This window comes from Canis aureus, chromosome 19, assembly GCF_053574225.1.
Source record: "Canis aureus isolate CA01 chromosome 19, VMU_Caureus_v.1.0, whole genome shotgun sequence".
In the NCBI taxonomy this organism is placed as follows: domain Eukaryota; kingdom Metazoa; phylum Chordata; class Mammalia; order Carnivora; family Canidae; genus Canis; species Canis aureus.
In genome coordinates this window covers 18,264,308-19,417,740 of record NC_135629.1, presented here as the reverse complement: position 1 = coordinate 19,417,740, position 1,153,433 = coordinate 18,264,308, and the positions used below count along the sequence as shown (strand labels likewise).

The following is a 1,153,433-nucleotide window of genomic DNA, read 5'->3' as shown; positions in this document are numbered from 1 at the left end:
TCCCTGCCAATATAAATGAACTGGGGAAATTTTTTTTCTAAGTCTCAAACTACATTTGACCATCTGAAAGGCTTTATTCAGGTTATTTTTAAAAATTGGAAAAAAATCTTTAAAGTGTATCTTTCTTATAATGACTTAAAAAAAAAGTAAGCCTAACTAAGCAACGAATTCACTGAGCAAGCGGAGATACTGAACAGACACTCATGAAGAAATTAGATGAGGGAGTCTGGGAATTTAAATGGCACATACAAAAATGAAAACTGCTAGAAAAATATGATAAACAAAAATTCTTTTCCTGTTAGAAAGAGACATTATCAATACAATACCAAGAGAAAATCATTCTGCACGTGAAATCTAGTCAACATGAAAATGGAAAAGAAAGATACTAACATCAGCACTTTCACTAAGTGTTATCTAAAATCATAAGTCCTCTTGTCTTATTGGTCAATGGGGAATAATCAGCATGTTTAAGAAACTGTTGTCTTTTACCCACAAAGATTTTTGTAGGAACCACAAGGATCATTGGCATTTACCGTATGTGAACTGACAAAAACAGATCAATGGAAACTTCCAAAAGGGTATTTATATTGGTAATTAGAATTAATCTATTAGCCATGTTGGGTCAGAAAACTGGTTGTAATGGTGGGCAAGTAAGGAGACAGTTGTCAGAAGATGAGCCTATAAATACATATGTAATATTGTCAATTTAAGAATGAAACTGATGTGAAATGAAATTTCATGGTGCTTTGGTTACTGTCACAGAAATCATTTAAATTTAAATTATAGCAAACAGACCTCTCCGCCCCACCCCCTAAACCCATTTAAAATCACTGAATAACACTGGAATACTTTATTCAGACTTACATATTTGGACTTAATCACAGCTAGCTGTGTGCTGAGGGAGGCGGATAAACCAACCATTCATCCTCAATTAGACCTTTAGAACTGAGGTTGAGACCACATTCTTCAATTTTGGGTTCCAGTCTTCTTGCTCAAGTAACCAAACCCATAGCTTCAAATCTTTGCTTTATTCTCATGAAGTGAATAACTAAATGCAATATTAATCAACACATTTTACTAGTCTTCATGTTTTTTCCTACCTGTAAAATTTTATCGAAAATGTACAATGAGCAGTTTAGAGTCAACTACATGTACTCTGGAGGCAAGCTGACATGAGTTTGTGTCCATGCAATATCAACATCTGTATGACTGACGTGGAGCAATTTCATAGAGACTATTTTACATGCGATTCCTTATTTGTACAATGGGACTAGTAATACTGTCCCAAATAGAGTTTTATGGGAGATAATTGGGATCAAACTTCCAAAACAGCATAATTTGTGGCAAATAGTTGGCACCCAGTAAATATTAGCTGCTCTACTAAAACATCAAAATATTTCCTTTTTTTAGACAATAATAAAATAATAGAATATGACATATACACAATCACTCAAATTTTTTACACTGTATTATTACCAGTCTAGTGTAGAGTAAACCTTCCACAGTATTTACTTTTAATAATGGCAAAGTTGCACTAGCCATTAAGAAATTACAGATCAAAATTATGAAACACAACTCAACACCAAAACTGCTCCCCCAAATACTGAACAAACATTTTTCCAAAGAAGATATATAAATGACCAACAAACACATGAAAACATTCTCATTGTCACTAATCATCAGGGAAATGCAAATCAAAACCACAATGAGTTATTGCCTTACCTCAGTCAGAATGGCTGGAATAAAAAAGTCAAGAAATAACAAGTGTTGAGAATGTAGAGAAAAAAAGGAACCCCTTGTGCACTGTTGGTGGGAATGCAAATTGGTGCAGTCACTGTAAAAGACAGTATAGAAGTTCCTGAGAAAATTAAAAATAGAATTACCATGTGATCCAGTAATTCCATTACCAGGCATTTGCCAAAAGAAAAAGGGAGACAGAACATGAAGACTCCTAACTCTGGGAAATGAACTAGGGGAAGGGGAGGAGGGCGGGGCGTGGGGGTGAATAGGTGACGGGCATTGAGGGGGGTACTTGACGGGATGAGCACTGGGTGTTATTCTGTATGTTGGCAAATTGAACACCAATAAAAAATAAATTTATTATTTAAAAAAAGAAAACAGAACAAAAATACTAATTTGAAAAGATAATATACACCCTATGTTTATTGAATAATTATTTACAATAGCCAAAATATGGAAGCACCCAAGAGTCCATTTATAGATGAGTAGATAAAAAAGATGTGGTACATATACAACAGAATGTAACTTGGCTATAAAAAAGAATGAAATTTTGCAATGTGCAATACCATGGATGGACCTAGATGGCATAGTGCTAAGTGAAATCAGGCAGACAGAGAAGTGGACAAATACCATATGACTGCACTCATATGTGGAATTTGAGAAAGAAAACAAATGAACAAAATAAAAAAGACAAACCAAAATACAGACTCTTAAATACAGAGAAAAACTTGTGGTTGTCAGAGGGAAAGTGGGAAAGTGGATGGGAGATGGGTAAAATAGATAAAGGGAATTAAGAGTACACTTATCATGATGAACACTTAGTAATATATAGAAATGTTGAAGCATTATATTGTACTCCTGAAACTAATATAACACTGTTAATTATACTTCAATAGAAAATTAAAATTCACTTCATATCTACTAGGATGTCTTTAATCTAAAGGACAGATAATGTGCAAAAATTGGACAACTTGAATTTACATCAATTGATGAATGGATAAATAATGTGTTATATAATAATATATTATTCAGCAATAAAAATGGAATATGTAGTGATACAACATAGATGAACATCAAAAATGTTGTCCTAAGTGTAATGGAGCCATAGTGAAAAAGCAAGTCACAAAATCTCACATTTTGTATGATTCCATTTGTATGAAATGTCTAGAATAAGCCACTCTATAAACACAGAAAGTATATGATTGCCTAGGCTATGAGATTAGGATGGGGATGTGCAAGAATGACTATTAATGGGTATATGGTTTCTTTCTGGAGTGATGAAAATGTCATAAAAATGATGATAATTGCACAGCTCTGGCCATACTAAAAACCATGTAAGTGTACACTTAAGAAATAATAGCAAAGTTAGCAATATCAGAAATTTTGATACTACATGGGTATCCAGTTATTAGACCAGATCACACTTTCACTTTACACTGTTGCCAACACCCACAATTACAGCATGCTTAATTTCCATTCCAGGATTCAATCCTCTCAAAATGCAAATATCCCTGCAGTGGGTAACATATTAAGTGTCACTAAATATTAATCCTCTCATGTGAAGTAGTTATCTCTTTGGAGGTTGACACACTTAACATAAGCCTATTTTGTTGAGAGAAAGGTGAAGAAAAATGAAATACCTTTTGATTCCCAAACAACTGAGAAATTAGTGCATGTACTGTTCCTGAAGAGCATTCCTTCTAGCCTAAGTCTGATCTTGGGCGAGAATTTCTTCATTCATCAATCTGTGGACATCATTAGAATTAGACCCCACATCAAAGTCAGGAGGCACCTTGATTAAAAGGTTATATAAGTGTTAACACAAAATTCCTCAACTTATTAGTGGATTAGTCAGTTTTTAAATTTTTATCTTTTAAAATATTGTATGTATGTATGTATTTGAGAGAGAGATTGAACAGGAGTCGGGCAGAGAGACAGAAGGTGCTGTACTGAGCATGGAGCCGACACGGGGCTCGACTTCACAACTGTGAAATCATGACTGGAACCAAAACCAAGAGTCCGCTGCTTAACAGACTGAGCCAGCCAGGTGCCCCTAAGCCAGTTTTTTAAATAACCGATCTATTCTGCAGGAATCTTCTTTGCCAATTTGAATGCCTTTAATGTCTTTTTGTTGTCTGATTGCTGAGGCTAGGACTTCCAGTACTATGTTGAATAGCAGTGGTGAGAGTGGACATCCCTGTCTGGTTCCTGATCTTAGGGGAAAGGCTCCCAGTGCTTCCCCATTGAGAATGATATTTGCTGTGGGCTTTTCATAGATGGCTTTTAAGATGTCGAGGAATGTTCCCTCTATCCCTACACTCTGAAGAGTTTTGATCAGGAATGGATGCTGTATTTTGTCAAATGCTTTCTCTGCATCCAATGAGAGGATCATATGGTTCTTGGTTTTTCTCTTGCTGATATGATGAATCACATTGATTGTTTTACGGGTGTTGAACCAGCCTTGTGTCCCAGGGATAAATCCTACTTGGTCATGGTGAATAATTTTTTTAATGTACTGTTGGATCCTATTGGCCAGTATCTTGTTGAGAATTTTTGCATCCATGTTCATCAGGGATATTGGTCTGTAATTCTCCTTTTTGGTGGGGTCTTTGTCTGGTTTTGGAATTAAGGTGATGCTGGCCTCATAGAACGAATTTGGAAGTACTCCATCTCTTTCTATCTTTCCAAACAGCTTTAGGAGAATAGGTATGGTTTCTTCTTTAAACGTTTGATAAAATTCCCCTGGGAAGCCATCTGGCCCTGGACTCTTGTGTCTTGGGAGGTTTTTGATGACTGCTTCAATTTCCTCCCTGGTTATTGGCCTGTTCAGGAATCAAAATGTTTGGTCAAGTTAACAGCTGTCCATATCTCCTGTATAATAGCCAGAGATAAGATGGAAGCCACCAAACAGGCCATTTACAGGACAAATTGAGTCTCCAAAGAAATGGTTTGCTTGGTTTGCACAATGGTTTTTGTTAATATCTTAGGTGAGGCATATGCTCTGTACTTTACTACCATTCCATCACATCCTAAATGGCTTAAGCTCATGCCTAGCCTACTTCATTATTTACTTTCTTGCTCTATATAACCATTTGAGATTGAAACTGTTGGTCTAAAATTTTTAAATACAAGGAAAGGCACATGTGAAAGTTCAGATTTCTTGTAGACATCTTAAAACATTTTAGCAAAGCTGGCACTGCAGATCTTTACCTTTTGGGTCCTATCCAGCTACTCTCTAAGAACCACTGGAAAACAGACTCCGTGGAGTCTAGACTGTTGATTCTCAAATTTGATTGTGCATTAGCAGCACCTGGAGGGCTTATTAAAAAACATTTCTAGGCTCTATTCCCAAGGTTTCTGATTCATAAGGCCTTGGGTGGGGCCCAATAAATTTGTATTTCTTTTCTCTTCTTTTCTTTTTTTTTTATATAAGATTTTACTTAATTTGACACAGAAAGAGAGAGAGAGAGAGCACAGGCAGGGGGAAGGGCAGAGGGAGAAGCAGGCTCCCCACTGAGCAGGGAACCTGATGCCCTGCTCGATCCCAGGATCCTGGGATCATGACCTGAGCTGAAGGCAGATGCTTAAACGACTGAGCCTCCCGGGCACACAGAATAATTTTTTTTAAAGATTTATTTATTTGAGAGCGATTGAGAGAAAGTGAGAAAGCATGAGCAGGGGAGAGGGGAATAGGGAGAGGGAGAAACAGACTCTCCATTGAGCAGGGAGCCCAATACGGGGTTCCATCCCAGGAACCTGAGCTGAAGGCAGACACTTAACCAACTGTGCCACCCAGAGGCTCCTAAATTTGCATTTCTAATGAGTTCACAGGTATGCGGACGCTGCTGGTCCGGGGATCACATTGTGAGAACCATTGACCTAGACAAATCTAAAAGCAAATATTAGTCTTCTTTGTTATTCATCCTGGAGCCTAAAAGCAAAATAAAATAAAAATAACTACAGTTAGTTACTGGATGCGTGCTTGAACCCAAAGCAAGCAAACCAGACTCGTTTTGGCCAAAGGGACTAGGATAGTTGGAAGACTTACTAGTCTTATGGACAAGTCAGCAGATAAAGACAGTTCTCAAAGATTATCATTTGGGAGAATGGAATTAAGTGACAATGGGGCAGCATGAGGATGAAGCCTTAAATCAAGAAAGGGCTAGGCTGTATTCCTCTGCTGGCATTACAATCATCTGAGGATTTAAAAATACAGATGAGGACTCATGCATAGAAAATCTAATGTGCTCAAGCACCCCCCGGGGCTAGGAGAAATCTTATTGGGTAGAGCTACATGGCTCCATGCAGTCCATCACACTGACCACTCCAGTGTTCAAGATACTTACCCAGAGTGGAGGGCATGAAAACCCAGGAGTTGTAAAGGAGGAAAGGAACTTGAATTGTAAGACTTATTAGGTCATTCTTTTAAAAATTTTATTTAAGATTTATTTATTTATTCATGAGAGACTCAGAGAGAGGTAGAGACATAGGCAGAGGGAGCAGCAGGCTCCCCGCGGGGAGCCTGTGGGACTCGATCCCAGGATCCTAGGATCGTGACCTGAGCCAAAGGCAGATGCTCAACCACTGAGCCACCCAGGCGTCCCTATTAGGTCATTCTTCAAGGAATTTATCATTGCCAAAGGGCCTGGGAAAACAGACATGGTATAGAGAAAGCCCAATCTCTGGTGGTCCAGAGAAGCTCCCCTATGCATACCGCTATAGGATACCACACTCCCATTCCGCCTAAGCTCCAGTCAAATGGCCAGGCCAGGGAATGGGCAGGTCTCCTGCCTCTGCTGCTGCTACTGAGTTAAAGAAGAGATATGCCACAGTGGTCTACCTGTGGCATCCTTTCTGCTCACTGTATAGAATCATTCTCTTCCTTTGGGAGGGCTATTTTAGTGCTTCTGTATTAGCTCATTTTCAACATGACACAGCTATAAAACTTCCTCCAGGGCTTTAATTAAATGTTGGAGCTCTTCATGGCATTAAAGGAAAAGGAGAGAGAGGCCATTTGCACTGGTCTTGTGAAATCAGCTTTCTTGTGCCATCTTTTACCTTTGTTGAAATATGTGTCTGTAAGACTTGCTTCCCCAAACTATAACTTGGGTTCTGCTCAGTTGTGTTGAATGAATACCTTATCTTCCATGGGCACATGTGAATTAAGCTTTTTATTATAGATCTAAGAATATTTTGGCTAAATTTATAAAAATATTTAATCACTTATCTCTATACATTATTTATATGCACATCTACCCCGTTTTCATGCCTATCATTCTCGTCCCTTATGCTTGACAAAATGACTGATTAGAAAGGTTTCCATTTCTATACCTTTCATTTATCTTCAGTGTCTCTCATAAATGTTGAATTAAGCAGGTTTTATGAAACTTATCATAAATTGTAGTTTTCATCAAAAGTGACTGTGACAAAGTAGATTTCCATACTCTCAACTTCAATAACAGTAACTCAGAGTTTCTCGGATTTAAACTAGAAGCTTCTCACAGGAGGGAATTTGTGCATTAGTCCTAGGGGGAACTTTGGGGTGTCTTTGGGATGTCTTGTCATTTATGCTTCTCAAATTCAATAAAACTTAGCAAACTCAAGGGGGCAGTCAGGAAACAATATTTTGTGCATCAAATTTAGTAATAATTATTTTCCTACTATAGAGATGAAGACACTATTATGTTTCAAAAATATTTCTTAAAGATTATTTATTTGTTTATTCATTAGAGACACACAGAGAGAGGCAGAGACATAGGCAGAGGGAGAAGCAGGCTCCATGCAGGGAGCCCTATATGGGACTTGATCACTCCATGGGCTGAAGGCAGATGCTTAACCACTGAGCCACCCAGGTGTCCCCAGAAAGTATTGTTGAAAATTAACACTATCAGAAACTTACCATGTATTGGTTACTTCCCATGTTTTGTACCCTTAAGATAACCCTAAGAAGGAGGTATCATCATTATCTTCATTTTACAGGAAGAAAGCAGAGGCAAGGATAAGGTTAAGTAAAATTTCCAATATCAAGTAAATGGAAGAAATGTTATTTCAAACTAAGAAATCCTAATTAAAATCAGACACACATGTATGTATATATTAATATGTGTATATACACATATCTACACACACATACATGAACATAAATATATTCATGTAAGATTGCATTTGATTGTGAGAAACCATGAACTAAATTCTGTATCTTTCTACTATTTTACCACTGACACCACTACAACATCGTCCTCCACTATCATTATCTTATTGCATGCTGCACACATGGCATAGATTAATTATTTCAGTGTGTCCATATCCTATGGTTTAGGTACTACTATTGCCTTCATTTCACAGGTGAAGAGGCCAAGTATAAATAACTTGGTCACACAGCAGGTGAATTAGAGCATGTCTGACTCCAGAAACTGAACTCTTAATTACCATACTGTACCATGGGGCAGTGTCGAACATGAGTGAGGCCTCCAATAGGCAATGAGGGGCCATAGAAGATTTTGAAGTGGGGGCTTAACAAGATCCAAGGATGCTGAGTGGGCTTTGGCAAGCACATTTTGGAAATCATTAACTGAATTGTTGAAAATGTTCTGTTCCCTGTTTTAATATTTCTTGTAGCTGACAGCTGGTGCCCTCATTACAGGATTGTTAATACATCATTGAGCCTGGCAAAGTGTTGGGCCCTTTTGGATGGAAGCCATTTGAAGTTTTGCCATTATATGTATGGAGAGCAGTTAGTTTTTATGTGCCTACTTTTTAAATCAATAGTGAGTAATCAGAAACAGGGACCTTCCTTATCTGTGTTTGCATGCCAGGCCTCATTAATGCCAGCAAGAGTTAGGTGCTCTGTAAACTTGTGAAAACTTAAAAAAAATGTAAAATCCATTCTTAGGTAGCAAGAGGAAGGAAAGAACACTTGATGAGCATCTGTTGGTAATTCGGTCACAGGCACGCATCTTCTGAATAGCATTTACCTATCTGCCCTGCTGGTAGATTTTTCATTTATTCTAGAATCTTGGGAAATACAAGTCACCTCTCTTCTATTCTAGCATCACTATAGAAATAATGTAATACTCTGATGAAAAGGGTGGAGATTTTTTCTTAGAAAAATGTAAGAGGACCTGATTTATGTCAGGCCATCTCTTACAGATGAATTAACGTCACTGCCTCCCTAAATAACCAAATTAAAGACCTGGAAAAGGACAATCAAGGTGGCTGTTACATTCCAGTGAGCGAAAGTCAGTGCAACATCTGTTTTGCCTGCTGTTTTGAAAGGCACTGGAACATTCTATAATCTGGGAATTAAATTTCTACTTTTTTCCTCATTATTGGTGGAGATTGCATGTGAGAACTGCAGTTGCTTGTTGAAGATTTTCTTTCATAAATTAATCTGTCTGAAGAGGAAAACAGTGACTGGCACATAGTAAGCCTTCAAAAAATGCTACTGTTGTCATTGGTATGAGTTAAAGTGCATCCACATCTCTACCCTGACAAAATAAAGTTACAAAATGCAAAAGCAAAGGTCCTACAAATAGTTTTTATGTTCAGCTTTTTGTTTTTTGTTTTTTGCTTTTTTTCCCTCTCTGCCTCTCCTTAACTTCTTACCATTTCCTTTCCCTCTGTTTTCTTCAACATTAGGCAACTTTGAAACACTCTTGCCGGGACACAAGGGAATCAGTAACTCATTCCATCCCTGTTCATTGAGTATTTTGTGTCAGGTTCTATGGTGGGGGTCCATTAGGCATACAACAATTCAAGTGGACCCTTAAGGAGTTCACAGTCAAATGGACAAGGGAGACATGGAAACAAATAGTAACAAGAGAAAGTTTCAGTGCAGAAAACGGATTTTGTTTACTTGTTTTCTGTTAAGCAAAGAGAGAGAACATTCCGGATCACTGAGAGAGATTTCCCCATGCTAGAAAAAAAATATGCTAGACTTCAGGGGTGGTGGGTGTTGGAATAAATTGAGGTGGGCATTCCAGGCAAAGAAAACTGTCAAGTAAGGGTATGTGTCTCATCATGTGTGCTCCAGGAAGTAAGCATACTTGTGAAAGGCTATGCAGTAGTTCTTTGACTATGTTCTGGAGACTTTGAGCATTAATCAGTGATCCCGGGGAGAAGCGTTTCCATGGTTAGGTAACTTAGGGAAATGCCAGGCAGAAGTAATTAGATAGGCTTCTATCCTGAAGGGCCTCTGTTATGTACTAATATGCTCCCAAGCAGGAGCACTCACAGGATGGAACGTTCGCAAACTTCTTTCTTGCAGAAAAAAGGATAACTTTAATCTTTACCTTACTGGGTTGGGGGGGATGAAGTCACTTAATGCAGTTATACTTCCTGCGTAGCACAGTTCCTAGAACACGATTTAATAAGTATTTGCTATTGTTTTTCACTTTCCAATAATATTGAAAATAATATAATGCTAAAAATATCTTGAAAATAATATAATGCTAAAATAAAGTAGATTTATATATTTGGATGAAATGAACCATTCGTGTCAAACAAGATAATACTCATATCAAAGTTTGCTCCATAAATCATCCTTTCTTCCGTGGAGAAAAATAAAAAATGTTAGCTATGAAATCAGAGAGGGTAGACCAATGTAAACTTCAGTGTATCAATTGTCACCTCCCCCAAATATCTGACCTTTCTTTTTAGAGAAAATGAAAAAAAAGAAAAGAAAAAGAAAGAAAACTGACTTCATCATAATCATGACAGTAAAAAATGAAAGGTGAAAAAAGGTCTCTGTGAAACCCAGACTACATGAAGGCATTAATGACAATCCAAAGAGCACAGGGAGACCCTCGCTCTCTGAAATTGAGTAGACTCCAGGATCATCTCTTTAGACGAGCAGTGTAATGCTCAACGAATTATGGCAATAATTTCCTCTGCAATGAGACCTTTCACATCCTAGCATGTGGGTTGTGCTGTAAGTCATTAATCCTTGCGATACCTCCGAGGTAGATAGGGACAATAATTTACGGTACCCTATGTATACATCAGGGTGGAAAAGGACAGTGTCTGATCCTGGAAGAGGGTTATAAGCTCTCTCATGCTATGACCAGATTTGAAGCTCGCAATCACTTGTTGAAAGCAAGATTATGACAAGGCCTCTGTTCTTTGGGGACAATCTTATTTTTTTGTCCCCTTCTTTAGTTCTTTATGCCATTTCTCACTTTCAATAAAACCAATTTACAGAATTCAATCTGCAAAAGTCAAGGCTGATTCTCATTAATTGGCAGGAGGCACTCCTCTGAAAATTGCCAATTTAACACAGTAGGAAGCAAGAGGAAAGGGAAAAAAATCTTTCCACCAGGTCTACGGGACATGAAATGAGGGCCAGCTGACAGATTCCTGCTCAGTTAAAAAAATGGTCTTATTAAATGATAGAAATTGATTATTCAGAGAGTTGTGTGTTTGACAAGATACTAGAATTCAGACTCTGATTTCCACTGCTCCTACCTCATCAATTGTTCGAATTGCTCTAATAGGAGGCACATTGTGAATACAAAACCATGGCCATTGTATTCTAGAAAAAGAGAGAACCCAGCACAGCATGCTCACTTCCATTTAACTGACCTGCATAACCACTATGCTACATTTTTACAGCCTGCCACAGCATCATTTTGACGAGGTTGTAAAGGCAGTGCCAGTTTGCCTTCTCTCCCCTGTCACTCTACCCTGGTGACTGCTGTGCCATGAAAATGCTTCCCCGTGTTTTAGAGAATTTGCTGTTTTAAACAGACCCCAATTAAGGGCCAGCTGATCTGGGCAGTTTATCAACATACCAATACCAAAGAAATGATAGACCATCAGTGTAAAAGTGAAGGCATGGAAACAAACTATATTTGCTAGAGCTTCTCTCAGGGGCAGTTCTGAATGTCAGGATTGCAGACTTAAGTATCTATGGGAGCAGTGAGGTCATGAAGAGAGAAGCAGGTGGGCCATTGGTTAGCACATGCATGTCTGGTTAAGGAGTCTCTAGGAGATGCTGCTACTCTATTTGGCTTCCAGTTGGTTGTTGCTATGCAGAAACGGGCCCAGGGCTGGGATATCTTTTGGTTTTCAAAAGAAGAGAGAGATTCAGAGCGCTTTGTTAAAATCTCATGATTTTTAAAGCTAGCATTTATTGAAATTTCCTTATGGACTAGTGAGCTTCCAAGACACACTGAACCCAGGTCATGAGTTTTAAACCTCTGCTGAATGTGACTGGCAGGGCAAATGTGATAAGCTAGTCAATGTGTATGTGTGGCTTTGGGGGGAGGTGGTAAAAATGGTCAAACACAGCCCAGGGGTCTGTGTCACAATAATGAGCAATAACTGGCTCTAATAAATCATCTAAGCAGGATTGGTCCCCCTGTTAGGTTCAGAGGAAAATGCAAACTTGGGGACATAATTGAATGACATGGTATTACATTAGATAGTCAGGACTTGGAGAGAAGCAACCAGGTTTCTCAACTCTTCCCTTGTGCAGTGTTTTAGCCCTTCCTTTAAATAAATGTTGGACAAACATCTGAAAGCTACTGAATTATTTATACTTTATAAATTGTTTATTTATTTATATAAATGCCAAAATATTAGCAAATTTTCAGTGTCCATATATATTGGTAAGGTCTTAGATTTATATCTGGGGTAGAAAGGAAGATTACCACAATAATAGTTTCAGATAGTAAGTATCAGAGGCAGATTCCCATATTTAAGTTCCAGTGTCCAACTGGAAGATCTCTCTCCCCACACTACCACCTTTGTTTCTTGATTTCATTTTTGCATATGAGTTCTATTTTCACCAATGAGAAATTAATTTGTATCAGTAAAGTCTTCATGAAAAATGCAAAATTATGTGAGATTATAAATTGTCATTCACACTTTAGTATAAACTAGGCTAATTGCTTACTCCATTTTAATGCTTAGGTCAAGTCAGTGGGACTGGGACATATGGAGTACTTTTGGGAAGGCTGTGGGGTGTGTTGTCCAGGAGAAATCCTCAGGTGATAGAGTCCATGTTGACTTCAGAGCATACCACTAGGATACAAAAGGACCACATCAAAGAAGAATTTCTACTTCAAAACTTGCAGGAGAGCTTATGTAGGGCTATACCAAAAGCACATGAGATCTCCTCAGCCCTTCTTTTTCCTACAGTGTTCTTCCTATTTAGTGCTCCTATTAGTACTGAAGTTTGGTGGAGTGTGGGTGGAATGGCCTTTGAGGTGATCCTAGGACCTTGAGCATTGTTAATGGCACTCCTTGGGGGAAAATAGAAATAATCTCAGAGCAAAACAGTTCTCTGCAACTTACTGTCAGATACTTTAGAAAATAACAATTACAAACTGAAGGTTGCTGGAGGAGAGGGGATTGGGAGGCTGGGGTAACTAGGTAACGGATATTAAGGAAGGCACATGGAATGAGCACTGGGTGTTATATGCAACTCATGAATCGTTATACTCTATCCCTGAAATTAAGAATACACCATATGTTAACTAAATTGAATTTAAATAAAAAATTTAAAAACTAATAATTACAACAATAAGATGTGTATGTGTGTATGTAAATGTGTGTATATATGTGTCTGTGTGTATATGTGTTTGTGTGCAGAAAGAGACAGAAATAGTAAGAGAATACATGATGTAGCAAATGTTAAAGTGGATAAATTTGAGTTGAAGAGTATATAACAGACCTTCAGACCACTTTGAAAATATTCTACAAATTCAAAATTTGTTCAAAGTAAAAAATGTTTTTAAAATGTGGCTGCAAGTGGTTCTTGGTGCAGATAAAATCTATAGATCCATACTACAAGAAAGAGTTAAATATGAAAGGCCACATTTTCAAATCCCTAAGGTGAAGGACACGTGTGCAGTGTTTGGATGACTGCTGTCAAATATTACCCAGAAAAATGGAGGAAAGTCACGCTAAGTTGAGATACAATAGGAAGTGAGTCTGGCAAGTTTTTTGTTTCCCGGAATGATAGTGTCAAAGCCACCACAGAAACTATTCCTAATGCCCAGGTCAAATCTTTTTTTTTTTTTTTAACTAAACACAATGGATTGCCTTGTATTCCTCCTCTCAGTATGTGTAAAATTTATACCAAAGGATTTTAGAAGAGAATCCACTTTCTGTATCTACCTTTGCAAAAGTCAAGCCTGAGCAATTTTCTCTTCTTCTAGAGATTATTTTGGTGTCTTGCACAGCCCTATCCATTCCATGCATATGTCAGTTGGGGATAATATCCACTCTTGTTAAATTTAGGACAATGGTAGAGAAGATGGAGAGATGTAGTGATGTGAGCAAAACGGAGTCATGAGATAAGACTGCAGATGTTTGCATTTGGCCTCTTCTCCTATCCCCTCACCTTCATAATAAGACATGGGCGAAAGCCTTTAAAAGATTTATTAAATCAAACTGTGCATATCTCGCTTTTTGTTCATTTTCTCTGCTGAACAGAGGGCTGTTCTAGGCATCATGGGAGACTCTTAGATTTCCAGTAATACTACCTGTACCTGGTATGCATTATTATCGACAGGTCCAGGCAGGTATCTACAAGGGCAAGGCCAGCCTGGTATAAATAGGATTGTTGTGACTCTGCTTCGGTGACTATAGCCTTGTGTGATATGGGAATTTGGGCAAGAAGTTGGAAATCTGATCTATTAGTCTGAAAAATCCTGATTTTTTGATGTATTACATTAATTTTTAGAGTTTAAAATCACTGTGTGAGCCAATATCATGAAGACATATAAATCTCATTGAGGGCTGGCGCTGACTGTGGGCTACTTGTTAATCTTATCTGCCCTGTGGTCTTCTTATAGGCTGAAATGTATCCTACCAACTTCATATGCTGAGGCTCTAACCCCAACTGAGACTGTATCGGAGGTAGGATCTCTTAAGAAGATGATATGATTAAATGAAGTCTCAAGGGTGGACTCTGATCTGATAGGACTGATGTCTAAGTAAGAAGGAGGGACACCAGAAGAGCATGCATGGAGGAAAAGCCAGACGAAGACACAGAGAGAAGGCAGTCATGTGCAAGCCAAGGAGAGGCCTCACTAGAAACCAATCCTGCTAACACCTTGGTCTGGGACTTTTAGCCTCCAGAACTGTGAGAAATAAATTTCTGTTGCTTAAACCCACTGGTCTGGGGTATTCTGTTATGACAGCCCAACTAGACTAATATTAGCCCTTTGACTTGTTTTCTTTCTTGAAGTAAATATTTTAGCAGAGGGATATTAGGTCATAATTTACCTCTATATGAACCACTGATTGTAAGAGTCTTTGTCATGGCCTTATTGCTGTCTGTGTCTTATTAATAAAGGTTCTTAACCTGGGGTCCACACCTCTTCAAGTTCACATTGATAATTCAGTGTCTGTGAACTTGTCTGGGCAAAAAGAGAATTGCCATTTTTAACTGAAATGCAGCATTTCTTTGTTGGCAACAAACCATAGTAGGATAAGCAGTAACTGTGACTTTGTCTCTAATGGAAAATCACAATACTTTTCCAATCATATTAGAATTGTTGCAGATATCCCAAATAATCATTTATGCTCAACACTATTTTGAAATTACAGTAATCATGAAATTCACAGCTAGTTCTCATTATCTTATTCATTACCAAGAAGCACATATTATATTACAAATGTGTTTTTAATATTTTGATGACTATATTTCAATACAATTGGATACCCTTGCAATTCTATGTATCTTACTTTATTTATTTCAAAACATTATTCTAAGGGGATTCATAGGCATCACCATGCTGCAAAGCAACCACGGCACAGAACATTCTAACAAACCTCTGGTCTAAACTGACATCCTCAGGTTACCATGAATGGCCTGGCCTTTCTGAACTCAGACCTCTAAGCACAGGGTCTTGTAATGAATAAATACTGGGCATGAATTTGAGGAGCAAGTTTATTTGGTAAGCCTGTGTTGCCAATACCAGGTTATGGCATGGGGCTCCTGAAAGGCATAACTCCAGCCAGGAGGGTCACCAAGCTAAGGTGTTTTCCATATAAAGAGTCCAACAGGCCCTCAAGCCCTTCACTCTATGACAAGCGCAAGAGACTCCCACCTAAACCACCCTCCATTCTTAATTATCATTGCTCATTCAACTTTTCCCTGCTTGATCATCAGTTCCAAGGGTGAAGGCAGAAGTAAGGCTGCATGTCTGCAGTGGGACCCACAGCACATAGCAGAGGTCCTGGAACTCAGTCTAGGAAATGTGAATGGGAATGTGGGTAAGAGCCCTGAACACCATGGCCCAGCAGAGCCTCTTATCCTGCAGAGCATGTTTCCTGTTTGAACTCTGTGCATCTGGTACTTATGTCCTCATCCTTCTTTCCTGACTCTACATCATAACTACCTGCTCTTTCCAGCCTCTTTTGTGATTACACTTTATATTTGGTGCTAGGCCACATCCTACCTTTTGCCAGAATAAGGTATATTTTTATTTTATAAAAAAATGTGTTTTCTCATCATTTGTCAAGCAATATGCCAAAGTTTTGCCTATTATACCTCATTGAGTCTTCCTAATAAACGTGTGAAGTGCTATGATTATACCCATTTTCCAGAGGGGAAAATGGAGACTTAAAAGACTACCCAATTGGCTCAAATTAATATATGCAGCAAGTTGCAGAAAGAGAAATCTAACCTAGCTTTCTTTATTCCAGAGCCTATGCCTTCCATTCCCCATTGTGCAAAGATCCAACTTTGAATCTTAAATTCATCACCTATTATATGATGAACACAAGTTGATTTCGTAGATAAGATTCAACAGTCTACAGCTTCCTAATGGATAGGGTGGTTATATTTTGAAAGACCTTTTCTACATAAGCACTTTTAAAGATTTGTTTAATATTTAACAACCTGATGAGTTTAATATTAGATGGGGAAATGGGTTCAGAAAGATTGAGTGACTTGCCCAAGGATATAACACTTGTAAGCAAAATAATTCAAACCCTAATCCAGCTCAAACTTTAATCTACCATATTTGGGTTCCTTCACGGTTCTGTCAGTCTTCCTAGGCCAGACCAGGCACAGAATTGAAGCAAATCAGCAAATGTGACCTCAATTTCCCCTAATTTCCTGCTTTGCTTTAGAAATTGAAAACTGGCCTACTGAGGTTAGGTCTGTAACTGTAGGAGAATGGAATGGTTTTGTCATCATGTTGGGAGTGTACTTTGCTCCAGATCTGTCCTGTGCTTTATGTAGATTCTCCCAGAGAAGGTTACATGCACATAATCGTATAGCTGACTCCATGTGACATCTCAATTCTCTCATGAATTCATGCCTTTTAAGTCTGCCCCAGGACTTGGTCCTTGGCTTTTACCTGGCTTGTCCCCAGTCTGAAGAAACTGATCATTACTAGCGTATGCTGGGGACCACTGCTATTGCAGCCTCTGAGCCTACTCTGAGAAGCTCTGGAGTTCATGAACACTGGAGAGATGACAACATGTAGACTGTGCTCTATTGTAGGATCTTCAAAAACCCAGAACAAGTCTCATTTTTAAAAGTTATCCAATTCAGTGGGATTTTATCTATTAGAACTTAACTGGCATCAGAATAGAGAATAGACGTTAAAGAATCACAATCATTATTTTTGGAGGGAAGAGTTGGGTAAGAAAATGCTTCATTTTCCTGTGGTTGGCAGGCCTTTGAGGAAGCATCTCTCTCTCTCTCCTCTGTCACTTCTATTAAAAAAATCTATAAAAATCTTGTCAGGGAGAGCATTTCACATCCTTTTTGGCAATACCCATGGTTTGAAGTGGTGGGTAGGGATTTAGATGTGATATTTCCCCCAGATTTTAAGGCAAGTTGTTTCAGCTATACTATGAGAATTGTTCACAAAAACTGGTGTTGGCTACCTTTGAAATAAATGGCATTGTTTTTCAGTGTCATTCCCTCTTGTCACTTTAATTAAAACAAATAACAGACATGTTCAAAAAAATGAAAAGCAATTGGCAACTTCACCCATTTTGTATACTTCTTAATTTCTCAAAGGCTTCTGAAAGAATAGAAACTTTAAAGTGGCAGTCTGTGATATAGGTACCACTCTGTGGATTTCTTCCATAATCCCATGAAAGCCCTGGGGCACAGAAAAACAACCCCTCCATCTCTCTCTCTCTCCCCAGTCTCAGACAGTTTGGCCTAGAGTGATGTGGAAGCAACTGAGAAGGAAGCTCAGAGCAGAGCTCTGTCCTCTGGCAGATATTGAGGCTGTGTTCTGGGGTCTGTTTATGTTTAATAGCAGCATCAAGGGAGGCCTTTCTTGGAATTGTAAAGGGGTCCTGCAAACAGTAGGCAGCCTTACTCTCGCTACCCTAGGCTGAGTGTGTGGATAGAGGGTGTATATCTGTTACAGCAGTGAAGACTACTGATTAAGAACTGGCACTGGGACCCGGCGGATCGGCTTCCAAATGCAGCTGTCACTAACTTGCTACTACCCTTAGGCAAAGCCCTGGACAACTCTAATTCTCAGTGTCATCTGTTTCACTGAGATAATAATAGTCCCTCTCTGAACATTTTTTTGCAGAATACAGCCTCCATATATTTAAAGAATACTGTCGGTTTTGTTCACTGATATATCCCAGTGCCTGATGCAGGGTGTGGTGCATGATGCTCAATCAATAATTAATTAATTATTGAATAATAAGTAATTATTTAATTAATTTTGTATCAAATTTATTTAATCAATAAAATATTCCATAACATGTAACCAAACATTAAGATATTAATAATATTCAATTAATATTTATGTTTAATCATGAATAATTACAATTTGTTATTTATTTAGAATGAATAAATATTTAGAATGAATAAATTTCTATTTATTTAGAAATTCATGATGTAGAATAAATGACACATGATAGCATTCTCAGTGTAGTTGCCAGTTCAATAAGGTTCAATAAATAATAGTTGCTATTATTATGATTGTTATGATTATTATTCTTTTTTTCATATGTTTCAAATTAGCCTCATACAGACTAAACAGGCCACATGATTGACCCCTTTCGTTCTCCTACCGGGAGCTTTTTTCTCTCGAACATTTTCAAGCCTCTGTGAGTTAAGTTTCAGTGACAAATTTTAAATACTTGTTGAGTACGCTCATTATGTTCAATGTCAGCAGTTACTTATTTCATGAAAAGAATATATTTGTATCTTATACAGGAAAAAATAGATGCCGACAGTTTTCACTTCACAAAGCTTACTGATCCAAATCATTTCTTTAGTTGGGTTTTAATAGCTACAATGATAGGGAGCTTTTGGAATTTTTTGAATAAATTCCCTACTCCGATCTTGGCCAGCCCTTTTAATATTGTTTTATTTAGCTTCTGCTTAACTTACTCCCATAAGTTTTGTAAAACTTAGTTGAAATGTAAAAGTTTTACCCCCTCTTTACTTAGATGCTTCAAATCTTTGCAAAGGTTTCTTACCATCTGATTCATCTTCCATCTTAAGTCCTGCTTTCAGCTCACCAAGGGACAATTCTGTACTGAAGGAAGAAGGCTTTCAAGCTAACTATTAGGGACCAGAAGTGAGTTGAGGGAGGGTGAGTGGGAAGAGGGGGTAAGGATTAAGACTGGCAGGAGAGAGATATGTGAAGGCTGTTTGCAGTTTGGCTTTCTCCTGAGAGAAGCAGCAGGATAAGATGAAGTGTAAGACACTGGGGCACTGTTTCTTAAAGTCCACCAGGAAGAGTCCTTACATCAAGCACCTATTAAAACTGCAGATTCCTAAGCCACAAACAGAAATGTTGAGATAGAAGAAAAAATTTGTATTTTTAAAATAAGTCTTCACGTGGACACTCTTAGCACCAAAGTGCACAAACCTTGGACAGTCTAGATGAGCAATTAGAGCTAGGGTTATAGCCATCAGACTCCAGACTTCTTTTGTAACACTTCCTTGAACATCTTAGATCGTTTATGGAAAATGTAACCTATCCATACATATAGCACCAACAAATCTGTATACTTTCCTAAATGTAAAAAAGCCCCCCAAAACACAACAATAGTAATTTATAACAAGTATCCATTTTGATATGTAAGTGTTCATACCTAACTCCACACAAAGGAGTATGAGCTTGCACTTAGACACAATAGTGCCATGAATGTAGTAGCTATAAAAAAATATTGGCACAGGTATTTTGTTTTGGCAATCTCAAATCTAAAGCTCCCATGCCATCAGTGAACTAATTTCTAAAATAGTTAACAACACTTTAGTAAAGTTTTGAAGAAAAGGCCATCTTCCCTTAATTTCCACGATGATTGCATTCTTGGCCAAATCAATTATGTATAAAAACAGTGCTAAGAATACTTTGCCTTTATAGATCACATAGAGTTAGTTTCTTAGCTTAAATAATCACAACCAGGATTTTCAGTTACAGGAATGTCTGGCGACATATTCAAACCTCATGCCAAATGCAGGATGGAGAACAATTCATCCTGTGGTTTCTCTCTCCTGGGCAGGAAATCCAACACTCCTGACTCCCATCCACTAACTATAAGTAGGATCCCCTTCATACACCAACTGCTGTAACAACAAAAGAGCAACCTTTTCCTCATTTTCTACTGTGCTGCCATTTAGAGCATAGAGAGTAAGAAGAGTAAGAGAGTAAGAAGGAGTGAGAGACATCTAAGAGCAGAGCCTCCAGCAGATCTGTCCTTAGGTCATGGAACCATGATTAAACAAACCATCTGCTCACTCTCTATGGACCACTAGTGATTTAGCGTGCTCAGTTCTTTACTTGTAGTAAGTCATTTCATTATCATAAAAACCCTTTGAAGTAGGTTGAAAGCCTTCACTTTATAGATAAGGAAACTGAAGTGTGAAGTTAAGCGGCCTGTCCAAGGTCCCTGAAGTATGAATTTCAGTGTGTCTGATGTCCCAGGTGCCATGTTCCTACTGCACCCTGCACCTCCCAGAGCAAGACCACATGACCACCAGCAGAGCCAGTCTATAGGGAAAGAGCCCAGAGGAAAAAGAAAAGTTCAAGCACTGTCTTTTCTTTTTTTTTCTTTTTTAATTTCTAAAAAAGATTGTATTTATTTATTTGGTTGTTTGTTTAGAGAATAGCCTTGAGCAGGGAGAGGGGCAGAGGGAAAGAGAATATCTCAAGCACACTCTGCACTGAGCCCAGGGCCCTAGCAGGGCTGGATCTCATGACCTTGAGATCTTGACCTGAGCTGAAATCAAGAGTCAGATGCTTAATGGACTGAGCCACCCAGCTGCCCCCTTTTCTTTTTTTAAATAGACTAAGTCTGAAGCTGTATGCCAGGATATGTATGCCCACCCTCTGCCGCACGAGCAAGCTACCAAGTGTTGAGTGACAATAATCTCCAGTAGAACAAGAAGAGCATGGAGAAGGAGACCTCTGAGGCACAGGAGCAAAGACCTGCAAGCTGAGGATGGAGAGAGAAGACCCTCCAGAAAACCCATGCCCACCCTAAAGACAAAGCAATGGTAGATGATTTTGGGCCCCCTGGTTCTTAGGGGCAACCAGGGCAAAGCAAAAACTACACTTGGTTCCACTCCTGCCTACCTTGATTCACCCACACAAATTGAAGGGATCTCTACCGGGATCTCTACAGATCTGGGCCCACAGTGAACTCCTGCCTCTTCCTCTAAGTCAGAGGACTTTTACTTTGCTTCCTCTCCTTTTCTTATCTCCACCTCCAGTGTGTCTTTGACTGTACATCCAGAGTAACAAGTTTTGGTGCCTTTCCCCTGGGGGCTTCAGGCTTTTGTTCTATAGGCAGATGGGTGAAGGATGTTTCCCACACAGGCTGCTGTTCCCCTTTCCCAGGCCTTCACTAGGAGGGAGGGCTTCCCCAGACCCTTGCCTGGACTTAGTCTCTCCTGTAAGTACAAAGCATTATCCATGGATGTCTTACAAATGAGTGCAAATTCCCTCATGGATCCCTGAGATCCTCATGGCTCCCTGGGATCCTAGACTCCCTTGCTAGCCTACAGTTGGTCTTTGCCCACTTCTTTTTTTTTTTTTTTAATTATTCAGAGAGAAAGAGAGAGAGAGAGAGAGAGAGAGAGAGAGAGAGAGAAAGGCAGAGAAGCAGGCTCCAGACAGGAAGCTTGACGTGGAACTCGATCCCTGGTCTCTAGGATCATGCCCTGGGCTGAAGGCGGTGCCAAATTGCTGAGCCAACCGGGCTGCCCTCTTTGCCCACTTCTTAAAGGCTTGCTTGGCTTTGCACATTTGCCACAGCTAAGTAAGTGCTCAGATCCCATAACTTCTTGAAAATGCCCATCTTTCCTTAGATTTCAGATTAGTTCCAGCTGTCTGATGGATTCAAGAAATGTAAACTGGCAGAAGGTCCAATGTTTTGTTATAGTTGCAAAGATGGAAGGGACACTTTTCTCAGGATTTCTCCATTCTACATGGAAGCTCAGAAGTGCTTTATAGAAAGGTTGAACATTGCAAATTGTAACACATGAACATGGTTAGAACATGACATGGGGCCCTGGGACTCAGTATAAAAGCAAATAGTCCTTTGGGCTACTGCTTATCATCTACATGCTATAACCCAGAAGGATTTATTTTTACTCATTTTTACTCTTTCTGGTTTATTTGTTCTATTAATTCTGCATCATCACAATGCTGCAAATATTGACTACATAACCAAGTAATGTACTACGATGATATTTCATTTCTGTTAAAGGTTTTGATTTTTCCTATTTTTTTTTCTTGCATCATCTGTCTTTAAAGCATCCTTATGTTGCCCCTGCATTGCATGGGTAGTATCAAGTGAATGACTGCCTTTCTCTTGGAGTTCAGGATTCTCTTGCTTCATGGCCAATTCGCCAGGTTAGTTGCTGACCATCATCCTGGGTTTCCACCTTTACTTTCCACCTTTACTCTCCAAGATTGGAATAGTCTACCCTGGATTCCACTTCTTTCTCCTTCTTGACTTATTCTCCCATTCTGTTAGAATATATCCTACGTGTATGTGTGGATGCCACAACAAATCACCACAAACTAAGAGGCTTAAACAATAGCAATTGATTTCCTATAGTTATGGGGCCAGAAGTCCAAGATCAAGGTGTTAGGAGTGCTACATACACTGTCGAGGTTCCTTCCTTGCTTCTTACTGATTCTGGTGGCTCCAGATATTCCTAGGCTTTCTTGGCTGCTCACTGCAATTTCTGGTTCTGAGCCACTTCTCCTGTTATATGTCTTTTCCCCTTCTGAGTTCTAAGGACATTTGTTATTGTATTTATTTTTTTAAGATTTTATTTATTTATTCATGAGAGACACACACACAGAGGTAGAGACACAGGAAGAGGGAGAAGTAGGCTCCATGCAGGGAGCCTGACGTGGACTCGATCCTGGGTCTCCAGGATCATGCCCTGGGCTGAAGGCGTTGCTAAACCAATGAGCCACCCAGGCTGCTCATGTTATTATATTTAGAGCTCCCTGAGGTAACTGAGGATGATCTCATTGAGATTTTTAACTTAATTACATCTGCAGAGACACTTTTTCCACATAAGATCACATTCACAGTTTCTAGGGGTTAGGACATGGACGTATCATTCTGGAGGGCACCATTCAACCTACTACAGGAAAGAACCTGAATCCTATATGTCTGAAAATATCTTTTTTTCCCCTGATAGATTTTTAGGGTTCATAATTCTAGATTTCTTTATATATATATATATTGGAGTTCCATTTGCCAACATATAACACCTAGTGCTCATCCCATCAAGTGCCCTCCTCAGTTCCCATCACCCAGTCACTCTATCCTCCCACCCACCTCCCCTTCCACTTCCCCTTGTTCATTTCCCAGAGTTAGGAATCTCTCATGTTTTGTCACCCTCTCTACTTTTTCCCACTAGATTTCAAAAACTTTTTCTTTGGATATTGAAAGTACTTTTTGTCTTTCACTCTTGTTGATGAAGAGTCTGATGCCAGGATGATACATGTTCTTTAAAACTATTTATTTCTTGAAACCATTGAGATTTTCTTGTTATCTGTGGCATTCTTACACTGCATAGTTATCTGTCTAGTTAAGGTCTGTTTTATTCATTGAACGCCCTATTTGTGGGCTCTATTTATTTTTAAAACATTTCCAGTCCTTTTATGAGTTATGTTAAACTTTGGCAATTATTTTTAATCTATAAGAATTCCTTCTCATTTCCTGACTGCTCCTTCTCAGTTGTTCTTTAGTCTTGCTTTGAGGTTGTAATAGCCTTAGAATTCTCGATAGCATTAATAAGGATTTTTTTAATTTCTTTTTCTCTCTCTTTCTTTTTATCTTTCTTTCTTTCTTTCTTTCTTTCTTTCTTTCTTTCTTTCTTTTCTTTCTTTTTCGATACTATTCCAGTTTCCTCTGTTTATCATGATTTTTTCTTTCAGATTGCAAGTTTTCATTAGATGTCTAAAGTTTATTTCTTGTCCATTCTATTTTAAGAAAGAGACAATAAAACAGCCAACAGGAAGCTTTATGTCCACATGCAAGCTTGCTGACTGGAGGACTTTCCTATGGACTGAGTAGATGAAGAGCCAGACTTTTACTACAGAATTCCTAAATTACAGAAAGCCCAGGTGTTTACTCTGGGATACCAACACCCATGTTAATAGACTTAGTTGTCTTCAGATCTTTTTAAGAGTGATTTTCCATTTTCCCCAAAGGAAATAAGTTCCTAGCTAGCAGGCTTTTCTCATGCAGGGCTGGAGGTTGTTTGGCTCAACTGAACTTTACCCTCTCATGCTACTTCCATAGTTCTGCAAACACCATTTCTGAGTTTCCATATTTTCCAGCACTCTGCAGGTTACCTGTCTTGTCCACAGTTTCTGTCCTTTCTCAGGTCTCTCCACTTCCTCCACTCTGCAAAAGCTCTCCTTACCACTGTTTTCATCTTCAAGAAAAATGTTCAAGTATATTGTCCATTTGTGAGTCTTTCTATGTTTTCACCATTGCAGGAAGTTTACACATTTGTCATTTCTTTACCACAATTTTAATGGAGTCTTGAGCAGGAGAACATATAAACACATGAAACCAGTTTGTTTTTCTGAATCATGTCCTATGGGACTATTTCATGAGGTGGTCTGGTCTGCATCCCAGGGACAGGAAGGATTTCAGGAAGTTCTGTGCTGGGAAATGGAGGAATTCTGATACTCGTGCTATAAATCAGACAAAGATACATGTGATAAGCCTGATAGGATATAAAGAAATGAGAATTCCTGACTTCAGTTTCTGAATTTCTTACACAAGAAGAAGTGCCAGGGACTGTGTGCTGATAGACTCCCGAAGGAGACAGAGAGAGGTGCATGTACCATGCCATCTAGATGCATAAGAGCTTATGGAAACGAGACAAAGCTCAGAAACAGGGGATTGTGGAATTTGTCATCAGACCTAAGTGCTCATTAAGACTGATGAGGTAAATCTTGGTAGCAGGGAGGTAATATTTTACACATTTTCTTTTCTGTTTGAATTGAGTGACACATTGATAAGCTTTTTTCATTTCTTCACACCCCAGTTCCTTGGCTCATCTAATGCCATTATGGTCATTGGCCACAAACTGATCCCTTAAGAAAAGTAGGTGAGTGAAACAGACTTACCAGCAAAAGGGACATGGAGGGAAAGGAGTCCTATGGAGCTTTTTATTTCCTTTGATATTCAGAAGATATTAATTGAACAACTACTTTGTACTCCATCATATCCTACTTGGCTAACCTTGAGCAAGTTAAAATGAGAATTGAGTGTCTAATTGCTTTTCTGTAAAATGAGGTTTAAACACAGTATCTACTTCATAGAACTGATGCATGAATTAAGTAGATTAATGCACATGAAATTCTCAGTAACGTGTCTGAAATGACTGAATGCTTAACTAATCTTATTATTAAGCAAAGTATCTGTCCTTGGGGACCTCAAGTAGGAGACAAATAGACATGTTAACTAATAAGGACATTAAAAGATAAAACAGATGTTGGAAACCTAGAACAGAGGAGCTTAATAGAAAACAACAACAAGATAGTAAACAGAAGCCCAAATATACCAATTGTATTAAATATAACAATTAAAGACAAAGATTGTTGAAATAGAATAGAATCCCTAAAAAATATATTGCCTACAAGAGAAATAACAAATAAATAAATAAAAGGATACAGAAAGGTAGAAAATGAGAGGATTCAGAAAGATATACTAAAAGAAATACAAAAAGAAAGCTTAGGGATCAACTGATTTTTCTCTTTGCATATAGTTATACAAAGGGGAGTGCTAAGGAGTTGTTAGAATGACTGCTTTCATCAGCTCCTGTTGCAAACTGGATTTTCCAGGTTTCACCATTTCCCTGCAAACGGAAAGGAGGATGAAGGGTATGAGACCTGCATAACCGATATTTTTAGATGCAAGACTCAGAATCACACGTATTACTTCTGCTCAAATTTCACTGGCCACAACTTAATCAGATAGCCACAGATAATTTCTAGGAAGGTCACAAAATATAGTCATTCTATCAGCAGCCATGGGCCATGATGAACCTTTGTGAGGAGAAATTCTCTTAGTAAATAAAAACTTTTTTTTTAACTTTTTTTTTAATACAAGGAGAATGGATATTTCAACATCCCATTTCACAAGAGAAGAAATTGGGCTTCAGAGAAGTATATTAAACTTATCCACTCCCATAAAGCTAATAACTAGAAGGCCTGAAGTCCTTTGCTGTCAGATTCCAGGGTTCTTGCTCTCCTTCAGTTGTTACATAACCCCTGCACCTAATTTCCACATCTATTCATTTATTCATCTATCTCTCACTGGGTTTGGGAGCCAATTTGAAAAGTCCAGAGAAAAGCAGAGCATCAGAAGAGCCCACTGGACTAAGAAGGAGCCCACCCTACCTACATTACTGGTCAAAAAATACACTGTGGGAGGTTACACTAAGCAAGGGCAGTGGTATCCCAGCAGGATCCCAAATTGGGCAAACTTCCCTCTGCAGAATACAAATCCAGTGCAAAGAGCAATATATATACACCAATCTTTCCAATTTTGGTAATGTGTTTGTGTGGGAGGGTGCAAACTGTGGAAAAATGCAGCAAAGAACCAAACAGGAAATTTTGCTTTCTTATTTCACTATATTTAATAAACTAAACTTTACAAAATTTTCATAGGAGTCCTTATCATTTTGAAAGCATGAGAAAAAGGAATCTGTTCAACCAGAAAGAGCATGTAGAATTAATACAGTATAGAGCTAGTTCTCAAATTTTGAAAAAAAATCCAGAAACCACAAGGTAATTTCAGAGTAGCTAGCAAAGTGAAGGAAAGAGGCAAGGGAAGAGAAAGAAAGAAGAGAAGACACGAGCATATTCTGGAATTTAAGCTGTCTTGATTTGGGAGGCCTTTTTAGTTTCCCTCCAGAGTTTTGTCATAGTGATGCTTTTATTTCAACTCTCCAAAAATGTCCCTAAGCCCGAAAAGACCCCATGGGTTAATTTTGGTTGCCAGGGAAACTGCCTGGATTTGCATAGACTCTCACTGATTTCTGAAGGCAATCCCCGACAGCTGGGAGGGCCCACTATAGTACTGGTCTCCAAACTCCACAGCCCCACACTATCCACCTCCATTCTATTTCTAGATCCAGCCAACTTCGCTCTTATATCCTCTAGCTTCTGAGCTGTTCTTAAGGGCGACAGGAGGCAGGCGACACTTCTGGGTGAAATTTTAATAATACATGGGCCTCACCTGCACAGTCAGGAATCCTGTTCTATCGTTTTTTGCTTTTGGTTGGATTTATTTTGTACTTTTTAAAACACATAAGTATGATTTCACACCAGAGATAATCTGACAAAATAAAACTTAGATGATGATTGAGGAGGTAACTGTTGTTTTCCAACTCCTTGTCCTCTAGAAATGACATATCTGCATATTTTTTATTATTCATTTTAATATTTTTTCAAATCTGTTCTTAAAATCAGCTATAGAATACAAGAGATCAGAGGAAAATGATGAAATGGGGAAGTGACAAGATGCAAATGGAAATGGTTACTGATCTGTAGGTCTCTTTGATTAAAAACAAAGCCAAGATCCATGAGGTCCCTCTTGAGGGATGGGGAGATAAAAACTCTTATGGTACATGCTTATGTTTTAATTCTACTTATAGTGGGACACCTGGGTGACTCAGTCAGTTAGGTATCAACTCCTGATTTTAGCTCAAGTATGATCTCACGGTGGTGAGATCAAGCCCTATGTCAGGCTCTGCACTAGGTATGGAACCTGCTTCAGATTCTCTCTTTCCCTCTGCCTCTCCTCCTTCCCTAATTTAAACACATACATATATACATACATACATACTATTTATGTTAAGTTCTCCAGATGTTGGTTTTGAAGGAGTATTAGAGAAAGGCAAGAATATTGTGTTCCTCTTTCTGAGCCTGTTCTATAAATTCCAAGATGGAAAGTATTAAAATTACATTGGGTTAAATTATGTGAAGGTAATGTGGCCCCAAGTATCTTATCACTTAACCTTTTAAGGGCACCAATTTCCTCATCAGCGAAAGGTGTGAGAAGCATTGACTTTCTAAGCCTTTTTCACTCTGAAATATATTATCCAAAAAAATATGATTTTTTGAATTCCTAAGTCTTTTTTACTCTGAAATATTATGATTTTATCTATGAGTTTATTATAGTTTCACTCCTAGTTATCAGGGAAAATGACATTCTAGAATCAGTTGTTAGACTTGAATATGGCTGCTACTTTTTGTCCTGAAATATGGCAAAGGATACATATGTTGTTTTTGTTGCCCATTATCTACTTGCCCTTCTTTCAGCTGTACTTTTTTCATTGAGGAAGGTCTATCCTCTAAAACTTTCAGGCAAGGTGCTTCTAGTAGATTTGCCTAAACCTTCGCTTGGGCCTGGAGTGAAATGTGGTTCAGTACCACCAATCAGAAAAAACATCACCTGTTTCTCTCCACAGCAATAGGTTCAGGAACAGTCATATGATCTAATGAGGGCCAATAATAGGCAAAGAAACTTTTCATAGGTAGTGCTTTAATGAGCCAGGCTGTAGCTTCCTTTCCATTATAAAGGAAGATTCTAGAGTTAGCATGGGCCTCCACATCGAAAAGGAAAATGCAAACAAGAGATTTCTTTGTTTGATTTCTGAATCCAACCATGCAGAGTGAATTCTAGCCTAGGACATTTTGGTTACATGAACCAATAACATCTCTTAGGCTTAAGTCAATATGGGTCAGATTTTCTACTATTTGCATCAGCAAGAGCCTTAAATGTTGTGCATAGAATACCTCAAACTTAAGCACTAGAGGAGCAAGATAGATTACTGAAATGAAGACTAGGTCAACCATATATTTGGTATTCTAGAGTCCAATACAAATTTATTCACTGCAAGTATGGCAAGAGAATGCCTAATTTGATGCTGACTGCAAATGAATGCAAACGTTGCTCTTAGATATTTTTTGTTTAGTCACTGCCTTGAGCAAATATAATTATTGACTTGGCTAATTCCTCAGCCCAGGCTCTCTAGTTTCTGTGATGAATCGAGCTTCAGTGTGGGGAATCATAAGGTCCCTCACTGATGATTTCACATCCTGGTGACAGTAACCAGGTTGTCACTTTTAAATGTCATGACAGGAAGGAATCCAAGGAATAACCAAATCCTACATTTGAAAACTCAGTTTGAAGAATCTAAAATCTGGAAACATTAATAGATTTGCCCAGGAACACAGAACAAAGAAAGACCAAGATTTGGAGTAGAAGTTGGCTCTCCAGCTGCCTGATCAGTAAAGCACATCGGGTTAAGTGGGTCCAGAAATATCAGGATTACTATATCCAGAAATCAGTTTTGCCACGTAGTGGAGAAAAATGTGTGTTTTTCTGTATTTATCAAGCATCTTGCTGAGCTCAATGGGCAAGAGAAATTCAAAATGTCAAGACAACCTTTAAATAATTCCAAGTCAACACCCTACCATGAATGCTGATTGGAACTTCTCCATCTCTAAATGGCAAATCACACGAGCAACATACTAGTTAAGGCTTTAGTTTCTTCAACTTTGTTAAGGTTTTGTTTCTTTATTTGTGAAATGAGAAGAATAGCTCCTTTGCCCTAAGTCTATTGTAAAGACAATGTGTGAAAATGCAAGTCAGCTGCTTTACAGATCTTATACGACAGTACTCTCCAACATGATCACCACTGTCAGTACTATTTCTAATGACATTATTACTCTATGACTAAATCTAGGAAAATAACCTTCAATAAAAAGTAATACCTAACTGCAGAAACTTTGCTCAACAATAACTAAAGCATGCTTTGCTTTGAATTGCTTTAATTAATTAAACTCTTATCCGAAGAATGTTCTTGTATAAATATAAGCATGCTCAGAAACTCTTTGTTGAGTTGTGTCTTTCAAATGGACCGGGGCTTGATTAAATCACCCCTGTGAATTAACTCACTAAGCCAATAGAGTCAGCTTTCCTTAGAATTGCATTGATAAAAGATAAGGATTTACACAATACTTCTGTATGTCTTTAATACACTAAGTTTATTCTGTTGACTAGTTTTTTTTTTTTTATAAAAAATGTGTTCTTATATAGTTTCTAGGCATTAAGCAGAGAGAAGATAAAATGAAAATGAAATAGTTTCCTAATATTATTGAAAGGAAAGTGTGTCTAAACAGCCTTAGAGCCCCAGAAGCATCAATGCAAAACACATCTGGTGATAAACACACTCAGTTGTTTTTGAATAACAAGGGGATTGTTCAATTTAATTCAAATAAATAGCATTCTGTACACAGATTAAATGCTGTATTTTTTACTGTTGGACACTATAAACCATCAAAATGGTCCCTCTTGACCCAGGTAGAGAGAATGAGGGAAGAAACAGCACATTCTTTTGGGTGTAAAATCAAAAGTTAATATTTTGTGTCCTTAAGAGAGTATGCCACAACACAGTGTTCACCTACCATTAGTTTAGCTAGCCTTTACAATGAGGACATGGCAGGAAGAGTCTAGGTTCTTGCCCATGAAAATATATTTTCTGAAGAGTCATTTGTAATACATTTTCTTCTAGTTTTTCAATAGGATATAGAGAAAGGAAGGAAGGTAGGAAGAAAAAGAAAGAAAGGAAGGAAGGTAAGAAGGAAAAGAAAAGAAGAAAGAAAGAAAGAAAGAAAAGAAAGAAAAGAAAGAAAAAAGAAAATTTATTTTTTAAAAGGAAATGGAGCAGAGACTTATAGAAGTGCAAAACCCCACAAACATATCCAAGATCATTTTGGTAATGAGAATTCAGTGGCTTGGTCCTTCCATTCTTAAACTTCTTAATCATGTAGGCTTCTCTCCCCTTGATTAGAAAAATAATGTTGAAAACCTGAAAGGTTTAAGCAAGCACCAACCGAGATAACCACTGTGATCATTCTGGAATATGTCCTTTAATGAATTTTTCTATGTCTACAAAATCATGACAAATAGTCATAATCTCTCTCTCTCTCTCTCTCTCTTGCTTGCTTTTAAATAATTATGTTATCACAACAGTAATTTTCTTGCAACACGTTTTCCATGACTTCTCACCACCCCCCTTCCTGATTGAGTCAAAGCACCACTATCTTTCACCTGGATTGTTGTAAATCTCCTATTTGGTCTCCCTGCTTCCCAACCCTGCCCACTTCAGTGTATTCTCAACCAGCTAGAGAAATAGCATTTAAACTCATGTCAGATAGAATCTTCTTTGCTCAGAACCTTCCAGTTACACTCAGAATAAAAGACAAAATTTAATATGCCTCCCCAAACACCCTCAACTTTCCTTCCTGACCTCATATCTTATTAGCTTCATCATTCTTCATTCTGTACTGGCTGTACTGGCCTTTTAACCATGGAGCATACCAGGTATATTTCTATCTCAAGGCATTAGTATGTGCTATTCCTTCCACTTGGATGTTTTTCTCCCAGACACCACACGCCTGTCTCACTTCTTTCAGGACTTCATACTTGCCTCTCTCTCACTATGACTTCATTGGCTATCTTAACTAAAACTGCAGTACAATTGAGCTGCAGGTAACTGAGCCTGAAGCCACTGGGAACCAGCTGAGAGATTTTGTGGGACATGCCTCAGAATTGTTTTCTTGAGGTGCAAGGAAGCTGATGTATTGATGCTTTCAAGCTCTCTCCTGGAGTTAGAACAGGCTCTCAACAGAGACACACAGGAAGCCATCAGCAGGTGTGGGGGCTGTTTGCAGAGGTCTCTGGGGATGATCGAGGGGCTTGGCAGCAGCACAATAGAATCAACACCTGTCCTGCCTCCGGTCTTTCTCCCTCCCATCCATTCCAATTACTGGCCACAAAGTGATTGTTTTAAAATACCAAATAGATCAAGTTATTCCCCCTGCTTAAAATCCGCCCATGGCTCCCCACTGCTTTCAGAATAAAATCCAAATAGACTGGTCTGACATTTCACTCTCAGACATTCTTCAAGCTTCGTATCTCACCTTTCCAGCGTTCAAATCAGACTTCAGGCACCATACTAACTGTAGATTCTCTCTTGAACCACCCCTGGGAGGTCCCCATCTACACACAGACTCAGCAATCCTGTCTGAAGGTCACTTATAAATATCAACACACATATATTTGACTAGCTGCTGTATGCTAGGCGCTGCGCTAGATACTGCGGAGACGCTGAGGAACACATCATAGTTGCTGTCTTGAAAGAACGAACTGTAAAATCAGCACTGCGCTTCTACCCTCTTTCAAGTCTCGTTTTTTCCTTAAACACTGAACTATCTTACATATTTATTTTACTTACTTGGTTGTCTATTGGCTGTTGTACTAGAATACAAGCTTTGCAAAGACAGAGATTTTTATTTGTTCCCTTGAATCTCAAGTGTCCAGAATAGCACCTGGCACACAATAAGAGATGAGCCCAATGAACGTTTGTGGAATGAGTTATTTATTAAAATTACTTAATGAGGGATGCCTGGATGGATCAGCTGGTTAAGTGTCTGCCTTCAGCTCAGGTCATGATCCCAGGGTCTGGGACAGAGCCCTGCCTTGGGGTCTCTGTTCAACAGGGAGTCTGCTTCTCCCTCTCCCTCTGCCTGCTGTTCCCTCTACTTGTACTCTCTCTCTCTATAAAACAAATAAAACTGTTTAAAAGTAAAATAAAATAAAATTACTTAATGAATATCTTCATAGTATTCTCTTGTTTTCATACCTTAGCAATCGTCTACTTTGGGCCACTTAAATTTACATATATATATAAAACTTATATGTGTTTACTTCCATATATATATATATTTTAAGATAAGTAATCCTTTAGTGAAACTCTATATACATCTCTGCCCATTATTTCCTTATGTTCAATTCCCAGAAGTGAAATTGTTGGGTTAAACTGGTTTATAATTCAACATCAGTATATGTAAGGCAATATTTGCTCCTTCACACCCCGTCTGACACTGATATAATAATTTTTCTAGCCAATTTGACAGGTTAAAAAGTGGTATTTCATTGCAGTTTTAATTTGCATACGTTTGCAAGTCACCTCAGTTTTTAAAAAATATTTGCTGTGGGCTGTCCTATTTTATGTGGTTTTCAAAGATGGGCATGGAGAAGTAATTACTAAAAGAACCACACAGGAGTCCACTTGGTCTTCTCTTGGTCTCTACCTATTTTATACCAAAAAATGACTAAAAAAACCTTCACACTTAGAGATGATGGGATACTTGGATGACTGATAATGTCATATTTAGAAGACACCCAGCATTTTTTTCATCTACCAACAGAACAGATAACCTTTTGAGCAGACTACCCTAAGATGAAACAGTTTCCAAAATGGCTTTTACTTGGGACTTCGTTGAGAAGCTCCCAGCATGCTCGACATTGGGCTAACTGCTTCCAAATTCAGAAAATCTGCTTCCAAGCTGAAAAAGCAGCTTACAATTTCTATTACCTGTCCTATACTCCATCTTCCAATACTAATGAGCAAACCAAGAGCCCAACAGTCCAAAGTATTACATACTTTCTTTTTTTTTTTATTAAAAAAAATCTTGGTCTATTTTTATTCCCAGAATGGATACAGGCAGTCAGAGTGAGAGGGTACATCAACCTCGATGACGCTTCCCCCCTTTTGCTTAACTTTGAGGCAAAATTGGCTATACATGGATAGCTAAGACTTTAGCATACTGTTCTGAAATTCAGGCCCACTGCACAGGCCAATCCCATTCTGTGAGAATCGATACCTCCAGGCATCATGGAGGCATGCTAGGCACTGGGCATGCTATTCATGCCTAACACAGCCCTCATTGGCTCCAGTGCATGTTTTCAATGAATCACATCAGGATTCTGGCTGTAGAAACCCAGAATTGATGCTCATTTTAGAAAGCCAATTTCTCTTTCCAGTTTAAACATTTATTAGCAAAAGAACATCATCAAAGGAGGTATTGCTATGATATCAACTAGCTTAAGGAATCTGCAAGACAGGAGTTTTTCTTTAATGTTTTCTCAGATTTCCTCCCCCTTATGAATTTGCTTGAAAAGGTAGGTTATATTCAAAAGTCTTCTTAAGGAAAACATATTTTTCTTTTCTTATGTTATTGAGTTTTTTTTTAAAGTAGACCCTTAATTTTCAGATCATCATAGAAGGACAGGTTTTCCCATGGATCAAAGGAAAAGTAATCTCTCTCCTCAATTTCTAGGTTAGCTAAATTTTGAGGCTGAGTCTTATCAAAGCAATCTGTATGAAAACAGAGAAGCTGTCCCCGCTCTCGTGCCAAACTCATCATGCTTAACTTCCACTGATGCTAATGAGAATAACAGCTGAAAGGTCCCAAAGGAACACCACACAGACACTGAATTGTGTTTCTTCTGCATTTGGAATGACATTTAAATGAAACCTGCAGCTGTTTAGAATGTGGTTAGAAAGATTTCCTATGGACTTTTTTTCAGACTTCTGGGACAGTTATAATAAGAGCCTAAGTTTCAGGGGAAAGGGATCAAACAACGTGAACCTCAACCTTATCAACGTGAGCATTCGAGAAATGCTCAGAATATAAACAGAAGAATGGACCTTAGATCAGTAAGGACTCAAAACTTTTAGCACTTTGCTTCATTTATCCATATTTATCCATTCCTTCATCAAATGAGCGCTTGTTTTGAGTATATACAATATTCCAGATAAGAAATCAGATGCCTTAGAGAATGTGGGTAATATGTTACTGAGGGAGATGCCCAAATGGAAATAAATAGGATTTTTTTTTAAAAGGAAATAAATAGGATTTAGTAGAAGTTGTACAGAAGAAAAAGAAGAAGGTGCTGTAGTAGCAAACAGCTGAGACACATGTGCTTTAATTAGGGTCATCAAGGAGGACTTCCAGGAAAAGGAGATATTTCGGTAGAGGTGTTAACAATGAGAGGGTGCTGGTTATTCAAATAGCTTTTTATTCATGGTATTACAGCCACTCAGAACCTCTGGGGTCTTATTTAATAGTGTCAGTATTTCCTTCTTGTCTGAATGGACACCCAGCTGTTCAATTTCCCTGCTAACTTTAGAGGGCCAGATGTTCCTTGTCGCTTGCCATTCTAAGGGCTTAGAAGACAATTGTGGACTACTGGTTAATAGAACCCTTTTCTCTTCTGCATAAGAATTCAACCTTTTGGTTAATTCTCTAGCTCTGTTCCCTCTGGTAACCTTATACAGGTAATGTCACCTGTTGCTAGGCAACCTTGCTAATGATAAAATGACTCCACTTTGGAAGATTAATTACATTTAGACTGGGAGAAGTATATCTACTTGATAGGAAGTCATATGTATGGGCTTTCCTGAGCCCATAGTGGTTTAGTACTCCTGTAACTGGGCATGGGCCTTGAATGGACCCTGGAAACATTGCCTCTACTATTATTACAGGAGATATTGGCTCCTTAGAGGCCAGAACTGCTCACACACCTGTTCTTTGTGGTCTCCTTTGCACCTGAGCTATCACCTTAGGAGAGATGCCCTAATAACCATAACCTAATAACCACGTAACTGTCATGTAGACACTGCCAGTGTTTTTATAGAAGAATATGTGCTGCTGCCCTCCTGGAAACTTTGGATTCTGAATTCCAACCTTTTAGTAGACTAATGCCTCATGTGGCCTACAGTGGGATATGAGTCTGAATGCTTGTTTGAACTCAAGAAATTCCCTAGCAGGCTTAGCAGAGCAATGCCTAGTTGAAATGGAGCTTAAGAGAACTGAAAGTGTGGGGAGCAAAAGCCAAATGAAGAGTGATGATGCTGAGTTGGGAGGAAATCAACAAAATTAACATCTACCTGAAAATTATTCCTCTTCCTGCTGTTTGTATAGCCTTCTCTTTCCATTGATTCTATTACTAGCCATTTGGTAAGACTACTGTAGAAAACATTGAACCATTGACTAGTATGTGGTCTGTGATTCCCAGTCTCTTGGATTTCATGGCACAATGAGTGTTCAAAAATATTGAGGGGATCCCTGGGTGGCGCAGCGGTTTGGCGCCTGCCTTTGGCCCAGGGCGCGATCCTGGAGACCCGGGATCGAATCCCACGTCGGGCTCCCGGTGCATGGAGCCTGCTTCTCTCTCTGCCTGTGTCTCTGCCTCTCTCTCTCTCTCTCTCTCTGAGTGTGACTATCGTAAAAAAAAAAAAAAATATTGAGGAAGCAGGGTTGCCTGGGTGGCTTAGTCAGGTGAGCGCCTGACTTTTAGTTCTGACTCAGGTCATGATCTCAGTGTCATGAGATTGAGCCCCGGATTGGGCTCTGTGCTCATTGGGGAGTCTGCTTGAGATACGCTCCCACTTCCTCTGCCCCTCACCCCACTCACACATGCCCTCTTTTACTCTCTCTCTCTAAAATAAATAAATATTTAAAAAAATATATTGAAGAAGCAGATACCAGATTTTCAAGTTTTACTTTGCCAAGTACAGGTAGAAACAACTATTGCAATGGCACATACTCTCAACACTCAGTGTCATTCCCAAAGGGAAATCTCAGCACAAATGTCGGAAGGAGATATTACTTTCTTTTTTTTTAAGAGTGTATTTATTTATTAGTGAGTGTGAGAGAGGGAGAGTGAGTGCACAGGGGCAGAGGGAGAAGGAAAAGCAGACTCTCCACTGAGCAGAGAGCCTGATGCAGGGCTAGATCCCAGGACCTGGGGATCATGACCAGAGATGAAGGTAGATGCCCAACTGACTGAGCCACTAAGGTACCCCAGGAAGGAGATATTTCTTAGTCTGAATAAATTTAGTTTTATAAAAATTACCATATAAAGAAGACATGGTCCATGTTGGGTAGGTATGGGAAAAGCCCTACCTTAAAACCCTCATCCATGCTGTCATTTTTTCTTCTTTTTGTTGGTAAGTAGGGGAAAATCCATCACAGGCTGACACTGGCCAATGGCCTAGCATGTGGGAACCACTTAAGCAGACATCTTCAAAGCTGCTTTCCAACTCTGGAGTTTTCTAGTTCCAGCCCTGCCTACTCTATCTACAAAGTCTATTTCCATCATAGAGCTCTCTGCAATGGCACCAACCAAAGCTCTCCTGTCTGAATTATTTATCTAAATGAATCAATACTGCCCAAATTTGACATTTATTAAATTTCATCTTGTATCATTAGCTCAATATTTCCTCTGTGATCAACTTCTCAATCTAATAAGATGACACCCTCTGTAAGGCAATGGCATAACACTCTCCCTTCTATTTCACCATAGCACTTAGCAAATTTCTAGAGATTGGCAAACTTTTTCAGGGAAAAAAGCCAGATAGTAAATATTTTAGTTTCTATGAGCCAGTGGTTCCTGTTGCAATAAATCAGCTCTGCTGATGTTATGCAAAACTAACCATCAACAACACATACACAGGGTGATGTGGCTATTTCCAATAAAAATATACTCAAAAGCAAGAGGCAGGCTGGATTTGACCTTTAGGCCATATTTTGCCAACCCCTGTTCTCAGCAGAAGGACAGGAATTATTTGCCTAGTTGCACATGGATTAAGGATTCCAGTTAAACAGTTGACATCCTACCATTGCTGCTTAGTACAGTGCTGATTTATGAACTATTCATTTCTATATGGGAAAGTCATTTTCCTAGCAGAGTTCCAGATGTTGGAAAGAGGGAGAGAAGAACACCCACCTAGTAAGCAGATTGACAAAATTAATTTTTGGTTAGGATATCATGAACAACTTCCCCTCATGTTAATTTTCAGTGTGCATGGAAGAGTCTTTTCACAGATTCAGAGGATTACAGAGTGAAACTCAGTTCTTCATGGTATTGATGATGGAAGAGGATGAAGAGCAGGAAATAGAGATGGGGAGGGAAAGAGAAAATGCTGAAGATGAAGAAAAAGAGTACAAAGAGCAGAAGGGTCTGATTTCTTACTATGAAATCACTATAGCCTGCATTTTTGTGCTTACTCTTTGTGTAATCTCTAATAAATCATTGACTATAATGTATGGGACAATAATGTATAATGTATGTGACATAATTTCCTTCTCTGAAATTAGACTGATTATCAGAATAGAAATTCATATTAATAAAGGAGTTGATTTAGGGGTTTGGTCTTCACAGAGTTTATTCTGTCTTGTAAAGTACTCCAGACAACTCTTCCCTAGAAACACTATGTAAATTCTGGCCATTGACTGATGGATGGATTGATTGGGTGGGGGGTAGGGTGTGGTGACCTACTGTTTTTAAAACATTTTAAATTACCATGGGTGGTTCTGACCCACTGTGCAAAAATTAGGTGGCAGCTATCTGCTTCTATTCTTAAATGGCAGCCTGATGCAACCTTATTGTTTTAAGGCACTTTGTCCCCATGGGTTCTGGATGAGAACTCATGGCCTGCCAACCAGGGCCGGGCAACTGGTACTTCCCCATGTGGGAGTTACAAGAGAGCTTACCTTTGCAGCCCTTGTTCACAGTTCATGTTCAAAGAAATGGTATGCAATCTGCTTGTCACTACGTATATTTAAAATAATGTATTCCATAGCAAGACATTTATTAATAGAACAGCCAAAGGTAGTGTTTTGTTCCTACTGTTTGACACAGTACCAGAACAAGTTGCTATTCCCTAACCATCATATCCTCATGCTAAAACAGTATGGCTACAACTTGAAGACTATTTACTCCTTAGGGGAATTACTCAGACTGTCTTAGCTATTCCCAGCAAATAGTCCATAATTAGGAATAAATTCTCTCTCCTAAATAAAGTTTGCATGACAAACATGAATGAAGTAACATTCATCACTGCACACTTTAAAATAAGCCAGATGAAATAAGATCAGAAAATGGGTCACATGGACATTAATATTTTGGGGCTATTCAACCCTCATGCCTCTTTCAGGGAATTACAATCCCCTCCCATATGTACCCAGTGCTTTCTTTGATGGGACAACCACTCTGGAGTCCCTGCCCTCTGTTTTGCTGGTCAATCCAAGTTAACCCAAAGAGCATTTATCTTCAGAATTTGAATCTTTGGGAAGTAGTAGTACCAAGGTGGAATACACAGGAGAGGTCTCTCATTGCACTGCCTGTGGCTTAAAGTACTACTAATTAGCTCCTGAGAACTATATCCTTGGGACCACTCTAGCTCCTGTTCCCACTCACAATTTCTAGCCTTCCTTGGATTCTGTGAACTGCCCTTCCTACTTCTGCCCAGGCAAGCCACAATCAGTATTTGTTGCTTGCAAAAAAAGGACCCTAACTGAGGCAATGAGGGATTAGGAATTTTAAGAGAAACAACAATATAGTTTATAGGTCCTGATTTATTTTTTGCTACCAGAAAGGTCTATAAATATAACGTTACAATGACCTTTTGAAGTATGACAAAACAATGAAAAATTATAGCTACTAAAAAATGTTTAGGATTCAATAGGTTTTAAAGTTAAATGATTATTTATATAAATAATAGAATAAATAATAAAGTTTACATTTATTCCATATACTGCTTATGGTCATGTGTTGGCAAACATAGGGAAACATACAGTTGCTTTGTAATAGAATGTAATTATTGTAAAAGCCACAAAAATCAACATCAGTATGGTACTTTGGTTCTATGTTATAGGAGAGTTAGATAGCAAGTTGACTGACTAGCCCTCATAAGAAATCTTTACTGGAAGTGGGGGGAAAAAAAGATGCCTTTTCAGGCATCTTTCTTAAAATACTTTCAGTACTGAGATCAAGTGAATTGGTGAATGATTTATTACAAATTTTGTGTCCTATTCCTTTAACTGTAACCTTTATCTCCAAGTTCCTAGCTTATTTCTGTCCTCCTTCAAACTATTATTTCAACTACCTGAAGCGTGTACCTTTCTCTTTTAGCTCCTTTTTTTTTGTTCATTATGATTTGATGTGGATTCAATTTTCCAAAAATATATCTCTGGTTCAATAGTTTCTACGTTGAATATGGTAATGTGAGTCTTAATGAAAGCATTTCTCTCTCTCTTATTCTGGTGAATCCTTATCTCTGCTTAAAAATGATTAAATAACCGAATCATGATGTCTTCTCTTTAGGTGAAAATGAGCTCTGCATTCGTAATTTAAATATATGGGCCTGGGAATGTACTTCTCTGCTTGCTGTATACTGCATTCTATGAAGAGTAATTATATGCTTTCACTGTTCAACAGCAATGAACTTGTAATGCAATAATACTCTAATCAATGCCGTATGTTCCTATGCAGCCAGACTATCACTCCCTTTAATTTGCAGTATACTGGCTTCTCAGAGGAGCGTAGAAGAATGAGAGCCTGTTTTCTTTCTTAACTATAATTGTGTATTTACCTTTAACCTTAGGATTTGATCATAACAAAGGCTAAGTTGCGCATTGTCCTTCAATAGGGCTTTGTGTTCATGGGTAAGATGCCTAATTGAAGGTATATTTCGCCACCCGAACTCACAAATATTAAGCAATTCAGGACCAAAAGGAGCCACTGTGGTACTTTATAGGGGCAATTATCCTTGTAGCAGTTTTGATTTTCTGAACCTGAAACTCAATTACAATGCAATCTTCATCTAATATGTGTTCAAAGACAGCCAAGGAAGAGAAGAGGTAGTTGTGTATAGTTGAAAAACCACTTCGCAAAACATTAAGAGAAGTGAATTCTAGTTCTGCCACCAACTAGTCTTATAAGGTCTGTGATCTTGGGCCAATTGCTTAACAATTTTCAGCCTCAGATTTATCTGTAAAAGAAGTATAATAAAATATGTGTTTTATATCCTAAAGGATTATTAATAGGCTCATATAAAATTATTGAAAAGTACAAAGCACTGGAAAGATATAAAACATTCTTGTTAAGAATGAGGCTACTATGGCCCAGGTATTCTGACATAGGTTCTGTCTCCCACCCCATTCACTCTGGAATGGAAATTCTGTCTCTACCCAGTCAACATCAGTCAGCCCTTCCTAAGCCACAGTGATTGGTTCAGGGGTGGGCACATAATTTCAATGGTCCAGTGAAAGAGAAGCTTAGGACTTCCAGGATAATGACTAAGGGAAGAGAAGCCCCCCACCCCCCTCACCCCACCCCTCCACTCCCCGCTCTGGAGAGTGTTGTGTAGATGTGAGGTAGGAACTAGTACAGCCATTTTGCTAACAAAAAGAGGAAACCAGAGAAAGGCTGAAGTTCCAGAACTATAAGGAAGTAAATTCAACTGTATGTAAAGTCGGCCCTACCTCTGGACTCTCACTCTTAGGAGCCAAAAACTTTTGTTCAAACCAGTTTGAACTGGACTTTTTGATATTTCGACTAAAGGCATTCTGATTTATAATAGCCTCAGGGATATAATAACGAAGTGAGGCATGGAGTGAGAGGTAGCCATCAAAGAAATGCCAATTACATGAAGGAAAAATAGAACATCTTGAGAAGAAAGGAGATGGTTGGATATTTCTTTATCTTCCTCCTTCTTTTCTTTTCTTGAGATTGATGGTTGGATTTCTTGAGAGGAAGTATATGAAGATGAATAAAGAGACAATTACGTCTTGGATTAATTAAGGTAACTCTTCAAATATCAGTGACTTAAGACAATGCTAGTTTAGAATCTAGCTTTCCATGGAGAGGGAGAACATGGGGAAGTCAGCTCCCGGCAGTCATGCAGGAACCAGGTTGATCTGCATGTATAGCTTACAAGATTATTCAGATTGTTGATATCTAGCCATTTGATGTGAGAAGATAAGGGAAAAAGGGTGACCCTTTTCTTCCATTAGATAGAACTCAATGACATGATCAAACCTAACTGTAGACTAAATTGGGAAATGACGTTTAGCTGTGTGCCCAGAAGTAGAGGGTTAAAATGGTTTCTGAACAGCTGATATCTCTGTTTCCTTCCTTATGATTTTGTCTTGTGAATTTTGGTCAGAAATAGTTTATGCTACATATTTAAATATGTACCAGAGACAGGAAGATAATATAGAGCAGTGAAACCAGCCAAGCAAAATATAATGAAGAATGGCAGAAATTTGGTTAAAACAGAAATTAAGTCATTTAGACTAAAGAGGAGAGCCATTGATAACTCAGCTAACTGTTGTCACACAGGAATCTGAATCAAGGGGTTCTAGATTTTCCTATTTCTCAGGATCAATGGGAATCTAAATTTTATGTGCAATTTTTTTCTTAAATGTTGGAAAATAATTTATTGTTTAAACATCAAGAAAAATCAAGAGACCTATTTCTGATACCCAGCTCTATTTGTTGACAACCAACTTAATATCTACATGGTAGACCTCTTGCTCTGATCTGTAATTTTTTTGAACTCAGGGCCCTAATACATATATGTGCATGTTTATTTGACTTACACAAATATGCTGTCAACCTATATTTCAAAGCTTGTAAAGCATTAATTTCTAATCATGTAGGTAGAAAAGTAAAATGAACTTTCTAAACATTTCTTCCCATATTCTAGGGAGTTATGAAACCTACATCATACTTTGAAGATAACAGTTCTGTGAGTCCACTATTCTTTTTCTGACATCTAAATTCATCTTTAGAAATGTTTATTTTTTAAAACCTTTATAGTGTACATTTATCCATATAAGATTGGCTATGTGATTCAGTTAGCTTAAAGTGATTAGACTTTCCTATGAGGTCTGTTAATTGTTTTCCACTTAGTGATTTCAGGCAAACTATGACACTGCAGTTACAGCATCATCTGATGCCAATTTCTTCTCTTTATGAAATGGCTGAGGTTCTGCTCCAAGTTCTGATGACAGATATTCTGAGTTTCTTTTTACCTCAAAGGCCACATACATATTTTTACTATTTGTACAAAACCACTTCTGGCTGTGATAATATTATGGAATTCCAGTGATGTGTTGTACAAGTTGAAGAACTATAGAACCACACGTACCGAGAACCTTTATAAAATATACTCAAGGGGCAGTTGGGTGGCTCAGTTGGTTAAGTGACTGACTCTTGATTTCAGCTCAGGTCATAATCTCAGCGTTGTGAGTTTGAGCCCCATGTCAGAGTCTGTGCTGAATGAGAAGCGTGCTTAAGATTCTCTCTCTCCCTCTCCCTGTGTCCCTCCCCCACTCCCGCTCATGCACTCTCATGCTTTCTCTTTTAAAAATAATAGAAATAAAAATAAATAAAAAATAAGATAAAATATACTCAATAGATAAACATAACATAACACTCAAAGCATAACACTCAGGCTTATACAGATATTTGTTCATAGTTTTATATACCTAAAAATGTTATAAAGTATATCTTTTCACATTTACTTAGTGTATATGGCACTTTTCATTGAGTAATATTGAGTAAATTCCTCAATATCCTGAATTCAGTGCAATCTAGAATTATTTAAGAGAACAAGTTTCCCAGCAACAGGCAGAGGCTATAATGAAGTACTCTCCCTTGGGCCTGGCATGGACTTGATTGTGAAAAGCAAAGTAATAGGAAAGGTCTAAGAAAATGCTTTCATGTCAAGTAGTCTTTGAATTACAGAGCTGAAAGAAATGCAAGGATGTGTTTGAGTCAAAGACAAACATGAGGATGTTCAGGTCATTGAGATCAATGTGAATGCTCAATACTATGAACCCAACACTAACAGTTGGTCAAAGAGTTAAAGGACATATTTGTTTTTATTTATTTATTTATTTTTTCATTTCACTTTCACCTACTCTTAGCCAAAGAGATGCGCTGAAACCTTAAGGTTTTGCCTATTTGATTTTTTGAAAAAAAATAACAGCTTTATGGGCATATAAGTCATGTACCATAAAATTGACCCATGAAAGTGTACAATTCAATGCTTTTTAGTATATTTAGAGTTATGTTGTATAACCATTACCACAATTTTAGAACATTTTAATCACGCCAAAAAGTCATTCCCATTTCTCCTCAACCTACCATCCCCAAATAGATTTACCTATTCTTTTTTTTTAAAGATTTTATTTATTTATTCATGAGAGACACACAGAGAGAGAGAGAGAGGCGGAGACATAGGCAGAGGGAGAAGCAGGCTCCTTGCAGAGAGCCCAATGCAGGACTTAATCCCCGGATCTGGGATCACGCCCTAAGCCGAAGACAGATGCTCAACTGCTGAGCCACTTAGGCATCCCTAGATTTGCCTATTCTGGGAATTTCATTCAAATGACATAATACAATATCTGGTATTTTGTGACTGCCTTCTTTAGTTTTCAAGGTTCATAATATCGCAGCATGTAATAGTACCCCATTCTTTTTTATTGCTTAATAATACTTCGTTTTATAGATATATCACATTTCATTTATCCATTCATCAGGTGATGGACATTTAGGTTGCATCCACTTTTGAATTTGTATCCACACTTATGAATAATGCTGCTATGAACATTTGTGTACATGTTCTTCTGTGAACATATTATTTTAAGTTTTCTTGGGTTTATTAAACTCAGGAGTGGAATTGTTGGTCCTATGATAACTCTATGTGTAGCCTTTGAGGAACCATTAGACTGATTTCCTGTACTATTTTACATTCCCACCAGCAATATATATGAGGGTTCCAGTTTCTTCTTATTTCTTACTATCTTTTTAAATACAGCTGCTCTATTGTGAGAAAAATAGTATCTCACTGTGGTTTTGATTTGCATTTCCCTAATGGATAATGAACTGGTTTCTTAAGGCATTACACCTAATTAGTTAAGAAAAGAAAAATAAAACAAATTCATAGTTTAAAAAACAATAAAGTAGATTTATGTTAAGGATATAAACAAGAGGGATGCCTGAGTGGCTCAGTCAGTTAAGCATCTGCCTTCTGCTCAGGTCATGATCCCAAGGTCCTGGGATTGAGCCCCACATTGGGCTCCTTGCTCAGATGGGAGCCTGCTTCTCCCTTTCCCTCTGCCTGCCATGTTCTCTTTCTCTCTCTTTGTCAAAATAAAATAAATAAATGAAATCTTTAAAACAGAGTATAAACAGAAAGATGAGCTGAAGTGGTGAAATATTCTTATTCACTGGACCCTATAAATCAAATTTCTTAGTAGAAGGGCATATCTATGCAATATGCTTTCTATATGCAAAAGAAACTGTCAGTAGTCCTATTTTAACTGTAATTTTGAGGAGACTATAGGAGCCTCTTAAAATATATGCCTGTAAGAAGAGAGAAGATGCAAGGAGACCAGTGAAGAGGTTGTTGTAGAAGTGTGGGTGAGACAAGATGGTGGCTTGGATTACGTGGTAGCGGGTGGGAGGGTTCAGATGAGGATTTAGGAAATCCTTTATAAATAATAGACCATGAATGTATTAGTGGGGGAAGGGGACTCAAACAATGTGCAGAGTGTCAACAGGTAGAATGTGAAACAAAGAAAAATCCAGAGAATTTCTTTTGAAGAAAAAAGTGCACATAAAAGGAAAGAGCAAACAGCTAAGTTATACTAGATCAGTGGTTCTCAAAAGGGAGTTCCCTCCTCAGTACCATTTGGGAATAACTGGAAATGCAGTTATTAGGGCCTTACCCAGACCTACTACATCAGAAATTCTGGGGGTGGGGAGGTAAGTAGGTGAATGGGAGTAAGGATCTCTAGTGAACATAGTATCTCCAAGAGAGGTTATGAATGTTTAATGAGCAGAGAAGTAATTAATTAGAGTGACAATTCAGGAGCATTAAACTGATAGCAATGCAAGGTGAAATTGCCTAAATGGAATTGGCACAATTACAGTATAAACATCTAACTAGATTTTTGCTTTGAGCATGAAACTTGGGATAAAGCATCAAAGTTTGTTTCCTTCCATTTTAACTAACACAAGATGAAAAAAATAAGCATCTTTCAGGTTCTTACCATTGGAAAGTCATTCCATGGGCACTGGTAAGAAATAGAAATAAACTGACATTGTATTTAAAGTGCATGTAATCTAATGAGGGGGATAAATGAGAGAGATTGTATATGGAAAGAAAATAATTATCAAAGACCTCATTATTATTTGGATAGGGTTGTTCTCTCATGTGGTTCCAGTACTGTTTCAATCAGAGTTGTATAATGCATAGTTACTACTGCTATATGCATCGTGTCTGCATTTGTGACTGTCACAGAGCTATAACTGACACATTTTTCACATAAATTCTGATCTGTTAAAATCCAAGGGAGATAATGTTATGTGAAATTAATTAGCCACTAAACAAGCTACATACTGTATGACTTCAAGTGTAATAATTTCTGGAAAAAACAAAGCTATAGAGACAGTAGAGAGATCAGTGATTGCCAGGGGTTCAGGAGAATGAGGGAGGGATGAATAGTACAGCATAGGGCATTTTAGGGCAGTGAGACTATTTGTGTAACACTACAATGATGGGTACCAGATGTTAAGCATTTGTCAAAACCCATGGAACTGTACAACACAAAAAATAAACTCTAATGTAAACTATAGACTTTAGCTAATAATAATAGATGGGCTCCTCAGTTGTAACAAATGTACCTCACTAATGCAAGATATTAACATAAGAAAGTAGGGGATGGAGCAGGGTATATGCACTTTCTGTGCAATTTTTCTATAAATCTAAAACTGCTGTGGAAACTGATCTCTCAAATTAAAAAAAAAATCCAGGTAGGAAAAAAGATGATTTGATGAAAGAGGTAAGACTGACCTCAGCTGGGTTGTGAAGAATAGGTTAGAAACATGGACTATCAAACTATAACATCAGGTGCTTTTATATTCCATTAATTTTTCCACTTTTAAAAGTCTCTTTAAAAAAAAAAGACTTTATTTATTCATTTGAGAGAGAGAAAGAGAGAGAGTGACAGAACAAGTAGAGGGGTAGAGGGGGCAGGGAGCCTGATGCAGAACTGGATCATAACCTGAGCTGAAGGCAGATGCTTAACTGACTGAGCCACCCAGGTGCCCTTTAAATGTCTTTCTTATTAAAATATAAGAGCTCTTTATACCCTGGAGTCATTAATCTTTTGTTATGTATGTTTTCAATGTTTTCTTGACTTGTTGCTAGCCTTTTACATTTATTGATGCTGCTTTAGGAAAACTATAGTAGCTTCAATATGTATTCTATCCATGTTTTCTCTTATAGGGAGATTCTTCAGAGAAGTATATCCTTTGATTCAGATTTTTGTCAGTGTTGGGAAAAGTTGCATTTTCAATATCATACAGAAATTGTGCATCAAGGCCTAGCAATCAGACAGGCCTTTATAGACTGATATTTTACATATTTTTAGATATTACTGAACTTTTCTCACCCAAGATGTATTATCTATCATATGGACTTGTGAGTCTCAAGTGAAACAACATGTCCTTAGCTCTTAGTTCAGTGAGTGGATGGTTTATAGTAAACATTCAGCTGCTCTAAGGACAAGGTCTATGATGGTGGTGGTGGTGGTGGTGCTGGTGGTGGTGATTTAAACTACCAATTCTTAGATTCACAACCTACTTAACTTTTTTAGCCTGGGATGTATATCTATCTTTATTTCTCAGGGATTTTGCCTTGCTCCATCACTCAAACTCTTTTTAAAGTTGAAAACATCTATTTGAGGTTATTCTCTACTCCAATTTCCAGAAATGACTGACAAATATAGTATATATAACTTCTCATGAATGACAAGAGTTTTTTATTTAAAGTATTTGGCTACAAATTCTTAGGGAAAGGACTCAACAATGTCAGCAAGCATGGGGATAATGCAAAATATAATCAACATTATGAACTTCTCCATTGTGGTTCCTGGGGAGAAGCCACAGCTCCCTCCTGTTCTTACCTATTCTAGATATAAAACTGACTGACTTTCTACCCTTTCCTAACATTTGTTTTTCCCTTGGTTCTTAAGATTTCCCTTCTCCTGACAATCATCATAATTTTTCACTCATACATGGAATATAAGAAGTAGGGATTATAAGGGAAAGGAGAGGAACTGAGTGGAAAAAATCAGAGAGGGAGACAAACCATAAGAGACTCCTAACTCTGGGTAACAAACAAAGGGTTGCAGAAGGGGAGATGGGTGGGGAATGGGGTAACTGGGTGACCAGCACTGAGGAGGGCACTTGATGGGATGAGCACTGAGTGTTATACTATATGTTAGCAAATCGAACTTAAATAAAAACAAATGTAAAAAAAAAAAGAAAAAAAAAAGATTTCCCTTCTTCTCAAAGGTTTCTCTACCCAGGATATGAGACTGACCATGCAGTTGAGGCAAAACAGTTCTTTGTATTTCAGACACTCTCCCACCCACGCATTCCTATAATCTGTGAGCATTTAGTCCCCCTAAAGGACATTTCCCTTGAGCACAATCATTCAAGTGCAGCATCTTGTGTATCTCTTGAAGCAAAACTGTGACACATTGTGTTAAGTGGGTCCAGCACCCTGATGACACGGTCCCCACTTCTAAGTTTCTCCCTACTCAGGGGGCCTCACATCTGTTGTTCTCACATTCTCAGAGAACTTCCACATATGATAAGTGATTTCATCTTCCTGGAAAACCCAGAGAATTCACTTCACAAATGATAAAACAGGTTTAGAAGCTTCAGTGACTTGGCTAAGATCTTTTTCAATAATGGAATTGCTCTAGAATTCATGATCCTTGCACCCTTCTGTCATCTCAGGGTGATAGTAAAGAGAACACTATACATCTTGCCAGTCCTTTCTGGTACCTTCATCTTTGTACTGTGCTGCATTGAATGAATGCTTTGATTGGGTAGACATGGGTTCAAATCCAGACACTCATTTTTACTCTTTCGGTGATTTTGAGAAAAGTGCTCTACTGATTCAATTAAGAAAGGGATACTGAGGGATGCTATAAAAATCTACTTCTTTGCTCCCTTTCTTGTTTCTATTCTCGCTAGGATTTACAGCCCCCACCCCAGTTACCCATGCCCTGTAATGCAAGCAGCATATGTTCTCCTTCTAAGGGACAAGGAGTTAATGATTTCTCTAGAATATCTAACATCCAAGAAAGATCAGGTGAGAATGACCAGACAAACCTATCATATGCATATTCCACACCACCAGTGCTAGACAGCTTGAAGCCAAGGCCTCCTAGCTCCAAGGATTAATAACTGGGCCCTCATCTTTGTTCTAACAGATTCCTGGATGTCTGAAGGGACATGTACACCAGATTTCTGTCCTCAAAAAAAAAAAAAAAAGAAAAGAAAAGAAAAGAAAAGAAAAGAAAAGAAAAAAACCCAGACACTGAAGAAAGATGAGACTCATGTTCTTTTCCTTTCCAAGTCTCCCGGATGCTCTCTCTGTATCTGCTCTGTCTATAAATTTAAAAAAAAACCTCTGTTCTCACTTCCTGCTGGCTTATATTTGATTTCCATCTTACCCAAAGCCAAGGAATCCTCTTGGCTGATCCTGTGGGACCACCTCTGGGTCCCTGGACCCAGTCTGCTAGCATCATAATCTTTTGGTTTTGCCATCTCTAAAAGTAGATAATTATAAATTCATCTACTTCATAGGACCATTGTGTGGATTAAGTGAAATAGGGCACATGAGCACTCAATAGCTAGTACTACTGAAACCATAGGCATCTCACTGGCTATTAAATGGATTATTTAGCAGTTTTCAGTGAGTCCAAAGCAATATCTGTAGTATATAACCTACAGTGTCACAGTGATGGTAACATTCCTGTATCATTAGACAATTGTGTCTCATTTCAAGACATTTTTTCTGAATTCTACAAAGGAATGCTAGACTCCCAAGAAAGACTGCCAAGGTGGGGAATTTTTGACTTCCTGTTTCTTACTCACAAGCTAAAGAATTTAGAAGATAATCTTCAGTTGTGTATATATATATATATATATATATATATATATATGTATATTTATAGTTTCCCACAAACATACCTTGAAAGCATTTTAATCTGGATTAGTTTCATGAGCTTTCCAGCACCACACCTGAATTTCCACAGGAACCCAATCTGTAAAAGCTGACAACCTCAAGAGATAGTCTGATGATCATTCCCTCCAGTCTTCTGGTGATGTTCTGATAAGGCTCATTTTAATGCTGTCAGTAGCTTAACCAAGACACTCTGGGGAGGAAGCCTCTGTGGTTACACTTTCAGTATCATGAATGAATTATTCATATATGTCACAGCGATTCATAAAAAAAGTGAAAGCGTTAACTCAGAACATTCTCACAAGGGTAGTTTTAACATGTAAGGGACAAGTCATACTCATATGCACCTCAATGCTTTCTAGCCTCTGATGACTTGAAATTAAGTGACATATTTTGAGCAGCTGAAGTGGCTTAGAGATGAGTAAGAGCTCTGTGTTACATAACTCTGAACCTCATACTGAGGTTTGGGAAAACTCTCTACTAACTATGCAGACTGCTCAAAAGCCCATAGGAACCCTTTTTAAATCCACCTGTGTGCCACTATGACCACTGTGAATGTGGTCAAATTCTTGACAGACTCATAATATGCATCTAAGAAATATACTTTTACAGAGAATCAAAAAAGTTCAGTTGAAATTTCACACAATTGAAGGGCTTGTATCTCAGTAACATCTCAACTGCACAGCTAACAAGGCAAATCAAGTATAGTCAAAAAGAAGAGGTAACCAAAGAGAAAGTTAATGTTCCTTTTTGTCATTACCTGACTACAAATTTAGTTCCCAACAGACTCCTTGGTTCTGGAACATCTACCACACTTAGCAAGAAAGTAAAATTCCTAATGTGTCCTTGGTTACACGAAGTTGAAGAACTGATCTGAAGAAAGATATAGAAATTATTGTTGAATGTAGAATTTTCTCCCAAGCAGCATCAAAAAGATATCTTAACCCTAGGATGACAACATTCTATTGGCAAATAAGCACTATGGAATGTGAAATCCAGCTCAGCATTTCTCTAAGCCAAAATGTCACCCTGGTAATGACCACAACCTCCTTATACTTCACTTTCCAGCTGACAACTGAGAATATTGAATTTTATCTTTTCTGCCGTTGTGTCCCACAGTTTGAAATAATTTTGCCCACTAAGCAAAATGGTATTACTAAACAGCAATGATATGATCTTTTGCTCTATTGAGCACATTATGCACAAAGTACCTTCTAAGCCCTTTATATACTTACTAATTTAACGCTCAGACAATTTTACATGAGTATTCTCTATCACCATTTTACAGACGAAGAAACTGAGCCTTCAAGAAGTCATATATAGTAAGAGGGACAGCCGTAATTCAAACGCTCTTACCTAAAGTCAGTCCTCTTAACCACTCAGTAAATTATCCTCAGTATCTGATTTTCAATGTTTAACAAAGACAGAATTATATAATCACCTTTAGCTGATTAAATTAAACTTTAACTTTAGAATTGGTAGTCTCTTCCCAAATGGGAGGTCTTGGAGCATGTATAGATGGACAGCCATATTCCATACATTTCTATACATATTCAAGACCCAGTCACCATAGCAGCTGCTCCTCGGCTACCCCTCAGGTCTACAAAGTTTGTAAATGCCTGTAGCTGTCTCCACAGGATACATACGGGCTCTGGAGAGTTCTGAAAGTGGCTAGGGACATCTGGACCTTCTGGGGCTCTGGGGTACTTACTAACTCTTGGTGGCACATTCCCTTGGCTGACATAATCCTCACCTTGTGAGGAAAGATGTGGCCAGAGGATGGCAGAGCAGGCTCTTTTGAAGCCCAGGGCCCAGGGCTAAGGGTAGGAAGAGGACAGAGAGGAAGTGGGGGCTATGATGTGCTGATAAAATAGGTCTGTACTTCCATGGTCTGAAATATCATCCACTCCTTTGTTATTTGTACATTTCCAAATCATTCCTATTAGAATATGAATTACATAAAAGCAGGTCTCTTGGCTACCCTTACTGCTACTGCATCTCCAGCATGTATGACAAAGCCTGGCACAGATAATCTGCTAAATTAAAATCTGTTGAATGAACAAATGAGTAGATCATAATAGCTTACACATATCCCAAAACAACATGAAACAAAACAAAACAAAACAAAAAAACGAACACAACAAAAAATGTTCCAGGAGCCCTTCTACGTGCTTTGCATACAAGACCCCCTTCATTCCTAACAACTAGAGGAAGTAGGTTCCAGGAAAATTACTTTATAGATGGCACAGGAAGGTTAAACAATGTCCTTAATTGCATACAACTATTCATAGGCTCAAAGGTATATATCTTTTTTCAAGATGAAATGCTGAGTGTATAAATAAATGATTGTCCATGGAGGAGAAAGAAAAAGAAAGAAAGAAGAAAGAAAGAAAGAAAGAAAGAAAGAAAGAAAGAAAGAAAGAAAGAAAGAAGGAAGGAAGGAAGGAAGGAAGGAAGGAAGGAAGGAAGGAAGGAAGGAAAGAAAGAAAGAAAGAAAGAAAGAAAGAAAGAAAGAAAGAAAAGAGGGAGGGATGGAGAAAGGGAGGGAGGGAAGGAGGAAGGAAGGAAGGAAGGAAGGAAGGAAGGAAGGAAGGAAGGAAGGAAGGAAGGAAGGAAGAAAGATTAGGGCAGCATAGCAGATTGGAAAATTAAATCTCTTTTTCATTCAGGTTAAAAAAAACATGGTAAAATTTACAATTCAAACACAATTCAAAAGTGTATCATGTGAAAACATTAGTGTGAAAGAATTCACAAACATACAGCTTTCTCCTCAGCAGAATGAGCTTTTTAGAAAATATCCAAGAAAGTCTGGCAATAGGCTACATTACAAGATGGTAGAAGAGGGGGCAGCGTTTTGCTCTAACATATGGTAAGGTATAAATAAAGGCCATTTAAAAGTGGGTCCAAACAAGCCTCTTTCTAGCTGTGAAAAGACGACTGCCTTTGGAGACTGCCAGACACGACCGGAGGAAGGATTTGAGCACAGAGTATATTAGTAGCAGTGTGCCATCCGACCTCGCCAGTCGATGGAATACCTAGAGCCAAGTTCCAGGATATCAGGATGCTGACTGGTGACTTCTAAGAAAAAATAAAATCAAGCACCTGTGCATCAGACAGTATGAACTGCCGGAGTCACTTGACGGGATGAGCACTGGGTGTTACATTAGATGTTGGTAAATCAAACTCCAATAAAAAATATATATATATATATATATATATATTAAAAAAAAGAACTGCTGGAGTTCCCACACATATCCAGCTATAGAGTTTGGCCATAAAGACAGTTTCATCTCTCAGTGAAATACAGATTTATTTAGAGGAGCCGCAGATACCATGATTTTTAAAAATTTTTTTTTGTTTTTTTTAGATACCATGATTAATATATATTCTGTCATCTTTTCATTCTTCCTTTTATGCTAGTTGGATGCTGTCCCTCATCTCTTCAAATGGAATTCTGGCTGAAAAGGGAGAAGGAGTGAAGAGAGGACAGGAACAAAGGAAAGAGGAGGGAAGGGGATGGGCAAGGGAGGGGAGAGCAGGAGGGGGTAGGGATGAGGGAAGGGAGAGTGGGGAACATAGAAAATAGGGCTTGTTACCTTTGGCTGGAAACCATCAACCCCTAGGCCCACCCTCATCCCCCCCACCAAGAAAAAGTTTAAAAATTCCAAAAAGGAAAATTACACACACACACACACACACACACACATACACACACACATAGAATTTCTTTGGTTTGCTTTTCTAATTGGTGTTTTTGTTTGTATGTGCCATAACTTTATACAGTCATTTGAGATAATTGAGATAATTTGGTGAATTAACTAGAATTGCCCTCCACATTGAGAAGTACTGTTCCCTGTGGCAAAATACAGTGAAGGTGGTCAATGTTGAATATTCTTGTTTGCAGTCTGTTAGCATTCTAGTCTCCAGAACGATCATTTCATCATTTACTACTACTACTATAATCATCATCATCAGGGCTATGATGATAATGATTGTCCTGATTTCTTCTTCCTGTTCTCCTTCCCCATTTATTTTCATGGTTGCCTTTTTCCACCACATTAGTTTTTGTTCTTTAGAGCATTTGCTTAACTGTTTTTCCATTTCAGTGGTTCAGGTTTTCCCTTATTGCATTATGTGATGGAGTGCCGATGGATTTTTCCTTGATTTATACAATGAAGAAAAATTATATAAAAACTTATATATGCTTAATATATGGAAGCATAACATTAAGAAATAATTTTATTCTTAGCCCTATTTCTATCCAGATCATCTCCATTCCATTCTCCAAAGGAGTAGAAATACTGAAATATTTCATGTTTTCTTCGAGTTATTTTATATATGCGTACGAACACATCTTTGTATTTCTTCATATGTTTGCATAAATGGGCTCATTATATATACTATTCAGTAACTTTCTTTCTCCATTAAGCACTTTGATGGAGTGTTTCCATTAAACACTCCATATCAGGAGTGGTTACCTTATTCTTTCAACTAACTTTATGGTATTCCATTATGTAAATATACTATTAAAAAAATTCGACTGTATTTTTGAACATTTAATTTTTCTAGCTAGCAACAGTTTAAATCAAATTGTGGTGAATATCCAACTATGTTTGGATGCACACACATATATTAACACACAAACTTATTTTTTATGGGATAAAGTCTTATAAGAAAAATTATGTAGTAAAGGAATTCTTATTTTATATTTTAATAGATTTTGCCAAATTTCCTGACATAAAGTAACATCAACTATAATCTTAAACTGAATTTATGTTCTTATATTTTGAAATTAAAAAAATGATATATGTTCATTTTAACAAGCAAAACTTATATAGAGATATATGGAGTGCCTCTCTTCCCCCATCCTCCAGTTACAACCCCTTTGAAATATCCGATTTTAACAATTTTGTTAATGGACTATCAAGGAACAAGAAAGGCTACTTTTCTACACCTCATCAGCAAGAAGATGATCAATCTTTGATTTTCGAAATGGATGAGCAGAAAATGTTATTTGCTTTTTAGAAAGGCATGTATTTATTGACTATTTACATTTTGTATCCCATACATTACCCTTGCATTGCTGTTGTTTATTTAATATCATATTTGTTTCTTATTAATATATAGGAGCATTCTTAACATGAGAAATGCTAGTCCTTTTTTTTTTTGTTATTTTACTCAGAGATCATTGTTTGTCTTTTAAGCTATTTTAGGTACTTTTGCCACTTTGAAATTTTATTGTTTCTACAGAATATTCAGAGAAAATACCTGAATTTAAATGTGAATATTATGAACATAAAGTAAACATGTAGGCAACCAAATATGTGTTCCCTTAACTCTAGCTCAACGTATTCTCTGTTTCTTTTCAGATTCTCAGGAAGTGAAACTCCTCCTATTTTCAAAAGCACTTTCCTCTTCTTGAGCTTTAAACCTAATATCCCTACCTCACATCCCTTTGAATCTATGGTTGCTTGAAATATAGGCTTTTTTTCTTTTAAATGTTCACATTGTAGGAATATTTTTCTGATTTTATAATTCTATATATATTTCATTATAATCAGACTATTCTTCATTCTATTTTTACATATGAAAGTATTCCAATTTTGTACTATTATGAAAGCATTTTCATAACTGTTCTAATGGAAACTTTTAAAGCAGGTATGATCCATTTTCTATATCATGTATATCACTATCTCTATACATAACTATCAGCATATATATGCAGATACATATAGAATCTATTTCCTAACTTTTATTTCTTTCTTTGCTTGATTTGTTACGGACTTAGAGAATTAAATAAAGTTATCTTACTATGTTTACTTCTTGATTGTCCTATTTTTTGGCTTGATAAATGTCAAGTCCATAATGTGGTATATAATATCATTTATAAAGATATCTTCTTATTATGAATTTTACTTCTTGATTTCTTATTAATGCTCACTTAAGTATCAGTTTATCTATATCTTGTAGTGTGTGTGGGCGAGTATTGACATTAACTATGTTTAACTATATGATGAAACCAAAAACAAATGAGAGATTATGGTTTTTCCTGGAGGGGTGTGTGTGTGTGACCATGTTCCGATTGTTTACTTTTGCACTATTGGATATTTGACTTCACAAAATTTCTTGGTAAAAATAAAATCACATGTATCTTTAGTAACCATTCCTATTTCCACTACTATTTTTTCCTGGATTTTTTGGGGGGCTTATATATTCTTAATCTTTGTCCTTCTTTAGACTGGCATGGTTAGTTTTTGTGGTAGTTTGGTTATAGAATTTACCTTATTACTATAATTTATCTTTTGTTCTTCTTCTCAAATGATTATGGAGTTGTTCTTTATAATTGTCTTGATTATTTTGTTTTTCACATTCTTCTTCATTTTTTATTTTCATAGTAAATATTGTTAAAAATTTTTGTAAAATGTAAACATTGAAATCCTTGTCTGCATCTCACTAATTTTGAGACATATAAATATTCCTTTAAAAGAGAAGTCCTGATGGGCAATTATCTACTGAAAGCTTGGGAGAAAGATAAACAGACTACTAGGTGAATTCTATCTTTGTCTCTTTTATTAACCTTGGCAATATCATTAAATGCTAAATCTAAGAGCCTTATCAATTACCTGACTCAGCAGGTAGAAACCTCAGAGATGGATTGCTAAGGAAAAGTAAGAAGGTGACTAATAATTGAGATCATTTTCCAAAGTCACATCATCAGACTGGCCATTATTTTCTTACACTGATCTAGTTCTGGAAGGAATATAAATACCTGTGACCTGGAATGATAAATGTTCTTCAATCTGCCTATGAAAATGTTGTCTACTTACCTTAGGTTGTTCCTCCTCAAAAGAGAAGATACTTATTTGGCTACAGACTTTCCCTTTACTATAGCATACCCTTAACTTGGTGTCAGGTGAAAGCTTTTTCAATGGTTTCCTAGAAATTTTCTAGAATGGAACATATCTTACCCTCATTCATTATGCTTAAAAGCTACACATCTTATACATACTTTAAAATAGGCATTATAAAACCTAAGAACATAAAAAGGGAGAAGCATAATTATTCCTACTTTATATGTGGGGCAATTGGGATCCAAGAGGTCATTTCACTTGATAATCAATGGAGTGCTGATGAGAGGACCTAGTTCTTCTTGATTGAGTCTTACTAGATATTTGACAGTCACACAAAAATAAAGCATAACTTACTACCACTAAAAATAACATTTTTAAATTAGTAAGTTGATAATTATTTGCAATCTTTCAGCAATGTGTATGTAAACTTGATGACATAGTTATCAACCAGTTTTACCTTCTAGTTGGAAGGTTTTCTTATCCTTTATTGTCTGCATATTAGAATATTCCAGATTACAATTATTGCTATTAAAAATCACAGCAAATATTAAGTGCCTCTGGCTGACTGTCCCAGATAATCATATCGAATATAAACACAGAATGAGTAAATCACTGATGTCTACCGTAGAAATGCCATCAGCACAAAACTTATAAGTCCATCTCCTTCGAAAAGCTGGACAGCTGATCATGTCACCTTAAAAGATAGTACAAGATGGATTTCTAATTCACCACTTAATTATATATAAGTATAGAAAGAATTTAGTTATGTTTTACATTTGAATGTAGTTTTAAAATACATCTTACAATATATCATCAATGTCTTTTTCTGATCAATGAGGAAAATAACCTAATTTGGGAAGAATTAAACTCTTAGTGGTTGAAAGTATACACTATAATTTTGTTTTCCTGATGTCTTAGATTCAACATGAAAATGAAAAGACATTCTAGTCCTGAAGTAATAGGTTCAGTCTATTCCTGATATTGAATATATTGCTGAGATGATATGCCACTTGGGCAAACAATGTGAAATCATAGAGATGATCTAAACTATTATTAGTTGTATTACCAAAGAATGTTTTTATATTATCTCTCATTTCAAAACTGCTCTCTGAAAAACTTTTTCTTGAAAGCCAGCATACCTCAGGGTAGAAAAGAAGAATCTTACATCCATTCTGATTATGTCATCATTTTTACTCCTTTTGATTTTTAATTGGAATCAAAGTCAGAAGGGATGACCACCAAATTTTCTTGGCAAATTAAACATCTTATGGATTGGCATTAAGATGTAAATCTTTTTCTTTGAAAAGCAAAGCCCATCCTTGCTACATATGGGTTGTTGGACTCTAACAGAATTGAGCCCAGTGCACATTTTCTAGTCCGCCTCATAGATCAAAGAAAAGGATTGTAAACCAAAAGACGCATCTCTTCTCTTATAGCCTGGATAAACAGAACGAGACTTGTCAAGCATTTCTCTTTCATTTATGTACTGCACTTATGCCAAGAGCAGCTAATTCATACTCTCTCCATCAGTAACGTCACCTAAGTCTAAAGTGAAATATCTACCAGGAGATGCACAAGAGTGTAATTGCTCTTCCACAATGTATGCCATTGATATTTTGCAACATCCATCAGTGTTATTTGATAAAGGAATTTTGCCAATAGCTCATTCTGCTTTCCCTGTGATTGTACTATTTGTCATTAACATGGCAGCTGCTTTTATTAGCTTCTTGGCACTAGTGTGACTTGTACCTGTGTTTTGGCAAGATGAATGCAACCTTGAAAGATGCTTCTGTAGTTCTAGTCTTTTTTCCACTACTGACAACAAAAATCATCAATTTTGCATTGAAAAGCATTATTTTGAGCTTGTTCAGAAAAACAGAGAGGTCATTTTTTTTTAAGATAGTATGAACAATTCTGTGGCTTTATTCCAATCCTGGATAAAGTTCTAATGAAGGTTTACATAGCTCACTGGTCTAACTACATGCAATCTTTAAGATATTCGTGAAATATCCATTTATGTTATAGATGTGTACTAACGCCCCAGTCACTATTTACATTTGTGATGCTTTCTGAGTTGTATTATTTATATTCCAATTTAATAAATACTTTTATGCACCAGTCCACTCTTTTTTGTAACTTTTACATTTTTGTTGTATAAGAATATAATATAAAAAAAAGAATATAATATACTCAATAAGCATACAAATGCAAATTTAACAGTTAACTACATGTTACTTAAGATGAACTGATCATCATTCTCGGTTGAACATAGAAAACCCTAGTGGGAATTCTGTGACTAACACAATAAAGCTTTTATATGTTTGTGAAATGCATGTGAAAAAGTGATTATTGGCCTCACCTCTAAATTCCTGAACCATCTTCAACAGTCATTACAGTGACCACTAAGGCAGATAATAGCAGGATTGGAGAACCCCATTTTAAGAAAAGATTTAAATATTTGAGAAAGAGAGCATGAATGAAAGGGGATGTGGTAAAGAGAGAAATAGATTCCCCACAGGGAGTCATACATAAGATTCAATCCCAGGATCCCAGGATCATGACCTGAACCAAAGGCAGATGCATAACTGACTAAGCCACCCAGGTACCCCTGGAGAACCCTATTTTGAGAAACATTATTGCAGTGTAATGATTGGTTCATTCTGTGGACCTGTTTTTACTTAAAAAGGCTTGCCAACTTTGAGAGAAGATAACCACCGACGTGCAAGAGAAAGGACCTAGAGAATACTGCAAGATGATTACAGGCTCCGTTCTTTTGTTCTCCTTGATTCCAATCTTCTCATCTTAACCTGTGTTTCACCACTCTGACAATAAGTTCTCTTAAATGCCATTTACTGCATGCTTTGTTGCATGCCTGTTTCTGAACTTATATAAAAATATAGACTTTTCATAGTGACTCCATAAATTCATATTAAGCCCACTTTAGAGATAAGGGAACTGTAACAGAAAAGTTTATTAACTTGTTCTCTAATCAATTACTAACAGGCAACAAAGTTGAGCCCAAACCCAGGCCTTTAGGCCTCTAAAGACTGTGCCATTAGTTTGCATGCTCATTGCCTTGTTAAAATGCACATAAAATTTCATTTTACTTCCTTGTTCTAAAATCTTCAGTGACTGCCATTGTCTACAGAAATAGTATCACACCCTTAGTATAGCATCCAGATCCGTGGACAAACTGGCCTTCACCTGGTCTTCCAGTCCTGTGTCCCACACAGGCTGACCGTATTCCCCAAGCATCATGTTCTTTTCATTCTCATGCTTACATTCAGAGTCTTCTCTCTTACTGCCCAGCCCTGCATACCTCTGCCCCAGGTTGCAAAGCATTCTCTGATCCCCCCAGGTAATCACTTAGCCTTCCACAGGAATCACTGGGAAGGCATGACAATGACACCTAAAAAGTCATATTCATACCATAAGTGTCTGGTCCAGTGATTGTCATTACGTGGTCAAACAACCACCAACAAAAGAAGCATCTGGAAGTGTTTTTAAAAAATGCATATTTCAAGATTTCTTTGTAGATTACTGTTGGTGTTGGGCAGTATGGTCTGAGTTTTCAACAAGTTTCCTAAATCAGTCTTTTGTATCTTAAAATTTGAGAATTTTCTTCTATTCCTATGTATAGAAGGAATGGTAGTGTGAACACCAACACATGGTTTCGTGAAGGTTCAAGGATCACATAAGACAGGATGTTCAATTATCCTAGCAAGTCCCTTATGTCTAAAAGTTGACACTGTTGTGGGCTAAGGCAGTGAGGACAGAGGGGAAAGGTGAAGCTCTATCTGCTTCAACTTTTTCTTCTCTTTCTTCGATGACTTCCCCACACTCTTTCCTAAATCTACTAACATGCTCTCCAGAGCATCTCTTATTTTCTCTTTACAAATTGGTATATATTTGCAAAGAAAAATTAAAATGTAGCAAAACTTATATTAAAACTGAAGAACAGTTAATGTTAATATTTTACACTATTTGTTTCCAATTTTTCCCCTATGCATATATATTTTTAAAGGAAAAAGAAGTATGGAATCAGATAATGACTATATAGGGAATTTGTGTTCTATTTTTTAAATTCTCTTAATATTATAAATGTTAACATCTCTCATTTCTTTAGTTATTCTTTGAAGTCAAGATTTTCAATAGCATCAAAAAGCCCATCTTCTGATTGTTTTATTTACCAGCATTTATGTAGTGTTGGGCATATCTTAGGTACTAAGTGTTCTAAGTAAAGGAATGACTATGTAATAATTCAATTGTTCATGGAAATTTAGACAGTTTCCATTTCTTTTTGTCTATTATAAATAACACTGCAATTTGTATGTCTGATGATTTCCTTCAGTTGACTTCCTAAAAATAGCATTTATTGCATTATATGGCAAATATATATATATTTTTTAGTTCTGATATATACACACATACCTAATTTTTATCCCAGTTTTATTGAGAAATAATTGAAATACATCAGTGTGCAAGTTTAAGTGTACAGCATGATGGCTTAATTTACATATTTTGTGCAATGTATTATAATGAGTTTAGCTATCAACCACCTTATACAAATAAAAAGAAACGAAAGTAAAAAGGGGAGGGAATCTCCTTGTGGTGGGAACTCTTAGGAGTAACTCTCTTACTCTCTTAACAACTGTTCTGTGTACCATGCAACAGTGTTGGGTACAGTCATCATGCTAAATATGACGTCCCTAGTACCAATTTGTTGTGAAACTGGAAGTTTGTGTCTTTGACCACCTTTCTCCAATTCCCCTTCCCTCTACCTCTGGTAACCCCAAGTCTGATCTCTTCTATGAGGTTGTTTTTCATTTCTTAGGCTTCACATGTAAATGAGATCATACAGTACTTCTCTAAAATATTTTATTTAGCATAGTACCTTCAAGGTACATGTATGCTGCCACAAATGGACGAATTTCATTTTTATGCCTGAATAATATTCAATTGTATATATGTGTTTGTAAATATTTCACAACTTCTTTATCCATCATTCATGTATTCATCGCTGGACACTTAGGTTGTTTCCAGTCTCAGAAATAATGCTGCTATGACATGGAGGTGCAACTATCTTTCAATTAGTGTTCTCATTTCTTTTGGATTTATTCCCATAAACTGACTTGCTGGATCATATAGTGGTTCTAATTTTAGCTTTTTGAGGATCTTCCATACTATTTCCCATAGTGACTGCACAAATTTATAATCCCACCAGCAATGCATAATTGTTGCCTTTTTCCTTTCACACCAGGATTTGTTATCTCTTGTCTTTTTGATGATATCCATTCTAATAGGTACAAGGTAATATCTCATTGTGTTTTTAACATGTATTTCCATAATGACTAACGATGCTGAGAATCTTTTTTTTCTCCCCATGTACCTGTCAGCCTCTTGTATATCTTCTTTGGAGAAATATCTGTTCTGGTACTTTGCCCATATTTATTTTATTTACTTTTTATTTTTTTTACTTTGCCCATTTTTAAATTGGGGTATTTTACTACTCAGTTGTATGCATTTTGTAATATATTTTGGGCAGTAATCCCTTAAAGGATATAGGATTTGCAAATATTTTTTCCCATTCCATATTGTCTTTTCACTCCATTGATGGTCTCTTCTGCCATATAGAAGTTTTTTAGTTCAGTGTAGTCCCACTTATTTATTCATTTTGTTGCTTGTTCTCAAAGGGTCATATCCAAAAAGTCATTACCAAAATACATTTCAAGGAGCTTTATTTCCATGTTTTCTTTTAGGTTTATGATTTCAGGACTTACATTTAAACCTTTAATCCATTTTGTGAGGAGTGTAACATACATGTCTTTTATATATATTCAATTATCCCTGCACCATTTATTGAAGAGATTATCTTTTTTGCATTGAGAATTCTTGTTTACTTTGTCAAATAGTTGACCTTATGTGCTTAGGTTTATTTCTGGTTCATTTTTTTTTTTTTGCCAGTCCCATACTGCTTTTTTGATGACTATAACTTTATAGTATAGATTGAAATCATGAAGTGTGATGTCTCCTTCCTTATTCTTCTCTCTCAAGATTTCTTTAGCTATAGGGGTCTTTTGAAGTTTCATATAAATATTAAGAGTGTTTTTTCTACTTTCGTAAAAACTGCCACTGGAATCTTGATAGAGTTTGCACTGAATCTACAGATGGCTTTTGGTAGTATTGCCATTTTAGCACTATTAATTTTTCTACTTCATGGACATAGGATACTTTTCCATTTAGTTGTATATTCTTCATTTTTTTCATAAATGTCTTATAGTTTTCAGAGTAGCTATCTTTCACCTCCTTAAATTTATTCCTAAGTATTTTAGTGTTTTTGATGCAATTATGTGGGATCAATTTATTTCTTCTTCAGAAAATTTGTTGTTAGGGGATCCCTGGGTGGCGCAGCGGTTTAGCGCCTGCCTTTGGCCCAGGGTGCGATCCTGGAGACCCGGGATCGAATCCCACGTCGGGCTCCAGGTGCATGGAGCCTGCTTCTCCCTCTGCCTATGTCTCTGCCTCTCTCTCTCTCTCTCTCTCTCTGTGACTATCATAAATAAATAAAAATTAAAAAAAAAGAAAATTTGTTGTTAGTATATAAAACACTACCAATTTCTGTATGTTAATTCTGTAACCTACAACTTCACTAATTTTATTGATTAGAAACTAACAGTTTTTTGCGTGTTCTAATATAGCATCGTGTTATCTTCAAATAGAGACAATTTTACTTCTTCCTTTCCAATTCTGATATTTTATGTTTCTTTCTCCTGCCTGATTGCTCTAGCTAGGACTTCTAGTACTATGCTGAAAAGGAATGGTGAGAATAGGTACCATTGTCTTGTTCCTGATCTTGGAGAAAAAAACCCTTTCACCATTCTGTGTTAGCTGTGGTTTTGTCATATATGACCTTTAACATATTGAGATATGTATCTTCTATGCCTAATTTGTTGATAGTTTTATCATGAATGGATGTTGGATTTTGTCAAATGTCTTTTCTGTGTCCATTGAGATGATCTTATAATTCTTTTCTTTCATTCTCTTAACATCATATATCACACCAATTGACTTGCATATGTTGAAACATCCTTGCATCCAAAGGATAAATCCCACTCTATCACAATGAATGATCCTCTCTCTCTGTGTGTCTTCCATGAATAAGTAAATTTAAAAAAAAAATTAAAAAAAGAAGATTATTCTGAATTCTTTGTCTGACAGTTCATAGATGTCCATTTCTTTAGGGTGAATTATTGGAGCTTTATTAGTTTCTTTTTTTTTTAAGATTTTATTTATTTATTTATGAGAGACACAGAGAGACAGAGAGGCAGAGACACAGGCAGAAGGAGAAAGAGGCTCCATGCAGGGAGTCCGAGGTGAGACTCGATCCGGGACTCCAGGATCAGGCCCTGGGCTGAGGATGGTGCTAAACTGCTGAGCCCCCCGGCTGCCCTATTAGTTTCTTTTAATGGTATCATATTTACCTGATTGGGGGCGGGGGTTCGATACTTAATCCCTTACATGAGTATCTGCACATTTGAGTAGTTGGGATCCCCTTCCAAACTTTACAGGTTTGCTTTGGCAGAGATAGTTTCTTTACCAGTCAGCAAAATTTGAGTTTGTGGGTTTATCTGCTGGTAATGTCTTTGGACAGGTGAAGCCCATCCTTACAGTCTATTTTTGGGGAAAGCAGCTATTTGAGATCTAAGAATAGGGATGGGAGGATTATCTACTGGTTAGGAAAAAATGGATAGGATGCCGGTTTGGCTCCATACCCAAGTGAGGCTGAAGCGTGAGCTCTGTGGTTGCTTGGATCTCTGGTCAGGCTTACTAGATGGTTGGGACTAGGCACTATATTTATCAGTAAATAGGCTACAGATAAACTTCTCTATCAGGGCAGCAGGACAAAACTCAATCTCTATAGTTTATTTTGGGGAGGACCTGAATCAAGTGAGAGTGCACACTGAATTCCCTTGTCAGATGAGGCCATCTGTGTTGTTCTGCAAATGAAGGAAGCAACTGGCAGTGTTTCTGCTTGAGTGCCACTATGTAGACTGTTGAATGAGCTTCCCTTGTGCTCTAGTTAGGCTCCCTAGTCAGAGAGGCTAAGGGCCATATTCATTTTTTAAAAAATATTTTATTTATTTATTCATGAGTGACAGAGAGAAAGAGGCAGAGACATAGGCAGTGGGAGAAGCAGGCTCCATGCAGGGAGCCTGATGTGGGACTTGATCCCGGAACTCTGGGATCATGCCCTGGGCCGAAGGCAGCCACTCAACCACTGAGCCACCCAGGGATTCCTAAGGGCCATATTCAGCCATGAACAGGGCTACAAATTAGATTCCCTGTCCAACATACCAAGAGATGCAGCTCTAAAACTGGTAAACCTCTTTGTTGGTTGTTTTAACTCAAGCTGACACATGCCCCAAGTTGCCTGATCAAAAAGAAGTGATTATGTCCTGCTGGGACATTTATAAAGGCTGTATGGAGAAGCTGGCCTTTGAGCTGGTTGAGGAATGAAGTGGGAGTCCTTGTCAAGGGTAGAGAAAATGCATAGGAAGTTGACAAGTGTTTAAGGGAATATGGGGGGGTGTGTGTGTAGAAAAGTTTGCCAGAAATGGGAAATAAGATTGGGAAGAAAGAAATGATGAGAATGAAGTCCTTAATACCAAGCTAAAGGTTTCATATATAAAGTTAATGAAAATTAATTTAAAGAGCTAAATAATAACAAAACAAACAATCATGATATAGCACCAATGGCAATTACTTCTTAAGCTCTTATTGTGTACCAGGCACTATGTGAGATATCATGTTGATATTTTTCTTTTTAATACTTCCACCAACTCTTTGAGGTATGTAGGTTATTTTTACATTTTAGATGGAGAGAGGGTAAATATATTAGTTCATATCAGTAAGACAGAAGTAGGTATTTGAACTAGATGTGTTTGACTTGACAGCTTATACTAAAAAATAGGAGAGGAGGAAGGAAGGAAGAATGGAAAGAAGGAAGGGAGGGAGGGCGGAAGAAAAGGGAGGGAGGAGGGGAAAGTAAGGGTGGAGAGGGAGATAAGGAAAGAAAAAGAATGAAAGAGAGAGAGGAGATTTTTTGTGGAAGAGAAAGGGTGTAGAAATTCATTGGGTAACTATTTCAGTGGCTTGGCTGAGGGAATGTTTCCCATACCAGTGGCTTTCAAAGCTTAATGTATAGAATCATTTGGATAGTTTATTTATTGAGAGAGAGAGAGAGGAGGGGCAGAGAGAGAAGGAGAGAGAGAATCTTAAGCAGACTCCACGCCCAACATGGACCCTAATGGAAGCTCCATCTCACAATACCTAGATCATGACCTGAGCCAAAATCAAAAGTTGGACACTTAACTGACAGAGCCACCCAGATGTCTCTAGGTAGTTTACTTTAAATGCAGATCCTTAAATTATACCTAGGAAAGAGCTTTAGATCGGAAATGATCTGATTCAATACCTTTTTTTTTTTTTTTTTTTTTTTTTTTGGTAAAGATCACTCCGCAGGGAGCTTAGTCAGATGGTTGTAGTCAGGAAACATGTGACACTAGTTTGGATTGGGGGTGGCAGGGCAAATAGCAACAAGTGGGAAGATTCAGTAGTTATTTTTATAAAAACAAAAGGGACATGGGGAAAAAAAGCAAGTTGAAGGCGAGGATGAGTTAAGTTTTAAGTGCCTGTATAATTATCATATAAATGGATCTACTGGAAAGTTTAAAAGTTCGGAACCTTGGCTAAAGAGGTAGGCTAGAGAGGAGTCTCAGAAAATCAAGTACATTTTAGGACAAAGGGTTAAACTATTAATGTGGATGAGACTTTTCAAAACAAATTATTATGATGAAAGAAGAAAAATCTTTAGAAGCAGATAATGGTGAAAAGCTTATGGTTATATGGTTGTTATAATACATATAACTAACAATTATGGCACAGTTAATATGCTCAGAACACAACACAAAGCACTTTTTAGTATTAGAAAATATTGTGAACATCCAAAAACTACAGAAAATATCACTAACCCAATGTGGGCTTAACATATATCCACATGATGCTATTCTTGTTTCTGATTATTTTAAAGAATAAAAATGAGGAAAAGCATTTTATATGTACTGTCTCATATCCTCAAAACTACTTGATGTGGGAGGTTCATGTACCATCTCCTGTCTTCAGTCTGTCCCTCCAGAGGCATTCTCCATACTACTTTGTGTCCCAAAAGACCTACCTCTATGGACTGCACTAAGGGTTCTCTTGTTGTCTGGCTTCCAGCTGAGTCTACCAAAGGCAAGAATGGAGGGAGGAAGAGAGGGAGGAAGTAAATCAGAGTCTGGTTCTTTCACCAGGAAGTCATCTTAGGAATAATTGTGTCCTTGATTGTGTCCATACATGGCCAGAAGGCCACAGCTTCTCCCCAAAATAGCTTGAGCTCTCTTTCCAAGTTCAAGTCATCTCTCCCTACCTTGTCTCTTGGGGTCTAGAGGTTAAAACTGTCCTTGTACTACTTAGCCCAAGTTCATTCTTCCTCTACAGCCCACCCACACCTTTGTAATTAGCCTTGGGCATATAATCTTCCTCAAATTAACCTAGCTTGGGATCCTCCATCTGTGTCCTGTTGGAACTCTGACTAATGCAATCCCATTTTACAGTTAAAGAAACTGAGGCTCACAGAGGAGGATGTTACAGAATCCACTCAATCCCAATCCATCAGAATCCAGAATATGAGCTTTTACCCACTTTGCAGCATTGTCTGTCTCTGTGTATTTGGGGAAGAAGACACAATCAAGATGCAGAGAGAGCCAGGCCAGCCATCGCAGACAGGAACTTTTCAGTTTGTGAGCAAGCCAAGCTTGTACCTAATCCCAGGTCTTGTATTTACTTGTCAATTTGCATATAATTCTCTTCTGAACTCACTCTCATCACTTGCCTCTGAACACAATGTATTTCCAGAGTTCCTAAATTAGGATCCTAACCCCTGTTAACCAGCCGTTCTATCATATTGTCCTACTTTATTTTCTTTATAATACTTATAGTATTTAATCTTTTCCCTTGTTTACATGTTTATTGGTGTCTTTCCTACCTCTCATCTTCTAAAAGAAACAAAGTCTAAAGGGCCAGGGTCTCTAGGGTTGGTCTTTACACTTACTACATTCCCACCAATTAGGACATTGCCAGATACCCAACAAATAAGTGTGCAATAGTAATCAACGAATGCATAGATGAACAAAAACAGAGTGAACAAGTAAGTACAATGATATAATTTTAGGGTAAACTCAGATAACAGGAGTAAGGAGTAAGTAGTAGCCAGCTGTGAAAGAGAGCAAATACAGACTTTTCTTTTAGAGGTTTGACTTTGAAGAAGTTTGGCACAGCAGAGTGGATCCCTCATACTCCAGCTGAATATTTGGTTTAAAGAAAAAACCAAAAATCCATGCTTCTGAAATTCTATCATTTTAAAGTACTATTTCAATATGATTATATGCTATTTTAACACTTGTAATTACAGAACCAAAATAAATGGCTTATAATAAGAATCAAGAGAAATTGAATTTCTTTTCTATTGGTTTCCAAATAATATTGGTGTATCTCCCACTTGGGAAGATATTTCCTCTCTTTTGCTCAGTGTGAAATGGCAGCATGTTGCATTTCCTGTTGCTACTGCAAGAGAACACAGGGGCGCGAATTAAATGGTTTATTTTTGCAAGGAGTGTCCTTGTAAATCTTTGTCCTTTGAAATTCAAAGGTCAATGATACTTTCTATATGCAAATGTCGTGGTTAAATGCATTGCACATTACTAGTCCTGGCAGATGGGGGAAACTATAAATTTATCATGGTGATGGCTTCAGGAACATGGTGGATCATTATGCACACAGTATGACAACTAATGACAGTCTTTTTAGTTCTCTCCTTTTCAGTGGCCTCTCTCACAGACACACAAAGCCGAAATTCACTTTGTCCATGTGTCAAAACCAAATTCAATATCTTTTTAGACATTGTAATGGATTGCAATCCTTTATTCTATGGAAGATTAAGCTGAACTTCTGCCCTTTAATAAAAACTTTAATAAAAACTCTCCTGGCAAATTCCATGTGGTCAAATCTTATTTTTAGTTTTGATTTGGATGCTTTATATTGAAACTACACAATTTGAAATGACAGGAACCACTGTTATTGTAATATCTTGAGTTTGATATGATTCTTTTCTTTAAGGCGCTTAAAATGCTTTTGCATATAGTCTTTTATTTTTCAAAATGTCAGTGAAATAGGGAGATGTTGGCTTCCATATTACATTCTGTAATGCTCAAAAAATGTTCAAACTGATCATACAGAAGTATTAATTTGTCAAAAAAGGGGAGGAGGAGAGAAAGACAGAACGATGGTAGCATCGGAGACTACTGGAGTTTGGACATAAAAGCTGGATAGCCCATTAATCTGGGTTGTATAGCAGAAAGGCTGTGGGGAACTATCTCCAGTCACTGAGATTTGGGGATTCTCTGTTCCTGCCCCAAAACCTCATCTATCCTGATCATGTAGTATGAATATAGTTACCTATATAAAAACTATTTATAACTTTCACAGATGACATAAATAACACTTAATAAAAATTCTCAGCTCTGATTCTTTTTTTTTTTAATTTCTTATTTATTTATGATAGTCACAGAGAGAGAGAGAGAGGCAGAGACAAAGGCAGAGGGAGAAGCAGGCTCCATGCACTGGGAGCCCGACGTGGGATTGGATCCTGGGTCTCCAGGATCGCGCCCTGGGCCAAAGGCAGGTGCCAAACCACTGCGCCACCCAGGGATCCCTGATTCTATTTTTAACACCTACCCCTGATGCAGCTAAAATATAGAACTTTTCTCAATCTCCACTTCCATTTATATATAATGAATCAAATAATGTATATCTTACAGTTATAAGAATTAACAGAAAGCTCTGCCCAATGCCTGATTATCTATCAATAATGTATTAGATGAAAGCTAGAAACAAGGAATCCACATCCAGTGTAATGAGCTACTGGCCATCACTCAAAGAGTTCGGATTGGCAAGTCATATTTCCTGCTATTTTCCTCAATTTTGCTTCTTTCTCCTAAAACTAAGCTTTTAATTGTGGTGGTTTTACTAAGCTGTTATTGCTTTGGTCACATTGGTTTTCAAAATTTGTTCACTATAGTTAGTGGTAACCAGGAGCTCCACTATTCTTTTGTTTTGATGTGGGCTTCCCCATTCTCAAGTTTTTGCTTCTCTTTATGTAAACAGCAGGCAAATCTCCCTCCTTACTACATCTCAAGGTCCTAATCTAATTTCAAGACTCTTGAGCTCTCATTCTCCCACTGATTGTTTAGTTTCTCCCTATCTCCTTAGGAAAGGTGTATATAGGTATCTCTCTCTAGTCCTGTGTATCTTCCTCCAGATTTCCTTTCAATATTGACCTGTTATTTTCCCCTATAGACTATTAAGAGGTCAATGGTAGCTTTGTATTTTAAGAACTTCTATAATGGGTTTTATTCTACTTTTTTAGTAGTTGCTTAAGGAAAAATCACGTGCATTTCTATGTTTAAACATAATATACTGCTTCAGAACCAATATGTTGCACATCTGAACCTAATATAACATCATATGTTAATTATACTTAACTTATAATAAATAAATTGGAATAATAAGATGCTGTTTCAGTGGCGAAAGACTGAAAGTTTGCCCTTTAAGGTCAGAAATTACACAAGGAATCCCAATTCACTGCTGCTGTTCAACTTCTTACTAGGAGATCAGAGCAATTAGGCAATAAGAAAGAGGCATCCAAATTAGAAAGCAAGGGTAAAACTATCTTACTCACAGATGACATGATTCTAAATAGAGAAAATCCTAGAGAATTCCCACCCCTGCAAAAAAACGGTTAGAAACAATGAACAAATTCAGCGAAGTTGCAGAGTATGAGATCATTATGTAAAAATCAGTTGTATTTCTATACACTGGCAATTAACATCCTGAAGAGGAAATTAAGAAAACGATTTCATTACAATAGCATCACAAGAGTAAAATACTTAAGAATAAATGTAGCCAAGGAAGTATAAGATTTACACACTGAAAACTACAAAACATTCCTGAAAGAAATTAACCAAGACACAAATAAATGAAAATTCCCCTGAAATTTCACCCATCACATAGTTTCACTGTTATTGATTTGATGTATATTATTTTAGACTTTTTTTCTATTCAACATCAATTGTGGTTCTTGGTTAGAAGCAAGAGAAACTGTCTTCCTGTGAAAAATTTGGCAAGTTAATAGCTGAGTTTCACTTTACTCATTTGATAAATGGAAATAATATCAGGATTGGCTACATTTGTTATTGTGTGAATTGAAGGCATATGAAATATGTAACAGCACCTGTTACAGGGAAAGAGGTAAAAACACATGTGTTATTATTACTATCATATTTTAATTATTGTTATGATTGGTTTTCAAAATCAATTGTAGCTTATCATTCAAAACTCTTTATTATACCTGGAGTTATATTACATCTTAATTTACCACTCTGAAGTCAAGAAATTATTTTCCTCTTTTATAAGAAAAATATTTTCTTTATTTTTTACTTAACATGACTGATTACTATTCTTCATCTCTACTTTAACTTAAAAGGAATGGCATTTTTTTCTTAAATGCCATTTCCTTTTATCAGCAAATCCAACTCAGATATTTGTGATAAAACCTACTCCAGTCCCACATCTTTTACCACATATGCTCTGATTACTATGAACTTTGATATCCATTTAGTAAAGGTAATGTGTATTAGAATGCATTATTCTTCAAAATATTTGCCTTTCAGGGATACGTGGGTGGCTCAACATTTGAGGGTCTGTCTTTGGCTCAGGGCATGATCCTGGTCCGGGGAAAGTCCCACACTGGCCTCCCTGCGAGGAGCCTGCTTCTCCTTCTGCCTGTGTCTATGCCTCTCTCTCTGTCTCATGAATAAATAAATTAAATCTTTTTAAAAAATTTGCCTTTCAGTATGAAAAAAGACTTTTCTATCCAAGGCTATATGACTTGCTTGACCAATGGAATATAGGTAGAAGCAATATGTGCTACTGATTCTGCTGATGGTTGCACAGTTTTGAGGGATGCCTGGGTGGCTCAGTGGTTGAGCCTCTGTCTTCGGCTTGGGGCTTGATCCCGGAGTTCCAGGATCCAGTCTCACATTGGGCTCCCTGCAGGGAGTCTGCTTCTCCCTCTGCCTATGTCTTTGCCTCTCTCTCTGCGTCTCTCATAAATAAATAAATAAAATCTTTTTTAAAAAGCCTTTGAATTATACACATTAGGTGAGTGAATGATACAGTATGTGAATTATAGCTCAATAATCAGTTACAAAAGTACAATAAACATGAAATACTGAAGTACAATTTAAAGTAGATAAAAAGAAATTGTGAAAACGAAAAAAAGATTGTGAAAAGAGGATAAAATAAATATTTGAAAGTATAAAAAAAGTTAAATAGTTCAATAAAAAGAACATTATGATTGTGAAATTTATGTGATATTCATTCTTATTTCCTTAAGTTATATAATTAATTTTACATTCATTAGCAACATAATAATATCATTTTGGATGAACTTCATCTATATGTGATAGAAATCCCCAAATACTGGTGGCATAGACATTATTGAAATACATATTTATTTGATACAATTGCAGGTAATCCAGGATGGGTAACTCAGCACAGAAAGCATCAGGAATCCAGGTGCCTGTTTATTTGTTGTCCCATCATCATCAGCTCTTGCTTTCTACTCTATGCGACAAGATGGCTGCTCCAACTCCAGCCATCCTATCCACATTCCAGCCCCAGTGAAATAAAAATGGGCAGGGGAGAGGCACATCTCCTCCTATAATGATGTTACCCAAAAGCTACAAATAACTCTTCCACTTACTCCCATCATCAGGCCAAACTGAAAAGGATACTTGGGAGTCTTTATTTGATTTAGCAATGAGCCCAGCCCCCCCCCTTTTTTTTTTAATTCTAGAGAGGGAGATTCATGTTTAATGACAAGCTGTGGTCTTTGCCCAAGCAACCAAAAGGCAGAATGCCCAGATCTGCTTCACAAATACTTTTACTATGTTCCAGGGAAGAGAACACGTAGGATTCCTGTTCTCTTTATCAGGCTTTATTCTAAATATGTCACGAACATTAGTATATCTCATTTCGGAAGAATGACCAATCTAAAGCAGGGTCACAGCATAGGGAACAGGTAGAAAAATGAAAGAGTGAATGTGCTTGGTAACACTGTTTTGTACTGGGAAGGAAAATGGAGTGGTGGGAGTCATGGCAAATTCACAAGCATTGCCCTGTTCAACATGACAACTGGTTCTCAGCTTTCAGCTATATAAAACATGGAATTATAAGTTCACAGTTATAAGACATTTCAATTATTTAAGAGAAGCTAGATATCAAAATTTTATTGAAACCTGGATTTCACTGGCAGTCTCTTCTTTCTTATTTTGGTTTCAGTGTTTAAAATCTATTTGTAGCTTGCCTGTCGACCACCAATTTGAAATATCTGGCTGAGAACAGTAAGAAAATATATTAGCTACTAAAAAACGGGTGGCCCATAAGACTCTGTAAGTAACCATTATACTGAAAATTGGAATAAAGGGCAATGATAATGAAGCAGGACTTACAGCTCTGGATTTATCATGTATTGAAATGTTACCTTTATTGAGCATTTCCTATTGGCAGATTTTGTACTCAACCCTTTTTACATTTGTTATCTCATCTGAAGCTCAAAAGGTTTTGTGTTCTTGTCTTTTCTTTCCTTTTCCGTGGTAGTAGATGAAAATTGGGCCAGAAAGCTTACTAACATGCCCAAGGCGACACAGCTTGTAAGTGATGGAGCTAGGACTTAAATCTGGCCCTGTCAGATGTCCAAACCCATGATCTTAACTCTTATTTAATACTGTGTGCAATTTCTATGCCTTTTCTGGAACAATATAGGGTAGCTTTGCCAAAATAAGAAAATAGGAATATGATAAGTAAGTATGCAGAATCTCAACATTTAACTTTAAACACAGTGTCACTTCTGTCAGAAAAACAGCATGGAGGATGCAAGTAGCAAGATTAACCAAAATCTGAAAAGCCTCCAGAGGACTTCAATGCTCAAAATATCATACATTATCTTTAAACAACATCTGGAGGGCCCTCACACCATTTATCCCATTAAACAAAAAGGAGATTTTGACGGTTACCATTTTGTGGCTTTAAATCCACAGTGGAGCTGTGGAACTTATTTAGCACAGGTGTTTAATTGTGATAAATTGGAGAAAGTCCCGGTATTCAATGGTCCTCAAACTAACACTACCATCTGGGTAGAGTAGGGTAGTGGCTTTCTGTCAACAAACTTGCTTATAAAGTTTCAAGGGCGGTGGCCTATTAGGAAACCCACAAGGGTAGATTAGAAGGTTGGGCATGCATGAAGGGAGCAGAGTATTTAAACTTTCCCCAGGACAACAAAATGCTGTATAGATGAACATGAAGCCGTTGTGCTTTTTATCTTTTTGATAATCTATTTCTTCTTCAAAGCGATATTAAATATTAAAAACACATGGATATCTTTGTGAATGAGCGATTTCTTTGCCATTTTGTGTGTCAAGGGAAAATTATATTAATTGCTTTGGGCAAATCTTTGTGCTTACAGAGAGTGCACAAATATTACTATTGTCTGCCACTGGAAATCACTCTATGTTTTAGTGAACAAAAACCGTATTAAGAGAGGGACTCCTGCTTTTAGCTGATGTGAAGTAATGAGAACTGGATTTATCTTCTCACCCGAAACAATGGAAAAAACAGACATAATTTATGAGTTGATGGTTTTCAAGACATTAAACAGGAAATGAAGGAAAGTGATTACTGAAACAGGAGAAAAAAAAGGTGAGTTCTACAATTGAACCAGCTAATTGACTTGGAAGAGTTTCTAGTCACAACATAAGGAAGATGAACTGAAGTAGAACCTGGTGTACTCCCTAGTTGAAGAGATAGAGCTAAGAGTATGGGGACAGCAAAAGAGTTGCTAAGAGTTGGCGGGGCACTGAGGAGGAACAGGCAATACAGAAAATGTTCCTAAGAACTGCAGAGAATCTCTCTCAAATATAGAGTTGAGTACCGATCTATGCAGTGTGTGAGGAAACTACCAGACACCTGCAGAGATCACATGAAAGGATCTATTTGCACAGCACCCAGTCAAGGCTGTGGATAGGGTACCTTCTCTCTAGCCAGACAGGAAAAACATAATTCACAGGGCATTGGGTGGAGTAGTCAGAAGGGACTTGCCTTAGTAATGGGTAATAATTAGCCTTAACTAAACACTGTTTTTGTCCTGCCTCACAAATCTTAAAACAACAACAACAACAACAAAATCAAACCATTTCTAAATAACAAAACTTCATAACAAAACATACCTTAAGAATATTTATAGGGCAGCCCCAGTGACCCAGTGGTTTAGTGCCGCCTTCAGCCCAGGATGTGATCTTGGAGACCCGGGATCGAGATCTACATCAGGCTCCCTGCATGGAGTCTGCTTCTCCCTCTGCCTGTGTCTCTGCCTCTCTCTCTCTCTCTCTGTATCTCTCATGAATAAATAAATAAAATCTTTAAAAAAAAGAATATTTATAGAAATATGAAAATTCTAACACCCAACAATATAAAAGCAACAGTGCCTAGTGTCTTGTCAAAAATGATCAGGAATCATTCTCAATGGGGAAGCACTGGGAGCCTTTCCCCTAAGATCAGGAACAAGACAGGGATGTCCACTCTCACCACTGCTATTCAACATAGTACTGGAAGTCCTAGCCTCAGCAATCAGACAACAAAAAGACATTAAAGGCATTCAAATTGGCAAAGAAGAAGTCAAACTCTCCCTCTTCGCCGATGACATGATACTCTACATAGAAAACCCAAAAGCCTCCACCCCAAGATTGCTAGAACTCAAACAGCAATTTGGTAGCGTGGCAGGATACAAAATCAATGCCCAGAAATCAGTGGCATTTCTATACACTAACAATGAGACTGAAGAAAGAGAAATTAAGGAGTCAATCCCATTTACAATTGCACCCCAAAGCATAAGATACCTAGGAATAAACCTAACCAAAGAGGTAAAGGATCTATACCCTCAAAACTATAGAACACTTCTGAAAGAAATTGAGGAAGACACAAAGAGATGGAAAAATATTCCATGCTCATGGATTGGCAGAATTATTTTTTTTTTAATTTTTATTTATTTATGATAGTCACAGAGAGAGAGAGAGAGGCAGAGACACAGGCAGAGGGAGAAGCAGGCTCCATGCACCGAGAGCCCGATGTGGGATTCGATCCCGGGTCTCCAGGATCGCGCCCTGGGCCAAAGGCAGGCGCTAAACCGCTACGCCACCCAGGGATCCCCGGATTGGCAGAATTAATATTGTGAAAATGTCAATGTTACCCAGGGCAATTTACACGTTTAATGCAATCCCTATCAAAATACCATGGACTTTCTTCAGAGAGTTAGAACAAATTATTTTAAGATTTGTGTGGAATCAGAAAAGACCCCGAATAGCCAGGGGAATTTTAAAAAAGAAAACCATATCTGGGGGCATCACAATGCCAGATTTCAGGTTGTACTACAAAGCTGTGGTCATCAAGACAGTGTGGTACTGGCACAAAAACAGACACATAGATCAATGGAACAGAATAGAGAACCCAGAAGTGGACCCTGAACTTTATGGTCAACTAATATTCGATAAAGAAGGAAAGACTATCCACTGGAAGAAAGACAGTCTCTTCAATAAATGGTGCTGGGAAAATTGGACATCCACATGCAGAACAATGAAACTAGACATTCTCTTTCACCATACACAAAGACAAACTCAAAATGGATGAAAGATCTAAATGTGAGACAAGATTCTATCAAAATCCTAGAGAAGAACACAGGCAACACCCTTTTTGAATACAGCCACAGTAACTTCTTGCAAGATACATCCACGAAGGCAAAAGAAACAAAAGCAAAAATGAACTATTGGGACTTCATCAAGATAAGAAGCTTTTGCACCGCAAAGGATACAGTCAACAAAACTCAAAGACAACCTACAGAATGGGAGAAGATATTTGCAAATGACGTATCAGATAAAGGGCTAGTTTCCAAGATCTATAAAGAACTCCTTAAACTCAACACCAAAGAAACAAACAATCCAATCATGAAATGGGCAAAAGACATGAACAGAAATCTCACAGAGGAAGACATAGACATGGCCAACATGCACATGAGAAAATGCTCTGCATCACTTGCCATCAGGGAAATACAAATCAAAACCACAATGAGATACCACCTCACACCAGTGAGAACGGGGAAAATTAACAAGGCAGGAAACAACAAATGTTGGAGAGGATGCGGAGGAAAGGGAACCCTCTTACACTGTTGGTGGGAATGTGAACTGGTGCAGCCACTCTGGAAAACTGTGTGGAGGTTCCTCAAAGAGTTAAAAATAGACCTGCCCTACGACCCAGCAATTGCACTGCTGGGGATTTACCCCAAAGATACAGATGCAATGAAACGCCGGGACACCTGCACCCCGATGTTTATAGCAGCAATGTCCACAATAGCCAAACTGTGAAAGGAGCCTCGGCGTCCATCGAAAGATGAATGGATAAAGAAGATGTGGTTTATGTATACAATGGAATATTACTCAGCCATTAGAAATGACAAATACCCACCGTTTGCTTCAACGTGGATGGAACTGGAGGGTATTATGCTGAGCGAAGTAAGTCAATCGGAGAAGGACAAACATTGTATGTTCTCATTCATTTGGGGAATATAAATAATAGTGAAAGGGAATATAAGGGAAGGGAGAAGAAATGTGTGGGAAATATCAGAAAGGGAGACAGAACATAAAGACTCCTAACTCTGGGAAATGAACTAGGGGTGATGGAAGGGGAGGAGGATGGGGTGTGGGGGTGAATGGGTGATGGGCACTGAGGCGGGCACTTGACAGGATGAGCACTGGGTGTTATTCTGTATGTTGGTAAATTGAACACCAATAAAAAATAAATTTATTGTTAAAAAAATGATCAGGAATCTAACGATGTGAGAAAATGAAGATAATGAGGAGAAATATTAAATGACCAAAATTGAACCTGAACTGACATAGATATTGAAATTAGCAGACAAGACATTAAACAGTTGGTATAACTATATTCTCTGCATTTGAAAGTCAGGTAAGACATGAAAGATTTGAAAAAAGACGAAATTTAACTGTTAGAAATGAAAACTATAATGTCTGAGTTGAAAAATAAACTGAATGGTACTAGTGGACGTTTCAACAATGCAGAACAAAAGTAAATGAACTTGAAGACATAGCAATAGAATGTATCCAAAATGAAATGCACAGACTAAATTAGTTTTTAAAAATGAACACAGTATTATTAAGCTGTTGGGCAATTTTAAGCAGCCCAATACCTGTGTTATTGGGGAAAGGTAGAAGAGGAAAAAAATTGAATGTATAATGTCTAACTATTGCCACATTTGATGAAAATGATAAAGCCATATATCCTAGAAACTCAACAAACATCCAACACAAGAAACATGGAGAAAATTATACCAAGGCACACAATAATCCTATGGTTTAAAAGTAGTGAGTAAAAAGAAAAGTCTAAAAAGCAGAAGAGGAAACAAAAGATGTATTACATACAGAGAAATAATGAGGAAACAGAATATTTCTCATTGAAAATATTACAAAGACAACTGTCAGTCTAGAATGTAGAACTATATCCAGTAAAACTATCTTTTAAAAATAAAAGTCCAATAAACACTTTTCAGACACACAAAAACTGAAATAGTGCACTATCAGTAGACCTGCATTACAGGAAATGCTATAGGAAGCCCACTGAGGAGAAAGAAAATGAGAGTCGATGGAAATACGGATGTTTACAAGGGAATCAGGGTGCAGGATATGCTACCTAAATGGGTAAATATACAAGTTATGTTTCATACTATTTAAATTTCTTTAAATGATAAGTAGTTAAAATAATCACAATGGGGCTTATAACATTTATGAAAGTAAAAGGTTTGAAAGCAACAACACAAAAGCAAAGACAAAAGAAAATGAGGTAATGATTATAAGGGTTTAAAGATTTTATTTATTTATTCATGAGAGACAGAGAGAGAGAGAGAGAGGCAGAGACACAGGCAGAGGGAGAAGCAGGCTCCTTGCAGGGAGCCTGATGTGGGACTTGATCCCAGGTCTCCAGGATCAGGCCCTGGGCTGAAGGCAGTGCTAAACTGCTGAGCCACCTGGGCTGCCCAGATTATAAGGTTTTTAATATGTGAAACAAAGCATAATCACTTGAGGTGAAACAGTAGCAAGTTAAATATGTATTACAAATCCTAAAGCAATCAATAAATGGTTTTGCCCCCCCAAATTTTTAGCTAATAAAGGCAAAGTACAATTTTAAAGGATAAGCAATTGATCAAAAAGAAGGAAGAAAGTATGGGTAGGAAAGCAAAAACCAGATATTGCAAATGCAAAATAAATAGCAAGATGAAAAATCTCATTTAATCACATGCATGTAAAAATGCCTTTAATCTCCAATTAAAATGCAGATATCATCATATTGGTGAAACAAGCAGGAAACAACTGTGAGCTGCTCACAAAGAATGCACTTTAAATATACAGAGACACATAAGTTAACATTAAAAGGATGGTAAAAGTATAACATGCTAACACTAATCAAAGGAAAGCTAAAGTGTATGTACTAATATCAGACCATTAGATTTCAGAGCAAAGAGTATTTCCAGGGATAAAGAAGGTCATTTCATAATGATAAAGGGGTCAATTCATCAAGCCACCACAAAATAATCCAAAATGTTTATGCACCTAATAAGAGAACTTCAAAGCAAATGAAGCAAAAATTATAGAACTGCAAGGAAAAAAATAGGCAAATCCATAACTATAACAGGAGATTTAATACTACTGCCTGATAATTGAAAATCCCAATCAAAATCCCAGCAAGCTTACTTTGAAATTGGCAAAATTACTCTAAAATGTACATGGAAATGCAAAGGTCCTGAACAGCCAACACACCTTAAAGAACAAAGTTAGGGGAGTAACACCACCTGATTTAAACACTTATTTAAAAGCTACAGTAATTGAGACGTTGTAGTATTAGCATTAAGTTAGAGAAGTGGATCAATGATACAACAGTAGAGATTTCAGAAATACATTCATGTACAAAAGAACTATTTTTGACAAAGGTGCAATGCATTCAGTGATGGAAGAATAGTTTTTCAACAAATAATACTGAAACACTTGGATATCTGTATGAAAATTTCTTGTGTTGCACCATATACAAATACAAGAACTAAATGATAAACCTAAAACTATAAACTTTCTCAAAGAAAACATGATAGAAAATCTTTGTGTCGGGCAGCCCTGGTGGCTCAGTGGTTTAGCGCCACCTTCAGCCCAGGGCCTGATCCTGGAGACCCAGGATCGAGTCCCATGTCAGGCTCCTTGTGTGGAGCTTGCTTCTCCCTCTGCCTATGTCTCTGCCTCTCTCTCTCTCTCTCTCTCTGTCTCTCATAAATAAATAAAATCTTTAAAAAAAGAAAAGAAAATCTTTGTGTCTTTGGGTTAGGCAAACACTTTTTAGATATAATACTAAAAGTGTGATTCATAAAAAACAAATTGATCACCAGGACATCAGCTAAATTAAGATGTGTTTTTAAGGGGTGCCTGAGTGGCCCAGTCAGTTTAGTGTCTAACTCTTGATCTTGGCTTAGGTCATGGTCTCTGGGTCATGTGATTCAGCCCCATGTAGGGCTCTACACACAGCACAGTCTGCCTGGGATTTCTCTCTCCCTCCCCCTCTGCGCCTCTCCTTGTTTGCATTCTCTCACACTCTCTCTAAATAATACATAATATCTAAAATATATTTTTTAAATATAATGTTAAGGGAATGAAAAGATAAGTTACAGACTGGTAGAAAAAATTCTGTAAAGCATGTGTCTGATTAAAGGATTTGTATTCAAAATATATAAATAATTCTCAAAAAGGAGAAAACAACTGCGTTTAAAATATGGCCAAAAACATAAACAACCTCACAAGAGAAAATGTACAAATCGCAAGAAAGCACATGACATGATATCCAACATCATCATTCATTAAATAAATGAAAATCAAAGCCACAGTGATGTAGCAATACATATCTTTTAGAATGGTTACAATTAAAAAGTCTCTCCATCACAACTGAGTGTGTAAAGCAACTGGAATTCTCATCTACTGCCAGGAAGAATGTAGAATTAAGAAATCTTGATAGGATGAGCACTGGGTGTTATACTATATGTCGGCAAATCAAACTTTTAGATAGATAGATGATAGATAGATAGATAGATAGATAGATAGATAGATAGATATAGGCAGTATCTCAAAAATTTAAACATACCCCTACCAGATGATCCAGTCATTTCAGTCTTACATATTTACCTAAGAGATATCACCATAAGTTCATACATCTATATTCGTATCAGCTTTCTTTGTAATAGTCCAGAACTGTGAATAATCCAAATGTCCATCCATGGGTGAATTAGTAAATTGTTATATATCCATACAAGGGAATACAACTTAGCAAGAACAAGAAATGAGTTGATAAATGCAATAACAAATGGGTGAATGTCAAATAATTATGCTGGGTCAAAGACAAAAAGAGTACAAAAAATTAAATAAATAAATAAATAAGTAAGTAAGTACATACTTTTTTCAACTAATGATGCTTTGAAAACAATATCCATTTGCAAAAGAATGAAATGAAACTGTTATATCACACACAAAAATAAACTCAAAATGCATCAAAAACCTAAACATGAGAGCAAAGACTACAAAACTCTTAGAAGAAAACATAGGGGAAAAGTTTCATAATATTGAATTTGGCAGAGATTTCTTGGATATCACACCAAAAGCACAGGCAAAAAAAAAAAAAAAAACACACACATACACAGATATGCTGGATGTTATAAATAATAAAATTTTTTATCAAAAGATAAAGATACTATCAACAAAGTAAAAAAAATAACCCTGTGGATAGGAGAAAATATTGGCAAATCATCTATTTGATAAGGGATTAATATCCCAAATAAAGAAATTTTGCAACTCTACAACAACCTATTTTAAAAAGAGCAAAGGACTCAAACAGACATTTATGCAAAGAAGATATAAAAATGGCCCCCAAAACATGTGAAAAGATGTTCAATTTTCTAATTCTTAAGTAAATACACATCAAATATTAAGTAAATACCTACATAACAGGTACCCATTAGGATGGCTATTATAAAACCAAATACAAGTAGAAAATAAGAAATGTTGGAGAAGATGTGGAGAAATTGTAACCCTTGTATACTGCTGATGTAAATGTAAAATGGTATGGATGCTATGGAAAACGATATGAAGATTCCTCAAAAAATTAAACAGATTTTATCGTATAATCCAACAATTGAATTTCTGGATACATACCTAAAAGAATGAAAAGCAGAGACTTGAATCGATATCTGTACACATAGATACATAGCAGCATTATTCATAATAACCAAAAGATGTAAGAACCCAAGTATCCATCAACAGATGAACAGATCAACGGAATGAAATATCCATGTGATGGAGTATTATTCAGTCTTAAAAGAGATGAAATTCTGAAACATACTACAATATGGATAAACCTAGAAGACCTCATGACCAATTAAATAAGCCAGTCACAAAAGGACAAATATTCTATGAGCCCACTTATATGAGGTATCTAGAAGTAGTCAAATTCATAGAAACAAAAAGCAGAATGGTAGTTAAGGACTGGGGGGAAGAGGAATCAGGAGGTGTTGTTTAAATCAGTATAGAGTTTCTCTTAGGGAAGATGAAAAAAGCTCTGGAGATGGATTAAAGTGATGATTGCACATCAATGTGAATGTATTTAATACACAAAACTACACTTAAAATGGTGTAAATGATAATTTTGTTATCTCTCTTTTACAACTTTTTACAAAAAGAAGAAAAAGTATATACTGCATGACCCAAACCAATCCATATGTTGATAGAAAGCAGATCAGTGGTGGGCTGGGGATGTGGGATGAAGGAACACGAAAGAGAAAAATGTGGGATGAGGGAACACGGAAGAGAAAAATTGTCTAAAAGTGTCTAAAGAGGGGATCCCTGGGTGGCTCAGCGGTTGAGTGCCTGCCTTTGGTCCAGGGCATGATCCTGGAGTCCCAGGATCAAATCACACATCAGGCTCCCTGCATGGAGCCTGCTTCTCCCTCTGCCTGTTTCTCTGCCTCTCTCTCTCTCTCTCTCTCTCTATGTGTGTGTGTGTGTGTGTGTGTGTGTGTGTGTCTCCCATGAATAAATAAATAAAATCCTTTAAAAATTGATTAAGAATAAGTTGACTTTGATTCATAGACATAAATATAAGAGCAAAAACTATAAAATTCCTAGAAGAAAACATAGGGGTAATTCTTCATTGATTCTTAGATATGACACCAAAATGAGCCTCAAATTTTTAAAAATAGATAATTAAACATCATCAAAATTGAAACTTTCTTGCTTCCATGGAGACCATCCAGTAAAAAGACAGCTGGTGAATGAGAGAATATATTTACAAATTATATAATCAATAAGAGGCTCATAATCCAGAATATATAAAGAATCCTCACAACTCAATATTAAAAAGATAAATAACCCAATTAAAGATTAGGTAAATGATCTGAGTTGACATTTCTCTGAGATATCCAAATGACTTATAAACAAACAAACAAAAAAAGGTGTTGGAAGTCATTAGTCATCAGATGGAAATCTGAACCACAATTAGATACCCCTTACCTCTCTTAGGATTACTGAAATAAAAGAATCCAATAACAACAAATATTAGTAAGGATGTAAAGCCTATGCAAAATGGTGGTAGTAATGTAAAATGGTGCAACCACTTTGGAAAACAGTCTAGCAATTCCTCAAATAATGAAACATAGAATTATCTTTTGACCCAGCAATTCCATTCCTAGACTCAAGAAATTAAATGTATGTCCACACAAAAACTTGTATGTGGGGGCAGCCTGGTGGCTCAGCGGTTTAGTGCCGCCTTCAGCCCAGGGCCTGATCCTGGAGTCCTGGGATTGAGTCCCACATCAGGCTCCCTGCATGGAGCCTGCTTCTCCCTCTGCCTGTGTCTCTGCCTCTCTCTCTCTCTCTCTCTCTCTCTCTCTCTCTCTATATATATATATATATATATATATATATATATATATATATATATATATATATATCACTCTCTCCCTCTGTCTCTCATGAATAAATAAATAAAAAATCTTAAAAAAAAACTTGTATGTGAATGTTTATATCAGCATTACTCCTAATTGCCAGAATGTAGAAGCACAAATATACATCAGTGAATGACTAGATAAATACAATGTGGTATATCCATATAATGTATATTATTCAATCGTAAAAAGTAATGAAGTATTGAAATACGCTACAACAGATGAATCTTGAAACTTTATACAAAGTGAAAAAAGCCAGTCACAAAAAACTACATACTATATTATTCCATCCATATAAAATGTCCAGAACATGGAAATCTATAGAGACAAAAAGCAGATTAGTGGTTGCTTAGGGCAACCTAAGTGTGACAGTATCAGGGGGTGATTGGGTGGTGACAGAAGGTACAGCCTTTCTCTGTAAGGTGATGAAATTGTTCTAAAATTGACTATAGTGGTGGTTATACCTATCTGTGAATAAACTAAAAACAAATGCATTGTACACTTTAAATGGGTGAATTGCATGGTACATCTTAATAAAGCAAAGAATAAGCAGACCTATATGTTACCATATTCATGATAGAATTTGGTTCTGTCTCATTCTCTCTAAAAGGGAATGATCCTATTGTTTCACCAGTCAGGATGTGCTAGTTTATGCTGTGGTAATGAATGAACCTAAAATTTCACTAACTTAAAATGATAAAGATCTGTTTTTCACTCACAGGTCCATCATTACTTGGCTGGGAGTTCAGTTTTCACACTCATTCTAGGATCCGGACTGCTGAACTGCCAAAGAATGGAAAATTATCTGGAGGAATGAAGAAGAGAACTCTGGATGGTCTCAATCTAGTAACTAAAGGCTCTACCTGAAAGTCCTGTCACTTCTGCTCACAACCCATTAGCTCTAAGTATTCACATGGCCTCTCCTGGCCACGGGGGACCCTAAAACTCAACTGGACTTCTTCCTCGAGTCCCCAAGACAAACTGTGCTGATATCTGCCTCATAGATAATATTCATGAAGGGTTTACTATGAATCAGAAGCCATTCTAAACCCTTCCCTATATTATCTCATTACTTACCAAACAAACAAACAAAAACAACCAAACAAAAAAACTACCTTTTGAAATTGACACTATTATTATCCTCTGCCCCAATATTTTCCAGATGAGAAAATTAAGGCACAGGAGACGTTCCTGAGGTAGTAAAATAACTAGTAATTGGGATTTGAACCAGAGCTATGTTCTTGACTTCAACACAATATTGCTATCCGGTTTTCACATATTTTCCTTCCTACTACTGGTATAGAAATCTATCACAAAGTCCAAAAAGATGAAAGAAAGTTGCACTAGCTTTCTGACAACAGATAGAATTCAGACCTCCCACTTTCTGTCCAGTGTCTTTTGAGTACATGGGTGGTTTTCCTACTGTCCTCAGTAAAGCCCTGAGGTATCAGGCTCACCCTCAGACCTGATGGGGTTTCTGGAAGCTTCAAACAGTGCAGCTCTGCTTTACTCTTTATGCTTCCTGCACATTATAACATTTATTTCTTGGTTGACAAAACGAAATTTGGAAAAACTGTACTGGCCCACTTACATCTCCAACCACGTTAAGCTATGAGACAAACCCTCTGCAAGAATAGCTTCAAGCAAATGGATCAATCAAGCTCCTTTTTCTATTTCTGTGGTTAAAATACTTCTACATCATAGTAAAGGCAAGTGTTTTGGTAAACACTGCTATTATGCAAAGCACTGATGAAAGCAGATCTAGTTTGGAAAAAATTAAAAATACATCATTCATATAAGGGCATCATTAATATAGGAGATAGGAGTTAGTGGCAAATTATGCTAACAAGGACCTAGCTCAAGAAAACCAGGGCTTAGAAGTTGAGGAGTGGCACCTTTCTTGTTTCAGTATGGCTTCTTACTCAGTCTCTATTGCACCAGAGCTGATTGTCTGCAAGGCCTAGAACAGTGCCAGTCACACAGATGATGTTTAATATTACTTGTTGCATGTTCCAGCGAATGAACACTTGGAGATTATTGGAAGGAAGACTTTTGTGTGTCACCAGGAACAGAAATAAGTTGGATGGATAAAGACACAAATAACACATAATACTAAAGACACCACACTATCCTTGTGTTCTTGTTATTTCTAACAATATGGATCCTGTTAATCATTCCAAGTCAGAGTAGACACTGGAACAGGTTAATATCAAATAAGAAATTTGGGCTGCATTACTGGCATAAATTGGTAGAGTGAGGTCCCACTGGGAGAAAAAAATGGCAGCCTTTCCAAAAAAAAGCACACAAAGGAGACACATCTTTTTTAAGTTGGGGCTCCTAAGTCCCCCCTTAGCAATAGGAACCAGTCTAATGTGATAATAACCTCTCTCTGGGGTGGCTTCTTAAAAGGAAACAAGCTTCCCAGTTCTGTGACCTGTTGGAAGAGGGATCCCAGCAGGGATCCAAAGTCTTGGTGGATGCCCTCCAGCACTGTGAAATCTTTGAAGAGACCCAACTTTGAAGAATGCCTTTCTCCCGGTGCTGTGAGCACGCATACACAATTAGGGAGAAAATCACCCAACTCTGATTTCTGAAACCTAACTGAACTTTTCCCTAGATCTGTCCTTTGATAGAAGCCGCCCAAATCCCTTTGGAGAGTTTTCAGAGGCAGTGAGAGGGACAGAGAAAGCACATTTTCATCGGGCTCTTATTGTGGGAATGCTGCCAATGGGAAAAAAATGGGCAAAAGAAGAAAAAATCTGATTGTCCAACCAAGAGGCTTGAAGCATCTGTAGCTTAAGACCAATACATGGAAGGGAAATTACATGACAACATAAATCAAAGATGTTGTCACTTTACCATGTGTTTGAAGGGAGAGAAAGCTGCCTGCTTGTGCTGTCCCAAGGTTTTCCCCAAGTAACCCATTTAAAGTTGACTTTTAGCTCGTTAATGCAATTTTCTTTCAAGTGTTTAGCAGTCACAATTCAATTCAACTTTTTTTTTTTTTTTTTTTTTTTTTGCCATTGGTAATTCAAGCATTCTCCATGGGTCCTATCTGTGATTTTCAGTTATCTTGGAGGCTTTTCCCTTGACAAAGATAAAACAGAAAGACTTCAAAAGACTTTAGAATCAAGGGGATGTCACCTTTCATATAGGGAAGGAGAAGAAGTTCAAAGATGGGTTAGTATAGGGCTGTCCATGAGAATTACAAATAACACAGTCACCAATGCTGAGCACATGGGATAATTATAATAATTTTATTGATACTACAAACATTTCTCAAATATTACTCTGTTCCAGGAACTCTGTAATATGTTTTATATTCATGATCTCACTTAATTTGGATGAGAAGCATGATGGTCTAATTTCTAAAGGACGCCACTCAATATAAATGGCTTTCTAAATAAGAAGTAACTTGGAAATTATTTTATGATATACAGGTGTTATTTACTAAGGTGATGTGCATGTCATGGTGTCATGTTTTAATATATCAAACAACATGTTTTTCATTCCTAGTAACTCGTTTTTATCCTTTGGCCATCCTCCATGCAAGTAAGAGGAGAGAGTTCTTATTTCTTCAAAGAATAGTTAGTACAGTAACAGTAAAGGAAAGAAATGAATTTTTGAGCTCCAAGAGCCCTGAAGATCTGACAACATAAACAATAGATCTGGGAGAAAAATTAAAAGGCACCTCTTCCACCTCTAGGCCAGAAGCCTGACAGCTTTCCTCCCTGTGATCTCAAGAAGCAGCCCTGGATTTAACTCCTGGACAGGGTGCAGCAAAAAGCTCAGGTTAACTTGGAGGGGTCTGAGAACTGGCAAGACCTGTGCTTCCTCCCCTGATCCAGCCCGGGGAGATGACCCCATCACATGTAACCTCATCATTCTCAGCAGCAGGGGGCAGTTTTAAGTAGAGATGGCTGTTGGGGTTAGGGGGTGCCATCCAGGCAGGTGAGCCCGAGGCATCATCAGAAATGTCCTCTGGGTTTCATAGGGCTCAGGAAGAAGCCAAAGAATATCTCTGGGAGGTCATGGAAATAGCTGAAAGGAAGCCATCCTGGAAATCTCCAGGGTGAGGATGGAAAAGGATGAGCAGGGAAGATGTTACAGAAATGCAGATGTAATGCAGGAATGCAGCAATACTCCTCAGCATATACCAGCATGGGCAGGCGATGACACCATAAACTCATACCTTGGTGGTTCATACTTTTCCTTTCTCTGGCGTACAGACACACCTCGGAGCGATACACTGGTTGAAAGGACATGCTTGAAATTCAGTCTCTCCTTCCTGAAAGAGTGAATGCTTTAAAGAACAACTGAGCTGAGTTGTACAAAAATAAGAAGAGCCATGTTTTTGCACACTGGGTATTCACACCTGCACATATTCCCAGTTCTCAACTGCTCAGGGCTCAAGAATGGCATGTGAGAAAGGCATTAGTTATCTCATCCATTAATCCCCGAGGGAATTTGTGTACATCATGTTCCCTTTCTGAGTTTCAGTACCCTCATCTACTGAACAGAAGTGGGCTGATAAAAATGGTCTTTGGAGGGGCCTCAGGGGCTAACTAGAAAAGTAAAGGGAGGGGTCACTCTGTGGGACCGTCTTCAAGACTCCCCTGCACCAACTGTCAACCAGGGCAGCTAGATTTTAATATTATTTGGTTATTTTTCATTTCTTTATGTATCAGAATCAAAATACTGAGGGCAGAGTCCCTGGTCCTCCCCGTTTTATGGTATGTTTTCATCACGGGGCCATTCCTGATGTTTTTCTGTTTCACTTTTCCCCTTTCTCCCTGACCTCCATTTCTGTTCATGACAGTAATACTGACAGCCTCCTATACCTCCAGAAGCTCCTCCTTTTAGTCTGTGTACACTGAGAATTCATGTAACATTTACTTTTCAAAAGAGATCGACTCCAGTTCTATATCAAGAAGTTTCAAACCCACTTGATTACTGACTTCTAAGGTCCTCTTTACCTTCTACATGGTACAAAGATGTTTTGGGGTCAGTTGTGATTGTCCCTCCAAGAGATATATTAAAATTCTGATCGCTAGTACCTGGGATGTGATCTTGTTTGGCATTAGGGTCATTGCAAATGTGATTAGTTAAGATGACATCATGCTGGAGTGGGGTGCCCCCTACTTCAATAGCTCTGCTGCTCTTGTAAGAAGACAGTCATGTGAAGACAAGGACAGATAGGAGAATGGCTTGTGATGATCAGGGAAGAGACAAAGCGATGCAGAGGTAAGTCAAAGAAAGCAAAAAAAAACTGTCAGCAAACTCTCAGAAGCTGAGTAGGGCAAGAAAAGATCCCCCTGCAGATTTCAGAGGGAGCATGGACCTACTGACACCTTGATACCTTGATTTTAGACTCCCAGCCTCCAGAACTGCGAAACAATAAATTTCTGTTGTTTTAAGCTATCCAGTTTAAAGAATGTTGTTATAGCAGCCCTAAGACACTAATACAGAAGAGAAATAGGAAATAGTAATTTTCAGATTTAGTAATTCTGTTTCTGTGCCCAGGTGAGGAGGAAGTAACATGCCCCTCACTCCTTCTTCCCTCTGTTACGTTTACTTTACCACTCTTCTTTCTTCCTATATTTTTACAGCCCACACTACAAGATGGATTGCCAGAAGATAGAAGAAGCCATTTCAATCTTTTTTTTAAAACTTTTCTCCTCAGCACAAGACAATCCTACTAGAGAACTATATCTATAAATGTGCACGCTCCCACACATGACAAGAGGTTGTCTTATTCTCAAGACATGTTTTGCAGTCAGCCCCTGCAGCAGGATTCCAGAATTTGATCAACTCCTGCTATCTTAGCAACTGTTTCTTGATGGCTTTTGCTTTGGTGACATCACATGTTTGATTGCCACCCTGTAGAGATACAACAAGTATAAATTCTGTGCTGGAAGGCTCCAGTTTGGAAAGCCTTAGTCCCATGTGGAAAAAAATGGCAATGGAACAAAAGTGCCATGTTGCTGGGATGTTGCCATGGCCTGTTCTCTTGTGTTGATTATTTATGTAGCAGGGCAGATGGAGGCCCTGTTTACGAAATGTGCATAACTCTACACAGAGTTTGCTCAGTGAATGCTTATTTAGTCCCAGTATTCAAGGGGGTTAAAGTATTTTATTCAGATTTTATTCAGAAGATTCATGAATGCATGTATATATATATATACATATGTATATATGTATATATACACACACACACATATATTCAAAAGAATTTATTGACTAACTGTGGGCCAGTGGAAAGAGTAATGAACTTGGGATCAGAAAATCCAAATTCAACTTCTGCTATGAACTGAATTATGTCCCTGCCAAAATTTGGGCCTTGAAGTCCTAATCCCCGGTACTTCAGAATGTGATTATATTTGGAGACAAGATTTTTAGAGAGGTAAGGTTAAAATGAGATCATTAGGGTGGACCCTAATCCAGTCTAATGGGTATTGTAAAACCAGGAAAAGACATACCAGGGATACATGTGCACAGAGGAAAAACCATGTGAGGACATAGCAAGAAGAACGTTGCTCCTGCATGCAAAGGAGAGGTCTCAGAGGAAATCCAGTAAGTTGACGCTTTGATTTTGAGCTTCCAGCCTCTAGAATCATGAGCAATAAATTTCCGTTGTTTAAACTATCCAGTCTACTGCATTTTGTTGTGGCAGTTCTGGCTAACTAATGTAACTACGAACTCTGACACTTGCCAGACATCTACACTCGCTTGTTTGACCTCACAAACCTAACAAGTAAAACAATGAACACCTCACCTCCACCTCAGCAGTTCTGCTCTACCCATCATCTTTCCCATTTCCATTGGTTTCAGCTGCAACCCTCCCATCTCTCAGACTAAAAACCTTATAGTCATCCATGCCTCCACTCTTGCTGTCTTCCTACATCCAACATACTAGGAATTCCTGTCAGCTCTACCTTCAAAGCATATCCAGATGCAGTTACAACTCACCAGCTCTGCTGCTACCATTCTGCTCAAGTCACCAGCATCTCCAAATTTCTGCAGTTGCCTCCTGAAGGGTCTTCCAGCTTTCATTCATAGTAGCCAGACCCTTTCTTTCAGCCCACCTATAGCTTCTCCATGCCAACAGCCTCTGAGTAGGGCCGACCTGAATCTTTCCCACTCCTCTACCTGTCTTTAAGTCTCCGTCAAACCCAAGAGATGGGGGGTGACTCTCTACAACAAACTCTGATAAAATTAACAGGTTTCACTTGTTCTTGTTGGAGTGGCCTTCATTTATTTCCACAAAAGTCATGTTTAAAACATTTGATAATGATGTAGGCTAGATTTATGAACCACAGTGAATATTTTTTAACTTTATCTTTGCTTCATAAAGTGCTTATTTCGAAGATTGCTTTGGATCGAAATAGAAAGAACATTAAGTGTAAGATAACTAAGCAATTATTGGACTAGATAGAATCATCTGAGTTTCTCTTGTGTAGTTCCCAACCCCAGCATCATAATGTTAACCATTTCAATGACTCTGTTGACCTTCTTCTCTTCCTTTTCTCTTCATAATAATTTCCATTTTGTTGCAGTTTAAGCTTAAATGCACTTGTTCTGTCCTCAGGATATAGAAGTCAACATATTGTATGTTATAAGCCCTTTGGACATTTAACACATTTTGTTAAATTGGTCTTTGCTTTTATTTTCTCAGTTGAAAAGGATTTGTGTTCTGCATTTTTTCTGTATAAGTATTGTTTCCTAATAAAACATTCCCATGAAACTTTGGGTTAGTATTTCACATGTTCTAATCCTTATGTATTATCATGACACTGGTAAACTTCTCCAGGTTCTTCCCATTAAATAAGTCTTACTCTAGAACCGTGTTTGGCTTAGTTCATTAGAATACTAGGAATAGTTGAAACAGAAATCAGCCCATGCATTTGTAAAACAGCTACATATTACAAGTAATCGTGTGGTGATCAGGTCATTTTTGTGGTCTTATATGCAAATCAATTACTTTTGTCTTTCAAACTTTTAAAAAGACTACATCTTGGTTGGATGTGGAAGGGAAATGTATCAGTGCTTATAACTGCTGGCATAACTTATATATTTCATTTTCCCACTAAACAAAACCTGCTATTTTAACATATTTCAGTTAATGCTGAGCCCAAATTATCACTGTACACAGAGATGTTTTATATTATGGAACTCTTTAATAAAATTTTGATCCAATCAATTTTAGCTACTACAGTCTTTGGCTGGTTCTAGCTTATTTGAAATGCATATTAGCATTATCCTGATCAGTCCATGTTCTAAAAACTTTGAGCAACAACCAGAACAATTAGTTGCTTCTACAACATGATATAAATATTTGAAAGATATTTCTTCACCAAAATACTGTGGGGTCACTATATTTGTTATCTCTGTGTGCTCAATATCCATGGCATCTTCTGAAAGTAGCAGCTTGACTTCTATTCGGAAATCTAGAGTTCTCTTGCAGGCTATCATTAAACTGTCCCACCCTTCTGTGGTGCAGGGGTTGAAGAGTGTTTTTGTAACTGTATTTGGCCAAACTCCTTCTCTTTACATCTTGAAAATGATCCAAATAATGATATCAATTGGCCTGTATTCATCTTGACCTTTGTGTTTTATTGAGACATACCATTAGTTGAGACTCCCTAGATCCCTGGGGTTGATTTGTCTCGATTCTTTCAGAAACCTGGTTCTTTAGTTTTTATCCTTGATTCTGGGGGCTACATCTTATCCTTCTCTCTTAAAAAACAAAAAAACTTAGCCAGGGTCAGTTTTTTATAGAAAGAACCCCAACTCATAGCAGTAAGATAGTGCCACAAAAATGTTGCAAAACAACTTCAAAACTCCACGGTAAACAATAATAAGTATTAGTTTGTCACTTACATATTTGCAGGTCAGCTGGGATTTGACAGATACAAGCTGGACATAGCCTCAAGCTGTAGGTTGAGTCCAGGTCAGCTCTATGTATCTCTTAGTAGCATGTTATTCTCATTGCAAAAGGAAGAAGTTCAAGAGGGCAAGCTCAATCATGCAAGCACATTTCAAGCTTCTGCCCCATCTTGTCTGCTAATGTTCTGTTGGCTAAGGCAGGTCAAAGGGACAAGCCTAAATTCAAAGGATGAAGGAATCATTCTATCCACAAAGACGGTGGAGGGAAGTAGTGAATAAGTGCTGAGTAGTGATTTCATCTACTGCAGATGGACTGATTTGCATTAGGAAGTCATCCATTTCTGCTAAGGAATTTCCTTCTAAAATGCAAACACTATCAGAGAAGAAAAACATAAGGCTTTTCCATTAACATCTTACCTTAACTTTGTCCTGTTGACTAGAATGCAGTGTCCAAAGTTAGCAAAGAAGAAGAATGTCTGGAATGAAACACAGATAGATGCAGGTTACCGAGGGGAATTGGGATTCAGGAGAAAGGGAAGCCTAAATTCATTACACAGTATGGAGGGGCATGTGAAAATCCAAGTAAGCAAGATTCTCAGGAACTAAGAAAAAGGTAAATTTCACTGGACATGTGAGTACCTTCCTATATATTAATTGAGAAGGGGGGGCGGGGAAGGAGTTTATAGATTCCTTAGTTTTGTAAGAATAGACCCTCAATTTAGGACTTACATAAAGTGGCCCAATAATGTTCTTATTTCCTTGTGCTCTGCTATAGCTACACTGTCAGTTTGGAGTTAATGGTTATACAAAAACTACCATAATACATGGAGGATCTGGATAGTCTTTTTATTCTGATTCCGGGAGAGCATATTCCTTTAGGTCATTTCTGGTTTTTAATTTCTCAGTTGTATTTAAGATGAGATCATCAGACTGCCAGGCTGCTCATGTCATGAAATACACAGAACTCTAAGATGCTGAGGTCTAAGGAAGCTTCCAAGGAGTGTTAATTATTTTATCAGTTGGGGTTCAAGGAGTAAGTAGGGAGACATGCCCATATCTGAAGTTTCAACTTGTCTACAAGTGTTAAAATGTGAACATGTGTGAAAGTTTGTGAGTATGAGCATGAAGACAGAGGAGTGGTTCCTATATAATCTTGTTTGGATATTTGTAAGAATGTAATTAAAGTATAAAACAGCCACCTTGGATAGGGCACAGTTCCACTCCCAAATGTATCAACATCCTTTAACTATACTCTCATGCAAATTAGGTCAAAATATGGCTTAACAACCAACTGCTCTCAGAATTAGGCGTATTTTCCCCAAGCCTGTTTTAAACAAAATGAATGACATACAATTTCATAAAGAGAGATGATTGACATTACATACTCCATGAAATGTCCCTTTTCAAAACCATGACATTTTATAACATAAAGAGATAGTAATTATATCATGTACTCCCCAAACTTAAAAATTAAAAAAAAAAAAACCACTAGTGGGAAAACAGAAATAATATGTGCTACAAAGAATGCAATTAGCCAGAGTTAGATTAGAGAAACCACAGAGGATAAGCCACAGGGCTGATTATCTTGAATTTAATTTGCTGCTTTTGATATTCTCCCCCTGCATTTTAGTGATTCCATAGAGATCACCTTGCAACAGCTTCATTTTTCTTTTTTTTTTTCAATTGGTTTATTTATTTATTTATTTATTTACTTACTTATTTATTATTTTTGTATCAGGCATAGTAAAAGATAAACACCCAGACCAATTTTTGGTCTTCTAGCTGCCTTGTCATTTCCAAAGGGAAAATAACAATATGGTACCTGATATTTAAATCTTTTCCCTTGGGGCAGACACAGACCAATTTTTTTTTTAAATAGAGGTTCTTGAAGCTAAGTTATATGTGCACTGGGATTTGTTGAGGATGAACCCAAGCCTTGTGGTTGGAATAAAACACCTCTATGCCTTCTCGGTCTCTTGAAACATCAGAGTTTCAACTAAGGTACCAACAAGTATAAATAATCACATGATGTCTTTTTTTTTTTTTTTAACAGAACAGTCAGTGATTACTACAAGGGATGAGAGCTGTCAGTTTATTTCACATTCTACAAAACTCAAAACCTCCTTGTCTCCTCATCTATGTGTAATCTGTCTGCCCCATGCCCAATGGCATGACGATTTTAGCTTCCTTTATATTTTTCTCAAGAAATTTCATCACATTCAAGATATCATTGATTCTTTGTTGCCTTTACCCCAGATGTGGCAGGGAAGACGGAAGGATTCTGCCCACATGCAGAGCCCCTACTCTTGTATGCAGCTTCCTACATTCTCATGAGTTTCAATTTCTCCAGAGTGATTTTTCTCATCCCTTCATTTTCTACATCATTCAGCCTTCTCCACTTAAACAATTGAAGTCTGAGCTCTACAAAGTGCAGTGGTCAGTAAAACAAAAGTGTGCTATGTTTGAGCTTGGCAATTAGCTCTTCTTACTTGAAGAAGCCCTTTTTGGTCCATCCCACCACCTCCAATATTATGAGATTTTTTCTAATCACATATAGTTATGTACTGAGAAGTAATCTGGTAATACACTATCAACTAACTTTTATGAAGCATGTTTTTCCTCTGAACTTTGGCTTGGGAAAGAGATCGCGACAATGATAGATTTGCGGCTTGAAATTTCATGAGCAGAATTCTAATTTTGCATGCTAGCAGCTAGTGTATTTTCTGTTCCTTTGGATATCAAAAACTGTAGAACTGTTAGGAAACAGAAGGTAAAGGCCAAGAAAATATGGTTCTGATCATCCTGCTGGTGTTATTTTTCTTACGATATTGTATCCTGTGTGGAAATGACTTAAGATTTTCTCTGCAGAGTTTTGAGACTAATTCAACACCACCAATTCTTCAATCTGAAGAAAATAAGCTCTTTTTGTTATGGTCATTTTTTTAGGCCAAAGGTAAACAAGAAGGATAATCTAGAAATTGGACTCTGTTACAGGTAGATACCAGACATAAGGCAATCCTCAGCATAAAGCCAACTTGCTTTTTCCAATGAAGTATTTATGTTTTTTTAAGGTCTGAATATCTCTTTATAATTTTTAAGTTGCTACCTTATGCACATTTAAATCAATCTAGAATATCATGTGTTGATTTTAAATTATTGCTTTTATAATATCACATTTTATAAAATGAATTTATTCAATATCTTCCTGGTGACCTTCAATATGAGTGCATCTATCATCACCAGAGCTACTTTTTGAGTCATCTAGGGCAGTTTTCTGACAACTTCATTTCTCTATAAGTTGATCAAGACTTAAAATCTATGTAGGAGGCAGTCTCTGCAGATTTTATCCCAAACCACAAGTTTTCATTTACATAACCTGAGAAGAATTGTTTTCTTGTTCATACTATAGATATGAAGTCATGCTCTCCAATTACTGGGTGGCCTTTTAAGGGATCTTTAAAATCTTGTTTATAACAGGCATTGAACACTTGCAATTATGAGATCACACCTGCCAGAACAATTACTAAACCTGTGTTAATTGTCTATGTCTTGCCTCCCTTGTTAACAATTCTATCTTGTGACCTCTGTGAGCTTTTCCAACAGGCATCAGTTGAGATTGTTTCAGGCTTGAAATAGTTCTTTGATCCAAAAAAAGTAATTGAGAGATGTTGTAAGCAGAGTGACACTTCTTTCCCCAAAGATATCCATGACCTAAAGCTCAGAAATTGTGATTATGTTAGTTTATTTGCCAAAAGAGAATTAAGGTGCAGATAGAAATAAGATTGTTAATCACTTGACCTTAAAAAAGGAAATCGATCCTAAATTATACTGGTGGGCCCAAATAATCACAAAGGTCCTCAAAAGGGAAAGAGTAAGGCTGATGGATTAGTCAAGGAGAGGAGATGATGAAGAACTAGAGAAGTTTGAAACATAAGAGGCACTCTGGACTGCCCTTGCTGCCTTTGAAGACAGAGGAAGGTGGCCATCACTTGAGACATGAGAGTAGCTTCTAGAAGCTGGCCAACAGTTCTCAATTGACAGCCAGCAAGGAAATAGGAACCTCAGCCCTATGACCCCAAGGAACAGACTCTGCCAACAATCTGAAAGAACTGAAGAATGAATTCTTCCCTCGAGCTTCCAGAGAGAGGGAGCTATATCCATTTTTCTAGGGTCTCATTGTTCTACTACTCAAGGATTTGGGTCAGGTTGTTGAATTTTAAAATTTTTGTCAAAATGCTACCTTTACCTAAGAATAATATAATATCTTCTCATAATTTCATGGAACTTTAAAGTATACAAAAGCATTTCTTTGCCTATTTTTAAGTGATTTAAAATATGCAAAGTGAAGAAAAAGCCAGGCATGCTGAGGAGAGGCCCATGACTTGCATGGCCCGAGTGTGGGAAGCAGAGTGTGTAGAGAGCAGTGTTGGGGAAGCTGGAGTGGGTGGGGAGGTCTGGGTCATGGCAAATTCTGGTTGTCATTTTTGGGGATTAAAATTCTCCTAAAGGAATCCATTCAAGGACTCTCTGCCAGGGAAGGTCATGACCAGATCTGAGTTGAGAATATCATGCTGAAGGATATAATGAGGTTAAAGCTATTGCTATAGTCTAGCCCCTAGCCCTTCCCAGGACAGTCAACAAACTGGTAGATGTGAGGATAGAGGCACAATAACAATAATATTGATAAATGTACATGTAATATGTCATCACATTTAATCCTCACAATGATATCCAATTTAATTCGCTAAGCAAACCGAAACTATGAGAATAGGACTTCCTCCACAGATCATGAAGTCAAGGGTCGGAGTGTTAGCACCAGCCCTTAAGAAATAAATTCATGCTCTTTCTATATTAATGTGATAGGCCTTTGTGCTTCCATCATCAGCCTATCTATAAAAGAGTCAATGATTATATCTAACTCCAAAGATTATGAGAGATCAAAACTGTATATGAGCTCAGAGTTCCATTGCTAATACTAGTAAGATGCTGTCAAACCCAGAGCAACAAAATTAGTCTTTCTGCTCACTACAAGTGCTATGATCATGTCAACTTAAATTCCAAAAGATGAAAATAAATGACTTGATTCTATAAGTAACAGGAAAAAAAATAATCAAGCCTGTTTAATTTCCTGGAAATAAAATGAATTCCTATTTACTGAGCACTTAGGTTGTGGAGGCTAAAACACTATTCTTGACATTGAAAGAATGAGATGGCATTACTGTCCCATTTTACTGAAGGAGAACCAAGGCCCAGGAAGGTTAAGTAATGCACCCAATGTTACTCAGGAAGTAAGGACAGGGTCAAGGTCTGAGTAAAGGAATTTGTATCTCAGAACTTTCTCACTTCCATGTCACACTCTCTAAGGTCTAAGAAGGAGGAAGGAAAAGGAACATGAAAGGAGGTAAATGTTAAAGTAGCTTTTTGGTGATTTACAGGATGACTTATAACATAGAAGGAGCTCTTAAACATCCAGTATAAACTCAAATCCATTGATCTCTTTGAAAAACTTGAGAGAGTACATGAATCTAGGAAACTGCCCAACTTTCTAGAGAAATGTTTCATCATTTTTGTCAAATTCTGAAAGATGTATGTAACCTGGACATTTAAGAGCCATCACAGTAAAAGAAGGATTCATCCCTGAGCCTTGTTCCCCTCCTAGCCCTGTGGTCGTCATGCTGGGAATGTGGTGTTACCTTGGGCAATAAGAATTGCTTTGGGGCCAGAATCAAGATCGATCCGTCTTACATCCAGGCAGAAGTCTTCCAGAGCAATGCTCTTATGTTGTAGGGCTTGGATTCTTCCTTCTTCTCATATCTCCCCATCTTTTCATTCCTCCCTGAACTGAAGGATTCTTTGGTAAAAAGGGGGAAAAAAAGAACAACTTTGTTAGCTAAAAAAAAAAAAAAAATCAAAGGCTACAAAATACAGTCAATATTTGTAATATTTGTAAAGTGCATTGTAAGTAGCTACTCCACTACAAAATACCTGAAAGACATGTCTCTGGTTGATAGACTAATATAAACACCATGAAGCAGGAAGGAAAGGAGCAGGGGACAGAGAGAAAGGACTCCCATCGGGCCAGCTGTGATGGATGGTCAAGGGCCCGGACTGTGACCTGAGCGGAAAATATAACATTATATGCCCCACCTTCTGCACAGTGTGACTGCCAGGCAGGTAAGACAGTTTTCTTTCTGGCGTGGACTGCACCATACAATACTGCAGAAGAATAATAAGTATTTAAGACTCCAGGAATCAGGAAGCTCATTCTCAAGAACAGCTTTGTTGATTCAACGGTGCACAAAGTTCAAAAACGTGGCAAGTTTCTTTCTGCCATTAGAAACTCCTGTGAAAGCCAATTTTAGACCTTGTTAAGGTAAAACAGAGGGTTGTGTTTTTTCCCCTTATTTTGATTACTTCAAAAGGCCACCAACTTTACAGACAGCTGTTCAACTTGATCTATTAACTTTCCCTGGGAGTCTAACGGCGCAGTAAACAGTGCCTTAGACAGCCTGCTTTCCTCCCTGGGCATGACGTGGCTGGCCAAAAGGGACCCTCGGGGCTGGAGATTCATACTGGGAAGAAATACATACAGGCTGCCAACAGAACATTTTTGACAAGATGATAAGGAACATATCAGGTGCTGAGTTTTATTTGTGTATCAATCATTTCAAAAACAGGCTCTATTATTCATGTTGACTCACCTACTTTTTCTTTAATGCTTGCCTTTTTAAAGACCTTATATGTGTTCCTTTCACCATCATGTGGGAGACAATTATCTAACCTTACCCCACCCTCAATTTACCAATATGGGTTCAAGACCTAACCAAATTATAGTTGTTTTATGCTATTAACTCTTTTTAAAGTATCCTGAGAGAGGGACACTTCACAACTTCATTCTACCTTTATGTGACTTGCTCTTTCAGACAATTTGCTGTGACAGCATAAAAAAGAGTGGGGGAAAAGAGTGTACATTGATCACTTAATTTTCCCTCCAATAGTGTGTAGAAGGGAGTAGGAAAATGTATGGCTTGGGAAGGAGGGGATATGGGTTTATGATATTATGCGCAGTCTTTGTCCCCTTGAACACTCCCAGAATGCTTCAGCCTCCTAGCTTCACACTTCTTTTTCTGTGTAGGGAACCATTCCTTTAATTATTGCCATGGCTCACTCCCTTACTTCTTTTACATCTCCATGTTTAAATATCACCTTATCAGACTGATCCTCTCCCATCCTATTTAACAAGAGCATGTCCTCTCCTGTCCCTCCGTTCCTTTACCCTAAAGTATTTTATTCACAGCATGTATCACCTTACCATTACAAGTTATTTATGGTTATATTTATACAACATACCATCTGACACAGAACTTTACCTTTGTGATAAATGATGCACTTGCTCTTCCTTCTGCTGGATTATAGGTTCCACGATGAGCACAGTCTATTTTGTTCCTGGCTTATTTCTCAGCTCAAAGAACAGTCTCTGACACACAGTAAGCCTGCAAATAAAAATGTATTGACTCGATTAATTGGAAGTGATATTCACATTTAAATCAAACTAGCTTTTGACTTCTGACACTGTTGTTGGCCAACTGCAGCCAATGGGCCACATCCAGCCCAAAGCCTGTTTGTATAAATAGAGTTTTTGGAACACACCCATTTCCTATTTGCGTACATGTCTGTAGCTGTTTTCACATTACAATGTCAGAGCAGAGTAGCTACAACAGAGATTGTATGGCCTGTGATGCCTAAAATATTTCCCATCTAACACTTTATTAAGGTTTGCTGACCCCTGCTAAAGAGCATCAGCAGGGATGAGCATGGTCAATGGTGGGTATAGCTGTCTTTGCCTGACTCATCAAGAGGATCTGCCAGAGTGAATGTTTGGTGGGATGGCTCAGACTCAATTATCAATACCTTCCAAAGCCCTCAAGGGCAAACTTCCAGGCAAATTCTGGATTCATTCCACAAATTTTTCTTGTGGAGCTGCAACAATGTGCCAACCTCTTCCAAGGTCCTGTAATACATCACTGCACAAACACAAGTCTCTGCCCCTTGAAAGCATACATTCTAGCAGCAGAGACAGACATAAGCAATGAAAACACTAAATAAATGAAGGACATGGTATAAAGAGCTAAGTGCCACGGATGATGAAAGGGGGAACAAGAGAAGGGGTGCTGAGAATGCTTGGGGGAGGAAAGGGTACAGGATTTTACAGAACATGTAGGACACGCTGAGAGGACATTTAAACCAACACTTGCAAAGGTAATTATAGAAAGCCATGGGATTCACTCAGGGAGAATCTTGAAGTCAAACAGAACAGCCAGTGCAAAAAGCCTGGGGCAGAAGTGAGCCTGCTGGTTTTGCAGGACAGCCAGGAAGCTCCTGAGAATGAAGAGAAGGAAAGGAATAGATTGGGCGTCCACAGTGAGAACATTCTGTTTTAATGAAAAACTCTAATTAGAAGGGAAATACAATTTAACAGACTATGGACAAACTCCTTTGGGGCATTTAATCTTGTCAAACAATATACTGTTAGAATAATTGTTAAATTATATATTTTATTGGCTCAAATTAATTAGCTCTCCCCAAATTTCCAAATGCCAGGCTTCGCCCCATTTATTTGAAGTATCTAAGCTGAAAGTATCTTCCCTTTGACCTTTTGACTTTCTATGGCTCTGACCCTGAGATCCCCCAGAAGACTTCCTGCCTGGAGAAGGAAACATCCATCCTGAGGAGCAGAAAGTTTCTCTGCAATCAGAATGCTAAAGGCTGACTCCTCAGAGCTCCACCAAGTCACAGAGCCTTTCTCACTGAGCCTCTGTTTTCCTGTCAGTCAAATGGACAGAATAACAGTGCCTGTCTCACAGGGTGGACACTGAAGGACGTAATGTGAATTAGCACTCAGCCCAAACCAGTAAGCATCTATGTACATGTTAGCAGTTATAATGACATACCCTGTCTGTTTTCCACTCAAGCCTGTCTGATGCCAAAGAGGATTCCTTCTCTTCTGAGGCGGCTTATGGCCTCTTTGAGCAGGTCTGCCTATTAAGATATTGAGCCCAAATCCACCTGCCTGCAGTCTGCAGTACTAGCCCTGGTTCTATCCCTTAAGGTCAAATAGAGCCCATCCATCTCCCACCTGAAAGCCCTTTGGTGATTAAAGGTAATCACTACATCCCTCTCAAGCCTGTCTGTTCTTTCAGCCCAAGCCTCATTTCACTGTTTCCCTTTCCTTCCACCACACTAGCTTGCACATTTGACCTTGCTCCATTGCCTTAAATCTATCTTAAATTACATTTACACTTCTTCCCAACTACTCCCTCCTTGTCCGCCTTTCAATTTAATTAATTCCATTGTTACTGCGGCATGTCCAGGTTTATGACATGTGCCTTCTCGAATCCTATGCCTACAGCTGGTTAGTTTCCTTTCCTTTGTTTTCTTTTTCTTTTTTTAAAGATTTTATTTATTTATTCATGAGAGACACACAGAGAGAGAGGCAGAGACACAGGCAGAGGGAGAAGCAGGCTCCATGCAGAGTCCGACGTGGGACTAGATCTCCCGTCTCCAGGATCATGCCCTGGGCTGAAGGCAGCGCTAAACTGCTGAGCCACCCAGGGATCCCCTCCCCACCCTCTTTTTTTTTTTTTTTTTTTTTTTTACCATAAACATCTGAACTCTGGTTTGATCAGCAGGAAGAGTAGGGGTGGGAATCAGGCTTCCTCTGTCCTGATCTTGAATCACAGAAATAGCCCGATTTTTGTTTTTTTCCCAACTTATCTTGAGTAGAAAGTCAACCAACACATTTCCCACAACTCACTTCACACATAATGCTTCTGAGCTGCATAGGGCGATTTTGCACTTGTATAGCAAGCTGGTCTTTTGACCCCAAAACATGACCTTATTATCAGTTTCCCTGCTAAAACCGACTACATAAGCTTTCCTTTGACTTTCCTCAGCTTATCATAATCTCTTGTGAATATTTCAATGGCGGGGTTTCTAAATCCTCATTCAAGTTATTGATTAAAATATTGAGCATCTCCGGACAAGACAGAGCCTTGTGATGTATCCGTAGATAACTCCCAGAGTTTAATAGGATCCCATACGGTAAGATAATTCTGCTGATTGTAACTCACACAGATCATATAATATAGTTTATTATTGCCCTCCGATCATCAGCATATTATGAGGAACTTTTCAAATTCCTTCCTCTACTCTAGATGCACAACATCTCTAGAATTTTATGATTTATTTATCAGGTATTAACTTGACATAAATGAAAAATGGCAAAGCGCTGATTGGGCTTGTTGTTTACATAGTGCCCATTTTTTTAAAAAAAACAGGTGATGTCTGTCTTTTGCTTACAACCATTCGACGCACTCTCTGGTGGAGATGGTAACAACTACCAAATACTCTGTGTGTTCTTTTACGTTTTAGAGATGTCTTGCCATTAGGCAGAGCCTGGGAACTTGCTCTGGCAAGGAAATTTGAAATTTGACACGTGTCACTCTCTGCCTGAACAGTGACAATTCCAGATACAGTTCTACAATTTCTTTTTTCCCCTACCTCAATGGTTGGTAAGGATGGTGATATTACCAGCTGCTGTAGCTACTGGATGGCAGAGGGTCTGTTGCCTGAGTCCCTGAATAACTGGGTGGAGCAGAGCCTTCTGCCTATACACATGGATCCTGTGGGGAGTGTGGGTAGGAAATAAAATGTATTCTTATGTTAAATCCCCAAAATATGGGGAGTAGTTTGTTATTACAGCATAACCTAATCTATCCTGACTTATTCCTTTCTCCTGCTCTGAGAGGAAGGCTCAAGTTCTTAGCATGCGCACACATGCGGACCTGTGTGTTTTGACATCTATTTCTCCAGCCTTCTGTGTCACTTTCACGTCACCTCTCTAGCCACACTGACCTGGTCACTGGTCCTGGAGTGTGCCATACTCTTTCTAGACTTGGGGCCTTCATGCATGCTGGGTCCTGAGGATCCAAGTTTCTTTCACCTCACATGCTCTTCTTCCATCTCTGGACTTATTTTGACCGCTTTCCCTTCAAACCCTAACTTAAGTACCACTTCCTCAGGAAACATTTCTTGACTCTCACAAATGATGTTAGAACTCCCATTAAAGGCTTCCCTCACATCCTATCTCTATTTCAAAGCACTTTATACCCTGGTAGGTATTAAATGTGCAACTTTTTAAAAAGATTTATTTGAGAGAGAGAGAGCATGATCGAGAGGGGCAGAGGGAGAGGCAGAGAGAATCTCAAGGAGACTGACCTGAGCATGGAGCCCGACTTTGGGCTCAATCTCACAATCCTAAAATCACGACCTGAACCAAAAGCAAAAAGAGTTAGATGCTTAACTGACTGTGCCACCTAGGCACCCCAAATATGCAACATTTTAATTTAATATCCAATATCTTTGGTAGAATATAAACTCCTTGAAGTGGGGGCTTTAATTCACCACTGTACCCTCAGCACCTTCTGTAGTACATGGCACAAAGCCCTTCAATTTTTGACAACTACTGGATATTCCCATCAAGTTGAAAGAAGACACAAACCCAGAAGATTACCCTTGTACTTAAATTCCTCCAGTTTAGTTATCTGATTTCTTTTGATCTCAGAAAGCCAAGCCACTTACATATTATGCTTGAAATAGAATTAACTTCCTTAAATTTATTTATCGGGTCTCCATATGATGTGTCAAACAGAGTCAGAAAATGGGCAAAAAGAGCAAAAATGAAGAAACTTAGTATTCAGCTGCACAACACAGTCAGGAGAAAGTGAAAATTTAAGTAACAGGTTAGCTACAGAGTCCTGTGGTCACTGGGTGGGCGGTTCTGTCCAAGCCCGGGTGCTGACAGGAGAGATTGATGTTTAAAGCCACTTGTGGGTGCCAAGGGTAATTAATGCCTTTCCTATGACCATGGACAAAGTTCCTATCACAGATTTGCCTTTTATCTGCAGCCATGAGTGGACAACTCTCAGTTCCAGTATATCACCTGTGAAACCAGTAGCCGCTGAACCCTGCCTGGCCTGGTGATTGAGGCGTAAGGGCTTGTAACAAACCATGACTAAATTATTGATTCTGCTCTGTACAGTCAATAAGACCAGTTTTTTTAAAAAATCATTTGGTGTAGCTGTTACCTGATTTGAAATCTCTCACTCAAATCTAACTTCATCTCTAGGACAGGGAAGTTTCAAGGCTGAAAGTGGCTTCTGTGTGTGAGGTTAAACTAAGCCAATGTCTGAAGGTGCATGTCTGCCTCTGTCAGGAGTGGGGATCACATTTCCTTCTGATTCCTGTGCCACATACTGCGAAGCACATGATGTTAGATGTAATGCAGTCTTACATATATTTCTAGCATCTGGGGACGGCTATATATGTGACATAAATATATATTTTTAAATTTGTATTTTATATTTACTTTTTAAATTTCAAATATATATTAATTTTAAAGTTTATATAAATACATACATCTTAATATACTTTCAAGCATTTTTAAGAGCTAGGGGAAATTCTAAGACCTAGCATGTCTAAAATGAAAAAAAAAAACTAATTTGTATCTATATGACACCATTATAACCAAAACATTCTATAACAAAATCTATTAGTTGCTGCTCTTGTCTCTCAACGTAGCCTGTTGAGCATACTCTAGTCAAAACCATGAATATTTCAAAGACTTGGAGATAGAGGCCAACAGCTGAAGACTCATAGGTAGGATGAAATGGGAAGCCAAACCTAGGGAGCAGGTGTTCCCATCTTTTCTCCTACCATGGTTCCTTCATCTAATTTAATTGGGAACAAGGGCTTCTATTGTTACACATTTCACTTATTTATTCCTCAGCATCTATCAAGTGCCTATTTATGTGTGTAACATTTTTTGGTGCAGAAGAAAGATATGGTAGGTAAAATCCTAAGAATCACCGATAGTGACCCTCATCACCGTGTAATTCCCAATCCACGACCGCTGTATGGGGTGGAACCTATGAATATGAGAGGTAACACTCCAGGAACCTTTTTATTCCCTAACTTGAATGAGCTTTGAAGAGAATTCCTCCAAGGACTTCAATATAAAAGTATGAACTAGCCAACACTTTGATTTGGGTTTTATGAGACCCTAAGTAGAGATTCCAGTCTAGTCACCAGGACTTCTGACCTCCAGAACTGTGAGATTATAAATGGGAGTTATTTTAAGCTGCTAAATTGTGGTCATTTGTTATGCAGTGATAGCAAACTGATACAGAAGTCAATTAAAACTTTATCCAGACTTCAAAAGCTTACTCTGCAATTGAGCAAACAAAGGTTTTGGCCTTTCCTATATATTGATTCCCCTCTCCACCAAAAAAGAACTGCAAAGTGCATTTTATTTTTTAAAATGTCAAGTCAGTGTCATCATTGCATCCACTCTGCTATGGTTTAACAAGATCCTACGAGTACTCTACATTCTGCTGGGCCCTGAGATCCACAGACTCAGTATCTGTCCTCAGAAGGGATAGGACTAAGGACATGAAGACAACCACATGACATGTGCATTACCCTGTGATGTGAGAAAGCATAGGGAACACTGGAGTATGGATGACTGTCTGTTACCCAGCACAGGCAAGAAGAGCTTCTAAAAAGGGGTGATGACAAAAATTAATCTGGAATTTCAAAAGGCATATTAGGTAACATGTCCTACAATATTTTCAGACAATTTCACCCAGTGATTGCACTTTAAATTTTGTATTGGTCAATGGACATAGTGATGCATTTAACTGTCTGCTTATAAGTTGTGAGGCCAATTATGCAAAAATAAAAGTCCATATACGATTTCCATTAGGTGGTACCCATCATTGCTTCTGAAGTCATTTTACCTGATTCCTTAGAAAGCAAAATGTCATCAGTTGAGGAATCTGGCAAGTACTTGTTGCTGATGAAAATTAAAATGTATTTTCCTCCTTTGCTCTTAAATACATTTGGAGTGGATTTGAAAAAATAGACTTTTAAGGAGAGAGAAAGTGATTACATTTCCAAGTGTAAATTTGTAATAAGGTGATAAGGATCACAGAGAAACTCTGCATCACGACCTTCTACAATAATTTTTAAGGGGGTCAGGAGAAACAGCAGAGCTTCTCTGTATGTATAAATAGAGGTACAACTCAAATTCTCATTTGAAACCTTTGATCCTTAGAAGAAAGTGATACAATTATATTTGCTGTCTAATTTTCTCTATTTTAAATTCAATTCCATATTTCTCTTTCTTGTGAATTGCAAATTGCCCTTCAATTTTATGAGACTTTTTGTATTGTAGCACAAGGTCAAGAACATGAAAAGGAATTATCATACAGAGATCACTTATGTGCAAAATCTGTGTCTGCACACACCTGCACATACATGCCTCCTCATTTGTGGTGATGGATTTATAAGTCAGTGTTCATTTAGAATTGAAGAAACTGCATCTGGAATTTTGACAGATGATGTTTTTCCAGGTTTCTGATGCTTAAGATCCAAAAATAATGACTATTGATCTTTGGTCTACATCATAAAAAAGAAATGCACTTTATCCATTGGCTCATGATTAACAGTTATCACACAATAATAGCCAGTATAATTCAAAGTGCAAATTGATATTAAAAGGGCAGGAACAAAAGACCGTAAAACATAATTACAATAGAAATGACTGAAAGCACATCTACTGAATGAGGCAAAGAGAAAGAAGGGAGAAGGGAAGTGGCTATCACATGTGAGGCTTTATGATAAATGCCAACAAGGAAAGCTTTATTGAAGACCTGGGAAAGCTTTAGTATCTAAAAAAGACAGGTTGAATTCAAAGGGTCGTGCTATCTGTATGCTACTCAGTTACTCTTTACAAGCCAATTCAGCTAGTTGGAGACCACAGATAGAGCAGTCAAATGACACAACATACACATATACCGCAATAATTATCCCAATCTGCATCTCTATTTGCAATTCTCACCATTAGCATTGCTCTTCCAGTAGTTGTTTTAATGTCATTTACTTTTAAACCTGGTTAAAGATGAAGGCATCAGATTTCTTGAGAATCACACAGTTTAACTAGGGAATGCATTAATAAAAGTGAGTTCATTTAATTTGCTTTAGCCCTTTGAGTCATCTAGCGGACAACACAGTACCGAGGAAATCAAACATGAAATAGGTTAGTTTTGTTGGGAGCCCAAGAGCAGAATGGTTTAGACTAACTACATGACACTTCACAGAGGGAGTACTGGTGTGTGGCCTTTCCAAGCACTGAGATGTTGACAGAGAGGGATCAGCCATGAGGGAAAGGCAGCAGTGGTAACAACACTATTGGCTGGGTATTCTTCTCAGTACTTTAGATGTATCAACTCATTTAGTCCCCTGAACAAACTTATGTGATGTGAACATTTATCCCCATTTTACCAACAAACACCCCCCAAAATCATCTCCAAGAAGTGGTGCTCCTGATGCTTACTGCACTCGGTCTCAAGAGTCGGACTCATGCTCTTGTTCACTGGCTCTCTGGGAGCAGGTGGTATAGGCAGTCGCTGGGAACACCTAGACACTCCTAAATTCAACTCTCATATTTGCTACTAATTAACTATATGGCTTTTGTCATTGATTGACCTAGCTCAACTTCAATTTCATATCAGTAAATTAGGAATAACAATAGTATCGACACCTCCTGGTGTCATTGTGAAATTTAAATCAGATGTTATATGTAGGGGCTGGTACAGGGACCCTACATAGGACATGCACAACAAATCCTTAATAACATTGTCAGTACAAAAAATAAAGACATTCTATATCAGTGATAGTTTGGTCAGAAAATCACAGCTTCTGGTGATGCTATACAGTAAGGGATTTATGATAGCATTCGCCCTTGTTTGCTTGGGAGTGGGTGGGGAAATCTATATAGGCTGTGATCTCTGTATTTAGTGTGGAGCCGAGCATCCCTAGAGGTGATGAGACTGGCAATCAGGAAGGAGAATGGGACACAGGTGAGTGAAAGGATGACATGGGACCCATGTGGGCCATGCTTATCTCAATGCTTCCCACCTTGATAGGGCAGGTGATCTGCAAAAGGAGGCAGCCCTCTCCACAACAGGCCCAGGACTCAGAAAAGCTGACAGCTCAGGGGAGCTGTGGTCCAGGTGCTGCCCCAGGCCATCTGTGTGAACAAGTAACAAAGTGTGCAAACTACAGCATTTGATACCCTACCCTAATCTTTAGAGTACAAAGATTTGTCTGATGCATTGCATTTGCCTTCTAAACATTGTGCAAAACTGTATATGTCTCTTTTTCATTCACAGGTGTATATTCATACAATTGTCTTACAGTGATTTCTTTTGATAGGTCTCTATGGGCCAGATACTCAATCTACTGTACATAAAAGGAACAAAACAGTCATGACCCCAACACTTGCAGAGCTCACATTCCAGTCAGAGGTCAGATATTAAATAAAAGGATATGTGAATCAAGGCACAATTGGTCATTGTGATTAAGGGCTGGGAATAAAAATAAGATAGTTGCTACTCTTATTAAATAAATTTACTTTCAAGATGACTGTGTCAAGAAACTTAATTTGTGCAGATAAAAGAGCAACATGAATTATCCCACTGGAGAATAGACAAATAAATGTGGCCTTGTAGGTACAATGTTCCAAATAATCAAAGGAGCCAATTCAGTTCATCATTTATCAGTTGCACAGCAACATGCCAGGCACTGAGTGAGTCTCCCCCATTTGCCAGTAAGCTTCAAGAAAATACAAGCATGGGCTCTATGGCTGTGTAGTCTGCCTGGAGTATATTGCCCTTAGAGAGTGTTAATCTTTGGAGAGAAAATCAGCTCCTGCAGATCAACACCAAGTCGTAATATTTTAGGAGAGTTCTTATCAGACTAAGAACTCCCAATAAGTGCATAAGATATCAACCTCTTCAGACAACAATTTGATAAAACAACAGTTGAGTTTAGGGCAATGAATTTTAATAATGGGATGTTAATCATTTATTTTGTATCCAGCACATAAAATTCCCAGATGCCAACTCCAGTGCCAAAAATGGACATGTGGAGAACAGCAGGTATGAAATGATAAATCTTGTGATTTATAGGCCTTGCTTGCTGAAAGTCTCTGATGATTCATTTCATCACTGTGGAGCAATTTCCCCAACAAAATGTGTTTTCCCATCCCTTAATCCGAGCAACTCATTTACTATTTACTTTGTTTTTCGGTATGGTCTTTGTCAAAGCTTCCCTCTTAAGAATTTCTTCCTTATAAACACTGTGCCTTTGATCACTGCCAAAACATGTGAAAGATTATGAGAGGTAAGAACAAAGGGGAACTTTTTTAAGACCTTCCCAACCATCTGATCTCTTTGTTGATTACACCTGTTTGGGAATTTTTTTCATGTCATATTTGTATTCTAGCCTGTCATAGGTTAGAAAAGACATTAAAAATTCATGTGAACATTCTCCAGACAGAACTTTTTATATATTATGCCATGTTTAGTAACATAAACTGATTTCGATTAATTTAATGGAAAATGCAGTTAGAATTCAATAGCGTCTATATTTATTCCACTATTCATTCATTCTCTCATCCATACATTAATTCCATGAAGATGCATTCGGTACAACTTATGTACCAGGTATTAGCCACCTAGTGGTGAGTGAGATAGGCATGGTTCCTGCTATCAGAGTAATACGGTTATGAAGAAACTGACACAAATTAATGCAATATACTATGTGTATGTGTATGCTTGCATGCATATGTGTGATATGACACAATAACATCACATTAAATATCTAATGTCATACCTCTGAGAGTATCACTTAAAATTATGTGTGATGAGAAGAAGCCAGCTCTGCAAAGATCAGAGGAAAAATTATTCTAGGTTAGAGGATGAACAAGTAGAAAGGTCCTGGGCAAGAGTGAGTTTGGCATGTGTGAAGGCCCAAAAGAAATCCAAAGTGGGTGAAATAGAGAGAAAGTTGCATAATTTGGTACAAGATGAAGGTGGAAACACAAGCAGGAACAAGATCAAAGAGGGTTTATTTCTATCAGGGATTCTTCACTTCAGATACTACAGGATTCTGAAGATCCACAAAGCCCCTAATATTTGCAGTAAAATTTTCTTCGTTTTTGCATCAGTGCATTTTCAGTCATCTGAGACTCAAAGAAGTCTAGGAAGTAAGTGCCGATCTATGGAGTATTGATCAAGCCTAAAAATTGGTCTCATGTGGTTTCAATAAAAATATCGGATAAATACATTATAAATTAATGATTAGTTTCTTTCAAAGTCTCATGATACTTTATTTATATCACTGATTTTAAAACCTTGGTAATTACACATTCTAAACCTAAATGGTTCATGCAGTTGCTGTTTGAGGTTTTGTCCTTTTCAGGTAAGAAAATGGAAGAATTTCATTAAATCATGTCAAGGTTCAGAGAGTTGAACTTTTTTGAGAAGGATAAAATTGGATTAGGAATTGTTTTATTCTTCTTGAACTCCACATTAAGTGAACATTGCCTGGAATGGATATGATAGATAATTTTTAGCCCTTGATAATAACTAAAAAATGTAAGCCCTTTCTATCTTCATTTTTCACCTGTGTTTGATAACTATTGTGTGAGAACAATAGAAGCAGATATATGATACTGTATTCAATATCCCAAATAGATGATGAATGATAACACTTACAGTTTAAAAGACAAATGGCCCAATTTCAAGTGTCCTTTCTGGAAGTTCTATGACTGTTTTGGGAAAACTTGCTAAAAATACTAAGGTGGTAGAGACAAGAATGGAAAGAGTGAAATATAGTCTCTATCCTTTTTTTATGTTCTTAAGGATACTGTTTAACATACATCATTTTGACAAAGCTGACTTATTTATTAAATAAAACTTATGATCATTAAATAGCTTTCCAGATGCTGTGTCCATGAATAGTGAATTTCTGAGAAAGTTCATTACATGAATCAAAACATTGAAAAATATCACTTTAAATGTGATAAATGTCTTTGTCTGCTTTGCCTCATAACTTCGACTGAAATGACCTGACACATGAATAAATATTTATATCAGCTTTTATACTAAAAAAGAAAAGCCTGCTTGAAAATGTTGTGTTGCAATTACTCATGGGTATTTGCCTGATGATTATTTGTCTCTAGTAGAGAGCATATTCTAAAATAAACAGAATCTGGCATGGAACCATCACAGAATATATTTATACATTAGCCAATTCACAACCAATTGAAAAGTTCAGACAAGCCTCTATTTGTCTGCATAGCTCTGAATAGTTGGTTTGATAGTCTCATTACAGTAACTAGTTTTAGTTTTGCAAAGTTGCAATTATTGTGGTTGCAAGGAGACAATGAAAGGTATCTTTCTCTTTGATGGATGTTGGAAAGTTATCCTAAATATCTTCTCTAGTTTGTAATGGAGGGGAGCAGAACTTGTCACCCCAAAATATGTCTTTGGTGTAAAGATTATTCTAGGCTGTTTATTTTTAAGAAACTAAATGTTCAGGAAAAGCTCCTTACCTCACTCTCAATTACCTAAATTTGCATTGGAAAGGGGGTCTATACCAAGAAGAGAGCTCTTACCAGAAATACCTTTTCAGGAAACTTATCTGCATAACAGAGCAATCTGTGTTTTCCAATCATCTCTTCTCACTTTCCTATGAGTGGCCTTTTTTCCCTTTGTATCCTCACTCTTACTCCTTTCCTTAGCCCAAGATATTATATAAATCTCAACTAACTGGCTCCCCTTTGGGTCTCATATATGTATGAGGCTTCCATTCATACAAAATTCATTTTTTCCCCTGTTAATCTTTCCTATGTCAGTTCAATAATAGGCCAGCCAAAGAACCTAAAAAAGGAAGAAAGGAAAAATTCACCCCACTTCAGTAGACTCAGAAACAAGTCTGGAATATGCAGAGAGATGGGGGAGGGCTACATAGAAAGAAGAAAAAAGATTGTGAAATGGTAGTGATAAAATGGGAACATCTCACAAAAGAACCTAAATATCAGAGGATGGTGGTACAGCTTTCCCTGTGTGCAATGAAGAGCCACAGGAACTTTTAATTGGAGGAATAACTTAATGAACTTGACTTGCCAAAATGAATCTGCAAAATAGGCTTATAAAAGGAAGTGCTTTTCATTTTGCAGTGTAAATAGGACCTCCAGGAATTACTCCCAGCAAGAGGTGGAGTCTCTTTCCTTTCCACACAACAGCAAGCAATCATAAGGCCCAACACATGTGAGGGAAGATTTCTTGGGCCCCCACTGCAGCCCACTGGCCAGCTGAATACGGCCACACAAGAAATCTAGAAGACCAGCAGATGCATCACTCCATCTACCAACAGAATCTTAAAAAATGGCAAATCATTGCTGTTTTAGGACACTAAGTTTAGAGGGGGTTTATTGCAACAGAAAATCAAAATAACAATTCACAAAGTATCTTTCTTATGATCAAACTCAGGAAAGATTCATTGAGTGGGAGGCCAGTTGGAATGGTATTTCAGAGTCTCATGACTTAGCCTAGAGTCATGAGAACATGGCCTGGGTGAAAAGACTAGGGCTTAACGCTTACAATCGCTCCTCTCATCTGGAAAGGGGCAGGCAGTAAAAGAGGTGAAAATGTTGAGTTTAGAAGTCACACAAAACTGGGCTCCTCCCCTGGTTCCAGCACTTAAATATTTCTTTCCCTAAGACCAGGTCTTCTTACCTAAAACACAGAGCTAATAATAGCCCCTACTGAAGGAACTCATTATGAAAATCAACTGGGGGAGGATGTGAAGTTACTCAGCACAGATTTGCATACACTAAGTTCAGGATGAAGAACCAATGTAGTATTTGGAACAGGGACCAGATGTTCTCTCACTTCCAATATTTCCCCTCTACCTTCTTGAATATTGTCTTCAGTATCTCCAGGAAGAACTTCGAAGAATAAAGACATTGAGAATGGAAAACAACAATTCTTGATTGGTGCATTTCAAAAGCTTAGAGAATTTGTGTTTCAAAGGCTCTGCCCTGAGGCCATTCTCTGGATGTTAAGAGAAAGTGTCAGTAGCCTTTCCCTTGCTTCCTCCCACTCCATGATTCAGATTCTGATGTAATCAGAAAGGGAGACAGAACGTAAAGACTGCTAACTCTGGGAAGCGAACTAGGGGTGGTAGAAGGGGAGGAGGGCGGGGGGGTGGGAGTGAATGGGTGACGGGCACTGGGGGTTATTCTGTATGTTAGTAAATTGAACACCAATAAAAAATAAATTAAAAAAAAAAGATTCTGATGTAAAATCCATAAAAGGGAGTCTGTCCTCAGTCTTTATTTTTATTTTTATTTTTTTTTGTCCTCAGTCTTTAGCTGGTCTTCCCTCCACAGCCCATCACCAGGCAATCCAAGTTTCAAAATAGGGATAACTATGAACATCGCTGGTTGAATCTAAGATGTCTTAGTTTAGGAGATTTGTGTCTCCTTTACCATTTTAAGGAAAAGCAATAATACCTCAAGTTTCCTCTGTCCAAAAGCTCCTCTTCCATAAGAAAAAGTTGAAAAATATTTTGAATGATTTCTAAATATCCTGTCCAGTATGTCTTCCTGAGCTAACTCTCCTTTGTGTTGTCTTTCAGCTATTTTACAGTTCTGTAAGTTATGGAATACTGATAGTAATACAAAAAATTTTTTTCCATAGAAATGCAAACTGTATCTAGTTAAATAAGTTGGCTATTGCCCCATGGATATTGACTAATTTGGTATATATTTGTAAATTCTTTTCAGCATTCCTGATAACCTGTGTATCTGTTCTTTTGGATTTTTCATGAAACTGGTTGTGTGTTTATTTCAAATTTCAATGAGAGTTACAACTACACCTCTATATTAATTTGCTAGGACTACCATAATACGGTATCACAGATTGGGTGTCAAACAAGAGAAATGTATTTTCTCATGATCTGGAAGCTGGAAGTCTGAAATCAAGGTGTTGACTGGGTTGGTCTCTTCTGAGACCTCTCTCCTTGGTTTGCAGATGGCCACCTTCTCCTTTTATTCTTCACATAGGCTTTCCCTTGTGCCTGTCTATGTCCTAATCTCTTATAATGATCCCAGTTGTATTAGGTTAGGGCCCAGTCATGTAATCATCCTACCTTAATTGTCTCTGCAAAAGCCCTATCTCCAAAATAGTCACATTTTAAAGTGCTGAGGGTTAGGACTTCAACATATAAATGGGCAGTGAGGCGGGACACAGGTCTGCCCATAACATATTTTTAAAAATTATTCTTTAACACTTCTCAAGTGATAATTTCCCCAAATGGACCTATAAAGGCATATTTAAAATATCCTAAGAGGGTCAAAAATATGACTAAAGATTATGGGCTCCCTTTTTACTCCATGTACCAGTACGTATATTTTCTATTATTCTTGAATGCTTTGTGATAAAAGTTCTCTCTTTATTATGAGCATACTTCTATAGCTCCATCTTCATTTTCCATTGGATCATTAAGTTACCACCAGGGGTATGGCTCTTTTCACTGGTCCTCATTCCTGAGCTACTGTGTGTATACATATCTTCAAGAGTTTGAAGATTTAAGAAAATTGTGCTCAACAGAATTTGGGGTAAAATAACCTGAGGACTTCAAAGAGTATAACAGAAGTAATAATGGGCTAGACTTCCAGAAACCCAATATCTAACTCTACCTGGAGAAAGTCACATCGATTTTCACTCTCTAGTTTTCCCAGCACTATGCTGTGGATGAAATGAAGTCACAAGCAACATCAAGAGCAATCTTAAAGGATAAGAAAAGTGGAAACCCAAAGCACCAACCAATTCTTCTAAATTCCTTTGGTAAATTCTTCTGGCATATTCCAATGAGCCTGTTTTTAGAGTGAGAAATTTCTGGCTGTGTGGCAAACAGATTTAGAAAATAGAGGGTGAAATTACAGCTCTGATCCACATGGCTGAATGAACACAAATGACTTTCTTTCATTGTTTTGCTTTTCATATTTACTGCATGATGCCTTACCTGATCCTAAGAATGTGAGCACTGAGGAGACAGACACCTTGGTCTCTTGCTCATGACTATCCCTGGAACAAAGGAAAAGAAAGGGGAGCATGGTAGGTGTTCAGTACATATTGTTGTGTAGAATGAATGAATCACTGAACTTCTTTGGATATCATGTTCCTTGTCATTTAAACATGGAGCAGGTAATAAAATTTACTGCACAGTGTTGTTGTAAGGAATAAATATATGTGAAATTCCTAGATATACCAGGCCCGTAGCAGAAGTTCTGTACCAGAATACTCCCCAGTTCCTCTGCAAACTGACTACAGACTGGCCATCTAGTCTGTGAAACATGCCCATACATTTGGTTCTCAGTATAGGCTCTAGCTTAAGCCCTATCACAGCTACATGTAATGTGCATTTAGACTATATTCTTCTTTCCAAGCAAGGGCCAGACAAAATTACCTAAAAGTGTCCCTTATTCAAATGTACTTTTCCCTAGTACTTTTCATAGTATTTACCTTTAATTTCCACTCAATAAATGTGTCTTCAATGAATTAAGTAACCAATGACTTTCACTCACAAAGCCTACACACTCCTTTTCCCTCCCCAGCATTTCAGAAACTTTTTCTTTTTTCATGGATTTCTACCATGGATTTTGAACCTGGCTGAGGGATGATTCTAAATTTTGAAAAAAAAGCTTAATGGCCAAATGGAACATTTAGATGTGCATGAATTCACCAAAACCCTGACAGCTTTAAGTCAGTTCTCAGAGTAACCTCTAGAAAGTGATGGCATTAACCCTGATAGCTGCTGGCAGATTCATGTTAGCATCAGCATCTGGAGGGATAACCAGGGACTTCCTTCTCACTCACCTGAAGTGTTCAGAAAGCTTTCACCAAACAATTTTAACTGCAGGAGAATTCTGCAGAGAGGCATAACAATGACTGGAAAAATGGAAACTCTCCCAGAGCAATAAATAACCCTTTGGGGGTTCAAATCTCTTTCTCTCTAATTTTAGTGTCTTCATGGTAGAAGAACCTAGGATCCAGCAGCATTGAAGCAAAGTATTGATTAAGACTCTGGATTTGGGTCATTTTTTGAGACTCTTCCTGCTACTTCTCTGCCTCCTTCTACCACATACACACTAAATAGGGAATTGGAATGCAAAATAGAACTCAGATTAGAAATTTAGAGAATGAAAAATAAAAGGACAGAGAGAAAGAGAGAGAGAGAGACAGAGACAGAGACAGAGACAGAGAACGGGTCTGAAAATCTCTATCTACCGCCCCCAACCTGAAACACCTTCACAAAATTCAAGGTCCTTTTTGTTTTAATTAACTATTTCTTCTGCTTCTGAATCACTCTCAGGAGGAACTTAAAAACCTCAAACTTCAGAATGTGCAGATTCCCCTCAAGCCCCTTATGTCATTTTTCATTTGGCACCAAACATGATCATACTCTCTAAAATGTTTAGCAGGAATTTTTTAAAGTAAAAGAATCCCTAAAAAAGGCAGTCACTGCACACATACATTGCTTTTGTCTTTTTAAAAGCATTAGGAATTGAACCAACTGGCAAAAGGGAATTCTAGTACCTTAACTACTCCCCCAGGAAACAGGTTGAGGGTCTGTGGAAATTACATTAACTCCTTCAGGTGAGGCTTGGACACTGGCTTTCATGCTGTTGTGTTAGCTTGATCAGATGTCAGTACTTGTAGGTAGCACTGAGATCTCAAAAGGTCACACGGATATTTAAGATTTCTGTTTGTGTTCATCTCAGTGACATTTGAGATATAGCCCATTATTTTTCTTCTAAAATTATTTCTTTCTTTACAAGAAAGTCTCTTTCCTCAAGGAGCTGAAATGAAAGACTTTTGCTTTTGGATTAGAGGTGAGTTCCAGATAATGAAGTGAGGGTATAAGAAGAATATTTTGAAGTCATATGAGGTATATTACTGGGTCCTATCTTATGGCATAAGGTCAAGTTGTCAAGTCAGCAAAGGAAGTCCAGATGATGTACAATCAAAACTACTCTTGGAGAATCTGTAGGGAGATGCCAACTAGAGTTCTACCTACCATCTCTCAGCCAGTTTAATTTAGTTTTTGAAAAAAAATTATATACATGTTTAGGGGTACCCATGACTTGTTTTAATCAAGTTTGGAAGACATGAAGACACAGAAATGATTGCCATGAAGGATGTAATTTACTCACGGTTTTCTACATGCCGTAAGAACAGCAAACCATGCGGGGCCACATAGGGTAGCACCAGGGTCATTTATGAGGTAGAAGAACAAGTGGGGAGATGTGGTCAAAAGCCTTTATGATGGTTTCTTTTAGAAGGAATGGGTGAAGCAAGGTAAATAGGCTTAGTATTCGCTGGTTTGAATAATCTCAGTGGACTCTGAGGCTTAAGGGCTGTCTCTAGTTGCCTATAACTGGTCCTGGGGTGATTAAGACAGGCGGACAAATTGGTGCAGAGTGAGAGCCCAGTAAAGGATGTGATTGGGGGTATGGGCTCTGGATTTGTTGATTTTTATATGAAAGGTGTGCTCTTTTACTAGCTAACCCTGGAGGGTTCTGTGCTTCCAGGGTCAGCAAGGCCCCAAGATACAAAGCATCAAAAATGCAAAATAAAAGGGCATTATATGTACACACACATACGGGCACATACACATATGTATTCTTGTTCTGTTTCATGCCCATCAAACAGCTTTTGAATTTTCCTTTCAGTGCATTCATTTTTTTTTTGACTACTCAGAATCTAGTACCACCTCTAATGCAAGCTCTATTTGACGTTCATCAAGGTTCTCTGCCCTTCCCTGATCAAGTGGTTATCTTTGACCCAAGCTATGGTCAACTTCCTCTGTCAGAAAATTGAACGTTGCGTGGAATGGTTAGAGAAAAGAAAACCACGAGGACAGATTCAAGAAAATGGTACCCTAACATCTCAACACTTTAGCTTGCAACAGATTTCCAGAGCTACTTTTGCTTTTATTTAGTTCTTCAGTATTTCCTTAAACTGAGCTTCCCCATATGTTTTCATTAAATGCATTTTTAATATAAGCTAGTCAGTGTGGATTTCTGTTGCTCCAGCCAAAGAAACTGCAATGAAGCAGTCTACCTGTAAATAGAGAAAGTACTGGTGATTGGACTTTTAAAATATTTCTTATTATTATTATTTCTTTATTATTTGTCATTTCTAGTGATTCAACAAAGTTTTCTTCCAATAACGATGGTGAAGATCATAGAAAGTATGAAATAATTATGTAAATACAGGGGTTTCAGTTCTATGTGATAGCTATATTTTTTACTATGGGCTAATAATTTGGCATCCTCATTTCTACTCCCAGTCTTCTGCCTTAGAGTTAGCATGATTTCTGACATTTCTCATGATTGGTGGTCACTGACAGTGGCTAGACTCTAAAACCTCAAAATGGAAAGCCAGGTCCAGTCACCTACCTTTAGACACTATCACTCACTGAAGACCAATGCCAGATACAAGCTCTTATCATCCTCTACTGATTTTTAGAGGTCTCAGTGATACTTCAGGGACTGAGGTGGAAAGGTTAACACAAAATTACTTTCTGGAGTTTGTGGTCATAGCAACGGGAAGAGAGCTGCATCGGTGGCTGCTCTGGCAGCTGCCAGGACAATCTGCTTACTGTCTCTTGACATTAGAGCAGCTTAAGCCTTCTTAACTAGCCCCATCTTGCCTGCCAGCCTATGTGGATTTTTTCCTCATTGGTCTCTGACTAGGTGTCTTCACTCTCTATTCACATAAGGGCCACATTGTCTGGTCAGATAATGGCTGAATTGGGTCTTGAGGCAGAGGGGTTTTGACAGCTTGAATACATCCAAAAATAATGTCAAAGCAACCAAGGGTATTGAATGATACATTCAGTTCTGTTGTCCTCTGCTCTTTTATTACCTCTTGAAAAGGGACTATCTTCTCACACAAAAGGTCATTCAAGGTGGGAGATCATGCCTCTTAGAAAAGTAACAGGTGATTGTAAATTCAAGTTTTGTGATGATCTTCTCCAAAGCACAGTATTGTTAAAAAAATGAGTGCAATTATATTGGAAGTGGATATTGTCAGAAAGCCAATCTGGTCTCAGAAAAGGGGAGAATAATATGGTGTATTTTGTCCTTAATCCATCCATTCCCAAAGAAAATTTGTATCAAAAACATGTCAGACATAGAAATGAGAACATGAACCCTGAAATCTCATATTTTAGGAAAGGTAAGCAAGAACTCTCAGGCTATGGCAACATACCAGTAGCATTAGTTGGTGCTGACTGTGTGGCACTGGCTTTTTGCCTGGAAAACAGACTTTGAGGTATTTTTTACAGCAATCAAGAAGGTTTCATTAAAAGATAATTAGTATCAGATGACACTGGGAAGGCCTTTCATCTGATTCATCAAGCTCATAAACAAGATAGTCCCAGCATGCCACAGTTCCATGAAATGAAAAGACATTTGTTATCCTGAATTACGATCAGTGGCTATTCAACATAAGTCTCTGTGGCTTGGAGAGTCCAGAATTCTTGGTTGCTTTTTTTGCAAATGTCCATTTGGTTTAACCTTTTGTTTTCTTTCCTTCACATTGGAGACACAAGGATGCCCCCTGGCTAAACATTAGCCGCCAAAACATTTAATTGACTAGTTACCAAGGACTCGATATATCTCAGACTGCTGAGCACTTTACATGCATTACTTCATTTAACGTTTCACCACCACCAATAGCATCCCATTTTACCGGTGAGGAAAATAAGACCCTGCAATCTTCCTGCTGAAAACATCAATACAAAAACCTCAACTTATGGTAGCTGGTAAGGTCCTACACGACCTGGCCTCTGCCTCCCCTTCTGACATTATCTCAGGATGGGCTCTCACTCATACACTCCCTTTATTCTACTTCATGAACTCACTGAATATATCCTTGCTTCAAAGCCATTTCTCTGGCTGTTTCCTTTGCCTGCAATGCTCTTTGGCCAGCAATTCATAACTGGCTACTCCTTGTTATTCAGGTCTCAGTGTTAATGTCACTTATATGGAGAGTCCTTTCTTGATCACCTTTCTCAATGACTTCTCCCCATCTATCCCTTTCATTTATCTTTTCCTCAATAGCGTATATCACCATATGAAATGAGTTGTTAAATAATTCCTTTTTATATCATATTTACCCAATTTTAATGTAATCCTTAGATACATCAGTGTTGTTCATCATCCTCTACTCACTCACTTGGGATATTTTGTTTAGGTGCATGATAAATATCTACTGATTAATTACATATGTGAATGAATGAATAAATTTCAGCTGTTGTAGGTGGTTTACCAAAGGTCATGTGACTTTAAGTGAAAGAGGTAGGACTCAAATCCAGGTCATACTAATTCCAAAACTCAAGTTCTTAGTCATTGTCCTCTATTGTTTCTCTGTGGAGATTTAAATCTATGAACTGGCATTCATCATTTGAATATATGCTCAGAGAAATCAGGCTCCAATGAAATAGGGGATGGAGATCATAATAAAATTTGTGAAAAAATGTAGAGCTGATATTCAACTGGTACACTGTAGCTTTACCACATTGACATTAAAATATCAAAATGCTGCTGTAGTGATTGGCATGTAGCCAATCTCCAAGTGACCCTCTCAGTTCCTCCTTTAACACGGCCTCAAGATGCCAAACAACCTCTTGCAGTAGCTCTACTTGATCCAATAACTAAAAGATTTACACCTGACACAGAAGCAGACTTCTACGACCATTTTCATCCAATCTGATTATTCATACCCACTAATCATCAGTTCTGGAAAAACACTGAAGACAGTCATCATGAAAGCCAAGTTCTTATCTTGGTCTACCCTTTGTCAAGATATAAAGCCTAAATCATACCAGCTCAGCTGCAGCAGGATCAGCAATAAAGTTCTTTTCCCTTTAATCTCATCAAAAGCTTATTATAAATTTAATAATTCTAAATAAATTAAAACTTAATAAAAAAAAGAAAAGGATGGGCAAAAGTGGATGATATTGTGAACTACTAATTGAACTGGCACACCTGAACTGTCCTGAATATGATTTAGGGTCCTATAAGGGACCATAATCATTATTTTCCCTTCAGCTTTAGCTTTTAATTCTTTTTTTGTCCCAGGTTTCCCATTTGTATTGAATGCTTAGAGTGACCTGATAAATAAGTTAATGTGACAACTATCTGCGGGATACAGTAATGTCCAACATTTACTGGATATTTACCATGTTGGGAATTGGGAACAATGCTAAATATATTACATATGCATCACTCATTTGTTCAAAATCCAAGCTTTTATAATACAATTCTATAAGGTACGCAACATCATCCTTCTTTTAGACAAGAGAACTGAGCATTGCAGACATTGTAACTTGTCTTAGGTTATGTAGCTTCTACTAAGTTATGTAACTTCTACTAAGAGTCCAAAGTTGAACCAGGGTCTCACTGATTGCAGAATAAGATCTAACCAATCTGCCGAACTCTCTCTTAAAAAAAGACAAGCTTGACTGGTTTTTCAAGTTTCTAGTAACATCTCCACCAAGAGAATGAAAAGAAGTAGTTTGTCTGGAAGTCCTGTTAACATGAAATGATTAACTCTTTTGAATTTAAGCAAAGAACGCAGCAATGGTTATCTGTTTTTGCTTTACAACTTTTCCATATGTTTCTGTTCCACCGGCATATGGTAATGTTGAATTTAAAACAGTTCCCACTGAAAAATAATTAAGCTTCAGGGTGAAACTAAACCCTTACACGTGCCTGCAAGTCCATTTCACTAAGATGCTGTTCCTGGTGCATTTGTCAGTCTAACAGATAAAAGGCTGTATTAATTGCTTTTGGGGCTCAAAGATAATCCCTTTGCCTTCTCTGACTTATGACTACCATTAAGAGACTTAACACAGTAGTGGCATGGGCAGAAGAAATTCTGCCTAATAAAAAACACAAAATGAAGTCATAGAAGGAACTGCGGTGAGGGGGAAAAGACCGTAAAGTATTATTGACTAACCAATTAGTCAATGTTTATAAAGACCCTTAACAATTAGTCTCAATATATATGTTTTAAGGATCATTTTACTGATAGCAGGGCAGTGTAGAATGGTTCTCTTTTAGGTAGTGGAGGAGAGTGTGAATAAAATGGAGATGGGTTTTGAAAGGCAAAAGCCATTTTGCTGGTTGTCCCTCCATCTTCTTGTATTTAAAACACCTAAAATACTCAGGCTATCAAGTAAAACAATCAAACTACAACAGCTCACAACTGTTTGGAGACTCATCATCTGGGCTGAGGATAATCCAGGTCTTCAATCATCTTTCACAGATGGACTTGGGTTTTGCACTTTTCACACACATTGGCAATTTATAAGAATGTATATAGGATAGCGAGAATACAATAAAACTCTGCATCTTTTCTTTCAATCCAGTCCTTTTGCCTTTCCACTGGCACATCATTTTTGTTTTTCTCCTATTTGCTAGGTTCTCAGCTTGCTATCACTTTAAAAGTCAGCTTGGAAGCCAACATAAATAGTGGCTGTTGCCCCAACCAGGACTTCATATGCACACACCACAGTTATAAAGTGAAGCACACTGGTAAGTTAGCAAGTACTGTGAGAGAGGCACTCACACACATAAAAAAACAACTGCAGGAAAAGAGAGGAAATGGTAAGTGGCACAGAGAAGCAGGAAACTACTGATTACTGAGCACCTAGTGTATTCCAGCCCCCATGTCAGAGCTTTGGCCTATATAATGTCATTCAACCTTTGCCATAACCATGTGCGATAGGCATTCCCTTATATCATTTTATAGCTGCTCTGAACCTTTGAGTGGTTAACTGACTTTCTGAAAAGCCCATGGCTTGTAAGTGACAATGCTAGGTGACAAGGTTCAGTTAAGAACTCAAGTCTTTAACCCTAAAGCGTTTCTTTCCATTCCATAAGCCTAAGAAGCTACTCAAAAATAGCTCTGTCTCTCTCATGGTTCTGAGAAGACCTCAGGAAGAAGATAAAAATTGTGCAAGTCCTTGAAAGGTGGATTGGACTTATAAAAGCAGACAGAGTGTGTTTGTTTCAAGATAAATAATTTGTTCAGAGGACAAGAGTGCAAGGGGGATGAAGGATATACTGAAAAGGTAGACTGGACTCAGATCTTAAAAGGCCTCAAATGATCGTTTTCAAAACACAGAGTGATATGTTTTATATGGCCTCAAAGAAGATAAAGCTTATACACTAGTGGCAGTGTTGAAAATGATTTGCCAGAGGGAGAAGACTGCTACCTAGGGATTTGATATAAGAGCTGTCATGGACAAAATTATGTCCCTTTAAAAATTCCTATGTTGAAGTCCTAACTTTAGGATGTGGTCATATTTGGAGACAGGGCCTTTACAGAGGTAATTTAGTCAAAATTTGGTCTTATGTGTGGGTTCTAACCCCATATAACTGGTATCCCTATGAGAAGAAAAATAGAACACATACATGGATGGAGGGAAGATGCTATGAAGACACAGGGAGAAGAGAGCCATCTTCAAGCCAAGGAGAGAGCCCTAGAACAGATCCTTCCCTCATAGTCCTCAGAAGGAATCAATCTTGCTGACACCTTGATTTTGGACTTCTGGCCCCCAGAACTGTGAAAAAATAAATTTCTGCTGTTTAAAAGCCTCCTTGCCCCCTGCCCCTGTCGAAATACTTTATCTTGGCAGCCCTGGCAAACTTACACAAGGACTGATGCCTAATTCTAGGTATCAAAGTAAGAAAATCAGTGCCTTTCCATTTTAGCTCAAGATGACATCAATACCTTTCTGCTCTGTCCGAGCTTCTTGGTCTCACCATTCATGCTTGGGACTCTACAACTTGCCTTACAACCTTCATATCCAAATCTCATTATAGCAAAAAATGGGATAAATTGAGGACCTTACTGGGCTCTTTTCAGTCTTGTATGTACAATTAATTACTTCCCACTTTTTACTTCCTTTCCTGCTTATTTCTTCCCTCTTTTCCTTTAAACTTCAACCACACTGCTTTAACCCCCTCATTCCAAAATTAGGAAGATAATGTCTAGGACAGTTAACTCCATGAAATATGCCAAGATGACTCACATTTTGCACAGAAGCTCATGAAGAATAGTTAAAACATATTTTTGGCAAATCCTGAGTCACAGAGATTTCCTTTTTGTCCACAATATCCCAGATGACAATGTTCCACAGAATGGTACAGTTAAAATATATGGAGCATAATTTTGTGTCTTTTCAAAGGTACTGAGCTCAGTGAAGCTCTCCACACTATAAACGGAAGCCAGCTTTACATATTTCAACAATTAAGTGTATTTTTTAGTAATTCAAGTTGAGGAAATTAAATTCACCTTTATTTATTTTTATGTTGCTTTATTTAAAATGAAACATTCATTTCCTTTCTTCCTCTACTGAACTTGAAGTTGCAAAAGTGTAAGAATATTGCCGGCATTCACTGGGGTATTTCCCCAACCTAAAGCAGTTCTCTTGAGTATAGTAATCCTTCAATATATGCCTGTTCAATGAATAAAAAGATTCCCTATGACTTCAAATAATGGAAAGATGATGACACTGCTTCCATAGAGATGAATTAATTGTCTAGAATTTGGTTTATAGTTAGAGATGTATCTGTAAGAGCTTGTAATTCATTGAGATTGGAACCATTTTAATCAATAGAGATGGGAAGAAATCCTAGTGCTTTATTTATTTATTTTTCTTTTTTTTAAGATTTTATTTATTTATTCATGGGAGACACACACACACAGAGAGAGAGAGAGAGAGAGAGAGAGGCAGAGACACAGGCAGAGGGAGTAGCAGGCTCCATGCAGGGAGCTTGACGTGGGACTCGATCCTGGGTCTACCAGGATCAGGCCCTGGGCTGAAGGCGTTGCTAAACCGCTGAGCCACCCGGGCTGCCCCCCTAGTGCTTTAAAAAGTCAAAATATGTAAAAATATAGGCTGAAACCTCAAATGAGATAAATTTTTACTCAATAAAAGATCAATCAGTGTTACTACCTTAGATCTTGTTAAAACAAGATAACAGGTCCAAAATGAAGTCAATTACTCTAAGCTGCATATCACCAAACTAAAACTCAATTGTCATTTTGGCTTTTCCAGAAGTGGTACCTTAAGTCAGTAAATCAGGAATTGCCTTTTCAGGGCTAGTTAGGTAATCTGCCTAATAGACACCTACCATGCCCGATAGGGTATGTAACCTTGCAATAACCAACCTGCTTTTTTTGCCTGAATTTCTTCTCAATAGTTTCCTTGTTTGGGTAGATAAGGTATTTTCTATCTTTTTCTCAGCCTCTTCAATAAACAGCCCTATGAATGCAATATGTGGGTCAGGGAATGGAATAAGGAGATGAGAGAAAGAGTAAAAATCTCCTTTGCTCTTATATCTGCCCTTATTTTTGTCTATGATTGCTGAATCACTTGTAAATTATTCTTTGGATATTTTTCTCATAGCAAAAGTAAAGAAAATAAAATGGATCTTTTTAAATTGGGTGGAGGAACTAATAGCCTTTTTCTGTTAATTCACATACAGCGATAATAGTTGCATTGTAAAAGACAGGAAGTGGGGAGGGAGTATTATTATTTCATTGAAAATATTATTGATCCTCTGGCTTATTTAAGCTTTATTATTGTTTATATAAAGTTGACAATTTAAAATACAAAACCTTTTACATGTGCAATTTCTAAGGAAACTAAACCAAACAATTTAAATTACACTCCTATTTGAGAGAGGAAATCTAAATGAGTATTTGGACACTCTACAGTTAGACCATTGGTTTTGTGTGCTCAGAGGCAAAGCTGAATTACAGAATCTCAGAATTATTATTCCAGCTGTGAAAAATTTAAAAAATGGGACTTCAGAGACAATTCCACAGTCATGTTTGTTATACAGGTTGTCTTGATTTGGCCAGTCCTGATTCTACATATGCCTAAATTTTGGCTTTAATCAATGCCTAGCACCCAACCCTGCCCAGTCCCCAAGTACTGATTATATTTTCATGGGTTGCAATGTCATCTTTGTTGATTTTGTCAGGTATTCTGGAGTAAGAAGGAGAAAAAATATTTCTGATTTTTATCATGTTTGGATTTTGTTTTGGTTTCCCAGGGCAGGGGCTTCTGGAGCAAACAGAAATAGTGATAAGAATAATGCTGTACACTGGTTGGTCCTTGTCCTTTTATCCTTCCTAACATATGTGTTTTGAGTTCTGATGGGTTATGGTTCAGAAAGTCTTTGAGATTCTGTGAGATTCTAGGCACCAGTGGAGCTACTTTAGGATCCAAGTCAAGGTCAGCAGAGAGTAGGAAGTAGAGCATTCACCTATTTTCTTGAGAATGCCTGCCAGCAGCCCCAGTGAGCATTGTGGAGGAGCAGGAGAGTAGCCTCCTCATTCACTGTGCCAGGCAGAGTGACGAGGAAGCACTGTGTATGCATCTCACCAATACCAATGGCCCCTCAAACACACAGAGCCAGCCAGCTTGTATTGGATGGAAAAGCATAAGTGGATTTCCTGTGTATGATAACCCATCTAAGGTCTGAATAAGGTCTATGGGAAATCTGAGATCTTCCACTTAAAAAAGAGGAGGGTTTGAGACCTGGTGACATTCAGGATAGATATTGATGAGACCACAGTTGTACTTAACACTTGTTGGTAACTACAGGTTATTTATGCTTATTTGAAAACCTTAATTTGAAGAAAAAAAAAAAACCCCAAACACAAAAACTTCAACTGGCCTTAGAGAAGACTGTTTGAGGATCACACCCCCACAACCATTTCCATTTGGGGATCTTTTTCTCTTATTTCAGTTCACCGCTCTTGAGCTCCCAGTCATCTCATCGAGTAATATCCAGACTCCTTACTATAGTAATCCACCAAGCTTTGCTGCATGTTTCTCTTCACCTTTCTACTTCCTTTTCCCTTTCTCTCTCCCTCAAATCTTGCAGTCCCAAATCAATGGAACAGAAGCCAGAGTCCAGATTTAGACCCAAATACATGTGGTAAAATGGTATTAGTATTTGATAAAATAGGTGCAGCATGTCAGCGTAGGAAATTGGATATCTTTCTTAGGAATAATAGTTGTATTTCTCGTTTATTGCCTATAACAAAATAAATTCCAGGAGGATAAAAAATTAGACATAAAAACATAAACATGTTTGAGAATAAAACATGGAGGAATGTTTAATACAAGAAGACTAGCTATATTCGACTTCAAGTAATAATATTCTACGTGGGAAAATTATGAATGAAGTCAAAAAGCAATATTTAATAAGCAATATTTGCAATAGAAATCATGAAACAATGGTTGAGTTTTTCTTCATATAAAATAACAATTGCAAATCAAAAGGAAATAGGGTAACAACCCAATAAAAAATTTGCAAGAGACATGAAGAGATAACAGACAAGGGAACAGTGGCATTTTAAACATATTGGAAGCAAAAAGCTCAATTTCACTCAAAAGCAATGTGAACAAAATTAAAGTATGGTCATTTTTACCTAAAAAAATTAGCGAAGATGTGGTAGCTACATTACCATTCTCTGTTCATGAGTTTTGTGGAGAGAGAGATGGATAGTCTGTTGAACCTTAGGTGAGAGTGTAACAGGTACAATCTGTACTGAGGACAATTTAGGGATATCTTTCAAGATTACAAATGTTTATATTCTTTGACTAAACAATTCCACTCCAAAGAATTTATTTACCAGACAGTCTCAAATGTGTTAAAAGATGACTATGTAAGAAAATCCTTAGCTGAAGTCTTAATAACAAAAGATTGGAAATAACCTATCAACCTTTCAATATGGAACTCATTAAATAATTTACAGTGCAGTCATCTAGAGATTATTATAACATCATTAAAAAGATCCACTTATGCATGTGTGATATGGAAAAATGTCCAGTATATGTTATTAAGTTAAAAGAAAGCAAGCTACAGAATAGCATGCACAGTATGCCATCATTTATGTAAATACCCACGCACACACTTGCACATGCCTGTAGCTTCTCCTGAAGAAAATACAGAAACAGGTAACAACAATTGGTCTAAAGGAGAGAGAAGTGGGCTGCTAGGAAAAAGCAAAAAGATTTTCTTTTCACTGTTGATCTGTTGTACCTTATGAATTTTGCATCTTGTACCTTTGTGAGTTATTCAAAGAGAGTAAATTAATTTAAACACTATCTTTCCGGTTCTATTTCTATATTCTTTTATAAAGTGTCTTTTACAAAGTAAACTGACTTCACCACATCATATACAGTACGTAGTAGGTCATTACTATTTGTGGAATGGATGAATGAGTAGTCTGCCTTTTGCCAACAGGTATTTTTGAATGGCTGGTTTATCATCCAAAGGAGGCATGCATCCTGAGGCATGAGAGTGCATGGGACTTCACTTAACTAATCCAAGTCGAGACACTGCCACTAATGCTACCTCCTGTGACCATACTTACTTCCATCAGAGCACTTTGCTCTGTAACTACTTTTTTTTTTTTCATTTTTTTTTTTTTTATTGGTGTTCAATTTACTTACAGAATAACACCCAGTGCCCGTCAATATGCTTATTTATTGGATGCTTCCCCCCATGAGACTGTAAACTCAAGGCCAGGGACTCTTCTGTTTTTGTTTGATCTGTACCTCCAGTATTTAAAAATTATCTACCATTTGCAAAGCAAATGGAAATGGCTATCAAATACTAATTTTAGGAAGAATGACTGAATAGAAGCCTGTATAATTTGAATTAGCAACTTTTCCTTGTAACGTGGTTAACTTTAGAAATAACCAACAAGACTAATTTTTTTCCGGTAAATTATTTCCTCTCTATAATGTTCTAGGTCTTCTAAAATCAGCAGAGAAATGATGCACAATGACAGGGACTTTCAACCATAATGGTACACAGACCTACTCATACAATCCAGGATTTTGTTACCCAAGCCCCATCTGGGATCTATTGAAAAAGAAGTCCTTGAAGAAAAGACACAATGTCTCTGCAGTTTTCTAAAGCATCAGGATGACTTGGCTGGATTGCTAGGTTTGAGAACTATTGATCTATGAATAGACAATCACACGACATATCCTTACACTTTATCATTCAAGAGGGAAATAAGATGCCCACAAAACCAAAAGCTTATAAGAAAAAGGCAAATGGTTGGGAAATAAATAAGGTATTTAATTCTAAACTGCTTCAAAGGTTCTCTTCTCCCTTAATGGTAGTAATATTGTGTGCAGCCTGGAGTCATTTGGAAACAAGACTGTGGAATGCAGATGCTTCACTGCCAAATTCTTTGATTCCAGTAACACAGTGATACCTATTTAACCAACTTAAACAATGAAGGGAATTTACTGACTCAAAATTGAAAGGTAGCCTTGATTTCAGGTAAGACTTGATCCAGTCACTCAAATGATGTTACTAATATTAAGAGTAAGATACTAATGTCACTTTTTCTGCCTTCTTTCCTTCCTCCATGGGGGAGGGGGAACATTCCAATCCTCAGGTTTCACACAGTGAATGTCCCTGCAGGAACTTCCAGGCTCTCCCCTTTCGATATTAAATGATTGCCACTATCTAGACATTATATCCACACTCCTTACATTACCCAAGGGAAAACAGATATTTTTCTTTTGGTTGCTCTTGGAGAATACGCATAACCTTATATTTCACAACCTCTGCTAAACACAAACCTCTTCCTGAATCTCTTCACTTGCATTGGATACATTCCTATGTCCTCAGCCAATAAAAATCTTCAGTGATTTTGAATACATTGTTTGGCATCTGTCAGCAAGAGGTGACCACTCCTGGAGCAGGGATAGATTCAGTGGTGAGCTAGAACGTGTTTGTACTCACAACAGCCAATTGTTAAATTAGCAGAAATTCTGCAAGCTGGTTATTCAACAGACACTATTAAATATGAAAATATATAAACTTACAATGAAATAAATACTATTTAAGACTAAAGAAATAAAAAATCACTTACTCATTTTTTAAAATATATTTTACTACTATTTATGCTAGAGGTCAGGAAATTCTAGCCCTTGGGCCAAATCGAGTCTACTGCGTATTATTGTAAATAAAGTTTTAGTTGGAACACAGCCATGCCCATTCATTTACATATTGTTTAAGGCTGCTTTTATACTAGATTAACAGAGGCGAATGGTTGTGACTGAGAACTTTTGGCTCACAAACCTGAAATATTTGCTATCTTGCTTTTTATTAAAAAATCGTTGAATCTTGATAGATATTCTTGAGATTATTTGTGTCTAGATTTTCTGCCTAGTGGAAATGTCACAACATGGTGTGCTACTGCACGTCTCTTTCTAACCCTACATTCGGTGACTTCTAGCTTGATATTGGCCATGGGAATGTTTACACCACGGATATCAGCAAACATTATAAATCGGTGCTGTTGTTCTTTCCCTACACCCCAAAGCCTTTGTTCAACATTTACCAGTACATGACTGCATATAATTAGCCTCACCTAAAACATGTGATTGTGAATGAGGGGAGGATGGCTTACCAGAGAGGAAATGAACGTTAGGTTATGGAGGGTAAGTAAATGCCCTCTGCAATTAGTCTCTCCCATATTTTACTTGAGTGTATTTAACCAAATGATTCTACAAGTTACAGAATGAAGATATTCTAGGATTTCTCAGGCCGAAGGAATTCAAAGAGCATGGCTGTAGAAGATAGAAGCAGTGAAAGGAAGCCAAAAAGGTGAACTCTAATGATGGGCTCTGCAAAAAGATGACAGAATCTAGAAGAGTCCAAGATGAGAAGAAGGAAAAAGAATACAAAACACACACACCGAGGAAATAAAGGGATATGCTGTATGCATCAAATAGCCTCAGTACAAAATCTATTTAGAAGGTGAACATGAGAAAAAATTGAAAGAGCTTAAGACAAAATTCTGACAAGAAGCAGAGGCAAGGAGAGCATCTTAAATGAAGAAGCTCAAACGTGCCCATGGTCAGCCTGTGGATGGCAACCAATCTGTTGCTAAGTGGGGTTCCCACCACCAAAAGTTGAAATACCACTTTTTTGGGGCTACTTTCATTTCCTGGTTCATCAAGATCTGATTTTCTACTTTCAAAGTTTAGGGATGGAAGGGTACCTTGGAAAGAGTTTCTCATTGAACACGGGTAATTCACAAATCTTTTTTTTTTTTTTTTTAAGAGAGAGAGTATGTGTGCAGGCAAACAAGTGGAGGGTGGAGCAAGAGGGGCAGAGGGAGAGAGAGAGAATCTTTTTTTTTTAAGATTTTTAAAAATTTATTCATGAGACACACACACACACAGAGAGAGAGAGAATGAGAAAGGCAGAGGGAGAAGCAGGCTCCATGCAGGGAGCCTGATGTGGGACTCGATCCTGGGATTCCAGGATCACGCCCTGAGCCAAAAGCAAGCGCTAAACCACTGAGCCACCCAGGGATCCCCAAGAGAGAGAGAATCTAAGCAGACTCCATGCCCAGTGCAGAACCTGATACAGGCCTCAGTCTCAAGACCCTGAGATCATGACCTGAGCCGGAATTAAGAGTCAGTCAGTCGCCCAGCCGACTTAGCCACCCTGGGGCCTCTCACAAAGCCCTTCTTAAGGGCACTGTTCAAGGGTCTAGCTACAAGTCCAGGGCAGCTGGTGTGCTTCCTCGTGTGCACAGAGAAAGCATGTGGAGGCAATGTCTGCTGATACCCGTCACCTCAATAAAAAATGAACAAAAAAATATGTCCTATGGATTTTCACATGGGGCCAGCAAACAGCTCTTGTCAAAGCATAGGTGGCTTTGTACCTGGCATCAAAAAGGGGAGAAAAAAAATGAAACCTGTTGGCAACAGAGTTAGCCACAATGGAGCATCCAGGGGATACAGAAAGCAACACATCAAAGGGTTGGTCTTAATGATACCTTCAAACAGAACAGAGCTATGCTTAATGGCTTCCTGCAGTACTTACGTTCTTTAGAGCAAGGACATGGAAATAATATTCTCAAAAAGTGAACTGGGTTGTAATTTAGTGGAGTGAAGGGAGAGAAGTAATTCCAATGTATGTATGAGAGGATTGATGTTATCTCTATAAGCTACAAAATATTGATAGCACTGACAAGCAATTAAAAAGAAAAGAAAACAAAATAAAAGGAAAAGAAAAATTATCTTTTTAAATCTTTTTTTTTTAATTATTTACAACAGTCATAGAGAGAGAGAGAGGCAGAGAGAGAAGCAGGCTCCATGCACCAAGAACCCAATGTGGGATTTGATCCCGGGTCTCCAGGATCACGCCCTGGGCCAAAGGCAGGCGCTAAACCGCTGCGCCACCCAGGGATTCCTTTTTTAAAAGTTTCTTTTGTATTACTGCGTTTGTTATAAGGCACAACAGGAGTTATCATGAGCTAGTGTTACTACCACCCCTTTGGCAAAGATTCTTTGCTTGACCAAACTTTAGTCAGGTTCCTGAACCTTCTGGGCCCATCTGTACACATCCTTGTAAAATTCAGTTTTGTTAAGAACTCTCAGTTTAATCTGAACCACCCCTCAGTATCTGATCACCCTCAATATCTCATCATGTTCCCCATTCTCTACCTACCCCCAGGTGACATCCAATTACCTTGCATGTCTTCAGCAAGGATCCTGTTAGGGTGGTTTAGCCAGAACCCTGCTTAGTTAGCTCCGATTTCTTCTGTCAGTAATTTTCCATCCACTGATTCCTGCCCTGCTCCTTGGCTTTGAATTCCACTGCCCATGCTGTATTCACAACTGAGCCCTGTTCTATACTGAGGTCTCTTTTCTTCTATTGCAATAGTTCTGAAAAAAATCTGCTTTTCATGCTTTGACTACTATCCAGATCTGGCTTTTCTTTGACACCTTTTGTAGTCTGGTGTATCCCCTGACATCTGAATAGCCATGGATTTAAAAATATGTATTAGTTTTGCATACATCTGTCTTGGTTTTAAGGAGTCTACTCTGGTTTTCTGTAACATCCTTCATAATTAGTACTCGGTGACTCTGATATCATGTGGAAACCCCCAGCTGAATTTGTTTCATCCTATAGTTACTTAGCCAATTTGTCAAGGAACGGGTCAATTCATTATAGAAGAAGGAGGAGGAGGAGGAGGAGACAAGGGACAGAAGGAGGAGGAGGAGGAAGGGGAGGAGCAGGAGAAATAACAGTCTGGAACTTGGTATACAGATTACTTTCTACCAAATGAATTCAATAGATTGACAAGTATTTACTGAGCTTTCACTTTGTGACTTGCTCAGCCTGGAGATACAATTGAGAACTTATTATCTGTTGTGGCAAAAAGGCAAGAAAAACTTTTAAGTAATAACTAATTGCATTTTGCAATACAAAGTTCTTATAAAATAAACAGGATGTTAGGGAATAAGAGAAAGATAATTTGCAAATTCATGCAGTTGTAAATGACAGGCAATGGGAGTAGTAATTTCCCACTCCAGTTTGCTTTTCACCTGGGCTGAAGGAAAGGTATTGTTAGGGGCACCTGAGTAGCTTAGTGTGTTGAGTGTCTGCCTTTGGCTCACATAGGATCTCAGGGTCCTAGGATCTAGCCCCACAGAGGAAGCCTGCTTCTCCCTCTCCCTCTGCCTGCCACTGCTCCCCCTCCCTCACTTGTGCTCTCAAATAAATAAATAAAATCTTAAAAAAAAAGGATATTTTTGTAGTTCAGTAATTCCTAAAATTGTCCATGTGTAGAACCACCTGGAAGTTGTAACTTTCCCTTCAGAACATAATAAAATATCATTATATGTAATAATATCATGAATGTACTTAGCACAAACTTACTAATTTAGTTAAGTTCATGGAATATAGGGATGCTTAATTTAATTAAATATTCTTGCTACAAAACAAAATTTAAAAAATCACAATGACAAACAAACATTTCCTAAAAATGAAACCACTGCTGTATACTAGGGCCACCAATTTCAAATTCTTCTGCTGATGCTCATTTGCTGAACTAAATCGTAGCAGATGCAAATGATTGGAAAAAAAAAAAAAACTTTGGGGGAGGGAAAAAATACCTTAAATTGAGAGAATTCTATTCATTTGTCTTAATTTTCCTGGTCTGTTCTTCTCTGACACACTGAGAATATGTGCTACTCGAGGCTCATTTTTTTGAGCATGGACTCTTACAGTAGAATCTAAGTTATCAAATATGGTTTCTTATACTCCTGAACTGACACCAATAACTAAATCATATTAATAACTAAATTCTGCTACCATGCACGATCCTGTAGCATTGCTTTACTTCCATGTATACCTCTTCAGTGTGGGGAGTAAAGGAAAGACAATCATCAGATTTTATTTCAGATACATTTTAGGAAATATGGCAATTTGAGTTTGAATTCAAAATATCAAAAACATTTTGTCATGCATTTTAGAATCTCAGAGGTTGATTTATAGAGGATCATGAAAAAAAAGGCTGTTTTCCCAGAACCAAACTTGTTTATTTTCTTCTTTTTATGTATACTGAAATGCATCTAATGAGCCACTTCTTTTAATGAATACCCTTGGATAGTTTAGAAATGCTGCTTAAATGTAATGGCATCTTTTAGCCATACTTGGAGGGCCAACCTCTATTGAATTGTTATCATTATAAATACATATGGGTAATTTACATTAGTTCTTTTCTTTGTGCATGTGTTATCTGCTAATAAAGCTTTCCAAAAATCTTTTCAACTTTTCTGTAGTACCAGGTATCAAGAATTTTAATGAAAAAAAATCAATTATTGTGAGGCTCCCCAGAAAGCTTTTAGTTTGCAAATGATAATCTCCCTGCTAACATCTTAACAGTAAAAGATATGAGCAGATAATGAAATTCTTATAGGTCAGAACTGCTTGGAAAGAGAAGCACATCTTCATGCTCATTCTGCCAATTTCTCTAATGCATCTGCCCTGGAATCCAATGGTTTTTGCAGTCTCTGGTTCACAGGTGATTAGCTCTAGGTAGCAGAAAGACCTGCCCATACTATTTCTGAAGTAGCTCACTTTTACGTCAGTATTCAGTAAATCAACTCTTCACATGCCCACATGTAAGTATCTTGGCTACAGGTTCTTTGTTATCCTTAGAGGATCAGCTGAGTCTGGTTGGAAATATTTATTTCTTGGGCCTGTCAAACCAACAAGGAAGACCTTTGTACACTAAAACACAATACCTGGTTATTATCAATCATAAAACTATATAAGCAGGCTCATCAAATCTACTTACAAACATCTAAATTATAGGGCAATTAGTAAGGCTGTTTATATTTGTTCTTTTATGTTCAACTTTTCAAATGTATACTTATTCTTCAAGCTTATAAGATTTCAACAAGTGAAACATTCTAATCTGGTAAATAGTATAAATTCATCACACTCATAGAGCTATGTATGCAAATTATGCTCTAATATGGTATTATAAATTTCAAGATTAGAATAACCACTGATGTTAATATATAATCATAAAAATCATGTTAAAAATTATGTGTATATATATACAGAATCATGATATATAATATATATATACATATATATATATAATCATAAAACCCATGTTAAAAAGTGTGTAGGTACATATGTGAGTATAGTTCATAAAGTATATTATACTGCTTCCTTGCTTTCATATTTATGATTTTATTTTTCTATCATTTTATAAAAAGAAAATCTTTTGGTACGTTTTATTTTTAAGTAGAATATTAATACATAAATATATATTTAAAAACAAAGTATTTTAATTTCCAAACCTACAGCATTATTCTCATTTCAAAGGTAAACATGTGTTATACTAAAGTTTTTTAAATTGAGTATTAATTTATTCAGGAAAACTTTTTTGACAAAATAATTTAAGCCAAGTAATTTCCCAGGTGCTTTAAATATAACACTGGCAAACAGACAAACAAAACCAAACATAACATAATGAAAATAATGAAGAACATTGTGTGTCTACCCTTATTTTAAATCAACAAAGTAATGAAAAAAAATAAAAACAAAAATGAACAATGCCATTAGACTGAACAATGGTAATTAGTGGGGGAAAATATCTTTTGAAAGTAAATTCAGCTAACACTTACTGAGAATCTACTAAGCAACATGGTTTGAGCTAATTATTGGCACAACAGCCTTGAAAAATAAGCAGTAACTCTACTTCCAGAATGGGGAAGCAGAAAAATCATTTTTTAAAGTCACTGAATTGGCCTTTGAAAGACTGAACAATATTTGTACCTCCAGTGCCCCTTCTTTCCATATCTCACCAATTTAAATGGTAAAATGGGTCATACATAGAAAGAATAATACACAGAATATTTGTGTAGCTGGAAGAACAATAAAAGAGGCCCCACCAGATGAAGAAACATTACCAGTAACTTTAAAGTCCCATATGTTGCTGCTGTTTCCTACATGGATCACTCTCCTAATCTGAGGTAAGAACTACCTGAGCTGGGGAAATCAAATAGTTTTAGCACTTATATGTGCATTTGTGAACATTGTTTCATTTTGATAAGCTGAGTAGCAAATATGAATCTATGCATATTCAGGGAAAGACAACATTCAGGCTTTCAGGCGAATTAGTTAAAGGCTGCCTGGAGAACGTGGCTGGAGAGATATTTGAGGAAAGAGTCTGCTTTCTGCTAGCCTCGGTTTGGAAGAGAGCAATGTGGTGAAGTCAGGAATACCTCCAAGAGGTATAATCTTCACCAGGCTGAGCCATCTAACAGGACTGGCCACAATCTGGGCATTTGGAAGAAATAGAACTCAAGAGTTGTCATCTCTAAATATACTTTTTGTTTTCATAATATTCCTTTTTAAAATTATCCTGTTTTTGTTTCTTGGATGCAATATCTTCTTTCATCTTGAATTTTTAAGTTTAATGTTATTTTCTCTCATAGTCTGTTTCCTTCAAACTGCTTTATTTCTCTGTGCGTGTGTGTGTTTTTTTTTTCTGCTTCTATGATCAATTACGAAGTGTGTGTGTGTGTGTGTGTGTGTGTGTGTGTGTGTGTGTTTTCTGGTTCTATGATCAATTTTAGAGGTTTTCCTCAAATATGTGAAATCCATGGCATCTGTTTTAGGTGAGATTTAGAGCCTAGAAAACATAAAAGGCTTTGAGTAATCTGAGTGGGACATTTCAACATTGAACTTCAATATCTGATAAGGTTGGTGGGTCATTCTGGAATTGCCCCCAATATGAGTATCTATATATCTTCTTGGGCAGTTCAGATTCACTAGTCCACAACCTGCAGAGTTATGGCTGCTGATTTTTCTAGGACTTTAGTGAGGGAATAGTTTGGGATTTTCCACATTCAGCATTTTAGACGCAGATGCTAGCCATAGAACTGTTTAATCTTCCTCTTTTAGGGACACCCATTACTCCTGGTAGTATTTGTCATCCTCTTTTTCAACATCTCCAGGTAACAAATCTCTGGAATTCTGCTAGAGTAAAGAAGGTGCCAGGGCATCAAGTAGGGAGACAATTTAGGTCTTCTCAGACAGACTTCCCCAATTTTTCCTTACTTTTTCTATCCAATCCTTTTTTACTCTCTTTATCCATAGTTTCAGATACATGCTGGTTCCTCTGTCAGGAGTATGGGGTATGAACTGGGTGGTTCTCAACACTTCTCCACCAATTTGAGATACAGCTTCCACTTGGTTGATAGATTAGTCACTATTTGTCCAACTTCTTTCATCTTCTAAAACTTTGTATTTTCTCCTCCTGTTTTTCCTTTTTTCTGTATTTATTTTTTATTAAAACAATTCGCTTACATTTTAGTAGTTTATCAGGAGGATGCAAAGTGACTACATGTTTTCATAACCACTATCTTAACCTGGTGGGTAGTAACAGCTTTTGTTTTTTAAATGTGCCTACTATGTACAAAGAACTCTGTCAGGTGTGGCAATCGGCACTAAAATATGTAGGGCATTGACTTAGTCTGCTCTGGCTGCTGTAACAAAGTACCATAGACTTGCTGGCTTTAAACAACAGAAATTTATTTCTCACTGTTACAGAGACTGAGGAGCCCAAATCAAGGTGTTAGCCAATTCAGTTTCTTGTAAGGGCTCTTTTCCTGGTTTGCAGATGGCCACCTTCTTATGTTCTCATGTGGTGGTAAGGAGAGAGCTCCTGTGAAAGGCACTAGCCCTATCTCCGAATACAGTCACTCTGGGAATTAGGGCTTAGGATATTAATTTTAGGAAGACACCATTCAGTTCTTAGCATTGGCACAGTCTCTGTTCTCAAGGGATTTATCATACCTTTAAGAAGCAAAGGCCTCTGCACATACAATGGATTAATAGCATAATATTTTGGTTTGGTACTCTATAAGCAGTATGCTAAACAATTATTTATTGGTTTGGACTAGGATGTGAGATAAGGAGAGCTAATGAAGTGTTGCACATGTCGATATAGAGCAAATAAATGCAGAGCAACATTTGGTCTGATAGACTATGCAAATCTCAGCTCTGCCAAAGTGACTTGGGCAAGTTACCTAAACTCTCAGCCCATTTCATGACCTAAAAATAGAGATGATATAATACTCTTGGACTTGTTATGGTGCAATAACGAAGAAAATGTCTTTACAGTGTCTGGATACAGCACTTGGCTCAATAAGTATTAGCTACAACCGGATTACTATTGAAATCCAAGAAAGAAAAAAAGAAGGAAGGAAGGGATACAAGGTGGGAAGAAGAGAATGAAAACATGGTGAGAAGGCGAAAAGTTTTTCTCAGTCTATGTATGCTTTTCTATAATGAACTTCATTTATTTTTCTTTAAGTTTATTTATTTTAAGAGAGAGAGAGCATGAGTGCAAATTGGAGCAAGGGGCAGAAGGGAGAAAATCTTCAAGTCGACTCCCCACAGAGCATGGAGCCTAATGCAGGGCTCATTCAGGGGCTCAAGCTCATGACCCATAAGATCATCATGACCCTGAGATCATGACCTGAGCTGAAACCAAGAGTCAGATGCTTAACTGACTGAGTCACCACCCAGCTGCCCCTAATGGAACTTCATTTTAAAAGCCATCTCCTACTGTTCTCAGAGAGGAGAAAAGGACCTATACTGCATTTTAATGGCCCCTTAATGAAAAAAAGAAATCAAGGTTTGGATATGATCATCTTTTGGCACAGATCCTGCGAGTGCAAAGAGACATGAGTAAACATTTATGAGCTGGGATAAAATTGGAAATGTTGTGACCCTTGGAGCAAAGCGGTCATATGCTAGCACTAATTAATCCTTGTTTATCCTTGAGGAGCAACAAGGGTTCACATGCAAAGGAGGAAAGAGATTAAAAAAATAAAATAAAATCTCTACTTTCTTTCATTTGAACTTCAGCAGTATACCCATTAACCTGGCCTCTTGTAACGTTATTTTGAAGAGTAATTGTCTCAGAAAGAACTCTTTGTCTGAATGAGAGATTAATACCAGTGAATCCAAATCATGGGCATTCTTGCATTGAAATGCTTCTTCAACAAGAAATGGCTTCCCAGGAAATTTTTTTTTTCACAGCCATTATTTTAGACAGCAGCAGTATGGATGTTTTCCCTGTGGATAGTGAATAAGATTGCTTCTAAATAATTCCTAGTGCCTGAAATAATTGATTGTTCCTTTTGGGCAGGGGCGAGATGGGGAAGAAAATAGGTTGGAGGAGTAGTTTTAACATCGCACACACAAAAGGACCGGCTAGCTCTGCAGTTCCTCCAAGTGGCAGTTCTGCCTAAGCAAAGGAGAGCTGAAATGGTCCAAGTCTCTACCAATTGGCTGATGGAAATTAATAAACTACTCTTCGACATGGCTCCCAGTCTCACACGAATGTGTATATTTCTCAGAAAGGTTCCTTGCTTTGGATTACATGGTTCCTCCTGAATAAATAAACAATACCTTTCTCTAGTCAATTTACTTGACATTTTGTGACCTGAAGATGTAACATGAGGTGACTTTGCTGGTTTTTCCTTCTCTTTTCCATACGATGTGTTTCTCTTTCATGTGTCATATTTCTTTAGATGTGAAAGAAGACTCCCTTTTCTAATTATGAGGTTTCTTTGATTTCCATGAAAAAGGGTGAAAGAATCAAGTTGTAGAGGACCCACAGTACAGCTACCAGCAGCGGAGGCACCAGGCCACAGGAGCCACAGGTCTAGATGCTGGCTTTAGGAGAGCACAGAGGAAAATTAATCTAGTCGCCTATGGAGGTGAATATTTCATTTCTCTAGAAATACCAACACAGGACAAAAGAAGGGATAAGATTAGAGAACTGTAGAAATTATTGTCAGAGTTCCTGAAAGCTCTAACAGGAATTTTAGAAACTTTGCGATTTTACTCTGAAGAGAACAGGAAGAACAAATAAATGACTTGGAAATGTTTCCTCCCCTTCTCTGGGTTGCTTTCTACTTTCTCAATGGTAACTTTGAAACACAAAAGTTTGTAATGTTAATGAGTTCAATTTATCTTTTTTTCTCTTTCCGTAGCTCATGATTTGGGTATTGTAACTATGAAGGCTTTGCCTAGCCTGAGTTCATAAAGATTTCATCCATATTTTCTTCTAAGATTTTTACAATTTTAGCTTTTACGTTTAGGTCTATAATCTACGTTAATTTAATTCTTGCTTAAGGTGTGAAGAAGGGGTCTAACTTCATGCATGTGGATATCCCAGCACCATTTCCTATGAGACCATTCTTTCTCCTTTACATTGTCTTGGAACCTTGTGGAAATCATTTGACAATGTGATAATGTTTATTTTGGGGCTCTCAGTTCTGTCCCATTTATCTCTATATGGTCATAGAGTGCTACACTGTTAGGATGAATGTTACTTTACTCGTTTTATTTACCAAGAGTTAGTAGATTTTCCTAATTGTTTCTTCATTTGTTGTAGGTCCTGAGAATAATTTAAAGAAATTTTAAGTGTTTTTTTAAAAATAAATGTTAATAGTTTACATCTGTCAGGGTTGTTTCTCTAGAGTGAGAATCTCTGGAGCTTTTCCCTCCACCATTCTAGGAGGTCCTTCCCCCATCTTCTGCATCAAAAAAAAAAAAAAAAAAAGCATTAAGATAAATCAAAGCAGACACTGAAGGAAATGGAAGAAAAAAAGGAACACATGGTTAACTAAATGAACATTAACTCAATTCTGAGAGCCCAGGACAGATAAAACATACTTAGGATAGGTTTCAGAAGATTTGAATGATATTACCAAAATTTTTGAAGAAATTAAGATATACTTAATATATTAATATGAACTAAAATACAACTAATATATATTTAAATTCTTTAAATATACCATACATCAGTATTTAATGCCTACATAATATGACCATCAAAAATATCTCAAATCCTAGAAGGTAAAAAAGAAATAATTCTTTAGCAACTAATACAATAAAAATAGAAATAAGTAAGAAAATAGTAGAGGAAAGGTAGACCCCAAAATATCAGCCCTTGAATTTAAAAATAATTCTCTCTTAAACAATTCTTAAAGAATCCAAAGTTGAAGATACCAAATCTCTAAAAAAATTATAATAAAGATATATCATATCCAACTTTGCACATATGACTAAAGTTGTATTCAGAAGAAAATTTATAGCATCAAATCTGTAAATATTCACATAAATATGAAAATAAGTGAATTAAACAACATTTAACTCCAAAAGGAGAAAAAGATACAAAAGCTATAAAAAAAGATAGCAGGAAATAGAGATAAAAGAAAACAAATCAAATTTAAGAGCAATAAAATAAACTGATTTAAAACATCAGGCACTTGTCAGTTTCATTTACCAAAAAAATAATCAAATCAATTTTTAGTTACACTAACCAAGGCTAAAAGGACAAAGTAAAAAGAAAAGGTGGAAAACTACAAATAAAGATGAAAGTAAAAGAACTGTGGGAGTAATCTTTCAAAACTCTATGAGTACACTTGAAAACCTGAATAAAATTATTTTTTTTTTATTTCTATTACTATGTTTGGTAAATACAAGGTAACAAAATGGATCCTTATGGTGTATAAAAGAGAAAAATAAATATGAATACATTGAAATTTCATTTTAGAGTTTCGGATGATAACTCAGCACCTTTTTTTTAAGTTTTCACAAAACCAAATCTGATACTTTTTAAGCTGTTGCAGTGTGTTAAAAGAAGGAAAACTTCCAAGTTCTTTTCACAACACCCTATTTGTTTCAAAACAAAGATAACTTCCTATTAGTTTTCTATTCTTGTCATATCAAATTACCACAAATTCCATGGTGTAAAAGAACATCAATTTATTACTTCACAGTTCTATAGCTCAGAAGTCTGACATGGGTCTCCTCAGGCCAAAATTAAACTGTTGGCAGGGCTTCACTCCTTTCTGGAGGCTTTAGGAAGAGATCCATTCCCTTGCTCGTGTGGGTTGTTGGCAGGACTCTGTTTCTTGCAGTTGTAGTATTGAGGCCCCCATTTCCTGGCTGGCTGTCAACTATGGGCTGTTCCCAGCTTCTAGAAGCTGCCTGCATGCCTTGACTGCTGTGTGATTGGATTAACCCATACAGATAATACAGGATAATTTCTCCATTTTAAGGCAAATAACCTCAACTATATGTATAAATTTCCTTCTACTATGTAAAGTAACATATTCACAGGTTCTAAAAATTTGGGCATCTTTGTGATGAGTCTTCCCAAAATGCACACGGAAAGTTATAGATTAATTCCATTTGTGAATATTGATACAATATAAATAACATAAACTAGCAAATAAAATTTAACATTTTTTAAAAGTTTTTTTGTTTTAAGATTTTATTTATTTATTCATGAGGGACACAGAGAAAGGTAGAGAGAGACATAGGCAGAGGGGGAAGCAGGCTCCCTAGAGGGAGCCTGATGCACGACTCTATCCCAGGACCCTGGGATCACGACCTGAGCCAAAGGCAGACACTCAACCACTCAGTTGCCCCAACAACATGTTAAAAGTAAAAGACTGACATCCTTAGCTAAGTGTGATTCATTTATAAAGATTCAAGTGTGATTTAAAAAAGAAACTTACATGACTAAAATCGCATCATGCAATTAAAGACAAATCCACCTTTTTTTTTTCAATGTTTAATTAAAGTGCTTTTGAGTACCATGAAAATATTAAGGAAAAGAAGAAGAAAGTATGATGAAGCAGGTACTCTCTAAAATCTGGAAACTCTTCTTTGGACTTCTCCATGTCACTGGCTCATAATGTCAATTAACACAGGGCACTTAATACTTGACCTACCACCTAACAACCCTATAAAATAAGTAGTAGTGTTGTACCATTTTACAGAAGAAATCAGGCTTCGTATATTAAATAATTTGCCCAAGAACATCAGTTTGTTTTCTCTCCATAATCCCTTCTTTTCCACTCCATCAACAGCGTCCCAGCAGCCACCACAACCACCATCACAGTGAGATCTGTAAATGGGCATGCTACTAAAAACCTTTTGGATACCCACTGGGGATATAAAATAGATACAGAATTTGATTTCCTAGGGTTTAACAGAGATTTTTTTTTTGTATCTTCTACTCCACATCTGTGTTTTCACAAATTAGAAGACTTAAGATCAAAAAAGGACTTCCTAAGATCTTGCATTTATTTTGAAACAGCATCTGGATCAGAATCTAGCCTTCCAGGCTCCTTCGTCCATTATTTTATGGTCCTGGGGAAGGCAAAAGAAGAAACAAAGAAAATTACTTACCTCTAAATTAGATATATTCTAAACATACCTGTTGACATTCTGAAATCTTTGATTGCTTTGGAGTCTTTGGAACTTAGGATGTTTGAATATGCCTTTTTCATCCCTTTCATTGACTGGAAAACCCAAACCTGCTTGAATTACCTTCACTGCCTGTTCTACTCCTTGTCCTTTGGTCAGCATACTATGTATAAGACCATAATTAGAACCTGGGAAAGAAGGTAAAACTAAATTAATGATTCTGGCAATTATTTTAATTATTGAGTTCAATCTCTAGAAAAGAGCAATCTTCTTCATATGTCTTCACATCATCTTCCCTCTGTACCTGAGCATGTAATTCAAGGCTCACTCCATATATTCAAGCTTTGTATCCTGATGTTCTGGCACACGATGAGATACTGCTCCTCTAAATCCTATTTGCTGAACACCTAGTATGTGCCAGATGTAGAGTCAAGCCTTCCAAATATCCTCTTGTTTAGTCTCAGAACAACTCACTGTAGAAGGATTATTAATTCTCAGGTGAGGAGATAAGAAAATTCAAAAGGATCATAATAGGGATGCCTGGGTGGCTCAGCTGTTGAATGTCTGCCTTTGGCTCAGGGCATGATCCTGAGGTCCTGGGATCAAGTCCCACATCGGGCTCCCTGTGAGGAGCCTGCTTCTCCCTCTGTCTAAGTCTCTGACTCTCTCTGTGTCTCTCATGAATAAACATATAAAATTTTTTTAAAAAAAGGATTGTAATATTAAGAGGACCACAATTGTCATTATTACTATTTACTGAAACTATGCTATGGCCAAAAGGCTGTGCTAAAGGCTTTTCAGTATTAATGTATGAAATTCTCAGATAATTTCATAAGGTACTACTGCTATTATCCCTATTTCACGGAAGAGAAAATTGAGGCATAGGGAGCTCAAGAAACAAGCCCAAGGACTTAGTAAGTGTAGTACCAGGTTTTGAAGCCAGGCAGTGGAAGACAAAGCCTGGCTCTTAACCACTATAATTATTTGTCCAGGATCACATAGCAGGTAAAAATAGTATTAGAGCACTGGGTGTTATACTATATGTTGGCAAATCGAACTTCAATTAAAACAAATGGAAAAAAAATAGTATTAGAGAAACAGATCAAATGTCCATCAACTGAGAATGGATAATGTGGTATATCTAAACAACAGACTATTATTTGGCAGTAAAAAGAATGAAATATTGAAGCATGTTACAACACCTAAGTTATAGAAGCAGTTACAAAAGAATACATATTTATATGAATCCAGCCACATGAAACAGCCAGAATAGGCAAATCTACAAATACGGAAAATAAAACAGCAGCTGCCTTAGGCTGAGAAGGGAGGGGCATGACTAGAGAGAAATAGGGAATGACTGCTAATAAGTATGGGACTTTTTTGGGGGAATTGGTGATAAAAGTATTCTAAAATTGTGGCTGTAGTTGCACAACTGTGTGAAAACCCAGTAAACTGCATGTTTTAAATGGGTTAAGTGTATTGTATATGAATTATATTTCCATAACTGTGTTTGAAATAATGAAGCTAGAGCTTCAACCCCAGACTGACAGATTTCAAGCCTCTGCTTCTATTTATTCTACATTCTTGGCCACCCCATCTCTAGCATCCCCTCATATCACTCCTTAGGTTGCCTTGTTGGTTCATCAGCTCTTTAGAATTAGTCTAATAAACTACTGCAGGACATAAACTGTGTCATAATTTTTGTTATATCAAATTCCAAAAGGTCTAGTGTTTACAATGTCAGCTCCCCATATTTTCTATTGAACGAGAAAAATATTTCCAAGTGAGGTGATTTTAGGCTTACAAAATAGGCCTGTTCCTAAAAAGTTGAAACTTCAATTTTATATTGAATATTTAAATATTTAATATGCTTAATATCTGTCACCATGTCACTAGTTCTGTCTTAGAATGAATGGCCATCTGCTTCATTTTTATTTTTGGAAATCTGATTTTTTTTTTGCATATATTCATTGAGATATCCTTACAGCAAGGTACATTTTAAATCTTCCTGTCTATTACATGTTGATTTGGCTCATTGTTACAATGCGGGAGACTCTATGCAGAAAAATTTAAACTTGTTAAAACTGTTTTTGACATTCAGTGTCATAATACTCTAAGTAGGTTTCATTTCAACATTTCCATTAGCTGGTGGTAATAACTTGTAATAAAAATAACAAATTATTGCAATATTAAAAAGTCAAATAAACAACTATATAGATATGTGTGTGTAATTCTGCAGCAGTTTTCATGGATTTGTACTATCAAAGTATCTCATATATCAGAATATAGTGAAACAGTTTTTTTTTAAGTATTAATATGTGTTCTTACGCTCCTTCTTCACTAACTGGTAAATATCTCAATTATATGATAAGAACTTCCCTTACCTTCTTTCACCCTCCTCCCTACTCCATCTAACTACCATGTGAATTTTACTCCCTACCCCCACCCTGGGAATGATGGAAATCACTTTCTGTGACAAAGAAGATTCTGATGTATACTTGCAGACAGCAGATAAAAGAGGGCTGTGGTAGAGGGAAAGGAGAGAATAAGAGACCATTCTGACTCCAGAGGGATGAAAAAACTTCCTTGAGAGCACAGGGATGTTTCCAAGCCACTTTCCTATTATTGTCCAGAGTTTGACAAAATGTGTCAAATCCACGTACCCAGAGATTTTGCTCTGTGCATCCTTCCCTGTCCCTCCCAGGGCAGGTGGACCTACAGAAAGTGGTAACAAATATCAAAACCATTTTTGTTTATAGGCAGCACTTTTCTAGAACATGAACCACTCTCACACAGTCTCAGATTATATGAAGAATTTAACTTGCACAAATTTGAACATGTATATTTAGTCATAAGGAGACTGAGAGAAAGCAACAAAGAGAGCCTATGAGGGAAGCATTTGAAAGATGGAACATGTGAACCTCAGGTTCTTTCTAAAATTTCTTATTCCTTGTTTTTTTGGTACAAGTATTATGGTACATTAAGTTACATATTTGAGTACAAAATGGCTTCCAAAGGCAATTCAGCTTCATCTGGCATTCAATTTAGGAAAGAAAGACAGTTTTAATACTGTTAGGAAAATCTAGCTGGGTTGAATTTACCAGGAGATATGCATGACTTTCTAAAGATCTGTTCAGGCACAATATTTATTAAGGTGATGGTTGCATTTCACACAGACTGTTGAATAAATCCTTTCATCATATTGTATATCACTCCACTCAATTGACCAAAATATGTTTTCTGCACTTGCTTATTTTTAGTGGATTTATGGTACTTGTATTAATTTATTAATTATATGATTAAAATATTCTTTTTTTAAAAAAAGATTTTATTTACTCATGAGAGACATAATCTTTTTTTTTTAAAAAAAAGATTTTATTCATTTACTCATGAGAGACATATTCTTTTTTTTTAAAAAAAAGATTTTATTTATTTACTCATGAGAGACACAAAAAGAGACAGAAGGGCATGGGCAGAGGGAGAAGCAGGCTCCTCGTGGGAAGCCCGACGTGGGACTTGATCCCAGGACCTCAGGATCATGACCTGAGCCAAAGGCAGATGCTCAACTGCTGAGCCATCCAGCTGTCCCAAACTAAAATATTCTTTTAAAGTTTTTGCAAATATGATAAAGAACCTGTGTGCAAGTATATAAAGAATAGCTATAACTCATTAAGGGTGGAAACGAAAAAAAATTTAAGGGAATAAAACTTTACCTCTGTAATATTCTTCCTAAAAACTCAACCCTAGTCTAATGATAGAAAGAAACATCAGACAAATGCAGTTTGGGAAATATTCTATGGATACCTGCCCAGAATGTCAAGGTTTTAAAAGACAATAAAAGACTTAGAAACTATCACAGACCAGAGGAGACTAAGGAGATAGGGCAATTAAATGTGGTGTGGTGCTTCAGAATAAATCCTAAATAGAAACGGGAAATTAATGGGAAAGTTTGTGAAGTGTCAATAAAGTTTGTAATGTAGTTAATAGTAATGTCTCAATATCATTTCTTACTTATAACAAATGTACTGGGTTAACACAAGGTATTAATAATGAAGGTACCTGAGTAAAATGTATAGAGGAACTCTGTATGCTACCTTCGTAACTTTTTTGTAAATCAGAAAATGAAAATTCTTATTTTTTTAAATGGGCCAAATATTTGAGTAAGCATTTCACCAGAGGTGTTATGTTAATAACCTAAAACAGACCAAAAAAAGAGATGTTCAATACTATGAGTCATTAGGGAAATTCAAATTAAAACCACAGTTAGATATCATCGCACAAATATCAGAAGAACAAAAATTTTTTTAAAAAATTATGACAATACCTAATTCTGTTAAGCATGTGGAGAAACCTGATTGCTCATCCCTTACTAGTGGGAATGTAAAATGGTGAAGCCCCTGCCAAAAACAACTGAATGGTTTCTTATTATACTAAACATAACTTTACAGCATGACTTAGCAATTCTACTCCTAGTTACCAATTCAGGAGAAATGAAAACATATGTTCATGACAGTATTATTCAGGCAAAACATGGACACAACCCAGCTGTCCATCAGCTGAGGAACTGTTACATATGGCATATCCATACAAATGGAATATCATCCAGCCACAAAAAGAAAGAAGGACTGCAACGTAGGTAAACTTTGAAAACATTATACTAAATGAAAGGAGACAGGCACAAAAACCACATCTCATGTGATTTCATTTATTGGAACTGCCCAGAACAGGCAAATAGAATGTAGATGTTTGATTCCTGCAGGTTAGGAAGTAACTATAAAAATGCACAAGGTTTCTTTCGGGGGTAATGAAATGTTCTAAATTAGACTGTGGGAAGGATGGTAGAACTTCATAAGTGTCTTTTCCACAATCCAGTTGTCGTCTTAAAATAAATGAACTTCATTTGCATAAATTGCACATCAATAAAACTGTAAAATATAGAGTATTTTTGTTTAAAATTTAGGTTATGAATGAAAGTATATAGAGAAAGTACTCATTACCGATAGTTCCATGACTTAAAAATACATTTTGGTAGATATTATTACAGCTTTATTATTTCCTATTGATTTTCATTTTAAAATGAGGGCAAGTCATAAATTTATTTTCTCAGATGATGTATATTTACTTAGAGAGTTAAGTAGTTAGGGTTTATATCTTGGGGGTTTTATTTACAGAACTTGATCATGCTTTCATATCATGGGGTTTAGTCCTCAGTGATGTGACTGCCAGGTGGCATTGATTACTGGTCAAACGAGCCTGGAAATCCCACTGTATCCTTGCTCTCCAGCAAAGCAGAAGCCATAACTACACTTCTAACCCAATTAGAAACACAAAAGCTCTGTCTCCAGAAAACAACTCAGGAGATCAAGAAGGTCATATACTTGCATTTTGGCTTTTTAGACCAGAACGTAGAGGGCACTTTTCTTGTCATCTGAACAGATGAGAATGGCAGACACTGTCTGTGACCTTTCCTGGCCGTGCTGTGCAGAGAGCTACCTGCACAGCTTAAGAAGGAGTGTTCAAAATGAAACACATACAGTTATGTTTGGGTTTTTTTCCCTTTCTTTCTTTTATTTTCTTGTTGTTATTGTTGTCGTTACTGTTTCAAGTAGAAAGGAAAAGCTTCTATATGTAGCTCAGATATTTCTAAAAGAATAAAACCTCTCCAAACCCAAACAACATTTAGAACTTTTTCAGCTGATCTTGAAAGAAATTCTTTAGCATACCCCATCGATGCAATCTGCCTTATCCTGTGTCTAGAAAATATATGCAAAGACAAGTTTACAGAGTAAAAGAAACTTGAAGCATGCACACACACACACACACACACACAAATGTGACTTACATTGCTTCCTGCACTGCATATAACTTGTCCTGCACTGCATTTCTTCTCAGGCAGAGCAAAAGTTAGACAAATCTTGCCTGTAATAATGGATAAAATGAACAAAAGTAGAATATCCCAACAAATATATATATTTTTATTTTTATATTTATACTTATATTTTTTCTGCTTTTTCTTGACCAAATAAAAAGCACTCAAAAAATTTCTAATGCTGCCTGGTCTTGACTTTTTCTCTGCCTACTATGAAACTACGGGGAGGGATTCTTCCCTAAGTAATTAATTTAATTCAAAATACCCTAATTAGAAGATGCAAGACAGAAACATGACCACAAGCACTAGAGGGCAATGCTGGACAAATATTACTGAGATTCAAGCAAACACTAGTGAATATGACTGGATACTCCGTTGTTTTCAAATGAATAAAATTTCAGATGCGATTTTGAATATTCCAACGCTGTGAGCAGGATGAAGTTTCCAGCTATTGCCTTCCAAACTGATTACAGGAATGGACAAAGAGGGCAAGGTTTTCTTGGTAGCAATCAACTCTGATTCCTGGCTTCATCAGGGCATTTTGCCGAGATTGAGGCTGGGCCAGTTAAAGAGCAGGTTGGCAGAGTGAGGAGATAATGGCTAATGTCAAAGCCAAGGAAGTTTCTGGAATCAGAAATCAGAATCAAAGCCCGAATTCTGCAGTAGGAAAGAAAGGCTGCTCACTCAATTATGTCTCATGATCTCATAACATGATGGGAACTAGGGAATTATATGAGGGTGAGAATTACTTATAAAAGTTTAAAAAATCAATTTAATTAAAAATCTGGATTAAAACACAACATTATAAAAGGATTTTTTATAAGGGCATGATGGTGGTTGCAGGTTGCAATAACCATAAAGGATCAAACTCTCAGTCTTATTTTTCATTTCTCTCTCCTGTCTCTGTGTAGTAGAATCATAGTTCTGCTGAAAATATGGATCAAATACTCTAGTAGGGATTCAATTAAAGCAGTGGTTTTCAAAGTGTGGTCTCTGGACAAACAGCACCAGCATCCTCCAAGAACTTGCTAGAAAATAAAATTCTAAAAAAGAAAAAAGAAAATTCTTTGACCTCACCTCAGACCTCCTGAATCAGAATCTCTGGCAGTGAGGTATAGAAATCTGTGTTTTAATAGGATATATAAAAATCTGAGCAATACTGGGCTAGAGTTAGAGTAGAACAGGCTACATGTAGAAAGCAGTTACTATTATACAATATCATGTGTGTTGCTGTCATGGAGTATATAATCTACTACCTCTGTTATGCATGTTTTATTTCATACACACAGAATCTTTACATTGTAGAAAACTATTTTCCAGAATTCATAATTTTTTAATGCAACTTAAGACATATTTTATACAGAATTTATTAAAATGCTGGTGGCTAGATTCTAAAACTAGTCCAGAATTCTCATTAAACTTCTAATAATAGTACTGACAATGATAATAAAGCATATAAATGTATAATACTTCAGCCTACAAAATATTTGTCAAATAGAAAATACAAATAGAGTCAAATAACTTGCCAAAGATCATATAATTAGTACTGAGTAGAAAGCCATAATTTGAATCCAGAACTTCCAACACCAAAACCAGTGTGCTTGCCATGACATCATGGCTATTTTTTCCACAAATGAAATACTTAAACAGTCAACAATAACAAAATATTATCATAGCAGTAGTGATTAGGCAAAATTTTCACAAAATTGGCTGGTGTTTGATGAAAATCAAGTTTAATTAGATAAAGAAAAAAAAGCAGATGGAATTTCCTAGAGAGTGGAAGGAAACTTTTGGGCATTTTGCAAGAGTTAAAGAGGGGATCCAAATATGGAAAAATAATTTGTGGAGGAAGCTAACTGAGCTCTAAACAGTGACAACTAGTAATGAACGCCCAGTCATCCTGCCAAGGAAGAAAGGAAAGTGGAAGACATTTTGGGCTGGGCAGTTAGTTGCCATTAGACGTGAGGGGTTAAGTACCTATGAGATTGAGAAAGACACAGGAGACTGTGACATGTTTGGGATCAATCGACATTTATTGAGGAGCTGCTTTATGTCAAACACTGTCCAGGGGGCTGGGACTAGGGCAAAGAGAGTGGGGCATCTGTTTAGGTTCAAAATCTAAAGGAGACACAAAAAACATTTGGCAATCGAGACAATATTTCAATGCAACATTTTAAAAATTATTATAAATGGGGGAATCCCTGGGTGGCTCAGCAGTTTAGTGCCTGCCTTCAACCCAGGGCATGATCTTGGACTCCGGGAATTGAGTCCCACATCAGGCTCCCTGCATGGAATCTGCTTCTCCCTCTGCCTGTGTCTCTGCTTCTCTCTCTCTCTCTCTCTCATGAATTAATAAAATCTTTTAAAAAATCATTAAAAATGCAATAAATTCATGATGAAGAAAATAGCAAAATTCCAAATAAAGATGGCATTTGTTTTATTATTTTTCCTTTTATTTCAGGTTCCAATACATCTTAGGGCACTGTTACTGATTTTCTCTTTATTCCCAATTTTGGTATTTGCTCATCTTGTTTTTTTTTTTTTTTTTTTTGCATTAGTTTTGATTTTGAGAAATACTGCATGAGAGTATTACTTACATTAATTACTGAGTTTTAACCATTAAATTTTGTACCAGGTGCCTTACTCACTATACCCTAGTCCTGGCCCTGTACTATGCTAAAAGCTCTACATTAATTATCTCAAGGTATCATCATAACCCATAAAGTACACTATATGTTTGGTCTGAAAATTTAGTGTTTTTAGTGTAGGAAATCATTTTGTGTTTGAAATATATATAACTATACAAAAATACACATAGACATGCAAATATCCCATCATATTCAGGGGATATTGAATGTCAACCCAGTGTCACACGCCAGTTTCTGTTTGTAACAGAAATGGTTCATGAAGGCACAATTCTATGCGTTTGACTCGCTTATTACATTTCCTTGTATTGCTTTCCTAATTTTGTATGTGAAATGTGCTCAGATTTGATCAGTCCTGTTAACTATAGGAATCACTGGACCCCCAGTGGAATAATGTTTCTTAAAATCTATCCCTGAAGAATCTAGCCAAAGAGTGATTCTGGTCACTTCCTGAAATGGGGAGATCCTAGGAGTGAAAGGACAGATGGAGTAGGACCAGGGAAGATGAACATGAGAAAGAAGCAGTGGCAGAAGCGCTAGAAAGAAACACATGCCCCTGCTAAGGTAGAAGTCCTTGACATCCCTCCCTTTGTCTCAGAATCACACGCAGCCTGGGACCTCTCTTGAGCTCTAGACTCAGCTTCTCTGGGGCGAAGCCAGAGAATCCCAGAGGATGATGATTTGCATCAAGTTTGAGAACCACTATGCAAGGGGACCCAGAGATCCAGCCTGGATTGAACCAGGGTAAATGGGACACTCAGAGGTTTTGCTAGAGTAATGAGAGATATGCAGTGTTGGCATCCCCTATGCTTTTTTGGGGCTGTGAATGGCTTGGTAAACAGGGAAATCTGAACTATCCCAGGGAATAGAGGGAATTTTTAAAGGGGTGTGTGGTTGGAGAGCAGGAAGAAAAAACGAGATTGCTGAGAAATGAGTTTTTATTACATTTATGCTGTGTTGTGTGGTATATTAGTGCCTTTCCCCATATGCTCCATGAATTTCAGTAAAATATGATTTCTTTTTGGTGGCTTTTGGCAAAGTCTTTGGGGTCAAATTGTTGAGGATTTCCCAAGAATGGAGTGGCATAAGAACATAGACTGCCCACGGGTGATTTACTCTTCAGTTACATGGTTTAATAAGCAACGAATATGGAAGGGACCCTGGCAAATGTCAGCAGGAGGATTCCTAAAGGAGAGAGAACCCAGGGTTGCCATCACCCTCTCTGAATGACCTGGAGATCTCATAGGAAAGATGTCTGGCAGGCATTCCATTTTCTGAAATCATAGCCTAAAGGGGACCTATACTCAGTACTCTTGAGAACTGGACAATTACTACTTATCACAGCTTGAAGGGGACCTGTACTCAGTGTTCTTGAGTACTGAGCAATTACTACTTATCACATTCCTTGTATAAGTGGTGGTGTGTCAGTGTGGTGCATTTTTCAAACTGAGCTAGATAGTATGAGTCACCACAATCCTCTACAGTACATACACAGTTCCTGTGAGAGTCACACATATCCACCGTGATCATCCTCTCTCATAAGCATAGTTAAAAGGAGTGCATTATAAAAGAATTTTGTGAGATGCCAGCATCATGAGCATGTTAAGGGTAAAAGCAGTAATTACTATTTTAAGATGGTGTAACCCAGACATGTGGGAGCAGAGCTGACACCCTGTAGCTGTATCAGCTTTACTTGTGACCTTGGATAAGAGATCTAGATATCTGCACTTAAAGCTATCTTCCCAATTTTCCACATTAAATTAAGAGACATCCCATGGTGGTATTTTTTTTTAAAATGGCCACAGTAATATTTCCCTTCTGCATGCTGTTTTCCAAAACTTTCATTTGTCTGCTTCCCCCCCCCACCCCCCCCCACCTTGAACCTGAGCGTGTTTGTGACTCTGTGGTGTATAGAGTCCAGGAGAGCTGATACTATGAGATTTCCCAGACTAGGTCACAACTTCTCTCTTGCTAATGTGTAAGATATTCAGTTACCATGCTAGAGAGATCATGTGGAGGGATCCCATAAAGACAAAGAGAGACGCCTAAGCAGCCCCAGTTATTCTAAAGTCTTCACAGCTCAGGAGCCAGGTACATGATGAGTAAACTTTGGCTCCAATCTTCAAGCTGTCCCAGCTGACAAGAAGTGGAACAGAGAGGAAGTGTTCCCACAGGATGCTGAGCTAATTGCAGATTCGTGAGCAAAATTAATATTGTCATCATTTTAAGACATCAGGGTTAGGATGGTTGGTTATATAGCATGAGATAAGCAGAAGAGATGCAGAAAATCTTTTATGACTATAAATACCACCAGTGGAGGGAACACTTTCTGACCATCTAATATAAAACAGCAACCTTCTCTTGCTACTCTCTCTATTCTTTATATATTTTACTTTCCTCCATAGTAATAACCACTACCTAGTATTGTATATTCTTTTGATTGTTTATTTATGTTTCTCTACACAACAGAATAAGGCATAAAGGATTTAGGTCGTTCCCTACAGAGTCTAGAATATACCAGCAAACAGCACTATAGCTAGGATTAGTTACAGACTCTTTACAGAGTGCCCATTCTTGTCAGAATAGCCAGAAACTAAGTTCTTTATGTTTATTTCAGATTTTTTATATGATTTGGGTCAAATATTTAACTTTAGTTAAAAAATATTCTTTAGAAACCTCATTTTTATTTTACCAAGAATGGCTGAATTAAGTTTTTGTTTTGTAAGTATTTTCCCCACCACTTCAATTTTATAAGAGATAAAAATCAACATTTTGCAACGATGTTTCCCTTCTTATACAATGAAGCTTGCTGAGTCATGAAGTGTAGGTATGTCCACACTTCTCAAGAACCTACTGAATGAAATTTCTGTGAAATGTTTAAGAACTTAAATTTAAGGCCAGATTTGTAAAATCCTTATAAGGGTTCTATAATACGGCGGTCGATACTTCCACAATACTAATTACAACAAATGACTCAGGGCATTATTAAGTGTGAAACTCATGGTTGTGGAAAGAATAAAAGAAGTGTGGAAATAGCATACAATCTTATGAAATGCTGACACGAAGCCAATTCTGCTCAATTTTTTTTCTAATTTCAAATTTCTCAATTTTAAGCTCTTTAATGATTCTTTTCAGCAAGTTCTTGAAGATGCAGAGCTTAAAATTGAGAAATTTGAAATTAGGTAGCTTGGAATTCAGATTTAGATACCAACCTACCAGGGAAAGGGGAGAGGGGATGTAGGTCTCCTAGGGGAGAGCAAATACTTTTCAGGAAAAATAAATAGGCCTTTAGAAGAATGAGTGTGAACTATGATAGTTTGTGATAGTCCGTCTGGGTGTGGTGTTGACTTCTAATCTCCTTGGCAGTGGTTAAGACCCAGTCATCTAGTTGATGACACTTTGAGGTGGGGTGGTGGTGGTGTATCTATGCCAACTGAATTCCTCTGGAGGATCTGTCTTTAGGCAGATAAGGCAGTTCAGAGAAAGCCCATTCCTGTATCTACTGCCCTTCAAGTGCCTACAGCTCAAAATAATATATCAAATTAGCATATTATAAAGTGTCAACAATGCTTGCAACCATCACCAATATCCAACTCCAGAACTTTTTCTCATCCCCAACATAAACTCTGTACCCATTAAGTGGTAAACTTTTTATCCTTGCGTCCCCCTGCAACTCCTGTAACCTCTCTTCTATTTTCTGTCTCTGTGACTTTGTTTACTCTAGGTATCTCCTATAAGTGGAATCATACATTATTTGTGGGATTTGTTTGTTTTTGCAACTGTTTTATTTCATAAGTACAATGTTTAAGGTTCATCCATGTTGCAGCATATAACAGAATTTCTTTTTTTAAGGCTGAAAAGTAATCCACTGTGTGTATAAATGTATATATCACATTTTGTTTATCCATAAGCCAAGACACACAGGAGAAAGTCTAAACACATCTCATGAGAAGAAAAGAGAAATGTTGCTTCTAAGATGGAAGAGGGAAACTGAGCAAAGTAGAAAGTATTTGTAAGAGAAGGTAAGTAAGGTGGAGCGAGGCTGGGATCCATGTGAACCATGTGGGGAATGCCCCGGTCAGAGGATAACCAAAGGACATTTAATGGATGTAAATATCTAATGTTCAATTTTAAGTTGATTGACTACCCATGAAAAAAATCCCTCTCCTTACTCATTTCCGTATCTTTAATAAAACCAATCACTACAATCACTAATGCATAGTAGGGGTGATGGTATTCATTCATTTACTTATTTTTCAACATTAGGTGAAGATGGACTAAAGTTTATATCTGGTTCAGAAGAAGGACTCATAGTTGATCATGAATTGGTAAGCCCCCAGGAATCCATTGAAATACTAGAGAAAAGTTCGTACTCTTATGAGGCAGGCATGAGGATCTGGTCAAGGGACCAAGGGATCTTATGAGACTACTAATCCATTTCAGTACATTTTGTAGAGGGAGAATTTTGAAGAATCACTTCACCAACCAGACTGGAATAACCACCACCAACCAGTTCTTGCTCTAAGATTTGTTCTCATTGGAAGAGCATGAGGGTTACTTGGGACAATCCTTTAGAAAGCCCATTCAAATACATCAAGACCACAAAGTTCAAAGTACTATTCAACTCCACCAGAATTTCAGAGAAAATCTCCTGGCATCTGTTAAAAATACTATTTTGGAGAGATGCTCTGGGTTGTGTAATTTGAGCACACAATCCTGGAACAGAGCTGTGGTGTACTTCCCCACAAAAATAGCCCAGTGTGTGGATATATATGCACCATGCAGAACAATCTAAGAATAAGTCAAGTGTTGGCTCTAGAAATTACTAAGACTCCATCAAAAAGACTTCTGCTTGGTTACCTATATTTGCTTTAACTATTTTTTTTAAAGATTTTATTTATTTATTCATGAGAGACACAGAGAGAGGCAGAGAGAGAGGCAGAGACACAAGGATCCTGATATGGGACTTGATCCTAGGACTCCAGGATCACGCCCTGAGCCAAAAGTAAATGCTCAATCGCTGAGCTACTCAGGCGTCCTTGCTTTAACTATTTTAAAAGAACTTTCACCTTAACTATCAGAAGATTTTCTCCAGGTTGGTGATTATAATCTTTTCATTGACACTCAGGCCTTCTATTTAATTTCTCTTTGTGCTTTTCAATCTCCACCCCCACCCCCAACACAAAAGCACACACACACACACACACACACACACACACAGAGTTCATTGTCATTCTCTAAATTTTTTGCTGCTTCTTGCCAAGTTATCTCATCTTTCTCATAACATTCATCTCCTTAAAACAGGAAAAAAAGTCTGTTAAGATATTGATTTGGACATCATTAACAAGCATTGGTGGCCTCAGTGACTGATATGTTTGCTGTAGTATGTGAATCCTTATCAGCCATCAGTCTGATGAGGGAAAAGTCACTAGGACAAATAAATGAAGGGCCTCATGACACTATTAGGAAATGAGTTTTCAAGTTCTACTCCCAGCAGGTTTATTATGAGGCCATGTCCCATATTATGTTTATCATTTGCTACTCTGGATTCACTGACTTGGGTTGATGTCAGTCCTGCCCTCTCAGGCATATCTCTGAATTACGGGAAAGGTAAACGGATCAGATAGAGTAATCAAACTCTTTGCCTAGTGTAATTACTTGAACTCATTTTACAGGTATCCTTGTCATATGACCTTGCTTAATTCCCAGGATACAGTTTGATGCTCACCCTTTTAATAACATGCACACTGAAGAATTCTAGCACAGAGAATCTTATACTCTACCTGACACTGTGCCTTCTTGCTTTCTGCAGTGCCTTCTGATTGTGTGAGGATAGATCTGAGATGAGAGAAGGCAAACTTGGGGAGGCTCAAATTTAGATGGTATACACAAAAATCAAATTTCTAAAAATGAAATCAATAAGCAATTTTCAAGGGGATAGTTTATTTATCATTTCCATTGTTCAACCAACAAGTTAGCCATTGAAGAAGAGATCCAACACATTCCCTGCTTTTGAGTATACTTTCCAAGGAAAAGATCAACATTCAAATGGATGCTACAAAACTATATGCTTCAATAATTGCTATGACAAAACGCCTACTTTAAAATGCTTCCAAGTTTAGGAGTGGAGGCTAGGCCAATAGAAAAAATCCTCAAGTAGATGGGTTTATCTGGGATACTTCCCACATGTCATTTCTATTCAACTTTTTTCTTTGTAGTTCCTTATACTCATTATATTCATAATTATCAATATAACATTGAACAAGAAAGACATGGACCTTCTCTTCATGGAATTTGCAATCCAAAGATTACAATACCTTCTCTAAGTGGCTCTTTGTGTTTATTAATGATTTAATCAATAACAATATAGCAGTCCTAAATAATTTTGATGGCTAATATTTCTTAGCAGTTGATATGGGTCCTGGCACTGTTTCAAGTGTCAAAAATGTATTTAACTTTCACAGCAATTCTTTCTCTTTCTTTCTTTCTTTCTTTCTTTTTTTTCTTTCTTTCTTTCTTCTTTCTTTCTTCTTTCTTTCTTTCTTTCTTTCTTTCTTTCTTTCTTTCTTTCTTCTTTCTTTTTTTCTTTCTTCATTCATGAGAGACACAGGCAGAGGGAGGAGCAGGCTCCGTGTAGGGAGCCAGATGCAGGACTCAATCCAGGGACTCCAGGATCACGCCCTGGACCAAAGGCAGATGCTTAACCCCTGAGCCACCCAGGTGACCCTCTCACAGCAAATCTGATGTGAGTGTTCTCATTATTTCTTCCTTTATACATGAGAAAATTGAGGAACAAGGACATTAAATAATGCATCCAAGTTCACATAACTAGTAGGTAGGAGAGTCACCTTGCAAAGCTAAGTTATCTTACACCAGTGTTCTACTACCTCTACTGTGGTGCTATCTTTGAACTTGATTTTTCACCAGATTCTCTTCTGATAGATAGCAAGGACAAGTGAAGTCACCAGGAAATCTATAAATTGAGAGAATAGGAAGGGCCCAAGGAGTAATAGGAATGCTCAGTAGGTGAAAAGAATGGGAGGAGAGAGTGAAGAAATTGTAATTAGAAGACATTTGAATTTATATTGAATTCTGAAGATACTGTTGATCTTTAAACAGCTGACAAAGAACATACATAATCTAAACTTTCCTGGATATATCAGTGATAACATTACAAACAAAGTGATTATTGAGAATAATCCTAGTTGCATAAAAGCTAGAGGCCCTTAATTTCTTATAATAAACAACCTGAGGCCTTGAATCCATTCAAAGTATTTTCTATCACTTCCTTTGATATCAGTCTCCCTGTTATCAGTTGTCCTCTTTGCAGTAGATCTTCCTCTAGCATTTCCAAACATCTAAATTTAGTAAGTTGGTAACCAAGTTTCTAGAATTGTATCTAAAATTCAATGATTGGATAGAATTGGAACCTATTGTTTAGTTATGTGCATTCAGTTTTAGTCATCACTGATAACTAGATGGGCCAAAGGGCCACAAAGAATATATGTTGCACAATGCCAGAGGATGGTTAACATAGACCAGGCCATGAATGGCTACCACTGGAGGAAGTAATATACCAATTTACTGAAATTATTTAGAAAACAATGGTTTAATATTGTCTGAGTGTGTTTTAAGGTAGAAAATTGATGTGTTTTTCAATATCAGCCATTAACTGCCACTTTCAGGATGGTAGATCAGTTTCCTTTTATATGCCAACTTTGATGCACGGTTAGAAGCTTTGTGGAGAATAAGTTGAAATAGGTACAAGTAAAAGCTGTGCAAAGACCAATTAGCGATGTTTTCCATGATTTGTGGATGGGGTAATGATTATACATACATACGTATGTATAAATATAAATATAAATATAAATATAAATATAAATATAAATATAAATATAAATAGGTATGTATAAATATGTATTTACTAAACCTCTTCTGGATCATTATTTTTAAAGAGGTGTACAGCCAAAGAATAGTTCTTTACAGAAATGGGCAAGAGTCCATGCTTTGTCCTGTTTTTGGGTCATACATATAAGGGCATACGAAAATAATCATTTTTCAAGACATTTCCAAAATGTTTTCCTTGTGCCCTTTCTTATCACTAGGACTGAGTAAGCATATAGTTCTTGGGTCACTTAGCTGTACATGTCCCCATGGGAGGGAAAGTTAGCCTTTGTAAGTGGCAGCCTCACTGACAACTGGAATCTATGAGTATTATAATTATTTTGTTTCTAAAGTTTTAAAAGTAAATACACATAGCAAGTTATTTCATCTTCCCAGGAAGCCATAGAAAACAGAAAGTATTAAAATAACTAAAATTTTCATAAGGAAGCCCATATTACAATCCTCTAAAAAGCCAAAAGGCAATACTGGCAGACCTAAAAAACAGTGAGGAAATAGATCTGGATCCTGTTTTGACCTGTTGCAGCATTAATAAAAAGAAATAAAGATCAACTAAATAGTATGATTTAAATGATTTCTATTGAATATCACCCTTTTTCCCCCATTGAAGAGCCTCATTTTCTTGAGGGCCCAAAGGACTTAAAATACACTGACTTAGTGCCTATGAAAAGAGTGACTGTGGGTGTAATTTTGACATTTCTCGAGATCTTTGCTATCTTGTCCATTTATATATCATTACCATGGTTACTGTGATAACATTTAAAATAATTCTAATGTAAATCCGATAGTACTTGATTGTATTTTCTTAGAATCGTATAATTAGGTAAGAAAAGACCACTGATTGAGAAGATTAAAACTGCCTGAGACAGGAGTGGGTTTCACAATTAACAATCACAACATTCCTTCGCAAAAGCCCTCCCTAATTTAGCAGATGCTCCTTTAAGCTGGAAATCAGGAGACAGTGGTTTTAAAATGTAAGGGTTCAACTGAGGTGGAGAGAAGAACATAGAGCTACCATCTCTGGTCTTTGAGGTGAGGGTGAATAGAGAGGTATCACCCCTTCCCTTCTGCTGTGCCCAGAGGACCATGAGTTTCTTTGATGCTGGCTTCAGAAAACCTTAGAACCTTGTGAAGGGGAAGTCTCTGGGTCTTAATATTGTAATTTACCATCTTTATTTTTCTTAACAAAGTGAATATAATTAAAGAAGATAGAAGTGCCATTAAATCAAGGTTCTCTCAGGACAAAAAGCAGTCTACCAACAGAAATGGCACAAATCTGATTCATTTTCTTAATAATCTTCAAATATATGGCTTATTCCTGGGCCCAGAGGTGAGGTTGAAGCATAGTTTTTAAACAAACACATTCTGTATTCTGAAGAAGCGAGCAGCACGAAAGCTACCGAAGCTGCAACCATAGCAGCCTTGTTTGCAAAAAGGCATCATAAATGCTCAGTTTGACATTCTTTGGGGTTTTAACTGGGGGAGAATGTTTACACTCTTGAAATCTCCTGTAATGAGGAAGAATTTAGACTAATTGGCAAATCTAATAGGAGAGCTGATTAGTCCGTACAAATAGCTCAAATCCATTATTTGACACAGACTGCACAACCATGGCCTTTCTTAAGAGAGCTCTATTCAATTTTATAACAGAGTAGAAAAAAATGCAGACAAAATCAATTTGTTATTGTTCTCAAAAGGGTTGCTGTCCACCATGGAATTGACTTATAAAATTTGTGCTTAGAATCAAATTATCCAATCTGAAAGAGGAATCCACGTAGACGCACATACCATACCAAGTAAGCAAGCGGAGACAGTGGTCCACAAGCCAACTGCAGCCTGCCTCCACGGTATCTGGCTGTGAACCGAAGTCTCATATAAAACTGATGTTAAAATGGAATAGATTTCTCACTGATAGTATTATGTTATTCCCTCTGCTGTTCCTCAAAAATGCTGCCGTCCCAACTATCCATCAAATTTGAGGAAGTAAAGGGTGAAGAACTCAGTTGTTTACCCCTCCGCCTGTCTTTAAATCAGTGATTATCAGTGGAGGAGATGGGGGATATTTGAATTGTAGAAGACACATTTGGTCGTTACAACTGGGAGTGGGTTATGCAGCTAGTGGCTATCTCATGGGTAGAGGCCAGGGATGCTGCTAAACATCTGACAAAGCACAGGATAGGCCCTAACATCTACAGTCCAAAATGTCAATAGCGCCAAGTTGAAAAAAAAAGTCCTCTTTAAATTAGATGCACTGACTTTTTTTCTTAGCCTAGTAAATAATTAAATGTTTTGAAAAAATCATTCATTTCCCAGCCTCCCGGGATTTGTTCATTTGGACTCTTGATGAAAGAGTAGATTGTGATGGAGCTACAATTTGTAAAGGACCCTAAATCTTTAGGGGCTGTTAACTCCTCCTGCTCAGAAACAGAGAGGTCATCATATGGGAGCTAATATTTTCGGAAATCACAGGAGAGGATCTCTTTACTTTCCTATTTAGAACACATGGCCTGAGGAGGCCTTCTAATCTGGACCCCTGGGAAGCATCTGCAATGATCTCACAGGCAAGGAAGCTCCTTAGAAGAGGTAATTTGTGCTGTGGTCAGCTTTACTGACACTCCGAAACAGGGCATGAGCAAAGCCAGTTCCAGGCTAACAGCTAGACCAGGTGAAAATTCCTTATAGTGGCCAGAGATAAGCCCTTGGATAAGCTCTAAAATGCCACCATTGATGAGCAGAACCAGCGAAATAAAGCAGCAAAGGTCTTTATCTGTAGACTGAATCAAAACATGCTGAAAAAGTCTATCAGAGGTATTTGCACATCATTCCTTCTCCAAGACAGAGATGCATCTGACTTAAACCAAAACCCCTGGGGGGTGGGGGAGCGGAGAATTGATAGTATACATTTCATGACAAACATTAACTCAGAACAAATTTATTCTTTACATAGCAACTTCTGTGCCGGTGATTAAATACGTCTGCTGCCACAGGTCACACCGTTCAAATTAACACAAATATGCAAGTATTAAATTATTTCAACAGCAAGGCAAAAGCTTTTCTGGAAACAGGCTCTTGGATCATATTTCTACCTATCCCACCTAACTCTGTGACAAAATGGTTTGGAGTCCACAGGAATTATTGCTCCATAGAGAGAAAGCTTATGAAGTAGGTATTTTAAATTCAAGACTGCAATTAACTTAGCTCAAGTTAATGTTTCAGGATTTATACCAACGCAGAATTCTGGAAAAAGCCGAGATCAGCCTGCAGACTGCTTTTATGACTCTGCTATATGGGGCCCGTTATCCTAAAAAGACAAAAGCATTCTTCTTCCAGCTGTAATCAAAAGGGATAAGAGGCATGAATCTAGTTGAATTTTGGAAAGGTGATTAGATGACACACTGCAAAATTGTAAATTCTGTGAAAGATAAGTGACTTTTAAGCTAAAAATGAAGTGGGCAGTTTCTGCAAACTACTGAAAAATACATGGAAAGGCACAGCTTAGAGACTGGCAAAAGTTTCAAAACTATGCTTTCTGCAAGAAGTACTCTACTGCTTCCTCAATTTATCCCCTCTACTTGGTTCACTTGCCACAGCTCCTACCAGCTCTGACCTTTCTCTCTGGCAAAGAATGGCTCGAATCATATTAGAAAGCTTTTGTTTGATTGAAAGAATGAGCTTCCTTAAGATGCATGCAGTCTTGCATTTCTATGTATTCCAATTCACCATTCTTAGTAACACAATGTGATTAACACCTGTATTTTCCTGCCCATTTATCTGACAATTTCTGAAGCTATAAGGCAGGTGCCAGTCTGTACATGTAGATCACAAAGGGGGAAAAAAAAGAATCTTTAAAAAGGAGGAAAATAAGGCTTAAAAAGCTCAGAGGGATGGTGACCCTCCGACCATCACCAAATAAAAGGATTGATCTCTCTTTCTCCACACACGCTGGACAGATAGAGGAGGCTTGGCAGCCAAATGCACATCAGGCAGCTTATATTTGTGCTGTACAGTGGTTGTTACTCTTTTTCAATTGACTTCATCACTGTAGGGGAAAAAAGTGAAATACTTAGAAATTGACTAAAAGCATCACTGCCTTTTTCCCCCCCACAACAGAAGACTAGGCATTGCCTGGGTTATCTGACTCTATGGGTTCCCTGCGTTCCTTTGTCTTTGAGCTATTTTACAACTCTGTAAACTGTAGAATACTGATAACAACACAAATAATTCCTATCCATAGAAATGCAAATTGTCCCAGCTGAGATAGAGTTGATTATTATTGCCCTATGGATATTGACCAAATTTCCAAGAAGTAAGCAAATTCATTTCAGCAATCCCGATTGCCTATATATTTGTTCACTCTTTGGCTTCTCCTTTGAACTAGGTATAACAATTTACTGCTTTTCCTCATTAATTATTTCAGTAAAATATTTTATAGGTATTCATTTTATGAGAGTCATGATTATACTCTTTTTAAAAGTATATTTTAATATAATCAATATTTTCAAATTGGAAGATATTACCTCTAACTCAAATTCAACATTCTCTCTCCAAGAACAAGAAGTTTTGGCTATCACAGGTTGGCAGCTCTCTCTCTCTCTCTTTTTATTTTATTTAAGATCTACTTATTTGAGAGAGCGCACATGTGGGTGGGTGGGGGCGGGGCAGAGGGAAAAGGAGAGAATCCTCAAGCAGACTCCCTGCTGAACATGGAGCCCCTTCAAGGGGCTTGATCCCAGGACCCTGAGATCATGACCTGAGTCGAAATCAAGAGCCAGCCATAAGCTTTAACTGACTGAGTCATCCAGGTACCCCACAGGTTGGCAGGTCTTAATGGGATCAGTTAGTTCTAGGTGAGCCATGGGTGCTCATTTGAAGGAAGGTGCACTCACAAGTTTTCCATAAACTTCATTGGCATTTAAGTTTGCAAACCCTACTGTTCACACGTTGTCAGAGTGTCCCCTTTTTAAACATTTTATTTATTTTTAAAGGAAATCCTTTGGCCTTAAGGCACACAGAATTAAGTTACTTACATTTGTCAACATGTGACACACATTCACCATTACTGTCTTCTGTTTTCTTTAATGTATGCATGTGTCTCTACTTCCGAGTTTCCCCTTACCATTGGCATTCCCTCTAGTATATTTAAAAAACATCTTTCCAATCCATATTTTATAGATCTATTTAGATATATGGCTCCTTGGAAACATTGATTAAGATCTATGGATTCTTTAAAATGCACAGTGCTGGTCGGCATGTTGTTTAAGTCTCATGAATGGTGGTACTCTGCATGTATTATTCTGTTTCTTCATTGTTTACACGATACTGTTTTTGAGATCCATGCAGCCATTTGTAAGTAAACTTCATTACTTATGATGATTGTAGAGCATCCTATCCTATGTATACAACACATTTCTGCATCCTTTCTTCTAGCACTGGAATCATAATCACCTCCAACTCTCTACTACTCCACCAGTGCAACAATGGCCTTCCTACCATGTACCTCCTGTCAATCTGGGAGACAGATATGAATTTCTGGATCTAATTGTATTAATATGCTGGCTTGGACTCAGCACTGTCATATGGATCTCCAATAAATGGCAACTCCTCTCCTACCAGTACTGCATGAGGGTTCCAGATCTCTTAGTACTTCCAATATCAACTCAATTTTTTTGTGCTAATTCTTTTCATTGTTTTTGCTTTTCAATAAAATTAATACTTAACCACACAGTGTTGCCTGAAGTTTTAAATTAACTATTCAGGGTGAAAAAGAAATAGATTTTTTCTATTGAATTTGTAAAACATTTAGCTGGGTTAAGAAATAATTTTTCACCCTTTTCATCATTATTTATTATCATACAGCATTTGAGGATAATACAGCTATTTTAAGATTCAATTCGGAGAAATACATCTCTGCCAAGAATTGCACCTGCTACTTGTCAGGATGGTTGGTGTCTATGTCAGGCCTTGTTATGATCCAATCTGATCTATCCCACAACACTTAGATGTCCCATAACACTCAGATGCCAGCCATTCAGGTACCTCAATATTAACATAACTTTAATTTTTTAACCAAATATATAGATCGTGTAATGGTATTTTTTTCTGTTCTGTCCTAATTTGCATTTTTCTTCTTAGTATTTGTTTTCTTCTTAAAGGTGCCCTTGACATTAACAGAATAGCAGCCACAGGAAAAGAGGGCTAATAAATGAAGAGAAATGAAAGGATTATATTCAACAAATTCCTTTTCTTCAAGTCCACAAGGAAAGAAATAAACGATCATAGTTTCAATATTTTTAAGATCAGATCCTAAGAGATGTGGGCTGTTTGATTCACACGTTGAAAAACAGAAAAACATATGTGTAATCTAAAAAGACAAACTAATTAATGAAATATTTAAATTTTCTACAATTAGCAACTAAAATTTAGATGTTCCATTTTCATATGCTACATATGCTGATGTAAGATACAGTTTATCCCCATTTTACAAAGGGCCAATTTCTTTTTTTTTAAGGATTTTATTTATTTATTCATGAGAGATACACACACACACATAGAGAGAGAGAGAGAGGCAGAGACACAGGCAGAGGGAGAAGCAGGCTCCATGCAGGGAGTCCAACGTGGGACTCGATCCCAGGACTCCAGGATCATGCCCTGGGCCAAAGGCAGGCGTTAAACCACTGAGCCGCCCGGGCTTCCCAAGGTTTCAATTTCCTTACCAGTCACAGTAGACACAGTGCTAAGGAACTGAATATTTTTAGGAACCACAGAAACATGCCAATTCTTTTAAAATTAAAAAAAGAACTTTTAGGTCAAAGTGCATATTTTAATGTTTTAATTTCTTTGGAGGAAGGACCTACAAAAGGAAAAATGCCTATGGTACATGAAAAACATAATATGGCCTTGATTTTTTTAGGGCTACAGAATTTTATTAATTTGAGTGGCCATAAAGAAACATAGTTTTATATATTTACTTTTTTGACATCATTTTATGATCAAAAAAGCAATTTATAGCTGTAGATTTATCTTTATGCAAAACCGATCTAGTCTACAACCATAAATGATAAATAAGACAACATTTTCCAGGAATGTGTTGCAATGAAGAATGGCATCTGATTGTCTTGAAGGAATGTTGATTTTGGCGGCAACCCTACCTGAATTGATTCTTTAATAGAAAGGGGACTTTTTTTTTTACTCTATTATTCCATCATCAATTTACATATGCTACATGACTGACCATGTAGATATAATCTTGAACATACTGAAACCCAACAAGTTTGCACCTTGAATCCTTGAAGAAAGAGTACAAATAATCCTGTCTTATTTTTCCTTCTTGGGCTATTACTACAAAAATACATATAACATTAGAGCTCTGTGTTATTCAATGTTAAGAATAAGGTCTATAAAAAGTACACAGCATATACCATGATCAAGCATAATGGCCACTTGGAATATATTAAATCCAATCTAAGTGTCATCTTGGGATACAGGTAAGGATAGGGGAGAATGTTTTAGTGCTCACTCTTTTACTCCTTTCTTCTTCCCTTTTCCATTCAATCTATGCAATCTTCAAACCTCTTCCCTCACAAATGATATGTTGTGTATTCATCTAGCTACTGTTCTTTCCTGTGCTTTCCTTTTTAAATCTCTTAAAACACTCAATGTCACCACTTCCCCACTGCCTTTCCTCCCTCCTTATGTCATTTCTATCTGAATTTCCCGTTGCTCCACTCATATGGTGCAAATGAAGTTCAATACGTAGCTTAAGAATTCCTTTATTTGTGGACATTTAGATTATTTCTCACCTCTGGCCATAAAAAAAGCAATGCTGCTATGAAGATGCTTGTAGATTCTCTCTGTGCACACTCGAGGGGTATTTTTCAGAGATGAATTCCTGGAGATGTAACTGGTAGGTCAAAAAAAAAAAAGATTTAATAGATATTACCTAAGTGTCATCTAAGAGGGCTGAGCTAATTTACATTCCCTTCCCTTTAATAGATCTCTCTGTCACAATTAGCATCAGATTATTCTTTTCTTTTGGGAAATCCCTACCCCACAAATCCTAAAATCTAGCGTAGATTAGCATAATTTGGGGAGCGGGTTAAAATGTAAATTCTTGGACCCTATCCTTGATCAGAACTTTTAATGAGCTCCTGGCTGATTCTGATGCTCTAGATCAAAGTTTAGAGAAACTCTTCTTGCCTCCTTGGCTTTCCTTCCATCTTTCTGTCTTTCCCATGGAGTTCTTCTTATGCTCAGCCTTTAAACAGTAGTGATCTGGGCAGCCTGGGTGGCTCAGTGGTTTAGCACCGCCTTCAGCCCAGGGCCTGATCCTGGAGACCCGGGATCGAGTCCCATGTTGGGCTCTGCATGGAGCCTGCTTCTCCCTCTGCCTATGTCTCTGCCTCTCTCTCTCCCTATGTCTCTCATGAATAAATAAATAAAATGTTTTTTTTTTAAATGTAGTGATCTCAGGCCTTATCTCTTTTCATTCCACATAATATCATTGAGTGACATTATTCACTCACAGGGTCTCAATTAGTACTGATATGCTGGTAAATCCCAAGGGAGTATCTCCAACTCTGACCTCTCCCAAGAAAATCACACCACATATCCAATTTTCTCTGGGCTATATTCACATGGATATTCCATAAATTTAAGTCAAACAATGCTGATGCATCACCTTTCCCCATGTATCCAGTCTTTCTGTATTCTTTCAGTTGGTTGTTACCACCTTACAAAAAGTTTGTGTCTGCTTATTGTCATTCATTTCCCATTTCCCATCTATTATCTGCTGCTGCTTATACTACCTACTTCCCCAGTTCTTTTGCTGTCCTCTCTACCTTTAATCACTGCCCTCATTCTTTTCATCATCATATTTCTCATCTACTCTTACAAGAGCTTTGTAACTGGTCTCCAGATCTGTCTCTATCTCTCTCCTAATCTATTCCTGGACGAGCCAAAATGAACTATCACAAAGACTCTGTGCCCAAGTTACTCCCTGCTCTAAAACCTCTTCATGGTTCTGCTGTAAAGCAAGGCATCCATGGGCCTCTCTGACCCTCTACTCTCACAAGCTTTTCCCTCCCAACTGTTCTCACCATTCAGTTTCCTTCATCGTAATAACACACTGCTTCTATCTTCCTGACACAACACACTATTTCATGACTCCATGCTTAAGCCATTCCCTTTGTCTAGAGAGCCTATTCTCTTTTTATTTTATTTTGCTCAATTAATTTTTATTCATAGTAGAAGACTGGCTTAATCCATTCTAGGAAGCAGTGTTTGAATTCAGCTCAGATAAAAATGTGTATTCTTTATATTCCATGATAACACATTTCCATATGTCCTTCCTTAAACAAAGGCTAACAGAGTGATTTCTAGGCATTGGCATCCTAATAAGCATTGAGAACACAGTGGAGGATAAAATGGAGCAGCCCTTATTCCCACTGACATATCACAGGACTTACTGTATTACAATAAAATGTGGTTTTTGTATCTGCCTCCTCAATAGGCTGTAAGCTCCTTAAAGTTGATGACAATATCTTACTAGTCACCTTTGTATCCTCATTCTTTAGAATAGGCCCTCAATTGAAATTTTGGCCAAAAATGGACAGTATCCACCAAAATGACATGATCATTACTTGCAAATTATCTGACATTTTTAATTGGTATTTGAGATGAGGCTTGAGGTCAGTTTTTTAGAAAATTCTTTTAATCTGAGGTTGAAAAAAGTTATTTTCTGTAAAATTATCTTACAGATAGAAATTCTAATCAATTCTAAGGAATCCAGAAACATCCAAATCTGAATATCTTCAGGGCCTTGGAAGAACTTTTACAAGTACAAAAAACTACTTTTGAAAGGGATGTTTTACCTCTTTCTCTACCATGTAATTCAAGAGCTACTAAGACTTATTTTTTTCCTTGTAGAAAAAAGAGCATTTAATTAAAATTTAGAAAGAGATCTGTTGTCTCTATCTGCCTTACTTTGCTAGTTTATAAATTATGGCAGTTTATAAGAGATATCCACAAACATTTCAGATGGAATGGAAAGGCCATTTCAGAGCTTTAGTTGAGTGTCAGCAACTCCCTGGTACCCAATGGCAAGTCTTGGTATTTTCACATGGTTCATTTAGAAGCTTGAGATTGGTTTGTAATGTCAGCACACAGGGTTATCAGAAATACCAGATGCTTCCTTACTATGAAAGTGTTTAGCACATGTGAAAGAATATTTTGCAGACTTAGACTTCTATGACTTGAGATTTCAAGAATATGACTTTGGGCTCAGGAAAGCAATATTTGGTCCTCTTCAGGTTTAATTTTTTTAATGCATAGGTGTTCCCTAAAGCATAAGGTCCACACAACATTTTAAAGGTGCCTACATTCCATTTCCAAGAGATGGCAGGACATATATCATGTCCATGAATCAGAACACTGCCTCACACGTTTTTAGCGTGGGAGTTTACAGGAGTTCTCTAGATAGCAAGAGTGATGTAGCAGATGTTAGCACAAAGGGAAGAGCAAATGAGATGTGAATTACAGGGTGACGAGGCTTGTATGAATCTCATTTGTTTAACTATCTGAATGGTGCTCCAGGTATTAAATGAGCTAGATACTATTGAACGCAATTTTCTGAATAGCCAGGAAGGTGGTTTAATGAACTATGCCCACTTGAATGTCCTCATATCATCTTGCCTTTTCAACCAGCCATAGCTTACTTAGCTTTTCTCCCCAAGTCTTTTAAAGTAATGCTTTGGATGATTATGACCTTGTCATTCTATTTTCTAGGTAATATAACATCAGGAATTATTACATGATTAGTAATTTAATTAGTAGGTGTATTAGCAGAGATTCTTTTGCAAATTAAGAACTTACTCTTAATAACCACTCAACATCTAAGGAGCTGGCAGTTCGAGGGTTGCAAATTTAATTGCTTTACTTTCTCATACCTCCCCTGGCTACTAGAAGCTGCGATATCCCTCACTTTCTAAAATGTTACTTTTCTGAAAACAAACGTGAGGCTTCCACAATTCTTTTAATGGCTTAATGACTTGATTGTATTAGTGATGCAAAGGTATTGGCCCAGGAGAGCTTCTCTTTTTAAGCCTTCCTGTCACTTCTGAAACCAGGTGAAACCACTTATTCTTGAGTAGACAGTAGAGACTATAATTTAGTTTGCCAAGAATAATGGATAGTTCTGTTGTTCATTTCTCATTCTCTGGATGTATTTCCCAGTTCACAGATGAGAATTTCAGTGCAGGGCTGGTAGGATAAGTTCATTTTAAAGCTCACCCACAGATCTGCTATCTTTCACCAACTTTTGGGAAATAATTGGATAGAGAATAACACTTAAAACATGTAATACTTTTGTGGTTGCAAAGTCAACAGTTCCAGGAAACTTTTCTGACTTGTAAAAAATGTGGGTTTTTTTTTTTAATGCTTTAATTAAAAATAATTTGACTTATACCATAATGCCAGTGTAGTAAATAGAATTTTGTTTTTCCATTTTGTTAACAATGGCATCAATTTAAGATTGCATAAGCCTAATAGAACTGGTGTAAGGAATTTAAAAACCTGATTTTTTTAAAAAAGATTAACACTAAAATATGGATGAATCCACATATTTAAGATATCCTGAGACTTAAAAATATCTTTTCTAAGTGTCTTATGTTTCTGATAACTGGGAATCAAGGAAAGGCCAGAAAGATACGGAGACTCTGTAAGGGAAGTTCAAGTTCAAGGGTCAAAAGAGGTGAAATGTGACTGATGATTCAATTTCCAAGGTTAAAATAGACATCCACTCAAAGAAACTAAAAATCTAGAAAATTTGCTGGAAGTATTCAGGCTCATGTCATGTGCCAACAGTGTGCTAGAGGCAGTTCACAAGAGATTCCAGCAAGGGGGAGATTAGGCACAACTTTTCCCAAGTTGTGTTCAGTGACATCCTGTTAGTAGCTGAAATTGCACAAGGTAGAAGTATTTACACACAGAAATTAGGAAAGTCTATGGATCTATTTTCTGTTTTAATGTTTCCAATCATACCACTCCATTCTCAACAATGGCAGTTCAGTTTCTTAAGGGATGAGACCTGGAAGAGAGTCATTTAAGATTATTTTCTGTAACTCTGGGGTTTCAGAGGCTTTTCTGATTACTCTTCCTGCTTCTGTTCTCTGGTTCAACCTTTTGTGGCTCTGCGTGGCTTCTAAGTTCAAGTGCTCTACAGAGAGATAGAGTAAAGCCAGTGTCTTGTTTCATCAAAGAACCTAGTGTCAGCAAAGAGACAATGATTGGTCTGTATTAGAATACTGGGTCTTTCCTGATGATATCACTTACACCCTTGCCCCCATATGGTCTAATCTATACATATCAGGCAGATGACTCTGTTTACTTGATAGTCTGTATCATTCTCTGCTCAAATCTTCTAATAGATTTTATCACATTTGAAGCAGAATTAAATTTCTGCCATAATTAAAGGACCTGCGGACTCCCGCCTCTTCTTAGATCTCAGTGTCCACACTTCTCTTCCTCCCATTTCCCTTTCTCCTGGCTGTACCTCCTCTTGCTTTCTCAGACTTATGAGGCATCCTACTACTTCAGAGCTTTCATAAATTCTTACTCCCCCTGTGGCAAATATGCATTAGGAAGATGAAAAGATGTTGACTACAGGGGAATGATTTCACTGGAACAGGTATCAACCAAGGTTAGTAGTCTTATATTACATATGCCCCAAACAGGAGGCACAAGCAATGTCTCTACAGTAAATGAGATTTATAAAGAGATGGGATCAGAGAAAACTAAGAGAGAAATGGAGAAATGCTAAGGAGTAATAAAACAATTACTTGAATAGTTATGCTGCAACAAGACTTTCAAATAGCCACAGGGCAAATAAAAGCAAATTGGTCACTATTAATGAGCCTCCCTTTCTTTTAATAATGCGCTGATACTTTAGAGATAGTCAAACAATTGTGGAATAAATCAGGCATAAAATTAAGATATATAAGGTTAACGAATGTTGAAGAATTTGAAAGTTGAAGAATATACTGCAATTTTCCCTTGATAGATAAGGAATAACACTTTTTCTTTTTTTTTTTATAAATTTATTTTTTTTAATTTTTATTTATTTATGATAGTCACAGAGAGAGAGAGAGAGGCGCAGAGACACAGGCAGAGGGAGAAGCAGGCTCCATGCACCAGGAGCCCGACGTGGGATTCGATCCCAGGTCTCCAGGATCACGCCCTGGGCCAAAGGCAGGCGCCAAACCGCTGTGCCACCCAGGGATCCCGGAATAACACTTTTTCATAGATTACTATAGATGCTTAGGTAAATCAAAATAAATATATTTCAAAAATAAATAAATAAATATATTTCAAAATATATGAAGTGGGGAAGGTTATTGCTAAGATATTTTATTAATACTTATAGTAAGCAACAATAACCATTAACCATGTACCAATTATTAAAACAGTAAATTACAGATAAATAGATCTCTTTCTCTATCTGTATATATTTAATATATCATAGCAATTTGATGAGAGGGATGGTATTAAGAGTGCCATATTATTGGTAAAGAAACCAAGGTAGAGAATGGTTAAATACCTGGCTGTGGTTTAATTAACTATTAACTTGAGTTGCTAGGACTTGAGCACAGGCAGTTTACAAACAAAGCCTACTCTCTTAACCACTCTACTTGCTGATTTGTAAAAAATTATTTCTTATACATTTGCATTTTCTTTAGCTTTTATGGCCAAAGTCTTCCTTTGGTGAGAAATTCAAAGTTAGCTCTGTTTCTCTTTCCTCAAGCTCTAACATCCAAGTCATGAACTCTCCTGCTCTCTGCCAATCCCCATTAACCTCCCTTCATACCACCCAGTCCCCTAGCTCAGAGGTTTCCATGTCAATCTATTGTGCCAGAGTAAAGGTGCTTACCCTCTCTTCCTTCTCAGATGGTACAGACAGCCCCTCATTCTTATGGTCTGTCTCCAAATGGTTTCTAACTGGCACTTGATAAATTAAGTACAGATATTGAGAGTTAAAAATTTAGTAACTTTAATGACTATTTGGCATATCTATTCAATTAAATAATGAAGATTTCCACCTGTATTTCTATATTTTTTTGCATCTAATTTTTTTAGCAATTCATCTTTTTTTACATGTTATACAAAAATAGATATGTGATGAGTTAGCCCAAAGTAATTGTCACCAGAGATAACTTATGCAACCTTTCTGTAAGATGACCAACTGTCCTGCCTTCCTGATACCAAGGGTGTTCCTAGAATGTAGCGCTTTCACTTTTAAAATTGGGAGTGTCCCTTTTGAACCTGGCCATGTTGGTCAACCTACTCTATGGTTCCTACTCCAAATTCCAAATTATTCTGCTCATTGTTTATAGTCCTTTTTAAAATCCGATCTCACTTTACCAGCCATCCTTACTTCTTCCTTTCCCCTAATGCATACAATTTTGTTTTCTGAAACTGAGAATCATCGACTAAGAGGCTTGTGAATGCAGGGCAGGATTCATCCTGAATGCCAACTCTGATCACACTCTGTTACTATCCAGAGTACTGTGCAGAGGCCTGGTCTGAACAGGCCAGGTACTATGGTGGGAGGGGGGAAAGGTACAGTGAGAAGGGGCAGGGAGCACACTTTACCTCTCTTCCAGGCCTTCTGGGTGAAAATACTCCCCTCTTTAATCCTGTTTACTCATTGCAATGGTTAACTTTATGTGTCAACTTGACTGGGCCACAGGGCATCCGGATAATTGGTGAAGGATTATTCTAGATATGTCTGAGGGGGGTTTTTGGGTGAGATTAATACTTGAATCAGTGGACTGAGAAAAGTAGATTGCTCTCCCTTTTGTGGGTGGGCCTCCTCTAATTCACTGGAGGCTGGAACAGAACAAAGAGAAGTAAGAGACAATTAGCTCTCTCTGCTAAATCATTTTTGAGCTGGAACACTGATCTCCTGCACTGAGATTAGAACTTAGCATTAGCTGAACCATTAGCAGTCCTAGTTCTCCTGCTTTTTAGACTCCGACAGTAATTACTCCACTGGCTTTCCTGGGCCTCCAACTTGCAGGTGGCAGAGTGTGGGGCTTCCCAGCCTCCATAATCATATAAATTCCTTATAAAAAATAAATAGATAGATGATTATAGACATAGGCACAGATGGGGATATATCCTATCAGTATGGCTTCTCTGGAGAACCCTAATACACTCATCCGTAAAGTAGTGTGGGTATGAAATGGCTGTTGGGCAGATTATAGGAAACAATGTATATAAAGCAGGTTAGCAAAGCTAATGAAAAATATAAGCATCTTATTCAGTATAATTAAACTATTACCATGATTTCAATACAAAGCAACGATATCGGCCATTGGTCCAAGGACATGCAGAGGTAAATGAGAAGGGATTGCAGAGTTGGCATCTAGTTGTCTTTCTTGATTTAATTTGGCAAAAAATATATGTTGATTGTTGTCTGAAAATGCTCCAATACACAATTTTGAATTAGATCCATATTAATTCTGAGTGCCAAAAATCAAAATTGTTGAAAATAGCAGACAACGTGCAATGCTGTCTTCCTTTACTGGATATATTGTATTAAAATGCATCGCATTGAGTATGCAACACTGATGAACATCCTTTCACAGAGATGAACAAATGAGACATCTCATTTCATTGTTGTTCTAAAACAATATTGCTTACTTTTTGCACACCAGATGTTACAATTTCTTTTTGTGATTTTGTATTTAATTGACTTAGTAGATCTGGAGTTTAAGTTTATTGTTAAATCTAATACACTCTAATTTACAATAGAATATTTGCCAACACTATGTAAATATGTTTGGAAATGGAAAATGTTTTTTAATCAAACTGTGAAACTTTGTACTGTATATAAATCTCACTTTTAAAACCAAACTTTTGGTATAAAGCTTTATGCCATGATTTTTGTCATCCTGTTTTGTATCAGCATTTCTTGTAGGTCATTAGGACGGTGGCTGCAGTTGTCACCAGGCTAGTCAAGTGTGAATCTTACATGTGGCACTTTCTACTGGTGGATGTAAAAATCCTGTAAAAAGTTGAAGGTCAGTTTTGCCGTCTGTTCATTTTTAAGGGTAGGAAAATACAAACATTCTTTTATAAACAATGCTTGTGTTCTTTGAAAATTAAATATTGATAGGCTGGCAATGTACTAGCTTATATCGGGTGTATCTGAGCTTGAACAATTTCAGTGTTTCATATTACCAATTATAATATTCATTTTGAGATAATGAAACTTGTACAGGATCCTGGCCAGTTTGCTTAAACTACATATTTTTGCCCAAGTCAACACTGAATTGGGTCATTCTCATTAAATTCCTCCAGCTTTCAGCAAGATCTTTGTGGCAGGTGGATCTGGACTTAAATCTTAACTTGTGCCACTATGTGATTCCAGGTCTATTGTTTACTTTTCAGGTTCTCATTTTCAACTTCTGTAAAATGGGAAGCTTTCATCTACAGCAAAAGGATTTTGTGAGGCTTAAACAAGAGAATTATTCCTTCATTTACTCAACAAATGCTTAAATGTCTAAAAATTCAAGGCATTCTTCTAGATGCTGAGGGTGCCGCAGTGAGGAACAATCTCGCTTCAAGTATATAAGATGCTACATAGTGCTTAGCGCACAGTGGATCATCAGTGTTGGCTTTCTTCCCTTTAAAGACCAAATTATTACATAGTATTTTGTCTTACGTACATTACATATAATGCCTTATACTATTAGCTTTGCTTTCTAAGTATTTATGTCCTACATATCCAGCTAGGCTATTTGAGGGCAGGGAGTGTTTCTTACAATTCTTTCTCTTTTGTGTAATACGTGGTAGTACGATGCACATAGAGGACAATGAGGAAGTTGCATTGAAGCAATCACCAAAGACTAACTAGCATTTTGTCTGGGGCAGAAGGAGGAGAGTGAAGGTTTGGAGAGCAGTAACATCAGTCCAGCTCTTGATTTAAAAGACCTGTTCTTTGACAACCTGATTTAGTTCTCATGTTCCACCAAACTGTGTTTGCTGAAAAAGTATTGCTATTTTGAGGCATGACCAGTAGAGCAATATCCTCTGTGTCATTGGCATTTCTTTGCATACTCTAGTGTCTTAATTAATCAAATTAATGTTTGATTTCATAAAAAATTAAAAGCCTTTAGCAACACAACTATTTTTAAATGTCAGCCTCCTGCTTTTCAACATATTTCATCGCCACAGGATTTTTTCTAAATATTTAATTATAAAATTAATATCCCTTGGATAAGAACTGGAATAAGCTTATTTTACAATTTTCCTCCCATCCTTTCATATTTACACATGTATGCATACACACATACACACATACCCATACCTACATATACAAGTACTTTCCCTAGATTCTATAATTGAACTCTTATTCTTACTTTATTTTAGTCCCAAAGAAATATGAATGATACTGGCTTAATATTGTGTGAGCTTTTGTTTTTAATTTGTTTTGAATAGGGCATAAGGGTTTTCCATATCTTAAGACTGAATCAACATTTGGGTAGGTATATAAGAATGTCCTAAAGAATGTATGTAACTATTTTCATAAATGCAAAATAGTTAATCCTCTATTTCTAAATATCCTAAAATAAGTTCAGGAGAAAATAAATATCATTTGAAGAGGAGAATATGTAGGGTCTTCAAAAGATGTACATTTACTTAAAAACGTGACATTCATTTAATTTAAACTCTATCCATTCTATAGAAATAGAACTCCCCTAATGAAAAGAGCATTAAACATGGAGATTTTATTCATTTCTATAGGTTTACATGGAAATTCCTTTTTTCTTAAATAATCAAAGGTTTAGAGAGAGGAAAGCATGGTTCAGTTATAGGACCAGAATATATAGAATTACAAAATATACATAATCATACCCAAAATTATTCTCTTTGAATGAATAGTTTTTTGAATTTTTCTTTGCTATATCACCACAAGAAACTATTTATATTTTATATAGTTGCAAATTGCATCTTGTAAAGCCACACTTGTTCCTGAATGGTGCTCTTCTATTGTTGATTGACACTTCTAGCTGCCAACAAGACAGTGACACTTGAAACTTGATTTATCATCAAACTCCTTGTCATTTAACCCCATCAATTTTTTCTTCAAGTCACTCTTACTGCATATACTGCAGCCATTACTTCTGATTCTTTCTTTCTCTATCACATCCCATTTCCTAATTCTATTGATTTTTTTCCTTCATGGAATTCATAGTCTTTTCCTTGCTATCATCTGATCCAGAACATGTTACCCAATGCCTGTATAATAGTAAAATCTTGTTGTTGACTTCACCAGTTCATATCCTTTTGTTTAAACCTATTCATTATGCTCTTACTGGTTCATACCTTTTATTTCAATCCATTTTACACACTATCACAAAGATCAAGCTTCCTAAAAAATACTGTGAACATGTCTTCCCCTTCCTAATCCTTCCTTGACCTCAAAAGAGCACAGAGGTCCTCTACAACTGCTCCAATATTCTGCTAAGATCTTATTCTAATATCTCACTGAAAAAAAAATATCTCACTGCCTCGAATATACTGAAAACAATAAATTACTACGTATACCTGCACTGTTATAAGCATTAGCCCCTTTTATCAAAAAAGTCATTTTACTGGCACATAATATATAAAGAGAAGTACATAATTATACAACTTGATGAATTTTCCCATAGCAAACACATCTGGACAACACATCTGTAAACACATGTGTACCCATATTTGCATTAGCTTTTTTAACCATCACAACTATTATATGTAATGTTGGGATTGGTCTAAGGGAGGTTAGTTACAAATGGATAAGTGTGAATTTAAACTAATCCATCAAAATCTAGAGTTCTTTTTTTTTTTTTTTTTTTTTTTTTTTTTTTTTTTTATTTTTTTTTTTTTTTAATTTTTTTTTTTTTTTTTTTTATTTATTTATGATAGTCACAGAGAGAGAGAGAGGCAGAGACACAGGCAGAGGGAGAAGCAGGCTCCATGCACCAGGAGCCTGATGTGGGATTCGATCCCGGGTCTCCAGGATCGCGCCCTGAGCCAAAGGCAGGCACCAAACCGCTGCGCCACCCAGGGATCCCAAAATCTAGAGTTCTTAATGACATTTTAAAGTATTATCTACAGTTAGCCCAGACAAATTCATATAATTATTGTCCATCAAACATACTTTTTGTTGCCTCCACTTTTATGTTATTTTTGTGATTCCAAAATGTTGGCTTTTCTTTTTTCTCCTTCCTTAATTCTCTCTCTTATCTCCTACTTCTCTTTTAACAATCATATTAAATCTTACTTTTTACTGCCTAGCATATTTTGGCAGCATGTAGATAATAAATAGAATCCAGGCTTCAGAGCCAAATATTTCTGTATTCAAATTTCACCTGGGTCACTTACTAAAGGTCTCTATGAAATATAGATTTAAAGTTAAACGTATATTAGGGATTTTCTAAACTGAAAACATCAAACATGAAATGCCTAGCACAATGTCTGGCAGGTGGTAGACAATCATTAAAAGGTAATTCTTATACTTAATAAGAATCTTTCTCTTTCTCTTCCTCCAATGACTCTGTTAGTCTCCACTCTTTATCTGACTCTTAGTTATGCGCAGCATGGCAGACTTGTTTTATACTTGTCCTAGATTATTATTGACTCCATTTTTTCTAACTCCATTTCATTTTTATGTATTTTTTGTGTTTCCAAACAGGTAGTAAGCTCAGGTAGGGACAACATTTGCAGGTAGGGACAACATTTCATGTTTATGTGTATTCTTCATTAAAGATGTATTCTATGGCAACCCTATATGCAGAAACATCCTTGTTCCTGGCAAACCATTGGATGAGAAGGTCCTATATGACAGATAAAAATGACATCTAAAAGCAACCTGCCCCAAATTTAATATTTTCTATAAAATTATTTCCTCAGTTGCACTGATATATTTATAAAGAGGAAATCAGCCAATATAAATTGTGCTTCCTAGTTTAATTTAATTATCTGTGGCATCATAGTTCTGGGGGGGGGAAGTATAATATGATTCTAGCTCACTAATTCCATTAAAAGAAAGAAGAATTCAACTTTCTGTGAAATAAAACTTCTGCTTTGAAAAATCCACAGGACTCATTGTTGTTGTCTTAAAATTAATGATCTAACCCCTTGGCTATAAGAAGTAGTTATTGTGCAGGTGTAAAAAGAAACAAAGGCAGTCATGTAGAGAAAAAGTAACTGCATTCTTGGAATAGAAAGTAATTAGCCTGGAAATGCAAGAAATAGAGTAGGAAATGAATGAGAATCTTAACAAAGCACCAATATATCAATTCTTGCCAATGATCCTGCCTTGTTAGGCAGGTAAGTAATATTATAATTTGAGAGGAGATTTGAGATTTTTAAAGACAGAGTACTTTGAAATCTGTTAGTGTCATAAAGTTGGGGCTTCTAGAAGCTGTCTCTGTGTTTACTGCTGATATTTTACATGGCAGTTGTGGAAAAATATATTAAATAATACATACTGGAAGTATTATCCATTACTTCCAAGAATTATTCTTCTTTACTTCGTCAGCTCCCGAGTAATCCTGAATAGACAAAGTCCATGAAAGAGGAAATGAAAACAAAGAGGGAGTTAGCAGACATAAGTAGGTCTACATAATGAAGCTTATTCTAGAAATAATTCTTATTCTAGAGCTTCTCTCAAGAGAAAGGGGGCAGCAAGGAAGACTAACGGAAATTTGGGTAATTTGGAATGAAAGAAGGGAGATATTTTAAAGCAGCTTAGTAGAGTTTGAGATATTATAAAAAACAAGAGAGATGAGAAACATTAATTACTAAAAGACGTGAATACATTCCTCCCTTTGTCATCTTTATAAAAGGTAAATATATCAGGGCAATGGTCAGTGCCAGTTTCACTAGCCGAGAGCCACATTCTACTTCAAAAAAGTTAAGAAACAAAAGAATGTACTCCTTCTCTTGATATCCCCTAACTGCTTCTTAAAAGCTGCACTTTAGATACCTCTTTTGGGGTAACTTAATATAATGGTGGTAGCAGCCACAATAGCTGTTTATGTATAGAGAGAGCTTTACTATGTGTCAGGGGGAAATGAATGAGAGTTAGTCTCTGAATTACTTCATTTTATCCTCACCCAAATATTTTATGGTAAATGTTGTTATTATCCCCAAATGACAAATCAGGAAACTGAAAATAGTAGGAGCTAAGTAATTTTCCAATAGCACATATGCTATGGTAAGACCACTCTAGACTCCAAATCCTGAGTGTTAACTACTATAAAACCAAAGCAAACCAAACAACTGTGAGATACATTTATTGAATGATTTTTTAGTGCATCAGAAAGCAGATTTGATACTTTTTATATTTAATCTCTTTTTGTTTTTTTCAGGGAAAGATGAATTACTGTTCCATGAAGCATTCCCAATCATTAATGCAATTCAATACATAATTTCTGATGTTTTGATTAAGCGTTCATCAAAATCTAAACTCTTTACCAGCATGAGTGCTACTAATTTAAAGTAAATACAGGACTAAGTAAAACAAAAACAAAGCATATGACTCCCACTTCTGGGAAGATTGAGTAGATGTGCTTTCATCACCAAGTACAACTCAAAACCCTGGAAATCATATATAAAGCAAACATAAGAAGAGTGAAAGTTGATTTGGCAACTAGAACCCTAGGAACAACGGGGTGATGAGTTCCCTGTGTTTTCTATATACACCAGATGGGTGCTGCAATGCCAAAGGGCACATGCAAAAAACCCCAACAAAATCCTAATCTGTATAGTTAAAGGGCCAAGAAAGAATAGCCTAGAAACACAGAAAACTTTTAGACAATAACACTATTTCCAACCTTTACATAAAAAACTGTGGCACCAAACTACACCTATGCCAGCAATGGTTAGGTGGGAACTTCAACTTTCACCCTTTCTGGACTTAAAGTGGTACTTTAAACCTCTCTTCTCACCTGGTGTCAGGGAAGGCTGAATAGGGAATTAGGAGTTTTATCCCTGTGGGACAATAAGTAATTCACCATCCCCCTAGCTGTAATGTTGATGAAGACCACATGGGAAGTTTGGACTTTCAGCTCTACCTGCCAATAACGATGCCACACTCCTACTCTCCATTAGGGTGATGTTGGGGGATGCCTGGTGGAAAGTTAGGAATTTTACCAATACTTAATGGTGGTAATAAAGCCCTTGCTCCACTCATAATGTCAGTAAAAGACACATGGAAGTAGTAATGATACACTATTACTCCTTTAAGCAAGTGAACTGTCATGTCAGTGGAGGTTATTTGAGTTCTAGTATTTCCACCCTTATCTAGCAATAGGAAGCCCACCCCCTGCTCTGGGTATTAATGGAGACTGAGCAGAGAATGGAAACTTCTACCTCAATCTGGCAATAACAAAATGGCAAATGTCCTTCTCTGACATAGTGTGAAAGGATGCCATCCAAAACATAAAATTTGAGTAAGATCCAGTCTGATAGAATACCTTAAAAGTCTAAGTTTTAATCTAAAACCATGCATCCTACAAAGAATCAAGAAGATCCCAAACTGAATGGAAAAAAGACAATCAATAGATTCTAAGACCATGATGACAGAGATTTTATAATTATCTGACAAATGTTTTAAAGCAGGCAACATAAAAATGTTGCAATGAGCAATCAAATATACATTAAGAGCAAATGAAAAAATAGAAAGTCAGGAGCTGGAATGTTTCGTTAGGAAATATAAAGAAAATCAAATGGAAATTTTAGAACTGGAAAAAAAAAGAAATTTTAGAACTGAAAAAATAAAACAATGGAAAAAAAGTAAAACACAATGACTTTATCAACAAAATGGAGGAAACAAGACAGAACAGAGTCAGAAAACATGAATACAGAGCAATAGAAATTAACAAACCTAGACAACAGAGAGAAAATAAACAAAATTTTAAAAATGGACAAAACCTCTAAAACCTGTTAACTAGTACTTAAGATATATAAATACTGTAATGGGAGTTCCTAAAGGGGAAAAGAAAGAAAGCAACACTAGGAGAGTACTGAAAGAAATAATGATTGAAAACTTTTAAAATTTGGCAAAAACCACAAGCTTAAATATTCTAGAGACTGAACAAGCTCCACAAAGGAAAATCCAAAGAGGTTCACAAACATACATACATCATCATTATACTTCCAAAATTAAATACAAAGACAAAGCCATGAAAGCATCTAGAAAGAAATAAGTACATTAATTACCTATAGAGAAAATACCAATTCAAATGACAGCAGACCTCTCATATGAAACCATTGAGGTCAGAAGGAAGTACTAAAAAAAAAAAATAGTGTTTAACCCAGATTTCTATATACCTTCAGAAATGAAGGGGAAATCAAGATATTCTCAGAGGAAGAAAAACTCAGAGGATTTGTCACCTCAGACCTACTCTAAAAGAGTAGCTAATGAGAATTCTCTAAGCAGAAACTAAAAGAAATAGTCAAGAGATTTGTGTCATAAATATAGAAAGGAAAGGGACATGAAGACAAACCAAATGTCTTCAGTTTGATCTAAATAGTAAATTGATGACATGAGTAGATTTTGAGAAGTTTGTACATATAATGTACTACCTAGAGTAAATAAAAACTGTGCAATTATACTCACTGTTTTCTAGTGAAAACACTAGAAATAAGTTAAAATGCAATTATAAAAAGATTCAAGTAACTCAAAGGAAGACATGAAAAAGAAAACTGAACAGATAAAAAGGTGACAGGTTTAAGTTCCAATATATCAGTAATTACATTAAATATAAATGGTTTGAATTCACCAATTAAAAGACAGGGATTGGCAGAGTGAATTTACAAACATGACTCACTTGTATTCTGTTTATATGATTCATTTAAAAAATAAGAACATAGGTAGTTGAAAGTAAAAAAAAAAGTAAGATTAATCAAAAGAATGCAGGAGTGCAATATTAATTTCAGGTAAGTACATATCAGAGCAATGAATATCAATGAATAATAATGAATTATACAATATTAAAAGGATACCAAAAAATAAATTCTAAGTATGTATGCACCAAACAATAGAGATGTGAAATATGTAAAACAAACACTAGTAAAACTGAAAGGAGAAATGGAAAGTTCTATAATTATACTTGGAGACTTCAATGACCCTCTCTCAACAATTGATAAAATAGCAAGTCATAATATCAGCAAGGACATAGAAGAACTCGACATCATCAATCAGTCAGACTTCATTGACATTTATAGAATACTCTGCAATATAACAGTAGAATATACATGCTTTTCAAGTGGCCACAAACATATACCTGGACAAACCACACTCTAGGTCATAAAACAAATCGCAATATATTTAAAAGAAATGAAACCATAAAAAGTATGTTCTTTGATCCTAATGTAATCAAATAAGTAAAACAAAGAAATATAAGAGAAAAAAACTCCAAATTCTTGAAAATGAAACAATACACTTCTAATAATCTATCAGTCAGAGGAAATTTAAAAATAATCAAAACAAATGAAAACAGAATACAGCAATATTTGTGGGAAACAGCTAAATAAGTGCAGGACATTTATAGCATTAAATCCTTATATTATAGAAGAGGAAAAGTCTCAAATTAAGAATATAAGATCCTATCATAAAAACCTAGAAGAAGAGTAGTAACATAAATCCAAAGCAAGCAGAAGGAGAGAAAAAAGACAAAGCAAAGACCAATGAAAGTAAAAAGCAAAAATTATAGAGAACATCAGGGAAACAAAGAACTAAGTATTTTTAAAGATCAATAAAATTGGCAAACTTAACAAGACTGACAATAAGTAAAGGAGAAAGAGATTCCCAGTATCGCAAAAGAAAAAAACAAGAGCTATCACTACAAACATGTCACATATCAAAACAATAAAAAGTAAATAGTACAAAGAACTCTGTATTTAGACAAGATGGACCAACTACTCAAAAAATATCAATGTACCACATCACACTCAATATAAGGTAGAAAATTAAAGTAACACTCCAACTATTTTTTTTTTTAAGATTTTATTTACTTATTCATGAAAGATACAGAGAGGCAGAGACATAGGTAGAGGAAGAAGTAGTCTCCCTGTGGGGATTCTGATGCTGAACTTGATCCCAGGACCCTGGGATAATGACCTGAGCCAAAGACAGACACTCAACCACTGAACCATCCAGGTGCCCCAACTCTACAACTATTAAGTAAATCAAGTAGATAAAACAATATGAAAAAAGAAAAAGGAAAAGGAAATATTCTTTCTAATTTCAAGAGTTTTTATATATGTACAGTAATCAAGATCAAGTAGTATTGGTGGCAGGATAAACATAAACCAATGAAATGGAATAGAGGATTCAGAAATAGACCCATTCAAATATATAAACTTATTTTTGACAAAAGTGCAAAAGAAATTCAATGAATAAAAATAGCCTTTTCAACAAATGATGCTTGAGCAATTGGATAACCACAGGGAGATGGATAAAGAACCTCAATTCAAGTCTCACACATTATACAAAAATTAACTCTAAATAGATCACATACTTAAATGCAAAATGATAATACTGCTTCAGAAAATATTCTATATTTTAGGCTTATCAATGAATTCTTAGACTTGATACCAAATGCATGAACCATAAAAGGAAAACATGATAAACTGGACTTCATCAAAATTAAAACACTTTTACTTTGCAAACAAGTCCCTTAAGAGGATGAAATATAATACTTCCACTGAGGGGAAAATGTTAGGAGAATTCTAACGGTCATTGGTGCAATATGCTATTTTGAAAACTTCTCAATTAAAAAAAAACTAAAAAGATATTCCATTTAAGGCTCAAAACCTAGAAGCTAGCATTTTGCCTTGAAAGGAAAATTAGCTTCATGCAGCTTAACTTCTAAACTTAGAATCATAGAATGGTAAAACAGAAGAGTATTTTAGGTGCATAATCATTCCTTACCAATAAAGAAACAGGCCCAGAGAAGCCAGGCAACTTCCATTTATTGACTGAAACAGGACTCGAAGAATCAGGTTCTTCAATTTATAATCTGGGGTTCATTTCACTCTAGCCTACTGATGTAATTAGTATATTTATAGTATTTATTGATATGTTTTTAAATATAACATATATATATATCATTTTGAGATATATATATCTCATTATGAGATATGTTTTATCTCATTTTAACCCTGCAGGAAACTCTCAAAATGAAGATGCCTCTTTTCAATCTACCAATCACAGAAGATTACTACAACTAACTCCAGAGATATTTTTTAAGTCCTCTGATGAACAGAATGGGAAAAAATATTTGCAAACCACATTATCTGGTCAGGCATTAGTATCCAGAATATACAAAGAACTCTCAAAACTCAACAGTAAAAGGGCAAAACTCCAACTCAAAAATGGGCAAAAGATATGAAGAGACATTTCACCAGAGAGGATACAGAGATGGCAAATAAGTACATGAAAAGGTGTTCAATATTATTAGCCATTTAGAAAATTCTATTTAAAACCACAATTTAAAACTACATTCCTACCAGAAAGGCTAAAATAGGAGAAAAACAGAGGATAGTAAGAATGAGAAAGAACTGAATTACTAGTAAACTGCTGGTGCACATGTAAAATGTGCATAGCGGCTGGTGCAGCCACTATGGAAAACAGTTTGACAGTTTCTTAGATAACTAAATGTGCAACTGCCATATGACGCAACAATTGCACACTTGAGCATTTATCCAAAGGAAATTAAAACTTAAATTCACACAAATTCTACACATGAAAGTTTATTTCAGTTTATAAGAACCAAAAACTGGAAGCAATCAAGATGTCCTTCAATAAATGGTCAAACAGTAGTACATCTATACCTTGAAATTCTACTCAGTAGTAAAAAATAAATAGAGTGTTGATAGACCTAGAATATGGATGAATTCCAGAGAATTGTGCCAAATGAAAAAAGCCAATCACAAAAGATTATAGTGTATAATTCACCTGAACATTCTTGAAATGAAAAAGAAAATCATAAAAATGGAGAACAGGGATTAAGAAGGCAATGGGGACAAAATGGAAGTGGTATTGTTATAAAAGACTACATGAGAAATTCTGTCTTAATCACCACCCTTACACCCCACTGGTAAGGAACAGATTCCCACCTGACACTGCTGGAGATGGCCAAACACCTGACACCCTGCGCTGGACAAATGAGATTGGCCGCAGCTTATTAGTAATCCAGGGAAGGGAACACTACACCATGCAGGACCACAGTGGGGGTTGCTATAGGTAACAGAGTGAACAGCCAGAGATTGTTGGAGGGAGGCTTTGCAATATCAAGAGGATAGAGTGACCCTTGGTTATAATGAAAGGATATGACTGGCTAATTTGAATAAGTTCACAGTCAGGGAACTGGAGTTCACAACTCAGGGATAAGCAGGAACTGTGCTTAACTGCATCTTAAAGAGGTAGCTAGGGGACCTTATTTGCAGGAACAGAATGGGAAGAGGAACCTATGATTAGGCCACGTTAGTGTTTTTTAAGATAAGAAAGCAACACAACACTGGGCCTTAATTTTAGGACCTATGCAGTAAGTCATTATGACAAAGGAAATGCTCTATATCTTGACTGGATTAATACTAACAACCTTCTTGTGATATTGCACTATAGTTTTGCCAGGTGTTACCATGGGAGTAAACATTGCAGTCAGCAGAACAGTAGCTTATAAGAGGACATAGTATTTGCCATGAGCTGAACTCATTCAAGAAAGTCTGTTCTGAAAAGATTATTAGGAGCTGAGTAGAACGCCTCCGTAACAATGCATGACTGTAAATCCCAAATGCCTATTTTGGAATTTAACAATAATTCTTTTTATGTATTTTTATACCACCTATTGTCCACCGTTTTTTAAAAATACATCTTAGGAGGTACAAAAAAGGTAGAAGATGTGGTCTTTAATGCTGAGGAAGGTCCATTTTTGCAGTTTCTAAACATGAATGGATCAGAGAAAACACAAGGTAATATAATCTAGCATGGTTCTGGTCAATACAATACAAAAGTGCTCACTGAATTTCAGAGAGCTGAGGCTTGAGTGCACTTATACAGTAGAGAATGGAAAATGTACAAAGTCATAATGGTAGAATCTGAAGATAAATAGGGAAAGGGAAAAGAAGCACTTCAGTATAAATAGATACAACTGAATGACACACATATATATATTGTGTGTGTTCAGTGACAATTAACATAGTCAAAATGGAAATTTTATAGCTCAATGGGTAAGACATCACATTCTGTTATTAAACTACCTAGGTTCAAATATTGATTTTGCCCCTCACCAGCCATTTAACTTTGGGGAAGTTATCTAACTTCTCCAAACTTCATTCTTTCATTCATAAAAGGGCATGAAAATGGCACTGCCTCATAGTATGGTTGTACTGTCTAAATGTGAAAATGGGTGCAAAGGGTTTGTCACAGTGTCTAGCATATAATATGCATTTGATAATTGTGAATGATATTTTAAAAGTTGCACAGGTATGATTGGGCCAGACAATAAGGGGTTTAACATTTCCAGATCAGGAATCTCAACTTGATAGGTCCAGGAGGCAATGAAGAACCGTGGAAAGTTTTTCAAAAGGGTTTATAATCCATTAAATAAAATATATTGATTGATCCATTTATTGATCTGTTAGAATTCTTCAATTTGCTACTCTTCACATCACTCTCCAACACAGGAATTACTAACCTTGATTCACAGATAAGGAAACTGAGCCTTAAAGTGAGGGAGTTACTCAAGTTCAGGCAGTAAGAAAGGTCAGGGCCAGGCCTACTAACTTCTGGTCCAAAGCTCTATCTGTCAGTCAGTGGTTTCCATGAAAGATATAACCACAGAGTGCAGATGGCAGATGGCCACTCTGAAAAAGGGGCAAGTTTCACATGAGCAGAAAGAATGAGGGATGCTCATTTGAAGAAATGAGTATGTAAAAGCCTATTATTATATATAATGAAAATAATCATTCAGGAAAATTCATCTTACAGAATAAAAGCTGGATAGGGAGAGGTTGGGCTGGGTGACCAGGACAGTAATCCAAGATTATAAGGAAATCTCCCTTGGTGTTTGTAGTTAGAAAAGACAGAAAAAACTGGACCATCTGAAGGAAGAGTCTTTTGAGGAATCAATGGATATTTTGAGACAGATGTTTTAAGTCTTAGAATAGTGACCTGTATCCTCTGATAGTTTTATACTGATTAATTAACCTCTTTTCAAAATGCCCCCCAAATTAAAAAGCCACCAGCATAATTATGAGGGGCCAAAGATCTTCTTAAAATTGTAATGATTATTCTAAAATCCTCCTACTATTTCATCTTTGGACAAAGGATTTTGACAAATACAATTTTTGAGAGGTTCTTAGTCTAATTTTCTTTTACCCTAACCATAAATTTGCTAGGAGAATGGTAATTATATGGTAAACCTTTGGCTTTGCCATTATTGCTAACAGTGTTATATTTTTCTACAATAAACCTGAAATTTTCCATGAAATATAAACACAATCAGCTGTCAAAGCCCTTTTTAAATCACAAAGAATTAGAAAAAAGTGCTCTTGGATTTGTCTCAAGAACAAAAAAATGGCATTGTGATAATTTTGTTCCCCATTTCAGCCTTTAATGAATATAGTCTGTAATTCCCAACTCTGAATATTACTGAGAGATCACATTTTTCTTCTGTTTTAATTTACAGGTGAATTCCTTTGTTTGACAATTAGATACATAATTAACTGTAATTTCAAAGTCTAGCTTTGATTTCTAAGAAAAGAAGTTACACTAAGATTTAGAATAGCACATTGATAGTGAAGAGAAAGTAAAAACAAGGATAAAATCTAGAGCAGACCATAAGACAATTAGATTCAAAAAACTAATTTAATTGCCTAATAGTCATAGAACTATTTTCTCATTTTGACAAAATATATTTTACTTTTAGATATCACTGACATATATGCAAAAACTATCATTGGTACCTTAGAAATAAGAAGCCTAATCACACCAATATTAGGATTTCTGTATGTGCTATGGGACACAAATTAATTGGGGAATGTGCATATTCTATCCTCCTGCGGTCCTTTGCAGAAGGTCTCATGATTGGCACAACCATCTTCTCCCTCCTTTCCCCTTCCTAAAGAGCAGATATCCCATTCTGCTGTAGAGAAACTAGATTAATCTATAGGATAAAATAATGGATTGAAAGAAAGCATGGAAGAGACCTAGAAAGGACTAGATGTTATAGCAAAGGAAGAAAATGTGAAAAATTTGTGGAAAGAGAAACTTTGCAGCACATGTGATGGAAGTGGGTAGAAAAGAAAAGGGAATCTAAGAGTCTCCATGGAGAATGTTCTAGATCCCTTTATTGTAGGGTTGTCCCTCCAAAATAGAATGTGGTGAGATAATAGAAAATATATATGTCAGTCTCTGCCCACAGTTCCTGACGGAGAATTCCTGAATCCCTTGTAAATTCCTAAATGATAAGAGCAACTAGGAACATCTTCTATTCCAATAACGTGACTCTGAGTGGTCTCCTCTTGGCTCCTGGATGGAGGCTGGACACAGAAAGACCAACTGGTGATTTGAAGCTTAGAAACTTCGGCCCCATTCCTCATCCCCAGAGAGGTCACAGGTGCCTACATGAGGAAGTGTCCATAAAATCCCTGAAGTATGATGACATTTAGAGAGCTTTTAGGTGGGTAAATACAGCCACAAACTGGAAGGCTGACACATCCTATCTCCACGGGGACAGAGGCTCCTGCATTAGGGACACTCCCAGATCTCCCCCTGTATATACTGTCATCTGGCTGTTTGTATCCTTCATCATATCCTTTAATAATGGTAAGCCTAACTGCTTCCCTGAGTTCTGTGAGCCACTTTAGCATATTAATCAAACCTGAAGAGGTGATAATGGGAACCTCGATCTGTCAGAAGTGCAGGTCACAGTTGGACTGGAAATTGAAATTTGAAGTTTGATAGGAACAGTCTTGTGATTCATTAATGTGGGATCTCAGTCTATCTCCAGGTAGATAGCATCCGAATTGAGTTAAATTGTAGGACACCCAGTGGATGTCTTGAGAATTGCTTGGTGGAGGAAAATCCCCACAGGTTTGGTAACCCAAAGTGTCAGGAGTGTCCTGTATGAATGTTAGGGAGACATAAAGGATGTAAAACTAGTTTTTCCCTAATATTGATGTCCAGTTAAATTTGAATATCAGTAAACAACAGATAATATTTTAATGTGAGTACATCCCAATGCTGGGTCATTTGGCTGGTTGGTTCTTTGTTTCTTTCATCTGTTTCTCTTTCTCTTTCTTTCTTTTCTATATTTGGTAGCCCTGCTATAGATTATCTATTAAGGGATGGGATCCTTAAAAATTACTTTAGCTGTTAGGCTAAATGTCTTTGATATGGCCTTATTCTGTGATAGGACTAGGTGGATCCAGACTTTAATGAGTTGTATTTCCAATGATAGACATCAGGGTGTTATCTTGGGAACTTCCCAGAAGTGAGATAGAACCTGAATTTTGAATACCCTGAAAGTGCTGCAATAGACCTTTAGTATTGAAAGATCCATGTGTTTAAGCTTGAAAAAAAATAATGTAACAAAGCCTCAAAAGTTCACAAAATATAATAATATAATCTGTTCCAATAAAAATTATCCTTTGTTTCCTAGGGATTATAACCCATAATTAAGGCAATCATGGAAAGAACCAGATGTATACAGTAAAATTGGCTTTACTATAATTATTCACTCTCATATTTGGCTGGAATTAAAAACAAAGTTCATTCCCACAGTAGAAGAGAAGAATTGTGCTATTGCAATTTCACTTACTTATTTTAAAATTTAAATTTGGGAAAGAAATTATATACACAAAGCTGTTATTTGGCTGTCTTTTTGAGTCTGCAGAAGAGAGATAGAACTCTTCATGCAATATGGGGCATGATGCATTCAAATAAGCACTATAATTAGTCACAATAACTTTACCACACGGTGCTGGAAACTATAGAATATCCATACTCTAAGCTCTCAGTCTCAGCTGTCTGTATTTTATTTATTTATTATGTAGAATAAATGGATAGATGATTAATAATTAAATTTGTAGTGTTTTCTCTCTTTTTTTTTTAAGTTTTGTTAATGGATTTCTTCCCTATCCCCTTACTCTTAGTTTTTGCTATTTCAATGTTTTACTTAGAAACCTTCAAATAGCCCTTTGCTGAACTCTGGATAAAGTTTCATGTGCTTTTAATCTTTGACAATGCTTTCTGTCACATGGCCCCACTTGTCCTCGCCAGCCCCTAAGTCCATGATCTTGATAGGAGCAGATTCTCTGGGTTGATCCCCTGCTCCATCCCAATAAAGGAACTTTGCACATGGTGCCTCCTGGTAGAAAACACTTCTCCATATCCTTACCTCTACCTGATTAACTCTTATTCATTTTCCTTGTTTCAGCTTAGACTCCGCTTTTTCTGAGAAGTAATAAGTCAAGATTGATTGGGTGACAGTGTCATTAGGTTCCATATGTCCTGAACTTATATCAACATAGCAATTATTACACTCAGTTATAAATATTTACTTATTTACATGTCATACTAGAGAGAAAATTCCTTTAGAATTGAGCCTTATTATTAAAAAAAAAAAAAAAAAAAAGAATTGAGCCTTATTTACTACTTAACCCCAGTACCTAGTACAATCTTCTCACAGAATGGTCCTCAATAATTGTTGCTGAACGAATAAACAAATACATGTTTGTGCTGCTAGGAGTTTAATTTGCTACAGCAGATTTTCCAATGCAAACTGTTGTATCAGCAATACAAACAACAGCCATTCCAACAAGAAACCATTGAAAATTGCTGCAATTAGCAAAAACAGGTGGAATCTGGGCATCTGTTTTTAGTACAATCCATTCCCTTTGAAAAATACAGAAAAACAGTTTACATGCAGGCAACTGTGCTTGAATCTTGTGTCACACATCACATCTTTGAAATTGTGTTAGTTTCTAGCATTAGTGAATATAAATGATATTACCTTCTCCTAAATCCTCCCCTTTTGAAAGCCATGTGATGGCTCAAATCTCTATGCAATCCATCAACCAGTGAATTTTAATTTCAAGTCATACTCTATAACAAAGGCCGTAGCTACATAGTCAATATTTGACCACTTGAAGCTTAAATTGTTTTCCAGGTTGACAAGTGCTCAATTGGTCAATTGCCCAAAAGATAATCCCACTGAGTGTCTTTATAACTGAAACGACTAAAGCTATATTCCAGATTTTTTTAAAAAGACTTTTGAAGACTGAATCAAATAAATCAACTAAAATCTACTCATTTGTTTGGCAATCACCTTGGCAACATCTGCCTCAAGTTACCATACAAATTCAGACAACGGTGGTGAACTCAAATGAAAATTTTGATGATTTATGTGGATTTCTAAATAGGAGAAAAGAGTAAAACAGGAAATGAAAAGGTGTGAATACTTGAACTGGATTATGATATGAACAAAATAGGAAAACTGAAAATAAAAAGTATGCTTTCCCCTCCCCTCATTATTAATACCTTAGCATAGTAGGATAAGTTCAAGTATTATACATACTCATTAGAACTACTCCAAGAGTCATGAGCTATCCTATATTGCTCCAGTTTAGTGATAGGTACTTCAAACATAATCACTAATCACACATAGCTTAGACAATATTGAGCAATTTCAGCACTTTTATAATTTACTATTATTTAGAGGGCAAGATACAATAGCCTGATGATTACCTTGTATTATCGCTTCTTGAGTTATCTGAGATATAATGCCAGAGTGATTTTAAAAACCAGCTTGCTAACTTTAAAGTACCTAGGGAGTTGAAGTAGCTCTATTTCTGAGTATTTGTACCAAAGAGGATCAACCTACTAGATTTGATATAAGCTTTCCAATTTATCCATTTTGTTCTGAGTGCTACCTATTTGAGAGCTCTGCAGTGTTATTTTAAGACAAGTTATGGGAAATTTATTAGACACTTATGGAATATGTTGGGCCAGATATAATGGGGAAAGAATACCAAGGCTTCACCTGGGCTCTTTTCTTGTGCTTTATAAAAGAAATATCGAATAATGTTGCTCTGGTATTTAGTATCTTGATCTGGAGGACCCTGGACATAGTCAATCCTTATGTCTTCATTTGATTTATATTGTCTGCTTACAGATGGATAGGTCTCTTTGGAACATACCTAATACTAACAAAAAATCTCAATTAATTTATAAATATGGCCTATGAGCCTTCACATTTTCAGGCTTTTGCATCCATTAAACAAAAAGCTTTCAATCTACACTGAGTCACAGTGTCATTTTTTTAAACACTTAAACTGTCTCAGAGCCTGACAGATGTATAATACAGAGCATTTAAAAGGGAACTGTTTTACTTAAGTAAGTTACAATGCTACAAAACACTGTCAAAATGCTGCAAAAACACTTCTCTTCAAATCACTGACTCTTTAAAGAAAATCACATGACTTTCCAAAACAACAAGTAATCTTTATTTTGGGTTTGTTAGTAATTGACTGGGACATGGTATTCTTCTGGAGTAATAAAACCCAAAAGAAAATGACCAAAAACTGGCTGGAGATAATTCATTTAACACTTGTTTTTACTGTTAGTACAACCCTGGCCTGAGGAATTTGGAAATTTCTCTTCAATATGTCAGCTGGAGGATAGCACTATATCCTAAAGAACTCCAGTTTGGAAATCTTAACTTCTTACCTCTATGATCCTGATTTGAAATAAATGCAAATAAACTTTTCCAAATGGTTTAGGGGACCTCCTTATTTGACTTTGAGCATCACTTGTGTTCATAAACTGCAAGAATTACAATTTATAGACTTTAGGCTTAGAGACCTGCAGTTTCTACTTTCTTTCAAAATCTAGAAATAACCTAAATGTATACCTGCATGGAGAAAGAATTCATTACTTTACTTAAAAATGTAATCCTCCCAACATAACCCATCTCTCACTAGATTTAATTTTCTCCATAGCATGAAGGACCATCTGACCTATTAAAAATTTTACTTATTTGGCTGACTCCTCAAGTTAGAATGTAAGCTCTAACAGGGAAGGGATTTTGTTTGTTTTGTTCATTGCTTTATCCCCAGGAATGCATACAGTAGACAGAATTAATAAATAGTTGTTGAATATAAATGAATGAATATATAAACATACCATAGTAAACTAGTAATTAGTAAAGGTTGTCAAGCGGAAAACAAATCTAGATTTAGAGGAGAGATATAATTCAAAAATACTGTTGCAATGTAGAGAAGGACAGCATTGCAGTTAAGAAATTGGGGGCTATTGCAATAAGGAGAATAAAAGGAATACCCTAATTGCAAGATCTATTAAGCATCTCAAACAACAAGAAGAAAGGCTTGTCTTTTATGGGAATGGGGAATACACAGGGTTAGAAGGAACTGGATGTGAGGGAGTGGAATAAGTAAGTAATGACCTTGGATAGTTCATCAGGAATGTTGTTTCCTGAAGTTTGACATTTCTTGATAGGGACTATTAAGGAGGTGCTACTCTGCTTTCCAATGATTGCTCTAGGGTGGGTCAATGTCTTGGAGCCTACGGGAGGAAGTCTGATTAAAGTTTGGGTAAGCCAAGTTAGTGTAGCAAACAGGTCAGCTAATCATTAATGAAACAAAAAATAGGAATTTGGAAGGTCTGCCTGTGTTTGGCCATGTAAATAAGAGGATGGGGGCATCTACAAATCTTCCCTAAGTCATATGGGGAAGTATAGCTCTTTGAAGTAAGCCATTCCCCTTAACACAAAAAAAAGTGGATTGGTGTTTTGCCAACTGCTATTTTCTAGGAGCAATGGGCTCAGGTAAAGTCCAGTGTTGTTAAGGGGTTTATTTCTAAGCATCGCCAAAGGAAGAAAGGCTTTAAGTATAAAAAGTATTTAAAGAACAAATGACACATATAGAATTCTTATTGTGCATCCTGTACATCAAGTCCATCCTATTGTATTTTTTCATAGTTCCAGGTGTGTCGTTCTAGTAGAATTTACACATTTATCATCCATACTAACTAGAAAGAGAACAAAGGTGGAAATATCGTGTGCAATTCTGCCTACCATTATGTGAGCATATGCCTCAAATGAGTGGAAGAAAGGAAATGGGACTGGATGCTCTGTTTCATGGTACTAATTGTGATCTTACCATTTAGAGATTTGAATTTTTATATATGATAAACCTGATGAACACACCACCAACTTTTATGTAGTTCCTCCATCTTAGTAAATGGCAAACTCACACAGTCAGTTCTTTATGCCCCAAGTCTGCAGCCATGTTTACCCTTGTCTTTCTTTCATAACACATTCAAACCACCCACAAATCTCATCAAAATATGGACACCTGACCACCTCCCACTACCTCTTGCTCTCTCTGCCTAGAATGTTCTTCCCACCATCATAGATTTCCCTCATATCTTTGGCTCTTGGCTCAAATGTCATTGCATCAGAAAGGTTTTTCATGTCCATCCTAGATCAAAAAGCAACCTCTCCTCTCTTAGCACCCCTTACTCTACTTTACTTTTCTCCATAGCACTAACTATGATGTCTCCCAATCCAATGGGGGTGGGCCACCAAATGGAGGGTATCCTAATCAGATTGGAGCCAATGGAATAAGTGATGAAAGAATTTGCCCAAGGTGAAACAAAAGAGATAAAAGTTATTGAATACACTGCAAGGGAGTGTCAGACAGGACAGCAACGGAGAGAGTGTCTGGGACAAGGCAGTGGGAAAGGGTCACAGATATAGGGTGGAGTGAAGGAGTATAGGAATGTATGCAATTTTCCCTTTTTGGTAATCTTAGAAACTGTGCCTAGTTGTAATTGGTCAGTTAGGGCCTGTGGCTATTTCAAGGTGGGCTTGAAATTAAGCATGAACCTGTTTACATTCAGCTAGGTGATAGCTATGGGCTCTTTTGCCTTGATCAAGTTTCCGTTGCTCAAGCCTGTTGCCTAAAAGTGACCTCTACACTAACCACCATCATCTATCCATTCATCCATCCATCCATCTACTCATTCATTGTCTTTATCACTCTACCATGGGATTTTTTTCTTCACTACTATATCCACAGCATCAAGAACAGCATTTATCACTGTCTAGGCATTCAAATAATATTTTGGATGAATAAATGATTTATAGATTCATGAAATTTAAAGTTCTTTGTACAACTTTGTTGCTCTGAGACACTGGGAGGAAAAAAGGAAAACAAATTGTCAGTAATACCAAAGAATTTTCCATAGATGTACAAATTATCTCCCTTTAGAGAAAGAAAAAAAGTTATACTGACTACATTTAAGTAAAATATTGGATTTTTTTTTTGGTATAAGCCTTACATACATCTAAGTTAAGTACTATAAATATAAGCTGATATTTTAGGTACATATCATTTTGGATCTTACTCATTTCTATACACACAGCATCTGCCACATGAATACAGGTTGGCATAACTTGACCACACACTGTTTAGACTTTTCTCAATTTGTATTTTCAATTAGTTGGGCCAATAGTTATTAGATATCTACTCCTCAGGGTGGGTTTAGGAAGATAAGTCAATAAGAGATATGTTCCACCTTCTAATAGAAGCTCCTTATGAATAGTGGCATGATGACAAGGCAGCCATGCTTTGATGCAGAAGGAAATGAAAAAGATTGCAAGAGATCTGGAACTGAGACCCAGGTGGAAACTGGTAGAAATGGCATAAAGCTTGTCCTGTCAAAGGTATTCTATGACTGATCCTACCTCTCACTCTCCTTGAACAGGAACCTTGGCTGGACCCAATAGTGTAGCAAAACATCAACAGGATTTCATTTCCAATCACATCCATTGACTGGAAATGAAAGAAGGAAGGCAGGATCATGAAACAGTCTTGCCTTGGCACCAGAAGGGTAAGAATAAGCCTAAGAGCCCAAAGGGGAGTTCCTTTTATTGATAAAATCCAATATATAAACTTTTTTCCTTATGAGAGGCCTAGGGAGAATTTTTTAAAACCTGCAAAATTTTCAACTGATCCAAACTCACCTGATAAGACACTTGAGAAGAGCTTTAATTTTAATAATAACAAAATAAATGCATATTAAAATTCCAGGAAACTTTTCTGAGTTTATCGAAATATAAATGTTATTTCAGTGCCAAAGAAGAATCGCTTCTCGGCCTTTTGGCTAAGATCAAGTGCAGAGCCAAAGAAGACTTAGAAAAAGTGGGCAGTCACAGGCTAGTATGAGTATAAATTCATACAAAGTTTGTTCAGGGCAAATTGGTAATATGCTTCCAAAGCACTATAATGTCCATATCTTTTTATCCAGCCATTTCATTTCTAGGATTTTATCATGCTTCTTCCCACTACAGAGCAGAGATGTTCAAAAATTATTTATGTGCTAAATATTCTTTAAGACTGCAACAGCAAAAATTTGGAAGCAGTCTAACTGTTCAACTAAATGAGTTACTTTTTAAGTTTGCAGGATATATATGAACTGAAAGATACGTTATTTTTTACAATACTATGTAGGGCAACCCTGAATTGGTCAACCAAAACAAACAAACAAACAAACAAACAAACAAATAAATTGTCTGTGCCTGGGCTGTGAAGTACCAGTTTAAAAATCACTTGAACTCAAGCATCAACCTAGAGGCTTCCCTGCCTTTTTTCTGTTGTGTTCTTTCAGCCTATAACAATAATCACTGCCCTTCTTCAAATCTATTTTTTCTTTTATTTAAAATTTAAATGTTTCAATATTTTAATTCATTTCCATCTCCAAGACATTTGTAAAGTTTGATGTATAAATCAAGATTAAAAAAATTCCTAAAAAAAATAAATTAAAAAATAATAATAAAAAATAAATTAAAAAATTCCTGGGGCACCTGGGTGGCTCAGTTGGTTGAGCATTGGCATTTGGCTCAGGTCATGGTCCCAGCATCCTGGGCTCCCAGATCAGTGGGGAATCTGCTTCATCCTCTTCCTCTCCTTCTGCTTATTCTCTCTCTCTCTCATAAAATCTTTAACTAATGCAATAAGTAAATAAATCAAGATTTCCATTGTTTCTTCTAAATCAAATGATTTTAGGACCCCTGAGTGGCTCAGTGGTTAAGCATCTGCCTTCAGCCAGGGTGTGATTCTGGAGACCCGGGATTGAGTCCCACATTGGGCTCCCTGCATGGAGCCTGCTTCTCCCTCTACTTCTGTCTCTACTTCTGTGTGTGTGTGTGTGTGTGTGTGTGTGTGTGTCTCATGAATAAATAAATGAAATCTTTAAAAATAAATAAATAAATCAGATGATTTTACATTGTGAGGTCAGCATTCTCAGGTGGAGAGGATGCACTAGATCCACGTAGATAACCAAAATGTTTAACAACCAATAGGGCACAAGCACCAAACAGGCAGATGGACTCTCACTTCAGTGCCCAAGTCTTTACCTGCATAAATACAGGATCACTGGGTCTTCCGGGGGACCTGAGAGAAGATCCAGGTAACATAGGGAGGAATAAAGTGCTCTGAAGTTCATTTACTGATAGCTGCATTTTCTTTTTAAAGAATTCTTTCTAAATAAAAAGAGAAGGTGCTCAAGTCCCCCAGCTGTAACTCTGAATCTGGTCATCCTTCCACTCTTCTTCAAGTCAGAGGAAAGAAGGCCTCCATGTGACTAAGGCATTTGAATGCTAGTAAATGTCAAAGAGTGAACTACAAACTGGGAGCCAAATGAGAGAGAGAGAAAAAAGAAAGAAATAGAAAAAATAAAACAAAACCTGTTATAATCTGGATGTGCAAGAAATGAGGAGCCCTGAAGGAACCAACAAAGGCCATAGGACTGAAAAAATGAAGGGTGGGTGTCTCTATTTCTGCCCCAAAGCTTCCAGAGATGAGGGAGGGAACTACATGATTTTTTAAATGGATGAGTTCTGTACTTAGAAAAGCAAACATCCTTTTGCAGATTAGCATTCAAGGAAATTCTGCTTCTTTCTTTTCCTGGTCTACTGCCCTTAACAAGTTTTCATTTATTTTGTGCTCTCATGCTTTCGTCTTTAAACACTCTTTGCTCTCTCCACAATAAAGTATAACAATGATAGAAACTAAGTTTCAAGAAAGCTTCTAAGTACATTTAAATGGTTACAATTTCACCTCTAAAAGTAACATATCCTACTCCTCTATTAACTCCAATAACATTCAATTATTGTACAAAGTGCCAACACTTTATTCAAAAGTCAGCCATCTGGGAAAGGGAGCCAGGCTCAGAAGCCTTTCCAGAATCAGTCTTTAACTAGACATCTTTAATCTATAATTCAGTGTAATTCTGCTCTCTGACTACACCAACTGGTTCACAAATGGATGTGGCACCTTCATTGCTTACCGGAACATAGCTGGGAAATTTTACTAGAACTGGCTAGGAAGAAAAGCTTTCCTCCTGACATTTCTGAGATTTCTTTCTCTTAGGATACCTAAGAATGTCTGATAGACTCACTGCCAATACTTTATATCATCAATCTTTATCTTTTGAGCCAAAAAAAAAAAAAATCCAGTAGCAGGGTATATTTTGATCTTTTGAATGCAGCCATGTCTGAAGTGTCTGAAGCTGTTGTACTCCCAATAACCTTGTTTTTGGACAATAGTCGGCTTCAATGTAATTTTTTTGCACTTGACTGATACTCTTGATCTCATGAAGATGGGTATTGTCGTTCTCAACTACTTTGTTTGAGAATGACACAGAGCTCATTTGCATGAACATACAACTTCAAAATGTTGAAAAGAATGAACTGAAATAACCCCACCCCAACCCCCAAAAAAAGAACACCAGAGATGGAGGAGGAGAATTTTTTGGTTAGCTATATAGGAAAGGACATCTATCTGTAAACACTAAAAAAAAACTGATCTTACTTGAAGACGTTCCAGTTGTGACTAGAAAATGAAGATATTTTACTCATATTTTTATTTTACCTAATACTTGCAATAGTTACTTTTCTCTATTAGCCATTACACTAATATTTAACATGAGTAATTCATGACTGCAGTTGATATACAGGGGCCACTGAATTGTTTTTCTCTCATGAGTCTTAAGAGCCTTTCATTTCTTTCTTCCTTTTTCTTTTTCCACTCTGTGTGTCATAAGGAATTCATTTTTGGGTGCTCATTAAGGGTCACCCTTATCATATATCATATATCATGTCACTTTATACTAACGAAAAGCCTTAAAAGGTAGATTGATCCACTCTTAAAAGATTGTGTAAATGGAAGCTTTGTTAAGTTTAAATCAAAACTCATAAATAACAAAATAGGAATTGAAACCCAGGTTTTCTGTGTTGGTAACTCACGTTCATTTACTAATAAGAAACATAATATTAGTAATAAATAATCATAGAAATAACAATGACAGAAACACATTTGCTATGTTTTAGGCACTTTACATGAATTACATATAGTATCCTCTATTTTAAGGATGAGGTGACTAATGGAGGTTAAGGCTCTTGTTCAAGATCACACAGTAAGTGATGAAGTTCAGAATCCATCCAGGTGAGGTGTCAGGAATCCTTGTTTTTTAATACTATGCCATACTGCATCAATTCAATGATTTTCTCATTCTTTAGGCCAGGGCCGTATTTCTCCAGCATGTTTTTATTATCACCTCTCTAAGCTCTTGGTACTGAAATCCCTCTATCAGGAAGGTAACGTATGGGGTATATGTCCCCTAGGAGCAAAGGCTTTATCATTTCTGCTAACCTAATTTAACCCTTTATCCTTACACCTTTGGCTTTTGTTTGGTGGTATAGTATATGGGGTACTTGGATACATTAACTGACTGGAATGAGAAGCATTCACCCCAAAGCAGAATAAATTCCACAGCCTTTGATCAACAGTACTTTTTTAGCAAAACCAGGGGAAAAGACCCTACCTGTCATCTTCAGCCACCCTTCTCCCCTTCTTAAAGATATAAGAATGTGGCATATTTGAATTTAGAGCTGCAATCTACAGAAAGATTCTCCAATGGAGCGCTCTAAAACTTTCATTCAATGGCATTTTCCAAAAAAAATTATTTTTATTTGTAATGTTGGGATACTATCTAAAATCTAAAATCTTCTAAAGTACTTGGTACTGGGTTTTCACAGATTGTGACAGCATTTTTTTTTTCCTTCAGACTCTAGCAAATTGACTTTCAGTTCTCTAAGTTAAAAGGAAACTTGGGGAAGAAGAATTCTTTTTCTACTCAAATTTTTCTCTATTGTTAAGTTACTTGGTACCCCATGAGAAAATAGCTGCTGTTGTCTTATTTCCACCTCTGTATCTGTTTTTAAATTAATTTATAACTGATGCAGACTTTATTTTATGACTACCACTAAAAGATGAATTATGAATTAATAGGGAATTATTAATTTTACCTCAATCAATAAACATCTTTAATAAGTGAGGATTGTCCATAAAAAATCCAATAAATCATTATGGTCAACTTTAATAGCTTACACACTAAACTCCATGTGACAATATATAGAGAAATATATTGGGAATTTATTATAAATATCTAGGAATAAACTTATGCTCACCTAAGATTTGAGTTATATTTGTTGACTCCAGTCGATATGATAATGAGAGCTATTTTCAAGGCCTTAGGAACAGGTTTTTATGCCAGAGACTAGAGAGTAAATTTAATTGACACTTCCCTGATATTCAGACTTGCCTCATCTGTAGAGCTTTCACATGAATTTTCAATTCAATTTCAACCTCAAATGGGAGCTCCCACAAATCCAAACACCTTGTTGAAACAGCAGAAAATGAATTATGTGGATAACAATATTTCATCAAGCCTGAAACTCAGCTGTGTTATGTCCAAAGCAGTAAAACTGTGTAAATAAATTGCTAAGTCACACTAAAATTGATGACTTGTATCTCATGTTTTAAAACCAGGATGACTAGTTAAAAGGAGAGAGAGAGAAGAAAAATCATTCCTTTCACTTGGCACATTTTATTGTTATTTTGAACGTTAGAGCAAAAAGTTATCCTATCAGATTTAAATAACTTCAAATTACTAATAAATTTGTGACTGGCTATGTGCATGCATTTGCATTGGGACCTTATATTTAAACTAAGATTTTCCTACTCAAACATTTCAAGAAAAATGTTGGGTGATTGCAATTTCATTGTATTATAATGGGCCCATGATTCTCAACTGTAAGGGAGGAAAAAGTTTCCCATGACCCTCTTAAGGTTCCTTGCTGGGTCTGCAAATTAGACTGACAAAGAGAGATGAACAGGAGAAAAGCATACACATTTCATTGAATTTTTATAGGTACATGGGAGCTTTCATAAGAGAAAGACCCCAAGAAGTGACCAGGCTGGAAGCTTTTATAGTTTTTAGACCAAAACAAAAAATTGTAAATAATTGGACAAAGGGATTTGGGCCAGGCGTAATAAATGACAAAGAAGGAAGATAAGTGTCAGTTTAATAAGGTTTATTTGTACAGATTTCTCAGCCCCAAATTCCCAGGCTCTAGTGACAGTAATATCTTCTTTCTTCCTGGTACAGGGAAAGTAACCTTCACAGGAGAGTTTTATGACTTGTTTTAGGGGAAAAGGGCTTGGGGCCAGGGGTGGTAGGAGCAATCTTCCTGTTTCTGCCATTTTCTCAAGCCCCTTCAGCTTAGGATATTCAGTATGCCAATTTGGGGGATTCAATATCCCATATTTTGTGGTAGCATGTCTGGAACCCCATTCCAGCTGTCAATAAAAATTTAAATTTACATGGCTAGAATATCAATTTTGGTATCCAGGATAATCCAGGCAAGTTAAGTCCTCTACACGTGTCATACATTTTAATCACCCCCCAACTCAACCAAACCTGAATACCATCGTGAAAATTTCAAAAACAGTCAAGGCCAGAGACCTACTAACAGCTGCTGAAACAAACAAACATAACAATTAACAATAACAGCAGCAGCATCTCCCTCTTCAGGGGTTGGGTAACATATTTCTGAACCCCAGTCTGAATAGAAAGACCAATGGGGACAGCCATTGCTAGAAATGATCTTTCACTCAGAAAAAGAAACAACAACCATTCCCTAGGTAGATGGAAGCAGAAAAGAAATAAAATAAAGAAGGAGGGAGAAACAGAGTACTTGCCCATCTATCCAGAATTCTCATGAATATAGAACTAGAGTCTTTGGGTCTCCATAGGATCGCCTGCATCCTAAAACTAGGGTGGATGCTGTTCCATTCTACAAGTCTCATGCAGTTTGCTAAAGCATTGCCTGTTTTAGGCTTCTATCACCAGATTTAAACATTCCCAGAAGAGATCATTTATCTAATACTGTCCCTTGAGGACTACAAGGAGAAGTGGTGTGAGCAGGAAAGAAGTTTCAGAAGGAATGCTGAGATCTGAAAGGTGAAGAAGAGTAACTTCTGGAGAGAAGAGAAAAAAAAAAAGACAAGTCTAGTGAGAAACAGGATGAGATAAGATATATTTATCATTTACTGAAAAGAATAAAGATAGCAACATTGGCAAGCTCTTTCTCTGAACCCAAGAGAGGTATTTTCCATGTAGTTTTAGCAAATTCCACTGAAAGCCCCATGGCTATTGTTGCTAGGATGCTTGCCCACCATCCAGGCTGAGCTTCATTGCTCTTAAGTACTGAAGAACTAGTTCTGTGCTGGGTGGTAGCCAGTGGCTGATTTCAGCAATTCTTCTATGAGCCACATCTATACTATCTCCAACTCCTTTTATTTAAAGAGTGTTTCTACAGTGCTGTGCATGTGTATTCTATCTGGACATAGGACACACATTTTTACTTAGGATGGATCAGCCCTTTCTTTGATGTCTTAGCTTTCAGGCATTCTGTAATCCTTGGGGAATGGGCCAAACCCCTTTACTTACTTTCTATTCTTCCTCTATTCTCTTAGGCATTTCATTGAGAACTTGAGACAGTGCAGAAAAAGTGGGCAGGAAAGAGCCGTCATGTGCATTTTGCCATCTTTATCCAGAAAAGTGACTTCTTTTGATTATTTGGAATTGATTCTGTTCTGTTACACACTTTATCCTTCTTATAGCTTTCAAAAAAAAAACTAGAAGTCAAGATAGTGTTCTCTGGGATTGTGGGCTGATTCTATTTCATTTTTGGATGTAATAATAACAGGTAATGTTTACTGAGTGTGTATTATGTCAGCATTGTTCTAAGCTCTATACATGTATTAACATAACTTTACAACAACCCTGAAAGGTAGGTACTATTATTATCCCAATTTTATGGCTGGGAATCCCTTTCAAGAAATTTTTCGTAAGTTCATGCCTTTGATCAGTAAAACATGCTGCCTCCTATCATACTGAAGGAAACTCTGATCAAATCTTCTGTGCTTAAAAATAAACTATATCCATAATTCTTTATTGCCTCCATTCTGTGCATTTTAATAAGTCAAAATAAAAACAAGCCAAAAAGCTCTCTACCATCCTCCCCACCCTATGTGGAATTAAAGATATTTCGTGATTTCTCAGTCATGCCTACTGAGTGTCTTTATCTGGCACATCACAAGAACTAAACTTATGTCCTTGATATGCTGCATATTTATCATGCTTAGGGTAGAAAAAGCAAGACCCAGAACTTCTATCACAGAGTACATAAAATTTCTCTTCTAAAAATCAAATTTCTCATATGGAATGATTCCCCTTTTTTAACCTCTCACTGGTTTAGACCTTAATAGTTTTCCTCCTTCAGAAAATAATAGTTAGCATTCCCATGGATGGAAATTGTCAGTCCCCATGTCAAAGTTCTTTTAACATTTAAGAATTATGTATACTTATTCTATATTTTAATCATATGTTTCTCCATGTGCATATGCCTGGATTCTTTTCCACGTTTTACTGTCAAATTATTCAGTTCAAGCGAAAGAGAAAAGCATTCCCTGAGTCACTTTGTCAGTATTCAGATAATAGAGACAAATCCCTAAACATCCTTTTGTTATTCCAGATCAGTTCAATGGAAAGCATCTTTCTATAGATTTATTTTCTCTTGTCTGTAGAAAGCCTGCAAAACGTTATAAGCCTCAGTTATAAGCATTCTAAGGCATGTCGGCAACTCCTTGGTGCCACGAGGTTGACATTATTGCTATATTGCTTTGCCATCAATTGTTCATGATTGAAAGTCTTCCTCTTTATCACCTTTGATGCCTTACTGACACTTCATAGGATATTTTGTTGCTCTCATAAATCCCTTATTTTAAGAACTTTTTAGATGATAATAGGATTGATAATCATATCTTGCAAAAGTCACTTTTTTCCCCCAGAGGATACCTTTTAAAGTCCTTGCAGAGCTCAAAACTAACATAATCCAAGTCACACTCTGACAAATATGGGCGAGTGCTTGTGAGTCCCAGCTTAAGTGGTGCTTCCACATGGCAATAACCTGGCACAATCGATAGGTCACTCAACATGGACATTCTATAATTCTCAGAAATTTTTAAAAGTTTAGACCCACATTGGTTTACTTTTTAGAATACAGTCAGACTGTATTAGTATTTTCATGTTGTATGCTTTCAAATTCCACAATCCAAATTAGAACAAATTAAACCATATAGTATTTTATTCTGTCATCTATGTTTTTGGAGACAACTAAATTTAAATAAAACTGAATTTAGTTATTTTCTGTAATTACCACTGAGAATGCATGTAAAGGGAAAAAGATACTCATTCCTAGCACAGTGCCTGGAATACAGCAGGGACTAACCAAATGTTTATTGAAAAAAATGAATGAATAAATAAAGTTTTGCTGTCTTACTATTTCCTTAAGATATGATCTCCCTGGTCATAGAATAAATTTTTATATTTCAATCCTTTTATACTTCTTTAGGCTTTACTATTCATTTTCTTGGCATCTGTACTGCTTCACTGAGAACATGTTACTAATATCCTTAGTATTATTGATTGTAATGGAATGAGTGTGAGTTGACTGATGGAAGCACTAAAAAAGCCCCTTCTGTGTAAGACTATACAAGCAAAACTGCTGTTTCCAGAATAAACTGGGGCAGCTGTTCTAATTTTGTACTGCCTGGGTTGCACCAAGCAGGTGAGGCTTCGTAGCGACCCCTTCTGCTTCCAGAGCATGTACCACATGATAAGTGATAAGTATGTTGAACACATCTTTTGTTTAATTCCCCCAGCCACCTGCATTGAATGCCTTTCATTAATATTATCCATTTTACATATGAAGACACAGACACTTAGAGAAGTTTATCCCAGGTTTGCAGCTAATAAATGACAGAGCTCAGACTGAAACCCTGGCTGCATCTTTAATGACTTTGCTCTACTGCCTCATGAGACAAGAAGAGTTCCTCAAAGAAATGATTGGGATGGGAAAGAAATCAAAATATCACTTTTTGAGTAATGAATATCATTTTAAGAAATTATTCTGGATGATTAAAAACATGGAAAGGCAGGATAACTATTTTCAACTCTCTGAAAAGCTATCACACAGTAAAAATTCATTTAGATTTTTCTATAGAACACCCAATATTAGACGTTAAGATTGAGAATGGAAGTTTTAGGGTGAGCAATTCAATCTCAATATATGAGAAACACTAGTAATATCTACACCAAATGGATTACAAGCTGCTTTGGCAGGAAATAAAAGCTTCAATAGGAGGAATAATGAACACTTGCAAAGATGATAAAGAATGGATTTGTAGATGAATAGCTGCACCAAAAGGCCCTAATGTCCTTTTCAAGCTAAAGATTTCATGATCCTGGGATTCAGCAGGAGCTAATAAAAGGAGGAAAGAGAAGAAAGGGGGAAGAAACATGAACTTAATACCTAGTTAAGAACACTACTTATGCAACTTCTACTTAATACTTATTGTAAGGTCAAAATTGGCCGTTTGGTCAAAATCATCGTTTCTATCTTACATACAAGAAATAATATGCCAAACTCACAGACATGAAAACTGAGTCTTAGCGTATATAAATAGTATCTCCAACACCATACAGCTACCTAATAGCAAAGCCTGGATTGAACCTCTATTGTTTTTGATTCTAAGCAAAGGTTCTGAATGGAAGAAAAATTATGGATGAAAACTACTGGAAGAGAGCTAGAAACACAGATAAAGAAAAAAAAATCAGTAATGGTAAAGTAAAGACCATCGTGGCAGGTCTAGAGACTATGGCAATGGGATTTTTATAGTGGAGGAGAGAGATTGGGCTCAATGTTGAATACAGCATAGGCTAGTGGGAATTTATAGCCAGGGAGGAAGTGTGGAGGTCAGGGAGTGAAGTTTATGAAGAGGAAACACTACGAGTGAGGGGATTCTGACTAACTTGGCTCAACAGGATTCTTGCTGTAGACAGGTCAGGTGATCAGACACCACTTATGTCTGAGAATGGAAGATGAATATTGGAGGGTGAGGATTCCAATCAGATATTGAGGGTTGGGGGGGGGGTTCTGATCAAATTGACTCAGCAGGATTCTCACTCAACTGAATTTTATAAGAAAGTACTCAGATGAACCTAGAACGTAGTCAGTGGGAGTTTACGGGGCAGGAGGAAGACATAAAGGTGTTAACATAGCATACACCCCTGCCAGGAGAGCCTCACATTTGCTCTAAGGACACTGCTATTTCTTCAAGTACATCCAGTTTTAGGCTGGACTTAGAGAAATTAGGTTTCTCAAAAGAGATTAGAGCTGGGCTTGGGCACTGTGGGAGAATAATTCATATATTCCCAATCTTTGAAATTTACCAGTCCATGGCTAGAAGCACTATGATGAATAGTATCCAAATAATTGGTTGCAGCTGACTTCTTATGGGCAACTTGGAAGTCTTCATGGGCATTTGCATGCAGTCGTTTCTTCAACAAGTATGTTGTAGCTACTGAATCTCCATCACTGGAAAAAAGTCATAAATCCCTATCGTCATGGAGATTACATTTGAGAGCAGAGAACACTAATGTATAAATAAATTCTGAGGCATACGGGGAGAAGTGCTGTAGAAGAAAAAACAGAGCATGACTAACAGGTTAGGAGATTGGGAAGGAGCTTTCAACCTTAAATCTAGGTACTGAGAAAGGCATCTGAACAAAGGCTTGCAGCTGGGGACAAAATGAGCTGTGCAGACATTCTAGGACACATCATTCTAGAGGGAGGAATAGTCAAGGCAAAGACAACAAGGAAGGAAATATGGTCACATGTTCTAAGAACAATGAGGTATGGAGAGGAAAAAGAGAAGAGGTCATGGCAAAGCAAAGGCAGGAGATGAACTGATGGAGGACCTTGCAGATTATTGTAAAGCCATTAGCTTTTACTTTGCATGCAACGGAAAGCTATTAGATAGTTTTGAGTGTAGGAGTGTAAATGTAAGTAACGATCTAACTTACATTTTAAAATTGTAAAATAGGATCCCTGGGTGGCTCAGCGGTTTAGCGACTGCCTTCAACCCGGGGCTTGATCCTGGACACCGGGGATGGTATCCCGCGTTGGGCTCCCTGCATGGGGCCTGCTTCTCCCTCTGTCTGTGTCTCTGCTTCTCTCTCTGCGGATGAATAAATAAGATCTTTAAAAATAAATAAATAAATAAATACCAAAATACTCCAGTATGTTCATGAGAAATGGACAGTCTACTAGTAATTGTCATAAGGAGATAAGGAAGAGGATTCCTATTGCATATCACATTGAAGAAATATATTAAAATTCCCTTCAGATAGTTGATCTCCAGTTGCCCTAAAAAATTATTGTTTGGGGGATCCCTGAGTGGCGCAGTGGTTTGGCGTCTGACTTTGGCCCAGGGCGCGATCCTGGAGACCCGGGATCGAATCCCATGTCGGGCTCCCGGTGCATGGAGCCTGCTTCTCCCTCTGCCTATGTCTCTGCCTCTCTCTCTCTCTGTGACTATCATAAATAAATAAAAATTTAAAAAAAGAGAAAAAAAATTATTCTTTGGGCAAATAACACCATCTCTCTGCCCTCTTTCTGACACAGCTGCCAGAACTCTTTCCTACTCTTCTCAGCATTTATTTTCCATTTCTATACCTCATTTGGCAAAACAATGCTCTCTAATTAACTTCAGAGCAAACTTCTATTTTTTTCTCAAGGGTGCCCTTGAAAGGCTCCACTCTTTACCCAAACTTATCAAAACTTTTACTCAAGAACACCAGGTTCTTCCATCAAAATAATTTTGATGCTAAGAAAATAAAATGTTTTCCATATTGTTATTTTTATGTTGACTAATCTTAAAATACACTAGATGAGACTTGAAATTATTATTTTTTTTTTAATTTAGTGATTGGGGTCTTTCTCAAAGTAACTACTTTAGCACATAGACTATGATATGTTGGCTCTCACACATTTTTTTTAAATATTTTATTTATTTATTCATGGGAGGCACAGAAAGAGAGACAGAGACATAGGCAGAGGGAGAAGCAGGCTCCATGAAGGGAGCCCAATGTGGGACTCGATCCCAGGACCCTGGGATCATGACCTGAGCCAAAGGCAGATACTAAACCACTGAGCCACCCAGGCCTCCCAAGAACTCACACGTTAGTTCAGAGGAGGTTGTGATTATGGGACATGTCAAAATATCTTGTAGAACACTGAACTGAAGGTGAAGTAAAGGAGATTTCATTTCCACTTCCCCACAGAGGACATACATTCCTGAATTATCCACAAACAGGCTTGGCAGCCAGGAGTTGATAAGGAGGCTTCTGATGTGGTGTAACTAGAGGAAGTTAGATCTTGAGACCTATTTATTAAAAACTGCATTTGTCATTAAAGCAAAGGCTTCAGAAGTCAGCAGACCAGTACAGGGAATAGAGTGTTTGGGCCCCTGACCCGAGATGAAGTTCTGAGAGAGTGGGTGGAGATAAGAAAGCCAGGCTTTGTTATTTTGCCCCAGGCTTATCCACCTGAGTAGAATCAGGGGCTGTGAAAACCATCAGACTCCATTGTACCAAGTTCTTTCTCTAAACTCTTTGCAAAGGTAGGACCATCAGCAGGAATAACAACATTTGACAAGTCTTCATTGTAACAGAATGTCCTCATGGATCAAACTGGATTACCACCAACATCCATAGTACAAGGGATTTCCAGTCTTAATTCAAGATGAGCAATGACTCTAGAAAATTCTATTATTCACAATTACTCCAAAATGCAATCAGTGCCTTAGAGCTCTGCTACCCAAAGTATGGAGCTCATGCCAGTAACATCAGCATCACCTGAAAAGTTTGAAGTGCAGAATCTTGGATTGTACCCCAGACCTAACAAATCAGAATATGATTTAGCATCCCCAGTGATTTATATGAACATTAGAATTATAGAAGTAGTGTCTTAGAGCAATTATTCTCAAACTTTGTACATAAGAATCACGTAGAATGGTTTTGAAACAACAGTTAGTATAGGTAGTTTAAAATCATATACTTGAATTATCAGAATTCTTTTAACACTTAAATGATTCCAAAATGCAGACAGGTTTGAGGATCAATGTCTTAAAAATGATAACATTTTCATTCAAATAGAAATGTACTCCAAACTTTGTATTACTGATTGCCAGTCAGGTTTTCCTGGGAGGTTAGAGATTAAGAAATTAATAAATCCTATCATATAAAATTTCAAATTAAATTTCCAAATTCTAATGATATTAAATTTCTAAAATTCTGATGACATTCATTTTAATTTGCAATAGATCAGTAACTGACAAATAGAGAAATCCAGAAAGACTGCTGAGTTTTTCTACTCAGAAATATTAAGGATTCTTTATTTTTAAATACTGTTTATAGTTCAAGGGTGTTTTTTCAATTGAATGATTTCCTCTTATTTCTCAAATCATTACTCAATAAAGGACATAAAGAATCTAAAGTATGTTCAATATTTCCAGGCATGATTATCACAAATGTTTTGCAAGTTAGCTTCAGGAGCTGAAAGGATTTCTCAATGGCAGGTGATACTTTTATTGAATCAACAAAATTGACTGGTCTCATGGTTGCATTTAGTGAGTCAATCATTTTCACTACACAATGGATAACATTGAAAGGAAATTTTCTTTTATTCATTGGAAGGCTATTTTGTGATATTAGGAACAAAGAAAATCAACTTTCCATAGAACTAGAGTCAATCTTCCAAAACGTTACATCCATTAGGAGAAAAAAAGAGTGTCAGATGAGAAACAAATTGGCTAAATTGGTTGAAACAACTCTTTAAAATTAAGTTCACATATTAAAGGGAAGATAAAAGGAATAAGTGATTCATTTTCTAAGACACAAATACTTTCTGATTTTAGTTATTTCACATTTCAATTTCTTTTTTCTTCTTACATTTTTAGCGCTTCTGGTTATGAGCAGTAAGAAAATGAAATCAAACTGACTTGAAAAGAAGATTTATTTATTGGTGCATATAATTAAAATATTAAGAGGTTCTGGCTTTAGGCACTGTTGGATCCAGAGGCTGATTATGCCAGAGTTGGTCTTTTTCTATCTCCAGGCTAAGCTTTTTCTCTGTGTTGCCTTAATTTTGAGTTTTCACTGAATAATGGGCCATTATGTCCAATAACCTCACAGATTATATTTCATTGTCTTGTCTTGTTTCAGTTGTTTACCACCGAATCTGATTCCTTGGTGAAGGAGATGCTTCTTGGCAGTATCTGAATTCTGTGCTCAATCTATGGAGCTGGAGATAGAGCTAACTCTGTTTAAACTACATACCCAGAAGAGAAGGTGGTGGCTCCCTAAATGATAATCAAAGTGCTGATGTCAGAAAAGGGGTTAGGGATGCTGGAGAGGCACACACAACACTGAAAAGGCTCCTACATTATTTGCCTTTTATATAACAATTATTTTTGAGAAGTCCAGGAGAAACAGGCTTAGAAAACTATCAATTTATTCATTTTTGTTTATATCCTGTGGCATGGGCTTTCAACATACATATATTGAATCAACTCCAATTTAGGAAAGTAAAAGTGTCTGGTGTTCTAATCATGAATCCCAAAGCACTACAGCCCATGACAGGAAAACCAGAATACAAGAGAGCATGAGACAATCAGGCACACTAGGATAAGCCTTACTCAGTTAGTGTTTCTGTCTTTTGTTGAGTGTGTTGCTGTATTGTGAAATCTACCTCTTTTGAGGATGACCAAGTGCTAGTAAGTTAAATGCACTACTCCTTTATCCGTGTACTGTTGTTACACTCAGGGTCTTTAAGTAATCTGAACAAAGAAAATCAGCTCTGTCTGGGTTGAGATTCTATCTTCCAAAATGAAATACATTCAGGAAGAGGTAGACCAAGACTTCAGATGGGTTCCTAAGACTCAACAGATACTTTCTCTTTATTAACATATATACTAGCTCCCAGAATTTCAGGGTGGATTCTAAGACAGCAGTCACATGACTGAAATTGAAAGTGTATCTAATTCTCAGACTTAACTGCCTGTCTTTTTTTACAGATAAGAAAAAAAAGGAAAAAGCTTCTAAGACTGAGTTATATAAATAGGATTGATGAGAAAAATAGTCCAGAAACACTCAACTACATTTATGTGGAAACTATTTCTTCCAGTGACTTATAAATGTACAAAGCAATGTACTAGATTGATGTATAAACATTTGTCTTTCTTTTGCCCACCCCACACCGAGAATTAGAATATCAGCCCTTATTCAGACTTGTCAGCTTGTCAATGTAGGAAATTCACAGTGTCTTATCATTTAAAACAAAATGAACCATAGATACTTTAAAGTAGGATCTCACAACCTCAGCACTATTAACATTTTAAGCTGATTAATTCACTGTTGTGAAGGACTGTCTTACATAACTGTAGTATGTTTAGAAGTATCCCTAGTTTCTAAACCCTTAGATGCCAGTAGTAGCCTCACATTTTGGGGACAACCAAAAATGGCTCAGACATCGTCAAATGTCCCCTAAAGTGCAAAACTGTTTTTCGTTGAAAACCACTGCTTTAAATAAAAAATGAAAATATTGAAGTTCATAGAACACTTCCTTATCAAAATCATGCTAAAGCAGTATCCAGAATATAAATATTTTGTTTCTTTTTGACCCATAAATTCCAGGATTGTTACAATGATTTCTTTACAATGAACAACAACCTATTTTTTTTTTTAAGTGGTGAGAATAAAATCCCAAACTGCAAAATACAAGAACACTCCTTGGTACATAAACCTTCAAAGGTAAAGAGGGCTGCTGCTTAAAGCACAGTGCTAGATGAACCTGCTTATTTAAATCAAGATTCCTCTTTTCCACTTCCCTTCTGATTTCTGTTGGTCACTATAGTAACGAGAACATGAGAGATTCAGAACCAGGACACATGCACTTCAGCATGACAAGTTCAATTTAAATCTAGACCAGCAATGTAACAAGAGCAACAACAAAAAACCCCAAATCTGTGAAACCCAATGATTACGTATATACCATCAATAAACTTTGCAATGGCATTCCGAGAGTAACTCAGCTCAATATTACTAATCATCAGGGAAATGCAAATCAAAACCACAATAAGATATCACTTCATACCTGGCAGCATGGCCATTATCTAAAAAAAGGAGAGACAACAAGTGCTGGCGAGGATGTAGAAAAAATAGGGACCCTTATGCATGATTAGTGGGGATGGAATAAAAGCTGGTGCAGCTACTATAGAGAACAGTATGGAGGTTACCAAAAATAAAAATAAAAATAAAAATAAAAATATCATACCATTCAGCAATTCCACTTCTGAAACACTAACTCAGAAAAATGTCTGAACCTTGATGTTCATTGCAGCATTACTTACAGTAGCCAAGGTAAGAGAGCAATGTAAGTATCCATCAATGGATGCATAGATAAAGACGATGTGGGATCTATATATCTATATCTATATATCTATATCTACAGCAGACAAGCACACACACAACAGTATATCACTCAGACACTAAAAATGAATTAAATATTGCCATTTGTAGCAACATGGATGGACCTGCAAGATATTATGCTAAATGAAATAAATCAGACTAAGACAAATACCCTATTATCTCACTTATAAGTGGAATCTAAAATACAAAACCAAATAAAATTAAACAAAACCTCCTAAGTACAGTGAACAGAGGTGAGTGGGTTTAGAGATGGGTAAAATGGATGGAAGGGATCAGATGGTACAAACTTCCAGCTAGAAAATAAGTCATGAGGAGGTAATATACAGTATGGGGAATATAGGCAATAATATTATATTAGCTTTGTACAGTGACAGATGGTAACCAGACATTACAGCGATCATTTCGTAATGTATATAAATGGCAAATCACTATGTTGTATACCTGAAACTAATATAATTTTGTATGTTAATTATACTTAAAAAGAGAAAGAAATGAAAATCCTTATATTCTTAAGAGTGGAAAAAACTCAAACATTTTCGTTAAGGTATCACTCTGTCACATTTGTCCTGAGAGTTTTGGATCCCTTGAATATATAAGGTGCTTCCTTACGTTTTGGAGAATTTTTTGTTTATGAGATAGAGTGCCAAGTGTCTCCAATGATAGTGAGTGAATAGAATTTTGAATATTTAGATATGGGCTGGAATACTCCTATGTTCCATGTAAGAAATTGACATTAAGATCATTAAAGAAAAAAACCCTCTATTCTCTAAAGGGACATTTCTTTTTTTGTCCTACCAAAGTGTTAAAAATATTGTTAGAATTATATTTAGAACCAGAGATATGTTTCAAAATTGGAATCACATAGTGCAATGGAGAAACAATGAGTTGTTTCCTAGTGGGATTAAAAGTCATTGCGTGGGAAATATTATTTCCTGATTTTTATCATTGCAGGCTATTAAAGAAAATGATGCTTACGGCTTTCTTTTCTTAGACTTTGCTATAGCTAGACCTCAGTTTAAAGAGCTTGGGGATTGAATTTCTTACTTCTATAAACCTCAACTTCTAAAGGTGACTTCGATTTCTCTAACTATGGGTTAGTCTTTGCGTAGAATTGAAACTATTTTGAACAAGTGACTACTTTTAGAGATTCTTGAAAAAATAAGACAAATTTGTAAATATTTGTTTATTTAACTATATCCCTTTTTATTTTATTTTTTTTTATTTATTTTTTTTTAAATATTTTATTTATTTATTTAGGATAGTCACAGAGAGAGAGAGAGAGAGAGGCAGGGACACAGGCAGAGGGAGAAGCAGGCTCCATGCACCAGGAGCCCGACGTGGGATTCGATCCCGGGTCTCCAGGATCGCGCCCTGGGCCAAAGGCAGGCGCCAAACCGCTGCGCCACCCAGGGATCCCTATATCCCTTTTTAAATTGTGAAATACCCAAGGACAAATCTACACTGTGGCAGAGAAGACTAGTTTTCCTTTTTATCTCCTTTTCATGATTGAACTATCTCCCATTGCATTTTAAAAAGACTCAAGCTGACCAGCTAGAGTATATTTCTAAACCTACCTTTAAGTCAAGTGCAATTAGTTTCTTACCGAGGGATTGTGAGGGTAAGTGATATTGCAACATCTCTCACATCTTTTTTTTTTCTTAAGATTTTATTTATTTATTCATGAGAGACACACAGAGAGAGAGGCAGAGACATAGGCATAGGGAGAAGCAGGCTCCCCATGGGGAGCCTGATATGGGGCTGAATCCTGGAACACAGGATCACGTCCCAAGCCAAAGACAGATGTTCAACCACTGAGCCACCCAGGCAATTTGTCTCTCACATCTTTTAAAGAAAATCACCCACTCTCCATTTCCTCCTTCCCCCTTGTAATGGGCTAGAACATGGATGTGGTGGGAACCCAACATCAACCATATAGGATAGAACAATATTTTAGAGAAGGGGTTGGCAAACTATGGCCCATGAGCCAAATCCAGTCTGCCATTCGTTTTTGTAAATAAAGTTTTATTAGAACACAGGCACAGCCATTTATTTATTCTTTGTTTATGGATGCTTTTGCACCACAGTGGCAGAGCTGCATAGCTATAACACAGACCATACAGCCCTCAATGTCCAAAATATATGTACTCTCTGGTATTTTATGCAATAAACAAGGTTTGCCAGCAGCTACCTAAAAGGATGGTGGAGGAACAAGAAAGAAAATACAGTACCTAGATCCATGAATGGCCTAGTGGAGAAAACTGCCTTTCCATGATGGACAAGTTGCCTACTTCTGTACTGTCACCAGGGAGAGAGACAGCTGCTAGTTTTTAGCTAGGGCTAAAAACCCACTAAATTGTCACTTAGGGTATAAGCTAAGTAGTTATAACAAACTAATAACATGTACCTAATCCATTTTTGGGCTATGGAGGTGCTATGAAAGTGTATGTTGAATTAACTCATTAAATGAACATTCTTCCACAAAGTTTGATGACATTAATACTATAGATTTATGATAGTAACATATTAGGGCTGAGCATAACATACATAAGCACGGATATGTTTTTTATTCATATGTGAACTTAATTTTGAAAGAATTTCGGAAAGAATTGTAACTATGTACACCTTAGAATGTATGGTTATTAAATGCAAACTAGTGACAAGAGACAAGAAGGGATGGATTCAAATCAAAGTTTTCCTACTACTAGGTATGTATTTGGAATTATGATCACATGTAGAATGGGATCATCATTATCAACCTTTGTGGGTCACTGTGGGGATAAATGAGATAATATAAAATAACTAACAAAAAGTAGGTGCTTCTTTAGTAATCTTTGGAAACAACATTGTGTTTGGATTTCAGTTTGGCTACTCTATCCAAAACAAAGGTACAGTGGCTTAATCCAGTATCATAAAACAAGTAATCTAGGGCTACTGTCATTGCTATCCGGTGCTGAGGATCCAGTAGTCTTCTATCTCTGGATGCTGTCAGCCACAAGAGTTGGCTCCTATTTTATGGTCTGTAGTAGCAAGCCCAGCTCCTACCACATTCACTTTTCTAGCAACTAAAGAAGTAGCTGTGTTCCTGTGCTTTAAGATCATGACCCAGACATTGTACAACCACTTTCTGCTTAGTCTGTTGAGGTTGCTTTAACAAGCTCTCACAGACTCGGTAGTTCATCAACAACAGAACCTTATTTCTCACAGTACTGGAGTCTGGCAAGTCCAAGATCAAGCCACCAGCCTGGTCCAGTTCTGGTGAGGGCTTTCTTTCTGCTTCACAGTCAATATCTCCATCCTATGTCCTCACATATAAGAGTGATGGATCCCTGCAAGGGTCTCTTCTAGAAGTACACTAATCCTATTCAGAAAGAATGCTACTCTCATGATCTAACATCTTCCTAAGGCCCCACCTCCTAATACTATCATCTTTACACCTCATGATCTCAACCTCTGAATTGTAGGGGGACAAAAACATTCAGACCATAGAACTTTTCCTTCACGTGCCATTGCCAGCATTTAAATTTTTTTTTATTTTTTTATTTTTTTTGGTATGGCTCCACGTGTTTGAAAGAGTAGCCAGCAAGTCTAATCTACAGGCAGGTGGTCAAGAACCCCACGTCAAATTGGCTGCTCTGTTATTAAAGGACAGAATGGGTATGTGAAGTAACTGGCATTTTTTGGCCACAAACATTAACCGAGGTGAAAATGTGAATTTTACATCAATTGACTATTTGATATTTCTCCATTATCTTTCTTTCTAGATCACTGAGCCATAAAATTACATGCATATGCTGAGGACTGTATCACACATCAGATAGTTAAGATGTAAAATCCCCATGAGGACAGCCAAAGGCAGATGTACTCACCTTCCAGGGTATGTGGCAAGGTTGTGAGATTAAAATTAACCCTTGAATGGCCCCAAAAGAAATTGGTGTATAAGCAACAGCTAAGTAGATAATTATTGATTCGAGGAGTAGGGATGGAGTGAAAACCCCAGAGCATAGAGGATGGGGAATGTGTATGCTTAAAATTGAGCCACGGTGGAGAGCTCCACAGAAGAATGTAAGATGGGTCCAAAAAGAATGCCCTAAACTGTGGGAACACAGCATGGCTCTGGAAAACAGAGGAAACATCATTAGGAATTTGGACAGACATCTTGTAAGATGCAAAGAAAAATATGGATATTGTTCTTAAAAAAAGTAATCACATTGGCAGTCACAGAGCTAACATAGGTAAAAGAATTCAACAATAAGGTTGGGGGGGCATGATTAAGTACTGAAATCAACTGTATTTACAAGACTGAGAGACTTGTAAAAAGTGAGTCAGAGAGAATACCAGTTAAGTACACACTAAATCCCTGTGCTATGCACCGGTTTTAATGCTGCTATTTTAAAGATCCATAACATCCTCCAAAATACAGATTCTGGGTTTCTGTCACAAAAGTTCTTAGTCTTACCTTTCAGCAAAAATCAATTGCTGAAACATCCACTGAATACAAAGTAATGTGAACCGCTGTGTATGTGACCAAAGTATAGCTGTGGCACTGAAGATGCTTTCGAAATAAGGCAGCAGGAGGAAGTAGGCTCCTACACAGGTGACATTTATGCCACATGATATCATTATGCTCACCTGGAGATGCAGTGATGAGCAAAGCATGCTGGACTGGGTTCGTTCCAATTGAGAGCAGATTTTATGGGAAAGGAAGAACTAAAAAGTTCTTGAAGGAAGCAACAATTTTAAGAATCATTATTGGTGGCATAAAAAGGCAAAACAATGCAATGGCAACTCTGCATTTGAAAGATAAGAGGGAAAGATATATAGAAAATATTTGCAGAAGAAACACACATAATGAGTTCTATACAAAGGTCTGTCATACATGTATTCCAACTAACAAATTCTATTCATTATGCCCCCAAACTTTGTCTTTTATCCAGCACCCATCATGGCCTCCTTTTGGATCCCACTCTGACCCTGTGATCCATTCTCCACACGATGACCAGACTTCTTTCAAAATGCAAACTTTGTCCAATTTCTTTCCAGCTTCAAACCTTTCAACAGCTACCTAACATGAATAGAAGAAAATTTAGGTTTTTCACTCAAACTGTGAGGTCTCTGAGACTTAGCCCTGTCCATACTCTAGTCAAATTCATCCCTACCTTACCTCTGCTCAGCATGCTCCCACCACACTGCATCCTTTCCCTTTCCTGTCTCAGAATTCCTGAGCATTCAGTTCCTGCCTCTAGAAACTAATTTATTGGTCAAATTATCACTTATCCTTTAGGTTGCATCTTAGATGTCACTGCCTCAGAAAACTGTTGCCTCCAATCTCAGTTGGGGTTCTTTGTTAAAATGTCCCAATTTGTGACATGTGTGATCACTGTCTAATGTTTATCTCCATCATGGCTGTTAAACTGCCTGAGAGGAGAGACCATGCTGATCTTGTGAAACCTCTTGTCCTCAATGACTGGCACTCAAAAAGTATTCACTGAATAAATGTATTAATGCAGGCGTGACTGAGCAAATAATAAAGGACTTTCATCAAAAATGCAACAAACATTTTTAAAGCCTCCTGATGTTTTATCTTCACAATGTGTTAAGACAGTGAAACAAGCACATGTGGGTTGTAGTGTTTCTGAGGGCAAAAGTAAATAAAATTCAGACAGGTGAGTGAAAAGACAGATTTTTACGATTACATTGCTACTAAAAAAGATAATAATAATAAAGTATGGACTTTAAGCACTATCTAAACAAATTATATGTTCTCTAATTTATGCTCCCAAATGGTGACTCTTACTCTCCCTCTTTCTAGGGAAAGAGCCTTAACATGACTTCCTCTAGAGTGCCCAGCTGGTAGGAGGGGTTGTGCAACTGTTAGGACTGGCCCTTGTTCATACCGCCTCTTGTTTAGGTTGTCCATAAGTGTAATAGACTGAACTGTGAGTATATTAACTTGATAGCAATTTCTCTGAAATTTTAGATTTTTACTGCCTTTTCTTTACTAGAGGTAAAATACGATCTAATTAATAGTAAGAAACCAAACCATTGACTTTTTTAAAAATATTTTATTTATTTATTTATTCAAGACACACACAGAGAGAGAGAGAGAGAGAGAGAGAGAGAGGCAGAGACACAGACACAGGCTCCCATGCGGGGAGCCTCATGTGGGACTTGATCCAAGGACCCCAGGATCATGGCCTGGGCTGAAGGCGGAGCTAAACTGCTGAGCCACCCAGGGATCCCAAACCATTGACTTTGAATAGAAGGAGATAAGGCCCACAAAGTATAGTTTACATGTAAAATGTAAATCTATTACGCTAATTCTGAGACCACTAAGCATTTGATCGTTTAGTTTTGTTGTTTTAAAGTTCTCATAGTAAATTTCTACTTTTTGAAAGTATTAATGTTTCTTGTAAAATGATAACATTCTTTACACTGCACAGCACAATTTGGGACCTATAATTATGGCACCACTTTAGAGGGAAAAATGCCTGTTGGGAGATTAGTAATTGTATTAGATGGATCTTGGTATGACATAGAACAACTTGAAGTAGAAAAGACTATTTTGGTGAGACAAAATGTTATTTTTACTGCAGTACCTTGGAATAGTTTTTATGCTCTAAAACCATGTGTTTTTTCCCCAATATACATAAACCTAAAATTTTATGAGGTAGAATTATTCTCTGCTGCATTTTATTCTTACATTTATTTGGGGCAACACTTCCCACGTTACTAAACAGTGAAGGCAAATATGTTTTTAGATTCAGTTTATGTTAAAATAATCCTAATCAATATCTCCTATGTTTCTATATGATGGTTAACTTTGAATAAATGTATCAACTTGTCTCTTCTGGATGACATAATTTATAAACCATTTTAAGTGACCTAAATGCCAATAAAAATATAATTTTGAATCTTTCTCTGTTAATTATTTATACTTTTTCAGAGACGCTAAGAAAAGTGTTCTTAAGTTTAGTATGTACACATATAAATACTCACCCCCCCATGTGTTTATATATATACATATATTTAAATTATTGGAATATATATTCCAATGAATACATATAGCCTAATAGTTAAGACCCTGAGCTTTAAATAAAGATTATCTGAATTCTAGTCTTGGCCTCACTGTCTATTAACTTTGTGATTCTGTGGTTGAGTAAATTCATTTATAACATGGGGATAATAAAATTATATATCTGCAGAGTTTTTGTAAGGATTAAATGTGATAAGACAAATTCACTTTTAACAGAGGGCCTAGCCCTCTGTTACATGTTCAGTAAATGTTACACATTGTGATATAATTATAAAATATTTGGGTCTGTTATCACAAAACTTAATAACCATTTGGATGAAAAGTAAAATATTTTAAAGCCTTTTACTCTATACTATTTGAAAAAGCTTTAACATATTCATAAAGAGATTTTCTGATTTGTGCTGAGAGGTCCGTTTAAACCAGCACTATTTCCCATGTTCTACTGTATCTCTCATTTTGCTTCATTTTTATCTTGTGATATAGACGGAAAACAGTGGTAAATAACATTTCAACACTCAGTGAATCTGTCTAACTATCTAATCTCAATCCATCACTTACCACTCTTAGTTAGAAATCAAAAGCATTCTAACAAAACAATACTTAATGACGAAGAGTGATACTTTAAACTCTCAAGTAGGAAAGATTTAAGCAAGCAAAAACATAAATCAGTATGCAGTGCAGGGTCCGAGGTTGGGCTTTACCAATTGGCACTCTTGAGCTGAGATTTTGGCGTATGGAATTTTCATTTGAGCAACAAAATGCATCTAATTGTGTAATTTACATTCCTTAACTAATGCATATGAAAAGCAAATAGAAAGCATTTTAATTTTTGAAGTAAAAAATATGATTGGCTCTTGTAAGGTTCTTATCTTCCAAGAATCTTCTTGGTTTAACACATAGATACAGAGAGGAGTTTGGTGGTTGCCATAGGGAGGAGGGTTGGGGGCATGGGCACAGTGGGTAAAGGGGATCAAGAGGTACAAACTTTCAGTTATAAAACAAATAAGTCATGAGGATGTAATGTACAGCCTGCTGAGCACAGCTGATAATATCATATTGCATAAGTGAAAGTTGCTAAGAGTAAATCTTAAAAGTTGTCATCACAAGGAAAAATAATTTTGTAACTTTGTAAGGTGGTGGATGACAACTAGATTTCCAGTGGTGATCATTTCATTGTATACAAATGTCAAATCATTATGTGGTATACATGAAACTAATTTAATGTTAAATCTCAATTATACCACAATAAAACAATAACAACTACGGAATCTTCTAGGCTTAGAGTATATTAATGAAACTGTTAGGTAAAATAAGACACTAGGGTAAGTTAACGATAAATCATGAAGACAAAGCTCTGAGGTATTTATGCCATCAATGAATATTTATATATGTGTTTTATACAGTAACAGTAAGGATTTTAAATTCTTAAATCTACCTCCCCTAAATTATCTTTTACTATCAAGTTTAATTATCTAATATTGAATGAACTAACAATGGGTTCATAGAGTGATACCAGAAGGTTTATTAATTTTTGCCACTCACCTAAATCAGGGAAATATAATATTTAACATCTGAAGAATGTAAAGAGTGTAAGAATTCTGTTATTTTTATTATTGCTCTTAAGGAAAAATGGAAAGTATGTCTCAAAGCAACTTTCTGAAATTTTCACTTCAAAAATTTCATACAGCTCTATTGTAATTGATTTTGTTGCATAAATATTTATTGAAATGTTTACTGTATGCTAGGCATTTGTACACATACATTTAAGATATTGATATCTCCTCCCTTATTTTTTATGGTTCACAATAATGTAGAACAGATTATTAACTTCATAACAAACATTTTATCCCTCTTCCCTGACCTGAACAATGTGCCAATCTTAAAAACTTCACTTTCTTAGACCCAATGTACAGAGTGGGGTGCCCATGCAAATGAATTCCAGCCCATGAGATGTAAGTGGAAGTAAATGAATGCAGTTTCCGGAAAGCTCTCTGTAAAGAAAGTTCAGTAAGCAAGAGCCTTTGCCCTGTCCCAGTCTTTTTTTTTTTTTTTTTTTTAATTTTTTTTTTTTTGTTTTGTTTTTATGATAGTCACAGAGAGAGAGAGAGAGAGGCAGAGACATAGGCAGAGGGAGAAGCAGGCTCCATGCACCGGGAGCCCGACGTGGGATTCGATCCCGGGTCTCCAGGATCGCGCCCTGGGCCAAAGGCAGGCGCCAAACCGCTGTGCCACCCAGGGATCCCTGTCCCAGTCTTCTACCTACATTCCACATATGTATAAAATGAAGAGAGCCTTATCCCAAAGATACAGAGCAGCAAGTATTCTAATCTTTTAGTGGAACTACTTTAGCAGACTTTCACTTCTGGACTTACCACACAAGAGAAAGATCAACCCAAATCTCCTTTAAGCCATTCTTATTTGGGTTTTCTGTTATAAATATTTAAAGACATACTAGAAATGACATTTAGGAATACACATTTCAAAGTTCATTTTAACAATGAATTGTACAAGTTTTTAAAGTTCTATAAATACAGCAAGGAGTATAAGATCTTAAAAACATTGCACATGTGAGAAAACTCACAGATAATATCATACTCAGTAGTGAAACACTAAAAGCTTTTTTTCCTAAAATTAGGAACAAAGCAAGGATGCTCACTTTTACTACTTCCATCAGCAGAGTATTGGAAGTTTTAGAGCATTTACACAAGAGAAAGTAATAAAAAAATCCAAATTGAAAAGCAAGAAATAAAATTTTCTCTGTTCACAGATGACATAATCTTATCTGTAGAAATCCTAAAGATTACACACACACACACACACACACACACTATAAAAGCTCATAAACTAACAAAGTAGCAGGTTAGAAAATCAACACAAAAATCAGTTGCACTTTTATACACTATCACTGACCAATGAAAAAATGTAATTAGGAAAATTTCATTTACAACAGCATCAAAAAGAATAAAATAATCAAGAATAAATTTACAGAGACAAAAGACTGGAATGTTAGAAACTGCAAAACATTAAGAAATTAAAGTACTAAGTAAATGAAAAGGTATTAACACTCATTAACCATGACAATACAACCCAAAACAATCTATAGATTCAATGCAATCTCTATCACAATGCCAATGCTATTTTTTGCAGAAGTAGAAAAATCCATCCACCATTTCATATGGAATCTCAAGGGACTCCAAATAACAAAATAATCCTGAAAAAGAGCAAATTTGGAGGACTCACACTTCCTAATTTCAAAACTTAATATAAGTTACACCATACAAAAGAGTATGGTACTAGTAAGGACATATAGACCAAGAGAATAAAAAATATTCCAGAAATAAATGTTCACATGAATGTTCAATTGATTTGCAAGAGCAGTATCAAGACCAGGGAAAGACATTTTTTTTTAAGAGTGCTAGAAAAACTAGATATTCACATGCAAAGAAATGAAAACAAATCCTTACCTTATATCATATACAAAAATTAATTCAAAATGGATTAAAGTCCTAAACTTAAGAGGTAAAACTATTGAACTGTTAGAATATTACATAGGAAAATCTTCATGAGATTGAAATGGATAATGATTCCTTGGATATGACACCAGAAACACAGGCATCAAAAGACAAAATTGATAAATTGGACTTTATCAAAATTTAAAATCCTTGTGCATCAAAGGAAACTATCAAGAGAGTAAAAGACAATCCACAGAATGGGAGAAAATATATGCAAATCATGTATCTGATAAGGGATTAATATCCAGAATATATTTTTTAAAACTCTTACAACTCACCAACAACAACAACAACAAAAAAAACCAAACAACCTAATTAAAAAATGGGTAAATGACTTGAACAGACCTTTCTCCAAAGAAGATACACAAATGACCAATAAGCCTACAAAAATATGATAAATATCACTAGTCATTAGAGAAATGCAAATCAAGCCCACAATGAGATACCATTTCATATGCATTAGGATGGTTATCATCAAAAAAGGACAGAACATAACCGTTCTGGTGGGAACGTAAAATGGCACAGCTACTAAAGAAAATAATTTGGTGGTTTTTCAGTTCAACACAATTACCACGTGACTAGCAATTCCACTTCTAGATATATACCCCAAGAAATTGAAAGCAGGGGTTTAAACATATCCTTTCATACCAATGTCCACAGCAGTACTGTTCAGATAACCAAAAGGTAGAGGTAACCCAAATGTCTATCAGCAAGGAATGGATAAACAAAATGCAGTTATGTATACATACATATACACAAATACACACAATGGAATAGTATTAAGCCTTAAACAGGAGGAAAATTCAAACACCTACTACAGCATGGATAAACCTTGAAAATACGTTAAGTGAAATAAGCCAGACACAAAATGACAAATGTTTTATGATTTCACTTATAAGAGAGAGATCTGGAATAGGCAAATACATAGAGAAAAGTAGAACAGAGATGACCAGGGGCTGGAAGGTAGGGAGAGAATGTGGAGTGATTATTTCATAAATAAACAACCTGTTTCATATGATGAAGACATTCTGGAAGTGGACAGTAGTGATGAGTGTGTAACACTGTGAATTTATTTAAGGACACTAAATTGTACACTTAAAAATGGTTAAAATGGTAATGTTTATCTTATGTCGATTTTAGCACAATTTTTAAAAAAGTACTGTAAGGATTCCAGTCTACTTTTCATTGTATAATTCATTTTAAATAAGTTTAAAACATTTTTATTTTTAAATTTATAATGTTTATCAGTCTAGGAAAGCAATTTAAAATACCATAAAGACAATAATTTCTTACCTAGAATTTTTTAAAAGGCCATTATGAAAGAATATCATTTAAATCATATTACCATGGCACCAACCCTTGTGCATTTTTAATATGAAAAAAAGACCCCAAAGCCATAGATAATCTACAGTTAAAACTTACTTGGGCAAACTTAAACTAATAGATGAGAGATTTCAATCTAAAATAAATCAGTTTCTTTAACAACCCTTGTCATTTGCCACAGTTTTGACTGTATAATGTTTGAGATGAAAATCTTAGATAAGTCCATGCACCAATTATGACATCTAGCTTTAGAATTGTGATTTATTGTAAAACGTTTTTGAAAATAAAATAAACCATACTGGATTCTTCCCTAAATCTAAAAGATTTTATGTTTTTTCTTTATGAGTTTTATCTTAAAAGAGAGAAAAAGCAAAATGACTTAATGCTTAAAACAACAAGCGTTAGCCACATTATAAAGAATTTTAGAGAGATTCTATTTAATTTGCTTTTTCTAATACACATAGGAAGAAAATCAGTTATAGCATTTCCAGAATAAAGGAACTAAAAATGTAGAGTGTGACCAATTCTGTGATGTGCATTCAAAATAATTCTTTTAAGACCAGGAATGTGGTCACTGTGTTCTGGTGACTTTGAAAGTTAAGCTTCTTTTCTTAGATGGAAATCTTGCAATTTATCTTTGAATATCAAAGCACACCTTGCTTTGGGAGAAAATGGATAGAAAATGTTTTTCACAGTAAGATAGGATGGGACAGATATTCAATCACAAATGCAAGAGAAAATAAAAATAATACCCTCAAAATATTACTTCCTCAGTAGTCTAACTCCTCTTTATAGTCAATATCAATTCTGCCAATCATGACACAAAATTTCCAAATATTAAAAATCAAGTTCCCAGAAGGTATATACAGATTCCTTCCCACACCAACTCTTAATTGCAGTGCTCAGCAGCCACCTGTTCCCAAGCAGCATCACTTTAAGCCCTCAGAAGACAAGTTAGAAGTAAAAGTGAAACTTTTCACCATTTTGTTAACCTGGAAACATGTCTGGTTTTTGGATTAGAGAAAAATAGGAATCACATATTTTTAAAAGAGTATTGGACCACTGGCTTTGGGTACAATCAATATTTATCAGGGATTGTTTAGAATGCTCAGATAAAAACACATTTCATTCATTGTAGCTCTTACTTTCAGAGACAAGTTAATTATAAAAAGAAAAGATTGGCAAAGAAATATTGCAACATTTTGGCAAGGCTTATCTTCTTTCAATAAATGGATAGTCTTGGAATACACAATAACAAATTTTAAACTTCCAAACTATGATTGTATCAACTACATGCATTAAAAAGTTGAAAATGAATTCCCACCAATAAGCCAATTGTGGTAGCCCTATATACTTGCTCATAGATATGACAGGTCAGAACAAATTTATCAGCGAAGGAATTTCTTAGATGATAACTGAGTGTGTGATATTGAAAACTTGTCCAATTGGCTCATTCATAAACACTACCTTTAGAATCATATAGCTTATATTTGAGTTGAACCATAGCCTTATGGTTAGAGTATTATCCTATTAGACACAATAGAGCTCCCTGCTTGGCAACAAGTGTTTCGATACTTTGGCCTGATACACTTAGCTTATTTATATGAAAAATAGTTACCAACTGAAGATTGTGGGCTGACAGTTCACCATTTCAAAATCCTCTGAGGGTTCCACTTGGGAACACTGGATGACTAATTACCTAGAGTTAATGAAGTCCTAATTGCCATGGCATAAGCTGGTCCACTTAACTTTCCAACTTCAGAACAATTAGGCATCATTAGTATTATCCACTGACTGAGCTATAAAATAAGATTTAGCATTTCATTCTCAACAACCCTTAGGTATCCAAAAGGAAAGTATGTCATGACTTATGACAAGGTCTTCTAGAAAAATTAAATTAATGGATAAGTCAATAAATAAGAATTCAGATGGCTTTTCAACTAAATAAAGCAATGATCTAAATGTAAATTCTAAATAAATTGATATTAACATTAAATATTCAAGCATAAATTTCCAAATGATGGCTTAATTTCTGTCAAAAATTAAGACTTTTTTTGCTAAAATTAAGTACCAGAATTAAGTTAAACTATGGTGACTTCCACTCAAAAGTGAGGTAGAATCATGGGCAGGATCCCAGAGCACCAACTCCTAACAAGTAGAGTCAGTAATGTCGTAGAATATCTGAACAACACTTTTAACATAACTTAGTATTCAGAGATCTAATTGGCATTCATAGAACACTGCACCCAGCACTGAAAGAATATACACCATTTGTGAGTCCACAGAGAACATTTGCCAAAATAAAGTATATGCCAAATCATCAAATAAAACTTTTAAAAAATTGCATAGAATTTAATTCATTCAAATTATGTTTTGGGAACATATGGGAATTAATTAACTAATTAGTCCAATAAAAATAACTAGAATATCCCTCAGCTTCTTGGAAATTAACCAATAAGTTTTAAATAAAATATGGGACAAGAAATAAATCACACACACAAAAAAACAATCAGGAAACCTTTGGAGGGATCCCTGGGTGGTGCAGTGGTTTAGCACCTGCCTTTGGCCCAGGGCACGATCCTGGAGACCCGGGATCGAATCCCACGTCAGCTCCCGGTGCATGGAGCCTGCTTCTCCCTTTGCCTATGTCTCTGCCTCTCTCTCTCTCTCTGTGTGTGACTATCATAAATAATTTTTTTTAAAAAACCTTTGGAATTAAATAATAATAAATATAAAATCTTCTAAGATACACATGATGCAGCATTCAGAAGCATATCTGTGCTTTAAAATTCATATTTTAGGAAGTAACAAAGATTGAGAACCAATGAACTAAGTTTCTATCTTAAGAAACTAGAAAGAGAAGTGCAAATTACTCCCAAGAAAGTAAAGGAGGGCAACAATAAAGAACAAAAGATAAATTTGACAATTTAGATAAAAGTACATGGTTTTTAAAAAACAGTGATTACCAGGGGTGCCTGGGTATCTCAGGGGGTTAAGTGTCTGACTCTTGATTTCAGCTCAGGTCATGATCTCGAGGTTTTGAGACTGAGCCCTGCATCAGGCTCTGCGTTCAGTGGGGAGTCTGCTTGAGACTCTCTTCCTTTCCTTCTGCCCCTTGCCCTGCATGAACTCACATGTGCGCTCACTCTCTCTCTCAAATAAATAAATAAATCTTTTTTTAAAAATCAGTGATTACCAAACTCAGTACAAGAAACCCCAAGTTCAGATGGTTTCAGTGGTAAGCCTTTTCAAACATTTAAGGAAGAAAATGTGAATTTCAAAAAAAGGATACTCCTCCCTTATTTAATGAGACCAACATGCCTTTGAAGAAATCCATTACGAAAAAGAGAAATTACAGGCGAATCTTTTCCAACAAGAGAGATGTAGAATCCTCACAAAGTATTGTATGAAATCCAAAACTGCACCGAAAAGATTATACACCACAATTAAGTGAAGTTTATTCTGTGAACACAAAGTTGGTTAACATCTGGGGAAAAAATGTAATTTGATGCATTAACCACAAAAAGGGGCAAATCATATGGATGCAGATAAAGATTGTGATAAAATTATATACTCCTTATTAAAAATAAAACAAAGCAAAAATAATACCACTCAAAAACTCACAAAAGCCAAAGTAGATTAGGGAAGAATTTTCTTAATATGATACTTTCTCTTTGAAAACACGCAAAGATCATACATCGTGATCAATTATTAAGTACTTTCTGCTTGCAATAGAGAATAAGATAAAGATGACCACTATCACCATTTCTAGTAAACATTGTATGGGAACTCCCAGCCAGTGTAATGCAAGAAGGGAGGAAAAGACAAGGGTTAGAAAGGAAGAATCAATATTTATTCACAGACAACATGAGAGTACCTGTAGAAAACCAGAAAGAAACAATAGGTGAGGGCAGCCTGGGTGGTTCAGCGGTTTAGTGCCGCCTTCAGCCCAGGGCCTGATCCTGGAGACCTGGGATGGAGTCCCACTTTGGGCTCCCTGCATGATGGAGCCTGCTTCTCCCTCTGCCTCTCTCTCTCTCTCTCTCTCTCTCTCTGTGTCTCTCATGAATAAATAAATAAAATCTTTACAAAAAAGAAAAAGAAACAATAGGTAAAGTTCAAAAGTAAGTAAAACTCATGTATGGTGAAAAAAAGTCGGGGTAAAATATTCCTTTGTGATGATGGAAAGTATTTCTGGAAGTAACATGTTATAATAGCCAGTTTCTTGTTCTTAATGCTATCTACATTGATGTGTTCACTTTTGAAAATCTACTGCCCTATCAAATTAGGTTCTATATACTTTATGTGTTAAAGTATAAAAAAATGTACATGGTATGTGATAGATGATATTTATTGATCACTGAGATGATTATGCATCAAGAATTATGGCATTTAATAAGGAAAATATTTCAGGAGGCAAGTCCTGTTTGTAGACTCATTTTACAAATAAATAAATTATTGAAAGTTGATCAATCTCAAGTATGCCACAACATAAAAAACCCAGAAGTTTAAACACATATCCTTCTGATGCCAAACTTAGCTTTATCACTAAATTTAATATTTTCAATGCTCCTTACTCAATGTCTTTTCAAATTCTCTTGACAGTTCTTTCTGTTCAAGATTTTGGGCAACAAGCATAGGTTAAATTCTAAATCAAAATGATTGTGAATTCACAAAAGCCATGACATCAAATGATTACATGGCTGAAAAACCCATGCTTAAGGAGATGATATTGAGTGCACGCTGCATTTTACTTACGTTCACGCAAGATTGACTCAATCTGTCAAATGTTTAAAAATCAAAGCCAGACATACAGCCAAACATATATTAAATCATGTGCACAAATGATTCATAACAAAAGCCAATCCACCCCAGTGTGCTGGCAGCCATGAACAAATCACAGCTATGCCTAAATCTGAAGAACTACTCTTCTCATATATTGTTAATGATGAGATTACAAAGGCAGCAAAGCACAGGAGATGAATGGGTGTCCATAAAATATAAGACATATGCTTCAGTAAGACCCAAAGTAATTGAAAGAAATTAGATCATGGTGGCACTTATTTCTCCTCTATCTAGTTTTTTTTTTTTTTTTCAATCTCCCAGCAGAAGTTGATGTAAGAAGAGAAAATATTTGCTGGTCGATACAACAGGCAGTGAAATCTTCCCACTTTTGTGCAGATGGAAGCTAACTTAATCTGGTTCATATGTTCTAAGAACATCTTAAAATAAAAACTGGAGGCTGATTTGCACCCAGAAAAACTGTGCATAAAGCTGAAGGAGGCAAGCAATTTAAATTTCCAATATGTCACTGGAATTTTTTTTTTTAATTCCAAAGGGGTAATAATGCTACCATTTTTCACTTCATCATTGGATTCCTTTTGAAACCCACACTTACATTTCAAATATTACATCTGACCTAATTATTTCAAGAATATTGAAGTTGCTTTAAAAATCAATTACAATACCCAGTATGTTTTGTTTCCACTTACAAATTCATTATAGAAACTTGCTGTCAGAATTCATAGCAGTAGAGTTTCTAGTTATAATACATGTATGACATCTGTTATTTTCTCTTGCAAGTGGAGTCCTTGGAGTACTTTGGCAAACTTGGTTATGAAAATATACAGTAACCATTTTAGCATCATCCTACATAATAGGACAATGCTTATCTAATTATTGTTGTTATACCTTTATGGAGTTTTAAATTCATAATCTACACTTATCTATATGTATATATTTTTTCCTGGGGAAGACAGAAAAGCCAAGCATTAAATTTTAGTGAAGTGTTCTGTTAAGGGGATGGGTCTTCCATTTACTTCTCTGTAACTAGTTGGCATGTTTTCCACAGTAATAGAAAAAAGAGGTGGAGAAAGGACATGTTAAAAAATAAATTTGTCGGGGATCCCTGGGTGGCGCAGCGGTTTGGCGCCTGCCTTTGGCCCAGGGCGCGATCCTGGAGACCCGGGATCGAATCCCACGTCAGGCTCCCTGCATGGAGCCTGCTTCTCCCTCTGCCTGTGTGTCTGCCTCTCTCTCTCTGTGACTATCATAAATAAATAAAAAATTAAAAAAAAAAAATAAAAAAAAAATAAATTTGTCATTATTTCAACTCCCTGTTTGTTGAATCAAAGCTCCATGAAGGCAGGTACCATGTGTAGGTCTTATTCACAGATTTATTCCCAGATTTTAGCCCAATGACTGTTGCATAGTAGGTGCCCAGTAAATTTCCATTGAAAGGATGAATGAGTTTGCCATACAAGGTCCCTTTTGAAAGCTAAGAACAAAGAAATATTGTACTCAGCTAAGGGTCCCCAAAGATCACCCCCAGGTTTGGTGATTCACTGAAAGAACTCCCAGGATTCAGCATATAGTGGTTCTTACAGCCATAATTTATGACAGTGAAAGGATATAGAGCACTGTCAGAAAAGGAAAATGATTCACAAACTTTCAAGAGCCCTCTCCCAAAGGAGTCACTTGCTTAACTGCCCAACAGTGAGTTTTAACAACATATATAAAACATTGGCTACCAGAAAGTTCATCAGATTCAGCCCAGGGTTTTACTTACCATGGCTTGGTCACAAAGGCATGTCCTGCTTTGCATGTACCTAAATTCCAGACTCATTGAAGAAAAGTTGGTGTGCAGCACAAATCCTATTGTTTGCATAAACATCTTAGGCACAGTAAGACATTCTAACAGTTCTAAGTGTGTTGGGAAGCCTTTCAAAATCTCAGTTCTCAGATGCCAGCCAAGGGCCAACATTGTAAGCAGTTCTTCCTAGGATAGAGGTCTCAGGACTGCTATTGTTTTATACATAGGGCTCTTTTCAATTCATCACGCAAATGTAATGCTTGTCAACTTTTCTATTCAATTCCTATCTTCTTTTTTAACAGAACTCTGTGGGAAGTTCCATATATATCCAATATCATTGGTTATTAGCAAACATTTTAACACTAAGTAACGTATCTAATAATATACACTGCTCTTTGGTTAAAGTTGTGATGAGAACCATATTAAATGACACAAAATAAATTTTAAAAGTCCCTTTCCTTTTTGAATTTCTGTACTGTTGTGAGTTATTTTGGTAGTTGTTCTAGGAGGGGTCATTTTTCCAATTTTGATTCATCTAAAAATGCAGACATTGTCTTATTAACATTTTGTCCCTTAAAGCATTTGGGATTTTTATAAATTATTAGTGCCACAAATATTTGTTGAATGAATAAATTTGTGAATATTTACATATGATCTTTGAAAGATAAATTTTGCTACTGGCTGAAATTTTAAGACTAAAAATTCCTTTAAAAATATTGCTTTGCTGACTACTAGGTAACTTGTTCTGGTTAAAGACACAGATTTTTTTTTTCTTAATATTATTCAAAAAAGAGTCTACTTCAAATGGAGAATGTATGTGTTTAAGAAAGGAGCTTGAATTGGGAAGTCAGTTTCTTCTGATGGGAAAATAGGATGATTATAGTAAACTGCCTTAATAGCACCAGTATTTCACCTTCCAAGGTGAAAACAGAAAATCCAAGCACTAAATTTCAGTAGGACATGCCTTTGCCATGTAATCATGCAGGTCTTCCCAACGAAAGGCTTAATGTATTGCTTTCCCCTTTAAACCTGGATTTGATCATGTGGCTTGCATTGGCAAACAGGATGTCATCAGTCATGAGGCAAACAGAGCTTGAAAATTTTTTTGCAAGATTGAGTTCATGCTCTTGCGTTTCTGTCATTGCCAAGAGAAGGATGTTCTGGGCTGGCCCACTGCTCCCTAGGGAGGAATGAGGGACATGTGGAACAGAGCTCAGTAACTCCATCCAAGCTCAGTCTGGAGCAGCTGACTCCCTGCCAATGGCCACATGTCTAAGCAACCAAACCAACATTACCAGATCAACCAGCTGAGCCGGGCCATGGACCAAGTGAATTGCACAGACACATGACACATAAATGTTTATTTTTGTATGCCACCTGACAGTTAATAAAAGTCATATAAAAGTCATAGAGGCAAATTATAGGACATGTTTTGCCAAGCCACAATGAGGAAAGTTTTAAACAATATTAACCACTTATAGCTGACTAAAGGAAGATGTCAGGCATTTCCTAGAAACAGTATTTACATCTGTAAAAGACTTATTCTGGATCAGCTAAAAGCAAAACATAAATATTTTGCAAGGGCAACTTTAAAATAAAGTTAGAGTCACTCCAAATCAATCATTAAAAGCTAATTTGATGTCATCTTATATTCATAGTCTACAGAAATCTTGACTCTTAGATTATTTTATTTAAATTTTTAATCACATCTTGAACCACTTTTTCAGTGTATAACATCCCAACATAGCAGAGCAAAAGGAAACAAAAAGGGTGGTAGACAGTTTCATGATGGTATGACGAAGACTTCTCAGCCTGGTCTTGAGTTTACCAATTGGAGGGAGAGTAGTAGGAACAGAAACAGAAGTGAAACACAAGAGCCTGTACTTTATTTCACAGTTTTCTAATCAAGGGGGAAATAAAGGCAAGGGATAGGAAAAAGGAAGTATAGAGGTACCTGATTATGGTCATAAGTTCTCGAAATCCTAAAGGGATTAACAATAATAAGGCAACCTACTATCATAAGTATTTTCTTATAGTCACTTAGGTCAAAGTCCTATCTGATTATCTTACTTACGAGAAGTACTGTCTACTATAACAAATGAATCCTAGAATTTCAACGGCTCACAACAGTAAATGTTTTGTCTACATAATTGTCCAATGTTGGGAAGCTTTTGTCCTTGTTGTTCTTCAAGGTCCCAGGCTTTATCCACCTTGTGATTGTACCACCTCGAGGGGCCTGGGAGTCCTCTGCAACCAGCCAGTGCACAGGAAAGTGGCAGTGAAGGAAGTACACTTGCATCTTTAAAGGACTAGACCATAAGTCACACTTTCTCTGATACTCCACTGGCAAGAATTAGGTACATGGACACATAGAGGGGCAAAAGAGACTAGAAATGTACAGTTTCAGGCTGTATAGCAGCTTGCTAGCAACTTCACACAAAGGAAGTTTGGTGGTTAATTAGCCATTCCTGCATTCCTGCCATGCTGATAGAACTGTGCTTTTGCCCAGAAAAATCAACACAGGCCTTCATTCAGCAAGAGCTCAGTGCATATTAACAGAATAACAGAATTCATGAACTGTCTGGACTCATGTAGTCATCTTAGCCCTGTAGTGTGGACCTAGTTATTATTAGTATGTTTATTGGCTCTCATTGAGAAACTGCTTCATGCCAATGGCTGAGCTCACTAACTAGCTCTCTGACATAGGTATTTCCAGTATCCTTATTTTAGCAGATGAGGAGACTAAGGTTTATGAATAGTCAAGTGACTTGCCCAAGTCACAGAGCTATTAGGTGTTAGAATCAGGACTCAAGGCTAAGTCTAACTCTACAGCAAAATATTTAAAGGCACTTAGTGGATCCTTTACAATTTTAGCTCAATCATATGCTGATTGATAATGCAACATTTTCCATGTGTGGACATTTCTTTGGCAGTTATCACGAGTGCTTGGAGGAGATAGCCTAAGCCTTTAATGAGTTTTTTTTCCCTTGGGCCACCCCCTCCCTCACAGCTAGAATAAATTTAATCTTATAACAATCTGTACTGAAATATAGAAAGGAGTACTTAATTATTTCTGTTGAATTAAAAAAGTATTTATTTCAAGCAACTAAAGGCTTTTTATGTTGAAGGTAGTGATGGGATTTTTCCATGTTTCACCAAAAACTGGATAAAATGTGAAACTCTTAAATTGTGGCTGGAGAAATCCAGAGAACCAAATATTCATAAAAATTCAATATTAAGTTCTTTGTGAGCTCAGGTTTGAGCAGATGAACTGCTTTATTTATGACAGTTTAAACCAACTTATTCCCAAGTTCTTGGGCTGACAATTTACTAGCATTCAGTTTTACCAGATATTTTTACAGAAATGATTTTATTTTTAGGATAAAGCAGGTAGCTTGCCTTCATATAAAAATTTAATAAAAATAGAATCCATGATTTATGTTCACTGTATCAGTAGTTAATTAATATTAGCCACCATAGCAGGTAAACCTAAAAAACAATAGGGATTCCAGATCCCTTTCTCCATGACAATGTTTAATAAGGGTGGAGTGACATTTCTTCCCTTGCAGCTGTGTTATCTGTGGCTTCTAAGGCTGCAAATATAGGGAAAGACACACAGGAAACACAACCTCAGCTGCCTTGGCTCCCCACTGACACAGGTCTCATCCAGCCTTACTCCATTGGCCAAAACTAGTCATGTGATCTCAACTGACTACAAGAAAGACTGGGAAATGTAGGGAAACAGATGAGTATTGGATGAGTGCTGTTTCTGCTACATTTACAGCTGAAACAGGCACCCAATTTTCCTGAAAGCTGGTCTAGAAATTTCCCCATGGATCTTAATCCCCCTGCAGAGTTACTTTGGAGCTAAAAAAAATGGTCTGTGACTTGTTTGAGCTGTGCTTATCAAGGCTATCATTTAAGTAAAAAGATAATTCTGATAGAATTGTGGTGGCAGGTGTTATCCTCACATTCTAAATCTCCTGACTCTGAGTTTGAATTCCTTATCATTGACCATGGAATTTATTTTCTAAGCTTTAAGCAATTCACAGCTGAAACTTGATGACCGGAAGTCCGATGATTTAGTAGGAATGCATAGTAGTTGAAGTAGACATGTTTAATAATAGGAACAGGTATGATTTAGTAGGATTTTTCTCATAAGGAATGATTTTTTTTTTCTCTGTGGGTACAAATTCTGTTTCTCAGTTTCTACAACAAAGCCAAAGTAGCTTGTACTGAAAACTTTCTCTTAAATTGGACACATTGTGGGTTTGTTTTTTTTTTTTTTTAAATACTTACTGAAAACTCAGCATAGAATAAAACTAATGACATAGTCACCTGTTTTTCTTTTCTTTTTTCCTTCCTTTAATCATATGGATCATGCAGACTGCATTACTATACCAAAGGGAATTTTTTTCTGGCTTTAAAATTTTTTAAAATTAATGTCATGCAAGGTAAAATGGTATTTTCTTGTCCTGTTCCTAAGAAAGTTGTGATAGCATCATATTTCATAATAATTTGGACTTATCATTCATCATGAATATCTCAAGTGCTTTATAAACAAATTACTATTTTTGGAAAGCAAACAGATTTCCTCAAACTTTGCTCAAATTGATTAGTAAAGATGTACCTAAGGGAGTTTTGAAATTCTTCCAAATCCTCTCACATGTTAACCACCTTTCATTATGATGAAATATAGCCTATTACTTATATGTTACTAGTGGATAAGAGGGATTATTTTAACCCAGTCCTCCAGCATGGGTTCCAGAGAAAATATTATAATCATTCACATACGCCAAATCATTGCAAGAATTCCTTATAATGAAATGATTTTATCAGGAGTTTTATTATAATATCACACTGTGCCTTAACTAATGCTTGTTTTTCCTGACTTTCAAATACCACATGACATTATGAGGTCACATAATGGCCTCAGAAATACTTCCATTTATCCAATATTTTAAGTCTCTGTTTCTTAGACACTGAGGAGAGTTTCCAGAAATTTTGGTATCTTGTGTTTAATTTATGCCTAAAAAAGGACTCTGCCATCCTGGTTTGAGGAAGCTAGAAAGTGATAATCCCACTGAAGAGAAAAAGTCACTTGAAACAGTCCATGGCAGATGACATTAAGAATGGAAAACCCGCTCTTCTTGAAGTCCTAAATATTAGTTGGCAAACTTTTAGCATTTATTCACTACAAAAATATACAATGGCAAAATTTTCAAATATGTAAAATTATAGGGGAGTTATTAGTGAAGTTTAATCATATGCACAATTTTCCTAGACAAATTAAAGAATTACAAGCATGAAAAGGTAAAGGAGGAAAATAATTATCAGAATTGGCAATTCACAAGAAGAAATTTGGAAGGAACTAAAAAACACTTGGAGGTTAAAGAGCATCCTACTAAAATATGAATGGATCAACCAGGAAATTAGAGAAGAATTAAAAAGATTCACGCAAACAAATGAAAGTGAAAGCACACTGTTCAAAGCCTTTGGGATATAGCAAAGGCGGTCCTAAGGGGGAAGTACATTTCAGTGCAAACCTCTCTCAAAAACTTAGAAAAATCCCAAATATACAAGCTAACCTTACACCTACAGGAATTGGAGAAAGAACAGCAAATAAAGCCTAAACCAAGCAGAAGAGAAATAATAAAGATTAGAACAGAATTCAATGAAATAGAGACCAGAAGAACTGTAGAGCAGATCAATGAAAATGGGAGCTGGTTCTTTGGAAGAATTAATAACATAGGTAAACCCCCACTCAGGCTTATTAAAAAAAAAAGACTCAAATCAGTAAAATCATGAATGAAAGAGGAGAGATCACAACCAACACCAATGAAATACAAATGATTTTAAGAAAATATTATGAGCAACTATATGTCAATGTATTAGGCAATCTGGAAGAAATGGATACATTCCTCTAAACTTATAAATCACCAAAACTAAAATGGAAAGAAATACAAAACTGAAAGAGACCAAAAACCAGTACAGAAATTGAAGCAGTCATCAAAAACCTACCAAGAAACAAGAGTCCAGGGCCAGATGGCTTTCCAGGGGAATTCTACCAAAGATTTAAAGAAGAAATAATACCTAGTTTACTGAAGCTTTTTCAAAACACAGAAGTGGAAAAAAAACTTCCAAACTCATTCTATGAGGTCAGCATACCTTGATCCCAAATCCAGACAAAGACTACATCCAAAAAGAGAATTACAGATCAATATCCCCGATAAGCATGGGTATCAAAATCCTCACCAAGATACTAGCCAATAGGATTCAACAGTACATTAAAAGGATTATTCACCATGACCAAGTGGAATTTTTTCCTGGGATGCAAGGGTGGTTCAACAGTAAATCAATCAGTGTGATAGATCACATTAATAATAATAAAAAGACAAGAATTATATGATCCTCTCAATGCAGAAAAAGCATTTGACAAAATATAGCATCCTTTCTTGATTAAAACTCTTTAAAGTGTAGGAATAGAGGGAATATACCTCAATATCATAAAAGCCACCTACAAAAAGCCCACAGCAAATATAATTTTCTATGGGGGAAAAACAGTGCTTTTCACTAAGGTCAGGAACATGACAGGGATGCCCACTCTCACCACTGTTACCAATATAGTATTAAAAGTCCTAGCCTCATCAAAAAGAAATAAAAGGCATCCAAATCAGCAAAGAAGAAGGCAAACTCTCACTCTTCACAGATGACATGATACTGTATATGGAGAACCCAAAAGACTCCACCACAAAATTGTTGGAACTCATACAGTAATTCAGCAATGTGGCAGGATTCAAAATCAATGCATGGGAATCAGTTGCATTTCTATACACTAACAATGAGACTGAAGAACAAGAAATTCCAGAATTGATTCCATTTAAAAATGTACCAAAAACCATAAAATACCTAGGAATAAACATAACCAAAGAGGTAAAGGATCTGTACTCTAAAAACTACAGAACACTTATGCAAGAAATTGAGGAAGACACAAATAGATGGAAAAACATTCCATGCTTGTAATCCACATGGGGGGAATAAACAATATACTGGTATAATGTTTTATTTGGTAAAATTGCTCTGGGTATATACTACACATTCAATGCAATTTCTATCAAAATACCATGGACTTTCTTCATAGAGCTGGAACAAATAATCCTAAGATTTGTATGGAACCAGAGGAATGTTGAAAAAGAAAACCAAAGCTGGGGGCATCACAATGCCTGACTTCAAGCTGTAATTCAAAAGCATAAGATACCTAAGAATAAACCTAACCAAAGAGGTAAAGGATCTATACCCTAAAAACTATAGAACATTTCTGAAAGAAATTGAGGAAGACATAAAGAGATGGAAAAATATTCCATGCTCATGGATTGGAAGAATTAATATTGTGAAAATGTCAATGTTACCCAGGGCAATTTACACGTTTAATGCAATCCCTATCAAAATACCATGGACTTTCTTCAGAGAGTTAGAACAAATTATTTTAAGATTTGTGTGGAATCAGAAAAGACCCCGAATAGCCAGGGGAATTTTAAAAAAGAAAACCATATCTGGGGGCATCACAATGCCAGATTTCAGGTTGTACTACAAAGCTGTGCTCATCAAGACAGTGTGGTACTGGCACAAAAACAGACACATAGATCAGTGGAACAGAATAGAGAACCCAGAAGTGGACCCTGAACTTTATGGTCAACTAATATTCGATAAAGGAGGAAAGACTATCCATTGGAAGAAAGACAGTCTCTTCAATAAATGGTGCTGGGAAAATTGGACATCCACATGCAGAAGAATGAAACTAGACCACTCTCTTTCACCACACACAAAGATAAACTCAAAATGAATGAAAGATCTAAATGTGAGACAAGATTCCATCAAAATCCTAGAGGAGAACACAGGCAACACCCTTTTTGAATTCAGCCACAGTAACTTCTTGCAAGATACATCCACGAAGGCAAAATAAGCAAAAGCAAAAATGAACTATTGGGACTTCATCAAGTTAAGAAGCTTTTGCACAGCAAAGGATACAGTCAACAAAACTCAAAGACAACCTACAGAATGGGAGAAGATATTTGCAAATGACGTATCAGATAAAGGGCTAGTTTCCAAGATCTATAAAGAACTTCTTAAACTCAACACCAAAGAAACAAACAATCCAATCATGAAATGGGCAAAAGACATGAACAGAAATCTCACAGAGGAAGACATAGACATGGCCAACATGCACATGAGAAAATGCTCTGCATCACTTGCCATCAGGGAAATACAAATCAAAACCACAATGAGATACCACCTCACACCAGTAAGAATGGGGAAAATTAACAAGGCAGGAAACCACAAATGTTGGAGAGGCAGTGGAGGAAAGGGAACCCTCTTACACTGTTGGTGGGAATGTGAACTGGTGCAGCCACTCTGGAAAACTGTGTGGAGGTTCCTCAAAGAGTTAAAAATAGACCTGCCCTATGACCCAGCAATTGCACTGTTGGGGATTTACCCCAAAGATACAGATGCAATGAAACGCCGGGACACCTACACCCTGATGTTTCTAGCAGCAATGTCCACAATAGCCAAACTCTGGAAGGAGCCTCGGTGTCCATCGAAAGATGAATGGGTAAGGAAGATGTGGTTTATGTATACAATGGAATATTACTCAGCTATTAGAAATGACAAATACCCACCGTTTGCTTCAACGTGGATGGAACTGGAGGGTATTATGCAGAGTGAAGTAAGTCAGTCGGAGAAGGACAAACATTGTATGTTCTCATTCATTTGGGGAATATAAATAATAGTGAAAGGGAATAGAAGGGAAGGGAGAAGAAATGTGGGGAAAATATCAGAAAGGGAGACAGAACATAAAGACTCCTAACTCTGGGAAATGAACTAGGGGTGGTGGAAGGGGAGAAGGGCGGGGGGTGGGGGTGAATGGGTGACGGGCACTGAGGGGGGCACTTGTCGGGATGAGCACTGGGTGTTATTCTGTATGTTAGCAAATTGAACACCAATAAAAAATAAATTTATTATAAAAAAAAACAAAGCTGTGATCATCAAGACAGCATGGTATTGGCACAAAAACAGACACAAAGATCAAAGGAATAGAATTGATAACACAGAAATGAACCCTAAACTTTATGGTCAACTAATCTTTCACAAAGCAGGAAAGAATATCCACTGAAAAAAAGATAATCTCTTCAATAAATAGTGTTGGAAAAATTGGATCACATGCAGAAGAATGAAACTGGGCCATTCTCTTACACCATACATAAAGATAAACTCAAAATGGATGAAAGAGCTAAATGTGAGACAAGAATCCATCAAAATCCTAGAGGAGAAATATTTTTGAACTTGGCTGCAGCAACTTCTTACATGTCTATAAAGGCAAGGGAAACAAAACCAAAAATGAATTATTGGGACTTGATCAAGATAAAAAGCTTCTGCACAGCAAAGTCAACAAAACCAAAAGACAACCTACAAAATGGGAAAAGATATTTCCAAATGACATATCAGATAAAAGGCCAGTACCCAAGATCTATAAAGAACTTATTAAACTCAACACCCCAAAACAACTTAATCAACAAATGGGCAGAAGACATGAATAGGCATTTCTCCAAAGAAGACCTACATATGACCAACAAGCACATGAGAAAATGCTCCACATCACTTGTCCTCAGGGAAGTACAAATCAAAATCACAATGAGATATGACTTTACACCAGTAAGAATGATTAAAATTAACAAAACAGGAAACAACAAATGTTGGCAAGGATGCAGAGAAAGGGGAACCCTCTTATGCTGTTGGTGGGAATACAAGCTAGTGCAGCCACTTTGGAAAACAATGTGGAAGTTCCTCAAGAAGTTAAAGTAGAGCTACCCTATGACCCAGCAATTGCACTACCGGGTATTTACCCCAAAGATACAGATGTAGTGAAAGGACACCTGCATCCCAATGTTCATAGCAGCAATGTCCACAATAGCCAAACTGTGGAAGGAGCCATGATGCCCTTCGACAGATGAATGGATATAGAAGATGTGGTATAAATACACAATGGAATATTAGTCAACCGTCAGAAAGGATGAGCACCTACCATTTACATTGATGTGGATGGAACTGGAGGGTAATACCCTGAGTGAAATAAGTCAATTGGAGAAAGACAATTGCCATAATGTTTCACTCATATGTAGAATATAAGAAATAGTGAAAGGGGACATTAGGGAAGGGTGGGTGGAAACCAAGTGTTGAAAAATTAGAGAGGAAGACAAACCATGAGAGACTTCTGACTCTGAAAAACAAAGAGTTGTGGAAGAGGAGGTGGGTGTGGGGGGTGGGGTAACTGGATGACAAGCATTAAGGAGGGCACATGAAGCAGGCTCCATGCACCGGGAGCCCAATGTGGGATTCGATCCCGGGTCTCCAGGATCGTGCCCTGGGCCAAAGGCAGGCGCCAAACCGCCGCGCCACCCAGGGATCCCTGAAATGCCTAATTTTTACTTTATTAATTAAAAAATTTGAGCATATGACAAGTTTTGATTGATACTATGTAATTATCACAGTAGGATCCATATACACATCATTATTCTCTCTCGGTGGGCCAAAGGATTCATGGACACCTTGTAGATCTTCTAAGGGTTTCTCCAGAGGACAATGAACAACAGTGGGAACTGAATCCATAAGTTAATAATGAAAAAGCCAAAATCAACTGACAAGCTTGTTGAAAACACAGAATGCTCAAGAGTGAGCCATCTTCCTAGCAAAGCTAAGTCAATAACATACTCACAGGACACACTCACCTCTACGTGGACAATGGTTCATAAATAAAAATGAACATTATTCTTGATTTAGTCAATGTCAGCAAATAGCATATGGATTACTCACTGCTACTATGCAAACTTTGGAGGAAGTGACATCATACACATGCTACTTGAGAGTTAAATTTGGCAAAGTTTTTCTGCAAAGGGACAGATAACCAGTATTTTAGGCTTTGGGGGACAGATGGTTTCGGTTGCAATGTTGTCATTGTAGCACAAAAGCATCCATAGACAATATATAAATGGATGGCTATGGCTGTATTCTAACAAAGCTTTCTACACAAATGGGCAGCAGGCCAGATTTGGCCTGAGGGCTGCAGTGTGCCAATCCTGGGTACAGGCAGGCTCTGAAAGGCACCTTCCACATCCCTGGACACAACACAAAACCTCAGGAAAAATTCTTGCCTCCAGGGGAAAGAAACGGGATGGGTGAAGGACAGGAGACAGAAATTCACTTTCTATCATATACCTTTCATAAATTTGAATTCTGTACAATATATCACATTTAAACAATAAATGAGAGACGCCTGGGTGGCTCAGCAGTTGGGCACCTGCCTTCGGCTCAAGTCACGATCCCCGGATCTGGGATCAGGTTCTGCACTGGGCTCCCTGTGGGGAGCCTGCTTCTCCCTCTGCCTATGTCTCTGCCTCTTTCTCTCTTTCTCTGTATGTGTCTCTCATGAATAAATAAGTAAATCTTTTTTAAAAAACAATAAATGAATTTATCTTCAGAAATTATTATTCCCATGTGGCAATCAGCTTTCCAAAGCTTCCATTTTATCTTCTCTGGAACAAGGGTATAACATCTCTTCTCTTGCTTCCACTGGGTGACTATGGAAATAAAGTCAAACTCTATATGCAAATATGCTTTATATCCAGCTAAAGCACCACCTAAATATACAGTATATTTTCATTATTTCATAACTGTTGCTATGGGGAGACAGAACAGTTTAGCAACTAGAAGCTCAGGTATCAGAGCCAGATTGTTAAACACCAACCAGAGCGTTTTCAAACTTCTTGCTTTCTTATCATCTGTGTGTTCAAATAGAAGCCAATTTAAAATCAATACTAGGCACAAAGTAATTCAGACGCAAAATCAGAATCGTGAAAACTGGTACATAGAAATAAAAGCTCTAACTTAGACTTTCTATAAGAATTCATAGTATTTTCTTCTCAAGTCTATATGATTTACTAGAAAAAAACTGAGATAAGGGACATGCTTTCCATTTATCAATTTTTTAAACTTCCATAATAAATTGTGGAGTCAATGAACCTTCAACCCTGTCCCATTGACATTTACAGTTTCTATAAATGTTGTACAATTGGAAATTGTCAAGATCAGAATAATGACCTTAGGCACAAGGAAATCCTCAAGCACTAAGTAATATTTAATTAAATCGTCTCAAACATATTATGTTAAAGGATGAAAATAAAATGTTTTAAAATGATTTTCAGTAGTAAATCTTATAACTAAAAGAAATTTCAGGTTAAATGACTTGAAATAATTTGTTTTCATTAAATATGGATTTACTGAGATTTATTTCAGAGGACAATTTAAATGATTTTTGGATTATACCCTCTCTAGCTATTGTTTATAGTCCCGGGAATGGATAAGTTAAGAAACAGATATGTTAGGGGATATGAAGAAAAACAAAGTGAATTAACGTAATGGAACAAAGCATTCACTGTTTATTTTTATTTTTTTTTTATAATTTTTTTTTTAATTTTTATTTATTTATGATAGTCACAGAGAGAGAGAGAGAGAGAGAGGCAGAGACATAGGCAGAGGGAAAAGCAGGCTCCATGCACCGGGAGCCTGATGTGGGACTCGATCCCGGGTCTCCAGGATCGCGCCCTGGGCCAAAGGCAGGCGCTAAACCGCTGCGCCACCCAGGGTTCCCAGCATTCACTGTTTAAATGAAATAGTAGTACCACACTTGGCAGTGTGAAATGTGAACAAACATCGATTAGTAATTGATAAAATACTATATAATATACTACATAATTGTATTTGAACCACCTAGAAAGTTGGAAAAAAATTGCTCACTTGGTTAAGGATACAGAATGCACAAAGTGATGAAAGCCAGCTGTGAAATGGAGGCTTTTGGGTAATTTTTTTTTCCAAAAATAAACCCAATATTGAAGTGGAAGATGCCATATATGTCACTGAATCTTACACCCTGAGGTAAGGCAACTATGAACAAAACTCTAGGTATGCATGATTCTGAACTCAAGAAGTAATAAACTGGAAGGGAAAATGGATTTTGAGTAACAAACTCTCTAGGCAGCCTAAGATAAAAGACTTTCTTGTTCACAAATAGAGGCACCATAGCAAAGGATTACTTCATCAATGCGAGAGCTAATTAAATCTTTAGGAAATTGTTCCCAGGCACGAAAGACAGAGAGCAAATATCAAGGGTAATGGTTTAAAAGGAGTGCTGTAAGGATGAAGGAAATAAACCAAAATGAAAATTTTGGCAAGAATGGTTGGCTGGACCACCCATGAAGTTCCCCTCTTAGAAAGCTCTGGACAACCTACTTCACTGACCACTTGAATTATTTATTCCACTTTGTACTTCTCAAATCCTAAATCTCTGTTATGTTTTAAATTCCCCCAAAAGGAGTAAACCTGTGAAACCCTAGGTACTCTACCTTTGGACCCAATAAAGGTAGAACCGAGGTCTCCTGCCCCAGCTCTTCTCTTCCCTACTCATAACTTGGCTATGTGGCCCCTGGACACACAGTGTCTCTTCAAGGACCTGTGAGTAATAAATTTCATTCCATAAAGTTCCTCATGATTGCTGCTGAGGAACATTTTACAATCATAATAAGAATCATAAGGACCAGTCCAGCTACAACACTGGTTCTGGTTAGATAGATCAATGTCTGCAGGGACTTACCACAGGCAGTGAGGGCCCAAATGAGTGCCTCAGGCATTCTTAGGCCTATAGCATCACCACTGATAGGTTGAGGCTGATCCAAAACAGCCAGATCCTGGATTTTCATAAAAATGATGAGGAAGTTGCAATGCAATTTACTTCCAACCATTCTACCTCTACTTTAACTTGTAAAACTTACCAAAAAGAGAACATTAATAAATATATAAAATTATTTAAGAGAAAATTACCAAAAAGAGAACATTAACAAATATATAAAATTATTTAAGAGAAAATTTTTCTTGTTAATTTCTCTGGAGACCCCAGATTCTTTCACAGAAAGATTAATGGGACTTCATTCCAAAAGATTTTAGAATTTCTAGGCTACAGAGTATGATCTGAAGAATGGTATTTGACGGTTCTCTACTCAAGAAAAATCTACCCAGGAAGGGCATTAAACTTTTCTCAGGCACTCATCATTTAGAATAAAAGGGGATGATTCAAGGCTACTCCCCTCACTAAAATTTAAATCCCTCTCTAGCAGAGAGTAAGCAATTTGGTCACATTATTATCAATTAGAAAACTCATCAGGAATCAGTATATTAGATCAGAGAGTTACCAACCATATATCTGAGAGAATATTATCCAGGAAAGTTATGTTCTGAAGTTTTGAGGCAGAACAAGGTAATGAATATAGATGAGAGAAATGCTCTCTTCCAAAAAGGGTTTCTGCTTCTAGAGGACAAACCATAATTGGGTTTTCAGTGAGAGGTGGGCAAGTGAAGCATAGGGGGAGCTAGAATTCCTGAAGAGGTGAAGACAAATGGAGAGGGAAGAAGTTGAATGATGCTGAAGTTAGTTTTTTTATTGTGTACTTTTGCCAAGGGCCTGCTTTGCCCTCAGCTCCTGATCATGACCAGGTCTGCGCAGATAATGCCATGGGGCCGAAGCTGTGTGTGTAGCTGAAGAGGTCAACAGTAAATTCTAGTGAGTGACAAAAGACTCCTTTTCATGTCAGGCACTTCAGTAAGAGGAAGTTTGATGAAGGGCTTTTTCAGATGACTATCTTATGCCAGCAGATCCCAAAAGGAAGTAGGGGTGCTACCACTAATACATGGGATGATGAGGCTTTGGGGGCATTTCCTTTGAATGCTTTTATTCTGTGTTGGACTTATCTTAACATAATAAAGAAAATTTTTTTTCTACCTGTTAAGTTTACAGAAATTATAAAGTTCCCCTTTTAAATTAATTACATAAAAGAAAAGGGGGGTCAATTTAGAAAAAAAATAATATTTTGAATAGATGATACTGAGATGTGACAAGAACTATTGAGGTGGACTCAGAATAATGCAGTCTGGCTAACAAAGTCATATATAATTCTGTCCTTTCTTAGGACCCTAGAGAAGAGGAGATTTTGCAAAGACTGTAGAGATAGAACACATTTTATATTAAAGGAGCCCAATACCTCAAATTCCTAAAATTTTTATCAAATAAAAATGTAGTTAGAAATTCCAAAATGTGGTTACATTCTTTACCCTTTAAATTTCAGCAGGGATTGGACACTCCATTTTTACCTAACAGGAGCTTGAGGTTCCAAAGGTGTGAAGGGCCATGTTAAGGTTTGAACACAGGTCGACTCCCTCCAAATTTCATTGTAGCGATTATTCTAGCACAAGTTCCAGATGACATCTTGGTGAAATTGTTAAGGCAAAAAACCAGTAGGTCAGCAAAATGGTAAATGTCTCAGGCACAAAGGACATATTTACTTCATTAGCTATTGCCGGTTAAAATTTTACCAATTCCTGGAAGAGAATTGTTAACATTAGATCCACATAGCAGTCATGATGTTCAACCAGAAAAATATAGTGAAAAGGATGTAGATTAAAAATTATATATGTTTACATATATGTATGTGTGCATACATACACACACCTCCCTACTCTGCATGTGTGACATGGGACTTTGTTGGTAAAAATCAGCAGCATTACACTGGGTGCTCTGACATTTAATGCAAATTCCAAAGCCTTATTTTCTGGATTCAAATCCCATACCAGCTATGTGACTTTAGATGAGATTTTCACGTTTTGTGAGCTTCAGTTTCCTCAAAACAGTAGTAAGAATGGTAGCTACTTTTAGAGTTGGTATGAGAATGAAATAAGGTTAACATATAAAATATGCTGAAAATTGAGTCTCAGTGGGGCACCTGGGTGGCTCAGTGGTTGAGTGTCTGTCTGCCTGTGGCTCAGGTCGTGATCCCAGGTCCTGGGATTGAGAACCACATCAAGTTCCCCACAGGGAGCCTGCTTCTCCCTCTGCCTGTGTCTCTGCCTCTCTCTGTGTCTCTCATGAATAAATAAATAAAATCTTTAAAAAAAAAACTGAGTGTGGGGGATTATAAATGATAAATAACTATGACATTATTATTCTCCATTTGATGTACAATTTAAAATACACACAATGCACAGAAGTATTGCTCTCATTTGACACAGCATTTAATGCATTTCAATCACAGATTTATTTATTAAATAGAACACTAAAATTATTTTCACACTAGCTGTTGACACAAGCAGTATAAGATGTTTGAAATACTTTTAATAGTGTGGTCACTATTTCAAGGAGACCCTTGCCTGAAAACTCGCCATAGCTACAGTCACCAAGCAAGTAAATGTTCTATTATGCCTGAGATCTACCAAATATTTGCCCAAGAGATTCTCCAGTTTATTAACTTGGACTAGAATGTCAGTGCTACACAAGGGTGAGAAGGAGCGATGGAAACACATGGAAGGGTTGGCCAACTCAGTGTTGGATGGAAGTGAATTCAAATCCTAAAGGATGATGAAGAGTCTGACAGCTGACTTGGCAAAGAGAGAGGCAGAGTTTGTCCTGGCAGTATTCACTGTGTACAAATGCCCAGAGGTGAGGAAACACTACTTATTCATGGGCCTCTTGCATGCTTTCTAGTACAGTATGAGCTTACATTATAAGAGGAGAGAACTTGAGAGATTAAGCCCGCTTAGGGCCTGTCTTGTCATGCTAAGGGTTGCAGTGTTTGTTTTGAGAGAAGTTGTGAGCAAGTGGAAGACTTTAAACTGGGGAATTACACAATCATCACTACTAAGAGGCCCCTGGCATCTATGTGATAGGAGTTCTGAATCCACTGTCCATGAACACTGCCTGAAATTCAGTAGGTCTGTGAACTGGGATGGCCAAAGGGAAAAAAATAACACATTTATCTTTACTAAGCAAGGCAATGTGGTCATAAATAAGCACATAATTCTACATTACAAATTCACTTACAACATATGAAGCTTTTAATAAAATTGGTTTTATCTGTAATCCTATGTATGTTATGCTTTTAAAAACATTTTTTTTTTCTGAGAAACGGTCCACAGGCTTCATCAGGTTGCCAAAAGAGTCTATGGCACAGAAGCCCGATGGAAGGATTACACCTGTGCATACAGAGACTCTGAAAGGTTTTTATGGGAAAGGCAGGGAAGTAGCCAAGAGTAAAAACCACCACACATCCCAATAAGGTAATATTTCAAATGGCTTAATTAGAAATTCCAAATACTGATAGCTCTAGTACTTTACTGTGTTCTAGCAAGAAAGCTCAAAATATTAGGTTGTCTCTTTCAATACCAGTCATCTGTCAACCTTATAGACACTACCCCTGCATATTACTTTTGGTTGCTTCTATACATACATGATGCCACAGTGGATGCTTTCTGGGGATATCTCCCCAGATCCATCCCCCTCCTTCTGGCAGTAGCAACCAATTAATGGATCCACTCCTAATAATTTGGTCTTGGGAATTTTCATCCCACACATATTTACCAAGGCTAAACTCATCACTATATCACATTCCCTCAACCACGTGACCTAGATTTGTCTAATCACAATAACTCTCAAGATTTTGCAGGAATAAGCTGACAAGATTCTAGTTGTTTCTATGGGACATGAACTCAAGGGGCCGTGAAAATGGAGCTTTTCCAACACGAGAAAGAAGCTGATATCAGAGGAAGAAGCCAGCCTGCAGACAGCAGAGGCAAGAAATGGGGAGAAACAGTTCTGCTGACACCATGTGATTCCTGAAGACAGAGCTGACACTAGACTTTTAAAATGCATAATCCAAGTGGTTTTCTTTTTCTATTAATAAAATTAGAGTGATTTTAAGTTTTTATTACTAGATAGAAGTTATCCTAACAAAAATCTATATAGGCCTTACCATAATGTAGATTCATTTATCAATTAATTGGTGACTGCATGGTTATACTTGTCATAATCATGTCTTTGGTGGCCATATTGTATTGATGGCAATCCTTAAGCTGAAATTTGTCAAATGTACTCCATGAACCACGTGCAACAGGATCCCACAACATGCAGGCCAACAGCAGACATTACTGCACTCAAGATCAAATATATTAAATCTCTGGGGGGAAATGGTTGAGACTTGGAAATCTGCATTTCCCTCAGATACTCGGTGATTTTCACACACAGAAAGATCTGAGAACCCTCTTTTATGGTTACTAAGGCTACAGAAAATAAGGAAAATTATGCCATCAGAGTTTCTGCGTTGGTACTATACAAAATCTTCTCTAGATGTTTTGTATTTTTCACTTTAGAATTTCATATTATTTAGTGGATGTTTTGCTGTGATTTGTTGCACTCAAATGGTCACATGTGCCATAATTTCTGAAGACTTAGTACAAAAGTAGGTTCCCAGAACTTATTCTGAATTCAGTTAAGAATAAGTAGAGGAAGCCCTAAAAAAATCTGCCTTTTGAAAAATCAATTCTCCCAGGTAATTCTGATACTTTCTGATATTTAAGATCCATTGAACTGGAGAAATCAAGAAAAAAAACCCTGAATTCTAAGCAGAAGAGAAAGAATATTAAATCTGAAATTTTTTAATTCTCTTTTAACTTGCTCAACCCAAGAGACCTTCACTTTTCTCTATTTGCTGTAGGTTTTTCCCTTTTTCATTATACCACATCTTTACTGCTACAGAGGTTGGGAATTCATGGTGTTCTCTGTATAGAACAATTCAAGCTACTTGCAAGCAATAACCAGTTTTTAATTAGGACTATACCTAAGGAAAAGACTTGGGCACTCTAATGGGCACTGCTATGCCCACATCTTGTCACTGCCCAGCAGGGCTTAATGCTTAATGAATTTTAGGATATTTTTAAAGTAGGAAATTGAGCATACAATTGCAAAAGTGAAAACACTGCTACATTCATCAAGTAAACTCGCTGTGAGCTCCGAATTCCATTTCTGTCCCTCAGTCAAAATTGATTTTGAATTATGCATACATTTTTGGAATAAGAAAGCTATTATTTATTTCTTTTCAGATATGAGTTTTGGCATCTTATCAAACAGGTGTAGAAATTGAGCTGCGTATAAGAGAGCAGAAATGTTGCAGTGTTTTATTGTTAGTTTTGTTGTTGTTTCTTTCACAATTGCCTTAGGTAGAAATGAGAACTTTTCCCACATTGTAAACTGTCCATTATTAGGAAGAAGAATGGAAACTGCATTTATAAAATGTTTTCATTTTACCAAATTGATAGAGTTGCCTTAATGTGTTAATTCATGGATGCTCACCTTTTTGTGTGTATGTAGAAGATACAGATGGAGAGCGAGGGTGGGGGAGAAAAAAAAGATGTTCTTCATCAATTGCCTGTATGTATTAAAAAGCTGCAAAGAATAATAATACCTATTATATAGTATAGCTGTATCTATTATTTCTTCTAATTAATAATTCTGAAGAAGAAGAAAAGTCATTTCTATGATATTTTCATTTCTTTTCAGGAAAGTTTTAAAAAGTTAGTATCAGGACACCTGGGTGGCTCAGTGGTTGAGTGTCTGCATTCGGCCCAGGGCAGGATCTTGGAGTCCTGGGATCAAGTCCCATATTGGGCTCCCCACAGGGAGCCTGCTTCTCCCTCTGCCTGTGTCTCTGCCGCTCTCTTTCTCTGTGTCTCATGAATAAATAAATAAATTTTTTTAAGTTAGTATCCGTACATTAAAAAAGAATGTTTCTCACATGTAGCAACAATAAGACAAAAGGATCCAATCATTTTCTTTTTCCAAAATAAAGACATTTTATCTGATCACTGTCCAGGGTGCATAAGTTATCTTTTAAATGAACGTCTGAATCAACTCTTAGAAATAAAGCTTCACAGAGCATCTCATTTCCACTTAATCCAACAAACAAGCAATCTGAACACATGAAGTGCAGGGCTGGTGTCTCCTACCACTATAACACAGTAGCAGCCATAAAGATTTGACTCAACATTTGACTGAAGCAAGAGCCTATATAGGCTCATGTGTTCTCTTAATGGTTTCTTTGTTATAAGAAACCAGTAGGCATTTGTTCTCATCAGGGACAATTACACTTGATCTTAGCCCATAGGCTGACAAGTGATCATCATCATGCACTATTAGCAATAGAAAATACTGTACATTTTGGTCAGCCTTGCACATCTATTCCCATCCCATGTCTGATTTTCAGCAAGGGTATTAGTGAGGGTTTAATCAGAGGAGGGCCACTATGCATGATTTATGAGGATAGGAACTTACACAAATGTGGGAGCTGAGTGGCATATCCATCCAAGGCTACAGCTTCTGCATCTGATTTTGAGCCTCGCTTGCTATAGTTCATATAGGCTGTCCTCTAGTAGGGGAAACTGGATATGAAGTGAGGCAATAAGAATTAAGTGCCATCTGAAAGGATACACTGTAATCTACCAAGACAAATGACTCTCTCAATTTCTTCAGGAATATCTGCTACGTGACGTCTGTAATAAAATACAGGTCCTCTGCCAACGGTAAACAATGTTCATCATGGTATTTTTTCCCCCAGTGATCAGAGACTCTGCTTCAGAATCCTTCTAAACACCTATACATAAGCAGTCATTTCCAATTAAATGCAGTTGATCAAAAAGAAGGAATCTATTTGCCACCTCTAGCGTCAACACAGCTTTCAAGTAAGGGGTGCCCTTTTACAGGCCTCCCTTACTCTCTGGATCTCAGTCTTCATCGATTTTATGATTTAAAGAGCCTGTGGGGATAATTAATCATGATTTAAGACATTGCTTTTTGAGCGAAAAATGAATTTCAAGGTTCACTAACCATCTTATGAATTCATGCTTGGTAGATTCCCAAGAGAAAGTATTTTATTAACAGTAGTAATAATAAAAACTACTCCCTTGAAGATTATCTACATTTGTTTTTATTTTCCCTAAATTTACATTCTTCAAGTCTATGTAAACTTGTCCAAAATATTAACAATTAGATCTTGAGAAGAGGGTAAAAGTTAACAGGTACCAATCTGGGAAAGATCTGGATACCACCTTCCTCCAGCCTCTATGGAAACTCTTCTGTAAGTACTGACTTCATATATTTCACAAGTGCCTGGACTCTGTTTTCTTTCTGCTCTTCTTATTGATATTTAGCTTAAGTCAGCCCCTCTCTGGCTTCACTCAGGTGACCAGAATTCTTTCCAATTCCTCTCCTCCATGTGATCCTCCAGCTCTTACTTTTCCCTCAAATCTTTTCTGCATCAGAGGTAAGAGTGTCTATAATAAGTCCTCTTTTACCACATAGCATGATTTTTCACACATTCAAGCACTGATTATGCTTGATTGTTCTTCTCCAGAAGCATTCTGGTTTATTCACACTTCTTCCAGAGCTGGGAGACCCATACTATATTTAGCACAGCATTGACTCAGAGCGTCATAGCACTTGTTTTGGAATATATGCTTCTGTGATAGCCTTAGAATTAAAAACAAATTGCTTCTCTCTCTCTCTCTCTCTCTCTTTCTCTCCCTCTTTTCCCATATCATATTACTTACTCATATTGATCTTGTGGTCAGTTAAACTCCTTAAGGCTTCCCAAACAAGATTTTTTAAGTCACAGTACCATTCCTGTAACTGCACAGCTGGAATACTTAGACTTCAGAGAAAGTCATTATATTTGTCATTTTTGTAGTTTACTGGCCTCAAAAATTTCAATGGGAAAGGGTTGAGTGGCCTGTAAAATTTTTTTATTGGATTCAAGCAATCACGACTACCTTTCCTAAGTGCTGACAAGTCAACCTTAGACATTATTTTGGATTTTATCTGGCCTACTGGCAGGTTTACATATATACCCAGTACTGTATGTTTACATGGTTAAGAGCTCCACAAAAGTAGGAATTTCTAGATGCTTTGTTCACTGTTGTATCTCTAGCAGGAGGCCCTCATTTGAATCTTCAGGATAAATTAATGATGTGACAGGAACTTTCTATCCACTAAATTATTTAATCTATATAATAGCCCTACATGGTTAAGTAATATTTTTATTTCATTTTATAGATGAGGAAGTGATGCATTCACTTTCAAAGTTGAAAGTGAATATTGACTGGTTACTGGAAATTAGCTCTAACATGTATATGGAAAACAAGAAACTCTAGCCCAAGGAAGAGCCAAATTACCTAAAACTGATTAGATTTGCTTTATATACAAAGTATAGCTATTCATTCATTCAGACATATTTTAGCTGTTTTTGTGCACCAAGCTAGGAAGAATTATGCAATAAAGGAAAGCCCACAGTATCAAAGACCTGTTGATCATGCTCAAAATAACAGAAAATGTGTACTAATAAGAAATAATATGGAAATGAAGGACCACACATATGCTATGTAAATGTCTGAGTGGGCATGACTCAAAAATGACATAAGCAATTGTTTTTTTTTTAAGTCAACAAAAGCTCAAATGGGGGGGACAAAAATGGAATCGGATTACAAAATGAAATGTGATAAGAAGCTCTTCTGAACCACATAAAAACTGAGGGGATAGGTACCATTATGAGACCCACATGAATATTTATAAAAAAGATTCCATATTGATAAGGAAACCATTGATGATTTATTGCCTCATAAATAAGAGAGTGGTTAATCATATATACACACAATGAAGGTATTTCTTACTTAGGAAAATGAAATTAACTGAAGTCAAGTAAGGTTTTCAATTGGTCTAGCTTAACTAGTTGCAATTTAGATTTATTCCTCATCGTTGTTCTCAGAAAAATTCTTTTGTTGTAGGACTTCCTAGGTTATAAAGATGTTTTTTGGATTTTTTTTTTTTTTTTTTTTTTTTTGGAATCCACACTATTGATTTTCTTTGTTACTCATAGCAACAACATACTCTAACAAATCATTAGTCAAATTTGGAGGCTGACAATTCTAAGTTCAAAATTCTATAGTTGTACTAATCTATAAAGTCTGTATTAAATGTTAATACACATCTATTCCAATAGTTGGCATCTGTCATTATACACTTGCAAACTATTTGCCTCAATTTGACCTGTTCTAGTAAGAGTAAGCCTAATAAGAGAGAGTAGGGTTAATTTCAGTCCGAAGAGACATTGGAGAGATGGTTCATAAAATAATAAAAGCCAGAAATAAATTATTATTTTAGATGATTCTATTCTTTGAGTGGCACATTAATCCCACCCCCATCACTACGTGCAATTTCATTCAGCAAAGTTATGGTATAAGCCAATCCTGTTTTCTGAATTTCAGCCAGAAACTTGACTGTTATCTTTTTATTTCCAAAGTTTCTAATGATGAGAGAAGCAATTTTGGCTTCTTTGGTTTCTGATGAAAATTCCACTATTAAACTTATTGAGAGTCCATTGTACTTCATGAGTCACTTCTTGCTTTTTGAAAATGGCTTTTTTGTGTGTGCAGTGTGGTGGTTTAAGTCTTTATTTTCTTAGAGTAGTTTTAGGTTAACAGCAAAATTAAAAGAAGGGTACAGAGATTTGTCATTCATCTCCACACATGTATTGGCCCCTCATTATCAACATAACTCACCAGTATTTTTTAGACTTGATGAACTTATGTCAATATATCATAATTACTCCAAGCCCATAGTTTACTTTGGCATTCCTTTTGGAATTGTACCTTCTCTGGGTTTGGATGAACGTTTAAGGTCACGTATCCATCATTATAATATCATACACAATAGCTTCACTGCCCTAAAAGTGCTCTGCTCTTTGCCTATTCATCCCTCCTCCCACCCCTCACTCCTGATAACCAGTCATCTTTTTACTATCACCATAGTTTTGTCTTTTCCAGAATGTCATATAGTTGGAATCATAAAACACATAGGCATTTCAGATTCTTTTACTTAGTTATGTGCACTTAAGTTTCCTTCATGTTTTTATTTTTGTTTAATGGCTTGATAGCTCATTTCTTTTTAGCACCAAATAATGTCCCATTATCTGGATGTATCCCTGTTTATTCATCCATTCATCTACTGAAGGTCAATTTGGTTACTTTCAAGTTTTGGTAATTATGAATAAGGCTTCTATAATGTCTATGTGCCAAGTTTGTTATAGACTTTCTTTATTTTTGACTTTTGGTATTTTGGATATATGTCTAAGTGTGGATATCTAGGAGTTTATTCTACTTGGAATTTGTTGAGCTTCCTGTATGAAGAGATTAATGTTTTTCATCAGATTTAGGATATTTTTGGCCATTATTTCTTCAAATATATTCCTGTCTCTTTCTCCTCTACTTCTGGAATTCCAATTATGCATATCTTGGATTGCTTAATTGTGTCCTGTAGTTCTCTGAGACTCTGTTTTTCTTCATTTCCGTTTCTTTTTTTCTTAGACTGGATGATCTCAACTGATTTCATAAACAACCTATCTTCAAGTTTGTTGAATCAGATCTGCTAGTAAGCCTCTCTTTTGAATTTCTTATATAGAAACATTTAGACACATAGAAAAATTTTAAAAAGGTAAAATAATCACAGTGATTCATCATTTTTTTCTTGGGGAAAATATGCATCAAATGTCATTTTAGTCAAATAGAATTAACTATGTGCCAAAGAGAGGGAGGAAAAATAGTGCCGACAGCTTTGCTTACCATGCATGAGCTGGGAACATTAATATGAGTTGGTTCAGGTCTTACAGCTACCAATGATTTAAGTGTCTCATTGTGCTACATCTGAATCTATTGTTTAAAGATGTAGTGCTGGAAAACTCCATTTTGCAAGATTATTATCTTCTGGGTACATGCAAACATTCCTGTTAACATACAGAATTATGCACATGATACCAAGTGTCATGGGTCATACAGAGTTCCCAGAAAATCGTGTCCATCAGGAACCGTAGAATATGAACTAATTTGGGGTACCTGCGTGGCTAACCTGGTTAAGTATTCAATTCTTGTTCCTGACTCAGGTTATGATCTCAGGGTTATGAGATCAAGCTCCACAATGGGCTCTGTATTCTGGACAGAGTGCTTGAGTGCTCTCCCTGTCCGTCTGCCCTCTCTCTGCTTTCACACATTCTTTCTCTCTCTTAAATAAAATAAATAAATGAAATCGTTTTTTTTAAAGGGCTTGAACTTATTTGGAAATAGTGTCTTCGCAGATATATTTAGTTAAGATTAGATCATACTACATTAGGGTGTATCCTAAATCCAAAGACTGGTGTCCTTATAAAAAGAGGAGAGGACTCACAGAGATGCACACAGAAAGGAAGAACATAGGAAGATGGAGGCAGAGTTAGGAGCAATGCAGTTCCAAACTAAGAAACACCATGGATTGCTAAAAGCCAGTAGAAGCAAGGAAAAGGCAAGGAAAGGTTCTTCTCTAGATACTTCAGAGGGATCATGGCCCAGCAATAACACAATTTTGGACTTCTAGTACTTAAAACTGTGAGAGAATAAATTTCTATTGTTCTGTACCTGGTTCATGGTACTTTGTAGGAGCAGACTTAGGAAACTATTATAGCAGGAATCCATACTTTCTGGAAAACATAAAGAATTTTCAAGAGTAAATTGAATACAATCTGACATTATTTTCACCTTAGGCACAGAGTTAACACTAATCTTCTCACAGCACTTATGACTCTAGGATACAAAGAATTTCATAATCCTGAAAGCATAGTTTCTTTTAAAAGTATTCAAAATAGGGGCACCTGTGTGGCTCAGTCAGTTAAACGTCTGATCTCTGGGTCCTGGGATTGAGCCCTGTGTCTGGGCTCTCCACTCAGTGGGGAGTCTGCTTCTTCCTCTCCCTCTGCCTCCTCCTACCTCCCCCTGATTGTGCTCACTTGCTTTCTCTCTCTCTGTCAAATAAATAAATAAAATATTTTTTAAAAAAGTATTCCGACAAATAAATAAAATACTAAAAAATGAATAAAATATGTAAGTACTAAAATCTAATCTATATCATTGGCAATATTATTCAAATGCTTCAGCCTTTAATTTCTTCATTGGAAAAACGGAATCTCATATTCTAACCAACTATATGTATTTTCCTGTATGTGCATAGAGGTTTGTGTTAACTTCCTTTATAAAATTTAGAATGTTATTGACCGTGTAAAATCTTTCAGTTCAGAAGGCTTATGTTATTATCTAGTTATCTAGGCGTTCAAAAGTTTGTCAAAAGAATGCTATCTGCTTAATGCCAGAATAATAAAATCTTAAAGCTAAAGAAGTTAAAAAGTACAATACAACTGGCAAGATCTAAAACTTTCCTTTTGGGAACTGAATCTCAGAGAGTTTATCACCGCAGTGAAACCAGATCCTCAGACTCCTTCTATGATAAAAAAAAAAAATGCTATTCTTATTAGAAATGCTCCCAACGAGTTTTGCATAATTGGCATAATGGTTAAGATAGTAAGCTTTTGAGGATGACATCTTTGGTTCAAATTTTGTCTCTATCTCATACTTTGTGACTTTGGCAATTAATACAATCTTTCTAGAACCCAGTTTCCTTATCTGTGGAATGGATTTAATAATCATACTCTCACATCACAGAGTGAAGAAAATTAAATGGGTTAAGACATAGGTGTGTAAGAAGCAGACTAAGAAAGTTAGTGGCTATTATGACTACAACCAAACATTGTACTTTTGTAAATAGCTGCTATGTAATGCACTTTATGGCTTAATTCTGCATATATTTGCACTATTGCTTCACGTAGCCCAGGGTTTCTCAACCTAGGCACTAGTAACTATTGACCTAGGCACTGGGTAACTTTTTGTTGTTGGGGGCTGTATAATGTATTGTAGAATGTTTAATGGCATTCCAGGACACTATATGCCAGTAACACACATCCCACCAGGTAGCAATGAAAATTTCTCCAGGCACAGCCAAATACCCCTGGGGGAATATCACTTTTGATTAAGAACCCCTATTGCAGGGATCTCTGGGTGGCGCAGCGGTTTGGCGCCTGCCTTTGGCCCAGGGCGCGATCCTGGAGACCTGGGATCGAATCCCACGTCGGGCTCCCGGTGCATGGAGCCTGCTTCTCCCTCTGCTTGTGTCTCTGCCTCTGTCTCTCTTTCTGTGTGACTATCATAAATAAATTTTTAAAAAAATTAAAAAAAAAAGAACCCCTATTGTAGTCTTAAGTTCTTAGAGGGCTAGGAGTTGGTCTTACGTCACTTTATTAACTCCCAAATATCTTCATGCTCTTGTATAACATTGTATTTTATAATTTGTTATAGCATACAATAATTGATGGGAAGCCTATTTAGAATTAAAACATTAAAGTAGGGCAGCCTGAGTGGCTCAGCGGTTCAGCACAGCCTTCAGTCCAGGGCGTGATCCTGGAGACCTGAGATCAAGTCCCATCTTTGGCTCCCTGTGTGGAGCCTGCTTCTCCCTCTGCCTGTGTCTCTGCCTCTCTCTCTCTGTTTCTCAAATAAATAAATAAAATCTCTAAAAATATTAATAAAACATTAAAGTATACAATAAAGGAGGTTATTCCACCACCATTACCCCATAATGATCAGTATCTGGTAGCTAGCTCAGTGCTTGGTTTATGAGAGGTAGTTTATGAATGATGCTTAGATGAATGAATGTTGGTTGGTTGGAGAAATTGTTCATTTATTAGAAGGGGTGAAATTAGAAGCCTCCCATGTACTGAATTTCATCTTGTAAAGGCACTGAACTAAATGGCTTACATAGGGGCACCTGGGTGGCTCAGTGGTTGAGCATCTGCCTTTGGCTCAGGTTATGATCCTGGAGACCCGGGATTGAGACCCCCATCAGGCTTCCTGCATGGAGCCTGCTTCTCTCTCTGCGCGTGTCTCTCATGGATAAATAAAATCTTTTAAAAAAATAAAAATAAACAAATGCCTTACATACTTTATAGCAATTAACTCTTAATTACCAGATAATGGCAGAACCCCATTTTGTAGGTAAGAAAATCTATATTTAGTTCAAAGCCAGACAACTAGGAGAAGATAGAAGCAAGGTTTCAGTGCTTATCTTCCTAAATCCTCATCTACATTTTGTGTTCCTTGGATATCATGGAGTTACAATTAATAGCCCTAGAATGAATAGAATCATCTATTATAGTATCAACCTTTTTCAATTTGTTTCCTAAAATTACACAGACAGTAGAATGTTTTAGATCCAAATAAATGCACTAGAAACTAATGAAAGCCACTGATGACTTTGAAAGACAATTTTACAGTGTAAGGTTGAGGAAAAGCAAGCAGGTTACTTCCCCAAAGCATTTATTCATCAGTCATGAGCTTAGACCAACTTATCTTATTTGACATACATCTCATCACCTCTACTCAGGCTTGTAGCTCTCATTTCAGGATGGTATGTTCACAGTGGAAAATAAGTCTCAAAAAAGATTTATTATGTCATTAATCAATACTCAGTGCCACAGAGCAAATAAACCACAAACACGCTGAATCTGCTAGTTCAGATGTCTTTAGTACTGTGAACCCAGAGTGACTGAGATCTGAGTGTGCTCATCCTAGGACTAAGGGTGGGTACAAACACACATATGTGATGTCCTATCTAGAAAAGCTAAACACTATTTAATAATGTTGTACCACTGTCCAGAGGTGTCTAGACCATACCATAACTTTATAAATTATAATTATAAATTATAATTTTATAATTATATAAAAATAGCAGTCAGTCCTGCTATTTTGTAAACAGGTAAAAAATTCAAATGTAGATCATTAGAGGGGGTCCAAGAGGTGGTGTGTTAAGATCCTGAACTCACTGCATGCCATGGACATATCAAATCTATAGTTATAATAAGGATCATTTCCCTCTAAAAAGGATTTGAGAACTAGGTAGACTGCTCTCCACAACAAAGGATAAAAGATCACATGGAGAAGGTAGGAGAAGCAGAGACATCGTCTTGCAAAACACTTTACCCCTGGCACTGCAACACACAATAGGGAGGGAACTCTAGACATATAGGCATTTATCCCAGGGGAGCAAGGTGTTGGTGTCCACATGGGCACTCAAGCTTCTGGGATTTGTACCAGAAAAAAACGAGCCCTCAGAACATCTGGTATGGAAAATCAAGAGACCTAACATCTGGGGGTCCCACAGTGCTATAAGAAATGGAGATTCCCCTCTTGGAAGGCTTACATGTGGCCTTGCTTGCCCCAGACCCAGTGAAAAACAGCAATTTGAAAGCCATCTATCAGAATATATGGGAGGGAGATTCATTTGCTGATCTGGGGGTATTCCCTGGAGGTGTAGGGGAAAGGTGAAACACTTTCTAGAGACAGAGGTAGTGGTGGATGTCTGATACATTCTCCACGTAGCCTGTTAGCACAGGGGGTATGAGATCAAATGGCGCACACACACCCCGCCCCTCACCCCCCCGCCACCTTGGTGAGATGGGTGGGGGTTGAGCATCTGGGCACTTGTTGAGGCTGAAGAGCATGGGGGATTGTAACACTCCCTTGCTTTCTGGCTGGGGTCAAAGAGTTCTTCTGCTCCTAGCTAAAATCTGCAAGCTAGGGCAGTTTTGACACTCCTCAGTCCCCTGGTGATCATCAACAGTGGCAGCATTCTCCCATTCTCTGCCTAAAGCCAACACACATACAGAGAGAACACTGTCCTGCTGCATTGCTGAAGCCCTTGGGCACACACAATCAAGATATTTTCCCACTACCTTATTAAAGCTAGCAAGTGCTCCCACTCCCTATACTTTCCAGATGCTTTGCTAAAACCAGCAATTGTGCACAATCCACATGAGGGACACCCTTTGATTACCTGGCCCTGGTGGCAAAGAAGGCTGGTGTTACAGAGTTCACAGACTATAACAATCAGAAAGACAGTACTTGGCCACACCTAGGACACTGCACGGACAGAAGACTGAAATAAAACCCTAGTTTTTTTGAAGAAAAAGACCTATTTACTTAGCCTGGAGTTTCAACCTGAGGGACAGGCTCCAGGTGTCCCACACATCTAGAAACTAAGGAGGTGCTTTCCAGGGAACATGAATAGGAAGATTCCATCTTTGTGCCTCCACAGGCCTTGCTATGGTTCAATGAGGCTTCCCAGAAAGGAAGTGATACACTCAACTGGAGTCCCGACTCTTGCCAACTATCTCCTAAGAAAACCTCCAGATTATCTGGTCTGGAAGCCAGAAGGGATTATAAGTGTGGCCCACAGGACTGTATATATTTGTATACTTTGAAAGCTGCTGCCCTAGGGTCTGGCCTTCAATTAGCCTGAAATTAAGTGTTAAAAATGAGACTCCTTCTCTTGGATCACTAGTGGGTATTGGCATACTCTCAATAATGAGGGCATATCAAGAATAAATCAGGTTGTTTAACCAATCACAAAGGTTTAAGAAACAACCAAAAGCTAAGGCAAGATTAAATAAGAAGAATTATCACCTACACAGTTCTATTCTCTCAAGACAGAGAGGTAGCTGTTTCACCTAATATATCAAAGCAAACACAGAGAGTCATGCAAAAATAAAGAAACAGAGAAACATGATCCAACTGAAACAAAAAAATAAAACCTCAGGTAAAGACTTCAATTAATATGCAGCTAAGTAATCTACCTAATAAAGAATCAAAGTTATACATATGCTCAGTGAAGTTGGGAGAATGGATAAACACAGTGAGAATTTCAACAAAGAGACAGAAAACAAAAAAAGTACAAAACAGTAGTCACAGAACTGAAGAATACATAATTGAACTGAAAAAATACATGGGTTAAATAGCAGACTGGATGAAGAAGAGCTCAGCAACCTAGAAGACAAAGCATTGAAATGCACACAGAGCAGCAAAAAGAAAAAATATATGTGTGTGTATATATATATATATATATAAAATGAAAAAAAAATATATAATGAAGTTAGTTTATGAGACCTCTGAGACAACATCAAGTGGAATAACATTGATATTACAGAGCTCCCAAAAGGAGAAGGAAGGACCAGAACATGTATTTGAAGAAATAATGGCTGAAAACTTCCCTAACCTAGGGAAAGATGCAGACGTCAGACATTCAAGTCCAGGTAGCCAAAAAAGTTCCAAGGACAATGAACCCAAAGACAGCAACACCGAGACACATTAATGTCAAATGTTAAAGATAAAGAATCTTTAAAGCAGCAAGAGAAAAATAAATTGGCTCAAACAGGGAAACCTCATAAGGCTATAAACATATTTCTTGGCAGAAACTTTGCAAGCCGGAAGGCTGTGGCAGTACATATTTAACATGCCAAAAGGAAAAACTTCCAACCAAGAATACTTTGCCTGGAAAGGTAAAGAGATGAAGATTTTTCCAGATAAGAAAAAGTTAAAGGAGTAAATTACTACTAAATTACTACTAAATTAGCATTACAAAGAATAATAGAGACTTCTTTAAGATGTAAATAATTGACACTAATTAATGACAAGAAATCAATGGGCACTAAGGAGGGCACTTGATGGGATGAGCACTGGGTATCATACTATATGTTGCCAAATCGAATCTAAATAAAATATTTAAAAATGACAAGAAATCATATGAAAGTAGATCTAGTTGGAAAAGGTAAGCACATAGTAAAGGCAGTAGATTAATCACTGATAATGCTTTTAAGAAGCTTAAAAGAAAGAAGTAGTAAAATTAACCAAAACTATAATAATTAGTTGAGGGATATAGAAAATAAAAAGATGTAAAAAGTGCCACTAAAAACATAAAAACATGGGAGGGCAGTAAAAATGTAAAGTTTGGGAATATATTCAAATTTAAGTTGCTATCAACTTAAAATACAGTTATAAACATAAGATAATATATGTGAACCTCAAGATAACACAAAGCAAAAATTACAGTAAATACACAAAAGAAAAAATGAGAAAGGAGTGTAGGCATAACATTAAGTCATCAAAACTACAAGGCAGGAAGAAAAGAGAAGGACAAAAAACCCAGAAGAGCTACAAAATCATCTAGAAAATAACCAAAAGGCAATAAATGCATGCCTATCAATAATTACTTTAGATGTAAATGGACTAGATTCTTCAATCAAAAGACACAGAGGGGCTGACTGGATGAAAAAAAGTAAGATCCATCTTTTTGCTACCTATAAGAGACTCCATTCAGTATGACAAACACAGACTGAAAGTGAAAAAATGGGAAAGGATATTTCATGCAAATGGGAGTAAAAAGAAACCTGGACTAACAATATTTACATAAGACAAAATAGCCTTGAAAACAAAGACTGTAATAAAAGACGAAGAGTGGTACTATATAATGATAAAGGGGTCAATCCAGCAAGAAGATATGATTTATAATTATATACACACTCAAGATAGGAGCACCAAAATATATAAAGCAGATATTAACAGAGCTCAAGGGAGAAAGTGACAGCAATACTATACACCCCACTTACATCAGTGATCAAGATCAAGATCATCCAGATAGAAATTTGGTAAGGAAACTGGTCTTAAACAACACATTAGATCAAATGTAATTAATAGATATATACAAAACATTCCATCTGAAACCAGCAAAATATGAATTATTCCCAAGTGTAAATGAAACATCCTTCAGTACAAATCACATGTTAGACCACAAAACAAGTCCCAATAAATTCAAGAGGACTGAAATCTTATCAAGCATCTTTTCCAACTACAGTCTATGAAACCAGAAATCAATTATAAGACAAAAAACTAAAAAAACTATAAAATAAGTGAGGATTAAACAACTTATCACTGAACAATTACTGGACCATAGAAGAAATCAAAGGAGAAAGAAATACCTAGAGACAAATGAAAATGGAAATAGGATATTCCAAAATATGGGATGCATCAAAAGCAATTTTAAGAGGGAATTCACAGCAATACAGGCCTACCTCATGAAACAAGAGAAATGTCAAATAAACTATTTAACTTCACACCTAAACACACTAGAAAAAGAACAAATTAAACTCAGAATTAGTAGAATGAATGAAATAATAACGATCAGAGTAGAAATAAATGAAACAGAGACTAAAAAGATTAAAGAAAAGATCAATTACACGAAGAGCTGCTTCTTCGAAAAGAAAAACGAAATTGACAAATTTTTAGCTAGATTCACCCAGAAAAGAAAATGAGACAGTGTTTAAATAAATAAAATTAGTAATGTAAGAGAAGGGGCGCCTGGGTGGCACAGTGGTTGAGCATCTGCCTTTGGCTCAGGGCATGATCCTGGAGTTCTGGGATCGAGTCCCACATCAGGCTCCTGCAGGGAGCCTCCTGCTCCTTCTGCCTATGTCTCTGCCTCTCTCTCTGTGTCTCTCATGAATAAGCAAATAAAATCTTTTTTTTTTAAATGTAGGAGAAGTTACAACTGATACCACAGAAATACAAAGACTCTTAAGAGACTAATATGAATAAATATATGCCAAGAAATTGAACCACCTAGAGAAAATAAAGTCCTGCAAACATACCATCTTCCAACATGGAATCAAGAGTTGAAAATCTGAATAGACTGATTATTAATAAGGATATAGAGTCAGTAATCAAAAACCTCCTAACAAATAAAAGTTCAGGATCAGACAGCTTCACTGGTGAATTCTACCAAACATTCAAAGAAGATTTAATACTTATAATTCTGAAATTCTTCTCAAAAATTGAAAAGGAGGGAAAGCTTCCAAACTCATTTTATAAGGCCATCAGTGCCCTGATACAAGAGCCAGAAAAGAACACCATAGACAAAAAATAAAATTACAAGTCAATATTTCTGATGAACATAGATACAAAGATCTTTAACAAAGTAGGAACAAACCAAATTCATCAATACAGTAAAAGAATCATACATCACAGTCAAGTGAGATTTGTTCCAGGTATACAAGGATGGTTCTACATTCACAAATCAATCAACATAATATGTTACATTAAGAAAATGAAAGATAAAAATCATATAATTATCCCAACAGATGTAGAAAAAACATTTGACAAAAGTCAACATTCATTTACAATAGAAAATCTCAGCAAAGTTGGGATAGAGGGAACATTCCTCAACATAATAAGGGGTATATATATGACAAACTCACACCTAGTATCATATTTAATGGTGAAAAGTGAACATTTTTCCTCTAAGATCAGGAACAAAACAAGGATGTTCACTATCTATACTTATATTCAACATAATACTGGAAGTCTTGACCATAGGAATTAAGTAAGAAAAGGAAAAAAAAGTCGTACAAATTAAAAAGGAGGGAGAAAACTGTCACAATTTGTAGATGACATGATACTATAGATACAAGGCTCTGAAGACTTGACAAAAAACTGTTAGAACTAATAAAAGAATTCAGTAGATTTGCAAGATACAAAATTAATACACAAAAAATCTTGCAATTTCATAAACTAATAATAAGCAATCATAAAAAGAAATCAAGAAAATAATCCCATTAAAAAGAATAAAATACCTAGGAATAAATTTAACCAAGGATATAAAAGACTTGAGGAAGGGCAGTCCGGGTGGCTCAATGGTTTAGCGCTGCCTTCAGCCCAGGGCCTGATCCTGGAGACCCAGGATTGAGTCCCACATTGGTCTCCCTGCATGGAGCCTGTTTCTCCCTCTGCCTCTCTCTCTCTCCCTCTCTCTCCCTATCTGTGTCTATCATAAATAAATAAAATCTTTATATAAAATAATATAGATAATAAAATATTTAATAAAATAAAATAAAATAAAATAAAATAAAATAAAATAAAATAAAATAAAGGACCTGAGGAATGATAACTATAAGATACTGACGTGAAGAAGATGAAAATAAATAGAAAGATATTCCATGCTCATAGATCGGAAGAGTTGTTAAAATGTCCATATTGCCCAAAGCAATCTACAGATTTAACACAATCCCTGTCAAAATTCTTTTTTTTTTTCCTGTCAAAATTCTAATGATATTTTTTTACAGAGCTAGAGCAAATAATCATAAAATTTGTATGGAAGTACGAAACAATCCAGATAGCCAAAGCAAGCTCGAGAAAGGACAAAGCTCTAGGTATCACACTCCCTGCTTTCAAACTAGACTACAAAACTATAGTAATAAAAAGAAGTTGGGGATCCCTGGGTGGCTCAGCTGTTTAGCGCCTGCCTTTGACCCAGGGTGTGATCCTGGGGTCCCGGGATCAAGTCGCACATCAGGCTCTCTGCACGGAGCCTGCTTCTCCCTCTGCCTGTGTCTCTGCCTCTCTGTCTCTGTGTCTCTCATGAATAAATAAATAAAATCTTAAAAAAAAAAGAAATAAAAAGAAGTATGGTACTGGTAGAAAACCAGATTCACAGTTAGGAGAATAGAAAGTTCAGAAAGAGAGACACATGGGTGGCTCAGTCAGTTAAACATCAGACTCTTGAATTCAGCTTAGGTCATGATCTTAGGATCCAGTCCCACTTCGGGCTCTGCACTCAATGGGGAGTTTGCTTGAAGTTTTCTCTCTCTTTTTCTCCCTCTCCCCTTCCTTATCACTCTCTCTCTCATGAATCAGTCAATCAATTTATCATCTATCTATCAATTATCTATCATCTATCTATCTATCTATCTACTTATCTATATTTCAAAAAAGAAAGCTCAGAAATAAATCCATCGACATATGGCCCATTAACTTACAAAAAAGAAGGCAAAAATATATGATGGAGAAAGGACATCTCTTCAATAAATGATGTTGGGAAAACTCCACAGTCACATGAAGAATGAACAGACATGGACCACTATCATGTACCACATACAAAAATTAACTCAAAATGGATAAAAGACTCACATGTAAGACCTAAAATCATAGAAATTCCTAGAAGAGAACATGGGCAGTAAGCCCCTTTTCTTAGAAATATTTTTTGGATCTAACTCCAAAGGCAAGGAAACAAAAGCAAAAATGAACTAAAATACAAAACAAAAAACTTCTGCATAGTGAAATAGTGAAGGAAGCTATCAACTAACCAGACAATCTACTGAATGTGAAAATATATTTGCAAATCATATATATGATAAGTAGTTAATATCAAAAATATTTAAGGAACTCTTACAATTCAATAATTTAAAAAAGTCTGATTTTAAAAAATGGGAAAATGGTCTTAATATACATTTTCTCAAAAAAGACATATAGATGGCCATCAGGCATGTGAAAAAGTTCTAAATGCCAGTAATTGCCATGGAAATGCATATTAAAACCACAGTGATGTATCACTTTACACCTTCCAGAATGGCTATTCTCAAAAAGACAAGAAATAACAAGTGTTGGCACAGAGGTAAAGAGTAGGGAACCCTGGTGCTTCATTGGTGGGAATGTAAGTTGGTGCAACCCCTATGGAAAAAGGTATGGAGGTTTCTCAAAAAATTAAAAATAGAACTACCATATGATTCAGAAATGCTGTTGGCTATCTATCCAAAGAAAACAAAAACACAAATTTAAAATGATATCTGCCTCCTGTGTTCACTGAAGCATTATTTATTATAGCAAAGATACAGAAACAACCTAAATGCCCATTGATAAATGAATGGTTAAGATGTTGTATGTGCAAGGGAATAGTACTCAGACATAAAAACAACAACAATGGAATCCTGCCATTTGTGACAATATAGATAGACCTGGAGGTTATTATGTTAGGCGAAATCAGCCAGACAGAGAAAGACAAATACAACATAACTTCACTTATATGTGGAATCTACAAATCAAAACAAACTACAAAACAGAACACAGATTCATCAATATAGATGTTAGATAAGTGGTTGTCCAAGGCAAATAGATTGGAGTTGGGTAACATGGGTGAAGGTAGTCTGCAGGTACAAACTTCCAGGCATAAAAATAAAAAATGATGGAGATGTAATGCATAGCACGGACAAAATAGTCAATAATAGTGCAATAACTTTGTATGGTAACAGAAAGTAACTACACTTGGTAGTGAAAGCTCTGCAATGTATACAAATATCAATCAGTATGTTGTACACCTGAAACTTATTGTATGTTAGGTGCACTTGAATAAAAAAATCAAATGTAACTCCATGTTGTTTAAGGAATATGGAAACTGGTAAATGCCTTTTAGTGTGAAGTGCTACCTTCAAATGTGAGCTCTTCAACAGAAATGAAACAAATTTGGTGTCTGGGATTTCTGTTTAATGACTTCTGGCCATTACATAGGTGTTATTGTTTGGGGGCAAGAAGGGGACTTTTGTTCACTTTGGCCATAGTCAATGCAGTTAACAATCATGTACACTCAAACCTGATTACTGCTAAGTTGACCTTCAACTGTACTGTAAACAGGGTAGTCTCCATATATATTTATAATTTTTCTATAATATTTAAGAGTTGCTTAGGAGTATACCAAAGGTACAGTTACTAAGATATCTAATTTTTTTTTCTTCTATCACCCTTTGAAGGGAAAGGGCTTCAGTTGTTTCTACAAGGCTAGACCCATACTAAACAATGTATCAGTACTTTGTAACATAAGTATTGAGATATGTTAGTAACACTCTTGCAGCCTTGTTTTACAAAGTTTACTTTATATGAATCAATTCAGTACATTGCACTTATTGTTTTGGTTATTTTGACTATTTTCATTATATGAAATCTACCAGATGTCAGAGAATATTTAATCTATTTAAATGTTGAACTCTAGTAGAACTTGTACATTTACAGTAATTCAGGATTAGTAAGGAAAATGGTTCACCAGTGCTTAGTTTTATATGGAGGTGCTTAGATTGGAATAAAGTGGTATGAAAGGCAAAACCAAACAAACAAAAAATACGAAAGTATGTAAGTTTATGCCCTAAATTCCATTCAGTTTAAGATTTTTTTCTATCATACACAGTCAATCAGAACTTGCTTATAAATAAATTATATACTAGATATTCAGCTTTAAGGCAATTGTTTCTATGTTAGAACACATTTGTCAAGTGTACCTCAATAGAAAAATCAAATGTAACTCCATCTTGTTTCAGGAACATGGAAAATAATCAATGCCGTTTAGTGCACAGTGCTACCTTCAAACATGTGAGCTCTTCAACAAAAATATTTTAAGATTTTCTTTATTTATTTAGAGAGAAAGAGAGTATGTGAGCCAGGGGAGGTGCAGACAGAAAGAAAATCTCAAGCAGACTCCTTCCTCAGTACTGAGCGAACACAGGGCTCTATCTCCTGACCCTGAGGTCATGACCTGAGCCAAAATCAAGAGTCAGTCACTTAACTGACTGAGCCACCCAGACACCCCATTTATGACGTTACAATATTATGTCATTTTTATAGTCAATCTACAGAATTCTATTTAAGTCAATGCATTTGAAATAAATAGCATTATTTCAACTCGAATCAACCACTAAATGTATCATTTTTTATTGAAAAACACATTTTAAATTATGGAAAATAGACTTCAATTCCTTAATGGTGATGATGTAATGGCATTATTAGAGTGAGGAATTCCACCAGTAACAATATAGAGAAAGATGATGCTACTGGATATTGAGAAGTTCTTTTCTTTTAAATTCAGTTCGAACTCATTCAATTATTCTATTTTAACACATGGATTTTGCACTCTGGATGCTCACGGCTTCAAACAGGAAGCAAATCCAACTATAAATAACTGCAATAGAGTGAGATAAGAATAATAACAGACTGAATATAAGTTAGAGATTATGTAGGGAAGAGAAGGACAAGCAGGATGGTGGCATGGGATTTAAAAGGGCTTTACTGAGGAGGATAGTGTAAATTTAGGAAATCTGATTTAGAAAAAAGTTGTGGTTTTACTCACTCATGTGAAACTTTATCAACTCATCTTTAATTCAAGCATCACTCAAAGAATCTGGTAATTAGATAATATCACTCCATAATTATGAGCTGTAATATTATAATTAAACTTCTTTTATTCATTTTGCTTTGTTTGAGTCTGAATTTCTGGGAAACAACCCTTTGAAATTCACATTTAGAAGAAGAATAATGGCCAACACTGGAGCACTTACTACCACCTAGGCATTAATTACTCCAAGCACTTTACATGCATTATGTCATTTAATCCTGACAACTTGCTTATGATGTGAACTCTATAGTCTCCATTTTGTAAATAAGAAAAATGAAGCACAGAGAGATCAATAACCTTCCTGAAGTCACAGAGCCAAGATCTGAACCCAGTGACTCTAATTCTAGATCCAGATCCAGATTTCTCCATAATCCCATACTGTTTTCAAATAATTAAAATAATAACTAACATCTAGTTTGATGTTTTCCCCAGTTGCCATTTTATTTGAGTTCACATATTACAGTGACATTAAAGGAACTTAGCCCAGAGACTTCTGTTAAAATTACTTCTGCTTTTGCATCTATTACGTAGTCCATGGCCCAGCAATTCCACTTTTAGAATTATACTCATTATATCCACGTTTGGTACATTTAACAAAAGACATAGGCACAAAGGTCCACAGCATCATTTGTAATACCCTTACACTGGAAAATAGCAAAATGCCTTTCAATTCTAGAGTAGATATACAATCCGTGGTACACTCCTAATGGAATGTTATATGGCAAGGAGAATAAATGGTCTATGACTACAGGCAATATGGATGAATCTCCCAAACAATGTTTGGCAAAATAAATCAGACAAATGAGTATATAACATACAAATCCATTTGTCGAGTAGGAAAAGAGACAAACCAACCTAAGCTATTCAGAGTCAGAATCATTATTATCCTTAACGTGTGGAGTGACTGGGATGGAGAAGAAGTGGACTCTTAGGAACACTGATAATGTTAAATTTCTTTTAATGGGTGCTGGTTATATGGATGTGCTTGAGAAGCTCATTGCGCTCTTCATTTATAAGGTGTACACTTTTCTACATATATATTATACAACAATAATGTTTTAAATAACATGATATAATGCACTGACCACTCAACAGAGCAGCTAGCTATATATGCAACATATTGAATGGAGCAAATACTAACAATTAAATGTTATTTTATCAAAACACTGCTTTGGGCATTCAGCTTCATATACTTAGCTCTTGAATCATAATATGATACAAGCATTTTATAGTCTTTAAATAATCTAAGAATTTCATTTTTCTGGTTTGGATCTGGGCAGGGAGTGGAAAGCACAAATGAGCCAAAAGGTTTTAGTAAAACAGGGCAATGCTTTTGAGATGGGAGCAAGGAGTTGAGCAGGAAACTGGAGCAGCAAACGAAAGTCTCTAAGAAAATTCAGGAGCCCACTTACTAATTGGGTGGTGTGAGCAGAGTATCTAAGGAAAAAGTAAAAGATGTTCTGGCCAGGCATGAGTAAAGAGTAAAGGCTTTCTTGGACTATGAGTGCAGGGTTAAATTCAAGTGTGAAGGGCAGCGATAAAAAGCGATAGTTGGTTCCAGGCACAAATCCATGGTAACCATCTTAAATTGTGCTCTGTTCCCTTGTTGGTCTTTCCAACTGCACAAACTATAATTGCCTTTAAAGTCATTGCAAAATCCCCAAATATTAAAAATTATATATATATATAGACACTGTCCCTTGAGCCAAGCAGTTATGTGGGCATTTACTTTGTTATTCCTTCTCACTAAAACCTCCCAACAAAGGAAGGAAGCATATTAGTACTTAGAATGTTAATGTAAAATATTTAGAGGGGTCAAATGTTTGCAGCTTTTAAGTACTGAAACTATGAATACTTGTCCTGAAGCACATAAAGCACCATCACAAACCAGAAAATATTAATAACTTGCTGCTAACTTAAATTGTGCAGCCCATGGCTCCTCTAGATGATGAAAGTCAAGTAACTCTTTTTGAGTGTACACTGGAGTCATCCCTCATCTTCTTACTGGTAGTAGGTAAATAAGCCCCACGCTAATCTTTGTGTTAGTGCTTTCTTATCTCCTTGTTAATCTGTAATTAATTTAGGAAGTGGCACATACGATGTGGGACTGGAATCAGTTTTATTTCCAATGTTAGAATGGTAAATCCCTTCATTAACAGAAACAGTACATGGAATAGTTATTAAATTTATTCTTATTATGTTATATTGGGTATTTGTTTCAGATTGCAGTTATGCATGAATGGATATTATATGATGCTTTGATGACCTTTCGAAATTCATCTGATTAAATGCTGTTGTACTTCATTATGACATTTCTCTCCTTGTACTACTAGATTTGATGTGTATGGCTTAATAATGCAAGGAGACATGCATGCTAATAACTTCACAATTCATTGCTATTTTGTAATGCACATGAAATTTAGTACAAGTTTCGCTGGCTGGAGGCTTACATGAATCATATAAATTAGAGGGTAACAAAAGAACATATTAGCATTTGTTAGCCTAGATGCACGAATTTTATACTAACCATTTTAATATGTACTACAACTTTTCCACCCTCAAGTTAAAAAGCTTTTCAATTTTTCAACCAACATCATAATTGAATTGGTTCTCTTTCTGCCTAAGGATAACAATTTTACACTGATGGAATCTTTATTAGATTCTAAGGATTATACTGATGGTTCTGGTTTGTAAAGTCAAACAACTCCACCTAGAAAAAGGGGTATTTCAAATGATCATGACCAAAAAAAAAAAAAAAAAAAGTTAAATTTGTCTTTTAAGGAGAAAATGCTTGTTTAATTATTATTGCAAAATAAAGCTGAATGAGCCTCTGATAACTTATTCTCAGGAGAAGTGGACACACACTGAGAAAGCTATGTAACATAAAATTTCATAAAGCAAAATTGGCCCCAAATCATGGCTATTTTTCACTTGAATTGGTGTTTTGTTGATTTCCTAATGAATGCGTTTTTAAGTTGGTGTTTGAAATAGAATTTTAGAAATCATAAGATAGGACCTTTCTTTTTTAGAGGTGAAGATTTTTGTGTGTGGCCTAATCGTTTTCTTGAAATGGGGTTTAAATCAACTTCATACCAAGTTATAGCATGTTTCACTTGATTTTTAAAGTCCCATTAGTATCCTGACAGCCTGAAAGAAACCTTCAGATACTCCAAATTAAAAACTCCAAAATTATAGAAATGGCCTTAGAGATAAGCTGTATAGGCCCTGGTATTTTTGAACAATGAATCTGATGTCTGGGGGGGAAAGGTTATGTGTAGACATCAAAGTAATTTTGACTATTTTTTAATATATTTTAGTAGATTTTTCTGCTGCCTTTGGTTGCTGGCTTAAATCTAGAGGAAGAGTCAAAACAAGCATTGCTGACCATAAAGGAAGACTTGAGAAGTGAACGAGATAGCTGGAGGGAAAGCAGATGAATGTAACTGCCTTGATTGCAAGCCACTGAAAGAGACTGTTAACTGATAAGCACATGCATATATTCATGGATGTACACACACACACTCATACACATACAAGTCAATTGGAAGGAAATAGGACAATTCATAAACTCAAAAGAAGAGTGACTTCTTCTCTAAATGATATGAATCAGAGCAATTCTTGGTTTCCAAGTAGTATGAATTAATGGGCATGTGGTTTTCCATTTAATACAATTTTTTTTTTATGTTAAGCGTACCCACAGTTTTCTCTCAGTAACCAATTCTCACTTAGCTCAGGAGTGGATCGTATGTCCCTGCCTAAGCCAATCAAAGTAATTCATTCATTCATTCATTCATTCATTCATTTTAGCCTTGGCAATTGCTTAGGGATGTATATGTAACCCAATAATGTCTTTCTGGGACTTCTCAGAAATACTTTAATTCCTGTCACCCCAGATTTGAACTTGAGAGGTTATATTTTCAGGGCTATTATAATAATTTATTACCACTGAAAACAAAACACTGAAAGTTAGCAAAAATTTGGGGGGAAAATATACACATATGGACAACCATTATGTGATAAAGTAACTAATGTAGCAAAACCAAGCCAGACACTCACACATAAGCCTCATAACTAATATAGTTTTAATAGAGTGAATACTCAGTAAATGATGCCTGACACTGCTCAGAGATTAAATGCACAAAAGGTCTTCACTTAAGACCAAACCCTATCCAACTAACCAAAAGCCCTCACTTGCGTTAAGAACTTGATGATTCTTCAGAGAGTCTCTATTCAGCCACTTAATTCTTTATCTTTAGCAAAGTCATTATGGTTAATAAAGGTAAAAATGATGAAGTTAAACTAGAGCTCAAGTAATCAGTTGAGTGCTAAAGCTTAGGAATTATTTAAGTTCAGATCCCTAAATAAAATATGTTTTAATAAACTATTCAGAAGTACTATCTTCTAAAACTGAGCTTTTACAATGGGCCAGTCTCTGAACCAGGTGTATTGGATCATTTTCTCACTTCATCTCCACAATTACTTTGTCAGGTGGCATAATTAGTACCACCTTCAAGCGAAGAGGTATAGTGTTAACTTGCTGAGGAAGGATTCAGATCTGTGTCTATCTGAAGTAAACAAACACCTTTTTTTACCACTGACCCATGTCCAATCTAGAGATATCTTTTGATTACACTTCTATTATTACAATTTAAAACTGAGGTTTTTTTTAATACCTGTAAGCTCAAACTGAATCTCCTTCACATATTTACAACTCAATTTATTACTGACCTCTCTCATATCAGGTCCCCTCCCTGACAAATATAAACAGTGCTGTTGGGATTGTGAATTGGTACAGCTTTTCCAAAGTATTTGGCAACATGCTGCAAAGGCTTAAAAGTTCTGGTACTATGTGAATCAGCAAAGTTAATGCTAGGAATATTTCCTAAATGGTTACATGTAATCATATTGTTACATATTCAAGTAATTCATAACAGAAAAAAAATTACAATGCAAGTAAATCTCCAAAGAGAATTGAATAAAGCAATTATTGCTTAATTACACAATGGAATACTTGGAAGCCATTAAAAATGTTTCCATAGAATAATATACAATAGCATGGAAAATATTCACAATAAGCATATGGAAAATAAAGTAGGATACTTAACACAATGTATAATATGACTCTTTAATCCTGTTCTAATATACACACAGAGAAATTTTTGATTATCACTAAATAAAGGAATTCTGGGAATTTCTTTGCAAAAGCTGTGGTGGTTGCAAAGAATATAAACCTACTAGAACCAGCTGAAGCATAAAAGGTGACTATATCATAAACTCTGGGGTATTTAAATGAAAGCAAAGGGAGAAGTACAGTTGGGCCTTGGGAGAGATGGAAGTTGGACACTGGAAAGCTGTTCAGAAACAAAGCTGTTACATTCTTGAAATTGCTCTCCTCAAGGCTTCTGTTCCTTTGAATATCTGTTTTGATAACCCTTTATAGTTTGGCTTTCTTTGCTTCCCTGTGTGTATGTGTCATACATGGAACACCCAACCATATCCTGGTTCACATATTCTCACTTCAATCAATTAGGGAAGGCTGGCTTAGCATCTCTAGGTTAAAAACCTATAGGAATATCTCATCTAACTCGGGCCACATATGGATCCTAATTCAATAAATGGTGACAAAGGGACCAGGTCATAGAATAGGAATTTCGGTTTTAGTGCCAACCTAGGGGTTGGAGGTGGGAGGTCAAGGGCCTGGGACCTTACCTTATAATTTTTTCTGTAAGAGGAAAAGTGTGTCTTTGCTTTTGCATTATTATGCTTTTCTGAATTTTTCAATGTGAATGCATGCCTCTTTTGCACTAATGAAAAAAAATTACCAAAAATTTAAAAGAAAAAAAGAGGTTCAGAGAGGTCATGGGCATAGCAGGTGGTCTCCCCTTTTGGACAGCAGAACCATGAATTCTATCCTGCTCACATCCTCATAAGAGGTAGAGAATACTATGACTAGGAACTTGATACAAGTCTTTTTTCATCACTGCACTCTTTGAACCTACTGGTTTCACTAAAGATCCTGAAGGTTCCAGTAAAATATCTAATGGCGGAGGGAAAACTAATGTGTCTAAGAAGCCAAAGCATCAGAGGTCCCAGCTTTGTTTGACTCTTAAGAGAAAATGGGTAAGGAAAACAGAAGCAGCATGATATGATATAACATTCATACCACCCCCAGGAGAGAGGTATGTCAGGGATTATGTCCCATCTTTAGGAAGTTACTCACTGATATTTATTTTTTTATTTTTTATTATTTTGTACTTCTAAAACATGCACGTGTGTGTTTATTTATAGATACTATAACGATTTTTAATTCTGTACTCACTGATTTTTAATTCTGTAAAACGAATGGGCTTGAACTAAATAATATATAGCTCTGAAAATATGTAGTTCTAAATATCTGGTAAGAGTAATCATAAAATAACGAGGTTTAGATATATTCACTTGGTTTTTTTATGACAGTTAAAGTATATTTTCAAGCTATTTTGGCCTGTGTACCAGAAAGGAAATTTCAATATTTGGGGTCTTAGTCATTTATTACAGAATAGGCCTTGTCATTCAGGAATAATCAGGTATGCAATGCACTGCTATCTTAATGGGTTTTTAAACCCCCCTTCATGGTTCATTAACATGGATGGACATAACTTCAGAGGTCATAAAGCACAATAGCTTTCCTACACTTAGTTGATAAATAGGTCAATCAGCTTACTTCATAGAGTCAACAACATTCTAGATAAGCACAAATTGAAACTCATACACAACTAATTGTATATGGAATGACCAAAATGTCAGATCAAAATTAATATCTATGCATTAAACTATTATCAACTATATGAGATGGCCTTTCCATTTTGTTTTACTCTGTTGCTAAGCCACAATACTCTCATTAAGAGTGCATCAATATTTTTTTTTCTTTTTTGGAGGCAGAGTAAGAAAACAGAGTTTTGCATATATAAGTTATATCTTCATTCAAAAATTTATTTTTATCTTGGGAGCTAATTCTCAATATGTTATACTCACTACTCTGTACTGTTTTCCTATTGCCTACTACACATTACTTTAGTTTCAAATCACTGTGGCTCTTTCAAAAAAAAAATGATGTGTTACACACCATAAATGTACTTGAATTCCTTCCCTGATAATCAAAAGTCTGTCAAGAGGTTTGCTAGGATTCGACTCTGATATTATACTGTTTGACATCATTCAATAATGTGTTATACACTGAGCAAACAAGTGTTACTCTTTAGTCTCCAACATATGTCAAAATAAATGGCTATTTCAGTTCTAGTTTTCACTGAGTGACATTTCTATGTGGTGTCATGCTTTTACTTATCGACCTTAGCTTCCTGGAGTGATGAGCCTCAAGACCAAATATTACCTCTATTGTTCCCCAGCCTATTTTTAACAAGTTGTCAAATCCAAAGATCCATTCCAAACAATTTCATGAAACAGTCTATCATGTCTCATCTACTAAATTGCTTTATTATCTTCTGCACCATTGGTACCAAGACTAGATCCTGTCGTCCAGTTTCTGATTTCCTGAACTTCAGTTCATATTCCTATGTAACTTTTTTTTTCACTATAGCTACAGGTTTTGGGATTGTTAATGCACATTGACAAGATCATATCTATGGATAATCTTAAATAAGTGGATTATTTAAAAGTTATCTTTGGAAGTTGCTTTATAGACATCATTGCAGAGGCTTACAAAGGAAGAGATTCAAAAACTGAGTTAGATGGATTTATGCCAGACACTCAACTTCAGTGTCAAAGTCTTACAGTGGATAATTCAAAACTGCTTCACCAATTTACTCTGAATTTCTGTGTTCATTTTTTCCCTCTCCCAGTGCATTTTCTGATGGTTAATATGACAGATACTCAGTTACATCAATTGCTCCTTTTTTCCTTAAAAGATTCTATAGTCTCCCTTTGTAATGTGGAGGCTTTTTGAAATTTCAAGTGAAGTCTATGCTTTCCTCATCTTTCTTATATATTATTTTTGCAAGTGGGTCATGATGGTAAGAAGAGAAAATGTGCATATTTGAAAGTTGGGGAAATTTCTTGAACTGAAAAATAATGTCAAAACAATTCATGTTATAAAGAAATCAAAGTACTAAAAATGAAACAATTGTATCTAACTTTATTATTCCCTAACCTGCCCTCCAATTACACGGAATCAACTACTGTCAAAGATTTTTATCTTAGATCTATTAATTATTACTTCCAAATCCTAAATAGTTCGCTTACCCTGGTATTTCTAGATTTACCAATATAAGACACTATTAAATACCTCATAAAATATGAGGATTTAAGTCATTTATTCTGTTTTTCACCTCCTTACACCAACATGTAATCAAAACACTGTAATGAACACTCCAAACTTCTCTTTACCATCAGTGGCCCCCAAAATTCATTGATTGGTTCACCTAATAAACATGTATTGAACAACAAATACACTACCAAGTCTTTTTTTTTTAAGATTTTATTTATTTATTCATGAGAGACACAGAGAGAGAGAGAGAGAGAGAGAGGCAGAGACACAGGCAGAGGGAGAAGCAGGCTCCATGCAGGGAGCCCGATGTGGGACTCGATCCCGGGTCTCCAGGATCATGCCCTGGGCTGAAGGCGGCTCTAAACCGCTGAGCCACCGGGGCTGCCCCAACTAAGTTTTTTATAGGTGCTGGGAACGTAGCGGTGTATGAAACACGATAAAGCCTGCCCTCATAGATCTTTCATTCTCATCAGGAGAAAATAGACAATACAATATGCCAGATGCTGATAACACGGTAAGAACAAAGAATGAATGCAGCATAAGGAATTCAAGAGGCTTATCGCATCATATGAGAAGGGCTTTTGACAAGGTAGCATTTCAGCAAACATTGGAAGATAATGAAGGAATAAGCCATGTCAGTATCAGGGGGAAGATGGAGGAAATTAGCAGAAGCATAGCTGGTCTGTCTATAAAGGAAAGGCAAGAAGACAAGGTGAAGCACAGTGATTATAAGGAGAGTAGAGAAAATGAGAGGGTTTGGGACAGACAACAAGGAAGAGGGTGTTTTGCAGATCTTAGAGAACTGTCAGCCAATGAGGAAATGTCTGGTAAAAGGAATGAAATGGGGTCCTAGCAGCATCATGCATCAGAATGGAGACCATACAGTGTCTTCACTCACCATGTCTTAGACTGGGCCTCTCCATCATAGCCTTTGTAACACATAAGCAGCAGTAAATTATTCTAATAATATGATTTATAATGGTGTTATGGAAAGCCCACTGGACTAGGGACAAAGCAATGGCAAGACAATGAATCTTTGCAAGGCAGAAAAGAGCCTTGGACCAAGTCAGTGACATTAGTTGCAGAGAACAGTGGACAGACTTGAAAGAAATTTCCTAAAACCATCTGTGACTATATATGGCTCTTTAAGAGAGTGAAAGGGCAAGGACGGATTTCCAGGTGTCTGTCTTAGGAAATGAAGAGATACAGTTGAGAACTCAGGAGAAGAGGCACGTTTATTGAAGTTTTAAAAAAAAGTCTATTGCAGGATAATTTACGGTCTAGGTACTTGTTTGGGTATTTGTTTTCACTACCACAATGTGAAAGCTAGCATTTCAGGGAGGGGTTCTTAAAATTCTTCCTTAGAATTTAGTGTGTACTGTTATTGTAGGATTAATAATTCTCATCCAGTTTTCTTCGATTAAGATTGAATTGTACACTTTGGAAAGGTGATAAGCTTAAAACCAAAGGTTACATATCAGCAAGTTGACAGAAACTGGCATAACTATTCTGGTCATTTAAAAGTCCCTAACTACTAGATAACCTAGTTTAATATTCCCCATATCTTGTTGCTGCATCTGATTTCGTTCAAAAATATTTGAAGGTTTACAATTTTCCAGATGCTAATCCAGGTCATGGCATAAGAGTGAATAAGCTATGGTCTCTATCTTATTCTTTTATGGCAACATATTCTATTAATAAATTATGAGAATGCCAATCATAACTCCATTTGCTGCTGAATAAGTACTTTTTAAGGAGAGTGAGGAAAGACTATTTTAAAATCATTTCATGGAATGTACTTTTCTAAAAATTTTAAGCAATTCCTCAATGGAAAACTTTTTAAAAATTATTATTCTGTTTTTCTTAATTCTCTTTTATAAATGATCCATATGAAGTTTGGCAAATGTGTAGTATCTTCCCTTCCCTTCCCTTCACACAGCAGAAATCATTAATCTATCATAGACTTCTTTCCGAAAGAACCCTTCTGAAAATATTCTCAGAAATATTTTTTACAATAGAGCACAAAATAGCAGCAAGCAATATTTTATTCGTGCATATGAGATGAAAATTCATTGCCATCCAAGGCTTGAGAAGGCATTTTTACAAAAGATGATAGGAAAATGGCCTATGTACCTCTATGAAAAGGATCAACTTCATGAGTCATCAGGAAAATGCAGATTAAAATGGCAGTGAGAGAGTAATATCTAAATTGAAAAACTCAGACAAGTGTTGACAAAGATGCAGATCAAATGGATGTTTCACTGTAAATTATTTAGGTTTTAAATTGGTCCAACCACTTCATGCTAGGGTTATACCTAAGCAAAATATGTCCATATGCTTACCAAAAGATATGCATAAGAATATTCATAGTAGCAGTATTCAAAATAGCCAGAAAAACTGGAAAAAAATACCCCATCACTAAATGGATAAATAACATATTTACAATGTTATTTTATATTACATTATATACTATACAGTAATTAAAACAAACTACATTAAATTGTACCATGGATGAAACTCATCAACTCAATATTGAACAAAAGAAGCCAGAAAGGAATATATATTATCAAAGTTTGTTTATATAAAATTCAAAACACAAAATTAGTCTATGGTGTTACAGGTTACTGTTGGGAAGGTATCAAGGTTGCTGGGAGCTGATAGTATTCTAGATGCATTTTACATAGGTGGGCTCATTTTGTGGAAAATAAATTGAGCTGTAGTCAGATAATATGCATATGCATAATAAATTAAAATAATTATATGCATGTCATAGTATATTAAAACTTACTTTTAAAAAAACTAAAAACCTTTGGCCATCCATGAAATTCCACCAATTTTGGAATTTTCACTATTTTCTATTTGAAAATCCACTCATTCTGGAATTTTACTTCCACACGAACATCTATGCTTTCATGATGAGACATCACTTTAATTAATTGTAAGAAAGTTTAAAAATAAAATTTCAGATTCTAAAAATAGCCCAGGTTTCCGGTAAAAATTAATTTTCTACTACTAAATGGGCTCTGTTCATATTTCATTTGATCTTATCTTCATATCAAAATGTGACTGCAAATTTCTTTTCAAAACAAGTTAAGTAAAATTTGGTAATAAAATACTTTTAAAAAGAATAATGTATTAAATTATTAACACAATGACTTTGGGCATTTATCAAAGCTCTTGACCTTATGAGCTGGGGAAAGAGAAATTGAAAGGTAAAAAATATAGGATTCAGGTGTATTTTTCTAGTACTTTTTATTCTTCTTACTTACATAACTTGTTTCTTATGATTTCCCTGTGAATGTAAGATATTTGCTCTTTTCTGTTGATCATTGTTTCTTTGGATGATAAATATAAACCACGCTTTGCAGAATTTATTTGGGGAATTCTCAAGTGCTTTTCCTTATATACTTTTTTGTATGTCAACTTTCAATTCAACTCACTGGATTTATAACTGCAAAACTGGAGGCTTTTAAAAAGAGAGAATATCTGAGATGATCTATTTAATTCAATTTTAGAAATTTCATTCTTTTGGCCTGACACAGAGGCAGGTTTGTGATCCCATTCCTGATCGAGGTATCCCAAGGGAGGTGACCATTGGTGCTTGTGGCAAGGTGCTTTTCTTTGAAGAGATACTGTGAAGGGTTCAGGTTTCTGCCTCTACTCTACAATCTGGGCAGCTGTAGTAAACAGAGAATCAATCAATGAAAGCCGGAGCTCACAAGTTTAATCAGCTTGACTATGATAAATAAACTTGTGGCTATTCACGTTTTTATAATTGATTTAATCTTATTGCAGAGCAGAATTTACGGGATTGGAATAATGAACCATCAGGAAAGAAAAGAAAAGTAGAACAACTAGGTCCTTGATGACAATACTGAGCTATTGAAATTGCCTCACATGGAGCTGACATATCATTGGACTTTGGCAGGTAAGGGCAGTAATAAATGTACTTAATTTTAAACAATTTTTCATTGGAATTATACAAGGAAAAATAAAACTATATTATTTGAGATGGATAAGTTTATTGTCTTCTAGGCTTCCCTGAAATCTCAATGCAGTGTCTCAGACTTGACACATACCTAACAAACATTTGCTGAATTTGCAATTTGTGCTTTCAGCTCTCGGAACCTAGAGCTAAGCATATGCTTCCAAAGCTCTTCTCATTATCAAGCCCCCACCAACCTTAGGAGAAAAATTAGATTATTTTAAATTTATTTAAAATTGATTAATATATTGATTGGTTTAATGATTTTAAACTTAAATTTAATTTCCCACTAAGGAGAGATTGCCTTTTTGAGTACAGTATCTCCTCTCCATTAAGAATACATGTGTATGCCCCATGTTCGTTGCAGCATTTTTCACAACAGACAAGACATAGAAGCAGCAAGTGTCCACTGACAAACTGATGGCTAAAGAAAATGTGATGTACATATGCAAGAGAATATTATTCAGCCATAAAAAATAAAGAAATCCTGCCATTTGCGATATGTGTGGAACTTGAGAGCATTATACCACATGGAATACATCAGAAAGTGAATGACAAATGCTGTATGACTTCACTTAGATATGGATCTAAAAATGCTGAACTCATAGAAACAGAAAAATGGCCACTTCCAGGGGCGGGAGGGTGAGGGAAATATGGAAATGTTGGTCTAAGAGTACAAATTTCTGGTTATAAGACAAGTAAGTTCTAGGGATCTGACATAGAGCATGGTGACAAGATGTATTATAGACTTGAAAATTGTTTTTTTTTTTTTTGAAAATTGTTAAGAGAGCAAACCTTAAATACTCTTACCACACACACACACACACACACACATACACACACACACAGACAGATAACTATGTGAGACGATGGAGGTGTTAAGTAAGCTTATTGTAGTAATAATTTTGCAGGAATATGTACATGTACTAAATCATCACCTTAAAATGACACAGTGTTATATGTCAACTGTATCTCAAGCTAAAAAAAAGAAAAGAAAAAAGAAAAAAAGAAAGTATGCTAGAGGATATGTAACCGGGCACCACATGTGTGGTGGGTTGGTAGGGGAGAGGGAAGAATAGGGGTGAAATATCTCATTTAGGAATTTTCTGACACCAAAATGACAATGACTATGGCTCATCCCTCTATGCAACGTTCTGCGATACATAGTAAATAGAATTACACAAATATAAATATTTACGAGTTTATTTATCATATTCAAATAGATATTATGCCTAGATTACAAGTTGTTTTTTAAAAATATTTTATTCATGTGTTTGAAAGAACACCCATTTGTAGCATTTCTTCCTCAGATAGAGTCATATTTTCTGAAACCTGGCAAGCACATTTTTATAAGATGCCTTGTACAATACATCAACAACTAATGAAGAAGAAATAATGATGATGGTGCACTGTAAAATGTATTAGAACACTAATTAGACAATCGCAGAAATGCTTACTGATGGCTTTTAAACACCTGCTTGGTAATTTCTAAGCCGGGGTGTTACTTCATTTAACAATACACGCTTAATTAGGAGACAGAGTTAAGATTAAATAATAAACCCAGGACCGCCCAGCATGCTCTATGCTTTTAACTTTCTACTTCATCCACAAAATTTAAGGAATGATAATTTCATTTACAGGGGAAGCAATAGAATAGATTTATTTGTTCCCTCAAGGCAGATTCTAATCACTGTTATGAACCTCATTTCATAGAATGGCAGAGAAGATTTAGGAATGAGGGTATGTATGGGGGTATTGCAAAGATGTGGGAGCCGAGAGCGGGAAGCTGATCATTTCCAGGTGTAATTTCTCCAGACACCAGGTAGTCCATTTCTCTGTGCTCAACAGAAACCAAATTTTGTTAGGGCTTCCATCTTAGTGTCCTACCTTGGGTACCTGATGTTTTATGTGCTTGCCACCCCACTTGCACACACATTTACTTTCCTCCTATTTTTGGACACACAAATACAGTGGAAGCACCCACAATAATAAATATGACAACACACAGTTGGCCACAGTTGGCAAGTGGTCTCTTAACACCGAGAGAGCATTCAACAGACCAGCAGGACTGTCCTCACCTGTTTCATTAGAAGTGCACCATCTCTGGCCCTGCCCTTGACCTACTAAACCAGAATCTGAATTTTCATTAATTCCTTAGATACTGTACATGACCATTAATTTGTGGTACACTGCCCGAGGGCATTTTATTTTTGATGTCCCATTCAGTCTTAGCTTTTGATTCCCTGCAATACTCTTGGGTCAGTGTAACAACCCTTTTCTTTTAGCTAACCACAATGGGCTTCTACTACCTGCTACTAGAAGACTCCAGAAAGCCCTGCTTTACCTCTTCAATCAATTTTATTTCCTAAAACAAAAGGAATTTTACATTTGATTTCCAAAACAATTTCCTTTCCCCAAGCAGCATTAAAATAAAGATTGAGGGGGATTCATACTGGGGGGGACCCGAAATTGAGTTATTTGTTGTGGCTTAAAGGGTGATTGGTGAACATCTGAACACAGAATAACTACCCATGTTCAATGGCTGAATTTATTACAGGAAAGCCTACCACTACATGTAAAAAAATGTTTTTAAGAATAATACTGTGCTACTGATACTGTAAGAAATAAAAAAGGATGGAATGAGAACTTGTAGATTAAGAGAGGCTTAAAAGAGACGTCAGGCCAAATTAGAGGAATAAGAATAAACTCATGCTTCTAAGGGTGCACGTTTGGGTGAATAAAAACATTAAAAATAATTAACTATAAAGTCAAGATAATGGCTACTTATGGAAGAGGAAAGACGTGATTGAGAAAGAGCATATGGAAGGGGTATTTGGGTAGGTAGCAAAGTTCTATTTCTTAGCTTGATGATAGTTACAAAATGTGTTCTGTGAAATAATTTATTAAAGCATATGTTTGTTTTGTGTGGAATTTTTTGTAAGTGTATTTTATTATAAAAATATATAAACAACAAAGGAATGTCTGGTAGGAGAGTTTAGCTTTACCTTAGAACTGAAGTACCTTTTGTGCATTATCAGCCTCTTTGCTTTAGTTCAACAATATTAAAGTCAATTACCAGGGATCCCTGGATGGCTCTTTGGTTTAGCGCCTGCCTTCAGTTGAGGGCGTGATCCTAGAGTCCCCAGATAGAGACCCATGTCAGGCTCCCTGCATAGGGTCTGCTTATCCCTCTGCCTGCGTCTCCACCTCTCTGTGTGTGTCTCTCATGAATAAATAAATCTTTTTTTAAAAAGTCAATTACCAAAAAAAAAAAAAAAAGGGGAAATATCTTCCATTAAAAATACAGCAAGGGAAAATAAATATTGGGTATATTTTCAGGACTCATCATTCTGGATTCACCTATTATTGACTTTTTTTTTTTTAAGAGGTTCTGTTTTATTTTGGCATTTCAGGAATTGGCTTGTGCTTCATATGGAAGCTCTAGATCCCAGGTGCCCAGATGCTAACATGATGATGTATTAATACTGGTCCTTTACTCATCCTTATCTTGGAGAGAGGGGTAACCACAATATCTAACTCAGATCTTTGATATGATGTGAGAATATGTTTTAAATCACTAAGTGCTGTGCCTCACCCATTTATGATCCCAAGAGCTGTTAATTTCTAGTAGAAGTTGTGAAAAGAGCAAGACTTTTAGAGTCTAATGATTTGGACTGAGTCCCAAAACTCATTTAAGCAGGGTAGCTATTTTCTGCCTAATTTCATAAATCATTTAAGTGTTCATTTGGGAAAAGTTAATTTGTAAGGTATTTTCTATTGTTCTTAACATCTGGAAAATAATTCATTCTTCAAATCCTAGATTATTATCTTAGAACAATATCTAAGAGGTTGAAGTGCAAGGTCAGATCATTTGCACATTATAAATCTTTGATATGTACTATATACTTGCATTTATCTGAGATAAGGTAATAAAGCTAAAAAAATTTCAATCAATATTGTTTTCAAATCTTGATAAATGTTGAATCTAGTTCATGGGTACATGGAGGTTCACTGTATTATTCTCTTTATTTTCTAGCCTTGGAAACTTTCCTTAAAAATATCTTCAAACTCAAAAAGATATATAGATTAAATATGCATAGCTTTTGTATGTCAATCACAGCTCAAATAAAGGAGTCTAAAAATATACAGATTGAAGAAAAGAATAAAATCTTAAAAAAAATAGATAAAACCACCCTTAAAAATCTCTTCTGGAAGGAACTATGTTGAGGATAGTCTAACATGTCCTCTTTATAGAATTCCAACACAGCTAGTATTTCCTACTGGGTTGAAATAAGTCATCTTTTTCTTTGGTTAAGTACCAGATTAAAAAAAGGACTTGCCAATTTGATAGGTTAAAAAATTGCATTTTCCTCATTTAATTTGTATTGCTCTGAATACTAGTAAAGTTGACCTTGTTACATTTTTTATGCTTTTTAGTCCTATAATTGTCTTCTTTTCATATCTTTGGCTCATTTTACAATAGGGTCATTCATCCTTTTATTATTATTCTCTAAGGACTTCTTATACATTACAGATTAATTTTATTGTATAATACATGTCCCAAAGTCTCCCTGTCTTTATCTCACTTTTTACCATAGATATAAGATGTTAACCTTTATTCAGATATGCATATATATACATATTGTTTTTCCTTCATGCTTCCTTCCTTTGCCTTTTTACTTAGAAAAACTCTCCCCTTCCATTTATTGGTTACCTATTTACATATTTTTCCCCCTATTCTTTAAGATTCCATAAACTTTATAATATTTAAATAGTATATATATTATGATTTTGTATTATAGTTGACTCTTGAACATGGGTTTGAACTGCACTGGTCCACTTATACACAGATTTCTTTGTTCAACACATTATAACAAGTATATTTTCTTGTGGTTTTTAAAATAACATTTCCTCTTTCTAATGTGATTGTAAGAACCTAATATCTAATACCTATAACATATAAAATATGTGTTTCTTGACTATGTTATCAATAAAGCTTCAGATTAACAGTAGACTATTAGTAGTTAAGTTTTGGAGGAGTCGAAAGTTATATGTGGATTTTCGACTGTGCAGTTAGTTAGGTACACTTAAGCCCACGTTATTCAAGGGTCAGCTAAATTCCCTTTGGCACTTACTTAGATATATTTTGTGAAGTACAGATGTAACTTCCTTTTTCCCCTCAAATAGACAGTTATTATTTATTCTGAAAATAAATCCATCTATCCTTATATACTTGAGTTTTCTTCTCCTTCATATTCTAAACATTATGAAAACAGGATGCTTTGCGTACATATAATTTTTATTATAGGTGACCATTCAAAAGTTGACAAAAGGCAGCTTTAGTCTCTGTAGCTGAAAATATTTCATTTTTCAGAAACAGGTATACTTTGAGAAAATAAAGAAACTCTGAGGTCCCCATTTATTTTCACAGGATGAGTAGAAAGGAGATAGAATCTAAACTGTTCTGTAGGTAGTTCTGCTGCCCTTCTCTTGTGTTCAAAACAGAAATTTATGACACTAAAGTCAAAATCATGGTGCAGGTAACCTTGAAATAATCTTGAAATTCCCATGATAGGCACAAAACTTTTCATTTTTATTTTGAAAGTAAGGCTTAAAGATGTAAATAGTCTTAGAAGAGTTTACATTTTAACCTCCAAGAACTTTAGATATGATACTGATAAAAGCCAACCCTAGGAGCAGGTATCATTGATAAGGGTTCCTGTGACTGATTGGGCATGTTGGGGATGGAGAGAAGTTAAAAACACAAGATGAAAAATAGACAGTTTCTATCACTTGTCTTGCTATAGCTTCTATTTCCAGAAAGACGATCATATCCTAAGTACAATCTAGCAATCCTTCTCTGGAAGACGGGCAAATGAGTACCATCTGTAAAAAGCTATGGAATTCTCTAGGTAGTACATTTCATTTGACCCTGATGATGAAAATACCAGATCATAGGTTGATGAGAAAGATGAGATAAACAAGAAGAGTTATAAACTCAAGATACAATGGTGTACTACAGATACACGTAAGTCACTCCTAAGTTGTAGGAGGAACAACCGAAATTCCAGAGAAAAACAAATGACATATATTATACCTAGAATCTGAGTGGACAATGCTTGTAACTTCAGGGAGGGCGGGAGTAACATGTAGATGACTTAGGTGGTAAATTGTCCTGACCCTAAGAGATGCAATGTTTCCATGGTAAGAAAACATCATCATTCTGGTGTTTATATAGGGACAGGAGATAACCCCTCCCAGGGACGCACTGCCACAGATGGATATAAGTTGAATTTTCCACTCCTTTACCATACAACTAAGAGGTTAAAATACCTCCAATACAACAAACGCAGTATTTTACTGAAAGAAATACTTAATAGGATGTTTATTCTTAAGCAACAGAATGGACAAGGGAAGATATTGTCTTTGACAAAGAAACCCAAAAAAGTGCTTTTCTACTCAATTCTATTTTTGTCCCCTTAAATCAATGAACTCCAAGCATTCTCCAATACAAAATATTCTCTCTTTTACAAGAAAGGGAAATGCAGTCATTTCAGATTATAACTCCTTGCCTTAAACTCTTTACCTCTTCCAAATAAGATACATGTTTTCTCATTTATGTTGTCTTTCCCTGGAAATTGACTCTTGTTAAGAATAAAGAGTAATATCAAATCAAATTTCACATGGTTGAAAGGCAAAAACAGAAACATATTTCTGCTCTCTTATCCTAAACACAATCCTTTATAGATTAAGTATTAGTGTGTATTTCTTGTGAAATAGCGTTTCTATGATATTCTCCATTATTATTTAATGATATATCATTTTGCTTATTACGTTGAGGCTAAACTGGAGTGTACATGTTTCCCTGTGAGTGATTTTATTTGTTTTTGTTTTTGTGGTAGTGGTCATATTACTGTTTCTGTTTATCAATTTGATGATGACCATCATTTGGACAATATCCAATTCAGCACCTCTGTTAATTTTAACACACACCTCTAACTGCCTGCTGGATATTTTAACCATTGCTCACTTCTACCTAAAATCAGGCATGCTGAATGCTAGTATCACAATCTCCACCGCAGCCACAGTGAAATTGCCTCATTTGTTGATTCCCTTTTTTGTCTATGATAGGCAGAGCAATAAGTGGGAGTAGAGTCAGAATTCAACATTAGCAGAATCAACATCTTCTAGTCAAAGATGAGGCTTGAAATCCCTCATAATCCTTGTCTCCTTTCCTATTTTTTCCTTTCCTCATGTCTAATTATTCACTTGTTAGTTTCCTTTCCACAATTTCTTCCTTCATAGATTAAAGCAAACAAGGACAGCAGACAATGAGAAATATGTCTTCATCTCTCCCTGTGTCCAGGATTGGGAGGTGTTTTACTTCTATCAGGGCCTGAGGAAAGTTCACCTTCACTCTGTATTTCTAACCCACAGCACTATTAATGACACATTTCTATAGAGCTCAATGATCATACAGTTTTCTTTTATTTCCATCTGGCATGTCAGGTTCTTTTTTTTTTTTAATGGAGATCATCTACATTTAAGTCAGCAATTATTTTTGGAGCACATAATACATGCCTGGTGCTGTAACAGAAAGGGTGCCTACTTCCAATAGAAGAGTCTGGAAAGGTCCTACCTTTCCAAAAGTAAGAGGAGAGGTAAGTTCTAATGTGAGATCCTGCAACACTAAGGTTTACAGTGATTCTTACAACATATAAGTGCTAGAGATAAAAAAAGGTAAAAAAATTAATTTAGAGGAAAACCTCATTGAGAGCTTGTATGTTAGAATATAGCTTTCGCGTGAAAGGGGTAAGCAAAGTTGTAAGAAGACAAAGGTTAGTAAGGAATCCAGCTCCCTGTTAAAACCCCGTGTGTGATTCTTCAGGTTTGACCATGGTAACAGAGGCTTTAGTTGGCAGGCCTCATGGAAAAGCTGTCCTCCCCAAACCAGATTTGGGACACAGCCAGTGCATGGTAGCCTCCAAAGGGGAGTGCAGTGAAGGATGCACTCTGTGGGTGGTCATGCTCTTCACAGATTTATGTTCCTGGCCCAGAGGCTTCATTCCTCCGTCTCTTTATCCAAGACTTCAGGCAGAGGTGTTCTTTTGGCAACTTTGCTGAGGTCTCCTTATGCAATTGGGGAGTGGAGTTGGATGAGGAAACCTTCAAGACACTTTTATCTGCTCAGACTCAGTGCCTAGTATTTTTTTACACCTCAGCCTCCCACTTCCTCCTCCCCTTGACTTCAGGGTCCATCAAACTACCAGAGTTTTTGTTCAGGGTTCCCCCTTAGCGGTGATACAACCTCCTTTTGGCCCTACACGGGTGTGCAGTTCCATGGACAGGAATGGAACAGGAGGGGTCCCACCTTCTCCAGTTTTAGACTTGCTATTACCTTCCCAGAAAGTGATTAAGAGCTTAACCATTACATTTTTGGCTTCATGCTTTAATCAGGAGCAAGACACTATCAAATCCTTTGTGTACACAATAAGGCCTTCTCTATGAGACAGACAATTGTAAGGAAGCATCTTCACTAGGTAGACACATTCAAAATTTCCTCTTCCTTCAGAGCCATGGGGCTAGGGCTTGGAACTGGAAGCTCAGGCTGTATTTCACCCTTGTCCAACCTGCACAACCATAAAGGTAGACCAACCCTAGATTGACAGTACCAGCAAAACACACGGAAGGAGGAAGGGTAATTTCCTACAGATAATAAGGCTCTGGGCAGACACCAGAGCCCACCTCACATTCCATAAGCAGAAATCAACAGTGTCTACAGGCAGAAATAGAACGGACCATTAGTTACAAGCAATAACCCAGCTAGACAGAAGGCAAGGTGTGAATACAGGAGAAATTCATCCAACCATAACACAATGGAGGTGAACATATTTATAATCAAAAAGAAAAATCACATAAGGGAACAAAGGCTCTTTAAACAAACACTCAAGAGTTCTCACACCCATTGTATAATTGAAACTGTGATTAACACTCAAGAGGAGAATATTTATCCAGTACTTTGTCAATGTTTGTTGTTTTGTGAACCATTAAAAGCTTGGATCTCTAGTCTTGAACTTTGTATTTCTATCATTAAACTATAGCTTCTATCCACAAACCAAAGAGCAGATGAAATATAATTAGAATATGCCTTTCAAGGAGAGATAGGAATATGTAATAAAAGCATTTCACAACACCATTTGAGCTTGGACAAGGATCAGTGCCAAATATGGAAGGTTCTCCCACTGCATGTGGAAATGTTTGAATTGTGGGCCCCTTACTACATAGAGAGATGACTGAAGTCTCACTGAATTCAAAAGTAACCTGAAAAACTATATTTGTCTTTCTTTTTTCAAAAAGGATTTGAAATCCAATCTTTATCCTCTAAAGATAATATTTCAAGTGAGTACTTTTAGAGGATATTGTAATGACCCTGATTTCTTTTTTTATAGATACATCCTTCCTAGGTAGAATAATAATCTGATTTCTTAAGAGCCTTTAAATACAGCAATATCATTTTACCTACTTTAAAAAGTCAAATATGAATGTAATCACAGATCCTATTAATTATTGCACCTTCAAAATCTATTTTCACCATACTCAATGTTACGCTTTTATAATGAATACAGTAGGCAACTGACATTTGCAGGTTTGTATTTTATGATTTCAACAATTAACAATGATTATGAATGTCTATGACATGTAGTATTTTGTAATTTTCTGGAGGTCTGCATTTGAATTGCTGGGAGGTAGATGATCAAGAATAAGTTACTAAGCTAGTGACTGAGTACTCTCATCCAGCAGCTGCATACCTGACAAATGCCTATTTGCATTAACACAGATCCTAAATCAAGTTGCTTTATATTGTCAGAGATGACTCTATTCTATTCACAGGTGAAGTGGGCTGATGATCTAACACAATGACTCTCAAACCTGCGAGTGCATCAGAATCATCCAAAGGGCTTTATTAAAACACCAATTATTGGGCCCCATCCCACCCCAGTACTGTGTGAGTTGGAAACTAAGAATTTGCATTTCCAGCAAGTTTCAAGAGTTCTGAGGAGATGCTTTGAGGATCACTGATCAAAAAGATTTTATCCATTTCATCATCAGAAAATTTTTTTTCAAATTATAATTTCCTAAAGCAAGTAACAGCAATAGTTTCACCAATACAATTTGTTGAATCACACAATTACAAGGGATACCTAGATAAGAATTGATATTTACTGATAACATTATCTAATGGTCAAAAAAATTTTTTATGGTCAAAAAAAAAAAAACAACACTTTTCTACAAGTTGTACAATAGCCACATCACCGCAACAACTAAGTCCTTCCCCTTGACCAATACCATTCCTCTCAGTCTACACAGGAAGTAAGCAACTAGGTATTAATACCCAGTATAGAAGGGGGCCTCTAGAACTTTTCTTTTACACTCCAAAACCTGGTTGGGATTCTATTCTTTTTTGTATATTTTTGTATATTTTTGTATATTTTTTAATTGAAGTTCGATTTGCCAACATATATAGTATAACACCCAGTGCTCATCTCATCAAGTGCCCCCACTCAGTGCCGTCACTCAGTCACCCCAAACCCCTGCCCACCTCCCCTTCTACTACCCCTTGTTCGTTTCCCAGAGTTAGGTGTCTCTCATGTTCTGTCACCCTCTGATACTTCCCACTCATTTTCTCTCCTTTCCCCTTTAATCCCTTTCACTATTTCTTATATTCCCCATATGAATGAAACTATATAATGTTTGTCCTTCTCCGATTGACTTACTTCACTAAGCATAATACTCTTCAGTTCCATCCAGTTCAAAGCAAATGGTGGGTATTCGTCGTTTCTAATGGCTGAGGAATATTCCATTGTATACATAGACCACAGCTTCTTTATCCATTCATCTTTCGATGGACACCAAGGCGGCTCTTTCCACAGTTTGGCTATTGTGGACATTGCTGCTATAAACATTGGGGTGCAGGTGTCCTGCCATTTCACTGCATCTGTATCTTAGGGGTAAATCCCCAGCAGTGCAATTGCTGGGTGTAGGGCAGTTCTATTTTAAACTTTTTGAGGAACTTCCACACAGTTTTCCAGAGGGGCTGTACCAGTTTACATTCCCACCAACAGTGCAAGAGGGTTCCCCTTTCTCCACATCCTCTCCAACATTTGTTGTTTCCCGTCTTGTTAATTTTCCCCATTCTCACTGATGTGAGGTGGTATCTCATTATGGTTTTGATTTGTCTTTCCCTGATGGCCACTGATGCGGAGCATTTTCCCATGTGGTTGTTAGCCATGTGTATGTCTTCTTTGGTAAAATTTCTGTTTATGTCTTTTGCCCATTTCATGATTGGATTGTCTGTTTCTTTGCTGTTGAGTTTAATAAGTTCTTTAAAGACCTTGGATACTAGCCCTTTATCTGATACATCATTTGCAAATATCTTCTCCCATTCTGTGGGTTGTCTTTTAGTTTTGTTGACTGCTTCTTTTGCTGTGCAGAAGCTTTTTATCTTGATTATGTCCCAATAGTTCATTTTTGCATGTTTCCCTTGCCTTCATGGATGTATCTTGCAAGAAGTTGCTGTGGCCAAGTTCAAAAAGGGTGTTGCCTGTGTTCTCCTCTAGGATTTTGATGGATTCTAGTCTCACATTGAGATCTTTCAACCATTTTGAGTTTATCTTTGTGTGTGGTGTAAGAGAGTGTCTAGTTTCATTCTTCTGCATGTGGCTGCCCAATTTTCCCAGCGTCATTTATTGAAGAGATTGTCTATTTTCCAGTGGATAGTCTTTCCTGCTTTGCTGAATATTAGTTGACAATAGAGTTGAGGGAAATACATTGCAATACAGGCATCCCTCAAAAAATTGGAGAAAACTCAAATACACAAGCTAACCTCACACCTAAAGGAACTGGAGAAAGAACAGCAAATAAAACCTACACCAAGCAGAAGAAGAGAGTTAATAAAGATTTGAGCAGAACTCAATGAAATGGAGACCAGAAGAACTGTAGAACAGATCAACAAAACCAGGAGTTGGTTCTTTGAAAAAATTAGTAAGGGCAGTCTGGGTGGCTCAGCGGTTTAGCGTAGTCTTCAGCCCCGGGCCTGATCCTGGAGATCTGGGATCGAGTCCCACAATGGGCTCCCTGCATGGAGCCTGCTTCTCCCTCTGCCTGTGTCTCTGCCTCTCTCTGTGTGTCTCTCATGAATAAATGAATAAAATCTTTAAAAAGGGATCCCTGGGTGGCGCAGCGGTTTAGCGCCTGCCTTTGGCCCAGGGCGCGATCCTGGAGACCCGGGATCGAATCCCACGTCGGGCTCCCGATGCATGGAGACTGCTTCTCCCTCTGCCTGTGTCTCTGCCTCTCTCTCTCTCTCTCTGTGCGTGTGACTATCATAAATAAATAAAAATAAAAAAAAAATAAAAAAAAATAAAATAAAATCTTTAAAAAAAAGAATTAATAAGATAGATAAACCATTAGCCAGCCTTATTAAAAAGAAAAAAGACTGAAATTAATAAAATTATGAATGAAAGAGGAGAGATTACAACCAATACCAAGGAAATACAAATGTTTTTAAAAACATATTAGAACTTTTCTTATTGGCCATTGCCCTCTGTTTTAGAAAGCAAAGCATAATAGGAACTGGAAACTTTCCTTTGTCCAAGACAGGTCAGCCCTTCCTTAAGAGGAAGTAGGTAGAGAAGTGGGAGGTATTAATAAAGATTCTTTTGTTTTTTTAAATCTTTCCGTTTATTAGTTTCTTGATTAATTTTTTTATCAGTGTCTTACCATTTTATGTGTATATATATCTTTTACTTTCTTGGTTAAATTCATGCTTAACTATTTCACTGTTTTTTTTAAGATTTTATTTATTTATTCATGAGAGACACTGAGAGAGAGAGAGAGAAAGGCAGAGACACAGGCAGAGGGAGAAGCAGGTTCCATGCAGGGAGCCTGACATGGGACTCGATCCTGGGTCTCCAGGATCAGGCCCTGGACTGAAGGCAGCACTAAACCGCTGAGTACCCGGGCTGCCCTATTTTATTGTTTTTTAGTGATAATATAAATGAGATTGTCTATTTTTCAGATTTTTTTTCATGTGTAGAAATGTAACTTTTTTTTTTTTTTGAGAGAGAGAGACAGAGAGAGAAAGTAAGCAGGGGAGAGGGAGAGAAAGAATCCTTTTCGCTTTATTTTTTTAGAGGTGGGGGTGGGAGTGGGAGAGGAAGAATCTTAGCAGGCTCCATGTCCTGCAGAGCCTGATGCAGGGCTGGATCCCAGGACCTTGAGATCATGACCTAAGCAAAACCAAGAATCAGAGGCTTACCTGACTGAGCCACCCAGGTGCCCCTAGCAACTGATTTCTGTATATTGATTTTGTGTCCTGAAACTTTACTGAATTTATTTGTCATTTCAAATAATTTTTGGTGGAATCTTTACTTCAATAAAATAAGGATTCTTTTTGGTTAAAGAAAAGAGTTGGCAAGCTTATTTATGCTTGCTCCAGTAATGGAGGCTTTTTACAATGGAATAAATTCAAATTGCTATAATTCTTGAGCTTCCTGAGTCAGAATCATTCAGGCTCAATTATTCAGGTCAAACATTAGAAAGGAATCAGAACAAAACTCTACCATTAACAGCAGTTCACCTTGTTCAAGTACCCTCTTTGTATCTTTAGAGCTGGCATTGTGATAGTCAGATTAGGATCCAAGGATTTGGGAAGCAGCCACCTCAAAGATTCAACTAGACAAAAATGTCAATGGTATTTTGAAAGTTGTCTCATACATAAACATATTACATAATAATGAATGCATAAGGATTTATCATCACCATATGTTTGTATATGATCACTGGCTTTCAAGATGTTCTAAAGCAGCACTAATACAGATATCCAGGGGGATGTCTTAGTTAAATCTTTGACAGATTTTCCTCATGTCCCTGTTGGCAAAATTCTTCATGGGTAAATTACTCTAGTTTAAACTTAATCACTTTTCTCATTTGGTCCTTAGAGAAACAATTGTGTACCTCACAAAAAACTCCCAAAATTTTAAGCTAATGATTTTAAAATCTCTATCACCTTTTCTTTCCTTTCTCATTGATTCAAATAAATAAGCACCTACCCCTAGTACTAGGCTAAGTAGGAGGGCTATAAATGAACTAAGTATGATTCTGTCCTCATGACACAACCAACATCAGGGAGAATTACAGTTTTCTAGGAGAGGGCATGAAAGTGGAATAAGTTTGAACTGAGGAACAATATAGAGAGAAGAAAAGCATGAAAGAAGACTTGTCTTGGCAAACTGTTTCATGTAGTGGAGAAAGAAGAACCATGTGGTTGGAGCAGAGAGGAAAAGAGGGAGGGAAGGGCACAGAGACCATAGCATTCATGACTTTGTTGAAGATTTGGTCTTTAACCTAAGAACAATAGAAAACATATGAAGAGTTGCAAGTTAGGTGTGGTATGAGTAGACTGAATTTTTAAAAAATTATCCCTATGGCTGACATAGTGTGGAGACCACGCTAGAGAGGACTAGCATGGCGAGATGGTAATTATTGTAGTATTTCCACCAGACATGATGGTGACCTGGACTACAATGGTGATAGAGAACATGAAAAAATAAGAGCCCATTGGATATACATTCAGAAGGAAAAATAATCAAGATACTTTGGTGATGAAGTGAGTAAGGGGGAATTGAGGTAGGGGAGATTCTTGAGGCTGTGAATAGTAATGTCACTGTTTCCAAGTTTCAGGGACAGGGGAGATCAAGAGTTCATTTTCAGTTTGAGATGCCAGTGAACATTCTTGAGGAGATATCACAGATATCCAGGTCTCTCTCTCTGTAAGTCTAGATTTCAGAAGAAATTAATATTTAACCTTGTTGGTTATTAATATCTGTAGAAGAAATGTTGCATAGTGGCTACCTTAGGCTTTGGATTCAAAGGCATAGGGGCAGAACCAAAGACATCATGAATCCCCAGGGAAAGACTTTGAGCCAGCTTAGAAACTACCTTTTTTTTTTTAATGGTTTTCTGGTTCAATTCCACAAGCATCTATATAGTAAACTCAGTCTTATGGTTCACTTAGTCTGTAACTTAAAACTAAAAGAAATAAGCATAATGGATTTCCATTTGGCTCTGCCCAGATGACTAGTTGGCCAGCACCTGGATAAAGAGGCTAAGCTCACAGGGATCAATAAACAAAACAAACAACAACTCTGTCCTGCCCTGGAGATTTCTTTATATATTTTGTTTTTTTACTCTAATTGCTTGGCATCCCAGTTAATGACTTTCTATGAGATGAACCCTATGACAAACAGTTCTGATTCTAGTGACAGTCAGCTCTTTAACAATGCCATGTACTAATCAGTTTGCTTAGAGATGTCATCAGCAGAACCAGTGAGTCCTACCTATGGAATCTACATTTTCATGCAATTTGAAGCAATAAACAAAATTCTCAGGATATTTACTCAGCACCAAAAGTAATCTATCTCATGCAAGGAAAAAAATTACATTTTTCATATTTGTATATAGACTTTGCTTTTCTCTGTACTATCTTGAGAGATAACCTCTCCCTCAGCTGAAGCAGAGTACAATTTCATAAGAAAGTCATATTTGGAAAATAATATCAATACAAATTACTTAAGTGGTTATGATTAAATAAAAAAGTTTTCTCCAATATGGAGGATAATTTTCCTTCTCTTTTAAACTCTGAATTAAAAGAACTCATTCTGCCTGTCACTCATAAGAGTTACATCTTATAAAGAAATTAGTATCAATTATGTGCAGTGCATCATAACTTAGTCCTCAACCATTATGAGAGGCAAACACTATCTTATATATCTCAAGTTATATACTTTTATATTAAAAATATTTACATATATGCTTAATGTTGTATTTTATGTGTTTGTTTAAATAGTCAAATAAATTGCACAATAATTTTTACCAAAGTGAAATGCCCAAGGTCAGACAGCTGTTAAGTAGCATTTCTAAGAATTGAACCTTATGTGTGATCCTAAGTCTGAGCTCTTGACTAAAAAGATACATTCAGAATCATTTTTATCTTTGTAAGATTTCACAGCATTCATGGCATTGTCTGACTCTGTGGAATTAATGATTTGGATTAATTACTAAGATGTGAAAGGCCACCTTCAACTAAACTTTTACGTACCATCTTCGGTATTTGGGGACATACAAGGCTTGGTCTCCAAAGAGAATTATTTTCTCAGACTAAACGCAACTACTGAGAATTACAGCAACTCATTCAGCAGCAGCATCTATGTGCAATGAAATACTTGTCTTTAAAAATGATCAGTTCTCTTAGATATTCAGTTCATTCTCCAACTGTAAATTATTTAGAAAAGTTATCTCTTCTGCAGTTCTAATAAATCCTATGAACTATTTCTCATGATATCATATTCATATGCGAATGTGAAAATCTCCATCTTTTCTGTCTTTTGTGCCAAAATAAAATATAGCAAAGCTGCTGAAAACCTGTATTAAGGCATTGAAGTTGTGTTTCAAAAAATAATCAGGAAATAGTCAAAGAGAGTCTCTTTGTGTGTGAGTGAAACTGATTAAAGCCTAACATATTTGTAACCAAATGGAGGTATCACACCAATAGAATAAAAGGCTGCAAGTAGGTGTCTACTTGTTTTAACATGAAAATCATACTACTTACTCTGCACATATTGTTTTAATGCACATCTTTTCCTTAATGAGTTCTGAGTAATAAAAAGAGAATTATACTAGAAATTTCATATGGAATTATGTAGTGTATGAAAAGGGTTTGCATAAGGTTTCTCTTCTATCCAGGAGATAAAGTTTGTAATTCACTAAAACCCTGGATATTAACAGCTCCTATATCTAGCCTGAACAGTCTTAGCTATAAATGAAAATTTCATAGAAATATAGTCTAGTTTAAAACAGTGTTCTCAAAAAACAAATAAATAAAACAGTGTTCTCAGAAGAAGTTGAGACAGAGACAATAATATTTTACTTAGATTTATGCCTTGCCATACGTGGACATGCTAAGGATGGTTGGATTTTTTTCTTTTCTATATAAATCATCAGAAATATGCCTAACAGGCACTGTTGATTTTAGCTGACACACAGTGATTTCATCCTCTTCTTGGGAGACACCCTCTGCCTTTATTCTATCATGATTCTACGTCCCAAAGCAGGTTGAGCTCCGGGCTCAGCAGAGAGTCAGCTTGAGGATTTCTCTTCCTCTGTTCCTCCTCACTTTCTAAAGTAAATAAATAAATAAGGTAAAAAAAAAAAAGACCAAAGCAAACATGTTGAAATGTCTTAAAAGTCCTTCCACATACCACCTGAAAATATTTTCCATTCAAAAGCCCATTCTAGGGACTTAATTTAGAAAAGTCTTTATTATTCACATAATCTTTAGATCTTAGGGCATTTGACAAGAGTTAAAAGACAAACCATTTCTCAAATAAATCAGCCATCAAATCTCAAGTATTAGTTCCTGTTAAGTGAACCCTATAATTCGATCTTCCAATTAGTTCTAATAAAACACATACATCATAAAATGGAAATTAATTTTCAAAAATCTGGGATTCTTTGACAATAATGGATACATATATCTCTGGATATAAACTCTATATTTTAATCTGTTACATATATTTTCATAAGTTCTCTCATTTACTAACATCCTCAGATCAAAGGAGACTTCAAGACTTGGATAATAATTGGGAGATGTAGGCACCTAAGTGGCTATGTTGGTTAAGTCTTCGCCTTTGGCTGAGGTCATGATTCTAGGGTCCTGCAATGAAGTCCTGCATTGACTTGGCAGGGGGTCTGCTTCTCCCTCTGCCCTCCCCCTACACTCATGATCTCTCTTTTCCACTCTCACTCCCTCTCAAATAAATAAAATCTTTTAAAAAAATAATTAGGAGATGTAAACAAGTAGGAAGTGATATATTCTAGAAATCAAAATATAAAGGTACTTTCAGTTTGCCTCCAATACCAACTGATTAGCTTCACGTTCCTCAAGATTAAATATCACATGGTATTCCCTTCTGAAATAAAACAGGTCTAAAGTTAGCAAATTAAGGTAAGCAAGGCAGGTGTTCAGATGGCAGTCTGGGGGTGGGGGGGAGGCATGGTGGTGACCAGGGATCAGATGATCAGGTATGAGGAGGGGTCTTCATGAATGAATATGGGGTGGGGTGGAGGAAGTAGCCTGGTGTTCAGTGTCAGAGTCCAAGCAGGCTATGAAAGGTTACCTGGTGTGGAATGTTAGAGCCCAAGAGGGGTATGGAGGACATCTCTGTGGAAGATGGTCTGCCGCAAGTATCTGAGTCAGAGAAAAGTGAAGATGTCATTCACAAGGGTAAGCATGAGAATGCCTGAGAATGACTATACAAGGGGAGGGTGTGGGTGGGGTGGTTGGTGGGTAATGGTGTTCCATACAAAGTACAGGAACATGGACAGGGATAGGAGATGTGATGGGTGTGTTGACAGGTGGTGGTGTCATTTCTGCACACAGGGAGATGGACCAAATGAGTAAGTACTTTAAGGGACATGGGATTTGTGTTTCTCATTGTCAGAGGAAGAGGTAACAGACCAAAAGGCCACAGAGACCAAACATATGTCCACTTTTTATGAGAAGGTATTGAGGAAACACCTAAAATGTTCTAATATTTGATTAGTGAAGTGAATCATCAATGAAACTGCTGTAAGTTGACAGAGGAGTCTCACATTTTCTTCAAACCTGGTGCACAATTGTGCATCACAAATTTAAAGGCATGAATTAAAGGCTCAATTCACTCACCTGCAGACTGAGGAATCTTAAGCCTAGGATGCGTGAATGCATAGGATAAAGCAGAGTAATTCATACTGGTGGGAACAGGTGATCTTTCTCCTCCATGAACAAAGAACAGTAAGCTACTGTGTCTCATGAGACAAGTACAGGAAAAGAAACAATGCTAACATGACCAAAGAGATTATTACATACTAACTCTGATATATGCTTTAAATGTTTTGTCTCAGTTCTCCCTGCAACTCACAATAGATACTGGGAATCTGGATATTGTAAGACCATTTTGTAAAATGAACAACACAAAGCTTAGAATTTAAATATTCTAAGTTGGGACTTTGGACAAGTCCATTACAGGATTAAAGATCTTAGTCTGATTTCAAGCCCATACTTCCTATTTTATTTATATTTGCATATTTATCCCTAAAATAGAATATAGTTAGTCTCCCAAATATGATAGCTCTTCTGAAGTTGTGCTATTCCGGTTGCTAGTCTTCAGTAACTCTGTTACAATAAACACTGTCTCCTCAGTACATATTAGTATTGTGTGTCTTTCATGAAAAAAATGTGGAAATGAGGCTCTAAGATATTATGGGTTTAAGATAATCAAATGTTTTCTAAGGAAACGAGTTATTCCTTTTATCATAATGATGACAATTTATACATTTTCTATGCAAGGGGATTTTATTCTTTTTTTTTTATTTCTTGTGGTGATCACTCATTATACTTGGTTACCTTATGTGCTTATTGATTTTTAAACTGCTTGCCGCCCATTTTGTTTATAAACTTAAATAGGAAGCTCCTTTGAGGCATGGGATAAAGTTGAGCACCTCCTGAAAGGGTTAGAATCTGGTTCTGGCATGGTCTTAAATATATTCCTATGGGAAACACATCTGAATTTCTGACATGAATCAGCATTTTTGTATTCACCTTTTAGGATGAATTTAGTTGGCAAACTTGTACAAATGTTAGATGGTGTTTATATATTTTCAGGGGAGATATTTTACTCCTTCATTTAGTACCAAGTTTGGAGACAGGAAATTTTCCCATTTTCATCTGGGAACAGAGTTATTTCGAATTCCCCCTTATATGAAGAGAATGGTACTCTGGAGTTCCAACCAGAAGAGAAGAGGATTTCTGCTTTGACTTTCTCATTTGGGCTCAGCCTTAAAGTTGTTCTTTTCTGTACAGGACCCACCCCAGTCCTGTGAAATATCAAAAAATGACACTCAGGAAAACTGTGACTTGCACGTGTGATTCAGGTGAAAACTGGCTTCAGTGCTTCAATCAATCTCAGGGTCTGGGCTTCACTCAGCCATTGCTCTAAGTTCTTTACTTTTTTTTTGTCAGAGTATATACACACTTCTTTTCTTTTCCATTTTGTTGACTGTTTTCAAAAGAAAGGTCAGTCCTAGATCCTCATCTGCCACATTGCCAGAAATGGAACCTAGAAGGGTAAGTTTTTCATTATTTATTCAGTTAATCTCTAGAATTTGGTAATACATATTGCTGAAATTAATTTGAGGGAAAGACTATTATGGATGGCATGGTGATCTCATAACTTTCTATTTAAGGAAGAAATGTAATATATGTTAATCTTTCCCCTTGTTAATGTATTTCTTTTCTTTGCATTGAAGATCAATAATTTTCTTTTAATATTTTAAGGGATAATGAGTTTTTGAGAGGCCTATAGAGAGACTTGTATTCTATGCTTTTTTCAATAGGAAAAAGCTGTATCAGTTGATAAGCAACATAATCTCTCTGGACTACAGTTGTGAAAAGTTATCTCAAAAGGAAAGGTTTGTGTTTCTTATAACTACTCAATCATGGACAAGAATAATACATGGATGTAAAGATTCAGTCACAAAAAGGCCATTCTGGGACTAAAATCTCATTTGTAACCACAAGATCTTTGGGTGTGTTGATTTTAAATCAATGTATAATTTCATGGCAGTCACTCTCTACTTGTAATTCTGGTTTGTCATTTGGTCTCAAAAGACCTGATCTAAAGTTGGTAATGCTTATTACATTAAAATTTGCCAATGCCACTTGGAAAAATTAAACTATGATAGTTAATTAAAATATGCAGTGTTTAATATGGTGCTTCAAATTCTTACAGATACTTGACAGATATACAAGGGTTTCGGTGACTTGTCTTTTGAAATTCAGTGATTGGAGCTGCTTCTTTGAGTCTTATGTATACTCTCGTGCTTCACAAAGCTAATACACTGGAATGTGTCATGAGTAACCCTACAGTTTTACTTACACATATTTTGTATGAAATGCATGTTTTTAATACTTCTTATTTTGTATGAAATACAGGTTTTTAATAATTACATAGTCAAATCCTCTTGTTTGAGGTCTGTTAAAAGCAAGAAACAGATGTCCTGTTTAGTTAAGTTCCAAGAAAAACTAGAAAGGGCAATGCTTGGCAAATGCACAAATGATTGCTTGTGAATTTTATATAAACATTGAACTTGAGTTAGGCAAGATATTCCATTGATTGGTTTTACAATGAAACTCACATATTAAGTTAATAATACCAAAATTTGTTTTGAGAAGAATAGTGTTGACTGGAATAGTATCTGGCATGTAACTGTATTAATATTCAATCAAATATGTGTGGATAAATCAATCATTCATTGAGCTGTATAACAGATTTGTACACTTAAAATAGCCCAATAAATATCTAATAGTACATTATCCTTAATTTTATTAACTTGTCAAACAGCTCGTCTAAGTCAGAGCTTTCAGCTGTATGGATGTCTGGGTGATCCTTGGGATTATGTGTTAAATTATGAGTTTAATGCCTAAAGGTGTTTTTCCCTCCTGGGGAAAGAATAACTGCTTCCAGAAGACCCTTCAATTGTTTGAGATGTATAAAGTTTAAATATCACTATCTTAAGTAGGATTTGTCACCAGTTAAACCCCAGGACCTGGCTTTGACCGTCCACCTGCTTATACTATCTTTTGTTTTCTATTTTTCCCTATGTTTTCTTTCCATTTTTCCTTCTTACCTCAGACAAACGAAACTTTAACCTCACAATTTTTGAAAATCTTCCCAGTGTATGGTAAAATATATAAAGAATTTCAGCCAAGTAAGTCCCTAAAAGTCATATCTATGATGTTATATTCAGGTTTGAAGTCAAAACTTGAATCATCTTCTGGTTTGCTTTATTAAATGGTTTCAACATTTAGCTAAAAGAGTCACACTATTTTATTCATCCAACAAAAGCCTACGGTGCAGATACCAACAGAGCTTACACTCAAACAGGGGGAAATGGAAAGATCTATGCCTTTGAATTATAGTTCTTTCTAAAAGAATTAAGTCACAAATTATTAGATGATTAAAGAAAATGAAAGAAAGCAAAAAAATTAAGAAATAATGGTACTATATTATTAATTATATCCACATTTACATGTTAATGAAAACTGAAACCTTTTATAAAGAGCACTTAAGGATGATCTAATCTAACATTCATTTGACAGATGGGAAACCGAAGACCAAAAAGGTGAATTGGTTTGTGCAATATAAAACAGGTAATGCAAGAAGTCAGGAGGTAGGATAGATATCCATGTTTTCTAATAGTCTCAGAATACTTCCTCATAGAATGGGAACTCAGTTGTCCCCCATTATAGTGACTGAATGGGTGTTAGTTTGAATTCATTAACTAGTTCATTTCCACATAAAGAAAAAGACATATTATAATGCTAAAAACCTCAGAGTGATTAAGAACTAAGATGTAGGTCATGTATACTGATGGGTTAATATTTATCATCAGGTATTCTAGTAGTTCTAACTCCCTTAATAAAAACCAACTTATGGGTAAATGACTATCTTGGTAAAGATGGAATATTTAGGTATACCATTTTAGAGGGTCATTAGTAATATCTATCAATATTAAATATGTCTACGTTTTTATTTTACAATCACATCTCTAGAACACAAGTTTACAGACATGCATACAAATTAGCCAGAATACTTATAAAAGTGGCGCTTGTAATAAGAGGAAAAAAGGCAAATAGGTAGCTTTACTCAATCCTTAGGATTATAGAGACATGACTATTTTTCAAGTCTCTGAAAATTTTAGTCCCATCATCTAAAATGGATCTGATATATAGTAGGAGAATGATAAAATTTAGTTTAATTCTTCAAAAGCACAGAACCTGACACAACTCCTTGTACATAAAACATCAATAAATATTATTGATGAATTCCTTCTATCCTAAATGTACTATTTCAATCTATTGGGAGGCACCTTGAGAACCAGCATTGGTGAATGGTGTCAAACACCTAGATACTTTTCTAGGCTCTAACACATGACCATTCAGAACCTATTCTTTTGTTTCCTTTTTTTTTAAGCAGTCATAACACATCACCAACTTCATTTGACTGTTTTAAGCAATTAAGTCCTAACTTCAGAGACATGGTGAATGGCCATAATCATGATCATCATCATATGTATATGCACACAGGAGTTATACACTCTAAGCATTGTTTTTCTGTCTAGGAAGTGCTTAAAATACTGGCACCATTTTATCGGGTTGTAGTGGAGGTAAATAGAATTTTTTACTATAATATAGTGCTTTGTATTTCAGGTAATTATAAAGCAGCATTATTTAGTAACTATACTTCAACAAAAATCCTGAAAATTCTTCCGTAAAATATGTCTAATATGATAATTATACTGAGTTGTGACAGGGCTATTGAAGCTGACTTTATTTTTTTTATTTCATTTATTATATTTTTATAAATTTATTTTTTATTGGTGTTCAATTTGCCAACATATAGAATAACACCCAGTGCTCATCCCATCAAATGCCCCCGTCAGTGCCCATCACCCAGTAACCCCCACCCCCTGCCCACCTCCCCTTCCACCACCCCTAGTTCATTTCCCAGAGTTAGGAGTCTCTGAAGCTGACTTTAATAATAAATCTATTTTTAAAAACTTACTAATATCATGTGACTACTAAAGAGAGATTCTGAAATTATAGTTTATAATAGTATAGCTAGTAAGATGTCAAAATTCCTTCTCTCTCCAGGTATAATCATTTATTATGTTTGGTCTAATTTTTTTTTTAATTTTTTATTAATTTATGATAGTCACAGAGAGAGAGCGAGAGAGAGAGGCAGAGAGAGAAGCAGGCTCCATGCACCGGGAGCCCGACGTGGGATTCGATCCCGGGTCTCCAGGATCGCGCCCTGGGCCAAAGGCAGGCGCCAAACCGCTGCGCCACCCAGGGATCCCTGTTTGGTCTAATTTTTGAGGTGTATACAACCCCTGACTAATATTGAACTTTATATTTCAAAAAGGGACAACAGGCTATGTTTTGCTTTGCAAGTTGTACCTTCTACAGCTCTCAAATTATATGATAAACATTTCAAATTGTCAAGCTATCCAATGTCACAATGTTAACTAGTGTATATTCTTACGATTGCATAGCTTCAAAAATAAACAGGCTTAGTTTTAGGTAGATCAGGAATCAGCAATTTATTTTCCATAAAAGACCATGTTTTTTACTTGAGGGCTATACAGTCTCTACTTCAACTATTCAACTCTTCCACTGAAACATGAAAGCAGCTAAAGACAATACCTAAACAAAAAGGAATGGATGTATCCCAATAAAACTTTATTTACAAAAACCAATCTGTGGGGCATACTTCCCCAAGGCTGTGTTCATTGAGCTTTGCTTTAAAACTCTTTTTAGCATTCAATACCTGTGCTGTAGACCCCTAAATCAGACAGTATGTACATGAATTTTATAACATTGTACAAACTCATGAAAATGAAACATCTCATGCAGAACCTTTAATTTTTAAAGGCACAGCATTGTCAAATAGTGAGTTAACCACTGTCATAGGGCAAATGAAAGGCATCTTTCATGGATGGAATCCTGTCAGAAAGAGTGTTACTTTATAAAGAGAAAATGGCACATTAGCTACTCTTCATTACATGAAAAAACAAAAGCTACTCACGAAATATTAAAAGCATGTGGATATTGAGTGAAGAGAGAAATAGATGAGCTATGGCAGCAAAAAGAACCATTTCAGTGCATTTTATTGATCATTAACCTTTTGCTTTAGGAGGCATTTGAAAACAACAGAGAACTGTGTTATTGGTTTGGCATGAAACCTCTAATGATGCATGAGAATATATGCTCAAAAATGTCAAAGGTCACTGGAGAAATCTCATATTGACAGATAAAATGTTTTTGATGTTGTGTTATACAGAAGTAAAGGGCAATAAGCTAACTTTTCTTGCAATGCTGGCTTGGGGAACTTTTGTGGTATTTAGTAAAGCTAAAACTGAATGTGGTTCAATCTGGCCTTCTCCTTCCTAGATATCATGAGATAAAACTGATTGATAACATATCAATATCAGGGACATGTTTCTTACCAATCATGCATTTAAAATTGTCAAGAATCAACCAAAATATTTATATTAATGGTGGTTCAGCAATTTGTCAGTAAAGATTGTCAAAGATTGGAGAACCTGTTTACTTATAGGCAGACACAGTGTTTGCTATATAAAGCATTCATGCATTTTGTTTCTTTGGTGATTGCTAATGTCTAAAATATGTCCATGAGTAGTATCTTAACTATTATAAATATTAGGATAAGCTCAATGGAGCTTTTTTTTTCTAGAATGAAAGGTCCCCAAATAAACTTGAGAGGGATTTTAAAAATCTGGGATTGTGTACCTTTTACATATCACCAAATAAACATTGGTATGCTAAAAAGTTCTACCATTCTCACACTTAGAGCATTATACATTTAGGACCTCATCTGAATTTCTTAAACTGCTTTAATTGGAGAAGAATTCAACACTGCCTTCTAAAATAAACTTAATTTGCAAAATTAAGCTTTGCAGGTGTATTAATTTGATGAAGATAAAAATGAAAATTAGACCAAAAATATTAACTTGTTATAAGGATAGGATGGATTTCTTGATTTTGGTTGACAGTGATTTATAATCTACCTGAAGAGAAGGCAACATTTATAATGTGTGGTATAAGTTAAAAAACACCAAGTGTACATTAAAGAAGAAATCTTCATGGATTATCCTGTAGGTAATGTTCAAATGATCTGAGTTGGTCTGTAAGTTACTTTAAGTGATCAAGGAGAAACAAAACAAAAACAAAGAAGTCATACTTTATTTCTAGTTTCCATCTTGTCCCACATCAAATTCATCAAACACTAAGATTAATCCTACCTCCAAAATCTTACAAGCGTTCTCATTGCTCCCTACATACTTCCTCCTCTCCAGCCCACCCACCAGAGATTCTCACTGCAACTTTCACACTAACCTCCCAGATGGCCTTCCTGAGCCAACATTTTTGACATACAGTGGTGAGTATAATTAAAACAAAATAAAACAAGAGCGCCTGGGTGGCACAGTTGGTCAAAGATTTGACTCTTGCTTTTGACTCAGGTCGTGATCTCAGGGTCATGAGATTGAGCCCCACACTGGGCTATCTGCTCAGTGCAGTCTGCTTCAGTTTCTTTCCCTCTCTCTCTCTGCCCATCCTCGTGCTTGCTCTCTCTCTAAGATAAAGAAATCTTTAAAACAAACAAGCAAACAGAAAAACACAAAGAAATTCCTCAAAACCATCACCAACACCAAAAAAATGATTTAAGTCATGCCACTCTTACGCTTAAACATTAAATTGCTTCCTTTATCCTGCATATAAAATCTAGCTTCCTTATTATGACGTACAAGTCAACAATATGTCTCCTTTATCTGATACCATTTTTTTCTTATCCAGACTCACTTCTTGCCTCAACTTCTTTGACTTAATGGTTTCTCTGTTTGAAATGCTGTAGTCTTAACTCCTTTTATGATTAGAAAATTCTCCTCTTTTAGCTCTTTACTGAAATCTTCCACCACCCATCACTTCTCACTCTTTCAAATTCCCCTATTTCCCATTGCCATTACTAACCTCCTCACTGTATTTCCTTTACGGTCTACAATTACTCAGCTCATTTTCTGATTACTTGCCTTATGTTGATTACTTATTAAATGAAAGCTCCATGAGAACAGAGGCACTATTTTCTTTGCTAACTGCTAAATCCCACTGCCTAGTGTGAAGACCTATCCACTACAGATAATCAGACATTAATTAAAAAATGAGACACACACGAAGGATGAAAATCCTGCAGATCCAATAATAAAATGATGATATAAGGTATACACACACACACACACACACACAACTAGATGTTTTATAATTAAAGCTTCATGTCCTTATTAGGTGTCTTGAAATTATTATAACTACTGAGATTAAATACTATATTTAGATTAAATATAAATAGACAAGGTAGAGAAAACACTAGAGTGATGAAAAAGTTAAAAACCCTTTAGTTTAAGCTGAAAAATCACAAGAAAGTTTATGAACAGAATGACTTTATGTACCTAATTTCCTGTCTCCAAACTCATAGAACCTGATCTGAAGCACTGCTCCATCAAATGTCAAGTCTCAGTTAATGACAACCATTTATTGAGTTCTTATCTAGATGAGACTATGCTTTCTGCTTTATGTGGATTCTATGTTAATCCTCACAACAAACTTTATTGAGTTGCTATGACTATTCTCATTTTGCAGATTAGGGAATCTAGAATCTTTTATCTCCACAGACCATAGAAATAAAAAAAAAAATCAGCATATCATCTGCTAGGCTTATGAGAAAAAAAAAGACAGTGAAGATTTTACTGCTGTGCTAAATCATTTATGAATCTTAGTTTAACTTCTGTCTCTTGCTGGAAAATAGAGAGACTATGGAGTGCTCAGTTAATTAAGAGAAATGACATAGCATGTCTTTCTCCATGATTCATGCAGAAATGTCAGTGGCTGGAGATTGGTATAGGAAGCAAAAGGAATGAGAAGATTATATCAGATTGAAATATGGGAGACAATGATCCAGAACTCTCATTCGTTAATTCACTTCATTAATTCATTTGTTGATTTCCTTTCAATTACCAACCAGAGTGTTATATGCTAGAGATAAAAAGATAAATAAAAAGCATTCCCTGCAGAGACACAATTACTGTCATTTGAGTACAGAGACAAGTAAACCAGTAATAAAGATATGCTGATCCCTTTGATAATGGATTGTATTTATGGAACACTTTTCAAGAGTTAAATATATACCTAAATTCTGAGTAAATAAAACCGTGTGAAGCAAACCAGCATGAGATGTTTTTATGAGACAGTAGGGAAATGCCAAAAGCACAATTCATTAAGTAAATAAGGACTACACATCTTAGGAGACAGATACAGAACAAAAAAAATTTTCAGAAGAAAGAGAAAAATCTCTATTTTTCCCTTTGAAAAATATTGAAGTATTCAATATTGTATTCAAGTATTCCAGATAGAACGTATTGAAAAATATTGAAAAATCCCTGTTTTTCTCTCTGAAACAAGAAAATATATTTCTTAAAGTTTGGCTATTTACAAACTTCCCTTGCTCTCCCAAATCCTATCATATTGTTATTTATTTTAGACATAAAGCTGTCAGATTCATGCCTGTTCCCATGCAAAACTTCATCCTTGATTGTCTGAAGTTAATTCCTAGAGCCACTGCCTGACAGATGGTTTCAACTTTTACATTCTCACAATAAAGAGACAAGTTTACCCTTTTCCAGAAAACTATCTAAATTTGATTTCCAATAACTATTAAGGATAACATTAACATCTAGACTTGATAGCTATACAACATCCAGCACATCTATACAATATATTTGACAGTCAATTGTCTCGCAAACCAAAATACATTTTTACACTGACAAGTCAAATTTAAGGGATCTTTTCAAAGTAACATTGCTGGAAGCATAAACATGTAATTGTAAACACAAATACTTACAAAAGCATTCCCATTCCTGAAATATTTTTTTATTTTTATTCAAGACTTTTACAGGCTATTTCCTTAATTACCCTTTATTCAAATCTGTTTTTCTTCTTCAACATTTGTAACAGTGATTATTATATACTCCTATGTTTATAAATTTTATTTAAACTTTAGTATAATGTCTGTGTTTGATTTTCAATATGTCATTTTTCAAGTGTCTGTTTTATGTTATTTTCAATTTTCAGATATTAAAGTTTAAGAAGTTAAAAAATATGCATATACATACTTATACATCCATATATATGTATATATTTATATGCCTTTAATCTGTCCCACAGATTGTACACACACACACACACACACACACACTCTTTAGAGAAAAGAAAATGTAAATAAAACAGAGAGATATATACTCAGATTTTGCATAACACAGCTTTCCCTCAGGCTCTATCTAGTAACCTTAATTTGATTTTAGGGCCTCCTCCCAAGCAAGCATTTTAGAAACTTCTCTGACCACTTCTGATTAATCACTAAAGCTCTCCATAAGGAACTCTTCCATTCACCCTCTTTGCCTAAAGATGCAAATTTGGCTTGTGCTTTATTGCATTATTCAGAATCTGAGCCCATTATTGTCCAATTTTATTTGTATCCAAGAATGATTTAAGATTAGAAAAGGAAAACTTTCTGCTTACATCATCAAGCACTTGTCTGTGTGAATCAATGAAGAAAACCTGCGTTTTAAATCTTAGGTTGGCCCACAGTGTGGGCTCTACAGACTGGGGAAAGTAAAGTGTTTTCTCCCTTTAGGCTCTTGTCTGGATTAGCATTATTTTACCTGCTGCCCTTCAGAAAACAGGCTCAAGTCACCCCTGAAAAGACAATGCAGTGGTAACAGAATCTGAAACACAAATCTGAAATGAGGCCTACCAACTATAGATTCCATATTGAGTGTGGAGCTCAACCCAAACAAATGGGCAAAGTCTTGGGGTACCTGGTGTGTTATCATCACAGCCACTTGTTCCCTTGACTTGGGAAGAAACTGTTTTTTTCTCTTTATCTCAATTTAAGAGAGAGGCTTCAAGACCACTCTATATGTCACCCCTGTATTTGGAGCACACAGTGGATTGGGATGTGTTTCCTGCATAAAACTATCTGAAGCACCAGGCAGCCAACCAGCCTTTCTGAATTGAAATTAAGCTGGAATTCCTGCTGCATTGGTCTCTGTTGTAAATCTAGAGTTTGTCCAATCAATGAACATCTAAGTTTTCAAATTTCCTTGGATAGGATGTCAACCACATGAGAGAGCTCTTGGTGCCTTTAATCCATTCCCACATACCACACAAGGAGCCAGAAAAGCCCATCAAAAATATCTTAGCCAGCTGCAACAGAGCCAAAATGTCTAGTGTGACAAGTATGGGAACATAGAGCTCCTCAGTCAAGGTATTTAGTAAGAATTTCCTAGGATGGGGTGGTGAGTGGGAATGACGTCTCCAAAGAACCCATGAGAGCAACTTCAATGGATTCTCCTTGGACCTTGAGATCCACACAGCATGGTGACTCTCAAGACAGTAATTTCTAACATAGCAGTTCAAAGATACAAGAAATCAAAGCAGAAGGTACTAGTCCTCTTAAAGCACAAGCCCAGAACTGGCCTCGCCTCACTCTTGTCATAGTCCATTGGTTAAAGCATTTACTGGCCAGTTCGGGTAAGAGCGAGGGAAAGAGTCCCCATCTCTTGATGAGGGTATGATTGCAGCCATCTTTGGTTTGTCCACAGTCACAATTGAAGAAACTAATGGCAAGTAGGTGCTGATTTATGAAGTCCCTCCCTGCCTCTTTACCTTTTTCTCTGTTCATAAGCCATGGTTAGTGAGAAAGTGGAAAAACAGAAGTTCCAGATGAAGAGAGAAGCTATGCCTACCTCTCCCATTGAGACCAATAGGGTGCAGCAGACCTGAGATGAGCAAGGGGATGATTTTTTATTATTTTGTTTGTATTTAGATAGGAAAATTTAATTATCAACTAGAACACTTAAAACAAGTCCAGACATGTCACTGGACTTGCCATAAGTTATATTCAGGAGTAGAGAAACAATTAACATCATAAGACATTTAAAAGGGTGATGAGCCCTGTTAGAATGGCTACATCAGAAAGATAAGACATGGGAATGTGTTGGTGAGAATGCGGAAAAAAAGGAAACACTCATACACTGTTGGTGAGATTGTAAATTGGTGTAGCCAGTATGAAAACAGTGCAGAGTTCTCAAAAAATTAAAAATAGCATGGCTCCTGGTGGCTCAGCTGGATAAGCATCCATCTCTTGATATCAGCTCAAGTCCTGATCTCAGGGTTGTGAAATCAAGTTCCACTTCCCACCCTCAGGTCCCCCACCTCCCCGTCAGACTTCCCGCTGGGCTTAGAGCCTGCTTAAGTGTCTGTCTCTCCCTCTCCTGTCCCTCCCCACCCCAATTAGCACTCTTTCTCTCTAAAAAATAAAACAAAAACTTTATATAGAGTCTAGCTCAGATCCACAAAGGCCCCCTCCAAATATGAATGAGCCTGAAGATATGCCAAGGTGTCATGAACATTTGACTCATAAAAATGTGAGGATATCTAAGAGTCCAGTTTATCCTTTATGTGTACAGAAAGGCTTTAAAACAACTAAAACACTGAAATCTGAATATATTAGAGAAGAACAAGAAACTTTTTTGATGCAATTTTTTCTCCTTTAAAAATACCACTTTCTCAAGGAAGAATAATTGAAATCAAGTGCTTATAGACTCAGGACCCTAAAATTTACTTATGACCATTTGGGGAAATTGTTCTGGACCAGTAAAGGAAAGAGGTCATTTTTCCTTTTCGGTCTCTCTTCTGAAACAGAACAAACAAAAGAGAAACCGTGGGCATTTCCTTTCAATATGGCATTTGCTGCGTCAGTTTGCATCTTGAGTAGCAAGCAAGTATACAAATGGGATCAATGAAAGTGGTATCAACTCTGGAATAAAAGGCACAAAACATTTCAAGTATTAAGACGTTAGCACTAACCTCCTCATTCTTGCAGTATTCTGGATGAGAGAAGAGTAGAAATCAGTTCCAAGCATGCAGGACTGCGGACTGACTTCAGCAGGTAGAGAGATAACCATGTACTAGATGTATTTCATTTAATTATCACAAAACAGAAGCAGGCAATCTAACCTCCATTTGACAGGATGTTTAAAGGAATTCAGAGTGATCAAGTAAAGTGCTTGAAAGCAGTAAGCAAGTGAGTGGCACACTAAGGATATGCCGGCTGATTCCAAGCCCCCTATTTGTAATCATTTCCCAAATCTCCTAATATCTTTTCTAAAATTCAAGTTAGATGTACTTACCAAGACTTGACCAAGACTCAGCTGATACCTCTGTATAAAGTCCTTCCCACCAGTGTGTTGCTCAGATCTGGAAACTTCCCCAAGGCAAGTTACCATCTGCACCAGTTACCCAAGTTGCACAGGGCCTCTCCCAGTTCCGCCATCACTCCTGAGCCAGTGGGCTCATCTACCATCACATCCACCTGTAGCCCACTAGCTGCCTTTTCAACAGTGTGGTGGCTATAAACACAATGTTCTCCACAGGACTTAACAAGTCTTTGAGTAGAAGTATGGGTATGTGTTATTTTCAAGAAAATCTCTTTGAAGCTACAGAATGACTTTTCATTGAAAGGTGAATGTTAAGTAAGTGAAATGTTATTACCTTGGAAAATATACCCAGCACCTATTCTCCCTTTTGCCAGGTCTATAGATTCAAATCTTGACCTACATCTATTGCTCTCTCTTTCCTCAAGACTATTTCATTACTTTAAAATGAATCTCCCAAGGTATGGCATGAGGCAACAAAATTTTTTTTTTAAATCTGTATTCCTCATATAGAAGTGGAAAAACAGGAGAAAATGGCTTTTTTTCCCTCTACAGAACGTGCCTAATCAGGAAGGGCCTTGGATAGAGATAAACATACTTAATTTCTGAAGGGAGAAGCTTTAGGTTATGTGGTAGCAGTAGCCAAAGACATCACTTTTGGCGTTTCCAAACCCAACAGGACAGTCTGTCACTTATACATAGTGAGTGATTCTGGCAGTTGGAGGTACCCTGAGCTAGGTAAGAATACAAAAATAGTAATGTTCCTAAAATGGGCTTCTCTTGGATACACTTCACATGATTTCCTTTTACCTAACATATTCTTTTCTTCCAAGGCTCTCTAAAAATTTCTCAGCCATTACAGGCTAAGTTCCAGAACTTTTTCTACATGCTAGACCAGCCCTACCAGAACATGTGTCTCTGATTTAAACTTAATTATAAATAATGAGGAACATATATGAAGTCACAAACAGGCCTGTTTACTTAAATAGGCAATAACAAAACTCTTAGTCTGAGATTTAACACCTTTCTGAATAACATCCTCTGAATATTATCACTGGTGTAGTTGATTTGTGACAATATTCTGAGCTATTTGTCATCTGGGTCTGGCTTGAGAGATTACAGATTGCAGCCAGCAGAGGCTAGGCTCCTTACATGAACCCAGTATTGTGCACAAACTCTATCAACATTACCTTAGTTCTCACAATTACTTGAGCATATATTCTAAAATATCTTTCTCATCCTCAAATTACTCTCTAGTCTCTTTCTTTGCTTTCTTATATATAAAATTCCTGAGGCGAGGAATCTTAGACCTCTTATCTCAAGACCAGTGTCTGGAACTATGGATAAATTCATGAACCAACCTTTTAGTAAGATAGTATTACCATGTGTATTTGACAAGGAACCATTGAAGAAGGATTCAGCATTTAAAACCCAATAATAACAATAATATGATTAACTTATTAGAGTCTGTAATTGAGGACCAGGAGCCAAACTGTGATAGAGGCCTCCTATGATTACATCATGCCATCTGCCAGGATACTCCTCTAAGATGGGTCCTTGCATTGGTGCTGTTTTAGAGAAATACTGTGTCTCAGAGGGGATTAATTTCTTCTCCAAGGTCACACAGTTATTTAAAACATGGCTAGGATTTCCAACCCAGATCTATGACTGGGAACAAATGCTCTTAATGATGAGGCCATACCACCTTCTTTACAGTTTGGTCAACTTTCAGGGTATAGATGATCTATTGCTTATAATTACTTCAAATACAATTTTATAATACCTTTTGTTCTTCTAATTATCATATCTGTTATCTCCAGAGGCAGCCAGGAGAAAAAAATTAAGCAAACAAAACAGGAAAGGGTAAGATGAGATTGAATATTTCACTGATTTAATTCAACAAATATGTACTGAACAGATAAAGATGAGCCATGTACAATGAGAGCGCTTACTGTGCCAGGGTTTATAATCCAGTGGGCATTCTGACGTGTGATCTTGATATTTAGCCTTGGAAGGGCAGCCATTCTCATCTGGATGTTTTGGAAAAACCACTACAACAATCAAATTGAATGGACATTTCCCTTCCTCATTAGCCAGTCTAGCTATACATTTCAGATTAGCTTTGGGTTTGTGTTTGTCACATTCTACTGTCTGATGCCAAAATAAATCTGCTAATTTACCATTCTTATCTTTGTCTCTGTTCCCCCCACACCCCCACAGAGTTTTCCCAAGAAACATCCAATTATACAGTTTCTAATTCTTCCTTTTCCACACACAGTACTAATGACCCAGGTAGAATCATCAGGCACCAACCTAATTTCAATGGGCAGAGTAAGAGTAAAGAATAGGAATGAAGACGACAAATAACAGAAGTACCCTTTCTTACATATTTAATTCTGTATCAGTACATTTATTCTGTGTGCAAGTTCAAGAGGTAATTATCACCTACGTAGAAGCAAGACATGCTAAATTAGGGCTCAGTGTTCAAATAAAAACAAAAGCAGAAAAACCTAACGATTTAAATAAGCCATATTCCAATCTGTTTATATCATTTCTTTCAAAAGAATGGTACAATTTACTAATTGCTAATTTTGTAATTGCTGCCATGGGTTGATTTTACCTTCAATATTTACTGAAGTGTATCCAACTTATAATGAATATCAGTACATTTTTCATTTTTAAAAAGGGTATAATACTTCAGAAAAAACCAATTAAGGTTAATTTTAAATTTTAAAAAAAGATAGATGGCATTGTAAGAGTATGGAACGGCAGGGGGGATTTTAATTGGAATAAAAGAACTTGTAACATCCTAAACATTTCGCATTTTCTTTATTTTACTGAAATAAACTGTTATGTTTTTATTGAAAATGGTAAAAATATTGAAAATCAACACAGACCACCTTTAAAAATATTAAAGAAGGAGATCCCTGGGTGGCTCAGAGGTTTGGCGCCTGCCTTTGGCCCAGGGCATGATCCTGGAGTCCCGGGATCGAGTCCCACATAGGGTTCCCTGCATGGAGCCTGCTTCTCCCTCTGCCTGTGTCTCTGCCTCTTTCTCTCTCTGTCTCTATGTCTATCATGAATAAATAAAGTCTTTAAAAAAATAAAAATATTAAAGAAAATGTATGATGAAAATTAAACACAAAACCTAGAAAATATTTTTCATACAAATATTTTTATAACTTTTATGTAAGGAATTCTGAAGCTGGGCCAGTTTTATCATGGATAACTTTCCATGTAGGAATTAGAGAATATCAAAATTTACAATTGTCAAAAGGAAACTTCTTAGCTTTTGCATTCCCCAATTTGAGTTCTTATCGACAATAGAGGAAGAACAAAGTACACTACAAATTAGTACTACAAATGCTTACTCAAAATTTCTATATATTAAGATTTTTAGTTTATTTATTCATGAGAGACACACAGAGAGAGGCAGAGACACAGGCAGAGGGAGAAGCAGATTCCCTATGGAGAGCCCAATGTGGGACTTGAGGTGGACTCGATCCCAGGACCCCAGGATCACGCCCTGAGCTGAAGGCAGAGGCTCAACCACTGAACCAGGCAAGGCGTCCCTCAAAATCTCTAAATCTGATGGATCTGATTTTAAGAGGGACCTAATCGTGCCTTGGGGTGCAAAGTTTGCTGCTTGCCTGGGTTGGAATCCTATTTTACTTGCCCTTGCTAGAATGACGTTGTACAATGTACTTAAAATCTGAGCCTTGGTTTTCTTATCTGTAAAATGGGCTTGATAGTAATATCTAACTAATAAGATTGCTGTGATGAGATTACTTTAGCAACAGTTTAGTGGCTTGGAGTCTGGCACAAAGACAGTGAAGATGTCATCGGACATTATTCCTGTTATAGTCCTACAAAAAATCCAATAAAGAATCACTTTACCCTTCCTAGGAATTACTGGTATCATATACCTTTGATCCCAGTAGAATGAGATCAAGGGAAAGCTCTAAACATATTAAAAGAAAGTCACCCTCAAATGTTTATTTTTCAGTGTCACATATTTACCTATTGATGGGAAGATTAATGATAAGAGCGTGGCTCTAAGCACTTACACACATGGTTTCATTTACTAACTTCCAGCTTTTTAAGTGGGTACAAGAATAACTCAATTCACAAAAGATGAAATCCAGCACAAAGGGTGCAGTAGTCATGGAAGGTCGGACAACTCTAAACTACCATGGCCCCATTCTGCAGACCGGGAGACTGAGGCTTAGGGAAGTAACTGAATGTAAGCAAGGTCATATGGGCCACTAATTGGTGAGGGTGTAATTCAGACCAAGGCATTATGCCCTAAAGCTGACCTGATTTTGTCACGCTGAACAGCCTTGGCTTTAGAAGACAGGACACGGGCACTGGTTTTAGTGGCGTAACCTGTTTCCGCACATCCCTTAGGTCTTTCCCTTCTTTTAGGTACACTAATACACCTAGTACAGCTGTTGTAAATTTAAAATCGCACCTCCCTACACACAGGTGAACATACACTCATGCTTGGCACAAGCCCTACACACAGTTTCCCCACTTGATTGTTCTGCTTTTAAATCTTTGAGTTTTCATGTAAAAAGATAATTGAATTATTACTCTACTGTGAATTTTCCTTACATCCATAATAATATTTAAAACTCTTTACTAATTACAAATTAATCTCTTCTAGTGTATTTTTTGAAGTATTTAGAATATATTACACAAATATTGTTTAGAAAGTCTCAAACCCTGGTACCTGTGAGAAACTATGAAGGACTTGGTAAGTTGATATTAATCTTAAGAAAAAAGTTGTCAAAAATGTGGGTGTAGACATCATCAAACAAGTAAAGTCATTAGAAACTAGATACCATAATTATATAAAGTGTATTTCTTGCTTCCCCTCCCTCTCTCTCTCCCCATGCCCAAAATACTTTTAATATAAAAGACCCTTTTTTCTTTTTCTTTTTTTTATTATTGGAGTTCAATTTGCCAACATGTAGCATAACACCCAGTGCTCATCCCGCCAAGTGCCCCCCTCAGTGCCCATCACCCAGTCACCCCAACCCCCTACCCACTTCCCCTTCCACTACCCCTTGCTCATTTCCCAGAATTAGGTGTCTCTCATGTTTTGTCACCCTCACTGGTATTTTCACTCATTTTCTCTCCTTTCCCTTTATTCCCTTTCACTAATTTTTATATTCCCCAAATGAATGAGACCATATAATGTTTGTCCTTTTCTGATTCACTTATTTCACTCAGCACAATACCCTCCAGGTCCCTCCACGTCGAAGCAAATAGTGGGTATTTGTCGTTTCTAATGGCTGAGTAATATTCCATTGTATACATAAACCACATCTTCTTTATCCATTCATCTTTTGATGGACAACAAGGTTCCTTCCACAGTTTGGCTATTGTGGACATTGCTGCTATAAACATCGGGGTGCAGGTGTCCCGGTGTTTCACTGCATCTGTATCTTTGGGGTAAATCTCCAGCAGTGCAATTGCTGGGTCGTAGGGCAGATCTATTTTTAACTCTTTGAGGAACCTCCACACAGTTTTCCAGAGTAAAGACCCTGCCTTAAACTGCTGTTTTAACCAAGTCAGTAGGGTATAAAAATAATTTTAAAAATATCCCCTTAGGGGCACCTGGGTGGCTCAGTGGTTGAGACAAGTCTTTGGCTCAGGTCATGATCCTAGGGTCCTGGTATCAAGTCCCAAATCAGGCTCTCTACAGGGAGCCTGCTTCCCCCTCTGTTTCTCTGCCTCTCTTTCTGTGTCTCTCATGAATAAATAAATTAAATCTTAAAAAAATAGGGATCCCTGGGTGGCGCAGTGGTTTGGCGCCTGCCTTTGGCCCAGGGCGCGATCCTGGAGACCCGGGATCGAATCCCACGTCGGGCTCCCGGTGCATGGAGCCTGCTTCTCCCTCTGCCTGTGTCTCTGCCTCTCTCTCTCTCTATGTGACTATCATAAATAAATAAAAATTTAAAAAAAAAATAGAAAAAGTAAAAAATATCTCCTTAGAAGATGGAAAGACTAATATAAGAAAAATATAAGAAATGATAGCATCAGCATAACTATTATGATGCCCTCCCATTCCCCCCACCCCTTAAAATATGCTTTTTTACCATACCACAATTAATCATGCATGAGCATTTGATTGTTATAAATTTTATTCGAATAATAGAAAATAATACATACAGATAACCATAGGATACACACACAGAATTCAAAGATAAACTTTATACTTTTCAATATGAAACGAAGTACATATCTCATGGAGATATATTGCTACAAATGCCAGGAAACAATAGAATAATCATCTTGAAAATGGAAAGTATAGGAACATATTATCAGAATTACTAAATAATAAAAAGGTACAACTCCATTAGGTGTAGCATAAAATACAGGTATTGGAGAAAGTGTTTCCCCACTTTTTGACTGGAAATAACAATGGACATATGAAATCTACTAGTCATTCAGATTTTTTCTAGATATATACAGTATATACAGACGTTGCAGAGAAAGTTCTAAATCTTTTTCTCCTTTGTGTGTAATGACTTTATCTTAAATGTAATATTTAAATGTAAAGTAACATTTTATGACGGTATCAGAATTTTGCTAATTTTTATGCTTTTTTGATATCTGAACTGTTGGCTTCAAATTCTGATATCTTTGTAAAGAAGAACAAGTTCCTGCAAAATGTGAAACTGGTAGGAAAGAGGTAAAAAAATTGATTTTGCAATGTCTAACACTCAATCTGTCGATTTTCATATATTCTTTACATATTGCTATGAAGTCATGTCTTCAACAATCTTTTGAAAACCACATATTGAAAGACTGAGTCATACATATCAAAGTCAGCAGCACTGCCATGGTTCTATTACAAATTTAACTCAGGAACTAAAAAGCCTGCCAGACTCACTCTGATAGACGGTTGGATTTCATTAAAAAACCATCTCCACCATCCAAAAAAGAGACGGTCCCTTAATGGAATCAGAAATTGGAAATGAAGAATTGTGTGAATTTTGTTTAATATTTGAGTTGAGATTCAAGTCATTCCTTATTCTCTCCACCATGTTTTAATAAAACCTGAAAGCTTGTTCATAGGTGTGAAGGAAACAATTACTTTTTAATTTTTTTTTAATATTTGAGAAAGAATAAAATGTGATCATTTCAGTTTCATAATATTATTGAAAAAAAAAAAAGAAAGCATTACCCATAATAGAATGCAAACTTTAAAAAAGCCACTGGTCCTTATGACTTTTACATGGTTAAGTAAATTCATATTAATATTTTGCACAGATTCAGCGTGTTAAAGGTAACAGAACACTTTCACATTTCCTTCTTTATCTGTTAACAATGTATGGGGCAGGGTCAGATGCGAGGTATTATTTCCACATTTTCTAGATGAAAAATTGAGAGCTAGAAGAGCAAGGTGATTTGTAAAGAATCTCACAACTTTGTTATACTTAAACAAAACAGCACTGTTCCCACCTCTGGTGTAGCATTTTCCAACATTCTTTTGAATCACATGCACCCTCTTCCAAACAGGGTAATGTAAAGAGGTAAAAATGTATTTTCAGCCTTGAATATTTCAAGTGAACATTTCAGAATAATACTGATTAAGTCTTCTGAGCAATGCTGTTGTAATGGGAAAATAACATTTGGACTAAATGAGATAACAAACAAACGTGTGTGCATATGTGTGTGTATACATGAGAGCAAGTGAGTCTATCCATAGGCAGTGCTTAAAATCATAGCTTACGAAGATCTTTATCAAAAGTCTAATGTAGGTAATATGTAAATTCCTTTGGTTTATCAAGTAAATATTAAGGCATTTCAGATTCCCCTAAAAAGATTTACTGTTTTTTTTATTATATTCATATTTTACCTATAGAAAGTTAAAAATACAGAGTTGAAAAAAAACATGCATAATCACTGCATTTCAAGAAAGTACTTTTTTGTAACCAATTAACTTTCTAGTAAATAATTTAAAAAAGTTACTATCACCACAAGGCATTTACAATAAAGAACAATACTACAGGTATATAACTTGACACAGCGTGGACATTTGAGATGGCTGAAGTAGAACCTCTTGCATCCATATCTGTCAAAGATGATAAATAACTCATTAATAAGGACTGTATCAATATAAATAATCAGGGCAAAAGCAATACCTCTCTATCAAAATCAAATCATACCATGAACCTAACCTAAACCCCCAAGTTATTAGCCCTCATATTATTTATCAATGTAGTATTGTATTACTTGCCAAAAACATCTCTGAAAACGCTCATATACTTAAGGTTTTTAAAAAACAAATCTAGGCTTTGTTCATTTAGTATTATTTAACTTTAATTGAAATTGCAAAAACAACTTAATCATTTTGAAAACAATTACACTCTATTACTGACAATTTTGAGATAATTCAATGGTTTAATTAAAGAAAGCTTTATTGGATAAGAGTTTGGAAAATCTGTGTTTGTTTCTACTTTATGCATTTCTAGATAAATTATTTGGCATAATATAAAACATCATCTTTTTAAAAAGAGGCAATCAATAAGAAGCTCCATTTTCCTGAGATGGCCTTGTCTGCTCTTTGCAAGCTTTGAGTCTTTGCAAGCTCAGCAGACGGCACATGTCAAACGGAAAGGCTACTTTTGATTCAGCAGCCCTCAAAATGCAAAAATAGTGTCTGTCCCTGCAAAAGCAAAGAACCTACTCCTTACACTTACACTCTGGCCCTATTATAATGTGAACTCTACATCTTGCCCTATTCTAGGAATAAGAGAACATATCTTAATTACTTTAAAACCTAATATAATAATCATAACAAACTTAAATTTCTAGTTTTGCTCTATTGAAGTGCATACAGTTTTTAAAATGTCTATAGTCTGAAATAGTTTTTATAGATTTTAATGCTGTGGAACTCTGTTCTGAGATAAATGCTTCCCATTTTCTTGGTATAGTTTAGCTATTTGTTTGTTTCAGTCTAAGTGTGGCAGTCTACATGATTTCACGTAAAGATACACTTCTTTCAAGTTTCCATACCCCTCTTTCTCGTTACTTCCTAATGATGTCAGTCATTTTGTTTTTTAAGATGAAAGAGAGAGCTTTTAATTTTACACCCAAGATTATAGACTAGGTCAAGCCCAATGACACAGGGAACAAAATTACTTATGTCACTGAGAGCTACAGAATAGAATATGAAGACAAGACAGCTTCTACTTTACTTAACTGAGGTCCCCAAACTCCAGACTTGAGATTTGAAAGAATAAATGAAGTTTCTTCTACCGTTGTCACTGATTAAATATGAAAGTGAGCCTGTTTCCCTTCACTCTAAAAGTGTAATTTCTATAGTAAAGTAAGTAGAATTTGGATTTTAAAAGGAAAAGTTAGTGTGAACCTCCTTTGAAATCAGAAACAAATTACTTTTTTTAAAGAAGTGACTTTTGGTTAAAAAAAAAAAAAAAGGAGAGTCTTTTGGTTTGGCCAAGCAGTTTATGACCTTAACAATATTAAATTTTCCATTTTTTGGCAGCAGCTCTTCCTACCCACAGGTCCTATCCCGGTGCTTTAATAAAACCACCATTTTGAAAAAAAATTTTGAAAAGTTTTTTTTAAAGAATTAGTAAGATTCATGTATAATTCTAGGAGGCAAACAAAGATCTTAAAAATAGTTTGTAAGTTTAACATTATTCTTGTGAAATGCTTAAGAAATTCTGTTCTTTACAGGCAATCCAAAGGCAAATTTAGGCATAACTCATAAGAAGGAAAAAAATTCAACTTGATAAAGTTCTGCTAAATATTTTTCGATGTCTTTTCTATTTATTATCTTTCTTCATATTTTGTATCACTCTTGAGAATTTTCTCTTAGCCTCATCTCTCATATTCCAAAAACTTCTTAGCATTCAGATGGAGGACATCATGGGGAAAAAATAGACAGAAGGGCATTGATTAATTCATTCTTGGGGGCTCATAACTCTGATGTTATCAATAAAGTAAGTGTTGAGTTTGACCAACTTACTGGTTATTCTTGGAATCCTGATCTGTTCGCTACTGGTTCCATCCCCTCCATCAGTGGTGGCCTTAACTTCAATAATGTAGTCCTCTTTAATGGGCAATAAAAGTTCTGCTGAAGTTTTATTTGTGTTTAGCACTTGCACATTATTTTGACTGCTAGTCCTATAGAAAACCTAAAATGAATGAACAAATACATTTATAATTCTTACATTGCCTACTCTTACTGTTTTTCATAGAACCGATTACACTGATGTCACCTCACTTATATTGTTTTGTTATAGTCACCAGAATACAAGTTCAATTCCTCGCTCTTTTCATAGGTCTTAAACTGGGGGTTAGTACATACTAGAATCATCAAGTCCTCAAAATCAAGAGTCCAGCTGGCTTGGGCATTTGTAAGGTTGGAGAGATGGAGCAAACCTCTACTGTACTGATTTTGAAAGCCAGACCAACAGGTTAGAGCCAACAATTTCAGTTGTTTTTTAAGTACTATATGAGCGACCATCAGAAGTAACTAATTAACATCATGAACAATTTACAAAAATTTTGTTCAAAATCACTGCATGACCAAAATTACTTCCCTTAAATTTATATTTAGAAATCAGATATCGGGGTGGGGGGATATCCTTTTTATAAAAAGTTTGATATCTCTTTGTCAAAATCAGATTATGGCAACCATATTATCACAATTGGAAAAATCATTCAAACCCAGCTTCCCTTGCCAGGAATAGGAAAAGAAATCATTGCAAATAACTTACTTTATAACCCGTTACTTCTGATTCATTCTCCTTTGCTTTAACTTGTTCCCAATTAAGTAACACTTTAGTGTCTGTAGCATTCCAAACAACATTTCCTGGTGGCTGACTGGGAGCTTGAAATGCAAAATGATAAATTAAAACAGATTTGAACAGAAGTGATACTTTACATAGAACAGATAATGACAGTCATAGAAGACTTATAGAAGTATAGCAAAATCTCTTCGGTAATATGTTGCATATATGTATATATAGGTGGAATCAGAAAAAAAGATGAAGAGTAGCTAAATGCCCTTTAAAAAAGCTTTTTCGGGATCCCTGGGTGGCGCAGCGGTTTGGCGCCTGCCTTTGGCCCAGGGTGCGATCCTGGAGACCTGGGATCGAATCCCACGTCGGGCTCCCGGTGCATGGAGCCTGCTTCTCCCTCTGCCTGTGTCTCTGCCTCTCTCTCTCTCTCTCTGTGTGACTATCATAAATAAATAAAAATTTAAAAAGAAAATAAAAAAAATAAAAAAGCTTTTTCAAGGGACATCTGGATGGCTTGGTGGTTGAGCATCTGCCTTCGGCTTAGGTTGTGATCCTGGGGTCCTGGGATCGAGTCCTGCATGGGGCCTGCTTCTCCCCTCTGCCTACGTCTCTGCCTCTCTCTATGTGTGTCTCTCATGGATAAATAAATAAAAGCTTATAAAACAAAAATACTGTTCAATTAAATTGTTAGATAATTCATTTCATCATAGTCATCACATCTTTTAGGACATTTCTTAATTGTGGCTGAGGGTCCTCTTCTGGAAACCTGTCCATAATGGAGATAAGGAAATTCCTTTATCCACCACTAGAGGGATGCTTGTTGATTTACCAAGAAAGGCAGGCTGTGTGACCCACTTTGACACATCCGGAGGCTGAGAGAAATTGCCAACTGAGCAGATTAAAGATGCACAAAATGAAGTGTGGATGATTTTTAAGCCAAATTGTGTGATGAGATAGGCAAAATGGGAGGCAATCAAAGATAAGGGTTACTCATATTTATTCCCATGAAGTAATAGCTATTCATGTGAAAAACTGCAGCAGAGAGTCTATATTTCACTCTTCGTTTTCCAAGTTTTAAATCAATTTTTGAGAAAAATAAGGCAAAACCCTAAAACATTAATGAGAATTCCATTAGATAATGAATGAAATTCTCTGAGGTTGGAAAAACTTGGGTTCACAGCTTAGTTCTCTCTCACGAGCACCAGACAGCATAGTCATGCTGGGGCAAGGGGGTTCAGCGACAGCACAGACAGGACATTAAAATTCAGTTTCCTGTCAAGCACAAAACAAACACAATATTATCCATTTGGCCACAGCATCGCAATTGCCCAAAGCAGTGCTGAAATATGTTGTACTTGTGGATTTAGCTGCAGAATGTGATCTGGTTAACTGAATTTGTAATGGGAAAATGATATAAAATATTGGCTATGCAGAGAAATTTCTAAACATCATTGACTCATGCCACGAGGGAAAGACGGCTGAATTTACAGATGGGAAGAGCTCTCAGATACATTTATGTGACTAATGACACCAAACAAGATTGTATTCCCTGCAGATTCTTTTGCTGCGTGTCTGCTCTTTCACACTATTCTATGCTGCCTTTGAAATGTTGCGATCTGGCATTAGCAACGACTTGAGGTCAGCTCAGAGAGCTGAAGCTGCACAGCTCTGATAACAAAAATATGTTTAACGGCAGTTGCTTAGGGTTGAAATACTGTTGACCACGTTCTGGTGACTCAATCCAAATGATATGAATGCACAAGTGTTAGAACATTTCCCCCAAGTCTATGATTTCCTGCATCCTGACAGTACTATAACAGGACAGGTTCTGTTGGATGTGGTGCAGAGCACAGCCAGCATGGTCTGTTCTACCAAAAGCTGTGTGTGCTTGGAGATTACAGGAAACTTGAGTAATTTTGGTTGAATCATCTCTTCCAACACTAGGCTTGTAGAAGAGATGAAGTGCAAGTGTAACATTGAGGCTTATCTTGTATCAGTCCAAAAACAGATGAATGAATTCAGCCTGAATCAAATACTTTTTGAATAAACAGAAAGAAAGAAACAGGAAAAGGGAAAGGAAGAAAAAAATTAAGGTTTGTTCTGGGTCTGATTACTCTTATTCTGAATCATATCAGTGTTTCCTGAGCCTCAGATAATCATGTACCACTTTCATAACTTTTGCTATCTTTAAAAAGAAGACTAGATTTTAAAAAAAACAACACCATATAAACATCTACCTTTAGCTTCATCACAAGCACTAATACACAATCATGGGCTTAATATGCTACTGACATTCTTAAGGTGCTCTCTAAAATAAATGAGGCATTCTTAAATTTTAAAAAAATTGTGAACCACCTTTAAATCATCTCTCTTACTACTACTACTAAGAATAAATGGTGGATTATTAATCACCACTAATAAGAATTTTCCATCATCTGGAAAATTCTATACCAAATAAGTTTTCCTTCTATGTTCAAAATCCTATTATTGTTAGTAACTAAATGCTTATTAAACATTTATAAGATGGGCTGCGCAGGGTGCCCGGGTAGCTTAGTTGGTTAAGTGGCTGTCTTCAACTCAGGTCATGATCTCAGGGTCTTGGGAGCTCTGTGCTCAGCAGGGAGTCTGCTTCTTCCTCTCCCTCTGCCCCTCCTCCTGCTTGTGCTCGCTCTCTCTCTGTCTCTAATAAATAAATAAAATCTTAAAAAAAACCATAATACGGGCATGGTAAAATGTGCTTTTATATAATGTAATTTACTTCATTCTCATTGCGTTATAATAACATCCATTTCTGTACATGGCTAATCTGGACCCAGAGACTTAAAAACAACTGAACACTCATGTTTACATCAGCATTATTCACAGTAGCAAAAAAGTGGAAGCACTCTAATCGTCTGTCAACAGATGAATGGATAATCAAAATGTGGTATATACATAAAATGAAATATTTTTTTTTTCATAAAATGAAATATTATTCAGCCTTAAATAGGAAGGAGATTTGCTAACACATATTACAATATGGATGAACCTTGAGGGTATTACAGAAAGTGAAATAAGCAGGTCAAGAAAAGGGACATTCTGTATGATTCCACTTACATGAGGTACCTAAAGTAGTCAGATTTATAAAGACAGGAAGGGGAATAGTGCTTGCCAGGGACTGGGGGCTGGGAATGGGGAGCTGTTTCATGGGAACAGAGTTTCGGTTTTTAAGATGAAAGACTTCTAGAATGAGTTATACAACAACCAATCTTAACACTACTGAAGTATACATTTAAAAATGGGCAAGATGGAAAATTCATGTTATGTGTATTTTTACCATAATTAAAAATTAAAAGCAAGAACTTACTAAGCTACACAACTGGTCAGAGATATTATGTGGATTCAAACCAGCTCTGATTAATTCCAAAGTCCATGCTGCCCATATTATATTGTGCAGAGTACCTGAGACCTTATTTAACTTCCAAGTAACTGATCACAGATTTATAGATGATGTGAAAATGAATATTAAACAAGAATGTCACAAGAATGTCACAACCTCCACCTTCACAGAAATGTTTTCCCTGCTATCTCAAACTAAAGTGGGGCCTCTTCTTCAGATATTAGGTCCTTTCTTCATAATCCTCATCAAAGGTATATTTTACATTTTGTTGTGGTTTTATTTTTATTAACATCCAGTTTTCCCCCATAAGATCCTTGTAAGCAGAGACAATATCCAGTAAGGTCTATGACACGGAGAAATCAATATGGTAGATCACTGGCCCAATGCCTTGTCAAGGGTAGAGAGCAAATTAGAATTTTGTATATGACTGATGTTTTATTTTTTTTTTTTATTTTTTTTTTAAATTTTTTAATTTTTATTTATTTATGATAGTCACAGAGAGAGAGAGAGAGAGAGAGAGAGAGAGAGAGAGGCAGAGACACAGGCAGAGGGAGAAGCAGGCTCCATGCACCGGGAGCCTGACGTGGGATTCAATCCCGGGTCTCCAGGATCGCGCCCTGGGCCAAAGGCAGGCGCTAAACCACTGCGCCACCCAGGGATCCCTATGACTGATGTTTTAATGTAAAAAGCACAAACTCAAGTATCAAGGAATCACTTTTACAGTGTTATCAAAAAATAAGTTCAATCCATTTCCTTCGTGTTCCCAAGAATGATTCGTGCAATGAACATTCTAAATAGGGTAAAGATTCAGAGTAAGCATTAGTGAAGTTAATTTCCTATGGTGGCAGCAGGACAACATTTGGCTGGCCACACTTCTCAAATGCAGCACATCAGATTTCGAAATGAATTGTCTAGCTACATGGTTAAAAGTTCTCCAAGACATCCCCCAAAATGGTATACAATTTACAAAGACAAAACTGGGAGAGTTAACACTCATTGATCATCAGCTTTGAAACCTGCAAAAGAAAGTGTGTTAAGGGTTAAAGAAAAAATGAATAAGGAGGTGACAACATCTGGAATAGTTTTTGAAAGGCAAATTACGATTTTTAGATATAGACGCGAAAGAGGGAAAGGTATCCTGCATAGGGTTAAACATGTGTGAAGGCACAAATGCAGGAAATAGCAAGGCACAGTGGGGAGCTAAGAAGTTCTGACTGGTTACAAGGTTATGGGGAGGAGAAGGGAGAGAGCAGATGCAGCTTAAGGAGCAAGTAGGAGGAGGCCTGGGTAGCTCAGTCGGTTAAGTGTCTGCCTTCGACTCAGGTCATGATCCCAGGGTCTTGGGATAGAGTCCTGTGTCTCTCTGCTCAGTGGGGAGTTGGCTTCACTTCTTTCTCTCTCCCCCCCGCCCCGCCCCCCACTTGTGTGTGCACAGGCATGCTCTCTCTCTCTCTCACTCTTTCTCTTAAATAACTAAATAAAATCTTAAAAAAAAAAGAAAAAACAAAAAACAAAAAAAGAGGCAAGTAGGAACCAGATGTGAAAGGTCTAAGAGACCAAAGAAACCAGAAGAAGGATTTTTCTGTAGGCAATTAGGAAGGCATTAAATAAATGAAAGTAGGGAAATGATACTACCAGTTTCGGTTTCCTAGATCTTTGTGGGAACAGAGGGAAAGGAGGAGAATCTTAGTGGGCATTCTGTTGGGAGAACATAAGTAGTGCTTCATGTAAGAGAGAATAAAGGTCTGTTAACATGAAGATGATTATAGAGGACCTGGAGGGATGAAATTTGTGTAGACGCAACAAATTATGATGACTGACATCATATAGGTGCTGGCAATAAAAAGCAAAGCTGGGATACCTGGGTGGCTCAGCGGTTGAGCATCTGCCTTTGGCTCAGGGCATGATTCTGGAGTCCGAGATCGAGTCCCACATTGGGCTCCTTGCAGGGAGCCTGCTTCTCCCTCTGCCTATGTCTCTGCCTCTCTCTGTCTCTCATGAATAAATAAATAAATCTTAAAAAAAAAAAAAAACCTAATTCTAGCTGATGACACAGACCTTGAGGAATAATGTCTCCACCTGGCATGTTTTTCACTATATAATTAAGAACTATTTATGTATTAGGGATCCTTCCGAGTACAGTAAGCAATGAGATAAACATGTTCTCTGACTCTAACCATAGGCCATATCAGTGGTTCCCAAGGATCCACATTTCTTCCACTAGAGAGGATTTTAAGTGGATGACATTTTTAATTGGAAATATGTAAACACTTTCATGATAGATTAAAAAAATCTGTCACATCCAATTCTTGACTGACAGATGTAATTCTTTTGGATGAAGCCAATATTGATACATCTGTGGTAATCTACTTCACACACAACACACGGATCATTAAAACTAGGTTCTAATTAATGATACAGAACAAAGGTGGTTATGCAAACACAAATAACTTGTATGTTTCCAGCTGCACACAGATGTCTGCTAAGCATCCCAAAATACAGAGTGACAATTCCAACTAATTGACCTAAGGGAATATTTAATACAAATAATTCATCTTAAACCAAGTGATCAAGAAAAGAATATCACTTTACTAATAATAGTCACAAATACCCTGATTAATTCTTTGTAAAACTTATTCTCAGGTTTTCCTTTTTTTTTTTTTTTTTTGGAAATCAATTAGGTTTATTTTTCTTTGCATTTCTTTGTACTGTTTAATTTTTCAATTCTAATAATTGCTCCATTTTCATTTTATTAAAAATCTTTAAAAAAATCTTATAGCTACTATCTAATAATAAAGAATATTAGGGATTTTCTGTTTCTAGTAAATGTATAGTTGCCTTTTATTTTATTATTTTTTAAAGATTTTATTTATTCATTCATGAGAGACAGAGGCAGAGGGAGGAGCAGGCTCTATGCAGGGAGCCCTACGTGGGACTCGATTCTGGGTCTCCAGAATCACGCCCTGGGCTGAAGGTGGCGCTAAACCGCTGAGCCACCCAGGTGTCCTGTATAGGTGCCTTTTAAAATAAATATATTTAACTATTAAATCTATAAGGAAAATAATAATACAGGTTGTTTGGGTTGGTGGCTAAACTCATGCAAATATCGAGGGACTGGAGATGGCAAAACGCTGGGCAGATTAGGAACAGGTTGAGTTTGCTCAATGCATGAACCAACCTTCTTTTTAGCAAAATCATTCCCATTTGTGGTTTCCATCGTCACCAAATTCAGTTACCTTGTATTGAGCCTTCAATGCCCTCTTCCATCTTCAAAGACTCAAACCTGAAGCAGGAACTCTTTGCTTCTACAATCTCTCTAAAAAGGCTGCCTACCCTCGTGTGCCAGGAGTCATCTTGTAACAAGCACAGAAACAATCTACCTCATTTACTTCAGACAAAGGCCTGAAAGCATTGTGGCCAGTTACAAGGCCCATGTCCTGAGCTACTTGCTTAACCCAACAGAAGCCACAGTGTCTCAACTGTAAAACAAGGAGAAGAGCTTGGAGAGCAACTGTTAAATGAAAACCCACAGGAGAGTGGAATCGCTTTACAACTATAAAACCTCAAATCGGAAGTTGCAACCTGAAAGTACATTAGACAGCCTGCAAACTTTTATTTTTTATTTTTTTGGTCTAACCCCCGGTACTTTAATTTTGTTTAGTTGCCGACATTTAAAACTCAGGAGCTTAAGTTCTGGATTTTTTTTTTTTTTAACTTTATTTATTTATTTGAGTAAGAGCACAAGAGGAGAGGGAGAGGCAGACTCCTTGCTGAGCAGAAAGTAACATGGAGCTTGATCCCAGGATCCTGAGATCACGAACCAAGTGGAAGGCAGACGACCAAACGACTGACGCACACAGACACCCCTAAATTCTGGATTTTTGATTGCTGATTGCTCGTGTAGTATTAGATTGGAAAGAATGGGGCCTACTCTGATGGATAGAGAGAACAGGCTGGACCTAAGATGCCCCAGCCACACTTCCCTGATCATTTATACCTGACAGCCACTGAAGGTATCTGACTTTACATTTCTCTTTAGAAATAAATACTAGTTTTGGCAGGCGGGGGTGGTGGTGGTGGTGTTATGTGTCTGGATGGCTCTGTCAGTTAGCAAAACTAACGAAAACTAATTCAATTTTAGTAGAAAGATAGCATATTACAATATAGCACAACACTGGTTGGCAGGCTGCGAAATTATTTCAGTAATTTTAAATGCTGTAACAAAAATTATTCATTGAAGGCCTTTATTATTGTTGTTCTTCAACCACCCATCATGATATCCTCTGTGTATTTGATTCATAGACTCCTCAAAGTCAGCTTTATAGATTTTACTTAGTCTGCAGCCTCTTGCCTATGAGTAAATGATAACTATAAGGCTGTTGACTGGATGAAGCTAGGAATATAAGGCATGTTTACCAGTAGCAAAATGATTAAATTGTGGTATATTATCACAATCAAATATAATACATACACTAACCTATTTATGAAAAACTGCTAATGACCATGGGATTTGCTATGATGTATAGGTAACTAATACACAGCATACTTCCAATACACAACAGACATTCTATAGAATATAAGCCTGAAAAGAAAGCCCAACAATTAATGGCGATATTTCTGAATAGACAGAATTATGAGTGATTTTTATTTTCTTCTCTTCAGTTTTCTTTTTTTCTCAAATTTTCAACAATAAACATGTTTTCTTTTATATAATAAAAAATAGAGGTTGTTAAAATTAAGAATATTATTTTCCAGAATTTTCAATAGTGATATTTTCATAGTGGTGATGGTGAAACTGGATTTACTTTCAAAATCTGGGATTTTAAGAACATACAGAATTTTAAGAACATGTTTGCTATTATTAATTATGGAATATTCAATAGATATCTCAATTTTTTTTTCTTGCCTCCTTGATGATAATGAAGTGACCTAGTGGTAAGTGGTTGTTCTCATCAGTAGCTAGAAACCGTATTTTATAGTTGGAGTTCAGTTGAGTTGAACATTAGCATTGGTCATGAAACTGCTTAAACATGTGACATTGTACAGGGATCAGGTAATGAAAAGATACTTTCTCCCAAATAAGGAGACATATTTGTTTAGGAACCATTAGAATTATTACAAATAAACAAATGACTAATAATAGGAAGCTGACTCAATGTTTAACTATACAACAAAAACATCTACTTAACTCATCTGAAACTCAGAAAAGACTTTTCTTGGGGTCTAACCTGGAATGTCAGAGAGGAAGATCTTTCTTTGTTTTAAAAGACTGGAAATTTCCTTGACCAAAATCTTTCCTTCTTTGAATAATAAAAATAATACAATTTGTAAACTATAAGTAAAAGCATTTAAAAATTTCTAGAGAATTTGTAGGCAAGTGGAATATTTCCAAAAAAGTGCCAAAGCTCCAACAAAGTAAAGTTCATAAGATTTACACATTTAGCCAGAGGAATGACTTGTTCTTTTATTAGCTGAAACTCCCTGACTGAATTCTGTTCAAGTTCAATATTACATTATTATCTTGTTTCAGAACTTACAAAATTAGAAATCATTTTGTTGAAGTCCATAGACAAAAAACAAAACAAAACAAAACAAAACAAAAAACAAAAACAAAGACAAAAAAACTCTATTGCTCCTAAGTCTGAGGAATATGCATTAATGAACAGTGTTTCTATATCTGTCTCTGTGATTTGTGGTATATCCAACAATAACATTAAGTCACCTAGTGAGAAATTTCCTTTACTTTTCCTATTGGTTTGAAGAGAAAGCTGGATTTGGGGATACTAGGTTTTTAACAATCTCTTAGATACTAATATCATAAACACGGAGGAACAGGTTTAGAGGTTTGAATAGGCAAGAGCATGTTGCTAGTATTAAAAAAGTGGAGTGACTTATTTGTTAATTTTATTATTATTATTGATTTTATTACTATTTGCCTTATTATTTTGTTAGCATGAATTTATGGCAATGATACTGGTTTCCATATTCAGTTTCCATTTTAGTTTTAAGTTTATAAAAGCAAAAATTACAAGCTACTTTTTAAAAAATAATACATTTATTTTTTATTGGTGTTCAATTTGCCAACATACAGAATAACACCCAGTGCTCATCCCGTCAAGTGCCCCCCTCAGTGCCCGCCACCCATTCATCCCCACCCCCCGCCCTCCTCCCCTTCCACCACCCCTAGTTTGTTTCCCAGAGTTAGGAGTCTTTATGTTCTGTCTCCCTTTCTGATATTCCTTACCCATTTCTTCTCCCTTCCCTTCTATTCCCTTTCACTATTATTTATATTCCCCAAATGAATGAGAACATATAATGTTTGTCCTTCTCCGATTGACTTATTTCACTCAGCATAATACCCTCCAGTTCCATCCACGCTGAAGCAAATGGTGGGTATTACAAGCTACTTTTTAAGACTGACTGCCGAGTACATATTAGAAGAGACCCAAAGGAATGGCAAAAATTGAGAAGAGAAGTCACATATAAAATTTGGGAAACCTTGCATTGATATCTTTTCCTAAATCATAACTTAGAGTGGATAATCAGATAATTAAATTATACACATAAAACTCGAGAACTTCCAAATTGTGTATTTGAAATAGGAATATTCATTTCATTTTAAACCTCTGAAATATTCTAACTCATATTCTTTTAGTGTTTGTTTTACTCACATTACCTTTTCAATTCCTTAGAACACACTTAATTGGTTTCCTTAAATTTAGACAATTGATTTTAGCTCAACTTATATGGATGAACATTCTACTTGCAAAAGCAAAAATCTCAAGGGTAAAACATTGTATCATTTAATATTATTCTGTTTTATCAAGTGGACATACATGTATAATCATCACTGAAGGAAAAAAAAATAGTATTCCCTTGTTCCAGGGTAAGGTCTGGGCCTGTGATTCAGGCCAGGCTAGGGAAGGTTTTCTATCAACTGATCATAACAATTGGTTCTGGAATGAGCCAAGAAGAACCATCCTTGGCTCTGAGTGGAGTTATCAGCAAGGAGTGGTCCACTTTTCCCAGGGCGTTTAGTTGATAGAAACAAGCCTTAAGGTGCAAATAGCAATACTTCTACCCTGAAAGGGGAATATGGTGAGAATGATTCCATCAGAGCCAAGAGATGGAGAGAGTCTTGTTTGTTCAACATCCATTATTGGGCACCAACTATAATTACTTCAACACTGGAGAAAGAAGTCTGAGGAGGGAGTTATGATCAAAGTGGGTAAAATTTTTGCGCTGAAAGACAAAAATTGTCTTCCATTCAAAGCAGGCTGGAGAGACAACAATCAAATAAACGAGGATGAGTTATAGAATGTGAGGTTGGTGTCAGTGCTCTACCCAAGAACAAAGCAAGGAAGGAGAAAGAGTGTCAGGAGATGAGAGATGCACTTTTAAATACAGTATATTAAATACAGTATATATTCGGGTGGCACTGAGCTGATACTTGAGCAAAGATCTGAAAGAGATGAGAGAATAAGCCCTGGATAGCTGGAGGAACTTTCTGGACAGAGGGAACAGCAAATGCAGAGGCCCTAAAGTGAAAGTGGAGTGAGCAAAGACGAATATAGTAGGAAATAAGTCAGGGTAGGATTTGGAGGATGGATCATATAAAGCCTTGTTAAGCATTATAAGGATTTAGTATTTATCTGAAGTGAGATGAAATGGGACATCTTGAGCAATACTGGGGACTTTGGGAGACAGGGGTGAGGAGAGGCTGAACAGAAAGTGGTCATTGCCCTGATCCATGTGAGGGATACTCCACCTTGCATCAGGGTGACAGCAGTGAAAGCAATGGGATGTGGTAGGTTCTTGCAGAGTCAGATTCTGAACCAGTTGTAGGGGATGAGAGAAAGATAAGAGTTGAGGGTGATTCCAAGATTTTTGACCTGAGAAACTGAAATACTGGGGTTTAATTTACTGAGACAGGAAATGTTGTAGAAAGGACAGGTTCTAAATGGGGTGGATGGGACAGTCAAAAACTTAGTTTTAGAAATATTCAGTATGAAGTCTTATTAGATGAATCTTGAGGATGTTGGTAGAGTGCTAAATCCATCCATACTGAAAGCCAGAATTACCACTTGACTTTTTAGTTATACAAAGCAGAATATTTGCCCTACAAATTCCTTCTTGCAATCTCTGAACATAAAATTCTCAATATGTTTCCTGTTAGAAGCCAAGAAATTTCATCATTTACATGCCATCTGCAATTTTTCCTCATCAGTGCCTTTAGAAACAAGATGTTCTTAAGAGTTAGCTCTCCTTGGGTTGCAAGTAACAGAGACCCATTTTAGATTACTTAAAGAGGCTAATTAGAGTTTAACTCAGAAATGCTTCCAAAAAACACAAGTATTTGGATATCAAAAATTAAGTGTTTAATGGAAGCTACAGCATTTAACTTGAGAATCCTTGTATTATTTTACATTAATCAAAAATAATCACCCAAGATCTGTATTGATATAAAGGCTTGCATACTAAATTCCATGATTACGAGTCCATGAAACTTGCACATTTTAAGCAAGATGGTAAAAGACTACATTAAGTGTTTTGAATTCACAATGTTCAGTCAAGAGGAAGTATATTTGATTAATAATAGTCCTTCAGGCTGGCCTGCTACTTTAAATTTCATTCATCCATTTAGCTACCCACTCAGTATTTAACACATGGTCTGTAGCACCATGCTGGGCACTAGGGCTGGATGAACAAGACACAGAAGGATTCTTTCCCCATAAAGTTTATAATCCAGAGGGGAAATCAGACAGCAAGAAAACAGTCAAAGATGTTATTTTAGTACTTATGTCTGAAGCATGATGATAATTCTCTTTATATAGAGATAAGCACAAAAACCTTACCAAAATTCTTACAGGATTTGAAGCTAAATCCAAAGTCAAAGGTTAGGATGACTATTAAGAGTTGCCAGTAACAGTAACAAGAACAATTTAATTTATATATCTATCTATTTATTTATTTTTAAAGATTTTATTTATTTATTCATGAAAAGCACAGAAGGAGAGGCAGAGACACAGGCAAAGGGAGAAGCAGGCTCCATGCAGGGAGCCTGATGTGGAACTTGATCCCGGGACTCCAGGACCACACCATGGGCCGAAAGGCAGGTGCTAAATCACTGAGCCACTGAGGCATCCCCAAGAACAATTTTAAAGGGTTCCATTTTACTTGCATTTTGGTATCTTTAAGGAAAATTATTAACATAAAATTGAAATTTGTAACATGCTTCTCATATCCAATCTTAGAATAATTAGGATTTCAATTATCTCTATCAATCTCTGACCCAAGGTAGGAAATTTTTCCCTAATAACACTACAGATCAACAAGCAATTCCACTGAATTGTAGAAATAAGAATGTATCACTTTCTGAGGGATTTTATTCAATTGTTGGAATTCCCATCAGACTACAGCTCCATGAGCAAAGGAATCCTGTCTAGCTTTGATCACATTACCCATATCCTAAGCATGGAGTAAAATCTCAAAAAACACTGATGTTAAATGAGACACAGATATTCTGATTATATGGATGAAAGAGAGGCTCGAAGAATTAAGACTCTGTATGGATTTGGATGCCTATCCTGCTACTAAGTCTGTGATCTCAGGGAAGTTAAATAACCTCTATATGCCCCAGCATCCTCATCTCTAAAGTGAGGCTACCATCAGCTTTGAAGTCATGGTGTTGCTGTGAGAACTGAGAATCAATATACAAAACATACTGAGAATAGTGACTGCAAATTGCTCAGTAAGTGTCAGTCATTAAAATCATAATCACCATCATTATTGTTGCATATTTCTACTTTAGATTGAGTGTTTATGTGTTACACTGAAATCATAAAAATTTCTTTTTAAAATTTTATTTCACTCATTGTACATTATCTTAATATTCCTATTATTTGTCTTTTCCTTATGTTTTACCAACTTAAGTTCTTCACTGATTCCATGATGATGTCATACTGTTATAATCATAATTTTTTAGCAAGTAATCATATCAATTATTAAGTCAGAGGGAAGAGCCAGATAAACTTGCTTGCATATATTCTTGCAATCAGAATTTTTGATTGATGCTGTGCTTTGAATACATAAATAATGATGTATATTTAAATCTTACTAATTCAGAATTGTTATTGAGAATACCAAACACATTTAGCGAGAAGTTCTAAACACAGAATGTTTTCAGTTTAAATATTTCCAAACCCGTATACTCCTTGGTCTAACCCCTGAAATGTATTATGAGTAAGAGGTTGGGGTCAGGCTTCCCCTACTAACTCGTGAAGGACAATATTGAATTATTCCATGAGTTGGCTGATTGTAAATGTATGTTACTGAAGATTTACAATGGTTTGTGTTAAACTTTTGCTCTGCAATCTCATTATATCAGCAAACTGGTAATTGACTCTCTCTCTCTCTCTCTCTCTGTCTCTCATGAATAAATAAATCAGATCTTTAAAAAAAAATAAAGTAGTAGAATTATGTTTTATATATATTTTAACTTATCCACAAAGTTAGCCAGTGATATTCAGTTTTATATTATTGGTATTCTCAGCAATTTTATTTAACAAATGTATGGTCTCATAAAAATTTGAGGATTATATACAGATATAGAAATGCATTACAGAAATCAAGCAAAATTAATGTCTCATTCCCATATGCAGCCAGTTAAGCAAACATTTTTACCGAGTTAATAAATTTTGAAAACAAGAAGAAAAATAATTTTCTGTAAATAAAAGTAATACATTATTGGGTTAAAAGTATTTCATCCTTCATGCCCATTTCCTTACCTGCACGATGCTAAAAATAATGATAGCTACCTCCTGTGGTAGTTAGGAAATTTAAATGTGGGAATACATCTAAAGCACTTGGGACATAGAGCATTCTCAGTTGCTATCAGCTATGATGAAGACATGACAGAGACAATTCAAACAGTTGTACTACAAGAAGTTACTAACAAAATACAACAAATAAAAACATATCTGTGCTCTCAGTTTAACTGAAATATATGTGGGAGACTATAAAATTGCAAATTACTGATTTTCCTGTAGTGTAATTCAAAGCCAAGTTATGTATAGCTCATAATTGCGGCTTGTGAATTTACCTGTGAATACATAACTAACAAAGGCTCAGCTTTGAAGGCAACTAACATCTCTGGTCAGATTTTTAAAAGTATTGGTATATTCACATGGACCAACATCTTCTGGTGGTAACCTTTTAATGCACATTGGCATCTTTTAAATAAAGTAGGAAAGCAAAAAACAAGAAAATCACTCGACTCTCTAGTATGAAATTTAACTTACTCATGTTTACCAGAAATCCTCAAGCTTTGGAAAACTAAAAACAAACACAAACAAACATGAAACTAAACTAAGTTTATCACATTTTGAAAGAAAAAAAAATCCCATACTAAGATTTTTCAAAAGGTACACATTTATTTTGACTTGGGGTTTCTATCTAATGATTCAGGGGTATCACAAAGACAAAGATATATGTGACTGAATTTCCAAGGGTTTGGGGTTGGATTTGTAAGATTCAGTGTGCTTACTGACTTGGGTTGTCCATTTTAAATGATGAAGAAAGCTACCATAAATTACTTCCTTGCCATTGAAAAAATCAGAATATACGTACGAGTTTTCTTGGTGGTTGCATTCACTGTGGTGCTAAAGGGACCAGCCCCAGCACTGTTGTAAGCCCGGACAGCTGTGTAATATGCCAAGTTACTCTTCAAGCCACGGAGTCTGGCTGACGTCTCATTTCCTGCCACTTTCACTTTGCTTGATGATTCTTCTTCTCCGTTATTCCAATAGCGCACCTGGTGGACAGAAAAACATTAATGATGCGAAAGGTTGACACAAACAGTACTACCCCTTTACATGAAGTGATTTTCATGAAAATGGGTACTGTAATATATATACATTAATCATTTATGCAACAAATGCTGGTTAAGGACCTCGTGTGTGCTAAGTGTTCCATTAGGTTCTGTTCCACAAAAGTGAGAGAAAAAGGATGGCAGGAGGAGACAGAAAATGAATAAGCACATGAAGAAGCCAGATAAAGTCAAAGAGAGTAAGTGCTTGACTACAGCTCATCAAGGGGAAAATGAGGGTGAAATCTTATTGAATAAAGCAAGTGCACCCCGCCCCCTTCTCAGGCCCTAACCAACCAGGTCCAAGCTCAAGATCAGAATGCTGGCAACTCTATTTAACCTCCACTCAATGCTAGAGGTTCCCTCCGGGAAGAAAGTGAACTGTCTGAGAAAAAAAAAAAAAGACTATCAAAAAGCCAGCTGGCCACTGGATTATCCTACAGTGATGGCCAGGTGTCAACAAGTCCACCTGCTCATGCAGAGCTGCTGAAGAGAAAAGGAAAGCAGTTAACACAGTTAAATTTAAGTATATGATAACATGTTTTACTTGTATTTCATTATTCTGAATTGTGAAAATGATCCAAGATATTATATAAAGATAAATGCATATGTAGTATAAGGCATAAAAATAGGTTAATGAGAATATTTAGTAAAAAAGAAAGAAGCGTAGGAAAATACAATAAAAATACATGTTTCCTATCTCCAGTCTTTGCTATAAAGTTCTGCTATGCTCTGCTAGGAAGTTTGGATTATCTATAAAGTAAAAGCAAAACCAACACAAACAGCAAAGGCATCAAAACCACCAAATGGTTCAGGAAAAGTACAGCCATTCCTCAAGAGAAGGCCAGATATTACCATTTAGTCCTGTAAAGCAGGGACCAGACACTTAACATAAATGTGTAAAGCACACTGGGTACATATTTTTTGCTTTCATAAAGAAATACATATGCTCTCTCCTGTTTTTCTTTTTTTTTTTTCTCCTGTTTTTCTTGCATCATGTGCCCTTTCTGTCTGACTTTCATTGATCTATTCTTGATAGTGAAATATGAAAACGGAAGACCATTTCTGTAATTTGTGTATGTCAACAGCTGTTCAAGCACAATGAAAATGGCAGTTGATCCTTAGCCGTCAGAGTCATGAGGGCAACAGACACTTGTGGGGACTGTGGCAAAATAGCCAGCCAAGTTTCATCTTAGTAAGGGAGCCACTGTTTGGCTCTGGTTGACTGAGGGAAGATAGAGCCAATATTTACAGGACGTTTTTTCTTTTTTAAGATTTATTTATTTGAGAAAGAGAGAGAGAGAGAGAGAGAGAGATAAAATCTCAAGCAGACTCCCTGCTGAGTGTGAAGCCCAATCAATGCAAGGCTTGACCCCCTGACCCTGAGTTCAAGACCCAAGCTGAAATCAAGTTGGACATTTGACCCACTGAGCCACCCAGGTGATTTTTTGTTTTTCTTTTTTAAGAAAAGGAGAAACCTTTATTTTAATGTGAAATGGTTCAAATTTAGTGTTGGCTCCATTTTTTAAAGTCATTGTCCAAACAAAGCACGTTTATGAGCTACTTTGGTGACCAGTTTTAGCCCTCTGAGAAAAATACACTAGAAATTACTGTTTTTTAAAAAAATGAATAACCATAAAATTCTTTATTTAAAAAAATTAGTAGCTAAGTATAAATCTCAGATTTTTCAATAATGATCCTAAATTAGCACACTAATATACTAGAACAATATTTTCCCTACATATGTATATGTGTATATATATGCATGTATGCACATATGTGTGTAAATGTGCAAATTTATGAATGTAAATGTATGTGTTTTTATTCATATTTACATTCATATTTATACTGGTATATAGGACCCCTTAAATTCATGTAAAATGGTGTGTCCATGTATATATGTAAGTGCATTTCTCTTGGAAAAGAGTTATTAATTCTTATAAAACCTTACAAGGAGGATATGAATTCAAATGATCAGGACTAATTGAATATGTTGTTTCTATTAAGTTAACAGTGAAACCTGATGATGACATTTTAGCAAAGAAAAATCCACATGTCTTAGGGAACCTGTTTTACCATTACAAAAGAAAACCACATAGATTGTATTCATTAATTGAAGATAACATACAAAATTGTCTTTTATAAAGCCATAGCCAAGTAAATTGTTAATGGATACAAAAAACTGGTACAGATTCCATATTCAACAACTGTTAACACTAGGTAGTGTTAGGTTTAGAGGACTCCAACTTGGTAAGACACATTCCCGGCCCTTGAAAGCATTATCTACGTATTAACTAAGAATGACACATAATCAATAATTAAAATAAAATGTTACAGACAGCCTGAAATTTGCAGCCTTGGACATAATATAGATTGGGGAAAGAAATCACATAATTATGAGCTATTAAAATCCTCCCTTAACAGATGGAACAGCAGAGGCACCAAGGAGTTAATAAATAACTCAATCAAGGCCATTGGGTCATACACACTGGTCTCAGCTCATGGGCCATTCTTTCTTTGATATGTCAAATTACCTCAATATAAGTTGCCTACAAAAGTGTTCCCTAAGTGAATGACTTAAAGAAGAAATGAAATTAATTTTCAATTGGCATAAGGAATATTTCTTATAGATTTACTTATAAAAAGTACTTAAGATTTTTGATAGCAGGATGCTTCTGAAGTACTCCATGGGCTAGGATGAGGGATTTATTTTTAGAACTTGGTTGCTGACACATATTAGAAATATTGAGACCACAGAGAAAATTTGTGCCAAATTGAAATGTGATATTAGTTAGAATTGATTAAAATTCTAAAAAATTGAATAAATATGCATACAACTCAAACAAAAATAAAACAGGGTAGTACATTGATATTCCCAATTTTCTATGAGTAGTTAATACATTATGTCTATATAATTTTGCTTAAAAATATTTATTAAAGGTGGATAATTTTTTCTTAAATAGGGAAAAGTTTTAAAAAAGTGAAAAAAGAAAAATAAAAGAGGAAAAAGTTGAGAATGAAATAAAGACAAAGATCATATTTTCCCTCTCAGTTGTGTTTGGGTTTAAATAGTAAAAGTCTTATACCTGAGAAAACAGACTATAACTCCATGCTGATTTGGGTTTTATAGATATACTGCAATGTAGGAAAGAAGAAAGGAAAAGTATCTAGACTGAAGAAGAATCTCTGCAAATATAATTGTCCAGACTGTGTCAATTATACTTCAGTTAAAAGATATGATACAGAACATATATATGTATATATATGTTTGTATAACATCTGGAGGAAAAGAATTAGTATAACAATGACAGAACATGAAAGTTCCATCTACTAAAGATGAGCAGAGAAAAATATTGCAAAATACATAAAGAACTCTGCCAACAAGAAAAAAAGTTAGCAGACTTAGCTAGTGGGAGACTAGCTACAAGATACTGATCTAAAGTGGATCCTAAAGTAAGTATATCTAAATGTCCAAATTTACTAAACAAGGGCCTGAATTTATGTCATCAGAGTAGAAGATTAAAACAAACAAACAAACAAACAAACAAAAAAAAAAAACAAAAGAAAACTGGATGGATTTGAAAAATATCAGAAAAATACAGTATTAAAAAATAAAGCCACTGATAAAATTAAGTGATAAAATGAATCATGTCTACGTGATTGAAAAGAGAATGAATAAATCCAGACAACATGGAGAGAAAAAAAAATTATGAAAGCAAGGTTAAGAGATACCAAACATCAATCAAATGAAAAGTTCCAACCAGAGTTTCAGAAGAGATGAAGGAAAAGGCAACAACAAAAGAGAAAACATCTGAGCGTTTTCCAGAATTGAAGATATGCATTTTCGAGTGGCAAATTCTGAGTTTGGGGGTAGGGGGCGGGAAATAAAAGGTAAATCCACTGCAAAGGAGCAGGTGACAAGAATAATTGTGGCTTTCAGCATTTTTCCATTGCTATATACATGAGAGTTAGAGCCCATCTTCTTGAATAGCTGTGTATCACTGTGCCTTGGTTTGCTAGTACCAGTGTACCCCTGTGAAGAGAAACAACTGCACTTCTCGGTATGGCAGACAGCAGGAGGGACAGATGCCAAGTTGTGGTCACACACCTGACGCTGTGTTTGTCTTGGTTATTACCACAGCTCTACCACCCGCAGCAAAGCCTGCACAAAGTAAGCACTCAGTATTACTGGATTCTTAAATGATTTAACAAATGAAGTCTAAAATGCCACTTTCCTTTCCACCTGAGATTCAAAGATCCCCAACCCCTTGGAATCTCCTTTGGAATGCTAATGAGCTATCTGGTGGTTGCTGGTTCTTGGATAGCTTTAGAATGGGGGCTAGATGCCAGGGGAACCAACCTTATAAATAGAGGGTGGGAAATTTCAGCCCCAGCTCCTGACAAGGGGCTGAAGGTTGGGTTATTGAGGTTAACTAATGATCACTGATGTAATCAAAGCCTATGTACTGAAGCCTCCTCCATAAAAATCCCAAATCGAAGGGTTCAGAGAGCTTCTGGGTTGGTGAACACACTAAGATGCTGAAGGGGTAATGCTGCTGGAGACGGTGTGAAAGCTCTGTGAGTGCCCCTTCTACAGAAGATGTCTTATGCATCTCTTCCATTTGGCTGTTCCTAAATTGTATCCTTCATAATAAATATATAATGGTAAGTAAAGTACTTTCCTGAGTTTTGTGAGCTGTACCAGCAAGATCTCAAACCCAACGAGGAAATTGTGGGAGCTCCTGACTTACAGTCAACCAGAAGTACAGGAGGCATGGCATCTGAGGTGTGTATGGGTGTGTGTGTGGGTGGAGGAACTGGCAGCCTTGTGTCCTACACCCTTAATTGTGGTATCTGAACCTAATTCTAGGTTGATAGTGTCAGAATTGAACTCAATTTTAGGATACCCAACAGGTGCAGGAGAATTGGTCAGTGTAGAGAAAAACCCCAAATATTTGGTATAAGAAGTTTTTGGTGTGATAAGGCTAGCTGAAGACAAAGCACAGGCTGACACCCTGCAACATCCCCCTCCTCACCATAGGCTATGCTATACATTCCTAGGAAGCTCCCAACTGTCTTAATTTTAATGCCTTGCTAGAGGGAAAGACAACCTTAACTTGACAACGGCAAGGCCTCCACTATTTGCAGGTCCTCTTTAGCTTATGAAAGTTCTTTTGAAAATCTCCATTTACCTTACCTCCCCCAACCCCAAGTATTATAATCAGCCACCCCTCACAGCCTCGGGGCAGCAGCTCCTTCTGCCCACAGGTCCTGTCTCCCTCCTTTAATAAAACCACTGTTTTGCACCAAAGATGTCTCAAGAATTCTTTCTTGGTCATTGGCTCCGGACCTCACCCCACCAAACCTCGCCTAGGTTCCAAAACTACATCTTCTGGACGAGTAAACAGAAACAAACTTGAGGAATATATGGATTTAAAATGCTATCTCTGTTTCTGTAAGCAATTTGGTTATTTCAAAAACTAATGTCCCTGCTATGAGTCCTTAATATCATTGCACAAGAGATTTCACTTAATTAAAACTTAACACAAAGTGCAATTTATAAAAGTAATGTATTGAATAATGACACTTTTTTAAGCCATTAAAGTACAGTAATGTATTGAAAAATGGCACTTTTTTAGCCATTAAAATATGGGTATTAAGTCAGAAATACTATTTTAGTAGATTAAAGTAATTTTGTTTATACTTAAAGATTTTCAGAGAGACAAATATTTCAACTTAGCTACTAGAACAAACATATTTAAATAAATATAAGGCAGGCAAAATGCATCCAATAGTGTTTTGGTAGACAAATCTGGATCTATCTTCAATTCTTCTTTAATTGGCTCTCAGTTCTAGGAGGGCTACATGACCCTGGCCCTCTGGCTTCTCACTGGATTTGGCCAATAAAAGGATGGGAGTGTAGGAGGAGAGAAGCTATATTTATTGCCCTGGATCCCTCAGTGCTGAGACACAGTCTGCCAGGGACTACCTTTTCCTAGCAAAGAAAACACACACACACACACACACACACACACAAACAACTTCCAATTATAAAATAAGTCATGAGGATCTAACATACAGCAATGGTAACTGTGAAGGTAGGTCTTTTATATTTTTTAAATTTTTTATATTTATTTTATTTTTTTCTTTTTAAATATTTTATTTATTTATTCATGACAGGCAGAGAGAGAGAGGCAGAGACACAGGCAGAGGGAGAAGGAGAGAAGCAGGCTCCATGCAGGGACCCCGACATGGGACTCGATCCTGGATCTCCAGGATCACATCCCGGGGTGAAGGCGGCGTCAAACCACTGGGCCATCGGGGCTGTCCCAGGTCTTAAAAGTTCTCATTACACACCCCAAATTTGTGACTATGTGTAGCAACGGATGTTAACTGTTTTATTGTGGTGGTCATTTCACAATATATACAAATATAGACTCATTATGTTATATACCTGAAGCTAATATTGTACCTTCAGTTATATCTTAAACACATACCCACAGCTCCATTTGAACATCCCACACTCATACACAGTTACTGCTCTCTCTAGCATAGCTAATCCTCACTCTGAGCCAAAAAAACTGCATCTTTTCACTGAAATTCATTTTTGCCTGTTTCCTGTTTGTTTAAATGTGGCTCAATTGTTTCTATCCAAGTTTCCTAAGTACATTTGATTCATTCTAGAATGAAGTTAATTTTTTGCCTGATAGTAAGGAATTAGACTTAATGTACATTCTTTTTTTTTTTCAGTAAAATTTTCACACTCTCAAAAAATTAAATATTTGACATCTTTTTCCATTGTAATTAAAACGTTAGAAACCAAGCACATTCTGTAGAGCTATTTGGAACAGGAGTCTGGACAAAGAGGACAAAGAAGTCAATAGTTAGGCATTTTGCACACATTTTTTATTGTGTTGCCCTCCCACACATTTAAAAAAATCTACTAAGTTTCCCCCAAATATACTAATCTGTATTATTTCACAAGTGTAGACTTTTGTTTCAATCACTTATCAAGGTCATTATCCCAAGTTTTATTTTTTCAAGGCACATAATGACTTTAAGAAATTGATGGTATATACCATGCTGTAACTTTGGAGCTTTTGTTCCTCTGGCACTTCCTACCCATGAACTTAAACACTCTGCATCCTCTTTATCATGTCTGTATCTCTTGTTCCTATCCAAAGGGCACAAGAAAAGATCTGAGCCTGAGTGTTACGGTTTAGCAGATGAAATAAATTGGAGCCTAGGGAAATGAGCTCCTCAACTACTACTTGGTCAAATCAGAAAGAAAATTAGTCTAGATGGTAATGATGATGTGTGCTCAGCATGCCACGTGGCACATGATCAACCCTCACTGAGATGAGAGAAGAGCAGGAGCTATTAACAATTTTAAAGCCATATTGGGGAAACTGCAACCCAGAAAGTTAGCCACATGACTGGTAATTAAACACTCTGCTATGTCATTTGTTTTTCCACGTTAGTGTTTAAATCATTATTGAACCTAAGAAAAAATATATTTTTATCCTGGTGTAATTATATAAATTATTTCTTAAGATTCTCCCAATTAGTGCATCCTTCCCTTAGCTTGTTTTCTTTCTCTTCCTATTTAACAAGCATTTGGGAAAGAATTTTCTGTAGTTGCTTCCTTTCAACACTGTATTCATACTACATTTTAAAGAAAGATTTTATCTATTTATTCATTTGAGAGAGAGAGAGAGAGAGAGGCAGAGACACAGGCAGAGGGAGAAGCAGGCTCCATGCAGGGAGCCCAACATGGGACTCAACCTGGGGATTCCAGGATCACGCTTTGGGCCGAAGGCAGGCGCTAAACCGCTGAGCCACCCAGGGATCCCCAAATTTCAAGATGAGTCACATTTTCCCATCGCCTCTCTCATCTTTTTGTCTCCTAGCCCAATGGCAACACCAGCACCAACAGAAACAACAGCCATTGAGCTGTACACTTGGACTGTGCTAAGTGTTTCTATATTTCTTCACTGTTTTTCAAATTTTTCCTTCCAAAGAAATCTTATCCCGGTGACCAATACTCAAAACAGAGAAAAGCCCAAGTCTCTTTGGGCTGTTTTGATAGTAGCTGCTTTATCTCATTTTATTCTCCTATGTTGCAGTGTATTATTTACTATTATCATCTTTATTTTAACTGAGCTTTGGAGAGCTTTAATAACTTGCTCAAGGCCACAGAGCAGTAAGATAGTAGAGTCAAAATTGCGTTTATTCAATCAACACATATTTTTTTGCATGCCTCCTGTGTGCCAGATAGGACTCCTGGCACTTAGCATACATCACTGAATAAACAAACAGAGTTTCCAGTCCCTTGTGGAGCTTATATTCTATCCTAGTGGAATTGAAGGCAAGTTTGTCTCATTCTAAGATGATAAGGTACCATGCTGGCTCTCTTTGGATTCTTTGGTTTTCTCTTTCATCCAATCACTCTTTCCTGACATGGACAATAGAGGTATAATTGAGCTTTCTTTTAGAATACTCTTTTTTAAAGATTTTATTTATTTATTTGACAGAAAATGAGAGAGAGAGAGAGAGAGAGAACAGGAGGAGCAGCAAGCAGATGGAGAGGGTGAGGGAGAAGCAGGCTTCCTTCTGAGCAGAAAGCCCGACAGACCATGGGGCTCCATCTTAGTACCTAGGATCATAACCTGAGCTGAAGGCAGATGTTTAACTAACTGAGCCATCCAGGCACCCCTCTTATAAAATATTATCAGCTTACATTTATGTAATGCCAAATTAACATCTATCTGTCCCTATGCTGCCAAAAAAATTGCCACCAACTACTAACTTTGCTGTGGTGCTTTGAAATCCACAAACCCCATTTCTGTATATTCTCTTGTTTATTTCTCTTAACTATTTCACAAAGTACAACCAACTCTCAAATTATGATTCTGTCTTGTGGTTTGTAAAGGGCAAAGTTATTAATGGGAGATGTGTATCTCAGTCTAATGTCTGAGGCAAGAAAAATGTGTTTATTTTCTTTAAGTAAATTTGATTTACCACTGAGTTTCCTATCCTGCTCAGCTAATGGGAAATTCAACCTCAGTCACTGCTGGGGCACCCATTCCCAAAACCTTAAGCCAAGAAAGCTTAATATTATATTGATTTGATCCCTTTGGTTCCTGGCCCATGCTTGGAGAACGGAAAATCATTGATCATTGATGAATGTGGGAAACACATGTTTCCTCCTGTGATCTTGCCACCAACATAGAGATTGCCAGGTAGAAAGGCATGGGCTCCCCAAGATTTTAAAAGCCTCAGATCTTTATACCACCAAGGTCACCTGAAATTTCTCTTCTATTTTGTCCTCAGTGGCATTTTCTTTTTTCTTACCCTCCAGGATACATGGAACTCTTCTTATTGGCTTGAGTTTTGGAAACAAAACTAGGAAGAAAGTACTTTTGCAGGCAATTCCTTCTAACAACCTTCATAAATTCTCTTAAGGCAAAGAAGCTTAGAGCTGAAGAATTGCTTGAGGATATTTACAGGGGAGAATTCTATTTATTAGTATTTCAAAAATTCTTTTGAGATACTGTTTACACTTATGGATTGTTTATTATTACAAGCCAGAAACTGTGAGAAGCACATTAAGTGTCTAATATCATTCAATACTTCCCAAATCCTAATAAGATTATGCCAATTACTGCCCTATTCTGCAGGTGTGGAAAATGAGGCTCACAGACTTTATGCAACTTTTCCAGCACTGGAGCCAGTGAGTGGCAGTCAAGATGTGGCACAGGTTCGAGCTCAGAACTACTTCCTTTTAGATCTCCTTCCATTACCTTTCCCGACAATGCCGTTTCTCTAATCACTGGGGAGCTACTAAGGGTTGCCCACAACCTTTCACTGCTTCATAGAATTGAGGGAACATTCCAACTAAATGTTCTTGGCTTCCTCTCAGGTGCTGAATCAAGCTGCATGGCTCTGTTTCTAGTCAAGTTTCTCTGGGTTAGGACTCATGTGTCCTGTACTGAAGGTGTGGGAAGATCTTTCCCTATGGATACCTACTAAAAATATACATTAACAAGACCATTCCTAGATGTTTGGGTTCAGTGAGTCCAGGGAGGGACCTGGGGGGTTCATCTTTAGCAAAAGTTCAGGTAATTCTGGTGAAGGTATTCTACAGTACCATCTTGGAGCACCGCTGCTCTAGACTATCTTTTCTCTACTTTATCATTAATATTTATTCAAGTCAATATTTGGTTATCAGAAAAAGAAACTCTCCAAATTCAAATATAAAGGGAGTTTCCTGAAAAGGAGGACAAGGTGACATTATGGAAAAAAATACAGAAAGTCTGCTTGAGAACTGGGCATTGTCAAAGAGCTATTCTGTTATGCTGTTTCTGGATCCATGCGTCCCTGTCTCCTCCATTCATTGGAGTTGTATGAGGGTATGTCTGTTCCATCTCATTGCTGTAGATGAGATTTGTTACGCTTGCCCATATTCTTAACTTGAGAAGCCTGAACTGAGTCCTAAATTTGACATATCAGTGAGTGCATTACACTCATAATTACAACCTCTATGTTGCTTCATTCAATATATCAAACAAGAATCTGACTAGCTCAGCTTAACTGTCCAAGGATCAGGTGGGTACCCTGGTGCAATAGTTTGAGGTTATGTGGAGGGGTATTTGGTCCTGTGTTGCAAATGTGCCTGTGTAAGCCTGCCACTGAATCGGGAGTTATAGGCATGAGAGAAGGTTCTTAAAAAGAGGACTAAAGGTGGGGATGAAATCATACCTATGACTCTTACAATATCACTGTCAGAGAAGTCTTTTTAAGACTACTTTTTTGGGCACCTGGGTGTCCCAGTTGAGTAAGCATCCAACTGTTGATTTTGGCTCAGGTCATGATCTCGGGGTATTGATATCAAGCTCCATGTTGGGCTCTAAGCTCACTGGGGTGTCTGATGGAGATTCTCCTTCTCCCTCTGCCCCTCCCCCCCACTTGCATGCTCTCTCTCTAGGAAATAAATACATAAATCTTCAAAAAAAAAAAAAAAAGACTTTACTTTTTATCTTGCCAGTTCTCAGATCAACTGCTTCCAGTTCTAACTCCTCCCTAGTAACCATGGGGCCCAGTAAGAATGGTTCTTTCCAATATTGAAAGTCGTCTGTGATCTGGCTCTCCTGTGTCTATCTGCAATCATCCAACCTACAGGAAACTTCTTCAGCAGATGGGTCTCTACTCCCTCTGCATTTCCAACATGCCACACTTAATCTAGAATTTTCCATCTTCTCTGTGTTTGCTTACTTTTCCTTTAAAGTCCCATTAAGCCTATGAAAACGTTCAAGATTGCTCATCACTCTTGCCCATTCCAATATTTCTCCTCTGTCACCTTTTCTGGTCTTCATTACATTTGGTCTTGTGTCATCCTATGTTTCAGATCTCTTATCTTATTTCTCCAGAGTACTTTGAAGGCAAAAATTATGTCACAGACTGCAGGCAAGAATTAAGTTATAGACAGATATCTTCTAAAGAATCTGAATTACACATTGTAACAAGTCTACCAAGAAAGTAAGACAAAGAGATGGAAGAAAATGATTTCCTATTGGGATAAATATCCTTTGGACTTAAATATTACAGTTTAACCTCTTATTTTTTTAGTTAATCGAAAAGATTTGGCCCATTTGATATATGATTTCCTTCCATATTACTGTTTTCTTTCTTTTTCTTCATTAAATATTTGTTTATTTATTTTAGAGAGACAGAGATGGGGGGAGGGTCTGAAAGAAAGGGGAAAAAAAGAACCTCAAGCAGACTCCTTGCCAACCATGGAGCCTGACATGGGGCTTGATCCACGACCCTGAGATCATGACGTACACCAAAACCAAAAATCCAACGTCCAACTGACTGTGCCACCAAGGCACTGCACTGTTTTTTGTTTTCTATCCCAAGTTATTTTATTCAGCTTAAGTTAAACTCAATATCCATTGATAATCACATGGGACAATGTACTGGTAAAATTTCAACAAAAGTTAGACTTTAGTTAAGATGTCATTGTTAAAAAGAATTTTAAATGAAAGGAGACAAGGTGCCATGGCAACATACATACACAGTCTAATTAGTTTTAAAAGAAATTACCTCATAGCCCAGTAAATGTCCATTGCTTAACTTCCAAGGAATGGTGTTCCATGACACTTCAATTTCTGAGGAGGAAAGGCTATTTGCAGACACTCGAGATGGAGCTATTGTAGGCTCTGTTTGGCAAAAGCAAGTGAAACACAATTATTATTTTGATAGTTAATTAAAAATCTACTGGAGTTCTTATTTTCAAAAAAGCACTTTAACATATTTGAAAACACAATAAAATATAAAAACATTTGAAAACATAAACCATCTCCTGATCTATTTCCATGCCTTGGGAATAGACAGGCTTTTCCTTGCTAAATAGCTACAGAAACTGTTCTTTCCTCCATTGCAGTTTTTTCTTAGTATCTTTTCTGCCCTTCTTTCCCTTTGTTCTCCTCACCAGATCATTATTTATCTCCCCTTTATCCCACAGCTCCTGCTCGGGCACTCCTATGCCCACAAATGCTGCCTATTTGTTTGTTTAATTTTGTCTTGTTAAACAAAGTCATGCTCTACAAAGTTCATTTATTCAATAAGTATTTACTTAGTGCCTTCTGTATCCAAGGCCCATAGGAAGGGTACACTTAAATGAGATGAAGCAACTTCCAGTTTACTGCTTTGAAGGAGTCAACAGACATGCACAGAACATTATCACACAACAAAGAGATTCCTTTGTAATAACCAACTCTTAGCATTAGGAAATCACAGTGATTCTCCTCTCTCAGGGCACAGCTCTGAGCAGGGACCTCCTCTTTCCCAATATCCATTTCTGTGTTAAAAGATACTTCTTCTGGGCCATGCTGATTGATAGTGAAGCAGAGTCTTGGTCCAAGGAAGGGTCTATTAGATTTTTCTCTCCTGAGAATTTGAAACTTGGTTTGAACAGATGAGGAGTACTTGAGGCCAGTCAGTCCAGCCCTGGCACCCTAGAGAGTCAAATGGTTTCTGAGGCTCCAGAGCTTCTCTTATGAATGACCTTTAAGAGGTATGCTGTTTAAATCCTCCTTTAATTCAATAAGTCCTAGTGTATTTCCAACAAATCTCTCATTTTTTTTTCATAGAAAAGTCAAATCTGTTTCTGATGTTTGGAACAGAAAGTCCTTTACCCAGCTTATCGTGGTGGCGAGAATAGTAACAGGAGGAGGAAAATACAGGGGGAAAGAGGGTAAAAGGCTGCAGTTAGCCCTCTCCCCAACCGCCACCCCTCCCAATCCAAGATGCACAGGGTAGGCAGTGTCTGAAACCTCCCTGGTTACCTGCTATCCTTCCTCAGAACCCTACCCTTGTAATGAATATCCTTGGCCACTCTTGGAAATGGGGTCTGGCTATGAATATAAAGGCTCTTTTTTTGTGAAGGTTTTTATACTACTTGTTTTTCTCTCAGAACTCCACATAAAAAGAAAGGATATGTAGTGTCTGAGGTATTAAAAAATGAGTCTTCTTATTATTATAGACATGACAACTGTGGACCACCTTCTACAATTTATTACAAGGTCTCAGGGCAGAGAAGATACTGTGAAATCACATTTCATGAGTTCAGAATGGTGAAGAGCAAAGACTCTGGGTTAAAATACTTGCTTAGTAAGTCTGTATGGAGTTTGGCAAGTTTATTAATTTCTTTCATTAAACTTCCATTTTCTTACCTATAAATGGGCCATAATAACAGTACCTACATGAAATTCCCCCTTAGAAAATAAAAATTAGGTAAAGTCTGGCAATGATAAGCTTTCAAGACAATTAGCTCCTGCCATTCTTATTAAGTTGAACCCCATTGGATAGCCAATATTTAGCTGCTTTTGTCTTATAAAAATGGCAATTTCATATGATTCTCCCGATAACAATATTTTCTAAAGAGATCCCATAGTTGAGGTAGGTATGAAAGAAAGGCAGAGAGATGCTATGGGTCCAGAGTGGGGTATGTACAAATCCACACTGGCTGGAACTGGTGCGTCACATCTTCCAGCCCATACATTGCACACTTCTCCATAACACTTCTGTCCTCCCACACTACTCTGCTAACATGCTATTCTCAGGTCATGGGAAACACTATAAGAATCGAGATTAGGGAACTTCCATGAGAATACCTTAATCTTATCCCCAAAAGAAGAAGGCTGTGGAAGTCAGTGCTGTTCTCTGCTTCACAAGCTGGAACTCAGAATGTACTCCTCATCCACAGACTTTAACCTTTAGTTATACCCTTTGACTAGCTACTGAGTCTTGTGCTTCATGGTTGATATTTATGACCTGGACTGTGAATCTAACTGTGACTTCAGTCATTATTCTTGTGAAGAAACTTATCTGAAGTCACAAAGAATTTCCACATCAATTTTGGGAGCATTAGTGGTTTATTAGGATTGAAACAATACATAATAAAAATATTCCCCATACCTTCTTCTGCAGAAAACACTGTAGTCACTGGGCTAAATGGTCCTTCCCCTTTGTTATTATAAACACCCACTTTCACTTCATACAATGAAAATGGCATGATGCTTTCATTCCTAAAGACATATCTTGGGGTATCAGGAGATGTGACCACTGTCTGGATCCAGTTGGTAACTCCAAGAGGGCGGAAAGCAACAACATAACCAAAACCTCCACCGTTCTGTAGTTCTTCAGGGACTGGCTACAAAGGAAAGACATATTAAATCACGCTTACACATGAGGGCAAGGCAAAAATAAATGGAGCTATAATCCTTAGCCTTTTGCAAAACCCATAAAATAATAATCAACATCATATTAAGCAGTTACATAAAAAAGGAAAGAAGGGTCGGAGGCACAGCCACCTGCTTTTAAAGAGACAGATGCCACTCTTTCATAGCCATCCAAATAACTAATTGGAATTCTCCAAAATTACTCAGATATTTTGAGCATCCTATAGCCCCAACCTGAGTTATGTATCATAAAATATACATTCAGTTGAATATACTTTATCTCTTGAGTCATATAAAAATCGCCTAATCCCTAATGTTGACTTTACAGAAAGAAATTACCCGTTGATACGATGGCGAAGTACAAAGGCGTAAAAGTATATTTAAAAAAAGGTAAAAACGATTTATTAAGGTCAAAGCTGTATTTAGATCGTGTCAAAAATTTCTATTGACACTCCATCAGGATTTCTTAACTTCCTATTTTTTCAACAACATCTTCAAATAACACAGCCAATTCTCATGCTTTCTGACTTTAAATGTGTTAATTAAAATTTTTCCTAATTACAACATAAAGCAAGAGCTGAGAGCATGGCCAGGAAGCAAGCACCTGCTGGAATCAGAGTCTGCATCATCAGTGGGGTTACAGTTGTATGGAAAGCTGTGAGAACCGCTTGAGAGCAAACAGCCAGGACCTGACTCTCACCTCTGTGTTTACCAGCCAAATGACCCTGGGCAAATTATTTAATATTCTCTATGCCTTAGTGTTTTCATCTATAAAATGTTGCAAGAGTGAAATGAAAAAAATATACAAACTGCTAGAAATAGTAATTGGCATAGGGTGAGCTACTAGTATTACCACCACCTCCAATACCACTACCAGCACCAGCCAGGCATCCATGATGGGAATAGGAAACCCCAGAGGACACCATTCAGACACTTACATCCCAAGTTATCACCAGCTCAGACCGGCTTCCACCTCCTCCACTGACTTCTGAAGGAGGCACTTCTGGAACTGTGTAGGTCAGAGAGACAGAGATAAAACCTTATTTGCACTTGGTAATATTTAACTGAAAGATGATTCAATGTTGCTTATTTCTAATGTTTGAAGTAATTTGATCAATGGTACATTATACGTGTGTGTATGTGTGTATTATGTGAAACATACATGCAATATATATATATATATATTTGAGGAGCTCACCAAATAATTTAGATTTACATGAAATTATCAAAGATTCAAAATATCTCAAACAATACAAAAACTGCCTCAGTTCAAAGGTCAATACAACAAGGGAAAGTGATTCATTGGGAAGTATGGAAAAGGAATCCAGCATAAATTTTTAACTTGCGACTATTTCACAGTAGAGATATGACTGCTTAACCAACATTGACTTTACCTAAAAAAATGACCTAGACTCAACTCTTCAAATTTTGTTAGGAGATATTCTTTATAAGCTCCCATAGGCATCAGATTCCTTGCTTACACCAAGAACTTTATGCTTAGTAAATTCTATGACACAACTAGAATAGAAGTTCCCTGACTGGGTGTCTTTGTTTACAGCTGTATTCACCATATATCTAGAAAGTGCTGAGTACATAGTAGAAACTCCTTAAATATGTGTTGCATTAATAAATAAATGGACTACAAATATCAGCATGGTTCCCCTATTTCTCATAATTCCTTCCATAAATATCACCTGTATTGTCCTGAGTAAAAAGGCATCATTAAAATTACTGAAACGTATTTCATGACTTATATTTTGGCTCGTTCCTAAAGTGATGCACTAGCTACACTTCAAACATCATTTTAATTAATATTAATTAAAAGGAAAGTCTATAGATTCTCTCAGATGCATCAGTAATGTGATACTATGTACACTTCCTAATATTCAGTTTCAATGTTAGGATATTTTTAGAATTATAAAAATAGTCTTAAAGTTAATACTAACAGTTGACACAAACATGAATTTTAAGAATGATTCTCTCTTAATCTAATAGTCGAGGGGTCAAAGTATTCCTAATCGCCAGTTGCTTGAGCTCATTCATGGAGCTTGGTGGTGAAATGAGATTTCCTAGCAGCAGAACTCCCAAATGTCATTATCCTAACAATTTGTCAATGCTTGTTATAAATGAAAACAGCATTTCCCCTGTTAATAGGGTGAGTATGTCAGATAGTAATTATAACCTTAAGTGACAAAAACATATTCACTCAACATGCAGTAATGAACGCTGATGATGGACTGAACTTTTGGAAATGTCACATTACATCAGAATCACTTACACGAGTGTCTTTTGACAAATGCCATATGGCCAGTTCTGCCATTAGATAGGTCAGATAATTGCAACAATGGATTATTGAGGTTGCTCCCCTGCTGGCCTGGAGACCAAGGCTGAGAGAAATGGAAATACACACCCAGGGAAACCTATTAACCCATTTTACTCAGAAAACAAAAACACTAACCTGCCTCTTCAGTTCTTACTTTTTCTGAGGGTAAACTGGGCTCTCCACCTCCGATTTTGTTACTGGCTACAACCCGAAATTCGTATTCCACCCATGGATTTAACTCGACTACAGTAGCTGTGTGTGTTTTTCCATCAATGACCTCAGGCACTAAAAAGGAATATATCAAAGAAATAACACTCTGCAGGTCTTAGCACTGACTTAAAATCCATTTTTATGTACCAATGGCATTTGCTTTTCTCCCTTTACCTGTTGTGGCAGTTTGCCAACCCACGGAGAAAGGTGTCCTTGCCTGGACAGAATAGGATATAACTGGGCTATGATTATCTGTGCCTTCTTTCCAAGAGAGTTGGGCTGTGGTATCTGTAATTTCATCTACCTTCACATTTTCTGGTGGTCCAGGGGAACCTGAAGAAGGCAAAAATGCAAATGGTAGGTAGCAATTCCATAAATATCATCCTTTACCCAAGTGAAGAATGTCACATGATCACTTTAATATCAACAACTGATCCTAATTTCAAAAATACTTAGGGAAAAAGGATGTTGGCCTACCAATACAACTACCACTTTTTCTTTTTGACATTTCTACCGTCTGGACATGAGTCAGTAATTTCAAACTCATAGTACTCTTGGGCTGCAAATGATGCTCACTTTTTGAAGTTCTCTGTTCAGCAGGATTCCTACACCTTTCCAAATTCAACATCCTTTACTTCTGGCCTGATGCCTTCTCCTTTCATCTATTGGTGCACCACTGTAGTTCCCAGTTTGCCATCTAGAGCTGTTTTATTCTATCCCACACTGCTCATTTTTCAGCCCAGTAGCAAATCAGCACCTTGGACAGTACCTCATATTGGCAAATTCTCTCAGGCATCCTGGATGATCCTGGTTTTTTGGAACTTGTCATATACACACTATCACTATTGTCTTTCATATTAAACACTATCACTGCATTAATGACATGCTCAAAAACACATCAGCGTGGCAGCAGCTGTGAAACACTTATTACAGTGAGAGCTATTAGAAATGCATGGTTGAGATATTTATGTCATTGAATTAGCACTCATCCTTCTTGTCATATTCTCTGGTATTCTGGAGCAGGGGGGATCAAACCAATAATATAACTCACATGTCCATATGTGGTCTCATGGATTTTCCTCCAGTAAGGAATCATCAGTTAAGATGTAAGATATAAGATTAAAACAACAACAACAACAAAACAACCATGGAGGCATTAATGTCTACCTCTTACTATGAGGTCAGCAGCAGATGAAACACTGTCCACCCCCGTCTGCACCATACACACATATTTTCCACTGTGTTTCAGCTGAATGTTTCTTATCATTAAATCGCCAGATGAACTCTGTTGGAAAAAAACAGGTAATGAAAAAACTGTCATTCTGAAAACACGAAGAATCTTGAAGGCTGTAGCCAAAAACACCACTGGGATGAAACCCATATTTAGAAAGAAGACCAAGGTGGTTCAAGACTATAGATTGCTACAATGAAATATATGGAAATAAAAACAAGTTAAAAACCATACATGGCTGCAGACATAGATTTCTGTAGCTAAATAAATGACAAGCTTTCCTCTGGGCATTTATGGCTTCAAAAATAAATAAGGACAGAGATTATGCTCTCAGAGTCTATTTACTTCCACTAGGGTGACACTTCTTTTTATATCCGCTGCTCAGCACTGGCTCAACTCCTCTCTGGTTCCAACCTCTATGCAATTATCTGCCTGAGAAGAGGAGGGAAGCATTTAGGTATCTGGTGGGAGATAAATACAACAGGACAAGAGGATTACCATGGTTGAAACACTTTTTCTGAACACACTGGAGCTTAAAAAGCCTAAAGCTGTTTAATTCTTTCACTATAGAATTTAGGGTCTGTATGAACCCCTCAATAAGAAGAAATTAAAATACTTTAAACGCTGAAAGTAGCAGCTGTCCATAAAGACATTTGCTGGCATCCTCTAGCACTAATTGATGGAGCAAATGTATTTCTAAAAGCTCAACTTCAAATGGTCCTCATTTTAAAAGAATGTAAAATCTTGTTCATAAAATTACTTATTGGAGACCAAGCATTAGTAAAGATAAGGATGAAAATAAAATGATCTGGAAAGCAAAGCTCTTTGAAAAAGGATTACTGACTGAAACATCTCTAAACTGGTACACAAGAAGAAGTGATAGTGTTCACCTTATTAATTAAAAGGGATAGTTTTATTCTTGGGGTTTCCTAGTATTTTTTTAAGATATTTTATTTATTCATGAGAAACACACAGAGAGAGACACAGGCAGAGAGAGAAGCAGCCTCCATGCAGGGAGCCCGAAGTGGGACTCGATCCCAGGTCTCCAGGATCATACCCCGGGATGAAGGTGGTGCTAAACCGCTGAGCCACCGGGGCTGCCGCTCCTAGTATTTTTTAAAAGATGGATTCCTCTATCCTACTTTTAAGGCAATTTCCTAAGATCTCCTACAGAGCAATTCCTCAAATACTGCTTCCTAGTCTTTAGATTCTGAATGGGTTATATATTCTCTGTTGGTCAGATTGTGTGGCTTTTGCCTGAACGTCTTGAGTACTGGGGGAAAGCAGATGTGAAGTGATTGATGGCTGTAATTAAATGATAATCCAAAAACTGTTAAGTTTGCACATTTTACTTTCATCAAGTTGAACTTTTTTCTTTCTCTCCCTCTCTTTTTCCCCTCAGGGTTATTTAGAAATTTATCCCTAGGACAAAACTTTCAATGCTTGCTGACCTTTAGAAACTCTTCAGGTTTTATAAGCTCCATATACTCACAGGAGGTTGATTATCATTTCTATAGAAATCTCTTATTTTCAGGGAAGTAAGAACTGTTACTATTAAATTCCATCAAGGCGTTGGGTGAATTATTATTCTTCCCTAGGTTTATTTGCTTATTTTGAAAGCAGACCAGTAAAAGAAAATTGGAACTGGACTTTCTTTATGTCCTTAGCTACATAAATACATCTTTTAGGTACATTGGCTGGTTACATTTGTTGAAAGAGTAAGACAGTAAGAGACAGATATTGGATGTGTCATTTCTTTTCACTGATAGTATGATGGGTGAAGAGAGAAGAAACTTAGTTAGCTCATGTCAAAATGAAACCACCTTCCTGAAAAAAATGTTGTGAGGCTCCTCATCAGGGGAAATATAATTTTTAATTATCTTTTTACAATGTAGAGTGGAAAAGGAAGCAATTAAATAAGACATGTAGACAGTAGGAACCACTGATTTTTTTTCAGCACTAACATGAAGTTGAGTGGATGATTACATAAATGGAAAATAAATTTTAGCAAAATTTAGAAAGGATGCTCTCTTTCATTTCTGTCTCTTTCAATAAAATATATTTGCATTATTCCTCTTCAATTGCTTTTTCTCTGTAACTGTATCTATTCTTTTAATGGATCAGTACACAGACTTAAGATTCATCTTAACCAAAGTTCATTGAGTGCTTGTCATGTTGGGTTCACTCAAGGACACAGAAGTATCTCATACATGGTCTCTGCCCTCTAGACTGAAAATTCAAGTCAGGGTAACAGATATATACATGTTATATATCTGTTAACAAGTTACAGTTAACAAAAAGAAGTTATTTTTATAAATTTAGAAAGTTTACTTAATGGTTATATTTATTTGTTTGTTTATTTATCTACAAATGACACGGATGATTTGTAGATAACTTCAGAATAAATAAGACAATTTCAAGTCCTGCTGAGGATGTGGAGCAATCAGAACTCATTATGCTAACAGGAGTATAGATTAGTACCACTATTCTGGAAAACTATTTAGAAATAACCCACTAAAGCAGGACATATGCATAATCTATGACCCAGCCTAAGTATAAACCCTACAGAGATATATGCACGTGCTCACCAAAGACACTTACAAGAATGTCTGTAGCAGCACTATCCACAATAGCTAAAAAATAGAAACCACCTAATCACTGTCACAATAAAGTATATGAATTAGTGGAACACTCATTTAGGGAAATACTATTAGACCATGAAAATGAATGAACTATAACTATAGATCAACACAGCTGTCTCAACTTCAAAGATATAAATTGGATAGAAAAGAGCACATTATGGTAATCTATTGTATCACAAATGTGGATTATGGTTGCCCTTCAAAGGATGAGTAGTATTAAGATGAAGCACCATGAAGACTTCTGGGATAAAGGTCATGTTGTTTCTTGATTTCAGTGCTGGGTACTTGAGTGTCTGCATTTTGTATATATTCATTGAGTCATATGCTTATGATTTGTGTATTTTTTTTTGTATTTTTTTTTTGTATTTTTTTTGGTAGAATATAATGGCTCTTAAAATGCAGTTTTATTACATACAGCTATGTGTTTAAATGCTCCACATTAAAAAGGACCATAGGCTAGAAGTGGTCAAATAACATGATTATAATTCTAAACTCCAAATTTTTTCACAAGAATGAAACATTTACTAATAATAGTTTAAGTGATTATGCTATTAATTAGAACATCCTGTAATTTCTTATCAAGATTGAACTGAATATTCTTACACATTAAAAAAGATAAAAGAGGAAAAGACAATTCCTAAGGAAAGTTTCACTTATCTCAAACCAGTTCTTGTCCCCATCAGTTTTTTTTTTGTTAACAGTTACAGTATAGTTAATTGCAGATTAACTGTGATCAAGGCAAGAGAAGAGGTGTGTCCAGAAAAACACAAGTAAAATTAGTAAACTATAACTCAGTAAAGCTGAAAAAATTTGTCAAAATGTGGTAAAGCAGTACTCAATAGATTATTTCTCAACATATCAATAAAATTGCATCTATTATTTAGATATATTTAGATTCAAGTAAAACTTAGAAACATTAAAGTTTTCAAGTATATTCTTAGGAACAAGGTTAATTCTTTGAATGGCAAATAGCTTGTAATTTGTTATCTATTAAATTAGTTTGTTAGTATTTCTTTGTATTGTTTTCCTAAACTCTCCCCCTGCCCCCCTTCCCTCAAATATAGGAGATCAGAACTGGGCAGAGGTACAGTCAAAGCTTCAGGTTTTTTGACACTTCCCTGTCTCTATTTCCCTTAAAATCTCCCTCTCAAAACATTAACAGTGCAATTTCCAATCTTTTCCTTTTCAATGCTGCTGACCAGAGATTTACTTAGAAATGGAGCTTTAACTAGTAGGTCAGGCCTATTCAGAGGTCTTACACAGGGAGTTTAAGGAGAAGGAGACATTTCCCTAAGTTATATGAATTTAGTTCTTTCTGAAATTCTCTTTTAAAAATATGATAATTCATTCAAAGCTATCTATTAAGCATCCACCTGTACTTTAGTTGCTGGGGATACAATGGTGAAAAAAAATAACAGTCCATATGTTCATGGAGTTTACAGTTGAAAGACAGGCATTAATCATATGACTACAACAAATCAATGTAAAATTATAATGTAATGATGCAAGCTCAAAGTACAGAGAGGAACCTATGATTTTCTGGAGTTTCGGTGAATTGATAGTTGAGACGAAATTTGCAACATGAATACAAGCTATCTAAAAAAAGAGGGTTATAAAAAATGGTTTATACTAGTGCACTTAAACATATACAAAGACCCTAAGGCAGGTGAGAGCATGGTCTATTTGGGGGTATGAAGGGCAATGGCTATCAGGGGTATAGTTAATCCATTAATTGTTCATCTGTCCCCAGAAAACGTAAAGTTCATTGTAGATCATTTCAGGTTCATATTTACACCTTAATGACAATAACATTTTGAGTTTTTTTCTATTTAAAAAATGTTAAAACTTCACTAAATTTACTTGATTATCCAATTATTTGTTCATCTAACCATATAGATGTCTTCCTAGAAAAAAAAACTCCATTTCCAGAACATGTTACAGGTATAAACAGTAAATGGATTTATAAACCAAATCATCTTTGAAATAAATGCTAAGGGAAAATTCAGTTTGCATGAAATGAAGTAGAAGAGGAGCTTATTAACTTTTTCCCTATATTTTCTTAGGTGATGATGCTAATGGAATTTTTTATGTAATTTAAAAACTGTTCTGCCCTGGAAAAAAAAAAAGTACATGATGTGATAACCCATGCCAGGTGAAAATAAATAAGCAGACAGATCATTAATAATTATAGGTAGGCTGAAAGTACACTGTGATAACTACCATATGCTAAAAATCAAGGAATAAAATAAACCTTAGAACTCAGGAAACCTCTTGAACAGTGCAAATGTAGCATAAACTTTCAGTATAACAAATTATCAGCAAAAACTAATTCCCTAGTAAGCACTCTCAATGTAAATGCTGCTGCTGGACTGCCAAAAAGCATAATTTTCCAGTTTCAGGAAGGGGAAAAAAAAAGCCTTTGATGGCTATTTGGAAGGCAAGGTTGAATAGGTGGTCCTCCTCCTTTTTGTCACTTTACACAGCCTGTTATTGCATAGATTCCAATATTAATCATTCGTTCCATTGCTGGGTTGCCTTCTAAATCCTGGTACTGCAGGTAAATCATATGAGGTGCCTTGAAAACAGTCCAACCTGCTGGTTCTGGAGGAAGGAACTGGCTGGTGGTGTTTTCCTCTGTAAAGGTCCCTTAAGGAATTGCTGATAGACACGTATTTCTGACCAATCAAATTAAAACTTGCCCCCCATCAGCCAAAACAGCTGCAGCAAGGTCACGTCCATTACAAGCATACACTGCTCATACAAGGAACAGGAATAATGAGCCCCCGCTGAAACATGAAAAAAGGTCCTAATAATAAATACTTAGTCTTAGTTTTGTTGTCATTAACAGCTTCATCTGAAATTACCCAATGCTCGCCTGTCTGAATGGGTGATATTTAAAGGCAGGTAATATGGAGTTTATTAATACCAAAATTTGCTTGATATTCTTTGATACCAATGAACTGGAATAATTGCTCCATTAGTGAATTGAGAGTCTTGGCTTGTTCCATCATAACTGGTTGGGAAGAGGGACTCAAAAAATGATAAAGACTCAGTCCAAGGTACTTGGACTTGCTATAAGGTATCAGCTTTTCTATTGCAACATCAAGTTCACATTAGCAAATTGGGACTTTTCTTTTTTTTCTGGGAGGTGGTGTGTTGATGGAGTATCTAACTAAGCATTTGAGATCTCAGAATACCTAGTCTTTGTTCCCAACTGTAATTTTAACTCAGTGTTTTCTAATGACTTCATTCATTCAACAGTTATGTTTTGCCATATCCTAGTACCAAGGAGTATTTATTTTTTCTAAAGATTATAAACTTTCTTAGACTTATATTTATATGGAAATTGATATGGAAAATGTGTTTTCATCTTAAATGGAAAACTGCTGACCAAAAATAGTGACCTGCCAAAATGAATACAGTGAGTAGAAAACAGTGCAAAGGGACACTGTCAAAAATAATGTAAATGGACGTTAGCTGGACACTTCCAAAGTCTCTGAGACCGAGACATTTATTCTCTTGGTTAAAAGGGGAGATTGACAAGTATTAAAGAACCAAGAGTGACAAACCGAATACCATACCGAACCGTGTTCCTTGATTTAACCTAAATGATTCAAAGAAAATTAAAAATAGATCTTTCATTCTACCTTATTTAATATTGCCTATGGGTACATGGTCTGTGCCTTGCAAAAACATGGGGTGATCCAGTTCACTACACCCAGCAGTTCTCAGTGCTGGCTGGACAATAAATTCACCTGAAGAGTCTTTTAAAAAATACCAGAAATTCCTAGGCCACATCCCAGAATAATAAAATCAAAATGGACTAGAAAATGGAGACCCTCTACTTGACTCTAATGAGTGGTCTGGGTCAACAATCATTACACCTCCTGAGATTCTCCATTCTTCATCTTCATCCCTTTTGGACATAAAAGGCTGTAAATAATCGCTCATTTGTTTTCCTAACCCTAAAATTCTGCAACTAATAACTGCATGAGAAAATCATTAAGTTAGGCTATTACTGATGGGCTCATAAGCTGAGAATAGCAATCATATACATGTTTTAATCATAGATTATGGGTGAGAAAACCAGTATTTGTGAAACAGGAACTGTAGGTCAACCACAAGGCACATTTCCTTGTAATTAGACTGCCTTGGTATTCTCACTACAATTAAAACAAAACAAAACAATAGATTCTGAAATAATTCAACACGCTGATAAATTTCTATAGATTCATACAGAAACTGTTTAGTCAATATGCATCGCTCTAGGATTTCTCTGGATTTATGGGACAATTTTGACACAGAATTACAGTATTTCAAGTCATGAAAGACTACCCTGAGTAAGAATTTAACTTGTGGATCAGATCTCTCTCTTTGTAAATCCTTATATCAGAAGCTAAAAATTTAGTGAGAGTAGATTTATCTCTTGTAGAATGAAAAGACTAGCGTAGAAGAATAGGAATCCATCCATACACAGGAATAAAAAGTTGTTTCATGGAAACTTGACCTAGCGGTGCCAAATGTGTTATGTTTACTTGTAGTTCCAATTGCTATTGCTATGTGATTAAATTACCCAAAAGTTAGTGGCATAAAATAACAGTGATCATTTATTCTACTCTGGATTGTATAATTTGGGCAGAGATCAGTGGGGAGAGTTCTTCTTGGTTATAAATCTCATCAGCTGGGGTGGCTGGCAGGGGACTGGCAAGCCCATTTACATGATTAGCAAGTTGATGTGGGCTGTTGGCTGGGAATTCAGCCATACCTGTGGGATGGGGACTTTAGTTCCTCTTGAGGTAGGCCTCTCCACAGTGTGCTTGGGCTTCCTCATATTATGGTGGCTGGATTCCAAGAGAAATTGTGCTGATGGAACAAGATAGAAATGCATGCATTTTTATGAGCTAGCCTTAGCAATCACATAGCGTCACTCCTGCTGCTCTTTATTGCTCAAGGCAGTCATAAAGGACTAGGTTTCAAAGTGGGAGGTGTAGATTTCACGACTCAGTGGGGAGGAGTATCAAAGCCATTCCAAAGAAGAACATGTTGAATAAGGGATGTTATAGCAATTCACAAATATGATTGGCTATGCTCCTCCAGATCTCTCTGTACTTGCAATACTGCCTATTTTTTGGGTAGCTGACCTACATGTACTATATGTAAAATGGTTCCTTCATCCTCTGCCTTTTCCTTGGGTCTCTCCCATATCAGGAGATCTGAGGGAGAGAGAAGTTTGGGGTATTTATTCACCAAAATTTATCCTTGCAAGGTTGTTTTGAGTGGCTACACCGAGGACCCAAAATAGGTTAAAAGCAACAACAAAACAACAACAATCCTTGCCTGGACACTGTTCCTTTCATGTTAGTAGCCTGTGTATGAGTCAGGAAAGGACTTCTAAGCAGTCATGGAGGTTAAACTTATGCCTTCTCCCAGGAGAACTGCTTGGAAAAAAATCTCACTGTTGATTACAACAGCAAATCAATGTATTCCAATGGTTTTCCTAATACTTCAGAAGTACAGATTTTTAATCTCAATGTCTTATTGAAGAAGATTAAGAAAAAAGACTAGGTTTAAGGTCAAATATGACTATAGTTAGGGTATTTTTCTGGTAAAGAGTATGATCTAAAATTTTAGAGTCAGTATAAGAAAAAACAGCATAAAAATCAGTGTTTACAGTAATAAAAAAACATCTAAAATTTCTGATTTTTGAGTCTAAAATTTTAAATTGCCCTAAAGGAACCATTTATTCCTTACTTTCTTATTCAGGTTCAGATCAATTAAATGGCATAATTAAGTATTACATCTCACAAAGTAGAATGATTTTCCTTCTGAAATTGGGACATAAAATCTAAGCCAGCATGAACAATTACAACTCAATAATAAAAAGGAAAATAACCCAATTAAAAAATGGGCCAGTCACCCTGGCTTTTGGTTTTTAGGCAGCATACAAGCAGCTTAGCATCACAGTCTGTCCTAAAAGCAAGAAAAAGTTGAACGAACTGAAAAATCAACAACTCCTCTTCGACCTGGCACAGAAGTGAGGTCATAGAGAAAAAACACTTTCTTCAAAACTGGAAAAAAAAACAAAAGGTAAATACTGAGAATCCTAATTTCCTGGAGCAGAAACCTCCCTACAAGCCAGCAGTTGGGTAGAGAAATCTGAGCATCAATTGAGGAATTGCTGGAGGGTCAGTGTGTACAAGCTTGAGAGCTACAACTGCAGGAAACCCAACCATAGGTGGCTTCTATGGGTTGTTCCTCCAGGAGTTCTGCAAGGTCCTTACAATGAATAGAGGAGAAAAATCCCCCTATGTTTCTGGCATGGGAAGGGAATAGGAACCATTTACTATTTTGAAATCAGCCAGAGCATTCTGCTCTTAACAAGGTCTGGTTTCAGGAGAAACTATTTTACCAGAGCCTTGCTGGGTTTTTTTTGTTTTTGTTTTTTCTAATCAGAGACAAACACCACTTCTGGGAGAAAGGGAATACTCAAATTCAGCTCCCTCTAGCCTTCAACATGGGGGAAGGGAAAAGGACAACTTCAAGAATCTCACCAAAGAATGAGACCTAAGAATGCTCTCCCTCCACCCACACTATACACTATAGTAGTAGAGGCCAATTTACTGTAGTTCTTTTCTCCAAGTGCACCGTCTGCTTTTCAATAAAAAATGACAAGGCACATCAAATGGCAAAAAAAACATAGTTTGATTTTATATATATATATATATATATATATATATATATATATATGAAATAAAAGAAATGATACAAGGAATAGGAGGAAAGAATTAGGAATATTATGTTATAAGATACTTGCACTACCAGTGAAGCTGTACACAGTTATTTGAAAGTGAAATTGGGTTGGTTTTAATATATATTGCAAAGAGAGGCATTACCTAGTGCTAAAGTGGTTCAATATTCCAAGGCATAGCAATCATTAAAGTATATATACCTAACAACAAAAACCCAAAATACATAAAGGAAAAACTTGATAAAACTATAAGGAGAAATAGATGAATCCACTATTATAGCTGAAGAACTTAAAACCTAGCTATCAAAATAGATTCAATAAGAATAAATACAGTAAGAATATAGCATTATCATCAACTGGATACAATTTATACCTATAGACTTCTTCATCCCACAACAGCAGATTATACATTTTATTCAAGCTCACATAGAGCATTTACCAAGAAAGGCCACATTATCAGCCATAAAACACACTTTAATAAATCTGAAAGATATCCTATAATATCTGCTCTCAGACCACAATGAAATTAAACTAGAAATTGATAACAGAAAGATAGATGAAGATGGCTAGAAAATCCCCCAACTACTTGATATTAAACATCATACTTCTAAATAACACTAGGTCAAAGAAAATATCTCAAGAGAAATTTAGAAATATTTTGAACTAAATATAAATGAAAATATAACACCAAAATTTGTGGGACATAGAGACAGCAATGCTTAGAGGGAAATTTTCAGCATTGCATGCGTATATTAGAAAAGAAGGATATAAAGTCAATAATCTAAGTTTCCACTGTAAGAAACCATTTAAAAAAGAGAGATAATTAAATCAAAAGAAAGCAGATGAAATGAGAAAAATAAGATTAAAAATCAATGAAATTGGAAACAGGGAATCAATAGAGAAAAAGCAATGAAACTAGAAACTGATTCTTTGAAAAGATCAATAAAATCGATTACCCGTGGTCAGGCTAATTAAGAAGAGAAAGAGAAAACACAAATTACAAAATGAAAGAACGGGTGCCACTATGGATTCTATGAACATTAAAGAGATAACAGAAGGATACTACGATTAATTCTGTGTCCACAGTATATTTACCTACATGAAATGGGCCAAATCTCTGAAAGTCACATTCTGCCGAAACACATACAAGAAGAAACAAACTTAATAGAACTATACTATTAAAGAAATTTAATTTATAATTAATAACTCCCCCAAACACAAAGCAAAAGATCCAATTGGTTCACAGGCAAATTCTACCGAGCACTTAAGGAAGAAACACTAATTCTCTATAATCCTTATAAGAGATAAAAGCTAAGGTAATATGTCCAAACTCATTTCATGAGGCCAGCATCACCCTAATTAATACTGAAATCAGACAAAGATATTGCAGAAAAAGAAAACTACAGACCAATATCCCTCATGAACAAAGAGATAAAAATCTACAACAGAGTATTAGCAAATCAAATCCAATAATGTATAAAAATTTATACAATACCACCAAGTGTGATGTATCCCAGTTATGTAGGGCTGGTTCAATATTTGAAAATCATTTAATATAACCTATCATATCAAGAATCTGATAAAGAAAAAAAAATTGGAAACATTTCTATTCATGTTTTCTGCCCATTTTTAATTGGATTATTCATTTTTTGGTTGTTGAGTCTTATAAGGTCCTTATATATTTTGGAATCTGACCCTTTATTGGATGTCATTTGCAAATATCTTCTCCCATTCTATAAGTTGCCTTTTAGTTTTGTTGATTTCTTCCTTTTCTGCGCAGAATAAAGTGACGGTAACCAGAAGGGAGAATGGTGGGGGTATGGGTATTGGGGGCCAAGGAGGGCATTTGTGATGAGAATTGGATGATATTTGGAAGTGGTGAATCACTATATTGTACACCTGAAACTAATATTACACTGTATGTTAGCTAACTGGAATTTAAATAAAAACTTAAAAAGGAACCGGATGGTTCAGTTGGTTAAGTGTCTGCCTTCGGCTCAGGTTATGATCGCAGGGTCCTGGGATTGAGCCCCAAGGTGGGAACCCTCTCTGCGGGGAGTCTGCTTCTCCCTCTTCCTCTGCCCTTCCCTCACTTGTGTTCTCTCTCTGTGTCTCAAATAAATCAATAAAATCTTAAAAACAAAAACAAAACCTTAAAAAAAAAAAGAAAGATCATAGCATCACTTCTGCCATATTCAACTGGTAATACAAACCAGCTCTGGTACAGTGAAAAAGAGAAAAAAAGAGAAAAAAAGAAAAATCACATGATCATATCAATAAATGTAGAAAAAGCCTTTGACAAAAAAAAGAAAGAAAGAAAAAAATCTATTCATGAAGAGCACTCTTAACAAACACAGAATGAGGGAAATTCCTCAACTTGATAGAAAACATCTACAAAATACCTACCATTAACATCATAATTAATGGTTAGAAACATAAAGCTTTCCTGATAAAAAGCAAGTCAAGGATGTTCCTTTTCATCACTACTAGAAATCCTAGTAATTCAGTGAGACCAAAAAAAAAAAAAAGGGGGGGGGGAAATAAAGGTTGGGAAGAAGGAAAGAAATTTGTTTTTTTTCCTTAGATGATATGAGTATCTATGTAGAAAATCAGAAAGAAGCAACAAAACAAAATGCCTAGAACTAATCAGCAATTATAGCAAGGTTGCAGGATACAAGGTTAATATAGAAAAGTCAAATGCTCTCCTATCTAACAGTAATGAACAAGTGAATTTGAAATTAAACACATTACTATTCAAAAATGAAATATTTAGGTATAAATCTAACAAAATATATATAACTACTATATGAAGAAAACTATAAAACTCTGATGAAAGATATCAAAAAAGAACTAAATGGATCACAATAGATACTCTATGTTTATAGGAACATTTACTATTGTGAATGTCAGTTTTCCCCTACTTGATCTATAGAATAAATGCAATCCCAATTTAAAAAATCCAAGCAAATTAGGGTATGGATATGGACAAAGTGACTCTAAAGTTTACAGGGAGAGGCAGACGACCCAGAATAGCCAACTCAGTATTGAAGGAGAAGAACCAAGATGGAGGACTGACACTATCCAACTCCAGATTTCATAACAGTAAGGGCAGATTCAAGAGTGGAATCCCATTATGCACTAAAATAAGAACAAACAACTGATGCCCCTTGCCCAGGGAAAAAATCATCTCCTAAGTGACACATCCCCCTCCCCTTTTTTGGTAACACTCTCCAAAGAACAAGTGTTTCAAAGTTTTCTCCATATCCCTCTTCAAATTCCCACAGCTTGCATATCACATTACCCAGGAAAAGTTAGAAAACTCTTAAGAAAAGCAGACTGTTTTTTTTTTTTAAATGCTGTTTTATTTCAAGGAGCACTGAGTTTTTATGATTCTTTCCTTTTCTTCTCATCCATCCCTTCCTCCATCCACCCATCCACCTACCCATTCATTTTAACAAACTACTGTAGCTTTATTTAGATCTTGCATACCAATACAAATTATTAACATGTATTTTACCATAGAGGGAGTTTTATGTCCCATTTTATATTTTCTTGTCAGCTACTACTGGCACATAAAAAAGCTTTACTTTGTAAATTTGTCCTTATCTAAGCAGTTGATTGACCTCTCACTCATATTTAAAAATTTAGAGTTGGGGATGCCTGGGTGGCTCAGCCGCTGAGCGTCTGCCTTTAGCTCAGGGTGTGATCCCAGTTTGGGGATCAAGTCCCACATAGGGCTCCCTGTGAGGAGACTACTTCTCTCTCTGCCTATGTCTCTGCCTCTCTCTCTGTGTCTCTCATGAATAAATAAATGAAGTCTTAAAAAAATAGTGTTGGTACTATTGGATCTTGAGTAGCCCAAATATCATTTTGTCCTCAAATGATGGTAACTTTGTTTCCTTATTTTCAGAGTTAAATCATTTATTCCTATTTATACCTCATTGTATTGGTCCAAACATTTCCAAATGGTTTTAAATAGTTGTGCGTTTCCTTTCTTATTGCTGATGTAAGCATTTCCTGGTATTTCCCTTTAATGACAGTTTTTGGGGGAGATGTGGAGGCAGTATTTTTTTGTTACTATAATAGGTCATTAATTTTATTCAATGTCTTTTAAGTCCCCACTGAGAATAATGTGATCTATTTTATTATATTTATTGATATGATGCATGTACATTGGTTAGAATATACCCATGTAGGTTTTTAACGGGTAATTATCATTATTTTAATATAATGTTGAATCTCATTTGATAAAATGTCGTTTAGGTTTTCATACTATATTCATGAAATGAATTTATATCTACTAATTACTTGCTAACCTGGAAAACCAGGTTTTGTTCTTAGTAGTATGCTAGCATCACAAAATAAATTGAAAAGGTTTTTGAACTTTTTATGTTGTCAAGTAGCTTATATAACAAAATATCTGGTACCTGAAAGCTTAAAAAATTACCAATAAAATTATCTGGCCCTAAAATTCTTTTCTTGGGTGGGTTTATTGATTTACATGTTTTCATACTGATTATCTACTTAGGTTTTCTAATTCTTGTTAATTTTGATTATTTCTATTTTCCCAGAAATTTTCCATATAACTGAACTCCATTAAATACATAGGAGTTGAATGTGGGATGTTCTGTTTTTAATATTTCTTTATCTGTTATAATCTCTTTCTCTTAGTTTTTATCTTTATTCTTCACTGATACATTCTAGAGATTATCCATTGCTTTTTGACATTCCACCCATCCCATTTGTTTTGTCATCTCTTTTGTATATAATAGTTTTGCTATTTTTCTTTCCTAAGTTTTACAAGGGTATGAAAAGGAATGCGTATTTTCTATTCGTATGGTAAATTTTTTATATGTATCTGTTTTCTTCTATTATAATAGAGCATCAAAATGGTCTTTTTCTAATTTTGGCAAATTGATCTGTTGGCGGTTAAAAGAAGAGCTCTCAAAGACTGTATACCAATTTCGTTTCTCATTTTTCACTTTGCTTTTGACTTGGTATATTTTAATGGTATATTATTTGGAGTACTATAGTTTATGATTATTATACCTTCATGATGGAGCAAACTTTTTTCAAAATGTATTTATTTACCTTTTTTACTCTTGAGATTTGCCTTGAATTATTATGATCTTTTTACAAAATAACAGTTATTCTCTCTTTTGTGTTGCATTTGACTGATAAATATTTGCATATCTTTTCACTTATATCCTTTTATTTATAGCTTTGGTTTTTGTTGTAACTCTGATATTTTTATGGGATTAGTTCAAGTTACTTACTTGGTTTGACTTTTGTCAGTCCTCTTATAAATTTAAATCTTACAGAGTTTCCACTAGGGGTGGATTTGGACGATTCATCTTAATAAACATTTTATTTGATGAACACAGCCCTGGGGTGCCAATCACACCTGAAGTAGAAACAGAGCCTCTATATGCCTGATTGAGCAAAATGATGAGTTAGGGAAATAAACTCAACTTCAATTGTTTTGTGCATTTCCCTTTTTCCAACAAGCACTGCAGAATCCTTGTTTTTTCATCCCTAAGCTCCTTAGTGGGAAAAGCTGGACTTCAGGCAAGTGTTCAAGATGAATAATAGTAATTTCTTTGGTCTAATGACCACTTTTATAGACTCCTTCCTGAGTATATTCTCTTATGATCATTCCAAGTCAGATGATGTTTTGGATTTGGACAACATATAAAATTTATAAGACACTCCTAGTGAGAGATGCTTAAAAACTCAGAGTATCGCCACAACTAGTGTTTGGAAAGACTGCTTTGCCTCAGATCTGCATTTAAAATGTATATATAAGGGCATATGGGTGTCTCAGTCAGTTGGCCACCAAACTCTTGATTTTGGCTAAAGTACTGACTGATCTCCAGGTTGTGAGATTGAGCCCACATTGGGCTCAGTGCTTGGGTGTGGAACCTGCGTGAACTTCTCTCTGTCCCTTTCCCTCTGTACCTTCTCCCCTCTATCTTCCTCCCTCTCTTAAATAAATAAATAAATAAATAAATAAATAAATAATAAAATGCACATATAACCTTCTTTTAGACATGGTTTTGTATTATAAAAGAACTGTTATTTTCAAACTTTTGGTCCTCATACCCTGATAATTCTACGAAACAAATCAAATTAAAGTGACCACAATTGTGTTATTGTACACAAAGGATTACTTTTAAAGATACTCTTTTCTACTACTGAGAGCTGGGAAATGCATCAAGTCCCGAGACTCACAAGTAGCTGCCATAACAAGAGTGAGCCTGGGCTGTGGGAGATAAATCATACTGAAGTCAGCCACTCAAATGAATTGCAGTCACTGCTAAACCAGTCACCGCTAAACCTCTTCTTGCTTCCAGTGACTTTTATCCACACACATTCTAATTCATCATAGATCCAATTCCACGAAATGTTTGTAAAGCTGTACAGCTTGGCTCTATACATTCTTCATTTCTAAAGCACCTGCACCACATTGATGTGGTGTGGTTTATCAAAGCATATCTATTTAAACACTCATTACAAATATACTGAAATTTCGGTATGTTTTGGTTCGAAAGTTTCTATTTATAGGGAGCCCCATCATATAATATATCTAAGTCCAAAAGGCAGCTTATTAGGTAAGTCAATATTGTCCTTGAGTGGTCTAAAAAATTATATTTAAATTGCTAGGCCCCAGATACGTAGGTACCAGCTAGTAATGTCTTTTGTTTCTTTTGAACCTTGGGCTATTATCTCTTTTATCCTGATAGTAGAGACCAAGGTATATTTAAAAGTAGAAAAAGATGTTTTACTGGAGTTAATGACAGAATCTCTCTCCTTTCTCTCTCTGTTATTTTTTTTTTTAATATGCTGACTGAGTACATGGATAGGAATTCTGTTGGTTAACCATGAGTATAAGAAAATGCTACTGTATACATATTGCTGAGCCACTGTCTCTTAATTTTTCTTTTTGAGTGGGGGGAAAGGCAGAGGGAGCGGGAGAGAGAGAATCTTAAGCAGGCTCCATGCTCATCACAGAGCCCGATATGGGCCTCCATCTCACAACCCTGAGATCGTGACCTGAGCTGAAATCAAGAGTTGATGCTTAACTGAATGAGCCACCCAGGGACCCCAAACCTGTGTCTCTTCTTATAACTGCATATACATGAAATTATAGTGCATATATATATAAATATGTACATTCATACCTACATACATACGATTATATATATATATAGACATATAGACATAGTGAAATGAAGAGATAAGAGTGTTCCAGAAGAGACCTATGTGTCCAAACTCTCATGATGGGAGAGAACATGGCAAATATTGAAAACTGATGTGAAAAAAGACCAGAAAATGAGGGAAGAAAAGTTAAAAAAGCAAAAAAGTAAGTGATTTACCCATTGCATCCATCCAGTAGCAACAGAACCTAGACCTCATATGTACCTGAACACAAATTGCTTGTTTTTCCAGTTAACTCACAACGTGCCTACAACTGAGATTCGTGTGATACACAGTGGGCTTAAACAGAATTCTTTTACTGCTGATTTATTTATACAACTTTGATTCATCTCATGGGCACAGGCTTGTCTTCGGAACCATAGCTCTCACCTGTGATATGCCAATTTGCTTTAGTCACTTGGTTTAACAAGCTTTTCTGAATGTATAACTGTGCAGAAGCCTGTGACTGGCATGATGTTCAAACATACACAATAGATCTGATCTAAATTGTTACGGCATTTTGAGCTTGTTGGTTTTTCTCAAAAGGTGTGTGTGTGTGTGTGTGTGTGTGTGTGTGTGTGTGATTTTTTTTTACAATAAATGAATAAGTATTGAATACTCAGTGTATGGTCCAATAATACCCTCTCGTATAGTCCCAATGACAACTTAACTGGTTGAGTTAAAAGCTCTGAGTTAGATTTCCTATTTTTAAATTACTCCTCCCCCTTTAAAAACAGGTTCTTACTATCCACCTTTCTTGGCAACTTTCTGACATATTTTGCTGCTTTTGAAACGAGGGGATATAACTAGGAACATACTGGATAAAAGAGAAGCAGACTTTTCTAGGTATTAATGTGAATGCTGTAATGACTGTACAATCAGAGGACAAGACTTGTGTGATTACCTTCTCATGCAATGGAAAACCAATCTACTTAATTGCCCGTGCTTAAGGGTAATGTCATCATGTATGGCTTACTATTTTATACTGATGGGAGAATATTAAGTTACTAATGGCACAAGTCAGTAAAAGGATTCATGGGCCATGAACTAGCATCCTAGAAAACGAACAGAATTGGCAGGTGATAGAATTTATGAAATGTCATGTTTTAGATATGTGACTCTGGTAAAGAGATAACTTTATAATTTATGGAGGACCTATATGTAAGGCAGAGGCAAATTATATTAAAACCTCAAATATTCTTAACTCCAAGCTCCTCTTACAGAAAGCAGTAATCTAGCTCAGTCTAAAGTGAGCACTTCACTAAGAATATTTGATGAGGAGTGCCTGGCTGGTTTAGTCAGAAGAGGATGCAACTCTTCATCTTGGGGTTGTGAGTTTGAGTCCCAGGCTAGGTGTAGAGATGACATAAACAAACAAACTTAAAATAAAAATAATGTTTGATAAATATTAAAATCAAACTACTTTGGGTCTTGGGATGCCTAGGTGGCTCAGGTGGTTAACTCTCTGCCTTTGGCACAGGTCATGATCTCAAGGTCCTGAAATTGAGTCCTGCATCAGGCTCCTTGCTCAGCAGCGAGCCTGCTTCTCTCTCTGCCTGCCGCTCCCCCTATTTGTTCCCCCCGCCTCTCTCTCTCTCTCTGACAAATATACAAACGAAATCTTGAAAAAAGAAAAACTACTTCAAGTTTCTAGTCTCTCATTATGTATTTGTTTAGCATTAGTTAAGATGGAGGATACTGAATTGGATAAAACACCATCAACAATTTAATATCCAGCAGATAAATCACAAACACAATCATCTACATTAGACAACAAAGGTAACTAATGTTTTAAATAATACTCTTTATTTAAGAATTAAGGTTAGGGCAAGAGCTGAGTTAGAGGAGAAGCCTTTTCCAGACTGGAAAAGGGGACTTTTTGAAGGTAACATTCTAGGCTTTTCTATTTTCCTTTGTCTTCCCTCCAAAGAAAGACAAATGACAAATCCTGAGTATGCAGGAGAGTTGGTTGAGAATACTGGCATATGCCTGTTCCCATTGCGATAGAAGAAATTTGTGACTTTTTTTTTAAGAGGATTAAAAGTAATAGTGAAAGAAATGCTAATAGGTTGTAGCAATCGGTGGAGTTCTCGAAAGCCTTGAGTCATTTAGAATAATTAGGGAAACCAGACCTTCTAAAATGGAATAAGCCAGATGACAGAAAATAGAAATGGCAGTGAAATTGTACTGAACTATGGCTAGGTGTGGAAACTTCTCTTTTTTTCCCTTTTGAGACCATTCATATTAGTTACTAGGGCTGCTATAACAAAGTAACACAAACTGGGTGGCTGTAAACAACTTATTATTTTACAATTCTAGAGGCCGGATATCTGAAGTCAAGCTCTCTCCCCAAAATCTCTAGGAGAGGATCCTTCCTTGCCTCTTCCAATTTCTGGGAGCTGCATGTACTCCTCAGCCTATGGAAGCACAGCTTCAATTTTCTGCCTGAATCTTCATATCGTCATCTACCCTCTGTGTCTGTGTCTTTACATGGTACTCTCCCTGTATGTTTGTGTCTAAATTTCACTCTTTAAAAACTTTTTTTATTGAGGTATAGTTGATAAACAATATTATATTAGTTTCAGGTGTACCACCTAGTGAATCTCCAATTACATACATAACAAAATGCTCTCTGTGATAAATGCAGTTAGCTTTTATCACTAAAGTTATTACAATATTATTGACTATATTCCATATGCTGTATTTTTCTTCCCATGACTTATTTTACAATTCCAAGCTTGTATCTCTTTATCCCCTTCTCTCTTCTTTTAAGGACATCATTCACATAAGATTTGGGCCCATTCTACTCCAGTATGATGTCACTGTAACTTAACTAAGTATATCTGCAACAACCCTAATTTCAAATAAGGTCAACCTCTGACGTACTGGTTTAACTAAAAAACCTTCTGTATCCTCTTTACTGTCAGCTACCACACTCACACTCAGAACACACCGCAATACTTCGGATACCAGATGTGTATGTTGTCCATACCAAGCATCTGACACAGTTGGATGTTCTATAATTCAGGTCTGATACTATCTGCCTGGAGTTAGCATCAGATCCCATGAGTTAAGAGGTTAGTGCTAACTCCTCCTAATTTAGATACCAATTACAAGGCTCAGACTATTACCTGCACATTTGACGGATTGGCCATAAACTGGGGTTCCCATTACCCTCTGCTTGGATTTAATCATTTGCTAGTATGGCTCACAGAACTCGGGGAAGCATTTATTATATGCCAGTTTATTATAAAGGATATAATAAAGGTTGCAGATAGATGAAAGCCAGATGAAGAGGTACCATAGTGTGAGGTCCGGGAGAGTCTGAGCCCAGGAGCTTCTATCTCTGTTGATTTGAGGTGTGCCACCCTCCCAGCATGTAGACGTGTTCACCAACTTATGAAATCCCATACTTTTGGGATTTTTATGGAAGCTTCATCACTCAGGCTTGATCAATTATGAATTCAATTTCTAGCTCTTCTTTCCTTCTCAGAGGATGAGTGGTAGAGCTAAAACTTCCAGGCTTCTAATCATGGCTTTTCTGGTGACTAGTTTTCATCCTGAAGCTATTCAGAAGCCCAGAGTCATCTCATTATAACAAAAGCATTCCTATCACCCAGGAAATTCCTAGGGTTTTAGGAGCTTTGTTGTAGGAACCAGGGGCAGAAATCAATATATTCTATTATTTCACAATTAGGCTTTAGGACTTAAATCAGTTTTTTAGGGAATGGGCACACAATAGAAGTTATAACATTATCCTTTTAAGTTGCACATGATCCTAGTGGGTTGATATACCTTTGTGTATATATACCTACATTTAATATGAAATTTTTGTCAAATGAATAAAACTGAGCTGTCCATCATGCCATTTTTTGTTGTTGTTTTTATTTTTTTTATACAAAGGACAAAACTTGAACTCTACTATACATCATTGACATCTTAGCTAAGCACAATGAAGCTATCCCTAAGTCAATGCAAACAAGCTTCCAAGGGCAAATGGCCCTGTGATTCTGGATTCACAGACATGTGACCAGGTGGAGGGTGTGGCTCACCAACATCGAGTCACTTAAAAGTTCTCCTCAAAGTGTTGGTTCTTCCTTAAAATCTGTAATTCTTTCTCACATAAAACCATCACAAATGAGGAGTCAGAATGGAACATAAGAAATACTTGTTTTGAGCCATAAAGATTTAGGCTTGAACCTACAGTACACACTAACCAGCTCAGTGACCCTGGGCAAGTTAATAAACTCTTCAAATCTTTTGTCTGTGCATCTGTAAAATGCAAATTCTCATTGCTAATGCCCAGAATGATACTGAGGATTAATATAGACAAAGCTCTTGGCTTGACACAAAGGAAGCTCTTAGCAAATGTGACTTGTATTGAAAATCAACACTTGTGTAAGAAAACTTTCCCTTCTATAGGGTACTAATGACAAAATTATCATGGTAATATGTACAATTATGTATTTAATATAAATGCAACAAACATCAATTTTAATTAAAATTTACAGGTTGAAGTAACTGTGCTCACTTTCTGGCAACTACAGTAATAAAATTAGATCATAATAGAATCGGGAATGAAGATTTACTCACAGAACAAACATTTCTCGAGCATCACATATGTGCCAGATGTTTTTTAGTGATAATGTTTCAAAGCCACATGCGATGTAAAAAGCAGGAGGAAAGTGGCACACTTACCCCACCAACTTTCTCAAAGTGAGATCCATCTTTCTTAAAATCTGTGAGGGCCCCATTAAAATACCAGGTAAACATGATGTCTAACAGAGGGTCATGTTGCACTTGGCAGGGCAAAATGACACTTTCACCAACAGAGACGTCCATGTTGGATGGTGCCAAAGTTATTCTCGTTGGTTCTATAAAAAAAATCCAAAAAGTTTTAAGTAAATCTTTACCATTTTTATTTTGATGAAAGCATTTTCACAAGCTGATTGTTAATCTAACATTTATTGTATATAAGTAAAAGTCTTCAAGATTAATATAGACACTTTATGCAAGTCTGTAATGTATTTCATCAGATCCACAAATTCTTGCTAAAAAAGTTAGGATATTTGAATTTATAGGGTTTATCAGTTAAAAATTAAAGTCACTTGTAAACAAGAGTTATAATACCACTACAAAATCAATTTTAACTAATTTTATTGCTTCATGAAATGCAGAGGTAGAAACAGACACCAATGAATTTCCATTGACTTTGAATGACTCAAAAATGCACTGCTACCAAAATTTAAATAGACTCAAACACTTGAAAGGCCACACAAAAGATATCTAGAACAGGTATTATAAGAGGGATACTAAATTAAAATGTTAACTACTATGTTTCCCCCTAAATGTCCCCATGTACATTTCTTTCTCCTTATCATCACAATAGTCCTTCCATCTCTTGTATATTAAACTTCTTGTGACTCCATTTTTCCATTGCTGATCCTCATTTGTTGACTCCATGTTGCAGCAAAAGTCTTCGAAAGAATCATTTCTACATGTTTACAATTCCTCCAGTAAATTCCCTCTTTAATCCACTCCAGTTAGCCTCTGGATCTCTACAACCCATTTGCTTTTGTCAAGGTTCCCAGTAATCCCCCTGTGGCAAACCAATGGCACATTTTCCAATCTCATCTTACTTAATTGACCTTTCAGTAGCATTTGCTACCCTTGATCATTGTCTTCCTGTCAATTCACTGTCTTGGCTTGGTTTCTGGGACACCAAACTCTCTTTGTTTTCTAGTCCAATCCAATGCTGTTCACTCCTTTGTCCCTCTTCTCTTCTTAAATCCCTTAATGTTAGATTGCCTCAAACTCACTCTTTGGTTTTTCTTATTCTCTGTCTTCACCTACTCTCTTGGTGATTTTAGCTAGTCTTTTCTTCTCAAGTATATCTATATGCTAACAGCTCTCAAATGTGTATTACTATCCTTGATCTCTCTCCCCAAACCCAGATTCATATATTTTCTCTGGAACAGCTACTTGAGTGTTAAAATAGACATTATTTTTCACCATTATTTCTGTAAACACATAGAGTAAGGTTAAAGTATCAACATCATTGAATTCAGGCATAGCCAAATGCTGATGCATTGGTCAAAGAAATATAAAATGGAATTATGTGTGGTAGTGACAGGAAGGAGCCTGGAAGAACTAAGAGATCATTTGACCAGTCTTCCCTCTTTCACCAGGGTGGGCAATGTGCCAGATGGTGGAGGCACTGGGATCCTTTATTCCCGAATGAAGACAGCATGCATGACCCACCATGGACTTGCCGCAAAGGCAAAAAGTAAGTATTTGCTATTTTAACCCATTAAAAGATTGGATTTATTGCTAATGCCAGAATGCCACAGTCTGCTTTAAACAGATAGAGCCTAATGAACATTTCATACTTAATACATCCAAACTGAACTTCTGGTCTATCTCTTCCCAAACTTGTGCAACCTTTTAGTCTCAGTTGTTTTGATTGTCATTCTTTCTGTTATTTGCCAAATACCCTGCAACCATCCTTGTCTCCTTTCTCTTGGGCCTCAATTCAGTTCATCAGCAACTCCTGTTGACTCTACAAGCAGAGTATTTACAGAATCTGATCCTTTCCTATCAATTCCTCTGCTGCTCCATTCACTTGCGTCATTATTATCTCCAGCCTGGTTTGCAGCTGTGGTCTTCTGAGATCTCTCCCACTTCTATTCTTGATTCCCCATAGTCTGTTGTCATCAGAGCAGCTAGACTAAACCTTTAAACATAGATTTCACATCATGCCACTCTTCTGTTGATTTGCACCAGCCTCCACTTCTCATCCTCACTAAAAGCACATAACTAATGTGTTCCCTGGTGCACACTATGTGGTGTGTGAAGAAAGATTAATAATTGTTCTCTTGACTTCCACCTGTTAAATATAACAGTGCAAACACAGATTATACCTTCACAGTGCACTGCATATTGTAAAAAATCTGTTTTTTCTTTGATCTTAATAACATGCAAACAGTTCATTTCCACATAGGGCAATCTTTAAGAAATGTACCTACCTGTAACAACCAAGCGAGTTGTGCCATTTGCTTTTCCAAACTGGTTTTCTGCTATACAGGTATAAGTTCCAGCATCAGCTTTAGTCACATTGGCTATTTTAAGTCCTCCATCTTTTAAAAAAGAAATTCTAAAGAAAATATAAATTAGACAAATAAATGCATAATAGTCATTTTTTCCAAGTAAATAGCAAATTTTTAATAGAAGTAGTGCCTTAAGCTAGTATTTTTAAGGGTATATAAACAAGTCCTTAGTCTTCTTGGGAATAAGGAACATTAAAAGAAAATTTACACATAAACACACGTATACACACACACAGACACAGCTGAGTAATAAAAGATGCTCTCTCAATTTGAGCTTTTCTTGACATTTTTATGCAGCATTACTTAACAGCATTATTTAACATTACACCTACTTTCAGGGGTGCCTTTATCAAATAAGTGTGAAATATCTTCTAAAAATATATAGTGTGTAGATTGTCCATGATGGGCTAGCCTTATCAGTTTGGAGAAAATAGAAAATAGACATGACATGAATTCCCTTAACTTTGAAATAGTATATTTCTTGAGAAGTGAGAAACTCTCTTTCCTTTCATAATGAACTTGGGAGAGTCACATTTAACCCAATATAAATTCAAATTTTGCAAAATAATATTCATGGTCACCTGTGAGCTATTGCAAATTATCTGGGCAATACAAATGAACCTTACATTAGAGTTTCTGAGCATATGCTTAAAGCACTTAAAGCTTCTTTATCTATCTAATTAATTAAGGAAATACAAATGAGTGTCTTACATGTGCTATGCATTATGAGACTCTCTGGGATAATAGTGTGAACAAGATGAAAAGTCTCTACTTTCATGGAAATAACAGTCTACTGAGCAGCACAGACAATAAATAACCAAATTAGGGAGAGAAGTTCAGATATTTGAGAAATATTCTGAAGGAGACAAACAGGGTGACACAATAAAGAACAACATCTGTAAAGAGGTTCCAGGATAGGGTACCTTAGACTATTTCTTAAAAGAGGTACCATTTCAAATGAGAAAGAAGAATGAGAAAAGGTTTGCCTGTCATTAGTCAGACCTATAAATCTTAATTGCCCATCTTGTCAGCCCATAATCATTTCCCCTTTCTTTGAATTCTTACAATCTTTATCACCTATACTATACATCTAGTAGTTAGGATGCCTTTTATCTTGTATGATTCATATCTTTGGTATGTGAGTGTTATATCTATCCAAACATAAGATAAACTTCTTAAAAAGGTTTCTAACCCCAATGTCAGCATTGTATGATATACGTAAACCATCGTCAATAAGTGTTTCCAACTTTTAGGCTATACAGTAGACAGGAAGGTTACATCAGAGTATAGTGGACGATCTCAACTCAATTTCTATTATCCTGTTTGACATAAGATTTTGAAGTGAGTGTCAAAAGTGCTATTAATCTGAGTTTATGTTTCAAAAATACGTAAGATATGTATTTTATATTACACCTATGTATTTTAATGTATTTTATATAAACCACATATATTCCTTTGATGACCTGAAATTCACTTTCACTCAAATCTTAGTTTCATTTTCTTGAGTGAGAAAGCGGTGAAATTAGAGCCAGCACATAGAGACCTGCTCATGATCCCAGGTAGAGTATCCACGATAGTTTGTTGCTCATGTGATTTTTTTTTTTAATATGTCAAGGCATGTTTGAAACAAAAGGGTTTGAGAACAATGGCCTAGAAAGCTAATCAGGGAACACAGAGCATTCTATTTTCCTTTGAAGAGCAAGTTCAAGGATTGAAAATGCCGAGAACTTTCCTAGGTAGCTGTGAAAAAGGCGTTGTATCTGATTTCTCTCATGGAACCCTGATTACTTTGTTGGGTATGAAATGCACAATGATCACTTTTCTCAAAGAGGTAATCGTAGAAGAATCTCTTTATTCCTTACCTTCTCAGGAATAAAGATTTTCTTAGTGTGCAATAATAACAGAAAGAGGAGACCATGCAGAGGGACACAAGCAAATAGAACACTTAGCATATGGAGACTGTTTTGAGAAACATAGGGAGTGGGGCACCTGGGTGGCTCAGTGGTGAAGCGTCTGCTTTCAGCTCAGGGCATGATCCCAGGATCCGGGGATCGAGTCCCACATGGGCTCTCCGCATGGAGCCTACTTCTCCCTCTGCCTATGTCTCTGCCTGTCTCTCATGAATGAATAAATAAAATCTTAAAAAAAAAACATGGGGGGTAACCTGAAAGAAATATAAATCTGATCATGTAATTCTGTCATAATGCCCAATCCTGGCTTCTCTGCCGTCACATTTCGTATTGGAGAAAAATTATTACATCCTAAGCCTGATAAGTATTTTCTCATCAGAACCCCGCCTCGCTCTAACTTCGTGAAGCCTCGTGAATTCTACTCCTTGTTTGTTTTTCTCCAGTCACACATACTTTCTTTTAAATGCTTTTATGCTTCTTGTCTTGGTGCTTTGTGAACTCTGTTCCTTATGTCTGGGTAATGTGTACTTAACCTTCAGATTTTGGCCAATTCCTGAACCATGGGTCAGACTGGATATTCCATTAAATGATGATACATCACTTAATGATGATACATATTTTGTACCTTCTCTATAGCATTTGACAACTGTCCAATTACATATTTGTATGCTTATTTTACTACAATTTCCTCCTCTAGTAACCTCAGTAAGCTCTCTGGAGGTAGGGAGAGTGTCTAGATAGTGTCTGAATAATTCACCACTAAATTTCTAGAGCCTTGAATCATTCCTGACACAGAGTAAATGTTCAAAGTTGATACTTGTTGAATGAACAAATGACTGTGTGCTTTTAAGACTCACTACAAAAGGACTAAAATTAGTGAAGGCAAGTTGCAAGGCACTGAGGACTTTTAGAAATTATAAGAAAATAAATTCAAAAAGTGTGCAAACCATTATACAAATATGCATGTATATAAATATATATACATATGTGTATATTTATGTTTTATATATATCTATACATATGCATATATATATATATATATATATATGCATACAGTTGGCCCGTGAACAACACAGGTTTGAACTGCAGGGGTCCACTTATTTACAGATTTTAATACAGTACCATAAATGTATTTTCTCTCTTTTATAATATTCTTAATAAGACTTTATTATAATAATATATACTGCATATAACATACAGAATATGTGTTAATTGACTGTTTGAGCTATTGATAAGGCTTCCAGCCAATAGTGGGCTCTTAGTTAAGTTTTTGGGAAACCGAAGTTACATTGGATTTTCCACTTTGCATGGAGATGGCACCCTCAACCCCCATGTTGTTTAAGAGTCAACTGTGTAAATATATATGTGGAAAAATGAAAGATAAGACAATAGAAGGCAAGATGAAAAGAATTTAGAAATTCCTAGGATAAGAGGACTAGAAATCTACTTCTACGCAGAAAGAAGTTAAGAAGGAGGGAGAAACTGAATAAAGGTGGGAAGAAAGGGAAACGGGAATGTAGGGAAAAGAGAGTAAGAGAAAAGCCTCTGAAAAAGGTTGATGCTCCTGACCCACTTTACTTGCTAATCCTATCTGTAAAAATTTTGGGCCACGACCCTCAAAGAGGATAGGACTTGACCATTGCATTGCTCAATAAATTTAACTTATCTTTGCTAGTAAAAAAAATATAAATAAATAAATAAATAAATAAATAAATAAATAAATAATAAATAAAATTTAAAAATGCAGCTTTGCTGGAAATTTTCATATGGAAAGAAAGCAAGCTAGAGGATGGTTATGAAGAGGTCTTAAAGATATTTAAATAGTGAGGCTACTTCCTCTGCTCTGAGTTAGAGGCTGGAGGTAGAACTGGAAGCTCCAGGAAGCTGGGCAACTGACCACTTCCAAGGTTAGCAAGCATGAATCCAAAGTAAAATTGTCTCTGGTTGACTGAATACATTTTCACCTGAAGCTCAGACCTTCAGATTTAAGTGTCCCACAGCAGAGAGAGGCCATTTCAGATACCTTCACATGCTATGAATTAGTGTAACAGCTAACCTTCCACTACAAATATAGAACTATTAGGGATATTGGAAGAGCTACAAAACCTTCAGTGCATGAGGTTTAGTAGCTATAAATGAACAAATCTATCTTCACAACTATGCCAAGATGAGGAATAGTTTCAAAAACAAGGCTAACAATTTAGGAATCACACAGACTCCAAAATAAACATATTGACTCTTAAAGAATGCAAACTCTGTACATTGTAAAATTTTGAGCTAATTGGGTATTTTCTTCCTAAATTGGTTCTTCCAGTAAGATCTAAGAGGCCCACAGGGCATTTCACACAACATAAAAATAAACAATATTCAGTAAATGGATGGAGTAATTGTTTCTCAAAAGAAAACCTTCAATAACCCATGCTTCCCTACAGAGATCCAAAGTGAAAATTTTATACCACTTCAGTATAAATGAAATTGCTTTCTAAGCTATCTGGGAACACGTTTGCTGGAAATGGATAGAGCTGAAAATGTAGATAACAATGAGTGACTCTAAGTCTTGGCACAAAGTTAGATTTATGAGATTAACATTCAAAAATGTGGTACTCCAGTTTCCTATGAAAAACGTAGAATTTAAATCACTGTGGCATTTTTAACTCCTTCATCGGTTTTATAATATACCTTTATATATCCCCCTTTATCAGGCCTTCCTTTCACAGTACAAGAGGTTAATTATCTTACTTAACTTTGTGCAGTCTGTGGTTAGTTTAGGATAAGTAAACTTAATTGCTCTAAGCTGCTCTAATGTAATTCTGAATTCTGTAATTCAGTGGTGGCATTGAATTTATGACTGTTAAGAAAAGCTGTTTGTTCAGAAAGTTGACTTGTTATCTAGGCAACACTGACCTGTACTTTATGATGACATATAACCATCCATAATGACACAGTATGTTTTAGAATGGGAACAGTGTGGAATATTATGCATGCAAGGCAGGATTTCTGAATATATTGTTTTACTCTTGCTTAAGTTCTGAATATTACGGTAATTTATTCAACTTGAATTTTAATAAACACGCTGCAACTCTACATTTTCTCAGGAAGCACATCTCAGTGGAGATGAAATCACATGAGATTGTAATGATTAAACTGCTGTATAGAAAATAACAAGGCTATTTTGGACTTGACTTTCTGAGTACATATTCGAAGAGATGGATGCTTACAATTAGCCGTAAGAGAAAAGTACTCACAATGCATATATTATAGGATAAATACTGACAGTTAAGAAAAGCAAATATAAATTGATGAAAACGCATGAGAAAATAAGTCAGTGAAAAAGAGCACAAAGCGTACGTTCTCATTTGCAGCTCCCTCTCAGCCACAAATGCTTGGTGAAAGAACTTCTTGAGTTCAAAGACAACGTGTACATGCTATTTAGGAAAATATTAGAATTTTTATTCTTTTAGCTAAACCATCTTGGACTTTTGTCTTATAAATTCAATTAGGTTAGTGATTTATTGGTTGGAAAATCTCTGAGGAAAAGAGACGCAGAGTAGAGAAAATTCAGCTGTTAATTATCCTATTTTTGAGTAAGCACTAGGCTAATAATATGAGGTGCTGTTATTTTTTTGGACACACACATTACATGGAACAGGCACCTGAGATACTAGAGAGATGTACTTTTTCCATATCAATTAATATTTTTTATATTCAGAAGAAGAGAAGCAATGATAAAGGAACATGAGCATTTCTTTTATAAAAGCTTACCAAAATATGTGCATGTTGACAAATAAATCTGGAGCTCGGTTTTTGTTACAACAGTGATGTGACAGTTTTTTTTTTTTCTAAAATGGACTCAAGCCATAGATAAAAAGGCTCTTAAAGGGGATTTCCATAAAAAAACAAAAACAAAACAAAAACAAAGAAAGGGGGATTTCCAATTTGAATAACTATAAAACTACTCATCTAAGTAATTCATTAATTAGGTAATGAATTATTAGGGCTGAAGTAGTCCATTTGAAACATTAAAATCTTTATATAAGGAAGTATCTGCAAAAATGATAAATACTCTAATGTATGAAGGAGTAAACCAAACAAGACAAATAAACAACCTTCTAATGGCTCATGTATTTAAAAGAAAACTTCAAAGATAATACTTATTGATATTCAAAGGGACGTTATACTTCACACTATTCTTTCCTGCTTGAGAGACAGATTTTTAAGTGAAATCAATGAAAATCAAAATGTCAGCTCTATTACTTATACTATACATAAAGCTGATTCAAAACTGCTTAAGTGAACAGCATGGTTTTCTGATATTTCATTCCTGAATTAGACAGATCTAAGCACCCTGGCTCAGGTGAAAACACCAGGCCTCTCCCTGTAAAGGAAAAAGAGAACATCAAAATACATTCATTCTCTACAGGAAGGCAGACACCAAAGAGAAAGGAGGGGAGCCCAACATCGGGCTCCATCTCATGACCTGAGCTGAAATCAAGACTCAGATGCTTAACCAACTGAGCCATCCAGGCACCCCAGGGAACCACACTTTGAGTAACAGTATTCTAAGCTATGCCTATCAGATTCTTCCTCCTTCAACTTTAATTTGTGACATAAAGACAAAAATGATGCTTAGCTCATTCACTCCAGCACCTGCTTTGAGAAGATGGTGCAATCTCTTCTACTAGGATTTCTGGAGTCCCTTGGTTTTCTGCTCATCTCTGAAACATTTTCTGCACCTTATCTAATAATTCTGAGTAACATCCCTGAATTAGTTTTTAGCTACAGTTCCCAAATTCCTAAAGGATACAAGCAACCACAAATGGTGCCACATAAATAGTATTTTTTCCATGTATATTTGTCATCTTAACTATATGAAGGACTCAGATGCAATCTTCCATATAGAGAGGACCAGGTTTTATCACAAATCAAGAGTGGCCCAAAAACATCGGCCTTGATATTGGGTTCTTGCATGATAGAATGGTTCTGGCCCCACTATCCCAACTCCAAGGTCATTTTTATTTTCGATATTCATCAGTATAGAAGTGGCCATTCACTTATGCAGTGTAACTAAACTGGTTGGGAAACAGGGTTCTTAGAATATTTGAAAAGTGTGAGAACTCTATGCAGAATAAATACACAGACACATACATAACCATTAGAACAAATGTGATACAATTCAAGATGTTCTATGGACATCAGGTTGGCAACTCCTGCTAGCAATTCAACTCATCCAATGATAAAAGACTGTGTTTGAAAACTTTTTCTCTTGGATGCATCAGTGTTAGTTGTTTTAGATGCACCTTATTAAGATTTTCCTTCATGATGACTGTGTACTTTTGGTGGTTAGCTCCTTAAAACTTATCTTCCACAAAAATGTAAACTTTAATATTAGTTCAATTGACTCTTTAAGCACTGACTCTTCATTTTCACAGCAGCCCCTTCTGAGTACCCTACATTCTTGACACCAAACATAATCTTGAAACAATTTCTATTTCAAGCTCACTAAAAACATTATGTGGGAAATAATATGCATGGAAAATTAGCTAGAAGAAATGTGGTCTATCTCTTTCTTGAGAGCCTCGAGGCTTACTACTCAAAGTTATGCTTGGATTGCAAAGAAGAAAAAAAAAACCCTTTAATATTCATTGAAAAGTCACTGTGTTTTTTAAAGATTTATTTTATTCATTCATTTGAGAGAGAGAGAGAGCAAGCATGAGCAGGGAGGAGGGTCAGAGGAAGAGGGAGAAGCAGACTCCCTATTGCGCAGGGTGCTCAACGTGGGATTTGATCCCAGGACCCAGCGATCATGACCTGAGCCAAAGGCAGATGCTTAATGGACTAAGCCATCCATGTGCCCTGAGAAGCCATTGTATTTAATTTTAAGAATGCAGACTTAGTACTACATTACTCAATGTTCTCTTCATGAAAATCCATTGGATTTGGATATACACATTTGCAAATGTATGCCTAGGAAGAGTTGCATATTTGCTTATCAAATGGGTTCATTTCACCTTATGGACATCATGAGTTGTGCAACTGGCAGTATTTTTCTCTGCTCATTTTTAGCACAAAGCTCTGAGCCAAAATTGAGCATCTCAACTAAATTGGATCCATTGACCTATGTTTTATAAATTTGCCTCAGACACTCATCCAACAAGGATTTATTCAACATGTACTATGGATCAGGCTCTATAAGAGGCAGTAAGGATTCACTGGTAAGAATTTAGGCTGTTCTGATATAACTTACATTCTAGGCAAGTGGAATGCTGGCATCTTTTTTTTCCTCCTCAATTTCTTCTCCTCAATATACACTTTGTGTATACTTTGATAAACTGTCTCAAGTTCTTTTAGAATGAGACATGATATGAGTAAATGGAAAAAACTAGAAGACAAGTTATTATAATGAGGTTAGAGTAACAAAGAAATAATAAATAATAAACATAGTGAGGTATCAATATTTTTAAGTACCTAGAAAAACGTAGAACTTATATCCAGTTTTGAAATACTACCATTTTCCCAATTAAGTAAATTAATAAATACTGTGGAAAATAAAGTGCCTGATCAAATATTAAAAGTAAAGTTAGACATGCCTCTTTCTTTAGTATTTGAAGGTAAAAGGTCAGGAGATATTTTTTTCCCAAACAAGATTGATTTTTATATATTCAACCTCAATTATAGATTTTTTTTCTAGACTTCATACTCATAAAGGGTCAAACACTCATCTTCTTATAGAAACTGCTCTAGCAATGAAATTATCATTATTATAGAACTTAAAAATATCACTAATAAAATCAGGAAGTGGAAAACAAGTCAAAGTTCACAATCAATTGTTTTTAAGCTTATTAGGCAGTAAGAAATTTAACTCAGTGTACCAACTCATTAAAATTTATATAACAGATCATAAATTATGAATAACACCTTTTAACATCAGAATGTAGGAGGTAGCAACCAGCAACCATCACTACTGAAACATGCTTATTCTTTTTTTATGGAAGTACAATGGTACCTCACCAATCATCCATTCATCTACCCATCCATCCACGCCTATTTCTGTTAACGGTTCATGTAGGAGGAAGAATTAAGATAAGGATCTTTTTTATTTTCAATAGGAAATCCAAAGTAGAAATTTGCTTAAAAAAACAATTTTTGTATACTTTAAAGAAATTTTTGTGGCAATTTAAATAAGAAAATTATAGGGGGCATCTCGGTGGCTCAGTCAGTTAAGCAGTTAACTCTTGTTCTTAGCTCAGGTCTTGATCTCAGGGTCTTGATCTCAGGGTTGTGAATTCAAGCCCCATGTTGGGCTCCATGCTGAGTGTGGAGCCTACTTAAAAAAGAAAAGGAAGGAAAAGAAAAGTATAGGTATTTTTAAGAAACAAAAAAACTGCTCAAAAAATAATGAAACTCACTTCAACAGGTGTTTTTTGAGGACTTAAATTGTGCTGAGTGTTTTGGAGAATAAGATTAATAACTAGCCCTTACCCTTTGAAGACTTACAATCTAATGGTTGAGAGGCATACACATAGTTCATGCACAACTAACCATAAAATGTGATCATGTGGTATGAAGATTTTTATAACTAAGGAACAAATTCATCCAACTCTACCTTTAAAATATATGGTATCTTTTTTCTTTAGTTCATCCACTGTTACCCTAAGTCAAGCTTCCAGTCAATCTTGTCTTGTCAACTACAAATTGCTTTCTCATCAGATTTGTGCTACCTTCCTTTCTCTCTTCAACCCACTCTCCATACTTCAGCCAGAGTTTTCTTTTAACCAGATCATGTCACATTCCTGCCTTAAGACCTCCAATTATTCTTATTCTATTTAAAATAAAATCCAACATTTTTATCATGGTCTTTATGGATCCCATCTCTGAGACTTCATTTTATTAATCAATTATTTATTTATTTATTTATTTATTTATTTATTTATCTTATATAAATATATTTTTTTTCTGAGACTTTATATTTTGTTACTGTCCTGATCAACACATGACACCTCAGTGACACTGGTTTCCTCCTGATTCTCAAAGACATCCATTTCATTTCCATCTGTAGGCCTTTGTTCTTGTTGGAGTGTCTTCCTGGAAGGTCCTTCTCCCAATTCTTGGCATGATACATTGCTTCTTACCATTTAGTGTTCTGCCCCAAAATTATTTCTTTAATGAAGCTTTTCATTTTAAATAAAACTCTATATAATTATATATATATATTAATATTTTTTTATTTATTCATGAGAGACACAAAGAGAGAGAGGGGCAGAGACAAAGGCAGAGGGAGAAGCAGGCCTGATGTGGGACTTGATCCCTAGACTCCAGGATCATGCCCTGGGCCGAAGACAGGCGTTAAACTGTTGAGCCACCCAGTGATCCCTATATATTTTTACTTTACAGTAAAGAAATTATCTTTTTAACTTACATGTACTCTGCTTCTCCCTTCTGCAACTTCTATGAGGTCTTTTCAACTTATCTGCATTCTGTATTTCCCTTCTGCAAGTCCCATGAGGAAGGGACCATGGCTGAATTGTTCGTGAGGTTTCCTTAGGACTCAGGGTAAATCATGACACATGGGATGTGCCAGGTTGCACTTTTCAAAGGTGGCCACAGTTAGATTTCCCATCCCACCTGCTCCTCTAGAATCTTGCTATGGTCTCATCAAGAGGTAGAGTCTAATTCTGCTGCCTGTGAATCTGATTAGCTTAGTGATTCCTTAATAACCAATGTAATGTTAGAAAAGTGGGATATTGCATCTTCTGAGCCTAGATTACTCACCTTCCATTATGCTGTCTTGAACATTCACTCATGAACCCATTAGCTGTCTTGTAGGCATTTCAACTCCCTAAAGCCACCATTGTAAGGCAGTGCAAACTAGCCTATGTGGAGAAACCACATGGAAAGGCCTTGGGACTGCCATAGAGAACAGAGGGTATAGGCAGCTCCAGATCTTCTGGCTGTAGCCACTACTTGACTCCAGTCATAGGAGACAAGATGAGCTAATACCTAGTCAAGCCTTTTCCCAATTTCTGACCTACAAAATAGTGAAATCTAACAAAGTGACTGTTTTAGCACCATTGACTTTCAGGGTGATTGGTATGCAGCAGTAAGTAATGGGAACAGATGTTAAACAAATATTTGAGTAATAAATGAATGTTGAAATGAACAAACATGTATGGAGCAGAGCCTGAGGCTACAAGGATAGATAAGGAAAAGGCTTTTTGAGAACCCAGGTAAGATGGCCTCTGCACAAATAGTTCTAGTATACTGTGTTAGATGATACAACTGGATAAAGAAACCGCAAGGATAAAGCAGAAGAAAGAGTAATTAATCTTGCCTTCTGGAGGAAGGTTTCCCACCATGAGTAACAATAAGCTGGGCCTTGAGTGATAAGTTTGGGTTTTGTAGATTGAGAAGAAAAGATACTGTAGCCAGAGGAAATTACAAGAGCAAAAAACGGCAGGATGAAATGAGAACTCTGTCTCTTTCTCCTTTCTTTTAACATTTATTCAAAAGACAGTGGTATGCACCTCTGTCCTCTAACTTGATAGTGTTAAAAGAGTCATTATTGTTACTTTGAGAGAAAGCATCTGATTTTTCCTATCTTAGCCATATTAGTAGGAAAAAAAGAAAAGGTAGAATGGGATGATAATACCGGTTTCTACAACAGCATTGATATTTTTTTCTTTTAGTTTTCAGTGAGAACAAGGATATAGAACATTGACTGGGCTGTAGGCAATTATGCATGGGATTTGGGGGCTTGAGTGAGAAATGCTCTATGACCAAACAGTTGTGGTACGAGTGAACACACCCACTAAGTAAAACACTGACCAAGTATGGGTATGAATTAATTACTAGGTTCTAACAAGGAACTGGCTTCAAGTAGATTCATGTCCAGCACATTCAAATTCATTAACCAGCTTCACCCTATAAAAATCATTACACTGACAAAATATTTTTAAACTGACCTTAACTTTTTAAAAAAGATATTTATTTATTTATTCATGAGGCACACAGAGAGAGAGAGAGGGAGAGAGAGGCAGAGGGAGAAGCAGGCTCCATGCAGGGAGCCCCATGTGGGGCTCGATCCAGGGACTCCAGGATCATGTCCTAGGCTGAAGGCAGGTGACCAACCGTTGAGCCACCCAAGGAATCCCTTAAAGTGGCCTTAACTTTTATAAGTTAATTCATAAAAATCATATTTGAAATATGGAAACATGGTCATCTGCAAAATTTAGCTGAAACGGTTTTTGAAAGTAGCAATTTCTTAGGGTGCCGGGGGGCTCATTTGGTTAAGCTTCCAGCTTTGGCTCAGGTCATGATCTCATGGCCCTGGGATTGGCTGATGGGATCTGTGCTCAGCAGGGAATCTGCCTGAACCCTTCCTTGCTCTGCCCTTCCCCCTACTCATGTTTTCGTTCTCTCTCTTAAATAAATAAAATCTTTTATAAAAAAGAAAGCAGCAATTTTCTTTAATAACATTTAGGTAAATTTTATTTATTTAAGAAGGTTTAAATAATGGAAAACTCAATTAAGAGTTGTAAAACACAAATAACTTACTCATATTTCTTTTTAACCCAGTGCTGTTATCCCTAAAGTAACAGAGCAACATGATGAAAACACTTAATATTGAAAACAACATTAATAGCAACAGGTACCTTTTCCTGAAAACATCTGGACGCTATTATAGTAGATGCTTCACATACATTATCTTGTTTACTTTTTAAATGTAATTTAAGTTCAATTAATTTACATATAATGTATTACTGGTTTCAGAGGCAGAGGTCAGTGATTCATCAGTCTTCTATAACACCCAGTACTCATTATATCACATGCCCTCCTTAATGTCTGTTACCCAGTTACCCAATTTCCCCATCCCTCTCCCCTCTAGTGACCCTCAGTTTGTTTCCTATGCTTAAGAGTCTCTTATGGTTTGTCTCTCTGATTTTGTCTTTATTTTTTCCTCTCTTCTCCTATGATCTTCTGTTTTGTTTCTTAAATTCCACATGAGTGAGATCATAATTGTCTTTCTCTGATTGAATTATTTCACTTAGCAAAATATCCTCTAGTTCCATCCATGTCTTTGCAAATGGCAAGATTTCATTGTTTTTTGATGGCTGAGTAGTATTCCATTGTATATATACAAATCTTTTGTATCTATTCATCTGTCGATGGACATGTGGGCTCTTTCCCTAGCTTGGCTATTGTGGACTTTGCTGCTATAAACATTGGGGTGCAGGTGCCCCTTTAGATCACTACTTTTGTATCCTTGGGGTAAATACCCAGTAGGGCAATTGCTGGGTCACAGGGTAGCTCTATTTTCAACTTTTTGAGAAACCTCCACACTGTTTTCCAGAGTGGCTGCATCAGCGTATATTCCCATGGACTGTGTACAAGGGTTCCCCTTTCTCTGCATCTAAACTATCTTATTTTTTATCTTTACAACTAGAGCCCATTGGGATAAAGAAATGTAAGAGAAATGAGGCTGAGACAGAGTTGGACATAATTTTTTTGAAGAAAACTTTGTCCTTTCTTTGCTTGTCAGGGAAGGTCAGTATTTTTGTCCAACGTTTGCTTAAGAGTATGTGCCAAGCAAATACCACCTAACAGACTAGCTAACTTTGCAATAAGAATTTCTGGCCCATTTTACAAATAAGGTAATACGACTCAGAGTTATAAATGAAAGAGCCAAGATTAAACCCACATCTTTCTGATTCTGATGCTTTGTTCTTTCCATGTGTTAAAATTAAATCAAGAAGGAAATCAAACCTACATTTAGCTTCATCGAGCACAGTGAATAATGTGCATAGTACTTAGTATGCTGCATGCCAATTAGGCATAAATAATTCACATAAATAATGATACAAATACATACTTAGAAACATAGATGCCAAAAAAAATTAAAAAAAGAAACGTAGATGCCTGTGGTTAATGGGAGAAGCTCTGTAGGCATGTTCTGGTGGCTGGAGGGTGGGGGATGGCAGAGAGGAAGTGATTAGGATGGCTTCCCAAGAGCCATATCCCAAATCAAAAGTCTGGATTGCATTGGTTCTCCTCTTAATTATCTTCACTGTTAAATGCTAGCTTAATCTTCTAATAGGGCATGAGATGTAAGGGACAAATGTGCCCTTTCCTGTTCTCTTTATAACTGGAAGCATGAGAGAAATGGAGGTGTGATAGGAAGCCCAGACAAGGAAGGGGGCTGTTCTCTACTCTCTGAAACTGTTGTATCCTTAACCAGGTATCTAAGTGTCCCCTTTAATAAAAATGATCTTCTGATGTTCATCTCCTTTGAAGGAGAGAGATGGTTCTTTATCTGGGAAAGAACCCAGGTCAGGCCTTCTTATATTCCTGTCATATATGAACTTTAGCACAGACACAAATGGAATAAATACCCAGTTTCATCTCTGTCTATGCCATCAATCATTTTGTTCAGATGGTGTCTTCCCTACTCTTTTGCCCTGTTAGATTTTATAGGTCCTTCAAATTGTAGCTCCCGGGTTGCTTCCTTAGAGATGCCTCTCCTTATAGGGAGCTGCTTTCCCAGTTTGCAAGGCTGAGACAGCATTTCTTCCCTGTGCTTCTTACTCGCTTCTGTACACCTCCATTATAGACAAGGTGGTAATTTCCGGTTTCTTTGGGACAGTACAGTTTATATATGTTGTCTTGGAGGTAATTACCAGCAGTGCCCCCTTTCTAAGTTTATAGAATAAATTCTATATGGTCACTTTGATCATACAATCTATCCCAGTGTAACTGATGGCTAACTTTTCCAAATTTGTAATAAACTATGAGTGGGCTCTTTAAGTGCCCTTGCTGTTTTGTATTAATCTGTGTATTCCCAGGGCTAGGGACAGCCTGCATTGTTGAATAAAGACAAATTAGTGGACAATAGGAGTACCTTCCCTGTAGATAGGGAGCAGAGATGTCAATCTTTATTCAACTAATATCCAAGCTGAAAGTGGTAACATCATTGATTATTAAATCAATAAGATTTAATTATTTATATGAGAGACACAGAGAGATAGGCAAAGGGAGAAGCAGGCTCCCTGTGAGGAGCCTGATGCAGGACTCGATCCCAGGACCTTGGGATCATGACCTGAGCCAAAGGCACACACTCAACCACTGAGCCACCCAGGTGCCCCAACATCACACATATTAAATACAATTCTCCTTTGATTTTCTAAGTTCACCAGTTAAAGATTAAGTTGGAGCCAAGGGCATAAGGAGTGAAGAATTACCTGATATCTTAGCTCTTTGCCCAGGGTAGATGAACTGAAATTGAGCTTCCATACTTATCTGGCAGTTGTGAAGTCACAGCTGTTTAGATGAGTAGACTAAAGATGAAAGGGAAGATAACAGAATCCAGCTCTTTGGGTGAAAGAGAGCATCAGAAGGCAGAAGAGAAGGGAGCAGCATTTGCAACAGTATGAAACAAACAAACCAGATTCTCTGTGATAAGAGACAGAGGAGCCAAGAAATGTGGGGGAATGGGGAAGGGAAGGAGACAGAAACTTTGGCGAAGGAATCCTTATTCTTTATCTAAGAGCTTGAGACAAGAGAATGTGCCATCTAACAGATTTTCTGGATAGTAACAGAGTTCCTAGACACATCTTTACAGAGCACGACTGTGGCGACTAGTAGTAGCAGTGGTGGAAATGCCAAGTGATTCTTGCTCTGACAGAATTATTCTGGTTACTGGCAAAAGTTTCAATTCTGCTTTTAGGTGCTGTCATGGAATCGCTCAATGTCTCACAGAAGGCAGAAGTCACCTGTTGGGAGCATTTTTTTAAGCCTTTCAATTTCTCTATGAAACTACTCATGAATTCAGGATGAAGTGCATATAAAATTGCATGTAAATTTTTGCTTAAAATTAAAGTATAATTTATATATAATGTAATTCACCCTGTTTGGTATGCAATTCTTTGAGTTTTAATAAATCAATGTGGTCATGTAGTCACTGTTACAGTCAAGACCTAGAACAGTTCCCTGACCCTTAAAAGTTCCCGCATGTCCCTGAATAGTCAATCCCTCTACCTAATCTGGCAACAGTGATCATTGTTTTCTGTCCCCAAGGCTATACCTTTTTCAGCAATGTGATATAAATGGATTTATACAGAATATAATATTCACTGCATTTTTAAAGCCAGTTTCTAACTATATGTAAGAAGCATGTTAAGAATTGGTTAATACATTTTAAAAGCGTTATGTGGATTATGGCTATTAATATTTGGAAAAAAAACTTTGCTATTTCTTTCTTTAAAAAGCATTTAAATTTCTATAATATTAAATGCTGCCTAGAACATCTGAAACAATTTTAATGTGTTTAATTAGAAGTAATGGGCCATTCTTTGATTCTCTTTTGAATTGAGGCTATTGCAATAAAATATTTACTATTATAAGTAATAGCATTCAACTGAAAGCCCCATTTTTAAAAATAATTGGCTAATGCATTTTAAGTACCACTAAGTGATAGAGAAAAGCTAAACATTCTTTAAAATATGCCAACTGGCTATTTCTTCTTGAATACCATGCCTGGTTGCATTCTCTAGAGTCTTTTCCAATTTTACTTTGCTTAAAGGAGAAAAAACATCCTATTTCAATTCCAGTCTTCTTTGAAAATATGTGGATTATAAGCAAATGAATTGAAGAACACTAAAACACTGACACCTGTGAACTACCACTGACCACTCAAAGGGGCAGGGCATTTCTATTTATTCAGAAAACCTGTTTCTTGCAAAGGGGAAAAAACACAATAACTTCTCTCAGTATGGATGATACAAATATAAGCAAAACAGAACAAAAAAGCAAACAACTTTGCTCAGTAATGACGCTAGCAATTTCGAAGATTAGGATATCTGCATATCAAGTGATTTAACATTGACCTTTACTTAGTAAATCGATTACTTATAAATTATGACTAGAAGCCATTTAACTAAGACTGTATAAACAGGCTTCCTCTATCCATAACTTGTTTCCATGAGCTTCAGAGATATGGTGCTGACTCTTTACCATTTAATGCTATGTGCCTTCCAAGACAATTTTATTTAGTGCCATGGTTTCAGCTACCATGTCGTGCTCAGAACACCTAAATGTCTATCGGTAGCTCAAGTCTTTCTCCTGAGTTCCAGATTCATTTAGTCAACCCCTGTATGCTCACATATATAGTTGGATTTTCAACAAGGACTTCAAACACCAAAAATCCCAAGTAGTACTTATATTTGTGCTTATTCCTTCTGCTCTTTCTGTAATGTTCCCTGTCTCACTGAATAGGTCCTGATGTCTAAGCTGGAAATTTCGGGTTCATCCTTGACTCTTACCTTCTCTTCAAATCATTAATCTAATCAACTCATAGGTCCTGTGGATTTAACCCCTTCTCAAACTCCTCAATACTTCTCTGTCTTCTCACTGCCCTTTCTTTAGTTCAGGCTAGAAAACTTTCTTGTTCAGGTTGATGAAATGCTATGAATTGAGATTTTTGCCTCAAGTCTTCCTGCCACTCCAATCCATGTTCCCTGTTGCCACCATTGTGATCTTTCTTAAAGAACATAATCAAAATTAAACTTGGTCTTTTAATTCTGCTACTTGGATTTTACTCTGTTGCTTCTCAGCACCTGTGGAGTAAAGCCCAAGCTTCTTGATTTGGTTTACACATCATTCCCAGTAAGATTCTGGTTCACCTCTACCGCCCCGTTCTGTCTACATCCGTCCTCACAAGGCATGTTAAGCTGAAGCTGCTCAAGTTCCTAAACCACCCTTTACCCTGTGCCTTTGCACATGCTCTTCCTCTGTCTGAAGCATTCTTCTTCAGGGAACTCTAGTCATCTTTTAAGTCTTGCTGAACATATTACATTCTCCAGAAGGCCTGCACAGATCCCTGATTTGGAGAGGGGGCCCTCTCTGGTAATCACCAAACATACTGCACTTTCCTAATTAAGTTTTATTGTAACTGCTCTGTGTTCTTTTGTTGGTATACCCCCAAAAAGCTACAAGCAAGAATATGGACTTATTTGATAAAAATTAAATATCTGGTGCCTAGCACACAGTAGGCACTCAAAATAATTTTCCAATGAATGAATGAGCACTTGATTTTGAGACCTCAGGAATCACTACTTGCATTTTAAGCTCTTGCAATCTATTCAGAGCAGCTTTTCTAAGACCCCTGCTGGGAAGTAATTCCTTTATTACCTTAGCTTGAAATGCTCTCTCGACCTCAAAGCAATAACACCGATTTCTTCAAAATGATACTGTAATTTAGGTGTCTCACTGACTTAGATCCCCATTACTACAGCTGATGCATTAATTACAAAGCTGTTATTGTGCTGATATAAAAACTTACAAACCAGGTTGATTATAATCATTCAAATGTACTGTGTGATTTACATCGTAGACATATTTATTAGTTTATACAATTTTTAAGACATTTTTAATCCTTAGATGGTTTTTCCTAATTTAGACTTTATTTTTTTCCCTGATTTAGGCTTTACATAATAATGTATGTATTGGCTTAATCAAAGGTTTATTTGCCACCAGCATTCCCTACACTAAATTGGAGAAAGGTTTCCTACTTATAAGTTTCTCATTCACCGACAAACCCAAGTTCACATACAAAACAAAAACAAAAACAAAAATAGAAACAAACCTAAAAAACTAACGGCTTTAAAATCTTTCCATAAATACCCTATTAAAATTTTGTCTTCTCTTATATTTTCAAATGTGTCAATAAACTCTTTTGTCCCCAAAATGAGATTTGAATCTGCACGTTTTAAGTTGGAACAGCCAATGATTGAACAACCGCAATAAATCTATCATTTAAAGTGCTTCCCCAATTTGGCTTAAGGCTGCAGACTCAGTCAAGAGGGACACACATGGGTTTTCATTGCCAAGTGATGGCTGAGGCCCACACTGATTTCACACAAACTTGGGGAGGATTCAAAAGTGCAACTTGTTCAATAATTGCTTCTAGCAGTCTTTTCCCTAAGCATCAAGGCTCTGGCTCATCAGTGTTTTTGCTGTCCAAATAGATAAAAACAAAATCCAAACCACCAGACCTGGTGCTATGTACTGAATGTCTGAGTCTCTCCAAATTCCTATGTTAAATCCTAATGCCCAGTGTGATGCTATTAGGAGGAAGGGCCTTTGGGAGGTGGTTAGGTCATGAGCCCTGAGCCGGGAGGGGGAGAAAGAGCTCACGAATGGGATTGGTACCTTTATGAGATACCATATTGCTCTCTGTCTGCCATATGAGTATATAAGAAGATTGATATCTGAAACCCAGAAGAAGGCCCTTACCAGAACTTGACTGAGCTGGCATCCTGATCTCGGACTACCATGCCCAGAATTGTGGGAAATAAATTTCTGTTGTTTATAAGCCATCTGATTTATTGTACTATGTCATAAAAGCTCAGATTAAGATACTTGGCAGGGAAGGCAACATTATGAACCCTCTTCTCAAATATGTCTCCTCTTTCTAACTATTTTTGTACTTAAAAGTTTCCTTATTCACAGAGGAGATGTTAGAAATATTTAAAACAAATGAAGGGTCAGTAGTCCTCATATGGACAGAAGTAACATTTATGAACATGATACAGGTGCTAGAGTAAGCCATTTCCTCTTTCTACTTAAAACATTATTCCAATTAAAAAAATTAATCCCAATTTCTCATTGGATACATACATGTCCACCAAAAAAAAAAAAAGATAAATAAAAGAAAATCCATATTTTTTAGCCTCTCCCTTACATTTAAGTTTGGCCTGGGAACTAATTTCTGCCCAGTAGGGGCATAAAAGAAATTACTGTTGAAACTTTTGGAAAGTTCCTAAGAAAGGGAAGAAGTATACTCTGATTTCTACTTTCTTCCTTCCTGTTACTGGGAGATGATATTGAGAAGCTGAAGCCCAGGGAGCCATCTTGGTTCAGGATATGAAGATAGTGGAGCAGCAAGATAAAAGGGGTAGTCCTGATTGCCTACCTTTAGAGACATCAAACAGCCAATGAGCTACCCAACTAAAGAGCAAAAAGCTTCTATCTTTCTTACTCACTGTTACTTTCAACATTTTATTTGTAATATATCTTATTCTTACTTATCAGTATAAGAATGTCTGCAAATATCAGACATTCTGCTAAATGCTCACTGTATAGCAACTATGTTAAGATAGAAATTATGATCTCTTCTATGAGTGAGGAAATTAAGATTCAAAGGTGTTACATAATGGTCCTAATGACACCAAGGTAGTAAGCGGCCAAATCAGATTCCGGAATTTATAGTCTTTTTTTCCTGCATTATTACTGCATTACTCTATAATGTGGGAGTAAATCCCTCCTTGTGTGCCTGTAGTTTAAACTCTTAATCTTCTTATCCTCTTTTGAAATTAAGATTAAAAACCTCTGCCTACTATAGGCACTACTGTGAAGACAAGTGGGTTCATTATTGTGTAAAGCATTGAAGTCCTTGGGACTTAACCACTATTTAATTTATGTACACAGTTAAAACTATTTAAAACTTTTTTGAACACAAAAAGTCAGCAGTTATACAAGAAGACTTAACTTCAATACAGCCACAATTAACTAATTTGTGCCACAAGCCTATACTTGTTTCAACTGGTTTACAAAATTAAACTCCAAATCACTAATTAACTTCCTGTTTCAGAAATCTATTCTGTGAGGCCCAGCATTTAGCTGAATTGTGCTTAACCACTCAGCTCACAACTTTGCCTTGTCATCCTGCTGTGGCTGCCTTTCAATGGAAGTGTTTTCCATTAAATACTGGAGGAACTGCAAATTGTGTTGTCATACCAACTCACAAAAATATCTTGGTGTCTTGGTAATAAAAGCAGTCAACTTGGTTGTCTGCAACAAGACTTTGTAATTTTGAAAAACTAATCCACAGTTCTTGGCCTACGGTTTTATTGTTTGTTTCCCCTAATCTCTAAAAAGAGTAATTTGGACTCTGATTGCAAAGGCTGAGACCACCTCTAAAATTCTGGTCTCCCTATACAAAATGTGGCATTGAAAATGCTTAGAGCTTATGTCTAGAGTCAAACAGTCAAACAGACAGGGATTAAAATCCTGGTTCTGTAATTTTAGGCAAATTACATAATCTAAGTTTTGTTTTTCTCATTAGAAAAATGGAGATGATAATATGATTTATAACACATCATAGAGCTCCAGAGATGTTTAAAATAGATAATGAGTGTAGAGTTCTGTATCCATTTCCTCTTGCTTCTGTAATAAATTACTACAAATTTAGTAATCTGTCCTACAACACAAATTTATTATTCTATAGTTCTGGAAGTCAGAAGTCCAGGATGGGTTTTAGTGGACCAAAATTATTGTCTGGGCTATGTTTCTTAGGAGGGTTCAGAATTATTAATTGTTCCTTCACATTGTTGATAGAATTCAGTTCATTGTGGCTATGGGACTAAGGTCCCTTTCCTTACTGGCTATCAACTGAGGCTGTTCCCATCTTAAAGAGTTATCCAAAATCCTTTGCTCATGGCTACCTTCCACCATCTTCAAAGCAGAAATACCAACTGAAGTCCCTCTGAAGTTTGAAATCTCTCCTGCCTCATCCTTGATTATCATATATCTCTGACAAATCCTTCTGCCTTCCTCTTCCCCTTATAAATTTTCAGGTGATTACTGTGAACCTACCCACATAATCCAGGATAAGTTCCCTATTTTGAAGTCATCTACTTAGTAATTTTAAGTATTTAAATTTAATTACTTTTTGTCATGTATGTAACGCAATCAGAGGTTTATAGGATAAGGACATGGACATCTTTGGGGTCAATTATCTATTTATCACAAGCTCTGAGCATAACACCTGGCAATGTAGTTAAGTACTAAATAAATAAAAATAGCTAATACTTATGTTTACCTACTGCTCGGTAAAGACTGTATATGCTATATAGATAGCATATATATAGGATATATATAGTGCTATATAGATATTTATGTATTTCATCTAATAATCCCCATTATTATCTAGTGATATCTAATATCACCATCCACATTAAAATGAGAAAATGAAGAGCCTGGGTGGCTCAGTTGGTTAGGTGGTTGGCTCTTGATTTCAGCTCAGGTGGTGATTTCAGGGTCCTGGGATCAAGCCCCTCCTTGTTGGGCTCCATCCTCAGCAGGGAGTCGGCTAGAAGATTCTCTCTCTCTCCTGGTGCCACTCCCCTGCTTGTGTGCACACGCACTCTTCTCTCTCTCTCTCATAAATATATATAAATATATATATTTATATATATATAAATATATAAAAAATATATATAAATATATATATAAATAAATATATATAAATATATATATATATAAATATATATATATATTTATTTTTATATATATCTATTTTTTAAATAAAAAAAAAGAGACCCAGAAAGTAAAGCTTTTCATTGAGCAAGCAAAAGGTAGAACAAAGAATTGAACCCAGGCTGTTTGGCTCTACAAGTGGTACCCTTAAGCTTCATCCTTCCTCCTCATTTTAAATATTATAACAATCAGAAAACCATGAAAGCCTTTGCTTAAACTACTACCAAGAATGCTAAATTATTTCAGTATAGGGCAACAGCAATATTGGTATTTATTTGGCATATGTTCTTAATATATCTTCTCTTCTTTGTCCAAGGATGTTGGCTCATGTGGGTCCAGGACTGATTTTCTTTATCATTCTACTTTGAGTCTTACCCAGTGACTGGGGAGGAAAATCCTTGCTAAGATAAGGTATTCTGTATGGGTAGAAGCTAGATGATATATCTAACTTTTTCCAGATTTCAAAAATTGCTCACTATCTTCCTGAGAGAATTACAAAACCAAAAATACTACTGTCTTGATTTTTCAACAACTCATATTCTACTCATTTCATATTGAAAACCTGCTTTGACATCAGTATGGAAAGTAAGAAGAAAGTGAATCACCATTATTTTGGTCAGCAAATACCTTTCATTCTCCTGCACGATCATATCTCCTTTTTTCCATGAACAGACTGGTTTGGGGGAGGCTCTAGGTTTACAAACCAAGCTGACCATGCTGCCCACCTGCACCTGAATCAACTTTTTCATTGGAGCCTTTGAAAAATCTGGAGCAGAAGCTGAAAGGCAAGAAGGAATAAAATTTTATTTTTAATTTAATATTTTAAAATTTCTGTAGGTAAAAATAAAATAATAAAATAAAATAAAATAAAATAAAATAAAATAAAATAAAATAAAATAAAATAAAATTCCTGTAGGTTCAGAGGTTGACTTTACAATCATTTTTAAAGTTTTCTGACACACAGATGTCAGTACTTGATTTACTTAATTGACTGGGCACCACTCAAGTTTTTAATGCTAAAAAAGTAATTCCTACTATTTTGTGCTCTAGGAAGTTCTAAATCTTGGGATGATTATTTTATATAGGAATTTTTAAAGTTTACTGTGAAGTTTGAAAGTAGCTCATGAGCTTATTTAAATGAAAACCTATCACAGAATGTTCTTGAAAGTTAGTTCCATGCAGACAACAATAGTCAGTCTCTTGTGATCTCTAAAACTCAGCACTTGGCACTTAGTAAGTGCTCAGTAAGTGTTTTTAGAATGAAGGCTGGGTATTGAATTATTATTCTCTTCCATAAAAATTATCAAGATCTATTATAAAATTTTCACATGGCTGTGTTTACCTTCTGCATTGAAGAAATATATAATATGCGTTATTATATTAGTGTTACAGTATCACATTAAATACAATAATATGTAAAGAACATCATATCTGCCAATAATGCACACAATGCTGATCCTGAAACAACTGAACATTCAAGATAAATAAAAATGTATCATTTGATTGAAATGGTACTTTAATCAGAAAATCATTCTTCCTCTTATTGCAAATGTGGGAAAAGTTAACCAAACACAGTGCATTTCTCCTAATGTTTAATGCTCTGTCTTATGGAAAATCCCAGGGAATACAATTTATTTATTTTTTTGGTCAGTGGGCATCATATAGCTAATTATATTATGCGGTTATATATAAGACTGTGGATAAAGAAGATATGTTACCCAGACATTGTTGGTCTTAAAAATTAAGATCTTAAAATAATTCTTTTGACTAAAAAAAAAAAAACCCTTTGTACTTTAAGTGAATTATATAGATTTTTAACATAGCTCATATTTTTCCCATACAAAAGCCTCATACAGCATGTTTGGCATGAAATCACGCATTTTAAGATGAATGAACCATCACTCATAAGGCTAATTTAATACAATAGTACAGCAATGCTTCAACTTAAGACTAGGTAAAAATCCACTCTCTTTTTGTTAAGTACCCCACTTCTCTGTTATGGATAAGAGTAGCCAGATTTTCAGTTGATGATCTGACTTTTCCAGAATTGAGGCTTCCCAGTGCAGATGATGTATTTCTAACCTCCAGGCATCAAGGATGAGAGATCTGCTTCCCATCAAACCAGGGATTCTCAGTGTGGCACCTGACATTTTGGGCTGAATAATTATTTGCTATGAGAGTCTGTCTTGTGCACTGTAGGATATTTACATTGTAGAATTATTTGTGAGTAGCCTTTCTGGCTTCTACCCACGAGATGCCAGGAATACACACTGGCTCCCTTCTTCCCCTATCTGTCCTCAACATTATGACAACTAAAAATGTCTCCCAACATTTCCAAATATTTCCTGAGAGCAAAGTCATCCCTGACTGGGGATCGCTGAGTTAGGTCAATCAGGGTCTTCCAACTTCTGGGCCATATGGATTGACCAGCCATGGGTATAGGACTCAACTCAGTGATGCAGGGCCAATGCCATGTAGGACTGCGATTTTTATTAGCACAATTCAGAAAGCCATGCTTCTTCCATTAGACTGACTGATCATGGAAACTGAATGTGTTGGGGATCAACCATGTAGATCCTGATGATGGTGATGATGCTTGAGCCCTGGATCATGTTCTGTTCATATCCAAATCTGCACTTTAATTACATGGAACAAAAAATTTCCCTTCTTCTTTCTCTCTTATTTACATCATATGATGCTATGCTCTGACAATTTTGGTTGACTTTCAGGCATTTGTCACTTACAAAGTGTTTCTCTGGATAATTGCCCTACACACAATGTAACATTTTCTACCTTTTCATATACTTAGAGTGCAAGAAGAAGAAAATAATTCAGAATTTCAAATAGTTGAGCTTTGTTAATTAAAACTTCACTATGCCCAATGTTTGATGCTTTGAGCAGGGTCACTAAAAACAAAGCAACTCTTTATGGATCCATAAATTATTGTTTTCAATTCTGTTCTTTACTTTTGAACTTTTACTAGCCCTGCAACAGAAAACACCAAATTCACTTATTATCTTAAAAGGCATTGCATAGTTTGTAACATTGGAGTTGGATAAGGATGTTTTAGGTCAACAAGTTTCCTTATTGTTGTTCTATTTCAGCCTTTGAGGTTTATTCCAGCCACAATTGCTGCTTTTCCTTAGAAATCACTAAAATATATTCCCTGATTAAAAACCCTGATGTTGTTATAATACTGTAGAGAATATAGGAGTATAATAGGAGAAGTAAATATTTCTGGTTCTAGCAAAAATGGGGGATTTAAGAAAAAAAGTGACAAGAGAAGCTTTGTCTTACCTACAACCTTAAGTTCTGCACTGGAATAGATGAGACCATGTTTGTTTTCTGCTATGCACTGGAACATTCCAGAATCAGTCACATTTAGGTTCGATATTGTAAGGGCACCATTTTCTATCTGTATTCTCTCCTAGGTAAGAACAAAAATCTCTTGCATATCAATGTATGTATCATTTTAAAAGAAAAATGAAACCACTATTATTTCAATGATATACAAACCTCCTTCATTTTCCTCAGAGTATTAGGCAACCTGACCTGAAATTGTAATATTTCCTTATTTTGAAAATCTGAGACTGATTTAACATAACAGCCACACATTAGAAATACTAATAAACACCCTTCAGTCCAAATGCCTATCAGTAAAATAAATAACAAAGCAAGAAGTAAAATATTATAGGCACTTCATTTTTCCCTATGGTTAAAGTTGCAGACTTTAAAAAATGTATCATGTTTCCATCCCATCAACTGGAAAGGTTTTCACCATTTTTTAAATCATTTAAATTAAACACATTATAAATTCTGTGCACCAGAAAGGGTTCTGGAAAATACATTTATTAAGGGTTTTTAGGTAGTATGACAAGTTATATATAGAAATTTGAAGGAACATAATTGACTTAGTACACAATTTTTTAAAAGAGTAAAAATTATATGGCTTAAGAAAGCAAGTGATTGAGAAAATAAGTACTCATGTAAAAAGGTAACCATGTAATGATACATTTACTCTCCAGAGGCCAATACCAACTTGTCAAACAGGAAAAAGAAATTATATTCCACATTTGATTAAAGTCAAGTCTTTTCTAATTTCAAAAGCAAAAAAAAAAAAAAATAGTATATCAGTTTTAGACTAAATTCACAAAATTATTTTTTACCAATCAAATATAATTGTTGAAAGTATTTCCTTTTTGGCAGACTGGATTCTTGATTTTATATTTTTCTTCTCTTTATCACTTTATAGGTACAAATGAATGTGTACAAACTTTGGCACTAGGTACAAGGAAGGCATTTATTTAACACAAAATGAAGAGACGAAGGATTAACCAGGCTCGTTACCTTACCTCGAGCACAAGGGCTTCTCCATTTTTCAACCATCGGTAGGAGGGTTTGGGCTTACCACTTGCCCGGCATTCCCAAAAAAGATTGTCCTCCACTGCTATTTCTACATCTTTTATGAGCTGAACCCAATGAGGCTTTGCTGCAAGGAAAAAAAAAAAAAAAAAAAAAACAAACCACCCAGCAAATAATAAATAAATACTTTATATAAATGGATATAAACACTGTGAGCAATTAATTAATAGGAGCATAGTGACTAAAATTATATTTAATTCCCTATTTACTAAGAGGGTATGGGAAATATTTCTAGATTTGAGAATGAATGTTTCAATCTGTCACTTCTTAAGCCAAATTCATTATGCTTTCTCCGTTTTCAAAATTCTGGGCATTGTACTATATTCTCTTTCTTAAATTTTTATTTATTTATTTATTTATTTATTTATTTATTTATTTATTTATTTTAAAAGGGAGACAGTGGGGATGGGCAGAGCAGAGGGATTGAGAATCTGAGAATCTTAAACAAGATCTACACTCAGCACGGAGCCTGACACATTGGCTTGATCTCGTGACCCTGAGAGTTTGGCCTGAGCCGAAATCAAGAGTCAGATGCTTAACTGACTGAGTCACCCAGGTGCCGCGGCACTATGTTATATTCTTCAAGTGTGTCTTAGTAGACTGTAATGCAGGGATACTAAATAGACTCCTTTCCAAATGCATTTGTGAATCATAAGGTCACAATTGATGACAACTTAATACACATATGACAGGAGATACTCATCTTAATTATGCACTAAAAATTAACATCCGTAGAAGGGAAACTTCTGTAGCTGAGGAAAAAAAATCTCCCTCAAGTTAGAAATAAGTTTTAATTAAATACAAGCCAATGAGCATCTTATGAACCTCTTTGTGAATTAAAATGAAAGCAGAGAAAGATGGATAAATTGGTTCAATTTGAATAATATGATTTTTTATGAAAAAGAACTAGCTCATGCAACCTTAAATTATGTATGCAAATCAGTGGCATCAACTGGATTTATCATTTTCTCTTACATTTTAGAAGATATTTGGAAAATTCTTTTTACAGATGAAAGCAACATACCACTTATAACCAAAGCCACTCCATATACACAGCATATTCAGCCAAGTCTCAGCTTGCATTTTAGATCCAAAACTGGGAGGTGAGATGTCTTACTGGTTTCACATTGCATTATGCATGTGATGTCTACTGTGAGATTCACATTTGCATCCTCCATATGGAGAAACAGTTTATCTATTTCTATTTAATTGCAACCATGGGAAGATTTGTCTTTCCATTTCTATCTTGTAAAATTGCTTTTCTTTAAATAAAGGAAATAGAAATATAGCTATTTAGCTTTTAGAGAAAATCTATTGGTCTAAATTTTGCCTTATTATTATTATTTTTTCTCATTATTATTTTTTTTTACATAAATGACTTCCTCAGTCTGAAGTATAGTTCAGTCTAAAGTCACTTCACTCTACTTATATTGAAGCACATTTTTTTTTCTTTCAGGAATTATCAGCCTTCATGGAATAAGACCGCAAAGAAACTCATACATGAGTCCTTCTCTAAGACTCAAGATTCTAGCAAAAAATTTCCACTGGTTTCTCAGAACTACTGTTCTCCAAATGAGAGGATAATTCATTGGGCTGAAGCCAATCCTGAGATTACAACTGCCATGTTAATTGTGATTTCCCCCCTTACTCTATCATATGAGATCCAAATATTCTATCTATATGAAATATTAGAACGGATAACCAGAGAACTTCATGGCACTGATTGAATATAATAGTCTTAAGTCAGAAATGTAGCATAACTATCATGAAACTCCTTATCTCATTAATTCCTGATTTATTTCTTGGGTATATATTATATTACCTACCTAATGAAATAAAGCAGTAGTCTACCTTCTTTAGTCAGTATAGGGGATGATGCTGGTTGTCTGTTGTGTATCCATTTCATCTTTTCTTTATTTGTAAAATAACCCCCATTTCTCATTAAACTATCTTCTCTTTCATCACCTCACACCGCCCATAAAATTCAGGGAATCTGACCATATTCCCTGTTCCTGATGCACTTAAATTGTATAAGTCAATTCTCCCCACTACTGATTGGTTTAGGAATGAACTTCCAGGCAATGATATTTGAGAAGGGAATTACAAGATGTTTTGGAGACAGGAAGGGTGAACAAGGGTTAATGTTCTGGTCTCAGTGGACAGCTATTTTATGACTCTACCAGAGACTAACATGCAGGTAAAGGGAAAAGACCGGTAAGGGCAGAAACAAAATCACAGAGAAACTGAGCAAGGACCTGCTTATAAGGTACTTGAACACCAACTTAGCTTTGAATTTCTCATCTTATGAGGCATTCAATTATTTATTTTTTAGTCAAGGTTGCTGGTCCACAGAGCTAAAACATTGCTGCTGAAACATTTAGACAGTTGGAATAGCTTGTGTTTTCTTGTAAGGGTCACTTCTTACCCTAGGTCAAGTAATTCTTTCTCAGAAAGGAGAAACTAAGCTCCTCCTTTGGAGCTTTCTCCTACCAGAAAAAGGGACTTGCTCTGGGTGGTCTTAGAGCTGTACAGTCATATGGCTTAAGTGCCCCCTGACCTACTTCTTTTTTTTTTTTTCCCCTGACCTACTTCTTTATTGTCCCATCAGTATGTAGACCTTGACACCTAGGTAATGTCACCGTGGTGCTCTGTAATCATGTAACGAGACAGTTATAACACAGAATGACTCATGATATTAAACCAGGCCTCCAATTTGTTCCTGACAGATCCTAAAATCTTACAATAGGTGAACACATGTCAATTTAATCAGAAGCAATGCAAATTTTTTTGAGGGAGGTCATAAAAAGCCCTTTAATTTTAATATTTGTCTTTGCAAATGATTTCCTCCCTGAAACATTTATGTATGCAAACTGTTTCCATTTCCACTTTCTAAGATAAATAGAATGCAATGCAATTTGCCTTTCACAAAAGTGGTCAATTCTCTCTCTCGTTTTACAATGCTTCTCATGATCAAACTGCAAGTATATATCCATTGAGCATATATCTTCCTATATATTACAGTACATTTTGTAAAATCGTGTATTTATGCTTTCTAAATCATGCTTTCTTCAAAAAACTTACTTTTCTTAATAAAAATGATCTGAAAACAAAAAGGATAATTTAATTTTCCTATACCAAATGACTCTAAATAAATGTAGCATTATTATCCTTTCCTTACCCAAACTGAACAGTACATCAAATAAATGATTATAAATTAAAGGAAGCAAACACAGCACAGTTACATTATTGGAAGGGAGAGAATTAATACCAAAGAACTTCAGCCTGACTTGATGTGGTTTGTCTAATGCAGTAATTACAAGTTCTCTCTGTAAACAGTTTCTTTCTGTGTAGTAAAGATCATAAAGAAAGATACAGTCACATTTTCTAGGGGAGAGGATAGACACAAAGGAGATTGCTCCGTGATATGACCAAGTGTATAAAAGCATTACTCATAGAAAAAAATGAAATATTCATTATTATATGAATCGTTTTAAAATGCAAAAAGACTATGTCATGCCTCCGACTTCACCACAAAATGGTACTGCTTCTTAATTCCTCCTAAATATTCATCCTCCTTTAACAAAACTCAAAAGAGAACAAGGTGAACATTGGCATCCTGTCATAACTTCCCACTGCCCAACAATATTTTGTTGAGAGAGCAAAAGCTAAAAATTCCATTTGCCCAAAGTAGATACTCACCATAGTAAGTGAGACGCCCTCTGGCGACATTTCTTCCTCGTGAATTCTCAGCAATGCATTCATAGGAACCCGTATCTTCCTGTTGGAAGTTGGGGATTTCAAGCACGCCATTGAACTTTCTCAGTTTAATTTTACTGGAAAACGGCAGTCCGTCACTTCTCCTCCAATTAATCTGAGGTACAGGGCTAAGCAGAAAATTGTCAAGTTATTGCTCTTTTACACAGATGCCTGGATGCATCTTAGGCCCTACAAAAGGAACCTTTTGTTAGGATAGAGCAAAAAGGCACCAGGTTTCCAATGCAGAACATCTCCAGTTGTCAATTACATAAACCTGATACAAGGATTTACCTAAGTTGATATTTTAATAAGGTGTGCATTTTCTTGAGTTAATTCATGACTTAAAGAAAAAAGAGGAACACGTCTCCATTGTATTATGACAAATGAACAAGCAAAAGAAAAATAACAGCAATCTAGTTCATGAAATTAGGCAGGCACAGTCATTTTCTGCGAATTGCCTTTCAAGCTTCAACCTAAATTATGTATGTGCATTCTTATATTTTATTTTTCCTTTGCTTCTAAATGAAAGAAAATTTTAGAAAATAAGGACAAGAAGACTCTGTCAAAAACTATTTTGATCTTTTACGGCAAACTAATATTTCAGCACATTGGGGTAAGTGTTACAAAACTTACTTTCCAAGAGCAAAACATTCCAATTTCACAGTTGCTCCTTTAGCTGCCGGAAGAGTTTCTGGAAATTGTACTTCTATTTTTGGCTCATATTCACCCATCACACCTGTAAAGCCATATGAGGTTAATAGTTTCAATGTTTCCTATGGAATTATCTCATTTTTCTTCAATAAAACTTTCTTTTGCTCCATTTTGAACTAGTTTCTCTAATGATTTAAATTACTAGCCATCCATTAGGTACTTTTAAAAGCAGAGCTAACTGGGCCAAATATGCAACATTATTAAACATCAGGGACCTCAGATTCTGTGATTCATAAATTTACTGCTTATAGAGCAGTTCCAAGAAAACCATTATACCCTTTACATTGTGTAAAAGGGGGGCTTTTTTATTCTGTATTTAATCTGGACATTTCTAGTCAAACTGAAATATACAATGTATTATGACTTCTTGAAATATCCTAAAGAGCAAAAATTATGGGAGGGAATTTACTTAATGGTACCCTGGTAGCAGAGAAACCAATCTTAAACTTATTAAATGGCACCCTGGAGACGAAAAACAGTAACTTAATAAATGAGAAAGGTCAAATTCAATTATAACTGACTGGAAGGAAATGTTTAGATAATATGTGGTCATGGCATGGTGCTTTATCAGATATGGCTTTGTGTAAGTGGGGCAGTTATGCAGGCTTACAAATCTGTTTCCTCTGAAGTTCATGTGCTCCCTTGAAATAGCCATAAAGGAGTTGAGGGAACACATGTTTTCATTTTCAGCTTTACTGAGGTATGATTAGCAAATAAAGATTATATAAATTTAGAAGGCACAGCCCGATTTTTTTTTACTGTGCTCAATGTGATGATTTATATATGTATATACATTCTTAAATGATTATGTCAGTCAAGTTAACACATCTAGCACCTCACATAGATACCATTTAATTTCTAAATATTCTGTGGTAAGAACACCTCAGGTCTACTCTCTCAGCAAATTTCAAATATACAGTACAATATTATTAACTATTATGACTATGTTGTTGGAGGTGGGGGAAATGGGGAGAGGTTGGTCAAAGAGTACAAACTTTCAGTTATGAAATGAATAAGCTTTGAGACACCTGGGTGGCTCAGTGAATGAGCATCTGCCTTCAGCTCAGGGCATGATCCAGGGGTCCTGGGATCAAGTCCCGCATTGGGCTCCCCACAGGGAGCCTGCTTCTCCTTCTGCCTATGTTTCTGCCTCTCTCTGTGTCTCTCATGAATAAATACATAAAAATCTTTTTAAAAAATAAAAAATAAAATGAGTAAGCTTTGGGAATCTAGAGTACATTTGAAAACATTTTTAAGAGATACTTTATATCCTATAACAAAACAACCAAACTTTTAAGAACCTCAAGGTGACCAAAATCAGGACAAGTGGTTCATGACAATGTAACCTGAGCCAGAGGCTCAGAAGAACCTCATGCTTGGTTTGATGGTCTCCTATCATCATCTTGAAATTCTTAATAATTTCTGAACAATGGATCCACGATTATTATTTTGCTCTGGTCCTTAAAAACTATGAAGCTGGTCCTGGGTAAGGATTAGGAACAAGGACCTATGTTAATGAAATAATCTGCATCGCTGTACTCATAATTTTTTTTGTTTGCCCCAAAATGAAATAATCCATGATATACTTTTCACCTTTTCCCTTTGTTTTTGGATGTATTCCCAACATTTACATTTAGAATTGCACCTTGAAATATTTCCTACCATCAGAACGTAGCACCAGAGGAGTTGGGGAGCCCAGCACTCTGGCTTTCGTCACTGTACTGGTCACCACACATGTGTAATTACCCACATCGGATGGCTCGACCTTGGCTATGTAGAGATGGCCTGTCTCTTGAGAGACAAATCTCCGACTATCTTCTTCAACAAATGATGGATATTCATTGAAGATCCAAGCATATGATAGTTCTAACAAAGTTTGGGGGTAAAAGAAATTCCATCATTAAAGAAAGTTTTCCATATTATAACTAAAAAATACACAAAATCACCTTTACTGCAAAGCAATGCTGAGTGCATTTATTGCAGGTCATGAAGAGAAAGAGTTCTGTGAACTGATTCTGCGGTCATTCTGCATTACGGTGGAGGACACTGCCGATTAGCATTCTTGTGGGAGCAATATTATCACCATCATCATTATCACTACTCCTGACACCTCCTGACAAGTCTCTCTCGCTTCGGTTTTCCTCCCTTTTATTTTGTGTCTCCACACCACACATTCTACACTCTTTCAAATTACCGATCCCGTCCTGTCAGTTTTTGATATAACTTTTCTGTAATTTCTTGGTATTCTTGAGAATAATGCAAAATTTCTTAACCTGAATAGGAAATTCTGCACAATTAGACCCCTGCTTAAAGCCTTACCACGTGGGTGCCTTTGCATGTGCTGCTCTAGAAGGCTGCAGTGTCCTTGTTTTCTGTTCACTCTCTTGCCTCTCTCCCACAACCTTTCAACACTAAACCCCCTTCTGCCAGAGTAACTTCCAGATGGTTTTCAAAGCTTAGTTCCAAATATAAGGAATCACCTCCTCAGAGAGGACGGGTCTTCCTTCATCCTCGTCCTCAGAGTGGGTTCTCCTATATTCTAGAGCAACTCTTAAGCTCACATAGGTTAAAGCACTTACTGCTTTGTATGTAATGGTCTCCTTATCTGTCCTTCCATTGCTTGGTAAACATTGAGGTCAACTTTTATCCTGACTGCCCTGCCCCACCCAATTAGCAAAATGGAATATCCAAAGACACTGAACAGTTCTCAGTAAACATTTATTGAGTTAATTAAGGATATAATTACACTATTACCTCCTATGTAAAGTCCAATGTGAGAGTTTTCTTGACTTTTTGGGTCAAGGTAAACCAACTTTCTCCAAAGGAACTAATAATGTTCTTCTACTCTGTGATAATGAGGGTAAATCATACAATGCTGCATTGTTCTAGATGCCCGTATTTTTTAGAGGCAAGTTGTAATTTAAGCACACTTAACCATGGTTGGCTTATTTGATTCCTTTTTTTCCACGGCCCTACTGTGTTTTACAATTTCATCAACCTTATTGTATTGGTTCGTTGCTGTAATGCTTTTTCAAAAGAATTTTTGGAAAATGTATGTAATCAAAATAAATTTAGTAACAAATTGAAAATATAGTTAAGACATTACTTCAGTGGCAGAGGATCTTCGCATTTGGCAGAGGTGGACAGTAACTCAGTATACAAATAACAACGAGACAGTGTAAAAGGTCTGGGTGAGAGTTACTCTGGATTTCAGAGGAAGGACAGGTGACATTCTCTCATGACTAAACAGCAGATCTTAAAGGATAGAAGAACATTCTGACAGGCAGGGAGAAAAGCACTCCAGATGAAGTGAAGAGCATATGAAAAGTTGGCAGGGAAGAGAAAATGTTAAGTACCTGGTAGCAATGAGAAACCACTGACTTCCTTCTGCCTTCAAGCAAATACAAATGTTTGATGATTCCAAAGGTTAGCAAGTCAAGGGCAAACTGGGAGCACATTTAGAAACACGGATTTTTAACCTTGAACTGCTCTCCACATCACGTTATAATAGCAGTAGGGTGTTTCAGGAAATTTCAGTCAGTCACCTGATAGGCTGTGAAATCCAAAGTTGTTTGTTGGACTGTATGAAAATGAAACGTGTCTCAAACATACACTCCCCCGCTAGCCTCATGCTTACTGAGATGGTGCTTTGCTCTTAAAATAGTACTAAATAAACCACAGAGTTAAAGAATGCTGGTCAGGGAGGCTGGATTAGTTATGCAATTGTTGAAACTGACAGGTGTGGAAGCCTCAGTTCCCCAGGCTCTTCCTGTTGCACTAAGCATGCCGTCCCACCCAACATCCCCTGTCCCCTAACTCTGTAACCTCACCTTGCTTTAGAGAAGACAAAGCCATCTCATTCTGCCTTTCAAAGTATTCTATCCATGAAATTAATAGGATTGCCTCACTCTCTTTTATTTTTTTAATTTAAAAATATCCCTTTTATCCAGTAAGTGTAAAACTTCCACTGCTCCCCAACATAACATACCTCAGTTGGGTGTGAAGAACAAGAAATCAACCTTATTAAACCAGTTTATACTAAACTAAGAATTGCTGGTGGGAAGAACGCAGATGCAGAATCTAAAAAACCTAAAATCTAATAAATTCATGTAAGAAATACTATATAGCAAGGAGAATGTCTGATCAATAAGCACATGCAACAATTTGGAATAAATATTACATATGTCATTTTGACTGAAATGCTGTAAGGCTCCACTTTAGCATTTTTTAAATCCCAAATCAATACTTTCAAGATTTAAATATTGTATTATCATTATATTGTTATACAGATACTATGGTGGCTTTGCTTATATGACCCCTGTAATGAAGGACTGTTAGAAGAGAAGAAAGTCAAAATTAAAATCATTTTAAGCTGCTCACAAAATGAGCACGGAGAAGTGAATATGGCTGGATTGAAGGGTGGGTTGTGATAGATATGGAAGTGTCCCACTTAGGTCTCACTTCAGGAGAACTTCATAGAACACAGTTAACTGGTGGCCTCCACCTGCTAGCCTATGAGTGGAGTGCTGTGGCTACACTTTCCTGGGGCTGCTTCTAGCTAAACGATGAACCCCACTGGGGTGTTCATGCTGGCTCATTCCCCCTGTTGCAGGATGTCCCCCATTGGGCAATTCAGGTTGGAGACGTCCCATCAGGTAATGGTCATGATATTCTCAGAACTTCACAGTGATTTGGCTTTCTTCCTATCCAAATTTTCTTCTCCTCTCTTTGCTCAGAGATAGTAGATTTGAATTTCAGACTGGAGTTTCCTCTACCAATTTCTGCTTCTTCACCGTTTAACCTTCACAGGCATTTTCTCCAGGATTTTTTCTTTATTATTTTTTTTTAATAGCAAGTCTGATCCTCTAATCCCATCTTGGAGTCTGCTTCTCAGAACACTTGAACTGACACAATGCTGCTAAAACGGAGTAACAGACTCTCCTCTGTGTTAGAAATTGCCCCTTCCCTTAGACCCTCAGGAAATATCCTCTATTACTGACCTCCTTTTCAATAACTGTTTAATCCCCTCACCTCACCCTCAGACTTTTCAAATTTACAAACTAATTCCTAATTGATTCTTAGCACCTACCCTCCACACAAGCCCTGACAAATCAGCATCCCAGAGGAAAATGGTGTAAACCCACCCTGAGATCCCCACCAAACAAATTAGAAACAATAGAATCTTCATCCCCCTAGGCTATATTACTGAGCAGAAGCCCTAAAGCCATCACTTACTTGTAACTTGAGAATGCAGTGGAGAAAAGCTGCTCTTTTGCAGGAATTTGCACTCCTGCATTCCTCTTTGACAAACTGTGTAACAATCAGGCAGATTTGGGATCTATCTCAGAATAGCATACAGGTATTCCTTGAATTACAAAGGGTTTATTATATTTGTAAACCATCACCCAAGGCATGTTGTATATGTGATCTTCACACAATCATGTGGACTGTATACTCCCTGTATATTAAACAGTGTAGAAAGACTTTTTTTTTTTTTAAAAAAAGATCTTATTTATTTATTCATGAGGGACACACATAGAGAGGCAGAGACATAGGCAGAGGGAGAAGCAGGCTTCCCATAGGGAGCCTGATGCAGGACTTGATCCAGGGACTCTGGGATCATGATCTGAGCCAAAGGCAGAGGCTCAACCACTGAGCCACCTAGGTGCCCCTGTAGAAAGAAATTTTAAAGAGTTTTCAATAACACTCCCTCTCTCTTCACATCCTAATAGCATAGTATGTATACTTTTGAATTAAAAGTGCAATACTATGGCCTAACTATTGGAATATATTATAACCAGAATACCATAGTGGTCTTCCTCCACTATTTCTGCCAAATAGTATATTCTCACAGCTACAGGAGAAAAAAGGATCTTTGATGAGCAGCACAAAAATCGAACTCTAAGGTATTGAGCTGGGATAAACAGGAAAAACAAGAGAGCAGAAACAAGAGCCACTTTAGGGATGGAAGAGGTTGTACTATAAATTGATTTTGAGAATCAGGCAGGTAACCTAGAAGTAAATGCCCAATGGGTAGGTGAGACCTTTAAATGTAAATGTATGAGAGAGATTGGGCCTAATAATGGCATGGGAGGCTGAATCATGACCCCTAGAATATTTCATCACTCTAATCCCTGAAATCTTGAACATATTACCTGACATGAAAAGAAGGGCTCTGCAGATGTGATTAAATTAAGGATACGGAGATGGGAAGATTATCCTGGATTATCAGGGGTGGGGGAAATGTAATACTAAAAGTCCTTGTAAGAGGGAAGCAAGAGGGTCAGAGAAAAGGAACTGGAACTGTGGAAGCAGGGGCGTCAGCCAGAGAGTGCTATTTGAAGATGCTATGCTCTTGATCTTGAGGAAGGGACAGGTGGGGCTAGGTAGGGAGAGATAGATAACGGACTATGTGATCAGGCTCAGAGAAATTCCCAAAATGCTGAGATGTTAGGAAACCAGAGAAAAGAGAACAAACCAGACCACCCTGCCTTGGTGTGGGTGGGGAGGATTTTTTTTTTTTCTTTTTTCGTGATAGTTGCCTGTGACCAACAAAAAATGACCAGACCCCAAATGAAGCCATTAAAGATGTTATCACCGGGCATCCTGGGTGGCTCAGCGGTTTAGCGCTGCCTTCAGCCCAGGGTGTGATCCTGGAGACCCGGGATTGGGTCCCATGTCGGGCTCCCTGCATGGAGCCTGCTTCTCCCCCTGCCTGTGTCTCTGCCTCTCTCTCTCTCTCTCTCTCTGTGTCCCTGAAGGATAAATAAATAAAATCTTTAAAAAAAAAAAAGATGTTATCACCACTCCTTATTCAAACCAGGGCATCTCAAGAATGATAAAGCCACAAGGTTCCCAGTCAGTTCTAAATAAAAAAACTGTCAGGGGAGGGAGGCCCACGCTGGCAACCCTGTTGGGACCCCTTTCACTCCCGGGAGCTTTTTCTATGCCCTTGCTTAATACTCTTCTATCGCTTTACTCACTCTCCTTTGTCTGTGAGATTCATTCTTCGGTTCAGTGAGACAAGAACCTAGCTCTCCCACTTCAATCTGAAGATGGAAGACAGGACCATGAGTCAAGGAAAACAGGTGGCATCTAGAAGCTGGAAGAGGCAAGACAATGGATTCTCCCCTAGAGCCTTTGGAGCTTTCAGCAGCCCTGTCAACATCTGGCATGTTGATTTTAGCTCTGGGACACCTGTATTGGACTTCTGACTTACAGAATTGTAAGATAATAAATCCATGGTGTTTTAAAGCACTAAATTTGTGGTAATTTGTCATACTAGCAAGAGGAAACCAATAGAAATAATGATAATAGGTAACAATCAGGTGTTATTATTAAGTCTAGGTGCAGTGCTAAGTGGTAGAGAGAAAATTTCCAAAGAAAAACAATGACCAGAGACAAAAAAAAAAAAAAAAAAAAAAGAGAAAGCCTGCACTTAGAAGGCCTACAGAAGAATCCTATTTCATATAAAGTGATTTTAAGACCAATACAGTGGCAAAGGGTGAGGTATTCCAAAAGAGCAAATCACAACCTCAAAGCAAATGAACGAATTAGTGTTCTGTTTTATACAAAGATTCAGATCCTTGGGATGCCTAAGTGGCTCAGTCTGGTTAAGCTTCTGACTCTTGGTTTCAGTTCAGGTCATGCTCTCAGGGTCATGAGATTGAGCCCCACTTTGGGTTCCATGCTGGGCATGGAGTCTGCTTGAGATTCTCTCCCTTTCCCTCACCCACTGCACTACCCTCCCCCCACTAAAAAAAAGCCAAAACAAAACAAAAACACACAAAGATTCAGACCCTTGACAACTTACAGAAAGAAATCAAACCTGTGTTTAATATGGTATATACAGTCATGACAGCTACAACAGAAATTTGTAGCACCTACCTACCTTTCTTTACAGACTTTCTTATTGAGATGGAATGAGACATAACTTTTATGTCTCAGAGAGAAGATCTGCAGTATTTCATTTATTGCCTGCATGACCATGTTAAAATGTATGGCATCACTCTGATTGAAAACATTAGAGAATTATGTGATTTATTGCATTCTGATTAAACTAAAAAAAAATCTGCTGTAATACCATCAGAGTTTACTTATCATAAAAATCTGCATTTGCAATAAACATTAATTGTACACTGCAAAGTAAAATATACATCAAATCAGCATTCTTTGGAGATTTTTCAACATCATTTTATGTATGATGATAAATACAAAGCTATAATAAAGATGATAATTTTATATACTCAAACAAACTAGACTTTACAAAATCTGTCATAACCTGTGGTGTAAATCACAAACACATTATGCCAAAACTACTTGGCCACTGGGCTTTCTATTAACAACACTACGTTAATATTAGGTATGTGAATATTTTTTAGTAGAGAGCAAAGAGGCTTTACCAATCAGAGCCATAAATTAAGATAATGAAGTGTGGAAACTGCTTTCTAAAAAAGTAATATGTGATGAATGACATCACTCCTCCAGCCACATTCTTTCCCAGGTCACTTAAGTACAAGGCCAGTCAATTTAACAGGAAATATGTCACTCTAGTGTTTATCTGGAGATACATTAATACATATACTAGTGACATTTAAGGGTTTATTTCTAGTTTCATTATGAAATTCTACTATGAGGGAGATTTAATCCTTTGTATAGGCATTTTCTAGAAGAAGCTGTCAAATAAAACTGCAGTTGAACAAAACTGTAGAAGTAACCTTGGTTATTTTCTCTGGTGCCAACTGGAAAGTTTGATCTACCTGAAAAGAAGGAATAGTAGGAGTTTGTGGGAACTTGCTGGATGTCATTCAAGATTTATTTCATTGATTCAGACATTTGGGAAGGAAATTTTACTATGGAGCTTAGAGATGACACTCACTGATGGAGGGTCTGAGGCAGTACATAACTCGAAAGCCATGTAGAAAACTGAAGATAATTTAAGGTTCAAAGAGCAAAACATCACTGGTTAGGATTGAAAAGTCTGTATCATCAAAGCAGAAGGTATCTATGGACATCACCAACATTTCATTGTTTTGTCTTTCAAAAGCTGTTTTGTAAGTTGTTGCATTGAGGGCAACATTACATATACTGCAGGTTTCCTTGTTAGCCCATAAATGTCTGTCTAATTTATTTTTACTTAGAGTACTAAACTGTGACTTTTGAGGATCCTCAGATAAAGAGAACAATGATCGAGGAAAAAGAAAAAAAACTAAAAATGTCATTCCTTTACCTTTTCATACTTCTGGGCTGATTCTAAGCCAGGAGTCAGCAAAGTAAAACTACAGCATCAAGTCTAATCTGCTATCTGCTTTGTAAACTAAATATTTTGGAACCTACTCACATTCATCCAATTATTCTTGTCCGTGGCTGCTTTTATGCTACCAAAGCAGGTCTGAATAGCTGCAACAGAGACTATATGGCCCATAAAGGCTAAAATATTTATCTGACTAAAATTTTAAGAAAAAGTTTGCTAATTTGTGTTCTAGGTTAGTATTAGCCAAGGACCAAGTTATGAGTTCGGTGACCTTTACCTGCCTTACTTTACTTTTACTCCTCTCTTCCTTATAAGGCTGTCATATTGTCCTAACCACCACATGAAGCTTCACAAAGGCCAGTCTCCTTAATCTTCTGTACTCTTCTCTTTTGCTTTAGCCCCGTCACCTTTTGAGAGTATACACGAGTCATTTCCATAGCTTCACAAAAGTTTCCAAGAGATAACGCAGTTTTCTGATGTGTTTTCTGATCATCATTTTTGGTTCTACCATTTTCTTTCAGAAACAGGAATATTGGGGATCCCTGGGTGGCGGAGCGGTTTAGCGCCTGCCTTTGGCCCAGGGCGCAATCCTGGAGAACCGGGATCGAATCCCACGTCGGGCTCCCGGTGCATGGAGCCTGCTTCTCCCTCTGCCTATGTCTCTGCCTCTCTCTCTCTCTCTCTCTCTCTGTGTGTGACTATCATAAATAAATAAAAATTTAAAAAAATAAATATATTAAGAAACAGGAATATTTTCAGTGGGTCCCTGCATCTCCCATTGTATTGTTACTCCACAAGGCTGTGTTCTTTTTTTTTTCAATATTTATTTACTTATTTTAGAGAGACAGAGAAAGAAAGAGTCCTGGGGGAAGGGCAGAAGGAGAGAAAGAAAGAACCTAGAGCTGACTCCCTGCTGAGCATGGAGTCTGATCAGGGCTTGATCCCAGGACCCTGACATCATGACCTGAGCCAAAACCAAGAGTTGGAAGCCTAACTGACTGAGCCACCCAGGTGTTCCTGTCTTCATTTTTAATGCCAGGGAAGCTCTTCTAACAAGTTCCTTCATCTCTTTCCTGGTACCCTGGCCACAAAAACTGATGTGGTGCCAGAGTTCTTTCCTCCATATCTGTTGATGCAGAAATGTAGGGAGCCCTCTAGAGGTCATTCTTTATTCTTGCTTGGACCCACACATTTCTTTTTCTCATGAAGAATTTTTTAATTTTCCCCAGAGAACGAGCCCTCTCCCATCCTTAATACAAGTTGTTTCAATGGACTGACCCCACCCTTGTCTCCTTGTTCCAAAATCTCATGATGAGTACGTGCAAGTGGGCGCCAACTTCAATGACACTCCAACTCTGGTGTGCAGCAATGATTTCAGGTAACTGAGAATGGGAAGGAGCAAAAAAAATGGGCAAGACATTTACTGACCTAGTTCCCTTCACCAGGGTGCTAAAGAAGCATGTCATTGTTAAAGAAAGTAGTTTAAGTTTTTCCAAGAGAAAATAATACCTAATCAGGACGGGCCAGTTTACTCTGATGTCTTATGAAGACAGGACAATCTTGTCTTGTCACAGACCCAACCTGCAGTTACTGCAACTCCTGGGTTGTGTGTGGAATTTCTGCTATATGATGAAACTCAGGCAGAAACCCCAAAAATGATAAGAGTCAGATCCTAAGGTAAGAGAGACTTGGGAATATAATGCATTTCTTTTCTGCTTCCTCATTTTTATGATAAAAATATGCTTTTCCAAGGAGTTCAAGGCTCTGAAAATGGTAGAAAGCAATTTTAAGATTAGCTCAAAACCCAAATGCTGCGGATGACTACAAGTTTCATTGCCAAGGCCTGCTTGTGCAGCTAAAAGAAAGTGCTTTGTAACAGCACATTTCGCACAATGCCATGCTTGATGCAATGTGTATATTGGTGTGCAGATCTTAACTCTATGTCAAATCCCTCTTGCCAGGTTTGCACTTTCCTCATCACTTATACTGAATAATGGACATTTTTTATGACTTCAGTGACAGTAAATAACATTTTCCTTTTAAGTGCAATCCAGGAGAAGCTAAGGAATCCTACAGCTCCTGAGAGTGTTAATTGGAGCCAATTATAATTTGATTGACCTGCCTTGCTATTAAAATGATATGCAGAATTTACACTGTCCTTGCAAAATGGAAATTTCCTAGTATAAGCCCACCCTTTAATGAATCCAAAGGTAGTACTTTTGGGTTACAAATCCCACATCAACTCTCAGAAGCTAATTTCAGACAGGGGTTTCATTGGGTTGCAAATGATACAAAAGAACTCTATAGATGGGGAAAACATGTAATAAAAGTAACTGGAATAATTAAGGACTAGTGGATAAAGGAGCATCACAATAACTGTGCATTCGTCATTAGGTCTCATTTTCTTAAGGAATGTCATGAGCACTTGAAATTTCTCTTCTTGCTATGTGGGTGATTTTTTTTTTAATAGCAGAATAAAATGTCCACTATCACTGGTAAATAGAATGAGTTTATTAGCAGAGGATGAAGTCATCCTACCAAATCACAGGGGCCTTTTTACTGAGTACAATAAATGAGTTCTCAGGAAGATGAAAAATTAATATTTCTCTCTCTCTCTCTCTCTCACACACACACACACACATACATACACAGTACTACTATTTGCCATTAATAGCACATCAAACTGTTCATCAAAATAGTTTAGTACTATATAAAAACATTTTATAATAGATCTTTACCCTCTGGAGTCTGTAACTTCTCTGAATAATAGATTTTAAATGGTAGTGGTTTCATTATAAAGTATACTTCTGAAATAGTACAAAGTCACCTAATTTTTAAAAAGTGACTAAATGTCTGATTAGGGCAGGTTATGCAATTATATCTGAGTACATAAACTTGGTAACAAAACAGAATGCCCCCCCAAATCTAGCATTAAAAGTAATTCCTGTCCTTCTCATCCGTAAGGCTCTATAAATGCCAACCTCTTTAGGTACTAACAGATGTACTCAGGACACTTTACAGCAGCCTCGGGTTCAAGTCAAATATAGATAACAGTTTGTAGGTTTTGAAAAAAGATAGGAGTTAGAAAAATACCATTACCTCCTGATCCCTTCCTTGTTATGCTCAATTATAAACACACATGTTTACACATACATTTCTTCTCTGCCTCCAGTGTTTCTAGTCCTTGCCTACTTGGCTATGCAGATATGTCCAGGGAAAAATCTATCACTCTGTAGAAATGTCTTTCAAAGCCTGAAAACAATTGCTATAGCTTTTTCTGTGATTTTAATAACCTAGCTGAAAAAAAAGGCCCTGCTGATGTTAGAGAGAAATACCACAAAGAAATAAAAGCCTATTGCTCAAATGCAGACTTTAGTTAAAATTCTCATTTGCTTAATGTTTGACGTTTTCTGGAAATCATCTTTCTGATCCTTGTTTCTAAAGATTTACTATGTTGACCAATTGGCTTATTTATCAAATCCTTAATATTGTTGTAACTTTATATTTGATCCCTCTCTATTAATTGCTTTCTTTTTATAGTATACCTCATTCAGTGCAAAGAATGATTTCTGGTCAATGAAAGATAAATCCTTAGAGAAGTATCTGAATGGTTGTAATTCAGGGACCCTTTTACAATTTATACTATCCAGGAACAGTAAGAAGTAAAAGTTAGGAAGAAAATAATATATTGCTTTTATTCTGTCCATACCCTGACATTATGAGCACCTCAAACTGATGGGTATTCATATCATGTGAGATTCTATTTTACAAAGAACTTTTTGATCTAATATTAATTTCTAATAGTAGACTTACCCTTACTACTTCAGTAGGTTTTCCTTATCCCCATTTTATTTTTCAGCGTCCCAGCTATCCGTTTACAAACATCATATTTAACTAATAAATGTGCACTGTATTGCTCAATAAATGCAGAGGTGTAAGAATAGATGAATAACAAGCTGATAGAGAGTGTGTCAAAGGCAGCATTTCAACTATGAATTCTTTAGCACTGGATTCCAGTGCTATGAAGCCCTTATTTTTCTATATCTGGTTAATGGATTAATGACTCTTCTAGTCATTCATAAGGGGACCAGTAGGATTCTAATCTGAATCTTCTTCTAATATAAAAATATTGGGTGAATATTGGCTTCACTGTGATTTTCAAAATTGTAGAACAGGAGTCCATTGAGGCAGACAGAGTTTTAAAAATGCATCCTAATTACACTTCAGTCAGTAACTGGGCTCATTTGTGCCTTATGCAGAAGGTTGCAAAGCTCATGCCATAATCTTCAGTTGGAAAAAAAAAAAAAGACAATGACCTTTCAAACCAGCTCAATTATTTAATATAATCTAATTGTCCTATTGACAGTTGTCTCTAAAATGTGGTCAAGTTTATGTTTACTACATCAATTAATTTCTTTCTTTTTACATTTTTCAAATAAGAAACAAATTATAATAGTGTGAGAGCACTGGCTCTTTGTTTTTTTCTTCTCTCTTCTCTCTCTCTCTCTCTCTCTCTCTCTCTCTCTCTCGGCTCCAAATGTATTTACCTAAAACAATACAAAGAAATGCAAAGCAACCACCTGCTCCCTCTTTCAAACATTTTTGTCTAAAGCACTGCTGGTAAAGGGGACATAGGTCTTGTGAAAAGAAAAAACAGCCATCATGTGAGTGCTCTTCAGCTAATATGATGAAAAGCTTTTCTTTCCAAGAAGTAAATATGCAGATCTACAGTATAAGAACATTAGATTCTGCCTTGATAAAAGTCAAGAATAAATTTACGAAGGAATGTTAATCTGTTTGACATAAATGTTCATTGATTCTTTCACTGGAAGTATTCTGAACTTCATTCCTTCCTAATCCAGTATTACCTCATCTATTTATTCTCCCAAACAATACTGCATTTTTATTTTCTAAATAAATTCACATTGAACAAGTTGTCTTGCTGATTTACCCTGCTTATTTTGATTCTTTTCCCTTAATATTACCTGAAGTGATATAAATACCTTTCTGTCAGTTACGTTTCAGCAGTTGGTATTCTAAGTGAAAGCAATGCATTTATTTTCGTTACCCCGTGGAACTCTAGTCCTCTGCTTCTAGACACTTTTCCTGTCTTATTTATTTATTTAATTTTTTTGAGACCATATGTAGTATAAGGTTCTGGGAATTACTGAAATTGCTCATATTCGTTTTACGCTATATTTTACTTCAACAACATACCTTCTGGAAAATTTATGAGCATGTTCATTTCCTTCATCTCTCTATTTTATAAATTCAACTAGTTGACCTTCCACTGGCATGGCATTAAGGGCTTTCCTAGCTTTCAATTTGAATGTGTTACGTCAAAGAATATTTAGCATGCTATGTTTTTGATCAAGCAACCTTGTAGCTACTATATTTTATTTCTGTCACTCATAGACACTTAACATACTTGGGCTCTGGTAAAAATAATAAAATTTCAAATTCCAGTTAGAAAATATGTTTTTGTACCATTTGTTCACCAGAGAAAATGTATGAAGGTGATGAGAACGGTCTTAGCAATAAGGATTTGATTATTAACCCTGTAGGGTACCTGATGACTTGTAATGACAGCAGGTAGACAGAACATGGAAACTGTTCTGTTGTAGCTCCAAAGTTCCTTTCAGCCTCTGATATATAAAGATACAAAGGGACACTTCTTTTATTGCTTATGAGGAAAAACAGCAAAGATAATGGGGATAACATAAACTCAAAGAGCATAAAATACTGTTTAAGGACACATGGTGCTTGACCAAGCCATCTTTCGGACTGTAAAAACAACTTGAAATAAGTTTTTTGGGACATCTTTGGAAGTAAGGATTTCCATGTTAGAGTCATGAGATTTGAGGTTTAGACATTACTTTGTCCCATTCTAGGTTATGTGTCTTTGATAAATTATCTTAAACTCACTGGTCTCAGATTCCCTTTCCTGAAAAAGGAGAGGGTTGCATGAGATTGCTTTGGTTTTCAAATTGTGGAATATGGCTTCTCTGAGAATTGTGCAATTGCTGTAAGACTAGAGAATCCATATGCATGCTGTACTTGATGGAGAGACTGAACAAATTATATGTTATATAACATAAAGACATGTCCTGTTATTTAAAATGTGTAGGCTACACTGTGATTGACAAGAATGTATATTAAATAAAGAAGTGTGACTAAATATATCAGGACTTGTGTATCATATATTGGGTATCATGTATTTTCTCTCCCCAAAATACAAAAAGCCATAAAAATAGCTAAATTGAACACTTAATCTAATAATCTAAAATAATCTATGCTGATATTGATTTTAGCACCAGATACCGATAACACCTTTACATATTAATTTATTTAATCCTCATAAGAGTCTATGAGGCAAATACTGTTATCATCCTGTTTTACACAGATGAAGCAACTAAGACAATTAGGGAAGCCCCAAGTAATAAAGTTAGAAGAATTTGAACTCAGGCAATGTGAAACAGAGCCCAAGCCACTACACAGAACTGTCTTCTCGTTGTATCTTCTCAATCATGTGATAGTAACATTGTGACATTAAAATGAACCCATGAATTTAAAAGGGTTGGGGAATACTGGTGTTTATGATACCTTCCATTCCTTAAAATACTGAATAATCTCCTTTATAGTTTCACTTCTACGAAAGACAAGCTAGGGTATTGGTTAAAAACAAGAGTCAAAGGCAAACAAACCAACCAAAACCAAATAACTATTTTTTAAAAATCCCCCAAAACCATGACTAGGATCCAGTTCTGGTTATGGTACTGCCAGATATGTAACCTTAGGGAAAATTTCCTTTTCTCCCTATGCCTCAGTTCCCCTTTTTTTTTTTTTTTGCAAAATAAAGATAAGAATAGCACCTACTCCATAGGTTTGGCGTGTGGGTTAAAGAAGAAAATACAAAGCACTCACAGGCATGCATGACAAATAGTGTGAGTGCTCAATAAATATTTATGTTTTTTGTCACTGTCTTTGATGTTGTTTTGATCTTGTTGGATTGTCCTCTGTGGGGTCCTTACAAAGAAGTCAACTATGCAAAATGTAGGCTTTGTGAAGAAAGCAGAGAGGCAGGGCTGAATAACATGGGCTCTGAAGTGGACTAGCCTACCTCGATTCAAGGAGTGAAGATAGAATTTTCCCTGGCAGAACTAGGGAGCAGACCAAACCAACTGGAAGAGCTTAAGATCCTGGTAGGGAGGGCAAGGCAAATAGGTGTCAAACAAATTTTCGATGCTTCATTGATGGTGAGAAGCTCTAAAAAATGATAATGTGCATGGAGATTGACACCTATAACCCACTAGGTTGAGTGGTGGGAATTGTTTTTTAAGTATTTTAGTGTACTTTTAGCAGATACTAAGGTATACACTTTTGGATATATAGATACCATTAGATATAAAAAGAGAAGAAAATGTGGCAAGAATAAACTTTCATCAAAACAAGTGGCAGAACCAGAGAAGAATAAAATAATTAAACAGAAAAATTAGAATTAAAATTTTATTCTCAAGAGAAAATGTAAGCCAGTGTAAGCATTCTGAAAAAGTTACATGGACTAATTTCAATGGAAAGGTAATAGGACCAAACTTGGAACCCAAAAATATTCAAAACGCAGGCATGACAAAACACTGACTGCATCCTTTCTGCTAAATTAATCAGATGAACTAAATTTCCCGCAAAAACAGGGTTCTCAGTGCAGGTGGTGTTGAGTGAGCTGGGGAGTGGGTATGTTTGCTCTGCATGGCGCTGGAAGCTACTAATGATTTGGACTTCGATTTCTAACTTGCTTTGGAAATATTTCCTAATGGGAACAATCATTTCTAAATGTCAGTTCACTGTCTCTACTCTTAAGTAATGGAAATATCTCATCATATCCCTATGAGAATATTGAGAGCTCGCTCTCCCTTTAAAATCAGAAGAGCTGTTAATTAAATGCTCATCTCCATGCCATTGTTTTGGGTAATATGCAGATATTAAATGAATATGAGAGAAGGTCCCCATTCTACTTCACTCCTGAACCTTAATGGAAACATAATGACACAGGTAGGAAAAGAAACAATTTATATTTAACATTTTTAACATCATACATAGAAAATGGGATCCTGGTAATTAAAAATGTTCTCTCCTTTTCTTTAATTGATGAATTCTCATTCAGGGGTGAAAGGGAGAATATTCAAAGGTGGATGATCAGCTCATAGCAGCTCTGCTGGCTGCTGGCAGTGTCAGGATGCTCTACTACAGGCTGATTAGCCAGATATTAGCCTATCTCAGTGCCATGATGGTTTCTGATAAAAACCAATTCAATGACTTAAAAATTACCTTAGTACATCTCAAAGGGTGGGTGAGAGATAGCAAAACCAAATAAGCTAATATTGAAATTAAAAAGGAGCATGAATTTCAATAAAAGTCTACATTGTAAATATCTGAGAACCTAATATATGAGAAATTTATTGGGTTGACAAACATCTTTTGAAAGATTAATTACATAATTCCTTTTTTTAAAAAAAGATTTTATTTATGTATTCATGAGAGACACAGAGAGAGAGGCAGAGACACAGGCAGAGGGAGAAGCAGGCTCCCTGTGGGGAGACCGATGGACTTGATCCTGGCACTCCAGGATCATGGCCCGGCCGAAGGCAGGCAGTGGCTGAGCCACTGGGGCTGCCCTAATTACATAATTCTTATGATAAGAGTATACTTCAGCTGTGAGTGGCTGTCATATCGCCGATTTTAGAATTTCAAATATTTTAAACATGACTAAAAAACTCAGTGCAAGACAAATCATAGCATATGCCTACTTGAAGGTTTTTCCTGTTTAAAAAAAGAAAGATACACAGAAAAATAAAATAAAATCCCATATTTATTTTTATTACAAACTTTCTCAAAAAAGGTATAAAATAAATGCTAATAATTGTATTTATTTTAACAAATATATCCCAGTAAGTTATATTCTAAGGGACTGCTAAAATAGACTTTGGGTACAAAATATATTCTATCCATTTGTCTTCACAGGACATTTCACAAAATTGCCTACAGGCACACAGGCAAGAGAAAATCGACTGGCCTTTACAACCTCAACAAAGAGAGCACTCTTGTCGTCCACGTGGCAGCAAGTCCTGGATAAAATCAGGGAAATGAGATTCTTGACAGATTCAGCCATCACTTAAATGTATTTAGAAAAGGACAATTATGCCACCAGACTTTCTTTTCTTCATCTCTTATGTTAGTTACCAAATTTTAATGTGATTACTGAGGCTAATTCCCACTGTTTTCCATATTAGAGATCGATATGTATATTCTTGGCATTTGTCCCATACTATGGATTAATTTTTCTTTGTATTCACATTGTCAGCATGCAGCTTCAATTGACTTCATATGCAAGTTACTGACAGAATAAATGAAAGTATTAAAAACATAATTTTAATTATTAAAATTATTGACCTTTATCTCTCAAATATTGTATGCTAGATATTTATAAGCAAACTTTATGGAATTACATTGGCTTTTATATTTGTAGAAGGTTAAATTAAATTAAAATCACCCTGCTAGTGTCACTGAATTAACGAGTTTGGATTAATTTTGTAAATTATTTTAACACACTGCTAAGTATGAGGTTTCTAGTTACATGAGAGAAAATGGAATAGGAAGAATGTCTGGCTCAGAAAGTCTACTTCAAAAACCATTTTACATCAACAACCATGGCACATAAAAGTGACTCAGAGAAGGGTCATGGCCAATTTTTGAGCTTTAGGCTATGCTGCGAAAAGTGTGACACATATTGAGTAGAGTATTTTATAATAACAACAGCAAATACAGTCACAGTAGTAACAATAACAGCTATTACTTAATGAGAAATGACTGTGTCAGGTATTTTATCACTGCATACTGGTATCTCCTTTAATGCTCATACCACTCCATGAGGTAGGAGCTACTATTCCCATTTTACAGATGAGAATACTGAGGCCCATAATGGTTATATGAGATCTCACACAGAGTAAGGCAGGGAAGCAAGGCTGGAACCCAGCTGATTCCTAAGCCCCAGATCTTGAAATGTAAGTACTGGCATACCTACTACCTACTAACTCACACTTGTCATCAATCTTTCCTCTCTCTTTAATCCAAGCCTTATCCCATATGCCAAGATAAAAAAAGAGAAAGTGAAGGCCTAAAATTTAGATCCCAAGCCTAACGACTTGGAAGGAAGCCTTATTATTCCCTCTGGAATAAATAACACGCTTCTGAAAGATGTAATTAAGATTCTTGGGAACCAGCATGATAATAACTTGGAGGAGTCAACACTACACCTTTGCCTTTTTTTCAGCTCTCTTCTTTCAAACTCATCCCTTAGTCACATATCATACTTACTTCCCCTTGTAGTTAAATGGTACAGGGAATTGTATACGATGATCTTCAAAAAGTTCTCTATGAACTATTAAGAACAAAAATGTCATTTGTTAGTCAAGCAATCTCATTACAGGGCATTCCTCCAACAGGTCACTCAGAGCTCTAGTAGAGCTGGATTCCAAATCCTGCAGCATTTGACCTGGGTGGGACCCAGGACCAAATGAGAGCTTTTGCTATAGGGTATGACTCAATAGAAAATACGGAACAGCCCTAACAGCGTGCCATTTTAGTCTTTATCTTGCTGCTGAGAGTCTGCTCTTTTTGAAGAAAAGGCTATTTCATGACAGAATAATTGGTTCTGAGTCCACAGTTCTTTGTGTCAATGTTCTTCCATTCATGAGGCCCTAGAAAGCTTTGAGCTGCATGGGAAACATATAAAATCAAAAAATAGATTCGATGCATGTGGAAGCTCCACAATGCAATCCCAAAGTCAGGCAGAGCAAAGTCAGGCAAAGCAGAAATGGCAGCAGGAAAGAACTCCTTTGGGGACCTGCACACGGTCAACAGGTACAGCACACCAGCCATGGCCTGCCAGGCAAACCGGGTCAGCCCAATACCTTTCCCAGTCAACAGTATCCACCTACGTTCTATACACTGAACACTTAGCAGGTGCTATGCTTGCCCAGCGCAGATCATGTCATTATAAAGATGGTAATGGTGTAACCGTAAAAGTCAGATTTAGCAGTGTTCAGACAAATGGGTAAATGTAACTGGGAAATCAAAATCACAATACAAAGGTTAATTTAGGGGAAAAGGTAGAATTATAAAGGCACTATGCACTCTGAAAGTATTTTCTTTTACATTTATTAGCTTCTCTGCCAGTACTCTATTTATTGAAGTATAATAAGAACCCATTCCTGGTCATGAATTACCGGAGATGTGTCTTACTAGAGGAATTAAACACATAACAGCCTCTAATATGAATGAAGGTATTTTAATAACTTTGCGTTTGGCAGCCCGATAAAACATTATGATCATCTTGAGATTTACGCTGAAGTTAGCAGCCCTGCTTCATGCAAACAGGCTCCACCTGAGTAATCTATGCTTTGCCTAACCACACGCTTCCTCCTTATGATGATACTGTTTCAGGTTACAGAAGACAGAAGGTACAATACCCATAAAGACATAAAATTGCCAAGACTGTGGACATTCTGTAAATATGTGTATCCTGGATTGGGAGACAGGAGCACTTCGAAGCATACGCTGATCTGACTCTACTGCCCATCAACCATGTGATTTACTGAGCTCCAGTGTTCTCATCTGCTAAATGGGGAATATAACATCTCTGACCTTTATGGAGTTGTTGTGAAAATTAAACAGTGAATATATCTCAGTGGCACAGACTGAATACTTAGTAAATCTTAGCTATTATTGTATTTATTTACAAATATTTATTTATTTATTTATTTATTTATTTATTTATTTATTTATTTGAAACACAGAGAGAGAGAGAGAGCAGGAAAAGGGGCAGGGAGAGGGAGAGAGCATCTGAAGCAGACTCCCAACTGAGCACGGAGCCCACCTGGATATCAGGACCATGAGATCAGATCTCAGAGGCAGATGCTTAACTGATCAAGTCACCCAGATGCCCCAGCTATTGTTATACTTAGTATTATTTTGCACTCTCATACTTAGATTGTTAACACACCACCTCTTAATTTCGATGTGTATGGTTATGTGACTCTCCCCCTGTAAGAAGTAGAAACAGGCCCTGGAATGACAAAGAAGGTATGAAAAGGAATAGAAAAGGAGAGGAAGAGGGAATAAGAGGGGGTAGGGGAGAGAAGGACAGAGAATCCAAACCAAGGTCTAGTAATGTTGAGTATTTAATTGACGGTAGAGAAGTTTAAAGGGCATTACTCCCACAGAAAGAAGCCATGGTTAGGCAAAGAAAGGTCACTGATGTAAATGGGAGGTGACAAGGCAAGGGAAGAATGCCAATGGCTCTTGCTTGCTCCACTTATGCTTCTTCCCTCCCTCCTCCACCTTTTTTTCCTTCCTTGTTCTTCTTTCCATCCTTAACCAGCAACCACTAAACCCTTAGAATGTCACGAAACCACATTCTATAAATACCCCACTAACAAAAGGCCGACAGATTAGATAGTAGGTACAGGATGCTGCATAAGTGAACAAGGCAGAGAGAATTCAGTGCCATTATATGTATGAGTCATGTAGTAACAAACAAGTTAGAGGAATTACCTGTTCTCAGGGAGCTTAATATTCTAGTAGTGAGAGAGAGTGCAAGGAACAAACATAGTTATCAGAAAAGTATCAAATGATGATAGTGACTATGAAAAAATGTTAGAATGCTGATGTCATAAAAATCAACTCAGGAGAACTACTTTGGGCAGGTAAATAAGAATAGGGTTCACATTTCTAATTCTGAGTTGAGGTTTAACATTCATATGTACAGTGCACCATTTTAAGTATAAAGCTTGGTGAGTTTTCATATTATGCATACATCTGTGCAATTATCACCCAAACCAAAGTCCAGAACATTCTCAGAAATTTGGTTTATGTTTTTCATAAATGATATTGTGTTATAGATCTAATTCTTAAATTTTTAAAATCAGGTACTATTTTAAGGTCTCTCCATCTAAGGCATTTCACATGTGGCTTGTAACCTCTGTACAACACTTCCTGATGTATATTAACCACATTTTTACTATATTTACTTATCCTCTAATACATTAAGGGACTGCCAGGTTGCTCCCAACATTCCAGTGGTCTAAATAATACTGAAAGAAACATCCTCAAACATGGACCCTTACTGTGCTACAAAAGAGTTTTTTATTTATTTATTTTTTTTTTTTTTTAATACATGACGAGGAGCAAAAAGTCAGCGTCTGAGTCTATAAGAACATTAAATAGACTGCTTTCTGGAACACGTGCCATGCCATACTCCTACCAGCAGTGTGCATTTGATTGCTGTTGCTTACATTTGCATGCTTGCATATCTCACCATTTTGAAAATCTTTTTATACAGTACTAAAACTTTTCCTTTCTTTTCCCTTTAATTTGCTGTTCCTTCCCTTGGCACATTTCTCCACGGATATGGCCATCCTTTTCTGGATGATTTGCGAGGGTAGTGCCTATTAAAGGAGGTAACACTTCAGCTGAGGTGTGATGTTAACAGGGAGGAGCAGACCTTGGATAGATCAGCAAGTTCCAGGCAGAAGGAACATCCAGAACAACAACTCTCATGCAGGATTGAATCTGCCATGTAGAGGGAACAGAGGGGCTGGAACACAGTGGGGAAAGGGAGGAGGAGTACAGCTGAGGTCAGACAGTGAGGAAGGGCTGAGAACAGTCCTGTGATTCTAAACCTGCCAGACAGTGCTGAGTTTTTCCTGTTCCATTTGCAGAATTTTTAATGTTGAACCTGACCTTTTACCAGCCATCAATGAATAGAGAATGACAAGCACAATTGTAGCTGATATACCTCTGAGGGTTTAATAGTAATAAAAAGTAGACCAACAATTGTGATTCAAAGCACTTAGAACATCATAAAAGTACATTCTATAAAAATCTCAATAACAAAAAGCTAAAAGATTACATATTAGGTAGAGGGGATATTGTGTAGCAGAATAAGACACATCACCGAGAGAACCCAGAAAATTGCTTTTTCCTCCTGGGAAAAGTCAAAAAGAATAATAATAATACACTTATTTCATTAGACCAGTCTGTGGAGATGTTCATCTTAAATTAATATAGAAATGAGTCTACATAAGGCAAGGGATTTTGAGATTTAAATTTAAGGACAAATTGTTTTTCTCATTTAGTAAGTCAAAAACTCAAAGGGTAGTAAGTTACTAGCTATAACACAGAGGAAAAAAAAAGCCTGCATCTGATTAAGGGGAACATTATTGAGTCTCAATAAGATATATACACTCTTCAGACATTAATTAAATATCTAGCATTTAGAAAAAAAGTGATTTTGAAGCAATATATTATAAAGCTCTTAGAGAAAAGAAACAGAAGAATTATTTATTTATTTTTTAAACTGGTGTAGAGTGAAATGGCAAAGGATCTATCATTTGAATGACATCAAGAGTGTACATTTTGTTGGGACAAAAGATACTCAATCTCAATTTGTCTGTCTGGCCAAGAGTGAAAGTCATTATGAAGATAATGATGCTCATGATCATCTAAACCACGTTAAGAAAGGAAGCAAAGAACAGCAAACACTGAGGAAAGTATATTAAGTCTATCTGGAGACAAATGAAGATTTTGAAATGTTAAAAGGAAAAGCTAATCTCTCATTTTAGTCATTTGATTTGAAAAGATGGGGAGGAACCAGGAAAGCTAGACTGAAGCGAGTTTTTTTAAGCATTTGTGATAAATGTTAAAATAACCATCACAAATGGTAAAACCTGTATTCTTTTTATTCTTGATCACCGGCTTCTGATTTCAAATAAAGATATGATTTTTAATCACTTCTTGTTACTCTGCTGTGATAAGTAATTTGATGTGCATGAAAGTGCTTTGAACTTACAGAAGAGTCTATAAATATAGGACTCTCATTATTTCAAACAAATAAATACATAAAAGTGTTTAATGTATAATGAAAAGGAAATATGTTAAAAGAGTGATAAGATAAAATGTAAATAATATAAGTTGATACAATGATCAAAAACTGGAATTAACAGAGTAGCCTGAGAAATCTAGATTCTTGTTTGCACACGCCTATGGTATTCATTCTGCTTCCCTGCAAACTGTTCATGTCCTTTTTGGTTTCTCTGGCTAGTCCCTAAGCATCTCAGGGCCAGAATGTCAACTTCATCTCTATGGCACCAGAGTGTGGGATGGTGTTGGAGGTTAAGAAACATGAGAATTCACTTAAATGTACCCAATCATAAGCTCAGTGTAACACATAGGCTTTGAAGAACAAAATCAGGATTAGTCTGATTCATGAATCTGTAATCAGTATGCTAAGCCTTCAACATTGCCTGCCATAAGTTTATACACATATATACCACATACACACATACCTGGTTTCAGCCTACCTGAGGACATCTTCCCATCCTCCTCTCCACCTCTCCTTCTCCCCAGACTTGCTGGCCTCATGCTCTTCCCAGAACTCCTAAGGACCACAATTAGGGACCTGGCATTGGCTTTCTCTCTACCTCCAAAGTTTACGCCACCCCCAGTCCTTCCCTGGCCAACTTCTTGCCATTGATTGGGCTCTGCTGCACTAGCCTCTTTCCTGAGCCTTGGATCTAAAGAAGCCTCCTCTCTCTGTCACTGTGTCACAGGTTTATTTCCTTCATAGCTTTTACCATTTTCTCCCATTTTGCTTATCGATCTTGTTTATCTTAAAAATTGTTGCCTCTTTGCCAATATAATTAGAGTCTACCTCCAGGTGAGTTAAGACTTTACTTAATTTTTTTAGCCCTGAGAGTCAAACAATACAGACTTGAATCTGACTCCCTATGAGCACATATTTATAAAGCGTTTATGAGGGTAATTGGCATTTAGTAAGAGTTATACAAATGCTTGGTTAGAAAACAACAACAAATAACAACAATGAATTTGGGCCCTGTCCATGCTAATAGCTAGTCAACCCTGGTCAAGTTATTTTCCTGCTTTGAATCTGGGTTTCCTTATCCCTGAAAATGGAATAACACTTCTTATTTCATAGGGTTTTTGTCAAGAGGAAAATGTGAAAATTAACAGAAAAGTATTTAACATGCGAGTGTTCAAAAAATATTACTTTTTTTTCTCCACTGATTTTGTCTAAATTTTAAAAACTGTTTTAAAACTGTGTGTCTCGGGGATCCCTGGGTGGATCAGTGATTTAATGCCTGCCTTCGGCTCAGGGCGTGATCCTGCAGTCTGGGGATCGAGTCCCACATTGGGCTCCCTGCATGGAGCGTGCTTCTCCCTCTGCCTGTGTCTCTGCCTCTCTGTCTATGCGTGTCTCTCATGAATAAATAAATCTTAAAAAAAAAAAAGACAAAACTGTTGCAAACTCTGTTCTTAAGTAGTTTACTTTTGGTAAAGTGATTTGCAGTGATGGAAAGGTATTACATGACAGGAAAAATATTAAAGATTGTTAACTAGGGGTAAAGCATGAGCAGTTTAACCTGAGGTCTCACTTGTTTACCCCCTTTGCAATCTGTATTCAGCCTTAATTTCTTACTTATCATCCAGTTTGTAAGTGTCTTTATTACATGCTTCTCCACCTTTAGACTATGAGCAGCATGAAGGCAACTATGGTGTTTATTTATGTTTGTCTCCTTTAAGCCCAGCAAGGGAGTGGGTATAAAATTAATGCTTGGTGAACTAAGTTACAGTGGTGGGAATCTCAAATAATCATGACTAGGCTGCTTATGTCTGGTTGTAGCCTACAAATAAAAAGGTTAGGCTGTTTTGGGTAGAGATTTATAACTAGGTCTTAAAATAGTTAACAACAAATTTATGAATGCTGTCTCTAGTTAAAATTTGTCCGTACATTTTATACAAAGAAATGATTCTGCAAATTAACATAAGGCTCTTCTTTGCTCCTTCAAAGATGCCATTTCTTTTCCTTTTAACTTTCCCATTTGTTTATCTTCAAACAGAAGGTGTTCCTAATAATCTCCATTTAACAGATGGGAACACTGAAGTTCAGAGCTGCTATTAAATTGCTTTCTCAAGCAAGAGCACCATCCCAGTTGGGGTCATGATAGAAGTCTTGTATCTTCCATTACTCTTTCAATTAGAATCTGCTTCCTAGTAATTAACACATTCTCTTTAGCTAGCAAAATAATCATCCTTTGTAGAGCTCCGGTGTGGAAAATTCCTATTTGAGCAAGACTTATTTTGGAAAGTTTTATAAGGAATTGAGATTGCAGGCCATTGTGAAAACCACTGGGCCATTTTAGGTTTAAAAGTGTAATTGTGATCCCTAATGCCCTGCAACCATGGCAACACAATGTGCCCCTTTTTACTTGTTTACTTTTAAGGAATTAGAGCACTATTTAAGGATTAAGATTACCATGCATGCTATACCAGCTGACCTTTACAAAGGCTAAAATGAAATCTCTTGAGTACTCAGCCTTATAAATCAGTGTTGGTGATTACCTTGGGTTACATAGGTATATATATATATGTATATATATACATATATATAGGTTTATATATGTATATATATATAAACATTTCAGTTGCTAGGAACTATTTATAATAATCCAGCAGTAACTATCACATTTTAAAGTCTGATTTGCACACCAAAGGATACTTTAATATAGTATTTATGTTTGAATAAGTTTGTGGATCAGTGTTTAATATCAGCTATGAGATCAAAGCAAAGAAGGATTCCCTTTACCTTGGATTTCCAAATAAGAACACATTCATAATTTTCCTTACTTCTATTAAAGATACATTAATATTTGTATAAGAAGAGCAGGGAAGAAAACTCAGGAGGAATAAACCTGTGACCCTGTTGAAGAGAAATGCTTCATAACTGACAGGTTATATGTGGCTGGAGACTATGAGACTGGCTCCGTTATTAATGAAAATATAAAAAAAAATTTTAATGCATGCTGGTTCCACTACTTAATAAGATCCAATTTAATTTACTCTTGAAGCTCAATCACTACAGAAGATGAGTTTTTCTTTAACTACAATTTTTTAACTGTTCATACTAAAAAAGAGATTCAAACAGTCCTTATTATAACCAAATTAGTTTTTGTAAAAGTATGTACTCAAGATAAAAGAGAGACTAGGAAAACAGTATTTACAGAACCATTTTTTACCACTCAGCCACAGTCTTTAATCCCTCCATTTGAATGTGAATGCTTTGTTCATACTCTCATTCATTTTCTCTCTCACACAGTTATCTCAAACAAGCTGATTCAGGGGCCTAATTAAATATTTTAAAAACAGTATTTGTTAGAACCATTTTATTTTTGTTTTATTTTAAAAAATATTTTATGTATTTATTTGACAGAGAGAGAGAGAGAGCCCCCACACACAAGCAGGGGGAGCAGCAGAGGGAGAAAACAAAGCAGACTCCCTGCTGAGCGGGGAGCCCAATGCAGGGCTCAATCCCAGTGGGGACTGACATAAGCCAAAGGCAGACACTTTACCAACTGAGCCACTCAGGTGCCTCTCTATTTTTGTTTTAAAGATTAATTCATTTATTTGAGAGAAAGAGAGAGAGAGAGAGAGAGAGAGAGAGTGTGTGTGTGTGTGTGTGAGAGAGAGAGAGAGGGTGATGGGAAGAGGGAGAGAATCTCAAACAGTCTCTGGCCCAGTGCCAGGACTGATGCAGGGCTTCATCTCAGGACCCTGAGATCATGACCTGAGCCAAAATCAAGAGTCGATGCTCAACTGACTGAGCCACCCATGCACCCTAGAACCATTCTAAAACATATGATACCCCTTTCTTTTAGCAAATTGAGCCTGAGGAACATAATCTGACATCATAAGCATCAGGTACATAATGTCATGTAGTGCAATAAAGAGAGGCCAAGAGAAGCTCACAGAAGCCTCAGACCTGCAGAGCTGAAAATGCTGTGGTGTCTGCTCCCTGTTCCCCTCATTTTCCTCACTTTCTGCTACTTGGTGAGTCATTTTTTCCAGAATAGCTCATTCTTCCAACCACTCTCTAATACACAGGCTTTTATATCAGCCAGCATTTTAGATCTAGTTTTAAGTATAGGCTTGGCTGGGAAGCACTTATGAATGGAGCTCATCTTCCTCTAAGAATAAACTTTGCAAAAGATACAAGGTCTTTTATGTTTCTTAGGCTGGAGGCTATGTTGCCCAGGAGCAGAAGCCTGAATGCTGGGGATATATGAGGCCCCAGGGTTCACAGGTACATCTTCTGGGGGCATCAATTTTACCCCTTGGATATATTATAGGGTAGAAGGCAAAAACTACATGATTCTTCAAAGTGAGATATGAGACTTCAAAGGATTCTTGGATTTATGGTTGCTCTCCCACGGCTATGTCTCAGAACCCCTAAGGTTTGTGTTTTTTCTCTCCTCTTCCAAGTTAAAAAAAAATACAGAAGCACTGCTTTAAGGCATGGGTATGAAATTATGTCATGAATACATGAGGTTTCTGATAATCTAACAAAGGTCTTTAAGGCTAGGTTATTTTTACTTTTTAATAACAGCCCACCAAATGAAGCCTTACCTAAGTTCATAAAACTTTACAACTTTGCAACTCACCACTTTCTACCTTGCCATACTTAGAGCTATGCCTTTTTTCTCCTTCTATACCACAAACTTTTTCTCCTATATCGCAAACACAGAAACTTCCTATACCACAATACCTTAGGTAAGTAGGTAGTAAATAGCATTGTAAGTGTGCCAGCAGGTACCTGGCACCTGTTTACTGAATGTACGCTATATACTAAGCATTATCCTTGGCTCTAAGGGTACAGAGCTAAAAGATTAAGCAAAGTCTTAATTCACCTGGAGGTGGACACTTTAATTGACAAGAGGGCAACAATTTTTAAAATAAACAAGGTGGATAAGCCATAAAATGAGGAGAGAATGGGAAAACCCACGAAGGAAGTGACCCCAGGTGACAGTGCAGTGACAGGAAAAGGAGGCTGCTTTAGATGCTCAGGAAAGAGGCCAGCTCAGCAGAGCCCCATCGATGGCAATAAAAAGTCAGCCAGGGAAGGACTAGGGGTGGGGTGAGCTTTGGTGGTAGAGGGAAAGCTAGCACCAGCACCCTAATTCTGGCCCTTAGCAGTTCTGGGAGGAGCATGAGGCCAGTAAGTCTGGGGAGAATGAGAGGTGGAGAGGAGGATGAAAAGATGTCCTCAGGTAGGCTGAGACCAGGTGTCTTGCGCCTTATGAGAAGGATAAAGAATTTGGACTTGACTTTATCTGTGATAAGCAGCTGCTGAAGTGCTTTAAGCAAGGGAGTAAAAGAATTGAATTTACATTTTAAAGTGGTAACTGGCTATTGTGTACACAATGAGAGAGGCTGGAGCAGGAATAGGGTGGCAGGACACTCCTCCAATGACAGAGAGTGCCAGGTGCAATCAGACTTGGTGAATGGCAAGCATGTGCACAATCTTGTTGAGCAGAATTGCTGAAACAGTATGAAGTATAAGCGAAAGAGAAGCACAGGGCATACTTCACATGCATTCTCTCATGGACTCATCTGAAGAACTTGTGAAGTTAGGAGGACAATTATTGTCCCTTGAGCAAGGTCACAAGGTGCTGGGTGGGTGAGTCAGAACTGAAACCAGAATGTGGGACTCCACCCACTTTATAATAGAAACTGATCAGGTCAGAAATTCTAGTTCTTCGACATAAAGATGACACCATCAGAAAGAGGCTGAAGGTCTAATCCATTTACGGCCTGACCTGGTGTTTGACATCCTCTATAATACCCCATACTGCACAGCAGTTTGTGCTTAATATTTTAAATTTTCAGTGTTTTTTTCCTTTTCAAGAATATATATGCATAAAAATGTTACAGGAAACAAAAGCTTGTCCAATATTCTGACCTCCTTATTCTTCTTGTTTGTCATTAAACCCTTTAATGAAGGAAGTTGATTCACTTCTAGTTCATTTTTCTCTTCTCTCTTGTCTTTAGGATTATTGATATTCCGTGCTTTGCTTCCTGGAGGCTCACTTAACCAGGAAACGTATCTTTATCATGAAAAACAATCTTTTACAAGCCACCTCTTCCTTGATGTCTTCCCTCTTCCAACCTCATAACACTTTATCCATTTGGCTTTTACGGGATTTACCATTTTCTGTATTTCCCTTCTTACAAATCACAAACTTTCTGACAGATGCTCTTACCTAGTGCACTTTGAAAACAGCAGTCACAAAATAAATATATACAAAATAAACCATTATCTAAATTGCTAGGCTAAATTTACCTATAATGAGTCCATTCCATTTTAGGAAAGATGCAAGGGATCAGGGATTTTCTTTCTTTTCTTTAAGATTTTATTTATTCATTCATGAGAGACACAGAGAGAGACAGAGACACAGGCAGAGGGAGAAACAGGCTCCATGCAGGGAGCCCAATGTGGGACTCGATCCCAGGTCTCCAGGATCAGGCCCTGGGCTGAAGGCGGAGCTAAACCACTGAGCCACCCGGGGTGCCCGGAATTTTCTTTCTTAATTCAGTTTGGGTGAAAGTAAATAGACAAATATTCATTATTTCAACAAATGCTTGCTGAAATTAACAAACAGGAGTGATTTGTTTACAAGACTTCCCAACATGCTAGGGATGTTGTACACATTGGACACATAAAAGAAGTTGACTAGTCTTCTTAGTCAGTGTTTATTACTCTGGTTTAATTAAACTGGAAGAACATGAACATGATTAAGTCATTTCCATGTCTGTCTCTCTTAAATTACAACTCTACCTTTTCCTCCCAACTGAAACTTAAGTCTGTTTCCTCTTGAGAAAAGCTTTACAAAAGATTTTCTTACAAAACTCAATATGGTCTTAAAATAACCCAGGACACAGCCTGCTATCATGAAAAGGATTAATTATCAGGAAACCTGAGTTTTCAGATGGCGTGGCCATATACTATGTAGTGTTGGTTCAATCAGTTGACCTACAGTGGTCTCAGTTTCCTCATCTGTAAAATAAAGAAATTAAGGTAGAATTTTCTATAGTATGTTTATGGCTAGTACACTACTGCAAAATACTGACATGGTTATAAAACAATGTAGTTTGCTCTAGAGCTGTTTGTTTTTCTATAGAGACATTTTTAGAGTAAGAAGCCAAGTGAAAAAAAATGGACTAGACAATATTACTATTATAGAAATTGAATTAACAGTCCTCACTACTTGCACTTTTGAAGAATTCAAACACAAAAAATCTTTTACAATAACCCAAACTGCAGAGTGAACTTTACACCTAAAGATACTCATCATAGCATTATAATAGTAACAGTCCAAATGAGAAATGAAGGGCCAGCTCCTTAATGTGATAAAGAATATCTAGCAGAATAGCAGAAAGAAGTATCTTTAGTGATACACAATCAATGGGACTCTCTTCAGATGTATTTAAAAAATGGCTCTGGGACGCCTGGGTGGCTCAGCGGTTTAGCACCTGCCTTCAGCTCAGGGCCTGATCCTGGAGTCCCGAGATCGAGTTCCACGTCGGGCTCCCTGCATGGAGCCTGCTTCTCCCTCTGTCTGTGTCTCTGCCTCTCTCTCTGTGTCTCTCATGAATAAATGAAGTCTTTTAAAAAAATGGCTCTTGTCATAGTATTTTCCAGGAACACATAAGCATCACTCAAGAATCCTAATATAGTGTTCAGAAAATCTGGCCATATTAAAAAAAATGAAAAACTAGGTCATCTTCTTATATACTAGAAAATCTTTAGAAAAATAATACGTAAATGCCTAGATACGTAATTTTTAAAAATATATGTAGTTTATACAGAAAGAACTGATTTATTGAAAAAAAACTGTGATTTAATGCTGAAGGCATATACATCATATTCATGAATGCAAAATCTTAATAGTATAGATATCAATTTTCTCAAAATAACATGCAAATTAATTGGAATTATCAGGTAATTCCAATTAAAATTTTAGCTATTTAATGTGATGATTCTGATGTGTATTTAGAAGAATGAATATATTTGAAAGAATATTTTTTTCTTTTTTTTGACAAAACAAGTTGTATTAACAGGGGAACTTGCCCTACAAATTATTAAAACATTATGAAATGTAGCAAGTGTAGGTAGCATTTAAAATATTGTATTGATGCTATAGGGAGTGAACAATGATAGAGTAAAGAATTCAAAAATTGATCCACGTATATATAGATGTATGTATGTATGTATGTATGTATGTATCCATGAAGCTACCTAGATGACATTTTTAAGTGACTGGATGGCATTTCAAAGAAGTGGGGAAAACAGTGGATTATCCACTGAAGAGCATTGGGATAACTGGGTATCCATTTAACAAAAATGATGCCAAATCCCAATCTCATACATTATACCAAACAAATTCTGGATGGATTGAAATGAACATTAAAAAATATATAAAGATACTAAAAGAAAAATAAGTGAACATATATGCAATATAGGGACTTTATCAAGAATGATGCCCAAGGCTGAAAATCATATGTAAATCAAAGAGATTTAACTATAAAAAGCTTTAACATAGTAATAAGACAAAATAAGCAGGCAAATATGAAGTCCAATAAACATAGTAACAAGAGGTGACAAATTAGAAGAAAAATCTGCCAAATATGAGAAACAAAACGCTAATCATCTTAAAATATAAAGAATGATTTAAAGGCATTATTTTTATAGTTACAGTTGTTCCTTTTCACAAAAAAGACTATTTCTAATGTGTTTAAACTAACATAGGGAAATGCTTAAGCTAAAACATTAATAGAAAAAAATACAAATTTGTCTGTATAGTAGTCCACAATTATGGAAAAATATGTGTAAGAAAAAAATAAGACTGAGTAAATAGACCAAAATGATGGCTATTTTGGCACTGTGGTAATGTGAGTAATTTTACCTTTGTGATTTAAACCTACTAAATTTTCTAAATGTTCTATAATAAGCATCGTTGCTTTTATCATCTGAAAAAAACCATGAATTATTTTTCTAAAAGTACCTTCAAGGAAAGGCTTGAGTTCATTTTGGAATCTTACTTTTTATATGTTCCTTAGTTTAACTATATGCAGTGGAGACTGTATGCCAATAAACACCTTCTTTCTCCATGTGTGTTATTTTCCTTCATCCAGTTTTCTTTCTTAGCAAATCTATAATTTGGCCAAAAGGAAAAGAAACCATGTGGGTACCTGTGTGTTTACGCAAAGGAAATAAAGTGGCTACATTATTTCTCATTGATAGTAATTTTTTTTTTCTGCCAGAGGAAGAGAGCAATAAAGAAAAGATATATAGGAGAATTTTAGTAGAGAACATGTACTTACTAATTTTTTTCAGGACTAAAATGACAACTCCACTTTGTTTGTTATGGTGTATCTCGAAAACTATCCAAAGACATAAAAGAAAAATAAAAGTTCTTGTGCTAAATAAACAGCACATTCTCAGACCGAAAGACTTCCAGAGTGATGTGGCCAAACTGAAAAGGTCCTTCATGTCTCCCTTGCAAGTGAACACTGAACTCTGCTTTGAGTTGTAGCATTACACTGGAATTTGTTATATTTTTCCATGTACTGCTCAAGATAAAGCAAAGTGAAACTTAAGAGAAATGATGAACTAAACCTACTCTGTGGGTTGTAGAAGAATCCTGACTGAGAAAACACGAAGCTGTGAGTAAAATATAGGCATGCCAAATGTTCTAAGTAGAGGACCTAGAATTTTCTGCACCCACAGAAGCTTCTTAAATAGCAAGTCTGGATTATACTGGTAAATAAACACTTGATGGTAAAATATAACACCATACCGCATCCATCCAGAGATATCTCAGTCTGACAAAGTAAATCTTGCTGATGTTTAAAGCAATTAGACTGGTACTCCTATTAGAATAGGAAATATGTGCAGGGGCTGAATACATACCTAATAGGTTCTCCAGTGGTGGTAGTTGTGAGCAACATGGTGAGTCTCTAGTTAACCTTTCTTTGACCTGATATTTTCCAGTTTAGCCAGAATGGCCCAAGCAATCACTGGCTTCCTGCAGTTGGCTTATACCTTGGAGTAGGAACAACAATGATGCTTGAACAAATTCTGCTCCACTGTGGGAGGCAGGAAACTTCAAGATAACGTGCTTCAAAGGAAATTAATTTCCCACTGGTCTTGCAACTTTGTGTTCTATAAATCCCTGGTTTTAAGACTAGGAATATTTCTGATGTGCTTTTGAAAATCTGATCTAACTAGTGTTTAAGAAAAGGAAAACAAAATGCTCCAGAACACAATGTTGTAGGCCTTTAATAAAAGGTTTGCACTGAGCAAATCTTATCCCTGGATTATCTCCCTAGTAGAGTAACCGTGGTTGGTTTTTAAAAGGTATCACAGAAATAAGAAAAGCACGGAAAGGGTATGCTCAGGAGGCAATGCAGGTTTTAATTCTTTCAACTGCACTTGGATTTGGAAGTTGTTCCTGTCCTTGGAGGGGACTCGACTGAGGTAGGAAACTTGCTTGCAATTTGAATCTCTCTTGATGATTTCCAAACTGGGCCAGATTTCTGGAGCCACTCTTAAATATATGTACCTACCCTGCAAATCCTGGTAGACAGCATGCTGCGCCTTTGTAAATCTGCTTGGAATTGTCTGCAGAATAGGACATTCCATTTTTTTAAAAAGATTCATTTATTTATTTTGAGAGAGAGAGAGAGAGAGAGAACGAGCAGGAGGGGCAAAGGGAGAGGGAGAGAGAGAATCTTAAGCAGACTGCCTGCTGAGCTTGGAACCCAATGTGGGCTCAATCTCATCACCCTGAGATCATGACCTGAGTCAAAATTAAGAGTCAGATGCTTAACTGACTAAGCCACCCAGGCTCCCCATCCTCCATTTTCCATATGGAATCTTGTATGTAGCTTTGCTAAAGGATTCCTTTCCCTTCTTCAGTGCACTTGCCCTGCATGGAGACTCTTGCATCATGATTCCAAAACAATTTTCATAAAATTCATCTCTCCTTTTCTTTTTTAATGAAGCCCCTTCATGGTTACAGAGAGACCATTTGAAGGCTGTTTCCCTAAGTTTTATTAAGATTGTAGTAGGACTAAGAGCATAGCTGTTTATACAATTATCAACTCTACAATATGTTTTTCAATTCTGAGTTTAAAGCTTTCAAGTCCTTTCAGCAACACGCCACACAGAGCTTAGAAGAAGTAGTTCTCCATGCCACAAATCGCTCAAGAACTTTGCAGATACATAAGGATGCTATGTTATATCCCCTACCAGGATGTCTTATCACAGTACTAGCAATCAAATTGCTAGTTGTGTCAATTCCTGTTAACATTGACTCAAGGCATCTATCCCTAATCCTATGCCTAAGGCAGTGGAGTTCACAAATATAACAAAAAAATATACATAGGTACTATTCTTTGGGGAGAACATTATTACACTTTGGTTCTAAATTTTCTCTACATAGTACCTCCAACTGAAATCCCCAGGCTGTCTGTTTAATGCTTGCTTCCTTTGACTAGGAAGTCAATTCTTGGCTTGTTTTGAAGTTCGTGCAACTTGGAGATATTTGGATATCCACTGAGTTTTGGATTTCATCTAGTCCTTTTACTTTCTGAAGAATTTCTTCGTTGCATTATGATATTATGACCATAATGACTTAGTTTAGCAAACTAGCATTTATTTCAATTTAATTGAGGATCCTTATTGATGCCTTGTAGGTTGGAATATATACCTCCAATACACTTCACTAACATTTAGAAAGAGGTTATAGATGCATTGATATATCCACTGCCGTATAGGAGATAGAATTTTGGAAAATATTGCTTCTGATCTACTTCACTAATAGAAAGAATAATAACATCTTTAATAATAACACCCTCTGGGTGTTACAGTTCTCCTTATGTGTCCATGTGTTATTCTAATTATCTTTTAACTCTCCTTATTCTCTGGTACTGTGGAGAGAACAACATCCTGTCACTGTATGGCTAAGGACTGGTGAACCTGTCTTTGGCCTGATCTATCGTGATGAATCCAAGACAGAACCACAGCTATGGAAAGCTAGAATGTAAGTAGCTTTTACTGCTTTCTACCACTGTATTAAGAAAACTCATATAGACTTCAGTTTATAACCATGGGAAAAACAAAATATATCATATGAGCATCTGTAAGTGGTTGGCAATATTAAGTATGTGTCAAGAATTAACATTTCATGTTTATACCAGATGTCAGGTATACTGCTCTCTCTCTGAGCTGTCAAAAAGCATAATACAGAGAGAAAAGGTCAAAGAATCCTAAGGGATGCTAGTGGTGCTTAAAGGTTATAATGATTGAAAAAGATTGCTCTAAGTCTACATATATCACCACTTCAGATGTCATTTCATATCTCAAGTGGAAACAGAATGGGCCTTCTTAAGAGATTTCTAGAATACAATATGATTTGGCAGTAACGATGAAAACACACTTTGGCTACTGTAAGCCAGTCAGAACAGGTCCCTTTATTTGAAGATCAATGATTATGGATGATTGATGGACTAGTTTCCCCACCAGAAAACACCGGCCTGTTGTTATTACTATCACAGATGTAATGTGAGCCACACATAATTAATTGAATTTACAGAATGCCAGAAGTACATTAACTACTCAAAGCATCCTTTAATTTTCTCCCCCAATTTTCATAATGATATAATGAACAAACCACCCTCTAACATATCAAGTATTCTACAGTCAAAATAAAAAGGAATGAATTCAGGCAACTGACTCCACTTGTTCACTGATAAAAGATATATTCTCTCTCTATCCTTCTCTCCCTCTTTCTTATCTCCTTCTGTCTCCCTCTCTTACACTTTTCCTTCCTTTTTTTAAATAGTTTGTCAACTCAGAATCCTGCCTTTAAAGAATATTCATATGGAACTATATATTTAAAATAAGTAGAAACAGAAATGCTCTGCTCTTTATGAAGAGGAAGTTAGAGGTCTGTACATTGAGCTGTCCCCCCTTTTTAAAAGATTTTATTTATTTATTCATGAGACACACACAGAGAGAGGCAGAGACATAGGCAGAGGGAGAAGCAGGCTCCATGCAGGGAGCCTGATGCGAGACTTGATCCCAGGACCCCAGGATCATGACCTGAGCCAAAGGCAGACTCTCAACCACTGAGCCACCCAGATGCCCTGAGCTGTCCCCTCCAGTACTTTCACAAACCCTCAGAGCACTTGGCAGAAGACATTTTGAAAATTACTGGTGTGCACATTCTTCAAGCTAGGTGAGCATCTCCTGAAGTGTGCTCCTCAGAACATCTGGTCCTGCAAGATGCTTCGTAAACAAAGGGTTCTCTTGTCAGGTAAATTCAAGAAAAGCTGCATGCTAGAGTCCTCTTGGATAGGGAGACTTAACGCTATACTCTTAAAAGCTCTGAGAAAAAAAGAACAATGTTTTCTTTTGCTTTCCTCAATATTTTTAAATTTGGGAGTTTAAATTAATATTTTGAAATTAGTATTTTAAAAATACCAGTTTTTTCAAACTGCCTCACATTTGTACATGATAGTTATTACTGTTCCATAAAAACACAGTGTGAAAAATGTCACACAAATAGTCTCTGAGTATAACATATATTGATAAAATACAAGACCACAAAAGGAAATAGTCTATGGAGGGAACACAGAATTTACCTTTAACAATCATATTTAATGTATCAATTCATTAATCAGATGGTTATGTCAGGGCGCAGTGCATAATAAAATTCCTTATCTGTGGAAGTTGATCATTACCAGGCAGTACGGGTAATATGTGACATGTTGTATAGAAATCAGACGGGAAATTAAAAGAAGTAACAGGAATGAGTTGCAAAATGCATAAAACTTACCAATACAATAATATCACAGGCAGCATTATGTTAGAAAAATGAGAAAAAATTCTCATTTTTACATAAATTCCTAGATTTATGCAAAAATTTACTTCAGGAACAACAATTTACTTATAGCAATAAGAGAATAAGTAATTATGTTTTTGCTGAGTTACTATATTTACTCTTGGGAACATCATGCTTCTTCAGGGGAACTGGCCTTTGCTGACATCTGACATTGATCTTCCAAAATCACCTTTTGCCAGATTAAAATCAATTTCAGTCTCAAGCATTACACAGTTTGTACTTATGCGTAATAAAATCACACATTAGATCCCTACCACTCTATGGTACTTCGTTGACTAGTTTAGCCCCACTTTGGGAGCATAAAACATTTGCTAAGAAAAGTAATGATGTAAAATAGAAGGGGAGAACGCTTAATTACTTCAGAAGAAGTATGTAAAATGAATTTAGATAACTATTTCCAGAAGGAATGAGATGTGACTTACAAATACCGCAGGTCTCCAGGAACCCATAATTAGCTGTTTTAATTAGCCTTGTTTGGAATTATTTTATGTACTCCTGAATCTCATAAAAGTGAATTTTTAAAGGCTATAAACCATAACCTTAACCCTCTCTCAGACTTGTAGACTCTCATATTGTTGAGTCAATGGGGCTTATTTTTTAGCATTAATCCTATGTCCCTAAGGAAGAGACCTCCAAATATGGCCTATAGGCTGAAGGCAGCCTTGAACCATGTATGGTTTAACCCACAATCTTAAAACACTTGAGGAAATTTTGCCAATATAGAGTTTCTAGCTTTTTGTGAAAAATCCAAAGATGTACTTTTCTCCATGGCAATAACCAGCTGGAGTTGAGCAGTATTTGAAACCTTTGCATGGTCTGAACGTTTTGGGTGCCACTTTTTTCATCAAGATATATTATTCCTGGGCAGCCCGGTGTCTCAGTGGTTTAGTGCCGCCTTTGGCCCAAGGTGTGATCCTGGAGACCTGGGATCGAGTCCCACGTCGGGCTCCCTGCATGGAGCCTGCTACTCCCTCTGCCTGTGTCTCTGTCTCTCTCTCTCTGTGTGTCTCTCATGAATAAATACATAAAATCCTTTCTTTTAAAGATATATTATTCCTATGTTTTCCTGTTGGTAGAGTGAGGACAACATAAACTATCATATCTAGGTCTAATCAAATGTGGGAAAACTGAAAGTACAACTACAAAAACCAAATAGCTAAAAAAAAACTAGAGGGCATACAATTATCTTATTTAAATTATTTGTTGCTTGTTTCTGTGATAGGATAGTTTCTTTCTCTTTTGTTTTTTTTTAAATATTTTATTTTATTTATTCATTCATGGTGACAACTATAATCAGCAAATGGAAAATATATGTGACAAAAACCTAAACGAACTAAAAAAAAAAACTCTGTATTTTCTATGGTTAAAAATACAAATAAAGTAAATGATGTTAAAAGATTTAACTTGTAAGTAGAAAAAAGTTCAAGACTTAAAACCCAACCCTGCTCATTCATTTGCATCACTTGGCTGGCTCCTGCAGAATATGGAAAGGTGAATACTGTGGCATTTCTGTGAATTTAAGAACTGAATCTTACTGAAAACTTTGCACATGACTCATTTCACAATTTCTTGGAGTTAAATCCTGGTATCATTTTAAAGTCCAACTTGCTATATTTAATGGGGGAAATCCAGTTTTTAAATAAGAGTGAGGCCAAAGAGAGAAAGTGATCAACTTTGAAATTCCCTCCCTACAAGTTCTGGGTTTTACACTAGACAGATACACCCCCTTGAGATGAAACACACACACACGTATATAATAACAACGAACAGATCCAAACTACTCAGGAGTGAGATGCCAAACAGTGCCATGAAGACCCCAAGGTTAAGCAATCTTTACCGATTACCAGTAGCTCATTTCATGTGACCATCAACATACACAGTTGATTGTGGGTGCCTACCAACAGTTCAACATTTGGGAAAGTGGGTGAAAGCCAGGGAATAGTCAGTTATATACAGCATACCAACAACCATGCTCTCTAAGGCAGCTAATGTTAATGAAGAAAACATTCAGCTGATATAGAAACTGCCTAGCTTATAAATAAGTGAACATCAATGTTTTATATAAGCCAAGAATTCCATTTCCCTTTCAGAGTCTAAATTGTCCTTATTAATAAAATTCAGCCACTGAAATATTGAATGCTCACAATTTCTTCATCATAAATGACATTCTTCCATTCCGATATATTTCCTTAAAACATTTAAATTTGTATGACTTGATGATAGTATGTTTCAAAGCGTTGCTCAAAGACCATCTGAATCAAAAATCCCTTGAGTCATTTATAAGAGTACAGATTCCCAAAAAGACCTCACACTACTGAGTCAGAATCTCAGAGTGGGATCATGGAATGAACATTTTAAACAAACTCTCCAAATAAAACTTCTCACATAGCCACCAGAGTTCACAAACAAACCCTAAGTCATGTGACTGTATTTTATGCCTCAGTTCTCATGCGCTTATATTCAAAACACAGATCTAAATATGGCAGAGACAAGCTAGCCATACTTTCAACTTGTTCTCATTTCTTCCTTGGCACAGACTGGGCCACATATTCTCATCTCCCTCCTTTGCTCTCAGTGTGACCATATGGTTGGAGATGAGGCAATGGAATGTTCACAACTTGGGGCACCTGGGTGGCTCAGTGGGTTGAGCATCCAACTCTTGATTTGAACTCAAGTCATAGGATCATACCCCATGTCAGGCTCTGCATTTAGCACGTTATCTCCTTCAGATTCTCTCTCCCACTCCCTTGGCCCCTCCCCTAACTTGTGCTTGCTTTCTCTCTCTCTCTCTCTCTTTCCCCTCTCTAAAGAAATAAAATCTTAAAAAAAAAAATACAAAACAAAGACTGTGCGCACAGGTAATGTATGACATCTAGATCTATTCTATAAAAACCACCCATGTGGCTTCTTTCACCCTTTTCTTTCTGCCAGCTTAAGGGAGACAGAGGCAATGACCATGGATTTTAGATTAAGGGGCACAAATGGATGGAGTCAGAGAGCTTGAATTGGACCTTATCTGAATGAGAAACCCAGTTTGATTTGAGCTAATATATTTTCAGGTTTGTTACCACAGCCCTCGGAATCTTAATTAAAACACTAAGTCCATCTAAATGCATTTTCATGGCAAAGCAACCAATGTTTAGCTTTCCCTCTTACCAGTGTACAGATTATTTCTTAGGTTTTCCCTAGTGCTGATGTGGTTTGTTTTCTTTGTTTGTTTTTAATGACAAAAATCACCAACTAATGATCATCCTCAATTTCTGCTTAGAATGTCAGGAAAACAAAGCCTTTATACATCCTTGATGAGCACTAAATTAACAATGTTATTTTTACTTAAAGCAGAAAGCATCAGTCAGAGCGCTGCAATTTTTAAATAAGATCTTGTTGAGGCACTACCACTGTGACAGTGGACCTAAACTTCCAGTTTATGCATGTAATTTTTCCTAATGGGCTTAAGGCTCCTTCTGACTTCTGTCTGTGGGTGGACAGAATCAGAGCAAGGAAAACTCTGCAGTCTTTAGAACAGGGAGAAATGATTTTCTCATTCTACTGAGAAGAAGACGACCATTAAGGGGATCTGAGAATGAAGTGGAAGGGAAAAGTATGAGGCCATGGGGCAGTGATAACTATATACGGAATGGGGCACCTTGGTGGCTCAGTTGGCTAAGTGTTTGACTCTTGATTTCAGCTCAGGTCATGATCTCAGGGTTGTGGGATTGAGAGCTCCATGTGACTCCATGCTCACTGGGGAGTCTGCTTGAGATTCTCTCTACTTCTCCCTCTGCCCCTTCCCCTCCTTGCACACTTGTGTGCTCTCTCTTTCACTCTAAAACAAATAAGTAACTCTATAAAATGTGTGTGTGTGTGTGTAATGGTCAGTGGCACCCCTGAGATGTTGGGGAAACTGACTCAGAAATTGCAAATATAAGTAGCAATGAATACAGATTCTTCAAATTGTCATCTATGACCCTGCCTCCTTCCAGGGCCATTTGTGATATGTTCACTGCTTACGTCAATCATAAAAGGATGCTGGAACTGCCCAAGGACACTTGTTGAAACATGTAGCTTCTTTCTTTACTTTTTATATTCAATTTCTTATTAACCTTGCATCAGTTTCATCACCCTATCCTCAGACTAGTTTAGCCTTAATAGTAATGCCCTTTGAATGAGGTATGAGCCTTTAATTATAAGAAACAGAAGACCACTACAGTCAATTTAAATAATAAAGAGAATGCAATACACACACATATGTGTGTGTATATATATACATATACATACATACATATCTCCCTGTATACTAAGCCTGGTGCATGGCACCCAAGGGCAAAAAAGCAGCTGCCAAGGAGGGAAGGGAGGAGAGCCTGTGGGTAAGCAGTCTTTTTTTTTTTAAGATTTATTTATTTATTTATGATAGACACACACACAGAGAGAGAGAGAGAGAGAGAGAGAGAGAGAGAGGCAGACACATAGGCAGATGGAGAAGCAGGCTCCATGCTGGGAGCCCGACGTGGGACCCGATCCAGGGACTCCGGGATCACGCCCTGGGCCAAAGGCAGGCGCCAAACCGCTGAGCCACCCAGGGATCCCCAGGTAAGCAGTCTTTAGTCTTTACTCTCTGTCCCTGGTCTCTTAATCCATGGCAGGGCTGCATCTCTGCTCCATGTACATCACCTTTCTTGGCTGCCTGGTCTACATAATAGTCTGTCTCAAATTCCAAAATTCAGAATTCTTTCCAGTCGGGTCAAATACCAAATTTCCAGAACAGAGCATCTGATTGGCCCAGCTTGTTTCAGGTGTCCTTCTCTGGACCAATCAGCCAAGGCCAGCTGGAACATGCTGCATGGAAGTTCAGCCCATGGAGGCCATGGGATGGGGGGTGGTAAGTCCCTGGGGACAGGCAGTCACTGATGCTTGTACAGAATAAGCATCTCAAAGCCATCTCCACTCCTCTATTTCTAAGTATCACTGTATTGTTAAACAAAAAAGTTAAGTCTTCCATCCGCAACCACAAATCTATGGGAAACCCAAACATTTTCTAGAACCGTGTTTTCCAGAGTGGGGTACAAATATTCCAAGCAAGAAAATCCTCTGGAGTAAAGGGAAAAAGTACAATAAACTTTCTTTATAGATTTACTTTTATTTAGATATTTTAAATTTTTATATTTTTCCTTATAGTAAAAATACTAGGGCTATAGCATATTTTTTTTTGTCTAATAAATAAGTTACACATTTCAAACAAGTCACATGTACTTAAATCCTCACAACCACCCTATAAGGATAAGTTCTATGATTATTCCCTGTTTAGAGATATGAAACAGATTCAGAGGTTAGGCATTATGCCCAAAGTTTGTAGTTATGTCAGAGTTAGAACTAGAACTCAAGCAACCTACTTCCAAAATGCCCAGCTTGTACCTACTATTCCTCCTAAGTATGTCTGAGAGACAGACAGAGAGACAGAGAGAGACAGAGAGAGTAGGGTGGTGGTACCTATAGACATTTTAATTATAAATTTTCATATATCAGGAAATTCTGAAGAACACCATACTAGAAGGCACATAATATATAAATTAAAAAACTGGAGCCTATAATTTTTGTGAACATAGGGAAATCTTCCTTCAAAAATCAAGAGATTTAGGTCTGAAGCCTAAATCTACTATTGTGTGGCTTTCAACAAATTATCTAACTGCTCTGAGGTCCAGCTTGTCAATATACCCTTCCTTGATGTTATGAACAATAAACACAATATCTGGTTGAATAATGATAACTACTGCTGTTTTTTAGGGCTAACCAGTCACCAGCAAAACCACCTTTCTACTTCTTGTGGGACCATAAGCCTCTGAGGACAAGGGGATTCCTATTCATCTTTCTTTTTTTTTTTTTAAGATTTTATTTATTTATTCATGAAAGATACAGAGAGAGAGGCAGAGACACAGGCAAAGGGAGAAGCAGGCTCCATGCAGGGAGCCTGACATGGGACTCAATCCCAGGTCTCCAGGATCAGGCCCTGGGCTGAAGGTGGCCCTAAACTGCTGAGCCACCTGGGCTGCTCCCTATTCATCTTTCTATTTCTTACCCACTTTCAGGGTTTTTCACTGGGGAGAGGTTTGGGGTGAGGTTCAACAAATACTGATTTGAATACATTATCAACAATATTCTGTTTTCTTCTACTTAATACTAAGATTATTCATGTAAAAGGTGGTATTTATTGTAGTAAAATCGCATTATAAGACATCAAACATTTTCTATACATCAGCATATACTTGGTGGATATATGATCAAATCAATGGATGATTAAAATGGATGGATGGATGGATGGATGGATGGATGGATGGATGGATGGAGAAAAGCAAGGAAATAGGCAGACTCAAATGAATATTTCTAATTCACAGATTCCACATCCAAATACTTCAGAGTAACTATGGATTTTTCATCTTCATTTCCAATCACAAAATGGATGTTCAGCAATTAAGACTGTTCACTACAACAGATATTTCCTTTAGAGATCAAAATATTTTGCTTTACCCATACAATAGCAGCTGAGGTTTGTGTGTCAATTGACTTAGAACATATTTGTCTGAATGCTACTATGATTTGTTAATATTTTGGACTCCTGTAAATGTCAATAGTCACATCAGAATGGAAGTAGATTAAAAAAAAAAGTTTTGCAATTGTGATATATTATTCATTTAGTCTACCAACGGATTCTCTAACTTCTTGCCATGACATATTAACCTAATCTTGTCCACTTCCTTCTCCCCAGTTAGAAGCAATAAAATCAGGGTGATAGATGCTTATTCCTCAGCAACCCATCAGTCATCTGCTGTATCTTGATTGCACAAGTTGTGATGGCATTAATGCCTGCTAAGATGCAACTTTTTCAGCTCTAGGTAAGGGGAAACCATTGGGTTCTCAGAGAAACATTTCACACAGTGATCAATGATTGCAAATGTGATGGAAGCCAAAAAGCCCATCAACGTATTATGTATTCTTTACCTTAAAGTTTTGTAAGACACTTGTTTTAAGTTTGATGAAATTATAAGCATAGACAGTAGGAAAGTGTTGTTCAAGGAAAACGAGTGTTTAAGAAAAAATAGTGTTAAATTCACAGATTATTTGTGGAAATTATTGTTTTGAGATAATCCCATCAAAAAGTACTTCACAGTGTATTGAAACCTTAATGAAGGTCTAGCAATTGGACACATCTTTCCAGAAAATTCCTCTTGGTACCTTTTCTTCAGGCTTGTCCCATCTAAGCTACCTGAGATGACTTTTATTTTTCAGTCTTGAAGAAAGAATAAAAAAAACTCAACAACCAAAGATGTTGATACAGAGGGTGTAAATCCCATGCCATCTGGTTATGTTGCTAACAGTTCTCACCTCTGTCACACCAGGATTTACAAAGCAATTTTTAGCATAAAGCTACTTCAGCCTTCACTACCTGCTGTTTGGCATCTCACATTGTCCTCTGAACATCCCAAAGGCTATGTTTTTATAAGTGGATGGGTGTCCAGGGCTGTCATTTCAAGAAGAGCATGCACACAGCTCAGACACAGAAATCTGGATCAGAGAACAAACATGGCAAAAACCTACAACCTAATTCTTTACTCAGAATCAATTTCATCAGCCATCTTTGGACAAAAACCAACTCTTTATTAACATGTGTGTATGCAATAACGTGACCACCCTATGAATTCCTGTCTAATATTTATCATGAAGTACCCATGAACTAGTCTTGTAACCTTATGTATAATAGGGTAATTTTTCTGGTGGATTTGAATTTCTAATGATTTTATAGTGATGCCAACAACTGCACAGTAATTACACTAATTCCCAGCTTTTCACACTGTTGGTAACTAGATTAATAATTAAGCTATTGATAATCCATGTCCAGGCTCCTATTTCTGACTTGTCAATTCCTAGTTTTCCTACTATTTCTAAGAGGATGCTAATTCCTCTTGCTTCAGATTGTTCTACAGAGAAGCCAACAGACATAAGTGACAAAAAAAAAAAAAAAGTCACAGAATGAGTGGAAGATAAGACCCTTCTCAAACGTCAGTGACCTGTGTTGCTTAGGAGTTGTAGGGATTCCTAAGAGAAATTCCTAATTGTCGCCTACCATGAGACAATTTTTTCCTTCTTATTGGCATCAAATAAATGGTGGCTGCTCTTAAGCAAAGCAGCCCCGGGTTGCTGCCGCTTTCTTATACATTATCTACATAAGTGAATTAAGGCAGTATAAATAATATAATGCAGTTTCCATACTTCAGTACCTTTATTTTGGCTCTTAACATGTATAATTCCCTAATCTATTTTTAGGAGAATATTTCTGATTTTTATCCCAAATGAACAAAGGAAAGTAAACACTTTATTTACAAGAGAAGAGATTTTAACACAATTTTACTATGGGCCTATAGTAGAAGAAATAAAAGCCAGAAAATTAAGGAAAAAAGGGTAAAAAAGGCTATTGCAATCTTCAATAAAGAGCTGTGAAGTGGCTCTTATAGATCACAGTATGGCTCCAGGAAAAACACAACCAAAACCCAAATAGAACACCTTTGGTATGAGTCCCAACTCCATACCCTCCAAATCACCAAATAAGGGATGTCTTTCTAGTACAGGACACTTTAGAATCCTGAAGTGTCCTCCCTCCAAGAAGGCAGAAATCAGTGTGAGAAAAATAAAGCTGTTTGGGGGCACACTGCACCAATGGATGATTAAAAAATGCATGGCATACTGTAACTGATGTGTCTTTGTGCCTTGATGTTTCATCTTATTGTGATTAAAATAGTAAAAGCATTATCTCATGCAGTATTTGAGACATGCATTCTCAGAGGGGTTTTACAGAAACATCCACCCAACTGAGAGTTCCCATCAACAGTTAAGGTACTTCAAGTCATATAATTCCAAAATCTGAAGAGTCTATTTCTGGTGGGGTTCTCTGTGAATTCTTAGATTGAAACTAATGTCAAATTCAAGGTTATGTTGCCTCTCACATAACACCTGGGAGGTTAAAAGTCATGAGATAAAACCATGATTCTTTCTATGCTTGGGACTCTGGCACCTTCATTTCAAGGGCAACATTAAATGGGCAGTTCTCTTTCCCCTAGGACTTAGGAAAGAAAAAGAAAGACAAGAGTTTTAGGAGACATTAAATATATATAAATCTGTTGGAGACCGGGAAGGCCATCAAAGATGGGAATAAATCTGAGTGGAGAGCATATTGAGAAAGGCTAGTTAGGAGGAATGGAAGAAAAAAAAAGTGATGTCCTCAGTGGGGAGGTAATATTTTGGTTCTGAAGTTACAAATATATTCCAGTGTCTAGGCCAAGAAACTGGCTAGGGAAAAAGGAAGGAGTGAGAGCAGAAGTAGGTAACGGGAAATCATTAGGGACTCCACCTAATGGCTAGGGTATTGCTATTCAGAGTGTGGCCCATGGGCCTGCAGCAGCAGCTTCAGGAGAGAGCTTATTGAAAATACAGCATCTCAGGCTCCAACCCAGACCCAGTGATTCAGAATCTGCATTTTAGCAGGTCCCCAGTTGATTCATTTGCCATCAAACTCTCAGAAGCACTGGACTAGCATATACCTGAGTTGGGTATTTGGTTGAACTCCAGGGAGATTTCTGCTCAAGGGGACTTTGGGCATTGTTGATCTGTTGTGTTTCCATAAACAATGGCCTTGAACACTAAAACAAAACCACTAACTCTGCTGCATCTAAATTTGAAATGTCAGAAGCCCTTGGCTTAAGACCGTGACACTTTCATTAAGGACTCTGTGCCTTTGTACCATGATTACTTAGAGAATGCCACCTGGGGTCTGCTTAGGATTTGCCATAACAGAAAGAGCCCTGGCCAAGAGTCAGGCACTGAGGGTCTAATTCTACTTCTTCAGAGTTCTAAGATTTTAGGAATACCATTTCCCCTCTGAGCCACATTTTGTGAATTTCCAAACTGTAGCACTAAAAAACTGCTAGGAGGCTCAGTGCTGATGTTTACTTTCCAGCCTTCTGCCTCATCTGTCATTGCTCAGCAAGAACTTTGGGCTCAAGGCATTTAGGTTTTGGCTAGGTAAGAGCTGAGCCTCTTGGCATCTCCAGAACTGAAGCATCCCCTACTCTTTGACCGTCCCTCAAACAGTTCCTCTCCATGCTTTCAATCAAAACAATTTCCTAACAAAGGATTTCCATGAGAAGCCAGCACACTGTTTAGCACCTAAGTAGGACTCCATAAATAAAGGAGACTAGGACTGTGATGATGATTTTTACTATTAAGATTTTGCCATTCTGTGCCTACTCTGTTAGGATATTATTCTGGTAAAAAATATGGTGGATGAATAAAATAGGGTGGTATATTCAGTAATCAGAAAATATCAACATAATTAAACACTTCCAGCCAGTGAGAAGGGACCAAGAAGAAGTGAAGAAAGGGGAAGAAGTGAATGAAGATAATGCAGAATGGTGAAGACAGAAGCAAGTGCACATCTCATAGGGTCACAGGGTGGGCCATGAGTGCCACAGATCACATGTACTGAGAAACCCTGGCATCACAGCTTTAGCTGTGTAGTGATCTGCCTCATACCCTTCATTAGATTAAAACTCCCTAAGTCAATAAGAGACAGGAAGCAGGGTTGATATCAGCTGCTATGGCTGGAGTTCACTCTCATCTGTCCGCACCTGCACCTGCCTGGTTGGCACCCAGGGTATATTGGTTGTTAGATGCTGATACCTCTAGAAACAAAGTTTCTAGTGATTTCTCAAAAAGCCTTTATAAAAAAAAAAAAAAAGCCTTTATAATTGACCAAATCTAAAAAAGGATTTCTTTATTCCTTTCATGAATGTGCTCAATTGTTCAACCAATATTCAGTGACTACTTGTTATCAACCAGCCTTGTGCTGCTTATTAAACGTGTATTAAATTATTTCATGTGTGCTGAAGTCCATTTCCCTTGGACGTTTGGGTGCAGAGCCAACAGTGACTTGGGCTCTGTCTTCAAGGAGTTCACAAGCCAATGTATTAGGGCAGTAGATGTAAATTGTGAATATCTTAGCATTAGATAGACTTGGGTCAATGAGAATCCTGTTTTCAGCATCTAAGTCTGACAGCCTAGCCCTGATCATTTTCCTGCGTGATCTGGCACTGAGGAAGGTAAGCTTTTGTTCAATTCTTTACAGTCCCATACATGGTTTAGCTTCTTCAGTGCTAAAGTTTCTTGCCTTCTTCATCTATAATCCTACTTGACTTCTGCAATCACCTCAACCTATGTGCTCTAAAAATGAGAAGAGGAATATGGGGAGTCACCAAAAGTTCTCCAATTGCATGATATTAGAAGATTCTTTTGGGACATGTTTCATTCAATAGCTTAAGTCAGCTAAAAGGTCCCTCCTTTGTTATCGGCAAATATATCTAATCATAAAAGGACTTAAAGATCACTCAGTCATGTTCTTAAATTAGGCCAACATTTCCAAAACTCACCACAGACAAGATTCTCCAGCAGTTATTTTTATATTTAAAAAAACAAAATGATTTTGATACTTTTATACCACCTGTAGTTTTAGACATTTACTCTTTCTAATGCATTGCTTCCTGCTTTTCCTCATAACTAAGCCCTCTTTGCTTTTAGAAAATACATGTTTCCCACCCCAGTGCTTGTCAGTAGACACAGCTGACCCTGCCCCCCTGCTGTAGGAATAATCTCCTAAATAAGGTTAATTCAGCTAAAATAATGAAGAGCCACTGAACAGGTTGTCTGGTTTATTAGGATCTCTAGCATTAAGGACCATGAAAGCTTGGAGTTATCAGAGGCCACCTATGACACCATAAGACGTCTACTTCACATGGAATCAACATTGAGGGAAGCAGAGCCAAGAGATATAAGGAAAGTACAACTGTGAAACTGCTTGAACCTGTGGCTCCAACAAAATGGGGGATGAATTCTCAGGGGGCAATCAGAGTTTGGGATAAAATATTTTTATCAATGATAGAAACTTACAAAAGGAAAGAAACAGGTGCTGGACTGGAGGAGAAAGAAGTCTAATTGTGAGATGGTCCAATGAAGCCCTAGATATCCTGGAAGGAAGTTCCAGAAGGACAGCCCATCAGAACTGTTCAGTGTTGAGCACAAAGGGCTGACCCTTTACTCCTGCCCTGATGAGTCACCAGATGTGGGCTGCTACAGACAAGGTAAGACTCTGGGCAACTGGCTCTCTATAGTTGAGGAGACTGGGAGGGAGTTAAGACCTCGAGGCTATCGACTGACCCCACTACCCACAGCGAGGCAGCAAGTCTTTCTGGGTGGTACATATCTGTGACAACCATACAGCTCAACTAGACCACAACTAATCATCCCAGTGATGTGAGCCAGTAAACTCCCTATTTTCTTCAAGCCAGTTTGAGCTCAGTTACTTTTATTTACATTCAAGAAAATCTGTTTCCCTACAAAGTTAAAATTCCTTTGGAACTTCAAGATACCAGAAAATATACGCTACTGAAGTACACTGGGGAGTCCAATATAAACCCATCCCTCAGCATCCTGGCAATCATGTCTGCTAATCAAGCCCTACACTGGCAGTCTCCAGCTGGCTCATACATTTCAAGTGATCAGATAGTGAAGATGGTATGTTTGTTTTATTGGACTGAGGGTTTTGTTATTAAAACTGACAAGTCACCGGGGGGAAAGGACTATGGTTTGTATGTCACAAAACAAATAAAGCCCATCATATTTTCATTTGAATAAACTTCACTATGATGGGAAGACTTCTCAGCTTCGCCTCTGGTCAGAAAGATCCTCTCTAACCTGTTTATCTCTCAGTATCCTCTCCAGAACAGAATTGTTGGTTTCTCCAAGAACAGTGATTTATACATTAATAATGTCCTCTTTGTTCCCACTAGTGACCAAGCTTGCAGGAGTAAGCATGAGAGCAAAATCAAACCAAGACTCGAGGCTCCTACTGGGGAGCAATGCTTATTAAATTATTTTCATATGTGCTGAAGTTCATTTTCACTTGGGTAGCTATTTTGTTAAGCTTCTGAATTTTTAGCAGTATTTCAATTTATACCAGTGTAGCATAAAATTTGCAATTCCAACACCCCAATGAAAATGATGTGAATGTATATATATATACACATATATACGTATCATTTTCATATGTATATCATACATAGAGATCCAATAGCATATATTAATCATCATGTTTGAGTGTGTATATGAGAGAAAAGGGGAGAGAGAGAGAGAGAGACAGAGATGGGGGAGAGAAAGAGGCAGGGGAGAGTCAGAGAGAGAGAGAGAGAGAGAGAAAGAGAGAGAGAGGAAAAGAGAGAGAGTAGGAAACCACATGGATTCCACAAAGACTCTGGTGTCTGTCATGTTCTAAAACTAAGTAACAAATGAAATGGTGTAAGAAGCATGGTTCAGCACCATTAGGTAACTGAAACAAACTTGAACTCATCTGCCTTTACAACACACCTTGTAATAAATTATGTTTATAAACTTCACAGAATGGACTATCTCTTATAGAGTTTCTTATATCCCAACTCAGCGGACAGAATCCAATCCTTGGGTTGTCAATTTTCTTAGGGTAATTTAAGGAAGCAAGACCAACATGTGCTGTTGGTCTTGCACTGATGCTTATTCAAGAAATATAAAAAACTTACAAACAGAAGTTCTCACCTCCAGAGTGTGGCGGCGGGCCACAGAGTAGGACGACACCCTGGCCTTCACGCACAGACACGGTACTTCTCATTTTGGTTTTGAAATTTTCAAGATCTGATTTGAAAACAAAACAAAATGGAATTTCAGAAAGGATAACACAAATTAAAATCTTCACATGGAGACAATCCATTCTTTTGCAGCACAATTTTTAAAAACGTTTCTCAGGAATCTCAAGAGGAAAACATTTGCTTGGAGAAGGAAAATTAAGGATTTTGATTTATTAAGCCTTCTTATAAATTCAGCAATACAATAAAAATATATACCCACTAATCCTGTGGTGCTGTAACAGTGTCAAAAATGGCCTGGGCTGTCCCAAAGGACAAAGCATATTGGAATTAAATAACCGCACTATATGACTTAAAGAAGGAAATGGAATACCTTGAACCAAAAATATATAGAAACCAATATCCACATTTGCCACAGTGATTCATCAAATCATGAAGACGTGTAGCTTTGCCTTTTAATGAAAGTCAGCTATTCATGAATTTCTCTCCCAAAATATTTTATCATAAGTAGCCTAAATAAATTTTATTCCACCTATAAATATTGTTGTTATTCACAAAAAGAATTGAAAACATTCAGGTTCTGGTTATAAATCCTATTTGTCCCATCTTGAAGGGTTACATAGAGGATATGTATCACTAAAAATTACCATCAAGGTAGAATTTAAAGAATAACAGTAAATTAGATCCATCTATTCCTTTATATTTGTAGCTGCGAAAAAAATGCAAATCATTTTTATAATTGCCCAAAGGCTTTTTTTTCCCCCAAGTTTTTATTTTTAATAAAGCAATCAAGAGGGATCCCTGGGTGGCTCAGCAGTTTAGCGCCTGCCTTCCGTCCAGGGTGTGATCCTGGAGACCTGGGATCAAGTCCGACGTCAGGCTCCCTGCATGGAGCCTGCTTCTCCCTCTGCCTATGTCTCTACCTATCTCGGTCTGTCTCTGTATCTCTCATGGATAAATAAATAAAATCTTTTTTAAAAAATTAAGCAATCAAGGTAAATGTGATTTTGGTCAGCTGTGATCATTTCTTAAAGTTGTTTAATCTCTTCCAGTGACAGTCCAGGGCAACAAATTCTGATTCTTATTATCCAGCATAAATTACAGAAAGGATTAAATTCTCTTGGTTCATTTTGAACAAAGCTTAAGCCTTTGGGGAAAAAGGAAGAAAAAAATCTGTTTCTTTTAACCCAAAACTTGTGAACTCCACAGTTAATATACTCAGTGGTGTCACTTTCTGTATCAGAACAATTGAACTGTCAATTTGTGAAAGAATACACTCATTTCATAGCTTTTAAGGGTTCATATAAATTGCCTATGTGGTGAGGCAGTGTGTGCACTTCAGAACACAACTTGGAAAATTGCAACTTTGCCTTGAAAAATGTAAAAAGCAAAATAATTATCTTCAAACTGATACACAACTACCAACTGTATTCTAAGCACTTAAGTCAGCTTATCAGAGGGAAATAGGAAGGTCTACTTGCTTCATTTTAATTTTACTGAAAAACAGTATTAAATTACTAAGTTATAAGCATGGAATAAATCTATTCAGCAAAACTCATTAGGTATGTCTTTAAAAGAAGAAAAAATGGTGTTTCTGGACTTGTTTTAACAGGCAGTTCCCCTACAAAAACGATATGATAACACAGTATTATATTATCTTAAATGTGTAACTAAAATGCACATAATCAAAACATTAAGGTTCCTGAAGTGTGCCTGAGTTGGAACTGCAAAACCATAGCATCCAAATATTTCTCAACATCTAAACGGGGGAGTACACCATATCAGAACGTAGCCTATATATGGAAAAATAATATCAAATGATGATTTTTGGCAACCAACTATGTGTCATCATTGCTGACTTCTTACTCAATTCTTGTTTTATTCTGTTACATAAATTCACACCATGGAAATGATTCATCACTGATTTTAGCTCAAATATGCAAAAAAAAAAAAAAAAGGATGAAAATGTTCTGTGGGAACTAATAATGTCTCTTCTCTGCTAAAGGTAAAGATCCCTTTTGTTTAAAGCACTAACAGGGCCTGGAACAGATCTGCCCATTGCTCTAGACATTTCATTGATACTGCCTCTAATGCTATACATGGGCAAAGAACATTATTTCTTGGATACCTGTGGCCAGTTTGTGGAGCACAGACACAAGGGAAAGCAAAGAAAAATACCAGTACTGCCTTTAACAGGTTTTCCAGGGCTTTGTTGCTAGTGAATCACTCTGACTACAGTGAATTTTCATTTTCTTTAAAACACAATCCCTTCAATTCTTAATTCATGTTACTCCAAGTGTAGTCTAGCACCACCTGCATCATTATTACCTAGGATTCCCATTACAAATGCAGGTATCTGGGAAATCGCTTAAAACTAGTAAATTAGAATGAGATCTGCATTTTTAACAAGCTCACTAGCTAAAGTCTGTGCACACAAAATGTAACTTTGTGGCTTCCTACTAGGAGGTATCAAGTTCAACCCAGTTTAAGTATTTTAAAACATATCTTTGACTTTTTAGAACATAGGAAAATGCCCATGGGGTATAAAGAATCTTTGAAACATCCATTTAGCAGCAGGGATGAAAAGTGAAGCAGTCACTTATTGAACAAGTATCCACTGAAGACTTTAGCTCACTGCATTCATGTTCTGAAATATAAATCACTGGAACCTTCTTTCAAGGAAAGCTCTATCTGGTTAGAGATGGACTTGACACCAACAGCGAAAACCTTGCTCTTACAGTGGTAAGTACACAGAGGACAAACACTCAACCTAGAGATGCCTTGAAAAAGCAGCAGTTGGCCAGTCAAATAGAAGTTGGTGTGGGTGTTGAGTAGTGGGGTGTGGGGGGGAATTCTGTTCAGACAGAGAGATCAACAAAGTAAAAACACTGATGCATAAGAACACCTGCTTCAAAACATAGAAAGATTTCCTCCCTTTAGAGGGAATACTAAAGACTACAGAGATAAAGGTAGTGTAAGTGTCCAAAAAGTTTTAGATTACTGAAATATCTCCTCGAAGGTTACATGTGTAACCCAAATTCAAGTTAAGGCTATAAAGAATCCATTCTTGGCAAGTACTGTATTAGAACACACTCCTCTTAGGAGTCAAAATAAATATAAACTAAATCCAGAATTTATTAGATAGAAACTTCTCAGAATTTTATTTTTGTCTCCTTTCCAAACTCTGAATTTATTTTGGAACCTCTAATTAGCTGGATTTTAAACACAAACCAACATGATAAAAAAAGTCTACAAAGAAGTACAGTTAACATCATATTTAATGGTGTAGGGCTGAATGCTTTCTCCCTAATATCAGGAATATGAGAAGGATATCTGTTCTTAGGTAACACTCTTAATATTGTACTAAAAGTTCTAACCATGGCAATAATGAAAGAACAAGAAATAAGAAGTATACAATTTGGAGAGGAAGAAACAAACTACTGCTATTTGCAGATGACATGTCTAAATAGAAAATGAGAAGCAATCTATCAAAAACAGAACAAAACCAAAAAGCAACTTCTCAGTATAAATAACTGAGTTAAATAAGATGATACAATTTCTAGACACACTGAACATGCAAAAATCAAAATTAAAATGCAAAACTGATTACAATCATTCCAAAAATTAAAATACTTACCTATAATAAAGCATGCAAAGCATATATATATGCTGAGAATGACAAGATACTGATAGAAAACAATCAAATGTAAGTAAATGGAGAGCTGTACTGTGTTCATGGACTGGAAGACTCAACATAGCATGAACTCTCTGCAAATTGATATGTAGGTTTAATGCAATTAGTATCAAAATTCCAGCACATTTAAAAAACGTGTTCTGCTTTTATTTTTTTGAAAGTACAGGCAAGCTTTTTCCAAATAGTATATGTAAAAGCACAGGCCTTTGAATAGGCCTTAGAAGACCATCTTCACTAAGAAGAATAAAGAGGAAAGAATCACTCAACTCAATATTAAGGCTTATTTTATAGCTACAATGACTAAGACAGTGTGGTACTGGTAAACGGATAGATAAATAGATCCATGGAACAAAATAGCCTAGAAATAGACTCATATAAATATGCTCAATTGATTTTTAAAATTTTTTAAATTTTATTTTAAAAATTTATTTAAATTCAACTAACATACAGTAGATTATCAGTTTCAGAGGTAGAGTTTAGTGATTCATCAGTTGCATATAACATTCAATGCTCATTATATCAAGTGCTCTCCTTAATGCCTGTCACCCAGTTACCTCATCCCTGCACTCACCTCCTGTCCAACAACCCTCATTTTGTTTCCTTTAGTTAAGATTTGTGTGGAATCAGAAGAGACCCCGAATAGCCAGGGGAATTTTAAAAAAGAAAACCATAGCTGGGGGCATCACAATGCCAGATTTCAGGTTGTACTACAAAGCTGTGGTCATCAAGACAGTGTGGTACTGGCACAAAAACAGACACATAGATCAATGGAACAGAATAGAGAACCCAGAAGTGGACCCTCAACTTTATGGTCAACTAATATTCAATAAAGGAGGAAAGACTATCCACTGGAAGAAAGACAGTCTCTTCAAGAAATGGTGCTGGGAAAATTGGACATCCACATGCAGAAGAATGAAACTAGACCACTCTCTTGCACCATACACAAAGATAAACTCAAAATGGATGAAAGATCTAAATGTGAGAAAAGATTCCATCAAAATCCTAGAGGAGAACACAGGCAACACCTTTTTGAACTCGGCCACAGTAACTTCTTGCAAGATACATACACGAAGGCAAAATAAGCAAAAGCAAAAATGAACTATTGGGACTTCATCAAGATAAGAAGCTTTTGCACAGCAAAGGATACAGTCAACAAAACTCAAAGACAACCTACAGAATGGGAGAAGTTATTTGCAAATGATGTATCAGATAAAGGGCTAGTTTCCAAGATCTATAAAGAACTTATTAAACTCAACACCAAAGAAACAAACAATCCAATCATGAAATGGGCAAAAGACATGAAGAGAAATCTCACAGAGGAAGACATAGACATGGCCAACATGCACATGAGAAAATGCTCTGCATCACTTGCCATCAGGGAAATACAAATCAAAACCACAATGAGATACCACCTCACACCAGTGAGAATGGGGAAAATTAACAAGGCAGGAAACCACAAATGTTGGAGAGGATGCGGAGAAAAGGGAACCCTCTTACACTGTTGGTGGGAATGTGAACTGGTGCAGCCACTCTGGAAAACTGTGTGGAGGTTCCTAAAAGAGTTAAAAATAGACCTGCCCTACGACCCAGCAATTGCACTGTTGGGGATTTACCACAAAGATACAGATGCAATGAAACGCAAGGACACCTGCACCCTGATGTTTATAGCAGCAATGTCCACAATAGCCAAACTGTGGAAGGAGCCTTGGTGTCCTTCGAAAGATGGATGGATAAAGAAGATGTGGTTTATGTATACAATGGAATATTACTCAGCCATTAGAAATGACAAATACCCACCATTTGCTTCAACGTGGATGGAACTGGAGGGTATTATGTTGAGTGAAGTAAGTCAATCGGAGAAGGACAAACAGTGTATGTTCTCATTCATTTGGGGAATATAAATAATAGTGAAAGGGAATAGAAGGGAAGGGAGAAGAAATGGGTAGGAAATATCAGAAAGGGAGACAGAACATGAAGACTCCTAACTCTGGGAAACAAACTAGGGGTGGTGGAAGGGGAGGAGGGGGGGGTGGGGGTGAATGGGTGACGGGCACTGAGGGGGGCACTTGACGGAATGAGCACTGGGTGTTATTCTGTATGTTGGCAAATTGAACACCAATAAAAAATAAATTTATTATTTAAAAAAAGTCTCTTATGGTTTGTCTCCCTCTCTGATTTTGTCTTATTTTTCCCCTCCCTCCTCCTATGGTTCTGTTTTGTTTCTTAAATCTCACATGTGAGTGAAATCATATAACTGTCTTTCTCTGACTGACTTATTTCGCTTAGCATAATACCCTCCAGTTCCATCCACATTGTTGCAGCTAAGATTTCATTTTTATGGCTGAGTACTATTCCAGTGTGTGTGTGTGTATGTGTGCGTGCATGCGCGCGCCACATCTTTATCCATTCTTGTCTATGGAAATCTGGGCTCTGACTTTTTTTTTTTTTTTTAAGATTTTATCCATTTACCTGAGAGAGATAGTGTACATGTAAGAGAGCAGGGGTGTGGGTGGGGAGGGGCAGAAGGAGAGGGAGAAGGAAATTTCCCACTGAGCAGAGATCCCGACTCCAGCTTGATTCCAGGGTACCTGGAGTGAAAGGCAGACACTTAAGCAACTGAGCCAACCAGGCATCCAATGCTTAACTGATTTTCGAGTGTCAGAAGCAATGAAATGGAAGGGGAGCCTTTCTTTTACATGGTGCCAGAGCAACTGGACAACCGTGGGGGAAGAAAAAAGACCTAAATCTCACTCATATGTAAAAATTAACTCAAAATGAATCGTTAACTTAAATGTAAAAAAAAGTATAAAACTTTTAGACTTTTAGAGAAATATAAAGGAGAGCGTCCTTGGGATCTAGCACTAGGCAAAGAGCTTTTGATAACAAAATACTTGACAATAAGTATTTGGATTATAAATGGAAGAATAATGAACTGGACTTGATCAAAATTTTAAAAAATTTGCCTTATGAAAACCCAAGTAGAGAATGAAAAGACCAGCTGCAGACTGGAGAAAAGTGTTTGCAAGTCATTTACCTAGTAAATAAATAGTATCTAGAATACGTAATTCCTCTCAAAACTCAATAATAAAAGCCAAAACTATTCAGTTAGAAAATGGGCAAGCAACCTGAACAGACACTTCCCTAAAGAGGATATACAGATGCCAAAAAGAATGTGAAAAGATGTTCAGCATCATTAGCCATCAGGGAAATATAAAGTAAGTCCCCAATGAGATAGCACAGCACGAATATCCGAATAGCTAAAAATAATAAATGGTGACAGTACTAGACCCTGTGAGGATGTGGAGAAACTGGATCGCTCCTACTTTGCTGGTAGGAATACAAAATGCTACACAGTCCCTCTGGAAACACAGTTTGGCAGCTTCTTATAAAACTAAACACACAAGGACCATATCATATCCATCCAGGAAAATGAAAACATACCTTCACACAAAAAATCTGTACGTGAAAATTCATACAGCTTTATCTGCAATTACCCTGAACTGGAAATAACCCAGATGTGCTGCAATGGGTCAGTAGTTAAGCTAACACTGGTGCATACACATCATGGGGTACCATGCAGCAATAAAAAAAAGTGAGCTACTGATACATCTTACAACTTGCATGGATCTTCAGAGAATTATGGTGGGGGGAAAACAACAAAAACCAAACAATCCAGAAAGGTTGGTTATATGCTGTACGAGTCCCTTCATATAATGTTTTTTAAATTCAAAGAAATTAAAAATAGAGAACAGGTCAGTGTTGCCAGTGTTTAGAAAAGGTGGGAGTGGGGATATGGATGTGGCTGTAAAAGGGTACTGGTGGAGGGATGCCTGGGTGACTCCACGGTTGAGCGTCTTCCTTCAGCCCAGGGTGTGATCCTGGAGTCCCGGGATCGAGTCCCACGTCAGGCTCCCTGCATGGAGCCTGCTTCTCTCTCTGCCTATGTCTCTGCCTCTCTCTCTCTCTCTCTCTCTGTGTGTGTGTGTGTCTTTCATGAATAAATAAAATCTTTAAAAAAAGGGTACTGGTGGGGATACTGACAGTAGTGGTGGACCCACAACCCACATATGGGCTAAAATTATATAGAACTAAATACACACACATATGAATACATGTAAAATTGGGGAAATCTGAATGAAAAACAAAGAAAAGCTCCAGGTCTCCATATTTCCTTTTGTTTACTCTTCTCTACACCACTCACAGTCTGGAATGCTGTGCTCAAATATCCCAAAACTCCAACCAGATCATAGGGGCAGTATCTCTAAGGCTGGCATCAAAGGAAGGTATGGGGCCAGGAAGAAGTACACTCCTTATTCAGACTGCACTCCCTGAGAGAATTCATATCGATCATTCCTGGTGTATCAAATAGTCTGCCTTGATGCCCGTTAATTTCCTGTATTGAGCAGGTTTTTCATGTACTTCCTAAGGACTTTACTTCTAGGTTCATCTGCCCAAGCTGTGGAGAGGAAGCCAAGAGCACAAGAAACCAATGATGCATACACAGAAAAGACTGGGGTGACTCCAAATTCCTGAGCACACTCATGTGCTCAATTTTCAGTCTGATTCCACTTGCTACATATTCCTGGTGCTGGTCTCTCCATGTAGATTAATTCAGGTAATCACCTAGTAAGCAGAATTATGTGAAATGTTACTGAGTATAACTGCAGGGCTGTAGTGAACATCTACCTGGGCATGACTTAAAATCACCCAAAGAATGGCTGTCAATTCTCACTCGAGTCAGTTTGGGAAATGCTGTGTTAAGCCAAATTAAATGAGTTTTTTCATGCCGAATGTCAGAGACCTTAATAGAAAATAGGCACTGATGAGGTCTACTAATGTCGGATGGGTACTAGACTATCCCAAACATATCTGACCAAAGAATCCTGTGTAGAACATTTTATGGGAAATGCTGGCAAAGGCCCTATGTTGAATTAGGTACATATATGTGCAATTGGGTATGCCATAAATATGAAAAAGGATGACGATAAAAGACTGCAAAATATAGCCATTTTCTCCCTAGGAGGGTTAAAATGAAGCATAAAAGTGGCAATATGTCAGAAATTTTAGCCAGCTAACTAAATGGTCCGAAAGCTTAAAAATTTAGAGTTCTGCCTCCAAATACTTTGTGATCATTTGCAATTAGAGCATGAAGAATTATTAAAATGATTGTCACTGAAAATTGTATGTGAACTTTACTACCCGTGTAACACAATTCTACTTGATGCTATGGGGTGAAGTGTTATCTTTTCAATTAAAATGCAAAATATTACTGAGTAGTGATAGTTAAATAAATTGTCAAAGGAACATAGATATAGGCAATGGCAATGTAATAGTCCTCCATGTATAATGCTTTAAATGTCTTTAATGTTTAATATTGAAACACTTAGTGGTTTGTAGTTACCGAATTCAATCATCACCTGAACAGTGTAAATGACAAGACTATCTTTCAAAGAATCGGATAGCTTTTAGTAAAAGAAAGCTGTGCACTCCTCCACAAAAGCTAAGAAAAAACTCAATGAATACATCCAAAAGGGCAATAAAAATCAAAATCGCAGTTCGGGTAAGGTTTTCTTCTTCATCTCCACGGTACCAGGTGTTATAAATAAAGAAGAATCGCAGGCAATGATTCAGCTTCTACTACAAGTGGTAGAATTTTAATTAGTTGAAAAATCTCATTAAAGCATGTGCTCCTATAAAAAGAAAAAAAAAAAACAACTGTTTTTCAGTGGATGACCATGAGTTTTCTTCCTTTTTCCTGACACACACAGAAGCCTCTGCAAGATCTCCCACAACTGAAAATTAAGACATAGCCAATTTACTCTCCATCATCTTCAGTATCAGCAAATCCAAAACATAACCAATCTTTTCTGCTCCGTATCCTGACCCCCAAATTCAAAGTGGCTCTTCTTGTTTTGTTCCCTTCTTTGATATATCAGTCTGATTCTCAAAGCATTTAATCAACTCTGAAATCCCTATGGGAAAATTCTACACGTGTGTCTTAGGAAAATAAAAATGTTCCCTTATGTAAAAACTATGGCTTGTTCAGCAAAGCTCACTAGCGTTTTAGTTTTGTTTCTGCAAAAGCAGAGCCTCAGGTGATGGAGTGTGTATGTGTGGAAGATGGTCTCAGGAGGTAGCAGGGAGGGGGTGAGAACAGTAAGAAGCTGGTACTGGAGTCCATGAGGGCTTGATTGTTCAAAAACTTCCAACAAGCTCACAAATGCCTTACAGAACTGTCATGTCTACCCTCCTGCAAATAAATTAAGGTGGGTGAAGGGGATGTCACACTGGGTCCCAAAAATGTCTATTGCAAACAGGTTTTTTATGTTAAGCCTGGCCTTGTGAGAGGTTTTAAAACAGGTGTGTACTGTTAGTTTCCAAGCATACTTAAGTATTCAGTATTTTTTTAAAGATTTTATTTATTTATTTGGGAAGAGAAAGTGAGCACAAGCAGGAGGAGGGGTAGAAGGAGAAATAGACTCCCCACCGAGCAGGAGGGCTTAAACCTGGAGCTTGATCCCAGAGCCAGATCACAGAGCTCCAGGATCATGACCTAAGCTGAAGGCAGATGCTTAATTGACCTAGCCACACAGGTGCCCCAAGGATTCAGTATTTTCTAAGCCGAAGTAGGATATAGGGAAGCACCTAATAAAATCTTAACATCTTCAGGAACTGTTTAGTTTTTTTTAATACAATTTGGGAATTAATTTTGGCATAAAGGGTGAGTGCCAGTCCATAAACATTCTACAATACCACACAGGTGGGCAGCCCGGGTGGCTCAGCGGGTTAGTGCCACCTCCAGGCCAGGGCGTGATCTGGAGACCCGGGATCGAGTCCCACGTCGGGCTCCCTGCATGGAGCCTGCTTCTCCCTCTGCCTGTGTCTCTGCCTCTCTCTCTTCTCTCTCTCTCTCTGTTTCTCATGAATAAATAAATAAAATCTTAAAAAAAAATACCACACAGGTATCCCACAATTCAGCTTCTCTCTGGCTCCCATCACCCCATTGCTTTGGCACCCCCAACTGTCTGCCACATACACTGCAAGAGTAACAAACTGCTTAGATTTCCCTGAGCACAAAATGCTGGTCTAGTCATGTCAATTGTGTTCCCATTTCTTCATGGGGATAGCATACTTTTATTCACCTTCAAAATCAGCTTCAGCCACATAACCCTTTCTTGAAGCTCCTGAAATTACCTCCAACCACCTACCTCTGAACTTCCCATACTTTTGTATTTGCTAATCTTGTTTTCCTATTTTGGGGGCTCCATCAAGATTAGAGCAATATCATTTTCACCTTTAATATCTGTAGACAATAGTATATTTTGTGGCATTGTGTGGGTCATTGACAGAAGTTTAAAATGAGTTAAGCTGTCTTTTTTTTTTATTTCCTAAAGATTTTATTTAAGAGAGTGAGGCAGAGACATAGGTAGAGGGAGAAGCAGGCTCCCTCTTCGGGAGCCGATGCAGGGCTCAATCCCAGGACCCGGGGATCATGACCTGAGCAAAAGGCAGATGCTCAACCACTGAGCCACCCAGGTGTCCCTAAACTGTCTTTTAATCATGTAATTTTTCTTGGAATCTCCATGGTATCCCCACCAGTCAAAGCCTATGTGCCTGTGTTGCACATTTCCGAGCTTTCTATCACAGTAGCTTAAGAAAAGGACACAGGAATAGGAACACCAGAAATCACACCTTTGCTCTATCCCAGTTATGAGTGTCCTGTGACTGTTCTGCACTCTTAGTTTTCCATCTGAAAAGTGTGGACACCTGCCCTTTGAAGCTCACAGGGTTTTTTAAGAAAAGGATCTCTAGCATCACAGATCTGAAAGTCTTGTGAAAAATGAAAAACATTATAGGACTGCAAAGTTGTGCTATTCCTTCTGAGTGGTTTTATACCTGTCCCTACTTTAGTCTCTCTCATCTTGTCCTCTATAGTTTCAAACAAGTACAGATTACCCCACCCAAAAATCAAAATGTATCTTTCAATGACCCTCATACTGACTTTTTTTCTTAAAGATTTTATTTATTTATTCATGAGAGACACAGAGAAAGAGAGAGAGGCAGAGACACGGGCAGAGGGAGAAGCAGGCTCCATGCAGGGAGGGAGCCTGATGAGGGACTCGATCCGGGACTCGATCCCTGGACTCCAGAATCACGCCCTGGGCCAAAGGCAGGTGCCAAACCACTGAGCCACCCAGGGATCCCCCATACTTGACTTTTTAAAACATCTCCCTACCCTCGGTCCTGACCGTTTCTCTGTTTTAACTTGGGCGGAACTCAGGTCTTTCTCCCCTGGAGTTAGATGAACCTAGGTACAAATCCCTTCTCCGAAACTCTGTTTGACCTGGGGCACATTACTTCACTTGTTAATCCACACTTTCATCATCTGTGCATTGAAGATAATGATAGCAATTATTTCTGCTATATTTGTGAGGAAGAAATAAAATCACTCATGCTAATTTCTTAACACAGTGTCTCATTGAGAAATGTTCAGTAAATGACAGCTATCATTTCTTTACATTTTTTCCAGGAACCTCATCAAATCTGAAGCTTCTACTACTATGTCCATACCCGTGACGTGTCTATCAAAATTCTGATGAATTACTGAACACTACATCTGAAACTAATGATGTACTATATGTTGGATAACTGAATTTAAATAAAGATATTTTTTTAATTTTATTCAAAATGGGCATTTTCTGCTTGCCTTCCAGACATTTTTGGGATATCCAATTGCCACCTCATATTTGACATTTCATTTTCCAATGCTCATAATGCTCCTTACAAAGCCAGTTCCACTTCCAACTTCCATATTTCTCTCATTGATCTCTATGATGTCCATATCCAATCTGTTGCTTTTCTTTCCTATGTCTGCTTAATTCACTCTATTTGATCATGTTAATCATTCTGTAAAGTCTACCTCCTCCCTCTTCCCATCTCTAATTTTTCACTGCCACCATTTTAATTTAGCAAGGATTATGCTATGATGAAAATTCAACTGTCTATAGTAAGCATATGGCTCCAGTATGCTTGTCTGTCTTTTATATCTAAGCATTCCTAATGTTGTAAGAAGACAACTTATCAACACTGACTAAATGGATGTAGGAAGAAATTAATGGATGAATGGATTTACTAGGCTCTCTGATAGAAATTTTCTGAAATTTATCTCATTTAATTTTCAAAAGAGCTCTATTACAAAGACATTATTTTTCCATTTTCCAAAAAGCTATGGCTCAAATCTATTATGGACCTTGACAAAAAGTGTTGTCATATGTGGTAAAGACAGTTCCATTGATTTTGGTCCACTTCTTTTTAACTTTATGTGTGTAATAAGTCCAGCCAGCTTTTGGGCTTTTCTTTCCAGTTGTGGTCTCCTCTCTCTCTCTTTCAAACTATCTATCCTATACCCACAACTTCGAGTTCAGTCTTCTTCATAAAACACATCCTCAGTTTTCAATATCCGCTCAACAATCTACATTCATTCCTTATTACCCAGATGATAAAGTCCACATTCCTTATCCAAATATTCAGTCATTGATTCAACAGATATATATGTATATGCATGCGAAGTATGTGTTTCTGTCTCAAGTACTGGGACCCACAAGCACAGTTTGTCACTTCGACTATTTCTGCTTCTCAAACTTGGGTCCCATCCCTACTTTCAACTTACATCAAATTTATATATCTCAAGGCCTAGTCAAAAATGTTCAATCCTAGTGAAGGAAGCATGGTTTGATAATTCTGAACTCTTCTGGCAACTGTGTTTTAGATCTGTCTGTCTAACAAGACTAGGGTGGAGGGCTGTGACCTCCTTCATCTCTTCTTTTTGCCTTTCAAAGACCTCATACTCCACCTATCCCTGACAAGTGGCTTCAACTTATATGACATGATCTCTATGTAAAAGGTACTCTCATCTGTCCAAGGCAAACAGAACACCTGTGCCTAGTATCTATTCTCCACTATGTCCTTCTGCTTCTTTCTGTTTCATTTGTTAACAAAACTAATTGCTCAGTTTAGACATTTTGTTGTTGTTGAAATTAAGTTACTAGAGAAATACCAAAGAAATTTGATGAAATCCGTATATTTCAGAGCTAATGTTTATAAATAAATACATTTAAAGACTTTTGGAAAATTCAATAAAGAAAATTTATCTTTTTCTAAAAACTGATGCCAAAATAGGTGGAATAGGTGGGGCCACATAAACATAAAATCTTGAAAATACAAAATAAAAATCTTTAGGCTATTTCCATACCCAGAATGCTTCAGAAATATTTTTAAATTGTTATTCAAATTTTAAAAAATCTACAACTAGAAGTCTCAAAAGATTCATATGGGTATAATTTATACAAATAATATAATGAACTGTTAACATCCCACCTTTAATCAAAGAAGAATGTTTGACACTATATTAAAAACCAGAAAACAAAAACAAAAAGCAAAAAAAGCCATATACAGTCATATATTCTAAGCAAAAATAAATTTTTATGATATATATGTATCTTTTAAAAATACCTGTTATAAAAGGATTTTTTAATCAATCCTGTAACTATTGGTCCTGACTATGTCAAATGAAAAACCCCCTTATACATTTAGAAAAAAGTAAATGCTGGGTTGTTAAATCAAACAAGAAAAAAATAAGAATACTTTAATATTTATGACACTGGCAGTTTTGTTCTACTAGTGTATTAAATCTAGAAAAAAATAAAAAAAACCCCAATCCTCTCCATTTGGTTATGGATTCTAATTTCTCCTATAATACTAAAGTTAAACACATGAACAGTTAATGTAAACTGAAGAATAAAGTAAATCCTTACTTCTGGAAAATGTTTTTCTTCTTATTCTTCATGAATTAAAAAAAAATCTCAGCTTTATCATCAAAACCACAATTTAAAAAACTTATATGGCAATACTATAGATCATTTTCCTCTTCTTTGAAACAAAGATCTTTAGGCATATCAGAGATTTGAGATAACTCAGAAAATCTGCATGAAAATCATATTTTAAAAGTTAATTTGATTTTAATAGGCCCTAGAAAAAGCCAGTGTCCTCATATACAACATTACCAAATAAAGAAAGATAAATTTTCAAGACTATTAAAACTATAAAAATTAACCATCATGTTGGTTGTGCCATCAAGGAGTTTTAATAATTAGTATTATAAAGATATACTTGGTCCTTTCATTTAGGAACATCTACTTGCCAATTTGAAATTTTTTTAAAAATCACGTACTGACAATATTCTGAATATGGGAACATATAGCACTTCAATGTAGTTATCTTAATCATGTTCTCAAACGTTCTTTAAAAGCATCTCAACAGTCTAAATTAAAATATGTCCATGGCTTCTTCAGCAAAGAATCTGAAGTTATACTTCAGTTGCAGTATCTGCTACTAAAACTAGTCTATGATTTTGAACAAATTCTCAACTTCTTTGATACACTGATTTTTCTGAAAAATAAGATTTTCTGAAAAGTGCAGGGAATATAACCTCTGTCAGAAGACTGCTGAGAGGATTGTATGAGAAAATAAATATAAAATTCTTGGAATATATTACGTGCTCAACAAGTATTAGCATGCTGCTTCACCTCCCCAGGCAAGGATACATCCTATGTATCTTATCCTCATGTTTCCAAACTTGTATCATTCAAGACTAGCCAACATCTTTCCTTCTCCTTTGAAGCCTTCAACAATTACTCCCCTTTTTCTATATTTAGCTTTTTGCTTTTTATAGGTATGACTCCTTGGGAACATCATAATTCTATTGTTTTCCCCTCACAAATAATGGAGTAGTTGCTAGGTAATATTTGTTAAATTCAATACATGTAATGAGTTTCAAAATCTCCTGATCTTTGGCATCTGTGGTTGGCCAAGTAGATCAGTCACTGAAACTGTTTATAAATGTCACAGAATAGTTGCCTTTAACATACATATCATCTTAGCAATGAATATATGGTCATATCATATACTTAGTTTCATTGTCACATAGGAATACTAAAAATAAAACCAAACCAGCATAATGCAGTAACTCTCCTAACATTAGAGAAAAAAATATCAAATATGGAAGCCTTTCACTTATTTACAAATAGTTAATTTTTTAATGATTCACTCAGCAGCACATTTCCACACTAATAGCAAGGCTTATAGGTGATGAGAACTCCTAGAGTCTGGCATTCAAAGAGTACCCTTGCTACCTAGAAAGAAGCTAATTAGGTTTATTTTTTCTTTATTATAAGATCACTTCATACTGAAAATTCTCATTAAAATAAGAGAAAGAGACATCAAAGATTACTTATGGATTGCTTGAAAAAAATATTTACCCAATTCAGTTTAAAGGACTGAAATGACTTTAGATATGCATAAGCCTCTAGAGATACATGTATTTTATCTCACATGATTCTCAAAAAAAATCTGTGATACAGGCAATATATATCATTATTCCCAATTTTTATGTGAGCAAATCAAGGCTGCAGGATGTTAGATTTTGCCCAAAGTCACACTGCTAATTAAGTGTCAGAGCTAGGCTGATGGCACCTCCTCTGATTTCTAATACAGAAAAAAAAAAAGGAAGAACATCACATCCAAATTAAAGTTTAAGCGTCTGACTCTTTTGCAGTCTCAAGAAATTCTACCTTAGAAAATTGGCATGAATAATATTTGCTCAATTTGAAGGTCATATTTAAGATACGTTCATTCTTTCCATCATTCACTCAATTATTTCACAAATTGTATTAAGTGCCTACAAGACAATGAGGGAAAAGATGTGGTACTCCTTTGGAAACTTGCCAGCTGGTTCCTTGACCACATGGTGTCTTGGTTTCCTCTTTCTCACTAGGTGGAAAACCACCTGTCCAGGAATCCCTTGGGGGTTTGATATAGTGATCAAAGGCACTGATCAGGGATCCCTGGGTGGCGCAGCGGTTTGGCGCCTGCCTTTGGCCCAGGGCGCAATCCTGGAGACCCGGGATCGAATCCCACATCAGGCTCCCGGTGCATGGAGCCTGCTTCTCCCTCTGCCTGTGTCTCTGCCTCTCTCTCTCTCTCTTTCTCTCTGTGACTACCATAAATAGATAAAAATTAAAAAAAAAAAGGCACTGATCACTGAAACAGGGCTTTCAAAATGTAAATGACAACACCATATTTAGATGTAAGTGCTCCCCACAATAAGCATCCCTCTCTATAATCTTAATGTAGCTTCATGTTTCTTCAGTCATTATACAATATTGTCTATAAGGTGTATTCACTGTTTATTTGGTACTGACCTCCATCCCTCATCCTGTCTAGAAAGTGTCACAAGACTACAAAATTTTTTTCTGCTTTATTTTTAAATCCCGGGCACACAGAGTGGTGTTTTGCACAAATTATGTACTAAGTATACAAATCGATGTTATCCTATGACTTCAGTGCGAGACTTCACTCTCTTATGCCTCTACATTAACCTACTGGTTAATGTAGTGGGAGGCTGATATTATCTTAGAGCACAACCTTGCATAGTTGTTTCTGTTGTTCTGTAGATCTCTTGAATTATTAACTTAAAGCTTACAAAGCAAACTGGTAGAAAAAATCTCCTACAAATTATAATTGTGAAATTTGAAGAAATGTGTGTATTTTCCCCTAATGTTAACACTGGGCCTGATTTACTGTGTCATAGACATCAATTTCAAAACTTTTATAAGCAAAAAAAAAAAAAAAAAAAAAAAAAAAAAAAAAGTAGCAATTTACAATAATGGGGAATAGTAAAAAGTTACATTGGTAATAATGGCTTCTTATTAATTTTATGAGGTCTTTAAAATGTTTAACCCAGAAAAAAATAACCTATTATAAAGTTATATAGAAAATAAGGCATGTATTATTTTGTCATTTTAACACCATACCCTAAAATAAACTAAAGCATAATAGATGGATATAAATATTATGATAGCCTGCTTGTTGCCATGGAAACATCACTATCAGTATATCTCTGAATATGCATTTGCCTGTTTCTCTGGCTAAGCAAACAAACACAGATTCAGACTACTTGTTTTCTTTATAAGTTATATCAAGATCCAGAATAAGCAAAGAACAAGAATGCAATTTTGTGCTTCAGAAATGCATTACACATGATACTAGGTGACACATGGATCCATTAGTCTAGTAGACCCCCTACCTTTTAGTACTTAAGGAGCCCTACAAAGAGGTTTCTTGGTTTAAATTTTTAAAGCACAAAAATGTACACAAATTAGAAACCAATTAGGGCAAATATGCTGATGTGGAGGGTAAGACAAAGTGAAAATGGGACAAATGTAAATATAGCATTGTTAGAATAAATGTGCTAACTTATTAAATGAGTGATATACTGTCCTCTGGACCTGTCTGTTTACTAAAAGTGCCAGAAATCATGAGGCTAGCAGGAAAAATGCATTCCATCAATCCTATGTATATCTCTCCCCATAAATAAGTTTTCTTTTGCACTTAGCTGACATGACCAATTAGGCTACCATTCTCATAATGATCAAAGTGTTGTCTAATATTGCCTACAAGTATATACTCCATAAGCCTGACTTTTATTTATTTATTTATTTATTTATTTATTTATTTATTTATTTTATTATTTTTTTATTGGAGTTCAATATGCCAACATATAGCATATTACCCAGTGCTCATCCCGTCAAGTGTCACCCTCAGTGCCCGTCACCCAGTCACCCCAACCCCCCGCTCACCTCCCTTTCCACTACCCCCCTTGTTCGGTTCCCAGAGTTAGGAGTCTCTCATGTTCTGTCATCCTCACTGATACTCATTTTCTCTCCTTTCCCCTTTATTCACTTTCACTATTTTTTTATATTCCCCGAATGAATGAGACCATATAATGTTTGTCCTTCTCCGATTAACTTACTTCACTCAGCATAATACCCTCCAGTTCCATCCACATTGAAGCAAATCGTGGGTATTCGTCATTTCTAATAGCTGAGTAATATTCCATTGTATACATAGACCACAGCTTCTTTATCCATTCATCTTTCGATGGACACCGAGGCTCCTTCCACAGTTTGGCTATTGTGGCCATTGCTGCTAAAAACATTGGGGTGCAGGTGTCCTGCCGTTTCACTGCATCTGTATCTTTGGGGTAAATCCCCAGCAGTGCAATTGCTGGGTCGTAGGGCGGGTCTATTTTTAACTCTGAGGAACCTCCACACAGTTTTCCAGAGTCGCTGTGCCAGTTCATGTTCTCACCAACAGTGGAAGAAGGTTCCCCTTTCTCCACATCCTCTCCAACATTTGTTGTTTCCTGTCTTGTTAATTTTTCCCATTCTCACTGGTGTGAGGTGGTACCTCATTGTGGTTTTGATTTGTATTTCCCTGATGGCAAGTGATGCGGAGCATTTTCTCATGTGCTTGTTGGCCATGTCTGTGTCTTCCTCTGTGAGATTTCTCTTCATGTCTTTTGCCCATGTCATGATTGGATTGTTTGTTTCTTTGCTGTTGAGTTTAATAAGTTCTTTAGAGATCTTGGATACTAGCCCTTTATCTGATCTGTCATTTGCAAATATCTTCTCCCATTCTGTAGGTGGTCTTTTAGTTTTGTTGACTGTTTCTTCTGCTGTGCAGAAGTTTTTTTATCCTGATGAAGTCCCAATAACTCACTTTTGCTTTTGTTTCCCTTGCCTTCATAGATATATCTTGCAAGAAGTTGCTGTGGCCAAGTTCAAAAAGGGTGTTGCCTGTGTTCTCCTCTAGGATTTTGATGGATTCTTGTCTCACATTTAAATCTTTCATTCATTTTGAGTTTATCTTTGGGTATGATGTAAGAGAATGGTCTAGTTTCATTCTTCTGCATGTGGCTGTCCAAATTTTCCCAGGACCATTTATTGAAGAGACTTTTTTCCAGTGGATAGTCTTTCCTGCTTTGTCAAATATTAGTTGACCATAGAGTTGAGGGCCCATTTTTGGATTCTCTATTCTGTTCCATTGATCTATGCATCTGTTGTTGTGCCAGTACCACACTGTCTTGATGATCACAGCTTTGTAGTACAACTTGAAATCTGGCATTTGATGCCCTGGCTCTGTTTTGTTTTTTTTTCTTTTTTCTTTTTTCAATATTCCCCTGGCTTTTCAGGGTCTTTTCTGATTCCACACAAATCTTAAGATGATTTGTTCCAATTCTCTAAAGAAAGTCCATGGTATTTTGATAGGGATTGCATTAAACGTGCAAATTGCCCTGGATAGCATTGACATTTTCACAATGTTAATTAATTCTTCCAATCCATGAGCATGGAATATTTTTCCATCTCTTTGTGTCTTCCTCAATTTCTTTCAGAAGTGTTCTGTAGTTTTTAGGGTATAGATCCTTTACCTCTTTGGTTAGGTTTATTCCTAGGTATCTTATGCTTTTGGGTTCAATTGTAAATGGGATTGACTCCTTAATTTCTCTTTCTTCAGTCTCATTGTTAGTGTATAGAAATGCCACTGACTTCTGGGCATTGATTTTGTATCCTGCCACACTGCTGAATTGCTGTATGAGTTCTAGCAATCTTGGGGTGAAGTCTTTTGGGTTTTCTATGTACAGTGTCATGTCATCTGTGAAGAGGGAGAGTTTGACTTCTTCTTTGCCAATCTGAATGCCTTTTATTTCTTTTGGTTGCCTGATTGCTGAGGCTAGGATAAGCTTGACTTTTTAAACACTGAGGTCTCTGCATTCCTGTTCTACTCATTTTTTTTTTTTTTGCTTAATTATTATAGTAAAATAAATTAGATGGGAAATGGGTTTGGACTCAGATCACAGAAATAGAAAGAGATTTTAGAAATACTTCTATGAGGTAAAATTACCCAATTTGTAATGTGTGGCAATACTGATAAGGTACAATAGAAAGTGCTAGAGGAAACTCCAAGTTCCTTTGGATGGTGTATGTGGTACTGTGGGATGTGAACCTGGGCTCTCCTGCAGCAATTCACCATTGCCCATGGCCCTCCTCCACTGCAGTCAGATGTTATTCTTTTCTCTAGGCTGCCTACAGCATGGCTATATCCTGTTTCTAGGCCTTCCTTCTCCAGCTCCTTCCACTTGGCTAACTGCCATTAACTCCTCCAGACGGGCTTGGGTACTGTTTCTCACTGGAGGTCTTCATTATCCCAGGATATCTCATTATCCCAGGATAGTGGTTTTACCTAGTATGTGAGCTTCATGAAGGCAGAGAACTCTTGGGCAAGACATGGTGCTTAGTAGGTGCTATATCAGTTTCTTAAGGCTGCTGTAACAAAGTACCACAAACTGGGTGGGTTAAAACACAGACATTTTCTGTCCCATAATTCTGGAGGCTGGGAAGTCTAAAATCAAAGTGTTGTCAATGCTCCCAGTGATACCTGTAAAGGAACCCTTCCTTTCCTCCCTCGAGCTCTAGTGGCTTGCAGGTAATCTTTGGCACTCCTCGGCTTATAGATACCATCACTCCAATCTCTGCCTCACATGCATCCTCCTCATGCATCTGTCTTAAATGGGTATATTCTTTGAAGAACACCAGTCACATTAGATTAGGGGCTCACTCTGCTCCAGAATGACTCATCTAAGCCAATGACATCTGCAATGACCCTATTTCCAACTAACGGTATACTCTGATCCTGGGTTAGGACTTTGACTTATCTTTTTTGGGGGCAAGGGCACAATTTAACCCAGAATAGGTGATGAACAATATAATGAATAAAGTACAAATGCTATTTCTAGGGAAGAAGGGGCATTCAAGAATAGACATGAGTGTTTCCCACACTACCGATGCATGTTTCAGAATGCTGAGCGGAAGATCTTACTGAAAACCAGGCTTCCTGTGTCTTGTCCCTGAACTTTTCACCTCCCAGACTGTGGACCCTGTTTTAATCACAAGCTTCAAGATCATGACATATTTCCTCAGACTCTTCTTATGCCTAACACTGCTACCTTTCTTGTTTCCAGCAAATATTCTTTTTCTCATCTTGTACTCCTAACCCAGCTGGCACTTTAAACTAAATGTGGCATAGCTTCAGTTAAAAATTTTTTCTGAAATTACCACTTTAACTAAATTTTGATATACTTCTAGGAAAACCATTTTAATTGAGGCATTTTAGCAAAAATTTAAATTTTCTTAATTATAAACCTGTCAGGAACTAGCTGAATATGGCCTGCTCCTTTACTGCTCAATTAAAGGACATTATCAACTGTAAAAAAAAAAATCATTAAAAGCTACAAATGGCTAAAATTAGGCAATGCTAAACACAAATGATTCTGATTATTTTTATATACACCAAAATACCTTACTCATGATGTCGTACATGCTAATACAGAAAGATGACTTTAAAAAACACAACTATGCACGAGAAGGAATTAAATACAGCTATCTTTCCTGAAGTCAGCAAACAGAATAGCTTCAATAAAGTATGCAGTGCAGTGTCTAGATGGCTATTGCATTATTACTCTATGATGAATACTGCCTTTTGGTATGCTTGATGCCACTAATGACATTCATAATATTTAATGCACTAATGATATATTTTAGTTAGAAGGTTAACTGATGTTTGTAGTGCAACATTCTCTAGAACATCACAGTCTTCTGACAATAACATATGGGAACATTAAAAACTACTCTTGTTTTATGAATGCTTTCTACTAGAATCAATGAAATTAAAGAGAAATGCTATAACAAGATATGTATTTAACTATGACTGTAAGCGAAAGTAGCACTGGTAACGCATGGATGTGAAAAGCAATATATTTTATGGAGCTTCTTAATGGGTACTGCCAAAGCAAGGGTAACAACAGTGAAGAATGCTGTCATAATGCTCATAGAGATGTGCTCCATCATGATGGATCACAGGACAAAGCAGGGCTTCTGCAATGGCATTATCAAGTACTCTTCGTTTGTATTTGAAAAAAAACAGACGGGATAACTTAGTAATTTGCTTATACTTATGAGTCTGGGGCACAAACGAACCTAAAGTCAGGAGCACCACGTACAGCTGCATAGATGCGCACTGCATAACTTAAGTGAGCATCCTTCACATGGACTATGATGTAAATAGGGCCCCAAAGATATATGCAGTGTTCAACTCATGATGACACAAAAGGAGTTCTGCTTAAATCCCAAGTCTTCATGATCCTGATTTTTACCCCAAACCACATGAGCTCACAATGTTGCTGCCTAGGTCAAAGGCAAATAAATGCCAGATCTGAATTTCTTTTACTTTCCCCCTGTCAATCGCTACTAGTCAAACATACCTACCCCTAGTTCAACCCGTAGAACTCCATACATCTGACTTCTAATATACTGGTCTTAGAGTCAGGAAAAGTTCAGTTAGGACTTAGTAGCTCTGTAACTCTGGGCTAGCTGCTTATTGCCTCTGTGACTCAGTTTTCTCATCTGTAAAATCAGAGCAATCCTCACCTGGACAAGTTGTACTCAGATTTGCATATAGGCTTTTAGGATTTACTTAGATTGGCAAGGGAATATCTTACTGTTTTAGGAGGATTCTGTAAGCATTTCTGAATATATACACGTGTATACATATGTATGCATATAAAAATAAACAAAAATTAGTTTTATTTATATACAAATACATGTGTTTTCATAATATAATATAATATAAATATATATGCATATATAGAGAGAGACAAGGAAAGACAAAGATAGACTCTATACTAAATGATATCATGAGCCCTAGAGCTGCACTCTTGAATACAGCACCATTAGTCACATGTGGCTACTGAGCCACTGAAATGTGACTAGTCTGGATTGAAATGTGTTATAACTGAATATCAAAGACTTGGTATAAAAATGTAGAGTATCTCCTTCAAGCTTTTTATACTGAAATCATATACATCTTGAGATAAAATTTAGGAAATATTTAACAAAATGTATTATTTAAATTAACTTCACTTATTTATTTTTGCTTTTTTAAATGTGGACACTAGAAAATTTTAAAATTACATGTGTGATTCACATTATATTTTCATGAGATAGTGCTGCCTTAGAGTATTTTGCTTCAGGAAGCCAAAACACCTCTATGTACATTTCCAGAGATCAGGGTCAGATGGTAAGGGCTTTGACTTTTAGACAGACAGATTTGCATTGTAGGGCATGTCAAATACTTCATTCTAATTTCTTCCCTACAAATATTCCATGCCAGGTCTTATTATATGTGAATGTAATACCAAGTTGCTTGAAAGTTCCAAAGACATTTTCTTTCATTTGTTCCATTTATAGTTATTTCATTAGACACATATTCATCAGGCCTTTAGCAGTATACAGATGGCATACTTCAGTACGGTAAAATGGAGGACAGTTTGACAAAGTAGGGTGAGGCAGCCCACAGTAATACTCCTACTATCAACCTGTTTTCAAGTTCAAGATTTACCATCAGCTTTCACTCCTAAGATGAATGATCTAGTGTGCACAGGTTATCATCCCTTCGTTGGAGAGATCATAAGGAGTTTCACAGCTCTAAGTATTAATAGTACGAACAAGAATCTTCTGGACCCCAAATTAAATTGCTCTATTTGAAAAACATAAACCATTTTATAATAAAGAGATAAAAACAATCTCAAAAGGTCATTTTTTTCCCAGCTACTTGAGTAATAACTCATTTTGGCACACCCATCAGGACGCAGCCCAGCTTAAAATTGGATGATCCATGTAGCCCATTGCCTGATGTCATTTTATGGATGGGGCACTCAGCTGCGAACATCTGCTTTAAGATTTTCCAGGTTAAAGCTTTGTCTTCTATGCTACATGGGGCAGAACTCTAGAGTTTTTGACCAATTACTGACGCACAGACTCAATATGATTCATGGGTCTTCTATGGACAGAGAACTTATTCATTCCACCTTCAGGAATTCCACACTGAAGTGTGTAAGCCCTGTATCTAGGTTAGAGGGCAACTTCCTTTCTACTTTGTTGTTGATACTCATTCTGAACACGTATGTCATGCTGTGTACATTGCCAAAAAAGACATAAGTAGATAGGCTTCTTTTATTTTTATTTTTTTAAGATTTTATTTATTTATTCATGAGAGACACAGAGAGAGACACAGACATAGGCAGAGGGAGAAGCAGGCTCTCTGAGGGAAGCCCAGTGTGGGACTCCATCCCAGGATCCAGGGATCACGACCTGAGCTGAAGGCAGACAGACATTCAACAAGTGAGCCACCCAGGTGCCCTGATAGGCTTCTTTTAATCAACAACATAGAACAACAGCAGAACCACTAGGGAGCAATTTCATTTCATGGCATTAAAGGATTAAGACATTTGACTTGTCCTGGAAACTGAAAGGCACTGTGATATTGTACATACCCTCTATTCCTCTTTATTCATATAATACAAACCACTTCAATGAATCTGACATGTATGTAAAGTGTGGAGTGTAATAACACATAATAAAGTCAGGATGCCACTTGCTACCCTGAGCAACTAGTTACCTAGCCTCTCTACAAACAACGAAGTTTCTTTAGCTGTAAAGCAAGAACATTACATACATTTCAGGAGTTGTTGAGATTAAATGAAATATCACATACAGGAGTAATATAAATGCTAAATATGAGGCATTCTTACAGTGTACAAGCCCAACCAGAAATGTCTTTTGTGGCTATATTTACGAAAAGGCCCTTATGGTCTATCAGAACGGTGTATTCCACTGTCTTTCTGTGTTTTGCAAAACATTCCTTATTTTCTGTGTTGTACAACAGCCATCACTATCCATCCCACATTCACCTCAGCTTGGTTCTAGGAAAAAGCCTCTTCTGATGATCATAAATGCTTTCTATATCCAATATTAAAAATTTATAAACCGTCATGTTTCATTTTGGTTGCAGCTATCAGGATACTTCCCAGCTGTTAGAATTAACATCTCCCAGGTGCCTCCAATCCTTTTAAATGGTCTCTATTTTTATCTGGGCTTGTCCCATTTTATATTAATTTCCTTCCATAAGCTAACTCAAGTCTTTCAGAAGCCATTGAGTATAAAACATAAAGAAATATCTATGTATTATACAATAAAAATTAACGTAGATTTTTTGTGGCTTCTTATTGTGCCTGCTCTGGGGCCATTTCATTGCCAACTGACATCCTGCCACAAGAAAGACAAAGTAAAATAAAAAGACTGAAATTAAATTTGTCATTTTTAGATGAGGTTCTGAGTCTTAACGTAAATCACACCACTGCAGTAAAGAGTTTAAATCTGAATTATTTATATACTCTTTTAGAACACTAATCTCCATCGTCATCTTTGCTCAATTAAAAGAAAACCAGCCATTATTTTTAATAGAAGAATAAATTCCAATTTAGCTTATAACAATCAACAGGGGAGCATGTTTAAAGTGAATATTCCCAGGGCCTGCCTCTAAGGATTCAGACAATGCAGGTGGTGGAGGGGCATTGGCTCCATTAAATATAAAACACATATTAATATAAATATAAAATTGATAAGTCCAGATAGTGAGCTGAAGGTGAAATATTTTTATAATTTTGCATAAATGGATAGTCTATCTGATAGGCAGAAAACCCTCTGAAATACTTTATCCTTCATGAAACAGTAATCCTGGGTTCATTGAAGTCATTTCAATTCTGACATTTACGAAAAGCTACTAAGAATTAATTGGTCTTCTTCCAAATTTACAAGAGAATACCTGAATACTCTCTTATAGAGGTGAGCCAAAAATATTTACCCAGGACCCTAACATTCAGAGAGGTATTCGTAGAACATTATCATTAAGCAAGAGAATTATTTGAAAATTCTGGACACATAAGGCAATGTAATTACATATTTCTCAAAAGAGCATGTTAAACTTCATCTCTTATTTTTATAATAATTTGTTATGATAATATGTAGTTATATAATCATTTAATAGCAAGAAAATGAATCATGCCGAGTCTTTCCTTCTTACTTCTTACCTAAAAAATGAAAATAGTCCTTTGCTTGTAGCCTTATGAAAATTAAGTGACTTGAGTCTCTAACACACAGTAGGCTTTCACTGCGTGGTTGCTTTAAGTGTCTATTACTGTGGTAGGGTAGGTTTTATATTCTGCTTTCTAGCTATTTGAAATATACTTTAAACATATACCATTTTTTTGAGATACAGTAAAAGAAAAGAATTCTAGTGTTCCAGTTATAAGAATATAGAAGAAAATCTCTATAAAAGATTGCTTCAGAAATACTAAGAAAAATCTCATACATTATTGCTGGAATTGCAGGTTGGTATAACTTTAGAAAGCAATTTGACAAATTTCTCTCAATCTCCATAAAAGGTCCATATACAAGGATATTCACGGCAGCACTATTCACAAAAGAAAAAGTCTAGAAAACACCTAAATAATTTTTAATAGAAACCATCATAAAGAACATGGCTAATCGGAAGCCCTGGTTCTCCAGCATCAGTGAGCATCAGAATCACATGAGGTCTTGTTAAAACAATGCATCCTGTATGCCACGCAACAATGTTGGATGCACTGTATTGGGAGGTGGGGCTCCAGAATGGGCATTTAAGATAAGTTCCCAGGTGAAGCTGATGCTGTTGATATAGGGAATCACACTTTGAATCTACTGGTCTATGCCACAGATTATTACACAGCTGTGGGAGAAAAAATAATATGTTCTGATATGGAACAATCTCCAAAATATGTTGAATGGGAATTGTAAGGTGTTGGACAGTCTGTTTGGTTTTAGCATTTCAAGTATATATACCTATATATGCTTGAACAGGCACAGAATTGTGGCCTGGCAACCATGGATATGCAGGTGGGAAGAGGGTATACTCTTCATTGCAGGATTTTAGCATTTTGCATGAGCATATGTTATTTTTTAAATGAAAACCTATCCAGTGGAAAAAAGAAATAAAAAAGCAATTCAAGAATATTCAATTTTAATTACTTTTCTACTAAATTACAAAGCCCGTCTTCCTTGTCTAGGAGCATCTTATTTCAAAGGTACTGCAGAAGTATAAACTTGAAATCTGGAGAATCCTAAAGCCAGCTTCACTTATACAGTTTCTTGGCAACATATTAGGATTATGTTGCATTAATGGGCTAAAAATGAGGGGGATAGATATGAAAAATGACATGTTTCTTTTAGAACAGTAAAGTACGATACTAAAATAGTAACTTAATGTCAGTACGTAGGAACAGATGAAAACACAGAAAGAGATAATCTGCTCATTTACCATTAGGTGGTATGTGCTATAAAAGCACCTGATATTAATATAGGTTTCAGTGGTGGAAAGTAAATTGTTTCAAACAGGTTGTTGAGCATTTCTTTAAATAGGAAGCCAATGACTGGTTGGAAGTTTCATTGTAGCTAATTCACATTTTCAATTAAAAAAACAAAATTTTCTCAGTTTTCTTTGTTACGACTTAGGTTAAATTTTTTTGGCAGATGAACATGTGGTATTCATCTCATCTAGCTGAGAATTTGAAATATTCCTTTTATGTTGAAATAGCAAATGATTAAGAGTATACTCAAAAAAATCTATTTACCAAGGAGTCCTTTTTCTATATACTCTATATACCATAAAAAAGCAAATAAAATAATTCTAAAGCCCAATAAATACAAGGATATAAAACTCCTTCCACAAACATGCTATAATGTGTTAATGGTAGACTTTATTTTAACATTATTAAAATACTATATAAAGTTATATGATAAAATTAACATTCTAGGAGTTAGTGGTCTATTTTAATATTCCTAAAATCTGATGTTTTGTGGAATCTTATGGTAAACAAGATTATATAATTGACTTCAATGGAAAAGAAGTCACCATTTAGCGTAGAGTAAAAAAAATGTAAAAGCGTTGTGATTGTTTACAAAAGTTTAATGTACTCCACATGAGTAATGGTTTTCAGAAGATAACTTTCCAATACAATACAATTTTAGAAGTCTGATATGTATGTTAACAGTCTTTGATTTATAGTTAGGTGGCCAAGATTTTCATTTAATTACATTTTTAATGCTTTGCTTTGTGTTTTTTTGTTTTTGTTTTTGTTTTTGTTTTTTTGCTTTGCTTTGTGAAAGAAAAAAATTTTGCATGGCCCAAAAGGATAGTTAAATTAATTTATGACAACAAATTAGATTCTAAGAAATTTAAAAAAAGGAAAAAGGAAAAACATACACAAAATAGAGTCAGAAACTGTTATAAAGTGCTATCTGCTTATATTCAGGTCACTAACTCCATTCTGAGCTAACAATTATGAAGAACACAAACATTTATTTGGTTAAATAATTCATAATGTCCAGAAAGTTCTTCTTGTTTGATTCAGTGAATAAAACACAACCATACCTGATACCAAATCTAGAAGAAAAAAGTCATATAGGTTCCCATAAAGAGGGTCTATCTACTGGTATCACATGCAGCCCCCTCAACCTACATCTTCCTGGAGGTACACAGTGGTGAGCATTTTATGGATGCCCCTCATAAGATCTTCTGGGTTGACCACAGAAATTCATCTACACCAAGATAATTTTGAATGTGAACAGAGGTATTAATTCATGAACTATGCACGAGACAGGGAAAACAGATATAAACTGAAAATGTTCCAGGCAAATGGGAACAAATGGTCAACCCTGCTGAATCTATGAGTAAAAGTAATTCTATAGAGACTCAGGGAGGACATAATTGGTAATTTGATGAGATCTGCGTAAAAAAACTCTTGGCTGGAGTAATGTATATATTTTCTCTGCTTCTGATTAGCAATGGGAATTTGTAGAAGCATAAGCAATAAAAGTAGCTTACATTTTCCATGACTTATTAAGCGCCTGGTACTAATGGTTTCAGGAATTGGTGAACTACGGCCTGCCTGAGGGCTAAATATAACCTGCTGCCTGTTTTTGTTCAGCCTGGGAGCTAAAATTATTTTTTTATGTAGTTGAAAATAATTAAAAGAAAAATACTGTTTCATGACAAGTGAAAATTACATGAAATGAAAATTTCAGTGCTTACAAGTAAAGTTTTGTTGGGACACCACTGCACCCATTTCTATGGCTGCTCATCTCACACCAAGGGGAGAACTGAGTAGTTGTGAGAGACCATATGCCCAGCAGAGAAGCCAGACTCAAAAGGTTATGTACTGTATGATCCCATGTGTGCAACCTTGTAGAAAAGTTACAAGTATGGTCACAGGGAAGAGATGGGTGGTTTTCAAAGGTAAGGGATAAAGAAGTTTGACTGACTATAAAGGAGAAACTGGGGATTGCGATTGTGTCACTGATGTAACTGTCAACACCCTTAGACCTATACAACCAAAAGTGTGAATTTAACTGTATATAATTAAGAAAAAAAACCTGTCCTGTTTGGTTTCAAACCCCATAGCCATACAGATTCAACAGAACACAATTTTCTCTCTTTCCAGTTCCATTCTCTTCCAGCTGGACACTACACACCAACAGTAAATTCCCAATCTCAGTTCAGGCATCTTTCAATACAAGAGCTACATTTTACTCAATTAAAGACCACTAAACCCACCTGCTTCATGTGAAGACCAGCCAAAGCCTTTCTCGGCTTGCCTGAGCACCCCATAACCATCCTGCACTGACTGGACTCTTCAGGGCTTTTTGATGCCTCGTCTCTCTGGGTTGTCTAAGGTATTTCTGTGGGGTCCTCCGTGCAGCTTGCTCTACCCCATGTTGCCTCTTCTCTCAGATACTACTCTCCCAGATCCAGAGGGCTCTCGCTAGCATTTTTCACTCATTCTTCTTTCTGACACCCAGTCTATCACCCAGTCCTATTACTTCTATCTCTGAATACCTCCTGATCTTCTCTACATATCTAGGGCTAAGATCCCCATCCAGGCTACCATCATCAACTCACTCTTATCAAACAATCCTGCCAATCATCCAGGTGTGGATCGCACTCTCCTACTGCACTGCTTACACCATCCCAATGGCTTCCCACTGAACTGACTTCTTGACAAGGCTTGCAAGGCCTCTGCTTGCCTCTTTCCTTAACCTCATCTCTACAGAACTCTAGGGTTCAACCATCAGACTTTTCTCAGGCCTTGGAATGTCCTGTGCTTGCTGCTTTTCCTGCCACAAAACCTTTACATATGCTGTTCCCTCTGCTAAAACTCTCTCCATCTACTCTTTTATTGTCCTCTTCCACCCTCCATTAGTTCTCAGTTAAAAGCTGTCTTTAATCTTAAGGGTAGTTTGCCTAAATGCTCCCCAAAAAGACTATACCCTTCTTTTAGTACCTTCTTTTATTACCTCTTTGGTTAAGTTTTCTAAATTCTGGCTTTTCTGTTTGTCCTGAGATACTTTAAAGCAAACCTAACAAGCTCATTATTTTACTTTAAATGCTGTAGTATTTTTTCCAACACCTATCCCTTTTTTCTTCCAGTCAATCTCAATTTTTGCCATTAGCACACAGTGCTTGCAATACTGTCTCCCAGTCAGTAGAGTATCTTTTCGTTCTCTTCCCATGGTCTGTTTTTTTGTTTCTTTTTTGCTGTTTTTAAATTTTTTAATGGGGCCCAATTTACAATTTTTTTCGTTTAATGGATCATGCTCTTGGTGTCAAGTCTAGGAAGTCTTAAACTAGATCTAGATTGAAAAAAAAATCCTATTTTTCCTGGAGTTTTTATAGTTTCACACTTCATACTTAAGTTCATGATTCACTTTGAGTCAATTTTTGTTTAAAGTGTGAGGTTTAAGTCAAGATTCATTGTTTTGCCTATGCAGATCCAAAAGCTCCAACACCATTTGTTGAAAAGGCTACCTCTCCTTCACTGAACTGCCTCTGCACATCTGTCAAAAATCACTTGAGAGTATATGTGTGAGCCTATTTCTGGATTCTTCGTTCTATTCCTTGAACTTGTATCTATCCATCCCCCAATACAACACAGTTTTCATTATTATCACCAAGTATTAATCCTTAATATCAGGTACAGTGTTTCCTTCTACTTTATTCTTCTACATCAAGATTCCTTTAACTATTTTAGGGTCTGTACCTTCCCAAATAAATTTTAGAATGAGCTTTTCTCTATATACAAAAACAAAACAAACCTTGCTGGGTTTGCTAGCAATTGCATTAAACCTGTAGATCAAACGGAAGAGAACTGACTGACATCTTTATTATGTTGAGTTTTCCAATTTAGGAACATGGTATATCCCTCATATATTTAGGTATACTTTGATTTTTTTTCAATAACATGATACAATTTTCAGCGTAAAGATGCTGAACAAAAATATTTTGCAAAGTTTATACCTAAGTATTTTGTTTTCTTTGGAGTAACTGTAACTGGTATTGTGCTTGTAGTTTTGGTTTCAATCAGTTCATTTATTATCATATAACAATTTGTCTAGTTTTTGTGTGCTGAACTTATTTTCTCTGACCCTGGTAAGCTTCCTTTTAAGAGATTTCCATTGGTTTTTTGAGATTTTAGACAGAGCCTGCAAATAGAGACACTTTTTTTTTTTTAACTTTTCAGTACCTATACCTTTTATTTCTTTGCCTTGCCTTACTGAGATGGCTGCAATTTCTAGTACTATGTTGAATAAGAGAAGTAAGAATGGACATCTTGCCTTATTTCTGATCTAATGGGAAAACCATCTGGTCTTTCACCATTAGATATGTTGTGAGCTGTAGATGCTATTCATCAAGTGGAGGCAGTTACCTTCGATTCCTAACTTGGTGAGAGATTTCATCATGTATCCCGATGCTTTTCCTGGTCTACTGACATGATCATATGATTTTTCTTCTGTACCTGTTGTTATATTAAACTGATTTTCACCCCTTCCAACATATGTGGATATAATGGAAAGTCTGCAACCCAGGAGAGGCCCTCATCTGACCATGCAGGCATTTTGTTCTCAAGACTTCTAGCCTCAAGAACTGTGAAGAATAAATTTCTGTTGTTTTTAAGTTATCTAGTCTGTGGTATTTGCTCTAGCAGCCCAAATGGGATGAAGACAACAAGCTTTTTGTTTCACTGATTTTTTTTGTCCCTCCTCCTCCTCTTTTCTTTTCTTTTTTTTTCATGTCATTTATTTGCTGAAGAAAAATCAGACATTTGTGCTACTGACTTGATTATAATTTGGATTAGATTTACTGCATCTCACTGTCCTTTTAACTTGAACTTCTATCCCCTAAACTGGTAATTTGACCTACAGGCTTAATTAGAGTCAAGTTACTATCCATTTTAGTTAGTTAGTTAGTTAGTTAATTTTTAGAGGGGAGAGGGGCAGAAGGAGAGGGAGAGAATCCCAAGCAGATTCCTTGTTGAGTGCATTCCCCATTGAGTGCAGAGCCCAGTGAGGCGCCATGACCCCAAAATCATGACCTGAGCCAAAACCCAGAGTCAGATGCATAACCAACTGAGCCACCCAGGTGTTCCTCTTTTTTTTTTTTTTTTTGTAACTATCACTCATAGCGGCACTGTATATTTTCTATATTTCTTCAAATCAAGAGGTACTTAATTCTGGATGCCCCCTTTTTGGTAATGTTAAAATTGACCAGTAGGTTCAGATATTATCTATTTCCCAACATAGATATAATCTCCACTAATTGGGAATTTTGGTGAAATTGCAATTTCACTCTTCAATCTATTTGCATCTTATTTGAATTATACCGTTGGATACTTAAACATATCAATTACTGAGATGGTTTATGAAAAAAAATTGAGGAGTGAGTACGGTCAACACTAGGGATATTACTAGGGAGGGATGTTATTACAATGTGGAACTTTTTTTTTTTTTTAATTTATTTATGATAGTCACACACAGAAAGAGAGAGAGGCAGAGATATAGGCAGAGGGAGAAGCAGGCTCCATGCACCGGGAGCCCGACGTGGGATTCGATCCCGGGCCTCCAGGATCATGCCCTGGGCCAAAGGCAGGCGCCAAACCGCTGCGCCACCCAGGGATCCCCAATGTGGAACATTTTTATAAGTGGTCAATTCATTAATAGATATTTTCTGGTTCAAATCATTTTTACTACTCAATTATACTTCATAAGTATAAGGAATCAGATAAAAGTTACAAGAAGGCCTCCAATAATTCAATGACCTATCTCCAATGCCCTTCAGCTATGACTTATCCTTCTAAGTTAGAACATCCTGGGGTGAGGTAGAGCAACAGCAACAATGTGGCTTTCCCTTATATAATGTGTAAACCTTGAAGTTTCCCCCTAAGTACCTACAACAACTACAATATTGGCTGTTGGATAATTTAATAAATTTGTAAAAAAAAAAAACCCAAAAAACTATTTTACCCATTCTTCTCCAGCTATCACAGCATCCTTCAATCTTCCTTTTATATTCACTCAAAAGCTAAGAATCAACTCAGAGTCCTCTTGCTTCCTTGTTACTTATCCAAGTCCAGTCAAGTCTATTTTGGACATGTTTATCTCAGAAATCAATTTAATTTATTTTTCTTCTGCCTCTCTCTGCTTCTCCTAATTAGCCCTTTTTCTAAACTCCTTACCTCCAAACTATCATTTTATCCTGCCAGATTAAATGTCCAGGAACACAAATCTGGCCATCCTGCTAACTCTAATATTTAATGGCTCTTCATTACATAGAGATTAAGTCTCAAATCCCAAAAAATGGTATACGAGACCTGTGTCATCTAATCTTATTTCTCAGCATTCTCTTTCTTATAAAATTTATTTCAAAAAAATAACTATTTCTTTGTATCTGTATGTCTATATTTAAAGAAAAAAAAACCTCCACTGACTAGAATATTATCTCCAAAAATCTATGGCAGTGTCAATATCCAAAGTATCTGATGACCTATGTGACAGGGGCACCAACAAATTAGATGGACTGTCAGCCAGTAAATCTCACTGGTTGGTACCAGTTTAGGGCAGGCCTGTTACAAAGCTTCAGCATGCTTCTGTTTGCTTTTTTTTTTTTTCAAGATTTTATTTATTTATTAGAGACACAGAGAGAGAAAGGCAGAGACATAGGCAGAGGGAGAAGCAGGCTTCCTGTGGGGAGCTGATGCAGAACTCGATCCCAGGACCCTGGGATCACAACCTGAGCCAAAGGTAGGCACTCAACCACTGAACCACCCAGGTGCCCCAAAGCTTCAGCATTCTTTTGGAAACTGTATCCTAGGCTACTTCCTCTATAGTATCTCTATTCACTCCCACAGATTCCCATAGTCCCATATAGACATTAAAGTAAGGATCACATCATTTCCTTTTCAATAGTTATGTCGTCTTCCTGTCTGGTCTGTAACTTCCTAAGGTTCGGAGCTCTCTGATTTATCTTTGATGCCCTTCCTATCTCTCGGGTAAGGACTATCTTATATCTGTTTATGATAGACCTACACATTTTTGAAGTCCGAAAACAAATGGCATCTCCCATGTGCAACCTTTCATATTATTCCTGGCCTTGTCAATCTCTCCTTACTTAGTGCTTCAATAATTTCTTCAAATTCTTACCTGTCCATCAGTCTATCTTTCTTGTTAGGCTGTGGGTCAGTGAAGGGTGTGGGTACATGTCTTTATGTCTCCCATATTTAGCATAGTGACTGGCACACAGAACTTGCTCAATAAAAGGTTATTTAAATGAATTATTAAATGAGCTCAGTAATGATTGGTTCAGTGGAGGGCTAGAAAGGCTCTGACCCATTAAGCATTTATTTCTAACAATGTATAGACAGCTAATTTGCATTATGTGTATATCTCTGTTCTGCAATAAGCAGACTGAAACCTCAAGTCTGTGCCATGTCCCTTTTGTCTCTCACATATTACTTAATATCTCTGAATATGTGCAAATGAGTGATATATAACATCAATACCAATAGACATGAATTTTGGTTAGTAAGTAAAAGTGCAAGATTAAAAGCTAACTATGTAGGATTTCTGGCAGCTGGGAGAAGGAGTGAGGCATACCTACCCTAGTCTCCTGCTGTTAGAATCCATGGTTCTCTCTCTCATTATAAAGCTGACTCCTTTTGTGAATGCCACTATGAGCAACTAATTGGTTTTCTGGATTCCAGATTTCCTGCACAAGATGTCAAATGAGTTTGCACCTCATGCAGACATATCTCACAGCAGGGACAAGACTATCTTAAAAACGTTACATGTTTCCAGTTTAACACTGTTCTGGCTGGTTTCCTGGTCAGTTACTTAAGGAAACCTTAAAAACATGTCTTATGCTGTTGTTGTTTTGTTCTCAGGTCAACATCTCCTGGAGAGCCAGCATGTCTTATTCACACCCTTCACTTTCTCTCTAGGAAATGATGCTGTGGTCTAAACAATCTTTTGTCTTCTCTATCAGCATTTTAAAATCAATCCATATTACAAATCTGTTGATGTGAAGAAGTCCAGAGGGACAAGAAACAGTGGTATCTGGCCAAAATATGTACCTGTTTTTAGTGTTTTTATTGCATTTGATCTAGTTAAAATCTGTAAACAGACATTCAAAAAGAATCAATGTCAGTTTCCTAGTAAACCTAGCTAGGGCTTCAATGCTTTGCATAAATTTTGTTTTTTTGTTTTTGTTTTTGTTTTGTTTTGTTTTTTTTGTTTTTTAAGTAGGCTCCATACCCAACATGGGGCTTGAATTCATGACCCCGAGATCAAGAGACACATGCTCCACCAATTGAGCCAGCCAGGCACCCCAATGCTTTGTATAGTGCTTTTTACCCCCAAAATCTGTGTAGTAGTTAAATCATAGACTTTGGATGAAAAATGCTAGGTTTCAGAATTTGGCTCTCCTCTTGACAGCTGTGTGACCTCACACAGTTGTTAAGAGAATTAAATGAGAGGACTATGTAAATGATTTTATTAGCACTGTGCATGGTCTATAATAAATGCTCAACAGATATTATTTACCATTACTTTATCTAAATATACGTATGCCAAAAAATTCCATGCTTTATTAAGCAGCATTTAAAATTCTCAACCAAATAAATATCTATTGGCCCCCAAATAAACTTCGTTATGGGACCCAAACTACTGTATTCTGATTTCTTCTTTGCTGAGATACTCTGTATCTATATATAGATAGAAGGGCAAGAATGCAGAAAAATAGTGCTAAGACAAGAGGAGAGTAGTTTACATGAAAGAGTGGCAGTAGAACATGCTGACAGCTGAAAACCCAGCTACCAAAGCTACAGTACTTAACATCCAGATCCAGAGAGGGCCAATCAAAAACATTTACTAAAGAGCTACTAGACCCAAAGGACAGTCTGTGCAAAGTGCCTACTCAGGAAAAAAAATCCATTTTATACAGTAAATTCATATTATACAACTGTTGAATGTAAAAACAAAAATCCACAGGGAAAAGAAATGGTGGGTTTCCAGCCAAGAGTGTATGTACCACATTTTACTGTTTCTGTTACATGGGATTCTGTTAAAATTTATAAATAGACATTTCTTAAGAACCTTCTGACAATCTCAGTTTCCTATTAAACCCAGCTGGGCCTTAAATGCTTCGCATAGCACTTAGAAAGTGGCAGGTACACAGTAGGCCTTTGGTAATTGTTAGCCAGCTTGCAAAATTATTTTCCACCAGGTACTATGTGCAATTCTGGGGATACAAAGTATATAAAATGATCCCACATACAGTACTAAGTATTGTGTAGACAGACAGGAGAAGCAAAAAATAACTAAAGGTCCTTAACATTGCTATTACATGCACAAGTCAGTTAAGGGATGTAGGGATTCATACATTATTTAAGGAAAAAGAAAACCAGAAGGTTATAACAGAAAAAAAAAATGAGAACAGTGGAACTACAGCCTCAGTTAACCCACCACATCTGAAATAGCTTTTCCATGCTGCTGCTCTAGGAGGAACAATCTAGAAAGCGCTGTAAAATGGTGATTGTTTCTAAGGCAATTAAGTGCCATCTTATTCTTGACCAGGAGTCATCTTTGCATACAAAAAAAAAAAGTACTTCTTTTTTTTTTTTTTTTTGTACTACTTCACCCAAGAAAAAGTTATAGTGAAAACACTTTTGCCTGTGCAGCATCCATCTGTTTTCGGTAAACAACTCCACATTTCCTTTCAGGGTACTTTCCACACCACCTGCTTCAGTATATGAGGACTGATGAGGCTCAGCCAGTTGGTAGAGCCCAGCCACATGGTCATAGAGTAAATCCTGGATGAGCAAGTCTCTGGTTCCAGGTGGCGAAAGCCTACCCTTGGGATTCATGTGTAGAAAGCGAGTCTTTGTCCTGAGATGCCTAAGCATGGGAGGCTGGCAGTGATCCTGGTGGAAAGCAGCTAGAAAGAAGCTACTCCAGAGTGAGGCCAGAGGAGGGGAGGCCAACACAGAGGAAACCAGAAATCAGGGACTGAGGCCTGAGGACATTATCTGAACTCTTACGTCCCGCCTTGGTAACAGCCAACTTACTCAGGATTTTTCAGCTGCAAGAGCCAAAAAAATTCCCTTGGGATTTCTATCCAATTCAGATTTGAGTTTCTATCACTTGTCACTGCAAGAGTCTGAAGGAAAACAAACAGGGACTGAAAAGACACCAGAAAATGGTGCCAGAAGGAGAGAAAGATGGAGAAAATGAATGACCTTGGTGGAAGGGAGAGTGACAGAGGAAAGTCAGGAGGCAATAATGGGCAAAGGAAGAAGATAAACATGTTGTATGTCATACATAATATTAGTCTTTCTGGACACTAATTCCTTGCAGAGGAACCCGGGGCCACATCAAGAAAAAGGGATTCCGAGTTGCGGACACCCGAGACATGGTATTTGAAAAAGCATAATTAAAATATTAATAACAAAGTTCACAGCCAAGAAAAGAAAGAAAAATATAATCAAGAAATGGAGATCAATTTCTAAAATATTATGTTGGAACTATTATCACACATTAGGAGACATACAATTATGATGGTGGGAAAAACTAGGATATTTATAATTTTATCATTAATACCTATTCTAAATGGGACCTTGAAAGTGAGATGAACTGTTATGGAAGAAAATTTATCTAATGACTATGGGTTGAGTAAGACCTTTCATTAACAAGCTGTCTACTGAACAAGCTAAAATATAGATTTTTAAGAAACAATTTCAGTGCATGCATTTAAACAAATTTAATATTTTAAGAAAGCAGTTATCATAAGAATGCAAACCTGAAAATCAAGAAGTGACAATCAAGATATTAGGATTGCAAAACAAAAAATAGATCTATTCACTTTAAATCATCGTATATTAAGATTTTTGAGTGGAAAGGAATAAAACTTTACTGGGAAAGTGACAAATAGCATTGTTAATCATAGCCTGCACACATAAAGAAGAAAACTGATTATTAGTGTTCACTGTAGGAAATTTTCATCAATAACTTTACCAAATCAAATAACTGAAATGATGAAATATTCTATTTTATAAAAAGAATGTTGTTTGAAATATTGAAATCAAAATTCTGAAGTATCTTTAGAGCAAACAATTTTTTTTAAAAGATATATTGTACTCTTGAGTAGCATATGCTTTGATTTATCACAAAAGGATTGGGACAGACAATTCACAAAATAAAAAAAAGGGGTTATTAGTATGTCTTCGGCAAATCAAATGATTCTAAAACTAATAAACAAGAGATGCCTTACCAAATGGAATTATGAGAATATATATACAGTGAAATATTATATGCTTATAAAAAGTATTTTGATTTTTAAAGCCAAAACTTCAGATTGAAGTAAAATAAGAAAAAGAAGGAAAAGAAAAAAAAAATCCACCAAAAGAGATCATTATTCTGAAAATTACAGAATTACATGTATGATCTTAAAGACATTTTCCAACATTTGCAAAATAGAACCACAGCAGTATAATGGATGAGCACTAAACCAGGACTCAATTAAATAGATGCTCATGTAGAAGGAAAAAAATACAGAATATTTTTAGCATGCTACAGCAGGATAACACAACAGCCTAAAAATTATGGTACACAATGCACTATAAAACACCACACACCTATAATAGTGCCTTATGTGAAATTAAAGGGTTGAGTTCAATCTAGCTTTTTCACAAGCCATTTGGTTTTAACTTTAAATATACCACCCAAGCAGCTGCTACTTTTACCAGGCAACACTCTCACAGACAAGGCATAGCAGTTCTGCTACGGACAAGAAATTGCTTTTAGAGTTAAGACAGAGTGATAACAAACAAACAAACAAACAAAACCAACAGAACAGCAATGAAAGAATATTCCTACAGTGACCAAAGAGGAAAAGTAAAACAAAGCAACAGGAAGATTCTTTTTAAAAAACAAGAACTTTTCTGAAGTTCAAGGAAATAAAACTGACCTATACTGAGAAGCATTCAATCTACTTTTACTATAATGGCATCGTATTGGAACAGAAGAAAATCCATCTGGAAGAATGCCAGTTAATCAAAGGGCCAAATGGCCTTGTGATTTTGCCAGCCTCGAGAAATTTCCAAGTCTCTTGGATACTGGACTCTGATAAGACAGGATTTCATAGAACTTATTTTTTATACAATCGCACTCAATTTGAAAGGAATCAGAATCAGCGTCAAAAAAGCCAAGCAGCATTTTTTTCTTTGATCCCCACAATGATATATACCACGTTTTGTATTCAAATGTATGTATGTATAAGAAGTTAATATAAAATAGTATTGCTATCTCAAGCACAACCTTGAGTCTAGAAGTTTATCATGATTGGTCACTGACAGAAAAGCAAAGGAAGCTAAAATCCAGCCAAGGCTTAATATCAAATAAGATTTATTAAAAAAAAAAAAAGAAACAGTGGGCAGCCCGGGTGGCTCAGCGGTTTAGCACTGCCTTCAACCCAGGCCGTGATCCTAGGTCCTGGAATAGAGTCCCATATCAGGCTCCCTGCATGGAGCCTGCTTCTCCTCCCTCTGCCTGTGTCTCTGGCCTCCCTATCTCTCTCTCTCTCTCTCTCTCTCTCTCTCTCTCTCTTTCTCTCTCTCTGTCTCTCTTGAATAAATAAATAAAATATTTTTTAAAAAATGAAACAATAAAAACTGAAATGGATCTGATTCAGAGATCAGAAATTTTTTAGATGCTCAGACTTGATACCTACCGTCACCATTAACAAAGAATCTAAGTTAATGAGTTTCACATAATGGCCAGTGACTAGCCTACAATGATGGAGATGACTCCATTCTAATACCACTGCCCCTGGAGGAAATGCCCTATTTGACTTCTTGGAATTAACTGATGACATTTTTAATGATGGAATTAGCTAAAACCAACTAAATAAGACAAAACTGCAGCTAGGGGAAAAGCAAAAAACTATACTAAACAATCATCTAAATTTTCATGAATGCTATCGTATTTCAACATATGAACCATAAAGTTCTAAGACTCTCCCCAGCAACAACCTTGTGATTATAGCATACAAGGGCCATGTCCAATAGTCAACGTCCATAGACACAAGACCGAGGCGACTCTTTCATGTAACAGATATCAGAGGAATTTAAACATTACTCTTCAAACTGTGAAATTACATGGTCATACAGAAACAGAGTTTATAGGCTTGTCATTTAGTTGTTAGTTTCAAAAAGTACTCTGGGGAAGGGAAAAAGGCAAAAGGATTCCAAAGGCTGTTATTATACTCTGATATTTAGGTATTCTTGATAAAAAAAAAAAAAAAGAAGGGAAAATTATTCCATGAAAAACTCTCAGATATATCAAAATCTAGAAGTTAGTATCTTTGCCTTGAAAATAACACTAGTTTCATTCTGTTCAGCTTAACTTCTAACCTTAGAATCATACAGTGGTAAAACAGGAGAATGTTTAAGGTGCCCAGTGCCTCCTTACAGATTAAAAAAAACTTTAAGGGTTTTTTTAATCTGAGCTACTCAGAGTTACTGAGTAATTCCCATTCATTAACTAAGCTAAGACTAGAACAAGGTCTTCAACTTCTAACCTTAAATTCATTCCACTCTAGTACATCAGTGTGATTAATATAGTATTTATAGTATTTCACTTGAACCTTATTGAATCACTCCCAAATTGAAGGTTTTTAGCTAAGTAATCACAGAAGATTTCTATTAATGACCCAGACTTTTAAAGAGGTGACTCAAAAGCTCATCTGACACACAGAATGGTAGGAAATATTTGCATGTATCTGACAGTTGAAGGACTTGTATATAAAATGTATAAAGAATTTTTATAACTCAATAATAAAAAGATAACCCAATTAAAAGATGGACAAAATCTGTGAGTAGACATACACACAAAGCAGCTATACAAATACCCAATAAATCAATGAAAACATGCTCAACATCACCAGTCACAAGAGAGATGCAAATCAGAACTGCAATAAGATACCATTCCCCACCCACTGGGATGGTTACAATAAAAAAAAAAAAAAAAAAAAAAAAAACCACCAAATAATGGGATGGGAGAAATCAGAAGCCTCATACACTGCTGGGGGGTCTCTACATTGGTGCAATGACTTTGTAAAATGGTATGACACAGCCTCAAAAGGTCTAACAACATTATCATATAAACAAGCAATTTCGGGGGGGTTGGGGAAAAAATAAAAAATTTTAAAAATTTAAAAATAAAAAATAAAAAAGAAACAAGCAATTTCAATCTTCAGTATAAACTCAAGAGAAATAAAAACCTATGTCTATATAAACGCTTACACAAAATGTTAATAGCAGCATTATTCATAACAGTTAAAAAGAGAAAGCAACTCTAATGACCACCAATTAATGAACAGATAAACAGCAAATGGTATATCCATATAGCAGAGTATTATTCAGCAATAAAAAGGAATGAAGGATGATATATATATTATACTAAGGGTGAATCTCCAAAACATTATGCTAAGTGGAAGAAGCTAATAAAGAAATAACCACATACTGTATGATCCCATTTACGTGAACTATCAACAACAGAAAAATCCATAGAGACAGAAAGTAGATCAGTGATTGCTAGGAGCTGAGATGGGTGGCTTTTAGGAGGAAATGGAATTGGTTGTCAATGGGCACAAAGTTTCTTTTGGGGATGATGAAAACGTTCTAAAATTGACCGTGGTGATGGTGAACTTGCTCATTGTACACAAAATACAAGTGAAGTGGTATATTCACAACTCTGTGAATCCCCTACAAACCACTGAATTATACACTTTAAAAGGGGGAATTATATGGTTTATGAATTGTATCTCAATGAAGCTGTTCTTAAAAAATATCTGAACCTGTCCCCTGTTCCAACTCACCATGCCCCAGGCACTGGCAAGATCATGTCTGCACACACAATGCCTGCTTAAAAACTGTAAAAACCTGCCTTCTCTGGGCAAGACAGAAAGCCACCCCTTCTTCCATGCTGACACAGCCAGACCTGGAGCAGGCTTCACTGCTGGAAAAGAAAGCCTTGGGTGGATTTCATCCAGGAGCCCTTGGGCAGGGTATGTCTTGCATGAATATGTATAACATGTTTGTGACATGCTGCTCCTAGATTACTCTATTATTACCAGAACAGACAGAAAATATCTTTTTCAGGTGACCTATAGATATGCTATCAAATTGTATTAATAACAAACACATGACCTTTCCACTTCCCCCTCCTCCTACCATCTAATCCACAAAATATCATAATCTTCTAAAGTTGCTTATCTCAGTGACGTGTACCACCAAGTCAAGCCTGTGAGGAAAATATTCCACAGCCTTCACATCCAATCCTTTACCAAGATTTACCATTTTTATCACAAGCCATCTAAATGCCAGCTTCCCCCAATAATCATCAGCTGTGTAAACAGCTGTAGTAATTTCCTATTGGTCTCCTTGGTGGCATTTCTTCTGCCCTTCAATCTAATTGCTACAGAGAAGTCCGCCATTTGATCTTTATAAATCAAAATATGTCATCTTGTTTTTTGGCTGCTTGGAATAAGATAGCTTATGTGAGCTTGAACGACTTATCCCCGTGGATACTTCTGTCAATGTACCTCATGCCATTCTTCCTTCACTGGCTACAGTGTACAGAACTTCACTCATGTCTAGGTGATGATGAGCTCTTTTTCAATTCATTTTCTTTTTTTTTTTAAGATTTTATTTATTTATTCATGAGAGACACAGAGAGAGAGAGAGATCCAGAGACATAGGCAGAGAGAGAAGCAGGCTTCATGCAGGGTGCCTGATGTGGGACTCGATCCCAGGACTCCAGGACCATGCCCTGGGCCGAAGGCAGGCACTAAACCACTGAGCCATCCAGGAATCCCCCGATTCATTTTCTTTAAGGGTAAAGAGTGAAGATTGATTGTAGAATTTCAAGCAGTGAGGATTATGGGGAAAGGGGAGGCTATTGGTTTTCCTAATAATAGTACTATCACAGTGTATAATTTTGTATTAATTTGATGAAATTTTGTTCTCCACTGCCCAGCCTCTTAAAAAATGTCTTAACAATAGCAAATACTCAATGAACACTCACTGAATAAAAGGATAAGCTCTGGTTACAGAGTTTTACTAACTTCTTCCGGTGGCTCACTGTTACCATTATAAAATCTACAATGAAAATGCTTCCTTTACATTTGGAAGCTTTGCTATCATGATAGGGCCAGTTGATTAAATCATGGACCCATGCTACCCTCATGTAATGAAGATCTCAGTGATAAAGATTCCAACCCAATTCAATCTCAATAATCCAGATTAAGCTATCCTATCCAGTATTTCAGCACACGGGAGTGTCCTAGGAAAGATGTGTATCAATATGCTTTTAGAAGAAAATTGATTGGGAAATATTCTGATTAATTCAGACATGTTGGTCAGATGTGCTTCAACCATGCCATCACTCTCATTCATATATAAGCATCTCAAAGACATGAGGATCAGTAGGTAGACACAGCAAATTCAATGGAAAGTTCAATTAAGATACTTGTTTATGGAATCCTCTCAACTGAGATTTCCTCCAAAACATAGGGCCTGAAATAATATTGTCACATAATAAAAATCCTTAGATATGTGCAGTTATTTTACAAACTAAAACTTTTTATGATTCAAAATGCCAAGAACAAATATATTCTGTTTATATGAAAAAGCATAAGACAGACTGAGAAGTTACTGAAAAATTGTTGACTTCCATAGAATCTTGTTTTAAGAATCATTCCTATGGGACTGAGTTAGAGTGTTGTGTTTGACTAAAAAGTTTTGCTTTGCCTTTTAAATTCATAAAGCATGAATGGCATACTGATAAAGTTACAGCCTTTTGTTTTAAATTTAACTTGTTTTAGACCATCAGAGCAAAGCAGCTTTGAACTTCATCAAAGTCATTATGTTCAAAGATGAAATTTATGTTTTTAGCTGCACTATTTAGTTATGAAATAGCACTGCCTGTAACTCACACCAAACTAAGCTCCTACTAATTATAGCACAACAGTTTAAGCTAATTAGTCTTTAGTGATTTTTCTTTTCAGATACAGCCAGCAACGCTGAGTTTCATCCTTAACATTTTCTACATTTGTTTAATCTTTCTTCAATTTTATTTTTCCAAGCCTCAATGTGTTCTTCAAGATTATAATCTAAGAAAAGTGAAAAATCTGCTACCTTTTCTGCTGATAGAGAAAGAAGTAATCCTTTGTGGGGGGGCAATATGGTCAATTTCTGTAATGGAGAGCAGTGTAAAAAAAGAAAAAGAAAGGGAAAAAAAAGAACTTTGAGTTCAAGAGACACACTGTCTTGTTTCTTTTTTAAGAGAACAAGGTAGCATCATTTATAATCTAGTACTATCCTTTTAATTTCAGCATATCTGCTCTTAGCATCTGTGTTAGAGGTCACTAACTGGTGATACCTGGGCTATATCTGGTCTTTAGACTTGTTTTGTTCGATGCAGAATGAAGACAGAATTGGCCTATGCAGTGTTTTCATTAAAAAAATTAAGGTTAGTCTCTAACATTTAAAAAGTCAGGACATTTCATGTAAAGAATGATGGATTCCGGTTTATCTTGAAAAGTGATTAGCTTTGGTAACAGTGTTCCTGTATTTTCTCATTTGTTATTTCATCCACTAAACAAATACTGGCTGCGTGAGCATCTACTTAATTCCAGGCACACTGTCAGGCTCTATATACAGCAGAGAAAAACACAAACAAGTCTTTCAATATAGTAAGGGAGTTAAAAGTAAAAAGATGTCCAAAGTCATATAAGGATCAAGGCTGTGGTGAACATACAGAGGATCGAAAAGATTTGCTTCTCTCTTGTCTTTTTAGGAATTCACATAAAACACTGACCTGGATGAAGTGAGCAAGCTGTACAGGTCTGATAGAAGCCCTGAGGTAAGGACGTTCTTAGCATAGAAAGGAAGGGCAGGGTTAGTGGGGTTGGATTCAAGGACACAATAAGCAATGGGAGGAGATCACACATGGGAAGCAGGAGAGGGCCTTGGGAGCTAGGGTAATCCAGTGAAATTAGGCTCATTCTAATGGAAAACTGCTAGGGGTTTAAGAAGAGACTGATTTTACAAGTGTGGAATCACTCTACTCCTTGGATGGAGAACAAAATATTGTGGGCAGTGGCAGGGATGGGAGTGGCTGAGTGGCACCATGAAGAGATAGGAAGTAGGAGGCTATGTGAGAAGGCTGGCTAATACAGCATGGAAGGTGAGAGGTGGACATGACTTGTGTTCCAATGGTAGCAGTGCAGGGAATGAGTAGTGGTGAGCTCCTGGGTATATATATATATTTTTAAAGATTTTATTTATTAGTTAATGAGAAACACAGAGAGAGGCAGAGACATAGGCAGAGGGAGAAGCAGGCTCCCTGCAGGGAGCCTAATGCAGGACTTGATCCCAGGACCCCAGGATCACAATCTGAACCAAAGGCAGACGCTCAACCACTGAGCCACCCAGGTGCCCCAGCTCCTGAGTATACTTTAAAGGTAAAACTAATAGGATGGATTGATGAACAGATGTGGAAAGTGAATAGCAGAAAAAGAGCTCAAGGATAATTCAGCTTTGCAGCCTGATCCAGTGCAGCAAATGCGTCTTTTGTGTGGGAGGGGCATCAAATGAATTTTTTTTATTCCAGCATAATTAACATACAGTGTTATATTAGTTTCAGGTACAATATAGTGATTCAACAATTCTAGACATTATTCAGTGCTCGTCACAATGGCGGGAAAGGAGAATCCTAAGCTCACCTTCTCTCACCGAGGCACCTAGGTAAGAGCCACATCAATGCAACTAACCCAGAAAATAAATGTGTCTTTTATCAAAGTGGTGAACACCGGAGAGGAGCAAGGTTAACAGGAAAATCAAGATTCTTGTTTAGAGGGATCCCTGGGTGGCGCAGCAGTTTGGCGCCTGCCTTTGGCCCAGGGCACGATCCTGGAGACCTGGGATCGAATCCCACGTCGGGCTCCCGGTGCATGGAGCCTGCTTCTCCCTCTGCCTGTGTCTCTGCCTCTCTCTCTCTCTGTGTGACTATCATAAATAAATAAAAATTAAAAAAAAAAGATTCTTGTTTAGAAATGTAACTGTGAGATGTCTACTGATATCCAGAGTAGAACTGGCAGGTGGTTATTTGAGCCATGAGTTTGGGAAGAGATCAAAGCTGGAAGTATGAATTTAGGAGTAAATAAATGACAAAAACTGAGGAACTGAGCAGTAAGCACCCCCTTTAGAAAAAGCATGCCATCATCTCTGGCCCATTCTAGACTTTACTACCCCTTATTGCTTACTCCAAGCTTGTTTCACTCATTGATGTTATCTTCCTAAGTAACCAAATTGGATAGATATTATTAAAAAGCCTAAGAAACGGTAGAGACATCTAGTTCTACAAATTGCCTTGCAGTGTTGGTTAAAACACATCAAAAATTAAGTTGAATGCTGAGCTGGGCAAAAAAGTAAACTGCAAAGCAGAGCAATTAATTCCAGAGCTTATGCTGGGGTTGCCAGGACAGTGGAATAAGGATGTGGCCAGTGAGAGCATTAGGCTTGGCAACCTGGGAGCTGAGGCTGAACTCTCCATGTGGAAACAGGAAATAAGGTTTTGGGCCTAGGAAGTGACCATTTGGAAATAAGCCCTTCCATACACAGCTGCACACCTGCAAGGCTGCACTCATGGCTAAACTGATTTGTGGACTCACGGAAAGAACGAAATAGTTAACTTATCCTTCTCTCTCTCCTTAGGTGAGGCTAGGGTGCAGGTGAGGGGTTTGCAGGGCACAGATACTTCGATGAAGAATTCATGATGTGGGACCTACACTTCACACTGCTTGGGATTTCATAGCACTAAACATATAGTTGACCCTCATTATTTGAGTTTCATTATTTGTGAGTTTCATATTTGTAAATTGATCTACTCCCTCAGATTTTTTTTGTAAACTCCAAATCAGTATTTGTGGCACTTCTGCAGTCATTTTAAGACATGCATGAAGTGGTGAAAAATTTGAGTCACACCATGTGCACATTCCCAGGTGAGGTTGAAAAGCAATGCCTTCTTGTTTCAGCTTTCATACTGTAAACAAGCATCTTTTTTTTTTCTGTATATTTTGTGCCACGATTTTGGCATTTGTGTCCCTTCTGCTGACCTCACTGAATCAGATGGACGCCAAGTATAGTACTGAAATCTATCTCGTATTCTTATACATAAGGAAACTGTTGTGCTTTATGGAAAAAAATATGTTTGTTAGAAAAGCTTTGTTCAAGCATGAGTAATAGAGTTCTTGACCAGGAGTTTAATGTTAATAAATCAACAATATACATTACATAAGATTTCTTTAAACAGAAACATACATAAAACAAGGTTATATATTGATTGGTTGATGATAATGTTATGATCAGAGGCTTGCAGGAACCTAACCCTGTATTCCCCCAAAGAGCAATGGTTCAATATTCATTAATTCAGTGTTAACAGTGACTTTATAGAACACAACTACCATAAATAGTGAAAATTGACTGTTTGTGTTGGGCTACATAGAACCAATATATTAAAATAAAATTGTTCCCAGGTTGGTTATATCCCTGAGGTTCCTGGCAAAAGCAATAAAACCTTCTTAAACCAAGGCTAAAGAGAGTCTCATGTTGGCCTGGGTAAGTAGAAATTTTGCTAAAGGTCATATTCACATCGCAGGGCACCTGGGTGACTGAGTTAGTTAAGCAGGTGCCTTCAGCTCAGGTGTGATACAGCCCTGGGATCCAGCCCTGTGTCAGGCTCCCTGCTCAGTGGGAAGTCTACTTCTCCTCCTCCCTCTGTACTCCCCCCCAACCTACCGCTGGCCACTGCACTTGTGCACATGTGCTCTCTCTCTCAAATAAATAAGTAAATAAATATTTATTTTTTAAAGATCACATTCATATCCAAAAATATAAACATGGGAATATTTTTATATTCCCAACGAACCAACAAATCACAGGTTAACACTGGCAATATCCTGAGCTAATAAAACAGTATCAAAGAATATCTAAATACTTAAGAGTTCTAACAATTAAAATAAAGAAAAATGGGGTTGCATGTCAAACCATCAGGAACACAAGATGCTCTGAAGAGAGAACAGAAACATAGAAAAAAAAACCTGATAAAATGTCTAGACAGGGAAAATACTAGAATTAAAAACTCAGAGAGTTTAATAGTAAATGAGGCAGAGATTAATTAGTGATGTGTAGGCTAAAACTAAGTAAGTAACTCTGAGCACTGCAGAGAGATGTGGAGACAAGCCAGTTAGCAGATATGCAGGAGAGAGTGAGAACTTTCAAAATATATTCAAAAGGAAACCAGAAGGAGTAGAGTTGCCACGGGGATAAATGAAACTGGAAGATACCTGCTGAAAAATTTTCAATTGCCATGAGACATGTATCCCAAGATTCAGGAAATCATATCATAGAACTGTGTAAGAATGGTAACTGTTGATCCTTGTATAGCATGAATTTTGTGCTAGGCACTGCTCTGGATGCTTGACATACTTTAGCTCCTGTAACCTCACACCTGATGAAATAAGTCCCACTGCTCATCTTTGCTCTATGGATGAAGAACTGTAAACACCAAGAGCCTCAGTGTTCGTCCGAAGTCACATAGCTGGTAAGTGGTGGAGGTGGGATTTGAACCCATCTAATCCAGCTCCAATCTCAGAGTGTAGCAGTACATTTTGCAGTGAAATTCTTTTTTTGAAGAACAAGGGCATACAGACACACTTTTAGGCCAATGGGAAAAGAGAAAACAAAATAGTACTGACCATCAACAGAAACATACTAAACAGATTTCTCAAAGATACAGATTTCAAAGAAGGAAAATGAGCCCAGATACAAGAGAGAGGGTGCAAAAATGACACGGTAAACACGTGAGTACATCTGAAAAAAACACTGCGTGAAATAATAAGGCTTCTACAGAAAACACATACATATTTAATTCCTCTCTTCCTCTGAGATAGTCCCCAAACTAGGATCTTCTTGCAGTGTAGAGGTATTTTTGGAAGGCAAAACTCAAAGACAGGAAAAGAGAACAGCAAACTGCAATATCAACTATAGAACCCAAAAGACAGAAGGGATGGTTAACCAGTTTCGCATCATGAAGAAGGAGGACTTTTAGGCTCATAGCAAGAAAAACCTAGAAGTGGGCAGATTTGTGGGCACAAATCTCAAAATGCTTAAGAATGGAGACAGCAGGCACATCTTAAAAAGGAAATGAAGGTGGAGAAGGTGGTAAAGTAAGAATTTTAAGCAGCAGATGCCCAGATCACCTGTCTTCCCCTCTACGACCAACAGAGTTCCATTCCACATCAAAGAAGAAGCTTATTGTCTAAAGGGAGTAAAACGCAGGATGTCTTGACTAGACATTACTCAGCAGATCTTGTGACATGCACTGTGAGGAATCAGGTGGATTAAATAAATATATGTGCCCTGAATACTGAAATCATTTAGGCCTTTTCCCTCATTAGCAGTAGCTATTGCCATCCAGGGAGAAGACTGGATTTTTTTTTCCTCCCTCTGGGAAATCTGAATTACCCAAAGGGAAGAACTAAAAGCCCTGCTAGCAAGAGGTTTCTGATGAAATGAGCATCAGTATCATTAACCTCACAAAGACAAGGTCCACCATGAAACTGAAGATTTCTGTCAGGGATGAGTTCCCCACACTGTTAGGTCTGTGCAAAACAACCAAAAGTTACCAGATGTATACAAAAAAATTCTTATAAGAAAGATTGAAACCAGCCAGCATAAAACAGGATTGAAGCTACTTGGAAAAAACACTTTGTACAGGGGAAGAAAATATAAAGGAAGAAAACCATCACTCATGGGACGCCTGGGTGGCTCAGTGGTTAAGCATCTGCCTTCAGTCCAGGGCGTGATCCTGGAGAACCGGGATCGAGTCCCGTATCAAGGTCCCTGCATGGAGCCTGCTTCTCTCTCTGCCTATGTCTCTGTCTCTCTCTCTCTCTGTGTGTCTCTCATGAATAAATCTTAAAAAAAAAAAAATCACTCAAACAACTTCATATATACATGAAAAGATATTACAACTATTAAACTAGAAAAAGACATAAAGAGGAAATTTAAAATGTGAAAAGTCTCTTAAATTGCAAACATAAGACAGCATGTATTAAAAATTCAGTAGAACTAGTCAAAGGAAAGATCTCCAGAACAGATTTCAAGAAGATATAACTGACAGGATATATGATGCATTTCAATATCTGAGAGGACATTGAGAAGCTAGCAAAATTTTAGATGACAGAGTATAAAACCATAGAAAATCAAGAAATTAAAGAAAAAAAAGATTACTAATTTCTGGGAAAAGAAAAATTAGGCACAAAGGAAAAATAACTAGCTATTATATTTGTTACAAAACTTAGCTCTGAATATCATTTATAAAGTCATCACTGGGTACTGAATTCAAATTTTGATCCAGTAAAATCCTACAATAATATGCCCTAAGTGACTGCATATTCAAAAATTAATCAATTGGAAATTAGCTTCTTCCCAGCCCCCTAGTTTCAAAAAAAGGCAGGTGAAATATTTATTCATTGTGAAGATTTGAATGAGGGCGACTTGAAAACTGACTGATTTGTGCTCATATGAAGCTCTATCCAGTCAGAGTACAGTAAGTGGAATAAAATGTAGATTTCCGTTTTTTTTTTAAATTTTGTGCTTTTTTTTTGTAAAAGTGATGACTTTAAAAATGCTGTATTTCATAAACTGTTTTTAAGAGTGATGACTTTGGGATCCCTGGGTGGCGCAGAGGTTTAGCACCTGCCTTTGGCCCAGGGCACGATCCTGGAGACCCGGGATCGAATCCCACGTCGGGCTCCCGGTGCATGGAGCCTGCTTCTCCATCAGCCTATGTCTCTGCCTCTCTCTCTCTCTCTCTCTCTCTGACTATCATAAATCAATAAAAATTTAAAAAAAAGAGTGATGACTTTAAAAATGCTGTATTTCATAAACTTCATAAAAAGGCAACCTCACTTTGCTGTGGTGGTATGAGAGTGTTCTAGCATCAGTTACCATCAAGTAATGCTTAAAACTAAAAAATCAAGAAGTAGCAACATAAGTAAATTATGTATTTTAAAAATGTGTTATATAAGAACCAAAGAGTTGAAAGTAGTTTCCTCTCAGAAAGGATAAATCAACAGGATATGGGCAGAAGCTGGACATTTTCCTCATAAAACAAACAAACAAACAAAAAAACATAAAAAAAAAAAAAACAACAAGAGGGGCACCTGGGTGGCTCAGTGGTTGGACATTTTTTTGGCTGAGGGTGTGATCCTGGGGTCCTGGGATAGAGTTCTGAATCAGGCTCCCCACAGGGAACCTGCTTCTCCCTCTGCCTATGTCTCCGCTTCTCCCTCTGTGTCTTTCATGAATAAATAAATAAAATCTTTTAAAAAAGCAAACAAGAAACTATGTCGAAGTTTATACATGCTTACATTATTTAGTTCTGAAATAAAAGAAAAACTAGAAAATAAAAGGAACAGGATCAGTAATGTCTAATTCATGGCAGTAAGAATTTCAACAAAAATATTTGATAACAATACTACAGTACTCTGGAGAAGAGCAATATAGTTTAAAATACTTCAAAGTCAGGGCAGCCCGGGTGGCTCAGCGGTTTAGCGCCACCTTCAGCCCAGGACCTGATCCTGGAGACCCAGGATCGAGTCCCACGTCGGGCTTCCTGCATGAAGCCTGTTTCTCCCTCTGCTTCTCTCCCTCTCTGTGTCTCTCATGAATAAATAAATAAATAGAATCTTAAAAAAAATAATAAAAAATAAAAAACTTCAAAGTCCTCTATCGTCAGAGATACTGATTAACTTTAGACTTTGTGGGATCCCTGGGTGGCACAGTGGTTTAGCGCCTGCCTTTGGCCCAGGGCGCGATCCTGGAGACCCGGGATCGAATCCCACATCGGGCTCCCGGTGCATGGAGCCTGCTTCTCCCTCTGCCTGTGTCTCTGCCTCTCTCTCTCTCTCTCTATCATAAATAAAAAAAAAAAATTTAAAAATTAACTTTAGACTTTGTTAAACATGCATACTGAAATTTCTAAGGTAATTACTAGAAGAAAATAAATAAGGTGTACAACTTTCAATCTTCCTAAGACGGGGGGAGATTCTCAGTCAGTCCAAACAAAGAAGAAGAACACACACAAAAAATCAGAACATATTAATAGAGCAAGATTAATATATTAACAGTTAAATTCTAAGGCAAGCCATTTATTAGGGATAGTTGGTCACCTCATGTTAACCAAAATATTACTATTATAAATTTTTATTCATTAATAATTCACTAAATACACAAAGAAAAATACAGAAATACAAGGATAGGCAGAAATCTATCACTTTATGAAACTGATTGATTAGATAAAGCATCAGTAACGAGATATACAATTCCAATGAACATGGACAACACTGCTTTGAACAGTGGGGCAAAGGTTAGAAATCAGTAAAAAGAGGTACTTGGGTGGCTCAGTTGGTTAAGCATCTGCCTTCAGCTCAGCTCATGATCCCAGGATCCAGGGCCCGCTCACTGGAAAGTCTGCTTCTCCCTCTGCCCATCCCCTTCCCACACTTCTCTCTCCCATGCATGTGCTCTCTTTCAAATAAATAAAATCTTTAAAGAAAAAAATAGAAATCAGACAAAAGATGACTAGAAAAAAACACCACTGGGCAGCCCGGGTGGCTCAGCGGTTTAGCGTCACCTTCAGCCCAGGGCCTGATCCTGGAGACCCGGGATTGAGTCCCACATCGGGCTCCCTGCATGGAGCCTGCTTCTCCCTCTGCCTGTGTCTCTGTGCCTCTCTCTCTCTCTCTCTCTGTCTCTGTCTCTGTCTCTCATGAATAAATAAAATATTTTTTAAAAAGAAAGAAAAAGCGCCACTATGTTTGGAAATTCAAAAACATGTATCTGATAATTCAAGGATCCAAGAGAAAATCATAATGATATTATAACACATATAGAACTGAACCATAATAAGTATGCTATATGTCAAAACCCTGGTTTACATTTAAAACTATAATTTCAAGAAAATTTATAGCCACACATATTTGTGTTAAAAGAGAAGAATGGGAGGAAATAGCCTTATAACTTAAGTGATTAAAAAAAGAACAATAAAATAATCTAAGAAGTTGGAAAGAACAATAAAACGAATGAAATATAATGATTCAAAAGTGAACAGTAATGCCAAGTTCTGAAAAGTTTGATTAAAAAGAGTACTAAAATAATACTTAGAATGAAACAGGGAATGTACATATAGATGAAACAAAGATAAGTTGATAATAAAAGGAAATGTTTTGAAACGACTTTTTGGCAATGCTTTAGAAACCATAAAACAAAGGATGCAATTCTTAGAAAAAAACCCTAACTCTGCATAAAGAAAAAGACCGTATGATTACTTCTACAACTATTCAAAAGATTCAATCAATAGTTAAAACATTTTTCTCAGTGAAAACTCCAAGCCCAGGTGGTTTTATTCATAAGTTCTACTTCTTATTCAAATAGATAATTCTACTATTTCTCAAATTTTTCTAGGTAATATAAAAATAATAAATACTCTTCAGCTCCCTTTTAGAGGTGAAAATAACTTTGACACTAAAGCCAAGGAAAGGATAGTATAAGAGAAAATAAAATCTCCCCCATGAATACATATGCAAAAATGCAAAATAAAATATTGGCAAACAGCTAATATCCATTTATTTTAAAAACATACATAAAAGCCAAGGTGAAACTAACCCAGGAATAGGAGGTTGGTTAATAATTAAAAATTGTTTACTACAGTAACCATTTAAAGAAAACAGCACGAATATCCTAGTAAAAGTAGGAAAATCACTTAAAAGAATAAGGCATTCATGATAAAAACTAACCTAGAGAGGATCTGCCTTAACTTGATAAAGAGTATTTACAAAATCTACAGGACATATCATATCAAATGGTGAAATGTTACTTAGTTCATCTTCTTTAAAATCTGAAGCAAAATAGGAATATCTACCATCAAAGTATTTAACACTGTATTAGGCTAGAGAACATGCAGTCATATAAAAAGATATAAGGCTTGATAAGGAAACAAAAACTCTCATTATTTACAGATATTATAATTCTCCAAACACATCCAAAGAAACCAGAGACAATGACCATACGATATATTCAGGTTGGTTAAGAACAGACTCTTCGATCAATGGGGCTGCTAAAGTTAACATCCATATTGGAATAAAACAAATGAGTACTTCTACCTTACATGATATACAAAATCAATTCCAGACAATTAAAGACTTAAATATAAAGAGCATAACATAAAACTTTTATAAGTACATTTAGGAGAATGTCATTACCGCTTCAGGATAAGGGAAAAAAAAATGTTAAACTCATAAGAGAAAATAAGCTATATGGGACGCCTGGGTGGCTCAGTGGTTTAGTGCCTGCTGTCGGCCCAGGGCATGATCTCGGAATCCCGGGATCAAGTCCCACATGGGGCTCCCTGCGTGGAGCCTGCTTCTCCCTCTGCCTGTGTCCTGCCTCTCTCTCTCTCTCTGTCTCTTATGAATAAACAAATAAAATCTTTTAAAAAACAGAGAGAACATAAGCTATAAAGAAAAAGATTGATACTTTAATTCAAAATTAAGAATACTTGTTTATCATTTGACAGCATGAAGGGGGAAAAAAATTAGCCACTAAAAAGATGATGATTAATTCAGTGTACAAAAAACTCCTAAAAAAAAAAGAGACTATCATATAGTTAAAAAAAAAAAATCAAGATCACAGAAATATAAATGATCACCAAACACCAAAAAGGAGCTGAACATCATTGTCATCACAAAAATGAAAATAAAACCATAGTGAAATACAATTTTATGTTCACCAGACATGCACAAATTAAAAAAACGAACAATAACAAGCATTAGCATGGATGTAGACGAACAGATACTCATAAACATAATGTTGAGGAAACAAAAATGTTGTAAAATGCGTGTATGCTGTATGATGCCACTGTATAAAAGTTTAAAAGATTAAAAAGGGGGCAGCCTGGTTGGCTCAGCGGTTTAGCGCCACCTGCAGCCCAGGGCGTGATCCCAGAGACCAGGGATCGAGTCCCACATCAGGCTCCTTGCATGGAGCCTGCTTCTCCCTCTGCCTGTGTCTCTGCCTCTCTCTCTCTCTCTCTCTCTCTCTCTCTGTGTCTCTCATGAATAAATAAATAAAATATTTTTAAAAATAAAATAAAAATAAAAGATTAAAAAGGTAAAAACAATTTAACATGTGGTTTAGAAATACACATGTGTATTCAAAGAATAAAAAACACTTTTAATTCAGAACAGTGAATACCTATTGAGAGGGGAAGCGAAGGAAGAAAATGTCAGGTGGGGGAGCTAGCAGGTAGGTTTAATTGTACTTCAAATGCTTTAAATCTTACATGGTAGCTACAAAGACATTCTTCACAGTTTTTCCATTCCACTTGTATGGGTAATATAATTCATGATTAAAAATACACTGCACCACAAAACGACCAAAATAAAAACATTTTAATAAAGAATTGTAAGAAATTCAGGAATAAGACAAATAAAACTGATTATTAATAAAGCAAAGAAAGATTATTTGGGGAGTTTGGAGGTACCATCCTAACCTGCTGCGATTGGAATTAAGAATTTGGAAAAACATTTTCAAGTATATTAAGAGAGTATCAAAATTATACAACGAAACAGAACAGCAGATAATTGAGAAAGCCTAGAATTCAAACACTGAATCACTACATATTTCTCCCTTCCATAGGTTTCCTAACTGTTCCACAAATAATCTACCAGAAGTGGTTGAGAATCGCTACAAAATGGAGACTTCTTAAATTATGGATGGGCTTTCCACTTTGATTTTTTTACAAACACTGTTTTCAAGCAATTTGAAAATTAAGGTAAAATTTCTTTGTTTTTTCACCAGCGTTAAAGGGGTCCATTTACTTTTGTTTACTCATTTATCCATGAAGCACATTTTATATATTTTCCCCATGACTAATAGAAACAAAAAAGTATTACTAAGCATGCAAACATAATCAAGAGAGGAGACAGCTAGTAAACCACTAGAACATTTTTCCCTGACAACAGCTTACCATCCATTTGCATGCAACGAAGACCATCAAAATTCCCCTGAAGTCATGAGCATCTTTTACTAATACAAGACTCTTGATCCTAATTCTTTCTTTAGTTAATTTATCACATCCCTTCAAAGCTGCCAAGTTAAAGCAGTGCTCTCTTACCCCTGGTGATTTGAAACCTCTGATATAGTAAAATATCCCCCACTACTTTTGCCACTGTCTTTGGTTTCTTTACCAGAAACCTATCTCTTAACCATATGTATTTAAAAATACATTTTTTACCTTTCCAATCTTATGTGGCATTAGGCTAAGAATACCCAAAATTCCTTCCTGTAACTTCCTGAGAACACTTATGAACTACCCCCACCCCTGCCAACTGCAAAACCAGACCAAACCAAAGAATCTCACTGTCCAACAAGACTGCTAAGCAAGCCCATGCTCAAGCATCGGAACAAGTAAAACCCAAGGGACTAAATGGTTCATCCTGGGTTTTCTTTATATTCTGTCCCTCGTTTGCCACATGTATCCGGACAGGGCACATCCGAAGGAAGAAACTCAAAGACAGTACCAGACAGTACCAGACAAACAAACAATGGGCATTTTTCTGTGTAAGTAAGTTTTTACTGGGTGTGCAGAGACTGAAAGGTCCAGTCACTCCTATGCAGGCCCATTTCTCACTGATGTGTCTACACAGAGCAATCTGGAGGGATAAGGTGATGCCTTCCTCTAAGATGAAGAGCATGTTGCTTGTTGCTTGCTATAAAAGAGACGGGATCTCTTATTCCAGTGATCCTCAGCTGTGAGAGCAGCAGCTATCCCAGTCATTTCTCATTGCCTCCATGGGACTTGAGAGCAAGGGGAACTAAAGCACGTTGCTTGCTGTGCTCTGAGTAACAAAGTTCTTTGTCACTGACCCAAGAAGATCACGTCTTATGCTAGCACCCGTGAAACAGCAACAGGCTGTGGGACCCGGGAAATTAAAAAAAATCCCCTACCCCTGGACAAGCAGAGCAGGACTGATTCCATTTTGTGCTGCACCCGCCACCTCCTGTATGACCCCCACATGACCTGCTTATTGCTTAAGGCGCTGCCCCACCCTAGTCAAGCCATTGGGGTTGGGCGCACCCTAATCGGAAATCGGCTCAGAACAATGTAACCCTGCCTTGTGCCCACCAAAGCTGCACGCCAATTCTGACCAAAGTAATAGGCCAGCTCAAATGGATACTATAGGGTAAAATGTAATTCAATTGGCCACCTGCGTGTGGACCAACATGACTGTGCAACTTTCTGCATATGTTACAATCCCACTGGCCCCTATAAAGCTGCTACTCGGGATCCCTGGGTGGCGCAGTGGTTTAGCGCCTGCCTTTGGCCCAGGGCGCGATCCTGGAGACCCGGGATCGAATCCCACGTCGGGCTCCCGGTGCATGGAGCCTGCTTCTCCCTCTGCCTATGTCTCTGCCTCTCTCTCTCTCTCTCTGTGTGACTATCATAAATAAAAAAAAAAAAAAAAAAAAAAGCTGCTACTCCTCTTAGCCTCGGGGTCCAAGTACCTGCTCTGCTGTGTCCGGTATACTTGGACCCAAGCTCGAGCTTGCAAATAAACCCTCCTATGTTTGCTTCGGTGTCGGCTCCTTGGTGGTTTCTCGGATTCTCAATCTTGGGCACAACACAGGCCAGCTTATTAGCTTGTAAGTAGGGTAAATAAAATCCCAGACTTAACAATTTTATCCCATTTGCCTATCAAGTACTGGCCAGGAAGTAGGGGAAAACTGGAAGACACATGATATAATTTTAGAAGTATTTACAAAAAAGTCATAACTCTATGAATGATAGACTGAGAAAAAAAATCTTTTAATTATACTTTTTCAGATATTACAAAGTATCAAGAATCTATAACAGAAAAATTCCACTGTCTAAAAGGAATAGCACATTTGATGAAAGACTCCTAAAATAGGGACTTAAACTAGGAATTCTACATTCTCCTACAGATCTGAGAGAAGAATCTGACTTCTGCATCTAGAGAAGCAAGCAGAGTCAGGGTAATCCACTGACATCATCTGTTGATAAGGGTGGGCTTTGGATAAAATTGGCTTTAGAATGTATTGAAAATATTAAGCATAAAAATGAAAACACTCATCGAAAGTCGTAAAAAAGACTGCCCGTATATCAAAAAAAGTACTTTAGGAAACTGACTCTATCTTCGAAAGAACAAACAAATAGATGTGGCCTCGGTGAATCAGGAACAGAAATTCATAGGAAGGAACAGCCGGAGATAAAAAGTATTTCAAGAAATAGAACCCAAAAATCTGATATACAGAGTACCAGTGCCTTTTAAAAATATAAATAAATCATACATAATGCTAAAAGATAGAAAAGGAAAATTTTCTGAACTGTGTATAAAATATGCAGTACAATAAACCAATTTTTCAAGTTCTAAGCAAAGTAAATTAAAAGAGAGCTAAACCTACCTGTATGCTGGAAATATGCATGTTTTTAACTAAAGGGATGAAGAAAAAAATGATCTCATATGCAACTAAAAAGTGAGACAAAAAAACAAACAAAAAAGCAGTTGGTGGTTGATCTCCCAAGAAATATAAGGGATTCTGATCCCAGACCTGTATTCAGCAACACTAATTCTAAAAGATAACAGAACATCACATTGGAATTCTTTGCCAGTTTTGGGATCCAACCTTTGTACCAACCAAAAAGTGTCTTCATATATAAGCCAATATAATGATTCTTTAAAATGCAAGAGGTTCAAACACAGTGATAACTATGAAATATAACTCATTGTTAAATATTTAAAAATTGAGAAATTAAAAAAAAATAGAATGCAAGAATGGGAAGAAGTCTTGTGGCTGATATTGCAACTAGGTAAAACATTGATATTTCATAGATTCTGGCAAAATTCTGGTTAAAAACAATATGCACATATAAAATTATTCATGAGAAAAATACTATACGTATACTTATTATATACATATACACATGCGTATATACATAGTACCTAACATATATATGTATGCCTTGTGTGTATATATATGTAAGAAAATGACATATATATGAAAATGGCATAATAAGAATTTAAACCAGTGACCATAGAAATCACCAAGATAGCAAAGTATATATAATCAGGAGGAAAACAGGAACTGAACTTATCTAAGACGGAAGGACTCTGAAAAAATAATTTAGGTTTAAAATTCTGGCTACTAGAGAAGTATATACAAAACACCAGTGAACTTAAAGACAAAATTAAATTTGTATAGTATAAATATAATACCTAGCCCTCAAAAGACCCAGAGAAGATAGAGCTTTAAGTCAGAGAACCAGAGGAGAGCCTGGGTGACTCAGGCGGTTAAGCATCTGCCTTTGGCTCAGGTCAGGATCCCTGAGTCCTAGAATGGAGCCACGCATCAGTCTCCCTGCTCAGTGGAGCCTGCTTCTCCCTTTCCCTCTGCCTTCTGCTCCCCCTGCTTGTGCGCATGAGCGTTCTCTCTCTTTCTCTCTCTCTCTCTCTCTCTCTGTCAAATAAATGAATAAAATCTTTAAAAAAAATAAAGTAAATCAGACAACCAAAAGCACTGTTCACAGAGGAAAACAAAGGAAAGAACAAGTATGAAAAACAGAGCACGCAGAATAGAATATCAAAAGCAGAACCAACCACTGTCATTATAAAACAGAAAGCTACAGAATAAGCCATGCATTAAATGGCACATCATCAATTTATTAATGGCTTGTGGCCGTGGAGGGAGAACACAGCCACATTATAAGCACACATGCATTCCAATTTCAGGATTACTGAGGTCTAAAGAATGAAGAGAAACCTCAGAACCAAGATAATCCTGATAATGCAATTCATACAAAATATACCGCCATAACAAAGGAAGAGAATCTAGTAAGAAGAAACCAAAAGTAGAAAGTAATCAAAAGATGTGTCCAAAAGAGAAAAACTCAATGAGGTCTCTGGTCCCAATTCTAAATTCACTAAAGAAAGAAAGTGATTTTCTCAGGTTGGGCCACAAGTTCACCCAGGTCCAATTAACAGAGTACAAAGTTGACTTCCAGAGCTAGGCCTCAGAGAGGGTTGCCCCAAAGGTTGCTGTGAGCTGGGCAAGATGCAGAGGAAGGTCAACAAAATGTCACATTCTTTTCTTTTTCATTGTCTTTGCTCCTAAAACATTTTCACACCTGACAGATATAATTCTCTTATATCAATGCTCTCTGAGAGCAAGGACCTTGTCTGACAATCTTTTTTATTTTCTTTCCAGTTCAAACACAGTACATAGAGTAGCTACTCAATAAGCATATCCTTAACGAGATTCTTTTTCCTGTCCTTAACAGAATCCTTACAAAAACAGTACCCACTTGCATTTTAGGCTCTGCTTTGTACAGTACACAGAGATCCAGAAGATCATACTGAATTGTTCCTCAAACTATTTATTCAATTAATAAAATCCACATATTGCTTTTGAAATCCAGAATGACCACACAAACTCAGTTAAATATTTTTAAATGCTGGACTTGCTAGACATTGTAAGCATAAACTTACAGGCAAACTGGAGTTTAGCTTCTCTGCTGACAATGGTTCCAAGTGAATTTGTTGCAAAACACTGATAATTTCCTGTATCCCAATTTCTGTTGGGGTTAATAACCACAAGATTTCCTCCGTCCAACTTATACCGATATTCCATACTCAGATTAATATCGCTTCCATTCAGCTGCCATCTGCAAAACAAATGTCAAGGTTTTTCCCCACTTAGTATATTTATATTTTAAAAAACCCTATGGGGTACCTGTGTGGCTCCGTAGGTTAAGTATCTGCCTTCGGCTCAGGTCCTGATCTCAGGGTCCTGGGATGAGGAGCCCCATATCAGGCTCCCTGCTCAGCAGATAGCCTGCTTCTTCCTCTCCCTCTGCCTGCCACTACCCCCCACTCCACCCCCGCCCACTTGTGCTCTCTCTTTCTCTCTGTATCAGAAAAATAAACAAAATCTTTTAAAAATATAAATAAATAAATAAATAAATAAATCTTACATTATAAAATCCACTTTAATCATCACCTCTCTTACAAATGAGAGGTAAATATATTATTCCATTGTGCCATATCTGAAGCTCAAACATGGCCTACTTAACAGAAACCAAAGCTTAAAGCATAGTAAAAAGCACAACAGAATCACATCTAAAAGTTAAATATTTTTCACACTTTTCAAAAGAGGTGAGAATAATTTGTTCATGAACAAATTAAGCTAAGTCCATATAGGCAAAGATGAAGCAGAAAGTGGAGGTAATTACCTCATGTACTTCAGGCCAATCTCATGCTGCCAATGAAGGGGGAAAAGAGCACACTTCTTTGATTTATTCAGACTGACTGAGCACATTTAATAAATTAATTGGATAAGTGCTCAACTATCCATTTCAATTTATCTGGGTAAATACCTATCCCTCAGGCACTCTCCACTCTTCTCAGCCATCACAATGCTATTTACTAAATGGTACACTGTGGTAAAAGACCCTATATACTACCTAGGGGGTCTCAAACAGTAAAGGCACTAACCCCCAGAGCCATATTTATCAATGGGAAGCCAAAAGAATAAAAAGGGTGGGGGGAGTAATTTTTAAACAAGAGTTTTTAAACAGAAAAACCAGGGTTTTTAAAAAAGATTTATTTATTTGAGAGAGAGAGAAGGAGAGAGAAAGAACAGGCAGAGGGGCAAGAGGAGAGGAAGAGAGAGAATCTTAAGTGGACTCCCTGCTGAGTGTGGAGCCTATGAGGAACTCGATCTCAGAACCCTGAGACCATGACCTAAGCTGAAGTTGGACGTTTAATCAACTGAGCCACCAAGGTGTCCCCAGAAAAAAACAGTTTTTAAACAGTACGTATACTTGACACATCAAAGTAGACTTCGCCTTTAAAAACTCAGAAATATCCCATAATTTCAAGAACACATACATTGTATAAATTAGAGCCCATCTACCTCCTAGAAGACTTACTTTTTATTACAAAAAGAAACTGCTATCAGTTCTATAAATTTTTGTGTATTATAACAATCATCTCAATTACTCTTTGTAATTTTAAGAATGTGAGTAATCTAGTAGTCATTTTATAGATGATGATTTCAATAAAAAAGCTGAATGAGATGTCCACTGTCCCCAAATTATTCAGTACTGGATTAGTAGTAGTACTCACTTGAAGTCTAGCTCAGAATTCTTTCATCATGTCATGTGCCATCTAAAAGTTGCTGTATTTATATATAAAATATTTAACCTGAACATATGACATGCTCTAAAAGTAAATAAAGACATGAAATGTTAACATTATCACAAATGAAAGTATGCAATGTCAAATGAAATATATAGTTGTGAAATGTTTGAATTTAGTATGTTTAAGTCTCATAAACAATTGTGAAACATTTTATAAAGTGCAATTTGATACCATTTATATACATTTGTTTTTAAAGATTTATTTATTTACTCATGAGAGACATAGACTGAGAGAGAGAGAGAGAGAGAGAGAGAGAGAGAGGCAGAGACATAGGCAGAGCAGAAGCAAGCTCCTTCCAGGGAACCTGATTAGGGACTTGATCCCGGATCCCAGGGTCACAACCTGAGCTGAAGGCCGACACCCAACCACTGAGCCACTCAGGCGTCCCCCATTTATATAAAGTTTCAAAACATATAAAATAATATTAATAATGCATGAAACATATTTTAAAGCATGAAAATGATAAACCTCCACTTTAAGGTATTTTAAAGCTCTCATGGAGAGAAAGTGAAGTACGTTCAGGGAGCAAATACTAGGAAATTTAGGCTTTTGGTTTTATTTTGTGAGTAGTGGTTATATGGATGTTTATCATTGCAGTAGATTATATATCATTTTCTATATCTGAATAATATATAATAAAGTTTTCATGATAGAAGCCATAGGAAATGAACAAATGTATAAGTTTAGTTCCACATTTCAATGAATTCTCAGGCAGATACAAATATGTACACAAACCACATATGGAAAACATAGTCCTAAACATGCTGGGCTTGACTTTCACAGAATAAAACAACAGTAAATCACAAGTGGGTGCATTGAATTTTTAAGCTGTAAATATTTGTCAGTTTCTGACAACTTTTAATTTAATGCTTGCAGTGGGAAAAACTTCTCTAAACTCAAACCAGAAAAGACATAGATAATTTCACATATTTTTGAACTGAAGACTCTCATGGCAAAGGGTACTTGTGTTTTTGTCACCTACAAAATACAGTTTGTATGGGAGAAAAGGGATTTTAGTTCTAGAGTTAGACTGCTTATGACCTAACTAAGTATGTCTGATGGCTTCATTCGAAAATTCTGCTTTTGTGTTTAGCTGATGAATAATAAAGGTACAGTGGCTATGTGGAAAATTGTAAAGATAAATAAAAATATGGAGAGGCACTTCTTCTAGCCTATTTAATAGCTGGGAAGATTTAAGAGATCAAAAAGTATGTGGGAAAATACTTTATTTCAGTTGTGTCTAAGATCTAAAAGATATCATCCCAAAGCTTTGACTAAACAACTAAAATGGGAAACATCTTTTATGCATAACTGTTTCTTACTTCCTTTAGCTCAATCTTCATCATAGACTGACTCCCTAGATTATTTCATTATGTGAAAAGGCAAAATCTACTCTCTTTTAAAATATGTTTCTACTATCGCAAAAGAGCACCCTTGCTTTAGCTAACTCTTCAGAGCTAAGATATACACGACATACCTGAAAGAATGCTAATTTTAACAAAGTGATAGATTTCTCTCCTTATTAACACTATTCATCATTAAATGGACCTAATCCCCAGGTGGTATAAAATTTCTCAATATCTTATTAAACATTAATTGTTTTTTCCCTTTTTGAAAGTATGTGGATTTAAAATGGCTGTATTTATTTAAACTCTGGAATGTGTGAGGAACCTTTGGGCCTGAAATTCCAAAAATTATCATATCCTGAGAAAATAGTGTACTTAAGTTCCCAATGCAAAGTATTCATATTTGGGCCTGATTTCCAGATATTTCTCAGATTTTCTTTGTACAAGAAACATGCGGAAAAACTGAAGGCATACACACATACTCCTTTTACAAATATGTGTCCAATAAATCTACAAATTAGATTAATTTTCTTTGCAGTGAATTGTAATCAACTGTTCAGAGTTCATGAACACGTAGTAATAAAGTGTGACAGGTGAATGGCATATTTAGGTCATGAATTTGGGAAGCTTTTAGAGGTAGATACTATCTTTAGTTTTTGCACATTCACAATTTCTTATAAAAGGTGCAGATGTCCACTTTTAGGAATAAAATGTGAAGTTCATGAGAAACTCTATAAAGTTTCGGAATGAAATCTTCTTGAAATGACAAAATTGTTTAAAAATTCATAAAAGTAACATTTGCATACCCAAATTTCATTCCAAAAGGCTTAATGCAGTGATCTGGAACAAAAGAAGACAGCCCCATGGCTCTGGGGCTGCATACACCAGCATTTCAATACTATAACATTTACATTGTGCTCTAGAAACAGACTAACCTTGTAGCTTTAGCTCAGTGGTAAATGTCATAAGATTAAGCACCTTTGTATAATCATCATGTTGTAACACTCTTGAATGATCTTATAAGTTCACTGCCAGCCTTCAGTGTTCAAATGCTCATTCTACACAAATTAGGATTTGCTTTTAGAAACCACAAGTGAGAAATGGTTTAATATTCATATTTCACAAATCTACTGATTCTCAAGCAATGAGCTCTCATCCCCTTCTATTTCTTCATGGGGAGGTTATATGTTAATTTGCTTCCGGGCCGATAAGTACAAGTTGGGAGATGGAATGAGAAGTCCTGGGCTTCATGCTCTGCTGGAATTCCTGAGACAACATGAATCTGATCAATCCACTTCTCCTAAAATCTCACCTGTATCTTCTACACAACAGGGTGCTGGTACCTCCTCACTGGAGAGAGGCTGGGCAGGTGGAGTAAGGAGATTTGGCCAAGCCTGTTCAATGGAATGGTGGAAGTCTATGGCAAATTTCTCCCTAAACATTTTTTTAATACAATTTCTTTAAAACATATATGCCCTTGAGCCAATAGATTTTGAATTTTGAGAACAGCATAAGGTACCTGACATAGAAACTATTTCAACTGGCAGTTACTACGTTTTCATGATGAAAACTATACTTGTTATTTCTGGGAAATAGACTAAAACATCAGTGACCAAATTGCCTTCTAATACAAAAAACAAACTATGTTTAAGAGTGTGTATATGAGTCTGCATGTGTAAGCAAACATGAATTTATACAATAAGTTAAATCAGTATGAAAAGCTTGCTTCTCCCTCTGCCTATGTCTTTGCCTCTCTGTGTCTCTCATGAATAAATAAATAAAACATCTTTAAAAAAAGTATGAAAAGCCTAAATTTTCAGAGTTGAAAAGTGCTTTTGAAAGCATGACCTCTGATGAATGATGACTGTTTCAATCACTGCTGAATTCCCACCACCAGTCATAATAGGTGGTTCACGGTAGGTGCTTATAGAAGTTTTCTGAGTGGAGTAACCTAACCATATCTAACCTCCTCACTGAGATTATCCATATTAGCAATAAACAACTCAAAGATGAAGAATTAATGCATATTTATTTCATTTACTTTATTACTTATTATTTATTTACCTTAGTAGTTATTACAGGAGATGGCAACGCTTAGAGAAAATCTCACTAGCGTGGAACAACAATCATGAATATAAGCACAGCTCTACCTTGTCAGTATAATTTAAGGCACCAAGCCCCAAACAGTGTCTTTCTCTAGAATGTGATAACAAGGTTAGAGACTGTTACCCTGTGAAACTGAAACAAAACTGAGTGACTTCAGGTAGTTTTGAAATAATCCCTGGATATAATTTACCTCACAGCTGATTATACAAAGGTAATCCTTCAGCATATCTACGCTATCACACCAAATCTGGTCACGAAAATGGAAATATAAACAATATACTAGTGAAAAACGAGTGTGACATATTAGACTTCAACATAAAACAAAGCGAGAAGAACAAAATAATTTACTGAAATATTTAGGGAGCGGGGCTAGGTTTGGGAAATAAGCCCACGCTAAACACTTGTTAAATCAACAGGCAATACTTTATTTGGGGTTTGACAGGAAAATTAGGAATTTAATCACAGAAGCAATTTGCGGTTTTAGATGCGGCTTTCAAGTTAATAAGCAAATGCATTTGTGTTCAAATGCAATGTTTGTTAATATGTTTACTGAAGTGATGAGAATAATTGCAGCCCTTGAAAGAATGAATGTTCGAATTTGCATATTCAATACTTTATCCAAAAATAACTAGTTAGGCTTCAGCAATAATTGCCAAAGATATAAATGAGTTAAATTGCAATGCTGTGTTTTTAAAAATTAAGTTTTTAAAATGTGTTTTATGACACAGATTCCCATTTCTCACTCACTGATAAATTTTAAACATATACATTTAAGAAAAAAAACCCACTGGGATTAAAAGCAACTTTCAGTTTGCACAATTATAGTGTGGTTCAAATTGATCAGTGACTGCCTTAAAATTATCCCTACGAGAATTACAGAAGAGGTTTGCTATTCCTGCCTTCTCTGCATCCATGTTTGCTCTTTCTGGTAGCAGTTCCCGCTCACTCCCATCCAAGAGGCCACTCCTCAGGTGACCAGGCCTGGCCACTCAGAACAATGCACGTCTTGCCCTCAGTGATTAGTTAAGAATACAAATGTGACCCAACTGATTTAACTTGGTTTTGACCTTCATGTGTTATCCTTCCTCCTCACCCCACTTCAAAAATACGAAGAAGAACAACAAACGATGTGAATTAATTTTTACACTTCCATCTGTAATATCTAAAATCCAACTTCTACATTTTTCTCGGGTTTTGATTGCTTACACTATTAGCTATTTTTTTATTTCATGTTTTTTTCTGACACCATTCAAAACTTTTTATGACACTAATAGGAAAGGTGCCCTCTGAATACATGTAGTAGACTTCTGGTAAATTCCATTATAGGGAGCCATACTTTAAAGGAAGAACCTGTGGCCAGGGGAGATGATATTTTGCAATGATATTTAGTCTTTATAACTTGTATATCTGATATTTTTCAGTGTACTTTATTAACATAGTTTACTTATTATATAGAACTGCAAGAAAATAATGTTGTGGTTATTTCCTTTTAAGGAGAAAAAAACAGAAAAGCTATGGATTCAAGGATCAGTCTACAGCAGTGCCATCCAAAAGAACTTTCTAGAAGCATAAAAATGGTCATCAGTTTACAGTAGCTATATGTGCCTACTCAGCACTTGAAATAAGGCTGCCTTGACTGAGGAAATATATTTTTAATTTAACTGATTTAAATCTATAGGGCCAACTTCTGGCTACTGGCTACCATATTGAACAACACAGCTCTTAAATCTCAAGCTCGACTAAATATTGAAAACATAAAGCCCACATGGGCCACATTCCACTTTAAGACTTATTTTCTTTGGCCTACATTACAATAATTTTTAAAAAGGCCAAGTCAATAATAGAAGTAGAGAGATTCCAAAGAGAAAATATCTGAATTTTAAAACATCTCTTGAAAGCCTTTAATTACATTGGACTAAGATTCCTGAATGGTAACCATTGGCCAGTGTTGAGAAGTGGTCATGACTACTCAATAGCCTTGTGGCTGTGTTCGACAGTTTCCAGTCATTATTCAAAGTTTCTATATGTTCCCAAGGCACGCCCACCTCTTTTAGCTTTGCTACTTCCCTGGTCCCTACAGGTATTTGCATATTTTATCCCACCCTAGTTCAAATATGTAGTTCCTTTAAAGGGTGAATGGTATCAGTGGAAGTGACCAAGGTTCTTCCTATTTGGGGTCTTTCATCTGAGCAAATGGTGAGCTTTTATAACCCCAGGAAAAGTCAGAGAAACCCCTCCCATTTAAAAAAGTTATTAATATTCCCTCAGGGCAATCTCTTTCAGCAACATCGGCAATTACAATGAGAATGAATACTAATTAACCTTTAAATATAGGCTTTGGGGCTTCGGTGGGGAGATGCAAAAGAAAGAATAAAATTCTCAATTAAACCCTAACACAAGTAATTTCTCTTGAGAATTTCTGAACTTTTGGATTTCTAATATGACCAATTAAGAGTTCTTTTTACCCAATGGGAGACTCAAGAAAAGATCTCTCATCAGATAAATCTGTCTCAGTCTACAAGACAGGCTGTGGGCTTATGGAGGATATTCTTTTATAAGACTCTCAAACTTTATTCTTAATCTTGGGAAACATGTTTGGATTGTCTTCAAATTGTAATTTCACATGAACCACTGATTTTCTTCTATGGTATCTATTTATCTATCTAACAGCTTCTATTTATAAAGACTTATAAAAAATATCCTTTCTCTGATTTCATGTAAAAAAGAAAATCCCCATTTTTATGTCTTCAATGTTACTCCATACTCATACCATTAATCTATAGTTTTTAAAGGCTAGTAAAAAATAAAAATAAACAAGCATATTTTCTTTTAAAATATTTAAAGACTACTGTAGATCATTGACTGACTAGGAGAAAAAAAAACAGGCCATAACTGAAGGCACTGTCTAAATAGACAAGTTCATGATTACAACCTACATTGTTCTATACTCCTATTTACTCTATCAGCATAACCTCTTACATGGATAACATGAATAACTGAGTTGTTATATAAAAGCCTAATATTTTCACAATGTAAAGAGGTTCCCTTGTGCTTTTTCAAGGTCTTGACTTTCAGTGACTAAAAACCCTTAGTTTAAGTGGAATTTTGTATTGGTTACAAGTCTTTACTTTAGAAAATCTTTAGAGCCATAATAAAAGTATCTGGGCTATTTAGCTACAAACCAAATACTTTAAAACAATACTTAGCATGTTAAATTTCTTCATTTATCAGACATAAAACTGATTAATTTAAGTCATGTATCTCCTAGTTTCAGGTACAGATTTTCTTTAAATGGCAACATACAATATCTCAGGCCACATCATAAAATACAAGAAGCACTATGTAAACGACAAGACCTCTTCATCAACATTTTATACATGTTGTCAGTATGTTTAAAAACACACTCCCTGGCATTATAATAAATACTCAATATATAAATAAATGATTGCAACAAAAGAGTACTTCTGGATTTCTGAGCTCAAGACTTCTTGCTATTTGATAAAATTTTACAAACATAATTATACTATTCATTTAGAAATACACTCCTGTCTGACTAAATCTTGCATCTTGACAATTTTTCAGCTGAATACATTTATCATCAATTTATTCATAAGATAAATGCTGGTAATACAACTTTACTGAAAACAGAAACAATCCACAGGTAAGTCATTCATATGGACACTTTGTCATATTATAGTCCTATCTAAAACGATAATCTGTTTCAGAAAGAAACAAATGAGTGCATTTAGAAAATGTTAGAATGCCCTATGAAAATGCTGGGCGAAAAGTTTTGATGATAACATCTTATTATTACTATTGATCTGTTTATCATTCCCCCAAAGAGGAAATTATTTTCAGATGTTACCTGTGCTTGTGTCTGATTAATTGTACTATCTCATAAAATACAATTTTTTAAAATCTTATGTTATACTTTTCTTATTTCTACAGGGTTTGGAAGAGGCAGAGAGAACTTTTTATCACCTCTGTCAGTTCTGACTAGTAACCTGGAATCGTTGTTTATTTTTTTTAACAGGTGCTCAATAAACATGTCTTGAATATTGTTGAAAGAGACTGACCTCGATTACTTTCAAATGCAAAAATACGAAGGTCTACCCAATGCTGACCCAATTTAACAATGAATGTTGCCTTCCATTACTTACATGTAATAATTAAGAAAACAATAGAAGTTCAATAAGATCTACATTACTACTCTAAACACTTATAATTTTATTAATATAGTCTGAAATATGCTTGTTCTGCAGGTTATAGAAAAGGTTTTGCCAAGAAACTAATACTGTAAACAGAGTTTTTGAGACAAATGCTCACAAGTATTCAAAAGAGCATGTTGTTTTCAAGGTGCCTCAAGCACTTTTTTGTAGCCACTTACATGAAAGCAGCATATGCTATTTATCAATAATTCATTTCTTCATTAAATTGGGTCACCTAAGCACATCTAACAGTAAAAATTGTTAATCTTGTGTTCTTTCAAAAAGTAAATACCCATCCTGTCCAAATAATCTACCCTTGTCCCCCAAATGTTAATATTTTTATCTTAAGGTGATGGGAATTCACATTTTTTTCTTTCCTTATACCTTTCTGTGATGTTTGAAAGTTTTCAGTTAACAAGTATTATTCATGTAATCTGAAAAATGCATACTTTTACATGAAAAAAACTACTAAATTAAATATAATTTCTCTCCAAGAATACTTAAAATGACTTTAGTGAGAATGTATTTTATTCTTCTATATTTAATTTACTTCAAACACATAGTAAAATGGTAAAGAAAGAAGTATGAATGCTGAAAAGTGTCTTTTTTTAAAACTATGTTTTCTAAATACCTTTGGAACATTTGATTTCATCCCCACAACTGGTATGTTCCCAATGACTACATTTTATAAACACAAATTTTACATTAAGTTGCACTATAAATCAGTGAATAGACATTGTTTATTTAAGAGATTCTACTGTGTCTTTTTTAAATCAAAAAATCTTTTTGTAAAGTGAATAATCAAATATATAAAGTATGCATCCAAATGTTTACATGTGATATCTGTTGAACATAGCATACAACTACAGTTTCATGTATTATTTCTTAGTGATGCCATGACTATATTGAAACAAAAAAGGTCACAATTGCTACATGATTATTTCTTAATTTGGATTTGAAACTTGCCACTATACCTGTAATGAGGTGAAGGGTTGCCTCTTGCTTCACAATTTAAAGTTATTTTTTTATCCTCTGAACCCACAGGGAAAATGCTGTTGCTGGGCTCTCTGATAAACACTGGACCTTGTAAGAGAAGCTCACCTGCATGGGTGGAAGACATCCAAACAAATAATCACAATAAGTAAAAGGCACTGTAAAAGCCGCATCCTAGAATCGAAGAAAAATAAGCAACCAGTATCTGCTCTTTAAAGAAAAAGAAGAAACAGCAGGTATTGTTTCCCTTGTCCATAAAACATGCTCTGCAGGCATTGCTTTGCTAATGAGCATCAGTTAAACTGTTGACAGCCTAGAAACATGTATGAAACAATGAAAATTTATATTAAAAAACCTTGCCATATTAGTAAAATTCCTTAAAAGTATAAGTAAGGTTGTACTAATTACTTTTTATAATACAAAGTCTACCTAACTTTTCACTGGTGAACATCCTCTTGTAGGAGGTCTTTCTGTCTCATTACAAAAGTAAAGTTGTATTCAAAACGAGTTGAATACCTGACCATGACTTTCTTACAAAATCTGCCATGCATGCAAATCTGAAGGTTGACAATATTATTTTTCTGTTTTGACCTCAAAACACTCAACATTTGGTGGTATTTCTACTTTATTACCAGCCAAGTGAAGAGAGAAGGATGCAACTCTGAGCAAGTATCTTTTAAAAGGTTTTTTACTCGGATGTCTCTGCCTCTCTCTGTCTCTCATGAATAAATAAATAAAATCTTTCAAAAAATAAATAAAAGGTTTTTTACTTTGTGAAGAAAAATTGAGTATTTTCTGAGAATTTCCACATATACACAAAAACAAAAATCTGTCTTTGTACTCAGAATTTAAAAAGGAATGGGATAATGCCATCAACAAATGCTTATGCTACTTTAGTTGTACAATCATTGCCAAAGCATTTCTGAAAACAAACAAATTCACAGGAAAAAATGAGAGAGAGAGAGAGAGAGAGACTTCTTTACTCTCCTATCTTGGAATGCTCAGTAAAATGGGAGGAATTTCTGCTGAAGCAAAGAATGAATAAACAGACTAAGAGACAAGGAGAGCTTACAAGTAGTCGGACAAAGAAAACAGGTTGGAAAAGCTCCCCACTCAAAAGTCCAGAAGCTAAAAACTTGTATTTTGGCTAATTCAAATGGTAATAACACTCATTCATAAGAAGTATTTACCATAATAACAAGAATAATAAAATAACATGATACTGAAAATAATCACTGACATGATGAAAACAGCAGCAGCTGATGCCAGTGCATGAATCCTACATGACAGTATTTGATTAATCTTCGCAGAGATCATTATTCCCAGTGAACAGGAGAGAAGCACTAGGCCTAAAAGTAGTTAGGTGACAGGGGCAAGTTCACACAGCATTTCAGAATGCACACCCTCTGGAACATCTGAGTCCAGATTCCAGGCAGGAATACCCTCCTGTTTTATATCAGAATGTAGCCTTGCCCTTCATCTGATCTTGGCTCTCAGCTTCTGGTAGGTAACCAATGTCATACATGATCAGAATGCCTTTGTTTAGGGTAGGGCCTAGCCACACTGGATCTGAGGGTAGGACCAGCCACATCTGACAGTGTCGGATGGGGATTGACCATACCAGAAAGCCCAACACGTGATTGATGATGGATATTTGAGTCATGAGGTAGGAGCTGACTTAGGCAACTGAGCTCAACTACCCATGGTGTCATTTAGGTAAAGATGCCCCAGTAAAAACTATGAACACTGGGGCTTGGTGAGTTTCCCTTGTTAGCAGTAGTCCTTGCTTATTAACACACATCAATACCAGGAGGTTTACTCATCCTGAGAACAACAAAAGCTTAGTATTAGGACCCTTCCAGATGTTATGCTACGGGTTTCTTCCTTTGGCTGATTTGAGCATGTATCCTTTCCCTATAATAAACTATAATCACCTGTAATCACAATTATAATGGCTTTCAGTGGCTCCTGTTGGTCCTTCTAGCAAATTATCAAAGCCAGAACTTGAAGTTGGTGTTAGAAATGAGAGTAGTGTAGGGACTGTACACTTATACCTCAAAGTCTAGCTAAATCTAGACACCCTTTCCACTGCAACATCACCACTAAATTAACCCTTACTAAAACCAACCACACCTTAAGAAAACGGCTTGCTATCCTCTTTAGTCCCTGGTTTTTATTTACCTCTGAGAGGAAAATAACACAAGGAAAAAGTTCTCCTTTTCTATGAAGAAAAGGATTTTGAAGAAATGGATTTTGAAATAGCTATTAACACCCCTACCAAAAGATTCGATGTGGTCATTTTCCTGATTTTTACCCCTAAGTAAGTTTACTGCACAAAAATATATACAAGCAAGACAGCTGGCTTTAATAGTCAAATTTACTGTCTCAGAAAGTTGAAAATAATTCTAATACCTGTTTGTAAATATTTACAAATACGGTGAATTTTTCATAGCATTTTTTTCTGGTCTAATAGCTCTTAATTTACTTTGAGTAGCTAATATATTTTGTTCATGTATAAGTTGGTATAGCATCATCATTCCAATAAACTCTGATATGTGTAAAGCCTGAAAACAATACTATAGTAACATAATGGTGTAGATTTGAAAATTCCAGGAAGGTTGGGAAGAGAAGCTGACAAAAGGAAAATTAAGTCAAGATAAGAAGGGGGGTTATTTCAATGAAAAAGACACAAAGAGGTGTTTTTTAAAAATTCCCTATAAGTGACCACAATGAAAATCAAAATGTCCATTCCATCATCTTCTAACACAAGTCAAATCCCAAGAGATACTCTAATTATTCTCTAGAGACTATTATTAATTTTAAATGAGGGTGCTAAATAACTAGAAGCCTTTTTATTCTGAGATCCTTTTTAGAGAATGGCAACAATAGCTAATTTACTTACATTTATGTGCCAGGCACTGTACTAAGGAAATTACAAGCCTTGCCTCCCTTATTCTCAGGGTATATTTGAGCCCATCCCCTACTCTATGAGGTCCAGCTGTGGTACCACCCTGTAACACTACCATCCTCCACCACCATCTTCATCTATTCCTCTGAGTTCATGCTGACCGTTGTCACATTTGGGCTCAGCCCCCACCACCCTTGTTATTCTCTGCTCTGATTTCCTTTTGTCATTCAGAAATTGGCATAAATGTCATCTTCTCGGCTTAAATGTCCTTCCACCCACCCCTCACTTCCACCTTTCACAGAGGTACCAAAGCACATCTCACTGAATTTCACTATTTATAAACATTATACATGTTCACATATGCACTTGTTATTTTTATCTAATTCACTGTTGTATCCTCAACTCCTAGAACATGGAAGATATTCCACATTTATTGAATGAAAAAGATGAATGAAGGAATTCTCACAATAACTCAGTTTAAGGCATATACTTTTTTTTTTTACAACTAGTGATTGATAAAGCTAAGATTTTAATTTCAGAGCTTATGTTCTCAACTTACAGTTATTAGGCCTCCCCAACAGAAAGAAATGAGGCACAGACCAATTAAATCACCCAACCTCGGTAACAGGTTTTTTTGGGTGAGAGACCTGGGATCAGACCCTAATAATCCTATTCTTGTTGTGCTTCCCTTTCCAATAAGCCAGACAGTTCTAAATATGGTTAAAGGCAAAAATTAACCATTAGCTTGCCTTTTAAGTTTTAGTATTTCCTGATAACCCTGGACCTTTCCAGCCTGCGAGGTACATACCCACCCTTTCTGAAATTAAAGTTCCTAAAGGCCTTTTAGACCTTCAGCAGCCATTCAAAAGCCTCCCAAAATGTAAGTACAAATTAATAATCAAACATGACAGTTCAGTTCATGCTTCATACTCTGAAAAGGGACAAAGACCACTCAGTCTTGCTTCACCAGAATGAAGTAAGAGATGCTGGAGTATAATGTTGTAGTCTCTTGCTGGCGACATAAATTTAAAAGAAAGAGACTCTGAAGTCCTTGCTAATCGAAAAGAAATTATCCAGCATTTTCTTCAAAATGAATTTTGATCTTCAAAAGGACAGAACCTTGACGATTCACACGGATATTCATAACCAGCAAAAAAAGAAGCTTGGCTGAGAACAGAAGGAGGCCTCCTGCCTAACGAAATGGATTCAATGTAACATTTAGATTGATGCTAAACTTTACTTTTTGTGACAGGGGCATTTTTTTGATATGCTAGCCTGACTCCAAAGCTCCATTTTAAGTTTACAGCCTAAAATAAAGGGCATATAACATTTCCGAACAGGATTAATAAGTCCAAAAGTCCAATCCTGAGGTGTTATTTTTTTCCCCCAAACGCCCACGGGCTACTCAGAATAACTACCTTTGAATGTAAGTACAAGCTTTATGAGCTCCTAAGGTAATGTCACCTAAAAGATCAATCTGTGGTCAATCAATTCTAATAGTCACACTCTATACAGTTTTTATGAAGGCTGACAAAGAGAAATAGACAGAGCATTCCAGGCAGTTGGATCACTTTTACTATAAGAAATAAAATTCCTAAAAGACCATGATGGTATCTCTGAAATTCCTATGGAAAAAGGAAAGCGTATCCTATTTTCTCTCACTTATTTTACATCATATCTACATAATGCAAAACTAAAGGATATTTTGAAATGAAGAGGGTAAATCCAAAAAGGGAGCTAGGGTGGGCTCTGCTATTTAAAGCAGAATTTAAGAGAAGGTGGAGCTAGAAAGGAATAGTCAATCTACTTATGAGGTATTCAAACCAGACATAATGAGCTCTACCCTAGGTCAGAGAAAATAAAAGTAATACATCACCAGTGAAATGAGATCTGTACTCTAGGCCCTACTATTCTATAGAAAAAAAATTAAAGATGGAAACATTTTATAGCAGTGAGGCATCAACTTTTTTTTTTTTTTTTATCTTTGGCATTGGTGGCGTGGAGCTAGAAAATGCCAAACAAACAAGAAATGACAAAAATAAAATTCCATTTATATTCTCCCAAAGCCCAGAGGATAAAGAATTCAATCTTAATTCATTTTTTAAAATATTTTATTTACTTATTCATGAGAGAGAGAGAGGCAGAGACATAGGCAGAGGGAGAAGCAGACACCATGCAGGGAGCCTGATGTGGGACTCGATCCCAGGACTCCAGGATCACGCCCTGAGCCAAAGGCAGATGCTCAACCGCTGAGCCACCCAGGCGTACCTTAATTCATTTCTTATACAAATATTTGAATGCCAAACACGTGCAGTTTTTAAGAAACTAACTGTAACAGATATGATGATTGTCGACTCAAACATTCTTTTTCTTTGCTTTCAGAATCTGCCTTTTATCAAAGATACAGAAAGCACCAGATAAGCTACATTCCCAGAACTCTTTGTAGTTCTTGCTGGGAAGAAGGGAAGACAAAAAAGATTGGGTTCTGAGACTAGTAACAGCCCAAGAGGGGTATGTATTAGTTTGTGAGGTCTGCCATGACAGAGCACCACAAACTGGATTGTTTAAACAACAGAAAATTACTGTCTCACAGTTCTGCAGGCTAGAAGTCTCAAATCAAGATGTGGGAAGGACTGTTTTTTCTGAGGGCTATTATAAGGGAAGAATCTGCTCCAACCCTGTTAACTTAGCTTATAGGTGGCTGTCTTCTCCCTGTGTCCCTTCAAGTCATCTTCCCTCTATGTGTGTCTCTGTGTCCAAATTTTCCCTTTTTATATGGATACCAATCACAACAGATTAGGGCCCACCTTAATGACCTCATCTTAACTACTCCCATCTGCAATGACCCTATATCCAATAAAGTCATGTTCTGAAGACCTGGGGATTAAGACTTCAACACACAATTTCTGAGGGGGACATAATTCAATCTGTAACAAGAGGTATGGGACAATCTGCTAAAAACTTTTAGGAAAGAGTCTCTACCCTGATTTTGAGGAAAATCAAAACAAAACAAAAGATGAAGGAAATGCTGACCTTGCTTCCTTTCTTCTTTGATATGGAAATTGTCAGGTGAGGAAGGATGTAACACTGGGAACCCCCATGACCATCTAGACACCGTGAGGGTGTGTGTGTGTGTGTGTGTGTGTGTGTGTGTGTGTGTGTGTATCACGGAAAAGCTAACCCAGAGTCCTCACATCTTTGAGTTCCTGAACCAACATGAACCACATAAGCCTAAACATCATGTTAGAAAAATAAACCTCTAATGGATTTTTGTCATGTGCTGCTGAATGTACTAGAACTACGTGCTAGAAAGAGAAAAAGTAATACAGCGTACTTAAGATGAAAAAGAAACAGAAAATGCTTACCAGGAATAACTAATTTATCCATTTCCCACATCTGGAAATGTTATCAAGCAATTAGGTTATAAGAAAAAGTGCTGGAGTATAGCAAACACCTGGAGTATGAGACCATAATAGAGACCAATAGAAAGCAATACAAATTATTTAATTTGCCAAATTAGTGGTTTACTACATGATTTGCTCAATCTCTATTTCACGTTTTGTCCATAAACAGAAATTTTTAAAAAGCTGCATGGGAAGCAGTGTGCAATAATTAGACAATTAAAAACTGAAAGGGACAGGTTAAGCTTTACAGGTGCTAGAAATAAATGTTTAATAAAAAAAAAAATTCTGTGGATGGCAGAACTTTTCAAAGCACAACAAATTTTTAGCAAAAGTTGCATTTTTCTTTCATTGCAATATGTTCTTTAAAAAAAACAACACAAAGATGCCCACACCCATAAGCATATATGCACATTATGGTCATGTTGAAAGTTAAGATATCTGGATTTTAGCACTTTTATTTAGTGAACTAATGACATATATATTTTTTTTAATTTTATTTATTCATGGGAGACACAGAGAGGCAGAGACACAGGCAGAGGGAGAAGCAGGGAGCCCGATGTGGGACTCGATTCCTGGACCCTGGGATCACACCCTGAGCCAAAAGCTCAACCACTGAGCCACCCAGGTACCCCACTAATTACATATTTTGATGAAAGTTACAATCTATTTCATTGAATTAATATTTAGTTTATATAGTTAAGTAAAAGAAGAGAACGTGGGAGAATTTTGAAGGTGCCCAACATTTTGATACTTTTAGGCCAATGGCTGTATTTCTGATTTTTGAACTATTCTTTACAAATGAATGAAATAGTTAACCAATGACTGTTATGTTGCAGAAATAACGTACTTGGGCGAAAAAGGCTTAGGTGATGGGTTGAAGCCTCTGTAGATTAAAATCTTTTCATAATAATTTACAGCTTTATTTAAATTCATGTTTTGTCTCTATATGAATGTGAGTTCTAGTGCTTTTGAACTTCCTCGACATCCTTCCATAATCCCTAGACCTTCCTTGCTAGATGGTTTAATAACAACTCGACGTGAAAAGACAAAAAAAAAGTTACAATGCTATTGTTAGATGCAGTATGCAATGTGCACAATACAGGCAGGAGTGTACAATCCATGGCTCATTTGTGTAAAAAAAAAAAAACAACCACTTACATCTCCGCTTTCTATTATACCAACTCTCACTGAACATCTCTGACATATGCAAATTCACGAGGTTCTCACGAATCATATTGAATTGAAGACTTCATTAATCAACTCTTTTAAAAACATTTCTTAGGCATCCTACCCTCAAAGGTTTTAATAGAGTTTATTATGTTTATGGTTTCTATTCTTTACCAAAGACACTGGATCAAGGCTTTCTGGGGTCCAGGTATGATTCCTTCTGTGTATTCTACAAAGAATGTTTCATATCGAACTCCAGTTCAAGGCTATTGTTTCTATGAAAAAAATTACAATAAAAATTTCTATAATAAATCAGTTGTATGTAATGGAGAAGCTATTAGGTAACACCAGCTAGTGATTGCATTCTGTAGTATTTTTGCAGTGTTAATCTCATAAACTAGAAAAAAGCATAATCGTTTCCTGCCTACACCTCAGTAAGCAGAAGCCGGCAGGGTTTGTAAATATCTGCAGATATAAAACACCATCTAGTTCCCTCATCCCAGCAAGGATCCTGTTTTTTTTCTTTCTAGACCACTAAGGATATTAAACTGGGCCATGTGGTAGGTAACAAAGATCCACAGAAACAGGTCAGAGGAAGACCGTTGCCTAAACTGTCTGGGACTATAGGGTGAAAGTAGGGGGGAGTCCCAGAGCGCCTAAACTTGAATAACTAAATAATTTCTCAACTTTACTCTCATAACTTTTCATTTACCCACATCTAAAATTTATTTTTCATGATTTATTGTAGACATGGCATGTGTGTGTACACACACATACAAGGTATTAAAAAAAGTCTCTTGAAATAATCTTAATCTTTATTGCATTCTGGATCATAGCATTTTTTCTATTCTATTCCACCCAATGTCCTTCACCTATTCTTTATTTTTTAAATGCCAGACATACCTACTATATTAATATCATCACCCATCAATGAGTTTCCATTCCCAATTTGATAATCCCTGGTCTAGAACCATGCCTCTCCTGCCCTCAATGTCCTAGATTATTATTTTGGGAGGGACTTGTGATGATTGCAAGGTATTTCTTTAATTTTCTCCACTTAGAAATGAGACCAACTTTGGCAGTGAAGTAAGGCACTGTCTACTTTTGAAATGGAAAGAGTACTTGTGGTCCTAACATGTAGAAATGACAAGAGCCTTTCCCAAATCTCCTGAACTGCTACATTTTCTGTTATCTTGCAGAGGGGAGAAATACTATTATGCATTGCTGCTAACCTTGGAAAATAAGAACATGTTTTATTTTGAAAAACACAGTTTCTTACTTTTTTATAACAGGGATCAAAATCCCTCATTATATATACTTATTAAACAAATGCACAGTCTCAAACATCAACTTATGAAGGTAAAATAGACACTGCTTACCAGGTCCTATACTAGACACTTTGCATTTACTGAGTCACCTAATTCAAAGTGAATATTAAACACTCATTTTAATGTTATTGCTTTCCTTAATATTGAAACAGAATATAAATAATGATCCTCAGGGCTGCAGAGGATGAATTAAATTGAATGCTCTATACACATTTTTGGCACCACCATTCTGGAGAAGCATTTGGCGATACATATAAGAAGCCACCATCATGCAGGAAGCCTAAAGAAAATCTGCCCTCAATTATTTTATTGATTTTTACTCAGTATCTCTACTTAGCAGTCTTCCTCCATTCAGAATTCTTAGAACAATTTTTGTGTACTCTACTCATCACAGTATCCCTATCAGACTCTATTGGCTTTACTTGTTTTTCACTCATATTTTCCCTATTCCCAATCTTTAAAATTTGGAAGATAGTGAATATAATAAACACACATTTCTACCTTCTTATCAGGTCTATCAATATTACATATATTGGAAAACCTAGTACATTAATGTTAGAATAGAAATATGTGTGTTTGTGCTTCTTTGCAAATGATTTTAATTTACAAAATGTTAATGCTGATCTAAATAAAAGAATGTATTTGGCCATTCTTTTTTTTTTAAGATTTTATTCATTTATTCATGACAGAGAGAGAGAGAGAGGCAGAGACACAGGCAGAGGGGGAAGCAGGCTCCATGTGGGGAACCTGTTGTGGGACTCAATCTCAGGTCTCCAGGATCACCCCGGGCCAAAGGTGGCACTAAACCGCTGAGCCACCTGGGCTGCCCAAATTTGCCCATTCTTAAGATAACCCTAAGCAAATATCCTTTCTCTGACTGGAATACATATGTCCCACTGCAACATAATTCATCATATAAAAATATGGACTTATATAAGCTAACTAAATGATTGTACTGATGACTCTCAAAAAATACCCCCATTGTGTTCTCAGAGGTATCTACCATCATTGGATGGCTATTTCTGTTTGAAAAACTTACAGGATGTTGGTCACCTATAATTCATTCACTCCCTCCTGAATACTGAGAATACTGGTATTACACAGAATAACTTCATTAAAACTATACATAAATAGCACTCTTAAAAGCGGGGATCCCTGGGTGGTGCAGCGGTTTGGTGCCTGCCTTTGGTCCAGGGCGCGATCCTCGAGACCCGGGATCGAGTCCCATGTCGGGCTCCCGGTGCATGGAGCCTGCTTCTCCCTCTGCCTATGTCTCTGCCCCACCCCCCTCTCTCTCTGTGACTATCATAAATAAAAAAAAAAGTTTTAAAAAAAAAAAAAGCAATAGCACCCTACCAGTCATCTCTTGTATAACTTCCGAGTGTGGAAGCAAAGCCCCATTTCTGGATTTTAATGACTCATTTGAATATAACAGCTGCCTTAGCCATTTAAAAAAAAAAGTGAGCTTTTGGTGGGCTATTTTATTACTCAGATTTCCAAGGAAGTTGCTTAAAGTTACTCTTAAGAGAGTTTAGCATTTACACAGCTTTTACTGTTCCATAAAATAGATTTCTTTGCAAAATATCCCCAAATCCATAATAAATTATTTATGTGAACCATGAATTTAGTTAACATATAACCAACATGCAATTTTTATTTTAGTCTAAATCTTCTAAAGTTGGACATAATGTTAGGATTTGAATCTGTCACCTGTATGCTATACATTTCTGTATCTTCATCTCAGAACTGGAGCTCTATTTAGGAAAACACATTTGCTTTTCGGAGAGGGCCTGAGCTACACTGTCTTTTCAGGACTTTTCAAATGTGAGATTCTTTAATTTTATAAAATGTATATGACACAGCTCATTACACATATTTGGGAATTTTGGTTTGTAGAGCTATACACCGGTGGCTACTGGGCCAAATCTATCCTGCAGCATTATTAGACTTGTATCATAAAATGTTCAGGGGAGGGGGAATAAAACAAGAAAACCCTTCACTTAAATGGCCTCATTATAAATCCAAAAGTAGTAGGTATGAAGTCAAATTTAACCTTAAGAAAAAATATCAAAGATCTAGTAATATCATGCCTCCTTTTTCCCATGGCAATCCTAAATTCAGCAATGCCATACAGACAGAGCAACCCAGTCTTCCCAGAAGGCAGCCCCTCGGGGAGTAAGCCATCTTGGGTTGTTAGCAAGAAATTCATCCACAGTTATGGGAAAATAACTTTGTTTACCAACAAAATTATCTTGAATTCATTCACACCACCCTTCTTCCTGGAATGACTGATTTCCCTCCTATCATTCAAGACATGGAATCTTTTGATAGTCCAGCCAAAATTAATCTCACTTTATCAGAAATTAAATTTAGTGCATTGAATTATAACTCTCCCAAAACATCTGTATTTTAGTAATTTGTGTGCAGGTTGTCTACTTTTTCCTGGACCTATATCCTTTTGATTCCCTAACAGTACATTTCAAAATACCTTGCAAATAATAACATAAGTGCTTGATAAAAAATGATCTTAAAAAAACATATATTATGCTTTAGGACAGAGGTCAATAAACTATATACCCAGAGGCCAAATTTGACTGCCATCTGTTTTTGTACGACCCATGAATCAAAAGAACAATATTTCATGACACATGAAAATTATATGAAATTCAAGTCTCAGTGTCCATCAATAAAGTTTTATTGGAAGACAGCCATGTTCACTTGTTTATCTATTGTCTATGGCTGATTTCACATTTTAATGGCACAGTAGTTATGACGGAGACCATATGGCACACAAAGCCCAAAATATTTACTATCTAAATACTGCATGAAAAAGTTTGCCAACACCTGCTTTAGGAAGGAATATGTCTAATAGGAGGAATAGTGCCTTTGCATTGAGTTAGATGTGCTTTTTTCCCCTAAATATTAACATCTACCTTTTTAGAGAAGCCATTTAAGTTCTCTGAGCCACTGAGTTATAGGGATGATATCAATATTAAAGAGTTTTTGATGCAAAGATAAGCAATATTTTTAATGCAGCAGCAGTGCAATAAATGGGATTTGATATTATCACCTATTTTTGCTTAGCACTTGCATCAAACTTTTAATTACATCTGACTGAGGAATGGTGATTTATGAGAAGGTAGTCTAATAAACGGCTTCATTCATTAGACTGTCCTATCTACAAGACATTGCCTTTATCTTCATGGTACTTGTGAACACTGCCACCTGCATTCAGTGTATCTGGTTTGAGCAAATAATTGCAAGTATTATGTCTAAGACCAAAGGTCCTTATTAATCTATGGAGGGTGGTAACTTCAAAAAAAGAAGGGGAAAATGCATCTTTATAATACCTATTGCGTCAGTTCTCATTGAGAGACAATTCTCCAACAGGTATTTACTCTCCTTCGTGTCTTCAAATAATTATTTGCCAAAGTAGTATCAATGGGAAACTCAACAAAATAAGCAGCAAAGAATGTTCAAAAACCCCATGAGGCAGGAAAAAAGCATTAGATTCTTCTATATTGTTGTTAGCCAAATGTTTATTTTCTCTCTTCTCCCATAATAGGAATAATGGCCATAGCACTGAGTATTCTAAATTTTCTTTGCTGCATAATCAAGCAAAAAGAAAAAAATTGTTACATTGTGTGCTGCAGTGAATATCATTTTTTCACTGAAGACGGATGGCTACTCAGAAACCCATGTAGTACATTGTTCAACAGCCAATTCTTCATAATTACATGATCTGTATATGACTTCTTTGTATGTTTTTTAACATATGTCTGAATTTAAGTATCATTCGCATTTGTGCACACTCGGGATGGGAACGAAAGGCTCTCATTTCCTATTCAAAAAATTAGGGAAGGTTATTTTAAAATCCTATAAAAGAACAGCTATTAATGAACAACTTATTTGAGGACTAAAAATCCAGGAGTTCTACTTCAAAAACTTAAGGCTGATATAAAAACACATATAGATTGCCATCTGCCTTTAAAATCACTTGGGTGGCACATCCTGACTGCACTTTATGTTGCATGGGTTCTAAGAATAAGAAGGAATGTGTGATGCTGCCATGAATAGTAGAACAGGGAAATACTATCCCCGGGTGTTTTTTGAAAAATACTTGAAACTCAGTAGCGCTACGTGTCAACAGGCAACACTAATCAATGTCACAATGGCAGCAAGTGATCCCAGAGTGGTCTGGATTCCTTTAAGCCCAGCCAAGGGCAGTGTTCATCGCCCTTCCTTGCTTGAAGGATCGAAGAGCAAATGATGTTCTTCACATGCTTGGAATAAACCATGAATGAGTCACCAGAGCCAATGAAAACGGCAGCCTACACGTTCCACTCTCTCAGATCAGCAGACCCTATTAAGCTATCCAGGTAAGCAACTGAATGGAGTTACAGGTTCAGAGAATGTGGATTCATGAGTCACCACACCATCACACATCATTGCGTACCATCTCACACCTCTGTAACCGGTCCTTGAGTTTTCTTTCTTGACCACCTTCCACCAACAGATCACAGGCCTCTGATCACTATGTAGTAAGTCCAAGAAAAGAGCAGTTTCTTCTGTGTACGAGTCTCCCAAGGTCACTCATCACGAGGGATGGCTCGGGTCTACCTGAACAAATAGACAATGCTTTCCTTTCCCTGTTTTTTAACTGTCCTTTTAGTTAAAGGGAACAAATTGCTTCCTGTTTAAGTGACAGGTAGGAATATTACTTTTGTCTCCAGTAGTCCCATAAATAAGAAGAGTAAACCCAGATAATATAAAGAGAAAGTAGTAAGTCAAATACCAAGATAAGAGCTTAATTCCTTAGCTGCCAGGCAGAAGTTGGAAGAAGTTGGAAGAAGCATCATTTTGGTTAATCTAATGGCCCAGTAGAGGTATAGGTTTTTCGCCTCCTTTTAGTGTCTCAAGCATCAAGTTTGTTGTTTTTCTTCTTTTTAAGCAAGAAATAGCCACAATGTAGCATGACCAAGAAACACAATACTCAGTATATGCTTTTCAGATACAGACTGTTGTGCAAACATTTATCACCAGTATTTTATTTATTTTTATTTTTAAAATATTTTATTTATTCATGATAGACACAGACGAGAGAGAGAGAGAGAGAGAAAGAGAGAGAGAGAGAGAGAAAGAGAGGCAGAGACACAGGCAGAAGGAGAAGCAGGTTCCAAGCAGGGAGCCCGACGCGGGACCCAATCCCGGGACCCCAGGATCACGCCCTGGACCAAAGGCAGGCTGAGCCACCCAGGGATCCCTATCACCAGTATTTTAATATTAACCATACTACATGAATTTCATGAATAGTAGTGCTGGAATGACACAAAATTTCACAACCAAATTTGTAGTGTAATGTTAGTTATTTTAGATTCCATTTCTTGCATCAATGCTTTAATGATAAAAATTAATAAATAAAAAGGTTCCTGAATCATTTTCATTTATACACTTGTTTACTGACGGGCAGATGAATTCTAACATTTCACCCATTTCTGTAAGTCATTTGCCTTCTTGTTTTCACTAACTCTGTTCAAAGAAATTAATGTGGTGTTCCTTACGGGCATTGGGAGTTGACCTCATGTAAAGACAGAACAATCCTGGCAATCAGTAGACAATTAGTGAAATTAGCTAAGCTTCTTTGCCATGGTTGACAAATAAAAACTCCAAAATCTGTTCAATAATGTGGTACTGCTTTAAAATGAAAATTGTATCACAAAACATAAAATAACCATCTCCTCCCATAGTTTCTTCAAATTATAGACACAGATACTTATAGATGTTAAGATGCGTATATAATTTGATTGTTCCTTACTGCATACTATCCTCATAAGGCAATTTGAAATTTAAAAATATCTCTATCTAAAATAGCATCCAATGTTGCATATCTAATCACAGAGTTGTCACTTGATATTGTCTCTAACTTAAAGTGTCAGCTGATGTTCAAAGGAAGCAACATGCAGAAGTAAACATAAATTATATCTGCATATCATGCATGAGGGGAAAAAAAGGCACAAGACAAGTCAAGGCCCAGTGACAAAACAAGAACAAAGAACCCTGCTATTTCTCAAATTAAAATATTCTGCAGTTTTTGAGTTAGGGTTTTGCTTTGAAAGTAACAGGGTTGCAGAACTGGTACCTATGAATGGACATTTTCTTTTGTCTAAGATTTGAATTTACACAAGTAGGGACAGGGTTGGGGTGTGGTGAGGCTCTAAAAGGGTGGATGGTCAATGGAAGGTCACTCTAAGAAGCTAGGGAAGGGATCCCCAAGGAATACCTTTGCAGGCTTTTTCACTGCCAGAGTGCTTGAATGATATGTTAAGCAAAAATGAAAACTTTTAAAACTTCTAGGAAACAGAAGAAAGAATATACATGGGAACTGGACACTACACAGTTGATGTGAGAATTATAGAAAAACATGTAAATTCCTTGCATGGTGCTTGCCATCGAGGACAACCAAGTAGTGGTAGTCATTATCTTTATACAAGCTTAAAAGACATGGACTGGCAAATGGTAATAATTGAGGAAACAATCTATTTCCACACTGATGAGTATTTTTATATAATCAAACTCATATAATGATTAGCAAGATGGTACAAATATAGTATAAAAGAAATGCACATCATTTTTAAAGACTCAATCTCCCAAACACTCAGCAGTAGGTAAGATGGATCAGAGTTACTTGAAGCAATAAATGTTAGTACCTGCTCACAATTCATTCTAGGAAAGCAATGTACAGTTTTTAAGAGGGAAAGATGAAATAAACACAGAAGCCTGGACTAGGACTTAGGAATCATCAATCCCATTGTATAACAAATGGGATTTTTATCCCCCAAGCCACTTGACACACCAAGGCAATTCCTTGCCACATAATACCAACTAAGAGTCAAGTGTTTTGACTTAGGAGTAGCTCTGTATTGAAAGGACCACTTTCCTTTTAGTAGCACAACTGTCCTGGGACATTTTAGTTTCTGTCCATTCTCTTAAGGCTTTTCACCTTAAGAGTGGCTGGAAGAAGTGGTATATTTACAGAAGTGTTTTTAATAGACAACTCCTTACACCTGGGCTGTCATGGACATACACACCTGTCTTCTAAACACTGGTCAGTATCAATCCTCTCCAGGGGGAAATATTTAGTTCTTTTCTGTAAAAGGATCTACAACACACCATACTCAGAAAAGGCTTATTAGCACAGTTGAAAGCTTCAAAGGGGGAAATTTTGGCAATCTAGATCAAGAACCCAGTGGGCCAGTAATTGGCCAGGTGACTGGGGCAAAAGGGCCCCAAATATTCTAAACCACACTGTTCTCATTTACAAGGTGAGCATGGCCTGGAATACACAAGTGTATGTGCAAAAATATATGCTTGTGTATGTATATAAAAATAACCCTCTCTTATCAAAGATTACTGTCATTGATGTACTTCCTTCCTTCCTTAATGGTTTCTACTCCAGTAATTCAGGGCTGCGGGAGGGGCAGGAGAAGAAAGAATCTCAAGCAGACCCAGCACTAAGTGTGGAGCCTGACACAGGGCACGATCTCAGGACTCTGAGATCAAGACCCGAATCAAAACCAAGAGTCAGATGCTCAGCCAACTGCACCACTCTAAGGGCTTACTGTTCACAAGTCTAAGCAGCTTCTTCTCAGACTCCATCTTCTTCCAACTTTCCTTTTTTCCTGAAATAATTCTCCACTTCCACCTTATCTTGGTGGTTTTGAGATCTTCCATATCTTTGCTGTCTTTCCTTCCCTCTTACACTTGCACCTGGGTTTGGTCTGCCTCCTATAACTCTCTACCCATCATCCTTAAACAGGCTCCCCAGTTGCTCTCAGAATGAAAACCCCTCCCCCATCTTGATCTCCTGCTGGGATACCATGTGCTCCCTCCACCAACACTGGGATCTAATCTTTTGATTTTAACAGACTTGCAGCTCCTACCACCCACACTTTGAGTATCTCAAAACTCATTATGCTCAAAACACATCCAAATCCTTGCCTCCTTCTGTGTTTATTAGTTCTGTTAATTGCCTCATTATCTTCCCACTCAACTTGGAAACTTTGAAAGTCTTCGACAATCTCTTCTCCCTTACCAGGTAGACCATCCAATTGCTTGTCATACCTTTTCAGTTCTGGCTCTGTAATTTCTCTCATCACCAGCCTTACCTCTAGGACTCCAACTACCCTGGTTTGGGCAGAAGTTATCCCTCACATTATGGTACATTCATGTACCACAATGACCTCAAGATAGGTCTTTTCTTTTGTTTGTTTGTTTGCTTTTCTTCCTTCTAATTGATCCTACAAATATCCTTTGGGAGCAATGGTCTTACAGCAAGTCAAGATGCTCTCATTCCTTGCTTAACAATTTCTAGTCCCAACCCTTTTTTCTTCTAGCTTTTTCTCTACTATTTCTCCTCAAGTGTGCTAAGGGTATAAAATCTACATCTGTAATTTTCAATGGAAATAGAACTATACTTGGTACCATATTATATAATTGGAATTTGCTTAGAACAGAATTTAAATGGTCTCACTAAAAACAAAAACAAAAACAAAAAAGATACATGACACATATAAAATTTACATTGTCTGGGGATCAAAAGGAAAATGAACCAGATGAAATTAATTTTAATCATATATTATAAACAACCCATTATATCAATATTATTTCAAAATTCAAGCAATATAAATACTGTTAATGGGATATCATCTATTCTTTTTTCAAAATATGTCTTTGAAATTCAGTATTTTACACTTAAAAAAATCTTAGTTTGGATTAGCCAATACCTTCAAGTGCCCAATAGTTCCATGTTGCTACCATAATGGACAGTGTAGATCTATAAAAATATTACCTGGGTTTGAAATGTTGCTACATTTAACAACGGCATGTAGCTTGATGCAAGGTAATAATCTCTCTGTACCTCAGTTTCCTTCCATAAAGTAATAACATTTAAATAATACCTATCTCAAAGAGTCATTGCAATAATTAAATGACTTAACACAAACATTGCTCACGCTGAGGTTGATGTGCAATAAAACTTCAACATATATTAACTGTCATTATAATCATAGCTATTCCATACTTGCAAAGTATAATCAGCATCCAATTCTATGTTACACTTTTCTCCGCACTTAAATAATCCTTCCCACCTATTATGTGCTAAATGTTCGTGTCCTCCCCAAAATAGTATGTTAAAGCTCTATCCTCCCATATAAGAGTATTAGGAGGTGGGTCCTTTGGGAGGTAATGAGGTTTATATAAAGCCATAAGATGGGACCATCATGTAAACATTAGTGTCCTTATAAGATGAGACCAAAGAGCTTAATCTCTCTTTCTCTCTGTCATGTAAGGGCCTAGCAAGAAGGTGGCTGTCAACAACTAGGAATAGTGACGTCAGGAAGTGAATCAACTGGCACCTTGACCTTGGCTGTCCCAGCCTCTAAAATTATGAGAAATAAATTTCTGTTGTTAAAGCCACGCAGCCTATGCAGTTTGAACAGACTAAGATATTGCCTCATTTTCTTAGATTATGTCCAATTTTAACATAATGGTTATATCCATGGGCTGTGGAGTGAGGCTGTCTTATACACTGGTTTTTGAATCCCAGTTCAAACCTTTATTATCTATGTGAATTTTAGGAAATTCTTTAACTTGTCAGAGCTATCAGTCCCTGATTTATAAAACAGGGATAACAATAGTATAAAGCTCAGAAGGTTGCCAAAGGAATTAAATGATACAATCTACACAAGGCCCTTACTTCAATTCTTGGTACAAAGTAAAGCACTCAATGTATGTTCACTCTAATTATTATTATTTTAAGATACAGCTTAAATGCTGTCCTCCCCAGGAATATTTTTCCTTCTTCATTTTTTAAAAAGATTTACTTATTTATCTGAGAAAGAAACACAGCAAGGAGGGGCAGAGGGAGATGGAGACAGTCTTAATCAGACTCTGCCCTGAGTGTGGAGCCCTGAGACCACAACTGGAGTAGAAACAAGACTTAGATGCTTAACTGACTGCACCACCCAGGTGTCTTAACCTTCTTCATTTCTGTAAGTTCTCTCTTCTGAAAACTTCCATTTTAGTTTCTTTTTCCAGCATTTTTAAAAAATAAGATCTTAAATCTTAGCATTTTTCTTCTCTCACTGTTTATAAATGCTTCCTTTTCTTCCTAAACAGATAGCAACCCAATCCACCTTAGCCTCTTCTATACCACTTATTGAAGTGCCTTACATAAAACAAACATTCAGGAAAATGTCTGTTGAATAGCTATTTGAAAAGATAACCTGGGTTACAATGTGTGGGATGTGCTGGAAAAAGGAAGGGAAAGAAGGCAAAGAGATGAAAAGCAAGGTTAGGGCAACAGTTCGGGTCAAAGATAACAAAGACTGAAGTGGACTACAGAAAACTGTACTGCAAGTGGTGAAAACAGAAGAATGACAAGGAAGTGTAATTTAGGGACACCCTCTACCACAACATAAACACTGCCTTCTCTTTGCTCATAGGTATATTTGTAAGACAGATGCTACTGACCAGAATCAAGATTTCTTTCGTTGTGCCTTACTTAAATGCAGGTATACACATGTGTTTGCTTGTGCATGTGTGTGTTTATCTTATACTCAAAGTTCACTGTCATTCATGAGTTAATAAAGACTGTACTTCTACATAGCAGAAACCCAATCCTTTTAGCTCTGCTAAAACACCCCCATGGAAAGGTAAAATATGCACAGGGATACTTAAAAACACTTTTATGTGAGGAGTACTTTAAGATGACTTATCACTTAGGCAATAGTCAATTAAGTTGGTTTGAATGAGCACTGCATTTCCAGGAGTCAGTGAATTAATCAACAGATACATTTGAGACAATAGCTACTTTAAGAGCTAAATAAAATTGTGGTTTTTATTTAATCTCATGTGTTTGCTCAACTCTAATAGCATTTCCAATGCACATTATTTTTTAAGTCCCCCGAATGCTTTCTTAGTCACCATCAGGCTTACAAAAATCCAATATGTGGAGCTATCAATGATCAAGGTTATAAGAACAAAATGCACCAACAATCTTGCCTTGTTTTTCTCTAGATTTTCACATTCATACTCTGATAAACTGTCAAGATTTAAAAGGGATAAATGAAAAGCATTTCAAGATTTAGGGTGCTGCAACTGAGGAGGATGATTTGAAATAGTTTATCGGTGAAAACAAGGAGGATGTCAAGATTTATAAGCAGAAATCAGCGACATCTCCATTTCACCAGTATCAGAGCCATCAAATCATATTACACTGCACACAAATACCACAGAAGAAATGACAGTAATTTGAGTTTATGGCAACAGTTTACTTGAAATGCCACATCCAACACCACAGACTCGTTTTCTCAGTGATTATAAGGGTGGCATCATTAAACCAATTGAAAAATATTCCTCAATTATTTCAGAGAGGACTTAAAAAGTTTAGTTTGCTTTTAAAGCTTTCCTTAACCATGATTTGGATGAAAAACAAGTGCAGAAAGTGATTCACATTAAGGTGACAAAGAACGGGATTTAACCACATTTTAGGAATATGTGATTCGGGCACTCAAAGATGTTATGTCCTTTGTACACAAACTATTGCCTTTAAAACAAGCAGAGTGCATGATTTTCAAATGCAGCCCAAATATGTGAATTCTGTTTATTTATTGGTAGATGTTGTCCATTACTAAGTCTACACTGTTAAAGGAAGCCAAGGCTCATGTTTGGTGATCAGATATTTCATCCTCAATTACAATATCAACAGTTCTTAAGAAATTATTTAATCAAGATGATCTGAATCATCTCATAAGGCGTGATCTATAGTCTCAGTTATAACACATTTAAGGATACAATGAGGAGTACAGGTTGCCTTCTTAATTCTTGAAAGTGGCAAACAAAGTTCATGGGTTAGTGTAGCTCTGCAGAATAAAGAGCTACACTTTATTCTGAAGGTATGGTGGGGGGCATTTACTGCTCTTTATGCTGTTTAAGCCAAGAGTGGGGCCATGTAAGTACAGTACCACTGAAGAGCTTATTTCTTTTGCTATCTCCGATCCGTATGCACAGAATCAGCATTTCTCTCAGGCTGGTTTTTCTGATGATTGCATGATGGCCACCTGCAGCAATCAGGGTTTCAGCATTCCTCACTCAGACACATTAGGAGACAGGGCACTTTCCATAAAGTTTGAACAAAAAGTTATGGCTAAAAGATTGCCATGAACTCAGTAACTCAGGCCAGGCACTGGGGCAAAGGAGACAGGTCCATCTCTGGAGCTTCGTATGGTGCCAATCTTGTCCAAGCATCGTGGTTAACTCACAACTGTAGAACAGAGTAGATGTTGGAGACACTACCATAATATCTACTAAAAGGTTAAGGACAACTGAAGATCATCCTCCCTTCTCAGATTAATGGCTACTTAATTTCATGAATAATTTTTAGGTATTATAAATCCCAATATACTGATTATTCATTAAAATTTTAAGAGAAGAATTTGATGATATAAGAACACCTTGAAACCTCTATAGAAATATGATATTTTTCATGATGGTTATTTAACAGGGCATCAACAATGATTTCAGCTATCCAAGGAAATTTCTCTTTCCAAAAGACATATTTACTTAGCTCTTCCCACTAGAGGATTAAAACTAATAACACAATATAATATAGTCTGTGAAGTCTACAATGTCCACATTCATTGATTAAGAGCTTGTCTACATTCAACATGCAATGACACTTGAAATGCAAACTCAGCCTACAAAGAATTTAGTTAGGCAATACACTTTAAGGAATTATGTACAACTCATCATATGAAATCAGAAAGTCCCATTATCTCAATTCATTTGGTTTCCTATTGGGCTAGTATACAGTAAAAACATTTGTAAAATGGTCAGGTTTCTATTTCATAAATGTCTAGACTTGTGCTATCCAAAAATAAAAGGCAAGCCATACACATAGTTTAAATTTTCTAGGAGCCACATTTCTTCATGAGAGAGGAACCACACTTAAAAAGGTTAAAAGATACAAGTGAAATTAATTTTAATAATATTTTACTTAACCAAATATATCTCAACTATTATCATTTCAACATCTAATCAATAAAGAATTACTGAGATTTTAAATCTTAATATTTTTGGTACCAAGTCTTTGAAAATCTTTGTATATTTTATACTTATAGTACATCTCAATATAGACTAGCCACACATGGCTAGTGGCTTCCATATTGGACAGTGAAAATCTAGAGTTACTAATATGGTTAAGCAATTAACTTACAGGTAATTAAGTCGTGAGACAACAGTCACCTGAGTTCTTGATTATTCTTTCCTCATGACTTATACTTTGACTTTATTCCAGAAATTAAATTATTGAAGTAGTAAGTACTACTGATTATAGTAGAGGACTATCCCTTGATTTCAAAGAGAAGTAAAAATCTTGATACAACCACAAAGATGAAGAAAGTTACTTAAAATCTTAGAGACTGTTCTCCTTGTCTCTAAGATAGAAGTGATAATATCTATCTCATTGTATTTTTGCGAATTAGATGAGCGAAGTAAAGCACTTCTGCAGTGTCTAGTACAGAGTGAGTGAGGTTCCATTCATTAATATTGTTAGTATTATTAACTTTGCTGTATTTACTATTGTTTTCCTCATCCACATGTTTCTTTTCTGGCTTCTTCTCAAAATAGAGTTCTCTTCTCTATCTCTCATCTACTTACATTTCCAGCTCTTAAACTTTTTTGACAGTAAGTTAGTAGGAAATATATGAACTATCAGGACTTTACACACATATGTTCAAAGAAAGACTCCAGAAGGATCAGGATATTATTGGTTTTGTTTCACTGCTATATTCCAAATGCCTATAAGTGCTCAACATAAAATATTTACTAAGTGACCCGTGCATGCTGTTATATTAATTCTTTTTAATTCTAATTTACCTATTTTAATAAAAAAAACACTGGTCATGATCCACTAAATTGACTTTGTGCTTTGTGTAACCCGTGCTTTGTTTGGCCTTCATTCCACCCACGAGGCACACCTCCTGAGGTGGACAGAGGTAATTTGGTTGTTTTTTTTTTTTTTTTTTTGGAATTAAGCAACCACTTTTTAATCAATAAATATGAACATCTGTGTGTTAACCAGTTATTAGGCCAGAATAAAATCGTAACTTATCAAGAATTCAAAAGGTAACCTTGAAAACAAAGTGGAAAAATCTTTGCCGTAAACTTTTCCCCCATAGAGAATTAGGGGTAACAAAAAATTTACTCAGAATAAGGCTTGGAATAATCTAAAAAATTCCAGGTAGATTTCAAAGCTAAAAAAAAAAAAAATTAATTTGCACATAGTGGTCAATACGGAGATTATCGGACAATTCAATGAATAAATGATTGAAGGGAGGAATCGCTGAACCTCAGGGAATAGTGACATAGCCTTCTAGTTACCCTCAACTCATCCTTTTCTCTCATACCCCACATCTATTCTACCAGAAAATCTTCCTGATTTTACCCTCAAAATACATACAGAATTTGACCAACAACCTTGCTACCACCCTAGAGTCAGCCACCATCACCTCTTGACTGATGATTATATTAACTTCTAACTAATGCCTCTGCTTATTCACTTCTCCCTCCACAATTAATCTACAACACAGCATACATCAAGACCCTTTTAAAAAGTAAGTGAGATCATATCACTTCTCTATTCCAACTATGCTATGGTTCCTGAGGGCATTTAGAATAAAAGCTCTCATTTACTCATTTTCTCTTACATCCATCCCCACATTACCTCCTGGCTCTCAACTATTGCTTCCTTCCTGGTCTAACCATGCTAGCTTTCCTGCTGTTTTTAGAACACTCAGCTTGTCAAATGTTACAACCTTGGCATGCACTATTGTCTTTGCCTGATCTCTCTTCTCTAAATACCCACAAGGTCAACTTATTCAGCTCTAAGTCTTTGTTCAAATGTTATCTTCTCGAGGAGGACTGACCTTACTTGAAATGGCAATCCACATCCCAATCTCCCACACTCTCACCATATTTTGCTTCTCTTCCCCCCATTGCACTATCATCTTCTAACTTGATGCCATTTTCTACCTCACCATGACACAATGTAAACCCCACACGGACAGAGTTTTGTCCATTTTCTCCACTGAAAACTACATGTGTTGCATAAACAGATGCCAAAAGGGATCTGTTTAACAACAAATGAACCCTAATGTTTTTTTGAAGAAAATCAGTCAAATCTGTCCAAAGAAAAAGTATTGCCAGAAATTACTTTTGCCTCTTTGTTGCAGGGGGAAACATGCATATACACAGTAACAGAAGGAAATGAAAAATAAAAGCACAAAATAATGGATAATAAAAGCTTAAATATGCCTCATATTTAATGTAAATATATGTAATGGAAACATAATTATCAAGCACTTGCTGCATTTATTGAGTTTATATCATTGGCTAAACACTACTCTAAGAAAGCAAATTCCCACAATGTGTTTTTACTTGCCATTTGTTATAAGATAATCCCTATAGCATGAACAGAGTTTCAACTTTAATACATAAAAGATTACTCATATTGGTTAGCAGAATATCACACTAACTTTTAATTTTTTTTTTTAATTTTATTTATTTATGATAGTCACAGTGAGAGAGAGAGAGGCAGAGACACAGGCAGAGGGAGAAGCAGGCTCCATGCACCGGGAGCCCGACGTGGGACTCGATCCCGGGTCTCCAGGATCGCGCCCTGGGCCAAAGGCAGGCGCCAAACCGCTGCGCCACCCAGGGATCCCCTAACTTTTAACTTAAATTTAATATAGAACCTAGAGGAGCACCAAAGTATATAAAGTATACAATCAATGCTTTTTAGAAAATTGGTATGAGCCCAGTTGTTCTCTGTGATATAATTACGAAGATTACCAATTCTCTAAATAACATTCTACATAAAATTTACCTATATCAATTAATCCAATTCTTCCTTAGAAATTCTCAAAGCTTTCTTATCAACATATCCAGAGAATTAAGTTGACCTTTAAACTGTTTTATGATGGGTATCCTTGGGTGGCTCAGCGGTTTAGCGCCTGCCTTCGGCCCAGGGCATGATCCTGGAGTCCTGGACTCAAGTCCCACATCAGGCTCCCTGCATGGAGCCTGTTACTCCCTCTGCCTGTGTGTGTGTGTGTGTATGTGCATGTGTCTCTCCGTCTCTCTGTGTCTCTCATGAATAAATAAATAAAATCTTTAAAAAAATAAACTTATGATGCTTAACATTTTAGCAAAATGGATACTGCTTTTTCTATAAATTTGCTCAAAAATATGTAAATTACAACTGAAAACTTTGTGATAAACTCATCTTGTTTTCTGTTGTTACACTTCCACTTCTTGCATATATCTTCTTTGGGAAATTTCAAGGTTGCTCTATGAAAGTTAATATAGTAAATAATAATATTGCTGCAGTACAATCCTTTTTCATTTTGGTCCCCTCTTCAACAACAGAATTCAAATTTGAAACTGTGTAAATGAAAAAAAGAATCCAAGAAAAGAGTATTCTAGTCTAAATATCTGTGTTGATCTTTCTTTAATCATTACTTGAAAAGGCAAAAATTTATAAATAGTTGGTCCATTTTTCTTCAATGCAGATTAGAAGCAGTCAAAGATAATAGTTTAGGAGCAAGACTGAGGCGTCACAGGGGATGAACATCCATTTAGAAGAAACAAAAACTTTACTTTAAAAGTCCTGCATCAGACTCCCTACAGGGAGCCTGCTTCTCCCTCTGTCTGTCTCTGCTCTCTCTCTCTGTGTCTCTCATGCATAAATAAAATAAAATCTTTTTTAAAAAGTTGGAGATTTTAATTTATAATCTCTTACTGATTATGAATTTTTGCCATATATTTTTATTTAAGTATGTGAAGAATGTTTTAAGTTTGACAGAAGAGTTAAAAAATCTTGAATATATGCATTTCTTTAAGTAACGTGTTTTACCTGGCAATACGTTTGTCCTCATCCTACACCAATTTTGCCCTCTTGGAAAAGAAAAATTACAAGCTACTTTTTAAATTAGTTTCCTTAGGTATCATAAAGAAATTGTGCTTAGGCAGAAAATCGGTTGTCTCCTCAAGAGATGGGCACTGAATTTTTTAGAAGTGAGAGGTGATGATCTCCGGAACTTATTTTCAGATACATTAGCCAAATAAATAAATAAACAGATAAAAGGAAATACAAACAAATGGACACACGGACAGAACAAATACAGTAAAATGGCATAAAATTCAAATTAAAAAAAAACAAACAGAAACAGCATGTACATGTGTATTCATTATACTATTCTTTCAACTTTTTAGGTGCTGGTTAATTTTTATAGTAACAAAGAAGGGAAACAATAAAAGAAACTAAAAATACTAAATGTAGTATATGTTTCATTTTACTTTTAAAAAATTTTCTTTTACTTTGCCACTCACCCAGCAAACAAAACAAAATTAATTTTTGATTCCTAAAATACGTTATTTGCGAAAGTAAAAATCACATTCTTTTTAAGATTAGATATGAAAATACTGGTGGTTTTTAAAACTTCTATTTTTCCTTGTATACTAGAGATTACAACTTTAAGCTCCTTTTGGAAAAAAAGTCACAAATTAATATCCTCAAATTGTGATTAACTGTTATAATAGTACAGTGCGTGTGTATTACTAGGTATTCTTATATTTGCTTGGAAGAGAGAAGAGCTTGCAAAAATTAGGGAGTTGGGAAGAGAATCCAATTATCAGAAGAGGAAATTGGAATTTTCTTTCTGGGAAAAATATCTATTTCTCTTTGCTACTGATAGAGTATTATTTCAACATTTAAAATTATTTAACATATAACTCAAGTATAGTTCTAACCTTAATTTTAAAAATACAGTTTATTGTTACCTCCTAGGCAGCCAATGAATGAAAGCAGGATCAACTGTTTCCATGACAACATCATCTTTAATTGCCAAAAACAAGAGTAACTCTTGTCCAGTCTCTGATGAATAGAATGCTTTGTCTTCAGGTAAATCCTTTAATCTGTAAAATATATGTACAAAGAAGTTAGACTTAAAAAAATTGCTTTTAAAACAGATTTTCTTCTTTTCATATAACTGCCATTCACAGCCACTCAAAATCCTAAAACAAAACAAATCTTTTGTGATACAAAAGAGAAGATGTATGAAATATAGATACTTCAGAAACACTTTTTGTGGGGTCTCTGAGTGGCTCAGTCAGTTGAACATCTGACTCTTGATTTTGGCACAGGTCATGATCTCAGGATCCTGAGATTGAGCCCCGCGTTGGATTCTGAGCTGAGCTTGGAGCCTGCTTCGGATTTTCTCTCTACCTTGACCCCTCCCCTCCCCAACTTGCATGCTCTCTCTCTAAAAAAAAAAGTTTTTAATAAAAACTTTATGTAATGGATATGCAGATGGAAGCAGCTTTACAGAATTATAAATGTTCAATAATACTAAAATATTAAATATTAAAACTTTAGCTAGATAATAATTAGAACAAATAACATATTATCCTAAAATCCTAACTTTTCTCATTTTTCTCTAATGATAACATTTTGATGAAACTAAGAGTCAAATCATGCAGATACCGTGAAGCCCCATTTTCATTGTCTCTGAATCCCTAATAAGACATATAAATTATAAATAGCATTATCAATGCTCATATTAAGCCTATTTTTTCAGAGACAATTGCAGAAAGCCCTCAATTATATATGCTGCATAAACCAGATTAAAAAATGCTAATGGTGGAAATTGTTCAGTCTGAGAATATTGCAAATGAAACAATTTTCTACTTTCTTTCTTGAATTCTCACAAACTCAACTGAACGTGCTGATCGAGAGAAAAGAATTACGTGGATACCTTGCATCACTTTCAGTGGCCATTCAAAACTAGTACAAATGCATGGTTAATGATCAAGGAGACTAGATGTGCACACCTAAAATTGGAGAATCTTTTCTGGACTGCTGAAACTCAGATGGTTCCATACAGGGGAATTAATGACTTTGACTATCATCCACATTAGGAGAAATGCTTAGTACTCTGGTTCAGCAGCTGCTATGCATTGAGCTGTATTAGTTGTTGTTGAGCAAGACAGAGAAATCTCAGCTTTCCTAAGACAGTGGTGGTTTATCATGAGATCTTGATGTGTGATGTGATGTATCTGATTGGAATGAAGTGTGTCCAGATAACAGTGTTGATAGTAAAAATATGACAACTTGCAAGTTATGTACTTAAAATAATATATTAAATCAGTCATTTCTGTCTAGTAACATTATTCTTGTGCACTTGTAATCTAATATATGTTGTTGGGGGGGGAAGTAAGAGGTGGAACTGCAACAAAAATACCAGCATTTGGGTAAAACTTGGTCCATGGGAACCTGAAACAGGTAGAAATACCTTTTGAGAACTACTTTTCTAAAGAACTGCAGGCAAGTAACTTACACCATCATGGGATCTATGAGCATCTCTCACTAGCCCCATTACTACAAATTCCAAGTATCTTGGGTTCCCCTATTACAAACACTGCTAAATAAATTCAAGTGCAAGCAGTCTACTTAGGTGGTGAAGGACAAAAATGTCAGCATATGGAGAAAGGAGATGGGGAGGAGGGAAGTCAATAAAGGGTAAGAAATAAAGTCACTAATCCCTATGTTTGTTTGACGGGAGCTTACTCTTGCTGGGGAAACTCTGGAGGTCCAGGCCTAGTAGAATGCATGCCTCAGAGTCATTCAAGACTTATCTAGAGTTGCCCAAAGTTATCCTCGCCAATGAACAAGAGAGCTGGGGTATTTATACACCAACCTCCATTAGTCACCATTTGAAGGCTATTCTTAGGAAGTATTAACTACACAGCACTTCTAACCTCTGGTTGGGGGAAACAAAATGGCTCCAGAGGCCAAAAACATGACTTCAGCTGGAAGTGGTGTTGCACTGAACTGGAAGTGGTGTTGCACTGAAGTGACAAAAAACTAGAGGTTATGTGTGGGGAAGATGTAGTGTCTATCACAGCAGGCATATGAACATGAGAGTTTTTGAAGCTATTTTCAACACCATCAGATCCCAAAAGACTGATGGCCAAAATTACTCAATGATTTAAGTACACAGTGAGGACACACATTCTGCCACAATCAATCATTACACTTCTCAAGCTTTTCCAGTGGCTGAGTTCCCCTACTTGGATCAAAGGCTTTCAGATAGATACTTAGCCTTCCTTCTTTTATTTCTTCTCAATCAGTGACAGATTTTGTGTTCATAATTGTTTTCAATTACTAAACTGAATGATAACTGAAATCATTCTAGATTATATTTAACTTATAACTGATATCCATAAATGTTATAATCTCCTCCTAATCATGCATGTCAGAAAAGTTCTCCAGAAATCACAAGAAGGGTAACATAAACTACACAAACATACACATGCATGTTCACACACACACAAAGTAGAAAAGCAGGAGATTTTTTTTAAACCCTCAAGTAAAATACAATGGCAGTCACAAAAGGCATGGGAATATGAAATGCAATGATATTATATATGATGTGTCCGATTCATAAAAAATTCGGAGTGATATCAAGATTTATTAAAGTCTGGAGAAAATAGGTAAGTCTTGAACAGAGGAAAGGCTTGAGAAAAACAGTGAACTGGTATCTCCTCCTGTGAGGAGTGAAAGCCATCCAGTTTATACACTAAATCAAATCAGAAAGAATGTGGTAATAACAAAAAAAAAAAAAAACATAAAAAGAACAAGTAGTTGGAACTTTCAGGAAAGAAGAAAAGACAAATTTTAACAAAGCATCCTGTAGTAACAATATCATAATCATTAAAAAGCATCCAAGGAGGTGCTTGGGTGGCTCAGTTGGTTAAGGGTATGCCTTCAGTTCAGGTCATGATCCCAGGGTCCTGGGATTAAGCCCTGCATCAGGTTTCCTGCTCAGTGGAGACAGTTTCTCCCTCTCCTTCTGCCCCTCCCTATCCTTAGTCTCTATCTCAAATAAATAATAAAAAAAAAAGCATCAAAGGGCACCTGGCTGGCTCAGTTGATAGAGTATGAAACTCTTGATCTCATGGTCATGAGTTCAAGCCCCATGTTGGACATAGAGCTTACACACATACAGACAAATATACATAAATGTATTACCTATTTATTAAAAAAAGCACATCTACATAAATATGAAAGACTTTTCTCTGTGTCATATAGAAAACAAAATATATGGTCTTTGCTCTGACATTGCAATGGAGAAAGAAAGTGTTATAAACACTTATAAATAGGATAAGGAGAAAATTACTAGATTGATACTCTCTGAAGGTAGGACAGCAGCTCATCCATCACTGGTCGCTCCAATGTTCCAAACATCCTGTATTAGAGTAGGCTTTCAAGTTTCAAGTTTTAATGTTTCTTGCTGAGCTTTAAGAACAATGAATAATTCAACTTAGGAGATTAAATCTTTGTACTGGACATCAAGTGAGTGAAAGCATTTCTATTAGAACAAAAAGATAAGTCACAGTTTGGGATTCAGCCACTATTTGAAAATAATTTCAGGAAAATGTGCATAAAGACATTAAAAAGATGATGCATTTAAAAATGTTATTGGGCTACCTGTGACTCAGTCGGTTATGTGTCTGCCTTCAGCTCAGGTCATGATCCCAGGGTCCTGGGACTGAGCTCCCATCAAAGTCTACTTCTCCCTCTCTCTCTGCCCTTCTTCCCCACCCCACCCTCCTCTCATGCTCTCTCTCTGGTGTGCTTTCTCTAATAAATAAATAAAATCTTTTAAAAAATGTTATCTTCAAAGTACCTGAGTGGCTCAGTCGGTTGAGTGCCTGACTCGTGATTTCAGCTCACGTCATGACATCATGGGTCATGGAATCGAGCCCTGCATCAGGCTCCACGCTCAGTGGGGATTTTGCTTGTCCCTTTCCCTCTGTTTCTCCCCTCACTTGCCCTCTCTCTCTAAAATAATAAATAAATCTTTAAAAAATGTTATCTTCCCAACAATGCATCCCCCAAACAGCATGCCTATCACTTAAATTTTAAAAGTATGAAAGTGTTCTAGGAAGTTATAAAGTTTTTTTGAAAACTCATCCATTCAATAAATATTTATTGAGCATCTAATAGGGGCTGGGATTTCAAGTCTCAAGGAAGGTAGCAGTGAGGACGACATTATCAGGTCATTGATGAATGCCCTCAGGCATTCCTGCCCACAAAAAGTAAAACACAATTCAAAAAATTACATAGTATTTATAAACTAACCACTGTGAAAGGTATAATGGAGGGGTAGAAGTCTTTGAAAAGCCCAGTGAGATAGGCCCTCATCAGGAAGGTCAGGGAGGGGTAGCCCCGGTGGCACAGCGGTTTAGCGCCGCCTGCAGCCCAGGGCGTGATCCTGGAGACCCTGGATCAAGTCCCATGTCGGGCTCTGTGCTTGGAGCCTGCTTCTCCCTCTGCCTGTGTCTCTGCCTCTCTCTCTCTCTCTCTGTCTCTATGAATAAATAAATAAAATATTAAAAAAAAAGGAAGGTCAGGGAAAGCTCCTCTGAGGAGATAAAGTGTAATAGAAGAAAAGAACGTATCATATAATCAAAGGCATGGATGTGTTGAAGGGGAAGGAAAGGAAGGAATTTCCCAGGTATAGACAAATACTTGGTATGGCTTTGATCTGGCAAAGAGCCTGGTGAGGAGTCACTACCTGGACTTTCTCCCATCAACTACCACCTCATCTCCCAAGAACTGCCCCAGCACCCCACTCCAACACACTGGACTGACTACCTAAAAAGTTAATCCCTGGTTCAGCAGGGGGCTTCCAGAATCCTGATCTGGCCCATGTCACTTCTAATTGGTCAGTGTCCATGCCCTATCTCTCTGATTAAATATTTTGGCAGTCAGCTATGGACATAAGGAATAAAATATGCAAGGGCCTTGGGCTTAAGGGCTCATGGCTTGTTGCTAGAACAGAAAGAAAGCTAATGAGATGAAATGCAGGTGGCCAGGTTGAGTGTGGTATGAAATAAGATAGCAGATGTATAATGCCTGGCTGCAGACCTCACATGTCTGGCTAAGAATATTAGTATCAAGATAAAGTCCTTTGAAAAGTCACTGTAGTATTAATCAGTAATTGCCATGATCGGATTTGCAATGAACATTCAATCAGACATATTATATAATCTGTATCAGACTTAAAAGGATGAAAAGAAAACATTTTGCAACACATTAGTTTTGTTCTTATCCTCAAATTCATAGAAATCAGAGGCTAGACAATATTAGGTAAACTATCTAATTTAAGAGAAGAAAAACAAATATTCTAATATTCTTATATATGCACCCACACATACACATACACACACAGAAACACACTGAATAAGGTTTGAACATAAAACCTCATTTAGGAATATTCTTTCTAAAAATTATGTCGCCCACTTTTAATCAGTGCTGAAGTAGGGCACTGACTTTATAAATAATGAAGGTAATTAATACAATCACGACCTGACTTCTCAGCATTGCCAAGTATTGTCACGGAGAGACGGGACATAGAAAAGCCTGTTCCATTTCTGAAATCACCAAGCTAAAATAAATACAAAGGAAACTACTGAAGCAAGACAAATACAAATCAAAATGTCATCTGCTACATTAGGAATATTCTACTAGTCATAGGAATGTTGTAAATAAAAGAAAAAATACCCTTTAGAATTTTCTCTGCTAATAGACATTTGCATCTGGGGGCTACAGCTTAATATATTCATAACACGTTTCTCATGGCAATCTTTAAATAGCCCCCAAATTTAGTACATATTGACAACTGTACTATCTATGCTTAATGTCAGCAGAGCTAAAAAATGCTAGACCTTGGACTCAAAACCAAAAATGCTCTAAATAGTTGTTCCTGGTTGCTCTAAAAGAAGAGGCCATTTGTGGCTTTTGTCACATACTTTACAAAATTGCTACCAAGATTATAGATCACGAAATATTGATAATATATTTATAATATTAAAAGTCCATGGGTAACTTTGAATGTAGTCTTGGCAAACGCTCAGAGTTAAGTTTCTTTATGTGGTGGAAAGTTTAGGTGTGAGAATGATCTGGTTTCATTTGTATCAGAGTAACTGGCACTTAATAAGCATTCTCTTTTCAAGGAGACAAACCCTACAGAAATTTTGTCTAGATGGATTGTTTAACACATCTCTCATATCCACAAAAAGATAACTCTGACCCTGACATCTGAGAAAAAAACTCCATTCACAAAAAAAAAAACTCTATTCACTGAATATATATTGTTCTGAACCCCCACCAAATGCCCCTCCCTGCCCCTCACCAAGGAGCCAAAACAACCCTTGAACAGATTAGAGATTTATAGTATAGTGAAACATTCAATTATTAATAAATAAAAGTTTGATGCCTATGGGTTTTGTATTTTGAGTCTTCTAAAACTAGTATTAACTCACTATCATGGAATGCAACCATAATACCACAGCAGTCAACTAATAAATAAGTTTAAGGGCTTTATGAGACCGTACATCCTACCAGATCAGAAATCAGGCATCATCTACCTCCCTTGTTTTCGTTCACAATCACCATTCATTCATAATCTGCACATCTTCCCGAAACGCAGGTGATCTATTCTGCATACCAAACCTCTTCCCTGCTGGAACTGAACTGGCAGGGAATTAAACTTACATGAACATTGGACTCCCCCAAGTCCAAGATTCTTGACAACTCCACACACATCCTCCCTATAACTCACAAGGGTTCAGTAGCTAAGGAGAGGGAAGCTCATAATGTGCCCAGTCTGATCATATCTTCACACCAGCAGTTCTATGTTTATAGTAGCACAATCAGCAAACACAGCAAATGCCAGCTGGAAGTCATCTTGTGCTCCCCGGGACCCCTACAGCACCTGATCTTCCTTCCTTCATGCTCAACATTTTCAACACCTCCCATTACGGTTAGTTTGACTATGGTTTCTCTGCAATTAGACTAAGATGTGCAAAAAAACAGTGATCTATATAACCTGTTGTAGGTTAAGGCACCTTCTGTGAATCAGCCAAACCTATGGATTCAGCTAACTAACTCTCCGCCTGAATACATACAGACTGACATAAGTTCTGCACACAATTGTTTTTCTACACAGATATATCTACATAGATATTATCTATCGATATAGATATAGATATAGATATATGAATGTATATATATTTGGGTATTAATTTTTGTTTTTGGGTTCATGCAAAATTATGAGAGACTATCAAAAATAGAATTAAATATAAATTATACAGAGAGAAAAAAATATGTTAAAAAATATTCTGAGAAGGCTACTGTTGAAGGCTTGATAAAGAAGCTGAAATTATGAAGCTGTTTTTGGTATAGTGAGGCATGTCATCTCTGACATCCAGTTAATTCTTTTCTTCTGGCCTTTTAGCAATCAATGTACACAGGCAGAAACAGAATCAGTCACGTTGTGCATACGATGAGTCGATGAGTCAGCTATATAAAAAACTTTGCCAGAACACTCTGAGTTGCCTTGTGTTGATTTCAGAGCCTCTGTACTTTGTCCTCAATACAAAGACATCTTCTCTGGCAACTCAAAGAGATCTCCCTGTCCTCAATTCAAAGAGATTTTCACTGATGATGTGTCAGGAAAAATTACATATCCATTCTTCAATTGGTTCCACTGGCTTCAGCCAAACGCACACTGAAGGGAAAAGACACGGCCACCAGAACATGCCAACCCATTTCCTGCTTCATAATATTAGACAAAATGTCAACCTTTCTTAAGTGTACTCCAGAGAGTGCTTACTTCAATTCACTTGCTTTATGTTAAGCCTCAAATGAACATGGCCATTTCCAGGGCACGCTGTTTTACAAACATCTCTCCAACAACGGGTGACTACTTAGCATGCAACGTTTGCCCTTGTAGTATGCTCAGGACAATACTTTTGTTTTGGAACAAGTCCGAATTTCAAAAAAAGCAAAAAAAATTGTGGGATTTTCTAATGGAGCCTTCATCCCTGAAAAAGACCTTGTCTAATGTTTTTCTAATATAGTCAGACCTAAGGTGCTCTTTTGGGATTTTTAAAAAATTTCATACCTTGGGACACTTGGGTGGCTCAGTGGTTGAGCATCTGCCTTTGACTCAGGGTGTGATCCCAGGGTCCTTGGATCGAGCCCCCCGTCAGGCTCCCTACAAGGAGCCTGTTTCTTCCTATGTCTCTCTGTGTCTCTCGTGAATAAATAAATAAAATCCTCAAAATTAAAAAAAAATTAAAAATTTCATACATCTAATGAAAGAAACCATGTGAGGGCACTAGAGTGGCTCAGTTGGTTTAGCATCTGGCTCTCAGTTTTGGCTCAGGTCATGATCTCAGGGTTGTGGGGTCAAATCCCACATCACGCTGCTTGCTCAGCAAGTCTACTTGGGATTCTCCTCCTCCTCCTGCCCCTCTTCCCCACTCACACATGCATGCTCTCTCGCTCAATAAATTAAAAAAAAAAAAAAAAAAAAGGAAAGGAAAGGAAAAGAAAAGATCCTTGCCCTCATTAAGGGACTTAGACTTTGGGGTCTCACCACATTTAATGATAATAAGAAAACTAAACAATAAGCAAATTCTAGGACATATTTTTATCCTTGACATTTTCCAAATTAAACAGGAACAAAATGAACAGACATTTCCATAATTATAAATGCTGCATGAGTTTTCTTTCCTTCTTATCAAATAGGAAATTACTGCAGACCTCATGATATGGTGATGAGGAGCAGTGTACCTTTCCTAAGTTGGCAAACAACATTCCTTGCCATCATATGTTTATTTAGAATTTTAAAATAGCTTAATACCAATATGATGGAAATGTTTTTCTACAAAGACAATTTCAAAATTTCAGAAAGGAAAATAAATACTAACATAATAATCAATGCCTTTTATTGAGTGTTATTTGCCAGGTACTGCTTCATATACTAACCCATTTCATCCTCACAATAATCCATGAGTGTTCATTCTATGATCACTCTCACTCATTTTTCATAAAGAGAGACATAGATCCACCAAGACATTCATAAAAAAAGATGACAGATGCTGTGTATTTTATATATATATTTTTTTCACATAATAGGTGTGAACTCGAATGCTTAGGCAGTAAGAATCATTAGGGAACTATAATGTATGAGCTGATACTTTATATATTTTTAAAACTCTGTATTAATATAATTGACAACTGAAGTTAGATCTTTAAGTGATAATACATTAACTTTCATTTAATTTCATTAAATTTTTAAGAAATTAAATTTCTTCTACCTAGGGAAAGGACAGTTGTTAAATAAACAACTCTTCCGCTTTATTTCAAGCATATGCACTGTGATAACACACCATCCCTGTTGTAGGCATGAATTAGGAAGAATTCAGCAACTCTATTTGGGATTAAATCAAGATATCTCCAAGACACTCTAAGCCACAAACATAAGGTGCAAAACAGCGTATGAAAAGTAGGATACTTTTTGTATGGGGACCAAAAGCATATATCTATTTACATTTGTAAGCATAGAGAATAGTTTGAAAGGATTTGTGAAAACTAAAGAGAACAGCTATGTCTCGGGAGGAAACTGTACACTTGGAAACAGGAACTAGAGGAATAAAATACTTTTCATTTTACATATTATGCATTTTAAATTTTCTTCAATGTCCATATATTGACTTCTCAATATAAAAATATAAGTATAAAAATTAACAATTTTAAAAGAAAAAAATTACTTAATTTCTAACATGACAATAGGTAAAAAATGTGTAAATAGTTTTATTGTCAGAATCAAGTAGGAAAAGGTAAAAGGGGGGTGAAAGTACTAGAAAGTACATTTTGGCTAGAATATAAACTGCATTCAAAAGGAACTCTAGGTCGGTACACTCGGCAAGGCCATTCCATTCCTTCCCTCATAATTTTGGATGAAGAACATTCACTGAGTGCCTGCAGCATGTCAGGTACAGACACGGAGAAGATATTTTAAAATAAAATATCATCTTTGCCCTCAAGAAGCACGCTGGTCCATGAACATTCTAATAGAAGAGTCTGGACTGGAGAAGAGGAATCTGCAACAGGATGTTAAAGTGAAGTTCCTTCGGTCATGTGGACACAGCAGGTCTCACATCCCAAACGAAAGGGAGGTTCCAGAAGAATAAGGAACAATTTTTCAAAGGAGATACCGCAAAACCATTCGTCTGGCTCTGAGACCCTTGTTCACACAGGAGGTTTCAGGAGACTAAGTGAAGGATTTTTAAAAGTTCCTTTTGAAGAGAATTCTGGTAAGTTCTGCCCCCTTAGAGGCAGGAAGAAGAGTACTTTTTTTTTTTTTACCTACACTTTAAGGACACCAGAGAGAGCTGCATTCTAGGGGATGCAGTGGCCTAGGACCACACTAAAGAGTAAGAGCAAGCTGAAGCAGAACGGAAGGTTGCAATGGGTGAAGGAAATGGAACTTAAGGGATAACAGGGGCACAGAGTGCATGGCAATTCCTGGGAGCCAGATATACATTGGGGAGCACATGGGGAAAGGCAGTGCCATACATCCCAAGCAGGAGAAGCCTGAGTGGAAGGAGGAGACCTTCCAGAGAAAAGCTAGGGTATCTCTGCACTTCTAGAGCCTGAGAAAGATGGAGATGACAAATTCGTGGTGGGAGTGTATCACCGCAAAAAAGAACTGAGGGAGGAACATATCCAAAGTTTAGGATCTCTAATGAAACCATGAAAGAACGAGTGAAAGAAAATACCAGTTTACTGGTAAGTGTAAAATGCCATGATCCTAAATCACACTAATGTAATCAATCAAGTAAAACTGACTGGACTCTTTCTTCTCTTCCCTTGTAAAACACTAAGCCAAATTGGGATTAGGAAATTAAGAGGAAGGGGTGAGGACATGCTAGGTAAGAAGGGAAGCCAAAGAATTCCTTCTCTGAGTGCAGACTTCCTCTCTCCAGCGGCTAAGCACTGGAGAGAGATTAGCTATGTCTTCAAATCAAGTTCTAAGTTTACTATTACATGAGAGGGAGCACTTTAGTTTTTTTTAATCAAAATTACATCCGATATCTAAGCATCACCAAAAGTATTGTGCATAGAGCTACTTGGGTTTTCATCCAGGAGCAGGAAAGGACTCCACAGAAAGAATCTAAGGGGACAAAGAGGAACAACAAAGTTGCCATGTGGCACAGCTCATGAGCTACACTTCTTCACTATACAGTTACAGATAAGATGTACGACCAATGGTTAGGAAATGAGGACACTTCACAGGACATCTTAGAACAGGTGGCATCCTAGGTGATTCTTAATTAAAAAGGGTTTACCTAGGAGACAAGGCAGGAGAGCAGTATGGGAGAAACTAATAACATCAGCAAATCCCACCACAGTAAGTGATTCATGGGAGCGAATGAAATGACTCAGGGTAAATCCATAAAGCACTGGGCTGGAAGAAGGATGGAGAAGCCGAATATTTAAGATGTGAGCAGAGGAAGACAAACTCCGTGAGGACAGGAAAGGGCCACTGTGAAAGGCCAAGTGCAGCCCATGGATGGACTGCATTATAAAAGCAAAGAGTTACATGCAGTGTGTAGCTTTGCAAGGAAGTGATGGAGAATATCTTGATTGCCTGGGGCTAGGCGTGTGAATGCACAGGGACTGCTAATGGGTAGGAGGGTTTTTTCTGCAGTGATGAAGTTTTCTAAAACTGAGTGATGACAATGGTTGTGCAAGTCTGTAAACTTACTAAAATGCACTGAATTGTATACTCACATGAGTGAGTTTTATGGTATGTAAATTTTACCTCACTAAAGCTATTTTTTAAAAAATACACAAATAGAGAAAGAATGAGAACAAGAAAGAATGAGAGACTGAGGGAGAGCGAGAAAGAGAGAGAGAGACACTGTGAATCAAGACCTTCAACATGCCTTTGACGATGTTATCATGCCAGGCTCAGTGCAGTCCTTGGGAAGAAGTTTCAGCCACATTGTGGAGGGCTGAAGTACAACTAGAGGGCAAGGAAGTGGCCACAGCAAGAATGAGCTACTCTTTCAATAATTTAGAATGAGAGAGACTGGATAGTGGTTGGAGATGGGTGGAGGGTCGATTGAGAGTCAATGAAAGCTATTTTTAAGTTGGAGAATTGTTGAGCATATTTATAAACTGAGGGGAAGAACTGAAAAGATAGGAAGTAAAAGGTCTGTTTTTCTAGAGGAGAGAATCTTCCTGGAGTTTACTTGCATGGTATTGATTCTGCTTTCACCAAAATCATATGAGCAAGGTTGAAAGTATATGGTGAAGAGGAAAGAGAAATGATTCACCACTGTTCAATAGCTATAGGAGAAAAGATGGACTCTTGGATGGAGATGTCTCATTTTGGACTATCCCAGGTGGGGCTCTGTGGCTCCTTATCAGTGTCTCCAAAGTGTCAGAGAAACACTAATGTCTAGCCAGGGACCAAGTGCTCAGCATGTCCTGTCTGCCTATGGTTTGTACTATTATTTTCACAGGTAAATTAATACAGAAACCGTGATTTGATCTTATGGAGTCACTCCATTTTAAGGAGTTCTAAAAACCAATTGTACTACATCACACAACCTTTTTTTTACATCAAAAACTACTCAGGCAGCAATTTGACTACACATTCTAAGTAAACATTCTCAAAGTACTCAAATATTTATGAACACTAGTAACTAAGTATGTACTAATACAGCTCTTTGGAGAATCCCTTTATCCTCCAGATTTCTAAACCATCATGTTGGCACAATGGGTTCTAGGTAGATACTAATGGCAAACACTAAGTACTTAATGTGTGCCAGGCAAGGTTCTAAGAGTTTTATAAATGTAAATATATATACTGTAACCATCCCCATCTTATAGACGAGGTCACGAAGATAGATAAACTTTAATTAACATGTCCAATTTCACATAAATGACCCTGCCTAACTCTGGTATTTCTAAATAATCTATAACTGGTTTGCCCTAAGACATAGGCAGAATGTGGTTCTTGGAAGCTTTAGATCTCTGATTAAAGTTTAGCTAGGAAAAAAAAAGAAGTTTAGCTAGGCATGTATACCAGGTGAGGTGATGTGTTCAGGCTCTATGGCAGTGGCTCTCAACCAGGGATGATTTTGCCCCTCAATGGACATTTGTCAATGTCTGAGGAGGTTTCTGGTTGTCACAACTGGGGATGGGAAGGATATAGATAGGATGAGACTGGCATCTAGAGGGAAGGGGCCAGGAGAGTCCCTAAATATTATACAATACAAAGGAGAGTCCCCCCACAACAAAGAATTATTCACCCACAAATATAAACTGTATCAATGTGAGACACCCAACTCTAGAGTAGCTGGTCATCAGAAGACTCCAAAAATAAATAAATAAATAAATAAATAAATAAATAAATAAATAAATAAATAAAAATTTAAAAAAAATAAAAAATAATAAAAAAAGAAGACTCCAAAACCAGCTTCTGCCAGCCTGGCAACATACTGTTCACGTCCTTACAGAAGAAAAGCCACACTTCAACCTTCATGGCTCCTGCTCTCAGACAACAAGGAGCCTTGGTAGAAAACAAAACAGAAGACCATTATGGCCCTAGTTTGTAAAAACAACTTTTTATTACAAAAAATTCTCATCACATACAAAGTAAACAAAGTCATGAACTCCCATATACTTACGATCCAACCTCAACAAATACCAGTTCTCTGACATTCTTGTTCTGTCTGGAGCTCTACCCCCCTCACCTCGCATTTGATTATTGTTTAGTTACTTTAGGTATAATTTGCATACATTAGAACTGCTGTACAATTTTAATACACAATTTTGAATAATTATTTTTATTGTAAAATAAAGCAAAAATCTTTCCGTTGTAAGGTAAAATATGAATTCAAAGACAAATGTATGCATGGCTCCATGAATTATTATTAGGAAAATCCATTTGTATTATGTCCTCATTTTATTTTATTTTTTTATTTATTTATGATAGTCACACAGAGAGAGAGAGAGGCAGAGACACAGGCAGAGGGAGAAGCAGGCTCCACGCAGGGAGCCCGACGCGGGACTCGATCCCGGGTCTCCAGGATCGCGCCCTGGGCCAAAGGCAGGCGCTAAACCCCTGCGCCACCCAGGGATCCCTATGTCCTCATTTTAACAAGTGTCTTCTCTCACATGCTCCATCAGGTATGCTTTCCCTGATACCTAGCTTCTAAGTCAGTGTTTCTCAAACTTCAGGTTATGTTTCATTTGGGGGACTATGCACTGACTTTTTGTTTATGTGTGTGTTTGGGGACAAATGAAAGAGGAGAAAATAATGATCATAATGTACTGAATTTAATAAGGGTTAGTACTGGTTTGCACAAGGATACTCTAGAAGTACAATTTATTAAATAGTAAGCCCTGAAATAACTAGTATTTCTTACTATGATTGGTGGTAAAGAATAGTTCAAAATCATGAGAAGCAGAAGGTGCTGTGGTTAAATATGAAATACGTGTGCATGTTATATATGTGTACATGTGTATAAATATGCAACGTAAAATATATGTATGTGTGTACACACACACATCCAAGATTATAAAACTGTAGGCAAGGTGTTATTTAAACCTCTTTTGCTCTCAAAATCTGCATCTGTAAAATAGAGGTGGTAAAGATGTACATAATTGGTTTATTGTAAAGATTAAGTAAGATCGTGATTATATGCTGAGCCAACTCCTTGGTATTCAAGACACAATAGTTACTGCTATTATTTCAAAGAAATTAAGCATAATTGACACCTTGACTAGAGAGAAATCAAAGACTTAAAAGTACTAACTCAAACATAGGTCTCTAATTCATTTTAAGGAGACATCAACTGTTTACATCCTTTTAAAAAAATACTTGTTCTGCTTAACTGTGTTTTTTAAAGTTGCTTTATCACAATGAAAGGAGTGATTTTGACACCTTTTGGAAATGCTAATCGTGGCTATGAATACTTATCTGCTTAGAATTCACACCTATTAGGGGCTGTATCTAGGTGTATAAAACATCCATTCTATCAACACAGAAGTGTAAATCTAAATTGAGGCAAGCTGTGATAGCAGCTTGAATTTATACCCACAGCAATTTCAGCTCAGGAGACAGAGAGAGGAAAACTACCCGGGGCTACCTCCCTCAACACAATAAGCTTCTATTTGTTTTCATACAAATATATAATGGTTCTGATGAAACCCATACAACACAATGGTGGTGAGGGGTGGGAGGATCCTCAAACTGATTGCCCATGTGGAATAATCTGAAATGTACGTAAGGAAGGGTGGAGACTGAGCACAGAAGCATGTATGCCCATGTACCTCAGCCTTGGGGGCTGTCCACATGGTGCAAAGTGAGCCTAGGGCTACCAGACCATCTGATTTTCTGGTAGATGTTGGACCTACAGAGTTTTATAGGTCTCTCTGTTTTCAAACATTTCAAACTAATTAAACACACAATTTCAAAACATTTGTGTTGACCAAACAAAATGTGTCTACCATTTACATGCAACCCATCTTGAAATCTGATCAAAATGCACTTTTCCACTTAAGAACTTTGAAAAGCATAATTGGTCACTCTCTTGCTCCTGAATAAATAAACTCTGTATATTAGAAACACTTCAATATTTCTTCTCTTCAGACATATAAATTAGGGCACCTGGGTGGCTCAGTCAGTTAGGCATCTACCTTTAACTCAGGTCATATCCCGGGGTCCTCCCCGCTTAGCAGGGAGCCTGCTTCTCTCTCCCCCTCTGCTCTTCTCCTCCACTCAGGTTCACTCTCTATCTCAAATAAATAAATAAAATCATAAAAAAAAGAAACACAATTTCCGTACTGTACACTCAAAACTAATATAACATTGTATATTAACTGAATTAAAATTTTAAAAATGCAATGTCTTTAATTTTTGTTGTTGTTGTTATTGGGCACCTGGGTGACTCAGTCAATTAAGTGTCTGAATCTTGATTTTGGCTTAGGTCGTGATCTCGGAGTTGTGAGATCAAGCCCTGTGTTGGGCTCAGCAATGAGCATGGAACCTGCTTGAGATTCTCTCTCCTTCTACCTTTTCCCCCCTCACTGAGCATCCATGCATGCACTCTTTTCTCTCTCTCTAAAAAAAAAAAAAAAAAAATCTTTTCTTGGGGAAGTGTGAAAATGAAGGGAAGGATGCATGCATCAAAGGAGAAAATGTCTGTCATGCAGAAAATATCCCACTGCATTCAATGAAATGGTTCTCATACATCCACTAGAACTGATGTCTAAGAACCAAAACTTTGCAACCAAATACCAGAGGGTACCAAACACTGTGCCCACACGGAAGATACCTTGGCTCTGGGTACACAGGCTGCCTCAGGCCACAAGGTGCCTCTCTTCTCTACCCCAGCATGCTGTAAAGAGATTAGCATTTTCTATGCATGCCATTTGTGAAATTAATTAGGAAAGCATTTGTAACTATTGGCAGGAAAAGTTTGAAGACCGTAATGAAGATCATGAGGTACACCTAAGAGTTAACAAATTCCAGTATTCATTTCCCCACATGGGCTGATTTAGGGCATAGAACTGAATTTACCAAAAAAGCTACATGCTGGGGATCCCTGGGTGGCTCAGCGGTTTGGCGCCTGCCTTTGGCCCAGGGCGTGATCCTTGAGTCCTGGGATCAAGTCCCGCATCGGGCTCCCTGCATGGGGCCTGCTTCTCCCTCTGCCTGTGTCTCTGCCTCTCTCTCTCTCTCTCTATCGTGAATAAATAAATAAAATCTTAAAAAAAAAAAAGATATTACCCTAACATAAAATAAAGGTGGCTTAAAAAAAAAAAAAAAGCTACATGCAGATTTATAGGTAAAGGTCCAACTCTGAATACCAGTGCAGTTTCTTCGGCACCTAGAATTTTGTGTGAATACACTTAGGATAAATATGTTTCTAATAATGGACATTGTGGTTTCTAGTTTGTTTAAAGTACAAATTCTGCTTACAACCAGCTTCTCTTAAACCCTCCAGATAACGCACAACTATGTGGACATCTGAGGTTCCATTTCATTTTGTAGAACCAGAACAAGTTCCCTTCACCAGGGCTTCACATTCTGGAAAACAAAAAGATAGATTTCACGAGTACATACATACTTGACGTTTCCTAATATACTCAAAATTGAGGACATTAAAGAACTAGACAGACATGAAAAATTAGTGAAGAATGCCACTTCACCACGGGAACGGTGTGGAAGTGCTCAAGGTCTATCCAGTAAAGAGGGTCAGCCCCTTCTCACTTTCAGCTGCTGACCTTTTTGTTTTCATGTTGGCAACTCATTTTTTTTTAACACAGAATTGCTCTAACAAAACTTGCCGTAGACAAGATGTAGCCTGAAGGCCAGGAGTCTGAGGCTTCTGAATATACAGTTACAGGTGAGGAACAATAAGACAACAACAATAAAACTTCTTTTTCAAATAAAGATAAGCTCTCCCATGCGCACTTTCTGCTTTACCGTTTCCAAGCGCATCCCCACTGTACACCCAAAAGCCTGTCATGGTGCTTGGCGCACAGTAGACACTCAAAACAATATGTGCTGAATTAATGAACATCAGATTTAGGGCAGTAGTGCCACACTTGGCTTCATATCAGACCATCTGGGGGAGCTTTGCAAAAATGCTGATCCCCCAGTCCCACTGCATCATAATTTCCAGGCACCAGGCCCGTAATTGCTGCTGCTGCTGTTGCTGTTATTGTTGTTGTTGTTTTAAACTTTCCAAAGTAATTCTGCTGAAGAGTTATTGATGCATTCCAAAACGACTGGTGAGATCACAGTGAGCTTCCAAGTTCTAGCCCTAGGTGTCAGTACCAAATCTGAAAGGTGTCTTCACCTCTGCGGCTGTTTTAACATTTTTAATTTGGGTTCAGTGTCCCTGAATCTCCTCCTTTTGCCGGTTCTGCGATTCCTTATGAACAGGGAAGGAGGAGACAGAATGGAAAGTTCAGATTGCTCCCCCAACGCACAGGATGTTTCCAAGAAACCCCTGAGAAGATTCCACAAAAGCCTCAGCTAGAAACACATTAACAGTGAAGGAAGAATTTCTTTCAAGACTAATATTTCCCAGCTAGGAAGGCATGGGGGTCTGGAAGCCCAAAGAGAAGCAGCAAGCCTGAAGAGAAGGGCGGTTACCCAGAGTTCCCAGAAAGGTGGACTTGGGAAAGATTCCAGGAAGGAAGAAGGGACAGGCAGCCTGACAGGAAGGGACACACAGAGACAACCTGGAAGAATGAACCATCTTAGCCCGTCCTTCCAAGTATTGTTCATTCTCACCCACTTCCCAAGTCATTGGCTCTGTGAAGACTCTGGGAGATAATTGCAGGACACCTGTGGAGGACGAAAGAGGGTTTGCACTTCAAACAAACAGACGTAAATTGAATTATAAAACTATAGGAAGCAGGTTTTCTTGTTGAGTAAGAGCTTGTGGGTTGCAATTCCAACTTCCTTTTTTTTTTTTTTTTTTTTTTTTTTTTAATGATAGTCACACAGAGAGAGAGAGAGAGAGAGAGGCAGAGACACAGGCAGAGGGAGAAGCAGGCTCCATGCACGGGGAGCCCGACGTGGGATTCGATCCCGGGTCTCCAGGATCGTGCCCTGGGCCAAAGGCAGGCGCTAAACCGCTGCACCACCCAGGGATTCCAACTTCTAACACCCCACTACAGGAAGGCTTTTTATACAAACTTGGGGTGATACTTAGTTGAAAGAATGCTGCGCAGATTAATTAATAACTCTTTGTGAAACACTTTGGTGGGTGCAATGAGAATGCTCTTTATTTTGGTTACATCATCTACTACTTTTACAGTTTGAAAGCAGAATGATTAAAGTTTGATCACAAGCTAAGAAAGCCGAGAATGCTGAACTTCACTTAAAATTCTCTCCCTGTGTATCCCTCCTGAGCCCAATTACTTCCAGGGTCAGACATCTATTTTATGTAGCAAAACTGGTGCGTGGAAACATATAAAATAGATTCCGATTTATCGTAATAAAAATCTTCCCATTTAATGTTCATTTTGGAGACAATCTATGTTATTGGAGCACATATATTTGAATAATGTTTATTATCATGTGGGCATTCTGAAAACTTAAGTGTTTTATAATATAAAGGGGATATGGACATTCATGTAGGCGGCATGTATTTTTTTGTGAAATGCTCCTCCCTGAGGCAGAAATGGAGGAAAGAAATCAAAAACAAAGCTGCTGGCTCTATGGGGAGTAGTAACTAAAAGCCTGGAAATTGCTGAAGATTTGCAGCTGCAACCCAAGCCCTCTCTTCACCAGAGTCTAGGCTGATACTGAGTTCAGGTATACACCGCCTAGCTATAACCAGTATGCACAGCTTTGCCCATTCTGATTGGGCAGTACCATGCCCCTTCGTAAATATTCTGAATACCACCTTGGCTGCCCTACAAAAAGTAGTTTAGTGGGCTTTTCATATTATGCAGAACTATATAAATGGTCTTTTTCTAACATTTTAAAAAGAAAGCCCAACACTAATTCCATCCAACATGTGCTATGATATTTTCTTCTCAGCACATGGTGTCCCATGGACACAGGCCTGATATAAATGAGAGCATATCTAGCACATGATGAATGATGAGATTCAACTATTTAGAGTGCACTTCTGGGCAGAAGTGTCACTCTGAAATTTCAGGATTCGATTTATTACAAGTATTTAGTGCCAAATACTAGTGCTAAAATGTTTCTCTTAAAGTACTAAAAGGCAAATGCTGATAGTAATTCCTGCCATTGACTATCATGTGCTTGGCATTGAGTTCATTTAATCCTCAAAAGGGCCCTATGAGGGAAGTGCTATGATTCCTGCCACCTACGGAGAAGCAAAGGAAGGTGTAGAGGAGGGAAGTAAGCTGTCCACCATCACCTAGCTTATGAAGAGTGGTCTGGAGTCTACCCCAATGCAATTTTAGGGCTCTATTTCCACTTCCTGGAATATCCACAGGCCCCCTTCACCAGCTTAAAACATCAGATCCTTCTGGGATAGAACAACAACAGCAAAATAACAATTTAATACAGTATCATCTAGGCAGTCCCTACACAGATATCTCTACCATGGAGTTCTGGCGCTGCTCTTTTGTTAGATACTGGTGATCATTTCTTCTTATTTGTACATTTGAGTTCACTGACATGTTTGTACTTTCTTGCTCCTTTGAGCCTCTGAGGAGGTGCTAGAGTGGGTAGGTGAATAAAGAGGATTGCAAGCGAGTAGGATAGAAACAATATGTTGGTACAAAGTCAAGTCCTCTACTATGTCTAAATGTAAAGGAATTATTTCCCATTTCCACATTGTATTTGTTCAGAAAGAGGGCTCCATTTACTAAGAAGACGTGATAGAATGACCTGGTAGAGAGCCTTCCAGAAAAGCACACATAAAATCCAGACCTGCATGACCTGTCATGCAGCACATTCTATTAGGGAAGCTGGGCTTCTTCAAGGTTACCACTCCAGGGGACAATGTTTCTAAGAACTAGGAAAGTGCATTGTTAGCAAAACACTTCTCTCTTCCAGGGCTGGCAGCCATCCATGTTCGAAGAAGCATGCACTTGAAATAAAAAGCCAACCTCTTCGCAAACACTCTAATTCCTCTATGGTTTCTATTTTTGTTTATACTTTTTCCCAAGATTTTCATAGATTCTTCTCAATGTCTTTCAATAAAAAGGGGTGGGGAACATGGAAAAGTGTGAACCAACAAATTGCAAGAAATGGTTTTAGATTCTCAAGTTTAGGGGATTTCCTTCATGTACTGCTTAACAGTTCACAGTTCTCTTTCTACCATAGAGTTTACATGAACACTGACTTGGTTATAAATGATGTTATCAGTCTGACTTTGGTTCTCAGCATGTTTCCTGTACTGTTACTTTCTTTATGTATGTCCTGTTTCTCCAAGCAGATGGTCAATGAAGTCTGATGAACATTTACTACATGCCACATTCTATACTAAGTGCTTTCCATGGATTCCATCAATTCATCTTCACACAAACAAATAGAGTAAGCTACTCTTATGTTGCAGAATTCGAGTTTGAGTTCTGAGGAATCCAAGCTTGGGAGATGAAGCAATTTGTATATGGCTAATTAAGTGACACAGCTGGGGAAGATCTCAACAGCTCTATCTCCCTCTCCTTATACACTGTGTCCTAGCCGTTACAGACTTTCTGCTACTTCCCTCTACCCAAACGACACTGTTAATCCAAAGTTAACCAGGATGCAAAGAAGAAGTGATACAGCCAAGTGGTATCACTGAATCAAGCAATATTAAGTGATAATTTGTCTATTCTATGTGTGTGTATATATACTCATATACATACACTGATATACATACACACATGATGATAATGTTATTTATATGTTTGCAATCATAATATACAGATTATTCTGTATTTTTCCATTGAAAATATTCCAAATTTTTGGTCTCAATACAATAATACAAATCCATTGTGTAAAATATAACATATAGCAAGCAAAAAAGAAAAATAATCAAACATTATCAAAAATGTCACAAGATAGATAAAAGCACTGGCAGAAACTTAAAAGTTAGAGTATCAACTGTCAGTGAAACAAAAAGAACTTTTATACCTTGACTGTTGAAATATAAGTTCAGATTAATCACTTTGGACAAAAATGTCTATTATTTGCTAAATGAAGGCACAGACATTTGTCTTCTAGGTATAGACACTGGAAAAATTATTGTACATGTGTACTATTTAACATGTCCAAAAATAAACCTAGCAGCATTACAGATAATATCAAAAATATAAAATAAACCAAAGTCCTTCAACAAGTATTCAGTCAAAGCACAAAGAATTGGTAGAAGTATAGTTTTACATACCCACATAATTGAATCTCAAAATACATTAAATGAAAAAACACACTGCAGAAGAATAGAGTATAATACCATCTACATGAAATTCAAAAAAATAAAAATAAAACTTAGTTGTACAGAGTAACCAGACTACATAGCAATGTTGAAACAAAAAGCAGGAAAATGATAAATGTAAAACTCAAATGGTGCCAACCTCTACAATAAAAAGAGAGACAGAAATAGAGGAAAAACAGAGAGCAGCCTTCAAAGCCACTGATAATATGCTATTTCATAAGTTGTGTAGTGGACTCATGAGAGTTTATTTTATTGCCCTTTATAAAGTACGTACGTGCAACATGTATTCTTTTGTATGCATGAAACATTTCACTAAAAACAAATATTAGATTGTTTTTTCTCTAAATTCTATAAAGCTGGAGATTAGAACAAAGAGTACAGGTAGATTATGATGGTAAATTGGTTTCACTGTACACATCAACTCTCACCACTTGGTTGTAGCTTTCTGTACAACTATGTGAAAAAGGATACTCGGATCAAATCTGAGTTCTGCTGAAAGTAGACCCGTGCCTGACTGCCAATGTCTGCTATGAGTGCAGGAAGAAGCCAGTGACTTGACTGCCATGTGTTTCGCTATTGCTGTTGTGTGACACAGGAATTATGACTGTAACTGTGGGATCTTTTCCAGCCTACTTTGGGACAAGGAGGGACTTAAGCACTAAAATATGTATTTCATCCTATAAATAAGAGAACCAACCAAGACTTTGGAAAATGATGTACTTAAATAATTTGTGATTTAGAAAAATTAAGCCGGGGTCACTTGCAAAACCGAAAGAAGATAAATCAGGCCATTAAAATAGTGGATTACTGTCAGGGAGATTTTTCAAAACCCTTGTTTTTGCTCTACCCACGCAAAAGCTGAGACTTGGGAATGTACGTATTTGAAAAGTTCTTAATGTAATTCTTCTCCACGCAGCTATTTGAAAATCACTAAGTAAGTTATTAAATACTCAGCAAAAATGCCCTAAGTAGTATATCACGATGACTCAGAAACGCTAAGTATCATCTGACATGACTCAGCAGTGATACACAGTCTTGACTGTAGCTATGGGTGTAAATTAATTAGATACATTGTTTCAACGTTGTTTAATACAGTCACTAATTTTGATCCTATTTATTCTTTTCTACCTGTACAGCTGAAAAGGTTCTTTTATGACTTCATATTTTCTTTAAATATAAAAAGTACTGGTTAATAAATTTTCTGTTTTTTTCTTTTAAAAAGTTAAGAATGACAGCTGCCCAAATATACCTAACAGTTAAAAAACACAGTGTGTTAAATTTCAAAGTATTCAACAGGCAGAAAGTAAATGAAATGTGTGGAAAACTGAGACACAAGTAATCAAGATAGAAGAGAATACGAGAACATGCAGGCATTCAAGGAGACAGCATGACAAGAAAAAATAAGGCTGAAAACCAGCATATAATTTATTACTTAGCAATGATAATCTCTGCTGGTAACAGATCTTCTGAGATCACTTCACAAATGATGTAGCCAAGCTAAGGCTTTTGGATTCAATGCTCCAGATAACATGCTACTGATGACACTTATCACAGTTTTCCTACAAAAAGGGGGTTAAAGTGAAAACACTCGGAGATTCAAAATGGAGAAAGATAAAAATATGCATTTGTAAAAACATGAATTAATACTTATAGTAAAATACTTTCCAAGTAAAATGATACAAACTAATTGTGGCCAGGAAGTAACACAACTAGATCTTCAATATTATTTTCTAATTTCACCTAGAAGATATTAACATTTATATTTTATACGCAGATATTAATTTATGTCCGCCCCCAAAAAAAACCTAAGGAACACTTTGATCATAGCAACTGCACAAACATGACCATTACATAATCAAACCTGTAAGTACCTCCATGATGGACTTCACAAAGACCTCACAGCCTCACATTTTATCTTGAGACCATAGAAATGCCAAAGCTGAGCAGAAAAATGGAGACAGGATAGGAATAGGAAATAAAACTGACAAAGTAGCAATTTGGTAACCATCTAATCAACTAGTTAAGAGTTTTTCCTGTGGGCAGAAGCATGGGTGGCTCACTCAGTTAAGTGACTGATTGTGGCTAAGGTCAAGATCTCAGGGTTCTGGGATGGGCCCCCCACCCCATTGCTGGGCTCCCACTCAGCAGGGAGTCTGCTTGTCCATCTGTGCTTCTCCCTGCTATTCTCTCCCTCTCTCTGTCTCTCTCTCTCTCAAATAGGTTAATAAAATCTTTAAAAACAAAAAGTTTTTCCACTGGAAATGAAGGTCAAGTACAAAGACCTCTAAAAGAACACATAAAAAAAATTATTACTTCTTTGCGAGTGGTTTTTAATCATATTTGACTGACAAGTTCAAGTTAAACTTTCAATTTGCAATGGTGGAATTTGTAGTCATTGAGGATAAATTAATCAGAAACTACGAATGCAAGAGTCAGAAAGAACATGGACTGATTTTTCTATATTGATCAGAGACCACAGGCAGAAAATAAATTGGGAAAGGTGACATGGGAGGTCAAGCTGGCATTGAAAGGTGAAAAGCATTATTAGAATGTCTTCTCAATAAATTATGATGTGAATTTACAACCTTATGATATAACAATATATAGTGAATGGCTCAAGAATATTATATAACTGACTTTGAGAAACTTTTAAGTTTAAAAGAGCCTTTATTCATCCTCAGATCGTATTATCAAACTCTTCACTGAACACACGTAAAAATGTTCTGCTTTTAAGTAGTATTTACAATATAGTTTTATGAGCACTCAAAATTATTTAATGATGCATAAATATCTTCTTTTTATCCAAGCACTTTTATTTATCAGTACATAAACTTTCTAAGGTTTACAGTACTGAATATAACAGGACCATCTCCTACTCTAAAATAAAGACTGTATGAACGCTTCTGGAAAGACATGGCCTTAACCATCTCCTTCAAAATCCTTTATGCTGCTTATTTAAAAAGCCAATTATAGAGCCCCTTCCACCCTTAGATTAACTGAATGAGAATATCAGTGTGAAATCGAGGAATCTACATTTTATAGATATAGCCTAGGTGATTCACTGGTACAGTGAAGTTGAGAAGTAATGGGAAAATCTTTAAAAATAATTTTGAGGTACAGAACAAGAAATCTTCAAAAAACTGACATCATTATTCCAAAACAACATATGCGATTATAACAAAAGTTCCAGGAGGTAGTTGTAGGGATGTGTGCTCTGCAGGGCTACAGTTCCAAATACCCACTAGTTAATTCACAGCAATTAGCTGCTATTATCCCAATTTGAAATTAGAATGTCTATCATTTGCTTTAAAATTTTTCAAAATAGAAAGCTATCCTTTAAATTTCTCTAATCTCTGATGGGATGCCTATTTAGGATCTTCAATCCCGTCAAAATAATTTTCTGAATGAATCTATGTATGCTAATTGACCACTCCCATACTCAACCTTTAGGGCTCTGTGAAAATTATCCTTTTGGAACCCCCATTACTCTCTTTAATATTTTAATAACTCTAAATCTACTTGGTATCAGTTTTATCAAATTCAAATTCCAGCACATCTGAAGTGTCTGTAAAATCTCATCTGTCTATTCACAAGCATTAATGTACGCATTTTATTTATACATTCTCAGATCCAGTAACTGCCTTAATTTAGACTACAAGTTCATTAAGGTTAAGGGAAAGGACTTTAATTTAAATTGCATTATAAGGACAACTTCTTGATCTTTTTCCTAACAAACATACAGAATTCATAAATATGAAACTCACTTTCTTAGGGCTACTCTGATATTCTGTAATAAGAAAAAAATGATATAAATTTGGTGAGTTGCTACTAAAAAATGCTGTGATAATTTTTTTTAAATGTGACCATTTAGATCATATCAATAAAGCTATCTTGATTATAGTAGCCTATACTTTATGTACCATCCTTGGGAGATAAAAGGCAGAGTTGAGAACTGGGTCCAATCTCTACTGTTAATCAAACTACACCATCTCTTAATAACTCTTGATCGACTGATTGATATTTTTATTTTTTAAAGTAGGCTCCACATCCAGTGTAGAGCCCAACACAAGGCTTGAACTCATGACCCAGAGATCTAGACCTGAGTGGAGATCAAGTCAGATGCTTAACCAACTGAGTCACCCAGGCACCCCTCTTAAGTAACTTTTTAAAGTTCCTGATTTGGACAATACCTGGGTAGCTCAGTCGGTTAAACGTCTGACTTTTGATTTTTGCTCAGATCGTGATCTCAGGATTGTGAGATCCAGCTCTGTGTTGGGTTCTGCAATGGGTGTGGAGCCTACTTAAGATTCTCTATCTCGGGGCACCTGGGTGGCTCAGTGGTTGAGCATTTGCCTTCGGCTTAAGTCATGATCCTGGGGCCCTGGGATCGAGTCCCACATGGGCTCCCCTCAAGGATCCTGTTTCTCCCTCTGCTGATGTCTCTGTCTCACTCCGTGCCTCTCATGAATAAACAAATAAATAAAATCTTTAAAAAAATTTAAAAAGATTCTCTCTCCGCCCCCCCCAAAATAAAAATAAAGTTCTAGATTTGGTTTCATTTCTTGAAACTTTAAAACAGTCAATAAATACCCACATTCACAAGAACTCAAATTAATTTTTTAAATTCCACTTACTTTTCTTTCATTTTATTTATTAAATTTTGATTTAGTACAATTATTTTTCAATTTCTTTTTCTCTTACTACCACTTTTCTGCACTTCACTCTTTGCCCCTTTATGCATATCACACTATCATTTCTATTCCACTTATTCCAGGTTAACAAACCAATAGAACGGTCTCTTTCCATAGCTTCCCTTTTTTTATTAATTCAACTATTTAGGGATCCCTGGGTGGCGCAGCAGTTTGGCGCCTGCCTTTGGCCCAGGGCCCGATCCTGGAGTCCTGAGATCGAATCCCACGTCGGGCTCCCGGTGCATGGAGCCTGCTTCTCCCTCTGCCTGTGTCTCTGCCTCTCTCTCCCTCTCTCTGTGTGACTATCATAAATAAATAAAAATTAAAAAAAAAAATTCAACTATTTAATATATATACATTCATACAAACAAATTAATACACAAATATACCGTATACCTAAAGTGTCAATGATTTACAAAATCTACAGTTGGCCCTTGAAGAACATGGGTTTCAACTATGCAGATCCATTTATATGCAATTTTTGGATAAATATAATTTAGTATTGTACATGTATTTTCTCTTATAATTAATTTTTTTCTAGCCTTACTTTACTTTAAGAATACAGTACATAATACATATACACAGTATGTGTTAACTGACTATTTACGTTATCATCAAGGATTCTGCTCAACAGTAGCCTATTAGTAATTAAATTTGGGGGGAGTCGAAACTTATATGCAGATTTTTAACTGTGTGGATGGGCGCAGCACCCCTAACCCCATATTGTTTACAGTCAAGTACATAATATACTATAGGTAGATGCATTGACATGTATCCAACCTTTGTTAAACTCTTAGACAGAGACACGGACACACACACATTATTTCACTTATAGGAACAGATTCTCAGAAATGAAAATATATGTAATATATCATTTTTATTTATTTATTTTTTATTTATTTAATTTAAACACATTTGCCAACATAAACTATAACACACAGTGCTCATCACATTGCTTGCCTTCCTTAATAGATAATTTTTAAAATCGTAGCATCAGATTGGTTTACTGAAAGGATGAAACAGTTTTTATTTCTACTTGACAAGCAAATGCCATCACTTTTTCACTTTTGCCATGACTTCATGAAGTTTAAGCATCCTTTTATATATTTGCTAGCTCCCTGGTTTTACTTTTTTATGAATTACCTATTTGTTTCTTTATTCCTTTTTCTACTGAGCTATTATATAGAAATAGAATTAACAAATGCTAAGAATAAGAAATCTTTGTATATTATTTATATTAACTTTGCCTGCCATCTACTTGCAAAGTTTCTTCAACATATTTTCTACTGACTCTCTCTGTGCTAATACTTTCTATGTAATAGTTTTCTATGTAATAATTTTTGGGTTTTACATAGACAGTATATCTATATTTTCTTTATATTTTCTCAGTTGCAATCTTTTTTTAAAAAATATTTTATTTATTTATTTAATCATGAGAGACAAAGACTGACAGAGAGAGAGAGAGAGAGAGAGAGAGAGAGGGGCAGAGACACAGGCAGAGGGAGAAGCAGGCTCCATGCAGGGAGCCCGACGTGGGACTCCATCCCGGGTCTCCAGGATCACACCCTGGGCTGAAGGCGGCGCTAAACCGCTAAGCCACCTGGGCTGCCCTCTCAGTTGCAATCTTAAGAATTTTTTTCCCACTATTAAATATACAGCTTCTTAAATGTCCTCCTAAGATTGTCTTCATATTTAAATCCTTCACTATACAGAGTTTATTTTAATATATACACTGTAAGGTAAGGGCCCAATCTCAAACTTTATCCCAGATGGATAGCCATTCGTGCCAACACCACTTCTTAAATGAATCATCTATTTACCACTAAATTGAAATGCCATCTTTAGTATATATTAAATTCTCACATATACTAGGATCCATTTCTAGATTCTATATTCTAGTATGCCAATCTGTCTCTTCTTATGCCAAATCATGTAGATTAGGTTATAGTACGTTTGTAGATATAATGGTGATCACAGGCATCCTTGTAAATTTTTTTTTTATTTTAATCTTAGTGGCTAGCCATTTAAACTAGTACATGTTGGTTTTAATAGTTTTTAATATAGAGCCTTTATCCTATCTAAACATTTATATTTCTATTTTATCTACATATCAAACAAGGAATAGCAGCTGACCCTTATTAGATGGTTTTTCAGTATGTATTTACTATGGTCATATGGTTTTTCCAAACTAATTTGTTGACCTTTATGACACAATTAAATAGTCTTATATTCCTGGAATAAACCTTCCTTGGTCAGAGTTATCTTCTTAATACATTCCTGAATTCTGTTAATATTTTAGTTAGAATTTTACCTTTTTAAGTTAGAATTATCTTTCCTAAAATCACATGTATATTGGGCATTTCCTTCTTATATAGCGTATCATTCTGACATTACAATTATGTAGCCTTCGTAATATAAATTACTGAACTTTCAATATTTTTCTAGGACATTCACTAGGGATAGACAATTGTACACATTTACGGTCTTGCTCAGGGATGTGATAACTCTTCCACCTGGACATAATATAGTCTCAAGGGACCTAAACAATGTGGACATTCTGAACAACATGATATTATATTAATAACAGCATGTTAATCAGACCAAATGAGCAAAATATGGCAGGGTTATTAGAGGTCTTGATGCATGTATTACAGAAAGTGGGAGGAAAAACCCTACCTACATCCAGTGGTTGGTCTCATAGCTGAACTTCTTTTATTTTTATAGGTCCAGTGTATAGAGCATGTGAGGACATTTCCACCAAAGTAAAGGACAGATTACTGCATTGTCAAATCTTCCCCCACCAGTTAGCTCTCTTTCTCCTCTAAACAATTCTCTGACTTGTTACCCAGATGATACATAGAATTCCAGTTTTCAGTGGGCCCAGAGCCAGAAAAGACTACAGCAGACAAGGACATGAGTGCAAGCAGCCCTTCACCTAGGGCCATATGACCTGGCAGATGCTATGGCTTTAGCACTATCAGTGGTGGGTAAATGCATTATAAAGTTTCTGGCAAGTCCCAGTAAGAGAATCATAACATATCCCCTCAGGGTCCTGGAGCAAGGACATGCCTTCTGCAGTGGAAAATTATACACACCATTTGAAAAACAGCTCCCAGAGAGCTATTGTGCCCTGGTAAAGAGAGATGCCTCATCATGGGACATTAGATAATCATTCTGATATAACTGCCAATCATAACCTGGTTCAGACAGGCCCATCAAGTCACATGGTCAGGCAGGCACAGCAGAAATCCATCATAACATGGAGGTGGTTATTTCTGGGATGAAGCATGAGGAGGGCCAGACTGGCCAGCTGTGCATGCGTGAGCATGTCAAAAATAAACCACATCTCCAACCAGAGGAAACTCTGAAAGACAGCCATGAAGGGAAATATTCAGAATGGGCAGAGCATCCATTTTCTTTAAAAGAGAAGTATCCCAAGGTATGAATAAACCCAGAGTGAAAGGCAGGGGTTAATAACTTGGCTAGTTGGTTAGGAGACTAAAATAGGAAAGAATAGTAGACCAGGAACTGAGTGACCCGTGGAACACAAATGTGAAAAGAAATACAAGAGTGGCTACAAAAGGTGAAGATGTTGATATTATAGGTATTACACCCCAGAGAAGTACCCAATAGCCTAGGTAGGCAGAAGAGCTCACCAGTTACCAGCAAGCTTTTGTCATCAACTACCACAACGCTGGCACAGTCGGTGCAGAAATGGGGCAGCAGCACAGATGGAGGCCACAGATGGGGCCCAAAAACACAGTCTCCCCACTCACCAAAGCTATGCCAATCACTAGCAAGAGATCAACACTGAGCTCCAAATCTGGCCATGTCCATAAAGAAGCAACAAGCAACCTGGCAATAATTTGATTACATCGGACTCCCTCCAACCTGGAAGGTACAAAAATTCATCTTGATGGAAACTGATCTATATTCCAGGTCTAGGTTTGCCTCTTTTGCTCATGGGTCTTAACTAGCACCATTATATAAAGGCTTATAGAGCATCTGAATCATTTAACATGAGATCACCCATAATATCACATCAGATTAAAAACCCTACTTTACAGCAATGGAGATGCAAAAGTGGGCACAGCTGGCACATGTGCCACTTGACACACTTTATCCTACTAAGAAGCCCTCGGCCCCATAAAGTGCTATAATGATCAGTTTCCTTAATAGACTTAATTTCTTAGAGAAGTTTTAAGTTCACAGCAACACTGAAAAGAAAATATAGAGATTTCCCATGTACCTCTGCCTCTATACTCACACAGCCACCCTATCAACATCTCACACCAGAGGGTAAAGTGGTTAAAATCAACAAACCCAAACTGTCACATCATTATCACCCAAAGTCCATAGTTTACCTTGATGTTCACTCTTCTTTTTTAAAGATTTTATTTATTTCAGAGAGAAAGAAAGAGAGAGTGAGAGAGAGTACAGGCAGGGGGAGCAGCAGAGAGAAAAGGAGAAGCAAATTCCCTGCTGAGCAGGGAGTCCGATATGGAGCTTGATCCCAGGACCCTGAGATCATGACCTAAGCTGAAGTGAGACACTTAACTGACTGAGCCACCCAGGCACCCCACCTTGGGGTTCACTCTTGGTGTACATTCTATGAGTTTTGGCAAATATTTAATGACATGGATCCACCATCACAGTATCACACCCAATAGTCTGACTGCCCTAAAAATTCTGTGTTAAGCCTATTTATCTCTCCCTTCCCTTAACCACCCTTAAAAATCTACTTACTGAGACACCTGGGTAGCTCAGTGGTTCAGCGTCTGTCTTTGGCTCAGGGCATGATCCCGGGGTCCCAGAATCGAGTCCCACATCTGGCTTCCTACATGGAGACTGCTTCTCCTTCTGCCTATGTTTCTGCCCCTCTGTGTGTGTGTGTGTTTCCTGAATAAATAAATAAAATCTTTAAAAAAATCTAATGTCTCCACAGTTTTGTCTCTCCTGGAATGTCAAATAATTAGAATCAGAGAATACAGCCTTCTCAGATTGGCTTCTTTCACTTTGTAGTATGCATTTAAAGTTCCTCCAAGTCTTTTCATGACATGAAATAGCTCATTTCTTTTTAGAACTGAATAATATTCCACCGACTATATATATATATATATATATATATATATATATATATATATAAAATATTCCACCGACAATTCACTTATCCATTTACCTAACCAAAGGACATCTTAGCTCCCTCCGTATTTTGGCAATCATGAATAAAGTTGCCATAAATGTCTGTAAGTTTCTGTGTAAGTTTTATTTATTTATTCTGTGTAAGTTTTAACCTCCTCTGGGCAAATACCATATAGCACAACTGCGGGATCATATGGTACAAGTGTATTTACTTTTCTAATAAACTGACAACCACCTATCAAGGTGACTGTACCATTTGGCATTCCCACCAGGAATGAATGAGAGTTAATGTTGTTACATCCTCACCAGTACTCGGTGTTATCAGTGTCCTGGATTTTGACTATTCTAATACATGCATAATGGTATCCCATGGTTATTTATTTATTTATTTATTTTTGCTCCTGATGATATGTAATGTAGAACATCTCTTTATTTAATTATTTGCCATCTGTATATCTCCCTTGGTGAGATGTCTATTAAGATCTTTGGCTCATTTTTCAATCAGATTGTTCATTTTCTTATTATTGAATTTTAAGTGTTCTTTGTATTTTAGATGACAGTCTTTTATCAGACAGGCTTTCTGTAAATGTTTTCTCCCAGTCTGTGGCTTTCGTCTAATTATTTTGAGTATGTTTTCAGGTGTTTATTGGCCATTTGTATGTCTTCTTTAGAGAAGTCTCTCCTCAAATCCTTTCCCCATGTTTTAATTAGGTTGTTTCTTTGTCATTTCATTGTAAGAGTTCTTACATTCTCCAGAATCTTTTATTTTTTACAAATATTTTACCCATTCTGTCAGTTGCCTTTTCACTCTTTTTATGGTATCCTCAAAAAACACAAAGGTCTTTAATTCTGACGAAGTACAATTTGTCTCTTTTCTTGAATGCCATAGCTAAGAAGCCACTGCCTAATCCAAAGTATGAAGACTTGCACATAAGTGTTCTTCTAAATGTTTTGTAGCTTTAGCTCTTATGCTAGGCCTAGATGATCTATTTTAAAATAATGTGTTGCACAGTGTGAGGTGGTAGTCTTATTTTGCATATGCATACTCAATTGTCCAAGCATTGTAATGGCATTCCGAAGGCACAGGAAGCATCAAATTGTAGAAGATTCTCTGAAAGAATGGGGCATCATGCTCCAGGACACATCCTAAATTAATGACCATTATGTATGGAGATGTGCCCTTAACTGGTAAAATATGTAAGTTTTAGAGTAGAAGTGGCTTCACCTACGACCCCCACTGCCTCACATAGAAAACATCTTTTTTTCTCTTTGCTGAAACTCAGAATTTAAGAATTTTTGTTTCTAGAAAGATTTCTACCTGACATAGGCAGAGTCCCACTGAACTTTAAAGTTCCATCTTTTCACTTCAGATCCCTCACATGCCAGAAGATCAACAAAGAAAGAAGAGAAACACCTGCCAAAGAGAATCTAGAATGGGTACAAAAGAGACAAAAAGTCTCATGTACATACATATAGTCTTTTAAATTTATTATCAATATAATAAAATACATATTTTTATCTGAAAACCAGATGTAGAGGTGAAGAATATATTTTATCCTATGAATTGTCTGCTGTAAGTTTCTCCAAGAGACCAAGAAGAATCTAGAGAAGATGTTTCAAAAACCTACCACACAAAGTGAGTTTTTGTGTCCCATACAAGAGGTGAACTACAGTCGTGCCCTTTAGAAGGAGGCACTCATTATCCCAGTGGCTGGAAGTACAGGTGCCTGAGACCCCCTACAGCAAGGGCCTTCAACTACAGAAAATCACCTTTCTCAAAGTTGTTATCTCTTTCCCTAGGGACAACCTACAGGCAATCACTGCTGTTTGCATGGTATATAAAGGACTAGTCTCTTGCCTTAAAGAAAGGCAAACCCTAAGGTCCATTCCAGGCCAGACCTCACCAGAGGATGGACTGAGGCTGTGGATATGCCTGCAGCACAAGTGATCTTGTCCCTTGGCTCAATCCTATTTCCTTTGTTCTCTCACAGGACTTGATCCTGAAAGCACTCCTCCAAGAAGTTGCCTATAAGCAGAACTGGGTCTCAGAGTCATTCTCCCAAGGAAGATAATCTAAGTAACATCTTCCAGCTTTAGGAGTACATTTTTGCAACACACCTCAACAACTGTTAGTGGCATGTACATGTATCCCTGTGCCATATGTTTAAAATGATGACCTGTGGCATGCAGAGCCCTCCTGTGAATATTTCTTTTAATCAGATATGTATCATTTTCAAGGATTTGAAGAAAATAGCATATAGATGATTCACATAGTCTTTGGTATATTGGACTTGTATTTGAGTCTTTGGCTATGTACTGTGATTTGACCTTGGGCATATTACTTAACATCTTATATCTTATTTTATCTACAACATGGGATTTATAATAGTAACTTCATTCAGGGGGCTACCTTAAAAGCTAAACACCCTAAGGCATAGAAAAGTATTAAGCACAGAGGCTCAGTGAACATTAGCCATTATTTTCATAATTAATGAAATAATTACTAAGGAAAAAATATACAAAATTGGATTTAAATACAAAGTTTCCTAGTTTACACTGGACCTCAGATTCCTTAACAGCAAAAATGAAACAGTAGATGAAAAGTTGCTAAGCTGTCTTTCTGTTGGAAAAAGCCGTGATTCTTTAAGGGCAGGGAACCAAATGATTTGCATTAGTTGGTTTTATGGTATTAACGATCCCTAAGATGTTGATGATTCCTCCACAGCAAAGGGGAAGCACTGGCCACCCCTGCTCCTTTGGGGCCTCATTAGAGCCTTGCTCCTCAGCAGCTCGGAAGATTCCTCGTCATCAGGGAGCTTTGGCATGTGGCAGTGGCTGTGTACCTTGTGACTTATACAGCCTACCTCTACCAGCAGGGAGCTTTGTGGCTGGCAGTAAGTCCTGACAGAATTGAAGGGTAAACATAGAAGATTAAAATAATCTAAGACACCCACAACCAACCTAAATTTAAAAAAATAGCAACTCTGAGCAATATTTTAGTGCTTGTGCATTGCTCAAAGGAGAAAAAGAGGAAAGAAAGAAAAAAAATATCCTGCCTCCTTAAAAGAAATGAAGGCATGACCCTCCTGCTTGATTTAATGTTGTTACTTCTGATCATGCTAGGCAACTACTTAATACAATAATATACAGATTTAGTGGCTTCCTAAAGGGTATTTCAGTGGCCCCTAGTCAGAACAACGGAGTCTCAATTATGATGAAATCTAATGTCTGAGATACTGGGGTACTGGTAATATCCCCATGTCCAGAATATGCATCTCTAAGGCAAGTGAGATCATGTATCATTCATTCAACAGGTGGCAATTCAACAGGTATTTTAAGTTTACAATCACCTCAATGGACTGGATGACCATCAATGACATCAATATACAATGTCAGCACTCCTCAGGCTCTAAAGCCAGACAACCCCGGGAATTCATTGGCTAGATACTAGCAGATACATCAGTGCACTCTTTCAAGCATTAGTTCCTCCTCTAAAATAAGAATTTAATAATAACACCCAGCTCTTGAGGACCAGATGAGCTAATACCTATAGAGCCCTGAATGCAGGCTGACTGACTGATAAGGGTTACTTCTCATTCTGAATGATGTTATTAGGGATGGTAACCTCAAAAGAGGGTAGATTTAATTATATATTCCTTAGACGCTATATTAGCCTATAAATGCCTTTAAAACTCAATTTGCATAAGAATATATAAATGATTATGTGTGTCTATATATATATAGACACACATATGTGCATATGTGCATGCATGCACATATTTATTTAAAAATTTAGAAATAATCTATCCATGCCTCTCTCCATCTCCAGGCTATCACCCTGGTCCAAACTATTTTAATCTCCTAATAGGATTATTGAAACTGATAATTAACTAGCTTATCTGCTTCTCCTCTTGGTTTCTGCTCCTTTCCATTTCCCTCCCAGTGACCAATGTTTAAACCCTAGATGAGCTCTTGTTATTTCCTGCTTAAAACTCTCCAATGACTTCCCATTGTCCTTGGAATAAAATCCAGCCTCCTGCCATGGGTTACAAGGGCCTACCTGTTCTGACCCCCATTCTCTCCCTCTAACTTCCTCTTCTTTCACTCAGCCTTCATACTGCATTCCAGCCATTGGCCTTCATCCTGTTCTTCAAGTAAATCAACTGTATTCCCTCCGCAGGACATTTGCACTTGCTAATGTCAGCCTGTAAATCTTCCTTCTACCCCAACCTCCCATGACTTGCTTTCCCTCCCATGCTTCTGGTCTCTGCTCAGGATAAGCCTCCCTTACAGAGTATCCTGATTCCCTCACTATCCTCATTACAAAATCTTGTCATCTGGTCCTTATATTCATTATCACTCCCTGGATTTATTGCATTCATTTATTTTTACATGTAGCATTTATCTCCTTTATATTATTTCTACTGACCACCTACTTTATAAATAAGAAAGGTCAAAATGGATTTAGCATTCAAAATTGCAAGCTCCCAAGAGCTTTAGAAAACATTTCTAGAAGCTATGAAGTGAGCTATTCTCACAAACCTGACTCATCTAGGATAGCAATTCGCCTAAACCCTTGGGACCGAGATCCTACACGCCTCTTGGCATTTTCCCCATACTTCCACCAACCACATCATTTTTTATTCCCATTCCCAGTAGAAATTATTGACATAACAAAGTGAAATGAAACAAAATTGTTAACATGTTTACAGGTAATGGGTTCTAGCATATATGACTGCTGTGAAAATAAACACATTCAGTTTTTACAGAGTCAGATTCAAACAAACATAAGCTAAGACCTGCTTTTGTTGCATCTGGTGTTATTTTCATAACTCTCCCCAAAACAATGTTTTCCTCCTTTTAATAACATTTTTCATTATGCAATGTTTTCTTCCTTTTTAAATCTTAATCTGATGTCCTGCTTTACAAACTTTAAAAGAAAAAGTGCACACATCATCGTTATTTTTTCTTTGTTTGCCAAAGAATTAGATGCTATGGCAACAGCATCCAGAAAATGATTATTGAAAATAATTAGGGCACAGGCATGAACACAAATTATATCCAGGTTATAAACTCAAAAGGGAAAATGATAGACTGATGATGGGCCCATGAAGGTGAATCCTTTTGCTCAAAAATGAGTTGATGGTAAACTATGAAGATTTTTCATACACTCGGAAACACCGGCCACACATGGCTTTTCTTCCTCTGCTTCTCCCTCTGCTACCACAGCTCAGCACTAAACTCTGGATGCTTTCTGTTAACACGATTCCAGAGTGTTTTCCCTCAAGTCATTGAGAGGACCTCTCCCTCCAGGACATGTCAACTTTTCCAACCCTTACCTTCAAAGCAATTCAGACAACAGAAAGGAAAAAAAATTACTGTATTTGACCTTAAAGCTGATCACTTGAATTTCCATGCAATTAAAATCAATCGAAATGTAAACCCCACAGAGAGCTCTATTAGAAAGGCTAAGAGACACAGAGGCGTCCCTGGCATGCAAAGTGATAATGCCCATCTGAGAATAATGATAAAGCAGCTGCAGATGTTCAGTCAATTAGACTGCCTGATTAGCTGAACATTCCACTGCATCATGCAACTCAATCACGGCTCGCCCCACTGTTCCTTTTCTGGGGGAATGGCTTTAAGCAGCATACCCACTACAGCTGCTGGGTACCATCGATTTGTTTCCCTACATTCCACTATTCACATCACCTCTCAGTGCTTCTTTTGGTTGCCAAATCACAGATGTTTTTGCTTTCTCATTTCCCTTTTTCCGAATACCTATTTCATTTGAAACCCAATAAGCTTGATGGGGGGAAAATTTTTCCACATTAGCTCTTCAATTGTGGAAGCTAAAAACAGTTACATCAATGCCTACTGGAAAGGTTATACCTGCAAGTGCCACAATGCTACTGTTAAGTAATGATGGAATCCAATTTGGAATCCTAACATTCCTATTATAAGTGAAGCAGACTTGTGCCATTCTATCTGGGCAGTCAGCATCCTCATTGTTTACATGTGAAAACTCTCTGCAAGGCCCAAGCCAGAATCCTCCAGAACAGAACTCCACTTGCCAGAAACCTATTTCCCCAGGCTCCCTTGCAGCTATGATGTAGCACACGACCTAGGCTCTGACAAGTGAATACGCTCATCCCAAACTTTGAACGGTGAGCATATGGCACATAGCATTCATCTTAGTGGAGAGTGGCGACAGTAGTGGTGTGTCCTTCACTTTCCATAGAACACACAGCAGCAGTTCCAGCACCTGGATCTCATTGATACAAGCTCTGAGTGTTCTTGATGTTCTTGGCTGTGTAGATTCTTGGCTTGGCTCTCTGGCCCTTTAGATATTTTCTTCTTGATTTATCCAGCTAAATTCCCTTTCTGCTTAAACAACCAGAGAGGTAGTTTCTATTGCCTGCAAATTAAGAATCCTGACAAATATAGCCAGAGTAGAACAATGATATGTGATTCTTAGAGCAGAGTGTGAGACAGAAAAACACATCTTTCAGTAGCCTAAATAAGACAGAAGCTTATTGCTCTCCTACTTACCAATTTAGACTTCAGTAGCTCTGTGCCATCAAGTCACCCAGGAATCCAATGCCCTCCTCTGCAAGATCAAACCTACCTTCCACTATTTCCTCATTTCAACTCAGGAAAAGGAAAAAAGCTGGAGTGGAGTTTCAGTGGTTTTCTTTTTTGTAGTTGTTGCCTACTGCTGCTATAAACAATTCTACAAACTTTGTGGCTTAAAATAACACAAATTGATCTTTTGGGTTAAAATCAAGGTGTCAGTAGAGTTGGGTTTCTTTGGTTTTCTTTGGAGGATGGAATTTGTTCCCTCTGCTTTTCTAGTTTCTAGAGGCTGTGTAGGGTACTTGGCTTGTGGCCCCTTTCTCCATCTTCAAAGCCATCACTCTAACCTCTGCTCCACCATCACATCCTCTCTCTGACTCTCATCTTCCTGCCTCCCTCTAATAAGGAAGGGCTCTCATGATTACACCAGGTCCACTGAGATAATCCAGCATACCATCTTTAGAAAGTCCCTACTGCATGCAAAGTAACAAATATATTATTCACAGGCCTCAGTAATTAGGGCATGGACATATTTGGGGGACTATCATTCAACTAACTACAGGATAGAAAACAGAAGTGGAACCTATTATTTTCAATCATGTCCCACCAATCTGAAATTAGCCATATGGCCACACATAGCTGCAAGGGAACCTAAAAATGTCAGTCAACCTGTGAGGATGTCACCTGCCAAAACCCCATGATCGTGGTAAAGGGGGAGGGTTTCTATAATTGAAAGAAAGGTGAGATGCATGAAGTGTGTCAGTTAGAGGTCATGCTGGTGGTAGCAAGGTAGCACAGTCTAACAGTATAATTCAGGAGAGTTTAAGAAAGGGACTGCTCACAAATGTATGAACAAGGTTAAAGGAAATCACCAAGACAGAGATGATTAGTTTAGCTGATGCTAAGTTTAGCATCTGAGGGCTCTAACCAACTTTAGATCTAAAGGGACAAATATTAGGCCACTGACAGTAGTTTCCTAGGGCTGCCATAACAAATTACCACAAACCAGGTGATTTAAAAAAAAAAAAAACAGAAATTTATTCTCTCCATGTTTTGGAAGAGAGAAGCCCCAAACCATGGTATTGGCATGGCCAGGCTGCCTCCAAGAGCTTTATGGAAGAATACTCCCTTGCCTCTCCTATCTTCTGGTGGTTGCTGGCAATCCATGGCCTTTAGCTTGTGGCAGCATTCATTCCAATCCTCATGCTCATCTCCCCTTGGTCCTCTTCCCTGTATCTCCTCTGGTCTTCAAATTTCTCTGTCATTATAAATACACCAAACACCAGTCCTTGGATTTAACGCTCACCCTGACCTAGTATGAACTCATCTTGATTACATCCGCAGAGACCCTATTTCCAAATAGAGTCGCACTTAGGAGTACAGGGTTAGGACATTAACATATATTTTGAGGGAACACAATCCAACCCAGAACAGAGGAGATTACGAGGCACTGGAAAGGGGGATTCTAGCTTAACAGAGGATTGGTTAAGAGAAGCCGTGACCTTCCAGAGAGAACATGGCCCAGTTATGGCAACACAACATGGAAACAGCTCATGTAGTAACTATGGATTACACTCTTCTCTCACCCTCTGAACTTCTGCCACCCATTGGCTGATTTCCACTAAAATCGAATCTGGGGGATAGGAAGAAAATCCAAAACAGCAATCCACAGAAGTCAGCATTTTGGGGTACAGAGTAGGGTGGACAGGCTTGTACACTGGATGTGGAAATGCAAACAGAGTTTAGAGACCACTCAATGTCTCTGTTGTAGGCATCCTCATGAATACAAGACCTAAAGTGGCTTCTGAATCATTGATAGATGATTATCAAACAGCTGAAATCAATTCAGCCTGTTTGAGTTCCTGCTGTGTGACACATATCACCGTAGGTACCACAGTGACTACAAATATGGCACCTTCCCAGGGGACTGACCTGGGAGGAGGGGGTACCTGCATACCCTCCAAGGGAAGGGCCTTTTCAAATCTGGAGAAGATAAAGGGTGGAGCCTTTTTACAAATGATCATTTCCTCTACTGACAACCGGATGATGCCTCTGGGTACCTGCTTTCAAGATGCTCCAAGATAAACAAAGGAGACACACAGCTAAACAAAAACAATTTGATGGTAATTATAAGAATATGCACAGGAGCTAAGAGAATACAAATGAGGGACAGTTATCTGGGCTCAATACCTCTCCCTGATAAACTGGTAATCTACAAAAAATAAAACTAGAAAAAATCTGTGTTAGCAAGACTGAAACAGTTCTCAGCCATCCTGTGTCAACTGCGAGCTCCTAATTGAACCTGGTAAATGTTCTCAAACACATTTCTAGTGACAGTCCCCTAAACTTTCTCAGCCAAAAGAGAAAGAAACTCCTAAGCATTTTAGAAGTCATCAATATCAATTTTCCACTTTTGAAAGGCTGAGAATATTATCCCCATGCTGTCCAATACAGAAACTCATTCACTTAATAACTTTTTAAAAAATTTATGTGACATTTGAGTAGAGATTCCTAAATGATTTAATGAAGGCAAATGGAATGTTCTCATCTGTATTTAAAGAAAGCTTTAATGCAGACTCTAAATCATCTGTGCACTTTGTGTCCATGCGTAGGCACATGAATGTGAGCACATGTGTATGTGTTTAGGGAAAACAATTCCTTCACTCCTCCCACGTGGACAAGATCCCATTAACTTAATATGGCATCTTATGCTAACTCCTCTGCTCCAGGAGACATGGAATGGCTTAGCTGCTTCATATAACTGAAAACAAACTGAATATAATCAGGCCACTCCATGCTTCCTTCCCTTGGTTTCATGTCACTCTGCTGCTCTCTGGGAACTGGTTATGTGACGTGAAGCCTATACCAGTCCATCTCTGCCTGTAAGAGGTAAGTATCCTGCTAACCTATAGGTGAAAAGTCTTAACAAGGCCACCAGAACCAAAGCTCTGCTCTCCAACTTGGCCTCTATCAGTAACAAAGGTGAAAATTTGGCTTCTGCAGCCTCTTCTCTGCTTCATTTTCCATTGTTTTTCAGAATGTGAGTGGGCCATGGGGTTCTACTTATTGGGGGTCCTCTCAAAGGCTTTAATCTCTGGTGAGCTATCTTGGACTATGATAAAATATACACCAAAGTGTCAAAGCTGGTGAAGCCAATTGATGCTTTTAGGACATCAAGACCTGTGGCTTCAAGTCTTGGACTTTAGCGTGTGGGCAAAGGAAACAAACACTGATGGCTGGATAAAGCTTGTATGAGGCCAGGAGCATTAAGCAGCCATGCCCTGGGAAAGAGGATCGAGCTTGGAACCAGACAGTATCTTGAACATGGAGGGTTTAGTGGGTACAGTTGGGATTTTACCAAAATCCATTTGGACCCACTTAACAGGTTCTGGATGCCTCACTCCCAGTTTCCAGTGTGCTCTGTGTCTAAAGAATCATACCTGTTACCCAGGACCTCCTGTAAAAGCATGCCCTTTTATTACTGGAGTTGTATCACCTTCACAAGCATAGAACAGAAAATGCCTGGGAATTATATCCCTTGGGTGGAACCCAAAGCCAACCTCTGAATGGTGTGGGAGGACAAAAGCCCAACTCCTTTACCTTAAAATGGGATAGGCTTTGGGTATAATTTATATGCCAGAGCTTCTTGAAGGATCAGGCATGACCAGAACTTTGCCTGATCTGCCCACTGCTTAGCTTTTTTCCGTTTCATATCCTTCTCCCCTGCTTTCCCACCAGTCCTCCCTGGGAGCATTTCCTAAAAACAAACAAAAAGAAAAAACCCAGCACAAATGACCTCACCTCAGTCAACCATGGGGGAAATCCCATTGAAGAGTGAGAGACCAGAGCTTTGCCTGAACTGAGCAGCTCCTTCCAAAGGCAAGAACTCACTCTGTGGGCACTGAACAAAAGTACTAGAGCCTCCTCAGAGGCAACACAGCCCCCGCCAGATGGCAGCAAAAGGGAGGGTGACAAGCATGTCTCCAACAAGGTTAGGTGGATGGCTTTGAGCTTCAAGAGCCAGTTGTCCAGTTGATGAAGGCCACCCTGCCATTCCTGGGCAGGATAGATCGAGGCCAGGATTACACTGCAGGAAAACAGCCCTGATAGGCCTTTTACGCTTTGGTAGGCAAATAAATTTTGCTGCTTTTAATGGTAATTCTCCATTTGCCATATAGAACTACAGGGCTGGGCCTTGGTAAGCAGCACTAATAAGAGACATCATCCTGGGCCAAAAACAGAGAGTTGTGGTAAGACATATACTGAATTCATTTTGCTTGTCCACAGGCTCAACAAGGGAGAGCTCACAAATGATGACTCGGTGACTTTAAAGTACGATCTTACAGATGAGTACATCAGGAACATCTGGTCCCCGAGGGAACATGCCAGAAAATAAACAGAACTCAGAAGAGTCTGACGCAGTATTTGGTCTTCAAAAATTCCTGGGGCAGAAGTTTCGGTAGCACTGACAGAGCCGCAAGTGCAGGGACCAGCTAACAGTGAGTCTGCTGCTGAAACAATTGGCAGGATAGAGGAGATAGTGTCCCTGGTGGACACGGAGTCAATGGGACAGCTATCAAGGCACAGAACTGAAAATGCCCAACATCAAAAGAGATGCTGTATCGGGAGGGAAAGCCCACACTCAACTCAGTGCTGTACTAAGTGAAATGAAGAGCTATCTACTAGAGAAGAAAGAAAAATAGTATCTATCTCTATCTTAAGTAGGACCTACCGATTAGGGACACCATCCTTGCAAAAGTTTTTAAACGTTGCCATGTTACTTTTCTACTGCTGCCTAACAAGTGACCACATGCTTAATGGTTTAAAACAACATAAGTTTATGCTCTCATAGTTTCCATGGGTCAGGAGTCTGGGCAGCAGCTGCATCCTCTGCTCACGGTCTCACCAGGATGCAATCTCACCTGAGACTTGCGATCCTCTTCAGAGTTGACTCAGGTTTCTGGCAGATTTCAGTTCCTTGAAGTTGGAGGACTGAGCTGCCCCTTATCTTACTGTCATCCAAGGACCACTCTTAGCTCCTGGGGCTCGCATGGAGGTCCTTGCCATATCAAGGCAGTTCACAACTTGGATGTTTACTTCCTTCTGAACCAAAGGAAGCTCAACTTTCTACCTTCACCCTCTACAACCAGCCAGAGAAATGTTCTGCTGTGAGAACTCAGCTTGCTTGCTTAGATAAGGCTACCTGGAGACTCTCTCTTTTGCCATATAAGGCACCAATATCACCAGAATAATATCCCATTATATTTACAGAGTGCCACCAACATCCAAGTAGATTATACAAGACATGCTCACTAGGCTCAGGGTGAAAATCTTGCTGCCACCCTAAAGGGAATCCTGCTTACAATAATGTATACAGTACAATTCTCGGCATTAGGAAACAGTATGCAAAGGTGGATGTTTCCCACCAGGTATGGCAAACGGATAGTGTCCATTTGGACTTCTTACTAGGGGACAGAACTGGGCAATGAAGGTGAAATCAAGATACTGTCTCTCAGCCCTTCTTGGTTTCAGAGCACTGGCTCTCTGGTGACATTAAGTGCTGGTTTCTGCAAACATAACACTGCCTGAGATGAGTGCCCTTGTAGACTAAAGATTGGATTTTTTTTCAGATCAGAATATGTTGTAGGGGAGGCAATGCTGAGTGATTATCTGGTGTGTCCTATTAATTCTTTGACTCTTTAAAAACAAAGGACACTAGAGTCTTGGCCTCAATTTCTGAGGTATTCCTTCCTCAGACTGCAAGGGTCAAGGATCACCAATTTTCTAATGCTTCGCTTAGAATTAATAGGAGGGGATGGATGTGGGGTTCTACTGTTACTTAAGATTTTGAAATTGTAACTTAAAAATAGGAAATTTGACTGTAGACTTTAATTCACGTGAATGTGAATGTGTTTTGGTATTTAACTTCTAAAGGGACTTAACATTTCACTTTTTCCTTGGGAATAAGATAATGGAGTGAGGATTCCTACTGGAATTTAAGGCCCCTCTAAAATAATAAAGAATAGACTATAATAGCATAGACACATGGTGTCACATTTGCACAGGTAAGTGCTTTTGCATGAAGTATAATTTCTGAATTACATATATTTGTGCACTTATGCTTGGTTATTATATAAAGCAGATTTCTGACTGTAGGCTGCAGTAGGAGTAGGTTGAAAGTCATTTAATACATATAAAGTGTTTAATAAGTGCATGTAATAAGCATCAGTGTATTTTAGACAGTGTTCCTATTTCTCCCATATCTATATCAGCAGGTCTCAACCTGGGCGGGACAGTGAATCATCTGGGGAGCTTTAAACTGCCTGAGGATGTTTGTTTCCTCACCCTTCACACCCCCAGAGTCTAATGTGACTGGCATGAAATACAGTTTTTTTAAGAAAATGGCGATCAGCTCAATGTTAAAGACCTACAACGTGGCTTGTGCTGCCTGTGTAACCCTGAACAAGCTACTTAGCTTCTCAGAATATCAGTTTCTTCACCTGCAATATGGGAAATTAATCTATTGTCTGCTTCTGTAGGGTTATTACAAGGATTATATGGCACACTGCATGTAAAGCACTTAGCAAAGTGTCTGTTGTGTATGTTTACAACGTGGTAGCTATTATTCTGACATGTTAAAAAACCTACAACAGGAAATGCACAACTCAGATAGATATTTACTGATTCCTTTTTTTTTTTAAGCTTTATTTTTTTATATTTTTTTTAATTTTTATTTATTTATGATAGTCACAGAGAGAGAGAGAGAGGCAGAGACACAGGCAGAGGGAGAAGCAGGCTCCATGCACCGGGAGCCCGACGTGGGATTCGATCCCAGGACTCCAGGATCGCGCCCCGGGCCAAAGGCAGGCGCCAAACCGCTGCGCCACCCAGGGATCCCCTGATTCCTTTTATCAAAATAAGCTTGTTGCTTATTTAGACAATATGCAACAGAAGTTATTTCATCCTTGGAAACAAGGAAACAAAACTTACAGACCTCAGCTCTCTCTTTCATTAATACCGATTATGAATAACACCTTACCATCTTTTGTCACTTCTTCTTAGTGTACTGGTGGCCCAAGTTCATCTTTGCTCCTTCTGGCTCTGTGATCATCTACAGCTCCTTCCATTTATTATACCAATTAGGGTATCATATTAAATGTGTCAGTGGTGGCTTTGGGCCACACGCTGACCTGTTTCTTAACTACCCCCACAGTCTGCACATCACCTGCCATGAGCTCCAAGGCTTTACATTTCTCTTCAATTTCTTTAGTGTTTCTGAGTTACTTTTAAATAAAATATATGGACTTGTCTTGCTGTTCTACTTTCTTCACTAAGGACTGCTACAAAGGTCACAAATATGTGTACCTAACCTATTTCAGTTCCCTGGGACAGGTAAGTTAAAAGAAAATTCCGTTTTTCACCCATCAGATGAACAAACATTTTAAAATCTGGTAATACCAAACACTGGAAGAGAGTAAGTAAATAAGAACTCTCTGGTACTGCCAGAGGGAGTAAAATTAATGCCACTACTTTGGAAGGCAATCAGAAATTATCAAAGTTTAAAATGCACTTATTCCTGCACAATGCATGTGCTGATAAAGCAACGATTGCTCTTGTGAATATCTAATGTAGAAGAAATCTTGCTTCTGAAAAAAGGAGGGATAGCCCAAGATATTCACAGCAGCTTGTCTGTAATAACAAAAATCTAATGTAAATGCATATCAGAAGGAGAATGGCTAATTGAACTATGATATACTTCACTATGGAATACCATACAAATATCAAAAGGAAAAGTTGAAGGTATTTACCATAAAACACAATGTTAAGTGATAAAAGCATGATATAAAATGACACATCATGATATTATTTAGGTAAAACAATACACAGCAGTATCTTATATTTTCTGTTTGTACATGCAGTTGGTTTGTCTCTGGAATGGTAGACTCTTACCTATACTACTTGGGTTTTTTTTTTTTAAGATTTATTTATTTATTTATTTATTTATTTATTTATTTATTTATTTATGATAGACAGAGAGAGAGAGAGAGAGAGGCAGAGACACAGGAGGAGGGAGAAGGATCGCGCCCTGGGCCAAAGACAGGCACCAAACCGCTGAGCCACCCAGGGATCCCCCTACTTGGGTTTTATTAAAGGATATATTTATTAATTACTTGTGTAAGTGGAATTATAAAATTCTGCTTTCTTAAAGAGTAACAACAGACCTCTCTTTTTCTCTTTCCTTGCCACAGACAACCTGGCAATGGGTGAGAACTTTTATGAGAAGCCAGGAGAAGTCCGGGGCAAGAAGTAACCGCCTGCATGCACAGGAGGATACCTATGATCCAGAAAATCAGGAAGGTCTAAGATTTCATGTACCTTTCATGTAGGTCTACATGAGTGCCTGGAGAGACTCTAAGAATCATCTTTGAATCACCTTATTGGGATACAGTTAGTGCTTAGACCAGGTTGGAGAGAGTGGAGGTTCCTTGCTTTATCTTCCTACCCAGTGCATGTAAGACAAGTAGAGATGGCAGTTTCCCCACAGGGCTCATGACTCTTTGCCTCATCGCCTGCAGCCAGAGCATGCTTTGTACCCAAATCAATGGAGAGGATGGACAGGACTCTAGTGAATTGCTTTGTACCCAAATCAATGGAGAGGATGGACAGGACTCTAGTGAATTGCAAAGGACCTACTCAACCAGAATGTAAGAGCATTCTCTAGGCCTCAACATTCAGGGACGCCCCAAGCCTCAGGCAAAAGGATAGAAGGGGCTGGCACAGCAGATGTATGTCTGAGGACAGTGTGAGATGTAGGTGGAGGGTGGGCAGGTTAAAGAGAGGAAAAGTTCTTCAATTGTGCAAGCCATCATAAGCACTGGCTCCCACACACAGGTCTCTCACAGAGTAAGCTCAATGCATTTTCTTTGCATTGCTATTTCAGAATCTATATGATAGGTCACAATCACCATTGGTATTCTGATCATGAAAGATAAATGTGGGAGTGAGAGTTGAGAGCAGTCAATGCCTAAGCCAAACCATATGAAAGCCCAGAATTCATGGTCTACCTATACATGAAAATGTTTTCAAAGTTGGGACACATTAAAATTATACCTACCCAAATACTCAATAGTGAGGGATTGATCAATAAATTATGGTATACCCACTTCTGGAATATCATACTCCTATTAAAAATACAGTATAGAAATATGTTAGTCAACATGGAAAACTGTTCAAAAGAGGCAAGGAACAGTGAAGTTCCAAAGAGGTGCCCTTGAAGACAGTCTAGGATTAAGTCTAGGATATGTAATTTTTTAAAGATTTTATTTATTTACTCATGAGAGGCAGAGACACAGGCAGAGGGAGAAGCAGGCAGGCTCCATGCAGGGAGCGCGATGTGGGACTCAATCCCGGGACTCCAGGATCATGCCCTGAGACAAAGGCAGATGCTCAACCACTGAGCCACCTAGGCGTCCCAAGGATATGTCATTTTTGATCTATGGATATTTTAGCAAGACTCCTACCAAGACTCTTAGCTAAGACTTTTGTAAGATTCTTAAGCTGTGTGTCAGTATAATAAAGCATTTGACTTACAAAATTGTTGTAAGGCTTAAATTAATGTATACATAAATACTCAGAGGAGTGCCTGGCACTTAGTAAATGCTCAATAAATATCAGCTATTATGTTAATATCATCATTTTTCAAAAATTGGTGTTAAATGAAAAAATTTTAGAAACTGATGGGATATTTTCCCACTTTGAAAAAGTATACAGATATATTTATATATAATCTATATTGATATAGAAATAACTCAAATATACATGTTTCAAAATACAGTAACATATAAACAATTTAAAAGATATGACTAACAATTTTTACTAAGTACTCTAGGAAATATTTTATTTCTTCTCTTTTCTAATTTTAATAACACAGTTGTTAGAACGCTGAACTTTGAAGCCAGACTGTTGGCATTCAATCTCTGGTTTGGACACTTACTAGCTGTGTAACTTGGGAAAGTCACTTAACCTCTCTGTGCCTCAGCTTCCCTTATCTGTCAAGTGATAATATATTTCTAGCTATGTTAAATTTGAATAAAATATGCATCTTCTTTAAAAATCATGCTATTTACCATGACAAATGAAATAAAGTTAAACTGTTTTAAATATACATGATGGGTATGAAAGGATGTCAATTTTTACTGTTCTATCCTGAGTTTATAAAAATGGTTACAATTTTGAGATGACATGATCTTATATACAGAAAACTCTAAGAAAGCCACAGAAAAATTACTAGAATCAATAAACAAGCTCAGCATGGTTGCAGGATACAAGATAGAGATAGAAAAATCAGTGGCATTTCTATACACTGAAAAGGCACAAGTTGAAAATGAATAATACATATATTTATAATAAGCATCAAGAATAACATAATACAGCAGTGAACATTATCAAAAATAAGAAAATAGTTAGAAACAAATTTAACAAAAGTAGTATAAGACTTATACATTGAAAACTACCCAAAAGTGCTGAAAGAAATTCTAGAAGACCTAAAGAAATAGTAAGTCCCTACTTGTTCACAGATTGGGAGATGTAATGCTGTTAAGATGGCAACACTACCCAAATCGATGAGATTCAGTGCAGTTCTTGCAAAATTCTAATTGTTTTATTTGTACAAATTGACAGACATATCCCAAAGTTCATATAAAAATCCAATGAATCCAGAATAGCCAAACAATCTTGAAAATGAAAATGAACAAATTAGGAAGACTCACACACTTCTCAATTTCAAAACTTACTACAAAACTGCAGAATTAAGACAGCATAGTACTGGATTAAGTATAGACACATGAATAAATGGAATAACACTGATATTCTAGGAATGAACTCATATATCCAATGAAAACTGATTCTTGGCCAAGGTTTTCAGATAATTCATTGGGAGGAGAGAGTAGTCTTTTCAACAAATGGTGCCAGGACAACTGGCTATCCACATACAAAAGTATACATATGGACTCCTACCACACAATGCATACACAAATTAATTCAGAACAGATCAAAAATCGGTATGTAAAAGCAACAGTTATAAAACTCTTAGAAAACTCCTTGAGACCTGGAATTAGACAATGTTTTTGAAATAGGACACCTGAAGCATAAGCAACAAAAGAAAAAAAATAAGTTAGACTTCACCAAAGTAAAATGAAATATTTCATGTGTCAAAAAACACTATCAAGAAAATGAAAAGAGAACCCAAAGATTGAGAGAAAACACTTGCAAATTATGAATCTCTTAAGGGCCTAATTCCCAGGGTTCATAAAGAATGCTTACAACTCAATAAAAAAGACAAATAACTCAAATAAAAGACAAGTCTCCAAAGAAGTTTTACAAATGGTCATAAGCTTATGAAACCATACTCAACTGATCACAACAGAAATGCAAATCAAAACTACAATGATATCACTACTTTGCACCGACAAAGACAGTTATAATAAAAAAAAAAAAAAAGAAGAAAGGAAAGTAACAAGGCAATGGAGAAACTGGAACTCTTCAGCATTGCTGACGGTGATGTAAAACAATGCAGATTCTGTGGGAAACAATCTAGCAGCTTCCTAAAAAGTTAACCTCAGAGTTACCATATGACCCATCAATTCCATTCCCATTTATATATCCAAGAAAATCCAAAACACATGTTCACATAAAAACCTGTATACCAATACTCAAAGCAGTTATTATTGATAACAGCCACAAAGTAGAAGTAACCCTAACAATCAACAAATTGTGGATAAGTATAATATGAATGGACAAGTATAATATAATATACACAATGAAATATTTCAGAAGTAAAAAGTTATAAAGTATTGATACATGCTACAAGGATGAACCCTGAACAAACACAAAAGGCCACTTATTGTATGACTCCATTTGTATAAAATTTCCAGAATAGGGAAACCCATAAAGAAGAAAGTGAATTAGCCACTGGCAGGGGCTTAGGGGGTGTGGATAGAACAGGGAGTGATTGCTAATGAGTACAGGGTTCTTTTAGAGTGAGTAAAATGTTCTAGAATTAGGCAGTGGTGATGGTTGTACAACCTCATGAATATACTAAACCCTAAACAACAGTATACTTTAAAATGTTGAACTTTATGATGTATAAATTCTATTTCAAGAGATAAAAACTGCTGAGAACAATTTTAAAAACTGAAATCTAACTTCTAACTTCATGTTTCATGGTAACTATACCAAAGCCATTAAAGTTTGCTATCAAGTTAAAGATCCGTCCATGAAATTTATGTTATTTTCTCCAAACAAACTTCTTTTCCCCCACCCCCAGTGTCACACCTATGTTTTCAGTCATTAAAATGTACCAGTTACCTTTGGAATCAGCTGGTAATAAACTGGGTTCACCTCAACTTCCATTCTGGAAAATTCTTGGAAAAATCTAAGGTTAAAGGTTCAATCAGGCACTTCCTGAAGGATCTGCATTAACTTCATATAATCTTATCACCGAAAATAATTTCAACTGTGGTGAGAAGTGCATATGTGACATCAGAGAACACATTGCTCATTGTAATGGAATGCTTTCTCAGAAGCATTTTCTATCCATTTAAAATAAAATGATTAGATAATGTGTGGATATTCAAGTGTGATTCATCGTGCCTAAGTCTCTCCCCAACATACACAGACACATGCATAAATATACACATGTTTCAAACTGTATAGTCAGGTATTTTGCGATCCCTTGATGTATAGGAGGTTATCTGGAGAAAGAACTCAGTTCCTGGCTTTCTTATCTCTCAAACTCCTTCATTTTTTGGTGACTCTCTCTTTAGTTAAATCTTTCTGGGAGACTTCTGAGTTCACTGAGTTACTAAAGAGATACCCACTATCCCAGTCTACAGGGTTCTTGGAAATCCGACACCTCTCCTTTTTCAGGAATAAGCCTGAGTGAGTAAACATTTCCTAGGTTGGTCATCCTGGTATCCTGTGCTCAACTTCCCGAGGCCCATCACAAAGACTCTCACCCCCAAAGAAACCTATTTACTCTGGAAGATTCTATCACCTGTGGTGTGTGCCAAAGACATCTGCTCCTTTTAATATCCAAAACCTCTGCCTCCTTATAATGCCAAGATTCCTTCTCTTTCCTCTATTCACCTCATTCCCCTCCTTCCACATCTTCTCCTCTTCTTTTCTTCCCTTAAACCCAGAAGCTCATCTTTTTCCCTAGGAGAAGAGAACAAAGGAATATACTACAGATTTATAGCTTCAGAATCTATTCTGCTATGCATTTATATGAAAACAAACACAGTTCTCTGATCTTGAACATATCAAATAAACTTCCAATGTTCTTATCAAGAAAATGAAAGAAGTTGGGAAGTTAATATCAGTAGTTTCTTTCCATTTAAAAAAGAAAAAAAATCCAATATTATATAATATGTCTAATTAAAATGGAACTAGAGAAATTCATTCCCAAAACCAGACGAGACTACTTACAATTTCTTAAGAAAAAAATAATAATTCTTAACCTGGCCACAAGCAAGAAGGAAACAATTTCATAAATCAATAAGAATTGAAATTGCGTTAATCATTTATATGTAAACCAGAAAAGAAATTCTTTTTATGGCTGAGATAAAAATCAGAGTGATCATACATTATTCTATTAAAAATGCCCTGAAAATTGTATCTCTTCTTTAGAAAAGTTTTGGTGTTTCTCACACTGTAATTTTAAATTTATACTAAGTAAAAGAAAAGGGAAACAAAATACCTACCCCTGATGTTCAATGATTTCTTTCCTATTTAGAAAAAAGAAAAGTATTCTTACATACTTTCTAAGTAAGTGCATATTTAAAGAATTCAAATAAAGCCTTAAATCCTACTTTCCTACTAAAAAGAGAGTGTTCATTTTCTGGGTTAAAACCCCCCACTTCTCAGCTTATTTTACTTCTCAAATTAACCACCAGTTCTTACAGATTTGTATGGACCATCTCCGGCCTTCTAAGGAGCAGCAGCTATGAACTTGTTAAGAGGTCTTCTTACTATACCTAAGAATAGAGATAAACCTCTTTTCTGAGTTTATCGTGTCCAAGCTCCATTCAAGAAGGAAAACAAAACACATACTTCTCCCTGGAGGAAGACGCAGTTATTATGCCCAAAACACAAAGTCATCACAACCTAAAGTTAGGGAAAATGCCGTTTAGGGAATTATGCTGAAGATGTTTTAGATGAATGGATAAACTAATATCAAATGAGAATCAAATACTTCCACGCACTATAAAAATGAAGAGATACTTCTCTAAAACAGATCGTTAATCCAAGTTGTATCAGCAGTTTCCCCCTTGGAAGTTGTGATTTCTGACTGTTCAAACTTCCCAAGTGATGGCATTAAAATGCATCTGGCTTCATTCTTCAATTGGCTTCACAACATTACTTATTCTATTATACGTTTTCAAGAGTGGGGGGGGAGGAAGAATTATAGTACGTGGATGTTACTGAAATGACCTCAAACCCAAATAGCATAGTTCTCTCTCATTTAACCAATGCATATTTCATTTTTACTACCACACAAGATCTCCCGTTAGTCTAAATTATTCATGATCACTCCTTCCCAGTAACATCCATATGTTCTCACTCACCCAAAAGAGAAAAGCCATTTCCATTCTTGATTAGTACCATTTGCAACCTATCACCTTTCTTTAAAATGAAAGAAGGTTGAATATTTTAAAAAAATCATTATAATATTGGCAAATGCTTAGGTCACATACAACCATTAATTTTAGTCAAAAGTTTTATCATTCACCAGCGATGACTCTTACTGACAGAAATCTATGATTAGATACTTTAATGTTAATTATGTTGCCGACACATACGCAGTTCACAGAATCTGGAAATGTGCCTGGCACAAGGCACAAGGCAAGCATTCCATCCATATTTGTTGAATGAAAAAAAATGAGTGTCTAACTGATGGAAGTTTTATTTTAAACTTTTAAAAAAGATGCATTTATTTTAAATGTCCTATATTTCTATTATAACAAATTTTTGAGAAATCCTTACCAATTTGCAAATGAAACAGTGAAAATACCAACTTCCTTATAAGGTAAAGTTAATGTTGCTTACTACTTCCCTATTAAAGGAACACTAATGTAAAGAAATTACATGTTACACACAACTTAAGAAGATTCTCATGCAATAATACATCACTTCTACTGATCAGTTAATGTGGAATCAGGTTCTATGAAATGCTACCAGGTCATCTAAGTTAAATGAAAGGACAACTCTTTCATACAGACATCTCTTCTCTACAAGCTCATTCTGCAAGTTCATGTACAAGTACATTCATTAACCCTCAGAGTATTCCATCATGCAATCAGGAATCATTAGAATTTAGAGCTGGCTACCATGGCATGTTTCAAAGAAGACTAAAGTTACTAACGGGTCTCATGACTTACTATACTTTCCATATGATTTGGAAGGGATAGGGGAGGGAACAAAGATGACAAGGTTTTAATCACTAATTGCAAAAGACTTATAAGCTTTAAGTAGCTTTATTCTAAAACCCCTGTTTGTCAATTATACCTCAATAAAGCTTTAAAAAAAAGCATCCTGTGACTGTGTCTGCTGCCTCAATAGGAGTAATGAATAAACCCATGTATATGAATATATGACAGACCTAATAAGCCTATCAAGATCACATTAAATGTAGACAAGCACTCGCTATAATTAAGAAGCAAAGACTATCAGACTGATTTTTTTAAAAAAAAGCAACCATATGCTCCTTACAAAAAATATACTTTAAATTAAGGTAATAGATTGAAAGTAAACAGAGAAAAAAATTTCCCATGCAAACTCTAAGCATAAGAAAGCTACTATTATATACCAATATAAGACAGAGTAGACTTTAAGACAAGGACTATTACTAAGAATAAAAAGGGCATTCCATAACAACAAAAAGATAAAAAAAAATTACAAAAGGATTACATCATTAGGTAGAGATAGCAATGTTAAATGTATGCACACATAACAAAAAGATCTTAAAATATAGAAAGCAAAAATTGACAAATCAAAGAGAGAAACAAAAATATACAGTAACAGTTGAAGATTTTAAAAGCATTTTCTCAGTTATGGATAGAAATAGTAGGCCTCAGGATCCCTGGGTGGCTCAGCAGTTTAGCCCCTGCTTTCAGCCCAGGGCGTGATCCTGGAGTCCCGGGATCAAATCTGACATCAGGCTCCCTGCATGGAGCCTGCTTCTCCCTCTGCCTGTGTCTCTACCTCTCTCTCTCCCTCTCTGTGTGTGTGTGTGTGTGTCTCTCATGAATAAATAAATGAAATCTTAGAAAAAATAAATAGTAGGCCTTCTGTCACCCAAGGGAGGGAAAAATCACCTAAGAGACAGAAAACTTGAAACAAAGAATCAGCCAATTGCCACTAACTGGCGTTAACAGAATAATAATCTAACAGGAGAACACATATTCTTTTCAAGTTCACTGGGACATTCACAGAGATACACTGATGTTGCTCTCTAAAGTACGTTTCAAAATCATCAAAGAATTGAAATAATAAACAGTAGCTCCTCTGACAAAAAAGTATAAATTTAGAAACTAACAAACCTCATATTGATAAATACAAAAATACTAGGGAAAATGTACTTCTAAATAACCCAGGGATTAAAGAAGAAATTAAATTAAAAATATGCTAAAATTCATAGTAATGAAAATATATCAAAAATGTGCAGGGCAGAGAAAGTAGGTCTTGGAAGTGTATAGTTTTAACTCTTAAAGGAAAGGAAGAAAGGTTGAAAATAAGTGATCTGAGATCCTACTTTAAGTAGCAAAATACTCAAGCAAATGAAGCTCAAAATAAATGCAACAAAGAAAATGTTAAAAAAGCAAAATAACTAAAAGTTTTAAAGGAACAATAGGGAAAATCAACAAAGTAAAATACTGTTACTTTGAATATCTCAATAAAATTGATAAATCACTAGCAATACTACACAGGAAAAAAAGAGAAAACAGAAAATCCAACATTAGGAATGAAAAGAGCAACATCACAACCTATCCTCCAAACATTAAAATGATAATAAGGGATAATCACAGAAGATACTGTAAACAACATTATGCCAATAAATTCAGTACACTGAATTGGATACAAAGGATAAACTCCTTCAAAAATACAAATTATAACACCTGATCCAAGGTAAAGTAGAAAATCAAAGTAACCCCATATCTATTAAATAAATAAATTTGTAATCAAAACCCTTCCCATAAAGAAAGCTTTAGGCCTGATGATCTCATGGCTGAATTACAACATTAAGAAAATCAAACCAATCTTACACAGATCATTTCAGAATACGGAAGAAGAAGGAATACTCTCTAAAGCATTTCATATGGTTAGCATTACCATGATCTCAAATAATCTGGCAAATATTACAACCAAATTACAGGCCAATATTTTCTCATGAAAAAAGAAACTTTAATTCCCTTAAGATTCTAAAAATGCAAAAGTCCTTAAAAATATTAACAAATCAAACACATCAGTGTATAAAAAGAGTAATAAATCATGAAAGAATGGAGTCTATCCCAAGATATAAGATTGGCTTAACCTTCAAAATACCAATCAGTGTATTTGCTACATTAACAAAGAGAAAAATAATCACTCTCAACAAATGAAGAAAATGCATATGACAAACGCATCACCTTCATGATAAAATTATCAGCAAAGCTGGGATAGAAAGGAGCTGCTCCAGTAAGAAAAAGAGTGTCTACACCTATAGCCACATCATTCTTAATGGTAAAACTAAATCTTTTTCCACTTTCACAGAGAAAGCCAGATGTTTGTTCTCTTACCACACGTATTCACCACTGCACTGGCAATCTTGGACAATGTAGTAAGTCAAGCAAAAGAAATCAAAAACATTCACATGGAAAAAAATATAAAGCTCATTATTCATAAACAAAATGATGGTATATTAGAAAACTCTTTAAGATCTACACAAAAACCAAAAAAATACTTAGACTACAATAGGAATCAGCAATGCTGCAGAATACAAATTCAATACACTAAAATCAACAGTATTTCTAAATGTAACAATGAAAACTTAGAAAATGAAATTTCAAAAATCATACTTCCAATAGCATATAAAAACATCAAACAGCCAAACTAAATCTAACAAGTATGTCTGATACTCCTACACTGAAAACCACAGATATCACTGATATAAATAAGATGACCTAAATAAAAGGAGAGATAAGCAATGCTCATTGATTCAAGGATTCGATATTGTTAAGAGGTCCATTCTCCCTATAATGCCTTAGAGGTTCAAAGCAATTCCTTTTAAGATCCCAATAGGTCCTTTTAAAGAAACAGATAATTCTAAAATTTACATGGAACTGCAAAAGATGGAAAAGTACAAAAACAAGGAGAAATTTAAAAGACTTATTCAACCTATAATAAGACAGTGTTGAATCTGCATAAGTAGACAGATCACTGGAAGAGTTCAGAAACGTATCCCAAATATTAGACTGATTTTTTTTCCCTGTTTAAACCAAGTTAGCAAACCTGTTCATGTGGCTGAATGGGTGGTGCCATTTTTAATAAATGTGATTGCAAAGATGGGTATCTGTAATTTTTAAAAATCCTCAATTCCTAAGCCACTCTATTTATGAACATTTATTTGACATGGATCAGAGAGTGAAATGGTAAAGACCAAACCACAAAGTGTCCATAAGAACACACAGAAGAATATTTTTGTGACCATAGGCAGGATACACAAAACATTAACAAGTTCATAAAGTGATAAGCTGGATTTCTTAAGAAAATAAAAATTTCTTTTCATAAATAGTATCATTAAGATCAACAGACAATCCAATGTAGGAAAAATTTTAGAGGTACACTTTTATGCTGAATATATAAGAAAATGATAAAAAGATTTTTTTTTAAATCCAATAAAAATGGGCAATAGACTTGAACAAACACTTCCCAGAAGATATATAAATGACAAATTAGCATATGAAAAGATGCTTCGCAGCATTCATCATGCAAATTAAATCACAAATGATACACTTTTTCAATTACTAGAATCTTTACAATAAAGATGCACAAATGCTGGCAAAGAAGGTAGTAACAAATCTCCAAATATTGCTGGTGGGAAAGTGAAATGGTACCACCACTACTAAGAGTATGAGAGTTTGTGTGTTTGTGTGTGTGTGTGTGAGGGGGTTGGGGAGGGAGAAAGAGAGAGACCCTGAGACAGAAAATTCTACTCATAGGCATTTGCCCTGAGACATAAAAACATGTCCACAAAATACACAGTACACAAATGCTTATATAATCTCTATTTATAACTGTCTCATTTGTACTCGTGGGAATTTAATTTATGGTGGTGACTGAGTGATAACATGGAGAGGTTAATGCCATTGAAAGATTGAAAAAAAAAAGACTCGTTACTTACATTTCCCAAAAGGAGGGGGCATGCCATGCCACACAGGGCCACATGAGGAGGTACCACTTTTGGAAAGGAAGCAAAAGAAGAGCAAGAGGAAGGCACAGGCCACAGCTTTTATTGGAAAAAAGCAAGACAGGACCAAGTAAACATCTTAGAATAGGCTAATCCAAATGACTATGGAGGACTCTGGGGCACAGGAGTCCTACTTAACTGCCTGGTACCTGGTTCTGGGTTGGTTTGGGGCAGGGAGGACCCTGGCTTAGTGGGTGGCAGGTAGATGCAAGAGGCAGTTCGGAGCATGGGTTCTGATCACAGAGGAGATATAAATGACTTTGGTCAGTATTTTGGCCCTGCAATTAATGAATGCCAACTAGACAAATAGAGAATCTAAAAAAACACAGAATAATAGCCCAAGACTGCAAAACAAACCAAAGGCCCATCGGCAGACAAATGAATAAACAATTTGTGGTATGTCCCTATGATAAAGTGCTTCTTAACAATTGAAAAATACTGTTAGATGCAATACTACCTAAATAAATCTAAAAAAAAAACGATCTTAAACAAAATACTTTAAAGAACATGTAGATTATATTTTCAGTTATATGAAGCCCGAGAACAGGTAAAACTCTATTGCAGCAGGAACTAAAAATGAGATATCCTGGGACCTGGGGGGCTGGGATTACCTAGAAAGGGCTGTGAGGGAAATTTCTAGGGGAATACATCTTATCAACATCTTGTTGTGCCTATTCGTGGCTACCCAGACATATTTAATTGTCAAAATGCATTAAACTGAATACGTAAGATCTGTACAATTAGTTGTCAATTATGTATATTTCATTTAAAAAAAACTGTTAGAAAAGGTTATATATCTGAAGCACAGAATTGCTTTGTCTATTTTTACTGCTGACTTTTCACATTCATCCTTTATTTAAAGTCCAGTAAGAAACAATTAATTGCAGTTGTTCCAAGCATAGGCTTTGCAGACAGTCCTAGTTTCTAGTCCTGGCTCTTGTCCCTGGTTCTTATTCCAAAATCTGTGGGACTTTTTTACCAAGGTACTTATCTTTTCTAAGCCTCAGCTTTTTCACCTGAAAAAAATAGAAAAATAGTACCTACATCTCACTTACATAAACAGTCCAGCAATATCACAGCATAGTGAGCTACATACTGATAACATTCATCACTACATGTCTCTGGCTGAACATTAATGTAATATGCATTTCCTTCATTTGTATTTGATGAATTCTGTATCTTATTTCTTGTGATCAATGTGACATCTTATACAGTTGTTGACATTCAAATGGGATAAAATATAGAAAAACGTCATGTCCATTATATTCTTGCTTCTCAGAAGGTATGAACTGTATGTAGCACTGTGCCTCCAATGTGCTCTACAAGTACTATTACACATGAAATGGATATGATTACTTCTCTATTACAGATGAGGAAAACATGACTTAGAGATATGCCATGCTCAAAGATGACAAATGGATAAATGACAGAGCCAAGACCTCAACTTTACCATTAAGAACTCTGGTTCTTTCCATCTTTTCATCCTGACAGCCTCAGCAAACTGGCTAATTCCCTCATGACAACAAGATGTTTGTCTTTGATCAGGTGTCACACCTTTCAGTATCTAGATTCCAGAAGGAAAGAGGATGGATCTTCTTTGTCCCTTTTTTTTTAAAGATTTTATTTATTTATTCATAAGAGACACAGAGAGAGAAGCGGAGACCTAGACAGGAGAAGCAGGCTCCTAGCAGGAAGCCGGGTGGGGGACTAGATCCCAGAACCCCAGGATCACACCCTAAGCCAAAGGCAGACACTCAACCGCTGAGCCACCCAGGGATCCCTTCTTTGTCCTTTTTAACTCAACCAGTCTGGTAACAAACGTAAGGATTGCTTCCTCCTTTTTTTAATTCCTTTGAAAGGAAAAAAAAAAAAGGTAAGAAGTGGCATAGCTAGCTTTAATAAAATAGTATAGGTGTGATTTTCATATGCATGGAAGTCATTAGATTTAAGGATCCTGATGGGTCTGTATTCACAACTTATAAGAGAGGTCTGTGTAAATGAAGCCAAGTTGCAATAACTTGGAGAATCACAAATTAAGTTGTAAATTCCATAGTGCTTTTATGTATGATCGAAATAGAAGTTGGAGTATCTAATCCTTATTGCTTTAATGTTAAGGAATAACTGTTCATAAATCCAAAGTCTATAGATTTTCTGTAAAACAACTGTTGGAATTAAGTCCTTGCAAACTACAGAATTAATCATTTACTGACATTTGTGGGTATAAATTGCATTAGATTTTCTATTTTGAAATCAGGTGTAGACAGGCAAAACACTACAAAAAACTGACCATCTTTTATACTACACTAAACTGAATGGAATCCCATATTTGTATTTGACTCCAAATCTCTTATGGCATAATACTGGCCTCTTGTAGGTCATACTAAAAAAAAAAATCACATAACTTGATCATTAAAGATTAAGTATATGTACATTTTAAGGCATACTATAAAATTAAAACACACTTAACTTTGCAAAATCATTATATCTACCATCTTGAAATACTAAATGCCTGTCTTAACAAAATCTAATGATTTTCCTATTTCAAATAAATGCAATCAAAAATGCAATTTTAATGTCAGATAAATATAGATTAAAAAAGGATCTATTCATGCCCATTTAAGAGTTTCTTAACTGTCAAAATGAGCTACAGAAGAACAAACGGGAATTGCATTCTATTTTATTTCACCTTTCTACAGAGGCACAGTATGAAATTCTTTTCTTGTAACTTCCTTGTTAAAATTACAATGTATCAAGTAGAATACCAACCCACTGGGATAATGGTAAAATTACTGTCTTGGCATTCAGACTTCATTTCCTCAAAGATTTTGGAAGTTGTGACAAGCTGCTAGATGTCTTCAAACTACAGAGAAAAGCAAAATATCCTTATTTTGGCTGGCACAGGACAAGACAGCAAACAAAGCAGGGTGTATAGCCTCGGGCAATGATTTCTCTATAGAGATACCATATCTGAGAAAAACATTTATCAAAATATTTGTTCCTCTATACCAATAGAAGAGGTTTCCAATCAAGTATGTAATGGACATTTCATCAAGAAACCTACTAAAAGTCATTAATACAGTGAGTGATCAAAAGGATAATTCTAAAACATATATATATATACACACACACACACACACACACTCCATTGGGCAGCCCGGGTGGCTCAGCGGTTTAGCGCCGCCTTCCGCCCAGGGTGTGATCCTGGGGACCCGGGATTGAGTCCCACATTGGGCTCACATCGGGCTCCCTGCATGGAGCCTGCTTCTCCCCTGCCTGTGTCTCTGCCTCTCTCTCTCTGTCTCTCTCATGAATAAATAAATAAAATCTTAAAAAAAAAAATATATATATATATATATCCCATTAACTTCCTTATCTGGATTGACTGTCAAAACACTCTCCTGGATCTTGTGGAATTAACACCTCTACTCTATCTTTTAACCTGCATTAACAATGAAAGATATAATGTACAGTTTGAGACAAAAGGTATTAAGAAAATATATCAAGTGACTGCTTGTTAAATACAGTGATGGATCACAGAATTGGACTGGCGGCTTCACATACCTAGGAGAGAACTGGGTAGCTCTGAGAAGCTGGTTGAGGTACTTCACTTTTTCAGCCTCACCTTTCCCAGCTGATCAAAAGGATTAATAAGGGCAGCCTGGTGGCTCAGCAGTTTAGCACCGCCTTCAGCCCAGGGCATGATCCTGGAGACCTGATATCGAGTCCCACATCAGGCTCCCTTCATGGAGCCTGCTTCTCCTTCGGCCTGTCCCTCTCCCTGTGTCTCCAATAAATAATTTTTTTAAAAAAAGAATTAGGGGATCCCTGGGTGGCGCAGCGGTTTGGCGCCTGCCTTTGGCCCAGGGCGCGATCCTGGAGACCCAGGATTGAGTCCCATGTCGGGCTCCCTGCATGGAGCCTGCTTCTCCCTCTGCCTGTGTCTCTGCCTCTCTCTCTCTGTGTGTGACTATCATAAATAAATAAATTAATTAATTAATTAAAAAAAAAGAATTAATAGGAGCACTTACTTAATGGTGTGTTTGTGGGATTCCATGAATTCATATACATAAGGCATATAGAAAGAACATAGCATAATAAAATACACAGGCTAACTAATAATAAAATATTATAAATGAATGAATGAATAAAGTAACAACTCAAGCAAGACACTACTTTAAAACACTACCCAGGATATACAAAAATAAAAAATAAAAATAAGGTAAAAAAAAAGTGTTAGTCCTTTTTTCTCAAGTAGTGTTTAATCTAATTAGGGAATTTAGGAGTTTCTGTGGTATTGTCTTGCCTTCACCGAGTATCTGTTCTGCCTTAGTATTTACTTTGATGAGCTACCCCTCCAAGTCAGTCTCCCTCCAAATAATTCGGGTGTGACATATCCCACTTCTTGCTCTTTCAAAGATCCAAGGAGAGGCACATGAGCCATACCTGGCCAAAAAAAAAAAAAAAAAAAGCAATTTCAGAACTTGGTATCTAGTAGTAAGACAATGGTTCCTTTTTCTATGCAGGAGTTAAAAAGCATTAAAAATATAAGAATAGGGGCACTTCAGTGGCTCAGCTGGTTAAGCTTGATTTCAGCTTAGTCTTGATCTCAGGGTCATGAGTTCAAGCCCCACACTGGGCTCCATGCTGGGCGTGAGCCTACTTAAAAATAAAAATAATAAAAATGTAAATAAAATATTTTAATAAATAAATAAATAAAATATTTTTTAAAACATAACAATAGAGACAAATAAAACTATAAGTGGAGCATGCAGACAATGCAGGCAGATAATATTGACACAAAGGAAATCCCACTGAGTTCAATATCAGGGCTCACCTGTTCATAAATATTATGGTTTTTCTTTCCACTCAGGCACAGAGGAGGACTCCATCCCCCTTTGAGTATGGGCATGGCTATTTGACTGGTTTTGGTCAATGAGATATGAACAGAACTTGTATCTCCCCTAGGCAGAAGCTTGAAGACAACAGCACAATTTCCCATGTTCCCTTTTCCATATCATTTCAAGAGAAAGGTACATGTCAGAATTGTGCTTCTGTCAACCTGAGCCCCTGAGTAACTCCAATGAGCAGATTCCACCTGCTACTTACATTGGATATGTAGCATGAGCAAGAAATACACTTCAACTGTATTAAGCTATGATGATTTTGAGGACTTAGCCTGCATGACAGATACATGAGCCCAAAGAGAAAAAGGGAAAGTGGGCAGAACTAGCCAATACCCATTGTGAAACTTTTGGATTTCACTCTACTTAGTGACATCTGTCCTGGATGTTTCAATAACAAGCACCAATGCATTTTGAAGGAACTGAAGACAGAGGCTTTAGTGAGTTGGAGTTGTTCAGGTATCTGACATTTGCGACCAAAACTACACCTCTGAATACAGGAAGGAGCTATATTCTTGTGCAGAAAATAAACATATACAACCACAATACAGATGTTAAATTATCGCAGGATGCTTTCAAACAGATGAAGGATCACAGTATAAGCTTTAGACATAGATTTGATTCTGAGAAGCAGACAGATGAATGCAGCCTGTTCCTAGATGGAGAAGGGCACGTACTATTTACTATGTGGACACTTTAGAAAACATCTGGGGGCACTGGAATTGGCTCACTGGGGAAAACCAGGGTCTCTAGAGGGCAGAGGCTATGGAGGCTAGATGTTCTGCAATGCAATTCCCACATGGCTTTCAAGTAGGAAGGTGAGAGAAAAACCTACTTATTATCCAAGCTTATAAATAATTATTTGCACAGTATTAATACGGAAGAATGCAACTCCAGTGCAAATTGAAAGACTGAATTTGTAACGTTCAGAAGTCACCCAAAGTTGTCCACCATGTCAGAAAATCACATTACCAGTGGCATCACCCCTAACGGGAATCTGGTCAACAACTTGAATCACTGGTAATTAGTCTGCAATTGTATCCACCACATTCACACACTGATTTTATAAATATATTCACACATACATCCTTAGCTATTTTTTAAAATGTCAAATGTGAAGAAAAATGACTCTAACGTTTAGTTGACTACTGTCTTATTTCTCTTTAGTACAAGGTTAATTATTACAAGTATACATACAAGCATGGGTAATCTCATCTTATTTTCAGGGTGGCCACAGCCAAGCATTTATTTATAGATTAAAACATCAGATTATATTATGACTTAATACATTTCTCCTTTCATTATACTTGGGGCTTACGTTGGCTCTTTTGAAATCATATAATTCTGTTGTATTACCTATGAATCTCATGTCATTATATAAAGAGGATGTTGCAAAATATTAGCTATACACAAGATGTATAAGAACCATGGACTCTGATGAAAGTAACTGAAAGGATCATACTGTTGTCAAAACGTGGGAAGCCTCGAACACTAGGTTAAGAGCTTTTTTTAAATTTTACATTTTTCCATTAGCAGCGAGAATGTATTATAGTTATGCAATGATCATGTGGTGCAGAGATGGCAGTGTCTGAAGATAATTAACATGGTACCATGCAGGGTGATGGGAGGAAGTGAGAAAACATGGAGGCAGCAGCTGTAGTCCTTGTGATGTGATAATAAAGGTGTGAACTGGGGGAATGGCTGGGAGGTATGCATCTGAGGGACAATGCAAAGAAGACTCCAGCAAGACAAGTGACAAGATTTGGGAGGTGAGGAGAAGAGAATCAGTGGTACTTGATGGGCTCTGGTTTCCCTAACAGGGAAGACAGACGGTCCTGAGACAGAAACAGGGAAGTCTCAGAGGAGAAGCCACATCTGGGAAGAAAGAGGATTTTAAGGTCACACATACTCAGGTTTAAATCAACAGCAAGACATTCAGATGGAAATGGTGGTCAGCAATTGGCTGGCTACTTGGGACCCTGCGAAAGGAAGAATCCAAAGCTGATAATACATAATCAGGACACAGGAGTAAAGAGTTACAGAGAGGATGGACTCTCTAAAGGAAGAAAGGCAGCAAGAGGAGGGGGTCGGGGGAGAAGGCAATAGAGAGTGGAAGCTCAGAAAACATCTACAATGGAGCAAGGGAAGAAGGATAAAAATCAGTTCAGACAGCGGTCAGAGACCCAAAGTTCAGTGGTATGAAAATAAAAAGAGGTAAAGTGAGGGCGGGAAGAAGCAACGAGAGCAACTTCATGGAGAGCTTAAAACAAGGCTGGAGACATCACCATTGCCTTGCCAGAAAGAAGGAGCTTGTGATTTCAGGAATGCCACTTCCACAGTAGTGAGAGCAGAAGGCCGACAGGAAAGCAATCAAAACCAAGACAGGCAGGTGCAGGCCACCTGTTCTAGAAGCTCAGTGGTGTAAGGGAGAGAGCAACAGGATGAAACCTTAGGTCACTGTTTACTGATTTCCATATAGACTACCAAAAGATAGGCTGATTTACACAGACAGGGATTTTACAATAAAATTGAGAATTGGGGAACAATACATCTACTCTAAAATATTACTGGGCAAAAAGAAAAACAAAATGTGTATCTTTTTCTATCCATCCATCCATCCATCCACCCATCCATCTATTGTCTATCCAGTGATTCTTACTTTAAAAAGTTAAAGGAATACAAATTTTCCTGAAGGAAAAGGAGGGTTAAGTGGAGGTTGTTACTAGGATTTTCCTTCACAACAAACGACTGTGAGTCACATCCACCTGAAGATTGAGCTCTAGTATTCTTAATAAATTTGTTTTTTAAGGAGCTTAAAGCAAACCTCTGGATTTATATGTCTAACTGACCATAAATCCTTTCTAGAAAATATCTTTTTTTTTGGTAGGATTCCAAGAATATGTGCAATTTACTAAAGCAAAAATTGTTACCTTTAATTACTCCATAAAAGTAGCAACAATTAAATGGATGGTAGGTTGTAGGCACAAATAGAGATTTACAATGATTTTAGCTTCCTAAAATGTAAACAAATAAGGAAATTGGCTCAATATTTTAACATATTATTAGGTGTTGAGTTTTGGGTTTCGACATTTGATTTTTTTTTAGAACATGTCACAAATTCTGACTAGAAAATTAACTGGGACTTTTATAGTTTGGCAAATTTGTTTTCACTTTAGAACAATTCATGATAAGAAGTCTAAAATGCATTGTGGCTAATTAATGGCTTTTGGGGGGCTGATACACATAATACATGAGCTTTCTAATGGTTTTGCCTCAGATCCTACTGAACCATCTCTCTCTAAAATTTCAACACATGTAAGTGGTTGAAAGAATAGAAATTCCATTTTCTCCTCTCTTTCATAACAACTTATGGCGCAAAGGTGATTTGCTAGTGAACATCAAAGAACAAGGGATAGACATGGAAGATTGAAGGAACATTATCACATGTGATGTTAAATGTCCAAACACGTACTAGTCTAGAATTTCTAATGATGTTATAAAGTCTAAGTGTTCCCAAGAAGGGAAAATATCTTCACTGATGGTAAGATAATACTAGTATTCTTATTTGAGAAGAAATGAGTGTCTCTGTGCCAGAAATTGTGTTATTTTTAATTCTGACAAATGAAACTCAGTTTAACTTTCCAAGACACACATACATTCTCTCTCTCTGTCTCTCTCTCTCTATATATATATAATACATAATATATATATTTTATAGATATATATATAATTGTCTTCAAACACTGCCATTTCTGCACCATGTGATCCTTGTATAACTATAATACATTCTTGCTGCTAATGGAAAAGTGTAAAATTAAAAAAAAATCTTAACCTGGTATATAATAAAAGGGTAGAAGCTATCTAAAAACCTCACCGTTGCCCTGTTGCCTGCTAGAATTTTTCTAATAAGATCAACATTAGTTGCTATTCCTATTATGTTAGCACCTAAGAGAAAGCCCACCTTGACAGTAAGAGATATGTCACTGACTTAAAACTTACACAAAGAAGAAATATCAAATATATATTTCTTTACCCTCTCAACACCAAGCCACAGTACAGAGGAGTAACTTGAAACAAAGTGACTGACAACTCACTCTCTAGAGGTGGAGGAGAGATGGTACTTTGAATAGTGGACACAGGGGGATAAAAGGCCTAGAAAACATAGGAGAGAAGAAATTAAACTCCCAAGGGAATGTTTTATTCTCCTAACTACAGGCTCAGTGAGAGATGAAGATGAGACATACTGGCAGACTCTCAATAGGCTGTAAGCACCGATTCTGTTTTAAATTCCTAGTGCACCCAATGTAACAGTGCTAGGCTAAGGAGCTGTTTGCTAGTGAACAATTGGATCAGTCCCTGCACTTAGATTAAACACAATGTACCATAGTTACATACTCCAAACTATTTCTTATCTGATAAAAGTATGGACAATGTATACAAAGACAAAATAAGGAAAGGAAACCACAATGTATTACCAATATTGAAATCAATGGCTCCCATCCCTTAAGCATATCAGTTAGTATAAAATAAAAGTGTAACTGACTCGAGTACCTGGGGTCCTTCCATTTGGAAGTGGTACAATTCTGTCATTGCAGAATATTACTGTTTAAGAAGCAAAGTTCCAATGCTTCAGCATGGCATCAGTATGTGCCAGCATATTGATACGAACAGCAAATGACCTGCGGTTAGTTCTTTTATCTTGAAGGGAAGTATAACCAAGTATCCCCTAGAATTCAGGTTCCCCCTCATTCTCTTAACCACACTGGCAATAGAAGTTAGACAATTTAAACAATCCATCCATTCATTTACCTAGAATTCTAGAGTAGCAAAGTAATGAAAGGAGGAGGGGCTCCATTCACTCAGACAATTCAGAGGTATGACATAAGGAATCTGTCAAATATGCATTGACTATACACAAGATTCACGAAATCAGATTTATTCTAGGTTTGATCCTAATCCAGAAACACCCACCCACCCCCCTTTACAACCATTTCAGAAGAGTTTACCCTTGGAATAATGATTTCATTAGATATATAAACCTCTCCACATGATTTAATAATGTATGTGAAAATTCTCTATACTCTAAGTAAAAATCTTTCCTAAGCAAAAACCTTTCTAGAATGATATTGCATCAAGCAGATTATTATTTTTTTAATGAATAAGGAGTAACCCAGACTTTGTTCCTCCTAGCTACTGAGCTGTGGCTTTGTGAAATGGAATTTACAATCACTAAGGAGAAAACAGCCCCAAATCCCACAACTCCTTTCACTTAATTATTCATGACATTGATCAGCACATTTATTTTTAAAAACAGATAAAGTTAGAGCAGCACTCATAAAGGAAGAAAACTTCTTGCTATCTAGCACTACTGTAGGCTACGGAGTTTCTTTTTTCAGGGATTTGTACTTTGCATGTGCAAATTTTAAAACCAGGCAAATATTATCACTACATATTTAAAACGAGCTTATAATGTTAAAAGCCAAGTCCCACAGGTGACACTTTTCATCCCAATTCACTCATCAAGATTAGTTTCTGTTTATTGTTCATAACCATAAAAATTAGATAACTCTAGCAATACTAAAAATAATAACATATTAAAAACTAGACTTTTTACTCCCCAAATGAACCAAGGGTATCTTCAAAAATTCTAGAAGAAAACTTAAGAGATACATAGGTAGCTTCTTTGGAATGGGAGATGTCTGTGAAGATGGCAACCAATAATTCCTCTTAATGCTATCCACCATGCTGCTTCTCCCCATCAATAAGTAAACCTGTTTCCCCTTCTCTCATTCCTGGAGTGGCCTTGTGACATGCTTTACCCAACAGAAAGTAGTAGAGGTGATGTTCTGCTAGTTGCAGGCTTAGACCTTATGAGGCCTTATAGCTTCCACTTTTACTCTTTTGAAATGTAAAAGAAAAGTAAGCCCAGATTACTGAAGTGATGATGACATGTAAGAGAGGGCAACCCATCTAGGTCCTAGTATTTCTAGTTACCCCAAAGAGGCACCAGATATGTGAGTGAAAGTATCTTGGATCCTCAAGGCCTAGTCAAGTGACCCCAGCCAACACCAACCACATAGATCAAAGATGTGAAGATATGCTGTCCCTGAAGTACCCTGTTTGAATTTCCAAAGCACTCAGACACAATTCTAAACAATGTTTTAAGCCATTAAATTTTGGGGCAGTATCAACCAGCAATAAATAACCAATAAATATATTTATAATGGAGTTCAATACAATGTGATTCCCATAGTTACACTACTCCTTTCATATAATAAGCAACTCATATTAATTCTATAAAAGAATCAATGAACACATACTTCCTGAGGCATTTACTAAGTGTAAGGCACAGAGATAAAATTAATAATAGTAATACCAACTGTTTAATGTGAGCTTAAGTATGATTATTTATTCATTAAATATGTGTGGAATGCTTATAAAGATGCCAGGTAGTGTGCCAGGCACAGGTGACCAGCACCCAGAGAAGTTTTACAACTTAGAGGGATATATAGACAATTATAATATAGTACAATAATTGTTATCATAACAAAGAGTCAAAATCTAGGTGTGGAGATTTTTAAAAATCCAGAAATAACTATGTTGAGGCAATATGATACACATCATAAGAAAAGTGGCTGCACTGCTCATTTGTTGTAAGCATTAAATGGAGTGGTTAGCATAGCACTTAGCACATAATTAATCCACATTAAATGGTGCTGAAAAATCTAAACTATACAAAGAGTTACAAGAATTCAAACAGGGAAAGATCATGAGTGCTCTGTAGGCTATTTGTGGTCTTTATCTAATTAGTTCAATAGTTTTGAGAGCCTACTCTCTGCCAGACAATGGGTTATAGGGGTAGCCAAGAAAGACAGGTTTCTTGCCCTTAAGCTACTCAATCTGGAAACAGACAGTAAATAATGGTGATATAGATACAGAAAAGTAGAGCAAAAAAATGTCATCTGTTCAGGAAGTGTCACTTAACTGGCAACTTGTAAGATGACCAGGAGTCGGCCAGGCAATGGCTGCTGGGTAAGTACATGTGTATCAATGCATGTGTGTGGTGGGATGGAAGCAACAGGGGTAATGGGGAAGTGTACTCAGCCAGTGGTCCCACCACATGCAAAGACTCATTCATCAATGCTAGAATGACAGAACCCAGGAGTTGCCCATGATAAGGACAGAAGGGCAGGAGGGGTAAAATCATGGAGGCTCTATGAGTCCTGTCAAATAATCTGGACTTTATCCTAACACCAACTGAAATTCTGTAAGGTCTCAAAGAGGGCTTCATATTTCATTCTGCATGTTAGCTGAAGTATGGAAATAGGATCAAAATAATCAAGACTAGGTAGCAGAGACAGGAAGCCAGACTGGATGCTTTTGTAATAATCGACAATAATGATGGTGGTTTAGATGAAGATATTAAGAGAACCGAGCAATTTCAATGAATATTTCAGATGCAGGAAAGACAAAACTTGCGTGGTTTCAATTGGGCTTCAAAAAGAGGAGGTCAATAAATCCCAAGTTTATGGTTTTAGTAATTGGCTTGACGCAGATGTTGTTTTCAGTGGTGGGGCAAAGTGGAAAACAGTGGTACGAATGAAATTTTGGCAAGGATGTTCATGAAGTCAGCTCCGTATGTGTTGTGGCTGAAAGCCTCTGAGAGAGCCAAGTAGGAGTGGTATTATTGATCAGCACAGATCAGGTTATTGCAGTAACCAACAACACAAAAATTTCCATGCTGGTGACAATGAAGTGTATCTTGTGCTTATGTTTGATGTTTAATGCAGGTCAACAGACGGTTCTGCACATAGCAGTCACTCAGGTCCCAGGCTCCAGGAAACTACATCTTAACATGGGATTCCATGGCCTCAGAAGCAAAGAAAAACAGAAGGAACGATGTACTGGCTACCAAGCACCTGCAGGAAGTGAATAAATGTGAAATGTTCACATTTCATTGGCCAAAGCAAGTCACCCGATCAAGCCTGTCATGATCAATAGCATGGGAAAGAATCACCCTTCCTCAGGGAAGAGTGAATGATTCTCAATAGTTTGTAAACAGCAATAAAGCAAACAATCAGGTAAGTAGGTTTAGATCTTTGGATAAAGCTAACTAGAGCTAAAGAGAGACAAAAGAGAAATGTTAAGCTGAACTTTAAAAAATATGGGTAAGGGATCCCTGGGTGGCGCAGCGGTTTGGCGCCTGCCTTTGGCCCAGGGCGCGATCCTGGAGACCCGGGATCGAATCCCACGTCGGGCTCCCGGTGCATGGAGCCTGCTTCTCCCTCTGCCTGTGTCTCTGCCTCATTCTCTCTCTCTCTCTGTGACTATCACAAATAAATTAATTAATTAATTAATTAATTAATTAAAAAAAAAATATGGGTATGATTTCAACAGAAGTAAAGAAAAAATCATTAAGAGGATTCTAGGTATTAATGTGGGGCAATGGTAAGGAAAGCGCCTATGGTAGTTTTTGATAGCTTCTCTGTTCCTCTCTTTATAATAAAGAGCAAAAGAGAAGAAAAAAATGAATGATTCACATGAGGGAGAAGGAAAACGAGGCAACTACAGACTCTAGGCCTTAAGAGCCAAGGAGGGCCAGCTTTGGAAATATGGGAAGAGGGAGAGTTAAGCTAATGGGGGGGGGGGGCTGAAAGAGGTCCTGAAAAGTGAACTCAATTTCAGTCCTAGAGATGAGATTCTACGTAGAGAAAGGAAAGTGAGTCCACTTGGGGTGTGAGATGAGTACAAGAGTTCACTCACAATCACTATGGAGGATAAGGCTATAGTTCCCATTTCCAGTTATATAAATTTTTCTTATAAGTGGAGGCTGTTCGAGAGTGAAAAATGCAGTACCTGCAGACATGGGAAATATGGATTCCATTTCTGGGTAGGTCATTAACCTGTATTTGACCTGAAGAATTCTATGAATCTTTTTGGCCTCATTGGCAAAATGTATTCTAAGATGCTATGCTTTGTAAGAATTTCTGGGCAAAAAATAAGAGCTCTTTACAGAGATTTTTTACCTAGACCCATCATCCTCTGCCCAGTCTCCTATTACTTATTCACAACAGGGCCTGGCATCAGATCTACCTCCATCACCTAATAGTGTCCTACAGTCTGCCCAAATCAGGGTCTTCTGTATCACAACTTACAGCTCATGAAATAACCCCTTAAACACACTCTCAACTATAACAAGCATGAAAATGACTCACTAGTTCAAAAAACTACCAGTCCAACTTTTACCAGGCAAACTAACTGTGCTCTGATTTCTGGCTCTTCATACCCGGAGGATTGAGCTCATCCTAAAGCCTTCCCTAATCATTCTTGATAGTTCTACCAGTTTCCTTTCATTCCTCCCAACTCCCTTGTCTTTTAGCATATACCATACCTCCATTATTCCATTAGTATATATAAAATATAGTGAATAATATGGACATCAACAGTAAAACAAGCAACAGGTAGGAAAACTCTGGGGTTTTTTTAAGGGCCTGACCTTACTTTGCATATTTATCACAACAAATCTATACAGGACCAATATTCCAATTTTACAGGTGAAGAAACTAAGGCTTAGGAGAATCAATTAATGTGCATGACATCACAAACTATTAAGTGGCAGACACTTTGCCTGGATTAAGAAGTATACACATTAACACTAGGCAAAACTTCCCAATTTTATTCCTAGATTTTCAAATACATAGTTCTTTCAACTGGACTATACATTCTCTGAGAGCTTTCACTGTATTTTCCAACTCTGTGTATTACTGAGCTTCACACAGGACTCCTTCACTTAGGCAGCAATTAGAGAGTTATAATTCATTCATAGGCAATAAAGTGACATTTTACATTTCTTGTTTTTAATTTGAAATGCAACTAAAATCTAGCAGGCATTTATGATGCTTAATGGATATGAGGTTTAGTGGTATGGCAGATTGCATTATTGGCCCAAATTTTTCACCCTTCCTGTATCTATGCCCTTGGCAATTGCTGCCATTAAAGAGACAGAGGGGAGTTCCCCACCCCTGACTTAGAGTTTGCCCATGTCTGTCATTACAGCCAACAGAATATAGCATAAGTGACAATATCTGAATTGTGGCCAAGATCGTGTATGGTTCCATTTGTCCTTCTGCACTTATCCAATTGGCATGAGAATTTCTACCAGGGAATTTTTCCTTTAACCTATACCTCAGAATTAGATATGGAACTATCTGGGCTGGTCAGATCTGAAGTTTGAGCAAAGAAACCCAGCCAGGCCCAGTCAAGATCTGCCAACTCCTAGCTGACCCATAAAAATTTATACAAAAGCCCATAGCGTATCAAGATATGAGAGGATCTAGCAGAAGCTCTAACATGTTAGTAATAGTTTGGTTCGACTTTTTGCACTTCTGCTTTAAGATGTAGGGCTTATAATAAAATCTTAGACTTTCCGCCTTCTTTCATAATCAGATAAGATTTAGGGATATAGTTCCTGTGGACAGGTTGAGTATAACAAGTGTAAATGTGACTAAAATGTATTTTATGTGTAGGAGATTAAGAGAGGTAGATTATGGTAGATTATATTACTATATGTAACCACCCCCTTATCCTCTCCCTTCTTTACTGGCACTGCTGTGACTTCTAGTCAATGAAATGTGAAAACAACCTATATGTGACCAGTCCTAGCCAATATTTTAAGTGCAACTTTATCATTCAAGTAAGCCTCTTGGGTTTCTGCCCTCTGCTGTGAAAGTGTGTCCCTTTCTTAACCGGAGTTCCCTAAAAAAACAAAATCTGAGATGAAAAAGATTTACTGAAGAATGCTCTCTAAAGAAACCACTGTAGGGAAGCATTAAAAAGCATGAACATGGGGCCCCCTGGGTGACTCAGCTGAGCATCTGACTCTTGATTTTGGTTCAGGTCATGATCTCAGGATTGTGAGACTGAGCCCTACATGAGGTTTTGCACTAGGAAGGAGCCTGCTTGAGATTCTCTCTCTCCTTCTCCCTCTGATCACCCCTCATTCTCTCTCTCTTTCCAAGCAAGCAAGCAAGCAAGCAAGCATGAATAGGCAAAGGAGGAGCCTGAAACTTAGAATATGGCAACTGCGACCTCAGTTGGTCTTAAGGGGACTTCTAGGGCTGGGATGGCTTTCAGAGTTGTCCTAAATTAAGGCAAATGGACCAGGTTTTTGTACCCAGGCATGAGCCAGTCACTGGCATGGGCATCAGCCAAGAGGAGGCATAACCTTGCCTGGGACAGTTCCATCTACAAAGGGAAGCTCCCCAGTGAGGGATGACCTCTGAGCCATCAGCAGCTGATATATCAAGCAAACATGGGTAAGTATATAAAGCTCTAAGCTGGTAGACCTTGATGGAGCACCAGAGTATATACTACATTAGCTGTACCTTTACCTTAAAGCCCAGAATGAAAAGCCATGTGAGGAGACACCTGGGTGGCTCAGCAGTTGAGCGTCTGCCTTTGGCTCAGGGCGTGATTCTGGAGACCCGGGATCGAGTCCTACATCAGGCTCCCTGCATGGAGCCTGCTTCTGTCTCTGCCTCTGTCTGTCTCATGTGTCTCTCATGAATAAATAAATAAAATCTTTAGGAAAGCAAAAAGAGAAAAGAAAAGCCATGTGGAGAAGGCACACACAGTCAAGCAAGAGCATGGTAGAGAACACTGCTGCCCCACCTCTGACCCATAGCTTTCAGGTAACACAGGTAAGTAAAATTTGTCCTTAGAAGCTAATGAAATTTTCAGAGTATATCTTACTAAAGGAAAGCTGACTGATACATTTATAAAGCAACATAAAGAAGTAAAACCTCACATTTTAAAAAATACTAATATTTTTTAAATGTGATTTTTTTTTAAGATTTATTTGAGAGAGAGAGACAGAGCATGAGTGGGAGGGGCAGAAGAGACGGAGAAAGAATCTCAAGCCAACTCCATCTGAACGCAGAGCCTGACGTGGAGCTTGATCTCACTACCCTGAGATCACAACCTGAGCAGAAACCAAGAGTCGGATGCTTAATCAACTGTGCCATCTAGGCGCCCCTAATTGTGTTATTTTTTAAAATTATAATACATATGTATGTATTGCTGCTGCATAAACTACCCTGAAACTTAACAATCTAAACACAATTTATTTGCTGTTGATTCTGAATTTGACTTGAGTTCAGCTTGGTGGTTTGTTTGCTAGTTTTGCCCAATGTCACACATGTAAGTCCAATGGCTTAACTGGGATGGCTGACCTTCCATGACTGACTACCAATTCTGGCTATTAGCTAATATTGGCTGTAGGCTTGTCTTTAGGTGGCTTCTCAATCTCTGAAAGGTGGGCCTGAACTTCCTTACATGGAGGCTTCAAGGCAGGAAGAGAACAGGAACATAAGCTCCCATCACCTTAGAGCTTAGGCTCAAAATCCACAATAACACCACTTTGGTTACTTTTTATTGATCAAACTCAAAGGCCAGTGCAGATTCAAGGGAGAGGGAAACAGATTCCTTGCTTAAAGACAAGAGCAAGTCACCATGCAAAGTGCCAAGAAAGGTATTGTTGCAGCCAACTTTGCAAAAAGTCTCCCACAGGGCTTATGTGTGCTTTATCATTTTCTAAAGGTATTTTTCTCTGAAGATCAAATTTGATCAAGTTTATAGTCACTTTCCCTGCCCCTGTAAAAAACCCTGCAAACAAATAAATGTGATCTTTTCAATTAGAGACAACTGAAAACATTTACCCACTAGGGGTCAGTACAGAAGAGTCAATTCAAAAATACAACCGGAAAGCAAGAAAGAAAAACTAAGAAAAGGAAAAGAAGGGGAAGGAGAAGGAGGAGGAAGGATTGGACTCACTTTAAATCATATGGCATATTAATCCAATGAACAATCCAAAATTCCTCCCCTTCATTTACTCTCTTCTGCTTGAATGCTTAACAAAACATTTGTATTTCTTAGGAGTTTTATGATTTGCTATTAATTCTATTCCTTACTCTAGTCTACGCTTTAGGTGGTATGTGTGTGGCTGTGTCTGTGTGGTCAAAGTGGGGAAGGAAGAAGAACAAGGACATAATCAGATTATTAATAATCAAATGGAAGAAAAAAATGAAGATTCGGGAGGAAAACCCTGAAAGTAATTTCTAGAAAAATGACAAAAGAGATTTCCAAGCAAGTCATAATGCAAAACCATTTACAACAGCAGACAATTATGGCACTATTAGACTAAAAAGAGAAATGTCTATATTCTAGAATTTCCCATTATATGGAAAGATGCCCTCCACTTATAAGCATCTTCACAGAATATGTGGTTTGGTTTCAAATAAAACAAAAGCCATATATTGAGACCCTTCCGTTCTTTTTAGAAACGAATACTGCCACTAAGTACCACACAATCAATTTCAGAGTGGTAATTTCTGTTTAACATCGGTGAAATAATCCAATAAATTAGTACTAAATATAAACATGTATATTTTTCCATTGCACATGAGAAAATTTTTATTTAATAGCATGAGAAAGTGAGAAAGAAAAAAACCTTTGACCACAACCTTCAAATTTCAAAATTCTACAGCTGATGCACAGAGTCCTTGGTTGTTTTTTCTTAGCAGAATAAAAGAACTCCTAGTAAAGCTTCACCAAGAATAATTGAGAAATATGATAAATTGCCTAACATATAAATGTAAATATTTTTGTAGGCAAAGGGAATGGAAGAGCAGTACTGTCTGCTGTAGCACACACCCGACTTTGGTACAAATATGCTTTATGTATTCCAGAGCCTTCAGAATATTCACTGGAATTGGTAACGACTGGTAATCAGCAACTTTTCTGCTGCTTTATATTCACAGAAGCGGCCAGTCCAAGTGAGTAGCAGCCATCAGATTAGATCACTAGCTATATTGTTCGGGTTGATTTTAATTGCCTGGAAAGGGTCATTACCATCTTCTGCAATATGTTATTTTAAAGAGTGGCTATTTCTATGTAAGAACAAAAATGGACCAGAGTCTACTAGTGTTGGAAAGTACAAGGAAGTATTCAGTAGGATCTTGGCCCTGGTGGCGTAAAAATCCTGCCCAAGTTTGATTACATTAACAAACAAACACACTTACCTGCAGAACTTCTTAAAACTAATATGGAAAGTCAACACAGATTCCCAAACTGATGACCAGAGAGAACGACCCAAATGTCACATCCTGCTTTATAAAATGCCAAGACTTCTGTTTCCATAGCAACTTTTACATATAGGCAACTCCAAGGTGAGTGAGTTCATGATATTTAAGAGCAACAAGAGAAATATTTGCATGGGAAAAGGTCTATGGAAGTAGGGTATTTGAAACCTGGAGGACACTTACAAAATTATTACATTAGTGTATGTTTAAAATGGGAATGGCAGCTCTCTAAGGATATTTGTTCTTTAATTTAAACCCTAGATATATGATTCTATACGAGGGATAAAACTGCATAGAGCTATAAATGCACTCATAATCAGGTTTAAAAATTATAGTGATAGCATAAATAAGATCTGTTGTCTTGTTAACAGTAATGCACCAATGTCACTTTCCTGATTCTGATATCATGCTACAGCTAATATGCAATATCACCATGGGAGGAAGCTGGGTGAAGGATACACAGACTTCTCTGTATTATTTTTGCAACTTCCTATGAATCTAATTACTTAAAACCCCAAAGTTTAAGGGCGACTGGGTGGCTCAGTCAATTAAGCATCTGCCTTTGGCTTGGGTCATCATCTGGGGGTCCTGGGAAGGAGCCCTTCGTCAGCCTCCCTGTTCAGCGGGGAGTCAGTCTGCTTTCTCTTCCTCTGCTCCCTCCCCTCTGCTCGTGCCCTCTCTCCTGCTTTCTCAAATAGATCAATAAAAAAAAGTCTTTTAAATACATAAACAAAAGAAAAAGTTTAAAAATGTAAGTTACCAGGTCTCATCCCCACAAATAACTCAGAAAGTCCTGTAAGGACCAAAGAATTTCTCTTATTTCAACAGAACAGTTAATGTTTCTAGAAAGGTCATAAATTGGGAAAAAGTGAAAAGGATGTGGAATATTTTCTGTGGTATAAGGGTGCCTTCTATTGAAGGACAATTGGTGAGATTGTTTCACGCCCCCAAGGCATCCCCTCCCACTCACCTTTTTTTTTTTTTTTTAACTATGTAGCTATTTATAGTTTAGGAAGATGTACTTTTGATTTGCTGTGAAGCATTTAGTTATTTCTCTCATATTCAATGTTTTACTCTAATCAATAATGGATTTTGAGAATTCCAAATTACCCCCATTGCACTAAAATATGCCACTTACATCAAGGACCAGCCATTGGTACTAACTACCTAAGCTTATGCCCGCCCCCTATAGGGCATATGTCTGTCAAAGAATTTTCGAAATTCAGACCATATCCAGATAACTATCTATTGTCAACTAATAATTTGTCATCCAGAAATTATGCAAAAATACAATAAAATCTTTAAAGTATACAGTAAAAAATTTTAAGTCCAATAAAAAAGGCCTAATACAACTACAGTAGAATTGCATGTAAATAAAACAGATCAGATCATCCTCCTTTCATTCCACAAATACTCACCAAAATCCTAATATGCTGTGCCATTCCACCCACAGACTATCAGGACAGACAGCTACTAAACAATTGCACAATACCAATTAAAGTCTAATCCATTCTCCTTCTAGAGAAAAAAAAATTTAAAACACAGTTGAGAGCAGAAAGCATGCAACTGAAACCTTGTCTAGAGGACACCAAAGGCTTCTCAGAGGACTAGATAGGTGGGTATCACCTAGACAAATGGTAGGATTAGAATTAAGGAGCTTTCCTGGCAAAAGTAACAGTGAATTAAGAGTGGATATGAGCTGAGATGTGAATGAAGGGCTCTGAATGGGAGCCATGGATGCAGGACCCTTGAAGATAAAAGCATCATCTTGAGTTTTTAAGAAAGTTTTTTTTTTTAAAAAACTGCAAATTGGAACTTCAAGTATGGGCAGGAAATAAAGGGAAGAAGTCTGATGCAGACAGGCTCCATCACTGGCATTTTTTTCCTCTAGGCAAAGGATGTCCAACAATACAAGGTTTGTGGCTCATGGATTAACACAGCAGCACGTGTCAAAAAGACTGTAGTTAAGAAAGGCAGTGGGGCAGAAGGTGGTTTCTTAATCTACTCCATCTAGGTAAGAAGTATAAAGGGTATAAAGTGCTTGGAACCTGGGCTGGTGCCTAATTACACAAATATTCTTATATTTTTCATCAGTTAACTAGTTGCAAGGACGATAGAAGAGGGTGGTGCCAAAGACCATTGGTGCCCTATGTCTCGATGACCACAATGAGAATAAATGAAAGAAGATAGCACTATAAGCTGGAACCAGCTTGGGAGGGAAAAGGATAAATTCCAGTTTTGACATAATGGGTTTGAAGTAGCAGATACCCAAGAGCTCAGAGGGATCATGGGCAGGCGACAGGAAAAACACTCTCATGAAAAGTTAGCTGTGGACTTCTGCTGAATATGAACATTACTGACAGGATCTTTGTTCACGGGGGTGCTCGGGCCATGTTTTGTAAACTCAACACCCTCCAAAAGCATAGTTCTCGTGGGTTTATCAAACTCCACTGTGAGCCAGATACTCTGATAGGAGCTGCTTTGCAATAGTGGGCAAAACAGATGTGATAACTGCTTATAAGACGCTTACAGAATAGTAAATAAGGAGTCAGAGAAGGAGATAGTTTCAAGTTATAAGTGCTCTTGGGGATATGAACAAAAAGAAACTAGAAGAGGGACTCTAAAAAGAGGAGAGAAAATAGCCTTCTTTTAGTAAATGATATTTAAATTGTGACCGAAGGAATAAGCAATAGTCAAAAATGTGTGTGTGCGTGTGTGTGTGTGTGTGTGCATGTGTGTAATTGGGGGTAAAGACTAGAATGCGCTTGCAAGCAAAGAGATAAAATAGATCCTAAGGCTGGAAAAAGGTCAACAAAAGTGGAGACAATGAATCAAAGCCTAATGAGGTTCGTGTTCCTAAAAGCATGCCATGGGATGATGTTGGAGGGACAGGTAGTGTTTAAATCCTACACAGCTTTGTAGATCATAATTTATAGTTCTGAATGCAACAGAAAAATCATTTAAGTGCTTTGAGGAGAGGAATATTAATTAACTGACATTTAAAGAAAAAAATACTTCCCTGACTGCAGTGCAGAGAATTATTTGGGGAGAAAGGAGGCAGAGAAACCAGTGTCGTTATCTCAGGGAAGAAGACAGTGACTCAGAATAGGGCAACGTGAGTGGAGATGGAGAGAAGTGGACAAATGAGACAAACATTAGAATCAAAAGGACCACACAAGATTTGAGTTACACTAGTTCCCCAAAATAAGAGTGTCTGAAGTATGGAAATGGTCCCAAGAATTCTTGGTCCCAAAGACAGTATAGGAACAGGCTCATTTATCGCAATATAATCAAAGTGGTTTTTGAATTACAGTCTTCATCCCTTCAAATGTGAAAGGCAATCAAAGTCAAGCAACTTAGAAAAACAAATGGGACAAATTTGTTCTCCTGTTTCGGAACACAGAAAATTTACAAACTGAGTTATAAAAGCACCTAAAAGAGTGCTATGGGATTGCTATAACATGTATAATCTATTACTTAAAATGCCAATATGTCTGCAATAAGGAATATGCATACTTTCTGAATTATTTTATCCTACTTAATAAAAGTCATTTTTTTCCTTCACTTTTAGCAAGGCAGCTTCTTGCACAGTAAAGATTCTACAAATATTTACATTCCAAGTAGCAGAGCTGTTTGAGATGCTATAAAATTCTGCCAGCACTTCTATTACAAACCCTTATTTCTTGTTTATAACATGTACATAAAAGGGGAGAAATAAAAATGTACTATGGATTGAAACTTGGCATACAAAGTTTCAACTACAAGTTAGATTTCTCCTGCAGCAAATCTTCAAAAGAAATATTACACTATATTTAGTAGATAAATGAGGGGGGGGGCGAGGGGAGGGATGGTGATATAAACTGAAAAACCATTTTTGTTCTTGAAATTTTTACACCAATTAGATCTGAGACCGGTATCTATTATCCCTTAACTTCAAAGAAATGTTCTATCTTCAACTATTTTGTGGACAGCCCAACACTCAATCATTGCCAAACATCTTTGCAAAAAGAAGTTTCTAAGGCAAGCGTAAGAAAGGAAATAGTCTGCCAGCATTAAGTGACTAATAAATACATTTTAAGACCATGGGGACACCTCCGAAATGCTCACCTTCAAAACGACAAAAAGGCTTTAAAAGTGAACTGGTAATGATGCTGGAACCAGAGATGGCAAGCAAATATACACAGCATCAATGAATCCTCCTGCCATCTGATTATCTCCCAATGTATAGAGTTTACATTATTTTCTTGCCAATACCTTACTAACCGATGACTAGAAAACACAGAACTGAACCAGCACTAAGCACAATATAGTGATATATGGATTTGGCAGTTTTAAAGGGGCAATTATATCTATATACCATTTCAGCACAAAGCATCAAGAGTTAATGAGAACTTCAAGTTGCACACTTAAATTACGCAGTAAAAACCAGAAGATGTGTACTGAATGTGTGAGGAGTTGGGAACTTATAAAAGAGAAAGACACATATTTTGCTAGCAGAGTGAAGAGGCTATTAGTTTGTAATAACTAGGCATATATGAAATGTGACAGTGATAAAATTGAACATAAATCAGCAATGGAAAGGCTACAGCTTGCTGTCTGTAGCTAATCTTTGCTCCAGTTGAAATTGCTCAGCACTTTGGTCCTATTAAATGTTTTGCTGCCATTTTAAGGAACAATTGAACCATCTGGTTGGGTTGTGAAGGACGCTTAAAAGTTAGAGTTCTCCTGGAGAATGGGCTTAACGCCTTCATGTCTTCAGCCTGTTACTGATGTCCAGACGGGGCTGAATATTATTGTCTGAGGCAGCCACTGCCTGAATCTATTACCCTGCAAATCAATTAGCTGCTCCGAGTCTGTTATCCCACCTTCAGACAGGAGGGTCACACAAATGCATTGAGCCTCACCATTTACCTAAAATAAAAATGTGCAGCAATTTGCTCTATTTCCTTGGTGAACACTGTTCCTTTCAAGTGTCCTCAAACTACACGTTGACTCTCAACTGACTTCAAGTAAGCATTCAAAGACCAGTAATTCCTGAACCCGCTATTTTTGTAATTTGCAAGCAAACGCATTTCCATTAGCAAGGCTAAACCCTATCAGATGTCTTCTATGAACCACATTTACAAGAACCTGTCCCATTGCAACCAGTGACTGGCACATATTAGGCATTTTGTAAATGTTGCTCAAATGGGTATGAGTAGTAATCTACAGAGAACCTCCTCCCTAGTACCACACCCCACAAAGGGTTAAAATCACAACCTGAGATGCCAGGTGAAGGCAGCCAAAGTCGTGTTGCTGTTAGTAAATACAAGTAGCAAAGCAAAAGTAATACATTTGACTTTAGTATTGAGACATAATAGGGCTTCCAAAGGCAATTACTCCTTTCAATCACTGAAGAGCTCTGACTCATTGTTCTGATTAATTCCTGTTTTTAATCTATTTACAGATCAGGATTCTTTTTCAGCTAGTGTGATATTCATCTCTGTGGGGGTAAACAGAAACCACAGCTTGTAGAGTCCTCCTACTTAAAAAAAAAAAAACAAAAAAAAAAAAACAAATATTCTTGCTTAATCATTTTTAAATTATTTCTGGATTTACCTACTCACCATATGAGCTGGGGTTTCTGACCTCCCTCCTGAACATCACACCTCTCCCCTTTCTGTGTTGCCTCCTCTAGCTATGTTTCCTCACATCGTGATTCGAGGTGGACAAACTGACGACCGACCCCCTTCCCAAAAACGTCTGTCCCCCTCCGTTTGGCTCAGACCAGAGACTATCTTCACCATGGTGGGTACCGTTTGTTATCAGATCATTCCTCTGGGCACATCTCCTTGTTGTAAATCAATAAGCAAATGCAATACAAGAAAAGGACACACGGATTGGTGAGTCGTGCGGGGCTCTGCACAAGCACAGCCCATAAGCTTGTTCGTTCATTTCAATCAACCAAAAAAAAAAAAAAATTCTGATGGTGCTGCGACTTGGGGGACCCAGTTGGCACTTCCCGGTTTTCCGTTCCTGATACTCTGTTACCTGCTTGCTTAGCTCTGCAGGGCTCCTTGGAGAAGGCAAAAGGCAGCCAAGACCGGGTCCGAGCTCCAGAAATCTGGACTACAGCCCATTCCAGAGGGGTGGGGAAAAAAAAAAAAAAAAAAAAAACTGGCAAAACGCAGCAGCAGATCCCGTCCAAGGCTGCAGATTTGAAAGTGGAAAGAAAGAGAATGCAGCTTGGAAAACTTGATCGCTAACCGAGGAATCCTCTGCCCCGGGTTCCTCGGAGCTGGGGACCAGGGAGAGGTTTCCAGCAAAAAAAAAAAAAAAAAAAAAAAAAAAAGCTATCACATCCCGCCCCCCTCCCCAATCCCCCTGCACCGCGTCCCTAGGATTCCTCTTTCAGCACTTCTGAGGTCCAAACTTTTTCTTTCTTTCTTTTTCTTTTTTTTGTTTTTTGTTTTTTGTTTTTTGTTTTTTGTTTTTTTCCAACTTCCCCAGCCAAATGCTCTGCGCTACGGGCTAGCTCGAGGGACCTAGCTCGCGTTCCCCCGCGCTAGAGGCGGGGTTGCAGAGTGTTCCCGGTCTGCACACCAATTCTGCCAATCTGCAGCCAGACGCATCTTTCCCTCTCGAGCCGTCGGGTGCACACCCCCCGCCAACAAACTTTAGGGCCAGGAGCCTGGAGGGCAGTGCGCAAAGTTTGCCTGGGCAGGTGGCTCGGCGCAGCGCCGCCCGCCCAGCGCGAGGAGCCGGGCGTGCCTGACTTACCGGGTCCCCGCAGCTCCGACTCGCCCGCCCGCCGCCGGCCGCCCTCCTCCGGGGCCTGGGGGGCCGCCGTCGCAGCGCCCCGGTGCGCGCCGTTCCCCGCCGAGCCCGCGGCGCCCGCCTCCTCCGCCTCCGCCTCCTCCGCCTCCTCCGCCGCCTCCTCCGCCGCCGCCGCGCGCCAGGCTGCTGTGGCTGCTGTGGCTGCTGTGGCTGCTGCCGGCGCCGAGCGAGCGCTGCCTGCGCCTCCACCCACCGCCCGGGCTCGGGCTCCAGCGCGGGCACCGGAGGGAGGGGAGAGGGGGCGGGCGAGAGGGAGGGGCGGGGAGCGCGGCGGAGCAGCCAACGGGGTCCCGCGCCCCGCGCCCCGCGCCGCCCCGCGCTCCGCCGCGTGCGCCCACGTGTGTCCGGCCTCCGCAGGGCCCTGGGCGGCGGCGGTCCGCGTGTCCCCGCTTGGCCGCCTCGTGTGCGCGCCGCTGGGGCCCCGGGGAGCACGGGGTTAAAGAGGTGGGGGGGGCGTCCACTTCGAGGGGAGCCCCCCGCCGCTGCGCTCCCGCAAGCGCGCGGAGATCGCCGGTTTAACAGCAAGGCGGATCCTTATCAACGGGTCACGGTGTGCCAGGTAGTGGACTGCGCAATTTAAGGGAATTAGTTCATGGCGTCCCCAGAGCAACCGTGAATCTAGTGTGATTCCTTGACTTGATGACGAGGAAATTAATTGGCCCAAGGCCTCGGTGAGTCAGTTAGAAGAATAATTCACAACTGGATTGGGACAAGGACCCTGTGAGGGGAGGTACCGACGTCTTATTTTGTTTGCCTGTGTTCACTCAGGCGAGCGAAGCGGCTGGTTGGAGAACCTGGACTCGGAGTGAAAGCCTGCTGGAGTCCTGAACGCTTGCTTTGAACGGCTAGGCTGGGCTTACTTACTTCCAGTACCTGTGCAAAGGTGGCTCCGGGAGCTTTACTTGTAGTTGAAAAAAGATTGGAACCAACCTACCTGTTCATCATTAAGAGGGCGTCTAGCTAAAATAAAGTGGAACGCGTTGGAATATAATGCAGCACCTATGGAGGGGGAGGCACATTTATTACCGGTGGCATGGAATGACCTTCAGGAAGCATTGTTAGGAGCAAAGTTAGTTCGGGGAACATATTTGCAGTTTTTGTGTTTATATGCACGTCTATGTATGCGTTTTTATGCAGTCACAGTTTCTAGAAGGATGGCCTAGGATACTGTTCACAATACCCCTTGTGACTAAGACTGTAACTGGGGCCAAGTTTTATGATTCTCTGACATTGTTTTAAAAAGTTATCCTAAGTTTACTTTGTCTTTATGAGAAACAAGGAATCTAGTCATGTTTGTTTAATTGGGCTTAATAGGTTCACAGTCTTGTCTCCTCTTCTCTTCCTGTGATTCCTCCTGCTGGTGACAAAATTCCAAATCAAGTGCAGCATCCTGAGGGGAGGAGATCTGAGAGGGGTTTAAGGGAAAGAGCTGCTTTGACTGCTCTTTCTCATTCTTCCTCTTTCCCGGCAGCAGCTCCGCCCACACACGCACACGCACACATACATACACACATACACACTCCTGCCCCAAATAAGTACCCCTACCTAGTCCCCTGCAGTTCAGAAGAGAATTTGATTTGTTGGGGAAACTCTTGCCAAGGGGTTTTAAAAGACAAAAGGCAGAACCCAGGTGCTTAAGATGCAGGGCAGTGCTCCCTACAATAAACCCCGCAGGCAGGGCAGCACCAGCCACTGGGGCTGGCAGTTGGAACTCAGTCTAAGGCTTGAGCGAGGCAGGGATTGCCCCAGAACTACTTGAGAGTGATGCTCTCTTTCCCCATGAGCACCCAGCAGGGACCTGGAATGCACTAGATAACTTTCTCTGATGTTGGCCACTTTTGTCCAGGCTCTCACTTGATCAGGAAACTTTTCTTCCCTGTGAGAGTAATGGCTGGATTACCAACAACAACAAAAGCTGGCTTTATTTATGTTTGAAAAGGGGGGAGGCAAGGATAGATAGCACATGCTGCTATAAATAAAATAATGTGCTTTTTCCCATCAGAATTAAATTGCAGTAAATTTAGGCTCCTTAAAGTCTCTCTACTTAGGAAAAGAAAAAAAAATAGAACAGGTATGTGGAAAGGTTGTTTATGGTCTTTTCAGTTGTTATTGGTTACTGTAAATAATCTTTTTGCTTGCAATCTGGGAACATGTTGGCAAACCCCCTGAGTGTGACAAAATGTTTTATTGAGTAGAACTGGTGTATTCTGGAAGGAACTGAGAAAATTTTACATGCAAATTATGCTCATGCCTGGCACCTAGCAGGTGCAATTACTGCCATGCCCACATCTATCAAAAGGAGTGCTTCTTCTCTTAATATTTTCAAGTTGATGTCTCATAATGCATTTTTCCTTCTAATACATACATATATGCTGTGTCTAGTGGGAAGGGAAAGAGCATTTTCATCAAGGAGGGGGAGCTGGCCCCTGGCAGCAAATGGCAGGGAGAAGATAGGAAAGAAGCTTCTTACATTAGAGAAAAATGTAAACCTGAACCCCTCACCCTCTCCAAATAATTAGTCATTTCCAAACTGAGATTACATTCCCAATGGTGGTGAAAACAGGTTAGTACTGGAAAGGGATCTAATGGACTTTCTAATCTATGGTTGCAGTAGAAGGGGGTGGGGCGTCTTAAATTTGTAGGATTAATGATGAACATGTAGTATGAACCGCAGTTTCATAGGCAGAACAGGTAAGAGGTGTATAAATATATGTATTTAGAGAGATATGCATCATTTTATTTCCTCCCTTTGCTCAAAATGTAAAGCATAATTTGAGTCAACTGAAAACCTGATATTTACCAAAAGTTGATACACAAGAGCAGGTTTAAATAAAATTCCCATCCAATTTCTGGGCCGGAAGCCCAGGAAATTAAAAAAAAAAAAAATTAAAGGCACATGTGGGTCTTCTCAGTGTGAATGCCGGATGGAGTTTTTATTGAATTTGGCCTCAACTGATTGTAGCATTATAAGCAATTCTGCAGTTAAGTTTCAGCAGCCATTTAGATGGCACATCCTTTTTTTAGGGTATTATAACTAAGAATAATAACTTCCTTTTTATATGGCACCTTTTATATCAAAGCACTTTAAAGTGTGAGATCATCTTCCCATTATTAAGATACCCCATCTGTGTTGGAATATAGAAGCTATTTCATGCCACTGACACCACATAACCATTATTTGTTTGCCTGTTTATTGTGTAGCAAAAGGAAATGAAGGAAAATATTTGCTAAACCCACAGCCTGACAGTCTTAGGTAAAAGTCTAAATTGGAATGTAGCCAAGTTATTAAAATATACTTATTTCTATAAAAAGAGGTGTGAAGTCTTTTAGTTTCTGTAGGTGGGAAGACAGGTCCTATGGACATTGCCATGTTACCATTCCAGAGTTCTAGCTCATTATCTAGATGTAAAGATCATATGGCTGGGTATCCAGAATTGTCATCTGTAGTGCTGGGGTGGGTGCTCCTGGGGGTTCTTTGGGTCAAACTAAAAAATAATATTACATTGTCAGAATCCAAACTGGAGTAAAAATAAGATGGCTTCAATAACTGGATAATACAGGCAAAAATCTTCTCATGAAACTTTCACCTTAAATATCTGCTTGTCTAGCGAATATCCTTATTCAAACAAGCTTTCCACTTTGGTGGTGAGAGGGTCAAACTGTAGGATTCGGGAAACTTGAATGCATACAAAATGCTTAGCACTGTGCCTGGGACTTAGCTCTGAATACTAATCAAATATAACGAATTCAGGTGCCTACTCATTTGTTTTCTTCTCTGAAGAAGTTTGCCGAACTTCCTGTCTGCAGTGGCTCTGCTGTCATTCTCTCTACTTCACAGAACATATCCCTATGTGACATTTTTTTTAGATCTATTTTGTATTGCCAGAATCCCTTACTAGAATGAAAGCTTCACAAAAGTGGGGGCTTTGTTTTGTTTACTGCAGCTTTCAGAGCCCCCAGCAACGTGTATGATAAACACATGATAGGTGTACCATAAATGTTTAATGGTTAAAGGAGCTTCCTGTGTGCCAGGCACTGTATTAATTGCTTATATGCATCACCTTGCAACCCTCACAACACTAAGGCACTAAGAAAAGTGAAGTCTCATATTTAGAAGCTCTTTCTTCAAAGATGACAAAAGGTATAAGTGGCAGGGCTTGGCTCTGAATCCAGGGGTTTAATGCCAGACTCTACTCTCTGTAGATCCCTGTAAGTTTAAGTGGATTTTGTTGCCCATCTAGTCCAGCACTTCTAAAACTTTAATAATGCCTGCTACAGGGGATCTAATTAAAATGCAGACTCTGATTGAGCAGGTTTGGGGTAAGGCCTCGAACTGCATTTCTCCCAAGCTTTCAGAAGATGCCAGTGCTGTTGGTCCACAGTCCAGACTTCCAAGAGCTAGGATATGGTCCAAATCTTTCATGCTAACATATAAGCCAGCTGGCACATTCCAAACTCGAGGGATGTAAATTAATGGAAGTTAAAAACAGTGTTGGGATTAGTTAGTTATGAAATCATAGAATTCAACTTAGACATGTTTCTTCTAGGTTTATAGTGACGGATCCAGAGGACAAGCTCAATAAATGTTAATTTCTTACACAGAAGAAGAACCTGATGTATATAAAGATGATGCAATATTTCCCAGTTCATGGATGATAGAGCTGAGAAAGCTTGATATCTGACTTCTCTGTTTGATCAGAAAGCTCTGGCTCCCCTCAATCAGTTTTTTTTAAAGTAGATTTCATGGAAATTTGAAATGGCAACAGACTGACAAGGTTAAGAGAGTTGGTAATGAGGGTGTGCAAAAAAGTAGCTAGCAATTACACTTTGGTAGGGATGGGGTTGTTGCAAAATGAAGAAATGAGGCCATTTGAAGTTTACAGCCCTTAAATTGAAAACCTATTACATAGCACCCTAAACACTACTACATATACAGACCCTTCCCCCAATGTATGTGACTATACACAGGTAGGTGTAAGTTTTCAATTTAATAACTTAATATGTGTTCTTCTTTTTGCCCAGGTATGAATGAGAACAACTCTGTCTTCCCCATTTAAATATGATCATATTTTTAAAAAGAAATTATTGAAAATACGAACTTTGTACAGAGTGACTTGCCTTTCATTATTTCTTTTTTTTTTTTTTTACTTTTTACTATAGGTTTCAATAATTATTTTATGAGTACATCTGAAATGCTTTTCCCAAGACTACCACCATTTCTTGGAATAGAGGAGAAGGTTTGTTTTTTTTTTCATATACTCAAATATAGAAAATATTCTGTATATACTTATATTTTAATTCTGTTCGTTGTTATACTAATTTTTTGACAGCAGTAAATTTATTGATGTTAAATGTGAGCTTCTGCTCTATCTGCATCTTGAAATGTTCTAGATATCTAAAAACCAGTTAACTGATAGGTTGAGATTAAGGGAATTTTCTTTTTTTTTTTTTTTTTTTAAGGGAATTTTCTAAACTTGAGGCAAAAGAAAGTTCTTCACAGGGGAATTTGAGAATGAAAAACAAAAAGTTTGTCTCTATGAATAAAGGGTGGCTAGTATTTTTAAGTATTTTTTAAAGTATGTAGTATGAAGTATAAGCATGAAATTATGATTCTTTTAGTTACTTCCAGGTGCTATAACAAATTACCATGGACTAGGTCGCTTAAACAACAAACCCTTATTCTTCACACTTCTGGAGACTTGGAGTCTACAGTCTAAGGTCAAGATGCCAGCAGGTTGGGTTCTGGTTAAGGTCCTCTTCCTGGTTTATAGATGGTGTCTTCTTATTGTATTTTGACATGGCAGAAAGCAAAGAGAGAGTGAGAGAGCAGGAGAGAGCAAACAGGCTCTCTGCTCTTACAAGAGCACTAATCCTGTTCATGAGGGTCCACCCTGCCCCAAGCACTGCTCAAAGGTTCCACCCCTCAATACCATCACGTTGGGGGTTATGATTTCAACATATGACATCTTTGGCTGGACACAAACATTCAGTCCATAACAATGATACAAAGTAGACTATGCTAGATAGAAAACATGGTATAGCCAACCAAGAGACAAGCAAGGGGAAGTTTATAATGATTTAGTTGCTATCATCAGATCCTTATGAGCCTACAGAGTAGTGTGAAATAATATTTGACAAGATTTATAGGCATCTATATCAAATGGGTTCTTCAGACTCTGAAAAAAGAAACATAAGAAATAATTTTACATTTCAACAGTTTACCCCACTGAAATGCCTTTTCTTTGATAACTTGGTGTAGTGTTAATATGAGCATCCATAGATATAAAAACGGAGTGGTCACTTCTGTCATCATTGTAGAGTATCTCATCATGGCCCCTCAATCTATAAAAGTAGGGTCTGTTTCCATTGTTTGCTAATCACTGAATATCATCATTGGGAAAGAGTAGTTTCCATACCTAGTCACAACTAGCCAAACACCACACAGGTCAGTGGTGGCAGAGCCGCTGATTTCTAAAGTGCCAATGACTATCTTGGGACCTCTCAGTGGTACAACACACCCATGCATGAAAATGCTCATGGAAAGAACACATGTCAGATGGTAAGTTTCTAAAATTCTTTTTGATTACATGCCACTCATTTTGATCACCACCTTTTGATATTTTTTTTTTCATTTTTGTCAAAATGATGAAAGGAAAAGAGATTTTTCTCATTGAAACACATTCTTCATTATGCTAAACTATCCTTTTGAGAAACTAATAACCAGAACTCTTTAGCCTAGTGGTTCTGAAACATGTGAGTCACTCGGGCCGCACATGTGAGTCACTTGGGGCGCTTTAAAAATCTAGATGTCCTGGCTGTGTACCTCATACTCCTTAGTGTGGAATCTCTAGGCTATAATACCCAGACTTTTTTTTTTTTTTTTTTTTACCTGCCCTTGTGATTCAACTGTGCCACAAAACTTGGGTGAGTTATGCTGTCCTCAAAAGCTGTGTTGAAGTTGTTCCCCACCCCCTACCTGTGAATGTGACCTTATTTGGACATAGGGTCTTTGCAGATGTAATTGAATGAGTTTGTAATGACTTGTTACAGCAGCCCTAGCAAACAAATACAGCACTTAGTCAATCCAAGGACAAGGCTGGCTTGCAGTTTGTGGTTCCTCCTTTTATCTCCTTTAGTTATCCAGTTGAATTAGTGGGTGGGTTCTAAATTAATGGCCATTTTCCCTGACTATGCCAGAGTAAATATGCTGCCTCCTTTTTCTTCCTTCATGCCCCGCCACTGCCATTAAGCCAGGCAGAAAAATTCAAAGCACTTATTTTGATGAAACATTTCTTTGGGTCATTATAGTTTTAGGTATTAGATTTTGCCATTTGCTATTCTAAGCATTTGCTTGCTTACACACTTTTTATCATGGTCCATAAAATACTGTGTGAGCCACATTACTCTAATATTTTTTTTTCTGCTAACCGAGTCCAGTTGGTGCAGGATGTAGTCAGTATAATCATAATCATAACATAGTTTTTAAGGTTAAAAACAATGAAGAAGAGGTAGTTCCCTTTTTCTTGAATCTTTAGGCCAAGATAGTAAGTTCCCAAATATCTTGTCTGATAAAACCATCTCTTCTATTATTCCTTCAGTTATTATGAAATGATCCTATAAAGTAACCTAATTAAAGATGAGATCAGGGACACCTGGGTGGCTCAGTTGATTAAGCGTGTGCCTTCAGTTCAGGTCCTGGGATTGAGCCCCATGGTGGGCTCTCTGCTCAGTGGGGAGCCTGCTTCTCCCTCTCTCTCTCTCTCTCTCTCTCTCTCTCTCTCTGCTGCTCCCCCTGCTTGTGTGCATGAGTGCACGTGTTCTCTTTCTGTCAAATAAATAAATAAAATCTTAAATATAAGATCAAAGAAGAGTTTGGGTGGCTCTTAGTCATCTTCAAATTATTATCACAGTTTTCCACAATCACTGGAAAGACAAGAGTAGGTTTGCTTTGGCCATGGAGCCAACATCTCAGTCAGCCATTTTAGATAACTGAGTAACCGTGTGATATTCTTACTGAGATGTTATTCTGGTTACAGCTTGAATGCATGTAAAGGTTCAAGCCAGTCTAGAAGGTTTATAAACTAGAAGCCCCAATATAACTGTTACATATCTGACACCCAAACCAACAGAAACTCGAACTACAAGTGTCAGTATAAAAGCATCAGGAGAGTTGTCAAATGAGATGCTATTTGACTGTTAAAAATACAAAAATAACTTACTTTTGAGAGTTAGTGAGTCTCATGGATGTAACACCATTGGTGTAGAGAGAGCTTCTAACTTCTCTTGTCAAAGATTGCTAGTCCCTCGAAATAAGCATTACTAGTATTGTGGTTAATTCTGTTTTGACCACCAGACAAATAAATATCATTGGGACAATTTCTGGCTTGTACCTTCTCAGAATCCTCAGCAGAGAAAACACACATAATGAAAGAAAGGTGGAAGATCAGAATAATATTACTCAGGTAATTGCAGAGGGAAGAAAGATCTCTTACTCTTTGGGAGTCCAAGTATTTTATACATAGCTAATGGCTGACTACATGGTTTGTGGCTCCAAGTATGAAATGAAAATGTGGGACCATTTGTTCAAAACAAAGAGAAAAATGTGTGGTGTAAAAATACAGCTTTTTTCTTTCTCCCATGGTCTATCTCCCTTGAGTTCTCATGATGGTTTTTATTTGCTATTTAATGTCATTCTAAGTAAAGGAGAATTTAAAATGTTAATTTTTAGCATGAAGTTTACCGTGCATCTTTACGTTGTACAGTGCCAACTTTAAATGCAAATATAAGAGCATTTAACTTATATGGTGAAATCACTAGAATTATAGTTTGTATTTTGTAGCTTCTACACGTCTATTTGGTTCTTCCCAGAACAATGGAAACCCTGGACAAAGCTAACTCAGCTGTTGCTATTTAATCTGATATGCATACATTTTACCAATATCCTCTATTTTTGGCTTATTGATGAATAAGGAAGGATTGAAAGGAAAAGGAAATCTGGATTGCCCTATCTTTCACCCTACTCCCGTGTCATAATTTTCACATTTGTGGTTGGCTAGTACAGGGAAGTAATAACATATAAGAAAAGACTGAGTAAGGCTCTTTGGTCATTAGTATTTCTGAGAATGCCATTTCTCTCTTTCTGCATTTGAAGCAAAATTCTAATTACAATGGAAAATGTGGCCTCTCAGGGCTGTCAGCACCTTGCTTACTCAGATGTAGATGTAATCATCTTCCTTTTTACTCAGTTTGGGTCTTTCTGAATTCCCACATGAAGTAGGTATGCCGGAAGTCTATGTGGATGGAGCTTTGAGAAAACTTGGTGAATGGTGCATGTCAGACATGCAGGCTGCACATCTAGCTTCTGCTCAAGCACATACGCTATTGTCCAGTGGATTTCATGTACAGAACTTGAGTTCAAAGATAAAATTACTGAGGATTTTTAGACAGCCACAGATAGCATTAAACCAAAAAGAGGACAACTGCACAGGTAATGCCAGTATGAGGCTGCCCAGGGCACAGTCAACATAAGCCTATAATTGCAATTTTCAACTTTAACTCTGCCTTTTTACTAGCATATGATGTCCTGGCTTTATATGCAGGCTTTGGGATGATAGCTAAAGACTTTCAACTGAGTAAGTTACTTGAGCTATATTTAAAAAGATAGTGCTGGGGGATCCCTGGGTGGCTCAGCGGTTTGGCGCCTGCCTTTGGCCCATGGCGCGATCCTGGAGTCCCGGGATCGAGTCCCACATCAGGCTCCCTGCATGGAGCCTGCTCCTGCCTGTGTCTCTGCCTCTCTCTCTCTCTCTATCACAAGTAAATAAATAAATCTTTTAAAAAAAAAATAGTGCTGTTTGTTTGCTGTTCCATCCTAATTTTGACTCCGTAAAAATTGATTTTTTTTCTTACATGAAATAATAAGCACAGTGTCCATGAGTAGGTTTTCACATTTTTCCTTTGTCAGTCTCTCTTTTTTTTTTTTTTTTTAAATCTATGTCATACATTTGGTATTGGGAAGGATTCACAATCTATATTCTGGATTCCCAAAGTCATCTAACAAGCCATGGGCAATTAATATTTATTGGAGAGCAATGTAATGTTAAATGCATTCACACCCTTCGTCTTCTGGACACATTTATATGCACTTAGTTATTTTTTAAAATAAGTATAGCAATTTATTTTGCTGTCTTTTTCTTAAGGAACAACTTATATACCACATGTTTAAAAAGTGATGTTAAGGTGCTTAGCCACTTGGCTTTGTGATTCACTCATAGGTCCTTTGGGGCCAAATCTGTTGGTTACCCATTGTTCACCTACTTTTCCCACTACTCCCTTTTTAGAGGGTTCCTGCATTTGAAATTTAGCTCATTAACTATAAGTAAGAAAAGGCAAAAAATTTCAAAACTGGCATACATTACAAGAAAGCAGCCTGGGGCTGCCCTTACTATTCCAAATTTTAATACTCCCAGGTGTTTTTTTTTTTTTTTTTTTTATTGAAAACACTGCAACTCTACCCTGTATTTGGTATGCTGCCCTGCTTACCAAGAGTGCAAATCTAGTGTAAGCCTTATTCTTAATAAGGCTATCAGAATCAGAGCCAATCAAAAAAGGAACAGCCTTCATAAATATTCACACCTCACCAGAGACTTAGCTGTAACAAGTAATGAATAGTCATAGGAAATCTCATCATTGACTGAGATCTGTCAATGCAAAAACAAAACCCCATTTCCAAAAGCAAAATAAAGGAAGCATGTCTGTAAAAGGCTAAGAGTAGTGTTTTTGAGAACATAAATATGTTTCTATGATATTCCATGTATCCTTTATTTTCACCCCCACTGAGATTAAATATAGATTTTTAAATATAAATATCTGTTTTAAAGACCTACTTTTCCCAATATACCATTTTCCCCCTTCTGTTTGGATAACTGTGTGTTCAGATGCCACAGTCGGCAATAAGATAACATGCATTTTCTCTGTATAGCACATCTGTTTGCTTACAGGACTCATGGGAAGGTAGTAGGTGATTTTTAAAATGGTTTCTGGCTTGTGGTAGAACATTTCATCCTGAAAACTGGAAAGCCACTTGGTTCGACTACCCTCAATTTGAGAATAAAATATTTGGGCTTAAAACATAAAGTGGGTAGAGGCATATGGGCTACAATGAGTCAGGAAGTATTCTGGACATTAAATCTGGGAGAGCAGAGGAAAATGTGTCTCTTCTTCCTTATTTCTCCCTTTACTGCTTGCTAAATAGAATTGTCAAAGCCTCCAACCTCCTGCATCTGTTACAATGTTTTGTAGATTAGATATTTGGAAAGCACTGTTATCTTTCTGAATCTGTCTTAAATATGGTCAGTTCTCAGTTCCCAAACCCATGCAATTAAAAATGATCTTGGAGGTGGTGCTATGAACAGGACACCTCTGGTTGTATGGTATATTTCCCCTCTTCACACACTCCGCTTATCTGCTTGATGAAACTGTAAGAGACACTCAAAGGACTTCCAAGTATTTTAACGTATACACAGAGTCAATCCATAGGGAATTCCACCATTTATCCATTTAACGCTCTTACTGTCCACCCATCTCTCTCTCTCTCTCTCTCTTTCTTTTAACTAAATTGTAGTTGACTTACAGCAAATCCATTTCACAGCCTGTTGCCTCTTCTCCACCCCTCCCCCCACCTTCAATTCAAGAAACTTGCAGCTGCCTACCAAATTAAATATAAATTCTGCTTCTTCTCATTAGGGCTTTATTGGAGTCAGGACACTTTGGGGACAAAACAACAGATACCCACACAAAAAGTAAAATGTGTTGTTCAAAGAACTGAAAAAAAAAATACAGAACTAGCATTAGCTTTAGACACAGCTAGATCCAGAGCCTCACAACATCTCATCAGTGCTCAGTCTCTCTCTGGCCTCTGGCCTCTACTTTTCTTTGCATTGTATTTAGAATCAAACACATTCTCTGTTGTTGGTGACACCTAGAAGCTCAAGGCTTACTTACATCTTCCCAGCTTCTTGTCTTTCTGAGTGAGACTGCTCTTAATTCCAACAGTTCACAGAAGTTCCAGAATGAAGTCTCATTGTACTCACCGGCCTGGCTTGAGTGACCTGCTTTTCTCGGAGTCTGTATCTGGAATCAGAGGAGACGATGCTATGATTTACAGATTTGAGTCATATTGCCACCTTTGGGAACAGGGCATGGAATCAGCTCCCCAGAACCACATGGACTGTGATACTCATAGGGAAAGTAAAGTCAAATAAAGACAAAGAAATTGAGAGTTGGGGCTTGGCAGGACATTACAGTATGGGTCCATCAGAAGACACAACCTCCATTTCTTGTCTTTTCTTATTCTATTCCCCTAAAACAAAGAAACGAACAAACAAACAAAAAACTGTTGTCATCACTTCTTGATTTTATCAGCCACCACACAAGGGGATAGTAGTGGGGATTCTGTGCTAAATGGAGGTTATGAGTTTCAGCCATGGTTTCAGGAGCTATAGACCTTTTCCCAAGAGATGCCACTCAGCCACATTGATAGGAACTTTTTCTCCCAGTTCTTAGTTCAAAACCTAGTCCTGAAATAACAGTTGTCTCTGGGGATACTGGGACTCTGTTAGTGTAAAGCTTTAAATGTGGCCCCAAAATTTCAGTAGCTGCAGCCTCCCTGGGATGTTTAATTATGTATTCAACATAGGTTTAATAAAAATACAGTTAGTAAGATAATTGAATCATCTTTCATAACTTTATTTATCTAGCAGAGATCATTTTCTTCATTTGGCAATGATTTGACATTTTGTCCCATTTTTCATGTAGTATACGTGACAAAAAGGCTGTATCTTCATCATATTTGTTCATCTTGGCATGCTGGATTACTTTTGTTGTCTATTCTATGCACTCTCACTAGGTAAGGTGTACAGCAATCTAAGTCTTCTTAGGCAACAATAGGTACCTTCTTTCTGATACATGCATTATTTTTATTCTTATTATTTCTACTAGCAGCATTCATCAGCAGTGCACACACTGACATTGAGGCACCAACAGACCCTAGGGTGAGGGCTTCCGAAAATCATTTTATATGACTTCACAATCAAAATTGCAAACCATATGTGGTCTGTTTCCACACCTTTCTTGCCCTGCCTGCCATAGTCCCAGCCAACTTTCAGACCAGCACCTGACCTAGCAAGAATTAACTGGGTCATTTAGTTCTGGTCTCACAGTCATGAAACACCTCAAATTGGCCTTTGTATATGATTGCCAAGTAAGTTTGTGAAGTTTTCCATGTCATCATTGCTTTGTAAATCGATTTAGTTGATATTAGTTTGTTAAAAATAAGACCTTAACAATATACCACAACTTTATAACCTACTTTTGGAATTAAAATTTTTTTTTAATATCCTAGAAGCCTCAAAAAAGAGAAGCAGCCTCTGGCCCTCTGTTCCAAACACTTTTAAAATGATCTCTATTGAAACATTCCAGATGCCACCTTCCTCTAAGCCCTCGTAGCAAGTTTGGAACTTCTCACCGAGTCTGCATTATATTCTGCCTTGAACCATCATGCACAAGCCTTAGATAATAACCTTTTGAGTTCAAGGACTCCTTATAACTTGCCTATGGGATATTTATATTTTTCATGATGTATTTGCTCAAGCCCTAATAGTATCCCAGTCACCTGGACAGAACCTATGTATTATTCATTCATTATAATTATTATTCAGAACCTATGTATCTAGTAAGATCCTAGCAAAGGGTCTTGTGCACAAAATAGGTACACAATTCATCTTTGTTGAAATGGCATGAATCTTTCAGTCTGAATTTGTATTAGAAATGTCTGTGTCTTGTGTGTGTCTTCATAGTCTGGATTGTAGGTGATAATGAAATCCCCACTTTGCCTTTGTTCCTGTAAATTAATCAAGAATTTTACTTTTAAGAAATAGTCCTCATCAGTACCCTTCTTACTTTTCATCAGAGAGGACCAAACATATTATCTTTGGCTCATTTCACATATCATTCTTTCCATCATATATATGCTTTGATCGTGTTATACTTACTAGTTTATGTGCCTGCCACATTTTCTTCTTCTGTGAGACCTTCAAAAAATAAAGCTATGTTTTTTTTTTTCATTATTATATCCCTAGGGCCTGGATCATATTTTGGTCTATAGTTATTTTTGATATTTACCAAGTAGAAGGAACAATGGATTGATGTAAAACAATTCTTCTAAAGTGAGGGTGGATTCTGGTGTAATGCTTAACTATCACCATGATAATATTTCATAATAAACTGCCCCGAGACTTGGTGGCTTAAAATAACAATCATTTATTCATGTTCATGTATCTATGGTTTGACTATTCTAGCAGTGCTTTGCTGGACAGCTGTGCTTCCAAGTGTGGGTCTGGCTGTGCTTGGATCCTCACCACACATGGGGCTCAGTCTGTACCACCTGTGTCAACTCTGAGGAATGGGAGTCACCCAGGGAAACTCTTCACATATGATGGCAGAAGTGTAAGGGAGCAAGCCCTACTACATAAACATATCTTAAGCCTTTGTATGTGTCATGATAGTAGCATCAGTTTGGTGTTTAAAAAAGCAAAAGCCTGGGGATCCCTGGGTGGCTCAGTGGTTTAGCGCCTGCCTTTGGCCCAGGGCGCGATCCTGGAGTCCCGGGATCGAGTCCTGCGTCAGGCTCCTGGCATGGAGCCTGCTTCTCCCTCCTGTGTCTCTGCCTCTCTCTCTATATATATATATATGTCTATCATAAATAATAAATAAATAAATCTTAAAACAAATAAAAGCCTAATGTCTAAGTTTAAAGACAGTGGGTGGGTTAGTATGCTTTGAGTCTATAAGAACTAAAAAAAAAAAACACAAAAAAAAAACATCCTTAGGGCAAAGGGCAAAGATACAAGGAGGGGTGGAGAATTGTGGCCAACATTTCTTTTTTTTTTTTTTTTTCACTTTTTTTTTTTTTATTGGTGTTCAATTTACTAACATACAGAATAACCCCCAGTGCCCGTCACCCATTCACTCCCACCCCCCGCCCTCCTCCCCTTCCAACACCCCTAGTTCGTTTCCCAGAGTTAGCAGTCTTTACGTTCTGTCTCCCTTTCTGATATTTCCCACACATTTCTTCCCCCTTCCCTTATATTCCCTTTCACTATTATTTATATTCCCCAAATGAATGAGAACATATAATGTTTGTCCTTCTCCGATTGGCTTACTTCACTCAGCATAATACCCTCCAGTTCCATCCACGTTGAAGCAAATGGTGGGTATTTGTCATTTCTAATGGCTGAGTAATATTCCATTGTATACATAAACCACATCTTCTTTATCCATTCATCTTTCGTTGGACACCGAGGCTCCTTCCACAGTTTGGCTATCGTGGCCATTGCTGCTATAAACATCGGGGTGCAGGTGTCCCGGCGTTTCACTGCGTCTGTATCTTTGGGGTAAATCCCCAGCAGTGCAATTGCTGGGTCGTAGGGCAGGTCTATTTTTAACTCTTTGAGGAACCTCCACACAGTTTTCCACAGTGGCTGCACCAGTTCACATTCCCACCAACAGTGTAAGAGGGTTCCCTTTTCTCCACATCCTCTCCAACATTTGTTGTTTCCTGCCTTGTTAATTTTCCCCATTCTCACTGGTGTGAGGTGGTATCTCATTGTGGTTTTGATTTGTATTTCCCTGATGGCAAGTGATGCAGAGCATTTTCTCATGTGCATGTTGGCCATGTCTATGTCTTCCTCTGTGAGATTTCTGTTCATGTCTTTTGCCCATTTCATGATTGGATTGTTTGTTTCTTTGGTGTTGAGTTTAATAAGTTCTTTATAGATCTTGGAAACTAGCCCTTTATCTGATATGTCATTTGCAAATATCTTCTCCCATTCTGTAGGTTGTCTTTGAGTTTTGTTGACTGTATCCTTTGCTGTGCAAAAGCTTCTTATCTTGATTAAGTCCCAATAGTTCATTTTTGCTTTTGTTTCTTTTGCCTTCGTGGATGTATCTTGCAAGAAGTTACTGTGGCCGAGTTCAAAAAGGGTGTTGCCTGTGTTCTTCTCTAGGATTTTGATGGAATCTTGTCTCACATTTAGATCTTTCATCCATTTTGAGTTTATCTTTGTGTATGGTGAAAGAGAGTGGTCTAGTTTCATTCTTCTGCATGTGGATGTGCAATTTTCCCAGCACCATTTATTGAAGAGACTGTCTTTCTTCCAATGGATAGTCTTTCCTCCTTTATCGAATATTAGTTGCCCATAAAGTTCAGGGTCCACTTCTGGATTCTCTATTCTGTTCCACTGATCTATGTGTCTGTTTTTGTGCCAGTACCACACTGTCTTGATGACCACAGCTTTGTAGTACAACCTGAAATCTGGCATTGTGATGCCCCCAGCTATGGTTTTCTTTTTTAAAATTCCCCTGGCTATTCGGGGTCTTTTCTGATTCCACACAAATCTTAAAATAATTTGTTCTAACTCTCTGAAGACAGTCCATGGTATTTTGATAGGGATTGCATTAAACGTGTATATTGCCCTGGGTAACATTGACATTTTCACAATATTAATTCTGCCAATCCATGAGCATGGAATATTTTTCCATCTCTTTGTGTCTTCCTCAATTTCTTTCAGAAGTGTTCTATAGTTTTGAGGGTATAGATCCTTTACATCTTTGGTTAGGTTTATTCCTAGGTATCTTATGCTTTTGGGTGCAATTGTAAATGGGGTTGACTCCTTAATTTCTCTTTCTTCAGTCTCATTGTTAGTGTATAGAAATGCCACTGACTTCTGGGCATTGATTTTGTATCCTGCCACGCTACCGAATTGCTGTATGAGTTCTAGCAATCTTGGGGTGGAGACTTTTGGGTTTTCTATGTAGAGTATCATGTCATCAGCGAAGAGGGAGAGTTTGACTTCTTCTTTGCCAATTTGAATGCCTTTAATGTCTTTTTGTTGTCTGGTTGCTGAGGCTAGGACTTCCAGTACTATGTTGAACAGCAGTGGTGAGAGTGGACATCCCTGTCTTGTTCCTGATCTTAGGGGAAAGGCTCCCAGTGCTTCCCCATTGAGAATGATATTTGCTGTGGGCTTTTCATAGATGGCTTTTAAGATGTCGAGGAATGTTCCCTCTATCCTACACTCTGAAGAGTTTTGATCAGGAATGTATGCTGTATTTTGTCAAATGCTTTCTCTGCATCCAATGAGAGGATCATATGGTTCTTGGTTTTTCTCTTGCTGATATGATGAATCACATTGATTGTTTTACGGGTGTTGAACCAGCCTTGTGTCCCAGGGATAAATCCTACTTGGTCATGGTGAATAATTTTTTTAATGTACTGTTGGATCCTATTGGCCAGTATCTTGTTGAGAATTTTTGCATCCATGTTCATCAGGGATATTGGTCTATAATTCTCCTTTTTGGTGGGGTCTTTGTCTGGTTTTGGAATTAAGGTGATGCTGGCCTCATAGAACGAATTTGGAAGGACTCCATCTCTTTCTATCTTTCCAAACAGCTTTAGGAGAATAGGTATGATTTCTTCTTTAAACGTTTGATAGAATTCCCCTGGGAAGCCATCTGGCCCTGTACTCTTGTGTCTTGGGAGGTTTTTGATGACTGCTTCAATTTCCTCCCTGGTTATTGGCCTGTTCAGGTTTTCTATTTCTTCCTGTTCCAGTTTTGGTAGTTTGTGGCTTTCCAGGAATGCGTCCATTTCTTCTAGATTGCCTAATTTATTGGCGTATAGCTGTTCATAATATGTTTTTAAAATCGTTTGTATTTCCTTGGTGTTGGTAGTGATCTCTCCTTTCTCATTCATGATTTTATTAATTTGCGTCTTCTCTCTCTTCTTTTTAATAAGGCTGGCTAATGGTTTATCTATCTTGTTAATTCTTTCAAAGAACCAACTCCTGGTTCTGTTGATCTGTTCCACAGTTCTTCTGGTCTCGATTTCGTTGAGTTCTGCTCGAATCTTTATTAACTCCGTTCTTCTCTTGGGTGTAGGATCTATTTGCTGTTTTTTCTCTAGCTCCTTTATGTGTAAGGTTAGCTTTTGTATTTGAGTTCTTTCCAGTTTTTGAATGGATGCTTGTATTGCGATGTATTTCCCCCTTAGGACTGCTTTTGCTGCATCCCAAAGATTTTGAATGGTTGTATCTTCATTCTCATTAGTTTCCATGAATCTTTTTAATTCTTCCTTAATTTCCTGGTTGACCCTTTTATCTTTTAGCAGGATGGTCCTTAACCTCCACTTGTTTGAGGTCCTTCCAAACTTCTTGTTGTGATTTAGTTCTAATTTCAAGGCATTATGGTCCGAGAATATGCAGGGGACAATCCCAATCTTTTGGTATCGGTTCAGACCCGATTTGTGACCCAATATGTGGTCTATTCTGGAGAAAGTTCCATGTGCGCTTGAGAAGAATGTGTATTCAGTTGAGTTTGGATGTAAAGTTCTGTAGATATCTGTGAAATCCATCTGGTCCAGTGTATCATTTAAAGCTCTCGTTTCTTTGGAGATGTTGTGCTTAGAAGACCTATCGAGTATAGAAAGAGCTAGATTGAAGTCACCAAGTATAAGTGTATTATTATCTAAGTATTTCTTCACTTTGGTTAATAATTGATTTATATATTTGGCAGCTCCCACATTTGGGGCATATATATTGAGGATTGTTAAGTCCTCTTGTTGAATAGATCCTTTAAGTATGAGATAGTGTCCCTCTTCATCTCTCACTACAGTCTTTGGGGTAAATTTTAGTTTATCTGATATAAGGATGGCTACCCCTGCTTTCTTTTGAGGACCATTCGAATGGTAAATGGTTCTCCAACCTTTTATTTTCAGGCTGTAGGTGTCCTTCTGTCTAAAATGAGTCTCTTGTAGACAGCAAATAGATGGGTCCTGCTTTTTTATCCAGTCTGAAACCCTGCACCTTTTGATGGGGTCATTAAGCCCCTTCACATTCAGAGTTACTATTGAGAGATATGAGTTTAGTGTCATCATGTTATCTATTCAGTCCTTGTTTTTGTGGACTGTTCCACTGAACTTCTTCTTAAAGGGGAATTTTAAGAGTCCCCCTTAAAATTTCTTGCAGAGCTGGTTTGGAGGTCACATATTCTTTTAGTTGCTGCCTGTCTTGGAAGCTCTTTATCTCTCCTTCCATTTTGAATGAGAGCCTTGCTGGATAAAGTATTCTTGGTTGCATGTTCTTTTCATTTAGGACCCTGAATATATCCTGCCAGCCCTTTCTGGCCTGCCAGGTCTCTGTGGAGAGGTCTGCTGTTACCCTAATACTCCTCCCCATAAAAGTCAGGGATTTCTTGTCTCTTGCTGCTTTAAGGATCATCTCTTTATCTTTGGAATTTGCAAGCTTCACTATTAAATGTCGAGGTGTTGAACGGTTTTTATTGATTTTAGGGGGGGATCTCTCTATTTCCTGGATCTGAATGCCTGTTTCCCTTCCCAGATTAGGAAAGTTTTCAGCTAGAATTTGTTCAAATACATATTCTGGCCCTCTGTCCCTTTCGGCGCCCTCGGGAACTCCAATTAAACGTAGGTTTTTCTTTCTCAGGCTGTCGTTTATTTCCCTTAATCTACCCTCATGGTCTTTTAATTGTTTGTCTCTTTTTTCCTCAGTTTCCCTCTTTGCTATCAACTTGTCTTCTATGTCACTCACTCGTTCTTCCACCTCATTAACCCTCGTCGTTAGGACTTCTAGTTTGGATTGCATCTCATTCAATTGATTTTTAATTTCTGCCTGATTAGCTCTAAATTCTGCAGTCATGAAGTCTCTTGAGTCCTTTATACTTTTTTCTAGAGCCACCAGTAGCTGTATAATAGTGCTTCTGAATTGGCTTTCTGACATTGAATTGTAATCCAGATTTTGTAACTCTGTGGGAGAGAGGACTGTTTCTGATTCTTTCTTTTGAGGTGAGGTTTTCCTTCTAGTCATTTTGCTCAGTGCAGAGTTGTGGCCAACATTTCAGTCCACCATATCAGGTTGTAAAGAAGATTCATGAAAGAAATCGTGATCTTAGAATTGGACAGTTTAATTTAGCTATTGTTGTTCTAGGATTTACTTGTGTTCAACATCTAAGATATCTAAGGATGATTCTATTTTAAATCATATTTGAACATCTCTTGAATTGGTGCTTATAGAGTTGTCTTCTTACTGCCTTTAAACTATAAATTGTATACATTTATGGATATCCAGATATTGATGTGCTGTGCTTACTAAATTTAAGGTTAGTCGCTTTCATGACTAGATTGACTCTACAACCTTGGTTTTGCAAATTTCACCCCCTGGTGAAATTGCCTCCTTAATAATTACTAACAATTGTTATTTGTTCAGAAAGCCAATGTTATTTAAAAACCTTCTTCCTTATAATCAAGTCAGACTCCATGAACAGTTAAGATTTCTTTATTATTTGTAAGTGAGCATGATTTTAATACAAGTTTATGCAGTAGTTCCAAGGTTTAATATTTTGCACCCTCTGCTGGGGGAAAAACAAAGAGAATTACAGCAGATGTGGAGAAGTAAGTGATTTGGGATATGAAGTGAAAACCTTAGACTAGAAGGGCTCTTGGCTCATTAAAGTCTTTCCTTTCACAATTATTTTGAGAATATGGTTTTATAACTCTTCTTACATAAACAACGTAACACAAATTTAAATTCACAAGCATTAACCTAAAAATGTCCAAGCTTACAATTTATGGGTTGTTGAGATCTGAAAATCCCTCTCAAATCTTCCCTATGGATAAATTTTGGAATATATTTAGGGTAAATCCTGTTAATAAGAACTTGAAATATCAAGAAAAGGAAACACTACATATCTGAGGAACTGAGACTAAAGTAAGTTCCATTAAGAAAGCCAAAAGCTGGTAATTTTCTGTTCTATATTCCACAAAAGAGGTTGTCAGCTTATGTAGTGCTTGAATTATAGGGAAACAAATATCTTTTTGTTTAAAAAGTAAATTTAAATGCTGTAACCTCTGTGAATTACTAAGAATGCTAATGGCAATATCCACTGGCACACACTTTCATTTAAAAGCTTCCACATAATGGCAAAGACAGCCAAAAATTACTTAGATTCAAGCATAACATGTATCTGAATTTCATAATTCTTTTCAGAAGGTAGAAGAAAGTACCTATCTCAAAAACATCCTTCAGCTCTATTCATAACAGGTGAAAAGTTTCATCAGAGTGGAATGATCACTTAGAATGACAAATGTGTTAAATGGATGAATATTAGAATCAAACAGGTCTTCTGTCTTTTTTTTTAAGATTTTATTTACCCATTTGAGAAAGTGTACACGTGCACATAAACAGGGGGAACGGGAGGCCAAGAGAGAAGCCGGAAGAGGGGGAAGCAAGCTCCCTGCTGAGCAGGGATTCCTGAAGAGATCTTGATTCCAGGACCCCGGGATCATGACCTGAGCTGAAGGCAGACGCTTAACTGACTAAGCCACCCAAGCCCCTCAGACAGATCTTCTTTCTAAAGCCTTCTACCTGCACATGTAGAAATACCTGTGTGACTGTTCTAGTTAATGTTGAGTGCCATAATATATTACTGAAAGTGGTTTAGACATCCATTTCCCACACTTTTATAATCCATTGTTGAAAAAAAATCTTTCAATAGACACGGCTGTCTCAGTAGCCTCTGGAGCAACACAAACCTGATATTTTCTAATCCAAGGTTATTTTTCAGGTCATCAATTCTATTTCCAAACATCTGACAGACCCTGGTGTTCTTAATTAGAATGGTGGCACATCTATCGATCATTATCTTTATGACTTCAATTTTCTCCTCAACTTGTAACAAGTTCAGAAGCAGGCTTTCGCAGACCTTGTCTCTTGCTCTCTGAATCACATCTACCAGAACTTGCTAAGCCAGGCTGACATCATTTGATAAGTAAAACACGTATCCTTAGATGTTAAATCAAAAATAGGATGGTTTACCTCCAAGGAAGGGACCTGGAGGGCAAAATGGTAAATTGTGATTTCACTCTCTGTTTCCCTCTCCAGATCTCTCTCTCCCTCTCTGTCTTCACATAAAGCCTCACACTTAACAAAATACTAAATATGAATATGAATAGAATTACATTTCACTATCTCTGTTGCTAGTCTTTAAATGGTATAGGGAACACAAATATGTGACTTTTGTAAGTAACACCCTCTAAACAGTGCCATGGATGAGAATACAAGAAAAAGAACTACAAAATTCGTCCAAGTGTATTTTCTGCTGGTTTGGTGCTATGAGAAAGCTTCATATAATGTCTCCTCTCCTTTCCAGTCTTCTCTCCCATGATTCACAACATATGCTGTTTTAGTAGAACCTGTGCAAGAAAATGGGTTGAGAGAGTCAACACAGTGGGTATTCTGGGATGGAATAGTTGGAATTCAAAATGCCATTCTTGTCCATTTCTTCATGCGTTATAACCTGTCTAGAATATCTTTTCTTCTCATTTTTAGTCCTTCACATCAGATTATGTTCAGCTTGCATAGACTAACTATAGAACTTATTTTTTTAAATGTCAGATGAGATAATATTTTTTCTAAGGCTAGCACTAATCTAATTAATTATTTAATTAATTTCAGTTAATTAGTTAATTAATTATGCCAGGTATTTGCCCTCTCAACACAAATTTGGACAGAGCTGGTTAACCATCATACTCTCTGACCCAGATCCCTGTAGCAGTTTTCTCCTGAGCAAGAAAACCCCCAACTATTCCATCCCAGAATCCTTACTGTGTTGATTCCCTCAGCCCACTTTCTTGCCACATAGAGAAAGATCTCAGGTGCAGCCACTCTGGAAAACTGCGTGGAGGTTCCTCAAACAGTTAAAAATATACCTGCCCTACGACCCAGCAATTGCACTGCTGGGGATTTACCCCAAAGATACAGAGTTTATTTCATTTTCATACTTGGACTTGTCATGTTTTTCTATGAATGTTTCTGCCCTTGTGTTAATCAGGATTCTTTCAGTCACAGGTAATGGAAAACACAAATAAGTTCAAAGTAAGAAAAAGGAATTTATTTACTTACAAAGTAGGAGATGATGCCAGGTAATGAGCAGAATGAAAGGAAGAGATTGAAGGCCTTAAAGAACTGAAAATGAGGGCTCTGTGCTTCCAGGTACTGTCTATATGTATCTGTCTTCCATTTGCATCATAGAGAGCATCATAGTTGCTAAAAGCACCAATTTAGAAACCAGAAAAGAGTCAGTGTCTCATTGTATGGTCATCTGGGGAAGGCATCTGATTGGCTCTGCCCTGACTCATGTACTCACTTCTTGCACCAGTTACAGTTTCCTGGGTTTGAAAAACTGTTAGATTGAACCCTATATAATTCTTGCTTCTATAGGTTTAAAATGGTCAAATGTAAGCAAGTGTTTTTTGTTTTTTTTTTTACTCCTCTTCTGAATGAGGATCAGATCTGGATCATACACTACTCTTGGGGCCAGGTGCTTTTACTGTGACCTGAAGAATGAGATGAGAGTACTGTTAGCCAACAAATTAGTTGTTACATGCTTTCAATAAAAAAGATTTTATATGCTTCAGTAACTTAAGGCCAATAATATAATCTTTGTTATATGAAGACCAAAATCATGAAATATACATGGTGTAATATAAACCTGACTTTTACTAATCGGAGGTTATTTTATAGGTCGTAAGTTCTATTTCTAAGCATCTGAAAGGCTCTGGTGCTCCTAGTTGGAATGATAGAGGCAGTTCTATACTTATTTTTTCTTTTTACTAAAATGGATTTTAATTATGTTTAATATGCTAAATTTCATATCATATATATCATTTCTCATCTAATTCTCAAGTAATTGAGACTAATATTCTGAAATCTCTCCTGTCGTCTTATACAAAACCATTACTCTGTATTAAAAAATGAGTGCTTATTTATTTAGGATCATATGACAGGAGAAATACAGGTATGAGACTGATATTATTCCTCTGGGCTTTGTAAGTTTAAAGAATACAGGTCAATAGCAACTTTATTGCATTGGAGCACAATTATTTATGGTTGAACCCTGTGAAATGCCAATATCCAACCATTTTTGACTGACCGAACTGGCAGTTTCATATGGTTCAAACTGTGAATCCATGAGAGAAATATTTACCAAATCCGGCAAACTTGGCTTCATGCAGGATGGAACTCAGTGTCATTCTTGATATAGGTCTCAAGTGGTGTAGGAGAATCCCCCTGAAATATATTTAACTTACTTGTTTCTCCCCAATTTTAAGAATAGCAGCTTGTTGCTGTGGTATCATGGACCCAAGTACAGCTATAAGTGGACAAAGGACAATTTTCCATTGCAGTCTAGATATGCATGTGGGTCATAGTAAAACTCCCAGATCTCCATAAAGGAGCTCAGGCCGTGACAATTTTGTTCATTGTTTTGTACTCAGCACTGAATACTGAACCTAGAACAAAATAGGCAATTAGTACAGTAACATTAAATGAATGGAATGAAAATAAATATATGTGATGGTTTGAATGCACTTTGAAGAAATTATTTTGATGGAAAAAAATGCCCTAGGTATATGGACAGTTTCATTGGTTAGTTATGTGCCATTTCACTGACAGCTTTGGTGAACAAATTGTGAGACAACACACCATGCTGACTTGCAAAATATGAAACAAATAAGTAAAAAAAAAAATAAGCAAAACCAGGACTGGTGATATCTACTTCATGTTAAACGATGAAAGTGAGAACTATAAGGGTTAACTAATTTGCCTAAGTTCACACAGCTAGTTAGGATGAAACATATAAGACTCAGGACTCATGAATCCCATTCTGATGGTCATGCCATATTTTAATTAAAAGAGAAAAATGAAATCTGTATCTCTCATTCATTGTCACATTATAGTAAACCCTTAAGTGGATTTAACTGAATTAGATGCAACATACCAAGGCAGTATATACCCCAGAAAAAAACATTTTCCTTTGGAAAGGCTGTATAATGTTTCTGAACATTTTTTTTAAGATTTATTTATTTATTTATTTATTTATTTATTTATTTATTTATTTATGATAGACATAGAGAGAGAGAGAGAGAGAGAGGCAGAGACACAAGCAGAAAGAGAAGCAGGCTGCATGCAGGGAGCCCGACACGGGACTCCATCCCGGGACTCCAGGATCGCACCCTGGGCCAAAGGCAGGTGCCAAACCACTGAGCCACCCGGGGATCCCCTGAATATTCATTTTAGAAAGAACCTTACACCTTTCATTACTTCTCTACACTGAGTAACACTGAAGAAGGCAGAGTGTGTTTTCTACCCTGGTTACTTTCTGTAAGTTTAATTTATTCAATTTTTGTTACTAGACATGCACAGGGATTAAAACTTTTATTAACTCCTTTATTTTTTCAGTAAGTAATTGTTGAGAATCTGCTGTGTGACTAGACAACACTAGTGCTGTAGATGCAAAGGTGAGCAAGACACCATAATGCTTTCCAATTTGAAACCTATATGCTACTGAAGGACACATACACACATACAATCAAAGGCCAACAAGTTTACTGATTGCATATTCTGAAAATTAAGAAAATTAAGAGGTTGCTAAGGTAGAAAATAATGAGGATATGGAAGAAACAGGGAAACCAATGTAGATATATCAAGAACGTACACTATGATAGGTTACATGTAATAATGAGAAGGAATCATTGAGTTTGAAGATGTGAGCATCCACACAGGGGGGAAAAAAGACAGTATGTGTAAAGGCCCTGAGATGGGAAAGAAGTTTAAAAACAAAACAAAACAACAACAACAAAACAAAAAAAAACAAAAAAACAAAAAAACAAAAAAAAAAAAAACAAGAAAAAATGCAAGGACACCAGAGGGCTTGAGTGCCATCTGAGCAGGGCAAATGGGGAAGAACAACTTACTTGTTTAGGTTAGAGCTTGCGCTTATTTCTACCAGGAATATTTCTCCTTCTCTTCTTTGGTGCTTCTTTATTATCTGACTTGTGTTTTAAAAAGACAGAGACAGTGTTCCCTGGGTCTCCTGCTCTCTTACATGTCTTGCTGGCAATGCGAAGGTTACTAGCTTTTACAGCACATCTCAAGTATTGCTCAGGGTTATTTATTCAGCCGGTAACCTTGAGAGATGAGGCTACATCTTGACTGGACACTGAACAGGCTTGCTTACCATTTACTATAAAAATGATGGATTTCTCCAAGCTAAGTGTTCTTGGCTATGACACAAACCCACTGCGTGTGTAGCACCCAGCACATTGCCCGCCATAGGACTTGGTGGTAGAGGTAACTGGCACAAATATGCTGATGCTCATGCTGCTTGCTGTGCTTTGAGTAATAAAGTCATTTGTCTCTGACTCAGGAGTCTTTTGCGTTAGCCAGCATCCATGAATGGTAAAGGGTCGCAGTAGCTTAGAGGCAGTGTGAAAATCAAGTCCCTGACCTGACAATATGTTTTTTAGCTCCTCAACAATTTGAGGGAAATAACAGAAAGATAGGACTTGCCTTTTGAAGAGTGTAAGCTAGAGATTTGACGGAATATAGATAATAGCTTTTAGTGTGATTTTTAATGAGGAAGAACATACGAGAATATTATTAGTGTTTAGTTACCATCTGTGAAGAGGTGGCAAAATATCATTTGATTACTTTCATAGCGATAAGATATATTATTTTTAGAAAAAAAAGAATTTCTATGCTATGTGAGTGATTTTTCATCTTGAATTTATAATATCGAAATACAAATAAGCACTTTAGTTTTGTTATATACCCACTAGAGACTCTTCTGTTTTGCTGAGGTATCTGTATATAAATGCATTCTTTTCTAAGATGCTGTGATCTCTATAGTTTTTATCTTTTTCATAATACTGTATCAAAATACATACATTTCTAAGAAGTCTGTTTCATTCATGTGATGATTGGAGATTATGATACTGTATTTCGTTTAAAATTGCTGTGTTTAACGCCTTGTGTTGAACTCTTAAAAATTCTCTGAAACTGGAACTGCAAGGGAATGAGTAATTTATTCAGGTTGCTGCCAGAGGAAACACTCTTGAAAGGAGTGTCTTCTCAAACCCAGTCATAAGAGATCTTTTTCAGGGGAAGGACAAGAAAGCAATCACACCCTCGCTGCACATTTGGTGGGCTTTGGTGAGACAGGTGCCTCACATGGGGAGAGAAAGGGGAGAGTTGTTGTGGTTTGGTCTGCATCTACCCTTTGCATCCTGTTCTTGCAGAGGTTGACTTGAAGGAATTTAGAAAGAGGCTGTTTGTCTAGGAACATAAAATTGTAGTACTTGAGCTAATTTTTTACAATACGTTCACTTCTGCTCAAGATTATTTTGAAGGTTGAAGAAAGGACCGACATCATGTTTCTTAAATGTATCCCTTAATATTACAGATGTTGTAGCCAGATTGTCAATAAAGTTTATTTTAAAAATAAATTCAACTTCTATGTGACTATAGTTATTAAATATCTTACAAGAGATATTTTGAAGCTCCCTTTGTTAAATCTTACATGCATGAGCATTTCACTGATAAACTGTGGAAAGGTGATTTATTCTACCTCAAACTTAGAGTCTAAATATAATCATTTCATTATTGGTAACAAATCACCTTCAGAGCGTTTACAGCTAGAATATTTCCTCACAATCTGGCATTAAATGTTGAATGCAACTTTCAGTTCTCTCTCTCTACCATGTTGCAAGGAACCTGAAGGTTAATTTCCTTCCCATCTGCCTTTATGCCTTTTTCTGTCGATCTTATGCTTTTTCTCCCCCTTTTATGTTCCATGAGAATATATTTTTTCCACTCCAAACCCCTTTCTCTTTTCCACTTGCAGAATTGGGCAGTGGATTTTCAGTAAGATGCCACACTAAAGGATCACACTTCGATTAATGTAATGTAGAATCTCTCTCTTCCAGTTAATCAACTGATTTTATAATTTGAATTTTTGTTTTGAAGGAGCTTTTTTTTTCTCCTGTAGCACTTTGAAAGTACTGGAGAACCTATATGAATTAATCATTCTAAGTGATATTCACACTACCTAGGCATTTTTTAAATAATGAAGTTATATTATGACTTTTTCCTCCACTGAGACTTTGTCAGTACTAACTATAAATGACATAATAGTATGTGCATCTGAATCTATTCAAGGAGACAGGCAGGGTTTTTTTTTTTTGGTTTTTTTTTTTTTTTTTTTTAGACAGGCAGTTTGATGACAGCATTTTAAAATTTCAATTGGAGTTATGATCAATTTGAAGAAAAACTTGGGTATCTGATGGGATGTGTGCTGGATTTATATGACAGTTCAATTGTCCTCTGTCAAATTGTAAGCAGTGTGCTTGATGCATAGGTTCGTGGACAGTCTCACCTGTTGACTCTAATCTTAACTTCTTAATCTCTGATCTGTGAGCTTGGTCAAATACCTAAGCCTCATTTTCTCACCTTCAAAATGAGAACTGTAATACCCAGATCAGAGGATTGTTGTAATGATAGGTAATAATTGCTTAATAAACTCTATTGCTGTATTGTTACTATAACTGATGCAGAGCCAAGGTAAAGTCATTCATTGACCAAACTCAGATGGCTCTGTTGAAATGGCAGGATTAATTATGGCCTACATCTTACACACATAATGCCTTAATCACCCTATTTAAGCCCTAATAATGAGCATCTAAATATATGTTATCTTGGCCTCAATTTAGATTGTAGCAGCGTATGGATTATAGATCTTTGATATTTTTAATTCGTTCATCTTAGTGCATCAAATACTTTCAAACTTCTTAAAAGAAATTTGTGTTGCGTAGATCTGCTGTTTTTGTTCTGTGCTTCACACCTGACATTAGTACCTGTCAAAATATGTTTTTGGCATTTTGTTATCACATATATGGAAGAAAAAAGTTTTTGGCATTTTGTTTTCACATATATGGAAGAAAAAAGTTCATATTCTTGCTTTTTTTAAAGCTATTGATGTTTCTTCTGCCTACTTTCAAATATTGTATTGTTATAAAATGTTTTCTTTGTGTTTTAAAGACAGAATACATAAAGGCAGTGGCAACATGGAGTCATGGAAAAAGACTACAAGTTGCAGTTGAGATCTGGAATCACAGTCTAGTTTCTCGGCTCCTTGGTCATGAGGTCTGGGATTAGTGATTTACACCTGAGGAATATCAATTTTCTTATTTATAACCTAAGGATAGTAATATTCTCATAGGTTTATAGCGAAGATTTATGGAAGAAAAAATAATATTGCAAATAGCAGAATATACATATAAATGTCAATTGTTGCTATGAAAGTGACTTAAATCCCAATAATTTAAAGTAAGTTGCTTGTGGGACAACTGGGTGGCTTAGCACCTGAGTGTCTGCCTTTGGCTCAGGGCTTGAAACCAGTTCCGGGATCGAGTCCCGCATTGGGCTCCCTGGGAGGATCCTGCTTCTCCCTCTGCCTGTGTCTCTGTCTCTCCCTGTGTCTCTCATGAATAAATAAATAAAATCTTTAAAAATACATACATACATACATACAAACATACATAAAGAAAATTTCTGGTAAACATGTAACATAATCTTGGGGGTTTTGTTTTTAAAGTAAGTACTTTGTGTCTTTATGTTTGTTATTACCTATGTTTCTTAATCTTTAGATGTGTCCGCTTACATTAATATTAATTTTTAAAGTGTGAGATTGGTATCTCACATGCATTAGGATGATTACTTAAAAAACAGAAAATAACAGGTACTGGTGAAGCATAGAGACATTAGAACGGTTGTGTACTGTTAATGGGAATATAAAATGGTAAGCTGCTATGGAAGGCAGCTCAAAAAATTAGTCGTTCCTCAAAAAATTAACAATAGCATTACCATGTGAGCCATCAAATTTACTTCAGTGTATGTACTCTGAGTAATTGAAAGCCAGGTCTCTAAAAGATATCTGTACATTAGTGTTAATAGCAGCATTATTCATAATAGCCAAAAGGTGGAAGCATCCCAAGTGTCTATTGACAAATCATTGCATAAACAATTTCCATCCTCAAAAAGAAAAGAAATTCTGACACATGCTATAAACATAGATGAACCTCCGGGCCCTTATGCCAAGTGAAATAAACCAGTCCAAAAAAAATAGAAATACTGTTTGATTCTATTCATGAAAGATACCTGAAGTAGTCAAATTTATAGAAACAAGAAATAGGATAGAGGTTGCTAGTGGCTTGGGAGAGTAGGAATGGGGAGTTCTTCTTTAATGTATACAGAGGTTCAGTTTTTCAAATGAAAAGAGTCCTAGAGATTGGTTTGAGTATAAATGTACTCTACACTACTGAACTATAACATACAAATGGTTAAGGTACAAATGTTACATTTTATGTTACGCGTATTAAACGTGTATGCTCCCCAGGTGTATCTATGAAAGCCAAATTGGTGGTTGTTTGACTGAAAGCTATGTAGCCAAATAGCATAGCCTGGTATTTAAAAGTGCTGAGGTTGGGTGGGCTATCAGGCAAACCTGCCTTGTTATGGACCTGAGGAGTTTCTAACTCTGGAGTAGATAACTCTAAAATTGAGTAACTGCATCTTTAAACTGGGTCGAATTAATGCATTAGCTTCAGCCATGCTGTTTTGAAGTTTAAAGGATATATTGTTCTAAAGCACAGCAAGGTATCTGTATTTGCTAGGGTTGTCACAAAAAAAAAAAAAAAAAAATTACCATATTTTCCCAGAGTTCTAGAGGCTAGAAGCCCAAGACCAAGGTGTTGACAGATTTGGTCTCTTTAGAAACTTTCTCATTGGCTTATAGATGGGTGCCTTCTCCCTGTGTCCTCACATCATCTTTCCTTTGTTTACACATGTGTATAGCTCTAAAATCCTCTTCTTAAAAAGACACCAGCCATATTGAATTAGTGCCTACTCTAAGTACCTTATTTTAACTTAATTCTGAGGCCTTATCTTCAAATGTGGTTAAATTCTGAGGTACTGGAATTTAGGGTTTCAAAATACAAATTTTGGGGACCAGAGTTTAGCCTATAACAGTATCTCATACATCTTAAGTGTAGAATAAACTTAAACTGGTCTGAATTAGTTATTTTCATAGATAGATGCTTTTAGTGTGCCTATAAAATATGATATTCCTCTGTAATTCATATGATTTGAAAATGAAATGTGATATAGATAAGGTCATTCATTCAGCAAAATGGGACTCATCAATCAATTGAATAGATGAGAGTCTACTTGGATAAAGTTAGGGAATTAAAGCATGGTTCATGTTTTCTGGAAACTAGAAATAAATGTCATTACTTTAATGGAGATATTTACTCTTTATACATTGTTCTGTTTGATGCTCATAAGAACCTCATTAGGTAGATGTGGGCCTATGTTTTATGTCTTAAGGTTATATATTTATTTCTGTTGCATCTGGTGCTGGAAATGAATTGTGACAGTTTTAAAAATATACCCCTGTATCATTTTAAAATAGAAGTTAAGTGAGAGAGTCTTGGCAATAATCCAAGGGCAAAAACATACACAAAATACTGAGAACTCTGGATTTAGGAGACAAAATGAGCATGTGTCTTTAACATCCCCTTCTGTTCCAGTTCCCTTGGAATAAGATATGTCTGTGTGTGTGTGTGTGTGTGTGTGTGTATTTATAAAAGTTTCATAAGTAAATGACACATAGGAGGACAGATACAAATTGACAGAGACACACGAACAAAGGGAAAAACGGCAAAATTTGTAAGAGGGATGAGTCCTTTCTATGGTCTTAGTAAGGTTTGGAGCGCTTCAGGTTTAAAATCAATGGAGTAGGGGATCCCTGGGTGGCGCAGAGGTTTAGCGCCTGCCTTTGGCCCAGGGCGCGGTCCTGGAGACCCGGGATCGAGTCCCACGTCGGGCTCCCGGTGCATGGAGCCTGCTTCTCCCTCTGCCTATGTCTCTGCCTCTCTCTCTCTCTCTTTCTGTGTGACTATCCTAAATAAATAAAAATTTAAAAAATAAAATAAAATCAGTAGAGTAGGAAGGAAAATTGAATGTTTATTTGAGAGATTATTTGGGCGACTACCTTTATGATGTTTGGGGTTAGGGACCCTGAGCTTTCCTCAGTCTCTGCTGGTTGTTCAGAGCTGGAACCAGGCCTGTGGATCAGATAGCTCATAATTTCAGAAGGAACAGGTGTTCTATCTGCAGTAGACAAGCTACTGGTACAACCCATCAAGAAGCCTATTCTGCTCGTTTCCTGAAGTTGCTGAGGGTAGGCTCTTATAATCATAATCAGTCTCTCAGATTGCAATGTTGAATAGTCAGCAGATAATTTTTACTTATTTTAGGAGTTCTCACCACCCAAGAAAAGAGAGAGAGTGGGAGGGTGGGAATGGAGGAATTAAAAAAATGATGAAATGGTCTCTGAGTGATCAGGAGGATTAGCATCCTTATCTCAAAACAGACTGGAAAAATAATGTATTTAATTTTTTAAATCCAGTAAATAGTTATAATAATAATAAAACTAAAAATGTTTGCTTAATATAGAATGGACACAACTACAGAGGAAATTAAAGAATGAGAAAAGGAAGCCCGGGGATTTTCTGAAAATGTATTTCCGCAGCTGAGAGACAGAAAGATAATTGATATAAGAGGACCTATCTAGAACTTTCAATGAGATGAAGAGTGGACAGTAGGAATGATGATGAAAAAATTCCTCATTGGAAACCAGAAGGATGGATGAAATTAACAGTACCCATTTTTTAACCACTCTGGTGCAAGTTCAGAGTTCTAAAATTAAAAACAAAAAAAGTTAAAAGGCAAGCAGCGAGGAATAAAAACAGAACAAAACAAAACAAATTACCTACAAAGAAATGAAAATCCAAATGACATCACCATTGTTTTCAGTAACAATGAATGTAAGAGAATGATGAGAAGAATGGGAAAATCCAGAATTTCCTCTGCCAAACTACGATTCAAGTGTAAGTTATTTATTTTTTTTAATTATAGAAGGACCCTGAATTTTAACACACGTGAAAAAGCTACTTAAGGGCATGTTCCAGAAAAGAGAGAGAGAGAGAGAGAGAGAGAGAGAGAATTTAGAAGCTTGGTTACAAGAAATTTGAGTAGGTAAAGAACCCAATAAAACTTCCTTATGGTTAATTCTAAAATGTATTGCTGCAGAAGAAAAAAAAAGTATGCACATGTGAAGATGAATATCAAGTCTGAGCTAGAAAAAGTAGGAGGGATAGTCATAAAAATAAGAAGGGAAAAGAGAATATAAATTGGTATGGAAGAGGTTTAAAAATAAGTAAATGCTTTTTTACCAAAATCCCCAAGTTTCTAGACAATATTTTGTGCAAAAACAGATCAGGGATATATAGAGCCTACCTTGTTTTTTAGACTTGCGTTAGGAAGGAATGTAGGGAGTGACCATGAATTAGAAGCTGGTAGACCAGTTCTTAACATCACAAGTTCTCTTTAATATGAACAGATTCTGGATACACTACCCTAAAGTATGACACTCGGGATTATGGAATTTGTTAGGCTAAAGAAGTTTGATATAACTGCAGAAGTAGGAAGGTCATTCTGACCTTTCCTCTGCTGTTCTATCTTGAAATAAGTCAGAAAACTGTCAAGTGAGAGTTGCTCTCTCTATACACCCAGAGGAAAGGAACATCTTTATCTCCAAAGACAAAGGGATGCTGAGAAAAATCCTAACAGGCTTTACTGAAGTTCTCACAGTTGACTTCTTACCTCATAATCTTTAACTTGTATTCCTTCATGACTGTCTACTCCTCATCAAGCCTCGATAAAAATACTCATCTGTTTTCCTGTGTCACATAAAATTTAGATTAAATAAATTTGTATACTTTCCCTCCTCTTTTCCTCTTTATCTGTGTTTGTCAGTTTAATTTTCAGACCCAGCCAGAGCCCCAAGTGGGTCAAGGAAAACTTTTTCCTTCCCTATATATACATGATCTTAACCCACAGACCCCCATGTTCAAAAAGCTTCTCCAAATTGCTTTTATAGTGGAGAAAGGACTTTTACTCATGAAGTGAACACATTTTTCAAAGGCTATTCGGAAGGAAAGCACTGATAATGCTCACTTGAAAAGAAGACAGATCCATTTGAAAGCTCGAGGAATCAGAGAATTTATTCAGAAGTCAGAGGGGAATTTTACATTGAAAATCTGTAAAGGAGTCCTGATGTTTTTCAAGGGAGTAAATCATTGAGACTTTTTTTTGTTTCTTAAGTTTTAAGTCCAAGAACATGGAGTTCTCTTATCTGTGAAGTTCTTATAATTATGAGGAGGAAAAGTCTCATCAAAATGTCTCCTAATTGACTGAAGTAGTAGCAAGCCTGTAAGAATGACTATTCTGAAGAATAAATGGAAAAGTCATTCACAAATTTGCTCCTAAACCATGCATAGGCTAAAGTAAGTTAAATACTTTAAATTATTAAAAAAATATATTTTTACATTATATAAACAATGTGGAACAAAGAAACAGCAGAATATTCATAAGTGGGATGATAGGATAAATTTCAGTGCACCTATACCATAAAATAATATGCACACATTTTATGATAAGATAGACCTGTATATTACTATCATAGAAGAATACCCAAGATATAAAATTTAAAATATCAAGGAAAAATATAGAGTATTTTTCATTTATATCTTGATTTAACTGTGTACATACAGTTAAATATACACATAAATGTAAATTAACACATTAAAAGTATTACCTCGAGGAGAAGAAATGGGGTATGTGTGTGTGCATGTGTATGTATCTGTGTGCATATGTGCATGTATATGCATATGTGTGTCTTGTGTGTTCATGTGTGCATGTTTATGTGTGTTTTGTATGCCCGTGTTTGTGTCTGTGTATAAAAAATTAAGGGTAATTGATACGTTAAATTCTATATATTTCCATATTTTGTTAATATTTTGAAATCAGAACCGCCTTATTTCTTTATGATGAAGACTTAAACTTAATAAGATAACCGGAAATCATGTCAAAGTATTTCATCTTCACAGAAAGATAAAGACACTGAGTCTCAGGCTTACCAAGCTCTTTGTAAAGTCAGAAAAAATGGACTACCATATGAATTCAAGCCTAGGTTTTTGGAACCCGCAATCTCCTCTGTTTAAAGTGATATGTTTATTTCTAAATATTATAAATTACACATGGGGATATTCTGATTTTAAACCTACCTGGCACATAGACTTCATACATAAATCACAAAGCAAAACAAAACACATACACAAAGAAGACACAAATAAAGGTCACTCACTATTAAATCACTTAAGGAAAACTGATGTGAAAATTATTAGGTATATGCTTCTAAGTCTTTCTTTTGTACTCATTTATATACTATAAAATAGTTTTAAATTAGTGTTACATATACAGATTTATATATTTCTAATTTTTAACATGTGTCCATATACATGTGTATATGTATATATTATGTATATACACACATATGCACATATTACACGTTTAAAAAATAAAAGTCCTAATATACATTATGGCTTTTTAAGCATAGTATATAAAATATTTCCCCATACACTAAACAGTCGTATAAAGGCTACTTGAATATCTGTGTATTACTTTATCTTTTGTGTGGATGCAGCAGAACTTAGTTAACCAATTCATTATTCCGAGGAATTTTTGCATCGTGTTAGCTCTGTATATTTCCTTGCAGCAAATGTCTAGAAATGGAATTTCTTAGTCAGAACTCATACTTGTAAGTCTTTTGATAGATCTCATGGAACTACTCTTCAGAAAGTTTTTACCATGGCCGGTTAATAAGCAGGCTCCTTTCTCTTTCCCTGAACAACATTAGTTAATCAAAATAAATTTTATTACTGTTAAAAGTTCCCAATACAATAAGTACAAAATGCTATTTTTCTGCCTTTCAGACTCCACCATTTAGTGCCATTTAGTGCCAGTTGTGAAATGTCTGACAGAATGCATAAATCTCTGGGCAAGTCTTTACTGTCAAAGCAAGTAGGTTTTCAAACTTTCAAAGTATCCACTTAGAAGTAGGTCATCCGGGAAGAACTCCTAAGTGCCAGTTATATTCCAGGGTAACCCAGATAACAACTGAAGTCACTCACTTTGTCCTTTGAGATGCAAATAAAATTAGTTCAAACCTGTCTTGCTATCCCTAGGAAGTATAATATTCCCTCTAAGAAGTCTGAATCCCAAGGAGCATATGCTTTCATGTAACCTTGCACTCTGATTTCTGGCTCCATCTGCGCCTCCCCGTTTCGCAGTGCACCTGCAGAGTTGTACTGTCCTCTCTGCATTATTGATGAAACAGGGACCACACTCTTAACACGACTCACGCCGTCCAGTGGCATGCGTAAAGGGGACCTTCTAGGTGGGAATTAGAGAGTTTACACCCCAGTTCTACCCAACAGATGACATTTATAAATTATGAATTTATGAAATGAATAGAAATGAAGTATTAGCTATCTCCATTCTTAAAAGCCATTTCAGTAGGCATCTCATTGTCCTTTCTCCCGAGGACGGCACCTGCTGACGTGCATCTCAGACCTTCGGTCCTTCTCTCCGTCCTGCAGTCTCTTTGCATCTCTGCTTCTTCTCGCTCAGCACTCCCCCACCAAACCCAGTTAATTTCTCTTGCAGAATTGTTTAATGATAGCTTTTCTCTCTCCACGCCATTCAGCTGGAACCCAGGAGACTTCACCTTCATAAGTAACGTGCCCATTCGAGAATGTTCCTAGACAAAGACCATTTTCTCCCAGATAGGAATATTATCATTAGCACTTAAAAGAACATCTCACAGCTTCAAAAATACAGTGTCAGGAAGGCTTGGTTATATGAAGGGGAACAAAATTGGATTTGTGCACTCCAGGCTGTCCAAATGCAGCATCTCTTTTCTAGGCTTGTTCAGGACCCAGATATTCTTGCTTGGCCTCTGGCCACCTGCTGGCTTTAATTATCATGTGTGATCCTGACCTGCCCATATCTCAGAGGAAATCTGAAAGGTGGACACAGTGGGTATATGTTTTACTCAAGAACCACAGCTTAAATCTGGCACACGGGGTCACTCTTGATAGCTCTGTGAACTCCTACATTTTGCTGTCTCCTACGCAGTGTCCTGGCTGGTACAATGTTCTACTATCATTCTTGACCTAATATGATGACACAGATCTTCTATGCCAATCCAATATTAAGTTCATCCAATATGAGTTCTGTCTTTATCCTACTTGGCATTCAGGATGAGTATATATCTAAGGCATTTTCTTAGGGACAGAAACCCAACTCAAATTACCCTAAGATTAAAAAAAAAAGAGAGGGAGGGAGGGAGAAGAATTTATTGAGTAATGTCTTGGGAAGCCTAGTGGTAGAACTGACTTCAGGGAATCCAGAGATTAAAATCCAGTCCTCCCTCCTTCCCTCCCTCCCTCCCTCCCTCCCCCTTCCTTCCTTCCTTCCTTCCTTCCTTCCTTCCTTCCTTCCTTCCTTCCTTCCTTCCTTCCTTCCTTCTTCCTTCCTTCCTTTTTACTTTCCTCTTTTTCTCTCTCCCCTGAGAGATACTGTTTCCACTGTTTATCTCTCCCTTACTGCCAGCCCTCACAAATGGAGTGCTGTAGAAGAGCTTGCTGGCTGTAAGAGATACTATACAGACTATGCAGACTCAGTCAGTATGGAATCATGGAAAAGAATCCTCATGTAGTGGTTAAAACACTGGGTTCTAATTCTAGTTTCGGTTCAAGTTAGCTATAAGTCATCAAGAGGTTTTCTTAATTTCTGTGTATTTCCAGGACTTGGATTCTTCATCAATCCAGTAGTACACAATATGGTTTATTAGAGTTGTCCAAGGGGCTTATGAAAAGCAGGTGCTTGAGCTGTTCAGCAAATCCACTGAATCACAACCTGAGGAGAGGGTTCCAGACTCTGTGAATACCATGGATGCTAATATGCTATTGGATTTGGGAAACACAGAAATAGGCCATATGTTTTGGAAGTTTTCTCCAAGATATAAAATGTATGACACTAGGAAGCTGTAGGAGGACCAGATCCAGGTACATACTACATGGTATTTTGCGAGTTGATCATAAAAAAAACACAATATCATTATAAATAGTTACACAAGAATCATATGTTCCAATTAGACTTGACATTTCTCTGAGATGAAATAAAATGGAAGTTCTAAAAAGATCACAGAAAAACCTTTTCAAACATGCAGGAAACGTGGCATGCATGCACTCTTCATATATCACCAACAAAAAGATGAATCGGAAACTTGTGTGAAAATAACAGGTAGTGATGATAGATTAATTAAATATAGATCTTAGGATATGCCACCATGGAAATTTTGGTGACAAAACACAAGACAAATGCATAATAATAACATGATTTACTAGGTAAAGAGAGAGAAATTAAGTAGGTCTCATTACTCTGAATAGCGGTTGTGACACTTTTCAGGTCAGCAAGATTCTTGCTGCCCTTTATATTCAGCATAATAACCATAACTTAAAAGATAATCACATTGTGACCGCTGTTGGATGCTTCTTGATTCTAGATGACTCCATTAATGGAAGCTTCCCTTCCTAGATTGATTTAAGGGAAATCTGGAATAGTTTTATACCCAGGTCTGTTTAGGCAGAGAATCCTACAATACCTTAGTCATTAATTAGTTCATTCATTTTATGAGAGAAACAAACACCTTATTCTATGTGAAAATTTACACTATGTATTAGTCAGGAGTTTTTCAGTTACAGACAAAAATATGCAACTCAAATGAACTTATGAAGAAATAAAAAGAAAGAAAAAAGAAGAAGGGGCTATCTTATTAGTATAGATAATTGCAAGTCTGAGGGTCTGCTTCAGGTCAGCTGAGTCTAGAGTTCAGATGCTGTCATTAAGACTTTGCCTATCTTGGCTTTATTGGTCTCATCTCGGCTTCATTGTCAATACAAGCTTTCTCCATTTGGCAGAGCCAGACGGTAGCTGGCAACTCAAATAATTATAATTATCTAATAATACTGAGAATAGTTTATCAAGTATCTACTATGTTCTAAGTACTCTACATGAATTAACACCTTTATCCTTGCAATAGCTCTGGGAGATGAGTCCTGTCACTGACCCATTTTAGAGATGTGAAGACTGTCATATAGAAGTAATTTACCCAAGTTAGTCAGTGTTGGAAATGGGATTCTAATTCAGGCTGTCTGACACCAGAGCCCAGGACCACTTGCACTTGGTTGAGGGGGAGAAGATTGGATCTACTCTAAGGTTGTGACCAAACATGATCATTATAAAATAGGAAGTGAGAGTGTGGTTTTCCAAAAGGAAGTGATGATGGAGAGACCAACCGAAGGCCTAAGATATTTTTTTCTTTTGGTAACTGAACAATATTATGTAATTTAAAAATGAATTTGGCTTTTGCCATCTTGATTTCCTCCTTTGTAAATCATGAATGATCCCAGGGTTGTTATCAATATGAGTTAATATATATTTTGCCAATAGTAACCCAGTATAAGATATCATTTAAATAAAACTAGCTTCCATTACTAAGGAGTATGTTCCAACATAAAAAAAAATTTGCATTTGGTTGAAGGACCAAAGAATTGGAATTAATCTAAAAGTTGGGAAAGTCTGTGAGACAAACTAATTTTGGGAAGGAAGAAATGTAGTAGTCAACGAGATTGTTAGAATAAAGGAAGCGACAGTAATGGGAAAGTAAATGAATCTATCTTGTGAGGGTCATTTGGTTTTTCTACCTTCTAGCAGTTCAGCTAAGTTTTTGGAAAGACACTTTTGATTTAAAAGCATGGAACAAATACATAGGTGTTCAGGTCTTCAGGAAGATGAGAGAGCTGCAAGATAAAAGAAAGTAAGAAATAATTTGAACATCTTACTTTAGAACATCTTAAATTTACTTGCTTTGTTGTTCAGCCACACACAGGCAGAATCAGTTCATGCACATACACAAACACACTTTTTTGGTGAAAGCATCAGAAGTGAATGTTTCTTTACATCAGATTCAAGACTGAAGGCATCTTTTGGGTGATGAAATCTTTTTTTCTTTTGGCAAAGCCAATCTTTGTATCTTCTCTGTGCTTCTCTCTTTTAATCTATTTAAAAAATAGATTCCAAGTCACAACAAAACTCACCTGAAAACAACGAGAGGCTAAAAAGCAAAGCAAAACAAAACAAACAAGATGGGAGTCAAGCTACACAATTCAACATCAGCAAAAGAGTAGAAATGGACACCTCTCCCCAATATTTGTGTTTTACCACACTTAGCTGGTTGCAAAGGCCAAACTGTCTTTGATAAAATCGTAAACTTTTTTATGAGGGACATATATGACAAGAGCAATCATTTTTGCTTTCACTGCTAAGCAATATTTTAGAATAAGATTTAAAGAATGGCCATAAAGAAAAATGTAAACCCTTCTTCCTTCAGCAACATATTGCAACTTACTGGTGTAATATAATAGATGGAGGATTTTTATTTTGGGGAAATATTTTCATATATTTTTCCATTACTTTTTGGGATGGTCCCTTTCTGAGTACTTTGGGTACAATTTAATGAGAGACTTTCATGGTAATGAATAGAGTGGCTTAGAGTAGGGAATTGTTTTGTTAGCATGTTTAAGAAGTGTTCTCAGGAATCCATCATCCTTTGGAACTATATTATATATTAGAGTACAATCCATATAGATGTGTTTTTTAAAAAGTAAATATCTTAATCTTAAAAAAGCATATTGTCTTTGATATATAATCTGTAGAAAGACACTTCAGTGTGATTAGTTCCCCCGGGAATAATATTTTTCTATGTGTTACCTAGATGAGATTGATCACATTTTAACCAGGTTTCTAGTCTACTAAGGAGTTTTTACTCCTCTCTAGGGATCTTTCCTCATCTTTGCATTTTTGCTATGATAAGAGATGGGATTAGGCTGATTCTTGTTAAAGCAAAATAAAATCTGATTAGAGAAATATAAAAGCAGTAGATTGAAGTGTTTTTGAAACTAGATATAAATATATGCTTTCAAGTAAATTGGTGGAATGAAAGTATATGGAATTTATTGTATGTGCTTATAAAAGATACTGAGATACAGAGTTTCAATAATAAAAAAATTTATTATCCTGCAATATCCCTTATGGTTTAGAAGTAAGTACTTCTGTTGACTTTTTTCATTTAATAATACTGAATTCTTATAATGTTCTTTGAAAAACTATTCAAATTTAAACATGCTTACATATGTATCTACAGACATATAGTCATCAGAGTGACATGGAAATTAATTTTATTCTCCATTTACTTACTGAAAGTGTAATTTTCTTCAAACTAAGCATATTTATTGATTCTAAATCCATCTTTAAGAAGATGGCATCATGTACTATTAGTGATATACTTTATTGTAGTTTATAAATATTTTTTGAAGTGACACTTTTATATTTGATTCACCAGATAGAATATTCTTTATTTTGTCTAATTAGTAATATTTTCCAAGTTCTGATTAGCTGTCAGTAATGTGGGCAAATTACTTTCTTCCATGTTATAATTTTTCCACATTGTAAACTTCAGAACTGATTGTGTATTTATTATTTTCTAAGGGATGATTTTTTATAGTAAGTCTTCAGAAAGATTGTTAATTATTTTCATTAATGTTTAATACAGCACTGTGCTGATCATCTATTAAAGGCAACAGAGATTGACACTATTTACTATCCTTGAGAGGAAATTTGTGCACATTTCTTTGTGTGTCACATTCTATAGTACTTAGCCCTGGACTTTATTTTTAACTGTTGAAAGTTAATTTACTGAACTGGAATTTGTTACATATAGGAAGCTGAATGCCACAGGCTTTGAGTGCTTTAAATTGATAAAAAAAAAGAAGCATACCCTTTGGAGACCATAGTGGATGATTATTACCCATCCTGCCCAAAACTTTTCACTGTGAGCATAGTCACTGAAGTAATTTAGTTTCACAGACTGATTCTAGATCAACCCCAGGCAAGCTTCAGTGAAAATACCAAGAAAAATGACTGTTCATAGTAAAACTTCTGTGTTTACCAAATTCAAAAACGCATTATTATGTTAAAGTACATCAATTACACAATCAGCATGGGAAATTGGAAAATTTTTATTTCCCAAAGTTTGCAACATCCCACATTCTGGAAGTTGGAGATCTATGTGATGTCATTACTCTTTGCTTGTTAAGGATATTTTTGGTGGTGTTGTTTTCCTTAAGTACAGATTAGAAACAGGCTTCAAAGTCAGATATAATTATGCTTGGATTCTGCTTGTTCCTCCTACTAGCCTCGTATCAAGTTTCTGATTTTCAGAATGGAGACAGAAATACCTACTCCATAGAGTTGTTTTAAGGATTTTTTAAAAAAGATTTTATTTATTTATTCATGAGAGACACAGAGAGAGGCAGAGACATAGGCAGAGGGAGGAGAAGGCTCCTCGCAGGGAGCCTGACGTGGGACTCCATCCCAGAACTTCAGGATCACACCCTGGGCCAAAGGCAGACGCTCAATGGCTGAGCCACCCAGGCGTCCCTGTTGTAAGGATTAATGACAAATATACACAAGCATTTAGACCACTGTCTGGGTGAAGGTGAGGAAACTATTAACGATACTGTTACTGTTCTGTAGGTGTTATTGCTATTGCCTTCTGAGGTTAGATGCTATGTTTAATCAAGCAGTCACTCCATTCTGATCTCTCCCGATATTAATAACTAGTTACTTATAATTGCCTGGGGAAAGCCAGTAAAGATGAGGTATACTAGGATATTTTCATTTTTATAATCAGATTCTAAATCCCAACCTTCAGGCTGAACTTGCTGGAATTTTCTTCAGCACAGAAAATCCACTGTGATAAAGTCACCTCAAATAACGTCATCAATGGGGCTCCATGCACAGGCTTTAGAAATGAAAGACATTTGATTCCACTGGAGTATTCACACCTGTTTGTATCCTATCCCTGTAGAATAAGACCAAATATATTTTGTTTTCCACCAGATACCCAGTATCTAACATAGAGTCCAGAATGTAAGAAAACATAGATATATATTTGTTGAATACATTTATCAAAGAGGACATTAAATCATAATACCATTGAGAAGTTTCTACTCCCCTCTTCTTTTTTTAATATTCTGAAAAACATTAGCAAAGCTATTTTCTTGTCAAATTTTCAAATGATTATCTTCCTCATTGCCGACGTATAAATCTGTATTCCTTGGTGTTAGTTATTATTCTAGGGGTAGCCAAAGCATAGTCTATTAGAAAGTTACTGGCTTACCTCATTGACTGCAAAGAAAGAACTGACAGCAAAGGGCAAGAAAAAGAGGAAATTCAAGAGCTCTCATTTAATTTAGTTGCCAATAGCTTCCAGTCTCTCTTTAAATTTTCAAAAAAGAGAATCTAATTAGCCCAGTTTGGGTGAGTTGTCTACCTTTGGACCTATCAGTATCACTTATTAGTGGCATATCTGCTAAGAGTCTACTGAAGGGCTAGGACACCTGGTGTATAGCAATTAGAAGAGCTGAAAGACAACCCATCTCTATCAGAAAGGGCTAAGCTATCCTGCAGTAACAAATTACCCCAAAGCCATAGTGACTTCAACAAGTTTTATTTCTTACTTTCTGCACATTTCCATTGCTAAGTCCCTGGGGCTCCACTTCGCATCATCCTCACTCTAGAACCCAGATTGAGAACAGTCTGTACCTAGACATATGCTGCCCAATACAGCAGCTTCTTAGCCATATGTGGCTGTTTAAATTTAACTTTAAAATACTGCATTAAAATCAAAATATAGCTCCTCAGTCATACTAGCCACGTTCAAGTTCTCAGTGGCCTCATGTATTGTGACTAATGGCTAATATATTGGACTATGCAGAGAACGTTTCCATCTTTACAGAAAATTCTAATGACAGTACTGATCTGTTACTCATCACTGTGGCAGAATAAAAGAGGGCACTGGGGACAGAAGGCCCAAAAGGTCTTGGGATGGCAATTAAACCCTTTAGCTGAGAAGCAACATGCATTATTTCTGCTCACAGTAATGGCCCCACCAAATTTCATGACTGCCCAGTACCCAGAGGTTCAGGAAATGTAATCCTACTGTGATAGTTAATTTTATGTGTCAGCCTGTCTAGGCCATAGGATATGGCCTGAGTGATTAAACATTATGTCTAGGTGTGTTTGTGAGGGTTTCCAGAAGTAGTTAGTATTTGAATTGGTGGACTGAATAAACCATATTGCTCTCCCAGTATGAGAAGTCATCATCTCATCCATCGAGGTCCTGAATAAAACAGGAAGTCAGAGGCAAGGTTGAATTTGCTATCTGCCTGGCTTCTTAGCTGGGAAATTGATCTTTTGCCTTTAGTGCTCCTGGTTTTGGGCCTTCAGTCTTGGACTCTGGAATCTACACTTCTGATTAGCTCTCTGCCCCCCAGAGCTACACAGCTATCTCCCCTGGGTCTCTAGCTTACAGATGGCACATTGTGGGATTTCTCAGCTTCCTTAATCATGTGAGATAGTACCTTATAACAAATCTTTTTCTCTATATCTATATTTATATATCTATACCACATTGGTCCTGTTAACTTGCAAAACCCTAAAACATCTACAATGTGACTAGAAGCAGAAACCAAGACATATTTGGTAAACTAGTACTAATAACAGTCATACAAACCAGCAGGATTTTACTATAACAACAAAATTAGGAACCACATAAGATTTAATTTTTTTCCTTCAGTAAAATATCTGTGGTTTTTCCTTTCCTTAGGGGAACAGTGTTGGACATAAAATCTTCATTTTTGATCTGGAATGGTCACACCATCCAAAAAGCTACCAAACTTTCTGTGTGTCTGTGTGAGAGAGAAAAAGATGAGGGGAAAGAAAGAGAGAGAGAGAGAGCAGGGAAAGCAAGAAAGAGATGTGATGGATGTTAAAAATTTAGTTGGTGTTGGGGTACCTGGGTGGTTCATTCAGTTAAGCGTCTGCCTTTGGCTTTGGTCCTGATCCTGGGGTCCTGGGATCCAGCGCCATATCTGGCTCCCTGCTCAGTGGGGAGTCTGCTTCTCTCTCTCCCTCTATCCCTTCTCCTGCTCATGCTCTCAATCTCTCTCTCTCTCTCTCTCTCAAATAAATAAATAAATAAATAAATAAATAAATACATAGAACATACATCAATAAATAAAATCTGTTTTTTAGAAAAAGAATATGGTCTGTCATTACTTTTGTCTAAGTCTCCTTAAAGGCAGTATCCACATGATTTATTTCTGCTCTCAGAAAATTGGTTTTATATGACAATATTAGCTTGGTAAGCTAAAAGAAAAAAAATATCCAATCTTAAGAAAGCAAGGAGAACAATTATGCTTTTGTAGAGCACCACTTTTACCTTCTGAACCTCTGAAGGCAGCCATTCTAACAACAGTTGAGAATGTTACCTGTGTGCCATGTATCATGCTAAATCTGTTACATGATTAAATTATTTAATCCTCATCACCTCAGATTCTACAAATATGAGATTGTTAAATAGTCAGCTTAAGATCATAAGGCTAAAAGGTGGTAGCCTTAGTACTGAATTCACATCTGTCTGAACATCCTGGATTCCAATCCATGTACGTGGTGACTTCAGAATACCGTTCATCAGTTCCTTACATTTCCCCTACTAACGCACTAAGATAACAATTAAAGGACAAATTGTAGAAACTCAGGTTTCCTGAAGACCTTTAATCTCTTTCTGAATAACTTATCTTACAGGTGAAACAAGAGGGCTACGCTGTTGATTAAGGTCACAGAGGTAACAATTAGCAGAGGCAGGATGGAGACCAAGGCCTTCGGAAGGATGTAGCTATTTACATTTACGGAGGCAGAAGAATGGATGATGATTTTACAGCTACCTGATGTAGTTTCATTAATTTTTTCTCACGTTATTTCACTCAGCAGATATTAAGAATATTCTACATTTCTAGCCCTCAAGTAGGTCATAAGGACAGAACTCTAATCAGACATGGTCTCTACACTTGTGGAGAGTGTCATTAATTGTGGCATAAATTTAGTTACTCATTTGAGACTTCAAGATGTTTTCTATCTTTCAAGCCTTTGAGACTTCAAAATAAATGCTAGTTGGTATTAGCACCTTTATACTCAAAAATCAATTTTATTCTTCATGCTCAAAAGAGCACAAATGCTTCTTTAGAATGGATAATGTCACTCCAGGTTTGTTAGGCTGTTTAACATTTTACTCTCAGCAAGACTTCTGAGACCCTCTGCCCATCGCTGTGTTGTAGAGTTTTCCGGATTTGAACCAGTAACCCAGAAGTGATAGAATTTATATTCTGTGTATGACCCAGTTACAATCTCTGACACCTCCTGTTTTCTCCAAAGGGTTGATTTATTATTGCACAACAGATCTTTATACATTTCTTCGGTTACAAGGTATTCACTGGTGGCTGCTCATGCACTTGTTGTTTGAAGACCTTGCTTTCTGAATTCTTTTAATGCTAAGCCATCTATCTTGAATGCTCAGTTTAAGCAAACTTGACTCCCTTTTGCTATCAGATACCCTATTTATAAGGGTAATTTCATGCCATTTACACAGGAAAAGCATGACATTTGCTTTTCACATAAAGAATTATGTTTTGTTCTTAGTGCTCTAGAGATTGTAAAAATGTACCCGGTTGCTTTGGAGGATTTTCCCTTGGAAAAAATTAAATCTTAATCTACTTTATAAAATTCCGTCTTATTATTTTGACCATATCCACTCAAAATAGATTTCTGTCTGTGTTCTGCAAGGGAAAAAACAAACCAGCCTCCAAACTAAAATCTATATTTTATGAGAAAACAGACAAAGGAAAGGAAGGCTGTTATTAATGTGTTCTATATCATGCATATCTCTCCTTGAATTTTGAAACTGTGAATCAGTTACATAAAAGCACGTACATGGTAGCTATTACAATTGCTTGTACATGGACCATAATTTATTCTCCGTAAATATTTGGTCATTTGGATTGAGAAGCAAAGCACAAAATGCATTGGATGCTGTTGTTTCCCCACCTACAACCTGCTTTTCCAGCCCAGTATGTGCATTCATCAGGGTTTGTGAATGATGACAGCTAATGGCTCACTATTCCAAAGAGTGGCTTCCCTTCTCCCAAGAGTTGGCCTCAGATAATAATGGCCATGTACCATGGAGGTGACACAATGAATCACTGATCTGCCAGTACTAAAGGTCACCACCTCATCTCAGTGTGATTTGTCTCTGTGGTACATTTTATGTTTCATGATCTACATGGATCAGGTAAAGCTAGACTTAACTGAGAACCCAACCTTGTTTATCTCCTTTCCATACCCTACTCTTGCTTCCCTTCTGATTTTGACATCTTACCCATACCAGAGATGTAAGGCTCTTAAGGAGTTTTTGGTTTTTTTGTTTTTGTTTTTTTTTTAGATTCATTTCTTTATTTGAGAGAAAGTGAACACAAGCAGGAGGAGCAGAGAGAGAGAGAAAGAGAGAGAGAATCTCAAGCAGATTCCATGCTCAGCAGAGTCTGACATAGGGCTGGAGTCCACAACCCTGAGATCGTGACCTGAGTCAAAACCAAGAGTCAGACACTTAACCGACTGAACTACTAAGGTGCCCCTACGAGGTTTTTCTTTAAGATTGATCTCAGAATGCAATAAATAATATAGCTGAGGGTAAGATGAGGGACAGAAAACTATAGGGAGATAATCTGCTTGATGGGTAAATAATGGAAAGAGGTCACTGCAGTAGCAAGATCATATTTTGACCCTAGCAGTGAATCAGATTTATATAATTCATGACCAATAATGATTGCCTATTTTATTTATTTTTAAAATTTCATTCATTCTCTTTTCAGATGTAAACGTGTCTTTTAAAAGGATAAATCTTCCTTGCAAAAGATGAAATAATATATCTAGATCCTCTCTCCCTTTCAGGAAGGGGGAATTAAATCTTCTCCCCTTGGATATGGTCTATATTTTGTATCTTATTTCCAAAGAATAGGGTATAGTAAAGGAGAAAAAAAATAATTTTACAGTTGAGAAACCTTAACCAAGTGATCAAGGTTAGGAGCCTCCATGATAGCTCATGTTAATATTGTGTACCCTCTGATACAATGTCATGAGTAGGGCACTTCACCTCTCTGGTATTGGTATTATTCAACCAAACCCATAACCCTAGTCTCATCCTGAGAAAACATCAGATAAACCAAACTGAGGGACATTTCACAAAATACCCGATCAGTCTTTTTCAAAAATTTCAAGGCCATGGAAAACAACAAAGAAAAGATTAACAGACTGTCATAGATCAGAGAAGACTAAATTCAATGTAAAATCTAGATTAAATCTTAGAATGCAAAGAGGATAATAAAGAAAAATATCATTAAATCCAAATAATGTATGTAATTAAGTTAATAGTGTTGAACCAATGTCAATTTCTTATTTTTGCCAAGTATACTTGGCAAATGTTATATAAAACAACATTAAGGGTTACAGGGTAAAGGGTGTATAGGAATTCTCTGTGTTAGCTTTGCAATTTTTCTGTAAATCTAAAATTATTCAAACATTAAAAAAAGTCTTATTACATAGAGCATCATTGCCTCAATACAGATATATTTATATCTGAAAATCAATGATTAACAATGTAGCAGAACCAGTGGGAGTAATTCTAGATATAATTAGTTACTTTTAATCTAGAAGCCCCCAAATTAGGAATTCCAGATTAATTTGAGGGAAAAAATTGATCTTTTAAATCATTTAAAATCTCTTAGTTATCCCAAATAAATTTTGAGATCTTACCATGTTCCAGGCACTGACAATAAATGGCCACATGCCTATATTATACAGTATGTGCTTTAGAAACTGACTGAGCCCAAATCTTCTTTGAATAACTATTTCTGGCCTCAGTTTATTTAATTGCAAAATGAGATGATAAGAATAGTACTTACTTTATAGAGTAGGAAGGTTAATGGGGATAATACACGTACAGCAGTTGGTACAGAACCATGAAGTATATGTTAGGTATTGTATTATTATTATAAGGATCATTTAATATATGCATAACCTGGTATTATTAGCACTATCATATATCAACTATCCTTGTAGTAATTCTATCAACTGTAAATTTTAATATATATGCATACATATTTAACTTGAGTCTCATAACCTTCATATTTCAAAGTAAATATATTTCAACTTGTTTTTCTGCAGAGGTGAATAAATATTTGGGGACATTTGAAGGAAAAATGTTGCATGGTTCTGCCGATATACAAATCAATTAATAGCATGAATATCATTTACTAGAATTTAAATCATCAAGAGAGTAATACATTTTTGATCTCTAATTGATACGATTTAAAATTCCATCATAGTCATTTATAATACTAGTTTATTATGACCATTTAAATAAGAAATTGAGGCCATGTGTGAAAGCTACATTTAAATACATTAAAATAGATGGACAAATTGAGTTATGAGATTATATGAACAAATAACATTCCAGCTAAAGAGCTGAGACCACACAGTAGAAGTCAGTTCTTTCTTGCTGGCAGCAATACAGGAAAGACTGTTTTCCCAGTCTGTCTTTTGCATTTCACCCTTTACAGCCAGAACCAGATAAAACTACTTTGGGCCATTTGTTTACTGACATTAAAGTGGATTTACTGAGACTGAAAGCCTTTCTATTGTCCCTTCTGGGCTGAATCAACTTTATTTAAATGGTAATTCACTCACATATTTCTAATCTCCTTCAAATGCTTTCTTTGTTTATAACAACCAAAGATATTGAGGATTTGGAAAAACAGTTTGCAAATATTATTGAACATATTGGATAATAGAGCCTCCCGCTGTTACTTAGTAAATTAGACATTCCTAAAGAAAATGGAATATTTCCATTTTCAAACTAAAGATTTAATATATTAGACAAAGGATTTAAACATAATTCTATATGTATAATTAATCACTAATTCTTGTAGATAGTTAATAACCACTCTTAGAAAATAGAGTCTGTTATCAAAACTTCCCAAAAGTCACTTCTATTGTGTTACCCCAACCATTACCTTTTCCTCTTAGTTAAAAATATTTTCTACTGGCAATAACTTAATTTTTTCTCTTCATTTGGGTCTTTTGCCCCTTGCTTCATTAAAAATTTATCTTTCATTTTTAAGGGATACTTTTGAAACAAATTCTTGGACTTTGGTTTGACAGGTGTACTCATTTGGCTTACAAACTGCAGTTATAAATGCTTTGTATTTCTTCTCTTTAAGAAAAAACACGTTTTGAAGGTTTTATATTCTTGCACTTCATAGTGAAGGCTTGACACCACAATGCAAAAATCAACACCCGCTTTTATGAATATGTTATGCTCTCTTTTTAACCACCTGATTGGCAGGAATACTAATTTGACATGTCAGTGTGGTCAGAAAATGTGGAGAATATACAGGCAACCAGATGTGGTCTTGGTATATTTTTTATAAATTTACCAGAATTTGATTACAGGGACCTCATTTGTTGTTGATGGGTTCAAAAATATTTTGAGATAACGCTCCAATTAAAAAATCAGAGATTACAGGGGCACGTGTGTGGTTCAGTTGGTTAAGTGTTTGCCTTGGTTGAGGTCATGATTCCAGGGTCCTGGGATTGAGCTCTGTGCTCATCAGAGAGCTTGCTTCTACCTCTTCCTCTGTCTGCCACTCTATCTGCTCTCTCTATCTCATTCTCTGTCAAATAATAATAATTATATATATATATATATATATACACACACATACATATTTTAAATCAGACATTACACAGATTGGAAAAAAAATATTGTAAGAGGGAAACCCTCTTACCACTGCTGGAGGGAATGCAAATTGGTTCAGACACTATGATAAACAATATGGAGTTTCCTCAAAAAGTTAGAAATAGAACTACCTTATGATCCAGCAATTGCACTACTAGGTATTTAGCTAACAGATATAGAAACACTGACTTGAAGGGACACTATGCACCCTGATGTTTATAGCAGCATTATCAACAAAAGCTAAACTATGGAATGGATAAAGAAGAGGTGGGACACCTGGGTGGCTCAGCAGTTGAGCATCTGCCTTCAGCTCAGGGTGTGATCCTGGGCCTGGGGATCAGGTCCTGCATGGGGCTCTCTGTGGGGGGCCTGCTTCTCCCTCTGCTTATGTCTCTGCCTCTCTTTCTGTGTCTCTCATGAATAAATAAAATTAAAAAAAAGAAAATGTGGGGGTGCAGATATAATATTTATGTGTGTGTTTTAGTATATGGAACATTGGAATATTACTCAGCCATCAAAAAGAATGAAATCTTGCCATTTGCAACAAGGTGGATGGAGCCACAGTGTGTTATGCTAAGCAATACAATAAGAGAACAACAAATACCATGTGATTTCACTCGTGGAATTTAAGAAGCAAAACAGATGAATATAGGAGAAGGGGGAAAAGAGAAGCTCTTAACTTTAGAAAACAGGGTTACTGGAGGGGTAGTGGGTGGGAAATGGGCTAAATGGTTGGTGGGGATTAAGGAGGGCACTTGTGATGAGCCCTGGGTATTATATGTAAATAATGAATAATTAAATTCTACTCCTAAAACCAAGATCACACTATATGTTAACTAACTAGAACTTAAATAAAAACTTGAAACAAAATGAAACAAAAATCAGAGATTGTCTACCAGGTTTATCTTCCGTATTGTATTCAGTGTGAGGAACGGGGAGGAGTTAGAGGGATAGGAGTGAAGTTTTTAGTCTGAATAACTTTTTAAAAGTAATAATGCCATTTACTGGATTAGGAAATACTGAAAGAGGAACAGTTGGAGGAAAACTCAGAAGGATATATACCAAAGTATATGATAATGGTCATGGCTAACACATATGTGCTTGCTAGTTCTGTGACAGGCCTTGTTAACTGCTTTACGTTTACCTTCACTCATTTAACTATCACCTTAACTCTTTGACATTTAGTATTACCGCATTTGGGAGTATGGTTTATTTTTATATTTATCTAAATATGCTAACTTTATTTGCAATGAACATGTATATCTTACGTCACAAAGAAAAGTTGAGTGTGAAAAAAAATCTATCAGAAATTCTCTGACTGTATGAAAAAACAAGATTCAACTATGTGCTTCTTGTAAGAAACAGACCTGAAGCAGGATATTTGAATACCCCTGTCTACCAATATCATGGAACAACACTAAGAGCATTACATTGAGGGCAAGAAGTCAGACCCCCCAAGTTCTATGTAAGTTATTCCAATTATAAGGAGCTAAGAACAGGCCATTAGAAATTTATTAATTAATTAAAAATAAAAACCTAGTATACTACCTGCATCAGAATTATCTGAAGTACTCTTAAGTTCCTAGGATACATCAGGTCTTTTGAATATTAGAATATTTTGGAAGTAGGGCCTACAAGACATTTAAAAGGAAGGTATACCAAATAGTAGAAAAACAAACAGACAAAATGATATGTCTCCTGACTCCCAATCTATGGCCATTCCCATTATGTAACAACTAATTCTTATTTGTTCTTAGTTCAGATGTGAGGTTAATTAAGAGGATCTGGCAATACAGAAATGACCTTCTATATCTGCCTCCACTTTGAAACCCAGAAGTAATCTCACCATCATGCATTTCCAGGCTTGAATAACACATCACATTCAGTATCACATTATAAAGTTGATATGGGACTTGTCAGAGGAGTGCTTACCAAAGGGAAGCGGACTGCTGTTTTGAAGGGAAGAGAGAAAGATAATGGATACAAGAAACAGTGAAAGAAAATTAGACTCGAGTCTCTAATTTATGGCAAAAAGAAGAAACAATAACTTTTTAAAATAATTTAAAGATGGTCATTTTTAATCCTAGAAATAATCTTTAATCTCTATTTAAACAGATCTGTATCAGGTAGTAATTCATGGGTGTAAGTCTATTGATGTATTTACTAAATTAAAATTTAAATATACTACCATCAAGAAAGGTAGATTTACAATTATTTTTTTTTGGCAAAAGTTCCAAAGGGTTTTATTATTATTAAGACAGGTGATATACTCTGAAGAACATTAACACCACATTCCTTTCAGTCTTATAGGAAAGAAATATTGTTTTTTAACTGGAGTCCATCAAAGATACGATCACGGAGTTGTAGGGTGATTGTAAAACTTTGATCCCTGATTCTAATAGAAAACAGTTACTTTATAATAACACTCTTTGTGTGTGAATCTAGTTATTCAACATTAATTCATTTAAATTTAGCTCTTTTTTTATTAATTGCCATAAGGAATATTCATATACATATTAAAAAGCTAATTTTCATAGTCTCTTTTATTAACATATATACCTGTAATTTAGATACAAATTAAAAACAAACCTTAGGTTGTTTCTCAGAAGCAAGCCAAAGTCTATGAAGAGGAACAAGGTATAATTCATTGAAATTAATCAATTCAATTCATTAAAAAACATGAACTGCTTTTCATCAATGCCTTTGAAATCACTATTGCTCAAATCCACAATTCAAATATAACCCATGGAATTCCTAAAAAGATGAGTTTGTTGAAATAGGTGACTGAGGGCTAACTAGTCTGCTCAGTCCTCTTTTTTTCTTTTCTTTTGGAAGTGAGGGTGAGAGTTTGCAACACATACATGAACAGAAAGTGCAAATGTGAATATTTTTCAGATCTTAATATCAGTGACTAAATTAACTCTTTAAGTTCTGAAAATAGATAATTGAATGCTCTGTAATTTACAAAGTAGCTTCCCAGTCATTATGTCAAGTTACCTTAACAAAAACTATGAGATATGAGAGAGAGGTTTGATAAATGTAAGGTACTACTAAAGTTACTGAGGGTTGGGTGATGTTGATGGGAGTAAACATTGTAGGACATTCAGGTACTTAGGAGTTATTAATAATTTTCCTTCTTGAATAGCTGAGGAAATAAAGGAGTAAGAAAGAGATTGGGTTGGAATCCAGATACTGTTCTCTTATCAAGGTCACCTTCCACAGAACTGCATTGAGTTTGGTTAACCTCTCCCATGAAGAGGGCCAGTGTCTGATCATTTCACTTTATGCCTTATGAATACAGCCACAGAATTAAACTTCCAGGTTTACTTTATTATTCTAATTTTACCTAGTGTTCCATCTTCATATCTTCTCTCCTTTGAATGGCTTCTTTCTTTTTTTTAAAAAAATATTTATTTTAGAGAGAGGGGGTTTGTGGGGGAGGAGCAGAGGGAGAGGGAGAGAGAATTCTCAAGCAGACTCCCTGCTGAGTCCAAGGTAGGGCTCTATCCCCAGACCCTGTGATCAAGACCTGAGCCGAAATCAAGAGTCAGACACTAACTGATTGAGTCACCCAGGCTCCCCTCTTTGTCTTTGATTACTGTGCCACAAGAGATCATAAGGTTGCTGATAGTAGCATAGGTAAGAATGGCAGCATATTCTCAAAGAAGAATATGTAAAGTGTGTTTAGAACACATGGGCATTAAAAAAAAAAAAAAGAACACATGGGCATTTCTCTCATTTCTCCCACTAATCAACTGCATGTACAGAAGAAAATCTCTAAAGGGAGGAACTCTTGTAACACCTGTATTATTCGCTTCATATAGTAAGAATAAAAGGAAATCACATGTCATTAGAATTTAAAATAATAAAATGCCCTACACATGCAATCTGTTTCTGTAAAAACTCAATTTCTATTAGACTATGAATAAACTGAGAGCCAAATAACCTGTCTTAGGTACATGCTGGCATATAAATATATTCTCCATTAGTATCACAAAAAAACAGGCTGGAAGGATCCTTAAATTATTTTAGTCCAACCACCCCACTGTTGCTTAGATACATTCAACATACATGGGAATTATATAACTAATGAAGGTATTGGACCTCATATCCAGACACAGGCCTCTAAAGTGTGTCTATTTAATTTTTATACATAGCGGTAATGTATTAATATGGAAGTTTTGGAATCTTGGAAAATATGAACATATATATAGTGGAGTTGTAGTTTACTTAAGGAGGAAGTGGGCAAGTCAGCATTAAATTGCTCATAATGGCTTGAACCAGGGATGTTAAGGTTTAAGAGTCATAAACTGGCTTGTTTTATTTCTCTGCATTTGATGTTGTGCCTGTTTGAAGGCTAAAATCTTGGGGAGGAGGTTGAAAGTGGTGGGTGCGGGGGGCAAATACAGGTATGGTTCTCTCCTTTTGGTGACTTCTTCAGGTTTCATTTGCTTATGTTATATGTGTATATATTTTAGGACTCAGCTGGACCCAAATTTATTTCTAATGTTAAAAAGCACTAACTATAACCCTGCAGTCTGTTGCTCCCAGCCACAATAAGCATTTGCATCTGTGTTCACACACCCTCTGGGCTTCTCTGCGTTTTCTTTTATCTTGATCATTTTTGTAAAGCTTCGGCAACTTCATGCTTCAGTATAGCATAACGGAACATTTTCCCATCTGAAACTCGGTCTCAAAATTCTTCCAAATGAAGACTAGGTCCCTCTTCTTCTTGGTTGACATTCACCTTTAATTCTCAAGTAGCAGTGGAGCTCATAGCACTGATGATGCATATATAAAGTGGCAGTGCCTGGAGTTCTGAACAGTGATTTGATATTTGTAGGAGGATCAAGCATTCTGAGCTGCAGTTTCATGCTTTAGTTATGTTTTCTAACTTATTTCCTATTTACCTGCTCCAAAATCCACTTAGATTTTAGCGGACGAAAGTAATTGATGTCTTCGATATCCACCTTCAGGAATTTTGGGTTCATAATTTCCAGGTTAAGAAGTCAAAATCTCAACCTGTGTATCCACAAAGACACACATAAGTATTCACGTATGTATACCTATAGGAAAAGCTCACTGTCTCCTCCTTACCCTCATGACACCTCTAACCTCAGATACATGGGTTTTTCTCAGCTAGAAATTCTGACACTGCCTGTAGTTAAGGCATATCCCCCAGGTCAAAGGCTCAGTACCACAAGACTACCCTCTACTTCAGGTGCCAGTTGTAAATGATGAGTCCCCAGATCACCCACAACTTCTGTCTGAGGTGACTACAAACGGGAGGTTCCTATGACCCTAAGATTTGATAATTTGCTATGGCAGTTCACAGAACCCTGGGTAACAAGTCACTTATTATTGCAGATTATTAAAATACAAAGGCTATTTTAAAGGACACAAAAGAACAGCCAGATGAAGAGGTCCTAGGGAGAGGTCTAGAAGGGTCCAAAGCACAGGAGCTTCTATCCTCATGTTTTGGGGTGCATCACTCTCCCAGAACATGGATATATTCACCAACCTGGAAGCTTTCTGAACCTGCTCGCTTGGGGATTTTTTGAAGGTTTCATTCATCACATAAGCATGATCAATGATCATCTATAAGCCCCAGCTCCACGACCTCTCCTGAGGATGAGGGGTGAAGCTGAAAGCTTCAGTTTTCAAATTAAGACTTGGGCTTTCTAGTGACCATTCCCCATGCTAAAGCTATCCAAGAGCCACCAAGAGTTTCTTCATGAGATGCTCCTATTACCAAGGAAATTCTGGGAGATTAAGGAACTCTGTGTCAACTGGGGTAGAAGATCAAATATTATAATAAAAGATGCTTTTAGCACCTTTATTACTTAGGGATTATAGTGGTTTTAGGAGTTTGGGCCAGAACCTGGGAATGAACACCAAAATATATCTATTTCTTACTGTATCGTAGTATCATAATATATGAAATATATATATAGATATATATTTATATATATAGAATATTTATTTATCTGTCATGAATCTTTTTATGTTTCTGCCTCCCTAAATAAACACTCATTAGCTCACATTCTCTGTTCTTCACTGAATTTTGTGCTACTCTTATTAGTTATCAAGATGCCCCTGGAGTCCTAGTATCTGGGCTTAGTATCCCAAAATTGTTATTCCCTAGCCATGTGATTTAGGACAAATTACTAACCTTTCTGAAATCTCAGTGTCCCCATCTGTAAAATGGTTATGGTGATTATAAAGATCTCCTAGGATTGTTGCAGAATGTTGAATGCTTAGTACAGCAATTATATAAACAATCATTAAATATTAGCTCTTATAGGCAATGTTGCATATATATGTAACATATAATGAATTTATATAACACTATATAATTAATATAAAATATATAAATGGTCTATAATAAATAAAAATATAATATGAATATATTTATATGATGTAAAATAAGATTTCATATTATATATGTATTTATCTTATAACATATTCAATATGTAATTATATATAGCATATTATTATATAACAATATATAATTATATTGCAACACATATATAATCATACAAAATAATTACATAATACATAATTGTATATATAATAGAATATTATTCACCCATAAAAAGGAAATCATGACATTTGCAACAACATGGATGCATCTTGAGGATATTACGCTAAGTAAAGTAATTAGAAGAGAGAAAGTCAAATACTGTAAGATCTCACTTTTATGTAGAATCTAAAACATTGAACTTACAGCAAAAATACAATGGTGGTTGCCAGGGGCTGAGGGGTAAAGGAAATGAGAAGATGCTGATCTAAGGATACAAACTTGCTGTTTTAAAATGAATAAGTTCCAGGGATTTAGTGTACAGCAAAGTGACTCTAGCATATTCCAGGGATTTAGTGTACAGCAAAGTGACTCTAGCATATTACAGCAAAGTGACTCTAGCATATTTGAAAGTTGCCATGAGAGTGGAGCTTTAATATTCTCACCATAACAACAACAGAATGGTAATTATATGAAGGATAGGGTGTGTCAACCAACCTTATAGTGTTAAACATTTTGCAATTAAAAAAATGTATCAAATTGTCACAGTGTTACACTTTTAACTTACACTTTGTCAATTATATCTCAATAAAGCTGGAAGAAAATAGCTCATATTACTCCCCTTTTAATCTTTGTGTTTTGGTTTTATCATTTACATACTCATTTAATTTCCTCATCTAAACCGTAAACTTCTAAAGAACAAGGATTTTATCTTCCCTAGCTTTATTTTCTAATGCCTATGATAACAATGAGAAAGTGTGCAGCTCTTAATAACGAGTTTGGGCTTCGTGGTCAGAAAGACCTGGATTAAAAAAAAAAAAAAAAAGACCTGGATTCACGTATAAATTCAAATCTGGTTCTGATACTTAAGGGCAAGCTTCATTTTTTCATATATAAATTTAGAATAATAAAAGTACCAAAGTCAAGGTTATTACTGAGTTTTTAGAACAGAAACTATACAAAGAACCTAGGTCATTACTGGCCACAAAGTACAACATCTGTTAGTGTGGTGACAGTATCTCGTATTATCATCACCTGGGGAGAAAGAAGAAGAGCTCAGATAAGTTTCGAAAATGATCAGAACTATTAGAAAGGAAATGTATAAGAATGTGAACTGATTACATATAATCTGCTAAAGTTCTTTCTCATGCATATGGTGAAATTAGTCATACTTTTTTAAATGGGCAGAATTATATTCTGGAGCTATAATATCATATAGACAGCACATTCCCCCTCTCAGCAAAGCAGATCAGAAAATGGAGGTCTAGGAAACAAAATTGGTTTGTCAGAGTGGACAGATGTCTTTAATGATGTTTCCTTCAAGATCGCTTTTAATGTTCTCTGACCTTCATTTCCTCCAATGATAATCTCTAGCCAACATAAAAGTAGCCATTTGGAAAAGATTTCTAACTTACCTTATCTGCTCTCATATACTTGTTCTTCTATTTCTTTCCCTCATATCTGGGACAGGAGATCTAGCTCATCATTTAATTTGAGTTTCAAAATATCCTTGTACACTATATAGGGCAGGTATAATTATAGGCAATTTTAAAATGAGAAATAGCCCCAGACAGGTTAAGTTAGTTATTCATTGTCATATAGCTGTAGTCACTGGTAGGCAGGATGTGAACCTCATCTTTGTCTAGATTCGGTGCTCTTCCTCTCACATCAGTCTGGTTTTGACTTTCAAGATCGGTTGGGCCAGGCCGTTATGCAACGGGTAGTCTTTAACTTTGGATGAAAAATGTGCCTCATGCCATCAACCATTCAATCAGTCGATAAGTTTCAACTTTATCTTAAGCATTATAATGTTTTATAACCCGGGAGAGGAGAACTCAACAAAATTTAACAAGAGAAAAAAAAAAAGGCTTATATATAGGAAACATATGAGCAAAAGAACATGCTTCGTGGATGCAGCTTAGATAAGAATCTGTTTAGGGTACGTATCTTGTCTATTTGGTCACTCTTTGGAATTCCATTCCTAATGCAGTGCTAATTGCTTAGGAAAAACACGTTTCTAATGACAAACCCAATCGAAGGAGTGCAGATCTTTTTTCTTTTTTTTCAAAGATTTTATTTATTTATTCATGAGAGACACAAAGAGAGAGAGAGAGACAGAGACAGAGACACAGGCAGAGGGAGAAGCAGGCTCCATGCAGGGAGCCCGACGTGGGACTCCATCCTGGGTCTCCAGGATCACGCCCTGGGCTGAAGGCTGTGCTAAACTGCTGAGCCACCCGGGCTGCCCAGATCTTTTCTATTATATATCAGTCTATACAGACTCTATTGACTTGTGTGAAATACAGGAGTTTTTGATGTTATGCTTGAAGCTTACTTCTAGGAAAATAAACGTCTGATTTTTAAATTTTTATCTTTATTTTTGACCTCTCCTCAAAATGCAGAGTATAAGCTCTCAAACACAAAAAACACAGAGGAAAATATTATTCACTGACTTACTGAAGGTAAACCTTATTGAGCAAAAACACTGTCCAGTGTCTTGAAGGGGCTGGAGTCAATAATTCATCTCCTTATAGACACAAGTGAAAAGCAACTCTCAGCAGAGATGCCTGCTCCTGCTCTGTGTGGTGATTGATGGAGAAGGAAGTAGGCAGTAAGGGCTCCTAAGGATTTCTTGCAGAGTTCATAACCTGCAAGATAACTTAAGTGATAAACTTTATACGGTCTGCAAACCACTGCTAATAGTATGCAAATATTCCTACATGCTTTTATGTATACACCTTAAATGAAACATATATAAACTTAGTCCTTTGTTAATAATCTCTGGTGTAAGCCACCAATGTAGGTAAGTCAAGGAGTTGAGACAGCACAAATCAGAAGAGAATTGTATAGCCAACGACTACTCCTAGAGACTCAGAAGGAATAGCTAGCTAAAATGTTGAGGCATTGCTGTTGTAACTTCACTCCCCCAGTCTGTGGACTATTGGTAGGATGGGATTTTGAGATGGATAACGTTCATTAGGCATACATTTCAATATTGTAAGATTGAGAAGATTGTAAGATTGTAAAGATTGAAAAGATTCTATTGCCTGCTTCTTTTAGGTGTCTAAAAATATTCCATTAGATTTGTCGTAAGTGATACACATGAAAAATGTGGAATGAACAGCTATATGAGGAATGGCAAAGTGCTGGAAGAGCTGAGAATTTTAGAATAAAACAGACTATATATGTGGGGAGCAGCATCTGTCTCCAGGGAAGGGAATGGATGCCTAATTGTATTAGGGGCACTTATTAAATGTTAAGCTTCTTAATGTTCCAGAAAGTTTTATTTCCAAAAGTTGAGTCTTCTACGTTGTATTTTTTAATAGACTTGAGATTTAACATCTGCCTCCATCACACTTCTCTTTTCTTACCATTGGGTTCTCTTTTCATTTTCAGCGCTCTTATATTGCAAGCTCCAAAACATTTGTTTTTGTCAACTCTGTGTGTGTGTGTGTGTGTGTGTGTGTGTGTGTGTGTGTATGTATATGCATGGAATTTTACTATCTGCAAGCATCTGTGTTGAAAAGAAGAGGATTGGGAAGCCCGGGTGGCTCAGCGGTTTAGCGCCACCTTCAGCCCAGGGTGTGATCCCGGAGTCCCTGAATCGAGTCCCATGTCAGTTCCCTGCATGGAGCCTGCTTCTCCCTCTGCCTGTGTCTCTGCCTCTCTCTCTCTCTCCCTCTCTCTCTCTCTCTGTCTCTCATGAATAAATAAGTAAAATCTTTTAAAAAAGAAAAGAAAAGATGATGGTAAGAGAAAAAGTTTTAATTTCTGTGCTGAATGTCACTAGATCTCTCTTCTCTGCAGGTATTTCAAGCCTATGAATCTTTTGTATTTTTTTCATTATCCCAATTAAATACATGTGATTTATTGCAAAATTTGCAGGGGTAAATCAGTATCATAGAATAGAGTATACTGTAAATGCCATGGCTCTATGATAAAAAAACCTAAGTGATATTGGCTGTTTTTGGCAAAAATTCTTTATTTCTATTGTGGGAAAATAATCGTCAGTTATTTGGAATACGTTTTCTTGTTAGTGGATTCTGTCTATGATTTATATTGAATTTCTAAAGAGGAAAAACACGCATTTCACTTGGTTGGTACCAAGAGTGTAGGGAAATTTCAGAACTGCCAACTCTAGATAATTGCCAATTCTGAGAGGCCAATTCTATCGATTGTGGTTTTTCTGGATTTGACACTGTTTTTTTCTAATGATGGCATTTTATGGGCCATAGGGTATACTATAAAAGAAGGTTCGTGATTTATTGTAGATGCACAGAGAAAGAGAATTATCCCAGTTATTAAACTGAGGATAGTCTGCAAAGCAACCATGTTAATTTATGCATGCACTTCCCGTTGCTGTAATTAGAGGTGAGCATCATATTCTTAGAAATCAGTCCATTCAAACTATAATTACCAGTGTCCTGGAAGGATGATATTTATTGCAATTTTTAAATGGTCATAATATGGGCTTAGAATTACAAATTTTTTGAACTTGTCATGGTTTGAAGTTACCTGCTTGAGAGTTAAATATTATGTTAGAGACCAAAGCAATGTTCAAGCTTAGTTAATATATAAACATTTTTCTCTTTGGTTTAAAAATAAGCAGATGATACAGAGATAGCAAAATACCTTGTTCATACACTAGAGAACCTCAGCTGTTACAGATAATCAGACAAGTTTTGTGGCTTGATTTTAACTTGCTGCCTATTTCTAAATTACTAATGAAGGAATTTAATAAAGATTCCAATATTTGACTTCAAACTTCAGGTTATTCAAAGCTTCAGTTATATTCAAGTCTGTAGATGCTTTTCAAATAATAGAACACTTGCTTCCTATCTGGAGGGTCATAAACATTTTTAAATCCACTAAGTCGATTTCTTCCTAAGCCTGGTGAAGATATCTAACAATTATTAAACTACCAAATTATACTAACCTGGGTGAGCTTGGCTCTTTATAAAGTATGTTGACATTTATATAAGGAAACAAATAGCTGACTGGGGTCATTTCTGCATTGGAAAATAGAAAGTTTTAGTTTGAATTACGTAGGTTTAATATGCTGTGCTTTTTAAATGTTATCACCAATTAAAGTGCCCTCTCGGGATCCCTGGGTGGCGCAGCGGTTTAGCGCCTGCCTTTGGCCCAGGGCGCGATCCTGGAGACCCGGGATCGAATCCCACGTTGGGCTCCTGGTGCATGGAGCCTGCTTCTCCCTCTGCCTGTGTCTCTGCCTCTCTCTCTCTCTCTGTGACTACCATAAATAAATAAAAATTTAAAAAAAAAAAAAAATAAAAAAATAAAGTGCCCTCTGTTGCCTGAATACTGCCAGACGCATTTCATGTTAATGTCTACGTAGTTTCTAGTACACTGTGACCATTTAGTCATATTGTAAGAGATGCAAATATGTTTTTCCAGTTTCCTATTCATATTATTTTCCCAATAAATCTGGTTTCCATATTGAAATAGTGCACAAAATTTTAGACCATATTGTGTTTTGTATCTGGTCTGTTCAACTACTCTGCACACTTCTCATCATGCCCCATCCCTCCCCTTTCCTTCTTTCCTGATGTTCTTCCTTCCTTCTCAGTGGAAATGAGAGGAAGACATTTGATGCGCTCTTTGTTTCTGTGATTATTTGTAATGTTAGGCTTTCAGACCCAACTTTTGGTGACATTTACTCAGTTTTAAAACTCAAAAGAAAGACATTGATTTACTCTCAGAGGCTTCTTACCAGCAATCTGTCAGAATAAGGTGCTGGGATTGAGAATGGGATGATTATTTTTTTAATGATGGAGTTTTACCTTGTTAAATCAGCTTTAACATAATTTAAGATGACCTAAATATTCAATTATAATATTTGTTTACAAAAGATTGATGGAGAACTGTTTAAAAGCTTAGGTTTTAAAAGTCGTAAGTACTACATCTCTTGAAATGATATGAGTTTACAACTTCAGCCCAGCGTTCAATCCCCCTCATTAGCACTTGAACCCCCTACAGGATCTGCTCTTTCTCCTCCTTGCTTGTTGTCCTTAAATAATATGCCTTCTCTGTCCCTCCTCCTCAACCATTCCTTAGCTCTTTCTCAACCATTTTTCTGCCTGGAATGCTTTTCTCCAGTCTATCTACAATGCTAACTTTCTCATCACCCTCAAGTCTGTCCTCGAAGATCCAACCTAATCATCTATTTAATCCTGAAACATTTGCTGCCACCCCACCACAAACTCCTGATCCTCTCATTCTAGTTATTATTTTTATTTTCTGTTTATAGTACTAATCATCTTGTACCCTAGATAATTTACTTATGTATTATATTTTTCATGGATTTCTTTAACTCCCATGTTAAAGAGTAACCCTCACAAGGACAGTGATACTTGTTAGAACTGTCCATGGATGTATTTTAATCACCTAGGACAGTGTTTGAGACACAGAAGTTCAGTAAATATTTGTTGAATGAGTCAATCATTTTATATGACCTAATTGATATGGTAGATTTGCCTCCACTTCAAAACAATACCATAAAAGATACCCACAATTTTCTTAATTATTTTAAAAAGTTAATGGTGAAAGCATAGATTTTGGTAAAGGGGATAAAATAATTACTGAGGACTAAAGAATAGTTATCACAAATGTGAAGTGATAGCTCAGTTTGTATTATTAGTCCCAAATCACAAGAACATTCAAACACCTGATTTTCTTTTTTAGATTTTATTAATTTTCTCATAAGAGACACAGAAAGAGGCAGAGACATAGGCAAAGGGAGAAGAAGGCTCCCTGCAGGACTTGATCCCAGAACCCTGGGATCACAACCTGAGCCAAAGTTAGATGTTCAACCACTGAGCCACCCAGATGTCCCTACACCTGCTTTGTTCTTTAGAAAGAATACTATGAGGGAATTATGTTTATTGTAGTAAAACCAATTCTATCATTTTAACACCAGTAAAATTGTTGGTCATCAAAATATTGTCTGAGCAGAAGCAGGTGTGTTGTGAAAGTTTTATAATGATACACATCTGAAATAAATGGCAGATTTTGATTCCTTAAAGAATAGTTGGAATGTTTGAACCAGAGTAGCAAATAACTTTTGTTTTCTCTGTTGAAGTATTTTTTTCCAAATTGCAAATTCTGTCAAAAATGAGTTTATCTTTTTTTTTTAATTTACAGCTGTGAAACTATTTTTATCTCTTTTAAACTACACTAGTTTATATTCAAATGAAATCTAAATAAATATAAACTTTTAACCACCTAATAAATTAGGTTTATAGAATGATATCTTTTGACACACAAACATTTTCACTATAAGCACACAATTAATAAGCATTCTCACAGTAAATGCAGCTTTATCTGGTATTATATTTGCTGAATGAGACAAGAATATTAAAGAGTTATTGACAAAGGAGAAATGTTCAATAGTAATCTCAAGTTTACCTTATAGAGGGAAAAAAAAGGTTTTCTTTGAGGAATGGGAGAGATTTAATTAAACATAAAATAAGGAAAAGGTTACTTTCTATTAAAATTTAAAAGGTTAAGAGAGTAAGTACAAAGCAGTCCATGAAACCATTTTTTCCCCAAATTCTCACCTCATTTGCATCATACAAAGCAGATAAAGTCATGCATCCCCCATACCCCAAAGTGAATGACAAAGGTATGTGTATAACATAAAAGAACATCTGTTAGTAGGTCTCTCCTGAAGAAATGGGAAGGGCAAAAGCTTCCTTCTTTCAGAATTAATTTGATAATAAGAGTTCTCTCTGAAATCTCAGATGACTCAACACAGAATAGCACAGAATGTCAAAGCGTAGAGGGAATTTCCGATGTAAATTAATAGGATGATGGTAATAAGTAGATGCAGTGCTAATTCTTCCTTTTCTAATTGCCAGTATAATCATAATACAGTAAGACAGTATGGGAACACATGAAAGTAAAAAAAAAAAAAAAAAGAAGAAGAAAGAAAGAAAAAGGGCAGGTCTGCTTGTTATTATTTTAGTATGAGATACAGCAGTAAATCTGAGGCAGAGGGAGAACCCAGTTGTTGTTGGTTTTTTTTTTTTTTAATCATCTTTCCACTAAGGGAATTGCTCTATTTCCAAAAATGAGCTCTTAAAAAAAGAAAACTACAGTCTGTACTTTGAAATCAGGTGCAATTATCCTATTAGCAATTGAAACCATCCCCAAATTAGGATAGGCTTAATTTAAACTTCTTAGGTCTAAGGTAATTGGATTGATTACTCACTAGTAACTAGACCACAGTTAGTGGGATGGTCAGTTCTATGATCTTGTGAATGTAATCTCTAATTCAGAGTCATCAAGGAACATCTATGGAAAATTTCTGGTTTACCATGTTTTGTGTGTTTGTGTGTGTGTGTGTGTGTGTGTGTGCGATTAATTTAAGTAAATTCCATAGAGAATCTAAAAGTTGCTCTGAGTTCCCTAATGTGATTGGAATTAAGGTGCTCCCATTGACAGAAATATCCTTCTCACAAATATTTTTTGTTGTCATATATAATGATCTCAAATAAAATAGTTAATTGATGTTATTTTAGGAGAATGGGAGGTTTATTAAAGGGAAAGGAAACATGTTTATATGTTGAGTTGTTATTTATTCATAAATTGTTCAGTGCCCCACTTTTCAGCTAGTTATAAAGAAGAAAGAACCCATAAACTAAGTCATATTAAGATATCAATGACAAATATTGTATTACAATATTTGTATTACTCTTTTCAAGATTGCTTCCATCTTCAAAACAGAATGTCTAGAGGTAGAAATATTTTAATTTAAATAAAGAGTCTTTAGATAGTGGTACAGGTGGAAGACAGACTCTAATGGATGCTACGTTTCAAATCCAATAGCATAATTTCTATTATGCTGATAATGAGTGTCCTTCTTGGATATTAAAATGAAGCTTCTCATTGGTTTCTGGTTGTGGATAATATAAAATAAGGACACTCCACCCTATTTCTCTCACAAATCAGCTATAAAACCTGAACAGTGTGCATGAATCAATTATTTGAGGATTCTTCAAAGTGAATATATTCACAATAGCTAAAAGGTGCAAAGATGGATGAACAGATAAAGAAGACATGTTATATTTATACCATGGAATATTATTCAGCCATCCAAAAGAGTGAAATTTTGCCATTTGTGATAACATGTATGAACCTTGAGAATATTATGCTAAGTGTAATAAGTCAGAGAGACAAAAACATTTTTCACATGATTTCATTTATGTATGTAATCTAAACAAACAAAGAAACAAAACAAGACCCAGATTCATGGACACAGAGAACATGGTTGCCAGAAGAATGAGTTCAAAATGAGTGAAGGGGATTAAGAAGTACAAACTTTCAATTATAAAATAAATAAATCACAGGGAAGTAATGCACACCATGGGGAATATACTCAGTGACGTTGTATTAACTTTGTAAGGTGACACATGGTAACTAGACTTACTATGATTAACATTTATAATGTATACAGAGTAAATCTGAGGCAGAGGGAGAACCCAGAGATCACTCTGTTGTACACCTGAAACTAATATATTGTATGTTAGTTATACCTCAGTAAATTTCATAAAATAGTTTAAGAAATTGAGACTTGAGGGACGCCTGGATGGCTCAGTCAGTTGAGTATCCCACTCTTGATCTTAGCTCAGGTCTTTATCTTGGGGTTGTGGTTCAAGCCCCATGTTGGGCTCCATGTTGGGTATGGAAACTACTTTTAAAAAGAAAAGAAAAAAATAAAGCTTGAATATATAAGTAAACCAATATCTGTGCTGACAAATCATACGAGTGGAAATATTGCTATAAACAAATGTGACAAGAGAATAAAGCCTATGATAATCACAGAACTAGAAGTTCAAAAGAAAAAGTAACAAAGAATTTAGGATTTAAAATTAAAGTAAAAATTCACCACAGACAAAATATTTGCTGTGAAAAATAAGGCAGAAGTATGCTTATGTTGAGCAAAATTGTCCATCTGTCCCTGTGTATTCAGGAACCAACTGAATACTTCTTGTTTCCCAATTAAAATAGAAGACTGAGCTAGTATTAGTGCAGAACAGAGACAACAGTGCTGATTGCAATTCAGTAACTCATGTCATATTTCATGTATTATGACCCTAGTGTCTACATATTTTTTAAATTTGCATTGCTTTACTTGATGCTATTGGACGAAATTTAGCACTTATGAAATAATTCTAGGTTATTCATGATTCTATTAATAAAAGATTATAATTCTGGATATGAGACTATGAAGACACAATGGACATTTGTTGGTTGTCCCCTCTTTTCATTCATCCTTATTCTCATCTCAAGAACTTTCCACTTGGGATCTTATTTTTTCTGGGGAAGATGGGACCAGATTTCTGGGACCTTGGAACAAATCTAAGCCCATTAGCACATTCCATTGCTCTGGCCACAGAATTGGTGCAGCGACAGGTATATAATTCTGAGCTGATCCAATCAAAGTGAACCTTTGAATGTGTGCTCAGGTTGGTAGGACAAAAATCCCCTCTCTACTGCTGATAGGAAGGAATGGTTTTGTATCCATGAGACCTATTAACTACCATTTTTGGGATCATGATGGTGAGTGACTTAGGGTGACATCAAAGTTGAAAACAGAGTAAAGAGATTCACAGAAATCAATCATGTGAAGATCTTAAGCCTGTCCTAAATGCAGCTTCCTCTTCTGCACTTTTCAGTTACATAAACCAAATACGTTCCTTAACTGCTAAGCCAATATGAGTTGGTTTTCTATAATAAATCACTGTATCATACCTGCCACAGAAGGAAAACTAATGCTTTTTGTGATAGACAGAATAATGGCCAACAAAAGAGGTCACACCCTCATCCCTGGAAGCTGTAAATACATTGTTATATGGCAAGTGGGGAATTGAGATAGAAAGTGGAACTAAGGTTGTAATCACCTGACCTTTAAATGCAGAAATTATCCTGGATTGTCATGATGCACTCAAAGTAATTACAAGCATCCTTGAAATTAGAAACGAGAGGCAAAAGATGAGTTAGTGTCAGAGTTATTTGACTAGAGAAGGATCTAGCCAGCCATTGCTGGTTTTGAAAATTGAAGTGTGGGGCAAAGTGCCAGTGAAAGTGGCCAACATCAGGAATTAGAAATGCAAGGACATGGGTTCTGTCCTAAAGCCTCCAGAAGGAACAAAGCCCTGACAACATCTTGGTTTAACCCCCATTTTGGACTTCTGATTTCCAAAACTTAAGATAATAAATTTAGGTGGTTTTAAGGCACCAAGTTTGTGGTAATTCTCCCTCATGTCCCACACTGGTTTAGATGTCCCTCCGTACCCTTCTTCAGCCTCTTGTCTGCAGCTTTCATAACCTCTACATACGTCAGCCTGGCTTTCTTAAAAACAGGGAATTTACACAATCACAGGTAGTTAGGAAAATTCAGAAGTTATTATCAAGACAATATTGACACAATACTTCAATCTATAGTCTTAAAAAAAAATCTATAGTCTTCATTCAAATTTTATTGTCCCGTTAATGCTCTTAATATCAAAGTGGTTTTTTTTTTTCCCTCTCTCTGATCAAGGATCCACAGGATCACACAGACATTGGAATTAGTTTCCAGGCCTGTTTAGTGTCCCTTTTCCACAATGTTTTCTTTGTCCTTTGTTATTCATGTCAATGACATTTTTGAAGAGTATAGGCCAAGAATTTTTCTGAAAATCCCTTTGTTTGTTTGGCGTTTCCTCATAATTAGATTCAGACTATGCATTTTTGGTAAGAATACCACAGAAGTATCCTCAGCGCATCCTGTCAGCAAGCAAATGATGGCAGGTTGGGCCAATTATCAGTGATATTAATTTTGGTCAGTTGGTTAAGATGGCAACTACCATTTTTCTTTACTATAAAATTTTTAATTCTCTGTTTATAATTAGTAAGTATCTCATTAGGGGATACTTATAGACTTTTGTCTGCTAGTTTTAACATCTGTTTGTCGTCCTTGCCTGAAAATTATTACTGTAGTTGTTGCCAAATAGTGATTTTCTAATTTATTATGTCTATTATTAGAATTCTATTCTAATGAAGAGAGGTTTTTTCCCCCTTATGTATACATTTAGTTTTCTTACATTTATTTTTATTACCATGCACTTCTGGATTCCTCTTTTCTTCTGTAGGTTGTGATTCATTACTATAATTATTTATTTTGCTCTACTGTCTCACACCAGGCCAATGGTAGTCTTTTCAAACTGACTCCAGGGTCATTCATGTTCCCATGAATCTTTGAATACCTTCTTACAGACTGGCACAAAATACTCTAAGTTCATCTCATACTTTCCATATCCCAGCCCAAGAATAAGCCATTTCCTTAAGGAGATGGTATTTGGAAATCAAGATCTCAGTGATAAGTGTGGTTTTTGGTACTAGAGTTTCATTGCTTTCAGGTCTTTTCAACAAATAGATCTAGCAAATAGAGAGGAGACTTGAAGTCTTCAACCACATTTCTGGATTTGTCTAATTTTTCAATAAGTTTTTCCTTCATTTTATTTGAAACTCTATTGTTGGTGCAGCAGTTAGGATGGCTATGTTTTCTTGGTAACATGCCCCATTTATGGTTATAAAATGTCCCTCTTTGTCCATGGTAATATTTTTGTTCTGAAGTCAACTCTAATATAAATATAGTCGCTCTGATATTCTTTTTGTTTTCTGTTTTAAAAACAGCATTGCTGAGATATAATTCATATATCATACAGCTCGTCCACCTAAAGTTCATTTTGTCAGTATTTTTATAGAATTGTGAAACCAATACCATAATGTAATTGAAGAACACTCTGCTTCCCTAAAAGACACCCTGTATTTATTAACAGTTAGCCCTGTCCCCACTAGAGCCTCCTACACTCAGGTTTAAGCAATCACTAATCTACTCACTGTTTTCATAAATTTGCTCACTCTGGGGCACCTGGGTGGCTCAGTGATTGAGCGTCTACCTTTGGCGCAGGTCGTGGTCTTGGGGTCCTGGGATCGAGTCCTGCATCAGGCTCCCTAGAGGGAGCCTGCTTCTCTCTCTGCCTATGTCTCTGCTTCTCTCTGCCTGTGTCTCTCATGAATAAATAAATAAAATCTTTTAAAAAAATTTGCTTACTCTGCATACCTTCATATAAATAGAATCATAAAATATGTGGTCTTTGTGACTTTCTTGTTTCACTTTGCATAGTGTTTTCGATCTTCATCCATGCTGTAATGTATCAATACTCAATTATTTTCATAGCTGAATACTATTCCAATGAATAACATATTTGTTTCCTGTTGCTGATAGAAGTTACCATAAATTTAGTGGCTTGAAGCAACATAAATTTGTTATCTGACAGTTCTATTGATTAGAAATTCAATACAAGTCTCACTTTGTTAAAATCAAGATGTTGGCAGAGCTGCATTCCTTTCTGGACACTGGGAAGAACCCATTTCCTTGTTTTTCCCATCTTTTAGAGACCTCTCTCCATCCTTGATTTATGGCCTTCTCTCTCCCTCCCTCCTCCCCTCCCTTCTCCATTTTCGAAGCCAACAAAAGCAGGGGGAGTTCTCACACAGAATTTCTGTGACTGACTCTCCTCTCTCCTTCTTCCAATTTTAAGAGCCTTGTGATTACACTGGGCATCTTGATCTTTCAGGGTAACCTCCCCATCTCACAGACCATAACTTACTCACATTTGGGAAGTCCCTTATGCCATGCAAGGTTACATATTCACAGCTTCCAGGGATTAGGACACAGTCGTATTTAGGGGCCTTTATTCTGCTTACATCACTTGGATGTGCCACATTGATTTATCCATTTATAAAGTGATGGACATTTGGACCGTTTCCACTTTTTGGTTTTTATGAATAATGCACTTGTGCATTTCACATACATATGTTTCCATTTCTCTTTGATGTATACTTAGGAGTGGAATTGCTGGGTCATGTGGTAACTCTATATTTAACTTTATGAGAAACTGCTAAATTGTTTTGCAAAGAAGCTGCATCGTTTTACATTCCAGCAAGCTATGAAGGTTCCATTTTCTCCACATCCTCACCAACAATTGTTCTTTCCTGTGTTATTTATTTTAGCCATCTTCACGTTTTCCTTTCTAATTAGTGCTCAGATGATAAATTTATTTCCATTGTTTCACCTTCAACCTATGTATTTATATTAAAGTGGTTTTCTTGTGAACAGCATTAAATGCACCTTACATCATCTTGTGTTTGTACATAGACCACAGCCCTTTTAATATTAATTTCTATAACAGATTTTGAGAGCTAAGTTTTTGAAAATATGGAACACTTCACAGATTTGCCTGTCGTCCTGCTTAGGGACCATACTCTTTTTCTCTGTATTATTCCCATTTTAGTGTATGTATTGCTAAGGTGAACATTCTTATAATAACATTCTTGCTTATAACCTTATTAAGTTATAGGCCTTGTGAGGGCAGAGATAATGTCTAATCTATTTATAATTGTCTTTTCTAGCTTTGTGCCTTAAGTATTTATTGAATGAATACATGAAACTTTATAGATTTTCATTGTACACATTTTATTCAGAGGGCTTATCCCATGGTTGTTCATTGGCTCTCAATAATTTTGTATTGATGGGACAACTGAGAGTATTGATCATACACTTGAAAGGGGACTGGATTGAACCCTTGAAAGGGGACTGGATTGAACCCACTTTTTTCCCAAAAAGTGATTAACAAACCTTTAGATTGCATCAGTTTCCAACTGTTTGTTAATCTAACAACTGTTCTTTTCTTTCTCCCAAATCAAATTCTTTTTATTTTAATATTTATGTGATCTTTTTCTGGATGGGCTTGACATCATGCTCATTTAATATTATCCTAGTCTACTCTACATGATGCATTTTCATCAACTAAACATTCCATCTAACAGATGTGTCAGTAAAAGGATAGCTCATCAGTTGCAGTAGAAATAAATTTGTCAGATGATTGACACTGTTCACACACAAAGGAAGAGGTATCAAGTGAACTGATGTGTCATGGTATCAAAACGCAAGACAGCAAAGTATTTATTTAAAGAATATATTAAATTTTTTTAAGATATGGCACTATCTGGAGTTCTAAAGAACATTTCATAGATGTTAAATCTGTATTTTTGTTGCTTTAGTGTTTCAGAGTCTGCTGAAGGATTCGTCAAAAGTAAATTACAGTTAGAGGATCTGTTTTCCTATTATCATGGAAGGAAATACAACTTAGTTTTAAAAATTAAAATTATGGACAAAGCATTAGACTCTTAATCCTGTCTCATTAGAAAAGACTTAAGTGCAAACAGCCAATAGCTTTTAATTATAAGAGGATAGATATTGCAAGCTTTAGCATCATCCAAATATAAAATCTGTCTTTAATACCCTAGATTGAGTGGAATAGATGATGATGATTTTGTTTTAAAAATAGGTATGGACAGTTTTTTACATAAGAGAAATTACTTTGAATTGTTTTCTAGTTCTTTTGTATTTCTCATACTTTTCACCTGGCTCAAGTTCAAATTCCTTGAGAATAGGAATCATGTCTTTTGGTTGTTTGGTACTTTCACAGCAGTGAAAAGCATAACATGCATACATAGTAGGTGCTGATAAATGTTATGTGAAAGCATGTCGCCTCTCTGACAACTTCTGTTCTGCACTTGCCCAGATGCCTCTTCCAACACTCTTCTTCCTGTGTGACTCTATTTCTTGTTCAGTCTCTGCTCAGATGTCACCTTGTCACAGAGGCCTTTCTTTACCACGTTTTATGAAATTCAGTTGCTTCTCCCTGGTCCATTGCCCTGAATGACTTTTCTCCGTTTAAGAAAGAAAATAATGATTTTTCTATGGTCAGAATAAGAAATTCTGACATATTTTTAAATATAAGCTTAATTGGTATTATGACAGTAATCTAAAATTTTGTGAAATTAGAAGCTGTATATAGCTAGAAGAAAAATTATGCTTTATCCTGCAGTGACATAAATATGCTTAACATTTAAATTTAACACTTCCCAGGTTTTCTTTGTAAATATTAACTTATTTCCTATTTTCATTTCTGAAGTTTAGAACACACGATAAATAGCATTAAACTTTTAATTTAAATGACAAAAGAAAATAATATACCATTAATTTTAGCTATTTGAAGATCGAAAAAAATCTAAAAAGTATGTAATGTGTGAAGACAATTCAAAATGATATATTGACGGGATCCCTGGGTGGCTCGGCGGTTTAGCGCCTGCCTTTGGCCCAGGGCGCGATCCTGGAGTTTCGGGATTGAGTCCCGCATCGAGCTCCCAGCATGGAGCCTGCTTCTCCCTCCTCCTGTGTCTCTGCCTCTCTCTCTGTCTATCATAAATAAATAAATAAATCTTTAAGAAAAAAAATGATATATTGACTGTTATCAGTATACATTTGTTTCTGTAAAAAAGTAAAAATAGCATCAAATTTTCCTAAGATGCATTAAAGAATTAAGGATTTTAATACTTATTTAATTGATATTGATGCTTAGGTGGATATTTAAAAACGTTTTTTCTTTTTTTAAATAACATTTTTAAAATATGTTATTTATTTATTTGACAGGGAGATAGAGAGACAGAGCACAAGCAGGGGGAACAGGAGAGACAGAAGCAGACTCCCCACTCAACAGTGAACCTGATACAGGGCTTGATTCCAAGACCCTGGGATCATGAACTGAGACGAAGGCAGATGCTTGACTGACTGACAGCCATCCAGGTGCCCCTAAATTTTATTTTCAGTTCACTAAATAATGATAAAACATTTTATACAGAATGGAGTTTTGCCATATTTTTGCTTCTGTCTTCTATAAAGTAGAGATTACATAATTTCAATTTTAAAAATCCATAGAGTAAAATTAACCTGTACAATTTAACATCCTTAAAGTCAACAGGTACAGAGGCCACAAGATTCTGTGGCATGTTTAATTACCAAAACTGACATAGGAACATTCTGATTAAAATATTATTTCTATCTTAGCATTGCTTTTAGAAGATTCAGTTTAGGCCAATATGGAAGTGGGAATGAGAGGGAACAGTTGTTTTTTTTTTTTTTTTTTTTTTTGAGAGGGAACAGTTGTGATGATGTTTTGGCTGTATGATGCCTGTGAGAACTTTGAGATTTCCCAAATTGAACTCCTTTTCTAATCTAATAGAAGTCTGAGTATCTTATATTGATGCCAACACCTACTTTACAGAATTGTTATGAAGACCAGAAATACATATCAGTCAGGAATTAAGCACAATGTAGTAGACAACTCAGCACATAGGGACTTATTATCTGATGCATTCATTTGCAAGTTAAGTTTTACTGTTTGCTCATACATGACACTAAATTTAACTCTCTGTCTTCCTTCCTTCCTTCCTTCCTTCCTTCCTTCCTTCCTTCCTTCCTTCCTTCTTTCCTTCCTTCCCTCTCTCCCTCCTTTCCTTACTAAAAACGTCTCACTAATTCAAGGCTTCAGCAATTACTTATCCTTTAGAGGAAAGTGGAATAGTAGCTATTATGTCAGACTTTCTAATAGATATGTGTTAGAGATTGTTCATCTATTTTCTTCCTGTGAAACAGATGTGGTATTATTATCTGCTTACCCATAGCAATATAGGTAGACAGTAAAGATAGAAGATAATACGTGGAAATAGCTTACAAAAATCTAAAATATTTAAATCTGCCTTTTGGTTTTGTACATTTTATCAGAGGTTACAAATTGGTGGCCCTAAGAGGACTCTAAGACTTTTTATTTGGTATGCATATGCAATTTTTTAAGAAGGAGCCTGTGTTCTCCAGCTTACCATAATCTTTACAAGTCCTGCACTTTCAGGCCACTTTGTTAATTTTTATTAATTCACATTTCCATTTGAATTATTACGAAGGTGAAAAGTAAAAACTGATTTGGTGTAAACTTCAAGTCATTACTTTGTGAAAACAAGTTTGATTTAGCAGCTCCTCAAGGTTCTTTTAGCCTATCAACCAGTGTCATATTGTTACTTTCAAGCAGAACTCAGGAAGTTTGTGGACTTGATTAGTAAAATAGACAAAATTACGTCTTTCTTTCCAGCATGTTATTTAATTAAGAATGTAGGCCACAAACCACAGTAGTATTAACAGTACCTACACACCATCACTAAGAGAAGTATTTTTGTATCATAATACAAGTTTTGCAGGTATCTTGAAATATTGCCCATCTTTACTTTGGATTTAGAGTTGTTGAAGCCACTGCTAGACCATGTTGTCTAATGTATCATTCAAAAGCATACATTGCTATATCACAAATATGTCCTAATACTATTTTAATCATTGTATTTCAGAATAATTTGTTTCCTTTGTATCTTTTATAATCCAGTGTGTTTTAGTCTATGCACTTAACATTGTTCTGAGAAGTATCTTGGCAAGAGAGAAACAAAACAAGAAAGAAAACAAAACAAAAACTAAGGCTCTTTTAAATCCTTGTTTCTTTATCTAAAGAAAATACTTATTAGTTCAAAACAACATATGTATCAATTCGGTGCTGTCATATAATAGTTTATTTCAGTGAAAGAAAGCATATTGGAAATTATTATCTCCCAGTTGCAAAATCATTCCTTTAGTAAATGTTTCTTTACTTAACAGCACCTTTCTCACAAACACATTTATATGCACATTTTATCTTTTAACACACTTAGCTAAAAGGAGCACAAAATGGTTTAAAATTATGTATTAAGAATTTATTACACCCACCACCATATTTGCATAGACTTGAAAACAGCAAAATAGCATCGTGTAAAGCACATACAATATGGGTTTTGAAAATCTGGACAAAACATTCGACTGTAAAAATTTAAATAGTATGCCTGGACTTTGATGAGTCTGTTACTTCAAAAATACACAGTTGCTCTCTGCTGCAACTTCCCAATTTATGTTTTCTACCTGTTGGAGTACCAAGCAGCATTTAAACCTTCATGTCAGCTGTGAGTTTGTGCAAAAAAGTAGTCACTCCAGACATACCAGGTGCTTCTCTATGTCATTGGAACGATCAGTGTGATGGATATTCTGTTCTGTGGCTTTCGTCTGATCAGAGTCTGAGCAAGGATTATGCCTCTGCTGAACAAATTATGTTTTTTTCTTACAAGCTTCCTTGAGAACTGATGATCAGCACTCTGATTTTTCAAAAGAGCAGTATGACATTAAAAAATGATCAAACCATTAAAAGTTGAAATACTAAAGGATTTTATTTAAACTCTTGTAGTATTACCGTCCCCCACACCTACAAGGGAAAAAAGAAAGAAAATCGATCTATATGGAGACAGTGTGAAGATATTATAATTTTATATCCCCAGCCTGAATTTCTTTTAACAACAGATCCTATATCATGTCTAAGAGAATAGTAATATTTTATACATTAATAATATTTTGCGTATTAGAAATAATCAATCCATTATGAATCTACCATTCATGTTAGATTATAAAATCCAAATGTGATGATCTTTCTTTTAGCCCATCATTCCAATGCATTGGAATGTTTTATTAGTGAATAGATCCTAGTCAGTATCATAGGGGCCTGAGGAATTGAGACAGGAAAGGAAAGAAAGTCAATAAATAGGCTATACAGTGGCTCAATACCCTTGGAAAATTCTGGAAGAAAGTGTGGGAACCATGTTAGAAGCTGGGGTAGTTATTTTCCAGCTTTCATCTATCATTGGCTTAGAGAGCTACTCTAGAGGCATTAATGCTACTGCACTTATCACATTTTGTGGGTCCCATGCACAGGTAAACAGAAGAGGAAGTCCTCAGGTACAGACTCTCAAGTGATCACAGGATAAGGCCTTCTCTATACCTGCACGACTGATGAGCACAAAGAGGTATTGGGGGAACCTACCGTGCCTCCTATAACTGCCAGAGTAGGACACAGGAAAGACAATTTTTACGTGATTCATAAAAAAGAAACTACATGAGATTAGGAGAGAAAATCTCATAGCAATTCTGAGGAAACTGGACTAAAAATTAAGAAAAATATCTTCCAATGCTTCTTTAATTTTTGCTGCTATTGTGATCATTTAAATGCATTCAGTAGAAATATGCATATTATTTAAAAAAAAAAACCTTTTGAGAGAAGGTAGGTGGAAGTTAATGGGACAAATACATGCAATGAGGAAAGAAAAAGAACAAAATTGCAATAGTGAAAGAAAGCAGGATGTGCTCAATCTCCCACAGTATTTCAGCACAGAAGGCATGAAACGAAAACCAAGGGCAGATATCTCATCCTTCACTCCCACCATGCAGAATTTACACTGTGAAAATTAACAGTCTTTCGCTTCATCAGAATTAAAATCATACACAATTTGCAGACATACACTCACACTTTGGAAATATATATATATATATATATATATATATATATATATATATATAGAAAGAAATTATTCATTTATAGCCTTTATAGAATTATTCATTTTATAGCCTCCGTTAGAAAATGCCTGAGCATTATGGAAAAATTTTTACTGTGAATTAATAGTTTTTTTTAATTCTTTTCCTCTGATTAGAATATACATTCTGAAATCAGGAACTTACATTTTTTTTCTCATTTTTTAAGACAATGCCTGTTATATGATATCTATATGTGATAGATGAGTTGGTAAATTTAATTGAATGCATTAAATGAAGTCATTTCTATAACCTAGTGGCTCTTGAAGGGGGATAATGGGAGATAACCACCCCCCACCAACCACCATTTGTCAATATTTAGAGGGAATTTTAGATGTTGCAGCAGGATGGAGGATGCTACTGGCATCTAGTGAGTAGAGGCTATGGATGATGCTAAACATCCTACATGTAGAGGACAGTCTCCACAACAAAGAACTGTCCATCTCAGAATGTGGAAAGTGACAAGGCTGAGAAACAATGCTATAATGCCTATCACTGTTTGGTCTTTCACATATTCTATTCACATTATAAAATGTCCTATTAGTCAATAACTAGGACACTGCTGTTTTGTCCAATATTAGTCTCAATTAATCACATTTAAAGTTAATTTGATTCATTTTAGAGCTAGTATGTGTACCCAGAATTTGGGTTTCTCCAGAAGCCCAGAACTCAGAAACAAGTAGTCCTACAAAAATGGTTTTTGAGAGGTGATCACTGGAGATATCAGTAGGAAGTAGGGAATTAAAGAAGGAGGGGAAAAAAGGTAAGCCAGTTAATAGTGTGGCATTATCAAGAATTTGCCCAATGTGGGCAACCGAAGCTAAGTCCTAATGGAGAACCCTGGGAAAAAGGATAGAGTATGGCTCAAAGTTATCCCAAATGAAGGGTGAAGATTCTAGGATGCATATCTACCAACTCCCTTTCATCATTGGCTGGAGGCTGCTTTCAGGGGCTTTAACTCTGACACACTTCTGGTTTCCCTCCACTCAGGTTGAGTATACTCCATAACCAGATAAAGACTTCAGGTAGAGAATCATGGATGTTCCTATTAAGCAGCCTTTGGTGTGACAAGGTAAGGCCGAGGGGTTACAGCAGGCAGGAACAGCAGCTACTTCATCATGAAAGGACAGATTTTTGAGCAAATATGAGTTCATGTGGGGAATTGTATAATTATGATGGTTTACAGTGAGTTTTTACTAAAATTTTACTTTTCCTGTATCTGTATTATTACCTTTTTGATGTATTAGAATCATAGAATCACAAAGCCTTTCAATGTGTCTAATCCAACCTCCTCCTTAACTTGGACAAGCAGATACTTAGCTTCATTTTAAGCATTTTAGTCCCACTGATTTCAAACTACTTGATTAATTTAATTGATCCTGATTAAGAAATAGTCTGTTTTCTTATGCATTTTTACCTTTTTTATGGATTAATGAATGTCAAACTGTTCTTGACATGTAGATCTACTGCTTTCAGTAATACCCTGACATTAATTCTTGATTTATTTTTGGAAAAATATATTAAACCCAAAAGAATTGGCAAAATTTTATTCAGAAAATGGTGTTGAAAGTTTCCATATTTTGTGTACATTTATAATTTAAATAATAATGAAAGCCTTCCATTAAATACTCATTCCAAATAGGTGTGTGATACTAATTTATAAGGAAACACAAAATTAGTTTTATAGAAACTTCTAAAACTGGTATAAATCAGCCCTCAATGCAATATTCATCTCTGTCCACACATTATATTAGAGTGTGCTAAAATGTATAAATTTAACCCTGATACATAGGAGCTGAAGGCTCTTTTACATGATTTATGGGATCACTGAAGGATTTATTTCTCCTCCCCAGTCGTTTTTCTACTATCGTCTCAAGATTTATACTATCCAATCAGGTAAAGACCACTTTCAACCCCATTTGAATAACTGCTGATAGGTCATAACTTTTCTAGAAAGGTATATCAGATACTCTAGTGATGTTCTTTGATTTGACAAATCCTGAACAGGAAAAGTTTGGCTGCTAAGATTTTCAACATCAATCCACTCTTCCTGTTCTTACAAGTCTTTTTTAGGTCTCAAAATACAAAAAGGAACTGTATATGTCAACTTCTCAAAAACTGTTACCAAAAAAAAGTTAGAAAGAAAACTGTTTATTTTAAATTTAATTTCAGGAAAGAATATTAATATAGATGATTTTATGATAGTTACAACAATATACTGTCATGCCATAAAAGAATTGTCTTTCATTTTAAGTTTATTTCTTTCAAATTTTAATTAGATGTAATATAATTTTTCTGCACAGTTGCATTTATCTCACATTTTATTCACTGCTATTATTTATATCACTCTGTAGAGAGTTAACAAAGGACAAGAACAGGAGATAAAGATGTTTTACACACTCTACATGTTATATTATAAATATTTTATATAAGGCTGATTTAAGATGAAAAGTTTGGTACTATTAAAAATATCGAAGATGCTATTTAAAACATTTAGATCATGCCATTGGAACTACTTTTCGAATACTTTATGCCAATTATGTTACAGAAGAGATTCTAACACTATGAAAGACACCAGTTTTAATGGTGTTTTACAGAAATATATTTCTTGAAGAATTAATTTATATATTTAGACAGTGAATCTGGCGTGAGTATGCCCTAGTTCCATTTGTGATACATGGATTCCGTTTGGTATCTTTGACAAAGTGCTATAGCAATCAACCTGGTTTTTATTTAGCATTTGAAAGGACAATCAGCCAAATTCTAATCTCAGATGTGTGAACTTATCACATATTTCATGAAATATGCTGCTTTGCAGTATCAAAAATGGATTTGAGGCATTTATGGCAAAGCACAGTACAAGAGAGGCACATGAGGGTGGATGAATTCATTTTCAGGGGATGAACTTAGGACTTTACTCATGCTTTCAAGAACCAAGAACACATGACTTTTATTTCTCTCTTCATGTTCCAGTCAGTTCAGAGAATCTTATCAGTGGGCAAAATACAGAGGCCACCCGCCATGTGTGGGAAGGAAGGAGAGCTGCAAAATTTAGAAGTCCCAGATTACCTGAGAGCTACTCAGTGCACAGATGGGTTGTTTCCCGTCAGTGATCCCTGATTGAACCTGCCACTGAATTCTCCTGAATAGCTCTTCATGAATTTCAGTTATGCTTATTTTTACCATGAGTTTGTATACTGCCAAATATGATCACTATTTTTTTGTACAGGCTTTCTTGATTTGAGTCTTTCCCTTCACTTTCTGTACCTCCCAATGAATAAAGAACATCAGGAGGTGGCAAAGCACTTTTAATATTTATACAGTCTTAGTCAACCTTCTGAATTTCTGGTCTTCCATGAATGTTTCCAAAATGTTTCGTCCTTTGTGGCCTCTCCATCGAGACTGAGTGAAGCTTAGATGTGTCATTAAGAGAAGTATTTACTATAGAACTCATATCGTGTACATTTTAAGTTTTACATTGTATAACCTGATCATCTATTCTATACACCATATTTCCATTCTATTGTATATAATTATGCTTAGTTAAATGCAGATTTTTGAAAAGTTCTAATGAAATACCCACTTGTCGATTTTTATGTTTTTTCTTTTATTTTTTTTTAAATGGAACTATAGATCTTAAACATTATTATTTAACATGATTAATAATAGCTTTTTTTTTTAGATGTAGGCTACATTCTCATAGACACTTAACTGTTCTGAAGGAGGCTGCTTTATTTTTAAACATGCAGTTCAATTGAAACTGACATTATGCAGTTCAAAATATATATATTTAGTCCCCTTTCACTTTGAAGAATTACAGTCCTTGAATGCATTTCTTTCCATTATTAAGTACAACTATACCTGAAGATGAAGTCCTGTAGGCAAACCAAATGCCAGCCTTTACTGCACACTACCTATTTTAAGTGGATAATTTAAAACATACACACCCAAATGTATTATCTTTCTTCCCACTTAGATACTGGTTGAATATCTCATCTGCAAGAGAAGCTCAAAGACACATATTTGTTGTGTTTGATTGCAACTAGCCCTTGTCACTTTGCAGTAAGATACTGTGCATCATACAGTAAGGACTTGAAATCAAGGACCGATATGAATGAGAGGGATCAACATTTCCTTCTAGGTGGCTCTGAAGAAGAACAGGATGCTTTAGTCTTAGCCCTGACTCTTCCATTGATTTACTGTGTGATAGGGAAAATTGCATAATTGTTTCTTCTGACATTTTATAAAGGGGTGCTACATCTTTGGGGAATATTTAGAGTTATAGTGTAATAATTTCTACATTTCCATGAGTAAAGTTGCCTATAAACATTAAATGTTGGAAAAATTTAATGTTCTGGCTAGACCAAATTCATTCATGAAGCTGTTGTTATAATATTTTTATTATTATTTTTCAGTAATATGTTCAATACGTAGCAACCATGGACCCTTTTAAAGTGTATTAACATTCCTGGCACTTAACATCACCAGAATGAATCTCTGAACATGAATCCTAGTCATTTAACAGTTTGTAATATAAAAATCCAATGTGTACAAAATTAATCAGCAATGGCAGTTAAATGAGCTTATGACTAATAAAGACTCACAGAACATTTCAACAAATAGTATAGATACTGAGTTTTTTGCTAGAATGACATATTTAATATCTTGCTTTCATTGATGAATCCTGCCTTCTCTAATCCATTATTTTGGCCAAGTTTCTTTCAATTTTTATTTAGCGTGACTAAATATTTCACTAGACTATGAAATTTTTTAAATTTATAAACATTTTATTTATTCCTGAGAGACACACAGAGAGAGGCAGAGACATAGGCTTCTCCTTGTGGGAGAAGCAGGCTCCCCACAAGAAGCCTGTTGCAGGACTCGATCCTGGATCCCGGGATCACGCCCTGAGCCACCCAGGTGTCCCTAAACTATGAAAAATTGTTAAATGGTTAGAATTCTGCAAATACTTATTGAGTCCCTACTGTATGCCTGACATTGCAGAAGGTACTGAGTTAGTGCCTAATTCATAAAGATACCCATAAGAAGCCATTCCTGATCTCAGGACCTCATGGTTTATTCATTCACAATCTATGATATGACAAGAACCGTGATTAAAGAACAAAGCCATTTTTTTCAACATATATTTGTTGAGTACTTACTATGTACCAGGTCTCATTCAAAATATTGGAAAGGTGTTGGTGAACAAAACAGACAAAATCTCTGTTCTGTTCTGATAAGGTAACATGGTAGTAGTGGGAAATGGAAAATAAATTGTAAGTATACCTATGAATAAGTGTCATAAATAAGTAAATTATGTAGTATGCAACATTTGACCATCCCCCCCCTTTAAGGAAAATAAACTTATATTCTGGTAAAGGGACATATTTGGGGATATTTTTAAAAGACTAATATAAGTCATATTATTCATGTTGAATATTCAAATACATTTGAAAAATATGAAATAAGTTCTAGATTGACTTCCCCAAATCTCATACTTTATTGCTACTAAGATGCACATATCTTCACATATTTAGTAGGTGTGAAAACAAAGTGTATCAATTAATCAATAGGATGTAGTGTTCGTTGTCAACTGGGCAGCAGGTGCAGTATAAATTGGCACTGGCTGTGCATGCAGAAACTGGGATTTCATTCATGGTGGTATGATTTCATTCATGGTACAGCCATTATCATTGGCCTTTCAGTTAACACAGCATTAATGAACCCATTAAAGAAAAAAGTATGAATCCTGGTTGTGATTTAAAATCCTTCAATAATTGCTGGATTTTTCCCTTTTACTCATGAAAATAATTATTTTCAAAATGAAGGAGATTTTTTCTGATATTTAAAAGCCATCACAAAAAAGATCATCTACTTGGATTTTACACATGAACATTTCATAATCAGTAGGTGAAAGAGACAGAGACCATCTGCTACAATTAAACAAGGAAGGTTTCATTCAGATAACTAGATAATCCTTATAAGCTATCAGCAGGAGAATCAAAATCAAAAGTCAATGCATTAGCTCTTGTCATTCAGAGTAGTTCAGTGAGGTTTCTGAAGACCAGGTTATCTTTTTTTAAAGATGCATTCTTGTATGATTTGGACTTGTTTCATCTCTACCACTCTGATTTTTTTTTTATGTCTTTAAGTCAATTTATAATAATGTTGTAGTTTTCTCTGTAAATTCCATTATGTTTGCATAGCAACTACTCTGTTCTGCATACCAGGTAGATTAAAAATTTTGACCACTATTATTAGGATGAGTAAATGCAATTGTTTAACAGCATGATTGGAGATAAACAGAAGGGGTGGTGAAGAATTGAATGAATGCCTAAACTCCTGCGTGGTGCCTGTCACATTTCAGTCTCTATTCACTCTTCAGATTCCTGGTCTCTTTTACTACCCTCTTCTCTCTTCCTTTTCTTCTAAACCACACATACACAGAATGAGCAATATTCATCTTAAAAATGCAAAGGTAGGGAACAGAGAGGTTTTTGCTGTACATTTTTGGTCTACTTTTTGGGAAAGGAAAGAATTCTTCCTTGTTACTGTCTTTAGAGTTTAGATCAATTCTTTTGGAGAAAGAAGTACAACTACTGGTAGATAAGTTATTTTAAAATCAGATAAAAACTGGACTTTCAGTTACTATTTTGATTCAATAATGTGGTACTTTTTAATTTTGTGAGCCAATGTCATTTGTAAAAGCATATAAAAATATTATTTATGTACATTATGGTATTAAAAATATTAATAGAATAAATGGTCTACAAACCATATGGTAAAAATGACATTAGTATTTCTAACGGAATTTCTTCTTAAGCTTACTGGTAGACTTTTCTTTTTTTTTTTCTTTTTTTTTTTTTTTGTACTGGTAGACTTTTCTCATTTTGTTACATAATTTACTTTTGTAGTTAAGAATTTTCATGAAAATCTTAGTGATACATTGAAAGATCCATCTCAGTGTTATATACTCTGATATATTACTTCTATGGTATGCCATGTATAACAGGAATTGGAGAACGGTGAAATTTTTAGGTGAATGAGCATTTTCTCTTTAGTTGGCATAATTTCATTTTTTTAAAGACACATTTATTCAGCATCATGATCATACTATTACATTTAGCAATCAACAACATGAGTGCAAAAAAAAAAAAATCTACATTAAAACCCTTTGTTGGAATGCTTTACACTTTCCACAGAACAAAAACTAAAATAACCTGTTATACAATTAGTCACAAATACAGTCCTTGAGTTTTTTGCCCATACACATGAGTATTGTCTAAAACATGTCTTCTTCGTAGCAGCTAGGCCTGCCACCACTGTGCTTGGCTGAGTTCACAAATCTGTTGTAACCTGTAGCTTCCCTGTCACTTCTCTGGCTCTCCTCTCCTGCTAAGCTTTGTTTCCTGGCAGTAATTAAAACCTTCTGCTACCGCTATAGCTGCTACTGCTGCTGGAACTGCCATAACCACCTTGGTTTCGTGGTTTGGCAAAGTATTGGCCTCCACCACCATAAGGGCCGGAGCTTCTGCCTCCAAAATTTCGTCCTTTCATGGGTCCAAAATTTGAGGATTGATTGTTGTAATTGCCAAAATCGTTATGGCGTCTGCCACCTCCAAAGTTGCTTCCATCATTATCAAATCCGTTATAGCCATCCCCACGGCCACCGTATCCACCACCACCTCCACTGCCACCGAAGCCACCTCGACCCCTGAAGTTCCCTCCGTGACCAAAATTGTCATTCCCACCAAAACCACATCCACGAAAACCACCAAAGTTGCCAGAACCACTTTGGCCTCTTTGGCTGGATGAAGCACTAGCCATCTCTTGCTTCGATAGGGCTTTCCTTACTTCCCAGTTGTGGCCATTCACAGTATGGGATTTTTGAATGACAATCTTGTCTACAGAGTCATGGTCATCAAAGGTCACAAAAGCAAAACCTCTCTTTTTGCCACTGCCTCGGTCAGTCATGATCTCAATCACTTCCATTTTCCCATACTGTTCAAAATAATCTCTTAGATGACATTCTTCAGTGTCTTCTTTAATGCCACCAGCAAAAATCTTTTTCACAGTTAAGTGGGCACCAGGTCTTTGAGAATCTTCTTTTGAGCTAGTCCTCTTTGGTTCCACGACTCTTCCATCCACCTTGTGTGGCCTTGCGTTCATGGCTGGGTCCACCTCCTCCACGGTGGTGTATGTGACAAACCTAAAGCCTCTGGGGTGCTTGGTGTTGGGGTCTCTCATTACCACACAGTCTGTAAGAATCCCCCGTTGCTTAAAATGGCTCCTCAGACTCTCATCGGTTGTTTCGAAGCTCCAACCTCCGATGAAGAGCTTCTGTAGCTGCTCAGGCCCTTTGGGAGACTCTGACTTAGACATGAGGGTGGTGGGAGGGGAGACTTTAACGATGCTTACTCAGCGGCATCCAGGGGCAGAAAGGAGTAATCTAATGAATGTATCTCAATTTCACTCTTTATATTATTTTTTTAGCTTAATTTAAAATTTCATCCACTTGGATGAAAATATTTTTCTTTCATTGTATTGTATTCTATTGTGGCTTAAGAAACCAGACACACTCGACTTTACTTGAAAGGATCCCAAAATCAGGGTCATCTTTATAAACATTGGTTCCTTGATGGAAGTTGTATAAAAAAAAACAGTTTTGGTGGGGAGCTCATAAGAGGCAGTTAATTATCATGTGAAAATACTATTATGACTGGCATTTTCTGCTTTAGGCTATCTCCTTTACCTGCGTTTTGTTCAAGTGATTTTTCTTAGCCTTTCCACACCTCCACTGGCCATGACGACCAGCTCTCTTTTTTTACATCCATTGTTTTCTTTGCACTTTTTGTCCATTGTTTTTCTTTTCCTCCATTTTTTCTTTTATTTTGTCACCCTTTTATGAGATTCTTTTTGGCTTTCATACTTTTCAGATTTGGCTGTTCATTATTATTAGACAACAAGAGCAAGTCTTCATTTGGATTAACATTCCATCTTTAAGGTTCTTCTTGGCTAGATTTATTGGTGGGGTTTTCTATTCCTTCTCTTGTTGGGATCATTTCAGAGCATTGGCCATGCCTGCTGTCCAAGTGCTGAATATACACAGTGTTCCTGTAATAAAAATGAGAGCCTTTGAATACCAATTTTATTAGCTTACCAAAATGCAGATTCTCTACGCCAATTTTATATAACATGGCATTTGGATACATGGCAGTATTTTATGAAGGACACTACGTGTTGCTGCCAGAGTTTGTATCTAATCTAATGTCTGTGACTGCTATGCCAACAATATGTCTGAGTAGATTTTTAAAAAAACAAATATGACCATTATCTCCAAAGAAAGTGTTTAGTCATTACAGTTTATAATTTACATGATTGCTGAGATAAAATTTGGCATTGGAAACTCTTTCCTAAAAGTTTAACATTTCTGTGTAATTGACACATCTCTATACCATCCCATTTGACTAGAATGAGGTCACTAAAGTAATCACAAAGCCTATAACTTAGAGTTTTTACCATAGTCTCTGATACAATAAGGATCTAAGTTTCATGATAATATATGATGTGGCCAAGTAATAACCAGGCCCATTAATCTTTTATTTAAACTTTCTCTATTGTATAATTATGAATATGTGGCTTTGTTCCTAAATACATATATTTCTCGGTTAAAATATATAATTTTTGGGATTTCAGCTTGATTCCTTCATGTGAAAGTGTGTAAAAGAATTCTTTGAATCAAGTCTAGAATATATCTCTTTTGCTATGACTTTCAACTTCTACTCAATTCCAAAGCAGTTATATTTTTAAAAATATTTTATTTATTTATTCATGGGAGACACACAGAAAGAGGCAGAGACACAGGGGGAGGGAGGGGCAGGCTCCCTGCAGGAGCCCAATGCGGGACTTGATCCCAGGACCCTGGGATCATGACCTGAGTCGAAGGCAGATGTTCAACCGCTGAGCCACCCTGGCTCCCCCAAAGCAGTTATATTTATAAGGCAAGAGATGATGTGATGAGATACATGGGCCCTTTCAAACGTGTTTCAAGAGGTTGGCTCTGGAGTTACTCTTAGTTCAAGCCCCAATGTCATTACTTTAATTGTGAGATATTTGGCAAACCAAGCTTTTAATTCCTGAGCTTTACTTTCCTCTTCTGTAAAATGGGAAGGATTAGGGGGATACTATGGGTGCCTACATTTCAGGACTGCAGAAAGGATTGTAGTAGAAAATAATTATATCTGGCCTATGACAAACACTTGAAAATGTTAGACCTTATAAATATATTTAATATAAACATATTTTCAGAGAAATTATGTTACATTTAGAGATGAAATGTAAGAACGAACAGGAATTTACAGATGCATTTGCTGGAGAAGCCATGATTACATATGAAAGTCACAAGTAAAAGGACAGCAATGAGGTCTACTTATTCAGGTTTATCCCAGTATTTGAAAGCAGAGTATTCCTATGAAATCTCCTGTAAGCTGAAGGCATAGAGCAAAGAAGCAAATTACTATTGATTTATAAGGAAAAAAATTGGAGTGTTCCCAGACCCACAAAAATAACCTCTCTCAGGCTTTTCTGGTACCTTAGGACATATCTTGCTAACGGAGGCACAAAATAAATCGAGATAAAGCACAGATGTTCACAGACACAGTTCCGAGCTATGGCGGTCTGATGCTGAGATGCTGAGTGTGGTTCCAGGGGAAGGAGCTTAAGTGAGGCCACTCTCGCTGCTCAGGGTGCGTGCTGCCTCTATAACAGGCTCACTGCAAAACAAATGCCAAATGCTGTTTTTGGTTTTCTTCTTCTTTGTGAAAGCAAAACTCCTCTTTGGATTTCTGTTAGTTAGTAAAAACAGGTACTGATGTAGGTCTTTCATGAACACGTAACACAAACTTTGGAAAACCAGGGATGCTTGTCATATATTTCATTGGATAATCTGTCTTCCAGGATATACAATTTAATATGGTCCCAGGTGGGAAAACCTTCAGAATGTAGCCAGAAGGTCTCTGCTTTTGCTTCTCTGAATATCGCCACTGTGCTGGAGAGAAAACAAGAAATGATATAGAATGGGTTTGATTTTTTTACTATTTAGGTGCTCACTGTCTAAAATGAGTTTGTAGAAACACAAGCTGATATTCTAGAATGTATGATGCACAGAACATGATTCAGTTAGAGATGTGGTAATGTCTATTACATATGATGACTACAAGTAACTTACTTTAATTTTAACATGATATTTTTAAAGCCTGTTACTAGGTATGTCTGGGTGGCTCAGTGGTTGAGCGTATGCATTCGACTACGGGTGTGGTCCCAGAGTCCCAGGATCGAGTTCCACATCAGGCTTTCCTCAATGAGCTTGCTTCTCCCTCTGCCTATGTCTCTCATGAATAAATAAATTAAATCTTTAAGAAAGAATGAAATAAAATCTGTTACGCCCTGTGTGATGCCTAATATCGAAGATATTTTAGAACTATTGGAGATATTTTGAACAAGTTAAAATAATAAAAATTATAATAGCTGTCATTATTTCTGTGCACAAAATAAAAAGCAGTATAGGCTTTGAGACTTAATTTTCTAGAAATGTCTGTTTTATTAATAATTCAGTTGTCAAATATAGAATATAGCAGGTGCTTTTGACATACTTCAACCTTTTCTCTGTCCTTATAAAAGTGAGTTGAAATGTTTCGTGAGTTTGCCCTGCATGGTATTTAATAATAATTCATTTTGTAGTAATACATTATTCTGTTACAATAGGATAATGAGCCATTTAATCAATGGGAGACTAAAACATATGTACATATTCATGTCTCAATTAATCAGTCATCTAAAAATTTATTGAGGGATTCTAGAAATTGTGAGTGTTAAATATTTTCAAGAGTCTACAGTTCAAATGGGAGGACAGCGGTAATGCATATGTTACATGTAAGAGAATAATTAAATGTACCTCACAGAGTCCAAAAGCCATTTCTCAAAAACTTAAAATAACAGATAAATCTACAGTGCTGTCAACATTTTGTGCAAGTAATGCTACCTTACAGTATCTCATAGTACCTTGTAGTACTGTATCACCAGAAGAGTTATAGAGACTGGCTTACTATTTGAGGTTGTGTCAGCCAGGTCTTGCCATGTCATTGCAGCTCGCATCATACCTACCTGGGTAGAGGCTGGTTTAACAATGAGTATATCAATGTCATATTTTGGAAGGCTTCATGGAATAATACTGTATTTCTCTTGTCCTATATAACTTCTGCATAAAGTTGTAATTTTGCTAAATATGAATGCATACTAGCATATAGTACATAGTAGCCGCTATAAGATGGAATGGAAAATTGGCAATCATTATTGGATCATTTTCTACTGCAAAATGCTGAGGATATGCACAGCACCACCACGTGCAGTTGTGTAATTGTGCACTGCACAGCTCTAAGGGTCACTACCTGTGTCATCATCTACAAAAAATGTTGTACCCAGGAAAACTACTATTACCAGAGGTCATAGCCCTGTGCCAGTAACTGTTATTTGCTCACTCCCCAGGGAACATTTTTTTCATTACAGATGTTTGGTAATAGAGAAGGATTCCCCAGACCAAAGTGCAGATTCAGTACAAAATAAGTGGGTAGGCTTTTCAAAACAAGAATGACTAAATCACTACAAGTGATGGTGATGATGTATGTATATTGTCAGTTGCTAACAAACCCTTTAAGGATCATATTAGCAAGATTCTGACAGAATTTTTGAAGAGGCAAGAAAGTATTTTATTTTCACTTTCTATTGTTTATTTAGGTTCTGTATTAGCTGCTTTTGAGAACTTATGTGGTGAACAGAACCTTAGGTTTTTAAGAGTCTGGGTTGTGGAAGGATTTTTAGTGAAGCCATAAGCAAACTTTCTTTTTCTTTTTTTTGTAAGCAAATCTTTCTATCCAAAATGTAATCATTATATATTAGCTTAACTCTTCTATCCTCGACTGAATTTTTACCAACTACCTCCAAACAAACTCAGTAAGAATTAAGAATATTTTTCATGATTGGAGACAAAACTTATTTGTACATTCTTGGAAAAATGCATAAAATTTATGGTGTATGGTATATTTAGGTACAACTTGGTAGGCTGAAGAACTGTGAACAGAGAAAGTAGTGTTCAGGTATGCTAACATATGCTGCATTCAGATTTGGCTGTTCCTGTTTTCCTTTGCCACATTTCTGTATAGAGGAGGGTACACATAGATCGGACTACTGTCGTGGAAAGATGAAGCAAAAACGGAAATCTTTTCTGGGTTATGTACTTCTTACTTCTTACCAGTTAAATCATTTAACTGGATCAAGATGGAGAATATTTTTTGCACATTGCAAACTCAGCTCCCTGATCTATAGTGACAAAAAACAAGAATGGTTGAATAGGTCTGGGTATTGGGTATTGGATGGTAAGGGGTAGACAGGACTTTCTGAGGCAAGGGACATGCTATATTTTGAATGTTATGGAACTTATGTGGGTATATCCTTTTGCCAAAACTCATTAACTGTAAACATATGATGGATGCATTGTATGAAATTTATAGTTTAATCAAAGTGAGTTTTAAATACTAGATGCCGGTATCCAAAAGAAAAATTCAGGTAGAAAACATTTTTCTCTGTGTTGAGAAAGGAGGCTATCACATTCTATATATTTAAAAACAAAAGGAAAAGTCTTTTGAGAATTAATTCCCAAAGAAGTGAAAATATAACTAAAAATAGAAGTGACAACATCATTTAAAAGTTTTCCAGGTCATTACATCCGTGGGTGTGGGATTATGTATGTGCCTGAAGAAATAATAGGCCTACTGCTAAGTAATCTAAAAATGTATAATTTGTTTGCTATAAACATCGGAAAATTCTTTCTCAAAAACTATGTGTTTTTTTTGCAAATTAGGATATTCATTTGAAGTGTTTGAACAATATGAAATATTTCTCTCTTATTTTTTCTTAGATCCTATACCCACTTTTCAACTGGGACTTCACAATTGGGAACTCAGAGTTGTACTTTACTGTGTATAATTTCAGATTTTAGCCACTCATTCAACAAAGATTTTCGTATGAATGAATGGATTTACAAAATAGATGGGCGCACATACACATGCACACTGCAACTTGATTTGCACTTCAGTATTTTTAAAATATTTCAAACATTACTCAGTAAGATTATGTCCAAATCCAAATTTGGTCAATTGAAAGTATATGTCTCCTCCAGAGTTTATCCCAGAGGGCTTTTGGTTGTTAACATTTTAAAGTTGTTGATTACAAAAGAATGTTACAGCAAATGTTTTAAAACTTTTAAAATACATATAAATTAGGGGTGCCTGGGTGGCTCAGTCACTTGAGCCTCTGACTCTTAGTTTCAGCTCAGGTCATGGTCTCACGTGAGGTCAAGCCATGTGTCGTGGGGCTCTGAGCTCAGTGCTGAGTCTGCTTGGTGTTCTCTTCTCTTCTCTTCTTCCCTCCCTGGGGCTGTAGAAGTGGGTTTAGGTGCCTGGTAGCCTGGTCACAGAGAAGCCTGAGAGGACTTCTACTCCTGTGAGCCCGATGGACGTGGCCATTTATATTTGGGAAATGCTCAATACACCGGGGACTGCCTGTATTTGGAAGGTTCATTAACTCAGCATCCTGTTCTCAACCTCTAAGCTGCATTTTGGAATCCTTAGTCCGTATTTTCATTAAGCCTTAAACGTTTTTTAATGTGCATTTGGTGCCAACTTTTTTCTAGAGCTGTATCAAAAACGAGAAACCTTGCTTCCCTCTTGCTTCCACCTCTCTCCTCTCTGGGCTTGCAATCTCTCTCTCAAATAAATAAAAAAAATATTTTAAAAATACATATAAATTACAAAAGATAGATTGTAAAGTTCAGTGGGTTTTGACAAATGCATACACCTGTATTCCACAATCCTATCTAGAAATTGAGCTTTCCATCTTCCCAGAAACTTCTCATGATCTTTCTCAGTCAATAGCTTTCCCACTTCACCTCACAGAGGCATCAACTGTTCTTATTTCTTTCACCATAGATTAGTTTTGTGTGTTCCAGGACTTCATATAAATGGAATCAAACTGTTTGCACTCTGTATCTAGTCTTCTTAGCTTCAAACACTTATCAGTAATCTCTTTTTTAAAAAAACTTCTGAATAATGTTCAGTTGTAGGACTGTATTACGATTTGTTTATCCATTGTCCATTGATGGATATTTGCGTTATTTCTAATTTGAGGCTTTTATGAATATGTGCTTATGACCATTTTGTACAAGGCATTTTTATGCATGCATGCTTTATCTCTTCGGGGTAAATATGCAGAAATTGCTGTGACTTAGAGTTAGTATATGGTTAACTTTTTGAGAATCTGCTGGACTCACTCCTAAAGTGGTGTATCATTTTGTACTCCCAAATGTGAGTAAATGTGAGCAAATGTGAATCTGGCTAATAGTCAATATTTTAAACCTGTTAACTTCAAAAGGATTTTGGTACCCAATATTTTACAAGAATTATGGGTTTAAATGGAAAATTTGGCCACTGCCATCAGGGAGCTACTTTTAGCTCTCAGGGGTTATTTTGTAGGGCAAGAGTTAAATGTCAGAAACCAAAGAACAATTCAAACTTCTGTTAATTGTCAGGTGTATTAAGTTAAAGTCCTTGACTTTTCAGCTGTCCTTGGCAGATTATGTAGTCATCCCTTGTGTTTTAGTATTAGACATATCTTGAAATATTATATAAATTTTAGTTGTTTAAAACAAAACATAATTTTCTCTGTTTTTCTTCTCAAAATCCGGCACAACCTACTATTTCCCACTGACTTAACTGTAAAATTCATGACCCAAAACAGAAACAAACACATGCCCTCAATTTTGTTCCAAATTTTTGAATTCTCGCCAACTCTGACATTTCTTAACACCTCTTAAGTCTTCCAGTTGGGTCTTGAGGTCATATAGACATCAGATTCTCTATCCCTTACTCACTTTAAAATGTGGTAAATTAGTTAGCAGAGAAGGAGACAATTGATGGCCATAAAATCTACACGAAGTGATTCAAATAAAGCATTTAATTAATAGATGATGGCAGAGCTGGGTTGGAGTCATTTGAAGGTTCATTTGAACTGTGTGTCCAAGACAGCTCACTCTCCTGGCTGGCAAGAGATGCTGGCTGTTAGCTGGGAACACACCTGGACTTTCCAGCATGGTGGACTCAGAGTAACAAGACTTTTTGGGGCAGCAGGCTTCCCTCAAAGTGAGTGTTCCTGAAAACTAGATAAAAAACTGCTTGCATTTTTCTGAACTAGTGATGGAAGTTACATAGTATTACTTCTGCCATACTTTATTGCTGGAAGTAGCTATTAGCCAGCCTGCGTCCAGGGGTGATAAATATGAATTCATGTCTTCATAGGAAAGCCATACATTTTGCATAAATGCTTTAAGCCAACATGGCAACAAATTTGAAGCCTGGAGGAAGTAGATAATTTTCTAGCAAAACGTGAATGACCAAACATGACCCACAGAGATACAGAAAGCTTGAATAAATCAAATGCCATAGAAGTGATAGGAAGAGTGATTAAAGATCAGTGATTAAATAAATGCATCAGGTTGTTCCCCAAAGTTTTATGTATTTTTTTTTAAGATTTACTTATTTATTCATGAGAGAGAAAGAGGCAGAGACACAGGCACAGGGAGAAGAGGCTCCATACAGGGAGCCTGATGTGAGACTCGATCTCCGGACCCCAGATCACACCCTGAACCAAAGGAAGACACTCAACTACTGAGCCACCCAGGCATCCCAAGTTTTATGTAACTTTTAAAGAAGAGAAGTATGGGCAGCCCCGGTGGCTTAGTGGTTTAGCACCACTTTCAGCCCAGGGTGTGATCCTGGAGACTTGGGATCAAATCCTATGTCAGGCTCCCTGCATGGAGCCTGCTTCTCCCTCTGCCTGTGTCTCTGCCTCTCCCTCTGTGTGTCTCTCATAAATAAATAAAATCTTTTTTTTTAAAAAAAAGAAAAAAATAAAGAAGAGAAGTGCCATGTTATTTAAATCAAGGGCTCTCACACTTTAGTGAACATTGGAATCACCTTGCCAACTCGTAACCATGCAGATTCCTGAAGCTTATCCGCAGAGACTCAGGTAACTAAAGTCTAGAGTAAGGAATGATAATGTGCATTTCTAACAAGCATACAGGTAATGTTGATACCACTTGTCCAGGGATTACACTCTGAGTAGCAGTAATTTAAACCAGAAGTTAGCAAACCATGGCTGGTTGGTCAAATCTGGCCTGCAATCTCTTTTTGTTAATAAAGTTTTATTGGAATGCAGCCGTGCTCATTTACTTACATATTGTCAATGTCTGCTTTCCCAGTATACTGGTAGAGTCAAGTAGGTGCAACAAAAATTGTATGACCCCCAAAAGACTAAAATACCTACCAAGATGTTGGCCAACCCTTGCCTAAACCACTACATTAATCTAACTCATTATAGTTCCCCTTTTCTAAAGTTTAGCAGACTTTTGGTGTCTTCTGTTGATTCTCGTGGTTAAGATGAAAAACAAATCTGCCAAATTGCTTCATCTCACATACTATGTGCACTCAGTTTGCAAGGATCTGTATCACTGTATTGAAGATATGAAACTGTCCAAGCTCAGAGAGAAGTAATGTGAACAATTAGTGATGAATGCCACAGACACTGAGAGAGGTAACTCACAGGCCTTGTGTCTATTTCTGGACCCTGACTGTAAAATATACAAGGTTTAAGAATATTAAAAAAAAAAATGTTGGATAACGGGACCAAGTATGGATGTAATGCACACATTTTAAACTACACCATTAAGTATGTCTGATTTTGTTCCAACTGTTTTAGAAGGTATAATAATAATATGTAAATATTTCACAATTGTAAAAACTGAAGAAAATAAAATCGTCTTGTGATTCTAAAAAAGACAACACGAATTTGTAGCTATCAATTATTGTAGGAGTAGGGATTCCTTTTCTGAATGCCATGTCAAAGACATAGTGCAGTGTTGTTTCATGTTTTCTAAATGGATCTTTTCTCTCTGCAGTGCCTTCACCCATACTGTTCCTACCTTCTGAGCAAGTTTGTCTTCCCATTTTCAGAAATCTAAATCTGCATGGCAGTGCTCAGCTCAAAGTCTTACACTTTAGTCTTTTCTGAATCTCTCCAGACTTCCTTCCGGAGAAACAAAGGAACACACAATCTTTCAGGTGAAGTCTAACAGTCCTTTAAAAACACATGAAACAATTTTGTTTTCATTGTAATTGTTACCACATTTTATGTTATTAGGGAATGAATTATAATGAAAATAAAATTTGTTTTCTTATATTTATATATCTTAATATTTGAAAACTAAAAACAACACCACACCTCATCACATTACCATCTTTGTCATCACCACAAGAGCTCACATTCACAAAGTGCTTTCCATATGCCAGACACGTGCTGTGTATTGGCATTATTAAATCGATTGATCAATCAAATGAACAGAGGGAATTTTGAAAAATCTTGCCCACATTTGGTTCTTTCCCCCCAACTTCCTTTTGAACATGTTAGTATTCTCTAATCTATTATAGACACCCAGAATGGACATTGCGTGAAAAATCAGTACAGAGAATGCTGCATTCACTTAGAGTTGTGACAAGTATTAAAAATCAATACACACTATTGTCTAATTTCCACTTTTCTTTGAAGTATTCTTTCTCCTGCCCTCAGTCCTCTCTTCTCTTTAACCCTAGCTAATATAGGAGTTTTAGCATAAACATTTGTAAATCAGACTATGGTGAAGATGAATCACTAAAATATTATGTGAAATCTTTAAATATGTATCTGGAGTACAGGATTGGATGTGTCTATCTACTGGAAAGTGCATCTGTCTTTAGTGCTGAATGTTAGTGGTTCATTGGAGAATAGAATACAAGGCAGTTTTTCAACCATCAAAGAGATAAACCCATACTAAAGATTTCTTCCAAAAAAATAAAAAAATAAAAAAAATAAAAAATAAATAAAGATTTCTTCCATGTCCTTGAAGTGTTCTTTGATTTAATCAAAAAAATCTGTTGTTTGTATAATAAGAACTGGTGATGCAATTCATTTTTTAACTTTATGGTAGTTTTGGACATCAAATGGTTTTTAAAATCAATTTATTATATTGGCTGCATATCTGCAAATTTGCTGAACCTTTTTAAATCACATTACCTCTGATAGTTATTTTCTGAGTTATTTAAGATTGTCTATATTTGAGTACATGTCATTTAAAAATAAAAATAGATAGCTTTACTTCTTTTCCAATATGGATTTTTTTTATTTGATCTAATTTTTCTGGCTACAATTTCTATTACAATGTTGTATAGAAGTAAAGAAAATAGATATCTTTGATTCCTGATCTTAGGGGGAAAGCTTTCAGTCTTTGACCTCAGTATAATGTTTGCTGTGGGTTTTTCATAGTGGCTGTTTATCCGATTGAGGAAGTTCTATTCATAGTTTGTTTGAGTGCTTTTATCATGAAAAGATTTGGGATTTTGTCAAATCTTTTTTCTCCGTATATTGAGATGATCATGTGTTTTTTTTTCTTCCATTCTGTTAATGTGGTATATTACATTTATGCTTATCATCTGTGTTTTTAAAAATCTCCATTCTGTTCTTTATTCTTTCATCATTCTGCTGTCTTTGTTTTTCATTTGTTCTTTTTTTTTCCTTGTGCCGTAAGGTGTAAAGTGTGATTTTGATTTGAGACTTTTATTCTTTTTTTTTTTTTTAATGCAGAAGTGTACAGCTGTGCATTTCTCTCTGAGCATAGCTTTTGCTGAATCCCATAAGTTCTGGTACATTGTATTTTCATTATTATCCATTTCAAAGTATTTTGTAATTTCCTTCCTGATTTCTTCTTTGACACATTGGTTAATTAAGAATATGTTTATTTTTAGGTGTTTGTGAATTTTACCAATTTCTTCTGTCATTGTTTTTTGATTTCATTAAATTGTTCTTGAAGAAAAAACTGTATGATTTCAATCTTTTTAAATTTATTGAAAGTCATTTGTAGCCCAAAATGTAGTCTATGACTTTCTATACCCAGCTGGGAAAAATGCTTATTCTACTCTTTTTTTTTTTTTTTTTTTGCTTATTCTATTCTTGTTGGTAGAATGTGATATAGATGTCTGCTGTCTGACTGGTTTGTAATGTCATTCAAGTTCTCTTTTTCCTTATTAATCTTCTTTCCAGATATCCTGTCCCACATTTGAAATGGGGTATTGAAATCCCTAACTCTTGTTGAACTGTCTACTTCTCACTTCAGTTATTTCAGTTTGTGTGTGTGTGTGTGTGTGTGTATTTTCAGACTCTGTTTTTAGGCGTATATATGTTTATAGTTTTATTTTCTTCATGGATTAACTTTTTATCATTATGTAATGTCATTCTTTGTCGCATGATAATTTTGGTCGTAAAGTCTATTTTGTTTGCATTAGTATAGTGACTATACTTTTGGCTATTGTTTACATGGAATATCTCTTTCAACCATTTACTTCCAATATATTTGTGCTTTGAATCTGAAATGAGTCACTCATAACATATAGTTCATGATTTTATATCCACTCTTTTCGTTTCTGCCTTTTAATCAATAAATTTAATCCAAATACATTTAATGTAATTACTGATATTTTGACATCTTTTTGTTTTCTGTGTGCCATATATTCATGTTTCTCAATTCTTTTACTATTGCCTTTTTTTGTATTGAATAGTAATTTAGTAGTGTGCCATTTTAATGCTATCGTCATTTCTTGTGCCATATATATTTGAATTAGTTTCTTAATGGCTGCTAAGGATTATAATTAACATTTTAATTTTAAAGAATTTAGTTGACAGAAATACCAACTTAATTTTAATAGTGTAAAAAAAAAGCTGCACCTATATGGCTTTGTTACCAATTTTTATGGTGTTACAAATTTCATCTTTATACATTGTGTGCTCATCAACATAGATTTGTATTTATTTAAGTTATTGTTTTTAATCAGATAGAAAAAATATACACTACAAACAAATGCATTAAAGTATAATGCTTTTCATATATGCCTATAGAGTTATATACATGATCTCCATGATTTTTTTTAAGGTTATAATCTTTTTTAAAAAATATAAATTTATTTTTTATTGGTGTTCAATTGACCAACATATAGAATATCCTATCCCATCCCATCAAGTGCCCCGCTCAGTGCCTGTTACCGCAGTCACCCCCACCCCCTACCCACCTCCCCTTCCACCACCACTAGTTCGTTTCCTAGAGTTAGGAGTCTCTCATGTTCTGTCTTGCTTTCTGATATTTCCCACTCATTTTTTCTCCTTTCCCTTCTATTCCCTTTCACTATTTTTTATATTCCCCAAATGAATGAGACCATATAATGTTTGTCCTTCTCCAATTGACTTATTTCACTCAGCATAATACCCTCTAGTTCCATCCACATTGAAGCAAATGGTGGGTATTTGTCGTTTCTAATGGCTGAGTAATATTCCATTGTATACATAGACCACATCTTCTTTATCCATTTATCTTTTGATGGACACCGAGGCTCCTTCCACAGTTTGGCTATTGTGGACATTGCTGCTATAAACATTGGGGTGCAGGTGTCCCGGCATTTCATTGTATCTGTATCTTTGGGGTAAATCCCCAGCAGTGTAATTGCTGGGTCATTGGGCAGTTCTATTTTTAACTCTTTGAGGAACCTCCACACAGTTTTCCAGAGTGGGTGCACCAGTTCACATTCCCACCAACAGTACAAGAGCATTCCCCTTTCTCCACATCCTCTCCAACATTTGTGGTTTCCTGCCTTATTAATTTTCCCCATTCTTACTGGTGTGAGGTGTTATCTCATTGTGGTTTTAATTTGTATTTCCCTGATGGCAAGTGATGTGGAGCATTTTCTCATGTGCTTGTTGGCCATGTCTGTGTCTTCCTCTGTGAGATTTCTCTTCATGTCTTTTGCCCATTTCATGATTGGATTGTTTGTTTCTTTGCTGTTGAGTTTATTAAGTTCTTTATAGATCTTGGATACTGGCCCTTTATCTGATACGTCATTTGCAAATATCTTCTCCCATTCTGTAGGTTGTCTTTTAGTTTTGTTGACTGTATCCTTTGCTGTGCAAAAGCTTCTTATCTTGATGAAGTCCCAATAGTTCATTTTTGCTTTTGTTTCTCTTGCCTTCGTGGATGTATCTTGCAAGAAGTTACTGTGGCCGAGTTCAAAAAGGGTGTTGCCTGTGTTTTCCTCTAGGATTGTGATGGAATCTTGTCTCACATTTAGATCATTCATCCTTTTTGAGTTTATCTTTGTGTATGGTGCAAGAGAGTGGTCTAGTTTCGTTGTTCTGCATGTGGATGTCCAATTTTCCCAGCACCATTTATTGAAGAGACTGTCTTTTTTTCCAGTGGATAGTCTTTCCTCCTTTATCGAATATTAGTTGACCATAAAGTTGAGGGTCCAATTCTGGATTCTCTATTCTGTTCCATTGATCTATGTGTCTGTTTTTGTGCCAGTACCACACTGTCTTGATGACCACAGCTTTGTAGTACAACCTGAAATCTGGCATTGTGATGCCCCCAGCTATGGTTTTCTTTTTTAAAATTCCCCTGGCTATTTGGGATCTTTTCTGATTCCACACAAATCTTAAAATAATTTGTTCTAACTCTCTGAAGAAAGTCCATGGTATTTTAATAGGGATTGCATTAAACGTGTATATTGCCCTGGGTAACATTGACATTTTCACAATATTAATTCTGCCAATCCATGAGCATGGAATATTTTTCCATCTCTTTGTGTCTTCCTCAATTTCTTTCAGAAGTGTTCTATAGTTTTGAGGGTATAGATCCTTTACCTCTTTGGTTAGGTTTATTCCTAGGTATCTTATGCTTTTGGGTGCAATTGTAAATGGGGTTGACACTTTTATTTCTCTTTCATCCGTCTCATTGTTAGTGTATAGAAATGCCATTGATTTCTGGGCATTGATTTTGTATCCTGTCACACTGCCAAATTGCTGTATGAGTTCTAGCAATCTTGGGGTGGCATCTCCATGATTTCTGATGTGATATGAGTTGTCAATCTTACTGAGTTGTTTTGTTTATGGATGAATTTCTCTTCTCTTTTTTCAAGATTCTGTCTTTTGTCTTTGATTTTTGACAGTTCAATTATAATGTGTTTCAGTGTGAACCACTTTGACTATATCCTATTTGGGGTTTGTTGAACCTATTGATAAATAGATTAATATTTTCATTATGTTTGGTAATGCAGTGTTATTATTTCTTCAAGTATTCTTCAAATATCTTTTCTATATCCTTCTCTTTCCTGAAACCGTAATTATATATATGTCGCTAAACTTGATTGTGTGTCCCATTGGTATCTTTGGATCTGTTATTTATCTTCAATTTTTTTTCTTTTGTTGTTCAAATTAGATAATTTCAAACAACCTATGTTCACTCTTGCTCAATCTTTCTTTGTCTACTCAAATCTATTGTTGAGCCCCTCTGGTAAATTTTCATTTTAATTATTGTACTAGCCAAGAACAGTTATTTTTTTTCTTTTCATGACTTAAAAGTTTCATTGATATTTTCTATTTAGTGAAATATAATTTTCATTCTTTCAGGTCTTTTGACATTCTTTCCTTCATTCTTTGAACATATTTAAAATAGCTGATTTAGGAGATCCCTGGGGGGCTCAGCGGTTTGACACCTGCCTTTGGCCCAGGGCACGATTCTGGAGTCCCGGGATCAAGTTCCGAGTCGGGCTCCCGGCATGGAGCCTGCTTCTCCCTCTGCCTGTGTCTCTGCCTCTCTCTCTCTCTCTCTCTATCATAATAAAATAAAATAAATAAATAAATCTTAAAATAGTGATTTAATTTCTTTGTTTCATAATTACAATGTCAGGATTTTCTCAGCGACATTTTCTTCTGTTGATTTTTTTTTTCCTGTGTGGGCCATACATTCTGGTTTTTTTAAAGCCCAATAAGTTTTTGTCAAAAACTGAACATTTTTAATATTATAATTTATAACTCTGGAAATTAGATTCCTCCCCCTCTGCAGAATTTGTTATCATAGTTTGTTTGGGTTATATCTTTTAGTGACTTTTCTGAACTAATTTTTAAAGTCTGTATTCTTTGCTGATTGTGGCTACTAAAGTCTTCTGTAACCTTTTTAGTCAGGTAATGATTACATAGAGATTTCTTTAAGTTCCTAGAACTAAGAATCATCTAGTCTTTGCAGATTTACTCCGTGTGTAGGGATACATTTCAAACATTTAGCCTGGCATTTTCCAACCCGATCTTATCCTTCACTTTTTGCTTGTGCTGATCCTTCAAGCTATCCAGATATAAGACCTCAGGAGTCCTCAATTCTTCTCTGAGCATGCACCTAATCCTGAACATGCATTTGGTCTATATTCCCAGGAATGTCTCTGAACTTTTCAAGGCGCTTCTTCTAAAAAGCATCTCATTCTTCAGCATTTCCTCCCATGGTATTTAGGTAGTCTTCTTGTTTGCCTTTATCACTGTTATCTTTCACTTTGGGCAGGAAAGATTAAAACATTTGTCTGAAAATATTTTCTGTACATGTCCCTTGGACGGCTTTAACATTAGAGTTAGGCAAAATAGAATAGACCTTTTGAGCCATTCTTATTTTTCTAAAGATACTCCATTTATTTATTCACAAGAGAAAGAGGGAGAAGTAGGCTCCCTGTGGAGAGCCTGATGTGGGACTCGACCCCAGGACCCTGGGATCACAATCTGAACCAAAGGCAGATGCTCAACCACTGAGCCACCCCAGCGCCCCTGAAGCCAGTCTTCTATGTAGTCACCAGGCAGGTGAACTAAGGATGGGTCTTTGAAAATGAAATCAGTCATATTCCCTTGGACACTGGTAGAATGCAATGTGTTATTCTCCAGACTCCTGCTGAATGAGAGCACAGAAACTGGGACAGTGGTCGTGGTGGTGGGTGGGCAGAGCGGAAGTTACACTGTAGTGGAACTCACTGTCCTTACTTAGATTTCATGAGTTCAGTTGGCACTCCTTGAATTGCTGCGGGCTTTCTGTTCATTTTCAGAGTTCTGAAAAAGGTTGATTCTGCCAGTTTCTTAGTTATTTTTATGGAGGGGCAAATTTCTGAAGTTTCTTACCTCTCCATTTTTGCTTACATTCCCTCCCCACAATCTTGTCTGTTCTGGCATGTTGTTCACTTTTTCCATTAAAGCCCTTGACATATTAATTATAGTTATTTTAAATTTATCTTCTGATAACTTCAATATCTGCATCATCTGGTCCTATTGTTTGCTTTGTCTTTCAGACTGCGTTTGTCTTGCCTTTTACGATACCTGCAATTTTTTGTTGAAAGCTGAGTATGTTCTGTTAGTAATAAGTACTGAGGTAAACAAACTTTTTATATTTATTTTTATCCACAGGTAACACTTAATTTTTTGTTTCATTGAGGTGTAACTAAAATATGGTCATATAATTTTAGGGTATACAGAATAATGACTTAACTTACAAATAGTGTAAAACGATTACCACAGTAAGTTTAATTAACATTGATCACTTCATTTAGTTACAGAAAAAAGAAAAACTAGCTTTTAATGTGAGGGTTTATGTTCATCTGACTAGGACTTAGCTGCGATTAATGATTGCTATACCCATAAGTGATAAAGGCTTTAAATTCCTCTAGTGTCATATTTAGCTCCTCTGTTGACTTTGAGTTCCCCTGGTATTCCCTAAGTATTTTTCTCTGTGTTTTCTGCTCTTTTAGCTATAATCTACATTATTATGTGGAGCCTGTTGATGTGGTGATAATACATGGGAATTATGGGAAAGAATTGTATTAAATCTACTTTTAGTTGACCTGTGTTTCTGGGTTTGGCTTTGACCTTCACAAGTGTTTGTCCAGTGGTAAAGGACTTCCTGCTGCCTCAACACACACCACTTAAGGGAGACAGGATAACTGGAGGGAGACCAAAGACCTTCTACCAACTGGGAAAGGCTCTGGTAAAATCTTTAGCTTCAGAGAGTACGCTTTTTTTTTTTTTTTTTTTTTTTTTTGACAATGCTCTGAGCATATTTCACTGGGATTAATCCTTTTTTTCTATCTAGAATCACAATATGATCTTTCTCTGGTCTTCACCCATCAGAACCCAGTTAGGATCTTGGTAAAACCTACTAAAGTGTCAGGACTCCCTGAGGGAGGCCAAAGGAGTGTCTCAATTCCACGCTAGTCCACACTGAGCCTCCAGTAATTCTTAAAATTACCACTTAAGTTTTTCTACCTGTTTATGTCTTCAGTTCCAAATAAGTAGATCTTGGCTATGATTCCTTTTATTGCTCTTTCTCTCCAGATCTGTCTTCAAGCTTGGTTATCTGATAGGTCCAAGAAAAATCAGTGATTTTCAATTTGTTTAGCCTTTTCTAGTTATAAGGGCAAGAGTGATGACTTCCAAGCTATTTACATATCAGAACTAAAAACAGAAGTCTGGGGGATCCCTGGGTGGCTCAGCGGTTTAGCGCCTGCCTTTGGCCCAGGGCGCCATCCTGGAGTCCCGGGATCGAGTCCCACGTAGGGCTCCCGGCATGGAGCCTGCCTCTCCCTCCTTCTGTGTCTCTGCCTTTCTCTCTCTATGTCTATCATAAATAAATAAATCTTTAAAAAAATAAAAATAAAAAAAATAAAAACAGAACTCTGTGTCTTTATTTTTAATCTCTTATTTTTCCTGTGCTTCTATTTGGATAATTTCTATCATTTTAACTTCACGTCCACTGATCTTTTTTTCCTCAGAATTTTATATGCCATTATGCCATCCTGTGAATTTTAATTTTTTCAAAGTTAAAAAAGAATTTTTCAAAGTAGTTTCCATCCTCAACATGGGGCTGGAACTCATAACCCTGAGATGTTCTACCAACTGAACCAGACAGGTGCCCCATACTGTGAATTTTAAATATGCAATATTGTGTTTTCCACCTTCAGAATTTCCATATGGTTCTTTTATATCTTCCATTTTTTAAAAGATTTTATTTGTTTATTCAGGATAGACACAGAGAGAGGCAGAGACACAGGCACAGGGAGAAGCAGGCTTCATGCAGGGAGCCTGAGGTGGGACTTGATCCCTGGACCTTTGACCACACCCTGAGCGGAAGGCAGACACTCAACCACTGAGCCACCCAGGTGTCCCTATCATACATTTTTCTACTCACTATATTAATGCTTTTGTTTAAATTCTTGAGCATATTCAGGATATTTATGATTGCTATTTCAAATTCCTTCTGTGCTATTTCCATTATCTATATCATATCTTGGTTTATTTTTATTGGCTGATTTTGCTTTGTGATTATAAGTTATAATGTATTCTACTATCTTGTATCTCTGTTCTAGAAGTATCTTCAGTCAGGCAGTTCAGTTATTTGCTGATGAGTTTTTAACTTTAATTTCTTAAAAGCCTTCTTTTGAGGCTTGACTAGAGCATATTTACAGTAGTAACCTTTACATTAAGTCTAGTTTTTTTCTTTTTTTTTTCAAAAAGATTTTATTTATTTATTCATGAGAGACAGAGAGAGAGAGAGAGGCAGAGACACAGGCAGAGGGAGAATCAGGCTCCATGCAGGGAGCCCAATGTGGGACTCGATCCCAGGTCTCCAGGATCACGCCCTGGGCTGACTGCGGCGCTAAACCTCTGAGCCACCGGGGCTGCCCAGCTAGTTTTTTCTTAATATTAAAGTGTGACTGTTCTCCCTACAGAGTGCCTCAGTGTTCAACAAGGTCTCTGTATTCTGAATGAGTTCTGGGAGGTTCTGCATATAAACTTCTAGCCAATTTTTGTTTTGTTTTACTTCAGCCAATAAAATATTTTCCTTTGACAGTAATGATGAGTACTTATTCAAGACTAAAAAAACTTCCCACGAAGACTGCTAGAGCTCTTTTTCACTAAGGCTTCCTCCTTTCCAGTACTTTGTCTCACAGATTACAGCTAATTTAGCTTCTCCTGATTCTCAGCAGTGTCTCTTCAATTTATCAAGATCTTCCTTCTCTGCTTGGGACTGTCTTTCCTGTGTCTCCAGGTAGGAAGCTGTGTCAATTTCAAGGTGCATCATTTCTTTTTCTTCTTTCAAGGATCACAGTCCTGCCTGCTTCTTGTCCAAATGTATCAAAATAATTATTTCCTATGTTCAGTCAAGTTCTCTAATTCTTTATGGCAGGAGGGCAAGTTTCATACCAGTTATTCCTTCAGAGTCAGAAGCAAAAGTTCTAAATTATACTTCCATGTCATTGGATTTCCATAATGTAAACCACCATGAATTTTTAGGGCACTATGGAATAGCAAAATAACCTTAACTTTATAGAGATTTATTGGATGAGTGCTAAGGAACTTGTTAGTTTCCTTATTCTTAACCAATTTTATTCTAAAAGTAATTTCTTAATCTTATGGGTTTTGGAATTCTATGCACTTTCACATGATAATACTGTTTTTAATCATTCCATTACTTGGCAATGGATGAATTTCAGTCCCCAAATTTTCTTAGCATACATTCAAAATTAGCAAAAATAAATTGATGCAAACAAGAATAATGGTAACCATATTAATGAATATTTATGGAACCTTAATTCTGTGCTAGCCAGTGAGCTTGATGCTTTATGTAGTTTATTTCATTGAAACTCTACGCTATCTTTATTTTTTATTTATTTATTTTTTTTAAATTTTTATTTATTTATGATAGTCACAGAGAGAGAGAGAGAGAGAGGCAGAGACATAGGCAGAGGGAGAAGCAGGCTCCATGTACCGGGAGCCTGACATGGGATTCGATTCCGGGTCTCCAGGATCACGCCCTGGGCCAAAGGCAGGTGCTAAACCGCTGCGCCACCCAGGGATCCCTCTACGCTATCTTTAATAACAATTGTTCTTATTGTACCTGATATTACAAATGAGAAAACAGCTAAGGTAGGTATTATTATTATACCCACTTTTATACATAAGGAACTAAATGCTTAAAAATATTCTATGTTCTCAAGGGTATGAACTTAGTTTTATCCCAGGAAAGTATGAATAAATGCTAATTTCTCTTTAAAAAAGAAAACAATGCAAATTTAATATGTATGATTTAGGATATTCCTGAAAGAGTAACCTTAAAAGCTAAAGCTAGATGCTTTTTTCAGGAGTGTGAAAAACATTTTTCAGTTAAAATTACTTGCAGTATCCATTTGAGATTTCAAAGGCTCATCTTAGAAACATGTAGCTTATCTCACGCCTTTTATTTATTTTCATTTTATAGTTATTGACATCATTGTTTTGTGGAGACAAATATTTCCCCATTTCTAATTCCTTTATATATAAATATTTATTTATAATCAAGCGCACCATCATTTGTATTTCTCCAAAGATCTCCGTACCATTACAATCTGTTCTGTTTTACTCTAGACATGGATTTATTTATATTCCAGCACCTCCCAATTCACTTTGCACATACTGTAGTGGTATTCATTATGCATTTGTTGAATAAATGAGTAAATGCAATAAATAAGTAATGAAAGCCTGAAGTCCCATGTCTGCTCTCCAGGTTCCCTCTGCCAATTACTTACTCTTTTTGCTCACCACAGAATTCCACATCTCTAAATCACTTATAGTGTGGACGAGTTATTGCACTTCCATAGAGAATCTGAATTCCTGCATTTATTCATCTTTCCTCCCCTCTTCTTTTGACTTCTACTTCTCTGAATTACAGATGTGCACACACGTACAATACACAGACACGCAAGAACATTCATACGCTCACACAGTTTCCTTGTAATTGTGTTATAAGTTTTTGTTTACTCTTTCATAATAGAAAATTCCTTGTAGACATGAAACATAATTTTCCTTCTTCCAACACCTCACTCCTCATTTGCAGTGAATGGAATCAATGTGTTCATCAAGGATTGCCCACTCCCAAAGAAAATGCTATCTAGTATGATTTCTTGATTGTTTAGCACAGTATTCTATACAGAATTTGTTCATATTTAAATTTTTGAAAAGATTTTATTTATTTATTCATGAGAGACACAGAGAGAGAGAGAGAGAGGCAGAGACATAGGCATGGTGAGAAGCAGGCACCCAGCGGGGAGCCTGATGCGGGATTCGATCCCTGGACCCTGGGATCAGGGCCTGAACCAAAGGCAGACACTCAACCACTGAGCCATTCAGGTGCCCTGTGTTTAAGGATTTTTGCTCCTACTCTTACTGCTGAGATATGTGTGTGTGTGTGTGTGTGTGTGTTTATCACATATGGATACTTATATATCACAAACACTGCACATAGCATTTTACTTTATACTCACTCTCTTTACAGTACAAATAAGCAGATATAATCCCAATTTCTAGAAATGTAAATTATAATATGAAGAGAATATCAGTTTAACTGAGGCATAACGATATAATATAAAGAGAGAACACCCAAAATATTTATATTAAAGTACAGAGTAGAGTGAAATTCATTAGTGTTAGTAAAATATTATAAATTATTGTTAATTATATATACACACATATACATATATATTTCTATATTTTGGAAGTATAATGCTAATAATGTGGAAAAGGTTATAAAATAAAATTAAGAACATGGTTGTGGATATCAGCTCTGGGATTAAATGTTAGCTCTGGGCATGTAAGCTGTAGGGTTGTTGGGAAGTTAAACTCCCTGATCCTCAGAGATAATACCTTTTCCATGGCACCGTTTCAATGATTGAGTGGTTAAAAGTCATTTCCCCCAAATATTACTTTTCTCTGTGTACTTCCCCAGCTGTTCACATATTTACATTTCACCTGTTATTTACTTAATATTTCTATGAAAGTACTCATATTGGTTTTTGTATTTAAAAAGAAAGCAATAAAGAGAAGCAGCATTTTTCTATTTCATGTGGAAACTAATACATACATGTTAGTATAAGAAATTTAGTGTATTTTTGATGATATCCGTACAACTGTAATTGGGTTAATGCTAATACTAAATTAAGATGACTTAGAAGTAAATATGGTATAATTAAACTACTGTTCAGTAAATTGTGATTGTGATTATTGCTGATAATTAAAATAGTATGATAATAATAAAATAAATTATATTTTATTAGAAATATTTTTAGGGAGAAGATGAAATTTCACTCTGGTAGCTAAGTAAAGAAATTTGGTAAATAGGTACCAATGATTCAGGCAGTATTCTGATTTCATTTACTTAAAACCTAATGTGATACAGTGTCCCAGTTTTTGCTTTAAAATATATCAGAAGGGAAATAGATTTGGTGCTTGAGGTCCAAGCAGGTGAGCAGATTGCATTTCTGTCAAGCCTCTATGTACTGATGCTGCTGGTTCTTAGTTCACACTTTGAGTACTACTGCTCTAAGTCATTTAGTCCACCTTCCCTTGTTGTTCATTTGCACATTTACTTCTGTCTTTCAGTGAGAATAAATCTATACCTAGAAGGAATGAATCCACTTAAAGTAATAGGAGATTATTTTACATTGAGGGACTTCCCTAAATAATCTACAACAGGTTAGTCCTATTTCTTGACTTTGACAATCCATTTCACCTTCCCTAGCTCAATAATCCTAGTGATCCTGACTCAAAATAAATCTGCTATATCTACTTCTACCTATAGAAGTTGTAAGATTCCATATCCCTCATCATTGTGCTCACTTTAGCAGCACATATAAACATATCCCTTATCATTTGGAAAGACCAAAGAGCATCAAATTTATGAATGGATGGAAATGTCTCTGTGTTCCAGATGGTTCAGGCTTTGGAGAAAGTTCTGTCATTAAACGTGTCCATGGACATTAAAGGTCTGAATCATGCTCTCCCACCATGCCTATCTCCCCTGCCCCACTGAAATCCATCGTGAAGCCATGTCTCTGCTTTTAAATGGTATTTTTAGGGGTTCCTGGGTGGCTCACTTGGTTAAGCGTCTGTCCTCAACTGAGATCATAATTCTGGGTTTCTGGGACCAAGCCTCATATCAGGCTCCTTGCTCAGTGGGAAATCTGCTTCTCCCTCGCCCTTTGCCCCTTCACTCCATTCATGCTCTATCTCTTTCTCTCTCAAATAAGTAAATAAAATCTTTAAAAAATAAGTATATAAATGTGTTTTTAATCATTCAAGGGTCTTAAGAAGATTGAAGAGCACCCTGGGAAGGATGACTTTGACTCTTGGCATGCACCCTACACTCAAGCCTGCCTTCTGCTCCACCTCACTACTTGTCCTACAAAAAAAGATTCTATTTTAAACTCATACTTATTACAGATTCCTCAGTTCCTCGTAATGCCTTGCAATGTTTTTAATTTTTTTAAAGATTTATTCATTTATTTTAGAGAGAGATCAAGTGTGGTCTAGAATGGGGGGAAGAGCAGAGGGAAAGAATCTTCAATCAGACTCCTCACTGAGTGCAGAGCCCCACTACAGACTTGGCCTCACAACCCATGAGAGGACCTCAGTGAAATCATGAGCTCAGCTGAAACTAAGAATCAGATGGTCAACTGACTGAGCCACCCAGGCACTCCACAAATATTTTTAAATTCATTTTTCCTTAACTGTTTCCTTGATTACTAATGTTACTGCCTTACAAATCCTGTTAACTATATTTCCAATCTCTCTTTACCTAATCTTTTTCTAATGTTTTTATGTCCTATAATATAATATCAGTTGTCACTTCTTTAGCTAGCTACCATTTTTCTAAAAATTTATCTAGTTTTGTATTCTCTGGTAGCAATCTAGAGTGAACTTTTCCCATTGATTCTCTCAAGCAAGGTCCATATTTCATTGTCACATTTGATTATTGGTTTATATAATGTTTGACAGATTTGTAACTGTTTTTTTCCATGATTTCTAAAATTCCAGCTAGTGACTGCTCTTGTTTTCATTCATTTTTCATATTTTTAATAAAGATCATCTGAATTTAATTTGTCATTTGAGTTGACTTACTTAGCTCATAACCCTTATGTGATCAGGTGAATATACTCTTCTTAAGTTTTTTTATTTGCAGTTATATTTTAGTTTATGTTGATTATGCAATTTTAATTTTTGTATGTATTTTAGGGAATGCTGTTACCCTATACATGCTTAAAAGTCAAGCCTTCAGTTTTGCTGAAAGGGACAGATAACTGTATGATGGTCAGCAACTAAAGGTGTTACTAATTTTTCGGTCTTGAGCAGTCATTTTGTGTAACCACTACTAGTTTGAAAGTAAAAAGAGTAATTGTGTTATGCATTAAGAGCTTTTACTATGAAAAACTGCCCTGGTTGTAACTGTTGTTCCTAGTTTCAATCTCTTGTGTTCTCTTCTAGTTCTTCTTCCTTTCCTTAGCTCTCAGTGCCTTCAGAAAATCCTCTGCTGTCAAACTTCCAAATTCCCTCACCAAAACCTGCTGTTTCATGGAGTTGTATCCATTTTTAGGAACTTTTTCTGAAATCCATCGATGTCTCCATCAAAATCTACCAGACCTTGGCCTTTCCTTTTCACTATACCAGTTTATCAGACAAATTATCTGATAATTTTTATGAGCAAATATGGATGCTTAATCACTTAAACATAGGGATGCCATTTATTGAACACAAGGGCAAGAAGTGTGATGGGACTTCTCAAGGACCAGCTAGAATCAGGAACTGGAAAGCTATATTTATTCACTGATTTTGTTCTGTTTAGAAAACATGGTCTAATTTGTTAATTCATCTCTATAGACATCATTTTGTTCCTCCATGCGTATGTTCATTCCAGAGCTCTCAATTTCCTGTTTGTATTAGCAAAACAGATGATCAGTCTCTTAGTTACACAGGAATGGGATGCCAAAGTAGGCCCACACTGGTATCAATTTCTAGCCCTTTATCAATAAACCGTTTCCAGGAGAAAGATGTGTAGTACAATTGTAACCATTGAGGCTGACCCCTGAGGGTAAGAACAGCTGTCATGATTGTGGATTTTTCAGTCATGGAAAAACTTGGTATGTGGGTTCTTATTTATAAATGCATATTTGAAATTTAATATTATAAAAATAAAACTTGCAAATGATAAAGCACATTTGGGTAGAACATTATGATACCAAATGAAAATAAAATATACTATTCCTGAAGTAATCACTTTTAATTTTTTAAATTTACTTTCTTTTTGCATATTGTATAAACTTAGCATAGAGAAAAAAATGCTTAATATGCAGCTTAACCATGTTCGTAGTGTAAACACACCCATGTTGTCAGTATCCAGATCGGCGATTGAATCAATAGAATATTACCAGCATCACAAAAATCCTCCTTATAGTTTTTCTGTCATCACAAAATGTAACTACTACCTTGTCTTCTAATATCCAAGATGAGTTTGCCTGTTTGTTAATTTTTCATAGATAGAACTATACATGTTTGGTTGTTTGGTCTGATTCTTTTGCTCAATATTATGTCTTAGGGTTTTATCTGTATTATATCATTGTAGTTTATTTTCAAAGCTACTTATTTTCAAAGTATCTAATTTTTATGATACTATATCTAGTCTAATGTCCATACACACTTGCATTATTTCTAGGTTTTGGCAATTCCAAAATACTGCTATAAGCATTTTCGTGCATGTGATTAGCTGTACATATAGACACATTCTTGTTGGATGTACTCCTAGAAGACATATTTCTAAGGAATAAAGTATGTATATATTAAATAGTGGAAAGGAGCTTTCCAAAATAGTATACCAATTTACACCCAAACCGTCAGCATATGAGAATTCTAGGTTTTCTACATACTAGAGAACATATGGTATTGTTGGCCTTTTTGGTTTTAGCCTTTAGGCTGTCTAATCATATTACATTGTGTTTTAATTTACACTTTCTTGATGACTATTATGGTTGAACATCTTTTCATTTGAATATATATATGTATATATATATGTATATATATGTGTATATATATATTTGTGAAAGTGGCAGGTCAGGTATTTTGTTAACTTTTTATTTGCTTTTGGGACACCTGGGTGGCTCAGCAGTTGAGTGTCTGCCTTTGGCTCAGAGTGTGATCCTGGGGTCCTGTAATTGAGTCCCACATCGGCTCCCTGCGTGGAGCCTTCTTCTCCCTCTGCCTGTGCCTCTGCCTCTCTCTCTGTCTCTCATGAATAAATAAATAAAATCTTTAAAAAATTTTAAATTTGTTTTCACACACACACACACACACACACACACACATTCCATATACAGATCTTATGTCAGATAGATATATGGCAAATACCCTTTCCAAATTTGTGTCTTGACTTTTCACTGTTCAGTTGATCCTTCTTTAAATGTACAAAATTAGACCTTTCTTGAAGTCCAATTTGTTGATCATTGACCATAATTATGTTTGGTTATTTTGGTGTCTTGTTAAAGAAACTTTGACAACCTAGGATCATGAAGATGTATTCCTAGATTATCTTCCAAATGAGTTTCGTTTTAGCTTTCATGTTTATATCTACAGTTATTTTTTGTATATTTGGCGGAAGGAGACACAACATATTTTTTCCATATGAATACCCCCAGACACAGAACCATTTTTAAAAAGGCAATTTACTTTACAGTGCATTGCACTGGACCTTTGGTACCAGTAAAGTCACCATATATGTGTGAACTTGATGATCAGATCTATTCTATTCTATTGGTGTATTTACATATCCTAGCACCAACAGCACATTGTCTTAATTGTAATAAGTATAGCCATCTGGTACCAAAGGCTCCTTATCTTTGTTTTTAACAATAGCATTGGCTATTCTTGACTTTGCATTACCGTATTTTGGAGTCTGTGGTCAGTTTCTTTCAAAAATATCTGCTAAGAAACTGACAGATTGCATCAGAACAGTAGGTAAATGTTAAGGAAGACTTAGATTTTTTAGTACTAAGTCTTGCCATCCATGAATATGGTATATCCTCCATTAACTCATGCCTTCATCAGTGGCTGATAGTATTTAATGAATTTACTGTCTAAGAAAATATTGATATTCGAATGTTAAAACTGGTTTTACACACCTCAGCCCAAAGAAGATCATGAGGTATGCATTCCAGATATCCAATTTAATTCTAGTGGAATGGTGTTAAAAGTGATGATAAGATGAAGAGGACAAGATTTTCCACTTTTTTCATATCGTAAGAAATAACGCCTTTTCTCAAATGCTTTAATTTTCATAGTGTCCTTAACTTGACATTTTGAAGTGGTTGTTTTGGTATTTGCCTAACTCTTATGCAAATTTATTCTCCTTCTTTATCCTACATCTGGTATTTTTAAAAAAGTTTATGTTTAATGTCTAAGTCACAAAAATTCATTTTGGAAAGAAATATGGAATTTGATTCCTAGATTAACAAGGAAGAGGAGAGAAACTCTGTTTCTCACTAAATATTCATACAGCTAAATGAATTAGGTGTATGGTTGGTGGAAAAAATTTTTCAGGCATCCAAACCAAGAATGCGGTTTCTTTAATAGATCTAATCTCATATTCAGAGATTTTAGGGAAGAGAAAATTATTTTAGGCATGAAAAGAAGGCATTATATATTAGTTTGTCAGATGTGATTTTCAAGTGACTATCTTCACATCGAGAAAATAAGCTCTGTGTATATCTTCATCATCATCATGATCATGATCATCTATCTAGCATTCTTTTCAATACTGGCTGAGGACATTTACACTATATTTCTATCCCATTATCTTTGATTCACTGTAGAATTGGATATATTTCACATATTTTTCACATCTCAGAGAAAAGACTAGTGACCTAGGAGCTAGAATACATCTGAAAATATACCTTTAAAACAATATTTATCATGTTTTATGACAGAATCACAGAGTTATAAGAGAAAAGAAACTATTCATTGACAAAGAATTCTTGAGTGTCTCACATTTAGCAATTTTTGGTAAACAATGGATAAAGGTTCGGATTGTTTTGATCTGAAAGATTTATGTAATAAATAAGTATTCTGACTTTTAACTTTATATCTACTCTTCTGATGAAGTGAAATGTCTGCTTTCACAAATGTTATACAATGTCAAATTGTTTCATGGTGATGGAAATGTGTTTAATAAATACATTATCAGGAATTATTTAGATATAATAATATTGAAACAACTAATAATTATAATAATAACTAATTATTCAACTATTATTCATAATAATTATAATAACAACTAATCAACTATATTCATGTTCATGATGGGCCATGGACTTTGTCCTATAATAAGCTTATGGAGTAGGTACTAAAAGAATTCCCATTTTACAAATAAAGAAATTCAAGTTCTGAGACATTAGGTGGAAGGCCAGGGTTTCACAGTCAGTAGAAGGCAGTGATAGATTCAAATTCAGGTTTATCCCACTACACAGCTATGCTTTTTAACATTCTACTGCATTCCATGGACACAAACACAAAATACATATCTTTGTCGTGAATTTCCAAGTGACAGCATATTTGCACATATAACACATATGTCTATTAACCATTTGAGAGGTGGATTCCTTTTAGTTTTTGGCTATTAAGAGCAGAGTTACAATGAACAAGTATGTACAAGAGTTTGTATTAACATGTATTTTCTTTTCTCTTGGGTAACTATGTGGGGGTGAAATTCTTGGTTGTTAGGAAAATGTACATTTTATATTTTAATATATTGCTGACTGTTTTTTAGAGTGGTGGTATCATTTTTGCATTCCTAAAAGCAACACATGAGAGTTCCAGTGGCTCCATCTTCTCAGCTGCACTTAATATTGTCATTCTCTTGAAAATTTTAGCAAATTTAGTGAGTGTATAGTAGTGTTATGTTGTGATTTTATTTTGAATTTCACTGATGACTAATAATGAAAATATTCTAATATCCACTAATGACTAATGCTGAAAATATTCTGAGATGCTTATATGCCAGTTGTACATCTTACTTGGTTTGTGTGTTCAAGTTTGTTGCCCATATTTTAAAATTGAGTTGTTTATCATCTTACTGAGTTTTAGAATCCTTTTATATTCTAAATACAAGTCTTTTATCATATATTATTTACATATATTCCATCTCTGTCCCATTCTATGGCTTGTTTTTCTTTTTGAAGAGTGCCTTTTGAAGAGAATTTTTTTTTAATTTGATGACATCCAATTTACTATTTTGTCCTTAACATTTGTACTTAACTGTCCAAACTAAGAAATATTTGCCCATCTCAAGGTTATAAACATTTTCTACCATGTTTTCTTTTGGAATTTTCTATTTCCACCTATAATATTTTAGTTTATGGTCAATTTCAAGTTAATATTTGTGTATCATGTGAGGTAAATATCAAGGTTAATTATTTTGTTTATGGATACCTAATAACTTCCACACCATTTGTCAGAGTATGCTTTCCAAACTGAATGACCTTGGCACTTTTGGGGATAAATCAAATGACTGTATAAGGGTAGACATATTTCTAGACTCTTTGTGCTATTGACCATGATGTGTATTCTTACTCTAATTTATTGATTACTGTAGGCCCTATAGTAAGTCTTGAAACCATATAGTGCAAGTTCTTCAACTCTGTTATTCATTTTCTAAACTGTTTTAGCTATGGCTTTTACATTTCCATGTAATATTTATAATCAGCTTGTCAAGTTCTACAGAAATCCTGTGGAGATTTTGATTGATTTAATGTTAAATATAAAAAACATATTGTAGAGAATCATCTTAATACTTAGTCTTCTGATCCATGAATATGTTTTTTTAAGATGTATTTATTTTAGAGAAAGAGAGTGGCAGGGAGGGTCAGAGGGAGAGGGAGAAAGAATCTCGAGTAGACTTTACTCAGTGGGCAGAGCTCAAATTGGGGCTCTGTCTCACAACCGTGAGATCATGATGTGAGTGGAAACTAAGAGCCAGATGCTTGACCAACTGCACCACCCAGATGCCTCCATGAACATGGTTTAATTTAATTGCTGTTAGTAGATGCATATATAAATTGCTGTTAGTAGACACATATATAATTCTATAACATGTTAATATTATTTTATATTGGGTAATTGTTATTATGTGTTTGTGTGTGTATAATACCCTAGTGGCATTTTATCTCTTATTAAACTCTGACTGATACAGTCATCTGTAACAATTTTTAAAAATCAATAAAAGCTTTTTATGTCAAAGGAATGATGTCACATGTCTAATTAAATGCCAGTGTTGCATATTGGGCATAATAATGCCTGTGCAATTAGATCTCTTTTCAAAAACCAGCTCAGACTTATATTCCATGTGACCCTGGAGAAGCTATATAACTTCTTTGAGCTTATTTTCCTCATTGGTGAAATCAGATTGTGAGAACTACCAGAGATAACAGATCAAGTGCCTAATACTTACCCAAGCACTTAAAGAAATGATAGATACAATTATTTGTATTGTTGTGGCTGTCAGAATTAGTACTAAAGACATGGGTAATTTCATCTCTATAAAATCATCTATCCATATAATAATATTTAAGGAGACACAATGATAACAGTATTTTCTCTCTGGCAGAATCATAATAGCACTTTATTCCAGGGAGGGCATTTTGTTGCTAAAGTACTAAAAATGCTTTTTAAGAGGAAAACCAATCTGTATGCTTAAGTAAAATTAATAATAGAATTTAAAAAATAACACTTCTTGAACATTTGTGAAAGAATCCCATTCACATTTTAGAATTGAGTTATAGTTCACATGCAATAGAAGAAAGGCACAGATGTCAAATGTTCATTTTGATGCATTCTAACAGTTGTGTACACCCCAAAACAAGGCAAAAAACGTTATGATCACCCTCCTGCCCCTTTCTAGTCAATTTCCTCACTGAGTCCACACAATCTTATTTCTGTCAACAAAATTTACTTGTGCCAATCCTGGGACTTCATAGAAAAGTGTTTGGTTTCTATCATGCCACATAATGTTGCGATGATTCCCTGTTGCTACATATATCAACCCTTGTTCCTTTTATTGTTGACTAGTAGTATTCCATTGTATGAATATGCTACACATGTTGTTTATACCACTCTTTTGAAGATAGACATTTGGATTGTTTTTAATTTTTTGGCTATTGTATATAAGCCTGCTAAGAACCTTCTTAGAAAAATTATTTTTAGATAGGTCTTTATGTCTCCTGAGTGAAGATCTAAGTGTGAGTTTTTGTGTCATAGGGTGCTGATATATTTAACTTTCTAAGAAATTGCCAAACATATATCCCAACTTGTAATATTTTATGCTCCCATCAACAATGTATGAAAGCTACAGTTGCTCCACCTGATTACCAACATTTGGTATTGTCAGCCTTTCAAAATTTAACCATGTAAGTGTGTACAAAATGGAATCTAATTCTAGTTTCAGTTTGCACGTGCTTGATGACTAGTAGCATAGATCTTTTTTTTCACTTGCTTATTGGTCAGTTGTACATCTTCTATTGTGAAATGTCTATTTAGATATACGCATATTTTTGTTATTTTTCATTATTTTTATAGCAGTGTAAAAATATATATTGTTTATATAAGTTCTTTGTCAGATGTATATATTGAAGATAAATATCCACATCTCTACCTTCCATTTATATTTTCTTAATTCTATATTTTGATGAAGTCTAATTTATCCATATTAACAGACCTTTATGGCTAGTGTTTTATGTATCCTAGAAATCATAAAGATACTTCTAAGAGGCTTTATGGCTCTATATTCTACAATTTGTGGTTCTTTTTAATTCAACTTTTGGGTAAAAGGTACTGGTCAAGCTTCATTGTTCTTCTTCCAGATATCCAGCTTTTCCAACAGTATTCATTAAAAGATTGTCCTTTTCTTACAGAAAGGATTTGGATCTTTGTCAACAATAAGTTAGAAAAATATGTATTGGTATCTCTGTACTCTTTATTCTGTTACATTAATCTATTTAATTACACAAATAGAACAGTATCTTCATTACTAAATCTTCATACATAGCCTTGAAATTCAGTAGTAAAAGTCAATATTGTTCTCTTTCAAGATTGTTTGGGTATATCATATTGCTAACATTTCATAATAAATTTTATTTTATTTTATTTTATTTTTTTCATAATAAATTTTAGAACCAACTTGTCAGTTTCTTTAAAAATCCTGCAATGATTTTGACTGGGATTTAGTTCAACCAATTGTTTGTTTTGGTGAGAACAGAAAGTGATGTCCTTCAATCCATCTTATGGTGTATTTCTCCATTTATTTAGATCATCTATGGTTTTTCTCAACAATTATTTATGGTTTGTGGTGTAGGTAGAGATTGCACTCAATTTATACCTACTTATTTGATATTTAGACATGCAAATTGTATGTTACAATTTTATTTTCCAATTGCTCACTAATGAGATATAGACCTATCATTGAACTTTGATTATTGACTTTATATCCCTTGGCCTTGCTAAATTCACTAATTCCAGTATTTAAAAAAAAAATCTTGAGATTTTCCTATATACGTATTTATGTCATAAATAATGCATAAAATATTAATTTTTCTTTCCTTTCCTTTTTTATTACTTTTTTTTGGTTTCATTTTAGGGGCTAGACTTCTAGTACAATGTTGAATAGAAGTGGTGGGAGAAGATACCCTTTCTTGTTCGTTATGTTAGGAGCAAAGCCTTCAATGGTTCACATTAAGTAGAGATTTAGTTCTTCTTACCAGTGCTTTTTGTCAGATTGAAGACTTTTCCTTCTATTTATATTTTCCTGAAAATATTTTATCATTCCAATTATTATAATGATACTATGTTTCTCTATCTCATTTTTTCACTGTAATTTACATTAATGAATTTTCTAATGTTAAATTAACCTTGTATTCTTGGAATAAATTCTACATGTTTATGATATATTATTTTTTATATATTGTTAGATGTTAGTTACTAATATTGCCTTAAGCTATTTGTATTTATGATTATGAATGTTAATTGGTCTGCCTTTATTTTGTCAGGTTGTGCTATCACAGTTATGCTGATTTCATAAATCAAGTTAATTTGTGCTCCTTCTTTTCATTTGAAAGATTCATATTATTTCTATCCTAAATATTTGATAGTACCCGTAAGTGAAAAGATCTAGACTCAAAGATTTCTGTGGGATTTTTTTAAGTTTTTATTTTAATTCCAGTTAGTTATAATACAGTGTTATATTATTTTAAGGTTTACAATATATCAATTCAACAATTCCATACAGTATCTGGTGCTCATCATGACAAGTCTACTCCTTAATCCCTATCACCTATTTAATCCATCCTTCCCCACCCTCTCCCCTCTGGTAACCATAAATTTGTTCTTTGTAATTAAGAGTTTGTTTCTTAATTTGTCTCTTTTTTTCCCCCTTTGCTCATTTGTTTGTTTCCTAAATTTCATATATGAGTGAAATCATGTGGTATTAGTTTTTCTCTGATTGACTTATTCTCTCTAGCTCCATGTATGTCATTGCAAATAACAAGATTTCATTCTTCTTCGTTCTTTTTAATGGCTGAGTAATATTTCATTATACACACACACACACACACACACACACACACAACATCTTCTTTTCCATTCATCAGTTAATGGACACTTAGGATGTTTCTATAGTTTGGCTATTGTAAATAACGTTGCTATAAACATTGGGTTGTGTGTATCACTTTGAATTAGTATTTTTGTATTTTAAGGATACATGCCTAGTAGTGCAATTGATAGATCATAGGGTAGTTCTATTTTTAACTTGTTGAAGAAACTCCATACTGTTTTTCAGAGAGTGGCTGCACCAATTTGAATTCCCACCTATAGTGCAAGAGGATTCTTCTTTTTTCTACATCCTCATCAACACCTATCATTTCTTGTGTTGTTGATTTTAGTCATTCTGACATTTGGAAGATGATACCTCACTGTATCTTTGATTTGTATTTCCCTACAAATATTTGTATTTGATCAGTGATACTGAGCATCTTTTCATGTGTCTATTGGCCATCTGTATGTCTTCTTTAGGAAAATGTCTTTTCATGTCTGATGCCCATTTTTAAATTGAATTATTTGGTGTTTGGGTGGTGAATTTTATAAACTCTTTATATATTTTGGATACTAACCCTTTATCAGATATGGTATTTCACAAATCAATCAACATGATATACCACATTAATAAAAGAAAAGAACTAAATGATCATTTCAATAGATGCAGAAAAAGCATTTGAAAAAAATACAATATCCATTCATGATAAAAACCCTCAACAAAATAGATTTAGAGGGAGTATAACATCAACATAATAAAGACCATATATGAAAAACCTACTCCAAGTGTCATCCTCAATAGGGAAAAACTGAGAGCTTTTCCTCTACTATCAAGACAAGGATGTCCACTCTCACCACTTATTTAACATAGTACTAGAAGTCCTAGTCACAGGAGTCACATAACAAAAAGAAATAAAAGTCTTCAAAAAAATACATAAATAAATAAATAAATAAATAAATAAATAAATGTCATCCAAATTGGCAAGAACAAGTAAAACTTTCTCTTCTTGCAGATGACATGATACTCTATATAGAAAACCTAAAACACTCTACAAAAAAACTGCTGGAACTAATATACTAGTTTAGTAAAGTCACAAAATACAAAATCAATATACAGAAACCTGTTGCATTTCTATATACCAGTACTGAAGCAGCAAAAGGAAATTAAGGAATCTCTTCCATTTACAATTGCACCAAAAACCATAAGATACCTAGGAATAAACCTAAGCAAAGAGGAGAAAGACTTATAGCCTGAAACCCATGAAACACTGATGAAAGAAATTGAAGAAGACACAAAGAAATGGAAAGACATTCTATGCTTGTGGATCGGAAGAACAAATATTCTTAAAATGTCTATACTACTCAAAGGAATGTATACATTTAATGCATTCTCTATCAAAATACCAACAGCATTTTTCACAGAGCTATAACAAACAATCCTAAAATCTGTATGGAACCACAAAAGGTCCCAAATAGCCAAAACAACCTTGAAAAAGAAAAACAAAACTGGAGGCATCACAATTCCAGACTTCAAGCTCTATTACAAAGCTGTAGTCATCAAAAAAGCATAGTACTAGCCCCAAAATAGGTGTAGATCCATAGAAAAGAACAGAAAACCCAGATGTTAACCCTCAACTATATGGTCAATTAAACTTCAACAAAGCAGGAAATAATATCCAATGGGAAAAACATCTCTTCAACAAATGGTGTTGGGAACACTGGACAGCTACTTACATAAGAATAAATCTGGACAACTTTCTTGCACCGTATACACAAATAGATTCAAAATGGATTAAATACCTAAATGTGAGACTTGAAACCATAAGAATCCTAGAGAACACAAGCAGTAACCTCTTTTACATGGCCATACTAACTTCTTTCTAAATATTTCTCCTGAGGCAAGGGAAGCAAAAGCAAAAATAACTGTTAAGACCATCACAATAAAAAGCTTCTGCACAGTAAAAGCAATAATCATCAAAACTAAAAGGCAGCCTATGGAATGGGAGAAGATATTTGCAGTTTCTGTAATTTTTATTTTTCAAGGAATTTATTTTATCTGAGTTTCTGAATTTATTAGCATAGTAGGAGTTCATAAGTTTTATTAGTTTTTTTCCAAAGATGCAACTTCTACCTTTATATATCTATTATTTGTCATTTACCTCATTAGCTTCTTTCAATTTTTTATTATTTCATTTAAAATTCCCTTTGGTTTTAAACTTAATCTTCTTAAATTTATTTTAAGTTAACTGAGACATTTTTATGGTCCAAATTATGCTGAATCTTATGAATATTCCATGTGAACATGAAAAAATGTGTTCTACCTTTGGTGACTGTATTGTTTTATAAAAGTCAACTCATTCAAAGTGATTGATGGTAATTGTGTAAATATTCTATATTTCTACTGAATTTTTGTCTACTTCTTCCTACATGTATTTGTCCACTAATTTGTTTTCTATATTCTAATTTTTATTGTTTACTTAATTTTGCTCACTTACCAAATATCCTGTTTTTTGCTGCTGTTACTAATGTCAGAAATTTAATAACATCAAAGAACAAAGATTTATTATCTCACTTTCTGTGAGTTAAGTGTCTAGGTATGTGTTACCTGGGTCCTGTGCTCAGGTTCTCACCTAGCTGAAATTCAGGTATTGGCTGGGGTTACAGTTTCACCTGAGATTTAGGGTCCTCTTACAAGATCACACCAGTATTTTTCACAGAATTTCCTTGAGGTTATAGGATCTATGTCCTTCATGACTATTAGTTGGGGTTCACTCTCAGTTCTTGGAGGCTGCCCTCAAAACCTAGCCATGTGGTGCTCTCACAATATAGCAGTTTATTTTTGCAAAACCAGCAGGAGGAGCTCTCATTAGTCTCCATTGGCAAGGTCTTATTTAACATAGCATAATTTTGTGGGTGATTATCACATTCACTAACTTTGTCATATGGTGTAACTTAAGGCAATGACTCTTTCATGGTAGTCACCAGTCTCACCTATACCCAGGGGAAGAAGATTAATTATTCAGAAATGTACAGAAAGGGTCCAGTGTTTTGGGAACCACTGTAGAATTTGTCTATCTCAAGGAGAAATCAAAATGAATCAATACCGGTTTTTTTTTTGTATATATTAAAAGTCTCCAAGTGCATAAAACTACTGTAATAAATTTATAATTAACTGGTGACTCCTTGCAGTAACAGGCTTGGGCATGGAAACATGGCAGTAGGACCTGAGCCATGTTTGAAGATCCATGCTTTATGAAGATGAGAGAGATTTTAGTTACCTTAGGAATATCTTAAGAGTAGAAGCTTGTATAAGAGGACCTAGGCACTGCCTTGTGGCAAAAGGATTTCAAAAAAGAATTCACTGCCAGGATGCCTGGGTGGCTCAAGTCCATTCATTAAGCATCGGATTCTTGATTTTGCTTAGGTCATGATCTCAGGGTTATGAGACTGAGCCCTGGATTGGGCACTGTGCTGAGCGTGGAGCCTACTTGAGATTCTTTCTCTCTTCCCCTCTCCCTTCCCTCCCCAACCCCTCTCCATGTGCTCTCATGCCCTCTTTCTCTCTCTCAAAAAAAAAAAAAAAAAAAAAAGAATAAATCAATTCACAGCCCAAAACATACAATGAAGGAACTTAAGGGAACAAAAAGTTACAGGACGCTTGGGTGGCTCAGTGGTTGAGCACCTGCCTTCGGTCCAGGGCATAATCCCAGGATCTGGGATGGAGTCCCACATCAGGCTCCCTGCATGGAGCTGCCTATGTCTCTGCCTCTCTCTCTCTCTCTCTCATGAATAAATAAATAAAGTCTTTTTAAAAAAATCTTTTAAAAAAAGTTGAAAAGATACTTTTTGAGTAAAATATGTTACAATTGTGACCTGAACACACCTAGTAACCATAAAATTTTAGTAAAGGCCATAAAATTTATCAAAATAAATTAATATGTTCAGAATTCTTGTTGAAACCAGGGAGAGGATTCAATTCCATGTCATAGCTGATGTGAGGGCAAACTGGAATCAGTCTGGGTAGATGAGAAGACTGACATCTCTCTGACATTGGAATTTGCTATTTCATAAATATATAATCAGTCCTTAATACATTTTGTGATGAGAAAGTGGGGAGAAAACATCTTTCCCTCCTTTTCTTCCCCTTAATCCCTTTCGGGTTGCGGGTTAGCTTAATGACTCTTACACAGTATGTTAGAAACATTTGGCTATTTCTTAAACTTCTTAGAAGCTTAATTGTAGGAATAATTAGCTGTGAACACAGAGTTTCATAAAATGTTGATTTCACTTAAAAAACTACTTCTGAATATTTACACAGTTCAGAAAAATACAAATATATATATAGCAAATATATAGCAAAATAACACTGATCCATATTTTCCCTTCCTGTGGAAATCTTAGCCTATTTGCTTTCTTTACTCTGCTTGTTTTCCTCCTCCTTTTTTTGCTCCTCTCTCTATCTCAACTTACCACTCTACTGATTTTATTAAAATTATACCTGCACAGTGTAACCAATTAAATAATTAAACAATTACACAGTGATTAATTGCAAGATGAAAATGAAAACAATAACAATAAAATACACTATAAACCCAACCCACTGCTATGAACATTAGGTGACTATCATTTCATATTTTACATGTAGTAGAGAGGTAAAGAGAATAATAGGCATAAAGAGGTCACATAATTACAGCTACTTTTAATTTTGGAGTAGTAATTTGAAAATAAAAATTTAATAGCAGATGAGAACCTCAAAATTGAGTAAATAAATGAACTTCAAATAAATATTTTTCCACTGCAAGAAATATTAATAAATGATCCTTTAGGTTGAAAAAAGAGATTATAAAATGCATTAGTAGTTGGATTCTATTCTTTATCTCATGTTTCCCTATCATGAACAGTAAAGACAGATATTCTCACAGGTCTCCTTTCCACCCACAACCATCTGTTTTTGTTTCAAATAACTGAATGACATTTACAAGTGTTGATAATATTCTTGGTTTATATTTGCTTTCACTCAGACATTTGTAGATGTTGCTCTATTATCTTCGGACATCGAATCTTGCCACAGGTATGTCCATAGACAGCCAGCCTGGTTTTTCTCTATTAGTTAGTTAGGTTAGTTTGTTTTCCTTTCTGGGTGCTTAAAGAGTTCTTTTTTTTTTTTTTTTTTTTTTTCCATCTTTGGGATACTAAGCTCTTTCTAAAAGTGAAGTATCTGCATCAACTTTGAAACATGAAAGATTATTAAATTTATAGTTTTTCCTTATTGAAAGAAAAAAGAATTCTTACATAATTCCATCTCCTTTGCCAGCTTCTTTAGCTTTCTATGAAATAATGTCATGATAAATTAAATTCTTTTGACTTTTTCACTTGTATTCACTTTGCTTACCTTAATTATTCCTTTTATATCATGATTTAGTTCTTCTTCTATTTGGATCCTTCCTATTTTTAAAAAGATTTTATTTATTTATTCATGAAAGACACAGAAAGAGAGAGGCAAAGACTTAGGCAGAGGGAGAGGCAGGCTCCACACAGATAGCCTGATGTGGGACTCGATCCCACGACTCTGGGATCGTGCCCTGAGCTGAAGGCAGATGCTCCACTGCTGAACTACCCAGGCATCCTGCTCCTTCCTATTTTTAAATTTATTGTCTAACATTGTAATGATGACACCCCTTTGCCCTGCAGTGTTTGTTTGTGATTTTCATCTCCTACTGTCATTTATTTATTGTTATATGCTGTTTTGTTAAATTCATATTCTTACTAATTTGTCCTCTTTTGTGAAGCAATTATGAGGAATTTCATTCTATTTGAGATTTTAATCTTTTCTGAATCTGATTATTTATTTTCCTATTACATCCTTCTTCCCCTCCTTTTTAAATTTCTCCATTGCTCCTTCCTTTCTGCCTTCTTTTTTTCTTCATGCTTTCTGTCCTTTGAATTATATCTGCATTATTACTGCCTTTCTTTCATCTTGATTCTGCTGACGATATCCTGCCCATTAACTCTTTTGCTCTTAGAGTGAATGGATCTTGACTTCTCTCCTCTAGTGTCTAATTTGTCTTCCCCTCCAAGCTAGAGATGAGAGTTGGTGATTGTATATCTTAACCACATTCCTGCAGATCAAGAAGGAATGGTAGGGTAAAGGGTGTGAAGGTGAGGGGAGTCAGGAGAGCTCAAAAGAAGTTTTGGAAGCAGAAGTCCTGAAGCAGATTTCAGCCTCTCTAATTGGATTTTTTTTTTCATGGAAAACATAGGCTTTGGAATCTTTTCACCTCTGATATGTAGCCCTGGAGTCTTTAGTTAATTAAGTTATTCCCTTTGTTATCTTCCTTGGGTTTACCTGTAGATTCCATTACTTTTCCACACAAAAAGAACAGATAAAATGGATGTCTACTCAGTTGCTTCATTCCAAATTTTGGAAAGCATTTATAGTGAGTAGTCATGATATTTTATTAACTAATTAGTAAAGGGGCTAACGCATGAGAATAGTGTTAGGAATCAAGGGGTTTATCACCAATATTATCTTCTAAAGACTCTTCTGTGGTTTTTTTTTTTAATTTCCTTGTATACAAGTTGTTCAAGCAAATTCTGTTAGGTTATCCTCTTTTACTTGTTTGTATTTTTTGGTTTGGTTTTGTTATTATTTCTTTTTTTCGAGAGAGTGGTAGCTCATATTTTTGTGCTTAAAGAATGGAAATTATGTTATATTTGCAGTCCTCTACCTTTACCCAGAACCCAGAACTTCTTAACAACTCTGAAAAATATAGATTGATTTCTTATTTTTTTTATTTAAAAAAGTAGTACAGCTGTTTTCATTTTCTTCCATTGATTTCTGATAATCACTTTTCAGAAATGTGAAAGAAACTGTACAGTTTCAGGTGAAAACTGAAATTAAATCATTACTTCAACATACAGATATATAACTTCACTCTCAGTTCCCCAAAAGGCTAATTTTATTTAATGCTTTAATGTATGAGGCAGTTTAAAGTCTGTTTTCATGTTACCTGGTGCCTTGATTTGGTTTCCTCTGGAACCAGAACTTGAAACAAGGATTTGAGCATAGATATTCATTTGGGAGGAAATGGAGAAATATTATAGGACATTCATCATTTGAATTATGGCCCTAGAGAAAGTTAAGAATATAGAAAATCATCAAAGAAATTGCACAAGAAAATCTTCCAGAGAGGAAGAGAATTATGTCTTTAAAATGAAAGGATTCATTGATGAATGTGGAAAGAGCTACACTAAGTCACATGTAATAACACTGATTAAAAAAATCCTAAAACTATTAAGTTAAAAATACCAAAGGACAAGATGGAATATGTACAAAGTAAAGTAGACAGGTATCAGAACATGAAATGATAAAAGTTAATGAAGCAATGTCTTTAAAGTCCTGAGGAAAAAAAATTATATCAAATCTAGAATTCTATACCCACCCAAAATATCAGTAGGTTGGGATATTTAAAATATTCAAAACTCTTATCATTTACCATTTGTGTATCATAGGATTTTCTTGAAATACACTAGAAAAATGAAGAAGACAGCCAAGGAAACCAAGTTTATGAGATTTAGAACATGTCGATGTGATGTAGGAGAGCTGAGAAATTCTAGGGTAATAATCTTTTACCAAGTGACTCTGATCTTAAATTGGAGCAGATTATAGCACTTTGGAATTTATGTATTTGCAGAAAAAGACCTTATACAATATATGATATTTTTGTCAATATATATGATAGATTGGAGCTATGGTGAAGCTTGTAGTTATTTTGGTTTTTGGTCAAGAAGAAAAAGGAAAAGCAATGGTCAGGCAAAATCAAATTTTGTATAGGAAAATCATTATCCAAGGAAATAGGAAGCAAACTGATGCATGTAATGGTTTGAAGTAAAGGAGTATAAAAAAAGCAGTTATGTTTACCTAGGAATATTGTCCTTAGAGCTACTTGGGGATCATAATATTGGATCAGTAGTTTAGAAAGGTCTCAATCTGACAAATACTTACATGAACTTAAGACACTCATAATAATGTTGATACAGGTTGTTAGTTTTAAACTTTATTAATAAATCTATACAAAAGCTCAGGTAAAGATTATGAATATACAGGGATCCCTGGGTGGCGCAGCGGTTTAGCGCCTGCCTTTGGCCCAGGGCGCGATCCTGGAGACCCAGGATCAAATCCCACGTCGGGCTCCCGGTGCATGGAGCCTGCTTCTCCCTCTGCCTGTGTCTCTGCCTCTCTCTCTCTCTGTGACTATCATAAGTAAATAAATAAAAATTAAAAAAAAAAAAAGATTATGAATATACAATGTAATGTTAGCTTTAACCTTAAAATATACAAACAGACACTTGAGAAAAGGTAAGAGGTGAAAATTAGTGGGAGAAGATGAAAAATAAGGATTTAACTTGACAGAACTGTCATTTACTGGGGGTTATGGCACAAGAAATAGAGCTGTAAAAATATTGTTAAAGTTACAAAAGAATAAAAATTAAAATAATGACAAAATAAAGGAAATGGGAAGGTGATTGCTTTTCATTATATATTTTTATACACTAATTTTATTATATGCCTATATTACAATAAATATATTAATTAATGTACAATAATGAAGAAGCAATTGCTTGCTTTTTTGTTACTTTATCTTTAATGTGATACTTTATTCAAAAGCAATATTTTTCTGGATATAATTTTTCATGATAGATGAAAGATGGTTCTGAGATGGCTCAGAATTTTTAATCCATTTCATTACCAAAAAAGAATAAAGGAAAGATGATAGATAAAAATCAAGACAGATTTAAGCTTTATAACTGATTCTGAAAAGGATTTAAGAGCAAGAGAAGGGGTACTTTGGTGATATAACTGGTTAAGTGTCCAACTCTTGGTTTTGGCTCAGGTCATGATATCTCTCTCTCTCTCTGTCTCTCTCTCTCTGTCTCTCTCTCTCTCTCTTTTTAAAAGATTTTGTTTATTTATTCATGAGAGACACAGAGAGACTGAGAGGCAGAGACACAAGCAGAGGGAGAAGCAGGCTCCCTGCAAGGAGCCCGATGTGGAACTAAATTCTGGATCCCGGTATCATGCCCTGAGCCGAAGGCAGATGCTCAACTGCTAAGCCACCCAGGTGCCATGATAGGTCATGATCTCAAAGTCATGGGATCAAGCCCTACATCTGGCTCTGTGCTCAGTACAGAGTCTGTTTGGGAATGTCTCCCTCTCTCCCTGCCTTGCCCCCCCGCCACTCTCTAAAATAAATAAATATATCGTTAAAAAAAAGAGCAAGAGAAAATGTTTGAATAAATTTACAACCAATGTGAATTCTGAGGCTCTCAATAAATCTATTAATTATTAGGCAATTTATTGTGAAATAATTAACTAATAGCAAAACAGATATTTCAACAATTACTTTAATAACAGATGCTTTGCACTCTAGTAACAAATATCATTCTTTGTTGCTTTCTTATCTATGGTCTCTTTTCAAAAGAACTGTTTGGACTGTTTTTCTTAATAAAAATAGATTTTTTGAAAAACCTATATCTCAATGTACAAAATCAATTATAGTTGCATTATGACAGAAAATTTTACATATTGGTGTAAAATTTATAAGGTTATTCAGATAGAAACTCAACATTCAGGCACAAATATTTTAGGGATAATGTGAAAAACTGCAGGAATCTAACCCACTGTGTTTTATTTCGGTATGCTGTCATTAGGAACTGTGTGACACACTTTGAGCTCTACAGCTTAACAAAGATATAGGAAAAGTGGAGAGTCAATGAAAGGATTAAAAGATTGACAAGATAATGGTTAGATATAGAAATTGGGATTTAGTTTGGCAAAAATTGTTTTTTTGAAAAATAACTAATCACTTGTGCTGTTTTCACTGGGTGCCCTTGTACAAATCACAATGGGGGACAGGGGTTAGTTTCTCCATCCTTAAAAGTGAAGTGTTATTTTAGAATATTTTTAAGATCTCTTCCGCATCTAAATTGTACAGTTCTAGGAAAGATTAGCACAGAAAAAGTATTGTCTTAAAATAGCTTAAATTGAAGCAAGAGAAAGTTAGGCTACATATTGCAAAGAAAAGATTGTTAATTAATTTATATTCTTCTGCAACAATCTCTTTCTCTATGTGTGCTTTTTTTTTTTTTTTTTAAGATGTTATTTGTTAGAGAGAGTGGGAGAGCACGAACAGGGGGAAGGAGAGGGAGAGGCAGAGACACAGGCAGAGGGGGATGCAGGCTTCCTGCAAAGAGTCCAATGTAGGACTCAATTCTGGATCCCAGGATCACACCCTGAACCGAAGGCAGATGCTCAACTGCTAAGCCACCACTTTTCTCTCCCTTTTAAGCTGGTTAATGCTCAGGATCTCAGTTTAAGCATCATTACCCTCAAAGGCATTCCTTAATTCTCCTCGTTATATCAAATCATCTTATGAACTCATTTGCACCAAAATATCTCCCATACAGTATACATGCCAGAGTTGGAATTTGTGTACACACTTGGATGTGTTTTGTCTCTTTCTGTAATGCCATGAGGGCAGAGGCCAGATAGGGCCTGATCACAGTGAATTCCCAGTATTCTGACAAGGCCCTGAACCAAGAAGGCATGAGACACATATGTTGAATGAAGGAATGGATGCTTTCAAACCTTTATCCAAACTCTCACAGATCCTGGTTCCCTTTTCAATATCATTATTTTCTAGATTTCTAATTTTGGGGATTGATAAAGTCTTTATAAGCTCATAATTTCTTCATTTTCACTCTCACATGGTAAGTAATTTTTATTAATATCTAGGAAATAATTTATTAAGATGATGAGAAAGTTGAAGGACAATGTCGTGTCATTTATATATTTATATATGTAAATATAAATATATACATATATACATAAATACATACATATATATAACACATAAAATACCAAATGTTAACAAGACATGAGTTCCAGTTCAAAATCTGATTTTGTCCCTTGTTCTCTGATTTGTCTGTAAGATATGATTAATAATATTTACCTTACCTGCTATACTTGATAGTTTTATGTAGAGAAAATGAAATATTTCTCAATTTTGTTGTCTTCCTATTATCTATTAAACTGTGTACATTTGTTTAAATATAGCCAGGAGAAAATAATCACCATTATGAACAGTTATATATTATTGAAGCTCTTTCAGTTGTAAGTAATGCAAACAAAATTCAAGTATGCTTAAGAAGAAAGGGACTATTTAACACAAACAGAAAAGTTCAAAAGAGATTCAGATACAACCGAATTCAAAGGCTTAGAGGTCATGAACTCTAAGGCTTTAGCTTTATTTTGCTTTATTTGTGTTAGTTTTAGTTTCAGGAAGGACCACCACATATGGTGGCCAAGATGGCCATATGTAAGAACATTTCCTACCGTCTTAGCATTCTCAGCTAGAAAAAATAAAGAAATCTTCCTTAATTTCTGTTTACAATACCCCAACATTTATTGGCCTGTCGTGATGCAGGTACTATTACTGAACCAATCATTTTGGGATTTGATTATTTAGGCCTGAGACAACTACCTTACTTTTTTAAAGTAAAGGATAGGGCAAGTCATATGCATGTGCATATTTCACTTGGGGAGAGAGGGTCTGGAGGTTCCTGGAGGAGAAATAGTATGTTCTTTGGGAGGAAGGAATATTAGAAAGGCAACATAAAGCATGAATCCTGCAATGTCTGTCTGGATTACTTATAATCTGTTATCCAATTTCTGCTTCTTCTGTTTGTTTTTAAGAGAGAGAGAGATGAGAGTGGGTGGAGAGGGGCAGAGGGAGAGAGAGAATGGTAAGCAGGCTCCACGTCCAGTGGAGCTCCAGTGGAGCTTGATCTCACCACCCTGAGATCATGAACTGAGCCAAAATCAAGAGTTGGATGCTTAACTGACTGAGCCACGCAGGCATCAAAGTATTTTTCAATAATTCTACAATAATATACTGTGTGGTTAATAACAAAATATAAATGAGATACAATATGCAATAGTGTACCTAGTTCCATAATGAAAGGAATTGTTATGAATGACTGGAATTTTTTTCAACCAGTAGAAATAGGATAAGCAAAAATCTCAACCAAAATATCTTTAATCCTCAACATTTTACAGTGATTGAGAGTGTTTATGTGATTTTTTTTAATGGCTTGACCTAAGGAAAGAATTTGAGATTTTTTTTCAGGATGAATCTGTCATTGCCTGTAAAAGAAGATTTGGTCTGTTTGCTGTGAATGCCAGTCAATAGCTATTGCTCCTTATGATAACTCAGCATCTTTTTCTCTACACTCTTTATGGCCCAAGAGAGCATTTTCTCATTTTTTTTCACTTTCTAATAGTGTTCTATTTATTTTATCTTCGGCATTGAGACCAGTGGTAGATTGAAACCATACAAGATCTTAGAGTTGATGGAGTTTAGATAGAAAGCAAGTCTCCACACTATCATTTGCCTTTCAGAGGATTTCCATGAATGTGTTTTATTTAGCCAATCATACTGAGAAAAACAATCTAAATAATTATCTCCAAGTGAAAATTACTGTGATGTTTGTTCTTTCCTCACCCCCTCATCTTTCATTTTTTTCCAAAGGATTCATCTTTACAAGGGTTCTGTATATGTTAAACTCTTTTAGGTCAGGTTACCCAGGAAACAGACTGGAAGCAGATTTGCATGCACTAAGTTTGTTGGAGAGGGCCCTTTGAAATCACGTCTACAAGGAGTAATGAAATAAGATCATGCAGACTGAAAAAATTTGAACTGTAGTGTGATTAAAACAAAGACTATCAGGGATCCCTGGGTGGCGCAGCGATTTGGCGCCTGCCTTTGGCCCAGGGCGCGATCCTGGAGACCCGGGATCGAATCCCACATCAGGCTCCCGGTGCATGGAGCCTGCTTCTTCCTCTGCCTGTGTCTCTGCCTCATTCTCTCTCTCTCTCTCTCTCTCTCTCTCTGTGACTATCATAATAAATAAAAAAAAAATTTAAAAAAAACAAAAAACAAAGACTATCAGCTGATTTTGTGGAGAGCTGAGGGACTGCAATGACGTTTCAGGGTTGTTCCAAATTGAGACAAAGCAGATGGGCTTTTATACCCAAATATAGAGCTCATTGAATGAGGTTGGACCCTGGGAAAGAGTCACAAAGTGGATGAGGAAGCTCTCCTTTAATGAGGGCATTTCTTGAGTAGGTCTCACTTGTGAGCCTTTAGTAGGCAACAAGTCCTGGCATGTGGAGAAATGAGTACTTTTGTTCTAAAAGGAAGCATCCAAGTGACACAACACATTTGATCAATCTCAATAATCAGGGGCAAATATCTAATTTAAGACCTTGATATTTGTATCTAACTATCAAAATCAATCAGTTACATTTTTAAAAACATTTTTTATAATTATCTCAATCTTTTCATTCATTCCTAAAGATTCAGTAGTCCTTCCAGTATCATTTTCCTTCATCCTGAAGAACTTTATTTTTTTTCCTGTAATTTAGATTGGCTGATGATAAATTGTTTTCATTGTTCCTTGATTTGAGATTGATTCCTTGATTCTTTTATTTATCTTTATTCTTGAAGGATATTTGTGTTGGATATATATAGTCTGTTTTTCATGTCAGTACCTTACCAATGTCTATATACTGACTACTCTAGGTAAATTTTGATCAGAAATCCATAGTTTTCAAATTATTACCCCTCTTCATGTAATGTCTTTAGTTTTTGAGATATCTTTGGATTTTGCTATTTGGTTATTATGTGTCTACACATGATTTTCTTAGAATTTATCCTATTTAGAATTTAGTGATCTTCTAGATTCTATAAATTTATGTTTTCCATCAAATTTAGTATATTTGCAAATGTTTCTTTTTAAATCCATTTGTGCCCTCATCTTTTTATCTTCTCCTTCAGGAAATCCAAGAAATCCACTTACTTTAGGTATTTTATTGTGGTTTCATTTGTACCTAATTCTTGTTTAATTTTTTTTCTTGTTTAATTTTTAAATCATCTTTTATTTCCTGTTTTCTTGGGTTTGAACAATTTTTATTCATCTATCTTTGAGTTTGCAGACACCATTCTCTGTTATGTATATTCTGTTATCAAGCCCATCTAGTAAATCTTTTATTTAGGATAGTGTACTTTTAAGTTTTAAAACTTCATTTTTTAAAAATATTTTTATTTCTGTGCTGATATTTCCTATCTCTGTATTTATTCTATGTGTATTTGTTATGAAAGTTCTAACACATAGTAGTAGTTAGTATTAAGTCTTTGTCATGATAGTTCCAAATTCTGGGTCATCTGAGGCTTTGCATCTGTTGTCTTTTTTAAAAATGGGTACATTTTTGGGTGCCAGTTGGTTAAGGATCCAGGTCTTGATTTCAGCTCATGTCATCAAGCCCTGCATCAGGTTCCACACCAGGCATGGAACCTGCTTCTGATTCTCTCTCTCCCTTTCTCTCCTATTCCACTTGCACACACTTTTTTTCTCAAAGAAAGAAAGAGGGTCACATTTCTTAGGTCTTTCCATGTCAATTAATTTTGGGTTTTATGCTAGTCACTGTTCATGTTATTTTGTATAGATTCTGTTTGCTATTATAATCGTCTTGTGGATGTGGGTGGTTTTGTCCCAGGAGAAAATTAGTCCAGTTATGTTCAAGCTATAGGATCTTTATTGTCTTTTATGGGGAGTGGTTTAAATTTCAGTTCAGTTTTTTAAGTCTTTGTTATGTGGGTTTGGGTATACTTTGTGTGTATGCATTTCAAAGGTAAACCCAAATGTCATTTAATCATAAAATCCTCTTTTATTCCCAGTAAGTTACACTTATGAGTTACATGTTCCTTATCATTAAGCAGTGCCCATAATTACCAATTAAAAATTGACATATCCCAATTAAAGATTCCAGATGTAAATGAACTGAATCTAAATAAGGAAAACCTTGCCTCTTCTAAATGTATCAGAAAGACTTATATTTTAATATATATTTTTAAAGCTGGTTCAGTAACTTGTAAAAAAAACTACTTTAGAGAGATGATAAAGAAATTCTTTTTCTAGCAATGACTAACTAGGACACTTAAGAACAGTCTTTTTGCTAAGAACAACTAAATAAGCTAGGAAAATATGTTTTTAAATATCTATTTTAAGACACACAAAAAAACCTACCAATGTAAAAAGACTACCAATGCACAACTGAGAGAACCAAGAACCAAGGAAGAAAATTTCAGGGTCTAGAGCTACTTTTCCCATTAAAAATAATGATAAATGCTAAAGCATTGATAAGAGGATAAGACACTGAGCAAAACATTGACACTTTCATATAGCTGGGAAAAGTGTGGAGCTAAGTGTTCTTATAAATACTTGAGTTTTCAGTTGATACCTAAAGGTGTTATATTCTACATGTAACAGTGAATGTAAACTAGACCAGTTCTCATAATTGATGCCCAGTTTAAAATCACCTCAATTCCTGAGTGTATTATGGTGATGCACCCAGCTGCTCAACAATAACAAAAATAATTCCTCTCTGGAAGAAGAAAGCATTCTCTAATGCTTCAACTGATTGATATAAATTTGCTATTTAATAATATAGAATGTTGATAAGCAATACAAAGTAATCAGGCACAAAAAGTTCAGAATTGGCCAAAACACAAGAGAAAAAGCAGGCAACTGATATTTATCAAGAGAATAACCACATGTTAGAGTTACAGTACATAACTTTTAAATTAATATTATCAGAAATTAAGTGACAAGATGGAAATTTTAGCAGATGATGGGAATATTTGGAATTTGGAAATTCTAGAACTTAAACTAATCGAAGTTAATATTTCACTATTTGAGATCTTATTAATCTGTGGTTGAGTTTAATCATCAATTAGATGTAGCTGAAGAAAGAATAGGTGAGTTGGAAGATAGGTCAAATGAAAATGTCCAAACTGAAACAAGAAGCTCCAGAAATATGGAAAACCTGAGACTATAACAGACAATTAGAATATAGTATAAATGTCTAATGTAATTGAAGTCTTAAAATCGGAAGAGTTAATCAGGCAAAAGCAATAGTTGTGAAGATTGTAACCGAGATTTTTTAAAAAACTAATTAGAGGATTCAAGGCTAAGATTGAGGAAGTTCTGTAAAACTCAGGCAACATAGATACAAAAAGAAATATACTGTGATATGTCATAGTTCAATTATTGAAAACAAAAGTTAAATAGTAAACCTTAAAAGCAATCAGACCTCTACAGATTCAATTCAATCCCAGTCAAAATCTCGGAAGGATTTTTTGAGGAAATTCATGAACTATTCTAAAATTAAAATGGAATTACAAGGAGATTTTTACAATGAACAAAATAGAAAAACATACATTCCTTCTTTTAAGAACCATTATAAAGTTACATTAATTAAGACTGTGGCATTGGTATAAAGAATGAGACAAATATATCAGTAGAACAAAAGAGAGAGTCTAAATTTAGGTATAGACACAGATGGAAGTACCTAGAGAGACAACTTATTTTCAGCGAAGATGCTAAATTAAATCCACTCAGTAGAAATGAAGTCCCCTTAAACAAAAAGTGCTGGGTCAATTCTGTAGGTCACTCCATACACCAAAGTTAAATTACTTCAAGATGTATCAAAAGCCTAAATATAAAATCTTCTGCCATAAATCTTCTAGAGAAAAACATAGGAAATTGTCTTTGTCACCTTAGTAGGCAAAGATTTTTTTTTAACCCAACAAAAAACCACCAGTCATTATAAAAATTGATAATTTGCACTTCATCAATATTAAAAACTTCTTTCAAAAGAAATCATCAAGAAATCCATAAATTAAACAAAATATTTACAAAATGCATAAATCTGAAAAATGGCTTTTATCTAGAATATATCAAGAACTTCACAAGTCAATCTTATAAATAACCCAATAAAAAGGGTAAAACTTTTGAAAAGATACTTTGCAAAAGGAGATACAAGAATAGCCAATAATGCTGTTGTTTAAAATCTAAGCCTCACCACCACTGTATTGCCAAGACATTTCTTTCTAACAAGCTGCCTCTGGACAAACTGGACATGAAGGGGAAGTAGGTCATCATAAGAGTAGACTTCAGTGTTTCTATGAGAACAACCAGATAACAAACAACCAGAGAATCAAGGCTGCCATCCAAAGCAACACATTCTGCTTGAACGATAGAGCCAAGTCAATTGTTCTTATGAGCCATCTAGGCTGGCCTGATAGTGCCCCTATACCTGATGGGTTCTCTTTGGAGCAGTTGCCGTAGAATTCAAATCTCTGCTGAGCAAGAATATTTTGTATGGGTCTGGAAGTGAAGAAAGTTTGTGCTGACCCAGCTGCTGGGTCTGTCATCTGGCTGGAGAACCTTTGCTTTCATGTGGTGGAAGAAGGGAAGGAAAGAGATAATTATGAGAATAAGGTTAAGACTGAGCCAAAATAGAAGCCTTCCAAGCTTCACTTTCCAAGGAAGAGGATGTCTGTGGAAATGATGCTTTCGGCACTGCTCACCAAACCCACAGCTCCATGGTGGGAATCAGTTGGCCACAGAAAGCTGTAGGTTTCTTGATAAAGGAACTGAACTCCTTTGTCAATACCAGAGAGCTCAGAACAGCCTTTCCTGGCCATCCAGGTGGACCTAAGTTTTCAGACAAGATTCAGCTAATAGATAATGTGCTGGACAAAGTCAATGAGGTGATTATTGGTGGTGGAGTGGCTTTTGCTTTCTTTAAGGTGCTCAACAACCTGGTAATTGGTGAAGACAGAGCCAAAATTGTCAAAGAAGAATGATATGAGGATTACCTTACCTATTGACTTAGTCACTGCTGACAAGTTTGATGAGAATGCCAAGACTGGACAAGCCACTGTCCAGATGGCTGGATGGACTTGTACTATAGTCCCAAGAATAGCAAGAAATACTGGATGGACTTGTACTATAGTCCCAAGAATAGCAAGAAATACTGAAGCAGTTGCTTAAATAAGCAGATTATGTGGAATGGACTTGTGGACATGTTTGGGAAGCTGTTGACCAAGGAAACAAAACCCTCATTGATAAGGTGGTGAAAGCCACTTGAAGGGGCTGCATCACCATCATAAGTCGCAAAGACACTGCCACTTGCTGTGCCAAATGGAACACAGAGGATAATATCAGCCATGTGAGCCCTGGGAGCGATGCCAGTTTAGAGCTCTTGGAAAGTAAAGTACTTCCTGGGGTGGATGCTTTCCTCAGTGTTTAGTATTCTGTGTTTGGTTCCTACAGCCCTAAGTTAACCTAATACTTTCTGCATCTCCATATAGCATTAGCTAAAATCTTCCCCCATGTCAGGATTCAGCTAGTGTCCAAGAGATGCAGTGCCAAGAGCCCTCTAACAGTTGCATAGTGTCTCAGCTCTTCTTACACACCCTGGATTTGTCTACATACTTCAAGATGTCATTTGAATTTTTTAGTAACTAAACTGGTGTGCATTCTAAAGTGCATATATTTATATTTTGCCTGTTAAAAGAAAGTGAGCTCTGTTAGTTTCTCTTTTTGAAGTACTGTATTCTTATTAGTTTTGTCATTGTTTCATTACTCAACATGGAAATAAGATGAAATTCCAAGTGTGTGTGTGGGGGAGACAAAGTTGGCAATCTATTAAATAAATATTAAAAGTTTTTTAAAAAGAATGACCAGTAAGCACAAATATGTACAAAAAGTCTCTATGCTAGTCACCAGAGAAATATTAATGAAAACCGCAGTGATATATCAACTGTAATTCAATAAAAAATAAATTAAAAGCATGAATATGTACAATTTTACATCCACTGTAAGGGAAAACTGTTAAGAGTGACAATAATAATTGTTGGCAAAGTTGTGGAGCAACTGTAACTGTCATATATGCTAGTGGGAATGTAAAATTGTACAAGTACGTTGAATCAATGTTTTGCAATTTCTTATAAAGTTGAACATAACTGTTTTACCCCACAGCCCAGGAATTCTATTTTAAGTATTTATGCAAGATAAATAAAAACATAGGTCCACAAAAAGATCTATAAAAATGTTTATCACAGCTTCATCAAAATAGCCCCTGATTTGAAACAACTCAAATGCTCATCAATAGGAGAGAATGGAATAAACAACTTGTGGTATACTCATGCAGTGGAATACTTCTTGACAATAAAAAGTAAATCAACAGTACTGATACATGCCATGTCATGATGAATCATAAATGCAGTGGTAAACACACAATATGGGGGGTTCCTGGGTAGCCCAGTTACTTAACTGCCTGAATCTTGATTTCAGCTCAGGTCATAATCTAAGGTCCTAACATCTAGGCCCACACTAAGCCCTGGGTGGAACCCTATGTCGGGCTCTGCACTCAGCGGGAAGACTGCTTGAGGTTCTTTCTCTCTCTCCCTTTCCCTCTGCACCTCCCCCTGCTTGGGTGCTAAATAAATAAATAAATAAATAAATAAATAAATAAATAGCTTTAAAAACACTACACAATTTCACAATTTTGAACAAAAGAAGCCATACATAAATAATTATATCCTATAGGATTTCATTTACTTGAAGTCCGAGAAGAGAACTATAGTGATAGGAATTAGGACAATAATAGTTTAGAAGGAAGTGCCAAATTGAATAGAAAAGGCAAGAGGATGATTTTGTGGTGATGGAAATGTTCTATAGGGTATTTATAGGGTATGTCGTTTTGGATAGTAGTTACAAGGGTGAGAACCATCAAACTGAACACTTAACTATCAGTGTATTTTATTGTGTATATATTTCAATAAAAAAGAACTTAATGAGAAGTCATTACATATAAAAATGGCTAAAATTAAAACAAACAAACATGGTAATACTAAATACTGATAGGTTATGGACCCATGGAAACATCCAAGCAGTGCATATAATAGGGTAAACTAGCACAACCAGTTTGGAAACCTAAAGGTAAATAACCACAAAACTTCTACCTAGAAAGTCCACTCTTGGGTGGACTTAGAAAAAAAAAAAAAAAAGAGTAGGAAATGCTACTCTAGGTAATTTAATTTAATTTAATTTAATTTAATTATTCATAAGAGACAGAGAGAGAGAGGCAGAGACATAGGCAGAGGGAGAAGCAGACTCCCCTCTGGGAGCCCGATGGGGGATTTGATTCCAGGACTAGAGGATCACCCCTGCCTTTGGCTCAGGCATGATCACTGAGCCAATCAGGCGTCCCTGCTCTAGGCTATTTGTAATAGTATTATTTTAATAGCTAAACTTGTGTGGTATATACATACACAACAATGAAAACTACCACTATATGTAACAATAAGGGGGAAAAAAATCTCATAACCATAATATTTTATAGAAGAAACCCAAAAGGGCTCCATAATGGGCCTAGATCCTACTTAAAATAAAAAACAACAACAACTAAAGAATACATACCATGCAAGTCCATTTATATTGGTGTCAAAAACAATCGTAAATTTCTCTGTGCATTTTTCTGTTTGCATGTTTTATTGCAATTTCAGAAAGTGCATTATAAAAGAGAAGGGAGAGGCTAGGCTGTGGGGTGGATTTGGATATTTGAGGTAGAGGAGGCATCAACAAGAAGCAATGATTTTATATTTAGTCTCCATTTCTGTTATCAGAAAAACATAGTATCTCTTTTATATCTTTGTTCAATTTTTTTCTTCATTGATTTTACTGTATTCATCCCAGGATAAAGTCACAAATCTTAAGCCCATTGAAATATTTTTTGTTCTTTTCTTCCATATGCACTCTGAAATACACTTTTTAATAGTTTTCCAGTGTCATATTACCATGTTATCTTGCTGAATATTTAATGCATAGACACATTTTTCTGTATTTGCTTTCACAACTTTTTAGATTGACTCCTAAATGCAGCTTTCTGATGAGGCTAAAACTTTTTGCAAGTCTGTTAGACCCTTTCAGCTTTTATAAAAGTATGCTGATCTTTAATGATTGCGCTGTTAAGTGGCATGATTAATATATATTTATTTTTTTGAAATTTGGACATAAACAGACTAGAAAAAGTAATAATTTAAGTATATTATTAATCTGTTTTTATTTATGCATATTTTTTATTCATAAAAAACACGAGAGCCTCAAATTGTTGTTCAAATCCAATTTTATTCTATTGTGCCATCCAGTAATTCCAGTGTGAAAAATTTCTTTGTAGTAAATAAATTACCTGATTAAAAGGATGGAATAATTAGAGATGATTCTATGCATTTTTCTTCTGTAACTCCAGGATTTCAACAATGCCAACAATAAAGCATTCTGAAAAATCAAGTCTTTTCCTTTTATAGATACTTTCATGTATACATTCTGTTTGGGGAAAATAATTTCATTCTTAAACATATGCATTTACAGACAAATGCAAATGTAATTGGCAAACGTAATACTTATTTGTAGAAAATATAGCAGCTATAATTTACTTAGTACCTTCATACTAAGGTGCTACATAGACAGTTTTCATGTACTATTTTTTATTGAGTGTAATTTTCCACTACAAATCTCTATTGTAAATGATCTCTATATTCTATTCCCTTTGCAAATGAGGAAAATGAGTTGAACAAAACACACATGACTATTGTGATTCTCTACTGTTGCTGTTCATGGCTTTTCATAATTGACAATGACTTGTTCAAGGGTTAAGCCACTTCAGGACCCACCTGTTCAACCTTAGAGTGGCTCAGTATGGTTGTTGGAAACTTCTGATCTGATAAGTGGTAGAGGTATTTGTTAACGAGTCAAAAATGGGAAATAAATATTAACAGATCAGGTACTCTGACTCATGACAGAGGTAATATCATTGGAGATAAAGTTTTGCTGGGTATTTTTGCTTCAGCCCTACATAAAACTATAGATCTCTCATTTTGCTAAATCATTTCTAACAGCAGCCATAGTGGTCAAGCACATGAAAGCATGTCTTCTGTGTCTGCTCACTTCACTTTTGAAAATGCCCCTTCCATCAGAGCCCATCACCCTCTCCTTCCAGTGTGCCTATTTGTTCTGTGTTTCACCCAGGCCTATGGATTGTGCTTACTCATCCAGAATCTTCCTCCTCCCTTCTCACATATTAACATATTTCTCTCAAGTAACATATATCTTCAAAATTCCAATATCTGATAAGCATATCATAATAACTTTATTATTTTTTGTCATTTCAAAAATACTGTGGTTTGTGATTATCCTACAAGTGGCATCTTTAAGTGGCTTAAACAAAAAGTGAATTTATTAGCTAACTGAAGTTACAGCAGCTCTTCCTTAGGGAGTGTTTCACTCTTGGGCTCAAAGGATGCCATTTGGGATTCATCTTTCAAGTCTCCTAACTCTGCTGTCTGTGCTGACCTCATTGTCAGACAGAGTTTGCCTTTCTGGAGCAAGTATGCTTATACCTCCAGGCTTATCTATAAGGAGCTAGGCATTCTCAGTTAAAAAGAATGCATCTTTTCTAAGAGTTGTAGAGAAAAGACCTGGGGTTCCTGACTCCAGTTGGTTTGTCACATGCCGCCTACTGAAACAGATCTCATGGTGACGTGGTCTTTTCCTTGGATGGATGTTTGATAGGGAAAAAGCATGCATTGAGCACACTCTGTATTTTCAATAAGCCTTAAGGCAGTTGAACCAAAATGTATGTTACCATAGACTTAGTAGAAGCATTTCTATTTTCATTTTAGTAGTTTCAGTACATAGAATTGGCATTTCAGAAAGGGAACTTACAGATATGAGAGCTGATGCAAACACTCTTTGGGAGTATATGGACTTTGGGGTGGGGAGGGGAGTCAACTTCTCCCTGTAAATGGAATGGAATGTAGCAATGAATGAGTTGTTCTAGGGAAGATCTTAACTCAGAGTTCTGGTTCTCTCACCCACATTATAATCCTGTTTTCCTTGTCAACAGCTTTCCTGTGCTGATTTTAAAATATTCTAAGGGTTGTTGTTTGTTTTGCTTTTCTGGTAGCCATATGGTCTCTTTACAACCAAAAATGTGTTCTTCCTTTGAGGGGGATATATTCTGTTCTGGCTTGGGGTGAATACTTATATATGTTCACATTCACATCTTTACTCTTGAAATTGTTGAAAATCAGAAAAATCTAAGGCTCGTGAGGCCAGCAGTGAAACATTATGGTGCACAATGAAACATGTCTAGTTTATTTAAATAGCACAAGCAAAATGTATCCAGCAACTGGCAGACCATTAGAGGTATTTCTCAGTGGCATACCCTAATGCCTAATATGTCATCGGCATGTAACTGCTGGAAATTTGATCAGGGATTCCCTGTGCCATCTAGAGTTGAAGATAAAGGATCAAGATGAAAATTTCCCATCCAAAATACCCTCTTTCCATCCAATCAGATAAAATTGGAGTAATCAGTCTGTGCGTAGAAAATGAAGGCATTAGCCCTAGAGTTTAATTCAGAATCAGGGAAAATACAATATGCTCTAATGTTAAGCAAATACCTTCTTCACTGCAAGTGGGTCATCCAGAGCCCAAGCTGCTTAAGAAAAACAGATAAAATATGGCAATTCCAAGTACAGACCAATAAAGGCCAAGTGTCTAGTTAATCCTTCAAAGGACATGTGGGTAAGCAAAGTCCCTCAGTAGCCACATGGTGCTGTGAATGCCTGTTAAGGGTTGAACGTGTCTAATTCATATATGACTGCAGGGTCATCATGATTTAGTGGGAAGGAAACAAGACATGATTTGTAGAAACCAATGAAAAGGAAACCATTAACAGAAGGTTTTAAGGTTTAAAAGGTTTTAAGGAACCTTTTTAAAAAGAAAGTTCATGTCATAGCTCCCAAATGACAGCTGTCCCAAAGAGCACAAATGAAAAGACATCAGCTCATTAACTCCTTTTTTAAAGGCCGAATAGAAACAGAATTTAAAGGAGTAAAAGCAGGAGAGGACTTTCCAGGCATCCACGTGAACTCTCAATTATTCTGGAGCAGCTAGCCTGGTAAGCAGTTCATTACCTCATTTTCAAAGGTTGGTTTGAGGTGTGATATGATGTTCTTTTTACAGCTTTAGAAATTCAGTCTGTATTTATAAAATATTATCTTCCTTCCTTCAGATTTACAAAAGAGGAGGGAGAAAATAGGGTTTTTGCAATTTCCCTTTAAAATTCAAGTCCTCCATGCAATGCGCATGCAATTCTAGAACAAGGCTTGACAACCTTTCTCTGTGAAGGATGGTGTAGTAAATATTTTCAATCCCTGAGTGTAGAAGTTTCCTGTAGCAGCTGTTTAACTCTACCACTTAGTACAAAAGTAGTCATAGGCAATAGGTAAATCAGTGTGCATGACTGTGTTCCAATAAAGCTTTATTTTCAAAAACAGGCAGCAGGCTGAGTTTGACCCAGAGGCTACCATTTGTCAATCCTTAATATAGAAAATTGTTTAGCTCAGAGTCATGCCATTGTAGTAACTCAATGACTAGCTGCAAAAGTCAATGGTTATATATATATGAATAGTCAACTTTTGAATGACTGGTTAATGGTATCCCAGTATCCTGAGCTGCATGACTTAAAATAATTCTATTATCAATAGTAACTGATATAATTTGTATTTCTGATGTAACTAGTAAGAGTTGTGGATAGTTCTCAGAGGTTTACATGTTCTGATTGTTAATAACTATTTTGTGAACATTGAATTCTAATTATGCATTTGTGTGTACACACATACACATACATACATAGGCATATATTTTCTAAAAACTATTTTTTGATCATCACAGTACTTTGGAAGTAAGGTAACTGAGTTATTTAAAACTGTGTTTCTGATTATGTCATAGATCCATTCTGGACATTATTAATAAATCATATTCTATTGTACTCTTGTTTTTGCAAAACCTTTGTTTTTTGAAGCTACATTGTAAAGTTATTTTACTTTAATGCTTTCATTTTCTTTGACTCTAAAAATGAGATACCAACTTAATTCTTTAGGAAATATATAATTAAGAGTCATATGATCATAAATTGGGAAATGAGATAAATCCATATTGTGTTTTAGCTCTGCCTCTTACTAGCTTTAGAAATCTGTACAAGTGATACAAGTTCTTTAAGCTTCTATTTCTTCATCTGTATGTAAGATAAAGTCAGTAATATGTGTAAAGTATTTAGCACAATTCTGAGCATATAAGGAATGCTCAATAATTTACAACTACAGGCTACCTCGTTTTATTGTGCTTCGCTTTTTTGCATCTTGCAGATATTCCATTTCTTACATATTGGAAGTTTGTAGCAATCCTGCATCATGTAAGTCTATTGGCACTATTTTTCCAATAGCATTTTGTTCACTCTGTGTCTATGCATTACATTAAAGTAATTCTTTCAATATTTCAAACTGTTTAAAATTTTTGTATTTCTCATGGTGATCTGTGATCAGTGATCTTTGATGTCACTGTTGTAATTCTTTTGGGGCACCATAAACTGCATCTCTATAATATGGCAGACTTAATTAATTAACGTTCTATGTGATTTGATTGCCCCACCAAAGCCCTTACCATCCCTCTCCCCCTCTTCAGGCCTCCCTATTCCCTGGCATACAGCAATATTGAAATTAGGCCAATTAAAAACCCTAAAATAGTCTCTAAGTGTTCAGGGGAAGGGAAGAGTTGCACATCTCTCACTTTAAATCAAAAGCTAGAGACACCTGGATGGCTCAGTGGTTAAGCATCTGCCTTTGGCTCAGGTGCGATCCTGAAGTCCCTCAATCAGATCTCATGTCTGGCTCCCTCCATGGAGCCTGCTTCTCCCTCTGCCTATGTTTCTGCCTCTCTCTCTCTCTCTCTCTCTGTGTGTGTGTGTGTGTGTCTCCTGTGAATAAATAAATAAAATCTTTAAAAAATAATAAGTTAAAAGCTAGAAATGCATAAGTTTCATGAGGAAGGCATGTCAAAGGCTGAGATAGGCCAAAAGCTACATTTCCTGTGCCAAATAGTTCGCCAAATTGTGAATGCAAAGGAAAAGTTCTTGAAAGAAATTAAAAATGCTACTGTAGTGAACACCCAAATGACGAGAAGGCAAACAGACTTTTTGCCAACATGGAGAAAGTTTCAGTGGTTTAGTTAGGTCAAACCAGCTACAACATTCCCTTAAGCACAAGCTTAACCCAGAGCAAGGCCCCAACTTTCTTTAATCCTATGAAGGTTGAAAGAGGTGAGGAAGCTACAGAAGAAAAGCTTGATGCTAAAGACAGGTTGATTCTTGAGGTTGAAGGAAAGAAGCATCTCCATAACATAAAAGTGTAAGGTGAAGTAGCAAGTGCTTATGTAGAAGCTGCAGCAAGTCATCCAGAATATCTAGCTCAGGTAATTAATGATAAGGTGTCTACACTAAACAACAGATTTTCAATTCAGACAAAATAGCCTTCTATCGGAAGAAGATGTCATCTAGGACTTTCATAGGTAGAGAGGAAAAGTCAGTGCCTGACTTCAGAGTTTCAAAAGACAGAGACTGACTCTGGTTAGATGCTAAAGCAGTTGATGACTTTAAGTTGAAGGCAGTACGCATCTACCATTCCAAAAATCCTAGGGCCCTTAAGAACTATGCAAAGTCTACCCTGCCTATGCTCTATAAATAGAACAGCAAGCCTGCCTGGATGACAGTGCATTTATTTACCATATGGTTTACTGACTATTTTAAGCCTCATGTTAAGATCTATTTCTCAGAAAAAAAGATCTCTCAAAATTTTACTGCTCCCTGACAATGCACCTGGTCACCCAAAAGCTCTGATGGAGATAGACAATGGGATTAATGTTGTTTTCATGCCTGCCAATACAGCATCCATTCTGTAGCCCATGAGTCAGGGACTCATTTCAAATTTCAAGTCATATTACTTAAGAAATATACTTTGTAAGGCTATATAGGTGCCATAGCTAGTGATTCTTCTTTTGAATTTGGATAAAGTAAGTTGAAAACTTTCTGGAAAGGATTCACAATTCTAGATACCATTAAGAGCATTCATGATTCATAAGATTTTATATTTAGTCTCTCATGAGAGAGGACTAAATATCAACATTAACAGGAGCTTGGAAGAAGTTAATCACAACTCCCATGGAAGACTTCAAGGGCTTCAAGGCTGCAGTGGAGGAAGGAAATGCAGATGTGGTGAAAATAGCAGGAGAACTAGAATCAGAGTGGAGACTGAAGATGTGACTGAATTGCTACAATCATGAAAAAACTGGAACAGATGAGGAATTGCTTCTTATCAATAAGCAAAGAAAGAAGTTTCTCGAGAGGGAATCTACTCCTAGTAAAGGTGCTATGACGATTGTTGAAATGACAGCAAAGAACATTAGACTACATAGAATATTACATAAACTTAGCTCTCAAAGCAGAGACAGGATTTGAGAGGTTTGACTTCAAATTCAAAAGAAGTTCTGCTATGGGTAAAATGCTACCAAACAGTATTGTGTGCTTTATAGAAATTGTTAAAGGAAGAGTCGGTCAATGTAGCAAATTTTATCATTGCCTTGTTAGAGGACATTGCCATAGACACTCCACTTTTCAGCAACCACTTCCCTGATTAGTCAGTATCATCAACGCGGAAGCAAGACCCTCTGACAGCAAGAAGATTATGACTTGGTGAAATATCAGAGGATGGTTAGCATTCTCTAGCAATATTTCTAAATTAGGGTATATATTTTAGACATGAGTGTGCTATTGCACACTTAAAACAGTAGAGCATAAACATAACTTTCATGTGTACTGGGCAATAAAATATATTTAACTGGCTTTATTATCCTACTCACTTTATTGCATTGGTCTAGAACTGAACCCATAGTATTTCCAAGGTATGCCTCTATAATTATATTTTCTTTAGTAAGATGGGGGAACCACTCACATACCCATTATTACCAGTATTATTAATATATTTCTTGGTAAAATAGATGACTACTGTTTTTTGCTTGCCAGCTATATGGTAATCTTACCTGGATTTTTCTTGTGGTTTCTAAGTGACTAAGAGTGAAACTGCCCTCATCTTTGGTTCAAAGAATAGGCATATGACCCTTTTTTGACCAAAAGATTGCTTTAAATAGGAGCACATGAACGCATTTTGGCCAATGAGATTCAATTTGGGGGCTTTTATTAGAAAGAGAAGTGGGACAGTATGTAAGCCCAGAGCTGCTGGCAGAGATATTTTCCTAAAGCCATACCCACCCATGAACTTTTCATTTTATGTGAATCAATAAATTTGTTGTTGCTTTTACTTTATGCTTTTGAAATGGGTTTCTGTTCACTTGCAACTGAATGAGACCTGGCCAATACAACTAATTATTTAACATTTCCTAGCAGAGTGGATTTTATCAGCTAAACAATGGCTGAAATTTTATATTTCTTTTTGGTAGAATAGTATATATGATTGACCTTTCTTTCTTTTTTTTTTTTTTTGATTGATCTTTTTTTCTTTCTCGCTCTCCTTTCTTTTTCCTTCCTTCCTTCCTTCCTTCCTGCCTTCTTTTTTCCACTTCCTTTCCTTCCTCCCTCCTTCCCCTCTTTCTTCTCTTCCTCACATTTTCCCTCTGGCTCCCTTTCTCTCTCTCTCTTTCATTCTCTCTCTGTTTCTCTGCCTAAATGTCTTTCTTTCTTTCTTTCTTTCTTTCTTTCTTTCTTTCTTTCTTTCTTTCTTTCTTCTTTCTTTCTTTCGTATTCCTTTATTTTTTTTGACCCTACAGATCAAAATTCAAAGTAATTATATAGAAAGACTTAAATTTGTTATAAAGATAAAATATTTTATTCTGTCAGCTGATATAATAGAATTCTTGATAAGGCTTTCTTTGAGAACACAAAACCAGAGTGTTAACTCTGGGGAGGATGCTAAGACCAGCCCCTTCTTCCCACAACAGAACTCTTTGTCCTAAGAGATACAGACCTGCCCAAGTTTGCAAAATTAGTTACAAAAAAAAAGGATTAGAATTCAGGTTTTCAATCCATACAGGAGTTCCCTTTTGATGTGCATTTATATGTTTAGCAGGCCATCTTGTCTGTGCGACATGAATCCAAATGAGTAAGATTTCTCAGATTGAAAACAAGAAATAACCACAGATGTATTTGTTTTGTACACACAGCCTAATTATATTCATAAAAATAATAGCATCTGTTTAAATGCAGGTAATAGTTTAATATAGCTGTCAAAATCTGTTAGCAGAGTTTTCAATGCTTTGATTGGCTCTACAGCTGTCGTATTTTTCCTCTGTATTGCTTAAAGCTTTACATGGATTTTCATCGAATTTGGATTAAAAGTAAAGGGCTGCCCTGATGGCGCAGCGGTTTAGCGCCACCTACAGCCCGGGGTGTGATCCTGGAGCCCCGGAATCGAGTCCCGCATCGGGTTCCCTGCATGGGGCCTGCTTCTCCCTCTGCCTGTGTCTCTGCCTCTCTCTCTCTCTCTCTCTCTCTCTCTCTCTGTCTCTCTGTCTCTATGAATAAATGAATAAAATCTTTAAAAAAAAAAAAGTAAATATGAGATGACTTTGGAACAATGACAGAGTGACCTTGGGAAGTTACTTGATCTCTGCAAACCTAAATTTCCTCATTTGTAAGGTATTTGTGATATTAGTCACTTCAGCTTAGTAATAATTTAAGTAAAGATAAATGGGACAATATTTGCCAGGTATGTAGCCCTGGGCCTGGCACATAGCGTCTAAGTCTGCTCAGGCTGCTATCAACTGTGTCTTAAACAAAAGAAATTTATTTGTCTCAGTTCTGGAGGCTTGGAAGTCCAAGATCCAGGTGCCGGCAAATTTAGTTTCTGGAATGAATGGTATTCCTGGAAAACAGACCCTTCTTTCTCACTGTGTCCTTGCATAGCCTTTCCTCCATGCTTTCACAGATGGAGAGAGGGAGAGATATCTCTTTCTCTTTTCAACACACCAATAATCCCATCGATAGTCTCACTCTGTTAAAGATATTTGTGACACTAGTTAAAATGGAGATATAATGTACAGCATGGTGACTCTGGTTAATAATACTGTATTGCATATTTGAAAGTTGTTGAAAGTAGATCTTAAAAGTCCTCATCACAAGAAAAAAAATGTTGTGACTATGTATAGAGAAGGATGTTAACTTGAGTACTGTGTGGTGGTCATTACACAATATATATAAATACCAAATCATTGTGATGTACACCTGAAACTAATGTCAATTATGTTTCAGTAAAAAACAACAACAACAACAACAAAAAACACTTACCTGATAAAATAATATAAGATAAAATATAATAAAATGGTAAAGCCAACTTAATTCAGAACTATCAGGATAGTAAAGGGAGGGGCACTGCCATGAGGTTTTCTAGTAGGGGAGAGAGATTGGGTTCAACTCTGAATACAACAAGGAATGGAGGAAATGTTTATAGCCCAAAGAGCAGGGTAGAAGTTGCTGGAAGGAAAATTACTAAGAGGAAACATCAGGAGTAAGGGGGATTCTGGCTAAATTCATCTAGCAGGATTCTTGCTGAAGGCAGGCTATGTGACCAGACATCGCCTGAGGGGAATGGGGGATGAGGAACCCAGTTATCTATCAGGGTGACTGGATATTGAGGGTGGATAATTCTGTGACTGGATATTGAGGGTGGATAATTCTGGCTTACCTGACTTATCAGGATTTTTGCTGAAATCAGACAATGCAGAGGTGGACAGGGTAATATAAAAGTTGAGGCCTTCTTGGGTAGAGGCCTCCTTGGGGAGAGGCCTCAGACAAAGGAGCTTGACTAAGGTTTGGTCAAGGAAGACTGTTACCCTTCATGACCTAATCTTACTTCCCAAAGGCCCTGTCTGCAAATAGCATTGCACTGGGGGTCAGGGCTTCAACATGTGAATTTGGGTGGGGAGGGGACACAAAAATTCAGTTCATCCTGATTAGTGTGTGTTTACTATAGGTGAGTATTCATTTTAAGATTATTGTCATGTTGATATTGTAGCTATACTCTAGCTCAAAATTAACCCATAGCACAGGCTAGCTGTTTGAAAGAAGTTTTCTTGCATCCCCACATATGTTCTCATGCTTTGTTTACAAGGGTGGCATTTTGGTGAGCTTCCTCAAGTAGTTTGTCACATAACAGACAGTGCAGTGAAAGTGGAGTGGATTGTGTGTCTGAAATCCATAACAATCACAAGTTGATCTATTTGTATGATAATAGTACAGTTAAAAATAAATAGGCACCCATACCTCTGAAAAATAGAATACAATTTCAGGAAGCCAGTGAGTTCATTAGTTTCTCTTAACGATCTAACAAATAACATTTCACATATTATAGTCTTCCACCGGGAACCCTAAAAAGAAAATTAAGCTTTTTGTGTCACAGCCTGGATTCTATTGGTATGATATGTAGTGGTCCTACTCACAACAGCCAGACATTAGAGAGGGATAATACAGGGGAATGGATAGGAAGGGGGGTTAGTGGGGGGAAAACCTAAAATCATGTTTGGAAAGAACTATAAGACAATGCTCTTTTCAAATGTAAAACATTTGATTTGAATCAGGTGATGTGTACATTTCACTGAGCTCCTAAAGGGGCTTGTAAAGATCCTGTGACACTGAGGCTCAGACTGGTCCTTTACTTGGCAATATTGACATCTCTTTAGTCATTATCCTCTATATTAGAAGTTTATCTGTGATTTTCACCCCATTCAAAGCATCAGATTATTATTTAGGATTTCACTGAATGTTCAGTTACCTTTCAGAATTATGGTCCTCAATCTGTAATAGGTATAGAAGTCACCCAAGAATCTTAGCATACAGGGCAGGACTTGACGATGTGTATTTCTAACCAGCTTTTAGGGTTGGGTTACCACGCTGGGGTCTGCAGACCACCTTTAAGCAGCACTGCTGTTAGAAATTTCTGCGACAATGAATATTCTATATCTGTGCTGTCTCTAATAGGTAATTACCAGCCACATGTGAATACTAAGCACTTGAAAAGTAGTCTGTGTGAATGAGGAATTGAGCTTTTAATTTTATTACATTTAAATTTAAATAGTTACATATGGCTAGTGCTTATCCTGTGTGACTACATAGTTCTAGGGTCAATAAGAATAATCTCAGCTATCACCCTGCCAGTGTCCTCTCCTCATGTTAGCCCTCCAAGGGGTTCCTATTGCATTTGTAGAAGGTAAAGGCAGAGCTAGTCTACAGATACAGTGTTGTCCAGCCACTACTACCAATCTTGCTGCTTCTTAAACCTACTCCTCCAACCCATTTGCTATCATCATGCTGGGCTTCCTATGCCCCCCTGTCTCTCTTTGTGCTCCTTCTGAAGCATGATTTATGATGTCACTTTCCCACTCTCTGGAGCTCAACCTTTGTCTCCTCTTCCTGACTTAGTTTATACTGTTTCGGATTTTATTTCAGAGGTGTTTTCCTTGAAATTCCTGGCATGGCCAAGCATCCATACTTTGGATGTTCTCTCCGTCATAGTTCCTGTAGTAGTAGAGATTCTCTGTGCCTTTTTTGTGGTCATTTGATTAATATCTGCCTCCTCTCTAGGCTGAAATTCCTTGAAGACAGGGATTATGTCTTTTTCTATTGATCATTGTAGTCTCAGAAAGCAGCATAGAAAATGGCCCATAGAAGATGTTGAACATTTATTTGAATAATAATGTTTAACATGTATTAATACACACATATACTTACTTGGAGGTACTTGTTAAAAATCTAAATTCCTTTGCCTCGCTTTGGCAAATTTCAAGTCAGTAAAAAATTAGGATGGGGAATAATAGTCCTCATTTTTATCAAGCATTTGAGCTGCTTCTGATGCAGATGTTGTCCATGGGTTCTATTTTGAGAAATCGTGTTCTGGGTAGTCCTAGAGGACAGTGAAGTTTAAGTGTATTTTAGTCTTCTTTTGATGAAAGAGGTGTGAACATTGGTTTACTCACTCCCTTTCAAGGATTAAAGGAGGAACCCTTCTCCTTCCCCCATGACATATTTGAGCAAAGCTGGAGCAAAGCTGAGCACAGCTAGAAAGTATTGCTTTCATAATACATTCATGTGGAGTTTCATAATGCATTCAGCAAACAACTCATATTTCAATAAGAGAAATTATATTAGGATGCAGTATATATGGGATGGGAGAACAGAGTATGCTGGTGAATTGACTACAACTATGATATAATCGGTTGAAAATTGCTGCTATTAATAGTATACTAACAAGTTGTGCTATAAATATGAAAAAGAAGAAAAATTAAGTTATGCCAAAGTTAAAGGGTACACGCATTGGCCAGCAACAGTTATTTTGCATTATGGATGCAAATCATTGTGAATCTGGAAGCCAAGTGAAGGTGATGAAAGGAACAAAGAAAAAAAATCCAACATATTTGCACACCCATCTGGAAGGAAGGGGTTCCCTCTCATGCAGAAGGAGGGATGAGAAATAAAAGCCTCACTATTCTATCTTCTTGCCTGCATTCTTCTGATTAGAAAAAATAGTGTCTTAGAGGAACTAAAATTTACCCTTTTTCAGAAGGAGATCAAGCACATGAAAGAAACATGATCCTATTAATAGGATGGTGCTTCCTTCTTTGGTTTATTCAGCACACCTAATTATTCCATGCTCATTGGAAGCATAGTGCAGTGGTCCAGAGCATTCTCTCTAAAGCTAGACTGCCTGTGGCTTGGTGTTTGAGCGTCTGTCTTCGGCTCAGGGCTTGATCCCAGTGTTCTGGGATCGAGTCCCACATTGGGCTCCCTGTGAGGAGCCTGCTTCTCCCTCTGCCTATGTTTCTGCCTCTCTCATGAATAAATACATAAAATCTTAAAAAAAAATTAAACCAGACTGCCTAGGTTCAAACCCTCCTATCACCATTTAATAGCATTATCAGTAGAGAGGATTGCTTAAGGATTTGAATGTCTCAGTTTTCTTATCTATAAAATTGAGATAATAATAATAGTAATAATAACCATATCTATTCCATTCTTGGAGGTTATGGTAAGAATTTGGCTCTTACTTAAAGTGAGATGTGAGTTGCTGTGACTTTTTAAATGGTTTTTAACAAAGTAGTACCATAGGAAAATATTCAAATATAGTAAGTATTAAAAAGGCATACAATAATATAAACAATGTAATTCTAGAAAATAAATTCTAGAGAGAAATACAATAATAACACACTAACAGTAATAAATATCCTGTGTTTAGAATATGGCTGGCTTTTATCCTCTTTGTACCATTCAGTGTTTTACAAATTATAAAAAATAATGTGTTTCACATTTGCACGCAAAGAAATAGAATATTATTTTCTAAAACATTGGTGGTAGCTAAGCAACTAGTAGTGAAATATTAACATCTGGTAATTTACTGATCAAACACTTAGTCACTTTAGGCAATTTGTATACATTACTGATGGTCACCAAGGGAAGCTTTTCAGTGAGTTGAGACAACCCGATTAAGTGATAGAAATAAGTTTCCCTTACTCAGTTACAAACAAATACTTTGCCTGTCTTATCTGGATGACTAGATTAATGCAGACTTCACTTCAGGACAGACATACTTTATTCCCTCTGTTATCAAAGGTATTTTTGTACCTTTATAAACCTGGGATTAAAACTTGTTCATTTTAAATTTAGTAGAGTTTTAGATGATCTGTTACATTTCATGTGAAGTTTGGACGATTACAAATTTAGTCTGAATTGATAAAATATTTTGTCCTTTAGGAAAAATGTTATAATTCTGTTATATCATTGAAATGTTAATTTCATGTTGGGATTTGGATAAACTATAATTATCTTATAATGATACTCACTTTTACAAGAAAATTATTTGAATAGAAGGAGATTTAGGCATCTATTTTGCACATACTTTTATAATTGTTCTCTTTCTACAGTGAATTCTTTCTATACACATTACAGAATTGCTGAGTGGTTTAGTTTGAATAAAAGAAATTTGCATTTAAAATATTTTTTCTCTACTACTTAACCTTTAAGTTGAAATAAGCAATGATATATCCATTAAGAATCTCTCTGTGGTTAGAGGCTAATAATTCAAATTATATTAAGGAATAAGTAACTGTCAATTCAAACTTAAAAAAAAAATCCAAAGCTAGATTTTTCTTCAGGTGTAGTTGGGTCCCAAGACAAGGCCACATCTTTAGAAATTGTTTCCCTGTCTCTTGATTCTACTTTCAACCTTGTTCAATTAAGTCTTGGTAATTCCGTTTTTCTTTTATGTGGACAAGATGTCTGTAGTATCCTAAGCTTCCCATTTTAGTAAAAGACGAGGAGGAAACAGTAAAATTATTTTTTGGTAGGTCTTCCAAAAGTTCTGAGATATATTCTTATTGGCCCTTCTAAAATCATGCATCAAAGGTGGAAATCAAATCATGTGCTCAGAGGAATATCAGCACCTTGTTCATGCCCAGTACTTCTTGCTAAACTTTATGAACTGAAGGTGGGTGTCCTGTTGAAAATCAGGGAAACAAATATTGGGGAGTTAAGCATCAACCATTCATAGTATTAACATTGCTAAGGAAGTCTTTAGTAAGTGTCATAGTCAGTTTTTGCCGCCTAACAAACAACCTAAAAAATCCCATTGACTTGAAACAAATATTTTTTCTGGTTTTCAAGTCTGTGGGTCAGCCTTACATGTTTCTAACTAATTAGTTAATAGGTATGTGAGGCATATTTCTCTACTGGTAAGTGACATAAAAACAAAAAGGGTGAGCAGAATTATGAAATGCCTTTTATGTCTTCAGCTTATAGCTAGGACTTGGTCACTTTAACCCACATCCTAGTAGGCAAAGCAAGTCATGTGTCTAAACTCAACATAATTTGAGTGAGGAAACATATTCTACTCACATTAGTGAGAAGTGATGCAAGGTCATATGACAAAGAGCATAGAATCTATAACTCTAAGATAAGACAGGAGTGAGAGCAATGATCCAGTTCACCAGAGTGTGTTTCTAGTGCTCACTTGATGACAAAGTCAACTATCAGATTTTTCTCCATTTCTCTTTGTAGAGTTTATTATTAAGATCCAAGAAGGTAAATTTCTGTTCAAATTAAATTACACACTAATATTGGTATGTAATTTGTTTTATAATAGTAACCAATGCAATGGCAAATTTAATTCATGTTTAAAATTATTACTGGCATTTTCCCATATTACAATTTTTGAGTACCAAACTTTATTGAAATCTTTATAGTAGTTCTGGAAAAATTCAGATGTAAATTTCAGTTTATAGCTGAGGTTTTTATAATATCTTTGATTTATTCCCTTGGAGTATATTTTCTAAAACTCACAAAGGAAAGTTAGGTCAAATCACCATTATATCTGACTATACTGGGGTTTGATTGGTTTAGTGTCATAAGTGTAATATGAGCTAAGTGTATTGTTATACAGTAATTTGGTAAATCATCTCAGTAGATGATAGCAAATTACCCACTTTTGTTCTGCCTGATAGATAATATGTTCTAGATGAGCAATTAGGTATTAGTTATACACAGCTGTAGCTTGTGTGACAAATACCTTTAAGATCACACATTTATCTCTCTCTTTGTGGATAAATTGGCAACATGCCTCATATAGGTCCTTATTGTACGGTTTTTATGTAGTTCCAGGCTACTGGTCCAAAAGGTATTTGTATATAGTCATACATGGGTGTAATGCCATCTTTTAAGAGAAGGGCCAGTTTCTATTAAACATTATACTTGGTAATACTGATAGAATACACTATATTTTTCTTTGAATTGTCCTCATTTCATTTTCCATTTAGGTTATCTTTTCCAACTTTGATAGCTTAAGAATTATACTTTATGACTTTGCAAATAATGGTTGCCTATGTATAATTAGTATGTTTGGAATATTGGTGACTGTGTCATTGACTGAAATGCCAATGTGCCACATGGTGTTCCTCTGAAGCAGGATTTTTCAATCTGGGCACTAGTGACATTCTAAGCCAGCAGACTTTTCGGTATGGAGGACCATCCTCTATTCTGTACACTGTGGGATGTGTTATAGCATCTCTTGGCATCTGCCCTGTAGATACTAGTAGCACTTTCTTTTGTCTCAGGATGTGACAACGAAAAATGTCTCTAGACATAGCCAAGTGTCCCTAGAGCAAAATTATCCTTACCAAGGATAAGGATAGATAGGATACCACTGCTTTCAAGTGATTTGTAATGAAGGGTGACATATAGGATAGCAGCCCTCTCTCTCTGTCCTGCTTATCTTACCTAAAATTGTTGGTCAGCAATTGGAAAAAGAAATGAGGAAAAAGTGAAACTAATGTCTCCTATAACATAAGACTATGAATTTGGGAAATAATCAATTGCACATTAGGAAAACATTTTCATATCCTTTTAATCAGGTTTTTTTAATGTAAAGCTTTATAAGATAGTGAAGTTCAGGTCTACCAGGTCTCTCTGTTCCTTTTGTTAGAAATGTTTCCCTCTCCCTATTGTTATTGTTGTTATTATTGTTCCCTTAATAGCTATTAACTTATAAGATTCCATTTATTCATTGCCTTTGCTGTGCAAAATATTTTAGAACAGATGCTATTGTAAGTGATCTCCATTACATCTACCAAACTTACTCTGAGTAGACAGTTTCAGAAAATTAGAAGGGTCTGGGGAGTAAGAATCCTTTATATTTGGAGAGAGAATGACTTAGGATTAATTGAACATAGTTAGTAAATGATCTTACTCCTTTAGTGTACCTATCGGCAGGAATAACAGATGAGGTTTCACGATGTCCTTTTCACCACAAGAATACTTTGGCTTCTATGTTCACAAGCTTTAGAATCTAAGATAATTTCATGAATCTTAAGTTCTAGGGGAAATACAGTCCAGCAGAAAGAATTTGGATTTTGATTAAATATAATCAGATTTCAGTTCTGATCCCTATCTACTTGCTGTGCAACTTTGGCCAAATTGTTAAAAATCTCTGAATCACTGTTTCCTCATCCACGAATGGAGATAATACATTTTAATTGTGGAGATTGGGGCAAGAGTGAGTTGACGATGGGAAGATGAATATATTATGAAAGAGTTGTCTGCATTTATTCTCTATATTTCCTTTTATCCCATTCTTCATGTTCAGCACCAACTGTTTCACTGAAAACTGCTCTCAGAGTCACCAAAAACCTACTTACTAATAAATCCAGAGGACACTTGATCTTTTTTTTAATCATCTGTGCCTTTGCTTTAAACAAAGGATCAGCAAATGCTTTTTATAAAGAACCAGATAGTAGATATTTTTGATTTTGTGGGATAGAGGGTATCTGTCTCAACTACTCAACTTTGCTATCATATGTGAAAACACCCACAGACAATATATAAATGAATGGATGTGGCTGTGTTCCAATAATACTTTATTTACAATGGTGGGTAGTGGGCTGGATGTGGCTCACACATGTAGTTTGCTGACCCTTACTCTAAACCCCTCGTTGGATTCCAACTGCACTTGGTATCCTTCAGCTTTCTGCCTACAAAGGATTCATTTACTATCACTGACCACTCCTCCTCTGTCTCCTTCTTGGGTATTCTTTTCCTGCTCACATGTTAATTGTCTAAATTAAGATGGTGCCAATTGGGAAGAAGTATTTGTGTTTCCAAATGAGATCATTATTTCTATCTCAAGCCTTTTTTGTCTGGATGAAGGCCAAGTCTCAACAAGATATACAAGGTTCTTTGTTATTTGATTTCTCCTACCATTCTCCTCTTCTCCTCCTCAAATTCCTCATTGCCTGATAACATCCCAAGCAAACATTTCCCCACTTTGCCTGGGAAAAGTGCATTTCCTTTATCTTTTCTCCTGGATGGGTTGTATTTATCCTCTATACTCCACCTACTTAGCTTCTTATCTCAGTAGGTTTCTTTAAATCCCCACTGAAGATTGAATTCTAGGCTTTGTCTACATGGTTTCTTTGAACCCTATCTTTATTTCTACCTTTGTCTGTCTTTCTTTCTTTCTTTCTTTCTTTCTTTCTTTCTTTCTTTCTTTCTTTCTTTCTTTCTTTCTATAGGCTCCACTTAGAGCTTGAACTCACGACCTGAGCTGAGATCAAGAGTCACACACTAAAAAAAAAAAAAGAGTCACACACTTAACTTACTGAACCACCCAGGCGCCCCCTACCTTAGCATTTCTTATATTGTTTTGTGATTAGTCTGTTTACATTGTTTTTGTTTTGTTTTGTTTTCAGTCAGAATGACTAAAAAATAAACAATGGTGCCAACACCAAATGCTGAGAAGAATGCAGAGAACTAGAGCATTCATGCATCGCTAGTGGGGATATAAAATGATATGGCCACTCTAGAAAATAACTTGGCAAGTTCTTAAATACATAAATGTAACTACCATATGACCCAGCAAGTGCAATTTTCAGCATTTATTCCAGAGAATGAAAATTTAAGTTCATTCAAAAACCCGTACATGAATGTTTATAGCAGTTTTATTCCTAGTAGTCAAAAACTGGAAATAGCCCAGATGTCTTTCAACAGGTGAATGATGAAACACAGTAATACAGCAGTATTATTGGTACAGCCACACAACCTGGATGACTTTCAGAGAAGTGTGCTTAGTTAAAAAGCATCTCAAAAGATTACATACTATTATTTATTCTTATAAATCCACTTATATATTATATAGATATATAATAATATAGATACATAATAATATGATTATATATTTGTATACTATCTATATGTGTCTATTTACATATTATATATATGATGCCATATATCCATTTATATAGCATTATTGAAAAGATAAAATTATAGAAATGGAGTTGAGGAGAGAATAAAGATGTGGGTGGGATGCTGATGTGGTTGTATTTATCCTTCTGTTGATAGAAATGTTCTGTATCTTGACTGTATCAATGTCAATATTCTAGTTGTGATATTGTAAATAGTAAGATATTGTAATGAAAGGAAATTGAGTAAAGAGTACATGGTATCTCCCCATATTATTTCTTATAACTGCATATGTATTTAAAATTATCTAAAAAAATTAGAATATCAACTCGGCGTCTTCCATGATAGATTTGCAGTTGGATTGCTATGGAAAGGAAGAGAAAGGGTGGCATGTACGTTTCTTTGGAGAGCAAAATGCCATGGAAAGCATCAAAGGGAAGTAACTTTTTAGTTGAGTCTTAAAGATAGAGTAAATATCACACAGAAAAATAGGAGAAGAATGTTCTACCATGGTGATAGAATGTCAGAAGTCAAGACTGGGACACTGGGCAGGTCATGGAACAGTGCATGTTCTGGAAGACATTCTTTGATTCATGTCTCTATTCTCCACAATAAATCCTCACTCACATAATTGATGCTTAGTAAGAGTTTGTGGGTGATCAGATGACACAAGTTCATCCTCGGAAGTTACAAGTTAGACTTATTTTTTTAAAGCAGGAATATACTTCTGATTAATCTTAATATATTCATCAATTAAGGTAATTTAATACATATTAATCTTTAATCACAGTACTCTGGGTGAACATTCAAAGATGTATGTATGGCCAGACCATCTCTCCTCCATCAGTACCCAACTTAGTGCATAGAGAAGGCCTTCATAAATAATTCTCACATGAAAGAATAAACCTATGAATGTTACAAGTAGGTGGCACTGGATAGAAGGCAGAGAGTATATAATTTGCCAACTTCAATAATGTATGTATTCAAGGCATAAAATAGATCTTGAGTACTATTTGTTTATAACAAAATAATCACCTTTTAATCATAAAATGTATAAGCAACTAGAATATTAAGCAAATGAGAAATACAATAAAGAAAAATGATCATGAGAATCTTAAACTCTGCGTTAAGCCCTATAATAACTTTCCATTTTCACTAAGGCAGTCAAGCGATATTCATCCCTTTCTCTTGACATTCATTTATTCGTGCATTAAAAAAATAGCTGCAGAATGCTATCTATGCAAAAGGCACTAATGCAAGCTTTCATTATCCTTCTGGTTAAAATCTGAAAACTTGATACTAGCTATGCATATATTTACATACACACACAATTATGACTACACATATGCGTGCACATACATGCATCCAGTATCTTCAAAAACTGTCCAGAATGGAAATGTTTTCTCAACACCTGCAATTAATGTGATTCCTGAACCGTATGTTCTTTGACTACATCTTGTAAATAGTCTTGAATTTCAAGCTACAACCTTTCAAAAGCTCTGAACTTATTTATGCTGTGAATAAAGTTTATGGAAGAAAAATAGCATTTAAGAAGTATTTTTACTGCAGGGTGACCAAAATCTAGGAAAAGAAAAAAAGGGAAAGATGAATTTTCTTACAGATCCATTCCAGTAAGTATAGGAATTTAGAGATACAATTTATGGAGGACATACACTGTTGTGTAGGTCCTTAGAGAGGTAGAACAAGTTTCCCATTTCATTGGGGTGAACAATCTACCCTATGATCAGAACCAGTTTCTTCTCCAGATGTCTCCCTGCTGTTTTGTGCCCCATCAACCTTGGCTGCATCCATTCAACTTTTAGGCAAATGATTAAATCTAGTTAAATATCTCATGCTATATTTCCCAAAAGAATATTCTGGGAAAATAATGAGTATCATATATTCATAATCTATTAAAGAATTTGTCACAGAATAGTTCATTGCTGATTAAAGTTTGCTAAGATTGAAAGAATGCGTTGTAACTACATAAATAGATGATTTGTCAAAAGCCACAAATGAAGTGGAAAATCATCACTATTTACAGACATTTAAAATACTGTTCAGTTCTTGACAACTTCTTGATAATTCACAGGTCTCTCAGGTTCCAGTAACAATATAGGTGTACATATAGTATGGTTCTGATTTGGGGTGATTTGAAAAATGGGAATGTTCTATCCTTGGAAAGATGAAGTAGTGGGACTCTATGTCTAACATATAGTTCTACCAACTAGCTGTAGTCTCTCTGAAAATAGAAATACTGATAATTCCCTTAGAAGTTCTTAATGAAATTTAAGTGAAACAATGCAAATAATGCACTTGCCTAAATCCTTATCATGTTGTAGAATCTTTTGATGTAAGAGAAATACTAAGATGAAATCATATAATCAAAATACATCTCTGAACATATTATTATTTTATTTTTAGTAATTTTTTATAAAATAAATTTTTGCTAATGGCTATCATGTTTGCAGTGGTCTGCTACTCTGGAGTTGTAATAGTAACTATATAATTGGAAAAAAGAAGACAATATTGGTTGAGGCTTTTCTATGGCTGTTTCTTTGCTTCAATCTCTAGACTCATGAAGAGTGAGAATAAGGAGCAAATAATGTAATAATGTCTTTAAAGTGTCCGTGTCATTGACTTGAAGTTTTTCTGTTTTTTGTTTTTTTTTTTTCTTTCTTTCTGTTTTTGTATGTCCTTTCAACACCCTAAGTGACCAGCGCTAGGGAAGGGGTCATGGTCTGGCTGGGAAATGGATTATTTTTATGAATGTGGGGAGAAATTCATTTGAATTAGTTATATAGTGACTGATGAAAGGAATTCCTTGAATATGTGAATGTTTATTGTACATATTTCGAGCCATTTCTCTTCTCTCTTCTTATTTTTAAAAGGAATGGTAGATGATCATTTTATGTTCTCTTTATTTCTTGTTCTAATCTTACCCTTTCCCACTTCTCACTTCCCACCACCTCATCATCATAAGCACACGCATACACATACATACACACACAAGGAAGTCAGACTTTGCTACCGTTGTCCCAGGAGGAAGTTAGTTATCACAACTTCTTTTCTTTTTATTCCACTACTAATTATTTAAAATTTCTGTTGGAACCTTTATTCTAGGATCTCCCCTAAGACAAAAACTCTGGTAACCATAGCAGCATTGCCATCCAATCTCTTGAATCCACAACAAAATGCGGCTAGAAATGCTTAGCACAGTCTCCAAGGCAAACATCGCTGTGATGAGTGACAAACTGAAACAATAGGAACTGCTCCTGTTGCCATGGAAACAGGCCTTTCCGTCTGAGCGGCTCCATCCTAGGATTCACAATCTGAAGCTTTGCAAAGGAATGCTTGTCTTAACTTCCCTACTGGTTAGCACTCACCAGCAGACTAACGTTGCCTTGACGGAAAGTATGAAAGATCATTTAGAAAGGGGAAAGGTTGAACTCCTCCAGCTTACTGTCATTGAAGAGGTATTTATAGCTGATGTATGCACGTGATCTTCAGATTTTATTTTTTAGTGTGTCCTACAGTAATAGTGACAGTTCCTTCTCCCCTTTTATTCTGCTTCCCAGTATCACTGTTGCAAGTTGCAAGGAGCCCTAGAGCAAACACCATCAGATGAGTAAAGCAAGGCATGTGGAAGTCAGCCTTGGTATTAATTAGGCGACTTTGAAGGCAAGGCATTGTGGAATGTGAAATGCAACAAGTAGTAATTACTAGCCTTAATAAAATCATCAAACTTGAAGTTAGGAACTCAGACAGGGTTCAAAAGCTGCAGGAGAGGCAATGAAAACATTTGTCCTTAACATACCTCCAAATAGTACGGAATAATACTAGAAAAAAAATCTCTGTGTTCTGTTTTGAACTCTTTTTTTTTTTCCAACCTTATTTCCTGCTGTTGCTCTGAACATGCTCTGATCCCGCTACTCTTCAAAAATACACAGCCTTTGCTGCCTTTATTCCATTGTTTATGCTCTTTTATCACCAAGAATGCCAACCCTCCTGGAAAAAAATACTGTGAAAATTTTACTTTTCCTTTAATGCCACTCTCAAAAGGTCGCTTCTTTATGAATTATCCTTGAGACCCCCCACTTGTGTTTGCTCTCCCTGACTTTCTTGTAGATCCTCAGATTTCACCTTGGAGTTCCAGAGTAAACTATATTGCACACAATAGGGAGACAAGGGGAGAGAGTGAAAGAGAGAAATCAGCAGAGAGAAGCTGAAGAAAAGCCAACCATGTAAGTTGTGCAGGTGATTTTGCCTACCGTTTCAGTGGATACATGTATGGGCCAAAGGAGGCTGAGATGTGGGGTATCTGTTGCTCTCTGAAGTGGTTGGATTTCCTACATGTGTAGTTTAGTTTGACTATTCAGCCTTTTGTATTTAATTTTAGTATGTAAGATAAACATATGTATATAATTCTAGTATTTAAGATAACTATATATATATATATACATATGTATATATCTATATATCTATATCTACATTTTACGACATGACTCCCAAACTCAATGTAAATTGCACTAAAGTGATTTTTGTGGTGGTTGCTAGTGTTCTTCTTGATGTTGGCTGCATTGGACTCAATGCTGATTTACCTTGGAAGCAAGCTATGTACAGGCTTTGGAGTAATTCAGCTATTTACTCTGAACGTATTTGACCCTTGAATTAAAACATATTGACTTCAAAATACAGTAAGTTGAAAAATTAAAATGTCAATATTTAATTAAATGCCTTACATGAATTCAACTTTTTAAACTGTAAAATTAATATTTGTACTAGATTTTCAATGGGAAATAATTTTGCAATGCATTTTATCTATCTGCAACAGTTCTTGAAAATGCACGATCAAAAAAAAATTGGGATTTAATTAGTCACTTGTAGCCACATTCTGTCAAATGCAGAAGTGCAAATTTCCTCATTTAGAAAAATTTCTCTTAAGATATTTAATATAGAAATTGATGTTTTGTAATGTCTTTGATAATCTGTGAGCTAGGGGGATTCTAGCAGCTAGACTTAGGACTTTATAAGACATTCTTGAATTATCTTTACTGAGAGATGATACAGGAACCCCACAATTGCCTTCCCAAGGATTTTTAGGAGTAAATTTAACTACCCTTCATTTTCATCTCACCTGCCTTTGTAAGACATGATTCAGCTGGTTCTTCCTTATGATACCCCCTGTGTCTTCTGCTATAGATATTTGTTTGTCATGACATTTTCATATCCTTTCCTTTGCCTATTATTTCCTTCCTCCTCTTTTAAATTATGTTCACTTTTTGTACTTTAGATCCAGGTTGTTAGGCTTTTATCAATGTAACTGGGTTGTAAAAGTGTACATACACTCAGGTGTGTACAAAAATCATAGCCAAATTATTTTATGTAACTAACCTAAACTTTTTCATAGATTGTTATCCTTCTAGGCAGCAGAGAGAAACTTGTTTATCAGCAATATCTGAGTACCTTCCAATTTAACAGTATCTTCCAAGTTTAACTAGACCCTCTCCGTTAAATATTTAGCCAGGTTAGAAGTCAAGCTCCTGTTAGGGCTGCTTCATCTCCCCCCTCGCCATCCTCACCCCTGATGCAGCCTTTCCAGAGACAGCATCTGGATGTAAGTGAAAGATCTTTATTGTGTTTCATGGAGAAAAAGCTGCCTGGAGTTTACTTACTACTGATCTCTTTTCAGAATGACTCATCTGGTATTTGTGTTCACTGGTGGTGTCCAAGGGGTGCAGTTAATTGAGCTCTATTCCTGAGCAACTAGCTTTTTCACCAGCTAGTCAAAGACCTTGAGGTCTGGTCTCTTAGCTCAGTGGTGACCTTGGGGTCTGGTCTCTTGGCTCAGTCTTGATGACTTGGTCCCACCTCAGTAATTGCTGGTGTTACAGATCCACCCCGCAGACTGGCTGTGACTGTTTCTGGGCTTCATTTTCACTGACCAAGCTTATTGTTCTTGGGTAAAAAACCACTGTGGCCACATCGTTCTTCACAGCAATTCTTTTGGTAATCTCCCCATCCAGACCCTCAATTCCTTATCTCACTATTTTTGACCTGTGATCCATATCAAAAATTTCTCTGCTTATGACACTTTCCTTTATTACATCTTTCTAAATCCAAATACTGTTTCTATTAAAAAAATAAAGAATGAAAAAGAAAGACACATGCAAAAGTAGCTTAAGTTTTCACAGCTTGTATCCATTGAACTAGGTAACTTTTTACAATGCTGTCTAGGCTCATTATAATACATTTATGAACACTTTTACGTATAGGAATGGGATGCTACAGTTAATTTTGAAATAAAAGACTATTCTCCTGGACTCACTTGACTTCAGCTTGGGAAAAGATGACTAACTCAAACTGGGCCAGTTATATTCTCTTTCCTGAGCTCCTATGATGCAACCCTTATTTGTCAATCAGAAGCAAAAAAGAAAAATTACCTAATTGTTCAGAGAAAAGAATAGAGGTAAAAATAAGTCCAGTGTTGCAGGTACCTTTCCATTCCCTCTTCACATTTATTTCTGTGGCCTTGTTGTATTCTCACCCTTGGAAAATGGAAAGCACTTTGAATCTTCATAATGTTTCTGTTATATTTCTATAAGTTAACTCAAGTTGATTTCTGGTGTTTTTAATAAAGGATTTTTAATGAGCACATGTGTAGGGTTTCTTTCTTTCATGGCTAAATTACCCCATCAAAACCAAAATGATTGTTTTGGCCTTGATTTTGAATACTTTCAAAGAAAAATGATTCTAAAATGTTAAAGGAAGGGTAATCTCAATTTGTAGTTCCAAAGTGTGACAACTCAAATCAGTTTTCTTGCATTGTAGAGGTGAGGAGAATCCTTCTCTCTTCTTTGTTTGAGTCTCCATGTTACCAGTTTCATATTACCATATTCAGGAATTCAACTAGTTGCTGCAGTTGAAGCAGAAGAAAAAAATCTATTTCTGTTGGCTGATATTTGGATATTTTCTGTCTGTCCCTTTTACGAATATCCTCATAAAAATTTTACTCTAACTATTGTTGGTATTTTTAAAGAAAAATGGTTTGTTTTTTTTTCTTTAATGCAGTCTTAGCAGTATTTTCCTGCTATCTTAGAACACTGATACCTTAGAAACTTTTGTCTTCTTTAGTTTAATATTCTATAACATAGGTTTTGCAGTGCTATGCATGGTTGGATTCTATTTTCAGGATTTTAAAAAGTATTTTTTAGAAATGTGTCAACTTGGTAGAATTATATGAATAAATCACGCACTCTCTAATTGTCAACTTGTTATTGTGTTTTAATTCTTTCTGGCAATGTCCAAGATCTTGAAAAGAAAAATAAAAACCACCAAAATATAAATTTCATGACAGTATTTTAAGTATCTAAAGAAAAATTATTTAAAATTGTTAGCAGATTAAAGAATAGTGTGGTTTTCTGGTCAGTACTATTTCATACAAAAAAATTACCCAACATTACTCAAACTAAAAGATACAGATTTATATTTATTTTCTTTCTATTTGATATTACCTCATAAGTACTAATCTTAAGCAATAATAGAAGCATTTAACACAAAAAGCATTTATATGTTTATAACTTTTTTAAAATATTGGAATAATATTAAACATACAGGAAAAAAAAAGAAGAAATACAATTTTGTGTGTGTTTACAGGTACCTGTGGAGGCTTTATTTAAATGTGTATAGGTGTGCATGTGTACATATGCATGAGTATTTTTTTAATTTACTACTATCTGATGGATGAATGACTTTCTTCTCTAACGAACTGCCCTTTTCCTGCTCTGTATTTGTTCCTATTTCTGTTCCTTAAATTGTCCCTTGAAATAGGCCTTCACATAATAGATAGGATTTTAAAATAATTATTATATCAATTTTGGTGCTATCTGTAGGTAGCAGAAGAGAATATTTAATCCTTACCTATCAATCACCGAAACCAAGAACCATCAAACAATAGCTAATTTTTACCTATCAACTCCCTCATCTAATCATTGTTTCCATAATATTTTGAAGCAAATCCTGGACATATGCATTTCCTTTAAAAGTATTTCAGTATATATTTGTTAAAGAATGTTCCTCTTTTAACAAAACCACAACACCATCATCACATCTGAAAACAAAATGGGGTTCTACTAGCCTACCTACCTTCTTATTGAAGTGATTATGAACTCTTGACAAAAGTTTAAGAAAATTTTGTTTGAAAGCATTAGACACCAGAAACAAAGAAAAATAGAAATAAATAGAACCCTTGAAAGGAAAGAAACCTGGAGAGATCCACATTTAACTAGTCTTTCCTGAAGGAATTCCCAATTTTGGGCAGGGAAAGCAACAGATTAAAGGCCTAACTATGAGAAGAGATTTCATCTGCTTCCACACCAGGGAGTAAGAGTTTTGTGTTGACATCCTACCTAATTGGAGGGGCTTCACAGGAACTTTGCTTTCAGTAGAAACCTTAGAAGGGACACATGTTAGGAATAAAATTTATAGTAAGGGCCATGGATTAAGGGCAAAGCAAAATCGCCCTGTCCAACAACGCCTAATAAAACATTCCATAGTATGTAAGTGATCTATAGATAATACAAATATATGCTAGAAAAAAAATTTCTTCTGAGAATGCTAACGAAATCTATCATCTCTACAGAGTATTATCTTCAATTTTCAATTTAATAATAAAAAACTACTATACCTATGAAAATAAAGCAGGATCACCATATTCAAGAGAAGAATAGTCAATAGAAACAGATCCAGTGGTGACTCAGATATACAAAGGTTTTATAATTACTTATGTTAAATATGTACAGGAAAAGATGGATGTGCTCAGTGAAGGCCTGGGATTTTCAGGAGAGGAATAAAAAGTATTAAAAAATGAATTAATTAGAAATCCCAGAACTACGAAATACAATATTTCAAATTGCTAGAAACATCACTGGCTGGGCTTATGAGCAGATTAGGTATGGCTCAATAAAAGCAAAGAGCTTAAAGAATGGTTAATAGAACATTACTTTATGCTTGTCATAATTTGCAAGTCTAACTCATGTTTAAAATCCAGAGTGAACATCCACATACAAAAATGAATGTTTCTGAGTTTTAAATACTTAATATATTAAAGTGTACCTTTTAAAATTTGGAGGAATTTCCTGTATTTCCCCCCATTTCTTTCTATGTCTTCATGGATGTTCCAGTCACCTAGGTTTGAAATCTACTATACCTGGCTCTCTTGACACACCTTTGTGTGAATAATCAAGTCAGTATCATTGCAAATTTTTTTGTTCATTCTTTCAACTTCCTTTTTTAAAATTGTTTTTGCTGAAATTCCCTTCCTCCCTAAAAATAAATGTGTTCCCTTCTCCAAACATCAATATAAATTGGTAGGTGGATGAATGGGATTATTAATAGAAAAATGGATATGTCAATCAACTTTGTTGATGCTCATTTTTATTTTTTTATTTTTTAAGATTGTATTTATTCATGAGAGACAGAGAGAGAGAGGGAGAGAGGCATAGACACAGGCAGAGGGAGAAACAGGCTCCATGCAGGGAGCCTGACATGGGACTTGATCCCAGGACTCCAGGCCCAGGCCCTGGGCTGAAGGCAGCGCTAAACCACTGAGCTACCCAGGCTGCCCCTGATGCTCATTTTTAAATTTAAATTGATTTTTTAAAGTATCTTAGTTAAACTCAATATTTTTTTCAGTATTTACAAAATTTTATTTTCCCTTGGCAGTAATAAAAAAGAAAATCCTCTTGTCCTTAGGGAACTTAGATCACCTTGAATGTATGAGATTTATGTGATAGACCCAATTTATTGCTTATCCAACAATTCTGCCTTTCTTTCTTACTGTCAGAATCACAGCAAATTAGAGGAAGAACAATGTACCAAATATTGTATTAAATCAGAACTGATCTATGCTAACCCTCAGTTTCTGCCTTTCCTATTTGTCATGTATAACTTTTCCAATGGCACTTACAGGTGTGCAAACCCTTTCTGGCCCATAAAATGTCAAAAGAAATCTTCTGTGGTCTTCAGGCAAACTTTTATTTCCTAATAAGAAGACATAGGCTAATGGGGCACCGAAGTGGCTTAGTCAATTAAATGTCCAACTCTTGATTTCAGTTCCAGTCATGATCTCAAGAGTTCTAAGATCAGCCATGTGTCAAGCTCCACCTTGGGCATGAAAGATTCTCTCTTCCTCTCCCACTTCGTACCACCACCAAAGACATAAGCTAAGGAGGAAAAAGTCCTTTCTCCCTACTGTCTTCTAATTTTGAATATAAATGTGATATCTGGAGCTTGCAACTATAAGGCAATAAGCCTAAAATGAACAGAATGAAAGCCAATGTGTCAACAAACATGGGTAAATGGAAAGAGGCCTAAGTTATTGATAACCTTTTTTATTTTTTTTTAATTTATTTATGATAGTCACAGAGAGAGAGAGAGAGGCAGAGACACAGGCAGAGGGAGAAGCAGGCTCCATGCACCGGGAGCCCGATGTGGGATTCGATCCCGGGTCTCCGGATCGCAGGCGCCAAACCGCTGCGCCACCCAGGGATCCCAGTTATTGATAACTTGATTAAACTTTTGAACTAGCCTTTAAGCTCCTATTTCTAGACTTCTTATTAACTGTAATAACTATAGTTCTGGTTTTAGCCACTCTTAGTTGTTCTTTTTTTAATGTGCTGCCCCCCCCCATAATTCCTGATGAACAGAGCCTACATATGTGATATAGTTTAATGACAATGTAAGAAAGTATATAATTATATACTAAGCTATCAAAAATTAGGATAAGTTATTGTAACATGTACAATATAATTTGATAAATTAGTACCTTTTTGAATCAGAAATGCCATCATGGAAGATTTGCCTTAAACGGCAAGAGTTGGGCTGACTCTGTTTTCCCACCTGAGAGAAAATGAATAGTGAAAGCCTAGTAAAACTCAAATCTGTTTTCCTACTTTATATTTTTATGAAGGTTGAGTTTACTGGATAATAAATTACTTTTGCTTTCATTATCCCTAGTAAATGTAAAGAAATAAGTTAATAGTATATTTATGTTTTTAGTACAAACTTTCTGGTTTGGAAAATGATCTGAGTCCAATAACCTTCCAGTTGAACTGTCATCTACACATCTCCTAAATATTTGTCAGGATTTTTCTTAAATTCTATTGGAGATAAGAAATTGGAATCAGCACATTTACTTTTGTAGCAGTATTTGATTCATGGTGATTCGTTCCTTTTATTAAGTAGAAATATGCACTGTGCAAGTTCTTTCCCTCAGTATGAGTCCAATTTTATGGAATCAGTAAGGATAAAAGGTTTAAGGATAGTTTTATCGTTTCATCCCCAAGAGCTTTTCCAGTTTTCTCATCCCAAGTTTGAATGACAGATTTATAATAAAGTTTTTTAACTTTAGTCATTTGTGGGCTCTATCTTCACAGATAAAAACTTCATAGTTTTTCCATATCAACTGAACTACCATTTATTCAATAACTTCCTAATGTGATTTATTTTTTTACTTAAATTATTCTAGCTTTACTCTACAGCAATAGACATTAAATATTACTTTGATTTTCTAGTGATATTTTTCTAATAGGCATTTCAATAAGTCAATATTAAAATAAATATATTTATGTTCAGCCTAAGTAATATGTACATCACATGTTGCGAAACACTACATAAATTTCCTATCAATATTTTTGTCTGTCTGACTTATCCAAAGAAAACATGAAAGACACCAAAAAATTTTTAAAAAACTCAACATCACTCATCATCAGGGAAATAAAAACCAAAACCACACTGAGATACCACCTCACACCTGTCAGAATGACTAAAATTAGAAACAAAGGAAACAGCAAATGTTGATGAGGATGCAGAAAAAAGGGAACCCTCTTACACTGCTGGTGGGAATGCAATCTGGTGCTGTCACTCTGGAAAACAGTCTGAGTTTCCTCAAAAAGTTAAAAACAGAACTACCCTATGACCCCGCAATTGGACTAGTAGATATTTACCCAATGAATACAAAAATACAGATTTGAAGGAACACATGCTCCCTGATGTTTATAGCAGCATTATCAACAATATCCAAATTAATGGAAAGAGCCCAAATGTCCATCAACTGATGAATAAATAAAGATGTGGTACATATATGCAATGGAATATTACACAGCCATCAAAAAGATTAAAATCCTGCCATTTGCAACAATGTGAATGGAGCTAGAGTGTTTTATGCTAAGTGAGATAAGTCAGAGAAAGACAAATACTATATGATTTTACTCATATGTGGAATTTAAGATGCAAAACAGATGAACATATGGGAAGGGGGAAAAAAAAGACAAACCACAAAACAAATTCTTTACTATAGAGAACTGAGGGCTCCTGGAGGGGAGGTGAGTGGGGAATCGGCATTAAGGCACTTGTGATGAGTACTGGGTGTTATATGTTACGTGATGAATCACTAAATTCTACTCCTGAAACCAGTATTACAGTATATGTTAACTAACTGGAATTTATTTTTTACTTATTTATTTTTTTAACTAACTGGAATTTAAATAAAAACTAATAATAATATACTATAGTAAACTATAATAAATAAAAACTAGTAACTTAATAAATAAACCTTAAAAAATAACAATAATTGCAAAAATAATGGTAAGAATGATTTTGTCTATCTGAAAGCCTTTCTGTTTTCCCTATATACTTTATCAAACCTGCTTGTCTGACTACCTAACATACTTCCTTTCTTCTTTTTTTGTGACAAGATAAATGAAACTTCATTTGACATGAAACTAAGAAGTGTAATGAGTGTGAATCTTTCCACTTAGAAAATCTATTTTTCCCTTTAATTCCAGTATAGTTAACATACTGCATAATAGTGTAATACTAGTTTAAAGTGTACAATATAGTGATTTAACACTTCTGCACAATATCTGGTGCTCATAACAAGTACCTCCTTAATGCTCCTTAATGCTCATCACCTATTCCACCCATCCCCTTACCCACCTCCCCTGTGGTAACCATCAGATTGTTCTCTATAGTTAAGAGTCTGTTTTTTGGTTTCTCTCTCTCTCTCCCTTCTATTTTTTTTCCCTTTGCTCATTTGTTTTGTTCCTTAAATTCCACATTAGTGAGGTCATATAGTAATTGTCTTTCTCTGACTAACTAACTTATTTCACTTAGCAGAGTACTCTCTAGCCTGATCTCTGTCATTGCAAATGGCAAGATTGCACTCCTTTTTATGGCTGAGTAATATTCTATTGTGTATATATACCACATCTTCTTTATCTGTTCATCAGTTGATGGCTACTGGGCTGCTTCCGTAATTTGGCTATTGTAAATAATGTTGCTACAAACATTGGGGTGCATTTATCCCTTTGAATTAGTGTCTAGAAATCTATTATTTCATCACAGATTATTTCTTCCCTTAGCTACCATACTAAAAGTCAGATTCTCTATATCTGCTGAGGGATGTGCCTTTAGGGGGGAAGTGAATATCGTTTTTTTTTTTTTTTAATTAAAAATTAAGAAGATAAGCAAGATAAATTATTCTACCCATATGTTATTTAAGTTAATGTAGGAATACCTCAATTGGAAGGATAGTTGTTTTAATTATAGAAATTCACTCTGCTTATAATGAGGGTAAGAAGACAGACTTGAGGGATGCCTGGGTGACCCAGTGGTTGAGTGTCTACCTTTGGCTCAGGGCATGATCCCGGTACTGGGGATCGAGTCCCACATCAGGCTCTCCACGGGGAACCTGCTTCTCCCTCTGCCTGTGTCTCTGCCTCTCTCTCTGTGTATCTTGTGAATAAATAAAAATCTTTAGGAAAAAAAAAGACAGACTTGATTGCAGTTATTTTCTAGGAAAAAATTTTGGTTACACCAAGGCAATTAAATATACCTTAATGTAATGTTTTTAAAATAAATATCACTGAATATTTTTAGTCTCACATAAATGAGAAAATCATTCTCTGATGAGAAGTAATACACAGCAATGCAAGAAAGTCAACAAGAATTTTATAAAGTGATAAATTGGAATAAAGTAGGGGAATTAAAAAAAAAATACAGTTATATGAAAATTACAATATGCAGTTACAATGAAGAGAAAGAAGCCTAAGTGAATAAACAGTGAATTGGTTTGGGTGCAAATATTTCAATTAGAAGGACACAGTTTCTTAGATAAAAATATATTTCTATCCTAATTTATACTCATTTTATAGGGGAGAATATTTGGATGCAAAATAAATTGAGACCATAATATTAAGCTTATATAGTTAAGATACATGGATTAGTCTCAAATTTTTATTCATCTAGACTTGTTGTGGGGGGTGAATAACTATTCAGATGCCTGATAATAAGGATTTAACTCAACAGTTTCCTTTGATAACACTTATTCCCAAACCCAATCTGCTCATGAAATGTCAAAACAAAACAAAGCCCTTAACATTTATAAGTTGCTAACACGAGGAAATTATATGGAGTTTTTTTTAAAGATGTAGGTAACATGCTTCATCATAAAAAAGCAGAATTCTTCAAATTACACATTACTTTTCATGATTGCTGTTTAAACTTAAGCTTTTGGCTTAGGTTGGCTCATGGGACAATTCCACCTTATCCTATTCGCCTTTATTTAAAGTAATACAAGAGATTTTCTGGTTGAATCTTGGGGTTTTTTGTTGTTGTTGTTGTTGTTGTTGTTGTTGAATCTTGTTTTCATAGGTCTAAATCCCCCATTTAATCAATTTCACAGTAGCTTCTGTGTGCTGGTGAGAAACGTATGTTTTTTTTTTTTTTTCTCTTCTGTTTTTATTTTTCTCCCCTGCTTAAGTGAAAGATTTGTGAACCTTATTAAAGAAGGATTTATCCATTCGCCTCTGCTTTATTCAACTAAATTACCTATGCTACTTTGTGATATGGAATTTGCTTAGTTGCTTTTATACTTTGGATGCAAGTATCATATTTAAGATCATATAAAGATGTGTTAAGCCACTTGCTTGGTGTTCCATGGAATGGATTTCCTTCAAGAAACCAGAAATAAATACAGTTATTATCAGTATAAGTTCTATGCCAAGAAACAGCAAAGCTTTCTTGAATAAGAAACAAAATGTTTTGGGAATGCCATATATCATGGAACCATGATACATACTTGTGCTGAATTAGAGGTTGATGATGCTCTACATCAAACAGGTTTCAGCAGATCTAATATCTAAATTGCTTTTTTCTTTTCAATAATAAAGAATTTAAAAATAATAATAATAAAGACTTATTTACATTGATTTCTTCATATTCTCTTATTAAATCATCCCAATGGTAATGATCTATACTTGATAATCAAAGTGAAAAGTGAAAACATAAGCCAAAAAGTAAAACAAGAGAAAAACTTACCTGTTAACTTCATTAACCCCATGATATAACCATCTAAGTTAAAGGCTTAAATATTATTATTAAGATGGGCTTAATTTTCCTCTTTTTCTAAACTAGTTTCAGCAAAGTACAAACTGTGGCTTTTATCATAGTCTGTACTTATTATGGTAATTTATATGTTTATCTCTGTAGGGTGTATTGTTGGTCTACTAAAATATAGTTTTCAAAAGGACATATACTTTGTCTCTTGTTTCTCTGATGCACCACTGACATCGAGCACAATGCCTGGCACCTGGCGAATATTTGTCTGAATAAATGCCCAAATGGCCTAGAATAATTACGTTATAAACCAAGTACTATCTGTGTTTCCAGGCCATGTCACAACGTCTATATTTGGACAGACATTGAAACTCATCAATCTAATTCCCAATGAAGGAATTCTACCCATTGCATAATCAAGATATTGTCAGATAGTTTTCGTCTCTTAGAGCAGAAATAAAGACCTACTGCAATTGGTTGGAAGCAACCATCACTAGTCTCCCTCTGTCTCCTGTTTTCTCTTCTAGACTAAAGCAATAAATAAAATGACATTCTGCTCTCTCTTGAGTTATCTGATGAAATATTCTGGTGTTTCAGTGCTTGATCGTGAAGGCAAAAGAGGTAAGGGTTCTTTTAGATACACTATGTGGCTACAATAAAGTAATATAGGTGACTGGTTTGGAATTTTGAAGTGACTAAATCTAACCAGGTTCAGACACAGAAAGTTTTAAAAATCTTCAGGAAGTTTCCAGAATGGAGAAATACCAACGTTAAGTGGCTTTAAATGTTATAAATGCAGGTAATGGAAACAAAAGACATTATTAAAAGGAGCCACAGAAGTTTTCCATTTTTATCAAGACATCAAAATTCCCGGCTTCTTTGGCTCTCTGAATGAGTTAGAAAAACTCCATCTTTACCTATTTATTTAAAAAATATGAATAATAATTTGTCTCTCAAGTTCTCAGAGTTATTTGTAATTTGAAAAAAGGACTTATTAATCCAAATGTCTTTTTATTTCCCCCCTGAATGCCTTCTTAATGGTTGACTTTTAGACTGAGGTAGTTCCTTAAAAAATTAAAAATAGAACTACCATATGATCCAGAAATTCAACTTCTGGGGCATTTATCCAAGAAAAACAAAATCGGTAACTCAAGAAGATTATCTGCACTCCCAAGTTACTGCAGCATTATTTAACAATGGCCAAAATATGGAAATAGCCCAGGTGTCCATCAATGGATGAATGAATAAAGTTGTTGTCTAGGGGCTTCTGGGTGGCTCAGTCAGTTAAACAGCCAACTCTGGATTTTGTTTAGGTCATGATCTCAGGGTCCTGGGATTGAGCCCTGCATCAGGCTCTGCACTTAGCATGCAGTCTGCTTGAGATTCTCTCTTGAGGACATAAAGCTAAGTGAAAAATATATCAGACAGAGAAAGACTAATACTGTATGTTGTATACAGATTTTGTATACACTATTGGTAGTCCCAGAGGTAGGGTGTAGGCGGTAGAAGAAACAGGTGAAGAGGGTAAAAATGTGCAAACTTCTAATTTAAGTTGGGATGATGTACAGCATTGTGACCATAGTGAATAATACTTATAAGTTCTCATCACAAGAAAAAATTATAATTATATATGTGACAGATGTTATCTAGACTTACTGTGTTGATCATTTCATAATATATATACAAATAGTGAGTCATTATTTTGTACACCTTAAATTAATATAATGTGTGCCACTTACACCTCAATAGAAAATTGTTTAATTTTTTTTTTAAATACCAGGGAAGAAGTGAAAAGTTAGGGAATTTAAATTGGGGCAAGTAATTTAGAGATCACCTACTTAGCGTTTTAAAGTAGGATGTAATAAGACTGATTTGCTTCTCAAAAATGTAGGATAGAGTTTAGGTAGACTAATTAGGAAGGCAAGGATGTTGTGAACTTTTTTTTTTTAATAACAGGCAAGAGAGAGGAATTCATTTTGAAAAGTTATCTACTTAAGACAACTATAAGGAATGAAAATAAGCTTCTTTAAAGTAAATATGGTTAGGAGACAAGAAATAACAAAATCCAGCTAAAGATTATTTAGGCTAATGATAGATCAGTCACCTAAGGGACATAGCTTCTAAATAAAATGTGGATGGCAGTCCATGGTGGAATGTATTGTAGAATGCCAAAGAAGGTCTAAAGGAGAAAACAAAACAAAATAAAACATTGCATTTGGCAACAAAAATGAACTACTTTGAGATTATACAACTGTTGAGTTTTGGTACCAGAATACATTTTAAAACACTTAAAATGGGTGTGCCTGGGTGGCTTAGTCAATTAAGTGTCCAACTCTTTGGCTCAGGTCATGATCTCAGGGTCATGATATTGAGTCCTGTGCTGGGCTAAGTCTACTTGGGGTTCTCTCTCTACCTCTTACTCTGGTCCTCCCTTGTCTCTCTCTCTCAAATAAATAAATAAATAAAATCTTTAAAAAATGCTAATTCAGTATTTATGTGTAAAGAGGGGGAAGGGATTGATCAGAACTGTTTAAATAATAAAGAACTGTGATATGTATCTATAACCAGGAATGATTTTAATTATTCCTATAATGAGGAACCATCATGATTATGTACTGATCAAATAGTGAGACATAAAGAATAATATTTTACATTTATATTCAGCAGAAGAATCTAGGCTTAGTACTTCTTTCTGAAGTAGGCATGTGGAATTTGAGACTGGAATATCAGGCTGGGATTCAAGTGCAGAGAAGGGAAAGAAATGAGAGTATACAAGGGGTCTAGGGAGGACAGTGAAACACCCCAACTTGTTACCTACCTTGACCTATGTAGAAAGGTACTTCCATACAAGACTCAGAGAAGAATCCAGAAAACATATTGTCTAGCATTCTTTTTGGTCTGTAGTTCTTTAGGGTTACATACCTAAGAATCATCTGGAGGAATTGGTTAATAGGTCACTTCTGATACAATACATCTGGAATGGGGTCTGAATTCTGTATTCGTAATAAGTTCTAAGGTGATGTCTGCGCTGCTGATAGTGATCACAATCAGAGTAGCAATGTCTACAGCAGACATTCTGAAAGCCCAATGTGCATCTAAACAACCTGGAGGGCAGGTTAAAACAGGCAGCACTGCACTCCACCACCAGAGTTTCTGATTCAGGAGGTCTGGGGTGGAACCTACTAATTTGCTTGTCTAACAAGTTCCTGGGTGATGCTGATGCTGCTGGTTGGGGACCCCTTTGAGAACCGTTTGTGGAGAATATCACATTAGGCTGTGTTTTGTTTGTTTGTTTTGACTCAGAGAGTGGACTTTCTTTCATTTATTTCTTTCTTGGTCTTTTTGGCTTCTCAGCCAGGACTATTATCTAGGGTGGAATCTTCTAGAACTACTGCTCTAACTACATGAAATATTTGAAATTTGACACCAACTATATACACATTAGTTGTGCTAAGTAAAATTTGATCTGAAGAAAAATGAGTTTAATCTTTTTAATACACTGCTTTTATCATATGTCTTTTGATTAAATAAACCAATAACAACCAGATTCTTGAAGTGAAAAGTCCGATAAAGCAAAGCAAATCAGGTAAGCAAATAAAGAATGGTGAATGTGACAAGACCTATGTACATAAACTGGTAGAGCTTCACAGAAGGTTAATGATGCTGAGGGAGAGACACATTCTGTAGCAGATCATGAACCTTATAGAAGAACCTGGACACTTTCATATCACGAACATGACATTTGATTTTTGACCTTTGCTCGCTGGACAAAACCACAGTCTATAAACTACAGAGATACCTGGAAACATTTGGAATATCCTGAGGATATAACTGGATGCATCAAAAGCTTTTTTTTTTTTTTGGTTGTGATTTTTTGTTTGTTTGTTTATATGAAAACACTCAGAATGATGCAACCAAAAAGGAAAAAATAAAAATCAAACAACCTTCAGAAAAAAACCACAAAACACAAAAGTGTTGCATTCTCACTTAGAGGAAAAATGTAAATACTTTATATGCAATGTCTTCTGCTATTTTTTAAACCCTTTCACCCCTTATAGTTTTCCCTACCAACTCTAGCTAAACTGTTATAGCTGGGTTCCCCCAAAGGAAATGGTTTCTTTTTCTATGACATCTTATTCTCCAGTCAAATATTGTTTCTGCCAATCTTTCCAGGTCAAAATTACACATACCTTCAAAATTTATCTCAATTCTTTGCTTTAGAAAGATCCTTAAGTAGCCAGTTTCAAATATGCTTCATCTTTTCTCTGAATATTTTATGTTATTGTTTCTGTTATTTACAACATTGTATGTGAAAATTCAAAGTTTTGGAATTATGAGATAAAATATTAGAATATTTCATTTTTCCCAGGATACATATCCCAGTGTCTTACAGTGTTCAAGGCATGAGTTCAGGAATTAGACTCTCTGGGTTCAAATCTGTCACTCTCACATCTCTTCAGTTGACATACCACAGACAATGTCTCTAAACTACAATGTTAATTTCTGAAATTGGTGTGTTGTAGCTACTCAGAGCTTTAATTAGCTTTTACATAAAATGGAATAATACATGCTTCATAGCACTCAATAAGCAAAAATGTTTAATGAACAAATACTGAGTAAATAACTTGGCATTGTACCCTCGGCAACTGGTCATTTAAATTTAGACATGAGAGTGTATATTGAAAGCAAGAGGATTTTGATAATGAATTTTTGGTAATTTGCTAATTAAGGGATTTATAATGACTGTAGAAATAGAGTGACTATAAACTGAAACAAGGCATGTAGGCCAAACCAGGTGTAGAACTTTTAGAAATGTCCTGGAAAATCAACAACGTATGGACACTACATGCATAGCATGAGTTCAGATTTATTGAATTAATGCTTTAAACAATGTTGGAATCCTACTGAGAGTTAGTTCGGCTACTCAGGTACACTAAGCATGAAGATTTAGTGATTTAAATATGATAATGTGGGAAATCATAAAAGGCTATGCCGGAATTTGAGCACTTTTGCAGCAAGAAAACAGAAAAATGGCACCTGGCATCCAGTAGTTGCCCTAGCACTATTAGCTTGAACTTGGTATTACTACAAACTGGCCTGATGCTCACAGACAGACCTCGCTGTTCCCTTGTTGTGCGTAAAAAAATCTCATAGAAAATTTAAAAAACATAAAAAATCTCAACATCAGTCTATGAGCATGATGGGTTAAGACAAAAACAAGACCACTCTATTAATCATGTCTGAATAGAGACTAAACATGGATATTACCCAAACCATTACCAACACCACTTTCTCTCATGTGATATGAGTGCTGCTTTTTTTGCTCATTATAGCTGAAGGATCTAGTCTTCCCTACTTTTAAATAAGATTTCTTAATATATCCAGTCATAGAGTTATCCCTACTCCCTGAGAATAGCCAATCCAGAACAAACCCCTGCTTCCTTGAGCTCTCCCTCAAATCACTTCACACAATCCCAATACTATAACAAGTCCTTTCTAGCACCCTCCTACTGAGCTGTTCCATGATTCCTCATGATGAGTGTCGTCCCTCAGTGCCACCGCTGATAAACCCAACTTGTTCAACTACAGCTGTGATACTGATGCACTTTGGCAGGGGGTGGGGCCGGGGGGCACTGGTAGCAGATCCCTTTGGACAGTTTTGTGAAAGACAGTGTAGGAGGTGGGGGTGAATAAACCTCTTACAATTTTAACTGACACTGTCTTCCTAGATCACATTGAAAGATATTGGAGCATTTGTTTTGTCCAAGTGCTCCACACTTTAAGCAGATTTGTTAAGTGTAAAGGCAGATTTATATAATAGTTAAAGCAGTTAAAGATTGTGTGTTACTTCCAAGGATTATTACTTCTGCAGTTCACTCTGGGAGAGTCCTTTAAATAACAAATTCTCCTAGTGCATTTAAAGTGTGATTGATTATCAGAAATTTGATTTAGGAGAAACTTTTCATGAACACATTGAAAGCGGGATACAGCTGTAAGGGGAGATATTAGAACTTGTTGGTCTAGACAGTAATTTGATTTGCATTCATTTTTTAGTTTCTAGGTACACTATTCTAAACTTAATTAAAGCCAACTGGGAAAAAAATTGTTTGAAGAAAGGATGTTTCTTAAGGGCTCAATGTGAAATATGAAAACATTTCTGGTTTTTCAGATGAACATTTTATCACCTGAGGTGAGAGAAAAATGCACCTTCTCTATATTTTCCAGAGAATAAATTGGCACCAAACACTTTTAGTAATTCAGTTTTTAAAGATAAACAGCTTCTATTTTCTTTACTATCTATCTTATTCTCTCCTTTTTCAATGTTGTGTAACAATAAGACACTCTTCACAGCACATACCTTGTTTGAACCCGGTTAATTTCAAAAGCTTTATTAGATCTTGTTTTTGCAACATTTTTATTGGAAATATGTATATATTTTTAATATTGCTGAAAATGAATTATGCTTTGGTATTATTCCCTTCCAAATTGTTCCCTTTGTTTCTGGCAGAAAGTCATGAACCAGAAGTGGCCACAATGATCTCTTTTTTGCTATAATATACCTGATAAGAAGTGATTTCTCATGGAGTCTGTGTGTAACTTGGTCATCAGATTTCATTCATTATAGGAATAAGACACATTGCATATTTTGGGAAGAAATGATGGACAGATCTATTGTTTTAAAATTTTAGTCATAATTTTTAACTGCCTTTAATGTCACATAAATAACCATACAGTTCATTTTGGTGAGTCTTTACACTGTGGGAATGGTAACAGCAAAGTGAAAACCCATTTCAACTCTGTTTAGGTCAGTCAGGTCAATTCTGGGTTCAAAGAATGCGGCTAAAGGCAGTGATGTGAAGGAAGCCTGGAGTGGCCAGGATATAGACATAATCTTTGCTGGAAGTAGCTAGTATGTCATGCACAAATGCCCAATGGGAGGCATAACTTAGTCCGCACATACAATCATTTGTGCATTGAACTTTCTCTCCTTTAAGTCCTCATTTTTTTTCAGATAAAGGAGTTTGATTTATTTAAAAGTGAGTTAAACTAATGATTTAACCAAAATGATTAAGCTAGAGTTTAAATCATATTAGAACACCTGTATCTTATCATTTCCAGTTCATTTATTTCATTTTAAGAAAATGATGATAATTTTAATTTTAGTTTTGAAGAATTTGGTTTCTTAAAATGTTACTTGATTCCTCAGATCAACTACTCCAAAGTTTACAAAGTTCGAGTTTCTTTAAACATTTTATTTATTTTAGAGAGAGAGAGAGCAAAGGAGCAGGGGGCTAGGGGATGAGGGAGGGAGAGAATCCTAAGCAGGCTCCATGCCAAGTGTCAACCCCACTCTGAGCTCAACCTCATGACCCTGAGATCGTGACCTGAGCCGAAATCAAGAGTCCGATGCTCAACCAACAAAGCCACCCTGGCCCCCTACAAAGTTGTTTTATGCACAGAATTCATTCTTCACAATAATCTCACTCAGTATCCCAGTATATAAAATATGTAATATCAGAGCCTATATTATTGATGTAGGAGAAGGAAGTATAAAGCTCTTCCTGCTCCAGTATCCCTTTCATCACCTTTCCCTTTCCCAAATGGGTGGGTGATACTTGAGGCACTCTCTGAAGTGCTAAGGTCTTCAGAAGTGAAGGTGGAAAACTTCAGAGGGTCAAGCTCCTCATTTTATGAGGGAGGAGTTGCAGTTTCAGTTTTGGGAACCAACAGCTATCGAATGATAGAGATTAAACAAGAATACAAACACCTTTATTCTCAGCCCAGTTATTTTTTATTCATATTACTGTAATTTAGTGATTGCTTAATCATTAGGTCTTTTTTTTGAGAAAAAATAAGATGCATTGTAGAAGGAATTGGAAAGTACTGGGGAAGAACTAGAGGTTTAAGTAGAAAAACAAAAGTATGAGGCATAATGACTTATATCTTGCTCTTAAAATCTTATATTCCTTTTTAATATTAATTTCTGTAATTACTTTGATAAAGACCAAATAGCTGCTCATAATACACAATCATCTTGCTGACCAGCCTTTGGTTTGGAACTACAAAACCAGATTATGATCCTATAAGATAAAATTTTTGTTTCGTGTCTCTCTATAACACTTACTGACATATTTAGTAAACAAAATACTAAGTGGGTCTCTGCATGGCCAGCTCCTTGTCATCCCTCAGGGATCAAGTTAAATTTCATTTCCTCAGAGATTTTCAGTAGGCTCTACTTGTCATTTTCTCTCTCTCTCTCTCTCTCTCTCTCTCTCTATTTCTTTCTCTTTTCTTTCTTTCTTTCTCTTTTCTTTCCTTTTCTATTCTATTCTTTTCCTTTTTCTTGTCATTTTCTAGAATGACACTTGTTTACCTCCTGCAGATGAAATAATCCAGATTTATCCTTTTTGTATTTTTTTAATGATTTCTGATTCTGCATATCTAAACTGTAAGCTTCATCATGCCAAAGTTCATGTCCCTCTTTCTTGGTCACTGTTGTATCTCTAGCAACTAATACAGTTCTTGTCGCATGACAGGTGCTCAATATATAATTATTGGACATGTAAATGAATATATTATATAAATAGCTATCTCATGTATATTTCAATATCAGTCATGTATAAATACTTTCTAAGATGCATGTCAGGGACGCCTGGATGACTCGGTGGTTGAGTGTCTGCCTTTCGGCTCAGGGCATGATCCTGGAGTATCAGGATCTAGTCCCACATCGGGCTTCCTGCACGGAGCCTGCTTCTCCCTCTGCCTGTGTCTCTGCCAATCTCTCTCTCTCTCTCTCTGTCTCTCATGAATAAATAAATAAATAATCTTAAAAAGAAGATGCATGTCATATCTATTTGTACAAACACATTCGTAACTTGATATTCAGTACTGAAAAATTAGAGCTCTGCATGTTCCTAAGATTGTCAATGGTACTTGTTGGATGATGTCTTGATGTGCATTTGTGGTGCTTATATTAGGTTGTAGAGTTCAGTGAGCAAAGTTGATGAGGAAATACTTGGCCATATGCTTCTTCAGAATCGCAGTAAAAGTGTGACTAACTCTCCAGCTTTTCCTTTCAATAACTTTGAATTTCCAAATGGTTCAGTTACTTTCATAAGTTTCATCTTTGGCTTTCTCTCCAATTGTTACAAAATTAAAGTCAGAAATACAAGGAAAGATTAGAAAATATAAATTGAATGTTTTCTACCCCCTAGAGTACCTATGACTTTGAAAATCATAATGTACCCAATACTTGAATTGTATTTAATAAGCAGCTCAGAGTATTCTAATCAATCAATAATCAATTGACCATCTCTTTAATGAAAGCTTATGGCAGCATTGTGATACAGACATGTAAATTTGTAAGAAAAGATCCCTTCCTTTAGAGAATATAATGTCTATTAATAATGAAAGTGTTACCCTGCAAACCAATTATTTAATTGTTTAAACCAAGTAGCATTAATTATATAGGTAATCAAGGTAACTAAGAAGTGAAGCACTGTGAGCAAGGATCATGATGGATGTTTAATGAAAGAGTTTGTATTTAATCTTAGCTTTGAGGAGTAGATAGTATTTACAGAGGTTATGGAATTTTTTAGGAGCTGGTGGGGAGGCAATACACAATAGTTCAGGCTTCAAAGGAAAAAGACAACTTAAAGAAATGTGGTTGAACCTGGTAGAGCCAGAAGTCTAAGAAGTAGAAAGAAATGAAGTATTGTCTATTGGATAAGAAAAGTTAATGGAAGATCTTAGTTATGAAGCAGTTTCATGCAGTATGTAATATGGAAGCATCTTTTGTCCTTATGCAATTCAATGGTATGATGCAACATGTATTTTTAGAAAATTAATCTGGCAATGATATGCATTCATTTAAAAAGGAAAAAAAAAGGATTTAGAGAAAGGGAAGTAAAAATATATGTTTAACTCTTCTTTTCTCAAGAATTTCTGGCTTTTTGAAAATATTCTTTAGTCATCCAAAACATAGTTTCCATCTAGACCAATACATGAATCACTCATAGCTTAAATATGACAAGGTATGTACCAAATGTATCCCAAATTGCAGATATATGATTTAGAGACATTTTTGTTTATGAAGATATACGCAGTTAAGCACTTCTTACTTACTGTTATATTGAAACAAAACGCTCATAGACAACTCTGTGACAGCTCCATGTAGATGAAATGTTTTCATTAGGTTTATGATAATAAACCAAACCCAAAACAAGTTTATAGAGTGTGTGTAATGGTAGGAAATGAAATGAGAAGAAATTCATAATGATATCTCACTAGCATTCAAATTGATCAGTAGATAGTGAGTGGGTGATTACCATTGATCTATTTCATATGCGCATACAACAGATGTTATCTTTAAACACCTCCAAAAATATGTTTCAAGCTGAAATCCACAATCAATAGTCTTTGAAAAGACTGAAGACTTGAGATGGATGCCAGGAATGAAAAAAAGTTGGCAGCATCTCAGACCATGTCAGGAGGAGAATCAGCATTTCTGAAGGTGATAAAAGACACACTTTTTAATTTCAGGATTTAAACGTAGTTTTTGGAGTTTTTTTATTTGTTTTTCGAAAAGCTATATTAGATTTAGCTATATCAACAGCCAGAATTAATTTATTCCTAGAATTAAACTGAGAGTTATATATCTGGTTGAGCAAACCAAAAGCCTAGGAGTCATCATTGATGTGTTCTTTATTAACATGGCCCACACCTAATCCATGACCAAGTGCTGTTGATGTCACTCACTACATATCACAGTACAGCCAGCTCTTTTTTTTTTTTAAAGATTTTATTTATTTATTCATGATAGTCAGAGAGAGAGAGAGAGATTGACACAAGCAGAGGGAGAAGCAGGCTCCATTCAGGGAGCCCAATGTGGGATTCGATCCCGGGTCTCCAGGATCGCGCCCTGGGCCAAAGGCAGGCACCAAACTGCTGCGCCACCCAGGGATCCCAGCCAGCTCTTCATCATCTCTGCTGCCATCATCCTTGTTGAAAATGACATCAGTCCCCCGTGATTATGTACCATACATTCATGCTGATCCTTGTGCAGTCTATTCTGTACCTAGCAGCCAGTGTGATCTTTTCTGTACTTCTCTGCATCCCACATTAAAACCTTTTCATGACTTCTTATTCTTAGGAAACAACTCCAAATCCTTAATGACTAAAGGCTAAGTATGTCCTCATCTCTACCTATCTTTGCAGACTCATGCCATCACCCCCTCTCCACGTCTTCCCATAAGAGCCATTTCCTCACAGCACATATTCTGTGCAGATACTGTTTCTTATGTCTGGAATGCCCTCTGCCACCTCTCTTCCTATTCAACTATTTGTTCCTTGAATATTGGCTTCAACTTGATTCTTGGGGAAAGACTTCTTTGAGCTACTAGTTTAGAACCTGTGATATTGTTATATGATGTCTAAGGATCAGGTTCCTTTTAATTCAGAGCACTCAAATCTTTTATAATTATAAACTCATCATTTTGACTTTTTATTTTATTTGTCTCATGTACTAGACTTGTGTTATGTGAAAGCAGAGGCCATGGCTTCTTTTTCTTGCCATTCTTTTAAAAACTATTTTCTTGTGACGCCTGGGTAGCTAGCGGTTGAGCGTCTGCCTTTGGCTCAGGTCATGATCCCTGGGGTCCAGGGATCGAATCTAAAACTAAAATTATTTTCTCGCTTGTTGGAGGTAGGGATAGAGGGAGAGAAAGAAAGAGAACCTTAGGCAGGTTCCATGCCCAGCATTGAGCCTGATGTAAGACCCTATCTCATGACCCTGAGATCATGACCTGAGTCAAAATCAAGAGTGGGAAACTTAACCAACTGAGCCACCCAGGTGTCCCTCTTTTGCCATTTTACCCCTAACACTGCACATGCTGGACACATAGTGGGTTTTTTATTTTCTTTTATTCCCACACTTTTGACTAGTACTTCTTAGACCTGTTGATAAGTGCCTTAACCACACAGGCCACTGGTTTCCCATCTGTAAAATGGGTAATTGCTAAGTCCCATTTTCATGAAAATATATTCCCTTTGGCAATATTTGTTTATGCTAAATAAATGCAATTTGACTCAGGAATTCCCCTCTTTGGTATAAACACAACAGAAATGCATACATAATGTCTGATAAATTCACCAAACAGCTCAAATTTGCATCAAGAACAGAATAAATATATAAATCAGGATGCATTCATGCAATGAAATACTATCCACAATGAAAATGAAGAAAACAAAGTGGATAAATCTCACTAGCATAATATCAAGTAAGAAAAGCCAGAAACAAAAGAGTAGACACTTTGTGTTTTCACTTTCATAAATTAGAAAAATATGGAAAACTAATTTCTGTCAAGAGGAGTCAGAATAGTGATTAATTTTAGAGGCTAGTGATCAGGAAATGGTGTGATAGGAGCTACTGGAGTGCTCATAAAATTCTCTTTCTGGATCTGATTGGTAATTATACGGGGGGTATTCACTGTAAAAAAATCGATGAGCTGAACACTTACCAATTTGTCCATTTTCTGCATGTCTATTTTCCTCTACTAAAAAGTCGGATGTATAAGTTCTATGATTATAAGTAATTTCAAATCCTAATATAATGGATGAATATGAGAAAACAGGCTTTATTTATCTAAGGTGCACCAAGATATTTGTGAAATTGTTAAAATAATTTTGTCAAGAAGATTACTGGAGACTGAAAGATTGATAAGATATTTGAAAAATAAACAAGCTATTGTTTCTGACAGAGTAGGTTATTTAAATTTTGAATCATTTTTACTTTGTTAACTTGTGTTTCCTAGAAAATAAAATAGTTTGTATTTTCAAGGCATTGAGCTATGTACATTCTTCGGATTATTAAGTAATGAGACAGATATTTTCATTTTTCTGGACTTAGACACTGACTAAAAGTCTGTAATAATACCTGACATTAAATGAGCTCTTATTCTGTGCCAGACACTAGGGCAAATACCTTATATACAATACCTCATTTAATCTCCATAACAACCATGTACACTTAGTTCTCTTATTTTCATCACCTTATGAATGAGGATGTGAAAGTTTGGAACTTAAAATGCCTTTGAGGAAAGTCACAGGAGGTATAAGTGACAGAGCACTGAATTGGACTGAAATTAAGGGTTTACCCCCCCAAATGTTTGATAAATCCAATAATATTTGTTTAATTAAGAATTTAACTGAAAACATTTTTGTATAGTTCTATTTATTAAATGTTTTCTAGTAATGTCTGAGATAAGTATTGCACTATAAGTATTTACATGACTAGGACACATATGAATTTTAGGGAACTAATGTAACTTTTAGTTCACCCAAAAGAGAATAGCTAGAAGGGGAAAGAAAGAGCTTTAAGAATGTAGGAAAAGCTATAAAATAAACCCATTATTTCTCTAAAAATGAAAAATAATATTCATTTGATTGGGGCTATCACATTTTATGAACAGAATTAGAAAATAAATTACATATTTAAATAAAGGTTAAATGTAATTTACCAAATTTCCTTATTTCTGTAGCCTGTTATAGAATTAATAGCCTAGGTTTCAGGACAAGTATTTTATGTCTATAAATGTCCTCATTATATAAATGTTATGTACTCTCACCAAATAATTTTTATAAGGATTTGAAATATATAAAATATATAGTTAATACTCCTCAATAATTTTTACGACTAAAGCAAACTATTTAAAATCTTCATGCAGTCTACAAGTGACTTTTGAAATGTATGGGTAGGAGATAGCAAGACACAGAGCTGATAAAACTGTTCCATTAGCAAAAGATTTGTTAGCCCTAACATTACAATCAATCATATGTTTTATCCTGGAGAACATTCTAAAATAGCCTAAAATAATGAGTTAGGTTTTTAACTGTAAGTAGTCATTTATAACTGCTTGTATTAAAAAATAACTATAAATGATTTATTAAAAGGTGAAAACTGCCAACAGTTATAGCACAATGATCAGTGTTGATATAAATGCAAAGATAATAGTAGCTGGCTATTCAGTTGAAAGTTTCCTCCCATTAAATAGGAAAAAAATCACAGGAGCTAAAATAGTTACAGACAATGCCCTGCAGACATTGAAGGCAATAATAGTTAATGTGAATTTAAGAAACAAATTTCCTAATTTTGATATTCCTCCAATTTGCTATTGATCTAAACCCAGAAGTCCCCTTGGGTTTAATGAACAACCAGTATTCATGCTGAGAATCAACATATTTGTGTCGTTATCTCTGAGAAGTGAACTAGCCCTATCACTCTATCATTGATAATAGAATTTATCATATATTCTACTCTGTGTACATATATATGATACATTCTTCTGAAAAATTATCTCATTATTTCCTTGACTACATTAATAAATTAGGAAGCTAAAATCTTCAAGCCACAATTGGCACTATTTTTATTTCATTATATTACAGGCTTGGTTTCATACAAGGAATAGTGTTACTCAAATTTTTGCTCTGGCAAAACATTTCAATGAAATTATTTTTACTTTGCTTTAACTTACATTCCTGGGATTGAAGATGTCTGCTGGATAGTAAATAAATTTCAGTGACCACAAGTTAAAGGAAGAAAATAATGCCTCAAGAATTTATTGAAAGGAAATTGAGACAAGTATTGTAATCCTTTAAGGATGGGATAATTAATCATTCATCTATCTCTTGGGACAGAGACAAAACAAAGGGATCATGTGTCCTGCCTTCTTTTTCTTCTTGTAGGTATTTCGTCTGGAAATAACCACTAGTTATTTGATCTAGCATTTATTTACTCTCAATGTTGAAACTTAATTCTTGTCATTGATTCACGTCATTCTGAGGCCTTACAGTAAGGAGGAAAGCTTTTCTTCCCTTTTCTCCTGCTATCCTTTAGTAGAAGCTGAATGTACCAACAGTGATGCAGAGACTGCTATTTTGCCATTCTGGGTGTGGTCAGTCCCTTCTTCTTCTTTTTTCAAATTTTTACTTAAATTCCAGTTAGTTAGCATACCGTGTAATGTTAGTTTCAGGTGTAGAATGTAGTGATTCATCACGTACATATAACACCCAGTGCTCCTTACAACAAATGCCCTCCTTAACACCCATCACCTATTCAACCCATCGCTCCAGCCACCTCCCCTCCGGTGACCCTCAGTTTGTTCTCTATAGTTAAGAGTCTGTTTCCTGGTTTGCCTCTCTTTTTTCCCCTATGTTCATCTGTTTTGTTTCTTAAATTCCACATATGACTGCAATCATAAGGTATTTGTCTTTCTCTGACTGGCTTATTTCACTTAGCTTATTTCACCCTCTAACGCTATCCATTTCATTGGAAATGCCAAGAGTTCATTCTTTTTGATGGCTGAGTAATATTCCATTGTGTGTGTGTGTTTCTTGTGTGTATGTGTGTGTGTGTCTGTGTGTACACCACTTTTTCTTTATCCATTTGTCAGCTAATGGGCATTTGGGTTTCCATAGTTTGGCTATTCTTGATAATGCTGTTGTGAACATGGAGATGCATGTGTCTCTTTAAACTGGCATTTTTGTATACTCTTCAGTAAATACCTAGTAGTGCTCGTTAGTCCCTTCTTACTCATTATATGACCTCAGTTAGCTGGAGACAATTTACATAGGAGAGTCTCGGCCCTTATTATTTTTCCTTCTTGCATAACTGTAATCAGTTCCTATCTGAACATCTCTAGCTGATGCCCTTTTACCCTGCTCAGAGGGATCCCTTTTAAAGGAGTGTCTGCCAAAGGCTTCCATTCACTTCCTTGTTCATAGAATTGCCCTAGGGCAATAGAAGCTGCTTTCCTGCCAGTAGCTTGGGCACAAAGCTCCCTAGTTGACCCAGAGCTAATGACCACTTGGAGCAGGAGATGCAAATCTCAGCCATTTGCCTTTCAGGCAAAACAGATTTGCTGTGTGATTTGTATTTCCTTGCTTCCTGTGGGAGCAGAATGAAGCTAGCCATCCCTTGAAACCACATTCTTATTTAGCTTCTCCTTTTCTCTGGAGAGGACTCCCTTAATGAATTTCTTGCAAGAGAATCCCCATCTCAGGGTTTGCTTTTAGGGAATCTGACCTAAGATGCTACAATACATTTTATTTGTATGCTTAAAACCCAGAACAAATGGTACTTTGTCAGCCAATCTCCCACTAATCTCATGGAAGGAAATAATTGCTTTCTCTCTGTGAACCCTGTACACTCCTTAGGGTGTTTATTATCGCCTACCATGAATTAGAGCTATTAATATGTAGTTTTGCTTCTCTCTAGCATGGATGCTTCTTGAGACTAGGAAATAACTGATATCATCTGTCTCATGTTCACCTCTTCTGGCTCTTCTTTTCATACATCTCAACCTCCTGGTATCTCTCTTGGTCTCTTCTCCAACCCCCACCCCTGCTCTCCTGTAAGTCTCTCAAGTGCTTTTATGATTCTGGACCTTTTTTCTTGCTATTCCCTGTGGTTGGCATGCTTATCCCCTCTGTTTTCATCATGATACTGATTATACTTCAGGTCTCACCTTAAAAATCAACCTCTCATAGATGTGCCTTCCCTAAGCCTCGGGACCAAACAGCTCTTGTTGCCACGTTGGTTTTTCTTATGTTCATCCATTTGTTTCCTTCATGCCTTCTGTTTTCCATGAGTGCTATAACAAATACCACAAAATGGTAGCTTAAAACATCAGAAATTTATACTCACTGTACTGGGACCTAGAACACTCAAATTGAGGTGATAGCAGGGTCCTGTTCTCTCTGAAGGCTCCAGGGGAGAGTCCTTCCTTGCCTAGCTTCTAGTGGCTCTTGGCAATCCTAGGCAGTTCTTGGGTAGTGGACAAGTCACTCAAATCTCTGCCTCTGTCTCTCATGGACTTCTTCCCTGTGTGTCTGTGTCACTGTATCCAAATTACTCTCTTCTTAAAAAATTAACAGTAATAGTGGATTTGAGGCCCACCCTAATCCAGTATCATTGATTAAGTGCTGCTTGATTAGGTGCAAAGACCCTACTTCCAAATATCACATTCATAGGCTCCACATGCACATAAATTTTGAGGGGACACTATTCAACCCAGTACCTCTTTATAACATTTAACGTAGTCAACTTGCAGGCATTATTCTCTTGTTTAGTTGCTTGTTGATGGTCTCTTTGCTGTGTTGGCTATGTCCACAGCTGTTATCACCAGTCCCTAGATGAATACCACACACATAGTAGGCAGTCAGTAAACGCTGATTGAATGAATGAGAAAAAACATTCTTCAAGCATCAAGCACAGATTCATGTTAAATGTGCATGTAGTTGCTAATTCAATGCCTGCATAATGACAACCTTATGCAGCGTGAGTTTTGTCTACTGCCTTTTAGAGAAGAGAGGGTTAGTTTTAATCATAAAACACTGAAACTTAAGTGATGTTAATGACTCATTTATCAGTTTGCTGTTAAATATCATACAAAAAGGTAGATCTTTTATTTGGAACTGAATCTTTCATTGCATGCATTAAGTACTCGTATGTATATCTATATAGATAATGGGATTTAACTGGTAGAAGTAAAGGCAGTTCAAATAATCAGAGTTTGTATTCTGGATAGATTATCAGACATATGATTATTAGTTGCTCATAAACTTCATACTCAGTCTACTCTGAGTATGAACTTTTTTGGAGAGTATGTCTTTTTCTTTTGACACAGTGAATGATTTCATAATAGACAAGGGCTGTAATTTGCAAAAACAATGAGATGTATTCAGAAGCTCAATGGGGCTGGTGCTAATGAGAGAGGGGAAAAACAAACATAAACAAAAACCTTTGCATATAAATGATGTTTCAGATATTAATTTTAATTAACTTGCTAGCATTCAATATATGGTACACTGGTTTCTAATGTTTATTTTCTTTCTTTTTCTTTTCTTCCTTCCTTCCTTCTTTCCTTCCTTCCTTCCTTCTTTCCTTCCTTCCTTCCTTCCTTCCTTCCTTCCTTCCTTCCTCCCTCCCTCCCTCCCTCCCTCTCTCTCTCTCTCTCTCTCTTTCTTTCTTTCTTTCTTTCTTTCTTTCTTTCTTTCTTTCTTCTTTCTTTCTTTCTTCCTTTCTTTTCTTTCTTTCTTCTTTTAATATTTTTGACCCCTAAAGATATATTCAAGTTAGTACCATCAAGGTCACTGGGTATGTGCAACATGGAATTAGCCTGAATAAAATATTTTGGTTCTATTCACCAAAGATCCCAAGACACCTACTGCATGAGTATTTTTGGTACTTTCAGGTGATGGTACAGCTCTTTGGCTATAGAATCAGGAGTACAGTCGTGTGACCATTAACAAGTTACATCACATCTAAGTCACTTCCTCCTTTTTCAAACTAGAAATAATAATGGTACTTCCCTCATAGGGTTATTGTGAGGAACATGATTTCAGACATGTTTTAGTCCTTGTTAAATAATAGTTTTACTGGAATGGGAAGAGTAAATAGTAACTGTTTTCCCTTCCTAATATACAATCATCAAAAATTTGAAGTTTTCGAAGTTTGCATGGGACACCAATGGAATATCAAATAACAGGATAAGAGCTAGAAAACAATGTGAAGTTTCACATTCCATGCCTTCGATGGATGCAGCAGTATGCAATGAATACTATTTGAAGTAAGTGTATTTAGGAAATTCTAAATTTGGAGCTTATTAATCGTTTTGAGAAAATTTCTTTTTTCTGAGTCAGATTTAGTCTGCAGTGGCATAGGATGTAATCTGTATCTGACAACTTCACCCTAAAATGTGGTGGCTGATCCTCTGTCCTCAGTGACATTATTCTGAGATTCTTCAACTCTGAACAAGAGGCTTAGGAGGAAAGCAGAAAATATTTTACATAGTGATCAGTTCTTTTCTCTCCATCTGGAGCTAGCCTACAGGTTGATTATATTTGAATATTTTTAACATAATATTAAAATGATACACATCGTTTTGACTGGAAGTTTTACTCCTTTGCCAGCTATCATATTTACTCCTTATAGTCTTTTAGTTCCACTATCTTCAGTTACAATGATGAAATGTTTAATACTAAATTTGGAAAATAATCATTATTAACCTATTTCTTCCTACCTTCCACTGCTTTTTAAAAAAATTTTTTTGCATTTTCTTTTCCCTCTATTCTTGCAACAGTTTATTATACCTAAGGTCTTCCTGCCATGTTACATTGCTTGTCTTTAAATCATCTTAGATTTACTCCCAAGAACAAATTTATTTGTTTATCTTATGACATTTGAAATAGCAACTTATTACATTCATCCATTCTGTTTTTAAACAGTTCTTACTAGTGAAGAATTCTTAAACATAGTCTTCATGTTTTGAAGAACTTCAGGATCTTCTCACAAAGGAGACTATCATAGACATAGAAGTTAATTTATTTGACTCATCTAATGTAGATACTCAGATATAGATTACCTGTCTCTTAGAATGACTAAAACCAGATGATGTAAGGATATCACCGTTACCTGGTTTCTTTCCTATTTTTCAAATCTGCTAAATTATTATTGGAATCATATGGTTCTTAAAACAGGCTTCCATCCTCTTGAGTGCTAATCTGTTAAAAAAAAAAAAAAGAAGAAAGATTGCTGGGGCACCTGGATGGTTCATTCGGTGTAGCACCTGACTCTTAGTATTGGATCAGGCCATGATCTCAGGCTTGTGAGATCGAGACCCTGCATCTAGCTTCTGTGTTGGATGTGGAGCATGCTTGAGGTTCTCTCTCTCTCTCTCTCTCTGTGCTCCTCCCCTTCTCACATGCATATGCTCTGTCTCTCAAATAAATAAATACATCTTTGAGAGAGAGAGAGAGAGAGAGAGAGAGAGAGACTGCTGCCTTCTCATCACTTTAAAAAAGGACCTTGGGGATCCCTGGGTGGCTCAGTGGTTTAGCGCCTGCCTTTGGCCCAGGGAGTGATCCTGGAGTCCCGGGATCAAGTCCCACATCAGGCTCCCTGCGTGGAGCCTGCTTCTCCCTCTGCCTGTCTCTCTCTTTCTCTCTCTCAGTCTCTCATGAATAAATAAATAAAATCTTTAAAAAAATAAAAATAAACAAATGCCTTGGACTTGACTTATGGGTGATATGCCTAGTGATAGGCATTATTGGAATTGCCACATGACATTTAAATATCTACTACAAAAGCTTAATCTTACAGATTATTTTGATTTTTCTCATTGAAGATGTGGGATTTCCAGCAGTTACTCAATAATTCTAGATGGGCTTTAAGTCCAGTGTATATAATAAAGTTATATAACTGTAGTATATTATAATGTGACTATAAAATATATTTATAATATTCTATACTATAATATTTCATTAATACAAATGACATATTATTACATATTCATTCCGTGAATATGTCATTTGTACATTCTAGTACTCTGTTTTTTCATTATGGTCTCATATTCCACATTTAATATGTTGTAAATGTATTTGTAATATTAATGATAATTTTAAGTTGTTTCTTGGTTGGCAAAAATGGTCAACTTGTTTGTTTTATTATGGTGTATTTTATGAGAGTCTGAGTAATCTTTATTCAGACTTTTGGGAGTCAACTTCAAGCTCTGTTAATCTCCCTAAATATCTGTTATCACAGAAATAGACACAAAATTATTGGGATTGAACCACTGATTGAGATAGTCAACAAAAAAGATCAGTATGGTTTGTATTATTTTTCTGCTTAGATTTTTTTTTTAATTTTTCTTTTATTTATTTATGATAGTCACACAGAGAGAGAGAGAGAGAGGCAGAGACACACACAGGCAGAGGGAGAAGCAGGCTCCATGCACCGGGAGCCCGACGTGGGATTCGATCCCGAGTCTCCAGGATCGCGCCCTGGGCCAAAGGCAGGCGCCAAACTGCTGCGCCACCCAGGGATCCCTCTGCTTAGATTTTATTCTGTATTTCTCCATATCATTTTCTCCATTTTGAATATATGGATTCTTAATAGTAAGAATTGGTAACTGATACATATATCTAAGGTACAAATCAGAACCAGGTAAAAAAGTTTATAATTTTATAAGAATGTGATTAAAGGTGTGCATTTTTTCTCTTGTTTTCTATCTTCTGTCTCATATATTAAACTTCTCTTATAGTGTATTTTGGTTTTTGTTTGTTTGTTTGTTTTGAGTTTGCTGTTAATTGAAGATTCTCCTTCTACACCTGAAACACTGTGGCTGGTAACTTAATAACAGAACAGACCAGGTACTGTTTTATGAAATCCCCAAATTCTAAAAGCTGAGATTAACCTTTATCAAAGTGTCCTAGTACTTGGTCAGTAGCCCTCTTTATTTTTCAAAAAAAAAAAATGTCAGGGCTCTGAAATATTTCTTTCTCTAAGCACCTGTCAAAAGTCAATGGAGAAAAAGAGGTTATAAAAGCAGATGGTTGGATCATATTTGTAATCTTAATGACTTTGATAGTTTGCTGAAAAGTATCTTGCTCTTGTTAAAGATTGACAAGAAAGAATGCACCAAATGCTAGACATCTGGAAGTCAATATAAAAGGAAGGAAAGACAAATGCTCCTGGTAGGCTCTCTTGCCTTTTTAAGATACTGTTTGTTTCTTGTGGAAAGACTTGTAGTCAATAGGTCACTATTAAATGTGCACTATAGCTTTTATTTTCTCTCATTTGTGAAAAATGAAGTGAGGTCTGATAGTTTACAGGCAGCCTAAATTTCTGGTGAGATAGAATGATAAACTTTGCTGGCAGAAAAAAAGGGAATAAAATAACATTCAAACACCTCAATGATCTCTTCTGTCTTCTGTCCTTAAGTCTTTCTTGTGTTACAGAATCAGATAGTTTTCAGAGAAATAATGCTTGGATTCATAGGTTTATTACGTGATAATGGTAGATGTTGTTATCAGTAGCTACAACCAGAAATGTACGTAATAGTAATGCCTAAGGCTTAAAGAATACTTCATTGCTTTTCAAGCTCTTTTAAAATCACAATAAAATGGATATACCCTGCAAAATTGTAAGGGCTGTGGGGTGCACACTCTCCTGTTTTATAGATAAGAATACAAAAGCTAAGAGAGGTTAAGTGTTTAATCCAAGGTCATCCAGATAGTCAGTGGCTAGCTGGGAACAGAATCTGATTATTTTATTTCTTACTCAGGGTTCTATTTCACTGCACTAACTCTCAGGACACATAAAATGACATCTATGTGGATGAATCCAAAGTGCATAAAAACAAAAATCTTAAGAAATTGTTTTCAAATCTTAACAATCTTTAGCCCATGTGAATATTGGCAAGCCACAATTTCTTTTTTTGTTTAAATTTTTAGAAGGGAATTTTCATCACATTGACCCAATAGAAATCATATTTAAGTTCATAGGACTGTGATTTCATTTATGTTTCCAAAACCATGGTGAGCTTCACACAAAACAATTTTTCCATCTTTTAAGTCTTGCTAATCCACTTTAAGCCAGGCAAGAGTCACACATCATTTTGGCTGCTGTGATCACATACAAACCACCTCTGCTAATCTCTTCAAAGGGGATTTTCCTTTGCACAGGCATACTGCACAGCATGGGACTTACAGGCAGTACCTGCAAAGTTTCCCAGGTTCATTTATAATTCAGCCTTTATCCTAAGACTATAGCACGGAAGATCTCTTCCAAATAATTCCAGGCCCTTTCACTGCTGCCTCTCGTTGTCTCTCCAGCTTTTTAATAACTGATGAAGTCGAGGATGCAGGCATTACAGAAAGGATTAACTGTGATTCACATCGTTTACTTGCAAATGGGAATAGAAAACTACCCTGATATTTGACACATTGAGTTTCCAGGATGTAGCTGAGAGTTTTGGTTGTTGAGTCTTCTTAGCTTAGTAAACCCTACATATATATGTAAAAAATCATAATTCTCTCATGTGTCTCTGAATGCTGATTTCCATTTTAGATCAGGTACTTCAAAATCTTAAGCACGATTTAGATAGCTTTTAGTACATAATGAATGGCATTATAAATAAATTTGAGTGAGCAAAATATAAGCACAATATTTCTTTAACAATTGGACAGAAAGCTAAAACTGAAAGAAGTTTATAAATCCCGACTTGACACACTTCATCTTAAGACAAACAAACCTTTACATAATTTATAAACATTCCAGGGGAAAAAAGACAAATGTTGAATTGGTGAATTCCAGGATATGAATGTAAAAGCTCATTTTGCTATATGATTTGTAATGATATTTTGTTAACTGTGAGATTTAATTATCCATAATTATAGTTCAAAAGATTTATGTTTATAGTCTTGTGTGTTAGAACTTTGGAAAAGTTTGTCATTTAGAATCATCTTTATATTCAGGGTAGTATATCCCACATGACTCACTTCAGATCCGGTGGTAATTCAGTAAAGCATGCCGTAAGGAACATTATGATTGCGCATCCTTTTGTTGTTGTTTGGAAAAATTAATAGGTTTCTAATTTTAATCTGGTCCTTCTGCTGAGAATTGGTACTTGAAATGCTAAAAAATAAGGCAGAAGGTCACTGAACATCCTTTCTAGAGGACCTAAAATTGTATCATTAGAAACTCTTATTTTTCTAAATATGATTATGGGGGAAAAAAAGTCTCAGCAAGAAGGCTGCCTGTGGAGAAATCCCTAAAGCTTTGACAACTTGTGGTGGAAGATGCATGAATTCTTAGGTTATTTTCTTTTTAAGAACGTATCTTAACTATTCTAAGAACTATAACTGGATTAAAAAAAAGGATAATGATTTGTGTCTTATCAAAAATATAAATTGCAATGTTTTTTTAAAGACCTCTGTCTATCGATGAATCTGTCTGTCTTTCTGTCTGTCTAGTATCCCTAAGAAGGAGATAAGCAGAATCTTCACCTTGGCAAGATAAATAAATAAATAAATAAATAAATAAATAAATATCATCTCATATTCTTAAATTCTTAATCCATTTATGACCAGATTTTAAATATAGAATGTGGGATATTAGAAATGTTAATTTTCTGAGACATTCATTTAATAAATAACACAGAAATACCCTAATTTCTTTAAATCAGCGGGTTTCTCCAGAAAGTAGGAGGAGAAATCACAGACTTGCAGTTCAAGCCTTAATCACTCCCCTGCTTGTTTCTTTGTGGTCCAGCCTTAGAATAAAAGGCTTGGTACCTTCTGAAGTCCTTTCTAGCTCTGTGATGTTTTTCACTTTCAAATGTGATGTGAGTCTAAAGAAGATAAACATGTCACGCTTTTAACAGGTGCTTTGTGGTAAGTGCCACAGTGATTTTACTTCACTATCAATTCTCCTTGGCTATCCACACTGACCCTCCTCCTTCCAGGAGGCACAAAAGTAATAAAATACATAATAACTTTGCTATTCTTCACTATGCTCTCACTTTAAATTGATACTCCTATCAGCAAATAGCTCATTGGAAAGTGATATTACCTTTTGGAGAAAGGGTAGAATCATGTGATGTCAAAAACTCAGTTATTACTTCCCTTGAGCTTCAAGAATGACTAGTAACTTTAGTTAGTTTCCTATTTTGTGTTTGGATGTGGTATTTATCACTAGTTCCTTTTTGTGAGGGAAAAATCTCTCGGAATAGAACAGCAATTCCTTAGAAAACCAGGTCAGGTTAGTTTGGTTGAAGGATCAAAGAGAAGAGCCAAATGACAGTGGAGGGGTGGCATAGGATGTACCTCAGTTCTTAGTTCTGTAGCTGGTAATTCTCCAGAGATTGGCAAATGATATCTTGATTTTGAGTGCATCTCTCTGGCTATATCCCCACACATCTGTATTCTAAACTTCAAGCCCCATTAGCATGTAGAATACTAGGTAGAGTCCTGATGAAAGTTTATTTGGCACAGTGTTCATCCTGTTATGCACAAGTGCATAGAATTAAAATAATAATTTCTAGTTGATTTCATGCTTCTGTAGCTTAATGGTCTCCAATGCTACTAGTAGATCCATTATACATATTTTTGTACAGAAAAGATGTACTGAAAGAAAATGTCAGCTTTTGAATAAACCTGTGTCCAAATTTACTCCAAAATGAAATTGAAAAGAAAATTGGAACTATGACTTTTAGAAGGATTTACTACTCTCTCCTTTCTGGGTAATTTGATACCACGGTATTCATAATGATCAGTGAAGTACTAAGGGCAATTTTGTGCTCATCTCTACACCAACCTGACATCTCCTGTTTTTACTTTAAGTGCAATGAAATGTAATTAGCCAACAGCTTGGGGCTTGATTAAAATGTCACATTTTATAAATTTATGGTCATCTTCTGTGCCTTCCTGAAAGGGAAAGACTCAGAATTCAACTCAACCTACATGCTGGGTAAAGGTATTCATTCATTAAAGAAAAGGGAAATGAACTCCCTGGTGGTATTCAGGAGTTTCTATGCACTTCCTTATAAAGTACATGCAAATGATTTATAAAAACTAAGCTTGAAAACCTTTATGTGGATTTTGATTGTTGATTTTTTAAAACAAAAGGCTTAGAATGTATTTCCTTAAAGATATATTGATTACTTAAGTCAGTAATAGTATAATAAAGCAAATAAGAACTAATAAGAAACTAACGAGAAAATTAAAACAGGTTTCTGATGACTCTGACTCTCCTACTAAGCTTTGCCAGGAAACTTGGCCGAATCTTCCAAAAATAGATGGAGTGGTATATCTTCCACTCCTTGACCTTTGGCTATACCATGAGACGTTAGCCAATGGAATGTAGGCAAGCGACAGTGCCCGCTTTGACAGTGCTGCTTTTAGGAAGACTTGTGCATTTCTAATGGCTCCTCCGCAATCAAACGAAAAGATCTGTCAATCTCAGACTGACCTACAGCTTATTAGAGAGTTACTCAGACGATTTCTCTCTACATCAGCCAAACCACCACTCAACCGACTCACGGTTGTGTGACAAATAATTGCTGATGGTCACGGCTAAGATTCCATGGTTTGGGGTTAGGCAGCAATATAGTTAGCAATATATTTAACTGATACAGAAATGTAGGAAACCAATATGTAGAATGAACTAAATAGTGAACTAAACAATATGCAGGATGAACTAGTAGTGCTTGTCCAATTCATGGATAAGAATTGTGCCATCCAGCACAAACAAGTAAATTACTGATGTTGAGGAATACACGTTTTAATAATTTAGTGGACTTTTCTTAAAGCAATGCATTTGGATCTTAGGGGTGCTGAAAGCAGAAGTTCCCTGTATCAAATATTTTTATAAAGTGAGCACTTTTGAGATATTAGTTGTTAGTCTAATTGATAAATAGGACAACTTATTAAAGTGAGTAGCAAATGACCTCATGATTTCCTTTTATCAGTGCCATGTTATATTTGTCAAGGTTCTCATTTGAAGACAATGGAATCTTTCCCTAGATTCAGCACCAAGGACTCATTACAGGACTTAAACAGATGATAGAATCTTTGGGAAAACTGAAGAAACAAACTTTATTTTGAGCTTCCACAAATGATTCTCAAAACTCGTTATAATATGGGGCCCCTAAGGAGGTTGCTGCCTGAGCCCGGACCAGGAAGGTGCTGTCTTACCAACCCCAGAACCACGCAGCCCAAGTGGTGGGCCACAAAGGTAACACAATTGCCTTTCTCTCCATCTAACTCAGTGCTAAATCAGTCTTCCTTTGGTGCATCTGATGCATTGAGAATAGAGCTAGAAGGAAGTCAGTAAATATTTGTAGAGTCGTAGAGTGACTACAATGTGCCAGTCCTTGCCTTAGGCACTGGAAAGACAAAGGAAACAAAACAGAGACCCTTGTCCCAATGGACCTTCCACTTATGGAGTGGGAAATAAATAAAAATATATAGTGTATTGCGTGGCGGTAAGTACTGCAGGAAAATAAAGGAAGAAAGAGATGAAGAGGTAGTGCTGTCAGTAAAGGCATACAACTTAATTTTTTGTTTGTTTGAAAATGCCTCACATTCAATGTGATAGCTGAGCAGAGTCCCAAAGGAAGCAAAGGAATACACCATGCAGAGACATCTGGGAGAAGAGCATTCCAGAAAGAGGGAACAACAGGTTCAAAAGCCCTGGGGAGTGTGGAAAAGAGAGCTGGGTGTTTAGGAAATGGGAAGAGGCTGGTGTGAAATGAAAAATGCTGAGATTGGAACACAAGGGCCTCAGAGAAAGAATAGAGAATCAGATTGTGTGCGTTCTCACAGGACACAGTAAGGATTTTTGTCTTTTACCGTGAGTGACATGGGAAGTCACTGGAAAGTTTGACCAGATGTGTGATTTGAACTGACATGTTTTCACCATTTAAAAAAAAGAAAAGGTGAAATCCACAGATTATGATTATCCATTTTGAAATGAACAATTCAGTAGGATTTTACCACACTCACAATGCTTCATAACCACTACCTCTATCTGGTTCCAAAACTTTTTATCACCCCATAAGAAAACCCCATGCCTACTGAGCAATCATTCCCTACTGCCCATCCCCCTAGACCTGGCAAATACCAGTCTGCTTTCTGTCTATGGATTTGCTTATTCTGGAAATTTCATGTAACTGGAATTGTACAATATGTGACCCTTTGTGTCTGGCTTTTTTTTTTTCTTAACACAGTGTTTTTGGAGTTCATCTACATTGTAATATGTATCAGCATGTCATTCCTTTTATGACTCAGTAATATTCCATGTTATGTATATACCACATTTTGTTTAACCACTCATCATTTGAAACATTCATCAGTTGTTTCCACCTTCATCTACCAATATTCGTTTCATTATCTTTTTTTCCAACGCTTTTGAGTATATATCTAGAGGTGGAGTTTCATGGTAATGTGGTAATTCTGTATTAACTCTGAAGAACCATCAAACCTTTTTCAATGCAGCCACATAATTTTATACCCCTACTCTCAATGTATGAAGGGTTTGATTTTTCCATACCGTCACCAACACTTGTTATTTTCTGTCTTTTTGACAATAGCCGCTTCAGTGGATGTGAAGCGGTATCTCATTTTGCTGCATTTTTTTTTTTTTCAAAACGAAATCTCCCTGGCTGTTTTCCTGAAAATAGACTGTATGAAGGCAAGGGCAGAGGCTATATAGTATTTGTAAGAATATATATTCTTTTCAATAAAAACCACTGTGGTAGAATGGAAAATGAATTTGCATTGTCTGTTGATGTATTAATATACAGAATGTAAAAACATGAAGCTATATATTTCCCTACAGGGAAAGTCATGTGTAATGAAAAGTAAAAGTATTAACACCCTTAGAGAATGGTCACAGAATCTTGTGCACTGCATGTTTGAATGAGGTCATGCAGTTCCAGAAGATAAGGGCTATGCTTGGGAATGAATTTACAGCTTTTTATCAGTCATTTTCCCTTTAGTTGTAAGAAACAGAAAAACTAAATGAAAACCAGATTCAGTAATAATGGAATTGTCTCCTGCAACTATTACACCAGGGGAGCAGCACACATAACTCAGAGAAGAGGCTTAAGTGATGTCACCTGGGGACCCAGTCTCTCAATTTCATCTGCATCTAGTTCTCTTCAAGTGTGTCTATCACTGTAGCATTTGCAACATTTATTCTGTCTCAGCTTTAAGCACTTCAGAGAAGAGGGCAACTGTATGGCTCAGTCGGTTAAGCATCTGCCTGTGGCTCAGGTCATGATCCCTGGGGGCCGGGATTGAACCCCATATCGGGCTCCCTGCTCAGCAGGAAATCTGCTTAGCCCTCTCCCCTCTGCCCATGCTCAATCTCTCAAATAAATAATAAATAAAATCTTTTAAAAATAAAATAAAAATTAAATTAAAAAATAATACTTCAGAAAATATGTGGATAGATAGATGATAGATATAGATATCTTCACACACATACTACCTACTTGGCAATCCTAAGTAGTGGCAGATCTCAGATACTATATGTGGTCTTATAAATGCAAGTGTAACAAGTAATGGGTTACAGAGAGAGAGGGTGCTGATTCTGTTTACTGAAATTCAGGCCAAGACAAGGACAAAACAGTGATCAATTGCTGTAGAACAGATAACTTCAGACAGGATGCCCCTGGAATCTCATTTGTTCTTTTTTTCCCCAACAAGTTGAAGGTCAGTAAATTGAATCGACATAATTTTGTTTTTTTTTAATGTGTCAAGATTGTTCCAGCTTTGGGCTCTCCAGTACCAGAGCCAGTGGCCATATGTGGCTATTGAACATTTGCAATATGGCTGGTGCCACATAGAGAAGAGATAATACTTAAGAGATATATTACTGTATATTATTACATGTAATATAGTTTACATTTCACCAGTTGCCTTTTACTTTTTTAATTAAGTTTCCAGAAAAAAAATTATATATGTTGTTCTTATTGCATTTCTGTTGGACAGCACTTTCTAGATACAGTCTAGAAAAAGGCAAAGGCTGTGTCCTGTTGGACAGTTAATTCTAATGGATAGAAGGAAACAATTAACAGTAGACCCGCTGAGTGAATTATATGATACAATAGAAGTTGATGACGAGTTCAGGGGTGGGAAAAAAATCAGAGTGAATAAGAGGGATCAGGTGTGATGGGGAGATAGAATGTATTTTTCAAACTGAGTGTGAGGACAGATTGCTTTAAGAAATTGGAACATTTGAACAAAGAATCCTGCAGTATGAAGAAGAGTTTTGTGGGAAGTAGGAATAGTAAGTGCAAAGACCTTAATATGGAAGCTTGCTTGACTTGTTTGAGGAGCAACAAAGGGACCAAGGAGTGGGGCGAGATTAAAGGGAAAATAATAGGGACTCAGGTCAGGGGTGTGCGAGGTAGGACAGGTTATGGCATGTTTGAAGGCTTAGACATTTGAAGACAAACTCAGAATGAAATGGGGATTCACTGGAGAGTTTTGAGAAAGGAATAGCCCAATTTGACTTACATTTTAAATGGATTGCTCTGGCTGGTGTCTTTGGGTGTAAATCAAGAGACCAAATTGCCAGCTCAGCAGAATTCTAGGTGAGAGATGGAAATGGCTCAGACCAAGGGGCTGGCAGTATAGATTCTGAGAAAGGTCAGATTGCCAAGCTATTCAAATCTCCCCCAAAATTATTTTCAAACTTATGATAAACTAGAGAGATTCTAAAGTTATTAGCAGGTTTCTCTGCCAAAACAATATGGACTTATTTCTTGCCCCCGTTGTGTACAGATTTGAGCTCTGTGCTTTTTGTCCTCATGTAGGCTTTGAGTTATTTATATGTTACTTAAATAGGTTCAAGCTTTTCTCTGGAAAACAATTATCCTTAGGAAGTGGGAGCTTTGCATGTTTGATTATCAGATACGCATTTCGTGTTCACCGTCTTTCTGGAGATTCTATTTTCTGTGAAACCTCAGATGGATGGTAATAATAAATGTTTGTTCAGCAGCAGCTGGTCCCAGATTGTTCTCCTGTCGTGAACATATTTTATTTATTCATCTTCATTTTTTTAACCTCTTTTGGTAGCCTTTGCTTTTCTCTAGGCATTATATGAGAAATAAAAATATGTAGTGCTTAATGTGTTCACTTTCAAGTTTCTCTCACTGAATTAAGTACAATTGTATTTATACTAAAAGCCTCACGAAACCTGCTGTGCATCACTGCAGATTTAAATAAGAACCTGAAAAATGAAGAAAAGATCTTCAAACATTGCATAATGTTAGGACAAGTGCTCCACTTTTTAAAGTGCCTTTGTAGGGAGGTCTTTAATGTTGACTTTGTACTAAGAATGTTGCTTTCAAAAGAATTTGTCTGGTGTTAGATTTGAAAGAGTTAGGGAAAGAATGGAAGAACCCATCCCCATAAAGTCTACTATAGCATCAATATATTTTTTTGGACTAAGTGAAATGAATAAAAAATTTTTAAATGGACCATAATGTTCTGTTTGTGCTTTTTTTAATGGGTGTCACACTTTATCTGGTGATCGTATTATCCAGATCAGTCTCAGATAATATTTAGTAACCCAAAACTGAATGAATGTTATTTATTCTAACGCCTGTGTGACTTAGGGTTTTGTTTTTTTTTTTTCCCTGACTAGATTGATCTGAGATTCAGTATGAGTAATTCAATTGTTCAGATCCGTTAGGAATTACCACCAAATAAACTAAAAAGTTAAAAAGAGTTGTTCTTGTCTCTGGTAGCTTGCCTTTTGAAGATAAAATCTGAACAGTTGCCAAGGCTATGGTCTTCGGTGGCAAACAGATCTGTATTCTGACCCCAACTCTCTGACTTCTCAACTTTGCAACCTTGATCAGTATATTCAATATTTCTGTGCACCTTGGTGGCTCAGTGGTTGAGCATCTATCTGCTTTCAGCTCAGGGCGTGATTCCTGGGTCCCGGGATCGAGTTTGCATCAGGCTCCCCGCAGGGAGTCTGCTTCTCACTCTGTCTCTGCCTCTCTCTGTGTGTCTCTACTGGATAAATAAATAAAATCTTTTTTTTAAAAAAAAGTATATTCAATATTTCTGAGCCTCTGTTTTTTCAACCCAGAGCCAGAAAAGTTTACCTTAGAGTGTTGCCATAAACAGAAAGGGAAATACCGTTTGTGCATCAGCTTTGGATTGCTGCCTCACAAATTACTGCAAACTTAGTGTCTTGACACAACACCCATTTTAGTATCCCTTCACTTCAAGCGTGTGTGATGATTTTGGGTTCACCTGGGTAATCTCGACCACTGTGGCTACTTTCATGCTAACTGCTTACGACCCTTCATTACATCTGTCAAGTACACTTTGCCACTTATTAGCACGGTCTCGGAGGTAACACCAAGGGACAGAGTCATGGGGGACAAAATTCTGTCTCCCATATTTTGCAAAATACTTAGCATGCATTGTTTGAAACAGAATGCATGCTGATGATTGGTTGTTTACAGCAACAATGAGGACAACACACTTAGGGTGTGGGTGTCTCCACATTCTAAACAAATGTGCGACCCTGAAGTAAATTCCAAGGCAGTTACCCAGCTACTATGACTGTTTTTAAGATGCTTTGTTATGAAGTTGAATGATACCAGAGTATTGCAGTGACAACTTTATTTACCTAAAGTGCAGAACGGAAATTTGAGAAAAGGTTAACCCTTCTCTGAGGTTTGTGGGAACTGGGAACTGAGCGGATTGATAATAAGATGGTGTTATGCTCACAGGAAAGGAAACCTTTTGAAGGAGCCCTTTTGTTAGAAATCACTGGATAAATGTGACAGGAGGCATTGGGATGGTGACAGCAGCGTTTGCTGGACACAGCAAGGAAAGGTAAGGGAAAGGGCATTCCAAGGAGAGTAGTTGAAGAGAGGAGAAAGGAGGATTATTGAGCTTTACGCAGAGTGAAAAGAAGTAAGGATAACAGCAGTGTGTACATAGAAATCAGATTGATTAACCAGATGTTTATTAGTATTTATACAACAGCACTTGGAAGAAAATTAAACACACAAGAAAGTGAAACTCATCATACAGGAGATGCTATTGATGGCCACTCTTACTTCTTTATCACTCTCCATCCCCAGGATTTCTCAACTTTGTCACTGTTGACATTTTTGTGGCCGGTTAAAATTTTGTTGCTGGGGCCAGGATTGGGGTGGTTTTGGACGTTGTAGAATGTAGAGCTGAATCCCTAGGCTCACCCACCAGATGCCAGTAGTCCCCTCCCTGTCCTAGTTATGAGGACCAACAGTGTCTCCAGGGGTTGCCAGATTGCTCCTGGTTGAAAGCCATTGAGCTAGATCAGTGGTTCACACACTTGAGTACATCAGAATCACCTGGAGGGCTCGTTAAACCAGATTGCTGGGCCTCAGCCCCAAAGTTTCTGCTTCAGTCTTGGGTACTGCTTGAGAATTTGCATTCCTTGTAAGTTCTCAGGTAATGCTGATGCTACTGGTCCAGTTACCATACTTTGAGAACCAAAATACCAAAAGCTTCCTGCTGCAACCAACTGACACTGTCCCTGAGAGTTTTCTCTGGCACTCTGCCCCCTTGAAGCAGGCAGAAAGTATTAGAGAATCAGTGACCTGGGAGTAGCCAGTTAAGGGTGGCAATTAGGTAGAGGAGTAGATAAGTACCTCATGTCTCTTAACTCTCAGGTATGGCTCCTCACAATCTCCCGGAGGTCTTCCCAGTGGCATACAGCAAAAATCTGTTCACTAACTAATCTCTACTGGCTTCTTCCCTTCTCTGTTTCACTTTTCTCCTCCTCTACTGGCACTTTCTGGTACCACCTTCCAAATAAACTACATTTGCCCAAACCCTTATATCACAGTTGCCTTCTTGGAGAACCTAAATTAAGGCACATATTATAACTATAATTTCTAGGTTTTTGTTTTGTTTTGTTTTGCTAAGGACTGCTAGTTTTTCCTCCTTTCAGCTCAGAGATTCTCAACGGGGAGCAAATTTTCTCCTCTCTGCCACAGGATATTGGCAATACATCTGGAGACATTGTTGGTTGTTACAAAAGGTGGATGATAGGTACCACTGGCATTTAGTGGATAGAGGCCACTATAAGAAAGAATTGTAGGAACAGGACAACTTCTACAAGAAAGAATTATCTGGCTCCAAATATTAGCAGTGCCAAAGCTGAGAAACCAGGTTCTAGCCTAAAGGATCCAAGGAAGGTGCATACCAGAAGTATGCAGTTACTCTCTCTGGAATTACAAGCTTAGGTTCAAGTTCAGAGATAGATACGATTCTGAGACTGTAGCCCTTCATCTACCTGAGAAATAGTAGGCTCATTCATTCCAAAGTACTTTTTCTTATCCTGTGAATTGGAGTATTTTTATTCTGTATGATCTTTGAACGTTTTAAAAAAATCCTTCCCGAAAAGTAAATGTTCAGTTTTCAATAGATACACTTTTATGAAGGATTAAAAATGCAGTTAATATGTTAATACGTATTTTTGAAAGCCTTGCCTTTTCTATTTTTCTTTCATTCTCCTTCTCCCCCTTAAGGAAAATAGCAGCTGCCTGTTACGTATGTTGAAAGGTATCCCAGGTCAATGTATTATGCAACTGTGCATGTGCATTAGAACATCTTATAAGAGAAGAAGGTGATCGCCAGGTTGTTTCTATAGAAATATCAAATTAATTTTTGGCAGAAGATTGGATTGCCATTGCACAGTTGGAAATTGGTGTATTTGGATAACTGCTTTCAAGTTTTCTCATCTGCTCAAATTGTTGTCATTCAAAGAAGTTTCTGGATACCTGACACATAGGGCATTTTTCTCAGAGTAATCTTTTGAAATGTTGAATGCTAATGAAAATGTTCAATCAATGCAAAAAAAACTAACACTTGATAAATGTGTAGTAAAATATAACAAAAGAAAAAAACAGAACGGCTGTATAGAAACAAGTGTTTCTTTTTTAAATACAAAAATTCAAAGTAAACTAACTTGTGAGCCATTGATTTGAAAAGGAGAGAAAAAATAGAAGTAGGACAAGGAGCTGAATTTAAATATATCCTCTTATAATAGTAATTTTTCAAAAACTTTCAGAAATAAATGGATCACCTCATTTTTTGAAATTGATAGTGTATTATTTTAAAAAATTCAACTTTTATCAGTGTTACAGTAGTCAAGATGAGTAGGTGTGACTTATTTTTAGTCCCATTTATTTCTCTGAAATCTGACATCAGTCATTAAAGTTTTAAAATTCAGATCAGCGTTCATTTTTTTAATATCACACAACCTGAAATGCAACTATTAAATAATTATAGCTGCAGGTAAATTCTGCTCATAGTAATTATACCAAAAAAGCTATTTAATATCATTGGGTTGCAGATTAAAATAGAAGTCCATTTTATGTCACAGCATTTCATTCACCAAACTTCTTACTTAAAAAAATCTGGTCATAAGACAGTCACCACTTTTAAAACTTTAGATTATTTGTGCTTCCATATGGAAGACAATGATTCATATAACAGCTTTTCTAGAGAATATACAGTGAAATAACATGGTGGGAAGCAAGAGAGAGGAAGCTGGGGGATGGAGAGATGATGAATGAGAGATATGGTTTTGGGCATCTAAATAGGAACAAAGATTTTAGGGAATACAGTTCTGCAAATTCCTTTTAAAATACTAATTTTACTCTATGGAAAATGTTACCTTTTGTATGTTGATATGTAAAGTAAAGTAATTATGTATCCACTATGTGGGGATTATGGATAAACCCCATGTCAGGGTTTTATGTCAGGTCCTCTTTTACTAATTGAAGAGAATAAGTGAAAAGTTGAAAATCTGTGTAATTTAAGTGAATAGTTTTGCATGTACATATTGTGTTGTGATTTATCTTTTGTTGTTCCTTACAATAAAAAGGTTTAATATCAAAAAACAAATTTCTGAGACTTTAAGATGGAAGGAGAATTAAAAACTAACATTCCTAGTGAAAAAAAAAAACACCCTACATGTTCCTATTTGGACATCTCATTTCATTTTTCTGTATTGTTTTATCTGGAATATGATAGATAAGTGTCCCAAGGTATATTAGTGTCCCAAGCATACTTTTCTTTAACTCCCCTCAAAACCAAGAAGATGATGGCCATATTCATTACTTTAAACAAACTGTCATGCAAGGTGATTGGTTTGGGAACAATCATATCTTCCTTGAGGATGTACAATTGATGAATGGAACATAACAGAATTTAAATTCCCTTAAACAGACAATGAAATTCCTAAAAAATCACAGTAAAAATACATTTGATATGATTTATATGTCACACTAGATGGGGTCAGCTCAAGGGTTTGGGGCATGATTCAAGACAGTTTATCATCTCTTGAAGACTACTCTGAGAATCAGCATGGCAATGTCTATCTAGAATAGACTAAACAAATGCAAATATTTGCCCCACTTGAAAAAAATTCAATTTCCTGAAGGGAAAATCAATTAGGTGAAGGGTGAGCTTTGTCTCAAAATAGCTGCCTTACCTAAGGCAAACCAACCACCATTCAGAGAAAGAATATTACCATCTGGAAAATGATGGACTAACTAAAATTAAACTTAAGGCTAGCTTGTTAAATAAGCATGATCAAATTCTCTACTCCTCTATGTCAGCCCTTGGTAAAACACCTGCAGTTGAGGTATACTACTTTTGCAGTATAGCACCATAAAATATTCACTGCCTGCAAAACTAATTTGAAGCATTCAACATCTATGGGAGAATAAGGAGACACTGACTATGTTTAAAGAAGTGGTTTGGACAGTATGGGAAAGAATGCAAGGTGCTGCTGTTGTGATTGTTGCTATCCACTAGAAGCTACTATGAGGGGATCTCTGGGTGGCTCAGCGGTTTAGCACCTGCCTTTGGCCCAGGGCGTGATCCTGGAGACCCGGGATCGAGTCCCGCATTGGGCTCCCTGCATGGAGCCTGCTTCTCCCTCAGCCTGTGTCTCTGCCTCTCTCTCTCTCTCTGTGTGTGTGTCTCTCTTGAGTAAATAAATAAAATCTTAAAAAAAAAAACTACTATGAGAGTGAGACAAAGGTCCAGTCAAAAGCTGCTTGACTGATCTCATGACAACTTTTAAAAAGTGAAATTCTCATATGGCGATGTGAACACAGTATTGTCCACTCATGTTTAATCTCCAAATTAGATATAGTTATTATTGACTTTCTAATTTGTGGAGCTTTTTTTTTTTTTTTTTGTGGAGCTTTTTTTAATATGGCAGAAGCCATTGCTGAAATGTGTCTAGGTTAGTAACTAAGAATTATTCGGATTTGTTTTTCCTTTAAGGGTTCATTGAGAGAAAAGATCATGGATAAACAAGACTGGGGAGCATAGTGGTATGGTAGAAATTAAGGTGATTATGAAGCCAGTGGAGATGAATGGGAAAAAGGGGATATATTTTGAACTGGCCCATGTCTTTACTCATTATAGGAGTCATTATGGGACAGCTCCTTCAATCTCTAATAGCCCACTCTAGTCGTATCTCTACTTAAAGGGAATCAGAATGTATGAGAGTGGATGAGACTATTTAACACATTGGCTAAAATGGGATCCATTTGGAAGATTTTTATAATCCAGTTAAGTTTATAACTGTGAGGGAAGAAAAGTCATTTTCCCTCACTCTCTAGTTCTTGGCTGAGACCCCTGTAACAAAAAGACAGAATAACTAGAGACAGTTTATGAATGGGTACAGCACACATCACATGGGAGAAACCTAAACTGAGTAACTCAAAATGGCAACTTACAATTCCATCTTATAAAGCATCTTTGGAAAGAACAATAAATTTGTAGAGAAATGACATGACAAAAGAAAGCAAGAAAGAAAGTGTTTGGCTTTCAAGGGCAGCAAACCATGGGTAAATATATAGTAGGAAACTAATGGAGTAATGTTTGTGTGCAGATTCTCCCGTTGATGTTTCTGGGCTGGTAAGAATGTCTTCTTTCTCCCTGCTACAAGAAGAGTGTCCTTCATATGGGAGTTTTATCTCCTGCTTTCAGGAAGAAAAAGGAGGGTTCAGAGTGTCCTACCTACACCTCCTGTCTCTTAAGTACCTTTAATTTGAGAAACCAATATGCCAAAGTGGCATATTTTGAGATGACAGGTCTGGTTTCCTTCAAAATCTTACCTTCAATTACGTGAAAAAAAAAAAAAAAAAACATGCGAATAGCCACAGCTTTTTCAGATCTGAGTATTCAGAGAATTATAAAACATTCTTGTGCTTTACCTTGATGTCTTGCACTTTACTAGTTCTAGGCTGAAATAAGAGTGAAATTTTTGACATGTCAAGCCAAATTTTTGAAGCTATTGTTCAATGAGTGGAACCAGAGAACTGAGATAAAAATATAATACTTTCTTTTCACATCTAAAGCATGAGACCCATTTTCAGTGTGAAGGATAAAACCAACCCTTCTGGCTAACGGATACCATGCAGCTTCATTTTTATTTCAGTCCTTTGGCTACAGACAAACAAACAGAAAGCCAAATAATTTTATTTCCGTTTTGATTCTCTGGTTTGAGGGAAGAGAGGATAAGGATATTAGAGGCAGTGTTTGGTCTTTTTTTTTTTTTTTTTTTTTTTCCTTACGAAAAAGATCCCAACGTATTTCTAGCTAATAAGATGAATAAGGTTAGAATGAAATGTGGAAGTATTTTTCAATCATGCAATTTGCTTTCAAAACAAAGACCACCATATGTGGGACATTGAGATCTTAGCCTGTGCAATCAGAGGCCATCAGAACTGAATAGATTAAAATTAATTTGAAGTAATGAGAATGTTCTTATTCCCTAGAACTGGGCTTCTGTTTTCTGCTCCTCCCCTGCAACTACCACTAAACCTCTGTTTGCTCAGTTGTAAAACAAAGCATTTGAATATATGAGACAAAAATTAAAGAGATACAACAAAAAGCCACAAGAGTCACATCTGTTACTGAATGTAATGTGGATCAAGCAATTGTTTAGGTAAATCCCAAATGATAAATAACATTGTATTTGACAGCCTTTTTAGGGGGAAAAAGCCCTCATTGATTTATATTTAAGTATGCTAACCCAGTTTTGGAAAATCCAAGGCATATTTAGTTGAAGTGAAAGAGAGTTAACTATTTTAATTTTAAAGAAAATTGCAAAGGTTAGTGGTATATTTTTATGAGTGTAACATGCACAATTACAGCAGGCATGACTGGCCAGAGTGGATTATATTTTACACATAATTAGTCTAGACACGTGCTGGAGCCACTAACAAGAGGGCAGTTGGCTGGTTTTGCTAACACTTGGTTCACTCTTGGCATATTCATTTAAAAAAAAAGAAAAAAAAAGTATTCGCCTTTGGATTTTCATAGTAAAGCAGTTTTTGTAATAATATTGGGTAAATAAATAGGTATCCTCCAAAGCTATATGTTATCTTAAGTAATCTAACTTGTTATTGATTTTTTTTCCTGTAATAAGAAATTTAATAGTTGAAATTGTATGTAGTTGCTATAGTAACTCACACAAGTGTGTTTCTCTTGAAAGGGAAGCATATGATTAATTTGCCTTTTAACCTATTTTATTATGACAACACCCATGAAATGCAGGAACAGACATCTGTAGTTCTAGTTATTTTATCTTTTTTAAATGAAACTCTCTAAATAATATTTTCAGATTAAAAAATGTTAATTAGTGAAAGTAGTTTGAACTTCAGGTAAAAGTAAGTATATCTCCATAAAAGAACATTTTCTAAAAAAAAAAAACTTCTAAAATATTCAGTTTTTTATATTATTTTACATTTTATGGAGTTCATTAATGTCCTACCCAAACAAATTTTAAATTTATGAGTCTTTTATTACTTCACATAATGCTTTTAAAGTAAAAATAACATTCAACTTAAGATGGCAAATGTACCGTTGCTTCAGAATATATTAACATATCTTATTTTAATATCATGTATTATTTGGCTTAAATTTGCATGTGCATGTGTCTCTATTTCTATTTAAATATATAGATTTCTGTCACAAATACTACTTCCTGTAGTCTTCATAAACTAGTGTTAAGTAGTTCTCTAATGTTTTTTGATAATCTAATATCAATTTATGTTTTTTAAACCAAGTTGCACGTCTGAATGGCTATAGGAGCCAGCCAGGCAATGAAAGTGAATGAAATGGTCAAGGTGGAAGACAATAAGGAATAGAAGGAATGGAGATCAAATGTCCAGTAGAAAGGTGGACGCTCCTTCTCAAGCCCTGGTAAGTATTGATGTATGGAATTTATACCCATGTTTTTCTAATTTTCAAAGAAAAACCAGAATGCTGAGTGTTGATGTGAAATTGTTTGCATATAAATCTAGGAGATTAAAGTAATTTAATTTTTGAAAAATATACCATGAAGGGTCAAACCATCTGCAGTTTTTATCTGGATCACCAGCTGTCATTCTGCATAATCTACTTACCGCCAGGGGCAATTCCAACCCCAGGAACACAAAATCATGAGCTGTGGATGTCTTTGGATCCACTGGAAGGTACCAGCATTTATACTCTTGTTTTATAGATGCAGAAAGCATTATTTGACCGTGTGGCTGAAGTCAACACCATGTATCAACAGCAGTCTTAAAAGAATGGATTCCCTCTTGGTATTTTGAAGCAAGTTATGATCTTTGATTTAGTTATTAAAATTCCGTGTTGAGATGAATGGAGGGCTTCATGGGGAAGAAACGTTTTCTTCCCAGTAGAGCAGTAGAATGGTTTGGGTTTGGCCTATTGTGGTAGATGATTGAATTATGGACAGGTACTTTGTTCGATGAGGCCTGGTTGAGAGAAAGGACAGAGACAGAGAGTGATTGTTGGGGAGGAAGTAGAAGAAGTGAAATGGCTAGAGGAGTATGCCTGAGTGGCTCAGTGAGTTAAGCATCTGCCTTCACCTTGGGTAGTGATCCCAGGGTCCTGGGATCGAGTCCTGCATGGAGCTCCTAGCTCAGCAGGGAGTCTGCTTCTCTCTCTCCCTCCGCCTCTCTCCCAGCCTGTGCTCTCTCTCTTTCACTCACTCTCTCTCTAAAATAAATAAAATCTTTTAAAAAAAAAAAAAGAGGAGAAATGGGGGCAAGTTGATTGAAGAAGATTACTATTATAAGTCCAGGTTAACTTTCTCCCAGTTTTCTAATAACATCTTCAATAAAATCTTGATTGTATTTCACCACTTTCGGAGGTGGGTATATGTTGGTACTATTTATTTAATGTTGTTTTTGCTTGATATTAGAACATCCTGAAGTTGATCTCTGGTGTAACCAGGCATTCTGAGAATGCCCAGTTTGACAGAGTTACCTTGGATTCTATCTCGTGCTATTCTATTAAGTAAGACAGTACTCAGGAAGAAATAGTTTTGAAATGAGAACTAATGGAGTTGTAAGGGTAGAGATTTATTGTAGCAGTTGGATATATGGGGAGGGGAGGAAGGGAGATTGAACAGAGAGGGAGGAGGAGAACTACCATATGGCACAGTTTGGGGAGTCACTGTGCTGGCCTGGGATGGAGGTGTATCTGCCACTACTGTTTTTTGCTTCCATCTCATATGGTTTTCTTAAACTATGCTCCTGGAAACCTGATACTTTACTTCATAATCGAATAATGAAATAAGATCTGTGCTATTTCAACCTATAAGGAGGCCCATTGCATGCTCCCTTCATTCTAATAATAAGGCAGTGCAGTAGATGCAGATCTCGGACAAGAGAGAATGTGGCTGTGATGAAGTGAGATGAAGTCCTAGGACTGGGTGTCGCTGAATTTGCTAAGGTGAAGTGTTTGTTTGTTTGTTTTTTAAGATTTTATTTATTTATTTGAGAGACAGCACTCATAAGCAAGAGAGAACAGGAGGAGGGGCAGAGAGAGATGGAGAGAGAGAATCTTAAGCAGTTCCCCGCTGAGCAGGGGGCCCAACCTGGGGCTCAGTCTCATGACCCTGAGATCATGACCTAATCAGAAATCAAGAATTGGACGCTTACCAGACTAAGCCACTCATGTGCCCCCTGCTTTTTTTTTTTTTTTTTAAGATTTTATTTATTTACTTGAGAGAAAGAAAGCACACAAGAGAAAGCATGAGCAGAGGGGAGGCACAAGGGAGAGGGAGAAGCAGACTCCCTACTGAGCAGGGAGCAGGATGTGGGGCTTGATCCCAGGACCCCAGGATCAAGACTTGAGCTTAAGGCAGATGATTAACCTGCTGAGCCACCCAGGCATATCAAGATGAAGTCTTTACTAAAGCTATGTTAAAATAGCTTTTTGGGAGAAACAGTGGTATCTCAGGAAGCATAATAAATGTGGACTTTGTAGTCATGAATTTGATTTGAAGCTCTGCCTTTTTTTGTTTTTTTTTTTTCCAACTTGGTCACCCAGGGCAAGTCATTTAACTTCTTTATGCTTGTAGGGGAGGAAAATTTTCCTTGACCTTCTTAAGGCCGCCCTCTGGATCTCAAGCTAAACTAACAAAGACAGATGAACAGAAAAAAAGCATATACATTTTAAGAATCTTCACAAGAGAATGATGCCTCAAAGAAGTGTCCAGGACTGGAAGCTGTTATACATTTTAGACCAAGAAATAATAGATGTGTGGAGAATGACAAGACAGGGCAGCCCGGGTGGCTCAGCAGTTTAGCGCCGCCTTCCACCCAGGGTGTGATCCTGGAGACCCGGGATTGAGTCCCACGTCGGGCTCCCTGCATGGAGCCTGCTTCTCCCTCTGCCTGTGTCTCTGTCTCTGTCTCTCTCTCTCTGTCTCATTAATAAAAAAAATAAAATCTTTAAAAAAAAAAGAATGACAAGACAAAGGGGTTTGGACTGGGGGTAGCAAACAGTGAAGAAGTAGCTAAGGGTTAATTTAACCAGGTTTGTTAGTACAGATTTTTCACCCCTTCATTCCCTATGTAGCAGGAATGTCTTCTTCCTTCTGGTATAGGAGGAATGCCTTTCCTATGGGAGATTTATCTCCTCTCTCAGGGATGGGCAGGGCAAGGTTGGGGTGAGGTCAGAGTGACCTTCCTGCCCTTTTCTCAGACTCCTTCAGCTTAGTCTTCAGGATGCCAAGGTGCCATATTTTGGGGTAGTGAGTCCTAAACCCCATCACACTGTTTCTCAGGATGTACAGGTTGTAAGTCTTATGATTGTTTTGGAAACATTGTCTTCTTTCTTCTTTCATAAAAATAAAACCATGCCTATTATGAAGAAAAGTGGTTACCAGATTTGGTTACCAAATCTGAACTATTATGAGGATGACTACTACAAATAATGATGCTACATTTCAACCTTTTTTTTTTTCAGGAATTGTTACTTCAAAATGCAAAAATCCAGTAGGAAAAATAATTCACAGTAGCAAACCATAGTCTGAAATGAACAAGTTTCTGCACAAATCATACTGTCAGACAATAATCACTGAAGCGATTTAATGATGTGAAACCACTTCTAAAATAGTTAACATTCACAAACAAATTTTACTGTGTATGCATAATATATATACTATATGCATGCATAATATCTAATGTATACTTTTACATAAAACATAACTCTAAAAAAACTTTTAACTTTGAAATAGTTTCAGATTTATAAAATGAAAGCAAAAAAATGGCAAAAATACTACATATATTTCCCATATACCTTTTACATTGCTTCCCAAACTGTTCTCTCACTTAAGCTTAGTGCAATTTATCAAAGTAAGAAAATTAATATTAATGTAGTATTATTAAGTAATTTGCAGACCTTATTCGAATTTCTCCATTTGTTCTTCTAATGTATTTTTTTGTGTCCCAGAACACAATCAAGGATCTCAAACAGCTAGAGGTTTCGTGTCTCCTCATCACCTCAAGTGAGGGAGAGTTTCTCAGTCTATCTTTGTGTTACTTTGTCTTCTAAGAGTACTTGCCAGTTGATCTGTGTAATGTCCCTCTCTTCGGCTTATCTGAGGATCTGTTGTCATTTGATTGGATGTTACTGGCAAGAATACCACAGAAGGTAATGTGGTGTCTTTCTAGTGTACTACATTTGGAAGCGGGTGAAGCTGCATGCCTCATTCCCAATGATTTGAACTTTGTCACTTGCTAAGGTAATTTTCATTTTTAACAAGCTAAAACACAAATGATGAACTTATCAATGTTTTCAATCTTCTCTTTAAAAATGTTTTTGAACAGTAAATCTGTTTTCTGATTAGATGTTATCTTAAATTGAACCAGTTGTAAAATATAGTAATTAGCCCTCAGTAGATTCTAGACTATAATAAAGTACCATATATATACTTTATATCTTTATTGAAAGTTAATAATAGTATATAATAAAAATAGTAATTCTTGGCATACTTTGATGTTTTCATTGTTATTGTTTAAGTAGAAATGGAAAATAATGTTAGCTACATTATGGAAGAATCCAAATTTTATTTGTTAGTCTGAGTATGGAGTTAGTAAAAGAATATAGTAACAAGGGACATATCTTTGCTGATAAAGTTTTGTTGCTGGTTATTAAAATGTTTTCTGAATGAAGACATTTATTTCATTGCTGAAATGTGACTTAGGACTAGCAAGTTTTTAGGTCTGTTGTAACAGATTGAGAGTTAAATGACATCTTCTTCCATCTTCTTTGATTCTACTATCATCTCTGATGATTTCTTCCAAAATTATGAAGTAGGTTCTCAGAAATTTTTCTGGGACATTGATAGAGTGTCCCTTAAAAGTGGTTCCTATGGTTTTAATTTGCAACAGTCTCATACATTTGTTAAGACTATATCCTGTTCCCAGAGGGAGAAATATCTCCTCATCCTGTGGTTGGACAGATGGTACTTATTTTATCTAGAGAGAAATGGAGTAAAACAGAAGTGTGTCTTAAAAAAAAGAAAAAGCCTTCAAAGCCATTTTAATACTTGGCCTTCCAAGATAAGATAAGAAGTTAAATGCAAAATGCTTTGTTAATAGTCACTGAGTTCCCATGTTGGCACAGTCTCTTCTGAATCTTTCATAATTATAATTACTTATAAAGAATGGAGCCATGATGCGGAAGTCCAGTTGATTAAAGGGAAGTGAGGTTGGGTTTGTTTTTTTGTTTTTGTTTTTTTGACAGCTCCTAGATGACCAGTGAAGCAGTGATAATCTAGCACGCCAGCTTGGTTTGAGACTTCGCAAAGCTAGTGCGCATTTGATGATGTGTGTTAAACATTGAGTAGACTGTGCCTACATACATAGTGGTGGTAGCAGTTTGGGAACAAAATAAGATGGGTGTTTGTAGGACTTTACAAAACTTTCATCTCCCCTCATCATGAATATCATATGACTCCTTAGAACATCAGCCAGAGGGAGGTATCCTTATTGAGGTATTACAGCCAGGGAACTGCATTTCTGAGTGAGGTCATCAGCCAAAGATTTCAGAATTACTTAGCAAGCATATTGAGACTTGAATCCAGGTCTTCTAATACAAACTGCTGCCATCATTCCATTTTCCATGCTACCTTCCCTTTTGTGATTTTCAATGTCATATTACAACCTAGAGCTCTGAAGATTATTTTGAGTTTTAGATCTTTTCGAATGGGATTGATATGTAGAAATTGATTAGGGTATGTCAGATTACAAATGGGTCTTCATGTGGTTTGTACATCTAGAGCTACTCTTTGGATCTCTTCTGGGCTATAGAACTATATAATAAATCACCTATCAGACATCTTTACTTCTATGTCTCAAAAGCACCTCATAATTAGTCATGTTCAAAATCTATTGATCCTGGTCCAAATCCCACCAAATCCCACTCTTCTAGGGATTTTCCTTTAAGTGAGCAGTGCCACCATCCACTCTGGTAGGAACATCAGAAACAGAGGGCAGTGTTTGAAACTTCCCTCTCCTTTGCTCTCCCCTCCCATCCCCATTTCCAACATACCCTAAAAATCTTGACAGATTCTAACTCCTAAATATTTTTTCTAGTGGATCCTCTTTGAATATCTCCATTTCTATCACCCTAACTCAAATAATCATCATCAATGCCTAGACTTCTGCCATAGCTTCCTACTTGAAACACTAGCACCTATTCTGGCCTTTCTCCAACATATTTTGCACTCCATAGATGGAAGATTTTTTTTAATGCAAATATGATCATGCTTAAAACACTTCATTGGCTTTTCATTATCCTTTGGATAAAGATCAAATTCTCAACATGGCTTGTAAAATGCTGAATTGTTTGGCACCTGCCTAGTTTTCCAGCGTCATCTCATACCAATCCAAAACAAATCCAGAGGTAACTGGGTGGCTCAGTCAGTTAAGCATCCAGCTCTTGGTTTCAGCTTGAGTCATGATCTCAGGGTCCTGGGATTGAGCCCCACATCAGGCTCTGGCTCAGCAAGGAGTCTGTTTGAAATTCTCTCCCCCTTTTCCTCTGCCCCTCCCCCTGCTCACATTCTCTCTGTCTCTCTCTCTTTTTTTGCTCTCTCAAATAAATAAATAAATAAATACATAAATATTAAAAAAGAAAAAGCAAATCCAAAATTCCCAGGCCTTCTCTCCATGATAGGAACTATCCTTCATCATCCCTGGCTTTCCTCTTTTCCTTGAACAGGTCAGTCTCCATTTCATCTCAGAGTTTTTCCAAAACCTGCCCCTTTAATTGGTACATTTTCCTTCACTCACATTTTACCTGTTTAATTTCTATTATTTCCTCAGATCCCATTGTAGTTGTTCTTCCTTTAAAGAAGTCCTCTCTGACTTTGCATACATGGTCAAATTCTCCCTCTCATAGTATAGCAGACCTTCTATTTTGTAGCACTACTCAAAATTACAGTTTTCATTCATTTGTGGTAGTCTTTAGCTAATGTCTGTTTCCATCTCTCAAGTGTAATCTCCATGAAAACTGAAATGTTGCTTTTATTTAGCTCACCTACATGCCACTTCCCCACCTGTCATAGCACCTAAGCTAGCACCTATCACATTTAATGAAAGGGTTGGTATGTGAACAGCTTTTTCCGTGGACCCTTTTCATTGAGCCAGAGTAATCTAGACACCAATCATCAGCATGGAGGGCATCTGTTGGTAGGCCAGGCTTAACAGAAGATTTACATGGAGTAAGTTTCCAACATTAGAGAGAGTGAGAGTTGTAACCTAGTAGGAAGCAAAAATCAAAAGTCAGAAGAATACTAAGTAGATTTTAAGGAATGAAAACAAGATGAAGTTATGAATTTCACATGCAGGAAATCTGGTGATTAGGTTGTGAAGCTACTATCACTGGGCCCCTGGTCAACAACTACCTTTGTAAATTCCTTAAGGTTTTTTTTTTTTTTTTTCTTCAGTATTAGTAGCTCTATAGTTTTTGCTTAAAGAACTCCTTCTTCTATATTGAAAGCTATCTTAGAAGAGTAATAGACACTAATCTAGGTTCTTTTTCTCTCTTTATACCTATCTTTTCATCCATCCATCTATCTAATCTATCCATGTAGGTTTAAGATGGCAATGTTAGTTTCTTTTGCTTGTAGTAATATGCATGTTAAAGTCACTGCAGGGTCAAGTCTATAATTCAATAATTGCAGGGAATTACATGTCTCTTGTGAATTAACATCTCAGGTTTTAAAAACTGAGGATGATAAGATTAGATGGAAAAATATATATTATAGATTAAATATTAGCCCCAAATGAGAGATAGAATATATAAGATGTTTCTTTTATGGCAGATAATGTTCTTTCATTAAAAAAACTGTAATAAACTAAATTTAAATATTTCTGGCAGGTGGATATATTTTATGTTTGTATATATTTTAAATGAAATTATGATGGGCCATCTATTCAAGTGTGTTGGCAAAACTGCTTTGACAGCTCAAAGGAATGAGAGGCTAACAGTGAAAAGTAAGCCACATTCAGTAGCACAGGAAGAAAGGAGATGTGGGGGTCACCTCAAGCTCAGATTGAGCCCCTGACCATGTGGAAAATTGAATCCTTTTTTGTTTTAAATTCTCTTTCAACTTAGAAATGAAACTTCCAAAAAATTCCATTTACTTATCAATCATTTGTGGGCTTTTTTTTAAAGCCACCTGTGTACTCACTCATTTTATTTTATTCTCTGTTCTAGGATGTCATTCTCATATTAGAAGGTCTCCCAAAGATGAGAGAGAGTCTAGAGAACAAAGTGATGCCCTGATTCTAGCAGATGACCCTTATTAATAGACATTCTAAAAGAAGAGCACAACAGAAATTGCTAGTTTAAATGAATGATACCCTGTATTAAACACAAAGACTTCCAGTGACTTCTATATGAATTCAATAAACTTCAATTACTATACACTTGAAAACATCTAAGTTGTTAATCCAATGGACCAAATATTCTCAGAATTTCTACCTTTCTCAAGTCTTCAACGAAAATTCGGGTTGTTTATTATTTTCCAAAAACTCTTTAAGAAGTGACAGTATTAGCGTGATTCTTTCTTTTATTATTTTGAAAGTTGTTCACTTCATGAATTCATTCAACTAGCAGTGTTTGAGAACTTACTATGTGCTTGGTATGAGACACTGAAGGTACAAAGATTAGTAGGATGGAACCTATGTCCTCATGTTACTCAAAGTTTAATTTGTTACAAAAAATACTTGCTGTTTCTAATATGATACATTTGGTTGTATGAAACAAAACCTGTGTACTTTATGCACAGTAAAAATTAGAAAATTCAGCAGCTCAAAAATGAGAGGAGTGTTTCAGAGTTTTGGTTTTGGTTTTATCTCTTCTCTCAGCCATATGTAATGAACTGTCTTTTTTCATCGACTTTACATTCATAGCATCAAGATGGCTGCAGCTCCAAGCATAACATCCTCACACAATAGCATCCAAAAACCAGAAGCTATAATAAAAAAATAAAAAATAAATAAAAAAAAAAAACAAAACAAAAACCAGAAGCTGAGAGGGTGAATAGAGGGTCATAGCCATCTCAAGTTCTTCCTTTTTTTAAGTAAATAGAAATTGCTCAGATATCTCCCAGCAGTAAGCCCTCATTTGTCAGTGGTCAGAATTGTATATCCTGTGATGATTTCTATACTCATCATTAACAAGGGCAATGGAAATACTAATTTGTTTTTTAGAGTCCAAATTTCAACAGTCAAAATTCACCAAGTGAATTTAGTATATGGTATTGGTGTTGGGGAGGGACTCAACATCAGTGGAGGCACTTGACCACCTGAATTTTGCACAAATATTAACAAAGAAGGGGATATGGAATGGGTTGTGTGGTCCATCAGAAGTGTACTATATGCAGATAATTATAATTCAAGATAGTTAATATTCTGGTAGATGTGTGTACAACATCCTCTGAAATTATGTACAGTAATTTGAGGGTGAAAACCTTTAATTTTTTTTTTTTTGTAATGTTACTAGTGCAGACTATAAGAGCAAGAGGAATTCACAGGATGAACAAATCTAAAATCCTAGTCAGTTTTCATGAAAACATCATTCCTTTATTAGCAAAATCTTCAATTCCAGTGGAGTGGAAAGAACATTGGAAAAAGGAAAAAAAAGAGAGTTTACTTCTCTGCTCTAAGTCTGTATCAGTGGTTAATGTCACTTAACCATGTGTAAACTCTGGATAAAATTTCTTACCTCATAAGTGGTATATATAACTTAAATGAGATAAGTGTATAAATAACCTGTGAACTTTTGGTTCTTATGAAAATACAATATTTATTAATGTGTATCACATCTATTTCTCTGTCCATTTATTCATCTTTTTCTCTCCCTAGCATATTCAGTCCATAGACAGGTAATGCCTCTCCCTAGCATATTCAGTCCATAGATAGGCAATGCCACGCCTGTTTTTACAATGTCTCCTTGTTAGTGAATGCTATGTAATGAATTCACAGAGCTGCCTGCAGCCAATTCCATCATCATATTCAGAAAATCAAAACTGTTTAAGAGGGAATAAAATCAAACTGACTTTTCAGCCAAAGAGAACCACCACATCTAAATGGTATATTAACAGCTTCATGTTCCATAGAGAGGCATGTGAATCTCTGCTGCATTATGATACCTTTAAAGAAAATAAGAAAGCACTCTCCAAGTAATTATATACTTGTCTTTGCCTTACCTTGTGTCGTGTGTTCTTGAAATTTGGAAAAAAAATTGTTTTCCAAGTATGTATGAACTTTAATGCTCTGAACACAAATGTTGGTCAAAGAGAAATTTATGAGGAGAATCCCAAGGCCCTATATTGTGCTTTCAATCATCCTAGTCCTTATAATATGTTTTCTTTACATTTCTTCATTCTCTAAGGAGACAGAATTATTCCTTCAATGATAGGTATTGTCAAAGTGACAAAGAAATTAAACATGTGAATTGATGTCTTCAATAATTGTGCAAAAACAATATCAGACTCATCCACAGCTTATTAAGTTTCAAATCTCATTCTTTTTTTTTAAGGATTTTATTTATTTATTCACAAGAGACACAGAGGGATAGAGAGAAAGAGGCAGAGACACAGGTATAGAGAGAAGCAGGCTCCATGCAGGGAGCCCGATGTGGGACTTGATCCCGGGTCTCCAGGATCATGCCCTGGGCTGAAGGCAGTACTAAACCGCTGAGCCACCCGGGCTGCCCTCAAATTTCATTCTTATTTGAAAATGACTTTTTAAAAACCTTAGGAAAAGAGGGATGCCTGGGTGGCTCAGTCGGTTAAGCATCTAACTCTTGATTTGGGCTCAGGTCATGGTCTCAGGCTTATGGGATCGAGCCCCACATTAGACATCCTGTTCAGCAAGGAGTCTGCTCAAGATTATTCTCTCTCTCTCTCTCTCTCTCCCCTTGACCCTCTTCACTGTACACTCTCTCTCTTTCTCTAAAAATAAATAAATACATCTTTAAAAAAATCTTAGACACAACAGCATTTCATAAGGCTGTCTAGAGACTGGTAAGGAACAAGAGAGGAATCTGAACTTACTGGCTCATATTTTTAAAAAAAGGACAAAACGAAACAAGGTGTATTGGCTTCATGCATGGTTGTATGCAGACCCTTAAATAACATTATTTGAAATCTTTCTGTTTTATGCCCTGCGCCCAGCTTTCCATTGCACTGGTTTTACTTATAGGCAGCCTAGATCCATGTGATAATGCCCAGGCATATATCTTCCTAGCTTTAATAATAGAAAATCTCCTCTGTTCACAGTTACAACAAGAGATCCCAGATGGACTCCCTGGCAGTGAATGGCCAGAGCTGATTCACAAACTCACCTCCAGAGCTTGGTGTGGCTTCAACCTCAGAGTCATTACAGGAACTGAAAGTGAAAGATAAGTGTCTCCTCAATGAAATGGAGATTCTGTTGCAAGAATAGGTGAATTGTTGCTGGGAAATCTCTCAACAGATTTGTACTGCATCAGGCACCACTTGTCTATCACTACCCATTGGCCTAACTACTCTTGTGGTGGCTAGTGCCTTGAAAGCATAAACAAGTTTTGTGAAGGGGCAACCCAAGACATCCTGAAGTCCAACCTTTATTTCATACACTTGATTCTTGCTCTGAACCTTTTTGCTTCTATGGTGAAGGTCACATAGAGGAAGCATCTCAGCCTTCACACATGTGGAACCTGGAAATGTGAAGGAGTTAACCCTCCTTAGGTCACTCTTGATCACTGAGGTAGGAGCTAATGGCTTTTTATCCTTCACCCAAGGTCCTGCAGGACTGAATATTAGTCACCCTTGGTATTGAATTCTTGTATTGGCCTCTCCTCCTGTCTCTCATTCCTGCTAATGGTATTATTCTTCCCCTAGATTACCTGTATACAAGTATCTACCTTAGTAGCTGCTTTAGGAAAACCTAAGCTAAGACTGGTATCAGAATTCACCCTGGAAAATAGACCTTTCAGATAGATTTTAGAGCTTGATCACTCACTGGACAGATGGCAAGCGTGATGGTGATAGGTGAGGACATTACTCCTGGCCTGTGCCAGTACACTGGCTGCTAAGATGCCTGGATTGGAGGAAGTGCAGGAAGAAGCAGCACTAAGTTTTGAAGTGTCAGTGACAATTACAGTGGTATGGAGGCCACCACAATTGTATGGATTAGGTAACAATTTTGGAAATCTTGAAAAAATGAATAGTAGCTTTAAAACTTTGACAGGTTCAATAAATATCTCTACCCAATGCCAGAAGAAAATACCCTCACAGATATATATGACTCTGGTTTTCTTCTTTTGTTTCCATGTTTGTATATTTTTATTGTAAAATACTTCCTACATTTAGAAACTAGCATAAAATAGTGTCACACGTTTGAGAATAGCTATACGGTGAATGACTATCACCACTTCCCAAGTAAAGAAGCATAGTATCACCAGCCCCCTGAAAGTCCTCTTGCTACATTTATTTTGTAGTACTCGCATTTATCTAGTGCTTATTGATACTCTTCTAGGAGACTTATAGGAGTTTTTAATATCTGGCAAGTTTTCTATTTATTTAAACCAATGTCACATCAATTATTAAATATTTGTGATATAGCCTCTGGATTCATTCATATAGTTTTGTTAGCTGAAGCTCATTTATTTTCACTGCTATGCAGTGTTCTATTATAGGAGTATACCACAATTTATATGTTTCTTCTATCATCATGGACATTTGGGTTACTCCTGTTTGTTGATATCTATGTACATTGCTGCTATTGACCTCCCTACCTGTATCTTGGTATAGGAATTTCTCTAAGGTGTATATCCAGTGCTGTGTTTTAGAGTATACACATCATTAACTCTAATGGATAATGTTAAATTATTTTTTCAAAGTGCAATTTGCATCCCCATAAACAATATATGGGAATTCTCAGTTGTTTCATATGCTCACAAATGCTTCAGATACTTAAATTTTTACCAATTTAACAGATATATAGGTAGATAGTCCATTATAATTTTAATATTTATTTTCTAACTTGCTAATGAGGTATACAGATTTTAATTTGTTTATTGAACTTTGGATTTCTTCTTTTATGAAGTGTCTATTCTTTTGTCATTTTTCCATCTGTCATTTTAAAATTATACTTGGAGGACTTATTTTATATTTTGGTTGATATTTTTTTTGTTTATGAGGTACAGATATATTCTCCCACTCTGTGGCATGGCTTTCTCTGGTTAACTTTTCACTGAAAATATTGGAACTAGCATCAATCACTGTATGTATTAATTTTTCCCCACTTAAAATCAGAGAAGCTATTCTTATTTTGAAGAATTGCACACCTAAGGGTCAGCTTACCTGCAGGATGAATAATTAGTCTTTGGCTTAATAGTTTTCGTAAACACTGAAGAGTGAGTTTAATGAGGAAAATAGATCTAAATAATCCCTTGTCCATATTCCATGAGTTAATTTCACCTTGCTCCTCTGGAAAGGAATAAATATGCAATTGCTTAAGGACACAATGGGTTTTGTTTTGCTAATTTGTCTTAGGAGGACAGAGATAATCTCCTGTGCCTAAAAATGAGCACGCTTTATTTTTTGGCCTCATTTTTTTCTGTTTCCTAAAGGGAAATTACTAGGTCCTCTGGAGCTGAAAATTGAAAATTGAGTAGCTGGTTAAAAGCAAACTGGTGTCACCTCACAAACAAGGTTTTTGGATGCATCACATCATTTGCAAGGGGAAGCTTTGGCATCCATATGGGCATATTAACACTACTTTTCTCCATCCCTCTGTAGCTAGCCAGGCAAGTGACAAGTAGGTATGTCATGACCACATATGACATATAAATTACAAGTTCTCTGCCCCTCTAAAACTTTATTCAGCATCAACCTTTGCACCAATACACTAAGGCATAATAGCCTATAATTTATGAGTGTAATTTGAAGGAAGCAATTCCGCTTTGTGACTATGGTAGTAAATAAAAGATTCAAATCCTCATTGACCCAACATCAAATTTAGCTTTACTTTTTTCCCCCCAGTGATGTTGTTTATGGGAGCAAACAAGCAGAATCCAAGAAAGGTGACAGATTAAAGAAATGCAGTGATTGCAAGGGACAAAGACAATGGCATTAGAAATGATGGAAATTATTAGAAGAAAACAAGTGTTCATGGGTCCAAATTTTATGATTTAGGGTTTTTTTTCTGCTTTTGACAGAAAAGAGTTTTGGAAACAAAGTCTGTTGCATAGCCAGGTGATACAGCTGATAACATAAATGATAGGCTGGTGAGAGCCAGGAGGGAAGACTGGACGAGGACTACTTTATGATTTCTTTTTTTTTTTTTTTAATTTATTTATTTATTTATTTATTTTTATTGGTGTTCAATTTACTAACATACAGAATAACCCCCAGTGCCCGTCACCCATTCATTCCCACCCCCCGCCCTCCTCCCATTCCAACACCCCTAGTTCGTTTCCCAGAGTTAGCAGTCTTTACGTTCTGTCTCCCTTTCTGATATTTCCCACACATTTCTTCCCCCTTCCCTTATATTCCCTTTCACTATTATTTATATTCCCCAAATGAATGAGAACATATAATGTTTGTCCTTCTCCGACTGGCTTACTTCACTCAGCATAATACCCTCCAGTTCCATCCACGTTGAAGCAAATGGTGGGTATTTGTCATTTCTAATAGCTGAGTAATATTCCATTGTATACATAAACCACATCTTCTTTATCCATTCATCTTTCGTTGGACACCGAGGTTCCTTCCACAGTTTGGCTATCGTGGCCATTGCTGCTATAAACATCGGGGTGCAGGTGTCCCGGCGTTTCACTGCATCTGAATCTTTGGGGTAAATCCCCAGCAGTGCAATTGCTGGGTCGTAGGGCAGGTATATTTTTAACTGTTTGAGGAACCTCCACACAGTTTTCCAGAGTGGCTGCACCAGTTCACATTCCCACCAACAGTGTAAGAGGGTTCCCTTTTCTCCGCATCCTCTCCAACATTTGTTGTTTCCTGCCTTGTTAATGTTCCGCATTCTCACTGGTGTGAGGTGGTATCTCATTGTGGTTTTGATTTGTATTTCCCTGATGGCAAGTGATGCAGAGCATTTTCTCATGTGCATGTTGGCCATGTCTATGTCTTCCTCTGTGAGATTTCTGTTCATGTCTTTTGCCCATTTCATGATTGGATTGTTTGTTTCTTTGGTGTTGAGTTTAATAAGTTCTTTATAGATCTTGGAAACTAGCCCTTTATCTGATATGTCATTTGCAAATATCTTCTCCCATTCTATAGGTTGTCTTTGAGTTTTGTTGACTGTATCCTTTGCTGTGCAAAAGCTTCTTATCTTGATGAAGTCCCAATAGTTCATTTTTGCTTTTGTTTCTTTTGCCTTCGTGGATGTATCTTGCAAGAAGTTACTATGGCCGAGTTCAAAAAGGGTGTTGCCTGTGTTCTTCTCTAGGATTTTGATGGAATCTTGTCTCACATTTAGATCATTCATCCATTTTGAGTTTATCTTTGTGTATGGTGAAAGAGAGTGGTCTAGTTTCATTCTTCTGCATGTGGATGTCCAATTTTCCCAGCACCATTTATTGAAGAGACTGTCTTTCTTCCAATGGATAGTCTTTCCTCCTTTATCGAATATTAGCTGCCCATAAAGTTCAGGGTCCACTTCTGGATTCTCTATTCTGTTCCACTGATCTATGTGTCTGTTTTTGTGCCAGTACCACACTGTCTTGATGACCACAGCTTTGTAGTACAACCTGAAATCTGGCATTGTGATGCCCCCAGATATGGTTTTCTTTTTTAAAATTCCCCTGGCTATTCGGGGTCTTTTCTGATTCCACACAAATCTTAAAATAATTTGTTCTAACTCTCTGAAGAAAGTCCATGGTATTTTGATAGGGATTGCATTAAACGTGTATATTGCCCTGGGTAACATTGACATTTTCACAATATTAATTCTGCCAATCCATGAGCATGGAATATTTTTCCATCTCTTTGTGTCTTCCTCAATTTCTTTCAGAAGTGTTCTATAGTTTTGAGGGTATAGATCCTTTATATCTTTGGTTAGGTTTCTTCCTAGGTATCTTATGCTTTTGGGTGCAATTGTAAATGGGATTGACTCCTTAATTTCTCTTTCTTCAGTCTCATTGTTAGTGTATAGAAATGCCACTGACTTCTGGGCATTGATTTTGTATCCTGCCACGCTACCGAATTGCTGTATGAGTTCTAGCAATCTTGGGGTGGAGACTTTTGGGTTTTCTATGTAGAGTATCATGTCATCGGCGAAGAGGGAGAGTTTGACTTCTTCTTTGCCAATTTGAATGCCTTTAATGTCTTTTTGTTGTCTGATTGCTGAGGCTAGGACTTCCAGTACTATGTTGAACAGCAGTGGTGAGAGTGGACATCCCTGTAGTGTTCCTGATCTTAGGGGAAAGGCTCCCAGTGCTTCCCCATTGAGAATGATATTTGCTGTGGGCTTTTCATAGATGGCTTTTAAGATGTCGAGGAATGTTCCCTCTATCCCTACACTCAGAAGAGTTTTGATCAGGAATGGATGCTGTATTTTGTCAAATGCTTTCTCTGCATCCAATGAGAGGATCATATGGTTCTTGGTTTTTCTCTTGCTGATATGATGAATCACATTGATTGTTTTACGGGTGTTGAACCAGCCTTGTGTCCCAGGGATAAATCCTACTTGGTCGTGGTGAATAATTTTTTTAATGTACTGTTGGATCCTATTGGCCAGTATCTTGTTGAGAATTTTTGCATCCATGTTCATCAGGGATATTGGTCTGTAATTCTCCTTTTTGGTGGGGTCTTTGTCTGGTTTTGGAATTAAGGTGATGCTGGCCTCATAGAACGAATTTGGAAGTACTCCATCTCTTTCTATCTTTCCAAACAGCTTTAGGAGAATAGGTATGATTTCTTCTTTAAATGTTTGATAGAATTCCCCTGGGAAGCCATCTGGCCCTGGACTCTTGTGTCTTGGGAGGTTTTTGATGACTGCTTCAATTTCCTCCCTGGTTATTGGCCTGTTCAGGTTTTCTATTTCTTCCTGTTCCAGTTTTGGTAGTTTGTGGCTTTCCAGGAATGCGTCCATTTCTTCTAGATTGCCTAATTTATTGGCGTATAGCTGTTCATAATATGTTTTTAAAATCGTTTGTATTTCCTTGGTGTTGGTAGTGATCTCTCCTTTCTCATTCATGATTTTATTAATTTGAGTCTTCTCTCTCTTCTTTTTAATAAGGCTGGCTAATGGTTTATCTATCTTGTTAATTCTTTCAAAGAACAAACTCCTGGTTTTGTTGATCTGTTCCACAGTTCTTCTGGTCTCGATTTCGTTGAGTTCTGCTCGAATCTTAATTAACTCTCTTCTTCTGCTGGGTGTAGGATCTATTTGCTGTTTTTTCTCTAGCTCCTTTATGTGTAAGGTTAGCTTTTGTATTTGAGTTCTTTCCAGTTTTTGAATGGATGCTTGTATTGCGATGTATTTCCCCCTTAGGACTGCTTTTGCTGCATCCCAAAGATTTTGAACGGTTGTATCTTCATTCTCATTAGTTTCCATGAATCTTTTTAATTCTTCCTTAATTTCCTGGTTGACCCTTTTATCTTTTAGCAGGATGGTCCTTAACCTCCACGTGTTTGAGGTCCTTCCAAACTTCTTGTTGTGATTTAGTTCTAATTTCAAGGCATTATGGTCTGAGAATATGCAGGGGACAATCCCAATCTTTTGGTATCGGTTCAGACCCGATTTGTGACCCAATATGTGGTCTATTCTGGAGAAAGTTCCATGTGCGCTTGGGAAGAATGTGTATTCAGTTGAGTTTGGATGTAAAGTTCTGTAGATATCTGTGAAATCCATCTGGTCCAGTGTATCATTTAAAGCTCTCGTTTCTTTGGAGATGTTGTGCTTAGAAGACCTATCGAGTATAGAAAGAACTAGATTGAAGTCACCAAGTACAAGTGTATTATTATCTAAGTATTTCTTCACTTTGGTTAATAATTGATTTATATATTTGGCAGCTCCCACATTCGGGGCATATATATTGAGGATTGTTAAGTCCTCTTGTTGAATAGATCCTTTAAGTATGATATAGTGTCCCTCTTCATCTCTCACTACAGTCTTTGGGGTAAATTTTAGTTTATCTGATATAAGGATGGCTACCCCTGCTTTCTTTTGAGGACCATTCGAATGGTAAATGGTTCTCCAACCTTTTATTTTCAGGCTGTAGGTGTCCTTCTGTCTAAAATGAGTCTCTTGTAGACAGCAAATAGATGGGTCCTGCTTTTTTATCCAGTCTGAAACCCTGCGCCTTTTGATGGGGTCATTAAGCCCGTTCACATTCAGAGTTACTATTGAGAGATATGAGTTTATTGTCATCATGTTATCTATTCAGTCCTTGTTTTTGTGGACTGTTCCACTGAACTTCTTCTTAAAGGGGAATTTTAAGAGTCCCCCTTAAAATTTCTTGCAGAGCTGGTTTGGAGGTCACATATTCTTTTAGTTGCTGCCTGTCTTGGAAGCTCTTTATCTCTCCTTCCATTTTGAATGAGAGCCTTGCTGGATAAAGTATTCTTGGTTGCATGTTCTTTTCATTTAGGACCCTGAATATATCCTGCCAGCCCTTTCTGGCCTGCCAGGTCTCTGTGGAGAGGTCTGCTGTTACCCTAATACTCCTCCCCATAAAAGTCAGGGATTTCTTGTCTCTTGCTGCTTTAAGGATCTTCTCTTTATCTTTGGAATTTGCAAGCTTCACAATTAAATGTCGAGGTGTTGAACGGTTTTTATTGATTTTAGGGGGGGATCTCTCTATTTCCTGGATCTGAATGCCTGTTTCCCTTCCCAGATTAGGAAAGTTTTCAGCTAGAATTTGTTCAAATACATATTCTGGCCCTCTGTCCCTTTCGGCGCCCTCGGGAACCCCAATTAAACGTAGGTTTTTCTTTCTCAGGCTGTCGTTTATTTCCCTTAATCTATCCTCATGGTCTTTTAATTGTTTGTCTCTTTTTTCCTCAGCTTCTTTTCTTGCCATCAACTTGTCTTCTAGGTCACTCACTCGTTCTTCCACCTCGTTAACCCTCGTCGTTAGGACTTCTAGTTTGGATTGCATCTCATTCAATTGATTTTTAATTTCTGCCTGATTAGCTCTAAATTCTGCAGTCATGAAGTCTCTTGAGTCCTTTATACATTTTTCTAGAGCCACCAGTAGCTGTATAATAGTGCTTCTGAATTGGCTTTCTGACATTGAATTGTAATCCAGATTTTGTAACTCTGTGGGAGAGAGGACTGTTTCTGATTCTTTCTTTTGAGGTGAGGTTTTCCTTCTAGTCATTTTGCTCAGTGCAGAGTGGCCAAAAGCAAGTTGTATTGGGAAAAAGAGAAAAAGAGAGGAGAGAAAGAAGGAAAGAAAGGAGAAAGAGGGAAAAAAAGGGAAGAAAAAAAAAACGAAGAGAAAAAAAAAAAGAAGAAAAAGAGAAAGAAAAAGAAAGGAGAAAAAAAAGGGGGTGGGGGAAGGAAACAAATCAAAAAGCAAAACAAAACAAAACAAAAAACAAAACAACAACAAAAAAAAAAAAAAAAAAAGAAGAACCACCGGGGAGTATCTTCTGATTCTGTGTACTTTAAGTCCCTTGGCTTCTCCTGGAAGTTGTCAGTCTAGCTGGTCTCCTGGGGGAGAGGCCTGCTGTGCTGATTTTCAGGTGTTAGCAGTGGGGGAGCTGCTGTGCCCCTGCCTGGTGCAGGGCTCGGTGGGGGTTGTTTACCCCGTGAGGCCGCAGGAGGAACAGCCCCAGTGGCGGGGCAGCTCTGGAAACCTGGATTCAGCTCCGGCAGGAACTCCGTCTGCAGGGCCTGGAGGCTCCGGGGCGGGGCCGCTGATGTGCTCAGCTGGGGCAGGAGCGTCCTCGCTGTCCTGGGCCCTCCCAGCCTCTGCCTGTCCCGGGGGAGGCCGGATCCTGGGCTGTGTCCCGGCGCCCTGTGCTCCGGAGCCTGCGCTGGTGGATTCGCGCTCCCGGGCCGCGCAGCCCCCTCCGCGAGCCGCCCCCGAGCCCCTCCGAGCTGCTCCTGGAACCGCGCAGCCCCCTCCGCACGGAGCCTCTTCCTCTGCCCGAGCCCCTCCGAGCTGCTCCCGGGGCCGCGCAGCCCCCTCCGCGGAGCCGCCCCCGAGCCCCCCGGAGCTGCTCCGGGTCCCGCCGTGCGCGCTGCAGCCCTTAGGGAGCTCGGCCCATCTCCCGGGGCGCAGTTGCTGTTAGTGTCCCGGGGAGCCCGAGGGCATCCCCGCCCTCCTGGGTCCTGCTCCACCTCCCCGCGAGCCCCTTTCCGCCCGGGAAGGTCGGTGCAGCTCCTGCTCCTCCGGGACGGGGCTCTCCTGTCCTGGGGACACTCGCCCCGGCCTCAGCCCGGCTCCTCCTGGGCCCCTCCCCCTTGGAGGCCTTTGTTCCTTTATTTCTTTTTCCCCGTCTTCCTACCTTGATAGATGCGCGAACTCTTCTCACTGTTGCATTCCAGCTGGTCTCTCTTTAATTCTCAGGCCGAATTCATAGATTTTCAGGATGATTGGAAGGTTTTCTAGGTAATTTGGTGGAGACAGGTGATTTGGGGACCCTACTCTTCCGCCATCTTGCTCCTCCCCCCTACTTTATGATTTCTTGATTAAGATACATTGAAGAAGAATTTGCTTCCTTAATGAATGAGATCTACTGGTGTGGACCAAGGGAATCACCTGAGACTCTCAATAAAATATCTACCCTGCAGACACTTCAGCACTGGCCACAATTTGGCAGCAGTTAATTATACTTTCCCTTGGGATTTTAAAAAATACATTTCCTCCCCAGTTATTCTTTTAGGCTAGAACTCAAGTAGGGATGACAGAGCCTTTGTGAATATGAAAGGGTGTGCAAATACTGAGTTTGCCAACTGGATCCATTCAAGTTTGCATCAGCCTGAGGTCTGGAATCAAGTTCAGATCAATTCAGAGATGAAATGAGATGAATGTGACTCTTTACCCACAGATGACAGCATGATCTGAAGTGGAAACCAGGGGCACACACAACTTGACAAGGGCTTGGAGCTTAGGAGTTGACTCATGTGTGACTTTGGTTGAAATAGTCTCAGAATCCCATCTTAGTAATGCTGTATTTTGTTCTATATAAGAGCTCAGAATAAGTGATAATTACTGATAACAGTCTCGTTACATGACATTCCTGCTAGGATAGACATTGGTTTACGTTCATTACTCAGTAGGAGAATAGTGCCCTACATGATGGTTTGCTTGTTAAATATTCATTTTTTTTAAAGTTTTATTTATTTATTCATGAGACACACACACACACACACAGAGAGAGAGAGAGAGAGGCAGAGACACAGGCAGAGGGAGAAGCAGGCTCCAGGAAGGGAGCCCGAAGTGGGACTCGATCCTGGGTCTCCAGGATCACAAGGCGGTGCTAAACTGCTGAGCCACCCAGGCTCCCCTGTTTGTTAAATATTTGTATGATAATAATATGTATCTCTTCAGCATTATTTTTGTTTTTCCATAGTGCTTTAACATATACTCAAAATTTCTCTCCTAACAACTTTGTGAGGAAGAAAGGCAATTATTACAAGTAAGAAACTAAAACAGAACTATGTAGTAATTTGCCCCCTGCAACACAGGTACCAAAGGGCAGGTAACAAGCAGAATTTCTATTCTCTAAGCCAGTGTAATTTCTTTACTATTTTTTCCCATGGAAGATAAGTTGAGTAGTAATAAGCAGTAGCTAATGATTAGATACTGTGGCCCAGTTAAAGATGAATTATACAGTACATGTTTATTTCTGCCTAATAAGTACTCAAGAAATAGAGGCTACCTTCTCATTTGGTATTTTGCTGTGACTCCAACTTACATCTCCCTTCTATTTCTTGGTCCACCTTCAACCTCTCCACTTCCCAATTCTGCCTCCCATTCTGTCAGCCACTCATGCTCAGATATCAATGAACTCTTCCTTGAGGATTAGGTAATAAAATCTCTCCAAGTAGTGATTGTATTTAGCAGAAGCTTTGAGAGCCTTGGGAAACACAGATATCCGTGAATTTGTCAGAGGGCCTTGTTGATCACCACTCACATGATGAAATTTATGGGTGTAAACCTTAGAATGGCATTTACTATTTCATGTTTATGAATCAAGTGAAAATGAGGGTCTGAGGATTCCTTCTTTCCTCTCACCTTAATGTGTGTGTTTACAGATGGTGAAAAGGAAAGTCCATGGGATTCAGAGATAGGAATCCAAGCTCTGCCCCTTACTGAGCTGTGTGACCATACATATTTCTTTGTCTAAACTAAGATTACATTAATACCTATTTTGAAGAGCTGGTGGGAAGACCAAGAAGGTTCTCTTGTCAAACATTATGGGAGGGTACTATGTTTTGTCTTTGCACTTGATGCTCTGATTTTGTCAATCAAGAAAACCCCACATCTTTTGAACTATATCCAATGGAATCTTTGCATATCCAAGAGAAAGAACAAGTGTTCCAGGGTCTCAGCAAGTACAGCAGCAGCTAGTGATATTTTTTGAACAGGTTGCCATGAGCCAGAAATGGGTGGTGCTAAGTGCTTTACATGTATAGTAATGTTTAGTCATCACAAAACCCCAAAACCCCATCTTATACATAATGAAGCAGACCTTGAATATTAAATAATTTGCTCTTTGTCAATCAGCAAGGACTGGTATTTTTTTTAAAAATATTTATTTATTCATGAGAGACACAGAGAAAGAAACAGAGACATGGGCAGAGGGAGAAGCAGGCTCCCTGACGGAAGCCCAATGCAGGACTCCATCCCAGGACTTCAGGATCATGCCCTGAGCTGAAGGAAGACACTCAACTATTGAAACACTCAGGTGTCTTGCAGGACTGGGTCTTGAACTTAAGTTGTCTGACTCCAAATTCCAAAATCTGTGAATCTTAGAACTATTAAAAACAAGCCTCCGTTCTAGTGTATGGCTAATAAAAGAGTTGAGTGAGCATTTCTAAAAGTTTTCTGGATTTTGTGATAATTAAATGAAAGCTCATCTTTGTTTTTCTCCTGGTCTTACAAAAGATTTAAATGTAGCTGTATTGGTCCAAAATCTGCATCCTGTTACCTATCCGTAAACAACAGATAAAATGTCTTTGACAGGGGTTTTCATTTTCAGTTTGAGATTAATAGATTATAATTATAACTAATGTAGTTAATTTAGTATAAATTAAAATTAGGAGGTGGTGGAGTTTAAATGTCTCTTAAACATAAAGATTCAGTTATTTCAAGAATCATTAAAGGTCAGTTATTTTAAGATCCAGTTCTTTCAAGTTATTTCATGATCACTAAAAATACTCTTATTTGTGGTCATGACTGTTACGATTAATAAAGTAATAACCAAGCCCTAGAAAAGACACTTAAAAAATTTCAGGAAAAAATGAGGTGGATAAATCCCTTTCCGAATATTCTGCAATATTTACAGCATAAGATAAAACTTTTCTAAACAAGAAAAGTGTGCCTAATGTGGAACCTTCCTACCATTTGATTTGTTCAGATGCCTCTCCTATTTGTATTATTTTTCCTTTATAAAAATAGTGAAGAAAATCTTAGGGAAAAGCCATTTCCTAGGACATTATTTTAGAGATTGGTTTCTTTCTCTAGAGGAGTAAAATCTCATTGTCATCTTTCACGGGATAATTTTTTGGAATATAAGCAGGAGACTAAATTTATTGTCTTGTGTTTTGTTTGGCTTTAGATGGAAAAAAAAGCCTATGTTGATATGAACTGAAAATAAATGTGAAATAAGTTCCATTAGCAAATGCGAAGGTGAGTTTGCTGCTTATAATATGCATATGTATATGCATATGTGTATACACATATATTTATATATTTAAGTTTTGTAATTGGAAATATGTGTTGTTGAATGATTTAAAGAGGTTATTTGACGTACAGACTAGGGAGCAATTGAAGGCAAATGAGGATTTTAAAATTTACTTTAGGAATTAGAGAGGGAAGCATTTTCACAGGGTAGTTTGGCAAACTGAAAAGAGTCTACATATATGGAATTCTTGAAGCTCGTGAGTTTCTTCTACATACTGTCTGTCTAAAAGCAATAAAATGCAAAATAAAGTAGACAAAAGATACAAAGTCAAACAAACTTGAGTTATATAGAATTAGATAGAATGCATTTGCTCGTGGGTGGGAACTCACATGTGCATAATATCTAAGAGGACAAATGATGACCAGCTGAAAGCCTGAGTCTCACTTTTCGTGGTTAATGGATTTGTCAAGGGCAAAGATTGTTTAGTTATGAAGTGTGACTTGCTCATTGTATACAATGTGAAAATAATGTAAAAATCCATGGATGAAAGATGGAGGAAATAAGTAGGTGAAAGATAATGCTATCCGGAAAAGAAATTTATTACATTAGGCAGTTTGTGATTTTACGCTGTGTTAGAGGTTTATCTTCTGTGGTGAGGATGCCAGCTCAGAAGGAAACTTATCATTCACCTTACATTTTCATCCTGGAAGAAAATTTTATGTAAGTAATAATACTAGATGGTATTGTGCAATATTATTCTATCTGTAAAGTAAAGCTAGGAAAGAAAAGTTTTGACTTTTTTTAAATAGGGTTGTATCATTTATCCAATGGCAAATTAATGTAAACATATTTTTTGGAAGATTGTTGGGCATGCATTTCTAAAATGGAGATGCTGGGACATCCATACAGTGCTATATTGTAGCAGCTAAATATATTATTTTCTGCATAAAATTGACAAAATAGTGTACTAAACCATACAGCCAGCTCCGTTAGAAGCCAAATCGTTACATGAAGTGTTAACTAGAATGCAATCATTTCTGAGTGATGTTTCATGCCTTCATAAATGTCTTTCTTCCTTGATTTACTCATCAGTGGTTTTCAGTTCTAACAAAATAGAATTTATTTAAATCTTAAGCAACTTAAGCAGTTGCTTTTAAGTAACTTAACATCATCCAATCTTTGCCCTCTCACCATTTGGAAAGCCATAAAATAATGTAAATAGAATATGTGACCATCTAAAATGAAGATGATTTTATTATTCATGAGTACTTTAATATAAATACTTTAGAGACTGCATTTCTCCATTCTATTAAATTATTGTGCAGCATAAAACTGTCAGACTAGGTTGTAGACTCATAGTCTCCATGGAGTTTTCTTATGTTTTCCTTTAAGATTTTTTTCTCTCTGATATCTATAAACCTAATTTTTGGTTCATATTTTCCATCTGATATTCTAAATCCTTATTTCCTAGTATTTCCCTTTCTTTTGGATTTGATATCAGTACTGATAATGACTCAGAAGTAATAGTTCTATAATAACAGAAGGTGATAAAGTCTCAGAGTTGGAACAGATTTTAGGGATCTACCCTGATATAAATGTCTCCTTGGAATGCTGTGGCCTTTTCAAAGGAAAAGTTTCCTCTAATCCAGCACTTAAGGGAATATGACACCTGACTCTAGATAGATCTATTGTCAGTTATGAGCATTGGCCTTGGAATAAGATAGTATTGCAGGTGGGGGGGGGGCAAGATGACAGAGGAATAGGGTTCCCAAGTCACCTGTCCCCACCAACTTACCTAGATAACTTTCAAATCATCCTGAAAACCTATGTATTCGACCTGAGATTTAAAGAGAGAACAGCTGGAATGCTACAGAGAGAACGGTTTGTCCTTCTAACAAGTACAACTCATTTTCAGCCACTCTGCACTGAGCAAAATGACTAGAAAGAATAATTCACACAAAGAAAGAATCAGAGAGTACTCTCTGCCATAGAGTTACAGAATTTGGATTACAATTCGATATCAGAAAGCCAATTCAGAAGCACAATTATAAAGCTCCTGGTGCCTCTGGGAAAAAGCATAAAGGATTCAAGAGATTTCATGACTGCAGAATTTAGATCTAATCAGGCCAAGATAAAAAATCAATTAAATGAGATGCAATCCAAACTGGAGGTCATAACGGTGAGGGTTAATGTGGTAGAAGAAAGAGTGAGTGATATAGAAGACAAGTTGATGGCAAGGAGGGAAACGGAATAAAAAAAGAGAAAAAAAATTAAAAGACCATAAGGAAAGGTTAAGGGAAATAAATGACAACCTCAGAAGGAAAAATCTACATTTAATTCAGGTTCCAGAGGGCACCCAGGGGACAGTGGATGAGAAAGCATATTTGAACAAATCATAGCTGAGAACTTCCCTAACTTGGGAAGGGAAACAGGCATTCAGATCCAGGAGATAGAGGTCCCCCCTAAAATCAATAAAAACCGTTCAACACCTCGACATTTAATAGTGAACTTGCAAATTCCAAAGATAAAGAGAAAAATCCTTAGAGTAGCAAGAGACAAGAGATCCTTAACTTATATGGGGAGAAATATTAGATTAACAGCAGACCTCTCCACAGAAACCTAGCAGGCCAGAAAGGGCTGGCAGGATATATTCAGGGTCCTAAATGAGAAGAACATGCATCCAAGAATACTTTATCCAGCAAGGCTCTCATTCAGAATAGAAGGAGAGATAAAGAGCTTCCAAGATAGGCAGGAACTGAAGGAATATGTGACCTCCAAACCAGCTCTGCAAGAAATATTAAGGGGGACTCTGTAAAAGAAAGAGGAAGTCCAAAGAAACAATCCACAAAAACAGAGACTGAATAGGTATTATGATGACACTAAATTCATATCTTTCAATAGTAACTCTGAACATGAATGGGCTAAATGATCCCATCAAAAGACGCAGGGTTTCAGACTGGATAAAAAAGCAAGGCCCATCTATTTGCTGTCTACAAGAGACTCATTTTAGACTTAAGGACACACAGCCTGAAAATGAAAGATTGGAGAACCATTTACCATTCAAATGGTCCTCAAAAGAAAGCAGGGGTAGCAATCCTCCTATCAGAAACATTAAAGTTTATCCCAAAGACTGTAGTAAAAGATGAAGAGGGACACTATATCATACTTAAAGGATATATCCAACAAGAGGACCTAACAATCATGAATATTTATGCCCCTAATGTGGGAGCTGCCAAGTATATCAATCAATTAATAACCAAAGTTAAAATTGACTTAGATGATAATACACTTATACTGGGAGACTTCAACATGGTGTTTTCTGAAAATGACATATCTTCTAAGCACAACATCTCCAAAGAAATAAGAGCTTTAAATGATACACTGGACCAGATGAATTTCACAGATATTTACAGAACTTTACATCCAAACGCAACTGAATACACATTCTTCTCAAGTGCACATGGAAATTTCTCCAGAATAGACCACATATGGGGTCACAAATCAGGTCTCAACTGATACCAAAAGATTGGGATTGCCCCCTGCATATTTTCAGACCATAATGCTTTGAAACTTGAACTCAATCACAAGAAGACATTTGGAAGAAATTCAAACGTGTGGAGGTTAAAGAGCATCCTGCTAAAAGATGAAAGGATCAAACAGAAAATTAGGGAAGAAATAAAAAGATTCATGGAAACTAATGAGAATGAAGATACAACCTTTCAAAATCTTTGAGATATCGCTAAAGAAGTCCTAGGAGGGAAATACATCACAATACAAGCATCCCTCAAAAAATTGGAAAAAAATCAAATACACAAGCTAACCTTGCACCTAAAGGAACTGAAGAAAGAAGAGCAAATAAAACCTACACAAAGCAGAAGAAGAGAGTTAATAAAGATTTGAGCAGAACTCAATGAAATAGAGACCAGAAGAACTGTAGAAAAGATCAACAAAACCAGGAGTTGGTCCTTTGGAAGAATAAGATAGATAAACCATTAGCCAGCCTTATTAAAAACAAAAGAGAAAAGACTCTAATTAATAAAATCACAAATGAAAAAGAAGTGATCACAACCAATACCAATGAAATACAAACAATTTTAAAAACATATTATGAGCAGCTATACGCCAATAAATTAGACAATCTAGAAGAAATGAATGCATTTCTAGAAAACCACAAACTACCAAAACTGGAACAGGAAGAAATAGGAAACCTGAACAGGCCAAAACCAGGGAGGAAATTGAAGCAGTCATCAAAAACCTCCCAAGACACAAAAGTCCAGGGCCAGATGGCTTCCCAGGAGAATTCTATCAAATGTTTAAAGAAGAAAAAATACCTATTTACTAAAGCTGTTCCAAAAGAGAGAAAGGGATGGAATACTTCCAAACTTGTTCTATGAGGTCAGCATCACCTTAATTCCAAACCCAAAGACACCACCAAAAAGGAGAATTATAGACCAATATCCCTGATGATCACAGATGCAAAAATTCTCAACAAGATACTAGCCAATAGGATCCAACAGTACATTAAGAAGATTATTCATCATGACCAAATGGGATTTATCCCCGGATGCAAGGCTGGTTCAACACTGGTTCAAGCAATTGATGTGATAGATCATATCAACAGGAGAAAAAATAAGAACGATATGATCCTCTCAATAGATGCAGAGGAAGAATTTGACAAAATACAGCATCCATTCCTGATTAAAACTCTTCAGAGTGTAGGGATAAAGGGATCATTCCTCAGCATCCAAAAGTCATCTACGAAAAGCCCACAGCAAATATCATTCTCAATGGGGAAACCCTGGGAGCCTTTCCCCTAAGATCAAGAACATGACAGTGTTGTTCACTCTCACCACTGCTATTCAACATAGTACTAGAAGTCCTAGCCTCAGCAATCAGGCAACAAAAAGAAATAAAAGGCATTCAAATTGGCAAAGAAGTCAAACTCTCCCTCTTTGCAGATGACATTATGCTGTACATAGAAAACCCAAAAGACCCCACCCCAAGATTGCTAGAACTCATACAGCAATTTGGCAGTGTGGCAGGATAAAAATCAATGCCCAGATATCAGTGACATGTCTATACACTAATAATGAGACTGAAGAAAGAGAAATTAAGGAGTCAATCCCATTTACAATTGCACCCAAAAGCATAAGATACCTAGGAATAAACCTAACCAAAGAGGTAAAGGATCTATACCCTACAAACTACAGAACACTTCTGAAAGAAATTGAGGAAGACACAAAAGATGGAAAAATATTCCATGCTCATGGATTGGAAGAATTAATATTGTGAAAATGTCAATGCTACCCAGGGCAATTTACATGTTCAGTGCAATCCCTATCAAAATACCATGGACTTTCTTCAGAGAGTAGGAACAAATCATCTTAAGATTTGGATGCTGGATTTCAGGTTGTACTACAAAGCTGCGATCATCAAGACAGTGTGGTACTGGCACAAAAACAGACACATAGATCAATGGAACAGAATAGAGAACCCATAAATGGCCCCTCAACTCTATGGTCAACTAATATTTGACAAAGCAGGAAAGACTATCCACTGGAAAAAGGACAGTCTCTTCAATAAATGGTCCTGGGAAAATTGGACATCCACATGTAGCAGAATGAGACTAAACCATTCTCTTACACCATACCCAAAGATAAACTCAAAATGGATGAAATATCTAAATGTGAGACAAGATTCCATCAAAATCCTAGAGGAAGAAGACAGGCAACACCCTTTTTGAACTTGGCCACAGCAACTTCTTGCAAGATACATCTATGAAGGCAAGGGAAACAAAAGCAAAAATGAACTATTGGGACCTCATCAATATAAAAAGCTTCTGCACAGCAAAAGAAACAGTCAACAAAACTAAAAGACAACCTACAGAATGTGAGAAGATATTTGCAAATGACACATCAGATAAAGGGCTAGTCCTTTATCTGATCTATAAAGACTTCTTAAACTCAACAGCAAAGAAATAAACAATCCAATCATGTAATGGGCAAAAGACATGAAGAGAAATCTCACAGAGGAAGACATAGACATGGCCAACATGCACATGAGAAAATGCTCCACATCACTTGCCATCAGGGAAATACAAATCAAAACCACAATGAGATACCACCTCACACCAGTGAGAATGATGAACATTAACAAGACAAGCAACAACAAATTTTGGAGAGGATGTGGAGAAAGGGAACCCTCTTGCACTGTTGGTGGGAATGTGAACTGGTGCAGCCCCTCTGGAAAACTGTGTGGAGGTTCCTCAAAGAGTTAAAAATAGATCTGCCCTATGACCCAGCAATTACACTGCTGGGGATTTACCCCTAAGATACAGATGCAGTGAAATGACAGGACACCTGCACCCCGATGTTTCTAGCAGCAATGTCCACAATAGCCAAACTGTGGAAGGAGCCTCAGTGTCCATAGAAAGATGAATGGATAAAGAAGATATGGTCTATGTAGACAATGGAATATTAATCAGCCATTAGACACGATGAATACCCACCATTTGCTTCAACGTGGAGAGACCTGAGGGTATTATGCTGAGTGAAGTAAGTCTATCAGAGAAGGACAAACATTATATGGTCTCACCCATTTGGGGAATATAAAAAATAGTGAAAGGAAGTAAAGGGGAAAGGAGAGAAAGTGAGTGGGAAATATCAGTGAGGGAGACAGAACATGAGAGACTCCTAACTCTGGGAAACGAACAAGGGGTGGAAAGAGAGGTGGGCGGGGGGTGGGGGGTGACTGGGTGACAGGCACTGAGAGAGGCACTTAACGGGCTGAGCACTGGGTGTTATGCTATATGTTGGCAAATCAAACTCCAATAAAAAAGTATACAAAACAAAACAAAACAAGACAGAATTCCATTATGTCTCTTTTTAGGTATATGATCTGGACATACCTTCTGAGCCTCACCTTCCTCACCTATATAATAAGGTGAATGCACATCATTTTTATAGTTGTTGTGAGGATGATACAAGGTAATTCATGTAAAGCACCTGATATGGTCCCCGGTACATGGTAATCATTGTTTTTATTTTTTCTGGATCTGTAGGCTATTGAATTCAGAAGACCATGTCCTTCCTTCCTCTTTTGGATTTTCACATCCAGGATTATTGACTAAAACTGTAGGAGGATTTCCTGGAAGAATTATCATAGTTGCAGTATTTTAGGCTAAGCCTCCGGTTGCTATGTCTAGAGAAGAGAGCACATGCCTGCTGCCTAGACTTGTCACTCATAGCAGAGGGGCTCAGGAGTCCCCTATACAATATGCCAAGAATCTACCATACCATAGTTCTAAAGGCTTAAACTAAATAATAATAATAGCTTTACAATAAATATAATAGCTTTATAAAATAAAGCTAACCAGGTATCAAATGTAATGTTCTACCTTCATAGTTTAATAAATATACCTTCAATAGATTAGGAATGCCAAGTGAAAATTGAAAATGCTTCTTGAATTCTTTGTAAACTCTTTGAAGTCTCATGCTGAAACCTAGGGGTACAGATGGAACCAAAATGTGGACTGTCACCCATTCCCCTTCCCTGCCTATCTCAGGCTCTGTCCTGTACCATGAGAGGCCTTGTATGCATAAGTGGAATCTTTCTGTATGCACAACCAGACTTGGTCCACCGTTTTGAGGATGGCATTCTGGGACACTCCAGGAGCCTAGGTGCGCACACTCAGTGCAGGATGCCTTCAAAATAAAGCAGAGAAGAAGCTTACATATACCTTGGGATTGTACAGTGGGGCCAGGTACCAATAGCATGGTATTAAAAGTGGGAATATAGGCTATTGGTGGGTGCATCTCTTTAAACCCCTGGATTCTTTGCCCTGTAGGGTGGGATGTGGCTGTAGAAAGGCTAGATAAGGACTCTTTACAACATAAGATCTAGGGTAAGGTCACTCTTGTCTAGCTATAAAGCATTTATTACTCTTGATTACTAAGATAGAACATCAACTTGTTGATATGTCAACTTGTACTTCTTCAAGACCCTACCATACATTGAATGTTTGTGCCTCCCTCAGAAAAATTAATGTTGTAAACTAACCCGCGATGTGATGATATTAGAAGAGGCTACCTTTGAGAGGCTGTGAGGGTGGAGCCCTCATGAATGGTGCCTTTGGTTATGAAGGTGGAATCCTCATGAATGGGGTTAATGCTCTTGTAAGAGACCACAGAGAACTTCCTTGGCCCTCTGCTATGTGAGTACATAGAGAGAAGACACTGTCGATGAACCAGGACAAGTGGATATCTTCATTATGTTGACTCTACCAATCCATGAACAGGGTATATCTCCCCATTTATTTAGATCTTCTTTGAATGTTTTCATCAGCATTTCAGAACATTTAGCATACATATCCAATATATACTTCCTAAGGATATACCTAAATATTTCTCTTTTTTTTTTTGCAACTAATGTAAATGGTACTTTTAGTTTATGTTCATTATTATATGTAGAAGTCAGAATATTATATGTAGAAATGAGAATGATTTCTGTGTGTTGGTCTTATAACCTGTGATGTTGAACACAGTTATTAAGTTCTATAAGATTTTTCATTTGTTTGCTTTTGGATTATTTGGGATTTTATGTGCTTTGTGATTTTTATTTTATTTTATGTCCTTTGCAAGGTTTATTTCTTCCTTTACAATCTATATGTTTTTCTTTTTATTTTCTTGCCCTGTTCTGGCTAGAACTTTCAACATGATGTTGAATAATAAGGATGAGAGCAAAAAATATTTCCCCAGTGCTTAATTGGGAAAGCATTCAGTCTTTCACAGTTAAATGTAATGATAGCTCTAGGATTTTTTAAGATTTTATATATTTATTCACAAGAGACACAGAGAGAGGCAGAGACATAGGCAGAGAGAGAAGCAGGCTCCATTTAGGGAGCCTAATGTGGGACTCTATCCCAGGACTCCAGGATCACGTGCTGAGCCAAAGGCAGATGCTTAAACGCTGAGCCACCCAGGTGCCCCAACTCTAGGGTTTTTTTGGTTGTGATTCTTTATCAAGTTGTGAAAGTTTCTCTCGAGTCCTGTTTTTAGAAGACTATTTTGAATAGGTATGAATTTTGTCAAGTTCTTATTTTTGAAGCAACTGATATGCTAATATAGTGTTTTCACCTTTACTTTTTTGATGTGATGTATTATATTGATTGTAATTATTTATTTCTAAATATTACATTGCTTTGCATACCTGGAATAAATCCCATTTAGTCCTGCTGTATATTTCTTTCCACATATTTTTGGATTTCAATTTGGTTTGTTAAAACATTGTTGAGGATTTTAGAGTCAAGTTCATTGTAATTTCTCTTTTTTGCAGTATTTGTCTGGTTTGGTCTGAATTAGGGTAATGCTGGCCTACAATGAGTTCTCCTATTTTCTGAAATAAAATATGTAAATTGGTCTTAATAGTTCTTTAAATGTCTGGTATAAATTTCCAGTGAGACAAAGTGGGCCTATATATTTCTTTTGGGGGAACTTTTAAATCAGGAATTGTATTTCTCTGATTGTTGTTGGGGTATTCAGATTGCCCATTTCATCTTGGTTGAGTTTTGGTAGTGTGTGATTTTTTTTTTTTAAGATTTTATTTATTTGAAAGAGAAAGCATGAGCAGTGGGAGGGGCAGAGGGACAAGCCGACTCATCACTGAGCAGGGATCCCAACTCGGGGCTGGATCCAATGACTCTAAGATTGTAACCTGAGCTGAAGGCAGATGCTTAACTGACTGAGCCACCCAGGCACCCTGGTAGTTTGTGATTTTTGAAGTCTTCATCTATTTCTTCTAAATTGTCAAAATCATGAGCACAAAGTTGTCTATAGTATTTTATTACCTTTTAATGACTACATACTTTATGGTGATAGTCCCTATTTCACTTATGATATTGATAATTTATGCTTTTTATGTTTTAAATTTTTACTATAGATTTCTCAATTTTATTAAGTTTTTTGAAGAAAAAAGTTATCTGCTTCATTGATCTTCTGTGTTCTTTCTCTATTTTTAAGTTCCATTGACTTCTACTTTTTATTATGTCCTTTTTTCTATTTACTGTAGGTTTATTTTGATCTCCCTTTTCAAGTTTTTTAAAGTAGAAACTTAGGTTATTCATTTGAAATATTTCCTCATTTTCAATGTGCTATAAATTTCTCTCACAGCCCTGCTTTAACTGTGTCTCACAAATTTTAATATGTTGTGGTTCATTTAGGTCCTTTTTCCTCCCCATTTTTAAGTATAATTATCTTGGGTATCAGATGGTGTAGTAATTTTTCTTTTCATTTCAAACATGATTTATAGAACTCTTGAGGAGAAAGAGAGTCTATTGTATGTGTCCGTAATTCTGCTCTTTCTGTCATTTCTTTCTTCCTGATGTTCCTAGATTTCTTCTTTTATTATTTTCCTTCTGTTTGAAGAACTTTCTCTAGTCAGTTTTTAAAGAAAGATCTTCTGGCAACAGATTCTCTAAATTTTTCTTGATTTGATAATGGTTTTATTTCCCTTTCATTCATGAACAATAGTTTTAACAGAGAATTCAGTTGACATTTTTCTCCCAAAACTTACGAAATATCGTGCCACTTACTTTTGGCCTCCATGCTTTCAGGTAAGAAATCTGTCATTCAATTTGGCCTTTGCCTTTTGGTAATGCATCATTTCTTTCTGACTGCTTTTAAGATCTTTACTTTTTTAAAAGCTTAACAACAGTGTGTCTTGGCTTGGATTTTTTTTTTTTTTTTTAGATTGATCTTCTTTGAAGTATTGACCTTCTTGTACCTATAGGTTTATATTTGCCAAATTTGGGGAGTTTCCAGTCATTATTTCTTCAAATACTCTTTCAGCCCTAATGTTTCTCCCTTTTGTTTTTCCAACGATATGAAGATTGGGTCTCTCTTAATATTGTCCTACGGTTTTGTTTTACTTTTATCTGAGTCTTTTCATTTCCATTATGTTCTAGCATCATGCTTTATCTTTTAAACATTTTACTATTAATTAATTTATTAACCACAGAATAAAAATAAATCAAGAAAGATCAATGAATTGTATTTTTTTTCAATGAGGCTGTTGAGTAACTCAAAAGATATTTAGGACTAACTATTACATATTACATGAGAAATACTGTCTTCTTGAGGCACCTGGGTGGCTCAATTGCATAAGCACCCAGCCATTGGTTTTGGCTTAGGTCATGATCTCAGGGTCGTGAGATGGAGCCCCTTCCCCCTGACAGCCTCCATGACAGGTATGGAACCTACCTAAGATTCCCTCTCTTCTTCTCCCTTTGTCCCACCTTCTGCACATGGGCTCTCTCTGTCTCTAAAATAAGTAAATAAATCTTTTTAAAAAATTGTCTTCTTCATTACATGGTAAATATTTATTGCAAAGAATAGGAAAAATAAAATTAAGAGTAAAGCATACACTTGTACTCACAATTTCATCACCTAGTGATGATAACTTTTCTATTTTCATTCCATAAAAAGAACATTTGTTCTCAACTTTTTTCTTTTTTACACACATGCATGCACACAACATACATATACACATACGCATATGAATATAAACTTTTTAATACACTTGAAACTGCCTCATTGATAATGTTAATACTTTTTTAATATTCTGAGTTTTTATATTTCATTATCTTCCAAAACTCTGTGTTGAAAGCAGTTTTACTTGAGGCAGGAACATTAATAAACGAAATAAACAGAGATAAAACATGAGTTAATAATCCCAATATCATGATAGGAATAGAAAAGAAAATAATAATATTTCTTTATATTGTTTAAATACCACACTAATGCCTACACCTACCTTAATAATTCTAAACTTAAATTTATGGAAAATGGAAGTTAACTTACAAAGAAATAAGGAAAGTAAATAATGATTGATAGAAAATAAATATTAAAGTTAAATAACCAACATCTTAGAAAGAAGCAAAGTAAAGCCATTTGTGCCACCATAATTCTTCATTGCAAGAATAAATTGGAACTGATGGTGATGTACTGTCCTTTGGACCATTATGAGATGTAGTTTCCTGTATAGAACCACTGTCTTTCATGTGGCCCTATAATCATAAAAGGATATACTATTCATTTATATTTACAATACCTTGTTTTGATATTCCTTTTCTGCCTTTTTATGAATTCTGTACTTCTATTGAACTTATTCAAGCATTATAATGATAAGGTTGGATTGAGTCATTAATGCAAAATATAGCTACCTAGATATTTATGACTCTGTATTTGATAAATGTTTTTGTTTACCACTGTGTTCTCTAAGTGGAAAAAAAAAGAGAAAATCTTTAAGTTGATTTATTTATAATATTTGTCAGCTGAGTCAGGTTTTGAGTTAGGAATACAGAGCTCTTTCAGCTGTCAGAGTAACTTAACAGATTGTTTTCCTATGTACTCATATCACCTGAATAGCTTGGATAGATAACTCAAAGACATTCAGTTTCTTTCATTCATTTGTTCATTCACTTATCAAATATTTATTGAGTTTCTATTGTTTTTCAGCCTCTGTGCTAGGTGCTAGGGCTAGAGCGGTAGATATATGTTAAAATTTTATAGTGAAGATTTTATATATACACATATACAACATATGCTCATTGACATAATTTTATTGTATTTGAATACACGCACATGCACAGATACGTATGTACTTTCAACCTGATATTTTAGATTCTTATCTTGACCTCTTACCATGAGACATTATGGAAGTCTATAAGATCACCACATTGAAAAGTACATTAAGGAAAGGTAAGTCAGAGCGAATGCCTTCTGAAGTTTTGGCCTAGTATTCCTGATGCATCTGTCAGTGGTTATTCTTAAAATATAGAAGCTTCTATTTATAACCTAGGACTAGAACTAGAACTCAAGAATTCTGTGAGATAGTACCATTTGAGAAAAGACACAGGATAAAATCTTTTTTTTTCTTTTAAATATTTTATTTATGTAAGAGAGAGAGAGAGTGAGAGATAGAACAGGAGTAGGTGCAGAAGGAGAGAGAAAAGCAGACTCTCCTGTTGAGCAGGGAACCAGACATGGCTTGATCCCAGGACCCCCCAGATCACAATCTGAGCCAAAGGCAGATACTCAACTGACTGAGCCACCCAGGTGCCCCAAGACACAGGATAAAATAAAATCTTGCTTTACTATATTGTCTCTGACTTTCCCATCTTATTACTTAGTTTGTGCTTATGACAGAATGGTCAAGATATGATGTGGTGTTTATCTTTTTTTTTTAATGGCCCAGTGTCCATCCTGACACCCTCTCCCCAGCACATACTTTTCATGATAACAAAATCCTTCTTTTCTTTGTAGAACAACTATTTCTAAACTCTCAGAACATGTTATTTAGATAGGGCCAATTCATTAATCTGACTTCAGTGTTGGTTACATGACCAGACTTGATCTCATCTTGTTGACTAGAGTTATTTGTTCAGAAATGGGAACAAGACTCTATTGAGACCAGTGTCTATTAGTCACAAACATTTGCCTGCAACCCTTGGGAAAAAAAGTAGGCATGTTCTATCTTCATTAGATTTTTGAACTTAGAAGATGTATCTGTGAAGATGCTGGGTGCCATCTTTGATCCTTTGAAGGGTTATGCTTCAAGGATTTTATTTTTCTAGAAGCCCTATGAGAGGCTTCTGTTACATCTCATTGGCATAGAATTGTGTCACGCAATGACCCTCACATGTGGAGGCTAGGAAATAAAAGATTTTACCTGCAAGTGAGGAAGAAAGATGGCTATTGAGTAGGTAATTATCTGTCTTGACATAAGATGCATTTTGTTTACCTGTGTTTTCTCATCAATGGGTGGCTTGAACTGACTAGATAAACACACTTAACTGGTTACAATCCATCTCCAACAAAGACTCTGAGTTGGTCTCTGGTGGTGGTGACAGGAATCCTTATTTTAACAAGCTCCCAGAGTGATCTCACTATAATCCCAGTAGGATAGATTTGAATATATGAGATCTAAGTTTCCACCAAGTATTTAAATATAATTCTGTAATTTAAACTTTCTATCAGTTTTCTTTCATATATATTTATATGATTAAAAGAGTAAAAACATCCATATTCAACACCACACCCTAAACTATCTTAAAATTTAGAGCATTTATCGTTCTCTTTGTGTAATATTTATTGCTGCATCTATTTTGGCTGATCTATTTTGTAATCTGATATAATGTTTAAAAGAAAATCCTAGCTCTTAATGACTGATCTATTAAAAGTGAATTTGTCTCTCTTGAAAGAAACAGACTGAGGTACAGTCCATAAAAGCAAGATGAACAGATTGCTCAGGAGGCTGTGTCTATTTTTCCTGTCATTGAAACTATAGATTTGGGAATAGGAGAGACTCAACAATTCCAAAAATGCAGCAGTGTAAGCAGAGGTGGGAATCTCATGCTCTGTGGGACCCCTCCAAAGTGTAATTGGTCTAATGGAATAACCCAATGACAGCAAGCAGACCAAGCTCATTTTCTATGTTTGGAAGTAGTTTGTTCTTTTGTTTTGAGGGATATCAGAAAGAGAGCTAGTTGCTGAATTTGAGGCAATAGAGGAAAAAATAGCCTAAAGGAGTGATCCAGAAATCCCAAATTTGTCAAAGAAAAAAATATCCTTAACAGAGTAATTTATCTAGTAGCAGGGATCAAAATCAGGGAAGCCAAAATGTCATCTAGTAGGTTGGGCATAACTTACACTCAAAATTGTGGTCTTCAGAAAAGATCAACAGTAATTCAAACATGGTACTCATGAAAGTACTGAGAATAAGTTCTGTTGTTGTAATTGATTCTCATATATCCTTTAATAACGTGTACTTGATCAGTCTATACAGATGTAAGTTAACAAATGATTAGGAATTTTTAAAGCCATAAACAAGGGTGACTAATGTAACTAAACACGTAAGTGTGAAATGTAAAACTCTAAACATAATAGATAATGTAGGACAGTATCTTTATGACCTCATAGTGACAAGGGACTATTTTAATAACCCCAACAAAACACATAATACAGGGAAAATAATAATAAATGGATTGAATAATTGATCACAGTTAAGAATTAGTTGTTAATATTTTTTCTCTTCCGGGATCCCTGGGTGGCGCAGCAGTTTGGCGCCTGCCTTTGGCCCAGGGCGCGATCCTGGAGACCCTGGATCGAGTCCCACGTCGGGCTCCCGGTGCATGGAGCCTGCTTCTCCCTCTGCCTGTGTCTCTGTCTCTCTCTCTCTCTGTGACTACCATAAAAAATTAAAAAATATATATATATTTTTTCTCTTCCTTTATAATTACTTGAATGGTTTATTGTCAGAAGTTGTCATGCCCTTATATAGTTTGAGAATTGAACTAAAACAGTATGGTGCCATTTAAAAAAATAAGGATTATTTTTTTCAAAACATAACACCAGATACCATCCACAAAGTTAACAGATGATAGTTTGGGAGATGATATTTGCAATGTCTAAGTGTAATAAGGAACTGATCTCAAGAATGCAAGAAATTCCTGAATGTGATGTAATTAGAAAAATAGGAAAAGGATGTTAATAGACAACTCACAGAACAAGAAACCTAAAGCATATGAAGAGATCTCAATCCATTAGTCATTAAAGAAATTAAATTAAAGCATCAATAAGCTCAAATACTTTATAAAGTGGATAAATAAGGCTGACCAAGATGAAAATCATTTGTATCACTTTGGAGTGATAACCCCAACAAAACACATAATACAGCAGTGTAAGCAGTGCTTAGTCTAATTGCACAATCTCATTTATGTAAAGTCAGAATACATGCAGAGAAAACAAAACAATAATACAATCTATCTAAGAACACATGTAAATGGGACACAAATAGCAAATAAAATGGTTACCAGGGAGAAGGAAGGGGAGTGAGAGTAAAGAATGGGGGATTTTAAAGGGTCTTTCACTTTGACACTGTGCCTTGAACTGAAATATAATCAACAACAAAAAAATCCTTTCTTGAATCCCTAATGGGGAAAAATAATAAAGGTTTTAGTTCTATTTCTTCAAAACCTCTTATTCTATATTGTTCACCCAAGTAGATCTAAAGTAATGGGGTCTACTTTTGGTGTACAATGTAGCTGGAGAGAAGTACTTCACATTTAATACAATATAGTACAATAATATAAGCGAGACATTGGTACTTTAGCGTGTATAAATAGACTGAACTGTTATACCTACAAACAATAATATCATTATCCAATATTTACTGAGGTCTTACTTCCCTGAAATTTTTTAACTAAGTGCTTGTAAGCTTACAAAACTCATATCAAAATAAGTAAAAATATAAATTTCCCCCTAAATTTTCTTTAGACTGTTCTTATTGCCTAATTAGATACATCACATTTTTGCATATATTAAAGTGTTTTAAAATATCTCTTTGCCTCAAGAGACCCTCCTAGAAAATTGAAAGAAACTTGACATTTAAAGGAAAGAGCCACATTTACATAAATTATCTCAGAAATCTATATGCATACTTACAAGAAAGAATATTGTTATTACTATATGTCAAATGAATAAATCCATTACCTCTTTTAACAAAGGAGTGTAATCCATTTATATTTATTGTCATTAAAAACGATATATTTGTTTCTTCCAGAGTATTTCTCGTCTTGGTAAATGGTAACTTTAATTTGTCCTTAGGCTAAAAACCTTAGAGTCATCTCTCATTTTTCTTACTGCCCACATGCCTTCTCTCAGCACTTCCTTTCAAGGCCCCATACAATTGGGTCTTTGTTCTCATTCTGCTTCACCTTCTCCATCTTCACTCTACTCAGCCTTGCTGACCTTGCTCCAGTATTTTTTTTAAGTAGATTTATTGAGATATAATTGAAATACCAAAAAAAAAAAAAAAAACCACCCATATACATATTTAAGTGTATAAATTGTTCTAATTTGATATAGGTATACTTCTGTGAAACTAACACCACAATTAAGATAATGAACATATCCAATACTCTGAAACATTTTCTCATTCCTTTTTATTTTATTTTTTATCGTAATAAACATCACCAATTTTACCCATCCTCCCACCCACCTTCCCTCTAGTAACCATTGGTTTGTTCTCTGTAGTTAAGAATCTATTTCTTGATTTGTCTCTCTGTGTCTTCTAGGTCTTTTTAAAATGTTTCCTTCTTAGTGAGTTTTTTGCCGGCTACCCCATTACAGATTCTCCTTCCCACTGACACTTTCTCTGATCTCTATCTTCAATGTTTAAAATAGTTCCAGGAAACTGGTAGGTGCTTTGTAAATATTATCTGGAAAATGAATAAATTATTATTATCTCTTACAAAATATTTTATTTTTTTTGCTTAACTTACATGTTTTCTATTAATTGATAGTTTTCTAAATTTTCTTCTCTAGGCTTGGACTTTTCAGATTTTATTATATTTTATGCAAGGATTTCTCTATTTTTTGTTGTAATTTCAATGTGAAGCACAATAACATGTATTTATAAGTGAAACAGTTAGTTAAATTTCATGACATGAACACATCTGTGTAATCAGCACCTAGATCAAGAAATAGCACATCCCTAGAACCCCAGAAGCTATTTTGTGCTCCCTTCCAGTTTCTACCTGTCCCCCTGCAACCCAAAAATCACACTATCCAGACTTCTAATTCTATAGGTTTTACCTATTCTTTAACTTCATATAAATAGAATCTTTTAGCATGTGCTCTTTATTGTCTATCTTCTTTTGCTTAGCATATGTATGTGAGATTCATCCACACTATTATGTTTATTATTCTCATACATGTGTAATATTGACCAGATGTATAATATTGACATTATTATAACAATGTATCCATTCCACTTGTGCATGGACGTTATGCCCATTTGAAGTTTTTGGACATTAACAGTGCTGCTATGAATATTATTGTGGATTTATTTGATAAAAACATATGTATATTTATGTTAGATATAAAACTAAAATTGCTAGATCATAGAAGATTTGTATATTCAGTGTTACTAGATAATTGTCAGTTTTTTTCAGTGGTTTTATCAGTTAATACCCACGTCATCAACATATGCAAATTTTATTATACATATTTAACAATTCAAACTCACAAATTCGCAAAACATGATTACTAGTTTTAACTCTTTCATCTTCATACTTTAGCATGCATTAACTCAAAGTGACATTCCCATGGCCACCATCTCTGTTTTATATATTATATACATATAATTTTAGTTCTATATTATTCAGATTTATGAACACAATTTACTGAATTATTTTTTTCACTACTTTACCTTTCATTTTTCTCTTTATCTTGTTAATCAGTTCCTCTGGACAAAACACTTTGGTAGTTTTTGGGTTTTTCTTTTTTCTTTCTTTTTTTTCTTTTTGGTAGTTTTTCTTTCATGTCTATGGATGATAAGTTATCTTGGCTGCTATGTATAAAAAGTTTTTAATTTTATTCTCTACTCCTGTTTCTAGATAGAAAATTATTTTTCCTTAGAAGTTTAATGATGAAACTCCCTTGTCTCTACTGTTTGATGAAAAGTCTACTGTTAGACTGTCATATATTTCTAAATAAAATATTCCCTCTGGTAGCATTTAAAATTGTTCTGTATCACTGATGTTCTGCAATTCAAACTATTTCCAGGGTTTAAACTATTTTTATTTATCTTGCCAGAATGACAAAGTGCCAGTAGCCCAGGTATATTTTTATTGTTTTAATAACAACCCCCAACTAAAATACATACTCGTCCTCTAGTGTACTGACTTAAATCCTAATATTATACTCATTAGATAAATGTGTGTTTTTTGGGCAATACCTACATCCTGAGAATTGGAATAAAATTATTGGTCAGACTTGGGTCATGTGCCCATTGCAAAGTCGTAAGATTTGTAATTAGTTCACCTTCACTGTGTGGACTGAAAGCAAAGGCAAGGAAGTTCCAAGATTCTGAGTGGAATGATAGATATGGGAAATTATTACTAAACAATGGGGCATGGATGTTGTTCAAGAGCAGTGGATGTCTCCTATAAAGAAGGATTAAAGAACATTTGATCTAAGAGCATTTGGGAGCAGTGGCAGGGAGGGCGTTTCTGCCAGAGTTGATGGAAGACCAATTCTTTGTTTGGCAGATCAGAGGTAAATACAATGTTGTGGAAAACAGAAGGTGATGAATGCCAGGCTATAAATTTGAACTTCTCTTTGGAAATGGTGGGATCCATTGAAAGATATTCAGGAAAAAAGGCTATGGTCAGGAACATGCTTGATAGAAGAAGAAAAACTTATCTAGAAAAGGGATTTGGCATACAGAGAAACTTGGAGAATGTTATGAGCAAAATGGTATTCTCTCAAATTTGTATATTAAAGCTGTAACCCTCAGTTCCTCAGAATGTGACTGTATTTGGAGATACCACCTTTACAAAGGTGATTTAGTTAAAATGAAGTGGTTAATGTATGTCCAATCTGACTGGTGTCTTAATAAGAAGAGGAAATTTGGAAAAAAGTTACACAGTGTGCACAGAGCAAAGACCATGTGAGGTCACAGCAAGAAAGTGGCTTCTGTAAGCCAAGAAGAGAAGAAACCAAACCCGCTGACACCTTGATCTTGAACTTCTAGCCTTAAGGACTGTGAGAAAATAAATTTTTGTACTTTAAGCAAATCCATCTGTGGTACTTACGATGGCAGCTCTAGCAAACTAATATAGGCAGTGATTTCAAAATTTCTGATATTACAATAGTAGAAGCATGGAGAAGTTATTTTAGAGGTAAAAATCTACCAGACATGACAACAGATTGGATGCTTGGCATAAGTGAGAAAAAGAAGCAACCCTCTGTTAAATACCCTTTAAAATTAAATTATAAAGTGAACTCACACATATTGTTTCGTTGATAAATTCTTAGGGTAAGTATGCAAAATCCGTGATAATACACCATGTGGCAGTGCCAGTCTATTATATCCCTTAGCATATATGGAAGTTTGTTGTTTCTTCATCTTGCTTAAAGGCAGGAGAGATCCATAAAACAGCACTTCACATTTATGATACTAAATTCACCTCCCTTGAATAGTAGGCTATGCCAATGCCTGGAAACAAAAGCAAGCTGAGTAGTTTTACAAAGGCTCAGGGTTGTTCCTACAGCTGCAGCTTGATAGTGGCATTGGGAAATTAAAACTTTTTAGCTCTCCCTAAGCTGTTTTCTTACAGATGGTACTGGGAGTTGAATTTTGTATGTGTGTTGTATATGATGGTGGTTCTGGCCAAGAAGAAAAAGCTCATAAGACCATCCACTCTCTCATTCAATTTCCTAGAGCAAAAATCAAATTAAGATAAGAATATTAATAGGTAACTGCAGTCTTTTAAAAATATAGGTTTGAACTGAGGATTTTAAGTGACTTCTTTGGGGTTTACTTACTTCATATATACTCTATAAATCATGTAGGCATTTATTACTACTGTAAAATGGAATTTGTAGAACTGACTGTATTAACTCATAAGTTTGAAGTATACATTTTCTGTAATATATAGGCTGGTTTATAAAGTGGTATACATAAAAATGACATAAGGCATATAATTAAAGAAAACTTTCAAAATCTGTGATTTCTTCTATTTTAGATATTTTTATTTTTGTGGAGGGATTACCACATAATGCAATAAAACACGGTACATACATCTCATTTTATTTGGATATACTGGCTAACTTCTCTGCTGAAAGTGTCTACTGAAAATATCTTTCTGCAAAAAAAAGAAGATAGGCTTTAGATTTCTTGTTTGCATTCACTCTATAAAAATCAATGCCAGGTTGGCAGGTTTGTAAATATTTACTCTGGGTAGCAGCTCCAAGGCAGCCATTTCTCCCCATGCACAATGCTCTCTGTTAAGTTACTAAGAAAAATCTGCATTCAAGAAATTCTGAAAATTTTCATGAATCAAGAAATGATATTGTTGAGAGACTGGTAGCAAAGATTTCTGTTAGGCTTCTAAAAAACTTAATAAGAACGTCGTCCTGTGTTATGTTTTGAGTTTAAGCTCTCAAACAATTTTCAGGAATCATTAGTTTTGCATTTACCCCTTTGAAATAAAAGCATGACAGATTTTCTATGGACAGGGAAGGAGAAGATTTTAAGAATTAGTTATTTGTGGATTGTTTTTTAAAAATGAAAAGGACAAGAATCAATAGCATTGGAATGGGCACTACATTTTTACCCAAACATCAACTTTATTTTTTTTTTATTTTTTTATTTTAAACATCAACTTTAGAAACAGAAAATAATTGCATGTTTAAAAGAATTCTGGAAAATATACTATATAAAAACATCATTTTGAATCAGATTTTTAAATTGATAATCCTTCAGAATTCCTAAAAATAAGTATTTATATTGTTTTTTTGCATTTTTTAGCTTAAAATTGAACTATAAAATAAATAGTTACTATTTTAGAATACCACATTGTGCAACATGTTTCTCTTCCCTGTTGTAAGTCTTTTGGTGTATATATTTTCAGAGTACAATAATCCTCTCCTTATCCATGGGGAATACATTCCAAGAACCCTAGTGGGTGCCTAAAACCACCGGCAGTACTGAACTCTATATATGTTTTTTCCTATGATAAAGTTTAGTTTATAAATTAGGGACATTAAGAGTAACAACTACTAATAGAACAATTCTAATAATATTCTGTAATGAAAGTTATGTGAATGTGGACACACTCTTTCTCTCAAAATACCTTACTGTACTGTACTAACTCTTCTTTTTGTGATGATGTGAGATGATAAAATGCCTGTGCGGTGGGATAACATGATATGAATGATATAGGCATTGTGATGTAACAATAGGCTTCTTCCGAACCATAGTTGACCACAGGAAACTGAAACTGTAGAATGCAAAATCATGGATAGGGAGGATTAGTGATTATGCTAGTAAAGTTCCTCAACAGTGTCTACTAAGCAATAAAAAAGAGTATTTTTTTTTCTGTAATGTTCTTTCTCCATTTTTTTCTGAAATAATGTTTAAAACATAGATTTGCACTTCAAGAATTGAGATAAAATTATTCTGTAATCTGTGACAACCCATTCCCCTTATTAATAGCCTGGGAGTTGCTGAAATGTATTCTATATCATGCATCAGATAATTATGATTTTTAGGGGCCATGAATGAAATGTATGCTGCCTACTAATTCTGAGTATACCCATATTAAATCACTAAAATCTAGTTCCAGAGGACAAAGTGTGAAAAATCAATTTAGAAAATGTGATCTGGGAATGAGGAAAGAATCTTTTCACTGGCAAGCAAAGCAGCATCCAAGGCTATTAGCTGGGCAGAGCTGAATTTCTCATTGGGGCCCCTGGAGCTCTTTGAGGTATGTTAGTTAAAAGTCAGCTTTGAGGATACATTTAACCACATTGTCCCTTTTCCCTGTTTAATAAAAGAGACATACTGATATACTTGTGCCATTTTCAAACTGAAAGCCTTAAATATCTGCTCGAATGACCACAAATTGCACATAGCTCCTTAAAAATTAAATGTGATGCTATTTAGACACAAAACAAAGTGTCGTTCAATTTTGCTGTTTTCTGAGAAGACTAATGGTCTTTGTAATCAGAACACTGATGCCCCTAAATGAGTAGTTCTCATCAGTGAGCTGACTTAACAAACAGTAGTAGATTCTCATGGAGGTAACCTCTCCAGGACAGATATTTATATTGATTACTTGGGTCAGGATTAAAGCAAATCCTGTTGATCAAACTGACTAATGTTGAAAAATGTGGAGGGATTTGGTCTTCAAGTAACACCTTGGATAAAATTTGTTATTATTATATAACATAACACATGGTGGTGATCCTGATGCTGCCCAGTAACATCACTGCACCTTCTCTGCCTGGCTTTGAATACATTTTTTATTAAATCTTTTTTTTTTTAAGATTTGTTTATTTTACAGAGAGAGAAAGAGAGCATGAGTGGGGAAAGGCAGAGGGAGAGAGAGAGAGAGAAACTCAAGCAGACTTTACTGAGCATGGAGCTCAATATGGAGCTCAGTCTCACAACCCTGAGATCATGACCTGAGCCAAAGCAAATTATTGGATGGTTAACCAACTGAACCATCCAGTCACCCCTGAATACATAAGGTGAAGGAGTTATACAGATGGGGGTCAAATATCTCCTTTCTTATTGGTGAGATTGAGTTTGAAAAATGTGTATTAAATTTATAGGTAAATGTGATTTCTAATGCAGAACCTCTGACATAGACTGATTTCCCTTCCAGAAACAGAAGAAATGGACCATCCTAGGCTGTCTTTTGTTAACTTGCAAATAGCAGAGCAGAAAAGACAAAATACTTTATGAGGAAAGTCCTGCTGCCTGAATGGATAGGGCTTGTACACACATTCCCAGCTTCTTCAGAGTCCTCAAAAGAGAACATTAAATATACTACTCTAAGAATGAATGAGTGAAAGGGAAGATAAAAGCCAGTTGCATTATATGTATGGAGCTCCCTCCTTATCCAGGGAAATATAGAGAATAGTGAGGAAACAGTCCACTTAATAATGGCGGGCTCTATCTAACTGTATTTTGATGGGCTTCAAGTATGATACTTTAGATAGGAAGAAATGTTAAGATTGTTGAACGTGTGTCCAGAAACCTCAGATCCAAAATAAAAATTAGAAAATATGATTATACACCTTAATTTCTGAGAAACCTGGGGGTGGGAGTGGGTAGATAGATGATTATACACCTTAATTTCTGAGAAACCTGGGGGTGGGAGTGGGTAGATAGATGATTAGAGTTATTTCTTCTCAAACTAAGAACACAGCCTGTTGTTTTATGGTTAAAAGAAAATCCGTAATTTCCCTACTCCAAGTATATGAAATGAGATACTCCACATGCTGAGTGTATAGAGTAAGATTCATGTTCACTTTTGGATTATCGTGTTTAATTTGGGTGAAGAAGACAACAGATTGACTCATACCCAGACAAAAGTGTTTTAGATATGGGACCATCATAAAAATAAAGGTATCTTATGATGGTCTATATTGGTTAGTTGAACTTTTAGATCTATGCATATACTAGGCAAGGAATATAATTGAGTGAGGAAAGCCAAGTTAAGAAAAACACCAGCATATATGTGAGGCAAATAGGGATGTAATGGGTAATGGCAAACTGATGCTCAGTCTAAATGGGTCAGCCAGGGCAGCCTGGGTGGCTCAGTGGTTTGGCACCTGCCTTCAGCCCAGGGCATGATCTCGGAGACCCAGGATCTAGTCCCACGTCGGGCTCCCTGCATGGAGCCTGCTTCTCCCTCTGCCTCTCTCTCTCTCTCTCTCTCTCTCTCTACTCTCTGTGTCTCTCATGAATAAATAAAATAAATAAAATAAAATAAAATAATAAAATAAAATAAAATAAAATAATAATGGATCAGCCAGTATTAAGGTCCATATAATTTTCCCAACATTCCAAGACAATCTGAAAATTCATTTAAAAAATTGCATTTTAAAGTTAGCAAAGTCATTAAAAAAAAACAAAAACAAACAAACAAACAAACAACAACAACAACAAAAACAGAGCTCCAGAAATGTGAGAAGCCAAGAGTAACATAATGGTGTTAAGGCAAGAAAAATGTGGTCAGCATCTTCCCATTGTTACAAAAAATGGCTTCCCACATTCTTTCTTCCTTATGTTATTTACTCCATCTTCAAAGTCCAGACAAACATTCGGCAACATTCTGTAACCTCCATCCCTTCCGTTTATCATAAAGAATGGAGTAGAAGGTTCGGAGACCTTTAGCTTCATTACTAGGTGTCAGTACTTGGAATTTGATTTATAGCAACCTCAAATACAAGGGTTGGCAAACTGTGGCCCATGGCCAAATCCAGATCATTGCCCGTTTTTATAAATAAATTCCCTGGGGATGCAACAACATCTATTCATATATATGTTGTTTATGGCTACTTTTCTGCTCCAGTGGCAAAGTTGATAGTTGTGGCTGAGGCTGTCTGGCCTACAAAGCTGAAAAGATTTACCATCCAAAGTTCTAAGGAAAAATTTTGCAGACTCCTGCAAAAGAAAAAAAAAAGGGGGGGATAAATGGATAAACGGTAGCAAAAATGACATATATCCACTACATACTCTAAAATACTCCATGATTTTAAGATCTGCTTCTAATTCATTCATGCAACATTTAACAAATACAGATGTAATGTGTTTTTTCTTTGCAAAACCGTGCTTAATGCTGAAATTAAAATCACATCCTTGAATTTAAAGACTTCACAAACTAGTGTGAAGAACAGATTGAAACAACTGATTATAGTGAATGATATTAGAGGTAAGTAAAGAACAGTCAAAAGGGCACATCAAAGACACGAGAGTGTAAAACACAATATATTTCAGAAAACATGAACACATTGTATTTTTACCGAATATATCAGACATCTTGGCCAATTATTAAAGCGTAAATAATATTTTTTACACTCTACTTCTACATTAAGGTTTTTATCCTAATCTTTTATTTTGTTTGGAACATATTTCTGTTTCTTCATTTTGAATCACTATCTGTATTGGTTTCTATGCATTATGAAAACAAAACAAAACAAAACAAAACCAAAAAATAGCCATCTCTCCCAATCTTGAAGAAGTGACGTTGTGTAGGAGATGAACCTTATGGTTCAACCTTGCCTCAGCTTTCGGTTGTCTGTCAAACCTTTGTGACTGTTTTATTTTCAGTGGCTCCCAATAGTTGAGGATGTGCTAAAGCCAGTGTCCCAGAGGGGAGGATCACCCTCAGCAGGGAGGTTCAGACTGATGAGAAGCCAGACCCTCAGGCAGCAGCTTCTGAGGAGTGCAAATATCTCTATAGTTAGGTGAGGGCTGCAGGTGGAAGCGGCCCTGCCCATCCCAGGCCGGTCATCTGGAGGTGTCCTCTAGGCGGCAGTAGTAAAAATCGGGGCCCCAAACAAGTAAATCAGCTCTTTGATGGGCACTATGAGCTAGCTGGAGCAAGGCAGAAGGAGAAGGCATGCAATGGAATATTACTCAGCTATTAGAAATGACAAATACCCACCATTTGCTTCAACGTGGATGGAACTGGAGGGTTTTATGCTGAGTGAAGTAAGTTAATCAGAGAAGGACAAACATTATATGTTCTCATTCATTTGGGGAATATAAAAGTGAAAGGGAATATAAGGGAAGGGAGAAGAAATGTATGGGAAATATCAGAAAGGGAGACAGAACATAAAGACTCCTAACTGGGAAACGAACTAGGGGTGGTAGAAGGGGAGGAGGGCGGGGGGTGGGAGTGAATGGGTGACGGGCACTGGGGGTTATTCTGTATGTTAGTAAATTGAACACCAATAAAAAATAAATTAAAAAAAAAAAAAAGAAGATGCCTTCTGGGCTCGGCTCCCTGAGAGCATGCCTGCTCCTCAGGCTGCAGGACATGCAAATAGGCCTCTTTCACAGAAAGACCTAGGATATGTTTGCTCTGCTGCCTGTGCACGGCGCTGGGGCTGGCAGTCAGCCGAGAACCATCTCTCCGACTGTCCCAGCCTCGGGGACTGGCAGGTGACCCTGCCCCCACTGCCACCAGGCCCAGGTGTCCCCCAGCGGCAGCTGCAGGGAAGGGGGCACCAGTCATGTGTGAGCTCCCCTCCCGAGATAGTGGCCCTCTGGAGCACGCAGAGGGAGCACTTGAAGATAGCATCCAGCAGCTGGAATGGGGCAGAGGGCCAGTGTGTTTGTAGGTGATGCTTGCTTGCTAGGGAAAGAAGATGGCACCTGCTGGCTGGAACCAAGCAGGGGGGGGGGTGGGGGGGAGCATGGAGATGGCACCTGCAGGGAAAAGAGAGAGACAGAGACAGAGACAGAGAGAGATTGGGCATCCTCTGGCTGGAGCAAGACAAAGGAAGAGCTGAAGAAGGTGCCCACCGGCCCCAGGCTGTGTGCTGCTGCAGTAAATGCTGCTCCTCAGGCCACCGCTTTAAGATTAGCAAATGAGCCTCAAGCCCATTCAGTCCTGGTGGCTCACCTTGGCTGCCTCTCTGCTGAGCCCTGGAGCAGATGAGTTTTGTTTCCTTTCAGGTCTGTTTTTAAGAGCATTACTCAGACTGTTCTAGCCTTGTGGGTCTCCTGCTCCTGAGCTCTGCTGGTTTTCAAAGCTGATTTTGGACATTCGTCTCGTAGGTGCATGTGGAAGGTTGAGGTGCCTGATGTGGGGTTCAAATCCTTCATTTCTCAGGGAGAAGCTTCAAGTTTTAAGTTCCCACTGAATTGTGGGTCACTGCCCTGGGGATTTATGGTGAGATCAGATCCCAGCCTTTCCTGCCAAAATGCTCAGGAGTTGCTCAGAGTTCTTAGATTCTTGGTTGTTAGTTTGTTTTTGTTTGTTTTCTCAGAGGAAGTTGTCCAGTTTGTAGCTACGTATTAGGTGTGTTTGTGAGAGGAGGTGAGCCCAGGATCCTCTTGTATCATCATCTTGAACCAGAACCAGCTATTTGTTTTAAACTAACTACAGTTTAAACTTAGTGTAAAAATTTCCCACCATTGCATTTTCCCTTGGATCCCGCCCCCCACCCCCCAAATGACCAGTTTTAGTAGTTTGGATTAAATTTACATGTGATGGGACTACTAACATGAAAGAAAATTGCTAAAAATCAGAATAAAATTGTGTATTAGTTAGGAATCACACATGATAGATAGCAGCTGAGAAATGATCTGACAATAGCATCAAAAATATGTAAAGAGTTCATTTGTTTCAGGCAACAAGAAGCCTCAAAATAAACGTTCGGAGTTGGTGCAACTCTTCAGTGATGTCCTCAGAGATCAGAGCCCCCCAGTGCTTTGTTTGTATATTTATTTCTTTGGTTTCCAGGTTTTATCTTCACAGTCTCAATCTGACCATCGTATATCGATGATTCACATTTATGTTTCAGCTGGAAATGGGGTGGTAGGACCAAAGGGAAAAGAGAAGACCCTACTAACCAAATTTTCCCTCCCTCCTTTCCTATGTCTCTCATCTATCCTTTTTCTTCCTCTTTCTCTTTCAGTAAACTTTTACTTGAGGTATAACATACCTTCTAATTGTTAGTGCACAGAGAATTGAATGTTCATAGATTGAAGGCACCTATGTAACCAATTAAGAAACCATTAGTTTCTCAGATTAAGAATTAAAACAGTATCAGCCCCAAAGATCCCCTGTTGCATTCCAGGCAAGGATAACCAATGTCTTGACTTCTAACTCCATAGATAGTTTTTCCTAGTTTTGAACTTTATGTAAATGTACAATTACTCTTTTGTGGCTGACTTATTTTACTAAATATTACAGTTATGATGGTCATCCTTTTTGTTAGGTAGAGTTAACAAGCTGTTAAGCTTGTTGAATTCTCATTGTAGTTTAGTAACATATTTTATAGTTATTCATAATTTATCCATTTTGCTGTTGATAAATATTTGTTATTTCCTGTATTGGACTACTGTAAATTGTGCTACAAATAGTCTTGTGTGTTTAGTTTGTGGTTTTGGTAATCATACATAGGCATTTCATCTGGGAATATACCTGGCAGTGTAATGCCTCATTCACAGGCTTGTTAAGCATTAGCAGATGCTGCCGGTTTTCTGAAAAAAAAATTTACCAATTTATACTCCCAGTGAGAGTGTCTGAGAGTTCCCCTGCCCCACATCCTTGCCAACACTTTATATGATCAATCTTTCTTGTTTTAGACATTACAGCAGTTGTAAGATCGATCTCTTAGAAGTCTCATCCAGAAAATTCTGCTTACTATTCACTGGCTGGAATGCTGTCATAAAATCAATCCTAGTTACAAAGGATGAAAATATTTTTGCTCGGTTATGAGGAAAAATTGAGGAGCATGTGGATGACTTCTACATAGCTAATCCTCAGAGACTCTCAAGAGGGAAGATTTTGAGAAATGGACCATAGGGTCACCATATGAATATTAAAGAAAGATGCTATTAAAGTACTAGGATTCATTTTTCTTCTCCTTGCTCACTCCTGGCGAGAGAGTGATCTCTGCTACAAATTGAGAAACTGATGGTTTAAACATGAAGTATTTATAAGCATTAAGTGTTGACAAAGAATTATGTACAAATATGCTAGAATTTTACTCATAATCAAACGAAGTGGAAAAAAAAAGAGAAAAAACTAGGAATCAGAGAGGAGAGATTAAATTCCATTGGGCAAGAGCAGAAAAGTGCCTCCATTACTGCTTTGGGGTAACTGTGATTTTGAACATCATTTAGTATAGCATAAAAAGGTACTTTAGATAAGGAGTTTAGATTTCACCCATTAAAGATATGTTGTATTAAGGGAACACAGAAACAAAGTATACTATAATGATTTAAATCCCAGAACAGTTCAGAAGTAAGACACTTAAAGAATCCTACCAAAATGAACACATTTTGGAAATGAGTTAGTGGTCTTATTAGTATCATGAGGCAGCTCTGAGTTGTGTCATAGAAAACATTCTTATGTTAATCTCCACTTTAATATAATACGGCAGGGAAGCCACTTGGACTGGTACACAGGTCACAAACTCAAACAACTGCAATGGGTGGACATGTAACACAGCTGAATCAAATGGGCCTGGCAGGGACAGTGACATAGTCAAGAGGGCATATCTCTTCTAAATTTAGTTGCCACTACTTAATTCAAATAATTTTTTAGAATTTTGGGTCCATAGTTGCAAGATCTTCTCATTTTTTCCAGATTTTTGTCTTTAAATATCTAAATATTATTAAATCAGTTCATTGGCAAAAGAAAACACCAGAAGCCAAATAAACTTGTCTGCATGTGGAATACAAGCTCCAGTGTATGACCTCTAGTGAAAGAGGAGAGAGCTCTCAATGAGAAGCTTGGCTTCTGTTATCCATTCCATACCAGTTATGTGATTTTAATAAAGACCTTAACAGTCATTCATCACTAGTTCCTCCATGATTGAATGAATGGTTTAACTCATTGATATCTAAGGTCTCTTCTCCTACTTGAATATGGTGACTCTGAGATACTTAATATTCTTAATTGAGGCTTTCTAAAAATTTGATGATCTCTTTCAGATTTTTGCCCCACATTTTAAGAAATATCTTAGTGTTTCTTTCAAGTTTCCCCTTGTCTTGGTGAGAAGATCATCATCTTAATTATTCCAGGACAAAATTGAGACCATGCCATTTTGCAGTTGTTCTGCACAAGATAACTCTTTTTTGAATATCAAGCAGAAATATTCACACTTCTGGATAAGAAATGTACAGCCTTAATTCTCTCAAGTTGGCTTTCTGAGGTTTACAGTCTAAAAGAAGAGAATAGTATAATGGGATGTTAGTAAGCACATCAGAAAGCCACTTAGGAGGTAAACATGAATACTCAAGCTATATTCATTCTTATCTGCTCAGAGATTCATAAACTTTATAGGAATGATAGTAGGATTGCCATTATGCGTATATTAAATGTTTAAATATATAAATATATACATATACATATATAAAATACTTAAACATATGGTTGTAAGTATAGATAATTGCTGTATGTATATATATAAAACATTTAAACATGAGTACAGCTTATATGTGACAGACACACATGTATACACATACGATATATGTATTTAGTGCATTTAAGATCTAGTTATTTTCACTTAACCCCTATGTGTGTGGTTTTTATATTTTCTCTATACTCATTTGTTTAATGACTATATATCACTTTTATTTTAATTTATTATTATATTTTAAGGATTTTATTTATTTATTTATTTATTTATTTATTTATTTATTTATTTATGAGAGACACAGATAAAGAGGTAGAGACATAAGCAGAGAGAGAACAGGCTCCCTGTGGGAGCTAGATGCAGGACTCAATTCCAGGACCCTTGGATCACATTCAGAGCCAAAGGGAGACACTCAACCACTGAGCCACCCAGGCATCCCCATCACTTTTATTTTTAATTTATTTTTTATTTTAGTTCCAGTATAGTTAACATAGAGTGTTTTATTTGCTCTGGTGTATAATATAGTGATTCAACAATTCTATATTCAGTGCTCATCATGATAAGTGTACTCATTTTTTAAAAATATTTACTTATTTATTTGTTTAGAGAGAATGTGAGCATGCAGTAAGGGGCAGAAGGAGAGGGAGAGAGAGAGAATCTCTAGAAAACTCTGAGCTAAGTGCAGAGCCTAGCACGGGACTGGATCCCGTGACTCAGTTGCCCCAGTAAATCTTAATCCTCATCATCTATTTCTCTGCATGTAACAATCAGTTTGTTCCCCATAGTTAAGAGGCTCTTGTTTTGTTTGTCTTTTTGCCTTCATTTTGTTTCTTAAATTCCATATGTGAGTTCATATGGTATTTGTCTTTTTCTGATGACTTATTTCACTTAGCATTATACTCTCTAGATCCATCCACGTTGTTGCAAATGTCAAGATTTTATTATTTTCTATATTTATTTACATACACACACACACACACACACACCACTTCTTCTTTATCCATTTATCTATTAATATATACTTGGGCTGCTTTCATAATTTTGCTATTGTAAATAATGCTGCAGTAAACATAGGGATGCAGATATCTTTTTAAATTAGTGCTTTTGTACTCCTTGGGTAAAGTAGTAGAGTTACTGGGTCACATGGTATTTTATTTTTTATTTTTTTGGGGGAATCTTCATATAGTTTTCTACAGTGGCTGTGTCAGTTTGCATTCCCACCAACACTGCAGGAAAGTTCCTTTTTCTCCACATCCTCTCTAACACGTGTTGTCTTTTGTGTTTTTGATTTTAGTCATTTTGACAGGTGTGAGGTGATATCTCATTGTGGTTTTGATTTGCATTTCCCTGATGATGAGTGATGTTAAGCATCACTTTTCATGTGTCTGTTGACCATCTGGATGTCTTCTGCCCATTTTTGGATTTTTTTGGATTTTTTTGGTGTTGAGTTGTATATATTCTTCATATATTTTGGATACTAACTCTTTATTGGGTATGTCATTTGCAAATATCTTCTCCCATTCGTTAAGTTGTCTTTTATTTTTATTGTTTCCTTCACTGTACAGAAACTTTTAATTTTGTTATAGTACCAGTACTTTACTTTTGCTTTTATTTCTTTTGCCTCAGGAGATGTATCTAGAAAAATGTTGCTATGGCTAATATCAGGAATAGTACTACCTCTGCTCTCTTCCAGCATTTTTATGGTTTCAGATCTCACATCTAGGTCCTTAATCTATTTTGAATTTATTGTCATACATGGTATAAGAAAGTGGCCCAGTTTCATTCTTTACTTTAAAGGCATCTAATTTTCCCAACATCATTTGTTGAAAAGACTATCCTTATCCCATTGGATATTATTGCCTGCTTTGTCAGAGATTAACTGACCATATAGTTGTGGGTTTATTTCTGGTCTTTTGATTCTGTTCCATTGATGTGTCTGTTTTTGTGCCAGTATCATACTGTTTTGATTACTACATCTTTGTAAAATATCTTGAAATCTGGGATTGTAATATCTCTAGTTTCATTATTTTTCAAGATTGCTGTGGCTATAAGGGGTCTTTTGTGGTTCTGTGCAAGTTTTAGGATTATTTGTTCTGGTTCTGTGAAAAATGCTGTTGGTGTTTTGATAGGGATTGTGTTATATCAGTGGATTGCTTTGGGTAGTATGAACATGTGTATAGATTACTTTCAAAATTCAGAGATACTAACAGATTACCTATTCTTAAATAAATAAAAGCTTTTTAAAAAGAAAAAAGAGATGCTACATAGTATAAAATATATTTATCAGCATAGTTTATGACAAATAAAATGTAATTCAGCATTTTTATTAAAGATCAAGATGAAAAGAAATCCCATGCTAATATTATCAATTCAGTGTGTATTTATTGAATAATAGCAAAATCTACTATGTACTCAGCCATAATATTTTCATAAATAAATATTTTTTTAAATTACAAGCATCAGTTAAAGTAGGGAAAGGAGATATGGATTCTACACACATGTGACCAACAGTGTGAACAGTGACATTTGTTAAGTGGAATAAGCTTCATGAGAAATAATAAAAGTGTTATTTTTTTCTACATTATCTAGCCCTGCAAGGAAGACAGAAGTGAAGAGAAAAGTACCTGTGGATAGCAAATTAGATGTGGATCTGCAGTCTGTGCTGCCAGTTAAAAATTGTGGTGTTATTGGGGTTGAAAAGGCATCATGTCATGAACCAAGACGAGAGGCAATTGCCTGCTTCTCTCCACTGTTGAGCAGACTGTACCTGGAATACTATATTTACTTCAGAGAAGCACAATACCAAAACCCTAAAATTATAGCAGTTTTAAAAAAAGAACAGAAAAACCTAAGAGGAAATGAAGCTTTAACTGAAAATTAAAAACAAATTAAGTATGCATGAATAAATTAGTAATGGGGTCATACGAAAAAGAACTACAAACGGTGAAACAGAAAAAAATGAATACAGAAAATCCTGATGGAAATGTTTGCAGAAGAGTCTATGACAATTACAAAGGTAGAGTTTGGAAGTTTCAGAAAACCTACTAGTCATGACTATTATTGGACAATATGTTGTTTTCCATTCATATTTATTATTTGTTGATCTTTAATCTACATGTATTAAACTGAATGGGGTGAAAAGATGATATCCATTCAGCATGTTAATGAAGAGAATTAAAAATGCCCTTTTGTTCTCTTAGTACTTACAAAATAAATAAAATCAGTGGTTTTCTACTATCAACATTCCAATTGAATAAAATGCTAGGAGTAGAATCGCTGCTGCTTGAAATGATAATTAGTGTTTTGTAAAATAAGATGAATGACCAGGATCCCAGAGGTAATGCTCAAAATATATTGAATACAATGCCTGCCATTTTGAAGGTTATATACTAAATAAGTGAAAACATACTGAATGCAACTTTATAAAGTTCAATAATCATAGTTCTCAGGGAAATAGGGAAAACTCACATATCATCTCAGTGCCTATGAGAATGTGCCTCTCAGACTTCCACATTCAAAGATAAAATCTTTGAAGCACCTCACAGATCCAGCCTCATGCTCATGCTGAGGTTCTCATCACAGAGGGCTTCTCCCAGTCAGCAAGGGAGTACAGCAGTGAGAGAGCACGGCAAGGCGAGATCCATTCTTGGGAGATACAGGAATCCTCTGAAGGCTGACTTTGGTTCAAGGACCCCCCAAAAGCCTTGCCAAGTGTTTTTTTTTTTAATTGCACATAATTGAGGATGCTTCTGTACAACCTTTCTTCTCTTTCTCCTTTATTCATTGGGGTTTGCTTTTTCCTTGAGACTTTTCCCCCACTGTCCTCCCTTTCTCCACTGAGAATTATCCTTAATCTTTTCATGTTTAATCCCATCTTGATATATACCTCCTGGAGAACCTAGTTGAATAAAATTGCATTTCTTAATTCTTATTCAGATAACTCTCAGGTGTGGATAGTTGATATTTTTGGCAGTTAGCATTTTTAAATTCAAAAATATTTTTGGAAAATTGAGACTAGATGAAGATAGTTTACTGGGCACAGAGTTACTTAACCCTAGCCAAAATTTTTTTAGTTCAGGGGAAATAGAACATGTCCATAATAATTCTGGAAGGGAAAAAGAAAAAAGAAAAGAAAGAAAAGAAAAGAAAAGAAAAGAAAAGAAAAGAAAAGAGAAAAGAAAAGAAAAGAAAAGAAAAGAAAAAGGAAAAGAAAAGGAAAGGAAAGGAAAGGAAAGGAAAGGAAAGGAAAGGAAAGGAAAGGAAAGGAAAGGAAAGAAAGAGAAAGAAGAAAGAAAGAAAGAAAGAAAGAAAGAAAGAAAGAAAGAAAGAAAAAGAAAGAAAGAAAAACAGAAAGAAAGAAAGAAAGAAAGAAAGAAAGAAAGAAAGAAAGAAAGAAAGAAAGAAATCAGAAATTAATTTGTTAGGGAAAGAAATTAGGTAAGACTAAACTAAATTGGCAAGTGCTAAACAGAATATAGGTTGATGGTTATGAAAAGGAAAAATATTTGAATGTATGAATTAAACGTATGACTTTGTAAGCATTTAAATGAATAGATTTAAGAGCAGTTTATAATGAATTTTTTTAAAGACAAACATTTGTTTACATAAGTGTGTTGATTGTGTATCCTAGAAGAAAATCTATATAGTGAAAGAATATTAAAAAACAAACAGTAAAAGAAAAATTTCATTTTGGTAAAAGGTACAAGATAATATAATCTCTGTAGAATAAAAGACACTGACAAAGTTTAAAAAAAATGTTTTTACATAAATGATTCTCATTTATATATATATAGTGAGTTCAGAATGGTAGGGCTTCTTTTCTTATTAGGCAGAACCCAAATTATTCTGAATGTTAAATCTTTTGAATATTACTCTTGGCATAAAGTTATTTTCAAAGATACTCATTACAGCATGCTTGTAATAATAATAATAATTTAAAAACCAGAAAACAACCTAAGTATCCCTCAGTAAGGGAATGAGCTAATAGATTATGCATATTCATATGAGAAAGTGCTAGAGTGCAGTTAAAATAAGTGAATTAAATCAATTCATGACAGCATGAATAAATCTCAGAGCCTAATACTGAATTTTTAAAAGTTGTAAAATTATATGTACAACTTGATTTTATTTATTTAAAGTCCTGAATCATAAAATACCAACTTGTTTTCATGAATTGCAATATATATAATAACAATGTGCATTCAGGATGTGTACATACCACATTCAGAACAGTGGTCAGTTTTGGTGAATTAATAGATTTGTCAGGATTCTCCAGAGAGACAGTACCAGTAGGAGAAACAAATGTATATCTTATATATTTATATCTTCATATATAGATATTATTATTATTGCTAAGAGGAATTGCCTCACATGATTCCTTGGTGGCTGAGAAGTTCATGATCTTCTCACGTCTGCAAGCAGAGACCCAGGAAAGCCAGTAGTGTAATTCCAGGTGGAGTCTGAAGGCCTGAGAATCTGAGATACCTATTGTGTTAATCACAGCCTGTGGTCCTACACAAAAAGAGATGAGATTCCCCAACTAAAGGATGCAGGTAGGAAGGAAAAGGCACAGAACTCACTTTCCTCTGCCTTTGCTTCTCTTCAGGTCCTCTACAGATTGGGTGAGACCCACCACACTGGGGGAGCAATACACTGTACTGAGTCCACTGATTTAAATCCTAACCTCACCTGGAAGCACTCTCAGACTCACACACAGAAACAATATTTAATCTGGGCATCCAGGGTCAGTCAAATGGACATGCAAAATTAACTATCACAATTACGTTATCCTGGATTTCAACTAATTATGCAATGTTTTGTTTCATTCCTTAAAGAAGCTGACTGGAGCAATTGTAGCAAAATTTCTTTTAAATGCTATATGCATTTCATATATTTGAAATATTTCCTAATTTCACTATGAATTCACTATGAATCTTCATTTTTCTTGTTTTTAGATTTATTTGCAGATTTGGTCCAAATATTTGACATTTTAAATTTAAGAATAATATATTACTTTCTAAGGATTCTAGTTTTAGAATTAATATTGGTGATGGTAGTTTAGAGCAGATTCTCCTATACTACATTCTTCCTGTTACTGCTTTGGAAGTGAGATTCCTATTTATTCTTCAAAGTGCTTTCAAAGAACACCAATTGCATTTTCAGTGGCATCTGTTTTGAAATAGATTTTTGAAGTTTATTGTTTACATAAAGATTGTGACATAGATTCTAACAGTTTAAGAGACTTGTTAAAGAGATTTTTTTCCTAATAAAGTTTCCTGGTACTGTCACAACATATATATACATAGATTTTTTTAATTGAACATGATGGCGAGGAAAATATTCAAAAACAATGGAATAGTGGTGAATACAACTCTGGTCTGAGAAATATAGACAGGTAAGAATTATTATATGCTTAAATTTATTTTTAAAGTTAGAAAAACTTCCCCATGTTTTTAAAACTTTAGGCATATGTCTTAATAACATAATCAGAACAAAATTTAGCACATATGTATATAAATATTGGCAAATATTATATTTACATATTAAACCTAAAATAATATTTGATTTGGAATACGATGAAAAAAATCTGAATACCTAGGCATAGATTGGTGGCTTCCCTACAAAGGCAAAGGAGTAATAAATACTTAATTCTTAGCTTATGCTCTGTTTCTCTTTGCACTGGATGTATTCATAACCTCAGACCATTTCAGATGTTGCTTTGGTATATAAAACTTGATTATATCTATTTGACAGTTAATAGTTTCATAGTAGCTGATTTGGATGGAGTATCTTGCTTCTCTAAATGTATTTCTACGACACCATAAAAAAGAAACCTATTTTTGGACTTTTGACACTCAAAAAATTTTTATTTAATTTCTGTTCCTTTTCTTATAGTTTCAACCAAGAACTATCAGTTAGATCAATTGATCAATCTCTCAGACAGAATGTTTACTTGAATGTATTTTCTAAGATTCTCACTTTTCTATGTTATCATAACATTTTAGGTGCTTCTAATGGAAAATTTTTGAATTAAATTATAATTATGCATTTATCTTTCTTTCCTGCTGGACTAGAAGTTTTTCAAGATCGGGGCCATGTATCATAGAGCTTTATATAGTAGAATTTAATAAAGTGATCATCATACCATAAATCAGATGCTCAATTATTAGTGAAAACAGTGTCAGAATTCATGCTTCGTCTTTTTAGTTAATTGAAGCCATGCATATTATATGACTTACAATTTCCAGAACATGTTTCCTATCTCTTTCCTACTTCTGTTTTTTACAACAGACTTTTTCTAATAAGAGCATGCTTTTCTTTCTCCTTCCTTTAAATCATTAAAACTTGGTTGGAATATAGCAAGGTTAAGTGTATCTATATGATAATAATGTATTCAGTAAGAGCTTATTAATCAACTGCTATGTACCTGACTCTACTAGATATTGAGTACACAATGATCAGAGAAAACTACCCTGTTCAAATGAACAGAAGAGCTGTGTTACTTCTTGGAGTTGCACTTGTATGGAGTAATATATGTGATTGATACTGGGTGTGGCTTTGGTTTATTAAAAACTGTAAGATAGTAGGGCCACCTCGGTGGTTCAGTCATTTAAGTGTGTGACTCTTGATTTCGATTTCAGCTCAGGTTATGATCTCAGGGTCCTGAGCTAGAGCCCCATGGGCGGGCTCCATGCTGGGTGTGGAGCCTGTCTAAGATTCTCTCTCTCCTTCTCCCTCTGCCCCTCCCCCACCTGTTTTGCTTTCCCCTCTGTAAAAAACAAAAACAAAAAACAATAAAAAAATCAAAACAACAAAAAAATCCCAAACAACCCCGCCCCCCAAAACACTATAAGGTAGTATTTTTCATTTTCTAATTATTGATTTTAAATTTCTTAAGTCTGACTAGACTAGACTGAAATGATTACTAATTATACTTCCATAAAATATTCCTGTTTTACACTGCCAAGTGAGGTATGTATGTCACAAAATCCTCCTGTTTTCTGGTTCTCTGATTTGGCTATTCAACTTCTGGTCCCAGCTGGAACTAAGAACTTCATGTTTGTTCAGAAATGAATAATGAATTTTTAAGTTTCCCTTGCTTCAGATTGACTTGGAATTACGGCTCAAGTCAGTTCTTGTATTATTCAGTCCAGATTTGTCTTCCATCACTCAGGGTGGCCCCTATATTTCAGTTCAAAAGCCAGCTCATGTTTACAGGTTTATCACTATGGTTTTTTGATTGTTTCCTTGCTTTGCTTTGCTTTCTGAGAAATTACCGCTTTGAAATAATAACAGTTCAGTTCAGAAACTGCAGTTGCCAAATGTCATATTCTACTTACTCGGTGTATTTATAAATCTTTATGTGGGGGAGCTTGCCAAATTGTCAGATTGCTTCATTGTTTTCCTGTAACGTGGTTGCCAATTTTAAATATTCATAGCTGAGGAAGTGGGATTTTGCACAGTGCCTACCTAGCATTAGCTGACAAGTAGTTGCTACTAATTTCCTTCAATTTTTGTTCTTTTTTGCTTATTTAACTATTTGACACTCTTTGGAAAATTGCATTGTCTTTTGACTAAAAATATTTATCATGACATTTGAGGACACTAATACATAAAGTAGGTTTAAAGCCACAGTAAAGCTGAGAACAGTCCTCTTTATCAATGCAGCAGGGTGGTTCTATTTCAGCCCGTTATTTACCTATTTTTCCTCCAGTTTCTAGCAGCATATTTGCTTTGCCATTTTATATTTACTCACAGAGTGCCTGAAGATCAAGAAGAAGGGACTGTCTAAGATTCTATTCCCCATGGGTGCTTCCACTCCCACAAGGAGGATTGCTGATTTGAAAGATATTGCCACTGTCTTCTTCCCCTCCTCTGCTTTAATTCCCCTCCCATGCTGCTGTGCATATTGAACAATAATGAATGTTTTCTGAGCTCCCACTGTCCTCTCACCTACTCTCCCTCCCAACAAAAAAAGGGAAAGTTTTTTGAAACCAGCTCGTTTTATATTAAGTTCTACCAAAATGTGCTCAATTGCATATGGATTTCCGATGATAATTATATATTTTTTTCTTTTGAAAATGTGGATTCAGAAAAGAATGATAACTTTAAATTAGCTTTCGCTGAAATTTTGCAGAAGGCATTCAGTAATGTTGTGTTGAGTGTCTTTCTGTTCATATAAAATTAAAATGATACATAAATATTGTTAAATACATCATTCCCTATTTTCCTCATGAGAATTGACCACAGAGAGTGAAGGGAACTTTATTGAGTGTAGGAGATGTCCTACAGCTTGATTGGGAGAATGATTATGTAAATGTATGTATCATGTATGTATTGGTAAAAGTCATCAAAATCTATACATAAGAACTGCATTTTTTTTTAAGTTAAGTAATCTCTGCAACCAACATGGGGCTCGAACTCACAACCTTAAGATTAAGAGTCACATGCTCTGCCATCTGCCAGCCAGGTGCCCTAAGATCTGCATATCTTAGGTGAGAATCTATCATGAACCACTGTACTGTGTTCACATGATTAAAAAAGAGAGAAGGAGGAGGCTGAGAATAGACATTAACCCTAAACGAATAAACATGTAATAGAAAGTCAGTAAGTAGTTTGAAGGCATGATAGGATATTATCAGAAAAAATATGTTATAAACTATATTTTAATTAAACATGACTCACAGTCAAATGTGAAGAAGCTATAAACCATGACAGCATTTTTAGTATTTTATTTCAGCTATTTTTATTGAAGTATAGTTGACATACAATATCCTGTTAGTTTCAGGTGTGCAACATAGTAATTCAACATTTATATACCTTAGGAGTGATTTCCATAGTAAGCCTAGTTGCCATCTGTCACTATTCAGAGTTATTACAATATTGACTATCTTTCCTATGCTGTACTTTCTATCCTCATGATTTATTTGTTTTGTAACTGGAAGTGCATACCTCTTGATCCCCTTCACCTATTTTGCCCATCCCCCTCACCTCATGGCAATTTTATCTATGAATATGATACTGTATATGTGTTTATTGATGTAGTTGGTAGGTGTACAGGATTGAGGGAGACTCTAACATAGTATTAAGTTCAGCTAAAGGGCAGCTGGGTGGCTCAGTCAGTTAAGCATCTAGCTTGTGATTTTGGTTCAGGTCAGGATGTCATGGGTCATGAGACAGAGTACCATGTGGCCTCAGTGGGGAGTCTATTTAGGATTATCTCTCTCCTTCTCCCTCTGCCCCTCCCCCCTTTCTCTCAAAAATAAATAAATCTTTAGGGATCCCTGGGTGGCTCAGTGGTTTAGCGCCTGCCTTTGGTCCGGGGTGTGATCCTGGAGAGCCGGGATCCAGCCCCACGTCAGGCTCCCTGCATGGAGCCTGCTTCTCCCTCTGCCTGTGTCTCTGCCTCTCTCTCTCTGTGTCTCTCATGAATAAATAAAAAAAATCTTTTAAAAAATAAATAAATCTTTAAAAACAATAATTAAGTTCAGTCAAAATTCAATTGCATATGGATTTCCAATTATATTTTTATTTTTTCCTAGAAAAAAAAAGATTTTAGTAGGGAATGTATAGATTGAAGCAGGGGAATGAAGGACCTGCAGAGAGAGAAAAAAATGAAATGATATGTTTTACAAGTTCTTTATTTCAAAAAGAAAGAAAAATATTATTGATAGGCATTTGCTAGCTCTGATAGAAAATTAGTAACCTGGGGATCCCTGGGTGGCTCAGTGGTTTGGGGCCTGCCTTTGGCCCACGGCCCGATCCTAGAGTCCCAGGATGGAGTCCCGCGTCGGGCTCCCAGCGTGAAGCCTGCTTCTCCCTCTGCCTGTGTCTCTGCCTCTCTCTCTCTCTCTCTCTCTCTCTCTGTGTGTGTGTCTATGATGAATAAATAAAATCTTAAAAAAAAAGAAAAGAAAAGAAAATTAGTAACCTTAGGAACTACTAAATTCAATAAATAAGAGAAAACTTTATTAAAGTACACTGGCTCTGCAGGAACTATTTACTAGTAATAGTAATGTAAATTTGTAATAGAATTGAATAAGAAATAATAATTATTATCAATAAATAATATAAAAAATTGTTAAATCACTGATTGGCAGTATTATATTAAGTATATTAATAAGTAGAGATAAATTTCAGAATGAACAAATGAAGAAATGAATCATTCTTTATGTTTAAATGGTTGACATACATTTATTTAGTAAAAACAATTTAATTTCAACAAAGGTACTAGAATACAGGACATTTACATTAAAAAAAAAATCTTAACACAGACCTTATACCTGTCACAAGAACTAACTCAAAATGTATCATAGACCTAAATTAAAAATGCCAAGTATGAAATTCCTAGAAGATAACATAGGAGAAATCCTTGGATATTCTAATGGCATTTTAGGTACAACACCAAAGATATAATCCATGAAAAAAAAATGATAGACTGGACTTCATTAAAATTAAAAATTCCTGGAAAAAAAGTAAAAATTCCTGCTATATGTCAAGAGAATGAGCAGACAGACCACAGACTGGGAGAAAAAAATTGCAAAAGACATATCTGGTAAAAAGACTTTTATTCAAAATATACAGAAAACTCCTAAAACTCAACAATAAAAAGACAAGCAATTCAATTAAAAAATGGCAAAAGAGCCATGACAGACACCTCATGAAAGATGTTACACAGATGACAAGTAAATATATGAAAAGATGTTCATAGGTCATCAGGGAAATGTAAATCAAAACAATATTGTGAGATACCACTATACTCCTGTTAGACTGACTAAAATGCAAAATTCTAACAAAAATGCTAGCAAGAATGTGAAGCCACAGGAACTCTCATGCATTGCTGGCTGGAATGCAAAAGTGGTACAGCCACTTGGGAATACAGTTTAGCAGTTTCTTACAAAACTAAATGTATTCTTACTGTATTATCCAATAATTATGGTTGCTTTTCATCCAAATGAGTTGAAACCTTATGTCCCCATAAAAATTTGCACAAGGAAGTTTATGGAAGCTTTTGTCATAATTGCCAAAACTTGAAAGCAACTGAGATATTCTTCAGTAAGTAAATGGATAAATAAACTGTGGTACATCCAGATAATGGAATTTTATCTAGTGATAGAAAGAAATGAACTATCAAGCCATGAGAAGACGTGGAGAAATTGTAAATGCATATTAGTAAGTGAAAAAGGTCAGTCTAAAAATGCTACATACCGTATGATTCCAACTTTATGACATTCTGGAAAAGGCAAAACTATGGAGACAGTAGAAGGATCAGTGGTCTTCCAGAGGTTAAGGGGGGAAGGAGGGATAAGTAGGCAGAGCACAGAGGGGTTTTATGGCACTGAAACTACTTGAATGGTGGTGGATACATGTCATTGTACATTTGTCAGAGTCCATAGAATATATAACACCGAGTAAATCCTAATGTAAAATATGGACTGTGGGTGATAATGATGTGTCAGTACTGATTTGTTGATTGTTAACAGATGTATCATTCCAGTATGAGCTTTTGAAAGTTGGGAGACTATGTATATGTGAAGGTATACCTTCCTTTCAATTTTCCTGGAAACCTAAAGATAATCTAAAAATTTTTTTTAAAAATAAAGTTTAATTTAAAGATAAAGAAAATGCATGTCTTTTAAAAAAATATTTTACATATTTATTTGAGAGAGAGAGAAAGAGTACACAAGCAGGGAGAAGGGCAGAGGGAAAATCAGACTCCCCACGGAGCAGGGAGCCCAATGCTGGGCTCCATCCCAGAACCATGGGATCATGACCTGAGTGGAAGGCAGATGCTTAACCAACTGAGCCACCAGGCACTCCCAAAAATGCATGTCTTTACAGAAGTATTCTTAAAGCCGAAGCTCTAAAGTTGTGCATCTCTCAACAGTTAAGAGGAATTCCTAAAATTCATCCCTAGTATCTTCTCCTCTCTAGAAGCAATGCATATCTACTCTGCCTCTCTCATTGTGCCTTCATCCCCAAATCTAATAATGTATTAACACGGAGTGATGCCCCTTCTTAAGCATAATTAGCTATGTTCTTCTTATGGACAAAGACATCAAGATATTTTCTGAACATACAAAATCCTTATTTTTTATAAATAGGAAATATTTATAAAATTGTTTCTATATTATCATAAGAGCTAAACAAAAACTATGTATAAAATTGTTTCTATATTATCATAAGAGCTAAAGAAAAACTATGTATATATGAGAAAAGACACCTGAGCTTGTAGTAGTTGTTTTAATGTGGTAAGCTATCAATCATGTGCATTATTTTTTTCTCTTTTTGCTATACATCTGAATATCACTATAACTAAAACCAAATTCTTCATTAGAAACAGTATAGACACAAACATCCCTTAGTTGTCTCTACTTACTTCTTGGTGACTTGAATAACCATGAGCATAGATATGTAGCTCCAGTTTTACTCCCCACTTAAAATTATTGTTGAGAGTCTCATCCACTGCGTTGATTTTTTCCCCAAACATCTATGTTTGGATTGTGTGCTTATCCCCATCTTTAGATCCCAACATAGACACCAAATGTGGTTGCCCATGGCCTTCATCCTTGCAATCCTGGCTCTATCTCAGATGTCTGACAAGTTTCCTCAGCATTTCTGACTCCAGGCGAGCAAGTTCTCTCATCAACTTGTGAGCTTTGGTGCTACCAAATAAAGTCGGTGCAGGGAAAGAAATGGTATTCGGTATTACAGAAGGTTTCTAGAACTTCTTGCTATTTTAAAGTCTATCCATAATGTTTGGTATTGGTGGCAAGTGTTTTAATAGAAAAAGAACAACAAAAAAAAACCCCAAAATTTTTAAGAGGCTCTTTTTATTGATGTCATGGGCATTTGAGAATATGGTAAATTAATATAAGTTTGGAATTTTCTTGCTTCTTGAGCAGCTCATTTCTTTGATATTGCTTTTGCCTTGTACCCTAAGCAAATGGTGTCATTATCCTCATAAGCTGTAATGTTTAGGCTGCAAATTGATTAATCTATATATACTTTTATCAGCTTGAATATGAGATTGTGATATTCTAGAAATATTAGCATTGTTTAAGAAATAAACTGATAAGGATTTCCCTTTTTTAATGGAAATGAAATATTGTTTTGATGCCAAATAAGATGTCAGAATAAAAAGGTTCATAGGCTGTTATGTTTCTAATCAACTTTCATTCAGGTGACATGGGTGTTGATTGTCTCTTAGATGAATCTGATTTATGCACACAATGGCATATTTAACATATTTTAATGATTGGAAATTATATACTGAAATACATTATTTTATCCAGATTGCAAATTCTATAGCTTCAATAATCTTTGCTAATTTTAGGCGACATATGGCCATAAAATAACAACGTGACCCCGTGATTGTTATTCTAAAGTTATTTTCTTCATTTTTTTCTTCCTTTCATGCGAATATGAACAGATAATGATTAAGATTATTCAGACTAACACAAATAACTAGGTGAAAGGCAACATTTTCGCCTCACCCCAACAAACTCTCCCAATCAGCACTTGAATTACAAAGCAACAGTTTTGACAACCCTATTCATTTATGAGCATGTAGTTCTGGACTTTTTTGTTGTTGTTTTCTTTTTCTTTGTAGCCACTGTGGGTGAAGGAACGTCTGTTTTGCATGCAAACTCCTGGAGAGATTTGTATTAACTAACTTTTCAAAGTTCCTAACACTATGCCACATTTTTGAGGTGGCTGAGTGCTTTTTAAAAATAGAGTAACACAGGGATCCCTGGGTGGCGCAGCGGTTTGGCGCCTGCCTTTGGCCCAGGGCACGATCCTGGAGACCCGGAATCGAATCCCACGTCGGGCTCCCGGTGCATGGAGCCTGCTTCTCCCTCTGCCTGTGTCTCTGCCTCTCTCTCTCTCTCTCTTTGTGACTATCATAAATAAATAAAAATTTTTAAAAAAATTAAAAAAAAATAAAAATAAAAATAGAGTAACACATTAAAAATACAGGAACTAGACTCTCCGTTCTTCCCTAAGAGACGTAAAGTGAAGTAAAGGGGAGGTCACTTAAAGTATCACTTGGCACTTGGTGCTGTATCTTTCCAGTGAATCCTTTTGTCTCTCAGGAGGGATCATGTGAAATCAAATGAAATAATTTTCTTAAACATTTCTAGAATCCATCCATTCTCCTTCTCCTCAGCCCTACCTCCAATGGAGCTTGTATGGGCCCTACCTAAAGTGGATCCAGCCTTTTTATTTTTAAGACTTTATTTATTTATTTGAGAAAGGCAAAGGGAGGGGAAGATAGAGGGAGATAGAATCCCAAGCAGACTACACGTGGAGTGCAGAGCCCGACATGGGGCTTGATCTTAGGACCCCAAGATCACGACCTGAGCCAAAATCAAGAGTCGGATGCTTAACCAAGCAAACCACCCAGGTGCCCTGGATCCAGAGATACTTAGGGACTGATATACCAGATGAGGATCTAATGAACTCTGTGAATCATCTCCCCAAGAATATGTTCTGATGCCTACAACACAAACTTTGCATACAACATACGGTTTGCATGTATTGCCCTTGAACCAGAGGTCTAGTTATGGAATCCCCTGCCTCTGGGTTAGCCAAAACTGTTGATAACTATGCTTACCAAGTATTACCTTTTTGGAAATAGTTTTCCGATATTTTCTGCAAAATGACCACTTTTTTGCCTTTCAGTCCTTAAACTTCAGGAGGGGCTGATCCAATCCCTTGCTCTGTATGAATAGTATATTGGTATCCTTGGGCTATAATAACAAAATGCCACAGACTTCGTGACTTAAATAACAGAAATTTATTTCTCTCAGTTCTGGAGACTGGAAAGTCCAAGATTATGGTGTTGGAAGATTTTATTCCTGGTGAGGGCTCTTTTTCTGGCTTGTATATGGCTCCCTTCTTGCTGTGTCCTCACATGACAGAGAAGGAGATGGAGAGCTGCCTGCCATCTTTTCTCATACCTGCGCAAATCCTTTCAGATCAGCGCCATACCCTTATGTCTTTATTTAATCTTAATCACTGTCTAAAGACTTTGTCTCCAAATATAATCATGTTGGCTAGGGTTTCAATATATGAATTTGGAGGTGACGCTATTTTTTTAAAAGATTTTATTTATTTATCTGAGGAGAGAGAGAGCACAAGCAAAGGTGGGGAGGGACAGAGGGAGAGAACGAAGCAGGCCCCCTGATGAGCAAGGAGCTTGATGTGGGACAACATCTCAGGACTCTGAGACCATGACCTGAGCAGAAGGCAGATTCTTAACCAACTGAGCCACCAGGTGCCCCTGGAGAGGACACTAGTCCAGAGCAGGCAGCCCCATGTGATCTAGGCTTGGGTTACATATGTATTCCCTCCTTTTTCCACATGATTAGTTTAGGCATGGTCAGGTAACATAAACCATGTACCTATCCCCCAATCTGGAGAATTTGGGGAAACATCTGGGGGAAAAAAAAAACCTGTTTTTAAAAAGTGGTACCATTTGTTATTACTATGAAAAAATAAATTTGTACATGCTTTCACCTGCCATGTAGAATCTAAGATTAAACTAAGGCAAAATAAGCAAAGCAAAGAAAGAAGAAGAGAGAAACTGGGGTGTGATGCCATTATTTGAGCCTCAGAATCCAGCAATGCCTAGAACAAAATTAGAATTTCTTAATGATAGAAGCTAAGTCTCCTTTTTGTGCTTAAATCAACCTAATTTGGGTTTTCATCACTTATAACCAAAACTCCTGACCAGCGTACTCAGCTCCTGGGGAAGAAGTGTGATTACATACCAGGGGAATGAATCCAACTTCTTTATCTTGGCAAGAAACCTGTCTTGGAAAATAATCATTGGATTTTCTTTTCCAAGTAGAAATGCAATACAATCCTAAATGAAAAGGAAATACCTAAATGGAAGATGGCTTTTGCCTACGTAAGCTTGAAGGAGAACATGAATCTCAATATATATTAATTGATTTATATAGCCCTATTTAAAACGTTAATCTTCAGATTTCAGAATCTATTTGGGTAAGTAGAAATGAAAAATGAAGGTCATTTCATGGCTCATATTATTTTTCATGTTAAAAATGAATATGAAGATGATGATTAAATTTCTATCCAACCACTTAAAATACATAAAAATGTCCAAAACCCAGTATGAGCTGAAGCTGATATAGTACATCCCTTTGAAAAGTTAAATGATTACACAGTCTTGAACCTCAGTTTCATGCCTTAAATATCATGGAGGGATGCCCAACCATCTTATTAAACTGTTAGGCTATGGCACATCAAAGCTAGAATATAGTGCAGGATCAAATAGCAAAATCAAATTGGCAAGCACAGAAAGTAACCTATAATTATGTTTCAGATACAGGGTGGAAGTCAAGATCTAAAGTAACAGAAATTTCAGATAGAAGTCACTCAACGGCATAGAGGAAAATAATCAGTGGGAAACAGTATATACAGTAGATGAGAGTGCAAATTTTTAGTTACAAAAAAACTTGGATTTGATCCCCAGTTTTGCCATTTATTAAATCCAAAGTTCATGACTTCTACAAGTTACTAAACATTTGTAAGCCTCAATGTCTTCATCTGAGAAATGGAGATAGTAGTACGTACTTCATAAAATTGTTTGTGAGAATTAATTGGATTACTGCCAAATGGCATATTATTATTTGAGTTTAGACCATAAGAAAATGTAAACAAAGTGCATAGGAAAGTGCTTGACTCACCGAGTTAGCACTCAGTGAATAGAAACTGCTCTTTTTATGGTAATTATTATTATAATCATTGTAATAAGCCCAATCAATTAGATCTTGGTTTGCACAATAATTCATTCATGACCAGCCCAATTCTTGCTCTAAAGGTCATTATGCTTTCAGCATATTCAGAAGTAATATATTAGTTTTCATTCATATATTTGTAACCCAGACACATAGTGGATGAACAAAATAGCTAAGCTATTCAGCAGTTATAATGATGCTTGTAAACAAGCCTTTGTAGTAAAAGCCTGAGTATTTATGTTGCCTTTCATATTATATGTGATGAGAATTTCATTTGAAATTGCTCTAAATGATAGTGATGTCTGACTAGTGTTCATATTTCTCATTGTATTTTGAGATTCTCCTTCTTCAAAAATTGGCAAAGTAGGGCCCCCCGGGGGGCTCGGTCATTTAAGCGTCCCACATTTGATTTCAGATCAGGTCATGATCTCAGAAAGATCGAGCCACAGGTCAGGCTTCTTGCTGGGTGTGGAGCCTACTTAAGATTCTCTCTCCCTCTTCCTGTCCCCCCAACTCTCTTTCTTCCTGTTAAAAAAAAAAAAGAATTTAACAATGGGATTTAAGAAAGAGAAAAATCATATTCTAGACTTTCTGCTTTTAGATACAATTCTTAGAATGACAATTTCATTTGAGATTCTTTCTTTTCAGGGCCACTTTAAAATATGTCAATTCACAATTCATTTATAATGTCCCTAAAAGTATTTAAAAATAATAGTGCCGATTCAAAATAGAGGAAGCCAAGATAACATTTAAATGCTAAACACTATCATTATGATTAGCATATTTTCAAACTTAAAATTGAAAAAAAATGAAAGACTACAGTGGAAGAAATGGGAATTCCATATAAAAGCAAAGTGAAATATTTTGATCTGTGGTTTTAAAAGAATTTGAAAGAAATAGTAGCTATTTAAAAAAAAACAAATGAAGGTCTTTATTGACTAAAATTGAATTAAATGACGCTTTTTAATATATAGAAAACAGTGGACTCTGTGGGGAAGGTTACAATAATATATTACCTTAGGTTAGAATGATGTTTTGACCTTGATACAAACTGACAAAAAAATTATATCAAGGTTTTGTTTGTTTAGAATTGAGTTATTATTGACATTTGTACTTTGGTAAAATTCCAGATGTTTCTTATTCTTGATTTTAGACATATATTGTCACATATTAAATTAAGTTGATGACATCAAATAGTAATTTTTAATTAGGTTATAATACTGTAATTTTAGGTTACATGTAAAATATTTTTGAAGAGTATAACATTCTTAGGGAATTATTAACATTACTATAGTTATTAAATTAGGACAGATTTGAATGGATGTTCTCAAAGATATCTCATATAATTACATCCTGAATATTCTTAGCATACTATGTAATGTTAAAACATATAGTCCTATGTTACAGGTTATAATGTTTTCAAAAGAAAATACTGTCTCAAGCATTAGAGACATGATAGTATTTGATTTGTTCTGCACAGTTTTTATGGAAGGAAAATGACCAAAACAGATATGTTTGGCACTTTGAGTAGTAGTCAAAACAAAATCACAGTTTAGAAAGCAATCTATTTCCTAAAGAAATGCACAGAAATGCTGATGATTAATTTGATTTACTGGAAAGAGTTTTCTTGTCGGCAGTCCCTATCCATCTTCATTCACCCTTTTATTTCCCTGAAGTACTTATCAGTGGTATCTTTCATTTTTTTCTCCTTGCTAGAATGCAAGCTCTAGAAAGCAGAGATTTGTTTTCTTTCCTTGGATATCCTCAGCACCTAGAATAGTACCAGCCATGTGGTAGTTACTCAACTACAGGCAGGAAACTGGATCTCCCAGTGAACCTTTGGTCAGAAAAATTGGTTCTCAATCTGCATATATATTCTTCTTATACAAATAAGTGGGGTTTTGTAAATTGTTTTCATATTGAAAGAGAACTTTCAAACCCAGGAAGACTTCTAGAACACATGTTCTAAAGAATTAAATATTATAAACATTACAGAGATGGGCCAAATTTGGCCCTGGGCAAGATAAAAGACTTATTAACAACCACATTTTCGAGTAGAAAAGCATTAGTTTATTTGTTAGAATTAACTCATGTGCTTTGAGAATACAGCTATTTTTTGGTTAGTGTTTGTTAGTAAAGCATTCTAAAAGCATTCTAACAATCTCCTCCAGGGAAGATGCTGAAATTAGTACACATGACATGAAATTTTATATGACAATGAAAACTTAGTATTTGTTTACCTTGAATTGACATAGTGACATTTTTCTAAATTCAGGATTCAAGTGTGATTTTTGTAATTGTGTAATTGTATACAGCAGCAAGTTTTCCCCAAAATATTAGAAATTAAAAAAAAAATAAGTCTGAGAACAAAAATCTTAATCTGCTTTATGAAGCATCTTCTTGAGGAAGCATTTGAAACTTACATTTATGACTTGCTTGAATAGAATGACATCTTCCCCAATGATCTCATAGTACAGAAGATGGTGTGAAGATCACTACCTTAGTCAGTTATTATTATTGAGCAAGGAAAAACAATGATCTCTGCATGATCAATACTGGCAGAGCTGGTCACATGTATCTCATTCCTGCATGGTCCTAGGTTGCAAACAGGAAAATTCTTAGCATTACAGTTGTCCATTATAGTAACTAAAGGAGCAATTTATTTTATCTTTTTAAAGATTTTTTATTTATTCATTTGAGAAAGAGTGAGAGCAGAGCACCAGCAGGGGGGAGGGTCAGAGAAAGATGGAGAAGCAGGCTCCCCACTGAGCAGGGACACCCCCCCCCAAATCCTCCCAGGTGGGGCTTCATCCCAAGACCATGAGATCATGACCTGAGCTGAAGGCAGAAGCTTCACTGATGGAGCCACCCTGGCACCCTAACTGTAGGAGTTATTTAGAATAAATAATGACAAGAAAGGGCCTCTCAAATATGGCCAAATGTTTTAAAATTTAAATAAGGCTAAATAACAAAAATGCTAATAGTAGTAGCTGATTTAAAAAAATCATATTTATTCTAGAAGTTTATAATAGTATTTAATTTTGGCCTTTCTTTTATCCAAATATCAAGTTAAACATTTGCTGCTAAGTAATTTGACCAAAGTATGCATTGAATACTTTTCTAGTAAATGAAAGTTTTCAGCTGGTGTAATTATAGTAATTTGTTCTAGTGCTATTGATAATCAACCGTGTGTGTGTGTGTGTGTGTGTGTGTGTATGTGTGTGTTTTAACTCTTTGCAAGGAACCAGTTTTCAATAAGCTCCCTTAAAATCAATAAATGAATCTGTATTTTCTTTAAAAATATTAGTGTAGGTAAGATACCAATTTAAAACAAAACCATAAGGAAATTGTAAAAACTTCTTTAATATTTCAGTATATCCCTGTATACCATATATTCTTTATGACCACTATGAAGACTCTCCTGTGCTAGAGAGTTAGGTAAACTGCACTTACCCTCCATTTTGCAGTTTAAATCCACATTACCATTCATCCTCAGGGTGACCTGCCTCAGCCCGGGATCCTCTGAGCTAGCATTGAAGTCCTAGGCTGATGTCAGAAGTGTCATTCTCTATGTGTAGGTTGATTGTTCACATTGATCATGAGCTAACTTCTGGTCTGTGTTTTCTCTTCAATTAAACATCAGAGGCATAAATGAAGCTATTATCAGATTCTTATAACCATCATCTGCCCTTCTCAATAAGGGAATGACATGGGTCTTTCATATGAAAGCAGTAAAGCATACCCTCCTCCTTTTTATTAGATATTTTATCTATTTCTTCTTGGTGTTTTCTTTCTTATCTGCTACTCAAGTATGAAATTTGAATAGCTCCCTTGTTACAAATAAGCCCAATTCAAATGTAAAATGTCATGGTATAAGATGACTGAATAAGAAGTATCTTGTGCTATACTACCCTCCTTGGATATAGATTAGCTTGATAGTTTTGAATCTGTCCTCTTACTATGCCCCCCATTTGTCCTTGAATGCCATCTATTCCTCTATCCAGTGAACAGCCAGTATAATTCAGAGTAGACTAAAAATAACAGCTCTAGAAGCTGATGAAATGAGGCCATTCTGCTGTGAATATTTAGAAAAGGAGAAAAGTAATGCTGTTGTACTAAAACTTTTTAACTTGCCTCAGCTTTTCGGGTATTTCCTGGAATCTGTGTACAGTTTCTAACTATCAGAGGTATTTTCATTTCTATTTCCTGTGCTATTTCATGGTTGCACCTGGGAATTACATATTTCCTCAATTTCTTAAATTCCAGAGGGAAATGAAGCACATGTACTCTTACCCTTCTCTTAACCTTTGTCTTCATTATGAGGTCTCTTGGATAGGCTATGTAGGAGATGAGACTATACTACCACAGTGGTTGGTAGATTGCTCAGAGGTCAGAGCACTAACTGCACTATGCTGGCGAAGATAACAATTTTTATGCTTGAAGTGGGAACTATTTGGCACTTGTCCATGACAAGTAATTCAATTTGGACATCACAACATCCTCTAATATATGTCTGTGGAAATTAGTATTTGGTATGATTTATATTGCAGAGCATCTTTAGATTTCTTGATTGTGTAATTTATAACTTAGACATGATTTTTAAATCAAATTTTAAATATTAGCAGAAACATGAATTTTACTATGAGCAAAATTTCTCTTCTAATCAAATTGTTAGCTAACTCTTCAGAATTAACTACCTTTATTATGTTGAAATAAATATGAAACACATTTTGATGTTCTAAATAAAATGACCTCAAAAACACCAATTAAAAATTACATTAGAAAAATATTCTACTTATAATTACTGGGAAGAGGCATCATTAAAGCAGATTTTATACATGATTCTGAAATTCCATTCTGAGGTATATACCTAAGAAGATTTTAAAAATGTGTTTACACATGCACAGAAATGTATCTGAGTGTTCATAGAAGAATGATTCATAGAAAACAAAAGTAAAAACAATTCAAATATCCACCAATTGATCCATGGATAAATAAAAGGTGGTATATCTGCACAATGGAATATTATTATTCCAAAAAAAAAAGAGAATGAAATCCTGATTGAACATGTATAAACCCTGAAAATAGTATGTTAAGTAAAAGAAGCTAGTTATAAAAAAAATCACATATTATACTGTTCTATTCATATATAATTCCAAAATAGACAAGTCTACAAAGATGGAAAGTAGAATATGTAGTTTTGTAGGGTTAGGGGGTAGAAGTGGGAAGAAATGGATACAGAGTTTCTTTAGGAGTAATGAAAATATTTAAAATTAGACTTTGTGGTTGTAAAACACTATGAATATGCTAAAAACCAATGAATTGTATACTTTATTTTTAAGATTTTGATTATTAATGAGAGACACAGAGACAGGCAGAGACATAGGCAGAGGGAAAAGCAGGCTCCCTGTGGGGACCCTGATGCAGAACTTGATCCCAGGACTCTAGGTTCAGGACCTGAACCAAAGGCAGATGCTCAACCACTGAGCCATCCAGGTGCCCCTGAAATGTATACTTTAAATGGGAAAATTATATGATATATGATTTATATCTCTATAAAGCTGTTATTTTATTAAAAGCAGATTTTAAATATAATTTTAAAAAAATATCAACAGCCTTTAAGAAACAGAATTCAAGTAATTATGATTTGATTAATTTTTAATATTCTATTTTCACTAAAGACTTCTGATGATAATACCCTGTATGTTTAATCGTGCTATTAGAAAGAGGTATTGCTTTAGAAAAGCTTCTTTTATTTTTGAAATTGTGCTTTAGTGCATTTATATATAAAGAATAAAGTGTTGCTGTATTTGAAAAACCAGCAGTGTGTATCATGAATCTTTTTCATTATTTTGAAAAATACATTTTGATCTTGTATTCATGCTCCAATTCACGAGTTGGAAAAAAAAATGTAGCCTTGTTTTTTTCTAGCTTGGATTAATGAGGTTCAAAAAATGTAAATGACATGTTGAATTCCAGACTCAGTTATACTAGTTCCAACTAAAAAAAGGCATATTAAAATATTTAATCCAGGGTGATCATGCTTTCTGCTATTGTGTTTAGGCATTGGGATTTATGTGATAAGGAAAAATACATAGTTAATGAATAAAAAACACCATTATTTATTCAAATGTTTATTGAGCATTTATAAAATTTGTATCACAATGGGGTTTTGTAGCAAAATAAGTAAATACTCTATTTAAGGGCTGTTGGATGGTAGAGGAGATAAAAGGACACACACACACACACACACACACAAGCATGCACCCATATGAAGTGAACACACAGAAACAGACCACACAACCTTACAGGCAAGTGTATGCCCACTAGCATATACAGACAAATTCATAAGAATATCCACATCAAATATGTACATGTACTTGTGCACACATACAATGCAAAACAAACCAGAAGGGAAAGGGAGTTCCAGATCATTTTTCTCTAGGGTATCAAGGAAAGCTGAGGAACTACCTTTGTGTTACACTGTTACAGTCCAGTAGTTGTATTTGGAGATAGGAAGAGTAGAATTTATGTTTGGGGGAGAAAAAAAAACATTGTTGAGAAATCACAAATGTTTACATAAAACCAATACTGACAGCAGTGCATGTTGGATGTTGAGGGTAAGGAGGCATTCCTGTATTAGTGACAGCACTGTGATTTTAGTGGGTTTGAGAATGGATGTGATATTCTTAGGCGAGTTTCCATAATGAGATTGGATAAATTCAACAACAGTGATTATCCAGAGTTTAAAATTGGCAAGATAGTGATAATGTTAAATTCAAATGCTAAATTCTTCTAAGAAAGGCCTGATCACATGAAGTCCAGACTGAATAGAGAGGCTAAAAAAGTCACAAGAGAAAATGATAAGACTTATATGTGGTGTTGTTGGCTAGAGATTGGGGGACTTATGTTGGTTATGCCATATGTCAGGATCCTAGTTTTGTGATCTATCATACATCAGGGCACTGTGCTAGGCACTTTAAGCACCTCATCGTTCCCAACTGTTGAGCTGTATATGATAAAGTTATTCATTAATTTTGGTGAATAAGAAAGTTTAAGTCCAAACAGACTGGTGTGTATATTCAGAGCTAACAAGTGGCAGAGCAAGGATTCAAACTCCGTATAATGTGACCTCAAAATCTGTCCTATTTAGAAATCCCCACCATTTCTCTCATGTTAGAAATATCTCGATAAACATAAAAGTCACTTTATCTGATTTTTATAGTGTCAAAGACAAGATAACAGGCCCAAAATGGAATCAATTATGCTAAGCCACTTGACACCAAACCAAGACTTAATCTGATTACAGTTTTGGCCTCTCCTAGAAGAGAAACCTGTCAGTCAGGAATCACCTGGTCAGCACTAGTTATGTAATCTGCCTGACAAATTCCTCCTGTCCCCTAAAGCAAAGTGACCTTTTCACAGCAAATCCACTTTTTGCAGGCATAACTTCCCTGTCAGGCTCCCTTCTTCCTGAAAAAGTTTTCCGTTTTGTACAGCTCCTCAGAGCTCCTTTTACTTTATGCAAGATAGGATGCTGCTTGACTCCTTAATGGTTGAAGAAAGCCAGTCAGATTTTTAAAATTTACTTGGTCAAGTTTTTTTTTTTTAATAATAGTGGATTAAATTAATCTTCACATCAATATGATTCTAATTCCTTTATTGCCCCTTAAAATTCTTAGCATAAGACCTTTTTATAGCTATGATTTCTTTATATTCCTATTATTTTTTATTTTTACATTTTAAATCTTAAGAATGTTTCCTTTTTTTGGTTAAGATTTTGAGATTGCACAAATAAGCCCAATGAACATTTTTTTAAATTGAGAAATATGATCTTTTGACAATCTAAAATATATATGTATGTGTGTGTGTGTGTTATATATATACACACATACAATATTTAGCTAATTAAAGCTCTATTCTACAACTTTATTGAGAAGGTACAGATATGGGCAGCCGGGTGGCTCAGCGGTTTAGCGCCTGCCTTCAGCTCAGGGTGTGATTCTGGAGTCCCGGGATCGAGTCCCATGTCAGGCTCCAAACAGGGAGCCTGCTCCTCCCTCTGCCTGTGTCTCTGCTTCTCTCTCTCTCTCTTTCTCTCTGATTCTCAATAATAAGCAAATAAAATCTTTTTTTTTTAAAGGTACAGATATGAGGATGAAAAACAGGGGTGAAGTATGAATAAGTACACCAAGAATAATCATATTGAGCTCTGGAATAACAATTCATGTTTCCACAGTGTTTTCATACAACTTGACTTATTTAAGTATGTTTTATGATCCCTGCTTTACAGTTGGAGAAAACTGAATGCAGTTTGTGTAATTTTCAGTGTCACACAGTGAGATTTAAGTGCTAACTTTCTAATTCCGAGGTCTGAAGATGTTTTTGTATATTCACTTGCTCACTTGATGTTATAAAACCAGCTTTGAAAATTAACACAGTGGAATAGTAAAAATAAATAAATGGCAAGAGTTCAGAACACCTAGAAAGATCTTTTACTTATCATGTCATTTTAATATTGAGTCAACTTTCTTATCTATCAAATGTGAATAATAATAATTTTGTGAAATTACTAATTTACAACATCTAAGAAAGCATGGAAAAGTAGAGCATTTGTGAAGATCTAATTTTGTCAAAATTTGTAAGCAGACAGGACTCAAAGGGGTTTGTACTATGTGTGGAGTTGAATTATCAGTACTAAGGACTGTCAACTAAGTTGAAATTTATAAAAACCACATTTATACTTGTTGCTGCTATCAGACAAAAAAACTGAAACACTGTAGACTTGACATACAATTATGAGTTTATAAGACATCCTTAAAATTTAAATCTAAGTTATCTATCTCAACAAAATGTATTCACTAAATTGTGGTTGCAGACCAATTATATCAGTCATGGTGCTAGACATATGAATAAAGCCAAAGCTTTCATAAAATGATGATTTATATGATATTTATATATGTAAATATATATAAAATTTATTTAATCCCTGTGGCAGAGACTGGCTATATATCTACACAATCCATTTCCTCTTTATCCTGGGCACACAACTAGAATACATTTCCCAGCTTCCCTGTAGTTACAGGCAGGTATGTGACTGAATTCTGGCCTGTGGAAGTCCACTGGCCGTGCTGAGAACCTGCTATGTACCATTCTTGCTCTTTCCTCTTCCAGAGACGATGCCAAGTATTAAACATGTCAGAGTCTTAGGAAGAAGCCTGAGTCCCAAAAACTATGTCATCCACCAATCAAGGGATCCATTATGGACTTTATATGAACAAGGAATAAACTTCTATGTGTTAAGCTACTGAGCTTCTGGAATAACATTCACTTAACTACTATAATCTTGACTATAATGGAAGTTATGTACAGAAGTTGATAGAATTTTTTGCACTCCTTCTTAGGTCAGGGAAGAATATGAAAATAGCTCCCAAATAGATTAAATGTGTGACCAGGTTTTCCTTTATTCATTTAAAATATGTATTAAGCTCATACTGTGTGCTAGGCATTATGCAAAACTCTAGGGATAAGCTAGAGAATTATACAAATAAAATACCCTAACTCATAGAACTTGTAGTCTGCTGTGGGAGGGAGGCAGTTAAGAAGTATGGGAATAAGTGATATAATCATTGATTATGTATTATGTATTATTACTACTTTGAAGGAAACTAAAGGAGTAAGATGATGGGAAATGACTGAGGAATCAAGGAAGGCTTTTTAAAAAATTTTTAAAAATTTATTTAGAGAAAGATGGAGAGGGAAGGAGGAGGGGCAGAAGGAGAGAGAGAAAGAAACTCTGAAGCAGACTCCTTGCTCAGCATGGAGCCTGACACAGGGTTGGATTTCACAATTCTGAGATCACAACCTGAACTGAAATCAAGAGTTGGACACTTTTAACTGACTGAGCCACCCAGGTGCACCTTTTTTTTTTCTTCTTCTTCTTTTAGAACTCTAGTTGACCTACAAGGTTATATTTGCTTCAGGTGTATAATATTATTGTTTGAGAATTCTATACATTATGCAGTACTCACCATAATGTCCTTACTATCTGTCACCTTACAAAGTTATTACAATACTAGAGAAAGTGATAATGAGATGGAAAATAGAAGCCAATGGAGGAACCAGAACAGGAGACTTTCCAGAAACACAAAACCACAAAGTCAATATCCTATTGTAGAAAATAGTTCCAACCCATTAAACTAGCTGTCCTCTGACTAAACTTCAAAACTTTATTTACTGGTACTTCGATTGTCAATCACTCGGCACTACTACCTTTTTTCAATAATCTCAAGTCAAATGGAAAAGTTTCTATCCATATAAACATCCACAGGACTGGAAGGTGTCTGACACCTAAAATGACTTTTTTAATTAGCATAGCTTACCATTTTTAAACTCCTTAAATTTTACATGCTCAATGTATTCAACTGGGCTGAGACTGACAGCAAGATAAATCTATTTAGTTATTCATGATTAACTTGAATATCATCATAGTTAATATACCTTAAAGCAGATTTAACTCTCATGAAGCTGAATTGAATAGAACTCTGGAAGTCACTTTTTTGTGGAGATGATACAAGTATAGTCTCAGTGTGTTACCATCAGTTTGTTTGACTAATAAAACCATTTCTAAACTTTGTAGAAAAATTATAGGTGTAAGTTCACAACCTTTCATAGAGGCACATGTAAGGAAGAATTTATCATTCCTCTATAAAGTTGGTTTTAAAAGATCATCTTAGAGAATTTGATGAAGAAAAAAGTCATATATATATATGTATATATATATATATGTATATATATATATATTATAGTTATATTAAGAAATCTCACTTAGTACCGGATGAAGTTTTTTAAGATATAAAAATAGACTTCCTATATGCATATTTTATCCAAGATCCTACAAAAAGAAACTTTTAACTTATAGATAAATGATTCTAGAATCTTCGAGTTGTTGGGGCATCTGAACATGATTTGCAAATGAGGAGGTGAAGCTCAGTTTGTAAGTGTGTATGTAAGAGCAAGAGTGAGAGAGATGAATGGGGTCCAGATTCTCTGAGCATGCAGTCCTTGCTTCTTTGCACCATATCTCCCATATATTCCCAAGGCTTTATTTATTTACCTATTTATTTTGTCTCTGTGTGCTCTCTCCAAGTAATCTTAATGCTGTTTCTTTCTTTCTTTCCTTTTTTTTTTTTTTTTTCTGACTTACATTTTTGGAAGGCATAAATTCTCCAGGTATTTTGAAGGTAAAATCTCATTTGGAAATTCATACTAAAACAAAAAAACAATGGAAATAAAAATGGAGTTTCTAGGTATATTTAAAAAACAGAATATTAAAGTCTACTTGAAAGAAAACCAGTAGCACAATGTTAGTAACATAAATTCATGTAACATGTATTTCTTCATAGTTAATACTTTATACAGAGGTAGTTGATTAGAAAAACCTTACCTCAGAAAATCAATGTCACTTTTTGTGGTAGTAATTAATTGTTTTAGTTGTATAGGAGACTGTGGACAGCTTTGGATTTTATTCAGAATATTTTCTCACAGTGCAGACACTGTTTCATGGCAGTTACATATCGTACTGTGTCATTTGTATATCTTATACATTAATGTTCACAGTAGTCCTATAAGTAAGTATTATAATCATTACCTATGTTTTAGAGATTAGGAAACCAAGTTTTAGGAAGGGAAAACAAATTGTCTACAATCACATAGCTCCTATATGAACTGTAGGCTGATTCTATACCCTATACCCTCAATTACTAGGCCATATAACTTCCCAATATGGGTTCTCTTTTGCCTGTAGGGTCATTAACTAAATACTAATTCTTTCCACTTTGTCTTTTTTTTTTTCACATTTTTGCTTTATTCTTACATATGTCCAAACAACAAACAAATAAGCATCAACAAATACAGTAGCAATAGATCCAAGAAATCAAACAGAAAACCTAAATAAGGATTAAGCAGGGAAAATTAAAGACACGCAACAAATATAAAATGAAACAATAACAATTACAAAACAAAACAAAAAAATCCAAAACCACTCCCAGTTTTTATTGCCAAAAAGGTTAGGGGATATATTTCGTTAAACAAGTAAACAAATAAACAAAAAGCTAAGTAGATTGAGATAGAAGTAATTAGTAAACAAAAAATAGCCCTTGAAATTTAAAAATATGATTTCAAAGAAATTAATATGTACTGGAATATAAAATTGAATAAATCTCTAAGAATTAGAACAAAAGGACAAATAAAAATAAAAATTAAAAATAGAGACTGGAACCAGAAAATAAAATGCCACGTCTGATTCCTTGAATTTTCAGAGGGAGAACAGAATAAATAGGGGCTGATGAAATAAAGAATAATAGAAACATTGAAGAGCAGATACTAAAATGTACCACCATGTACCTAGTCACACTGAATAAAGACCTTTCTTTACTTGACAAGTAATTGCATACTTTCAGAAACCAAAAAGGAAGGGGGACAGACAGAGTCAGAGATTAAAAGCTTTCAGAGAGGGGCACCTGGGTGGCTCAGTCGATTAAGTGTCTGCCTTCGGCTCAGGTTGTGATCTCAGGGTCCTGGGATGGAGCTTTACATGGGGCTCCCTGCTCAGTGGGGAATCTACTTCTTCCTCTCCCTCTGCCCTCCTACCCCACTTGTGCTCTCTCTCTCTCAAATAAATAAGTGAAATCTTAAAAAAAAAAATAAAAAGTTTTCAGAGAGTAAAAAGAAAGCACAGTTTAAAAAAATGGGAAAGAGCATGAAATTCATTCCAACACACTATATGCTGGAAGTCAACAGAGACACCTTTTGAAAACATTGACGAAGTATTTTCAATCTTGAATTTGTTATCTAGGTAAACTGTCATTCATATAGGAGTACAAAAGAAACCAGATATCAGATATGCAAAGATTCAGAAGCTACCTTACAAATTCTTTCTTTGGAAGTTTTTGTAGATGTGTTTCAGCAAAATAGACAATTAATTCAAGAGCTGGAGAACTTTGGAATCTAGAAACCATAGAAGAGCAGCAAGGGGGAATTTTCGTGAAGAAAACAATAATCACTGTGTAGGAACAGTCAAGAGTAGAGTAGAAGCACAAAGACATCAAAGACAGAAACCTCATGAGAATCAAAGAGATTGATAGTATGATAGAGAACCTGGAAAACCTTGAGGAGATAACCAGTAATTTATGAATTATAATAATGTTGAATAAATTTGAACTTAAGTGAATCAAAGATTAGGACATTATATCACACAGCCATTAAAAAAAAGGATGAGATCTTACCATTTCTGACAATAAGGATGGACCTAGAAGGTATTATGCTGAGTAAGTAAGTAAGTAAGTAAGTCAGACTGAGAAAGAAATATCATATGATTTCACTTATATATGGAATCTAAAAGAACCAAAATACATAGATATAAAGCAGAATCAGATCTGAAAACCGAGAATAAACAGATGGTTGCCAATGGGAAGGGTTCGGGGTGGGTGGGGGGGATGCTTGAGCAAAAATGGGTGAGAGGGTTCAGGCTTCCAGTTACAGAGTGAGTAAGTCTCAGGGATAAAAGATGCAGCATAGAGAATGTATTCAGCCCTGTTATAATAGTATTACATGGTGACAGATGGTAGCTACACTTGCAGTGAGCCTAGCATCATGCATAGAGATGTTGAATCACTATGTTGTATACTTGAAACCAATGTAATATTGTGTCAACTGCACGCAAATAAAAAAAATTAAATAGAACATTATAAGAGAGAAGACAATGTATTTCTAGCATACTAATTGACTCTATTGTATATATTATTTCCCTAATCATAGTCATATAAGCAGTTCTAATGGTTTTTATCTTCCAGAATCAATAGCTATGACTAAACACAGAACATGTGAGTACAGTTACAGAAAAGCACATGAAATTTGAATCTCGTACGACTAAAGATACACAGATAAAAGCTAAGAGGCAGAAGATGGTGAGCAGAGGAGGGGAGTGAGGTTAGGATGAGTGCTCGTGCCCTCATGTTACAAAATGGCAGAACCAAAGGATGCTCTGTCTAGGTTAATGAAGTGGAAAATTGAGTTTTAAGTATGTTTCAAGTTTCGGGCAGGAACTAGAGTGGTACGTCAGAATCTTGTGAGTAGAGATGGTATTGGAATATTTGAGCTAAATTTCAACAATCATAGCAGAAAGACAGTGGATGATATCTTATATATTGGTATAGCTTGTACATCTAGTACAGCTGTATAAGCATACAATTTACACTTTTGTAGGCAACCAGAGGAAGAATCTCAAACCAAAGAGTCAGAAAAGTTTTTTTGATTTTAGTGGAGAAGTTTGTAGGCGGTACAACTATGGCAAGAGAGTGTTTCATTATAAGCCCTTCTGCAGTGTTGGATATTTTTAATCATATACATTCATACCTTTGTTAGAAATAACAAAAAATACCAGCACAAAACCAAACCTTTTTTCATATATGTTTTACACCAAGGAAATTTAAATCCTTAGTGAGTATATCCTAAAGGTGTTTCACTACAAACTAATTTTAGCAAATGATATTTTATGAAGTTTTCCTTTATGTAGATAAATATAGCTGAATTCTTATAAATAGTGTACTGCTAGTAGGGACATAGGCATCCAAAAATTTCCATTTGTGACTAAACTTAATATGTTTTAAAATACTTAATATTTTGCGTTGTCTTAGGGGGTTTGCTTTAAGGCATGTAATTTAATTTAACGTGCTCATGTTTTAGGCACTGTGCATAGGATAAAAATAAGGCCATTCTTTTTCTCTAGGATATACAGGCACATTCTGAGGTCAATATGCCAAAGAGGTACTTAAAACTATTCAAAGTACTATATTCTCAGAGATACCTGGATTTTGTCATAAGGCACAAAGAGAATGGAATAAGAAAAATAAGTGGTAGGGCATTTTTATTGAATTATGAATGGGTACCTGGAATTAAAAATGAGGATTTGTCTCAGTTCTTCCATTAAGACAGGGACAATTTAGGGGTGAAATGAAAATTAAGTAAAATAGGCATAATTTGATGCCAACTCCTCATCCTTGCCCTGTTTGAATACTCTAAAAAAAAAAGAAAGAAAATCATTAAGTGTTCTATTAGTACTCCTGATTTATGATGAACTCCTAAGAAAAGATGTACCAGAAAATATACTTTCACAGTGATGTTTAGGATGCAACAAAGTATCTTTGTAATGAAGAGTGAATTTAATGTGTAGAATTATCCTCTGACAATGATATGAATATATATGTAGTGATTGTTTTGCCAAACTATAATTTAATATTTGTTGGTTTTTCACTTGATGGAATTTTTATATAGTTCAAACTCATATATGGGTCTCTTAAAAATAATTATTATTGAAATAACCTATTTTTAAATATTGTAAGTTGTAACCATATTCTTTTTTATTCAGATTTATTTAATTGCAAGGGGAATGTAGTAAGTAGGGAGACCCCAGATAGAGACTAGTAGAACACTTCAGACTTTATTTTAACTTTTTTTGGAGTGTTTCATTATTTTGTACTCTTTATCTTTATTACATTTCTTCAATATTCATATTTTCACCATAATTTTCAAGATTGAAAGTATGTATGCATATTTACACTTGTAAAACCTGTTTAGTTTCAAAGTTATAATTTAGTAGAATTTATAATTTAGCAGAAAACTAGTTTTTAAAAGAGTTCTCATTTGAAAGAAAATGCAAAGACTCGGGCTAAAAATGATTTGCACGAAGCCTGTGTTAATGTAATATTTGAAGCATAAAGATCTTCAAGAGGAAAAATTCAATAGAATGTGAAATTCACAAGAGAAACATAATTACACAGGATGTTGGCTATCATTGCTTTCATTTTTTAAACTCACCTAGTTATCTTAGATTACATTTTGTGTAAACTAAATATTTTCTGACAAATACCCTTACCATTATGCTGCTAATAACAATAGTTTAAAAACCAAATTCTGTGGATACATAATAGCCCAAAGGGATTATCTGACATTATTTTGAAAGCTGCCTTTAAAATACAGTTACTCAAAAAAAAAAAAAAAATACAGTTACTCTCCAACATGCAAGTCAGATTATTATATCACATATGTGTGTGTGTGTGTGTGTGTGTGAGAGAGAGAGAGAGAGAGAGAGAGAGAGAGTAGTGAATACCTACCTAGGGTACATTACTTTTTCTCTATTCCTTTTTAGGGAAATAATCCTCTGTCACTCTTAATCCAAGTGATTCTGGCCAATTTAGATGGGGCTTAATCTACCCTGCCCATACTTTCAGTCCCCAGGGTGTGTAAATAAACCGTATCTGGCCAGTCAGCATATTTGACTTCATGAGCCACAGGAACTGGTTATGATAGGTGCAGGTGCCCCAAGTCAAGGTAATGAAATTCATCTGGATGGTACTAGTTAAAGGAAAGTGGTCTGTTCAGTAAAGTTACTGGACTGATAGAGAAAATGAGCCTAAAGTTGTCAGGGGTCAACATGTGGAGAAAGACAGCCAAAAAATAAAGTTAAAAATGGAACCAAGAGAAAGAGCTTGAGTCTTGGGACATTGCTTGAGTTCCTGGAAACAGCTATGAGTGATGCTGGTGATTCTCTAGACTTTGCGTTCTACACCACTAAATTCCCTTTTTACTTCTGACAATATGAATATGAATAAATGAAAAAGACATTACTGAACTTGCCTGAAACTCAGAGTCTAAGAGAAAACATACAAATAAAGGACTATAATACAAAGGGATATAAAAAACTTGGTAGGGTGCCTGCCTGGCTCAGTCAATAGAGCATGCAACACTCTATCTTGGGGTTGGAAGTTCAAACCCCATGGTGAGTGTAGAGATTGCTTAAAAATAAAATCTTTATTAAAAAATAACTTGGACATAATATTTACACCATTCTATCATTACAAATTTTTAGGCTCAGGGACTTTAAAGTGCCATGCTTATAAGTGCTAGAACTTTCACATTCTCTCATGAGTCTAGCCTATTTCCCCAGCAAAATGACATTTATCTTATTGGCAAAAAGTCATCATTTTTGTCCTTCTAAAGTATTTAGTCCCATCTCTTCCAATTTTCACCAATATCCTAGTTGAAGACTAGAGGAATAATACTGTACCATCTTTATATTTTTGTGCATATATTTTTTATTGGAGTTCAATTTGCCAACATATAGCATAACACCCAGTGCTCATCCCATCAAGTGCCCCCCTCAGTGCCCATGACCCAGTCACCCCAAGCCCCCACGTCCCTTTCCACTCCCCCTTATTCGTTTCCCAGAATTAGGAGTCTCTCATGTTCTGTCTCCCTCACTGATATTTCCCACTCATTTTCTCTCCTTTCCCCTTTATTCCCTTTCACTATTTTTTATATTCCCCAAATGGATGAAACCATATAATGTTTGTCCTTCTCTGATTGACTTATTTCACTCAGCATAATACCTTCCAGTTCCATCCACGTCGAAGCAAATGGTGGGTATTTGTCATTTCTAATGGCTGAGTAATATTCCATTGTATACATAAACCACATCTTCTTTATCCATTCATCTTTCGATGGACACCGAGGCTTCTTCCACAGTTTGGTTATTGTGGACATTGCTGCTAGAAACATTGGGGTGCAGGTGTCTCGGCGTTTCACTGCATCTGTATCTTTGGGGTAAATCCCCAGCAGTGCAATTGCTGGGTCATAGGGCAGTTCTATTTTTAACTCTTTGAGGAACCTCCACACAGTTTTCCAGAGTCGCTGTACCAGTTCATATTCCCACCAATAGTGCAAGAGGGTTCCCCTTTCTCCGCATCCTCTCCAACATTTGTGGTTTCCTGCTTTGTTAATTTTCCCCATTCTCACTGGGGTGAGGTGGTATCTCATTGTGGTTTTGATTTGTATTTCCCTGATGGCAAGTGATGCGGAGCATTGTCTCATGTGCTTGTTGGCCATGTCTATGTCTTCCTCTGTGAGATTTCTGTTCGGGTATTTTGCCCATTTCATGACTGGATTGTTTGTTTCTTTGCTGTTGAGTTTAAGAAGTTCTTTAGAGACCTTGGATACTAGCCCTTTATCTGATACGTTATTTGCAAATATCTTCTCCCATTCTGTAGGTTGTCTTTGAGTTTTGTTGACTGTTTCTTTTGCTGTGCAGAAGCTTTTTATCTTGATGAAGTCCCAATAGTTCATTTTTACTTTTGTTTCCCTTGCCTTCATAGATGTATCTTGCAAGAAGTTGCTGTGGCCGATTTCAAAAAGGGTGTTTCCTGTGTTCTCCTTTAGAATTTTGATGGATTCTTTTCTCACATTTAGATCTTATATCCATTTTGAGTTTATCTTTGGGTATGGTGTAAGAGAATGGTCTAGTTTTATTCTGCTGCACATGGCTGTCCAATTTTCCCAGGATCATTTATTGAAGAGACTGTCCTTTTTCCAGTGGATAGTCTTTCCTGCTTTGTCAAATATTAGTTGACTACAGAGTTGAGGGTCCACTTCTGGGTTCTCTATTCTGTTCCATTGATCTATGTGTCTGTTTTTGTGCCAGTACCACACTGTCTTGATGACCACAGCTTTGTAGGACAACCTGAAATCTGGCATTGTGATGCCCCCAGCTATGGTTTTCTTTTTAAATATTCCCCTGGCTACTCGGGGTCTTTTCTGATTCCACACAAATCTTAAGATGATTCTTCCAATTCTCTGAAGAAAGTCCATGGTAATTTGATAGGGATTGCATTGAATATATAAATTTCCCTGGGTAACATTGAGATTTTCACCATGTTAATTCTTCCAATCCATGAGCATGGAATATTTTTCCATCTCTTTGTGTCTTCCTCAATTTCTTTCAGAAGTGTTCTGTAGTTTTGAGGGTATAGATCCTTTACCTCTTTGGTTAGGTTTATTCCTAGGTATCTTATGCTTTTGGGTGCAATTGTAAATGGGATTGACTCCTTAACTTCTCTTTCTTCAGTCTCATTGTTAGTGTATAAAAATGCCACTGACTTCTGAGCACTGATTTGGTATCCTCCACACTGCCGAATTGCTGTATGAGTTCTAGCAATCTTGGGGTGGAGACTTTTGGTTTTTCTATGTACAGTATCATGTCATCTGCAAAGAGGGAGTTTGACTTCTTCTTTGCCAATTTGAACGCCTTTTATTTCTTTTTGTTGCCTGATTGCTGAGGCTAGGACTTCTAGTACTATGTTGAATAGCAGTGGTGAGGGTGGACATCCCTGTCGTGTTCCTGATCTTAGGGGAAAGGCTCCCAGTGTCTCCCCATTGAGAATGATATTTGCTGTGGGCTTTTCGTAGATGACTTTTGGATGCTGAGGAATGATCCCTTTATCCCTACACTCTGAAGAGTTTTAATCAGGAATGGATGCTGTATTTTGTCAAATGCTTTCTCTGCAGCTATGGAAAGGATCATATGGTTCTTGTTTTTTTCTCTTGTTGATATGATCTATCACATTGATTGCTTTACGGGTGTTGAACCAGCCTTGCATCCCAGGGATTAATCCCACTTGGTCATGGTGAATAATCTTCTTACTGTACTGTTGGATCCTATTGGCTAGTATCTTGCTGAGAATTTTTGCATCTGTGTTCATCAGGAATATTGTTCAATAATTCTCCTTTTTGGTGGGGTCTTTGTCTGGTTTTAGAATTAAGATGATGCTGGCCTCATAGAATGATCTTGGAAGTATTCCATCCCTTTCTATCTTTCGGAACAGCTTTAGTAGAATAGGTATTGTTTCTTCTTTAAACGTTTGATAGAATTTCCCTGGGAAGCCATCTGGCCCTGGACTTTTGTGTCTTGGGAGGTTTCTGATAACTGCTTCAATTTCCTCCCTGGTTATTGGCCTTTTCAGGTTTTCTATTTCTTCTTGTACCATCTTTAGTCATATGGGAAAGTAGGGAGGATGAACTAATTAGAAAGTAAAAACCCGGGATCCCTGGGTGGCGCAGCGGTTTAGCGCCTGCCTTTGGCCCAGGGCGTGATCCTGGAGACCCGGGATCGAATCCCACGTCGGGCTCCCGGTGCATGGAGCCTGCTTCTCCCTCTGCCTGTGTCTCTGCCTCTCTCTCTCTCTCTGTGTGACTATCATAAATAAATAAAATAAAAAAAAAATAAAATTAAAAAAAAAAAAAAACAGAAAGTAAAAACCCTGGTGTCCTAGGATAAATTAATATTTTGTGAGCCAAATAGAATTTAATAGATACCTTATTTTTTAAAGTTATTTGCACAATTACTAAAATTTAATCTATTTGGTTGTTAATTCTTTATCTTGCGTCTCTAGAGGTCATATCATTCATCCAAACAGCACTCATTAACTTATCAAAAAGTGTGTTGAGTACTGTCTTCTTGGGAATCATGGGAAGGTATATAGTATGTTATTGGAATATTATTCACTATAATGCAATACATTATAATGAGAAGGAAATCCCATGAGTATACTGAGAATCATAAGACCTTAGATTTCAAAAGTGTCTTGTCCCATGAAAGAAACTCCTGAACTATCTTCTGATATTCTTCCGTGATTTCTGCTTGAGTAAGCCTAGTATAAAAATACATTGCCTGTCACATCGTCGACACACCATATATATTTGATGAACAAGTGATTGAAATTTACCATTTCACAAGGCCAGGGTATTCCTTGTTGACCCCTAAAAGGGAGCCTCATTTCAAAATCACAGGCCCTTACATCCCAGTTATGAAGGATTACTTATATATTGGTTTTCACTATTTGATTCATTCTCCCCTTTCCAGATCTTGGGACTATCTCTTTATCTTTGGATTTGCCAAACGCAAAAGTAACAATTCCAACCTTTGGTTACTTAATAAAAAAAAAAAATAGTATTTGTTAATTGGCATGCTATTTCTGTCAAAGAAAGAGAAAGTTCTAGTTGCAGCACGTCTGGGGGCCTTAGAGAAAACCTCCTCTTTACCTGTCATCATAGTGTATAGTACCCTTATTCTATTGCTAAAACGGCCTCAAAATCTATTTTGCCTGAGAACCAGGATCAGTTTTAAAAGGCTGACTTTTCCATTCAAAGGAGTCAGGATAATGTTGCATTTAAAGTATGTTAAATGATAATGTAAGCCTTCTGGGTTGTGGTTACCATGTGTATTTTGCTTTTCAAAACTGCCTTGGGACTGCTACATTAGTCTGTTTTCTGATTGAACAGATCTGTTTTTTAAAAATTCTTTATATTAAGCTGTCATTTATGTCTCAAATCTTCTACCTGTAGGTCTCAGTTCAGCCCTCTGGAACCCATCAAAGTATATCTAACACGTGCACATGCCTGCCTTTATGCATTTGAAGACAATTATCACTTTTGCAAACATCTCAAACATGTCCTTAGGTCATCTGCAGCAAATCATTTTCAAAATAGGAATTTTTTGTACAGTATTTTTCTATATTCCATTTTATTCATAGCAGCAAAACCACTTTTACTTTATGTATATATAAATATATACATATATATATATGTACATACATACTGGGCAAATGTAAATAAAAAGCATTTAATCAATGCTATAATGACAATTATTTTAGCATTAGTAGTAGGATAATTGGTTCTATTTTGCCTGTCGTTGGAGGGGCTCCCAAAATGTGAGACTTTAGTTTTAAAACTGAGATAGTCCTAGACAAATGTGCCAGGTTGCCTAGAGCTCTATGGCTTCCTGGAGCACAGATCTTCAGTGCTACAGCCAGGAAAATCTCAAGCAAACTTGGAGGAATTAGTAATTAGCAGATGTCATTTATTTGTTGCTCATGGTGTGGCATGTATAGGGCTGCTGCCTTACATATGTGATCCCTGAACCTTCTATCAGCCATAAAAGATCAAGATTGGAAAGCAACTAGCTGTTTGCCACAATTTATGTACCAAATTCCATAATAGAAAACCATGGTGACAGTGAGTGCCCAGGCTAGGCCTGTCGTTCCCAGCTTCCTTGCTGCTGGGTGTGACCATGTGGCATTTTGTCATAAACAGAGTCTTAGTGGAAATGACAGGTTCTGCTCTGGGCCAAATCTTTTGAAAATGGAATGTACTTTCTTCAGGATTTCTTTTCCTGACTGGCTGCCAAAACCATGGATGCTAGTGGAGCCACAAGACTGAAGGAGCCTGGGTGCATGGACTGCATGTAGGAAAACTGCCTGCCCTCCAGGAGCATCTGGCTGAATTGTTACTTAAGAGAAAAATAAACTTCTAGTGCATTAAGATGTTGAAATGTTGAGGTTTGTTACAGTTCCTAGCATCACACTAATGAGTTTAGTGAGTTTGGCCTCACACTTATCATTAGTGTGATGCTATTCACATTTTACTCTAGAAAGATTAAGTTACATGTCCAAGGCCATTCTTCTAATAAATAGAAGAGCCAGATATGAATCCAAAAGCCTGTGCTTTTCTCAGAACCACTATCTTGCTCCTTATAAACTGAAAGTGATAAGGTAACTTATGCACAGTGACTCAGGCAAGCGGTAATTTGGATTTCCAGATTTCTCTAACTTTACATTCTACACATTTTCCATTGGATTCGGAGACCACCCCCTGGAACTAAATATTTTTCTGTTTTTGGATTTTCCATTTTTAAATAACAGCTCAAGTAAATTATATAATAAACTTTAAATATTTTCACTGAAGTTGATAGGTTATAACAAGTAGCTCTAAATGCATTATGGTAAGAGATATTTAATGGTTGACCTTGTGTTTTTTTTAAATATTTCGTAACAACTTTCAAATATAGAATACAATATTATTATAGTCACCTTGCTGTATATTACATTTCTAGGAAATATTAATTTTATAAATGGAAGTTTGTTCTTTTTTTACCTCCTTCCCCCATTTCACTCATCCCAACATCTGGCAATTACCAATCTGTTCTCTGTGTCCATGAGGTCAGTGGTTTGTTGTTTTGCTGTTTGTTTTTTATAAGGTTCTACATAAAAATGATATCATATAGATCTCTTCCCAATTGACGTCTCTGCTTTCTTTATATTTTTGTGCTTATTTTCTGGTTCTTTCATATGTAACATGAGAATCCTAGAGAAGTAATTACCATCATTTACTACTTGAAAAATAAAGAATTGTACATTTTATGCTCATCAGAAACAATACCAGCAAAGGTTTACAACACTTCTTCATTTGAAGATTCTCAGTATTCAGACTTTTCTAAGTGAATATTCAGTGTATCACAGTTGTCTAAGTCAAAGTAGCATGTATGCATGTATGGGATGGGCACAGTACATGAACATGTATGTAGGTGTGTGTATGCAAGCATACAGTCATACCTGGCTCTATTGCACTTTGCTTTATTGTACTTTACAGATACTATGGTTTTTTTTTACAAATTAAAGATTTGTAGCCAACCTCAATTAAGCAACTCCATTGGTGCCATTTTTCCAACAACATTTGTTCGCTTCAGGTCTCTGTGTTACATTTTGGTCATTGCAATATTTTAAACTTTCTCACTATTATTATATTTGTTATGGTGATAGGTGATCAGTGACCTTTGATGCTACTATTGTAATTGTGTTGGGGCATCACTAGTTGTATCCATCTAAGATGGTGAACTTAACTGATAAATGTGTCTGTTCTGATTGTTCCACCAAACAGCCATTCCTGTCTCTCTCCTTCTCCTCAGGTCTCCCTCCTCCTTGAAACAACAATATTAAAATTAGGCCACCTAATAACCCTGAACCAACCACTAGCTGTTCAAGTGAAAGGAAAAGGAAAAGTAACATGCCTCTCATTTTATTTATTTTTTAAATATTTTATTTATTTTTTTTAATTGTTTTTTAATTTTTATTTATTTATGATAGTCACAGAGAGAGAGAGAGAGAGAGAGAGGCAGAGACACAGGCAGAGGGAGAAGCAGGCTCCATGCACCGGGAGCCTGATGTGGGATTCGATCCCGGGTCTCCAGGATCGCGCCCTGGGCCAAAGGCAGGCGCCAAACCGCTGCGCCACCCAGGGATCCCAATATTTTATTTTTTTTAAGTAATCTCTATACCCAACACAGGGCTGGAACTCACAACCTCAAGATCAAGAGTCGCATACTCAACTGACTGAGCCAGTCAGGTGCCCCACATATCTCTCATTTAAATCAAAAGCTAGAAATAATTAAGCTTAGTGAGGGAGACAGGTCAAAGTCTAAGATGGGCAAAAAGCTAGGCCTCTTGCACAAAACAGTTAGCCAACTTGTGGATGTAAAGGACAAGTTCTGGTTTTTTCCCCCATGATTTTATCCATTAATCTGAGATCGAGAAAGAGAGAGAGACAGAGAGAGAGACAGAGAGAGAGAGAGAGAGACACAAGCAGGGGTAGAGGGAGAGGGAGAAGCAGGCTCCCCACTGAGCAGGGAGCCCAACATGGGGCTTGATCCCTGGACCCTGGGACCATGACCTGAGCCAAAAGCAGAAATTTCACTGACTGAGCCACCCAGGCATCCCAAGGAAAAATTCTTGAAGAAAATTAAAAGTGCTACTCCAGTGAACACATGAATGAGAAGAAAGGGAAATAGCTTTATTACTGATAAGGAGAAAGTTTTAGTGCTGTCTGGGTAGATGAAACCAGCTACATTCCCTTAGACCAAAGCCTAGTACAGAGCAAAGCCCTAACTCTCTTTAGTTCTACAAAGGCTGAGAGGTGAGCAAGCTGCAATAGAAAAGTGTGAAACTAGCAGAGGTGGTTCATGAGGTTGAAGGAAAGAAGCCATCTGTATAACACAAAAGTGCAAGGTGAAGCCACAAGTGCTGACATAGAAAGTGCAGTAAATTATCCAGGAGATCTAGTTAAGATAATGAAGGTGGCTGCACAAAACAACAAATTTTCAGTGTAGACAAAACAGCCATATATGGGAAGAAGATGCCATCTAGGATTTCTATAATTAGCAAGGAGAAGTTAATGCCTACCTAGCTTCCAAATTTCAAAGAACAGGCTGACTTCTTAGAGGCCAATGCAGAAGGGAACTTTAAGATGAAACAAGTGTTCATTTACCATTCTGAAAATCCCAGGGTCCTTAAAACTTATGTTCAATCTCTTCTGTCCATACTCTGGAAATAGAACCACAAAGCCTGGATGACAGCATACTTGCTTACAAAATGGTTTACATATTTTAAGCCTATGGTTGGGAACTATTCAGGAAAAAAAAATCCTTTCAAAATATTACTCCTCATTGACAATGCACCCAAGAGCTCTGACGGAGATGTACAATGAGATTAATGTTGTTTTCATGCCTGTTACCACAATCCATTCTACAGCCTATGGCTCAAGGAGTCATTTTGACTTTCTAAATTTTGACTTTCAAGTCATAGTCCATGATTTCTCTGATGGACCTGAGCAAGGTCATATGAAAACCTTCTGAAAAGAACTCACAATTCTAGATACCATAAAGAACATTTGGGAAGTCATCAAAATACCAACATGAACAGGAGTTTGGAAGAAGTTGATTCCAAACCTCAGGAGTGACTTTGACTGCCTTGGTTCAAGACTGCCTTGGAGGAAGTAACAGCAGGTGTGGGAGAAATAGCGGGAGAACTAGAAGTAGAAGTGGAACCTGAAGATGTGACTGAATTGCTTCAATCTCATGTTCAAATTTTAAATGATGAGAAGCTTCAATAAGCAAAGAAAGTAGTTTCTTGAGCAGGAATATATCTCTGATGAAGACTGTGAAGATTGTTGAAATGACACAAAGGATTTAGATTACATAAACTTAGTTGATAAAGCAGCAGTGGGGTTTGAAAGGAGTGACTCCCAATTTGAAAAAGAAGTTCTACTATAGGGAAAATGCTATCAAACAGCATTGCATGCTACAGAGAAATCATTTGTAAAAGGAAAGTCAATTGATGCAGCAAACTTCATTATTGTCTTATTTTAGGAAATTGCCATAAGCCACCCCAAACTTGAACACCACAACCTTAATCTGTCAACAGCCATTAACATTGAGGCAAGACCTTCCACAGCCTAAAAGATTACAACTTGCTGAAGGCTTAGGTGATGGTTAGCAGCTTCTTCAGCAATAAAGTCTTTTTTTAAGTTACGGTGTATACTTTTTTTTAGACATAATGCTATTGCATATTTAACAGATTATAATATAGTATAAACAAACTTTTATATGCACTAAGAAGCCAAAACATTCATTTAGATCATTTTATTGTCATTCACTTTATTGCAGAGGTCTGGAGCCAAACCCTCAGTATCTTTGAATTATGCTCAAATATATGCCTATATCCCTATATCTCTCTATCTCTAGTTCCGAATCTATCTCTGAATCTGTCTGTATATCCCATTTCTTTCACTTATTTATATCATGCCATTGCTCCCAGGCATGAACAGCATTAAATAAAAAATAACTTAACCCAGTCATACTTTCTCACAGGTTTCTGGGAAGGGCCAATGGACAGAAATACTCAGATCATTCATTTTTTTTCCCTAGCATTCAATATTACCTTAAAATTTTTTTTAAATTCATTCCATGCTTTCTTTCTACATCACTCTACTCTGCTGATGTCCCTGTATGCAGATGTCCACAGTATTCATCAATACTGTGTGATAATTTCTTAGCTCTCATTTGTGTAACTGTTTTTTCTTATCCCCTGAATCATGATAGTGGCCATTTCTGAGGGGAAAAAAAAGCAGATTGTGTGATAATCACTTTTAAACATCCTACAACCATAGAGTGTAGATTTTATTATCTTCATTTTACAAATAAGTAAATTTAAGCAAGGGAGCTTAAGGAAAGTACAAATAACTCCTAGCTAGTAGCTAGCAGAGATGAGGTTTGAATTAAGATCATTGTGACTCTGTTTACTTTCTTACACAGAAAAAAAATCCCTTTACTCAACTGGATGGTAAACCAATCAATTCTACATTAACCATCTTTGACTCTCCCTCAGCTTTAGCATGAGGACTTATGGAAAATAACCAGTTAAATGTGAATAGATAGATTTATAAATAGGAGGATGAAGGGATGAATAGATAGTTGTCTGGATGAAATGGTCAGTGATTTATTTAGCTGGTTAAGAAACAAAAGGCAGAGTGACACTTTCTAAAAATGATGGATAAAGAAGTATTTTGTTGGGAATATATAATAGTTAACAATGTGGTCCATCATTCTGTGTTGCACATAGCTCTTTGTTCTTCCTGCTTTGTGATGTTTTTCTTGATCTTGTGGTTCAGCCAAAGATCGGGTAATACTTTTTTTTTTCATTTAGATAAATGTTCCTTGAAATACTTATTTTTATTTTTTAATTTTTGTGTATTTTTATTGGAGTTCAATTTGCCAACATATAGCATAACACCCACTGCTCATCTTGTCAAGTGCCCCCCTCAGTGCCCGTCACCCAGTGACCCCAACCACCCACCCACCTCCCTTCCACTACCCCTTGTTCGTTTCTCAGAGTTAGGAGTCTCTCATGTTCTGTCTCCCTCTCTGATTTTTCCCAATAATTTTCTCTCCTTTCCCCTATAATCCCTTTCAATATTTTTTATATTCCCTGTATGAATATACATCAGAGACCATAGAATGTTTGTCCTTCTCCGATTGACTTACTTCACTCAGCATAATACCCTCCAGTTTATTTTTATATATCTTTGTGAAAACTGTGCTTACTTGAAAAATAGCTAAATTGTCATTGTTCTAATAGTGAAATATAGCAATGGAATTCCTTCTTCTGATGAAACTCATGTACCATAATATGTGGATGACTAGTTTCTTGGGTGAAATAAAATTGATTAGAACTAGAATCAGAACTATGCTTTGGCTTATAGTAATAAGAATATTTTTCCCTAAATGATTATTCCTGATGGTTATTTGTTTCAATATTTTGAAATAACTTTAAAAACAATGTGAAATGCTCCCCATAGACTAAACTTACAGTGACAATACGGAAAATATTTCTGTTTATTGGTTTTTTTTTTTTTTTTGAAAGTCCTCTGGAAAGCAAAGAGACTCACATTGCACTGAGTTTATGTTGTGTACCAAATATGGCAGCATCCTGCATGGAGAAAACAAACCTCATCAAATATAGAAAAGCTAAAATGCTTTAAATGTGAAAGATGAGATGCTCAGGAGAATGAGGCTGATTTTAGGAAGACTAAAGACCAAGAATTAACATGTAGTTGAACAAGTTTTTCCTCATATTTCCCCACAATTCACTGATACGTAAACCATGGATTACACAAAGAGCCTGTCCACGGGAGCCAAAAAGAAGCCAATCAGTGACCAGTGGCAGGCAGAATGAGAAATATAGGTATTTTGTTATTATCAGAAAACAATGGGAAATTAACAGTTGGATTGAGTCAAGTTTAGATTGAAAACCAAAGGCAAAGAAATAGCTATTGAAGATATTTGTTGACGATTTATTTTAACTATACTTGGAAACACAGTAGGTCTGTGTTGTTTCTCTAAAGGTTACTATATTTGTACTTAAAGATCTGGTATTTAACAAAAAATTCTCATTTGGTAACAGAGAACTAGAAAACATGAGCATTGATTTTTTTCCCCCTCACTATTAACAGATTAAAAAAAAATACCTGAAAATAAATTCCATCATTTGATTTTATATTAGAAAGCATCATGGCAGAAACTGACATATCATTTCAAGTAAAATCTCTTTCCAATAAATATTCCTTACCTTCATTATATTGTTTATGAAAGTCAGAGTGTTAATTAGAATTAACACACCTTTTGGAGGTGATGAAAATATGTATTAATTTGACTGTGGTGATGCTATCATGGGTGTATGCATATGTCCAGATTCATCACATTGTATATATTAAATATGTGCATCGTTTGTATATCAATTATACCTCAATCAAGCTGTTAAAGAAAATAAAGTTAAATAGAATGAGCTTAAACCTGGGTGACTTTTTTCTAGTTCTTATTATGGAAAGGCAAATCAATAAATGAGCAGTAAATAATTAACAGAAGTAAAAAAGGTTTCAAATAGTCTAAAGATATAAGAACATCTCTGACCATGGAATATCAATGCTTATGTTGGCAGCATAAAAGCTAAATATGGACTATCATATGACCTCCAGTCAGCTATATAGCTGTTTAATATTTGATAATAGCAATGTCAGAGTACTTGAAATCCAATTTATTCCTGGCAATTATTTTGGAAAGCTGAAATTGAAAACTAAATTGAATTTAGAAGTCACTTAAGAAACAACAACAACGGGGATCCCTGGGTGGCTCAGCGGTTTGGCGCCTGCCTTTGGACCAGGGCGCGATCCTCGAGTCCGGGGATCGAGTCCCGCATCGGGCTCCAGGCATGGAGCCTGCTTCTCCCTCTGTGTCTCTGCTCTCTCTCTCTCTCTGTGTCTATCATAAATAAATAAATAAGAAACAACAAAAACAAAAAAGAAAACAAAAATAGTATCAAAAGTGAAGGTGATGATGATAGAAATAATAGAGATTTAGGCATTCTGCATGCATTATTTGTGATAGTTCTGAAAGATATTTTTAATTACCTTTTGTGGGTGAAGAATATGTAGCTTATATCAGGTTAGAGATTTACAACATTTCCTTTTCTTGTAAGTATGTGGCTAGAATTAGATCCCAATTGTATCTGGCTGAAAATTTAAGAAAGAAAAGAAAAGAAAAGAAAAGAAAAGAAAAGAAAAGAAAAGAAAAGAAAAGAAAAGAAAAGAAAAGAAAGAAAGAAAAGAAAGAAAGAGAAAGAAAGAAAGAAAGAAAGAAAGAAAGAAAGAAAGAAAGAAAAGAAAGAAATTCTTTTTCACTAAATTAGGATTTCATGCCAAAGAATATGTTGCTTGCTTTCCAGATTTAACCAAAATAATTGCAAACACATGATCACAGTGGATTTTTTTTTGTTCTGAGTATCTATTAACAGTTTGAGCTAATTAGGCCATTAATTTCCATGCTATCTAGAAACAATCATGAAATATTTTAATATGTTTCTTTTCTTAGAAAGTCTAACTCTTTCATTATCCTCAAAGCAACTTTTGGTTAACTGATGGAGTTAAATGTCAGAATTGGAGCCAAATCTATCTGACTCCAAAATCTGTTCTCTTCTGATAGTCATGTTATAATTTCATGTTAAATATCTGAAATATGAAGCCCGATTGCAAAGGTCACTGTTGTTAAACTGTGGCATGAGATTCTCCATGAGGCTTTTGCTCCCAGATGTGGAATGGTAGATGAAAGCAGGCAATTCCTTTTCTGTTTTCTATTTGCTTTATTTCCTCATGATTGTACATTTCATTAAGGGTATATTCATTTATTTTATTGCTTCCTTCACGTGTTTATGGATTTTTTTGTTATGCAGTTAAGCAAAAATATAACAAAGCATAAATTGACTTTAATTTTCTTATTGTTTATCTTGGGATTATAATTTAATCTCATTTTATAGAAACTATAAACAAATACAAAGTTTCCAGCTATACACAAATTGATAGTATTTTGTGTCTTCATAATCATTGGACATCATGTGGATTTTGTGTTGTAAATGACATTTGTTCGATTTAATATAGGATAGGCAGTGAATATACTTTTATAATTTTTTTAAAGATTTTATTTTATTTATTCATGAGAGACACAGAGAGAGAGAAAGAAGCAGAGACACAGGCAGAGGGAGAAGCAGGCTCCATGCAGGGAGCCCGACATGGGACTCGATCCCAGGTCTCCAGGATCACACCCTGGGTCGAAGGCAGGTGCCAAACCACTGAACTACCCAGGGATCCCCTGAATTTACTTTTAAAATAAATCTTACAAGTGCCTGTTTTAGACAATGAAGGTAAATAAATCACAAGACTTTCTGTCCTAGGACACAGAGTTGTCACCAAGTATAGCTGACAAACTAATGAAGACCAACTATGGGAAATAAGGACAAGGGGAGCCCTTATGGACTACAGATCAGGGCAGAATCAGTAACTTTTTTGCAATCTGTATCTTTCCTCATAAACCCCAACAGGTTTATACACAAAAGATTGGAAAGAGCTCACAGACTCCACTGTGGAGGGGGGATGAGAGAATACACTATACACAGAATACACTATGTTTCCAAGTCCACATGAAAGATTCACCATACTGGGCCATAATCTGGACCATAAAACAGATTACCACAAATTTAAAATAATACCATAGCAAGTATATTCTTGAACCGTAATGGAATAAAACTAGAAACTGATAACAGAAAGACATCTGGAAAAACCACAACCAAGTGAAATTAAATGAACTTTGAAAAGAAAGTTTATTTTTTTTATTATTATTATTTTTTTTATTGGTGTTCAATTTACTAACATACAGAATAACACCCAGTGCCCGTCACCCATTCACTCCCACCCCCCGCCCTCCTCCCCTTCTACCACCCCTAGTTCGTTTCCCAGAGTTAGCAGTCTTTATGTTCTGTCTCCCTTTCTGATATTTCCCACACATTTCTTCTCCCTTCCCTTATTTTCCCTTTCACTATTATTTATATTCCCCAAATGAATGAGAACATATAATGTTTGTCCTTCTCCGACTGACTTACTTCACTCAGCATAATACCCTCCAGTTCCATCCACGTTGAAGCAAATGGTGGGTATTTGTCATTTCTAATAGCTGAGTAATATTCCATTGTATACATAAACCACATCTTCTTTATCCATTCATCTTTCGTTGGACACCGAGGCTCCTTCCACAGTTTGGCTATCGTGGCCATTGCTGCTAGAAACATCGGGGTGCAGGTGTCCCAGCGTTTCATGCAGAGAAAGCATTTGACAAAATACAGCATCCATTCCTGATCAAAACTCTTCAGAGTGTAGGGATAGAGGGAACATTCCTCGACATCTTAAAAGCCATCTATGAAAAGCCCACAGCAAATATCATTCTCAATGGGGAAGCACTGGGAGCCTTTCCCCTAAGATCAGGAACAAGACAGGGATGTCCACTCTCACCACTGCTATTCAACATAGTACTGGAAGTCCTAGCCTCAGCAATCAGACAACAAAAAGACATTAAAGGCATTCAAATTGGCAAAGAAGAAGTCAAACTCTCCCTCTTCGCCGATGACATGATACTCTACATAGAAAACCCAAAAGTCTCCACCCCAAGATTGCTAGAACTCATACAGCAATTCGGTAGCGTGGCAGGATACAAAATCAATGCCCAGAAGTCAGTGGCATTTCTATACACTAACAATGAGACTGAAGAAAGAGAAATTAAGGAGTCAATCCCATTTACAATTGCACCCAAAAGCATAAGATACCTAGGAATAAACCTCACCAAAGATGTAAAGGATCTATACCCTCAAAACTATAGAACACTTCTGAAAGAAATTGAGGAAGACACAAAGAGATGGAAAAATATTCCATGCTCATGGATTGGCAGAATTAATATTGTGAAAATGTCAATGTTACCCAGGGCAATATACACGTTTAATGCAATCCCTATCAAAATACCATGGACTTTCTTCAGAGAGTTAGAACAAATTATTTTAAGATTTGTGTGGAATCAGAAAAGACCCCGAATAGCCAGGGGAATTTTAAAAAAGAAAACCATATCTGGGGGCATCACAATGCCAGATTTCAGGTTGTACTACAAAGCTGTTGGTCATCAAGACAGTGTGGTACTGGCACAAAAACAGACACATAGATCAGTGGAACAGAAAAGAAAGTTTAAAGATAAGTTTCAAATATTTTATATGAAAGAATTTTAAAAGTATATCAAAATGTATGGGATGTAACTAAAGTAGTACTTAGAGAAAAACTTCCTATCATTGAAAGCTTAATTTAGAAAATAAGATCTAAAACCAATAATCTATGCTTCTACCATAAGAAGTTAGAAAAGGGGGGCAGCCCAGGTGGCTCAGCGGTTTAGCGCCACCTTCAGCCCAGGGCCTGATCCTGGAGACCTAGGATCGAGTCCCACGTTGGGCTCCCTGCATGGAGCCTGCTTCTCCCTCTGCCTGTGTCTTTGCCTCTCTCTCTGTATGTCTCATAAATAAATAAATAAGGTCTTTTAAAAAAAGAAATTAGAAAGGAAGATAAAACTAAATGCAAAGAAACTAGAGGGCAGGAAATAGAGCAAAAGTCAATGAAAGGAAGCTCAAAAATAATAGAAAAAAATCAATGAAAATGAGACTAAAGATTGATATTTTAAAATATGAATAATATTGATAAATATCTTGTCAGAATGACCAAGAAAAATCAAATACATTACCAATGTCACCAAAGAAGGATATGTCATTGTAAGACTCCACAAACATCAAAAGGATAGTAAGGAATAGTATGAAAAAGCCTATGCCCATAAATTTGAAAACTTAGATGAAATGAACACATTTTTGAAAGATTATCAAAACTCACTTAAGAAGAATAGATTATGTGAATAATCTTATATCTACAAATTAAATTGGATTCTTAATTATAAAACTTCTCCCCAAAAAAGAAATTTAAGACCTAGATGTTTTAAATAATAAATTCTACCAAATAATTCAGATATGTACAATATCAGTACTACACAATTTTTCCCCCGAAAACAGAAGAGAATGAAAACTACCCAATTTATTTTCATGAGACCAGGATGGAATCTGTAATCCTCAAACCAGACAAACACATTGCTGAAAAAGAAAACTACAAATCAACATCCCTCATGAATAGAGCTGCAAAAAAATATTATCCACCTAACATTAGCAAATCAAATTTGCATACATAAAAAAGGATAATACAACCTGCCCAAGTGGGTTTTATTCCAGGTATGTAAGCCTGGCTCGACTTTGGAAAATCAATCAATGTGATTCATCATAATAAGTAAATAAATTCATTTTAACAAAAAAAAATCTCAGCAAGCTAAGAATAGAAGAAAATTCCATATACTGTTTCAGTTAGACTTATCAGGACATCAAAAAAAAAAAAAAAAGACTTATCAGGACATCAGAAAGCCTACGCTAACATCTAACTTAGCCGTGAAGGATTGAAGTTTTTCCCCTCTAAGATAAGACAAAAGGCAAAGGCATCTTATCACATCATTCCTATTCAAAATCATTTTTTAAGTAAAGTTCTAAGTGTTACAAAATAAATAAAAGGCGTATACATACAGTTTGGGAAAGAACTAAAATAAACTCTCTTCAGAGGATATGATTTTCTATTTTAATGAATACAGTTCTACAAAAATACCCACAACTAATAAGTGAATTTTACAAGTTTGCAGGTAAGAAATAATTTGTTTCTATATACTAGCAATGCACTGCAAAATTAGAAATCAGTATATTTTTTTAAAAGCAGCAGACCATGATGCAATTAATATACATCTAATGGAATAGGAACAGATTTTGTATGCTAAGATCACAAAACATGAATGAAAGAAATAAAATAAGACCTAAATAAATGCAAATATATACCATGTTCATGAATTGGAGGACTTAGTATAATTAAGATATCTTTTCTGCCTAATGTGGTGTATAGGTTCAATACAATCTCAGAATTCTAGCAGGCTTTTTTTTTTTTTTAATTGTTGTTGATGGATATTTACAAGCTAATTCTATGGAAAGACAAAGAGACTAGAATAGCCAAAACAATGTCAAAAATTATGTAAAACCAAGTCTAGCCTATTTTCTCAGTTACACATAAAATTGTTTTAACTCTAATGGGCTTTCATAGGCATTCAGTTGTGATGCATGTTGCAATAGTCCATTTCAGAATTCATAAAGCAACAAGAATCACAGTTGTGTGGTATTGCTAAAAGAACAGACACCTAACTCAGTGGAATTGAATAGAGACCCAGAAATAAATCTGTGCAAATATGGCCATTTGGTTTTTGACAAAGGTACAATCTGCTGGAAAAAAAATAAGGATATTTCAGCAAAACATGTTAAATAAACTGAAAAATACTTTAAACTATGCTAGATTGATCTTAAATCCAGGTAGTTTTAGTTTTAGAATCATTGACCTGGATCTAGGATATTAAAAAAGCTTTTGTTTTTGTTAATTTGAAATAGAAGGATAAAGAACTTATGCAAGTTGAATCTTCTTAGGAAAAAATAAATATTAATATGTGTGATAAGAGCTTCCATTGAAAATGTCCAGAATCTTAAAATAGGATTACTTATAAAGTTCTAGGATACATAGAATGCTGTATGTACAGAAGTGGGGAAGGATTTAGACTGGTGTGTTTCATTGCACAGGTATCTAAGGGAACTAAAAACATCTGAGGTGGTGGTAGTTTATAGACAGATGCACATTTCCTATAAACTTCACTACTTCTTTCGGAATAAGGTAGAGGGAAAGGGACAGAAACAGAAAAGATGAGTGGGCAGGAAGGAAGAGAGAGAAAAATAAATCCTGACAGAGAAACTGGTCACAAATAAAACAAGTCCCTGCCTTTGTTTCCTCCCAGGACAAATGTCACATTATTTTTTAAAAGCAGCAGGATACTAAGAAATAGAATATATATATATTACAGTTGTTTTTTAAAAAGTCTTCAAAAGTGGCATAGATCTACAATGAGGAGGTATTTGAATGATGAGCCAAACTGAACAAAATTGGTATCACACAGCTATGTTATATTCTGTACAATTTATTGGAATCTCCTATTAATGCATTTGTGTCCAGGAACAGAGAGGGCCTGATACATGAACTCTTGTGACATTGCACTTTTGTTACCATTTCCAATAAAGATTATTAAAGAACACTTTGGAGTTTTCTATCCAGTTTTCTATCCAGATCTACCTATTGAACACAATGAATATTGTACCAGAGATTCCCCAACATTGTCATTAGTTTACCACATTAGATTCTAGAAAAGACATATTCTCTGCAGTTTTCTATGGAGCCCTGGGTTTCACAGAAAGGGGTATAGGAATGTCCCACATATGGCTCAGCAGGGATGGATAGAAGAGGATCTATTCATTTGCTTCATCCAGAGTCTCATCTGTTTTATGTCTTTAAATTCTGTGTAAGATATTATGTTACATTCTATTTTTAAAATAGAGGGACGGAGAAGGCTCTGTGGCTAACAAATCCAGAAAATTATAGGCCTTGGTATCCATGAAGTTTTATATATACAGCTTAATAACTTTTATCAAGACTGAAGCCTCCCATTAGAGTTAACATAATTTTGTATATAATTCTGTAAACTCAGCTTACTTTTACTTACATAATGCTGAAATAACACTTTCAGAAAGACATTTTATTTTTTAAAAAGATTATTTATTTGAGAGAGAGATTGAGAACACAGGCAGGAGGGGCAGAGGAAGAGGGAGAGAGAATCCCAAGCAGACTCCATGCCGAACACAACACCAATTCGGAGCTTGATCCCATGACCCATGAGATCACAACCTGAGCTGAAACCAAGAGTCAGATACTCAGCTGACTAAGCTACACAGGCACTCCTCATAAGGACATTGTAGGGGCACTTGGGTGGCTCAGTGATTGAGCATCTGCCTTTGGCTCAGAACATGATCCCCGGGTCCTGGGATGGAGTCCCACATCGGGCTCCCTGCATGGAGCCTGCTTCTCCCTCTGCCTAGGCCTCTGCCTCTCTGTGTGTCTCTCATGAATAAATAAATAAAATCTTAAGAAAAAGAAAAGGAAGAATGAAAGAAAGAAGAAAGAAAGAAAGAAAGAAAGAAAGAAAGAAAGAAAGAAAGAAAGAAAGAAAGAGAAAGAAAGAAAGAAAGAAAGAAAGAAAGAAAGAAAGAAAGAAAGAAAAAGAAAGAAAGAAGAAAGAAAGAAAGAAAGAAAGAAAGAAAGAAAGAAAGAAAGAAAGAAAGAAAGAAAAGACATTGAAAAGGGAAGTTGACCACAGCAGCAGAAGCAGACTTGGATCTTTGGTTTAACATTGAGTTAGTGACTAGCTTATTGTATCATTAACTCATCTGTGATAGACATTATATATGAATAAATAATCATAGCTAGACATATAGCCATATTAATGGCTGTATTGTTGTCATGGGATTTTTAAAACAGTGTATAATAACAAATTATTTCAAACTTCAAGGTAAAATTACCTAATAGGCAGAGACAGTAGCTGAAAGTCCTACTCAGCATACATTTATAATAATTTAAAAATGCAATTAGAACAAAATTTCCCTGAGGACATTGCAGAAGTACACTTTTAAGGATGCTTGGAAAACATAAAGTTAAAATAGTTATATATACAGAAGGATAAAACTTTAAATAGCCAGTGCAAATCTAGTGAAGGGATGACAAAGAACATAATCTTTTTAGAGATGCAATTTAGAAAATCTTGTTTTCTCTCTAATTATAATGCTGCCAAGCCTGGTTCTAAAATTTTATATATATATATATATATATATATATATATATATATATATATATATATATATATATATTCTATAGAATTTAGCTAATATAGAAATCAAATAAATAATATTTATTATATCAGAGGCATTTAATGCAGGATCTCAGGATTTACACTCTCCCTCCCTCAATTTGGCTTAGTATATTCTATAGGGAAAAAAATATAATAAAAGTGAGTCACAGGGGATCCCTCGGTGGCGCAGCGGTTTGGCGCCTGCCTTTGGCCCAGGGCGCGATCCTGGAGACCCGGGATGGAATCCCACGTCGGGCTCCCGGTGCATGGAGCCTGCTTCTCCCTCTGCCTGTGTCTCTGCCTGTGTCTCTCTGCCTCTCTTTCTCTCTCTGTGACTATCATAAATAAATAAAAATTTTAAAAAAAAATTAGTCACATTTTTTATACAGATTTTTTTTTGATAAGTTATTTTTATTTTTTTACTGCTAAGGAGCTGTCCTGATGATATTGGACTTGCAGGCCTGGCATGGTGCAGATTTTGTACGGTCCCTATGATGTTATCTGGACTTAGCTCACCCAAGTTAGAGCAGCCTTTCAAAATGGTCATTATACAAAATATTCATTTTCTGTGCCTCCTTTTTTGCTCAGATACATAGTTCTATATTCTGAAGAGCATTTACTCATGTGCTCATTCAATAAATGGTTATTTACTAGACAGGTACCATTTTCAGATATATTACATGTTAGAATCTCTTTAATTTTTAGTATTGTGTATTCTCTGATCTTGAACCAGGGTCCTCATAAAAGCTGGTAGTATAATACTCTTATTATCATTAGCTAGCAATTTTTGAACATTGATTTTCTACAGGACACTGTGCTAAGCACTTTATAGTTATTATTGCTTTCATCTTGTTTGCTGCATTCTAAAGTCTTTTCTTAGGAGGATGACAGTTGTACTGGTGGACATTTGGGTTATTAATGGGAAGAACCTGAAGAGAATTAAGTTGTCATTGGTCCCTTGTGCAACTTTCCAAGCATTGTAATTAGCTGGAATCGACTTTTGAGTAAAAGTCAGTGGTCATGACCACAATGTCCATTGTTTTTGTACTCTAAATTAGGCTTTTATTTTCACCACTGTCAGAGATTTATTGTAGTAAATAGCATAATTAGTCACTGAATAAAACTGTAAGACACAATTTGAGTCTAATGGAGAAACAATGAGATTGTTTTGAGGAAAAGAGTGAATCACTTAACTTTAAAGTTCCTAGAAACCAATATTAATGCCTCGGTAACCTCACCTCTACCCAGAACATGGTAGGTGTTAGAATTAGTAGAATAATAAAATATTTGATAATTGAACAATAGCAAGACTGAGTTTCTATGACTGTAATTCAATTTGTTCCTTCTATAGTGGTGGTAAAATATTACGCATTGAATTAAAAAATTAGTGACACAATATGCCAGTGAGCAAAATTCATGTAAAGGTGGTTGTTTTGTTTTGTTTGATTGTTTTAAGATGATTAGAAAACAAAACAATTTCAGGTAATTGTCCATTGACTTAGTAATTGAAAGAATATAATGAAAACAATATTAATTAATATAACAAAGGTCAAATTTTATAAGAAAGAAGAAAATCAAAATAAAGAAATATTCATTTTTCACATCACTCTTATTTTCCCCTCAATGTTATTCCATTCTTGATATAACTCTTCAAAATCTTTTTAATGCAGCATATTAAAATAAGTATTTTTATTCATAATATGAAATAATTCCTGCCTGTAAAACAAAATATTTCCTAACAGATGTATTGACTCTGGGGGTTAATGTTCTTTTAAAGATATCAAGTACAAAATTTTAAAGTCGTAACAACAGTACATCTTAAACAAGGTAAATTTCCACTACAAATTGTTTTTAGAACAATTTTTTAAAAACTGTGGTTATGTGTGTCCCTGGGTATGTGTTTGTAAATATCCATATAATGGTTTTAGTAGAGTAGTTCAAATATTTCTCAGTATTTCATTTTCTCTTATTCTTAGTAACAGAGAATACAAAAATTTAAGGGATAGTTAGAAAATTATTATTCAGAAAATTATGAGTCCTGATTATACTTAAGAAATTGCATGTGGTGCCTTGCTATATAGACTGATTTGTGTCCCCCTCAAAATTTGTATGTGAAAGTCATAACCCCTCATGTGTGGTTTTTGGAGATGGAGCCTCTGTGGGGTAATTACGCCCTGAGGGAGGAGCTCTTATGACAGGATTAGTTCCCTTAAGAGACATCCGAGAAAGTACTCTCTCTCTCCAAAGTTACACAAAGAGATTCAGTGAGCACACAGCAATGTGGTGGTTGTCCACAGGAAAGAGAAAAGGCCTCAGAATAAAACCTGCCTTGTTAACATCTTGATCTTGCACATCCAACATCCATGATTCTGAGAAATGTTTTATGTTTTATTTTATTGTATTTTTTTATTTTATTGTATTTTTTATTTTTTTGTCATTTATTTATTTATTAAATTTATTTTTTATTGGTGTTCATTTTATTGTATTTTATTTAAAGATTGTATTTACTTATTCATGACAGACACAGAGAGGCAGAGACATAGGCAGAGGAAGAGGCAGGTTTCCCATGGGGAGCCCGATGTGGGACTCCATCCCAGGACCCCAGGATCATGCCCTGAGCCGAAGGCAGATGGCTCTACCGTTGAGCCACCCAGGTGCCCCTCTGAGAAATGTTTTAGCCACTCAGTCTATTGTATTTTGTTAAAGCAGCCTAATCTGACTAAGATATACCTTGAAGGCTTCTGTGTGGAGGCCTGTAGGAGAGGAATTGTAAAACAATAGCTAGACCAGTGGAAGCATACTGGTTTTCAGATAGAATTCTTCATAGTTTCATAGTTTCATAGTGGAACCCGCTGTTATCTTGCTACTCATTTCCCACTGTTTCTCATTTGTCCCTCTACTACCTTCTGCCTTCATCACAGGCATTATCCTGACTGTTCCCCCTTTACCGAAATGTCCAGCTGCCTCAGAATCACTTAAGAATGCCTCAGTTTCACATAGAGTTCCTTGGCCTTTTGCTCCAAAATGTTACTTACTATTATTCTATTAGCATCTATTCTCTTATTTAATACCACCACATACCTGTTAGAGTGTTATATTTGTTATTATTCATGAGAAAATTGAGATTAAAAGCATTTAAGATGTAGGCCTTGGGTTTATTACATATACATCTGGGAAGGTTGAGACCCAGAATTTGAACTCACTCATTTTAATGCCCAAACCATCACCCTCATTACACATTCACCGATCCTTTCCTGTCCCCCTGCCTCTCTCCTCATTGCCATCCGTCTCACAGAAGCTCAGAAGTGAGTAGGTCATGCTCTTAAAAAAAAAAAAAAAATGGATTCGCATACTCATATCCAAATCCCTTGGGTAGGCATCCAGTACACTTCACAGTCTACTCTCACCTTCACATTTTGATTTCACCTCCAGGCTATTTGATGTGAGTCTGCACTTGAGCTGCACCAGATTCTGTTCCATTTCCAGCAAGGGTGTTTCTCACTTCTGTATGTCATCCATTTAGCTGTTCTCTCTCTTCTTGTAATATTCTTCCACTTTTATATGTCCTGGAATAGCCATTGTTCTTTTTTAAGACATCAAAAATTACACAGAAAACAAACATATAAATAAATAACAGCAATAACATTAAATATTCTGTGTATTAGCCCACCACGGAGCTTTCTGTGTTCTGTATTAACTCAGCATCATTGGTACAATACAGCCAGTGGCCCAGTCTCCCACCAAAAGCATTAATTATTCTTTTACTTATGTTCTTCTTGTTTCTGCATTCTATTACAACAATTTAAAATTAAAAGACTATTTTTTAGCAGTTTTAGGCTTATAGAAAAATAGAACAAAAAGAACAGAGCGTTCTCAACCCTCCTCCCAACAGTTTCCTCTATTATGAATAACTTCCATTAATATGGTAAGTTTATTGCAATTGAAGAACCAATATTGATACATTATTACTAAGCCCATAGGTTACTTTAGGATTCATGCTTTATGTTGTATAGTTCTTTAGACTTTTTCCAATGGTTAATGTCACGTAGCCACCATTCTACTTTACACCAAATAGTTTCAAGGAAAAACTCTGTGCTTCAGCTATTCATCCCATCATCCTTCCCCCCAAAAAACCCCACCAGCCATTTTAGTTAATGTTTGTGCATTATAGTATTTTTATAGTTAATTTTACTTTCTATCCACCTCCAAATTCTTTTTATAACTAATAAAGTATGGCTTCTTCTACATAAAATATTGCATAATTTCTCCTGTAGGGAACTGTTTTACTCATTCAAAACTCTGTATCACTTTATGTGTTCCTCCCTATGGTATTGATTGTGTTAATATATACCTGTATCTACAGCTTTCTGTCTATGTACATACATTTGATAAATAATACATGAATTGTTTCTGATTTTAAGATATGAGCATTACAGGTAAAACTAATTTTTTATGACTATCTCCCCAGTTCCAGTATTTTACCCAGAGAGAACCACTGTTCTCATTTCATTTATGTCTTTCCAGGCCTTTTCCCTAAGCATTTCTATATATCTTACATACCCATAAATATATAATATTTATGTAGCCGTATTTATTCAGCAACTTACGTTATTCACTCAAACTCTGGGCATTGGGGTGATTTTTTTTTTGAGCTACTTACTGCTGCTATGCTATTACATATTGTGAATAATTCACTATTTTAGCCACTTCTCTTGATGAACATTTATATTCCATATAGTTTTTATATAAACAATGGTACATTGATCATCATTGCTACCCAATTTTTTCTGTGCATGTGCTCTCCTTTTTTATATCTGATTCTCTTTATTGAGACATGACTTGTTTAAGTACAGGGTGTTTATATTTAACTCTTCACATCACTGAGACTGGCACTTTCTATACAGTTGGCGCACATTGATGTTTGAATGAGTGATAGAAAAATGGATTTGTCAATGAACAAATATCTTGTGGAGATCTTTCAGTTGGCTTGCCATGTGTTTCATGATCATCTAAGATTTTTGAAAGCATGTGACTGTTGCTGGAAATTAAAATAATTCTGGATCAGAAATGAAATAAATAAAAGCTAGTTTTATCTGTTTAGAGTAGCAATGCCCTTTTAGGTTTGCACATCTTTAAGTTGAGCACACATCTCAGTATTAAGCATTTTCACACTAGTAAAAAGTTCTTTCATCAAAATAATTCTCTGGGGTGTATTCTGAGTTGACTATTAGTATTACTGGATTCTACATTGGTAGAGAAAAACTGACAAGTGTCCTCAGTAAGCTAATCTACTAGATAATTGCATGTGTTTGAGAATTAGTTATTAAAGGAGATCTTTCATCTCTTTGTTTTCCAAGTGAGTTCCTTTTAGTTTTGTTTTTTTGAGAATTATGTGTTAAACATTAAGTTGACTAGATTCCATGACCATAAGAAATAAAAATAAAATTTAAGTGGAACTACTCAAGTGTTTAATTCCAGCTAGTTTAACTAGATAGTCATGAAAAGTTCATTGCTCATCATTGTGTCTCTTCTGGAAGCTCCGCTGAGAAATTTTACTCCGTAAAATTGCTGGCCTTTTGCATAAGACCAAATGAGTGTGAGTCAGTATGCTGAAGTATAAAGTCCAGGCTGGTTTTATCTATCTTGGAACACAAAAGCAAGGGAAAAAATACATTACTTCAGCTTTCCATCACTTATTCTGTAGTTTCTATTATTTTCCTAAAGAAAGTATTATTTTTTTCTTCCCTTTGCCGGTTTTGCTTTGTCTTTTGATGCTGCTATTAAATTTCACTCATTCAGTGAGATAATACAAAAAAAATAATAAATAACCAACACATTGCCTTCAGGATAACAGGTGCTTAAAAACATGTACCTGTACCTTCAGTTTAACTTCTCTATATTTCTTACACTTTATCTATAAAATGGAGCATTCATTAATTCAACAGACATTGGCTCCACTGTGCCATCAGTTGTTTTCAACATGGGATAGCAAAGGCCCTAACCCCAAAGCAAGTTCTAGTAGCTGAGTTCATATTGAAGATATGGTGGTAGTGATGATGAAAGGAAAAATCATGAAGTTGAAAAAAGAAGAGGAAAAAAAAATAACTTGATGTGAGTTATAAGGGTTAAAGATGATAATGGATTTGGAAACGCCCTGTCTAAAATAATGTGTATTCTGGGGCACCTCAATGGCTTAGTCAGTTAAGCTTTCAGCTCCTGATTTCAGCTCAGGTTATGATCTCAGGACTCTGTGCCTAAAGTGGGGTGAGGGGGTGGTCTGCTTGAGATTCTCTCTCTCCCTCTGCCCCTCCCCACCTCTAAAATAAATAAATAAATAAATAAATAAATAAATAAATAAATAAATAAATGTATTCCAAGCACTATATGCTATGATGTAATAATATAATTAACCCATTTTAAAAAAAATAGTAACTATAGATATTAAAAAAAAAAAACACTGCATGGTGGAAAGAAGAATGGACTGGGTAATATAGGCTTTGATATTGTCCTTGCTTGGTCCTTATTGGAAGAATTTTGAGCAAGTAACTTGATCTTTGTACAATACTTATGAGCATGCTAGGTGGACTAGAGCTTTTGTTGAAGGCAATATTAACAGATGTTACAGGCGTAAAATATTTGATGGTTCAGTGAGTTTGAAAACTTTTTTCTATTTTACTGTAGTCACCTTTGGAGAGCCACCTGGTGCCTGTGAGCACTTCCAAGCTCTTAGAATGGTTCTTCAGAATAAAAATATATTTCACTCTGTTTGAGCCCAACACTTCACTGTGTCATTTGACCTGGATACCTACTCATAGGATACCCATATGTCTTGCTGAACTGGTATGTAGGGAATAGAGTTTGCAAATGCTAGACTAGAAGTCCCTTCTGGCTGTCATACTTCTAAGAATATACTTTTGCTCTTTTCATCGTTAGTACTTCTTCTTATCTTGTTCAAAATACTTAGGAAGAGATGTATCCTTAAATGTCACCAACACAAAAATATGGTACTTGAATTTGTTCCCCAATTGACACTACTATTTATATTCTAAATGGTGGTAAAAAAAAAAAAAAAAGGAAAACCATCATTTATGATTACTAGGTTGGTTTGAAATATTTGGGACCTGAGCCCTTAACCTTTGAAGTACTGAAATTGAGTATTAGATAATTCTTTGCCATGCTGGGTTTTCATATGCATTGTAGGATATTTAGAAGCATCCCTGGTCTTCTACCCACTTGATGGATAGTACCTCTCAGTCATGACAATCAAAAGTGTCTCCAGACATTGCCAGATATCCTGTGGGAAGCAAAATTGCCTCCAGTTAAGAATGCACTATGTTGGAGTCATCAATGTTATAGAACAATAACCAGTTAAAGATAAAATATCTTACTTAGGACTGGGCCTAGTAGGGTAACTAAATTCCCCAGATGGCACCCTGCCATGGAATATTTTTGCTTCATGGTGGCATTTATGGCTATTTTGCCACCAGTGTATTCTTGCTTGTAGTTGTGCTTCTGTTTGTGGGTTGAGCTGTAGCATTGACATTGCTGCCAATCGGATTTAACAGAAAATGAAAAGCAGCTGCAATATTTCAAAGCATTGAACGGACTGGGCAGAAGGTATGTGGACAAATCCTATTAACAAATAACGGGATTTGTGCACACACAGTGCCTCCCACACTGCGCCTTGGAAATCTATACCAGGCTGTTTCCATCACTGTTGTGCGTAAGTCACAGAAATTATAATAAATTGAGAAAATTATCCTTGCACACACGAAGGCTCAACTTACATTCTGATGATGACTAAGGATATTTTGGATCATTTGTCAAAGAGGATATCTGATGAAATAAACCTTTAATCCAGCTTAAATCTAAACCAGCCAGAAGATACTAAATACATCTGCTCTCAATTTCTAATCTTAACCTTAAAAATAATAGTAATAAACTTAATATTGAGAGTCTTCATAGAAAAGAAAAAAATTAGTAATAAAGTCTTCTGAGTAGACCAGATGCCACTGAGAGGTTTAAACAGATTATCTTTAAGTTGCCTTCCAAATCTCAGTGACTATGAATTGCCCATCTGGGTTCTTGAGGGACCAAATTATTTCAAATTATTAGTATCCTACTATCTTCCATTATCGAGAAGCTCTATGCTTCCAGTTATGTTTAAAGCGATGCATGTATTGTGTGAATCCAGTACTTTTCCTTTGGCACTATGCTATTGCTATAGACTTAGTCTGGTGGAGGGCCTGGATCATAACTGCATCTGATAGATAATACACAGATTATGTTGTGGCAACTTGTGGTGGGATAGGCAGGTTGAATTTTCTGAGGGTCTTAGTTCTAAATATCCAAGAATAGCAACTCCATGTATTTGGTCTTTACAATCTAGTATAATGAGACAACAAAATTACTGTTATTATTCAAGACAATGACAAGGTAGCATTAATGCAAGTAGGGGGCCCTTTCACATGTGAGGTCCTGCACAACAGCAAAAATTGCAAGTGGGCTCTGGATTCAGACTGTCTGGACTCAAATCCAGGCTCTCCCTAATACTAGCTTCAGCAAATGCCTTACCTTCTTAGTTTTATTTTCTTTAAAATGATAGTCTTAGTGTCTAAATGAGATGATTTGTGGGATAGAAATTAGATGGATTCACCCACATATGTATAAAGTACTTGATACATACCAAGCACTCAATACATTTTGTTGCTGGCAGTAGAATACATGTTAGCTAGTATAATCATTGGTCAGCTACATTATTTAATACATTTGAAGTTGTCAGGTGTGTTAAATTGCAAAAGAAAATCACTTCCCATTGATTGGTGACTATAAACCAGGAGAGCCGATTTAAACTTATTTATGACATCCCTATATTTTTATACAATAGCTTCATCTTTTAAGTGGCCATTACTTGAAAAGTGCCACCATATTCAATCTGTCCTCAGGAGAAAAACTTAAAATGTGGTTTGGTCTGTTCTGAGTCTTGTACTTGTGAGAATAATTGGCATTCTGCTGCCTTCACAAAAGTGTAAGTTTGGGTATTATGGGATAGTTTTGCCATTGCCACAGAGCTGATGGCAGAAGGTGACTTAACATCCTGCAAATTGGCAGTCAGCGCTGCCCCTGAAGACTTGCCCACTGATGTAAAAGAATGAACTGCCCGCTGATTTGTGCCCCTTCCCATATCCTCCTGAAAACCTACAGACTTTATTTTTTTCCTACCTGTAAAATTGCTTAGCTGCCCAAGGGATAACACTTCTAGGAATTTTGACTGAGAATGGAGAGTTCTGTGTGGTCCTTAATTGGGAGAGGAACCTGTCAAAAATAATATATTCACAAATACTCTGAACCATTATGGGCCTGGCAACACTATATAAACTGTCACACAGCTGGTGGCAGGTGGGTTGATTTTTTAGCAACACTAAAAGCTGACAGGAATGTCTTTCAGAAATCTACTCCCTTGAAAATTTCTAGTTAAGGTATTAGAAGAGGTGTGGAGGGTATAACGGGAGACAGGACGGGAATTAGGTGGCTGGGTAACTGCTGTGAAATATTTGAACTATGACAGCTGATTTCCGTTTAATTTGAGGTAGCAACTAATTTCCTTTGAAATTAGAAGTTTTAGTAAGTTTGACTATTTCTTTGCTAGATTTGGACTATGGATAATTTTAGGAAAGCTAATGAGAGAAGTGGCAGGATAATCTAAAAGAGCATGGAAAGAAAAATACAGAAAATGAGTCCTTTCTGTTTTTATGAAGAGACTGCTACTGTTTATGCACAGCATAGTGGCTGTTTTGTGTGTCATTTCTGTTTTTGTTCACATAGAAATCAATGTCTCATCTCCCTTCACTTCCTATCCTCATGATAAGTTTTGGCCACAGTGACTGCCTACTGCTTTCCACAAAACTGCAGGGGCTTTCAAGTGAAATGTGGACAAAAATTTGAATGAGTAAATATTCACTGCCATTTTCAATTGCTCTACTTTAGCCTCACTTCAAGGGTTCCTAAACATGTTTTTTGCCCTGACTTTAGCAATCTAGAGAAACCTATGGATTATTTCTCAAAATGGTGTTTCTAAATGCATGAAATAAAATGCATAAGATTATCAGAGAAACCAATTATGTTGAAATACAGTCCTCTCCTCGAATCCCTTGGAAAAGAACCCCTGCCCTAGTTCTTGCTCCTTTTTATGCAGATCATGCTAATCAGTGGAGAGAAAATCAGAATAGGGAATTTGAATTGTGTCAAGAGTAACTCCTATAAGAAATAAGAATAAAGAGAAATACAGCAAAAGAAATGGAAAAGAAAAGACCTCTTGGGATGAAGTATATTTTGATGCTGTATAGAGAAGGAGAAATGGGAAGAGATGCTTCAGGGGAAGCAGAAGGGGGTAAAAAAAAATACAGAATGAAAAGAACGGCAGAAGTAGGTTTTAAATTGCATAGCCTTTGATGTTCTTGGAGAGATAAAATTATAAGATTGGACTTACTTTCTTCTTGTTACTGGGATCTGTTTGCTGAAGAATGGGTCACATGAGGCTCATATTCAGGTTATATGTGGAACTCACTCTTGTTTTCAAAGTGTATATCCTCTCTACAACTTCTCAAATTTTAGGAACGGTATTCATCTCTTCCATGACCAATCTTAAGTTCTAGCTTCTCAGTGGTACTTTCCTGAAATAGTTTCCTTTTCTCACATTCTGGTGACTGTTTCTACTTCAATAATCGATCTCTTTGCTTTGCATTGTAGTTAGTTCTGTTGATTTATTTCACTTAGTTGTCCTCACTGCCTTGATCTTGCCTTGAAATTATGATGAATGGATGGACAGATGGATGGATGCATGAGTGAATGAATACATCTAATGAATGCATGATGAATACTTGTCAAAGTGTCTGCCCACATTTTCGATAGGGATGCTTATAGAAACAGAACACATTCTCATCATTGGAACCATAATCATGGAATGAGGGCCTGTTAGGTACCAAATAGCACACTAATATCTTCATAAGTATTATGTCTTACCATCATAACAACTCTGACAGAGAAACTTTATTATCTTTTATCAATGATGAGGAAACTAAGAGTCAGAGGTGTAGCTATTTCATATTAATCGGTGGAGATTTGGACTTGAATATACTTCCTTCTGATTTAAAAACCTATGTATTTTCCTATATCAAGCTGCTTCCCCTTATAATAAAACAGAAAGTTTTCTCTCAGTATTATTTCATTAGTATTCTTATTGATAATTACCCTTCATAATAACAAGAAACATTTATATTTTAATAAGTGGAAATATAGTCTCAGAACCAGGATATCACATAATTCTGTCATTCTCTTAAGAAAAGAACTTTACCATCCACCTTGATTTGCCATATTTCAGTAAGCTTTCAAAGAGGCAATCTGTTACTTTGGACAATATTGATAAGCTATCAAGTTGGATCCCAATTTAGCGTGATTTTAAAAAATATTTAAAGATTTTATTTATTTGTTTCAGAGACATTAGAGAGACAGAGGAAGCATCAGTTGGGGGCAGAGGGCAGTGGACAGGGGGCAGGGGGCAGAGAGGAGAAGCAGGCTCCCTGCTGAACAGAGACTCCCCACACACACACAATACGGAGCTTGATCCCAGGACCTGGGGATCATGACTTGAGCCAAAGGCAGATGCTTAACCAACAGAGCCATGCAGGTGCCCCTTCATCATGATTTCTTTTTTTTTTTTTTTAAGATTTTATTTATTTATTCATGAGAGACACACACAGAGAGAGGCAGAGACACAGGCAGAGGGAGAAGCAGGCTCCATGCAGGGAGCCTGATGTGGGACTCCATCCCGGGACTCCAGGATCATGCCCTGAGCCAAAGGCAGGTGCTACACCGCTGAGCCACCCAGGGATCCCCTTCATCATGATTTTAAATTTAAGTTTTGTACCATCATTATTAAAAACAATTAACTTATCTGGCAGAATTATAACATTTAAAAATATTTTCCATTAATTAGTTACTGTTCCTGATGTTTGTAGCTGCCAAGGGAGTTTGAAAATGAAAACCAGAATCAAACATTTCCAGCATTAAAATAATGATGATTCTGATAATTATACACCCCAACAGAGCTATAAGGTCGATATTAGGACCCTTATTTATAAAGAGAAGTAAAACGAAGTTTCAGAGATGTTACATAATTCGGTTAAGGAAACATAGCTAGAAAAAGCTGGAATAAAGATTTGAACCTATTCTTAAATAAAGATTTCAATTTTTCTCAAGTAACCTTGTCGTTTAGACAAATCAAAAATAATTAATGTCTGTCTTCAAGAATGAGGATGATAAAATGCTACCTGTCAATTGAAACACATGAGATTTGTAATTATTTGAATGGGTGGCTAGAGGTGAATGAGGGGTAAAGAAAGAACATGTAACATGAATATCATCTTCATATAATTACTTTAGTAAAGAATGTTAATTTCACAGCAAATCTGTTTAAGTAGTTTTAATTCATTTATGTAAATTTTACTAAATTTTACTAAAACTAAATAATAAATTCATGATATAAACTAATTTTCCATTTCCATATTAACATGTTAAGTGGATAATGTGCAAATAGAAAAAATATTTTTGTGACCTCATTACTTTGGTTTTCTAAAATAGTCTTTTTCTTGATACTCCAATTGAATTATAAGGCTAACATTTAATATATTTGTTCACAATAGCGTGGTAAATATTAATAATAATTTGGAGTATAATTTGTGGGTATTCATTTTTAAATGTATTCATGAATAGTCTTATTTAATATGTACATAATTTAGCTGAAATAGCAAAAGTTATAAATTCTCTTCATTATTTCAACTTAATCAAACACAAAGTTGTTAAATACCTACTATGTGCTAAGCATTATTTCAAGAAATAAAGCTTTTTAGAAATACTTCCTTAAACCTCGCTAGAGCCACCTGGGTGGCTCAGCAGTTGAGTGTTTGCCTTCAGCTCAGGGCGTGATCCCAGAGTCTGGGGGTCAGGATAGAGTCCCAAATTGGGCCCCCTACAGGGAGCCTGCTTCTTCCCTCTGCCTATGTCTCTGCCTCTCTCTGTATATCTCTCATGAATAAATAAGTAAAATCTTAAAAAAAAAAACTTGCTGGAGTTAAAAATCTTTATTACCCTTAATGGGCAATATTAGGGATAAAATGAGACTAAATTTTTACACAGGTTTTGATTCATCAATACAGTTGATTTTCAACTAATAATGATATGAAAGGATAAGCAAATAGATCATTAAAACTTACATTTAATTACAGATTTTCTTTTAAAAAGTCCAGATTCAGTTCTTTTCTTTAAACTTCTATTTTTCCCTTGACATAATTGGACTTTTACTTTGTATTCTGGTCTTGAAAATTTAGTGGTCTGGACAAGAAAAAAAAAAAACAAACAAACTCTGAGATCTCTGCATCTGAAAGTGATGTAACATTGTGTATCAACTGTGCTCAGAAAATAGAAAAGAATAAAGTAAATTATATACAAAATTTAAAAAACCCAAAAGCTCTGAGATCTCTTTCTGTGTTAAAGCCAAACTAAAGTTGATAGTAAAATAGTACACATTCAATCTGAAATTATCTAAACTTTCATTTACAAACAAAATTGAGAAACATAATAAACTAGAGAGGAAATAATGAAGTATATCCTGGTGAAATTAAATTAATATTTCAGTTTCTGAGAAGACTATATTTATAAGACTCAAATCAATATTTGAAGAAAAAGGGGTAATAGAAATCTCTACTAGGTATATGGGCCTGGACAACAGTAAATTTGTTGTGTATTTAAACTTAGGGAGGAGGAAATCCAAAAATTTTAATTCAGATTTTGCAACTGTATCCTTATTTGCAAGAAAAGACCACTCTAACTCCTTCAGTAAGAATTTACAGGGACATTACAAAAGAGGCTCACTAAAGGAGAAAATCACACATAAGAATTATAAAAAGAAAAAAAGGATCTTTCTTCTCTAATAGATATGAGCTTGGTGCTCAAAAGGCTAAGGATGATAAGAACAAAGAGTCACATCTAGAGATTGCTCTGGGGACACAAAATATTGGTTTCACTTAAAACCCATATATTAACCCTGAAATCCCCCAATCTTTTGGAATGTTAACTCATAATTATTACAATAAAGTATTTCATATTTATTTTTCCAATTTATTGATACATAATTTATAAATTCGTGAGCTGTTTGAAATGTACAATGTGATGTTTCAATATAGTTATACATTGTGAAAGGATTCCCATCATCCAGTTGATTCACACATCTATCATCTCACATAATCACCTTATTTTTTTTAATGAGATGAGGAGAAAGTTTAAGCTCTCTTAGCAAATTTCATTTATACAATAGACCATTGTCACTATAGTCACAATGTTATATATTAAATCCTCAGACCTTATTCACTTGTTACTGAAAGTTTATACCCTTTTACCAACCTCTCCGTTTCCCCCACTGCCCAGCTCCTGATAACTGCTTTTCTGCTCTGTTTCTGAGTTTGACTGATATGTGATATTTCTTGGTCTGACTTATCTCACTGAGCATAATGCCTTCCAGGCTGAGCCATGTTGTTGCAAATGACAGGATTTCTTTCTTTTTTAAGGCTCAATAGTATTATATTCTATGTATATGTATATATTTTATCAATTCATCTGTCAATGGACACTTAGGTTGTTTCCGTACCTTGACTATTGTGAATAATGCTGCATTGAACATGGGAATGCAGATATCTCTTCGGGATAATGCTTTCATTTCCTTTGGGTATATACCTATAAGTAGAATTACTGAATCATATTGTACTTTATTTTTAAATTTTTGAGAAAGCTTCATACTGTTTTCCATTGTGAGTATACCAGTGTAAATTCCACCAGCAGTGCACAAAGCTTGCCCTTTTTCCCCCCGCATCCTTCCACATCCTTTCCAGCATTTCTCTTGTCTTTTTGATAATAGTCATCCTAACAGATGTGAGGTGGTATCTCATTGTGGTTTCAATTTTTCATTTCCCTGATGATGAATGTCATTGAGCACATTTTTATGTACCTGCTAGCCATTTGTATATCTTCTTTGGAAAAACATCTATTTAGGATTTTGCCCATTTAAAAAATTGGGATATTTGGTTTTTTTTCTAGTAAGTTGTGAGTTCCTTGTATATTTTGGATATTAACCCTTAATTGAATATGTGGTTTGCAAATACTTGCTCCCATCTGATAGGTTGCTTTTTCATTTTGTTAATGGGTTCCTTTGCTGTCTAGAAGCTTTTAAGTTTGATGTGGTTCCACTTGTTTATATTTGCTTTTGTCGGCTTTGCTTTGGATGTCAAACCCAAAAGAAATCATTGCCAAGACCATTGTCAAGGAGCTTACCCCCTGTATTTTCTTCTAGGATATATACAGTTCCAGGTCTTATATTCAAGTCTTTACTCCATTTGAGTTGATTTTTGTGTCTGGTGTACATAGGAATCCATTTTCATTCTTCTCCTTTGCATGTGGTGGTCCAATTTCCAACACCATTTATTTTAAAATTTATTTTATTAATTAATGAAATCTTTCATTTTAATTCCAGCATAGTTAATATACAGTGTTATATTTGTTGCAGGTGTACAATATAGTGATTTAGCAACTCCATACATCACCTGGTGCTCATCAGAACAAGTTCAGTCCTTAATCTTCATCACCTGTTTCAAGCATCTACTCACCTACCTCCCCTCTGATAATCATCAGTTTGTTCTCTATACTTAAGAGTCTGTTTCGTGGTTTGTGTTTCTCTCTCTCTCTCTCTCTCATTTTATTTCCTTTGTTTGTTTGTTGTGTTTCTTACATTCCACATGAGGGAAATCATATGGTTTTTGTCTTTGTCTTATTTTCCTTAGCATTATACTCTCTAGTTCTATCCATGTTGTGGCAAATGACAAGATTTCATTCTTTCTATGGCTAAATGAATATATATACACACACGTACATGCCACGTCTTATTTTCTTATTTATCCACTCATTAATCAATGGACACTTGGGCTGTTTCTATAATTTAGCTATCGTAAATAATGCTGCTATAAATATAGGGTTACGTGTATCCCTTTGAGTGTTTTTGTATTTGGAGGTAAATACATAGTAGTGCAATTGTTGGATCATAGGTAATTCTATTTCTAACTTTCTGAAGAACCTCCATGTGATTTCCACAGCAATTGCACCAGGTTACATTTGCACCAACAGTGCAAAAGAGTTCCTTTTTATTTCTAGTTAGTGAACATACAGTGCAATATGAGTTTCAGGAGTAGAATTCAGTGGTTCATCACTTACAACATCCAGTGCTCATCCTAACAAGTGCTTTTTTTAATACCCATCACTAATGTAGCTCATCCCCCACCCACCTCTTTCCATCATCCCTCCCCTCATTTTGTTCTCTATTGTTAAAAGTCTCCTATGGTTGGTTTCTTTCTCTCTCTCTCCTTCTCTCTCTCTCTCTCTCTGTCTCTCTCCCCCCCCCCTTATGTTCATCTGTTGTTTCTTAAATACCACGTATGAGTGGAATCATATGGTGTTTGTCTTTCTCTGACTGACTTACTTCATTTAGCATAATACACACTAGCTCCATCCACGTTGCTGCAAGGGGCAAGATTTCATTCTTCTGATTAATATTCCATTGTGTGTGTGCGTATATTTATGTGTGTGTATATAAAACATGTATATATATATGTGTATATAAAATGTGTATATATCTATATACTTATATATTATGTATATATAATGCTGTTGGTATTTTGATTGGGATTGCTTTAAATGTGTAGATTGCTTTGGGTAGTATAGACATTTTAACAATGTTAAATATATATTTATATATATATATAATATATATAATGTTTGATATATATATATATATTCCACACAAATTTTAGGATTTTTGTCCTAGCTCTGAAAAACGCTGTTGGTATACATATACATATATCAGCTCTTCTTTATCCATTCATCAGTCATTGGACATTGGACATTTGGGCTCTTTCCATAGTCATTGTACCCTTTCAAATCAGTATTTTTGTATCCTTTGGGTAAATATCTAGTCGTGCAACTGCTGGGTTGTAGGATAGTTCTATTTTGAACTTTTTGAGGAACCTCCATGCTATTTTCCAGAGTGGCTGCACCAATTTGCAGTTTCACCAACAGTGCAAGAGGATTCCCTTTTTTCCTCATCATCACCAACACCTGTTGTTTATCTGAGTTGTTCATTTTAGCCATTCTGATAGGTGTGAGTTTAGTATCTCATTGTGGTTTTGATTTGTATTTCTGTATGAGGAGTTGATGTTGAGCATCTTTCCACGTGTCTGTTAGCCATCTGGATATCTTCTTTGGAAAAATGATTGTTCATGTCTGCTGCCCATTTCTCAGCTACATTATTTGATTTTGGTTGTTAACAATGATAAGTTCTTTATAGATTTTCGGATACTAGCCCTTTGTCAAATATGCCATTTGCAAATATCTTTTCCCATTTCATAGGCTGCCTTTTAGTTTTGATTATTATCTTTGCTGTGTGGAAGCTTTTTATTTAATGAAATCCCAGTAGTTAACTTTTTGCTTTTTGTTTCTCTTGCCTTTGGAAGCATGCCTAGCAAGAAATTTTTGTGGCCTAGATCGAAGAGGTTGCTGCCTGCATTGTCCTTCAGGATTTTGATGGATTCCTATCTCACATTTTAGGTCTTTCATCCATTTTGGGTTTATTTTTGTGTATAGTGTAAGAAAGTGGTCCAGTATCATTCTTCTGCATGTGGCTGTCCAGTTTTCTAATAGCATTTGTTGAAGAGACTACCTTTTTCCTTTTTTAATTGGATATTCTTTTCTGCTTCATCGAAGATTAGTTGACCCTAGAGTTGTGGGTCCATTCTAGTTTTCTATTCTGTTACATTGACCTATGTGTCTGTTTTTGTGCCAGTACCATACTGTCTTGATGACTACAGCTTTGTAATATAGCTTGAATTCTGGAATCATGATGCCTCCAACTTTGCTTTTATTTTTCAGGGTTGCTTTGGCTATTTGGGGTCTTTTGTGATACGACACAAATTTTAGGATTTTTGTTCTAGCTGTGAAAAACACTGTTGGTATTTTGACTGGAATTGCTTTAAATGTGTATATTTCTTTGGGTTGTATAGACATTTTAACAATGTTTTTTTTTTCCCCCAATCCATGAGCGCAGAATGTTCTTCCATTTCTTTGTATCCTCTTCAATTTCTTTAATAAGTGTTCTATAGTTTTCAGAGTACAGATCTTTTATTACCTCTTTAGTTAGGTTTATTCCTAGGATTCTGGTTTTTGGTGCAATTATAAATGGAACTGTAAATGTAAATTCCTTGATTTCTTTTGCTGCTGCTTCACTATTGATGAATAGAAATGTAACAGATTTCTTTATGTTGATTTTATATCCTGCAACTTTGCTGAATTCATGTATTAGTTCTAGCAATTTTTTGGTGGAGTCTTTTGGGTTTTCTACATAGAGTATTATGTCATCTGCAAATAGTGAAAGTTTGCCTTCTTTCATGATGATTTGGATGCCTTTTATTTCTTTTTGGTGTCTGATTGCTGAGGCTAAGACTTTTAGTACTATGTCAAATAGTAATGGTGAGATTGGACATCACAGTCTTGTTCCTGACTGTGGAGGAAAAGCTCTAATTTTTCCCCATTGAGGATGATATTAGCTGTGGGTCTTTCGTATATGACCTTTATGATGTTGAGGTATGCTTCATCTATCCCTACTTTGTTGAAGGGTTTTATCAAGAATGGATACTGTATCTCATCAATTGCTTTTTCTGCATCTATTGAGAGAACCATATGATTCTTATTCTTTCTTTCATTAATATGGTTTATCATGTTGATTGATTTGCAAATATTGAACCATCCCTTCAGCCCAGGTACAGATACCACTTGACTGTGGTGGATAATTCTTTTAATGTACTATTGGATACTATTGGCGAGTATCTTGTTGAGAATTTTTGCATCCGTATTCATCAGGAATATTGGCTTGTAATTTTCCTTTGGAGTGAGGTCTCTATCTCGTTTTGCAGTCAAGGTAATGCTAGCCTTGTAGAAGGAGTTGGAGTTTTCCTTCCATTTCTATTTTTTTGGAACTATTTGAGAAGAACAGGTATTAACTCTTCTTTAATTGTTAGGTAGAACTCTTCTGGGAAACCATCTGGCCCTTGACTTTTGTTTGTTGGGAGATTTTTGATTACTGATTCAATTTTTTTGCTGGTCGTGGGTCTGTTCAAATTTTCTATTTCTTCCAATTTCAGCATTGATAGTTTATTTCATTTATTTCCATGCTATCTTTGTTATTTCTTTCCTTTTGCTAACTTTGCACTTAGTATATTCTTGTTTTTCTAGTTCCTTGGTGCCTAAGTTAGTTTATTTGATGTATTTCATTTTTCTTACTATAGGCTTTTATTACTATGAACTTCCCTCTTAGAACTGCTTTTGTTGATTCTAATAGGCATTAGGATGTTTTGTTTCCATTTTCATTTGTTTCAATATAGTTTTGGTTTCTCTTGATTCCCTCTTTGACACTTCAGTTGTTCAGTAACATGTTTAATCTCCACATATCTGTTAATTTTTAGTATTCTTATAATTGGTTTCTAGTTTCATACCATTTTGGCTGGAAAAGGTGTTTAAATATGTTTTCAATATTCTTAAATTTATTAACACTTGTTTTGTGGCCTCACACAAGATCTATTCCAGAGAGTGTTCCATGTGCACTATGGAGGAGTGTGCATTCTGCTGCTGTTGATGGAATGTTCAGTATATATCTGTTAGGTTTAATAAGTAGTTTCATCCAATTTTTTTTTATTAATTCTATGTCTAGATTATCTATATAATGTTGGAATTAGAGTATTGAAATTGCTATTATTACATTGCTATCAACTTCTCCCTTTAGATCTTTTTAATGTTTAGCTTATATATTTCAGTGCTCTTATGTCAGGTATATAAATATTTATAAATGTTATATCCTTATGTTGGATTGACCCCTTCATCATTATGTAATGGCTTTCTATGTCTTCTACAGTCTTTGCCTTAAAATTTATTTTGTGTGATATAAGTGTAGCTACTCAAACTTCCTTTTGGTTTCCATTTGCCTGGTTTATCTTTTTTCATCCTCTCACTTTCAGTCTATGTGTCCTTAAAGCTGAGGTGAACTTCTTATAGGCAGTATATAGTTGGGTCCTCTCTTTTGTTTTTGTTTTTCTTAGGCATTGCATGTCTTTTGGTTGGAGAATTTAGTTCATTATACTTAAAGTATTTATTGGTATGTATGGACTTAACTATTGCTATTTTGTTGCTTGTTTTATGTTTGTTTTCTAATTCCCTTGTTCTTTTTATCCTTCCTTATTCTCTCCTTTTGGTGATTTGATTTTTCTTATGTATTATTATATATTGATTTCTTTATCTTTTGTGTATATACTACGGGTTTTGTTGTTGTTGTTGTTTATAGGTACCGTGAGTCTTAAATAAAACCCATTTATAACATTCTATTTTGAGCTGATAATAACTTAAACTTTGATGCATACCAAAACTCTGTCAACCCCATATTTTGTGTTTTAATATCACCATTTACATGTTTACATTATGTGTCCATTAACAAATTATTATAGTTATTTTTAATACTTTCTCTTTTGACCTTTCTATTAGGGTTATAAGTGATTTAACTACCGCCATTACATCACTAATATATTCTGGATTTAACCAAATAGTTACCTTTACCAATGAGATTTATACTTGCATATGTTTTTATTCCTAATTACCTTCCTTTTGTTTCAATATGAAGAACTGCCTTCAACATTTATTGTAAATTTGGTCTAGTATTGATGAATTCTTTTCATTTTTTGTTTGTTTGTTTATCTGGAAAACTATTTCTCCCTTACTTCTGAAGGCAAGCTTTGCTGGGTAGAGCTTTCTTATTCGGTTTGTTTCATTTTTCTTTTTCTTTTTTTTTTTTTGAAAGATTTATTTATTTATTCATGAAAGACACAGACTGAGAGAGAGAGAGAGGAAGAGACATAGGCAGACAGAGAAGCAGGCTCCTCACGGGGAGCCCAATGCAGGACTCCATCCCAGGACCTTGGGATCACGACCTGAGCCAAAGGCAGGCGCCCAACCGCTGGGCCACACAGGTGTCCCTGTTTCATTTTTCTTTTAACATTTGAATATGTCATTCCATTCCCTCTGGCCTGCATGATTTCTGCTGAAAAATCTGTTTGTGGTCCTATGAAGGTTCTCTTATGGGGAACTTATGTACCTCAGACAATGGCTTTTAAAAATATTCAGATAGGGGTGCCTGGGTGGCTAAGCAGCTATGTATCTGCCTTTGGCTCAGGTTGTGATTGAGTCCTGCATCAGGCTCCCTGTTTCTCCCTCTGCCTTTGCCTTTCTCTTTCTGTCTCTCATGAATAAATAGATAAAATCTTTTTTAAAATAAAGTATTTAGATAAACCTCTTTTTTTAAAAAAAAATTATTTATTTTAGAGAGGAGGTGTGCATGCACATGTGAGAGAGAGAGAGAGAGAGAGAGAGCAAACCAGTGAGTGCTGGGCGGGGGGTGGGGTGGACAGAGGGAGAGAATTTCAAGCTGATTCCCACTGAGTGGAGAGTCCAGTGCAGTGGGCTCAATATCACAATCCCAAGATCATGAGCAGAGCTGAAACCAAGAGTCAGATGCTTAACTGACTGAGCCACCCAGGTGCCCCAAGTATGCAGGTAAACCTCTTTAAGGTAAAGTCTAGGAGATGAATGATTTTGTCCGCTCCCTCTGTGCTGAGCCTTCTGGGGATAGCCGGTTAAAAATTGCTTCTTTATTTGCTATAGTCCTATGGGATTCATAAATAGTAGCCCTTTTAGCCATCTTAACCAGCTGATCCTGGGGCCATCTCTTGGGCAGGGGCTTATAAAAGCTGAGGCACAGACATGTGCACAAGCTCCTTTCAGGGCGACGCTGGTTACAGGGAAGATTAAAAGAAGGCAGGAGAAAATGAGTGGGAAATATCAGAGAGGGAGACAGAACATGAGAGACTCCTGACTCTAGGAAACAAATAAGGGGTAGTAGAAGGGAGGTGGGCGTGGGGGGGTGTTGGGGTGACTGGGTAACGGGCACTGAGGGGGCACTTGACAGGATGAACACTGGTGTTATGCTTTATGTTGGCAAATCAACTCCAATAAAAAATATACAAAAAAAAAAAAAAGAAGGCAGGAGATTAGTCCTCTATTTTCCCTCATTTCTGAAAGGTTCACAGCCTACTCCTAGTGCCTTCTAGATCAGAAGCCTGGCCCTTAGGCAGTGCTTTTATTTTATTTTTCTTTCAAGTTTTTATTTAAATTCCAGTTAGTGGGATCCCTGGGTGGCGCAGCGGTTTAGCGCCTGCCTTTGGCCCAGGGCGCGATCCTGGAGACCCGGGATCGAATCCCACGTCGGGCTCCCGGTGCATGGAGCCTGCTTCTCCCTCTGCCTGTGTCTCTGCCTCTCTCTCTCTCTGTGTGACTATCATAAATAAATAAAAATAAAAAAAATAAAGAGTAAAAAATAAATTCCAGTTAGTTTACATACAGTGTAATATGAGTTTCAGGTGTACAACTTAGTGATTCACCACTTAGCATATAGCACCTGGTGCTCATCACAAGTAGGCAGCAGCTTTTAAGCCATGCAGATAAAGCTCATTCAGGGAAAGCTGGGAGACAGGAGATTTTGAATTTTGGCTGCCCCCTCTGTGCTGGGGGCATAGCCAGAGTGAGGGCTGTGTGCCTGTTGCGAACTGCTGAGGTCTCATGGGCCTCAGAGACATAGCCCTGCTGGCTTTCAGAGCTACATATCTTGAGAGCCCATCCCTCCGGGCATGGTCTTAAAAGTTGAGGTATCAGGTATAGGGTCCCAATGCTTCTCTCCTCGGGGAGAAGCTACAGCTTAGGGGTTTCCTCCACATTGTATGGAGCTGTGTCAGAGTTTTGTGGGGTTTATGGTGAGGGTATGTCCTAGTCTTTCCTACCTGTTTCATTGCATTTTCTCATGTGTTTGATGTGTAGTGGTCACTCAGGTAGTTTTCGGATTTCTTTCGGAAGGAATTGTTCCATGGGTAGCTGTACATTCTGCACATTTGTAGGAGGAAATAAGCTTGGGAACCTACTATGTCACCATCTTGGTCCTGACCCCAAAAGATTCCGTTTTTGTTTTTTTTTTTTAACTTGAAGTCTAAGTAGGCGTTGGCTCTGCAGAGACAGTACAACAGAATTTGGAAGTGATACAACTGTGTCAGATCTGAAGAACCATAAACCACAAGTAGCTAATTTTATTGTATGCTAATTTTTTAAAAAATCAGCCAGATATCTGATGAACCCGGATGGAATGCAGACTATGACAAATCAATCTAATAAACCTAAAACGTAGTTACACCAAAGGAGGTAGAGAAGAAAGGAGGTGACTAAGTAACTTTTGGAAGCAGTGTTTTGACTAGATACTTTAGGGACATATATAAAATGAAACTAACAGTATGTAATGTGCTCTGGTTGGTAAATTTGTTTCTCCCAAGGGTATGGGTTAGGAATTGTAGGAAAGAAAATAAAAAACAACTTTACTTCTGTACCAGGGTCTATCAAACAAGTAAGTACAGCATAGATGAGAGCCAGGTGTTTCACTGTTGGATAAAAATGGTTACAAATAAGCTAAGAGGGGATGCTAGAATAAACTTTTTGGTGTTGGATTAGATTAGAGTTGAAGGCCTGAATGTGAGTTCATATTTATCTACAAAAAGATAGATTGATACAGAAATGAATAGAGATCGTGTATGTACCTGCATCCATAAGTATGTGCATTTCCTACCTTCCTTTTAGACAGCTCAGAAACAGTGAGGGACTGCAAACGCAAATGAACAATGGCCAGAACAAACACGTGGAAATAGAACTCTGACTCATAATCTGCAGCAACCAGCCCAGGAAACCACCCCATTAACTACAGTAACCACTGTAAGGAAGCCAGCTTACTACCTATAAGTCAGACTAGTAGGAAGTCTGGTTGGTATCCCTTACAACTGATGTAGGAAGCCAAACAATAACCCTTGTAACAATTGGCTCAAAATGCCTAGGATTTGAATAAAAACAGGCATCTTTCTTAATTTTTGTTACGTGCCTCTAATTTAGGACCAACCAGAGATAGATAAGTATTTATCCCTAACCAATTACACAGGATGCCCTTCTTGTCTTTGGCTCACTGACCTATAGCTTCCCAATGCCAACAGCCTTCCATCAGAGCACATCTGAAGCTCTCTCTTCCTTCCACTAAAAAGCTTTCTTTCTCTTCTGCCTGCCTTTGAGTCTCTGTCAAATGCAAATGAAAGGGATGACTCCATTGCTATAGCGAACTGTGAATAAATAACCTTTGCTTCTTCTCATTTCTGTGGTCTTCATTGATTTCCACAGCACTGACACGACATAGCAATGAACACACCCAGGCACCAGATCGTGGACTCTAAAAATTATCCTCCAATAAAAGGAACCAGGATTCCTTGCAGAGATGGTTGATTTCAGGGCCTGAGCAGGAAAAATATTAAATGTACTTGATATATCTTAAGATGCCAGAAAAGGAGGTGCTAAAAAAAGGAGGAGGAGGAGAAGATGGAGTATGGGAGGATATCAAATGGGCATAGCAGCCAACTTTAAAATTCTCCCATAGCCAAGCCTGGAGCAATTTGAGCATCCAATTACATAATTATAGTATTGGATTATAAACTAACAAATAAAATGAATATTTACGAATTCACAATGATATAAATAAGGGATTGGCTAAATAAGTAAAAGGAGTAGAAAAGACAACACTTCCTTATGAAAGAATTATAATTGGTAAATATAGACAGAATGAAGGAAATAGGAAATTACAATTAGACTACAATATTAATAATTGCAAGCAAAGCCCACTGGTGAATACTAAAATTAGTGAGTGAAATTTTAAGGATCATCAGGATGAGTGTATAGTCTTAAAGTATCACACTAAATGTATTGATTAATCACTGTGATAATGTCCACAAATTCTTTGAAATTCTTACCTCCAGGACATGGTTACCTAGATAGAGTTAATAAATTACTTCTGAAGAGGAGGCTATGGAAAGGGGAAAATAGTAACTTTGTGGTTGAACTCTAGCAGAAAGAGCCTGAGCCAAGTGATCAAGCTTAATATAACCAGCAATAAAGTTTATTGATATTATATATCCTTTAATATAATGCCATTAGAAGGATGCATTATGGTACTCTTCCCGAAATTACATAATTTCAGCTTAATTATGAGAAAGTATCAGATAAACCCAGTTAAGGGTAGTGTACAAAATATGTAGCCAGTCTTGTTTTAAAGTGTCAAATTCACGAAAAACAGGAAAAGACTGAAGAATATTCACAGATTGGAGGAGAACAAGGGGATATGACTAATGACTAAATGGAGTGGGGTAGCCTAGACTGGGTCCTGAAGCAAAAAAAAAAAAAAAAAAAAAAAGATGCTAGTGGGAAAAGTAAGGAAATCCAAATGATGTCTGTAGTTTTATTAACAGAATTGTACCAGTCTTAGTTTCTTATTTGTGATAAGTGTACCATGATAATAACCTTAACAGTGGGAGATGCTGGGCGAATGGTATATAGGAACTCTCTATACTATTTCTCAACATTTCTGTAAGTATACAACTATTTCAAAATAAACAGTTTTTAAAATTTCACATCTACAAACAACTAAATGTTTATTTTATTTATTTTTTTAAATGTTTATTTTAAATTACATAATGACAAGTGAGTAACATCATGACAAAAGTTGGGTAGGTTATAACATTAAGAAGAGCTTCAGCTCTTCACAAAATGGATATGGCCTAGACTTTAATTCAGGATCATTCAAAAATGCTAACATTCTGTGTAACTATTTTTGGCTAAAGCATTAATATTTTACTTTTTTAAATAAAGTTATGAACAGATATAAAGCCCGTCCAGGAAATACCAATGTGTATTTTTAAAAGTATATACATATCTTGAAAGATTTGACAACGGTAGGCTTTAGAGAAATCTAATCTTAAAAAGATATTAAAATTATAAAGAAGAAAATAATTCTTCCAATGGATCTGAAGAGTTTTAAAATACTTTGAAGCTGATGACTTTCATTTGCATACATAAAGACGTAGGAACCTATTAATTTATCTAACAAGTTTTGATGTCGTCCCCATATTTCAACAGTAAGCATAAATTCATTGTATCCTTATTGTATGATTGTGGAACCTAGGTTTATAATAACTCTCATATTCTCCTTCCTTGAAATACATTTCCATCAAAATTCCTTCTAGTTCAATCTCACCTACCCACATCATAGGCAAACTGCTCTTGGGGGCCCTTCATAATCACCATAGTCCTCATTCTTACTTGAGCCTCTGTGTCCCTACTTTTCTCCCCTTTGTTAATATGAGTCCTTGGGTCCTAAGTTTGAGACTTAATCACAGGCACTATTTTATACTTGTTTTTTTTTTCCCCCAAATCACCTAGCACAGTGCTGAGCCTAAATAGAGATTGAATGAATAATTGATTGCTTAATTAAACTGAATGCTTGTACAACAAGAATAATCCATTTCCTGACCCCTCAAGACAACACAGAAATTACTGATTATCAGAGGCTGCCCTTATTGCTTAACATTTATTCCAGACAAAATACTAAAGCCTCAAGTGCAAAAATCATGCCAGATTAATTCTCATTCCTATATTGCATGTAGACATTATTTGAGGCAGCTGTAATATGACGACTTTTGGTCTACTTTCCATTTAAAAAATTAGATTAGGAGGGATGCTCTTCAGACATATACTAATATTATTCTTTTCTTTGAGCCTCTAAATGAATATCTGCACTACCAAAAATAAATACATAAATAAAATAAGTAAATAAAAATAAAATCTCACTGGTTGGAAGGTCATTAAGTTCCGAATTTTTTCTTTAAAAAACCCTTTCTCTTGCCTCTGGAAGAACTCTCAAGGTAATGTATCTTTATAGAAAATTTGACAAAAAACTTAGGAGTTCAAAGTTGAAATGAGTTGAATTTTCAAAAGACTGTTGGAAATAGGAGGTGGAAATAAAAGTTTAAACTAAATAAAGAAAAAATGACAAATGGAAGCAATCAATAGTATGCTCCTGATACTCCTTCATTTTAAAACTTGTAGAATTCTGAATTATCTTCTGTTTCCCCCCAATTGGCTATGAACCCTACAATCTTTTAAATATAAGAAATATGTCCTGCTTCATGATAAATGGTATCACTGACACATCTGAGAGTATCAGCAAACATCCATTCTTGATATCAACATGTTTTTGTTTGAGTGGAGTCATTAAGAACTCTGTAAAGGTCAGATTCCCACTTCAGATGAAAACACTGCTCTGGAATATAAACCCTTATAACGAGCTCACTCTAACTTTAATTAATAACTGTCATAGAAACCCTACAAAACAAATAAAAACAATTCATTTGACAACATATGGCAAACAATCCTTTTTTAAAAAAAGTTATCTTCTAACATCTATATTGTTGGTATCAGTAACTCTGCAATTTGGCTGCCAAAAAGACAATAAAATAAAGGCTGCCCTTTTCAAATATTTGTATTTCTCCTAGACAGATAAACACAGAAGTATGCAAAATAAAGAAGGAAAACAAAGATGTTCTTATAGAATTCATATGAGATTTTATCTCATGTAGATATTTTGAAATTCATTTACAATTCTAAAGTCTCTGATTCATTGACTTCATTAATTTATAAAGAAATTATTCTCGCTACTACTACTGCAAGCATCACCAGTATGTTTGCACGAAGACCTTATTTTAAAAACAATGGTTAAATTAGCCATCACTTCACTGATTCACCTGTATATTTGAATGAAATGAAGTGGACCATTTTTTAATATGTTTTTGTAGAATCCATATAAGTTTTAAACTAATCCCATTTGACCCAGAGTCTATAATGCTCCTTATGGAAATAGATGCAATTTTTTTTCCTTAGCCCAAAGTTGAAGTATCAGAAATACAACCTTTAATATGTGGCAACCAAATATTTTACTTTAAACTATTGGTAGAGAAATATTTTACAATATTGAAATTTCATTGCAGATTTTAAGTTCCATATTTCCAGAGTTCTTTATCATTAGCCAGTGGATTATAATTCTTCCCACCTACTTTGTTTGCCAAAGAGAATGTGATACCTGGGTTACTTTATAAAAATGTTGAAGGACTTCACTCTTCCTAGGATCTTTCACTCAGTCCCTCATTCATACATGCAACAAGCCTATGTTGGGCTGCCAAATGTGTGAGCTACTACATCAGTCACTGGGGAAAGAATAGTGAGGAAAACCAAGAACAAACAAATAAACAAAACCCACAAAGACTTGCTCCTAGTTTTATGGAGTTAGAAGTTTAGAAGAAGAGTGGGTTCTAATTACACTATCACAGGAATAAATGGAGTATTGCAACTTTGACCAGTGCTGTGGAGAGAGGGACTTGGTGCCATTTGATGTCAAGCTAAGGGAAGGCTTCCCTAAGTTAAGGATGGAATGAGAGACAACAAGAAAAGGAAGTGACATGTATTCAGTCATTCATGTGTTCAATACTTGTATGAATGCTGATGAAATCCCAGGTGTTGTCCTAGGTACTGGGAAAACAGCCACAGTGAGACTTGGAAAATGGCCTTGAAGTTGAAGGTACATGGATTTTTTAACAACCAAAAGATTGGTGATCCTGGAGCATGGGGTGAAGGAGATAAGCGTTGGAAACTAGTAGTAGGTGGAAGAAGGGGTATATAGAGCCTTGTAAGTGTTGTTTTTAGCATAAAAGCATTGTGAAGCCATTGAAAGAGTCGGGGGTGGGGGTGGGGAGGATAACACAATCAGATTATATTTCAGAAATTACTTTGAATATCTATTTGGAGAAGATCTTCCTGAAAGCAAACTTTACAGGCTTTTCTAAATTCACTGCTCTCTGAGGAAGCCTGCCTCCTCAGTAACAGGAGAGTTTGTCATTAATGAAGCAAATACAAGGTGACTCTATTCCGTCTCCAGTACTCCATCCTTTGGAACTACCAGTAACCCCTCCTTTATAATAAATCTCATTGCAACTCACCTGGAAAAAAAATGCAGAATCATTTAGGGTTGGGAGCTGGATGATAAAGTTAGTATGTCCTTTATCTAAACAGTGTGCTTGCTTGTATGTGAGTGTGTGTAATCTTTTCTTTCCTATGATGAAAAAAATCTGTTCCTTTAATCTATGTTCATGTCCTCTGTTCATAAAGAATTTGAGCTAACTGAAAACCCACTTACTGTCTTGATTAGACTGGTATGTATTTATTCCAATAACATATTTTAAATGGGTTTCCTCATTTACATTCAGTCAGGTTTATTTTTTATCACAACAAGTTGGTGGTAGCATTATGTGGCTGTCAAAATGGGCTATGTTGATGTGTTTTTGTTAAAACAACAAGGAATTATTAAGAAGCTATGCATGCACTCTGCTAGGTGCTTGTGTAGCTCTCATAGCTTTTTATCAGATGGAGCATTTATCTTGTAAAGATCCAGCTAGCTTTATAACCACATAAAGCAGCCAGTTTCCCATGTGCAGTGTTTTTTTCCCTCTTCTGCTTTAAAAAAGAGTTCACTATGTCTCAGACAGGTGTGTAGACATTAAGGTAGATTCTTTTGTGGGAGAATCAAACATGTTACTGTGTCATTTTTCTGAATACAACTGAATTCTATAGTATAAATGTGGGTTCACCATCATGTTTTCTATAGCAAGACTATATATATAATGCTTTCAGCCAGTCATTTGTAGAACTGAGAAGTGAAGCCATAGATGACATACAAAACAATTATCTTTGTGGAAATAAAGTGTTATAATTTCCAACTAAAGACAGGAATATTTCTATTTATCCAATAGCTTAAAAGGGGACCTATCTACATAAGAGAAAAAATAATACAGGGAATTAAGTGTTTCTGTGTAGAGGCAGACTAGAGTTCTAACCCTGTCTCCACTGTTTATCACCTGTACAACCTCAGCCAAAGTACTTAACCCCTCTGTGTCTCGGTTGTTTGGGCTCTGAAATGGGTACAATAATAGTGTTCACCTAATCTAGTTCTTGTGAGGATTAAATGAAGAAAAAAAGGATCTTAGAAGAGTGCTTGGCACATAGTAAAGGCTAAAAAAAAATAATAGTTAAATAACATAAGTTGAGTAAACCGATAAAAAGTGGTAAAAGAATTAGCTTTCTGAGATTCATACCCTGTAGAGAACATTGCTTAGTTCTCAACTGTTTGCCTACAGTTCTCTGAGTGACAGCTAAAGGAAGAAAAAAGGATATAGGGGAAGATTGACTTATGAAATTCAAGTAAGTGGCATTTCAAACCACTGTTTAGTTCTTCATCACTGAGATGCAGCTTATTTTTGCATATTTAAAAGATGAAAGAAAATGCATACATATTAATTTTAAATTAGGTTTTCTAATGGGGGTAGAAATTTTCATGTGATTTCCAATGGTGAAAAATGAAGCATTTATGCTCAGGTGAATGTTTGAGTGTTTCAGGCGAGAATAAATTAATTATAGTAATTGAAGGTATACCCACATCTCCTCATATTAAAAAATTGTGTGTGTGTGTGTGTGTGTGTGTGTGTGTGTGTATTCCCAACTTCTGGGTAGAAGATAGATACGATGATTTTACTTTTGCTCAGTGGTTTACCATCAGTAGGATATTTAAGATTTCTGTTTTTTCTTTCTTTTTTGTAACATTGAGATGTCTACTATCAGGGTAATAATTTTTTCATTCAAAGGTGCTATCAAGGTATTTCACTTAGCTGGATTCTAGCAAATACACTTAATAATTCGTATTTTCCTAAGAAGCAACTCATATACTGGTCTCTAATAGAATATTGTGTGTATTAATAACTAAATAATTACATATTGGTTATACCAAAGTTCAGTAAACTTCCAATTCCCAACTGCTTTAAATCTATTCACAATGAAGTTATAGAGGTTTGAAGAGTGCAGAGGTTGCTGTTTTACTTGGTCATGATGTACTAATATGCTCATCTGGAAAGGTTTTTTTCTTTCTAACTCTAAATCCAGCCTATTCACCTGGTCTGTCTCTAGCACTCCCTGCTCTGTGGGCCTTCCAAGAATTCTCTGACACCAATCATAGTAATCATAATGTTTTGGTAGTTCCTATATTACTACTAATACCATTATTTTTACTATTGGCCATTAACATCAATATTATCATCTTCTTCATCATCAATATTTACTGAGCGCTGAAAGTGAGCAAGCTCTACGCTCTATGAGTGATCATCTCAATAGACCTCTGTAAGATACATGCTATTATCCTCTATTTGTAGATGAGAAACTGAGGCTTGGAAAGTTTAAAAACTTACCCAAGTTTATACTGCAAATAAAAAATAGACCCAGATTTTAAATTCATGCAGCCTAACTCCAACATTATAATTACTTAATACCTATGCTTTGCTACCCAATATTACCATTGAAATATTATATTTTTAACTTTGAACTTTTCTGTGTTTTGTCTTTGTAGTTGAGAGTTCTTTCCCCCAATTATATTTTCTTTCTTTTGTCCTCAGAATTAGAATCTGTAAAGTTTGGCTAGGCACATGGCTGTCAAGAATAAGAATCCTGTATCCTAAATTTCCCATGCATCTGTCTGATTAAGCCTGTCTAATGAGTTGCTGATGAAAATTCTCCTTAAAAAGGAGAAGAGTATGTCATCCATGATCCTTTCTTTACTCTCCCAGAGAGTTTGGTGTCCAGGGACTGGCTCTGAACCAGTCATCTCAGAATATGATATGGAAGCCACATGCTAAGGATAGTAGAAAAGCAGTGAAAAGGACCCTGGCTCCTTGACACTGTGCTTCACTCAATAGCCCTAAACCAGCTCTTTGCAGGCTTATTTTACTTCAGAGAACTAAATTTCTATTGTATTCATATTTTTGTTATTTTGGACATTTATTCTCTTAAATCCAATGTAATCCTACCTTATATACTTTTGGAGGGCAGAGAGTCTTCGTAAGTATAAGTATTCCAAACATTTAAAAAGTACTTAACAAACATCAGATTGCTTCATGGTGATTATAGATTTCCAAATATGTTCCCAGGCCTAAAATCATGAAGATCACTCTACATCTATTATACATAAATCCAAAACTGTAGTATACTTTAAACCCTCAGATGGATAGTTTATCAGGCCAAGGTTTATTTTGTGGCCATTTTAGTCACTTCTTCCATGTTAACACATAGTAGAGTTGATTTAAGATGCTATTTTATACATACATTGCTGGGCACAGTCCCAATGCTGACAGAAAAGAAAAAGCTTCCTTAAAGAAAGGTCTCCTTCCTGAATTAATGTCATCTCTTATTACAGCAACCCTAACTGGTATTATTATAGTAAAAGAACATGTCAGCAATTACTATACAAATCCAGATTCTAATAGTCATGCACACTCCTGTTCAATTAATTGAGGTTATTGTGACACAGCATTACAAAGGGAATCTTCTGAAAGTTAGTACAAACCAAATCAAGAGGGAAGCCTGTCTACAATTGCCTTCCAACAAAAGGTATCAGTGATACAGAGCTAAAATGCCAAACAAGAGAAGAAAGTGCATCATAAAGTTATTTAAAAACCGAACCTGTACAACCCAGTGTTCCTTTTGTCTTGGAAATGTTGTCTGCTGCATCACTTTCTCAGAATAAATGAAAACCTTGTTGTAAACCGAGATGGAAAAAATATTCCTGTTGGGTGGTTCTTTCTCTTATTTGCTAATTCTAACCTTGGATAAATATTTTCCAAGCCCCTAGTCCAGGCAGGAGTCTCTCCTCTTCTGATGGTACAGGAATAAGCAACATTGATGAAAATCATGCCTGCCTGGAACTTCTTCTCTTAGGGAAGAGGGCAAATGATAACCAAAATAATTGAAAAATGAGGAGGTTTATTTTTTTAAAGATTTTATTTTTCATGAGAGACACACAGAGAGAGAGGCAGAGACATAAGCAGAGAGAGAAGCAGGCTCCTTGCAGGCAGCCCAATGTGGGGCTCGGTCCTGAGACTCCAGGATCACGCCCTGGGCTGAAGGCAGGTGCTCAACTGCTGAGCCACCCAGCCATCCCAAAAAATGAAGAGGCTTAGACTGTGGTTAAAGTTAACAAGAGAATAAGATCGAGAGTGATTGCAGACAAGAGGAAGTCAGTTTAGATCTCAAAGGATGTGTGATTTGAGCTGAACACTAGATGACAAGATATGGTGTCTCATGGAAATTTGGGTGAAGAGCCATCCAGGCAGCTGAAGTAAGAAGTTCACAGGCCTTAAAGCTGGAAAAAGCTGCCAGGAGCCAAGACACATGAGGTGACTTCAAAGCTTGTAGAGCATAGAGGGAGAAAGGGCAGAATGGTGGGTGCTGACATCAGGGTGGCGGGCAAGACTGGCTCCAGTAAGGCCTTGAATGCTATGATAAGGTGTTTGGGTTTATTCTCGGTTACTTCAGAATGAGAGGCAGTGGAAGTAACAGTTTTATGTTAGAGACCTATTTTTCTTTGGTTGTATGTAATTTCCAACAAAAATTTAGAGTTTAGGATGTGAGCTCCCTAAGTTCTCATATCCGTATAATTTAAGTGACCATAATGGCCAGAAGTTGTCCGGTATTTTACAAGTGCTCATGTTAGTAGGAATATAGAGGCTGAAACAAGTTATGGGTTCTTGTGATCTATGATAAATCATGAATCTGAGTCCATTATGAGCCTCTTTTTGTCCTATGGAAAGCCCTCAGAAATAGTAAACCCGGCCTTACCTGTCGGTAACGTAGTAAGTTGATTAAATATTGATTTTTAATTTTTAGGTCTCTCATTCCTTATTGAATAATTTTTGCATTTGCCTTTTTCCTATTTATTTCTCTCTATATTTTTTAAAACCCATCTTCGAAATGCCACAGTAAAGTACTAAATACATAGATAAGAGTGGGCATGTGGAGAAACAGTAACATGAAATTGTATGTTTGTGAAAACCTTATATTGTTCACAAGGTATATGTCATCTGCTCATTGGACTTACAGTATGGAATTAAGAAGCATAAGAAACAGATACTCTGCTTTGTTTGCAGTTCTAAGTCAGAAACAATAAATACACACTCATGTGGTCTGCTCCTCTAAGGAACAGATACATCAGCAATCAGCTCCCTTCTGTAGAACCTGCTTGAACCTCAGTAGCTTTTTCATCATTATGTCCTAGGTAGCTGCTATTCATCAATGAGTTGTCTAGAGAAACTAGCCAATCAGTTGCCTTAAATCAACAAGGAATAAAGAAGGTAGGACTTTATTTTCTAGGACTGAAAATTCTCTACTTATCTTTCAAAATAGAGGATAATTTAAAAAAAAAAAAATGGACCCAAGGGACGTAAAGATAAATGAAATGCTTGACGTATGTGAGGTTTTCTGTAAATATCAGATTCCATATTTTTCCTAGAAAGATAAATGATACTATTTCAATCTCAAAGGTCAAAGGTCAAAGGTTTTACTCCCAAATAGGACCCTTTCCACCCCTGTTATCAGTAGTATCTGGACTCTTATTTAAGGGAACAAACAGAAATACATATGCACACATACACCTCTCTCAAACTTATTTGTTATGATTTTTAAGTCAGAACTTCATTGCTTTTGTCTAAATAACTTTATAAGATTTAGAAATACTAAGAACACTGTGATCATTAAAAATGAGTTCTAACGAGGAGAGTAGGAGGAGGTGAGAAAAAAATCCACTGATGTAGGTGAAGACTAAAAAAAACCCTAAGATTTTAAATATGTAATATTTACACAAAATACTAAAGATTTTTTATAATATATTAAAAATAATATTCTAGCGTAAGCAATTGGGCATAAAATGTCATCAACCTCTTCTGTGGTTTCTCTTAAGGAAAAAAAAATAAGAGTTTGTGTAAAAAAAATTGGGGTGAGTACCCATGATAATTTCATTTTTAAAGTGATTTTTTTCTACTGAGAAAAAATATATTCCCCTTTAATTTGTATGACTTTTTTTTATGACATATAAAAGTTTTATGGGGGGAGCGTTTAAACATATACAAGAGTAAACAGTATAACAAACCCCCAAGTAACCATCACACAACTTGAATAGCTGTCAGCCTACAGAAATCTTTTTTTAATTATGAAGTTTTTTTATTTTACTTCCCTAGAGTTAACATACAGTGTTATATTAGTTTCAGGCATAGAATGCAATGAGTCAGCAATTCTGTACATTGCTCAGCGTTCATCATGGTAAGTGTACTCTTAATTCCTATCACCTGTTTCACCCATCCCCTCACCCACCTCCTCTCCAGGAACCATCAGTTTGTTCTCTATAGTTAAGAGTCTGTTTCTTGGTTTGTGTTTCTCTTTCTCTCTCTTTTATTCCTTGCTTATTTGCTTTGTTAAAATTTCACATGAGTAAAATCACATGGTATTTGTCTTTCTCTGACATATTTCACTTAGCATTCTATACCCCTTAGCTCCATCCATGTCATTGAAATGGTAATATTTCATTCTTTTTTATGGATGAATAATATCCCTGTGTGTGTGTGTGTGTGTGTGTGTGTGTACCATTTTTTTTTATCCATTCATCTATTGGTGGACACTTGGGCTGCTTCCATATTTTGGTTATTATAATTAACATTGTTGTAAAGATAGGCATGCATGTGTCACTTTGATTTAGTATTTTTGTATTTGGGGGGAAAATACCTCATGTTGCAACTATTGGATCATAGGGTATTTCTATTTCTATGTCTCTTCTCTATAGAGAGGCAGAGACGCAGGCAGAGGGAGAAGCAGGCTCCATGCAGGGAGCCTGACGTGGGACTCCATCCCGGGACTCCAGGATCATGCCCTGGGCCAAAGGCAGGTGCTAAACTGCTGAGCTACCCAGGGATCCCCTACTTTTAACTTTTTGGGAACCTCCATACCATTTTCACAGTGGCTGCACCAGTTTGCGTTCCCATCAAAAGTGCGAGAGAGTTCCTTTTTCTCTATATCCTCACCAACACTTCTTATTTCTGTTGTTTTTGATTTTAGCCATTCTGACAGGTGTGAAGTGATATGTCATTGTGATTTTGATTTGTATTTCCCTGATGATAGATTATGTTGAGCATCTTTTAATGTGTCTGCTGGCCTTCTCTAGGACTTCTTTGGAGAAATGTCTATTTATGCCCTCTGCTCATTTTTAGTTGGATTATTTTGGGGTTTTTTGGTATTGAATTGTGTAAGTTCTTTATGCCTTTTGGATATTAACCCCTTATCAGATATGTCATTTGCAAATATCTTCTCCCATTTCATAGGTCGTCTTTTAGTTTTGTCAAGTGTTTTGTCAATTGTTTTGTCAATTGTTTCCTTCACTGGGCACTTTATTTTGATGTAGTCCCAATAGCTTATATTTGCATTTGTTTTATTGTCTCAGAAGACCTATCTAGAAAAATGTTTCTATAACTTTTGTTGTAAATTCCTGCCTGTGCTCTTTTCTAGGATTTTTATGGTTTCATGGCTCACAATTAAGTCCTTGATCCATTTTGAGTTTATTTCTGTGTGTAGTATAAGTGGGCCAGTTTTGCATGTAGCTCTCTAGTTTTTGTTTGTTAAAGAGACTATCTTGTTCCCATTGCATATTCTTACCTCCTTTGTCGAAGCTTAACTGACCATATAATTGTGGGTTTATTTCTGGGTTTTCTGTTCTGCTCTATTGATCTGTGTGTCTGTTATTGTGCCAGAACCATACCATTTTGATTACTACAGCTTTGTAATATAACTTGAAGTCTGGAAATGTGACACCTCCAGTTTCTTTCATTTTCTTTTACAAGATTACTTGGGTGTAGTTGAGGTCCTTTGTGGTTCCATATAAATTTTAGAATTGTTTGTTCTAGTTCTGTGAAAAATGCTAGTGATATTTTGGTAGGGATTGCATTACATGTATAGATTACTTAGAGTGGTATAGACATTTTAACAATATTTGTTCTTCCAATACATAAACATAGAATGTCTTTCCATTTCTTTTGTGTTATCTTCAATCTCTTTCATCAGTATTTTACAGTTTTCAGAGTACGGGTATTTCACCTCTTTGGTTAAGTTTATTCCTAGGTATTTTCTTCTTTTTGGTGCAATTGTAAATGGGAATGTTTTCTTTTTTCTTTTTTTTTTTTAATTTTTTTATTTATTTATTATAGTCACAGAGAGAGAGAGAGGCAGAGACACAGGCAGAGGGAGAAGCAGGCTCCATGCACCGGGAGCCCGATGTGGGTGGGATTCGATCCCGGGACTCCAGGATCGCGCCCTGGGCCAAAGGCAGGCGCCAAACCGCTGCGCCACCCAGGGACCCCCGGGAATGTTTTCTTAATTTCTCTTTATGCTGCTTCATTATTACTGTATAGAAGTGCAATATATTTTTGCACATTGATTTTGTATCCTGATACCTTACTGAATTCATTGATCAGTTCTAGCAGTTTTTTGATGTAGTCTTTAGGGTTTTCTATATATAGTATCACGATATATGCAAATAGTGAAAGTTTTAGTCCTTACTTATCCATTCGGATGCCTTTCATTTCTTTAGTTGTCTGATTGCTGTGGCTAGAACTTCCAATGCTCTATTGAACAAAGGTGGTGAGAGTGGACATCCTCGTCTTGTTCCTAACCTTAGGGGAAAGATAAATAAAAAATAAATTCCACTTAATCATGGTGAATGATCTTTTTGATGTATTGTTCGATTCATTTTGCTAGTACTTGATTGATTTTTGCCATCTATGTTCATCAACATTATTGGGTTGTAGTTGTATTTTTTGTTGATGTATTTATCTGGTTTTGGTATCAGAGTAATATTGGCCTCATAGAATGAATTTGGAAGTATTTCTTCATGTTATATTTCTTGGAATAGTTTGAGAAGAGTAGGGATTAACTCTTCTTTAAATATTTGGTACAATTCACCTGTGAAGCTGTCTCATCCTGAACTTTTGTTTGTTAAGACTTTTTTAATTGTTGATTCAATCTCCTTGCTGGTAATCAGTCTGTTCAAATTTTTCTGTTTCTTGCTATTTCAGTTTTGGTAGGTTATATGTTTCTAGGAATGTATCCATTTCATCTAGGCTGTCTAATATGTTGGCATATAGTTTTAATAATATTCCCTTAAAGTTGTCTTTATTTCTGTGGTATTGTTTGTAATTTCTCCCATTCATTTGTGATTTCATTTATTTGAGTCTTTTCTTTCTTCTTCTTTTTTTTCAAATGAGTTTGGCTTAGAGGTTTATCTTTTTTTTTTCTTTTCAAAGAACCAGCTCCTTGGTTTCATTGATCTGTTTTATTGTTTTTATTTCTGCTCTAATCTTTATTATATCCTTCCTTCTGCTGGTTATGGATTTTATTTGTTCTTCTTTTTGTAGCTCCTTTAGGTGTAAGGCTAGGTTATTTGAGACTTTTCTTGCTTCTTGAGGTAGCCCTATATTGCTATAGCCTTCTCTCTTAAAACCATGTTTGCTGCATCCCATAGATTTTGGACCACTGTGTTTTTATTTTCATTTGTTTGCATGTAATTTTTATTTCTTTTTGATTTCTTATTTGACATATTAATTGCTTGGTGACATGTTATTTAATCTATGTGTATTTGTGGTCTTTCCAGAGTTTTCCTTGTGATTAATTTCTAGTTTCATAGTGTTATGGTTGGAAAATATGCACGGTATGACTTTGATCTTTTTTAATTTGTTGAGACTTGTTTTGAAGACTAATATGTTATTATTCTGGAGACTGTTTCATGTGCCCTTGAAAAGAATGTTTGAGTCTATCTGTTAAATACACCTGGTGTGTGTCATTCAAAGCCACTGCTTCCTTATTAATTTTCTGTTCAGTTTATCTGTCCATTGATGTAAGTGGAGTGTTAAAGTCCTCTACTATTATTGTATTAGTATGGATTAGTCTCTTTATGTTTTTTATTAACTGTTTTACATATTTGAATACTCCCATGTTGGATGCAAAAATTTTTACAATTGGTATATCTTCTTTTTGGATTGTCCTCTTTACTATCTTTGTCTCTTTGTTTTAAAGTCTATTTTGTCCAATGTCAGTATGGCTATCCTGGCTTTCTTTTGACATCTATTTGCATGCTAAGTGTATCTCTATCCCCTCACTTTCATTCTGAAGGTATCTTTAATCTGAAAGGAATCTCTTATAGGCAGCATGTAGATGGTTCTTGTGTTTTTTAATCCACTCTGTGAACCTGTGTTTTTTGATTAGAGCATTTAGTCCATTTCAGTCAAAGTAATGTTTGATTGATACTAATTTATTACCATTTTGTTATGAGTTTTGTGGTTATTTTTGTAGTTTTTCTTGGATCCTTTCTTCTCTACTTCTCTTTCATGGTTTGTTAGCTTTCCGTAGTCAAATGCTTATATTCTTTTCCTTTTATTCTTTGCATATCTTTTTACTGGTGTTTGATTTGTGGTTAACATTAGGTTTATATATAACATCTTCCACATATTGCTGTTTGAAGTTGATGGTCATTAAGTTTGAAGCCATTCTTTACTCCTCTCCCCTGCTCATTTTATGCATATGGAGTCATATTTTTACATTCATTCATTTTGTGAATCCCCTGACTGATTTTTACAGATAATATTTATTTTTCCTGCTTTTGTGATTCCTACTTCTCATACTCTCACTTATGGTCTTTCCTTTCCACCCAAAGAGTACCTTTTAATATTTCTTGAAGGGCTGGTTTAATAGTCATGAATTCCTTTAGTTTTTGTTTGTCTGGGAAACCCTTTCTCTCTCCTTCCATGCTGAATGCTGGCCTAGCTGAATAAATAATCTTGGCTGCGTAGTTTCTATTTTAGCACTTTGTGCTGAAATATAGCAGCACTTTATGCTGTAATATATCATGCAACTCTCTTCTGGCCCGAAAAATTTCTGCTGAAAAATCAGCTGATAGCCATATGGGGTTTCCCCTTGTATGTAACTGTCTTCTTTTTTCTTGCTGCCTTTAATTTTTTTCATCACTACTTTTCACCATTTTAATTACTGTGTGTCTTGGTGTGTACCTCTTTGGGTTAGTTTTGTTGGTAGATCTCTGTGTCTCCTGGATTTGGATATGTTTCCTTCCCCAGATTTGGGAAGTTCTTAGCTATTATTTCTTCAAATATATTTTCTGCCCCCTTTCTCTCTCTTCTTCTGGGATACCTATGTAGAGAATGTTTTTATGTTTGATGGAGTCACTGAGTTCTCTAAATTTCTTCTCAATTTGTGTAACTTTTTTTTCTCAGTTGCTCAGTTTGATTGGTTTCTATTATTGTCTTCCAGGTCATTAATTCATTCCTCTGCTTCCCTGCTATTTAATCCATCAGATGTATTTTTAATTTCATTTATTGTGGTGCTTATCTCTGATTGGTTCTTTCTTATCTCCTTGATAAGGGTCTCTTTCTGTATGAGTATTACTTTAAATTCTCTATCAGATGGGGTGCCTGGGTGGCTCAGTCACTTAAGTGTTTGACTCTTGATTTCAGTTCAGGTCATGATCTCAGGGTTGTGAGATCAAGCCTCACATTAGGCTCCATGCTCAGCAGGGGGTCTGCTTGAGATTCTCTCTCTTCTCACCCTCTTCCCTCCCTTATGCATGTGCTCCCTCTGTGTGTGTGTGTGTGTGTGTGTGTGTGTGTGTGTAATGAATACTTTAAAAATTATCAGGCATATTATATTCTTTTCACTTAGGTCTTTTGCTCTAGTTTTACTCTGTTCTTTCATTTGGGACATATTCCTCTATCTCCTTATTTTGTCTAACTTTCTCTGTTTCCATGTGTTAGGAAAGTCAGGTATGTCTCCTCTTGAATGTGATGGCTACATGAACAAGAGGTCCTATAATGCCCTGCAGTGTAGTGTCCTCTGTTCTCCAGGACCTCATGCTTCAGGGATGTCTCCTATGTCTGGTGCCTCTGCCATGCTATCGTGTCCTGTCTGTTTTTGTCCTTCACTCCAGTTGTCTGCAGAGGCTATTTTTGTGGGCAGTGATTGGAACTGGCCAGGGTCAAGCATTTTAACAAGGTGCACAATATTCTGCTTGCAGAATGAGACCCACTGTCACCAGAACCAAGTCTCTGTAAATCACAAGTCAGAGACATAAGTGTTGGTGAGGTTTGTATTGATCTTCTGGAGGAGGGGACCTGCAGTGCCAGCACTTAGGCAAGTGTGACTGAGAAGGACAGTCTTCTAAAGCATGGGGTGCAGGACATGGTGCAGTCAAGTTAGGGCCCTGTAAGTAACCATGTGTCTATTCTGGGAGTGTAAGCAAATGACACCTGCCAGATGTTATTTTGTTTCTGGGGGGGTCTGTGCCTGCCTCTCTAATCCATGTTCTGAGATGAGTAAATGAGTCTCCCTCCCACATGCCCCATTTTTAAAACTACTGTTTTATACTGTATCTCCACTGGCTGTTTGTCTTACCATTTCTTTAAGGGTGGGGATTCACCTTCCTTATACCCCCAGGGCTCTCTCCAAATCCAGGTCACTGATTTTTTAAATTCCTAGCTTTAAGTCCCACTAGTTTTAAGAACTCACAAAATTCATCCCCTCTCACTTTCAATGTCAAATATATGGGAATTCATCTTCCCCATGAGGGCTTCCTATAGTGAGACTCTGTTTCTTGCCCTTTTCTGTGCCTCAGCTCCCTGTCAACATTGGATGCCCACCATCCATTCGCTCCCAAACCATATCTTCCATGCGACCTCTTCTCCACATTTAGTTGTGGAATTTTCTCTACCAGACTTCAGCTTGTTTTCTGGATCATTTACACTGATGTTAATTTTTCTAGTGGGATCCATGGGATGAAGTGAGCTTAGGATCCTCCTACTCCATCATCTTCCCTACCTCTTTCTTGATTTGTATAACTTATTAAAAGTATCTTTGATAGTAAAGGCTGAAATTAAAACAATCCTTCTTATTTATGTTTCCTGTCCCTAAGAAATTATTATTTACTTTATTAGAGGCTCTTGAACTTTATATTTTGTAACATCTGAAAAATATAGACTCCTAGGCACATGTTAAGAAATGTTAATTAAAAGTGTCTATGAAGGGAAGAGGTGAAAAGGGTTCTAGCGGTTCTTGGAATTTTCTGTTGGTTGGGAGGCATGTGGGTAATTCACATATAATCCTATTTTGTTTTCAGTCACATTGTTGCATTTGTTTTAAAATTTCAAATACTTTTAAATGATGGCATAGAAATTCCACTCCATCAAAAAGAGGAATGAGTTAAGAAGAAAATTGGTTTAGCCTCTTGAAAGGAGATAAGTTTTACTCATGTTTGAGCCCTCAGTTTAGTGCTGGACACTTAATAAATGTTTGTTAAATAAATGTATAATCTGAATAGAAGTCTTACCTTTTAAAAAATAAGATTACTGCTTTCCAAATGAAATATAAATGCAAAAAGGTACCTCTTTGGATTTTAATTTCCCTATAGATTTCCAAGCTGCAACAGCTGTTTTATATAGTACAAGAATATTGCTCTTTCTCACTAACTCTGACCCTGAAAATATCTGTTACAAACAACTGAGCTCTCTAATAGTTCATAATGATCCTGGCTTCCCAGCAGAACTAATCAGTGATTTGGAATCAAATTGGCAATTCTAAAAATGAGACATTGCTCATATTGATTTCTTATGTTGGTTATCATCTTTGTTTTAAAGGAGACAATTGTAGTTTGTTTGCATCAGTCAATATTATGAACAAACTTTTGAACCATGAGGTTTGATGATTATGATCTATTGTAATGTTATTTTTTAACCTCTACTTCCAATTGTTTGCAGTGAGAAAACTCATGCTACACTGGGAAACTCATAATCTCAGTTAAATTTTAACATTTAAGTCGTATTTTATCTTTTACCTTCCTTTCAATTATCTAATGAATTTCCTATTTATATTGTGCTTTAAAATGTTCTTAAATCCAAACCATAAAATTTGCCATACTCATTTTGTTGACCGGTGGTACATACAAAAGTCTTCAAAAGATATTTTTAAAAGATGTTAGTAATTAACTTTAAGGAAAAAGTTCATATTTTTCTATAAATTGTTTATTGAAAATATCTACACCTGTTAGCTTGGTCACAGGAGGTCAAGGCTATAAAATAATTCTCATGGGGGCAGTTGGCATCACATGGAGAAAATCTCTTAACCAGTTTGTAAATCAAATCCTAAACCACTAACTCAAAGACCAAAGTGGCTATTCAGAGGGATGATTAAGTTAAGGAGCTTAACTGGCTTAATGCAAATTCACAATCATAAAATATAAAAAGATAATGAAACATAGAACTTTAGTTTTGGGTCAGGAAAATATTTCCTTCATATTTGATAGACATTTTTAAAGTTATATATAGTTTAAATGATTACAAGTTCTAAATCACAGATGGTCTAGGTTCTAAAATAAAGTCAATGCAGTCTTTCATATCGAATATATCTATCCATAGGAAATTAATCTAGATATGTGCTACTGAACCTTGGATACCTATCTCCCTCAACACAGTTTGATCTCAAATGTAGGACAATTAATCTTCTTTAACTTTCTTTCCTGATAGCCAAATGACTTTGAACTAATGATCTATACTTCAGTATAAATAAAAGAATAATTGTCATGTTTATTCTATATCCAATAAGAAAATTATTTTTCTAAAAATTTTTATAAATTGTTCAGAGAAGACCTAAATCAGTATATATCCCCTACATTGAAAATGTCAAAATTAAAGATCATCTGTTATGCATTGTAAAAATATGTTTTCAGTTATTTTTTTCTTTTGAATATATAAAATTTAAAATCTATATTTAAATTTAACTTAGAATCTATTTACTTGTTACTTTTTATATTTAGGTATATGCTAAATTTATATGTCTCTTTTAACAATGCAAATAATTCTTTGTCATTTGGGTGTTTGTTTACTTGCTCAAGTTTTATTGTCAGTATACTTTTATTATATTTTCATTAATTATTCTCAAGTAGTATATGAGGAATTGTATGACAGCAACTTGAAATCCTAGCAGAGTCCCTTAAAGGATTTTGAAGAGTTGTCAAAATCAAACTTAAAAAAAAGTGTTTTGGGTGGAACTCTTTTGTCAGTTTCCATAAGCCCATATTCCATAGATCTCTCAAAGCATAAAGGAGGGAAACAGAAATGTGGTCCATATCACATATCATTCATAATCATTTTATGAAAATGTCCTCGTCGAAAAACAATTAACATTTTACCTGGGAATATCCATCAAAATTATTTAGTTCTGTCTCTGAAAAGAGGAAGATGCTAGTTAACTCATGAAGGAGTTTCTTCAATAGAACATCACCTGCAAATTTAACACAGTATTGAACAGAGTATTGAAAATACAAATTGTGTTGTTCTTGGCTTTGCTCTCCAAATGCTTTTTAGCATTCAGGGATGTATGTGGCAGAAATTATCTTGATTATATTCCATAATGAGCATATATCAGAGATGTTACTGAATCTTACAAATTAGTAGGTTGGAATAAGCACCTGAAGTAGGCCTTCTGTATTTCAAGAGGTATGTACATATTCTGTGGATAAATGACATTTCAGAAATTATTGTCACACAAACATTTTAGTATTACAATCTATTGCAACTCAAAGGGATGAAATTTATTTTGTAAAAAAAATCATGATTCCAGAAAGGCACATATCTAGCTCTACTTTTGATGGTTAGGCATATTAACAACATAATCAATTATGAACATTGTGAAGATGTATAATGGAGATATGACAAATAAATGATACTTTATAACAGAACCCATAAAAGCACAAAATTTATCAAAAGTGTATGGTGTTTTTGTACCAATTAATAGTAAAATAAGAGATAGTACTGTAAGGATGATACAGGTGAATCAAGGAAAATGATATCAATGGAAAAACAATATTTCAAATTCATAGTGCTGAAGTTGATTCATAAAGTGATTTACTTTTTTTCAATCAAGTATCAATAGTATCAAATTCAGTTAGCAATGTGCACAGGAGTTCCTTTGTGAACTGAGAAATATCTTTGTTCAATTTGACATATCCCAGACATTCTTAGTCAATAGCTCCCTCTTTAGACTTATGGAAGTTATCAACATTTATTTATGCCTTAGAAAATCAATTTACAGGGACTTTTGGTAGATACCTGTTGAAATCTAGTTCTTACATTAGTTTTGGAAGAAATATTTCTTCTACTGGAATAAATAAAACCTCTTGGATATAAAAGGTTGAAAATAAATTGTTAATAAAGTACTGAAATTGGAGTAAAAATTATGTTCAAATGTATTAATTTGGTGCTTTTATCTAAGGATCCAATGGCAATAAAACTTAAACTTTTAAAATACTATAGTCTTTTTTCAGTCTAGCAAATTAATTGCCATATCAAAGTCTAAACTGTGGGACTTATTTTTAAATTTCATAATGTTTTGTCCTTGTGTTTTTTCTTTATTTTGCTCTGCATGGGTACAACTCTACAAAGTTATAGTCTTATTATAGGATAGTGTTGGCTTCTCTTGGATTCAGTTATTACAGTTTTAAATCATCAATTGGAATACTCCTTATTAAAATCTGAAGTCATTAGCATGTTCAGTTAATAAGGTTGCTTCTCTTTCTCTCTTCTTTAATTAACATGTTTATTTCCACAAATTCAAAATCTAATAGATTTTAGAGAATTTTTAAAAATGTAACAATCGTTATAGAACTCCCAAAAGCAGATAAAATAAAAAGCATTATTCATTTTACCCCCATACAGATATAATCATACTTAATATTTAATAAACTTCCCTTGGTCTGTCTTCCATAATGCATATTTTTATAATATTGGTATGAAGCCGAAAATATGATTTTCCACCTCTTCAAAAAGTCAATATTACAATAAGAATCATTAATGATACATTATATGCATTTCCCTCATGTAATTAAATATCTTCTAAAAATATCATTGTAAATTTCTGAATATTTCAGAAAACAAAAATACCAAACTAATTTAGACATTGCACATTTGGAAATTGCTGCAATGTCTGTGTTTATACCTGTCACTTTGAATGGCTTTCTGATTATTCCCTCAGATAGTTTCCTGGAAATTAAATGCTTGAGTGGAAGGGCAAGACACCTTTGATATACTGCCAAGTAGCTTTTCAGAGTGGCTAAAGTATTACCCCTCAAAAGAGACTCTGATTTGAATGATTTGGGATTGATAATTTTAAGCTAGAGTTTACTTTACCAAGCTCTCCTCTTCATCCCCATACATACTCACAAACTTCCTCACTAAACATCTTATTGACTATATATTTATGAAAACAGTACTTTAAAAGGAAAAGAAAATACTGATATCTCCTAAAAGTATACAATAGTTATCCTGGTGGCATTTAACTGAGGTGTTTCCAGTTATTATTTAATTTGCATTTTAAAAGCGTTTATTATAAGTTAATGAATCAATTGATTCTCCAGGGAACATTTAATAAGATTTATTACCTTATAAAATTTATATGGCTCTCAGCTAACTAACTGAGATTATAATTATTAGCAGTTGCAATAATTACATTTGTGGTAATTCTGGAGATGACCAAAGACAGAAAATATTTATAACTTTTTACATTTTATATAGAAATGGATGGCTTTAACATGTGACTTAAAAACATATTAATAACTTCAAAGCACCTGTATTTATTTTTTTAATTTGAAAGGTATTTTAAAAATCTATTAACTAAAACTATAAGTCCTTCATAATAGCAATAGGGCAGAGGAACTAAAAGGGCAATTAATTTTAAAATAAATCCAGAGAGTTTAAAATGCCATGTTGCACAAGTAATCTATACCTCCTCCACCTGGAAGGTAAAGGTTTCTAACTTGTCTTCTGAATGTTTTATAAGCTGTTCTCAGGCCACTCCTATTTGTTTCATTCCAGTCTGCATGGCTCCAAGAATATAAGCAGCTCCATCACTTAATTGAAGGCTTTCCCTTTCCCACACGTCCTCCTTCCTCCTTGCCATCCCACCACCCCCTACCAGCTGTCACTGAGACCCATCAATATCACTTTCTCCATGAAACCTTCCCCATCTTTGTCTCCTCTTCCATTGCCTTCTGATCTTTCACCACATTTGATCTTACCTAATACGTTCTTTTTCCTATTCCTTCTGCCGGTAACCTGTTCCTTACTTATCTGAGAGAGGTGCAAAATGATGTGGTGCAAAAGCCGTGGCCACATGACTTCTTTGGCCAACAACGTATTAGCAAATGTGACACAAGCAGAAGCTTGAAAAGCACTTGCCCGTTGCTCCTCACCTGCCGCTGGAAACTCTTCCACTACCACTCTTTCTGCTCATCTGCAAAGATGAGTGACCACATGGATCGGGCATAGGCCACCCCAGCTGATGCCTCCCACATCAGCCCCCTCTCCACTCCAGACTATCAGCCAGCTAGCTGTTGACATATAAGTGACCCCGGGAGAAACAGGCACAAGACCTTTCCTGCTGAACTGCTCTAAGTTGCTCATGCATGAAATTGTGAGCAAATAAAATGGTGCTCGTTTAAATTGCTAAATTTCTAAGTATTTCTTTTAATGTGGCAGTAGGTAGTTGTTAGAGTTATCTGACTAACCTCTCAGACCTGTCTCCTCACCTATAAAGTGAAAAATCAAATCCCCTGTGGATTGGTCCAAATGAGATAGTGTAATCCAAGCCCTTGGATTGTAGCATCTAGACACATTGTCTGATTTCAACCTTGGCTCCATCATGTATTCAGATTTCCTTTTTCCTGTTTGTTGAACATAACAGATTATTTTAACATCTTTGTGCCTCATTTTTCTTGTAAAAAATGTATGTAATAACAGTACTGGTGTATCAGGAGTATTTTGCTGCAAGTGACAGAAAACCTGATTTAAATTAGCTTAAGGAAAACAGGAGTATCACTTAGTTATTGAAAAATCAAAGGATAGCCTGTTGTCAGGTACTTTTGCTTTCAGGAGTTTAAACATCATTAATATGGTGTCTCTCCCCATGTATCAATCACTCTCCTTCATGTCGCTGCCATTGTCAGCCTCCAGAAGTATTGAAATGGCTGCCAGTACCTTTACATCTACATTTCAGGTCAAGTCCACTGAAAGAGGAAAGCCCTTCAGATATACCTACAAGAGACCTACTAGATCTGGTTAAGTTGGTGCCTATCACATGGACAGGAGAAACAAAATTTTGAATATCCAGATATAAGTCATATCTTCAACCTTGGACATGAGGTTTGAAGCCAATTCCTAGAGGCAGAGCGGATAATGGTGGAAGACAGGGCAGCTACCCAGAGGAATATCAGAGTACTGTTACCTAAAAAAGGAAAATTGTCAAATGGTGGATACCTCTACCATCTATCCCATTAAGAACAGTAAAATGAGCTACTGAATGTAAATGTCTAGTGCTGAGGATGACATATAATAAGAACTCTTTAAATATCATCTGTAAATATTAATATGAACATGCACAAAAAAAGCACTGAGTATTCTGTATCTTGACTATAGTGATGGTCACATGAATTTATATATGTGATAATCTACAGAACTAAATACACACACACAAACATGTCTGCATGTATAACTGGTGAAATAAGATCTTAAAAAGATCAATATCATTTTCTGCTTTGTACTATTGTACCATTGTTATACAAGATGCTGCCATTAAGGGAAGTGGATGAAGGGTATACAATCTTTATATATTATTTCATTATTATTATTATTATATTATTATTATTTATATATTATTTCAATTATAATTGCATGTGAATTTACAATTGTCTCAAAATAAAAACTTGGGGAAAAAAGGTGCCAAGCACAGAATCAACAAAGTTGACATGAAGGGGAGTGGTTATAACCATTATCTGAATTCTAAAGTAATGAAAATCTTTCCTTAAAAACACAAACTTATAATCTCCAAGAAGTCTTTCTGGTTTCCCCAGTCAGAATCAGTTTGAGTTTCTGAAGTGTTCCCTTTCAAAAACCCTTACTGTTGCACTCATCACAGACAACTATCAGAATTCTTCATTTATGCCTCTGTCTCAATAGATTATGAGCCCCTGGAAACAAGGGATATCTTATTTTGTCTCATTCATTCATCCATTTGGAGTTTTAATATTTTTTTTCCATATCAGCACAGGTCTTTTGCCAGGTGAGACTTTAAGAAAAATGTTAAGATATGATTATCTGAGTGAACATATTTTGTTCATGATTATAATGATTATCAAAGCAAGATATTAGACATTTCTTTTTTTAAAAGACTTTATTCATTTATTTGAGAGAGAGTGAGAGAGAGAGCATGAGCAGAAGGCGGGGCAGAGAGAGAAGCAGACTCCCCTCTGAGTGGGGAGCCTGATGCCGGGCTCGATTCCTGGAATCATGACTTGAGCCAGGGGCAGACATTTAACCAACTGAACCACCCAGGTGCCTCTAGACATATTTCTTAATTGTACTTATATAAGAACTATTGTACAGTGGCTAATGTTTTTATGAACCGGATTGTCTTTGGGAGTTTTCTTATCAGTGTTCAAAGGGACTCTTAAGGAGATAACTACAAAAAAGGGGGGGGGGCTTTATTTTACAGGAGCCTGGGGATTGGAGATTAGCTATTGAATGATCATCATGGCAGAGCTTCAATTCCCTTTTTATTTAGGTGTTGTGGGTTTCTGTCATAGAGATTTTAAGTAGAAAGGAGTTCATGATCTCCTCCTAAAGGGTTTGCTATTCAAGTGAATTTTTGGAAGCAATGAAAAAAAGGGCCAAGCGAGTTTTTTAATATAGGATTACTCTCCTAGAAGTCGGCTATAATTCTCATATATATAGGTTCTCTGGCCATGGCTGACTGAACAGATAATAGCCTATTTAGAATCGTTTGCCTTTGTTCAGTGAAGGGCATCCTGTCCTCCCACCACCCAGCCTTTTTTTGTTCATCACGCCCACCAAATAAGAGTGATGCCAAGTTCACAAATAGAAACCAAGACCATTAACATATCAAGCACTTCCAAGATCAAAATACTGCATACGGCATGTGTGTTTTAATGAAAATCTAGACTCAGAGGCAGCTGAAGTCTGCATTGTGTGAGTTTCCAAGATAAAAGTGCAATTTCAATGAGAAAAGAAACTTTAACACTCAAAGTAAAAATCAGTCCTTACATTTAGTGCCAATTAGTTTCCTATGTTATAATATACATCATTGCCAAACTACTTTCTAGAGGGAGATGAAGTGCGCATTCCTCCGCCTGAATTTCCTTTTGCCTAGGGGAATCTACCTGCTGTGGTCTGCCTCATGCTATAAACTGTCTTGGAAGTTGGTCATTTCATTTATGTGGAACCTATTCCTTTCGGGGACTGGTGTTTCTGACAGCCTTATCTGTTACTCCTTGGTTTTGTGTTTCTTCACTTGGTGGCTTTGGACCTAATGTTACTGATCACTGGGGTGGCAGGGCTCATCATCATGTGGAAAATGAGGTTACTGACTCCATTTCATTTTGTCTAGCATATTCTTTGATGAGCTCATATATTTCTTCCCCTTTCTTTAATGGTTCCTTTTTTTTTTTTTTTTTTTTTTCACCTTCCTGATACCTTTCTTACAGAGGCAGAGAAATAGAATCTTCAGGTGTGAAAGGGGAGGGGATTACAAAAGAAAGGGAAATTTTGGAAGCTGGAGAGTTTCATTATTTGTTCCAGCAAAAAACTGTGTTCATTTTCTATTGCCATGTAACAAATTGCTACAAACCTAATGATTTAAATCAACATGTGTTTATTATTATGCAGTTTCTGTGGGTAAAGAGTCTAACTATGGCTTAACTGATCCTCTACTCAGGGTCTCACAAGTCTGCAATCAAAGATCAAAGTGTGGGGTAGGAGAGGTCACTCTCAGCTGAGACTTTGAGGATCTTCTTTCCATCTCATTTAGCATATTGGCAGAAATCAATTCCTTGTGGTTGTAGGACTAAGGTCTTTAGCACTTAAAGACTGTCCTCTCCTTAGACAGTTCACGTTGGAGGTATTTGCTTTCTTCAAGGCAAACAGGTGACTGTATAGCTTCACCTTCTTTTATGGGCTCACCTGATTAGGTCAGGTCCAATCATATCATCTCCCTTTTGTTCAAAGTCAACTGGTGAGTGATCTACTCACAGGAATGATATTTCATCGTATTTCCAGGTCTGACCCACTCATCCAGTGAGGAGAGCATGAGACATCCGGGGTTATCTTAGAATTCTGACTAGGCCAGGGGCAGTGTGTTTCTTGTTCATCCTCTCTACTTCTTAGAGCTGAACCTGGCACATAACACACAAACTGTAAAAAATTACCAAAAAAGATGAATGAATCACTCTCCTCATTTTCTGAATTATTACTAGAAATAAAATCTCAAGCTCATTGTTATTGATTACATATCTTACAGATGAATCTTTCAATTTGCCCTGACAGGCCTCTTGGATTTCTGATGATGGTTAGTGTGAATATTTGACACTCTAACACAGAACAATTTAAACTAGGTGATGTCTGGAATGGTTACCTAGTGCATTTAAAAAATACATTTTGTTAAGAAGAGAAAAAAAGTGGCTACTCTTCAGTCTTCAAAACTAGCACCCATCTCCTGGTAAAGATTTGCTGCTCAATCACTAGACAAAGACAATTGGCTATATGTATTCAGTTCTCTGGTTTTACATGTTTGCATGTTGGCAGCTGTGCGATACACTGTGTTTTTGAAAGCTGCTGTAATAGTCTCCAAAGCTTTTTTTTCAAGGTTTATGTCTCAGCATGTAGAAAGTAGGTCTCTGTATTCATAATTTACACAAGGAATCAAGTCCTGCGCTCTATTTCAAGTTTTTGATAGTGTCATGAGTTGCGGACTTGGAGGGAATGATCTCATTCAGAAATAAAGCATTCTTTTGGTGAAAGATGCTTAGGGGACACATGCATGCATATATGTTTTTTATGCTCAAATATATATTTCATACTCATATGTATAGTTTGTTATATATTCAACATGAGTGCATTTCCTATTCCTATACATTTCCATATACATGTGTGTGTACATGTGTTTTACACTTAGTAAAAGTGTTAGTCTCCCTAAAAATTTAGTAAAAGTGTTAGTCTCCCTAAAAATTTAGGGATTAAGTGTGGAAACTAGAAATCCTGGACTGAGACCTTGACTATAAATGCAGACAATTTTTTTTTTTCAGGCCACTTGAGTGAAGAAAGAGTTCACAGTAGAGTCCTAGGGCCAGCAGGAATGTACCATCTGTATGGCAGCTAGCTCTATCTTCAAGCATCTTTCAGGGTTGATCCTGAAGAGTTCCTGCATGCTGGGCCATGTATAAACATTCTTTTCTTAGAAATGGTGTTTTTATTAAAATGTCAAATTAATCTTCTTATAACAGCTTAAGGTAATATTTCTGACCTATCTGATACATCAGAAGTCAAGGTGGAAGATGTCAGAATTGTCTGAGTGTCTACCTTTGTGACAGCTGCATGGCCTGGGGTCTGATTCTGGTCTCTCAGCAAAAAGCCTCTGATGAGTGGGTCAAAGGGCCATGTGTGCTGCCATGGGGCTAGGTTCCAGAAGGAGCCTCACCTTCCAAGAGCTCAAGCCAGTTTTCTAGGCCTGCCACTTAAAAGTGTCTCTGTCCTGTGACAGTGGGCACTGGGTGTCTCAGGCTGTGCACCCAAACTGGTCTAAGTCCTGTGCCAGTGACTAATCAATTTGATATAAGGAAGTTTAATAAAGTGCTATCTTGATTATCTGTCAAAAAAAAAAAAAAAAAAGGTTTTAGAGAGCTAGCTCAACTTTTTCAGAACAGATTTCACACCTGGCTAGAGGCAATTGCATTGTTAAGGGAAAACTGACCTAAAATTAGGAGATGCTCATTAACCACCAAATTATATGACCTTTGGAAATCACTTAGCTTCCTTACCCCCAAGATTCCCCAACTGTAAAATAAGAGACAATAATAACCATGCTTCCTTGAGGAGATAGTTATGGGAATTAAATTAGAGCACACATACCTCTAAAATTCTTACCACTTGACCTCTTCAAGCCTGAGAATCCCCAGTTCTAGCACAGAGTGAGAACTCAATTCAGAGGTTTTAATTGCTTATTGCTGTTGTTATGAAAGCTCTTTGTAAATTGAAAACCCCCTTGGAAATGTCTGGACATATTCCTAAATAGCATCTTATAAGAAATACAATCATTTGGCTTGTTTGGTATTAATGTGTTCACTTTATTTATTCATTAATTTGTGTCCTTATTTGAGAGAGAAAGTGAGCACACACAAGTATGGTTGGTGAGGTGGGGCGCAGAAGGAGAGAGAGAATCTTAAGCAGGCTCTCCACCCAGGTGGAGCCAGACACGAGGCTCAATCTCACCACCCTGAGATCATGACCTGAGCCAACATCAAGGGTCAGATGCACAACCAACTGAGCCACCCAGGCCCCAACATGTTTACTTTAAACTGTCAATCAAATCACTAAATGGATTCCAAGCTACTAAAATGTCTCAAATTCATTCACATCTTTCCATGTCCATGCCCAGTAGCCCTAGTCCAAGCTGTGTACCATCATCTCCTGTTTTAGGTATATCATTCAAAATAGTTCTCAAAGTGTACTGGGAATATAAAATCAGGACCCTATTTACTCACTGAACCTGTCTGAGGCTGTTTCAGTCTTTAAAGTGATAGGATCTGCCTAACTGGCTTCCTTTTCATTTGGTGTTCTCACCACTGCCTGCCTGAAAAAACTCTCTCTCTCTCTCTCTCTCATTCTCCCTCCCTCTCTCTCCCTCTCTCTTTCCCTCCCTCCTCCCCACTGCCTCTCCAATACCCTCCCTCTCCTGCCCCTTTCTCTCTTCTTCCCTCCCTCTCCCTCTTTCTTTCTTTCTTCTTTCTTTCTTTCTTTCTTTCTTTCTTTCTTTCTTTCTTTCTTCTCTTTCTTTCTTTCTTTCTCTCTTTCTTTCTTTCTTTTCTCTCTTTCTCTTTCTCTCTCTCTCTCTACACACACACACTCCACACCCTTCATATTAACTTCTCCCCATCATGCAGTTCTTCTCCCCAAGTCTCATCTTTAGGGAAGATTTTTCTGATTTTGCTCATCCCCACTATACTAGGTCTCCTGCAATAAGCCCTTGTAGGACCCAGTACTTCTCTGTTTTATCACACATTATAATTTTAATCAAATGCTTATTTTTACATCTGCCCCCTTTAAACTACCACCACCCTTTTTTCCAGTCTCTGCCAGAGCTTTTCAAAGAGTGAGTCTAAGTGACTCACATTTGCAAAATGGCCTTACTGATTTTCTTTTGTTCTCAGCTAATTGATTTAGAGCAGCTCTGTTAATCAAACATCTTTAAATCTTGGGCTGAGTTATAGCTATTTCTAAGTTCCCAGAGAGTAATGGTAGCCTTTTTCATTTTTGTTTTTTCACACATTAGGTTCTTAAAAATGTATTGAAATAATGAATAATAATAATAAATAGCACCACTGATTTGATGTTGGCTTCATTAGCTCTAGATTGAAATGAAACATTTCCCAGTATAGACACCAAATGTTTTGCAGTATGACTAATTGACAAGTTCTCATTTACATGTGTTTCCTATAGCAGAATAAAAAAGAAAAAAAAAAAAAAAGAAAAGTCTCTTAGAACCTTTGATCTCCAAGTTGTATATGAGTTCCAGGAAGTTCCATAGATGTTAAAGAGGACTGGTCTTTTTACAATAAAGGTGCATGCTCAACTCCAAAAATTAAAAGTCAAGAAATGGGGAAATCTTTGAAATACTTGCAGTTCTTTATTTTTCTAGATTGTATTGCAAATCTGGCTATGATTCAGGATGATGCATTCAAAACTGGTGGTGTCCTTCTCAGGGTAGTCAACAAGGAAGCAATACACTTGAACATTTTGCCTTCTTCTAATTCCTCTGCTTCCCTACAAAACACAACATGATGAAGTATAAATGTATTATTTAAATCATGGTGAGAATTTCAAACTGTGTTAATGTGAAAACTAAGCAGAGTTACAAAACCAGGGACTTAGAAAATCAGTGTATAGTAGAAAATCCTCAACCTCTAAGTATTTTATTCATCATTCAGGCTCAAATGGGTACATAAGTAAGCACTAAGTTACTACTATTAGATATGAATTACTTAACTTTTCTATTCTTTAGTTTCCTCATCTGTGAAATGGGAGTAGTAATTGTACTCACCTAGTACAATTTGTCATGCGGAATAAGTTATCACAGTTAAGTAAATTTGACAAGTATCTAGCACATGGTAAGTCCTTTCTTAATCTTAGCCTAAAACTAAGATCTTAAAAGGCTAAGAATCTATAGTCCAGAATCCAGGAATGTGTATTCTAATAAGAGTTGTTAGTGCTTTTATTGTTTTCCAAAATCTCATTTTTAGCAGTTTTATTTAAAATGCTTACTGGTGTTAGCATGTATATTACTGGTAGTGATAAGAACATTTACCATGAATGTTAACCTGTAAGTGAAATCTAACAGAAAATTTTAAATCTATTACCCACCTGCCAATCCCAGCCAGAACTGTCTGAGGCAGCTGGGTTTTACATGCCCATGACTTGGTCAAAATGGTTTTGTTTCCTCCTTGAGTTAAAGTCTCTGGGAGCATGGCCCCTTGCACTGTGCTCCCTGCATCTTATATCGGATCGATCTCTACTAGCTCTATGCCACTGGGCAAGTCACTTAGATTATCTCCACTTCAGATATCCCCATTGAAAAATTGGTTTGATAATAAAATTGCCCACCACACAGAATCAATAAGAGGATATTATGGAAGTCTGATATTTGTAAAAGTTAGAAGCACCTGGTACTCACATACTATATAAGTATTTGTTAATCAATCGTAATTTAAAACATCTATTTTAAATAAACATTCCTGCAGACATTGGTCTTGATTAAATCTCTCCATAAGCAACTGCCTTGGTAGAAGAGAATAATTTGTGCTTCATGCTTTCTGACATATAACTAAACTTTAGAAATGTGAGTGTTTGGGGTGCCTGGGTGGCTCTGTTGGTTAAACATCTGACTCTTATTTTCGCTCAGGTCATGATCCCAGGGTCCCAGGATCAAGACCTGCATTGGGCTCCATGCTCAGCATGGAATTTAGAATACATTAGTCGTATTCTTAAAATTCTCTCTCTGCCCTTCTCCCTACTTCTCCCTCTCTCCCCCTCTCCCCACTCTCCACCATTAAAAAAGAAGAAGGAGGAGGAGGAGAAGGAGAAGAAAAAGAAAAGAAAAAGTGTCAGGGTGGGTGTTTATGAATCATTTTGTATATCAAAGGGCAAAATAGGACTGTCCAGGAAAGAAGAATCAAGCAGCCGCTCCAATTGTCTCTCTTCCTCAGGGTCACATCACCTCCAACATCATCCCCAATATGAGGCTAGTAACCATGCCTTAAGATTTGAAGGTGAAGGATTCCTAGGCAAGGAGTTGGGAATTACTATCATATTAGAACTTCTAAAACCTTCACAGAAGCACTTCTCTCCGAGTTACTATGTAATGAGCTTTTCCAGAGTCTCAGGCTATGATGATTATACACATCCATAAAATCTCATGTCATCTCAGCTGTCTGCTTTGTAATTTATAGTGTCCAGAGTCCTAGGGGCTATGACTAAGGAAGAAGGCAAATGGAGTCCTGAAAATTGTGCATTGCCAGTCCTTTCAGTCTCTCCTGTACCTCTTCTCCATTTCTTCTCTCTTTAGTTCTCTTCACATTTGGCTGCTCTTTATGTTACAACTAATGTATTCTAAAGTCTCCCTACCATTCAATCCCCATGAAAACCAAACAGTGAGGAATGAGGTAGAAAAAGCATAGTGTAATAATTTCTTTTTAAGATTTCAGCCTAATTTATTTTATTCAACTTTCCCCAAGTTAATTTAGGTTCTGCATACATTTGCCAATGCTTATTTTCAAAATACATCCATTTTTATAAATACAAACAGAAGTATAGTCATAATTACTTTCCTTTCATTTGATTCTCAAAATAACTGCTTAATATAAATGAAGAAATAAAAGATCATTGTTGGAAAATAACTAATGAAAGGGTTCAGGTTATGAAAGGAATACTATTCCAATTCAAAGGCATTTTATTTTTGAGAAATTGCATAGCATTTAAATTTTTGAGAATTGCTATATAAAGTAACTATCCATTTGCTGAGTGTATAGAATCATAGTTTAAAAAAAATAAAAGCAGGTTTAGCTGAGAGTCAGTGCCCAGTCTGGTTCACTCCTTTAGTGATTGCTCATATCTTTAGAGCATTTACCTTAGCCAGACACTGTTCTACAAGCTTTCAGATCCTCTCTTTGAGTCTGCATGACCAACTGAACTACACAATAGATGATATTGCTTAGGAGGACAGTGGGTCTTATTAGAAATGAGGATTTCTAACTTCACTACATGAATAGTATATAAATGATAAAAGATTTTTTAAATCAAAGGTGAATCTATGTAGATACACATACATATATATGAAGATATTTTGAATTTATATTTACTTAATATAAACAACATGGGTTAAACCAGTGACGTGAACTCATGGAACATTCAGAAAGGTGGAAAAAGCCACAAAGAGAATTAATGCCAGTAATGGGTGAAGCAACATTCCTGTGAGCTTTACTTGGAGCACATTTAAATTTTGTTTGTTTATTTGTTTATTTATTTATTTGTTTGTTTGTTTGTTTATTTGGGTGGGAGGGAGGGAGGGATGTAGAGAGAGAGAGAGAGAGAGAGAGTGTATGAGTACAGGAGAAGAGCAGAGAGATTTTCAACAAGACTCCATGCCCAGCATGGAGCCCAACAAGAGGCTCATTCTCACCATCCTGAGATCAGGACCTGAGCTGAAATAAAAAGTCAGACACTTAACTGACTGAACCACCCAGATGCCCCCACTTAATGCACATTTAAAAGGAGTTAGAATTAGATGGCCCAGAGTAGGTGACTTGAGCAAGACCCACTGTGTAAGGGCTTGGTATGAGGGGAGTAAAGGAACTTTAACAAAACCACGTGCCCACAAGATGCTGAGCATATCTGTCCTTTCTCCTGATGCTACCATGGAAACCTGTGAGAGGAAGTCAACAACCCATGGATGCTGCTTCTCCCAAATCCTTTGCTTATCACCATTTATGCTACCCGGAAAGAAGACTAGAATGGGAAGTGATTCATTATCTTCCTAACTTACATGAATTGCCCTTGAGTTGCCTGCAATTGCATCAACTTTTAATTTCATTTGATGTGTGTTCCTGATACTGCTGTGGAGGCTCAGACTGGCCCTGAGGAAATGGAATGGGAAATAAAGGTCTCAAAGGAAAGTATTAAGGTTGTCTTCATTTTGAGAAGTTCAAACTTAGAGCAGTGGTTCTCAACCTTGGCTTCACATTGGCATTACCTGGGGAGCTTTACAAAATGCAATGCTTGGGACATACCTTCAAAGATTCTGATTTAATTGTTTGGTGCATGCTGGGTGCTGGGAGTTTTTAGCACTCCCTGGGTTATAACAGTGTACAGCCACGGTTGAGAGTCACTGACTTAGACATGAAACTAGTGATAATCCTAGGAAGCTTGATTTCAGAGTCAGACTTGAATATTACAATGCAGTGTGGTATCAAGCAAGGATAAACAAAGTTTGCAGTTTCTGCAGTATGCAGTTGTTGGGGGAGCTACTTGTGCTGTTACCCTAGGAGTCTGGATGAGAGTACTGTGGTAGAGTTCAGAGATCTAGTGAAAGAATTAAGCAGGCAGCTATGAAGAGAACAGGACAGAGACACATGAAGTCAGGCTAACAAACAAAATGAAACAAAACAAAACAAAAACCTGGCTAAACAGTTTCCTGCCCTATGAACTTCTTTATCCCCATCCTACCAGGATAGGAAATGTGCTCTAAGCAGAACTGCCTGGGGCTGTCCAGGAGTGCTAATGGCAAACAAATAAGAGATGTGTATGGTGACAAGAGACTCCACATCATCCTTATCCCAGACAGTTCTTGATGGCAGGAAAACAGTGTTAGAAAAGTTTTGAAATTGCAACTTCAGGATTTGATCAGAACTGATAAATGTAATAGTCTTTTCTCATTAGGATATGTCACAATTAAAAACCAAACAGAGGTTAATATGTGTAGCAGAGAATAACTGTTAGTGTATTCATTAATCAAGGTCCTGTTTACACATCTGCTATGAAGGATATTTACTCATTAACTGAAGTGGGACCCTATGTTCGATAACATCTGTCAGTTTGTGCTACTGTTGACTCTACCTGACTCTACCTGCTTCAAAATCTAAGACTCAGGAAATGCACACATTAAAACTCACTCTACCTGTTTGTAATTTAAAAGTTAATACTCTCATTGGAAGTTATACAGAAAAGGAGAAAATTAGAATATATTTTCTAATGGCTGAGGAATTGTCTGTTAAGATTTTGATTTATTTTCCTTTACGTTTATTGTGTGTCTGTGGGTGTGTGTTAATGTATATATATAGTCACAAAATTTCTAAAATTGGGGCTCCTGGGTGACTCAGTCAATTAAGCATCTGCCTTCAGCTTGGACATACCCCCAAAGTCCCTGGATGAATCCCATATCAGGCTCTCTGCTCAGCGGGGAGTTTGCTTCTTCCTCTGCCCCTCACCTCACTTGTGCTCTCTCTCTCTCAAATAAATAAATAAAATCTTTTTTAAAATGTCTGAAATCAAAAACTTAGGCTTATAGTATTTAAAGTTTTGAATCCTATTTTTATTTACTTCATTATATCATGGCCAACTCTCTACCTTATTATATATTCTTCATGAGGAATATCTTAAGTTGCTTTCCAGAATTTTCCTTTCTGACTGTTCCATACTGTATGTAACCAAACCACTTTCACTGAATATTTGGTTATGAAATTGAGCTCTGATACATAGCTTTCTGGCAAGCAAACTTGAGAATCACTAATCTCTGATATTTTTTCCCCTTCGGCACAAATTCATTAAGGTGAAACATTTTAGGACAAATTCATGTGCTCTAAGCAGAGCACATAGAGGTAGAACACTTTGAAGATTTTGTAGATTTTAGAACTTTCCTTTTATGCACCATGCACTTAGGTGGCCAAGTAGATTAAGCATCTTACTCTTGATTTCAGGTGAGGTTATGATCTCATGGTTGTGGGATTGAGCCCAAATCAGACTCTGTCTCTCTAAAATAAATGCATCTTAAAAAAAAAAAAAAAAAAAACTTTTCCCCTATGCACTCAAATTGCATTCCAACAAAGTTGTACCAATTTGAACTGGAGATATCTACAAGAATGCCATTCTGCTCTAGCAACTCCAGCACTGAGTTCTGCTCTGTTAAGTATTTTGTTAATCTGATTCAAAATCTACTGCCAACAATAAATGCACATTCACATTCCAATTTTATCATTTATAAAACATTGATAATGATAATATTGACTCTTGTATATTGTTATTGAAGATTGAAGATTGTTGTATTAATTGTGTTAATTCATATGAAGAGTTTTGAAATATACCTTCCCACAGATTAAATAAGGAATAGCTCAAATTCTTGTGGGCAATAAATGCATCTTATAACTTTCATCCTTTTTGTTTGCTGATAAACTTGAGGGAGTAAAGATTTTACTTATTTATGTATTCATTCATTCATTCATTCATTCATTCATTTTAGAGATAGAGAAAGAGAGAGAGACCAAGTGAGGGGAGATGGAAGCAGAGGGAGAGAATACCAAGCAGGCTCCTGGCTGAGTGTGGATCTAGACATGGAGCTAAATCCCATGACCTGGGATCACAACCCAAGTTGAAATCAAGAATCAGATGCTGAGCAGACTGAGCTGTCCATGCGCCCCTAAACTTGAGTTGTTGTTGTTGTTTTAAGAATTTATTTATTTATTTGAGAGAGAATGAGAAAGAAAGCACAGAGGAAGAGGGAGAAGCATACTCCCTGCTGAACAGAGAGCCTGATGTGGGGCTTGATCATGACTTGAGCCAAAGGCAGACACTTTAACCAACTGAACCACCCAGGTATTCCTGAACTTGAGGGTTTTTTCTTTTTTTTTTTTTACAGGTTTACAGCTATGTGTATTTTTTGTTTCTTAAATCATCCGTTAAGATCATTTGCCTTTATTTCCATTGTAATTTACCCTTTTCTATACACTTATAAGAGCTCATTATATATTAAAGATAATGAGTATTTTCCTGTCATTTTTTAAATCATTAACCAAGTTCAACGTCCTGTCAACTTTCTCCACTAAATGTCAGGGCATTTCAACTTTATCCTGAGAATGTGGACAGGAATCAATGCTGTTATTCAGCAGAAATCCATGAGAAGTTCTGAAAATCTTTACCACTATTTCCCATAGCATATACTTACAAATGCAGTGAATTTGCTTCTGAGAAAACAGATGAAAGTATCCCATGTCTCTTAACATGTCGTGCCATCCCTTCTATTTTTAACTTTCCAAATAGCTTCTAGTTGTCTCAGCTTTTCTTTTAATCAAAGTAAGTCCTAAAAAATCATTGGACTTTTCCCCAATTTCTAAGTAGTTGGCAAGTGGTTACAACTTTGTTATTAATTTTTATGCTACTGCATTGTAATCACCACAATTTAAACTTTAGTATGATTTATATTTTGGGGGAAATTACTGAGATTTCCTTTGTGGCTTAGACTATGTTAAGAGTTTCTAAATGTTCCTTGGACATATGAAAATATTATTATCTCCTTCAAAGTATTTATTTTATTGCATATTTATGAACTCAATCATGCATACTTATTCAGATTCTCTATGACATTGGCTTTGAATGGTGATGGAACAGAGGAAGGAAACCAAAATAACAAAATGAATATGGCTAAGCTCCATCTACTTCCCATTCTCAATTCAAGTATTGATCAAAATCTCCAGATTTATGGTGTTAAGAGAGAAGTGAGGATACACTGTTGGGTATTTTGGAAAAACCTTCAGATAAAGCCTACTGTTATTTCCAGATCTTTACCTGCTTCTCTGGAGAAGCATGGCATTAGAACCCTCTTTATTTTGGTCTACTTGATCTGTCAGGAGTACTGAGCTTAAGACTTCATGGTAATTGCTTACAAAGACACGGACCGTTTGTCTTCCAAATATCCTTCTTCCCTTTTTTTTTTCATTAAAAGATCTAATTCTTCTCTGCTTTGACTGAGTGGCCTGGATTGTGTTTCACCTTCAGCCTTCATGTTGCAACAGGAAACCTAAACTTGTAGCTCCATTCCCAATGACTGCTCTTTCTCTTCACCTTGCCTTTTTCCTGCTTTACCTTTGCATAGAATTATGAACCAGGTCTCCCAGACCTACTACTGCTTAGCTGACTAACTTAAATTGATTATTATTTAAATCAGGTGTCAGCTTCCCAGAAATGGCTTTCCTGATTCCCTAGGTTGGGTAAGGTCATAAACTAGAACATCTTTACTTCTGCTCTATGACTGAACTACCCACATTGTGTTATAAGTATCTGCCTGAACCGACCATACCATCATCTAGTATGTTCCCTGACACATAGTGAATATGCAGGTAATGTTTGTTTAATTATTATGCTTTTTCAGAAGAAAAAAGGAAAGTAAGAAGGTGAAAGAAAGCACATGGAGATTGCTAAGACATGGATATGAAAATAAGGATGGATGGGTTCTGAGCAACTTGAAGATGACACTTTTACTTTATTAATCAATGTGTTTCCTACTGGCAGGATTCCTGGCACATGGAGGAATTCCATAAATATTTATAGAGGGAAAAATTGGTTTACAGATATCTAAATAAAACCTACCTCATACTGGGGAATGACTTGGAGAACTTTTTTTTAACTTTCTTCCAGGTCTGTTTTGATGATTTAAATAAAGACATATGTCTACGTATTTGAAAAATGGTAATTTTCAGTGGAATTCTTCTTGATATCCCAATGCTTGGGATTACACATTTGTTTCCATTGCCACGTTATCATAATGGCTCTTCCAAAACCAGAAAAGATATTCTCAGCTTCTGGTGTTGCTTTCTGTTGCACACAAATCTTTATCTCCATTCCAAGCTTCAGTTTGAATTTTATGTCAGTTCTGTGCATGTCATGTCTTCTGTAAAATAGCCTGTGCTCTAAGCAGGGAGTGCACAGAATCAACAGGCTGCACTTTGAGGGGGAAAGAATGCACGCAATCTTAGTATCTCCCCAACGTGAATTGCAATGATACAGACGCACTAGCCAAGAACTAAAGGGAAATAGTTGAACATGGATGTCAACACTTTTAAATGGATTGCCTTTTTTTATTGTGTGCTGCACATTTTTGTCAAGGGAATTTGATAATTATAAACTGCAACAATAATGAGGTTTTGAATATTCATAGGCAATTAAAATGCCTCTGTGCATTTTAGCAGGGCCCTGTGGAAGTGTTACTCATTTTTAGAAATAACTGGGCTGTAATAATCAAATTCCCAAATACTCTGTTAAAAATAGAGAGAGGAGAAGCCTAATTTAGTAATGTTTTTATGTACTAGAAAGGTTGATACTTGGCTTACTCAAGGTTGCTGTTATGCTTAATTTGTAGCATTTGGGGTCATTTTGACATAACATAATGCTATTCTTTTTACATGCTTGAAGGTCACAGACAAGTCTTGAATTTAAAAAACAAAATCAAAAAGTTCTGTCCACTTGTGATGTTACAAACCTCCTTTACTTTGGTGTGATATAGGAACAAGGGAATACTTTTAATTTTACGTGGCATGGCGGAGTGCCTAGCTCTCACCCATGACAGCTTCCTCTTCTTCCTGGGGATGCATGCTGCTAGACATTTCCAGCCTACTGTCCAATGAGTTAGAGCCATGTTGAAGTTGCCACTGTGATAGAATGGTAGCAGGATTGAGGTACCCTATTTCTAGCTTGCTTCATAAAAACCTCTCATTTATGGTCCCCCTTCTACTTTCCCCTTCTGGAGGAAGATGCTAAAGCCACCAAATGAGAGGACATTGGGGTCCCTGCCTACAATAGAACATTTAACTGAAACACCCATATTAGATTATTACAACACAAAGTAAACATTCATTGTACTTCTGAAATTTGGGAGTTTGTTTATTGCAGAAGCTAACTTTATCCTAATAACACATAAGGGATGGATAGGGAAATTGCCAGCTTGGGTCTTTTTTCAGCCATATCTGAAATAATGGGTATAGTTCAACTAGAAAGGCTTTCAATTCTTCTGTAATGTGATATTGTGAAGGTTTTAATTTGATGCTTTTGACAAAATTGGTTTCACCTAATTTAAAAGTATATGTTTTCTTTTAATTCATTGGCTGGTTCTCTTCATTTTTAGTTCACCTTAGGGTTGTAGCAAGAAAATTAAAGAGCCATTCCACTGATGCTAACTTCTTGTCTCTAAGAGTTATTTTTCTGTAATCATTCCTTTATTCATTAATTCCTTTATCATTTCACAAATATTTTTGAACAGTCTAATGTGTCAGGCCCTGTACCAGAGTGAGGAAACAATACAAGACAGATAGGGTCTTTGCCCTTGTAGAGCCTGTGGTCTAGTCAAAGAAGCATACATTATACAACTAATCATATAAATGACTTTTTATTTGGCATTATAACAAATGCTATGAAAGAAAAATCTAGTGAACTGTGACATTATATAACATGGAGGCCTAATCTAAGGACAGCAGTGACTGGTGTCAGGAGAGACTTCCAAAATAATTAATATTTCAACTGAGACTTGAAGGTCAAGTCAGCTGCTTAGCTCGGCAAAGAGGGAGGACAGCAAGAAACTTGCATTGCAGAAGCACTATAGATGGAAGGAACAGCATGTGCAAAGGCCTTAGTACCATTATTAAAATCTAACATTTATGGTTTCCTTCTAAATGTTAGGTGTTGCCCTAATTTCTTTTAATGTATGATGTCATTTCATTTCTCACAAAAAGTATAGCACATGAATAATATTCCTCTCCCTACTGGGGAAAATAAAGCTTATTATTGCAATGAAGGGCATTGTGGTCTGGAGTCTGGGCACAGCTTAGCTAGATCATCTTCTCAGGGTCTCACGGGCTACACTTGGGGTGTTAGCCAGGGCCATAATAGTGTGTCAGGCTTGGGGTCCTCAGCTTGCTAGTTGTCAGCAGAATTCAGTTCCCAGAGTTCCCATAGCAACTGAATCCCTTAGTTCCCAGAAGCCTTCCTTCCCTGCCCCATCCACAATGTAGCAGCTTACTTCTTCAAGGTCAGGAGGGGCAACTATCTCCAGTTCATTATAAAGGAGTCTTATATAAAGGAATAGAATAACAGGAGTAACTATCCCATAAACATAACCTAATCAAGGGAGTGACTTCCCTATCATAGTCTTTTGAAAGTATATACCTGGGGTATGTGCACCAAATCTTGTAGGTTATCTTAGAAGTCTTCCTTCTAAGCACTACACCTCCTGAGCAGGGAAATGGGTTGGTGAGCCATGGAAGCATAAAAAAAAAAAAAAAAAGTAAAACAATTAGTATTAGCCATATAGCCATTCAGACATTCTTCAGGAAAGAGTGGAGCCCACCTTCTTCCTGGCATTTAATATCCCTGGTGACCATATGTTCTGATTTGCCTTGGACAACCCTGGTACCTTTGTCCGGGTTTAATTTTATCAGTGTCCTTTTCAGTATCTCAAGGATGTTTCAGTCTTTTATCACCAACATATTTACAGCCCTACTATAGAAAAAGAATATCAAAGCCTGACGCCATTCGATATTTGTGTGATTGCCTTGTTCTGATGCCAGGGCTCACCAAACAAATTTTACAATTTGCATGTCTACAGAAGAAAATGCTGCTGGAACTAACATCAAAGTCAGGCCCACTCCATGCTTGTCTTTCTCATTATAAATTAATGTGCAAACTTTCTTTTTTTTTTTAAACCTTTGTTTTTTTTTTATTTTTTATTTATTTATGATAGTCACAGAGAGAGAGAGGCAGAGACATAGGCAGAGGGAGAAGCAGGCTCCATGCACCGGGAGCCTGATGTGGGATTCGATCCCGGGTCTCCAGGATCGCGCCCTGGGCCAAAGGCAGGCGCCAAACCGCTGCGCCACCCAGGGATCCCCAAACTTTCTGATTCGTAAACTTCAGTCCTTTATCAGTAAGACAATTTCACAATACTGATCAATTTCAGAATCATGAGCAGACCAAGTTACAATACCCACAGCTGTGCACCATAATGTGATGAAACCATATGAACTTAGCACGTTAAGTGCTTCCCTGCAAAGCCATCCTCAAGCCACTGACATTTGGCAGATTCACTCTGATTACTCTTTGTGGATCTTTATTTTAAACACCTCTAGTAGCAAATATAGTAAGACGACGGGAGAGAGAAGTGGATACTCAAGCTGTTAGAGGAGTCGAGGCAGGCCTCCTAGTGAAGTGTCATATAAACTAAACCTCCAGGATGGAGTGGGTTAGACAAATGGGCAGAAAAATCCATTAAGGTCACTTTACATTATTCAATAATTCACAATTATTTATCAGCTGAGAGCTTCCAGTTAGCTACAGTGGGGGACTAATTACACCATGGACAGTTCTTCATTTTCCACCTCTACCACCATGTTCAACCAGACAAAAAAAAATCTCTCCTCCTTAGCCATAGGTTTTCAGACATTAATAGGAAGAAAATCACTTTCTAGGATTCTGTGCAATAGGGTACCAATCTTTTTATTTAGTAAGTATTTATTGAGCACTACTATGAAGCAGATACTTGGCTAGGTTCTGTGAATACGATGGTGAGGAAGACCACTACGTGCCTAGGATTCACAGCCAGAAGAAGGTTCAGGCTGCTGTAGCAAAAATACAATGGAGCGGGTGGTTTATAAACAACAGAAATTTATCTCTACCAGTTCTGGAGGCTGGGAGGTCCAAAATCAAGTTGGTGGTAGATTCAGTCTGGTGAGAACCTGCTTCCTGGTTCATTGCCAGCTGTCTTATTGCTGTGTCTTCACCTGACATAAAGGGTCAAGGAGCTCTCTATGGCTTTTATGAGGGCACTGAATTCATTCATGAGGGTTTCACCCTCGTGACTTACTTACTGTATTGGTATTACTCCAAATACCATCACATTGGAAGAATAGATTTCAAATTAGGAATCTTGGGGGAACACAAAGTTCTGTCTATAACAAAGACAAATAAGAAAATGGCAAATCTAGCAAGTGTATGATGGGGTTTGACAGGATGCTATGGCAGTGTATAAGTGGACATGGCTCAGAGAAGTTGAGCCAGAGGAAATGATGCCTTTGTGAAAATCTGAGCGAGATTAGGAAAAGAGATTAGGAAAAGAGAAAATGGGAAGGCATGTTCATGAAACAGAAAACTTACAGAAGCCCAAAAGCCAGTACAAAAACAAATAGATTTTAGGAATATATGCTCAGAGTGGCAAGAGCCAAAATCATAGAAGCAAACTGAGAACTAAGTGACTCTAAAAACAGTGGGGAGCAGTGGAAGGGCTCTTGCAGTGAGGACCCCATGCTGCCACCCCACAGAACCTTGACATGTCTTTGAATTTGTTTGGGGCAAGAGGGGAGGGTAGTCAGGACAGTTTCATAGCTATGCACAGTATGATGATTCCTATGAGAAATTTCCCCTGGCATTTGCAAAGATACTTATGTTTTTCCAATGTATATTCACATAGAATATTTTGCTTTATGACAAAAGAATTTCAGTGACATTGGAGGAAAGAGCTTGGATGAAAGGAATTTCTTGGACATGGTCTCATTTTCTAAAGCACACAGGTAGTAATGGTTTTGTTTTGGTAATCTTTAGTTCCTACTCCTGCCTTCCTGGAGGGCTTTGCATGACTCACTAGTAACCAAACTGTTAATTTCTGGGAGTTTTGTTTTACATTCTTTAGACAGAACTTATATTTCCTTTGTCATTTTCTCCATTTTAAGTTTGAATTCAGTGTTAGAAACTTTCTGTGAGATAATAAATGAGGGAAGAATATATCCTACATTGATGGGATGAGCACTGGGTGTTATGCTGTATGTTGGCAAATTGAACTCCAATTTAAAAATATGTAAAAAAATTTTTAAAAAGAATATATCCTACAGCTCTTGCTCATAACATTTCCTGCATTTGCTGGTCTGATGTGTTTACCTTGGACCTTTGTCAGTCATTCACCCATGCGTTCCCACATACAAGAACTACCAGTCCTCTTGCTAGGTGTTCTAGTTTTAAAGCCATCGTTATTTTTGTATCGGAAACAGAAGGATCCTTGTAGATCTTTCACCAGCCCCTTCCCAGATTTAATGCTCCTGGTAGTGTTAAAATAATTATAAAATTCATCCCCAAATGAAATAGCTCCTCAAATCAAATTCAAGCTGAATATGGTCAGTGTTCAGGGAAATAGCTTCCTTACAGTTGATGGAGATCTGGGCCCAGAAAACTCCAAAGCATTTGAAATCCTTAAATGTTTTTCTGCAAATTCACTGCAGTGTGGTTATGGGTGGAATCATCCCAACAATTTTTGAATACGTACTGACAAAAAGTGGTGCCTCCCCTCTAAGCATCTAAAAGCCCGGGCACAACCCAGAGAACAGTGTCTCGACACAGTATCTCCCAGGGTTTTCCATAGGACTCACCGTACCGTGGTGGGACTTTTTTATTTTTTAAGATTTTATTTATTTTTTCATGAGAGACCTAGAGAGAGAGGCAGAGACACAGACAGAGGGAAAAGCAGGCTTCATGCAGGGAACCCGACGTGGGACTCGATCCCGGGACTCAGGATCACGCCCTGGGCTGAAGGCAGCCACTCAACTACTGAGCCACCCAGGCATTGCCCACAGTGGGACCTTCTAACCCTTCCTTGCTGTCATCAGAACTAACGTAAATGGTCTTTTTATGGGAACTGAACTGCTAAAATTTTCATGAAGATAAGTTAAGAAGGAGACAAGTTTTGCAAGGAAATAAATCTGCAAATGATGAATTCTTCAGTAGTCCTTCCCTGGAAATGTTAGAGATGTGATGTACCAACTTTACTTTAATAATTTAAAAAGTATCTACCCTCTCTTCACTAACTAATGCTTACTCTAGCAATTCAGGGTCCCACTGCCAGAATACATTCTTATAAAGTGATATTTTCCTCTTGCGAAGAGGCACACAACCAGCCCCAAAAGCTCTAAGCGCAAATCAAAGGTGCCTCTCTCAGAGAAAGAAGAAATCTCTCAAGTTACCTTAAATGGGAAGGGGGAAGAACCCTTAAGGAAAAGATGTTAAGAGGAAGTGGACTTTGCTCTATTAACTCAGTATAAATTCTGCCATTTTGGGGCTTCAGTGCTTCACTGGCACCCAGCCTGGATCAATAGACCCAAAACTCGAGATAACGGGAAGTTAATAGGCCTTCGGTCTCAATGTGAAGAAGTAGGGTGAGAAAACAAGAAGTTATGAGCTAGTCTCAAATCATAAGACCTTAAAAACTGATAAAGAGATTTTAGTGCATGATCCAATTCATGCTATTTGTTCTGAGACTGAATCTTTTCTCTATTTTTATTATGAATTTGTAATGCATTCATATATAGGTAACTATTCGATGTGTTTACCCTGCACATATATATTTTCTCAGTTCATCTCAAGAATCAGATAAACCTGGGATGCCTGGGTGCTCAGGATGTGATCCCTGAGCCAAAAGGTCCCGCAGGGAGCCTGCTTCTCCCTCTGCCTGTGTCTCTGCCTCTCTCTTTCTGTGACTCTCATGAATAAATAAATAAAATCTTAAGAAAAGGGGGGGGGGAGATATCATTAAGTGGTGTGATTATGTCTTTGACTTAACCTTGCCATGACTCAGCGTCCTCCTCTGTAAGCTAAGAGTAATAATTAATGGTGATCACAATGCCTTCATCAGGAGTGAAATAAGTTAATACACATAAAGCATTTAGAAGATGATATGATACTATCCGATTGTCATGTAACTGGTATGCATTCACAGCTACACTAAAACTTGCTTAATGTAATATGAAATTCAGCATAAAATGAAGTCTGACTTTGTTTTTCCTGTTGTTACTTCTTGAAACAATTCCTTTATAAATTTGGCAGGGCATGAAGTGGAGAGAATGAAGACCTGAGCATCACAAAGCCTTGGTTGTCATTTTGACATTCCTGTGTAGCCAGCTTTGTTACCTTGTGTGGCTTGTTTAAGCTGTCTGGGCCTCAGTCCTCTTGTAGGCAAAATAATGTTTAGATGTCTATGGTTCTGTGGTGGCACTTATTGCCCATGATGTAATAGTTGCTAAAAAGACCCCCTGTGGAAGGTATTCTTGTGTGACAGATCCCCCTCCCCAAAAGTCTATTTTTACCAATTTTCAAATTTTACCTTGCTATGAGAAGAAAAATCCACAGTTAGACAAAACTGAGAGCAGACACTTAGCAACTCACCAGGGATTAATTTCTTTTACATATTATGATACATTTTTTACATGACACAATGTTACATTGTTCGTGGATGTCCCAGCATGTGGCAAATGATTATAACTTCATCGCTGATGTTTGAAAGATTATGACTGATAAGGTAAGCCTTATGCTTTCATATTTCTTTTGTTTCTACTTCATTCTTCTCATAAATAATTCATAGAACAAAATTACTGTCCCAGAAAAATACAGTCTGTTTCATCAGCCCCTTCACACTTTATTGATCAATGCATATAATTTTTAATATATATCCACGGAATTTAGAAATCTAGTTCTTTCCTTTGTTCCATGGGACTTCAGAGGCATGAATTTCTACCCAAATATTTATAAACTCTGTATTGCAAAAGCATTGTCCCTAATTCCTTCTATTTATATCCCAAATCTTTTTAATATCAAGGTCAACCTTCATTCAACTGCTATAATGATTTTTTTTTAAAATAGCTGTTATTTTTTAGGTACTTATGAATGATCTCATTCTTTATCTTATATTTTTCTCTTTATAACAATATGGTAAGGTAAGGATTATCATGTCTATTTTACAAGTTAGGAAACTAAGCTCACAAAGGTAAAATAATTTGCTCAGAGAGTTAGCGCTGGAATCTGTGCTGTTCACACACCAGAGTCTACATTGTCAACCATTAGATACAGGCCTTTCACAGTGTCCCCCACCCCCAAAAATGAAATCTAGATTTCAACCCATCTGTGTTTCCAGTATGCTCTTCCCTAAGTAATTAGTGATATTTAGGTTTTAAACTATCTTCCAACATGATCCATTTTTAATTTTAGCAGGTAAAATAATCCATTTTATAATGCCCAACAAAAACTATCTATCTAGACTTTAACTTATCATGACTCTCCATCTTATTTTGACTGAGGGTATCTTTCCAGCAAAGGCTGGGGAGGGTGGTAACCAGCACTGAGACAACCAAGCAAGCCAACACAACACTGCCAATCAGTGGGAAGATTGATCCTCCAGGGGAAGAATCACATTCTTGAAATATGAAATGTCAGAATGTTGAAAAGTAGTGGGGGAAATGTCATAACAGTAGGGATGATAGAATTCAACAATTTAAGAGAGGGGGAAAAAAGGCAGAGAAATAAGACAATCTAAGCAAAGAAGTTTGGAGCCATGAATAGCCACAACAAAGTAAAAATCCTCTCTCCTAATGACCTCTTAATTACTTCACCTTTAATGTTTTCCCAGACATGTTTCAAAGATAATAGGAATATTAAAATATGCCTGATGTTTGAGGGTAGATTACAGATCATCATATAAACATTTTAGATAGAAAAAAGAGTGTAGACCAATGGATATTTTACCAGCAAAGTTATTTGCAAATATCTTGCCACTTTTTTTAACCCTTTTTCCTTGAATTTGATGTCTAGACTCTTAGTAAACATTTCCATACATGCAATGAAATTTAACTTTTAATATGAAGTTTATTAAAAATAATTTAAATGAATTTGTGGAAATTATTAGAGACCCTTCCAATTTTTTACATCCTCAGAAAGTATTCCAAATGCATTGTGTTGGAATTTTCCTAAGTCATCAAGAGATAATAAGTAGTTAATATTTATTTAAAAGATTGATATTTTGGGGATGCCTGGGTGGCTCAGTGGTTGAGCACCTGCCCTCGGATCAGGGCGTGATCCCGGCATCCAGGATTGAGTCCCACATCTGGCTCCCTGCAAGGAGCCTGCTTCTCCCTCTACCTATATCTCTGCCTCTCTCTCTTTCATGAATAAATAAATCTTAAAAAAGGGATCCCTGGGTGGCGCAGCGGTTTGGCGCCTGCCTTTGGCCCAGGGCGCGATCCTGGAGTCCTGGGATCAAATCCCACGTCGGGCTCCCGGTGCATGGAGCCTACTTCTCCCTCTGCCTGTGTCTCTGCCTCTCTCTCTGTGTGTGACTATCATAAATAAATAAAAATTTTTAAAAAATAAATCTTAAAAAAAAGGATTGATATTTTCTTAGGAACAAGGTAGAAGTTAAAAAGTCAATAAATGTGTAAACTTGTTCTAAAAATGGAAGTGGGATTTAATTGCTGCATAGTTATGTATTACCAATGCTATCCATCAGACCTACTAATTTATAAATAAAACTTTCTATTCTAGAGAGCTCAAATACTTGTTCAATCAATGGATGATTAAATAACTTACAGATCTATTCTGTCAAAATAATCTTTTAGTCTACATTTTCTCTAATGAAATGAGACATAGGATTATATAGTATACTTCGTATCTCATTTTGAAGTGAACAATAGCAATTACGATTGCACCACGTTTGTCTCAAATTTAGCTGTTTTTCCCTTTGCTTTCTTCTCAATATTTTATTAGTTCTTATATGTGCTTCTTTGTAAGCTTTTAACACATTAGATATGATACTGAGGCTAATCTTCTAGAAAGTGAAATAAATGAAGATTTCATTTATATATAAGCATCACTAGATTTCTGTGTTTTTAATAAAAAATTTAACAAGTCCCAGGGAAAAATAAATCTTAGATTAGTTGTTATGTGCAGTACATATTCCATATAATAAAATAGCTTACTGTGTTGCAGTCACATTTTAAACCTTGGTGAATAGTCTGTTACATTAAAAAAAAAAATCTCAACTTTTGCATAAGCTTGAAGACCATGAAAGACAACTTTGCATCAGGTTAATCTTTTATAGAGTCACCTTGGTGTTCCATTTGTGTCCCCCTCAGAATCTGTTACTGCTAGGATAGAGTGTGTCCATTCTTTCATGGAATTCATGCTCTACTATACTTTCTAGTTAGTTACAGAAGCTCAGAAGATTCAAACCCAGATGGAGGTTAATCGCATTGTATGAAGCTGAAAGCATGCTTTTCTTTTTCTCTTCCCCTCCCCTCACCCCAGTGCTGGAGATAGGGAGAGTCTGGAAAAGAGATTTCAAAGCCAGAGGCTCATGAAAGTATTCCGAGAAGCTAAATGTCAAATAGAATCAGCCAACCAACATATCACTGCTTAGTTTATGGAAAGGCTATAATTGATTCCTCCAGACCTTAATCACGTTACTGACAACCACAGCTTCCCCAGTTCACATAATAAGCTGTGATCATGATCACAGTCTTTATAATAGCAAAATTCTAGAACATCTCTCTATGTGTATGAAATGTTCAGTAATATTATTTGGTAAACCAGGGCGCAACTGTTGACAATTTCAGTCTCTTTTTTCCTGACTAATCCAATTATGTTGGTATTAGTACAGCCTAGGGTTCCATAGATATTTGCTTTTTGTGTGACTTGGTTGAGAGGAAGTGAGAAGAGTAGTTTATAGCAGTCTTGTTGCCCTACTCAAAGTGTGGTCCACAGACCTGCAGAGCTTATGGAAATATAGTAGCTTGGATTGTGCCCCAAAGGGACTAAATTAAAAATCCCCAGCTTAATAAGACCTCCAGGTGATTTTTATGCACTTTAAAGTTTAAGAAGCACTACATTGGAACAGCAATGAGTCTCAGGACCAGCTATAAATTATAGTCACCTGGGAAATTTTTAATAACTTATGTCTGGGCTTTGTTTTTGACCATTTAAATCAAATTTTCTGAGGTGGGTTCTGGGCATCAGATTTTTCAAAAAGCTTACTAGGCGATTCCATTGTGCAGCCAGTGCTGACAATCGCCACTCCTAAACAAATGACTTTATTTGTTAAATATTTATTATAATCTATTATGTGCCAGATTTGTGCTAAGAGGGATGCTGTCGTGAATAAGAAAGAACTCTTGGCCTAAGGGAACTTACAGTCTAATGAGGCCAAAGTTATTAAACACCAAAAAAGCAAACATAGTAATACTTAATGACTTCATATTATTGTAAGTACTAAGAAATAAGAAAAACTGGGAAACACTTAAGTTTCAGGAAATCTTACTGTATACCTGTTGAAAAATGAGAATGAGGGAGGAAGTTGATAGAGATGATGGAGGACATTAACACAAGGGAAGGGACAGCCGAGATGGTTATGTAGGAGTGCCCTACCCCAGGTCCTCCAGCCCAAGGGCTGTACCCTACTGAATATCTTGTGTACTAGTGAGGGCACATATGCACCTAGGCTGTGTTAGATGGAATTTTTTCTAATTCACCTTCTCAGAAGGTGCATCTCCATTTAAATTCATCAGCTCAGAGGCTAGCACTATCTTTTTAATTTTCATTAAGGCATTGTTTGAACTTGGAATAGCCCCATGCTTCATCCTTCCCAGGACATCCCCCACTTTCTCCAACCGTCTGTCTTTTGTAGCTATATTGTGTGAGTGAAAATGGGTTGCACAAAATGAGGGTGGGCAGATCTTTTTATAGAACCATCAAGGCCTCATCAAAGTTTTGGATTTACCCAAAGCACAGAAGAGAACCATTGATTTTTCCATGTGCACTCCAGTTATACTCTGATTGACATTGTTCAAGATCTGAAGAATCTGTTGAGATTGTATTAGAGTAAGATTGAGTGGTAGATGAATGGCTCCTAGGAGTCAGTTACATGAATCCAGGTGAAAGAAGATGATATCTAGGCTTAGAATGGCCATAGCAGACACTAATTCAAAATGTAGTCTTAAACAGGTTGAGGTCTTATCCAAATAAACAACAACAAATTCTCATTGAAATCCATCAACCTCTGATCCTAGAAAAATCTGAAGGCAGAAATAAGAATTCAAAATTCAGGAGGAATAAAAACCTGAAAATAGCCTCAGCATTACTGGAAAACCTGAACAAGAAAAGTGCACAATATACTTTCTCTCAGGAAGTATTGACACATGTAACAAACAATCCTTCCATCCTTCTTTCTCTTTTTTAAATCATCTTTTGAATCAGTACCTTGCGATTTTTCTTAGGAAACTATATGCATAGTTATATGCATAGGAAGGAGGTAAAAGTAAGACATTCCTCACCTCCGTCCCTGGCTAGTACAGTACAGTAAGTGAGGTAAATGGGTAAGATGAGGCCAGGCAGATCTTCTAGAGCCTTGTTATCTTGCTAAAGTCCCTTGGGAACCTGTTGTATAATCTAGAATAAAATGGAGCCCATGACGAGTATGTTATGGGGGAAAAAGCCCATAAATACTGAGAGATCCATACCAGGCATCTCCATTACTCCAAATTCCAGTTACTCTCTACATCCTAAAATTGAGGATCCAATTAAATAATCCTTTCTAGGGAGCTATAAAGAAAGAAATGCAGTGCCTTTTTCCTTTCCACTTTTCCTGTTCCTTATCCACCTGCTTTCTCTGCTTATTCACAGCCATGTATACAACAGTATCAACGTAAGATTTTTTTTTTTTTTTTTTAGGTTCAACGTAAGATTTATCTTCTTTTCCTTTCCTCACTTTTCAGAATCCTCACCATGTAACTGATTTTCTAATCCAAAACAAATTTTGCTTTTATCAGCTAAGGACTTTGTGTTTCAAAAATTAGAAAGAACATGCTTGCTGAATTGAATCATGGCTGAGCTCTTTGCTGTCATTTATACATTTCTTTATTCCTGGCGGTCTAAAGGAAAATCTAATTGGATATTTATTTTCCATTTAATTTTGTTTGTTTGTTTGTTTCTCAACCCTCTGAAAAGCAAATTAGATTTTATTGTAAAAATCATAGTTATATGAGAATAAGAACTTTTAAAAGGAAATCTCTGTGGCTTTAACCCATGGTCTGAGCTACCATAACATTCTATATTACATGGATTTAAAAACTCCTATGGGATTATTCTCCTGGAAAGGCAGATGATTGTTCAAGTAAAACTGAAGCAGGAAGTATAGATGATATATTTTCAAGTGGATATAAAAAGACCAGTTGGCAGTTGCTTTGAAAGGACAGGCATCAGAAAAGAGTGAAACATTGTGTCAGAGCCTACTGTTAAATTTTAAACAGGCCTTCCAGATTGCTTTTCTGTTTTCTTTACCTCCAATTTGGTCTGTAGACACTTAAGCCTCCTAGGTGAGAACCTAGACATCTGAAGTCTGGTGAAATACTCAGAATTGAGTTTTATCTTCACTGTGAGTAAAAAGGATGGAGGAATTTCTAGTCTGAAGTCTTAAGACGGTTTAACAAATACACATCTCTTCACAACACATGGTGTAAAATAGGGTTAGTTCGTGGTTTGGAATATCCAGAGCTTTATTTCCTGAACGTGCTCAGAAGATAAATCATAACTGTTGGTTTGTTTGTACTATTATTTCATTCTTCTTCCTTTTTAAAACCAAAATACAGTAGTCTTGGTATAGTGCTTTTTGTTTCCATCAAAACTTACTCCCTGAAGGAAAAACAGGAGTGGTACATAAAGAACACTTTGGTTAATGTAGTTTTAGGAAACATGTAAACCATTCTGTCCTGTATTGATAGCTGGGAAGACAGGTTTTGGAGACATTAAAGATCTAAGTTCAGATCTTACACTGACCATTTTTAAATCCAGGTGATCTTGGCTATGTCACTTAATTTCTCTTTAACCATCTCATTTGTTCCATAAGGTTAACATGGTCATCAAGATGATTCACTTAACTAATATGGGGCTATTTGTCTCTCTCTCTATTTACATGAATAAAAATGCTTAGGAAGTAGATAAACAAGCTACATCCAGACAATGGAATATTATTCAGCACTAAGAAGAAAAGAGCTACATTTCATGAAAAATACATGGAGGAAACTCAAATGCATATCTCTGAGTGAAAGAAGCCAATTTGAAAAGGCTACATTCTGTGTAATTCTAACTGGACGAGACTTTGGAAAAGGCAAAACCATGGAGACCATAAGAGGATTAGTGGCCACCATTGGTGAGTGGGGAGAGAGAGATGAATAGGTGGAACACAGAGGATTTTTAGGTCAGTAAAACTATTCCTTATGTCTTAGTGGCAGATATGTGCTGTTATACATTTGTCACCACTCATAGACTGCACAACACCAGGAGTGAACCCACATATAAACTGTGGACTTTGGGTGATAATGATGTGTCAGTGTGTAGGTTTATCAGTTGTAACAAATGTACCACTCTGGCAGGGATGTTGATAGTGTGGAGGTTGTAAGTGGGTGGGGACATGGGGTATATGGGAACTCTTTGCGTTTCCACTTAATTTTGCTATGAACCTATAAGTTCTCTAAAACAGTTTATTAATTAAAAAGAAAAAGGCCTCGCACATAATAAGCACCAACATCTATTAGTTATTGTTATTACAGACTTGTAGATTACAGTAAGTTAGCAAAATCTTTGTTGAAGAATATAGCTAATAAAGGAGAGCTGATTGGTACCGTGTGTGTGTGTGTGTGTGTGTGTTTAAGAGATACAGCAAGGAGGAAATGGAAAGTGGCAATAAGACAATAAGAGGGATGAGATAATGCAAAATTGATTCACCCTGTGCTTCCCTTCCCTGAGTTAGGAAATTGCCCCAACTTAGGACCACTTTATGCTGCTGGCAACGTAGGCAACAGCTGAGCAACTCACCTTCATTTGTACAGTGGGGCCAATTCACTGTATGAAACTAAGGCTGAAATATATGGTATATCATCTCTGGTTCTGTGTTTCTTAGGTTTGTTGCTGCCACTGATATTATTTTCAGTGCTTTGGGTGTGGCTTCCCTATGTTTCTGTCTGACTTCCATGGACCTCTCTTAATTGCCTTGCCCTCTATTGTTGCCTTACATCCTTGGAGTAAATCTTTCAGATGTTCCTGCCTTGAAAAGGTCAGGTACTGAAAGCTAATAGATAATTGGCCCTTTGAGCAGGTGTATTCTATCCAGAGTAAAGGGAATGATAAAAGGAAAATCCTCTCATTGAGTTAAGTGGACAAAATGGGGGCAAGGGATAGAGGAGATTTCTTATTATCTACATAACTTGGAGAGGAAGGAGAAATTATGTGAAAGATGGTTAATCTAAAATACTTTCATGAATGTTAAAAATCATTTCTTTTCAAAGCTGCTTTGGGACTGGAATGTAGTTTTATGGTTTAAACATCCCTTTTTCTCTTTTACCTTAAATTTCTAAATGTGTCCTGATTACCATTCTTATTTGAAAGAAGACTACTCCAAACAGACTGAATGTTTATCGAGCAATTACTGCGTACAAGGCTTTGTGTCTTGTGCTCTCTCTCCTTCCAAGAGACATAGGAAGTGGGATTTTATGAAGAATTGATTTTTCAAAATGAAGAGGAACTCTGGCTAGCAACATTTCCTTCTAAGAACCACCAGGAAATTTAAAAGTACCAATTCAATATCTTGTTAACAGTTCCCACTTAATATCACTGCTTGACGTGATATTGACTTACTTTTTATCATATTTGAGCTCCAATTGAGAGTTTTGAAATGTTGAAATAACATCACCATATGGATAATTACTAGATGTGCTATTTTTGCAACTGTTTTGAGAGAAATAATTAGATGCAGTGTACCACTTGCTTGTTTTATTTGTCTTTGATCTTGCTCCATAGGTCTTATAAAAGAATTAAATGAAAATGCACCATTAAAAAAAACACAGAAGAGATCATAAGTTTTTACAAATAAAAATTCATGGGAGTGCCATTGAACTCCATCCCTGATTTAGAGGAAATAATCATTATAGTCTAGCATATTGTTAAGAATGTAAACTCTTAAACCAGACTGCCTCTCTATCAGTGCTTTTTGCAAGGTAATTTTTCACAGCTTCTTCCATCACAGGTGGGAGTCTGTTTCTTCATCCATTGAAACTGGCTGGCCTTTGTGATTGGCTTTGGCCAACAGAATGTGGTGGAAGCAAAGATGTGACACTCTGGTCTTGCATGCATCCTCCCCTTCTTTCAGTACTCTGCCACCGAGCCATGAGAATAAGGCTGGGCTAGCCTGCTGAAGGATGGGAGACCATGTGCAATAGAGATGAGGCATCCTAACTGAACCATCTTAGACCAGAGAGCCCCCATTAGATATGGCAGCTGACCATAGGCCCATGATTAGCCAGACCTGAAAGAATCATTCATATGAGTGTAACCCAAATGACCAACTGATAAAACCATGAACCAAATAAATGGTCATTATTTTAAGCCGTTAAGTTTTGTATGGAGGAGGGAGGTGGAGGGGAAATAGTTGTTACTTAGCAAAACGGATACATCTGGGTTCAAATCCCAATTCCAACACTTACTACCTGTGTGACTATGAGCAGGTTAATTAGTCTTCCAGTGACAGATTTCTCACCTGTAAATGGTTATAATATGGTACTGATTAATGCTGTTTCCAGATATTTATAGTCCTCTTCCTCTAAACATCTAGCAGAATTCCACCATTTCTCTAGCCCCTTGAAGTTAGGTATGGTTGTGTGAGTGCTTTTCCCAGTGAAATGTGGGTGGAAGGGGCACCTGGGTGGCTCAGTCGGTGAAGCATCTGTCTTGGGCTCAGGTCATGATCCCAGGGTCTTAGTATTGAGCCCCCATTGGGCTCTCTGCTCAGCGGGGAGCCTACTTCTCCTTCTCCCTCTGCCTGCCACTCTGCCTGCTTGTTCTCTCTCTCTCTCTCTCTCTCTCTCTCTAATTCATTCATTCTCTGTCAAATAAATAAATAAAATCTTAAGAAAAAGAAATGTGGGTGGAAGTCTTTAAAAATTAAAAATTAAAAATAGCCAAACTGTGGAAGGAGCCTCAGTGTCCATCGAAAGATGAATGGATAAAGAAGATGTGGTCTATGTATACAATGGAATATTACTCAGCCATTAGAAATGACAAATGCCCACCATTTGCTTCGACATGAATGAAACTGGAGGGTATTATGCTGAGTGAAATAAGTCAATCGGAGAAGGACAAACATTATATGGTCTCATTCATTTGGGGAATATAAGAAATAGTGAAAGGGAATAAAGGGGAATGGAGAAAAAATGAGTGGGAAATATCAGAAAGGGAGACAGAGCATGAGAGACTCCTAACTCTGGGAAACGAACAAGGGGTAGTGGAAAGGGAGGTGGGTGGGGGGTGGGGGTGACTGGGTGACAGGCACTAAGGGGGGCACTTGATGGGATGAGCACTGGGTGTTATGCTATATGTTGGCAAATTGAACTCCAATTAAAAAAAAAATGCTTGTGGGAGTGCCTGAGTGGCTCAGTTGGTTAGGCGTCTAACTCTTAATCTAAGCTCAGGTCTCTATCTCAGGGTCGTGAGTTCAAGCCCCATGCTGGGTATGGAGCCTACTTAAAAAAGTGCTTATGAAATTCCTTTACAATAACAGTGTTCAAGATGGAGAAAATCTGTCATCTTGTGTCCTAATGTCAAAAGATACACCTGGAGCTCCATTCCAACTCACAATGGACATTGAAATTTTGAAATTGTTATTATTGTAATTCCTAACCTATCCTGATTGGTAGAGAAATTCATAGTACTCTTCTCATAAAGTTGTTGTGTGATAATATAAATAAACCTCTAAGCACAATGCCTGACACATCTAAAATATCCAATAGTAACATATAATTACTGCTTTAACAGATAACAAAACCAACTCCTCCAAAAAATTCCTTGGGAGATAGGATGTAAAGTTTTCTTTGAAAAATTATTTTCTTTAGAACTACCCTACCACCCAACAATCGCATTACTAGGCATCTATCCAAATGATACAAAAATAGTGATTCAAAGGAGCACAGGCACCCCAATGTTTATCACAACAATGTCCACAATAGTCAAACTATGGAAAGAGCCTATATGTCCATCAACAGATGAATGGATAAAGAAGATATGGCATATATATATATATATATATATATATATATATAATGTAATATTATTCAGCTATGGAAAAGAATGAAATCTGGCCACTTACAATGACATGGATGGAACTAGAGAGTGTCATGCTAAGCAAAATAAGTCAGAGAATGAAAAATACCATTTGATTTCACTCATAGGTGGAATTTAAGAAAAAAAAAACAGATGAACGTAGAGAGAGGGAAGAAAATGATAAAATAACACAAAACAGAGGAAGAGGCAAACCATTAGAGACTCCTAATTATAGGGAACAAACTTAGGGTTGCTGGAGGGGGAAGGATAAGTGAGGAGAAGGGATAACTGCGTGATAGGCATCAAGAAGGGCATTTGATATAATGAGCACTGAGTGTTATATGCAAGTGATGAATCACTAAATTCTACTCCTGAAACTAGTAATACACTATATGTTAATTAAATTGAATTGAAATTAAAAAAAAAACACAGAGATGCCTAAGCCTACCCCTCAAACTTCTGATTTCTTTGGTTTTAAGTAAGGTCTCAGCATAGGCAAGAATAATGGATACATAGCCTTTTCTTCACTTAATCCTCTATAGATACTTTTTCTCTCTAGTTTCCTATAGGTATGACACAACAATAAATTTCAAAATGTATTTCCTTAAAAAAAGAAAAATTATTTTCTTAATTGATATACATGAACTATTTTAATATCATCGTACAATAAATCAGGGTTAAAACTATCTGTTCACTGTACAAAGAAAATGTAGTCTAATTGGAGCTTAATATTATTTGCTTCATCTTCAACTGTATAAACTTAATATAATATTCGTTCTTCCATTTTAAAGTACAAAATAACTTTAAAATTATCACAGAGTTGAGTATTATGATTAATACATATTTATAATATTTTCCAGTGTTTCTTTAAATTACTTTTTAATTTATCACTGTTACTACGTTGTAGCACTCCAGAAAGATCTGGATATGAAAGTGAATTATTATTGCACATTTAGAGGCATATTTGGGAAGAGAAGCTATCAACAGGCCATCCCTATTTCACAAGGTACTAATTGATATGGTGTGTAAAGCATCAGTCTCGTGTCTGACTTGTGGGAGACATGTATGTGCTGTGTATCAATGGCCCGTGATTACAAGGAAGAATATTTTAGTTCAGTAAGAAAAAGAATGTTGTAAGAAAAAAAAAAAAAAAGAATGCTTTAAATAATAGAAGACTCTGATAGTGGAGAAAAGGTACCCGGGGCTAGTGTTCTCAACTAGAAGACATTTTGCCTCTAGCAGACATTTGACAGTGTCTGGAGACATTTTGATTGCCACTACTCTGTGGGAGATGTGGTTACAAATATCTAGTGGGTAGAGGCCAGGGATGCTGCTAAACATCCTCCCATGCACAGGAAAGCCCAATATTGATAGTTCTGCTTTTGAGAAATACTAGTACAGGGCCTACACTTAGATCCTGAAAATATCCAAGTGGAAGCTACCTGAGGAGTTGGATGATTCTTGAGTATTAGATCTTTTCTCATTACCTGAACAACAATAATGATATGTTCACAGTTAGGTTTTACTATGTTACAGGCAGCAATTATATCATTTTGTCCTCACAACACCACTAGGAATCCATAATTCTTTCATTTTATGGATTTCCATGATTACCAGGACTAGCTAAAGAGCCAGAAGTTTGTAAGATGAAACAAAATGTCATATTAGTGGGGGTTTCTGTGACTCTGTCTATTCCCTTTGTTTTAGTATATTTCTTTCATAGGCTATTCCATTGTCCTCCTTCCTGAGAGAGAGATGGTAGCCTAGAGAAATAATTGGTCCCCAGAAAATATTTTCTGATGTTGGCATTCTTGACCTAGCACCATGACGTAGTGATGAGGCAAACAAGTCTTCAAGTAAACTCTCTAGAATTTCTACATAGCTGGTACCAAACGGATTGTTTCATCCTGCCCATTTGTCCTGGAGGAATGCCCAGGTCACTTTTCCTTCTGTTGTATTCTCAGGTAAATGGGCTTGGCCTCCTGCCCTCTATACCCACTTCTCTTTTTTGGGAGCTTAGGGGTGTCAAGGTCTAAATTAATTAGTCTTCTCTCACTTTATTTCCGATTGGTGCCAGAAGACATGGAGAGAAATAAAGACATGGGGGTGGTAAACAGTTGAAGAGATCAGAACTCAACATGAAGACATAAAAGGAGAGAAATAAAAGGACAAATAAGTTCAATATGCATTTAATAAAGCATACTGTATACCAGTTTCTATGTTAGGGGCTGGAGATTGATACCAAAAAAGGAGCAGAATGAGGTATTATACACAGGGCATGTGACAAAATCAATATCTTATAAGTCTTATTCATCTCATTCACATAAGTGATAGATATATCATGATGCCTGTCATTCTCTCACTCAATAAACATTTGTGAATTCCTAGTAGATGGCAAGTATAGCCCCACAAACAGGATTATAACCTTGAATGATGCAGATATAGTTGCTGCCCTCATAGAGTTTATGCCATAGAGTGGTGTACATAGAGTGAGAAGGATAAACTCGTGGTATTATAGAGTCATAAAGACAAATCTTTAGTCTGAAGGTGGAGTATAAGGTGAAGGACAAGGCAGACTACCTGGGGTAGATTTTGAGCAATAATACATTCTGAATGTTAAGAAATAGCTGGGTGAAGAAGACATGGAATGGAATTTAGGGCAGAGAAACAGGGATAAACAAATCATGGATATGTGAAATAACATGGTGCCTGTGGGGTGACTACTATGAGTTTAGAAATTAGAAGTTAGAAATGGAAGTCAGAGAATAATAGAAATAATAAAGAAAGACTGAGGCCAAATGTTTGCTATATTTGAGTAGAGAGAGAGATAGATGATAGGTAAATAGATAGGTATGTGGATGGATGGATGGATGGATGGATGGATGGATGGATGGATGGATGACAGATTGGCCAATTGTAGTGAATTCAGGCATAGTAGAAGGAATACAGACATGATTGAAGTAGTGAACCATATTTAGGGGTTTATTATTATGTTTGATAAGTGAGTACTGGATTGAAACAGGGTTATTAATAATGAAAAGAGACAGGATTTCTAGAAATATCAAGGAAGTAAAATTTGCCACTTGTAGCAGTATAAATAGTTATGTCCAATATGCATTTAAATTAATAAATCCTCATCTGTGATATTCATAGCCCATATTTGAGTTTCTGACATTAAAAAAATGCTTCAACAATAAGAAAGCTTCACTTAGAGTGTGTGCAATATATTTAATTTTAGTTGAACATAAGTCTTGTGGGAAATCAGGCATCCCAGAAAATTTTCTTGTAGGTAATGGAAATAAAACTAGTCATCATTTTGAAATACATCAAACATTAACACATACAAAGAGTCCCAGGAAGGGATGGGCATAATGAAATAGCCAGCATCCATTAACCTATGGAACACTACCTAATGTAATTAGGTATTTTCATGATAGATAAATTTTTGGCAATGTTAAGGGTCAAGTTGAGCCCAATTAGAACTGTACTGTTTTTGCTATTTAGTAGATAGCAACCCATTTTTATAATTGTCAATATATTCTAAAGTATAAAATGACAATAATTAAGGTACATACTTTTTTTCCCAGTGTTACCTAAGCCTGTCATAATTAAGGATTTATTCCAGATACTACAAAGTTAATTTTTATAGACTTGGCAAGGAAAACCTTAAAAAGATCAAAAGATTTTCTGAGGCTCCCTTTTATATTATTAATTTTCTGGTTATTTAGAATAGTTTTAAGAAGGATACCTATGAGTACTACAGAAAGTATATAAAATAGAAGCTATATATAGGCATATTATACATGCCTTCTCTTTTCAGCATCTTAAATGCTTTGGGCTCAGTTTCTCCTGGTTTTATCTTTCACTTGAAATCTACATATTTTTGCTGTAGTTATAATTACTTGAGATCTATACATGTGACAGATCATTTTAGTTTTAGCCGATATGATATAGTTCTGATTCTAATTACCAGATTCTAATCATTTGGCTAGCCCCCAAAATTAACCAGGCAGTGACTTTAGAATCCTATTAACATTATGACACTACATTTTGAAGTTTAAAAAAATTCTGTAACACTTTTGTATCATAATAACTCATAAATCTGTTTTATGTGGTGAATATCATTCATTTATTCAATAACGTTTATTAAGCACGTGTAATGTGCCATTCATATGTATTTGTCTTACAATTGATATGAAACAGATGTAGAAAGATTATGATTTCATTCAACATGATATTTTGGATCAAAGATAATAAACAGCTGATAGAGAGCAGTGTCATTTTTGTTTTTATAGGCCTAGCACCATGCCATACATTGAAGGAGATTAAACACACACACACACACACACACACACACACACACAATGGCTGTGATCTCAAAGAACTTAGGATCAGTTTGGGCAAGGAGGTTTAACAGGTGGAGTAACTTGATTATTATGTCACGTAGTATTAAATAGTATTTAAATGCATCCTGGCTACTCAATATCAAGACAGAAGGCAAATTAGCATAATGGTGGTAATGTTCCTAGATTTTCCTGAAAATATTGCCTATCAACACTAGATCCATATTCTCCCATGGTAATTAACTGGTTCTAATTAAGTGATGTACCCTTTAGACTAAGCATGTGTTCCTCAGATTGCCACAGTCTGCACCACTTCTGGTTGTCTTTCTGACACTGAGGCTGAGCATCCGTGGCTCTTGGTCATCGTGACTGCCTGTTTCTCTCAAAGTAAACTGTTTCCTCTACTTGTACCTCCACAAAAAATGGGAAGGAATTTAAGAATTTGATAGATCATTATATTTTAGATTAAAATGAGAGCTAGTTTCTAGGGAGAAATGAAAGAATAATCCTACATGCTTCATATAAAAAAGCATGGTTTTATTTAACTTATGTTGTCCATTTCACTCTTATGTACCTTGTCCCTATGGATATTCAATTTTACACCTGCTGAGGTAGGAAAAGATCTTGGGATTCCAAGTAATTGGAAAAATTTTATGTGCAGAATGTAAGCCGAGCATGACCTTGATGAATGAGGTAGGCAGGCTATGCAGAAGAATACAGCTAGGCAGAAGAATGCAGACATAGTAAAGGAGGAGATAGAACATGTGAAAGGCTTGGCAGTGAAACAACTAGTGCGGCATGCTTGTTTGTAGAATCATCTAACACAAATAAGTGATTCACAATACACAGCAGTAGCAACTATAGTTGGCTTCTTAGGGAATGTGGGTAGAGGTTAGAGGGTCTCAAAGATCACATAGTGGAGATGGAAACTGAGATTCCAGCCATTAAGAAATGACTGTCAGTACATCAGCAGTGAAGTGATCTGATGAGTATGGTATTTGTAGAAGACCATGCTGGAACAATAATGGGATAAATTAATTAGACAGGGAATAATCAGGGAATTCTCATAGTCTGGAGATTCTGGAGTAATTTAGATGTGATATGTGATAAGACTTGTGGTGAGAGGAACATTTAAGGAAAGGAATAGAATGAGAATAAGTACAGAGCAATGTGTCTGGTCAGTACCTAAAATTTGTTAGCAAAAAAAGTGGAGATAGAAATGAAGCAAAGGAGACAGTATTTTGGAGAGGTAGGGAAGAAAATAAGGTCAGATTGTTGTCAAGGTAGCCAAGAGAGGAGTGAATTTTAAGTAAGGGAGATGTGTTCAATATCTGGCACATATTTCAGACAGGTCAAGGGTGAAGATCCAATTAAATATATCTTTGTACATTTAAAGTCACATCTTGTGGCCAATTTCTCCTAGAGGGTAAATAACAACCAATGTACTGGTCAGGCTTTCTCAGAAGTGCGATAATCCTTTCAAGTTACTGAGTTCTTTCTTCATTGTGTTAGTCATGGACCAAAAGAAGCCTATTAACCTAAAAGGTTAATCTGCTTTAAGAGTTCTTTCCCAGCTGCATTATACAAAGCGTATACTGATGAAAGGAAGGGGCCTTTTGGAGCAGTACAGAAAATGCAAGGCAAATTAAGGAAGTGAGAGTTCACTATGGTTTGAAATTGCTGGGGGAGGCTCACTTGAAGATGTAGGATTGGAACAGGATTTTGAAAGATGGGTACAAAATGAAAAAAAAAACTGTGAAAGGGTAAGGATAGTTCTCATTAGCTGTGTTTGACTTAAATTAGTGGTGAGGGAGGACAGAATGAAAATTTAAAACAAAGCTGTATTAATTTTTTTCTGATAGTATTTACTGCTATTGGCATTGTGGTTTTACCTACAGAAGTTGAGAGTAGTTTTATTGATTCTTTTCATTTGGCGTAACTAATCACGAAGTTTTATCTCCCACTAGCATGCATAGAATCTTGGGCTGACTTTTTCAGCAAAAGGAAGGGTAATTTTATAGCCTAATAATTATCCTGTGCTTTCCATTGCAATGGCCACTAGTCACATAAAACAATGTTATTTGTTATACATAAAACATTACTATAAAATTAAAATTAATTAAAGCTGATAAAATATAAAATTTCTACAGTTGCACTAGCCACACTTCAGGCACTTAGTTGTTACAAGTGGCTCCTGACTACTGTATTGGACATCATAGGATATAGTGTTAGACATATGAACATTTCCATCATCCTTCTATTGAATAACACAGAGAAACCAATAACATGCATTAGTAGCTGCCATATAGTTGAAGATGGTTGATTTTGCTTGTGAGAGCAAACTTGTAAGAATTGAGGTATGGGAATCATTTTCGTATTGAGACTACGGTTGGTTTATATAATAATTGATGTGTTTATCAACTTAACCACGTGCACTGAGAGCTCACTTTGCATCAGGCACTGTGCTTGACTTTGGGGATATAATAGCTAATCCAGAACAGATATATCTATGTCTTTCAGTGAACTTCAGGTCTAAAGAGAGAGATGCATTTTAATTAAGCTATCAACCAAACAAATGTGAAATTACAATTATAGTGTAAAAAAAAGGAGACATAAATGTTTTGTAAGAGGATAGCTATTTGTCCTAAATATTTAGTCAAGAACTACTTCCTTGTGGACATGAGATGAAATCTGAAAGTCGGATAGCACCTGACTAGATATGGGGGAATGGTATAGTAGCAGGACAGGAGAGGTAAGGAGGAGATATTTTTAGCAGACAAAACAATATATATAAAGTCTTTATAGAAGAAGAGAGAGAAAGTCACATTCAAAAAGCTGAAAGAGAGTCTGTGACTGCTTCCTTGACCTTAAACGTAATCTTATAAAACTTGGTCTCAATAGTACAAATAGTTTAAATTGGGCATCCCATTCAGTTTAGTAAGAACTGTTTGATTTTAAGTCAAAATTAGGACACTAGATATTAGAATTTTATATATCAGCAGTAGCTGATAAGTAAAAGTCATTGTTGATTCATGAATTATTTGAATAAATAGGCACTTATTAGCAACATTCTTGACCCATAAAGTATGTGAAGAAATGGACACTTCGAAGCAATTAATCACTTTCTTCACTAAGGCTTTTTCTCATTGTGTTCACCTCTTTAACCATCTTGGCCCAAATCAGTCTCCCTACAAAAGATAATCCAGTTTCAAGTCCTGTTAAATTAATACCATCATCAATGAGGAAATAGCCCACATGGAACACACTCTGATGTGGAAAAACACATTTATACTAATAATACAAAAGCTGTACTGTGAAATTAGGGTATAATACTAGAATCACTGAGGTTAACTTCCTATTCTCTGTAGTGAAAAGTCACGAAGATGTAGTGTACTATAAGCCCATCGATACAGCGTTTCCATGGTTGCTCAGGCAAATAAAATGAAGCTCTTAGTAAAGAGTAAAGGTGACATTGGGACTTGTTCAAAGCAGAAGCAAAATTGTGTTGTACCATTTGCTCACAAAACAGCCTTCTAAAGAATAAAGTGATTTTCAGATGCTCAGTTACTGGGATTCAATTAACACAACACTGTGCATCCTCTGTGATGTGCAATGCATCCTTTCTTGAGGTAGAAAAACACAGTTGGCATGATAAATTTTAAGACTGCACTGAAATTCAAATAATATAACCAACTTTTTTGTGTGTGATGTTATTGAAGAGACATTTTCTACTTTAGAAATCCTTAATGTCAGAACTATAATAGACTGGAATCCATCTTGAAAGGTATCTCAGCTTTACCAATCTTCCCCTCTATTTCTGGATTCCCCCCTTAAACAACTCCATCAGGTAGTTTTACTCTATTTGAAGACACTATTCCTCCCATCAATGGCATCACTGTTTGGACCATTAGTAAATGAATTAGCAAATGAGTAGACTGCATATATGTAGTCTGCAACTTTAATACATAGGGAATGAGCAAAATATATATTTTGCTTTGAACATACGGTATTTTACATAAAGGCATAGCTATTACATCACATTTTAGGGTGTTCTTTCTCTCATTTTTTTCAGTTTATCCTTCCAATTCCCCCCTATCCATCCTCTATGCCTTTATCTGCCATGCTTTACCAGGGAAATCATGCCAACAACTTAATATATATCATTACCACTTAATTATATGCATATGTGTATATTTCTGTGGTTTTGTGTATATTTATGTCTGTATGCATTGGTTATTGCTTTTTATAAATGACATTACATTACACACAATTTTTAGTGTTCTTTCTTATAACTTTATTGTGTTGACTCTATGGGATAGCAAGAAAAAATTCTAATCCCTGTTTCACTTCACATAACAGTATTTATTGACCATGAAAATGTAGGAAAGTTGTTTCACTTATACCAATATGGTAGATTATTCTTATAATATATATATTCTGATAGTAGATATTCTTATAAACACCTTCTGGTACAGCAAATCAAAAATACTTGATAAGACTTTGTAAAGGTGTCTTTTTCACACATAAATATGCTGACAACAAAATAAAGTAGATTACTCAGAGGCCAGAAATTACCTGTTTCTGGGTAACTTCAAGCCTGAATTTTAATGAATCACGTTCATAGAAGGCATAAAGTGAAAACCTTATGCCTGAAGAAAAGAAAGCCTTGTATTACAGGCTCCAAAAGAAAGCTGGGTCCACAAGGAGGTAATATACTCATAGAGTAAAGCTAGAAAAAATTTTGTCCCTCGGCAGTAGTTTGTGGAGATGTATATCTATCTTGGCATTATCTTCTCTGATAATTCATAAAAGAAAGTTAGGAAGCACATAAATTTCAGGAAGTGCTTATTTGTGTAAACTCAAGTAAAAAAAAGTCTTAAGTACTTTCTGATTGAAAATCATGAACACTTGACAGAAAAAAACATAAATTATTTCTTAGAAAATATACCAATAATCAAATATTCTTCAAAAAATTTTTGCTACTAGAGCTCCAACAAATATGAATTCAGAAATAAATGTGTGTGTATGTGTGTACATGTGTGCAAACCATATCTTCTTTATCTATTCATCTGTTGATAAACATCTGAGTTCTTTCCATACTTGGGCTATTGTGGACATGATTGCTATAAACATTTGGGTACAGACATCAATGTCATTGATGTTAAAACATCAATTCTTAAATTCCCAAAATTCCAAATTATTATACAGGATATTAAAATAAACCCATACTGAGATAAATAAAAGTGAAGTTGCAGAATACTAGAGTAAAAAAAAATAAAGGATTCTGATAAAAGAGACAAGTGATGACTTAAAAAGTACTAAATCAGAACTGAAAATGAACTTTTTAAAAACAAACATGAAAGTGAGATGATAGTGTAATCCTGTCAGGGTACTATGAGAAAATCAAGTCAACCTCTAATTGCATATCCAGTGAAGGACATCATCAGTAGCAGGTCAAAATAAAAACATTTTCAGAGAAATAGTAATAATAAATGTTTGTTGCAAACGGAGCCTCACCCAAGGAATACTTAAAGAATGTATTTAAGGAAGAAGGGAATAATCAACAGGGAAGTTTTATGAAGGAATGAAAACTAAAAAAAGGGGGGGAGATATCGATTAATATAAACAAACATAGATATAAAACAATAATGATACTGTCAGTTTCCTGAATTTAAGTATTCAAGATTGCACTAATTGGTTTGGAAACTAACTAGGGCTGACAGATAATGAAACTATACCAAAACTTCTGATATTAAAGCAATATTAACATGAAAATTTAGTGTTTTCCAATATTAACAAAGAAAAATAAAAATTAACACAGTCAACATCCACCTTAATAGACCAAAAGAATAAAAGAACAATTGCAGCATAATCTTAAAGATCTTAATGAAAAATAGAAAGCAATATAGAGAAGAAATGCAAAGATAAATGTTGCTTTTTGAAATGTTTAATACAATTGGCAAATGTATGAGATGTATCAAGAAAGAAGGAAAGGAATTATAAATAAAGAGAAAGTTATGTACGGAAGCATCAATAATAAAAATGATAAAAATAAGAGGCTATGGCATCTTCTCATTGGAAGACAAATTGCTTATAGACCTGTCCATTCCTGCATGACTTGTGAGCAAAGGAAGAGCATTGGTTCCAGAGTATCTTTATTTTTTTCAAGAAAAGTTTTAGTTTACAGAAAAACCGAACAGGTAGTACAGAAACTTCCTTGATGTTCCCCCTCTTCACGTAGTTTTCTCTTCTTTAAACACTGTGTATTAGGGTGATACATTTTTTTACAATGAAGGGACCAATATTAATAATACACTGTTACCAACTGAAGTACATAATTTATACTAAGGTTCAGTATTTGTATTGTCAAGATCTAGCCTGAAGTAGATTCCACATATATAACATTTGATTAATTGAAAATCTTTTGATATGTTCTTTCAACCAGTGTTGGGTTTTTCTATTACTGAATTCACAGATCCACTTCTTCTCAATGGTCTCCTGACAAACTTTCCATCTCTAGAAATGCATGGACATTTTCCTTAAAAGCAACGATGTCATTCACACATCTGAGAAGCAATAACAATGTTTGGGCATTTTTAAAAATTACTTAAAAATATTAGCCGTAATAGCAAAATAGAAAAGGAACAAATACACCAAAATATTGTAAATACTACTTGTTTCGGCATTACTGAATAATAGTACTTTTTTGTTGAATAAAACTTGTTGCCTATACATCTCTATTTTTTTCTGTCAGTTTCCCATTTTCACAGGAAACAAATTGTTTCTTTCCCTTTGGGAAATAAAATCTATTTGTCCCAAATGGATCTCAGAGTGTGTGTGACAGGAGTAGGGTAGAGGTAGGGGAGAGAGGAGAGAGACAGTGAGAATCTCACTAGGCACAAGGATATGCCAGTTAGGTTGAGGAAGAATTTTTTTAAAAATAGTTTGATAGATTATTGTTATATGCATCTTTTAACAATTGAAATTATGTCAATGTGTAATAGGATACAATTTTCTCTCATATCATATATCACGTTTCATCTTTTGCCATTTACATGCTTGAAGGTCACAGACATGGTAAAGAATATTAAATGGAAATTAAAACTATTTTTCTGCAGATCATTTAAGCTAATGAAAATGCTGCTTGGATTAGTTTTGGAAGCACTGATCGATTGAAATTTGAGGCACTTTATTACTTTGTGATTTACAGTGCATTCTTTCTACAACCATTATTGCCCATGGTTATTTACTTTGCCCGTGATAATGTTCTTGGATGAAAGATGTTTGATTCTAATCCAAATCCCTCTTCTTTCAAATTTATATACCAGTCAGAAGGCTTTATTAATATCAGGGTTTAAGGGAAACAGACACTTTTTCTTATTATTTTTAAACTTTCATTTAAAAGTTTTTTAGGTAAATGCACTTAAATAATTTATAGCCCTAATTAAAATTTTATAAATAATTTTGCAATAATTTCCATTTATTTTTACATACACGTGAATTACATTTGACATATTACCCAAAAATTGGACCACAGTTTTTTAAGAAGCATTTTTTTTTCTGAATTACCATCACAAGTTTACACATTAGGTTCAAACTCTTCACAAACTGCCTTTGCATGATGAATTAATTCTTACCTTCATCCATGTTCAAACTCTAGGTGCATGTTTCGCAATGCTTTTTAAAAGTCACCAAAATCATTTTGTAATATACTCTGGTCTTTTTTTAATTTTTTTTTAATTTTTTATTTATTTATGATAGTCACACAGAGAGAGGAGAGAGGCTGAGACACAGGCAGAGGGAGAAGCAGGCTCCATGCACCGGGAGCCCGACGTGGGATTCGATCCCGGGTCTCCAGGATCGTGCCCTGGGCCAAAGGCAGGCACCAAACCGCTGCGCCACCCAGGGATCCCACTCTGGTCTTTTTGTAAAGATTGCCCTTTAATTTTGTGAACCAAATTTTTTCAGTATAGTTTCCTCCTAATCAGAACACGAATTATCATGTAAAATATCACCTCTCCTCCTGTTAGTGAAATTATGAATTACAGAGATGGCTTTGTGACTCCTGCTGTTAATTTTCTGAATGCTTCTACCAACATTCCCATGACTCTTGGAAGCAGAAAACTGAATTTACCACTGAGTTGCCAGCATGTTCTCAGTCCCAAAGGATTGTTCCTTTCATAGAAGTCATTTAATTTTATCATTCGATCATTGGATTACTAATTGATTGCTAATTGATTCTTCATATCCTTTTGCCAACCTTCTTTCTCAATGTTAAGAGTCTTGCCTACTCTGGATTTTGGTTAAATTCAGTTGTGACATACAGTATGTCATTTCTCAAAATTCAAATCCTAATCCTAAGAAAATCCTGAAAATAGATAACGATGTTTGATTTAATTCCAGAACTTCTGAATATTTAATTAATGATATCCTCTAGAAGACAGAATTTTTGCTAAACAAATTAAATTTTACGATGTATTTTTTATTCAGTTATAAAATCCTTTTCTGGGTTTGTGAAAAAACCTATAGCAGTGGGTCCAAATTTCTACAAAGCACATCAGTAAACCAGGTATACTGCTCCTCTTAAAATAAACTGCATGGATGTTTGAGTACTTAAATTCTTATTTCTGGTCAGCAGGGCACAAAAACATGTTGTGCCTCAGTCATGTCCTGAAGATCAAATATTAAATAAAACAGCATTTGAAAAGGCAACTTGCAACTAAAATATAAATAAAGCACAACAAACCTTTCAGTCATCTAAAAACTGGTATAAAAAAAAATAAAATAAAAATAAAAAAAATAAAAAAATAAAAATAAAAAAAAATAAAAACTGGTATAGTTACCTCTTGAACAAACGTTTGGGCAAGAGAGAGGTTTGTTCTATCTGAGGAAATTGGCCTAATGCCTGAGCTAGCAGACCAAGTCACTAAGGAATTGAATAAGGCCTTTGGCTGACATATCAAGCATTGAATAAAAAAAGAAATAACTTAATCAACCTTAGCTGGAAAAAAAAATCAGCTTCTCTAGACACTTAAAAAAATCATCTATTAGCTCTGCCCTCCTTGAACACTGTAAGGCTATTTCCTGTGAAAAAACTGCACACCCATGGCAGAGGCTGTGTGCTGGAATATGGGCATTAAAAGAGAATTGATTTGTATTCCAAGAGTTCAAATGTATCCTTATCTTCAGGGCCTTCTACTAGGTTGTTTCTGTTGGTTCTCCTTATATCCTTTCACTTTGCATATCCCTGGGATGAAACACATCCTACATTGGTCATCTTGGGTGTCCCTGCAACCCAGTCACTGAGCTCCTAGCATTGTTTCTAATATCCTCAAACCTCCCTCTACCTTATCTACAAGTAGAAATCATAGGTAATCAGAGCCGGTGTAAATGCTAAGCCGTGTAATCTGAATCAAACACATTGTGTGAATTGTGTGTGCTTGTAGTTCATGTTTGAAAACCCAAGGTGAATATCAAAGCAGTGCTCACTTTTTGTTAGGACAGTTGTCAGGGTCACAAATGTTTGAACGTAGAAATGTCACCGATCAGTGCTGTAAGTCAGCAATAATGAAACTCTGGATTTCTAGTATTCTGATGTTATGCAATTAATTTTTCCATAATTTGTGTTTTTATTTGTCTCTTTAGCTCTCCTTTTCTTGTAGCATGATTTCATCCATCTCCTGTCTTGCACCGAAAAGTTTATCCAGTACTTGGAGCTAATTGGAAGCTATGATGGAAAATGCCAAGGAAGTTATAACCAAGTTTGTAAATCTCCCTTGAATTAGGGTAGGAATGGTGGAGTTACTAGACTTGAGTTCTTAACCACATAGATGAAGAATCTCATATATCAGTTTCTACTTCTAATTTAACCACTCAGTGTCTGCATGATGACTCTTCACCTTTGTATCCCTTCTGGTACCATTTCTTAATTTTTCTTCATGTTCTATCTGTTAGTTTTCTATGGCTGCTCTAACAAATTACCTTTATCTTTGTGGCTTAAAACAACATACATTTATTCTCTGACAGTATAGGAGGTGAGAAATCCAAAATCACTTTCTGTAGGGACGATAGCTATATGTATCATCTTGACTGGGCCATGAGGTGCCCAGATATTTGGTCAACCATCATTCTAGGAGTTTCTGTGAGGGTGTTTTAGAACAAAGATAACATTTATTAGAAGATTTAGTAAATCAGATTGCCCTCTGTAATGGAGTGGGCCTCATCCAAATAGTTAAAGATCTGAAGAGAACAAAATGTACTGACTCTTTCATGAGTAAGGGAGAATTTTTTCCACCTGTTGGCCTTTAAACTGGAATATTTGCTTTTCTCCTACCTTTAGACTTAAATGGAAACATCAGCTCTTCCTGGATCTTGAGCCTGCTGAGCTTTGGACTAAAACGACAACATTGACTTTCCTGGTTCTTAGGCCTTTGGACTCACACTATAGCTAAACCATCAGGTCCTGAGTCTCCAGCTTGCCAACTCACCTGCCAGTCTTGGGACTCCCATAACTGCATGAGCCAATTCTTTATAATAATTCACATATATGATATCATATATTAAATATGTATCATATATGAAATACACGAGTAGAGTTGACCAGTGAACAACACAGAGGTGAATGGTGCCAAACCCAGCACAGTTAAAAATCTCCATATTATTTTCTGCTCTGTAGAAACATAACTACAACTAGCCTACTTTTGACCAGAAGCCTTACAGATAACATAAACAAAGGATTAATCCATATTTCATATGTTGTACATATTAGAGACTGTTTTCTTACAATAAAGTAAGCTAGAGGAAGGAAAATATTATTAAGAAAAACTGAAGGAAGAGAAGATACATTTATAGTAGTGAACTGTATTTATCGAAAAAAAACTGCTTCTCAGTGGACTCGCACAGTTTGTACATGTGCTGTTCTATCTATCTATTGATCTGTATCTTTATTTCTGTAGCTTTATTTCTATCGCTACCTATATCTCTAAACCCTGTTGGTATTTCCCTAGAGACACTGAGCAGTACACTGGCTTTAGGAAAGAATCTATTTCCTTCCTTTTCCAGCTTCTAAAGTTCCATTATCTGGATCCCTTGGCTCATCTTTCCTTCCACCAACTCTCTGTGCTGCAGGAGAAAGCGGTGGAGCACCTTGATTCAGTTGTAACACCACCTTCTTTAGTCAAAATCCTTTCTGCCTTCGTCTTATAAATTTAGGGCCACTGGTTAATCCAAGATTATTTCCCCATCTCAAAATCCTTAATTTAATCACATCTACTACGTCTCTTTGTTTTATAAACTGACATTCACGGCTTCATGGATTAGGATCTCATATCTTTGGGAGCCATTATTCAACATAACACATTCTCCTGTGTTATTTTTTTTAAGATTATATTGATTACAGGTGATAAAAATCCAGTTAGAGTTTCCTTAATCAAAAAAAGGAGATTGATTATAAGGAGCTGGGAAACCATAAGTAGCTAAATCCCTGGGAGAGAGGTGGGAATAACTAAATTCAAAGAGGTGAACAATATTACAGCCCTTCATCTTTTCTCCTTGTTCTTTCATACACATTCATATAGTTTTTTAAACATTTTATTTATCTATGAGAGACACACAGAGAGAGGCAGAGACAGCAAAGGGAGAAGCAGGATCCTTGTGGGGAGCCTGATGTGGGACTTGATCCCAGGACCCCTGGATCACGACCTGAGCTGAAGGCAGAGGCTCAACCACTGAGCCACTCAGGCATCCCTCCTATATATTTTTTAATAACTTCTCCCTTTCTCTGTCTCTGTCTGTCTCCGTCTCTGTCTGTCTCTGTCTCTCTCTCTCCCTCTCTCTGTCTCTCTCATTCTCTCTGTCTCTCATTCTGTCTATGTCTCTATCTCTCTCTGTCTCTGTTTCTCTCTGTCTCTCTCTGTCAGGAGACTTCCTCTGTTCTTCTGACCTTCAGGTTACCAATTTTCCTGAGCTTGGCTATATATGGGGAACATGGCTGCTGGCAAGCTGACATACATGTCCCTGATCCCAAAAGCAAAAAATGTAGAGAAGATGTTTTTAGTTCATTCAATCCATGTAGTAGGTCTTGTGATGATGAATTCAAACATCAGAATAAGGTCCCATTTATTTTAGCAAGACTGGTTCCTCCTTAACCATTTGAATTGGCAAGCGGAACAGGGAACAGAAATGTCAGTGACTGGAAAAGTGGCAAATTTATAACTGGGAAGGCAATTGAGCAGGTGTCTTCTGAAATGTATTCTTGAAAAAAAAAAACATTTTAGGGGCTGAGGTAGGGATAACACTTTGCAATAATAAGATTTCATATGAAATTATTTTTAACTATAAAATAGCTAAGCATTATTTTTTTATAGATGAGGATATTAAAATTCAGAAATGTGACGTGACTTTTAAAAGTCGGCTAAAACAGGTCTTCTAATTTTAATATTATTATTCCTTTCTTCAAGTAACTGCATTTGAATTGAAATAACAATAAACTAAGAATTAGGCAGCCTAGGCTTATATTTTGTCTTTACTATTTACTACAAATTATCCTGAAAAAATTACTTAAACCCCCCCTACTCCAGTTTCCTCTCCTCTAAAATAGGGATGAAAATAGCTTATGCCTAGGGTCATGTTCTGAAGTTTAAATGAGATAATTTGAGTGAGTCTCTGTATAGTTGGTATTTTTTTTAAAAGTAAATAAATGGCAGATAATCTTGCCCTAATTATTTGATAGAGTGTGGAGCTGTTCTATTTTACAAAGAAGTATAGTAGAGTTTGTTACTAGCTTAGCCTAGTATTCACTAAGACTTGAAAGCAGACTAAAACTTCCCCTTTGAGTATCAATGGATTTTAGTACTGCTACTTATTGGCAGAAGGAAGCATGTTCCAGGAACATTTTCCTAGGGGTTGAGGTGGGCATGGAATATCCCAAAGGGCCTCAAGGTCTGGATGGAAATCCAGAGCAAACTGATTATACTGATAAATACTTAAACTGGCTCTCAAGTGGAATTTCTTCAATGAATTTTTCTTGCCAGAAGGGAAAGGCAGCTTCTCCATGTAATGGAACCACTGGCAGCAATAATATGAAAGCAAACTGGTAGGCAGGGAATAAGAAGATGAGAGCCAGTGTCTTAGGCATTATTATAAGAAGATGATGTGGATAATCTTCTATTACAGTTCCAAAATGCATGATTCTTTATTTAATGGAAATTTTTAAATGGCAGGGGGATGTTTCTCTACGAAATCGATTAACGTTAGGCACATTGCATAGTATTAATGTTTCCCTCTGCTCTCTTTGTGGCATGTGCTCATTGGATAGATAAACTCAGAAGTTTAAGAATAACCTTGGATGTGGGACTAGTTAATATACATTAAGTTGGGTAAGCTTGTGGGAAATATTCTGTAAAATGATAAAGATTAAAATTACTGAAAGACATGGAAGTTTATCCTCTATGGTTCACATAGTAGCACAGCTAGTAGCTTTTAAAAAGCTTTTTTTTATTTGTTACATGTTTCCTTTTAATTCTCTCTTATACATTTAAAAAACATATTTTTTTGCTCTCAAGGGCAACTGTAATTGTTGTTTAATTAAATATGTCAGTTATGTTTTCTTGCCTAGTGGATTTCAGCTAATTCAAATTATATGTATTCTATAGAGAAAAATAAATAAGAAGTCTTGAAGTAAAGTTTTAAAGATTTTCTTATTAGTTAAATCATTAAATAAAAGCAAAGAGAGTAAATCCAGTCAGTTATGTAAAAAAAAATATTAGTAATTGCATAAGTTTTAAAAGTTGGAACTTAAATTAACAAAGGTATTTGACAGATTCATAAACTCAGAATATTGAAAAAATTACATTGATTAGATTCTTAAAATGACTGGTGGAAAAAATGTAAAATAAATTAACATTGAAAAATCTTAATTATCTATTATTTGAGATCTTAAACATAAAATATTTAAAGTGACTTTCGTCACTCTACATTTAACTAGTTTGTTCTCTCATAGCCAATAAATCCTTAGAAAATAAAAAAATTAAAAATGTTAATGCATTGAGTCAACCAGCCATTTTATATTCTACTAGCTGAAATAGCATATACTGTCAATCATTATGTCAGCTTTTAAGAATTGCTGCTAGAACTTTTGGTTCCAGACAAGAGGGAGTAAATACATTATGCCTTATCCCTCCTGCTGATTACAGCTTAGAATCCTGGACACAATACATAAGGGAAACCTGAGAAGGTTTGCTTGTAAACTTTGCAAAGAGGTAGAGGTAGAGGGAAGACAATAGACTAGCCTTGGGACTTGAGGAATGACCAAGTGGCTCATTCACTGGGATTCTTTTGTTTCCTTAATAATCATAGCTTGGGAACCAGCAGAGCCCACAATGCAGAAACACCTGCAGATGCAGACCAAAAAAGCACCAAATAAACCCTGTTCTCCGATGCCAAATGAAGATGGGGAAGGCACCTGAAGGACAGATGCCTTTCAACTGAACCTACCCTACTTTGGGCCAACAGTAGGAAGAAAGCAGTGCCCTTCCATCTTTACTCACTGCGTGCTGCGGAGACTACAGGGCAGAGCTATCTCAACTATCCCTGTCATTCATTATATTTCTGTTCTGTGTTCATGAAAACTTGTTCACTGTATCTATCTTCTTGTCTAAACTAACTCTTATTTATCCCATCCAGTAAGATTTTTCTTTCAGTAGCTTTGTTTTTCATTTCTTTAACAATTTCTTAATTAAAAGACCTGTAACTTTTTTTTATAATATCATGTTTTCATTGTAAAACTTACATTTCTTCTTTTATCTCTTTAAAATAGCCAGATACAAAGATTTAAGATATTTTGTGATTTTTGTCTGCGAGCTTATCTTCAGCAAGAATTCATGTTATGTATTTGTGTTACATATATATCTGGGGTGTGAAAGCATACCTGTGGTACTCTTCAGGGTTCCAGACTACTATTTATTTTAGTTTCTATTCCCTGGCAATTTAGTTCAGGCAGATGCCCTAGATATAATCAAGAGTTTAGATTCAAGGTTGTTGGGTCTTAGGGTTTCCCCAAGATCCAACCTCCCTGCTGGGCCCTGAAGTCCAATATTTATCTCCTCAGCATGCTGAGACTGGTTATATTACACTTTTGCTTTTGAACAATTGTCTCTCTCTCTCTCTCTCTCTCTCTCTCGCCTTAAGATTTTATTAATTTGAGAGAGAGAGGAAGGGGGCAAGAAAGACCACAAACAGTGGGTAGAGGCAGAGGGAGAGGCAGAAGCAGACTCCCCTCTGAGCAGGGAGCCCTACACAGGGCTGGATCCCAGGACTCCAAGATCATGACCTGAGCTGAAGACAGACGCTTACTTGCCTGACTACCGAGGTGCCCCTGTCTTGCTTTCTTTCTTTTTTTTGTTTTGAGTGTTTACATGACATATATTTTCATCTCTCAGCCTTTCTGTATACTTATATTTAAGGTTTATGGCTTGTAAGGTGTATGGTTGGAATGTTTTCTTCAAATCAAATATGACCATCTTTATTTTTAAATTTACTACACAATATTTTATCCAAACTCATACTATATAACACATAATTAGGCTATAATGCAAAAATTAATACCCCAAAACCCATCCTACAACTGAAGAACCAGAATGTTACCTAATACATTTGGAACTACTTTTATGTCCTGTCCTGATCCCATCTCTTTGCTTGTTCTTCCCCTCATTCTTTTATTTCAGAATAATGGCACATATAGAATATTCAGCTGATCTCCTGGCACTGGGAGTCACTTGTTTTTAAAAGAAGTTGGAGAAATGTCAATTCTCAGTTAAAACTGAGTATTAATTAGCTGGCTGATTCAGATTTCCACATGAAGGCTTTCCATCTATCAAAAATTCCTTAAAATGTTTTTGTATTTCCTACATTGTTAAGATACTATCCAATTAGCAATGAGAAAAAGAGTAAATAATCAAATGCTTCCCAATTGCCACATGAAAAGCAGTTATTTATAAGTTCTTCAAATGGTATATTTTAGGCAGTTCATAATATTAAGGTGAACATAGCACATTGAAAAAGACATATTTCAGCTTGATTAAAACACAAGTGGTATTCTCAGACTTTTTTTATTATTATTATTTTACTCTAGCAGTTGCTGTGGCAACCAGCTGCAGGCAGGTGTAACCGGATGACACCACTCCTACTTGTGCCTTGTATCTCTCCTGGGTCCAGCCCTAGCAGTTTTCTGTTGCTTCTTGCATGGATGTCTGTAGGAAACCATTCAGCCATTCTGAAGTATTCAAAATCAGGTCATGTAATGTAGTTAGCTCCTCCTGGTTCTACCTTTGACCAGTGGGGGTGAGAACCGTGGATAAATAATAGTCATTTTGCCTGTTAGGTAGAGACCACTGAGCTACACTTTACATGACCCTTCTGGGTGATGCGGAGCAGGGAAGAGCCCCATGTGCCCAGCACAGCTCAAGTCCACCACCTTATCGTGGCTTTCACACTTTCCCAGTTTCACATTCTCCATCTCTACCTTCCTGTTCCTTGGGGTCACTTCCCCAAAGGAGCCCTCTTTACCTAAACCAGTGTCTCTGGTTCTCCTTTGAAGGAGGTGGCAGTGGAACCTGGACTGAGAGCTCAAATGAATAATTTTTGCCTTCTAAATATTTTAAATATGAGCCCTTTGCTTTGGCAAATTTAATAGATAATTTATGGTTAGTAATTGTAAGGGATGGTTTGAATCTTTGTGGTGAAATAAGTTGCTGTGACAGTTGTCTAAATAGCAATTAATCTGCCTCTTTTGTGTGTGTGCTCACGCACATGTGTGTTAACATTGTCTTTATGCAAAGTAGTCAGCAAAATGGATATTAAATCAAATTTGTGTAAAAGAACTTTTTCTATTGAATCAATAGTCCTTGAAAACTTACTTTCTGCTGTGCACTATGTTAAGCACAGAGTTAAAGATATAAAAGATATTGTCATTTTCTTCAATAGTTTTATAGTTTACTGGGGAGGACAGATGAATAAACCGGGGATTCTAATGCAGTGCAATACGTCTCCTTGTTATGAGGTCACTGAGGAATTGCCCACGTGGGTATTAGAAATGGTTTGTGACAGAAAGGAACGTTTTGGTAGAGTTATGAAAAACAATGATAACAAAAATAACAGGAACCCATTTGGTGTGAGTTATGTGCTGGTAGGTGCTAATGGTTTATCTGTATTACTGGATTTACTAACAATCTCATGTAATAGAATCTAGTGACATTCCCACTTGGCAAAGGTAGAAAGTAAAATTTAGAGAAGTTCAAAGGCCTGCCCAAACATGAGTAAAAAACAGCCCAGTGTAGACAGAAGAATAGAATAACAGATTTTTGAAGAAATTATTCAGACACTGAGGTTTGAGAAAAACCTGCTAATATGAGAACTAAGGCAAACTCTTCCTAAGGTAGGAACATAGGAGGTTGGTCAGAAATGGAGGTAGAGGGGAAGCCAAAAGCCAAGTCATAAAGGCTCATGTCTATAATACTGAGTAGCTTGAAATCTATTCAAAGGAAATAGAAAAGTTTTCTAAAAGATATTAAGCAGAAGACGGACCTGCATCACCCCGTAATGAATGATGAAGGTATATGATACAATGCCATGAGGCACAGTTAATGGATTTTTTGCAACATGCTAACCTATTTTCTCTCAGCCCCTAACCTATACTTCCATTCTCTCCTTTGTAATGCTGGGAATGGGATGCTGAATTTATACTTCTGCTCTTCCAGTGAGTCCCTGTTAAATTTGCCAGTAGAGGAGGGGAGGACTGAAAGGCAGGTGGATGTGAAAGGGGATACGTTACTTCCTGTCTTGTTCTTTTGGTGTTGACATCTCAGCAAGCCCTCCACTCTGACAGAAGCATTGGTTCTAGCCTATATCTTTGGCTAACACTCTCAGAATCAGGCTCATCATGATGAAAAGTGAAATAAGGAGGAGGCAGTGAGGATGCTCCATGTCAATTTTTTTCATGGAAAAATTATATAAATCTCTTTTCTTTATAGGATATTAAAAAAAAAACAACTTAAATTTTTAGAAATCCAGTAGCTGCATATACAAACTGAAAGAAGTTTGTGATGTTTCAGTAAGTGGACATATATGTAAGATATTTAACATATTTGTTCACTCACTCACATATGTATTCATTTTTAAAAACTATGTATCATAGCCTTCAAGGTGCCAAAAGAATATATGTTATGTGGACACTGCCATTAATAGTAAGAATTCCTTCTTTTGTGCAGCTACTGTTTCAGTGCAGGGGGAAAAGGAGAAAATAAAATCAGGAAGTAGCCTTATAAATAAAATAAGATGCTCTCATGTAGGGAGAAATGTTACAAAGATAATGAACAAGGGCAATAGGATAAAATGTGTGTTGGTTAGGAATGTATTTGGCTGCAGGTTACCACCCCCCCCCAAAAAAAAAGCAACTAAGCCATAAGCATGTTTATAGTTTATAAGAAGTCTGAAAGTAATTCGTCTCAGGGATGATGGTCTGGAAGCTCAGCAACGACATTAAGATTCAGGCTATTGCCATCAGGGAAATACAAATCAAAATCACAATGAGATACCACCTCACGCCTGTCAGGATGGCTAAAATTAACAACTTTGGAACAACAGATATTGGCGAGGATGTGGAGAAAGGGGAATCCTTTTACACTGTTGGTGGGAATGTAAACTGGTGCAGCCCCTCTGGAAAACAGTGTGGAGGTTCCTCAAAAAGTTGAAAATAGAGCTACCCTACGACCTGGCAATTGAACTACTAGGTATTTATCCAAAAGATACAAACATAGTTATTCAAGGGGGTACACGCACCCCAATGCTTATAGGAGCAATGTTCCACAAAAGCCAAAGTATGAGAAGAGCCCAGATGTCCATGGACAGATGAATGGGTAAAAAAGATGTGATATTGACATATATATATCAGCCATCAAAAAGAGTTGAATCTTGCCATCTGCAATAATGTGGATAGAACTAGAAGGCATAATGCTAAGAGAAATAAGTCAGTAAGAGAAAAACAAATACTATATGATTTTACTCATATGTGGAATTAAGAAATAAAACAGAGGAACATAGAGGAAGGGAGGGAAAAATAAAATAAGATGAAAATAAAAGGGGAGACAAACCACAAGAGACACTAAACTCTAGGGTCACTGAGGGTGAGGTGGATGGGGGGATGGGATAACTGGGTGCTGGGCATTAAGGAGGGCAGTTGATGTCTTGAGCAGTGGGCATTGCATGCAACTGATGAATCACTAAATTCTACCTCTGAAACTAAAGAAAAAACAGGACTTAGGCTATTGCTAACTTCCAGCTTTACCATTTTTTTCACATGTTGACCATTCTTTCTCATCTCTGTCTACATATGACTACAAGATGGTTTTCACACCTGAAAGCAATATATTTTCATGCCAGGTAGTGAAGCAGAAAGGAAAAGGCAGGGGCAAAAACTAGGTGAGAGTCTTAGCTATTAGGGCTAGAAGCAGCAGGACCAGCTGAAGGAACAAAATGTCCGTGAATTTTTGTTTGTGAATGTATGTGTGTGGGGGGGGGGGGGGCATTTTGTTGTAAAATCAATGTGCAAATAAAAATATAGTTAGAATTTCCTTTCTCACATTACTACATGGTTGGCATGCTTTTTAGTGTTTTTTTTTTTTTAACAAAGAACATTACTTTGATTCTTCTATTATTTTTTTCTCTAAAAAACTGTGCAACAGTTGTTGAATCATAGTTGCTAATAGGTGTTAATAAGCCTCCCAAGATGAAATACTTGCGTGAAAAACTAGTAATGACATTCAGCTTTATATATGTGCTGAAGAAATTGGCAAAACCCCAAGTCTGACGATTCACTTCCATATGGGAGCTAGCCACTGGAGGAGGTATGGATATCCCAGCAAAATGACCTCTGGTCTTGATTATCTGGATAACCTTGGTTTGTAGATTAATAGTTTTTCAGCATACTGTCTTTCTGGAAATGGGTATAATTAAACTTGTCACTCAAGGGTACTGTATGATTTAATCACTTAATATTAAGTAAAGCTCTCTGATATCCTTAAGCAAAGGATCCTATGCAGATGCAGAAAGAATATCATTATGAAGACACAATTTTAGCATCTTGCTGAGCTCTGAGAAATTACACTACAGAGTCTTTTTCTAATACCCACAGAAAGCTACTCTGCAAATGTTAGTATTTATAAAGCATTTTAACATATATTAGACACATTTTAAGGGCATATAATTAAGGTATAAATTGAGACATTAACAAAAATGTCTTGCAACATTTGTTTTTGGCAGTGGATAACATTAAAACTTTTTAGACATGTAATTTATTTAGAAATTGCCTCATACATACCTTTTATTTAACAGTGGTTCATTCCACAGTGGTATTTGAAAAATTTAGAGCATGGCAGATTCCTACCTCTGGAGTAAATTCATTTCCATATGCCTTTAAATAATTTTATTTGTATTTATCTATGTATTATGTAGGGATTATAAATACATACTGGTAAAAGTCAAAATACTTTACACATTTAAAAGCAAAGGCTATAGTCTCACTTAATAAAATATTAGAATAGCCTAGCAAATATTTATTTCTTGAAGCACTTGAGAGAAATCTCACCGGGGATAGGAAAACTTTACCCAAGATCAAAGGCTTTGTGGGAAAGGAAAGAAGGCAGTGGTGAGGGTAACGATTCCATATCCCTGTCCTAGACCACACTGCTTCCCTATAAGCCAACAGCATTCTTAAAGATTTCTGTAGGCTTTGAAAGCTTAATAAGCAAGAGTACACACATATTTTATGCCTATGGTGAATAAGTAGCTTTATGTACACAGATGATTACAAATGTATCATTTCCAACCTCTATTTCAAGAGAAAAATATAACTTTTTCCCTGGCAATTTGAAGAGCTGTGTTGTATAGTGAATTACAATAAAAACTTGAAGTACAAAAACATATCTCTTACTAATGCTTCCATGAACCATGCTGTTTCTCAGTGAGTGTTTGACATTTATATATCTACAGTACATAGATATTCTACAAGGCTAGACACTGGGGAAAAATATACCCAGTAGGTATTGCACATATATTCTCTATTCTGTTTATAAAGAGAAGTGACATAGTAATACTATGTCTTGCTGTAATAATCCAAAAATCACGTTTTTACATCAGAACTGCTCAGTAAAATGACATTTGTTTTTGTGTATCAGCCCTGAGAGTTGGTTGACATATTTATATTAGAGACTTTGATAAATTAAACAGGACATTAGTTATTTTTAATTATTTAAATTTCGCTATAGACATCTGTAATCACCTCACATGCAAGCATCATGTAGGTGTTGGAAATTTGGCAAATTCTATACCTATACTCAGAGAACTTGCACTCCAATGGAAAGAAATGAAAGATATCAGGAATTTCAAAAAGGTAAAAAGGAAGAAAATTATATTTGACCATATCTGTGTGAGTGTCTTTCTTTTCCTTCCTTCCTTCCTTCCTTCCTTCCTTCCTTCCTTCCTTCCTTCCTCCCTACCTTCCTTCATTTAAAAAAAAATAGAGTGGAGAAGAGAGGGTGGGGAGAGACAGAGTGAGAGGGAGAAAGAGAATCTTAAGCAGGTTCCGTGCCCAGTGTGAAGACTGACTCTGGACCCCAAGATTATGACCTCAGCCAAAATCAAGAGCCTGATGCCCAACTGACTGAATCACCCAGGCACCCCAGTGTTTGTAAATTTCTAAGGCAAAAATGCTTCTCTAAGAAAAAAGGAATGGAATCCTTTTCTAGGAAACAGGATGGGAGAGATTATTTAAATCTTATCATATGACCAAAGCTATGCTGACCTCAGAGAATATTTCAAAGAAAAACTATACTCTTGTCAATTTGGGGGCTATTGCTAATTTTTCATATCATACCTTGCATTATTTTTCTACTATAGGCTTGCATTTGGTATATTGACATGATTTGTTTCTTCTACACTTTGTTGAATAGCAAATAAAGAAAAATTTAGTTGATCACCAACAAATTTCACATAAAACATAACTTCCAGCTAAACTTCTCAGGCAATCCTAAGCCTGTATTTGCACTAAGTAGTGACCAGGATTATCAGCTGTCACACGTGGATTTTGAGGCAGGTCACCACAACCCAGGACTCCGCATTATCACTCTGACCTGATTCATTCTGCTCATTTACCTTCTCCAGCTGAGCCTTAGAGATGTCTGTGTTTGGGACTTTTAGTTGATGGAAAACTTCCAGCTGTTTTAGGTGTTCTCTCTGTTTCTTTCTACCCATGTTGAAGATTATGTTTCGATCTTCGCTCAGCAACTTGGATATTCTAACAGTAGCTGCCATTTATTGAATATCATTTGTGTTAGAGGTCTGCAGGTTTAACCTAAAATAGAAGAGATGGTAAGTAATTCAGGCACTGTGGACCATATGGCTTCTGTCACAACTTGTCAATTTGGCAAAAACAATGATAGGTGATACAGAAATGGTGGGTGTAGCCCTGTACCAATAAAACTTAATCTATAGACACTGAAATTTGAATTTCATATAATTTTTACTTGTCATAATATTTAGTTCTTCTTTGGTTTCTTTCCAACTATTTAAAAATGTAAAAATCTTTCTTAGCTTTTAAGTCACTCACAACAAATGGTGCCTGGGTTTAGCCAGTGAGCCTTAGTTCTCCCACTCCTGATCTGTGTTCCAGTTACTCAACTTTCTACTCCAGACAATTGTAAGACATAATCATTACTTTTTTTATAGCTAGAAAGCTATAAGTTATCTAAAAGTGTGGATCTAGTCAATCTTGAGTGCCAACCACTGAGATAGATGCTGGGAGGATGGTAGTGGCAGTGCTGTGTCTCAGATAACTCTGGTTCTTCTAGTCAGAACGTGACAGATACTTTAAAGGATAAAATATGCAATCAATGAAATTGTTAAATATTGGTTAAAAGATAAGTGTGAACTAAAAGTCCTTTCCCAAACCGTCTGGATTTCTCTTCTGTTCCATCCTCTGCCTTCTAGGCAGTGTTCCAATATGTCTAGTTGTTTCCCAGGAGCATAGAAAGAAAGGGCTCTTTTACATCAAGCATTTATTTATATTCCCTCTTGGCAACCTGGGCCACATTAGGATGCTTTGCTAAAGAGCTAGTGCAGGCATGTTGCCTAGTTTGGATTCTTTGGAGGAATGACTTCTTATTATCATTAATTCAGTCCAGTTGTAACATGTGTGAGTGTACATTGTTTACATATAGGGGATTAAACCCTTCCACCTTAGTGGTTTTACTCAACTGACATAATCTCCAAGAATTCTTCAATTAGTTAAATCTTTCAATACAACTCATAAATCCATCTTAGAGGATGCTCAGGAAAGGCATTGAACAAAGCCAGTGCTCTTCTCTATGGATACAGAATTTTACCCTTTTAAAAAGAGCCCATCAGCAATATTGTAACCAAGAAAAGGATCGTTTTGTATATTCCTTTGTTCACTTTATTGCAGGGAAGGGATAATGGAAAATGAGCCCAACTATCTCACTTATTACCCCAGAACCCAAACAAGTAGCTACTGTGTGGCAGAAAATATATAGTTCTTTTTGAAGTTGGCTCTTTTATCATAAGTGAAGCCAGCTGTCCCGTTTAATTCTTATGGATAATCGGAGGATATGAATAGTCTGCTTCAGCCATGTATGTTCAGCTGTGTTGTTTTAACAGCTATAGAGGGTAGAGGCTCCCCCTTTCCTTCCCTCTCTAAGCACAGAACACCTCCGCTTCTCATAAACCGGGAGAGCCTTTGCTAATTGCAAGATTGTCTGGCTTAGTCTTTGAAAGGAGTCACTGATTCTGCCACAAATGATTGCATTTATTTTTTAAAATCATTTTTAAAATGGTTCATAAGGAATAACCAGATAGCATATTAGAGTAGCACTCCATTTGTGGATCACTCCTGACTCAAAGAAGTAAATGGAAAACTTGCTTTCAATAAGACACTTGAAACTTATTTGCACTGAAGTGCCTAAGATTTATATTGAGTCAGGTTTGAATGATAGAAAGTGTGATTCCATGTGAACAGAATGAACAAGTGAACAGAATTTGCAGATCATTTCATAGAAATGCATCTGTTTGTTAGACATGCTATTTGTCCATGTTTGTGTAATCAGACTGCTTTTCTCTTTAGCAAGCCTACCAATGTGTTGGAGAGACCCAGTTAAAGCAAAAACTGCTTTCAACCTGCTCCTAATATTTTTACCTCAAATAGAAGCTTATAAATGCTGGCGGCAGAAAAGTTGCTCACTAGCATCCAAAAGATATATAGATATCTTCACTGACATAAGTGCACAGACCCACACACCCCCTGGGATGGATATTATAAGAAATGGTGAATAATTGTACATGTTCAAAAATGCAAAATTGAGTGACACCTGGATGGCTCAGCGGTTGAGCATCCGCCTTTGGCTTAGGTCATGATCCTGGGGTCTTGGGATCCAGACCAGACTCCCCAAAAGGGGCCCGCTTTTCCCTCTGCCTGTGTCTCTGCCTCTGTGTGTCTCTCATGAATAAATAAATAAAATATTTTTTAAAAATGTGAAGTTGAATATAAGCTATGGTGTAGCCAGGTGAGGAAACGTGATGAGATAGAGTAAGGAGAGGTGGCAGGGATGGAGTTCCAGGATGAATTGTTAAGAAAAATAAAGGTAATAAATATATAACAAGATGAAGTTGAGTATATGATGGGGTCTTGCTTTTATGTATACACTATAAAAGTATATAGTATATTGAGTATACATAGTATACTATACCATAGTAATAATGTATTTACTAGGTTATATAATTATATAATTTCACAAATAATATAAAAATATACATAAATTATATAATTATATAATTTCACAAATTATATAAAATATACATAAATTATATAATTATACAAGGTATATGATCATATAATTTTATTTATATTGCATATGATCTATATACAAATATATTTATGTATATTTAATCATATATGATGATATACTTAAGTATATTTGATAATATTAAGAATAGAATAAGTATATGTTTAATTATCTATACATATTTCTATTTACATTTTAGTATCTTATATGCATACTGTATACATGTAGTGTATATTAGGGTTGGTTGTCTGGGGCAAATGAGAATGAAAGTGTGTTGGTGTGACTACAAAGAGGCTGGGCTTTGGGGAGATAAGTTAGGATGTATATTGAAAGAGTTGGAGGCATTTCCTTTTTGTACATTTCCTCCCACTTTGTAGGTTTATGTGTTCTTTGATTTCTTACCTCAAATATGGATTTGTTTGGTAATAAAAATTAAAGGTTTTAAAAATATGAACAATGGTACCTGTGCATGTGCTGGTCTTAATGGAATTTCTAGGGCAAAAGGAAGTTCCACCTGAATCTAACCAGCTCTAGAATATTGGCTGGTGAAAATGAGGAATATTTGTCCACCTTTGTATAAACCCCAGAGAAATGCTCTTCTTACACCTAGAAGACAATTCCATTTTTATTTATTTTTTTTTAATTTTTATTTATTTATGATAGTCATACAGAGAGAGAGAGAGAGGCAGAGACATAGGCAGAGGGAGAAGCAGGCTCCATGCATCAGGAGCCCGACGTGGGACTCGATCCCGGGTCTCCAGGATCACGCCCTGGGCCAAAGGCAGGCGACAATTCCATTTTTAACTCATCATTTGAGAATGCGCTAAATACTTATGACATATTTTTTTAACCTCTGTAGATATCTTGAGGAATATCTCCTTTTTCTAACCGTTCATCTTAAATGTGCTTGGATATATTATGTTTCAAAAATAAATTTTTAATGCCTAATGTGTGAGGAAAAGGTTTAGTATATGGGGAAAACACTCATTTTTCTTTGAGTTAAAGGACATATCTGAAGTGGTTTGTCTTTGATTTGTATAGGGTAGATAATTGTCTTATCAATTTTTGGGCTTGTGGGTGTATATGGATACAAACCCATTCAAACATGTTAAATTTGAAATTAAATATTAATGGCTTGAACAACAGTAACGGCATATTCTGACAAGGAAACATCCTTGTGACTGTAGATTAGAATGTCGTACTTCCCTATAAATTCTAAGTCATAATCTCCCATCTCTATGGCTGTAATTGGCATAGTTTCTCTGGGCCATTAAAGGGTCTCTCAGTAATTGTTGCTAAATTACTGAATCATAGATTTCTCATCCTGATAATTAAAAATATTTCAAATGCCAAACTTAGTTTTGTAGATACTAAGTATTAAACCATTCAGTGTTAACTAGATCTTGCTTAGCTATTTTTAAAATTTTTTCCACTTAGTCATTTTAGTTATGACTGTGAGGCATAATTTATCAAAAGCACAATGAGAGGTTATCAAACTCTCATTTCAGTAAAAGAAAGAGGAACATTACCCTCAAGAGATAAATCTTTCATTAAACTTTACAAAGACCTTAAGCAGTGTCTACCCCATTTATCATTTCTAGTCTTTTAGAATGCACCAGCTGCCTATGTTTAGAAAGCAGTACAGGGCAGACAGCCAACATCAGGGTTGATGCCTGGTAGGTCGGATGGAATTTCTGTTCCGTTTTTTACATGTTCATTCACCTTGGAAGATAATTTTAAAATCAGATATGTTTGGGGCTAAATTTTGGTCTTGTACCAAACTTTTTTCTTTAAAGTCAGAATTTTTCTGAGCTATGGTAAAAATTACTTTATCACAAAAAAAAAATGTTCAAGAGAAAAAAATCACAATTTCTTTTACATGCTGATTTTTTAAATCTTATTTGATGTCAGCATTCTTGTAACATAAAAATACCAACTTGAGGGATGCCTGGCAGGCTCAGTTAGTAGAGCACACAACTCTTGATCTCAGGGTTGTGAATTTGAGCCCCACCTTGGGTATAGAGATTACTTAAAAATAAAATCTTCAGAAAAAAATACCAACTTGATGTTTCTTTTTACTTTCAGTATGTGAGTAGAGCCTTTTATGTTTAGAGTCACTCTACATTTTTAAAAGTGTTCATTATTATCTGAAATTATCCTGTTTCATATATATGTGCTTTTTATAGTCTGTCTTCCCCTTTAGAATGTAAGCTCCTTGAGAATAGGACATTTGGCTGGTCTAGCTCCACTCCCTCTATTCTGAACACTTAGCAGAATGCCTGCCAGATTCAACATATATTTTTCAACATATGAATTGGATGAATGGTTGGTGGATGGATGGAGGAATTAATGAATGATTAAAACACTTAATGCAATAGATCAAAAGGCTATATATCTCAAGAGAAGAAATAATCCAAATTTTTTCAACAGAATTCATCCAACATATACTTTTCAACATATGAATTGGTTGAATGGTTGGTGGATGGTTGGAGGAATTAATGAATGATTAAAATACTTAATGCAATAGCTCAAAATGCTATATATCTCAAGAGAAGAAATAATCCAAAATTTTTAAGGTTTTGTTGATTTTATATGTAAGGGCCATAAAATGAAAAAGATATTATAAAGGTCAATCAGGTATTAAATTACAACTTAAGTAATATTTATTCATATTATTTTTATTCCCTCAGATTACCATTAGTTTTTCCGTAATTTCTGTTTTTAGTCTCTATTCTCATTCAACAAGTTTATTTAATATCTACCCTTTATTTACCGACTGCATTGGACAGTGAAGTCCAAGACTGAAAAATATAAAGTTCTTATCCTGGTGGAGGTCATAATTTAATGGGGAATATGGAAAGATAAATAAATAGAAGATCACAAACGCATGTGATAAAATGTAGTGATTGAAGTGTAATATAGGATGACAGAGGAGAGACGTGTGTAAATGGGCTGTCAGGGATGGCTTCTCGGAAGTGGTGGCACTGCAGATGAATCAGGAAGAATAAGTGGGAATAATCTAGGTGAAGAGATGGAAGTAGAAAGAAAACAATTGAAAGCACTGTTCACAAGATTCAGGGAGTAAATGAGAGAATGTGAAGTAAGAATGGCAAGACATGAAGAGAGACATATAGTCTGGAGTGTGGAGGGCTTTGCATGCCTTTAGAGTCTTTATGAGGATTACATTAATTCCCTAAAGGATTTTAAACAGAGACTGACAGTTATTTTTCATTTGCTTGTTCATCCAAAAAGTAGTTATTAAACATGTGCTTTACACAAGTCACTATGGTTGGTGATGGATATATACAGACAAATAATACATAGTTCTGACACTTGAGAGACTTATAGACTTGTAAAAATTTAATGCAGTACACTGTTAGTTGGATATGAGAGTGTAATGGAAAAGAATTGAGACACAAAAGAAAGTGTAGTTCAAAAGATATTTGCATTTTAGAAATATCACCTTGAGGGCAAAGTGGAGATGATTTGAAAATCCATGATGGTGCTATTCTAGAGATCTAGGCTTGAACTAAAGGAAGTTTTTAGGATGGTGATAAGGGACTCCCACACCTGGAACCTTTTTTTTTTTTTTTTTAATGTAGGATGACCAGCTTCTCAGCTTAGTGCCAGGAAATCACAGTTCTCCCCAAAACTCTCATGTCTCAGGAAAACCCTCAGTCAGGGTGATCGATCAGTATGGTTGATCATTTCAGTTGAATGTTGGCAAGTGAAGAAGATGCTTTCTCTTTAGTATATGCCTTGAGAGATAGGTTGGATGCTGGTGGTATCTCCATCAAATAGCAAATATTAGAGTGTCCCCACATTAGTGCAGGTAGCAGGGTTAGGAGGTAAGGTTATGTGAAGTTTAGGTACTGTTGAACTAGAAATGTTCAGAAGAGAGCTAGACATGAGTTCAAAGCTCAGATGACCACCTGGTTGAATGTCAATTTAGAAATCATCAACAAGAGGCTGGTTATAGAAGACATAGGTAAGTAGAAAAGTGGTGAAACAACAGACTTTCTTTCCTTTCATGATGGGAGATTATATGCAAGATACATGGTTTCTGGTACACCTGGGTGGCTCAGTGGTTGAGCATCTGCCTTCTTCTATTCAGGGCATGATCCTGGGGTCCTGGGATCAAGTCCTGAATTGGGCTCCCCACAGGAAGCCTGCTTCTCCCTCTGCCTATGTCTCTGCCTGTGTCTCTCATGAATAAATAAAATTAAAAAAAGATATATTGTTTCTCTGACTGACATTGTAGCATCAAATCTAAACCAAAATATTTTGTTTTATCAGGCTTTGCATTGTGTTTTATGATTTCTACAATTAACAGTCTGATATTTACTATCAGAGTTTTTTTAAACCAAAATGAGTATAATAATAAATCATAAGTTAATGTTTAGTGTCTATATAAAATATATACCAGTTCTAAAACTTCCATTTTCATCTTCTTTGACTGCAATTGGCTTCTTGAAATCTCTGTTAAAACTAAAAAAGCTGGGGTGTCTGCCTGTCTCAGTGAGTAGAGCATGTGGCTCTTGATATCAAGAGTTCACTGATCAAGCATCATGTTGACTGTAGAGCTTACTTAAAAGAATGAAATATAAAATAAAATAAAATAAAATAATAATAAAATAAAATAAAATAAAATATTTCTTTGGATCAACCCCCAGCAGTGGAATTACTGGATTGTATGGTATTTCTATCTTTAATTTTTTTGAGGAACCTCCATACTGTTTTCCATAGTGGCTGCACCAATTTACATCCCCATCAATAATACATGAGGGTTCTATTCTCTATACACCCTTACCAACATTTGTTATTTCCTCTCCTTTTGAACTAGTAGTTCTTACTGGTATGAGATGATACCTCATTGTGGTTTTGATGTGGATTTCCCTGATGATTAGTGATGTCGAATATTGTTTTATGTGTCCATTTGCCCTCTGTATATCTTTTTGGAAAAATATCTATTCAGCTCCTCTGCCCATTTTTAATTGGATTATTTGGTTCTTTTTGGTGTTGAGTTACATGATCTTTTTATATATTTTGAGCGAACCCCTTATCCAATATATCATTCACAAATATCTTCCCCATTCAGTAGATTGCCTTTTCATTTTGTTGATGGTTTCCTTTGCTGTGCAAAAAGCTTTTTGGTTTGATGTAGCCCCACTAGTTTACTTTTGCTTTTGTTTTCCTTGCCTGAATATCTATCTAAAAAAAAAGTTGCCAAAGCCCATGTCTAAGAGGTTACTGCCTATGTTTCCTTTTAGAAGTTTCATGTTTTCAGATCTTACATTTGGGGTGAAGGAGATTAAGAGGTACAAACTTCCAGTTATAAAATAAATAAATCACAGGGATGAAAAGTACAACAAAAGGAATATAGTCAATAATATTATAATAACCTTGGTGACAAATGATCACTATAATTTTAGTGGTAAACATTGCATAATTTATATTGTCAAATCAATATGCTGTATACCTGAAACTAATACAATATTGAATGGCAATTATACTTCAACTAAAAATAAATAAATAAATCATTTTTTAATGGAGTCTTAAAGGCATCTGGGTGGCTCAGTCAGTTAAGTCCACCTCTTGATTTTTGGCTCAGGTCATGATCTCAGGATTGTGAAACTGAGTCTTGCTTTGGGCTCCATGCTGGGCATGGAGTCTATTTAAAAGTTTCTATCTCCCTCTCCCACTTCCCCTCTCTCCTCTCAAAAAAAAAAAAAAAAAAAAAAAAAAAGAAAAGAAAGAAAGAAAATGAACAAAGAATCGTACAATTCAAAAACAAACAAAAATAGAAAACCTTGGGATGGACCACAGTGCAGCAATTCCTAGAATAAAAATTGGGATTCAGGGGTAAGTGGGTGGCTCAGTCAGTTAAGTGTCTGCCTTCAGTTCAGGTCATGATCTCAAGGTCCTGCAATGGAGCTCCAAAACTGGCTTCCTGCTCAGCAGGGAGTCTTCTCTCTCTGCCCTCTGCCCCTTGCTCAATCACTCTCTATCTTTCTCTCTCTCAAACAAATAAGTAAAATATTTTTAAGAACTTGAGATTCACTGAGTTAAGAAGGTATGAGAGGCAAGACAATTCCAATCTAAAATGGGATTTTCAAAAATAAATAAGTAATAAATAAAATAACGTGGAATTTTCCTGAAGGAATGACTTCATGGCTTTGTGAACTGACTTGACACATTAGATACTTGGGCAATACCTTTGTAATAATGTTTAATTGAGTTCAAGTAGGAAATATACAGGTTCTTGTGTTTTGCTAGTTCAAATACGTTCTTTTGTTCCTTGTTCTTTCCATGTCTGTGGGCTTTTACCTTAACTCACCCTCCTCCTGCCCTACTCAATCATAGATATACTTGGAATGAAAGTATATACTTAGAACTTTTGTATGTTCTACAGCCAAGGATTTGCCTCATTTTCCACCATTTCTTCTTTCAAGTCTTTCCCCCCCACTCTCGTAGATGTCCCCTACACAAAATGAAGTCTATAAAAGAAATGTGGCCTTTGTAAAGTACTTGTGCTTTCTGTATATAAACTTCCGAAATGTGCAATATTTCTTAGAACTGCAGGAAATTACAAATGTAGTAAAAGTTTGTGTATAAAACTAATATGAAACAATAGTAAAGTCAATGATCAACCTCTCCCAACTCTAATCCTAGTTTCCCCCCCAATATCACCAATATTAGCACCCAAAAATATAGTAATATATACTTATATATTATACAATTATATACATATATATTGTTATTTTTGAAAGAGATATTTTCCAAAGTGAGATTTCTATGTTAGAGAATCTCTGTGTTTTTAACTTTAATATAAGGTTTTTCCAGATTATTTTCCAGTAAGATAGTATCAATGAATGCTCTCGTAAGCAATGTATTAATAAAATGAACATTCCTTCTGGGACGGAGTTCAATCTTGAAAAAAGAAAAAAGCCACACAGACAAGATTTTTCTTAGCATTTGGAAATTCATAGCAAGGCTAATTCTTACCTACTATCAATACTGTTGTTTAATAATAAAACTACTGCTTCCAAAACTATTACTATTCTAATACTATATTGATGATATCAAAGCAGGGACTATCATCTTTTTCTACAGTTTTTATGAAACTGCCATTCCCATTGTCACTTTACAAGCAGTATTTTCTTTAATTCCTGACTGTGATTGAAGGAGGTAGACATTAATATCTACATTAGGCAGGTGAAGGATCTGCACCTCAAAATGGGTTGAATAATACACAAGATCACATAGTCAGTAACTCTTCTACTGGGATTTGAATCCATTTTTGCCCAACTGAATCCAAAGACAATATCTAAAATTCTCTGCAATAGGTGACGTTAAGTTTACCACTCTACCCCAAACACACACACATATCTGCAACAAAATGATCTGAGGAAGTCAAATGTCTTTTGTTCTCCACCTAACATCATTTACTGAATGGACAAGAAAGTCAATTTCATTTATTCTATTTTAAATATTATTATCAGGTCCATGGTCTCCATTCTTTATACCAAATCACTTGATGCTCTAAATTTAGTGCTCTGTGAACAACTTGTTCCATGTAAAGATGAAAAAATACACATATTTCCTCCTCTGTAGTTGAAACATATCTTCTGATATAGAACCATATGAGTTATACAAGTCCTTGCATCTCAGAAATTAATCCCAGCCCCTAGTTGTTGAAAAATTTAACACATCCAGCATAGAAGCTTGTACTTCCTAAAACCTAAACAAGTACATTACTTGGTGGACCAGTGAAGAAGCATCTGATACAGAACCAAATCCTTTGAGTCAATATCAGAACCTCCACAGTTGATCTAGGTTTTGTGGAGGCACATTGGAACCCAATGATCAACACTGTTTGCTTATGTAGGGTCCAAAGAAATAGAGGGGAAAATGAACAAAGGTATAAAATCCTCACAGAGTGAAGTAGGTTAGAAACAGAAATTAAAACATGATGTATTCCTAAATATGAGAAATAGAAAATGTCCGAAGAATGGAACTGAAAACACAGGGATGGTAGTCAGAAGGCTCCCCAGACAGAATTGAAAAATTACAGAGTTGTTTCCAGATTGAACCAACCATAGCTTATTGCCAAGTACTATCATGGTAAAAAAATAACATTATATATATATATATATATATATATATATATATATATCCTTGGGTGTTCCAACCTAGGGACTTTTTTAAAGATTTTATTTATTTATTCATGAGAGACATAGAGAGAGAGGCAGAGACACAAGCAGAGGGAGAAGCAGACTCTTTGCAGGGACCCTGATGTAGGACTCGATCCCAGGACTCCAGGATCACCCCCTGAGCCAAAAGCAGGTGCTCAACCGCTGAGCCACCCAGGCATCCCCAATCTAGGGATTTTATATTGATCTTATTGTGACTTTATATCCCAGGCAAGGATGGCAGTATAGAGCAGAGCCTTACCACTGTTAGTCTATACTTGGAATAACTAGGGCTCCAAGACTCAAATAGAAGTTGATTTTCCCAAGTTCTTCTCAAGTCCTTAAGAGGTGTTATGAGTCCTTAAGTGCGTCATTTGACAAGACTGTGAAAATATCTTTATACAAAATGAGTCATTGCAGCATAACCTGCTTTAGCTAGTATTTAACATAAAATTCTCTATGGAATTAAACTAAAATATTTCTACTTTTCTTGAATTCTCTTAGTACTTAATTTTGTGCCTCCATTTTGATGATTTTATTCCACTATATTCTATTTAAAATGAAAAATATGCTCTACAGCTTTATTATTGAAAATAAGATTTGGGGGGTACCTGGGAAGCTCAATTTGGTTAAGCAGTTGCCTTTGGCTCAGGTCATGATCCTAAGGCCCCAGGATCTAACCCCATGTTGGGCTCCCTGCTCAGCAGAGAGTCTGCTTCACCCTCTCCCTGCACCTCACCCTGCCTGTGTTTTCTCTTTTTCACTCACTCTCTCTCAAATAAATAAATAAAATCTTATTTTTAAAAATGAGATTTTTGTTTAGCTCTCAGGTACTATCGAACACTTTCAGAGCAGCATCTAGGATGAGTCGTTTTCCATGGTTCTTTTACTCCCTTCATTCGTACCTGCTTTGGTATTCTGTATACCACCAGAGGAATTTTTAAGGACAGATGGAAAATCCTGGCCTTTACAAAATTTCTTACTCCTCCATGCCCTCAGGAGGAGAAACATAAACATTTAATTGATCAGTTTTTCTTCTCAATTATCAGTCTCCATTCCCTTATTTTTCTTGGATAACCCCACTTGAATGAACTATTAAGGGTCTGTCTTTGAGAAGAAGGTTGCTTAAAGTAACTCTACATAAACAAACAAATGGTCCCTTTCCTCAAGGACCAAGGATAGAACCTGGTTACCTTTCTTATGAATAGGGAAAAATAAAAAATCTACTTATTGTTTTCTGCTACTAAATCTGTTCGAGTAAAAAACAAACAATAGAATTAATTTCTGCATTAAACAATTAAAGATTCCCTGCCATATAACCACTCAGCTTAATCTTGTTTAGTGAACTATAACTATCTAAGAACAATGTTATCAAATTCTAACATAGCAAACCTTTAATATTTGTGCAGTGATTCCCCTTTTGCCAATTTAGTCAGATATCATTCATGGATCATATCACTGTTTCCCAAAATTCCAATCACAGCTTCACAATCCTTCTCAAGATAGCCCCTCTGGCAACTATAATCATTCAACTGGAGTAGCCCAGGAGATAGAACCCATTTTCCACACCTGGCTCATTTGGTATCCTCAAAGTGGCCAGCACATTGCTTTCAACATTATAGACATTCAGCCCTGTTTAATGAATTGCACTGAAGTGAAACAAACAAAATAAACTCAATCAAATAGCAGACACTTTATCATTTCAAAGGAAAGTAGATGTTCAATGTTCACACATAACTATTTTTTTAAAATGGGAAACTCATGCCATTTGAATATAAATTCATCACTTGCAACCACACATGTAAATCTTGTTGAGAATATTGCATATACCACCTGAACCAAGGAAGAGAGATCAAAGTCAACTATGTAGAAGCTGTTACCTAGGGCACAGTCTAAGGTCTAGAAGAATATTCTAGAAAAGAATATTAGTCACACTCCCTGTGCAAAACTTAATTTAATGTTCTATTCAGAACTTGGAAGAGATCAGACTTAACACAATCAAAACTTAAGCTCAAAGAAGCATGGAAGAGCAGCAGCTTCATTTCCTTTCTTTAAGAAAAAGAAATTTCAGTTCTCTTTTTCCATGGCTGCTAGCACTGGCTTCTGTAGGATATCCCATGGTAGTGTGTGTGTGTGTGTGTGTGTGTGTGTGTGTGTGAGTATTCTGAACACAGATATAATACTCCCTCAGAAAATAATATTGTGTCAGCACTACAAACCCATTAGAAATATCTGTCTGAGATTTAAGTCTTTTTATAGGTTTATTCTCTAGTGTTGCTGTTTATAATGTTTGGCATACAACTCTTCCACTTTGCTGCCTTTACATTAAAATAATATTGGTTAGTTATTTTAAATTTTTAATTATGATTACTTTAATTTGCATTTATTTACATATATATTATGTATATCAATAGCCTCCATTTATTTAGCACTTTATTTTGTCAGACAATATGAATATTTTACCTGGATCTTAGCCATCAGTGTATTTATTAATTCATATAGTAAATCAGCAGATGGTTATTATGAGTGGCAACTCTACCAGACTCTTAGATACCATGGCAATCAAGACATAGTAAGGGATCTGCTCTTCCAGAATTAATATTCTAGCAGGATAATAAAACACATAGTAGGGCAGTATCTGATGAAGATAAGCAGTGTGAAGGAAATGACCAGGAGAGATCAGGGAAGGCAGATCAGAGATGGAGACTAACTACTAAGGTGTCTGGGAAAGCCTTTCTGGGCAGGAGGTACCTGATCCGGAATCTAACTAAGGGTTTCCGAAGAACAGGGAGAAGGAAAACAGTTACAGGGGAACAGCAGTGGGAACTGAGCTTAGTGGTTGTGAGCAGCAGACTCAGGCCAATGTGATGAAGCCTAGTGAAAGAGGTGGGTATGGAAGGAGATGAAGTTGGAGAATAAACGGGGGAATATAATCTGGGGCCGCACTGGCCATGGTTAAATGTTTTGATTTCAATCCTCCTGCAATAGGGAGCCATTCAAAGGGAAGTTGCAGGATTTGGCATTCATTTGAAAAGGATCACTTGAGGAAACAAAAGAGAAGGTAGGGACATCAAACAGGAAGCTGTTACTGTAGTCAAGACCTAAAATGAGGTGTTGGGACCAGGGTCATAAGAATGGAGGCAGTGAAAAGTGGTTGAATTTTTGTTTTATTTTAAAGGCAGAGCTTGTAATATTTGAGTATTAGAGGTAAAGAGAAATCAAAGAACCAAAAAGATTGGAATAGGAGAGGTAGAGTGAAATCAAGTATGACCACAAAGATTTTGGCTTAAGCATTTAGAGAAGTGGAGGCTGCCTTTTACTGAGATGCAGGAGACAGAGAATAAGAAGCAGGTTTGGGTGAAAAATAAAGAGTGTATCTTTGGGGTAAATCCCCAGCAGTGCAATTGCTGGGTCGTAGGGCAGGTCTATTTTTAACTCTTTGAGGAACCTCCACAGTTTTCCAGAGGGGCTCTACCAGTTCACATTCCCACCAACAGTGCAAGAGGCTTCCCCTTTCTCCACATCCTCTCCAACATTTGTGGTTTCCTGTCTTGTTAATTTTCACTATTCTCACTGGTGTCTCATTGTGGTTTTGATTTGTATTTCCCTGATGGCAAGTGATGTGGAGCGTTTTCTCATGTGTTTGTTGGCCATGCCTAATGTTTTCCTCTGTGACTGGGTGACGGGCACTGAGGGGGGCACTTGACGGGATGAGCACTGGGTGTTATGCTATATGTTGGCAAATTGAACTCCAATTAAAAAATATACGAAAAAAGAAAAAAATCAAGAGTGTGTTTTTAGGCATATAAATTTGATACTTCAAGTAGGCTTTTGTGTATATGAATTTGAAGTTGAAGGGAAAGGTCAGGGATGGAGTGATGAATTTAAGAGTATTGGTTTATTAATGTCACTTAAAACAATGGTGCTGGATGAGATCACCTAATGAGCCAAGGAACAAAAGACAACACGTCAGAAGGCTAAGCCCAAGAGCTCTCCAATTTTTAGATGTTGGGAAAAATGAGAATATTCAGCAAAGGAAACCAAAGAGGTTCAGCCAGATAAGAAGGAAATTAACCAAGAGAGGGTGGGACCCAAATGCAAGTGGAGAGGAGAGTGATGTGGGTCAAATGTTGCTATAAAGTAGTGTAGGAGTGGAACAAAGGAGCCATGGCACTTCCCACCTTCAGTGTAAAGGAGTGGTATCAGTACAACAGCAGGCACAGATACCTACTGGAGTAAGATTAAAACAGATAGGTACTGTGGAATTGAAAGCTGTAGATACTGATAATTATTTTGAGAATTTTTGAATTTTTGCTGCAAAGGAGAGCATTAATCTTGTGTTATAGCTAGAGGAACACATGGAGTCAAGGAATGGTCTTTGTGTTTAGCACACAGTGATTCCAGCATATTTAGATATTATTAAGAATGATTTTTAAAAAATAAAATAAAAAAGAATGATTTTATAGAACCAAGGTCAGAGGACTTTTCTTGTATAGGGCTAGATAGTAAATAGTTTTAGCTTTGCCAGCCATATATGTCTATTGCAGCTACTCAGCTTTGCTATTGTGATGTGAAAGCAACCGTAGATTACACATAAAGAGATGAGCAAGGTTGTATTTCCATAAAACTTTCTTTATCAACACCAATCTTTGAATTTCAGATAATTGCATGGAATATTATCCTTTGGGGTTTCTTTCTCACTCATTTAAACACATTAGAACTATTAACTTTTTTGTCCTGCCAGATTTGGCCCTTGGGCCATAGTTTGCTGACCTCTGCTGTTGAAGACAAAATTGGATGCGGTAGGAGAGAGGAAGATTTCAGGATCCAGATCTTTTCATGGGAATGAGAACAGGAATCCACAGAACAGGTGGAAGGTTGGCTTTAGATAGGCACTCCTATCACAGCACAAAAGGAGGAGAAGGCTAAATATATGGATACAGATCCAAGTTAGTTGGTAGATTGGGTAGCAGAATTGCATGGAAGTATTATTGCAATCTTACATTTTTTTAAAGATTTTTTATTGTTAAATAATCTCTATACCTAATTTGGGGATCAAACTTCCAACCTTCAGAGCAAGAGTTGCATGTTCTACCAACTGAGCCAGCCAGGCCCCCCTAATTTTATATTTTCTTATGAAAAAGTTTAAGCAATGCCTTTAGCTGAGAGAAGCAAGTGGGTGGAAGATATTGAGAGTTTGAGGAGACAGTAAAAGGTTTCTAATAAGAGCCATGTAGAATGAGAAAGTGAATTGACTAGGGAAATGTACTAAGATTGCTAGGCAAGCACTAAGCGCTCACTTGAGATTCTGTCAAGAATTTAAAGCAAAACCTGTCAGCATGCCTTCATTTTTTTTTTCCAGAAGTATTCACTGCTTGGATATAAGCACAAGCTTGGATTTAACCAAATTTAGTATTTTACAGGCACGATGATGGAAGGAGAGAGACCAAGTTGAGAGTATTTGCAAGGGAATAATTACAGTGATTCACCATGTAATTTGAGCTGGATAAGAACAGAACTGAGGACATAACAGAGGTGATAGAAAGTGAAAAGGTGAGATCAATACATTGGAAGTCACAATGAGAAGGAAGACTTTTTGGGGTCAGGAAGTAGAGAGACTGAAATAGGAGGAGGGTTTTGGAGGGCACAGTGTTTGAAATACAAGTTAATTAAGGGGTACATTTATTGTTAATGGTAATATCAATGGTATAACTATGGGAGTAGGTGGCAGGAGTGTGGAGTACAGGGTCCATTGACGCCAGGGAAGAAAGACTTTAGAGAAGCTAATGCGTTGACAATCTCATTCATGAATATATTAAAATCATTGAAAGCTAGACAAGAAGTGGAGGGTGGGACATGAGAAGAGCTCTAAATCTTTCAAGGACTGAAGGGAGCTGAGTAGTAAAGGATTTGTCACTTGCCCAGCTTAACACATACGGTAAGTGACAGTCATGTGGTAAATTCAGGTTTCTAAAAATAATGCCCATCTGCTTAGGCACTATAGTATGCTGCTTCCCAGAAGGCTGTTTGTTTACATGATGTAATTTACACTAAAATGCAGGTCATATCTATTAATTAAGACAAAAACAAAAACACCTGAATGTTTCCATGTAGTCTTCCCTACCTCTGCCTCATTGTACATACTACTTCCTACTCAGAGGAGTCTTCCTGCCTTCCATATTTGTTCAATGGATCAAGGTTTATCTTCTTGGAATCTTGAAGGTGCCCTAATAACAGCCTCCTCCTTCTCCTTCTTTGTCAAAATCCAATCCTCCTCCTTTTTCTTCATCTTCTTCTTGCTTTGTTCCTACTGCAATAAAGGTCTTAAGAATATTTTCATATTTTCCATCTCTTATATGTTACTCTTCTTTTCTTTCCAACTATCATAATTTCCATAATTTTACTTTCTATGTCCCACTCAAAAGCTAAAAGGATCTAATTGCATACTCAGAAATAGGACTTTTTTTATTGATTAAGCCTGTCATCAAGCAATATCAAAGAAAAAAGTCCCTTAAATTCACCAAACTAAAACTGACACCTAAAAATCTATTAAATCAATAAATAATAAATTTCAGGAATGGAATAAAACACAGACAATATTAAAAAGGCTTTATAGCAGACATTTGGTATTTGGTAAAAATGAACTTAATCATAATTCTGTGAATTCATATTGGAAGCACTATTGTACTTGTAGAAAAGTGTTCCTCTTGTCATCCTTTTTATTATTTAAGGGAAAATCTTAAAGGCCAAAAGACATGTGAAGTTCAATAATTAAAGTCAAGTAAATGTTCTATCTTGTTATTAAGGTAATTGGAAATTGAAGGCAATTTTGTGAAATGGAACACTGGAGAAAAGTTTTCAGAAGCAGAAGGTAGAAATCAAGACAGAATGACAAAAGACAAGAGCTCTTCTCAAATGACTTATTTCAAACATTTTAGAAAGCATTGAAATTTGGGTTGGTTCTTACTTATTGAAGTATGACTTGTTTCATATTTCTCTGGCAAGTGCTGCAGAGGGTAGTTGAGTCTAGGAAAGTCAAAAAAAAAAAAAAACACAAAGAAAATTTTGTCTTCTTGTCAGGGGTAGATCAGTCCTTGGTTCATGGTCTTTTCTTCAAGGAATGTGACAATAATGATGAAGTATTAAATGGACCTCCATTTCTTTCTTTCTATAGGAAAAGTCTCAAATTGTAGTTATGTGATTAATTGACTCTGTCATAAGTTATATGGAATTATATTTCTTTTTCAGATTTTACTTTTTCCCTCTATTTAATAGTCTGATTTATTTTAATGGCTGTAATGTATTCTGGCAAAATCCATTTAATTTTGCATTATCTATATTGAACGCCTCTAATAAAAGTATTAATCAAAAAAGCATGGAAGAGTATCCTGAAAGTGATAAATGAGGCTTACTGTTTGTTTTATGATTCAGCCCCATTTTAATAATTTTGCAAATTTATTTGGTTTAGATAAGAAACCTGAGACAGTGGAATACCCTTCAGTAAAATCACACTGGTCAAAATTAGTGTGAGGAAGGAGATCTATTTCTTTCCATCTCTTGGATATGTATTTATTCTTATTTGTTGATGTAGCAAATGAACATTGGAGAATATGTTAATTCATCTGGAATTTTCTTATAAATAGCAGCTACCTTTTTCAAATCAAGGTAGTCAAATGTTAAGAGTGTACTTCTTAAAATTTTATTATGTATTTTTCTCTGGTTTACAACTGATGTCATATATATCATTCCTTTACTTCTGTTTTTTTGACCCAGGGAGCCTATAACAATAGTAATAACAAAACAACAGCAGCATTGAACAATTTCATAACACTTACTATGTGCCAGATCCTATTCCAAGAGCTTTACATGAGCACTCTCAAACGAAATGCCTTCACTAGAAGCATGAAGTACTGTAAATATAGAGAAAGGAAAAGGTAATATTCTTCTTGGATGCTTCTTACATCATTTAGTGTTGAGGTGCTAACTGGGTCAAGTGTTCTGTCTGCAAGGTTATGTTACAACACCCAATCCCATGGAATATAATCAGTTTGGTAAGTTTTTATCGTCTCTAAATCTTCTCCTTTCCCTTATAATACTTAATAAATTAATTACAGATGAAATAATCTATAGTGACTACAATTATTTTTAGTTACAACAGGTTGGAAATATCTTTAGTTACTGGAAATAATTTCTTTGATATATATACAGCACACATAGTATTTTATTTCAAGGTTCAAAGGGATTTTAAGATTTATGTAGCTCAGTGACCTGGTTAGTTCTAGAACATCTTCTACACTGTTCTGTTTGTAATTGTATTCCTCATGTCTAGCATTTTAGGCCAGACCTAAAATAATAGACCTTCACCTGTTGAATGAGTGAAGGTAGGGATCATTCAGAGCCTTTCAACTTCTCTGCTGTTAAGCAATTCATTCCTTCCAAATGAGTCATTTGCTCTTTTAATTCCTTTTACAGGATACCTAATAAGAGAAAAAAATCATAAAAATAATCAGTAAAGCAGTTCTGAATGTCTTATTGGCATCAGTCAAAAAAATTTGATTTCATCTTAATTCCTTTTTAAGTTTGATATTTAGTGTTAGGTAGACAGAATAAAAAAAAAAAAAGCTTAGTACAGGTGAGGAATAGTGTGTGTTAATATACCCTACAATGAATGTTTATCAGAATTACTGTTTGTTTGTTTTAAGGAATAAGTTTAGTGCATGAACTTGGTGAGCAATATAATGTAACTTTTTTTTTTTTTTTTTTTTTTGCCTTGGAGGACTACTTGCTCAGTATTAATTCATTGGAATTTTCAAGAAAAACTGAGATTGCATGAACTTATTTTTATTTTTTTAATATTGGCAACTAATTTTTAAATTACCAAAACATTGTGTAAACCAAGAAAAATACTTCTGGAAATAAAAGTGTCCAGGAGCTCCTAATTTATCATTCTCACAGATATTCTATTGGACAAACATATTCAATGGAATTTGCTCCGCTGTCTTGCTTTGAGAGATTGCATTAGAACTGTAATAACACAATCAGGAAGACTCTTCCTGAATCTGTATCTTATTTTCTTGGTTCTGTGTATAACTTCCAGTGTTTCATTACAAAGTGTTGGCTTATGATTCAGTTTAATTTATGAGGCTAGCCTCTCTAAATATGTAAACAACAAATGTTTGCATGAATTGCAGAAAATCTAGACTGTTTGCACTACTGTCGGTACTTGAAATGTCTGAAGTTAATTACTTATTCTATCTAATAGTTAAGTACCGGGGTTTTACAACTTTTAATGGTTTCAGACTGCACTTAAAATACACACACAAGGGATCCCTGGGTGGCGCAGCGGTTTGGCGCCCGCCTTTGGCCCAGGGCGCGATTCTGGAGACCCGGGATCGAATCCCACATCGGGCTCCCGGTGCATGGAGCCTGCTTCTCCCTCTGCCTATGTCTCTGCCTCTCTCTCTCTCTCTCTCTGTGACTATCATAAAAAAAAAAAAAAAAAAAAAACACACACAATAGTTTAAACTCTACTTTGAGTAGAGCTTGAATTAGACATTTCATTTAATTTTCAAGATTTTTTCACTGTCAACTTGATTTTCCCTATTACTTTAAGTGGTACATGTTCAAGTTTTCAGTTGTAGAATTCATTCTAGAATTATAAGGGTTTCTTGCCCTTTTTTGGTTGTTGTTGAATGAAGATATAAATATATTATTAAATCATACCCTATGTGATGAACCATGGAGTACCTAAACAAATGGCCACAAAAAATAAAGTATCAAAAAAAAAGATTTTTCCAAAAATTATTATATTTTGAATAATTTTAATCATATAGTGGTATCGCAGAGCGGACAGCAATTATCCATATTATGTCCAAGCCTATTTAATATCTATCCTGCAGAGCTAGTTCCCAAAAAGTGGCAAACATATTCTTCATTCTCACAACAGAGACTGATGTTGACCATAATTGGACTAATTGGATAGTGAGTGGGCGCTCTACGACTCAGTAAGAGATTTCCAGCTGTTTTCTTTTGTTTTTGATCTAGAACTTAATTACAATTACTCATAGATTTTATTGTGTTTTGAGTGTGTTTGAAATTAATTTTCAAAATTAAAGGAGTATTTTCAGCAGGCATGCTGAAAGACCAGTGTAGGAAAAGTTTTCAATTCTCTTTTATGGAACAGAAGCTCTGCAAGCTGAAGTTCTTCATTCTTAGCATGTATGGGTGCTCATTTAGAGATTGAGTAAATGTGCTCTGAGTCAGAGAACCTGCATCCAAATATAATTTACTAACTCTGTTTTGTGTAAGTAACTTAACCTCTCTAAGCCTCAGATTTAAAATGAGATAGTAATGACCTTTTCTTTGGGAAGCCTTAAGAATTAAATGAGATAAGGTGGGTCAAGAGCCAAGCATTAAATCTGGCACATAGCAAATGTGAAATAAATTGTTCATCCAACCAACCATTCATCTATCTGTCTCTTTTCCCTCTTCCTCCTCCTCCTTTTCATCATCATCATTTGTGGGCTTGTAGAGGTAGAATAGTCATTTTTGTGAAGAAGATGACTCTTCAGGCATTAAATTCCTTCTGGTAACTTCAAGTTGCTTAACATTAGGTAGAGTTTCATATATATAAAGTTTTCCATTCAATATTTTCAACTAAAACTATCCATACAGCAGAATATTACTCAGCCATTAGAAAGGATGAATACCCACCATTTGCTTCAATGTGGATGGAACTAAGGGTATTATGCTGGGTGAAGTAAGTCAATTGGGGAAGGACAATCATCATATGGTTTAATTTCATACGGGGAATATAAGAAATAGTGAAAGGGATTATAGGGGAAAGGAAGGAAAATGAGTGGGAAAAATTAGAGAGGGTGACAAAACATGGGAGACTCCTAACTCTGGGAAATGAACAAGGGGTAGTGGAAGGGAAGGTGGGTGGGAGGATAAGGTGACTGGGTGATGGGCACTGAGGAGGGCACTTGACAGGATGATCACTGGGTGCTATACTATATGTTGGCAAATTGAACTTCAATAAAAAAATGAAACTAAAAATATCCATATAACTTAATTTAGCAAATACAATTAAATATTTCTAAAAGGGTAAGAATTGAACTTTTCAAGCATATATATTTTTTAAAGTCTAAGGAAAGCTTTCTGTTATAAAGATCTTATTGTAAAAATATAGGGGTGCCTGGGTCACTCAGTTGCTTAAGCACCAACTCCGGATCATGGAATAGAGCCCCATGTCAGGCTCTGTGCTCAGTGTAGAGTCTGCTTGTCCCTCTCCCTCTGCTCCTCCCCCCTCCAAATAAATAAATAAAGTCTTTTAAAAATGTATGTTTTGAGAGATTTGGAATCATTAATTCATCATTCTAAATAACATTTATTGAGTACATGTGATGCACAAAGTATTGTGTTTGCTGTAGAGCTAAAAAGGGAAGTCATGATAGTTCCATCTCCCAGAGAGCTCTTTTAAATGTTTTGAATTCCAAAACTGAATAAATTAATGGATATGTTTAAGAAAAAAAAAGAGCCAAGCCCTCTACCTCTGGACTCTGAATTTGACCTCAATTAAAACATGATGTTCCCTTGGGAACTTGTGAGTATACAGCGAAATTGTAGTTAAGTAACTTTATATAAGTTCAACAATCACTGAGAACCTACTAATGTTACATAAATGAACCAAAGATAGCTTCTATGTATTAGCCTCATGGTTGTTTATTTCTTTAACACAGGCTGACCCATTAACTCAAAAGCCTGTTGGCACCAACTCAAATTTTTACACATTCAGTTATTTTAAAAATAACCCAAACAAGCAGATTTTTGAGCCACTTAGGACCTGCCTGCTTTGCATACCTTATAAAAACTTTTCCCTACAGCTGTTACCCATTGATAAGACAGAGCCTTGTAGTTCCAAGACTTCCAAGCTGCTACCACTCTTTGGAACTCTCTGACCCAGAGACTCCTAGCTGTGCTGCTGGGCATCATCACGTAGACATGTAAGTCCCTCCTCAACTCCCCAGTCCTTCAGGAATCCTCTTGCACTCCTCCCCTTCTGGATGTTCCCACCAAAAGGTCTTATGCTGTGAGGGGGGCTTCCCCTCTCCAACCCTGCTCAAGGGCCAGCCAGTAGAGCTTGCTGGGTGTTATTGCTTCATATAGCTATATCTTTTTCCATGATCAGCCTCAAATCCATTGAACTTGCTGCAACTATGTGCCAAGTACTGAGGATAAAAAGGTAATGAGACATGGCCCTTTATCATAAAAGAACTTATAGTCTTACAGGGGAAATAGATTTATGAATCATTTCAATGTGCTGTGGTGCTTTCTTTTGTAAAGAGATATGCAGAGGTAAAAATGTGGAGCACAGCTCAGTCTGGGGTATGGAAGGAAAAGGCTTTTGAAGCAGATGAAGCCTGAGTTGTACCTTGAATAATGAACATTTTATCCAGTTACATGGTGAAAAAAAATATGATTTTTAGGCAAAATGAATAACATAACCAAAGTATAGCATTGAGAAACAGCTCGATATATTGTCATCATCTCCTTCATTAGCATCATTGCTAAACTACCGATGATTGAAAGACGGCATCAGCACTTTACAAAAACGATCTCATTTCATTCTCATAATAAGCAATGTAGGGTAAAAATATTATTTCAGTTTCACATATGAGGAAACATACTTAGAAAGTTAATTAACTTGGCCAAGGTCACAATGATCTGCCACTGTGAGTGGTAGAGACTACACAAACTTATAGCTGTCTCCACTGAAAATACATATTCAGTGTTCCCAGGGTCATTATTGTTCTCATATTCTGGTTAATGATTTTGTAGTCGCAGCATTGTTTGATCATTTCTCCAGAAAAAATTGTTCACAGTGCACATATATCTTATATTATCAAGGAATTGCTATATCCCTGCTTACAAGTTACTACCTTACTATGAAGCATGATGTATGAAATGGTGAGAGATTCCACTGGCAGGGCATATGAGGGCTAGAGACTTGCCCATGTGCAGGTGAGGAGGCTGATCTCTCCTGTAGAATTATAAGAAAAATACTGTGGTTGCCCATTGATAAAACAGAGCCCTGTCTTACCTGTGTTGTCTCTGTGTGGCAAGATGCGAGATGTACTTGGGAGGAAAAGAGAAGACCTGTTAGGAGTTTGGCGCGGGAGGTCCAGACGAAAGTGTCAGGGTCCTATTCCTCACAGTATTGGAAATATGGACATGGACTCACACCAAAAAAAGTGACACCACTTTGAAGGTGGCTGCTTGAATGGGCTGAAGTGAGTAAGAAAGGGAAGGAGTCCTGTTTTTGTCAAGATTTTCAGGTAGTTAGGGCCACTAGACTGAATATGTGAGATTGAGAATACAGAAAATTAGCTTTCAGGTGGGGAGATTATGTATTCATTGTTTGGAAATGGACTGGTTTGCATGAGAAGAGCATGCAAAGTGAGTTAGACTAGAGTCCCAAAATTCAGAAGTCCAGTAGTTATAATGCAGGACTATTAATTATTTTGGGCCTCTTTCACGTTCAAAAGTATCCTGGTAGGAAAATAAAATATATTATCTTTTTACAGATCAATAAAACCTGGAGAAAAAAAAAATTAAAACCTGGAGAAAACTCGCTTTTAAACCAGTGGATTGTAGGAGGAAGACACCATGAAAACATTGGGAAAAAATTTCAGAGAAGCAGGAAGCGGAACTCTACATAGGTGATTCTTTATAGCCAAGGACAGTTGGTGCCAGGAAAAGTTTCCTTAAAGAGAGCCTAGTTAAAATGGAGATGAGTATGTTATAGTAATTCTGAAGAAGTGTTATTGGAATGTTACCTTGAAAACTGAAGGTAATTGTGAAAATGTTTATTTTCTCTTAAAGGTTTTATTTATTTGAGAGAGAGAGAGAGAGAGAGCCAGCCAGCACAAGCAGGGGAAGGAGTAGAGGGAGAGAGAGAAGGAGAATCTCAAGCCGACTCCCCACTGAGTCCAAAGCCTGACCTCATGACAGGATCTGAAACCAAGAGTCGGACACTTAACCGACTAAACCACCCAGGTGCCCCTCTTTCCTTTTATATCTTTAAAACATGTATTCTATTTTTATATTTTTATTTTATATGTAAATGGTAGTTTTATATTTTATTTCATAAAATGTTGCTGGAAATGGTAACTAAAAACCATTACCTAGATAGAACAGGCAAGATGTGAGTTATAATTATTTTTTCCTAGAACATTTTTTGTGAGAAAGTTTTCTGATGATGTGAGAGAAAGTTCTTCACTTTTCATTTTTACAGCAAATGAAATAGCACATCATATTTTGAAAAATATTCAAGTTTTTCCCTTGAATTTTCCCAAGGGCCTCTGAATCTTTTTATGTATAAATTTTTTTTCTTTTGAATTGATAACTGTGTCATCATTCCTGACAATGATTACCTGTGTAATCATTAACTGCTCTACCAGTGTTAAAATCCTATTTATAAATCACTAGAGGTTTAAAGAAATTCTTTAGTAGCACTTTCTTAACATCACGAAATCCTGCATTTGTTGCAAGGTTTGCAATTGCACATTAAAATAGCTTTGTACTGTATTTAGTTTGGTTAGAAGATTCTGTAAAGACATAAACTAGTGTTAAGTGGGAGGATTGTTTTAATGAAGATTAATTTTATATAATCAGGTATAAGCATCTTGTCTTATACCAATGTTCATTTCACAGCCTCATAACTATGAGGGTCACCATATTGAATCCTCAGATAAATATGTCCACTTGATTTTTTTAAAATTTATTTCAGTTAATTTTGAGTTTAGATAATGCTGAGAGGACTATAATTCTCAACTTTATATTATGCTTTTGCAGGAAAGTATTATCCACTAGCTATGCTCCGAACTTATGTTCTTTGAATTGTTTCTCCAAAATCTATATCTCTTCTTATTACTGTATTATATTTATGTTATTCATCACCACCATCAGTTTCACAGCTTAAAGGAATCAAATATTAGTAATGTAGATTCTATAGATCACAGGAGTTATAACCTGTGTATCTTTCAGTAGGAAATATATTCCCATCTGATATACAGATTTTCAATGTCTAAATATTCTTGTTAATGTACAAGTTCATCTTTCTTGCTTTTGCTAAAATATCAGTCACGTGGACAGGAGGACATCCTGACCCAGAGCAATTAACTGAGTGAGAGATCCCACTCATTCTTCCCCTTGCTAGAGGAACAAAAAAACGTATGCAGGATGTCTGAAAATATATATTTGTGCTGTAAGCTTTTGATTTTATGTCTGAGAGCCAGCATGCGTTCTAGGACCTAATTGTAAGGGCAGCAATGAGGATTATAATGAAGGGAAGAGATGGCTGTCATCTTTTAGAATCAGAATTGAAAACAAGCTTCCTATGGTTTTGAAAGAAGACTTTGCTTTGTGTTTCCTTATGCTTTTAAATACATGTGGTTGATTTTTTTTCTTCTCCAGTAACCAGCATGTGAGCTTTAAAATGTATGCTGTAGTTCGAAAGCCTACCCTCTGTGTCTAATGAATTTTCACTCTAGGGGTGCCTTCATCTCCTCCCCCTCTCTATTCTCCATTCACCCAAAGGTGGACTGTTTGAATCTCAGAAATATGATTATCATATTCATAATAAATGAGTGCACAATGAATTATAAAAAGTCATGGAGAGAGCGGAAGGGAATGTCATCAGAGCTATTAAGGCAAAAATTTGCTTTCTTGCAAGGTTCACCATCTTTGGTCAGTTTCTTTTTCCTTAAATGAGTAAGTATTTATTGACTACCAACTGCATACAGGCAGACCATGCATTGTGGTCCATAAAACATACCTTAAGGGGATGGCAATCTTATGAGAGAAAGAAGCATTAATTAAATACTTAAGTGTGTAAATAGATATTTATAAATATATTATATATGTATTTATTTACAAATAATATATATTTACAAATATATAATATTTTTGGTATTTTAAAATAAATATGTAAGTAAGTACAAAGAAGAGGATATTCTGAGAACCAAGAGCAACCAATTGATATATCTGCAGGTTCAAGAAATATCCCCAGAAATAGTGGCCTTTGGGCTGCAGTAAAATGTAAGATAAATATTGAACCTGGTGAAAGTTAAGGACGGCCAGAATAAGCTCCTTGAAAACAAGGAGGAACTTGTATTTATTCTTTGTATTTTGGGGAGTCTTCACAATGTCTGCAGTTTAGGGTCAGTTGAAGTTACATGGGACCCAGAAACAGGAAAAAAATCGTTTTCAACCTCTAAAATATTTGAATATTTACATTTTAAAATCATTTCAATGTTTTCTCAATATTTATTTAATAAGGTTAGAGTAGATATGAGTTATATTAAATTTCCACTCATTCATGACTGTGTTCTCTTTCAGAAATTTATATTTTCCCATTTATGGAAAAAGAGTATAGAAAACTAAGTTCAGAGGTGTGCTGTTTCAGATTTATTAGAGTGATATTTTAGCTTCAGTCGTAGATTGGTACCTTGGGTAGCTGCCCCCTGGCCTGCCACTTAATCAGTTCTGTTTAACCTAATATATACTTGGGAAATGTTTTCTGAATTGGTTTGAGACCTGCAGACATCCCTAGGCAGAAATAGTGTGATAACACTGCTAACAGTGTTTTAGGAAGCTTCTTTGTACCTCTCAAAGAAACTCTGGCCTTTCAAACCAAGAGATAAATACAAATGCTCTTAATTAGGGGTTGGCAAATTATAGCCCATGGGCCAAATCCAGCCTGCCACATTTTGTGTGTGTGTGTGCCCATGAGCTAGTAATGGTGTTTACATTTTTGAGTGGTTAAAAAACCTTCACAAGACAAATAATATTTTGTGACACGTAAAAATTATGTAAAACTCAAATTTAATTCCATAAATGAAATTTTATTAGAACACTGCCATGCCCATTTGTCCCATCCCATCTTTGACTACTTTTACACTACAGTGGCAGAGGTGAATAGTTGTGACAGAGGCTGCATGGTCCACAAAGATTGAAATATTTATTGTTAGCATTCCACATGTAGTTATGGGGCATATCTGGAGATGTAGCAGGGAAAGACAGGCCCTGTCCCTGAGTTCATGGATTTTACTTTCTATTCGGACAGATTTATTAACTCATGAATAGATGAGAGTGCTTCAGGTGGTGCCAAGTGCTAGAAAGAAACTATCACAGAGTTATGGTCAGAAAACACCTAAGGACAGAGGTTATTGCATCTTAGTGAGGAAGATCAGAGTAAGGTCACTAAGGAGGACCTATTTGGTAAAACCCCTGAATGAGGAGAAGAGGCAGCCATGAAAAGAGGAGGGACATTGCAGACGGAAAGGACAACTGAAGCAAAAGTCCTGAGACTGGTGAGAACTTGATGATTTCTGCAGAGAGAAAAGAAGCTGTGTTGCCTGAGTTTCTTTGAAAGGGACAAACAAGACACAGAAGACAAAAAGTAGGGGAATGTTCAACATGCCATCTGGGGAAACACATCCCTAGAGATATTGATTCATTCAGTCTAATATGTGGGCTATTTTAAATCTTTTCAATCTCAATCTTAAATCCAATGTGTGGTCATATTTTAAATCTTTCCGGGAGGGGCACCTGGGTGGCTCGATGGTTGAGCATCAGCCTTTTTGCTCAGGTTATGATTCCAGCTGGGGTCCTGGGATCAAGTTCCGCATCAAGCTTCCCACAGGGAGCCTACTTCTCCCTCTGTCTAAGTCTCTGCCTCTCTCTGTGTGTCTCTCATGAGTAAATAATTACAATCTTTTTAAAAAAAAAAAAAGTTGCATTTGGCTGTTGTAGGAAATCGGGCTATAAGAAGCAAGGGTGGAGGCAGGAAGCTGGAGGGGGCTGCTGCTGGAGTAGCCCCCCAAGAGAGGAGAGTTACACAGAGACTGCAGTGATGGTAATGAGAAGGGGACAGACTCGGGCCACATTATGCAAGTAGAGCCACAGGACTCGCTGACGGACTAGAAGCCAGGAGTAAGGGAAAGAGAGGACCTGAGTAGCTGGGAGGGTAGTGGTGCCATTTGCAAAGATAGCAAAAGCAAGAAGAGGAACAGGTTTGGAGTTGGGGGATTGGAATCAGCAGTTTTTCCTGGAAACGTTAAGCTGTAGATACTCATTGGATGGTATCATTCACTCATTCAAAAACAAAACCAGAAATTATTGAGCACCTGCTGTATGCCAGGCACCATCGTCAGCACTCTGGAAAGTATATCCATTAAACAACTACCGGTAAAACACCCTGCCCAGGTGGGATGTCAGAGGGGCTCTGAGGAACAGAGTCTGAGTCTTGTCTAGGAGAAACCTTGCCAAAACGATTAGAGTTGCAAGTCCTCTGTTGACAGATTGCTTTGCATCTGCTTTTTAATATCAGACAGTTGGAACATTTTACAACATAGTGTGCAGCATTCAGACAGTTGAATACACAACTGTAGGCTATCTTCTGGAGAAACACACCAACATGGACATAGACCTCCCCAGGGGCTGCAGCTCTTTCTGCCTGCAGGAGTCGAGCGATGCTGAACTTGAATGGAGCTGGAGTTAGGGGAGCAAAGTGCAAGTTGGTTTTCATTCTTGGTTCTTGTAACAGGAACTGAGAGGAGTGTTTAGTTTTTTTTCCGTTGGTTTGAGTGCTGAGCTGACTAGAGAAAATGATCTTGCTGCCTCAACACCAGCCTAAAAGAGCCAAGTACAGAGCAGTAAATGAATTTAAAGGCATCTAACAAGTTTTACCCGGTATTGCTGAGACATCAGACTTCAGCCAGCCAGAGCAGTGGGACCTATAAGAACCTACCAGTGCCTGAGCGTAGATAATAATGGATATAACGATACTTTGCATTTATATAGCACTTTTACACATGGATCTTCATAATAATCCAGAAAGGTGGGCCAAGCAGATGTTATTATCTGCATTTTACGAAAATAGCTCTCAGAGGCAAGAAGCACAAGGAGAGGGGTAAATGCATGTAAATGTAAAAGAGTGAGGCCAATGAGGCTTGAACAATGAGATAGAAAACGAATGTGTTTAGAGTAAGAAGTTGCACGAACTGTCTATGGTTTGTTTTTAGTTAATTTCTACTTCTATTTATTTTCTAATTAATCACATCAAAAAAATTTTAACCCATCCTGACATTATGTTTGCTTGTAAAGGGTCTTATGCTCAAATACCTAGAAAGGCTAGGCTAGCATCCTGGATGAATGATGGGGTGCAGCACAGGTTGTGCTGAACTGCCAAGCCCATACCCACAATGAAGTGCAATCATTTACTCAGTCCGCAGGGGTGCTTGGCAGGAATGTGGGTCCAGAGTAGACAGATGTTAGGATTCTTAAATCTGTCATATGATGTAGAATCTCTCATTTTTAGTATCTGTAATTAATTTGTAAAAATTATTTTAGTATCCAAAGGCCAAAGAAAACATCCTTGAAGGTAGATTTGGCCCACATGTTGCTTGCTCTTTCTTGCTTTCTTCTTTTTCTTTCTTTCTTTCTTTCTTTCTTTCTTTCTTTCTTTCTTTCTTTCTTTCTCTCTTTCTTTCTTTCTTCTTTCTTTCTAAGATTTTGCTGATTTATTTATTTGAGAGAGAGAGAGCACTCACATGTAAGAAGGAGGAGGGCAAAGGGAGAGGGAGAAAATCTCAAGCAGACTGTGCTGAAGGAAGAGCGCAATCAGGGCTTGATCTCATCACCCTGAGATCATGACCTGAGCCCAAACCAAGAATCGGACACTTAACCGTCTCAGCCACCCAGGCACCCCAGCACATGCTGCCATCCTGACCATTGGCCTATGCACTCAGAAATGGCTATGAATCATATGCAGATGGAAATCCTTATAATCCTATTCCCCAAAAGAATCTTTAAGTCTTCCCATAAGATTTAATATAACTATCAGTAGTGACTTCTTTAAATTGAAATTGGATCTCTGGAAGGATCTTTAACATTTCAAAGACTGTGAATAAAGCTTATCAAAGCTCTTTTAGGACCTTCCATTAAATATAACTCATGATCTTTAACACTAAAAACCAGATAAACTGATATCCATAGAAGATACAGACTACTTAAATAAATATATACCCATGGCAGCAGAATGGCATTGTCACCCACATGTCAGTAGGTTTTCCCTTAATTCTGTGGAATTATAACTTCAAGTAGTCAGGCAATTCAAAATAGTGAATGAAATGTTACAAATATTTCTCATAAAAAGGGGGCATTTGATCTGATCTGATTTAGCAACTGAGTTAAATCTAACATAAAATGCAGCAAGCTTGCAGCATTCGTCCTGTGTGGGAATTTCAGCATAGAACAACAAGAAGTGTGGATTTTGAGTTATCAATAATCCAAAAATATATATACCTGCAAGTGAAGCATCAGTTGACAAGGTAATTCCTCCTGAGCCAAAATATCTCTTAGACATAGAAGTTAAATCTTAGCACAGCAACTTCATTTTACAAACAGGGAAACTAAGGCACAGAAAAGCAGGATGTGAGTTTCTCAAATTGCCAAAGACTAGTGAAATGAATGCCTCAAACAGGATTTTTGTTCTCCAGTCTAAGCCCCTTGGCAAGCATAAAAATAAGCTCTGAGCCCAAAATCTGCCCATATACATCTGTAGACACACATACACATACACATACACAAATACCTTGGTAAATTTTTTTTTCTCTTTTCCTTTCATTTCCTTTCTTTGATACACCCTTCCTTCCTTCTTTCCCTCCTTTCTTTTTTTTTTCTCTCCTCTTTCCTGAGGTACTCTTAGTTGGAATATAAGAGATAGGGAAATCACTATGGCATCTGGAAAAGGAACACTGTCTAAATCTAACAATAGTGGAGGACACAATTGGATATTTAGATAATTTGAAAGAGTCTAAAATATTTCTTGGATGAGATGAAATTATTTTCAATTAACAAAGAAATATAATTTCTCAAGGACAATAAGCCAATAAAGGTAAAAAGGGAAAAAAAAATCAGATACCTCATCACTCAGAGACAACTGCTATTACTGTGTCATTGTGTGATCTTTGTGAACATTTATCTATGTAAAATTTACCAGGGAACCTGGGTAGCTCAGTTAGTTAAGTGGCCAACTCTTGATTTCAACTCTGGTCATAATCTCAAGGTCCTGGGATCAAGCCCTACATCAGGCTCCCTGCTCAGTGGAGAGTCTGCTTGAGATTCTATTTCTCCCTCTCCCTTGCCTCTCCCTCAGCTCATGCTCTCTCTCTCTCTCTCTCTCTCTCTCTCTGTGAGTGTGTGTGTGTCTTTCTCTCAAATAAATAAATCTTTTTTAAAAATTCCCATGAATTTTTTCCTATGAAAATTTATGTATTTTTTAAGATTTATTTATTTATTCATTCATGAGAGAGAGAGGCAGAGACATAGGCAGAGAGAGAAGCAGGCTCCCTGGACCCAGGATCACGCCCTGAGCCAAAGGCAGACGCTCACCATCTGAGCCACCTAGGCATCCCAAAATTTATGTATTTAAATTTGCTTCATACAATGTGTTATTCTCAAGGATTTTCAAACTATGCTTTATGACCAATTACTAGGTCAAAAAATCTAATGGGTAACAACCAGCACTAAAATAATTAATTTAAATAGAATATAAAGAAACAGAGTGTATATATTGTAGAGTCAGGGTGATTATTGTTGTGTGTGTGTGTTGTGTGTATGTCAGTGTGTGTGTAAATGTGAATGGGATCATATTGTAAGACTATTTTCTTATTGTCAGTATCCTTAAAACCCATAGCTGTAAACAGCTTTTGCACTTACTAATTGATTACAAAAGCTCTCCCCCTTTTTTATTTTTTTAGATTTTATCTATTAATTCATGAGAGACACAGACACAGAGAGAGACAGAGAGAGAGAGAGAGGCAGAGACACAGGCAGAGGGAGAAGCAGGCTCCATGCAGGGAGCCTGACGTGGGTCTTGATCCCACATATCCAGGATCAGGACCTGGACTGAAGGCGGCACTAAACCGCTGAGCCAACTGGGCTACCCCAAAACCTCTTCCTTTTTAACAAACATTGCCAAATATAATCATATTAAATTCTACCTGCATGCTTCACTAACCCCTATTGTTGGACAATAGACTTGTTCTCAATTTCTGTGATTATACCCGACACCACCATGAACCTCTCTGTATATGCTTCCAGGGAATTTCATTGAACTGATGTAGCACACATCATTTCCATAAACTATGACTGTTAAAAAGTTGCCTATAGGCAATGCAGTATTACTAAATAAGCATGCTTCTTTGATTATTGCTCTTCGCTTTGTGAGGAGGACTCTTTGCCTTGGAGGGGGTCATCCAAGTTTCAGTATTTCTCCCCACTCCAGTCTCATCTTGGGATCCAAGCGGAAGTATCCTCTGGGCTGATGTTTATTAATACAAAAATTTAGCAGCTAAAGACTGGGATTTAGGATTCTTCCAACTCAAACAGCTGATACCTTGAGATTATATTATCATCATCTTAATTGTTAAGGCAAGCTGATTCAGGAATAAAGCAATCCCTTACATTGCTTATTATTGTATTTACTTAGAATAAATACTGTAATGGTTTCTTATCTGGAGTTCTGCTTAGGTCTCTGGATTCTATAGACTGATTTTAAAAAGAAAAATAATAATGAGTTGAAAGACGATGGGTTTACTTGATATTTTCTCTCCCCCTTAGTCATATGAATTCAGTCTCATGGATCATTCCACTTTGAAGATGATCCTTTTTTCCCCTTCATTTGCCTTGCAGGTTTCTTTAGGCCACATCAGAGAATTAATCTAACTTCCAAGGATTAGTTCACAAATTAGGTGACCACAGCTCATCCTAAATGCTGACTTTTCAAACAGCTTGTCCATTGGTTACAACCTATCTTTCCTTGAACCAGGGTAAGGAATTAAAGTCTATGGAGAGGATTATAGGTTCCTAAACCTCGCTGGCATTTTAATTTCATGTTTTATGACTCATATAGTAAAGGACATTTTATAAATGTTTGCTGGAAGCAATCTTAGAATTCTTTTATCTATACACACACACACACACCTCATTATGTTAAAATTACACACTGTAACAAGTCTCTATATGCACACTGCACATAAGACAAGCTTCCTGAAATTTATTTGACATAATGAATAAAGTAAATGTATCAGAAGATCAAGAAGTTGTCTCTAGAGTCTGTATATGAAAATTATTCCTTTGAATTAAAATCTTTATATATTTTCTGTGATTTGATAAGAGAAGGGCTGAAAATTGCCTATCATAATAATTATTTCCAGTTGATAGGCTACCAGAGTTTTATTCAAGCTGCAAAAAACATGCCAGCATGTGGTCACTATCTTTAAAGGGCTTTCATGTTTTCCATCCTCACTCAGGAACATGAAAACTTGTCAAATGAATACAGACCAGGGCGGGTCAGGGTGAAACTAACATTCTTGGATGTAAATAGACTCATGGGCATAGCAGTTTGGATGTCTGTGCCACTCTCCTCTGTTAAGGTCATAGCTACCTATCATGTCAAATGCAGCAAATTTTCACCAGCTATCATAAACAGGCAAGGAATTGAAAATTTAATAAATACAATCTCAGTTCAGGAATCAGAAATAATTCAGGTTGGAGAGACCTCTAGTGGGTGTTTCTGTTCATATCTGATAATGGATCAGAAAAAGATAAAAGTTGCTTTGAAAATCACATTCCATATTTCTGTGATACTTTTTATTTTAAATACACTATACGTCACTGGGATAGGGTATAGAACATAGCCAAAATGATCACTCTTCAAGAAAGAAAAGAAAAAACATTTGAAGTTTTAATCTCAAGGCATAAATATACTCAAAAACCAACTGCATTTTTTCCTTTTATACCACAGAACCAAAGAACAAATGTCAGTAAAAAATTGACAAGTAGATATTTTTATCCACTTTATTTTTGCTTTCACTAAAATCCTACTTAAAATTGATGAAAATATAATCTATATATTAAAATTCTCATCTATTATTACCCTTAATTAAAGTTTAATTGAATTACATCATGGAAAATTTTGCAAAATTAGCAACAGCCAATCAATCAAAGCTCCCTTCCATCACGCCCTTCACACAAGGTTTCCCAAGTTACTATTTGGCATAATAAAATTAGTAGCCTGAGTAATTATGAAAAGCTAGGTCAAATAAATAAGTGTTTGCCCTGCCTTAAAAAGCTGAAAGTATCTTGGAGCAAAGGCAACAAAATCACAAGAGGCTTGGAGTGCCGGTGGCAAAGATGTCCTTCTTCAAAGAATCTGGAGTTTCAGAAGCAGTGCTAAAAAACGTAGAAATATAGAGCCTAGCAAATGTTTAAAATCTGTAGGCTTATTACAAAATCTAATGTACTTTTTTCCTATCAGTTTATTAAAATGCACATTGCAAATTATTTCACAATGTAGCACAAGCTCTGCAGTTTAGTACTTAATGACTTGGTACTTACCTCTGACAGTTCATCTTTTTTCCCCCTCCCAACTGCAAGGTCCTTGAAAACAGAGAAGGCATCCTCTTACCTTTTTATACCTCCTTACTAACGTATTGTTCCCCCCACACACCTCTATATTATACAATTTCCATGCTTGCTTAAGTGCAACCCCTCTCCGAATGACTTCTTGAAAAGGTTATAGAAGCATTCCAGAGTGCATGGCTGAGGATCTGGGAGAAACATCCAGCCCTTGTCTTAGACCAGGGCTTTTATTATTATTGCTGATGTTGGTAGTATTCCTCCCATCCCTGGCCTTTCTCCAGTGTTCACATTTCAGGCAATTTTGTCTATAAATAGGAACTAACTTCTAGAGCCAATGATTAGAGTCAGCTTCTTTGCTTAGGTAAGTGAACTTAATTTTTTTTTTTTAAATCCCTCTTTTTACAGAAGGTTAACATTTCCTTCCATTAAGAAGGTAGACAAAAAACATAATGAAACAAACAAAAAAAAACAAACAAAATCTCATGGATAGTAATATTAGCAGCATCTATGACGTCTTCATCAACAAAAATCATAAATATGTTCATATCATATGACAACAGTGACAGATAAATCAAATACTTCTTGGGCTCTGTGTACTTAAAGTTATTAGATCCGCCACTAGATCTTGGCTTTTAAAAAGAAGCTCATATGTTGCCTTACAAATATTTCTTTTAATATATTGGTAATTGTTTCAATATGATTGATTTCCTTTTCATTCCCATGGATTATATCTTCTGCGTTCACTCGGATTCTGAGAAGAGCTGTTGAGGCTCTATCAGAAAATACTCAGTAAGATTTTAGAACCTGATTTGTTTCCTCTTACTTATTTTCCTCCTATTTTTTCCTACCCCCTCCGTAAATGTGATAAAGCCATTGATATATTAAGAATCCATGCACGTTTTAAAAGCCAAGGATAGAAGGCTCTGAGCAGACCATTAACTCCTTTGGAGGTGGTCCCAGGTAAGAGGTGCATGGAGTGTTGGCACTGGTGGAAGCTGCTTTGAAAAATGGCAGGGACAAAGTGGATTCCTGGAGATAAGCTGAAAAGAAGAGGTGGTAAGCGCTGTGGACAGACCGGGACTAGTCTCATGGCCTGCAGGGCTGGAGCCTGCCCTGGTGGCTGAGTGGTTTTACGCCGAATGCTTGTTGAACCTACCACATCTATTTCAGAGACTGCGTGAGGAGAAATTAGAACAGCAGATGGTGGAAGAAATTCTAACTAAAAGAATCAGAGTTTGGGTCCTAATTAGACTATTACCCAGCTGGGTGGCATCCCTCAAGGACTTGCCCCTCTCTCCGCCTCTGGTTCCTCTTCTGTGGCTGCAGGGACACACAGTTGATAGTCTATAATTTTCCTTCCAACTCTATAAATTTGTGATGAATTCTTTGACAGGACTTGATACCATAAATCGTTTACAGAGACTGGCTGACTGGATTTTGCAAAACCTAAACCATTCCAGAACAATGCTACTGAACAACCTTTTAATAAAGGGTGTTTTTATTTTTCATTGTTTTTTCTTTCCTTTTTCCTGAGGTCTTTTGAGGCATCTGTAAAAGAAAAGTGCTGAGATACTAAATGCACAGGTTGATGAATTTATACAGAAATACATCCCTTAGTAACCAGATCCAAGATCTAGAAAATGTATGACAACCAGAGGATCCCTGCACTGTCTCAAAACTTCTATCTGTAAGAGGTAGCTACTCTCTGTTCTCTGTCACCGTAGCTTCCATTTGCCTGTGGTTGTACTTCATAGAAGTGAAATTGGACAGAACAGATCTTTGGTGTCTAGCTTCTTACAGTTAATATTCTGTTTGGGAGAGTCATTCACATAAATATGTATGGGAATGGTATATTCTATTCCATTGCTCTGTAGTATGCTGTCCTATGAAAACACCACAACTCATGCATCCATTCTGTTGAACATTTGTTTCCTCTTCCATTGGGAACTATCATAAACAAAACTTCTGTGAACATTCCTATACATTGTCTTTTGATGGGAAAATGGACACATTTTCATGAGGTTCATGTGTCCACTTGTTTAACTTTAGTTAATTCTGCCAAACATTTTCCAAAGTTGTTCTTGTTTATCCTGCCATCAGCAGTGAAGGTTCTTGTTTTTTGTTTTTTGTTTTTGATTTTTTTAGATTTATTTATTTATTTATTTATTTATTTATTTATTTATTCATGATAGACATAGAGAGAGAGAGAGGCAGAGACACAGGCAGAGGGAGAAGCAGGCTCCACGCTGGGAGTCGATGCGGGACTGGATCCCTGGACTCCAGGATCGCGCCCTGGGCCAAAGGCAGGCGCCAAACTGCTGAGCCACCCAGGGATCCCCGAAGGTTCTTATTTTTCCACATCCTCTCCAACACTTCACTGTGTCAGTTCTTTTGTTTTGATCCATGCCAATGAGTGTATAGCAGAATCTCACATTCTTAATTTGCCTGTCTCTTATAAATATTGATATTTTATTCCAAAAGAGAAAGATATGTGGAAAAAATAAGAAGAGAACCCACTTCCACTGGATACATTTGCTTTGTCTTCTTGGTTTTTTTTTTGTTTGTTTGTTTGTTTGTTTGTTTGTTTTTAGGATTTATTTATTTGTTTTAGAGATAGAAATAGAGAGAGAGCATGCAACAGGAAGGGACAGAGAGAGGAAGAGAGAGTCTTTAGTAGACTCCATGCTTAGCATGGAACCCAACATGGAGCTGGATCTCACAACCCTGAGATCACAACTTGAGCCCAAACCAAGAGGCTCAACCCATGTGCCATCCAAAGGCCCCTGTCTTCTTGTTTTAAATGTATTAACAAATTAGGGGCAGCTGAGTGGCACAATGGGTTAAGAACCTGACTCTTGATTTAGGCTTAGGTCGTGATCTCACAGGCATGAGATCAAACCCCATGATGGGCTCTCTACTCAGGGCACTCAGTGCAGAGTCTGTTCCAAATTATCTCTCCCTCTCCCTTTGCTTCTCCCTCTTCTCTCTCTCTCTCAAATAAATAAATTAACTTAAAGATAAATAAATGTATCAACAAATTAAGTGTATATTACATATTCCCGAAATTTTATTTTGATGCTTTAGAGGAGTTGTTACCTGCTAAAATATAAAGGACTTAGAACTGTCAGTATTTAAGTTTCATCAGTGAGACTTCCATGAAATTGCTATCATCCTCCATTTTAATCTACCTTTTGGGTCTACAGTACAGGATATCAAAAACGACATCGTGCAATATTGGAAATTATTCTTCATTTAGGACTACACTGGGGAAAAGATGTTCTTCAAAAAGTAAAAATGTCAAAAAAAAAAGTAAAAACATCTATGTGAAATAATTCCTTTGCTTGGATGTTTCTGGCACTGACTCTGTCTTATAAGTGATCTACTCTCTATCAATACTGAATATTATTTTTGCTCTTGCCCACCATGTCCTGAAGACCCACTTTCCATTTCTGTAGGCCATTACTGTCATATTGATGACAGCTCACAGACCACCCCATTCATTAAAATTTGAAAGTGCTCTTTTGCTCTTGTACCAACCCAGGATACTTCCATTACTTGCTGCCAAATATTAATAGGCTTTTTAGATTTGAGAGACTAGCGCAGCTGTCAGTTGAAGTGGTTATCCAATATGAGAAATCAGATCTAAGTTGATTTTTTTTAAAGTAATATGCATTTTTACATGTATTCCTATATGAATCTACAACCCCACAGAACTAAAAGAAAATCAACTGGCCTATGCATGACAAAGCCCAGTTGCTGACATGTCTACATATCTTAAAGCCTGCATGTAATAGTTAAAATGTAAATTGCACATTTGTATCACTACAAACACCTCAGTGAACAAAAGTTTCTATAACACTTATAAAATGTTGATATTACATTAATGCAATAATGCATTTCTGAAATCATTATTTCAGTCAGTGATGGCCATGCCACTATTTGTCTACAATAATTGCACTTTTTGGGTGCCTGACTAGCTCAGTAAGTTAAGCACCTGGCTTCGTCTCAGGTCATGATCTCAGGCCCTGGGATGGAGGCCCACATTGGGCTCTCTGCTTAGAGGTCTGCTTCTCCCTCTCCCTTTATCCCTCTCCCTGCTTGTGCTCTCTCTCTCTTGTTCTCCTCTCTCTCAAATAAATAAATAAAATCTTAAAATAATAATAATAATTGTACTTCTACACTGAGGAGTAATTGAAACATCTTTGAAATTGGTAATGTCTAATGCATAAGAAAATTTTGCATAAGATAAAATACTCTATATGTGTGGTCATAATTTCATATGTATGTGTAAAATATCCCTTTTCTTCTGATACCAATTTGAATCATCATATTATGTCTATATCAAACACCATCCATTTCAGTGATTCAAAAATGCATTATACAAATTATAAGTTTAGAATGTTTAGAATGGAATTGCTAAATTGCATTAATATTACTTCTTTAGAGTTTAATTTTCTTGCATTTGAGGTTAGAAGGTTGTCAACTACACAATGCTTACTTGTACACTGTAATATACAAAATTAGAATTAAGTTATTGCCCAAATATAAGAGTTAGAGGCTTTCACACACTTTCACACACAAATTCATATATAATACACATACTGATATAAGAAGATCTTAGCTTCTCTTGAAAAATCAGGCTGTCCTGCAAACCTGACCTTCACCTTGCCAGGCAGATATCATCCAGAACTTCGTGTGCTCTTTATCCCTCGCCCCACCACCATCAACCTCTTTTGGAGATGGAGTAAACCAGAACATTCAGTTTTTCTTTCACTTACATTTTCTGCTTTGCCCTAGAGGAATTTGCAACAGATCTAGTATTATTTTCATCATGTTATATTTTCAGGTCCTCCTGATAGTCTGAGAAGGAGGTGAAAAATCACCATATTTATTTGATTATAAGATGCCTTAAGACCGGCCATCCATATTAGACACAAAACTGATTTAATAACATTTATTTTTGTTAAATGATAGTTGACTCCAATCTTTTGACATTTATATCATAAAACACATCCTGATTTAAAAAAAAAAACTTTGAAAAAATCTTACACTTAAGAAAATTAATATTTATCCATACTGTAGAAATGAAGACAATCAAGTAAGATAACATCTAGGTGGGTTGAATCAAGAAGTCACGCAGCTATAACTAGGAATAAATTCCAGATCATATGACTTCTGATTCTATGCTTTTGCCAGAAACTTGCCTATACACTTGGATAGATAATTGACAAATAAAATTGTAAGATACTTAAAGTGTACAATGTGATGATTTGGTATGCATATATATTGTAAAAGGAAGCCAAGAATATGGAATCTTTTATTTTTAGAATTTTAGAATTTTATATTTATAACTTATAAGTATCTTCATAATTGCCATCAAAACCTACTGGAATTTATTTTTCAGGTCTTGAATTTAAGTCTCCAGGTAGCAGAATGTTTTTCATGTATTTAATAATGTAACTTTATTATGACTACAAATATATTTTTTAAGGATTTATTTTTTTGAAAGAGAGAGCTAGTGGGAAGAGGGGTAGACAGAAACCGAAAGAAAGAGTCTTCAGCAGACCCCACCGAGTGCAGAGTCCGACACAGAACTTGATCTCATGACCCAGAGACCATGACCTGAGCCAAAATTAAGAGTCAGATGCTTAACTGACTGAGCTACCCAGGTGCCCCAAGACTACAAATATTTTTAAGACACTAGCAATGACACAGGAATTGAAAATATGCCAGCTTTGGAGCAAACAATACTAAAATTTGTATGGAACCAAAAAATACCCCATATAGCCAAAGTAATATAAAAAAAAACCAAAGCTGGAGGCATCACAATTCTGGACTTCAGTCTATATTACAAAGCTGTAATCATCAAGACAGTATGATAGTGACACAAAAACAGACCATTAATCAATGGAACAGAATAGAGAACCCAGAAATGGACCCTCAACTCTTAGGTCAACTAATCTTCAACAAAGCAGGAAAGACTATCCAATGGAAAAAAAGACGGTCTCTTCAATCAATGGTGTTGGGAAAATTGAACAGCCATGTGCAGAAGAATGAAACAGGACCACTTTCTTATACCACATATAAAAATAAACTCAAAATGGATGAAAGACTAAATATGAGACAGGAATCCATCAAAATCGTGGAGGAGAACAAAGGCAGCAACCTATTTGACCTCAACCACAGCAGCTTCTTGTTAGACACCACTCTAAAGGCAAAAGAAACAAAAGCAAAAATGAACTATTGGGACTTCATCAAGATAAAAAGCTTTTGCATAGCAAAAGAAATAGTCAGCAAAACTAAAAGGCAATCTATGGAATGGGAGAAGATATTTGCAAATGTCTTATCAGATAAGGGGTTAGTATCCAATATCTATAAAGAACTTACCAAACTCAACATCTAAAAGACAAAAAAATCCAGTCAAGGAATGAGCAGCAAGTATGAACATATATTTCTCCAAAGAAGAATTACAAATGGCCGACAGATGAAAAATTGTTCAATATCACTGGGCATCAGGGAAATACAAATCTAAACCACAATGAGGGGCACGTGGGTGGCACAGTGGTTGAACATCTGATTTCAGCTCAGGTCATCCCAGGGTCCTGGGATCGAGTCCTGCATCAGCCTTCTTGCAGGGATGATCCTCTTTCTGCCTGTGTCTCTACCTCTCTCTGTGTGTCTCTTATGAATAAATAAATGAATAAATCTTTAAAAAAAACACACAATGAGATGTCACCTCACACTAGTCAGAATGGCTAAAATTAACAACTCAGGAAACAATAGTTGTTGGCAAGGATGCAGGAAAAGGGGATAGGGGAATCCTCTTACACTGTTGGTGGGAATGCAAACTGATACAGTCACTCTAGAAAACAATATGGAGGTACCTCAAAAAGCTAAAAATAAAACTACCCTGTGACCAAAACATTACACTAATGGGTATGTATCTAAAGGATACAAACAGGGATCCCTGGGTGGCGCAGCGGTTTGGCGCCTGCCTTTGGCCCAGGGCGCGATCCTGGAGACCCCGGATCGAATCCCACGTCAGGCTCCCGGTGCATGGAGCCTGCTTCTCCCTCTGCCTATGTCTCTGCCTCTCTCTCTCTCTCTCTCTCTCTCTATGTGACTATCATAAATAAATAAAAAATAATAATAATAAAAAAATAAAGGATACAAACATAGTGATTTGAAGGAGCACATGCACCTCAGTGTTTATAGCAGTACTGTTCACAATAGCCAAAATGGACAATTGACAGATTAATGGGTAAAGAAGATGTGGTATATAAATAATGGAATATTACTCAGCTTTCAAAAAGAATGAAATCTTGCCATTTGCAATGACATTGATGGAACTACAGGATGTGCTAAGCAAAGTAAGTCAGTCAGAGAAAGTCAGATACCATATGATATCACTCAGGTGGAATTTAAGAAACAAAACAGAACATAGAGGAAGGGAGGGAAAAATAAAATAAGATGAAAACAGAGAGAGAGGCAAATCATAGTAAACTCTTAACTACAGGAAACAAATTGAGGGTTGCTGGACGGGAGGTAGGTGGGGGATGGGGTAACTAGGTGACAGGCATTAAGGAGGGCTCATAATGTAATGAGCACTGGGTGCTGTATGGAATTGATGAATCACTAAATCCTACCCCTAAAACTAATAATACAGTATATGTTAATTAAATTGAATTTAAATAAACATTTTTTTTAAAGAAAATATGCCAGCTTTGAATTACCACCTTCATGAGTAAGTAATTGTCTGATACTCCAAAATGGATTCCAAAGGAAAGCAATACAAATTGCCAATATGAAGACCAACACTGGGATGTACATGAGGAGAGAGAATATATCCTATTTGTTGTGGTAAAAGTCCATGAGCCAAGGAAGTATTGATTGGTGGAAGGAAAAAGGATGAACAAAGAAGAGCAAGCCAAGCTTAGGGAGCCGTACACATTATGAAACAGGTGTGAGAGTACAGAACATAAACAGAGGCTATACTCTGGACATTAAAGAAATTCTTTTTTTTTTTCTTTTTTTTTTTTAAGATTTTACTTGTTTACTCTTGAGAGACACAGAGAGAGAGAGAGAGAGAGAGAGAGAGAGAGAAGCAGAGACATAGGCAGAGAACCAGGCTCCATGCAGGGAGCCCGACATGGGACTTGATCCCGGGGCCCCAGGATCACACCCTGGGCTGAAGACAGGCGCTCAACCACTGAGCCACCAAGGTACCTCGACATTGAGGAAATTCTTGATAGAAGGAGTATGAGATTTTAGTTTGGGCAAGAAGATTGCAACCAAGCTAATTTGATTCTCTTTATCATTAAGTAACTTTTAAAAAGTCATACTTTTTGGAATGGAAAAGATGATATTAATATAATCAAACTATAGCCATGCATTAAGTAGATTATATGAAAATCTGGTTTAAAAGGCCTGGGTTCATATCAGGTTCCCCGCAGGGAGCCTGCTTCTCCTTCTGCCTTTTCTCTGCCTCTCTGTGTGTCTCTCATGAATAAATAATTAAAATCTTCACTCACACACACACACAAAGACCTGGGTTCTGGGGTGACTGGGTAGCTCAGTTGGTTAAGGGTCTGACTCTTGGTTGATCATGATCTCAACGTGCTGAGATTGAGCCTCGTGTTGGGCTCTGCACTGAGCATGGAGCCTACTTAAGATTCTGTCTCTCCCTCTGCCCTTCTCCCTCTCTAAAAAAATAAAAAGACCTGGTCCCAAAACAATTATAAAATGTAAGACATGGGATCCCTGGGTGGTGCAGTGGTTTAGCGCCTGCCTTTGGCCCAGGGCACGATCCTGGAGACCCGGGATCAAATCCCACGTCGGGCTCCCAGTGCATGGAGCCTGCTTCTCCCTCTGCCTGTGTCTCTGCCTCTCTCTCTCTCACTGTGTGCCTATCATAAATAAATTTAAAAAAATAAAAAATAAATAAAAATAAATAAAATGTTTAAAAAATAAATAAATAAATAAATAAAATGTAAGACATTACAATGAAATATTTGATGATAATTAATACATATTTGTATGTGAGTGTGAGATAGAATCTAAAGCAAGAGCAGGAGAATAAAGAGGAGAGGCAGGAGACAGAGTGGGGGGTGGGAAGGAGAGAGAAAGAGAAAGGTGAATAGTTTCCCAGAGATAGCTGGACTGAATCAGTGACCTCAAAATTCAAGCAGAGGGGATATCATTTGGAGAATATTTAGAAGTTGCCCATCAGTCTAAAGGTATGATCCATCTATGGGAGCACCCAGATTTCTCTGAGAAGAAAATCAAAGTCATTACTCACAATTAAGAGCTTGATTGTTTGAGTCAGAGAGATCTAAAATTAAATCCTAGCTCTTTTGTTTATTTGCACTGTGAACCAGAGCAACTTTTTTAAACCTAGAGTCATCTTCACATTATTTTATTTTTCTCCATTCTTTAAATAAATTCATAATCCAATCTCTTGTCATCCTTCCAGGTCCATCCCCTAGTCCAAAGTACCCCATTCCACCACCTCCACAGTTTGCCCAAGTTATTGCAGTACCTCCTATCCCACCTTTTCCTTTGCTTCCTTTCCTTCAGTCTGCAGCTTTGAGGCTGATTTTGTAAAAACTTAAGTCAAATGATACTATGCTTCTGCTCAAAACCTGCTAATAAACTTCCCATTTCACTCAGTACATAACCTAAAGTTCTCCTTCTGACCTAAAAAGTCATATATGATGCATACATTTGAGCTCCACTCCCTGAAAATTTCTCTGAACTTGCCCTCTTCTATCTTGCCCTGTGCTGTCACTACTTACTCCTTTTTTAATGTTCCAATAAAACTTTATTTACAAAAACAGATGGCAGGCTGGATTTAGTCTATAGGTGGTAGCTTACCAACCCCTGATCTAAGCTAATCTTGTTTATTTTTTTTTCATAGAAAAAGTAGTCACACTCTATTCTTAAATAAATCTTGATGTTGTCTGCTGATGTTAAGACCCACCTATATATATTTTTTAATTTAGTGATTCATCATTTACATATAACACTCAGTGTCACTACTTATTCTAGTCACACTATGTTGCTCTTCCTTGAATAGTTCAAGCACTTGCCATGTTCAGGGTCTTTACACTTGCTGCTTTGTCTACTTAAATTATTCTTTCTCTGGTTAGCTACATGGATGATATTTTCTGGACATTACTTAAAGATCTTGTCAGAGTGGGTGGTCTGACCAACCTGTGTAGAATTTCAATTCTTGCCACTCCTTCCTATCTCTTTTCTTGCTTTATTTTTGGCTGAAGCATTTTTCATGAATATGATATATATTTTAGTTGATGTATAGCATTTATATGATATGTGATTTAGTTTAACTTGTTTATTCTCTCTTCTGCTCCCACTGATACAAGAGGGCCATGAATGCACATCTTTACTCATTATTACAGAGCCTATTACAGAGCCTGGTACACAGTAGCATTCAATAAATATTTCTTGATGAGCAAATGATTCAAGGTATGAACCTTTCTCAACCCTAGAATATTTCAGGGTAGCCCCCTTAAGATTAGTATAAAAATTACATTAGGGGTGCCTCGGTGGCTCAGTCAGTTAAGTGTCTGACTCTTGATTTCAGCTCAGGTCATGATCTCAGGGTTGTGAAATCAAGCCCTGTGTCAGCCTCCGTACTGAGCCTGCTTGAGATTCTTTCCTTCGCTCTTTCTTTCTCTCTCCCTCTCTGTCTCCCTCTAAAAAAAAAAAAAAAAAAAAAAAAAAAAAAAAAAAAAAAAAGAATATTTTAAGTGTTTAGCAATATATCGGTTGAAATGAAATAGATTGCTAAAATTAATTTCACCTTGTTAAAAACTTCTTTATATGTGGTTATTAGAAAATTCAAATTTTACATGCATACCTGGTGTTTTATTTATTTTGTGTAGTGCTGATCTGGAACCTGTGAGATTCCACATGAATTTTCTCATGACAAAAACACAGGTGCATCATGGGGAAGTAACAGGATTGCATAGAGAGTCAAAAAAGCCAGAACTTGATGGAAAAAGAGGGAGGAAGAGTTGGAGGTATGTCACTCAGTTTGGAGCAGGAAGCAGATGGTACATTAAGCCAAGATAACATAAAGATGTTTGCTAACAGGATTATTTATGAAGGTGTGGGCAGAGTATAGAGATACAGTAAGGGGGTTTTCAGTCTATACTAAGATCTGAAGGGATGAAGGGAAGGAATAGTTACTAGAACCTAGAAGGAAAGAGAGAGCCACATAGTGAGACCATGTTGTTAAGAACAGTTAGTACTTGTCAAGGCTCATAGTGAACCCAAAGGCGACTCTAAAGAGAAGAGGGATAGCCTGGGAAATTAATGCCTTGATCTCATTATTCTCCCTCCCTCTGATCAACTTGGAGCTTTCCATTGCCTGAAGCAAGAGGAAGCCAAAGGAAAAGGAATTCTTTGTAATTATCTGTCCAGGCCAGCCTCACAGGACAGAGGTGTGGAAGGGTAGGGGATCTTAAGGGGTACATGGGAATTATCTAGGAAAGAGACACCCTTGTTTTGATGCAGTAGGGACTCTCCCAAGAGCTCCAGACTGCCTTTAATTTCCTGTGTGTGATGTTAGCCCCTCATGCTTGTAGGCACTGAACAGAAACATCTAAATAAGTGCTTCTAACTTTTAAATGAGCTTATAACATGGGAATGTGAGTATCCAATAATAATAAAATCACAATTCCATGTCGAACAAAGTTCATATCATCTCTTAGTACTAGACTAATTCCTTTATATGTAATAACTGTGGGGAGAACTGGGTTTATTCCATAGGTAACCCCAAATGAAAATGCTCTACCCTGTTGAGTCTCTACAAGGCTCCCTAAATGTTCATCAACAGATGTACTAGTGTTCTGCCAATATTAATTCTCTGAAGAGTCAGAGTGAGATGTTCCTGTCCCTCCTCCCAAGCTCTAGCTGAGAAACTGCTAGAGCACCAGAAGCAGTAAGTGGCTTGCACCAGGACATACTGCAAACTGCTATCAGGGCAGTGATTAGAATTTCAAGTTCCTGACTTAAGTGTCAACAGATTGACTGCACAGGCCTCCAGAGAGAAGCTGCAGCTGGCTAGCAACCTTGGCCAAAGGCGGCCGGCTCTGGTTTACCCGAGGTTCCTTGAAGGATTTTCCTAGGAAATCCATGACCCTCAGAGAAGCAGGTTTTTGACTGGGCTGATTATAGTAGACTAGCCCAAAGCACCTCACAGCAAAGAGTAGCCTTCCTGGAAAATGGTCAGGGGGGTTGTTTCATTGTACTTCTGTTGCTTCTATTTCTTTGATAAAGTCACACACTGATCTGCGGCTACACACATTGCTGTTTAGGGGAAATCACGAATTAATGAAATGTGCTTCAGCATTTATTGCTACATGGAAAATGTGTTGTACTGGCGAGCGGAAACACCACGGTGATTACAGTTAATAGAATCAGGACTCCCTGATGTTTCCCTCAAACTGTCCTTGTTCGCATGGCTTCAGAATCACTCAGCCAATTGGGAACTTCTGACGCTGGAAAGCTCAAACCCAGTGATGAACCAGTAAGAGCTCATTTCCATCACTGTCTATCAATATCTCTTCTCAAAAGTAGTCAGTTTAATGTTTGATATCTCTTAACACAAGTCTGGTACTTTCCTTGTGCATATGTCAAAATAATTTAAAATAATGAAATGGCAAACCATATCAGGTTACTGTGCACCCATCCATACCTATTAGGAGACCAAAGCTGCTAATCTGAATCCTCTGAAGAAATAAGTGCAAGCATATGCTACTGGGCAAACAAAGAAAGCACCTTTCAATATAAATGATAGGTTAACTTTGCTTTTGTTATGTAATAACAGCCTAAGAGTTTGTCCTTCCTTTTAAAGAGCAAGGTAAATTTATTTACAGCCTCCACGGAATGATTCTAGACAATGTAAGAATAAAACAAAAATGCTTATATGTAGTCCTATTCTCAAAAAGTTGACAGTCTCGTGGTGCCTGGGTGGCCAGTCAGTTAAGCATCTGCCTTCAGCTTAGAGCATGATCTGAGGTCCTGGGTTCGAGCCCTGCATTAGGCTCCCTGTTCAGCAGGGAGTCAGCTTCTCCCTCTCTCTGCTCATGCACACACACACACTCTCTCTCTCTCTCTCTCTCTCTGTCTCTGTCAAACAAATAAATAAAATCTTAAAAAAAAAAAAAAGTCTAGTGGAGAGGGCAATTCTTGGTTTAATCATCAGTTATACACTGAGCAACAGAGCACCAGCGGTATGCAAAGCTTGGAACTAACAGCCAGAGATATAGTGATGAGACCACGCTGGCCTTACAGATGCTGGCAGTCTAGCCTTAGATGCATATGCTTTCAACTAAAGAGGAAAACTGTCTTGGGACAGTTCCTGGAACCAGACTGAAGTGGGAGTTTGTATAAGGAAGGTTTATTGGACAGTATGACTAGGAGCAAATCCTAGGAACAAATCCTACATGAAAATTAAGAAAGCAGGATTGGATAAAATGAAACTGAGGCCATCATCAATCCTATATGCTAAAGAAGGAATGACCTTCAGAATTGTTCCCTATTTAGGCAAGGGCCCATGCCCTGGAGAGGGGTCTGAATGGTAGGTAAGGTAGCTCCCTTCATGAGGGCAAAAGCCTAGAAGGACACAGCTGGAAGCCATCAGCAACATTCTCTGCAGCCGGTGGCACGAGTGGCTGGTCCAGAAGGCCAGAGCTGGGTGACATAGTCAGATATAGTATAGTTCACCCTGTGTTGCTTAAATCCACTTGCTTCTTATAATACATTCATTCTATCTGTGAATTGCTTCCTTAGGGTTGTGGTTGGATTCCCTTCCTGGTGAGACAGGAGAGAAAGGTACTAGAATGAACTGCAGCTCTCCTCACTGCACCTGGTCTTGAGCTTGCGGCTGAGTCCCAGTTCACCATGCACTTCTTAGGCTTTAGCAGCAGCACTTGTGCACTTACCCCTCACAGTCAGAGGGGAGGACCTAGAGTCTCCCCTCTAGTCACCAAATGACAGACATACTCTTCTCCACCTCTTTCTATAACAGCAGCCTTATCTCCTTCTCATGATTTGAGTCAATTATCTCTGCCAGTAGACTGATTCCTTGTCCCCAGGTCTCTTGGCATGAGGGGCACAAAGTGACCAAACAACAGCCCTGGCTGTAAATTCTTCCCCCTCCCCCCCCCCCCCCCCGCCGCTGTAAATTCAATGAGACATTTACTGTGCCCTTCAGACCATATAACCTGAAGCTGCTGAAACAAAAAACACAAATTCCCCAAAGGAGCTACTTGAGATGACAGTATGTGGGTCTCCCTACCCCCTTGGATCTTATACCCAGAAAGTTTATCTACTCGGGACATAGAACCACATCACTTTAGTTGATTTAGGGTGTATACTTCATCATGGAGGATAACATCCCATCTTCAAAGGGAATCCTCTCCTAGCTGGCTTCTGAGTGGTACAGTATATGTTAAAACAAGGAGATACAATGGTCAAGTGCACACTGTCATACCTCTTGTGCTGTAAAATGGGTGACTTTTGTCCAGTGCGGTGTATGTGGGGTCCTATGTCATTGAATCTCTTCATACAGATATGTTTTCCAGCTTTGCTCTTCTGAAGATTGAGTTGATTATTTTTGACTCTGCATTTTCACATAATTTTAGAATCAATGTATAAATTTATACTCTCATGCTCTTTATAATCTAAAGATGATTATGTTGAACCTATAGATTGACTGAGGAGAATTGACATCTTAACAATGCTGAGTCATCTAAACTATTAAACAGTATATTTCTTCATCTAGTTCTGTCTTTAATTCTCTCAATAATTTTTGTGTAGAGGTTCTATAAATTTTTTTCTTGTTTCTGGATATTCGAATTATTTTATGTTATTTACATGATATCTTTTCATTTTGTTATTTTTATATACCCCTCTATAGAAATATAATTACTATAATTAGTCATACTGAACAATTATTCAACAAACCTGCTAACTTCACTTGTCAAATCTAATAGTTTAATTGCAGATTCTTCTGGATACAATTGTGTTATGTGTGAATAATGACAATTTTAGGTCTTTCTTTTCTACTCTTATATAATTTTCCCCTTGATTTATCCCAGTGGGCTCAGAGCATTAGGACAATAATGAACAAAAGTAGTAAGGATGAACATCTTTATTTTAGTCACGATCTCTAGGAAGAAGCTTTAACATTTTCATGATTCAATATGATGTTTACTGCAGGGTTTTGTAGCTATCTTTTATCAGATTAAGGATGTTCCCTTCTATTCCTAGTTCACTAAGACTTTTTATCATAGATGTCCACTAAATCTTATCAAGTGATTTATCACATCCTATGAGAAGATTATAGTCTTTTACTCCTTTATTTTGTCAATGGGATAAATGATATTTATTGATCTTCTTAAATGATATAAAATCTTGGATTCCTGGAATAAACATATCTAGATGTACCTGATGACATAATTGGATGAGATTTTTCTGAGCCTTGAGATGGGTATAAGGATATTTTGTGTGTAGGACTAACAAAGAAATTGTGACCAAGAGAGTAAATTATTATAAGTGAATTCTGGTGCTCTTTCTCCTTTCTCTCTACCTCCTTCTAGATAGCAGTATTAATTATGCACTTAATTCTCATCATTTCATTGATGATGCAGATTACTTGCCAACTCCTTTACTTTGGACTTTGCCAAGTGGCTTTATTGAATGGGTGTTTAGTATAGTTGATTTGGAAATAAATTTGAAATATGCTTGCGTGGTTGATTTTTCTTACTTATGCTTTTGTCATTATTAAAGAAGAACATGGTCTGGGTGACTGTCACCCATCCAGCCTGGACTACAGAATGAAACAGGCAGTGTAGAGCTACCCTTGCTGATGGACACACATGCAATCTAAAACAGAACTGCTCCAGCTGAACTGTAGACCTATAATCTAAGGCAAAGCCATTCCTAGCCAACGTGTAGATTGTGCAAGAAAGAAAGAAATACTCATTGTTGTATACTAATGAAATTTTATAGTTGCTTGTCATGTAGGATAATTGCAGATATTGCTGACTGATACCCTTGGTATGGGTGAAAAATTTTCGTTGACTGACATACATTGAATATGAAATACTGTAGAACTTGGAATAATGGAATTTCTATCCATGAGACATATTTATTCTTTCTTTTGACATGCAATAAGAGTACAAGCAGATTGTCTTGCTCATTAAGGACTGAGTTAATCTTGGGCTGAAATACAGTGTTTGGAAATTTCTCTTTACCACTGATATACTCCTACTTCTAGAGTAAAGCTCTTCAGAATTCCAGTTGAGAGCTTTGTGTGTTTACTAGGATTCCTCCTTGGCATATCATGAGTTACAATTTTGGTCTTTCTAACAGTGTAAAACTTCTGAAAACTATTTTACTTTTCAGATAAAAGTGCAGTTCTTAGTCTTTCATGCTATTTTAGCTAACATTCAAGAAATGCTGTAAGGGGAAAACCATTGTGATGGTTGTCACACTGATATGCATCTTATTTTCCTCCAGAATCTTAGCCCCTCATGTTGACTGCCTTGGCAGACTAGAAATCACATGTTTGTCTCCAAGAACATTAACTCTAAATACCTTGCTTGTTTTTCTGACTCATAGAGCTTTGATCTACCCAGGTTTTTAGCCCCATCCTCCTTCAAAAATTGGCAAATACTCCGTGGAGGAAAATAGCATGGAGAATATTATGCTCACCTCAGTGAACTTTTGTTATATCTGGAATATTGACCCCTCAAATCAGTGTCAGTATCTCACCAATTCTTCAAAAAGATTATATTTTACCTTATTTTAGTTGACTTTCCTAGACCATTACACGCTGACTTAGCATAGCTTAATGTAGAAGTCATATGAGTTTTTTTCTTTAATTTCTCCAAGATTCATTTTCACTACCATGTAATATTTCATTGTGTGGGTATATTTTATTTATACATTCTTCTGTTCTTAGACATTTTTAAACTTTTTGATAAATAAGCAAAAATATCTGTGTATACATTCTTATTATCTTTATGTGTATATTACTTATGTAATAAGCATATGAAATCACCTCTTTAGGGTACAAATTTAGGAACAGAATTATTGAATTATAAAATAAGTGTATGTTCTACTTAAAAGATATTGTCAAACTGTTTTCTAAAGTGGCTGTTGAAATTTATACTCCCTGTCGGCAAATTGTTTTATTTTTCTTGTTAGAATTTAGGTAGTCATACTCTATTATATGTAAACACACATTTAGGGGTTTTTTTCCTAGATTTTTGCTAGTATGAACAATGATGCTTTCAATAGTTTTGTATATATGTCTTGATACATATGAAAGAATTTCTCCTATGCATATGCTTCAGAAGAGAATATCTGAGTCATAGGTTATATCCGTGTTCAATTTAAAATGTAATGCCACACTGTTTTCCAAAGTGGCTAAATTCTCACTCCCTACTAGCAGATTCTGCTTCCTTATACTTTTCTCCTTGCATTTATCTTAACTCAATATTCTTCTATATGCCTTTTTACATTTTAAATTTTCCTTTCACTCATTAAAATGTAAACTCTTTGGGATCCCTGGGTGGTGCAGCGGCTTGGCGCCTGCCTTTGGCCCAGGGTGCGATCCTGGAGACCTGGGATCAAGTCCCACGTCGGGCTCCCGGTGCATGGAGCCTGCTTCTCCCTCTGCCTGTGTCTCTGCCTCTCTCTCTCTCTCTCTCTGTGTGACTATCATAAATAAATAAAAATTTATTTTAAAAAATGTAAACTCTTTTAGGAGAAACCCCCCCCCCTTTTTTTTAGTCATCTTATCATTACACTTAGAAAATTCACTATCACTTGGTAGAGCCATTGAATAAATACTTGATAAATAGAGTAGCTCAGCAGTTGAGTGTCTGCCTTCAGCTCAGGGTGTGATCCCAGGGTCTTGGGATAGAGTCCCACATCAGGCTCATCGCAGGGAGCCTGCTTCTCCCTCTGTCTATGTCTCTGCCTCTCTCTCTGTGTCTCTCATGAATAAATAAATAAGATCTTAAAAAAAAAAAAAAACTTGATGAATCAATCAATGAGTGAATCAAAATAAGGAGGTCATGGGAAGATGATTTGCATGAGAAGATTATGTATTTGAACTTGTAAATAAAATATCATGGATGAATCCTCATGGAGCTTTCCAATAGGCACTCTGACAACACATCAAGTTTAAAACTCAGGAAATAGTTCAATATTTTTTTCAATTCACGTCTTAATCAAAATTATTCTTGCTTTCTGTGTTTGCAATACATGAACTAGTACATTTAATCATCTTTAATTTTATTCCATTTCCTAGAATGATCATTAATGTGTATGCTTCTGGACTATAAACCCTTTGACATCACATCTTTGTGGTAGCAATACAATAATATGATTAAGATTGGTGCCAATTCTTGAGCTCATCTGCCTTGATTCAACTAGTCGATACTTTGGGTTCAGGAAGGAAATAATCACTATGAATAATATGAGAATAAGTGATTTAATGTGGGAATCATAACTTAAGCCAATTGTAAAAATGGCTACAAATTCTTCTCTTCTTTGTTCCTGCTTTTGGATACACTCTCATAGTAAGATTGGGTTTAGCCATGTGACTTGCTTTGGCCATTGGTACAATATCAGATATAATGCAACATATTAAACAGAGGAACTTTTCCTCTCTCTTCTACTGCTGTGGGATCTTGTAACTGCCTTGTAAAGAAGCCCAGCCTGTTCTGCTACAGGGTGACAAACCATGTGGAAGAGAATTTAAACACCTTAATAGAGAAGTGCTAAACGTGTGAAGCCAGTCAAGATCATTCAGTTACCAGCCATCCATGATCTGACCATAGACTCATAAGGAAACCTAACAACAAGCCAAGCCAGCCCAAATGAACCGCTAAACTGCCCTGCCCCAAAGACTTATAAACTAAGTAGAATGGTGTTGCTTTAATAGAGTACATTTTAGAATGGTTTTAGAGCAAAAGCTAATTGACACAATGCTTACATAAATGGATAAGAACCTAGAAGCACTGGCTGGAGATCAGACAGTCATTAGCAATTTCAGTGTGAAGCACTACAATGTCCAGAAAGAGTGGAGGTCAAGGGAAATTTGTAGAAGTCCCTACATCTAGTATCAAAGTGGGTTTCTGTAGTGTGCATTTGACCTCTGCAGTGTCACCAGCACTGAAGAAACCAGCACATCAGACCACCACAACCTCCTGAAGAGAATGGCTTTTCATCACTCATCTACAGGAGCTCAGAAAGCTGTGGGCTATGCCAGTAATCAGTAAGGTACCAAGTTAAACATTTCTCTTTTTTATGGGCTCTATGAAACCACACTTGAGTACTATTCCCTAATGTCCTAGAGAAGAGCAAGTCAGTACCTCCAAACTATCAGGAATTTGTGACTTATCCCTCTCTTCTTTGTTCTTTCCTATGCATCACCTGCCTGTGCAATTCTAGCTGGAGCTCCCCCTGTAGAACTAATGCATGTTAACTCCATGTTATGCATCTTCCTTTTGCAGCATAATTCCCATGCTCTGTATTGAGACAGAACAGGCTTTGGACAGCTGCTGCAGAGAATTCTATGGGGAGTACATCAGAGATGGGTCATGCTTCCTTAACAGCTCTCAGTAAAGCTGAACTGTCCTTTACAGAATCTTCACGGGTCTGTCACATTCCCTTTCCAGTGACTCAGAAGAGGGAAATGAGTCAAAATAGACATTTAACGTAATATTATATGCTTCTATTATTTCAAGAAATTTGTTTTCCAGCTCCATAAAGACTTAATATTTGATATCATCTTATACTGACTTTTTTTCTAAATTTAATGTTACATTTTTCATTGAAATTTTCAAAAAATAAGAATATTGGCAAATTCTCAGTTTAGATAATCTTTTCAACTTCTGTAATTTTATAAATGTATGTATAATGTGCTAATTGAGGATGGGCTATTAGTCAAAAGAAATCAAACCAATTTTTTTATAAAAAGAAAGAAAGGACAAGAATTCTCTCACTATGGTGTCAACCATGAATATTTGGTTAAAGAAAAACCATGGAATGACTTAGTAGCTATTTCTCTGCTCCCCCACCCCAAGACTGACATTCAAGAAAACCACTCAAAGGAACTGAGAAATTTGTTGAGGTGCTCTTGCAGCAGAGTGATAAGGAGAAAAACTAAATTAGAAAGGAATGGAAAATATGGAGTAGTGGGGAATAAAAAACAATTTTTTTGAGTTATGGAAAGGGAAATAGAAGAAGAAAACATGGAGAAGAATATGATAAGATTATGATATAAATGAAATGCTTTCTAAGATACTTGGCTAGAGATTTTGAACAAGGTATATGAATACATTTGAGAATACTGAATACTGTCTCTTCAAGAGGAGTCCAAGAACAAGTATGCAATAGAGTGCATTAATTTGGGGGTCTGATAATCACAGGACTTGACTATAGTCAGGTGTGTTTTATAGGAGTGTTGAGACATCTTGGCCTCAGCTTTCCTGTATGTTTAAGGATGCATCACGATTTACCTTGTATCAAGAGTACAATGCAATCGTTCATTTTGGGCTTTTGCCTCAGCCTTTGGAAGCATAACTTTGTTTCTGTCTTCTCTGAATCTGCATTGGCAATGGTCTTCTGACCTTTGCTGAGAAGTGACAAAAAAAGTATGGCTGGTACTTTTGTATGATACCTGCTCTGAAGATACTCATATTGTACTTTAGGAAGATGCTAAGATTGGTAAACAATGTAGAAACTTGGAAATAATCTCATTTTCTAGAAAGCCCACATTGCCACTTTGCCAGATTTCTAGATTAAAAGTATAAGGACAAATTTAACTCTAGAGATTATGAAAAGCTGCAAGTATTTGAAAGATTTTATATATATATATATATATATATATTATATATCATTATATGTGTGTGTGTGTATATATATATATAAAGTAAACAACTTGAGTCAACTGATGAAAATATGCTAAAATTATTTTCTTCAAGCAATACAAATACTTAATTTTGTGGGATTGCTTCAATGAGATTTCAGTTTATTCTGACCAAGTCTTCAAATGCAGGAATAGAAGAGGAGAAAGGGAGAAAAGTGTGGACCTTAATCTACTATATTAAGTCTATTTTATTTAGATGAAGAAAAATTGAATAATTAGCTGAAAACAGCAACATCAGCAGCATCGAATGCCAACAGAGTTAGCCAAAAAATATATTTCCCTCCAACAATTTCAAATGTAAGTGACCTACTATTTAATATTATAAATGAGTAGTAGAGTGATCACGTTGCTGAAGGATGTTTATTTCTGTCCTCTAACGATTCTGGACTAAACTTTGACTGCCAAAATACTTACTAATAAATTTTCTTAATGATGTTTTTAAATAAAATTTAGATTACATTTTGTATTCCAGAACTTCATTTTATGATGTGATATTTGTTTTAGACCTTAGCCTTGGTTCAATATTGATTTTATTTTTTTGGCTCTTTGGTATTTGGCCAAATGTGTATCTGATGTAGCTTTAATGTTTCTCCATAGATTTCAGGAGCTTAAGGTCTCATTTTTTTCAGCAGTATAAATAGCTCATTTCCCTAACCAATTCCATCTATGTGGGCAAATCCAATTAAAATTTCTTTATGACCCATTGTTTTGGAATGGGGAGAAATCTGAGGGCAGTAGAAAGGAATAAGCAGCCATCTTTCTCAGACTCTTCTTATCTACCTCCATGATTTCAAAACAGGTTGCTATCAAAGTCCACCCTTGAATGACTAAGGGTAGGAAATACTGAGATATTAATGACCCCATGTGACCATTGATGTGCTAATGAACCATTTAGAGAATGTCTTGTCCAATTCTAGAATTCACCATAAAGGGGGAAATAAAGGAGTGGAATCAGGTATCAGGATATCATTCACTCAGGCTGAATGTTCACCAGGGCAGTCCCAGGCCCCATGCAGAGGAAAGGAAGGAAGCAAGATGTAAAACTTCTATTTTACCTTTCATGTTTTAATTTCATTAAAAATACTTGGAACACCATTTCCATATTTTTCTATGAAGAATAAACAACAGAACTATCAATACACAGGTAAACACATGGGAAACTGGGGAAAATAAGCAATGGTTTTGAGCATCAGACAATAGTCAGCACCTGACTTTGGTAACTAAGAGAAGAGAATTTAATGAGATAGGATTCCTGTGATTGACCCAGCTTATTGCCTGAGGGCAATTCTCAGACCACAGTGCAGAGAGAACAGAGCCTAAGCAGTCTTGTTGAATTGAGAGGATAGAAGGCTGAATTTGGGTAAGAGACAGCAGGGTGCGGGGAGGGACAGTTCTAGAGATATGCACACAGGTTCCCTTTGAATCTTTGGCTAAGAACTAATCAGCACGAGTGACATAAAATTTTCCAAGACCAGGGAAAAAACATTAAAGACATTAGACCGAGCAATTCACAGAGCTCACACAGAGCTGGGGACATTCACATCAGTGAGTCATGGAGCAAAATCAGTCTGCTGCTAGATGTGTCATCGGAGACTCTAAAGTAGGGAGGAAGGCAGAAATAAAATATAAGGAAAAGTCATGTCAAATATATTTTTAAGTCTAATGCAAACTAAAACCAAAGATCCAAAAATTGTAACAAACTAAAGATGAAACATAAAGAACACCACACCAATATGAATAAGAATCTAATCTCTGGTAACTAGTGATTTAAAAAAAAAAAATCTTAAAAGCAGCCAGAGAAGAAAGACACATTACAAAAGACAAAGATAAGAATCACAGAAGACTTCTCATCTGAAACCATGCAAGCCAAGAAATAATGGACAGGCATTTTTGAAAAAATGAAAAAAACAAGCAAAACAAAAAAACACCTGTCAAAACTGAAAATGATATAAAGATATTTTCAAACAAAAGCCTGGAGAATCCATTACCAGGATATCTGCACTGCTAGAAATGTTAAAGGAATTCTTTTTAGGCAGAATGAAAATGATACCCCGTGGAAATTTGATTGACACACAGCCCATACACTTTTCCCTCTTTCATAAGACTTTCAGCAAAAATAGTCACAAAAACAGTCACAGTGCCTTGAAGATGTAATTCACTATAGGTTCATGCAATTCAGTATCAATCAGGCTTTTACTACTGTTGAACAATACTTTTTTTCATTGTTTTGTGATTTCTTTTTGCTGTTGTTCTTTGATTTCTGAGTGTCTATCTTATAGGACAATTTCTAGGAATTGGCCATTACCCATTGTCTTCTAATTCTTTCAACTTCCATGGAGGAAGCTTGAAGATAAGACAGAGAACTGAAAATTCTACAACTGCTATACAATCTGTGGTAGCTTCAAAAATGTAAAGAAACGGGATCCCTGGGTGGCGCAGCGGTTTAGCGCCTGCCTTTGGCCCAGGGCGTGATCCTGGAGACCCGGGATCGAATCCCACGTCAGGCTCCCAGTGCACGGAGCCTGCTTCTTCCTCTGCCTGTGTCTCTGCCTGTCTCTCTCACTGTGTGCCTATCATAAATAAATTAAAAAAAAAATGTAAAGAAACAAGCTACAGAACCTATGCAACTATGTGTCTTACCCACAAAACCATAATGCCAGTGAAAGAAATCAGGGGAAAAAAGACTCGATGACGTGTATTACATAATTCCATTTATGTAGAATTTTTTAAAAGGCAAAAGTATAGCAAAATAAGCCTACATTAATGAGGACAGTGTGGTATTAGCACAAATAAATTAATGAAACAGAAGAGAGACTCTAAAAAGAGACCCACATATATATGGCCAATTGATTTTCAACAAAGTTCTGAATTCAGTAAGAAAAGGGCAATTTACTCACAACTACTACTGGAATGATAGAATATACATACACAACAAAATGAAACTAGACCCTCATCCCACACCACATATTAAAATTAATGAGAAATAGACAGGAGATATAAATATAAGATCATACTGCTAAATTTCTATAAGTTAGGCAGAGATTTTAGATATGGCACAAAAACAATGAACCACAAAATAATGATAATTTAGGAATACATCAAAATGAAAATATTTTGCTTTTTAAAAGACAAAATGAAAAAGCAAGGCATAGACTGGTTGAAAATATTCACAAAGTATATTTCTGATAAAAGACTTATATCCAAGATACATAAAGAATTCTTACAACTTTATACCAAGAAAATGGACAGCATGATAACTATATTGAGCTAAAGATAAAGGAAGATACATGAATGGCATACAGACACAAGAGAAAAGGTTCGACATTATCAGTCTTCAGATATATGCAGATTACAGCCATAAATAATTGCTATAACACACCCACTTTCACGACTAAGATTCAAAAGACTGATCATACCAAGTGTTGTGATAAATGTGAAGCCCTTCGATCTCTCACACATTGTTGCTGGGAATGTAAAATTTTACAGCCACTTTGGAAAACAGCTTGGCAGTTTCTTAAAGCTATACACTTACCATTATGATCTGGCAACCCAATCATTGGTGTTTACCTTACAGAAATGAGAACATATGTTCACACAAAGATGAGACACATGTGTCTCAGGTAAAGCAGTGTATACATGAATGAACAACTCCTCACTCTAAGCCACTGTGGCACATCTCCATATGTTTTCCACACACAGATTATGGCGTAAGTGTGTTAGCAGATTGTGGAATAGAGATGGATGGGTTTCTGTTTTTATCAACCACTTAACAAAGAAAAAAAAACATAATCAGCAAATAATTGAAGGAGCTGGGATAAAGTTTTGAGAAAACAACTTGCTTGGAGTGTTCACAATAGAATAATCATGAGTCGATTCTATTTAAAACTCTTTGACCCTCTTGGGTCAATAACAATATTTCATATCCTAAACCTCTTAAGAATACTCTGATGCTAGAATTAAAAACATGCAGACAGCAAGTTAAAGGTTGACACAAATCATATCCCATGCCGTATTATTTGAGTACAGTACTGAAATAGAAAATCTTATCCCCTTTTTTTGAACAAGAATGTTCTCAAAAGTAAAGACATTCTATTTATTCTTTTTTGACTCCAGTATATCCAATAATGGAAGTGAAAGCATTCTAAGAATTATAAATGTTGACACTCATTAAACTTTAAGGGAAAGAGAATAGAGCTATGCATTTTCATAGAAACAATTGGCATTTAAGTAGCAATTTCAACATGATCAAAGACACTCAGATTTTTTTTTAATCAGACTTTCATATAGTCCTATAAACTAGCTCTTCTAAGTATAGGTCCTGGAATATTTGCTCATGATGCATGCGCACATACACATATGCACACATGATTGTGTGTATGTGTATTTTAAGAACTTATAGATGACAAAGAAATAGAGTTACATGTAACAAAACCAAGAGGGATTTAGTAGATCTCATAAAATGCTGCATCCAGTGCTGTGACAAGCCTAATAATGTCAGGGAAATGAGAGGCAATAAAGTCTTCCTTTAATTTATGATTGGTGAAGCATCTGCTAAGATGAGGTACATAAACCACAGGGCACGAGGATGAGAATGTGTATGCCTTACCATAGATTGCAGTGGAAAGGGTTATAAAGAAAACATTCCACAAAACAGGAAATCTCACATCTTCTACATTTAATTGTGCTGAGAATTATTGGTTTGTATCAAAATGGTTTTACACAGTATTTAAAAGATTAGACAACTCCTTCCTCACTACCTAGTCTTTAAGCACATAGTTTTTTAATTTAATAAGCAGTTTATAGTAATAACTGAATGTGTTAAGACGTTCTCATTTATACTTGATCAAAATGTGTTTGCATATTTACAAAATAGAGCAAATTCTATATTCATATAAACTTTAATATTCTCCTCTTCCACCCAGCTTCGCTTCAAAGTTAGCTTTGAGTTCTCAGGATTCTGATGATTCTTTAATAAAGGCATTGAGAATATATGGAGTTTGATTTGTTTTATTCAACATTTGTGCATGTCTGGAAGTTAATTGCATGAGAATTCTCTTAAAATCCTGTAGGAGTTTGGGGTAGTAACAAATTACCTTTGCAAAATTGTTATAAAATACAAATGACTATTATTTAAACCAGTGATATTTAGGCTACAATTAACAGCATCCCTTATAAAGCAAAAACACTCCTTTATTCCCTAGTAACATCTCTTTAAATATAACAAAACTATTCCTATTTTACCTTTTACCCAGATGAAACTTTAAACCATATAGAATAAAGCTAAATTTGGGGTGCCTAGGTGGCTCAAGTGTCTGGTTTATTAAGTGTCTGACTCTTGATTTTGGCTCAGGTTATGAGCTGTGAGATTGAGCCCCCTCCCCCCCCCCCATCAAGGAATCATGCTGGGCGTGGAGCCTGCTTAAGATTGTCTCTCTCTCTCCCTCTCCTTCTGCCTTCCCCTCCTCCTCAAGATTCTTTCTGTCTCTGTCTGTCGGTCCCCCTGCTCGTGGTCTCTCGCTCTCACACTCAGTCTCACTCTCTCTCTCAAAAACACCCAAAAAACAAAAAAGCTAAATGCACACTTCCACAGATGTTACTTTGATCAGAAAGATTTGACAGGAGGCCCCTGACTCATTTTTGTGATGATATTCATTAAGGATTACTGTAAGTAAATCACAGAGAAGTTCATATTAGCATAACTTAACGTGTTTTTAACAGGTGATTTTACTTCTGGCTCATACAGAGAGTCCATAGTATTTTTTTTTTTTACCCTCAAGTGAAAACAGTAAGAAAGAAGAGGTCAAAGAAAATACAGTTTCCATTTATCTTCGTCAGATTCTACAAGCAGATTTAAATTTTGATTCCTTTTATGTCACAGCACTGTGCCTGCTTATTCTGCAGGCTTCTGTACTTAGTGACATATACTTTTTGATGTGGATTCCCCAAATATAAAATCTTGAAAAAGAGTGTGTGTCACAAACATATATAGTAACATAACTCATTGCTGGCTCATTGCCTCATGGTCATGGTTATTCCCCCTTTTTACAGAGGGGCCCTGAGAAGTAAAATTATCTGTCTGGCATTATATAGATTTTAATTCGGGGAAAAATTCACAAATAGCTCTTTGATTTTCTAATGCATTAGATTTATTCTTATTATGTTATTAGTCAAAACTAGGAATAACTTTTATTTTTCTTGAAATATTTGAAGCATACAGAAATCAGCTCTTTCCAGGGGAACTTTCAGCCTTGTGATCGTAAATTGATTAATGGTTCCTATACTTAGCTGTGCTTTGGAGTCATCCAAAGGATTTTTTTAATGATAAATATTATTGTGAATGAATTCCAAAATTCTGAGAAAACAGGTATGGGGTAGAACCCAGCACTCTGTCTAGTTAGGATACTTCTTTGGTGTTTCTGTTGCACAACCAGGTGTGGAAATTGCTAGAGACTGAACTGTCTGATTTAAAGTGGAACATCACTTTTTTTCCCAGGTTCTGTGGCTTTTAAACATGCACCAGGCTTTGCCCCAGCATAAGAGAAGAGTTGCTCACACAAGGTGTGGTTTAACGAAGTGCCAAAGACCTTCTAGAATCAGTTAGGCCCTGGTAGAAATTAAACTAATCATTTTCCTTAAGAGTTACCTCTTGGCTTTTGTTTCCCTAATAAGATTCTAGTTGTATGCATTGGTCACTTACCCAACCAAGCATTTTTGCAGTGTGTATACTCTTACTATTGCAAATCAGAAACTATAAATATTTTATATTTTAATGAGCTATTTTAAGCATAAAGAAACATAAAGGATCTAAGATAACAGACTTTAGACTTCTAGACCAATTATGACCCAAGGAGTCCAAATGTCAGACAAAAATATTGGCCATGAAATTATATCATGCAAAAGAGACATAATAGTATATTTTACACTGGTCTGTTATTTTAATTAGAAATTTCTCATTGAACACAATAATTTATAATAAAATGCTACCTAGAACATAATCCTTTATATAGGACACAGTAGTTTTTAAAAAATAATCTTTTTTTCCTAGCATTTTTTGATTTCTAAATTGTCAACTCTCTAGAATGTTGCATACATTCTCTAAATTTATAGTTGTTAACCTGCCCTACTGCATGTGTGTCTATCTACTCATCCACTTTTTTTTTTGGTCTGCTAAACCATTAAAAAAAATCAATTTGCAAGAATTAAAACTATTATCTCTAAGTATTTTGGTGTGCATATCCTAAGGAAAAGGCATTCTCCTCTCTGACCTTCATACCATTATCAGATCTAAGAAAATTAGCATTATGGGCACCTGGTTGACTCAGTTGGTGGAGCATGAAACACTCAATCTCAGGGTCATGAGTTCAAGCCCCACTTTGGTCATGGAGACTGCCAGAAGAAGAAGAAGGTGGGGGAAGGGGAGAGGGAGGGGAAAATTAGCACCAATACAGTACCATCTGAATTAAGGGTTATTTACATTTCTCCCAGTTGTTGCCAATGGTTTTTATCGCTAATTATTTTTAATATTTGATTCAATATCAGTCAAGTATCATGCATGGAATTTTTTTAATGTTTCTGATCTCTTTTAATATAGCTAGAATGGTCCCTTTGCTGTTTTGTTAGTTTTCCATGACATTACATTTTGAAGGGCCCAAACTTGTTTTTGTTTGTTCATTGTTATTGTTGTTGTCATTTTTTATGGAATGTTTTTCACTCTGGTTTTTCTAGTCAGTTTCTCATAATTCATGCTAAGCTAAAGACTTCAGCCTAATATGCAGATGATGCTAAGTATTATTGCATCCTCTCAGGAAGCAGATCACATCCCATTATTCCACTATTAGTGTTGCTAATTTGATAACTTGATGAAGGTCAGGACTGTCAGGTCTTTTTATTGCAAAGTCCATTTTTCTCTATAATTAAAAACTAATTTGTGGGGTGATACATTGAAACTTTATGGAAAGCTCCCCTTTTTTCACCTGTCTCTTTTTTTTCCTTGTTTAAAGTTATTCTCTAACTTTGTCACACTCAATGAATGCTTCACCCATGAAAAAACTGTAAAAGCATGCCCCTGAATGTAGAGTGCCCCATTTGTACTCACTCTGTTTATAGCAGTAAAGGTGGAATACTCTCTGGTAGTGATAAAGTGTTCTGCATACCTAGGCCAGGCTCAGTGAGATTTTATGCTGTAGCTGAGACACAGTAGCTTAATGAGAATAGTAGATGTGAAGCTTTTAACTCTCATCTCATTTTCTATCTGATAGAGCTTCCTCCACAGCAGTGCTTCTGTATTTTCTTATTTTTCTTTATTTTTTTTAACTTTTCATTTTGAAATAAATATAGATTCTTAGGAAATTTCAAAGGAGATCCTATGCCCCTTCATTCAGCCAATTAGCTTCAATGTTAGTATCTTGCATAATGATAGTATAAATTGACATCGGTTACAACATGCAGAGCTAATCAGATTTCATGAGTTGTGTTGGCACTTGTGTGTATGAGTGTGCATGCATGAATATCTACCTCTGTGCAATTTTATCACATGCATGCTTCATTTAATTTTCATTAATCAAGATACTTAACCATAGCACCATTACACAAGGCTCCTTTGTCATACCACTTTAAAGCCACATGACATCCTCCTCACTCTACCTCCTGGAAACTATCAATCTGTTCTTTGTCTCTTTAATTAAGGAATTTCATCAATTTTAGTAAAAGGAGTCATAGAATAAGTTTCTTTTTTAGACTGGCTTTTTTTCACATAGATGAATAGTTTACTTTTTATTGATTATTTAGTATTCCATAGTATGGATATACTATAGTTAGTTTCTTTAAAATTCACCCACTGAAAGACATAAGGACAGCTTCCAGTGTTTGATTTTGACAAATAAAGCTTCTGCCCAAGTGTGCGATTGCTGAGTTCTTTGATAAGTCTGTTCAGTTTTTAAAGATTTACTTATTTGAGAGACCAAGAGAAAGAAAAAGAAAGAATGAACAGGAGGGGCAGAAAAAGAAGGAGAGAATCTCTCAGGTAGACTCAGTACTGAGCATGGAGTCTGGGGGAGCAGGCGTGGCGGGGACTTGATCTCACAATCATGGGATCAAAACCTTAGCCAAAACCAAGAGTCAGGCTCTCAACCAACTGGCTACCCAGGTGCTCTGAAAGTCTGTTCGGTTTAAAAAAAAAAAAAAACAAAAAACAAAAAACTGCTGAGGGGCTCCTGGGTGGTTCAGTTGGGTAGCATCAACTCTTAATTTCTGTTTAGGTCATGATCTCAGGTCTTGGGATCTAGCCCTGCACTGGGCTCTGTGCTCACTGGGGAATCTGCTAGACATTCTTTCCCTCTGGCCCTCCCTCCACTCATGTGAGCACTCTCTCTCTTTCAAGTAAATAAATAAATCAAAGAAGAAGAAGAAGAAGAAGAAGGAGAAGGAGAAGGAGAAGGAGAAGGAGAAGGAGAAGGAGAAGGAGAAGGAGAAGAAGAAGAAGAAGAAGAAGAAGAAGAAGAAGAAGAAGAAGAAGAAGAAGAAGAAGAAGAAGAGAGAAGAAGAAAAGATGCCTGGGTGGCTCAGCAGTTTTGCATCTGCCTTTGGATCATGCTCAGGGCATGATCCTGGAGTTCTGGGATTGGGTGTCACATCTGGCTCCCTTCATGGAGCCCGCTTCTCCCTCTGCCTATGTCCCTGCCTCTCTCTGTGTGTCTCTCATGAATAAATAAATAAAAATCTTAAAAATAAAAGGGAAAAAGAAACTGTCAAAGTATTTTCCATAGTGGCTACACCATTTTACATTTCACCTACCAATGAATGAGTGATCCAGTTTCTTCATGTCTATGTCAGCATTTGGTATCATCACTATGCTTTATTTTAGATATTCTGATCTCACTGTGATTTTACATTGCATTTTCCTAATAACTAAAGATGTTGAACATCCTTTTGTGTGCATACTTGTAGAGCTTCTGTATAGCTGCTTCAGTGAAATGGCTCTTCATGTCTTGTACGCATTTTAAAAATTGAGTTCCTTTTCAATTTTTAGCTTTAAGAGTTCTTTATATAGTCTAAATATTAGTCCATTGTCAAATGTGTGATTTGCACATATTTTCTCCCAATCTGGAGGTTATATTTTCATCTTCTTAACAGGGACTTTCACAAGGAAAAAATGGGTTGTTTTGTTTTGTTTTGTTTTGTTTTGTTTTCATTTGGTCAAATTGCCAATTTCTCCTTAAGGCTTGTGCTTTGGGTGTCAAGTCTAAGAAGCCTTTTCCTGGGCAGCCCGGGTGGCTCAGTGGTTTAGCACCACCGTCAGCCCAGGGCCTGATCCTGGAGACCCAGATCAAATCCCACATCAGGCTCCCTGCATGGAGCCTGCTTATCCCTCTGCCTGTGTCTCTGCCTCTCTCTCTCTGTCTCTCACGAGTAAATAAATAAAATCTTAAAAAAAAAAAAAAGAAGCCTTTTCCTAGCACTATATCTCAATGATATTCTCCAGACATTTTATAGTTTTATATTTACATTTAACTCCATGATCCCTTTTATATATCAAGTTAATTTTTGCATAAGATATGAGGGTATAATGAAGTTTTTATTTGGTTTTGTTTTGTTGTTTTGTTTTGTTTTTAGGTTTTTTTGGGGGAGAGAAGGTGGAGGGAGAGCCTATGGATGTCCAATTTCTTCTACAGCATTTGTTGAAAATGTTCTCCTTCCTCTCTGGAGTTGCTTTTGCTCCTTTGTAAAACAATTACTTGGCACATTTGGTTGGGTCTATTTCTGAGTTCTCTGTTCTGTAGCCGCTGGTTCTATAAAGGTGAAAGTTGATTTCCTGGGCCCCCTAGTATTTCGGTGCCATCTTCTATTGTGGGAGACAAGTGGAAGCAGCTGCATCTGGATTTCCTTGTGCCACAGGGTTGAGAGAATGACTCTGTAGATTGTTTGCCACAGTTTTACCACCACTGCTACAGCCGAGAACCGAGAACCAAGTACACCTCCTGTCAGTGCCCCAGAAGAGAGTGGGGACTGCATTGAGTCACCCAGGCTTTGAAGAGGCTGCTGCAGACAAATCAGCCTGCCTGCTATTGCCCTTGTTCTGGAACAAGGCTTAGGACTTCCCACTAGGTTTCTGTTGGGCTTTTTTCTTTTCTTGTCTTTGGCTGAAAAAAGTAGACGTTCTTTGTTTTCTTGTCTGTCTGTTGGAGATTCTGGACTGTAGAACTCTCTAGTGCACAGGCTGGGGAATAAGAGAGATAAAAAGAAACTCAAAAAGCTCACCACATTGTTTTTCTTTAAGTTCTGAGCACCCTCCAGGACTTCTACTTACTAGCTTCCAGAGTCTTTTGTCATGGTCTTTTGATTTGTTTCCAGGATATTCAGTTGTATCTATAGGAGAGAAACAGAGAAAAGTGAATCTATGCCATCTTGTCTTTCCTTACTTTTTAAGTATCAGTAACATATATTATTTTCATTTGTATTTTTACCCAGAAGTAGAGCTTTCATTTGCTAGGCGGAAAAAAGAATCAACAATATTCACCTAAAATATGCAATATATGCTGAGATGTTACAATCATTTCTTCTAATGTTAGGCTGTTTCAGGATATGCAGAATGCCTTGTAGTTTCTCAGTTGCCTTGGAAATTATTTATAGTTGATATGGATATATAGTGTTATAAAGAACTTACTTTAAATTAGAATTTGAAGAATCTGAATTTCTAGTTTCTTGAACTTTGAAGCAAGTAAATATTTTCAGCTATGCATAAGCCAGGTGCTAATGACTATTGACCCACAATCTCTTTTCAAGGAGATTAGCATTAATCAAGACAAATGTCCTGTCAGGTTTAAAGGTGTGATGTCCTCTACATACAAACAAATAAAAACAAAAACATCACTTATTTGTGATCTGAAATTCAGTTTGTCTAAGAAATCCATGCAATATTAAAACTTCAAATGTCTTTATTTAGCTGACATCAATCTAAAATTAATGGACCTTAATATTTGGGGATAATATGTGGCTTTTTAAATCCTGTCCAGGAAATACATTATGGCAAGTGTACAGGGCTGGAAGTTAAAAGGACAGAGAAGTCATAAATGAACATAGATGAGAATAAACTTACTCCGTAAAGTCTCTGGTGAAAATTGAAGTATAATCCTGGAATATTTTGTATACTATATACTTCAACTATTTAAACATTTAGGTATTATTTCTCTGATACAGGCAGCGAATGTGTAGAGAGGTTCAGAGAAGAACAAAACAATCAACACTCAAAGAACCCTTATGACATTTCTTCAGTGTAACTGCCCTCAGGGAAGCTGCATTCTAGGGGAGAATAAAGAAGGTGACAAATTTATAATGCAATGATATACGGTAAAAAGTGCAATAAAAAGAATAAGAAATGATAAATAGCAACAAAGGTTCATGTTTAGCTAGGTTTGTCAGAGATTATCCCTCTGGGGAAACAAGACTTTAACAGGGACCTGAAGGATGAAAGGAATCTGGAGGAAAAGCATTTCATGCAAAAGGAACATGTTTGGTTAATTGAAGAAAAACAGAAAGATCTGTTTGTCTGGTAGGAGGTAGGGAGGTTGGGGGTGGGAGTTTGAGTTGGATGATAGGGAATGACAATGAAGGGTCACTGAAAGAATGTTAATTCTATTCTAACCATAATTGGAAACACTTAGAGAATTTTAAAGAGAAACCCAGTATACTCTGTTTCTATTTTTGAGAAGCAATCTCACTGCTGTGTGAATAATGAATACAGTGAAGGGCTGGAGTGGAAACGAGGAAGCAGGAGGCTCTGCAGTAGTTTGGAGGAAAGGTGATAAGGATGGTGGTGGTGGAAGTGCTAGGATTTTCAACCTATTTGGAAGTAAAGCTACCAGGCCTTGCTATTAATTATATGTGGAGTGTGAAAGAAAACCAGGATATTAAGATAATGCCAAGTTTTAGGTTTGGATGCCTAAATAATTAGCACTGACATTATTTGCAATGGAAAAAAAAAACCTGACGGGTTTGGAGTGGAAATTAATTTGGAGATGTCCACTGAACATCCAAGTAGAGTTGGGGAAAACAACATTCAGATGATCAAATATGGAGTTCCAGGTTGAAGTTAAGGCTAGAGATATAAATTTTAGAATTGTTGCATCTTAGCTGTTAAACCTTAGATCAATTATCAGTTCCCTTAAAGAAAAAGTCTAGATAGAGAACATAAAATATCGGAGGACCAATTCTTGGATTTTTGTGTCTTGTCTTTTTACATTAAAAAAAAGAGAAGAAAGGGCCAGGAAGGAGTTGGAATACACATTTACAGTTATCAGTATAATTGCTTCTGTGAGCTAACAGAGGGAAGATAAACAGAAGAAAGATGATAGAGATCCCTTTGGATGAGGCATTCTGGAATCCTCTGTTGGAATTGACTGTGGTCAACAGTGTCCAAAGGAGTGAGTGAAGCAAAAGGCAGAAGGGCTGGGCATCTATGGAGGTTCAATAAATAATAGAGGAAATGTCACCATCTCTGACTACTGTGATACAGAAGGAGCACCTTGGTCTAAGTCTGAAGCCATGAGATTCTCACTCTTTACAAAATGGAAATGGAGAGGGAGTTTGGAGCAAGGACCAAATAGCTAAAACCCTTGCAATAACTTAAATAGCACAGAAAAGTTTTAAACTACTATTAATTATAAATGATAAGGTTGAAGTAGCATGCAACACAACTAAATCTCTATTGAATTTTTAATTTAAAAAATACATACACATGATTGGAAAACTCAAATTATACTGAAAGGGATAAAGTTCACTCTTTACTTTCCTTCATTCATCAAAGAGCTATTAAGTGTGTTTCTCTATGTCAGCCTATATTTTAGGAGTATTAAGTGCTGGGGACAGTGATCAACAAGACTTAGCTTTCAGTATAGAACCGGAAAAAAACAATCAAACAAAAGTCTTCCACTTCCAATTCCCCTAGTCCAGAAAGATAAAAACGCTAACAAGATTTGGTGTATCTGTACAAAAAAAAAAAAATTAACAAACACACAAAAGCTGTGCTGTATGTTTGTGTGTATACATATGTGTTGTATGCATACATATAAAGTATTTATTATATTTATGTTTATATTTATTATAGAGATTTGCTTTACATGGTGATGTTAGTTTATACACTCTTTTTACTTTTTTTTTTTTCATTTAGTACTATATTTCAGAGGCCCTTTGTGATTCCATGATAGATCAACTTCATTTTATCAGAAGCCTTATGTTTGTTATATGACTATACCACATTTTATTTTCCTAATCTACTCATGGTAAACATTCAACTTTTTTCTGCTGATTTTTGCTATTAGCAAAAATGCTGCATCTAGCATCCCAATTCAGATATTAAGAATCCCAATTGCAAATATATCTATTTGTGAGGTAAATTCTTAGCAGAGAGATTGTTGCATTAAATGGTTGTCTGTTTTTAATTGATCAAAAGGTACTAAAGATGCTCATATAAAAGAAAAAAAATAATTCTTTCTGGCAGTAACGATGTGAACCAAATAGTTTTTAAAAATAATTATTTAAGAATTACTCAAGATCCCAGAGAGTTTGCCTTGATATCATTATCAAACTTGCTTCCTACGTAGAAAATAAGCTATTGGGACTGGCAAGGAATTATAATGAGCGAGTTCATTAGTTAGATTCTACTTATGCTCCTGTTGT

The 1,153,433-nt window shown here is 36.4% G+C and overlaps 2 protein-coding genes, 4 long non-coding RNA genes, 1 other non-coding gene and 1 pseudogene across 25 annotated transcripts; 4 read left to right on the top strand and 4 right to left on the bottom strand.

Moving 5' to 3' along the window:
• Positions 1 to 323,496: 323,496 nt before the first annotated feature.
• Positions 323,497 to 651,051, bottom strand: CNTN3 (contactin 3). Of its 6 annotated transcripts, none has more exons than XM_077858044.1 (25): positions 634,597 to 634,784; positions 629,448 to 629,587; positions 627,911 to 628,004; positions 567,215 to 567,349; positions 540,491 to 540,617; positions 530,144 to 530,319; positions 468,497 to 468,592; positions 418,364 to 418,567; positions 416,624 to 416,726; positions 415,934 to 416,118; positions 412,165 to 412,301; positions 411,110 to 411,239; positions 408,440 to 408,590; positions 385,515 to 385,642; positions 383,188 to 383,363; positions 361,839 to 361,956; positions 360,846 to 361,004; positions 360,597 to 360,746; positions 359,077 to 359,147; positions 357,876 to 358,110; positions 355,500 to 355,615; positions 343,157 to 343,340; positions 328,126 to 328,238; positions 327,372 to 327,540; positions 323,497 to 325,451 (listed from the first exon to the last, which is right to left on the bottom strand). In XM_077858044.1, the coding sequence occupies exons 4-25, from the start codon at positions 567,267 to 567,269 to the stop codon at positions 325,351 to 325,353; spliced, it is 3,084 nt and encodes a 1,027-aa protein (XP_077714170.1). In that variant the 5' UTR covers positions 567,270 to 567,349; positions 627,911 to 628,004; positions 629,448 to 629,587; positions 634,597 to 634,784; the 3' UTR covers positions 323,497 to 325,350. The 6 variants fall into 6 exon arrangements, with proteins under 6 accessions (XP_077714170.1, XP_077714171.1, XP_077714173.1 ...); XM_077858045.1 differs by having other exon boundaries at positions 629,482 to 629,587; XM_077858047.1 differs by lacking the exon at positions 629,448 to 629,587.
• On the top strand, positions 451,202 to 463,618 carry LOC144289707 (uncharacterized). The gene is made up of 4 exons (XR_013357621.1): positions 451,202 to 451,401; positions 452,864 to 452,972; positions 459,260 to 459,421; positions 461,221 to 463,618. It is a non-coding gene; the product is annotated as an uncharacterized LOC144289707 (long non-coding RNA).
• Positions 651,052 to 651,367: 316 nt separating the features above from the next.
• Positions 651,368 to 826,765, top strand: LOC144289702 (uncharacterized). Of its 14 annotated transcripts, none has more exons than XR_013357608.1 (11): positions 651,368 to 651,670; positions 656,160 to 656,236; positions 656,619 to 656,717; positions 724,832 to 724,984; positions 728,012 to 728,103; positions 729,656 to 729,737; positions 760,121 to 760,213; positions 794,982 to 795,074; positions 796,324 to 796,370; positions 814,866 to 814,981; positions 826,661 to 826,765. It is a non-coding gene; the product is annotated as an uncharacterized LOC144289702 (long non-coding RNA). The 14 variants fall into 14 exon arrangements; XR_013357604.1 differs by having other exon boundaries at positions 656,619 to 656,733; XR_013357614.1 differs by lacking the exon at positions 826,661 to 826,765 and adding an exon at positions 815,295 to 815,428 and having other exon boundaries at positions 656,619 to 656,733.
• LOC144289704 (uncharacterized) lies at positions 713,469 to 998,542 on the bottom strand. The gene is made up of 4 exons (XR_013357618.1): positions 998,462 to 998,542; positions 987,905 to 988,022; positions 978,041 to 978,199; positions 713,469 to 713,518 (listed from the first exon to the last, which is right to left on the bottom strand). It is a non-coding gene; the product is annotated as an uncharacterized LOC144289704 (long non-coding RNA).
• Positions 722,546 to 722,651, bottom strand: LOC144291311 (U6 spliceosomal RNA). Its single transcript, XR_013358618.1, has one exon. It is a non-coding gene; the product is annotated as a U6 spliceosomal RNA (small nuclear RNA).
• LOC144291197 (heterogeneous nuclear ribonucleoprotein A1-like) lies at positions 735,811 to 737,047 on the bottom strand. The gene has a single exon (XM_077860872.1). The coding sequence runs from the start codon at positions 737,045 to 737,047 to the stop codon at positions 736,085 to 736,087; it is 963 nt and encodes a 320-aa protein (XP_077716998.1). The 3' UTR covers positions 735,811 to 736,084.
• LOC144291055 (phosphoglycerate kinase 1 pseudogene) lies at positions 778,677 to 789,356 on the top strand (annotated as a pseudogene).
• On the top strand, positions 840,658 to 849,899 carry LOC144289705 (uncharacterized). Its single transcript, XR_013357619.1, has 2 exons — positions 840,658 to 840,875; positions 846,867 to 849,899. It is a non-coding gene; the product is annotated as an uncharacterized LOC144289705 (long non-coding RNA).
• Positions 998,543 to 1,153,433: the final 154,891 nt, after the last annotated feature.

Excerpts from the sequence above, each read along its gene's own strand:
- CNTN3 (XM_077858046.1), bottom strand. The coding sequence starts at position 567,269 with ATGATGTTGTCATGGAAACAGTTGATCCTGCTTTCATTCATTGGCTGC. Across the intron at positions 408,591-411,109 it reads TGCAGAACTTAAGGTTGTAG|CTTCTGCTCCAGATTTTTCA; the intron begins GTAAGACAAAGC and ends CTTGCCTTTCAG. Across the intron at positions 383,364-385,514 it reads AACTCGCTTGGTTGTTACAG|AACCAACGAGAATAACTTTG; the intron begins GTAGGTACATTT and ends TTTTTTTTATAG.
- LOC144291197 (XM_077860872.1), bottom strand. The coding sequence starts at position 737,047 with ATGTCTAAGTCAGAGTCTCCCAAAGGGCCTGAGCAGCTACAGAAGCTC.